Below are 1,153,433 nucleotides of genomic sequence, written 5' to 3' on the forward strand. Positions count from 1 at the left end.
TCAGGTCAAGGATAGCCTTAGTGATTTTCCACCTTTTTTGATATATTCATTATTGATGGGAAGTGTTAAACTCTCCTAATTTAGAAGTAGATTTGTCTCTTATCCTTTCAGTTCTATTAGTTTTTACTCATGTATTTTGATGCTGTGTTTTTAGGTGCATACACGTTTAGGATTATTATGTCTTTTTGCAGAATTGCCTTCATTATCATTATGTAATGTATATATTTATTCCTGATGATTTTCTTTGATTTGGAATCAGATTTGTTTGAAGAGCTACTCTAAGTTTCTTTTGATTAGTGTTACCATTTTATATATTTCTCTCTGTCTTTACTTTTAGCCAATCTGAGTCTTTTGTTCTTTTTTTATTCATACTGACAGTTGTTGTCTTTTAAAAGATTTTTTTTAATGTTTATTTATTTTTGAAGGAGAGATAGAGACAACGTGAGCTGGGAAGGGGCAGAGAGAGAGGGAGACACAGAATCCAAAGCGGGCTCCAAGCTCTGAGCTGTCAGCACAGAATGAGCCACACAGGCACCCCAGTTGTTGTCTTTTAATAGGTATATTTAAACTAATCATACTTAAAATGGTCGTTTGTATACTATAAAAACCAGGATCAATAACAGCCAGGTCTATAATTATATTCTGTTCTTGACAGAGGTCCTTATTCTGTGTTCTGTCTTTAAAGTGTGCATTTGGGGCTCCTGGGTGGCTCAGTTAGTTAAACGTCCGACTTCAGCTCAGGTCATGATCTCACAGTTCGTGGGTTCAAGCCCCGAGTCGGGCTCTGTGTTGACAGTTCAGAAACTGGAGTCTGCTTCAGATCTTGTGTCTCCCTCTCTCTCTGCCTCTCCCATACTCTGTCTCTCTCTGTCTCTCAAAAATGAATAAACATTAAAAAAAATAAGTAAATAACGTGTGCATTTTATGTGATTCCATTTAATCTCCTTCTCCAGGATATTAATTATTTCTCTCTTTTTTTCTTTTATTGAGATTTCCCTGGAGGGTTTTTTTTTAACATTTTATTTATTTTTTGAGAGACAGCGACAGAGTATGAGCTGGGGAGGGGACGGGGGGGGGGGGGTGTCACAGATTCCGAGGCAGGCTCCAGGCTCCGAGCTGTCAGCACAGAGCCTGACTCCAGTCTCCAACTTATGAACCATGAGATCATGACCTGAGCCAAAGTCGACCGCCTAACCAACTGAGCCACTCAGGTGTCCCAGATTTCCCTGGAAGTTTTTTAATAGCCTATATCTGATTGAAAATGACACTATGAAATAAACAAACAAGTAAATAAATAAATAAAATAAAATGACACTACTCAGCTTCATGTGTAATAGGTACCTTTTAGCACAGTAGTCCAAATCCCTCTCTCCTTTCCCTTATGACAAATGCTTTCATTCTTTTTACTTCATCACATGTTATGATCACATAATACATGGCTGTATTTCTTACTTTCAATTATCCTTTAAAGCAAGTGAAAATAGGAAAATGAAATACTTAATTCAACTTTCATTTATTCTTTCTTCATTGCTTTCTCTTTCTTTATATAGATTCATACATATGATATGTATCATTTTTTTCTTTTGCTTAAAGATATTCTTTGAATGTTTCTTGTAGCTTCTATCTGCTACTGATAAATTTCCTCAGATTTTCTTGGTTTACATTTGTATTTAGTGTAAAAATATTTTTATTACTCTTAACTTTTGAAGCATAATTTCACAGGCATAGAATTTTAGGTTTTCTTTTCTTTTTCCTTCAACACTTTAAATATTTCACGTCATTGTTGGAGCACCTGGGTAGGCCAGTCAGTTAAGAGTCCAACTCTTGGTTTTGGCTCAGATCATGATCTCACAGTGCCTAGGTTTGAGCCCGCATCAGGCTCTGCACTGGCACTGCAGGGCCTGCTTGAGATTCTTTCTCTCTCCCTCTCTCTCTGCTCTTCCCCTACTTGTTCTCTCTCTATGTATCTCAAAATAGATAAATAAACCTAAAAAAATATTTCACACCATTGTCTTCTTACTTGGGTTGTTTCCTAAGAAATATTTGCTCTACTTCTTATGTTTGTTCAAATGTCTTTGGCTTTTTAAAAATTTTTAAATTTTTTCTTTGATTTTTTGGAGTTTGAATATACTGTGATTTTGATTGTTTATAGTCTGAATATGCCTAAAGTATAGGGTTTTGCGTGTGTGTGTGTGTGTGTGTGTGTGTGTGTTGGAAGGGGTGTGGTTGTTGTTATTTATAATGCTTGGGATTCCTTGAGTTTCCTGGATTGGTATCTTTCCTTAATATTGGAAATTTCACAGCCATTATTGCTTCAAATAATTCTCATGCTCCATTCTTTCTTTTCTATTTCCAGTATGTGAATGTTACAGCATTTTAAATTCTCCTTTAGTTCTTGGATATTTTCTTCTAGTTTTTCATTCAAATCTGGAAATTTTTGGTTGATGTAATTTTCAAACTCACTGATTCTTTTCCAAATCCAGTACACTAATGTTATCATCAAGAAAATCTTAATTTTTATTACAATATTTTTATTTGTAGCATTTCCCTTTAATTCCTTCTTAAAATTTCCACCTCTCATGTTACCCATTTACTTTTTTTCTTATTATCTGTGTTATCATTTAAGCCATTAGCTTCTGAATTGTATTTGTTTTTAAGTTTTCTGTCTGGTACTTCCAGCATCTGTTTTATGTATGAGTCAGGTTCTCATGTTGCTTTGTTCCTTTAAATTGTTTTTCTCATAGCCTGCAGTATGCTTTATGATTTTTGTTAGGAATCAGACATGTTGCATCTGATAATAGAACTAGGGTAAAATAGTTCTCCAGTGTGAGGATTTATGCTAATTTATGTTAATGAGAGTGGGAATTGGGCTTTGCTTGCTGTTTGTTTGCTATTTGCCGCAGTTTTAATGTTAGAAACTTGCAGCTTCTTGGTGGTTCCTGTTTTTGTAGCTCCTCTTGACTGTGGGTTTCCTTAGTACTCCTCCTTGGAAGAGAGTCTCTGTCTTCTAGCTTTTTCAGCTGGGATCCACAATTGTTCTATTTGGGTCCTGTTCTTGTGTTGAGGAGGTTCTACAACCTTCCAATTTATCTCGGTCTTTTAGGGGACCTGTGTCTTTCGCTTCTGACCTTCATAAGATTTTCTTCTCTTACAGTTTTTTTTCCCCTCCCATGTGAGGCAGAAAGTCTGGAGGGGGCTGACAGGGTGGAATGACCTTCTATCAAGGCTCTGGGATTGAGGCTCTGATAAAGTCTTCCCTAGAAGAGTGGGCTTTTGTCAGGTAGAATGCTTGTGGTGTAGTGGTATAACTAACAAGGATTACTCTTCTTCCTCTCCTAGAGCCATGAGGAGAGTTTTCTTGCTTGCTTCTTCACCAGGAAAAGCTGAGGAGTTCTTGAACATAAATCCCATGAAATTGCGAAATTTCTTAAAGACTGTGTCCCCAAGAAGTTTCCCACTTTCACCTAAGTGCATACTTAGCCTCCAACAATTCATCAAAGCCACATTGTACTTGTCCCTGTCAGCTTGTGTTCCAGGTAAGGAGTCCTTGACTAGTCCTCCAGGTTCACTTGTTTCACTAGATCTCAGCGAGGGAGTTTGTCCTGGGAATTCAGTTCTCTGATGGGTCTCAGAAATTACTGATTTTTAGTTTGTTCAACTTTTATTGTTCTACCTAGAGGGAATTGAGTGATGTCCTGAAAGCTATTTACATATTGGAGTCAAAACCAGAAGTTGGGATTTTTTTTGAGCCACATAGTATATCTCAAATATACTTTAATGAGGAATTTCTTTCCTACCTGGTATACTGTCAAAAGTTTTGAGAAGCCACTTATGGATAGATTCTTTTTCCAAGGTGGTTTAGAAAGTGTCTTAATCCTAGGAGGCAGCTTTCAATGTTAACTTCTCAGTCATCCAAATAGTTTACAGGTCTCCTTGGTCTTAACACGGTGAAGCACTTCTATCCTCCAAGGTTTGGGTTTTCCTGTGTGTCTTTCCCTACAGCATACTGTTCTCAAAACAAAACAAACAAACAAAGCATAATTCTAAGTAACAATTTGTATTTATGGTTAAAATTTGAAGTCACTTTGAAAATGAAAGCCAGTAGGGAATTCTACCAAACATTTAAGGAAGAGTTAACACCTATTCTCTTGAAGGTGTTTCAAAAAATTAGAAATGGAAGGAAAATTTCCAAACTCATTCTATGAAGCCAGCATTACCTTGATTCCAAAACCAGACAGAGACCCCACTAAAAAGGAGAACTATAGACCAATTTCCTTGGTTAACATGGATGCAAAAACCCTCAACAAGATATTAGCTAACCGGATTCAACAATACATTAAAAAAATTATTCACCAAGACCAAGAGGGATTTATACCTGGGATGAAGGGCTGGTTCAATATCCGCAAAACAATTAACATGATTCATCACATCAATAAAACAAAACACAAGAACCATATGATCCTCTCAATAGATGCAAAGAAAGCATTTGACAAAATACTGCATCCTTTCTTGACAAAAACCGTCAAGAAAGTAGGGATAGAAGGATCATACCTCGAAAACAAAAAAGCCATATATGAATAACCCAACGTTAATATCATCCTCAAGGGGGAAGAACTGAGAGCTTTTTGGGAGTCTTAGCCTCTGCACTCAGACAACACAAAGAAACAAAAGGCACCCAAATCGTCCAGGAGGAGGTCAAACTTTCACTCTTCACAGATGGCATGATATTCTATATGGAAAACTCTAAAGATTCCACCAAAAAACTGCTAGAACTGATTCATGAATTCACCAAAGTTGCAGGATAAAAAAATCAATGCACAGAAGTCAGTTGCACTCCTATACACCAACAACGAAGCAACAGAAAGAGAATCGATCCCATTTACAGTTGCACCAAAAACCATAAAATACCTAGGAATAAATCTAACCAAAGAGGTGAAAAATCTATACGCTGAAAACTATAGAAAGCTTATGAAAGACATTGAAGAAGACACACACACACACACACACACACACACACAGATTCCATGCTCCTGGATAGGAAGAACAAATATTGTTAAAATGTTGATACTACCGAAAGCAATCTACATATTCAATGCAATCCCTATCAAAATAACACCAGCATTCTTCACAAAGCTAGAACAAATAATCCTAAAATTTGTATGGAACCAGAAAAGACCCTGAATAGCCAAAGAAATCTTGAAAAACAAAAGAAAAGCAGGAGGCATCACAATCCCAGACTTCAAGCTATACTACAAACTATAATCATCAAGACAGTGTGGTACTGGCACAAGAACAGATACTCAGATCAATGGAACAGAATAGAGAACCCAGAAATGGACCCACAAACGTATGGCCAACTAATCTTTGACAAAGAAGAAAAGAATATCCAGTGGAATAACGACAGTCTCTTCAGCAAGTGGTGCTGGGAAAACTGGACAGCAACATGCAGAAAAATGAACCTGGACCACTTTCTTACACCATACACAAAAATAAACTCAAAATGTATGAAAGACCTCAATGTAAGACAGGAAGCCATCAAAATCCTCGGGGAGAAAGCAAGCAAAAACCTCTTTGATCTTGGCCGCAGTGACTTCTTAATCAACATGTCTCTGGAGGCAAGGGAAACAAAAGCAAAAATGAACTACTGAGACCTCATCAAAATAAAAAGTTTCTGCACAGCGAAGGAAACGATCAGCAAAACTAAAAGGCAACTGACAGAATGGGAGAAGACATTTACAAACGACATAGCAGATAAAGGGTTAGTATCCAAAATCTATAAAGAACTTCTCAAACTCAACACCCAAAAAACAAATAATCCAGTGAAGAAATGGGCAAAAGACATGAATAGACACTTCTCCAAAGAAGACATCCAGATGGCCAACCAACACATGAAAAAATGCTCAACATCATTCATCATCAGGGAAATACAAACTGAAACCACAATGAAATCCCACCTCACACTTGTCAGAATGGCTAACATTAACAACTCAGGCAACAACAGATGTTGATGAGGATGTGGAGAAAGAGGATCTCTTTTGCATTGTTGGTGGCAATGCAAACTGGTGCAGCCACTCTGGAAAACAGTATGGAGGTTCCTCAAAAAATTAAAAATATAACTACCCTACATCCCAGTACTGGCACTACTAGGTATTTATCCAGGGGATACAGATGTGCTGTTTCGAAGGGACACATGCACCCCCGTGTTTATAGCAGCACTATCAACAACAGCCAAAGTATGGAAAGAGCCCAAATATCCACTGATAGATGAGTGGATAAAGAAGAAGTGGTGTATACACATAAAATGGAGTATTACTTGGCAATCAAAAAGAATGAACTCTTGCCTTTTGCAACTACGTGGATGGAACTGGAGGATATTATGCTGAGCAAAATTAGTCAGTCAGAGAAAGACAAATATCATATGACTTCACTCTCATGAGGACTTTAAGAGACAGAACAGATGAACATAAGGGAAGGAAAACAAAAATAATATAGAAACAGGGAGGGGGGCAAAGCATAAAAGACTCATGAATATGGAGAACAAACTGAGGGTTACTGGAGGGGTTGTGGGAGGGGGAATAGTCTAAATGGGTAAGGGGCATTAAGGCATCTACTCGTGAAATCATTGTTACACTATATGCTAACTAATTTGGATGTAAAAAATACAATTAAAAAAAGAATATAATTGAATATAATTGATGAAACAAAAAAATAATAAAAACATTTTTAAAAATTAAAAAGAAGAAAGAAAAGGCAAGCTAATAGTTTTACAGCAACAAGGTCAAAACCAGAAAAACTAATTGGTTTAACAGAAAGTTTAATTATCCCAAAGTATCCTAAATCCCTAGCGTTAGGGTCAGCACATGTTAGCACGTGTAGTGCATCAGGGTAGAAGTGAAATGTAGAAGTGAAGAGCATGAACCCTGGAGCCAAATTACCTTTGTATAAATCCTGGCTTTGTCACTTGTTCCCTGGGTTGCCTTGGCAAGTTATTTAATCTTTTTGTACTTCAGTTTCTCCACCTGCAAAGCTGTCATAACAACATACTACTATCCTCATAGTGTCGTTCTGGGTATTACCCGGGAAAATATTTGTAAATTGCCTAAAACTATAACTGGCACACAGTTAATACTTTGTAATATTGTTAAATAAATAGAAAACATAAAATAGAAAACATAAATAGAAAACCTTCCAAAAAAAAAAAAAGAAAAGAAAAGAAAATGAAAGCCAGTATTCAGTAAGATGATATTTTGAGATTGAGCCTATCCTACTGGACTATAATTGAAATATTTTATGAAAAATATTTTTTTGAAGTGTGGGGGAAGTAACATTCTTTATCCAACAGTTTAGGAAAAGATTTTGTGCAAACAGGAAAAATCATATGCCAAAGACACGCACTTGTAAGATAATTAAGATTGTGTCCCATTTGGGGCATCTGGGTGGCTCAGTCAGCTAAGCATTCGACTTCAGCTCAGGTCATGATCTCACGGTTTGTGGGTTCAAGCCCCTGGTTGGGCTTTGTGCTGACAGCTCAGATCCTGGGGCCTGCTTGGATTCTCTGTCTCCCTTTGTCTCTACCCATCCCCCGTCCATGGTCTGTCTTCTCTCAAAAATAAAGTAAACATTAAAAAAATTTGAAAAAAATGGTGTCTCATTTGATATATCCTTACTGTGCTTATTTATAATAGGGCTCCTACAGAAACAAAAATAGTACTTTCACGCTTATTTTTGTAATCCAAACTACATTTTAAGTTCTACGGTTTTCTTCATTCATTTGTCCAACGTGCACTGAAAGTTTAAATCTGATATTTAATTTCTAGTGTACCTTAGACCATTTACTTCGACTCTTAAAATTATTACTTAAAGAATCTTGGTGTACCGTTCTATTTATTGATGGTAATTTCAGCTTTCCATGTCCCTTCTAAAAGCTCTGCCTATGTGGAACAGGAAGACTGGAACTGACATTAGATTATCTCCCACCTTTAAAATGATTTTTATTCTCCATTGCATATGTTTCACATTAGGAATAGAAGAAATCTGCCCGAAACTGATTGAAAAACAAACCTTCTTCCTCAAAAGTGTTCATTTTTTCACAGACTCACTAGGCTGTCCACTGCCTAGACAAAGATATTCTGGGAATCTTCACTTTTTTCCCCCAGACATTCCATTACAAATCTTGTTACAATACACAGCTTATTTCTCCACACCCACACATCTACTAACATTAGTTTTCTGAAGTGTGAAACAGGGCTTCCTGATGGCGTCTTCACATTTTACGTAACTGTTGATGAAGCCACTGCTGACACTGGGAATGTCACTGTAAAATCCTGAGACATTTTGGAGAGGAGAAAAGCGTTATCCAATTATTTGCTCAAAATACAGCACTGGCAAGTAACTGAGCAGGCAATCTCAACCTACCTGTCAGCTCTTCAAAATCCATGGCTTACCAGTTTGAGGCGACATCCTTGTTCAAAGCCTTATTAAACAGTTTAAAAACCATGAATTATAGAGTTCTGCTCATTTAGGAGACAAGAAGGAAATATCTACTCAGCAAAAAAAAAAAAAATGAGGATATATGATTTAAATTGGTCAACTTCACAGTCTGAATTCGGTAGACAGTTGCAGATTTGTGTGTTTTGTGGGGTAGTTTGCAAATTATTGTGGTATGAAAGAATTATTTTGCAAGCATATCTGTAACAGCGTTAGAGAGCTGCAGTTCTCTGAATAGTTCAGGACAAAAAAACTGCTTTAGGTTGAATTTCTCTGATCATCAAGGAGAGCTATGTGTCTTTGGCCTGATTTATTCTTCGCTTACATCCCTATAGTCGATCGCAATCCTCTATTTCTGTTTATAGTTCTATACAGTTAATTTCAAATCCTCTACTTTGCAAATTAAAATGCCTTATGTCAGATCTTAATTGTGAAAACATAGTTTTACTCTGAATTAATCAAATGGGGAGGGGGAGGAAATCCTTTACATGAAATTATAATTTTGAATAGAGACAAAATTGACATTATTTCAGCTTATTTAAGAAAAAAAATAAATGATTGTGGTGAAGTGCAGATGGCTCATGGGTATTGTCACATATATTTTTTTCTTGTCAATGTAGAGAAATATAAACTACATAAGCAATGTAGAATTATGGCAGTGATCATTAACTGTGTTCAACAATATTTGTTTGAAGTGTTTTACACCTTTTACTTTTCATACTGTAAGGCATTGCTTCTTAATCTTACTTTCTCTTAAACACTCAGTCAAATGCTTAACATTTGGGTTATATTATAGGTATTTTTAGCCTGGGTTTACATTATAGGTATTTTTACCATGCAGCCAGCACAGGCTACTTTGAAAACAGTTTGTATTTCTTATCTTCATTGACACTTAGGTGTGGCCAATGAGCTATAATAAGAAAATGTCCTGTAGTTGCTTCTGTAAACTTTCTTTAAAGATGAAAGACTCCTGTCTGTTCTTATTTGTATCTTCTTCCTTCCCACTATCTTGAATACAGAGAATAGGCTGGAGCCGGAACAGCCACTTTGAACCATGAGGTCACCCCAAGAATGGAGTTAGCACAAGACTAAGTAACATAATAGAAGTAGTCAGAGTTCCCGAGGATTTCACAGGCAAAGCCTCCATTACAGATCTGGATTTCCTTCCCGAAAATGTTTCTGTCAGAAAGCTGTAAACTTTTATTTTGGTAAAAATACTAATATTGTAAGTATCTGTTACAGCTAGGCTGGGCAGAAAAACATTCCATGCTTATGCCAAGTTTCTACCCAAATGGAGATTGCTACTCTACTAAATCAAAACTGAATAGTACTGGTCATATGCTTTTTAGCAGGAAAATTTTCACTAACTGTTCTTGGAAAAATATCTACCCTTCTTCATGACACAAATATGATTATTCTGAGCCAATCTTTTCACACATTCAGGGTGGTAGTGGTGGTAATGGACTAGAAAAAAAATTTATTTTTATCTAGATACAGTTATTTATCAGAATAGAACTACTATGATCTCCCTCAATGGCTCTTTCCCTATCCTGGCTCCATTATAACTAGGTCTGGTTTTACTGGTCTATTTTTCACTCCAAGATGTCTGAATCATGAGTAATGCTTACCTATCACTGTTATGTACCAGTTAATGTACTTTATTTAGTTTGGCAAAGTTTGACTAAGAGATATAAAATACTCCTCTAGTCCATTCATAGCAAACAGTATTCTGATCTGCTATACTCAAATTAAAAAGTAGATTGTACCTACTCTCTCTTAGAGGAGATATTCATAGTGTTTTATAGGAAACTACATAAGGATAGCAACATAAGATGAGTGCCTTATCTCCCACCACAAGTTTAGATCATCAATAAAAGAACTTAAAGATATAACCAGTACAGTATTTCTTGCCAATTCATTTTCCTTTGCACAAACGTATTTTGTATGTACACATGACCTACATAATGACTAATCGAGTATAGCATATAATTTATTGATTAATATCTGGTTTATCATCACGACATATTTTCCTGAGAGGAACACTTTCCTAATGGAAAAATATGTATCTTTGATTTGTCTTAGCTTTGGTTTCACATGCAAAATGAAGTGAAATATTTTGGTACATTTTCAGGTATGTTATTTTGAATTTCACACTTAAGATAAAAATCTTTCTAGTCTAGCATTATAGGGATAGTTGATTAACTCATTTTATACTGTTGGCACAGAGTAAGGTACATTTTAAGACAGTGGATTAAAAAAGGAAAAGGTTTATTTTTTAAAATATCCAATGAGCAAATTTAAACCAACCATAAATATTCATCAAACTAATTAAACACATCATGTACAATCAGGTATATTTGTTAGGTTGATATCAAATCAAAGATTTCATATTTAAAAGAGTCGAAAATTATTCTTTTAATATGCAAAACTGATAAAAATTGGCAGTATGAAATGGAATAATCATAATCACAATTGAGCTTGTAGGTGACATTTAAATCCTCAGACAACTGAAACACAAAAGTTCTATGTAGAATTATAGTGTAATAATTTAAAAATCATACTTAAATGTAAAAATTACCTTAATATCACAAAATTTTTCATTTATTGTGACATTTAGGAAATAAAACATTAAAATTAAAATATCTTGTAGTTTTTTATTGATATTCCTTTAAAGGAATTACATTACTTATGAATGTTGCTTAATTGGATCCTATTTTAGATATGCTAGGTATTTTTCTCTACTGTGAGACATAGGTCCACAAAGGATCTTGTGTTTAAAAGACTTTTCAAACGCTTGTTTAAACAGCTTTTGTAAAATAGACACATGGCTTGTGTTATGATTATTGTGATTTAAATTCCTCCAAACGCTCAAACACATAGTCTGGCCATGGAATTAGATCCAGGTATTTGGCATTAGCATCCTTATTGTGAGTATATTAAAATTCGTATCAGGTTGTAAAGTTTTAAAAGTTCTACAGAAATGATGCAGAGCAGCAAAGCTAACATGACTTGTTCAACTGGGTAAAAAAAAAAGTACATTTGGAGACAGCTTCTTGACTATTACCCTGACTATTACCCAGGGAAATATCAAATATCTAAGCGAATGACTGACCATGAATCTGGAGAATTCCTGCACCTTACGCTCTTCTATTGCTTACTCATTCATTTAATCATATGAATAATGCAATCCATTAGAATAAAATACAAATGAGTCAAAGTATTTGTTTTTTGGAAGAGTTGGGTAAAATACTTAGTAATTTTTCATGACTAAGAATGTTTTACCTTTAAGTGAGTATGTTATGATTATTGAGAATATTTCAGGGACTCCTGGCAACATTATCACGTACAAAAGAAATCTGAAAATCTAATGTTTTCTGCTTTAAATATGTACTTTTGGAGCTTGTTGCTCTGACACAGCCCTTTCTCATGAAGATAAAGTGAAAAACGTTAGTTGCTTACAGATTCAGCAAACTTAAATGGAAAGTGCATTATTTTTATGGTACATTTGCAAAGCTCAAGTGAAAGACTCTATCTGCGGTATTTGGATATCGTGTTGCCAAAATGTTCTATTATTTATCAATATTTTTTAAAGCCCAGTGGAATTATATTATTGCCACTCTTCCCATTATACATGTTACACCTGGGTGATTTCTCTGTCCCAAACACACACTTGCAACTATGTAATTAACATTTCCATTTTCTCCTTTTTTCTCCCTGCCAGATACTCCATTTCCCAGTATTCCCAATCCCAAGGAATTAAATCACAATTTGAATGATCATTAAAGTCTGTCACTAGAATATAGATAATTCTCTTTCTCAAGTTCTGTTTGTGGATATCGCTTTCTTTTTTTTTAATTAATTAATCATTATTATTATTATTTTTTTATTCTCAGGTTAGTTAACATACAGTGAAGTCTTGGCTTCAGGAGTAGAACCCAGTGATTCATTGCTTACATATGACACCCAGCGCTCATACCGAAGAGTGACCTCCTTAATGCCTGTCACACATACACCCTACCCCCATCGACTCTCAGTTTGTTCTCTATGTTTAAGAGTCTCTTATGGTTTGCCTCCCTCTCTGTGTTTATCTTATTTGTCCTTCCCTTCCCTTATCATCTGTTAAATTTCACAAATTCCACATATGAGTGAAATTATGTGGGATATGTTTTTCTCTGATTGACTTATTTCTCCTAGCACAGTACCCTCCGGTTTCATCCACGTTGTTGCAAATGCCAAGATTTCATTCTTTTTCATCACTGAGTAGTATTCCATAGTGTGTATGTGTGTGTGTGTGTGTATACATATATATATATATATATATATATATATATATATCTCATCCATTCATCAGCAATTGGACATTTAGGCTCCACTACTTGTTTTCGTAACTCACTTTTGCCTATAAGAGGAAAACAAAATGTCACCTTGATATTGTCTGAGAAGACATCAAATTCTGCCTCTACTGGCTCTTCAGCATCAACTCTTACTGAAGTTCTCCTCAGATATTACCATCAAGTATTAAAATTCTTGCAGCTCTTAAGGTTTGTTTATGTTAAGAATAGTCTCCCTGTTTGAAATGCTTCCCATCACTACTGCCACTCTCTTCCTGCCATCATCAGTCTCCAAACCACCTTATCGTTAGGGATAACACCTATTTTTTTTTCAGAAGTAAGTTCGTGTAACCTTCTCTGTGATGTTTTTCTTGGATCCCAGAGATATAATTTATCACTCCTTTTTTTTTTAACAACTAAACCATTTGTCTACTTCTGTAATCACTCCAGAACTTAATATTGCATTTAGAGTTAATGTGTCTGTTTATACTTAATAGACTGAAAGTTCAGTGGGTAATTTAGCTCTGTATTCATACTATTTAAAACAAGCCCTTCTGGAAATGGTCATTGAATAAAAGTATGAATCATAAAGAAACAAAATGAAAAGGAATATGTATAACATTCTACTGAAAACAAAGAACTTTTATATGTATTCTAAGAAATCATTCTGAGAAATAAATAAAACACAAAATATAGTAAAATCAAGATTCCAATTTTATATGTGAAAAACTAAAATCTTATTTCCCCAGTGTCACATCATGAGTATGGGAGTGGAAGTTTGAAGGCAGGTCTGCTGATGAAATGGCTTCATTTCAGTTTTTCAAATAGAAAGTGTTATTTAAGAGTCCTGACTATTTGGGAAATCTACAGAGTTAGGACTACATAAGAATTGGGTTTTATATATTTGGGGGCTCCGGTATTTGGTGCATAGACATTTATAATTGTTAGCTCTTCCTGATGGATAGACCCTGTAACTATTATATAATGTCCTTCTTCATCTCTTGTTACAGCCTTTAATTTAAAGTCTAGTTTGTCTGATATAAGTATGGCTACTCCAGCTTTCTTTTGGCTTCCAGTCGCATGATAAATAGTTCTCCATCCCCTCACTCTCAATCTAAAGGTGTCCTCAGGTCTAAAATGAGTCTCTTGTAGACAGCAAATAGATGGGTCTTGTTTTTTTATCCATTCTGATACCCTATGTCTTTTGGTTGGCGCATTTAATCCATTTACATTCAGTGTTATTATAGAAAGATACGGGTTTAGAGTCATTGTGATGTCTGTATGTTTTATGCTTATAGTGATGTCTCTGGGACTTTGTCTCACAGGGTCCCCCTTAGGATCTCTTGTAGGGCTGGTTTAGTGGTGACAAATTCCTTCAGTTTTTGTTTGTTTGGGAAGACCTTTATCTCTCCTTCTATTCTAAATGACAGACTTGCTGGATAAAGGATTCTTGGCTGCATATTTTTTCTGTCTAGCACCCTGAAAATCTCTTGCCAATTCTTTCTGGCCTGCCAAGTTTCAAAAGAGAGATCAGTCACGAGTCTTATAGGTCTCCCTTTATATGTGAGGGCACGTTTACCCCTTTAATACACCACTTACAGAAATGGATAGATCATCTAGACACACGGTCAATAAAGAAACAAGGGCCCTGAATGAGACATTGGATGAGATGGACTTGACAGATATATTTAGAACTCTGCATCCCAAAGCAACAGAATATACTTTCTTCTCGAGTGCACATGGAACATTCTCCAAGATAGATCATATACTGGGTCACAAAACAGCCCTTCATAAGTTTACAAGAATTGAAATTATACCATGCTTACTTTCAGACCACAATGCCATGAAGCTTGAAATCAACCACAGAAAAAAGTCTGGAAAACCTCCAAAAGCATGGAGGTTAAAGAACACCCTACTAACGAATGAGTGGGTCAACCAGGCAATTAGAGAAGAAATTAAAAAATATATGGAAACAAACGAAAATGAAAATACAACAATCCAAACGCTTTGGGACGCAGCGAAGGCAGTCCTGAGAGGAAAATACATTGCCATCCAGGCCTATCTCAAGAAACAAGAAAAATCCCAAATACAAAATCTAACAGCACACCTAAAGGAACTAGAAGCAGAACAGCAAAGGCAGCCTAAGCCCAGCAGAAGAAGAGAAATAATAAAGATCAGAGCAGAAATAAACAATATAGAAACTAAAAAAACTGTAGAGCAGATCAACGAAACCAAGAGTTGGTTTTTTGAAAAAATAAACAAAATTGACAAACCTCTAGCCAGGCTTCTCAAAAAGAAAAGGGAGATGACCCAAATAGATAAAATCATGAATGAAAATGGAATTATTACAACCAATCCCTCAGAGATACAAACAATTATCAGGGAATACTATGAAAATTTATATGCCAACAAATTGGACAACCTGGAAGAAATGGACGAATTCCTGAACACCCACACGCTTCCAAAACTCAATCAGGAGGAAATAGAAAGCTTGAACAGACCCATAACCAGCGAAGAAATTGAATCGGTTATCAAAAATCTCCCAACAAATAAGAGTCCAGGACCAGACGGCTTCCCAGGAGAGTTCTACCAGACGTTTAAAGCAGAGATAATACCTATCCTTCTCAAGCTATTCCAAGAAATAGAAAGGGAAGGAAAACTTCCAGACTCATTCTATGAAGCCAGTATTACTTTGATTCCTAAACCAGACAGAGACCCAGTCAAAAAAGAGAACTACAGGCCAATATCCCTGATGAATATGGATGCAAAAATTCTCAATAAGATACTAGCAAATCGAATTCAACGGCATATAAAAAGAATTATTCACCATGATCAAGTGGGATTCATTCCTGGGATGCAGGGCTGGTTCAACATTCGCAAATCAATCAACGTGATACATCACATTAACAAAAAAAGAGAGAAGAACCATATGATCCTGTCAATCGATGCAGAAAAGGCCTTCGACAAAATCCAGCACCCTTTCTTAATAAAAACCCTTGAGAAAGTCGGGATAGAAGGAACATACTTAAAGATCATAAAAGCCATTTATGAAAAGCCCACAGCTAACATCATCCTCAACGGGGAAAAACTGAAAGCTTTTTCCCTGAGATCAGGAACACGACAAGGATGCCCACTCTCACCGCTGCTGTTTAACATAGTGCTGGAAGTTCTAGCATCAGCAATCAGACAACAAAAGGAAATCAAAGGCATCAAAATTGGCAAAGATGAAGTCAAGCTTTCGCTTTTTGCAGATGACATGATATTATACATGGAAAATCCGATAGACTCCACCAAAAGTCTGCTAGAACTGATACAGGAATTCAGCAAAGTTGCAGGATACAAAATCAATGTACAGAAATCAGTTGCATTCTTATACACTAACAATGAAGCAACAGAAAGACAAATAAAGAAACTGATCCCATTCACAATTGCACCAAGAAGCGTAAAATAGCTAGGAATAAATCTAACCAAAGATGTAAAGGATCTGTATGCTGAAAACTATAGAAAGCTTCTGAAGGAAATTGAAGAAGATTTAAAGAAATGGAAAGACATTCCCTGCTCATGGATTGGAAAAATAAATATTGTCAAAATGTCAATACTACCCAAAGCTATCTACACATTCAATGCAATCCCAATCAAAATTGCACCAGCATTCTTCTCGAAACTAGAACAAGCAATCCTAAAATTCATATGGAACCACAAAAGGCCCCGAATAGCCAAAGGAATTTTGAAGAAGAAGACCAAAGCAGGAGGCATCACAATCCCAGACTTTAGCCTCTACTACAAAGCTGTCATCATCAAGACAGCATGGTATTGGCACCAAAACAGACACATATACCAATGGAATAGAATAGAAACCCCAGAACTAGACCCACAAACGTATGGCCAACTCATCTTTGACAAAGCAGGAAAGAACATCCAATGGAAAAAAGACAGCCTCTTTAACAAATGGTGCTGGGAGAACTGGACAGCAACATGCAGAAGGTTGAAACTAGACCACTTTCTCACACCATTCACAAAAATAAACTCAAAATGGATAAAGGACCTAAATGTGAGACAGGAAACCATCAAAACCTTAGAGGAGAAAGCAGGAAAAGACCTCTCTGACCTCAGCCGTAGCAATCTCTTACTCGACACATCCCCAAAGGCAAGGGAATTAAAAGCAAAAGTGAATTACTGGGACCTTATGAAGATAAAAAGCTTCTGCACAGCAAAGGAAACAACCAACAAAACTAAAAGGCAACCAACGGAATGGGAAAAGATATTCGCAAATGACATATCGGACAAAGGGCTAGTATCCAAAATCTATAAAGAGCTCACCAAACTCCACACCCGAAAAACAAATAACCCAGTGAAGAAATGGGCAGAAAACATGAATAGACACTTCTCTAAAGAAGACATCCGGATGGCCAACAGGCACATGAAAAGATGTTCAGCGTCGCTCCTTATCAGGGAAATACAAATCAAAACCACACTCAGGTATCACCTCACGCCAATCAGAGTGGCCAAAATGAACAACTCAGGAGACTATAGATGCTGGAGAGGATGTGGAGAAACGGGAACCCTCTTGCACTGTTGGTGGGAATGCAAATTGGTGCAGCCGCTCTGGAAAGCAGTGTGGAGGTTCCTCAGAAAATTAAAAATAGACCTACCCTATGACCCAGCAATAGCACTGCTAGGAATTTATCCAAGGGATACAGGAGCACTGATGCATAGGGCCACTTGTACACCAATGTTCATAGCAGCACTCTCAACAATAGCCAAATTATGGAAAGAGCCTAAATGTCCATCAACTGATGAATGGATAAAGAAATTGTGGTTTATATACACAATGGAATATTACATGGCAATGAGAAAAAATGAAATATGGCCTTTTGTAGCAACGTGGATGGAACTGGAGAGTGTGATGCTAAGTGAAATAAGCCATACAGAGAAAGACAGATACCATATGGTCTCACTCTTATGTGGATCCTGAGAAACTCAACAGGAACCCATGGGGGAGGGGAAGGAAAAAAAAAAAAAAAGAGGTTAGAATGGGAGAGAGCCAAAGCATAAGAGACTGTTAAAAACTGAGAACAAACTGAGGGTTGATGGGGGGTGGGAGGGAGGAGAGGGTGGGTGATGGGTATTGAGGAGGGCACCTTTTGGGATGAGCACTGGGTGTTGTATGGAAACCAATTTGTCAATAAATTTCAGAAAAAAAAATAAATAAAAAAAAAAAAAAAAAAAAAAAAAGAATTGGGTTCTGTTTGGATCTGTCCTTAGAAGACATGGGATCCGATGGAATTCAGTTTTCTGAGAGTAGGACACAGTGCCTTCTAAGTTCTTATTTAGTTCTCAAACCCTATGTAACTTTGTTTTGTGGTTACTGACTATACTACTCAAAATAACTTTATACTTTTTACTTAGTAAAACCTGAGACTTAATAGTGAAATCCAAGTTTGCTCAGGAATTTCCCCAAACTCTTTTTTCCTGCATGCTCAACATTTTTTTTAAATCTCAACATATGTGCCTACTGACGTTATTCAGTTTATTGGATATTCAATTTCTTGGATATTCACACTTCAAACTCCATTTTTCCACAGAAGTAATTATGTGTCATTGAAAAATTGGAAGAAAATGTTAATATATTTGAAATGTGAAAATAAAGCTTATATTTTGCCCTGGCACCATTAAGATCAGATGTTAATGTTATCTCACAAATGGGAGAAAATGATCAAGACATCCGAAAGAAACCACACCTACCTTGTATCAAAAAAAAAAAAAAACAAAAAAACAATCCTGGGAAGATTGTCTACTGGTCTGGCTATAATTTTCAAAATAAATGAAGCCTTGTCCTTTCCTTCCTTCCTTCCTTCCTTCCTTTCTTTCTTTCTTTCTTTTTTTTTTTTTTTTTTGCAAATTACTGACTCTAACAAAAATACAACACATCATCCCTGTTTTCTATACTGTTGCTTGAAGGATAAGCCTAGTAGCTAGAATTCAAGGGCATGTTCACAAGAAGGATTCTCAAGGACTTAACCTATTAAATCTACAGAGTTCTTTCCTTTTCTTCTCCTTCCTTTCTTCTTTTCTTCTTCTCTTCTCCCTTCTTCCCCTTTCTGCTGCTTTCTTCCTTCCTTTTCTTCTTTCTTTCTACTTTTTCATTAGCAAGATTTATCCTTGACCTCAGTTACAATTGGAATCTCTCATAACAAAATTCTTTATTTCAACTTGTCTGGTCTATTTTGTTTCATGCAACAGAGATCTCTTGGTTCTCTGAAGATGTTCATTGCTTTCTAATTAGTTTTATCTTCTCCTAGGCTCTATTTTCTTGTTTATTTTATCCAAATTCCATTCTTTTTCTTTTCGGTTTGCCTTTCATGTTAGATTTTCTTCAGATGTCTGTCAATCTTTTTGTGCCTCTCCATATTTAAGTGGGAGACATTGAATTTCTAATTGAAACTGCTGTGTTATGGCTTCACTCTCTGAGCATTCAACAGGAAGGTGTGCGGCTGAATGGAGGTAGGGACCACGGTATCAGCATACGGAGGCCTTTTCTCTTGTGACTGTGTCTTTTAATGACACTCCCGTACAAAAAAAAAAAAAAACAAAGAAAGAAAGAAAGATAGAAAGAAAGAAAAAAAAGAAAAAAGTACACTGTTTTATACAGTATATAACCACACTAAAAAGATGGTGATTCTGTCACAAAAGTGCCTTCTGGAGTCTTCTCCGTAGAGCCACACTGAGGTGTTTTTGAACTGCAAGCCTCCAGTTTATATCAAGTGATCCCAATTACCAATACCAAAATTATTGGAACTTTCAAAATTAATCAACTATAAGGTGGTTTTCTATGACCTTTAAGATAACAGAAATTGAAATGTATGTTATCTGGGTAAAAATTAACTACCCAGATCAACTTTCTGAAGGATTTGAAGGTGTGACAATGTAAGGGGAAGCACAAGTAAAGGGCAAGAAGCAAAAACATATAATGCTTTTGTAGAAGCCATGAGGCTCTAGAAAATATGGCATTGATAATCATCTAGTATTACCTCATGGTTATTACATGCGGGGCAATATTCTAACACATACTTGACCTTTTTCAATTAATCCTCACCCTGTTGTCTCTCTATCTGGAGACTGACTGTACAGGCTATACTAATGAGCTCCTTACTCCTCTGGCTTTTAGCTGAGTTCAGTCAAAAGAATAGAAAGAGAGAAGGAGATCTCAGGATCTACTCCACATGCTTTCCCCTACAGATACTCTCAAACTGCCTGTTTCCCTCAGCCCAAAGCCATCACTCTTTTGAAGTCATCCCTCTCCACACAAACGTCTCTTCCTTCAGGAAGCTGATAGCCAATTCGTCTTCTTGCCTTTTAGACCTAGGATGGGTGACGGTAGCCACTATTCCTTGGAGGTTGCCTGTACCCTGCTCATTTTTTTAAGTCCTTTTACTAAATGTTCATATAATTATCCTTACTTCTACATACCATCTATTTTGTTTTAATTGGGAATGTCCATTCCATTGACTGACAAGGCCATCTCAGAACAAGAAGAATATAGTGAAATGTTTTTTCTATTGAAGAAAAAAAAAGATGAAAAATAACAGCTAACCTTTATTGAACCCGTAGTAGTTGCCAGGAAATAACCTGAATGCTTTTCATTCACTGTCATTAATTTCTCACAAATGAACGCAGAATCTATTATTGTTACTTTTTATTTTATACAAGAGGAATCTGTGGAACGTGTTCCAGATCACACAACCTAGTATGGTAAAGCAAGGACTGAAGTCAAGGATGATTGACTCCAGCCTATACACTCAGCAAGTACTCAAATGGCATTTGTTAATAGGAAATGGCTAACAGGACAGAGAATGCTTATAGTAGAGGCAGCTCTACCTGTCATATCAACTATAACTTGGTTCTAGTGTTGCCAGAACTGATTTGTTAGAAGAAGATAGATATACAGGTTTTTTTATAACCTCTCCTAGTTTTTAAGTTTAGACTTAAGCTCCTCCCAAAACAAATACAAACGAACAAACAAACAAACAAAAACCAAAAAGTTCCTAACCAAACACAAAACCCACTTTCTGTGGCCCAAGCAAAAGTTTCAACTTGCTAAAGAATGGTCCAGTGACCGGTATTTTATAACATTTCAAAAACTGAGTTGAAAATCAAATTAATATGTAAGTAACCTTAACTATTTGTGCTTTTGATTAACAGATTTATCTTAAAGTAACTTAAAACTGTCTGCAGAATAGCTTCTGTAGAAGTGTTTCATAAGTTGAAAGTTTTCTAATTCTTTATTTATCTATATAAGACCCAGATCACTGAGACTGTGACAGCACAGTTAGTCCTATATTTTCTGCTTAATGATCTCCTTGATCTCTTGCTTATTTTCAATTTGTTATAAATGAGTTTTTGTATAAGAATAAAATATTGCCTTTGGGGTTGGACAGATATACTTAGAGATACTAGCTCACAACTTATTCACTATTAATTCAGGAACTCAGTTTCCTCACCTATAAACATTAGAATGACCATATCTAATTTTTAGGTTTGCTAAGTATTAAATGAGGTTATGTGTACACAGAACCTAGCAAATAATTAAGGCTCTAGAGTAGGAATAGCTGGTTAAAATCCTAAACAAGATCAAATATTTTGTATACATTACTTAATGTCTATATCTCCCACTACCCTCCTCTATCTTTGATTGTTCTCAAACTTGAGTGTACATTAGATAGCCTGGAAGTTGTTCATATACAGATTCCACTGAGTCACTTTCAGATTTTGTGATTTATTAGTTCGGGGAGGGTCCCCAAAATTTGCATTTCTAACATGCTTCCAAATAAAGTTAATCCTGTTGGTTGGAGACCATGCTTTCAGAAACACTGTATTATATAATGTTGTTAATGCTGTTTTTCAAAGGACTGTTAATGAGCCTTAAAAGATGTAATAAGATATCTGTCATCAACTACCTAAGAATGTAACATTCAAGAAATGTTAACTAGTTGATATCATTATCCTTATTACACTAAACTACTTGTTTCTCTCTTTTCTTTCAAAAATATACTTGAGAATTTATCTACAGAATTCCTTTTGGTAACTTAATTTCTTCTTTGAAATGAAGATACAATTTCTCCATTTCTAAGAATGATACTTCTTCATAAAGGAGGAGTGATAATTCTTCATAAAAGAAGGGTGAAATGTATATTAAGACCCCATCACCCACATATTTATGTATATGGTATAATGGTTGACTATTGCTACGATAATGCTTCATAACTCAGAGGCTTAAAGCAACACATACGTATTCTCTTACTCTTTGTTCTATGAGTCATCAGGAATAGCTCTGTCTTAGTGTGTGCTGTGAATCAACTGAGTTGGTTTCAAACTTCACGTCAGGGTCTGGCCCACACTACTGGTCCATTCTGAGTTTCAGACTGCAGAGACAACAGCTACAGGGGGCATGCTTCTCTTATGGTGCCTATAGAAACACAAAAGGGAAGCCACAGCAACCATGCACATGTAAACACCTTGTTCATGACACATTCACTAGTATTCCATTAGCCAAAGCAAGTCATTTGGCCACTCCCAACATGAATGGGGTCAGGTCAGGGATATTCTCAATCACAACAAAGTGACTTGGCAAAAAAAAAAAAATGAATACAATAGAAAGTGACTCAAGAGTAATGCAATCTAGTAAAGGAGATCTAGATCTACCAATCTAGTAAAGGAAAATATTCTAGACATGAATACTTGAGAGACATGAATATTTTCACATATTATTATCTCTTCCTTTCAGAAATAAAACATTCAAATTTTTCTATGGGAAATTACTTTGGGAAAGTGTGAAAAAATTTGTGCACATTGGTAATAGAAAGGGAGGCTGGTCTCAACAGAAAATAAATGGCATTTTACCCATTTCTAATAATTCTTGTAAGATTGGAGGCCTCCTTCAACTGATCATGTTGTTGATGATGATGATAATGATGAAATTTATGTAGAATTAGTATTAAAATAAATACCAGATAAAATTATTTTACATTTTGATATGGTACAATAATTGCATGTAATATTTTACATGCATCTTTGGAACTTTCTTTGGAGGTGTCTTGTATAAAACATATTGGATTTCATCAGTAAAAGTTAGGCACTTCGGCTCTTTAAAAAAGTACTGTTAAAAAGATAAAAAGACAAGGCTCAAACTGAGAAAATATTTGCAAGTCACATATCTACCAAAGGACCAGAATCTAGCATATAGAAAGAACACTTACAATTCAACAGTTAGAAAAGAAACAACAGAATTTTTGAAAGACTTTATAAACAGGAACTTTAGCTTAGAATTACAAATGACTAAGACATTTTCAGTCATTAAGGTAATGGAAATTAAATCTATAATGAAATATCATGGCATACCTATTAGAATATCTAAAATTGGGGCCCCTGGGTGGCTCAGTTGGTTAGGTGGCTGACTTCGGCTCAGGTCATGATCTTGCGGTCTGTGAGTTCTAGCCCCGTGTCAGGCTCTGTGCTGACAGCTCAGAGCCTGAAGCCTGCTTCATATTCTGTGTCTCCCTCTCTCTGACCCTCCCCTGTTCGTGCTCTGTCTCTCCCTGTCTCAAAAATAAATAAATGTTAAAAAAATTAAAAAAAAGAATATCTAAAATTGAAACATCTGATCATATAAAATGTTGGTGAGGGTTTTGAGCAACTGGAACTCTCATACACTGCTTCTGGGAATGAAAATAGGAAAACCACTTTGAAAACAATTTGGCAATTTCTTAAAATGCTACTCAAACACCCATTATTTCATCCAGTCATTCCTCTGCCAAAAGATGTAAAAGCAAATTTTCATGGAAATTTGCACATGAATTTTCGTAGTCATTTTATGTACAATAACCAAAAGCTGGAAACTTGTCATAAGAGTAAGTTGATAAATTGTGGTATGTTCATATATTGGAAGACTAGTTAGCCATAAAAATGAATTAACCACTGATACATGCAACAGAATAAATGCATTTCAAAATAATTATTCTGAATGAAAAATGCTACATAAATAAAAATACATATTACATGATTATATAAAATTCTAGAAAATCCAAATTAATATCTGGTAACAGAAAGCAGATCATAGGGTTGCCAGAAGCTAGAAAAGAGCTGATAAATATAGGCGGAAGAGATTACCAAAGTTCTTAGGGAAATTTTTGGATGTGTTTATGTGTTTATTATCATGATTGTGTTCATAGTTTCACAGGTTTACACATGTGTCAAAACTTACCAAATTATAGATTTAAATATATGTATTTATTGTATACCAAATATACGATAAAGCTGTTAATTTTTTAATAAAATAAGAGGAAAAAAATCAATGAGCATGATTGATCCTAATTCTAACCTTATTGATTTCAAAATCCATTCAGTGGTATTACAGTACAAACAGTATTTAACCAATAATAAGTTTGATTCTTTGTGGTCTATAAAGCTACAGGCCAACTTTTTCTTTCTACTGTATCAGTTGAAACTGTGGTTAACATAACAGTTTTTGATAGGTCCAATAAGGAAAGGGTCATTTTTTTTTCAGTGAGAATTCAAATTTACAATGCATTTTTCTATGACTGTCATTATATTGGAGGAATTATTAAAATCTCTAAACTAGTTGTAATTAGTGATAATCAATAAAAAATAAAAAAGAAAAAATAAACAGTAAAATTAGTTTACTCTAAAAATAGTTTCATAGTAAAATATGAAACTCTTGCTTATTTATTTCCATTATGCTCCAAAAGATTTCTAGCAGATAAATTCAAAGGAGAAATGAAAATATAATACTAAGAGCATTTAGATATGGATAAAAATGATAGTTATTTTCAAAAATGAATCTTGCTGAGGTAGATGCCTATCATTATGTTAAAATATAATAGGGTACATACCCATTAACCCAGAAAACCAACGACTAAAAATATAGAATTATTTTTCTACTCATAATATTTTGTACTTTGGGTTAATTTTACTTTAGAGATTTACTTCTATAATCAAACTCCAAGCTGTGTCCAAGAGTCATTAACAATTCCGTTTTATTAGCTTCACCTAATACTACAACTATAATTATTTGTTGATCAACTTGAATCAATGGCATACTTTAAGTAATGTTTGAGTACTTGTATATTCTGAAGGGAGTCAAAATTATACATCTAGGAAGAGCTTTACAGTTATAATTCTGATGTCAAATCATGCTATTTTATTCTAGTTCTTTGAACACTGTTAATTCATGTATGATATATTTGACAAATGTCAATTAACAAGAATGTTCAATTAACCAAAAGACCCAATTTTCCGATTATTTTTGGATAAATGGGTGCTTACTAAAATTTCTACAATAATTGCCATAAATGTAACTTTTATTATTTATATACCCATGCCTAATGAAAATTAAAGATCTCTGACCTGGAATTCTCTCGATGTTTTGATGAATAAGGCAATTTCAACTAATATGTGTGTCTTGAAAAGTAAAATACAGAGTTCTAGCAAACAAAGGATTTACAATATAGAGTTTTATGATACATTTTATTCATTAATTAGTAATGCTTTATGATATAAAATATATTAAGCTTGGTACTCGCATATTGTACAGATTATTAAGCTATTGTTTCTCAGGAGGGTGAAACTGCCCTTCATTTGCATACAAGACCATAGTTCGGCCTCGTGCTTCTTTCTTCATTCCCAGAACCAGCTTAATTATGCCAGTGTTACAGGGCCAATTTACAAAGCCCCCTCCTCAGTATTCTGAATGCCAACTCTATAGTCTCTTCCAGGGTCTGATAATGCAGCCTATTTCCTTTGTTCTTACAGTCCTCCCAGCGGCTGTTTGCTCTAATTATTATCTCTGTGATAATCTAGTTCATAACTTTCTGTGCTTTAGGCTTTCCAATGCTTATGTAACTAATTTCCCCTGTAAATTTCTCTCTGTTGAAATGCTTTACATGGTTTTCTTGGAACTAGAGACACTGTGGAACTAGAGGTATTATGTAGTTGGATATACTTCTATATGATTAAAGAAATCGTCTTTAAAAATCAATTTGTTTTAGGGGCACCTGGGTGGCTCAGTTGTTTAAGCATCTGAACTTGGCTCAGGTAATGATATTGTGGTTCTTAAGTTTGAGCCCAGCATCTGGCTCTGTGCTGACAGAATCCTTCTTGGAATTCTCTCTCATTCTCTCTCTCTCTCTCCCATTCCTTCATTTTGGACTTATCAGCTGAATTTGCCATATTTGATAATTCCTTTCTCTTCTCCTGGTTACCCTTTTTTTCAATCGGCTTCCAAGACAGCACATAAGTCGCTTTACTCTGACTGCCTCTTCCTGTTTTTTTTTTTCTGGTCTCTACTTATCTAACCTAACTTCTAAGATTTTTTCTCTCTCTCTTTTTTTTAAATCTACTTTAAAAAATATATACTTTCCCCTTTGGAAAACTCCTATAGTCTCAAATAAATTATACACTAATCATTTGTGTTGTCAATGTTCTTGTGTAGTGACCTTCCTGGACTAATTTTCTAAAGTGTACCTTTGTACACTGACCTTTGTATGGTCATTCAAATCACTGCTCATACTTGCATATGTGAACCAAAAATCTTTCATGCCTTTAATGTGGAACTGTACGTGTTGCTTCCTTCCTGCCATTGTCTAGCAGTTTAAGACTTTGTCTCAGCTTTTAGTTCTTGCAGTGATCTGCTCATCAGCCAGAATCAGAACTCCCAGGCCTCCTCAGCTCTTTCCTGGACAAGTTCACAGACCTACACACGCATGTGGCCTCCTCATGTCCCAAGAATGTTGGAGCTTTTGAAATTCCCTTAGGGACCCCTGATTCATCATTATGGATTTTTGCCCATCTCTTTTTTTTACAACTAGTTTTACTCAGGTAGATGTGATTTGAACAATTTCTACTCATTGTTTTTGACAAAAGCCCCAGGGTTAAAGCTTTTCCAACTGCAGGAGATCTAAGGCAGGTCAAATAATGACAAGTCTTGCAAATGGGATGTTTCCATGGAGCCGACAGATTATTGAAAGTTCACTAATAATGGGGCTCTTTGGAGACGTTTTGAGTCCATTCTGCCCATTTCATTGACTGCTCCACTGTTGTTTTTCAGAGTTATTGTGACTGCAGCGTAGCTGGGTTTTATTGGAACAACATAGAACAACATAGAACAGAGAAAATGGGTTTGGTAATAGGGCAAATTAATTTGCCACAAAGTTCACTGTTCTTACACAGATTCAGCCATCTAAAAAAAATGCTCATTAGACGGTTGCAAATCTTTGTTAATTTCCAGAGGTCTGAAAAGCAATAATTTTGACCTTTTTTTGGTGTAAAACAACAGAAATTTATTATCTCACCGTTCTGAAGCCTTGAATTGCAGAATCAAAGTGTCAGCAGAACCATGCTCTCTCTGGTGACTATAAGGAAGAATTCTTCTATGCCTCTTCATAGTTGCCTCTGATAGTTGCTGGAAATTCTTAGAGTTCCTTGGCTTGTAGCTGTGTCCCTTCAATAAGTGCCGCATTGTCACATAGCCTTCTTCCGTGTCTTCCATATGTGTCTTCAAATCTCTCTCTCCTTAAAAGAAAACTAGGTATGGGGCGCCTGGGTGGCGCAGTCGGTTAAGCGTCCGACTTCAGCCAGGTCACGATCTCGCGGTCTGTGAGTTTGAGCCCCGCGTCAGGCTCTGGGCTGATGGCTCAGAGCCTGGAGCCTGTTTCCGATTCTGTGTCTCCCTCTCTCTCTGCTCTTCCCCCGTTCATGCTCTGTCTCTCTCTGTCCCAAAAATAAATAAACGTTGAAAAAAAATTAAAAAAAAAAAAAAGAAAACTAGGTATATTGGCACAGGGCATTAGGCTTACGTTAGCCCTAATCCAATATGATCTCATCTTAATCTTCAAAGACCCTATTTCCAAATAATGTCACATTCACTGTTACTGGGGGTTAGGACTTCAACCTAATTTTGGAGGAAACTCGATTAAATCTACTGTTGGTTTGCCGGCTCTGCAATTGTGACAGCTTTTTTTTCCCCTCCTAAGCACAGTTTTAGCTCTGTCTTACAGGTTTTGATATGTTGTATTGCCATAAATCATTTAGGCCAAAGTACTATCTGATTTCAATTGTGGTTTCTTCTTTAGCTCATTGGTTTCTTAGTATGTTTGAAGTTGTAAAACCTTTGCAATTTTCTAGTTACCTTTCCATGATTGGCTTTCTGCCTCATTTCTCTGTGATTACAGATCAGACTTTGTATTATTTCATCATTTGAAATTGGTTGAGACTTGCTTTATGGTCCAGCATATGGTCAGTTTGCTAAAGGTTGTGTGCTTGCTTAGAAATAGTATGAGTTCTGCAGTTATTGGATACATGGTCTACGTATGTGTTCATTAGGTCAATCTTGTTACCTCTGTAGGTTATGTCTTCTCCTATCTCTGCTGATTTTTGTATCCACTTGTCCTCTCAGTTACTATAAGAGGTGTCTTAAAACCTTCAGCTACTTTTATGAAATTGTCCTTTTTAGTTCTTTCACTTTTTGTTATATTCAGGGCTATGTCATTAGAGCACATGAACATTTATGTTACTTGTATGGAGGACTGGGTTTTCAGAAGTCCTTTTTCCAACCATTCTAAAAGTCCTGCCTCCCAGACCTCATTTCGATTTCTTAAAATAATGACATGGTGGAAGTCTCAGGATACCAAGGGACTTAAGATGCCAAAAATGTATGCTTCCCCTTCTTTCCTTATTTTCTTCAGTACTAAGCACTCTACAGACATTTTCCACACTGCTTTATGAGCTCTGGTAGAAGTGGTTCTATTCAATGACTTCAAGTTGATGTGGCTCACTTGGTGGTGGGGATTGGACATTGAAGAGTTTCCTTTTAGTTTATTTAAAGCTGAATGGTGATGATTGGATACCTGCTTCACTAGAGGAAATTTCATTTCTTATATGTTTCTTTGGAAGAAACTGTGGGCTCTTGATTATATCTGGTTGCATTTCTCTTACATTTATTGAAACTTCAAATACAAGTTTCTCAGGTCTTTTTTACAGTAACATAAAAATCCAGTCAAACAGGGGCATCTGGCTGGATAAGTCAGTTGAGTGTCTGACTTTGGCTCAGGTCAAGATCTCAGGGTTCATGAGTTCAAGCCCTGCATCCAGGCTCATTACTCTCAGCTGGCTTGAGATCATCTATCCTCCTCTCTCTGCCCCTCCCCTGCTTGTGCTGTCTCAAACATAAATAAACAACAACAACAAAAGAAAATCAGCCAAAGAAATGTGTAAACATATAGAGTTAGTTAATAATAAAATAGGATTACATTTAGATCTTGATTTTGTTTTTTTTTTTTATTTTTTTTAATTTTTTTTAACTTTTATTTATTTTTTGAGATAGAGATAGAGCATGAACAGGGGAGGGTCAGAGAGAGGGAGACACAGAATCTGAAACAGGCTCCAGGCTCTGAGCTGTCAGCACAGAGCCCAACGCGGGGCTTGAACTCATGGACTGTGAGATCATGACCTGAGCCGAAGTCGGCCACTTAACCGACTGAGCCACCCAGGCGCCCCTTGATTTTGTATCTAGAGTCATTTCTAAAAAGGCTACCAAGGTATTGGTATGATTTTTCTGGAACCAATACACATTAACCACAATTAGCTAATTCCAACCGTTTTTAATGAAAAGTATTTCCAATGCAGTATTTTTGAGTGTAAAGGTACCTTTTAGTCTAAGGTAGGGATTATTCTAACAGTCTCTCATTAGTCTAATAAAATGAAAATTCCCATAGTAATCTAAAGTGGAACCAGGCATACATTCAGTGATAGATAAACAAAGATTCAGGCAACTATCACTTTGTTTGAATCCGGTTAATGCTAAAGTAATATCTCTCAAGATTCATCCCATTTTTATCACAAGTTAAGAAATTGGGGCTTTAGGACTAAAAACACAGTTGACAATGCAATATATTCGTTCCCCTGGGAAAAGCTTCTTGTCATGTCTTCCTAAGACCCCTAAGAGTTCCTCCACTCACCATGAGCTGACAAGACCAAGTTTTCATAATCTGTCACCTGGATCATTGTAATATTCTACTTATGGCCATCCTGCTTCCTGCTGCATCCAGGACATCAAACTATTAGATGGATGAATATGAATGACTGGAGCATTTTTATGAATAAATTTACCAAAAGTTCCCTTACCAGGCCCAAGAGTTTATGATTATATAATAGATATAATTCTTTTGTATGCTGAGCTAAAACTACGTTGCCAAGTGTAGGGTCATTTTTCCATAAATCACCTTTTAAAAAATGTACATAAATGACATGTTCTTTCGTTTATTAAAGTACCCCTTATGGCTTCTCATAATATTCATATTATAAGCCAAACTGCTTCCCATGATTTATGAAACCCTTCATTATCCAACCTCAAACCCCATATCCTGTGACTTTCTACCTCATTTACTCTGCCATGTGAACCAAGTTGGCCTTTTTGTGGTTCATGACCATACCAAGCCGAACCAATATGTGCTCTTGCCATTACTGCTTCCTTTGATGGACCATTCAACTCCAATCACTTTGGCTTATCGCTTCATCTCATTTTTAGGTCCCTGCTTCAATGTCACTTTTTCTAGAGGGATTTCCCAGCCACCCTATCTAACATAGCAGGTAGTGATGTTTGTAAGAAGAAAATGAATAAAGCTGGGTGCTGAGATAAAGATTGACCCAGTTTGTGAGAAAGATACTGCTTGGTTAGGAAGTAAGGTGATATTTAAGCTGAGAAGTGAATAACAAGGAGAAGTCAGCTTTGTGATGACAATTTATAGATACTGTTCAAGGAAAGAATAGACTGCAAAATAGGTTAGTGCCTTCATCTTTGAAATCAGTGAGCTTTTCTCATGATGCTAATTCTATCTAAAATGTTCCTTTTTTAGGTTTGTCCCTGTCTTACTCATCTTTCAAGATCCAACTTATATGTCATCTGTTATTTGAAGCCTTCCATACCCCTTTTTATGTAATGTTTGTTCTTTCTTCTGATCCCTGTGCCTCCATATTCTACATTTTGTTGTCTGCACAGGGTTTAAATGGGGTATATACCTGATGAAATTATGTGAAAAATAACCTAGGTCACATGTTTATTGATCAAAGGTGGATTTATTTTTATGTTCAATATGAAACAATGATGTTTCTTGCACTAAAAAGTATGCAGCATCTTCACATATATTTCAAAATAAGTCTTTATGTTTAGGAAGCTTCCACAGTATTCTGATTTATTCCAAGACAAAAACATTCATGCTTGTGTGTCTATAGAGAGGTTCCATAAAGTCTGAAAAAAAAGACCATTATCCATAAATCATCAAAATCACAGTATGAATTGTCAAAAACAAAGTTATCTATATATCCAGATTCTATGAGCACCTTATACATAATTTTCTTTAAAAAAAAAGTGTGTGTGTGCGTGTGTGTGTGTGTGTGTGTGTGTGCAGGCATACTCTCCTGCCTTGCTGGTTCTCTAAATTTAGTCTGACTGTTGGGTTGTCTAGCATGGCAGATGTTGATAGATATATAAAGAAAACAAAGACTCAGGGCAAAGCAATCAGAAGAAAATTATCATAGGATAATAACTAAAACAGTCAAAAAGTATTTTTAGCGTTTGATGATAGCAACCTTCTTAGGGAAGAATGATTAAGATTGAAATTTTAGCATTTCTGATACACGCAAAGACTAAAGTTTTTGTAGAAAATAGAAGCGACATGAGAAGACGTAGTCAATTTCAGTATATATGTTGTGAATGAAGAACAGCATAAAAAATTAAATTTATGCAGCATTCAGAATGTAGGATGATAGAAAAATTCAGAGCAGACCAGTATAGACATTTCCCATTCGAATGCTGATTTCAGTGTCTTATCAGTTTCTTAAAGAGGAAGAATATTCGTGCATGTACCATTTTAATATCTTTATATATGTTCATTCTTAAATTTACATATCTTAGTATGTAGAGTCTTATCTAGTGTTTAGTTTCGATTATTTATTCATTTATTTATTAACTATTTATTTATTTATTTATTTATTTATGAGCTGTGTAGTGGAGAGAAGGAGGATTCTTACTCTTGATATAAACCATTCTTTTTAGAATCCACAAACTTTCTAATGATTCTAACTCTAGATCAGGACTTATATAGAAATATTGCTTACTTACATGGGTTTTTATGGAAAGAGTTTAAGATATTTTCCTGCTCTCTTAATTTGGAATGCTTAGATTCTAATTCACTTTCCAACTATGTGACACTATATATATAATGTAATTTCCCTAATTTTCACTTTATATATCAGTTTATATTTTTAATCTAAGAAATATATGTATATATATCCAGATTCTATGAGCACCTGTATATATATATATATATATATATATATATATATATACATGAGCACATGTATATATATATATATATATACATATATGTATATATATATATACATGAATGTGCTAACTAAAATATTAAATCCAAGTTCCTGAAAGAAAATTTTCTGAGTTTTATGTTTATATGTTCAGCAGTTCACACAATGTCTTACATTCAAGTGCATGCTCAGTTGGACAAAATTGAACAAAGCTATATTTCTATTGGTTATTAAACAATTAGGTATCTAAATATGTGTTTTTCTCCTCAGAGAGCCAAATTTTGCTTTCTGAAAAATACTCTTCACATACGTGTTCAGATTTTTATTTGCTTTCAATCTAAATTCAATCAATCCTTACAAACTTACAAATGCCATGAGGAATAGTTTTGTATTAAGCAGATGCTTTTTAATTTTTCATGTAAAGAATCTTCTTCCCTAATTTGAATGGCACACAATTCTTTTTCATGTTTATGTGGAGAATATAAAGGAAAAACCTTGTGCTAATAGTTTGTGATCAGATTTGTAGAGATTGTGTTTCAGTATTTGTAAAGGCTTATAATTACTTTAAATGTATTTCCGACCTTCCTATGCTTTTAAAATATTGCTGTTAAAAATTAAAACTAAACATTTATACACTTAGGTTTGAAATGCAAGTAAAATGTGTTTGTAAACAAAATTCAGGTTATTTAAATGTATCAATAAATATTCTAGTTGAAACCCTATGTTATGTGTTAAGTGTGAACAACCACTCTCAACCTGAGACATTGGTTGTTGGTGTAATCATTATATAATTATTTAATTAATTACTTATTTATTCACACATGTGCACACATACAAATCTTTCATATCTTTGTCTTTTTCTGCTGTATTTTAGAAAGTTCATTCAGAAATATGTTTCAAGTCGTTAATTTTCTCTTTGGTCAAGAGTATTAAGCTATTGGTATTTTTACTCGTTCTAAGATTTTCAACAATTTTATTTTTCATTTCTAGGTCTGTTTTTATTATACAATTTCAGTTTCTTTTTGTCATCTGTATTAATTATTTATTTATTTACTTTTTAAAAACTTTTTTTTGTTGTTTATTTTTGAGGGAGAGACAGAGTGTGAGTGGGGGAGCAGCAGAGAGAGAGGGAGACACAGAATCTGAAACAGACTCCAGGCTCTGAGCTGTCAGCACAAAGCCCAATGCGGGCCTCGAACTCACGAACTGTGAGATCATGACCTGAGCTGAAGTCAGATGCTTACTGATCCCAGGCACCCCATCTTTATTAATTTTTTAATTAATTTTATTTTAGAGAGAAAGAGAGAGTATGAATAGAGGAGAGGGCAAGAGAGAGAGAGAATCTTAATTGCAGACTCCATGCTCAGCCCGGAGCCTAATTCAGGGATAGATGCCATGACCCTGGCTGGGATCATGACTTGAGTCCAAATCGAGAGTTGGTTGAACATCTAAGTCACCTACATGCCTCTCTTCCTTATCATTAGTACCCTGTTTATACTTCCACACTTTTTTCTTTACCCATAATTAGTTGAGCTTTTAAGATATTTTTTCTGTAAATTTTACTCTCTGAAATATTCTCTTTAGATAATTTTCACTGCTTATTATCTCTGCTGGTTTCAATTCATATGTCTTATGTCTTTTTTATATGCTTTGTGTTTTATGGCTTCTGATTGTGTACTGATCATATTCCGTGGTGCATTTCCTGAGGGGATTTTTTTTTAAAGCTGGGGCTAAATTTGTTTCTGTTGGATAATTCATTTGTTACTGCTGAGTGATTAATGATACTACCGATATGGGATCCCTGTAACATAGTTTACCACTTGAAGTATTTCAACTGCCTGTTGTGAATTCAAAAATTCAACCCATGTCAAGGTTCGTTTTTGTCACAAATTATCAGAGGATTTCTCCCCTTTGACTCAGTACCACAGTTAGTAGAAGCACATTGAAAATCCTTTTGTTGAAGAATTTTTCAAAAAAAAATTTTTAACCATTCAACTCTGATAATATACAAACATTTCTCTTCCAAGTTAATCGGCGTTTCTTACTATATTCAGCACATTGTGTAGGAACGAAGTTTTATATTCTGTTGCCCTTGTAAGATGTACAAAGACATTCAGTGGTTCAAAAATTTGGCAGAAATTTTCCCACGGAAAGGTAACATTGTACTGTCTTATCTTATAGGATACCTGCTTAGTATTTAGTTTGGAAATCGAGTTTATCCTTTCTGAACTCAGAAAATTTTTGAAAATGGGAGTTTTTAGTGTGCTTCATCCCTTAGGACAATTTTTTAAAGGTGAGAAATATCTAATTAATTTATGAACTCACTCTACATGATAAATGATTGACTGTTCATTTTAAACCACCTGTAGTATAATCATTTAAATTCATTTATTATGTATGAATTTTGATTACCAAGAAAATCATATATGTGAGCTTTTCAACAAAAATCTCTGTTTAATGCTAAATAATATCTAATGTTGAACTTATAGTCTAATATAACATGTAATGAAGACATAAAATATTGAAAAATATTTAATAGTTAAAAGTATAGAAGTAAACTTATAAAAAATGAGTTGGGAGGCACCTGGGTGCCTCAGTCAGTTAAGCATCCTATTCTTGATTTCAGTTCAGGTCATGATTTCATGGTTCATGAGATTGAGCCCTGAATTGGGCTCTATGCTGACAACATTGAGCCTGCTTGGGATTCTCTCTCTTGCTCTCTCTCTGCCACTACCCTATTTGCACCCTTCAAAATAAATAAATAAATAAATAAATAAATAAATAAATGACTTGGGTCATATTAAATAGTTTATAAAATTAAAAATTAATATTTATGATCAACAACAATGTAGAATAATACTAGCTAATAATTACTCTAGATTTTGTATTAAGTATTCTATATTAACATCCAATTTAATAATCATAATGTACTTATGAGGAAGAGATTATTTTTATCCTCAAAACATAGATAAAAGACTTAGGATAAGAGGATAAATGTTATTGGAAAGTTTATTCAGTTATTATGTGGAAAACTAGTAAAACTCAAGTCTGTTTTACTCTATAATCTGTACTACAACTTTGTATAAAAACCACTGTGTGAAATATTAAGTATGATACATAATATCAATAAGGATAAGCATTTATTTGTTGACATTATATTTCTGTATAAAACATTATAATTAGCTTGCTAAGGCTGTCATAACAAGTACCACAGACTGATGGCTTAAACAACAATTTTTTTCTCACAATTCTGGAAGGTAGAAGTTTAAGATCAAGGTGTCAGCAGTGTTGACTTCCTCTGACGACTCTCACCTGAATTCATAAATGCCATCTTCTCCTTGTCTTTACATTATCTTCCTTATGTGTGAATGTCTGTCTCCCAATTTTTGTTATAAGAACCCTAGCCATATTGGATTAACACCAATCTCATGGCTTTATTTTTAATTTAATTACCTCTTTAAGGACCTTGTTTCCAAATAGAGTCACAATCTGCAGTACTGATGTTAGACTTCAGTATATGAATTTGGGGGGATATACTTCAGCCCATAACTAGATAGATAGATAGATAGATAGATAATAGAACGCTGTATAGAACTATAGCTGTAGATGTCACTCTATACATATAATGCTGTAAGTAATATCCTAAAGTATTAAGATAAATGATTAATACTTGTACATACAGCCCTTTCTAGGAAGGAATGACTGATAAATTTTAAATTGTGCTTTTAAGGCAACTTTGCAGAGGAGGTGGATTTGCAATGACACGAGAGATGAGAGTGGCTGTGATGGTAAGGGAGAGACATCTCTGCTAGGAGAAGCACTTGGATGAGACATTGAAATAGGAAAACAGGGGCTGGATTCAGATGACAGTGACAATGGATACAGCCACTTAGCCTGTATAAAGAATCGGTTTGTGAAATGATGAGAGGGAAGAGCAATTTAGCACCAATTAATGGAGAGCTCAGATGCCAGAATAAATAATGTTTATGCTGTTCTGAAGGAAAATAATCACTTATGCCATTGTTTGTATGTTCGTTTTTTAACTTGTCTTATTGTACTCTCTTCTGCATCAAAAGAAGATTTACCCATTTTCCCTTCTTTCTTTAACTTGTTTTTATTTTTAATTTTTACTTTTTTTATTTTTTTATTTGAAAGAGAAAGTGAATGCAATCAGGGAAGAGGGGTGGAGAGAGAGAGAGAGAGAGAGAGAGAGAGAGTCCTAAATAGGCTTCATTCTCAGCACAGTTCCCAACCTGGGGCTTGATCCCAGGCCCCTGGGATCATGATCAGTGCCAAAATCAAGACACTCAACTGACTGAGCCACTCAGGTGCTCCCCCATTCTCCTTTCTAAGGCAAATCACTCTACCTACACATTATGAATCACATTGTTGACTATCACCTGAAAAATTCTGACATTAGTTATATCTTCTATCTCTGTATTCTTCAATTTATTTTTTATTGTTACCTCTTCTCTTTCTTCCTAAAATTCATTACTCAGTCTCTTCAGGATTAACTAATTTTCTGTCTACAATTTCCCTTGCTTTGAATTTCTTAGAAACAAACCAAGCATTTATTTTCCCCCTTCTCACCTTTCACCCTTATCCTCCTGCACCTTTCTCTTCCACCACTCTATGAATATCAACCATGCCAAAGCATCCACTTGTCAAATTTCATGACATCTTCTCAGATACCACATAGCTCCACTTACCTTTATCACTCTATACTGTTGATGGGTATTAAAAAAAAAAGATGTGGATTTTGAAAATACACATAGCTAAATTATCTTGATAAAATTTCGTAACTTTTAACATTCTGAATATAGTAGTGATATTTAAGTGAGGAGGAGACAAAGTACCAGAGACTCTTAAATACTGAGAACAAACTGAGGGTTGCTGGAGGGGTGTTGGGTGGGGAGGACAGACTAAATGGGCGACAGGCATTATGGAGGGCACTTGTTGGGATGAGCACTGGGTCTTATATATGTAAGTGATGAATCACTAAATTCTATTCCTGAAATCATTATTACACTACATGTTAACTAACTTGGATTTAAATAAAAATAAATAAATAAATGAAACTTTTTAATGAGAATAAATAAATAGATAAATGGGGAGACAATAAAGTTAGGGCATGTTCAGCGTGTATTACAATGGATGACTCAGAATACACCACAAATAAGCAGTAGCTAATATTATCTTAAGAGAATTGTCATTCCCCACTCCCCCTGATTTAGATCTTTTAATGTGCTTTAATTCAGCTTCAAATTCCACATATAAGAGCTTCTCCTCACCCTATGTTAATAATTATGGGTATTGAGAGAAGGTTTTCTTGTAAGATAATCACATATTATGGGACACGAGAACACAAAATCTTACCATATTAATGATACGCCAGATTACCTGGAAATTTGGTTGTAAAATTTTGAGGCAAAGTTGTGTTGTTGTTGTTGTTGTTGTTGTTGAAATTGTTTTTAATGCCATAGAGAAACTGCCATAATAAATTGTATGAGGGCTGCTGTGCTGGGTTCCATGGGTGAGGTGCAGGCCCGTCACTTGAAATGGTGGTCTCAGAGAGTCTTTCTTCCAGGCCACTGGCTCTCGCACTACTCCGGCAAGAATTCCTAAATGTGAGGCCACGCATCTAAATCCCGGTTATGAAACCTTTTCCATCCACCCTTTATTTTCTTCTTACCTTGGTCTTTACTCAGTAACTTTTCATCTAATTGTTTTTATTTATATGTTAGAGACTGATTGTGCATTTGAAAGAGATAAGAAAGACTAAATGACCATAAGGTTTAGGTGAAATTTCTTCCCCCTCCCTAAACTCCACTTAGCCTAATCTCATTTTATCTATTCCAGGTCTAGGGACCCTAGTCTTCTTCTTGATCCATGTGTTTTTGATCCTTTTACCTTCCCAAAGACACTTATATATACTGCTATTTGTATTTAAATGATCTGGCCTCTGTCATCTCTCACATCCCAGCTCAATCTGTACTTTCTTAACAGTCAATACTTGTCCAACCTCCTCATAATTTTTTTCTCATTTTATTGGTTATCTACTTCTTACTATGGAACTAATCATGGTTGCAATGTTATTTCTATTAGTATTAGTATTCTCTAAGTTTCATAAAAACAGGTTTTTCATCTATTTAAGCTGCTTTTAGATCCAAAATCCAAGACATAATATCCCACAATAAAGTGGTTTTGAAGGAAAGCATAAACCCCAGTCCTTAACAATATAAGAGCTCTTTATCTTACTGAAAAGAGAGTTTCTGTTTATTGAAACACAATGGATGGTATACCCTTCGAGAGAGCCATTGAAATGATTTCATTCTCTCCTTGAGTTATCTCAAAGGACCAAATGCCCACTCTCGTGAATGGATCAAATGTCTATTTTCTAAAAACAGAAACATTTTAAAAAATTACACACTTTCTCTCTCATTCCTCTCCTTTCCATGATTTGGTATACAATTAAATAAAGTAATCTCCTTCTCCATGAAAATTTATTACTTTGTATATTTTTGATAGTCCTGTCCTCTTCCCACTTCTCTAATTACTCTATGCCAAACTTTTTTTTTTAATTTGGTTTTTAACAAAATTTTTGGATTGTTTTTTTAAAAATGTTAATGTTATCAGATTTTTCTTTTAAATCTTCTTATAGTTTCAGTTATCTTGAGTAATCACATCTATTCTTGTTGACATTACTGAATATTAACCTTCTAACCTAATAAATGCATACAGAAATTGCATGTGTGTTTTAACACACAAACATATGATTCAGTTATCAAATGGAATGTATTGACAGAATCTTATTGTTTAGATGAAAAAGTGAGTATGTATTTGTCCTGATGATATTTAGGAAGCTATAATCAATCAGTAATTTTCTAGTGTGATATGCCTTCTTAATAGTTTTGGTCTCAGTATCACTGAAAAATGTGGAATGGGAAAATTCAACCAGCTTAAAAGAATGAAGCCCATCAATGGGGGAGCGGGGCAGGAAATGTGGTGACACAAACCAAATTTGATAAATATATCTTGATAAATATTTTAAAAGGTTTAGTGCTTACAATTTCTCTGCATAATAATCCATCTCTCATGACAAACCGTATGGTGATAGGTGAATATTTTGGGAAGTAAAATCTGCAGATATGACCTCAACTCTCAACTCTGAAGTAATTGTACCTGTAGGCATCTGATAACCTTATGTAGATTCTACAGACTTTGGTAACTTGGGATCAGTAACATCCCTCTATGTCACAGATGTATCTAGTTCTTACATATTGGCAGGAAGATAATAGATTCATATGTGCTCCCCATGTCTAGCATCAACAGATGATACAAAGATAAATATTATGTCAATGTGACATTTCCTTCCTAGAACATTTAGGAAGAAAATGTTCTAGGAAAACAGTAATACAAATAAAGAGTCGATAAATCTGAAAAGTAGGAAAATGATGGGTCTCCTCTTAATTTCCTCTCCTTTACTTCTCTACAATATAGCCAAAATGTTTTCAAAATTTAAATTTACTGTGTCACACACCCACTACTAAAAAAAGAAAAAAAAAAAAGAAAGAAAAGACTTTTGGTAGCTTCCCATTTCTCTTTGGATAAAACATGTGGTGTTAACATGGCTGGCATGTCATTGCATGGTCTAGTCCTTGTCTCTCTGTCCATTTATATCTCCCACTACTCCCAACTTTGTAGCTAGTATACCATCCAAACTGGCCTCTTCGGTCACAGGTCTTTACATTTGCAATCCTCCGTATTGGTTTTATTTCATACCCATTTACCTACTTAACGTGTATACATTTTTTTTCATATTTTGTATAGGAGTGATTTCTCAGGTAAACTTAGATCATGCTCCTCTGTTTTATACTTTTATAGCATCTTATTTATATTCCAGTATGAAATCTTTTAGTGAACCTATTATTATAGTAATTATTTATTTAATATGAATTTTTGGCACTGGAACTAATAATTACTGAGAAAAGAGAAGAGCCTTTACTTGTTTACTATTGCATTTCCACCAATCACTTTTAATTGGCCAATAAATGTTGGCTTTGTGAGTGAATGGTCATTAACAATGCTTAATTTGAAAACACAGGAGAAAAGAATATTGGCCTAGAAAGATCTGATTTAAGGTCTTTGTGTCTTATGCCAGAAGACATTATTTGGTTTTTGATTAACTCAAATAATCTTTTTATATATTTTTCAATAACAATGTGATTCTGAGTTCTGTGGTATTATTCATGATTTTTTAGTGTGCAGTATAGCAACATTAAGAATAACAGTATCAATGTGAATCGTCATTTTAAAAATTGCTGAAAAACTGAGTTTTTGTGCCTAGAGTTCTTATATTTCTGCAGTTTCAAGGTCAACTGTGTAAGTTAACTACACGACAAAATGCTAAGAAGCAATAGACTTTGGGTTTATAGGTAAAGGATAAAACTAAAGTGACTCTGTTTCAAGAAATGCAATTATTTTATGTCATAACATGTTCAGAAGTCCATGAATGTAATGGATTTTTTTTCTCTTTAATCCTACTACAGAATATTCCTCAGCTAAATGAACTCAGGTTCTTGTTTTGCATGAGTCCCATTAGTACCGTCATAGAAGGTGCTACCTTCAGTCTAAACGTCAATACTTGCAACTGCATTTGGTTAATTATATGACATTACTTTTCAGCAATGTCACCTCATAAGGACTAGTTCTTGAAATGACATAAAAATCAATGCATTTCATAAGATTTAATAAGAATTAAAGATGCAACATAATGATAATGTTAAAATATACATAACAGTCATAAGGAATGGATATTTTGGGCATAACTCTATAATCGGGCACAGTTTACCATTAAATTACCAAAATATTCTCTATTTTTAAAATTAAACATGTTAAATCTATTCCCATGGATGATTTTATAAATTTTATAGATTTATTAAGTAAATAAGAGAATTACTAACTAAAAATGTATCCTTTTGAAGCTATGTGTTTAAGAATATCTTTAGGTAAATTCAATATAGGATGATATTTAAGCTTGGTACGACTTCCTAGACCAAGTGTCATGGAGAAGCCAACATAATGTATAACAACAACTTAGAGTTATCTTACTACTAAATTCATAACTGGAAAAAATATTGTGAATTCATTTGTTCATGAATAATAGACAACATACCCTTTTTATGACTAAAATCTTAAGGAGTTCAGTGAGGACAGGGCCTCTTTGTTCCACAAGAGAAACTATCAATGAGGGATAGCTAATGTCTTGTGATTTTTAAATTATATTTTTTCTAAAAGTTTAAGTACTAGAGTAGGATTTGTAGACAAGTGCGAACAATTATTGTTTCGTGCACAGTAAGCATATTAAGATTTATTGAGTAATCAAAATATTAAATATTTTAAATAAATATCATAAATAATGAAATGAAATTTAGTGTTTATGAAAAATTGTGTGCTACACTGAGCATTTGATACGTTTATTTTGTTATATGTCCTTCAATCTTTCTAGTCTAAATAGACATGATCTTTCTATTATAGAGATGAGAGAACTCTTGCCACAGATAAGTCATGTAACTTCCCTGAAGTCATAGGACTCCTACATGGTAGAACAATTATTCAGAGTCAGGTCCAATTTCAGAGTGCAAGTGGTTTTTCTTGAACAAATATCACAGAATGGAACAATTATCATCAATTATAATTAAGTTTAAACATGTATGTCTTTATTAAATGGGTTTTCTTGCTGACTTGTCTATCTTTCAATTTATCCAATAAATATTCATTGAGCCTATTTTCGAGAAATTTTAGAGTATACAAAAGGAAGACATGAAAATGAATAAGGGATTACAATACAATATAATTAAAGCAGGTATGTTGCAATAAGGGTATTGTGAAAGTTTTTAAATGGAGCGTTTCACTTGGGAAGAGTCTGAGGTGTGTGTCTTGTGATAAAAAACAAGAAATTTGTTTTGTAAAATGTGCCACAAAAACATGTATCACTGTAGCTTTTGAAATGAAGGGCACCTAGGAATGATTCTGGAGGTAAACGTAAAAGGTCTGATATTTACAAGACTTAGAACTCAATCTAAGGAGTCTGGATATTATCCTAAAATTTACAGGATCCAGGAAGATTTTGGCTTTGAAGAATTTTAGACAAAGTGTATCCAAAAACAGTTTCTTACTTTGCAGATAAATCCCGAGTATTGTGTCAAGAGTATCTTAGAAAAAGGAGGTTAAATGTACTTTTTTTGCCATCCTACCTGCAAATGAAAATTAATTCAAAGTAAGTGTAAAAAAGAGAAGTGGAAAACAGCAATACTTATGTGATAGTATCAAAAGAAATCTGCTTAGGAGGGAAATGAAGAGTAAGGTTAAAGATAGAGCATTAACATTCCATTTCAGCGCAATCCATATATTACATATACAGCAGTGTATCTAGTTAATTAGGCTGTTAATTTGATAAGCATGACTAGCTGCAATTTATTTAGAACAAACTAATAATGGTTTCGCTTATTAAGGATGGTTTAAATGTATGGAGATAAAAAGGAGCCCTTGAAAGAGATGTGAGTTCCTATCAATCAGGGTCCCTGGTTGCAAAACACCTTTAAAAGAAAACTTAAGTAAAAAAGTAATTCATTGGATAGTAGCAAGTAATTCATAGAATTTACAAGTGTACTGGTCAGTGGACTCAAGAAATGGACAGGTCCAAGGGTGGCTGGTCTCCAGAATCTTCCGGCAAAGCCAGTACTGCCACATACACATACATGCCCTGCAATAATTCAAGTGTGAAATACAACTGGATTTTGAAAACCTGAGAAAAAAAATAAACACATTAATCACAAAACTCGCATTAATATTTGTATATTAATTACATGCTGAAATGGTAATATTTTAAATCTTTGGTTTAAATAATATATCTTTTAAAATTAATTTTATCTGTTTGTTTTTATTGTTTTGAATGTCACTACTAGGAATGTTAAAATTAGATATGTAGCTTACCTTGTGTCTTGTATTATATTTTTATTGGATGGCATCATTGTAGAAGACTAGTTGGGGGGGGAGGTCTTGTGTGTGTGTGTGTGTGTGTGTGTGTGTGTGTGTGTAGGAAAGAAACAAAAGGAACTGGAGTAAAATTGGCAATAGTATTGAACTACAGCATTTAATTATTGTTTTTTCCCCCTCAAACCAACATCATTTTTACCATCCTAACCCCTTATTCTGCTGTGGGAAGGTAAAAAGAGGGATAATGAAATGGTAATATTTTAAATCTTTTGGTTTAAATAATATATTTTTTAAAATTAACTTTACCTGTTTCTTTTTATTGTTTTGAATGTGACTACTAGAAATGTTAAAATTAGATATGTGGCTTATCTTGTGTCTTGTATTACATTTTTATTGGATGGCATCATTGTAGGAGACTAGAATGGGAAGGTAAAAAGAGGGATAAAATAGTCTGGATGTTGGGGATAGCCCAGGGTCCCTTAAAAGGTATAGAAAAGAAGAAATAAAGAGAAAAGACTTGCATTTGGAAGTTGTAAGAAGGAACATGAACCAATATGTGTCTTCAAAAAATTTTGGTGTTTGTGTGACTTCTGATTTTCTGGACACATTTCTTCATAAAATTTGACCCCAAAACTAAATGAAATGCCTAAAAGAAACATTGCTGTTAATGTGAGAAAAAGATAAAGTCAGGATTCATTTAGTATAGTAAAAAGAACATGGGTTTATTTTTACTGTCACTTTGCACTCACATGAATGTGTGAAAAGGAACTGAGGACAGTGCATATAAAAAGGAGAAATTTCTAATCCTGTTTCTTCTCAGCAGCCTTGTAAAACACCAACTAATATACTTAGTAAAATAAGATGTTTTAACTGTTGTTTGCAAGAAAATCTGATTTTTTTTCAGGGGCAGTCAGAACAGGAGCAAATGCTGACCTGCTGTTTCACACAATACAATCCCGTTCTTCTTGTTATGCCCATTAATCTAAGAATTGCTGAAGAAAGCAAACTTTTTACAAGGGACAAAGCCTATTTGAGCTTATAGTTTTGCCTTAGGCCGAAAATGGAAGGAAAGGCCTTTCCTAACTTTCTGACCATATGTGGTAGTCATCTCGCTAAAAGGGAAAATCTTTCTCAAGCAATTCCCTAGAAAGAAATGTCATTATCTCCAGTAGCTCTTTTGATTATTCTGCATACCAATCCATCAGCCAGTTTTCTAGGAGCAGTTTCAGCGATGACTGTTAATGCCAGCAGCAATTATAAAGAAAATTGATCCTGTAAAAGCAACAGTTTGATATTCATTCCACCAAACGGCCTCTTCCACAAATAATACCAGAACCTTTCCACACTTAAAAGCTACAGCAGACATAAAGCAAAATGATTGCCTTGGCCAGGTGATTGAACCATCATAGGCATAAAATACAGGACTGATATTTTAAAGAGATATGATGAGAATCATTTAATCGGAATAGATACTGCTCAGTTTTAAAGATTAATAAGAAAGAAAGCTTTCTGCTGTCTAAAATATCTTCTGTATAATGCTCAAAGCAGATGAAGACAGGATTTAATTTCTTGCTGCTAGTCTCATGGATGCCTGGTTTATATTTGTCATCACACATAAATGAAAGAGAAGCTAATTTCAGGCCTTTAAGTACTACAGTGTAAGTAGTAAGGCTGCGGACAACACACAAAAGTATAATTCCTTACGGTGTATTTGTTGGATTGAAGCCCCATCAGAGACAGCTCGCTGAATATATGGAGCAAGCTTTATGATTCCCTATCACAGGTGGAGTTCCCTGAGTCTGTTTCTTCTTCTCTTCCTCCTCTCCTTCCTCCTTCCCCTTCATCCTTTTGATTTGTATTTTTTAAATATTTTTCAGGTTTTTTGACATATAATTGACATAAAGCGCTTAGTTTGAGGTGTAACTGAAGCAGTGACTATGGTATATAGTCTCCACAAGTAAAACTCATACTTCTCAGCACTTATCTGAAGAGCCTGGGATAAGGTAGGTGCCTTAGAATTTCAAAGGGTTTGGGGGCACCTGGGTGGCTCAGTCGGTTAAGTGTCTGACTTCAGCTCAGGTCATGATCTCGCAGTTGGTGGGTTCGAGCCCCATGTCCGGCTCTGTGCTGACAGCTCAGAGCCTGGAGCCTGCTGCAGATTCTGTGTCCCCCTCTCTGCCCCACCCCTGCTTGTGCTCTGTCTCTCTCTGTCTTTCAAAAATGCATAAACATTTAAAAAATAACATTTTAAAAAGAATTTCAAAGGCTTTTAACAGCTTCCATGATAGATGTATGCTTTTTCTGCATTAATAGTAGTTCCTTCAATTTGGGTTTCTCTGACTAGTTCAACCAAGGCCACTGCCTATGACTTCACATTCCCATAGGACTCTGGGGTACCGACGTTAAGCCATTTTCTACACAAAGTATGCATATAAAAGCAAATCCATTAGGCCAGAAGAGATCATGGGGCTTTGCACAGACATATAATAATGACTGAGAGTTACTAAATTTTCATAGATGCCTACCACATGTCTTGAACTCTGCTAAATTCTTTGATATAAGTCATCTCATTTTTAAGCCAAAGAGTGAGCTTTTCCCATGCTTACAGATGATCAGAAGGAAGTTCAAATAGAAAGCATCTAACTGACTTTATATAGATGCTCTTTTCATTTCACAACTGTGCATCTCATTATAGGCACTCAATAAGAAATTGGTGAGAGGAAAATGAATAAATGAATGAAGGAATGGGTGTAGAAATTAACTGGGATGTATATTATTCCATTTTTACATATTTCTGGTAGTTTAAAAATTATACATCTAATATTTCTGTTAAATGATTTGTATAAAATCATGTAAGTCAACTTTATATGTTATATCATTCATTTAAGTAGTTTTAAATAAACCAACTATAATAACATTTTTCTAAAATAAGTTTATCCCAGTGATTTTAAAAAAAAAGAATATCAACCTTCTCAATTAAGGTAAATATAGTAGTTTAAATATTGCTTGTATATGTTGAGAAAGAAGAAGAATGTAAATAGGTAAATAAAAGGTTTTTTTTTTCTGGATTTATGCCTACTTTTCATGAATCACCAATAAACAATTCTTCTGTTTTGTATTACAGAGTTATATTTCCTAACATAAACATAAAGCATTATGAATACTCCACTGAATATTTCAGGTTTCATTAAAATTTTACCAATTATCTGTTATGTACATTTTAACGTATATTTTATTGTAAATATTCAATTTAAAGTCATACGTAGTAAAAACAAAAGTCATACATAGTAAATGTGCCCCAGTTAAACTATGTAAAATACATACTTATCGACACACGTCTAAATACTCAAATATAGGTAAGAAAAAAAATAAGAGCAGTATTTTTTCATAGAGTCTAAAATTTTCTGTTATGTCTGAGGATAAGTCTAATGTACTAGATTCTGATTTTTAATCTTTCTAATAAATATTATAAATTTTAATCAAGAACTAACCTTTTAATATTGAGTGTGGGTTGCACATTGGTTTTCAATCACTTAGTAATTTGGTTTTGAAGAATCGAATTTCATTTGTGCCAGATTCAAATGTATATAAAATGAGCTGTCTTTTTACTAGCAGAATGACTAGTGTTGTTCAGGGCAATGAGTACAAAATTGATTGACTAAATTCACCAATGTTATAATCCTAATATTACGAGCTATAAGTTTCCTTATTTGAAAGAGTTTTGACTAACTGCAGATATTTGTTGTGTAGTTAGGTTTTATGAGCACTTCGTGGCACAGTTATCTGTGAGAGTCAGGATATCAGTAAACATATGTGGAAGAGGTTAATAATGTTTACTAATAAACTCATCAATTAAAGTATTATTTATGTTTATAGTGTCACTTTTTGTTAATGTATATTTCATCATATTAATAAATTATAATACAGTTCAGCAGAGGCATTTCAATTTAATAATTAAAAATTTAATTTAGTTACCTTATAATTTATGGTCTTACGGCTAAAACAATATCCAAAACAATAAGCAGAATTTGTTCTTTCCTGACTCCAGTATTCACTATTATTTGGTTTTATGCTATAGTTTACATGCCTAAAATTTCTAACTTTTATTAAATCTTCTAGTCACCTCATTGTTGAGGAAAACCTTTTTAATTATTGAGAGTTTTCTCTACATTCCCAAAGTATCAGTTTCAATTGATGAATAAAGAAATTTATTGCAATGGTTAAGTTTAAGCATTCTCTGGGCAAGGTTTTATAACCCTATGACTTCATCTTAAGTAGAGATTTCCCTCATCTGGCTATTTATTCATCTGCCCACATTTGAACTCTACATAGTCAACGAAGAAAATATAACAAAAAGGTAAGCAATTTTTAAGACAAATCTTTGATGATTTTATTATCAAACTTCCCTTCAAAATGATATGAAATGATAGTAGGAAAAGCAAATAGAAGATTTTAGAGAGGATAGAGATTTCCCAAAGATCTGAGAGAACAGATGTACAATCTGCATCACTATGTGAGTATCAGTGCTCAAGAGGTACAAGCAGTAGGTTTCTACACCCCCCGTTGCTCTTGTGAGAACAGATCTCAAAATGCACTCCGCAGAGATTTCACAAGTTAGTAACCCATGCAAAGTATTTTGGGGGAAAATAGGAAGAGTGCAGAATAATTGTGGAGGAAGGAATAGTACCTGGGTAACAACTACAAACTCTGCTTAAAAGGATAAATGCATTCAATCAAATAATTGTGCACATTTGATCAATGACCTCTTTATGTGAACATACAGATGGCAACATGCTGTTTTGGAGAGCCATTGCCAAAATAACGCTTTATAGCAATTGATACCAAATTGGTGTTGCTCATTATTCAGTGGGAGGTTTATGGCTCTGCTAGGCTCAGGTTAAAGATCAGCTAGGCTTGTTCAAGTGAAAGCTTTGTTTTGGATTCTGGTCTGCTTTATCAGCTTATTCCCTTGGAGCAGTGGCTATCTGGAGCATGCCCTTCTCTAAGTGAAGGGCAAAAAGACAAGAATGAAAGCCAGACAATAAGAGCACACTTATCCTTACACTGACTGTGTTTGCTAATATTCCATTGGCTAAAGCAAGTCACAGGACGACATCCAAACAGTGGAGTAGCCGTGTTTATGCCCCTGACAGAAGGCGGCCCTGAGAAAAGTGAGAAACAAAGGACAGATCATAATCAAGCAGCACAATTCCTCGCTCTTGGTTACTATGATTAATTTCCCTTCTATTTGGAAAATACATTTAATTCTTCCCCAAATCACCGGAAAATCTGCCCCCATCATGGCAATACCCACTTATGCGGATGTCCTAAGGATACGCAAGGATAAATATAAAGCACTCAGCCTCGGATGTAGAAGCTGCATTCTATAGCTAATAATATTAGTCATATTAATGATAGACATGATATTTAATTTCATTGGAACATTACTATAATTAAAAACTTTTCTATATTTTTATCTGAAAATTATCACTATATTATATTAGAGAATGTGTTATTTAAATATTTCAATATTCCAATAGTATGCTTATTTGTTACTTACAAGCATGACTTGCAACTTGTAACTTTTGAATGAGGGAAAAAAGAGAATTTAATCAAGTGAGTTAGGCAGATGCCTTACGACTTAACTTTCAAATGGAATTAATTCCCAGGGAAGGCAAAACCCCTGCAAACACAGTAAGTGAAATTTAACGTCAAATGAATCTTACATATGTAGTGTACTCTAAAGCAATAAAACACATAAAACTATCCCCAGCAAATATCGACATACACGTATATCAAGTCAAAGAGAATCCACTTTGTGAATTAACAGACGTAATAGAACAATTGAAAATGAACAACGAATACATGAAGCACAATTAACAGCAAACAACTGGTAATATTGCCCCATTAAAAAAAGAATGATTTAGTTTCCACACCCCATGCAATAATGGAAAATGCAATTTGGTTCTTTGGTTGTGCTATAATCAGCCAGCTTTCAAGTGATTAAAATTCTTCCTGTTTTTCCCCCCCTCTCTGTTTCTTTTCTTTTCTTCTTCCCAGCTGCCAGATGGGGGTTTGTGCATTGGCCTCCACCACATCATCAACATCTCTGCTTAAATTCTAGTGAGCTCTGAGTGCTCCATTACCCATTGCATTCTGCCCCATTTGATCCAGGCGCATTTGCCACTTTGATGCCTTCGCAGTACAAACAAGGTGCACTAATCAAAGCTTCCCTGTTCCATCCCGTGAGAACCTCTCATCATTGCCGTGGTTTCAAATCTGGTGCACCCCATTACCACTTCATTTTGTTCCCTTTGATCCTATCAGTCTGACACTTTGATCCATGCACTGCACTAACTGGACTCATCAAAGCTTTCACACTTTTGTTTTTGACAGGCAGTGACAAAGATTCCGGCAAGATGAGGGACTTTTCCTCTTGTTTCCGTTGCATTTTCAGCATCAAATATTTTTTTTTAATTTAATTCTGGTTTCAGAAGACATTTATTAATTTCATCAGCAGTAGATTTTAAAATGTATATGTTTTCACTAAATTCTACCCAAAGCAATTAAATATATCCATGTCAGAGTTGTATATCATATAATTGTTTAATGCACCATGGGTGTTTAATCAATGATTCTAAAATGCCAGTAGCTTAATGGAAACAATTAGTGGTGTGTAAAGCAACTGTACTGATATGAACTTGAATACTGCTGGGGCGCCTGGGTGGCGCAGTCGGTTAAGCGTCCGACTTCAGCCAGGTCACGATCTCGCGGTCCGTGAGTTCGAGCCCCGCGTCGGGCTCTGGGCTGATGGCTCAGAGTCTGGAGCCTGTTTCCGATTCTGTGTCTCCCTCTCTCTCTGCCCCTCTCCCGTTCATGCTCTGTCTCTCTCTGTCCCAAAAATAAATAAACGTTGAAAAAAAAATTAATGAACTAGAATACTGTAGAGCTCCATCTTAGAAAAATATGTACCATCTAATAGCATTTATCAGAAAATCAATTTGTCTTATTGAGATATAATTAGAAAGACTTCTGCATGTGTTTTAAATATACTGATTGACCAAGTATGAATGGAAAAAAATTGCTCATGATTAGAAAATTGGAAGATTGGCTTGTTCCAATTCTTTTGCTTACATTTATTTATTTCAGGCATAGAAATCTTGGTGTGTGTATTTTCCTACATGGCGTTTTCATGAGCTATTTAAAATTATATGTATCTGGTGATCTATTTGACTTATAAAACATAGTGGAAATAAAGCTCTAAGAGTACCATAAGATCACCAGGGATTTTATTTTTCTTAAGTCCCCTAATTCTTTTATTATTTTTTAAAAAATGTTTAATGCTTATTTTTGAGAGAGAGAGAAAGAGAGAGAGAGAGATTGAGCACAAGCAGGGGAGGGACAGAGAGAGAGAGGGAGACACAGAATCCAAAGCAGGCTCCAGGCTCTGAGCTGTCAGCACAGAGTCCGACACGGGGCTTAAACTCATGAGCTGAAAGATCATGACCTGAGCCCAAGTTTGACGCTTACGCAATTGAGCCACTCAGAAGACTCTTAAGTCCCCTAATTCTTAAATACTAATAATATAAATTCCCCCAAAATTAAGGGATTATGAAGGGAACTTTATGTTCTGATGGATAGGTTTCTAGGGCCTCAAAATGGACAGTAATGACAAAAGTTGATCCTTTGGAGGGATGTCATATTAAGCTATCTATACGAGATAGAAAGGATATCATCAGTGAATGTGACACTGATAAGATTGCTCTATACCATTACTTTCTGTATGAATAGTAAACATGAACACTTTTATTACTGTTTTTACTATCCAAGACTCTAAGGATATGAGAAAAAAAAATGACTAGAAGGTAAACTAATATCAAGAAGCATCACCATGTATACACTAGCGATCTCTTGAGATTTTTAGACATTAAACAGAAGAGGCCTTTAAATTAGTAGAAACTTTGGTAGATTTCCATTCTCCATTTAAAGAAGTAGAACTGTCCACACAAAATATATAATTCACTCAGTGAAATATGCTGAATGTAACATACTAGCCTAGTTATAGTTCTGTGCCTCCTGATGGTTAGGCACAGAACCTCACAAATGAGGTTTACCTATTGACCGCGTGGAAACTTCACGCTTCTGCCGTTTCTGCTTCTGCTTTTTCTACTTCTTCTTCTTCCTCTTTTTCCTTTTTTGGAAAAAAAAATGTTTATTAATGACAAGTCCTAGATATTACACAAATTACACAGCACACCTGGGCCACACACTGAGGCTGTGGGTACAGAGAAAGAGAAAATGCATAGACCTGAAGTTCTTTCATTGGAGTGTGTGTGTGTGTGTGGGGGGGGGGGTCCACAGTTTCTCAGTCTCATTCTTTATTGCTGACTTTAAAACATAAGAACAGGAATTTAAATTTCAGGAAGATTGAAAACAGGTACCCTGAATGGTCTGTTATTGAAATCAAATAAGATGTCTAAAACAAAGGAGCCTCAATGGGGGGGGGGGGGTGGAACCTTGCTCTTTACTCAGGTGGCCAAGTGGCAGTGTGTGTGTATTCAAAATAGCCTCTTTGGAGTAGATACCTCCTGGAATGGATGCCTCCACAATCTAAACTTAAGTCAGGCACTTGCATGACAAATCTAGAAAATAAAATAAATAAAATAACTGTCAGGGCTTACACTGTGATCCCCCCTTGTGATGTCAAGGCATTAAAGTCAATGGTGAGGACATTAACTACCTTGGTAATAATTGATATGCCAAAAGTCAGAGGTAGGGCACATCGTAACCTAGAAAGTACAAATCTAAAGAGGTTTATAGTACCAAGTCCTATAATCCATATGCAGGCAATGGTCTAAGACCCATTTGTAGCCATTTTTTCAAACTTGAATGAACCGACAATGAAGTTAAGTCAGTGACCTCAGGGGCCCAAGGAATTTGTTCAAAGATTTGTGGAATATTTTGACATATTGGGCCATTGGATATAAGTAAGGTTTGAACCTGTCCTGAGTTGGCATATTGCTCCATATCTCCTTGAACCAGTCTCTAAGCCCTGAGAATAGATCAGTTTAGTTCAAAGTTTATGTCTCATTTCAGGAAGCAGTGTTTCAGGTGGTTCCCCAAATTAGGCCCATAGGGCGCAAGTAATCAGCCATTTAATAATAGTTATTTTCACAGTTTTCAAATTCTGGAGGGATCAAATAGGGAGAAAAGGATAAATGTTCCATCGTTGTTCAGAAAGGTATATCGTACACAAATGCTGTAGGAACTCGAGCAGGTACTAACCATGAATATTGCAGAAAAATTCCCTTGATCTTCTGGAACAGTGAAGGTAAAAGGAAACATGTTGAACTATGCTCAAAGCATTGATCTTCTTAAACCCATGCTTCTTAATAAGCAGTAGACAAGGCATCCTGGGGATAAATTGTTTATAATTTACCAACATGATCTCTTCTCAAGAAACCAAAATATATCAAAGAAAATATGATTAGTCCCTGTCTTTAGCAGCATATGTCCTTAGATAAGAAGAAAGGAGAAATACATATATTAGTTAATGAGATAGAGAATATCTGGAATATTCAGGATAATTATGAAGTAGTGACCTGAAGCAGGACCTCAAAGTTCACCTAGGACATGTTCCCACACTTATCTCAGGGAAGAAGAAGAAGGGCCAGAACAAGAAATGTCCAATGGTTTCCTCTACCTGTCTGAGAATAGTACAGTCTAAGTTTCTTGAGAAAACCCTAAGAATGAAACAGTGTATTCATTTTGACCTTTTAGAGTCTTGGCCACCAAAAATAAATAAAAAGCTGTTTCTAAGGGGTTATTTTTCTGCCTCACATAAGTTTCTTTTGGTGTTTTCTTCCTTTCTGTAACTGAGGTAGGACCGGAGTTAAGTCATTACAGCCCTTTATACAGGGGTCACTTGACCTAAGCCAGCCTTCTTTGTGAACAGTGATTGATTTGTTGGGCATATTGGGTCAGAGTTCTATTTGGAGGAATAAAATGAATTAATTATAAGAGGACTTCTACTTTTCTTTGATCAGGAGATATAAAAACTATGCAGCCCTAGTGAATGTGTGTGTGTGTGTGTGTGTGTGTGTGTGAGTGTGGTGGTGGTGAATCTATCTAGAAAGCCTGCTGAGAGAACCAAGCTTACATATTATACCACAGAGCTAACAGATGATAGATCATGAGAGCAGTAGATGGATAATGACCTGGATCCTGCTATGTAAAACCAACCGAAATCTGTATATTTTAACTATTTAAACCCATTCTCTACCTTTTTACTTGAAGATAGTTTGATATTAGATTGATTCACCTGCAATCAAAGGTTTTTATATACTAAGTGTTAAATTTACTGGAATATTTGTTGGAGCTCATTTGTAATAGTTTCGTTTTTGTAATGCTTTCAGCATGATACAATATTTTCAAGAAAAAAAGGTGATTGTCAGATGGTTTCTCGGCATGATAGAATAAATAGGGGACAAATAACAAACAACCAAAGTAGGAGCTTTAGGATTGGAGCCGTAACAAAACTGGATTAATATACTTACTTACAAACGGTCTAAAAATGAAGGACATATTTTCTTCCATGTATCTACAGGATTAAAAATTAGGGATAAAATTCACTTGTGTATAACAGACTGAAAGATATTTGCCATGAAGTTCTACAGATAAATTACCTTTAGCCTTGCCATGTTTTTTTCTTATAAACCTATACTTTAACCATTCAAAGTATTATTCTTTTCTTATACATTATGGCAAAATAACCTACTTTTGGTTCAAAAGTAGGTTTTATATATATATATATATATATGTATACATATATACACACATATACGTATACATGTGTGTGTGTGTATATATATATATATATATATATATATATTTTAGTTTGGTTCAAAAGTAAGGTATATATATATATATATATATATATATATGTATATGTATATACCTGGGTTCTTTGAACATATGAATTCATTTCTGTTCTTTGTACAGATTACAGTTTTCTGTATAGAAAGAATTTATTTGTAATAAATAGCTAATGCAATATATGTAAAATATCCCATCAAATAATTAGATAATGTTTAAACACATTATTTTCCAATGTGACAGTTGAAAACAGTGCCTCTTTGCTATTTTAATTTGTGTTTCTTTAATTAGCAGTAAGGTTAACAATTCTTCATATGTGATGGTCTTTTTCATTTCCTTTCCATAGTCTATTTATATCAATTTTTCTATCAGTGCTTTTTAAATGTTTATTCATTTATTTTGAGAAAGAGAGAGAGAGAGCATGTATGCACCTCTGAGCAGGGAAAGGGCTCAGAGAGAGGGAGAGAAAGAATCCCAGACAGGCTCTGCACCATCAGTGCAGAGGCTGACGTAGTGCTTGATCTCATGAACTGTGAGATCATGACCTGAGCCAAAGCCAGTAGTCATGGGATGCTTAAGTGACTGAGCCACCCAGGCACCCCAGTGAATATATAAAATGGGAGATAATAAACTATCTATATGTATTGATATAACTCATTTATTGAGATAACTCATAGTCCTATTACTGAAACACATCTCAATTTTTCTTTTTACACATTTCATTTTTTTACTCCTTTTCTATAAAGATTATAATAGGCTTTCCTTTTACCTTTCTCATATTTTAAAATATGTATGAGATCTATTTAAAATTTTATTAATGAATTAAGTATTCAAAATAATTACTTTAACTGTAGCCTGTAATTTACAATTGGAATAAACCAAAATATTTATTTTTAATATATGCTAGTATTATGTAATATATCATGATGACTCTGTCGTTGTTAGTATAATTTCCCACTCCTGTTGATTGTGTCTCTACTACTATAATTTGGATTTTTCATTCAAACCAAATTCAATAAATGATAATTATTGACATTTACATTCAGATTTCTAACTTGATGAATACTATTTTTCTAAATTTTTTAAATTTAATTTAATTTTTATTTTTAAAGTTTATTTATTTATTTTGAGAGAGAGAGAGAGTGAGGATGGGGGTAGGGGTAGAGAGAGGAGACAGAGAATCCCTAGCAGGCTCTGTGCTGCCAGCATAGAGCCCAATGTGGGGCTCGAATTCATGAACCATGAGATCATGACCTGAGCTGAAATCAGGAGTTGGTTGCTTAACCCAATAAGCCACCCCAGCTCCCCTCAACTTATTTTTAATTTTAATTGTTTTGATACAATGGTTTCTTTTACATTCTTAAGTTCTTAATTTTGATTTTTCCTGCAAGTGGATTTAAAAATACTCAGTCTATCTACCTTTTAGAAGAGTCACTTGAATTGTGTTTTCTTGAAACCTTAAATAGGTAAGAAGACTTTATTTTGAATAACAAATATTTACGAATTACAACTTGGCAAGTCCTGATAATCTGAAATCACAAAACTTTCTCCAGACGTACCTTGTAGACATTGTTTCACAGATTTCTCATTTGTGAAGAGACTTGTAAGGTCACATTGATATTTATTCAGTCCTTATTGAAATGTGATTTGTTTCTCCCTTTGTTTTATGTTTACTTCCTATAATTGATAATATTTCATGGTATAGTGTCTGAGTCTCATTACCTTTCTCAGTCTTTACCTTCAGATTATTGTGAATTTTTCCATTTGCATTCAGAATTTCTTTTTCAGTTCAGATATACTTCACCACTGGGGGCACGTGGGTGACTCAGTCGGTTGAACATCCAACTTGGGCTCAGGCCACGATTTCACAGTTTGTGAGTTTGAACCCCACATCGGGCTCTGTGCTGACAGTGTGGACCCTGGCACCTGCTTCAGATTCTGTGACTCCCTGTTTCTCTGTCCCTCCGCCACTCATACTCTCTTCCCCTCTCAGAAATAAACAAACATTAAAAAAAATTTAAAGGTTACTAGGAAGATGGCGGCGAAGGAGGACACTGGGCTCACCACGCGTCCTGCTGATCAATTAGATTCCACCTACACCTGCCTAAATAACCCAGAAAACCTCCAGAGGATTAGCAGAATGGAGTCTCTGGAGCCAAGCGCTGACGAGAGGCCCACGGAAGAGGGTAGGAAGGGCGGCGAGGCGGTGCGCTGCACGGCCTGGCGGGAGGGAGCCAGGGCGGAGGGGCGGGCCACGGCCAAGCAGAGCCCCCGAGTCTGGCTTGCAAAGGCGGAGGGGCCAGACGGAGTGTGCTCTGACAGCAAGCGCAACTTAGCATCTGGGAGGTCATAAGTTAACAGCTTTGCTCAGAAGGCGGGAAGGCTGGAGGATAACGGGAGGGAGACTTGCTGAGCCCCGGGTGGACAGAGCTCAGTTTGGTGGGGAACAAAGGCGCTTGCCAGCGCCATCTCCCTTGCCCATCCCCCAGCCAAAATCCCAAAGGGAACCAGTTCCTGCCAGGGAACTTGCTTGCTCACGCAAACACCCAATGCTGTGCTTCTGCAGATCCATCCCTCCCGTGGGTCTGACTCCCTCCCGCTGCCACAGGGCCCCTCCTGAAGTGGATCACCAAAGGAGAAGCAAGCTAAGCCTGCCCCTCCTGCCCCCTTGCACCTTGCCTACCCACCCCAGCTAAGACGCCAGATCCCCAGCACCACAAGCCTGGCAGTGTGCAAGTAGCCCAGATGAGACACGCCACCCCACAGTGAATCCCGCCCCTAGGAGAGGGGAAGAGAAGGCACACACCAGTCTGACTGTGGCCCCAGCAGTGGGCTGGGGGCAGACATCAAGTCTGACTGTGGCCCCGCCCACCAATGCAAGTTATTCACGACAGCACAAGGGAAGTGCCTGGCAGTCCCAAACCACTCCAGAGACTGTCCAAAATGACCAAACGGAAGAATTCCCCTCAAAATAATCTCCAGGAAATAACAACAGCTAATAAACTGATCAAAAAGGATTTAAATGATATAACAGAAAGTGAACTTAGAATAATAGTCATAAAATTAATTGCTGAGCTTGAAAACAGTATAGAGGACAGCAGAGAATCTCTTGCTACAGACATCAAGGGACTAAGGAACAGTCAGGAGGAGCTGAAAACCGCTTTAAACGAGATGCAAAATAAAATAGAAACGTCCACGGCTCGGACTGAAGAGGCAGAGGAGAGAATAGGTGAATTAGAAGATAAAATTATGGAAAAAGAGGAAGCTGAGAAAAAGAGAGACAAAAAAATCCAGGAGTATGAGGGGAAAATTAGAGAACTAAGTGATACACTAAAAAGAAATAATATACGCATAATTGGTATTCCAGAGGAGGAAGAGAGAGGGAAAGGTGCTGAAGGTGTACTTGAAGAAATAATAGCTGAGAACTTCCCTGAACTGGGGAAGGAAAAAGGCATTGAAATCCAAGAGGCACACAGAGAACTCCCTTCAGACGTAACTTGAATCGATCTTCTGCACGACATATCATAGTGAAACTGGCAAAATACAAGGATAAAGAGAAAATTCTGAAAGCAGCAAGGGATAAACGTGCCTTAACATATAAAGGGAGACCTATAAGACTCGTGACTGATCTCTCTTTTGAAACTTGGCAGGCCAGAAAGGCATGGCAGGAGATCTTCAATGTGATGAACAGAAAAAATATGCAGCCGAGAATCCTTTATCCAGCAAGTCTGTCATTTAGAATAGAAGGAGAGATAAAGGTCTTCCCAAACAAACAAAAACTGAAGGAATTTGTCACCACTAAACCAGCCCTACAAGAGATCCTAAGGGGAATCCTGTGAGACAAATTACCAGAGACATCGCTACAAGCATAAAACATACAGACATCACAATGACGCTAAACCCATATCTTTCTATAATAACACTGAATGTAAATGGATTAAATGAGCCAACCAAAAGACATAGGGTATCAGAATTGGTAAAAAAACAAGACTCGTCTATTTGCTGTCTACAAGAGACTCATTTTAGACCTGAGGACACCTTTAGATTGAGAGTGAGGGGATGGAGAACTATTTATCATGCGACTGGAAGCCAAAAGAAAGCTGGAGTAGCCATACTTATACCGGACAAACTAGACTTTAAAGTAAAGGCTGTAACAAGAGATGAAGAAGGGTATTATGTAATAATCACAGGGTCTATCCATCAGGAAGAGCTAACAATTATAAATGTCTATGCACCGAATACCGGAGCCCCCAAATATATAAAACAATTACTCATAAACATAAGCAACCTTATTGATAAGAATGTGGTAATTGCAGGGGACTTTAACACCCCACTTACAGAAATGGATAGATCATCTAGACACACGGTCAATAAAGAAACAAGGGCCCTGAATGAGACATTGGATCAGATGGACTTGACAGATATATTTAGAACTCTGCATCCCAAAGCAACAGAATATACTTTCTTCTCGAGTGCACATGGAACATTCTCCAAGATAGATCATATACTGGGTCACAAAACAGCCCTTCATAAGTTTACAAGAATTGAAATTATACCATGCATACTTTCAGACCACAATGCTATGAAGCTTGAAATCAACCACAGGAAAAAGTCTGGAAAACCTCCAAAAGCATGGAGGTTAAAGAACACCCTACTAACGAATGAGTGGGTCAACCAGGCAATTAGAGAAGAAATTTAAAAATATATGGAAACAAATGAAAATGAAAATACAACAATCCAAATGCTTTGGGATGCAGCGAAGGCAGTCCTGAGAGGAAAATACATCGCAATCCAGGCCTATCTCAAGAAACAAGAAAAATCCCAAATACAAAATCTAACAGCACACCTAAAGGAAATAGAAGCAGAACAGCAAAGGCAGCCTAAATCCAGCAGAAGAAGAGAAATAATAAAGATCAGAGCAGATATAAACAACATAGAATCTAAAAAATCTGTAGAGCAGATCAACGAAAACAAGAGTTGTTTTTTTGAAAAAATAAACAAAATTGACAAACCTCTAGCCAGGCTTCTCAAAAAGAAAAGGGAGATGACCCAAATAGATAAAATCATGAATGAAAATGGAATTATTACAACCAATCCCTCAGAGATACAAACAATTATCAGGGAATACTATGAAAACTTATATGCCAACAAATTGGACAACCTGGAAGAAATGGACAAATTTCTAAACACCCACACTCTTCCAAAACTCAATCAGGAGGAAATAGAAAGCTTGAACAGACCCATAACCAGCGAAGAAATTGAATCGGTTATCAAAAATCTCCCAACAAATAAGAGTCCAGGACCAGATGGCTTCCCAGGGGAGTTCTACCAGACGTTTAAAGCAGAGATAATACCTATCCTTCTCAAGCTATTCCAAGAAATAGAAAGGGAAGGAAAACTTCCAGACTCATTCTATGAAGCCAGTATTACTTTGATTCCCAAACCAGACAGAGACCCAGTAAAAAAAGAGAACTACAGGCCAATATCCCTGATGAATATGGATGCAAAAATTCTCAATAAGATACTAGCAAATCAAATTCAACAGCATATAAAAAGAATTATTCACCATGATCAAGTGGGATTCATTCCTGGGATGCAGGGCTGGTTCAACATTCGCAAATCAATCAACATCACATTAATAAAAGAAAAGATAAGAACCATATGATCCTGTCAATCGATGCAGAAAAGGCCTTTGACAAAATCCAGCACCTTTTCTTAATAAAAACCCTTGAGAAAGTCGGGATAGAAGGAACATACTTAAAGATCATAAAAGCCATTTATGAAAAGCCCACAGCTAACATCATCCTCCATGGGGAAAAACTGAGAGCTTTTTCCCTGAGATCAGGAACACGACAGGGATGCCCACTCTCACTGCTGTTGTTTAACATAGTGTTGGAAGTTGTAGCATCAGCAATCAGACAACAAAAGGAAATCAAAGGCATCAAAATTGGCAAAGATGAAGTCAAGCTTTCGCTTTTTGCAGATGACGTGATATTATATATGGAAAATCCGATAGACTCCACCAAAAGTCTGCTAGAACTGATACAGGAATTCAGCAAAGTTGCAGGATACAAAATCAATGTACAGAAATCAGTTGCATTCTTATACACTAACAATGAAGCAACAGAAAGACAAATAAAGAAACTGATCCCATTCACAATTGCACCAAGAAGCATAAAATAGCTAGGAATAAATCTAACCAAAGATGTAAAAGATCTGTATGCTGAAAACTATAGAAAGCTTATGAAGGTAATTGAAGAAGATATAAAGAAATGGAAAGACATTCCCTGCTCATGGATTGGAAGAATAAATATTGTCAAAATGTCAATACTACCCAAAGCTATCTACACATTCAATGCAATCCCAATCAAAATTGCACCAGCGTTCTTCTCGAAACTAGAACAAGCAATCCTAAAATTCATATGGAAACCACAAAAGGCCCCGAATAGCCAAAGTAATTTTGAAGAAGAAGACCGCAGCAGCAGGCATCACAATCCCAGACTTTAGCCTCTACCACAAAGCTGTCATCATCAAGACAGCATGGTATTGGCACAAAAACAGACACATAGACCAATGGAATAGAATAGAAACCCCAGAACTAGACCCACAAACATATGGCCAACTCATCTTTGACAAAGCAGGAAAGAACATCCAATGGAAAAAAGACAGCCTCTTTAACAAATGGTGCTGGGAGAACTGGACAGCAACATGCAGAAGATTAAAACTAGACCACTTTCTCACACCATTCACAAAAATAAACTCAAAATGGATAAAGGACCTGAATGTGAGACAGGAAACCAGCAAACCCTAGAGGAGAAAGCAGGAAAAGACCTCTTTGACCTCAGCCGTAGCAATCTCTTACTCGACACATCCCCAAAGGCAAGGGAATCAAAATCAAAAGTGAATTACTGGGACCTTACGAAGATAAAAAGCTTCTGCACAGCAAAGGAAACAACCAACAAAACTAAAAGGCAACCAACGGAATGGGAAAAGATATTTGCGAATGACGTATCAGACAAAGGGCTAGTATCCAAAATCTATAAAGAGCTCACCAAACTCCACACCCGAAAAACAAATAACCCAGTGAAGAAATGGGCAGAAAACATGAATAGACACTTCTCTAAAGAAGACATCCGGATGGCCAACAGGCACATGAAAAGATGCTCAATGTCACTCCTTATCAGGGAAATACAAATCAAAACCACACTCAGATATCACCTCATGCCAGTCAGAGTGGCCAAAATGAACAAATCAGGAGACTATAGATGCTGGAGAGGATATAGAGAAACGGGAACCCTCTTGTACTGTTGGTGGGAATGCAAACTGGTGCAGCCACTCTGGAAAACAGTGTGGAGGTTCCACAGAAAATTAAAAATAGACCTACCCTATGACCCAGCAATAGCACTGCTAGGAATTTACCCAAGGGATACAGGAGTACTGATGCATAGGGGCACTTGTACCCCAATGTTTATAGCAGCACTTTCAACAATAGCCAAATTGTGGGAAAAGCCTAAATGTCCATCAACTGATGAATGGATAAAGAAATTATGGTTTATATACACAATGGAGTACTACAGGGCAATGAGAAAGAACGAAATATGGCCCTTTGTAGCAACGTGGATGGAACTGGAGAGTGTGATGCTAAGTGAAATAAACCATACAGAGAAAGACAGATACCATATGTTTTCACTCTTATGTGGATCCTGAGAAACTTAACAGAAACCATGGGGGAGGGGAAGGAAAAAAAAAAGAGGTTAGAGTGGGAGAGAGCCAAAGCATAAGAGACTGTTAAAAACTGAGAACAAACTGAGGGTTGATGGGGGGTGGGAGGGAGGCGAGGGTGGGTTGGTGATGGGTATTGAGGAGGGCGCCTTTTGGGATGAGCACTGGGTGTTGGATGGGAACCATTTTGACAATAAATTTCATATATTGAAAAAAAAATTAAAAAAAATTAAAAGATATGCTTCACCATCATAGCCGATGCTAGAATGTACTGCAACACACAGTGAACAAATCATACTTACAATACGTCTGGCCTTTGATAGGTGCCCAATATGTATGTATCAAATGAATGAATGAATAGGAGTGAAACCTATTAAGTGAAGGGATACAAAAAGATAAGATCATATTTACAGTGCATCTTTTGATCAGATTGGTCAGTTTCATTAATTCAAGACTCATTGAAAAAATGAAGCATCACAGCAGGTTAGAAAAGGAAAAATCAGCACATATTAAGTATGAAATGACCGTCAGAACCTAGTACTGAAAGTAGTCATGAAGATAAAACTGTCTCAGGATTGAGATATAAAAAGGGAAATTGGTGATCGTAGAGGACCAGGATTGTCAAGCTGTTCTCTGCCAATTTGAAAGCAAAGAATCTGGATCAGATTTGCTTTCTTTTGGGGCAAGTGATTTATAGTAATTATACCAGCTAATGTCTACTTGCATACTACTTTGTGCTAGGTATTTGATTAATTTTTTTTATATATTAACTCATGTTCTATTGCATCTTGAGTCATGAAAATCTGTTTTTATATGGTCTATCTGTAATCTTACTTCATTCTTTCATCTTTTCTCATTCTGTTATTTTCTTTCCCTTGTTTTGTTTGATAAATGCTGTATATTTTTGCCTTATGAAATTTCCAGTCTTTTGAAGATTTCATGGCTGACATAATAGATAAATTTCATAGTTATGGTCTTTCTTCTTCGTCTGAAACTTCAAAATGAGGTGTGTCTACTCTTTCCATTATTTCAGAAGACTTATTTTGGACCTGAAGAATAGTGTGAGATCTAGAGGCCGACTGCATGGCTTAGAATCCAGTGTATGTTATTTTGTACCTGTGTGGATTTCGACACCTTGCATAACTTCTCTGTGCTTTAACTTTCTCTAATATGAATTTAGTGGCTTCTCTGTAATGTTACAAAGGAAAATAAAGTAAGAATATACTATACCAATTCTACTCTTCATTACTTCATATCAGTTATTTTGAACTGTCCTGTCTCCATATATATTGGACACTAATAGATCGGCGAGAGGAATAATTGTAGGCTGGTGCCTCAAAATTGACTCTTGTAACTGTTTAGAAAAATGCCCTGTCCAGAGCCTAGTTTTTATTTTATACTGTTATACTTGATTTTTTCACATCATAAAAGATTTACATTTTTCATGATTCTTGTGTATTTGCCTCGTCGTTATTGACATTTCCTATCAACTATTGTATTAGATTATCTTGTAATATTAGGTTGATGGTAATAAATGTATCCATCATTTCTTCCATATTTTATATAAATGAATATCTGAGAATTTGGAGGAGACTCAGTGTTAAACCCCAAAAATCAACCTTGTATTTTTGCATATATTTAGGGAAAACATTACAGAACTGGTTAGCAGTTTTTCAATACACTAATTCATATCTCTTACATACATTTCATTTCCTACATTCAATATAAAGTAAATTTAATTCGTTTTGTAATCTTTTAGCACATTCCCGCCAAACCCATCTTTGCGATGGCCTTGTGAATTTTCAGGCATCATTTATAATTCATACGTTTTTTAATTGTTGTGAGAAACATTGTAATAGAATTTATTTGCACTCTTGTGTGTATATATATGTTTATACATGTGTATGTATATATGTGTGTGTGTATATACACATACACACACACAAAATTAAGTCTGTTTTGTTATTTTCATCATACGAATAGTAAAGAATATGACTTGTGTTTATGCAATTAAGAGGATGAATCTTTTTTATGCTCCAGCCAATTGAACACACTCAAATCAAAGCATTTGTAATTCTCTGCAGTGTATAAAGATCTTACAAATAATCTTAGGTGCCCAGAAGACATACAAACCATTTTATTCTACACCTTGATGCAGATATATATTTGTTTTCTTTTTTAGAGTTTATTCTTTAATAATTGAAAAAGCATAATGGAATTAAATACCTCTCAAATACATTTGAAAAAATAAATAAATTAAGGCCTACCAGTCTACTATGTATCACTCAGAGGAATATTAGGCATAGTCACTTTTTTATGTTACCTATTATTTTGCATAGAACTTAACCAGAAATTTGAATAAATGCTGTCCATATGAAGAACTATTTTAAGAAAGATCATTGATTTTGATATTTGAAAACTTGCCTAAATGCTTATAACTAAGCTCAAAATATTGTTTTTCAGCTAAAAAAGTAGAGAAATAATTTTACACATTTTTAAGGCATTAGCATTTCAGAATAAAGTGATTTAAATGAACTCATCTAAAAATCGTGTGTTGGTTTTTAGAGTTTTACAACAGTTTCAGCAAAAACGTTTTAGACAAATAAATTGGCTTTAAAATTTTACTAGATAATTACAATTATTGTTTAAGCAATTCTGAAGTTAGCATTTTAATTGCACTAGAGTATTTCCTAGATCTGAGCTTTATACACATGCACGCACACACGCGCACACACACACACACACACACACACACATACACACATGTACAGAGGCATGCACACACATACACAGTTCAGTTGTTAGGAAAGCATGTCAGCATGACATTCAGAGGGTTATGTAGAAAACTCAAAGAGATTGCTTCTTTCTTCTCTCTCTGATTGTGTATTTCTTGCATTTATGATATTAACACAATGTGAATACCAGTATTTTTCCCTTCAACAAAGCATAAATCTAGATCCCTCTGAATCCTCTGAAGAAGAGAGAATGATCTGCTTTGAAGTAATGAGTTCACACACACACAAATTCAAACATAGTTTCAAAGATACTATGTGACATATCTCATATGGTGAAGAATGCCTTCAATAAAACCTCAGTTTTGGTTTTCTTTTTTTTTTCTTTTCGGAGATGGTAAAGATGTTATTTGTTTAACAGCAGTCGTTAAAAACTAGATGTTTTTGCTAGAAAATACATTTTTGAAGCTCCATAACAAATATTTTTTAATAAAAATGAGGTAAAAATTTTAATACTTCATAAATTTAAGAAACTCATTTGAAACTTTGTAAAAGTTTTCATTGTAAAATGTATATACTGAAATATGTGCATATAGTTTAAGGCATGAAAATAAGGATACATCTTCCATGCATTAGTAGACTAAGAGATAAAATATTTGGCAGTATTTTAAGAGCTTCAAATAGGTTCCTCAATACAAGCCTTTTTCTTAACCTCCTAAATTTGCGTGACTTTTTTCTACATAATTTTTCTAATAATTCTTATTAGTGTCCCATTAATATACATCCTTAGTTTTTCCTGTTTTTGAAATATATATAAATGGGCTTTACTGAGGGAATTCATCTCAGATTTCAGTCTGTCCATCAATTTCATGATTAGGATATTGATCCAAGTGTATGTATTCCTTTTGATTCTAGTGGAATATTCCATTTTATGCATAAAAATGTATCTATTACAGTGTTAGGAATCATATAGGTTGATTCCTATACTTTGTTATCAAGAAAAATGCTCTAAGGAATATTCGTATATTTGTTTCCTTTTGCTGTGGAGTAGAATTGCTATATTGTTTTGTCAATTCCCATAGTAATAACAATTTATTTTCTTAATTTTTTAAAATGTTTTTATTTATTTTTGAGACAGAGAGAGACAGAGCATGACCAGGAGAGGGGCAGAGAGAGGGAGAGACACAGAATTCAAAGCAGGCTCTAGGCTCCGAGCTGTCAGCACAGAGCCCGACTTGGGGCTTGAACTCATGGAGTGTGAAATCATGACCTGAGCGAAGTCGGATGCTCAACGGACTGAGCCACCCAGGTGCCCCATATTTTCTAATATCGTTATGCTTGTTTATACTATCACAGTTAGGAGTTCTCATGATTGCACATTATCTATAACCCAAGATATTGTCTGACTTTTAATTTTTGTTTGTTTGTTGTTTTTTTTTTGGTGTGAAATGACATGCTATTGTGAGTTGAATTTACAGTTCTCTGATTAACAGTGGGGTAAGTGATAATGAACATGTTTATGTGCCATTTGTAGGTTTTCTTTTTAAAGTGTCCACATATTTTTGCCAATATTCCTTCTGTTTTTTTCTTATTGTTGAATTGACTCTATATTGTCAATTGCTAACTTTTTACTAATCAAATATTACATATATCTCTGATTTTGACTTCAAGCATGTTCACTCACTTTATGGTAATTCTTGTAAACATATACATATTTTAATTCAAATGTAGTTGAATAAATAAAAAAAACCTTTCTTTTGCAATTAGAAAACAATTGCAATTTTATTTCTTTTAATTTTTTACTAATTTTATTGCTTTTAATTTCTTTTACTTGCTAGCTTAAGTCTAAAGTAAATGTTGACTAGCTAATTGACATACTTATTTTGTTTCTGATCTTAAAATACTTTGAAATATTTAAATACTTTCACCATATGATGTAACACTTGATGTAAGATTTTTGTAAATGCCTCTGTTAATTTAATAATGTTTATTAGAACTACCAGTTTTTATTTACTACAAAAGTAGAGTTTTATTTAGCACTTCTGAATATGATGTGGTGGTCATTTGGGGTTTCTCACTGATTTTTATGGAAAATAATGTTGCTCAGTTCTTTAATATCAAACACACATTACCATTATTATGATGCAGGATCCAGTCTATGTATCTACTCTTATCATTTGCTATTAACATTTAGCACTATTGCATCTCTGTGCTATCAGATTTAACACATTTGAGATTTCCTGCAATTTTCTTTTTTGTATTTTTATTTTTGATTTTTCTATCTGTTGCTGTAGAACAAATTATCCCAAATGTAGTGATTTAAAACAAAAGTGTTTATTATCTTATACTTTCTGGGAGTTTGGAAACTGTGTACAGTTCAATTGGGTGACTCTTGCACAAGAGTTCATCTGAGATTTGACTGGGGACAATGTTTTAACAACTTCACTCAGTGTTTGTTCAGAACCCGTTTCTCAGTGTCTATTGGCCTGAAGTTCTCAGATTTTCATTGACTGTTGATTAACTTCTTCAATTATTTGCCAAATTAACCTCTCTGTATAGCACAGCTCACAACACAGAAGCTGGCTTTCCAATGGCACCAGAGATCTAGAAAGCAAGAGAGGCAAAGCAAAATGGAGGCTTTGTATAATCTGCTCTCAGAAATGGCATCCCATTCCTTTTGCTGTTTTGAATTTTTTTAGAAACTAATTGTTAGGTCCAGTCCACACTAAAGGAGAGGGAATTACACAAGACCAAGAATACTAAGGGGGTAATTAGAAGCTATTTTAGAGCTGTCTACCACAATAATTTTAGTTTAACATATGTATATACACACATATATATGTATATATATCAGCTTATTTACATAAGTCTTCTTTTTAATCCCTCATGAAATGTGCTGTTTATCTTTTCCAAATTTACATTGCCAAAAGTTTGTCTAATTTATGGCATCATTTAAAGAAAAAAGGAACTTTGTGTTTCTATACTGAAAGTGTTTATTAATTTTCTCTTTTTATCTTCCTTGGTTACTTCTTTTCTTATTAATTTTCCTTTCTGTTTGTGTTCTATTAATTTTATCTTTTCTTCATATGTAGTTTTTAAAGTCTATATATTTCCTCATAAATAATGCTTTAGCTGCATCCCACATGTTTTAATATATAATATTTTTTCATTGTAAATCAGCTCTCAGAATTTTATAACTTCTGTCAGGAATTCTCTTTGACTCATTTGTAGAAATATATATATATATTTAGAGAGAGGGGACATTAGAAAAGAATATCCCCATTTTTTTTAATGTGTATTTATTTTTGGGAGGGAGACAGCGCACAAGCAAGGGAGGGGCAGAGAGATAAGGAGACACAGAATCCTAAGTAGGCTCCAGGCTTTGAGCTGTCAGCACAGAGCCCCATGCAGGGCTCGAACTCACCAACTGTGAGATCATGACCTGAGCTGAAGTCAGACGCTTAACCGACTGAGCCACTCAGGCACCCCTGTAGAAGTATATTTTCAAATTTCCGAATAAAGGAATTTTTTTCTAATTACCTATTATTTATTACTAACTTAGTTGCATTGGAGTCAAAGTTTGCGGTCTGAATAAATTCGAACTTAATAAATTATTGAATGCAACATTTTGGACCAGCACATTGATAATTGTTCATCATTGTTTAGTGCCAGTTTTAGACAAATAGGTATTTTCCATTTATGAGACTCAATATTTTATGTATGTTTTAGATCTAGCTTAGAATAACATTCAATTTTACTGATTTTGATGTATGCTTGATGTATAAATTGTTGAAAGCAGAATATTAATATATTTGAATGGTGTCTTATTCTATTTTTCTTGTAGATGTCAGTTTTTAACTCTTGGTAATTGAGACTGGTATCAAGGACATCCATTTTTTTTAAATGTTATATCTTACTGGTGAATTGAAAATTGTATTATTGGGGCGCCTGGGTGGCGCAGTCGGTTAAGCATCCGACTTCAGCCAGGTCACGATCTCGCGGTCCGGGAGTTCCAGCCCCGCGTCGGGCTCTGGGCTGATGGCTCGGAGCCTGGAGCCTGTTTCCGATTCTGTGTCTCCCTCTCTCTCTGCCCCTCCCCCGCTCATGCTCTGTCTCTCTCTGTCCCAAAAATAAATAAACGTTGAAAAAAAAAAATTAAAAAAAAAAAAAAGAAAATTGTATTATTATGTAGGAAGTTTTTATTGCTAGTGTATTATTCTACTTAATTTCCTTTCTGATATTAATATAATCACTCTGGCTTCTTTTGCTAATATTTAGTGATATATATATATATATATATACACACACACACATACATATATATATTTTTTTTCTGTTCTTGACTTTTCAACATTTCAGAACATTTTGGTTAGAAAGCTTATATATACGCTTTATTATTTTAATAAACTGTACTTTGAAACTGGATATTTAGTCCATTCATATTTATATTTACAATTATATATATTATATTTATGTTATATTTGAACTTTTTCATAGGATTATCACCTTTCTATCTGTTATACTTTTTTTTTCCCCTCTTCTTTTTTGTCTCCCTTTAGGTTAATTGAACTTTTGTACTTTTTTCTTTCTTCCTTATTTATGTTTTCTTCTTTATTTTGTGTAGTATTTTACAACTAGGTATATTCTTTTAGTGTTCCTAGCTACTTTAATTTGAACATTTAACTGATTTTTAAGTAAATCAATGTGGTTTGGTTTCTTCTGGTTAAAGCAGTGACCATGGAATACATTAAGTCTGATCACGTATACTCCCATTTATGTGTTACTAATGTACAATATTATATTCTTACTTATTTTCACTCCACAAATTAGATATTACAATTGTTTTTTTTTTTAATATTTGTTTATTTATTTTTGAGAGAGACAGAGAGAAACAGAGGATGGGCAGAGAGAGATAGAGAGAGAGAGAACGCGACAGAAAATCCCAGGCAGGTTCTACACTCTGAGTACAGAACCTCACCCAGGGCTTGAACTCACAAACCTGAGATCATGACCTGAGCTGTTTGTTTGTTTATTTGTGTTCCGCCTGAAGGAAATCTTCTAGAAATTTCATAAGAGCTGACCTATGGTTGCAAAGTTCTCCTGCTATTTTATTTTTTGTTTGATATTATCTGAATTTTACTCTCAATGAAAGTTTGAGCATATATTTGTAAGTTAATAACTATTTTCTTTCTCTCAAAAAATTAAAATATTAGTCATTTTTATTTCGATATATATATCAGAAATCAACACAGCCTTGGGTGAGGAGCCCAAAACTTGCAGGTTTTCAGTTTTATTGAACAGGGTGATCAGAGGGATGGAGAAAGGGAAAGCCTGAGAGCAGAAAACTATTGAGTACTGAGTCAGAGCTGGGGAAAAGTGTCAGGATACCCCAAGTAAGGCATATGTTAATCAAGTTAAGGCCCAATGAGGCCTTCCATCTCTAGTCTCTTTTCCTAGGCTTCTCGTCCAGTCCAAAAAGTTCAGTTTAGTTCTTGGTTTTAGAAGGAATGCCTGTGGCCCTCAGTCTCAAACAGTGTATCTTGTCCATGATATCAGATATTCAGCCTCATAAGTATGGACACCATCTGGAGTGAGGTGTTTTACAAGTTTTCTAAAACAAAGACCATTAATGTCTCCCCTCTCCCCGCCTTGCCTCACTAGAGACCAGACCTAGATTTTTTGTTTGTTTTCCTTGTTGTTCTCAGTGCTTCCCATTTAATAATCAAAACTTTACCTTCTTCTTCTTTTTTTTTTAATCATCCCCTATTGTCATCCAAACATTTCATCTGGAAAGGATGAATGCAAGAAGGATAAAAACATATTTAGATAAAAATGATTTAATATAACTGAGTCAGAAAGGTACATTATGTTCAAGAATTGGTTTACATAAAATCCGGATTTTTTTGAAGGTTTCAAAATGTTCTTACACAGTCTCTCATCCTTTGCCTGATAGACATTTGATCTCTCATATAATTGAGTCTTTAGAAAAGAACTGAACGGAATGCATAGTCCTTACAGGATCTCCCAGGAGACTGAGGTGTCCATAATTGTAAAAAAGAGATATAAATTTGAAGGAAAAGGCAGACAACCTGATTGGACGTGTGACATAAATGAGATGTGCCCTTTTGGAGAATTGCTGCTCTGAGACACCAGATGGCTTACCTAAGATGTGCAGTCCGGGCTAATATTTCTTATTCTCTTTCATAAGCCAATGAAGTCTGTCCTTCAGGTTTTAATTTCATTAAAACATCCAATAATCCTTGTGGCTTGGGGGCGACGCGGAACACTGGACATTGTGTGTCCAATGACTGAGCCCACTGAGGAGTAGCTAGGGCTGCAAATTTAGGTCTGTTGTCAGATGCAGTGTTCTCGGGAAACCCCAACAGGAAACATGTGTGAACTTATAGGGCTTGGATACGTGCGCTCTGAGTCAGTGGAATGCTTGGGGATGTCTAAGCCAAACGTAGACAAAGTGTCAACTGCGGTTAGGATGAAGCAAAACACTTGGAGTGGGAAATATCCGTATGCTACTCTCAATTTTGCAGTGAACCTGAAAACTGCTTCAAAATAATGTCTTCAGAAAGAAAATGGAATTAACCATCACGCTTTTAATCACCACTATAACAAAAATGAGAGGCTAAACGTGGAGAAAGTGCTAACCCCCACCCCTTCCCATTTTACTTTTTCCCATGAAAAGGTACCCTGGGGGCGCCTGGGTGGCGCAGTCGGTTAAGCGTCCGACTTCAGCCAGGTCACGATCTCGCGGTCCGGGAGTTCGAGCCCCGCGTCGGGCTCTGGGCTGATGGCTCAGAGCCTGGAGCCTGTTTCCGATTCTGTGTCTCCCTCTCTCTCTGCCCCTCCCCCGTTCATGCTCTGTCTCTCTCTGTCCCAAAAATAAATAAAAGTTGAAAAAAAAAATTAAAAAAAAAAAAAGAAAAGGTACCCTGGTGAAGGTCAGGTGGGTTAACATAGACGTGGGGGATCTCCAAGTGCTTAGCATACTTGCAAACGCTCTTTAATAATGAGAAAAACAATGTGATGACAAACTACTAAAGAATTACAAGGTCAAAGGTAAATGGTAGTGGGACCCAGTGAGGCAAAGGTAATCCTGAAGGCACTTTACCCTGAGAATATTTATTAAAAGTGTAAAACCTAAGCTTTGTTTACAATATCTTATTGTTTACAATATCTTTGTTTACAATATCTTACAATGTCTTTTAAAAATTAAAAAAAATTTTTAACATTTATTTAGTTTTGAGAGACAGAGAAAGACAGAGCATGAGCCGGGGAGGGGCAGAGACAGAGGAGACACAGAATCTGAAGCAGGCTGCAGGCTCTGAGCAAGTTGTCAGCACAGAGCCTGATGCAGGGCTCAAACCCACAAACTGGAAGTTCATGACCTGAGCTGGTCGGATGCTCAACCGACTGAACCACCCAGGCGCCCCAATATTTTACAATATATTATGGATGAGCCAGTACCCATCCAAAGTAGAAGGTCCAAAACTACAATCTGTCCCTACAAAACTGGTACACAAAGTTTCATATACAAAGTATGAAGTAGAAATAAACTGATGAAAGCCACATCCACATCATGAAACCTATGCATAAATGTACCTTGCTGTTAAGCAAAGCAAGGCAGAAATCCTTTAGAATTTGTAACTTCAAGCAGAGTAGTACATATTTGTAGCCCAAGTTCATATCCAGGGAGTGATCAAAAAATGTAAAGTAATAATTAAAAAAAAAGCTAAATTAAAAGTGCATCCAGGCAATTAACAGAATGTAAATACAAAGCCTCTCAAGGAAAGCAGAAGATAAAGGCCAGAACATGAGAATCAACAGAAAATGGAAAGACACAACTAAATTCTTTAGATGTTTTAATTATCAGACACCTTATGTAATAATTACGCTCTCAATTTCTAAAAGATACAAACTGGGCTTGAAAAAAAATATATATATATACACCTTACAAGTTGGAGGAAAAAAAGTAATTAAATATCTGTTTTAAAGAAAGATGATATATAATTATATCACACAATTCTACCCCCATATACTTTTGAATGAGGAAAAAAGTTAAAACTTCTTAAATCTCATAGGCTGTTCAAATACATGATGAAGATATTAGTTATATAAGAAATTGAATCGCTAAATATGTATGTTGAAATGTCCACAGTATTTACCAAATAAGAGAAACAGTGTGTGTGTGTGTGTGTGTGTGTGAGAGAGAGAGAGAGTGTGTGTGTGTGTGTGTGTGTGTGTGTGTGTGTGTGTAAAACTTCTAAACTAGTAAATTGCGGGAAAAATGCAAGGGAGTGAGCAAAAGTAACACATAATTAGGACAAATGGAAAACAAAAATAAATTTAAAACCCAAAGAATAACTAATATCAAAAAAATGGCATTACTACAAATATTAAGTAGACGATAAGATATTATGAATAAATTTAAGCAAATAATTTGAAAACTTATATTAATAGGATAAGTTTCTTGAAATGTAAAATGTGACCACAGAAAAAATAATAAACTTTAAAATATATAATGAAAAAATCAGTATGTAAGAATAATTCACAAAATCAAAACCCCAGAACCAGATCGTTTCTTGATTCTTTGATGAATTTCACCAAACATTAAAGATACAAATAATTTTAACCTTACACAAACCTTTCCAGAGAATACGAAACAGAGAAAGTTCCAATTTGTATGAAAATTGCATAACCTTATATTGAATTCCACAATGGCTAGTAGGGAAAAAGAAATTTACAGTCCACTCTCAGTCATGAGATAAGACCAAAGTCTGTAGACAAAATATTAGGTCACAGAATCATGTGTGAGTGTGTGTGTGTGTGTGTGTGCATGTATAGATATTTTATTGTGTTGAATTTTGGTCTATACTATGTATGACTGGAAAGTGGTTAAACAGAAGGAAACATACCAGAAATACCATTTGACAGAATTATTCAGAAAAATAATTTGATTCAATTCAACACATTTTGTAAATTGTTTTTTTTAAAGAATTGGAATTGACACAAGATTCTTAAGCTGATACAAGATATGTACAAGAAACCTAAGCAAATACAATGAAGAAACATTGGAAATTTTTTCTTCAAAACTGAGAATAATAGGACACTTGATGCAATAATACAAGAAAAATAAACACCTTTTAAAATTTTAAATGGATGTATAAGTACATTGTTACTTGCAGGTAAGATGATCATATATATATATAAAGCAATTAGACTTTAATTTACATATACCAGCAATAAAGGATTAAAATATAATTAAATAATAATACTCTGATAGGGTGTGTTTTCCTGGAAAGAGCCTCTATGCCAAAGACTTAAGTACAAATAATCTGAAGAAAAAGGAGTTTGGGGATGGGGTAAGAAAGATAGTGAAAAGAAGCCATTCATGAAACTAATATTTTTGGTGAAGCCCATTGTTCAGTCTGGGGCTCTCTTCTAGGTAAAAAAGGTAGTCTTTTTTTCATTCTTTTTTTATCTTTTGAGAGAGAGAGAGAGAGAGAGAGAGAGAGGGAGAGCAAGCCAGAGTGCATGGGAGTGAGGGAAGGGGCAGAGAGAGAGAGGGAGAGAGAGAATGTTAAGCGGGCTTCATGTCCAGCAGATCTCACAACTGTGAGATCATGACCCGAGTCGAAATCAAGAGACTGACACTAAACTGAATGAGCCATGCAGGCACCCCCCAAAAAGGTAGTCTTTTAACTCTCACACTAGTTAGTGATTGGTCCTAGGCTACCCTTGAGGTGGTTGTGGTAAGCATTGCACACCAAGGAATTCTAGGTCTCTATAATGCCAAGGTAGCGCCATTGCTCAAGGGTAATCCTCAGAACACAACAGTTGTGAGACCTGAACATCAAAACATGCAGAAACTAAAGGTTCGGAGGTGCAAAGTGGGGGGAACAGATAGTCCATGAAAGGACTCAGCAGTGTCCAGTACAGATGTCAACCACATGGCTACCTAAAATATTCAGGGCCTGAGAAATAGTGAAACCTTTTAAGATCTCCAAGGGAAAATTATAACGAACCAAATTAATTCCATGTATTGGGAAAGAAATGGTTTAAAGATGACAATTTTCTAATTGGGCTGTAAATCAATACTAAGAAAGTGTATCAGTGGTGGAATAATAGTCATTGAAAAAATAAAATCAAATACAGGATAAAGTGATAGCCCCACATGAATGGTCTCTGTATATATGACATGATGAGCCCTGCCAAAAACAGGCAAAAATGAAAAAATAATAACTGGCCCTGGCTGATGTTGCTACTCACATAGGTTTCCATACTCACTCCAGCAAAAAGAAAAAATAAAATAAAATGTGACTTTTGTATCGACTCTTAAAGCAATTCAAGATTAATCAGACTCAAATGTGGCCAATAAAGCCCCACAAACCATAATATAAAGAAGAATATCTTCATGAAATCAAAACAGGAAATAAATTTTTAAACTAGACCTAAAACACTTCTAATGGAAGGGACTGATAATTTTTATTACTATACAATTAAGACCATTGTTCATCAGAAAGTTTCAAAATACGGCAAAAATACAGTCAGAGCAGTTATGGATCACATACATAATCTACAAAGTATTAGTAAACCAAAGAATATTTAAACAAAGACCCAATGAAAAAAGTAGGCAAAAGATTTGAATAAACATTTTACAGTCTAAATGGAAAGGCATTTTTTGAGATGATGATTCACTTTTCATACACTGAAAGAAGGTGTATAAATTGGTCGAGTCACATTGAGAAATATCTGGCATTATTTAGTAAAGTTAAAAATGTCAAAACATTCTTAGCAGTGCTACTGCTGGGACTAGGGTAGGTCTATTTTTAATTTTTTGAGGAACCTCCACAATGTTTTCCAGAGTGGTTTCACCAGTTTGCCTTCCTACCAACAGTGCAAGAGGGTTCCCGTTTCTCCACATCCTCGCCAGCATCTATAGTCTCCTGATTTGTTCACTTTGGCCACTCTGATTGGCGTGAGGTGATATCTGAGTGTGGTTTTGATTTGTATTTCCCTGATGAGGAGCGATGTTGAGCATCTTCTCATGTGCCTGTTGGCCATCCGGATGTCTTCTTTAGAGAAGTGTCTATTTGTGTTTTCTGCCCATTTCTTCACTGGATTATTTGTTTTTTGGGTGTGGAGTTTGGTGAGCTCTTCATAGATTTTGGATACTAGCCTTTTATCCGATATGTCATTTGCAAATATCTTTTCCCATTCCGTTTGTTGCCTTTTAGTTTTGTTGGTTGTTTCCTTTGCTGTGCAGAAGCTTTTTATCTTCATGAGGTCCCAATAGTTCATTTTTGCTTTTAATTCCCTTGCCTTTGGGGATGTGTCAAGTAAGAAATTGCTGCGGCTGAGGTCAGAGAGGTATTTTCCTGCTTTCTCCTCCAGTGTTTTGATCCTGAGAAACCTAACAGAAACCCATGGGGGAGGGGAAGGAAAAAAAAAAAGAGGTTAGAGTTAGAGAGAGCCAAAGCATAAGAGGCTCCTAAGAACTGAGAACAAACTGAGGGTTGATGGGGGGTGGGAGGGAGGGGAGGGTAGGTGATGGGCATTGAAGAGAGCATCTTTTGGGATGAGCACTGGGTGTTGTATGGAAACCAATTTGACAATAAATTTAATACACTAAAAAAATTTTTTTTTTTAATGTCAAAACATGAGGCACCTAGGTGGCTCAGTTGGTTAAATGACTGACTCTTGAATTCTAGTCCCATGGTCATGGAATTGAGCCCCTCATTGGGCTCAGTGTTTAGTGCTGAGCATGGCGACTACTTAAGATTCTCTCTCCCTCTGCCCCTCTTCCCCGCACGTGCTCTCTCTCTCTCTGTCTCTCAAAAAAAAAAAAAAAGCAAAAGATTTTAACCAGCAATTCTACACTGAGGTACATCCCTCAGAAAATTTTGCACATAAGGCATTCAGAAGATGTGTAAGCTGTCCCTGGCAGAGTATAATGGACTACTTACCATACAACAATCCATAAAAACGAGTCAAAGCTAAACACACACACACACACACAAACTGATGAATCTCACAACAGGACATAAGTTTGAGAAAAAAGAAGCAAGTCACAAAAGATCTGAAAAACTCTAAACTAACATATCATTTAGGGGTGCAAACATAGGTAGTAGAAGTTTTGTTTTTGTTTTTGTTTTTTTTAATGCCAACATAGTAGTTGGATTACTTTTTATAGGGAAGAAAAAGAGATATCATTTAGATGAGGAACACAGGGAGCTACAGTTGTGATTTTCAGTTCTATCATTTGCCTTATGAATATATGTGTTTTATATGTTCTCTTACATGTATACGATGAGAAATCCTTTCATGTTTTCCCATTTCCTATTCTATAGGATAAGAGACACATTCCTAGATTTGTCAAATGAGGCCCTTTATACTCTGACTTCAGGCTGTCTTTCTAATCATATCTCTCAACTTTTATCTGCACATTCATACCAAGCTCACATTTTGATTTTTACTCAACTCACTGTTAGTAAATAACATGATCCCATAACTTTCCTACTTCTGTGGCTTAGGTCTTCCACTTACCTTGGCCACCACTTCCTAGTTTGTTATTAAATGAACGCAAACTTCATGGTAATAATCAGTTAAAGACTTTTACTCTCACTTTGTCCTAAACTTTACATAAAAATTAACATTTTTTTCTTCTCTCTTTTTTCATGGTATTTTGTCCACTGCTACATGCTAACATTTATTGTATTATATTTAATTATCTGTTTTCACGTCCACATTCAGGCAGAAGACAAATTATTGAACTTATATTCACGTAACAGTACTCTTTATCTTCCTAATCACATTGAAGCCTGGGGCTCCTTTTTTTTTACATCCGTCAGGCTTGGGACTGTCAGTTTCCTATTGAAATATAAGCTTTTGTGTGTCCCTATATGCATTTGAAACCTCAGTGATGGCTGTTCTGAAATTGTCTGAGTGGTACATTCTGTTGTATGTGGTCACTAACGTGTCCATGTGTGTTTGTGTGTAGTGTGGGGGTTTGAATACAGTAAGTGTGTGTGTGTGTGTGTGTGTGTGTGCGTGCTGTGTATGTTCTTTTGAGTGTGGGTGAGGAGAGGAAATTGCATAGATAGAGATCAGTTTCCTCAACGTAGAACTTGAACAGATCTAGCCTATGCACTGGACAGTTACCAGTCTTATACCAGTCTTTTGGCTTTGCTGCCCATTGCAATTACTGTAAATATTCTGCTGTATGTAGAGTTGAAACTGAGGTTTATATTTTATTTTTCCAACTCCTGAGAAGGGGAACTAGAAGAAAAAATGAGAACTTGAATAGCATTTTTTTCCTTACTATGTTAATGGACCCCGACACTTGTACTCAGGCCCGTGAAAATGTTACCAGGCTAAGACTCTGTCAAAAATAAAGGTTAAGAAATAAATTATCAAAAATGAAATAACAGGTACTATTTTGTATTAATTATTGTATCTCTTTTAATAGAGGAAATTGTCATATTCAGGAAAAATAATACCTAATAACAAAATTCCTATAATTGAATATATTCTTTCATTTAATCATTACATAGATATGTGCATCTATAACACTTTACATCTAAATATGTTTGGAATGTTTGTTGAATATATTTTGTATTTACCCCTAGGAAAGTCTAATCTATTTTTAAAAATTCCATTTGTCTTATTCTAGTTCTTATTTTAAGTTATATTTCTATATACAAAAAAAAAATCAGTATTGCTATGAGTTTATAAGCTCATAGGATTTTGGAAGACTGAGTAAAATTTTACATCACGTTACATGACATTATTTTTGCCTTATATCATATCTCCTAGGGATTCTTTCTATGGTAACTGTACATATTTTCCACCATTGATCAAGTAACAAATCCCATCCTCCCCAAAACATCTGCTGAAACAGATTTGTCTGTAGAAATGGTTTCCAGATCTGAATTGCACTGTTCAAACCATTGTCAGTATTCAACTAATAGCTAGTTCCATTTCTGGGGCTATATTTAAGTATTCATTCTTGATTCAAGTTATCTTGTTCCAAATACAGAAGAAGTGAATTTTTAGATGTCCTAGCTAATTTTCAAGTCAAACCATCATGGTCTATTGCTCAATTCTTCCAGAATTGACCTCTTGTGTCTTGGTACCTTTATCCTGAACATAACTTCTCAACTATAAAAGTTGTTTTGCTATTGATCCTTCACATGTCTTTTATATCCAAGCTGACTATGAACTATCTTGAAGTAAGGGTTCCATGTCTTATTCCTAATTATTTCCTCAGTATTTATCTTGCTGTCTGGGGAAAGTTTTGAACCAAAACTAAATGAATTCATGAGTTGATATTATGATATAATAAGACGATTATAACCAGAAATATCCATGAAAGCTGAAGACTAATCTCAGTAATTTTTATAGAACTCAGTCAGCTAATTTTATCAGTACTATATATATATATATATATATATATATATATAAATTTTATGTTGCACAATGACTATAGTAATGAAAGACAGGTGATAAATACTACTGTGAAAAGAAGACATGGTTTAATTTTATTTAAGGAAAGTCTAATCAGTTGTCTGAACAATCACGTAAGTATTTAAATGTTAATTATTTTTCTTGAATTACGTATTTTTATTTAATGCTGAATATATTCTTTGTATGAGCACTCTATAACATACTCATAGAAAAAACTTTCCGTCCTCACTTTTTTTCATGTGATATTCATTCACAAAAAATGTTGCAAATAGCTCCCGTTTTGCTGTGCTCTGAAGTCAGCAATTTGAATGGAAAATAGCAGGTGATTTTTTGGGGGGAGAGGGGTTAATTTCTGATATTTTCTTTGCTGCATAGCATTTGTATTAGTTTGCTGAGGCTGCCATAACAAAACATCACAGAAAGAGTGGACTAAATAACAGAAACTTATTTTCTCAGTTTTAGAAATTTGAAGTCCATGATGAAGGTGTCTACAGGGCTGTTTTTCTTAAGGCTTCTGTCCTTGGTGTGCAAATAGTTGCATCCTCTGACTGCACATGGCCTTTTCTCCATGTGCACCTCAACCCTAGTGTCTCTCCCTACGGTCAGGTTGGATTGGGTCCTACCCTAAAGGCCTCATTCTAACTTAGTTGCCTCCTAAAAGGCTCGATCCCTAAATACAGTCAATTCTAAAGTATCAAGATAAGGGTTTCAATATATGAATTTTGTCCATATTAGTACTTAAACATACACAAATTTGAAGAAATTAGGTAACAGTTATCTGTATTTAGATTTTTATCTAAGGTTCTAAATGTAAATGCAAGTGTTTTCTTAAACTTAACAATGTGGATATAAACATATTCTTAAAATTAGTCTAAAATTCCTTTGACCTTAAATATATATGTGTTTGAAAAGGTTTATGAAATTACAAATGATTATTCATAAATTGAACATTGTCTTAAGTTTAAAAATTAAATATTTACATTTAGAATTAATTCTGTTACCTTTTTCAGAAATTAACAAGGCACAAAGAATGAGATTAATTGTTGAGAAGACATCTTTTATGTCTGCTTTTTAAACTATGTTAAGTTCTATTTGAAAGTGTTTTTAAAATAACACATCACATTTAAAGTAGTATATTTTTTAGTACTCACTGAAATAATTTTTACACTCTCTTTAAAGTACAAGAAAAAGATGAAATGATTTCAATCAACAACAAGAACTATATCTGACCATAATCTACTGCTAAAATTTTAGACTTTGTGATTAATATCAATTGCCACAAATTAAGTTAAATATGAAGTTTACAGAGGTCAGAAAATGACCAAAAAATATCATCTTAAAATAAATAGAAATATATTTTACTCCTACTTCTTCATTCAAAAACATTTAACTTGGGGCACCTGGGTGGTTCATTCATTAAGCGGCTGACTTCGGCTCAGGTCATGATCTCACGGTCTGTGAGTTCGAGCCCTACGTCGTCGGGCTCTGTGCTGACAGCTCAGAGCCTGGAGCCTGTTTCAGATTCTGTGTCTCCCTCTCTCTGACCCTCTCCAGTTCATGCTTTGTCTCTCTCTGTCTCAAAAATAAATAAACGTTAAAAAAAAATTAAAAAAAAAAACATTTAACTTTCTCTTTCGCTCTCCCTCTGTCTCCTCCCTCTGTGTCTTGCTCACTTCTCCCCCTAATCCTACCTTCTTTTCAGTTACAAACTCTTAGGAAAGATAAGTAACTCACACCAAATGTGAAGACAGGAAGAATACTACAACCGAGTCATGTTAAGAAGCTGAATAATAAGTTACCTGTTCTTACTGTGTTTAGTGACACATGTTCAAATTGTTTTTGAAAAAAAACTTTTCTTTTTTTCTTTTTCCTTCATTACTCTCTTTTCTTTTCTTTTTTTTCTCTTTCTTTTTCTTTTTTTTTTTTTGTACTGGAAGCAGGCATTAAGTTCATGCTGGGGATAGGGAGGGATGGACAATCTTGGTATGCAATGCAAATATTCTCTTTCTTTCAAATAATGGAGGAGACGCCTGAAAATAAAAGACTCTTTTTTTTTTTGCCTTTATAGAAGGAAGTTTCATTTTTTTAAATTATCAATTCTTTTAAATCATTTTTACTGGATAATCAAGCTCTGGATTCTTCATTGACATATATAATACAGGCTTAAAAAGTAAAAGATTTTTCTATGTGAAGGTAAGATGATACATTAGATAATGACATAAAAATGACATAATTTTTTTCCATTGTTTTAGAGATAACTACAGGTTTGGAATGATTAACTTCCAAAAGCTTGAGGTAATGTATGAAAGAAGGAAACCTCAATCAAAACAAGATAACACAAAAGCTAAATAGGAGGAGAAAACATTGAGATAAAACAAAATAAAATGTTAAAATAAATTCAGATATAACAATAATCACAATAATTGATATAAATAAATAATGTTGACATAAATAAATAAAATTGATATAAAATGTAGAAAAAATAAATTTCTCCTTTTAAATAAGCTCTAAATATATAAGGTAAAGGAAAATAAAAGAGCAAGGAGACTTTAAAACCACCATCATATGGAGAGATTTCAATACATTTCTTAAAAACACAATTAGATAACAAATATTTCGGGTTATAACCATTGTAATAAAACACAAAGCAACCTAATTTACATGCATGTTTGTACACATTAGCAAGGGGTAAGAGATATTTTAGTTAAATAGTGGAACGCTAAAAACAGCACGGATGTGAGGAAAAAAACAAATTTGAGGCAAATGCCGCCAAGGTTAGACGGTTAGCAGACGTCTGAATTTTTTCTTTAAATAATAATTATTGTACCTCTGGTATCAAACATTAAATTTTAATTTAAAATTTTAAATTCATTAAAATTATTCTTAACCCTGTTGCACATCTCTCTCCTGCCAACACTATGTTGCAAATTTGCTACATTAATAAATGTTTGTTTAAAACTGAGGCCACTGGAGGTGTGTGAAAAAGTCAGTAATATCTCCATTTTCGTTTTTTACTGAACACATTAAAAAGATATATATTTCCATAATCTTTTGTAGATGGTTCATAAAACTTGGCTCTAACCAATGAAAACGCATGTAAATTAATGGTATTCAAATTTTTTTTTTCCTTGGCTCTGCCCTGTGGAATATCTTACTTTTCTGTAAGAAGTAATATTCAAAGATGTAACCTGAAGTTTTCAAAGTAGTGAAAAGTAGAGGACAAAAACTTAAATACCCATCAAATTTCAATAGTTAAATATAATGTAGTATGATCATATAACAAAATACTGTATACCTGTGGAAAGAATGAACTTGATGTATAGCTATCAATCTCCATCTACCACAAAGCACATGTTTTAGTTTTTTTTTTTTTTAATTACGTTTCAGAAAGAGGAATGTAGTCCAAAATCATTTGACCCACTACTAAAAACAAACATACAAGAAGAAAAAATCTTTAACTGCGTCTGGTAGATAAAATTATAAAAATTCCCTGAAAGGATCCCACCCAAAAGCATAAGTTTGATCATTATCTGAAGAGAAGGGAAGAAGATAAGAACTGATTGTGCTCAATGAAGATTTTAGGCTTATCTTATATGTTCGTTTCTTTTAAATCAAGAGGGACTCATTTGCATTTTTAAGTTAATTTAAAATTAATTAAAAATTTCAAGTACATATCTATTACTTCTACGATTGTCTTTTATCTAGTTTAAACATTTTAGTTGCCTCCATTTTTCCTTATATAATACACTTTATGTTTCTTCATTAGCTTGATATCACTCAAAACATGCTGCACATTTTTCTAATCTTAAACTCTGGTGTTATGATGATGCTACATGTGCCTGGCTGGTCATCATCAAACCTTTTGTTTTCAGCAATTCTCACTCTGGGGTTAGAAAGTGGGGTACTGAAGGGGTGCCTGGGTGGCTCAGTCGGTTAAGCGGCCAACTTCAGCTCAGGTCATGATCTCGCGGTTCATGAGTTCAAGCCCGGCGTCAGGCTCTGTGCTGATGGCTCAGAGCCTGGAGCCTGTTTCAGATTCTGTGTCTCCCTCTCTCTCTGACCCTCCCCCGTTCATGCTCTGTCTCTCTCTGTCTCAATAGATAAACGTTAAAAAAAAATTAAAAAAAAAAAGAACCTGGGGTACTGAAATACCAGGATTTCTAAAGTGAAAAGGCACTATACAGTGGCAAATAAGTGTTTGATAATATAATTCTAAACAATATATATTTATATTGTTAATATTTTATAATATTATAATTGATTACATATAATATATATTATACAATTATTGTATAATATATATTATTATAATTTATTATAATAAATTATAATAATTTATATTGTTAGATAATATATATCTAAACAATATATATTTATCTTCAACGATAAATCTTTGTGATGGGTATGTGGAAACAATGGACTCTTCACCAGCAAATAAGTAAACAATAACAACAAAAATTAGAAGCATTGCCATAATTATTCTTCTGTAGTCTAAGATTATTTTGCATTCATCTCAGTGTTCACGCTGAGTCTTTTGTTGCAAAATCACCTAACTCCTTTTCTACCAAATTTCTTGGTTTTGAACTTACATTTGTCTCACATTCAAAGTAAAGTTCTACTATGGCCTTTTCCCCTATTTTCTTTCTTTTTTTTTTCTTCTCATAACAAAACTCCTTTCTAAGTCTTCTCTTCTTAAATTCTTCTTCATTGTCTAACCTCACCCTTCCTACTTAGAGCCTTAGTCGCCATGTCCAGAGATAAAAACCAAATTAAAAGACAGAAAAAAAAAATTACAAAATATCAAACTACAAAATATATGTAAGAATTCTTGTGGATGTGTAACACAAAGGGATGTAACATAGAAGGTAAAATACTGCAAAATCACTAATTTTAATGCTGTGACTTTCAGGGTCAGAGAAGTGTGGTTATAAAATGTTTATGTTTTGTGGAATTTTTTTTTCAAAATTGTTTTGGACCCATGATATTGTGTTTTCACACATACATAAACAGGATTCCACAGTAACTGATATTATAGCTTGATAGAAGGCATGGCATCGAGGATAAGCTTCACCAGAAGACATATGGGCACCGAGCGGCATGAAATTCCTACATTTATCGCAGTTCAAAAACTGGTCTTCAGTTTTGTCAGCATTGCGGTAACGAATTGTACAAATAAAAGTAACAAAGAAATGGAAATAAATAAATTAGATAACTGATCTATTTCTCTAACTCTGATTTTTTATATACCTACTATGTGTCAGCATAATTTACATGCTACTTGTTGCTTACCAGAGCTACAGATATTCTACACACATGGAAAACGAAACTGAAACCAGTTATCACTGCATTTGGATTAATCTGATAAAATGTAGGTAGTTGTGGGTAGAGCCAAGAGAAATTAAGTTATGTGAATTGATTTGCGAACTCTTAGACACAATTTTATTGTTCTCATATTGCACGTGGGGTTTGCTCCATTTGTGTGTTCAAGTCATTGCAAGAATGTTGACCTCATGCCAGATAGCAGACACAGGAAAAGGGTGAAAGGAGGGGTGCCTGGGTGTCTCAGTCAGTTAAGCATTTGACTCTTGATTTTGGTTCAGGTCATAATGTCATGGTTCCTGAGATCAAGCCCCGTGTGGGACTGTGCTGAGAACACACAGTCCTCTCCTCCTCCTCCTCCTCTCTCCTCTCTCCTCTCTCTGCCTTTCCCCACTCATGTCTGTTGGTCCTCTCCCTCCCTCCCTCTCTCTCTGTCTCTCTCTCTCTCTCTCATGAAACAAATGAATAAACATTTTTTAAAGCGGTGAAAAGGGTGAGTAAAACATACAAAGTTCTCTAAGCTTTTGTCTTGAAACTGGCACTAATGTGATAAGTGATAATTCGCTTCCATTTCTATTTTAACGAAAATACCAAAGGCAGTCATTTGGCCACACTTACTATCCAAGGGTGAGAAAGGACTCAAGTGAGCATGTGCAATACTACTACAGGGAGTAAATAAAAATTGGTTCACAAGAGCCCAATGTACCACCGGGATTATAAAGTCTTACTTTCTTCCTTTTGCCTCTTTCTACCTCCTTCTTGCTGATGAGGTATAGAGCTCAATCTGCCAAGGAATGGCAGAACCTTAGCATCCAAGTCACCAAACTTTTAGAAGGACTGCTTCTTTTTTCCAGAGCAAGTTTTAAGTGTACTCCATCCAACTGAAAGAAATATTAAATAGTGAAACCATAAATCATCAGGGAAAACAAAAGTATGCTCACTGATACAATGGGTTTCTGTTTCTAACAAAATTTCACAAAAAGGAATTTTAAGCAATGTTTTAATTAGATGGGTTTATTCATTGGCCAAAAATATTTATAGATTGTCTATTAAGTTTTAGAATAGGTACCTGAATTATAATGGTTAAGAAAATGTAACTGATCTTTGCTTTTACTAGGAACTACAAAGAGAATTTGAATTGTACTAAAGAGGTCATTGGAAGCAATTTCTGAACTTTAGGAAAATGATGATGTGGTTGTGTAAGATTGAGGCAATGAAGATAATAAAATAGGGACATATGAGAAGTATGGAATGGATAAAACTGTGTGTATGTGGACTGATTTCTAGGATGATCCCAAACTTCCTATCTTGAGCACATAAGGATATGATGTGAAATTTAAAGAAATTACTATAAATAAAAGAAGACTTTTTTGAAGGATAAATGTAAGCTTTCATTTCTAAAGATGTGTAGTTAGAGATGGTTGTGAGAAATTTTAGTATAGATGTACAGTAATTAGTCGAATCTATGAGCTTGGACTTATGAAAATAATTTGGAGGTAGATATATGCTGAAGTTAATTATCAGCATCACAATGACATTTAGTAGACAACATCAATTTGAAGAGGAACAGGGAGTGAAAGAGTAGATAAGAGGTTATCGGATTTAGCCCTGTTCCACACATATTTACTTGTCAGTTATTATGAACAGCGTCTAGAAGGGTGGCTGAGAAGGAATAGACAGATAAATGTGTAACCTCATGAAGCCAAGGAAGAATACATTTCAAGAATTAGGAAGTGTCATCTTTATATGATGCAGTTGGAATGATTAAGTAAAGGAAGAACTATAATTGCAACAAGAAGGGATAAAATATAACACAGACAGCATTGGTGAGGTGGTAGAGGGTTGATTCTGACATTTTTTTAAATTAAAAAAAAATTTTTTTTGAGACAGAAAGAGACAGAGCATGAGCAGGGGAGGTGCAGAGAGAGAGGGAGACACAGAATCCAAAGCAGGCTCTAGGCTCTGATCTGTCAGCACAGAGCCTGATGCGGGGCTCGAACTCATGGACTGTGAGATCATGAGGTGAGCCAAAGTCAGACACTTAACTGACTGAGCCACCCAGGCACCCCTGATTCTGACATTTTTACTTTGTAACAACCAACCTAAGAAGTTTGAAGTGCTAAGGCATTTATTTATTTATTTGCTTGTTTATTTTATTTAATTTTTATTTATTTTTGAGAGAGAGAGAGAGAGAGAGAGAGAGAGAGAGAGCATGCGCGCACAAGCGGGGGAGGGCCAGAGAGCCAGGGAGACACAGAATCTGAAGCAACTCCAGGCTCTGAGCTCTCAGCACAGAGCCCAAACCCGGGGCTTGAACTCACAGACCATGAGATCACTACCTCAGCCAAAATCAGACGTTTAACCGACTGAGCCACCAAGGGGCTCCAGTTTATTTATTTTATCCAGTAAACTTTTAGGTTGAATTAATATGGAAAGTCATTCCTGAGAAATATGCCCTGATATGACTGGAGGAGTTGTAAATTGTAACTTTTATTTTCTCATCATGAAAGTCCTTGATATAAATAAAAGCTTCATTGATCAGATATAAAATTACAACATTAAATGTCAGTTTCACTAAAAAAAAAATACTTTTAGACAGTCAGAAGGGAATGAAATAAAATCGCCGTTGCCAGGCATGCAAATCTCCAGAGTAATACATTTACTTCAATATTGTATTCCATATTTCATGATTCTAACATACCCATGAAATTATTTCTGGTTTTAAATGTTTTGGGGTGGCAGAGAGCAGTAAAAAATTTAGTTGACTCTGGGAATGTATAAAATTGTATCGCTGAAATCGGTTTCATTCAAATCTAATTGTCAATTTTCTTTCTCTTTCAGGAGAAAGTAATAGGGATATTGATCAGGAGTCCCCAATGTATCACTCTCCTTCCTTTGCCCTAAACCTAAAAGACCCAAAGTTTCTGATCAAATAGAACGAGTGAATTCTTTTTAACAAAAACCAAACTAGATATCTACTACTTTGTATTTTCCAGCAGTCTTTGAGAGTGGAAAACTATTACTAAAGTTTACGGAGGACATTTAACTGAGGTTTCTGGCATAGTACCCTTCTCCTATTCCCCCCTAGAGTGCTTTTATTGTGGGTTCTAACTGCCAAGATCTCAGCTCCTAGACACTGAGTATGGTAGCTCTGCTCGAAAGTTCTGTAGTTCTCAGGAATGTCTTTAATCAGTGTGTTTGATGGAAAATTTAAATCAAAATTTCAGTGAGGAATAAAATGTTTGAATTCACAGCTTCATGTACGAATTTGATACATTCCCCAAAGCAGTATCAAATAACACCTGTAATCTAAGAAGCAGAAGGATACATTGTGAAAGATAATTTTAATATTTCAGTCTTAAAATTCTTTGTATTATTTTTGACTTATTGTAAAGTTTACCCTATCAGTTCAGTAATCCCTTTGGCTAGATCAATATGGCTTTTGTGTTGGTTTATGTATTTCCAGAGTCATATATTTTTTTCTATCAATTTATTCATATAAAAGTATCATGCACATAAAATAAAAACTTCGAACTAGACAGAAAAGCGTAAGGTAAAAAGTAGAAGTCTTTTCAATACAAAGGCCCCCCTCTCAAAATATGTTACTATTTTCTGGTTAGCATAAACATATTCTTTTTAACGACCAAAAAATAACTTATTGTTTTGGGATACCATACTTTATGTAGCTACCCTTTCAGTGATGCTCTTTGAATTATTTTCTATGTTTTACTATCGCAAATAATATCGTAATCATTTTCATAGAGCTTAATATAATGTTGCAAGTGTATTATAGGAAATAATCAGTAGTGAATCTGCTTGAGTAAAATTTGTATGTGTGTCTGTGTGCTTTTAATTTTAATAAGGTAAATTATTCTCTAGGATAGTGCTATCCAAAAGAACTATCTGTGCTGATGAAAATGTTCTATGAGTCTATGTTGTCTAATAAAATAAACTCTATCCATGTGCGGTTTGAAATATGGCTCTTATGACTAAAGAACTGACTTGTAAATTTTATTTAATTTTAATTAATTTTAAATAATCACACATGGCCAATGGCTACCATATGGATAAGCACAGTTCTACATGGTTGAAGATGATATTTTATTCCACAAACTTGCAAATGTTAAGCATTAGCAAACATTTTAAACTTTGCCCCTTATTATGAAGAAAAAAAAAAAAAACCTTTCCCTTTGCTCTTTGTTTTACTTTAATTATCTTTGAGGATGAGCCTATTTGCATAGATTCTGTGGACAGTTTTATTTCTTTAATGTGATTAGCTGTCCATGTACGTTAAAAACTTTCTCTTTGGCTATTCATTTTTTTATTATTAATTTGTTAGAAGTTTCCATTTTATTCATTAGCTTCCTGTGATGTATTTGAAAAGTGTCTTAAACTAAGGTAATCATTTTCCCACATTTGTAACAATTTTTGTTAAGCAGAAATTGAAAATTTTCTTGGAAGAAATTGGTTCATCTTTTTCTTGTGGCTTTTTATATTTGCGTCTTATTTAGAAACAGTTTTCATCATTGATATTAAGAATGAGTTTAGGGGCGCCTGGGTGGCGCAGTCGGTTAAGCGTCCGACTTCAGCCAGGTCACGATCTTGCGGTCCGTGAGTTCGAGCCCCGCGTCAGGCTCTGGGCTGATGGCTCAGAGCCTGGAACCTGTTTCCGATTCTGTGTCTCCCTCTCTCTCTGCCCCTCCCCCGTTCATGCTCTGTCTCTCTCTGTCCCAAAAATAAATAAACGTTGAAAAAAAAATTAAAAAAAAAAAGAATGAGTTTAGATTTATATTTCCTAATAATCTTAGAAGTTTATTTTTACATTCAAAATTGAGTCATCAAATTTGCTTTTCAGGATTCAAATGCTAAAAACAAACAAACAAACAACAAACCAATCCACTAACTTTTTTCTGCTAATAATTTTAAATATTTATTACATGTTAAATCCAAATTCATTGTAGTCCAGTTGTAATACAGTTTAAGAAGTTCAACTTATCCGTTTGATTTCTTTTTATTCTCCCAAACCATAACCTTATGGCATGTTGCAGAATCCAGTAGAGCTAATAATCCAATTTTTCCAATTAAAGAAAACATTTTTCGAACTGTAAAAAAATCAGTCTCAGGCACTAACCACCCAGTGTTCGTGCAGACTCCACAAATTACAGCCAACCCCTTCACAACAGTTCCAGTTGTAAATTTTCTGTGTCCTCAAGCCACCTGAACTACTTCGCAATTTACAAATTAGAGGTTTCCTTAAATCTCTTCAGATTTGATAATACACCAATATGACTCACAGAACTCACTAAAACTGCTACTTTTGTGATTACAATTTTATTATGAAGGATGAAATTCAGAAATAGCCAAGAAGAAGAGATTCGTAGGGTCAGGTCTGGGGAGGCTCTAGACGTGAAGCTTTCATGCCCTCTTTCCTTGGAGCCAAAGCACAACACCTTCCCAATATATCACTGTGTTCATCAACCAGGAAGCTCCACAGAGTATGGTGTCTAGAGTTTTCCTTGGGATCTCACTACATAGGCTATATTGATTTAACCATTGCCCATGAAATTGAAGTCCACCTCTAGACTTCCTCCCTTCCCTGGAGGATGGACTGGCTCAAAGTTCCAGTTTTCTATCATGTAGTTGGTCTTTCTAGTGACTACCCCCATACTAAAGCTATCTAGGGGCCCACATGAGTCATCTCATTAGCATAAACAAGACAGTCCTATCATTCGGGAAACACTAAGAGTTTTTGAAGCTATGTCAAGAACATGAAGCAAGGACTGAACTATTCTTTATCATATTGCATGTTCTCATTACGTTCATATTTAATTTATATATAAATCTAGGAGAATTAGTATCTTGGTTTTATGGTGCCTTTCTCTGCAAAGCTGAATTTTTTTAGTGCTTATTTCTTTATTTTAATTTTTTTAAATCTGTATTTATTTTTGAGAGAGAGACAGAGTGTGAGGAGGGGAGCAGAGCAGAGAGAGAGAGAGACACCGGATCTGAAGCAGGCTCCAGGCCCCAAGCTGTCAGCACAGAGTCCAACGAGGGGCTTGAATTCACAAACCATGAGATCATGACCTGAGCCGAAGTCGCACGCTCAACCGACTGAGCCCCCCAGGTGCCCCTATGTTTATTTATTTTTGAGAAAGACAGAGTATGAGCAAGGGTAGGGGCAGTGAGAGAGAGGGAGACACAGAATCTGAAACAGGCTCCAGGCTCGGAGCTGTCAGCACAGAGCCCCACACGGGGTTCAAACTCACAAACCGCGAGATCATGATCTGAGTCAAAGTCAGCTGATTAACTGACTGAGCCACCCAGGTGCCCCTGCAAAACTGAAATTTATATTTACATTTGAAAAATTATTTATATCAATAAAGCTTTAAATTTATTAAATTAATGGTATATATAATATTTAAATTTATGGTATATATAAAGGAATAAAATATTAAAAAATATAGATTTAGTAAGTAATATACAGACATGAAGATATCTCTTACTACTTTAAAGAGTTTGTTCAATTATTATTTTTGGTTTTGAAAGTACGCAACAATGATTTTGTCTCCTACTGTTTTGTTGTTTTATAACCTCACTTTGTTTTCTTACGTAATTGCAGCCACTGATCTATTCCCCATCTGTATAGTTTTGTCTTTTTCAGCATATCACATACATGAAACTATGCAATTTTTTTTGTCTTTTATTGTTTATCAAAATGCACTTGACATTCAACCAAGGTTTTTATGTCTCAATGGTTTGTTCTTTTATTTTCTGGGTAATACTTCATAATACAGATATATCACCATTTTTTATACATTCCCTGACTGAAGAACATTCAGTTTGTTTCCAGGACTGGTGATTATGCATATAAGTACAGAATCATGTGCAGGTTTTTCTGTAAACATGCTTTTATTTATCTTGGCTAAATCCCTGGGATGGGATTGCCAAGCCATATAATGTATTAGTTTTCTATTGCTGCTCTAACAAATTGCTATATATTTAGCACCTCAAAACAACAAAAATTTAATTTAAAAAAATAAAAAATAAAGTTAAATTACTTTTACCTGAAAAAAAAAGAAAGAAAACAAATCTAACCTAACTCTGTGTGCACTATCTGAGCAAATAGCAAAGTAAAAGAAGAAATGCATGATATGAGTCTACATTTTGTCAATAAAATACTTGAAGAAGAAAAACAAAAACAAAAACTTATTTTTTTACACTTCTGGAGGTCAGCTGTTCAAAATAGGCCTCACTGGGCTGTAATCAATGTCAGCAGGGCCACATTCTTTCGAGAAGCTCTAGGGGAAAATTCCCTTTTTTGTTGCCTGCATTCCATTGGCCTGTTTCCCATTCTTCAAAATCAAGCATTGTAGCATCTTCAGATTTCTCTCTCACTCTGACCCAGCCGTCTTTCTCACTCTGACTTTGTGAGACCACTGGGATTATATTGGGCCACCTGTGTAATCCAGTATAATCTCCCTATTTTAAGGTCAACTGATTAGCAAACGATTCCATGTGCCACTTTAATTCCATCTTTCCATGTGACTTAACATATCCACAGGTTCCAGGATAAGAAGTTGACATTTTTGGGTGGTGGGGAGAGGTGTCATTATTCTGCTAGTGACATATGCTGAGTATATTTTTAACTTCGTAAGGAACAGCCACACTTTTCTCAAGTGGCTGTACCCTTCTGTATTCCCTCAAGCAATGTGGAATCGTTCCTGTTGTTCTGCATCAGTATTGACAGATTTCTCAATATCACTTCCACCGTTAGTTTTCATTCTTCTCTTTTTACGGCACCTGAGAATGGGTCTTCCAGCTCTCTTCTAGTTATGTCAGCAGGTTGTATTCATTTTCCTTCCTACAGCTGCACTTGCTCCTCATGAATTCTTTCCGAAAAACAGTGTCTGTTTTCTTTCAGTATGCTATGGCTTTTACTACCTGTAGGAGGTAGAGAGAAACATCTAGGAGCATTTTTATGTCTTTCTTGCCGTGAATGTTTTGGAACTCTACCCAGTGCTTTGCCACAGGGAACCTTTTTCGGGGCTTTCACCAATTGCTTTTATGAGTGCCGTTTGAGGTCTAGGGAGAAAAGCCTGCGAGTGGGTATGAATTCCCTTTATACCTTCAGCCTATAGGGATTCAATATTATCTTACTAGACCATACCTGATATTTACCATTTCATTGATAAATGTAGCTGAATTGTCCTTGCTGGTGTCTACTGGCATTTCTTTTTGTATATAAATTAGCACATAGTCTTTTAGGTGCCTGTTTTTCCTTACATTTTGGGTCCTTTGGTTGCCTAGCAATGTCAGCCTCCTGATGGGTTCAGAAAACATTGTGAATTTTCAAATTGTGTGGCTCAAGTTTTATTGTTATTGAATGGGTAAGAGCTATGCCATCACCATGTTTCTACATCCCAAATATTTTTAACTGTGCAAAGACTTATTGAAATTTTTAATAGAATTTATTATATAGTGAATTTCCTAATGCTAAAAAAAATTTGCATTCCTCATATTAATATCACTTGCTTGTGATGCTTCTTTAAATAATATCCTGGAATCTACTTGCTAATTTATTATTTTCAATTCATAGAAGAGTTGAAAAAAATATATATATATTATATATGAATATAATATATATTATAATAAATATACTATCTATAGTACATATATATACTAAATATATGCTATATATATACTAAATACATATATAGTGTATACATACATATAGTGTATATATATACACATATATACATATATATACACAATATACACACACATATATATACACACACATATATATATACACATATATATACACATATACATATAGTGTATATATATATATATATATATATGGTACCATTTCCTGTAGGTTTTAGTGTCAGTGTTGTTGTGGATTGATAAATGTATTTGGATTTTGTTTTTAATCTCTATTTTCTTGAAAAAACTTGAAGTACACAGACATAATCTATTTCTTTGTGGTTTTTTAAAGATTAATTTCTTAAATATTTACTTATGTTCGAGGAGAGAGAAAGAGGGTTCAAGGCAGGGGAGGGGCAGAGAGAGGGAGACAGTGGATCAGAAGCAGGGTCTGTGCTGACAGCAGAGAGCCCAATGTGGGGCTTGAACTCATGAACCACAGGTCATGACCTGACCTAATGTCAAATGCTTAACCAGCTGAGCCACCCAGGCGCCCCATATTTCTTTGTGTTTTGAAAGAATCCTGCCTTAGCCTGTTTGCGATGCTATAACAGAATACCATACTAGGTGACTTGTAATAAACAGAAATTTATTTCTCATGGTCTGGAGGCTAGAAAGAACTAGGAGGCTAGGGAATTCAAGATCAAGATTCGATGTCTGGTCAGAACCCGTTTCCCTGTGTTCTCACATGGTGGGTAGAGCAAGGGAACTGTCTACAAGAGATCTAATCTCACTCCTCTCTCATGGTTTAATCACTTCCAAAGCCCCCGCAGTGCCATCACATTCAAGCTAAGATTTAACAAATGAATTTTGTGGGGATACAAACATTCAACTTATGGCAATTTCCTCATGAAAGTTCTTCAAAATATTATTTTAATTGGAGGCATTAGATGGCTGTAATCTTCTTAATTGTTTTCTGTCACTTTGGGATACCTATTTCTTTGACATTATTTTTTAAACCAAAATGTCCTAGAAACATAATTTCTTTTTTTAAAGTGTTTAAAGATGGATAGATTTTAGAAAAGTATTCATTTGCAATTTTCCTACTTTTCCCTTTTTTGTGATGGTTTTTCCACTTTTTAATTTTAAGTATCTGTATTTTTTCTACCTGTATCTTTATTATATTCTTATTCTTCCTTCCTTAAGTGCATTTTATTGCTACATGAGCAATATTTTCTGTATACTATATGAACTTCATATTGACTTACCCTTATAATTTGCTTCTTACATTTTAGATAGTATTTACTTTTTGAGGCAAAATGAGAAAATAATTATAATTATACATTTTCTGAATTTTAGGATCTTATTAATATTTTTAGTTTTTGGTTCAAGAGATTTATCTCACCCTACCGCAAGTGTCTCATGGTCAGGCCATCAATTGCATTTATTAAAAATGACTACCAAATACTTATTGATTTTTTTTCCAAAAAAAGACACTTATCTCTGTCACATATTAGTGTCATTTTGCACAGTGTTAGAATGACTTCTCTCTAACATGATCTAATAGATAAAAGATTAACATTGATATTATAATGTTTTCCTCCTAACATGGCATAATAGGTAACAAGAAACATTAGTGGAAGTACAAGAATTATGTTTTTAAAAATTTTTGTTTCTATTTTAACTTCTTGCTCATTAGAAGGTATTATTTGTAAAACAGATACTTTTGCAACTTCTATCTAGGCTTTTGAAATATTATTAGATGCCTTTGCTAATTAACTTAAAAATTCTGTATTTGAAGATAAAACATTTTAGATTTAAGAACATACTTCATTTATATAATTTATTGTACAAATTGCCTTACTTTTTTCCTTGGGTATTAACTATACCATATCATTGACAGTAATTCCATTTCTACTCTACGGATAAGAAAATGATGCTCAGAGATTAAAAAACAGTAAATAGATTCAATCTGATATGCTCAAGTTGTAGTGTCATGTATCCAAAATAATCTGATCAAAACTTAAGTTTTTTTTTACAGATATTATGTCTTTGGCCAAACATATTATTTTTTCAGAAGTTGCAAGTGAAAGTATTCTATTTTTTAGCGTTCAAACTTATTATACTTTTTCGAATTAAGATTTCTTTATAATTTTTTTTTCATTTTCTTATCTCTTCTGTAATGAGGTTATATATAAAGCCTGTGCAAGAAAAATGAAAATATACCTATGCCAATATGATATCTCTGTCAATGTTGTGTTTTAATACATATATATATATATATTTCTATTAATATCTGTACTCAAACTTCTAGAGTCTATGGAAAATTAAATCATACATCTTGATTATCAATAAATGAGGGAAACAATAAGCATTCTTAAGCAAATTGTTTACCAGAAAGTTTACTTTGTAGTAAGAGCATATTTGTTGGCATAAAACACCATGCAAAAAAATCCTCAAAATCTGTATAGTAAAAGAGGACATCATGAAGAGCTATTTAAAATGGCGTTCTTTGAATTCTAGCTTATGTTAAAAATTTCAATTCTATATAAGAGTAACATCTTGTAATTTAAACTATCTTTTCTGAGTATGTCAGCAGAAGTAGAGTTCATTAAGTTGATATAGATCTTTTCCTAACCTTAACCAGACTTGCAAGTTTAAGTTTAGCAGAGTATTCATATGGTAAGCATACTGAAACTGCTTACTTAATATAAAGTGCAACTTGTGCTATCTATTTCAAATTATGTATTTTGGGTCCCACTTTTTTGGAGAAAGAGCCTTATAACTCAATCTCTTTTCTAACAATTTCAGCAGAATGTAACTTTAAATGCTTTCCAGATAAACAGCCTGAATTTTGAACTTACAGCCTTGTGAGCATGAAGGCCAGACCATGTATAACAACAACAATAAAGAAATAAAGAGACAATAGAAAAAAGAGTAAGAATAAGAGTGGCAATCTTATTTCAATACAGGCAAATATTAATTTTCATGTTACTAGGAATAATGTAGAAATATGATAGTTTTATTTGTAGAGTCATAAACATTATACTTACCCTTAATCAAATTTATCTTTGCTAAACTTCTACCTTGAAAACATTATTTACTGGAGTGCCTGGGTGGCTCAGTTGGTTAAGCGTCCGACTTTGGCTCAGGTCATGATCTCGCCATTCCCGAGTTCGAGCCCCGCATCGGGCTCTGTGCTGACAGCTCTAAGCCTGGAGCCTGTTTCAGATTCTGGGTCTCCCTCTCTCTCTACCAATCCCCCGCTCGTGCTTTGTCTCTCTCTGTCTCTCTCTCTCTTTCTCAAAACTAAACATTCACATTTTTAAAAAATATTTATTTTACTCTAATCATCTGTTCAGCAACTTCTACTTGTTCTTTCTTGTCTCTCAGATAAAGTTAAAAAATAAAATTCTCCACAATCCTGTTCCATTCTAACTGTAAGCTCTCTAATTGTATCTGACTTGTCCTTAACAATAATTTCCATTTAATCTGTATATTCTGTTAACTCAAAGCTGTCTGATACATTTGGAATCATTCCCACAACCAATTCTTAACATGTACCTTTGCCTTTATTTATGTTTAAGACTAAATCTTGCAAGGCTTTTCTGTAAACAACCTGACCAGTGTATCCACTGATACAGTTGCTTTATTCTGAAACTTTTTACAATGCCCTGCCTTACTGCACAATTGCGTTGATATATTTTTGTAGATAATTTGCCCTATTGTTAGATTTTCAATTCATGGTATTAACTCTGGTTTCTTTTCTGACCATTCTTACTCATTCATCAAATATGGAATTTTAGTATTCATATTATTATTATTATTATAAAAATAATAAAGCTTGTAAAAAAAGAGGATAATTCTCTTTATTTAGTGAACAAATTAAGTCTTCTGGACTTTCAGTAATTTACCAAAAGTGACTCACACAAAATGTGAAAATCTAGGATTTTTTATCCAGATCCAGATCTCATCTAATGGGGAGTCCTTGCTTGGCTGAGTTTTAGGTGAGCCACATGAGAAGTCAAGTCTTGACAAAGTCGAAACAATGGGAGGGTGCAACCTAAATGTTTGAATCAATTTCAGAGTGTAGATTATCTGAGATCCACATAGATCTGTAGGGAAGTCTCTTTCTCAATTTGTAAATGGCCAGGCAGTTGAATCCCATAGCAGGAAGTACCTGGAGTGTGAAAAAAATTTTCCTCTTTTTCTTTCTTTTGTTATTCAGAGTAAGCAGTGAAATAACAACACCTTTTATGAAGGTAATGTGTGTTCATGAGTGTGTGTTTTAATGTTTATTCCACTGTATAGATATAAGCTGAAGTTTGGCCCTCCTTACAGATTGAGCACCTTTTATATTTCTCTCTGTCTTTTTAAGTCATATAAAAAGATAGATTAGGTAGTTTTAGAAATGAGATTGAAAGCAGGATTTATATACCTTTATAACACTTATTGTCTACTGGAGGAAACAAGTTGATAAACTAGCTATTAATCCCAGTGATCAATTAATTTCTGTGGCAATTTAACCTTAAGAAACACAGAAGGTTCTTAAATTAATTATTTTAGGGAAGAATATTGTCAAGGAAGCTTTCTTAGTTAATGTAACATAAAAACTAAAGTTTGAAAGAATTATAAAAATGAACCAAGAAGTGAAGAACCCACAAAATATATGTATATTAGATACAAAAAGCAGCATAAACCTTACAGTTTTTCAATGGCGTTCTAGGATGGTTTTGGAGCCAGTTATGTAGTGTAGAAATATGCAAGCTACCTGGCAGTCTCTGAGCACCGCCCCCCCCCCCAACCCTTTCTGTGCACTCTGCAATTTCAGTGAAGGATAAATGACTACAGGATAAAGCAATGGGCTCTTTGTCAAGGAGCAGGAGAAGCGACAGAAAGAAAGGGATAAGCCCAAATTGCAATAACAGGGATTCTGCCCATCAGCTCATCAACTCATCTATAAAAGCATAAGCGAAAGCCTAAACTATTGGCCAAAAGCCAGCTGCTCATTAATAATGAAAAGAGCTGACTTTCATTAGAGATTAAAAGGCAAATTTACAAAGAACCCAAATTAGTTATCTGAAAAGCAAAAAATCACTGTGAAACAGAGGCAAAAAATTGAACAATCCACAGATGAGGGGAAAATCAAACTCACAGAGCCTTCAGGACAATCATTAAACAAAAAGACATAGTAAATATCCCCAGTAAGGATAGGAATGATACTGACTACATAAAGGGTAGTTATATGTTAAAAACTCCTAGAGATATTGGAAATGAGAATCAAATTATTGAGGAAAAAACTAAATAACTTGGTAGCATAATGAATAGACACAGCCAAATGGTATTTGTCTTATTGTATGTTTTATATAGTAAAATACCGTAAACTTAAGTGTATAGTTTGATGAAATTTGACAATGTATTGATGCATGTTACCATCATTCAAATAAAGATAAAGAATAGTTTTTCCTTCACTGCAGAAGATGGCCTGGTGGCCTTTTCTCATCAATACAATATTCCTTGCCACTCTACACACAAACACATGCACATAGCCCAGGTTTTTATCCACAAGATTAGCTTTATCTGTTCTAGAATATTATAAATCAAATTATATAGTATATACTTTTGTTGTATAGCCTTTCAATGCAATATTTTTGAGATTCATCTATGTTGTATCACTAGTTAATTCATTTTAATTGCTGACTATAGTTTCACTGTACTGATAAGTTACAATTTATTTATCCAGTCTGATAGTTGGTAGAAATTTGTGTTGTTTCTAGTTCTTTGATATTATGCTAAAAACTTCTCTGTTATTCTTATACTAGTGTTTTTTGCTTATTTGTCTTAATAAACAAATTATTTATCTTGTGTAATGGTTGGGTCTAAGGTTTAACATGTAGGACTTTACTGGAAACTACCAGTTTTATAAGGTGATTTTATCATTATACATTTCCTTAGCAGCGCTTCCACATTACCACACTTTCTTTTTAATTAATAAGTTGATTTATTTTATTTTTTATGTTTATTTATTTTTGAGAGAGAGACAGAGAGAGAGAATAAGTGGGAGAAGGACAGAGAGAAGGAGACACAGAATCTGAAGCAAGACCCAGATTCTGAGCTGTCAGCACAGAGCCCAATGCCGGGCTTGAACTCAGGGACCATGAGTCCACGACCTGAGCCAAAGTCAGATGCTTAACCAACTGAGACAACCAGGTGCCCCACTAAGTTTCATTTTTTAAGGCAGTTTAGCTTCACAGCAAAATTTAGCAGAAGATACAGAGTTCCCACATACTACATATCCCCACATACCCACAATGTTCCCTCCCCATCAATGTTCCACATGAGAGTGGTGCATTTGATACAACAAATGAACCTACATGACCCATCATTACTACCTAGAGTCCATAGTTTACATTGAGTTCATGATTGGTGTTATATATTCAATGGGTTGTGACATAGATATAATGATATGTGTCTGTCATTATAATATCATACAGAATAATTTCCCTGTCTTATAAAACCTCTATGCTCTCTTTATTCATCTCTCCCCACCTCCAACCCCTGGCAACCATTAATCTTTTTAGTCTTTCCATGGTTTTGTCCTTATACTTTATATAACCTTTTTATACTGACTTCCTTCACGTAATAATATGCATTCAAGTGTCTTCTATGTTTTCACATGGCTTGGTAACTCATTGCTTCTTAGCATTCAATAATATTTCATTATCTGTAGTACCACAATTTATTTATAAATTCTCCTACTGAAAGACATCTTGAGTGCTTCCAGGTTTTTGAAATTATGAATAAAGCTGTAATAAGCATCCATACGCAGGTTTTTTGTGTAGAGATAAATATTCAACTTCTTCGGGTAAATACCAAGGAGCCCAGTTAATGGATCATAGGGAAAGAAAAGGTTTAGTTTTGTAAGAAACCACCAAGCTTTTCTAAAGTGACAGTTTACATTTCCACGAGCAATACATGAGAGTCCTTGTTATTCTTGCCAACATTTGGTGTTATCACTATTCTGGATTTGGGTCATTCTGACAGGTTTGTAGCATATTTCATTGCTGTTTTACTTCACAAACACATAAGATGCTGTATATCTTTTTATATGCTTACTTGCCATCTATGTATCTTCCTTCATGAAATGTCTTTTGATATATATGCTCCATTGTTTAATTGTGTTGTCAGTTTCTTATGGTAGAGTATTAGGAGTCATTTGTATATTTTGTTCTTTATCAGATGTGTTTTTTTGCAAGTATCTTCTCTCAGTCTAAAGTTTGTTTTCTCATTCTCTTGCATTGGTTTTCAACAGAAGTATTTAATTAAATGACCAGTTTGTCAGTTCTTTCATGGATTATGCTTTTGATGTTGTATCTAAAAAGTCATCACCTGGCGCGCCTGGGTGGCGCAGTCGGTTAAGCGTCCGACTTCAGCCAGGTCACGATCTCGCGGTCTGTGAGTTCGAGCCCCGCGTCAGGCTCTGGGCTGATGGCTCAGAGCCTGGAGCCTGTTTCTGATTCTGTGTCTCCCTCTCTCTCTGCCCCTCCCCCGTTCATGCTCCGTCTCTCTCTGTCCCAAAAATAAATAAACGTTGAAAAAAAAATTAAAAAAAAAAAAAAGTCATCACCTTACCCAAGGCTATATCTAGATTTTCTCCTCTGTTATATTCCAAGAGTTTTATAGTTGTTTGTTTTATATTGAGATCCATCGTCCATTTTGAGTTAGTTTTTGTGAAGTATGTACAATCGATATGTAGATTCTAGTTAGTATCTAGTTGTTCCAGAACCATTTGTTGAAAAGACAACCTTTGGTCCATTGTACTGTCTTTGCCCCTTTGTCAAAGAGCAGTTGACTGCACAGTGAAACCTTGGATTGTGAGTAACTTGTTCCGCAAGATGAGCAAGCATTTCTAATAAATTTTTACTGGATAAACAAGTGGCATCTTGTAACATGGGTAGTACATGACACTGAATGCCACATGATCACAACTGGGCCAAAGGTTCTTCTCTCTCTCTTGCTGCCTGATTGTGGGTGATCGTCTCCAGTGCTCAGATGCTTGGTCTCAGGCTGCAGTTTTTGGCAGACATCAGTGGTTTTTCAGAATGGTGGAAGGTGCCCACAACAGGCACTAGTGTAGTTTTTGTCACTTCAAAGCCCCTATGGACAGTCCTTTGCTTTTCCATACAAGAGTAAGCCTGGGAGTGCTTTGCTTCCTTCTAGGTCAGGCTGCCTGCAGATATGGACACTTTCCTCTGCTGCCTTATTGCCAGTCACATTAAATACAGTATATGACAAGAGTTTATTAACACTGTACTGTAGTCAACATCCATACAAGCGTATATAATGGCCCCCAGACAGAAGAAGATTCCATTGAGCCAATAGCAGTTGTTCCATTAGTGATAGTGAAATCTGTCCAACACAATAACCCTCCTCTCTCTTGTCTCCCTCAAACAGCCATGAAGGTTGTCAAAGGTAAGTGCAGGTTAATTTACTTTTCTTTATGTTTTGTATTTTCTTTATTATGTTGTATTATATTAAAGTGTTGCAACCATTTTTATATGAATATTTTTGGGTTGTGGAAGGAACCATCTGAGTTTCCATTATTTCTCATGGGGAAATTCGCTTTGATACACAAGTGCTTTAGATTGCAAGCATGTTTCCAGAATGAATTATGCTAACAAACCAAGATTCCACTCTACTTATGCGGGCCAAAGACTGGATTCTCTAACCTGTAACATTGATCTCTTTGTCTGTTTGTTTACCAATACAATGCTGTCTTGGTTATTGTAGTTTTATCACAAGTCATAGGTCATGGTGCTGGGTAATGTCCACCTCTGACATTGTTCTTCTCCTTCAATAAAGAATTGGCTATTCTGAGTCCTTTGCCTATCCATATAAACTTTAGGATTAGTTTGTCAATATCTACAAAATAACTTGCTGTGCTTTTGATTGAAATTACATGAAATCTGTAAGTCATTTGGAGATGAACTGGCATCTTGACAATATTGAATCTTTTTATCCATGAGCATGTGGTATCTTTCCATTCATTTCATTCTTTTTTTTTAATGTTTATTTACTTTGAGAGAGAGAGAGATCCCAGGAGTAGAGGAGGGGTTAGAGAGAAAGGGAGAGAAAGAATTTCAAGCAGCCTCCACATTGTGAGTGCAGAGCCCAATGGGGGCTCGATCTCACAAACCATGAGATCATGACCTGAGCCAAAATCAAGAGTTGGGAACTGAACCGACTGAGCCACCCAGGCGCCTCACATTTCATTCTTTCATATCTCTCAGAATTTGATAGTTTTCCTTATATAGATCTTGTACATATTTTGTTAGATTTATTCCTAAATATTTCATTTTCTGGCTGCTAATGTAAATGGTATTGTGTTATTAATTTGAAATTCCATTTAGTCATTGCTGGTGTATCCAAAAGTGATTGACTTTTGTAAATTAATCTTATCCTGTAAACTTGCTATAATACCTTATTAGTTCCAGGAGTTTTTGGTTGATACTTTTGGGTTTTTATACATAGACAATCATGTCAACTAGGGACAAAGAGAATGTTATTTCTTCCCTCTCAATCTGTAATTTTTTTTTTTTCCTTTTCTTGTCCTCCTGAATTAGCTAAGACTTTCGGTATGATATTGAAAGTACTGGTAAGAGGAGACATCCTTGTCTTATTCCTGATCTTAGTGGAAAAGATTTGAGTTCCTTAACATTAAATATGATGACATTAGTTTTAGGTTTCTCTGTAGATGTTCTTTATCAAGTTGAGAAGATTCCCCTGTATTTCTAGTTTGCTGAAAGTTTTTTTTTATGAATTGATATTGGATATTGTCAAATGCTTCTATTGAAATGATCATGTGCTTTTTCTGCTTTAATCTGTAGATGTTATGGATTATATTAATTGATTTTTGAAAGTTGAACCAGCCTCACACACCTAGGGTAAATACCATTTGTTCATGATGTGTAATTTGTGTTATACATTTTTGGATTCTATTAACTAATGTCTTGTTGAGGATTTTTGCATTTATGCTTATGATAGATATTGGACCATATTTTTCTTTTCTTGCAATGTTTTTATCTGACTTGGTAATACCAGACTCATAGAATTTGTTAGGAAGTATCCCCTCTGTGTTTATCCTCTGAAAGAGGATGGTAATTTCTTTTTGAAATGTTTGGAGAATTCACCATTGAATCCACCCCATCTTGGTCCTTTCTGACTTAGAAGGCAATGAGCTATTGATTCTGGGTTTTCAGTTTTGTTTGTTTGTTTGTTTGTTTGTTTTTGTAATAGATGTAGAATTGTTTAGATTTTTTATTTCTTCTTATGATATTTTTGGCAGGTTGTATCTTTTAAGGAATTGTTCCACTTCATCTGGGTTATCACATCTGAAAACGGAGGTTTTCATCATATTTCATTATTATACTTTTAATGTCCATAGGGTTTGTAATGTCCACTCTTTCACTTCTGATATTAGTAATTTGTGTCTTATATTTTCTTCTGCTCAGTATGGATAGAAGGTTAACAATTGTATTGATAATTTCAAAAAGCACGTTTTTGATTTTGTTGAGTTTCTCTTTTGATTTCCTATTTTCTACCTCATTGACTTCTGCTCTATACCCCCACACTCACCCCAGTTAGTTTGGATTTAATTTGGTCTTTTTTTCCAGTCTCTAAAGGTGGAAACTTAGATGACTGAATTTACATTTTTTTTCTTTTCTTTTCTTTTTTTCTAATAGATGAAATAAATTCTATTAATTTCCTTCTAAACACTGCTTGCACAACATCCCACAATTTTTGCTAAGTTGTATATTCCTTTTCATTTAATTCTTCTTTTCACTAAAATTCTTCTTATGATTTCTCCTTTCACCTATGGGTTATTTAGAAATGTCTTGTTTAATCCCTACATAGTTTGGGCTTATCCCTCTATCTTACTTGCCTTGTTTTCTAGTTCAGCTTCACTGTGGTCTGAGAGCAGACATGTATGACTTTTATTCTTTTAAATTTGTTAGGAATTGTGTTACTGCCTAGATATGACCTATCATGGTGAATATTCCATGTGAGCTTAAGAAGAATGCATATTCTGTTATTTTCTGGTAAAATAGTTTATAGATGTCCCTTACATGCAGTTGATTGATGATATTTTTGAGGTAAATTATGTCCTTGCTGATTTGCAACCTGATGGATCTGTACACTTTGATAAAAGGGTATAAAAAAATCTCAATTTATAATAGTGGATTTATCAATTTCTCCTTGCAATTTTATCAATTTTTGCTTCAGTATTTTAGTGCTCTGGTTTTAGATATGTACGCACTAAGCATTGTTAGCTCTTCGTGGACTAATGACTCTTTTCTCATCGTATTGACCCTTTTTATCCTTGAGAACTTTACTTGTTCTGAGGTGGCTCTGTTTAAAATTTGTTTAGATCACCATTATCATGGTTAGTCTTTCTCTAGCTCTTTACTCTTAATCTATATGTGTCTTTATATTTAAAGTGGGTTTCTTATAGACAATATGTATTTGGGTCTTAATTTTTATCCACTCTCAAAATTCATGACTTTATAATTGATATAGTTAAACCATTGTCTTTTATAGTGATCATTGATATACTTTAACAGCTACCATATTTATTGCTGTTTTCTCTTTTATCCTCTTGTGTTTTGTTCCAGTTTTTATTTTCCATACTTTTTCTACCTTTTGTGGTTTTAACTGAGCATTTTATATGATTCTATATTCTCTCCTTTCTTAGCATATCATTTCTTTTTAATTTTTTTAATGTTTCCCCTAGAATTTGCAATATACATTTACAAATAACCCAGATATACTTTCAAATAACACTGTGCAGTTTCATGCATATTGCTGGTATCTAATAACAAAATGTTTCTATTTCCTTCCTTTTATCACCTATATCATTGGGCATCATTTACTTCAATGATACATAAGTAATATAAACTTTAATCAAATTGAATCCGTAATTTAATACATTGTTTCTATTAGTATTTTGAACAAATTGTTATGTGTCATATCAATTAAGAATAAGAAAAATAAAAGTTTTTATTTTACCTATTTCTTCTTCAATGCTCATCTTTCCTTTATGCATGTCCAAGTTCCTGGTGTATATATTTTTTCTTCTCTTTGAACAATTTCTTTACGAGTATTGACAAGTCTACTGATGACAGAAAAGATGTCTTCAAGTTTTGTTTGATAAAATCGTTGTTATTTCTCCTTCACTTTTGAAGGATAATTTTGCAGGGTACTGAAGTATGTTGTGTTTGGTTTTCTTTCAACACTTTGTATATTTCAGTTTACTCATTGTTTTGTACAGTTTCTAAGAAATTGAATACAAATTGTATATTTGCTCATTTATAGGTAATATGTTCTTTTTCCTCTAGCTTCTATCAAGACTTTCTCTTTTATATTCTGAAACTTGAATGATATATGTCTAGGTTTAGCGCTTTTTTTTTTGGCAATTATTCTGCTTAGTGTTCTCTGAGATTCATGAATCTGTGGTTTAATAGCTGACATTAATTTGGGAAAATTCTTTCATTATTACTTATATCTTTCTTCTGTTCTTTTCTGTACCTTCCTTTTCATATTTTCATTACATGTGTAACATCTTTTATAATTATCCCACAGTTCTTGGATTTTTTAAGTTTTTAAATTTTTTTTATCATTTCTTTTTAGGTTTTCAGTTTTTGACGATTCTATTGACACATTCCCAACTCCAGAAATTTTTTTCCTCAGCTTTGTCCAGTCTCCTAATGAGTCCATCAAAGGCATTCTTTATTTCTGCTACAGTGTTTTTGATGTTTTTACTTCATTTTTTATTCTTTCTGAGAAATTTCATTTCTCAGCTTATATTATTCATCTCTTCTTGAATGTCATATACTTTTCACATTGAAGTCTTTAACGTATTTATTGCAGAATTTTTGAAATTCCTGACCTGTTAATTTCAGTAGCCCTGCTATATCTGACTTTAGTTCTGATGCTTGTTTAGTCTCAAATTTGCCTTTGCTTTGCCTTTTATACTCTTTGTATTTAGATTGATACCTATTTAGATAAATAAATAAATAGATAGATAGATAGATAGGCAGTCATCATGTACCACATAAAAGGAAGTACAGTAAAAAGACCTATAATAATGGGGTGGTAAAATGTGGGGGGAAAGTCTACAGTCTTATGATTAGGTCTCAGTCTTTGGTGAGTCGAGTCTGTGTTTCTGGACTGTGAATTTCACCAATGATTCTCAGTCCCTCCTTTGAGACAAAATATTTAGGAGGAGTTCGAGTTGAATATTTCCCTTTGTCCAAGTAAGTAGGCTCTGATAAAATCCCTGCATGTTAGACTCTGGTAAAACCATTTGTCCTAAGGTCCTTTTAGGAACGGACTAGTCTGGTGTATTTCAGATTTATTCACTCCCCCTACCCCTTTGGAATCACAAGGGAATTTGACTCTGTTGTTAATTGTGAGAACCAGGTAGGCCCCTGGAGGTAAAATTCACAAAAGTGTGGGGGCCTTTGATGACCAGTCCCCCTTGGAGTTTTAACTTCCGGAGTCATCCACACTAAGTCTCTGATGATTTATCAATTCCAGTTTAGATTTCCCTGCCCCTGTACCAGTTCCTGTGTAGGTTTTTGCTCTTGAATTTCTGCTTTGAACACTGTGATTTTGGAGATATAGGAAAATACAGAGAATCACAGCCAAGACCTGCTTACCTGGAGCAAAAACTGCTGGATCTATAACATGTTACAAACAAATGGTAATTTTGACAAGTTTGTGGAAATTGACAAATTGCATGAGCTTGAAAGTGAACAAACATGAAGGTGAAACTCCTGGAAGCCAGTTGGAGGGGCACCCAAAAACTTTCATAAATTTTACCTATAGGAATCTACCAAGTTTTTATGATGAAGTGCTAAAAATATCTCCTTGTAGTTCTGGCTGGGGATGGGGAAAAGGAATCAACTAATGTATGTCCATATTATTCTCTATAGAAAAGGCATACTGTCCTGGGGGAAAAAAAAAATGTTAGAACCTTATCCTCTCTAGGAGGAAGGGCACAAGAGCCTCTAGTTCTCCTATATTATCAACAAGAGGGAAAAAATCTGAGAAATACTTGTGAAGGTTGTAGCCCAAGGAGTCAAACCTGCTGAAAGAACTGAGATTTAATCATAAGATTACAGAATGCTTCCCTTCCTCCACACTTCCTGTCATCCACAGGACTCCAATATAATAAAAGTGGATGACAACTGAAAAAGCTCCAAAGCACAAACTCCGTGTAAAAAAAGGATTACTTAGAGGAAACAGAAAGACAGGAGAGACAAAAACAAGGACACTGGAGAAATTTGAACACGGTCTTCACCTACAGTTAAAACAAATATCTAACCCAACCCAACTCATAGGCAGATTAACATAAAAAAAAAAAAACAACCCTCATATTAAAGGTCCATTACCTCAGTTCCTATCACTTAATATATTATGTCCATCTTTTAGTAAAAAATTAAAAGCATTAAAAAAAAGAAAAACACATTCTTGAGACAATGCAAGAATCAGAAACAGACTCAGATATGATATACATACTGAAATTATCAGACAAGCATTCTTATGATTAATACGCTGAGGACTGTCATGAAAGAAAGAAATGATATGCAGAAACAGATGGGTTCTATGAACACAGAGGTATTAACACTCAGAAAAATCAAAAGAAATCAAAAGAAGTAAAAAACACAAACAAAATGTCCTTAATGGGCACATCAGTAGACTGGAAATGACCAAGCAATGAATTAGTGAGTTCGAAAATATGTCAAGAGAAACTTTTTAAGTGAAATGTCAAGAGGTAAAATAATAAAAGAAATAAAACAGACTATCTAAGACTGTCTAAGAAGAGAAATTCAAAAGATATGGCATATACAAGTAGAATACTAAAAGGAGAAAGAGAAAACAAAGTGAAAGTCATATGACTGAAAATTTTCCAAAATTAATGACATCACCTTGGATTTGGTGGTGAGTTTTTAAATTCAACAGCAATAGTATGATCTATGAAAGAAAACTTGATAAGTTAGACTTTATTAATAGTAAACACATCTCTGTGAAGGAAACCATTAAGAGAATCAAAAACAAAACAAGCCAAAACTGAGTGAAAATATTTGCAAAACATATATGTGATAAAGGATTTCTATTGGAATACATAAAGAATTCTAAAACTAAAAAAAATTAAGAAACACTGAAGACACCATAAAAAATGGGTAAAAGACTAAAGCATCTCAACCCAAAAAGATATGAGGAACATAAGTATATGAAAAAGTGTTTAACATCATATGTCATTAGGTAATTGCAAATTAAAACTAAAATGAAATACTACCACACATATATTTCAAAAGCTAGAATCCACACACCAAAGAAGTGACAATGCTAAATGCTGACGAGGAGCTAGAGAAATAAAAACTCTTATTTATTGCTGGATGAAATGCAAAAAGGTATGGTCGTTTTGGACATGGTTTTGCAATTTCTTACAAAGCTAAATAAAGTCTTCCTATACAATATAGAAATATCATTTCAAGATATTTATCCATCCGGTTTAAAAACTTGGGTACACACAGGAACCTGCATGTGAATGTTTATAGATTTATTCATAATTGTCAAAAACTGTAAGCAACCAAGATATCTTTCAACAAGTGAATAAACAAATGGCAGTACATTTATATAGCAGAATCTTACTCGGTGATAAAAATAAATGAACTATCAAGCAATGAAAAGACATTAAGTCCATTTGTAAAGTAAAAGAAGCCAGTGGGGATACACACTATATAATTTCAATTGTATGAATTTTTTATAAGACAAAAGTTTTGGATGATAAAATGATTAGCAGTTGTCACAAAGTTGGAGGTACTGAAAGTTGAATAGGTAAAGCACAGGTGAATCGTTAGGGCTGTGACATTATTCTGTATGATACTATGATGCAGATAGATAACATCAAGCATTTGTCAAATTCATAGAACTTTAGAGAAAAAAAAGAGTGAGGCTTAATGTATATAAATTCTAAAATTTATATTTTAGGAGGTCAGGCGACCCCTGAAGGGAATGCGGACTGGTACCAATGTCTACTAAAAATGTATTAAACTACCTCACTTAAGGGGATGGAGAGAAAGTGTTGACTGAAGTAAGTCTGGGAATTAGTGGAGAAAATGTAAGACTAAAAAGGCAAGAGACTATCACGCATAAGCACAGAACTCTAGTTGTTGGCATAGTTGTTTTTCACGGGAGTATGGTTAACAGTTCCAGTGCTATCATACATGTATATCGGAATAGAACAATTAAGTAAGTGGGGCCAAAATTCTCACTGTCAGAGTGAGAATATTTTGATTAACAAAATAATATAGCAAAATAATAATCTATGTGATAAACACTTTATAGTTAGAGACATTATTTAGAACTCATGTTTACCTGAATATAGATGCAGATGGTTACATAGGAATATATTTATAGATTTTGTCCATACACTTCTACAAATTGTCCATACAAGTTGTATACTCTTATTTTTCCTTCCTTTGTCATCTAAAATGTCCAAAAGCAGAGGCTGTCTAGTAGCAACATGCACACCTAAAGCCTCAATCTTGGTTTTTAATCTCATTCCCCAATAAAACAACAACAACAAAAACAAAAACAAAAACAAACAAACAACAACAACAACAAAACACAAGGCTTTTTGAAGAAACTGATGGTGTTAGGACTGGAAATATTCAAGGTGAGCCTGGAGCAACCTATAGGACTAGAAAGTGAGGAAGTATTCAAAAAACAAAAACAAAATAAAAGGTGAAGGGATACAGAAGCAAAATGATAAGAGTTTTCAATAGCCGATACTGGAACCATTCGAGCAACCAAATAAGGCCATTTGGGACTATAACATATAAAATTAATATCTGGGTTGGGGTGCCTGGGTGGCTTAGTGGGTTAAGCTTCTGACTTTCGCTCAGGTCATGATCTCGAGGTCCGTGAGTTCTAATCTAGTGTTGGTCTCTGTGCTGACAGCTCAGAGCCTGGAGCCTGCTTGGTATTCTGTCTCCCTTTCTCTCTGCCCCTCCCCCACTCATGCTCTGTCTCTCTCTGCCTCTCAAAAATGAATAAATTTTTGAAAAAAATTAAAATTATATCTAGGTCTATACTGATTGAAATACCAGATAGAATAATAAGCCAATGGGGAAGAGTAGACAGATTGCCCATGCAGAAGAATTTCAGATAATTCATATAGATACTCTACCTACAAGGAGAGGGAACAGGATTCCCTGCTGCTGAAGGGTGGGATGTATATGCTAACTTTACTCCAAAAAAAATACAATATGAAAAGGCAGAAAAATATAGAGTAGCTTTAGAGTGGAATAACCTGAAAAACACTACCTCAACCAGGTGGGAAATGTCAACATCAACACTCACAAGTCGTAAATAATATGTACCTTTGATAAGATGGGATAACCCCAATCTAATCATGATAAAAACTTCCAACAAATTACAGTAGAGGAATGTTCTTCAAAATAACTGTCCTGTGCTCCTCAAAACTCTCAAGGTCATCAAAACAAGGAAAGTGTGAGAAACTGTCATAGCCAAGAGGATCCTAAGTAAACACCACAACTAAATTTATGTGGTATATTGGGTAGATTCCTGAAAAATACAAAGAACATGAGGTAAAAATAAGGAAATATGAACAAAGTATGAAATTTAGTGAACAATAAGGTATCAATATTGTCTAATTGTAGCAGACTTACCAAACTACTATAAAATAATAAGGAGAGAACTGAGTGCAAGGAATATGTTCTCAATTTTTTGTCAGTCTAAAACTGTTCTGAAAATTAGTGTTTATTTAAGAAACATACAGAGGGAGACACAGATCTTTTGTCTTTTGGAAATTTCATTTTACGTTGTCTCAATGTAAATGAATATTTGCTGTCTCCTCTCTCAAAACTTTTTTACCAAACGTGAGCAGTGATGCATAAAACATGATTCCTTTCCATCCTGGGACATGAGTGTTTGTCTCCTTGTATTGAAGTTTCAAAAAAGGCATTAATAAAAGTGTCATGAGTTAGATTTTGAACAGTCTGAACTTGATGCAAGTACAAATGGGAAAAAGACAATGTCCTCCGTTAAAGACTTTAAACTATGTCAGAACTTCCTTCCTTTCCTCTGGGAGACATTCATTTCAGTGGTAAGAACACATTACTTTTTGGTAGGTAAGGCTTGCTTGCAAATTAGATGTTCAGATTCAGATCCAATTCACTTCTTATGCCTTTCTTCTTCACTCAGGATTTCCCTTTTAGCTCATGATCTTGCAGTGTGTTTGAGAGGCATGGTTTATTTATGCCTCATGATTATTACTTCGTCTTCTACTTTTCTTCTCTTTCTTCTGGATCTTTCAAGATAGGCATGGAAGAAGTAGCGACTGGGATTAAGTGAAATAAAATGCTATTTATTTACTTACTTATTTTTAATGTAACTACTGCTGCTATTATAGTTTTCTGTGGAATATAACTGGATTAGTGTAAATAACCCTTTATGGCAGGTGTCTTTTGTGAGGTTTGGTATAGGTTCTCGAAAGTCCTCGCACACATGGACACTGAAAATCTACCTTATATGGGCAATGTGAGTTTAAACAGTTTTTAAAATCACTCCATCTTTAGATCCTGTCTTTGATGATACACCACACAACCTCATATGACTACATTCTTTGTGCACAAGGATACAAATTCTGGCTATGACCAAAGCTGGGTGTTCAGGAAGCCCTTTCCCCTCATTCTGCCCTTGATAATAGTTTTACTCAGGTTTCCAGGTTTGGTGTTGCAGTGCAGGTGCAGTTCAGACATCAATCTGTATGTGCATATGTGCCCCAAACTCCAGAGGACATATGTTAAGCTCTCCTAAATGCTCTCTTACCATGCTGTTCTTTTTTCTCGAGGGCAATGACTTCCAAATCTGTTATATTCTAGTACTTCAAATAAATGTTCGTGGTGGTGTCAGAGAGAAAAAAGTTGACTTCTCTTTTCAAACCCTTCAGAGGTTTTCTGGACGTCAATCTGCACTCTTTATCAACTGTTGTTATAAATATTGGTACTTTCACTGAAATTACGGGTCAATAGGAAGAGTACTCCAACATCCTGGGACAGACACAGAAACCGTACAATTGTCTAGTATAAGTTTAACTGAGACTCTCTCACTTTCACAAGCCAGTTTGGTGATTAAATTCATAGAATCATAGAGAGTCATATGCCTGAAAGAAGAGAGTTGAAATATAGTAATAAAGGGGTATTGTTGGGGCTCATTTGGTTAAGCATCTGACTCTTGACTTTGGCCCAGGTCTTGACCTCATGGTTTGTGAGCTTGAACGTTTGAGCCCCGTGTTGGGGTCTGCACTAACAGCACAGAGCCTGCTTAGGTTTCTCTGTGTCCCTCTCTCTCTGTTTCTCCCCTGCGTGTGCTTTCTCTTTCAAAAATAAATAAGCATGAAAAAAAAGAAAGGGGTATGTTAGGCAGCAACTGAAGACACTTGGTGAGAAGAAATACGGTACTGTGCATTTTGAGATACTACTAACATTAAAGAGATATTGGAAAGCTAATTAAAATATATTGCACATATTTACCATTTCAAATATGTGAGCACTACGTGAAAATTCACCTAAGAGGACTACGGAATATAAAGTTTTGCCATATCAAATGCTCTGAATTTTTCAATGACCTAAGATATCATAAACAGTTTGTGAGGTATTGTTTTAAGTAATAGAATAAAGGAATATGTGCTTAACATATGAATCATATAAAATATTTGAGGGTGATCATGAAATTACTTTAGAGTTTGAAATGTCACAGTGAAAACATTACAACTACCAGGTTTTTGTTATTCTGCACAGGCATACTTCAGAGATCTTGCAGGTTCAGATCTAGACCATTGCAATAAAACAAATAGCACAATAATGCTAGTCAAATGGATTTTTTGGTTTCCCAGTGCATATAAAGGTTATGTTTACTCTATACCATAGCCTATTAAGTGTACAATAGCATTTTTTTTCAAAAAAAAAAAATAAAACCTTACTGAAAAAAACCTTTTCTGAAAAAAAAAATACCTTAATTTAAACATACTTTATGCTGGGGTGCCTGGGTGACTCAGTCATTTAAGTATCTGACATCAGGTCAGGTCATGATCTTATGGCTCATGAATTTGAGCCCCATGTTGGACATTGCACTGACAGCTCAGAGCCTGGAGCCTGCTTCGGATTCTGTGCCTCCTTCTCTCTCTACCCCTCCCGACCTCTTTCTCTCTCAAAAATAAATAAATGTTAAAAAAAATGAAATAGATAAAAACACTTTATTGCTAAAAATGTTAATAATCACCTAAGTTTTTAGCCAGTTTGTAACATTTTTTCTGTTGTACCTTTTTGCTGGTGGAGATTCTTGCCTCAATGCTGATGGCTACTCACTGATCAGGGTAGTGGTTACTGAATGCTGGGGTGGCTGCAATAATTTTTTTATTATTATTAATTTTATTTTTTTAATTTACATCCAAATTAGTTAGCATATAGTGCAACAATGATTTCAGGAGTAGATCCCTTGATGCCCCTTACCTATTTAGCCCATCCCTCCTCCCACAACCCCTCCAGTAACCCTCTGTTTGTTCTCCATATTAAGATTCTCATGTTTTGTCCCCCTCCCTGTTTTTATATTATTTTTGTTTCCCTTCCCTTATGTTCATCTGTTTTGTATTTTAGAGTTCTCATATGAGTGAAGTCATATGATTTTTGTCTTTCTCTGACTAATTTCACTCAACATAATACCCTCCAGTTCCATCCGCATCATTGTAAATGGCAAGATTTCATTCTTTTTGATTGCTGAGTAATACTCCATTGTCTCTCTCTCTCTCTCTCTCTCTCTCTATATATATATATATATGCCACATCTTCTTTATCCATTCATCCATCCATGGAGATTTGAGCTCTTTCCATACTTTGGCTATTGTTGATAGTGCTGCTATAAACATTGGGGTGCATGTGTCCCTTCAAAACAGCACACCTGTATCCCTTGGATAAATACCTAGTAGTGCAATTGCTGGGTCATAGGGTAGTTCTATTTTTAATTTTTTGAGGAACCTCCATACTCTTTTCCAGAGTGGCTGCACCAGCTTGCATTCCCACCAGGAGTGCAAAGAGATCCTCTTTCTCCACATCCTCGCCAACATCTATTGTTGCCTGAGTTGTTAATGTTAGCCATTCTGATTGTGGTTTTGATTTGTATTTCCCTGATGATGAGTGATGTTGAGCATTTATTTTTTCATGTGTCAGTTGGCCATCTGGATGTCTTCTTTGGAGAAGTATCTATTCATGTCTTTTGCTCATTTCTTCACTGGATTATTTGTTTTTTGGGTGTTGAGTTTGAGAAGTTCTTTACAGATTCTGGATACTAACCCTTTATCTGATAGGTCGTTTGCAAATATCTTCTCCCATTCTGTTGGTTACCTTTTAGTTTTGCTGATTGTTTACTTTGCTGTGCAGCAACTTTTTATTTTGATGAGGTCCCAGTAGTTCATTTTTTATTTTATTTCCCTTGCCTCCAGAGACGTGTTGAGTAAGAAGTTGCTGTGGCCAAGATCAAAGAGGTTTTTGCCTGCTTTCTCCTCGAGGATTTTGATGGCTTCCTGTCTTACATAGAGGTCTTTCATACATTTTGAGTTTATTTTTTGTGTATGGTGTAAGAAAGTGGTCCAGGTTCATTCTTCTGCATGTCACTGTACAGTTTTCCCATCACCACTTGCTGAAGAGACTGTCGTTATTCCATTGGATATTCTTTCCTGCTTTGTCAAAGATTAGTTGGCCATACATTTGTGGGTCTATTTCAGGGTTCTCTATTCTGTTCCATTGATCTGAGTGTCTGTTCTTGTGCCAGTACCATACTGTCTTTATGATTACAGCTTTGTAGTATAGCTTGAAGTCTGGGATTGTGATGCCTCCTGCTTTGCTTTTCTTTTTCCAGATTGCTTTGGATATTCAGGGTCTTTTCTGGTTCCATACAAATTTGAGGGTTGTTCTAGCTCTGTGAAGAATGCTGGTGTTATTTTGATAGAGATTGCATTGAATATATAGATTGCTTTGGGTAGTATCGACATTTTAACAATATTTGTTCTTCCTATCCAGGAGCATGGAATCTTGTTCCATTTTTTGTGTCTTCTTCAATGTCTTTCATAAGCTTTATATAATTTTCAGTGTATAGATTTTTCACCTCTTTGGTTATATTTATTCCTAGGTATTTTATGGTTTTTTGTGCAACTGTAAATGGGATTGATTCCTTATTTTCCCTTTCTGTTGCTTCATTGTTGGTGTATAGGAAAGAGACCGATTTCTGTGCATTGATTTTATATCCTGCAACTTTGCTGAATTCATGAATCAATTCTAGCAGTTTTTTGGTGGAATCTTTAGGGTTTTCGATATGAAGTACCATGCCATCTGTGAAGAGTGAAAGTTTGACCTCCTCCTGGCCTATTTGGATGCCTTTTACTTGTTTGTGTTGTCTGATTGCAGAGGCTGAAGTGATTTCCTAAAATAAGAAAACCCAAAGTTTGCTGCATTGACTCTTCTTTTTATTAAACTACTGCTCTGTAGCATGTGATGCTGTTTGATAGCATTTTACTCACAGTAGGGCTTCTTTCAAATTGGAGTCAGTCCTCTGGAACCTTGCCACTGCTTTATAAACTAAGTTTATGCAATATTCTACATTTTTTGTTGTCATTTCAACAACATTGACAGCACCTTCACTGGAAGTATATTCTATCTCAAGAAACTAATTTCTTTGCCCGTTCACAAGAAGCAGTCCTCATATGTGAAAGTTTTAACATGAAATTGCAGCAAATCAGTCCCGTATTCAGGTTTCACTTCTAATTCTAGTTCTCTTGCTGTTTCTACCACATCTGCAGTTACTTCCTTCACTGAAATCTTAAACCCCTCAAAGTCATCCATGAGGATGGGAGTCAACTTCTTCCAAACTCCTGTTTGTATTGATATTTTGACCGCTTCATATGAATCACAAATGTTCTTCATGGTATCTAGAAGATAGTATCATCCTTTCCAGAAGGTTTTCAATTCATTGCCAGATCCCTTAGAAGAATCACTATCTATGACAGCTATAACCTTATACAATTAATTTCTTCAATAAGAAGACTTGAAAGTTGAAATGATTTCTTGACCAATGGGCTGCAGAATGGATATCGTGTCAGCAGACATGAAAACAACATTCGCTTCATTGTCCATCTTTTTTTTAAATTTTTTTTAACGTTTATTTATTTTTGAGACAGAGACAGAGCATGAACAGAGGAGGGTCAGAGAGAGGGAGACATAGAAACTGAAACAAGCTCCAGGCTCTGAGCGATCAGCACAGAGCCCAACGCGGGTCTTGAACTCATGGACAGCGAGATCATGACCTGAGCCGAAGTCGGCCGCTTAACCGACTGAGCCACCCAGGCGCCCCATCATTGTCCATCTTCATCGGCACTCTTGTGTGACAAGGTGCATTGTCAGTGAGCAGTCATATTTTGAAAGACACTTTTTTCCTTTTTTTATGAGCAGTATATCTCAACAGTGGGCTTAAAAATTTAGTAAACCATGTAGTAAACAGATGTGCTGTCAGTCAGGCTTTGTTGTTCCATTTGTAGAGCACAAGTAGAACAGACAATAACAATCCTTAAAGACGTTAGGATTTTTTAGAATGGTAAATGAGCTCTGGCTTCAACTGAAAGTTACCAAATGCATTAACCCTTAACAAGAGAGTCAGCTTGTCTTTGAAGCTTTGAAGCCAGACATTGACTTCTTTCTAGCTATGAAAGTCCTAGTTGGCATCTTCTTTTAATATAAGGCTGTTTGATCTATACTGACAATCTATTGTTCAGTGCAGCCACTTTCATTAATGAGCTAGCTACATCTTCTGGGTAATTTGCTTCAGTATCTATATCAGCACTTGCTGCTTCACCATGTACTTTTATGTTATGGAGATGGCTTTTTTCTTAAACTTTATGAACTAACCTCTGCTAGTTTCAAGCTTTTCTTCTACAGCTTTCTTACCTCTCTTAACCCTCATAGATTTAAAGAGTCTAGGTCATTGGTCTGAATTAGGCTTTGGCTGAAGGGAATGTTGTGGCTGGTTTGATCTTCTATCTAGACCACTGAAAATTTCTCCATATCAGTGATAAAGCTGTTTCACTTTCATATTATTTTTATGTTCACTGGAGTAGCACTTTTAATTTTCTTCAAGAACTTTTACTTGCATTCACAACTTGGCTCACTATTTAGCACTGGAGGCTTAGCTTTCAGCCTATCTCTGGTTTTAACCTGCCTTCTTCACTATGCTTAATCATTTCTAGATTTTGATTAAAATGAGAGATGTGCAACTCTACCTTTCACTTGAACATTTCAAGGCTATTGTAAGGTTATTAATTGGTCTAATTTCACTACTGTGTCTCAGGGAATATGAAGGCCTGAGGAGAGGGAGAGAGACAGGGAAACACTGGTCAATGGAGCAGTCAGAACATATACAACATTAACGATCAAGTTAGCTTTCTTATATGGTGTGATTTTTGGTGGCCTAAAACAATTACAATAGTGACACACTAATCAAAACACACTAAGGTGATCACAGATCACCTTAACAAGGATAATAATAGTGAAAAGGTTTGAAATATTGGGATAATTACTGAAATATGATGCAGAGACACTAAGTGAGCAAATGCGGTTGGAAAAACTCTATTGATAGACATGCCACAGAGCCCTCACATATCTCCAATTTGTAGAAAGCACAAAACCTGCAAAATGCAGTAAAAGCAAGTACAATAAAACAAAGTATGCCTGTAATAGTTCTGATAGCACCAAAAATTCCAGTTTGATAATTTTGGTTGTATTTAAAGGAATAAAGGTAAGTTAAATATAGTGGGCTAGCAATTGCTAATTTTTGTAAACTGTCTGATCAGGGTATAATTTCAATTTGCCACTCTCAAAATAAATGATGTCATTCATTCTCAAACATTACCTATTCATCATGGGCTGTTAGTACATTTTATTAGAAGAGAGTGACAGTTTTCACCCTAGGAAGTAGCTTTTATCTAAAATGTGCCTTGCATTTAGCCTATTCTCCAACAAAATAAGGGCACTATGGGGGATTTTAAAGGATTCTGGCAGAAATCTGGAACCAGCCCCACCCAGGAGGGTGTAATCTCCTTTATAATCAATACTAGAGCTGAGGGTTGCAGTGAAAATTCTTGAGGTGCACTTCTCTTGACGTTTGTTTTGATTAAGCATAACACATTTCTATTCCAAATTTATTCATTTGGCCAGCACAAGCCAAAATATTAGTATAATTCTTTTCTTAATTCTGTACATCCATGTGGAGTTCTGTAGAGAAAATCAGCAGATGCAAAATTTGTTTCAAGTAACACAGAAATAATTTCCTCTAATCTGTCTAGTTGGGTTTAATTGTAGGTTGTCTACAATTGACTAAACTATACGAGGATTTTACATTTGAGATAATTTAGTTATAAAAGTTAGTATAACCTTTCCTCTTCTGCTTTTGTGTTTATATTGAATTAACTGATCCTTGAGTTGTGAAAAAGTTATCCACATGCCTAAGTTGACTTGTCAAATAATTTTAATAGCTATAATTTCAAATAAAATATAAGATTAACAGTGGTGATTCACATTTAACTTTTTGTTTTTATTAATGTCTTGTTTTATCTATCATAAAAGAAAAGAGAAGACAATCAGAGATTAAATTATGTACATTGCCTTCATTCAGTTCCTGTGTCCATTTCGATTTCCAGCTATGTCGTTGAGAACATCATAAAATCATTTATTCTCACCATGTCTCACTTTTCGTTCTTCTCCAAGGAAAGTTATTCATCCATAAATCCCAAAGTACTGTACCTTGTTCCTAAGCTTACAAGAAGATTATATGGATTAATGAATATGAAGTGCTTAGCATAATGCCTGGCAAAGTTAGTTACTGTTATGATTACTAAGAAGTTTTTCAAAAGGGGAATATTTTTAAAATAGCTATTGTCACTTTTTCTGATATATTTCCTAACTGAATGAATCACATTTAAAAAGACTTACACAGCATTCATTAGATGAAAGGGAAAATATTTTATGACCAACAACCAGCACAATTTTTTCTTAGATGCTATTATATTTGATATTTGATATTTGATACTATATTTGATAGTGTGTCTATCTTAGTTACTCTGTGTGTTACTGAGATGATCACTCCGTTCCCCTTTCAGAACTCATTTACTCTAAATTATAGGGTTAAATCCCATATCTCATAATTTATTTCAGAGTTCTCTATTCAGGAGGGTGTAGGTGTTCTTTCTTTTTAGTTTGTGTCTATATTGTGAGTCATTATTTTCCATAGTAACTGCTCACCATCTTTTCCAGTGTCAGAGAGTGTATAAGAAAGAGTGTGATCCAGGCTAAGCAAATATACAAGTTGTGTTTTTCTAATAAGGTGTATGCATGTGTGCATTTGTGGGAGAAGGTTATTTTAAAAGTTTATTGAAAAAAAATTAAAACATGAAAATAAAAGCTGTTTAATTGAAAAAAAAAAAATAAAAGTTGCTTACTTGACCTTAGCACAAAATCACAAATGAAAATATGTCACAAAGATATTTTTTCAAGTTTTCTAAAGTCTTTTCCCATGTTTTAGAGTTCACACATTTGCCACCCTTTACCATCCTCTCATGAGAAATGACTATTGCCACCTTTTATTCTACCATCATGAGAAATGCCTACAAACCCATAAGGAATGGAATTAATTTCTGGGCCCATTCTTCTTCCCCATATGTATGCCATGATTCCAAGACATTCAGCCTGGTTTGTAGCCAAGGGTCACATCCTGCAAGTCACTGATACGTGTTGAGAACATTCATATTATACAGAACATCCTTGTAGCAACATGGAGGGAACTGGAAAGTGTTATGCTAAGTGAAATAAGCCATACAGAGAAAGACAGATACCATATGTTTTCACTCTTATGTGGATCCTGAGACTTAACAGAAGACCATGGGGAGGGGAAGGAAAAAAAAAAGAGGTTAGAGAGGGAGGGAGCCAAAACATATGAGACTCTTAAAAACTGAGAACAAACTGAGGGTTGATGGGGGGCGGGAGGGCAGGGAGGGTAGGTGATGGGTATTGAGGAGGGCACCTGTTGGGATGAGCTCTGGGTGTCATATGGAAATCAATTTGACAATAAATTACACATTTAAAAAAATTAAAAAATAAATGTCTGGGGGATCAAGTTTGGGCAAAGTTTCTGCAGGTTAGATTTCTTTTGTGCATTGTGAATACTTCCCCATCCACCATGTGCCAGCAATCCTTTAACTCTTGAAGTTTTCTGAGTGAGCTATGCAAATCCACAAAGAAGATACAGTAAATGGAGAATTGATTACAGAAATATTGAACAGCATAAGTCACAGTAAGAAAGAAAATGTTTCTTTAATTAGAAAATTTCTCATACACCACATGGAGAGGAGTATCTTTTAATTTTCTTTATGCTTTATCTTGGAACTTATTGGAATGCATGGAGTAAATGTTGTTAAATGGATGCTACATTTTTAATATGTTAGAATCAATGATTTAAAGTTCTAGATAGACTTTGATCTCTCTCCAAGTGGGTAAAGAGCTGTTTTCCCATTTCACTTAAAAAAGAATTTTAGGGGCGCCTGGGTGGCGCAGTCGGTTACGCGTCCGACTTCAGCCAGGTCACGATCTCGCGGTCCGTGAGTTCGAGCCCCGCGTCGGGCTCTGGGCTGATGGCTCAGAGCCTGGAGCCTGTTTCTGATTCTGTGTCTCCCTCTCTCTCTGCCCCTCCCCCATTCATGCTCTGTCTCTCTCTGTCCCAAAAATAAATAAACGTTAAAAAAAAATTAAAAAAAAAAGAATTTTATAACTGTTTCTGAAAACACACATAAAGAAAATACATCTGATTACTAACTGCTTTATGCCAAAAATGTGTTCCACTGGATAAACAGGAGATGGTTGAATTAATAAATGATACAGATAAGTCTCCTGGTCATTAAAACACTCCCCCAGTATCAATGTCCTTTGATAATATATACCATCAACGGGGAACATATCTGTCCTCCTATCATTTTTGAGAAAGTAGATAGATATAGACAGAAACAAATAGAAATAGTAGAAATAGATAAAAATATACAATAGATATAGAAAGAGTATAGACTTACGGTGTTGATATATGGTGGACTAAGAACCAAGGATTTGAAGCTGGTTGTGTTAGATTTCAAAATCTAAAGAATTATACATTATTGTGCCAAAATATTTTACAGATTCTATTTCTTTCATTTCACCAAACACTCTCAAAGAGAGGTTTGTTTAGGTATTAGGAAGGCAAAAGTGTCTCATCAACCCAGTTGTCTCCAATTTCATTCTCATGGGTGTCAACTAGAGTTAACCCTTGAATAACATACATTTCAATTGTGCAGGTTCACTTAAACACATTTTAAAATATATATATAAATACTATATATTCTTGTGAATATATTTTTCTTATGATTTTTAATAACATTTTTCTCTAGCTTAATTTATTGTAAGAATACACTGTATAATGCATATAGCATACAAAATATGTGTTGCTCAACTCTTTGTGTTATTGATAAAGCTTCCAGTCAACCACAGGCTATTAGTAGTTACGTTGGTGGGGGCTCAAAACTTATAAATGGATTTTCAACTTCATGGAGGGTCAGTGCCCCTAACCCACATGTTCTAGAGTCACGTGTACTCCCTAAATTTATGCTTTTCTTATTTTCACTCAAGGTCCACCTTTTAATAACATCTTGAGATAAATATAATTTTCAGTAATCATTAAAGCAGCATGTATGTGCATATCGGGGTAGGTGAACTGAGAAGAGATAGCATTGAAGAAAGACCACTATTAATAAATTTATATTTTAGCCAAATCATCTTAAGGAAATATGGTTTAAATCTATGTTTCTGGTCAATAAACAAATGGGAGTTGATTGCTATTCTATACTATTATTTTGGAAATAATTTTCAAATATCACTATAACTTTAAAATCATGAACGAATAAAAGGAAAGGCAAGAGCAAACATTGGAATTTCCTTCTCAGTGATCAGTAATAAAGTTTACTTGTATTCTCGCTCAGAGAAACTAGGTGTCTGTTAATATTGGACCCAGGTCAAAAATCAGTTTTGTTGGATTCATTTGCTTAATATGGGCTTACTTCAATTCTTAAGTTATTTGAATACATTGTGAATACTTAAAAATAAATAACACATTTGGGCAGCTGGGTGTGTCAATCGGTTAAGCCTCCGACTTTTGATTTTGGCTCAGGTCATGATCTCACAGTCATGAGATTGAGCCCCACATTGGGATCCGTGCTGGGTATGGAGCCAGCTTAAGATTCTCTCTCTCCCTCTTCCTCTGCTCCTCCTTCACTCATCCTCTCTCCCTCTTTCTAAAAATAAATAAATAAGTAAAAATAAATAAATAACACAAAAATAAATAAATAACACAAAAATCCAAACACACACACACACACACACACACACACACACAGGGAGAGGGAGAGAGAGAGAGAGAGAGAGAGAGAGAGAGGGAGAGAATATCTGGCAATATCAAATTCATATGGTATGAACTGCATACTTTAACTATGTCAGAGTTGAGTCACTATACAATTCACCAGCTAAAGTGGTAAAATTTTAAGAGCAAAAAGAAGTGTCATTAAATTGTATGTCTCACTATCAGTTAGAAGTCAGAATTGTCTCAAGGAAATGCAGATGCATGTTTACTCTAGATATGATTCTTATAGCCATCAAATTATTTAATACTTCCTATTGACTCTCAGACTCTAAAGAAAAGTGTCAATAGTTTTCACACTGTTGTACTGGTAAGAGGAGGGGAAAATATTTCCTACACTCACGTTTCTAAGAAAATAAAGAAATACTATATTGAGAAAATGGTTTTACCTCAAAGCTTTATGCATTATTCTCATTGAAAATTAAGAATCTGCCTTTAACTCCAACATCTCGTATAAGATTCATTTTATGGCATTTTGAAAACCATTGTTGAGTTCCAGTTTTATAAATATTTTGCTTCATTGATGTTATAATTTCCCAATAAATAAAAGAATCTAAAAACTTGCTATTTGTCTAAAGAAACATGTTTTTCAAAAAACTTGTCAAAAATAATTGTCAAAAAGAATCTTTGAGTTTTTAAAAGTTCTAAATCATTAAGAGTATTTTTGGATCTTAATCTGGAAGTTATAGTGGAAAATATCAAATATTTATTCATGAACACAAGATACTATTACCATTATTACTATTTTTACTACTAGCTTACAGGGACTATATATTAGAATAGGAACTTGAACATATTAAGAAGGTCTTCTAAGAATTTTTCACTAGAATTTTATAAAATATATAGTATTGTTTTCCTGCAAAAATATATAGGTTCTTTTTGGAGAATAAAAGTAAACAGGATTCAGAAAGAAAAATTTAAGGGTATAGTACCAGAACACAGTCAAACTTAAAAAAAAAAAATATTAGAGTTGATGCACTAGTTAAAATTAAGTTTGAATTTTTTCTATCAAAACCAAAGTCTTTAATGAAAAATTAAGCATTGTAAATTTATTTTCTCTCTAAATGGCCTTCAATGTTTCTTAACCAGGTAGGGAGACTGAAGAGTGTGACAGCAGCTTTGTAAATATTCAATAGTAAATATGCAGTGTAGCTGGAAACAGAAATTCAGGAATCGAGTTTAATCCACTAATCTGGATGTCTACTTTGGACATCAAGAATGAGAGGAGTTATTTCTAGATAGTTGCAAAGATATAATAGTGAAATTAAAACTTACCATCACTAACCTGAAAATATCTAATACATTATGCATTACATAAATTTTTAAAACATATTTATGTATTTCACATCAAGTTCTAAGTACCACATGGATACATATATACAACTGTGTCTAAATGTGTACATATATGTGTATGTATAATATTTATATGTGTACAAATAAATGTGTGTGGATAATTGGACCAGTTAGATCTGATAAGTCTCCCATACATGCACAGATTCATATGGCCTTGTAGAGAAAATAAGAGAAGATCCTATAGAGATAATTTCATCAAAGAAGGTAAAACCAAGAACTCAGAATCACGTGTTTATTGACATGGGAGATGAATACCTAGACATGTCTTTCAAAAATATTGTGAAATACTGATAATTTAATATGCTATGTTGCTAATAAATTAGAAGTTAGCATATAAATTGTATACTTCTTACATTTAAAAACTTGTTTTACCTAAATGTTGCATTTGCATTTGATTTGAAACAGAGTTTTAAACTATTGTATTTTTTAAAATTTTTATTTAAATTTTAGTTAACATACAGTGCAATATTGGTTTTAGGAACAGAAATCAGTGATACATCACCTATATACAACACCCAGTGCTCATCACATTAAGTGTCCTTCTTAATGCCCATAACCCATTAAGCCATCTCCCACCCGCCTCCCTTCATCAACCTTCAGGTTGTTCTCTATCATTAAGAGTCTCTCTTGTGGCTTGCTTCCCTCTCTCTTTTTTTTCCCCCTTCCCATATGTTCATCTATTTTCTTAAATTCCACATATAAATGAAGTCACATGGTGTTGGTCTTTCTCAGACTGACTTATTTTACTTAGCATAATACTCTCTAGCTCTATCCACATTGCTGCAAATGACAAGATTTCATTCTTTTTGATGCATGAGTACTATTTCATTATACATATATACCACATCTTTATCCATTCATCAGTCCATGGACATTTGTGCTCTCTCCACAGTTTGCCTATTTTTGATAATGCTGCTATAAACATACCTGTTTGAATCTGTGTTTTTGTACGCTTTGGGTAAATACTTAGTAGTGCAATTGCTAGATCATAGAGTAGTGTTATTTTCTAGTTTTTTGAAAACCTCCATAGTGTTCTCCAGAGTGGCTACACCAGTTTGCCTTCCCACCAACAGTGCAAGAGGGTTCCCCTTTCTCTGCATCCTCGCCAACGCTTATTGTTTCTTGTGTTGTTTATTTTAGCCATTCTGACAGGTGTGAGTTGGTATCTTATCATGGTTTTGATTTGTATTTCTCTGATGATGAGTGAGGTTAAGCATCTTTTCATGTGTCTGTTAACCATCTGGATGTCTTCTTTGGAAAAATGTTTATTCATGTCTTCTGCCCATTTTTTAGCTGGGTTATTTGTTTTTTAGCTGTTGAGTTTGGTTAAGTTCTTTGTAGATTTTGGATACCAACCCTTTATCTAATTGTCAATCGCAAATATCTTCTCCCGTTCCATTCGTTGCCTTTTAGTTTTGTTGATTATTTCCTTCACTGTGCAGAAGCTTTTTATCTTGATGAAGTCCTGTCCTAATAGTTCATGTTTGCTTTTGTTTCCCTTGCCTTTGGAGATGTGTTTAATAAGTTGCTATGGCCAAGATCAAAGAGGTTACTGCCTGTGTTCTCCTCTAGGATTTTGAGGGTTTCCTGTCTCACATTTAAGTCTTTTATCCATTTTGAATTTATTTTTGTGTATGGTGTAAGAAAGTAGTCCAGTTTCATCGTTCTCCATGTTGCTGTCCAAATCTCCTAACACCATTTGTTGAAGAGACTGCCTGCTTTCCATTGTATATTCTTTACTTCTTTGTCAAAGATGAGTTGACATGGAAAGTGGATCCATTTCTGGGTCTGTTCTGTTTCATTGATATATGTTTCTGTTTTTGTGCTAATAGCATACTATCTTGATGACTACAGCTTTGTAATATAGCTTGAAGTCTGGAATTGTAATGCCTCCAGTTTTGTTTTCCTTTTTCAGGATTGCTTTGGCTATTTGGGGTCTTTCGTGATTCCATAAAAATTTTAGGATTGTTTGTTTTAGTTTCCTGAAACATGCTGGTGGTATTTTAATAGGAATTGCATTAAATGCCTAGATTGCTTTGGGTAGTATAGACATTTTAACCATGTTTATTCTTTCAGTCCATGAGCAAGGAATGCTTTTCCACTTCTTTGTGTCCTCTTCAATTCTTTTCATAAATGTTCTATAGCTTTCAGAGTATAAATCTTTCATCCCTTAATTAAGTTTATTCCTAGGTATCTTATAGTTTGGGTGCAATTGCAAATGGGATTGATTCATTGATTTCTTTTTCTGCTGCTTTGTTATTGGTGTATAGAAATGCAACAGATTTCTGCATGTTGATTTCATATTCTATGACTTTGCTTAATTCATGTATTAGTTCTAGTAATTTTCTGGGGGAGTCTTTCAGGTTCTCTACATAGAGTATAATGCCACCTGCAAATAGTGGAAGTGTGACTTCCTCCATGCTGATTTGGATGTCTTTATTTCTTTTTGTTTGATTACTGATTCTAAGACTTCTAGTATATTTTAAATAGTAATGGTGAAAGTGGACATCCTTGTCTTATTTTCTATCAGAGGGAAAAGCTCTCAGTTTTTACCCATTAAGGATAATATTAGCTGTGGGTCTTTTGCAGATGGCCTTTATGATGTTGAGGTATGTTCCACCTATTCCTACTTGTTGAGGGTTTTTATCAAGATTGAATGCTCTATTTTGTTAAATGCTTTTTGTGCATCTATTGACAAGATTATATGACTCTTATCCTTTCTTTTATTAATGTAGTGCATCACGTTGATTGATTTGCAAATATGGAACCAACCCTGATGCCCAAGAATAAATCTCACTTGATCATGGTGAATAATTATTTAATATAATGTTGAATTCTCTGTGATAATACTTTATTGAGAATTTTTGCATCCATGTTAATGACAGGTATTGACCTACAATTCTCCTTTTTAGTGGGGGTCTTTTTCTCGTTTTGGAATCAAGGTAATATTGGCTTTGTAGAATGAGTTTGGAAGCTTTCCTTCCATTTCTATTTTTTAGAACAGTTTGAGAATTATAGGTATTAACTCTGCTTTAAATGTCTGGTAGAATACTTCTGGGAAGCCATCTGACCCAGGACTCTTTTTTGTTGGGAGACTTTTGAATGCTGATTCAATCTCTTTGCTTGTTATGGTCTGTTCAAATTTTCTATTTCTTCTTGTTTTAGTTTTGGTAGTCTGTAAATTTCTGGGAATATGTTAATTTCTCATATAATTTTTATGGTATTCTCTTATAATTCTATTTCTGTGGTGTTGGTTGTCATCTCACCTCTTTCATTCATGATTTTATCTATTTGGGTTCCCTCCCTCTCTCTCTCTCTCTCTTTTATTCTCTATATGCCATTTTTATTTCTCTTTCAATATAATTTCTTTACTATGTGAAAAGACACTGATTAATTCTTTCAAAGAACCAGCTCTCAGTTGCATTGATCTGTTCTGTTTTTTGTTTGTTTGCTTTTTTCTGTGTCATTTCTGCTCTAATCTTTATAATTTTCTTTCTGCTGGTTTTAGGTTTTATTTGCTGATCCTTTTCTAACTCCTTTAGGTATAAGGTTAGGTTGTATATTTCAGACCTTTATTGCTTCTTGAGATAATTATTGGATTTTTGAAGCATAGTGCATTGAAATATTTTTTATATTAATGTACATAAAAATAAAATTACATATATTAAGCATAACATGTTTTAGTGCATTATTCCACTTTCTCTCCCATACACATAAGTTGGATTACATCTTTGTGAAAGGGAAACATTAAATTAACCAAGTTAATTAAAAAATATTGTAGAAGATGCTCTAAATATATTAGGACTAAAGAGTTCCAGAGCTGACCTGGCCTTATCGGTCTTCGCAGGCTTTTAAAATCAGTTTGGGGTTTTCTGTTCCGTGAACTAAAATTTAATAATGTGTTTTTAGAAGGTGAAGGTCCCAGGCTAAAAACATTTCTCCTTGAGAAAATTTAGAGTCTACATTCCCAAATATTAACTCCCAGGCTAAATTTTAAACACTTTTTAATCTTTTGTCTCTTTAGATATAGTAATTATTTATGGTTAAATTGAATTGGATACCAAAAAGATGAAGCATTTTATATATAGGTCTATCATTGAATTTACCAATATTTTGCCTGCATTTTAAAAGTCACTAAATGATTAAAATAATCTTTTCTTTCTGATAAAAGGAATATATTTCACACAGCTATTTTATGCACTCTGCTATTCTGCATTTTATAAAATGACAATTAACAGCTGGCTTACCAATTAATGTGATTTAAAAGAAAATTAAATTCAAGGCACCCGGGTGGCTCAGTTGATTAAGCAACTGGCTCTTAATTTTGGCTAAGGTCATGATCTCACATTTTGTGAGATCGAGACCTGTATCAGGCTCACCCTGAGTGTGGAGCCTGCTTGAGATCTGTTTCTCTCTCTCTCTCTGCACATCTGCTCACACACTCTCTCTCTCTCTTTCTCAAAATAAATAATAAATTAAAAAAAAAAACTTAAATCTTTTAAAAAAGAAAAGAAACAATGACTACCTATTTGTATATAGTAACAAGTGATACACTGGAAAAAATGACTGATTTTATATATAAATTATATATAATTTAGTAGTATAGATTCTAAGTTTAATCTAGTCTCTATATTTGAATTTAGAATGATGAGCTGAATCATAGATTTAAGTGGACTCAAATTTACTCACAAAATGTTCGAATTATTTCAATTCAATTCCAATTTGATGACTAAAATATACCTTTCTTTTAATTTAGGTATTTCTGTGTCTTCTATTCAAGATTTACTTTATATTTCTTTGATATCCTCAGAAATAAATGTAGGCCAAACATATCCAACATTGGGAAAAACAAATAAATGAAAACATGTAACTTATATTGTCATAATCATTCACCTAAAGAATACCATAAAAATGCACTGAAAATATCCATGATTCTATTATTTTTAAGCAAAATTCATTTCTTACTGAGATATACTAACAAAACAGTAATACATTTTATTTTAATGTGATTTCCCATATGAAAAGGTGAATATTCTATATTAGATAGCAGGACATCTTTTAACACACACAATGCTTGAATTTTGCTCAAATAGAGTTCCATAATAAAGCAAAAAGCACCTTACTTCTGGATGTAATCAAAACTGAAAAACTAGCAGATTAATCTATCTCAAGGAACTAATTATTTCTTCAACATCATTTTTATTAATTAAGCCAATAACCTGATGTAGTGTGTCAGTTGAAGCTGATTTTATTTACCGTTGTGATAAAAAAGTACGCACTTCATAATACAGAAAATCTACCTCTGTGGTTGTTACTGTTCTCTCTGACTTGGACATGCTGTTCCAACCCATTATTCTGATAAAATTTGAAGTAAATTTCAAGGCAGATTATTTGAAAAGGGTAGCAACAATGAAGTCTTTTTGGTATGGAAAACATTGAATTACCCTTATGTCAATGGCTACTGTTTTTTAGTAAAACAATTTTTTATGTATCATTACAAAAATATTAAATTTGAATCCCTTTTGTTTTATAGTTACTTAGTTTTTAATTCCAGGAACATCACACATTTCTCGGAAAATTTATAATGTTTATTTATGTGAATGTCATCTGCAGTTACTAACCATTTTAAAATAATAGTAAATGCCCATCTGTTTTAAAATAAAAATATATCATATTAGCTCTTTTAGCCAGTTTAATTTGTCCAAAATGTTGCTTTCTTTAAATATCCTTATTTTTCTTTGTTTTGAGAACATTAGGCCAATTAACATTACTATCAAAATGAATTTTGCATGTTATATTTATCACCCTTGCAGATTTATAAGTGAAAATTGCTATGTCATCTATGTTTATAATTGTTCAAGATCTGCAGTAATAGAAAATTGAATGACGTTACAGAGACATCATTCAGACTATAAATTCTTAATTTAGCACCCTAGGAGACTCAATTGTTTTGCCTTTTATTACTCATTTACTCTAGTCTTCCACATTGTATAACTAAAAATGAAATGGTTTAAGAGCTTATTTTCTCACAAATCTTGCCCTCTTGTTTTCAGACAGCAATATTTTATACTGAGCTCTAGCTAATGCTTTATATATTTCAAAAATATATAGCAAAAGAGATCATTTAAAATTTTCCAGCTGCTTAAGATTAGATGGGGAATTAAAATAGGTGACAATGGAAAGCAATAAAGATGAGATCACTGAATAACATCAAATTATCTGTTTTAAGATGTATATGATTTATAATTTCTGGCAACTCTATAAGCTTCAACAAAAACTATCATGGAATAAGAGAAAGTCTGTAAAGGGAGCAACAAAGTTTTGAAGCTCAACATATACAGGTGTTTCCAAAGATATTTCTATGCACAGAGAAATATATTTTGACAAATATTTCATAACATGTGTTTCTAAGTAAAACTCTTCATAGTCCTGCCAGCAACTCACACTAAAAGAACTTTGTGGGCACAGCTGTTGTGAATTTAATGACATGAAATTATGATCAAATGGGATTTATGTATATATCTATTTCAATTTGATAGTCAAATTTTTCAGTGAAGATGATGTACTCCTCTTGTTGCATTTGACTAAATAAGTGATATTTATTGGAGGTCTTCTAAAAAGAACGGAAAAGTACTCAGGAATGGTGAGCAGTTAAGTTGTTGCACAGTAAGATCTTTAAAAAGAAATGAAGCAAAATAAACTCGGACTTTTGGTTTGCTAAGTCATCACCCAATATCCATTGGCAGATTTTTACCTGTAATGTTTCAACTAGCTGGGCTTTTAATATAGATTGTGTGACATAATTAATAATCACTTTGGAAGGCCATGGGGACACTTAAAAGGGATTGTTACTATGTAGAGTAGTTTGTCCAATAACGCTCTCTACAATGATGGATGTATTCTGCATCTGTTCTGCCCAATATAGTAGCCTCTTGTCAAGGTAAACACTTGAATTTGGCTTATATCATGTGGCTACAAAACTGAAGTTTTAATTTTATTTAATTTTAACTAATTCTAATTTAAATAGCTACACATTCCTAGCAGCTACCATTTTAGAAGGTACAAGTCTAGATAGAGTATTGGAAACAGGACAAGTCTCTATCACCCGAAGGGGTTTTTGACATAAATATAACCTATATGAGTAAATTAAAAATTGGTGAATGTTTAATCGTTAGATGTTAATAGTTGCTTAACCACAATTAGATTAACATCAAACTGATTATAATAGCTATGATTTCCATAGCTGTAACATTTAAGTAACAATCGATATTTTGAGCTCAAACTCTCATCTGCTGGGGAACGTGACAGACATGCTCCTTGACTCTACAAAATGTGAATATTGTTGTAGTAACACATTAAAGTTTCATTATCTGGCTATGGTTCAAGAAAATAAATAGCTGTGTGAATTCGAACAATTACATTCACGGAAATGAGAAGAAGTGAAAGTTACAGCCAAAATGGCTCCTGCAGGTAGAGCTAGCTGAACAACATCAACGCATATCTGCTTCCAGGAGAGCATTCCAGTGACTAACAATAAAACCAGATTATAAGGAAATGAGAAAACATCAGTTGAAAAAAATAAGCCCTAGATTTTATAAACTGACAAATAAAAAAGACCCTGAGATAACTCAAACGTAAGTTGGCTTTTAAAACATTTTTATGTAGAACACACATATAAATTTATCTCCTAAGAAATATTTGCAGGTATGGTTTGCTTCTTGGCCTGTCCAAGAAGATCACCTCAATTGTGCTAATCAAATCTGCAGGTAGTGGTACTCTTCTGCTCAAAAGCTCTGGAGTTGGCTGTGTCACTCAGCCTCAGAGTCATTGCAATAGCATTTCAGGTCTTACGAACACGTGCAACTCATGACCATTCCTGCCCATTGACTCTCTGACATCAACTTTTGTCATCTTCCTCCTCATTCTGCTCCTGCCTCACTATCTTTCCGTGACATCCCCCTTAATGAGCTTGGCATTCTCCTGATCCAGAGCTTTTGTAACTGTTGCAGAATCTTCTGTTCACCAAAGACATCTGAATTCCTGTATGTCCGTCTTCTCTGGGGTAACCACGTGATTGTGTTTTATCAACAGAATGTGAGTGATGGTGATTTGGCCACTTTCAAGTCTGACCCCTGAGAAGAATCTGGTGCTTCACTCTGCTCTTTCCCTCTCCCCAATGACTGAATGTGAAATAACATACTTAGAAGACTTGTGTTGAAGATAAGAAAATTTTCAGTAGCCTGGATCCCCAAACGACAGCTTGATGGAAAGACACCCACCAGTCAGGGACATCTATATTCTATTGTCAGATGATTGAGAGCTAGTGTATCATTCTTGAACCATAACACATTTCAGTATCTATTTGTTACCGCAGCCAGGGTTAATTGAACTAATTCACTCAGTCACCATATAAAAATAAAATATTAAAGTATACATCTATCTATCTGGTTAAATATTTTCTGAATGATTTCTTGTTTCAAAATGAGCCAGCTCAGTCTTTACAATCTAGTGAATTTTATAAAGAATTATATTTATTGGAAATGTGAAACTGTATTAAGATTCAGGTAACATGGTCTTATTTCCATAAGAATTATTATCTTTGGAATCAAACTTAATGCTACTGAAAGCTTGAACACCACACTTTAGTGGTTAAAAATAAGACAGTATAATACATTCTAAAACATTACATAAAAAGAAAGTAGACATTATTTTGGCTCACAAACTACTTTCCTCTTAAAGGTTTTCACAAGCATATGGCCAAAAAGAGTTTACCTTCAGTACAATTATTTTGTCATACCAACAACATAGCGATAGTAACATATGCACATCTTTCTGGCTCTTGTACTTAGAATGGTAAACATTTAGCAAGAGCTAAAGGTAGTGAGTCAAAAAATAATAAAGGTGTTCCATTTTTTCACAATACACAAACTGTATCTTTCCATGTTCCTTCATTCAATTATTTGAACAACTACCAAAATAACCTATTATGTGCCTCCTTCTTTTGAGGGGGGAAGGTGAATGACACATAATCCCTGAGGTTAGTATTTATGATTGATATATTATGCATATAGTTGAGTGTTAGTTTATATTATTTATTTTGTGTGTATTACTTTCCATAGATATTTAATTTATGAAAATATGGGACACTTGCCGATGGTAATTACTTTAGACTTTCATTTTTATATAATTCTCCACAATGATAAATAAATTTAGAATAAACGTTTCTATAAACATTTAAATATAATTTAAATATCAGTGAGTCTAGCATATGCTTGCTTAGAATTCTATTCCTTGGATTATTCTGTGTTTATGCATATACATGTGGTGTAGTCTTAAAAGAAAAAGAAATGTTCTTATTTTGTGGTTAATTGTACTGATGAAAAATTCTAAATATTAAACAAAAACCACAATATCATTTTAGACTATTTAATATACAAACATCTACATATTCTTAAACAAATCTATGCAGAATCCTTTTTAGCTTAAAACTGGCATAATGTTTATGGCATTTTGTAATTGACAAGCTGTTTCAACATCCTTAACATATGCATGTGCAATCATTCACTTACATATTCTAATACCAAATATTGAATTGTGTGGGAGGCTGGGAAGCCAAGCTCAATTAAATTCATTTAACAGTTTTATTTTTTGTGGACAAAAGAATGCTTATCACCATACCTATTTAAGTTTTATTTCTTGTAGCAAACCAGTTCAAGGTGTTACTGAATGAAAGAGTAGAAGCAAATTAGCAGGCATTAAATGCCCAATTCTAAGACTATGACACGGAGAAATATTAAACCATTTAATAATATTTGCTAACATTATCATTCTAGGCAATGGTTTCAAATATCAATATGGAAGAGATATTTGTTTATAAACAGACAATGATAATTTAATAGGAGAAGCAACTAAAAAAAAGCTCAGTAGCATTTTCATTTTACAGTGAAATATTCTAATGACAAAAAGTGCATTTCCTTGTCACAATTCTTAAAGTCTAGCAATATTGTTCAGGAAATGTGGTGTATCTCATTAGTTTGATTTTTATTTTCAATTATGATTTATTTTTGAGATTCTTTGCCAACTTACAAATTAAGATGTTAGATGAGCTTATTCCTCTTTGTTTGCTTGCTGAAAAGAAATCATCTTTCTTTAAAATTTAGTGCTTTGGAAATCTGCTAATATTGTCTGTATATGACCTTAACTATTGGTAGACTATAATGAGATGACTTTGTTTTTCCTCTTACATGGCCTGTGTCTCTCTTATGCAACAACCACCTCGACTAAGCCCTAGAGAAGTTCTATCTCTTATCCTTTCTACATGGAAGGAGCTGAAAATCTCAAGGGATATTTGCTCCAGTATTTCTCAATCTTGACTGCATATTGGAATCTTCTGGGAAGCTCTTACAAGATTGATGTCAGATTCCCACCTCCAGAGATTCTGATTTAATTGGTATAGGCAGTGGATTGTTCAAGCTATTTTATAAAAGATCATCTGTTGATTCTATGGTTAAAAAATCACTACTCTAGTGTATCTCCCTCTCTCCCCCTTTTATCAGCTCCACATGTATTCTGTAGGAGCTTCATGATTATTGGGTAATAGATGTTAGGCATATTCAGGAAATCAGCATGGAAATCAGCAAACATTGTTGTCAGTTCCCTATAGAAGTGAATATTAATGCAGCTACCTGCAACTTCTTTAGCAGATTGGCCTAAAGAATACTGTCAATTGAATGAGAGGACTAAAACAAGGGATGAAGTTCAAGCAAAGAGAATTGGGATAGGATTCCAAGCATATTTTGGAAGAAGAGGAAACCTTTGCAAAATAAGTGTGGGATGGAAGGACAAGCCTACAGTGCTCCAGGGACAAGAAGTACAGAAGGATTCATGTTTCCATGCAGAAAGGCATAAAAACAGCAAGTAGGCTACAGGATAAAATCCACATTCACCATATGGTTTTCTCAATGTGTATATGAAAGTGCAAATGACATAATAAACAGATGTCTAATTCTTGAGTCATATTGACAGGTTTAGTTTTTTTTTTAATCTAAATAGAATCTAAAACCATGTACTAGAACACATAAATTTTGAAGTTGGAACTGAATATTTTAAGCATAATCCTTGTATAATCCCATTTTGTATATGGAGAAATCAAGGCATAGGAAGGCTACATGGTTTTCTCAATTTTCAAATACAATAATGTAATCGCATTTGGCAAAGACTGCAGAAAATCACTAAAACTCCTGCACTTTGACTTTATAATCTGTAAAATAACTATGTTGAGACAGGTGGACTCTAGTATATGTTCTACTTCCAAACAGACCAATAACTTCTTAGAGTTGAATTCTCTTTGAAGAAATTAAAAGAAACATCCTCTTGGTATTCTATCTAGAAGAGGATTCATTTCAAAAAATTTGGGCGTTTGCCCATTTAGTATTCTGAAAAGTCTTCCTTTGTCCATTATTGGTTAAAAAGTATCAAAGCTTGCTTGGGGGTAATGGCTAACGGCTTCTCTAACTTCTTTGGGTCATGGATTTGAATTCCTTCAGGGCAACATGATTTTGTCACCTGTGATGTGCTCTGTCTAGTTTTTTTCCTTTCCATTTTGAAGATTATACTCCTTCCTAAAGGGGATAGAGCAAAAGGCCATTGGGGTACTTTTTTTAGCTACATCCCCACTTCTAAAATGACACTGTTTTTACAGATGACAGACATATCTATTCCATTTTCATCTTGTTTCAAAAAGGATTCAGTAGTTTTGGGTTTTTTAAGTATCATTTACCGTGTTATCTGGCATTGTTTTTATAAGTCTGTATTAAATTTGTATATACATTCTTAATGCTACAAACCTTGTTTTCATCATTGGGGCATGTTCTTTTAAAATTTGTGAGCTAAATAACTTCCAGAAGTTATTACACAAAAAGAAGGTCTTTGATTTTCTTAGGGGTTAGTGCTAAGAGCTGATAAAAGTGTATGTTTTGACTTTTTTGATATTTGGAAATAATGTTTCACACATTTCACATTGCTATCTGGCAGCCATGTCACTAATACTATTTATATGCCTTCTTTCTTGTAAAGTCCTTAGAAACTTTTTGCACTCATTAAGTCTTAAAATCCCAAAGACCAAAATAGATGGGACACATTGTTCTCACCTTATAATCAGATAAATTGAGACATAAATAAGTAAATGATCTCTATAACCCCAGAGCTTCGGGGGTCATTTCTACATTTTCAGAAGAAGAAAAAAAAACTATTAGTAATGACTTTGAAATGTATTAAATTGAGAATATGTACACTATTGTGTTGCTCTGTAACTCATATTTTGAACTACAAGTACGGTATAAAAGTAGAAGGGAAAATAAAAACAAACAAAGAGACCTTGAGAACCAAGGTTAACCTGGTCATTGTCTTGATGTTTGGTAATGTGAACTACAGACTTTATCTAATAGGTATATGAAGTTTTCTGCCCTTTAAAAGTCATTTACAATGTCAATACTGTGATTTTTGCTATATAATTTCCAAAATAAGTTTTTTTCTGGAATTATTTTTTAATACCTAGAGGTCTTATAGAGACCCTTAACGTGTATTTATTATTGAGAGAGACAGAGAGACAAAGCATGAGCATGGGAGGGACAGAGAGAGGGGGAGACACAGAATCTGAAGCAGACTTCAGGCTCTGAGCTGTTAGCACAGAGCTCGAACTTACAAACCACTAGATCATGACCTGAGCCAAAGTCTAATGCTTAACCAACTGAGCCACCGAGGTGCCCCATAAAAGCCTTTTGAAAAACTCTATGTAATCTACAGTTAAAAAATTTCTAAGTTCTGTAACACATTTGGAAATGTTAACATATGTTACTACCTTAATTATGAATGGGTTACTTAAAAGGAAAACATGAAAATAAATATTGATAAGCTTCTTTTATATGATATTAATTAATAAGTTAGCCTACATGAATTTCCACTTCCTTTTGCCTCATTTGTATACTGAGATACTAAATGTAGTACCAAATACCCCCCACTTTATGGCCAAATCTTTTACATTTAATTAGGTCAGTCATAATGCTATTCCATAGAGGATTCGCATGTTTGAGTTGCTTTATATTGCATTCATTTTCTCCTGTTCTACATAGAATAACAGTATTCCTATGTAGAATCCTCTATTACCACCATAAACAGGAAAGAGTATACATTAATCTGTTTACATATATTCTTTTTTTTTAAATATATGAAATTTATTGTCAAAGTGGTTTCCATACAACACACAGTGCTCATCCCAAAAGATGCCCTCTTCAATGCCCATCGCCTACCCTACCCTCCCTCCCACCCCCCATCCGCCCTCAGTTTATGTTTACATAGTGTTCTTTTTTTTTTAAATTTTTTTTAACATTTATTTATTTTTGAGACAGAGAGAGACAGGGCATGAATGGGGGAGGGTCAGAGAGAGGGAGACACAGAATCTGAAACAGGCTCCAGGCTCTGAGCTGTCAGCACAGAGCCTGACGCGGGGCTTGAACTCACAGACCGCGAGATCATGACCTGAGCCGAAGTCAGATGCTTAACCGACCGAGCCACCCAGGCGCCCCTATAGTGTTCTTAATCAGGCAAGTATTTTCATGTTAAAAGTCAGAAGAGTGATTGATAACATTTGAGGTAAACATACCTGGGAGATGAAGACAGGATGACTCCTGGAAGGCTACTAATTTTCTATTCTTAAGGCATAAGGTTATTACACTTTTAAAATGTATCAGTCTGTACACTTCTGATTTATGAATGTTCTATATGTATTTATACATTATTTAAAATTTTATTTTAAAAACGGCTAAAGATATTAACTAAACATATTAGCTGAAGCAGAGAAAATTAAACCCTTAGTGAGAAAGAAGATCAGGGCCAGATTACTTAAAGATATACAGTTAATAGAACAACAGGGATTTAAAATAAGAATGGCCCCAAAGTATATAATGTTAACCTTTCTCCAGTAGCAGAAATAGTTCTGCCCCTAAAGACAAGTCTAACAAACTCAATAATGCATATCTTTTCTGAGTTCCAAGCTTCCAAGTCATAGTCAAAAGAGTCAGGCATATAAAGTCTGGCCTATGATTAAGGGTTAGTCAAGTGACCACTCCAACTTGATTAAGATTGCTTTAAACTTGGTTTATTATTGAAAGAGCAAACAAGGAATGCAAAGAATATATAAGATAAAAACTAATGATGGGTGGTTGCCAGATCCTAATACAGTCCTAATTCCTCATGGAATTGTGCTAAAAATTTGCTAATTTTAACAGCTCTTTGAAGTGAGAAATCTATTGAAAGAAGAACCTCAAAACATTGGCCCACTGTATTTTTACTCTCTAAGCCAGGGACTACATATCACTACATTTTCATCACGTTACAATTATTTAGTTCAGTTTTCTTTCTTATAGATATCGTGGACTCATAGAAATATGGTCATAGTCTACTGTCTCATTCTCAAACCCACACCTAAACTTTCAGTACTACTCTAGTGTCCCAAGACATAGCACAGCTAAATCTTCTAAATTACTGGTATAAAATATAGCTACTTTTCTGGACCTTGACAATTATTATCTTAGACCATGAAAATCTAAGTCTGTTGCCTCCCAAGAGTTCCAGAAACTGGTGGTAGATGTTCTTCTACCTATGTTGGAAGGCCTTAAGGAAGTTTCTATCAACGTCAGTTTTTTTTTTTTTTCAACGTTTATTTATTCAACGTCAGTTTTTGTGTCAATCATTTTCAGGAATTGTTGTTAGTAATCTTGAGAGAAGTGGTAATATGAAGATGCAAGGAAAATATCAGACATAATGGTGCAAGAGTTAAATGTTGAAAACTATTAAAGAGTGGAAGTTGCTGAGATAATATTTTCTTAGAAGTAAGTGCAATTTGGGGGCTCAAAAATGTTGATTTTGAGATGGATAAAGTCTTGAGATGGATGTATTATAGACTCTTGATTTCTGATTCTGTCATTTGGAGGTCAAAGATAGATGAGTTTATAATTTATATCAAAGGATTGTTCTCCTAAATTAATTTTGTCTATTATCATTCCCCATTATTTTTGTGAATATACAGAATATTTAGTGATGCCTCGCAATGTGTTGAACCTACTAGTAGAGGAAAACTTCACAGTTAAATTATTTCGATGTTATCATATGTTTCAAATAGTAAATCAGTTTTGGTGGCACATGCTATGTAATAAACATAATGCCCCTACTGCATTAAGAAACTTATAATAAATAAATGCACTTAGAATTGGCTGTATTGTGTACATAACACACTATTGCAACTAAAAAAGTAGTGATATTATACTAATTGAGATACAAGTTATCCCTGACAAATTCAAAATTATTTTTGCCTCCTCAGTTGAAGTATCAAATTAACATTATTTAAACACTGATATTTATTTTTTAAGTATTCTGTACAGTCTTACTCTGTACAATTTCTCTCTTTCCTATCCTGCATCAGTTTGATTTTAGAACTATTTGAGCATGTGAAGGATTACTTGGTAAATCAACCTAAGTTTTTTACAATGTTATTACACATTTTTGTTGTTGTTCTTAATGAGTTTTCTAAATTTTGTTGTGCTGTTACAGTCAGGCCTCAAAACTATTTTATTGAATTACTTAATATATAAAGCTCCAAAAACTTTAGTTTGCCAAATTGAAGTTGTTTAAAGTAAAGCAGGTAAACAAAAGAAAAGTAACATGTATTTCAATAAAAGCAAGATAGGAACTATACTCAATTTAGTAACTAAAAAATTAAATTATATAAGAGGTTATATATTGGATTTTACTTCTAAATTCTAAAATTGTGGTTGGGAGCAAATCAAATTGAGTTAGAAATCTGTGAATGTGATTCTCATTTAAATGGGATATTTTTCTGAAATAAGATGAAAATGGGAAAACCTATAATTATGTAGCATCTGACTTTGCGAAAGCACTCAAATAAACATAAAAAAGAAGTAAATGCTTGCTGAGTTTATCTTATATAATTTATAAAAGAAATCATTAAGAAGAGAAAACAAAAGTACATATGAAAATATGTGAAATTCAATATTTGAAAAATAGAATTGGAAATATCCTTTGTTAGAAGAGATCAATGAAGAGATCGATAATTCTAAATGTACTAACTATGAAATATGTAGGAAAAATTCTCCTACTTTTGTAAAAATAGTAAAATAGGTCAATTAAAAAAAAATTGTCAGAAAATTACCAGTGGTAGTGATAAACTATTAAAGGTAGATATGGATAAAATAATTAATTTGTAGGTAGACATACTTGCTGAATTGTCCATGATAATGCTATCATTCACAGTATTTTGGGGTAATCATTAATATTCTGTTGTACTCTCAAAATAGCTCCTAATTACTTAAAAATTATAGTTTAGCCATAAACATATGCAATGTATATGATGAATAATTATTCTCCTGATCTTATTTTTCATTATTAATGAGAATATTCAGTTTTAAAATTTGCATTTAACTGTGTCAGGATACAGCTATTTCTATTTTTTTAAGGAATACAAATTTGACAAATTAGCATCGAGTAGCCCCTTTCAATTGCAAAATGGTGGAATTTAGGCAATAAATTATATGGCCCCACTATGTATCTGATAAGCATTGAGGTAAATAGTCCATTCACGACAAAGCAGAAAAAAAAAAGTAGTTAGAGACACAATGATTAGAAAAATTTTATGAAATATTCTTGCCTTTTGTATCAACTTTAGGAAGAGTATTATCCCCAGACATCAAGAACTACTAATTACAATTAGATGTTAGTACACATCTAAGGGTTTAAAAGCTTATCACATATCCTGTAAGCTTTACAGATCTTTAACGGATTAAGTTTTGAGATTCATAACAATAAAACTTTAAGGATACTTCAGCTATGACTTGTAAAAATGCACTTAGCAAACTCATATATAGGGGAAGGAAGGTCACTGAAAAAACAAACAAACAAAGCCTCTATAGTTTGTATCAGATTTGTGTGTGTGTGTGTGTGTGTGATGTTTATATGTGTTATTATTCATAAGGATTAATAAAGTACTTGTATTAAGAAATCACAGACATTTTCATAAGTATTGTTTGAATAATTTTTTTTCATACTATTTACCAAGAGATCTTGAGTCTTTACCAAGAGGTCTTTTCGTTAGATTTATATACTCTTTACCAAGATTTATAGATTTATAGATTTATATACTATTTACCAACCAATATTACTATTTACCAAGAGGTCTTTTAGTTAGATTAAATAGAGAAGAATTACTTTTACAGATTTTTAAAGATCATGGTAATTTAAAAATATTGTTCAATTTAACTCCAAAATTAGTGAATGTGTCTTGATAAATGCCTAGGACACTCAGAATTTATAAGTAGAAAACAGGCACCATTTATTTTCTTAGTAGTCTCTTAAAATAATGATACTATTATTCAGAACTCTAATTTGTTTGTGTAATTACACATGCATATATATATATATGTATATATATATATACACACAATATATATATACACACACTCTTGAACACATCTCTTTAAACACAAATTCCACAGGAATGCATTTTTACTCATTATCAAGAAGAGAACTACTAAATTAGTGGAGGTTTAAAAACATTTGTTGTTGCTTTAGTCATATTTTTATAGCAAGAATATGAGGAATTCTTTTTGTCCTTTTTTAGTAAAATCAAGTTACATTTTATAAAGGGCACGTTCTCGTTTGGTATTTGTGAATAAGTTCTTTTAGAGAGAAGAGATTATTTAGAGCAATAACTCAGTGGTGTCTTTAGAACTTTACAAGTCCTGATGATATCCTTGAAATATAAGGCAGAAGAGAGATGAGAAGGAGAGGCAGCAGATTCAGCCCAAACTAACATGATAAATAAAAGCTTGTAAAAGTAGAAAATGAATTGCTGACTATATATATTCTGGCAGTACCTTTGGTCCGTAGATACATAACAAATGTTTCAAACGTCTTTATTTTTTGATGTATATGAAAAGTATAAATTACTTTTCAAAGTATAATGCAAAAACAAGTAGTCGTCAAAATATCTTAAATATCTTAAATATATGTCATCTGTAGCTGATGACATATAGTCATTAAAATAATATGCAAACTTAGTATTAAATGACTTCTCCAAGAGGTATGTAGCAGGTGATCATGGAAAATGGCTATAGATAAAACGGAAGTCACAGGGTGTATTTATGGTTATTTTGGGTAAATGAAAATGTGGCTACATTTAAACAAATTTTTTTTTTTATGTTTTCATTTTATTTTTGAGAGAGAGACTGAGTGCCAGTGGGGGAGGGGCAGAGAGAGAGAGAGGGAGACACAGAATCTGAAGCAGTCTCCAGGCTCTGAGTTGTCGGCAGGGGCTTAAATTTTAATCCATAAATATGGATGTGAAAACAACAACAACAACATATGCTGTATTAGTTCTGAAAGAAAATGAAAACTGGAAAGACAACTTAATTTGAGTAAATATTCAAGTACTATTTTCTACTCATTTGATCACTACTCAAATGACTGTGATCAAAACTGATGGGATTAGTTGAAGTTCAGACTCTGGCCTATTGAAAACTTCTGCATTGGCTTAGTGATCTTGTGCCCAGGGTAAAACTTGGTTAGCCAGTCACTACCATTTTAACCCTGGAGGTCATGTTTCTCCACACTTGAGGACACCACAGTCTACTTCCATGGGACCAACTGATGTCCACCCTTACCTTAGGCTTGGTGGATTATGTTTATCCACTTCATCCTTGGATGACTATTTTCATTGTTTTCAATGTTCTTGAGCAATCACAAATAATAAGGAGAAGTTTTAATTATTTACTTATTAAAAAAATAAGAAACCTGCGTCCCACACACACCAAAGAAAAAACAACAAACAAACAAACAAACAAAAACACCCGAGGGGTTGGGTTCGTTCTTGAGGCAAGGGAACAATTTAACAAGACTTGGTTATTTTGGGGGACAGGAAGGAAAATGTCTTTTTACTGTACAGTTGTTTTCATATTTATTTTAGTGCTATCCAGACTTAGCTTTCTATTAGAATAATTCAGAATAGGGGTGCCTGGGTGGCTGAGTTGGCTAAGCGTCTGATTCTTGATTTTGGCTCAGGTCGTGACCTCACGGTTTGTGAGTTCGAACTCTGTGTCAGGATCTGCGCTGACAGTGCTGGGCCTGCTTGGGATTATCTTTCTCTCTCTTTTTCTCTCTGTCTCTCTCTCTTTCTCTCAAAATAAATAAATAAACTTATTTTTTAAAGAAAATAAAATAAATAAAGATAAACAAAAATACACAATTAATGTTTGAATACTAACCAAATACTTAAAATACACTTGAAGTCTTGTTATCCTCCTAGATACAATTCCCTCTTACCACAAGACGGATAAGCACTGTCCTGAATTTAGTGCTTATTGTACATATGTATATCTCTTTAAACATACGCAAAGCTTTATGTGGTTTTAACTGAATCTTAATGGCAATATATGAATTTTTCTGAAATGTGCTTATTTATTTCAAAACTATATATATGGGCTATATCTACCTTTACCTTTTTACATGTAGTACTATAGTACTATTTCCTTCATTTTTATTACTGTGGAGTATATGCTATCGACTGAAACGTATCTCCCCTCCCAATTCATATGTGGAGGCCCTAAAAACTAATTTGACTGTGGTTGGAATTTGACTGTATTTGGTCTTTAGGAGATAATAAAAGTTAAATGAAGTCATAGGGTGGGACCTTATATAGGACCAGTGGTGTTATAAGAAAAAGAAGACAAGACTTTATTCCTTCCATGTGAATGCATTAAGGAAAGGCTATATGAGGACATGATGACAAGGCAGTCATCTGCAAGTCAGGAAGAGAACCCTCATCAGTAACTGAACCAGACAAAACCTTGATCTTGTATTTCTATTCTCCAGAACTGTGAGGAATAAAATTTCTGTCCTTTAAGCCACTCAATCTATGCTATTTTGTTACGACAGCCCAATCACACTAAATAATATACTAATATATCCTCTACTCTTCGTGTGTACATTAGAGTGGTTTGAATTTTTTTCCAGTTTTCGTGAACATGCAGTTACATGTCTCATTATGCTTGGATATAGGAAATTTTATGGGCATGTGTATATAGACATTTTAAAAAGCTCATTTTATATTTTTTGTTTTGTTTTTTTTAAAAAAGATGATTGTATTGATTTATACTTCTATAATCAACAACAGTGTATAAATATTTTGTTTCATGACTCCTTACTGACCCACAATATTATCAGGTAAATTTCACCTTTGTCATTTTGATAGGTGTGAAATAGTTCTTGATTTTTTTGTGTGTGTTTATTTATTTTTGAGAGAGAGAGAGAGAGAGGGAGAGACAGAGTGTGAGCAGGGGAGGGGCACAGAGAGAGGGAGACACAGAATCCGAAGCAGGCTCCAAGCTCTGAACTGTCAGCACAGAGCCCAATGCAGGGCTTGAAACTCACGAACCCCAAGATCATGAACTGAGTGGAAGTCAGATACTCAACTGACTGAGCCACCTAGGCGCCCAAATTCTTCTTGTTGTTAATATTTACTTTTCCTTTGACTAATGCTACTATGCTTTTTGAAGGGGTATTGTTCATTAATACTGCTATTATTTCCTCCAAATCTTCCTTTTAAATTTTTATTTATTTCTTATGTTAATGTGGAGGACTCCTTTATATTAATTATTGTTAGATTTTTTTCCTTACATTTGACATGTATTCATTTGTTGAGAATAGAGATACTGATTGATTTGCTTCAGACTATCTTTTCAAGGATTCTTGAATAATGAACAGCTTTAGAAGATACGGTGTCTCTCTCCAGAGTAGTGGTAAGTGTGTTTACTGTCTAATATAATAAAGATGATGTCTCCATTCAGGGAAAGGTTTGGGCATACCTGCTACTAATTATAAATGGTTTAGATTTTCTAATTTTAGAGTCCCTTGCCTATACCAAAACCTACTGTGGTTTTTCTTTTTCTTTTTGAGCATTTGAAGGAAGTGAAGAAGTTAGGAAGGTATGTATTTAAGGAAAGTTTCACAAGCAGGAAAAGCAGCAAATATAAATGTCTTAAGGGGAACCATAACTGACATGGTTGACATAAGGTAAATAAACCAGAGTGTCTGAAGAATGCTGAGCAAGGATGGGCGCCTCTGTTGGTTAGGTGTCCGACTTTGAAATTTTTAAATTTTCTTTTAATGTTTATTTATTTATTTTGAGACAGGGAGAGACAGAGCATGAACTGGGGAGGGTCAGAGAGAGGGAGACACAGAATCTGAAACAGACTCCAGGCTCTGAGCTGTCCGCACAGAGGCCGACGCGGGGCTCAAACTCACGGACCATGAGATCATGACCTGAGCCGAGGTCGGCCGCTTAACTGAGCCACCCAGGCGCCCCAAGTGTTCGACTTTGGCCCAGGTCATGATCTCACTGTTCCTGAGTTTGAGCCCTGCATGGGGCTCTGCGCTGATAGCACGGAGCCTGCTTGCATCCTCTTTGTCTTTCTCTTGGCCCTTACCCCGCTCATTCTCTCTCTTTTTCTCTCTCTCCAATCTCTTTCAGAAATACACACACACACACACACACACACACACAGAAGAATAATGAGCAAACAAAACGGAAGTAGGAGATAAACTGACCAGCAGGGTTTGCGGGAAAGTTATACAACCATGAATACCATTCTGAGAGTTTTGGTTTCTATTCCTAATAGACCACAGAAAGCACACAGTTACCAGGATCACTTGGGCTGCCATGATAATGAGATATCCTGGGGTAACAGCCAGAGTAGGAGCGGAAATGTTAATTAGGAGGAGGGATGCCTGCATGGCTCAGTCCCTTAAGCATCCGATTCGGGCTCAGGTCATGGTCTTAGGATCCTTGAGTTCAAGCCCCGCCTCCGGCTCTGTGCTGACAGCTCAGAGCCTGGTGCCTGCTTCTGATTCTGTGTCTCCCTCTCTCTCTGCCCCTTCCCCAGTCACACTCTGTCTCTGTCTCTCAAAAATGAATAAACGTTACAGAAATGTATATTAAAAAATGTTAATTAGGAGGATATTACAGGACTCCAAGTGAGCAATGGGCAGTGGCTTAAACCACTAGCTGTAGAAACAGAGAAATGAGCAAATTATGCATCTTTTAAAACGTCATAGATAGCAAGGTTTTTAATCGGATGTGGGTGTGAGAGAAAAGAAAAAAAAGAAAAGAAAAAGAAATCTAAGATTAGTTAAAAAATTTTGACCTAAGCACCTGGAAGGATAAAGGATGTTTTGCCATCAACTGAAGAGGAAGGTTTGGGGGAGAGGATCCAGAGAGGAGGAAGGAGACCTGGTTTGGGAGTTAAGATCAAGAGTTCAGTCTTGATAATTACGATATTGAGATATTTATTAGACATGTTTGTAGAGATGTTGAACAGGAAGCTAGGAGTTTGAGCATTGATGCAGTTTTTATGTACATATTTGGGAGTGTCAGCAAATAAAAGACATCTGAAGCTGTTAGATTAAATTGAGTTATCCAGGGAACAGGTTTAGTTGGACTATAAAAAAGTATGTGTAACTGAATCTGGGATTTTCCAGGAATTTGAAGACCCTCTAGGAATTTCACAAACACACACAAAAATACTAGAAAGAGTATCTAGTGAGATAGGAGAAAACAATGGTAATGTGCATCCTTAGGAATAAAAAATAAAATAAAACAAAGTAAAGAAAAAGAATTGTGTCAAATGCTGATGTGAAATGAAGTAAATGAGAAATGAGAATGGTCATTAGATTCAGAAATATGGAGATTATGGTGCACTTGAAAAGAACAGTTTCAGTGAAGCATTGATTGAAATATTGGGTGAGGGGTGAGAACCTAAGTGCAATGAGTTTAAGAAAGAATGCAACTTTTACAGGGACTGGACCTATCCATTTGCCTGAAACACCTAAAACACAAGCAAAATACATGAAACATTCATTTTAAAGACACTGTTGATCACCCAATGAAAATGAATACTTTTTGAGTGACAAGAAACAAAAGAGATGAGTTTTATTGTCAGAGCTTACTGATTTGAGACTTTCCCAGTTTTAGCTCAGGAAAAAGAGGCCATGGTTGAACCCAACCATACTCCCTGAGTTACGGAGCTGAGGATGAGTAAGAGAAAACTAAGGCAGCTGGAATTTGAAGGATACCGTGTATTCTTGGTTGACAGTTTTTCCCTTTTAGTACTTTAAATATGTCATCCTGCTCAGTTCTTTCCTACAAGATTTCCACTAAGAAATTCTGCTGATAATCTAATAGGAGCTCTCTTCTATCTGGTGAGTCTCTCTGATAGTTTGATTACAATGGGTCTTGGTAGGATCTCTCTATTCTTTTCTTACTTAAAATCAATTGAGCTTTTTGAATTGTAAGTTTGTTTCTTTACTGAAACTTGGGAAGTTTTTGACTTTTTTTTTTTTTTCAAATAGGCTCTCTTTCTTTCTCTTGGGAGGATATTAAAAAGTATCAAAGTCTATGTTTATTTTTTCCCTAATACCCAGGCAAGATCCTTTCTGCTCCAGTACCCATTGACCCAGAAACTATGAAGTTTTCCAGTCTGGCCGTTGGTAACGTGAGCTATTACTGGCCCTGTGTGATGCCATAGCATTCCCTACAATCCTTTTCGGTGGTTATTTCCCTGGTATTGAATTGTTTTCTCACATGCATCTACTGATTCATACTATGATCGTCTCAATTGATGCAGAAAAAAAATATATATATATGACAAGATTCAACACTCTTTGTTGAGAAAAGCACTCAACAAATTAGGAATAAGAGGACACTGCCTCAACATAATATTAGTTATTTAGGAAAAACTTAACAACTCAAACATTTGTAATAAGAATGTAAAATGTTACCTCCTACGTGAAACTACTTTGGCATTTATTCAAAATGTCAAACAAACACCTCCTATATGTTCTAATCACTCCATACTTATGTATTTACCTAAAAAAATAAAAAGCACATTTTCATACAAAAAATTGTACACAAATGTTAATAGTGTCTGTAATAAGCAAAATATCTCATAGTGATATTTTCTTACAATAAATACCACTCTACGTGAAAAATGAGTGAACTGTTTGTGTGTGCCATAGTATGAAAGAATTTCAAAATAATTATGTTGAAGGAAAGAAGATAAAATATTGTATATTTTGGGGGACGCCTGGGTGGCACAGTCGGTTAAGCGTCCGACTTCAGCCAGGTCACGATCTCGAGGTCCGGGAGTTCGAGCCCCACGTCAGGCTCTGGGCTGATGGCTCAGAGCCTGGAGCCAGTTTCTGATTCTGTGTCTCCCTCTCTCTCTGCCCCTACCCGTTCATGCTCTGTCTCTCTCTGTCCCAAAAATAAATAAACGTTGAAAAAAAAATTTTTTTTAAATATTGTATATTTTGGTTATATTTTATAATATATATTTTATAATATATAACATAACTATATTTTTATGGTTCTATACTTAAATAAAATTTCATAAAAGTCCAAAGTAATCTATAGTAACAAAAATAAGAGGAGTGTCTGTCTAGGCATGGGGCACTGGGAAGGGTGGAGATAGGAAGGGACGGGAGAGGAGGAACAGGTATCATGAAGAAACTTTGTAGGGCACCACACAAGAACACTGAATTGTACTGACAGTTTTATGGCTGTCTCCATGTGTTAAAGCTCATTTATTTGCACACTTTATTTATTTTAATTTTGTTTTACTGTTAATTATTTTTGAGAGAGAGAGAGAGAGAGTGGGGCAGGTCAGAGAGAGAGGGAGACACAGAATCTGAAGCAGGCTCCAGTCTCTGAGCTGTCAACATAGAGCCCAACACGGGGCTCATACTCACTAACCATGAGATCATAACCTGAGCCAAAGTCAGACACTTACCTGACTGAGCCACCCAGGCACCCCAGTATTTGCACACTTCAAATGGTGCAGTTTTTAAATATCATTTGTATCTCAATTTCAATAAATTAATTAATAGGTGGAAAGGAATATGAAAGAGACATTATATACATCTTTTTGAGGAATGTTAGTGCAATGGAGAGCAAATTAATGAGGCATAGATATTGGGGAAATTGTGGAAAAAGGAAGACATTTTGTTAAGACAGGAGAAATTTACTTTTTTATTCTGGAGGGAATTATAGAGTATGGCTTAAAAAAATTGAAAACATAGGAAAAAATACCAGTAGAAACTTACTAGAATGATATCTTTGATAAGGAGAGACAGTATGGAATCTACTATGCAGATAGCTTTAAAGATGAGTTGGGAGGGAGAATATATGATTGGATTGTTAGATCACAGAAGATCCTCTTTTGATTAAATTTACTTTTTCAGAGAATTCATATACAAGATTATTAGATAATACCAGTCTTGGGAGGAGTTACTGGGGACTTAGGATAAAGAGACTGTGAAAGGGGAATGTTGAGTGGGAGTCAACGCACTAGTGAAGTAGAAGATGATTACACGTTAATGTTGTTTGATTGACTTGATGTTTATCTCTATTTTTAAGTGGTACCAACTGTTAAGGTACTTTGGTTTTCTCCAGGAATTTTTTATATATGAAATTTATTGTCAAATTGGTTTCCATACACACCCAGTGCTCATCCCAAAAGATGCCCTCTTCAATACCCATCACCTACCCTCCCCTCTCTCCCACCCCCCATCAACCCTCAGTTTGTTCTCAGTTTTTAAGAGTCTCTTATGCTTTGGCTCTCTCCCACTCTAACCTCTTTTTTTTCCTTCCCTTCCCCCATGGGTTTCTGTTGTTTCTCAGGATCCACATAAGAGTGAAAATATATGGTATCTGTCTTTCTCTGTATGGCTTATTTCACTTAGCATCACACTCTCCAGTTCCATCTACGTTGCTACAAAGGGCCATATTTCATTTTTTCTTATTGCCATGTAGTACTCCATTGTGTATATAAACCACAATTTCTTTATCCATTCATCAGTTGATGGACATTTAGGCTCTCCAGGCATATTTTGAAGCATTGGCACATGTTCAGAGTAGGGAAAGATTTGGATTGAATCAACAGGTTTTTTTTTGTTTTTTTTTTTTTTGTTTTTTTCTTTCCTCCCAAGTGACACTACACAGTGAGAGAGGGCAAGGGATTCCAAAGAAAGGGAAAAAGTGGTATCTAAAATAAAATGATTGATTATAGAACATAAATATCGCAAGCTGGGGAACAAGAATATCAAAGGGGTAAATGACAGTGAAAAGTTGATCAGCACAAAAGCAGTGGAGGTCCTTGTGGAGTTGAAGGATTATTGGAGTGAAGATACAAGAAGTGAGCTGGAAAGATAAGCAATTGAAGGTATGAAGGTGACATTATGGATGGGTTGTAACTATTATTGTATCTTAAACAGATTATTTTGCATATTTACGTATCTCTTCAACAAATCCTTAGTTTTTTGTTAGTCTCTTCTAGTTCCTCCCACAAGTGAAAATGATCTACTTCAAATAATGTGCCATTACACAATCATTCTACTCAAAACTCTTCTTGTTTTCCTTTCTGTTTAAGAACTTTCATCTAATTGTGTCCAAAAACACAACCACCACTTTAGAAAACTTGAACATTGCTTATTTTCAAACTCACTGTCATAATTCTACCATTCCTATCTGTTCTGCATAGATTTATATCCCTTGCTCAAGACCAAAATCAGCATGCTTTACTTTTAAGAATAATTCCTGGGGCACTGGGAGGCTCAGTTGGTTAGGCGTCCTACTTCGTCTCAGGTCATGATCTCACAGTTCATGAGTTCAAGCCCCTTGTCAGGCTCTGTGCTGACAGCTCAGAGCCTGGAGTCTGCTTCGGATTCTGTCTCTCTCTCTCCCTCTCTCTCTCCCTCTCTCTCGCTCTATCCCTACCCCACTTGTGCTCTCTCTCTCTTAGAAATAATAAATGCATAAACTTGAAAGAAATAATTCTTCCCCACTTCATTGCTCTTGTTTTCTCATGACTCTTCTGCCAAGACTTTGTTAGATCACCTTTTTCTTTTTTTTTTTTTTAATTTTTTTTTCAACGTTTTTTATTTATTTTTGGGACAGAGAGAGACAGAGCATGAACGGGGGAGGGGCAGAGAGAGAGGGAGACACAGAATCGGAAACAGGCTCCAGGCTCTGAGCCATCAGCCCAGAGCCCGACGCGGGGCTCGAACCCGCGGACCGCGAGATCGTGACCTGGCTGAAGTCGGACGCTCAACCGACTGCGCCACCCAGGCGCCCCAGATCACCTTTTTCATATGATATTTTGTAACTATTTATCAAATCATAATCATGAACATGATTTTTAAATTCTTAAACCGTATTGTTAACTCAGTTAGATGAACCTAATTCTATTTGATGCAGATAAAGAGACTTCCAACGATTGAATGATAAGTGGCAGCTTATCAGAGAAACTCTAGAAGTAAAATTACATGTTCTACTGATTTCTAATTTTATAAGGTTTTTTTTTTTCTGTTTTTAATTCAGTCTATTCTCCATTGTGATTTTGATTAAGGTCAATCACAAAGTACGTTATAAGGATGTGAACTTGTCAACTGGCTAAAGAGCTAAACACAACAATTTCCTTTTTTAGATGGAGTGCGGAGAATTATTCATTAATAAGAGGAATAACAAGTGAGAAGTGCTTCATCCCACTATTGTTGCTCTTTATTTGGAGTATGCAAATCACTTTCTACCTTCATATTTTGTGCCATATCCCAACAGTGATTACTTAGGAAACCAGTAAATAATAATGTTTTCATGTAAGAGCAACTGATTTACCATTGCTCAGAATGGAGAAGTTTGGACACATCTTTTTGTTGTTATCTGAATATTTATTTGGACATAATCTGCAAAAAAATTAGTTGTATGCGTTTATACATTTTTATGACTCATTTTAGATTGATAGGCTTCTTATTTGAGTTTTAGAGTAGTTCATATTCTTGATTACCTTTTTTCACTTTTATTCTTTTATTCTTTTGTGCCTGTACCTTGTCATCTTACCTATATATATTTTTCCCTCCCTTTTTTTTTCTTCAATTTCCTGAACCAACTCTACTCTCCTTCAAGACTCATGCCCTTAAGATATTGTCATTAACCTCAGCTATGGGACATTGTCAAAAATGCTTTCTGGAATGGAAACAACCTTGTCATTTCATTAGAAAATGTGCAAGTGTATTTTGAAACTTTTCTTATTTTTATCTTCAAGGTTATTTTATCTTTGGGGGGAGTAAATACTTTTTTTTTTTCCAAGATGAAATCGTACAGATTTCCTCTGCAAGGAATTTCAGCATTGACTGCTGGCCATGTACTTAGGTTGATAATTCCCTATGCCAGACAAAAAATATTAATCATAATATTTGTTATAAATATTCAAACCAGTAAGGATTTTTCAAAGGCTTTAGATATACCATTCTCTCTCTTCTTACCATTATTTTTCCAAGCATAAAAAGTGACCATATCATTTCTGCTTACTGGTAAGAACTATCATGTTATTATTGTGTCCTCACAAATTCAGTCGTTGGAAAGATGGCTTAATTTGCCCTTCATAACAAGTCAAATATATTCCAATCAAAAGATAAAGCTGCACCTGTTCTGTGTGTGTTCTAAATTTTGAGAATCATTTGATATATTTCTTCAAAGATGACAAGAAAATTAAAATGCTTAAATCTTGTGTAAAAGAAATCTGTAGCATCAGATATTTAAAAATAAAAATTCAATGAACTGGAACAAATTAAGAAGCTGGAAGTATCAATAAAAATATAGTGTGTGTTATGTTGAGGAACATACACAGTGTTAGGTAAAAGCCCTTTTCTTGAAAACGTCTTTGTTGTTAATCAGAGGAGCCTTTCAGCTTTTAGAGTCCCTAGATCTATTTAACTTAAATAGAAGAAGCTTTGCTTTAAGCAGTTTACATTAAAGTATGGTGTTTGGATTAAACAAAATACTAGCTAACGGAAGGAAAATAATACTGGACGGTTATGCCTGTTTTTCAATACTCATAGCAATCCTACAATGTTAGAAATTCTTAGTTAAGATTAAAGCTGAGTTTGACTAATCTAGCATCATCATGCTTACTCCAGCATGCTAGCTTTCTATAAAGTACTGATCCAGCAACCTGCACCAAAATCTTCTGGGAATTCATGTTAAAATATATATCCCTCAACCTTACCACAACAATGTGAGTCACAATCTCTGGAGGTGAGGAATGCTTTAATAAGCCCCATGAGTGACCCTATATACCCAATTGCTAAATATCACTGCACTATAGCATGCAATATTACCTGGTTTTGTGTCCAATGAATAAAAGTCCTCAACTCTCAATTGGTGCAAAGGTCTTAAAAAATTAAGTCATACACATGATCTATTTTTAGCCCGAGTACCTTGGTCCTGCCAAAATCAATGGAATAATTGGAAAAAATGAACGGAGAAAGACTCTCCCTAGAGAAGCCAAGAGAGTGCAGCATAAATAAAATATCAGCCTGTTCAAGGTAGACTGTTCTAGTTTACTGATACACGAGACTCTCTTGTCAGGTATCACATTCAGTTACTAAAGTAGTTTCAGTGGAGTCATCCATAAGTCACTGTTGATATCTAATGGCAAGAAAATGTGGTATGCAAGAGCCACCCGCTCATCTAGTACAAGAAGTTCACTTTAAAAACAATGCTCTGTCAGTCTGATGTGAATCCAGCTAAACTCCAGTGCCATAAACCTGTTATAAGAACATATGCAAAGGCACCGTAAAAAAGTGTTGATTTGGGGGGAACCAGAGAAATAGAGAGATGTGATGGCTCTGCCCTCTTTGAACCTAAGTATTTTTTCATCCAGGTGGTAAAAATATAAACAAAACCCAAAAAGAATTAGTTTTTCTGATAAAGAGTGACATGTCAAATGTAATCTCTTTGAGCTTGGTACACAGAGACAGCGAAACATTCAGAAAAAAAAATGTCAAAAATAAAGCATAATGGAAGTAAGGTAGTAGGATTTTTTTAGGGATACAATAAAATGCATATTTATTATACAATTTCTACAACATATTCACAAACACTAAGATAATAAATACTTTCCCAAATGTAGAAGTTTTTTTATCAGAGGACAATCATTAATGGTTATAATTATTCAGCAGGTCCAGAAACTCTATCAAATGAAAAAAATAAAACCAAAGAAGCTGTATACCAGAAGATGTAAGATTTTTAAAATTTAGATTTTCAGTATATTTATAGAATTTTATTCTACCGTACTTTATTGTACCATTATATTAACTAGGTGATTGAAAGATCGTTTTATTTTTTCAATGCTTAAATCCTCTATCCTAATTATCTTTTAAGTGATAAAAATAAACACTTTTATCTAAGATTACACAGACAAAATACTGGTGTTCCCTATGTGCACTAAAAAAAATTGAGAAAATAATAATATAAATAAAACATTTTTTTTCAGTTGTAAGTTGTAATACTTAACAAAAAGCTGGCTTTTAGTCACAGATATGGTGTGATAGAATCCAAGAATGAAGAAAGCAAGAACAATCTCTTTACCTTGGCTGTGTCCCACCACCTATCACCTGGATACAGGGTCTCGTGGCAAAAAAAAAATTCTCAGTAAATGTTAGGAGCTAAAATAATGAGTTCAGATAATGAACTAGATAAAATTTCATCATGATTCCAAAATGAATCAAAGTACTGTTTCTTCAATTTATAAGGTGAATTGGTAGAAAGCAGAAAAAACCCTGAAGCTTGAATTTCCTTCTGTTATAACTACCTTTTACTTATAAGAAAATACAAAGAATGAAAAAGTACAGAGGAAGAGAAAAGTAGGGTACTAATTGTCTGTGCCTTGCAAGAGTAGTTTAAAAACAAAGTGTCCCTTGCCCCCGCCCAATACACCATCCTCTCATTCCTTTTTAAAAGGAAAGACAGAGAAAAAAATGCCTTGACTCCAGTCATGTTTAGATCTAGTTAGATTTGTGAATATTTTCTCAGTTATTGACAGCGGTTATTGAATTTTGAATCTAAAATTAAAATATCCATAATTAGGTTAGTAGAATCCCAAAACTATATTTATAACTGTCTTAATCTAAGCAGTCTGCTAAAACAAATACCATCAATTGGGTGGCTCACACAGCAGACATTTATTTCTCACATGAAGGGTAGCATATCCAAGATCAAGGTGTCAGCCAGTTCTCCTCCCGGTGAGACCCCTCTCCCTGATTAGTGAATGGTCACCGCCTTCTCCCTGTGTCCTTATAAGGTGGAGAGGGAGAGGTCTTTCTCTCTTCTTTTTCTTATAAAGCCACTAGTCCCATCATAAAGGCTCTATTGTCATGACTTTATCTAATTTTAATTACCTTAAAAGGGACAAATTCCAAATACAGTCACATTGGAAGTTGGGGTTTTAACTTATGACTTTTTAAAGAGAACACAATTCCATCTATAGGGATAACTTCTCATGTCCTAACTGGAGATCTTATATTCCATATTTGGTATAAATTGAATCATTACAACTATTATGATTTGCTTGTATCTGTTCTGCTATAACCCAACCTTAGTACAGTTTAGGCTGCAAAACTATACTCATCCACTAACAATATCTTTGTGGCCACATTTATTCCGTATTTATGGAAAGACCTGTGTCTGTATACCTACTCAATTGTTGTCTTGCAAATTGTAGCCAGAGTATTTCTATCTTTCTCTCCCTTTGCCTCTAACATTATAATTCAACCAACTGTTCTATGCAACAGAGAATAACTTGATGATGATATTCTTTCCTAAATACTACTCATCTACCTGAATTTTCTCCTCCTTCCTCAGACACAGACATTCTCTAGTAAGGCTTCTCTGCTTCAGGCCACTGTCATATAGCTTGATCTAACAATCTCTGATCTTGGTTTTCTTCGCTGTGAGGTACGTTCTGAATTTTAGCATATTATTCGCTTAATATTCTCTATATGAAAAGTCCTATATTATTAATAAGCTGCAACTTATAATAATCTTTGCTATTATAAGCCACAACTCATAGTGGTAAATATTGATTTTCACTTTGTGGCAGCGTCATGATTCCAGAGGCACAATTATTCTGAGACAGGAAAAGTATTGGTTGAACTTAATGACTCAGAGTAACATAGCTAGGTTAAGATCTTCATATAAAGCCAAAAATTGATCCTTATAGTCATTAACTAATCTCTGCAATAACGACTATAATTTCTAATCCCTAATATCATCTTTTCATGGACATGTCTCCATTAGATTGCACACATAAAGTTTTAACAGTTTGTTACCCCCTTTTCATTCTTATTTTAAGATTTGGTATTAACAGTCCTGTAGAGTATATGTGAGAGTGGCTAAACCTCTTATTACAAGGAAGAAACATCGGTAACTATTCGAGGAGATGGATGTTAACTAAACTTCCTGTAATCTTTTGCAATATATGTATGTCAATATGTTAGTACATGTCATGTCATTATGTGGAATGTAGACTTATAGAGGACAGCAGGTCAATTATACGACAAAAACCCTTAGACATGGTAATACGGCACAAAATATTATGTAGCCTTTACTAATATAATCTTTCTAAATGGTCATAGATGGACAAACTTGGCAGCTTTGTTTAGTGAAGTTATTTTTCTTAGCAACTATATTTCATTTAGGCCTTTTTATCAGTTCTTGCAGCAGAAGACTTGAGTGCAATATCTAAAATAATACCAGTAAGTCATTGTTTGTCCAGAGTCTCTTGTGACTTGCAACACATATTGGCAACACCCTTGATACGGATTTATCACACTAGTTAGTTTAATTAATCCAAATCAACTAAAACACATTAACTATGTGCCCAAAAGAGACCTTCACAGTCAACTAGTGTGGGGCACAAAAGCTGGAGCAATATTACTTCAGGTCAGTTACCTAACTGTACCTCAGTTCTTTGTGAAATAACAATAATAATGGTAATCAAAGTTACTCTATGAATCAAACATAATAATGAAAACCTATAAAATGATAGATAACTTTATACATTTAGTGATCCATTACTTTTCACGTTTAGCTTCAAAGTTGTGAACATGACTTTTCCCCGAGTACTAATATTTAATGAAATATTCTGTAACAATTGAATCGACCCAAAATTAATATATGCCGATATCAGCTTGTTTCACCTACCACTTCTTTCATTTAACTTGATCCCTTCCTTATTCGCTGAATCCCTAATTGTAGTCTGAATCGACACCACACATTTTAATTCACATTTAATTTAGCTCATGCCACTTAGTTACTTGTTTCCTTATTTTTTCTAAGCTTCTCCAGTTTCTCTACTAACCTTACTATCAGATAACATTATGTGATATAAATTCTAAACCTAGTGTTCTCATATCCTTTTCCTTATCCAAATAAATTTTACGTTCTACATTTAACAAGCACCTATTTTTTTTTCAATTACCATACTGTAGGGAGTCTTTCTTGAAAGATATTTAAGGGAATTTGGAGGCAAACAGGACAGGAATTTATTAAAAAGGATATGAATGAACTTCCAGACTTCCAGCTTCTACTCAGAATGTGGTGAATTGAAAAAGGTTTCATTCTCAAACTGAATCAAATAAACCAACCAAAAAATTCAGCTGAAAAAAACTGCACTTTTTTTTTTTTTGAACTCAGTAGTATTTCATTATGATCATAGGCTAACCCACCTTTATGCAACATAAGGAGAGTCAGGGAGACCAAAGCTCTGGTTCATCTGGGCTGTTGGCAAGAAGCATTTAGAAAAATTCAGCTAAGTAAATATAAATTAGTGAAGCCAGCTGAATGTGCAATGGCAAAAGAAAGTGAAGCTTCTGGGGGTTGCAAATATAGAGAGTATCCACAGTCTCTTCTAGGCTTTAGATTCATGAACCTTTTTCGGGGCTTACAGAAAATATTGGGAACTTCTAAGAAAATGTCCTTCATGGCACGGGTCTCAGAAGAAGAACATTAGCTCTTTGTAGGAGAGGCATGAAGCAGTACAATATTATTTAAAGATACATTCAGATCATAAAGGAATTAAACTAGAAATCAACAACAAAAAGATATCTGAAGTGCTCCAAATTTTTGAAAATTGAACACAAATAAAAAAAAATTGTGGGTCAAAAGTAAGTTTCAAGGAAAATTAATAAATACATTGATCAAAATAAAACTTAAATTCAACATATAAATATTTCTGAGATGCAGCTATAGGAGTGGTTAGAGGGAAATGCATAGAATTATAAGTAACACTAGATTCAAATTGCTATATGTGTTTCTCACAGAAGTAAGGTTTAGAAATTTTATTTTTTAAAGTTTATTTACTTTAAGAGAGAGAGAGAGAGAGAAAGAGAGGGAAAGTGTAGGGAGGGGGCAAAGAGAGAGGAGAGAGAGAGAATCCTAAGCAAGCTCCATGCTGTCAGTGCAGAGCCTTATATGGGGCTAGATCTCACCACCCTAAGAGCATGACCTGAGGCAAAACCAAGCATCAGATGCTTAACTAACTGAGCCACCCAGACTTCCCTAGATTTAGCAATTTTAAAATTGCTTTATACAAGATGAATTAATTAAACAAGGATGTTGATTGGCTCAGGTGTTTCTACTCTGAGGCAGAATATATACACAAACAAAAATTGAAGCCTGTAAATGCCTCAAGGGTACCAAACTGGAATCTCAGGAAAACCATAAATAGTCAACTACAGCTTACAGCTGCAGCTGATCAAAAATATTCTTACGTTGCTTCGATGTTTTCTCTATAAAACCTCTCTGAGCTGCTGTTCGTGGAGCCCCTAACCACTTCCACTTTGGCACTGCCCAATGGAATTGAAATTTTGCTCAAATAAACTCTTCAAATTTTAATATGCCTCAGTTTACCTTTTAACACATATATGATTGGTAAGTAAATACAGACCGGGAAAACCAGATTTCGCACCCTCAGAAAATAAAGTTACAAGTAAGCAACAAGCATCAAGCAAAGCTAAGATGAAGCCTGTGCCACTGACTTGGGAAAAACACAGTTTCATACAGAAATAGGTGATGATCTGTTTTTGCATGTGAAATACAATATACATGTTATGAAAGGATTCTTTAAATAGAATAGACTTGCTGTCAGAACACCTAATAATAGTATGGAAAACTACAAATTACATTGACTAATTTCAAAGAGCCCAAGAAATCCATGATTGCATTTATAGGCTTCCTCATTGTTAAGCTTTCCGTTGCTTTTGGAGAATGGGGATGCTTAGCAGGAAACTTGAGAGACTGACAACTCCATTCAGAGTCCATTCAATTCAGCTCATCTCTCTGTAAATTCCCAGAATCTCGCTGGCACTGCTTCTCTGAAGAGACTTACATTTTTATGGGTCTCCTTATCTGGGTTCTGGCTAGCTTTCTCTTACCATTGGTTTGGGGGCCTAGGGAATATTAATAGCTTTTCAGTTACTCTCTCTGGGTTAGTTGCCACAGAACTAAGAGATAACTATTAAGAAGTTTCAGGAAAACAAAACTTTGAGTGAAGTTAGACTAATACTTAAATTATGTACTAGAAAATTTCTTGGCTTCTACAGTATTAAGGACCTTATCTTATTAATAACATCTCCTAATATTTAATGTATGCATTTATACCAAGCACCTAAGGCTACTGAATGAATGAGAGCTATTAACACACAGAAAGAATTAGCAAAGTTTTCCAGACAGAGGGAGAACGTTCATTAGTTAAAATATGGTCAATGAAAAAGTTGCCGGAGGGTATCAAAAGAGTAAAGAATAATAGTAAAATAATTTTAAAGAGTGGTATAATATTAGCAGAAATTTTTATGTTAAAATCATACTCATCACCCAGCCTCCAACCTGTCTTTATAATTTCTCCTTCTGGGTATTTTATAAAATGTTGGATTAGAAAACATCTTGGTTTTCCTTGCCATGTGCCTTTTTCAGAGATTCTCTTCAACCCAAAGTTCCTGAAGACTGGGCAGTAACCTCATGACTCTGTCCCTAACCCTTCAGCCACACTGGTTAGAATGTCCATTTCCTTGATACGAGGGACAGGAAAAATAATTTTTCCTATTGATTTTTTTTAAATGTTTGTTTGTTTACAACAAGCAGGGAGAAGCAGAGACAGGGTGAGCAAGAATCCCAAGCAGCCTCTGGGCTGTCATGGGGCTCCATCTTGTGAACTCAGATCATGACTAACTGAAATCAAGAGTTAACTGAGCCACCCAGGTACTCCTCTCCACTGAATTTTAAATTAGAACTCAAATAGGCTATTTCATGTGGTAACATGACATAAAGAATCAATATGTAGAGTAGCTTATGGAGCATCAGAGTGAAAAAAAATAATCTCTGCACTCTGACTTTCATTTGCTCTAGAGCTTTCTTGGTTGTTTCTATACCTCAGACTTGACTACTGAGTTGTTCTGGATTCCGTGAGGACGTTTGCAATAACCATTCCCCCAAACCCTCTGTAATTGGAGTTAATTTAAGCAGTTTTCTGTTTTCAACTATATCAAATATATATACACATACAATATAATTGAATTTGTTTATGTTTAAAATTGCATCTAAATTGTAACTTAAAAAGGTTGCATAATATTTCAGTAAACTGGTGTATCATATTTTATTTGTACTATGGATACTTAGTCTGATATCCCCTTTTGTTATTTTAGATATATTTTTCAACAGATTCTTTTTTGTCCTTTAAATCATTTATTCCACATAACTCTTAAGAGTAGGATCACTGACTTCAAGTGCTCTAACTTGTTTTTTTACTTTGTTTAAATTATCATTCTGCTTTCCATTTTTATACAAATTAAATACACATCATTTGTCTGTTCATGTTATGTTATTATAATATAGAGAAAAAATAAATGATCTCTTAAAGTCAACTTTTAAGTTCGGAAAAGGGGAATTTAATTTTGGCAAGACGTTCCAAATTGATGTTATAATATTAAGACAATAAAATACTTTTATCCTTGAATACTTACAATAAAAAGTGACCTTATTTGATACCTGAATATAACAATAATCTAGAAATGCTTAGGATGTGAGACACGGATCTTTTTCATATATTTATATTGTATCACTATCATTGGAAATTTATCAATTTTGTTTCTAATCTGGAAGATTAACTAACGAAGATTTATGTGACATTTTCCCCCATGTAATGAACAGTTTAGTGGACACTTACTAGTATCTTAGTACTTAGATAGTACTTAGTACTTAGTAGTATACTTAGCACTTACCTACTTCAGTAGATACTTAAAGTCAAAAAAATCTTGTATTGGGGCATCTGGGTGGCTCCTTCAATTGAGTGTCCGACTCTTGATTTCAGCTTGGGTCATGATCCCAAGGTCATGGGATAGAGTCCTACATCAGGCTTTGTGCTGAGCATAGAGCCAGCTTGGGATTCTCTTCCTCTTCCTCTACCTCTTTCTGCCACTTGCATGCTCTCTAAAATAAAATAAAATAAAATAAAATAAAATAAATAAATAATTAAATCTTGTATTCATCTATATTAAAATAAATTCTGTCAGTTGAGATAACAATGAATACCTATTCTAGTTAGGTATAATAAGACTAGATGAAGAAATAACTATTTGAATCAAATTTCTATCCTTTCAGTTATTTTCATTTTGACCTCCAGTAATAAAACAGGTAAAATGGTTCAAGAAGGGCTAGATTTCTGCCAAGACTTTGGTATTCATTAGGAACTTCAGGCATGTTTGATATGTATTCTTGGCAGCTAATAAAATACACCCACGTTTGATCCAAAATGGGTTTAAAATAAAAGTAATTTGTTTGCTTTAGTAATGAGAAATATGACTTCTATTTTTAATCTATGAACATCACTGAGGTCATCAAACTTTCTTGGATTGATTTTTGATATACAGTAGAAGGTAGTCTAAGTAAGCCACAAAATAATTCAGACTACACATTCCATTTAGAGTTGAGGATGTTAAGACCCTCCCCCATCCCCTTATCTACCTAAATGGAGAGACAACAGGAATTCAGAGACTTATGTTCAGTTTCTAAGAATCTGACTCTCTAAGAGGCTGTGTAATAAAATGGAAATACTGCACTCCCATGAGTCAACTTAGGAATGTAAAGATAATGATATAACGGTGTTGATGTAATGTGTGTCTCTTTCAACAGAGCTGTTGATTCATGATTGTTTGTAGTGTCATCAAGAGGTAGGCTGAACTGGAAAATGCATTATTGTTTTTGCATACAAAGTAAAATAAGACCAAGAAAATAATGTCTTTTAAAAAGTCATGATTGCAAAAACAACAGATAATAAAACTACACTCTGTACAGCATCTTTTAGTGGCATTTTTCCTACTCATGTTTTTGTCTACTATGAAGGATTTAATAATGTTCTGTATGAGATTGTAACTCACATCAATGAAGCAGCCTTAGGAAGGAAAACAACTATAAGTTCAATCAAAAGGGGTCAGAGGCTGTATTCAATTTTTGTGCTCTAATTAGTCAATGAGCTTCATTTTAAGTACAGTGTGTGAAGAGATCAGAGGCTAAATTCTCCCATTACACACTCATCTGTAACTATTCCTAATTTCAATGGAAGTTTCCACGTAGATAGATAGGAGTGTAAGTTAGATCTAGCAAATAAGATGTAGGGAAATTCAGTAAATGCTATATTTTTTCTAACTAATTATTTTGGTATTTAATTTATCTAACAATATTTTATTACAAAATATCTGTTCCCTGATGTCAATCGAGTACTACAAAACAGAAATAACTTTACATGTTTGATCTTTATTAATTATCAGATACTTAGAAATAATATCTTTACCTATGTTAAATGTATTTAATGGTTTCAAAATTGTAGTTATATAGTCTTTCTTGTGATACACTTACTAAAGCAATTTTACACACATTTGGTCTAGTTCAGGACATGACAAGTATCTTTCCGTAGAAAGTGTTAAGCTATATAAGGGATTAAAATTAACTAGTCCGGGGCGCCTGGGTGGCGCAGTCGGTTAAGCGTCCGATTTCAGCCAGGTCACGATCTCGCGGTCCGGGAGTTCCAGCCCCGCGTCAGGCTCTGGGCTGAAGGCTCAGAGCCTGGAGCCTGTTTCTGATTCTGTGTCTCCCTCTCTCTCTGCCCCTCCCCCGTTCATGCTCTGTCTCTCTCTGTCCCAAAAATAAATTAAAAAAAAAAAGTTGGAAAAAAAAATTTAAAATTAACTAGTTCAATGGCTGGGATTACTTCACTGACCTGAATAATAATAAGAGATTGATTGGGATTTGTTGAAAACCATAACCAAGGGTATAAAATCAGAGAACTTCTGTTGTATTTTACTTTTATTACAAGGACAATTAGCATTTTTCCTCCATAGAGGAATTTTTTTAACTGGAACTGTGTCATGTGTTATTCTTTGATCATTCCATTCTCCGTAGTTTTCAAGTCCTTAGTTTTACTTGAGGGAAACTGAGGGTATACAGAGAAATAAAGAAAAAGAGAAGCACATGTGGTAAAGATCAGCATGGTTATTAATATTTAACATACCACACTATGGATAGTACTAATTATCATTTATCTTTATATTTTTATTAAGGGCATAAAAATTGTTATTATTACCTTGCTTTAGAAATAGAAATATTAAGGTAGGGTACTGTAATTGTATACAAAATATGGAGTTACTTTCTCTCTTCTGGCACTGTATCTTAAGACAAATTTCCTGTTACACTCAAATAACAGCATGTTTTCACACTTTCAGTATTTCATAGAAATTTGAAAATTAGAGTGACATTTTTAAACATTTAGTTTTTATTATGAAACATAATGCACAATAACAAATATGCCCACAACAAATATATGCCACTTAACAAATATTTATACAGCGATCATCCATATCATCATTGTTCAGGAAATGAAATGGAATTTTGGTAGTAAAGAGATGTTCCTTGTGTCACAATCTTCTCCTATTCTCATTGTGCTTACCTTTCTTCTGGCTTTCATTATAACCATTTCATTTCATTACTTAGTTTTCTGCCTATATACAAACCCAGAAAGTGTAATTTTTCTATTAAAAAAAAAAACACAAACATGGGAATAAGTCAGAATGTATGCTTTTGCCTTTTGCTTCCATGCTTTAACATTGTCTCAAAATATCATGTGTTTGCAGGAACGAAAGTAGCTGTAACTTGTTTTTTATTCAGTTTTTTATTCATAAAACTTGTATTTTATGTCAGTGCTTTATTGTACAGTTCTTTATTTATTCCACCGGTCATACTCTGTTATTTCCAATTCTTGGATAGAAGCAACACTGTCATTATAATTGGTCTTTAGTCTAAAAGGAGATAAATATTGTAAAAAATGGACTGAAAAACTGCTCCAGGTTAAAAGGAATTAAAAAGGCATGATCTATGGGATGCCTGGGTGCTCAGTAGGTTGAGTGTCCGACTCTTGATTTCATCTCAGGTAATGATCTCACAGTTTATGTGATTGAGGCCCGCAAGGGGCTCCACACATTCAGTGCTTTGTTGAGCCTGGTTATGATTCTCTCTCTCCCCATCTCTCTCTGTCCCTCCCAAGCTCTCTCTCTATTTCTCTCTTTCAAAGTAAATAAATACATAAAATTTTAAAAAGACGCATGCTCCATTTTTTTTTTTTAGCTTCAAACAACATTAGGACAATTGCTGAAATCTTTGTTATACAAGAAAAAATATCCCCCCCACCCTTTTTAAATGAGAAACATATTAAAATATTTAGTGGTGAGAGACTTTAGGTCTACAACTTCCTTTAAAATTGCTCAGAGAAATAAGGAGAGAGACAGAAAGAAAAATAAAATATGGTAATATGCTTTCCTGTGAGGAACATAGATGAAGGATATACAGCAATTATTTGCTCTGGCCTTGTCAAACTGCCAGAAAAGATTCCCACATGGAGATATGGAAATTTTAAAAGTGTTCGGAACAAAAGATAAAATAAATATGTGATAAATGTATGTGATTATTAACTACAAGATGAGTAGTATAAAAATCAAGAATAAAAGATATGAGAGTTATAACGCAAAAAGTAAGAATGGTATGTGGTGAAGTTAATATGTTCTAATATTCTGGTATTAATAGGGAAAAGGTAAAATTGATAATTGTGTTAGACTCAAGAATGCGTATTTTAATCCTTTGAGTATTTATTAAAGTAATAGTAAATAAATTACACCTAGCAACTAATGGAACGGACAAATGTGGAATAAAATGTAATTGATAAAAAAATAGAGGGTAAAGAAAATATTAATAGGTATTAAAAAGAAAGATTATGCATACAAAATTAAATATACAATAATTGCATTACATGTCAATGGATTTGATACTCCATATAAAAGACTAAGGGTTTCAAACTGGAAATAAAAAAGGAAAACACTCAGCAATATGAAGCTTACAAAGACATGCCTTAGGAACACAAAAGAGTTTGAAAAGGATGGAAAAACACCTAACCAAAGAAAGCTGGTGTATTTACATTGTATAAAGTAAATATAAGGCAAAATGAATTTCATGTAGGTAATAAATTTCATGTAGGTAATAAATTTCATGTGAAGAGACCAGTTCATCAAGGAGTAATACAATTCTAAATATGTATTCTCCTAATAGCAATGGGGTATAGAAAATTTGAATAACATTTTATCAATTAGACCTACTGGGCATAAGTAGAGCTCTATATCCAAAATATTCTGAATCCACTTTTCCAAGTGCATATACAACAGATTCCAAAACAGACTAAATCATGAGATGAGAGACATATCTCAATAAATTTTAAAAACATGTTGAAATCCTTCAGAATATCTTGTCTGACCACAGTGGAATTAAAATAGAAATCAGTCAAAATAAATAGAAGAGCCCATAAATATTTGAAAATTATGTAATATTGAATGAAATAATCTATGTCAAGAGAAGGAATCATGACAGAGATTGATGACAAAGAAAATACAACATAGAAAAATGGGAAGATGTGGGGCGCCTGGGTGCTCAGTTAGTTAAATATCCGACTTCAGCTCAAGTCATGATCTTGTGGTTTGTGAGTTCGAGTCCCGCGTCGGGCTCTGTGCTGACAGCTCAGAGCCTGGAGCCTCCTTTGGATTCTGTGTCTCCCCCTCTCTCTCTGCCCCTCCCCTGCTCATGCTCTGTCTCTCTCTGTCTCAAAACTAAATAAAAAAATATTTTTTTTTAAATTAAAAAAAAAAGTCAGATGCAATCAAAGGCATGCTCAGGATAAACTTTACATTGTATTTCCAACATAATGACCTAATTGTCTATCTCAATAACTTGCAATAATAATGAATAATTAAATCTGAAGAAAGTGAAATGAAAAGAAATTACAGATAAACACATACAAGTAGAAAAAAGGAATTAAACAATCAAAAAATTTGACACCACCTGGGCTGACAGCTCAGGGCCTGGAGCCTGTTTCGGATTCTGTGTTTCCCTCTCTCTCTCACCCTCCCCTGTTCATGCTCTCTCTCTGTCTCAAAAATAAATAAACGTTTAAAAAAATTTAAGAAATATCTTTAATTTAATAAATAGCATTGTACATACATTTTAGAAAGTGCTTAGGATACACAGATTAAGTAAAGTCCATTTATATTCAAATAAATAAAATCACTATTATTTTCATGGATTATGATTTTGTATGAAAAAGATACAAAATATCTAAAGAATATAAATTAATATTAAGAAATGATTTTGAAAGGTTGATACAAGATTAATATAGAAATATATTTCTATATACTAGCAACAAATTGAAATAAAAATTAAAAACATGATTTATATGAAAACTAAAATATATAAAATAATTATCAATATATCTAACAAGAGCTGTGGCAGATTTCTGTACTCAACAACAAAAAATTATTCTTGAGATAATTTATAGATCTAAATAAGTGAAGGAATACAACACGTTCATATGTTAGATGACTTGAAATTGTAAAAAAAATAACGTTGTCTCCTCAAATTATCTCTAGATTCATTGCAAATCCAAAACTCAGAAAAAAACATGCTAATGTTAAAATTGATAAGGTGACGGTAAAATTTTATGGAAACACAAAGGGCCAAGTGACAAGGGAATCTTGAAGAGTACAGCTGGAGTACGTACACTCTCAGATATTCCGATAGCTGTTATAAAGATACTGTAATTAAGGCACTGTAAAGTCAGCTCAAGAAAATAGAAGTAGATCATTAGAACAGAATGGAAAACCACAAGCAGACCTATCCAAATTCAGCCATCTGATGTAAGACAAGGTTGCCCCTGATGTGCAGTGGAGAAATGTGTGTCTGTTTAATAAATGAATTGGTTAAATGAAAGCAATATCAGAACCACTATAAGTTGAGTGTCCAACTCTTGACTTTGCTTCAGGTTGTGATGTCACGATTTGTTATATGTAGCCCCACATCAGGCTCTGCACAGACAGTGTGGAGCCTGCTTGGGATTCTCTTTCTCCCTCTCTCTGTCCCTGCACTGCTGTCCTTCTCTCCCTCTCTCTGTCAGTCTTTCTCCCAAAGCAAATAAATAAACATTAAAAAAACAACAAATTTGCAATGAATTCTAGATGTGCATATGAAAATGAAATAGAATATGTTATGTTAATAGAAAATATAGGTAATTACTATGAATTGGGGTAGGCACACATTTTGTAAATGGAACAAAAAATATAATATAAAAATAAAAATGGCAAATTTGGATTAAAAAATAATCAGGGCTTTTTGTATGACACGAGACACCAAAAAGAGTATAAACTTTGAATATAAGGTGTGATGTATTTCTATTCTGTATATTTAATGAAGAAAATGCAGAAAATATGAAGAATGTTTATAAATCTGTAGGGAAAATAGAATGAAAAAAATAAAAAAAAATGAAAATATGAGAAAAAAGGTCTTGAAAAGACATTATAAAAAGGAGCTGATGCAAACAGCCAATAAACATAGAAAAAGGGCTGAATATCGTTACTCACCAGGGTAATTCACGTTAACTACACAATTAGACACTAAGCCACATCCAACAGAATAATTAAAATGAAGAAAATACCAAGTTTGAGACAGAGTGCAGAACAAGTGGATTCATATGCTGTGGGATAATTACTTTGTAAAGCCATTTGACAATATTTACCACAATAATGGGAATGAACATCATGAATGAATCTGCCCATTGCCACTCTCATCAGAAGTCAGGCACAAAAAAGTATGTTATGTATGATCCCTTTATATTAACTATAAAAAAGGCAAAACTTACCTATGGTCTTGAGAGTCAGAATGTAGTTTTCCAGTGAGTGGGCAGGTTAAGGATAGGAAATATGTGTGGGGATGGGAGTAGGGAGATGAAATTCTTCTGGGATGTCAATAGTGATCTATTTGCTGCTTATATAGGCATATACGCTTCGTAAAAATTCATTGCAGTCTTATGATTTGTGAATGTATCTGTATGTATGTTATACTTTTAAAAAGAGTTTGTTTAAAATTTTCATTCGCGTGCATTTCTAATAAAGGTCATGTTATTATTTTCTTTTGCTCCTCTTATATATTTGTTATAATATGTATGCATTAAAAGGACATAATATTGAACCAAAACAAGATGGATAAACTTTTGACTACAAAAAATCAATCGCAAACTGTAAACTATTGCCCTTGCTCTATATGTAAGTAAATAAGTAGTGAAGTATTAGAATTAAAAGTGACTATATATTTGCATTTGTCTACATGTATATCTATATCTCTATCACTATATTTCTATTTACCAATCTGTTTCTATCTCTATCATCTATCTATCTGTCTATCTACCTATGTATCAACTATCATCATCTTCCTCAATCTTTTTAATTCTGATGTTTATCTTTCAATTCTAAATGTGAAAAAATCATTAAGCCATTTTATGAATTTAGGGCTGTAGCAATGGAAACTGGCTTTCAGAAGCTCAATTACAAACATCGGAATTATATCCCTAAATAAAGTAGTCTCGGTTTCAAGTAAAAAGTACAGAGTAGATGCTCACTAAGTATTTGTTAACTATTGAGGGAAGAAAAAATAACAAAAGTGTTATTTCCATATAGCTGCTATCTATGGAAGTAGCAGTGTTATAAAAAGTCCAAAAGGAAATTCAGAGAAGGAACAAAATAATCACAAATCTAAAAGAAAAAAGCAAATGTCTTTTTGGTAATCCCTGAGATATTAACATACAAATAAGGTAAATTGAAAATATAATATGCATATTGTATTTGAATCAAAAAATAAATGGAAAAGATGGGTTGAGTCCACAAATAAAACAACATGAGCAGGTCAACACAAAATTATTTTTGAATATAATATATGTTCAATATTTCTTCTTTGGTTTTTAAAATGCTCATTAAATTTCTCTTAAAATAAATTGAAACTATTAGAGACATTTTATATATTTCAGTCTTTTAAAAATTCTTTTTGAAATTGCTTTTGCTTTACTTAAGATGCGATATATGAGATGGCAGATAACTTTAGTCATATCACCTTATTTATTACGGATTGTAGAATTATCTACTTTGATAATAGCTTTACCATTTGATTCTTGCATTGTTCAAAGAATGCAAAGTTTTATAATTAGATAAACTATGTTAGAGTTACTCTGACAATTAATGACCTCAGGGTTCATCTTGATATATGGAATTGAGTTGATTGTTGATCATTGGACAGGTTTTCTCATCAGTCAAACATCAGTGGAACTGCATCTAATCATGGCAATACGTACAAATGTCTTCTTTGTATAATTTTGAAATTTTGAAGTACTTACGACATTCTCGTATATGTGTCAATTATTCTTTTACTTTGATTTAATCACTTTTGTTTCTGGCATATCCTAACTAGATTGTTGAAATTTTAATATTTATTTGTTTTTAGGAGCGCACAAACTGGGGAGGGGCAGAGAGAGAGAGAGAGAGAGAGCGAGAAACAGAGGATCCAGAGGGAGATATGCACTGACAGGCTGACAACAGTGAGCCCAATGTGGGGCTCAAACTCACAAATGGTAAGATCATGATCTGAGCTGAAGTCAGACACTCAACTGGCTGAGCCACCCAGGTGCTCCTAGATTGTTGAAATTTACTGAAGTGATAATTTAGGCTATATGAATCTTCAGCATTAATAAAAAGGAATAGATTTCATTCAGAATCTATTCTGAAATTTCATGTTATAGAATGCATTCAAATATCTGTAATATTTATTTAGAATGTACACTACAACATATTTTATTTCAGTGGTCTACTGGAGAGAAAATGTTGAACAAATCTGGTATTTCTCTGATCACCGAACTTCATGAAGTATATTGAAAATTTCTTAACTGTATTAAGAGATTTTAATTTGATTTTTCTCCTGTAATTTTAACCCTTTATAAAATACATTATTCAAAACATTTGCTTGTATTCCTACCCTGATCCTTATGAATTTACAAGATAGTCATTAATATTTCTTTACACTCTAGGATGGCAGCATCTTCTTAAATTATAATGTTTTGACATTCATACTACATATTAATATATAAAATGTGTTCTTTTCACCTACATAATGCATTATATCCTAAAATTACACACTTATATGATCCTTGTCGAAACTTAATTTATGATACTTTGAGTCCTAACGTCAGCTAAAAATATAAGAAAATAGGAAAGATATATCTGTGCAATGATATGTTGTGTTGGATTCAATATTTACAGCTTTATTAGTGTGATAAGGTGTAATGAAATTACAAAAAAAATACAGACTTGAAATATATCAAAATTATGAAGCATGGGACCATAATGTTCACTTCATTTGTGTATTATTATAATTCTGAGTTCTGTCTCTTATGGCAAACATTATAATGAGGAGGAGAAATGCAGAAAATTGATTTATTCTGAAGACAAAGATAATAATGAGGTGAGATGAGAACATATGCTTAAAATTTCTAACTTTGTCATTGTGTAGGTTGTGCAGTTTCTGTACTTCATGACTTTATAAAATAAGATATTCTGACTTTATCTTTATATTTTATTGTGATATGATTCAAACACAGAGAAATTGGTAGGATGAATTGGTACCTCTAATGCAGTATATACCCGTAATATTTTTTTCCTACAGAATTACGAAATTTTTTGCAAAATAATGTTATAGATATTCACATATATACAATGTTCAGAATATGGAATCGTACTGTATTCTGGGTTAATGATTATATTTAAACTCTAAACATATTTGCATGCCTGAAAATATTTTGTTTCTTGATAACAAATTGCTTTTACCTTTCTTTTTCTATTTTCATGGAATCAAAATTTTCCAAAAATATTGATGCATATGACTAAGGAATAATAGCTAATGATTTTAAGGCACTAGACATTGTTATAATTTTTTATTTAATCCTCAAAACCAGTCTAGCAGATGGGTAGTAATATAATCCCTATTTTACTTAGCTATAGAGAGGTACTTAAACCAGGTCACACAGTTATTTTATGACATATCCAGGATTCAGAACCAGAAATTAGAGTTTCAGAGTCCATATGCTCAGCCACTGTCTTACACTCCTCCTACTCAACAAGAATTCATATCTGTGGTCTTTTCACAGGCACTTTATTATATGTTGAGATCTATGATTACCATGCTGGACTATTTCAAAATTCTCTACCTGTATTTTACTTTTTAGCATTAAGATGAGCCATGATAACCATGGAATGAAATATCTCTTACTACCTTTGTATAAAAGAAATGATATCACAAATATTTACATTATCCTCTAATGCCTCTCACTTGCCTTAGAGATGTTCATAAGAGAGAGTAGAAGGATATTTCTCTACTCTTCAGGCCTATTAACAAAATGCAATTCTAAGCCACTGTAGTTACCATAATAGACATATTGTTAAAAATCTCTTTTTCCATTAGCATGAGTTCATCATTTACACGGTGACTCCTAGGAGTCGTTACAGCTAATATTTGAGCAAGGTGTGGTTGGGAAAAAAAAATTAAAGAAATTGAGAGTCATGAAAGTTCATTTTGGAAGTAATGTATTGAATCATTTTGGAATTTATCAGAATAAAATGCTAAAACATTCTCTACCCACACAGATATCACTTTTTGCAGAGATACATTTTCCCGCATAATTCATACAAATTTTGAGCCAGAGAGTCTTTTCAACTATACGTGTGTGTGTGTGTGTGTGTGTGTGTGTGTGTGGTTTGTATGTAAAATATGGGGGTTAGGAGTGCTGGCTCCTGTACACTTGAAATTTGCATATAACTTTTGACTACCCAAAAACTTAACTGCTAATAGTTTACTGTTGACCAGAGCCTTACATATTATGTAAACAGCTGATTAATACATATTTTGTATGTTACATGTATTATATATGATATTATTAGATTAAAATGAGCTAGAGAAAAGAAAATGTATTGAGAACATTATCAGTAAGGAAGAGAAAGTACATATATAGTACTATACTATATTTATAAGAAAAATCCCTGTGTAAGTGGACCTGACAGTTTGAACCCATGTTATTCAAGGGCATATATGTGTGTGTTATGACAAGCCACATATTCTCCACCACTCTGTCTTAGAAAAAGGTGGCATGGAATTTGGTTTTAAAAAACTGAAAGTTGGGGCGCCTGGGTGGCGCAGTCGGTTAAGCGTCCGACTTCAGCCAGGTCACGATCTCGCGGCCCGTGAGTTCGAGCCCCGCGTCGGGCTCTGGGCTGATGGCTCAGAGCCTGGAGCCTGTTTCCGATTCTGTGTCTCCCTCTCTCTCTGCCCCTCCCCCGTTCATGCTCTGTCTGTCTCTGTCCCAAAAATAAATAAACGTTGAAAAAAAAATTTAAAAAAAAAATAAAAAAGGGAAAGTATTGTGATTAAACAACTGCTATAACTAATCTGTGGTACTTTATAAGGATAGTCACTCTTAAGAGTCTTCATTTCTTACTATTTTTCTGTTGTAATTATCCATACAGACTAATACCTGAGTCACTACTAACATAAAACTATTTTGTATTAGTTCAACACTTACACTGATAGATAGGTGTACAGGCACACGTTGGCGATATTGCAGTTTGGTTCCAGATCACTGCAATAAAACGAGTACCACAATTAAGCAAGGCAAATTAATTTTTTTGGTTTCCTAGTGCATACAAAACTTATGTTTGCACTATACTGTAGTCTTTTAAGGGTGCAATAGCGTTTTATATATATATATATATATATACACATATATATATATATATACACATATATATATATATATACACATATATATATATATACACATATATATATATACAGAGAGAGAGAGCAATATATATACCTGAATTGAAAAAGTATTTATTGCTAACAAATGCTAACCATCATCCGAGCTTTTAGTGACCCATAATCACTGATCACAGACTATCGTAACAAGTGTACTAATAATGAAAAAGTTTGAAATATTTTGAGAATTACTGAAATGTGACAGAAAAATGAAGTGAACCCATGCTGATGGAAGAATGGCATCCACAGATTTGCTCTATGCAGAGTTACCACAAACTTTCTATTTGTAAAAACAAAAACAAAAACAAAAAAACCCCCAGCATCTGTGAAGTCCAATAAATATACTAGATAATATTTCCTGACACATTATATGTAAAAGGGTATTTGCTCATTGCTCTGGTGCAAATGACCAGAGAGATATCACTACTCTGAGCCAGTGAAAAATGTGCATTACTATTACAAGTGTGAGAGTCAAATCTCCATGCCAGGATCATCTCTATAGATGTATGAAAATGCATTTATAATATTTTAAACTTGCTTCTCGGGGGACTGAAAAAGGAAATATATGACTTACAATTTCATCATTTTGAGTAATTTAAAAAAGCAAATAAAGGGGCGCCTGGGTGGCTTAGCTGCTTGAGCGTCTGACTTCAACTCAGGTCATGATCTCTTGGTTCATGAGTTCGAGCGCCCCATTGGGCTCTCTGCTGTCACCACTGAGCCAGCTTCAGAACCTTTGTCTATCTCTTTGCACCTCCCCTGCACGTGCTGTCTCTCTCAAAAATAAATAAACATATTTTTTAAAAAGGGAAATAAACTTCACACTATTTTGTTTGCATGCACAGTAGGATTCAGGTATATATTTATCAAAAAAAAAAAATTAAAAAGAAAAGAAAAAATAATTTAAAATCTGGAGAGCAAACTTTTAGCAAGGATTTAAAATAGGCTTTGCCTACCCAATTTCTCATGTATTTTCATAATCAAGCTTATGATCATGACAAAAATGATACTGATGTAGAGTTTTAGAAATACTGGAGAGATTCTTTTAATTAGGATACTGTTATTTATTATTTTCAACTGAGGATATAATTTTGTATTATTTAAAATATCTTGAAAATTCCCTACAGGATCTCAAGATTATGGATTTGCATTTGATATGATTAAAGTTAGAATATATATTTAAATGTGACTTTGTCTCAGGTTTAACTTCATCTCCCTTAAACTATTTATGCTTCAACTAACTGGGAAGGAAAGATTTAGTTCTAAGCAACTTCGAATTTGTTTTAAACATTTAAAGGGATGTCATTTGTTTCTTGTCTATAATGGCAACAGTGCTTCAAATAATTTAAGTATGAACATAGTGTTGTAATTCAGAACACAGGATATTAACCCAACCACATAAAGTACAATAATGGTAATTTATATAAAGTTGTCATGCCTCAGTTTATTAATTTTTAAACCATTTTTAGTATACCTATGTAGCATGTTTATGACTATTACATGAATTAATCGTGCAAAACACTTAAGGCAGAATCCAACACATAAAAGTTTAGCTTATTCTGCCTGAGGCTTTGGATTCTCTGTGCTTTTGTAGTTTCATTAGTATTATCCTCTTACCAACTGAGTTGACCCATGCAAATTATTGCATATTATCTACTATTTGTCATCTCTAGGCCTGGAGGGAGTTAAACTGAATAACAAAATATATAGGCCAATAATTTCAAATTCCAAGTGTTTGTATTTTATAAGGAAAAACTTACATTTAATAAAATTTTGAAAAATATATTACAGCTTGATCACATTAAAGTATTATGGAAATCATATTTTGTTCGATTTCTTCTTTTTTTGTATTTTTATACTCTAATTGCTGATTAATAATACTATGTGTATGTTTTTAGAAAATGCAGAGTATTTCTAGACTGTATTTCCAGACTGTACCTGATTCCCTTTCATTACTCTGTCTCTGTTATATTTTATTTTGGTTTGGTTTATTTTATTATTTTTTAATTTTATATCTATCTATCTATCTATTTTTAGTGGTTAGTAGTTTATTATCCTTTTGGATATACCTTTTCTGTAATGCCCATTCAAGTCTTTTGCATACTTTTTTTTCTTGAGTTATATTTTTTTAACATGCAAGAATTTGGGGGATTTGGGAGGGATTTTTTTAAAGTATAATTGACATATAACATTATATTAGTTTCAAATATCCAACTTGATGATATGATATTTTCATACACCATGAAATAATCCCTACAATAAGTCTGGTTACCATCCATCACCATAATAAGTTACAAAATTATTTGTGTCTATGTGCGCGTGAGATGAAAACTTTTAGGATTTACTCCCCTTGGCAACTTTCAAGCATGCACTACAATATTGCTGCCTATGGCCCCTATAGACCAATGCTTTACATTGCATCCCCATGACTTATTCATTTTATAATGAAATTTGTATTTCTTGAGCTGCTTCACCCATTTCACCAACCCCCTTTTCTTCTAGCAACAGCTGTTCTGTTTTCTATATATATGGCTTGTACTGTCTTGTTTGTTCATTTTGTTTTTAGATTCCACAAGTAAGGGAAATCATATGGTATTTGTTTTTCTCTAACTTATTTTACTTACAGGAAATCCCTCACGGTCCATCTGTGTTGTCACAAAAGGCAAGATTTCATTCTTTTTTATGGCTAAGTAGTGTTCCATTGTATATATATGTGTATATACCACAACATCTTCATCCATTCATCCACTGATGGATAATTGTTTCCATGTCTTGGCTATTGTAGATAATGCAACAACAAACATAGGGGAGTATGTATCCTTTCCAATCAGTGTTTTTTTGTTTTCTTTGAATAAATACCTATTGGTGGAAATGCTGGATCATATGGTAGTTCTATTTTTAATTTTTTGAGGAGCTTCCATACTGTTTTCCACAGTGGTTTCACCAAACTGCATTTCCACCAGCAATGTATAAGACCCAAGGGTTGGGGCACCTGGTGTGGGGCACATGCCCCCTTGGTCTCCAGGGAGAAGCTGTGGCTTAGTGAAATCCTCTCAACTGTGGGTCACTGATCTGGAGGTGGGGTTTTGGGGGAGGATGCACTTCTGACTCTCCTACCTGTTTCAGTGTGGCCCTTATATCCTTATTTGTGGAGGAGCGGTTCAACCAGTTTTCAGGTCTTTTTCAGAGAGAAAGTTTCGTATGTACTGGTGCATTCAGAGTCTCCATGGGAGGAGGTGAGTTCAGAGTCTTCCCATGTCATCATCTTGGACTGACCCCCTTCCTTTCATTACTTTTACAGCAGGGAATCTGTGATCCTCTGACCACATATCACCCAGCACATCCAATCTGTCACTTTTGCTAATACTAGGGTGTTCCTCACATCATTTCAATTTAACACACACTCATCCTTTTTTAAGCATTATTCACCAGGGATAGGCATAATAATACAAATTCTGCAAATGAACCTTCTATGTCTTAATATAAAACGTGCACTGGAAATATCTTCAAAATTATGAAATTTTAAGTCAACTAAAATTATGAAATTTTAAGGATATACCAAGGTAATTCTTATTGATATTACACTCTAAGTAAGAATATGTACATTTTATTCCTTGTATAGAATTATCCCTAATAATTTTATCTCAAATTGTCATAATTGTTCATATGGTAAAACTTGGCATTGTCATTTTTCAATTTTTATATTCTTGCATATTAAAAAAAAAAAAACTAAGTAGGGACCCTGGGGTGGTTCAGTCAGTTGAGCGTCGGACTTCAGCTCAGGTCATGATCCCACAGTTTGTGATTTTGAGCCCCACATCAGGCTCTGTGCTGACAGCTCAGAGCCTGGAGCCTGCTTCAGATTCTGTGTCTCCCTCTCTCTTTGCCCCTAACCCACTCACATTCTGTCTCTGTCTCTCTTAAAAATAAATAAACATTAAAAAATTTTTTAATAAAAAAACTAAACAAAATCCTGTAGAATGTTCATTATTTAATAGTTAAACTATTTTTTAATATACACCTATGACTAAAAGTTTTTATGAAGACACTTTATTTTTTTTTTTTCAACGTTTATTTATTTTTGGGACAGAGAGAGACAGAGCATGAACAGGGGAGGGGCAGAGAGAGAGGGAGACAAGATCGGAAACAGGCTCCAGGCTCTGAGCCATCAGCCCAGAGCCCGACGCGGGGCTCGAACTCACGGACCGTGAGATCGTGACCTGGCTGAAGTCGGACGCTTAACCGACTCCGCCACCCAGGCGCCCCTATCAAGACACTTTAATAAGCAACTGATGGGCAAATGTGTCTTCCATTTTTTTTTTAATTTTACATACTTGGGAATATAGAACTGAATTAAATAGTTTCTATTTTTCAAATTTAAATTCAGGACTTAACTTAATTCTCTAGATATTGGAGAGAAAACATAACATTTGGAAAAAGCAAATATCAGGAGCTGGATAAAAGGATTAAGAAAAATCAGGTTGCATATGCATTAGAAATATGTATTTTCTGAAATACATGATCTTAAGTTATGTTTAAGTCCTAAGTATTTTTATTTTGTGGAGACATAACTCTTTCGAAATAAAGTAAACGGGTTGTAGACAGTCCATTAGCCACCCAACTAAATGGCTTCACTTCATCATTGACAGGAAGTATTCTGTGGTTTTTACCCTACCAGTAGGCACGTACTTTACTAGTATTGCACCTTAAAAAAAAAAAAAAATCTACTACAAACTAGCATGTGACAATTGCCTGTCATAATGCAATATTGATAGTTCCTATAATTTTTGTTAAAAATATTTTTAATAAAAATACTAAACATACTGTGGGGAATAAAAGCACCAAATGAATAGTAATCATCAGTTATATATATATATATATATATATATATATATATATACACACACACATATATATATATACATATATATATTAACAAATATATATAAACAAATTAAATATTAGGACAACTACTAAATGCCAGGATATATAAATACAGGTTTATTTATTTATTATCTCTTTTTTTCTGTCTTTCACTCTCTCTCTCCATATATACATATACATATATAAAGAGATTGTATGAAATAAATAAGTTTTTTTAACCTATCTTTTGCATGTTTATTTAATCTGATTATGTTATCTCTATTCTTCATCTAGAATAGATTCATTGAAATTGAAAAAGATTTAATTCCTACTCCTGGTTAAACTGACCAACTTGCAGGAATACTGATAAAGAGCATACAATAAATGTGTTACAAGAAATATGTTTCTGGTAATGCTCTCAGAAACAGATAGTGCGTTAGATTTTGTATCACCTTATCTAAAACGGAATAGTAAGTAGGATTGGGCAGAAGACTAAGTAGAAATGTAAATATATTTAGTTTGAAGAGTCTGGGAGACTCTTAACACAAAGCTCAACACAAAGATATTTATAATCAGTTTAATACTAGAATATGAAGTGGGAGTCAAGAGGAAAGGGCACTGGTAGTGCTGTGATACTAGTAAGAGAAGCTAAAAAGAGTAATTAACAGTTTAAGAGAAAGAGACTGCCTGGACGAGTCTTCCTAGCATCACAGCCAATACTGGGGTTTGGAAAGGTTGTGGATGTACACTGAGCTGTACCTACACAGGGGTAAGCAGGATATGGATCAACTTGAAAACATCCCCAAGCCACACACAGATTCATCAGCAAAAGGTGGGAGACTCACTGTCACTAGGGGCTTAAGCACAACCTTGCAAGCACTGGCTGAACATTGTGATACTCTGATGTAGGGGCATCTCCTAAGACCTACAAATAAAACCACACGTATCCTTGCATCCTTAGGTCTGTGCAAATAACCAAGACTGAGCCCTCTCAGGAGTAATCACAGAGGGAAAATTCAGTCTACTCATAGGCAATAGAGGAGAGAGAGAGAGGAGTAATCCTTTGAACTGTGATAGCAGACTCCAAGTTATCACATATCCAATGGTAAAAGGCCAAAATCTAGCTGGTAAAGGGGCTTGTGAACAAGAATCTTTCATCAGTAAGTGGTTTAGCTGTTCCAGAGTTTAAATATAAAAACAAGAAACATCTGAGAAAGTGCATCGAAGGAAGCATCGTGGGAAAAAAAAGTTTCAGAGAGTTACTTCAGCCAAGTCACTAAACAAGTAAGTGACCAGAAAGACAGCAACATTAACATAAAACCCTGAGGACACAACCTAGGAAATTATTATCCAGAGTTGCTAAAGAAAAAAAAATAGTTTTCAGGTAAAAATTGAGATGTACAAAGAAACCAGAGAGTATGATCTACACAGGGGAAAAAAAAACGAAGAAGAAGAAGAAGAAGAAGAAGAAGAAGAAGAAGAAGGCAGCTGTACACTGGTTATGAAGGAGGCCAGATGTTAGACTTAGCAAACAAAAACTTCAAAGGCATAACAAAAGGAAAGTTGTCCCATGTTTATGATTTACGAGAATATTTTACATTGTTAAGATGTCAATAGTTCCCAAATTGGTCTTCAAATTCAATGCAATCACTGTCAAAATCACAAATGGCTTTTTTTTTTAATTTCCCACAGATGTAGAGAAGTTGATCCTAAAACTCATGTATTAAAAAAAAAAAAGAATCTTGAAAAAGAACAAAGTGGAGGACTCACACTTTCCAATTTCACAACTACGAAAAAGCTGTAGTAATCAAGTGAGTATGATGCTGGTGTAAAGACAGACATGTAGATCAATGGAATAGAATTGAGAGGCCAGCAATAAACTCTTGTATTTATGATGAATTGATTTTTGACAAAGATGCCACTAAAAGTCAATGGGAGAAAATTGAATTTTCAACAAATGGTGTTGGAACAATTGAATAATCAAAAGCTAAGGAATAAAGTTTGAATGCTATCTCACAACATTTATAAAAATTAATCCAAAATGGAGTATAAGCCTAAATGTAAGATCTGAAAAACTACAACTCTTAGAGACAAACACATGAGTAAATATTTGTGACATTGAGTCAATATTTTCTTAGATATAATATCAAAAGCACAAGTGACAAAATAAAAAAGTAAATAAAATGGACTTCATAGAAATAGCCTTTTTTTAATAATAACAATAATAAACTACTATCAAGAAAGTGAAGATACAACGCACAGAATGGGAATAAATTATGAATCATAAATCTCATAAGTGACTTGTATCCAGGATACAGAAAGTACTCCTACAACTCAATAAAAGACAACCTAATTTTTAAAATGGTCAAAGGATTGAAATAAACATTTCTTCTGAGAATACACTTAAAAAGCCACTAAGTACATGAAAAGATGCTCAAACCATTACATTAAGCACAGAGTTGCCACATGATTTATTAATTTCACTCATTTTTATATATACAGGCAGTGAAAATGTATGTCCACGTAAAACCTTGTACGTGAATGCTCATAGTCACATATTCACAATAGCCAAAAGTAGAAACAGCCCAACTGTCTTTTAACTGATGAATGGAATTGCACCAGGGGTATATCTACACAATGAGATATTACTGAGCAGTAAAAAGAAATGAAGTGCTGATACGTATTGCACATAGAGGAACCTTGAACACATTATGCTAAGTGAAAGAAGACTGTCTCAGGAGATCATGTGTTTTTCTAATTCTATTTCTCTGGAATCAAGGCAGTGATGGCTTCATAGAATGAGTTAAGTTATTCATATTCTCATTTTGTTCATGTATCATTTTCCTGTCTATGTTCATATCTTCCTGTAGCTGTTTGAGCATATTTAGAGTACTCTTTTTTTTTTTTTTAACATCATCTTCTAGTAAGTCTAAGGGTAGTTTCTGTTGATTTTTTTTTTTGTTCCCTTGAATGGGCCAAACTTTAATCTTTCATTATACATGACTTTGATTTTTGGTGGAAAATCAAACATGTACATATTGTACTGTGGTAGCTCCAGAAATCAGATTTCCACCGTTACCCAGAGTTTGCTTTTTTGTGTTCTGTTTTTTGATGAAAGGTGACTCTGTGCCTTGGATCATCTTAATGTGAAAGCTTAAAATTTGTCAAGTCTTCTGAGATTATGTTTTTGGGCTTATGCCATTGCTTTTTAAATTCCACCAAATCTGTGGTTGCTTCTAAACATAATAGTCTTTAAATATCTGGCTCCCAAAAGGAGAAAAAATAAAAGAAAAACAGATGGTGTTTCTTTATATTCTTTGGAAAGTCTTTCAACTAGTAGAGTGTTGAAACAATGGTGCAGCCTCTGCAAGTACACTTAATTATCAAAAGCAACTATCGGCTACCAGAACACTTAACTTCAATATTTGGAGGATAAGGTCTTTAATGTTCAACCTATCTCTAGCAAGCACATTAGGAATATGGGCATGGCTGCTGGCATGGCTGGAGGGCATGGGGTAGCTAACGGCTGCTGTGTTAAAAGCTGAAATTGATAGAAACTAACCACAGTTTGCCAGCCGTATTTTCCCCTGGAAGCTGCCAGTGTTTAAGTAAACTCCACAGTTTCTTTCCTGTTTTTTTTTTAATGTTTGTTTATTTTTCACAGAGAGAGACAGAGCACAAGTGGGGAGGGACAGAGAAGGAGGGAGAAACAGAATTTGAAGCAAGCTCCAGGCTCTGAGCTGTCAGCACAGAGCCCCACACGGGGCTTGAACTCGTAAACTGCAAGATCATGACCTGAGCTGAAGGTGGAGACTGTACCCATTGAGCCACCCACAGGCCCCAAAACTCCACAGTTTCAAGTCAACTTCCTACAGCTTCTACCAGTATAATTGTTGTCTGGGTGGAAAGATAAATTCTTGGTGCTTCCTACTATGCCCTACATCTCTTCCCTTAGCAACTTCTTGAGACATATGGAGTTATAGGACTCAGCAAAGCTGTGTCTGGACTCCTGACCCACAAAAATAGTGAAGGATTAAGTAGGATAAATGTTTCTTTTTTCAAGAATCAAGATCTAGATTAATTTGCTACCCAGCAAATAAATTTTTAAAACACATGTTTCTGTTATATATAATAGCATATAATATACTTATTATAAATTATCTTTATACTTAGTGTATAATATATGTACTTAGAATATAATATATAATTATAATGTATACCCAGTCATCCAAGCAGAGGTAATCACCTTTCTGAATTGCAGATATCACATACACAAGCATATAGAGAACTTGTTGTAAGACTTTAGCCATAGATTGAAAGAAAACACAAAAACTTACCTGACAAAATTTCAGAGTTGTTCGCCTTTCCAGTGAGCATGAAAATGTCTAAATTGATTTTAATTCACAGGTAGACAAATGCACAAACAAATGAAAAGCCAAACGAGCTAGATTATCTTTTCTCTCATTCCTCAGACTTGATCTCCACATCCAGTGAAAAGAATACTTACTCACCATAACCAAATTCCCAATCATCGCTGCTGCAAATAGAAAATAGCTTAGCATCAACTGTGAGTGAACCGAGAAAACACACACAAGCACACAATCAGTAACACACACACACACACACACACACACCCATAAACCCACAATGCAGAGAGTCAACAAAGTCATAGCCCTATTGCCACTTGGGATTTATTTGAAAAGCCAAGAAAAGACATGCTTTGATCTAAACAGCTGTGATCTTAGGCAGCAATGAAGATACATAATGAATGTATGTCAAATATTTAATCAACTCATAATGCAATGAGGAAACCAGTTAATGGTTAAAACCAGTACACGAGAGAATTTGACTTAGGGAGATTTATATTTTCTACTGGGAAAAATTGATAACTATGAACAGGAATTATTTACATTTTTGTGGGCAGGAATAATTTCCATTGTTTAAGTTTACTTTCACCCAACAAGGTGGTTAAATAGCCCGGGTACTAGAAAATCAAACTAGAATGTACACACCTGTGGAATCGTAATCACTGGAGGGTCTGCCAGAAAATGCCCAGCGTTCTGAAAAGATACCCAACTATGCCTTTTGCCTATAGTGAACAATTTAACTGGGTAAAGCTTTGATGAAATGAATTTGTATAGTATTAAGGAAGACCTAAGATGGAGAAACAAAGCTACCAAAAGGAAATGGAACTTGCCAACCCGAAATTGGCTGCTTGCTAAATTAAGAATCTGTTTCATTTGTGAATATTAAGAATATTTCCCCTCACTTTCTCCCTATGAAGTTTTCCAAATACATGTGGTCATGTAGAAATGTGCACATGTTCTGGTAAGTTTGATAGCAAATAGGTATGCCCAGAACTCACACTGTTGTGAATACTGAAAATGTTTATTTGCTCTGGGAAGCACACCCTATAGAAAGAACACAAAGGTAGTTAAATCTCTAGGGATCTTCCTCTCTGGTAGTTCTCTGCTATATGAAACTGGGTGTTACCAACCTTATATTAGAATCCCAAAGGCCAAAGCTAGACAAAATGACTTGAATTTGGTTCAAAGGAAAATAGACACAGATAGTGAATTCATCGTGTTTGGTTCAGGCCTTAATTTGTATATAAAGGATTTGATATGAAAAGGATAGCTGATACAAAGACAAATACTAATTAAATATCACTATAGCTGATAATTAGATGTGACAAAAATCATAAAGGTGGAAAATGATGCCTGAAACTAGGAAAATATCCTGTTAGAGGAAATTGTTTATGAAAGGCAAAGTGATAGATCATTTGAATAAGTACATACGTGGAGGGCAAAAAAAAGTTGATTATAAATTAACTTCAGGGGACAGGATGTCTGATAACTCTACTATTTTCTTTAATTGAGAATACTTGCAAAATAAAAATAAATTTCCATTCCCCTAGGACTTAGAAACTTTGGAAACAATTGTAAACCTACACCTAGAATTATTCCTCAATATTTTTAATGATAATTAGCTTATTTTTTTTAACATTTATTTATTTTTGAGACAGAGAGAGACAGAGCATGAACAGGGGAGGGTCAGAGAGAGAGGGAGACACAGAATCTGAAACAGGCTCCAGGCTCTGAGCTGTCAGCACAGAGCCCGACGCGGGGCTCGACATCACGGACTGCGAGATCATGACCTGAGCCAAAGTCGGCCGCCTAACCGACCAAGCCACCCAGGTGCCCCATAATTAGCCTATTTAAAGTCAACAACTCATATTCCTGAAGAAATACATTGTTTAATATTTATATCAAATATTAAAAACACTTAAATAATTTAACTATATATTGTATATACATAATATTTAAAAAAATTAATGTTTATTCATTTTTGTTAGAAAGATTGAAAGAGACAGAGAATGAGTGGGGGGTGGGGGAAATCAGAGAGAAAGAGAGGGAGACACAGAATCCAAAGCAGTCTCCAGGCTCTGAGCTGTTAGCACAGAGCCTAAGGCCGGTGTGGAACTCACAAACCATGAGATCATGACCCAAGGCAAAATTGGACACTTAACTGACTGTGTCACCCAGGTGCCCCTATATATATATACATATATTTTTTTTACATGAGAAGAATGAAATATTTTGCAACCAGAGTGCATAATTTAATTCTAGTATTTTTTAATATGGTTGCCAATTTTGGCAAGTAAGAGTCTATTTTAAAGTGACCAAAAAAGTATTTTTTGAAATATAGTTTGAAAATATCTAAAAACAACAAGAAAAATAATTTGTGCATTTCATAAACACAAGCTGCAAACTGGTGGCAAGTAGGCTGAATTCAGTTCCTAAAAGAGGTTGGTTCATACAGATGAGAAATCTATTGATCTTTCATTTCGATGTACACAATCCCCAATATTTGAGTTTGAATCACTCCTTGTTTCCTGAATTGTAATAAACTTCACTAGTTTGCATTTTCTTCTTGGACCTTATATTCATTCACATTTGATACTTCCGGCTGAGCCCCTTCTTTTCTGGAAGTAAGTAATTACAAATAGATTTGCAGAATTGGAGTGTCACAGCCTCCCTACCCCACTCCCTGCAGGTTATATAGATTTTTGAGTTAGGAAGACTAGTCCGTACTTTCTCTACCTTCCAGGTCGCAGAATAATAATAACAATAGTAATATCTAGTACATGCATATTCTTGACCAATCCTCTGTGGTGGGCTTTATTAAGTAGTACCAATTTATAAATAAGGAAACTGAGACACCAATTACTTTTTCAAGTTGTCAAACGATGGATCCTCTCCAGGACTTCTCTGACCCCAGCAGATAAATCACCCAATGGTAAAAGTCAACCTTAGTAAAACTTGCACATATATGGCATTTATGACACACTGGTCACTTAAATAAGGACTCTGCAAATATTACTTAACCATTATCCAAACTTGTGAAGCATGCCTTTTTATTATCATTGTCTCTATTTTACTGATGAGAAAACTAAGGCACAGAGAAGCTGTTAGTTAGTTCAAAGTCATATAGCAGGGAAGAGACATAGCCCAGATTTTAATTCTTCCAGTTTAGCCCTAGAGCCTGTGTTCTAGGGTTATCTTTATACTTATTTTAAGTCATTGCAAATATTGTGAAGTAGGAATATGTCATAAGAGGAAGATGTCCTACAGATTATTTATTATTTTAATCTCTGAAGATACTCATGTGCAAAAGTAGCAGATTTTCTTAGCTGAACAGTGTTCTATTTGTTGCTGAGAGGCGTAGCCTCTATTTAAATTCTCCGTACTTCCCTACATTCCCACTGTAAAGTCATTTCTTTTTGTTCAAGGAAAAACTCACTTAAAAACCCAAAGCTTTACTGCTTCAGATTCTGTGTCTCCCTCTCTCTCTGCCCCTCCCAGCTCTCACTCAGTCTCTTTCTCTGTCTCTCAAAAATAAATAAACATTAAAAAAATATGTAAAAAAAACCCAATGACACAAAGATTTATCTTAGAGGCATTAATGAATGTACCACCCGAGTGGAAAGTAGGTATCTGATAGGGTAGGGCTGTTTTGATATGCAGAACAGTAAATACTCAACTGCTGAATTTCTGGGCCCTGGAGAAATAGATAATATCATTGACAACTATCAAATTTACTATTTGTAAATAGAACAAAAAGGTGAACTCCCTCATGTTTATATAATCTATCTGGTCCGAGTGAATATAAGTAAGCAAGATCAGCTAAATTGGGTTAACTAACACATCCCAGTTTGTTTGAGACTTTGTTTTAGTACTGAAAATCCCCTGACCCAGGAACTCCCCCGTATTGGGCAAAACCAGGATGGTTTTTTACTAATCAATTGGGCTGTTCTAAGGAAGGTAAGAATAGTAGTGGAGTTTATAGCTTTCCTGCCCAGTCTCATATTTCCTCGAAACAGACTTTGTAACTATGAGCAAACACCTGTCAAGACTCATGTAAACATGCAGTCATGTGATTAGATGCTGGAAATTGAAACAGAAATGTTTCTCTTCAAAGCAAAAATCAACTTGCTTTATTATCGAGTAGTCCTCCTATGGGCCATTAAATGTTTTAACATTTCATTGGGCATCCATGGCCAAGATAATTTGCTCGCTAAGATGTTGAAATAAGTAAAAGCCAAATCCATTTTTGAATTGTTACTACCTTTATTTTGTGTAATGTCTTATCCTAAAGAATTAGAGGAAAATTAAAACTATTGCAAGTCTCACAAAGACCTTTAAGAAGAGTGTAGATCATGCTTCCTACCATTGGAAATGCAAAATTAACTGTTCTTAACATAGCATAACATTATCATAGCATTAACATTCTAGCCCCTCATAAAGTATTTTGCTCATTTGATGTCTTAAATTCACTGTGAGATCTCTTTAATGACTTTAGTTATGTGCCTAGTAAATAAGTATTTCTTTATGGGAGTATTTCATTGATCTCTACTTAACATACAGCTAACTTGAAAGGGCAATTGTTCAATGATTCATATCTGGGAGATTATTTTGCAGCTAATAACCTGCTTCTCTAAGGAATAAACCTGTACTTTGAACCATGATGATTCTTAAATCAAAAGTAGCAAAACCTGTGGGGAAAACGACATTTATAGTTGAAAATATTGATTTATGTATGCCACAACCTGGTTTCAGGTGTTACAACATTTCACATGTATGAAATAAGAAAATGAGTTTCCAACAGTGGAGCCTGTTATTTGGAAAGAATTGGACTTGGGGAATTAAAAGAAGATAGTCAATATACCTTATACCTCTACCATGGCTGCCAATCTCAGGTTACATTTTTAAACAGAAACAATAAGAGGTAATTTTCTTCAAATAATGATACAGGTTCTATAAATAATGTCTTCAAATGTAACATAAAAAGTTTGCAATATTAATGATTATTCCATGTCATATTTTATTAAATTCATTTCAGCTATTCCATTTAAGTATTGCTGTCGTTCAGCAAACCTAGTTATTAGGTTTTGTTTTTGGCTTTATTTTTTGGCCCAGGCACGAACTAAACAACTAGCTGGTAGGGGCCAAAACCTCTGCCTGAGAAATCACAGATTCTGTGCTGGCCACTCAGGTGAGTACATTTCTTTCTTTCCTTCTCCCTCTTTCATCTATTCCTATCAAATAACACTCCTATAAAATAACTCCATGGAGAAAAATTGATGTATGTACACCACACACATTTTTAAATATCTTACAAATGCATGATGGCTTCAGAAGTTCTATTGGTATTTGCTTCGTTATCTATTTGAAGTTCTGTTACTAGATACTTAGACAAATTAGTTCATTAGGTATTCTGGATGGATTGAATATTTTATGAAGCGTCCCACTTTATCCCTCGTAATATGTCTTGTTCTGAAGTCTAGTTTACCCGTTACTAACATTCGTGGTTTGTATTTCCCTGGTATATTTCCCATCTTTACTTTATGTGTACCTGTTTATATTTAAATCACTTTCTTGGAACAGCATGTAGTATAGAGTTTAGTTGTTTTATTATTTTTTTTAATTTTATTTCATCTGACAATGCTGTTCATATTCATGATGCCATTTTCTTTTGTTGTTATTTGGTCTTTTCTTTTATCATTGCTGTAACATATCTGTATTTTAATTAATGTGTTTGGATTTGCACTCTTTGGTGTAGTAGTCACTAGCTATGTGTGGCTGTTGAGCTTTGAGATATTGCTGAATTAATTTCTGAGATACATGTCATACGTGTAAAATGCACTCCATTCTTCAGTGACTTAGAACAAAATGCAAAATATGTCATTCCTGATTGTTTATTGATTACAGGTTGAAATGTTAAACAAAATTTTAGAATTTAAAAATTAATTAACCTTTCATTCTTAATGGGGATAACACAAATATTTAAATATTAAATATTTATTAATAAACAATTGACTCCAATTATGTTCACCTTTAAGTATTTGGGTGTAGGCTACTTATGTTTAAGTACAATGAAGCTATTTTTGGCTTCATTGTACTTCTATAGATGCTATAAAACCCACAATATAAATCAGTTATCTTTTAAAAGTATTAAAAATAAGGAACACTGTATCTTGTATAGACTCACATATTTGCCATTCATGACATTCTTCATTCAATTGTGTATGTACAAGTTTCCATTTGGTATTATTTCCCCTTTGATGAAAGAATTTTTTAAACTTTCTGGTAATACAGGTCAACTAATAAAGAATTCTCACAGGTATCATTTTTTCTAAACTCTTTTATGTACCTTCATTTTTGAAAAAAAAAATTGTTTTACTGGGTATAGAATTCTGAGTGTGTAATTCTATCTTTTCCTCCATATATAATATAATATTTGGTTTTGGTTTCGGTTTCTGACTGCTTTAGTAGCTTCTTTTTATTAATTGTTTTCAGCCATTTTCTATGCTGGGTGTGGTTGATTTTAGGTTTGTCCTTACTTAAAGTTATTATACCTTTTTGTATTGGGGAGTTTATATTTTCCGCCATATTTAGAAAATTTATGGCCATTATTTCCTTAAATATTTTTCTCCCCCTCCTTATCTTTATTCTAGAATTCCAATTACATGTATGTATCCCATAGGTCACTGTACGTCTATTTATTTTCTTTGTTCTCAGTCTTACTCTTTTATTCTAGATAGTGTCTATTGGTATGTCTTCAAACTCACTGACATTTTCTTCTGAAATATCTATTTTTTTCTGTAAATATTATCCTGTTCGTTTTTAAAGATATTTTGTTTTCCATATATAGAAGTCCCACCCATGTCTTTTCTTATCTTTTATTTTCCACCTCATTATGTTCAAGTTTTCCTTTATATTCCTGAGCATAGTAATAATATTTATAATAGACATTTTGGGGCACCTGGGTAGCTCAGTCGGTTAGACAACCAACTTCAGCTCAGGTCATGATCTCACAGCTCGTGAGTCCAAGCCCCGTGTCAGGCTCTGTGCTGACAGCTTGGAGCCTGGATCCCACTTCAGATTCTGTGTCTCCTCTCTCTGTCCCTCCCCTGCTCACATACTGTCTCTCTCTGTCTCTCTCAAAAATAAACATTAAAAAATAATTTATAATAAACAGTTTAAGGTCTTCTGCCTATTTCATCTTCTCTGCACTTGCTATTAATTTATGTTTTATCTGTTTTTATTTTACACATCCCACATCTTTACTTGCTGATTACTTTTGTATGGATGTTATACATCATAGATTTTGTGTCATGAGTGTTGTACTCACAAAGTATATATAGACTTCGTTCTTGCACACACACAAATTTGTGAAAATCAGCTTTATCCTTTAGAGACTTGCTTTGCAGTATGTTTAGGTGTCTCTAGAGTACTCTTTATCCTAGGTCTAATCTAGCCCGGTTCTAGGGCATGGCCCTTTGCAGGTGTCTACTCAGTGCCCTATGTTTATGAGGTTTCTATAGTTTGACCTACTATTTATGGATGGTCCTTTCCTTGATCTTGGGGGAATTTCAGGGCCTAGTTTCATGCACAGGATAGTACTCTAAGATGCAAGCAGAGTCTTCCTTCTGTCCCTGGAGCTCATTCTTTGTTTAACTGTCTTATTTCTGGAACTGTACCCAGAATATTCTAGCTTCCAGACCTTATCAAAATAGGGTCTTTGGGACACCTGGTTGGTTCAGTCACTTAAACACCTGAGTCTTGATTTCAGCTCAGTTCATGATCCCAGGGTCATGGGATCAAGCCCCGTGTCAAGCTATGTGCTAAGCATGGAGCTTGCTTGAGATTCTCTCTCTCTCTCTCTCTCTCTCTCTCTCTCTCTCTCTCTCTCTCTCTCTCCTTCTGCCCTTCTTCTTCCTGCTTCCCCACCTCTCTCTCTCTCTCTAAAATAAAAAAAAGAAACATAGTATCTTTGTCTCTTCAACTCAGAGAGACTGTAGGACTTTGGGGTTTCAACGCCTCTGGCGATTGCCTGCAAGCTGTCCCTGGGCACTTTCTCTTCTCAAGACTCAGCATCTTTTGCTGCACATTGTCCATTATGAAAACAGCTGTTTGTTATGTTTAGTCCAGTTATCTGTATATTACATTTATGGTAAGAGGGCAATTCCTGTTATCATTAATAAAATTCTTAAATTTTTCAACCATGAAGTTTTCATTGACTTTATCATAAGATTACATTTGCATTTAAAAGAATGTTATGTGTATTTAACATTTTAAGTTACTTTGCAACAGGGCAGTTTTAGAGATATTAAGTCAGCACCTACCCAGACTACAGCAAATTTTCCAAATCAAATAACACTAATGATAGTGTATAGTAAATGTATAAAAGTGGCTATCTAGTGGTAGCCTGAATGAGATCAGAAATTATTGAAGTATATTTTTATTTTGTTTTAAATTAAAAGTGACTTTAAATTTTGCATCTGTTGGCTCCTGCTATACTTACCTAGTGATCTTTCCTTATTTTTCCCTGCATCTCAGTTTGGGTAACTTTTCTTTTCTTTTCTCTTACTTTATTTTTCTAAAATGTTTATTTATTTTTGACAGAGAGAGAGGCAGAGAGAGAAGGGGACAGAGGATCTGAAGTAGGCTCTGCACTGAGAGCAGAGAGACTGATGTGGGGTGGTTTTATTTATTCTCCAGGAAAAAGGAGTACTATTAATATTTGCCTTAAAATTTTATTTTTTAAAATAAACCCTATGATTTGCTTATCCAAGACTCACTCTTTTAATTTTTTAAAACCACTTTACAAACCAAATAATTTAATATTAACTGCTTTTTTATATTATCACTCAACCCTTCCAGACAATTTCCTCTCAAAGTGCATTTCCTTGTCCCTATAAATGAAATCTCACTCTGACTTTCCAGTCACACTACTTTTTTTTTTAATATCTTTTGTAACACATATCACAAACTGCAAATTGTGTTTATTTTTTTATTGTTTATTCGCTAATTGCCTGCAGCCTGTTCTAGTTTATATGCTCCCTGAAGACAAAGACTGGATCTCTCTTCTTTACATTTGCATGCACAGTGGCTTCTATATTACCTGGACAATAACATGTGCTCAGCAATTATTACTCACATAAGTTAATAAATTAATACGAAGAATCTTAAGCAGTATAACTTATATATCAGCCAAAGTGACTCTGCTCTTTAAGATAGCATAAGGTTGACTTAATTTCCATTCATGCATTACTGAAAGCCACATGCCTTCCCAGACATTTTTAACAATTCCTATGGGATCACATTATCACAGTCCCACTTAGAAGGAGACCTCTTGCCTTTGCTGAATTAATTTAATTTAGTGCTATTCTCTTTACTCCACATGTATTATTACTTTTATATTCTCCACTGCCCAGAGGGAGAAGAGCATTTTTATTATTTTTTAATAGAAAGAGTCATAAAATAATATACATTTAAAATAGTACATGCATATACTTTTGCTGATATAAATTATGTTCATAAAAGGCACATACCTCTGTAGATGGCTTTTGTGGATACGTAGATGAATTCCACTGCTTGTCAATGGCATATGAAGTTGAATAATACACATACTTGTTCTTAAAAATCTGTTTGGTGTTTTGCTCAAATCAATTTTTGCCTCCCCACCATGTTGCTATGTGGCATTCTCCCTTGCTCTCTCAATCTTCATGTGTCCTTTCTGTCTTCCTCCAGTGCATCTTAGCCAGAACCACAAGTTAAACAACCAAATGACTGGTCAAACAATCAACCAACTAAAAAACATCAAACCTTCCCATGTTCCTAATTAGATGAAATTGACTGTTTCTAGCATCCTGCTCCCAATTGCAATCCAGGTTTTGGGCCTCTTTTCAGGTGTCCAAAGAATCTAAAATCTCTGTAATTACTGCTTGCCATGCTAACAGAGTTCAATTAATTTTATATACTAAGACCATTCTTACATGTTTTTCTTATCTAAGTACTAGAGACTGACACCCCATTACTCTAAATTTAACATGGAAATGGTTACAGGCCACTCAAGCTTTTACCAAATAGATCATAGAACATTTAAGGTAGTTATTATGGGAAAAGGCTTAAAGAATTTGTTAAGAGAGGACCAGATAATTGCAAAATGTTGCCGAACATTTAAAACTTAAAAAGGAAGGAACAAAGAAGAGATAGAAATAAAGAAGGAAGGAAAGAAGGGAGAAAGAAAGGAAGCAAGGACAAATGAAAGAAACAGAAGGAAAAAAAAAATAATAAAGTGCTCTCATATTGCCAAGCAATTGAGGTGAGTTTAGCATTGTAGGTTTCGACACCAAAACAGTTGGGTCTCATTTATTGGATTTTGTATTCCACATGGATTAAAAATGTATTGAAATATGCATGTATGAACTTATCACTTGAATGGTGTTTGAATATAATTAGGAATAATTTTCTCTTACATATTTATTAACATACTGATTCAAATAGCTATCCTATAAGGTATTAATTACATAAAGCAGAGTTCACCATATAAGTAAGAAATATAATATCAAGCTGTGCTATAAGATTGGCTAGTGCTTTGAAGACCATACATGTATCATGAAAAGGTACTTTTAAAAAAAAAATAACAAACTATACATTTGTTATCCCTATTCTCAAATTTCAAGGATTCTACTACCATGAATAGGAAACTCGATTCACCAAAATTAGAAATTCTTTAAATTTATACCCAGCCTGAAAACTTTAACTAGAATGGCATAGCTAATAAATAAATAAATAAATAACCAAAAAAGAAAAAAAAAACAGCCAAACAAACAAACAGTTACATGTAAATTATACTCATAAATTATACTGGATGATATACTGTGCTAACATACCACGGTCTCTTCAGGACAGATGTACCCTTTACCAGCTGTCAAGAGTATTGGATCTTCTTCAGGCATTGCCTTGCCTGAAGGGAGCAGCAATGGCAGCATGCAGATCAGTTTTGTTGGGTGGCCATTCTGGTATTGGCACAGGACAAATAAGTAGAGTGGCCACGGTTAGTTCATCCCTTGGAACAGACAGGCTTCTTTATCTCACATGGAATCAAGGGCACACTTAACACCACCGTCAGTGACCAACTTTGGGAGTATCATGGACTGAATGTTGCTATTCCTCCAAAATTTCTATACAGAAGCCTTACCGTATGGTTGTGTTTAGAAGTGGGGACTCTAAGAAAGTAAATAAGGTCAAATAAAGTCATAAGGGTGGGGGCCCAGACATGATAGAATTAGTGTCCTTGAAAGAAAAAATGCCAGAAAACTAGCTGTCCCTCTCTTTGCATGCACCCATTAAGGAAAGTCTATGTGGGCACATAATGAGAAGGCAGCCATCTACAAGCCAGGAAGAGAGTTCTCACCAGAAACTAAACCCTGCCAGAACCTTGTTCTTGGAATGTCCACCATCCAGAACTGTAAGAAAATAAAGTTTTGTTATTTAAACCACCCAGTCTGTGGTATTTTGTCATGGCAGCCCAAGATCACTAACATAGGCCATCGCTACAATTCTAGGCTCTGCAGTTTTAAGACTTCTGTTCATCATGGGGGAATGTTTCAAGATTCCTTGTAAAATTTTAGATAAGACCATCAATTGCAACAAGACACCTGCAGGCTGGGAAGGTTGACATCATCCTGATAGGGAAAATTGAGCTTGATCATTAGGAGGAGGGACTGAGGTTACACAAGAGGATCAGGTAAGAATACATTTGGCATCTTTGTGATTCCTTGGATTGTCATTTGGAATGCTCTGCCCAGTTATGATGCAAATGGACAAGTGCAGCCATTATTCCTTGGGTAAGGCATGGTGACCAGAATCAAAGAAGCCTCAGGAATGAAAGCCTGATAAGGTAAGTCTTCTAGGCCATTAAAAATACTAGTTAAGGATGAACAATATAGAAAGGGCAGTACAGAAGGAAGATAATGAGTCAGTTGCAACTCTTACACTAGCTGCGGGGGCAGACTGTAGTTCATCTCACTACCCATCCTCTGTGAGTTTCCCCAGAAAAAGAGACCAACCAGAATCCTGAACCAGCTGTTCCCAGATGGATCAAACTGATTATATGAAGTAAGTGAATGCTGTGGTTTAACACATGGTTCTTTCTTCGATCCCAAAGTACTAATTCCTTTTCTGATGGCTAAGATTCCTCCCTAGGGTATGACTGTATCCAATAACTGAAAGATCCAGGGGTAAAAAGAGATAATTCAGGAAATCTCTTACGGGTCCTCCCAGCTGTGTAACTGCCCATGATATTGACGAGGCCTATGTTGTACTGAGTGAACAGTTCAACTTCATCTGGCTACTCCTGCTACCTTCCCTTCCTGCATAAGGAGAGTTCCTTAGAGACTCGCTAAGATTTCAGCTGTGTAGAAATTTCCATTTCGAACAACCCAGAGTAAATAGTGAATAATTTACATGTTTGATAACTGTAGGTTTGGAAGGAGCCCAATAAGTAGTACCCATCTTCTTTCTCTGAGTTCTAAAGTGTCAAGAAGCAGAAATAGGACTCAAGCAGATACCTATCAAAATTGAATTTTCCTCTTGAACTGTAAATGACAAGGTTCTAATTTAAATGTTTGGCAGCAAAGAGCTTCCTCATGCGACATTCACACTTAAGCAGTCTCACCCTGTCGTAAGTTGGTTGGATAACTACAGACTTCTTTTTTTAGATAGTGTTTCCCATAACTTACATTTATGGGAACAGAGAAGAATGTAAACTCTTTGAAAGCAAATAATCCCAGAGAAGAAAAGGAGTAGCTGAGCAAACAGAGAGAGTTCCAGCCCCTACATTTATCCAATTTTATAATTTGATGCTTATAATTTGTCGCTATCCTCTTTGAAAAACATGGGTAAATTTTACAATTTTTGGAGACAGAAAGCTTGATTGAAATGTAAGATAAAGAATACAATTGTATTGACCCTGATTTTTCAGGTTTGGCAGGATCGGTGAATGAGAGTATTGACTCGCATACATAGAAAAATCTTTAAAAATCTTTTATTAACCTACTTATTTGAGCATATGAGATTCCCATGTGCATCTAGGGGTTATTCTTAATCTTCCACCTCAATACACATAGCTATATAACTTGGTTTTCTGTAATAAATCCAACCAAAGCTTATCACAACACAAGAGGATACTCTGACCTCAACCTACATCTTAGTTTCTCTCCACAATCAGACATAGTAATGAAGTTTCAATGCCTTTTTGTTCCTAGCCTCAGCTTTTCTCTTTTCTTTTCTTTTTTTTCCATTAATACCTAGACAGCATTTTAAAAACAAACAAGCAACACTAACCATAGTAATTCATTCCTTCTACCTTTGCAGTGTTTGCTTCTTTGGGATTTAGTTTGTATTCAAAATTTTACCCATTATTTAAATAAAATGAATATACCAGTTCATAGTATACTTTGTTTTTCTTGACGTCAATTAGCATTTATTTCCAGCAGTAATTTTTTTTTCGCATTTTAACTACCATATTTGATCTCATTGCCTCCTCTGTATATTAAGGGAACATAAATAGTTAGTGCTTAATTAAAACTTATTAAATAACTGAATGACGGTTGAATGTGTGATATTTCCTATGATCTTGAGTTATTAAAGTCAAAGTGTTTGCTGTTGTGTAGGGATATTATCTCTGTAATTAAGGAGGTAAAGGGATTTCTAGGTGAATGGCATATTTGAGGAATCAAAGCTTTAGCATTAATATTTGAGTATATCAAAAAACATCAAACAAGAAAGTACATTTTATATAATATTCTTTGAGAAATTACTAAAAAATTACCATTTAATTACTTTAATAGAACTTAGAGAAGGACTTTCAAATATATATTATCACTAAACAGTGGAATATTGTAGTTGGGGTGGACAAAAGAACACTATTCTATAGTGGAAATAGCATGGGCTTTGAAGGCTGCTTATAAAAGCCTTTCGTGTGATCTATCAATAATATTCTTTGGTATTTACCCAAATGAATCAAAACCTTTGTTCAAACTGCACACGGATGTGTATATCAACTTTCTTCATAATTACACATATTTGGAAGCAACCAATAGGTGAATGGATTAACTCTGGTACGTGTACACAATGGAATATTATTTAACACTAAAAAGACGTGAACTATTAAATCATGAAAAGATGTGGAAGAGCCTTAAATGCATGATACTCAGTGAAAAAAACCAATTTGAAAATGCTATATGATGTAATTCCAACTCTAGGACATTCTGGAAGAAGCAAAACTATTGAAAGATTACGAAGATCAGTGATGGCCAAGAGTTGGGAGAGAAATGAATAGGTGGGGTACAGAGGATTTTTAGGGTAGTGAAATATGCTCTGTATGATACTATAAAGGTAGATACATGTCAATATATTTGAACAAATCTGAGTATATGCAACACCAAGAGTGAATGCTAAAGTAAGCTGTAGACTTTGGGGTGATAACAATGTATCAATATAAGTTCAACAGTTGTAACAAATGAACCACTACAATGGAGAATGTTGATAATGAGGGAACCTAGGTTTGGGGCAGGGGCTATATACAAATCTCAGTGACTTCTGCTCAATATTGCTTTAAAAATAAAAGTGCTCTAACATAAACTCTTACTAGGAGCTCCTGGATGGCACAGTTGGTTAAGCTTCCAACTCTTGCTTTAGGCTCAGGTCATGATTTCATGGTTTGTGAGTTTGAGCCCGACATCTGGTTCTGCACTGACAGTGCAGACTGGGATTCTTTCTCTCCCACTCTCTCTGCCCCTCCCAAACTCCCACTCCCACTCTCTCTCTTAAATAAATAAACTTAAAAAAATTAAATAAAATCTTACCAAATAATAGTATTCAAAATGTTGTTATAAATTTTAAATTAATATCCTGAGAATAATAGGAAATATGTTGGTCACATCCTTTTATTTTTTAACATCTTTTTATATTTTTATTTCATTGCAGAAGTTTAACTCAAAATTCCTGAAGCTCTAACTTTTTAAATTCTATTATATAAAATAATTCTTTGAATGATAAATGTTTAAGCTATTATGTTTTAAGTAAAAACAATTTTTATAATGAATAGCATGAAGAGCATTAAGCAATATATAAATTTTCTAAAAGAAAAAAGAAATCTTGAAGAACATTAAGCTATATATTATTTAAAAAATACATCTTATAAGGAGCTCTTTGACATCAAATGAAAATTATCAATCTAAGTGGCTTTCTCCTTCAAAAATAATTGGAGGTTAAATTTGCAATTAAGAATTACCTTTTGGGGCGCCTGGGTGGCGCAGTCGGTTAAGCGTCCGACTTCAGCCAGGTCACGATCTCGCGGTCCGGGAGTTCGAGCCCCGCGTCAGGCTCTGGGCTGATGGCTCGGAGCCTGGAGCCTGTTTCCGATTCTGTGTCTCCCTCTCTCTCTGCCCCTCCCCCGTTCATGTTCTGTCTCTCTCTGTCCCAAAAATAAATAAACGTTAAAAAAAAAAAAATTAAAAAAAAAAAGAATTACCTTTTTGTGGGATGCCTGGGTGTTTCAGTTGGTTAAGCACCTGTCTTCAGCTCTGGTCATGATTTTGCAGTTCGTGAGTTCAAGTCCCACTTGGGGCTTTGTGCTGATAGCTCAGACCCTGAAGCTTGTTTCGGATTCTTTGTCTCTCTCTCTTCCCCTCCCCCTCTTGTGCTCTCTCTCTCTTTCTCTCTCTCTCTCTCAAAAATAAATAAACATTAAAAAAAATTAAAAATAATTAGCTGTTTGTTTTGTTCCTGTTGTAAACTTATTCTCAAACTTTGAAAGCTTTGTTAATATTTCCACATTTTGATATGAGTAGGCTTGCCAGGGCTCAAACTGAATTAGGCCTGAGTTCTAGTCTTTTTAATGTTGTTTGAAGAAGTCTTTTGTTTCTTTTAAATAAATATTGATAAATAAATATTTGCCACCTTGGTATTTAAATGATCATTATTTGTGTTATTATGACATGAAGATATATATATATATATATATATGAGATAAGTTTAAATATATATGTAATATATATGTACAAAATTATTTTTCCAAACTTTAAACTAATACCATAACAATATATTTTTATTGCTACTTCATTGTGTTTCTCATTATAGTTTAATATCGTTGATGGATTTGGTTCTATTTCCACACTATGTATTTTCCCCTTAATCTTCATGATCATTTTTTTTTTCTTTTCAAAAGTGGCCTCAATTCATCAGTGCTGTATATCCAAGACTTTTGCAATGTCACTTTGCAGCTGCAGCTATTAAGGGAGTGGAGTCTCTTTTCCACCCCTTAAATTTAGACTGGCCTTATGACTTGCTTTGGAAAACAGAATGGAAAAAAGTGGTTGGTGTGCCACTTTTCAGCATAGGTCCAAAAGGTCTTTTGGGTTTCTACTCATTCTCTCAGACCTGCTGCCAAATTTGAATAAGCCAATACTAACCTGTTGGATGATGAGGTAATGCTAGCTCAGCCTCTATCAGCTAATACAGCCTGAGAGACAGCCAAACTCCACACATAGGAAGGAAGTGATCTTAGAGTAGACATAGCCAGTTGACCCATCAAATACCTTAGCGACATCAAATACCTTAGCGGCCTCGAACACAAATGCTCATTCTTTTAATTCTCTAAGTTTCTGTCAGTTACAATGCAAGAAATGATGGGTAGAGTTTAGGTATTTTAAGAACAAAATAAACCTTTTAAGTAACTTTTAATTGTACAGTTGTTGATGTTTGATTGGGTTGGAACCATATTTGAAGTTCATTTATCAAGATTGCTGTAGGAAATTACTTATTCATTCGTCAAGATAAATATTAGATTAATTGTATCAAATTCGTTTTATCTTAGGCTTGTATTTGGTTCAGTTTCTCAGAGGGAATCTATAGTAAATGAAGTTTTTTAAAGCCAAAGATGATATTCTTTATTCCAATTTGTTCAAAGATTTTAAGTCTTTTTTTCAAAAGAAGGGGAAAAAAGATCTATACAGGTGGCAGTTTCTGTTATAATAAATGATCTAGAGACAGATACTATAGCATATATCCTCGTATTATCTAATTATATGTCACTAATTCACTTATTTCCATCTACGTATCCTATCTTTATGAGACAAAAACACCATAATCAAGATTTCAGGCTATTTCTATGATTAACATAAAAATGTAAAGAATATCCAGTAACATAATTGATATGATTATAAAATTTTAGAAGTAGAAAAAAACTATAATTCATCTACCTATTTTGCTGATAGTGAAATGTTCAGAAGTTCAAGTGATTTTTATTAAGTTTAAATAGCTGTTTAGAAACAAAGTTGTAACTAAAACTAAAAGCTTATACATGTCATAAAATGTTCTATGTATAAATATTATGTGTTAAGAGAGCTATTCCAAGCAAAGTAAATTCACAATCAGAGAGGTAAGAATATTTCTGGATAATTCATTAAACCAATTTGGATACACAAATAAGTCCTAAATAAAAAAAAAATTAAAAAGGAATAAGTTATATGGACACAATTTGCAACTGTGAAAATAATTCACAGTGCTCCAAAATAATTCTGGGATATGAAAAAATATGCTCATAATTTTCTTAGCCTATATTACTTTATTTAGATGACTTTTTTTAGTTTTATAATTATCTTTTATGTCAAGAGCTTATTCCACATCATTCTAATCTCCTTTAAATGTACAAACATAGCCTTTATGACATATATATATATGTGTGTGTATATATATATATATGTATATATATACATGTATATACATATATATATATATATATATATATATATATATATATATATAACAACCATCCACAAATTGTCATTTTTGGTTTGTGTGGTTATATGAATTTCATATCAAGTTGAATTATATATATTTGACTTCATATATGTGATTCAAGTTGAAATGAATATTTGAGAAATATTACTTTAGAGGCTATTAGTAATTTTATCTCCTCATACATGAGCAATATATCTGATAATAACAAATAGGGAAACATTTAATAATTCCAGATGGTCCTCTAAATACTTCCAATTTAAAGTTAGCTGGCATACATAATACCTCCAAATTTAAAATTGTCACATCAGAGACAAGCTGTGGGTTGTACCAGCTATGTAAGCTTTTGTCTCTTTTTTTGGTTGTTTTTAAAAATTCTATAATCTCTCTTTACTTGAAGTATTAATTATGTCCACTGGCAATTTCAGAGTGATTTTTATTCTTAAATCTACCATTGTAGGACTGAGGGTAGATTAACAGCTTAATCACACCCATATGGTGATCATTGGAATTAACTCTTATTATTAGGAAAAAGAGAGTATCAGAGGTGTATCATCTACTTACGTGTTGTTTACTCAGCATTCAATTTCAAGAAAGATGGCAGTCAATAAATCAACTTGGATAGGTCATTGGCAGTCTATCCATTTTGGGTGGACACATTTCTCCTTAAAACCTGGCTAGTTCTTGTCACACTTCCCATCTCTGTGTCCTGCTGTGTTGGACAATTCTCCTTGAGAAATAAATGTTCCTGCCTTTCTGACTTCAAAATGCTGTCTGCAATCCTAGCTTGTTTGTTTGTTCGTTTGTTTCATTGCCCTGTTGGCCATAACCCAACTATACTTTTAAATGAATCTAGTATAAATGCCTGCTTTTGTCTGAATACTTTTCTGTCCCCAAAATTCGTATGCTGAAAGCCTAATGCCCATTGTGATGGTATTAGTTGGGGCCTTTGGAATGTGCTTTTATTATGGAGTGGAGCTCTCATAAATAGGATTAGCACTCTTATTGAAGAGGTCCCATAAAGCTTTCTAATCCCTTTCCACAATGTGAGAATATTATGAGTAGTCTGTAACCCAGAAGAGTGTCCTCACCTCTACTATGCAGGTACCATGATCTTGGCCTTTCAGCCTTCAGAGCTATGAAAAATACATGTCATTTATCAACCACCTGGTCTGTATTAATTTTGTTATAGGAACCTGGATGCACTATAAGAAAAGGACTTGTGCAAATTGCATTTGAATTGGTCATGTGCATTAGGTGACTGGATTGCTCTCCTAAGATTCAACTTCCATTGCTAATCAATTTTCAAAATGGCACGTTCCTTCTTCCCAGACCATTTATCATCTTTACCTTCTTTCTTCTACCTCTTTGAATCAAATTCTTACTTCACTGAAGTTTATTGTGTGAATATGTTGAATGGATCAAAACAACTTAAATTATTATATGATGTCACTTTTCACAAGGAGGAGCTTTATAATGGAAATGAATTGATCTTTAACATAATGCATAAAATAGATGATTTCAGTGCAAAAGTCTAATGGTATTTCCTGACTGACAGAAACTCCTGTTGCATCATTCATTCAGTCAGAAGATGTATACAGTCGGTATTCATCACTTCACTAAATCAGTAAACACTGATTAAACGCCAGCCCTGTGGTGAGACTATACTAGATAATGAGATAAAGAGCTTTAAAAAATGCTCATTAGACATGTTAGTTTAGTGGTAACAACAAACCAACCAACAATTACTGCACATCAACAGTAAGTATATAAAACATATGCAAATAGGGTATCTCAGAAACTCAGAAATTGTGCACTAACTCAGAAGTGTCCTCAGGAAGTGAAGAAGAAATATTGTGGAGGCGGCTGTATGAGTAGAGGTTTGAAAGGAAAATTGGAGTTACATGAAATGGTATGAAGAATAAAGTGGAGATGATATTCCAGGCATCATTCTTGTAACACGCTAGGATCCACAAGACACATTAATGAGGGAGAGTGGGGCAAGCTGAGGACAAAGTAGAGGCTAACAGCACTCACCACTCCCCAGGTGGGATATGTGTGACATCCCTCGAACACTCCTAGCTGCCCAAGAACAGGGGAAAAGAAAGACAGCAAATGGTTGACTGGTTGACTGACAGAGATCATAGTCATGAAGGACAAGTGTCTCCTTCAGTTTATGGATAACTCAGTAAATTACAAGGAAAAGGTAGTATTATCCATAGCCCTATCTCCACAAACCCATAGACTCTGTCTCCTAGAGCCCTAATATCACCCTCATCAAGATGTAAGGAGGTTTAAGTGCTGTGATGTGGAAATCAAAGGCAAATGAAAAATTAAATTCCCTTACTGCCTATGGCCCATTGACAAGTCCTTGACACATGCAGAGTGACCTTCCTCTAGGAGCTCAGCTGCTTTAATGATGACACTTTCCTGGGGTGAAAGAATCTTGGCTTAACATTATCCTGACCCCTCCAGGATCTTGTGAGTCTCCATAAACAAATAAAAATTCTTTTGCAAACCTTTATCTTTAACCACAAGTATATGTTGGGCAATTATACTCCAAGCATAAGGCCCCTGATATACATCTGAAGGGTCTCATGACTGAGGTTTCACCAAACAGTTAATAAAGGATTTTTTTTCCTAACCACAGCTAGATCCTCAAGGTCCTGGAAACCTTGCTTCCAAAATTCCTTAGAGACTTACAGTGTCCCTAACCCCCTCCCAATCTGAGGGTATATAATCAATCACTCTTCACAACCCTAGTGCAGCTCTTTCTGCCCACAGGTCTTGTCCCCATGCTTTAAAGAAATTATGTTTTTGCACCAAAGATGTCATCAAGAATTCTTTCTTGGCCATTGGGTCCAAACCCCACCATCACCCCCAAATTTTATCAACACCCTGGAAGGAAGTTTTAGGAAATTGCTCAGCAACCAACAGAGGCCCATTTAAAGCAGAAAAATTACTGACAGTCACTTTTGAAAAGCTACATAATCTAATAATACAAAAAGTCCTATGTATTTTCTAATAAAGAATCTGTATGTGTTAAACATAGTTCTAAAAACAGTTGTTTTACTACTACCTGTACAAATAAATAAGGAAAAGCCACAGTATCGTGTCACCATATATCTCCAGAATTTATTTTTACTTTGTTGCTTTCAATTTTGGAATGATTTCTGAATTTGAAGTTAACAGAATTTATTTTATTACTACCTATAATGTCCCATGGCATGCTTTATTTCTAAGTATTCCTAAAGCTTAGAGCAATTGCAATTCTTCACATGCTTCATATAAGAGGACATGAATATATTCCCACGGGAGCTAGTCTAATGCTTCTGCTCATTTCAGTAGAGTTGCCTTTAGGCTATGATAAATACTTTTTATTTCTGGCTTTTGACACCTGTGATAGTTATATTAGGTTTCCATCAGTTTTAACAAAGAATTATTGTGTTGAATTTTGAAAGCAGTTGAAGTGGGAAAAGTTCATAATTAATTACAGAGGCAGCTCCTTATTGTCGAAATAAATTTATAATTTTAGAATTACAGAAATAAAAATTCTCCAGGCTACACTGTATAACTAAGTCACTGCATAAAACATCTGCCATAGTCAGAAAGCTAGAATTTCAGAAAGCTGCCTATAGCTACAACAGCAATAGGTTAGGAACACCAGGCCTGAAAATTATCCCTGTCATCAAAAATATTCATTTCAAAAAAAAGAAAAAAATCCCTTCTTTTTGCTATGTATATCAATATGAAATTCATGTTGAAAAGGTGTGAGAAGAGGACTGGAGGAAGAGCAATAGCATCTGAAATTCTAGCTGTAAAGGGCAGTGGGAGATGTTGTTTACAAACTTTTCATTCTATAAAGGAAGGAATTCTGGAAAGGTTATGGGATCAGTGTTAAATGAGCCAATACATGATCTCTCTAAAGTCAACTCCTTCATTTATTCAATTTCATACTCATCTCCTTTCCCTATATTAAGCTTCCTGATCAGAACAACAACAAAAATAAACAAGTATAATGCATTGCACTGTAAAGGAAAACAGGCATCCAAAGTCTCATAAGTCACTGCATTTAAGTGTATTTAAGTGATTTATTCTCTGGTTCAGTCTTAACCTCTCCACTAAACAACACCAGCACACCTGATTAAAAAGAAAACAACACGAGGAGGGCAGAGAGATAATAGAAGAAAAAGCTTAATGGACATAAATAGATATGTAAAACAGCAAAGAAAAAAACCATGAGTACCTATTCCAGTCTTCATTTCTTTCCACCATTACCATGTTATCTCTGCCAGCAACCAGCATATTAAGCTGATTCTTCAACCCTTGGAGTGAGCCAAATCTTTGTTCTTGCTGCAGTCGGTGAGTCTGCATGCATTGTATGCCATTTTTCTCCATTAATATCTATCAGAGGACATTGATAATTGAAGCAATTAGAGGCACTTCGAGGAATAATTACATAAAAAAAATATGCCTCCATTTCTGTCTTATCAATAATATCATTTTTTTCCCCTTGATCATCAGGATCCATTTCCCAAGCCAATCCCTTTTTTGCCTGTTTTGTTATGATCATATGGGAGTCCAAAATGGCCACATTACTATATCAACAACTCATTCGGTGTGACAATTATTTTACATCCTGAGTAATTATCTCTCTTTTGGGTTCAAAGACCTCCACATAATCTAAGTGCAAAACAATAGAGATAAGAAAACAACAAAAAAAATTCAAGTAGCTCATTAGGTGTAGTACAATGAGATGCCTCTCCCATTTTCTTGGTTTGGGAATTTTATACATTGATCATAGAATATCTTTTTTTTTAATTTTTTTTAATGTTTATTCACTGTTGAGAGACAGAAAGAGACAGAGTATGAGCAGGGGAGGGGCAGAGAGAGAGGGAGACACAGAATCTGAAGCAGGCTCCAGGCTCCGAGCTGTTAGCACAGAGCTTGATGCTGGGCTTGAACTCACAAACCGCGAGATCATGACCTGAGCCAAAGTCGGACACTTAACCAACTGAGCCACCCAGGCACTCCTACATTGATTATAAAAGAGAAATCATTCCGTAGTGTATGTCAGAACAGCACTGTTAATTTGCAAGGTGCTTTTGAGTGCTGACACTATAACTGAGTTTTCAAGAGACTCTGCTACCATTCCATAATGGTGGTTGCTTCTAGGCTAGTGTGCTACACGGTACAGTGAATCCTTTGAACACAAGCTCATTTTCCATATAAAACAAAGCCCATCTTTGGAATGCTATTGTGTGGAATATGGTGTGTTAATTATTTATAAGGTCTGTAGTTGTTTCCAGGAGAATTGTATTGATGAGGAAGACTAATAAAGAACAAAGGAAAATTACTGTGCCCACCTTGGTAGAAAGGGACCAATATACTTGACTTGGCACTAAATAACTGTCTAGTCTCCTTAAAATACATTATCTGGAAAATTTATCATTTGTCACTAATGCTGGCAGATTAGACACTTAGCAGTAGTAGCAGATGGATCACCAATGAGAGAGAAAATTAATATTGTTGATCCAGTGCATAATCTCTATTCCTGTCATGACAGCAAATTGAATGCACCATATTTGATCAGGCATTAAGATGGCTGGAGAAGTATGATTTCTCTCAAGAAAACATACTGTGAATCTGATTATTAAAATGCCCTTAAAGATATGAAACATATGGAAACAAGCATTTCCATAGTCTGGATGCATTATGTGAGGTTTATCTGCCTGTATCTACCTACCTTTTCTATTATTGATTTATGAAAGTATCTGATAATTCATGAAAACAATTAACCAACATCCAAAAACTCACTCTAGAGCTAAACCTCCAATTGGAAACTTTGTTTCGTGGTAATGAGGACACCCAAATATACTCCCTGAAGTTCCTTACTCACTTGTCATTCAGGACTGCCTTAAAATGGGACTGACAATAGTCAACACTTTATATCAAGGAATTTCTGGACTTTCAATCTCATTTATCTGAGGTAAGCATTGAATCTATTTTTCATCTACCTCTTTGATCATTAGAACCAGTCTCAGAAAATCAAGAAAGCATTTTTATATAATATGTCTAATATATGCACTCATATCAGTGAATTTATTCTACTCTAAAATTGTCATTCCCTGTTCTAGAAACTTCAGAATCCATTCGTATACACATTCTTCTCTTTGTTCCCCTGATCAATGATGGAATCTTGCATTTGTTTTAGTAAGTAAGTCTTTCATTCAAGATACAACTTAATAATTAGCCCGCTGTCCTATTTTAATTTCTGGACTCTAATTTAAATCTGCAACAAATGAAGGGTGATATAGGAAGACCTGACTTCCCTTGAAAAGCAATATCTTGGGTGATTCATCAGTCTGAGAGGAAGATTCGCTTATTCCAGCAAGAGAACCTTGGTAGGGATTGGATATTTCAAAGGACTCTGAGTCATCTACATTTTTCTAAATGCCATTATTACAATACTGGGATCTATCTATTTCCATAAATTTTCTGACTTTCACTAAAGATACCTAGAAAGTTGAATATGCATCATAATTCAGCATCCCACAGAATGAGATTTGGGATCTCATTTTCAGGTACAGTAACCCTATTGTTACAAGAGAGAAAATAATTCTTTTATGTTAATCATAGAAACCCTCACATCTTCAGACTTTGCTTTGAGATGAGGAATTATTTTATTTTTTCTTTTAAATGACTTCCCTGAGTAATTAAATAAAACAGACTTCCAGGAGTCTTTCCATTCCTTGTACAACCCCTAATGATTTTTTTTTTTTTTTTTTTTTCAGTAAAGACTTGGTCACCAAGTCTGGCCTTCAACACCTTATAACACTTAATGGCAGGTACCCATCTTTGATAATCTAACTAAACACAGGGTTTAATGGACTAATTTTTCCCCTCGCTTTAACTTCAAGCCTAATAGCAAATTCCAAATTTACATTTTCTTGAGAATCTGTGGCTGACAGCTGTTATGTCAGTGACTCATTTATTTAATGCTTTCAGTTGTTAGCCACAGTACTGTGTTAGCTATTTAAAACTGTAGCTACCTTATGAAATCACTAAGAAAGTGGAACATCCACAACAACTACCAATCCACACTGCAGAAGTGGAAGTGGAACACTGCGGGTGCTATCTGCTGGCTCATGGTCTGCTGCCGAGGGTACTGTGTGCTGGCTCAAGGTCAAGAAGTTGCACGACTAGGAAGTGTTTACAGAATCAATCGTCGTCTGCCGAGAGGAGGAAGCTGCGAAATTTGAAACAATCTCTAAGATTGGGACATTGGTACAATGGCTGCTGGATCCCAGATCACATTTGTCTTCTGTGGGGAATGAGCTTAGGAAATCCCTGGGCTTGCACCCATGGGTAAACATGACATAAAGAATTCGAAAGCCGTAGGGTGTTCACACCCAAGTTTGGATAAACAAGATTAGGTAAATAGGTATAGAGAGGGTGGGACAAAGGCTTCAATATAGAACAAAGGTATATGAGGTAAACAAGATTAGGTATTCAGTGTGGAAACGCCCCCTAACTTAGTACTATAGCAGAAAGCTGCTTTCACAGAAGGAAGGACCAAATTAGGTAAACAGGTAAATAGGGCTATAGACCTGTGTGGGGTGAAGTTGCCCACAGTGGAGCTAATTAGCAAAAGAAAGATGCTTTGTTGACCCTGAGGTAGCATGCTCTATCCTTCTTGTTCCCTAGAAACAGAGGTTGTGTCTCATGTCTGCTGAAACAACCTTCTGCCTGGTGCCAGGATTTTTTGTATTAACCCAAACCCCTAATCCCTCATATCTTCAAAACCCCTTTCCCTCAAGCCCATGAGTTAATGTTCACAGTTTCCTTATCTCTTGTGCATGTCCATCACCATGTTTGTAAGCCTTCTGATCCTAATAAAAACAGAGCAAGGACCCTTAAGTAGGGCTCTTGTCTTCTCTGAGACATTATCCATCTCTTGCATTTTAATCCTGCATCCCACTTTCTTGCTGGACAAGAACAAACTCTAGACCCAGAGTCTAGGATGGTCTTCCATAATCAGCATCTTCAAAATGTATGTGTCTTTCTACATGGAACTTAATCGTTCCTCAAAATTTGATGGCTGAATCTAAGCCATGCCTAAAATCTTAAGTAGAAAAAGTTCCAGGAGGGACACCTGGGTGGCTCAGTTGGTTAGGCATCTGACTTCGGTTCAGGTCATGATCTCATGGTTTGTGGGTTTGAGTCCTGTGTCAGGTTCTGTACTGACAGCTCAGAGCCTGGAGCCTGCTTTGGGTTTTGTGTCTCCCTCTCTCTCTTCCCTTCCCCCACTCTCACTTTGTCTCACTCTGTCTCTCAAAAATAAATAAATGTAATAAAAAAAATTAAAAAGAATTAAATAAAAAGTTCCAGGAAATGAAGTTTTATCCTGCAGACTCTACTCCTCGACTACAAGTTATTTTAAAAGGGATCAAAGTAAATACTGAGTGAACCAATCCATATTATCAATATAAAACTACTGGGCTTTTAAATTATTATCACTTATTGCATCTTTTATAAGTTTTGTAATTTATATGCACACCTTTTAAAGTACTTTGTTTTGTGGAATTGTATGTAGGTTGTGAATAAAAGGAAAAGAGAAAAGAAAAATGTATTTTTATGAAGATTAATAAAGACTATTCTTAGGTAGGCCTTTGTTAATTATTCAAAGAAAATAGAAATAACAATACGTGGTCAATTAGAAGAATCAGTAAATAAGAGTATATTACTTTTTAACCTGATTCATAATTTGATGTAAACAAAAGTCCAGAATAAAAATGCGTTGTCATATTTTATAATGATTTCTAATATTTTAATATTTTATACTTACAATGTTTTATTATATCATTAATAATTACTCAAAATTATTTTATTTATTAATAATAAAAAGTGAAGAAATCTGCCTATAGTGTTATATTCAATAAACGTTAGCAAACTATCACCAAAGGCTTATAAAGTAAAAATGCTGTTTCAGTTTGTTGGAGGAGAAGATGGAAAAAGAAGTCAAGGGTAAATAAGGGTCGTAAAAGAGATAAAATATAAAATTCATAGAATAACCAAAACAGAATACAGAACTGTTTCATAAAATAGTAGGGAAAAAAAGATAAGAAAAGCAAAAGTGAAAAGATAATAACAAAAGATAATATGGACAGACAATAGTTGAGAAAAGGCTTTCAAGTGTTTTCGATGTGACCTTGATAATTTATCAATCAGGAAGAAAGTGAGCAATATTAACTCTGCTTGAAGACAGAAGTAAAATCTATCTTGTGAAAGAGTACTTAAGAGTGTATTTTGAACTTAAGAAATTACATTATACAAAATATATATATATATATATACACACACACACACATGTATGTGTACATATTTATACTTTACATAGATAATGTATATATGTGATATATATATATACACATATATATATATATCGAAGAAAGAAAGTATTTACAAATATGTTTTACCAAAGCAGAAATGAAGGTGATTTCTTAATTTACATAAAACAATGGGATATATTGGGAACTAGTATTATCCTAAAAAAACACAATTTCCAAGTTCAGAGCAATCTACTACTCTCCCCTGCCCCCTGCTTCCTTAGCAAGACTTATATTACAAAAGAACTACTCCATTTGATGTCAGGATATATTATTAACCTACATATGGAGAGTTTGCATATTTGTAATTTTATTTTTTTTTAATTTTTTTTTTAACATTTATTTATTTTTGAGACAGAGAGAGACAGAGCATGAATGGGGGGAGGGCCAGAGAGAGAGGGAGACACAGAATCTGAAGCAGGCTCCAGGCTCTGAGCTGTCGGCACAGAGCCTGATGCGGGGCTCGAACTCATGGACCGTGAGATCATGACCTGAGCGAAGTCAGACGCTCAACCGACTGAGCCACCGAGGCGCCCCTGCATATTTGTAATTTTAAATAGCAAACTAGTATTTGTATGGACTTAGTATAAGAACAATATCAGTGAACACTTACCATTGTCTTCAGATTGTATTTAATTATTAATCTTATGAAGGACCACAAACCATGTGTTGATTGTTAATGATACTTTACATTGACTCAATCCCTTTCAAAAAATGTTTTGTCATAAATTATCATATTCAATTCTCACAACAATCATGGCTTCTTATTCCGTTTACCAAAGCAAAGGTAATGTCCAAAACATTTCTTACTCTTTCACATTTATTAATAACAAAACATTCTACTGTCATGTTTTAAAATTTTGTTTTCAGATAGTCCAACTCCCTTCTATTTTACCAACGTTCCAAATTAAGGTTAATGGCTTTTCCTCAACTATTCTTTTGCTGCTGGTTTTCATATTATTAGGACTTATAAGCATGTTTCAATTTATGGTAGGTTCTAACTATTCGTTTAAAAAAAGCACTTTTATTTTGCATATGTGATCTAAATTGACTTGAAGAGCATACTGATACTATTGTACATGTGGAAGAAAAAGAATGGACTTGGAGCATACTAAATTACGATAATTTATTTCCATTCGGGAACACTTAGAGTCTTATATAAGTTAAGGCAAAAGAGCAGAAAGGAAAAAAAAAAGAAAATATAGATAAACGATGTACAATTTCCATTCGTTTACTAATTTCACTCCTTAAAAATCTCACAATGTATTTTTTTGACCTTACATATGCAGTAGTTGAAATTGAGGAGGAATACAAACTATGTATCAAGTGCTATAATTTTGAGGTTTGAGGATGCAATTCTGATTTGAGGGTGTAAAACACTTTGAAGATGAAAATATGATTATGATACGAAACCTATTGAAAGTGTCCTGTGTGTTCCAACACGTCAGGCATTACCCCCAATTTATGACTGTTGTTTCAACATTAACACTTGTCTAGGAATTTTCATTTTTTAACAAAGTATTTTATTAGTGATTAATAAAAATAAGTTGCAAATGGGTTTTTTAGAACTCTCCTTTGGACTTTGAATTTTTCCGTATTCTCAGTGTGGCTGGAAACATATGCGTAGTGAATAGAGTTCTTATTTTAAAACATGATTAAGTCAGAGAGACACCAGCAGTAACTCATCATAGTCAGTTAAGATATTTTACAGATAAAATATAACTAAAGTCATTCCTTCAAGGACAGAATGCAGTGTGCTCACCGGTAAAATGAACAGTTGGATATGAAGGGCCAAGGACAGCTACCTCCACAAGCTCTCAAGTAGTTTTCTGGGGAATTCGGTATTATTGCCCTTCATCACTAGTGTACCAGACATTTGCGATGTGATTCATGTTGTAACTCAATGCATACATTAAGCCACAAGACAGATGATCAGTGGGAAATATGAGAAATTATTAAATGCACATGCGAAATTTGTGTAGGAAATAGTGCTTAAATAGTCCTGTCATTCAGTCCGTGAAGACTAATCTGAATGTTTTATGAAAATAGTTTACATTTGTGTGTGTATATGCGTGCACATGCTTTCTTTTCTTTTTGGTAGATAGTGGGAGTAGAATAACTGAATTCTTTAGTGATTAAATTTTAAGAAACTGCCAAACACTTTCCCAAAGTGTTTGCAGAATTTTATATTCCTATTAGCAGTGTATGAAGTTCCAGTACTCCCACATCCTCACCAACACTTAGTATAAATACTGTCAGTCCTTTCATTTAGCCATTCTAGAAGGTGCATTGTGATATATCATTGTGGTTTTAATTTGCATTTCTGTAATGACTAAGATGAGCATCGTATGTGACTTTCCATCTGTATACCATATTTTCATTTGTTGATTTACCATTCTTATATCAGATATCGATGTACTTTCTGTTGAAATATCTTGCTTGTTTATATTGGATCGTTTTTCTCTTTGTAGTGAGTTTTGAGAGTTCTTTTTATTTTCTGGACACCAATTCGTTACAAGATATGTCTGTGTAAATATATTAACCTACATGTGGTTTGTCTTTTCATTCACTGACTAGAGAATAAAACAGCATTTAAAAAATTTGATGAAGATCACGGTGCCTGGGCAGTTTAGTCAGTTAAGCGTCTGACTTCTGCTCAGGTCATGATCTTGTGGTTTCAAGCCCCTCATCGAGCTCTGTGCTGAAGGCTCAGAGCCTGGAGCCTGCTTCCAATTCTGTGTCTCCCTCTCTCTCTGCCCTTTCCCACTAACACTCTATCCTTATCTCTCTCAAAAATAAACATTTAAAAAAAAAGGAAAAGAAAATTTGATGAAGACTATTTATAATGATTTATTTTATTGGCTTTGCCTTTGGTATCACCTAAGACAATTTTGTTAATTCAAGAGCACAAATATTTTCTGTTTACTTCTAGAGAATAATCTTGGTGAAAATTGACATCTCAGTAATATTGAATGTTCCTGCTTTTAAGGTGGGAGCTGTTTCACCAGTTGAATTTTCTTAATGTTTCTGCTCCATCCTCTGCCTTGAGGTTTTGCTTGTGGGTCAGAGGCCAGGTGAGGGTCTTTTTCACACTCTCCCCACTTTTCTAGTTGTGAAAGGCGATTGCTTCTGCCTGAATGCTGGCTAGTCATTGGTGGGGAAGGACTGTCCTGAACGAGTGTCGGTTTCATGTAGTTCCTGATGCCCTTGGACACTGAGCTGGGGTTTTCTCAGTGATTTTTCTGCTCCTCAGTTGGTAAGATATCACTTAATGCCTAGGCTCAGAACGCTTTTCTATCATTCTCCCATAGCAGAGAATTTCCTTTCCTCCTGCATCATCCAGTCTTCACTTATGTCCTGGGGACAACAGTATTTGCTATTCTTCCCCCAGCAGCTTAATGTTAAGTTCTGAAGCGGAGAAGAATCAGCAGCAAGCTTTCTTCCTCTTCCATAGTAGCACCCTCTTTCAGGCCTACAGGTGGTTGGAAAAATGGATTCTGTCTCCTGACTTGTTCTCAGTCTTTTTCTTGAGCTTCCAGTAAAGATTTATGAGGAAGGGCCCCTTGTGTCTGAGGCTCCCAGGTTCCCTACACTTTCAGTGAGTCTTGTATTTTGCAATTTGTTAATAATTTAGCTTAATGCATCTTAATCAGGTGCATGGTTCTGGCAAATGGAAGCCAGGCTTGCAACCTGTTTCTTTTTGGAAGTGCCTACTATTAAATTAATTAGACAAGGAGGCCATTAGGCTGACATGGCTCCAATGCCATGGCGACCTATAGAAGCAAACCAAAATCTGAGCCTCTAAATACCTCAAAGTTAGGAAATCAAAGATGCTAAGGACACTCAAAGCTAGTTAGGCTTTAAGCTATCACCAATTAAATAATTTACATTCTTTATTTCTGCACATTGTGTATCTATAAGTGTTTCCTAGCTCCTGTATGCTGAGTGTTCCTAACAACTAATGGATTGTCACTGTCAGATTCAAATAGAGTTTTGCTCAAATACAGTCTTAGAATTTTAATACACCTCAGTTTATCTTTTAATAGTGCCTTTTCTAAAACTCAGGATACTAGATAACCCTGCAATCTCAGCTCTTTTTTGTCTTCAAACAGTGATGAGTTTGTAAATGTCTTTCTTGTTGTTGTTAATGCTTTTTTCCAGTTTTCTATGTTCTATGCATAATTGTTGACTCTTTCAGCAAAAGAGCTTACCAAAGAGTTAAAGGGCACAGGTTTTGTATCAGTTTCTTCAATGGTTTAGATAACCAGTTAATTCTAATAATGGTTTAAAATTTTCATCCGATTTATGTAATCAGAAAAGCATTCGGAAGTTTATTTTATCCAAAGTGAAACACATGATATTACTGTTATTGTAAGAGCAAAGTTTCAATATTAAAGTTTCCATATAAATGTACCTATTTTTGTTTAGTTACAATATAAAAAAAAAAGTAGGTGAAGTACAGTACACAATTAGAAAAAAATATTCTTCCTAAATAAGACATCTAGAGAGTACAGAAGCACTTATTATTGGCTGAAGTGAACTCAAAATTTAATTATATCCAAGATAGTTGCACTATTTATTCAATCAAAATAGAATCTTTAAGTTTTCAACATTATTTTTAAATTACAGTTATATTGCCTGGATTAATTTAACTAGGGCACTTTTGTAAATGAATCTGATGTACAAAAAGACACTTCGGGGGTGCCTGGGTGGCTCAGCCGGTTAGGTGATTAAGCCTCTGATTTTAGCTCAGGTCATATTCTCATGGTTCCTGATTCGAGTTCCGCATTGGGCTCTCTGCTGTCAGCATGGAGCCTGCTTCACATCCTCTGTCCCCTTCTCTCTCTGCTCCTCCCCACCCTCTCTCAAAAATAAATGTACATTAAAAAAATTAAAAATGAAAACAAAAAGCAAAAAGGCACTTCAGCATTGCACTGCATGCTTTCTTTCTCTGTTACCCATTATCAGTTGGATACTATGAATTCCTGAAATATTAAAGAACTAGATTAGATACCAGCATAAGCATCCTAAAATTGTCTTGATTTTTAAAAGTTAATTAAGTCCTTTTATTTTCAAAAGAGTTAAAAATCTTTAATTAAAGTATTTAATAAAATGAGCACTGACCTTTCCAAATCTGAAGATTTGTCACATTGTAGTTATTGAAAAACAATTTTGAAAACAAAAATGCATTGAAATATGTTGCTAAAAAACAAAATAGAAATTGAATAAAAGGAACAATAGGCACAGTTTAATTTCGAAATTCTTTAAGTATATTTTGATATATATAGCCTGTGGAAAGAAAAATGTCTTTGAAACCCAATTTTTAATTAGGTTAATTTATAATTTATTCCCAGAATTCCTATGATTTCCCAGCAGCCCAATTTCATGACACATTCAATGGAGTCAAAGAAACAAGTTACTTGATGAGTTTTGAGGCTCTAAAATATTTTTTTCAAGAAGGCATTAACTAATAAAATACTGAGCAGAAATATTTTTATGCTTCAATGTTAAAAACAAAAGAAATGAAATTGTTCTCCATTTGGCAACATCAATATGAATTTACTTGGTATTTTAGCATGTGTACACAGAACATTATATCAATTAAAAATATTATGGTCAAAAGAGGAAAAAACAGTCATTAATAATTTGAAATTAGCTAAGCATAAAGGACAACTTTGAAGATTTCAGACTATTGTATTAAGTATTAAAACTACTGAAACTATATTAAAAAACATTCTTCAAATACATAGCAGTAGCAAGATGTTTGCAAAGTAATGGAATAAGAATTGGATTGATTATAATATCTGAAAAATACTAAAAGAAATTCATTGTTTTTGGTTCTTTTTAAATTTATTTGTTTTTTTATTTGTTTGCTTGTTTCAAGTTTTTATTTAAATTCTAGTTAGTTGACATACAGTGTAAATATTGGTTTCAGGAGTAAAATTTAGTGATTTGTTACTTAAATACAACATCCAGTTCTCACTGTGACAATTGCCCTCTTTAATACCCAACACCCATTTAGCCCATTCCCACCTGCACCTCCCTTCCATCAACCCTCAGTTTTGTTCTCTATAGTTAAGTGTCTGTTATGGTTTGCTCCCTCTCTTTTTGTTTTCCTTCCCCCTATGTTCATGTGTTTCGTTTCTTGAATTCCACATATGGATGAAATCATATGGCATTGTCTTTCTCTAATTTCACTTAGCAAAATACACTATGGCTCCATCCACATTGTTGCAAATGGCAAGATTTCATTCTTTTTGATGGCTGAGTAATATTATATATAATAATATATATAATATAACACACACACACACACACACACACCACCTCTTCTTTATCCATTCATCAGTTGATGGACAAATGGACTCTTTCCATAATTTGGCTATTGTTGATAATTCTGCTATAAATATTGGGATACATGTGCCTCTTTGAATCAGTATTTTTGTAACATTTGTATATAAATACTTAGTAGTATAATTGCTGGATCATAGGGTAGTCCTATTTTTAACTTTTTGAAGAATCTCCATACTATTTTCCAGAGTGGCTCCACTAGTTTGAATTTCCACCAATAACATAAGAAGGTTTCCCTTTCTCCACATCCTCACCAACATTTGTAGTTTCCAATGTTGTTAATTTTAGCCAATGTGACAGGTGTGATGTGGTATCTCATCGTGTTTTCAATTTGTATTTCCCTGATGGTGAGTGGTGTTGATCATCTTTTCATGTGTCTGTTAGCCATCTGGATATCTTCTTTGGTAAAATCTATTCATGTATTCTGCCTGTTTCTTATCTGGATTATTTGTTTTCTGGGTGTTTAGTATAATAAGTTCTTTCTAAATTTTAGATACTAACTCTTTATCAGATATCAAATATCTTCTCCCATTCTATAGGCTGCCTTTCAGTTTTGTTGATTATTTGCTTCTCTGTGCCAAAGGTTTTTATCTTGATGAGGTCCCAATACTTCATGTTTGCTTTTGTTTCCCTTGCATCTGGCAACATGTCTAATAAGAAGTTGCTACAGCTAATGCCAAAGAGGTTGCTGCCTGTGTTCTCCTCTAGGATTTTTATGGTTTCATGTCTCACATTTAGGTCTGTCATCCCTTTTGAATTTATTTGTGTGCATGGTATAAGAAGTGGTCCCGGGGGCGCCTGGGTGGCGCAGTCGGTTAAGCGTCCGACTTCAGCCAGGTCACGATCTCGCGGTCCGGGAGTTCGAGACCCGCGTCAGGCTCTGGGCTGATGGCTCAGAGCCTGGAGTCTGTTTCCGATTCTGTGTCTCCCTCTCTCTCTGCCCCTCCCCCGTTCATGCTCTGTCTCTCTCTGTCCCCAAAATAAATAAACGTTGAAAAAAAAATTAAAAAAAAAAAAGAAGTGGTCCCGTTTCATCCTTCTGCATGTTGCTGTGCAGTTTTTCTAACACCATTTGTTGAAGGGACTGGCTGTTTTCTATTGTATATTCTTTCATTCTTTGTCAAAGATGGGTTGACCAAATAGTTGTGGGTCCCTTTCTGTTTTTATTAATTTTGTTCCATTGATCTGTGTGTCTCTTTTTGTGCCAGTACCATATTGTCTTGATGGCTACTGTTTGTAATATAGCTTGAAGTCCAGAATTGTGATGCCTCTAGTTTTGCTTTTCTTTTGCTTTTGCTTTGGCTATTTGGGGTATTTTGTGGCTCCTTACAAATTTTAGAATTGTTTGTTCAGCTTTGTGAAAAATACTGGTGGTATTTTGATAATGATTGCATTAAATGTGTAGATTGCTTTCGGCAGTATAGACATTTTAACAATATTTGGTCTTCCAGTCTCTGAGCATGGAATGTTTTTCCATTTCTTTGTGTCCTGCTCAATTTATTTCATAAGTGTTCTATAGTTTTCAGAGTACAGCTGTTTTACCTCTTTGGATAGGTTTATTCCTAGGAATCTTATGGGTTTTGGTGCAATTGTAAATGAGATTAATTCCTTGATTTCTCTTTCTGCTACCCTGTTTTTTTTTTTTTTTTTAATTAATTGATTTATATATTTGGGTGTGGAAGTTGGAGGCACAAATATTTACAATTGTTAGATGTTCTTGGTGGATATATCACATAAACATAAAATCTAGTTTATCTGATATAAGTATGGCTATTCCTCCTTTCTTTTGATGTCCATTGGCATGATAAATTGTTCCCAACCCCCTCACTTTCAATCTGGAGGTGACTTTAGGACTAAAATGAGTCTCTTTTAGGCCATACAGAGATGGGCCTTTTTTTTTTTTTAATCCATTCTTATGCCTTATGTTTTTTGATTGGAACATTTAGTCTGTTTACATTCATAGAGATTACTGATATACATTTAATGCCATGTATTACATGTAAAGTAATTGTTTCTGGATATTTTCTCTGTTCCTTTCTAGGCTTTGTGGCTTTTGTTCTTTCATTCCCATTCAAGGAGTGCTCTTTAATATTTATTTGAGGGCTACTTTTGTGGTCATGGACTCTTTTAGTTTTGTTTGTCTGGGAAACAGTTTATGTTTCCTTCTATTCTGCATGGCAGCCTTGATGGATAAAGTATTCCTTGTGCATATTTTACCCATTCACCATTTTGCATATATCATGTCCTTCCTTTTAGCCTGCCAAGTTTCTTTACAGAGATCTGCTGCTAACTTTATTTGTCTTTCCTTGTAAGTTAGAGATTTCTTTTCCTTTTCTTTCTTTTTTTTTTCAACATTTATTTATTTTTGGGACAGAGAGAGACAGAGCATGAATGGGCGAGGGGCAGAGAGAGAGGGAGACACAGAATCAGAAACAGACTCCAGGCTCTGAGCCATCAGCCCAGAGCCCGACGCAGGGCTCGAACTCACGGACCGCGAGATCGTGACCTGGCTGAAGTTGGATGCTCAACTGACTGCGCCACCCAGGCGCCCTTTCTTTTCCTTTTCTGCTTTCAGGATTCTTTCCTTATATCTGTATTTTGGAAACTTTACTATGATGTGTCTTGGTGTTGCCTGCTGTTGATTTTAAGGAGTGTTCTCTGTGCCTCTTGGATTTGGATGTCTGTTTCACTCCTCAGATAAGGGGAGTTTTCAGCTATAATTTGTTCAAATAAACCTTCTGTCCTTTCCTCCTTCTGTTCTTCTGGAAGTCCTATAACATGAATGCTATTACACTTCATGGAGTTGCTGAGTTCCCTAAGTCAACAAAGGTGATTCCACATTTTTTTCCCCTTTTATTTTTAGCTTCATTATTTTCCATGGTTTTTTCTTCTGTATCACTTATTCACTACTCTGCTTCTACCATCCTTATGGTCATTACATTCAATCAGTTTTGCATCTCAGTTATATAATTTTTTATTTGGACCTGACTAGTTTTTAAGTCTTTTATCTCTGCAGTAAGGGACTCCCTGGTCGTTTTTTTTTTTTAATGTTTATTTATTATTTAGAGAGCATGAGCAGGAGATGGGCAGAGACAGAAGGAGACACAGAATCTGAAGCAGGTTCCAGGGTCTGAGGTGTCAACACAGAGCCTGATGTGGGGTTTGAACCCATGAACCATATTATGACTTTAGCTGAAGTCAGATGCTTAACTTACTGAGCCACCTAAGTGTTCCTCCCTGGTGTTGTTTCTGCTTTTCTCAAACCCAGCTAGTATCTTTATGGTTGTTGTTTTAAATTCTGATTCAAGCATAGTACTTATATCTGTTTTGATTAGATAGCTGGCTGTTATCTCTTCTTGTTCTTTCTTTTGGGATGAATTCTGCTGTCTTGGCATTTTATCTGGGTCTCTGCCTTTTCTGTGTTAAGAAAGACTGTTATGTTGTCTGCTCCTGAGAATAACAGCTATATTAAGAAGACATCATATATTGTCCAGGGCCTAGTACTTCAGGAAGTGTTTCTGGTATACACTGTGTGCACTCAGCTGTTGTGTTTTCGCTACTCTTTCCTTCAGGTCAGTCCTCTGCAGAGATTTTCCTTGCCTACAAGGGGAACTGTTTTTACCTTGTCCAATGTGAAGCAATTTTTAGCTAGATGTGTTTTGGTCTGCTTGTTAAAAGAGACTAGATCCTATTTCCCCTAGAGCTGAAGCTTTGCAGCACTCTGGTCAGCGGACTTAATAGGTGTCAGGGGGTTTGGACTGGTCTTCTCTGGGAGGTGCACACCCCTGCTCTGATTCTCAGGAATACTTGCCCTAATGAAAAAGCACATGCAGAGCACAGGGTGGTGGGGCTTGGTGTAAGCAGCTCAAGCCTCCACTGTGGGCACTGTGCCCACTGAAGTCTGTCCATGCTCATGAGTAGTGGTAAAAATGGCATCAGCCAGCTCTCTCATCCCTGGAGGGAAGAGTTCATGACTGCCACTATTCAGAAAGTCCTCACAGAAGAGCAAACAATCTCTCCTTGTGTGTCCCAGGCTTCTCTCAGATCCCTGTCTGTGTCTGAGCCTCTGCCTGCCCAGAGGCACAGTGGTCCTATGATTTATCTCAGGTGCACTGGCTAGGTTTCAAAACTCCAAATTTTAGGGACTAGGCTCACACAGACTCTACATGGTGTGGACCTGTGCTGATCCTCTGGGGGAGGGTCTTGCCACATCCTGGCTGGTGATGATTTTTCCCAGAAGGGCAGTTGCACAAAAGTGCAGGGGCTTGGAGTTTATGGTTAAGTGTAGCAAAAGGTGGCCTTCAGGACAGAAGGACAGAAGGACAGAAGCTCCTGTCCTCAGCAGCTGCCTCTGCTTCTAAGCTAATAAATAGGGCAGCTCAATGGCAACTTCTGGCTGTTTTGTCAATGAAGAGCCAGGACAGCCTCTTCCAAATGTACTCCAAAAAGGGAACTGTGTCCCCTAGTGCAACCAGAGGATTCTTAGACAACACTGTCTACTCCCAGTCCTCTGTCCTCCTTCTCCACAGGATCACCTTTGCACCTGCCAGGCTCCACTCTGGTGATGGCACAGACTTCTAAAACTTCAGATTTTGAGCTCTGCTATTTGTAAAATCTTATGATTAGCTGCTCCTCATTTTCCCCATCAGTGGTTATAGGGAAATGCTTTTCTTGTTCAATGCTCTACACTCTGTTAGGGGCATCTGGGTGGCTGAGTTAGTTAAGCATTTGACTCTTGATTTTGGCTCAGGTCATGATCTCATGGTCATAAGATGGAACCCTGTGTCAATTCTGCTTGGGATTCTCTCTCTCCTCTCTCGGCCCCTCTTCTCCATTTGCTTGCTTATGCACTCTCTCTGTCTCTCTTAAAAAAATTAAATATGTATATATATGTATATGTATATATATATATAATTACAATATTATATAAAATATTACATTTTTAGCTTTCATTTCCCTCTTAAAATTTCTAGGTTTGAAAAATCAATATTGTGAGGCTGTTTACAGTTTCTTTGATGGATGGAAATGTAAGTAAAGAAATTATTTTATTATATTATAAGTTGAAAGTGTTACAGGAGTAATGGGAGAGGAGGGTGGTTATAGATGCAAATGGAGAAAGAAGCAGAATGTGTCTCAGTTTTCACTATGTCTAAAATCACCAGAATATAACATCACACAGAGATGTGATGCAGCCTAGAAGGATTATTTATTTATTTATTTATTTATTTATTTAAACAAGAGAACCTGGAATTAAGGAAGATTCACATGGTCATGAATGAATGTGTTTTGCATTTATCATTTTCATAACCTAGATATGTCCAATTTATAATGTCTTATTCTAGATAAAATATCTATCCTATTTATAAAATATCAATTGACTTTTAAGAATATTTTGTGTATATCATATGTAGCTTTAAATCAAATCATTCAGTTAGTAGATGTATAATCCTAATTTTACTAAAATCACTTTTCTAAGAATGAGGAAATTGAGTTTCATAAGAGTCAAGTAATTTGCCAAAACTTAATTGGCTGTAGAAAAAAGATAGCATTTTCAGACTAATGGTCTCCTAGACCAAGTTATTTACAATAGCCTCACACCATTTCCCTCTTCATGTGTTTGCTTTTTAGGCAAAGGTTTAGAGGGAAAGAGTACTCTAGGACATACTTATTCATATAAATTACCTTATAATTTTTTCTTACATGGGTATTTGTTTGTAAGTTGAAAGTTAATTTAAGTAAAAATCATCCAAATTGTATGAAAAGTGACATTAGTATTTTAAGTGCCTTTATAAATTAAAACTGAGAATAAGACTATAAGAGAAATAAGAAATTGAATTATTTCAATAATAAATTGACTTACTCTTTGATTTACATGTTTACTTTCAAGAAATAACTTTTTCTGAAAACCCTGCACATATTAAGGTTATATCAGTGTGTTTAAGCAGACCATATGCAAGGGCTGTATAGTGCTAGCCAATGAGCAGCATACGCCATATCCCTGCATAATAATTTCAAAGTTCTGAAAGAAATCATAGTGAACTCTTTAACTTATCAGTAATGAATACAGGATTATGTTTTTCTTTGGTAAGTAAGTACTAAACCAATAAGTAAAGGCTGAAATATTTATACTCTATTCTTGATCACATTATTGAAATAGAACTCTATTGTTGACAAATCAGACATGAATATTAAAAAGTAGATATCTCAGGGTCATTGTTGGGCAGCTGTATGTACATCTGTCTCCTACTAAACAATACTGTAAAATTTCACACAACAAAATATATAGCAAAATGCAGTTAGTTTTCTCCCAAATAAATTTATCTCTATAGCATAGGGGAAAAGAAGGCAAAAGCATAGAATGCAAAATGTAGCTCTTGCCAAATGAGCCATGTAGCTTATAATGTAGGTTTTGAAAAACATAAAACATTAACTGAAAGACTTTATAATGAGAGATGGCTTCATATATGGTGAACATCAATATATAAAAATGACTTTAAAATATGTGGTAGACAGGTGTGTGACTGAATTGATACACAGCAGCTGTGACTTATGTGTGTTTCTAATTAGAGAATTAAAGAAGCTTAGCAGTTCTAACCTTTCTTCTTCTTCTTTTTGTCTTAATATTAATAAAAAATAGTGGTTATTTAACAAAATTGTTGATTCAGTTATTTAGTGATTAGCTATGGTAATTGGCTATAGATATCATGCCAATAAAAAAAGAAATCAAGGAATATCCAAAACAAGCCACTTCCCTTAAAAGAGTTTTTCCTCTTGTCATAAATAAGAACTAAATAGAATTTAATTATTTGAGACACAATACTAATTAACGATAAAGTATCCCTCAAATTGAGATCAATACGAAAATGAATCTAAAATGTCTCAGTTGATAACCAGTCAACGGGTTCCCATTTTGGGCCTGTTTATTATATCCAATCACTAAGCTAAGTGCTTTCAGTGGATTACCTCACTTAACTCTCAAAACAGTGCTATTACAAATGCTATTACAGTCCCCAGCAGGGAGAATGAAGCTTAGAATACTTAAAACCATGCTCAAGGCAGTATGGCTAGTAGGTTGAAATGCCAGGATTAATATGCAGCCCCATGATTTCTCAGTCTTACACTCTTAACCACTGCTATCCTCTGCTTTGCATCATTCTCACAGTTCCCTAATGTGAGGGAGTGGGTGGGTGGGTGAGTCCCACAGTTCCCAGAGAATGGAATGATGGCCTTGTTTAATGAGGATACTAGTCTCTACATCTCGTTTGGTAGGTCTGCAATATTGAAGACAAGTTTAAGGCTTATTCTCATCATATTCTAGACACAGGTCCTTTCAGGCAGATGATAAACCTCCAAAATATTTCACATGAAATAATGTGAATATGTTCACATGACTCTGGGATACATTAGATTAGTAAAACCATAAGTCAAAATATGAAGCAGATTAGGATAATGATGGGGTGGGCAGGGTTTGTGGGTGGAAAGAGAAACTTTTTGCCATTAAAATTAGGGTTTTCTTATAAATTAGGATAATAATAGTATTAACTCAGAATTTGAAGTATAAAATGAGATATTATATATAAATATGACTTATAAAGGAGAGGATTTCTTAAATGGTGGGCATTTATATGAACTGAGGTTTTAATGTGTATTATTTCCTAATTGTCATATATTACTTTAAAATTTGACCAAGTGAAGCATTTTTTCATGGATGTTTTAAAGTTTATTTATTTACTTTGACAGAGAGAGAGAGAGCACACAAGCAGAGGAGGGACAGAGAGAGAGGGAGAGAGAGAGAATCCCAAGCCGGCTCTGTGCTGTCAGCACATAACTAAATGAGGTGCTCGATCTCAGGAATCATGAGATCATGACCTGAGATGAAATCAAAAGTTGAACACTTAACTTACTGAGACACCCAGGTGCCCTTATACATTATTTTATTTTATTGTGTTCTGGGAATTGTTAATTATATTTTGAAAACTTAAAATGAAAATATGAGGTATAGTTTGCACTTGAATTCAAATGATGTTTGGTTTTAAGGAGTCTATCTATATCAATCATAGAAGTTTTTTCTGGGAAAAAATATCAATATATGAGTCAATATAAATATCACAGTTTCATTATTGAAATCAAATGAACACATGTAACCATTTATATAGAACTACAAAGAGGAATATATTTCATAACTTGTATTTCAACCAAACTGACTTCAAATATTCACATGCTCAATGAATATTTTCTTTATTGTGTGTTTTACATGGTTACATCAAGACAAGTTTAAGAGCACACATGTACATTGTTGTAAGTGTTAGTCTTTTTTTTTTGTAGCAAATTTTAAATTATTAAGAAAAACCAACATGTTTAAGATCATGACACCAAAAGGGAGGGTAAAAGTCATATTCATGATAGTTTTCATTTCAACTAAAGGTCCGTACAAAGTTGACAATACCAAAATAAGTAAAGCAACAGTGAGTGCTAAAATCCCAAGGGTTTGCTCTGAACACAGCGCAATTTATGTTTGTCTAGTTTTAAGTTATTTTGCTGTGATTTCTGTAGTCATGACAATATTATAGTAATCACCTCTAATTTAAAACTGAAATCATATGTAAATAATTCATAAAGTAATACTTTTAAGTTATGTTGAAAGATAATCAAGTTTTAATGCCACTGGAAATGCTTTCCTGTCCCTTAAGTAATCTCAGTATCAGTTGCAACTGTTTCTGACCAATCCTAGAAACAGAAAAAGGAATGGTGTTTTGCTGCTGGCTTGAGGAAAATGCAGCAGAGAAATAAGGAGAAGTGTTCTTTCTCACAAGGAAAATCATTGTAAACGCTGTCTCATAAGTATGGGTATTTGAAAGCTCAAATTTGTCAGATTTTAAAGATTTTCTCATAAATGGATTTAATTTGTTTTTGAAAAGTAAGTGGAATTTGTTGTTTCTCTTGCAATGATTATTGTTTTTCCAGCAGAGTTTTTCCACAAGGGAATGCACAAGATGACCCCTGAATTCTGTAAAATATTGCTGTATTCTCTTAATCAATTCCATTTAAAATGTGGTTTAGGTTGAGAACCCTTTGAAAACTTTTAAAATGAAATCAAGCCACCTGAGAATTTAGCATGGGAATGTGAGATATGACAAGGAAAAACTATGTATAATAGAATAAGGTTAATATTAACTATTTTGCTCAACACTTTTGTTCAAACTAAAACTATATTATTTTAACTTTCCAATAAATAATTCTCCTTTTTAATGTTTTATTTGCAAACTAAAATATTTGGCACATATATTTGTTCTTTTCAGCATTAATTATTTTTAACTATTAAGCTTTCTTTTTATTTAAATTTTTTTTAATGCTTATTTTATTTTTGAGAGGTAGAGAGACAGAGCATGAGCAGGGGAGGGGCAGAGAAAGAAGGAGACACAGAATCTGAAGCAGGCTCCAGGCTTCAAGCTATCAGCACAGAGCCTGATGCAGGGCTCGAACCCATGAACCATGAGATCATGACTTGAGCCGAAATCATATGCTTGACCAACTGAGCCACCCAGGCACCCCTTTTAACTATTAAGCTTTCATTAGCTCCTTTTTATTGGTTTGTCTTCAACTACTTTTAAGTAGTTATATGGCTTCTTAACTGAAAGTTATTTTGTAGTCTAAGGAAACAATTCAAAAATGTTCATTATACCTCCACTTTGAGCATTTAACTACTGAACTTTTGTCCTGTTTTAATTCATTATTTTTTTTATTATGTTATAGTTTAAACCTTCTTGTTTCACTTGCATTATATACTTTTGAACACTCAACGTCTCTAAAATATATAATGCTTAAGAAATTACTATATTCAATAAATAATTACTGCCATATACAAATCTTGATATGAGCAACCACATAATGAAATTGTGATGGTTAATTTATATGCCAACTTGGCTAAGTTATGATCCTGGTAGTTTGGTAGAACACTAGATGTTGCTGCAGTGGTATTTTGTAGATGCAATTAACATCTAAAATTGGTTTCCTTTAAGCAAAGGAGACTATCCTTGATAAGGTGAGTAGGCCTCAGCCACTAAGTTGAACTTAAGAACAGAAACTGAAGTTTCTCTAAGAAGAAGGAATTCTGACTTAACACTGTAACACAGAAGTCTTACCTGAATTTCCAATCTTCCTGTCCACTTTACGAATTGCAGCCTTGAGACTATAACATCAACTTTTATCTGACTTTCCATCCTGCTGCCCTATCTTACAAATTTCAGATTTGCCAGCCCCCCTAATCAGGTGAAGCAATCCTTAAAATAATGCATTTTTAGGGACACCTTGGTGGCTCCATCAGTTGGGTGTCCAACTCTTGATTTTGGCTCAGGTCTTGATCACAGGGGCACGGGATCAAGCCCCATATCAGGCTCTGCACTGAGCATAGAGCCTGCTTAGGATTCATACTTCTCTCTCCCTCTGACCCACTCTCCCACTAGCTTTTCTCTTTCTCAAAATGAAAAAAAAAATATTTAAAATAATGTATCTTTAAAATAAAATAAAACAATATACATATATCTTTATTGTGTCTGTACTGGTTCTGTTTTTGGTTTTTGGTTTTTGGTTTTTGGTTTTTTTTTTTTTTTTTTTGAGAATCCTGACTCATAGAGAAGTTATAAATATATAATGAATATTAAAAAGTAAGATTTAATGTATGTATTCTTATACAACAAGTTTCTTATAAACTATTACATATCACAAGAAAAAATAAGATATGAATTTCATTTCTATATAAAATAGACTCATCGCATTCAAGTGCTCTAACACTTTCACTCCCTGCTCCCCCACTATCTTCTATTAGCACAATTAACTTCTAGCTGAGATGGATCAACACAATTTCCTGTTAGTAGTAAAGACTGCATTAAGTGCTTCTTATCTATCAGGCACAGCTTTAATCTCATTCTCCAGTGTAAGGTGAAATCCATTGCAAGAAGATGACATTTGCTATATTTCGAGAAAATGTAACTGGAGAAAAATGTAGATGAACTGTTTTAAGCTATTCCAAGAAAACAAAAATGTTCAAAAAAGAAGAAGAAAGTGCTCTTTATAACAGTGAGAGATCCTGCAATCCAATTGTTCTTGCTTAAGTCTTGAGTTTTTTAAATGTTTTTAAAATGTGAACACATTGTGTATACACACAGACACACACACACACACACACACACACACACACGCAATGTTAGCAATGCTAACATTTACAGTGTAGATATAGATGATATAGATATAGATATAGATATAGATATAGATATAGATATAGATAGATATTGAATTGAATTAGTGGGCTAACTATATAACACTAGATTGGTATTTTTTTACAACAAATTTGCATATAATGCCAAAGCATATCTGTAGAAGAGGTATGATTTTTTTTACATTCTTGCTATAATTTAAAGCATGTTTTTATACCTGAAAAAATCATAAAGAACATATTTTTACTGTATTGACTTAATCAATGTTGGTGAAATTCTTTCTAAGACTACTTCGAAAAAGCTAAATCCCAATGTTATTCTTTAACTGTACATGAGTGTAAACTGAATATAAATTGCTTTTGCAATGGATTTGAAAGCTTCTCTGCAACTATCTTGTCAATTTTATTGGCAGAGATACCTAGTTAAGACATTTTATTCAAAATTTCTCTGTGAGAAAAAGGCCAATAATGGCAAGAATATTGAAACGCTGCTAGGAGATCTTAGTCTATTTTTCCCCCAGTGCTATCAATCTTTATTCTTTTGTTGTTTGTTTGTTTAGTACTACTAAAGCTTTCTCTTTATATGGATTAAAATGAATTATAATGTTCTTTTTTTTTTGTTCTTTCAGAGTTTCTTTATAATGTAATAACTCCTCACTGGGTTCATTATGTCTGTCTTCAATTGATATCTAGAATTATCCTCATTTTTTTGGTGAGAAAAAACAACAATAATGAGTTTTATAAGATGTGCACAAGCATTTTAGCCTTTTTTTTACAATTATTAGAATGAAGGAAAAAAGCTAATTTTAGTAGAATTGGTTTGAATTAATCCATGTAACTGAAAATATTACTGATATATTTAAGAAAAAATGGCAAATCACAAGTAACATAAGAATATGAGGTTAATTTCTTTGATCATATAAATAAAGAAACATCTCAATGACAAAATACACAGTCAATATAATATTTTATATTTTAATTTTTTTAATGTTTGTTTTTGACAGAGAGCATGAGTGGGGGAGGAGAAGAGAGTGAGGGAGACACAGGATCTGAAGCAGGCTCTACACTGTAAGCACAGAGCCCAATGTCGGGCTCTAACTCACGAACTCAGACCATTACTTGAGTCAAAGTCAGATGCTTAACCAACTGAGCCACCCAGGAACCCTTAGAATTTTTAAATGAAATATCTTTATTACTATTGAAACATTTAGTAATAAATATTAAATATTGCACCCTGCCTTTCAAAATGGGAACATAGGATACAAAGTAATAAGAACCACTGTCATCCAATCAGTGGGTGAAAAGACACTCTTAAATACTTTTTATGGCAATGTAAATTGGTTCTATATTGTAATATGTTGATAGACACACAGAAAATCCCTCTTTTTTTTGTATAGGAACTTTATTGTGAAAAATTAAAAATTGACAGGGTTAGGTACAAACATGTCTGATGCAGAGTTTTTTGTTTGTTTTTGGGTTTTTTTTTTGTTTTTGTTTGTGTGTGTGTGTGTGTTTTGTTTGTTTTGTTTTGTTTTGTTTTGTTTTGTTTTTGTATTCTTTAGCTCAATGTGTCCTGCACACAGGATAAGTACCAGGTACTTTGATGTTGTGGATACTGTAGCCAATCAAAACAATCTTTTCTTCGTCCTTACTGAGTTTCAACTCAGCATAGGAACAGATGGTTATTAAAACGTAATCATATTCTGGTGGCTTAGTTGGTTAAGCATCTGACTTTAACTCAGGTCATGATCTTGCAGTTTGTAAGTTCGAGCACCACATCACGCTCTGTGCTGACATCGTGGAGTCTGCTTGGGATTCAATCTCTCTCTCTCTCTCTCTCTCTCTCTCTCTCTCTGTCTCTCCCCCACTCATACTGTCTCTCTCTCCCAAAATAAGTAAACATTTTTTAAAAATTCAAAAAAAAATTTATGTTGTATGCAAGTGATGAATCACTGAATTCTACTCCTGAAGCCAACGTTGCACAGTATGTTAACTAACTAGAGTGTAAATACACATTTAAAAAGAAAAAAATAATAATAATAAGACAAAGCAAACATACAAGAATAAAAAAACTTTTTAAAAAACTAATCATGCATCATCTTTCCCTCTTTGTTCCAGCTCCACTACTTAGCTCCTGAGTGACTTTGGGCAAGTATTAGACTCTCTACATTCTTGAGGTTGTCAAGTATATTTATATATTTGCTTTATTTTTTTAATTTTTTTTTAATGTTTACTTATTTTTGAGGCAGAGAGAGACAGAGCATGAATGGGAGAGGGTCAGAGAGAGAGGGAGACACAGAATCTGAAACGGGCTCCAGGCTCTGAGCTGTCAGCATAAAGCCCGACCTGGGGCTCGAACTCACAGACCGTGAGCACATGACCTGAGCTGAAGTCAGACGCTTAACCGACTGAGCCACCCAAGAACCCCTATATTTGCTTTAAATATATACTGATATATTTAATACTGCAGAGTATTGCAGAATAAAATAAGGTATCATGCCTCAAGTCCTAGGACAGTGACTGGCATATGGAAAACTTTTACGAATTCTTGTTTGTTATTCTATTAGCAATGGTGGTGGCGATAATAATAGCTAATAGTATAAGGGAAGCAGGAATTGATGGTAGTTGTAGGAATGGAAGAGTAACAGTTCTGCTGTCTGTCATTTTGCCTTTGAATCATACAAGCAGCACTGGGCATCAATGGCTTTGAGATTGCTATCTCCCAGATACTAATGTTAGACAAATATTTTCTAAAATAAAATTTCCTGTTCAAAAGTATTAGTCTGTTCCTATTCTCAGTTAAACCAAATACTTTCAAGACACTTAAAATTTCATCTCCAATTCTGGGTTTTGCCTGAAGTCTAAATACTATCTTCTAAGTACTCTGCATGTTTTGAGAAAAGTATGCATATCTTTATTTTTTTCTCATGTTTTTCTTCATTGTGTACTCAATTTCTTTTAAAAAATATTTTTAGTTTATTTATTTTTTGAAAAAGCGAGAGCAGGAGGGTTTGAGAGAGAGAGAAAGAGAGAGAGAGAGAGGGAGAGAATCCCAAGCAGGCTCCACACTGGCAGGGCAGAGCCCCATGTGGGGCTCAAACTCACAAACTGTGAGATCATGACCTGAGTCAAAATCAAGTCAGATGCTTAACCAACTGAGGCACCCAGGAGCCCTGTACTCATTTTCTAAAATTTTTTTATGTTTATTTTTGAGAGAGAGAGAGAGAGAGAAAGACAAAGCATAGGCGGGGTAGGCGTAGAGAGAGAAGGAGACACAGAATCTGAATGAAGTCAGACGCTTAATCAACCGAAGCACCCAGGAGCCCTAGCAATTTCTAAATTGATGCCTTATAGGGTTGTTGGGAAATGCAAAGTGCTGAGAAGAATTTTTCACATACAAACACTACAAAAGTGCCTTCAATTATTGTTATTTAATTATCTCCCTACTAAAAGTAATGTGCCATTGGCACTAATTTAATTGTATCCAGACTTCTGGTTTCTGGTCTAACATCTAAAGAGCTTGAGAGTTATGTCTCCAACCTATTTGATAAGTAAAAAGCTGAACAAACTGAAAAGTCAACAGCTCTTCTTACATCTGTTAGTGATGTCTCATGGCAATCTGCTGCCCCGGAATTAGAGAGACAGACAGGTGACACAGAGAATCACACATTACCTGAGCAGAAAACTCCACAGGAACCAATACTGGTTGGGAAAACCTACACTATAATTGATAAATTGCTGTAGGATCAGTGAAGTCAAATGTGAGAGTTAAACACTTCAGGGAAGGCCAGACATGGGGGCCTCGCACACTTTTGTGAGTTTTACCATCAGAAACCTAAACTGGTTCTCACAGCGACCGTCGGAGAAAAATCCCCTCATGCTTCTAGCAAGAGAAAGGAAAAAAGGAACCTTTTTGAAACGTACCAAACTATTCTGTTCTTTCAACAAGGCTTACCTTTAAAAGGAACTGTTTTTCCAGAACTTAGAGTACTGGGGTTTTCTCAGAATTTCACTGACCTGGGAGAAGGCAAATACTCTATCCAGTCAACTCTAGTCATCCTGTCTCACCTGAGGGGATGGAAGGAAACTGAGAAGCACTTGTGAAATTTAAAGTCACAGAGGGGCATCAACTCACCAAAAGACAGTGACATAGTGATAGGATTCTAAAATGTTTCCCCTTGCTCTACATTTCACCACACAATAAAAGCTTATTTAGTGTATTTCCTCTTACCTAATACATCATGTCTGGCTCTCAAAAAAAAAAAAAAAAAAAAAAAAAAAGAAGATCACAAGCACACTAAAAGGCAATACACAGCTTGAAAGAACAGCAAACATCAGAATCAGACTCAGAAATGTCAGAAATGTTGGAATTATCAGACTGGGAATTTAAATCAAATATGACTAATACACTAAAGATAGTAATGAACAAAGTAGACAATATACCAGAAAAGATGGACAAAAGAAGCAGAGATATGGAAATTCTAAGAAAGAATAAAAAATGATATACTAGAAATTAAAAACAGCGTAACAGAAATGGAAAATGTCTTTGATGGGCTCATATGTAGACTGGACATGGTGAGGATTGACTCTCTGAGCTTAAGCATATCTCAAAATAAACTTCTAAGATGGGAAGAAAAAGGAAAAAAAAAGAGTGGAAAAAGCAACAACAACAGAATATCTAAAAGCTGTGGAACGACTATAAAAGGTGTAACATGTGGAACAGGAATACCAGACACAGGAAAAAAGGAGTAACACAAATAGGTGAAGCAATAATAAGGGAAAATTTCAAATTAATATCAGATACTTAAACCACAGATCCAAAAAGCATAGATGACACCAAGCAGAAAAGTACCAAAAAAAAGGGGGGGGGGGAACTAGTCACATCATATTCGAACTGCAGAAAATCAAAGAAAAAAAATCTTAGTTATTTCTTATTTATTGACTGATTTTAGTCTATTTTTTTAAATTGTATAGTTGACATATATGAGTTTTAGATATACAATACAGAAACTCAGCAATCCTATATATTATGAATGCTCACCATGATAGGTACAATTACCATTATCACCATACAAAGTTATTACACTATTATTGACTACAATCCCTGTGCTATACCTTTCATATTTAGTTTGTAACTGGGAGACTATATCTCTCAATTCTTTTCACCTGTTATCGCCTATCCTAGCCACCAGTTTATTCTCGGTATTTATGAGTCTGTTTCTCTCTTATTATTGTTGTTTTTCTTGTTTTGTTTTGAATATTCCACATATAAATTAAATCATATGGCATTTGTCTTTTTCTGACTTCATTCATTTTTTCATTTTTTTTATTTATTAAATTTTTTTAATGTTTATTTTTGAGAGAGAAAGATAGACATAGTGCAAGCAAGGGAGAGACAGAGAGAGGGAGACACAGAATCCCAAGCAGGCTCCAGGCTCCGACCTCTGAGCTGTCAGCACAGAGCCCAACGCGTGAGATTATGACTTGAACCGATGTCAGACGCTTAACCGACTGAGCCACCCAGGTGTCCCCTGACTTCTTTCATTTGACATAATACACTCTGAGTCCATTCATGTATTTGTGAACAACAAATTTTCATTTTTTTTTCATGGCTGAGAGATATTCTATTGTGTTAATATGCCACATGTTATCTACTCATCTATCAGCGGACACTGAGTCTGCTTCCATACCTTGGCTATTGTAAATAATGCTGAAATAAACATAGAGGTTCATTTATCTTTTCAAATTAGTGTTTATGTTTTCTCTGGGTGAATACCCAACAGCGGAATTATTGAATCTTAGGATATTTCCATTTTTGTTTTTTGGAGGAAACTCCATACTGTTTTCCAAATGGCAGAATGTTGAAGGTTTGGCTTTGCTTCTCCTTTCTGCTTTATTTTAAAATGTGAGAGCAAAGTGGAGCCTGGGTGGCTCAGTCGGTTGAGTGTCAGACTTCAGCTCAGGTCATGATCTCACATCTTGTGGGTTCGAGCCCCGTGTCAGGCTCTGTGCTGACAGTGTGGAGCCTGGAGCCTGCTTCAGATTCTGTGTCTCCCTCTCTCTCTGTCCCTCCCCGCTTATGCTCTGTCTCTCTCTGTCTCAAAAATATATATAAACATTATTATTATTATTTTTTTAATGTGAGAGGAAAGAGATAAATTGAAGAAAATGTTAAGCAAAAAGGAACAAGAGCTTCAGTATTTGGAAAATTCTCAGCGCTTATCCATACTGTAAAAAGTGAGGAAGCTTTTTCTTTTTTCTTTGTAATGTTTATTTTTTTGAGGGAGAGAGACAGAGAACAAGCAGAGAAGGGGCAGAGGGAGAGAGAAACACAGAGTCTGAATCAGACTCCAGGCTCTGAGCCGTCAGCACAGAGCCCGACACGGGGCTCGAACTCATGAACAGTGAGACCTGAGCCAAAGTTGTTTGGTCAACCAACTAAGCCACCCACTTGCCCAGAGAAAGTTTGTCTGAATACAATACTACGAATGTTACTGAGCAGCCATTTGGTAAAGAGACTGATTAGTGTGAGTGTGAATTACAGATCTAATCAGCCATCACAATAGCCGTCCACAATACAGATGAGTTTATCGCAGCCCGGATACTGCCGTTTTGGACCAAAGGGAACAGAGATAGGAAAAAAAAAAAAAAAAAAAAAAAAAAAGACTTTCATACTTCTGGGATTCTCTAGAACTGGACAACAAAGCTACCTGGCTAAAATGGTTCACTATTCTTCAAGCAAAGCGGCGAATGGCACCAAAAGTGATTCAGAAATTATGAGAGCTGCCTCCAAGATTTTGAAGGATGAAACTTCTGGCTTCATTTCAGCGAGCCAGGCTTCCACCACCAGAAGGCTTGAGGGTTGGGTGGCTCTGCACCACCACAGGGGAGGGAACTCCCAGTGGAGCTGTGGGGATAGAGCTATCACCTAAGACCCCAGGGGTGATGTTGTTGCTGCCCACGGCCCATCAGGGGGCACAACATTTAATCAAAGAGGATTATTTTCCAGCTTTAAAGTCCAACTGTATTTGCCTTGCTTGTTTTGAATTTGCATGAGATTGACCCATCATCCCTCCATACCTCCCAATTTTTCCTTTTTATAATGGGAATATCTATCTAATGGCTGCCCCACAATTTTATTTTGGAAGCACCGATCTTGTCTGATTTTATAGTTTTGCAGCTGGAGAGGACTGTTGCCTCAGGATGAATTATACCTCAAATCTCACGAATACCTGACTTAGATGATATTTAGAGAGATTTTGCGCTTTAGACTGTAGAGTTGAAACTGGAATGAGTTGAGACTTTTGTGACTGTTGGAATGGAATGAATGTATTTTGCAAAGAAAACATGAATTTTAGGAGATCAGGACTAGATTGAATTATGTTCTCCACAAATGCATACGTTGAAGTCTTAACCTCTAATGTGATTGCATTTAGACCTAGAGTTTAGGAGATAATTAAGGTTAAATAAGATCATAAGGGTGGGGTCCTAATCCAATAAAACTGTTGACCTTGTTAGGAATCTCTCTCTCAAACTCTCTCTCCATGTACTCTCAGACAAGAGACCATGCAAGGACAAACCATCTGCAAAACAGTGAGAGAGTCCTTATCAGAAACGGAACTCTGACAGAAACTTCACCTTGGACTTTCTGGTCTCCAGAACTGTGAGAAAAAAAAAAATCTATTGTGGAAACCACACAATATGTGATATTTTGCTATGGTAGCTTGAGCAGACTAATAATGTAAAAGGAAAATGATACCAGTCAGCAACTCAGATCTTAATAAAGAAATGAAAAGCATTACAGAAGGGCTAAGTACAGGTTAAAAAAAAAATAAAAAGCTTTTATTTTTCTTTTTATTTTTAAAAATTTTTTTTTCGACGTTTATTTATTTTTGGGACAGAGAGAGACAGAGCATGAACGGGGGAAGGGCAGAGAGAGAGGGAGACACAGAATCAGAAACAGTCTCCAGGCTCTGAGCCATCAGCCCAGAGCCTGACGCGGGGCTCGAACTCACAGACCGCAAGATCGTGACCTGGCTGAAGTCGGACGCTTAACCGACTGCGCCACCCAGGCGCCCCGATTTTTCATGTTCATAATTTATATAACAGATAACAACTTATTCAAAATGATAATAGCAACAATGTATTTGATTATACATATATATAATAGGCAGTACAAAAGTGTATATAATGTTTACGTATGCTTCTGTATAAGTGAAATCAAGACAGCAATGGGCAGAGATAGGAGAGAGGGATTAAGATTATTTTGTTACTAAAAGTACTTGCAGTTCCGCAGAGGTTGTATAGTGTCATTTCAAAGTAGTCTTTGTTAGTTGCATATTGCAGATTACAATACAGCGACTAAAAAAAAAAAAGAAATTAAAAATGCATGACTAAAATACTGAGAAAGTAGAGAAAGTGGAATCACATAATGCACAATGAAAAGGGCAACATGCAGAAAGGAGTGGAAGAGAAAACTAGCAATAAAGAATAAGAACAACAATAGAATACAGTACCAAATGTAGCAAAATTCCTATGTTGAAACCTAATCCTGTGATGATATAGGAAGATGAGGCCGTTGGAAGGTGATTGGGTCACTGGCAGGGATTAATGCCCTTATAAAAAGAAAGCAAAAAAGAGATCCCTTGCCTATCCCAATTTGTGAGGACATAGTGAGAAGACAGCAGTCTGTGAATCGGGAAGCAGCTGTCACAGACACTGAGGCTCTGCCACTTGATTTTGGACTTCTTAGCCCCCCAGCAGTGTGAAAAATAAATGGTTGTTTTTTTATATTATCTAGTATTTGGTATTTTTTTTAATATATAGTAACCTGAATAGACTAAGACAGGTAGATAGAATTGCAGTTATATCAATAATCATTTTTAAAGTCCGTGTCTAAATGCACCAATTAAAAGACACTGTCAGAATAGATCCAAAAATAAAACCTAACTATACGTTGTCTACAAGAAACACCCTTTTTTTTAAAATTTTTTTAACGTTTATTTATTTTTGAGACAGAGAGAGAGAGAGCATGAACGGGGGAGGGTCAGAGAGAAGGAGACACAGAATCTGAAACAGGCTCCAGGCTCTGAGCTGTCAGCACAGAGCCCGACGCGGGACTCGAACTCACAGACCGCGAGATCATGACCTGAGCCGAAGCCGGCCGCCCAACCGACTGAGCCACCCAGGCGCCCCTAGAAACACCCTTTTAAAAAAATGTTTATTTATTTTTGAGAGGGACAGAGACAGAGCACAAGTGGGGAAGGGACAGAGACACACACACACACACACAAACAAGCTTCAGGCTCTGAGCTGTCAGCACAGAGCCCGAGGAGGGGCTCGAACCTACAAACCATGACATCATGACCTGATCCAATGTCTGATGTTCAACCCACTGAGCCACCCATGTGACCCAAGAAATCCCCTTTAAATATAAAAGCATACAGAAATTAAGAGTAGAGGGAACTAGAAATATATCTTATGCTGAAAGTAATGAAAAGAAAGTGGGTGTAACAACATTAATTTCATACAGAACAGACTTCAGAAAAGGTAAATGACCAGGGATAAGGAAAGGCTTAGAAAAAGATAAAACAGCCAATTTTCCAAGAAGACTTAACTCTTCATGTGATTGCCTGTAACCACAGAGCATCAAAATATTTGAGGCAGGGCCTCCAGAACTGTGAGATAATAATTTTCTGTTGTTTTTAGAAATAAATAAATAAATGAATGAATGAATGAATGAATAAATAAATAAATAAATAAATAAGAGGAGAAACCTGATAGATACGATCTTTTCCACTCTTTAAAACCTATCATAAATGGCAATTTACACACACAAAAAAATCATCCTGACACTTCTTTTCAAGCTATATGTGTCCTTATTACTTTTGTTTCTCACTTCTGAATCACATTTTCTTTTACTTATTGAAATAGTGAAAGTAGTTATCCAAGAGTTGCTTCTTGAGACCTAGACGTATATCCCATAAAAATGCTATGTATTTGTAGAGTTCTAGCCAGAAACAGCTTACAGTTGAGAATGAGGTAATATGTTAGTAAAAGATAATAAGTAGGCAGTGAGGATAACCTTTAAGCAGCTTGCTAGGTAAGCAATTGGTCTGAGACCACAGATGGATCCCAGGGTCTGTATTTTGAGAAAGAGATTTCAAATTGTTTTCAGCTTTATCAGTTTCAACAATATCCCTATGAAGTTTATATTTTGATCTTCATCTATTTTTAAATTAAAATCCCCAGGATCTCCACTAGTTGTTGGATTTAGTAGGGTTATTAAAACCTTGAAGTGTGTATCTTTTTGCTCAGATGAATTTATTCAAATTTTATATACAGTATCATTTGATGAAAATTTTTTAGTTTTCTTTTTGGTTTGTTATTTTTGAGAGAGAGAGCACAAGCGGGGAAGGAACAGAGAGAGACGGAGAGAGAGAGAATCCTAAGGAGGCTCTGCACTGTCAGTGCAGAGCCCAATGCGGGACTTGAACTTAACCATGAGATCATGACCTGAGTCAGAATCAGGAATTGGACACTTGGCCAACTGAGCCACCCAGGCTCATGTTTTCATGCAATCAAATTTATATTGTCTATGCTTTTTATTTATTATAACATGCTTAGCCAGATCTTCTTTACTCTTTACTTCTTTTATATAAGGTCAGTTATTTTTCATGTTATTTTACATTTTCATATTTTATGCTTTGATTATTGATTTATTTATAAACTTTTTAGAGGCAAGGCAGTTCTTCTGCCTCACACATAGATACCAAGGGTTCTTCGAGGTGTGTCATCAATTGTTATTTATCAAAGTGTATAATTCTTTTTTAAAAACCAAAGATATTTGTCTATGACAATGTTTTCAATGGAAAATGCCAAGTAAGAATGTTTCATAATGTGCCATGGAGCAGAATTCAATTAGTTGTAAATAATAGATAGAACATTTCAACAAGCTAGGATTTGAGAAGTATATGCACATTAGAAAATTCAGAAATTATATCTAATAAATATAAAAACAGAGTGCAGTCAGGATAGGAAGAAATCCTGTTCCATGGAAGAAGCACTTTTGAAGGATGACCATATCAATAATGCTGTTATTGAGTATGCTTTTATATGTTTTGAAAATTTTGGATATCTATTAGATCATTTTGCAATTAATATAGACTTTGTCATTTTTAGTTTTGTTTTTGTCATGTACTGAAAAATTTTTTACAAGTTTTGAAAGTTGAGTTCTATTTCCAGGTTGACAGTATTAGCGACTCACCAGCCCATCCCCCACTCCCCCCCCCCCCCCCGGGGGAGCGGAGGGGAGGGAAGAAGTGGAAAAAGCTATTAAAAACAAAACAAAAATCCAAACTATTCTAAATCTCTGGAAATTGTCCTAAGGGCATATAGTTAATGAAAACGTGTTTTTTCAAGAGAATCTACTAAAACCTAGTATGATCAATGAGAGTCTAATGTTTGAGCCACCTCCCACTCTATTCTGCCCCTTCCCATCCCATCTGTTTGACGGTGGCTTCAGTCAAGGTAGAAATGTCTTAGAAGATGAAAACAGTCCTTGATCTCCCCTCATACTCCAAATCAGGCTTGCAGACTTTCTGTGAGTGGCAGGTCTCCGGCATTTCTCATCCTTCTAACTCAAAGTTGAAGAGACTACATTCTAGGTGAGTATGGCTCAGAGGTCGGGGGGGGGGGGGATCCCTTCTTCCACCCTGGACAAAATAGGACAAAATCTCTACCCCAGGCAAAGCAGGTCAAGAATACTGGGGCCTCAACTAACCTCTTCCAAGCTCAGTCATAGAGTGACTCTCCACACCTGGAGAGGCAGGGATAAGGTAGCCAAAAGGAACAGAGGCTACTCCTGGCCCAGAACCTGGAATAGTGGCTCAGAATATTTGCCTAGAACAAGAAACCATTCATAAAACAGAAGTTCAGCCGCTCTCCACAAAGGAGTGACTATTTGAAGCAGTGTGGAAAGTGCAATCTAAATGTACTGTTGAAGGCAACAGTTCCTTTTAATAAAGAGCAACATGTTAAACCATAAGCCACCTAGTTCACGAGAAAAAAAAAAAGGAAAGACACTGCAAAGAAAAGCCCTTAAGGACTCAAAACCCCAAAGACACCTCAAAAACTACTTCTGCCAAAATATAATTGGATCATACTACTGAGCAACTTGTGTCCTAAGGTATTGTCAATTGTTCAATCAGCAGGAAATGGAAGATCCTAAGGGGTAGGGGTTTAATACCAAATAAAGTAGACAGATTACCAGAAAGATCAGGAAAAGAGAAAATCAAATATTGTTCTGCTAAAACCACTGCCATCTCAAACCTAAGCCATAAGCAAAACTAGGCAGGCTTTCTCTAAGTAACATCAAATTCTTTACACTACCTGGAAAATACACCACAGTAAAATAGTCTAGCTAAGTCACAAAACAAACAAACAAACAAAAACACACACATAAATAATCCCAGAGGGAAATAAGTATTCAGAGTTTCCATAATATATTATCTAAAATGTCCAGTTTTCAACAACAAAATTATAAGACATGAAAGAAACAACAGCCTGAATCATTAAAAGAAAAAAAAATGACAATAGAAATTGCCAGTAAGAGGAACCAGACATCAGATTTAACAGATTTTTTTTTTCAAATTAGCCATTGTAAATATTTTCAAATTGGAATGTACCCAAATGGAAATTCTGGAATGAAAAGTACAATAATTGATTTGATAATTTGTGAGAGGGGCTAACGGCAGATGAACTGGCAGAAGAAAAAATAAGTGAATTGGGTTTTAGATCAATAGTATTTATAAAGACAGTAAAAGTGCATATTCATTTTTTTCTTTTCTTAACTGATTTAAACAGGAACTGTATAAACATATGGGTAGAATTATATTGTTGGACCTTTAATATAAAGAAAATGCAATATATTTGACAATAAGAGAACAGAGGATGTTAGTGGGAGTGGAGTTATAATTGGAGTAAAGAAAGGACAAATGGTATTTTTATTCCAAAGAAATAAATAGAATCAGAAATGGTAAGCAATGTAAATATAATTTTATAAATATATATCTGATTCCCTTTTATTTTTCAACCTCTTAAATAGACATAAAAATATTCAAAGTAGTAACCATAACAATGTATTGTAGAATTTATAACATGTATAGATATAATATATATGTAATATGTTATATACATGTAAATATATATTCATGTATACATGTATACAAATTATATATACATATTATTTTATATACAATAATTATATATGTGAATACACATACACATACACCCACAAATATCATTGAAAGAAAAATCAGGGGATAGCGCTGTATAAGAGTAACATTTCCACATCTCACCAGAATTAAGTTAGCAGAAATCTGAAGTAGATTATGATGAATTAATATGTACATAGGAAGCCCTGAAGGAACCACTAAGAAAATAACTCAGAACAGAATGGAAAATAAAGGGTTGAGAAAGAATTAGATTGAGATTGAGTATTTTTTTTCCAAAAAAATGTCATTTGTGTGTGCTTTCCATAATACATACCCTATAAAAGATTCACATTTAAAATTTAAAAAGAATTAGCAAAAGCATTCATATTTTAAACAGTGAATTTTGTTTTTAAATATATTAAAGCTCACATGATGTTTTGTATCTAATATATTTAGTTCTGAACTTTTAATTGTGTTAAGCTGATGCAGCGGCCCCTACAATTTTCTTATCACAAAATTTTATTTTCATTAATTTATTGTTTCATGGCTTACATCTCCAAGTAGAATATGTGGGAAGTCGTGTAGCTGGTAGCATGATATTTGAATACTTACATAGTTGAGAATTTTGGGGGGGAGGGGGGGTTGGGGGGTTGCATAATAATGGTGGTGGATTTTGTTTTGTTTCATGCTTTTTGGGTAAATCAGAATCCTGAAATTATCAAATCTTAGAGTATGTGTATATTTTATCCTATTAGAAACATAGTTTTCAGTGGAGAGGGCTTGTTCCTCTTTCATTAAATTTATCCATAACTAAGAATTTTATATTTAATGATGCTATTATGAATATTTTTTATCTCAGTTTCAAAGTATTTATTTCTGGTTATGGACTGCAGTTGATTTTTCTATATTGACCACATATTTGAATAATTTTAAAAGTATTTGTTATTTTTAGTCTAATTGCTGTAAATTTCTTATGACTTCTTAGAATTTTCTGCTGACACAATCATAAGGAGACACTAGATACAGATTCTAGAAATGTATCTTTAAACTTCTAAGTATTTGTAGTTTTAAAAAAATATATTTGCTATGGATTTTTACTTTAGTTTAATATTAAAATATTAAAAAAGTTTAATATTAAAATTTTTACTTTAGTTTAATATTAAAATATTAAAATGTAAAATAAAATAAAATGTGGGTTTTTGTTTTTGGAGTGATTTTGTCTGGCTTTGATAACAGGGTAATGCTAGCATCGTAATATAAAGTGGGAAATATTTCCTCCTCATTTCTTTTCTGAAAAAGATCGTGTAGAATTGGTATTAACTCTTCTTTAAAAATTTGTTCATAATCTCCTGCAAAACCATATAGGCCTCCTGAGTTTTGTTTTAGAGTGTCTTATTAAAGACTCAATTTTACTTAGAAGTTGTTAGATTACTCACAGTATCCATTTTCTATTGAGTGAATAGTGATAATTTGTTTTCAAGGAATTGCCTCACTTTGCCCAATATGTCAAATGCATGTGCATAGCATTATTTGTAGTATTCCCATATTCTTTTCCTCTATGCCAGGAGTGTCCTAATACCTCTGTCTCATTCCTGGAGGTGGAGATTTGTCTTCTCTGTTTTTTTTTTTTCTTTGCTAGTCTTCCTAGAGATTTCTCACTATTATTAATCTTTTCAAAATATAACTATTGTATTGATTTTATCTATTGTATTCCTGTTTTCAATTTCAGTGATTGCTGCTTTGTGTTATTTCCTTCCTTCAGCTTGATTTGAGTGTGTTTTGCCCCTCTTTTGCTAGAATCTTGAAGTGGGAACTTCAATTATTGGTTTGATTCTTTTCTAGTGTAGGCATTTGATGTTAAGAATTTCCCTCTCAGCACTTGTTAAGCTATGTTCCAAAATTTGTTCTGTTCTGGTTCCCTGATATATATATATATATATATACACACACACACACACACACACACACACACACACACATATATATGTGTGCGTGTGTGTGTGTATACATATATATATAATTCTATATATATATACACACACATAGGTATATATATATATATGTGTGTGTGTGTGTGTGTATATATATATATATATATATATAATTCTGCCCCTCCCCTGCTTATGTGCTCTCTCTCTCTCAAAATAAATAAATAAACTTAAAAAAAATATATAGCCACTCCTGTTTTCCTTTGATAAATGTTTATATATATACATATATAATATGTATATATATACAGTTATATTTATATTTATAAATATATATACACAGTTATATATATATATCCCTGAGACATTCTCTTTAATCCATAGGCCAACTAGATATGTGTTGTTCAGTTTCCATGTATTTGGATATTTTCTTGTTATCTGCAGTAATAGATTTCTATGTTTTCATAGTGGTTGGAGAATATACTTTGCATGATTTTATTTAACTTTGTTTTTTTACATTTGTTCAGGTTTGTTTTATGGCCCAAGATATGGTCTGTTTTGGAATATGTTCCATAGGCACTTGAAATGAACGTGTATTCTCCTGTTCAATGGGATGTTTGATAAAAATCAATTATTATTCTATACATATCAATTAGGTTATCTCTTTTTTTTATTGTGTTGTTAAATTCTTCTATACTTTTGATGATTTTCTGTCCAGCCAATCCATCAACTCTTCAGAAAGAATGTTGTTGTTTCATGTGTTGATGTCTACGATTATAATTATGTATTTGCCTATTTCTTCTTTCAGTTAAGTTTATTCTTTACATATTTTGTAGCTGTCTTTTGGTACTATTCATTTAGACTTTTTATGTCTTTTTATGGATTAAACTTTTTATCATTATACAATATCCATTTTTCTCTGATATTTTATCTGCTTTGTATCTATTTTATCTGACATTAACATAACCACTCCTGGGGCGCTTGGGTGGTTCAGTCAGTTAAGCGTCCGACTCTTGGATATGGCTCCGGTCATGATCTCATGGTTTGAGTTTGAGTCCCCTATAGGGCTCCATGCTGACAATGTGGAGCCTGCTTGGGATTCTCTCTCTCTCCCTTTCATTCTGCCCCTCCCCTGCTTATGTGCTTCTCTCTCTCTCAAAATAAATAAATAAACTTAAAAAAATATATAGCCATTCCTGTTTTCCTTTGATTAATGTTTATATATATACATATATATATAAAATATATACATATATTTTTTACATATACATAAAATATATAAAGTATATAAATATATATATATATACAAAAATATATACATATATTTTTCCCCCTATTGCTTTACTTTCAATTTGCCCAGGCCATATTTGAAACAAGTTTGAAGTTTGGGTTATAAAGTTTAATCCACTTTGACAATATCTATTGTCTTTGGTATATTTAGATAATTTGCTTTTAGAAAGATATCAACTACAACATTAAAAATAAAGTTGAAAGGTAATATTGTTCTATAATTTTCAAGTTGATTTTACATTTCTTCCTTTACATCTGTTACAGAAAAACACTATAAGGTAGTTGCTCGTTTTTATTAATAGCTTAACATTATCATATGTTTGGAAACAGTCACTGACTTGATTTGAAGGAGACAGCATTCTGTAATTGACAACATATGGGATAAGACCAGACATGAGTTCTGCTGAATGCTTTGCTAGTAAAATGTTTTCTAACATTTATATGTATCATTTCACATCCTAAAATCTCAATTTGTTCTCAAATAGTGTGTTGTAAAGACCAAATGCAATGTTCGAAACAGTTTGTAAACTGTAAAACACTGACTGTATCACCAGTTGCTATCAAGCCTACTAATTTGTCCCAAAACAAAGAAAATAGTGTCTCAGTCTGGTCTAGAACATGGGGCTTTTCCTTTTCAGTTTTTACTGTTTTTCCAATTGAAATTATGAAACACTTCTGCATTTGTTGTAAGGTACATTTTAGAAATTGAATATGTTCAATTACTCAATATGTAACTTAAATTTACCGTTGATTAATATTACTTAAGTTTACTTACATTTACAAAGAAGTACTGAAACTATCACAGCTTATTACTTTTTAAACCTCAGGAAGTCATAACAAAATGCATTAGGTAATTATTTACAGTCCATTTTTATTAAAACCTAAATTAACTAAATCACATTGCTTCAAATTAAAAAATACAACTGCATAGAAATGAATGTTCACTATATGTGTAATATTGTAAATATAAATAAATACATGTGTGTGTATATATATATATATATATATATATATATATAGCAGGATTAAAAGATAACAGACAAGTTACCAAGTGAAAAACTTGAATTTGAGAAGAAAAGATAGTAAGTCTCATAACATAAAGAAGACAAAAAACTGGCCATCTAGTTTAGTGATAGGATATTTCATTTTCTCCACAAAAACTGTGAAACTTTTGAAAGGTGTAGGACAATAAAATATAAAATTATGGATGAAATAAAGAATTATTGACCTTCTGTGTCAGAAATCCTAATAGGACTGGTTGTATCCAATCTCAGAGAAAATGTGCAGTTAGTAGATTAGAAACAGCAAAGCTACTTGGTTCAAGTGACCCCATGATTAAATTCAATATAACTTAGAATAGTGACCTAAATGCTATATCAAACTAAAGTTTGAATTCTCAAAGGCATATTTTCAAGGTGTAAGAAAAGGAATGGAGAAAGTGGTCTAGGAAATAATAAGATAAAGCTGTAGCAAGTGAGAATAGCTAAAAAAAAAAAAAAAAAAATCAGCATCATCCAAAGGGGCTAAAATACAGAAAGGAAGGAAGGAAGGAAGGAAGGAAGGAGGAAAATACAGCCACAATAACTCTACCTGAGCAACCACTTTCAACTTAACATATTACTTTAAGGTGAATGAAGTGTCCTTGTTTCCCCCCACCTCTTTTTTTTTTTTTCTCCAATGATTTATTCTCTTAGTGGCCATCACATATTAATGTTAGTGATAATTAAATTCCATATTAAATCAGCTTGTATGCTCTTTCCCTGAAGAATAAATGCAAGTTAGCAAGAATTCTTATTGGATCGTAAAGCTCTTCCTTAGGAAATGGAACAAAGAAATTATTCCCTAAAGCCTATCTAAAGGATAAACCTCACAAGTTTTATTAAGTTGTTAAATAAAACAGTAGGCAGAATTGGGAAACTCAGTAAATGAAATAAAAAAAATTTTTAAATGTAAAAATATTAAATTTTTATTGAAGGTAAAATCGCATTACGATGTGCAGTGATGCCTGACTTAACCAATACCTGTCCAAGCAAGTATCCATCAAGTAACTGCCATGCCACATAGCTAGAAAGTCTTAAGTAGAAGTGAGGATGGCTATAGAATGCCCAGATCCTCCACAAAACAGAACTTTATTACCTTTACTTGAAATACTAAAGCAAAGTATATGTGCTCACATAGTCTAATTCATCAAGAATCAAATGGTAAGGAACCTGTAGGCTATTCTTTCAATAACACAAATCAGCTAAACTAAAAAATCAAATTCAGTTGATTGTTATTTCCCAAGAAATACCAAAGGATTGTTTTTCACTCTAGTTAGTACAGCAGAATTCTGAGACTTGTTTTAGCCCTTTGATTTCAATTTCTGCAACACTTATGTTCAAATGCCACGGTCCAACTTCAGAAGGATCTATTAAAACCAGTTGCCATTTTATTGAAATCTTTTTTTTAATTCTTTATTCTATTTCTTTTTTTTTGAAAACTTTATTCTCTTTAGGAGTAGTAAACAGTAAGTCATGATTTTGTAATTTTATAGATTTTATTTTCAAAATCCACTGAAGGTGGAGAAATTAAAATTTCTTAACTAAACCTAATTATAAATGATTGTGTTTACAGAGATGAATTAGTAATAATTGATGTAAAAATGAAAAATGATTTTATAGTTTTAGGATTCTGTATCATCAGAAATATTCTAGTTATAGGTAGTTTCATTACATAAATAATAGAATCTGAATCCATGGGGAATTTTGTTAATCATAATATATCATTCTATGCCTTGCTTATGAATACTCACTATTCAAGAGCTATTTATTTGCAATCTCAAAGAAATATATGATTTTATCCATATTGCAGTCTTGTTGGATTGGAATGATTTTTACACTTACTCATAGCCTAATAATCTGAGAATATTACCCACAGAATAAACTACGAGATAGTCTAAGTCACGTAGTGTTTAGCAGAGAATATAGATAGATCTTATTCTTTCAAACTACCTTTTGCTAGGAAGCATGACCGCTTTGAAAGTGCTTTTTTCATGCCATCTTTATGATTTTGCCATATCCATGTATCATCTACATGGTTCTTTATTTAATATTGTTATTCAGGTTGACCCACTTTTTACTCCAAGAATATCCACATATGAAAATTCCACATCACCATCATGAAAGACAAACAATATTCTTCGATGTAGAGTGAGAGTAACTGTAAAACATAAATTAATAAAAAAGTGTTATTAAATTTAAAATTATAAAATTATATTTTCAAAATCTTATGATAATGAAAGTAACTTGTTTTTTTAAATGACCCACTGGCAAGGTTTCTGATATAAAAACGAAAGCATTTATGATTGCCTAATATCACCTTTACACAACTCAGCAATAATATGAGAGGTTTTGTTTTATTAGTGACATTACCATCTCAGCTGCGTTGTTGGAAAAATGAAACACCAGAATAGACTTAAAAAGAGAAAAGCATATCTAACTTTACCTCCGTGCAGATACAGGGCAGATAGTGCAGCTGGCTTCTGTCTTTGGCTCCAAGATGACTGCTACCAAGATCTTGGCCATTCAAGCAGTGAGGCATAACACGTATGGAGACCATCCACATCCTTTGAAATCCATGTCCCTGAAGTGGCACACTATTTCAGAATCTCACCTCTTATTGGGTAGAACTCAAATTGGGTAGAACCCGGGAAGTGTAATTCTAGCTTGATGACCACCTGCCCAGCTAAAACTCAGAAAGAGAAGTACTAATGGACAACTAGCCGTGTTATCACTGGTTTAAATAAGGCAGTTAGACTTAATAATTAAATAATAATTAAAACAATTTTGTTGCTATTGCCATGAACAATACAAACTCACATACATGTCAACAAAAAGGTTAAAATACACTAAGTACCTTTTCTAAAAATGTCACATGTTGGGAATTATTTCCTAAACATAGTTTTAAGGAAAAATCATTCCATTATATATATATATATACTTTTTTCAAGAATCTCTCTGAATCAATCTCCAAAACCTCATCTTTTGAATGTGCTCAATTATTTAGTTATATTTTTTTAAGTGGTAGAAATGAAGTTCTTTTTATTTAATGTTGATTTATTTCATTTTCAGAGAGAGAGGGAGACAGAGAATCTCAAGCAGGCTCTGTGCTCTTAGCACAGAGCCCCACATGGCGCTTGAACCCACGAACGCTGAGGTCAAGACCCGAGCTGAAATCACAGTCAGATGCTTAACTGACTGAGCCACCCAGGCGCCCTTAGACATAGGTCAGATTTTAATTCATGATGAAACAGAAGTTTTGATTTGATAAATCTAGACCAACCACTGGATAAATGAGATCAAGCTAACTTCTGCCCATCAGGCTCCACTGCTGGACATGAGTATAGGATCAATACCACAGAAAATTCATAAATTTCATCCACTGATTAATGGCTGGCTCTGCAAAGAAAATATGAGTGTGTTATAAAGAGAAAAAGAGTAAGAATGGCCATTGCACGGGCAACCATTTATTCACAACTATAATTTCTTCAAGTCTTTACAACAGGTTAGATTTCTCTCTCTTTTTGCTCGCTTACCACTTAGAAGATTCTGTGACACTTGCACCTTGCTAAAATTACTTGCTTACTTGTTTGTCTCTTACACTCGAAGGTGGATTTCTCTAGTGTAGGGAGCTACATTTATTCTTATTACAATTATTATTATTATTATTATTATTATTAACCTCTTCATTTCTTTCCTTAATTGCAAATGAGAATAGATTTTTTCTTTTTCTTTTTCTTTTTTTTTTGCATATGATGTGGAGACTTCAAATGTTAATCAAAGACTGTTAAATGAAAGGGATGTTTTACTAAACTGGGTAAGATTTTCTGCCAAATCAAAAGCCAATCACTTACTTAAGAAACAAAGATACTTATGCAGACTATGTAACATGTATACAGTATTTGTTTTACTGCAATATAGATCATTATCATCTAAATTTCAGATTTTCACAATGTATCATAGTTTACTTATACTGTGTCAACGAGCTGGAAATCATGAAAATTGCCTTAGAAACCGCAAAGTATTAATTCAATGTTTTTCATCAATATGCTAATATATTAGCTCTTCTGGAAAACACAAAGGAATTGTTACCAAACCACGTTAAAGACCCATAACATTTTCAGGGAATGTTTGTTGGCTTTTGTTTCTACTTTGGATCAGGTATACTGAATATAACATTTTATTTTTATTTTTTTTTCAACGTTTATTTATTTTTGGGACAGAGAGAGACAGAGCATGAACGGGGGAGGGGAAGAGAGAGAGGGAGACACAGAATCGGAAACAGGCTCCAGGCTCCGAGCCATCATCCCAGAGCCTGACGCGGGGCTCGAACTCACGGACCGCGAGATCGTGACCTGGCTGAGGTCGGTCGCTTAACCGACTGCGCCACCCAGGCGCCCCCTGAATATAGCATTTTAAAAAAACTACCAGGCAGTGTAAATTGAACCTATGCAAAGACATATGATTCACTGAGTTTAATACTTTCTACTGAGAAAAGAGACAGATATAGCTTACAACACACTAGAAATTATGTAACACCCTACGATATTAGCAATCACAAATATCACGTAGCTTGGGAAATACAGCCAGAAAGAGGTACTACTAATACTTTTATGATTATGCACAACAAAGTTAAGAAACAGAAGGTAACACTTTTTATATTACAGAATGGTTTCTTTTTTATTTATTTTTTTGAACTAGACTTTTACACCATGCAAAATCACATTTCCCTCAAAGAAAAAAAATAACTATTTACATTTATGGAACTGTTTCTCTGTCAACCTGTTAAAATTTTTAAAAATAATCTCAATATATTGATAAATACTTTCATTAGAATTATATTGAAACAGGGGCGCCTGGGTGGCGCAGTCGGTTAAGCGTCCGACTCAGCCAGGTCACGATCTTGCGGTCAGTGAGTTCGAGCCCCGCGTCAGGCTCTGGGCTGATGGCTCGGAGCCTGGAGCCTGTTTCCGATTCTGTGTCTCCCCCTCTCTCTGCTCCTCCCCCATTCATGCTCTGTCTCTCTCTGTCCCAGAAATAAATAAACGTTGATAAAAAAAAGAATTATATTGAAACATAGTGATTAAAAAAAATTGACACCCTAAAATTCTATATGTGCTGTATAATATGCTTAAGTTTTTCATTTTTATTTTTTTTGTTTTTCAAGTGTGTGTGTATGTGTGTGTGTTCCGTCATATTCATATTAACTAAGAACCATGAGGTCATCATTCAATCTAACCTAGTATTGTGCCATCTTTTAAATTCTCTCCTTCTCCTTCTAGGCAGAGAGATGATAGATGATAGGTGATAGGTAGATACAGATTGCAGATATATCCACACATATATATGCACATATAAATTCATGTATTACATATGTAATGCACAAATATATGTATAATACATATAAATATATTATAGACGTATACATAATTACATGTCATACATATGTATACATATGCACATATAATATACACACATATATATACACACTATACATATGCATAAACCTTATTCTCAGTATCATTGCAGTTATTTATTTATCTGCTTTGCATTAATAAATATCATGCTACATATTGATACTAAAACCTGAAAACAGTCGCTGTTTATAAGACAAAAATATTATTTCAGCCCAGTGACTACCGTATTAAGTAAAATGACTTTATGTTTTTGTACTTTAGTAAGATATAATTTTTTTTTGAAAATATGCCATCCACAGGAGACATAGTTTATCTCTCTTTTTTTTTAACATTTGTTTATTTTTTAGAGACAGAGAGAGGCAGAACATGAGCAGGGGAGGAGGAGAGAGAGACACACACACACAAAATCTGAAGCAGGCTCCAGGCTCTGAGTTGTTTGTTAGCACAGAGCCCGACACGGGCTTGAACTCGTGAACTGCAAGACCATGACCTGAGCTAAAATCAGACGCTCAACTGACTGAGCCACCCAGGCGCCCCAAGATACAGTTTTTTTAACTTTCTGAAACTAGAGAGTTACGTTACCATAAAACCATAACAGGATCCATTTCTCATAGAACTATGCCAAAAATACATGAAGACTGAGACATAGGATCATACATGAATTTTGAAAGGTGACGTGAGAAATCTGGTCATTTGTAAAAGAGCTTACCCCACAATTGATTTCATGACCAGCTTTCTTTTTTCTCTAAAATTCCTTTGGCAAAAGGGCAGAAAAAAATAAGAATGTCTGCCATCACCATAGTACCTTAGCAGGCACTATACTTCTGTTGACATGTGACTTAGAATGGACCTACAACTTGAATGTATGTGTTGGGATGGTAAAGAATAAGCAAGAGAAAAGAAAGGAGCATTTTCTAAAGATGAGTTGTCGGGATGCAAAATTACACAAAAGTAAATAAAACGTGGACTGTTATAATGTTGTCATAGGGAAGGGACATCAGCCAGGGAAGTAAGAGCTTCAACTATACACAGTGTAGTTGGCGCTGGACCACAAACTTGCTAGTGGGGTCATAATTCTAGCAAGTTTGAGTTTAAAATTGACGTGTATGTTACTTGAGCTAAAATCAGCTTACTTACTGATTTTCTTCTAAGAAAAATCAGTCCAGAAGGGGAATATTAGATTTGGTAATGCCAAGTAAGCACAAAGTAAAGTGAATTTAATTTCCAAAAACAAACAAATGGACAAACAAGCAAACATCTGGGAGATAAGCAGTTCCTTTATAGAATAAAGTTACAAAACTCATTGTGGTGACCTTGTACACTATATTCTCATTTTCTGTATTCCTCTCCAAGGTACAGAGACCTCTTGTACTTCTCCATAGCTTTGCTCCCAGCATGGCCGCACCCAAAGGCTATTTGCAACCTTTTCAAACCCATTACTTGGTTTATGATTGTTTTCATAACTCTCACCATGGCTTTGCTAGGTTAGCGGGACTAAAAACATTACAATGTTTTGGTTATTTCCATTTTTAAAAATTTTTTTTCAACATTTATTTATTTTTGGGACAGAGAGAGACAGAGCATGAACGGGGGAGGGGCAGAGAGAGAGGGAGACACAGAATCGGAAACAGGCTCCAGGCTCGGAGCCATCAGCCCAGAGCCTGACGTGGGGCTCGAACTCACGGACTGCGAGATAGTGACCTGGCTGAAGTCGGACGCTTAACCGACTGCGCCACCCAGGCACCCCGGTTATTTCCATTTTTGATCAGAGTACTACTGAAAAAAAAGGAGAAGTAGAATTTAAGTCTTGTTATAGGTTGAAAAATACTCATACATATAATTTTGTACATATTTTCAATTGTTTATCAAGCACATTCTGAAATGTTAGAAGCCCTCTAACACTTAGAAATTTCCCTCCTAAAATTGCTGGTTATGGTTGAAGTACCAGCTTGGTTACCTTGACAGGTATCTTTTACCTGTACTCGTAGCTAACATTATTCTTATCACCATAATGTCATACTGCGCTAACTCATTTCATTGCTGAATATGTTTCTTATATTGTTATAGAGGGTTTTTTTTTTCAATTTTTAAGTTTATTTATTTATTCTGAGACAGACAGAGAGAGAGAGAGAGAGAGAGAGAGCACAAGCAGGGGAGGGGCAGAGAGAAGGAGCCACAGAACCCCAATCAGGCTCCACACCATCAGTGCAGAACCCGTGGTGAGGCTCAGACTCACAAACTGTGAGATCATGACCAAGCCAAGATCAAGAGTTGGACTGCACCACCCCAGGGACCCCTACTGTTGGACAGTTGTAACTGAAGTGAGAGTGGTGACAAAATTTAAAGGCTTATGAAACACATGACTGTCAAATTTCAGGAAAGGATATCAAAAAACATTTTCTCCTCTAGCGCTCACATAATCTCTTTATTCAGTTGATATCATAGCACTGACAAAGTATTTGAGGGTTTTAATTAGAGGCATAATATGTCAGAAATTTGTGCTTAAGACCAATTTTTATCTTTCAGGCTTGTGTTTGGAGATGCTCAGAGATTGGATGGTAAGAGAGAAAGAGTGTGGGTGGGCAAAGCATTTGGATATCTAGAGAATATATTCCAGGTGTGGTAATGGGTGGTGCCCTGAACCAGGGCAGTAGCAATGGCAGTAGTGAGAAAGTCTATATTTTAAGAAGAACTTAAGAGGTAGAGCCAATGGATCTTTCAAATTAATTTGACATGATTTATTTGGGGAGATGACAAGAACTATATATAACTGGGTAGATGAATCTAGCATTTAGTAATATAATAAGGAACTGGGTAGAAGCAAACTTGGGGGTGAGATATAGAAAACTAGATTCTGTTTATATCACGTTGAGATACTTTTAGACATAGAAATAAATGTTTCAATTGGACAGTTATTTATGTGTCAGAGTCCCTAGTCAATATCTGTGTTAAAAGTAGAGATTCTGCAGTTAATATGTGTAAAATTGGCATATTAATTCAGGGGGCAAATGAGCTATAATACAGAAAAATGTAGAATAAAGAATAATTAAGATGAATTTTCAACCATATTAAGGCTACTGGGAGACTGAACTATATGCAAATTGAAAATAAGTCGAGGGCATTCATGAGTTGTAATGAAATTTGTCAATAGACTTCTGAGAAGGAAAACCTGCTTGAAAAACCTGGAGAAGATAAGATGAAGTAAAATTTGAAGACAAATAAAACATGACTCGTTTTTGAGAAAAAATCTCATGTTAAGGGTAGATAAAAGAGCTACATGATATGAATGGTTACTTTTAGTTATAGTAAAATGTATTCAATTCAATGTATTCAATACTAATATGTGTTTGTATATTAAAATTGCTGATATTGGGGCGCCTGGGTGGCGCAGTCGGTTAAGCGTCCGACTTCAGCCAGGTCACGGTCTCGCGGTCCGTGAGTTCGAGCCCCGCGTCGGGCTCTGGGCTGATGGCTCAGAGCCTGGAGCCTGTTTCAGATTCTGTGTCTCCCTCTCTCTGACCCTCCCCCGTTCATGCTCTGTCTCTCTCTGTCTCAAAAATGAATAAACGTTAAAAAAAATAAAAAAAATAAAAAAAATTAAATTGCCGATATTGTAGAAAGGAGAAATTAATAAATGGAGAGAAAAAAGGAATATAAATATAAATATTGTATAAATATAACAATAGAGATCATCTTTCATTTTTTTTTCTTTTTTTCCTTTTTCTTTCTTTCTTTCTTTCTTTCTTTCTTTCTTTCTTTCTTCTCTTATGTTCATTTATTTTGAGAGAGAGAGAGAGAGAGAGGGAGAGGGTACATACACAACCTGTGTGTACGAGTCGGGGGGAGGAGCAGAGACAGAGAGAGAGAGGATCCGAAACATGCTCCATGCTGTCAATTCAGAGCCCAATGTGGGGCTCAATCCCATGAGAACTGTGAGATAATGACCTGAGCCGAAACCAAGAGTCAGATGCTCAATCCACTGAGCTACTCAGGCGTCCCTCTTCCTTTCCTCCTTTCTTTTCTTTCTTTTCTTTCTTTCTTTCTTTCTTTCTCTCTCTTTCTTTCATTCTTTCTTCCACTCTTTCTCGAGAAGCCAAACTTCCCATCGAGTCAATCATTGATGAGGTAACAGCACAAATGCTGACCCATTTATTCCAAGATAAACTATTTGTTTCCACATATGAAGAAACAGACATTAAATAAGTCTCAGATTTTTAGTGCTGCTGTATTAAAAGTTTTTTTTTAGATTTTTTGGATTTCTCAATAATTTTGAAACATAGCTTTTACAAATATAAAATTTATGGTTTCAAAGATTTTTCTTTTCTCTAAGTAGTTTGAATATGTCATCCCATATTGACTTCCAGCCTCCATCATTTCTCATGAGATATCAGATGTAAATCTTATTGTGGATCTTTGTGGATCCCTTGTATGTGAAAAGTCACTCTTTTCCTTCAAGATTTCCTCATTGGTTCTAGACTTCATCAGTTTGATTATAATGTGTAGGTGTATTTTTTTTTCTACTTGTAGTTTGTTGAAATTTTGGGGTGCATCAATTTATCAAATGTGGAAGGTTTTCTCTCATTATTTCTTCAAATGCTTTTCTGGCTCTTTCTGTGTTTCACCTCCTTTAGGGACTCCCACTATGCATATGTTAGTATACTTGCTGATGTCCTACAGGTCTTTGAGGTTGTGTTCATTTTTCTCCTTCCCCCCACCCCCTTATTTTTCTCAGATTGGGTAATCTCAATTCACCTATCTTCAAGTACAATGATTTTTTTTTTCTTTTTCATGCTCACAGAAAGTTTAGTTCCTCTGGAGGATTTTCCATTTTAATTGTATTTTTCAACTCCAAATTTCTGTCTGGTATCTGTTTATATCTGTTTACTAATGTTCTGTATTTGGCGAGATAACATTTTAATGTGTGCTTTTAGTACTTTAGACAAGGTTTTCTTCATTTCTTTGAATGTATTAAAAATAGCTGATTTAACATCTTTGTCTAGTTAATCCAGTATCTATGGGTCCTTAATTTGTTTTGATCACTTTTTTCTTATGTATGGGTCATATCTTCGTGTTTCTTTTTGTGTTTCATAATTTTTTTGTTGTTGAATTCTTAACATTTTGAATGTTATAATGTCATAACTCTGGAAATCAGATTTCCCCTTCTCCACAGTTTGTTGTTGCTGCTCTTTTTTATTTGTTGTTTGTTTATTTAATGAATTCTCTGGAATAATTTCATAAAGTATCTATTCTTTCTCATATGTAACCACTAAAATCTCTACTCTGTTAGCTTGTCTAATGATTGAATAGTTTTACTTAAATGCTTTGAAACAAAACAAAACAAAAAAAAAAAAACCCTTTCCAGTTCCATGTGTGGGTTTGCAGAGTGGTTTTGTATGTATTACGAAATGCCTTTAAAGCTCAATCAAGAAGTTTATAACTCTATCAAAGCCTTCGTTTTCTGGTTGTGCAGTCTCAAGTTCAGTCACATGTCAGAGGTTAGGGCTTTTCAGGTCTTTTCTAAGCATATGCACAGCCCTGGGTGTGTGCATTTTCTTCCAGTTTTTCAGGAATATGTCAAAGCTTTTTAGATTCCGTATTGCCCAATGCATCTCACCCCCAGCCTTTCCTTTGAAGCTTGTTGTATAGTTTATCATTTACCCCCACTATTAGCCATTGCCTCAGCAGCAGTATGAAAACTTTTGTTTATAAACATTTTCAACAAATGTCCCTGGGCAGCTAAAAGCAATTTCCAATTAGGTGAATTAAAAACAACCCTTTTGAGTGGGAATTTCGTGAAGCTGCTAGACAATCAGTTAAGAACAATCTGTGAATGAATTCCAATCTTCTCCTTCCTATACCAGTACTGGGAACATGGGCTATTGTTTTCAAGGCTACCACTGAGCTGGGGAGCAGAACATGAATCTAGGGTAAATTAAAGTACCACAAACTCACTCTACTTAACGAGTTTTGGTGTCTATTTTCCTGAATAAGTGCTCCCCAAAAGCTTTTAATTAGTTTCCAAGGCTCTGATCATGTTGATTCTGACAGTTTTGTCATATTTTTATTGCTTTTAAGTATGGCTGACTTTGGGGGTCTCTTACTGAAAAGTAGGAACATAAGACATCACTCTATTAGTATGTTTATGAAAGAAATATTAATGATGAAGATTATAGAGAATATTATAGATTAACATTTTTTCTACACATAAATAATCTAACTGAAATTACACAAAACACCTTAACTATTGCTGACATAAGTGTTATTATTTATGATTGAACCTGTAAATATTTGGCTACTCTCATGGTTTGGGGCTAAACTAAACTTTCTTCCATTAATTTTTTTAACTTGGCTCAATTTATTTTCAAACTGGCTTTGGAGCAGAGACAGGTCTACCATAGCTAGGCTGTGCAAATTGTACTTGTGATAACCATATCAAGATCTAAAGAGACATGTTGTCATGTTTGCTTTCTTGTACTGCACTTATATGGATGGTTCTACTCCAAGTAATTTGGACCGCAATTTTGGGAAATTATGTAAAATTGATGATGAAATTATACAAATTTATGAACACAAAAATAATATGTTTGTATTTTTTATCAAGAAATCATACTTAGGAATATTCTGTGTCTAAGAGGACTTTAGTATTTTTATTTTATATTTTACAGGCTTAAAGATTTTTTTTACCAATGTTATATAGAGTTCTAGGAAAAATAAATCATCATATATATATAACAAAAGGCTACTTAAATAGTTCATTGAACTTTCAATGAAATATCTGGAAAGTACAGTAAAAAAAAACACTTTCAATGGTTATTTCTTGAAGACAATTTATCAGTTATTACAAAAATATGTTGTTTCTTTCATCATCATTATCATGATATCCATCATATTCATCACCATAAATTGCATATGTCATAATTATAGCATCAATCTGTATTCTTTTTATTGCATTTGTTTTCCTAAAAACTCTGACAGTAGCAAGGCAATCATATCAATGATTTGGTTATTATTTCAGATCAAGATTTTAAAATGCAAAATACTTGCTTAGAGTTATATGACAAAAAACTGTAAAGACAACACTAGAAAATTGTTCGTTCAAAACTTAGTCCAAGATTCAGTTTAATATCCTACATGGCACTGGCATTCCTAAATGTGTACTCTCATGCATAATGATGCATGGAAATATCAATTCATGGATTGAATTATGTGGAAAAGAAAGGAAGAGTTATTTAGCGATTAGAACATAACGAAGTCTACAGAATGCATGGACTGTTCTTGGAAAAATTTGGACTTTAAAAAAGTGATCTAATCTCACTCCGTTGCCAATATTTCCAACGGTGAAATGGATGTACCTGTTTCTAACTGTGAAACAAATTTTCCTGAGAACAGTATTTTCCCATTTATTTTTAATTGCTTAGAGATACTCTGACAAGATGCACTATAGGAAGAGATGTATTATCTTTTGAAGAGATGTTATCACACTTTCTTCAACACTGGAACTGCAGAGCTTTACTATTGTGTAGAAGTGGGGTTCATGATGCACACTGGTGAAGACAAAAATCATTGTATTCAATAAAGAGAGATGGAGATGATCAGAATTTCTCCAGAATATTCCAAGAAGAAAAAAATATATAAAAAATTAAAATTAGGGGCGCCTGGGTGGCGCAGTCGGTTAAGCGTCCGACTTCAGCCAGGTCACGATCTCGCGGTCCGTGAGTTCAAGCCCCGCGTCAGGCTCTGGGCTGATGGCTCGGAGCCTGGAGCCTGTTTCCGATTCTGTGTCTCCCTCTCTCTCTGCCTCTCCCCCGTTCATGCTCTGTCTCTCTCTGTCCCAAAAATAAATAAACGTTGAAAAAAAAATTTAAAAAAAAAAAAAAATTTTAAAAAAAAAAAAAAAAAATTAAAATTAAAACACATCCTTGTTATTTACAAACATTTCTACTAAAATATTATATAACATGGACCTGAGATTTTTGAGAGCATTTAAAAGAAAACAAATAGTTATAATTAGTTTGCATTCTCTTTTACATTTTTTATTGGCAACAAATATTTCCTGGTTAATGTAGAAAACCTGATTAACTTAAAAATCAAAATGTTTAGAGAATAAGTGTTCAAAAGCAATTTAAGCAAGGAGCTTCATGTGGGAAGGGATTGTTTACTGACAGTTTGTTTAGGTTGGCACATGGCTATGCACACACCTTTGTACTGAGGAGAAAAGTTGTAGAATTAGCTATACCGTCAGTGGAAAGAAACCTGCCAAATGTTGTTAACTTATTCCATAAAAAGAGAGAGAGAGAGAGAGAGAGAGAGAGAGAAAGAAAAGTCAGAAATAAGCAAGCTGCCCTAGTGAAAAGGGATCTTATCACATTATTGCCTTAAAAGGACAGATAAGAGTAGAGGTCTATTTTCTCTGTTCACAGATAAGTGCACACTTCTGATGATTCCAGAGTGAAAACTCTTAAGCTTGATAACAAAAACCACCATGTATGGCAATTCTGGTAGGTTGTCTGGGACTTCCTTTGCTACTATAAAAAGTTACTGGGGTAACAGAGAAGTTTCTGATCCAGCACAAAACAATAGGTATGCTGAAATCTCAAAAGGCAGCGCCGCACAGTTCCTACCAATGCAGGGCACGTAGGCTCGAAAGTCCCTCTTCACCACCCACTAGCTGCGTAACTTGAGAGCAATATTCATACCATCTGTGCCTCTGTTTCTTCATTTGTATAATGAGAAAATAACCTATAAGTATTATTGTACAAAGGAAACTAGTTAGTGCATGCAAATTGTTTAGAACAATGCCCATAAATCAGGGTAGCTTATCTGAAATCCTGTAGACAATTGCAGCTTGAAATAGTATTTTACTCCTCTCATGTATGTAATTCTTATTGCTCTAAACTCCTCAGTCTTGAAATAAGGCTTTTATGAGAATCATATTTTATGTAAGAAGAACATAGGGCTGATTTCAGGATTTAACATCAAGAAAATCTGAAGGTCACAAATATCCGACATCTAACAACTCTCTCTTCAGAAGAAATATACCGGTTGGAGAAAAAGTTCTGTCAATTTTCCAATTCTTAAAATTCAATATTAGATATTCTCATTTTTATATAAAAGTTTGTATTCTTTGATAAAATGCAAATGTCTCAGGAAAATATTGAGTTACCAGTTAAGCATGCTTAATGTAAATAAGTTTATCATCTTTGGTCTATATACGAGGATTTGTTTGTTTGTTTGTTTGTTTATCATTTATTTATGTAATTCAGGGAGATATTATTCTTTCCCTTCTTTTTTTTTTTCCCTTCTCATTGTGAACAATGAAGTTCTAAAACCACCAGATTTGGGACAACAGAAGGCTGGCTCATGTCAGGTAATGGGATTTATTTATTATTTATTTATTTATTTATTTATTTATTTATTTATTTATTATTTAGTTATTTATAAGTAAAGAAGGAGAACTGCTGCTTTCTAGAGTAAAATGCCAGATCTCCAGCAGGCTAAGGAAGGCATCCACTCAATTATTCAGGGAGATGAATCAACATGTTGACAATTTACTATCAAACAGTAATGTTTTTACTTGGTCTTTGTTGGGAGGTTATAGAATAAAAGAAAGAGAGAAAGTGAGCAGATGAAGAGATAATAACTTCTAAGCTTTTTTTTATGACTTTATATACACTAGCCTATTTATTTCTTTATGCCACATAACTTGGAAAGCAATAGTCCCATAGATTGCCTATCTAATGTTAATAACCTTTATATACAATTTATAGATTATGACGTTTTTTTCTCAATGTTGTTTAATATCATCTTTTCTAATAATTGAAAATTCAATCCTATTTTCAACAGCTTAGAAAAAGTAGAACATTTCAGCTCAGAGAGACTGAGAAATGTCAGAAAAGACTAATGTCTGACCTGAACACTTTCTGTCCTTCCATCTTGCTTTATGTGACTATTTAAAACAACATTATATAGCACAATAAAGAGGTATGAGAAATTTAAAAATACCTCATGCTATGATAAAATACATAACTTAAGAAAAATTATTTTAGCACATCACATCACTGGCCTACTTAATACGGAGGAGTAATATTTATGAACCTGTAATCTGAAGTAAAGCTACCTGGATTTACATCCCATTCTAATATTTTTTGGTCCGATTTGGGATGATTCATTTAAACTTTCTAAGACTCAGTTTCCGCATATGTAAAAGAAAGACAATGGGTAATACTCCATTCACAAAATTGTGGTAAGGATTAAATCAATTAACACAGTTAAAGTATTTGGCTCAAGACCCAGGAAATGGTATTATGCCAAATAAATACAGATGTCATTATTAAAGTTGGAATTAAGGTAGATATTTATATAATGATAATTTTTGATGTGCTAGCTCTTACCATTGAGAAATTATGAAATAAGTTATTCCAAAGGAGAAACACTGTAAGACAACACGTAAACTGATATAAGGAGGAAATTTGCTAAAGTAATTTTGCATTTGCCTCCGCATAAATGGAAATGAACAAATGACATAACCCAATTTTAAGATTAATTGGTAATTTAGACTGTCTAGATTTCAGTTACTCAAACTTTTATTATATTTCAGGAGCAGAAATAATCAATAATTTAAATGTAATATATTCATATATTTTCAATAAAATTCTACAGATGCAGTTTTCCTGATTATACTAGACAGTTCTTTCATAGCAAGACTTTGTAAAAGAATTGTTGTTTCAGTAATTTTTCATACTTTTAAAGATTTTTTTTGTTTTGAGTTTAGAATTATTGACCTGGTGAGTTAAAAAAACAACAAAGTTCATGTGCATGCACGCACACACACACACACACACACACACACACTATTCTCATCAAGAAGTTATGTTACTAAGATTTGAGCTCATCAAAATAACATGAACTCGATGTCTGAAACTGATGTCAAATTTTTCAGGAATAGAATTTCTCTCTTTTATTGGTAAATGTAACTTCCTTTCTGAGAAAAATAATGGCCAGAAGGCCTCATAATAGAAGACTCTATAGGCTTTCTAGACATCAAATAGCTCTTAGACAAAGAACACCTTTACCAGTTAAATTTGAATACATTGGAGGTTGTCCTTAAGCATTATAAAAGCTAATACAAATAAAAGGACTAGCAATTATTTGACACTGTTTTTCAGAATTTTGATAAAAAAGTGGTCAATATATATCTATGTATATGCTTATATAATCAGGAAAATGATAATGGTACAATAGAATAAATAGTATGCATAGATTACTCTAAATAAAGTACCAATTAATTAGCTTATATAAACAGTTACATTCAGAAAACAATGATTTGGAAGTATGAGAGTTAGGATACCACATTGAAATGTGATGGTAGCTTGAGATATAGCTGATAGATAAAAAGTCCATTAAAAGAAGTTAATCCAAATTTATACAAAGATACTAAAAATATGGTGAGGGGTCAAGATGCACATTGCTATGGAAGTATCGTGGCTATTAGAAACATAAGGAAAGCTGAAATGAACGTTTTCCTTTTTTCTATAAAAATATGTGATGACACAAACAGAAAACAGTATATTATTATACTCAATGACAGAATGAAAACTAGCTTTAAATTAAACCCTTCCACTAATCTATGCCCCTTCTCTGGACTTTAATTTTCTTTGCTGAAAATGTTAGGTGCTAAGTAAAATTCTAGTACTATCTAGTTACTAAAGGAATACCTCTCTTCCTTTCTGGCCCAAAGATTTTTATGTTTTATATTTCCTAAATTTATCTTTTTAGGGTCTTTTATTCTAATTGGGTAGTGGCACATTTTGTAACCTGATAAAGAATTATTAGGCATCACTGAGCAGAGCGGAATAGATATTTCCTGGTGAGAGGCCAAAGATCAAACTATTATTTTAGGAATAAAATGAAAAAGAGAATGTAGGAAATCTGATTTTTATTTCTATTTCTTCTATTGTATCACCCTGCTAGACTCCAGTGATCCAATCTATAGTTGGAAATTCTAATATTCAAAACACACTCAACTTACAGAACACATTGGTGATATAAAATAAAATATTTCATAATTATTCTAAAAAGAGACCCAGACATAACAAATTTTGCTATGTACAGATAAATTTAACTATAAAAATATAAAAATCAGAGATTAATACAAAAAATGTTGAAAATGGATTAATTTTACATTGTTATGAAAATACTTGAATAATAATTTTAAAGCAAAAATTTTAAATCCCACAGTTTGAGGTTATCTACTACATATAGTTTTATTTTATTTATAAATAAAACAGCCATACTAAAAATTTGTTGGAAATGAGATCACTTTACTTTGACTTTTTTCTAATGTAGCATTGTGTGTTAACTACACTAAAAAAAAAAAAAAAAAAGAAAAAGAAAAAGAAAAAAGAAAGAAAGATTAAAGCAAAAAGGATATCAGTGTCTCAGATAAAATTTTCTTCTGGAAGATGCCAAAACAAAGATTTTAAAGGTTGCATAATATGCGGCATGGCTACTTATTTCAATCTGAAAAATTTTAATGTCATTTTTTATATACTGATAATATGAATTATGTATTTGTGTACATTAGTTTTTTTTTTACTTTATTCTGAGAAACAGGGAGAGAGAGAGAGAAAGAGAGAGAGAGAAAGAGAGAGAGAGAGAGTGTGTGTGTGTGTGTGTGTGTGTGGGTGGGTGTGTGTGTGTGAGGGAGGGGTAGAGAGAGAGAGAATCCCAAGCAGGATCTACACTGTCAGCACAGAGCCCGACAAGGGGCTCCATCTCATGAACCATGAGACCATGACCTGAGCTGGAATCAAGAATCAGACATTTAGCCGATTCAGTCACCCAGGTGCCTCTATACATTACATTTTTAAAAATTTTATACTTTGCCATATTTTAAACACCAAAATATAGGAGTTTTATTTTATGACTATGATGATAAATTTTTTTTCAAATATAATTATCTGGGGACCAACAAATGCTTTTGGGGTTGAGAAATAAAAATAAGGCCTAAAATGTCTACTCATACAGTTCCTCCCTGAAAATTATCCCTTAAAAACTTCCCTGTAAAATAAAAGAGTAAGGTAGAAATTTTTCATGCCTTTAGATTTGGTGCTTTTTATTCAGATTTGTGCTGATTTTTGATGAGTCTAAATGCATTTTCTCAGACATAGGTAGAAACTGAGACCAGGTAAATGGGACTTTATCTGCATCCCAACACTTTAGAAAGAATGTAAGTTTTCTAGGGTCCAGAACTCTTAAATAAGACTCCTCATATATTTATGAAAACATTTTATTGAAACAGTGAGACTGAGCACAGAAAAAAATCCCAGCTCCTGTCAGGCCTGACTGGCTGAGTAGCCACCAGAATCACTCTTCATACCTTGCTGGCCTTCATCCCTGAAGATCAAGGAGAAATGAGATTTTAGCTAGAGCTGAATTTAGAGTAACCTGTGTATTTATACCATCCAGAGGACACTGTGCAGTGTTAACCTAACAAACAGCTAAGTATGTCAAGGATCTCTTGCTCATTACCTTAGTCTCAATACAACTTTCAAAGCCACTGTCTCCACTCTGGTATTTTATACCTCTCCTCTCATCTCGTTACTTTGTTCTTGATTTTTCTCTGACCAAAATTTTTAGTCTCCCCTTTATTTCCATTATGGCCTCTTAAGCTCCTTATTAATGAAGCATAAAATCACCTACTTCCCAAACCTTTTCGTGCTTGAAATGAAATTTAGCTTTCCATTAAGGACTTTGTCTTCCCATGAGCCTCAGAAATGGAGACTTCCCTGGATCACAACAAAAATGGCTCAGGTTTTGGTGATAAGTTCCTTGTCCTTTAATCACATGTGCCTTATCCCCAACACCCCAGTCTGGCAAGTTGACTACTATTTTCTTTAAAAACAAAGTAAAACAAAACAATCAAACAACAATGTTGACAATGTTGAACTATTGTCATTTAGTTGTGCTTCTCTTTACTTTTAAAAATATATTTTAGGGGCTCCTGTGTGGCTCAGTTGGTTAAGCATCCGACTTCAGCTCAGGTCATAATCTCACGGTTCATGGGTTCGAGCCCAACCTTTGGCTCTGTGCTGACAGCTCAGAGCCTGGAGCCTGCTTTAGATTCCGTGTCTCCCTCTCTCTCTGCTCCTTCTGTCTCTGTCTTAAAAATAAACATTAATATATAACATATTAATGTTTATTTTTAAAACTACCGATTAGATCTCTAAATAGATATGCCAATAACATTGATCAGTGATCTTGGAACGTAGATCACAGTGTCTGTCTCTCTCTCTCCATTCTCAAACTAGAGACCTCATCGGTATGAATCACCAATCCCAGATCTGCTCATCTCTTCCACTCTGCATTTACCTATCAAGCCCACAGTTATCACTCTAGACTGCTAAACTCCTAAAAGTTTCAATAATTTCTGTATCCATAGCTTTTTGATACTATTAGACTTTTTCCCCCCTTCTTCCTTTTAGTTTAGTATTCCACTCTGTAGCCTGAAGTCCCTGGTCAATCTATTAACTACCATTTTACTGAGACATTTATACTTTTTCTGGGGTCCTTATTGTATCCTTATAGAATCTCCCAAACAAAATCGTAGTATAAATAAACTAAGATTTCAGACTATTCAACATTTCTGCAGAGGATCAATGAAAATTGTAGATTGATTTCATAGTAATGCATCTCAATATACCACATATGAAATACATCACTGTATTCTTCTCAATATGTCTACCTTGCCTATTCAGTTCTTCCCAATGCTCTGCTACTATTTCAATTATTGTACACTTTATATAAAAGTTTGGTTTTCCAATTCCCAGCTAATTCTAAGAGTATGACTATCCTGGCAAAGTAAACAGAGAACAAAAGAAACTTTCAAACTAGAAAGAAATTGCTTTAACATTTAGCCACTAAATCTGTGAACTTTGCATCCATAACACTCCCTTTCTTCCCATTCTCTAATTTAAAAAGAATGGTCCTCCATTCTTTTTTTTTTTTTATTAAGGTTTATTTCTTTTTCAGAGACAGAGAGAGGCAAAGCGTGAGTGGGGGAGGGGTAGAGAGAGGGGAGACTCAGAATTCAAAGCAAGCTCCAGGCTCCCAGCCATCAGCACAGAGCCTGATGCAGGGCTCAAACCTAAACCGGGAGATAATGACCTGAACTGAAGTCAGACAGTTAACCCACTGAGCCACCCAGGTGCCCCTGGTCTACCTTTCTAATGTCTTCACTCTATCTGTGTTCTGCAAGTAATAATTTTTCATATCCTTACATACCTAATCTTAATATGACCTCTCCCTCCTTTCTTCTCAACCCCTTTCTGTATATTGACACCATTTTAAGAGCATTTTGTTTATTAAACAAAACATAATTATCAATATTAACAAAAATTGCTTGACCACATATTCAATTACATACTTGATGGCTATTATTTGCCAAATAATAATCTATGTCATGGAATATAGCAACCAGCATAGTAAACAAAAATCTCTGCTCTCTTGTAAAATAAACAAAGAAATTATTTGTGTAGCAATTTCTAAAGTGGTCGATTATATTGTGAAAATATAAGGTGTTAAAGAGAATAAGAGTGCAAAATTTGCAAGAAAAATGCAATTTTTATATTGAGATCATTAAGGATGCATCACTGAGTAAATAACTTTTGAACAAAAACTTTAAAAAGGTGAGTGATGAAGCCAAGGGGGTATCTTGGGAAGAGGATGGAACAACAGGTACAATGATACTGAGAAGGAGCATTCCCCAAAAATTTAAGGAATGGCAAAAAGTCAGCATATCTAGAGGAAAATGGGCAAGAGGGAGAAGTGTAGGAAATGGAGTCAAAGAAGAAAAGGGAGACAAGATTTGTAGACCATGGTAAGGATGTTAGCTTTTTCTTTGAGTGAAATGGGGAATATTGGAGATTTTGAGCAGAGAAGTCATGCAATCTAAATATGTTTAATAAGATCCCTCAGGCTTCCTGCTTCAGATTCTGTGTCTCTCCATCTCTCAGCGCCTCCCCTGCTCATGCTCTGTGTCTGTCTGTCTCTCAATAATAAATAAACATTAAAAAAAATTTTTAAAAAAAGATCCCTCAGACTTCTATGTAGACAACAGAATAAAAATGTTCAATAGTGAAAGCCAAAACCATTTTGAGGGGTGCAACAATAATACAGCCAAAAGATGGTTAAGACTGAGACCCAGGCATTGATAGGGGTAAGTAGTCGGAATTTAGATTGCATAAGTGCATAAAAATGATTTTCTGATGAATTGGTTATGGAGTTTGTGAGGAAAAGGTAAGTTATGGATAATGCCCAAATTTGGAGCCTAAACATTTCTAAGACAGAGTTATCATAACCCAAAATGTGGAAAATCGCTTCAGAGGAATTTGATAAGTGATATGTGGAGTTGACTTTTGGGTTTTTTGAGGTTACAACTGATCACCAATAGGAAATATTTGGTAAGCAATTGGACTACATGGATACATGACACATGTCTAACGTCCAGAGGAAATATAAATTGAGAATTTCCAGTGTATAGATGACATTTGAAACCATTATTGTGAATTAGATCACTATAAGAGTGGCTATTGAAACAAAATGAGAGTTTCAAGCCATAGGCACTAGGTGACTCCAAGGATAAAAATTTAAGAAATGAAAAAAACAAAACAAAACAAAACAAACAATAACAACAAAGAACTTGAAAGAAGACTGAGAGGAAGGGCACATTAAGGCAGGAAGAAAACTTGAAAAGAGTGTGTTATTCCAGAAGCAAAGAAAACAAACAAAAAAAGGATTAAAGAAAGAGTGACCAAATGTACAAAAGCCACTAATATGTTAGGATAATTAGGATTCACAATTGACCATTATATTTAATAGCATAGAAGATCCATGATCTTGATGAAAGTACTTGTGTCAAGAAATGAGAAAAATCCTGAATGGAGTAAATTATAAGACAAAATTGGAGGAGAGGAATCATACATAGTGAATCGAGGTAATTATTTTTGAGAAGTTTTGCTGCAAAGAGACAAAGAAATAGGGTGGCACTTACTAGACTAGAAACTATCCCATGGCCATTGATAACAAGTATCTACCAGAATTGACTTTAAACCAATTTAAGTGATCAAGGACACCTTGCTTTGTGAACATGCTTTTCAAACCATTTAATCTGTACTATCCCATTGCTTCTGAATGTCCTTCAATCAAGACTGTATCTCTCGAATAAACTTGCCTCTAAGTGATAACAAACCAAGAAATGTCTTTTCTGAACGAGACTTGTCTTGTAGATACCCACTGACTTAGATTCCAGACAATCCAGCAAATCTTGATCAGCAATATACCACCTATTATCAACGCAGCAATCTTTTCTGCTCAGAAAGACTGTCCTTATGAGCGTAGCTATTTATTAGTATAGTAAGCAATAAACTCGGCCTTGTGATTTTCTATTTCAATTATAGGATAGTGATCTCAGTACCCTTGGATACTACTCTTCCTGCATATATCTCTGTTCTCTATTCATGCTTGGAAAAAAGTTTTCCACCCTTGATGTTTTCATGTTCTTAAAGTCTCTTCCTGCTAGTGTTCTAGTATGTATTAGGTTTTGTTTCCAGCTACCACACTTTCAATTAAATTGCTTTTGTTCCTTATAAGTGTCCTTCAAACTGTGTTAAGGAGAATCCCTGGGGTACAAACGACCTTCCAAAGAGTTTATCCCAGCATGAAGAGCTTTAAGGGAATCAACGCTCAGGTCTTCAACTTCTATTTGCACTCACTCTTTCCTAAATTGCTCTGCTAGAGAAGGCCCTCAGGAGTAACCTTATCTCCACCTTACTAAATAAAGCCTTACCTCTCACTCTTCCCGAGATTTAATTTGGTACATTTCTCAAGAGGTAACACCTTCAAACAAAGGGACGTTTTTAAACCTCAGTGTTCGAGAAACCTACTCTTCCAAGCCAACACGAACTACTGTAAGCCTTAATCATTCCCTGTGTTGCACGTACAGCTGTTAAAACAGAAGTATGACATTGGAGATGGATATTTTGATCTGTGTTTGGGTATTCCGAGTTCGGACAGACAATACAGTAAGGAAACAGGAACGATTTTTTCTTTCTTTTTTGACATTTTTCCTGTAATGATCTTGCCTTTTCCAACCTCCAGTATCACAAAAGATTCTACTGCCTCCTGAGGGGTAATTCTGAAGTAGTACACAATGGTAAGAAATATCGATGGTGGCTTTCACTCAACAACTGTTTCTCTTTACTTTTTTTATTCTATTTATTACTTCCTAGTATAGCCTAACAGAGTATCTTCTTCTGTGGTAACTAATACATCAAATAGGAATCTTTAAATTACTTTCTGTATGACCTACACTTACTAGAAGCCCCATACTTTCTGTTCTTTGGTGCCTGAATTTCTGCAAACTATGTCTCTCAAGTTACAAGGAGAATCCTCCATAGATACATTAAATCATTGAAAGAAAACAATTCCATTAAACCCATTTACTGATATATTTCCCATATCATTTTTTTTTCCTGTGGGTTTATTATCTTAGTTAGCCTGAAATATATTTTCATTAGCCTTTAAAAACAATATTCCTAGTGATAATTCAATTCTGAAGGTGTTTCAATACTCACAAGTTTATAGTCCAAGGAAACGTTTAAATTGTATTAAATTTCATCTTACATACTTTTTTTAAAAATATAAAACAGTGTGGTAGTTGTCTGAAATACTGTAGACTAGAGGAATGTAATTAGGAGTTCATGAGAAAAATGAATAAACCAAAATGTCTAACTTGAGGAAAATTCATTCACAGGTTTAAAAAAAAATTAATGTTTATTTTTGAGAGAGAGAGAGGGAGACAGAATCTGAAGCAGGCTCCAGGCTCTGAGCTGTCAGCACAGAGCCGGACACAGGTCTTGAACTCCCGAATCATGAGATCATGACCTGAGCCTAAATCAGATGCTTAACTGACTGAGCCACCCAGGCGCCCCGATATAAAAATTCTTATAATTATGTCTCCATGTTCAGAACCCACAAACCATGAGATTATGACCTCAGCCGAAATCAGACAGTCAACCGACTGAGCCACCCGGGTAGGTGCCCCTTCATTCACATGTTTTTAAAAATGAGTTGTAATGAGAATATAAAATCAAAACTTAATTACATATTAGCATATATATTATTTTAACCCATTTTATTTTTAGAACAGTTTAAGTTCAAAACATAAACTGAGCATAAAATACAGAGTAGCCATATAGCTCCGTATTATTTTTATTATGCAAAATTTTAAATAAAAATCAGAAATACCATAGCAGAGGTATATATATCGTAAAAGCACAGAAAGTATAGAAAAGCATAAAAACAAAATGATTAACCCCATTTTGCTATCGCTTAGACAAAACTACTGTTAAAACTAAATTTTTCAGGATCTATTTCTGTATTTATAGAAACATAGATATATATTTCACAAAATTGATACCACATTTTATATAATATGACCCAGCAGTTTTTAGTTAAAAATCACTTTTTCCATGTCTATACTTTTTCAATTTCCAATACCTATTCCAAATTCACATTTCCCCAGTTGTCCCAAACAGGATCCAAATCAGTATCATGTTTTAAATTGTTAGTTTTCTTTAAATTTCCAGCAAATACATCTCCACCAATAAGATTGCCATTTAAATTAGGATGCCCACTTACATATGAATTTCCAGTGCACAGTGACCATTACTTTATTAGTATAAGTATGTCCCAAATATAAAAATGAATTATGGAAACACTGAAGAGGTTAGAATTATTTTTGTTGTTGTTATCATTTGTGACTATCATTATCATCATTTTGCTACTTCAATACAGAGAGCATATCTACATCTATTTTATATATTTCAACTGAAATGTTTTATGTTGTCAAAGCAATTATATTATATATCACAGCCTAACAATTATTTCTGTCTTTAGTTTTTAAAGGTCTTAAATGCCCTGCCAGTTAATTTAATTAGGTCTCCCCCTTCCATGTTTTTGTTGTGATTCCTCTCTTGCTTTGCTAGATTTTGTTGTTAGTGTCCTTTTTTAAAATTTCTTTCTTTATTTATTTTAATTTTTAATGTTTATTTATTTTTGCGAGAGAGAGAGAGTGTGTGAGCAGGGTTGGGGCAGAAAGAGAAGAAGACAGAATCCGAAGCAGGCTCCAGGCTCTGAGCTGTCAGCACAGAGCCCTATGTGGGGCTGGAACTCAAGAACTGCAAGATCATGACCTGAACCGAAGTCAGATGCTTACCCGACTGAGCCACCCAGGCACCCCTAATATACTTTTCTTTTTAAATCAAGATTTATCAAAGTCTGTACTTTTCCTAAATTCTTACATAATTTAAAATTTCTATCAGCTGCTCTTGGGTCCATTATTTGGATGACTGCCGGACTAGATACCAAAGTCACATGTTATAGTTGTCCTCCCTCAGAATTTCATAGAACTTGCTTCACAGTTTTCTGAACTGAACATACTATGAGATGTTTTTCCATCTGTTTAAGCATAGGATTCTTACCTCTTCATCAAAATTCAATAAATACAGTAGGCTTTTCCTTGGTGCTTACAAGTTAAACACCTAAGCACCCATCAACGTAGTTAGTGTTGGAAGAGAACAGAGGTAGCCTGAAACTTCACCAATTTCAATTTGTTGCCCTACCTGCTAGTAACTCCACCCATTACATCTCCTTCCAGATGGGCCATCTTCACACTTTTCCCTCATTTATAAGGTCAGTGTGGCTCACAAAAAACCCCCACAAAAACCAAAAACAAAAAACCAAGCCAAACCAAAACAGAACAAAACAAAAATCTTCAGTCTGAATCCTCAGTAATGTGTTGTATTCAGTGCTCTCTTTTCCTTGTATACTTCCTTCAGTTAGAGAAATAACAATATAGTTGGAAATGTTTTCCTTTTAGACCAGAAAGAGTCTTCTAGATTTGCAAATGCAATTCTGCCATGTGCTTTTTTGCATCTCTATAGGAACAATCTCTATTTTTTTTTTCTTTTCCCTAGATCATTCACTTGAAAATCAAATTTTGAGGAAACTTGTTATCATTTCTCAGTTTTCACACAAAATTTGGTCCAAACTTCTGGATTTTAGAAGATTCTTTTAGTTAGTAAGGGCCAGTTAATTTTTTAATTGAAGTTAGTATTTCTTTTAAGAATATTTTCAGGAGTTTTTGAAAGAAACAATATGGTGTAAAATAGCTCTATATTGAATTTTGGATTGCATTTTTGGATATTATTAGTAGTTTCATTATTAAATGTATGAGCAATCAAGGTTAGTTTTGACAAGATAAATACGCAGAACATTGTATAAAAAATTAATATTCTCACCTGCAATCCAGGTCTTCTGACCCATCCTCACCATTACTTTTTTCTTTCATCCTAAACAAAATTAAAATTTGACCATTTTCTATACCTATAATACTTAACATTCATACACATAAAAAACATGCATATTATACATATCTTAAGCGTGTTTTTTTTTAATTTTTTAATGTTTGTTTATTTATTTTTTTAGAGACAAGAGACAGAGCTCAGACGGGGAAGGGGCAAGCATAAAATTGAAGAGATAATTCTAAATTCCAAAAAGTTGGACCGGAAATTTCATTCTTTAATGTTGCCAATCTAATCAAAGAGATTCTAATCTCTTTTTGTTTCTGTTTCCTACTCTCTTAATCATCTGCATTAATGCCCTTTGCTCACTTTTTCCAAGCTTTCTTTCTTAATGATTTGTAAGGACTCTGTATATTGAAAATACTTATAAGTGATAAGATTTAACAGTTATTGAACATTTACCATCTTCCATGCCTGCTATATATATATATATATATATATATATATATAATTTCAAACAAAACTATATAAGCTCTAGTATATGTGAATTATTATCCTCATTCTCAAATGAGAAGCTTAACAGGATAATTAATTTGTATATATCACAAAACTACAAAATTATTCCATGATATACACCTATGCAGACTATCCTAGAGTCCACCCTTTTAAATTCAACATTATACTATATGTTGGTATATAACTTTATTGGCATAGCAATCCAACTTCAGATTTATAAATATTGTCTCCTAGCTTAGAGTTTTTGTTTCAGATTGTACATCTTCATTTTACATAGTTCCTATATTTACAAATAACTTGTCTGTTTACACTTCAGTTGTATATCAATTTTAAATGCATCTTAGTAATGTCTCGGTTATGTTCTGTTTTCAGATATACACCAACTAGTCCAAAGCATTTTTATAGAAACGATCATTTTTAATTCAGTGGAAAGGTTTTTATCATATACTGTAATTTTTTAATGTGTACTGTGTTCTTTTATAGTCTGTCTTAATGAATTAGGGCATGCTCTTTATTTTTTATTTTACTTAAGTATTTTTATTTGAAATTACCATGTTCCTTCTCATGAACTATAGATTATTTGGCCTATTTTGTCATATTGTCTCAAATTTTGTACAAATATAATTATTTTAATTTGAGGAAAACTAAACATTTTTATGACATGATGTCCTGTGATTTAGAAACATGATGTGTTTCTAAATTATTCAAATGTAGTTATCTGCAAATCAAAATAATGGTTTTAGGGCGATTTTAATTTACTTTTTATATATTCTATCTTGATATTTCGTAATCTATAGACTGAATTAGGAATTTAACTACCATTGACATATTCTATAAAAACATGTGAAACAATGTAGGAAAATATTGTTAATTTGTTCAGTTTGCCATTCTAGTTTGATTAGAAAACTGTAGTCCATTATTTCTACTATCTTTTTTTCCCCCAATTACTCCTTCTATATCAGACTTTACTCTATCCAGTACCACCACTGGTTGGATTTTGAATCATAAATCAAAAATAAGTATTTTAGAGATAACCCAAATATTTTATAAGAAATAACTATGGACATAATCATTTGCTTCATTTTGTCATTTGGCGGTTTTGTTGGTTATTAACAGAAACAGATTTGCATGTATATATGATTTATCTTTGTTAGTACTGACATTTGTGTTTTTAATTGGGAGTAATTTCAAGAAATAATGTAATTTCTTTGCATTTAAAGCAAATTTTATTTTAAAAAAATCAATTTTCATTCCTATGCTGTATTTTGCTGGAATTTTTACAAACAGACACAAGGATTTTTTTTTTCTTTCTATAGAATGAAGGTAAAATGTGGCCCTAGCATTAACAGACATTTATGATGAGACTATGCATAAGAGGGATTTATGAAAGACATTGTTAGGTGAATAAAGTAGAATAGATGAAACATTTTTCTTTAACCAATTTAAAAAATTATAATTTGATTCTTTGCATGTCTTAGGAAGAATAAGCTGTCATGTTAGAGAAGACTGTTGACAGAAATGCTAACCTGACTGCTTCTTCAACAAGAGGGAAAAAAAATGATGAAAACGTAGGGAAACAATAATTGGTGCAAAATGAATTGAATCAGCAGTGGGAAAAACTGAGAAATGGGTTTTGGCTGCAATAATTTAACCTATTGGGTATCATTTTTATTTAACATGAGGTGGAAACATAACAAAATTTTGTCAAAGTATGTTTTTCTTTCATTTCATTGAACTGTTTAAGAAATAAAAATAATTGAATAAAGTAAACATTCAGAAATCTAGTTTTTTTTAGTTAAATTATTTCAATTAGTGCAAGAAAAAAAGGATAGCATTTCAATTTTCAGGCACCTTTGGGAATGACTTAACTTTATATTTTGTGTAAGCACTCCAAAAATATACTTTTCCCTAATAAATATTTTTATGCCATGTCTATGTTCTTGTTATACAATTACTTCTATGTTTGATAAGAATTTTTATTTTATCCCCTTTTCTCATTTCAATTGTGTTTATTAATCTACACTGCATGTCCACACACACACATACACACACACACACACGGTGTCAAATTTCAATGATCTCTATTAATGAGGCTTTAAAATGGAATTATCTACACTAAATTAACCAAAAACTACAGATCACTCTAATTATTAGTTTTGATCTAGATTATAATACTACATGTTTACAATTCAAGTAAAACAGACAGTGCAGTTTTAATTGGGAAAATACATACGACTAATTATAAAGAACTTTTACTTTAAATTATCCACAGTGACTTAATAGTGAACTAATTTACTCTAAAGTGTTGGGCTTAGGGGCGCCTGGGTGGCTCAGTTGGTTAAGCGCCTGACTTTGGCTCAGGTCATGGTCTTAGTGTGAATTCCAGCCCCACATCATCAGGCTCTGTGCTGACAGTTCAGAGCCTGGAGCCTGCTTCGGATTCTGTCTCCTTCTATCTCTGCCCCTCCCCCACTTGTGCTCTGTCTGTAAAAAATGTAATAAATGTAAAAAAAAAATTTTTCTTAAAAATTAAAAAAAATAAAGTGTTTGTCTTAGTTTTTGCAGTTTACCCAATTAAATATGGGTGGTCTTGGATAACATTTGAAGAGAAAACATGATTATATATAAATTTGACATGATTAATATAAAGGGACTGATTGGAAAGTTGCATTACATAACATCTAGATGTTGAATGAAAGACTGCATAGAATAATTAGTTGTTACCATAAGAATTGGCAAAATTTTGCCATTTTGTTGACTCACTGACATCACTACCAAAAAATGTGATGATACTCAAGAATGTGGATAGTTTAGTTTTTTATACTGATTTTTCTTCATATTTATAGATAGAACTTTATTACTCATTACTATTTAAATAAGGAGACATGAAACTTAAGTACCATGATTAAGAAAATCTGATCTTTTTTTGGGTTGTTTTTTTTTTTTGCCATAAAAGTAAATGATAGAATGATATGAAATTCTACTGATACAGAATTTCTTTTGAAATTTGTTTCTGTTATTAAGTTGCATTTCCTTAGGAAATTATTCTTTCAAAAAATATCAATGCTTCCAACACCGTAAAATTGTTTTAGTTATTTTTAAACAGCAAATGATTCCTTTTCTGAGACATTAAATACTTCTCTGAATTCCTCAATGTAACTCTGAGTTATCCTGGAATTAGTTAAAATTAATTTTAACTCTTATAAATTGTTTGAGACATCTAAAACATGTTCCAACAGTCCCTAGTTATACTGTTTTTAATAAGTGCAAGTTTTTTTCAGGGTCTCTAGATGCTTTTGATGATGTGCTGTTGGCTATACATTCTTCAGTTATTGAAGTCTACATTTCCCTATTTCAAAAGTTATGTTTCTAGTAATCTGCCTTTAATTCCAATTATCTGTACTGCACCACAAATTTTAACCCTGTGGACAATTTTTTAAAAGACAAATTTGAAGTTAATGATTAAAAATGATTAGATAGTATGAGCTTTGAAAATAGAGCCTACCAAATTTTATCCATAAGCATCATTTTTACATCGAATACAGACAGCAGTAGTTGTTGGTGGATTTTATATACTTTTAAACTCTAAGGATGAAGAATGATAAATGATGAATTTCTTTATGTTCTTTCTTCCACAATCATTACATTCCAAAACTATCATTAAGCTGCAGTTAGTTATACAGCTTAAAAGTATACTAGTGCTGAAAAATGGTAATTTGTTTTTTGTTGGTTTATATTCCATTTATCAAATTTCTAAAGCTTCTTTTAGAACAGCACAGTAAAAATCTTATAACAATGTTTCATATGAATTTAATAAGCAGTTATTTTTTCAGACAATAATTATATTTGGAAAAGAAATCCCAACATGTAAAGCCATTTTATTTTTTTATAAAAATTTTAATGTTTTTATTTATTTTTGAAGGAAAGAGAGACAGAGTATGAGCGGGGGAGGAGCAGAGAGAAAGGGAGACACAGAATTCGAAGCAGGCTCCAAGCTCTAAGCTGTCAGCACAGAGCCCGATGCGGGGCTGGAACCCACAAAGTGTGAGATCATGACCTGAGCAGAAGCAGGACACTCAACCGATTGAGCCACCCAGGCGCCCCTGTAAAGTCATTTTAAAGAATGCTTTTGGTTGATAAAAATACTCCTTTCAAGATGGGTTTGTGCTTGTAAAATTACAACATACATATGCCCATATCTGTTTTGAACTTTGTCAACCTGGTCAGCTACACTGACTCTACTGAGGATTGAACACAAATAGATCTGCATGGCTTAGTGAAACTGAGAGCACTCATGTGTTCTTCCCACCTGGGTCCTTTGGCTTGTGTCTATACTCAGAATGCATACAGTTTTATATCCATCTACATTCCTATTGTTTATTTTCTTGCAAGTTTTATTACTTCAAGATTAAATTTAGAAGACACTTAAGTAAGATAATGGCAATTAATAATTTTAATGTTTATTTCTGAACTAGAGACTGCGTCACAGGAGAAGGCACAGAGAGAGAGAGAGAGAGAGAGAGAGAGAAAGAGAGAGATCTGAAGCACGCTCTTCACGGACTGCAGAGAGTCCAATGTGGGGCTTGAGCTCAAGAACTGTGAACCCTGAGACGAAATCAGAGGCTAACTGACTGAGCCACCCAAGCTCCCCAATAGCTTTAAAATTGAGTCCCATTTTACTATTATTATTAACAAATTCACCCCTTCGGTAAAATGAATGTAGATTTAAAAAACAAATTTTTTTTCCAAGATCAATATCTAGGAAAATACACATGACATTTAATAAATTGATAAATGTTCTAAAATAAAAATAAAAAGAATCTTGATGTTCCCTATCTTTACCAGAAATGAATTGAAATCATTTATTCATATTTAACAACTAGGTCTTATTTATAAGGTGTTTTTTTTTTAAAAAGTGAAACATGTATTTTTTATTATAACATGAACATAATTATTAATATAGTAGATGAGGAGCACACATTCATGAAAGCATTAATCTTTTGCCTAATTTTTAAATATATAATAAAAACAAGAGTTGCCTGGGTGGCTCAGTTGGTTAAGCATCCAACTTCAGCTCAGGTCATGATCTCATGGCTCGTGAGTTTGAGCCCACAGAGCCTAGAGCCTGTTTCAGATTCTGTGTCTCCCTCGCTCTCTGCCCCTCCCCCACTCATGCTCTGTCTCTCTCTGTCTCTCTTTCTCTCTCTCAAAAATAAACATTAAAAAATTTAAAACTAAATAAATAAATATGAAATCATGTATTGTAAATTTACACTAAATTCACAATCACAATAAAAGCTAAAATTTCAAGGTTTACTGTGTACATCTGTTGTTTTCTTCAATTGTAAGGATTACATACTTAATTCTGAAAATAACATTAAGAGTTGGGTCGTTATGTCATTCTCTTACAAATGAAGAAATAGGGGCACAAATAAAAACTAAGTAACTTGCTGACGTCATAGGTATCAAATATTGGAACCAGGAGCTGAAATGGTACAATTTTATTCTAGAATAAAACCTCTCAACCTTATGAAAATGGGTTCTGAAAACTTATAATATGGATGACACTGAAAAAAATTACAGAAGCTAATTTCAAATTAAATAAATTTAAAGTTAATTAGTTAAATTGGTAATCTGTATGACACTATGGAAATACGTTGTTTATTTATTTTCTTGACATATTAAGACTAGATTAATCAGTCAGGTATATCTTTGGGTCCAGAAAGTGTCAATTAAATGTGTTTGTAAATTTAACCACACAAAGTAGATTGGGTTGCAGCAAGAACATTCAACCATAAGTAAACTTGGAGAGACAGAGTTGAGTTAAATTCTAAAGCCAAGGTCTAGAGGCTCAAGTCCACAGCACAAAAAAGCTGGGATGGAAAGGTAAATCATATTAAGAGAGCATTTATCGGTTTTCAATACTTTATTTTTATTTTAAACAAGCAAGTTCTTAATCTCCCTTACTGATCATTTTACGTAGCAGAAAGAGTAAATAATCATGTAGTTTACTATTTTATACACAAAGAGTTAATTCTTTAACAAAAGGAACTGTTGGAGACCTTGGGCACAACTCATTCTAGAAATTCTAGAATTTCTAATGGCCAGAAAGAGACTCAGCAGACCAAATATATAGATTTTTTCCAATGTATGGTGTGAAAAAATTTATACAAAGAAAGAGATGTCATTCCATTGTTGACAGTGTGCCCTGACTAAAAATGATAAAAGTCTGTGGTAATATTCTCCACATTTGAATAAGTCTGGGGTATGGATAAAATAGTTAACTTTCAACTTACAGTGTTTTTAGTAATAGCGGTTGGAAGTTGAACTGATTCAATTTTCTCACTGCAAAGACAAAAGATCAATAAAATAACTTTTGAAGAAACTCAGAAACATGGAAGATAGGAAATATCGTTTCGTCCTGAGCACTCCTAACCAAGAAAAACATCCTAAGTGAGCCAGAACTTGCCATAGGGTCCAAGGCCATGTGCCGATACTAAGAAGTGAGGCATACGTTCAGCTTCAGTTTCATATCCTGGCTTCTTGGCCTAACCAGAATGGAATTAATACCCAGATTGAAGGAATGAGAAATATTCTAAGGGATCCCCTAAGACCCACAGGGGTAGCCTGCTATTCTCTCTAAGCCCAGTGCTGCTTGCCTATGCAGATACTTTCCCTCTGCATCCTTGAAAAGTTCTCTCTGAGACCTCAAGGTTTCCACCCGTTGCTGATAGGCGGCTACCCCCTGGACCTCGAGAAATTGATTACATTCTTAAGAATTGCTTACTGTTATCATTTTAACTTTTATTACTCTTTTCACATGTGCATGTTTCAAATCTTACTTATTTTTTGTACTAGAAACTTCCTAAACTTGTCAGTTTATGAACAAGTTGAAGTGTTTTCCATTCTAAACAATCTCTTCAGTTATCCATGAATCCACAAAATTGGTTATTTTCTGTCACTTTTCTCTTTCTCCTCTAAACTTCTTGTCATTAGCTCTTTTTCCTCACTCACTTGTTCATACACTTCAATATGGTTTTACTGGACAAATTCAGTTCTACTAAGATCCCAAATGTGCTCCCATTTTTCAAATCAAATGGGGCAATATTAATTCCTTATTTTAATCAGTCAGTTTTATTTATCACGTCTCCTTCTAGTATTTTATTCTATTTGGTTTTTTGAAACTGTATACTTCTTGTTGCCTTAGTCATATTTTTGCAAACATTTATTTCAAACACTTATTTCTTGTCCAGACTCTGTAAGAAGACTAAAGTTATTCTCCAATTCTGCATTCTTTAAATCCAACTCCAACATTATTTGTCCACCTAAAAGACACATATCAAAGTTTAGGACACCTGCTTTAAAGCCTTTCATATCCTGCAGCAGATATTAATACTCTCTTTATGAATAATCATATATTATTTATTCTTCAGAATAAAATAAGTTGAAACAAATATTTTCACAATAAGATTGTATATAAAACTTTGACTTTATTTCCTCTCCAACAAAAAGTAATTGTCATGTCTCTGGGAGAGGATATAAGGAAGAAATTGCAAAGTGATATGGTTCAACATTGTTGATGACTCTTCTGCTCTTACATGTCTAGAACAGTGACAGCTAGCTTTTATTAGATCTTCACTCTGTGGATTAACATACACACACAAAACTTAAAGCCAGACAGTGTGGGAAAATACAGAACAGAGGGAGAGTGTGCTGTGTTTGGTATATTCTTTTTTTACATTTGCTATTAACAAATTGCACAAATCTAGTGGTATAAAACAACACGCACTTCTCATCTTGCTGTTTGTGTGGTTAGAAGTCTGAGAACTGTGCGGCTCAAGGAGTCCTGTGATAGGGTTTCCTAAGGTGGAAACCAATGTGTTTCAAGGCTGCAAGCCTTTCTGGACACTCAGGGTAAGAACCTGCTCTCAAGGTCAGTATGGTAGTTAGTAGAATTTATTTCAGTGGGATTGTTTGACTGAATTGTCTATTTTTTTTCTGGCTATCAGCCAGAGATCATTCTCAGCTTCTTGAAATGGATCACATTCCCTGGTAACGTCCCCTTTTTCCATCTTCATTGCCAAAATGGCAGTTCGATTTCTTATCACATTTATAATTTTTCCGGTTTCTTCTGATTAATCTCTCCTGCTTTCCCCTTCTGCTTTTAAGGGCTCATGTGATTATATCGTACCTATGCAGATTATCCATGATAATGTCTCAGTTTTGAAGGCTGCTAATTAGTAACATGAATTGCTAATCAGCAAAGTTCCTTCATAGTAGTACCTAGATGAGGAGACAATATTTGAGTGGACATTATCATATTCACCCAGAGTCAGATCTTTTAAATATAGAGATGAGAAGAGGGAGTTTTCAATCTCTTCTGTTCCACAAAATGGAAATAATAAAGGCAGAGGTACTACTGGAAATCATGTCATTCTCTTTTATTCTGTCTCCAGGGTACAAATCTAATTCACATATTTTTTTTTCCAATGGGAAAAATCTATCCAATAGATAGACGATATATATATATATATATATATATACACATATACATAGGTAGATAGATAGATAGACAGACATAGTTTAAATGTCTCTCAAAAGTTTTTTAAATGCAAAACAGTTTTATAGAAAATAACAGTAGAAAAAAGCTGTTGAACTATGTAATGATGACATATTAAAGAAGAACATGAATTATACGTTCATCCCTTCCACTTCCAAAAGCTATATCTGTCCTAAAGAACTTTGAAACTATAGTCCAGATACCACCTTTTGCAAAATGATCAATTGCCTTCATTTCCTAAGAACGCATAAATAAGCAATGTCTGTATTTAATGGTGAGTACGAAGACATTTATTGGGGCGTCTGGGTGGTTCAGTCGGTTAAGTGCCCACTTCTGCTCAGGTCATGATCTCATGTTTGATGAGTTTGAGCCCCGCGTCAGACTCTGCGCTGACAGCTCAGAGCCTGGATCCTGCTTCAGATTCTGTGTCTCCCTCTCTCTCTCTGTGCCTCCTCTGTTCACACTCTTTCTCTCTCTCTCAAAAATAAAGAAAATTTTTTAAAAAGACATTTATATACATGTGTGAAATCCGGGTTCCTTAACTGATGTTCTTATAGATTACTGTGAAATCAGAATCTGTTACCATGAGACTATAATAACAATGGTGACCAAGAAAAGACAAATATCCATCATTGTCATATCCAGCTCCTGTTCAAATATCTAGCTATTCTTTCTAATTTCAGACACTTTAAGATTATTACAGGAGATAAAATAGAATCATAAATTCAATAATATAAATCTAAGAGTGTGAAAGAACTCTTCAAAGATCAGCTAATACATGATGGTTTCAAACATGTTGTTATAGCACAAAAGTTGCTGGTAAGATCATAAAAAATCACGGCACAGAAAAAAAATATATAAATAACAACAACAACAACAACAAAGGGTGCTTATAAATCTCATAAAGATAGGAGAAATTTTCAATAACTTTCTCACCCTCCCTTTTTATAATCATTTGATGTTTTCTTGTCATATCCAAGGCTTACAATGTCTATGTCACCTGCAATTATTACTTCTATAAAGAATTCTTCTGCCCTAATCTCTCTGTCCCCCAACTATTGCTTTTCCTCTAGTTGATTCCTGTGTGAGGTAGGCACGAGGGTTGTGATAGGATGAATGAAGGTAGCAAGCCGTGAACTTAGCTGTGCAAGTTGATTGCTGTCAAGTGCAGGTTTGGGAAAACTAATCAAGGACAGTCTGGGTTGCTCTAGGATGGCAATATGGAGGAGAAAGTTATACTTTTCAGCTCCATTCGGGCACTTAGGTCCTCAATGCATAGATTAGAATGGAGAACTACCTGACCATTTGCCTTGGATTTTCTGAGTAGCAAAGAAGAGGCTTTGAGCCTAAGAGAAACTGAATCACATAGATGTACTTTCCTTGATGCCAGGCTAACAGGTGGATAGCTGTAGGAGCTGCTGAATGTTGGCTTTCATTATAAGCTGTTATAGCAAGAGTAAAGGTTTTCATCACTAACAAAGTGAAGTGAGTCTGAATGAGTTCAGAAAATGCTATATTTTAGTTTATGCAATTGGAACCTAATGTGTTATATCTATTTGCATAATTCTCACGTCATACATAATGTGTTCCTGAAAATATGTATGAAATTGTGTGTTGATTTCAAACTAGAGAGAAATTTATCATAATATTTGGCTCTTTCGCCTCTATAATTCTGCTTACAAATGTAGTCAGTAACTTGGATAATATTGGCATCAATTTTTAGGATATAGAAAAAGTAATGAAATAATAGATATTTTAGATGACTGAGTTAGAATCCCTAAAAGATTTTGCCCCACTGGGGTGACATAATGAACCATGTAAGATGACATTTAGCAAGCCTGAAAAGTCATTTAGAAACTTTAAGCTCGGGGCTAGTCTACAATCAACAAAAAAAGAAAAGAGAGAGAGAGAGAGAAGGAAGAAAAAGAGGAAGAAGAAGGAGGAGGAGGAAAAGGGGAGGAGAGAGAGGAAACAAAGAAGGAAAGGAATGAAGGAATGAAAGATTGAAGGAACTAAGGAACAAAAGAGGCAAGAAAGGAAGGACAAATCAGATAATAGGCAGTATTAAAATAATGATGAGATCTAGAATAAAAACCTTTAGAATGCTGATTTACAGCATCTTCCAAGTTATGGCAGTATTTCAATTATATCTCTGAGCCATCATATGCAGCAATGATTACTGAATTCTGAGGGAAGAAACTAGTATAATGAATATACTCAACACTTCTCAAAAAAATTATCTTTGGAAAAGACTCTGATTGATATGTAAAGGCAATTCTTTCATTCAATTTAAAATTAGTTAAATGTCCGTTGGCCAAGATGTTTTTAAAAATCATATTATGCTTTAATTTGAAGCTGAATGAACTTGGGAACATATTAGAATTCTGATAATAAAGTTATGATTCATTCGTTATTTCATTCAACTATACAGATTTTTTGCAGGCATGTAGTTACTTTAATTAATGAATCTGACAGTTATTTATTGGGAACTACTTTGAGTTGAGCTTTTCTAATCCCAGTCAATACAAGAGTAAATAAAAGAGGTGAGGTGACTGTTCTTATTGAGCTAAGAACCATTCTAGTGGAAGAAGAAAAAAATATTTATACAGACAAGATCATTCTAAACAGTAGTGTCCTAAAGGGAAATATATATATATATATATATATATATATATACATATATATGTGTGTATATATATGTATATATATATGTATATATTTGTATATATTTGTATACACACACACACACATATATATACATACATACCCCATGTGGTGGAGTAAGTAGGAAATTTAAATAGCATTTCTAATGAAGGTTTCCTGAAAAGATGAAATTTGAGGGCCTGGAGGATTTTATTTACTGATTTTTTTTTAACCCACAAGGTTAATGCTTTTGAATTTAAAATTTGCCATTGGGTTTTTCTTGGAAAAGCTTAACTCATAGTGCTTTCCTGTTAAGAGACGGCAGTAAACCCATCCTGGGCCATGTTCTTTTGTTGTCTTTTTATTGTTCATGAATCCACAGAATATGCTTTACCTCCCTTGTTGAGTAATTGTTCCCTTAAGTTCTTTCAAAAGCTAAGCTCATGCTTCTATTTATCTGAAACCTGGAAGTTGTCCATATTCCCTTATGCCTGTTGTCACCATCTGTTCTTACTGAATGGCCACTTCCCAACAATACTTTGATAGCAGTCTCTCAGGACATGGGTAACATCTTGATAGCAACAGATAATGGAATTGGAATCTTCCCTTACTCTCCGTAATTACTAGAATAACTATTTCAGGCAGAGGAGACATGCTTAGTAAGTTTCAGCATCTTTGCTAGAAGCAAATCTCTCTCTTTACTCCTTGGGTGGAGCCTCTTCATATGGTCACAAATCCATCAGTACTATCTGCCTGCAAAATTATAGAACAAGTGAACTTACCGGATGGCAGTCTCCTCTAATTTTTGAAGCAATCTGTCACCAAATGGCAGTAATCACATCCAAGTCTATTATAATTTCTGATGATGTTGGGTCTAACAGCACCTAACAAGAAATATGAGAGTGAAAAAATTAATATGATCTGGTATTTGGGAACACAAACAATTTAACATGTTCAAGAAATGTGGATTGCCTATTGTGCCACAAAGTTCATCAAAAAATCTTTAAAAGGTAAATAAAACATATGAAAGTTGAATTTATCCTTAAAATGTTTAATATTTGAAAAATATGTCCTTCCACATAGCTTAATTACCTTTTATTCAAAATCATTTCTGAGGATACGTTCATAATCAATAACAATCTTAGTAGCTGTGTTGCACAGCTAAGCTTTATTGAAGCTGTTTTACCTTGGTGACACAATTCAAGCTAATGTGCCAAAAAAAATGTAGCCTAATTAGTACAAATGAAGGAAAGGAGGCAATTAGCCAAAGGGGAATAATGAGCAAAGGAAACTGGTAATGTGAATCTAGACAATCCTAAAAACTTCCAGCCAGGAAGGAGGTAGCTAGCTGCGTTTACCTATTATTCAAAACACACCTTGGAAAATGAGGGGTTTGATTCATCCTTAGCTTTATTTTAACATAGATGTATTTACTTAGGATTATAAGCATGAGTCGATGTTTTTTATTAGTAATTGGTATGATTAAAGACCATACCGATTTTAGTAGAATTTTATTATGCATGCTATCACAATTTCATTAAATAGCAGGTAAAGAAAAACTACAGTGTTTTAAGTGGTATTAGTACAAATTAAGACTATAAATGCCTAACACAACAGAAACCTATTATTTATCATGCTGTGATCTATATTTAAAGAAAACAGAACAAAAAATCTGTAGTTTAGCTAATTTCACATTTTAAAAACTATAATATTAGGTCTTCAAAAAAGAATATATTTGAATGGTATATGGATGTGTTTGAAGAAAAGATCTCCTGTTGGTCTTTTTCTTCACTGTTAATGACTTTGGAAGTCTTCAGCTATGATCCAGAGGAATATTTGGAGGCAAGAGAAGAGAATGAGAAAGGTGTAAATATTTATTTGGGTTTTTTCCTTTATACAATATATAAATCCTGCTTATTTATGTATGAGATATTAAAGAATACCAAAGAAATGAGACACCAGGACAAGGTAGACAATGAAAACTCCCAGTACTATTTTTTTACAGTGTTAAGAGAAAGGTGGAATTGGTGACAGACTTTATTTATCTTTTTAAAGTTTATTTATTTATACTTTTGAGAGAGTGTGTGTGTGAGAGGGAGAGAGAGAGACACAGAGAGAGAGAGAGAGAGAGAGAGAGAGCCTATGAGCATGAGTAGGGGAGGGACAGAGGAAGAAGGAGAAGGAGACTCCCAAGCAGACTCCTTGCTGTCAGCACAGAGCCCCACACAGGGGTTGATCTCAGGAACCATGATATTATGACGTGAGCCAAAATCAAGAGTTGGGATATTTAACCAACTGAATCACCCAGGTGCCCCAATGACTAGACTTTAAAATACATTGAGGTCTATACAATCTGAGAAGTGTCTATCAACTCTGGCTTAGAGTAAGATGTTGCTTGACTCCTATAGCATGGGGAATGTCATACAGTCAATTCATTTCTATGACTTCAAGTGAGATTTGCTGACTGTATGTTATCACGGGATCTCAAAAGGTCAACATCACTTGGAGTTTGAGTTAATTTTAAAATCTCTTATCTTAGTAGGTGAGATAATCCTAGAAGGTGAGAATTTGTCATTTTCAACTCAAATGTGTGGGAATTTTCATGAGCAACTCACCCTTTTTTATATCAGGAAACACATGAGAAACTTATTTCTCATCACTTCCTGTTTTACACTAGTGGAACATAATGGTCACAAGAAAGATGATATTGATGACAATAATAACAATGACAATAACTAGCAGGGGAAGCAAGACTAACCATTTAATTTATCAGTTGAAGAAAAAGAAAACTAGGCATGTTTGGTCAAAGCCTTTTCCTTTTCCTCTTCTGGAACACAGTGTGTCCATTGGGAAAAGGAGACCTTGGGTTGGGAAGTCTTTTCAAAGGGAGTTCAACCCAAGTCTAGCTTACATAATCTGTCTTCCTGGGAAGAAGTTGTTCCATTTGGTTTAGCTTTTATTAGTAAGAAAATTGGTAGTTTGTCTTCCATATTCTACTCTTAATTCTTATTTTCTTTATCAGATTGTAGGCAGAAGAAGGATGTCAGGGACCCTAATATTTGGTGCACAGTCTTGACACATTTACATATAAAATAAAAGTGGGCATTAGGAGAGCAAGTTAGATACATGGAGAAGCTTTGAGTAAGTCAAGTCCAGGTCTTGAGAATTTTGGGTTTGGAATCCCATATATGGGCAGGGTGTTTTTGCCTGGGTAGTTGGTAGGAGTGATTATAGGAGGAGCTGTGGATTACACACGGGTGTAGTAGACCTTTAATTGCTGTGTATTCAGCACAGTTGAGAGAGTAAGTATAATCCCTGGTGACTTTGCCTGCATTTGAATGGTACCTTCTGGAGAAGGTGGACGTCAGTAGCTACAAGCAAATGACACCTGGGCTACGATGACCTAAAACAAGGGTTCACAGTCTTCAGCAATGTTGGGTTTCAGAAAATTCTAAGGCCTTAGTAGAACCTCGGACCTCAGGGGAGACTGGACCTTGTGACAGTCTGCATGGTCGGAAGGGCAACCTTAGCAGATATGGTCTAAAATTCTCAGGAAAAGCACAAGCCTTTAGTGGGACCAGATGATCCAAAGGCTTCTGGCCATTGAAGCATAACTTGCACCGTGCTGGATATATGCATTTGGACACAAGAGCCTCAGCAGGTACGTGGGAGCCTCACAGGACAGCTTCAGCTTTAGCGAACAGATGCAGCTGAGCAATATTTTGATTATGAAAAAAATAAACTTTCTACATATAGGAATTTTTAGTTCTTGGGGATATTGCAGTGTTCTTTGCTATTAAACTACAAGGCATCTGGGTTCCTTGTATGCTACAGAGCACAGGATCTAGCTTTAAATTGCTATTTCCAAGGCTGAGTGGGAAGCATTAGTTCAGTAGCCCCCAAATTCCATTAGGTATTCAGGGCCAAAGAGGGAACTGTGAAAGTAATAGCTGAATTCCTGTACCTTCTTCTGGCTCCAGATTGGAAAATATTGCAGTCGCCGCCCTCCCTTGGGCTTTTCAAAGTTTCTAGGTTCTTCTGACACTAGGAGTCAGCCTTGTTGCACTCTAGAATTTATGAGAGCTAGATTCCATCTGCCAGAATAAAATATCGTCTATCATTTAAACACTGGTTAGATTCCCAAAATCTTTTCTACCAACATTCCACAGTGGAAAAATTTTATGATGTAACTTCTGTTCATCCAGACCACATGATACATTATTCCATATATGCCTTTCAAGTACAAATATTCAGGCACACAAAATTATTTTACGAATTGTAATATAAGATAAATATAATCTTACATTAGTAGAGCAAGAGAGTTAAAGTACATCTCTAATTGCTTAAGATATCACTAGAGAATGACATATATTTGAGTTATTACCAGAAACATGAAATTGTAAGAGATGAACATTGACTTGAAAAAACTGAAACTAAGTTAAAACCAAATATTTTCTTTTGATTGCACTACCAATGGATAAATGTGAGTGGAGTGAGTCATTCCTGAAAGTAAATACACATTTGTAAATTGGAACAAACCAGAATATGAATAAATTTCCCGAATTCATTCTCAACCGATGTTCTATTTAAGTCCTAGCATATCATACAAGTATTTTTAAAGTATACTGAAGTGTTTTGGTTGAGAGGTAGTAAATCAAATCCTAATATATTAATGATGTATTTGCCAGTTTAATACAGAAACACAGAAACGCCTGCATGTTCAGAAAGGCTTACTCAAATGTAGATATTTACAGCATATTGCATGTACTTAGTATTAATATATTATTCAGAGAAACAGTATTTTCAAATTTTTGATGTTGTGTATTTGCAGTGTAGCGAAGTACAATTGCTATTGTAAAGTACTTTTTGTAACCATTTTCACAGAAGTTAACATTTAACCAAAACCTGCTTTACTTCGGTTTGTAGAAAAGTAAACATTTTAGTGATATGCCTGAAATAAAGACTGTTTACAGCTGTTATTATAGCCTTTGTTCTCAGATTAGTAGTTGCAGGCAAGTGTGTCTTACTCTTTTTTTTTCTTTTTTTTACAAGTACTTATAAATGCTGGTTATTTGTCTAAGTGAACCCCTGCTGTTTTGTAAAGACAAACAATTAATTATTCCCAACCCCAACACTTTATTGTCACTATAAAAATACACAGTACTTTTCTACTTCCATTCTTTATAGTTAAGCCAGATTTTCACAAACTCCTTTTTAACACTGAAGAGAGCCAATGTGCCAGCTGAAAATTCTATTATAGCAACTTTCCATATTCTGCTTCATCTTGACATGGTGTCACATTCATACACCATAGACATCTCCATTAAATGGGTCCTTTTCTTCATCAAGTTGACAAGGAAAGACTATCATAACTGTTTAAAGTGTCTTCTTTAAATATTCAACAATATCAAGACAGACAAAAATAGGATCTGTATATTATAATTTTCCTCTTCAGTTAGATAATGCAGTGGAGTGGGGGATGAATCTTTACTCCTGGAAAAGCAGAGGTGTGATTTTATTTAGCCATATTTATGTTCCACTATGTTTATGCATTTATTGAACTTACCTTGTGACACCACTTTTTTTTTACCATAGCAGCCTCTCCATGGTTACACAACAGAATTGAACAGAAAAGCATAGAGGCAAATAAAATTTTACCATATGACCATGGAGAGTGCACTTAGTCCAAATTTAGATTTTAAAAATTCCCCATGCAAAAGACAGAAATAGCTGGAACAGCATAGATGTGCTTATACAACTATCACAAAATACAGAAATTTCTAAGTTGAACTGTCTATTAACTAAATTAGAGAAACTACCATGAATAAGTGTTTCATGTAAAATCCAGGATGCTCACATATGCGTTGGGCCTTAAACAATTTCCAAGTTGGGTAATACAAATCAAGAAATGTTGAATCCAGATCTTGAATTTACTAACAACAATTTAACATAGGGGAAAAAAACACATGCCAATTGTTGCGTATAAAAATTACAAATTTTTGATCCATGGGAACAACTGTATGTAGAGTTATCTACATATTAATTGTGTATCAGAATATCTTACCTTTATTAATATTAAATCGAAACCTATGCATCCTATATTCTGTACATTTTTCATAGGTCATATATAGTTCTTAAATACGTGCTGGAAAAGTCACTGAAATCACACATGACCAGGGATATGTGCATTGCAGTACAAACAGAAGAGAGAGGTTACAAAAGTACCAGCCCCCTCATCTGTCCTACATATACAGGTGCTGACTACGTGTATGTGAAGTTTCATCAGAAATATCAGGAAATGTGAAAGCACATTAGATATATTCAAAAGAAACAAATCTTTGGATGCAGTAAACCAAGCCCCAGAATATTACTTTGATACCTGACTGAGTTGCTAACACTTCTCTGTATTTTTCTTTCTTCTTTATGAAAACATAATGAAAGGAAAGAGAGCAGTATTTACAATGGAAGAAAAAAATATCTATGCCGATCTCAACCTTTTGGAACAAAACGTCTTAATAATACCTAAGTTCTCATCTGCTAAGGGTACGGCAAAAATTAATTTCAGTTTCTACTCAATAAAGGGGCTTTATATGTAGTACACAGAAATAGAAGGTTGCTGTCAGAAAAAAGTGCCATATATATCAAAGCAAGTGGGAGGGAGGACGCTGAATGGCTCCAATAAAGGAACTGACTTGAATACAATGCATCTTTTATTAATGATAACAGAAGTGGAAAATAATCGGGTGGATATGTGTGTTTCTAACAATAGGACTATTTTAAAGACAAAAATCACTTGGGAAAAGAACTTAGAGGTCAGATCATCAAAGATTCCTGAGCTGGATGCATCAAGGAAAGGTCATGAGAAACAACCCAAAACTAGAAGTAAACTGTATATTTTAAAAGATAAAAGTAAAATTAAACCCAGTACATTATGTCAAGTTGGATTGGATCCTGGACTGAGAGGAGGGGCGATTGTTGGAAAAATTGAAATACATTAATTTTTATTATTACATTAGTAATAATAATACATACATTAATAATAATACTTATTATTTGTTAAAATGAGTAGTAGTAAACATACAAATTAAAATACATTATTACAGGAGGAAAGATTGAATTATAAATTAGATATTATATTTTAGGGGTTATGTTTACATTGTAGTTATGTAAGAGGATATTGCATTTCTTAGATATTACTGAAGCATTTAGAAGTGAAGAGTCACGATGCCCACAATTTTACTTTCTCTTGGTATATGTGAATAGACACGCCTACACCCACACACAGGCAGAGACAGAACTTGGTTTGCACAATATCATATTAATTGAATGCATGCAGATCACAATGGAATCCATACTTTCCAAGCTTCAGTGACAATTCAGATCATATCCAAGTTACCATGTGAGAGTGCAAAGTGAGGGCTGCGTATACATCAAAAGTAGTAAAGTATTAATAAAATATTAATAAAGGTTAGTCAGGTTGGTCAGAAAACAGGTGCTTAGCTTATTATTTTTCAATTTTTTCTATTTGTAAAAAATTACACATACAAAATTAATTCCTTTTTCTTATCTATATTCAGATAAAATCTGAAAAAGCATCTCTGCGATAGGAACCCCTTTCCCACCCCTCACTCCCACATGCACACTCTTACATGGGAGAATAAAAAGTTAAATGGATATCAGAGAAAGCATGATTATAATTCAGACTTAGTGGAAGTATATCTAAAACTTCGTGAAATTGCTGTGACAATAAGTCGCATTAGTGAATCTAGATAATTTGACGTAATTAGAATTACATTTAAGTTCAACTTGTTAGAAAAGTACTTACTCAGTGTCATTTCCACGTGAATAGTTGTTTATATATGTTAGTTTGTAACGTGTCACTGTCAGTTGCAGCTGTATTGTTATGATCATTCAAACCATGGAATCAAATATAAAAATTTAGAGATTGAGTAGGTAATAGTGTCCATGAAATTCTTATCCTGTATATCTTTCTACTTATAATACAGTATCCTCACCCTCTTATTTTCATTTCCCACATAAATACGTACACTATTTGTATATGACAGAATAATGGTACGGAAGTTAAAAACTTAGCTAGAACTACAGAGTTTGCATAATTGCTAAAGATAATGAAAACTATAGAATGTGAGAAGTGGTCATAAATGATTTTATATTACTAAATATGTCAAATTTGAAACAATAGTTAATATGCTAGAGAATGTCAAATGGTAACATAGAGAATATGCCAGTTTTATGCTAGAAAACATTAACAGGTAAAATTGTTACATCTCAGCTTTATCCAATTAAACAAGGAAATATCCAGCAAAATTAGGAGGAGAGGAACAAAACTGTGAAATTGAATCACAGAATGCTCATGTTGCAGGTTAGGTTCCCTGGGGTATAGATTCTGAGATGGAGTTCAGTGTGCAGGATAAATATTCAGGATTGCCCTTGAGATCAAAACCTATAGAAGTGAGGGGGAGGGAGTGGGCTTGGACAAAGGAAACACTGAGTTGTCATTCAGGCCCAGTATTCATGGACAAACCCATCATGAGCTATAAAAGTTATCTTTTCAGAGTTGACCTCAAGGTCAGGCACAGAAAGTGAAAATTCCTTAAGTGAGTTATTGGGAATGAAGGTAAGTGAGGCCATTCTCACTTCAACTCTGTTCCCAGAACCATGATAGAAGATTTCCATATACCAAATTTATCTCCATATAACCAATTTTTTCTGATCAAAAAAATGCCTCGGTGGGGACTAAACATTGACTTTTGTTGTTGGCATTTGGATATTTGATAGCAGCAAGAGCTACATGAGTCTTGGTGAGTAGAAGCCCATCTTTCTGGGCCCATGAAGAATCTCTATTTCTGCCAGCACTATAATGGCTAGCCAGAGAGGCTGGCTGATGTCAACTGGTTGACTCACTTTATCTATTTGTTGTTTATTGTCTTTTCATGGCAGAGGCTCTCTGGTCAGCATTGACGTGTGATAGGAAAATCTTCACACTTTGTGCCCACGCTCATATATAATATTCTTTCCTCTAACCCAAACTTTCCTGCTCATAACCTTCCTTTTTTTTCCTTCTATTTGCTACTGTCTGTTACTAACTATAAATTTTAACTCCGCATCGTGTCTCTTTCCATACAGAGTATCTGGCAAGGTGCACTGCCCATTGAGGGAAGTTTCTCTTGCCACTGTCTTTCAAGGTCACCACTGAATGAATCTGTAGAAAATGTCCATGCATTGTTGGCTTATATCCATACACATAGTTTTCTCTTTCCTTCCTCCATCAGGTAGTCATTAGAATCCTTTAATACTACCATAATTGTGATAATTGTGAGCTGAGGGAGAGGAGCTGGAGCAGTAATGGTGGATAATGACAGCCAGCTTGGGCAGCTTGTTTTTGTTCTCTGATTCCGCATGGACTTGAAGGATGAATTCTGCCTTCAAATGATGGATCATTGCTTGGGTCACCTGCACTTCTGACCTGATGGATCTAATATAAGTCAGCTCATACTAGGCAGTTGTAACCACATGGCCATTCGGTGCCCATCGATAGATGTTCTACCTCTGGGATGCCCCACTAAAACTCTAGAAATTATATTTAGAGGCATATGATTTTCCGCTGCAGGTGGCATGGCCACACTCCAGAATGCCAGGGGCCTATGTTTGATTTTACCATTAGGGCTTCCCAAAATTTGTATAAGGCATCTCTTTCAATGACTGATACCTTTAATACCAAAGGGCCTATTAGTCATGAGCCCTCAGAGACAGAATGGCTATAACCACTGTCTGGATATGATTCAGAGTCCTTCTCTGTTCTGAGTTACACTGAAAGTTGACAGCATGTCATGTCACCTGGTGTATTTTTCAGATCAGTAATTCCAGGATTGAAATATGCCATATCTACTTTCTTGGAGCAGGGCTGGTACCATCATCCCAGGTTTAACTCCCCAGAAAGCAGGCTCAGTTGAGATGCAGTTTGGTGTACTAGATATGTTCTAAGGAATGTCTTTCCTTAGAATCAAAACATGTGGAAGAGAGAAGAAAGAGGAGGGTTGATCAAAGGGAGAAGTCTCAGTGTAATGCAGGTGCAACGTCCACATTGCCAAACCCAAAGAGAAATGTGGATCTAGGATGGTCTTTTAGAATCTCTTCAATTTCAGTTACAATTGTCAATAATTGATCAGTGACTGAGCATACACCACCCTAGGAAGGAGCATGATCTTGAAAGAGGAGATACTCTTCAGGTGAGACAGTCCCCAGAGGGAACTAGAAGGTTCTTTGCCACCAGCACTCTTAGTAGTTACCGTAACAAATCTTCCTTTTGAAGGCTTGGCACATGCAAAATCTAGTGGAGATTAATGATAGGCTAAATATTTAGCCTTTGTAAAATTAGAAAGGGGAAAAGGGGGAGATACTGCATCATTAAAATGATGCATAATTTTAAGGTGATTTAAAGAGATCTCTGTAGGCATAACCCTGATGGTGTAATAAATGAATACTAACATCATCTCTATTTTCCAATATAGTGAGAAGGAGCAGAAACTGAAGTGAAAGTTCATCTCTGCCACTTGTTTTGGTATTTAGTCTTAAGCACATCCCTTGAACTTGTTTGAGGACCATTTTCCTTTTCTGTAAAAAGTAAAGTCGTATTTCTGTATAGCTTTTTTTGAATATGCTGCATGCCTCTGAAAGTATTTAGCATAGAATTTATGATTCTATTAACTGTTTAATACTTTAAAAGCAAATTACCAATATTTTCAACTCAGTATATTAAAGGATATTTTAATAGGAAATTTTTATAGCCTAAAAAGTTGATTACATATAGTTTTCTTACTTCCAAAAAATATACTATAATTATACAAATTCAGGCATGTGATATAAAAAAAGCATACCCATACAAACACACGAAGATAAGATGATAATTTTAGCCTGTGCAAACACTCATATGAAGTTTGGAGTAATTTCCTCATATGGAGAGTATATATATATTTGAAAATAAATACTTTCTTACGTATTTCAAGTGTTACTTCTCCTATATTCTTAGTTCATTTTTCATTTCTTCTAGATAAATTTATTTTAATTACCTGTATTAATAGCTATTTTCTCCTAGACTTTATGATAGATTTCATGTTAGAGATCTCTCTAGTTTGTATTGTATCACCAGTGTTTTGGGCCTGATGCATAATAATTTAATCAATTAATATTGAATGAGCAGAGGAAGGAATAAATAAATGAATAAGTACAATAATTTATGAAAAATTAATTACTTAAATGTCATGAAATCCAAAAAGAAATAATCCCAGCAATTAAAGAAATATAGATAACAGGGCTCCAGTGAGCAATGCAAATGATGTCATTGTTTGATTAATGCCTACCTTCCCCACCACACCATAAGATCAATAGGGCCAAGAAAGAATATGATTTTATACAACTGTCTGTGTGTGACAGTTGATTGGTACTCGAGAAATGTTTCTTGAAGGAAAGTGTGAATGAATAAATTAAGAAACTGAGTCAGGACCTAAGACCAATATGTAAGAACGCTAACAGAACTTGGGAGCTTAGCTGCAATGACTAGTTATCACCAGAGGAGGGAAGCAAAGGGAAACAGAGCAGCTGGCTTGGTTGAACGAAAGTTACCCCTCAGGAAGCCTTCAGAAAAGGACAGTTACTCCAGCAGCAAGTTCTGGTCAACAATTAGAAGAGTGGTTTATGCACAGGGACCATGTAGGAGCCACAGAGGCAGTTACTCCCAAAAGGCAAGTCAAGCCTTTAGTCAAGACCAAAAGACACTGCAGAAAGCCAGAAGACGAATGTTAAAATATGATACACTGACAAAAAAAAACCAAACATCAGAAAAAGGAATAACAAGGCTTCAGACATGTAGTCAGGTGGAAAATCTCTTCTGACAGTTCTTGGGTTGTTCTGTGCGTCTTTAGACCTTTTGATCGGGTCTTGGAACTAAAATCTCTGCTTCTTAAAATGACAGAAGTCTAGACTTATTTCAGGGCTTTAATACCTAACAATAGAGTATATAGTTTGATTTTTTTAAGTTGTTAAATATTTAAGAAATGAGAGTTAATCAATACTCCTTGATTATAGACTCAAGAAATTATGAAAAAAGAGAAAATTTGGTACATGTTAGCCATCACAAACAAGTGATCACGTTTTAGATCAGAAATCTGGAAAATATGGGTATTTCACCTAACAATCCTTATCTCTTATAGTTGTTCTCAAGTGAATAGATAGAGTCCCGTATCTTCTCTGGGTGTAGTGACAGCTGTGAACACGGGAAATGGGTTTACAGAAGATCTGTTTGAGTACAGACTTTCCCCATAACCTTGGCTGTGCTTCCCAATTTAAATAGATGCCATTCTGACTTAATTTCCTGTCTTTTTTCTTCAGTTCTTTTTATTTTTAGGATCCTGATGTAAACTTCAAAATGTAATTTTATCTTATTATGCATTTAGTGTATGACTAGGTACATGTATGAATTAGGAAAATGATAACCGATTTATGAGGCTGGCTTCTCACAAAAGCCATGATTTTAATGCAGGGTTATAGCCAAAATTGCTCTTGATATTGCCTCCCATTTTCCTGATTCTTGGATACCAAAATAAATACAGATTAAACCCTGATTTCATCACATCACTGTGGATTCTGATTTAAACTTTGTTAAATTCTAAATTCCTGACTCAGAAACCCAGTTATGTTAACGATTACTCTGACTTTGGGTAAATCACATAGCCTTTTTTTGCCAGTTACATTATCTTTAATTTCAATATTTAGACTAGGTCCCAGTAAGGAGGGCCATCAATCTCCATGCTATTAGTTATAACATGGAAGGCATGCTATTTCTACATTCAGAAAGCAAGCAAGCAAGCATGCTTGTACATATGAATACACACAAATACATCTCAAAAGCTTAAAACCCATTTGAATTTTGAAGACAGAAACAGAATTAAAACTCGTAACTTAGTTCAATCTATTTTATAGAAGATTTATTTAGAAGTTAGTACAGGTTTTGTATTCAGCTAAATCACTTAAGTATAACATAGAAGTGTATTAAGAGGGGCACCTGAGTGGCTCAGTCAGTTAAGCATCCGACTTCAGCTGAAATCATGATCTCATGGTTTGTGAGTTTGAGCCCCGCATCCGGCTCTGTGCTGACAGTTCAGAGCCTGAAGCCTGCTTCAGATTCTGTGTCTCCCACTCTCCCTGCCCCTCCACCACTCGTGCTCTGTCTCTCTCTGTCTCTCTTTCTTTCTCTCAAAAAGAAACGTTCAAAGTTCTTAAAAGAAAAGAATTATGATGGGAGTGACATCATAAAAAGAGTGGAAAATCTTAAATTTTGTTTTCCAATCAGAAATCCATAGAAACAGATTGATTGAACAAAATAAACCAGCCTACTGTGGGTAGTAGCTCAACAAGCATACATCGGTGAGAGATTCCTAAATCTGCAGCAACAAATTAATATGTCAGCAAGACCGGTTCTAGTGAGTGTGTGTTGGTGGGCAGTGGGCAGGGGAGCCGCGCACAGCTGCAACAGCATACAATTCTGTTTGTCTAGACTCAGCCCGTAATTTCCCTCTTTCTCTGTACAAGTTTGAATAGGTTAATGACATCACCATGACATAAATACTAGCTGGGAAACTTAAAGTAACATTTTCTCATCTTCTGTACTTAGATTTTTTTGTTCGAAGATTTGTTCTTTGCTTCAAGGTGTTACTTCTAATAGACGGTCTTCTGACTTTTCTAGCTGTCCTTTTCTACTGCAGTTTGACGTTTTTCTGTAGTTGCAGGGCATGGATGTATTTACTTATATCCAAAGAAAGCATTCCAGTTTTGTTCCTAATCTCTCATCTGTTTATAATTTGTTTTCCAGCCATCTTAACCTTATTGTTTGGTAAGTCCATCAACTGATGGCTGGAAAGTCTAAACCCTTGATCTCTTATTTGACGTTTACATTTAAAATAAATCCCAGTCTCTCCTAAACAAATGTATTAATGGTTAATAAATAAATGATATCATTAAAATGACATCACTGTCATTTTCATGTTAACGTGTCATTTTCATCGTTCATTTTCACATATTATTTTTACGCCTTCCAGATGTTGATTGTTAATGTCTTTAAAACGTTTCTCCTTTGTAGATTAATCTAAGTTCTTAGGTGAATTTTCAAATCCAAATCAAGAAGAGATTTAGTTGAGAAAGAAATTAGACTTCCCAGGGATTCTGAAATAAATTCATATCTCCTTTTCCTACGTGCATTTGCTATACAATGTCATTTCCCTTTTTTCTCCATTCTAGGTTATACTTGTCAATTCTCTCAATTTAGGAGACTATGGTTCTTTAAATCAATATAACATTGCTTTAGATTAGTGAATCTCTCTAGAAACAAGATATCCATGTCAGACACCAAAATCAAAATATTTTACAAGTAGAAACATTTCATTTTTAGTTAAGAAATCTAGAGAACATTTCTTTTTCTTTTACATATGAATTCATATAACTAGTCTCACAAAAGGGTCTGGATTATTGTAGGCACTAACCCATTGTTACTTCAGCTATTTCCTCCATATAATAATATTGAATGTAATATATCAGGCTTTTTGGTGTCCATATAGCACTATACAATGAATCAATATATTTTTAGGTTAGAAATGCATTATACAACTTTTCCCACTTTTTGAACTAAATTAAATAGCTATAATGAACAGAAGTGTGTAACTGAAATTAGGGATTATGAAAAGTTGAGAAATACAGCTAAATCAACAGTCTGGGTGTTCTTTTATCAGTGCAAATGAAACGGACTCAAAAGATGAAGGCTGAGACTTCAATGCCATGAGATATGATAGCATAAAGTAGTCTACGGATAAATGCCTCTTTCTTTTTCTGCGTTTGAGAACTGAGTGATAGCTGAGTGCTCCAAAGGTGATCGCTTAGTAGTTACATTTGTTTTATACTTAGAACTATTCTAGTCTATTAAAGATAATGATATCCACTTAGCAGATTTATTTTGGGCATTTACTATCACAGAGTATAAGTATTCTTCTCATAAAATTCACTGAATTACATTATAATATTTTCATTGCACTTTATGGATTATACTTTTGTTGACAGCAATGTACGATATTTCCAGCCTTATTCGCTTAAGTAATTATGTAGTTTAAATAAAACAATTTTAATTGTTTAATAGCCTGTGAGACTAACAAACAAACAAATCCTCTTTGGCCTTTTGGCGAGATATAGAAACATATCCAGAATAGAAAGAAAAAAAAGAAAAAAAAAAAATAGGTCATTTGTTCTTGTAGTTTTGGGAGACCTCCAGCAGGTGGCAGATTTTCATAGGCATCTTCATGATACTTTTTCATTTACAGTCTGTCTAAAATGACTCAACCAGAAAAGTGAACATAAAAGATGCTTATAAGTGATTTATTTTATTTGACGATTCCAGTAAAGTGCACACAAAATTACTAAGTTAACTTTCTTTTATCTCTAATATGCAGTGTGGTTGTCAACTCTAAAAAAAGTAAATTTTGTTACATGTTTATAATCACATGTAAAGAGGTGACAAATATTTCTGAAAGTCAGCTCTAAGTTATATCAAATATAACAACATTTTATTTAAGAACATAATACAAATCAGTTGCATTTTTCTGTTTAATAACACAATACAAATCAGTTGCATTTTGCTAAATTGTAGACTTAATTATATTTTTAAAAAAAAATTATGTCTCTGTGTCATTTTTTTACCACATTGCCCTATTCTCCTGTACTCCATAGGCAACCATTTTCATGATTTTTATGGCTATTATTCCTATGAATTTCCTTATAGTGTTCCATAAATTCTATCCCTAAATAATATATTGCTTTGTTTTGCATGTTGGTCATTTATCTTCATGTAAGTAATCTTCTATATCGTCTTTTATTCCTCAACATCAAGTTCCTGAGTTTCATCTATGCCAGTATGTGTCACTGCAGTTCATTCCTTTAATGTTATTTAGAACACTATGCGAATATTCATTCCATGTTACTTTTGACAGACACTTGCATTGTTTTTAGTTTCTTGGCTAATAAAACAAAGCTTTTATGAACATCTTCATATGTATCCTTTGGTGCACATATCTTCATTTTTGAGTCATAGGATATATCTTCAGTTTTGTGAGATGATAGCAAAGTATGCCCCAAGGTATCTTCTCTCTCACAAATGGGGTTTTCAGCCTCGCTCTTTTTTTGTCCTGTTGAAATTTGCTTAATTAGCACAAATATATATTGTATTCAATTTTAAAGTTATATGTGATTTTATACCTATATGCCACAGATTACTTTTTTCTTTTTCTTTTTCTTTTTCTTTTTTTTTTTTTTGAGAGAGAGACACAGTGTGAGAGAGTGATGCGCGCACGTGGGAGAGGAGCAGAGGGAGAGGGAGAGGGAGAATCTTAAGCAGGTTCCATGCCCAGCATAGAGCCCAATGCAGGGTTCAATCTCACAACCCTGAGATCATGACCTGAGCTAAAAATCAAGAGTCAGATGCTTAACAGACTGAGTCACCCAGGTGCCCCCACTTTACTTTTTTCTTATTTCCTTTCATTTTTCTTTCCTTTTTTCCTCTCTCCCTTCTCTCTTTCTCTCTCCCTCTCTCTCTCCTCTAACTCTCTCACTCACCTGTCTCTCTCAGCGGAATTGTCTTTCTTCAGGTTTGTTGGTTTTGATGAGAAGAAACAGGCAATCGAGATTTGAAAATTTGAATAGAAGTTGATTGTAGTTGAAGAGAACATACTGCATAGGACCTCTTGCCAGGTTAGAAGAGGTTGTTACAGACACATTCCTGAGAAGGAGGCCTAAACAGCCGATGTGAGGATAGTGCAAGTCTGAGACTTCATTTCCGGAAAAAAAGTACTGGTAGTTGCTGAAAAATTGTTTTTTTGTACTGGAAAAAAAGCATAAGATATAACTATAATAAGAATATAGTGAACTTTGAACACTTCTAATGTTCTAATGTTCTAGTGTTTATGTGATGAAATATGTCACATATTTTATCTAATCTACATAAATACTCTACCATTTTCTGCCCACAATTGAGATATTTTTTTCATTATGCAGATTGTCTTCAAATTTAATTGACTACTTATTATTCTCTTAAACGTCTGACACTAAAATGCCTTCAGAGTTTAGGTGAGCAAAATAAATGTTAGAAGTATGCAAAGGTGACTGAGGGTAGATGTTCCACCTGAATGCATAAAATGTCTTTTTAATGTTGTTAGACTAGCTTTAATACTATGGGGTTAGTAGCTGCCTGAGAGAAACACTTGCCTTTCTTTTCTCCTGGACTGCACACTCTATATGAGTGGCTGCACTGTGCTCTTTTTTCTTGCTGGAACGACTTTACATCCAACTGTACATGTCCAAATAGAAATTGAGTCAGGTTTGATTTGGCTGTATAAAAGTTAAAAATAAAAAGAATATTTAAATCAAGCAAAAGTTTGCCTTTCTTTCATACACATGCACACCTGCACACACGCATGCACACATCAGAGAGAATACATGGTTAGTGTGGTGGCCCTACGCTCACAAGCAACCAAGTCTCCTCCTAATTGTTCACTACATTGGACAGCATGTGACTTCAAGTTCAAAGTTGCTTCATAGTATGGCCGCCCACATACATGGCAGAAAAGGAGTAAAGAAGGGTCATAAAACAGTGCCCCTTCAGCTGAGTCAGAGCATACTTAAATAACGTTACTCTACAACTCATCATAGCTACAATGGAGGCTGCGAGATACAACCTTTAATCTTGCCACTTGGCTGCCTGGAACAGGAAGTTTCTGGGACAGGAGTTCCATTTTTAAAAAGAAAGAAAGGGAGACTGGATATTCCTTAGGCAACTAGTAGTCCCTGCCACAGCATACATGTTTACGCTTCTGCTTTCCGGAATTTCTTATACCCGACTCTTCCTATATATTCATTCTTGTTTTAAGTAGTCTACAGCTTCTTCAAGCTAAAAACAAAATAACAACAACAACAACAACCACAAAAACAAAAAACAAAAAACAAAAAACAAAAAACAAAAAAATTTTATCCTTTTGAAATTATCTAAAAGTTTGTGTCTGCCATTATAGGTATCCAAGTATGCGATATATTTCACCCACTTTCTTAGATACTATTTCATATTTAACTTTTTGCTTTAAAGAGTGCCATGTATATGAAGGTATGACAAAATATTTTTCAACTACATTAACCACTTGTAGAGATTTAAAAGTGACTGAAAATAGTACTTGTTGATCTAGGAGATAGCTTCACAGTACAGTGCTTCTCTACAGAACGAGAACATAAAGGGAGGCATTGGGTTCTTTGGTTATTTTGCATTTGTTTTTCTTTTTTATTTCATTTTATTTTATTTTATTTTATTTTATTTTATTTTATTTTATTTTATTTTATTTTATTTTTACATTGAGGGACTTAATGACTTAGAAGTTACCAGTTTTGACTTTGGAAATTGGGCACTGTTACGGTGTCACACTCCTACTGCCAAGAATGTTGATGGCGTACTTACATATCAGTCACTACACCATGAGTAAAGCGGCACAAGCTCCAGACAAGTCACACTGTTATCTCATGATTAAAGGACAGGCATAGTGCTAAGTAAAATAATAATAATAATAATAAATAATAATAATAGGAGGGTGAAGGGAATGAGGGCACTTGGAGGTGCTCATCTAATAGCTACGATTTTTTTCTGCTTCCTTTATCTACAAAATGTCATCATATTTTAAAACTCATTTTTACAGGATTCAAATAAAGAGGCAGGAAACTCTGGGCTCTTGAAGCAAATCTATTGCTTCTATAAGCCACTGTCCATGCTCTTAATCCCCCCCTTTTTTTTTTATTCTGCCAGAATCTAAAGATCCATAAGCCCGAGACAGTGACATTTACTGGGTGCCAGCAGAGCTTATGAACTAAAGTGCCTCTTTGTATTTTGATCCTGAGTGCCGTTCTCTTTTCTAACGTGGCCACTCAACCCTAAATTATAGTTGACAATTGAGCAAAGCCTTATTTTCTTATTTGTCCCTTGCCTTTTCTCTAAGAAACATTTTGTTGTTGTGGCGGTGGGGGTAAGTATAGAGGAGATCATTCTTACTAATATTATAAGAATAAATGCATTGCCTTATTTAAAAATCATATAAATGCCCTAAGATTCCCTCTCAGAAAATCCTCTTTCCATTCTGTGATTTGGGCCTTAAAAAAAAATATATATCACACCACTGATTGATTGATTGATTCATTTTATTTATTAATTTTAAGGGCAGCTCTGATAATACAAACTTACCATGAAATCAGGAACGAGAAACATAAGCAACTAAATGCCTACACTACATATAGCATTGGTTTGCCACAAAATGTATACTTTGGGCATTTGAGATATTTACATATACCTTAGTGAAGTCAAATAATAATGGAATCATATGCAAATATAGCTTTCATTTCAGTTTATAATGTATCATAAACCAATAAGTATTGAATTCAGTGGCTAATGTATTTTATAGCTTAAATGTATAAATAATTTGTTTCTCTTCTAGAGTTTTAATAAAACACTTCCTAATAAAAGACATGTAATTACTTCCTTCATCAATAATTTTATATCATATTACATATACACATTTATTATCTCACCTAATATAGCACATACTATGTATAAGGTAAGATAAATATCTCTATATTATGAAATCAAGTTATTGATTTTATATATATATATACATATATATATAAAGTTTTCTATACATTATAGGTATAGTTCATAGAATTCTATACATTTTTAATAAACATACAGTGGTGTATCTAGTTTATAATATAGCACATTTTAATATCAAAATATAGCATCAAATGAAAATAATTTCATTGACTGCAGAACATTGCAATATTTCCTAAAAGAATAAAGATTTAACTGAACTTTAAATTTTTTTTTTCAAAGTTTTTATTTATTTTTGGGACAGAGAGAGACAGAGCATGAATGGGGGAGGGGCAGAGAGAGAGGGAGACACAGAATTGGAAACAGGCTCCAGGCTCCGAGCCATCAGCCCAGAGCCTGACGCGGGGTTGGAACTCACAGACCGCGAGATCGTGACCTGGCTGAAGTCGGACGCTTAACCGACTGCGCCACCCAGGCGCCCCTTGAACTTTATAAGATGATTGTAATAAAGAGAGTAATGCTTTGGCTGGTTCATGACAAAAAAATTTTTTTCTCAATGATTTTTTTTCTCATCTTCTCCAATTTCTTTCTTTTCTTATGTAACTTCTTCCTTGTAATCTGCCCATGGCAATTTTGATTTAACCTCATAATTCTCACAAACAGCTCTCTAGAGTTAGCAATTATGTTCAAAATGAAAAGCAATGTGAGATTTTGGTTACATTCCTCTTATACCTTTCAACATTATCGAACACTCTTAGCTACTCCTTCATTTCTTGAACCACTCTCTTTCCTTGTCTTTGATTTTGCATTCATTTGACTTTTCCTCCTTCCTAATCCATCCTTCTCTTCGTTTTCCTTTTTAGGCATATTTCATTTGTCAGACACATGTTCATGCTCCTAAAGATTTACTAGTAATCCTTTTTTCATTCTGTCTTCTTGCAGATGATTTTACTTGTGTCCATGACTCTGAGGACCACCTACTCATATATGAATCACAGGGCTATTATCTTCAACTCAAACTTCTTCAAGGTCCACATTCCTGTATCCAACTTCTTATGTGAAAGGTCTTCCAAAAATATTTCACAAGACCTTAAAATCTCTAATAGTCTTCTCTATACTTGACCTTCTTCAGCTATGTTCATATTGAGTTGAGTCATTTAAATCAAAACCTAGGATTAATTCTCAACATTATTATCTCTCTTCCTGAATAAATTCAGTTCTTCATCACGACACTCTGCCATCCTATCTCTCAATCTATTTCCAGGCCTCTTTTCATTTCAGTCATCAAAGCTTTAACTAAACTACCATCTTTTCCCATATCATACTTGTGACCCATAAAAATCTAATTGGTGCTCACATACACATTGTTTCTTCACTCAAGTTTATTCTCTGTACTGAAAACAGAATGATGTTTATAAAGCTGAAATACATTTATGTCACACTTAAATTTTCATATTACATAAATAGACCAATCTCCAAGCTTAGAATGCTAGAATTTCTTCACAATGACTTTAGGAAAAAGACAAAACTTCCTACCACCATTCCTTCCTTTCCTTTCTAGCATCTTCTTACACTAATTTTCCTTTTTGCTCTAATTTGCTTCAATTTCTTTTATCTGATGTGCACCACTCAAGAAGCAGTGTTTATGCATACTCTAGCTTTGATTGGAATGTTCCTTATACCTGTTCATGCATGTCCAGGATATAAATTAGGAAGATTTTTGGATAGTACATCAATAATTAGTCTCTTATACCTTTTTGTTTCTTTTTTGGTTGTATTATATCCTGGCAGAATAGAAACCTAATATTGCCAGCTTTTACATCAGGTGCTCTTTGCATTATCCCAAATTCGGGGGGAAATGAATGCATCATACTACAACTTAAAATTCCCACATTAAAATGCAGAAAAGGATTACTTCACAGTAGTTGTTACATGTGAAATGACTATTATAGTAACACACAACCACTTTGAAAAATATGACTAGCTAAAATGTCACCTTTGCATATCACATCTGCAGAGCAAGCTATTTAAACATGGAAATAATTACATATCCTGCATTTTTTATTCATGGCTTTTCTTTCAGTTAAGAGTGAACACTATTTTTTTTAAGGGGCGCCTGGGTGGCGCAGTCGGTTAAGCGTCCGACTTCAGCCAGGTCACGATCTCACGGTCCGTGAGCACGGTCCGTGAGTTCGAGCCCCGCGTCAGGCTCTGGGCTGATGGCTCAGAGCCTGGAGCCTGTTTCCGATTCTGTGTCTCCCTCTCTCTCTGCCCCTCCCCCGTTCATGCTCTGTCTCTCTCTGTCCCAAAAATAAATAAACGTTGAAAAAAAATTTTTTTTAAAAAAAAGAGTGAACACTATTTTTTTTAAAGGCCAATGTGTTTAGATTTGAAAATATAGAAGAACATGCATGCTATGGACTAAACATATGTCTCTCCAAAACTTATATCTTGAAATTCTAACCCCAATGTAATGGTTTTATGAAGTAGAGACTTGGGAGGTTAAATAAGGTCATGAGGCTGGAGCCATCATAAATAAGATTTGTTCCCTTACCAAAGGAACTCCAGAGAGATTTCTCTCCATCTTTTGCCATATGAAGAAACAAGAAAACTTCAGTCTTCTTCCCAGAAGGCTCTCACCAGAACCCAACCATATTGGCATCCTGATCTCGGACTCCCAGTCTCCAGAACTGTTACAGATAAACTTCTGTCGTTTATAAGGCACTATGGTACTTTGTTATAGCACAGAACTGACAAAGACAATGGGAAAACATAAAAAGAATAAGTGACGCATGTTCACTAATCTGGTGGTTAGAGCTTTGAAAAAAAGTGTCACTCAAATGGAAAGAATACAACACTACCCAAGGTGACTTACGATTTTCAATACTAATTTCAAATTTTAAAAGAAAGTATATTCAAAATAAAGTATTTTGAATTTCTGTAGTGAGAAGTACCACCAATTAGCTCTTGTGATTGTAATGTAAATGCCTGATGTTAAGCTTTTGATTGCTGAAGCACACACTTCTTCAAAGAAGCCCACCTCAAATAAACACATTGTCAGCTACACTACTGCAAAAATAGCCATGCTGCCATTCTTGAAGTTATTTTAGAAAGTCCTGTGTAACCCAGATAACTGACATTTGCCTTTCCCTCCCTGCACTTTAATTCTCACTCTTGTTTTAAACCAATTCACCTATGAAGAGTGAACCTGGGAAAATCTTAGCATCCCAACCTTGACCCAAATAAAAGCTGCTTCCCAGGTCTGGGTGCTGGCTTTCCACGCCCCATCTGTCCTTGAGTAGCCCTTGGACATGCTGTTTACCCTCTAGGGATTGTGAGGAATAAACCTTAAATCTAATTTTTTCAAAGCTCTTGACTGGTTGTTCTTTCGGTGTATACTGCTAATCATAATAAAAAGCAGTGTAACCACAGCATTGTGTCCACTCAGAGAACCTTCTGTGGGGACTTCCCAAATCCGTAAGAACCTAGATGAGTAGTCTCAGGAATTTCTAGCTGATAACATCACTATGGATAGACTGAGAGCAACACAGCAATTTATGTTGATGTAGTGTCCTTAACTACTTTAGAATACATGTGGCTGTTGAAATAATTCATAATATTTTGGGAGTAGCAGTTCTATTTTATCTAGGCATTTCCAGGGTATAAACATATTGTTCCCCCCTCACAAGTCACTTCAGCTTTTTAAATAATTCTCATTTAGGGGCTCCTGGGTGGCTCAGTTGGTAAGCGTCATGATTAGTCTTCAGCTCAGGTCATGATCTCACAGTTCCTGGGTTTGAGCCCAGGTCATGATCTCACAGTTCGTGGGTTCGAGCCCGCCTCGGGCTCTGTGCTGACAACTCGGAGCCTGGAGCCTGCTTCAGATTCTGTGTTTCCCTCTGTCTCTGCCTCTCCCCCACTCACACTCTGTCTACCCTTTCTCTCAAAAATAAATAAACATTAAAAAATATTTAAACATTGTCTCCCTGTGCCCAAAGCTGGACTTGTGGATTTTGCATTCTTTGATGTAGTAGGAAAGAGATTGAAAGAAAATACTTTGTGGGGCACCTGGGTTGCTCAATCGGCTGGACATCTGACTTAGGCTCAGGTCATGACCTCACAGTTGTGAGTTTGAGCCCCGCGTCTGGCTCTGTGCTGACAGCTCTGAGCCTGGAGCCTGCCTTGGATCCTGTGTCTCCCTCTCTCTCTGCCCCTCTCCCACTCACACTCTGTCTCTCTCTCTCTTTCTCTCAAAAATAAATAAACATTACAAAATTAAAAAAAGAATAGAGGAAACTATGTGCAAAAGGATAGGGGGTTACTTAAGAACTATCTGTACTTTAATTTTTCTACAAACTTAAAATTGCTTTAAATATAAAACCTATCAATGAAAAATTCTATAGTCGATAAATGAATTGATGATTCTAAAATTTTTCTTCAAGTAATTGTTAACACAGAAATGTATGTCAACAAACCTGTATTATAATAATTGAATAAAAATATTCAAAGATTAAGCAAATAACACATTTTAAAATTTGTCATTCAAATTATTAAGCTATATTGTTTTTTATAACAGCTTGCAGCTCACTACAATATGTAAGGACATGATCATTTCCACCAAAAATAAAAATATACTGAAAATTATTATATGACATTATTTTATTTTCTTTGGTAATTTAAGGATAAAGTTACAGAAACCACAATTTTCATTTAATCAATTAAGATATGACATACATATTTCTTGAATATGATTCTTTTTACATTATTATGTTGACATTTTCCCCAACATCATATCATTTACCTTCTCTGAGAATCTATTATTTCAAATATTATTTTTAATTCCAGGATCACCAATTATTTTCTTTTCATTGACTGGTGTTTCTATTTGAATAGCCACAAGTTGACTTGTTTTGGATGTGGGAAAGTTTTATTTAAAAAAAATGCCTCTTTTTATTTCCCATATTTCTCTACTTCCCTTTCACCTCATATCCTCAAAATATTTACTCATATTTCCTTATTGTCATTCATTTTATTTTTATTTCATATAACCTAAATGGCCATCACTTGCATCCACATATCCCAATATTTCTTCCCAAAATTAATACACAGGAAGAAAGAAATCTGCATAAATTGAAGGCATAGAATGCTACATATCAAACTCACTATTATTCAAAAGAAAATTAAAACCACTAACTTCTACAATTAAAATAGGGACACACTAAAAAGGTTTTTCACACAAGTTGAGGTATTTCAAGATGCATTTAAGATTTCAAAATAAATATTATAAACATTTGTGCTTGTATTAATGTGTCTGGGTTCTCCCACCTTTGTGTTGTTTATTTTTATTTTTTTATTTTTTTATTTTTTTTTCAACGTTTTTTATTTATTTTTGGGACAGAGAGAGACAGAGCATGAACGGGGGAGGGGCAGAGAGAGAGGGAGACACAGAATCGGAAACAGGCTCCAGGCTCCGAGCCATCAGCCCAGAGCCTGACGCGGGGCTCGAACTCCCGGACCGCGAGATCGTGACCTGGCTGAAGTCGGACACTTAACTGACTGCGCCACCCAGGCGCCCCTGTGTTGTTTATTTTTAATTAATAAACTTTAGGTTTTAGAGCTGTTTTTGGTTCACAACAAAATTGGGTGTAAAGTACAAAGAGTTCCCATACACCTCTGATCCTACACATGTACTGCCACATTATTATCAACAGCCCACACCACAGTACTCTATCCGTTACACTAGATAAATCTACACTGACATATCATCACCCAAAGTCCATAGTTTACATTATGGTTCACTCTTCTCATAGAATCCGTGGGTTTGGACAAATACATGATATGTATCCACCATTGTAGTAATCATACAGAATTGTTTCGTTACCCTAAAATCCTCTCGGCTCTCTGCCTTTTATTTCTCCCTCTTTTTTCTAACCCCTGGCAAACACTGATTTCTTTTACTATCATCATAATTTTGCCTGTACCAGAATTTTGTATAATTGCAGTCATGCAGATTGTCTTCTTTCATTTAAAAATACTCATATAAAATTTGCCCATGTCTTGGGGAGTCCGGGGGGTTCTTGGCTTTGGCTCAGGTAATAATATCAAGGTTTGTGAGATAGAGCCCCACATTGGGCTCTGCACTGACAGTGAGGAGCCTGCTTGGGATTCTCTCTCTCCCTTTCTCTCTGTCCTTCGCCCACTCATGCTGTTTCTGTCTCTCTGAAAATAAATAAAAACTTGAAAGAAAAAAAAAAGATTCTTTCATGTTTTTTCAGGGCTTTCTAGCTCATTTCTTTTCAGCATAAATAATATATTCCATGATCTGGATGCACAATAGTTTATTTATTCATTCACCAAATAGGATACTAGGTTGCTTCCAAGTTTTGGCAATTATGAAGAAAGCTGCCATTAAAATCCAGGTACAGGTTTTTGTGTGAACGTAAATTTTCAATTCATTTGGCTAAATACCAAGGAGCATGATAGCTGGATCATGTGGTGTCTATTAAAAAAAAATGTTAATGTTTATTTATTTTTGAGAGAGAAGAGACAGAATGTGAGTGGGTTACAGGCAGAGAGAGAGGGAGACACAGAATCCAAAGCAGGCTCCAGGCTCTGAGCTATCAACACAGAGCCTGATGCAGGGCTTGAACCCAGGAACCGTGAGATTATGACCTGAGCCAAAGTCGGACACTCAACTGACTGAGCCACCCAGGCGCCCCTGTCATTTTTTTAAATATAAATTCCAACACCTCCATGTTTTCATGTTTTATTTTCCAGCTCATTAAAATAATTAAAAGCTAAAAAAAAGATGTTGTTTGTATTGAATAAGTTATTAATAATTTCCAACTGATTCTGAAGAAATAATATTTACATTTATTTCTACCACATTGATTTTTAATTTCTAAGAATATTATTAAAATTATTATGATATTTGGGACACCTGGATGGATCAGTCGGTTAAACCTCTGACTTCCGCTCAGGTCATGATCTCACAGTCCGTGAGTTCAAGTCCTACATTGGGCTCTGTGCTGACAGCTTAGAGTCTAGAGTCTGCTTTGGATTCTGTGTCTCCCTCTCTCTCTGCCCCTCCCATTCTCATGCTTTGTCTCTCTCTCTCTCACTGTCAAAAATAAATAAACATTTAAAAATTTTTAAAACTGTTATGCTATTCTTATATTAGTTACAACAGCAAATATTTTCAAAAGCACCTTCATTTTCAACTTCAATCAAACAGACTTCCAAACCTTCATTTTTTTTTTTCATGTATTAGGTGGGAAACTCAAAATGAAACATTGAACCTAAACTGTCTTTCTATTTGAAGCATCTGTTGATATAAAGCCAACTTTATATAAATTAACTTTAGCTGTGAAATTTTCCTATTATAGGAGTCAAAACTTTAAAAGCTCATGTCACATTCCCTACATGCACAAGAGACCTGGCAATTAAAAGTTATTAAAAGTAATTAGAAAAACAGAAATTTAATTAAAATAAAAACTAAAGTTCAAAGAGTTATATAAAAATGTGCTTTCTGAAATTGTATGGATTATCACCTTGGGACACACTTTAATAACCAAAATACAAACTTACTTTTCAAGTAGATGCTGATGCTTCTTTAGGACTTTTGCTTTCTGATTCCCTTTTGACCATTAATATCACTATGTCCTCCATGTTGATGGTATCATAGAAGTCAACAAACGTTTTGATGGACTGCAAGATCATTAATTCATTAATTTCATCTTAAATATCTCCTTTACTTCTGTACACTCATTCCAATTAAAAGAATTTATACTAAAATGAAACCCTAAATTTGCATGAATTGTTATAGTTTTCCTCTATACACTAAAGAACCACCTCAGCTAGAAAATATATTCTGAGTTAGGATTCTTTAGTGTCTGTTTTCTGTACAGATTACTGAACAGCCAATTTGTAAGTTCTCACATTTCCCACTGATCCCCGGTGACTAGCCTTCTTGAGACTCCGTGCACATTTCAGGCCATAGCACCAACCAAAGCATGGCAAGCTTCAGGGCAGGAGAACTAGCCCAGCTTCATCTGACACCTGAAGGAATTGTTAGTCGCCCTAACTATTCCTTTCTGTACTGCTCAGTGTAGTGGCTTTGGAGGGGAGCATTGGGTTACACTGTCTCAGGAAAAGGGACATTAAAAAAAATATTAAGTACCTCTTTCAAATTAATGATATCTTAGACCTTTAGTTCACTGCATGAACATTTACACACTGCAAGACCAAAAAAAAGAGAAGAGACTAGAAATACAAATTGTAGGTCAATGAAATTCTCACATGTTTATTTTATTGCATGGATTTATAATGATACTCCTTTACAAAATTGAACATCTCTCTAGTACAAGTGATAATGGGACTGGATACTAGGATATCAAGTATAAATCGGCACCACACCAGGCAACCAAGCTATATGGTCTCCTTACACGTGTGTGTGCATCCCCCCACCCCCCGCACTATCAAGATTGTTTAAGTTGATTGTACCACACTTTGGACACAGGTCATTCACCCTATTTCATTCTGCTAAGGCAGTAGTTCTCAACTGAATGCAATTTGCCTTTCCGGGAAATTTGTTATGTCTGGAGATATTTTTGAATGTCAACGCTGAGGATTCTTATTGACATCTAGTGGGTAAAGGTCAAGGATGTTGCTGAACATCTTACTATGTACAGAATGGCCCCCAAAACAAATGATTATAGGTGTAGTCTGTTGGTAGTGCAGAAGTTCAGTCACCCTTCTCTAGATAGATCGATCACAGCAGCCTTTAGCATCTAACCATTGGATCAAAAAGTACATGAAAAATTTTAAATTTTTATAAATAGGAAAGAAAGATGGCTGTCCCAAAAGAATGTTCATTGTAAAATAGATATATAAAACACTATAAAACTATTGATTATTTCATTAGCATTCACATATTTCAATGAGGTCTCTGTTAGTAATAGTTCAACCTAATTTTTTAAAAGTTGTTTTTAAAGCATTTGGACCTTGAGTGTAAATGATAAAAATAAAACAAATAGACTAGGACAGTAAGATGTTATAAAATACCTTTCAAGGAACTTGCTTTTAGAAATTACCTCATTAATTCTCATACTATGCCCATAGGGTAGGTAATAATAATTATTGTATCTGTTTTACAGATGAGAAAACTTGGTCATGCAGAGGTTAATTACTTAGAAAAGTTTAATTTGAGAGTCAGTTATAGGACTGGGAATCATATGCCAACTTAAAATTTCAAAGTATAATACTATGCCTTGTGACTCTATATTAGACTGAGTCCAAATATTTTTTCATTATTATATCAGCAATTACATTTTACCAGGAACATTAGGAGTGACATTAAACTCTAATTTAGCATTTTATTTATTTATCAATTCAATATATTTAGATTAAATGGCTATTAGATTGAGAGCATGTTGATAAGTACTATGAGAATCTATTAAGTATGGAATGGAATAAGGGTCTTTCAAGTCAAGATGGGAATTTTCTCCTAATTCATCTTCTCTTAAAGGAAAAGTCCTTACGTTCACGAAGACAGTGCTACATGTGATCTCCACACATCCAAGTCTCTGGAAAAGTCACTGCATGGAATTATTTTTTCTATTGCCACATCAGCATAATTATTCACTAGATGATTCTGATTCTTAAAATACTTACTGTTTATACATTTCATCCCTTTATAAGTGAAGTTTGACTGGGAAAATAATTTCTTTCCAGAAGTATATCCTAAGAGAACCTCTCCAATACTGAATATAATGGCCAATAATTAAGATAACACCTGGTGCCTAATAACTATGGAGTACATGTTAATTATTGTTATTATCATAATTCCCTTGACGAGGAATTAGATGAACTTGACTGAATTAAATTTCAGCTACTAAAGTTATCATTACCTCTCTGTCCCCACCACTTTCAAGGTGCAATAACTGTCTATTCCAGTACTAGTTGCTTTTAACAGTGAACCAGATTTCCACTTGCATATAAATAATAATATTGAACCATATTCTCTTTGACTTTTAAAAATAAATATTCACAGCCAAAAATAAATAAATAAATAAATAAATAAATAAATAAAGTTCTCCAATTAAACTACCGAACCAAAATTAATCTAAACTTTCTTAAATTTGTGATTCAATGACAAAGCAAAATGAACCAAAAATCAATCTTTACCTCTTCTTTCAAGTGATTGAATTAAATACACACTTTACATCCTACTAATATTTCTGTTTTTAGAATTTTTTAAATGTTTATTTATTTTAGATAGAGACAGAGAGAGAAAGAGACAGAGCATGAGTGTGGGAGGGGCAGAGAGAGAGGGAGACATAAATTCTGAAACAGATTCCAGGCTCCAAGCTGACACAGGGCTCGAACTCATGGACCAGGAGATCATGACCTGAGCTGACATTCAACCGACTGAGCCACCCAGGTGCCCCAATTCCACTAATAATTCTAAGCAAATCTATCAATTGAGACAGTATAGTAATATTGGTTAATCTTTTAAGTTTTAGAGAAGACTCAACCAACTTAGCCTTTTATGTGCTTTTGACCATGGACCAGTTCTTCAGTCTCTGTATGCTATTATTGACCTATAAAACAGAGGCGATGATAATAATATTATTTACATCACAGAGATTTTGTGAGAATTGAGTCAATCCATCATAATAACTTAGCATTGTACCTAGCATGAAGTGAGCAGCTAATAAACATAAATGAATATAGTGTCAGTGTTATAACATTTTCTAATGAAATGTGCCAGCTTCATTAATTAATGTCTTACTGTTTCCATTCTTACATTGGCAATTTTATGCCATGAAGGGTGGGCATTGATATTTTTGAAGAAAATTGATATGATGAAAATAGTATTTTTGGATGTTCAGTATGATTGTGGAAGGATATCCAATAAAGAAGAGAATGGGACAATAGAGATCAAGAAAGGGTTAATAAAATAATCTAGATATGGAGAGTAAGAGATTAAGATGAAGTAATAAAAGATAGAGTGACCTAAAAATATCCTGCAGAGGCAAAGTTATAGATGCAATCGTTGCCTCTTTTGTTTGATACCAACATAAGAAAGCGATTGCCTTCTTGGGACTAGGTCTGGGGAGATAATTTCTCTCTCCCCAAATGCGTGTTTTCATGGTTGGAAAAGACCAATGTGATGAAAGCATATCATAGTGAAGACAACTGACCACTATTTTGATAGGATCATCACTCCCCCCCGCCCCAAACTTATTACTTTGCTCATATGTTTATAATAGTATATCCTCCAAGAAGTCAGTGTTTGGAACGGCATTTCAATTTAAGCACTCACATTGAAGTATATCATGTACAATGTAACTTACTTATAGTTGACTTTGTGTAGTGAATCCAAAAAGATTTTACATATGCAGACGTAACAACAAAAAAGTTAAATTTGATTTAAAAATTAAACTTGAAGTATGAACATGAGAACATGTTCTGCTTCTTGTTTGGATATGGAGATCTGCAAGATTATGTATTCATAATGACAAAGATAACCATCTGAGTAAGCTGAAAAATTATAGTTTTCTTTTTTTATGATTTTGTTTTAATTCCAATGTAGTTAATATAGAGTGCTATATTAGTTTCAGGTGTACAATAAAGTGATTTAGCAATTCCATACGTTACTCAGTGCTCATCAAGGTAAGTGGATTCTTTTTTTTATACTTTCTTCAAATGTTTTATTTTATTTTATTTATTTTTTTTTTTTTGAGAGAGAGAGAGAGAGAGAGAGAATGAATGAACAAGGGAGTGACAAAGGAAGACAGAGGATCCAAGGCAGACTCTCACTGCCAGCACAGAGCCCCGCCTGATACAGGGCTCAAACTCAGGAACTGAGATCATGACCTGAGCCAAAGTCAGATGCTTAACCCATTGAGCCACTCAGGCACCCTGAGAGAAGTGTACTCTTAAGAAAACAAAGAAGATAAGTGTACTCAATCCTCTTCTCTTATTTCACCCATCCCCCACCCCCCTCCCCTTTGGTAACCATCAGTTTGCTCTCTATAGTTAAGCATCGGTTTTTTGGTTTGTCTCTTTTTTTCCTTTGTTTGTTTTGTTTCTTAAACTCCATATATGAGTGAAATCATATGAAATTTGTCTTTCTCTGACTGGCTTATCTTTACAATTATGAGAAATGTGAGGACTCAAAGAAACCCAAATAGAATAAATTCCGGAAAGTGAAAAGCTTTTCATAAGAGCCCTTTTTTTTTTGGTAATGGTGGAACGCTGGGCATATGGCAAGTCCACTGCGATGAAGGAAGGTGGAAGCAGCTGAACTTTTAAGAAACTTTCCGTACCTGCCTCTGTGCTGACATAGCAAATTAAGATCCCAGAGTCTCAGGCACAAAGTGAATTTGCAGCCACCTGCTACTTCTTCTTCATAGGTGCACATTGAATAATCAGAGGAAATACACCATAAGCTGGGGCAGAGAAAGAGAGTTAAATGGTCCCCTGTGTTATGGAGACTCACTCCATCAAACGCAAGGTAGTTATTGTCAGAATGCATCTGGGCAGAGCAGGAGAGCTGAGAAATATCAATCAGAGAAACGTCAGGTTTTGGGGGAAAAAAAAATCGGAGAGTCAGATAGGAGTACTAAGAGAAAGTATTCTAGGAGTTCATGAACCCCTGCCCTCTGAAGTCCAAGGGACCTGAAGGCCAAAAGGAATCCAAATACGTGGAACCACTAGACAGCACAGAGGCTACCCCAGTGACTCAAACATGGCAATTATTATCAAAAACAGGGAGAAACATCACACTGTTCTGCAAAGAGGTAATTTGGCTGTCATCTAGAATTGTCAGTTTCTCAGTTCGTGGAAAGTCCCAGTTGTACCATTAAGATGCCATAAGTCACAGAGAGGACTTGTTTCTATTTAGGATATAGAAATCTGCAAGGAATTTTGCTCTCAACAATTTAAAAAAGTCAATATGATACAAAACTATATGTTTTCTTGAACCTGTGCAAAAGCTGAAGTTATAAACCAAGCATGTAACTCATTATCATGGAGAAAGTTCAAATTATCATATAAAATGTCCTTGACTTTCCATCATATGATGTCTATTTTTATGAAACGCACATCCATGTTTTACCATTTTCTCTCTTCATTGTGATGCATCAACCCTTCTCCGCAAGCAAACCCATAACACTATCTTGTTACCATTTTATTTCCTTTCTCCTAATATGTAAAAGACTTCTCAAAATGCATATTTGGGCTTGACACAGAATATATATTTGGTCAAAAGTAGTATTTTTAGGAAATCAGTTTATCTGTGGTAAAAATAAAAAAATTACAGAAGTGAGAGAGTAGAAAGAAGTCAGAGAGTTGGGGTTATCCAGGACCTGGACCGGGCTTCTAGAGAAAGGGATGTTTTTGAGCAAAATTTTCCAATAAACTAGGACAGATATCCAGTGTTATTTAGTTTACTACATCATAGATATAAGACCAGTTTATAGAATTATTTAAAATCTCTTTTTACATATTCTCAAAATAGATGATTTTTCTGCTTTCTTACAGTAAAATATTTTTAATTGTAATTTCTAGCAACATAAAAATATTGACATTTGAAAATGTTAATCTTTTAAATTCCTACCAATATAAAATCTCTATTATTAATAGCATACACTTCTTTTTTTAATATTTATTTATTTATTTATTTGCTTACTTATTTATTTTTTTATGTAGGTTCCATGCCCAATGTGGGACTTGAACTCACAACCGTGAGATTAAGAGTCCCATGCTTTACCCACTGAGCCAGCCAGGCACCCCTCAATAGCATAATTTCTAAATAAACTGGATCTCATATAAACATAATTAGAGTTGTTGGAAGTTACATAGACTGATAACTTTTACTATGTATTTAGCATAAAGTAGATGACTAAGTTGTAATTGCCAAAACCTGGAAGTTACCAAGATATTTTTCAGTGGGTGAATGGATGCATAACCTGTGGTACACCGAGACAATAAAATATTCAGTGCTATAAAGAAATGAGCCATCAATCCATGAAAAAAACGTAGAGGAAACTTAGATTAATATTACTAAGTAAAATAAATAAATTACACATATTGTTTTATTCCAACTCTACGACATTCTAGAAAAGGCGAAACTATGAAGACAGTAAAAAGCTCAGCAGTTGCCAGGAGTTAGGAGAGAGGGAGGCATGAGTAGATAGAGCACAGAAGATACTTAGGGCAGGGAAACTACTCTGTTTGCTACCATAATGGTGGATCCATGTCATTTTGCATTTGATCAAGCCTCTAGGTATACAACACCAAGAGTGAACAGTAATGCAAACTAACACTTTGGTTGCTTTTAATGTTTTGATGTAGGTTCACCAATTATAACAAATGCATCATTCTGGTGGGGGACTGTGATAACGGAGGAGGCTACTACCATATATGGGGACAGAAAGTATATAAGAACTGTGTATTTTAAACTCAATTTTGCTATGAATTTAAAACTGACCTAAAAATAAAATCCATTAAAAATAATCATAAGTAAGTTTTTAAAAAGATGAAGGTCTCCATAGAGTAATTTGTGTTCAGATTATGTCATGAATAAGGTCATTTGATAAAGATAAAAGACATTTTTATCACCCATCTTTACTGGCTTTTGGCAGGCCTTATTTCCTTGCCATATTGTCCTCTCCACAAATTTGCCTGAATGTTATCATGATGTGGCTTTGGCTTTCCCCACAGCAAGTGATTTGAGAGACAGAGTAACAAGGAACCACAATGCCTTTTATGAGCTAATTTTGGAAATGATGTATCGTCATTCTAACATAAACTATTGATCACACAGACCAATCTTTCTATAGAATAGGAGGAAAATACACATGGTTGTGAATACCAAGAGGTGGAGATCATTGGGAATCATTTTGGAGTCTGGCTACTTCAACATAATGAGGTAAATATCATATGAACATATATTTTCCATTTTTCTTGCTATTCACATGGTTCCAGTCTCTCAAATGTCAAGAAGTATTCTTGATTTTTTTGTAAAAAATTGTTAGGTTTATTTTACAGTTTTATTGAAATATGATTGACACACAACACTTCATAACTTTAAGATGTCCAAAAAATATTGTAAAATGATTACCACAGAAAAATTTAATTAATCCATCATCTCATGTACATACAAAAGAAAACTTATAAATGTTTTTTCCTTGTAATGAGAACTCTTAGAATTTGCTCTTGACACATTTCAGATATACCATACAGCAATACTAACTTTAGTCACCATGCTGTACATTACATCCTCATTACTTATTTGCCTTATAAGTGAAAGTTTGTGTCTTTTGACCATCTTCATCCAAGTCCCTCACTCCCCATCCTCCACCTTTGGTAACCACAAATCAAATCCCTTTCTGTGAGTTTGGGCTTATTTATTTGTTGTTTAGGTTCCAAATATAATTGAGATCACAAAGTATTGGTCTTTCTCTGTCTGACTTATTTCATTTAGTGTAAGGCCTTCAAGATCCACCCAGTTTTTCACAAACGGCAGGATATCCTTCTTTTTAATGACTGAGTAGTATTCTAGTGTGTGTGTGTGTTTCACAGTAAAATATCACCTCACGTTTCTCAGAATGGCTACTGTCAAAAGGGCAAGAAATAAAAAATGATGTGGTGAAGACGTGGAGAAAAGGGAACGCTCTTGCACTGTTGGTGGGATTGCAAACTGGTGCAGCCATTGTGGAAAACAGTAGGAAAGTGCCTCAAAAAATTAAAAATAAAACTGCCATATGATCTAATAATTCTACCTTTGGAAATGTGTCTGAAGGAAACGAAAGCACTATGTTGAAGAGATATCTGCATTCCCATGTTCACCGAAGCATTATTTACAATACCCAAGACATGGGAACACCCTAAGTGTCTATTGACAAGAAGAATGGATAAAATGTTGTTAATCAATATTTTTTGAAAATGAGTCAACTTGAAAGAATTCTGTGTTTATTATCTTACATTGCTTAATAATAGAAAGTCTCCTACCCGCCTTTAAATTCTGTATTGTTCTTACAGAGTGACAATATATTACCTTGATAATAAATCCCCTTATCAACAAAGCTGTTGACAAAGCTTCTGCTATTGTAAAAGATTCTTTAACCAACACTTTCTATATTTAGAAAAATTGCAGATACTTATTAATACATATTATAAATGCATTTCAACATTTTTTTAAACTTGCAGAAACAACTAAGTTTTCAGTTTAAGCCAGAACTCCTACAGTGTTAATCCACATTAATGATGCACAATTTTCTGATAAGCACCATTAATGAATCTTAATGTCATTAAGTTTATAGTGAGATTTTTGACTTAATAATACAACTTGACAAAAGAATCTGAAAGGACACTAAAAAAAAATTTCTAGTTAAGACAGCTTAAATGTCTGCACCTGAAAACAAATGTTCTGTAACATATAATAAATACTTACATATATACTATTTGAAGTCCTCATAATTGATATCTGAGAGAATAGTTAACATTTAAAAAAATCTCACTAAGGAAGAAAACTTTGATAAAGATTTTATGTAGAATTTTAAGTTACTTTCAAATGAAATAAAGCTCCTAATTATCAGGTTTGTGTTTCAGTTACAATAAACATTGCTCATTTGTGAACTTGTGTTAACAATTTCATTCAGAATCAACAGTATGGCAAGCTTGAAAAGATCACTTGTGACCTTATCAGTTGAGAAAACATTAGGCAATTTGAAACTTATTGGTCCTTTTTGGGAATTACAGTTACTAAAACTGGACCAGATTCTTGATGTCTTCCAATGCAGGGAGTTGCCATCAAAGATTTGCTCCCAATCCTATACATGTTTTAAATGTCTAGAAGCCATTTTTGTGGGAAAAACCAACTATTAATTATCCTTGGCGTTAGGACTTGAGATGGAGGAGAAGCAGGAGGACCTGGGCTTTCCCCATCCCTCAAACACAGCTGTATTGAGGTCAGGTCACTTGGAACACCCAGGAAATCAATCTGTGGAGTGGCAGGAGGATCTCACAGTTAGAAGGAGACAGCTTGGCAGGCGCGAGGTGTGTGGAAGTGAATTGAGGGAGAGAAAAACGGTGGTGCGGTGGAGAAGAGGGAACTCTTTCCATGGAAAGGCAAAAGGGAGAGAAACATTATTTATGATGAATCACTGGGTTCTACTCCTGAAACCAGTACTTATATTTTAACTAACTTGAATTTAAATACATAAATTTAAAAAATATATATAATCAACTAGAACCTTCCTCTTATTTACATATAAACACAAAACATTAGGTACAGAATTTTAATATAGACAATTATCCAAGAATTCAATCACTGTATAAATTGAAGGAAGATTATACTTTTTTTGGTTGGGAATGCTGCCAAATATTGTTCACCACTTAGCTATATGATAGGTCACACTCCATGATATTTGAATGAACAGGAAAAGCCATCTTTATTGCTCAGCATTTGGAACTTTTACATTTAGAGTTAATCCACACATGCATCCAAGTACCTGACTACTTTTTTATACCATTTATGTAGTTTAGTCTAGGCATTTACACATTGAAATATAATTTATTTCCCTTTCATGTCTCCTTTATGTTAAAATCAGGGCATCATAATGATATTTTTTAAATATAGTCATAGGTTACAACCTCTGTGCATTTAAGTGTAGTAATGAGAACACTAAATATTGTTATAAGGAGGAGACGTTGGGTCTCATAGGATTGAGAACTAATTTGAAAGTGGTTTTCATGTAGTATGGAACTAGCAGAAGCTCTTTTGTGGGAAATATTAAATAGAGCAAATAAATGCACTATGTTGAATTTTCTGTCCTCAAATTAAATATATGTATATATTCAAATGTATATATATATTCATTATATATTCAAATGTATATATATTAATATATATTCAAATGTGTATATATTCAAATATGTATTCAAATGTATATATATTCAAATATGTAGTCAAATGTATATATATTCAAATACACACACACACGCACACACACACACACACTCACACATAAAAACAGTTACTATACAAAATGCACCAAATTGCTACTTTTAATTTCTTAGTTTAGCCAGAAGACTGACTTAAAAACATAGCACAAAAGAATTTTCTACTCATATGTTTTCATACATTGTAAGCTCAAGTCACCACATACCAATTCCCCCAAATTTCCCAGTTTCTTATTTATTCACTCTGCCCATCTTTCAATACTAAAAACAAAACATATTTTTCTATGCAGAGCCTTCCCATGCCCACATTCTAAATTAATTCAAATCTCTTCTTAGACAATAAACTAGTTTATTTTACACCTGATATTAAAATAATATTAATATATTATTATATAATACATAATATAATAATAATTAATATTAATGCTAAAATTATATTCTGTCATATATACATATATACATATATATGTTGTTTCCCAATTTGCAAACTTTTCCTAAGTTTCATCAATTTGCATATAAATATCCTGTGTCCACACAGTCATGAACTTCTCCAGAAACACCAGTATCTTTCACATAGACTGTAACATATAGGTACTAAATTGAAAGACTATTATAAAAATTATCAACATCATTATCATTTTCAATGATAGAAAGTGCTTTAAAATTGACTCTATTATTGCCTCTTCACAATATTTAATTTATATCTAATGTGTTTATTTAAATTGTAATGGTAATGATGGTTATATAGTCATAATACTTAGATTTATTTTCCTCAAATGCTAATACATAGCAGCTCATTTAAGAAGAATGCTTCAACATCATTTTGGAACATCATGAAATGTTTGAATTTTTCATTAAGTCAGTTAAAATCAACAATACGTAGTAAATTCTACTTAATTCTTATAATTTTGCAATAAACATTCTCTATATTTAAATATTTTTCCATGTGTATTTGATTGCTTATATGATCATACTATAGAAAACACTACAGTTATGCTGGTAAAGATATGTAATTACCACTAGATGAATTACATATCTGTAAGACCTACTTTTGTGTCAAAAAAGAATAATGAGACATGTCTTTTGGCTTAGTGATGTATATGAATATAATTTAAAATAATTACTAAGGGGTGACTGGGTGGCTCAGTCAGTTAAGTATCTCAGTATTGGCTCAAATTGTGACCTTGGGATCATGAGATCAAGCCCTGTGTAGGGCTCTGTGCTGACCATGGAGTCTGGGATTTTCTCTCTCCTTCTCTCTTGCCCCTTTCCCTTGTTTTCTCTCTGTCTCTCTCTCTCCCACACACTCTCTCTCTTTCTCAAAATAAAGAATTAAACACTTAAAATAATAAATTAATTAATTAATAATTACTCAGATTTAGAATAGTTGGAATATAGGCCTGAAAAGGTGATTTTTGGTAATTTTTTTAATAGAATGTTAACATGACTTCACAGTGCTTTCGAGCTGTGTAATTTTGGTTTTGGTAACATTTGGGGAGTAGGGAATTGAAAATTAAATAGTGACAATAAAGATTAAAGTAATAGGAAAGTACTCATCTCTAATTTAAAACAAAATCAATTCTATTTAGTATCAAGAGAAACTGAATAGAAACCAGTTTCAATTTATTTCATTAAAGATACAGTGAAAACTCATCCGTCAGTTTTATTTAATAAAGGAGATAAATGAAATAAATAATAAGCAAAATGAAAACTATTATATTTTGTTATTTTGGCCATAAAGATTTTGATAATATGCTTGCTTTCTCACAAAAAAACATACCCTTCCTGTTTGAAGCATAATTTTTCTCAAGAGTCATTTTGCCTTAATATGCTGCTATCTGTTCTAGAATTTTCTCTAGAAATGAACTGAGTCACCTGTAGAATCCAAAGCAAGATAACAGTAACCATAGAAAAGCTGAATTAGCACTTATATTGTTTTTAAACCTTATCTAAGTCATGGTGCCCCAGGGGTAAAGAAGTAATTGGGGCTTAAAAGTCCTTTTCCAATAATTTATGCTCTGAAGGTATAAGCAGAATTGTTATTCCAATGAATAAATACCAAACAAGATACAGTTAACAGCAATATTAATATTGCATAAATAAATAAAAGATTTAATTAAAAATATACATATATTATATTATCATAATCTATTTGCTGTTATATTTCTTTTGTTTTTAATGTTTACCTTTTTTTGAGAGCGAGAGACAGAGAGACAGAGTACGAGTGGGGGAAGGACAGTGAGAGGGAGACACAGAATCTGAAGTAGGCTCAGGCTCCGAGCTGTCAGCATAGACCCCCACTTAGGGCTGGAACTCATGAAACATGAGATCATGACCTGAGCGGAAGACAGACCCTTAACCAACTGAGCCACCCAGGAGCCCCTGTACTGTTATATTTTTAAACTAATATATAATAAGATAAGAATTACATTAATAAATTAACTTTAAAATACAGGCCAGTGTTATTTTTTGTATTCACTTATAGTGCCACAACTTTTGCTGCTATATTACTATTTCCACATCCTTGCTGAAGGTGTGGCTACTGAATGGCCCATAATACCTACATATTATTCATAAAGTATGTGAATAAAATTATAGGTTAATAGTTAAATGTTTATGTGACAGAAATAGACATTATCATCAAAAATTGTACTTCACAATTTAAATTCATTGACATAATCAGCGCACCTGTGGGGTTCAGTCATTTAACCTTCTGACTTTAGCTCAGGTCATAATCTCACAGTTTGTGAGTCCAAGCCCTGAATGGGGCTCTGTGCTGACAGCTCAGAGCCTGGAGCTTTCTTCGGATTCTGTGTCTCCCTCTCTCTCTGCCCCTCTCTCGCTCTCTCCTTCAAAAATAAATAAACATTAAAAATAAATAAATAAATAAATAAATAAATAAATAAATAAACAAATCCATTGACATAATTGTAATCAATATTCTCAGGTACATTATACCAAATAATTGGTATTAAATAATTACTAAAGGGGCGCCTGGGTGGGTCAGTTGGTTAAGCGTCTGACTTCTGTTCAGGTGATTATCTCACGGTCCGTGAGTTCGAGCCCCGTGTCAGGCTCTGTGCTGACAGCTCGGAGCCTGGAGCCTGCTTCAGATTCTGTGTCTTCCTCTCTCTCTGACCCTCCTCCATTCATGCTCTGTCTCTCTCTGTCTCAAAAATAATTAAACCTTAAAAAACCTTATTTTTTTAAAAATTTTTTTTTTCAACGTTTATTTATTTTTGGGACAGAGAGAGACAGAGCATGAACAGGGGAGGGGCAGAGAGAGAGGGAGACACAGAATCGGAAACAGGCTCCAGGCTCCGAGCCATCAGCCCAGAGCCTGACGCGGGGCTCGAACTCACGGACCGCGAGATCGTGACCTGGCTGAAGTCGGACGCTTAACCGACTGCGCCACCCAGGCGCCCCTATTTTTTTAAATAATAATTACTAAAAACAGAGATTTAAGAGTCAGTTTTTTCTAATGACAGTTTCTACTAAATAATCAAATTTTCTCAATTTATAAAAGAAAACGACATGGACTTTGACCTCATAAAATACAGAGTTCTTTATCACATAAAGCCCTCATTATGGTGTTAGAAAATAGAAATCATTCAGATGTTAGCCAAGTTATATTTCCAATCTATGGATGTAATTTTTTATCTGCTTATAGCTGATTTTTTTTTTAATTTTTTTTTCAACGTTTATTTATTTTTTTTGGGACAGAGAGAGACAGAGCATGAACGGGGGAGGGGCAGAGAGAGAGGGAGACACAGAATTGGAAACAGGCTCCAGGCTTTGAGCCATCAGCCAAGAACCTGACGCGGGTCTCGAACTCACGGACCGCGAGATCGTGACCTGGCTGAAGTCGGACGCTTAACCGTCTGCGCCACCCAGGCGCCCCTATAGCTGATTTTTAAAACAACCGTTGTAATCTTAAACATATGTGTATGTGTGTGTGTGTGTATATATATATATATATATATATATATATACACTTATATGTATATATATTAATATATAGGTTGATAAATAGGGCAGCACAAAAAAATTACATTACATTGGGCTGGCTGGGAGATCTGAAGACCACTCATAGCTATTACACAATTGCAAGAAGTTTCTAAGACAAACAGCTACACTCATGGTTATGATTTATTACAATAAAATAATACAAATTAAAATTAGCAAAAAGAAAGGTGTATGGGGCAAATTCCAAGAGAAACAAGGTGCAAGCATCCAGGTGTCCTATTCTAGGAGAGTCACATTGAAACATTTACTTCTTCCAACAGCTCTGTGTGATAACATATGCTAACGTATTGTCAACCAGAAAAGTTCCCCTGAGCCCTAGTGTCTAGAACATTTATCAGGGTCATACATATAGGCATATGGCACATGCATGACTGACATCAACTTGTCCCATTCCAGCACTCCAGAGCAAAAATAGGTGTTTATATCACAGTTTATCATTAACTCTCATATCAAATTGGTAGCCTTCAGCCCAATGCCTCAGGCATTCAGAAAAGATCATATCAGGCACACTATTGAAGGGTTTAGATCTCATCTCCCAGGAGCCAGCCTATGGGCAGATGTGAAGAAAGTTGTTGTTGGTAACTTGCAGGTTTTGAGCATTTCAGGTATGATGAGTTAATCCCTTCCTGCATAGTGTTTATTGCATTTCAAGTTTCAAGGAGTTTAATACACCTCAGATAAGACAAAAGCAAAGACAATCAGGTCTAGACTTATGAAGGAAAAACTTCTGAAGACCAAAGATAGAGACTCTTAAAAATGGATGGGGAGGGCATATTAAATGCAGAAATCACCACTAAAAATGTATTACTAATATTTGTTCTGAGATGATAGAAGCTAGAGAGAGGGCATCGTGTCTTCAAGGAAATAAAAGAAAAAAATCTAAAATTGTATAATACGGGAGAATGTCACTCAAAAATAAAAATAATGAGATATATTTTCCAAATGAGCCAAAGTTGAGAGGATTTATTTGCAACAGATCTATATTAAAAGAAATGCAATGTACACTTCCATTTATATATTTGTATTTGTATTCCAAAATTCCATATTGTATTTGTATTCCAAAATACAAAAACTAGCCAAATATCATAATTCAAGATACATACACAAGGAGATCATGTAAGTATAAATATATGCAGAAAGTTGTTATAATAAAAACCAGGAAAAAATGAGGGAATTGTAATTTGGAAAGAGAACAAGGGTACGTGGGGGATCTGGAGTGCTGGCATTGCTCTATTTCTAGACCGCAGTTTGTGAAAGAGATTATCTAATTTATAATAATTTACTTACATGTATATTACATTTATGTATATTTCTATATACATGTTATGATCTATAAATAGACATTTTATTTGTAAAAGGCCTATTATTGATGAAAAACTAGTATCAAAGGCGATTCATTGATTATTTATTTAAGTTGTTCACTGAAGCGGCATAATAAAAATGAGACAAACGATAAGGTTTGTGTGTTTGTGTGAGGCTTTCATTTTGCTTCAAATATAAATTTTCCCTCTTTATTGATAAAGGTAAAAGGGGACAATGCTATTGACATGATACCGTGAACACAGATATCTTATTACCTCCTAAAAAATTTTAAAACCAGCTAATGTACTATTAAAGATAATGTACCACTTGGATCTCTATACTTTACTGAAGGATTTCAAATACAAACCACAATTCTTCAGGAATCTCTGAAAACAAAAACACAAAAACAAAAACAAAACAAAACAAACAAAAAAAACATACTGCAGAAAGGACCAGACCATGAATGAGCCAAGTTGACCAGATGACTAATGTCTTGTAAGCTAGAAGATGCCATCTGGAGGCAAAAGGTGAACCATGAAGAGATATGCCACATACTATTTGGAATACATTTCATATGTGCTGATCCCCGAGATTTGAAGGCTGTAGCACTGTGGGAGTACAAAGTTCATGTCCAATTCCAGCAGCTATGGCAAGGAGAAACCTGACACAATGTTAGAGTTATGCCCTTGACCAGCAGGTAGGATCAACTCAAATGAAGTTGTACATTGCCAAAGAGCTGGGTATTTTAAAGGTTTTTCCAGCAAAGGCATAAAACAAAGAGGAAAAAAATAATATTTTAGGAAAAAATTGTTTAGACTGCTCACAGCCTAGCCAATTCCCTCAAAATTCAAACTTTTAAACTAAAGATTGTGAAATAACATAACAATGATATCACTTTTTTACCATTTATGCACCAATCCCAGAAAAACATGCAAGTGTAATTTTATAACATTCTGACACCTTTTGGGAAAAGCATTCAAATTTTTAAGGACTTCCTTAGCCACTTTTACACAGTTTTCTTTCTAGATTAGGTTTAGAATAAACTTTGAAAATTCCCTTAAAACCCTCTAGGATTTTCATTAGGGTTGAATTATATTTACAGTTCAATTAAAAGTAGAACTGTCATTTTTAAAATATTGAGGGTTCCCATAGAGAAACATAGTATATCTCACCATATCTTCAGAGACAAGTATTTTGAGAAGTAAAAGAGATTTGAAAATTATGAAAAAAATTCATGTACCAACATATCCAGCTCTTCACTTAATATCTCCAACTAACTGCCAAAAATACATCAGAGATGTAAATATTCATATTGGAACTCCATCTTCAAGTTTCTCCCTCTACCAGCATTTCTCTTCAGTCTATGGCACTTCCATTTTTCCAATAGTTTACACTCATGTCCTTGTAAGAGTTATCCTTACTTTTTCCTTCCCATATCGCTGCTAACATCTAATGACCAGGGCCTTTGAATGGTCTTGGCACATGCAGAGTACTCAGTAATATCTACTGAAGGAATAAATGAATGAAGCCATTCAAGATTCCTATAGCTTTTGGGGGGTCTGGGTGGTTCAGTTGGTTAAGTGTCCAACTTCAACTGATGTCATGATCTCATGATTTGTGAGTTCAAGCCCCGATGGGCTCTGTGCTGACAGCTCAGAGCTTGGAGCCTGCTTCCAATTCTGTGTCTCCCTCTCTCTGTCCCTCCCCCACTTGTGCTCTGTCTGTCTCTCTCTCAAAAATAAACATTAAAATATTTTTTAAAAAATTAAGATTCCTATAGCTTTTCTGTAAAGAGCCATCCCAAATTCATACACTTAATTTCAGATTTATTGTTTCCATAAAGCATTATATTATGAATACATACACAAAATAAGGTGATGTCATCCCCCTGTTTAAATCACCCCATAATATCCCTTTTGTATTTTATTAATTAGCTTTGCATCTTCTTAGCATCTTTTAAAATCTGTAATGCAATCATAAGAGTCAAATTAAAAGTTAAAAATGTTAAATAATGAATAGGTATTCTTATATTTCTGCTTCATCATCTATCTCATGCCTTCATAGGTTCCTATCTGTCCACATTTGCTGTATATATGCACGAGTAAACAAGTACAGAGATTCTGATTCCCTCCTTATTTTGTATCAAAGATAACCATTATATAAACTATTCAGCACTTCCTTTTTATTTTTTTTAATTTTTTTTTCAACGTTTATTTATTTTTGGGACAGAGAGAGAGCATGAACGGGGGAGGGGCAGAGAGAGAGGGAGACACAGAATCAGAAACAGGCTCCAGGCTCTGAGCCATCAGCCCAGAGCCTGACATGGGGCTCGACTCACGGACCGCGAGATTGTGACCTGGCTGAAGTCGGACGCTTAACCGACTGCGCCACCCAGGTGCCCCTTTTCCTTTTTATTTTAAATATTTTAAAAAGTCCTCCTATTTCAGAACATAGAGACATTTGTCAGGCCTTTTTGGACCTGTAACATTTTCCACTGTTTGCATGGGTAAAATGCATTCAATCCAAGTATTTGCTTGGATTTCACAACTTTGCCATTACAAACAAAGTTATAATGAATAGTACTCATGCAACTATAATGCATCATAATATGTAATATATAATAAATTATCTGAAACAAAAAGTTTTACAGAGTACATTATTTTGTAGTTTATCAGATTATATATACGTATATGATATTCCTATCTATGATATTCCTATCCACAGCTGTTGTATCAATTTGTACTTTTACCAACAAAATATAGAATTTGATTTTCCTCAGGCCTCTTAAAAATATATTGCCATTATTTTTTAATTCTTTAATGTTTATTTATGTATTTATTTATTTAATTTATTTACTTTTAATATAGTTTACTGTCAAATTGGCTAACAAACAGTGTATACAGTGTGCTCTTGGTTTTGAGGGTAAATTCCTGTGATTCATCGCTTATATACAACACCCAGTGCTCATCCCAACAAGTGTCCTACTCCATGCCCATCACCCATCTTCCCCTCTTCCCCACCCCCCCTCCCATCAGCCCTCAGTTTGTTCTCTGTATTTAAGAGTCTCTTATGGTTTGCCTCCCTCCCTCTTTGTTTGTAATTAATGTTTATTTTTGAGAGAGAGAGAGAGAGAGAGAGAGAGACAGAATGGGAGCAGGGGCAGGGGAGGGGCAGAGAGAAGGAGACACAGAACTTGAAGCAGGCTTCAGGTGCTGAGCTGTCAGCACAGAGCCCAATGCAGAGCTCAAGCCCACAAACCATGAGATCATGACCTGAGCCCAAGTCGGAGGCTTAACCAACTGAGCCACCCAGGTGCCCTAAAATGTATTGCTATTTAAAATCCTGGAGCCTCCAGCAAGAAATTCTGCTGGGTGATACTTGGTGAGACCTGTACCAGATTTGAACCCACAGCATTGTGATATAATAAATTTGTGTTGTTTTAAGCTACTGTTTGTGGTAATTGGTTGCTGCAGTGATGGAAAACTAATGCACCAAGAAACAAATAATATCAGGAGATAACATTAGAAGGATATAATGGAAATAAACTATAGTAGGGATTTATATAGTCAGAGACTAGCTTTCTGAAACCATAGACGTGGATTCAGCATGTTTTCACCCATGTTTTCTTGACAAGGCCCATGATCTATGCAGTCGCCATGCACGTCTATTGATGGTTTTCAAGTGTTGGCAACAGGACTTCCTGGGGGAGTGTTTTCCATGGACCACTTGTTACCAACAACTACTTTTGTGCACATTCCTTTGTATATTGTCATTTTACTGTTTGTAAGAGTGTGGCAATGATAGCTTAATTGTAAATATTTAAAACTGTTAAAAAGTTCAAATTTGTTACCAGAACTGATTTTCCTATAATAGTAGATATATGAAATAAATTAATAATAAGTAATAAAGTCTTGATCATTTCCTCGTAACAAAAAGTTTAAAAAATAAAATCTTTCTTCCAAATTAATTTTGACACAGATATTAATAGTGTTAATAGGCATCCATGACAAGTTTTTACTTTAAATTGGATTCCTTTCAGGGCTTTGCCAGTTAGAATAATGATTGCTGTTGTCTTTTAGTAAATATATTTTATTATATTTGATGTAACCTCTTTCCATTCTGTTTCTTGATTAGAAATGGCTTTGAAACTCTATCAAATCCATTTTCAGCATCTATATATGTGAGCATATGGTAACTCTTACTTTGTGGCCAAAATGTATTACATTGGTAGATTTCTTGCCTTCTTGGAATAAAACTTAATTTGTCATAATAGATTTTGATTTTTATACATCGTGATAACATAGAAATAGCAACGATTCTAAGAAAAATGATATTGTATATAAAGTTTGCATCCCCATTGTGTCACTTTGGGACATGTGAGAGGAAGTCACCAAGCCTTGCTTCTATATACACAAGATTTATTGCAAGAAATGCTTGGTGAAAGATAAAAGGGAGGTTGTAGGAGTAGAAGGGAAAGCCTTCAGACCACAAGTTGGGCATGTAGGAAGAATATCTAACAACAGTACAGTTCTAAGAAAATTTCGGAGCAGCAGACTTGAGTATCAAGCCTAAGTTGGTCATTAGAGACCAGTTTCCTGAAGGAGTGGGCTTACCCTAGTTCTCAAAGCCATGCTTATTCATTACTATGAGCACACAGGGAGGTTGGGTAGAATGGAGGAGTATGGCCTGCAGAAAGGCGATGGTGGATTCACAATGGCAGTGACTGGGGCTCAGTCAGCTCTGTTTCCACAGGCAGATTATATGAGCAATGAGTTTCCTTGAGTGTCACGCTCATCTCCCTCATTCTTCTACCTTTTCTAAGGCATGTACATTGAAAAAAGCCTCATCGTGGGCTTAGTGAGGATGGCTGTGAAGACTCTTCTCCCCTGTAAGATATGCAAGAGCTTGGAGATCAGAACCAGAGACATGAGAGTCATAGAATATGACCATCCTCAGGAAGAGTTTGATATGGAGAAATATGCAAACTCCCATTTGTAAGGTTCACATCAGACCCATGGGATAGTTCTTGTCTTTCATTTGCTTCAAAAATCTGAAAAGGAGCTAAAGTTTGATGTAAGTCTTCCAAAAGTCTGAATGAAGGAGAGTGTAAGAAACTAAGATACAGAAAATCTTCATTATGGTCCATTGGCAAAATAGTGCATAGCTTGAGGACTGTTATATCAATAATCCTCTATAGTAGAAATATTGGCTGTCAGTTTTAAATGCTAGGCCTATAGCACATAGGGCAGAGCAACTACCAATACTAAGTTTCAGTAAAACATAAATAATAACAATACCAATAATAATAAAGACACGTACAAATGGCTTAGTAGGTAGAAAGAAGTAGGACAAATTCGTCAATGAGTAAATTAGAATTTCTGGAAGAAAGAGATGACACATTGGACAAAATATTTTAAAACCATTTATGGTGAATCACCCAAAGCACATATACATATAGTCCTTTCTGGAAATAAAATTGCGTTTTAACTTTTATTTTATTTTATTATTTTATTTTGTTTTATTTATTTTATTTTATTGTTTTATTACTATTATTTTTACTATACGTGCACATATTTGAGTAATTCTTAATTTTTTTCAATGTTGTATTTTATATTTGAGAGAGAGAGGGGAGAGAGACAGAGCAGTAGCAAGGGAGGGGCAGAGAGACAGAAACAGAAACTGAAGCGGGCTCCAGGCTCTGAGCTGTCAGCACAGAGCCCGGTGGGGGTTTCAAACCCACGAGCAGTGAGATCATGACCTGAGCTGAAGTTGGACCCTCAACTGAATGAGCCACCTACGTGTCCCCTTTTTAATTTTTACACTCAATGCCTCATAATCTTGTTACTCTAAACACTATACCTTGTATAACAGTTCCAGCTGCAAAAGGCTGGACAAATCAGTATATGCTGCCATATACAAGGCTCTCTGGCTATCCTTCATGGCTTTTCTTTCAGATTTTTTCCACCAACTTCTAACTTCCTACTTTAATAGTTTCTCCTCACTCAAGCAAAAAATCTCACCTCCCACTGCAGAATGGAAATAAATTTATTAACCATGAATCTACTAAAAACTATTCCCCTTCGCCTCTCTGTTTGATTAGGCTTGCCTTTAGTAAGAAAAGTTCTTTTTTTTTTAATATATATATATATACACTATTGATGACATTTCTTCCATTATGTCAAGAACTATATTCTTCAGTGGTAACCACAACCCATCGTATTTTACCTTCCCTCATTGGTTACTCCACGCTGATATTTAAATACATTATTACCACACATCTGTACCACACACCATAGACACACATACAAATAAAACAGAGATGGTTCTTGTCCTCATGGAACTTACTACGCAGTGGTAAAATTAGACACTAAATACTAGTTAAAAGTTGCAGATTGTATTTGTTTGAAGTGCTAATAAAGAGACATTTATGGTGTTACAGGGGTACCTTCAGAGGGAGAATTTGGTCTTAGTATACAAATAGTCTCTTATGAAGAAGTGGGTTAATTGTTAATTAGACTTGGATCAACTTAGGTTTCAGATGCTGAATGGACTCTGGAAGTCCACGGGTTTTTACACCTGCGATAGTGTTATTACAAAGTACAGACTTTAACAACAGAAGGATACGTGGTAAAAGGAAACCCGAGAACTCAGGAATAAGCTTCTTTGTGTTTCCACCACTGCACTTTCTTTGTCTCCAAGTCTTTAGCCACTAAGCACCTTGCCACCAGGAATCTCAAAGTCAGCTGGTGGTAGAGTTTTCACACTGAGCTGATATGCAGGTGCATTCTAGCTACACGGACAGTCTTAATCTGGAACTCCCCACCAACCCCCGGACTCCTCGATATTCAAGTGTGAACGTAAGTCCAATGACAAAACAATTACCAAACAATGCCACAGGGTGGTACATCTTATTGCAAAACAACGCACAATCTATAGATATGGAATATAATTTTAGTTTGGCTTCAAAGACAATGATGAGAAGGATAATCGTGATGCTACAAATGCAAACAAACTTCTAGACCAGGCACATGTGTACTATGCCAGTGACACAGATAGAAGATGCTGCGGAAAGTGAGGAGTCTGACTTATGGAGGAAGTCAAGAAACTGAGACAGAAACAACTGTTAAAAGGAAAACAATTCTTCAGTTCCATGAAATTTCTTTAGAGAGACGTGCTAATATACTGGAGTATCTGCAGGCTACGTTTAGCACTTGCTAAAAAGTTGTTAAGCAATAAATTATTGCCCTGATAAACTTCCAATAGAAATAGTAGAAATAGAAGTCAAACACTGTAAGAAAGTTAATAATCCTAAAAGAAGGCACCCAGGTCTGTCCAGCCCTGTTTGGAGAGAGATATCATATGATCGATGCAATCTAGAAAAGATGAACGTGAATGAAACAAATTGGTTATAGGGTAATTTACAAGGAAATGCAAGGTTGAGAGGAATAAAAGATGTGAAGGAAAAGGCCATCCTGAATGTGAATGTATTCCTTTAATGTTTGTTGACTCTTTTAAGAATGTTAGGATACTCAAATATATGATTCAGAAACACGAAATACTTACTCCAAAGCTCTTGAAAGGTGTCCAGTTTCTCAGATATTACCAAGCTTTTGTATTTTACAATAGAATTGCCCATTGAACTTGAGTTATTTCCCAAATGAGGTGTTACTAAATACAGAGAATATGAGGCTGATTCAGATAATTCTAATCCCTTCTCTTCTCACAGAATAGAAATAATAGACAGCATGGGGTGGAGGGTGAGTGAGTAGATGGGCAGCAAAGAAAATTAACACTATAAAAATCATTAGGCTGTAGAAATGGCAAGTTCAACACTGTTTGTAACTGCTTTATGTTCCTGTAACTCCCGAGAATGGAATCCTACCAAATGTTTCTTTCACTGTCAAATTTTGATGATTAGCAATTGGTGTGTTTTTTCAATAAGTATATAGTTTCATGACTCATATTCTACTTCATGAAAGAAAGAATTTCATAAGATGACACTAACTATAGTAAAGAGACTCAGGGTGACGATGCTTAAGAAGTGGTGGCAACAGGTGTAGAAGAGGATGATTATATCGCAGAACGTTATTAACAGCATCAATATCTGGCAGATCATAAACTACAGTGATTCTGCTATATGTAGTCTAGAAAATAATCTGCAGTGTGAAGGCTAATGTAAATATTAATTACTTACAGTCTTATATTGCTTAATTTGCTAGATTTTGAAATTGAATAGTGCATACAAACTTTAAAAATCACTTCATTGTATTTAGAATTACATAGTAAATTTGTGTATGACTTATATAGGATTCAGTAAAGTAGCCAATGACTATTCATTCACTACTGTAGACTTTGGGTCCTGTGAACTATTTCTTCATATAACAGGTGTGAAATGTATCAGAATTCTAACTAAGAGATATAAATGTATAGAAAATTTTCTTAAAGGAACAACTAAGGTAGTTTTCAAGTCAGCTTGCAAAGTGATTTTTTTATCACTTTGCACCAAAAATGCTATCTCTGTGTATTAACTGAAAATGCTTTTTAAATGTTGACCTCCACGTATTAGCAAGGAGTTAAAAATATCCCCCAGTTTTACAACTGATGCTAAAATTATAGTTTTGTTTGGCGATTGTTATATCATGTGTTAGTTAAAAGAAAATTGTTGATGTTAAGACAGTTTATCCCTGGACCATTAATAGTATCTTAACCTCACCTGAAAAGAAAAAAAAAATTCTAAATCAAAAGAGTAGAGGTATAAACTCAACACAAGTTCTCACAGCAAGGTCTCAGTTCTCACTTACTTGGTTTTCTCCCTTTGTTTTGAGCAGTTGTTATCACACTCAGTGTGCATTAGAATAACCCGGCCTACCCTAAAAAAGCACTAATATCCAAGTTCTATCCCACATCACCAGAATCAATATCTCTGGATTTAAGTCTAAGGACTCTTCTGATGGTGTCTACTATCTTTTTGGATGATTTTGATGTGTGGCAGAGAATGAAAACTAGAGACATAGAGAAGGGACATGCATCCATTCTTAAAAGGGAAAAATACCATCTTTCAAGTTCATACTTGAAATCAAGCTTTCCATTTTAGCTTGTGTGGAATTCCCTTATTTATAAAGAGAAAAAATCATTTTTTAATATAAATGTGACTTGATTATGCTGCCCTTACAAGATTATATAGTAAACTTTTAAGGGAATAGAAAATTTAAGAATGTTTTTAAGAATCAGGCTCTTATCACAGTATTTATTTGTAGAAACAGTAACTTTGCTAGAGTGACATAGATTTAACAAAATAAACAGTGCTGTTTTTATCATTGAAGAAATGTGCCATTCTAAAACCAGGTTTATGCGAATCCTTACTGAATTTCAAATTTATAAATAAACCCCACAACATCCAAAAACATATCTGTCTCTTTTCTTTATTTCAAGCCTTAATTGAATGTAATATGCCAGAAAGTGATTCCAAATATTTCATAGCAGCAATTCCCTACACAGAACTATGTTAATGGGAAAACATTTGGGGCTTCCCCTAATTTAATGGGGCATTTTATTATGTTTAAATAAAGGGTTCTTCACAAATGAGATCTCCTGCTGAATAGAATCGTATCGAAAAAGCAGTAGAAACCTGTCAATAATGCCCATGAGTCCTATAAAATGTTTTTATTTCTTTCATGGTATGTTATGCTTCATCAGATTCCTTAATCCAAGTTGCAGTTCACGTTGCCATTCTGAAACAGCTCAGTGATCAGTAATTTCTCTTCTAGCTGTGGCATAACAACCACAAATGCAGGTTATTCTGGGAACTGGGATTTGTTTTGCATAAATCATATTTTAAAAATCATTTCTAAATGAGATTAATTTATGATAGGAAAATTATTCTTCAAAGAGATATGAAACTGAGCCTTGAGTGTTTTTTCTAAGCATAAGACCAAATTTGTCAGTTGGTGGTTAGGGATTTCTCTGAGGAAAAAAAAAAAATGACACCGCAGGAGAAATAAGATGCTTCCCACATTGGCTCTAATACCTCTTTAAAATGGCATTAGAGAAGTGAGTGACAGATTACATTTTCACTGAATTTTTTGGTTGGGCTTTATATGATTTGTATTTCTTTTCAATTAGGCTGAATGGTTTAACACGATAAAATACAACTGATTCGGCAGTCTCAAATGTATTAATACTGAAGTGGAAAAGGGAGGGTATCTATCATCTTCTAGAAGATGACTGCAATTATTTTTCCTAGGATGAAGGCTTTTCTTTGTATCTTGTTTCCACATGTTTTTCATTTAAAGAAGTCTGTGTGTGTGTGTTGAAATGATTTGGTTATTCCTATTACAGCAAGATTTAAATGCTCATATACAGAAGAATTATACAGTCTCCAAAGTACTGCTTAGCTTTAGAGTTATATTTTATTGGGGCACCTGGGTGGCTCAGTCGTTAAGTGTCTGACTCTTAATTTTGGCTCAGGTCATGATCTCGAGGTTTGTGGGATGGAGCCCCATGTTGGACTCTGCGTTGGCAGTGTGGAACCTGCTTGGGATTCTCCCTCCCTCTCCCCCTCTCCCTGCCCTCCCCCTACTCGTGCTCTCTCTCTCTCAAAATAAATAAATAAACATTAAAAAATAAAAATAAATCTATATTTTATTCATTTTAACTCTTTTATTAAATGGCACATACTGTTTATACTGAGAATTCAAATATTTTCTAAAGTACCTAAGGTCTAAAGGGAAGAGAAAACAGCAAGTAATTTTGATTACTTTTTTCACTATTGCATTATTTCTTAAATTTTTTTTTCAACGTTTATTTATTTTTGGGACAGAGAGAGACAGAGCATGAACGGGGGAGGGGCAGAGAGAGAGGGAGACACAGAATGGAAAACAGGCTCCAGGCTCTGAGCCATCAGCCCAGAGCCTGACGCGGGGCTCGAACTCCTGGACCGCGAGATCGTGACCTGGCTGAAGTCGGACGCTTAACCGACTGCGCCACCCAGGCGCCCCAATTATTGCATTATTTCCAATGTGAATCAATGATATTCATCTACATTTCTCACTTGATTTCACTTAGATAAACTTTAAATCTATAATTCAGTTTTCTAAATCTCTACCATGGATAAAAAGAGTCATCTTTAAAAGATTATGACCTTTTAGAAATATGTAAAGTTATATAGATATTGCTGCTAAGAGTTAAATAATCACGGTGTAGCTAAGAGCATATAGTTTGCATTTAAGAATATTTAGCAGAAACTTTCAAGTTAAAAGACAAAATAGCAAAAGACTCATAGGTCATAAAATCAGATAGTTTTTTCCAAGGTGTCAAAGTTCAAGTTTGTGTCTATGTTAGGGCATTAAAGTAACTTACTTTCTTTCTCTTGTTACCTAACACCTTTTCTGCTCCTCTCCCTATTCTCTTTACACCTCCATCTTCCCAACCCAATCTACCTTTTAAGAAGAGTAATTCTTAAAATTTTTGGTCCTAGAATCTGCAAAGTTAATTGTTATATTGATATATATTATATGATTGTCGTTATGTTTATTTTAAAGCTGAAAATTTCCAGGTAGTAGGTGTTACCTTTGAAAAGGGGACTAGTTCAAAATAAAATTTCTGAATGTACTATTGGCAACTTTCTTATAGAAGTGCAAGGATCATCATCATGGATAGCACGGATAGTAGTGGGGCTTACTGATTTACTAATAATAACAAAAAAAAAAAAACAAGAACAGTGTGAATGTGTGAAAATAATTTCAAAAGTTAGCAAAAGCTTGTCAGGGCTTATAATTCTTGATCTAATAAAATTTATTTTGTACTCATATTTTAAACATAACTTTTGTTTCCTTTAAAAAGCAACCAGAAACATTTTTGTAGAGAACAGCTTGCTTTAATGGGTTTAAAATGGTTATGAAAAGTCTTCATTAGGTAACCCAAAGATATTTTAATGCTCTCTGGGACATTATAAGAGAGCACATGTGAATGGAATGCACTATAATTATGTTTATTTGTATTTCTTTATTTTTATTACTTTGACAAAAAATGTAGTAGGTAATAGAAGGTGAGCTTTGCTCTTTAATGTTTAATGCCTTTATATTTCTTCCCATACTTCTGTGCTTTTCAAATAAAGACAAATATCCCATTTCATAGCTCTGCTTAATTAATCAATATATCTAACAGTTGGATTAGTTCAATTAATATACATATATAATACATGTATTATAATGAACAAATATATTATAATGAACTATAAGGAATTATAATACATATATAATACACGTATTATAATGAACATATATATATATTCATAACAATTTTAAGTAGAAATTACAGTAGTTTTCCCTTATCCACAGTTTCACATTGCACAGTTTCAGTTTCCCATGGTCAACTGGGGCCAGAAGCAGATGATCCTTTTCTTGATGTAGCATCAGAAGGTCAATAGTAGCCTAATGCTATGTCACAATGTCCACATCATTCACCTCACTGCATCTCATCAGGTGGGCCCTTTATCATCTAACATCATCACAGGAGGGGTAAATGAGGTAGAGTAAGATATTTTTAGAGAGAGATCACGTTCACATAACTTTTATTACATTATATTTTTATAAATGATAATTATAATTTATAGGTGTTCTATTTTGTTATTGGTTGATATTGTTAATCTCTTACTGTGTCTAATTTGTAAATCAAACTTTATCATAAGTATGCATGTATACAGAAAACAATAGTATATAGGGGTTGGTACTACTCAGTTTTAAGTACCCAGTGGAGGTATTTGAATGCATCCATCCATGGGTAGAGGGGGACAGCCACACATCATCACTGATGACTCTGTCACCCTAGTAGCCAGTTTGTTTCCATATTAATGTCTGTTTTAAGAAGGAAAGATATTTTGTTTTTTTTATTTTACATTTTTATGTTGACCAATATATTCATATTTTCAGGCAAAAGTTTATACAATTCAATTCATTTATTTTCATCCAAGTCTCAAAACCAAATCTTGAGGATACTGTTTTGATTCCAAAAATATTCCAACATTTCTTTCAGTTTTAAACAAAACAAAGTAATACAAAAGTACAATTATAAATTTTCCCATTTGCCAAATCAGACACAGGGAAGGCTGGAGAAAGTAGACGAAATATTTGAGTGTGGTATTACGGTCTCTGACACATTTAATGTAAATGAAATTCACATTGGCAATGCATTAAAAAAATGTTAAAAGATAAACTAAAGCATATTAAACATTTTAAGAGTTTATCTGAACAAAAAAATAATTTGAATAGGGTGGTGTCAAACTGGAAATTATTAGGATCTCCACCACAGGAGCTTCAAAGAGAGATTTTCATAGAGGAAAGGCAGAAGCAAGTGAGGGAATTATTATGTTTAATGCCTAGTTGGCTGTTTGTAATTAGTTGTCCTTAGGTTTCGATTTCATAATCTTTTAAAAAAAATTTTTAATGTTTATTTCTGAGAGAGAGAGAGAGACAAGAGACAGAGATAGAGCATGAGCAGGGAGGGTCAGAGAGAGGGAGACACAGAATCCAAAGCAGGGTCCAGGCTCTGAGCTGTCAGCACAGAGCCTGATGTGGGGCTCGAACTCACAAACTGTGAGATCATGACCTCAGCCAAAGTCGGATGCTTAACCGACTGAATCACCCAGGTTCCCCTCGATTTCATAATGTTAAAGCATTAATTAATAGGCTTACATTTTGGTGTGCTTACCTAGGCTACCATGACATCAAAGCCACCTCAATCTAATGGCTTCCTTTTTAAATTAATGCAGATAATACTTGTCTCCTTTCCCTTTCTGCTTTCACTGCTGCTGACAAGTTGGTATTAATCTTCAAAAACCACTTACGGTTGTAATACAATATAATTTAAACAGACAAATCTAAACTAATTTAGTTATTTTCTCTAAATTACAATACACTTAACTTGTGTTTTATTTGCAAAAATACAAAAAAAAAACCCAAAAAACAAAAAACAAAAACAAAACAACACACACACACACACACACACACACACACACATCCAGAATCGTTTTTTTGACTATCTCACTATCCTGAGTTCACTATGAATATTTTGGTGTCTCACTTTTTAGTCTTAAATGTATAGATATATGGTGACATGAGAGAAGGAGATAGACATAGAGGTAGGGAGAAAGTGAGAGACACCAAACACATGCACGTGAGACATAAGATAAAGGCTATCTAGCAGAGCTTAGGTGAATTCCTATTGCTACTGAATCATAAGTGATTAAATAATGTTGTTCATGTAAGAAGTAACAAGATTGGGTGCGCCTGGGCAGCTCAGTCAGTTAAGTGTCTGACATCAGCTCAGGTCATGATCCCTGGTTCCTGGGTTTGAGCCCCACATCCGGCTCTGTGCTGACAGCTCAGTTCTGGAGCCTGCTTCAGATTCTGTGTCTCCCTCCCTCTCTGCCCCTCCCCCGCTTGTACTCCGTCTCTCTCTCCCTCAAAAAATAAATGAACATTAAAAAAAAAAAAGAAGTAACAAGATTAAAAATAAAAAGATGCAATTAAAAGCAATTGATTTTAGTAAGCCAGAGAAAGACAAATACCATATAACCTCACTTATATATGGAATCAAAAGCAAACCAAAAAACTGAACTCATAGAGAGAACAGATTAATGGTTGCCATAGGCAGGTGGGTGAAATGAGTGACGGGGGTCAAAAATGGGTGCAAACTGGAGCGCCTGGGTGGCTCAGTCCATCAAGCATCTGACTTTGGCTCAGGCCATGATCTCGAGGCTTGTGAGTTGCAGCCCCGTTGAGCTCTGTGCTCACAGCTCAGAGCCTGGAGCCTGCTTCGGATTCTGTGTCTCCCTCTCTCTCTCCTCCCCCACTCATGCTCTGTCTCTCTCTCTCTGTTTCAAGAATAAATAAACATTAAAAAATGTTTTTTTTTTAAATGGGTGCGGGAGGGAGGGGAGAGTGGGTGATGGGCATTGAGGAGGGCACCTGTTGGGATGAGCACTGGGTGTTGTATGGAAACCAATTTGACAACAAATTTCATATGAAAAATAAATAAATAAATAAATAAATAAATAAAGGGTGCAAATTTCCAGTTACAAAATAAATAATTCAGAGAAAATCATTTTCTGGCTTTCCATTTGATTAATCTGGCAAATGGGATACAGGTATATCTCAGAGATATTGTGGGTTTGGTTCCAGACCACTGCAATAAAAAAAATATTTCAATAAAGTGAATGTAATGTATAGCATAGTGACTACAGTCCAAAATACTGTACTGTGGTTTAAAAAGTTGTTAAGAGAGTAGATCTTGAAAGTTCTCATCACAAGAAAAAAAATTGTATCTGTCTGTGGTGATAGTGGTAACTAGATTTATTGTGGTGATCATTTTGCAATATATACAAATATGAAATCATTACATTGTACACCCGAAACTAATAGAAAGTCATATGTCCATTATCGGTCAACTAAAACAATAGTTGCTTTGTATAACTTCAATGTAGTGGTCATATTATCAACTGGTATTTAATTATTCCTTTACGTCATGTAAAAATATACAGCCTGCCTCATAATGTCAGCTGTTACAAAGGAATTTCATGCCTTGGATTTTTACTTCTAAAATATTATCTGTCCCTTTAATGTATCACCAATATGATTTTTAAATATTCCATGAGGGGCGCCTGGGTGGCGCAGTCGGTTAAGCGTCCGACTTCAGCCAGGTCACGATCTCGCGGTCCGTGAGTTCGAGCCCCGCGTCGGGCTCTGGGCTGATGGCTCAGAGCCTGGAGCCTGTTTCCGATTCTGTGTCTCCCTCTCTCTCTGCCCCTCGCCTGTTCATGTTCTGTCTCTCTCTGTCCCAAAAATTAAAAAAAAAAATAAAATTAAAAAAAAATAAATATTCCATGAGTCACAGAGACAATGTTATGTATTCACTACCTTTCCCTCTCCCTGGGCATCCTATTCCATGTGATTAATCTGGCAAATGAGATACAGGCATACCTCAGAGATATTGTGGGTTTTGTTCCACTGCAATCAAAGAAATATTGCAATAAAGAGAGGCAAAACATTTTTTCACATAAAAGTTATACTATACTACACTGTAGTCTATTAAGTGTGAGGCAGCATAATGCCTTAAAAAAGAAATACACATTCCTTATTTGAAAAAACAAATATTGCTAAAAAATGCTACCTATCTATCAACTGAACTTTCAGTGAGTCATAGACTTCTTTTGCTGGTGGAGGCCTTGATGTTGATGGCTGCTGATTGATCAAGGATTTGCTTGCTGGAGGTGGAGTTGGTTGTGGTAATTTCTTTCTTTTTAATATTATTTAATTTGAGAGAAAGAGAGTACATGAGCACTGGCGGGACAGAGAGAAAGGGAGAGAGAGAATCCCAAGCAAGTTCCATGATTTCACCCAGAGCCCGACATGGGGCTCGAACTCACAAACCGTAAGATCATTACCTGAAACAACCTAATTGGCCATATGGAGAATCATTACATTGATTGACTGTACTTTTCACTAACAGTTTCTCTGTACCATATGATGTTGTTTGATAGCATTTTATCCATGATAGACACTTTCACATTTGGAGTCTATCCTTTCAAAACTTGCTGCTCCGTTACCAAGGAAGTGTGTGCAATAGTCTAAATTCTTTGTTGTCATTTCAACAATCTTCACAGCATTTTCACCATTAGTAGTTTCCATCACAGGAAACCATTTTCTGTGCTCATCTATAAAAACAACTCCTCATTCATTAAATTTTATCCTGAGATTGTAGCAATTCAGTCACATCTTCAGGCTTCACTTCAGATTTTAGTTCTCTTGCTTTTTCCACCACATTGGCAGTTATTTCCTCTACTGAAGTCTTGAACGCCTCAAAGTCATCCTTGAGGGGTTTCATCAACTTCTTCCTAATTCCTTCCCATGTTGATATTTTGACTACTCCCCATGAATCACAAATGTTTTTTTTTTTTATTTTTTTAATGTTTATTCATTTTTGAAAGACAGAGAGAGACAGAGCACAAGCAGGGGTAGGGCGGAGAGAGTGGGGGACACAGAATCTGAAGCAGGCTCCAGGCTCTGAGCTGTCAGCACAGAGCCCGATGAGGGGCTCCCACTCAAGAACTGGAGATCATGACCTGAGCTGAAGTCAGATGCCCAACCGACTGAGCCACCCAGGCACCCCTCACAAATGTTCTTAATGGCATCCTTAAAGGTGGAATCCTTTTCAGAAAGTTTTTAGTTTACTTTACCCAGATCCATCAGAAGAATTATTATCTATGGCAGCTATAGCCCTACAACATGTATTTTTTGAACAAGAAAACTTGAAAGTTGAAATGACTTCTTGATCCACGGGCTGCAGAATGGATGTTATGTTACCAGGCATGAAAACAATATTAATCTTGCTATACATCACCATCAGACCTCTGGGGTGACCAGGTGCATGGTCAATGAGCAGTCATATTTTGGAAAAAAAAATTTCTGACAAGGAGGGCTTCACAATGGACTTAAAATGTTCAAGAAACAATGTTGTAAACAGATGTGCTGTCATCCAAGTTTTGTTCCATGTATATAGCACAGGCAAAGTAGATTTAGGATAATTCTCAAGGACCCTAGGGTTTTCAGAATGGTAAGTGAGCATTAGCTTCCGCTTGAAGTCACCAGCTGCATCAGCCCTATCAAGAGGGTCAGTCTGTCCTCTGAAGCTCTAAAGGCAGGCATTGACTTCTCTTCTCTAGCTATGGAATTCCTTCTTCCAATACAAGGCTGCTTTGTCTAGGTTGAAGGTCTATTGCTTAGTGTAGCCACCTGCATTCATAATTTTACCTAGATCTTCTGGAGAACTTGCTGCAGCTTCGACATCGGCACTTGCTGCTTCACCCTGTACTTTTATTTTATGGCGATAGTATCTTTTCTTAAATCTCATGAACCAACTCCTGCTTGGTTTACACTTTTCTTTGGTAGTTTCCATACCTGTCTCAGCCTTCACAGAATTGAAATGTTAGGGCCTTCCTCTGGATGAGACTTTGGATTAAGGGAATGTTGTCGCTGGTTTAATCTTCTATCCAGACCACTGAAACTTTCTCTATATGGACAAGGCTGTTTCACTGTCTTATCATTTGTATGTTCATTCTTATCACTGAAAAAGCACTTATAATTTCTTCAAGAGCTTTTCTTGTGTTCACATCTTGGCTGACTGTTCAGTGAGAGTCCTATTCTTCACCCTATCTTGGCTTTCAATATGCTCTCCTCACTAAGCTTAATCATCGAAAGACCTAGAATTCTTCCTTTCACTTGAACACTTAGAGGTCATTGTAGGGTGAGTTACTGGCCTAATTTCAATATTGTCATGTCTCAGGAAATAGGGAGGCCCAGGAAGAGGGAAAGAGACGCGGAAACAGTTGGTCAGTGGAGCAGTCAGAACACATGTAACATTTAAGTTTGCTGTCTTACATGGGTATGACCTGTGGTGCCTCAAACAATTACAATAGTAACATCAAAGATCACTAATCACAGATCACCATAACACATACAATAATAATGACAAGTTTGAAATATTGCGAGAAATACCAAAATGTAATACAGAGACAAGAAGTGAGAAAATGCTATTAGAAAAATGACACCAATAAGACCTGCAACGATGCAGGGTTACACAAACCTTCAATCTGTAAAAAATGTAATATCTGCGAAGTGTGATATAGTGAAGTGCCGTAAAACCTGATATGCCTGTATGATCAAAACTGAACAAAGCAATGATTCCTACAGATCTCTGTTCTCTGTAACAGTGACCACAGACCATGCTTTGAGATGTCAGAGAATTCCACAACACCTTGTATTTCTGAGTGACTGTGTGGAGTAGAACGTCATCTCTTGCAATCACCCAGGATGAAGTATATGGAGTAAGTGAGAAATAAACTTTTCTTGTGTGAATCAACTGAGCTATAAGGTTTAACTACTTACCAGAGTATAAACTAGCCTACTTAATTTACACAGCTTGCAGCCGAAACATATTCTCCATACTGAATGAAAAGCCAGCTAACTGCATTTTTTATATTGCTATAAAACACACACACACACACACACACACACACACACACACACAACATTGACTCTGGGTGATAATAATTTGTCAGTGAAGGTTCATCAATTTTATCAAATGCGCCCACCATACTGGTGGGGGATGTTGATAATGGGGAAGAGTAGGCATGTACAGGGCTAGTGGGTATACAAAAAAATCTCTGTTTCTTCCACCCAATTTTGCTATGAACTTAAAGCTGCTCTAAAAAATAAAGTGTATTAAAATATTGAACAGAGAAAACACACATATTATTAATTTATTAATAGTTTTATTTTTTTACATGTAGTATGTTCATAGATATTAAACTTAGGAAATATATATGATAATTTTAACTTGTCTTTGATATTTACTACATAATTACAAAATTCCTGTTTCATTAAATATTCTAATAAAACACACTTTATTATTGAATAGCACTTTTTATTATATGTATGTATTAAAATCTATCGATGAATATTTAACTTGACATTTTTTTTTGCTATTTTAAACAAGGTTGAGCGTATTTCTGGAATGACAGAAGTCTAGAAAGTCAGGTGGTTATCACAGAATGCATCACTATATTATTACCAAAGATTTTTTTCCCCTTAAACTAATCATACAAATTGGGTACAATGACCTGTTAGTCTGAAAATACTTATTAAAATAGCAATTAACTCTGCATAATTTTGGAAGTGTTGAAACTGAGAAATAAGGATCTGTTGACTACCTCTGGAAGTTCGGTGACAGGCCAAAATTACAGTATTTTCTTAGCCTAATCAGGGCACTTCATGATCCATCACATTTACACTTTGGGGACTATTTACCTTATTCACATGTTGAATTAGACGCCGCTAATGTCATTAGTTGTGTCAGCTACTTTTTCAACTTGCTAATTGTCTGTAATATCTTAATTAAAACATCTATAAAGATGTGTTGCTCTATTGTTTCTGCTTCTTAAATAGAAATTTTCCCAAGTAACAAAATTAAAGTGTTTTCCTAAAGTTGAATATAATTATTGAGAGATCTAATTTGAAATAATTTTGGTCTTTTTAAAATAATTGTAGTTAGTATTACTTTTTGACAGTGGCGTTTCCTTTTATTGCTTTTGTGCTTGCTTACTTTAATATTCAAAAGAAGATTGCATTGTCTATTAATTAAATCATGAATTAATTCACTCAGTGAACAATTGTTTATTCTACCTTTCTGATGTTGCCAGTATTGTTTTAAGTAGAGAAGATTAGAAAGAAACACCACATGAATCAGGTAAGTGCTAAATAAAAGTATGTGTTATTTTATGATTTTAAAAGTGTTAACTGCGATTAAGGAAGATTGCCTTAAAAAGGTAATGCTTGATCTTAACCTGAAGAGATGATTTAGAATTCGTTGGGCCTCGAAAGAGCAGGAAACAGTATCTTCTGATCATTTTGTGTAGGTTGGCATTGCTGGGTATGGGATCCAGTGAAATTATTTTGGGAGATCGTAGCAGAAAGACACAGAGGACACCAGAGGACTTTTTGGAAGTTACAGGCAGTCATCCAAGAGCATTAAGTAAGTACATTTTGTTTAGATTCACAATTTAGTAAGATAATTCTGGTTAATCAGGGAGTAGCATAATCGGAGAGGTTGAGATGAGAGATGGCAGCAACAATTAGGGGGCTGGACTGAACTTGCAGGGTGAAACCGGCATGCTGAAAGTGGACTAACAAGTTGGTAATTAAGTAATAAACTTTTGGTGAGAAAATGGAAGAGCTGATAATGATAAATTGCAGAGCAATTGAGTATAATTGTAGAAATCTTAAGTAAATCATTTGGGGAATAAACATCTTATCAGTAGTAATAGTAACATCTCCGCTACTACTACCACTATTTGGTAACATCGATTTCTGCCCATCTGCTCGACAATGTAATAACCGTAGTATAGCATTTTGAAACAGGGATTAAAATGTACTAAATATATACTCACTCTTTCTCTGTGAATTTCGAGCACATGTTCATTTAGCAGTCTTCTTGCAACAAAGAAATCATTAATCCGAAAATATGAATTTATTCTATTGATCATTGTCGGTCTTCTGAGTGCATTATTCATATGAGCTTTATCTTTCTTTAAATGTGATGAACTAAATTATAGTTCATCTCTACGGCTACCGGCATGCTGTCGCAGGGTTATGTCAGTGAGCCATCAGTGGGATGCAGAGCATGTTTAAGGGTTAGGAAAGAAGTGTCATTAAAACAAAAAAGTACACGTTGTATAAAAAAGAGGAAGTACAGACAGAACAAAGAAAGTGCAACAACAGCTACTTGACTAGTGGAGAAAGAAAGTAGAATGTGAAAGTACGGAGGCTTCACATCTGTAGCTGAAAATGGCTAGAGAAAAGCAGATTCTAAAATTAAGGATCACTAACTTTGTTGTGTCCCAGGAGTCATTCTCCATTTCCCTAAATCAGTTACCCTCCCACTCGCTTGGATAATGATAACACACCTCTACAATGTTTGCCATTCTCTCTCCCATCCTCGCTCTCAGGTGAATGGCCTTGCTTCATATTTAACTGTGAAAAAAATCGATTCGATCAAAAGAGAATTCCCACAACTTGCCTCTCAGTTCACGTAGCTAGTGCCTTCTGTTACCCTAATGAAAGAATTTTCTTTGCTCATGCATAAAGCGGCTTCCACCCTCACTTACCGGCTCAATGGACATTATTGTACCTCCTCTCCTGTTCTGTTCCTGCATTCTCTAGGATTCTTTATCTCACAGATTGTTCCCAATTGTAAAAATATTTTTTTTTCCACTGCAGACTGAAATCACAAAAGCTATCTCTTAAACTCTATCTTTCACAGACTATCCTTTTTGTCTTGTAGATAAAGCAAAATACCTCAAAAGAGATGTCTATAGTCAATGTTTTCAATTGCTCTCATCTGATTTTCTGTTGAGTCATCTCTAAGCATTGTTTTAATTCTAATAATCCCTTAAAACATCCTTGTCAGTGCCACAAAATCCAGCTTTCTATTATTAATCTAAATCAGTCTCAACTAATTATAGCAAATAACACAGTTGGTTATGTGGTGCTTGCTTTTATTCTAAAGTACAACATTCATACTGTTTGCTTCTGATTGATCTCATCATCTATCTCCTTTGCATAACTAACAGTTTATCTCTGGACCTTGAAATTTTAGAGTATCCCAGGATCTATTCCTGATTTTTTCTTTGACTCTATTTTTGCTTTGAATTCACCTCAACCTCTGTCATGACTCCAAATACCGTCTATATAAAGACTCCTCATTGGTTATTCATCTAACTGCATAAATTCCATCTCCACTTGGATTCTTTTTTTATATAAATTATTGTCAAATTGGTTTCCATACAACATCCAGTGCTCATCCCAACAGGTGCCCTCCTCAATGCCCATCACCCACTTTTCCCTCTCCCCCACCCCCTATCTACCCTTAGTTTGTCCTCAGTCCTTAAGAGTCTCTTATGGTTTGCCTCCCTCCCTGTCTGTAACTTTTTTTTCCCCCTTCCCCTCCCCCATGGTCTTCTGTTAACTGACAAATGGATAAAGAAGATGTGGTTTATACATACAATGGAATACTACTTGGCAATGAGAAAGAATGAAATCTGGCCATTTGCAGCAACATGGATGGAACTGGAGGGTATTATGCTAAGTGAAATAAGCCAGGCAGAGAAAGACAGATACCGTATGTTTTCACTCATATGTGAAACTTAACAGAAGTGCATTTGGATTCTAATACACATTTCATACCAAAAGGTTTAATAACAAAACCCTTAGTCTACCTACAGCCCTTACTGTAAGTAAATGAAAGCTTTGGTTCTCTTTATTCCTCCTCTTTGTTAAAACCAACCCTTTCCTTCCTGTTAGGCCAAAAATTGGAATCATCACTGATTCTTTTCTCCATCCAACATCCAATTCCTCTACAAATACTGTAGGAATTCCTCCAAACTTATCTGGCATCTGCTACGTCTGTCTTCTAAATTATCGCTTTGTCCAGCAACATTTATGTCTTGCCTCTGTTGTTTTATATCTCCTAATTAATCTTTTTAGTTTTATCTTTACCCTTCTCCTAAGTTTATTTTCATAAAGCAGCCAGGGGGATCTTGTTAGAATTAGGACAGATCCTATCACTATTCTGATCAAAACTTTCTACAAGTTCCCCATTTTCTCAATGTAAAAGCCAAACGTTTACAGGGCTCTTCACAGCTCTACAGGATCTGGTCCTGGGATTATGGATGCTGCCTTCTTATTCTTCTTAACCACAGCAGTCGTGCCGCAACTCCGGTGTGAAGACTTTCACTTTCATCCACCTGAAAGTGTCTTGTTTCAGGTTTATACAACATACATTTCCTCATCCTCCAACCCTTATTTATATATGATCTTCTCAGTGAGGTCTTTCGGACAACCCTGTATGAAATTGAGATCTTTCTCCCATCCCCTAATATTCCACATCTATCTTCTCTGCTTTGTTTTTCTTCCTCACATTCATCACTATCTTATTCAGTATATGTTTTAGTTATTTTATTTAATTGTCTGCTTCTGCTGTCTGAGGACAGGGATCCTCGTGCCCCACATTTGCTGCTCCATACCTGATATCTAGGTTAGTTTTCACATAGAAAACACCCTTGATATGTATTTGTTGAATGAATGGGTGACTACACATATTAGGAAATATTTTGAGAAATGCAATTACACAGTTTGTCTTTAAGTCATATTATCAAATTCAATTCTAAAATATGCCCTGCTTATAAATACAGAGGAAAGAGAAACACAAAAAAGAAGAAGGGAAAAAATAAAAGGGAGAGAACACAAAGAAAAAAAAATGGAAAAAAGTGTAAGCCTTCATTCAGTGAGTGTGATCTTTGCAAATGTTAAGCACAATATCCCTTAACCTTAAAATCCTTACTTGCACCCCAGGGCACTGAGATTAAGACCCAAACCCCATATTCTGGGTTTGCATATTTAGACAGAAAGTGCCTCCTCCTAATAGGATATCACTTCACCAACTTGTCCCAAGGCTGAAGCCACCAGCCTTTTTGTTCCACAGATGTATTTAGTTTATGTACTTCGTTCAAGTCTTCCTTATCCTCCTGGCCCAAGGATAAATGTCTTTCCTGAAAATGGACTTTCCTCATCACCTAATTTAAAAAAAATTCACCTACTAATTCTGTGTCTCATCACCCGGACCAATTTGTATCATGATCTGCTAATTTATCATATTTGTGAATTGTCTGGGTGGTTCAGTTGGTTAAGCGTCTGACTTCGGTTCAGGTTATGAACTCACAGTTTGTGGGTTAGAGCCCCATGTTGGGCTCTGTGCTGACAGCTCAAAGCCTGGAGCCTGCTTCGGATTCTGTGTCTCCCTCTCTCTCTGCCTCTCCCCTGCTAGCACTCTGTCTCTCTTTCTCTCTTTGTCTCTCAAAAATAAACATTAAAAAAAATGGATCATATTTGTATTTATTTGTCTCAATTAAGCAGCATTTGAGCTCTATGAGAATTAATTTTAGCTATTCATGCCTGGACCCATTTGAGCTGGGCGGGACTTCGACGTAATCGGTTGAAAGAATCTATGTCCTTAATCTACTTGAAGGTGTGAGAGTGCTTACCAGCCCACCTGCCAACCTTGCTCAATCACCTTGATGATTAGAAGAAGCAGGAGTACCCTACAAGAAAAAGGGGGTGGGGAGACATAGGAAAGCTTTTTCCACTGAGAGAGTACACATTTCTGATCATAAATCCCGGTGTGACAAAAATGTCCCTTTTAAAAATTTTCCTCAAATCAGTTATGATGCTCAATCTATTTTTGCAAGAAAATACCTTCTTATTTTCTCCCACCTGACTTTAAAGTGGCTGTTTGGAACATGACCTGTTTGTAAGTTAAAGAATTCCAATATTTAGTTTGGTATTTACAATACAAGAAAACATCAAAAAGAGTCTCCCATTATTGCACCTTTAATTCTGATATAAAGCATATAAATCATCTTGGCCTAGGAAAATCTAGACATAAGAGAATGAAGAGCATTAAGGTTTGCTGATTAAGTTGTTATACTGCAATTCTCGTGTTGACGATTTGCAACATAAATGGAAAATGAACCACAATTCATGTATATTCATGATAATTGCCCCCCGAAAAAAAAAAAAAACTGGCTCGGAGTTTATAAAGTGGTTTCTGTTCACAGCAAAATAATGATGAAGTATTTTAGATAGTCAATTTGTGCCTATTTCTTATAACACCAGTTATTTTAAAACTCAAATGTTTTAGTATGTCTGGTATCTGCCTAAAAGCATAAGGGGGAATTTTGGAAATATCAAATAATACCATATTTTTTGAATAAAAGAATTCTCTCATACAAAGCATTTACCGTTCAGCTTAGGGATACAAAAGACTTTTTGAGATTTCAAATAGAAGTCTGTCTGAATGAGAAATCATACAAGTATATTTTTTCCTCAATAATAGGTATACAGTATAAATACACTTTGCTCTATTTGTGGATTCATTTAGATTACAATTTATATTTCTTCCTTTTAAGTTCAATTTCTTTTTCATAGCTACTTCTGGTTTTCTATGTTGAAAATGCTTAATTGTTTATTTAGAACCTTTTTTAAATGCATGCTTTAATAATGGAACGCTGAATCACCTAATAGAGACAGTGATCGTATTAATGAAAGAACATACTTTCTTGGAAGGAATGCTTTGAGAAAAAGTGGGATAAGAGAATGTGAGTTAGGAAATCAGTTGATGCATGCTGCATCCATCTTTTCTGTCACACATAGAAGGGCCCCGTTACAGACTTATATACGGTTATACGTGAAAGTTTCCTCCTACTCCAAAAGAGGCTCTCGGATTCTTTTTCTATCCACTGCAGTTTGTAGGTGAGTATCAGAAGTCACAGGCTCAGACATTCTTGCTGGGCTTATGGATTGCGTGAGGTCACTTCCACCTAGAAACAAAACTTCCAAGAATGGGTCTAAGCCACAACTCACAATATTATCTACCGCATTTCTCGTTTGCTCCAGTATGGGCCAGCACAGAAACACTGATCTCCTAATTTTGTCATCTTGTGTTCTGACCGATCACCTCATTTTGTGCTGGAGTTTTCTTCTCCAGCTTTCATGAAGCTCTTTCATCCCGATGGTATTCCATCACTAACAAAGAATCTGTTTGACTTTGCCCTGATACTCCACCTCAGTTTGGTACTATCCACTTCCTCAACTTACGGTGACATTTATGCTACATATGAATGAGTGTTTTAGATTTTCTGCCGATTTGATATTTTACTGTTATGCAGAATTTATTTGAATACTGCTTTTGAATTAGAACTGACACTACTACACCCCAAACTCTCTACCTCACTCACAAACACAACAAATTGCTCATTCAAAAGATAGCAGCTGTTGAATGTTCAGGTTTTTTTTGTTTTGCTTTGTTTTCCAAACATTGCTCTTACACACTCTTTTTCATCCATTCTGTTAAAGTTTGAAAATTAAACCTAAATCAACCTGAATTGCAGCACAATTCCAAATTCCCATGCAAAAACTAGAAGAGTAGTAAAAGAGTAGTATTAAAAAAAAGAATATTTTTTTTTATATTCTTTCTTTTACCATCTAGGTTTATATTATGAGGAAAACATTATAATAATAAGCAAATATGACAGAAAATCTCAGGCAGAGATTTTGTTCTGCGTCGTACCAAAAGATGACATTTACAACCTGGTCTCTGTTTTATAAGTCAGATAAAGAGACATTTAGTATACAGTTCAATTAATTTCATTTTCAGTAACAAGTAATAAGGACTATTAATGATTACATAATTGAGGCCTGGACTTAGAGGCCCCAGGGTTGGTTCGGTGGCTTAATAATGTCATCAGTGACTCAAACATTTTAATTTGAATACTTTCTCTTTCTGAGTACACTTAGCCCTGGAAAAACCACGGCTTTGAATGTCACAGGTCCACTTATATGCAGCTTTGTTTTCAATAAATACAGAGCAGTACTGTAAATGTATTTTCTCTTCTTCACAATTTACTTCATAATGTTTTATTTTCTCTAGTTTAATCCTATTGGAAGAACACAATATAGAGTATTTATATATATTGGGGGACAGGAAGTTTGGATGAGTTTTAGGCTTCAAAGCGTATAGAGAAAGGGCCACTCCTAATGGGAGTGGTACCAAACACACCCAGGTAGAATTTTTTCTAAGAGATGGCAGTGAACTCACTGTCAGTGTTATACTTTGGACACTGTATAAGATATTGCTGTTTGCGGGGTGCCTGGGTAGCTCAGTCGGTTAAGCCTCTGACTTCGACTCAGGTCATGATGTCACAGTTCGTGAGTTCAAGCCCCGCGTCGGGCTCTGTGCTGACAGCTCAGAGCCTGGAGCCTGCTTCAGATTATGTGTCTCTCTCTCTCTCTCCTCCTCCCCCCTGCTCACACTCTGTCTCTCTCTCTGTCTCTCTCTCTCTCTCAAAAATAAACATTAAAAAAAAAAAAAAACCTAAAAAAAAAAGATGTTGCTGTTTGGTAAATCTAGGTGCAGTGTAGGTGTGGCCATTGTCATAGGTATAAAAAAAATGTCTTTATACCCCAGAGCATAATTTGAAATGGAGATTAGATTGCTAGAAATATTGATAGAGATATTTACTTATCATAATTAGGAGGGAGTACATTGGAGATATTCTTAAAATTGGAGAATAAGAATCATTAGGGGCATATACAGTATACAGTTAGGTATAAGAGTAAGGGGGTAGTTCTTCTATGATGTTTAATAATGTCCCTTGGACATCGATGATAGACAATCCCCAAAGATTTTGATGATGAATATAATAACTGGAAGGTAACTCACAAGCTCATCCTCACTGTAAGGGCACAATCTTAAAAGCTGGTTTTACTTATTAGTCAAGATGACCTGAACCTAGTTCATCTGCCCATTTTTATGAAGAAGTCCTGCTCAGAGTTAGCCTAAAGAATGGATCCAATCCTACATCAAACACAGAGGAATGATGTTCCCCTGTTTTTCTCTCTGAGACTATTGCCAAAAAAATGCTATCCAGCACTTAGTAATGGACTTCTGCATCATGGTAGGTGCCACTCAAGGATCATTGAATCTAAGAATCTAAGAACCACAGAAATTAATAATGATTCTGTGTTGATAAAGTCTCAGGGATACTCAAACTTGTGATAACTAGTATTACAATCCAATTTCCCTCTTTGCTTGACCATGAAAGTAATCAATTTATATACATGACTTATATACATCACTAGTTACCATCTTAAATGGTAGAGAAGAGAGATTTTCAGTATTTTTTTTCTTTTTCTTTTATTTTAAATGATTTTCAGCCTCAACCATTATTGCTTGGAAAATGGTCCCTTCATTAAATAGCTATGCAAACAATCTATTATTTCTTAGGTTTTTCAAGATTTTCATGATCATTTATTAAAGTGCTGCACTAATATTGAGTGCTGCACATATGTATTCCCACTCTTCTGTATTTTTAGGCTTTTAAAAATTGTTATTAGGTTTCCTTCAAAGTTAGGAACATATGTCTTATGGCTAATGTTGCCAGATAAATGGTCTATAAAAAAAATGAATTGTTAACCTGCCAGTTTTTTTCTTAATTAATATTTAACTAGTTTGAAATTTTGATAATTTAGCCAAAGTATAGGCTTAAGTTTTTTCTTCCTTTTGTAGTATTATGAAAACGTTTCTAAGTAAATATATACTATCATGATGATCATGAATTTATTTTCTTAATTTCCTTATTAACTCTATTATTTTTTTCAGAATTTAGGATATATATAGCTACTCATGATTTATATATTAAGTTTTTGCAATGCTACTGTATATATGTATGTATCAGTAAGATGTACATTTCTTTCTGTTAATACTTTTCCGTTCTAGTTATTTCTTTTTTATAGAAAAATATGGATTTTATTTCTATGCATAATAGCTATATTTTCTTAATAGTAAAGGATATTCACTTTTTGTCAAATTTACCTCTGGGTGCCAATTTAAGAAATCATGAAAACAGTGCATTTTGGACATAATGCAAAAAAAATATTAAAGATAATAAATGTAAACTTCCTTCCATGTTCTGCCTTTATAGCCATAAAAGGTAACATCTGAATTCTCTGTAAGGAACTATTTGACAAAGGGTTACTTAAGATGCACATTCTTGTATATGCTTACTCTTTAGAGCACGCAAATAAATATTAAAGGCTAATATTTATACGCATGTGCACATAAAAACATACTTTTTAGTAGTATGAAAAAAATAGTATGTCACAGAGGAAACACTTGTTACTAGCAAATAAGGAAAAGCTATACTTGAGACATCACAGAAGTAAGTAGAAGAAATCAATGAATTGTTTAGACAAGAAATAAGGAAAATCTCCTGAACTAAAATAATCAATCACCACAGAGACTTGATGAAACGATTTCATTACTTGCAATCCACCAAAGGTTTCTTTCTATTAAAAAAATAAATCCTTTGGGAAGATTCTAATCATTAATTATACAGATAAATTGTCTCTTTAGTAGCAGAAGATACAAATAACATTTCAAATACAAAATAATGTTAAATTTATCTGATGTGTATGCAACTCTTTGCATTCACATTTTACTGGAATTTTAACAGGAAGATTCTTGACAATATCCTCTTGTGTGTATAATCATATAATTTTATGTTTTTATGGTATCAATACATAAGAAATATCTAAAAAGAGAAAGAAAAACATAAAATAAGCACCAAACTAGGAATTGTCTATTGTGTAATTAATTAGGAGGTAAGATCACTTAACAGATTTAACAGCTGAAAGAATGGTGTTTTATAGCTTTTAAGTTAGCTTAATTAATTAGAGTACATAAATAATGAGTTTATCATGATAATTTTTCTCTATAGTCTAACTGCATAGATCAATTACTGTCAACTACTTAACACATGTATACTTTTTGATCTAGTGAAAGATATGGCATTCACTCATGTATTTATTCAATCGTTATCCATCCAAATATTTATTGACTATAAGTTGTCAGACACTGGGTCTGCAATGACCAGTACAAACAGATATCAGTTGCTGTTATGGAATTTATAGTGGTACAGGTCATAGCATGACTGCATTATACATGTGTAATTTCAAATCAATGGAGTAACTAACAAGTGACTGCAGTGGAAAAAGTCATATGATAAAAAGGCTAGACAGATTTGACTTTAGAAGGAAGAGTTAATAAGAATTAATGAATAAACACAAGATACATATGTATACACACACTAAATAATAGAAACAATTTAAATTACATTTAATTTACGTTTAATACTATGTAAATTCCATACTTTTAAGTATATGCTGAAAATCAAGCTATTTGCACAGGTCTTAGTTCAGGCTGCTGTAACAAATTATCATAGACTGGGGGACTTAAACAACAAGCATGTCTCTCAGTTCTGAAGGCAGAAGTCCAAGGTCAGGGTGCCTGTATGACTGGTTTGGGTGATGCCCATTTTTCTGGTTTATTGTTAGCTGTCTTCTTGCTGTGTCCTTACGTGGCAGAAAGATAACTAGTTAGCTTTCTGGCCTCTTATAAGGCACTATTCCCATTCATGAGTGTTCCATCCTGATGAATAATTACTGCACATAGACCCCAACTTTACATTACCACCACATTGGAATTAGGATTTCAACTTGTGAATTTCAGGGGACACACTCAGTCTATAACAGCACATAATAAGTAACATGCACTAAATATAACAAACATAGACCTCTCTCTTTCTCTATGTTCTGCTGTTATAACCATATAAAGCAACCTTTCACGTTCTCAAATATCTTAAAAAGAAAACTATTTGAAAAATAGCACTTTAAATATAAACATGGATGTATGTATATATGGATATAAATTAAAAATCTAAATTTGAAAGTTAAATTTTATATCATTTTAATAATATCTATATATATAAATACTAACAAAAATATTTATTTGGGAGGGGCCAAATGGAAAAATGTCTCTACAGCATAAGACACAATTATGGATTCAAGGAATCAAGGAGAAAATGTCGTATGTTTCTAAGCCACTCTAGAAATGTTGTCTCCCAAATAAGAACAATGAGAAACCGCTGAAATGTTTCACAGGAGTTACTCTAACAGCTTGAATGCTTAAAAAAATATTATTTAAGCTGAACTTTAGAGAATGAATTGGATGAAATCAAAAGAAGATGAGTAAAAAAGAGATAACTATAAATTAGATTTGGAAAATAGCAACTGATTTGGACTTGAGAGATATACAGGAAAAAGTAATAATGTTTTTAGTAACTGGATATGCAAAAGAGAGGGACGAAGATTTGTCAAAAGATGTCTTAATTCTGGGGCTCCTGGCTAGATCAGTCAGTAGAGCATGCGACCATTGATACAAGGCCATGGGTTTGAGCTCCACATTCATTTTGATTTATTCTTTGAAAAATAAGACCACATGACCTCTATAATGAAATCAAAATTAATACTATCTCAGATCATTTTTTAGCACATACAATAGTTTACGTTATATAACTATTCTCAAATAGGCCAAATATCATTAGAAAACACTTTCTTGGCATCACCTGATCTTGTTGGTATTGAATAATTTGACAAGTATTACTTATTAAGCATCTATTGTATTTGACACTGGCTGATGCTTCAGAACTATGATGTAGGTTTCTTTAGTGTTAGTTCACCCTTTTCCGTATTTGAATCTTCTCGTTTCTTTCCTCTTTTTTCAACATCTCAACATCTCATTTGTTTTGAATATTCTATTCTTTTTTTTTCTATTCAACGTAACTGACCAGATAAATATCTCTGTAGGCTAAACGTGTGATAGAATCACAAATTCACTATTGAAATTTCTAAGATTTATTATTTTCCTTTCATAATATAAATGCTATTTAGTATATAGCTTATTTTCCAAAGAAAAAGCATTTTTAGCTATCATTTTGTTAACAAATTTCTTAAAATTGATTATATCAGAAAACATTGTGTAATATTCATTCTCTAGAATTTCAGAACACTTTCATAGTTTATTTCAGCTAAGTTTAAGTGTTCTAAAATTGAATATATATATATATATATGTATATATATATGATTTGCTTTTCAGGGTATTAAACTGAATTTATAGAAAGTAAATTGATCTCGCTAAATGTAACAAATTTATTTTTTGTCTACTTGATTTGTTGTTTTATAAGCTGTTGTATTAATGCCACTAGCTAAAAATGTTGATTCCTTTCTCCTTGAAGTTCTAATTGTTTTTGCTTTACATTCTTTTATCTTCATTGCTGAATTTCTATACTTAAAATGTTTATATATTTTTGCTCTATTGTTTCATTAACCAGCATATGATGCCTTTAATGACACTTTCAATACATACTCCTATATTTTATTTTGTCAGATGTTGATAATATCACTCTTCATTGACATAGCTCATTTTTATATGAAAAATACATTTCAATTCATTTATTTAGATATTTTAATATATTTTGGATATATGTATCATTTATATGCAACATATTATTAGAAAAATTTTTTTATCACATCTCACAGACTTATAGTTGGTTTTAAAACCCATTTTGGAGGCTCCTGGGTGGCTCAGTCAGTTAAGTGCCCCAACTCTTGATTTAAGCTCAGGTCATGACCCCTTGGCTGTGAGATAGAGCCCTGTATAAGACATGGAGCCTACTTAAGAGTCTCTCTCCCCCTCTCCTTATTCCCTTCCCTTTCTCTCTCTGTCCCTCTCTCGTAGATAGATAAATAAATAAATAAATAAGTAAATAAATAAATAAAACATACATAAATACATAAATATATAAATATATAAATCAAACTTTTGTTTTTATTACAATTACTTATGACATTTACTTTATTTTATTTATTATCTTTTTTTCTGTCTTTCATGTTTTCTGTTGGATAGATCATTGTTTTTGTTACATTTTGCTTTAGTTATTTTGGTATTTTCCTTAAAGTTTGAGCCTGTAGTAACGCTTATTTGCCTTTAGGAAGCTCTTGATATTAACAGTATTTATAATTTCCCCATACAAGACAAATACTCCAGTATATGATTCTAACATCTCTCTCTTCTTTCTCAGGACTCCAAATACATATTAGGCCATTTGATTTTTTCTCATAGGTCTTTGATGCTACTTTCTTTTAAATTTATTTTATCTCCTTAATTTTAACATAGACAATTTATATTGAGGGGCGCCTGGGTGGCTCAGTCAGTTAAGTGTCTGACTTTGGCTCAGGTCATGATCCATGGTTCCGGGGTTCGAGCCTCACGTCAGCTCTGTGCTGCCTGCTCATAGGCTGGAGTCTGCTTCAGATTCTGGGTCTCCCTCTTTCTCTGCCCCTTTCCCGCTTGTGCTCTCTCACTCTCTCTCAAAAACAAATAAACATTTAAAAAATTATATTGAATTATATTCAAGGTTACTGATTTTTTTCTTGATGTTCTATCTGTTGATAAACTGACTGAACAGATGCTTCATCTCTGATATCATGTATTTTCACTTCAGGTATTCTGTTTGCCTCTTTATATATTTGCCTTCTCTTGAGTGGAAATTCTCATTTGTTAATACCTGTTCACCTTTTCTATCAGACATTGTATTATATGAATCAATGTAACATTAAAACCCTTATCTGAGAGTTTCAACATCCTACTATTTTGTGTTTCTTGTTCTGTTGAATATTTGATGTCTTGACAGTGTTGTTTATTTGTTTTGTTTATTATGTGTGTTGTAGTTGAATGCCAGATAGTCAAATCTTGGTAAGGGGGAGGAAGAGAAATGGAAAAGTACTAAGAAAAGTATCTTCAAGGGGCACCTGGGTGGCTCAATTGGTTAAGCATCCAACTCAGCTCAGGTCATGATGTCTGTCGCAGTTTGTGAGTTCAAGCCTCACTTTGGGCTCTGTGCTGACAGCTCAGAGCCTGGAGCCTGCTTTGGATTCTGTGTCTCCCTCTCTCTCTGCCCCTCCCCTTCTCTCTCTCTCTCTTTCAAAAATAAACATTAAAAATTTTTTAAAAGAAAAAAAAAAGGAAAGTATCCTCAAAGTGTCCCCTTTCTGTCTGTAAACCCTCCATCCTGCCCCAAGCACATATACAAAAGGAGGCTTCTGCAGAGGCACCACAAAGACCTTTCCTGAACAACGTCTGGCCCAGGAATGTGAAGGTATATAAGACTATTACCAGCCAGAGAGACTTGAGTCCTCCCTGCAACTCTCCTCAGAGACTGCAAAGCCCTAGTTATGCCTAAGTCTGGTGTGGAGAGGCCTTATATTCGTCATGAGGCCTGCCAGATGAAGGCTGCGTATTTGCCTATGAGTAGGCTTGGAAAATCACACCTACCTTTCTTGTCAGGAGCTAGACTGCTCATACCTATCGTCCTTATTTTTAACCATTTGTCTTGTTCACTTGAGTTATCATGTACTGTCTTGTCTGTTGGAGACATTTGTGTTATTCAGGTGGTTTGAAATATTTCCTGGAATCTGAATAATATAAACTTTTCCTTAATCTTGTTGTTCAGACAAAGTAATTGAGAAAGCAACAAATAATTGTGAAGTCAAACAGTTCTGCATTCTGCATTTTCCTGTCCCTGGACCCAAACCAACTCTGAGTAGGGGGTTTCCTTTGAAAACAATTTTTTCTGGAGTTTATTTATTTATGAGAAAGACGGACAGCACGAGTGGGGGAGAGGCAGAGAAAGAAGGAGACACAGAATCCTAAGCAGGCTCCCAGGCTTTGACCCGTCAGCACAGAATCCGACGCGGGGCTCGAACCCATGGATCATGAGGTCATGACCCGAGCTGAAGTCGGTTGCCCAACCAACTGAGTCACCCAGGCGCCCCTCCTTTAATTTTTTTTAAGAAGCATGAGCATTGGAAAAGGGTGGTTATCTTAGTTTGTAGAACTCACTGGTTTTTGAGGAAGAATAGGTGGAGATGTGAAAACTAAAGGATGGCTAATCATTTATTTTGAATATATATCCTATGTATATTCATATATTTTTATAATTTTTCCGTAAGTGTATTTCCTTATTTTGAGAGAGAGAGTGACAGAAATGAGCAGGGGAGGGGCAGAGACAGAGAATGGGACAGCGGATCCGAAGCAGGCTCGGCAGAGAGCCTCATATGGGACTCGAGTTTAAAAACCATGAGATCATGACCTGAGCCGAAATCAGAGGCTTAACCAACCGAGCTACCCAGGTGCCCCCATTTTGAATATATTTAAATTTGAAATAAGAAATTATAAAATAAGGTTTTCCTCAAACATGATACTACCCCCTATACATCTAAACACATATTAACCTTCCCTTCATAGAGGATATGTCACATCTTTAGCGGATGTTCATACTTTTTTAAGCTGACTCACACTGCTTTTTGATACTCTCTCAATTAAACACTGAGAAATAAGATTAACCACTAATTAACAGTTTGTCCCCATGGACAATGATTCAGGTTCTATTAGGAACCTCTAGCAATCCATAAGGTTTTACTCAAAGGGAAAATACCTGCAGAAGACAGAATAATTTTTTTTCCAAATTATAAAGGAACAGAATCATTTACCTAAAAGTTCTGTGAGGTATTCTCCTGAAACTGCTATCTTTTTTCTCTTTTGTGTTTTTTCAAACTTAGAAAATGCAAGTGAGCCTTTTTAAAAAACAAAACAAAACTGCAAACTGAGGTCCAATTAATACTTATTGAATCATAGATCCCATGGCACAATAATTATGCCTTGAATTTTATGCATTGAAAATATAAGTATTAACAATAATGATAGATTTTATTTTTATTTTGAAATGTTTTATTACCATTTAGTATCATTATTACTTGTAGTAGGAAAATAATAATGAAACCATGTATTGAGCACTTACTAAAAAGTTAAATACTAATATTATTTCCATTTTATTTATGATACAATTTAGCCCAAATGCAAATACATTTTTCAGACAACTCATAGCTGGTGGAATATTCCAGAACAATACTTTTAGCTTCTGCATGGAGAAGAGCATCCTGACAGACCTTGACAACCTCATCCTCCCCTGTGACTGGCTCAACTTCCACTCCAGTTTACAATATCAACAAATTGTCCAAGTACGATTGAGAGTTGGGAAAATCCTCTCCTGGGGACTTCTCCCGACTCCAGTGGTGCCCAGCTGAAGAATCATTATCCTGCTCCTTCATAATGCACCCAATGGTAAAGGTACATACTCGCTGTTCTCTTGAAATATTTTTTTTTTAACTTTCCAGATTAGAAAACTATGTAAACGGAGCTGTGACGTCTTACTTTCTCTATTTTAATTTAAGATGGAAAAAATTATGATTGCTTGACTTTCCTTCAAGCACTTTACCACGTCCTGAAACAAAAGGCAATGAGAGGGTAATCGGTTTGGGGTAAGAGAGGAGGTTGATGAAAATGACACTATATATTAGAATTTGGCATTCAAACCATGGCGAAAATAATTGAAGTTTATCTGTTGGTCACATTTCACTTGAGTTGTTGGTATAAATACAGTAACAAATACAAGTAGTATAAATACAAGTGGAAAGGGGGAAATTGCATCTGATTTAACCCTGAAGAAATGTGATTAATATAAATCAGGACAATTACTATGTTATTTTCACTTAATATTTCTGTTTTGGTCAAGCAACATTTTCCCGATCTGCTCTTTCCTTCCCATTGTCAGTGACTGTGTGTGCAGCCTTTACTGATGCTTCCCTCTGTACAGATTCTTTGGAATGTGTGCTCTATGATGCTTTACTCACCAAGCTGCAATTTTCACTCTCTATTTTTCCACTTCCCATAATCAGTCTGGATAGGCTGAGTTAAAGTTTATTACAGAGGAATGAATATGATAAAAAAAAACAAACCTCAGTAACTGGTATTTTATTTTTCCATTTGAGAGAAACTGAGCCTGCCTTATCATTTTCTAATTTATTAAGGCAAAATTTATTCAAATATCTTAGAAATATTATATAAGCACCTTCTCTTTTGGTAAATTGCATCCTGGGGTCTCAGTGATTCCACATTAAATGAATTGAAGCCATTTAATCTTTTACCTGATTCCACATGATTTACAGAAATGTCTACGGGTGTTACTAAAGGCAAATAAAATAAATGAAATTAACTTGGGTTGGTATTATGCAACTGTAAACTAGAAGCTGAGGTGAATTCCCATTTCTAGTTGTAAATCTTTTTGAACACTTTATTTGGATGAGAAAGACAGAACCATTATGTATCCCCTTTGATTTTTTCCACATAATCTAATTTTCTTTGAAAAAAATCAGAGTATCATATAAGCAGCTCATGTATCTATATTGATACAAAGCATCTGATATTTGTGGTTATACCTTTTTAAATGCTTGTTTATTTATTTTTGAGAGAGAGAGAGAGCACGCACCAGCAAGTGGGGGAAGGGCAGACAAATGGAAAAAGAGAATCCCAAGCAGACTCCCTGCTGAGCACTCTGTCAGGGCGGAGCCCCATGCAGGGCTTGAACTCACGTGTGAGATCATGATCTGAATCAAAATCGAGAGTCAGATGCTTAACCTACTGAGCCACCCAGGCGCCCCTGTTGTTATGCCTTAAAGTCTTTTAAAGGAGCAAGGACATTTTTTGAATTTTCTGTAAAATGTAATAATGTATGGGCATATTTGGAAAACATTTACACACTTTACCACTGGCTGTTTGGTTTGCATTATTTACTGAAATTATACATGACAAAAGAAAAAATAGACTTTCGTACTTTTGTTTTTCAAATATACCTTTTGTGGTGTTGAACTGAGACTGGTAGAGAAATCACCTTTCAGAGAAGATCAGAGGCGACCCTTCCTATTGCTTAAGTATTGATATTTCCACTCAAAAGTTATCCCACCAAGGTTCTCATAATTACAGACATCCCTTTTCTTTGATGATGGTTCAAGTACAGTTTATGGGCAATAATTGTCAAAAACTGAAAGCTATTATATAATTTTAAGACATTTTTTGAACAATTATTGGTTCAGAACAAAACTGAATGGCAGGTACAGAGATATACCATATAAACTATACCTGCACCAATACAGAGCCTTCTCTATGATCGACATTTCCTATCATTGATACATTTGTTATGATTGACAAAACCTACATTAACACATAATAATTGCCTGAAGTCGATAGTTCACATTATGAGTCACTCTTGGTGTTTTACATTCTGTAGGGTTTGAGAAATGTATAATGATATATATTCATCATTATAGTATCATGCAGAGTATATTCATTCCCCTAAAATTTTTCTGTGTTCCACCCATTCATTTCTCTTGCTCCTGTTCAACTTTTAGTAGAGCCAGTGATCTTTTCAAGATCTCCATACTTTTGCCTTTTCCAGAATGTCATATAGTTGGAATTGCACAACATGGAGACTTTTCAGATTAGCATTTTACGTTTATTAATATGCATTAAGTATTCTCTCATGTCTTTTCATGGTTTGATAGCTCATTTATTTTTAGTGTACGTTGTCTCAATGTACCCCAGCTCATTTATCCATTCACCTATTGAAGGGCATCTTTATTTCTTCCCAGTAGTGACGATTATGAATAAAATTTCTGTAAACATCCGTGTATAAGTTTTGTGCAGACATATATTTCAATTCTTTTGGGTAAATACCAAGCAATATCCATTGCTGAATCATATGGTAGGAGTATGTTTAGTTTTGTAAGAAATTGCAGAACTGCCTTCCAAAGTGGCATTTCCACCAACAACGAATGAGAGTTTCTTTTGTTCCATGTCCTCACTGGCACTTGGTATTATCAGTGTTTCAGATTTTTCCATTCTAATAGGTGTGGAGTGGTATCTGATGGTTGCTTTCATGACACAAAATGTGAAGCATCTTTTCATACATTATTTGCTATCTCTGTGACTGCTTCTGTGAGGTGTCTATTAAGGTTGTTGCAGAGATTTTTAAATCAGATGGACCTCTGTTTAATAATTGAATCTGCTGCTAATTAACTGCCTGAGATTGGAAAAAAATATTTAATGTCTCTAGGCATACTTTTCTATTATATTAGTATATAATTACATATAATATTAGAATAACTGTGACATAATGTAGTCATGAAGATTAATACTTCCTGTAAAGAATTTAGAAATATACCCATGATATTGAAAAGTGCTCAATAAGTACTAGTTAATATTTATTGCATTATTTTGTATTATAAATGTTAGTGATTTTTAATTAAAAAAAAATCTTCATTTATTTTTGAGAGAGAGAGAGAGACAAAGTGTGAGTGGCGGAGGGGCAGAGAGAGAAGGAGACACAGAATCTGAAGCAGACTCTAGGCTCTGAGCCTGACATAGGGCTCAAACTCACAGACCAGGAGATCATGACCTGAGCAGAAGTCAGATGCTTAACTGACTGAGCCACTCATGCACCCCTATGTTAGCGATTTTTAATATTAATTAAATATGGGTAATAAATATATGAATAAATGAATTTGCTAATGTATAAATGTCTAAGTTTTCTTGAATAAACTGTTTTGTATTTTTCTATGAGTGCTGCAAATTATTCTTTGTATTATTTTGGTAGCAATAGATATCTAAACTCTCTTTTCATTCTGAATTCATGTTTCTAAGCTTTATATAATACTTATAAAATACAAATTTTATTAGCTCCGTACTCAAACTAAGTGAATTAACTGGCCAGTATGTATGAAATACAACTTTTGAATAGTGAAAATTGTCCATATCATATTATTTTTTAAAATTAATTATTAATAGGCTAAGGTACATGAAAGGTCTCTTGGTTAGGTAACTAATCTAACTCTATAGTTTCCTATCCAACTAGCCAATCTTTTAAATTCATTGGTGAAATAGGCAGCATAAATAGTAATACAAATAAAATAATTTTATTTTCTAAATATATAAAAATATATTAATTGGGCATTTTTTTATTTGGAATTCATTTTCACTTAGCTGTCATCTTTCCATCTAATCTCAAGCCCTCATTTGTTTAGATGATCTATGCCATTGAAAGAGCAGACCTAGGCTGGCCGACTCCATTTTGTTCTGTGTCCTCCATCTTGAGTGACTATGTGCCCAACATGGCCCCCTTTCTGGGAAAACTGCAGAAAGAAATTCCTGTTCAAACCTCAGACCACGCCTCCTCCCCTTGAGTAACTTCCTGTTCAAACTTCCGGTTCAGACCATGCCGCGCAACCTGCTCAACAGGACTCTGACTCTTCCCTAGCCAATCTGCTAAGGCCACAACCATCACCCTACCAACTGCCCCTAGATCCCTATAAAACTTTTGTGCTTTTGAAACTTGCTCTCTCTCTCTGGCATCTCACCGCTGCGTTGCTGCAGGTAGGGGATTGAGCTCGAGCTAGCTGGAATAAAGGCTCTTTACTTTTGCATTGGACTCCGCTCCCTGGTGGTCTTTGGGGATCACGAATTCTGGGCATAACACCATAATGTTTAAGAAAACTTCTAGCATTTTAGGTGGTAAAGAGAAAACAGACGACATTCTAGACCATTGTGAGAAAGGTCACACTATGATGAGCAATATATATTTAGGACCTAATGAGAAATCTGGGATTCAGAATTGCATGATTGACTGGTAATTAGTAGAAATGAAAAATAGAATTAGATTGTGGAAATTGCACATATGTTCACTTGATTAATATCCTTTGCATTTAGATGGTATAAAAAGAGGATGTAAAACGAAACATAAATTTCAGAATAGGTGCTAGAATTGGTATCACAATGCTTGTACCCCAAACCTAGGATCCAAACTACAAAAATGTTGAGAAGGTAAATGGAGAGAGGGCTTACACAGAAAATTCTTAGATTAGAGTTCTTGCCATGTTGTAAAGACCCCTTGACTTGATCTTTAGTCACATTGTATTTTTCTGCAGATATATGACATCTGTCTGCATTGGGGAGTTAGTGGACTTGTGATTAACCACACCCCCAAATCAGGAAGTTAGGAGAGGTGGATTGGTTATCTACTTTGATTAGTAATTAAATATAAAATTTCTTTGTCCCTCTTTCCCTCTTTTCAGATCCTGTGCTCTTGGAAGGTGTATTTGGCAAATTTGAAACTTCTTCCTGGAATAACCAGCAGACAACTAAGCCTTTGTTTGGAACTGTTTGTTGACTAAGAGTAATGAGACAAGTCATATATTTGTCCCATATATCACCCTGGGCAGAGGAAAGCATTCCATTGATTCAATAGAAGAGGAAGATAAGAGATAAACTAAGTTGCACTTTATATCCTCTGGGTAATGCTTTCTCAATGTATCAGTTAAACCCCAAAAGCGAATCAAGTCCAGATCTATTATACCCGTCTGGCTTGGTTGCCCCAATTGTGTGTCAACTCTATGGCTTTGTCAGATCCTTCCTTTACCTTCAAGTCCACCTCATTTGTCTTGTCACCTGGGATCAAAGTCTCCAGCTGAGTAGACACCACTGTTCTAGGTGAGTAGAAGTGTGAATGTTCATAACGCAAAATGAATCTGAAGTGACAATTTGAAACACAATTGTAATATACTCACAGATCTTTACAGCGCAATTGTTTTGTAAAATAATCTCAAGTAATTAGAAAGATAGAAGAGAGATAATATATTTGAATGGTTTCAAGTTTTCTTTAGTGGAAGTAAGAATGAAAAGAAAGTATTAAATGCATTGTACCACAGTTATTGCAAGTGAATATAGGAAAAAGCCATTGTTTGTAAGTACATGTTAAATGGACTCATCCCTTACTATGTTGAGGTTTAAGCTCAATAAAAAAAAAATGTTTATACAAAAGAAAAACTTTACAGCAATAATAAAACTCTTACTATTGCAATTTAGAAAAAGAAGACTTTCTTTCAGGGGATATAAAACTTTAGCTAATGGCCTAATTTTTTCTATTAGAATGCATGTTTTTGTAATATAACTTTGATAATCTAAGGAAATACAAAAGACTATTGAAAAATAACAGACTAAACCCCTTTTATGGTGACAGTGCAATAGAAATACAATTTTATGCTTACTCTTATTATTAAAAGCAAATTCTTTTCTAATGAAAAAATGAGTTGTGTAGTATAATAGAAAGGGACATTGGCTTTAGGCAGAGGGCTTTATGTAAAATGCTACAAAATGTTTGAGTAGTTGATTTACCAATTTGATGTAATTCTGTGGTCAAAGACATTTTTGTATAGTTTTTCTAAATTGTTATAAGAGAACTGCACAATATGACACCATATACATTCTTTTCAGAATCAGATACAAAATTGGCATATTGCCAAATGATAAATTTCTTCCTAGAAAAAATCAGATTATTGTTAATTAAATCCAATGATATAAATCCAAGGGTATAAATACATGTTTGGCAAGGCATATGAATGTATTTTGACTTTTTAATTTAAGGAATATTAAGATATGTCTAATAATTCTAATATAGCCCTGTATGGGAACTTTCTACCTCTATAACAAACAGATTTAAAATTTATTAATCCATATGTGCATAGTTGTAACCAATCTGTTAATTTACAGTGTCAAGGCAAACATTTTTTTCCCCTATTTTATAAGACTGTGTGGAATACCATCTGCTACTGGAAAGTCTTACCCTTAAAATTTAGATGGGTATTCCAAATATAATATCATGGGCTTATTTCTGTTTTGTGTAAACTCAACATCTGTTGAATTAAAAAAGATAAGCTTCCATAGTGTTGTTTTAAGTAAGTTATCTATTAAATATCAATGAAGATATACATTGTTTAGTACCATTATGGTATATGAGGGATTTTTTTTTCTCTTGTTAATTACACTCAGAAAAATTAACAACTTGTGGCACACTTGATGTCATCTAAACTGAGGTGTGGAATTTCATTAGCTGTGGGGTGTATCACTCATTTATCAAAGTCTGAAAAGTCAGAGACTGCCATCACCCTAATAAGAAGTGTCTTTATTTATAATGAAATAAATTGGTGAAACAGGTAAGCAAAGTTAGCTAAACAGGGCTTGCAAGGTTAATATTAGGATGATTTAAGGAAATAATGTTAGGAAAAATCAATTCAAATTAGAATGGTCTTTGAAAATCACTAATTAATTAATGATGTCCTTTAATGTATTGTATGATGGTAAGTCCCTCTTTACATGTCCACCTGCCAAAGCACTTAATTTGAAAATGTTTGGCACAGAATTACTTTACGGGATATATATTTAGTATTACACAAATAGTGATTTTTTTAAAAACATTATTGGCGTAGGAGCTCATGGTTGTTTGCATATGCTTTTCCCTGTGTGTCCATTTCACTGACAATTTCAATGAAAGTATTCTTTTCCAATGTTATATCCAGAAATTTAGTTGGTGTTTATACCTTTCTGGTATCACTAAACCATACATTGTACCTACCTCCAAAACTGGCCTTGGGAAAAAGATAAATAAATATTAGCTTAATAAATAAATACTTCAACTTCTTCTTTTTCAGTTACCCATGATCAACTAACCACGGTCGAGAAACAAATGATCCTTCTGATGTATCATCAGAAGGTCTATAGTAGCCTAACACTATGGCACAATGCCTATGCATTTACCTCACTTTATCTCATTACATAGGTATTTTATCATCTCACATCGTCACAAGAAGGATGAGTATAGTACAATAAAATATTTTGAGAGAGAAAGACGACATTCGCATAACTTTTATTTTAGTATACTATTATAGTTGGTCTATTTTGTTATTAATCATTGCTGTTGATCTCTCACTGTGCCTAATTTGTGAATGAAACTTTATCATAGATATATGTATGTATAGGAGAAAACATAATACGTGTAAATTTAGGTATTATCTGTGGTTTTGAGCACCCACTGGTGTCCATGGATAAGGAGTGACTACTAAACATAGAAGTGAATCGTCATGACTTTGGGTTTTGCAATGGATTATTAGATACGACACGGAAAGTACAAGTAACAAAGTTTAAAAAAAAAAATAGAGGGGCATCTGGGTTGGTAAAGCTTCTGATTTCAGCTCAGGTCCTGATCTTGAGGTTCATGAGTACGAGACCCATGTAAGGCTGTGTCCTTAAAGCACTCTCTCTTGCAGTCTCAAAAATAAATACAACATTAGAAATTTTTTAAAAACATTAGACTTTATCAAAATTAAAAACTTTTATGTATCAAAGGACATATCAAGAAAGTGAAAGACAACCCACAGGATTAAAGAAAATAAGGGCAAATGACATGTGTTGGAGGAGACATGGAGAAATTGGAACATTTGCACATTGCTGGTAGAAACGTAAAATGATGTAGCCACTGTGGAAAAATGCTTTGCTCGTTCTTCAAAAGTTAAACAAAGAACTACCATATCGTTGAACGATACCATTCTGAGGTATATACTTACAGGTATTCAAACAAATATGTGTGCACAAATGTTCATAGAAACGCTTTTCTCAATATCCAAAAGGTGGAAACACAACCCAAATGCCTATCAATGAATAAATGAATGAAAAAAATGGGGCACATACATGCAATAGAATATTATTCACCTGTAAAAAGGAAAGAAGTACTGATACAGATTGCAACATGGATGGTCTTTGTAAACATTATGTGAAGTAAAAAACATATATATAAAAGTTCACAAATTGCATGAATCCATTTATATGAAATATTAAAAACAGTTAAATACATGGAGACTGAAAGCAGATTTGTGATTCCAATGAACTTGGAGGAGGTAGGGAGAAGTGGGAGTCACTACTTAATGTGAATAATGTTCTCTTTTGGGGGATGGAAATGTTTGGATCCTGATACATACAGTGGTTGCACGACATTGTGAATGTACTAAGTGCCACTTAAGTTTACACATTAAAATAGTTCATTTTATGATATGTAAATTTCACCTCATGTAAAAAAAATACTTTGCTCTTGGCAGGGGATAATGTGAAGGGACAAAGAAGTTTGTGAAGAGTAGTCATATTGAAGACTGTCCAAATAGATGTTTTAAGATGTAAAAATTTTAAAAATGTATTATTAAAAATAATGCATGTACTGCATCATCCAGCACATTTTTTGAGCAGATATAATGCGCAAGGCAGGTGCTAAATCTGATACTGCATTAATTAATGCTTTTGTCTTAATGAAGCTTGAATTATAATAGAGAAGACAATATTAAAGACCTAAATATATTTGTGTTGGAATACATATAGACATGGAGGAATTTACAAAATTATGTACCTGGAAGAGATTTGGAAAGACATTTCTGACTATGCGACATTATCCCAGCTCTGCACAATTCATATATGATGGATAGGTAATAGCGAGAAATTGGAAACATATAGGAAAATAAAACCAGAGCAAGGTCAATATCCTGAATTGCATGAGACTACAGTTTGCGAATATTGAAAATAATTAGAATGGAAAATTAAGACAGAATGAAAAGATGTTTCACATGATAAGTGTTACATGTGTGTGTTTCTATATTTCTTAGTATTTCTCCATATATACTTAAGAGATGTATATTTTATCCACACCAAATTAACTAACTGGGTCATATTAATAATCTTAACATGATTATAATTATTCAATTGGGCATTTACTTATGCCTTTACTAATATAGCAGGTTGATAGTTACCAAAGTCTGGGGGAAAAATTCAAAGTCTGGGGGAAAAATATATAACAGAGAGAGAGAGAAGTGGAGGCGAGAAAAGAGAGAGAGCATTTAACAAGATGCTACCTGCAAATGTAGTCTGTAAGGTTAAGTTGATAGAACTGAATAGAAAATTACAGAATAAATACTGAATATAAAATTACAGACTAAATACTAAAAGAAAGAGATTTTTCTTATTTTCATTTTCTGTGTTAGTAAATGTTAATTAATTGGTTTCCATCTGGACACCTTATTTAAAAGATAGAAGTCTGCGAAATAGATTTCACTCTTTGGATATTGGAATTCAGGTATTTGTATCATGAAGACTGTGTTCTGATTTGTTTCTTCTTTTTTTTAATTATATTAGAGAAAATAGATCAAATACTTGTGTAATTCTGTATATTTCTATTTAATAATTATGAATAAAAATTCAAAAACTAACTCTGGCAGAATCAATATATTACATTTAATTAAAGTCACTGCTATTATGGTTCTTAGCACTCTCTGGATTAGTGACAGTTTCTCAGATGAAAGAAAAAATAGTATTTGTAAGCTGACTTAACAGTTGTCTTCACGGAGCCAGATGGTAATACTATTCATACTAAATTTGGTCAAGTATCTTTTTAATACAGACATGGATTACATATGTTAAGAACAAGACAATATAAACCAAAATCACATAAAAGTGTAACCAAGGGGGAAAAAAAGCTTGGAAATATCCAAAGTAGCTGTTAAATACTTGCAAATTCATTTTGCTTATTATCCAAAGAGCTACATCAAAGCAGAGAAAAAGATAAAAATTATTGGAAAAAAATCAGTAAAATCATGATTATTAATTTCTGTATTTTAAATATTTTCATTAGATCTTCCTAATTGTAAAATAGATTGATTTGTGGAGAAATAAAATCGAAGGGGGGAAATACTCATTTTTGATATAACTAAAATTATGTTGGAATATTCGTTTTTGTCTATACAGTATTTTCATAGAAGGAACATTCTTGTATGCACAATAGAAATAATGAGTCCAATAATTTTTTAATCATTGACTTACTTATGAATAATTTGTAATCTTGTATTCCTTTTTTTGTGTTTTATTTTTATTTTTTTATTTCAGAGAGAGAGAGAGAGAGAGAGAGAGTGAGCATGTTAGCAGGGGAGCAGGCAGTGAGACAATTATTAAGGGACCTAAATTACAAAAGGAGCAATAAGCAAAGAAATTTTAGGTAAGCAGGTAAAGAGATTTACCCAAAATCATATTAAGGCTAAGAGGTTTACCGCAGTAAACCTCACTATCGTTTACTTACATTTTTTTGTCACAGTAAAGTGCATTATAAACAAAACTTGACTTTGTTTTTTATTGTACTACTTGGTTAAATATTCAAAATATAGAAAATAAGTATTGAATTTGAATGCAAACATTTAAGTTCTCAATTGCCCCTAAAAAGGACACTAATTATGTAGAACACAGACACCAACGCACTTAAGTAAATATTTTCATTGTTCTGAAATTCTTATAAATGCGACATTATTTTTTTTTTCTTCATAGATAGTGTAATAGTCTATTTGATGTGTAAATTGGCTGGATAAGAATCCCGTTATTCATCTAAACCCTAATCTAGCTGTTGGTGGGAAGATATTTTCTAGATGTGATTAAAATCTATAATCAATAAGTTTTAAGAATGTCAACTAGAAGTAAGGAATATTATTCTAGATAATCTGAATAATCCCATCACACACTGCCTATTTATATTGGTAAAGAAAAAACAAAGTCCATGGCATGGTGTGGCAATAGAAATTTCCACTGAATAATTCTGACCAAATACTTATAGACAGCAAAATCTGGGTCACCACATGTTTGCTACTGTAGAAAGATGTAGTCAACAACACTGAGAAAATGGACAAAGAAAAGAAAGAGCTCAGGACTCTAAATTCCAATATCCACATAAATTACTTGAAACTTTCTATATCTGCCTTGACAAAATCCTTTATCTCCTGTAGCTGCAGGCCAATGCTTTTGAAAACCAAGGCTCAAAGTTTAATTCTTTGAGTAGCTAAATTACAACACAAATTTCTGTTAATTTGAAGACATCATTTGAAAGAAATAGAAACCTAAAAATTGGAGTATGGATATATGGGGCAATCCTGATGAAGTTGGAGACACTGATCTTCCAAATTCTGATAGGTATTATTTTCTCTCTCACCTATGTCTGAGGAGTTTACCCTTCCTTTGCCTAAACATCTTAAAATGGCTTCTTCTGAAATAGTTGCCATCCAAGGTACTTCTGATTCCCCTCAGGACATACCCCCAACATTTTCATTGCTTTTGGATCTATAACTAGATTCATGTTGGAGCATGCCCAAAAGTATGAGGTACAAGGTGTGATTTCATGATGAGTTGCATGACTTTTCAAATTTATACAGACATAAGTCTTGTAATATGTGTGAAAATTAATCTCAAGGATGTGGAATTATGGTAGAAAGAATATAAGGTTGGATCTGGCTGAATTTATTGATATGGTCCCCTTAAACAGAGCTTCTGGAGGCAGTGTTTCAATTCAAGGGATTAGAAAGGGCTCTAATAGTTTGATGGGCTGAAAGATGCACTCACAGTATCCCCATGGTAGATAAATGTGGAATGCTAGAGCTGCCTTTGTTTACTATAGTGAAAGACATGCAGAGGCTTATGGATATTGGAATATTAGCATTAAATTATTATATAAGACCTACTACCCTGCCGTGTAAAGGCCCAGGGAACATTTATTTATTTATTTATTTTGCCATGGTTTTTGGAAATTTTGTGAGGTGAGTTCCATCATCTTTAAAAGAATGGTGTGGTTGCTTTTTTTTATAGACCAGAAGTTACACTGCATATACTGCTACTATTGAACCGAGATTCCTAAATGCAATAGGAAAAATAGATGGTAATGGGGGCCAAGTGGTGGCACATAATGCTAAAAGGAGTGTGTGTTTACCATAATAGACAATGGAATCAAAGTTCTAATATGAATGATCTGACTTGTGGAGACCTATGGCATTAACTGTTTGATCATGGTCACAGTATCCCAAGAAACTAAGAAACAGTTGGACAGTCTACACAATGTGTTTGCCTTCTTCTTTTCTTCTTCTTCTTCTTCTTTTTCTTCTTCTTCTTGTAATTTCTTCTTTATAAGCAGAAGAGTTCTAAGATGAACGTACAGAATTCTAATTTTAATCATCAAAACAGAAAGTTACAGGCTTCAATTAATTCCCAGATTTGAACCAGTTTATGGACCTAGAGAGAGGCTATATCCCCTTGAGAAAGGGCCCTGCTACACTGTCAGAAATTTATTCAGTTAATCTCACTCTTAGACTTCCCCAAAGTGACTTATGCCCATTTACTAGGGTGACTGTGCACTAAGAAAAGGGAAATAATCAGAATTTTTAGGAATTACTGGACAAATGGCCCTTAATCAACAGTAATTCCTGAAAACACAAAATATTGCTGTTATCCACCAGTCTGAATAGAGTTTATAGAGGTCAGATGATGAGTTAGCTCAAGTCTATTTTCCAGTGGACCTAGTAGGGTCTCTGAACCAACCCTCTGGCTATTTAGCACTTTTAAGAATGCATAATTGGAATAGACCAGCAATTGGTGAAACCTCACATTGGTCCCTTGACATTAGAGTAAGGGCTATTATGGTAGGTAAATTCATGAAAACTGCCACTACCCACAAAGTCGAATGTGGGTAGACCCCTGCAGTCCTGAAGGGGTTACAGAGATTAGCACAAAAGTCAAGGACTTAAAAGATGTAGGGATAGTGATTCCCACCACATCCTCATTCAACTATTCTATGTAGAAAGCAGGCAGATCTTAGAGAATGAGTGTGTATTAATAATAATACACACTTATTCAAATGTTGACTCCTATGTCCGGTGCTTTTCCAGATGTAGTTCCCTTGCTTGAACTAATTAACACATCCTCTGATACTTGGTATGGAACCACTGATTTGGCAAAGGCTTTTCTCTCTATACCTGCTAAGTAAAGACCACTAGAAGCACTCTGACACCAGATATCATGCCAGTCCATTACTGTGATGATATTATGCTGATGGAATCTAATGAACAGAAAATAGCAACCTTCTAGACATACAGGCATAAAACATTTGCATGTCAGAGGATGGGAAAGAGATCCCACAGTCCTGTTTCAGAAGCTTTCCAACTTGGTGAAATTATTAGCTGCTCAGTAGTATAAGCTATGTGGTCACATTCAGTTTAAGGTAAAAGATAAGTTGTTGCATCTTGCCCTTCCTAACACCATAAAATAAACATGATGCCCAATGTCCCTCTTTAGGTTTGGAAAGCAACATATTCATCATTTGAGTACTATTGTTTTCAGTGATCTGCATGTTTTCAGTGTCGCTCAGAATAATTAAGTCTCTGCAGTTGCTTTGCCACTCGGGCCATATGATCCCCCAGATCTGACAAGTCCTAAAGTGTTGGTGGCAGATAAACACATGTTTAGAGTCTTTGGTCAGCTCCTGTAGATGAAACTGTGTAGACCCTTAAGATTTTTTATCATGCTATCCTCTGCAGGTAAAGACACATCTTTTGAGGATTGATGTTAGGCTTCCTGTAGGGCCTGAGTAGAGACTGAATGCTTAACTATGGATCACCGAGTTTCCATGGAACCTGAGCTGCCAACATAAACTGGGTTCTGTCTGACCCATCAAACCACAGGTTGGTGTGCACTTCTAATGGGCCTATCTGGCATTGGGCCTGACCAGGTTCTGAGGGTACAAGAAAGTTGCATGAGGAAATGGCCCACATGCCCATGGCTCCTGCTCCTGCTACATTATCTTCTTTCTCCAAATCACACCTCCAAATTTCTCCAAATCCACACCTCTGGCCTCATGGGGGTTTTCTATGGCCAGCTGACTGAAGAAAAAAATTAGACCTTATTTACAGATGCCTCTGCATCATATGCATGCACCACAGAAAAGTGGACAATAGCCTCTATCTAGGACATTCCTAAAGGACGATGGTGAAGGAAATCCTGCTAGTGAAAGAGCTTCAAGCAATGTACATGGCTTTTCATTTTGCCTGGATGGAGAAATGTCTAGCATAAAAGTTTATATTGACTCATGGAGTGTGCCCCATGATTATGCTGAAAGGTCAAGGAGTAGGAAAGAATAATTATAAAATTAATGATAAGCAAATATGGGGAAGAAGTATGTAAATACACTTCTCAGAATGGGGACCGAATATGACGGCATCTGTGCATCATCTAAATGCTCATCAAAGGTGGTCTTAACAGAGAGTGTTTTTTAATAATATAGGACAGTATAACCCATTCTGTGGATACCAGTCAGCCTCCTTCCCCAGTCACTGCTATCATTGCTCACTGGGCATATGAATAAAGAGGCCATGGTGGCAGAGATGGAACCTTTGTAAGAGTTCCAGAACTGGGCTTCTTTCTAACCAAGGTTAACTTGGCTATAGCACTGCTGATTGTCCAATCTACCAACAGCAGAGAATAACAACAAGTTGTTGGTTTAGTGCTATTCCCAGAGATGAACAGCCAGCTACTTGGTTGTCGGTTGATTACTTTGTGCTGCTTCTGTCATGAAAAAGACAGGGCTTTATTCTACTGGAATAGACACATTGCACATTGCCTTCTGCCAAATCTACCACCCATGGACTTAGAGAATCCTTTATCCAGCATCTTGGTATTCTACACTGCTTTTAATCAAGTAATTTGTTTCACATTAAATGAAACGTGACAATGGGCCCATGAATATAGAGTTTCCTGGTATTACTACCCTCTCAATCATGAAATACTTACCCATATTGAAGGGTGAGTTAGCCTTTTGAAATCTGAGTTACAACGCAAGTTAAGTAGCAATACTGTTCAGAGCTGGGGCACTCTCCCCTGAGTTGCTGTATATGCTGTACAGTGTGGCCTAGCAAATGGTGCTATTTTACCTATAAAATGATTTACTGGGTCAGAAATCAATGGAAATAGAAGTGGCTCCCCTCATTATTGTCCCTAGATAACCCACTATCAAAAATTTTGCTTGCTTGTATCTAAGTTTAGGCTTTGTTGGTCCAGAGGCTTTACTTCAAAAAAGGAGAAAAGCTTCCACCAAGAATCAGCAATCATCAGGAATCACAAAGATGATTCCATTACACTGCATGTGGCAAGTGCCACCTGGCTACTTGGGGCTCCTCATATATCTGAATCAACAGGCAAAGAAGTGGGTTAGTGCACTGGCCGGGATGATTAATTCTGATCACTAATGCAACATTTCACTGCTAGTACACAGTGAAGGTAAGACTGTGTCTGGAATATAGCAGATCCCTTACAGCGTCTCTTAGTACTACCATATAAGGCTACTGAAGTCAATGGAAAACTGCAATAATCCACCTCAGACAGGACTGCTAATAGCCCAGAACTTGAAGGATATATGGTTTGGGTCATCTCACCTAGGAAAAAAAATAATAAACACAATCAGCTGAGTTTCTTTCTTAGGGCAAAGGGAATGTGGAACAGGTGATAAAGAAAAGGAACTATGACTATGTGACCAGTTTTAAACATGAGAACAAGAAGGGGCGCCTGGGTGGCTCAGTTTGTTAAGCTCCCGACTTCAGCTCAGGTCACAATCTCACAGTTCTTCGGTTCCAGCCCTGGGCTCTATGCCGACAGCTCAGAGCCTGGTGCCTGCTTCGGATTCTGTGTCTCCCTCTCTCTCTGACCTTCCCCTATTCATGCTCTCTCTCTCTCTCTCTCTCTCTCTCTCTCTAAAAAATAAGCATTAAAAAAATAAAAATGAATAAGAACAAGAAGACTGTAACAGTTATAAGTATTCTTCCTTATTCTGTTATGAATTTGGGTCATGTACACACCCTGTCACAGACAGCTAGCTAGGTATAGATGATAGATATACAGATATATATTTGTGTGAAAGAAAGCTTTAAACGTACCTAAGTATTAGTTTGTATCATAAAATCATTAAGTTTATAAACAAATATAACCATAATAAAATGATAAAGTTTACCTCTTATATTTCAAATGCCTGGATTTTTAAATACATAGTATTAGAGGTCACAATGGTAAATTAAAGTAGACATATCTTTACTTTGCACTCCTTTTTAAAAGACAATTTCTCTAGGCACTGCATTTTATATAGCCGGTGGCAGGTATAACTTTCAACCTACCGGAGACCATTCCACTGGTTTCCACTGCTGCTGTTGTCCAGCTAATCGCCTCTCATTTAAAGGTAATTTGGTTTTTTTTCACCATTGCTCCTGCCTGCTTTTCAAATTCTCTCTCTCTCTCTCTCTCTCTCTCTCTCTCTCTCTCTCTTTTTCTTTTTCAAAAGGATAGATTATCCTTTACTTAAACTGCCTGGAGGTGGGTGGCTGTTGGTCATGTGACATTTCATACTGGTACCTTTCATCATATTTGAAAAACTCCCAGCCATCACTTTCCAAATATTACTTCAAACCAAATTTTGCTCCCCTTTCCTTCTGGAAATGTGCTTAAATATATTTCAGAACTTATTCTATCCTTCATGTCCATCTCTTTTTTTCATATTTCCATCTCTTTGCCTCTCTGCACTGCATTCTCAACAAAATAGTTTCTTCTGTCATAGTCACTTCACTAATCCTTTCTCCGTTTGTGTCTGTTTTAAGTCACTCATTGAAGTTTTAGTTCCATTTTGTTCCCATTCTGCTCTTATACATTTTGCTTTTTTTTTCCAGTTCCACTAAGCAACTTCGCTTTTGTTCTGACTGCAGATATTTTTAAGCCAGGCATCAATTTCTTCAAAAACAGTAATCAGTCTCAAATGTCTAGAATTTAAATATATCTAATTAGCAACAGCATTTGATGTTGCAGGTATGTATAAAATGATTCATAACTGAGAATGTTATCAACTGAAATGTTTGCAGGTCTGTAGCTAATGGTTACCACCTTGGAGCCTAATCCTCTTGCATAATTATATTTAATTCTCTCATGTTCAATTGTCCTTGAAAATACTTCTGTAGATATTTTTTAAATCCTAGGGTGAATGGGTTGTTTTCCATGGACGAACTGAATTTGTTTGTAACAGGGACATGAAAACTCTGTTATTCTATAACTACCATACACTACATTTGTGGCTTGATCCCTTTTATGCCTTTTTCCAAGCACCAGATCATTGTTCTTGTCATCCCCTAGATTTTGGGGACAGCAGGATAGTAGGAAAGTTCATTTGGGTTTATTCTCCCCCTAATAATACAGTTTTTTAATAACTCAAAAGTTTTTTAATAACTCAAAACTTTTAAAAAAGTTTTTAAAAACTCAAAAGGTTTACTTGTGTGTGTGTGTGTGTGTGTGTGTGTGCGCGCGCGCGCGCGCGCGTGCGCGCGCACGTGTTTCCAGCAGGTTTTTAGTTACAGTTACGCTCCAAAATCTGTGCTTGTCTTGTATGGTTGAAGCGAACGCTGAGGTATGGGAGATTCAGCAATATGCTTAAGTACCATACATTTGCTTTCATTTACATCTGCCTGGTATTCTGTTATTATTTCATAATTAATGTTTTAAAGAAGATTTAATATTTATTATATTCTGCATTTTCATAGATTTCATTGGGAAAAACACAGCGAATTATAAATGGCAAATTTTTATAGGCAAACAACCAGATGACACAGGCAAGCGAGTCATTTGGGGAAGTCAATGTAAATTTGATTTGACAATAGAAATTATTTTTCTCAAATCGGGTATTGTGTAGAATGCCATTTATTGTATTTCAGTATAAGTTAATGTTAATTTCTCTATGAAAGTTATATTCATAGTATATTGAATGTTTAGGTGAGAAAATGCAAATTTAAGCAAAGAAAGTAGTATAGGGAAATAATTTGACTTATATTGAATAAGGAGACTTTTGGAAGGGTGAATGAGAAATTTCTGGAGTAGTTATATTAACTGATCTAATCTATATATTTGTTAAATTTTCCACATTGAATAATCTAGATATAGATTATCTGGAACTGTGAAAAACTGATTTTTAAAAATCCTATCTTTTATTTTAAAGATATATATATATATATATATATATATATAATATATATGCATATATAGATGTATGTTAATCCAATCAACTCTTAATTATTCAGTTGTGGCATCATTTTCTGCTGAAACAAAAAACATAAACATGGGATGTGTTCTAGGAACACCACTCAATGTGTACATGAAATAGGTAATAGTACATACTTTGTTTATTTTTAATAAAATTAAAACCAGGTGTTTTATATGTTGAATTACTTTACTAAATAACGCCAAATAAAATTACTGTTTTCCAAAGCAATACTTATAAACACATAAACATTCAGAATGTTTTTGTTCTTATTCTATATAATCTACTAACAAACGAAATTAATATTAACTTCTTTTTGGTAACTAATGAGATAGTAGTCTTGCCACTTTTTCATTTTATTTTATTTATTTTTATTTTTTTTTTAATTTTTTTTTCAACGTTTATTTATTTTGGGGTCGGAGAGAGACAGAGCATGAACGGGGGAGGGGCAGAGAGAGAGGGAGACACAGAATCCGAAACAGGCTCCAGGCTCCGAGCCATCAGCCCAGAGCCTGATGCGGGGCTCGAACTCACGGACCGCGAGATCGTGACCTGGCTGAAGTCGGACGCTTAACCGACTGCGCCACCCAGGCGCCCCCACTTTTTCATTTTAAACCTAGTTCCCAGTTTTATACTGACCAGTGAATGAATACTTATTTCTGAGTCACTTCCAAGGAATCTCATGCTTTTCTCTAGCTTAAAAAAAAAAAAAAAGTATGCAGAGGTAGATTTTGAAAGCAAAATTATCTAAACAAAATCTCTTTGAAGTGTTTGTATTAGTAATTTGCATAAATAATTTTTTGTTAAAATTACAGTTTTATTGATGTCTAGGTGCCTTCGAGATATGTCATATGTGATATATCACATTGGGTCGTATTTTATTTATTGTTTTGTGCTGTCACATCAAACAGTGAAAGTTTTAAAAAATACTTTAATAAAACATTTGGATGTAAATATACTCTAAATTCTACTAATTTACAATGTATTGGATGTTACAGTACATTTAGATTGGAAAATATGTGGAATATTTGAAAGATGAACACTATATTGATTTAGCAATATTCGAAATATGTCTTAATGGGCTCTGCCTGCAAGCAACAAAGTTCCATTAAGGATTTCTCAAGTATTGGCAGTTCTTTTAAAAAAGGACTTTGACAATTGGTAGTGACAGCTTGCAAGATTCTAATAAAGGGGAACATGATACAGTTAGTCATAGAAATTGGAAATCCTTTTCAGACTTCAGCAGCTGTATTTGTTATGTACATGTGTATATACTAGGTCTCTGCCATTAACCTGAGACTGTTATTCACTTCAGTATTTCTCTTTATAAAATGTAAATATTTTTACATGGAATATATCGTTCTTTACCAATTCATTACTTCTTTTAGGATTTACACATTGAAATTCATAAAGTAGAGTTAAATACCTCACCTTCCCCACACCCCCACGAAAAAACAAAACAAAACAAAATGTGAATTCGGATACTTTAAATTTCAATTTGACACTGCTGTGTTGTTCACTTCTTCTTTTCCTATTTGTAACTAACAACAGAAATCTGTTTATCATCTACAACCTGTTTACTTATGCACTTAATCCTAAAACGCAGAGAAATTATTTTCAGAATTGCTAACCTATGCCTTTGCAAATAAGAAGCATTCCAGCCATGCTTCATAATTTGCTTAATGGCTTTTTCTTCTCTAGACTTAGGACATAGCGTCTAATTACTGTGTTCCTGAGTTCATTGATTTAGTTCTTTCTGTTCATCTTCAGTGTGGTTGTTTTACTATTGAAATACTAAAATTTGTTTGACTTGTTTTATTTGCAGCTCATTTTGGCATTCCCTCCACCACCATGTTGCTGGTTTCTCCAGCCATCACTTGTTTGGAAGAGATTCTTGTAGACCTTAATGAATGGTTCACTGATATAAAATATTCCAAGCTCTTTGATATCTAAAACATTTTTCTGTAGCTTTGCTAAAGGAAAGAAAGTTTCACTCGATATAAAATCCTAGGTTAAAAGGTTATTTACTTACAGTGTTGAAAATGTGGTTCAATTTTTTATTTGATTTATGTGTTGATTTTGAGAATCCCAATGCCAGCTTCATTTTACTACACATGTAAGTCACTTCATCTATCTGCCTAGAAACCCTAAGTGTTTATTCCTTATTTTTAAAGCATAATTGTTTTATCAGGATTTATCATGAGATTGATTATTGCAGGTCAATTCTTTACTTATTCCCTGCGGAACAAGTTTGTATGTGTTTGAATCTACATAGGAGTAGATGTACTCGAATCTACTCCTTTGTAGATTAAAATCTTTCTGTATTTTGGGGCACCTGGGTGGCGCAGTCGGTTAAGCGTCCGACTTCAGCCAGGTCACGATCTCGCGGTTCGTGAGTTCGAGCCCCGCGTCAGGCTCTGGGCTGATGGCTCAGAGCCTGGAGCCTGTTTCCGATTCTGTGTCTCCCTCTCTCTCTGCCCCTCCCCTGTTCATGCTCTGTCTCTCTCTGTCCCAAAAATGAATAAACGTTGAAAAAAAAATTTTTTTTAAATCTTTCTGTATTTTGAGGAAATCCCATTGTTTTATATTTATTTTTCAAGAAGTCCAGTTATAAGTAAATTCGATTATATTAACTTGTCTTTCATTTCAGCCAATTACTCTTTCTTTCTTCAGCACATTTTCATTAGCTGAGGGTTTTTCTCCTTTTTTAAATTTCTCTCATTACATTTTTATTTGAATCTATAAGCCCTCTGGCAGCTTGTTGTTTAGTCTTTACTACTAATATTATTTTTTCCTTTTGTTCTACATCTTTTTATAATGTCAATCAATACCGGTTTTATTTATCATTTTTGACCATTCTGTTTGAATTTTTGGTTCAGTTCCCCCCTTCAGTTCCAAATACTTATTTCAGGGAATTGAAGTTTGAGGTGTTGTTACAACTTTCTTCTGCTTCAGCGTTCCCATCAGCTGAATTCTGTGGGCTCTCATTTCTATCCTTCATTTTATAACTCTTTTGTGTGCAGGTACGCTGGCTGCCTTTCTGAGGATACAGCTGGCGGTGTGAACACAGGATCGCAAGTTCAAAAATGCCTTTTTTTTTTTTAAAGGAGAGAAAACATGATTCATTTACTGAATGCCTTTGCGGGGAGCGATATTTCACATGTTTAATTTTTTGATATTCTTTGTCATCAAGGATTTAAAATTCCCTGTCCATCTTCCGTGTCTCATCAGACAGTTTTCAGTAGTTGCCTCTTTCTTCCATCGAATCTTCTCTCTGGTAGCATCACTTTTCCAAAGCTACCACTTTATGCCCCTTTCTTGTTTTGAAGTCTTCCCCCCTTAACCTGTGCGCTAATTGACCACAGTTAGATCAGGGTAAATTTTTCTCTTGCTGGCCCTGGCTGCAGATTAATTGTAGGACTTCCCTTTTCCTCTTTTCTGCATAGTTTGTTTTTGTTTGTTTACTTTCATAAATAGCACTTGGAAGACTTGTTTGAGGAGACTTGGGATTAGGGTGTGAAATAGAATATGGTTCACTGGAATTTGATGGCTAATTTTCTACGTATAGGTCTTAAAATTTTGTTTTGTTCAGGGCTTGAGTTTTATTTATTTTTCATTTATTTATGTTTAGCTTTACAATTCTTCTTGTTCTTTGCTGTATTTTTTTAAAGTATAAGTTAAGAAGTGTAGATTTATGCCCTAATTTATGTCTTGAATTTATTTTATAAATCAGTAATTATTTCTGTATAATACATGTTGTGTATAGCATGTACATATACAAAATGGATAAAATAAGATGTAAAATACAGTATAGTTTATAAGTTAGTAATTATTTCTGGCTACTACATCTTATGTATAGTACGTACATATACAAAAGGGATATATAAGATTTGTAAAATACAGCACAGTTTATAAACAGTAATATGCTATTTAATTTATAGTACATAATACACTATTCAAGATGCATTGTAGAATATATACTATACGATGCATAACTTATTATTTTTTAAATTTCAATGTCTATTTATTTTGAGAGACAGACAGCAAAGCACAAGCTTGAGAACGGCAGAGAGAGAGGAGGACACAGAATCCAAAGCAGGCTCCAGACTCTGAGCTGTCAGCACAGACCCTAACGCGAGGCTCGAACCCATAAACCACGAATTCATGACCTGAGCTGAAGTCGGTTCTTTGACTGAGCCACCCAGGCACCCCCACAATGCATAACTTATAATAGATAAAGAATAAGACACACTATTTGTGTAACATATATTAGATATTTTTTCTGGTATGTTTACATATCGCGTCAAATGTTTTAAAGTTATTGTTATAGACATATGGCATATATTATAAAACATACACATAATATATGACATATAATTAATATTTTATATAAATATTACAAAACATATATATGTAGCTATTTATGCTTATATCTGTGCAAAATGTGTATTTATGTAGACTGTATTAAACATGCTATTCCAATAAAAACTTTTGATTTTTTGTATATTTTAATATAATTTGAGTTTCCATTAAGAAGATCCTCCTTCATTACAATTCTTTTTCAAAAAGGTCTTAGAATTTCCAAGGTTTTTATCTATATAAATTTGGAATCATTTTATCAGTTCAATTACCATATTAAACAAAGTTAACTTGTAACAATATATATCATTTGATATACATTGATATTGACATTGATTATTTTATTTCTAGAAAACAATGTTTGTTTCTTTTTGAAAAATGTTTTATTTATTTACTTTGAGAGAGAGAATGAGCACGAGCAGAGGAGGGGCAGAAAGACAGAGACAGAGAATCCCAAGCTGATAATTTCTTTGAGTTTTAATTTGTCTAATAATATCTTATTTTACACTTATCTTGAAAGATAACTTCCATGACTTTATAATTCAAAATACATGGTATTTGTCTCGCCAATTTAAAAATCTTATTTCAGTGTCTCTGGTTGAGATTGATGCCATTGAGAAGTTAAACTTCAGTCTTATGATCATTCCATTTTAGTTGCTATGCTGTTCCTTTCCTGATATCTGGAGATAGTCCTCTCACTCTTTTTGGTGTTCACCAGCTTCATCAAAATTATTATAAATGTGTTTGTATTTTCTTTATTTTTGTTAAAATTTGAGGTCTCCAGAATGTGAGAGTTGGTGCTTTTCAGAGAGCATTTTCTTATTAAATATTATCCCTTCTTCATCCTTTCTTTAATGTAATTATCATCCTCCAGAGCTCTAAGTAAACATACATCAGTTCTTCTCCCTGTATCTTTCATGTTTCTTAAGTTGTATGCTACCTTTTCCTTTCTTATGTGTGCTATAGGGTGTATTCTTTCTTCAGATCTATTTTAAATTAATGTTTTGGGTTCATTAGTTAACCATTTTCTTTTGTAACCTATACTTTGAATGCATAGGAATATTCCCTTTCCTTTATTCTTTTTATCTCCTCTAGAATAAAAAGCCAGTAATTTGCAAATTTATGAGGGAAATGGTTGCTGTTAAATTTCTCACAATTTCTTATTAAGTCTTTCACTAACGTGGATTAAATGGAATAATCCACTAATTCTGTGCAAATAGTCCACTATTTTTTTTTCTGATTGCATAATTAAATATTTTATTTCTAGCTATTCTATTTGCTTTTTTCACATTTTTCACATCACATTCACAAAATGGCATTGTCTGCCATTTTGTATAATTTTTATTTCTAGCTTATATTTTCTTTTACTTCTTAATATATAGTACATAAATATTTTATATTCCGTTCCTGATAAACCTAAGGTCTGAAATAAATGCTGATCTGAATCAGACACCGGCTTTCTTCTGCAGTATCTCTTTCATGGTTCATGGCTCATCATTTTGAGAATTTTGACTATCAAAATGTTCTAGGTATTTTTCTTTGGCAAATATACAAGGCCTGGATAGAAGCTGTGACAGGATTTGCATTTGCTTTTCCCAATCTCTGTGGTATCTGTTTATTTCAGATCACTATTGCTTGAATACTATGACTTCAATTGCACAAGCAGTGTAATATTCTACTTAATTTCACATGATGCCTGGATTGTGCTTATGAATATTCAAGTATTGTGTGTATGTGTGTGTTGTATACTAGCCACAAATTCAAGACAAGCAAATTTCCTTGATGAGCACTTCTCAGGAGCACAATCAGATCTTCTTGTTCACCTTTGCACTGTAAGTGTTCTCATTTAAAGTTAGACTAATGGAAAAGTATTTCATTAGACTCCCTATTGCCAAAGAAGGGGCTTAAACTGTACCTCTGTCTCTACCCATCCATTCATCAAAAAAGTGATTCGCATTAATAAATCTGTCCCTGTTACCCTGAGGGTGAAGATGCTTAGGGTATGTGCTTAATAAAAACAGTTCTTAATTTTCCTTAGATTTTGGCTTCTGGGATTCCATATACCGAAGCCAGTGATTAACTTAAACATTTTTATTATGGGGCACCTGGGGGCTCAGTCGGTTAAGCATCCAACTTCTGCTCAGGACATGATTTCATAGTTGGAGCGTTTGAGCCCTGCTTTGGGCTTTCTGCTACTGTCAGTGCAAAGTCCACTTCGGATCCTCTGTCTCCCTCACTCTTTGCCCCTCCCTCGCTAGTGTGTAAGTGCCCTCTCTCAAAAAATAAATAAACGTTAAAAAAAATTAAGACATTTTTATTACCTATTTCCAATTTTTAAGTTCATTTTATCCTGAATGGAGGGCTCTTTTAGTACATTAATCCACCATAATGTTACTATAGGAGTCCAACATTTTTTTAATATGATTTTGTGAATGCAGTCATTAAATGTTTGTATGATTTTTTTCTTTTGGAGTGTATATGGATCTCCCTTTTACTTATTTATGCATGCTTTATAGGGAGAGAGTGCTTACAAATGGACAAGGTGCATGGCTAGCCTTAATTTCAGCTAATAGTCAAATTTTCAAATTGTAGCAAGCATTCCACTGCGATTTGTTAATTTAGGAATTTAAATGTTTTCCTACTTTCCCTACTTCTTATTCTTTTAAATTTTTTTTGATGTTTACTTATTTTTGAGAGAGAGAGAGAGAGAGAGAGAGAGAGTATAAGCAGAGGAGGAACAGAGAGAAAGGGAGACACAGAATCCGAAGTAGGCTCCAGGCTCCAAGCTGTCAGCACAGAGCCCGACGTGGGGCTCCAACCCAGGAATCATGAGATCATGACCTGAGTCTAAGTCGGTCGCCTAACTGACTGAGCCACCCAAGTGCCCTTCTTTCTTACTCTTAATTCAAGAAAAACTTGAAAGTTACTTATCTTAATATTCGTTGAAACTTTTTCCCCAGATGGATATAAAATATAGACGACTTTTAAAAGTCCCATGAACCCCTATTCTAATAAATGCATCTATGTATTAATGGGATATTTGAGCAATTTGGCTTTCTGTCCTGAGTGAGAGAGGAGGCAGCCAGTGATGATGTACTTCAAAAAGAATACCATATTGGACAAATAGTCCAAGATTTTAGTTGGAGATAACTAAGTTTTTTTGTTGTTTACGATTTAAAAATTGGCTCCATTGTTATGATTAGAGATGGGTAAGTATTTTAATAGTTTCTGTATTAAAAAAAAGTTTTTCTGTTTTTACTTTCTTCATTGGAACTTGAGTGGGAAGATATAAAGATTCAATTATGCACACATTGCTAACTTCAGTTAGAGGTTACAATTACATATTTCAATAATAGAGAAAGTTATCATTCTTTATTTGCTTCTCTCTTCAAAATGATATGTTCTCAATCATATCTTTGTAAAGGAGACTTGGAAATAACTGAAATATTTATACTTTTCTTTTATTTTTCCTCCCATTGTCTTGCCTACTTGCTAGCTTTTCACTTCCATGTTTTCCCCCTAAATATCAAAACATCAATTGTATCACAGTATATAAGGCTTTGAGAGTAGGGAACAGTAATAATAAAAAAATATGTTAAAATAACTGCATTTCATTATCTGGATCTTTTCGAGGATGAAGGAGGAGAATGAATTCAGGGCAGTTATCCAAAGAAGTGTTGTATTAAAGCAAAGTGGGTGTTCTTCTGCCCTCCCATACATGGTGAATTAGTCACAGACCTCTGATGAATCAAAGCTCCTTTTGATCTGCAAGATATTAGCAAAGGCATAAGGGCTAGAGTGCATTTGAACAAACATGTAGTTGTCAAGCGTTTATTCTGGTGATTACAAGAGATTGACATGAAGTTCTTTGAGATTCTGCTCTGCTTGCCTTTTGTAAATGTTGAGTACTTCAGGCTGTGGCAAATGTCTATTGCATGAATAAAGTGATAGATGAGGGCAGAGGCTATTGACAGGTGAGGATAGTTATTCTGTGGCATAATCTGCTTAGAAATAGCTATTATATTATAGAGCTGATGCTTGGAGTGGTCCAGCAATATTTATTTCAAATGTGATCTACTAGTGGTCAAAACTGCTTCAGTTAATTGAGATCATGAAACAACAACAATAATAAAATTAAGCATTTTAATGAAAGATAATATCATGATTGGAGTTATTGTATCTGTACAACTCTAATCTTTCTAAAATAATTTGATGATCCAGGTACTAAAATGTGAAATTGTACTTATAGATAAAGAAATGTTTTCACATATTTTCCTTGCCCCAATTCTATTGTTGGAAATTATCTTCTAGTTTCGCTTCCTTCTCCTTTATCTTTTTTTGAAACCACTGCAAACGAACAACCCAAAACAAAATCGAAACAATCAAAACCCTTCAACAATGCATTATCTGTATACCGCCCCTGTTTTTCTTTTATCATTGGCTTCCAAAGCCCCAGTAGAAGTCAAATCCTTGAGATACAGGAGCTTTACTTCCAAGATACTTCACTTCCTGTTTCACAGGACCATATTTTATTTTCATGAATTTAGTTAGTTTAACCTATTTAGTATCACACACATCCATTTTTAAATGTGTCAATTTACAGATCATCAAACAATGGACATTCTCCTTACATACGAAAACCAACTGTCTCTCCCTTACACCTCACTCCAAGACTTATTTAATAAGTTCATTCCATATTTCTTCCATGTGACTATTTGTAGTTTCAAAGCCAGCCATTACTTATACACAGCCTCACTGAGAGGAATTACCCATATTACCTACTGAAGGATTTAACCAAATAGGACATGATTTTTCTGAGTTATTCCATTCCCCCTAACCACAAATGATTGTTCCAGGAATGAGGCATGTCATCAAAAAGTGGGGCTAATACCAAATATAACTTTTGCTTGCAAATTTGGTTCGGACACGAAAACCAAATTCCATTAAATAACCCTGGGGGCTTAAGCTTTGATGTTAGAGAAACTCTGTGAGTACAGGTTCATGCTGGTCCATATGCAATCCAAAGTAAGATCTTCAATAGGTGGAACAATGGATCACATGAATCATAAGAAAATTAGTGCAGAGACAACGGTTATATATAATCCAGCTCTTACGAAATGTAATTTTACTCCTTGTTTTTTTTTTCTTTATATGAGCTGATTTTAATATATTTCTATTTCAAGCAGCTCAACATCTGCTAGATAAAATCCTTCTGTGGCTATGTTTACTTACACTCTATCTTTTATTCTCCAGCTTCTGAATTTTCGACTACTCCAGTAAAATAGCTGATTAAATTTTTCATTTTGTTTGGCAATTGTTTTAGTGTCGTTGCTTTAAATTTTTTTTTTTTAAGTTTATTCATTTTTGAGAGACAGAGTGAGAGCAAAGGAAGGGCAGAGAGAGACACACACACAGAATCTGAAGCAAGATCCGGTCTCTGAGCTGTCAGCACAGAGCCCAACATGGAGCTCGAACCCACAAACCACGAGATTGTGACCTGAGGTGAAGTCGGATGCATAACTGACTGAGCCATCAAGGCGCCCAGCTTTTGTTGTTTTAAATGTAGTGTGTGTTTACCTTTCCCCCATTTAGATACAAGTTTCATAAGAACAAGAACACTATTCTCTCATTCTCTATTCATAGTGTAATTCCACCAGTATAGGATAGCATCTGTACACACTATTTATATATACAAAAATATTATATAATATCATACATTATACATATCATATTCACATATAATGTTTATTAATATTGTATATAATACATATTAACAATATAATATGTAAAATATTTGATCCAACAAACATAATAAGATGGTCAAAACACGAGTCACAGTGTTTTAAGTTACAAAAGAGAAAGCTTCTCTTTAAGGCTGTCACTCGGAAATGTATTGTCATATTTAAGGGTTTGCGTGAAAGCACCATTTCAAATTTAATGTGTTACCTTGCTAAGATAAGAAGGAAGTATTACACTCTCAGCCATATGTCTAAAATACATTTTAAAAATGCAGCCTCATAGAGAAGAAACATCTATTTTCACCTGAATGTATCAGAAAATATATTTAGCCATATGTGAGGAGTATAGTTTGTGGTTAACTATGTATTTTTCTTGCAGATGACAGTATCTGTCCTCATAGGACATGATTCAATTTGCAAGAGACACTTAAAATGAGATTACAAAATCACAACTGTACAAGTAGTATCTAGTGAGAGAAAAGCTGAGTGATACTTTTCATATTTCCCTCCGAGGAGGCATCCCCTCAATGGGCCAGGACAGACATGTAATAGAACATCACATCGGGTGAGCCAGTAGCATGAGTGCTGTTTTGCATTCTGAAATCTCATTCTGACTTCACTGTCCTTACAATTTGTTAGGTGAACTATAATAAAACCCCCACACGGACTACATCACTTTGGATGCATGCTACATTTTACATAGGATAGAAATAACTTATGATCCCCCAGGGTAATGGATGCCTCAGCAGGAGAACAATGATATGCACGGAACTCCTAAAATGAAGTTGTCTGTCCTGTTCAGAAGTGTTGAGTCAGATATCGACTTCTCGAATATTACCGAAAGAAATGTCAAACTGCACCACGTTCAATTAACAGACTTATATTGACTAAAACTGAAGGAGAAACCAAAGGAAAACTAATAAATTTGGGTTTCAAATAAATTCGTGAAAGGATGAGATAAGTCCCTTTTTTCTAGTGAACTTTTGTAATTTTATTACCCGAGAGAGAGAGATAGGTGAGATCAAATATTGCATCATTGAAAGAAAATCAGACACTGAAATAAAATCAGTATTTGGTAAATGCTCAAATAAAGTAGAATTTTAAAGGATGTATGAAAATATTTAAAAATTAATGCTAAGATCATAAGATGATTTGCAATGATGTACAATGTGTAAAAGCATATATTTTGGTGGGGTTTTTTTTTCTTTAAGTTTTTTAAAAACATCACCATTTTAAAAATATGATACCTTTTTCTTATGAAAGGGTAATATGTATTTTAGGCAAATACTGTGATTGTGAAAAAAACATCTCTGATAATTATCTGTAAACTAGAAGCATAGAGAAATTCCCCTTAATACGGATCAACAGTTTCTATAGTATTGGGAGAATGGCCCTGAAAATTTAATCTCTGAAAATGTTACTAATACTGAATGCTTAGTAAAAAACACAATTTACTTGTTCCTGAGGGTTCATGTAAAATCCAATACATTTTTTTTTTAAATTTCTATGTCTTTTATCACTGTAAAGCTATAATGGCCCAAGGACATCTCTTCTATGGAAGTCAGAAATGAAATTCATCCAGAATATTCCAGGACATTTGTTGGCAACAGTATCAGAACCTCAAGGGTATTTCAGAATCTTCCAAGAATCATTTGACCCTGGAAGTTACTTTAAGAAGGACATTGCTACATTACTTTCCACGTAAGGAGTGGAAAGTGAAAATTGCCATGTTTTAATGGTCAAAAGGAGATAGATAGCGGTGTGTTTACTCTCTAGTCTAATATAAAACTGACTCCATTTCTAGGATTTTTCTAGATATAAAAGGAAGAAATGAAGTTGCTATAATATATTCTGGTATTAAGAAGATAGGTAAAGATGAGGTTCAATTCAAAGCACAAGGTTCAAAGTGTTTAAGATACTACCGCTAGCTTTGAACATAGAAGATCCAGGTGCCAAGAAACGTGGGCAGACTGGAGCTGAAAGCAGACCACTGGCTGACAGCTAACAAGGGAATGGGGATCTCAGTCTACAACTACACAGGATTAAATTCCACCAACAACCTGATTGCAGGGGTTCTTTGTCAGAGCCTCCAGGGAAGTGTCCAGACTGTCCAAAAGTTTGATTTAGGCCTAGCGTGACCATAAATGGAAAAATCAATTAAACTCACCCAGACTTCTGACTTATAGACCTGAACACTAATAAATAGATATTATTTGAAGGTGAAAAACCTGTGGTAACTTTTATGCTTTAATAACAAATAAATACACTTTTTTTTATTAAAAAAAAATTTAACGTTTATTTATTTTTGAGATAGAGAGAGACAGAGCATGAATGGGGGAGGGTCAGCGAGAGGGAGACACAGAATCTGAAACAGGCTCCAGGCTCTGAGCTGCAGCACAGAACCCGTCGCAGGGCTCGAACTCACGGACCGCGAGATCATGACCTGAGCCGAAGTCGGCCGCTTAACCGACTGAGCCACCCAGGCGCCCCTTAATACACTTTTATAATGCATCCAGGTCCTGTTGAAGACCGTCGAATCTTCCTCACCAGACATCTATGGATTTTCCATTGTGAGATTTCTTTGATCTTTACATACAATGACTATATTAAAATGCCATCAAGATCTTGGCTGACATCTGAATACTGGCACTAGGAAATCAACATAGAAAGGGTACAAACGTCCAGGATTTGAGGACTGTGCATTTAATGAGGCAGAAGATCTACTTTTTATTTTTTTTATTTTTAAAGTTTTAAAATATTTTTATTTATTTTTGAGGGAGAGAGAGAGTGCAAGCCAGGGAGGGACAGAAAGAGAGGGAGACACAGAATCTGAAGCAGGCTCCAGGGTCTGAGCTGTCAGCACAGAGCCAGACGCAGGGCTGGAACTTGTGAACCACGAGATCATGACCTGAGCCAAAGTCAGATGCTAAACCGACTGAGCCACCAAGGTGCCCCAGAATATCTACATTTTAAAGATCATCTGGGATTAACAACAGCAGTCACTAAAGTACAAACAATAGCTCCAACAGACATACCTACTAGCTCCCAGGTCACTCAAAATCTAAAGAAGAGAGTTTGATATCCTCGGGTAGAGGAGGGAAAAGTCTGAATGCAGAGGACCACAGGAGCAAAAGGACTTCTCCAAACTTCCAACCACACACATAAGGAACCTATCTCTAAGAAGCAACAAATGTTTCATTTTTTGCTTGACTGTAACATAAGCCAAATTAAAAGACCAGAAATCTATCTCTCCTCGGCCCCCCAAAAGGGAAAATAAAGAAGCATGTACATGTTTTATAATTCTATATGTAGTACAACATATGAATGCCTATTACATTTTAAGTTTTGATAACTTTTATTCTGACTTGCACTTAATTTATAGGACCTACATGGACCAAATGGTATAGCTGTTTCTGTGTCAATAAAGAATGTAGAATGATAGACTATAAATGGTTAAAAGTAGCAATAAAAACAACTAGCCTGACTTCCTCTATTAATCAGACGACAACAGCTAAAGCAAAAAGATGTGCCCTTTCCAATTTAGGCATGATGTTCTCTAGACAGTGAGAGTGACTTTGAAGCATAAAAAGTCGTTAACCTTCCTGGCATGATGCTGTAAAAGGTGTCTCCTTACATCTATCTACTTCCACAATCATTTGGATCAAAGAAAGGTGCCACTGGTCTGGTTTTCTCTTGTGACTCAGACTTCCATTCCAGGGGAAGTAGCAATGTGTTGCTTATTTTGAATCAATTAATCGTTTTGCCTGTGACTGTAGAGTTGTGCTGTTGTACTCTGAGGAAAAGAAACTTGGACAAGTAGTTTCAGACAGTGTACCTTTTTAGCTTGCGGCAATTATCGTCATTTGCTTTCGCTCAGTAAGAATTCCAGAGTCGTATTAGCTTCTTTCCTCATAAAAATGACAGCATCTCAAAAATATTAGGAAATAGATGTTGTAGGATTATACATTAAATGTGAAACTAATGAGGCAGAGAAAGTAACATTGGTTGATTATCTGACCAGGAACAAAATTAAAATTTGAGCCAGCACACTTGAGACAGATACTAGAATCAATTTTTACTCATACTTTAGGGTTTTTGTTGGGATGAATGATGGAAATTTCTGCGCGAGACTGTTAAGAAACAGATATTTCACAATTGGTTTGCCTGCGAGAAGCAGAAAAGTAATTGGTGAAATTCCAAAAGCTGGCTCGAAAATGGCCTTAAATTGACTTCTTATTGGTAGTTAGCTGAGGTCCCTTCCACATGTCGGTTTCGGAGTAGATAAATTTATTATATTTTTGGCTATGAGTACAAAAGTAGTGAAGGGAGACAGCTCTGGACAATGGACAAGAGAGGAGTGTAGAGAGAGACTAACAACACACATACTGGCAGCTCAAGTTGATAAGATTATTTTGTTTGATTTGACAGTTTATTTAACTCCGGCTTGAGGTTTTAGAGATTTTATAAATGCTGAATGATATATTGAGACTGAAGAACTTAAAAAAATGCTTTCAACGAATAAAATAAGAAGCAATGGTGACATAACGTTCTCACTGCCAAAGTTAGCAGTGACCTACTCTAAAGGTTCCGTATGGCACATGGCAACAAGTGATGAAATCAAACTGGAAGCTAGGTTGTGGAGGTTGAACATTTGGCAACAGAAAAGACATTGAGATAAAACAGGGTGACTAAGGGGAAGCTTAGTTAGGAAGAAATTTTAATAGACCTTAGATTGAGGTACTCAGGATTTGTTCAGAAAAAGGCAGGAATCAGGGCGCCTGGGTGGCTCAGTTGGTTGAGCATCCGACTCCTGATCTTGGCTCAGGTCATGATCCCAGGGTCGTGAGACTGAGTACTCCACTGGGCTCTGCACCGAACTTGGAGCCTGCTTAAGATTCCCTCTCTTTCCCCCTCTGCCACTCTCCCCTGCTTGCACTCTTGCACTAGGAAATATTTTTTTTTAATTAAAATAAAAATCAAGAATCTATTTCTGGCAGAAATGACAAAGGCACACACAGGGCACTGCTTGTCACTTACTAGATTGGTAAAAGTCAAAATGTGTTGTAAATAGAATCTACGAGTGTGGGTAGGATGACGCTTTAATACATTATTGGTGGAAATGTAAACTTCCACCAAGTTGATGCAGTTGATACAGAGACCAAGTGCGAGAGGGGCAGAGATAGAAGGAGACAGAATCCCAAGCAGGCTCCACGCTATCAGCGCAGAGCCCAATGCAGGGCTGGAACTCAAAAACCTGATCATGACCTGAGCCAAAATCAAGAGTCCAATGCTTAACAGACTGAACCACCCAGTACACACTAGATTTCAAAACAATACAGATCCTAAGAAATTTCCCCACAAATATCTGTACATATATACAGTCAAAAACAATGCAAATGTAATCATTAAAACACTATTTGTATTAGCTAAAGATTGGCAAAAATATGAATGTTCGGCAACATAAAACATGTTAAATGATACACACTCCTGTCGCAGTATGCTTTGCAGTGTTTTTAAAGAATGGGACAGGTCTAGGAGTATTTAATGAGAACCCCAAAATGTAGAGTTAAATGAAAAAAAAAATCAAACTGCAGAAGAAGATACAGATGTGCTATATAGCTTGCAAAGTTTTGGTCCTTCCAGGTCTTCCTGACTGACAAGACATAGTTAGAACAATAGGCATATTCCCAAAAAGGCAGAGCGCAGAAGGATAAAAAATATCGGGCTTTCTGATGACAGCATTAAACTTCTGCACTTATTTCAAAGTTCTCATCAGATGGGAAATATAATTGCAATTGCATATCCTCTTCTACGAGCAAGAACTTGTTTTAAAAAGACTTCCAGGGGCACCTGGGTGGCTCAGTCGGTTAAGCGTCCGACTTCACCCGGGTCGCGATCTCGCGGTCCGTGAGTTTGAGCCCCGCGTCAGGCTCTGGGCTGATGGCTCAGAGCCTGGAGCCTGCTTCCGATTCTGTGTCTCCCTCTTTCCCTGCCCTTCCACCATTCATGCTCTGTCTCTCTCTGTCTCAAAAATAAATAAACGTTAAAAAAAAAAATTAAAAAAAATAAAAATAAATAAATAAATAAATAAATAAATAAAAAGACTTCCAGCTGATTCATATATTTACCATATTTTTATTGTTAGTATTAGTGGATTGGAAAGTGTAAAATAATATGGAAAGCTAACACTTTATTATGTTCCCTGAGTGGAATATAATAGGAATAATATTCACAACTATATGCATATATTTCCTTAATGAATATGGCAATATATTTAGTATAGATTTGTTAAATATATAATACACATAATTAACATATACTTATATCCCAGTATATTTCTTCAAGGAATATACATATGTATTTCCTTAAAGAGAATGGACTAGGTTAATATTAGGGAAAACTTTTCTATGAATTGCCTTGAAATATTTTAAATTCTATGAAGTTTTACCTAAATTTTATAGTCATGGATTATAGAGAATGAAATTTTTATGTTAGTGGTTTCAAAGCTTGTATTAGTGCTTTTATGTTGTTGAGTAATAAGAAGTCATCCACCAGAACTTGTCTCTTTGACGATCAGAAAGGTACTTCTTACAATATTTGAAAGAAAATCACTATTGTCTTGAGATGGTGCGTTGGCTACAATTTTTTTTTAAATCCTATATTTTATTTAGGATTTTAATTATATTATTTCTGGTTCAACACTTAACATATGCACAGATTTAGTTTCTGGTAGAACATATGCCAGTATTGTATATTTGTTTAAAGGATTAAATACGGAGCTGACGTAAGAATGTTCTGTAGGGATTAAGATATCATATAAATATATATTTCAATATTTCCACATGTATTTTACTAATATAATGGCTGAGATTATAAGGACATATTTTACCATAGTAAGGCTTTAAGAAAATAAATCTTAACTTGGTGTAGCTACAGCATAATTTCCTTCCAGGCAGGCAGTTTGGTTGTGAGACAAGTAATCCTCTGGGTAATCAGAATTGCAAAAGGCACTGATGATCATTTAGATAAAAGAATATAATACCAGAAATAAATCTGGGTGAGATGGCCAGCCTATATAATACAAACAACACAGACATGAATTAAAAACAGATTTATTTAGAATCTTCCAGGAAAGGAGAAATATCCCATCAGCAGAATGAGTGCAGAAAATATGTCATCTACCCTATCTTTAAATAGAAAAATAATTCAAAAGTAAAGTTAGTAATACTAAATACTAAGTCAAATGATACAAAATAAAACTTTAGACTCTGACAGGAAAAACATCAATGATGCTGCTTCATAACAACTGTTCAATAAAAGGGCTTGCAGATTTTTAGTGTGAATTTGAGGGAACCAGACCTTGAGGGGTGGTGCTTTGAGGACACCGCCAAATCTCTGCTCTCAACAATAGAGAGAAATATTTAACCAGGGAAATCTTGCCTTGACTGTACAGGATTAGAGAAAACTATCATTTTTTTGTCATAAACTTTGTCAAATATAACACAGGGCCACAGATAAATAATACAATAATGGCTTAAAAATCACCTCTTGATTAAGTAGTTTGGGGATACAATATTTGTATCTACATTCTATGTTTTGGTAGGGTGTGGAGAGAGTAAAGAAAAGGACCGGAAGGGAACATGGCTGGCTCAGCGAGTTAAGCATCCAACTTGGGCTCAGGTCATGATCTCTGGTTCAGGAGTTTGAGCCCCGCATCCAGCTCTCTGCTGTCAGCTGAGTCTGGAGCCTGATTTGGATTCTGTGTCTCTCTCTGTCCCTGCCCCTCCCTTGCTCGCACTCGGTCTCTCTCTCTCTCTCTCACTCTCTGTCTCTCTCTCAAAAATAAAAACATGAAAGAAAGAAGAAAGAAAGAAAGAAAGAAACCCCCAAAACATCTTAGACCAAGTTCCACAGTGCACTTGTAGTAGAAGAGGGTTGAGTAGTAACAGATACTGAAAGGTGGCTGCGAGCATGGTGGCATTAACAACAAACAAAAGACAGAAATAAAACAAAATTGTTAAAAACAAATACCCGGGGCGCCTGGGTGGCGCAGTCGGTTAAGCGTCCGACTTCAGCCAGGTCACGATCTCGCGGTCCGGGAGTTTGAGCCCCGCGTCGGGCTCTGGGCTGATGGCTCTGAGCCAGGCTCTGGAGCCTGTTTCCGATTCTGTGTCTCCGTCTCTCTCTGCCCCTCCCCCGTTCATGCTCTGTCTCTCTCTGTCCCAAAAATAAATAAACGTTGAAAAAAAAATTAAAAAAAAAAACAAATACCTGTTTCTGAAATTACTGAAGATTCCAGATCTTTCCCAAAATCCGCAGAGTGCTATATAAATTAGCTAAAACAAACCTCAAAAAACAAACAAATAAAAGACGTATGTAAATACCTATTTCAGCTATAGAACTGAAACACTCCAAAGAACAGAGAGGATATAAGAGAATATTAATTCACAGTGTTGGAATAATAAATAAATAAGGAAGAATGTTCAAGCTTTAATAAATAGTATAAAAACAACATCAGGAACGAAAAAGAAAATGTGACCTTTGGAAAGATTCTGTAACTCAACTAAGAAGAAAAACACAGCATTTACTAAGTCAAGAGCATAATCTAAACCAGATATTAAATTTATAAATTTTAAACCTTGTTTTGGTTAGTAAATGAGTTCAGGTTGTTGAAAGCAAAGACTAAGAAAAAAGAGGTGAAAGATAAGAAGTTGACTGGCAAGTAATTTTGATATACAGTGTTGATATAGATTAAACCAACAATATTAATTATATTATCCACTTCTCTGTGTTATTTTAATAATGTTTTGCTGAATTGGTCTGTGAGGAAATGAGAGAGACAGATTAATATTCCAATGTTAATATGCACTGTCAATTTTTCTTTGTACATATAACTTGATGTTAAATTAATGGATTTATAAATCCTGATGATTATGTTTCCTTTATTTTGTACTTTATCTTTCATTGATGCAGAGAATATAATCCTTTGCTTTTCAATTACACAAGATCCTTTCTTTAATGGACACATTTTATAATTTTCAAAAAAAATTTTAACAGACTTCAAAAACATGATAGAGAGTTAGGTCTGGGCAACAATTCAATAAAGCTGGATATTAAAATGAAGGTAAATAAACAGAATCTGACTGCTTAGAGTTAAAGAAAAGATACTATATTAATATAGCTTGAGTTAAAGAAAATATTAAAATTCCAGTTTCAGGCCACTTTGAAATTAAGCATTATAAACATACATTTTGTGAAAATAATATTTGCATTAAAATATATGGGTGCAAAACCATATCGATAGAATAATTAAATGGTATACCTTTCAACAGGAAACATAAAGATAAATAGTATAAAATGTAATACAATTGTTAGAAGAACATCAAAAGAACCTAAGAAAATCAAAAGGAAGAAATAATAAAATAAAAAATATAAAGTGGAATGTTCTTTAAAAAATTATCAAAATGAATAAAACAGTAGCTGGTATAACCAATGGAAAAAGTGAAAACTTTCACCTTGTTTAATACATAAATGTGCTTCTTCATGCCAACATATTTGAAGATGTCATTAAATATGTAATTTCCAGAAAATTTGTGTAAATGAACACATATAATTCAAGGATATAGAAAATTTACATGGATTCTTCATGAATTTAAGTTTTGATGTTGCCAAAGAATCTTAAAAAAGAAAAATGCCTATGGATTTGCATGTTTCTTGTTGAAGTTTTAAAATCCTTAAGAAAGATAATAATATAAAGTGAAATCCCAAGAAAAATAATTAAATTTTTAAATCTATTTATGTTGAATCTATCTATTTCAGTATATTTGTAATCTATCGATGTTGAATATTGGACATTGTGAAAGCTTATAAAAATTGAAAGTTCTTAGAAAATGCCAAAGATTAATGTAGTTTAAATAAGCACTACAAAAAAATAATACAATAGTGAAGTAATTGAAAAATATATAATAAAATATTAGGTGTTATTTCAGAAATAATAGAGGTGTGGCTGCAGAATTGGACCTCCTTAACATCGTTATATTACCTGTTAGTGGGTAAAGTGTATTTCATTAATATTAATATACAAATTCTATTTTGTATTTCTGAACAGCTTCTATTGCTTCAAGCAGTTTTATACAAATATTAATTATATCTGTTTAGTAGACTCTGGCCAAAATAACTCTCTCCTAGTGTTATCTTTTTCCAACAAAAAACACTTTTATTTAAAAAAAAAAAAGAATCAAAATCTCTTTCTCCACTTATATTATCAGAAAGTCCTTTGGATCATGGCTTTGTGTAACCATGAACAGATCATCTCATTTCCATTTCCTGAGCTGCTCATAACATGCAGCACATTAAATCAAGTCCACTTGGGGAAAGACCACTTAATTAATTAATTTCATTAGCAGTAAGACAGATGAGAAGATATGGTTATCATATGATAATCACTCCTTTGGGATATTTTTCTGGCACAATGTGTTCCATATTTGAGTGGTAAAAGAATAGACACTCTTTATTAGTTTTATTAAGTTGCATCTAGATGGACCCCTAAACACAGATTATGGGATAATGTATTTGCACTTAGAATTCAGACAAAAAGAGTTTTTATGGAATCTCAAAATATATGAGGCTTTAATTTTTCACAACCTGATATTTTGGTATTTGTGAGAAGGGATTATTGATAAATGCAGTGATTTGCTTCCAGGGTATATTTGCATACAGTTGAATATACATTGTATAACTAGTCAAGTTCAGACCTAGAGTTAATACTACTGGGAATGGAGTTTAGAATCTTCAACAAAATACTGTTGTTGTTTTTTTATCAGTCTGCTACAAATTCAACTAAAGAGAAACCCTTTATTACTTAGAAAATGGAAACTATAAAACATGATCTTTTATAATTGAATAAGTCATGGCGATCAGTTAATAAACTAGAGGTGCAGTAGTGTCCCTCCCTTATCCATAGTGGATACATTCCAAGATCACCAGTTGGTGGATCCCTGAAACCACAGATAGTACCAACCATATTTTTTACTACTTTTTTTTCTGTACATACAAGTCTGTGAGAAAGTTTAATTTATAAATTAGTCACAATAAGAAATTAAAAATAATAACCAATAATAAAACAACACTTATGACAATATACTCTAATAACATTTTGTGAGTGTGGTCCCTCTCTCTCAAAATATTGTACTACACTCACTCTTCTTGTGATGATGTGAGGAGATAAAATATCTACATAATGAGATGAAATGACGTGAATGATGTAAGCTTTATAACGTAGCGTTAGGTCTTCTGACAATACATCAGAAGAAGAACCGTCTGCTTCCAGATTGCAATTGACCACAGGTAATCAAAACTATGGAAAGTGAAACTGTGGATACGTCTTTTAGATATATTGTGAACTCCATAGATTTAGTTTTTTTTTTTTTAATGTGGTAAATAGGGGCACCTAGGTGGCTCAGTCAGTTGAGCGTCTGACTTCAGCTCAGGTCATGATTTCGCGGTCTGTGAGTTCGAGCCCCACGTCAGGCTCTGTGCTGAAAGCTCAGAGCCTGGAGCCTGCTTCGGATTCTGTGGCTACCTCTCTCTCTGCCCCTCCCCCACTCATTCTCTCTCTCTCTCTCTCTCTCTCTCTCTCTGTCAAAAATAAATAAAACATTAAAAAAATTAATGTGGTGGGGCGCCTGGGTGGCGCAGTCGGTTAAGCGTCCGACTTCAGCCAGGTCACGATCTCGCGGTCCGGGAGTTCGAGCCCCGCGTCAGGCTCTGGGCTGATGGCTCGGAGCCTGGAGCCTGTTTCCGATTCTGTGTCTCCCTCTCTCTCTGCCCCTCCCCCGTTCATGCTCTGTTTCTCTCTGTCCCAAAAATAAAATAAACGTTGAAAAAAAAATTTTTTTTTAATTAAAAAAAAATAAATAAATGTGGTAAATATACATAACATAAAATATGTCATATTAACCATTTTGTGGAATAAAATGCATTCATGTTGTCCTGCAAACATCACTACCATCCATCTCCAAAACTTTTTCATTTTCCAAATTGTAACCATATACCCATTAAACACTAATTCCCCATATTTTCCTCTCCCCAGTCCCTGCCAGTCACCATTCTATGATATGACTACCCTAGATATTATTTACATAAGTAGAATAATGCAGTGAATGTCCTTTTGTAACAGGCATATTTAACTTAACATGATGTCTTCAAAGTTTATCCATGTTGTTCCATGTGTCAGAATTTTCTTCTTTTTTAATGCTGAATCGTATTCCATTGTATGTGTAGATCACATTTTGTCTATCCATTCATTGAGGGACAGTTGTGTTGCTTTCTCTTTGTGGTTATTGTGAGTAATATTGGTATAAACATGGAGATACAAATAGCTGTTTCAGTCCCTGCTTTCAATACTTTTGGGTATTTACCCAGAAGTGGAATGCAGGGCCTTATGATAATTCTATATTGAATTTTTGAGGCATTGCTGTGTTTTTCATAGCAGCTGTTTAGTTGTACATTCCCAACATCAATACTCATACATTCCAATTTCTCTACATCTTCACCAACACTTATTTTCTTTTGTTTTATTTTATTTTATTTAATAGCCATCTTAATGGGTGTGAAATGGTATCCATTGATTTGCATTTCCTGAATGACTGGTAATGTTGAGCATCTTTTCATATACCTATTGGCCATTTGCATATTTTTTTTGAGAATGACTATTCAAGTTCTATTCTTTTTTTGAATCAGACTAATTTGTTGTTGATGTAGTTATTGAGTTGTAGAAGTTCTTTATACATTCTTGATATGAACCATTATCAGATACTTGATTTACAAATATTTATAAAAATATTTATAAAATATGTATGATTTAAAATATTACATATATTACAGATATATGATTTAAAATATTTCCAGTTCCATGGGTTACCTTTAAACTCTGTGCATAGTGTTCTTTGTTGCACAAAAGTTCTTAATTTTTGTGTCGTCCAATTTATTTATTTATTTCCTTCTATTGCCTGTGGTTTTGGTGTTATAAGCAAATAAATCATTGCCAAACTCAATAACATAGTTGTTCCTATGTTTTCTTCTAACGGTTTTATAGATTTTGCTCTATTTTGGTTTCTGATCCATAATCAGTTACTTTTTGTGAATGATGTATTTGTAAAAATGCTACTTCATTCTTATTCATGTGGATATCCACTTTTCCCAACGTTATTTGCTGAAAACATATTTTCCTCTTACATGATTGTCAGAAATTATTTGGCCATATGCAGGAAACTTTATTTCTGAGCTTTCTTCCACTCCAGTTGTTTACATATGTATTTTTATGCCAGCATCACACTTTTGATTGCTATAAATGTGAAATTTGTTTTGAAATCAGGACGTGTGGTCACCCAAGCTGGTTCTTTTTCAAGATTGTTTTAGCTAATTGGATTCCATTGATATTCTATATTGACTTTAAGATGGATTTTTATCTTTTGCCAAAAAATGTCATTGGCATATTGATGAGAATTGCATTGGATATGTGGAAACTTTGGGTAGTATTGACGTCTTAACAATTTTATCATCCAATCTATGAAGATGACATGACTCTCTGTTTGTGTGTGTGTGCGTGTGTGTGTGTGTGTGTATGTGTGTGTGTGTGTGTGTTTGTCTTCTTCAATATGTCTCAGGAAAATTTTATAGTTTTCAATGTACAAGTTTTTTGCCCGCTTGGTAAAATTTATTTCTAAGTATTGCATTTTATTTTTGATGCTATTATAAATAGAATTGTTTTCTCAATTTCTTTTTTGGATTGTTCATTGTTAAAATATAAAAACACAAATGATTTTTGAGTGTTGATTTGGTATCCTGAAACTTTGCTGAATTCTGTTATTCATTCTAATAGGTGTTTGTGTATGTGCATGTGTAAACCCTTTTGGATTTTATTCACATAAGATCTAATTTTCTGTGAACAAAGACTGTTTCCTTTCCAATTTTAATGAATTTTATTTTTTTTCTTGTGTAATTGCTCTGTCTATGATTCTAGTATTGTGTTAAATACAAATGAGAAGGTGGGGATCCTTGTCTTGTTTCTGATCTTAAAGGAAAAGTTTTCACTTTTATGTTATTGAGTATTTTCATATATGGCTTTCCTTACGGTGAAGCTATTTCTTCTAGTCTGTTAAGTATTTTATCATTGAAGGGGTTGCATTTCGTCTAGTGTTCTTTCTACATTAATTTAAATGATGATGTGTTTTTCTTCATTTTGTTAACAGGTAATGAAAAATGCAATTTTATTATTCTAAAGAGTTATTAAAGTGATATTTTATTTTTGTTTTGTCAAATAAAACATGGAAAAATTGCATACAACAACTCAATATGTCAATAGCTAAAGTAAATTTAAAATTGTTTCTCACTTGTTAGTTTAAAAAGAAAGAAAGAAAATGTGTTTGAGGCAATTATTATCTAATTTAAATGATTTGTCTCATAATTATTGACAATGACCTGTAACCTACATGATAAGGTGGAATTTTCTTTTACTAGTCTACAAATAGCTTATGCGACCCTTTGCCAATGATAACACCATTCCTTTTGCTTTGCATACACATCTCAATTTGTTCACTAGTTGAGATCTTTCAATTCATTCTTCAAAGTAGAGTTGAAATGTTACATCTTCTAAGCCGCATGAGCACATTTTATATTAATGAATCATCAGATATTACTCTTTAATATAGTTTTCAAAATTTTTATGTTTTACAAGAAACAACAATTTTAAGGTCATCTCTAGCTCCTGAGTAAAATGCCTGGCATAAAATGGGCTCTCCATTATTTGTTTAATTGAATCAGTGTATAAATAATGGCCAACCAGAATTATTTTTCCCAAACCTTAGTATTTCCATTAAAAAAAATTAAATCCATGTTTGGGTTCTTTCTTTTGATTCATATCTATGCTCATATCTATTCATATCTATGCTCATATTCATATCTATGCTCAATTCATATGATTGTCTTTAATATTGAACTCACCTCATGGTAGTAGACAGTGCTTTAATTTTATGCCTATAGCATCTAGCATATGTATTAATTCAAGCTATTGTAGAAGTTTGTAATTTTTCATTTATTTATCCTTTAATAATAAACCATTTACTTTTTAAATTTATTTTTATTATTTATTTATTATTTATTTTTAATATAATTTATTGTCAAATCGGCTAACATACAGTGTGTAAAGTGTGCTCTTGATTTTTGGGGTAGTTTATTTATTTACCTTGACAAAGACAGAGAGAGTACAAGAAGGGGGGAGAATGCAGAGGGGGAGAGAAAGAATTCCCAGCATGCTCTTCACTGTCAGTGCAGAGCCTGATGCGATGCCCCATCCCACAAACTGCGAGATTGTGACCTGAGCTGAAACCAAGAATTGGACACTCAACTGAATAAGCCACTCAGGCACCTCAACCATTTATTTTTCTAACTCAAGGCATATGAGACATTTGAATCATAAAATGTTTTCCTAAAATAAAATTGCAAATATAAAATAAGATATGTTACTTGAAACTTTCACAATAATAGCAAATATGTAAGACCAGCCCATTGGGGCAAAAATGGCTTTAGTACTCAGCAGCTAAATACAATGGGGATACTAGAAAGAACGTATGATGTATTTTAAGCTGCATATTAAAACTCTGATAAAAACTACTAAATTTTACATGGGAGTGTACATGAATATTAATATTAATTCATTTTACATGGGGATTCAATCTGTAAAACATCATAAGAACACTTTGAAGTTTTGAGGGTCAAACAGTTTTTATTTTTAGTGGAATTGAAATCTTCTCAATATGCATTTATATACAATGATGGATTTTGTAATCTTCTTACTGTGAAAGGACTGTCTAATATAATTCAGAAGTTCAATCAAATGAATAAATAATTGATAAATTAACATGTTCTGTTTGCCAAGTTTTGGTGAAATTTCTGGAACTCCTGGTGTAAATTGCCTCATTATTTCCCCCTCATAATTCCATTTTATTCTGTTAGTGTTTTTTATTTTAAAGACATGTTTGATTAATCCAAGTATAATTTGAGTTTAAGTGTATGCTTCATTATGTATTTAAAGTTATAATTCAGAAATCAAAGGTGATTTCTTAAAATGGCTGTTGAAATGTGTTTGTAGCTGTGTTATGGCCATAGAAGAAACAGTCAAAATCTGTTGGTTGAATGAATGAACACATGAGTAAATGAATGATTCTGAAATAGAATAGAGGATTATGAATTACATTTAGTTAACAACTAAAAATGGTAGAATTTGTAGTTAGATCTGTAATTTTAGAAATTATTTGTATCTAATTTTTTTCTTGTTCCATATAAACAATTGAAGCCTGGAGATTTAAATGATGTGTTCTGATCACAGTGAGAACAGAGATTTAGGTCATCAAATTGAAATCCAGAATTTTTAAAATATATGTCTAAGGATGAATTGAAGATTAAGTGCTCTCTTCTGGCAGACATCTAGTTCCATATTATGAAAACTAATCCTGTGCTATATTCCAGGCGGGTAGGATCAAGAAAACCAGGACTCTCTCTCCCCACTAGCTCCTTGTCTAGGACTATAGTTTCACTCAATAATGGCAGGTGAAAAGTTTCCAATCCCAAATAAGGTCTTTGTTGGAAAAGTTTTATTCCATGCAGGTACAATTGAAAAGACCATAATCCATCTCCCAACCCAAACTGTACACCTAGAATAGAAGCTTTGCCTTAGGAACAGCAGGTTGAGGTACTGGGCCATGATTGTCGTCCCTGCCTCTGCTCCAGCCTTAGCCCATTTATGGAGCAAAGTTTTCATACTAAGAGGGGCAAGCTGACAAGATAAAAAACTATCACCCAATCCAGAGCTTGCTGGTAGACCATGTGTGGGTGTCACTGTAGGAGAAGTCAGCTGCTGTCCTTAACCCCAGTCCAAGGAAATGGTGCAGAAATTCTACCTAATGTGGGAGGTAGGCCATAGGGACAAGAAGCTTCACAGCAATATTAGAGAAGATTGGCTTTATATGGACCACAGCTTGAAGAATTCTATGCCTGAGAGCATTGCTGTAAAGAATGGAGACAGTGGTGGAGAACAAATAAAAGCAGAGCATCTAGTAGTTTAACAGAGACAACCAGGGGAAGCGACATCCAGTGAGAACCCTTCTGAGATTACATTCAATCTTGAGTTTGGGAATACTATGTTTGCACTAGACTGAACCTATTCAAAAGCAATCCGAGGAGGACAGGGGCCAACTAGAAAGTATTACCCAAGCCGCACATACATCCATCAACAAAAGATACAACCTTATTGGCACAAGAAATTTAAGTGAAACCTCTAGCCAAATACTGGCTGAAAGATAAGCTATAGTCTTTCAGGGATTTTTTTTTTTTTTTTAGGAAACCAGTTTTAAAAATAAAATTACAAACTTCCCTGGCTATCTAGAAGACTGTATGCATGACTAAGAGTATACTTTCTCAGAAGCAATCAGAGAGAGAAATTCCAAGCTACATGACCTGGCTGAATGTCAGAAAACATAAAACATTCTGAATTGTCATAACAATATACACATATACACCCAAATATAAAAGGAAAGGGGTATACAATGGATACAATGGAAACAATCCTACCCTAAATCTTTTGGCCAATAAGCCATTAATTTACATTTTTCCTCTTAAATAAAAACTTTTTTTTTAAGTTTATTCATTTATTTTGTGAGAGTGGGGGAGGAGCAGAGAGCGAGGGAGAGAAAGAATCCCAAGACCCCAACACTGGACTTGATCTTGTTATCCTGAGATCATGACCTGAGCTGAAATCAAGAGTTGGAGGTTTAACCAACTGAGCCACCAAGGCACCCCTAAATAAAAACTTTTACTATGTCTCTATGTATATGAAACTTTCTTCCATCCTTTCCAACATGTGGAAATCCAAAGCTCCGTCCAGTTGGTATAAGCAACTTCAGAAGCAATATCTCTGGGTAACATGCTGTCCTCTTTGTTATGCCTATGATTTTAGTTGCCAGACAAATGTATTGCTAATAAATTCATTAATGTTAATAATTTTTATTTATTCCTAATTAAGTTAATAATAAATATATAGCTTTACATTATATATATATATGCTGTTAATGATCACATCTTCTTTCAAATAAATGAATTACCACATGATTTGATAACCAGTATGGTGGTGTAGTTAAAACAAGGAACATTACAATACTATTATTTCAGTTAAAACTTTAGTTCTCACAACTACTAGCAATGTGAACTTGGACAAGTTCTATAAGCTCTGTGTAATGGTCTTTCCATCAGTAAAACTGAGAAACTATCCTGCCTTATTTGACTTTTGTATTAAATGTCATAATATATGAAAATGCTTAGAAGACTACCTGACATACACTAAATGTTCAAATTGGTTAGCTTTTATTGAAGGTAAAAATTTATTGGTACTTTACTAAGTTGAGTGAAGACAATGAATAATACTTATGTTAAACTCTCACCCTGACCTAAATCTTTGCCTAGAAGTATGAATAGAAAGCTGACACATTTCTATAAGATTTTCTGGATTCCAGATTTAAATATAAGGTTTTAACTTCTTGTATTGCTGAAAGTTAAATAACTTGAAATTTGAATGCTGCTTAGTGAAATAAAAGAAAATGAGGGTTTAACATATAGGCTGATATTCCAAGACTGTTAATCACAAACATATACCTATTTTTACTAATTGCTCTTTAAATTGTGTTTGATTATTTTCGCTCTTGAATATTTCGGCTTCTTAACAAATGCAAGAATCAGTGAAAAATCAAATATTATTCAGACCAGTAATTCAGATTGTCTAGTGTTATTTCAGGCATTCATTTAAACTGCCTTCATACCATTTCACTTTTTTAACAAGCATACCTATTTGAATATGAATTCATTCTGTAAATTAACACATTAAAATTCTACATCGATCATTTTGAAAAGTTAATGAAAAAGAAATAGAACACTCATTTCACATCAGTTCATAAAGTATAAGTATGCCCTTACAATCAAAAACTTTTTGATTTATATAAATAAACGCTGAATCCAATTAGCCCATTGTCACAAACCTGTATGCAATGGCAATTTTCAGCACCAGGACTTTTTCCACATGTCCAAAAGATGTTTCTAAGGTACGATATTCTAGTACAGAATGGTTGAATCACTATATTGTACACCTAAACTGATATAACACCATATGTTAACAATACCGGAATTACAATTTTTAAAAAGTAAAAAAAAAAAGTGTGATATTCTAAAATGAGATAAAGTAACTTAATATACCACTGCTTCTCAACCTCTCTCTCTCTCTTTTTAAAAGACCGGATCAGCTTTCATTGGCGAATGTTAACTGGCACTCTATGAAAACAGTGATGGCTTGTAGGATTTGCCATTGTAATGATGTAATGTCTCTAATGGTGGCTTATTCCTCCCTATCAATGTGATGCCACTAAATTGAGCAGAGAAGAAATGTACACGATGCCTCTGGTGTAAAGCAGATGGACAGGAACCAACTCAACACCACTGCTGGAGAATATTCACCAGTCACTTGCATTATAGTGGTTTTCAGAGAAACTTTTCTGGAAAGTAACAGAATGAAGGTCTAGGAGTAGTGAAGCTATTGTTTAGCTGATTCTGTATATGGTGTTCACAAAATATATCTAGTTTTCGTTTAATTAATGTCATATTTAATTAATATCGTATCTGCTTTTATCCTAAAGTAATGACAGGATTGTTATTTAGCTTCACATAACACTTTTAGGTTTCTAGGAAATGTTTTTGGATGGGGTCTTTTAGTAAGATGAGCTCTCATAAGAAAGGAAGTATAATAGTAGAGTGTTGCTTAGGGATTCCATTGAGGTGTTCCACAAGTAGTAAATGAGCTTTTAGCTCTTTCACTTACATGGTGTCCTTTCCACTTTTTGCTTAGATAGATAGACAAACAAACAAATAAATAAATAAATAAATAAATAAATATCAATATAGTATCTGTTGTTTAAAAATGGATAAGACCTAGCATATTGTTAATAGACCGCAGAACTAGAAAACAGATGGATAAGATTTCAAGTCCCCACTGTGTAAAATCATATGACCTCAGTCAATAAATTTGACCTCTCTGGGCAGTGACTGCGAAGATTGTAAAAATGGCTGGCAAAGTACCCACCAATTTTAGTTACACTTTTTACTAAGTGTGGTGACTTTCAAGTGATTTCTAAACGATCAGAAATTTCACTGTTGTGTTAACGTGTAACAATTGTGGAAGCGCTCAAATTTTATTTATTTAACTCCAGAGCAATAATTAGGAATTTTCATATGTATATTTAATTATTGGAAACCATTATAACTGTAACAAACATCCTTTAGTTCTCCTTCATGGGGAAACTGCTTTTTCCTTAGCCAGTTCTATATCTCCATACAAACTGCAACAAAAAAAAGGTTTTTTTAACTTATTATCCTGGTTTTTTTTTGTTTACGTTAGACTCACTATTTTAACAGTGAGTTTCAAAGCCTCTTTCTTTCTACTTCATTCATCTCTTTCAACATTAAATTTTCCATTGTCTCGCACTAAATAATTTTGTTCTCAATTTATTTCATAAATTGAAAAGTTTATCAAACCCCTTGTTGATCCAACAACATTGTAGGGTTTTACAAGTGTTAAGTGAATTTGTATATGTAACACAATTAGAACAGTGTCTGCCCAATAGAAGAGACTGAGTGTTTGCTATAATTCGTACATACTTACTGAGTTTTTACTATGTCCTGTGTTCTGTGAAAGGTGCTAGTGATTAACTTAAACAATTGATGCTGATTGCTCTGAAAAAAACACTGATATCTACGGTGAGATAAAGAAAAGTAAACTGAAAATTACTAAAAGGATACATGAGGTTGTCTTAGAAAATAGCTTTGAAGACTAAGGAAGGGGCCTTGAAAGAAGTTGAATCTAAGCTGATTATAGTAAATATCAAGATTTTCATCCAGTTTCCTAAAAAGATAAATAAATGCCTACAAAAATTGTACCAGCTTTTAAAAATATAGTATTTAGTACTATTTAATATAGATGTAAATTGAAGAAATATGTAGCCTTTTATTGCACCAAAGAGAAGGATCTTATTCAAAGAGACTAAATAATATGTGTTTTCTGCTAACATTTCAAATAGTTTGGTTTTGAAACACAAAAGTAGTTCAACCATTGAAAACCAGAGGAAGTCCATAAAAGGTTGACTGGCTGATTGATTGATTGATTGATTTACTTATTTATTTATTCATTCATTCATCTATCAATCTATATCTAAAATATCTTGATAATCATCTTCTAGTCATTTGTCTCACGAGGGAAAACTTATTAATGAGTGGCATGAAAATCTGGTTAATCCATTCAACAAATATTTTTTGAATACAAACATTGTGTTATAGTTTAGTGAAAAAAATACAATCTACTTTGCTTATTCTTGCTTATATTCATATACAAATGGACCAATAATATAGACATTTTTAAGAATAAATAGTAGGAATAAGAATAAATAGTAAACCAGATGGTGATAAGGGCTTTCGAGAAAAATCAGGTAGTCAGGGAAGACAGAACATTGCTTGAGGTTATTTTTTAAAAAATAGTATTGTCACAGAAAGTCTCACTTTTGAAGTTTATCTATTTTTGATAGAGACACAGAGAGAGCGTGAGCAGGGGGAAAACAGAAAGAGAGAGAGAGACAGAGTATCTCAAGCAGGTTCCACACTTCCCATGAACCATGATATCACAACCTGAGCTGAAATCAAGAGTTGGATGAGGATGATCAACTGACTGAGCCACTCAGATGCTCCCTGCCTTTTTTTTTAAAGTTTATTTAACAGAAAAACTCACTTTTAAAGGTGACATTTGATCAGAGATCTGAAGGAGATGAGTGAATCAATCGGGAAACATGTTTCCACACAGAAGGAAGATCAAGGACAAGTATATTGTTTGTAAAAGTCTTGGATTTATTCGAGTAAAAGCAACAAAACCATTATTGCTGCAGTGGAGTAAAAGAAGAAAAGAGAAGAGAGGAGGTGAGCACATTAGGTAGAAAATCTGGTAGGGCTTTAGGTAAAAGTAAAAAGTTTGAGGATATGTGTCAGGAATTATTTCTGATGGACACTGGAATATAAACTTAAAAAGAAGACAAGTGAAGGCATGTTAGAGTTTAAAATAAATGAATTATATATCAGAATATGACATTTCAAATGAAGTACAGTGATACATACACATATATATGATGATTCTCAATCCATGAAATAACCATATTATACTAAGATGAGACTCCTGAAGTATCAAAAAAAATCTCTTCCACTAAATAAATAAGCACCTTGTCAAATTTATTGTGATTATTAAACCATAGTGGTTTTTTTTATTTGTTTTTTTTTTGAGGGAGGGGCAGACAGAGAGAGAGAAAGAGGGAGAGGGAAAAGGAGAGGGAAAGTGAGAGGGAGAGAGAGAGAGAGAGAGAGAGAGAGAGAGAGAGAGAGAAAAGCTTAAACAGGCTCCAAGTTCAGTGCAGAGCCTGATGTGGGACATGATCCCATGACTCTGGGATCATGACCTGGGCAGAAATAAAGAATCAGATGCTTAACTGACTGAGCCACCCAGGCACCCTGAACCATAAATGTTTTATATCAGATATGCCCATAACATTTTGGGTTTATAAGGTTAAAATAAAATCCCACTATATCAAAATTATTGTATCCTAAAGAGAAACACACATATCATAGAATATCAGAGTAATGAAACTTATACTCTCAACTATCAAATCCTTGAAACACTTGAGTGGTCGAACCATTAAAACCTTCAATTGTGATTGAATAAGCAGATAGAGAAAGAAAAACATTACTCAAGAAACAATGAAAATAAATAGGGAATTATATTGAGTTAGTGTATTGAATTAATTGGAACAAAAATATTTTCTAGTTTAGAAGACTGACTTTCATGCAAATTATTAGAATAAATTTAGTATTGGTATTGAATGTTACTGTTAAATTATTCCAAAGTATTTTGGTTTTAATGGTGAGGAATAACAAGAGTCAACTTTTCAGTAGTTTTAAAATGTTTTATAATAATTTGTGAGTGTTTAGGTCAGTCTGTTATACGAGCATTCGATGGTGAGTTTTATGTTACTTGATGTCTGGAAGGAAATTAAAACAGATTATTTCAATTCCTTGAAATATTTGATTTGAAAGTATTTTCTCTTCTATGAATGAATAAATTTGAGTTTTAAAAATTATAAAAGAATTTCATTTTCCTATATGTAGTATGATTTTGTTTATGCTAATAAAAGAAACTGTCATTAATTAACATTTTAATCACTGTAGGTATTTCTGGTAATTGCATGTTTTCAATGCTGTCATATTCTCTTCCAAAAAAATTCTAATTCATAAATATTCAATCACTTGGGTTCATTTTCATCATAAAAGCATCAATCCCTATGTTATTTATAGGAAAAGTAATATAATTACAGCTACTGCTTCAAAACCTAAATGTCTTCAATTGCTATTATTAGTGCATGAAATATGACTAGATAGTTAATATAGAAAAAACAGGATAGAAAGAGCAAAGAAGTATCAAAATGAATGATAGATCATTCTATCAGACTTGGGAAATTTCCACTTAAATTTTGTACTTACACAAAATATTTGAAATAAAAAGCTGAATAATAATTGCCATACGAATTTAATCAGTAGAGTCAGTCAAACATGCTATTCTGCACAAATATCCCTATTTCAGGGCCGCCTGTATTTTATAATAATAGTTGTGGAATTAATGGAGTATTTATTTACTTTCACAATTTGGTGGCCCTTGAACAGTGAGTTGTTCTTAATCCAGATGAAAAAGAAATGCCCTCAGTTGTTCTGAATCAGTTGACTAGTGTGGAATCCAGAATTTCTTTCAAATGACTATTCCAGGTAACTCAAATACAGCAATGTTTTTATCCATCCGTTGAGAAACACTGTTCTAGAAGAATTACATGCCTCATTTTGGGGGAGCTTCAATGATTTCTTATAAGGTACACTTTCAAGTTTGATATGAATTTGCTTTTAACACCTTGAATTTCATTTCCAAGACTATCACAATTTGCTTTAATGAAGCAAGTTTCTCTGGAAATATATTTTTAAAATACAATAAAAAAGACAAACCACATGGTGCTTCTTTGCTTTCTTAGATTGTGTGTAGCTTTAGATTATCTATTCCAGGTGTAATTAGAACTTTTGTATTATTATTATTATTATAGTCAGAAATATATCCATTTTCTCTTTGTTGACAGTATCAATGAAAAACCATATCTAGACCATAATTAAATCAGTAAAACCAGGAGTATTTGTTCAGAACTAATGCTATAAGGATAAAAGAGACATCATTGATGAACCACACGCAATTTCAAAAACAAGTGGGGATTTATAGCCAAGGAGCAGGGTGGGTGGGGGTCAGAGATTGGAAAGTTACTAAGCGGGGGGAGCTTCAGGGGTATGTAAGGAGGATTTATGCTGGAAGCTGGACAAGGTAATCAGATACTAAGAGTGGAAAACAAAAAATCTGCTCAGATATCCAGGGTGGGGATTCTTGCTAAACTGATTCAGCAGAATTTCTGTTAAAATTGGGTGATCCAAAGATGAACACAGAAGTTCAAAGGTAGAAGCCTGGTTGAAAAGGCCAGTCAGAGAAACCTGACTAAAGTTTGTTCAGGAGGTGTCTTGTCAGGAACATAGGGTTTCTAATTTGAATTTTAATTGTTAAAAATTTCAAATTTAATTTAAAATGCAGAAACTTGATTCTTGCAAGATTTGTTTTCCATTTTTCAATTTCTTCTAAAAGTCTGTTCTCTCTCTCTCTCTCTCTCTCTCTCTCTCTCTCTCTCTTTTTAATGTTTATTTTTGAGAGCGAAAGAGAGACAGAGCATGAGGTAGGGAGGGACAGAGAGAGAGGGAGACACAGAATCTGAAGCAGGCAAGCTCCAGGTCCTGAGCTGTCAACACAGAGCCAATGTGGGGCTGAAACACATTAATTGTGAGGTCATGACCTGAGCCAAATTCAGACACTTAACCGACTGAGCCATCCAGAATCCCCTACACTCCTCCCTGTTTTTTTTTTTATTTTTGTTTTTGTTTTTGTTTTTGTTTTTGTTTTGTTTTTGTTTTTGTTTTATGACTGGCATTGTGAATTTCAAATTAGTTTAGCTGTCCTGCAGTTTCTGGGACAAGACTTGAGGTTTTTTTTTTTTACTTACTTCAAATAATTATTGTTTGATTATTTAATGAAAACTAATTTAAGTCAATTAATACATACTATGCTGCATCAGTGTGTATTCACAAAGACTATCAAAAAGACTAAGATATTTTGCCACTAAGGTTTTCAAATTCATGACTGCACATTCTATCCTCTATCCCCAGTGAAGCAGTGTGTTTCTTGTTTCGTACTTAATTTATATAATGACACATTCACATGGAATAACATTGGTTCTACTGCTTAGTATACACTTTTTCCCTTTTTTGTACTGTACTCTTTGGAAGGGAATCACTGTCAAGATACACTAAAGGAGTGAGTTATTATGCTTTCTTGCAATTAGAATGGACTCTTCACAAAAATAACTTAGAATTCTTTTGCACTTGGGGTGCCTGGGTGGCTCAGTCGGTTAAGTGTCAGGACTTTGGCTCAGGTCACGATCTCACAGTTTGTGGGTTCGAGCCTTGCGTCAGGCTCTGTGTTGACAGCTCGGAGCCTGGATCCTGCTTCACATTCTGTGTCTCCCTCTCTCTCTGCTCCTCCCCACTCATGCTCTGTCTCTCCCTGTCTCTCAAAAAAGAATAAATGTTAAAAAAATGAAAAAAATTTTTTTTCTGCATAGGATATTTGTCTCCTCTCCCTCATTTACTGATTCATTATGTACTAAAGGATATGTGGTTTATACTTTGAGTTAGAATTCAATAGTTTGTTATTTGTTTTCTTGCTTAAATTCCAACTTTAGACTTTGACGCCACTTTCATTTGGCTCTTTTACCACTTTGACATACTCCCATGTAAGACTGGTCATTTGTGGGTTGATTTTAAGCACTTCTTTGCCTTCTGGCACTATAGGAGACTCTAGTCTCATCTTGCATATTCCTTGCTTGAGTTCTAGAATCAACAATTTCTCCAAGGGATCCTCATTTCTTTTTTTCTTTTTTAATTGGAGAATGGCATTAGAAACCAAAAGCTGAGGAGCAGATGTGTTTATTGCTACTGGGGCATCATTGTTTCAAAAACTTCTTGGCTGACAGAGAAAAAAATATGTACTTACCATTATAATTATATATTTTTTTCCTGTCTTTCTGTTGCTTTATGGGCCTTTTAAAATTGTTGAATAATATTTCATTGCATGTGTTTATTTATTCACCTACTAAAAGACTTCTTGGTTGCTTTCCATTGTTGCTAATTATGAATAAAAATGCTATAAATAATTATGTGAAGGTTTTTAAAGGCCATACATTTTCAAACCAATTGTGTAAATTCCTTCCCTGGCCTCATAGACAGAGTTGAGAAGTATTCATTCTGATTTTATTTTCTGGAAGGAATAATTGGTATGATTTCTTTCTTCAAAGTTTTGTAGAATGCACCAGTGAAACTATCTAGGCTGTATATATATTTTTTAAGATTATATAAATGATTGATGAAATTACTTTAATACTTATAAGGCTTACTGAGATAATTTATTTCTCCTTGCTAGCGTTTCAATAGGTTGTGTATTTTATGAAATTAGTTTATTTCATGTAAGTTATCAAACTTGTATGCACAGAGTTGTTTATCGTATTCCTTTATTATCCTTTTAATGCCTGTGGGATCAATAATTATGACCTATCTTTCATTTCTGCTATCGATAAATTTTGTCTTCTCTATTTATGTCGGTTAGTTTGGCTAGAGTTCTTTTTATCAATTGTATTCAATTTGTTCAAGGATCTAATTTTTTTATTTTATGGATCTTTAAAATTGTTTTCCTTTTTTTCAATTTGAATGATATCTGCTATACTTTTTATTATTTCTTTTCTTCTGCTTAATTTAGGCAGAGGTTACTTGTCTTTGTCTGCCTTTTTAAGGTAGCTGTATTATATTTTAAAATGTCTGGCACCTGGGTGACTTGACAGACTCTTGATTTGGTTCAGATCATGAACCCAGTCTGGTGGCATTGGCTCAGTGCTGAGGGTGAAGCCTGTTTAAGATTCTCTGTCTGTCTCCCGCTGCCCCTCCCCCGCTTGTGTTCTCTCTAAAGTAAAATATACATGCGGTGCCTGGGTGGCCCAGTTGGTTGGGCATGCGACTCCGGCTCAGGTCATGATCTCAGGGTTGGTGAGTTCGAGACCCACGGTCAGGCTCTGTGCCTGCCGACAGCTCAGCCTGGAGCCCGCTTCAGATTCTGTGTCTCATTCTCTCTCTGCCCCTCCCCCACTTGTGCTCTGTCTCTCAAAAAAGAAAATGTAAAAAAAAAAAGAAAAAATAAATAAAATTATATGTCTAGTTTAATGTCATAACGAATAACTGCTTTTTTTTTTTTTTTTTTTTTTTTTTTTTTTTTTTTTTTCAGAGACTTGGTTTTTTTATAGTAGGTGAGTTGGGCCTGATGGGAGGGAGGAACTGTAGTGGGCAACCACTGCCCTGATTATCCCTCCCAATGGTTATGAATGTGCCAAAAGTGCCGCCACTCTAAGTCATGATTTTTCCATGTCGCCCATCAGCTCTGGACCCTGCTCTCGGAAAAGACTGCCTCGGCTGCCTGCCCACTGAGCGGCCCATCGCAAAGCCCGTCTTCATGCAGTGGAAGCAGCCTGGCTGGCACTGTCCATGGTGCCCCACAGCCACCGGCATCTCCTTAGCAGCTTTGGTTGCTAGTTCCGACGACATCTTTTTTAACTGCATTAAGTTTCCCTGACTAAGTTGTCTGGAGTTTATACTCTTTACCCTCGAAGGTCAAAGGAAGTTTTCTATTGAAGCAGATGTATGGATGTTCCTAACAAAATTTCTAGCTCTAAGACTTACCTATTTATTCTTTTTGGTGGAAATAAACATTTTGTCGAGGCTGTTGAATGGACTCTGGAAGAAGAAAAGGCCAAAATCAGTATTATTAAATTAAAAAAAAAAAAGCACGATCAAGCAATTACCATTTTAAATGCATACACACTAATGGAGATTATACATTTCTTAGTATTTTTCATAAATCTCTCATATGTAGCATTTCAGGTGAAGACATAAATGCTTATGTGTGTATCCCAATGATATTCAGGACTAAATATTCACCATATTTAGTCCATTTAAGTTTTTAGATTTGAAGCAGAATAATTACCTTTATGTATGAGTCTTAAAACAAAAATAATACTGAACTCATCATGTTACTGGAATAGCAGTTTTTAAGTGCAAATTTTATTCCATTAATGACATCTGCTGAATTTTACTCTTTGCCAGGTTGTCTTAGGAAATCATACCACTAACTGCAATCCAGATTTGTATTTCATTTAATTTTTAATCAGCAGAAACTGTTATGGCCATGAGAATAAAAACTATGTTAATAACTTGATATATTCCTGCTACATAACAAATCATATATGTGGTTTATGCTAAGTGTACCCCAAACATTTCACATTAAAAAAACAGCATTTTCAAAAAATAATTTAAAATATACTACTAGGCAACAAAGTAATTGTTGGCATGTCCAAAAATATCTCAAAAATTATCTTTTCTTGCCTCTCAGATATTTATCTTAAATAATTGAGTAATAGTGAAAGTTTTTTAGTTGTTCTCACTGATTTCAGTTTCTGGCAATTCTTATGTCAGATGACCTAATTTAAAACATACAGAGGAGGGGCGCCTAGGTGGCTCAGTTGGTTGAGCGTCCAACTTCAGCCTAGGTTAAAATCTCATTCCAGATTTCGAGCCCCACATCGGTCTGTGTGTTGACAGCTCAGAGCCTGGAGCCTATTTTACATTCTGTGTGTCTCTCTCTGCTCCTCCCCCACTCATGCTCTCTCTCTTTCTCTCTCTCTCTCTCTCTCAAAAATAAATAAAATACTTTTAAAAAACATACATATATGTATATGCATATGCATATATACATACATATATTTTTCATAAATCCTCATATGTAGCATTTCAATTGAAGGCATAAATGTTTAAATGTGTATCTCAATGATTTTCAGGACTAAATATTCATCTTATTTAGTCAATTTCAGTTTTTAGATTTGAACCAGAGTTTCTGGCAATTCTTACGCCAGAAGACTAATTTAAAAATACATATATTTTAAAAATACATTATATGTATATATATATACACACACACACACACACACATACATACACATGACACTTTTTAAAAAATATATCTTCCAACATGATAAAACACAGGAATACAACTCACCCTTTACACTATTGCACTCTAAATGGGAAATGCAACAATGTGAAAATATATATTCTCTTCAAGTTAATCTAAAAATTTAAAACACTTATCAAAGAATTAGATTATTTCATAACAATACAATTTTAAAATTTTGTTTATCAAAGGGTGTGGATCCCTGAGGGACCTTCTAATGGAGACCATAATATGAAATAAAACTTTCCTTGAAAAAACTATTAAATTGGATGTGTGTGTGGGGTTAACTTTTTTAACTTCTGTTTTATGACATTAGACAGCACATGCATAGAAGATAAATAAAACCCAGGGAAGTAAACCTGAGAAATAAAACTTTTTTTTTAAGAGAGATTTGATGATAATATAAGTATTATCACATAAAATGAACCTTTAGTAATCCAGAATATTTTAGTTCACCATCCAGGATTAAAAATTGAACAGAAGGGGTGCCTGGGTGGCTCGGACGGTTAAGAGTCTGACTTCGGCTCATGTCATGATCTCATGGTCCGTGAGTTCGAACCCGGCGTCCGGCCCTGTGCTGACAGCTCGGAGCCTGGATCCTGTTTCAGATTTTGTGTCTCCCTCTCTCTCTGCCCCTCCCCTGTTCATGCTCTCTCTCTGTCTCAAAAATAAATGTTAAAAAAAATTTTTGACAAAAAATAAAAAGTAAAAAATAAAAATTGAACAGAAAATAGTCCAGTTCAATTAGGAATGGAAGTCTAGTTCAAATGAATGCATTCTTAGAAAACTGTACTGTGTTTATCTAGGATTGCTTGTGCCTATGGCCACCTTACATAAAGCCAACATAAGACTTCTGAAGGAAGGTAACATCATCTTATTCCCCCAATTTTACTATAATTTTTTCATATACAATGCCAAGTACATTAGCATATACATTAGTATATCTTTAGATAGATAGATAGATATTATAAATCAAGGAAATATCACTAAAAAGCAAAAGAAGTACTACACAACAGAAAGAGACCCAAAAGCAACCAAGTTAATAGAATTTTTAAGCATGGACTTTAAAACAATGTCCTGAACAAGTTCAGGAAAATGCAAACAAAATGAGAAAAATATAGCTGAGCACTAGAAGCCATAAGATATGTACTTTAATTTTGAACAATTGGTAGTTACTGTAAGTTTAAAACCATAATATTAACAAGCAGTCAAATGAAATAGGCTGCTACGTAAAGTAAATGAATGTTGAATATGTTCAAAATTGACATTAGTGATGCACTTAATATTTTGAAGTCTAACGTGATTCTTCTAGTAGTACAATCAAAACAAATTTTGTATTTTATTCTCTGATACCTAACGTGAAATTAAAAGTAATTTTTTCACTGAATATTTTTATTACAGACCTACTATGGGGTTGGAATTTAATTAAGTTACAAATGAATAGTTCATTCTTACCCTTACTAATTTAGATAAATGGCTTTTAAAACTTCACATCACTTTTAACATCATGCGGTATTGAAAAGTCAATTTCCCTCTTGGAGTAAGTGTGGAGTTTAAAATGAATGGAAGATGGAGGCCTAGACAGGGTAAGAAGTTGGTTCCTTTATCATAATTTTTAATTTCCTGATGTCATCAGCAGCTTAGCTATTCAGGCACCTACTTAATCCCTTTAGAACTTTTTTCTGATTTTCAAAATTTAGCCTGAAAACTTTATTTTGAATTATTATGTAAATTGCTTTATGAGAGAATATAACCTTATGTCCTCCTGATGGAAACAGAAATTGAAAGAGACAATCCTGAATTAATGATTCTATCCCTGAAGAGTCTCAAGTGTGAAAAGCTCAAAAGGGAGGGTTATGAATTTTATTCTTTTCACGTCCACTTTTGACTCTCAACTAGGGTAGAATAAGGGTTATGTAAGAATAATTTTATTCTTTGTTTCTGCCAATTTAAAATGAGAACAATTGTTCTTTTCTATGGGAACTTGCAAAAGGTTTTCAGATTAATCTGTTAATGAAAATTACTAATGACAGGAAGAGGAAATATGGATTTTATAATATCCAAATATTTTAATTAAAATTATGTATTTTACCATGACATACCAAGAAGGAAATATATTATTTCTGATAGGCAAATCTGCAAACTGCAATGTCCAGTTGTATGATAATATGTGAAGTATTTCAGAGAAATTTTATGGAAATTATTGAAGACTATATTTAGAGAATGCTCAAAATAATTGTTGGATACTAATGGTAAAAGTTCTATCTGCTAGATAAAGATTACACTTCTTATTAGGAAGAAACCTAGTTCACATTTTCAGGCTTGATACTGTTTTTCCCTTTCCTTATCTTCCTGACCATGTGAACATTTCTATTAAGACCCACTTAAGTGGCTCAATACAAACCCTAATCAGGAGAATACCACTGGAAGTTATGGAAAGGGTTAACTAAGTAAGTCACCATTCCATTTTCTGCATCTACTTTACCTCAAATCTTTTACTATGTATCTCTGGGATGCAGACAAAATAGTTTCTTGTTCCATACAAAAATAAGAAAGCCATGTTGCCTACTTTGCTGGTCTGAACTACAAAAAATTATATATATGCATATGTATATTATATATTCATTTATATAGAGGAGTATATATTTTTACATACAAGAATGTATATATATGTTCCTATTCATAGTAAAAATAATACAGTTGATAACCAAATCTACACTTAAGATACTGTCTAAACATGTACATGTTTATTGAAGGAAGATTCTTGCATTGATCAAAGAATCAAATTGATATATTCAGTGAAATCTTACCATTGTTTTTTTTGCTTTCATTTGCATGGTCTGTGATTGGAAATACTCCTGTATCCTTTTTTCTGCTTTCTGAGGCATTGTAATTCTAGGGCCCCTTCAGCTGATAATGTGTGCATCCTTTCTACTGTGAAGTGTTGCAGCCTCTCAGTATAGCTCATAAGAAATCACAATTTATCTTTTCACCATCCTCAATGAGCACCAATGCAAAACTCTGAAAAGCTCTCTTTTCCATCCCTCCCATACTGAATAAGCATTCATTCAGGAGCAGAAAGTCCCTGTCTTACTTCTTCTAATGTTTCATTCAATCTATTTCTCAGCACAAAGGAGAAGGATAGCAGTGTCCTGGCTGGAATTACCTATAAAGTGAGTGGAAGCTCAAAGGAGGAAAACTTCCAAAGTATCTTCTTTTCATTAATATGAAAAACTAACTTTTTCTAGGAGGAGATACAAATTTGACACATAGAAATAAGACAAAATTGATACATTTATGGGTATTGTAATACCAAAAATCAAATACTTCTTCTATGCTGTTTGTCCAGAATATAGTCCCAAAATGAGTGATATCTTAAGGCATTTTCTTATATTAAATTCATGCATTTTATCTCATAGCTAGATATATGCACATTTAAATACTAGTTTGATGCAACACCTGAAAAATTTATAAAGGTACTGCTGATATATTTTTATCATAATAAAATGGAAAAAGTAAAACAAAATAGGAAATGTGTTTTACATTTTATGATTTTTAAAAAATATTTTATATGTTAAATTTGTATTGCATTCTAAATTTAGAATTTTCAGGCCTGTACTCAGCTTACTTGCATGATTTTAACTTAAAAATTAAGAGAATAGCCTATGAATCCCATATTGGTTGAGTCCAAACACAAACTGTACCTAAATAGCATAGAAATATGTTCTAAATATTGAAAATTCAAATTTCTTTGTTGAAGATCAAGGTATATTGTTGTTTTTCAAATTTAGAGTCCACATTGATTTTGTTTACTGTTCATATGAATAGTTGCAGATTGCAGAGTGATATTTTCTCTAGTGCTTAAAAACAGAAAGATTAAATCTTGTGGATCATCACTATCAAAAAATATTTTTAAACATACATATTTTGTTGAAGTTTATTGAGGATTTTTTTGGACATATGATAGTGCCAAATAATTGAAATTTGGCTCTTAAAAGATTAAAAATTTCTAAATTCTATTATACATTATAGATATGTTTCCTACTAACTTATCATTTTTTTGAAAGGGAAGTATACTATTCTGATTCTTATTTGATGCCATAGCACCACTGCTTAAAATATTATTGGAGTAATAAAAATGGTAGCATTTATTACATACATGGAGGTCACTTTAAGTGCACTTACCTTTAATATTTTTTGTAATTTGAGTACCGCGTTGAGGTAGGTACCATTATCATTCTCATTTTACATCCAAGAAAACAGAGCTAATAGTACCTCTTTGGAGGTAAAAAGAGCATGTGTCTTTGAAGCAAATTTGAGTTTATACTCTGGACTCATCACTAATACACCCTACAAAGTAATAATCGCCATTAGAATACTGTGGTAATGTCAGAAAATGTTAAAACATGTCATATTTTTCTCTCTGCTCTGTATATACAATTAGATTTCACTTTTGGAATTTCTTCTTTTCTACGTTAGAGTCATCCAACTTACTGCCAGCTACTAATTTCTTAATGCTTCTTGAGGCTCCTGGGTGGCTCAGTCGGTTGAGCGTCCAGCTTCGGCTCGGGTCATGATCTCGCGGTCCATGAGTTCGAGTTCCGCGTCGGGTTCTGTGCTGACAGCTCAGAGCCTGGAGTCTGCTTCAGGTTCTGTGTCTCCCACTCTCTCTGCTCCTCCCCTGTTCATGCTCTGTCTCTGTCTCTCAAAATAAATAAATAAATAAACATTACAAAAAATACTTCTTACCCTGAAGCTGTGTAAAGCTTCCCTGATTTTCTACCTGTTCTTCTGTATATTATGTAAATTTCACCCAAAATTCTAAGTCAAAGTAAACATCTTGAGGTTGATGTGATGTTACTTTGAACGCACAGATTTTATGCACATCATTTCATATTTTATCGCTTTTTGTATTATTCACATAAATTCAATCCAAAATGTTTACCTGGCAGAGATCTCTGGATAATAGAATGTTTTAAATTTGTCAACAAATATCTTACGTATAGTTACTTCATTAGAAATGTTCTTTTTAAAAATATGTTAAAATGATATTTTATAAGATTTCACATTCATTTTTTTTTAATATATGAAATTTATTGTCAAATTGGTTTCCATACAACACCCGGTGCTCACCCCAAAAGGTGCCCTCCTCAATACCCATCACCTACCCTCTCCTCCCTCCCACCCCCCATCAACCCTCAGTTTGTTCTCAGTTTTTAAGAGTCTCTTATGCTTTGGCTCTCTCCCACTCTAACCTCTTTTTTTTTTTTTCCTTCCCCTCCCCCATGGGTTTCTGTTAAGTTTCTCAGGATCCACATAAGAGTGAAACCATATGGTATCTGTCTTTCTCTGTATGGCTTATTTCACTTAGCATCACACTCTCCAGTTCCATCCACGTTGCTACAAAAGGCCATATTCCATTTTTTCTCATTGCCACGTAATATTCCATTGTGTATATAAACCACAATTTCTTTATCCATTCATCAGTTGATGGACATTTAGGTTCTTTCCATAATTTGGCTATTGTTGAGAGTGCTGCTATAAACATTGGGGTACAAGTGCCCCTATGCATCAGTATTCCTGTATCCCTTGGGTAAATTCCTAGCAGTGCTATTGCTGGGTCATAGGGTAGGTCTATTTTTAATTTTTTGAGGAACCTCCACACTGCTTTCCAGAGCGGCAGCACCAATTTGCATTCCTGCCAACAGTGCAACAGGGTTCCCGTTTCTCCACATCCTCTCCAGCATCTATAGTCTCCTGATTTGTTCATTTTGGCCACTCTGACTGGCGTGAGGTGATATCTGAGTGTGGTTTTGATTTGTATATCCCTGATAAGGAGCGACGTTTAACATCTTTTCATGTGCCTGTTGGCCATCTGGATGTCTTCTTTAGAGAAGTGTCTATTCATGTTTTCTGCCCATTTCTTCACTGGGCTATTTGTTTTTTGGGTGTGGAGTTTGGTGAGCTCTTTATAGATTTTGGATACTAGCCCTTTGTCTGATATGTCATTTGCAAATATCTTTTCCCATTCCGTTTGTTGCCTTTTAGTTTTGTTGGTTGTTTCCTTTGCTGTGCAGAAGCTTTTTATCTTCATAAGGTCCCAGTAATTCACTTTTGCTTTTAATTGCCTTGCCTTTGGGCATGTGTCGAGTAAGAGATTGCTATGGCTGAGGTCAGAGAGGTCTTTTCCTGCTTTCTACTCTAAGGTTTTGATGGTTTCCTGTCTCACATTCAGGTCCTTTATCCATTTTGAGTTTATTTTTGTGAATGGTGTGAGAAAGTGGTCTAGTTTCAACCTTCTGCATGTTGCTGTCCAGTTCTCCCAGCACCATTTGTTAAAGAGACTGTCTTTTTTCCATTGGATGTTCTTTCCTGCTTTGTCAAAGATGAGTTGGCCATACGTTTGTGGGTCTAGTTCTGGGGTTTCTATCTTATTCCATTGGTCTATGTGTGTCTGTTTTTGTGCCAATACCATGCTGTCTTGATGATGACAGCTTTGTAGTAGAGGCTAAAGTCTGGGATTGTGATGCCTCCTGCTTTGGTCTTCTTCAAAATTCCTTTGGCTATTCGGGGCCTTTTGTGGTTCCGTATGAATTTTAGGATTGCTTGTTCTAGTTTCGAGAAGAATGCTGGTGCAATTTTAATTGGGATTGCATTGAATGTGTAGATAGCTTTGGGTAGTATTGACATTTTGACAATATTTATTCTTCCAATCCATGAGCAGGGAATGTCTTTCCATTTCTTTAAATCTTCTTCAATTACCTTCATAAGTTTTCTATAATTTTCAGCATACAGATCTTTTACATCTTTGGTTAGATTTATTCCTAGGTATTTTATGCTTCTTGGTGCATATTGTGAATGGGATCAGTTTCTTTGTCTTTCTGTTGCTTCATTGTTAGTGTATAAGAATGCAACTGATTTCTGTACATTGATTTTGTATCCTGCAACTTTGCTGAATTCATGTATCAGTTCTAGCAGACTTTTGGTGGAGTCTATCGGATTTTCCATGTATAATATCATGTCATCTGCAAAAAGCGAAAGCTTGACTTCATCTTTGCCAATTTTGATGCCTTTGATTTCCTTTTGTTGTCTGATTGCTGATGCTAGAACTTCCAGCACTATGTTAAACAACAGCGGTGAGAGTGGGCATCCCTGTCGTGTTCCTGATCTCAGGGAAAAAGCTCTCAGTTTTTCCCCGTTGAGGAGGATGTTAGCTGTGGGCTTTTCATAAATGGCTTTTATGATCTTTAAGTATGTTCCTTCTATCCCGACTTTCTCAAGGGTTTTTATTAAGAAAGAGTGCTGGATTTTGTCAAAGGCCTTTTCTGCATCGATTGACAGGATCATATGGTTCTTCTCTTTTTGTTTGTTAATGTGATGTATCACGTTGCTTGATTTGCGAATGTTGAACCAGCCCTGTATCCCAGGAATGAATCCCACTTGGTCATGGTGAATTATTCTTTTTATATGCCTTTGTTTTCGATTTGCTAGTATCTTATTGAGAATTTTTGCATCCATATTCATCAGGGATATTGGCCTGTAGTTCTCTTTTTTTACTGGGTCTCTGTCTGGTTTAGGAATCAAAGTAATACTGGCTTCATAGAATGAGTCTGAAAGTTTTCCTTCCCTTTCTATTTCTTGGAATAGCTTGAGAAGGATAGGTATTATCTCTGCTTGAAACATCTGGTAGAACTCCCCTGGGAAGCCATCTGGTCCTGGACTCTTATTTGTTGGGAGATTTTTGATAACCGATTCAATTTCTTCGCTGGTTATGGGTCTGTTCAAGCTTTCTATTTCCTCCTGATTGAGTTTTGGAAGAGTGTGGGTGTTTAGGAATTTGTCCATTTCTTCCAGGTTGTCCAATTTGTTGGCATATAATTTTTCATAGTATTCCCTGATAATTGTTTGTATCTCTGAGGGATTGGTTGGAATAATTCCATTTTCATTCATGATTTTATCTATTTGGGTCATCTCCCTTTTCTTTTTGAGAAGCCTGGCTAGAGGTTTGTCAATTTTGTTTATTTTTTTAAAAAACCAACTCTTGTTTTCATTGATCTGCTCTACAGTTTTTTTAGATTCTGTATTGTTCATTTCTGCTCTGATCTTTATTATTTCTCTTCTTCTGCTGGGTTTAGGCTACCTTTGCTGTTCTGCTTCTAGTTCCTTTAGGTGTGCTGTTAGATTTTGTATTTGGGATTTTTCTTGTTTCTTGAGATAGGCCTGGATTGCAATGTATTTTCCTCTCAGGACTGCCTTCGCTGCGTCCCAAAGCATTTGGATTGTTGTATTTTCATTTTCGTTTGTTTCCATATATTTTTTTAATTTCTTCTCTAATTGCCTGGTTGACCCACTCATTCTTTAGTCGGGTGTTCTTTAACCTCCATGCTTTTGGAGGTTTTCCAGACTTTTTCCTGTGGTTGATTTCAAGCTTCATAGCATTGTGGTCTGAAAGTATGCATGGTATAATTTCAATTCTTGTAAACTTATGAAGGGCTCTTTTGTGACCCAGTATATGATCTATCTTGGAGAATGTTCCATGTGCACTCGAGAAGAAAGTATTTTCTGTTGCTTTGGGATGCAGAGTTCTAAATATATCTGTCAAGTCCATCTGATCCAATGTCTCATTCAGGGCCCTTGTTTCTTTATTGACCGTGTGTCTAGATGACCTATCCATTTCTGTAAGTGGGGTGTTAAAGTCCCCTGCAATTACCACATTCTTGTCAATAAGGTTGCTTATGTTTATGAGTAATTGTTTTATATATTTGGGGGCTCCGGTATTCGGCGCATAGACATTTATAATTGTTAGCTCTTCCTGATGGATAGACCCTGTAATTATTATATAATGCCCTTCTTCATCTCTTGTTACAGCCTTTAATTTAAAGTCTAGTTTGTCCGATATAAGTATGGCTACTCCAGCTTTCTTTTGGCTTCCAGTCGCATGATAAATATTTCTCCATCCCCTCACTCTCAATCTGAAGGTGTCCTCAGGTCTAAAATGAGTCTCTTGTAGACAGCAAATAGATGGGTCTTGTTTTTTTATCCATTCTGATACCCTATGTCTTTTGGTTGGCACATTTAATCCATTTACATTCAGTGTTATTATAGAAAGATACGGGTTTAGAGTCATTGTGATGTCTGTATGTTTTATGCTTGTAGTGATGTCTCTGGGACTTTGTCTCACAGGGTCCCCCTTAGGATCTCTTGTAGGGCTGGTTTAGTGGTGACAAATTCCTTCAGTTTTTGTTTGTTTGGGAAGACCTTTATCTCTCCTTCTATTCTAAATGACAGACTTGCTGGATAAAGGATTCTTGGCTGCATATTTTTTCTGGTTAGCACACTGAAGATCTCGTGCCAATCCTTTCTGGCCTGCCAAGTTTCAAAAGAGAGATCAGTCACGAGTCTTATCGGTCTCCCTTTATATGTGAGGGCACGTTTACCCCTTGCTGCTTTCAGAATTTTCTCTTTATCCTTGTATTTTGCCAGTTTCACTATGATATGTCGTGCAGAAGATCGATTCAAGTTACGTCTGAAGGGAGTTCTCTGTGCCTCTTGGATTTCAATGCCTTTTTCCTTCCCCAGTTCAGGGAAGTTCTCAGCTATTATTTCTTCAAGTACCCCTTCAGCACCTTTCCCTCTCTCTTCCTCCTCTGGGATACCAATTATGCATATATTATTTCTTTTTAGTGTATCACTTAGTTCTCTAATTTTCCCCTCATACTCCTGGATTTTTTTATCTCTCTTTCTCTCAGCTTCCTCTTTTTCCATAACTTTATCTTCTATTTCACCTATTCTCTCCTCTGCCTCTTCAATCCGAGCTGTCGTCGTTTCCATTTTGTTTTGCATTTCGTTTAAAGGGCTTTTCAGCTCCTCGTGACTGTTCCTTAGTCCCTTGATCTCTGTAGCAAGAGATTCTCTGCTGTCCTGTATACTGTTTTCAAGCCCAGCGATTAATTTTATGACTATTATTCTAAATTCACTTTCTGTTATATTATTTAAATCCTTTTTGATCAGTTCATTAGCTGTTGTTATTTCCTGGAGATTCTTCTGAGGGGAATTCTTCCATTTGGTCATTTTGGATAGTCCCTGGAATGGTGAGGACCTGCAGGGCACTTCCCCTGTGCTGTGGTGTATAACTGGAGTTGGTGGGCGGGGCCGCAGTCCGCCCTGATGACTGCCCCCAGCCCACCGCTGGGGCCACAGTCAGACTGGTGTGTGCCTTCTCTTCCCCTCTCCTAGGGGCGGGATTCACTGTGGGGTGGCGTGTCCCGTCTGGGCTACTTGCACCCTGCCAGGCTTGTGATGCTGGGGATCTGGCGTATTAGCTGGGGTGGGTAGGCAAGGTGTACGGGGGCAGGAGGGGCAGGCTTAGCTTGCTTCTCCTTAGGTGATCCACTTCAGGAGGGGCCCTGTGGCAGCGGGAGGGAGTCAGACCCGCTGTCGGAGGGTTGACCCCGCAGAAGCACAGAGTTGGGTGTTTGCGCGGAGCGAGCAATTTCCCTGGCAAGAACTGGTTTTCTTTTGGATTTTGGCTGGGGGATGGGCGGGGGAGATGGCACTGGCGAGCGCCTTTGTTCCCCACCAAACTGAATTCTGTCGTCCGGGGGCTCAGCAGCTCTCCCTCCCTTTGTCCTCCAGCCTTTCCGCTTTCTGAGCAGAGCTGTTAACTTATGACCTCCCAGACGCTAAGTCGCGCTTGCTGTAGGAACACAGTCCATCAGGCCCCTCCGCTTTTGCAAGCCAGACTCGGGGGCTCTGCTTGGCCGGCGAGCCTCCCCTCCACCCTGGCTCCCTCCCGCCAGTCCGTGGAGCGCGCACTGCCTCACTGCCCTTCCTACCCTCTTCCGTGGGCCTCTCGTCTGCGCTCGGCTCCGGAGACTCCATTTTGCTAATCCTCTGGCGGTTTTCTGGGTTATTTAGGCAGGTGTAGGTGGAATCTAAGTGATCAGCAGGACGCGCAGTGAGCCCAGCGTCCTCCTACGCCGCCATCTTTCCTCTCTCCTCGCCAAAATAATTTCGAACTGAGCTTTGGAACATTTCAGGGCTGGCATGGAATGCAGTTTTTACACAAGTGTCTTGTGGTTCAGAAATCCGATTTCACAGCTTATCTTCTATTAGATGAAAGTGTTTACGGTGTGTCTGGAGCTGGAGTAAGTTCCTGCGGGTGCCCAAGAGCAGGGGCCTCCTCTCTCCTCTAATTAATTTGCTGATGCCTAACTGCACTGACGCAGGGGTGAGATACTGGGGAGAGAGCTTCACATTCATTTTTGATGTGACCACAGAGGCAGAGGGATGCAGCCACAAGCCAGAAATGCTGGCAGCCTCCAGAAACTGGAGGAAACTAGAATAGGTTTATCCTAAAACTCTGGAGGGAGTGTGACCCTACTAACATCTTTATTTTAGCCCATTGACACTGATTTTGGACCTCTGTTCTCTAGGATTGTAAGAAAATAAATTCCTGTAGACTTCATCACCAGGTAAGTGGTAATGTGTTAGAATAACCACAGAAAACTAATACACACTTTCATTTACTTTCATTATTCCATCTTGATTATCTTAAAGATTATACAGTGTATCTGCAATTTACTGTGTCAATAAACATCAGTATGTATTCCACTTTTAGACAATGATATTCTTGGCGGTATTGTAATAATATGTATGAATTATGTACATATGTAATTCATTTCTATATATTTTGATTCAAAGGAGGCTATGAATTTATACTTGCCTTCATTTTAGCATTCTCTTTCTTCTGTAGCATTTCCTGCAATACCTCAATTTCATCTACATGCAGTTTTCCTTTGTTATGAATTTTATTTTAGCACAGAACTTCTGAGAATAATTTTTTTTCAATCACTATATTTCAGAAAATGTCTTAATTTCTTCTTGGTTCTTGAGCAATATTTTATTAGGATTCACAATCTGGTTTGTTCGTTACTTTCCTTGTGCATTTTGACGACATCGTTCCATTTGGTTCCTAGCTCCCACCATTTCTGTTCAGAAGTCACCTGTAAATCTCTTACTGTTTCTTCTTTGAAGGCAATGAATGTTCTTCTGATTCCTTTAAATATTTTCTCCTTCCCTTTAGTGTTCTGTGGTTTGAAACCACGAGTTCTATTATACCTAGATGTGTTTTACTACAATGACACATTCATAGTGCTTCTTAATAACGTATGCTGATGTCATTTTTTAACTTTGAAAATTCTCAGTAATTAATATTACACATTTTACCTTTGCCTCATGTTCTTTTATGCTTTTATAAGACTCCTTGAACCCATATGTTAGAACTTTGGGTCCTACGTTTTCTGTCATGTGGATGATGCTCTTTTATGTAGTTTCTATCTGTTGCAATCTCTGTGCTTACTGGTGGAATATTTTATACCTCTGTTAGGTTGTGATTTGTCCTTAAGCAAATATGTTGATTTTATAATTTTACTTGTTTTTGTCAAATAGGAAATTTTATTGATTTTTAGTACTTAATTATCTCCTGAAAATGTCTCTTATTTCATTACATTATCTCACTGATCAGTTATTTAAAAATCTCTACTCTGAAAATTCCATGTTTGGTTTTAGTGTATTCTCTCATCATTGTTACTATTCCTTATTCTTTTTTCTTGATTTTAAATTGTGCCAATTGTTGGTATGTCTGATTATTTTATTCGATTTTACAATAAAATACCAGCTATTATGTGCAGAAAAAAATGGAGGCTATTAATAATGTTATTACATTTTTAGATATAATTTGGATTTGCTTCTGGGAAGGAAGCTAGAAGGAGAAGACAGCATATTAGATCGTTAACATATTTAAGACCAGGTTTTTATTTTAATGATTCTTTTTTCAATAGTAGCAACTTTCCTTGTGTTTCAAGTAAAAAACTACTGTGTAATAGTGTTTCCATTCTTTAGGGAACTCTAAACTCCAATATTTACACTTAAGCCTAACACACTGACATAAGTTCTATTCAGCTCCTCAGTATCTCAGAAGGAGTTTTTACTCAAGTTTATTGCTTCCCACATTCTTTTCTTGAATTAGGACATGATTTAAAGAGAAAGTAGTACCGAATGTCAGACTCACTTTCTGCCTTCTCTTCTTTGTAGGATTTCCTTTTCTCAAGATATTAGTACCTTGGCAGCTTTTCAATTTCTTCAAACTAATTTCCAGACAACAGTGTCATTAGAGAGGGAGAGAGAGAGAAAAAAAAACATTTTAAGTTCTCCTTTGCAGATTAATTAACAATAAAATAGCTTTCCATCACTGGAAAAGGAAATGAAAATGTATTCTTCTAAGCATAAAATCTTTAACTCTACTCTTGTAAATAATGTAAAATTTAAACTTTCCAGTATAAATGTCATAATAGAATAGATATTAAGCATCCATGAATTTTGATATATATTTCCTTCTGTAAATAATGCCTATTGAAGAAATTGACCTCGAGAAGTAAGCAATCTAAATCATGCATGTATTGAGCAAATATTTGAGAAATTGCAATGAGTTAGACTTGGCACAATGTTCACTAACCTTGTACTCTGATAGCTCAGAATTAAGTACAATACTTTACATAGTACTGGAGTAGGTATGGAAAATATTTAGCCTGCCACCTGATTTAGCATTAGACATGAACTAAAAATGGTTTCGACATTTTTAAATATTTCAAAACATAATAAAAAAAAGAAAAGAATTGTGACATGTGAAAATAACATGAAATTCAAATTTCAATGACCATAAATAAAGTTTTATTGAAATATAGTCACACTCATTTATTCCCACATTTTGCTATTGCTGCCTTTACAGTACAGTGGCAGAATTGAGTGATAGAAATCATCTGACATTGAAAGCTTAAAATATTTACAATGTAGCCCATTGCTGACCTCTTATTGAGTCATTGATTGTTTGTTTGACCCAAAACAGCATGACAACATGGATTATATTTTAAAATATAAACATAAACAGAAATAGAAATATAAATGTAAATAAGTTCCTTTCATTTTAGAAAGAGAATATAAATGGGGAGAAGACAGAGGGAGAGAGAGGATTTAAGCAGGTTCCATGCTCAGAGCAGAGGCTGATGTGGGTCTCAGTCTCATGACCAAGGAATCGTGACCTGAGCGAAGATCAAAGTCAGATGCTTAACCAACTGAACCACGCAGGCACCCCAACATGGGTTATATTTTGGAACTTGTTTTTCCTATTTAGCATACAAAAATATCTTTATTTTGCAAACCTGTTTGACGAAGGGTTCTATATTTTGATTTTCTCTTACCAATGCCTTCAGAAGGCATAACTTAATTTTGATTTTCTTTGTCTATACGTTGATAATGGCACTTTACAAATTATCACTGTGTAAATAACATCCCTGGGGGGTAACCTCTAATAAATCTTGAGTTTCTAATTTGTAGAAAACACTATCTTCAGAAGCTGTGTTGACATGCCAACTCCAGCTCATTGATTTTCTTAGGTTCCTAGAATGTATTTATTTTATATTACAAGGATATATAACAGATCTTTTAAAATACATTAGGAATTATATGTGTTACGTTTCAGTATAAAATCCCATGCCTATTTGAACACATATACTTGTTTTTATGTTGTTTAAAAATTGATTTTTTTTATTTCCAAAAAAAATAAGCCATATATTTAAAAATGCCTTGAAAGCCATTTCTGGAAATAGCTGCAAGTAAGTATAGTTTACGACAGTTTGGCTAGTGGAAAACTAGATAAGAAAAAACTCTCTTTTTATTTTCTTATAGCTTACCTAGTACACTACAAAAGTTGTTCTTTTCTTTTTTCTTCTTTTTTTTTTAATCTAATTTTTTCTAGCCTGGCATTAAGTTTTAAAAAATAAATTTACTGGGCAACTTAGATATTTTCAAGCAAATGATTTGTGAATCAGGTCCAAGTGTTAATCCAAGCTTTAATATTTCTAATTAATTAACCTTGGCTACAGCTGCTGTAAGCTGCAAAGCAAGGGATTACTGGGTGACTTATCTGAGAATAAAACAAATCCATTATTTGAACAAAATATCTTTAAAATGGTTGCCTGAAACCTACAGAAGCTTTGAAGCATGTTGATATAAAAATCACTCTCAAAAGCCACTTAATTCCCTTACGATACTAAAACCCACTCAGCTTTAAAAAAAAAAAAAAAGCCTTAAACTTTAAATACTTGGAGATTAATCCCGTTGTCTTTAAACTCAAATGCAACCATTCTAGTGTTTGAACAGCAATTGAAGTAGAACACTTATGCAAACCAGAAGAGACTTTACTTTCTAGAAAAAAAAAATGTTAATTGGGTTGAGAATCCACTATTTTTTAGCTACCTTTCTAGAAAATCCTGAATTAGGCAGTGAAATAATTTTATATTTAAATAAAAGCAAATTAATGCAGAATTCACAGAGGTTTGCCTTTTTGAATCTATAAACTCATTACTCTTACAATTTTATCTTGACTTGAAGTATAATCGTGCATATTGACTTTACATAAAATGGAAATGAAAATTTAAAACATGTATAGAATCAAGTCAATTCTCAAAATATTTATATTTAATTATGAAGCACATTATTTAGGCCCCAAGAAGTATAAATGCAGTGAAAATGAATCTGCATTCCTATTCTGCCTTGTAGTAACACTTCAATATAGCTATAATTAATTCTAATATATTTGTGATATTGTATACTTGTTATAATCTTAAATTCACAAAAATTTGGGTAATATCAGAAGAAACCATATTCACTTTTAAATCAATGATAGTTTATAGGTGATCACAAGCCTGGTAATATATACATCCCAAAGTTTTTTTTTTTTTTTTTTTAATTTGGTTTAGAGAACATCCAGAATAAAGTGGAAAAAAAATGGGTTAAAATGACATACTGAACACACCTATTTTTCTTCCTTCTGAAACCCATACTAAAGAACATTGAGTAGATTTTTAAATCACGAGCCCACAAAAATGAGGCAAAGGAAAAAGTAAGGGCTTAGTAGAGTGTCACTAAAATAAGGCAGATCGTGTTTATAGAGCAAAAGGATTCTCTAGGTGCTCTTTCTAACATTATGTGGGCAAAAATCGTGTCTCCCATTTGTTTGTTTTTCCTGAGCCTAAAACAGAGAATTAATGGCCTAGATGCTGAGCACTGCAGACTACTTTTGCTATTCAGATCCCAGTAGTCTGGATTATAGGATATTCACATCCAAGTGAGAGGGAGGAAGTCTTTATTAGAAAATCCAACAATCCTGATACAATTGCAAAAGAGATGATATCAACATATATTCTCCAAAGAACACTTATCTGGATATTCTAGAATATATTGTACGTTTGGCAAACCATATCTCCTAATGGATCTTCCAAGCCTGTAACTCTTAATTATGATCAGGCAACTGAAGATTATCTATGGAAACCCTCTAACCTGAAAGATAGAGACAAAAAGGTAGCAGACAGAATAAGTTAACTTAGAGTTTATAGTGAGTATTCACGGCAAAGGGAATATTAAATACATATCTTATCCTTTGCATACAATTTTTGATCAATTTGAACTAATTTTACGACTGAGCAGTTAATTTTATCTTTAAAAAATATTAGTATTATGAGTATTGCTAATATATGGAAACATTAATATATTTAGACTTTTATTCTTTTTAGAAATCTAAGAAAAAAAAATACACTTATTTACATTTTTTTAATATATATTTACTTTTCAGAGATAGAGAGAGATAGAGCATGAGTGGGGTAGGGGCAGAGAGAGAGAGATACACACACAGAATCCAAAGCATGCTCCAGGCTCTGAGCACAGAACCCGATGTGGGGCTCGAACTCACAAACTGTGAGATCATGACCTGAGCCTAAGTCAGATGTTTAACTGACTGAGCCACCCAGGCACCCACAGATATACTTATTTTTTAATGTATATTTATTTATTTTGAGAGAGAGAGAGAATGTGAGTGTGTGCACATGCAAGCACAGGAAGGACAGACAGAAGAGGAGAGAGAGAATCCCAAGCAGGCTCCATGCTGTCAGTGCAGAACCTGATGCGGGGCTTGAATTCACAAACCGTGAAATCATGACCTGAGCCAAAATCAAGAGTCAGACACTTAACCAACTAAGCCACCAAGGTACCCTGATATACTTATTATTTTTTTAAATAAATTAAAACTCATCTATCTTTCAATTACCATATGGACCGCTGGGTACTTTTATAAATCTAAAACACATTACAGAATCTTAATAATCTTTTATCTATAAAAATATTTTGCTCCTTCATTAATGTAGGAAATATTTTACTAGTCATCAATTATTCCCAAATAAAGAATCAAATAAGAAGAGGGAAGAATTCTGGAATCACATAGAATAATGATGAAAAAATGAAATAAACAATCACCCTTTAGTTTTTATATTGTGTAAGGAATGTGTTGCATTATCTTTCACAGAGTATAACAGAAAAGTAGGGAAATCCATCTCTGCAGTGTGCTTTTAAATTTCTTACAACTGAGAAATAAGATTTTTCATGTTTGGTCCTTGATAGAAAAGAGATGAAAATTGGCAGAGGATTATATTTCACAATTATTAGATGAGTCTGAAGATTAATTCAAGGAGACTGGTTATACCCTAGATTCTGATTATGATGCTAAAATTGATCATAAAAATGAAAACTCAGACTATTATATTAATCTTTAGATGATGATATTCTACTTGATTTTTCTCAACTTCACAAATTAATGAGTGAAAAGTATATTTCTAAAGACAAAAAAATAAAATATATATTCTCATGTAGTTAGTAACTCATTAGGAAGAATTTAATGATACAATATTTTTGGTAAAAACCTAGTCTAAGGCAATTTTCTGAAAGAAAGTGTGATGGCAGTTTTTATCTTTGTTATGTTTGCATACCAAAAGTTATTAACATAAAAAAATTTACAATGTTTAATATATTCTTAAAATTTCTTTAAAAATTAGTATCTTATAATTATCCTTTTTATCTCTTTTTACTTATTATTCTTTATTATTCCTTTATTTTTATATTTGTAAATTAATCATTTTAAACATATAAAGCATTACAAATGTTCATTGGAACCAGGTAGTAAATGATGAGGATGTTTTCCGAGGGATATTTTCAGGGAGAAAGCAATGCATCCATGAAGAAATAGAACACCATTAAAAGGAATATCAAAGTCACAAATAATATGGCATTTGTCTTTCTCTAACTTCACTTTGCCTTATGGTCTCTAGCTCCATCCACCTCATTGCAAAAGGGAAGATCTTGTTCTTTTTGTGGCTCAGTATTATTCCACTGTGTGTATATATATATGTATGTATATATGTATGTGTGTGTATATATATATATATATATAGGTATGTACATATATAGGTATGTACATATATATGCATGTATATATACATAATGTGTACATATGTATGTACATACCTATATATGTATACATATGTATACATATATAGGTATGTACATATATAGGTATACATATATAGGTATGTACATATATAGGTATACATATATAGGTATGTACATATATATACATACGTATATATATGTATGTATATGTATACATATAGATAGATAGATAGATAGATAGATACACACCACATCTTCTTTTCCATTCATCAGTTGAGGGACCTTTGGGCTGTTTCCATAATTTGGCTGTTGTAGATAATACTGCTGTAAACATTGGGGTTCACGTATCCCTTTGAATTAGTATTTTTGTATTCTTTGGGTAAATACCTAGTATTGCAATTGCTGGATCATAAGGTAGTTCTATTTTTAACTTTTAGAGCGACCTCCATACTGTTTTCCTCCATACCAGTTTGCATTCACTCAAATGTGGAATTGAAGAAACAAAACAAATGAGCAAAGGGGGAAAAAAAAGAGAGAGGCAAACCAAGAAACAGACTCTTAACTACGTAGAACAAACTGATAGTCACCTGAGGGGAGAGGTTTAGGAGGCTGGGCTAAACAGGTGGTGGGGCTTAAGGAGTGCACTCATTGTGATGAATACCAAGTGTTGTAGGACAGTGTTGAACCACTATGTTGTACACCTGAAAATAACATGACACTGGATGCCTGTATGTTAACTACTTGGAATTTAAATAAAAATTTTTTAAAAAGTGGCAAATGAGTGCTCTTAGAAAATATAAATGTGTAACAGAAATGACCAAAGAAATCGAAAGACAAAGTGGAAAATAAAGATAAATGTCTAACCGAAAATTGAATGAAAAAACGAGAATTGGGAAATAGGAGGAAAAAAGAATAAAATTAAAAATATTTCAAGAACAATCAATATGGAGTTGCGAGGAGTTGTAGAATCTATGAGAAGAGGAAATTGATGAAAAGACATCATTATTGAAATAGTTCAAGAAAACAATGAAAAATTGAAGGACATTGACTTTACAAACTGGAAGAGTTCACTTAATTTCCAATACGACCTATGAAAAAATATGCCCAGTTGCATCGTTATGGAATTTCACAACTATGGACACAAAATCAGTCAAGGTTTCAGAGTAAACAAAAGCAGCACACAGAGGATCAATAATAATGTCAGCATTAAAGTTCACAAAATTAGAAGGTGCAAATAGGTTTTTACAGCTCTGAAGAGAAGTGGCTTCTGAGCTAGACTCTATACTTAACCCAGCTGCCAATCAAATGTGAGGGAAAAAATGTGTACACAAGTCATACAAACGGTTAACAATGATGAAAATTACTATATATGTACATGTATATATACATATGTGTATATATACATGTATATATACATATGTGTATATATACATGTATATATGTGTATACATATGTACATATACATATGTATATACACATGTGTATATATACATATATATGTATGTAGCCACATACATATGTATATACACACATATATATGTATATATGTATGTAGCCACCAGAAAAAGATAGTAAGCGGGGAACAAGAAAAAAATGCAAGATCCTTTAAACAGATGATCCAATAAAAATCCCCGAAGATGTGAAGAACTCACCCTCATAACAATGAAGTGAGATCCCAGGTATTCACAGATATAGGAGAGCAATTCTAGATTAAAACAGTGGAACTTAGGAAACAGCTATATTAAAATTCTCATTACTGAAGTATCTTTTAAATTTTTTTTACTAATTTAAATCTGATTTAAGGAAATTCACTTTTGCTAAGGAAAGAAATTATATTTTGTTATAAAGACTACCCCCCCAAAGTATTTAAAGTCTCACATTCTGTTAAGGAAATTGTTGCCTTGTTCCAGTGATTTAAAATCAGTTGCACCATAATCTTGGTTAAGTTTCTTTGTCTTTAGTTACAAACCAAGCTCAGTTTATGAATAAATAAACTTTATACAAATAAGGTTTTCCCCTGCAAAATTTTCTCATAATAAACAATGAATGCTTCAGCACTAATTTAACACAAGTTCAATATATTACAGGTGTATAACTAGGGAGAAGCAATCAAATAAGCCCTTTCTTTAGTATTTGCTCTATTTCAATATTTTTGTTTGATTTTGAAAAAATCCTTGCTTTTGTCATTATTTGACAAAATCTAGAAATCTGACTAAAAGTGTTATCTTAAGGGGACTTTTATGCGAGGTGCTGAGAAATTACAGATTTCCTTTGATGTAAGCATATCCACTAATCTTTTTTTCCTTAGTATATGCCAGAAAATCTGCATTACCCCCAGGGATTTTGATGAATACATACATTTTAGATTAACTGCCTTAAGAAATTATCGTTAGCATGATTATTTTACATTGTCTATTCTTCCACAAATAATAATTGCATAAAATGCCATTGCAGTGTAGAACGTGGTACAATTACAATTGAACATAGAGAGATGGTACAAATAAGGTAAATAGACTGGGTATAATACAATTGAGAATTTGTGGAGATTGGGGCAAACTGATGAGAAAATGAAATGTCCCATCAAAAGAGAATAATGTGTTGCCAGCTGATGGTTGCCATATAGGAAATTGATCTTAGTGATGCCAGATCTGATTTTTCAAGGAATGATAAAAATAGACATTTTTAAATTTGAAGTCTCTCGACTTAAATCTAGGCAATCACTTCTTTTTTACACACTGATAGGCATCAACATAGAAGCCAAATGCACCAATTTGTGAGCTGCCTCTATCTAGCGGGCTGACAATTTGCAACAGCTTACATTTTGCTATTCCCATTTGATGAGTCAGATGTTAATTGTATAACAAAATGTATTTTTTTTATTTCTCAAACTTGGTAGGATGGAAAATAAGAATACACCAACTCTCTTTTTTTTCCCCTTGAGATGTGGCATTTTAATAAATGTGTACATATATATACATATATAATTTTCCCCCAATTACTTAAGTGGCATTCTTGTGAGCAGAGAAGAAAATTGAAGTTCTAGTAAATAAAGGCTCTGATCTCCTCAGTGATTGTGTGGTGAACAAAAGGTTTGACCTAGGGGTGCAAAACTGTTAAGATGCGATTTTTGTAACTAAAGGAGAAAGCTCATTTTCAATAGGTAATATCAGTTCAGGAATGACTAAGATTAGAGATTCAAAGTTCTAGAAGTTCACTACAAGATCATACTAGACTCATAGGCCAAGGAACTATGACGGTTTTATCCATCTCCTCTCTTACTTTAGACTTACCCAGTGAGTTTCTGCACGCTCCCATCCTGCCTCTCCACAAAAATTCGTTATAACTAGGTAAGAGTATGAATATGAAACAAGTATTGCAAAATTTAATAGTATATAAACAAAGGCACCAACAAAAATGCTGTAGAGCCCAGATCCAAAATACTTCAACTTCTCCCCATTCAACCTCACTAAAATACAAATTCCATGAAGAAAGTACACAAATTCAACCCTGTATTTCAGGTGTAGAGAAAATAGTCTTTCACATGGTAAATGATCAATAAATATCTGTTTAATGACAGAATTACAGTACATGTAGCAATATATATGCACTGTACACATGGTATAGATGATATAAATAGATATAGACACAGATATAGATATAGACAGATGATACAGATATAGACAGATATGATTCTTTGGGATTTTTCAAGATATTTGGATTTGTTTTGTGTAGATTTTTCTACACTTGCCTTAAAAGGCTGCCTTGGAAATGAAAGCATTAATTACAATAGATTACTATTTCCTAGCTGCCTGTTTTGTTTCAACAATATTTGAGAGGCTATAATAGTGAATAAATTTTTTTAATCTGTCACCCTTATAAAATTATCATCACCGTGGGAATACTGATGAATCAAACACTCATTAAACACAGTGTGATACCTGCTATACTAAGAACTAGAGAACACAAGGTGGATGGTTTACCTAAGCCAGAGTTGAAGGTCAGGGATTTCCTGGAAGAAATCACTTTTAAACTGACTTGAAAGGTAAATAGTAATTGGCTAAAGGAAATGTGTCTGTGGTTAAAGTTAACATAGAGGAAAAGAGTGGAAAGACTTGAGGCCGAAACAATCAGGGCCTAGAGTGTTTTAATAATCCTATGACCATGTACAATGAGCTTGATTTTCACCCATAAAAAACTGACTGCAATGCAAATCATTTAGAGACATTGTGTTAGACCAATGTATATTGTATTCCCAGAGCAGGTATATTGAGACCATTAGAATGGAAGAAATGTTTTTGGTTACAAGTCACCAGAACAGCAATTATGGGAGGGAGGGAGAGAACTAGAGAGATTTGAATCCAAAGAAGTTGCTGTGTGCTAGGTGAAGTTTTATTGAATACTAATGATTTCATGGGGTTTAATGTAGAATTGATAGAACATATTGATTTCCTGAGAATCGGGGAGATAGAAGAAACTATAATGCTGAAGTTTCTGGCTTGTGATTTGCTGGCGGTAATATTACAGAGGACATTTTAGGATTAATAAAGCCTTAAAAGAGTAATTCTTAGTTTGCTATATTAAACTTTTCAATGTCAAAACTAATAAACTGACAAGACACTCAACATTTTTCTTTCTCTGTAAAATATGTGGCTTCTACAGATTGTGTTTCTTCTGGTTTCATGTTTGTGGAGACATACATGGTTGCTAAGAAATGAAATACAATTTGAAGAACTCTCTTACATTTGTAGATAAGACCTACCTTATGAAGAGTAAATTCAGGAATTACTGCTACACACACACACACACACACACACATACATACACACACACACAAACACATGGGCCAGTAAGTGCTACGTTACCACCAGTAATAATACATATTTATTTGTAAAACACTTGTTAATAATTCTTATGAGAGATATTTTTTCTATGTCACTTGTCATATTTTCAAAGTATTAAGCAAAATTCAGAACAAAATGACTAGCACATTACCAGAAAAACAATAAAATACATTTTCATAGTTTTATATTGATCTATCAAATATTGTTAATTTCTAATTTCTTCAGCCTGGAATGAGTTGGGCTGTTTCATCTATAATTATCATTACAATATAAATTAAATAAAGGTTGGAGTCTGTAGATTTTCATGTTTTTATTAATTTGAAAAGATAGGATTAAAATATAGGGCAAAATCCATACTAAAAATATTTCAAGCATATACTAATTTTATGTAATTTTTTACTTAAAAGAAGTTAGCTCATTATAGGTGATGCAGTCTCCATAGTTCTCCTCTTTAACACAGAACCAAAAATGGTATCATTTATTCATTGGAACTTGTTCAGTGCTATAGTTAAATCTCTATGTATCTGTCAAACTGTCGTTCCCTCACTGGAGAGCCTGTCAGAAATAATCATTTTATGGTTTCACATTTATAAAGGTGCAAACCCCAGTTATTCTTGCCTTTTGTATGTCAAAAATCTTGAAGACATGAAATGTTTAATAAAACTACTATGGACACCCAAGTAAGCACCCCACTCCCTTTTTGTTTTTCATGTTTCCTTCTGTTGTGTTTTATTCAAGAGTAGGTCCTACAACTTAGATAATCTGCAGGTTTTAAAAGATGTATCCAGAATAGTTTATTACTTTACTAAAATATATTTCTAAAATATGAAATTAAATATGAACTTCTACATCAATGGATATTTTATAAATAGAATCCCTAACATAACATTGGAAATGTTTATTTACACCCTCAAATTCTTTGTTTTGTTTTATTTTTCTTTTTTATTGAAGTACAATTGACATATGGCATTATATTAGTTTCAGAAGTATAGAATAACGGTGATTCAATATCTGCATACATTGGGAAATGATCACCTTATTAAGTCTAGTTATCATTCATCAATATAGAGAGTTACAGAATTATCTTTCTTAGGATGAGAACTTTCAAGATACACTATCTTAGTAACTTTAAAATGTGCAACACAGTTTCATTAACGACCATCACCAAGCTGCACATTATTAAAATTCACTGTTTAACGAAGAAATCTAGCATAGGTTTAATAACTTCATGAATGTTGCTAAAGAAGAAATGACAATAATTCTTTTATGATGCAATAGTAAAGGACAAAACTATGCATATACTGGAGAAAACAGAGCTGTTAGTTTATATATTATTACAGGTCATACATGATTTAAATAACCATTGGAAAAAAATCGCGGATTTTAGAGATTAAATACTGTTGTATGTTACCTAAAATCCAGGTATTCTACAACACTTTTTTTTTTTTACTAGAAATAGCATTTGCAAGAATGTAGAATTGAATGTGCGTTTTTATTGCTCAAAGGAAAGAAACATTTATTTTTTCTTTCTTACCTTATGATATATTTTCTCCCAGCATTTAATAGCCTTTAGTTTCAAAGCCAAATACTGTAATTCGGTGTGTTAGAATCATGGGACATGATTTTTTTAGATCTACAAGATAATTCCCAAAATATTAATTCCAAAAAACATTGATAAAACTTCCAGTGGTGCAACATTCAAATCAGTATGGGAATGATATGGTTTCATTGAGAAAAATTCTAATTTCAATGCTCATTTCATGAGATTTCACAACAGATGTTCATTTAGTATATAGCCTTAAAGGAAACTATAAAGAGATCTATCAGCATTTTATCTCTGCTGTTGACTCCTAAAGTCTGTGTTAAAAATATGGATATGTTGCTTTTGCGGGGCTGAAATTTGATTCTGGAGCTTCAGAGTGGGGCCAGAATATCTTTTTTTTTCTTTCTTTCTTTTTTCAATTATTTAATTTATTTAACCTCTTAGTTTTAGCAAGCTTCTTGATCCTCGTTAAATCTGATGGGGTCACTTAAGATGCAGAACCACTGTTTGAAAAAGGCAAAGAAAATTCCTAGCTCTTTTTCAGAATATCAGATTTTTACCCGCTGGGTAATCTCTTTTATTCCAACCCACTGGAGTGGATAAATGGCTAGATAGTTGAAGCTGAAAGGCAAATGTTAGAAGAAGGTTTTATGTAAGAGGTAGGACTTATGACTAGTTTGCTCCTGGGCAAGAACTTCATCCACTAATTAGAGTGCTTAGGTTTCAATATGGACTCCACTCCAGGTTAACTGCGGGTTTAGATAAGCTCCTCAACCTCATTAAGCCTCATTTTCTTTATCAATAAGATAAAAATTATAATGATCTCTATTAATGGGGAGAGGATTAACAGATAAGTACATATAATATTTAGAATAGTATGTGGTATATACAGCTCATTTTTTACCATTACTATGTTTTCTTTAATTACTAGTTATTATCATTTTCATATTGGTATCCCAAAGCATACTCAATAACCCAGAAAATTCCTCTGGAAGAAGAATGGCAATTCATGGGCATATTCAAAACCTTGGAATTTTGAAAGGAAAATTAATATATAATCATACAATAAAACAAGTATAAATTATCTTTGTTGGAATACTTTCTGGTCATTTCCCACAAAAACAAAAACAAACACAACCAAACAAGAACAAAGGCATTGTCTTTCCTTGCTTATACGTTGTTTTCCCAATGAGACATACGCATGCATAAAAAAATTATTTTTATTTTCAGTTACTATCTAAAACTTTCATTGCCAAAAGTAAGTTTTAAATTTGACACACAACTTGCTGGAAAGTGTTAAGACCTTTAGGCAAAATATAATAACAGAGATATGTTACAGTAAATGAGGATTAGCATGTCCTTTACCTATGGAACAAAGTGACCTGTTTAAGGACTTAACACCTGATAAGGTAGTATTGCAATCCAAGTCTCTTAGCTTCTAGTCCAAAATACTTTCTACCACTAAAATCAAAAGAGGAAAAAAAAAAAAAAAGGATATGCCTTTCAAAAATGTTCTCTTTTCCATGGCTTCAATTACTGAAGCCAATAAAAAAATTTTAATGTAGGCTGTTTGTTTTAATCACTTATTATGTATTCTTCCTATCCATCTATATTTAAAATTTAATATTCCATTACCTCCCACTTACCAACTGCCAATCTTCCACCTCTTCATTCATTAATATTCATTCTTACATCTCATTTCTTTCAAAATATGTTTTTGTACTACCTAGGAAGGTAGATCGAGATTATAAGATTTAAAGCAAATGGTTAATATATTAAATTTACCAAACACAGAAGTAATTTACAACAGGGAAAAAAGGTGCTACATATGTGTTGAAAGTTCAATTAAAAAGGTTAATGAATACAAAATGTAAGAAATTTTTGGCCTAGAAGTGTACTCAAAAATATTAAATAGACATAAGATAAAAATATCAATTTTAGAATAATAACAATAGACAAGCACAAGGGAATGATAGATTTTCATATATGTATTAATTGTTTATTATTGCCATAACAATTTACCACAAACTAAAAGGTTTAATACAACATGAATTTACTATCTCTGAGGTATGTAGTTCCAAAGTGTGGTGGGTTTGGCTAGTATTTCTGCTTCAAATTTCACAAGTTCAAAATGAAGTTATCAGAAGGGCTGGCCTCTGAGGATGAATCCACTTCCAGATTCAATCAGGTTGTTTGAAGAATTTAGTTGGTAAAATGGAGGTCCTTGTTTGCTTGCTGGCTTTTGGCTGATGGTCAATCTTAACTTTTAGAAACTGTGTGCTTTCCTTGCCTCATGGCTGTCTTCACTTTCAAAATAAGCAAGGGTAAAGCAAGTTCCTCTTTTTAAAATATCTTGTTTTTTTGTTTTTTTTTCCTCTACATCTCTCTGATAATTCTGCCTCTTTCTTCCACTTTTAACGCGCCCATGTGGTTGTATTGGGCCCACACAGATAATTCGGGATAATTCCTCTGTATTAAAGTTTGTAACCTTGACTATCTGGAGAGTCCCTTTTGCAATGTAATATAACATATTGTCAGGTTCTAGAGGTTAGAACATGGGCATCTGTGCAAGGGTGTGGGAAGGTGGAAAGAGTAGGCAATGACCTATTCATCTCAACATAGTTAAAAGGAGATGATAAAACTCAACAGCTTTGTGGTTTGTTCATTACAGTAAATATTTCCATTTCTCTTGATCTTTTCTGAAAGGGTACAAATCATATTTTGGGGACCCACTTCAGTGTAAAGCCCTGAACTTGTACTGATCTATTCAATAAGCATTTATGGATACTTCCTCTATGATATGTCCTATTCCAAGCACCAGGATTAGAGAGGTAAGGATAACAAATAATTTTCTGCATTCATGGAGTTCACAATCTAGTGAAGGAAACAATCAATAATTTTTTATTAGAATCTAAGATTATGCCAATTGTAATAAATACATTTAAAAAGCAGGTAAGAAGGTAGATATTGAGGTAGGACTAAGGGTATACTTTAAGAAATAAATCAATCAGAATCTGGGAAAATAGAATTCCAGAAAAAGCAAACAGAATAAATAGGGTGATTCACATGAAGGAGTCTGACCTATTCAAGAAAGACCAAAAAAGCCAGCGTGGATAAAGCAAAAGAACAAAGGACTATGGAAGGAGAATGAGTTAGAGAAGAAGAACATGGTGAAGAGTTTGAATATTAGTCTTGGGATAATAATAACAAGGTTTTGAACAAACAGTTAATGTTGATGTAGTCCATGTATACTTCACTCTTTTTATTATTTTTGAGTTGGGGTTCCCTTTAGAGTCTATTTTTATAACATCTCAGCTAAAGAAATTTAGAATTTTAAAATTATGTTTTATCATGATATTTTCACTATTAATTTCACAGTTTCTTTTTTAACTCAAAAATTTAGCAAATGTTGTAACACAACAAAAACAACCAAAATATTCAATGCTTTAGATTTACAAAATTTGAAAGTGATTTTATAATATGGCTCCATGAACAAGAAAATAGATTTTCTTGAGATTTCGATTTGGTATAAAAATAAAAGAGAAGAGTTTGGTTTGTAAATGTGTAAAAATGATGCATAGAAGAACAACAAAAATAAAGCAAATGACTATATTGAATGCGTTCTTTAGTCAAAGTGAATTTTGATTCGTATTTTACTTTTTTATGACTAAATTCCTTCAAATACACCATGAATGACACACAGAATAATTTTAAGATCAAAGCCCTGGTTCCTGGCTTACATGCAAAATAAACTCTTTATTTTAAGAAATCTCCTTTCCATCTCTGTAAAATAATGAGGCAAATCTATAGGTGTAACTTATTAAGCATTATACAAAACAAGATGTGCACATTTTCCAGGTGGTTTGTAGAAATAATTAAATATGTTTCGGTGACTGCCATCTGTAATATATAACTATTTAGTTTGAAACAAAGTAATTTTAATTGCATAATGCCTTGTTTCAAAGAGAGAAAATAAGGAACACTTTTCAAAAAGAAAAAAAAGATACAAAAATATTTAGTGTTTCTTTTTCTTCTGCATTTCACATAACTTAATGATCCCAATGTTAAGATTTTTCCTAAACTCCCATGTTAAGATAGGCAAGCTTTCCCAAATCCATTTAGTAGGGTTTTCAGGAATAGAAGGTTCTAGACTATTGGGGTATTTGCTAGATATGCTCTGAGGCAGGCAGTGTGGCCAAAATTACTATTAGTAAAGGGAGATGTGTTTTCTTTTGATCCATATTTATAGACAACAAACAATGCAACTTGGGCCTAATTCAAATAAAGTATTAATTTACTATGGAACTGCCAGTTTTAATGCATACATTACAAAAATGTTTGGGATAATATGCTATTCCTTAGCAAATTTAGTCTATTCTCTTTTAATAATTTAAGAAGATACTCTATATCTTTAAAATAACATATACAAAATAATCTTGAACATATTTTTAAGATTCCAAAGGCAAGTAAGAGTGAAATTGTTCAAAGGATTTCTATGTTTTTCTAGAACATTTTTTGTGTTCATGCTGTTTCATGAGATTCTCTTCATAAGTGAAGCTTGATTACAAGACAAATTTAAAGCTATTAAATTAAAATTACACTTAATATGCCAAACTCATGTTCTCCAAGATTAAAGCTTCTATATTGTGCCCATATTAGAGAAGGTCCCCAGTTGATCTTTTTCAAGGAAAAAAATTCATTGAAAATGAGAGCATATTAATAGATTATGATCAATGGCTAATATGGAATCTAAATTATAGAACATTGCTTACAACAGTAGGAGAAAGAGTTCTGAACAATTGTCCAGATCATAAAAGATTGTGTCTTAAACTATGCTTGCTATTTTGAGATCTATAACTTTCCCAATGGGATTACCCATCTCATCGCCCAAATATATATAAACTTATTATTCTATATTATTTTGTAACATTATATTTCATTTGTTTTTATGGAGTTCCAATCTGATATTAATTTTATCAATACACTACATCATTTAGCAAAATCTAATGATAGCCCAGTAAATATATACTGAGAAAATAGCAAATTAATTTTATCAGCTATTCCAACAATTGCTATAATGGGAAAAAAGAATACCTTAATGTGTGATTAATAATATGTATATCACTGATAGATCAGCAATATATTTTTAATAATATGTACCAATAGCACAATATATTTTTATAGATAGTATTTTATCGTTAATCCACAAAGGATTCATTTTTAGATACCCCGGTTTTCTATTTAAGATTAAAGGAATAACAAAAAATAAATTATATATAATTTCTAAAAAAATAAATTATAATTATTATTACAAAAATAGCACTGAATGGGGTATCTGGGTGGCTCAGTCAGAAGCGTCTGACTGTTGGTTTAGGCTCAGATCAGGATCTCAGAGTTCATGGGATTGGGTCCTGCTTTAGGATTCTCTCTTTCCCTCAATCTCTGCCCTCTACCGTGCTCACGTTCTCTCTTTTTCTCTGTTTCTCTCTCTCTCTCTCAAAATAAATAAATAAACTTAACAAAAATAATTATTATAAACAAAAATAGCCCTTGAAGTGAAAATTGTTGTCTGTGCTTACATAACTGATCATTGAAAAGGAAATTATTTTCAATGTACTTTGTCTTTTCCTGCTTATGTCAAACTATTTTTGCCAATATTTGCATTAGAAAACTATGTTGTATAATTTAATACTTGTAAATTTTTGCAGAATTTTTAGATTTAATTAATCATTTAAAATGAGTTTTAAAATGTTAACATTCTCGATTCAAATGTTAGCATATAAATCTGTAATGGTGTTGGACTGATTGATGTAATCCAAGTGTGATGCAAATGGAACATTTTATAAAAAGTAAATAGAAAATCCATAGCAAGTGACAAACTAAAATATGGTGAGATGCTACCACTATCAGGTGGAATTGTAGTTGGCTCCATATTTTGCTCCAATTAATTTTTAAAAATGAGAAAAGTCCTGCTACACTTAGTAGCTTCTTTTTGTTTGTTTATTTATTTATTTATTTTAATATAATTTATTGTCAAATTGGCTTACATACAACACCCAGTGCTCATCCCAACAAGTGCCTTTCTCAATGCCCACCACCCACTTTCCCCTCTCCTCTGTCCCCATCAACCCTCAATTTGTTCTCTGTATTTAAGAGTCTCTTATGGTTTGCTTCCCTCCCTCACTGTTTGTAACTTTTTTTTTTTTTTGCCTTCCCTTCCCTCATGGTCTTCTGTTAAGTTTCTCAAGATCCACATACGAGTGAACACATATGATATCCGTCTTTCTCTGACTGACTTATTTCACTTGGGTAGTAGCTCCTTTTTAAAAAGTGATTTCTCTTTTCTGCCTTTCTCCTCTGTGATTCATTTAGAAGGAATGAAGGTTGATATTTGGACTAAAGATACAGGAGGGGAAATAACGAACTATATCTTCAGAGAATTAAATGAATAATGGTAGTGGAGTCCCTGTGATAAAAATACATTTAAATCATATTTATCAATCTGTAGTTAAATAGTTTAAATTCTTATATGGTTCATATTACAATGATTTAGAAATCCTATCTAACTTACTGTAAAACCATTATAATATGAAATATCAACATTAAAATATTGAAATAATTGTGATTTACATTGAGTCACACATGCATATTTCCACATTTGAGAAGCCTTTGCTACTGTCTTAAAGCCGTGAGTTGTTCAATTATAATATGAAAAAATAGGAACTTACACACCAACTATGTCTTCCTTCATTTGCAGCATCTACTTTCACTGACAATGTTAGCTGTATGTATCAAGGCTTTCTACAATTGCTAATGCTACATATAGATAGATACATATATAGATATAGATAGATGATATAGATACAGATATAGATATAGATGATATAAAAATAGATATACATATAGATAGACATATAGATGATATAGATATATAGATGTATATATATATAGATATGTGTATATATATATATATTGATGTGTATGTAGAATATATATTGATGTGTATATATATATATATATTCATGAATACATATATGTATATATATATTTAAGTTTATTTATTTTTGAGAGAGACAGCATGAGCAGGGGAGGAGCAGAGAAAGAGTGAGAGAGAGAGAATCCCATGCAGGCTCCACACTGTCAGCACGGAGCCCGATGTGGGGCTTGAACCCACAAAACTGTGAGGTCATGACCTGAGCTAAAACCAAGAGTTGGAGGCTTAACCAACTGAGCCACCCAGGTGCCTCAACGTATGCTGAATTTTTAACTATATATTTCTGAGTCAATGGCACAGAAGTTTTCATGTTTTTGTATTATGTAGCTTCTTGAAATAGTCAAATAAATTCATGATAGATATTACATGTTCCCCAACCTCAATCCATTCTAACTATCCCATCAAATCCCATGACATAAACCTTATACTCCATGCAAATTAAATCGCTTACTATTACTCTAAAACATTTTATACATTGTTTATTTATTAAAATATTTTCCTTGTTAAAAAAATATATTGACTTTGTATGTTTGCCTATAATAAATATCACTTTAAATAGATCAAAATTTTCAGCTTATATGAAATCTTTCTTAATGTTCATCCTTTTCTTAATTAGCATTGAAATTTTTCTGTTTATACCCAATATTTCCTGTTTTAAAATGTTTATAACCATGCCTTAAGTTACTCATTTTTTCCACACTCTTGTCATTGCTTATAATAAATCATATTTGGGATACACTCTTCTATACCTTAAACTTTTTCAGGGAAAGAAAAATGTTCAAAACATGGTATTTAGTTGATTTTTCCTGTTCTCCACACAAATAATCATAAAGGTTTCAGTGTATTAGGATATCTATTCATAAAAACGGCAAAGTTCCTTATCTTTGAATACTGGGAACATGACACCAAGTTTAAAAGTGAAGGCTGAACACATATTCTAGAATGAAAGCTGTATAAATTCTTGCTGTCTTATGAATGTAGACCTATTCACATTCTGCACTGCTGTATATTTTACATGTCTCACTTTTCTGGAACTATTGATTATCAATGAATCCCATTTAAGATGCCTAGTCTTATTTAATTTATTATTGCAGTCATCTGAAATTCTAACTATATCCACTACTTGCTTCAAATATATAATTATTCATTTTGACAAAAGAACTAAAATTAGAAATCTCCTGAATGGTGCATTTACCACATACAATTCACAACACCACAGATCCACATATTTGTCTTGTTTTCAGATAGAGAAATAATAGCAAAGGCTTCTGCTGTCCTCAGGGTCTTGAGGACAGGTCACTTTACTGTCCTGATTGCATCTAAATGAGGAATCCTGCATGGTTTTCTACAAAAAGAAACTACTAAGTCTGTACACTGGCAGGTCCATAGTGAGGTTGGAGCTGAGGGAGTTCTGGTTTCCCTGGTTTCTGGGTGACAAATCTGGGGAAGTTATGGTCCGTCAGGATGCACTTTAATGGGAAACTAAGAAGCAAATGTTGTTGAATGAATTTTTACATAGTGTGTATGGCTTGTGTGAAGTATATTGAGAGGCCTCTGTTCTGGTGTGCTGGAGGTAATACTTTATCACTATGATTGTTTAGAATTGGTGGAGCATGATAGTACTCAAAACCAGTCCACCCATAAAACCTGGAGATGGGGTAGAGGGATGCCCTTCCCATCACTGATAGTCACTGTAGAGGAGATGACACCATCACTTCTGCTTGTTAATCTGTAATCAGCCAGATGACTTACTCCTATTTTTCACCTGCTTTTCCTAACTCATGCTCCTTTTACTCTTACTTCTAGGATCATACTCCACAGTGAGGAGTTATGTACAATATTTGCCTCAGTGTCTGTTTTCTAGAAAGCTGAGGCTAAGCTATCGCTAATATCATTCACCCGACCCTGCATTTGCTTATAGATTCACCTGCTACCGTTCTCATGTACAGTCTCTCCATTAACCCTGAATTAACTGCTTGGCTAAGAATGCACCATTCCTATTTTCATATTTTGGGTGGGGTTTTGAAAATGAGTTTTGAATCAACATGCTCGTGTTTTTTTCATGCCTCACACATCTGCCATGAGAGTTTCTAAGTATTAATGATTTCTTCTATGATGCCTTTATTAACCTTCCTTTACAAAATACACAGAAGCAACCAAATATGGATCACATTCTGTTGTATTTACTGTTCGTAATAATAACTTGTTCTTTCTATCATTATCTGTCTCAACAAGTGAGCTACTGAGGGCTTGGCATATGGGAAGCACCTAAATAAGTAAATACTGAGTGGAAATATTATTTACATTACCTTGGTTTTTTGCATTTATCTTTACTCACTTATCAAGTACACAATCTTTCAAATTCATTTGGTATTAGTGTAAAAATGGACCTAGAGGATCCTAATACTTATCTCACGCTACCTCCCACAATTTATCACAAGGAAACATTTTTCAAAATCTGTACTCTGTCTCTGAATCTGGAATATTCCTTTACAAATTCCCTCACCGAAACTATATAGTTTCAATCTGTCAGCACTTTCAAAATGAGTAAATACTTTTAAATTACTTTCACCATGTATTATTTAATATTAAAAGCATTAAAAATTAAGTTCCAGGTACTTTTCTAAGCACTTTGCCTCGACTATCTCAATTGATACAAATATCTTGTGAAAAGGTATTATTATTATCTCCACTTAACAGCTGAAAAAGGTAGAGCAAAGTCAAGCAATTTGTAGGTTACTCATGTGCTGATTTTGTAAATCAAACCCAGACAACAAAGAATCAGAACTCCTGTTCATCACGCTATGCAATAACATCCCATTAAATGCTGTTGAGCCCCTTGCCACAAATAGCTAATATTCAAATAACAATATTTCAGCAACAAAGAAGCAGTTTGGAAACCTTATCCTTCTATGCTAAAATTTAATTTAGAAAATGTTAGTCAAGGAAAATATAGTTAGCAAATTAACTTGTGAGTTTTCTAAAAGATTTTCTTGTATTATGTTTATAATGTGTCAGCCTAAATAAAAGTTTCTATAGCTTAAATGAGAGCTTAAATTTTTCAACTTTTTTGTGAAATGTCATCAATCATGTGGTCCTTAATTGACCTCCTTCCTTAATAATAATCAAGGTTTTTGATAAGAAGTGAAGAAAATGATGAAAAAGTATTGGAATGATCATTTTAAAAAAATGTCTTGATTATATTTTCCTTAGATCTTTAGGAGATGAAATCCAAAGAATTTAGTGAGGGAATCAAAACTAGATATGGAAAAGAACTGTCAAGAATGATCCCTAGTTTTCTGCTTTCATCATGCATACAGAAAGCTACAAAGATCACTTCAATTTTTTCAAAAATAAACCAAATAAATTACAAAGTTGTAACTTCACTTGTTTGAGTTTCACTTCACTTGTCCATCAGAGACCAGAGAGCAACCAAGTAACCTGAATTTTAGAAGCTAGAAGAGGACAAGAAAACCAAATAACCTGAATTCTGAAGTGAGACTAGTCTCACCAAGAAGAAACAGAACATACAAACTATCTCCCTTGTTAAAGAGAATAGGAAGTAAGAGGAACCAGTCACCAGACATACTGGTTAAGTCTTTTACAAAACTAAAGACCAAGTGTGGGTATCATACAAATCTGTAATTGTTAGTGGGCCTAGGCACAAGGCTTTTTTCAGTGGCCCCCACCATTTGCTCACAAAAAGGATTGGGGCATAGGAGGAGAGAGCCAGAGAGAGCCTTGCTCAGTGCCACAAAAATGTGGGAAATGATCGCTGGTGTTTGAGGATGAGCAGAAAATAAATATTGCCGGATCTCCTACTTTCCTACAAATCAAATCCATAAACTCCGGGAGAAGACAGAAAATATCCTAAACAATTGGTAAAAACGTATTGTGGAGGAAGGGTAGAAGAAGAAACGCGCTCTCGCTGGGAGATAACCAGGAAATTTTGCTGGCCTTGGATCCTATATTAATGCCAAGCTGAGATCAACTACTGATGAAAGGCGGGCAGAAAACTTCCCTCCAAGGGCAATCTCAGAGGCATTATTGAGAACATTGAAAAGTCCCACCCTCATAAAGCTCAGGAGCAGAGGACTACCTACCAGTTAGGCAGGAACTGGCCAACTGAGACCACGCCACACATGCTTAAAATAAGCCTAGAGGGGCGCCTGGGTGGCGCAGTCGGTTAAGTGACCGACTTCAGCCAGGTCACGATCTCACGGTTTGTGAGTTTGGGCCCCACGTCGGGCTCTGGGCTGATGGCTCAGAGCCTGGAGCCTGTTTCCGATTCTGTGTCTCCCTCTCTCTCTGCCCCTCCCCCGTTCATGCTCTGTCTCTCTCTGTCCCCAAAATAAATAAACGTTGAAAAAAAAAATAAAAAAATAAGCCTAGAATGGGGTAATAAAAAGGAAGTTGGCTCCGGGAGAGAGGATAAACAACATGGAGATTGACCCATATGAAGTACAGCTGTGTAAAGTTGTTTAAAAACTAAGAGTGTGCAGCCGCTCTGGAAAGCAGTGTGGAGGTTCCTCAGAAAATTAAAAATAGACCTACCCTATGACCCAGCAATAGCACTGCTAGGAATTTATCCAAGGGATACAGGAGCACTGATGCATAGGGCCACTTGTACCCCAATGTTCATAGCAGCACTCTCAACAATAGCCAAATTATGGAAAGAGCCTAAATGTCCATCAACTGATGAATGGATAAAGAAATTGTGGTTTATATACACAATGGAATATTACATGGCAATGAGAAAAAATGAAATATGGCCTTTTGTAGCAACGTGGATGGAACTGGAGAGTGTGATGCTAAGTGAAATAAGCCATACAGAGAAAGACAGATACCATATGGTCTCACTCTTATGTGGATCCTGAGAAACTTAACAGGAACCCATGGGGGAGGGGAAGGAAAAAAAAAAAAAAAGAGGTTAGAATGGGAGAGAGCCAAAGCATAAGAGACTGTTAAAAACTGAGAACAAACTGAGGGTTGATGGGGGGTGGGAGGGAGGAGAGGGTGGGTGATGGGTATTGAGGAGGGCACCTTTTGGGATGAGCACTGGGTGTTGTATGGAAACCAATTTGTCAATAAATTTCAGAAAAAAAAAAAAAAAAAAAAAACTAAGAGTGTTGAGCAATCACTGAGAAAACCATCTTTTGGGACCATAGCCCAAACCCTCAGCATGAGGCAAACTCAACCCACCACTATAGATATGTGAAGTCTGGGGGCACCCGGGTGGCTCAGTCAGTTAAGCATCTGACCTTGCCTCAGGTCATAATCTCGCAGTTCGTGAGTTTGAGCCCCGCAGCGGGCTGTGTGCTGACAGCCAGAGCCTGGAAGCTGTTTCACATTCTGTATCTCCCTCTCTCTCTGCCCCTCTCCTGCTCACGCTCTGTCTCTGTCTCAAAAATAAACATAAAAAAAAAAAAAAAAAAAAAGAAATGTGAAGTCTGAGTTACATTGATGACAACAAAATCAACAACAAAATGCAAATCCAGGTGAACTCATGGATAAATTGATTAATTTCCTTACATGAATGGACAACTGGAAGAAGCATTTCCAGGATTAAATAGCAGTTATCTCAATTACCATTGCCCCACTTATAATGTTTATCATTTAATGAAAAAGTATCAAATGGACCAGAAAAGACAAAAAAAGAAATTTTGTTAAAGATAAAGCCATTAGGAAAAGAAGACACGAAAATGATGTATATGTTGGGACTATCAGAAAGGGTCTTTAAAATAGCCACAATTAATATATTATGGGATATAGTGAAGCTGGGGTGGCATACAAAAAGGTGTACGTAATTTTAGGAGAGAAATGGAAGATATATGAAGAAATCACATGAACTGAGAACAGGCCAACATAAAGTATTCAAATTTTTAAAACTGAAAAGAAAGCAAAAAAAATAAGCAAAATAAACATAGTATGTAAAAGCTGTGGTAAAACATGAATTTGAAATCTGTAAGAAGAATAATACAAGGAAAATACTTGAAGATTAAGATATTCCAATTCTTTTAAAAATATTTAAAAAATCAAATCATGTATTAGCTCAGAGAATGCTACCCAATATAATTTCTAAATTTGAGTCATATATAATGTCCATGGACTTAAAGAATCAATATTTGTAATGTGTTATTTTCCCCAAGTTCACCTAGACATACAGCATTATACAAATAAAATCTCATTATGCTCTTTTTTGCTGTTGATAGAAATCAAAAGTGATATTAAAATTTATGAAAAAGCAAAGGACCTTGAGTAGCCAATTTTGGAAAAAAAAAAAAGAATACATTTGGTGAATTTGTACTACCTGGTCTAAGACTAGAAAAGAAAACTACAATCCAGGTGAAGTCTGCAGTAAAAACAACAGTGTGGTATTGGAGTAATGACAGATACATAGATCTATGAAACAGAATAGAAAGTTTACGCAGTGGGGCATTTTGTGGGGGCACTGCGATCTGGGTTTGTTTTGCTGAATAAAATTGGAAAATAAAAAATAAATAGAGAATTTAAATATAGATGCACATGGATATGTGGGTTTTGTTTTTGTTTTTGTTTTTACGAAGATGGGGAGACCATTCAATGTTAAAAGGATACTCTGTAATAAATGGTGTGGCGGAAAATGGGATGGTCATCTGTAAAACAATAACCCTCAACCCAGATTTTTTGCCATATCCAAAAATCAACACAAAATGAATTATAGACCAAAATGTAAAACCTGAAACTGTAAAATTCCTATGAGAAAGGTTATAGAAGACAATTTTTGTGACGCAGGATTATGCAAAGATTTCTTAGATGGGACATCAAATGCAAAATCCATTAGGTAAAACAATTCATAAATTGGACTTCATTGAAATTAAAAACGTGTGCTATTTGAAACACAGTCTATTAAAATAAGAAAAAAAAAAGCGGCAGGCTGGCAGCAAATGTTTACAAAATAAGTAAATGATAAATGTCCACTATGGAGAGAATACAAAGAACTCTCAAAATGCCGTAATTAGAAAACTTAACAACAAAAATTTGAAAAGACAATTCATCCAAAGAGATACAAAGATGGCATAAGCACATGAAAAGATTCTTAACATAATTACTCACTTGGGAAATTCAAATTTAAATCACAAAGGGATACCACTACAAACATAATAGAATGACTAAACTTTAAACAAACAAACAAACAGAAACACTGAAAGTCACAAGTCCTGGGAAGGAAAGCATTTAGAGATCATCTGGAACTCTCATACACTGTTGATGATTTTTTAAACCGTACTGACACTGAGGAAAATCAGGCAGTTTTTGTAAAATTAAATCTGTACCCTATGACCCAACTATCCCACCCCTCGGTCTTTTACTCAGGACAGATGACTATTACATATATTCACAAAATGATCTGTACATGTGTATAAGAGCTTTATTTATAATTGCAAAACTAAACGAGAAATGATCTATCTGGAGAATAAATATACAAATGGGGCATATCCATACAATGCACCACTCAATAAAAGGAACATCCTACTCATACCTGCAATGATACAGATAAATTTTAAAACATTATGCCAAGTAAAGATTACAACTCTATACATGCATATGATTTTTTTGGAAAAGGCAAAACTACAGGGACAAACAGTGGGTTGTAAGTTATCAGGGCCTGGAATGAAAGGGGGTATGATTATAAAACAGTAAGGGGAAATTTTGAGATGATAAAGTTTTCAGTTAACCTAAACTACCAGAAAATCCTTGTGGATTGAGTTACTTCCTAACTTTAATATACATATGATTGTGACTTTTATGTTTGTTGTTTACTTATGTATTTCATATTATGTTTTTAAAATTCAATGCTGAATCAAGTATTTGTTCCAGAATAGTGGATACTCCTTCCTTTCTAAAATCTGTTAGATACTTCAGATATATATCCTTATACTATTTTCCTATCCTTGTTTTATATTCTATTTCCTTTGCTAATGTAATTACTCATTTCCTTCTCTACACTTAATATTCTTGAGAAGACACACTGTGAATGCTTTATTCATTATTGACATTCTTCACTCAGCCCCAAATCTTTACTTAGATGATGGTTAATTATTTTGTTGGCTGAATATGTTTCAAGTGATAACAAGAAATTTAAATTTTACTTCTAATAAAAAAAAATCTAGCAAAGTTAGAAACTGAATTCTTTGTGTGGTATTTTATATGCCCAGTGTTTACCTAAAGGCAACCTAAATAAAGCATCAGTGGTTAAATACCTGGATCACTCCAAGAGCTAACAGTCCTAGAAAATATATAATTTTTACGGGAGACTAACCATTAAAATACACTGATCAATAAAATGTGTCTATATCACGCTCCGTAATCTACTCAACACTGATTTAAAATAATGAAGTGAGCTGAAACTATAATGTGGTAAACTAGAGTCTTCAAAAGGAATATTGAGAACACTAACACAAAAATGATAGTAAACCTGAAATTTTCTCTAGCTTCACTAAGAATTGATTTTTATGACTTGAAATTATTTCTGAATGTGTGTGTGTGTGTGTGTGTGTGTGTGTGTACGTACATGTGCACATGCAGGCACACACAAATTCTGTATGCATTAATATCCATTATAGTGTTTTTTTGACAAAAATCCATAAAAGCTTTATAGCTTTGTCATTTAAAATACAGACAATGCAGATAAATGGATAGGAATTGAACCATGACCTAACATTTGTTAATTAGGTGGTTTTGAATTTTCCATGCCTTAATTTCATCATCTGTAAAATGAGAATAGCGTTAATTGACTAGCCTTATAAAATTATTTTAAAAATTCAGCAATTTAGGGGTGCCCAGGTGGCTCAGTGGGTTGAAATGCTGACTCTTGTTTTCAACTCATGTCATGATCCCAGGATCCTAGGATCCAGCCTTGTGTTGGGCTCTGTGCAGAGCGTGAGCCTGCTTAGGATTCTCTCCTTCCCTGTGCCCCTGTCCCCTGCTCTCTCTCTCTAAAATAAAAATAATAATAATAATAATAATAATAACAATAACAATAAAAATTAAGTAGTTTAATATATTCAATTTTAACTTAATGCTTAACATGTTAGCTAAGGCATTAAAACTCGTATATAAACATTGGCTTTTCATATCTCTAATTTTATATTTGTTTACTATGTTCTTTGCATTTTCATATATTTCTCAATATGTTACAAATAATATAGTTATGAAATTAAAAATAACAATTAGGTTTATAAAGTCCAAAATATATAAATATGCTTGAATATGCTAAAATCTAAAGATATATAATTTAAAGGAAATATGGCACCCTAGTCAACAAATTAGCAAATTTTCTAATAGACAATTATTTTTCTTATACTTGTCTTTCAAATATATACTACCTCTATGTATTTGAATTAAAGAATTTTGGGAAAATATTGCAGCATAAACCTAAACTTATCTATATAATGAGTCAGTGTGAAAGATAAGGCTATAAAACCAATTTATGAACAAGTAAAATGTACATTTGTGCATTAAGATATTTCTCCTTGGTCTCAAAAGACTGAAAACAATCTAAATGATAATTGCCTCTATATACAAGACCCAAAGAAAAATAAGTAGGTGGAAAGGGAAATCAATATTATTTGAAGAAAATATTATTTGGATATTTTGAATGCTCTATTTGAATATAAGTATTTCATTGTAATGCTTATTATTGTTCATTTATTTCTTTTGATGCCATTTACTCTGATTCTTCTTTGCACCCCATTATTAAAATAAAATTTGTAAGGGGCGCCTGGGTGGCTCAGTTGGTTGAGCATCTGACTTCAGCTCAGGTCATGATCTCACAGCTCGTGAGTTTGAGCCCCGCATCAGGCTCTGTGCTGACAGCTCAGAGCCTGGAGCCTGCTGCAGATTCCGTGCCTCCCTCTCTCTGCCCCAACCCACTCGCATTCTGTCTCTGTGTCTCTCAAAAATACATAAACATTAAAAAAATTATAATTAAAAAAATAAAATTTTGTAAGATAATCCACATTCTCTTAAGGGAATTTCAGAGGTGCGAAGTATCAACATCAATCATCCTTGGGCTATGTTTGTATGTATACTTATGTCATCAGGCCTATTTCTTCACTGCATGCTCAGCTATATGTATTACTCAAAGTGCGTACTCTTGAAACTGTGACAAATAAGGAAAGTTCTTTAAGTTCAAAAAATCTTTAATTGTAACAAGTATGGTGAAATACAACGATTTCATATCTGACCAGGGAGTTAAAGAATCTGGTGCAATATGATGACTCCTAAAATCTCATGTTTAGAAATTTTTCACTTTAATGCCAATACTTCTTTCTAGCATATGAATAGCAGTTATAGAGTGCTATTGTGAAATGAATAGAAAAACTTTGAACATTTGGATGATAGTAAATGTTTTCAATACTGATTTATTATTTTTAATCTATTTTAGAGAGAGAGAAAGAGACAGAGAGTGTGAGCAGCGGAAAGGAGGGCAGAGGGGGAGAGAAAGAGAATCTTAAGCAGGCTCCACTCTCAGTGCAGAACCTGACACAGGGCTTGATCCCACAACCTTGAGATCACGACCTGAGCTGAAATTAAGAGTCAGATGCTCAACTGACTGAGCCATCCAGGTGCCCTTTAAATGCTGATTTAAAAGGCAGAATCTCTGACATTAAATGCCATATTCACTTTGGTTTCATCTCAGGATTATATAGAGTTGGAAAGAGCATCACTCTCCCCTTACACAAAGAAAAAAATCCAGACAAAATGAAGGTCAGAGACTACTTAAGATCATCAAAGAACTGATATTTCAGAACAACCAAATAACTCTAAATCTAAGGAGAATAGATTCCTGCAGGGAAGTACAGGATCAAGCACCATATTAGAAAGGCAAAGGATGTAGGATGCTGGGTAAAAAGAATTCAGCTACAATAGTTGATGAATTGGCAGTGGTCAATAAAAGACTGGCAAAAGTCAATGAGCCCCTAGTGGCCACAGATAAAGGGAGGGATAGCACCTTCTTGCTCGTCTTTTTTGCCATGAACCCTCACAGAAGCTCACAGAAAAGGGAAATGCATGCTGAGAAAATCGCCTCCTAAAAATGGGCTTGATGTAGGGAGATAGCAGCTGTTCTGAAAGGGGTAAAAACCTGCGTAAGAATCCTTGTCCAGCATCAAATAAGGGGAAAAAATACTTCAATCTGTGGGGAGAATAACAAAAACCTGTCACCAGTGAGACACTGGGAACAACCATTATAAATGGGAAATGGGGATTGTTTTCTACTTCTGAGAAAGGAGAAGAAAACTACCTCTTGAGACCAGAACTAAAACTGGTATAAGAAGGGAATAATTTTGAAGGACACTCCCAGACATCTAGGGACACATTTACTGAGACGAGGTTAATCAGAATATCAGAGACCACTCCTTTCCTGCCCCCCAACACTAGCTTACCAAGTATGGAATAAAAGTAATAGTGGAATACTGCTATGAGATTTGGTAGCAACAAACTGCATTAGTCAGGGTTCTCCAAAGAAATAGAACAAATAAGATATATTTGGAGATATATGAGGAGATTTGTTATAGGAATTGGCTCACACAGTTATCAAGGCTGAAAAATCTCATGATCTGCCATCTGAAAGTTGGAGAGCCAAGAATGCCAGTGATGTAATTCTGTTTGAGCCCGAAGCCCTGAATTCTGTATTCAGGTTTCTCAGATAAACTAAAACTAGGAGCATTTCCCACCAGCAAGATGACATTGAAGAAATGTTAAAGAAAATTCCTCAGACTAAAAGAATATGGTTAGAGACAAAATTATGAATGTATACCAAGGAATTAAGAGCACTGGGGAGAGACTAGTCAAGATGGCGGCATAGGAGGATGCTGGGCTCACCGCGCATCCTGCTGAGCACTTAGATTCCACCTACACCTGCCTGAATAACCCAGAAAACCACCAGAGGATTAGCAGAACGGAGTCGCTGGAGCCAAGCGCAGATGAGAGGCCCACGGAAGAGGGTAGGAAGGCAGCGAGGCGGTGCGCGCTCCACGGACTGGCGGGAGGGAGCCGGGGCAAAGGGGCAGCTCCCCAGCCAAGCAGAGCCCCCGAGTCCGGCTTGCAAAAGCGGAGGGGCCGGGCGGACTGTGTTCCGACAGCAAGCACGACTTAGCATCTGGGAGGACATAAGTTAGCAGCTCTGCTCGGAAAGTGGGAAGGCTGGAGGACAAAGGGAGGGAGAGCTGCTGAGCCCCCGGGCGACAGAGCTCAGTTTGGTGGGGAACAAAGGCGCTCACCAGCGCCATCTCCCCCGCCCATCCCCCAGCCAAAATCCCAAAGGGAACCAGTTCCAGCCAGGGAACTTGCTCGCTCCGTGCAAACACCCAACTCTGTGCTTCTGCAGAGCCAAACCTCCGGCAGCAGACCTGACTCCCTCCCTCTGCCACAGGGCCCCTCCTGAAGTGGATCACCTAAGGAGAAGCAAGCTAAGCCTGCCCCTCCTGCCCCCGTGCACCTTGCCTACCCACCCCAGCTAATGCGCCAGATCCCCAGCATCACAAGCCTGGCAGGGTGCAAGTAGTCCAGACGAGCCACACCACCCCACAGTGAATCCCGCCCCTAGGAGAGGGGAAGAGAAGGCACACACCAGTCTGACTGTGGCCCCAGCGGTGGACTGGGGGCAGACATCAGGGCGGACTGCGGCCCCGCCCACCAACTCCAGTTATACACCACAGCACAGGGGAAGTGCCCTGCAGGTCCTCACCACGCCAGGGACTATCCAAAATGACCAAAGGGAAGAATTCCCCTCAGAAGAATCTCCAGGAAATAACAACAGCTAATGAGCTGATCAAAAAGGATTTAAATAATATAACAGAAAGTGAATTTAGAATAATAGTCACAAAATTAATCGCTGGGCTTGAAAACAGTATATAGGACAGCAGAGAATCTCTTGCTACAGAGATCAAGGGACTAAGGAACAGTCACGAGGAGCTGAAAAACGCTTTAAATGAAATGCAAAACAAAATGGAAACGACGACAGCTCAGATTGAAGAGGCAGAGGAGAGAATAGGTGAACTAGAAGATAAAGCTATGGAAAAAGAGGAAGCTGAGAAAAAGAGAGATAAAAAAATCCAGGAGTATGAGGGGAAAATTAGAGAACTAAGTGATACACTAAAAAGAAATAATATACGCATAATTGGTATCCCAGAGGAGGAAGAGAGAGGGAAAGGTGCTAAAGGGGTACTCGAAGAAATAATAGCTGAGAACTTCCCTGAACTGGGGAAGGAAAAAGGCATTGAAATCCAAGAGGCACAGAGAACTCCCTTCAGACGTAACTTGAATCGATCTTCTGCACGACATAGCATAGTGAAACTGGCAAAATACAAGGATAAAGAGAAAATTCTGAAAGCAGCAAGGGGTAAACGTGCCCTCACATATAAAGGGAGACCGATAAGACTCGTGACTGATCTCTCTTTTGAAACTTGGCAGGCCAGAAAGAATTGGCACGAGATTTTCAGGGTGCTAGACAGAAAAAATATGCAGCCAAGAATCCTTTATCCAGCAAGTCTGTCATTTAGAATAGAAGGAGAGATAAAGTTCTTCCCAAACAAACAAAAACTGAAGGAATTTGTCACCACTAAACCAGCCCTACAAGAGATCCTAAGGGGGACCCTGTGAGACAAAGTCCCAGAGACATCACTACAAGCATAAAACATACAGACATCACAATGACTCTAAACCCGTATCTTTCTATAATAACACTGAATGTAAATGGATTAAATGTGCCAACCAAAAGACATAGGGTATAAAAATGGTTAAAAAAACAAGACCCATCTATTTGCTGTCCACAAGAGACTCATTTTAGACCTGAGGACACCTTCAGATTGAGAGTGAGGGGATGGAGAACTATTTATCATGCTACTGGAAGCCAAAAGAAAGCTGGAATAGCCATACTTATATCAGAAAAACTAGACTTTAAATTAAAGGCTGTAACAAGAGATGAAGAAGGGCATTATATAATAATTACAGGGTCTATCCATCAGGAAGAGCTAACAATTATAAATGTCTATGTGCTGAATACGGGAGCCCCCAAATATATAAAACAATTACTCATAAACACAAGCAACCTTATTGATAAGAATGTGGTAATTGCAGGGGACTTTAACACCCCACTTACAGAAATGGATAGATCATCTAGACACACGGTCAATAAAGAAACAAGGGCCCTGAATGAGACATTGGATCAGATGGACTTGACCGATATATTTAGAACTCTGCATCCCAAAGCAACAGAATATACTTTCTTCTCGAGTGCACATGGAACATTCTCCAAGATAGATCATATACTGGGTCACAAAACAGCCCTTCATAAGTTTACAAGAATTGAAATTATACCATGCTTACTTTCAGACCACAATGCTATGAAGTTTGATATCAACCACAGAAAAAAGTCTGGAAAACCTCCAAAAGCATGGAGGTTAAAGAACACCCTACTAATGAATGAGTGGGTCAACCAGGCAATTAGAGAAGAAATTAAAAAATATATGGAAACAAACGAAAATGAAAATACAACAATCCAAACGCTTTGGGATGCAGCAAAGGCAGTCCTGAGAGGAAAATACATTGCAATCCAGGCCTATCTCAAGAAACAAGAAAAATCCCAAATACAAAATGTAACAGCACACCTAAAGGAACTAGAAGCAGAACAGCAAAGGCAGCCTAAACCCAGCAGAAGAGAAATAATAAAGATCAGAGCAGAAATAAACAATATAGAATCTAAAAAAACTGTAGAGCAGATCAACGAAACCAAGAGTTGGTTTTTTGAAAAAATAAACAAAATTGACAAACCTCTAGCCAGGCTTCTCAAAAAGAAAAGGAAGATGACCCAAATAGATAAAATCATGAATGGAAATGGAATTATTACAACCAATCCCTCAGAGATACAAACAATTATCAGGGAATACTATGAAAAAATATATGCCAACAAATTGGACAACCTGGAAGAAATGGACAAATTCCTGAACACCCACACACTTCCAAAACTCAATCAGGAGGAAATAGAAAGCTTGAACAGACCCATAACCAGCGAAGAAATTGAATCGGTTATCAAAAATCTCCCAACAAATAAGAGTCCAGGACCAGATGGCTTCCCAGGGGAGTTCTACCAGACGTTTCAAGCAGAGATAATACCTATCCTTCTCAAGATATTCCAAGAAATAGAAAGGGAAGGAAAACTTTCAGACTCATTCCATGAAGCCAGTATTACTTTGATTCCTAAACCAGACAGAGACCCAGTCAAAAAAGAGAACTAGAGGCCAATATCCCTGATGAATATGGATGCAAAAATTCTCAATAAGAATCTAGCAAATCAAATTCAATGGCATATAAAAAGAATTATTCACCATGATCAAGTGGGATTCATTCCTGGGATGCAGGGCTGGTTCAACATTCGCAAATCAACCAATGTGATACATCACATCAACAAAAAAAAATATAAGAACCATATGATCCTGTCAATCGATGCAGAAAAGGCCTTTGACAAAATCCAGCACCGTTTCTTAATAAAAACCCTTGAGAAAGTCGGGATAGAAGGAACATACTTAAAGATCATAAAAGCCATTTATGAAAAGCCCACAGCTAACATCATCCTCAACGGGGAAAAACTGAGAGCTTTTTCCCTGAGATCAGGAACACGACAGGGATGCCCACTGTCACCACTGTTGTTTAACACAGTGCTGGAAGTTCTAGCATCAGCAATCAGACAACAAAAGGAAATCAAAGGCATCAAAATTGGCAAAGATGAAGTCAAGCTTTCGCTTTTTGCAGATGACATGATATTATACATGGAAAATCCGATAGACTCTACCAGAAGTCTGCTAGAACTGATACATGAATTCAGCAAAGTTGCAGGATACAAAATCAATGTACAGAAATCAGTTGCATTCTTATACACTAACAATGAAGCAACAGAAAGACAAATAAAGAAACTGATCCCATTCACAATTTCACCAAGAAGCATGAAATACCTAGGAATAAATCTAACCAAAGATGTAAAGGATCTGTATGCTGAAAACTATAGAAAGCTTATGAAGGTAATTGAAGAAGATTTAAAGAAATGGAAAGACATTCCCTGCTCATGGATTGGAAGAATAAATATTGTCAAAATGTCAATACTACCCAAAGTTATCTACACATTCAATGCAATCCCAATCAAAACTGCACCAGCATTCTTCTCAAAACTAGAACAAGCAATCCTAAAATTCATATGGAACCACAAAAGGCCCCGAATAGCCAAAGTAATTTTGAAGAAGACCAAAGCAGGAGGCATCACAATCCCAGACTTTAGCCTCTACTACAAAGCTGTCATCATCAAGACAGCGTGGTATTGGCACCAAAACAGACACATAGACCAATGGAATAGAATAGAAACTCCAGAACTAGACCCACAAACGTATGGCCAACTCATCTTTGACAAAGCAGGAAAGAACATCCAATGGAAAAAAGACAGTCTCTTTAACAAATGGTGCTGGGAGAACTGGACAGCAACATGCAGAAGGTTGAAACTAGACCACTTTCTCATACCATTCACAAAAATAAACTCAAAATGGATAAAGGACCTAAATGTGAGACACGAAACCATCAAAACCTTAGAGGAAAAAGCAGGAAAAGACCTCTCTGACCTCAGCCGTAGCAATCTCTTACTCGACACATCCCCAAAGGCAAGGGAATTAAAAGCAAAAGTGAATTACTGGGACCTTATGAAGATAAAAAGCTTCTGCACAGCAAAGGAAACAACCAACAACTAAAAGGCAACCAACGGAATGGGAAAAGATATTCGCAAATGACATATCGGACAAAGGGCTAGTATCCAAAATCTATAAAGAGCTCACCAAACTTCACACCCAAAAAACAAATAACCCAGTGAAGAAATGGGCAGAAAACATGAATAGACACTTCTCTAAAGAAGACATCCGGATGGCCAACAGGCACATGAAAAGATGTTCAGCATCGCTCCTTATCAGAGAAATACAAATCAAAACCACACTCAGGTATCACCTCACTCCAGTCAGAGTGGCCAAAATGAACAAATCAGGAGACTATAGATGCTGGAGAGGATGTGGAGAAACGGGAACCCTCTTGCACTGTTGGCGGGAATGCAAACTGGTACAGCCGCTCTGGAAAGCAGTGTGGAGGTTCCTCAGAAAATTAAAAATAGACCTACCCTATGACCCAACAATAGCACTGCTAGGAATTTACCCAAGGGATACAGGAGTGCTGATGCATAGGGGCACTTGTACCCCAATGTTTATAGCAGCACTCTCAACAATAGCCAAATTATGGAAATAGCCTAAATGTCCATCAACTGATGAATGGATAAAGAAATTGTGGTTTATATGCACAATGGAATTCTACGTGGCAATGAGAAAAAATGAAATATGGCCTTTTGTAGCAACGTGGATGGAACTGGAGAGTGTGATGCTAAGTGAAATAAGCCATACAGAGAAAGACAGATACCATATGGTTTCACTCTTATGTGGATCCTGAGAAACTTAACAGGAACCCATGGGGGAGGGGAAGGAAAAAAAAAAAAAAAGAGGTTAGAGTGCAAGACAGCCAAAGCATAAGAGACTGTTAAAAACTGAGAACAAACTGAGGGTTGATGGGGGGTGGGAGGTAGGAGGGGGTAGGTGATGGGTATTGAGGAGGGCACCTTTTGGGATGAGCACTGGGTGTTGTATGGAAACCAATTTGTCAATAAATTTCATATAAAACAAAAAGCACTGGGGATAGAATAAATAAATGAGGATAATAAAGTATTACATTTTTATAATTATTCAATTATCTAAACCAAGATTGTTACACAGTATTGATTGTTCATGGTACATATATCAAATACAACAAGAGTATTATAAAGGAAAGAATTGAGAAATCGAGACCATATTGTTGTAAATTACTTAAAATACCCATGAAGATGTATAATATTGACTATGGTTAATTAAAGATAAAAATTGAAAACCTCAGGGCAACCGCTGAAAGCATAACTTAAAAGTAAAGATAAAATTGAATGATTAAAATGACAAATTTGCTCCAGTAAATGAAGGGGGGGGGGCAAAAACAAACAAACAAACAAACAAACAAACAAACAAACAAAACAGATGGAACAAATAGGAAACAGCCTGCAAAATATCAGGTTTTAATTCAGACACACCAATAACCAAATAAATGTGAATGACTTAAACACAGCAACAGTAGCAAAAAGGCAGAGACTGTTGGGGTGCCTGGGTGGCTCAGTTGGCTAAGCGTCCAGTTTTGGCTCAGGTTATGATCTCATGGTTTGTGAGTTCAAGCCCTACATTGGACTCTGTGCTACAGCTCAGAGCTTGGAGGCTGCTTTGGATTCTGTGCCTCCCTCTCTCTCTCTGCCCCTCCCCTGCTCATACTCTGTCTCTCTTTCTAAAAAATAAATAAACATTAAAAAAAAAAAAAGAAAAAAGCAGAGACTCTTAAATTGGATAAAAAGAAAAAATGCTTTCCACAAGAAAAGCACTTTAAATATGAGGACATACATAGGTGAAAATGAAAGGATTGAAATTAGGGAATACAATACCCAAAAGTAAACTGGAGTTTCAAAGCACTTCAGAGCAATGATTATTATTAAAAATGAAAATAGATACAACATAATGAAAAATAGTCAATTTCCCCAAAGTCATAACAATACAAAATATGTATATTCTCAACAATAGAGCTAGAAACACAGAAAACAAAAATTAATGAAACTGAGAAAAATGGACAAACATATTTTTTGGCTGAAAATGTCAATGCTACTCCTTCTACTTGATAAAAGAAATCAGAAAATCAGTCCGAACATAGAGACTAAGGAAGATGGTATTCCTATGATCTGTCAGTTTCTGTGGGAAGTTAAGAGCCTCTTTTTCCTCTGTAGGCGCTTAACATTGTTAATGCACTATGAGTTCACGTTGCAATTCGATTATTTTTACTTCAATTATTTTCATGCCAATCCCCTTTACAAAAATATGAGACCCATGAGGAAGGCTAGAGAGATGTAGAGGGATGTGATATTTATTTGATCCCTAAAGCCTGATATATTGAAGAACCTCGGGGTTTCTGACTACACACAGAAAATCTACAGGTGCTTCATGTGATACATATGGAAAATAAATGAAAGTATGTCATAATCTTAACGTGTAAGTTTTCAGTAGTAAGAAGATAAATATTTGTTGCCTGTATGCATCATCCCCATTTATCATTTTCAGAGTGAGTCTTATGATAATTGTAACTGGAAATGTAACATAAATGTATTCTATTATGTTGGGTTTGGTTGTTTTCTTTGTTTTAATTTAACGTAAATACTGGTTATTTAATGTATATTGAATTATCATCTCTTCTTTTCCTCCAAACAGTCTAATAAATGTGAAATTTCCAAATGTATTAGAATTAAAAGTAAGCATAAATATAAAGATAGAAGAGGATAAAGGTTAACTTCCAATAATATATCATACCAAGAAAATAAATTATTTGCTCAAAATAGAGATTAATTTGTATATAAATGATGATTCCTGATGGCCAAAACATCATGCATTATGCTACCCTGAAGCTTAACAATAAATATAGAACTACTAGTCATATTTCTTTGCTAATTCTTTATACATGTTACTTCTAGGAAGAGACTCCATTTTTAAGTAAAATAAAGAATGTGCTGTTGTTTCCCCCATTGAGCACTAAAAAAGTTGGAATTAAAACAATGGTCTTGGGGCGCCTGGGTGGCGCAGTCGGTTAAGCGTCCGACTTCAGCCAGGTCATGATCTCGCGGTCCGTGAGTTCGAGCCCCGCGTCGGGCTCTGGGCTGATGGCTCGGAGCCTGGAGCCTGTTTCCGATTCTGTGTCTCCCTCTCTCTCTGCCCCTCCCCCGTTCATGCTCTGTCTCTCTTTGTCCCAAAAATAAATAAACGTTGAAAAAAAAAATTAAAAAAAAAAAAAACAATGGTCTTGTTTTTAATCCATCCTTATATTCAAAATAGAAAGTCATTTTATGAATTATTAAATTTCTTTCAGAATCACTCATTTTGATTTCTAAGTATTCAATTATGTCAGCTCCATAAAGAAATACGCACTAACACCAATATAAGAACTTTATAATAGTATTTAGAAAACATGACTTTTTCTGAAAGAATACTTTGATATTTTAATAATAATTATAAAGGATAAATATATATTTATTGAGTTTATGACATTGAAAATCTATTAAAACATTAATTAAAGTGAAAAAAATTGATAATTGCAGTTATCCATACACAAGTCTCTCTCTCTCTCTCGCTCATATGTAGAGAGAGTGATAAATCGAGACAGACACACAGAGAGATGGATAGATGTCAACTGCAATAAATAACACATTTAAAACAGCAATTGTACCAGTTCCTTAATCTGCTGAAAAATTCTAGCAAGTATGTCATGCAATTAACGTAAAAATTCCAATGGTAAAAAAAATTGAAATACTTTAAGAATCAAATATCTTAATAAACTATACCCTTGTTATCTCAATTGATATATAGAACAAACAAAGCCTGCTTACACAATATTCTTTTAGATATTTTATTTGCCAAAAGTATTCTAGGTGCTGTGAGCTTCATTTTTTTTTATTTAACCAAAAATTAGGGTATATTAATTGCAGATAACCTCAAAAATATCAACTGATTTGTCCCAGAATACTGTACTATGTGTCCCAAATCCCCATCTACAAATGTGATATTCATGTTAGTTTATAAAGTTTCAATGGGTTTTTAAAAATAGTTACTACCATATATATGCAGCAAAAATACAGATGATAGATGATAGATAGATAGATAGATAGATAGGCTCTTTAGGATTCTGAAATAAACTTACAGTTTGTCTTTACTTAAAGTAAGTACTGTGTTATGGTTAAAAATATAGTCTCAAAGAAAATTTGTCTGGTACAATAAGGAACTATTTTTGCTTAACATAGCCAAATCTGCAGCATTCTGTGTTAATGAGGCTGTGGTCACTCTATACCAATGCATACTGACCTTATCAACAAATTAGTACCTTTGCCATAGGTTGAGGGAAAGCTTAATTTAGCTTATACACATGCAAAGAGTTTCTTTAAATCCAGTGCCTTCTTTGATTCTCGTATTGCAAAAGAGACTTTACTTTCCAATGTGCACTATAAAATAACTGCCTTCTTGGCTTATTTATTAACTAAAAAATATATTTTCTCTCTTTTTACAAGGTACTGCTGCTCATCCCATCTTTTTGCCTTAAGACCTTTGCGTCTGCTCTGAGACAACGTCCTTTTTAGGCCTTTAACCGAGAGGGTAGTTTATGCTTATTTTTGTGGAAGAGAATATTTAATGGAATCTATATTATGTCATTTTCCTGCAGCACCATTAAATACCAAATCCTCCTACAGATAGATAGGGGATGTGTGTGTGTGTGTGTTTTTATTTGAATTTTATTTAAATTTTAGTTAGTTGACATACTGTGCAATATTGGTTGCAGGAGTAGAATTCAGTGATTCATCACTCACATACAACACCCAGTGCTCATCACAAGTGCCCTCCTTAGTACCCATTATCCATCTAGCCCATCTCCCACTTACTTACCTCTATCAACCCATACATTGTTTCTATCATTAAGAATATCTTGGGGAGCCTGGGTTGCTCAGTGGTTAAGTGTCCAACTTTAGATCAGGTCATGATTTTGCATTCCGTGAGTTCAAGCCCCACATTAGTCTCTGCCCGTATAGAGCTGTGTGCGGACAGCTCTGAGCCTGGAGCCTGGAGCCTGCTTCAGATTCTGTCTCCCTCTCTCTATGCTCCTCTCTCTCTCTCAAAAATAAATAAATGCTACAAAAAAAAAGAGTCTCTTGTGGTTCATTTCCCTCCCTTCTCTCCCCCACTTCCTATATGTTCATCTGTTTTATTTCTTAAATTCCACATATGAGTGAAATCATATGGTATTTTCCTTTATCTTATTGACTTATTTCTTTTAGCATAACACAATCTAGCTCTACCCACATCATTGTAAATGGCAAAGTTTCATTCCTTTTGATGGCTGAGTAATATTCCATTATATATATATATATATATTCCATTATATATATATTATATATATACAATATATACATGTATACAATATTATATACATATACAATATACATATACAATGTACATATACAATATACATATATACTATATTATATACAATATATTATATATATATACAATGTATATATATACAATATATTATATATATATACTATATATATATATAGTATATATATATATATATACCACATCTTCTTTATCCATTCATCTGTCGATGGACATTTGGGCTCTCTCCATAGTTTGGCTACTGTTGATAATGCTGCTATAAACATAGGGGTGCATCTACCCCTTTGAATCTGTATTTTTGTATCCTTTGGGTAAATACCTAAGAGTGCAATACCTGGTCATAGGTTACTTCCATTTTTAGTTTCTTGAGGAACCTCCATACTGTTCTCAATAGTAGCTTCACCAATTTGCTTTCCCACCAACAGTTCAAGAGTTTTCCCCTTTCTCTGCATCTTCACCAATACCTATTGCTTCTTGTGTTAAGTTTAGCCATTCTGACAGGTGTGAGGTCGTGTATCTTTGTCGTTTTGATTTTTAGTTCTCTGATGAGAGATGATGATGAGAAAGGGTGATGTTGAGCATCTTTTCGTGTGTCTGTGAACCATCTGGATGTCTTCTTTAGAAAAGTGTCTATTCATGTCTTTTGCCCATTTCTTCACTGGATTGTTTGTGTTTTGGGTGTTGAGTTGGATAAGTTCTTTATAGATTTTGTTTACTAACCCTTTATCCAATATGTCATTTGCAAATATCTTTTCCCATTCTGTCAGCTGCCTTTTAGTTTTGTTGATTGTTTCCTTCATTGTGCAGAAGCTTTTTGTCTTGATGAAGTCCCAATACTACATGTTTGTTTTTGATTCCTTTACCTTCAGCAATGTGTCTAATAAGAAGTTGCTCCAGCTGAGGTCAAAGAGGTTACTGCCTGTGTTCTCCTCTAGGACTTGGATGGTTCCCTGTCTCACATTTAGGTCTTTCATCCACTTTGAATTATTTTTATGTATGGTGTAAGAAAGTGGTCCAGGTTCATTCTTCTGTATGCTGCCATCCAGTTTTCCCAATATGATTTGGTAAAGAGACTGTCTTTTTTCCATTGTGTATTCTTTCCTGCTTTGTCAAAGATTACTTGACCATATAGTTGTGGGTCTATTTCTAGGTTTCTATTCTGTTCCATTAATCTCTGTGTCAGTTTTTGTGCCAGTACCATACTGTCATGACAATTATAGCTTTGTAACATAACTTGAAATCTGGAATCGTGATGCCTCCAGTGTTGTTTTTCTTTTTCAGGATCAATTTGGCTATTCAGGGTCTTTTGTGGTACCATGCAAATTTTGGGATTGTTTGTTCTTTGTGAAAAATACTGGTGGTATTTTGATAGAGATTGCATTAAATGTGTAGATTGTTTTGGGTAGTATAAACATTTTAGCCATGTTTGCTCTTCCAATCTATTAATATAGAATACTTTTCCATTTCTTTATGTCCTTTTCAATTTCTTTGTAAGTGTTCTATAGTTTTCAGAATGTAGATCTTTTACCTCTTTAGTTAGGCTTATTCTTAGGTATCTTTTTTTGTGTGTGTGCAATTGCAAATTGGATTGATTCCTTAATTTTTTTGCTGCTGCTTCATTTTTGGCATATAAAAATGCAACAGATTTCTGCATGTCAATTTTATATCCTGCAACTTTGCTGACTTATTATATGAGTTCTAGCCAATTTTGGTGGACACTTTCGGGTTTTTTGAAAAGAATATCATATCATTTGCAAATAGTGAAATTTTGACTTCTTGGAGATTTGGATGCCTTTTATTTCTTTTTGTCATCTGATTGCTGAGGCTAAGAGTTCCAGTACCATGTTAAATAATAATGGTGAGACTGGATATCCTGTAGGGGAAAGTCTCTCAGTTTTTCCCCATTGAGGATGAGATTAGCTGTGGGTCTTTTACATATGGCCTTTATGATGTTGAGGTATGTTCCATCTATATCCACTGTTGAATTTGCTAATATCTGGCTGAGAATTTTTGCATCCATCTTCATCAAGGATATTGGCCTGTAATTCTCCTTTTTAGTGAGGTCTTTGGTTTTGGAATCAAGGTAATGCTGACTTTGTAGAATGAGTTTGGAAGTTTCCCTTCCATTACTATTTTTTGAAACAGTTTGAGAAGACCAGGTATTAACTTTTCTCTAAATGTTTGTTAGAAATCCCCTGGGAAGTCATCTGGCCAGGACCCTTGTTTTTTGGGAGATTTTGTTTAATTATTCAATTTTCTTTGATGGTTATGGGTCTGTGCAAATTTTCCATCTCTTCCTGCTTCAATTTTGGTAGTATGTGACTTTCTAGGAATTTGCCAATTTCTTCCAGATTGCTGAGTTTGTTGACATATAACATTTCATAATATTCTATTGTAATTGTATTTCTGTGGTGTTGTTTGTCATCTCTCCTCTTTCTTTTGTGATTTTATCTGCTTGGATCCTTTCTCTTTCTTTTTAATAAGTCTGGCTAGGGGGTTTATCAATTTTGTTAATTCTTTCAAAGAACCAGCTCTTAGTTTTGTTGATTTGTTCTACTGGGATTTTGTTTGTTGGTTTGTTTCTTTGCTTATTGTTTGTGTATCTTTTATTTCTGCTCTCTCTTTATTATTTCCTTTCTTCTGCTGGTTTTGGCTTTATTTGCTGTTCCTTTTCTAGCTCCTTTAGGTGTAAGGTTAGGTTTTATTTGGGACTTTCCTTGCTTCTTGAAAAATGGATGAATTACAGTATACTTCACTCTTAGGTCTCTCTTTGCTGCATTCCAAAGGTTTTGGATTGTTGTGTTTTCATTTTAATTTGTTTACATGAATTTTTTCTAATATTTTCCTTAATTTCTTGGTTAATCTGTTCATTCTTATTAATCTCCATGTATTTGAGGGCTTTCCAAATTTTATCTTGTGGTTGATTTCAAGTTTCATAGTGTTGTGATCTGAAGATATGCATGGTAAGATTTCTCTTTTTTGTACTTGTTGAGGACTGACTTGTGACCCAGTGTATGATATATTCTGGATAATGTTCTGTGAGCACTCCAAAAGAATGTGTATTCTGCTGCTTTAGGATGAAATGTTCTGAATATATCTGTTAAATCCATCGGGTCCAGTGTGTCATTCAAAGCCATTGTTTCCTCTTTGATTTTCTGCTTAAATGATTTGTCCATTGTTGTCAGTGTGGTGTTAAATTCCTGTACTATTACTGCATTATTATTACTGAGTTTCTTTATGTTTGTTATTAATTGATTTATATATCTGGGTGCCTCCACATTGAGAGCATAAATATTAACTATTTTTAGATCATCTTGATGGATAGACCCCTTAATTATGATATGGTGCCCTTCTTCATCTCTTGTTACAGTCTCTGTTTTAAAATCTGGTTTGTCTGTTAGAAGTATGGCTATTTCAACTTTCTTTTGATGTCCATTAGCATGATCTATATTTTTCCATCCCCTCACGTTCAATCTGCAGGTGTCTTTAGGTCTAAAATGAGTCTGTTATAAATATCATATAGATGGATCTTGGGTTTATTGTTTTTTTTTCCCCTCATACCCTATGTCTTTGATTGGAGCATTTAGTCCATTTACATTTAGTGATTATTGAAAGATATGGGCTTAGTGCCATTGTGTTACCTGTGGAGTTGGTGTTTCTGGTGATGCTGTCTGGTCCTTTCTAATTTTTGTTGCTTTTGGTCTCTACCTCCCTCACCTAATCAAAGAGTACCCCTTTAAATTTCTTGCAGGACTGGCTTAGTGTTCACAAACTCATGAGTATTTGTTTGCCTAAGAAACTCCATCTCCCCTTCTATTTTGAATGGCAGTCTTTTTGGATAGATTATTCTTGGCTGCATTTTTCCACTTTAGCAAGTTGAATATATTTTGCCACTCATTTATTGCCTGCCAAGTGTCTGTGGACGTATCTGCAGCAAACCTGATCTATCTTCCCTTGTAGGTTAAGGACATTTTTCCCCTTGCTGCTGTCAGGATTCTTTCCTTGTCTTTGTAGTTTGTGAATTTAACTATGATATGTTTGGCAATTGTTGACTTCTGTTTAATTTCATGGGAGTTCTCTGTGCTTCTTGGATTTTGATGCTTGTGTATTTCCCCAGATTAGGGGAAGTTTTCAGCTATAATTTGCTCACATAAACCTTTTGTCCCCTTTTCTCTCTCTTCATCTTCTGGGACTCCTGTGATATGAATGCTACTACTTTTAATAAATTGCTGAGTTCTCTAAGTCTGCCTTTGTGATTCCCAACCTTTGTTTCCTTCTTTCCTTCAACCTTTTTTATTTTCCATAATTTTAACTTCAATATTGATAATTCACTCCTCTGGCTCATCCATCCTTGTTTTGTGGCCTCCATTTGCATTTGCATCGCAATTATATCATTTCTCATTTTCGTCTGATTAGATTTAAGTTCTTTTATCTCTTCAGAAAGGTATTCTCCGGTGTCTTCTATGCTTTTTACAAGCCCATCTAGAATCTTTGTAAACATTGTTGTAAATTATAGTTTATCTTACTTATATCTGCATTGATTAAATCCTTGGCCATCTTCTTTCTCCTTTCTTTCTATCCAAGTGAATTCCTCCATCTAGTCATTTTGGAGGAAGAAACAACAACAACAACAACAACAATAATAATAATAGAATGAAATTTAAAAAATTGAATTTAAAAAATCAAATAAAGGAAACTAGATCTTAGGTGTGTTTTGGTTTCCTTGTTAGGATAATTTTAATAGAAAAAAGGGAAAAGACAAAGGAACACTGAAAATGTATAAAATAAAAAAATTTAAAAATTCAATTAAAAATTAGAATAAGAGAAACAATTTTGTTCTTTTTGTATCCAAGAAACAAAAGAAAAGAAACAAAAACAGAAGCAACAACAAGAAAGAAAGAAAGAAAGAAAGAAAGAGAGAAAGAAAGAAAGAAAGAAAGAAAGAAAGAAAGAAAGAAAGAAAACATGAGCAAACAAAAAAGTTCAAATTAAGCTAAATCTAGTTTCCCCTAGAGCTGAAATTTTGTTACGGTCTTTGTTCAGTAGACTAAGTTTATGGGAGGGATTTATGCTGGTCTTTTGAGGGAGAGTTCTGCGACTCTTATTCTCAGGCCAACTTGCTGTAGTGGAGATGTGCCTGGAGGCCAACAGAGGGTGAGGCTTGGTGTAATGCTTCCATTCTCCACTTGATAGAGCTTTTTAGCTCACTTGGGTTGATCAATGTTAATGGGCTAATGATTAAAATAGCATTACTCCACTCTCTAGTCTCCAGAGCAGGAAGTTCCTGCCTTCACAGACATGTGATCAATCATAATCCTGTGTCTCCCACTTCTGTCAGCTCCCCCGACCTTCTCCCTGTCTTGTCTGAGCTGTCTGCCTTACAGGCGGCACCTCCCCCAAGAGTTTTATCTCAGATGTGACTGTGTTTCAAAATCAATACTTTAGAGTACCCTATGCCTCCAATCCACACTGATCCTCTGGGAGAAAGCCTTGTCGTGTCGTGGCTGGGGCTGGCTTGTCCCAGGAAATAGGTATACCATGGAGCATTGCTCAGAGTTTATGGTAAATTGTAATACACAGTCATTACCAGGGTTTGTTGCCCTCATCTGGCCATATCATCTCTACCAATTACACTCCAAGTAGGGGAATCTCTTTTTCCTGTGCAACCCAGAGGACTTTCAGACAATTCTACCCACTGCTGGGGCTCTGCCCTGCTTCCTCACTGGAGCATTACTAGGGTCTGACATCTGAAACTTCAGACTTTGTGCTCTGTTGTTTATAAAAAACTGGCCATATTGAAACCCTCTCTTTTTTTCCCCCACCAATGGTTTTGGGGAATAGTTTTCTTGTGTATTTCCTTCTTCATGTTTTCATTCTTTTTCTCTAGCTGCTATCAAAGGGAGTGTTTTCTTGTGCAAACTCAATGCTCTGCTCTCTCTTCTCTTCTGTCTTCCTCCTTTCCACCAAGACAACTCTATCCCTCTGTGGCACAGCAGCTCTTCCTTGCCCTCAGTTTACCTCTCTGTATCATGTAACTGCTGTGTTCTCTCCCTTAAATTATGCAGACTGTTCTGTTAATCTTCAGATCAATTTCCTGCATGTTCATGTGGTTTGATGTATATCTATCTATGTGTTCAAGGTATGAGACCAGTCAAGGTCCCCTTACTACTCTGCTAACTTGACTTCTGCTCAAGAGATGATCTTTTTTACTAGTACACATTTTTCTTTTTTTTTTTTTATTATTGAAGAATAGTTGAGAAGCATGTTATATTAACTTTAGGTGCACAACATAGTGATTCAACAATTCTATACATTACTCAATACTGATCACAATAGGTGTAGTCATAGCACACATTTTAAGTTAATTATGGGTTAACTTATTCTAAGTATATTTGCCAATTCTTTTAATAAATTCCACCAATGTGTCAAATTAAATTGGTGAAACATGGATGGACCTAGAAACATTATGTTAAGTGAAATAAGACAGAGAAAGACAAATATCATGATTTTGTTGCAGCATTTTTTACCCCAATACTCGAGATACATTGTCTCACCAGTTCATGGAATGAAGAGGTGGGCACAAAATATGCAACAAGCAAAAGTTTAGTATAGTACAAGGAAGAATAGTATAAAAGCTGTCTTTACAGAGAGGGGCATTCAAAAGTGAATGCCTATGACTATAGGCAACCATCCTTGTTTTATAAGTTTCTGGTCAGCCCTCCCTTCCCTTCCCCCCTGTTTCCTCTCGGGTCCCACCCTTATTGGCTTCATGACTCTAGATGCTGGGTGGTCCATTCCTAATTGGCTCGATTCCATTATATGAGGGGTGAACCATTTCTTGTGGATCATATGTCTTATGGTGTACTACTTATTTTTAGTTAGGACTTTTGTCAAATTCCTGAGGGAAACCTGAAGGGGAGTAGATGATGTCTGTTACATTCTTAAGAGAACCTTACACCCTAGGGAGTTTACTGTGGTCAGACACTCCCAGCATTGTTCCAAAATATGTGTTTTTCCCTTCCCAGGGACCTGAGGTCCTATCCTCTCCCTCTCTGACTACTGAACTCTATCTTTTCCTATCATACTTTCATTTATATGTGGAATCTAAAAAAAAATGATTAAACAAACAAAAAGTTAAATCAGAGTATAAATACAGAGAACAAACCAATAATTGCCAGAGGAAAGAGGCTGGAAAGATGGTCAAAATGGGCAAAGGGGAGTGGGACACAGAAGCTTCTAGTTATGAAATGAATAAATGATGGGAATAAAGGGTCCAACATAGGGAATATAATCAATGGTATTGTAATAATGTTGCATGGTGACAAATGGTAGCTACACTTGCGGTAAGCATAGCATAATGTATAGAGTTGTCAAATCACTATTTTGTACACCTGAAACTAATATAACTCTGTGTGTCAACTATACTCAAATTTAAAAAAAATATTTATTTTTCTTGAAATTTATTACAATACTGGGAGAATAAAAACATGCTCAAATCAATTTATGGTGGAAGTTGAACATGCAGGCACTTTTCATGTGGAAAATAGACAAAGGTGATAAAAATGGCTTACATGCTCACATTTTTTCCCCTGAATTCTACGGAGACATCAAATGGCCATCTCTAGATTTGCATGCCTCATTTCTTGATAAACACCTATGATAGAACACCATTGATTGTCTAAGGCATTGTCTTAGGAAAGAAAAATTGCATAAACAAGTTTATACAGAAGAGTTCATTTTCTTTTCTAACTTGTAGTGTTTGAAACCTGATATGGGAGGAGAATTGAATCAAAACAAGTCTAAGATGTGAAAAGCTATCCAGTCTCTCATTTTCTCAAAACTTGTAGGCTCTTTAATTGAATTCACTTTCTATCATTTTATTAAATACCATAACGTATTTTTTAATAATAACAAAAGTTGATAAAATTGTGCTAATAGCTCAAAATATTATGGATACTAATTGTTTAATTAATCTACTTATTTTATTCATTAGCTGTGGACATGAAGTAATTATAATTTAATCTCTTATTGTACGAGTATGAAGGCTATATTACAATAAATTGTATGTAATTTCAATTATGTAATTATGATACAGGATGAAGCCATTGTCACTGATTCACCAAGGAACTGTCTTCAAGAAGAATAGTAAATGATATTTTAAAATCACTGTTTCTATCATTTTACTTTTTCATGGAATGCAGGCATGTCTTCTTTAGATTCGGTTAGTATGAAGTTTGACATTTGTTGGGTGTGAAATGCATGATGCAGTTCATTATTAATTTATTATCACCATCAAGTAATTTCCTCACCAGAGAGCAGTAAAATGCTCCCTTTTCTATCAATTACATTCCGCTGGATCAAAAAGAAGAATTTCACAGCTACTTTTTACCAATACTAAATCTAGTAAGAACAAGTAAATGTTCTAAATGTCATGGTCACTGTATATATAGTTTAATCATGTCTTTAAATATTCTTTTAGTTCTCTTTTCAGACTAGTTTGTTTCCCCTGAAAAAAATTGATGTGCTTAAAATTAGTCAATGCAATAAATTGAACTGGCCCCTCTTGGTTCATAAAATATTTACTGTGTCCCCAAATGTCAAAATACTTTATTCTAGTGTTTTCAAAAACTATGATTTATCATGCTGTCAGAGGTGAAGAATTAGGTTTCCCTCTTGAAGCAGATAATAACAAACTGATAGTTTAAAAAGTATGTATTTTAAAATCCATGAAATCAAATTTCACTTCACATTGTCTGCTGTATTATGTAATGTCTTTGTATTAATAAAAAAACTGTATCCGGCACACTTTTTGCTGCCAAAAAATAAACTAAAACGGGTTCAGATGTTAGGCTTCGCTAAAGAGAAGTCATTCTAATTTGTACCAATTCCACATTTCCTTACATTTAGTAACAATTCTCTCAATATTCGGAAGGCCATGTGCGGTGATTATAGACCACAGTGGGGAATAAACTTTTCCTTACACTCCACTAGCATTTCATATATTTTTTTTCTTTAACCCACTTATTTATAATAGGCTTAAGGGAAGAATGGCTTTTCAGATAGCAAAAGGCAGTGAAGCAGCTAACATAGAATTTCATAAGGTTTTTGCTGGGTGGCAGAGCAGTAATAGTTGCATAAGTGGAAGCATTTCTAGGTGCACCTGGCATTTATCACCAATTCGAGGGCACACTTGTCTTTGGTGCATGGCCAGGTCTATAATCAGGTAACAAGGGTAAACTGTATAGTGATGATTTTAATGATCGTTTTAGGAGAGGGAAGTACAAGTGCTTAGTATCTTCATATTTAATGATGAAATATAGATGACTCTGCATACTTCTTCCGAAATATATTTGAAATTCCAGTTTCAGACCTCTCTAATAAGTAAATTAAGAAATATTTTGTCATTCCAGAAGAAACGCGAGGAATGCTTTCCAAAGACATCTTCAAAATGAAAGACGTAAATCATTTTAATACTATAAACAAATTTAGAGAAATACATGTGTATAATCTTAAATGGATTTGCAAGTATGATATTCACTAACATCATGTATTTTTTTGGCTAGAGAAAATAACAAGTTCTTAGATACTACTCATGTCTTAACTTTAAAAAATAAATACAATAATGTGCTCATATTGTACATTGAGATAGCAATCCTTTTTTAAATTATGGTTTTAAGACAATGCTTTATTTCAGTGAAAGTGTAACCATAATAAATTTTGGAAAGACTTATTTCAACAATAAAAATAGATAGTAAATTTGCATTGTATGTTGAAAGTAATTACAAATCTGAAAACACATGTTGAAGTCAGAATATAATATTTTTTGAAATATCTACTTTAAGTGACAGGTTCATCTTCTTTTTTTAAAGTAAATTTTTTCATGAGTAACTTTGTAAAGTTATTTTCACTGAGTCAGTAAACGTGTGAGTTTGATGATCTATCCATATCTGATAGAAATTCCATCACCTGATTCTCATTGTTCTTACCTATAGTCAGACTTGTGGTTAGTACTTACAGACCCATGAAAAATTAGCTCAATTATCTTGAGTAAGATATGTCATCTGAGTCTCAGTCTCCTTATCTCTAAATCAAGAGTGTTGGAATATATGAAATATGTAGACACTGCATGCTCTCCCAGTTCTTTATGCCTGTAATTCTTTACATCTGTGAATGTCGTGATGTATTAGAATTGAGAAATATGATGAGACTAAAAGCATGCTTATTTGATCAAGTTTGTCATTTGATTTTGAACCTTCACATTACTATTTAAACACTCAAAATAGATAATGTGTCTAAAACAAATATGAGGAAATTAGCTAGCGATGGCAACTTATTTTTAAAAATACAAACATGAAATATATTATTTAAAAGGCATTCCATGTCTTCTCTTCCTCTAACCATATGCATGTGCGCACACACGCACACACACACACACCCATACACACACATAGTCGCGTGTCCTCACGTGATACACACTTCTAAGCCTATCTCCCACTGTAATTTTTACTTTGTGACTAGGGCAAGAACTCCAAAGTTTATAAGGGAAAAGGTATTTTCTTTTTATTTATTTTGCTTCGTTTTTTTCTTTAATGACGCTGTAAGGTTTAAAACTGTTAAGTGGCCATGCTCTAAGTGTTGGAGAAAGGGGGAACATTTGTTTTATTAACCTCAGGAAAATTAAGAATCGCTATATTTCTGTACATAGATAGTATAAACTCTATCTAGATCCCAAATGTTAATTTTTGTATCATAAACTCTTACAACACTACATATTTTCTTTTTTTTTCTTTTTTTTAACGTTTATTTATTTTTGAGACAGAGAGGGACAGAGCATGAACAGAGGAGGGTCAGAGAGGGAGAAACAGAATCTGAAACAGGCTCCAGGCTCTGAGCGGTCAGCACAAAACCCAACGTGGGGCTCGAACTCACTGACCGCGAAATCATGACCTGAGCCGAAGTCGGACGCTTCACCGACTGAGCCACCCAGGAGCCCCCATATTTTCAAATGTACATGTTTTTACCTTGATTCTGCCTTTGCTCACTCTTCTTCAACTTTTCCTCATGTTTCTCAAGGCCCTATAGTGTTTTGTGGTTTAATTTTTAAAAGGTAACCATAGCATTCCATGCAACATGATTCTTAAATATCAAAATTATAAAACAGTTTCATTATGAAAATCAATAATTCTTTTTGCCATTCATCCTATACCTAAACCCACTTCTTTAGAAACCATTTTAATTCTTTCTGTTTTTAAGTCTTCACTGGCTTTCCCCTGTGACAGACTTCTAATTTTCCTACGTTACCTATTCTCCCCTTATTCCATCTGGCCATAAGCCTCTGTGCAGAGCTAGGAACTTCCTTTCCAGGCCAGTCATATTGTTATGTGTGGCCATGTGATTACACTCAAGCCAATGGCATAGGAGTAGCTTCTAGTCATAAATTTAAAAATATTAGTAGGATGGTCTTCTATTTCTCTCTTTTCTTTATTCCCAAATGTGCTGCTAGTGAGCCAGCACATGAGGGAGAGATACCCTGCAGGTGACCAAAGCAATAGAACAAGGAAAACTGGATCCTCCAATATCCTCATGGAAAATAACCACTTATGTGACCTAGCTATCTACTACACTAGACTGTTCTGGAAGAAAGAAATACACATCTGTCAAATTTAAGTGTCATTTAAGTGTATGAACTTTAAGGTCTTATTGTTATAGCAAATTAGTGCATGTCCTAATTAATGCAGAAACTGGCATTTCATTTCTTTTTAATTTCAAGGCATTTTATTTATTCTATGGTGCAAAGAAGGGTTCTAATGTAACAAAATGATGACATAATAAAACAAAACTAACACATCGTTGCTTTACTCTGGGCATAACAAGTGGGATATTGCCATAAGAAATAACCTGGATGAAAAGACAAGGAAAGGAGAGGAGAGGAGAGGAGAGGAGAGGAGAGGAGAGGAGAGCAGAGGAGAGAAAAGAAGAGGAAAGGAAAGGAAAGGAAAGGAAAGGAAAGGAAAGGAAAGGAAAGGAAAGGAAAAAGAAAAGAAAAAGAAAAGAAAAGAAAAGAAAAGAAAAGAAAAGAAAAGAAAAGAAAAGAAAAATAACTTGAATGGATTAAATAACCAGATAGTAGATAGTAGCAAATAGTTGGTGAAAATGATGATTGAGATAATTAATTAAGTAGAGGAGATACATGACTTTCTCTTGTTGCAGGGGTGGAAAAGGTGTGTTTATAGTAAGGGGAATGCATTTATACCCTAAGAGGTAATAGAGTGAATTGTAGAGGACACCACTGACTGTTCCCAGTATCCTGTTCTCCCCCTGCTTTTAAAGTAATAGAAACACTCATGTTTTAGAAGATATGAGCCACCCCAGATAGACACTGCATTGTCCGACCTCTCTTATACCCGTATTTGTCCATGAAATTATTATTATTTTTTTTATCGCTGGAATTTGATTTACGTTCTCAGGTCATGTTATTTAAAAAAGAAGTTACCCACCTTCTGTATCCTTTCTCTACCCGCCCATGTGTGAGTATTCTATCAAGTCAGCTCTAATTAAGTGAATTAGTAGGATAATATCCCATGATGACTATAAAAGGAGGTACGAGGAACTTGGGTTCTTCGAAGACTTTGCTGAATAAAACAACTTACCTGGTTTCAAACATCTTCCTACTTTTCAACTGATAAGTGAGAAAAAATAAATCTCTATTGTATCTGAACACCTATAAATTGTTATGACAGCTTGGCATATATTCTCACTAATACATAAATGCTTCACTAATGTTTAAGCAGATCTTTCAAAAAGTTTATCATCTGGTGATATATTCTCTTTCTCTCTTGCTTTGATAGATAAGGATAAATTTGACATACCTTTTTTATTCCTCCCTCCATTTCAATGGTTAACTGTATATTTCAAATAGCACATTTCTATTTCTATTTCATGTATCACTACCCACCACAGTATTTCTACTCCAATTTTATAAGCTAAAGAGATTAGTCCTCCCCTCCCACTATTCACCTTCTCTCCCAAATTCCAGATCTCAAACCTACAAATTATGTCTTTTTTATCCTCAAAGATGATAATGATTTCATTCTTTTTGTAACATTACTTAAATCTTTTATTTCAATTTGGCTTTCAATTTTGTGACCTCAATTGCTTGTAAGAGCTGAAACTAATTATTAAAATTCAGACTTTTGTGACTGTCGAAGTACATTCACTATGGAGAAAAATACTGGGCTACCATTGGATGTCTCTTGTGCATGTATCTAATATCACAATGCTAGTGGTATGCAAACGATGTTCCCAACAACAGTTTAGGATTTCTTTTTCTTAGAGGTATCTTTATTGGTGAATGGATTTATACCATATATTACTTGACAGAACTTCTTTTACTCCTGTCCTGACTTGAGCCCACCCTTTCCTTCAGTCTTTATTCTTGTCTTATTCCCTAGTTGCACTGGAAAAAATTCCTGAAGTCTTGATAAAAAAAAAAAAAAAAAAGTTAAGTGGGAATAAAATTATGCATTCAAAATTATCTTAAATTTTGAAACAGTTTTCTCATGGTCTTTAAATAATAGTTGAAGAAGTTTCTTAACAGTTTGATTCTTGTTCCATTAGATTTATTATATGTTTTTGTTTGCTTTGTTTTCAACTTGCTGGAATATTTAGATTTGTACCTTTCTTCTTAGTGTACCAATATATTTTTTGATATATCTAAAAGATTTCTTTAAAGGTGAATATTTTTATTGATTTTGTTAAACATTGTTATTCTTTCCATTTTAAATCCTATGCCATTCAGCTCTGAGATATTTTTTACTATTATATTCCTGACATTTTTCTTCTCTATGTTTTCTTTCAATGCTTTTGAAATGTCTCACATCTAATTCAGATCCCATTTGCTACTTGAAGTAACTCCAGACAAGTACAGCCTACCTTAGTTTCTTTTAACCTCTGAACATCAACCGCATGAAATTGGATATGTGTCTGTATCTCTGTGTGGAGAGATGTGGGTGTATATTTCAAATTCTGACTATAGTTTCTCATAACAGTTTTACCTCCATAACTGAATTATAAGATCCTTGAGATATTTATACCTCACTCCTATGCTTATTTTGTAATTCCCTCTGCTAAATCCTTTATGATATATAGTGATTAACAAAATAAAGATAATAAAAAATACCTACTTCACAGTTGATATACATGGTATATGGTTTGTTCTTCTTATTACATTAGAGCTGCACAACTATACAAAATTTTGCTTGGCATATCTTTGACCTAGGAAGTGTTAAATACAGATGTTGTCAATAGTATGTGAAACAGTTATCTTTCTCTTATACACCCATGAACCTTTCCTTGGTATATACTTGCTAATCTCCTATGTACCCTTCAAGATATTTAATCTTTATTTGCGTGCTAAAAGTGCAAATGGAAATTTTATCTATAATCTTTGAATAATACACCACTCAATTTATTAGTAATGCCGCTTTACATAAACCTATCCTTTTTAATATATATGTAAGGTAGTTAATAGATATGTAGGGTAGTTACTTGGTTTTGGTTTACCCATTAGTATCACTAGTACCAATAGGACCTTAGCAGCAGTTCAAGACAGACATTTTGAATAAAACCAGTTTGATAAAAAAAATAATAATAATAATTTAGCCAAGAGTAACCAGGAGATGGCTCATTAATTGTGAAAAGGACATATTTTAAATGTTCCCAGTTATCGCCACATAAGATCTACTGAGTACACAAAACCTGTTTTTCAGGCCACAGGCACCCCTTGTCTATGCTCTCTCTGTCTTCTAGAGTCAGCATTATCCGACCCTGAGTATAGGCTCTAAACTCATTCACCTCAGTGTTGATAAATTCTACCTTTATCCCTGTGCGTTAGATTTCTAAGGCTGTCCTAACAGGTTAACACAAACTTGGTGGATTAAAACACAGAATTTTGTTCTCTCATAGTTCTGAAGACCAGACATTTGAACTCAAGGTATATTTGAATTCAGTGGTGTATTCTCTCCATATTGCCTGAGGGAAATGTGTTTTTTGCCTTTTATGGCTTCTGGTGGTTGTCAGCATTTCTTCAACTAGTGGCTACTTCACTCCACTCTCTGCCGTCATGGTCACAATGCTAGTCTCTTTTCTTTTTCTGTGTCCATTACAAAGACACTGCACGTTGAATTTAAGGCTGATCTGAACAATGAAGGATTATCTCATTATCTCAAGACTCTTAACTGTATTTACAAAGACTCCTTTTCCAAATAAAGTAACATTCACATATCCCAGGGATGAGAGTGTGGATGTGTCTTTCTGAGGACGACCACTCAACTCATTATAGTCTGATATCACTTACTAAGAACTCTCCACTTTGATAAATACACAGAGAGGTGTTCATCTCCTTTAGCAATGATGGGATGGAAATGAACCTACAGCACGTATTTTTAAAGGAACATAAAGAGGGTTTTTCAGTTTCTTTCTACACAAATTACTGCACTGTCAGGGATTGAGAGGTATCATTTCTAGCTATTTGTCTAGTCTTCTCTATTTATAGGACAGGAAAATACTAAAGAATTTTGCATTACCCTCTGCCCCAAGCTTTCACCAAGATGATATATCACTGTGAAATTCTGTCTTTGACAAAATAAGATCCTTTTCAGTTTCTTTCCTTCTTAGCTCCTTTTTTCTGTCATATTTTAATCTCCCTCCTTTTTCAATTCAACCCAGATAATTCTTATAGTAATTAGTCATCATAGCTAACAATTTTAATAATAAAGACTCTAATTGGCTCTAATTTTTACTTCTTTTGTCCTTTAATTTTGGTCTCTCTCTCTCTCTCTCTTTTTATGGGGGAAGGCTTTTATGAAATATCATGTTAGAATGGTTACCACCAAAAAAACAAGAGATAATGAGTGTTAGTAAGGACACAGAGAAAAGGAAACCCTTGTACAATGTTGCTGAGAAGGTAAATTGGTGCAGCCTCTGTGAAAAACAGTATGGTGGTTCTTTAACAAGTTAAAAATAGAACTACCTTATGATCTAGCAATTTCACTTCTAGATACATATCCAAAGAAAACAAAATCATTATTTCAAAAAGATACATGCACCCTCATGTTCATAGCAGCATTATTTATAATAGCTAAGACATGAAAACAACCTAAGTGTCCATCAGTGGATGAATGGATAAAGAAGTTGTGATAAATATATACAATGGGATATTGTTTAGGCATAAAAAAGGAAATCCTACCATTTGAAATGGCATGGTGGAACTTGAAAGCATTATACTAAGTAAAATAAGTTTGACAGAGAAAGACAAATGCTCTATGATCTCACTCATGTGTGCAATCTTAAAAAAAAAACAAAAAACAAACAAACTAAACTTATTGAAGCAGAGAAGAGATTGGTGGTTGCCAGAGAAGGGGGAATGGGGGTGGAGAAAAGGATTAAAGAATGTTCACAGTTACAAACTTCCGGTTATAAGACAAATAAATTTTGAGAGTGTAATTTACAGCATGTCATTTGCGGCATGTTAACTATAATTAACAAAATTGTGCTGTATATTTGAAAGTTTCTAAGAGAGTCAATCTTAAAAGTTCTCATCACAAGAAAAAATTGTAAGCATGTGAGGTGATGGATATTAACCTAACTTACTGTAGTAATCATTTTGCAATATATATATATACAACAAATCATCATTTTGTGAACTTTAATACATGCTGTATGTCAGTTATATCTCATACTGGAAAACAAACAACAAGCATAACAGTATTAAGTTTATGTCTCACAATACAGTGAATGAATCTATAGTTTGATGCCCGGTGCCGTGAGACAATTCAACCGAGTGTTTTGCATGTCTTGTGACAGCTTTCTCTTCTGCGTTAGCATTTAAAAATTTTTTTTTGGTTGAGATGTAATTGACACATTACATTAGTTTCAGGCATACAACATGATGATTCAGTTTGTATATATTTCAAAATGATCACCTTGACAAGTCTAATATAGTTAAAATCCATCACATATGTTGTTTTCCATAATGTACATAGTTATACATTTTTTTTCCTGTGGCGAGACCTTTTAAGATCTATTCTGTCAGAAACTTTCAAATATGAAGCTTAGTATTAACTAGAAAACCATGTTGTATATTATATCCCTATGACTTATTTATTTGTTTGATAACGGGATCAAAGATGTTTACGTGACAAAAACTTTGGAAGCTAGTAATTCTGTCTCCTTCTGGGTCAGAGGGAAAATACGGCACTTAGTCAGGATAATAAAAGATATTTATCTTTATTCTTTAGAAGGAAGGATGGACTGATTTAGCAGCAGCAGTCTTATACAATTGTTTTTTGTTTGTCTGCTTGTAAGCTCAGTGTTTCTCATCTGTGACACAGACACACTGTATATAGAGCATCGGCCACATTGCCGCTTTGAGACTTGAGAAGCAACGGACCTGAGGAGAACATGAAGTCCATGTTACTTTCTGTACCATAAGTAATATACTGTCTAAATTGACCTTGTCTCGTTCTCTCCTTAGTCGCCAAATCTTTCGAGGTATGGCAAGCCAACCTAGCAGCTAACCACCGCACTGTTGCTTGAGGGTTGTTTCACACCTGAGAAGTGGCCCTTCTTTATGCATTTATTCAGATACTGAAAAACCTTCCACATAGTTGCTCTATTATATTCTAGGCCTTAACAGCCCCTTGACTGATTGTTTTATCTAACTAGCATGCTAAACAAGTAAAAGAGAATGGGAAGGAAAGATCTAGACAAAAATCTTTAAATCAAACATGTCGCTTCCATCAACATTTTACTGAATGGAATACAGACACATAATTTCTTTGCATATAAGGCAACTGGAATATATTATCTAGTGATAAATATGAGAGAGAAGGAGACAGATATTTGTAAGTACAAGCAGTCCCTATCACAGCCACTATTAGATATTATTAAAAATATCGTCTTCCAAGATTTTATACTGCAAGATTTGCCAATCCTATGGTAAAATCTCAATGAATTATGTATTATTGAATTTTTGATGGAGTCTCAATTCCAAGAATCCATGTGTGTTAAATCTCACCTCAAATCTTTTAATCTTTGGTCTAGTTTTTTTTTTTTAGTTTTTTTTTTCAACGTTTATTTATTTTTGGGACAGAGAGAGACAGAGCATGAATGGGGGAGGGGCAGAGAGAGAGGGAGACACAGAATCGGAAACAGGCTCCAGGCTCCGAGCCATCAGCCCAGAGCCTGACGCGGGGCTCGAACTCACGGAGTGGGAGATCATGACCTGAGCCGAAGTCGGCCACTTAACCGACTGAGCCACCCAGGCACCCCGTCCTTTTCATCTTCTTTATACTCTTCTCCGACCCCACACTCTATTTCAGGTCCTGTAATACTTCTTTGCTCCCCATTAGAGTAAAACTATTTTAAAAATTTATTTTTAAATTCACTGCACATATGTACTTCTCTTTTATGACTCCTTTTAATCCATGCCAAAGTAAGACAATTTCACCCCTATGCCCACTCCACAACATAAGACTTTTGTTAGATTATGGATAATTTCCATATTTGAAAATCCATGGCCATTTGTCATTTCTCATCGTGCCCGAACTTCTGTCAACATTTGATATTTTTCTACACTTCTTCCTCCTTGAATCACAGTCTTCTCTTCGCTTTCAAGACAGGGAATATTCTCAGTATTGCTCTTTCTTCACAAGACATTCCTTTCTAGACTACATTTATAATTTTTCTTAATGCCACTGACCTCCAAATATTAGAAAGCCTGATATTCAGTTTTTGGCCCTCTTCTCTTTCCTCAATGCATTTATTTCCTGCCCATTTTACCTAATCTCATTGCTTCAAATATGCCACCTCCATGCCAATGATTTGCAAATTTATATTTCAAGCCTAGATCACTCTCGTGAGTCACAAATTCATATATACAACATCTACAAATGATTTCTACACTTGAATGTGTAATAGATGCTGTTCTGCATTCTTTCTCATCCATGTAAGTAGCAACTTCACTTTTCCAGTTTTTCGAGCCCTGAATGGTAAAGTTATCCTTGACTATTCTTTTCATTTTTTTAATGCTTATTTATATTTGAGAGAGAGAGACCAAAACAGAGCATGAGCAGGAAAATGGGAAAAGGGAGAAGGAGACACAGAATCAGAAACAGCTCCAGGCACTGAGCTGTCAGCACAGAGCCTGACGCGAGGCTTAAACTCACAAACTGAAATCATGACCTGAGCCAAAGTTGGCGCTTAACCAACTGAGCTACCCAGGGACCCCATCCTTGACTATTCTTTTTCTTTCACATTACACATGCAATTTAAAAGCAAATTTTCTTTCTAGTGTTTTCAAAATATTTCCAGGATTAAACTGCTTTTTTAAAAACTATGTTTCCAAGATTCTAGTCCCTCATGTTAGACCAGAACCCAATATGGGTCTTATCTGAAATTGTTGCTTAATGATGTCTCTCTTTTTCTGTTTGTTCCTCTAGAATTAATTCTTAGTAAAACAACTAGAATAATTTTAATAAGCATGGGACAGATTTTTTTCACTCTTTTTTTTTTTCTCAGAATTCTCTACTGGATTCCAATTTTATCTAGTAAAGATCATAATCTTAATTATTGCCTGTAAATCTCATCACAATCCCCCAATCTGATTCCATTTCCGTGTTTTGTGACCCCTATTCTTCCCAGGCTATACTGCTCTAGGCCATGCCTTATTGATTACTGACCATGTCAGACATTCTACTGTCTGAGGGACTTGGCTCTTCTTAGAATAATTTTCTTTCAGTTAGCTGAATTATTCACATTTTCTATTTTATTAAGTCTTTACTCAAATGTCACCTCAAGAATGCTTTTCCTGACATCTTGTTTAAGTATTAGCTTATTCCTGGGGTGCCTGGGTGGCTCAGTCGGTTGAGCGTCCGACTTCGGCTCAGGTCACGATTTCACGATTCGTGGGTTCAAGCCCCGTGTTGGGCTCTGTGTTGATGGCTCGGAACCTGGAGCCTGCCTCAGATTCTATGTCTTCCTCTCTCTCTGCCCCTCCACCGTTTGTGCTCTGACTCTCTCTCTCAAAAATAAATAAACATTTAAAAAAAATTTTTAAAAAACATTAGCTTATTCCTAAGCCCTTCTTTTCCTTTGTCACTGCTCTGTTTTATTTATAACGCTAATCGCTATCTCAATTATACATTATGCATTTTCCTGATTATTGATATCCTGTGCTAAAGTATAACCTCCATGAGGTCTAGAAATATGCTTTGTTCACTTTTATGCTTGACATATACATAGTGATCACTAAAATTTGTTGAATGGAAGAACATTTTACATGCTCAGAATGCATTTATTGGAAAATTACTTTCCCATTTTTTTTGCTCTTGAATAAAAAGCAATCAGTTTATATAGAAAGAAATAGATGACTGGTTAACAATGACAACAAGAAAAAGTAGGAATGTAACCTTCACGTTAATGTATTTTTAATTAGAATTGAGAAATAAATGTAATAAATGTAAGTGAACTTATACCTTTCCAAAGATGATAACATTTTTTGCAAGTGAACAACATTGTTTTTAATTGTCAAGCATTTCATAATTATAAACAACTGAGATCCATCAGGGACAATTAACAAACTTTATTATTTTCATGGCTATATATTTTTAACTGTTGCAAAATATATACAGTTTTGTTTCTATAATTTTTCAAAAAAAAAAAAGCAATCCTATTCAGCCTGTCAGAGAACTCTAAAGAAAATAGGTTTAGAAAATTTTGATATGAACAATATGTAATTTCTATTGTCACAATATGGAATTTTAAAAAGGGAAATTAACTTATAAGGGAAAGAATAGAATTAATGCATTAAAATTCAGATTAAAATGAAACAACATTGGAGGTAAATTAAACAACTCCGGCAAGTGTTCAAAGCTTCGTTATTCACTGTATAAAGAATATCTACAAATAAAATGTTAATTTAATTTTGTTCTTCTTAGTCATCAGTGTTCAAAAAGTGTTTAAAGGCAATGCTATTTTAAGCAAATAAGCCAACTCACATATTTGTGACCTCTCGCTCTATGAACAAAATACGACGAAATATAAAGTAGAAACTATGTCCAATTATCGTGATGTACACAGGGAATGTGTTCATTTGATGTGAAGTGGTTAATGCTTATTCCTCTTTACTGATGAGGAATACATTTGTTGTTGTTGGACGTACTTTTTTGCCTAAATAGTCCAGATAATTGTCTCCAAAACTCTAATCCTTACTCATGGCTTATTATTACTCATTTTCTTATTACTTATTACTGTAATCTCTTATTTCTTATTACTGTATTTTCTTATATCTTGAGATATCTTCCTTACCAAAATGTTTTTGCTTATGAGAAGATTTTTTTATGAAACTTCAGTCTACATACATATAATTATGAGATGTAAAGATATTTTCCCTTCTAAGAGCCCAACGTGGGCTCCAACTCACAAACTGCGAGATCATGACCTGAGCTGAAGTGGGATGCCCAACCGACTGAGCACCCAGGTAACTCTCATTGTCCACTTTCTATTTGGCCTTGCTAAATTTCCTGAATTTGAATTTCTGAAATTATTTTGCATGTTTTAATATACATTCTTCTTTATTAGGGCACATTTGAGTGAATTTTTGTCCCTTGATTAAGAATCTGCCCATGAAAACTTGTGATGTTGTTAGGTTGTAACTTACCTTAAACTTTCCTTTATTCCCATTGCCTAGCATAGTGCCAGGTAATTAGTACATGTTTTTAAATTTTTTTTTAATGTTTGTATTTATTTTTGAGACAGAGAGAGACAGAGCATGAGCAGGGGAGGGGCAGAGAGAGAGGGACACACAGAATCCTAAGCAGGCTCCAGGCTCTGTCAGCACAGAGCCTGACGCCGGGCTTGAACTCACGGACTGTGAGATCATGACCTGAGCTGAAGTCGGACGCTCAACCGACTGAGCCACCCAGGCGCCCCATAGTAGATGTTAATAAACACTTTGGAACCAATACATGAACAAATGGATTAATGGTGTAGCACACGTTGGTTACACATTTGTGCTAAAAGCAATTTACGCACCTCACAACATTCACTAGCTTTGGTTTTCTGCCTGATGATACTGAAGATCCTCCAGAAGCTGCTGAAACTAACCACATCCTTATGAATTCAGGGAAAGGTTTGAACCTTTATTGGAGGGAGTTTCCTTTGGCTCTGTTGCCATCTTGTAGTAAGGACTGCATTGGTTTAAAAGGCTTACCTGCTCAACTCTCAAGAGTTTTTTACCCAGTTTTTCCCTATCCCTCATTCCTCTTGAGAACAAGTTTTAACACCTTGTGACCAGCCTTGTACATCAAGCTTTTTGGCTTCTACCCTGGAGTTGCCTTGTTGGTGCTGAAAGAAGAAAGGTAAAGGCAGACTCACGGCACGCATTCATTCACCTGGCCACCTTTGGTTTCTGTAGAAGGCCTCCACTGTCGTATTCAGCTGTCGTTTGGAAGCAGTGGAGACAGTAACTCCTAGAATTGCAGAGGGTTTGATGACTGAGTGGAATATCTCTGAGCAGTGATGGATTGGAGGAATGGATAACTTCTTCTCTTTGTCCCAACAACTTAATACTATTTCAAGAAACAAGGATAATACCATCTCTCTGCAGACCTCCAGTGAAACCAAATACTCTTGTTAACAAAGCTATGCACTATGTTTACCTTTTGCCAGACTCAATTTTTTCATCCTTCCCTGCTTCCCCCAAGGTTATACCACCCAAGAAAGTGCTAACATATATGATTTTGGGCTCAGGCTTTGTTTTCTAAGGATACTGGAAAAAACTATATTACAAATGATATCGCATTTGTGAACCCTGATGTATAGGCTTTGAGTGATGATGAGTGTAGGTTCATCAACTGTAACAAATGCATCACACTGATGGTGGATGTTGATTTGGGGGAGGCTCTGTGAGTGGGGGTAGGTACACATTGGAACTGTCTGTTGCCTTCACCTCAGTTTTGCTCTAAACCAAAACCTACACAAAAAATAAATTCTATTTGAAAAATTCACATCACTAAGGTGGTAAATTGAATGGATAGTCACCCTCCATTATTTGCTGCCACTCCATGAGCATTAGATATCTTCTTCACCTTTTTGAATTTAGGAAAGTCCGTATGATTTGTTTTCACAACTGAAATATGAGTAAAAACAAAATGCACAATTTCAGGGAGAAGCTGTGAGAGCTAGAGCATCCTCTAGCTTGCTCTCCTTCATTTCTGCATGAAAATAGGCAATGCTTCAGATGAACGTTGCTTTGTCAGTTTGGAACTGAAACCAAATACCCCAGAGATCAGAACCAGGGCCAAACTGCGATGAATCACTAAAATGAGAAGGAAATAGACCTTTGTTTTATCAGCCCGTGTGATTTTAGACGTATAACCTAGCTTCTATTGGTGGAAAATAACACCAGAAGTCTGTTTTGTCTTCACATAAACCCTTACTAAGGCATGTGTAATTGGCTTTGGAGCTGGGTAGGAGGTAATGAGGCGGCAGTTATGGAAGGTTAGAAGGAATACAATTTAAGTTATAACATGGTTAAACATGTGAAAAAAATGATGTCCTATTTACTTTGGAAGGTAAACAGTATATCTAATAAGCGTGTAACTTAAAGTGAAGTATAGGAAACTAACAATATGAAAGCAATCAAAGTAGTGTGTGTTTGTTAGATGAGGTTTCCTCCCCCATAAAAATCGGCTATTTTGCGAGGAAGAACAAACACATCAGAAACAGTGAAAATGTGAAAAAAAATCTTACAAGAGGAGAAGAGGTAACTAATTTTCTGTCCCAATCAGTAAAAAATAAAATTGAGAAATTCACAGACCATCTGAGGCCTATTCAACTCAGTCTTATAGCAAAAATAAAATCAAAGCCTTGGCCATAGTACCCATGGTTAAAATGCCAAAAAAAAAAAATTAAGGTGGTACCTCTAAGTACTTACACTTAAAAAATGCTTTAGGAAAACTTGCCTCTTCTTGCTGCTTACTCTCAAATTACCTGAATATAATTTAAGAGACAGAGGCAGGTCTTTAAAAGAATTGTGAATATGAATTCTGGCACATTAAGCTGATTGAAAGTTAAATAATTTTAAAAGGTAGCACATGTTTAACATTGTAATGTGAAAACAGCTATCACCTTGGCCTTAAAGAGACTGATTTCTAAAAGATGTTTTGGGCCCCAAACTCTCTATGAGAAGAACAGGGGAAATAGCTGTTTCACCACCAAGGGCAACAAATTATACAGTGCTTTCTTCAGATGTAACCAAGATAGAAAATGAGAAAAGGAAACAGCTTACAGAGGATAAAAATAAAAATCACAGAGAAGAAATAAGTAGATGAAACTATTCTAGGTAGTGAAATCAGGGTCTAATCAAGAAGCATTTCCTAGTCCCAGGGTTGAGTTGCTTTTTCAAATCTGGACAGCAGAATTTCAGAACTTCTATGAGTAAAGGAATACTGCATACCTCCCATTCTCTTTTCTGAATGAATTGTTTATTGTGATTATCTCATCCCTGTCTTCCTTTTGATTATTGAACATATGGGATGGGATAAATAGCTTTTTTCTTTTAATTCACGGAATTATAGATCAACATAGCACTTTCAAACCTGAAGAAACTACTGTGAACTGCCCATGTATCTTTCTTTTAGAACAAAGCAGGGGCTGGAAGTAACCCTGGTTGCAGGGGATTAGGATGTGGAAGTGATAATCTGCCTGTAGGAGGGGGAAGGAACCAAATATATGGTGACCAAAAATGTGCACTTTCATAAACTGTGTATTCTTCACAAATATCTGATCCTCCTTCCTATTGGAATATCATATATCTATAACATGTTAAACTCAGATTATTGATGGAAGTAACATGTCACTTCCAATCAGAAGTTTTAAGCTTTAGCACATACTATTCCATATTCTCTGTCTGTCTCTGTCTCTCTCTCTTCTCCTGCCTCTGTGATTGTGGGAACATTCATTGTTTTCTTAGCATACAGTTTTCTTAGCCTCCATACATAAGTGCCCTAGATGAACAGAGGTCCATGTGTTGACATGTAGCATAAGTGAAAAATATACTTTACTATTTGAAATCTTTGAGATTTTTATGTTGTTTGTTTTTACAACATAATTTAGCCAATCCTAACTGTTTTTCCATCCATCCCCTTCCCTTGTGTGCCTTATTAAAAACAATAAAAGCCAATTTAATTGAACAAACACCCCACAGAGGATGTCATTAAACTCTGGTCAGGGGTAGATCTTATTAAAAGCCAAACATAGGGATCTTACTACTCTCATCAATGATTGCTTTTTTCTTGGGCATTTGACAACATTCTGGTTAATGAGTTGTTAGGGAAATTGGCTCGTGTTTTTGAGAAAAGTTTCCTCTGAAAAATGAAATACATATAATCTAGACATTGGTTTGGCTTTCTTCTAGGTACTTTCTTTACTAAACAGTATGCTCAAAACTGCAACAGTCATCTTGCAAACATGAGCAAAACTAGTGAAAATTCAAAGTCCACACTGATGAGTATGTTAGAGCACAATATGGAAGGATATTGGGTCCTTTGTAATGTCATTGACTCATTGTATTTATTCACCAACTCAAGAACTGTTCTACCATAAGCCTTATTGTTGTGAATTAATAGTTATATGTTGTGTGTATATATATATACATATATATATACATATATGTATATCAATTAGTTTATAGCCTTATCAAATGTAAAAGTATGATTCTAATGGATATATTGAAAAATACCATACAAATTCATTTTTTACTATAATATTATTCAAAGTAAATTGGTACTTAAATCTAGGAACCACCAAATTAATGGTAAGTAATAACAACATATTTTGAAACTACCAAGTACTTAAGATTTCTAATTATAAATTTCATGAATTCAGAGGTTCCCTAGTTTAAAATAAATCTGATATTTTTAAAAACTACAGGAAAAATTTTTGATATTTAACAATTACAACAACCTGGATGGGCTCTAGTGTATTAATTTAAACTTATGTATTTCAGTAGCTCTTTGACTATATAAATGTTAAAGAATATTAAATATTAAGAATCTTTAGTTAATTGCCCCATTGACCCATCTGCAAAGCCATAAAGTCCTACAGGTCCTTCCCATGTCATATCTTGCCACCCAGGTTTCTACTTCCCTTTCTGACTCTACGAATTCATGTGATTAGATTGGATCCATTTAAGAAATCCAGGATAATCTCCTTATAGTTAAGGTTTTTAATTCAGCTGGTTATCAAACCTAACTCCATATGCAACCTTTATTTCCTTGTGGATATGTAAATGAGATAGGTAGGTGTAACATATTCACAGGTATTAAGATTAGAACATGGACTTTGGAGAGTTATTATTTTGCCTAATAGAAAACACAAAACATTTAATTTGGGTAACTATAGAACACAGCATTTTGATTATTTCTACTTAGTGTAATATATTCTAAAAACACATACCTAGAAATAAACCTTAATTTTCATTCTTCCTTCATATTATTATTAGTGATGATGCTACTATTATACTCAAACTATTTTACACATATATTTTATGCATGTGTATGTATTATATATATATGACAAATAAGCAATTATTTTGCGTTGTAAACTACAAAGACTTTTGTAAAAAAGAAAACTATAAAAATCAAGAAGTTACATTACAAACACTGTAATGTTAGAATTAATTGAAATACTCATGATTTTATAATATTAATAATAAAAATTCATGAATATGAATACATATAAACTGCTGCTTGGTCTACTAAAAAGCAATTAAGCAATAACAAATCCAAATAGCAATGATTACCCTAGTTCTTTTCTTATAATTATTAAATATCATTGTCCATTAAAAAGCAAATATATAAGAATAAGCCAGATCTCCTGAGAGGAATTGCAGATTCCAAGTCAGGTACAGGAGACATACAAAAGGAGCCTAAGATATTTTCTTGTACCAGAAAATTTTAAAAGCCATTAGAAATAATTTGGTTTTCTCAGAAAGACAAAGGAAATGATACAAAGAGGATGCCATCGAATCTCAAAAAGAAAAATGTTTCTCTGATTGAACTAAAAATCATTTAATCTATTTACAAAAATAAGTCCTTAATGTTATAATGGTGACACAGATAATAAAAAGGTGATCATCTTTTGATGTAGTTAGTCTTCTGTGAAAATTAACTAGAAATGTACCCCATGTTTTCTGTGTAAAATGTATTCCAAGAAAGTTTCTGTTTCTTTCTTCGGCATGTCGCTGTCCAGTTTTCCCAGCACCATTTGCAGAAGAGACTGTCTTTTTTTTTCATTGAACAGTCTTTTCTGCTTTGTCAAAAATTAGTTGACCATACTTTTGTGGGTCCATTTGTGGGTTCTTTATTCTGTTCCATTGATACATGTCTGTTTTTATGCCAGTACCATACTGTCTTGATGATTTGGCTTTGTAATACAGCTTAAAAGTCTGGAATTGTGATGTCTCCAGCTTTTTTTTTTTTTAAATAATTAATTAATTAATTTTTATTGTTAACATTACTTTGGCCATTTGGGGTCCTTTCCGGTTCCATACAGATTTTAGAATTGTTTGCTCTATCTCTGTGAAGAATACTGGTGTTATTTTGATACAGATTGCATTGAATGTGTAAATTGCTTTGCATAGTATAGACATTTTAACAATATTTTTTCTTTCAGTCCATGAGCCTGGAAAGTTTTGTCATTTCTCTGTGTCTTCTTCAATTTCTTTCATAACTTTTCTATAGTTTTCAGTGAGGAGATCTTTTACCTCTTTGGTTAGTTTTTTTTTTTTAAGTTATTTATTTTGAGAAAGAGAGAGAGAGAGAGAGAGAGAGAGAATCCCAAGCAGTTTCTGCACCATCAGTGCAGAGCCTGATGTGGGGCTTGAACCCACGTACTGTGAGATCATGGTCTAAGTCAAAGTCTAATGCTTAACTGACTGAACTACCTGCATGCTCCTGGTTAGGATTATTCCTAAGTATCTAATGGTTTTTAGTGTAATTATGAATGGGATATATTCCTTGATTTCTTTTCCTTCTGCTTCATTGTTGGTATATACAAATGCAACTGGTTTCTGTACATTAATTTTATATCTTGCAACTTTGCTGAATTCATGTATTAGTTCTAGAAGTTTTTTGGTGGAGTCTTTCAGGTTTTCCACGCAGAGTATGAGGGCATCTACAAAGAGTGAGAGTCTGCCTTCTTCCTTGCCAATTTGTATGGCTTTTATTCCTCTTTGTTTTCTGATTGCTGATACTAGTCCTTCCAGTACTGTATTGAACAATAGTGGTAAGAGTGGACATTCTTGTTGTGTTCCTGACCTTAGGGGGAAAGGTCTCAATTTTTTCCCATTGAGGATGATATTAGCTGTGGATCTTTCATATGTGGCCTTTATGATGTTGAGGTATGTTCCTTCTATCCCTAATTTCTTGAGGGTTACACCATATACAAAAATAAATTCAAAAGAGATGAAAGACCTAAATGTAAGACAGTAAACATTAAAAATCCTAGAAGAGAACATAGGCAGTAATTTCTTTGACATCATCAAGCTTCTTACTAGATACATATCCCAAGACAAGGGAAACAAAAGCAAAAATGAACTACTGGGATTTCATCAAGTTAAAAAGCATCTGCACAGTGAAGGAAACAATCAACAAAACTAAAAGGCAACCAATGGAATGGGAGAATATATTTGCAAATGACATATTGGATAAAGGGTTAGTATCCCAGATCTATAAAGAACTTATAAAATCAACACCCCTAAACCAAATAATCTACTGAAGAAATAGGCAGAAGACATGAATAGACACTTTTCCCAAGAAGACTTCTAGATGGCCAACAGACACATGAAAATAACTCAACATCACTCATCATTAAAGAAAAAAAAAATCAAACCATGATGAGAAACCACCTCACACCTGTCAGAATGGCTAAAATAAACAACACAAGAAACAACAGGTGTCGGTGAGGATGCGGAGAAAGAGGAACACTTTTGCACTGTTGGTGGGAATGCAAATTGGTGCGGCCACTCTGGAAAATGGTATGGAGGTTCCTCAAAAAATTAAAAATAGAACTACCTTATGAGCCAACAATTGCAGTACTAAGTACTTATCCAATACAAAAATACTGACTTGAAGGGACACATGCACCCCAATGTTTATAGAAGCCTATCAACAATAGACAAATTATGGAAAGAGCCCAAATATCCATTGACTGATGGATTGATAAAGAATATGTGGTGCATATATATTTAGATCCAATGGAGTATTACTCAGCGATCAAAAAGAATGAAATCTTACGATTTGGAACAATATGGATGGAACTAGAGTGTATTATGCTAAACAAAATGAGTTAATCAGAGAAAGACAAATACCATATGATTTCACCCATGTGGAATTTAAGAAATACAAGAGATAAACACAGGGGAAAAGAAGGAAATTAAAATTAAAACAGAGAGGGAGGCAAAGGATTAGAGACTCTTAAATATGGAGAACAAACTGAGGGTTGCTTGAGGGAGGTGGTTGGGGGGGTGGGCTAAAGGGGTGATGGGCATTAAGGAGGACAATTGTTGCAATGAACAGTGGGTATTATATGTAAGTGATGAATCACTGGGTTCTACTTAAATTGATATTACATAGTATGTTAACTAACTTGAATTTAAATAACTAAATTAAAAAAAATAAAACGTATTTCAAAGTAAATATAGAGTCATGTTGTTCGTAAGAGAAAAAATCTTCATTACAGAATAATTTTAATTAGTAATTGTGCAAAGAAATACTGTATTAGAAAAATCATCAGTTTTAATCCTCTAAATAATTTGATTCAAGACAAGATTAGACCATTAAATATAAAATCGTTGAAAGAATGCAGGCATGAGACTGACATCCCCTGAACCACTCATTAGTAACAATATTCCGATGTGTCCCTGGATGTGACTCAATATGAAAATCACAGAACCATTATGAAAATTCTGGGCAAAAATAAAACATAGTTAAATCTCATTAAGCTTGTGGAGTTACTATCTTGCTTACTGGCAATTAAAAGCAGGAAAGAACCAGTTAAGTGAAAGCACAAGTCAAGAAAGAAGGATCCAGAAAGAGAGATATTTAATAGGAAAAATGATCCAGTTTCTTCAGTTAAGTTAATAGCATTATACAGAATAGAGTAGAGATTGTTTTGTTCGTAAGAGACTTAAGAGACATAAAAAGTAAAAAAATACATAAATATGAACTAGATATAAGATATTAAGAAATTATTATTAATTTTGGTATGTCAGTGACATTGTGCTTAGGAGTAGCAAATATCCAAGTTGTTCAAAGATGCATACTGAAGTGCCTTGGAATGAAATGACATAATGTCTAGGTTTGATTTGAAATATGGGGCAAAGAGATGAAGTGAGTCTATGAGTAAGTGTATGAAAATATATAAGCATGATATGAATTCATGATTCTAAAAGATTTGAGAATGTGTGTAATAATTTCCTAGAAGAATTCAACTTTCCAAATGAGATACACAAATAAATACAAAACCCATATGTTCTACAACAATCAATGTTATTTCCCACAGAGAAAACAACAAGCTTAGTCCATTTTCCTGGATTGTTCTATGAAACATTCAATGAACATATAACTTTGCTTTTATAAAATCTTCTACAGAAAAGAATGAGATAGAATACTGAATACTGCCTACTTTTCTAAAATTATGCTAGCAAAACTTTGAAAGCAAACAAAGCAAGACAAATATGAGAAGTGAAACCTATGGGCAGCCTCACTTAAAATGTATATACAAAAATTATAAATATGTGCAAATATTTGTAAACAGAATCGGACAATGCATGAAAGAATGTTAAAATCATTAGCATGTAAATTTTCAAGCTCTTCATTTTAAAAAATCTATGCTAAGTTGCTGCCACACACTATGCATGAAACTTCAACTACATTGTATTAGACTTTACTGTGAGTGGAAAAAGCTTAAATATGATAAAATCATTATAATGTAACTTTGTAATAGTTTGTGATAATTATAGGACTGATTAATATAACATCTCATATTAACTTAGCATAGAAAGTACTTGTTAATCAAGATAGAAAAGCAGAAAACATAGGGGAAAATATTAATATATCCTATCTACATTTAAATTACAGCCTTCTGGTCATCAAAGGGTACCAGACAGATAATGAAAAGTTTAGCTCAAGGTTTGTGAGCTCAAGCCTTGCATTGGGTTCCGTGCTGACAGCAGTGGAGCCTGCTCGGGATTCTCTCCCTCCCTCTCTCTACCCCTCTCCTGCTATTTCTCGCTCTCTCTCTCTCAAAATAAATAAATAAACATTAAAAAAATGCTTAAATTCACCAATGTTCATGGAAACATAAATTAAATCATCATTTGCTATTCATCAAGTTAATACAAATTAAAAGTTTTGATAATATCAAAAGAGCATATGCAACAACTAAAATGCTTATACAAAATTGGCAGGTATGTACATTTTGAGAACTGCTTTGGGAAACACCTAAAATTATCTAGATTAGCAAAATATATGCAGATCCTAAAAAATTTACACCAAAGTTTATGTCTGTAGAAACTTTTCTACATGACACAAGGAGACATGTAAAAAAAAGATATGGTCAGAGCTCCAGTGTTTTTAATTCTAAAAACCTGGAAATAGCACATCTTCCCACAAGAAAAATTGATTAAATAAATTGTGATAAATTTATAAAATTGATTAGTATATGGCAGTAGAAATCAGGTGTTAATTGATGAGTTTCCCAAGACAGTGATCAAAATGGGAAGATTTAAGTTTGTGAAATCTGTGAATAATTGAAAGGGAGGGGCAAGTTTATAGTAATTTGACAGGTTAAACTATGTCATATAAGTTATTTTCATTTAGTTTGTTTACTTATTTTTAATTTTTAATTTATTTTTTGAGAGAGAGAGAAAGTGTAAGCGTGGGGGTGGGGGCAGAGCAGAGGGAGAGAGAGAATCTCAGGCAGGCTCCAAGCCCAACCCGGAGCCTGATGTAGGGCTCAATCCTGGTATCATGAGATCATGACCTCAGCAGAAATCAAGAGTCAGTTGCATAACTGGCTAAGCCACTCAGTTGCTCCTATTTAGCTTATTTTTATTCATATATCTACTTATTAAAATACATTCTGGAACATATAAGTTAAAGAAAATACAGTGAAAGCATTTCTAGAAAGTGCATACTGTATGAGGCAGAATGTCATCATCTCAAGAACTTGACTGTTCCTTGAGTATTTATTCAAGAGTTCAGTTGTTTTCATGTTCAAACACTTAAAAAAAAGATTAATAACATGAAATAGTTTGAATGGAATCATCTTTTGTATTTATGTAAGTTTTCTCTTTCTGTTAAACACAACTGAACATTTTAAAGTATCTTCCTTATTGTATAGTGGGGTGTTGTATTGGCATAGTCCAGACCCCAATTCTAAACTGCTTACCTCACATATACTTGTCAGTTCCAATGTTTGTACTGTACTGGCGTATCAAATTGTTGGGGTTTGGGCTGGGTGGGAAGGAATTGGACTTTGGACAGGGATCTGCTCACTGTAGCATAAACCCATAGAACCTTCAGCAAGATTCTGTCCCTGGCACATCTCTCTCTGGAAGGTAAACTGATGGGAGTGAGTTGTGTTCTTTCTCACTGCCTTTCTTTTTTTTAAGTTTATTTATTTATTTTTGAGAGAGAAAGAGAGAGAGAGAGAGAAAGAATGGGTACGTTTGGGGGAAGGGCAGAGAGAGAGGGAGAAAAAGAGAATCTGTGTCAGCACAGTGTCATTCAGAGCTCAAACTCAGGAGAGTTGAGCCTAAATCAAGGGTCTGGCACTTAGCCAACTAAGCCACCCAGGTGCCCCTCCCCCCACTGCCTTTTTAATAGCAGAACAAGGTGCCTTTTTCAGCCAAAATTTTAAATAAAAGTTTATTTCTTTGATTTTCACAACATAGAATTTAATTGTATACGTCAGGGTTCAACTAGAGAAGAAGAACTGGTAGGAAAGATGTATTAAGAGATTTGTTTCATGGAAATGGCTTTCATGATTGGGGTGATGGCTAGGCAAGTCTGAAATCCAGAGAGTCGTAGTATGGAAGGAGTTGTAAACAATAGTAAATAAATGAACGAATATGACTATGTTCTAATACACTTTACTTATGAGCACTGAAAGTAGAATTTCATGTAATTTTTACATGCTATGAAGTATTGACCTTCTGACTTTTTTTTTTTTATTTAAAAACATAAGAAACCACTAAGCCCCTGGGTCATACCAAAACATGTGATGTGTCAGATTTGGCCTATGAGTTAGTTTGCTGTCCCAAGAGTTCTCAAACTTGATGGTCTCAGTTTTCACTTACACTTTTAAAAATTGTCAAAAACCTCAGAGGATGTTGTTTATGTGGCTTAGCATCTATTGATGCTTTAATATTAATATTAAAACAGAAAAGAATTAAAATATTTAATCATTAATTCAACTTGCAATAATAAACCCATTACACGTTGATATATTTTTAAATAAAATCCTCACTTTATTTTCTGAAACAACAAAAAACAATGGGAATGGTGTAATCTAATATTTTTGCAAATTTCTTTGATCCTAGTTTAATAGAAGAGAGCTGGCTTATCTTACCTGCTTCTGCACTCTGTTGCACTATTACATTTCAGGTAACCTCCATAAAGCTCAACTGTACACTCATGAGAGAAAAGAGTCAAAAAGGTGAATAATGTCTTAACATTATTGTGAAAATAGCTTTGACCTTGTTGCTACACACAGTATATGTTAGACTGCCTTGCTAAGACAAAGCAGCAAGTGTTAATATTGAAAAGTGGTCTTGCCATGTTAACATTTGCCTTTCATGCTTCCTGCACGTTATGTTATTCAGGACCCATATTTTCTGAGAAAACAACACTTTAACACTGACTGCCGGTCAAGGTAGCCCCTTTCCCATTTCTGGCCACATTCACCACCATGATTTTTCAGATAATGTTCTGTGCTCCACCTTTCATACCTTCTACTTTATTGAGAAATAGATTACATGTAATAGAATATTTCTAATTTTCTTCCCTTTAATTGTGTTCCTACATCCTCAGAATTTCTGTGATTAACCATGTTTTCACTTGTCCTCCTCATTTTGAGAAATATGAAGAGGTTTCCTCATTTCCAAGGACAATCTTCTCAGGTTTCCATGAAGTTCATATTGTGTCATCTATTTCTTTTTCTCTTCAAATTTATGTTTTTTGCCCCCCCATCACTGGTTTTTAAACATTTGTAAACTAATTTCCTAATATATATTTTTTTACTACCAGACCTAAAACAAAACAAAAACAAAACAAAATAAATAACATGCATTTCTTTAATATAATATCTTCCCTAGTAGCTTCTTTTTTTAATATTTATTTATTTTTAAGACAGAGTGAGAGCATGCAAGCAAGAAAGGGGCAGAGAAAGGGAGACACAGTATCTGAAACTCTGAGCTGTCTGCACAGAACCCAACACGGGGCTGGAGCCCATGAACTGCAAGATCATGACCTGAGCTGAAGTCAGACACTCAACCGACTGAGCTACCCAGGTGTCCCTCCTGGTAGATTATTTTCTAAATATTGATTAATATCTCTCAACCAATGTATCAAAAATCACAAAAGATTGCCTACTGTATTCACTCATCTTTTAAGACAGTAAATATTTAGAGATTGTCAATTATGTAGTGGGCAATTTCTAGTTGGTGAAGATAAAGTATCAATAAACTGTAATTCTGCTCTTCATACAACTGAGGCCTAGTTGAGACAAAGTAAGTAATATTAATTCATTTGGGGAGGTTCACCTATAGAGACATTGAAAATATGTATGAATTTGACTTCTAACTCCTTCCCCTTTGGCTTTCCCAAATGAGGTGTCCAGATTTTTCTTGTGTTGCTAGTGCAGTGTTTTCTCTGTTTTCTGTTGCCTCTAAACAGATATTCCTTCAGGCTTCCCCAGAATTTGCTTTTCTTTCTCTTTTTCACTTCTGCTGCAAATTGACCTAAATGGATTTGGATTTTTAACAATTTCCAGTTTTTCAATAAATAACAATAGACCCCAATAAACAGAATTGGGTGGAAATTGAAAGAACCTTCATTTACTTTACTTACAAATAGTGAGGATGGTGTAACAGAACTGAATTTCAGATTAAAATCTTCCAACTGTATAACATGCAAACACCCCTTACAACAAGTAAGGGTTGCAAGGAAGAAAAATGCAAGTATACATCTGTTTTCCCAGTTAGGAAAGATACCCACTCTCAGGCCTGCAAACATACTATATAAATTCTTAAGTGCATATAAAGATAAACCCAGGCTTTTGGTTGGGTCCAAAAATGAGTCTTTGATGAGTGGAAGAGATAGGAGAGCAGAGCTCTAGACTCAAGAGAATAGTACTGCTTTGAGGATGGCAGGATGCTGGGCAGGCCAAAATCTTTATAATATAGCCATACATACTTACATGAATTGAATGCCGTTCATTTCACCAACTGCAAATTTGATCTATAATCCTTTATGTTAATTAATGACTCTGGTAGAGTTTTGTAATCTTTAAATTATTTATGTAGCTATTTCTGTAATATGGATTGTTATTTAGATTATTTAATACAGTAACTAGGTACTCAGAGGGCTCAGAATGTGAGTAGCGGATTAGGCTATTTCAAATGTTAACTCTCTTTTAAATTTCAAGATCTCAATGTCTCTTAAATCTGGTTTTACATTTCATGTAAATTATATCATTTAATGCTTTACTTATAAGATAGTGGCTAAGAGTGCAGGCCTTGGAATCCAGCATATTGAGTTGAATCCAAACTCATTTAGATCTTTTTGTGTTAAAAATACCTTAAAGTTCATTTATTATTAAGATAGTTATTTATATGATTATAGAAGATACCCACTAAACAGTATCTCTTATGAGCTATATATTTTAACTGGATGGATATAAACATTAAAATTCCACATTAATATTGTAACATTATTTTAAATTAATACAAATATTAATTATAGAATTAATACTATATTGACATTACTTCTGTGTAAACAAACAAAACGTTTTAATTCTGACTAATGAAAATTACTTTTTTAATTTTTTTGGTTTGAGAATAGTAAACCCTGAGCCACATTTTAATAAAGCACAAATAATTTTGACATTGAATTTGTGTATTTTTCACAAAAACAGTGTATTTATAGTTAACCAATTGCAAGTTCACAACAGTTTTAGGGGATGATTATCTTTTACGTAACTATAGGGAACAGCTTCTATTTAGAAAGGAGAAAATATAATTTAATGAAAGGGATTTTGCTCTGGTATATATAAAACTTACCTGACCTTCTATCTCATTTATAACCTTATGTTAACTTTCATGAGGCAGTTAAGCTTTTGATCTGTGAAGAAAATACATCATGTTATAAACAGAAATATTACGTGGTGATCCAAAAAAGCAACTGACCTATGAAAGCTATATTTCCTTTTCATATGAAAATCTAGGGCTTATGGGAAGAATTAGAATGCAATATGTCTTGCTCTCCCAAAAGTACTGTATGCTATTCATTTTGATATGAATAATAAACCTTTTCGTAGTTTCAAACAATGCCTTTTGGGATATATTCTATGATGCTTATGTAAAATATCTTGCAGATGCTTTATTCCTTTAACATTTGCAAAATTTGTGTTTCATCCCCTTGAGTCCTCTGTTTTGTTTAAGGCCGGATAGGGTAAATGTTGGTGCAAACTCATTAGCATCAAAAAATACCAAGTTAATCAGAGAGTAATTCAAAAGCAAATACACATGGTCGTGTTATAGAGTTACTTAGGTTTTACTTTAATACTCAATAGATGAAAAACATATTCTGCAAGTTATGTTCAAATTGGTTTTCCCAACTCTGTTTAGAAATGTATAATTCTTTTATTTTTTTAAATAATTATCATATTTAATTTTTTGACATATTTCCAGCAACTTTCACTTAATTTGAAAGTGTTCTCTAGTTTCTGTTTTATAGGAAAAGAATGTATTTTACTGAAGTGCTTGAAATACAAGGAACTATTAACACGTATGTATTTTCATTATGTCAATTTGATTAATATCAGCTTGATACAATGAGAATAAAGCAATATTTTCACATAAGTATGAATATTAGAAAAGCATCCCCATTGATCTTTTACATGCTGTGAGTGTGTTTTATTTGGCACTAAAAACGAACATAAATTTCTAATTTTACATTTCACCAAGAAACATTGCCATTAAAAAACAAGCTAAAATATGTGACTGTATTCAGTGTCTTTAAAACCGGTTCTTTTCACTTGATCTGCCGATATATCATTATGAGAATTAGACACTTGAGCTTTTTGAGTAACACTATTGTTGTGTGGAATGAATGGAGAGGAACCATGGAGTACTGAATTCTGAATGTGAATACCGGTTCTGTCATTGCAAGCTGCATAAAGTTCAGATATCATCAATATCCTTAAACCTCAGAGACCTCATCTAAGAAAAGCAGGTCAGGTCTACTTGAATGAATTGTTTTCATGTTTAATTATAAAAGTTTAGATAATGTAGTTATTATATTACTCAGTAAATAAGTACTTAATATTGTTAGACAGTAGCAATAATATAAATTACTTGTTTACGCTCTTTAGCTTTTATAGAAAAATCAGCAAATAATATCCAGAAAGTTTGAAAGAAAATAAAAAGTGTTTGATTATTCTGGTAGGGCTGGTAACATATATTTCTATTTTTTTATCTGCGTATACTAAGTTGTAAATATGGTATATATACAGTTTGTAGACTGTTTCAATTTTTAATTTATATATAGGCATTTCTCCATTCTAGTACATAGCTGTATTCTTCATAGTCCCATGCTATCTACTCAGATGAGATCATATTCAAGTTGTATGATTCGAAAGGAGTGTTTGGTATGTAGGTGTTGAATACCATTCATCTTGAAAACACACACATATATATATACACACAAATAAAAGTAAGCAAAGATATATAAAAAACAGGACTGAGAAAATCCATCAAAAGAAACCTGAGTATAGTCTCATACAATATGAAAACTTCCTGTTAGATATACTGAAATTATACTTATTGAGAAGAAAGTTATGATATATTACAAATGCAGGTATACAATAAAAACTTACTACTCCCTAATTCAGAGGGGCAAGAGTTAAAGAAAAAGCTAGAACATTGGAGAAACACAACTACCTCATTTGGAAGTCCTTGTAATGTGATGGAGTCATAGATTTCAAACTGACCTGTCACTTGGCATCTTATGCCCAAGTAGAGACACAATGGGTAGAAAAAGCCTGTTGCCAGAAAGCCACATTGACCTGAACTGTCCCTAATACTTTGGACTTGCTTTCAGTTGATAGAGCACCTTGCTGAGTTGGAAGAAGTTTCCAATGACTTGGCTGGATCTTCACATATTGTTGCATATCTCTGTAAAGTAACAGAAAGAATACCCAGCATTGAGGCTAGACAAAGTCACATTATGGACTACGCCTAAATGAATTTAGAGATACGGTCCTTAACACAGTAGATTCAACAAATACAGAAAAGGAATCAAACAGAAAGGAAGTTCTATCAAGTCAACTCACCATATCAATTTCTATCCTGAACCATAGAAATGTTAATATTTGCATCATTTAGCATTTCAGCTGAAAATGTGAGTTTATTTCTTACAGATTGATAATAGGAAGAAGCAATAAGACACATGCATAACTTATGTAAATTATGCAACCAAGAAAAATTTCTCCATTCAATGACAAACACAAGGAAACAATATGGTTGCTATGAAAATGTGAATAAAGTGGAATATATATACATATATATATGTATATATATATTAACAAACTTTAAATTTATATATTCCACTTAATATATTTTGTATATATTTGTATACATACATACACATATATATATATGTATGTATGTATATATATGTATATATATATGTATGTATGTATGTATACAAATATATACAAAATATATTAAGTGGAATATATAAATTTAAAGTTTGTTAATTTTGAGAGAGAGAGAATGTGCATATGCATGCTCACAAAGTGGGAGAAGAACAGAGAGAGAGAGGGAAAGAGAGAATCCCAAGTAGGCTCCACACTGTGAGCCCACAGCTTGAAGTGGGCTCAATCTCACCAACCATGAGATCCTGACCTGAGCAGAAATGAAGAGTTAGAAGCTCAACTGACTGAGCCCCCAGGTGCCCCTACACTATATTTTGAAGCAAGACTTTTTTACATTGATTCAAAGAATATCATCACATGTGTCTTCAGTTAGAAAATTTGAGATTATTAAATTTAGAATTATCAAATACATTTTATAATTTTTGACATAATTTCTTAATAATTTAGAAGATTTGAACTAAATATATGTATGTAAATACACAAGTGTTTGTCACATATTTATATTTGATCCAGGTTCCCAGAAGGCCTTCTGAAACCAAGAGTAAGTAATCTCAGCTAACTTTTCATCTGCATGATATGATTAACTGTATTCATACGCAGTGTTTGATTTAACAAACATTTTTTGTGCAGTTAATGTACAGTTCAAGATGGCTCCTGAGTTTTCTAGAGTATAAGTTCAGAAGTGAGAAGGATAAATCTTTGCACAAAGAAAAGAATTTTACTCTAATATATATGGAGATATTCTTGCAAAGATGATGTATTCCACACCTCCTCTTAATCCACCCACATGAAACATTCAAAATTAGCATCTTTAGTAAGTGTATTAGTTTCCTAGGTCTGTCATAACAAAGTATCATTAACTGGGTGGCTTAAAAGACAAAGGAAATTTATTCTCTCACCATTTGGGAGATTTAGAAGTCCAAAATCAAGATGTTGGCATGGTTTGTTTGTTCTGAGGTCTCTGAGGGAACAAAAACAATATCATATTTAACTGTACCTAATGAATATGGATACATTCAAATATTAGAAAAATGGTATCAATCTGGGCAGTGTAAAACAAAAACCTAAAGTTTAAAAATGAATATTATTTACATGTGCTTCAATTAGAAGGAAGATTATTAATTTGCCATCATAGACAAAATTACCAAGACATAACAGTACCATTTTGCAGATTCTACATGTTGCTTACTTAAAATCCTATGAAAGAAACATAATTTTCATTATAATAATGTAGACTGAGTTTGACATTGAACATTTTTGTTTAGGAAATCAAAAAATATTTATTTCATGGTGTTTCTAGAATTTTCTGTATGTTGGCAAACATTATCTCGCAAGAAATTGCTTTCAACAGTTTTGTAAATTCTTTCTGTAAATATTCTTAAGATCACATGCTATGGAAACTTTTTATTTTAGCGTAATTGTTCATATCAATTGAAATTTAAACATTTAAGTAAATTTTAACTAGAGAAATTTAGAGATATTCAAATGAAACATTATGAAAATTTATATTTATAAAGGAAAGGCATACCAAATATCTACTTGACTTTACTGATTACATTTTATTGTTGAGTGTACTTGATAACTTTATTGATAAAACTGAAAACTTTAATAGGTACTACAAGTAATGATTGAGCTACTAAAACCTCTGTTAGAGTTGGTCTGAAAAACATTGTACCGGAGTTCAAAATTATTGATACTTACCAGTTACCAAAAATGGAGTAATCATAAAGTTGGTAAAAAATGCATATGGACTTCAACCTCATGGCATCTGGTGGACACCAACCAACACAAAATGAATCAAACAAATCAAACAGTATTTCCACTCAAGATTTAACCTTTTCCTGTTAACTTAAATTCATAATCACATTGGCTGTCAGGACTAGCTAGCTTATTGATTGCATGTGATTCACAGCTCTCTTTCAACACAAAGAATACAAAAGATCACATTTTTTTTTAAATTTTTTTTTTTTAACGTTTATTTATTTTTGGGACAGAGAGAGAAAGAGCATGAATGGGGGAGGGGCAGAGAGAGAGGGAGACACAGAATTGGAAACAGGCTCCAGGCTCTGAGCCATCAGCCCAGAGCCTGACGCGGGGCTCGAACTCCCGGACTGCGAGATCGTGACCTGGCTGAAGTCGGACGCTTAACCGACTGCGCCACCCAGGCGCCCCCAAAAGATCACATTTTAATGTAGTTATGAGTAACTTTTAAAAAAGATAGTGCCCTAAGTTCATCATTTATAGATACTAATTTATGTTGAAAGTATTTTACCTTTTCTCATGGCTATTGGACAATTTCAGTTTTCTTCCTCTTTTTGGAACAATTGGGATAAATTAGGCACTGTTTAAAAACCAACCATTTTATTATTACATGTGAATATTTTATTATCATGGAGTTGTACACAGCTTTGTTTAATTATTATCACTCTCCTATGTGTTTTCAACTCCTTTACCATCTCTATTTTTGTACATTATTCCTATCTCCAACTTACGTTTTATAATTAACGTTGAATATTCTACTATTTTACCCCTTTTTTGAAAAGGCAGCTCCTAGATTTATGTCTTTATTTTTGTGTATGGTGTGAGAAAATGGTCCAGTTTCATTCTTCTGCATGTTGCTGTCCAGTTTTTTCAACACCATTTGTTGATGAAACTGTTCCCCGCCCCACGAATATTCTTTCCTGCTTTGTCAAAGATTAGTTGACCATATAGTCATGGGTCCATTTCTGTGTTTTTTCATTCTGTTCCATTGATATCTGTGTTTGTTTTTGTGCCAGTACCATTCTGTCTTGATGACTACAGCTTTCTAATATAGCTTGAGGCCTGGTCTTAATTATCTTCAAACTCATTAATTTCTTCCTTTGTCATTATTTTTTATTCCTTCTAGTTACCTTTCTTCTGTATTGCTATAATTTTTCGTATTTCATGAGTTAAATGGTGATTCCCATTTTTTCTCCATTAAGAGTGAAAGTATGTAAATACTACATTATTTCTGATTACCCCTCTTGCCCATAGTCAGTTTCAGTTCATGTACAATTCATATCATATGGGACAATATTGTAATTCGGGAAACATGATTTGTTTAAGTTGTATTATATAACAGTAAAAGTTGAATAATAAAGAGCATTGACTTTTTACACTGGCCTAAGTATATAAGTATCTTGCATATATAGACAATTATAACATTAAGGTATCCCCATGAGGAAGTTACTGTCCTAAACTTATTTTATTGGTGACATAACTAAGGCATAGACATATCATATCTTGCTCAAAGTCACCAGTTATGCAAGAGCAAACCAAAATTTATATCCAGTGTGATAGTAAGTCTTATGTGTCAACGTGGCTAGGCTAGGGTGCCCAGTTGTTTGGTCCAACACTAATCTAGATGTCCCTGTGAAGCTACTCTGTAGATGTTATTAATGTTTGTAGTCAGTTTGACATAATTAAAGGTGATTATCCTCAATAAAGTAGATGGGTGTCATTCAGTCAGTTGAAGGCCTTAAGAACAAAAACAGGTTACAAAATGAAGAAGCAATTCTGCATCAAGACTCTTAGAAATCCTGCCTGATTGGGGCGCCTGGGTGGCGCAGTTGGTTAAGCGTCCGACTTCAGCCAGGTCACGATCTTGCGGTCCGTGAGTTCGAGCCCCGCGTCGGGCTCTGGGCTGATGGCTCAGAGCCTGGAGCCTGTTTCCAATTCTGTGTCTCCCTCTCTCCCTGCCCCTCCCCCGTTCATGCTCTGTCTCTCTCTGTCCCAAAAATAAATAAACGTTGAAAAAAAAAAAAAAGAAAAAAAAAAGAAATCCTGCCTGAGTTTTTGCTCTGCTGCCCTGTCCTACAAACTGACCAGCTTCCACAGCTGCATGAGCAAATTGGGAAAATAAATATTTCTGTCTCTCTCTGTCCCTCTTTCTCTCTCAATCTCTCTCTCTCCCCCCCCTTCCTTTGTCTCCCTCCCTCCTTCTCTCTGTGCTATCATCTATCACAATCTATCTATCATCTATCTATCTATCTATCTATCTATCTATCATTTATCTATCTATCATCTATAATCCATCATATGTTATTTTACTCTGGGCATAACTCACTGATAACTAACATTTTCCTTCAGGTTCCTCAACTGCCTTGTTAAGAAAGTTTTGTCATTTATATTACTTAACTAGCAAAATAGCTAATGCCTTGATGCTAGGTAGCAAGATATCACATGTTGCACTCCACAGTCACTCCCAAATGTACACACTTCTTATCTTTTCACTCAACATGAAGACAGAAATCAATTTGGGATTTCATTTAAAAACTGATATGTTTCCTGTGTGTTACCCCATGATTTTTAAAGAGAGGCTCTGCTGCTTTTTATGCTTATTACTTTTTGATTTGTCAGGTTTGTTGAAAAATCTTAGTCAAGTTCTGTATGTATCCCTGATTCATATGCTAAGATAAGAGGCAATAGATAACCCACCCTTCCTCACAGTCCATAGAATACCACCTGTCTAGGCCAGATATCTCTATAAACTCTACTTGGGGGAAAAATATGACAGAAGTCTCACTGTTTAAATCATGTACATTTTTAGTTTGTCTCTTAATTGACCTCTGTGGGAAAATTGACATATCTGACCATTGTTTCCTTACTGAAATTTTCTTCTCTTGATATCCATGAGCCAATCAGGCCAGACTGTATTATTAGTTTTTTAAGACCTTCCTCTGTCCATCTCCAAAATGATTATGTGCTTTCTTCTCTATCAGGAGAATTTTATGTATAAACACAGCTTCATATATTTCTTATATCCTAACATCTCCAAGGAAAATTGAAATACTTGCCTCAACATGTATGACTTGTCGGCTTATACAATGTCCAACTCTATATAATCTGCAGAACTGAACAGCTCAGTCATGAATATAACTTACTACTCATTTTTCAAAGGATTCAGAGTCACTTTAAGCTCTGTAAAAAAAATAATTCATCATGTTCCCCCCAATCTTTAGTCCATTTCAATCTTGCTCTCTCTCTCTCTCTCTCTCTCTCTCTCTCATTTCTATATCTCAGCAACTATCTATTGTCTACACAATTTGTTAAGCCAGAAGTCTGGGAGAGAGAAAAATCCAAGAGGAAAACTCATCTTCCTTCTTTTTTTTTTATTTTACCCACTGAATCACAAAATCTTATCCATTTTACATCCTAAATATTTGCCACTGATTTGATTTCTCTGTATCCATTATTTTTATTATAGACTAAACATTTATCATGTTATGATTGGGACCTTGCAAATCTTTTGTCCAAATCTTTTGTCAGTTTCACACTCTTTAATCATTCCTGTCTATTATGTCTTCTCTTCCACTGCCCCAAGTGATTATTCTAACTCAATTACATTAACCCTCAGCTTAAAATGGTCTACTAGCTCCTCAGTAACTAAAAATTGACATTTAAACTCAAGATAAAATCTAAACTCAAAAAGTTACAAAACACCATCTAAACTTTTCTTATGATCTGATTCCTCACTCCCATCTTTGGTCTTAAACCCAAATGATACTATAAATCATGGTTTACATTAGTTTCTTATTGTTGCCCTTACAACTCACCACAGATTTGGTTTCTTAAAACAATATAAACAATTATGTCACAGTTCTTATAGGTCGGAAAACCAGATTGGCACAGCTATCTCCCCTGCTCTAGGTTTCAGAGATCTCAATCAAGGGGTCAGCCAGCTGGCTTCTTATCAGAAGACTCTAGAAAGAGTCTCCTTCTGAGGTCATTCAAGTCGTTGGCGGAATAAAGTCCCCTGTGTTTGTAGGATGGAGGTCTCCATTTCCTTGCTGACTGTCAGAGTCTGTCCTTTGATCCTGGAGGCTGTCACTGGTTCTTGCATGTTGATACCTACGTTTCAGAGCCTGCAACAGTGTATTAAATCCTGCTCACCCATGGAACCTCTTTGACTTCACTTTCTACTACTTTGGTCTGACTTCTTGCATCTTTTTCTTTTAATTTTAGCTGGATAAAGTTATCCAATTTATTGACTCATGTGATTCCATTGGACTCTTAAGGTCTTTAGCCTTAATTACATCTTCAGAATCCCTTTTCTGTTGGCATAACATGTTCACAGCGATTAGGTCATGGGTCATCCAGCAATTAGGTCATAGACATTTATGGGTATCATTATTCTGCTTGCAATGTTACTGTTCCTTCACGTTTGTGTTCTTACTCTTGCATCTTTCTGGACTATACCTACCTTTTGATATGTCTAGAAGATGATTATATACCCCTCACATCTCAGCCTAAAGGCTGCCACTTCTGACAAAATAGGCCTGTTGAGATGAACCTTCTACAAGGCTACCATTGTGCATTATCTTCTGTCATAATTATGGTAATTAACTTATTTTACTGCATTTGTGCATATCTCTATGCTTACTAGACTATAAAACTTGTGAAGATAGGGTGAATCACCATAGGAAGTTTACTATCAAAATGTGGGGGAAAAAATGAGAGAATGAAGTGTTAGTTTGATACATATATGAGCAAATCTGTTTTTATAGTTTTCATGATTCTTGTTGAAAGTTATTACACATTTTAAGTGAGGTGTGTTAGAATTTTGTGCCTAAATTTTTGATAGTCAAATAAGGCAAAACATATGTATCTAGTGCCATGTGCTGCAGAGAAGCTTATTGAGGGAACACTTACAAACAGGGAAGAAGCAGTGGCAAATCTTGCTCCAAATCTCACTATTATACAGCTTAAATGGCCAATACTTTGATAGACATACCCCTCCCGCATCCAGTAATGCTCTACATATTTATAAGGTCAGGGGACAAGAATATCTGTGTGAGCAGGTAATGATAGAAACCCCTAGAGGTGGAATGCTTGTTAGAAAAGAACCTCTGGAGCTTTGTGCCTGCTGAAACGCTGGTCTTCCCTTTAGCTAACTTGAATCCTCTGAATCAACATTCAGCTCAGCTATCAGAGGAAGAAAACGAGCCTCAAGGGCTATCCAAACTGATCACCTTTTGTTTCTAAAAGGCAATAATGTATACTGGAATTACATTACTATGACTTTAGGGTTTTTTAAATCAGACAGACATTTGTTGGAATGCCAGATATGCCATTTATAAGTTATATATATAGACAAAGGTTGCATATAGCAAGTACGATATACATATATATTTATACGTACTATATATAATTATATTAAATATATATTTATATTTGTGTATATATTTGTATATTAATATAAATATTTATATTTATATATTTATATTTATTTATATATTATTATTATATTAGATACATATATATATACATACATATAAGACAATGATTGCATCTAGCAAGTTTGAATAACATACATCGTAAACCTTTGTATTCATTAATGAGTAACTTTTCAAGCCTCTCCATTTTTTAAAAATTTACTTTAAAAATAGAGTCTTCATGATCTCTTCAAATCACAAAAAACAGATAGAATTCTGTTTATTATTTTACTTCATTATGAATGAAAGTTAACCAGGAACCACATTTTGCCTGATGGGAATTAAATTGTAATTAAAAAACAAAGGGTTTTGTGATCATTTATTTCACTTGTTCACCATTTGAAAACTTGATTTACATAGAATTCTTGACATTCTTATCTTTTTAATGTGCTAGGAAATTATTACTATTTAGCCTCTTTCCTATAATGGAACACTTTGGAGTGTAAAACCAATTTAGCTGCCAGTGGAAATAAGTGGACAAGAAATTAGTTGATAGGTCTAGGAGAGAAAGCTCCCCTAATTTAGAAACTAAAAGGATAAGTAATTGTAATTTTGGAAGCTCTTATTTTAGTTATGATGAAAATTGACAAGAGAGTGGGATTTCTGATCACTTTATTATAGTAATATAGAGGTCTAAAACCTAGGACAGTTTAGTAGTTTAATTCATCCACTTAAAGGAAAAAAAAAAAAACTTACAGAGAGTGAACAAAATTATATTTGGATGTGAACAGGTTTAATGTAATGGTCTTGGGTTTTCAAGAGAATAAAAAATATTAGAGAAATGTCTACTACCCTTATCAAGGTCCAGAATATATGCATTTCATGTTTTTTAAAATATTTATAAAAATGGTTGGGTAAACATTGCTGAAGGCTAATGTGTTATCAAGGCCAAGATTATCTGATGATCAATATGAGATAAAAGCTGTCATCATGATGGGCTGTGAGTGCTAAAAAATTCAGTAACCCAAAGCCATTCAGGAAGCAATTAAAAAAAAAAAAAGCTTAGGAAAAACACACATTATAATGGTAGTTTGGGGAAAAAATATACAGAAATGTTTTCTCCCATTTATGTTGTTCTAATTCGTTGTCTGACTTATAAACATTAAGTAATAAAATATGCTATAGTGTAAATAACTTTTATATTAAACATTTTATTTAAAAATGAGTAATTTCAAAACTATTATGAAATAGAAGGCAGATGATATGCTGTAAATATGTTTACAATATATCAAATATATTTGTATAAAATATAAGGAAATAATATCCATGTGTGCCCAGATGTTTAACCTTTTTAATTCACTGAAACTTGAATTTAAGATATCAATTGCCGGGGCGCCTGGGTGGCGCAGTCGGTTAAGCGTCCGACTTCAGCCAGGTCACGATCTCGCGGTCCGGGAGTTCGAGCCCCGCGTCAGGCTCTGGGCTGATGGCTCAGAGCCTGGAACCTGTTTCCGATTCTGTGTCTCCTTCTCTCTCTGCCCCTCCCCCGTTCATGCTCTGTCTCTCTCTGTCCCAAAAATAAATAAACGTTGAAAAAAAAATTTAAAAAAAAAAGATATCAATTGCCTTGTATAAAAAATGTGTCATTATTTAGACAGAATTATGTACTCTAAATATGGAGAAGATATACATTTAAAAAATGTCAGCCTCTATTAAAAGCTAAATTAACTGATAAGGGAACTTGTGCCTGTAGGAAAATTTACAAACTTGCTCTTAGAATTTAGCTATGAATTTAAAAATTGTAAGATATATATAGATAGACAATAAAATTTTACATATACCTTTTTATTCAATCAACAAAACAACTTAAAGCTTAAATGTTAGTGGTAATTTTAAATTCTTGTGATAAAGAAGAGAAACTCTGTATTAAAAAAAATTCTAGGGGCACCTGGGTGTCTCAGTCGGTTGAGCGTCCGACTTCGGCTCAGGGTTCAGGTCATAATCTCTCAGTTTGTGGGTTCGAGCCCCGCATCAGGCTCTGTGCTGACCGCTTGCTCAGAGCCTGGAGGCTGCTGCAGATTTTGTGTCTCCTTCTCTCTCTGCCCCTCCCCCGCTCACGCTTTGTCTCACCGTTTCTCAAAAATAAATGTAAAAAGAAATTTTAAAAAAATTCTGAAGAATCCCACTTCTTTGTAAGAAAATTTGTAAAGAATTTTCTTAAGTGGGCATGGCACAACAATTGGCTTATATATTTATTCTAACAGCTGTGAGGAATTTTTTGTTTAATAGTTCAGAATCTGTAATGTCATCAGACGAGGTGAGGCTTTGCTTTTTCCCCCCCACCCCCTAATCTATTTTTTAAAATTGCATCTGAATGGCTTTGGATTCTTGAAGATCTTTAGCAAAAATATGTAACTCTTCTTACATGTTTGGTAACTACCATCTGTGGTTACCAACTGTAAATTATGGTTTCCAAGAATGTTTCCCTTCTCCATTTGTTAAACTACATTCTCTTAAAGATACCATGCAAGATATTATTTGTTTGATAAGTAATTACTTATTCCTCAGAAATAAATTAGTCTTACTCCTCTCTTTTATATTTTGTATACTACTTTTATTGTATTTATATGTCCTACCCAGGCTTGTCCTACACTTAGATATTCAGTAGTTATTTAATTGAATGAAATTTCAGGGCTCCCAAAATAGATATTTCTGCTTGAAACTGGGGGTAAAAATCAGCACCTAATTCTTGTTCTTACCATAAATGCTATTTAGAAATTATTTTTACAAACTATTTATCTATACATTGGTCTTATATTCGATCATAGGTTTACCTGGTGAATTAGGTTATTTGGTTATAAATTGATTTCATCATATGCTATAAATCAAGAACTACATATATCCGTGACCAGGTACAAATTATACCTTGAGTGTATAGCTTTGAACGTTGTTAAGTGCTAAATGAATAAATTAATTACAACCATTTCCACTATCTAATATAAATCATGGTATAATCTAGCTTTGGGCTTTCTTCTTGTGCTTGCTAAACTCTTACTCTAACCTCCTGAGCCTGCCTATCTTTTCATAGAAATTTACTCCTGGTAGGAACTCTAAAATCCCCTGTATCTCTTTGTACTCATTTTTTGGGTTTTTGATGGCAAGGCTTTCTCATTCTGGTATAAGGTTTTACTAATGAATTACCTAATCTTATAAAAGAAATAATAGCACAATAGCAGTATAACAATACTAAACCTCATTAAGATAATACTGATTTATCAACTATATATTATTCAATGTAACTTCTTGTGTCCTGTGATATAAAAACGACAAATTAATATTTTATGTCAATTTGGGAAAGGAAAAATAAATATAGTGCATACAGAAAACAACTGTATAACAACAGAGCATAAACTAAAAGGTAAGTAAAATAGTGTACAAGCCTTGAATTTCAAACAAGATGATCAAACTTTTTAGAATCTGTTAACTGCTCTAAATGTATATTTTTTACTAACCTTGCCTTTGATTTCAGCTTTACAGTCTAAAAAAAAAAAAAGGCACAATTGCCAAGATGTATTTACTGTTTTTACAGTAAGATCTTTAAACTATAACTTGTTCATTTTATCAAATTACATTTATTCAGTACAAGAAACTTAAACAAAAAAGTGATGATAGAAACTTCTAAATCAGGTTTAGTTTCAAAATTCTGGTTTATGAATCAATACAATTTTGTAGAATTTAAATATTTCTATAACTCAATACTGGCACCACCTGCCACTATCTTCTTATGTTAGAGTTTTATCATTTTGAAAAAAGATGGCAAATAACAAATGCTCCCTGAAACCTTCTTTCTCTTTTAGGTATAAGCTTCAGTTCATAACAATTTACCTTTCTCTCTAAGCATTAGAAACAGAAAAAAATATATATGATAAATCCTAGATGCATATCTTTCTCACAAACTTTATAAAATGTCCATTGAATTTTAATTTTATGCTCTTCAATTAATAAAATTAAGTAAAGCCTGTTCTGACTGATGAATGATTTCATAATGCCAATATTGAAATATAAAAGTAGGCATAAATTTCTGATATCCATTGGGTCTTCTGCAATCTTAGTCTATTTTGCTTTATCATTTATAATTTTAATTTTAGATTTTGAACCAATATTTTTTTTAGTAAAATGACTATTTCCCCCCAAGATAATATTGTATGTTCTGATGTAGTGCTATCATCAAAATGATCCAATTTTCTATAAATAAAACAACATTGTTCTAAGGGTTTGTGTTTTGTACTGTTATTTATCATTACATCTGTATTTGTTCTTCAAATTTGCCTTTTCTGTTTCTTACTTAGGGAAGAATTTTAAGGGTTTATTCTTTATGCTCATACCATGTGTTTTTAAAGACAAAATAATGCAAATTTATTCTCCATTTGGCTTACGTAATTTAATTCTTCTTCTACCTTTCCAAATTAATTGTGTTCTGTTAATCTGAGCTTTGCTTATGTCTGCATTCTGATATGACCTTTTAATTTGTCTTAATAAGACTGATATTACTGTCTTTGTCATAAAAAGATAGTGGCCTTTGCCACAGATGACTTAAAAATGTATTCACAAATCACTTCTAAGTGTATTCATTGATCAGAATTCTAACATAAGCAATTTTTATCATCTTCTTAAAAATAGTGAATAGGACATTTTAATCCTCTGAAAATGATTCTCTTATTTGCCCCTATTATCTACTTTAAAGACAATTTTGAGTGTCCACCTGAAAATTCACTTTTTTAGAAGATTTCTGAATTGAACCCTAAAGGAATCTTTTCTCTGCAATTACCCTTGTTTATCATCCATTTGATTTTATTTAACACATTATCTGACAACAAGAGAAGATCCATGACCTTAATCTTACTGATCCTCCTTCATCCATTAGGCAAATGCCTAATTTAACAAATGAGTCTTCTGCTTGCCCTAAAACCAGAAAACTCTTTTTTCCTCAAACTAATCAATGAAACTAGTTTAGAGAATAAGATTTTTTTTTTTGAGGGGAAGGACCATTAAAAACAAAAAAAAACAAAACAAAACAACAACAATAACAACATTACTTCAGGGCCATGTTTAAACATGAAAAACACATTTTAAAACTATGAATCTAGAGCGTATAAATATTTTAAGTGATATTAGAGTATCAGTAAATCAGCACCTGCCATTGGAATTTCTATACTTATTTGCTCAAATGTTATTTTTGTTATTTGAAGATTGAAAAAGCAGTAGATACTATATATACCTACAACCATGTCTGAGATATACATTTTCCATACAGACATCTTAAATTAATATTACATAAAATCACCTTGATGTTACATGTATGATGTATGCTTGACAAATCTTCTTTGTGCCTACTTTTTCAAATTTAAAGCCCAAAGAAATGTTACCCTGATTATATCCTGAATGAGAAGCACATATAAATTTTTCTGAATATGATCTAAATAAGCACTGACTTCAGTGGCTTACAAAAAACACACAGCCTTTTTTACAGAGATTTAAATTCAAAAGGCCACAACAACAAATCATTGAAACACCAGGCAAAAGATTTTACCTTGGATGTCATTCACACAGGAAGATGATTAAGTCATGATCCCACTTCTTATGAAATTTATCATTTTGTTAGAGATTGTAAGAATATATATTAATTAACATTAAATAACTACAATTAGAGTTCCAGTTGAGAATGAAAGACAAGTTTCCTAGAACTTCTAGAAGTTCATAGACTAAAATAACACCTTCTAATAATTTATGTGTATCTTCTCTACTCTTTCAATAACCATTTCTAATTCTCATTCTTTCCAACAAGGTCTTATGTTCATTAGGTATTTTGGTTGCTCAACTAATACAGATGGGAGGGGCATTTATTTTACTGATACATATTGAATAATGGAAAACAAGAATTTCTCTCCCATGACTAAACTTCACTGAGTACTGAACACAGACCTTCTGGGAAGAGGAAAAATAGGAATACACTGATTCTTATGAAGATTGGAACTGGAAACTTATTCATGATCCAAAACACCTCCATTAAGTAGGTTATTATTTTAACTATATACCTTCCTGTTAAACATAATAACATTAAGAAGAATCTTACAATATACTATAACAGCAACAAATAGTAATTCATGTATTTCTATTACAGAACTTCATCTTGAATGAAGATTTCTCTCTCCATTTCCACTCCCTCACCCTGCCCCACAAATCAAAGCAAAATAAGTACAACAAAAAGCTGCTCACCTTCCCTTGAGTTTTGTGTTGACAGGGTAAGAAACCTGGATTGATCTCTTTCTTCCCACTGAAGTTTTCATGTCCTTGCTAGGCAAGGATCTTGTGACACAGCACTAAATCAGTCATTTACCAACCTATGGATTGGCTGGTCAGGTCACTTCTGATAACCCACTGTGAGTATGATGAAGGGCCTATGTGGTAGAGACAATCTTAGGGCTATGGACAGAATGAATTTACAAGAGGGTTTGAATCAATGTCTGCCACCCACCAGCGCCCAGGCTTTGCAATATTATGGTACAGTCTGTCTCTGTGAATGACAATGTCGTTCACCTTCAAGATTCCATCTAATAATTGGCAGAAACAGTTCCTAAAACTAGCATCTTGATCTCCTTTAAGTAGTACTCTTTATGTATATACAAAAGCTGGGTTTCAGTGCTCCCATAATACACTATTTATAAGTGTTTTGAAAGTTGATTTTTTTCTAATCGTTCCCTCACCCTTATATCTTCCAACAGACTGCTTCCTTGAAGGAGTTAATTTTATAATATATGTACCCCTCTATGTATATTTTGTATATTTAAATCTCCAATAATTAGCCCAGGTCTGTAGTTGCTATTTAAATGTTCGGTAAATGACTTAAAACTTAATTTTTAAGGGGGACATTTTTTTAAATAACTTGTTCAAATAAATATTTTATAGACTTATTTTATAATTATAGAGGTTTATTCCTACATAAACAACTTCCCCACTACTTGAAACATAACATATATTCCATGTGTACTTTTAAGCCAATGTACTGAGAATGGCAACATCTGTAGACAAGATAATTTATCAAGTAACTTGGAAATGGCATGGTAAAAATGACTTAAATATTTTCTTTTATGGCTTCTTATATTGAGAGGCCTGTGCACTGACACTGTGTAAGTTTAACAGAGAGAATATTTCTCCCAGTTTAAATGTCAGACATACTGGCTTTCCATAAGGAATAAGATTATATTTTATTCTTATGCATTATTTCTAAATATTTGTGCAAATATTTATAAAATGTACTGTCTCTTAGTTTGGATGAAAAATATTAAAGATTTATGTACACATTGCTTATCCATTTGTTGTGCTGAAATTTTACTTTAATAAATTGAAAAAAATAATCTCCTGATGAGAACTGATATTGATACATAGGGCCTTAGTTGTTTTGTAACTAAAGACTATAACCTCGAACTTGATATATTAAATTTTCCTTTGGAAAACAGTGATTTTTCTAAGACATGTGATGCTATTTCTATTTTCTCAACAAAAGGTTTAAATTTTAGTGATTTTGTGTATTCATGTAACTTTTCCAAACAGATCACAAGTTCTTTGAACTCAGAGTCTATATATTTATTATAATCCCTTTCATGCCAACTCTTCTCTCTATTCTGTATTCAATACACAATAAGCATACAATAAATGATTGTTATTCACAAAACTTTTCATCTGGACACCACTAAGATGGGGAGAAATATATTCTTATAAGATTTTCAGAAAAAAAAAACTGTCTGAATCCTCAAATAGTTGGTGACACTCTGTTTTATATACCTTGAAAAAGGTCAACAAAAATAATATTTTAAGAAATGTTTTTAGGTACTGTACAAGTTTATAAACTAAATATTTTACTAACGTATGTTATTTAAAGATTAATCATGAAGGGAAATGTGTAGTTAAAACACTTGCGATAGTGGCGTCAAATAAATCATTTTGAACAGAGCCGGAGAATATTGATCGAAGGAAACTTAAGCCAAGTGCTTCTGTTTTCCTGTGTATTTTCACCAAGTAGCGAGTGGAAATAAGACTGGTTTAGGCATGTGTCAATGGGTATGTTGCTGGGAAGTTAGTTGTTGACTATGTAAGTTTAGTATTACTTATGTATTAACAAGAATGCAGGTTTTTTTTTTTTTCAATACCTCTTTTCCATTGTTCAGTCTTCTCTACTCTGTGACTAGGGCTTCTTTATTGCTAACTCACTCTTTTGTTCTTACCTTACACTTTCTCACACTGTCTCATTTGGTTAGTATTATCGTCTTACTTTATTTAAAACAAACAAGAGTATTACGCTGACTTTACATCATGTCCTGCATAAAACTGCATGTGGCAGGCCCTAGAAAGATGAATGTGAAGGCCCTTTGCTTGTGAATGGGGCATAAAGGTAAAATTTGAACAGAGCCCCAGGGACTAGCATGATGATTTGAGTGGAACAGGTGGCCACAATCTTCTTCCTGTATGTAATTGGTAAAAACAAACAAACAAACAAACAAAAACACCTTAAAGTGACAAAATCCAGCAGCACCGGAAGTATTATGAAAAAAAGGAGGAAGTCTGTTGTCATAAGGATTATTTCCTCATTAAAAATAAATAAATAACAAAGGTATTCAGTTGAACACCTAACTATAACCTAAGAATGTATTGGTTCACTAGCCACTGGCCCAATAAAATCCTTAAGAACATAGACACTTAAGAATATTGACTGTACATCTTCAGAAGTCTCTGTATATTTATTTGATAAAGACTATAGAAATTATGAGACCCTGGTGGGCTTGAAAATGACTCCTAATTGAAATGGACCAGTGTGGGCCAATCCAGCCCTATGCTTAGTATGCTTATTATGCTTAATATTTTACTGATTATTACTATGCTTCATGCAAAGCAAGACAAATTATATGTTGGGCTGCATTTGATGGCAGCCTTGAGGCATAGATCACTCTTCAGGTGAGAAAATACTAATGGTGAGACTAGAGAATTAGCAACAATACTTATATAGAACAAGAAATAATTAATTCATGACAATATTATATATTATTTTTCTTAGCATTTTAATCGATTATTGTAAGAGTATTCATTAACTTAAAAAAGATTACTCATTAATAATAATTAACATTAAACATATACACCTTGAATTTGGGCACTAAAATCAGGCTTCTCATTATTTATGTTGAGAACTCAGTGGGATCTGAAGTGTAGTTCATGACTAATAAACTAAGAGAAACTCCTCTGTTGGCTCAGAGCTAAACCTAAGTCTTTGACTTGTTTTATTACTTATGCTTTTCTATATTGAAATACTTGAAGATAAAAATTTGAAATACATTATTTTGAACTGATGCACACATGCTATTTATGCATATGTATATATTTCTATCCACTTTATATCTGCACATCAATGTAAAAAATAAAATATATCAGTATTCTACCAATTTCCACTCAGCAAATTACTGGAGAAAAATACTGGCAAGTTTTCTTCTCTTGTCCACCTAAGAATGAAAAAACATAAAACTATTTCATTCTGTTGTCAATGTGATAAACATTTAATGTATCAACCAAGGGAGGCACTTCTTTTTTCCCCCTCAATTGGGAGTGGGGAGGCCAGGCCAACGAGGCGGTGTGGGAAGAACGATAGTATAGACAACTTTAAGTATTAATGTGCTCCAAAAAGTACTTCTTTGAAAATTGGAAGTCACTACCGTTTAATCTTCACCAACTCTAAGCTGTGTGATTCTATGAAGATATTTTTGAGAAAAATAAAACTACCTCTGCATATATCCTGTTAAAACTTCATTACTTTTCAATAATTTTCCCTTCCGTTTTCAGTAAAAAAGCTCAGTAGCATTTCTAATACATTCACACTACTGGACAGCAATAGACTGGCAAGGATATGTTTGTTAGTTTTTTAATTTTGCAATAGATAGCCATAGTGACTTTTCTTCCACCTATGAACAGTATAGTATCTATTAGTCATAAACTGCTATTAGCTATGATCATAAGCTGCTACTCATGTGGCGAGAAGTAATTGCTTTACCTATGATTGAACATAATGATTCAGGAAGCTTAGCTATTTTATTTTTTTACAGTCCCAAAATACCACTTCTCTTACATCTTAAAAAATTATACTATTTTTTTCACATGAGAAGAGAGACTACTCTTAATGGAAATCTTACAATTAAAGCTTTTATTTTTAGAAGACACATTTGAGAAAGTTTAATCTTAAATAAACTTAAAGAAAAATCATTGATACTGAATAATCAAGTATGAGTATTTTAAAATTTGAAAGAGCATCAATAGAAAAACATGAGACTGATTAACTAATGAATTAAACTATTGAGTATGTACATTTCAGTTATTAGTCTACTAGTCATTATCTATTTAATCACAAGGGCAACCTGTGCACACACAATCTGATAATCTCAAATGTACAAGATAAAATTCATCTTTTAATTTTTGCATTCCCGAAAGGCAAACAACACTATGTTGGGTTATAGCCCCACAATAGCTGGTACACATAATATGACTGCTAAATATTTGTTAAATATTTGAGTTAACATTTTAAATTTTATGCCTGTGGCAAAGTATGTCATAATTAATTATCTGAATCAAAGAAACCACCAACAGTTAGCAAATATCCAGCTTTGTTCTGGGTATACAAATATTCATAAACCCTTATGAAACAGAAATAAAACAGTTTGAGGATAGAAAACAATGATTAAGAGAATAAATAGGGAATATGTGTTGTGGGAACAAAGTCTAAGAAATAGTAAAACTGTAGGAAAATGAGATCAATGAATAGATACATGATATCTATTAGTTTAACTATGCTGTCAGTTATGAGCTGTTTATCATAGTAAACATTAAGACTGTTAATAAACTTGAAAATGACATGTGACTTCACAAAGGCCACTGGGAAAAACTCTCTAGAGCCGAAACATTTCAGGGAAAGAATAAAATGAAGAACTCCTAAACCCACTGACCTAACGGTCTGTGTCTAGTAAGCACAAGTGACCAAACTCTAAAGAACTTAAGCATAACTCGAATAACAATAGCACTGTATTAACACTGGCGGAATAAGGTTTACAAGAATGTGGCATTAATAGTAATACTAAGCCATTTGCACAAGGCTTTTATATAATTGTAAGAACTGCTATGATAATAATTAGTTTCTCAGGAATTGTCGGTTTCAATTTTGAGTCATATCAATATTTCATATTAAATGTTAAAATTAGTTTGTCAACCAGACAACTATAACATAAGCCTTACTTTTGCGTAGTAGAATATCCTTAGTAAAATCATTGGTTAAGTCTGTATTACTCATTTTTTTTTGTTTGTATTCTTACCCCACTAGTTTTTTGTGTGTAATTTTATGCCTGAAGAAAATAAGATGGGATAATGTGTTCAATATAAGTGATAACATTTTTTATGCATTTTCCAGTCATTATTTTGAACCCACAGTTTAAATGCATGTTTGAATTATACTTTGGTGACTCAATTAACATAGAAAGAGTTGACTGGTTAGATACACCTGTCATGAGATTCCAAATGTGAAAATCAATTTGCAAAATATAAATCCCTTTTTCAACAAGTACAGACTAGGTTCGTATTTCTGTTGAGTTCTCATTTAACTCTGAAAACTTATCTTTATCTGGGTGTCTGGGTGGCTCAGTCTGTTGAGCATCCGACTTGACTTTTGCTCAGGTCATGATCACAGGGTAGTGGGATCGAGTCCCATGTTGGGTTTTGCACTGAGAGAAGAGTCTACTGGGAACTCTCTTTCTCCCTCTGCCCATCTCCCCCACTCATGGGCTCTTTCTCTCTCTCTCTCTCTCTCAAATAAATAAATCAATGAATAAAGGAAAAAAAGACATTTTATCTTTCACCGTAAAGGATAGTAAATATGCATGTTGCCAAGAGAAAACTATTAACTTTGATTAGATTTGGAATTTATTATTTCATTAATTTATAAAATATTTAAATATATATATTTATTTTCTTTGGATATTAATAAAAGTAATCATAAAGATTAAAATGTTTATATATACACATACAAATAAGTGTGTATATATAATCATATATATTAAAAATGTGATAGAATATAAAATATGGGTGCCTGGGTGACTCAGTTGCTTAAGCGTCTGACTGTTGGTTTCATCTCCTGTCATGATCTCACAGCTTGGGGGTTGGTGGGGGCACTGAGTTCTGCACTGACAGTGTGAAGCCTGCTTGTGATTCTTTCTCTCCCTCTCTCTGACTCTCCCCTGTTCACTCTGTCTCTCAAAATAAACAGATAAACTTAAAAAAAAATTTTTTTAAGGATACAAATTTAACAAGTTTATATAAACTGTTTACTTCTTTAAATTAATTGAAGTTCTAGGGGCGCCTGGGTGGCTCAGTCGGTTAAGCGTCCAACTTCGGCTCAGGTCATGATCTCACAATCCGTGAGTTCTAGCCCCGTGTCAGGCTCTGTGCTGACCACTCAGAGCCTAGAGCCTGTTTCAGATTTTGCGTCTCCCTCTCTCTCTGACCCTCCCCCATTCATGCTCTGTCTCTCGTCGTCTCAAAAATAAATAAATGTTAAAAAAATAAAAAAATAAATTGAGGTTCTAATAAATTATTAATATAGTCATGCCCATAGTTCCTTAATTGCTCAAATATTTCATTTTCTACATTTTATTTTATTTAAAAAAATGTTTCATGTTAATTTATTTTTGACAGAGAGAGAGAGACAGAGCATGAGCGGGGAGGGGCAGAGAGAGAGGGAGACACAGAAACCAAAGGAGGCTCTAGGCTCCGAGCTGTCAGCACAGAGCCCGATGCAGGGCTTCAACTCATGAACCTCCAGATCATGACCTGAGCTGAAGTCAGATGCTTAACCAACTGAGCCACCCAGGCACCCTTATTTTTTAAATATTTAATGTTTATTTATTTTTGAGAGAGAGAGACAAGAAGATTGTCAGTGGGGGAGGGGCAGAGAGAAAGAGACACAGAATATGAACCAGGTCCAGACTCTGAGCTGTCAGCACAGAGCCCGATGCAAGGTTTGAACCCACAAACCATGAGATCGTGACCTGAGCCGAGGCCAGATGCTTAACCAACTGAGCCACCCAGGTGCTGCAATATTTTAATGCTAATTAAAAACAAATAAGTGAAGATACAGAGCAATATTAATTTCAGTTTCTGGTTTTTACATTTGAGCAATAGAAAAAATTAAAACAAATTTACATATAGAATTTTTTGATTAATTTTAATTATACCCCCAAGTTCATCATAGAGTCCAGTTCCTACAAATAAATATTCTGAGAGTGTGTTTTCACACTATTATTGCCACAATATCACTTCCTTATATTCAGTGTAAATTATAATACTATAAAAATTATGAAGCCACATAATAAACTAACACTATCATGGCTAATATTTTTGATACTCATTTTCTTAAGTTGTTACCTTTATTAATTAGAATGGTTTTTACAAACCCTGCAGCAATCACTTTCCCCCAAATAGGGTATTGAAGGAAGGAAATGTTTTAATTTTTTTTTTTTTACATTTATTATTTTTGAGAGAGAGAGAATAAGCAGAGGAGGAGCAGAGAAAGAATGAGACACAGAATCCAAAGCAGGCTTAAAGCTCCGAGCTATCATCACAGAGCCTGATGTGGGCTTGAACTCACAAACTGTGAGACCAGGACCTGAGCTGAAGTCAGATGCTTAAGCAACTGAGCCACCCAGGTGCCCCCTTTTTTTTTTATTTATTATTTTTTTAACATTTACTTGTTGTTGAGAGACAGAGACAAAGCATGAGCAGGGAAGGGTCAGAGAGAGAGGGAGATACAGAATCTGAAGCAGGCTCCAGGCTCTGAGCTGTCAGCACATAATCCGATGCAGGGCTTGAACCCACAGGCTATGAGATCATGACCTAAGTCTAAGTTGGACACTTAACCGACTGAGCCACTTAGGCATCCCTTAAAGAAGAAATATTTTAAAAATCAGCTACTCTAATGTTACCAGACAGTTTATCTAAACAGTTAGATCTCTTTATTAGTTTAAAATTCATTTTGAAACACTTAAAAACAGGAAGCTGTTTAGATTGTATGATTAGATGCCATATAGACCATTGTGTTTGTATTAAATGCCAACATAAGAAATTTTAAATGATTAAGGGGTGCCTGGGTGGCTCAGTCAGTTAAGCGACTGACTTTGGCTCAGGTCATGACCTCATGGTTCATGATTTCAAGCCCTGCACAGGGCTCTGCACTGACAGTGCGGAACCTGCGAGGGATTCTCTCTCTCCCTCTCTTTCTCTCCCCTCTCTTGCCGGCACTCTCTTTCTCTCTCAGAATAAATAAATAAACTAAAAAAAAAAAATAAATTTTATTTATTTTATTTTTTTGTTGTTTACTTATTTTTGAGAGAGACCCAGAGTGAGTGGGGGAGGGGCAGAGAGAGAGAGAGGGAGACCCAGAATCCAAAGCAGGCTCTAGGCTCTGAGCTGACATCACAGAGCCCAACGCAGGGCTTGAACGCATGAACCTCGAGATCATGATATGAGCCAAAGTCGACAACTGACTGAGCCACTCAGGCGCCCACCCCCCCCCGCCTTTAAAAAAAATAATAATAATAATTAATTATTTCAGCCTGACTATAGGTCACAAATACAAAAAAAAATAAATTAAAGGTGCTTCATGTTAGGGAAAGTAAATGGAAAATATACATTTTGTAAGACATGCTCATTAAATATAGTTTTTCGTACACGTAGTACAGTCGATTCATTTTAGTGATTCCTTTTAATTGATGACGTCACCAATTATTTGTGAAAAAAATATGTATCTCCAACTTTGCAACAGGATTTTACCCGTGTGTCGTCTGTTTACTGTAGACAATTTTGCCAATAATTCCAAGTCTGAGAACCGTTAAATAGAGCTAAGTCCCTGATATCCTGTTTTGAGAGTTAGGATACCTATGCAGAATAGGCGACAAAATTATAAAAGAAATTCTGCCTGATTTAGTGAACACCAGCCATTAGCTTTTCAAACGACCTTGGTTGAAAGAATAAGGAGAGGGAGATCCTTTGGAATCCTTCTGTGTCGTGCACGTGTTAGGGAGAAGGCCAGGGAGGCGCTTCCTTCATACCGGGGTCTGCTGGCAGGATACCCAGGACTACTGAAGACTGGGTAGCATCAGCAATAATGTGGGGAGTTGAAGCAGAGTCAGCCGGAGGTGACAGAAGAGCAGGGCACAGGGCTCAACTGGGGGCAGACTCCAAATCCAAACAAAAGCTCGGGTTGAGGAGGAGGGAGCAAGAAAGTTTGTCTTCTGTAGGCCAGATGTAGGCAATGCAAGAGAGAACTTTCCTGGAGCTGCCTTGACAGACTGGACCGGGAACTGGCTGAGAGCAAAGCTGGGGAGAAGGCCGGGTGCTGCCCAGAGCTGAGACTGGCGGCTGCAGAGGGAAACAAGTCCACTGCCTGGGAAATTCATTCGTGAAATTATTGTGTAATCATTATGTGATATGGAAAAATGAAAATTAAAAAAATAACAGCACAATAAGCGATATTTATTATGATAGTTTGTTTAGATAAAGCAATAGGTTATGTTTTCTCATTTCTAAAATTTCTGCATATAAAATCCAAAAGTAAAACACAAATCTGGACGTTAACTAACGTCTGAGCATTTATACACTCATTTTATTAATGGGTAGTAAAACAACAACAAGAAGATTTTCAACAAAACACGTATCTTTGTCCTAATTTTATAAGTGTTGGGGACTTATAGCCACAGATACATGATGAAATGCAATTGTATGAATGTTTGCTTCATGAATTTAACTAAGCTAGCACTTAGTTAATACTTTTAAAAATAAATTCCAACGAACTACTAACTCTAGAGAACATAGATATTACTATGTATTTGACTCACTCACCCTTGAATGAACTAACCAATTTAACAGCCTAGAGACAGTTGACCTTCAGCAACTATAAAAAAAAAAAAAAAACAACAACTATGTAACTGCTAATGATTTTATTGTCACTAAATTTAATCCACTTATGGCAATGCCCTTTCCACTGTCACAGGCTTCATAGTTTCTTTCATCAAGCTGAATAAATTTTTGTTAATGTTATGCTTAATGTACAGCTCTTTAGTTTTGTTTGTTTTGTTTTCTTTTGGTTTTGGTTTTGTTTTTTTTTGTTTTTTTTTTTAATTTTTTTTTTTATAACATTTATTTATTTTTGAGACAGAGAGAGACAGAGCAGGGGGAGGGCCAGAGAGAGAGGGAGACACAGAATCTGAAGCAGGCTCCAGGCTCTGAGCTGTCAGCACAGAGCCTGATGCGGGGCTGGAACTCACGGACCGTGAGATCGTGACCTGAGCGAAGTCGGACGCTTAACCGACTGTGCCACCCAGGCGCCCCTGGTTTTGGTTTTTAACGATGGGCTAAAGCATGGTTTCATGCATTGGGGATTTAAAATTTGAGCATTTTCTAATTTACTTTGTATTGCAAAATTATTTCCTGAATTTCGTCTTTCGTAGGCCAAACTGCACTGAAGCTTTTATAGATAATTTTCTTTGATCAATACATTAGAGCTTAAAAAATGTTATTCTTGTACATGTCATAAGCATTCTATCACGACTTTTGCATGGACAAATTGAGTTACCTATAATTGTATAATTTATTTTGTTTTATTATATTGTAACGATATATTTCAAGGATATTTTTTCAAAGTGAGATATCTTCAGAATATAAAAGAGAGTTAAGGGGAAAATATTACCACTGAGATAATAAAAACCATTTTATAATTCAGAGTTGAAATATACTGTAAAAGTGTATGATTATTTTGCCTTCAAAATCTTCACTAAACTTTTCTTACTGAGTAGATCATCACTTTACATATGAGACTTCTTGTATTGTTTCCAAAATTTAGTCCATTTTCTTGGAGGAAAAAAAACAAACAAAAAGTGTTTTGAGGGGCGCCTGGGTGGCGCAGTCGGTTAAGCGTCCGACTTCAGCCAGGTCACGATCTCGCGGTCCGTGAGTTCGAGCCCCGCGTCGGGCTCTGGGCTGATGGCTCAGAGCCTGGAGCCTGTTTCCGATTCTGTGTCTCCCTCTCTCTCTGCCCCTCCCCCGTTCATGCTCTGTCTCTCTCTGTCCCAAAAATAAAAATAAACATTGAAAAAAAAAATTAAAAAAAAAAAAAGTGTTTTGAAAAACCTGTCAGAGTGCGGCTAATTAATTTAATTGTAACAAAAATGGCATTAGCTTGATAAAAAATTATTTAAAACTTACTCTTTATTTTATATCGGAAATACGAGAAATTTCTTTAAATGTTTATCTATTTTGGGGAGAGAGAGAGAGAAAGTGAGACCGTGAGCGGAGGTAGGGGCAGAGAGGGAGGGAGACACAGAATCCAAAGCAGGTTCCAGCTCTGAGCTGTCAGCAAAGAGCCTGACATGTTGCTCGAACCCATGAACTACGCGTTCAAGATCATGACCTGAGCCTAATTCAGATGCTTAACTGACTGAGCCACCCAGGTACCCCAGATATATGACAAATTTTGATATGGTTATTGCATTGCTTTATATCCATTCCACATTGTTTAATAAACATACAGAGTCAAAATATTTGCTTAGAAAATTAAAATAAATCTTTACTGGTATAAAATACTGTTCTATTAATGATAATAATCATCATGAATTACTACTATATGTAGGCTAGTAACTTAAGCTTAGGGTATATGGTTTTGATGCTTATTCTACTTTTTTTTTTCTTTTTTCATCTTATTATTCTTTTAATGTTTACTTATTCTTGAGAGAGAGGGGGGGGGAGGGGCAGAGAGAGAGGGAGACACAGAATCCAAAGCAGGCTCCAGGCTCTGAGTTGCCAGCATATAATCCGATGCAGGGCTCAAACCCACAAGCTGTGACATCATGACCCGAGATGAAGTCAGAAGCTTAACTGAATGAGCCACCCAGACGTCCCTCTTCTTTTTCTTGTTTTAAGGTTGGGTTTTTTTAAAGTTTTTCTTATTTATTTATTTTGAGAGAGACAGAGAGAGTATGAGAACATGAGTGGGGGTGGAGCAGAGGGACAACGAGAGAGTAAAACCCCAGCAGGTTCCACACTGTCAGCACAGAGCCCAGAGCCCCACCGTGGGGTTTGATCTCATTATGGTGAGGTCATGACCTGAGCTGAAATCAAGAGTCAGATGCTTAACCAACTGAGCCATCCAGGAGGCTCTCGATTCCCATAATTCCCATAACTAGTATAATTATTTATCCGAACCCATGGAATGTATAACACTAAGAGCGAATCTTAATGGGTGATACTGATGAATCAATATAGATTCATTAACAATGAGCCACTCTGTACCACTCTGGTGGGGGATGTTACTAGTCGGGGGAGGCTCGGCATGTGTGAGACAAGTCTCCGTATGGGGACTTATCCAGGGAAGTCTCTGTGCCTTTTGCTGAATTTTGCTGTGAATCTGAAACTCTTCCAAATATGAAAATCTACTTTTAAAAATCTAGCATAAATATAGTTTAATGCAATGTAAGTATGAAATGAAGTTAGGCATATGACATAATTATTTTAAGTTGTACATAAAAAGTATAATATCCTGATGTAAATATATACAGGAAGTGGACACCTTCAGATTCCAGTAGATTCATTGTTTTTATATAAGCCATAGATTTACTTTCAGTATTGGTATATTACCGAAAAGTAGAAGTAAAATGAGGTCTGCATTTTGCCTTAAAAACAAAATCTTCTTAATGCACTCAACATAGTGTTTTCCAAAGAATGTTGTCGCATATGCTCAACACTCATTATATATTCAAGTACAGCCGAGGTTATTCAGTCAGCATAACAACATCTTGTCGGCAACCTTGCTGATCTGTATAAAAGCCAATAAATACTGAATGTAGTGGTATTATCTGAGAAGAGCAATCTTGCCCAGGACACAGAGGGATCGTTCCTATCTTCCTTCAAGTGCTTTCATGAAATATTTATGGTTCAGATATACCAGAAGTGGATTTCAGTTTAATATCTACTCTCAACTGTAGCTGTGTTGAAGCATGCATTAGTCTTTCCATGTGGATTTTGAAAATATGTCAGCTGGTAATAATAAATCAAGACATACAACTATTAATTATTCGTAGTAAATGGGAAAAACAAACACTGACACAAATAGTTCTAATTAAATAATTAATAATATATATGTCAAGTGCATTTTTATATTACTTTACATTACTTAAAACAAGAACCCCCTGATCGCCATACCACGGTGGACTCAGTAACAGAGTGATCACAGATCTTGGTTAAGTAATGCAACCAAAATGTAGACACAGATAGAAAAACAGATAAAACCTTCATGAAATGTGAAGTTTATCTTTACAAAAAAAAAGTACTTAAAAGATAAACTGAACCAGACAACTCTGAAACCTCTTATATGGAACTAAGGGGGAAAAAATCTGTTCATGAATTATACATTTTAATAAACCAATTAGTTCTAAACTAAAACAAATAAAAATACCTTATAATTTGGTGCTCCATATTTATAGAGTCGAATACACTTTTTAATCTCCCATAGAAACTCTTGAGACGTGTTCTAACAACAAATCTAAAACAAAAGATCATAGTTTATATTTATGAATAGGTCATTTTCTCTCCATTACATCCATGATTAAATTTCGATATTCCATTACCTTCTAAGGCATTTTGTTCTACTTTGAGGAAAAGTGACAGATGTTATTCTACTTTTTTTCACTGGATCTTGGTTTCTGTAAACTTTTTCTGCTAACATTTGTGTGTGTGTGGTGGGGGAGGGGGGATTTCCAAAGCATATAACACTTTGATTCTAAAATGGGACTATACGGCACGCAAGGCAACGTATATTTTGGAGTTACACGCCTTTACTTGACTTTTTTTTAACTACAGCACATCTGCATTCTTAGCCCTATTGACTGTTTTACTACCACCACCCCCATTCTGTCATGCCTCTTGATATCTATGTATTATGACCCCTTTCAGAAAGATTATATTAAAAAGCCACACAGGAAAACGAGCAGTGGCTTGAGAGTCGAGATAGCGGCACTTTTGTCTGAAATGAACAAGTAACTGGCAGTGTGGCTTGGGGCAAGACAAGTTACTGTGACTATGCTTTATCATGTGTCAAAAGAGGAGAGTGGAACTAGATAATAAGTCAGACATTCTAGCTATTGGTTTCTGTGAAATATGTATATTCCATTCTTATTCTATCAAGGACGTGTTAAAAAAAAACTCCTCTATCACTTATTCACACACGCAGACACACTCACACACAGACACTCTCATATGCCATGGCCCCCAAAACAACTTTTAAAGTACTAACATTGCAGCCTTTGGATCAGTAGTCTACTACTGATATACTTCATTTCTGACTTGTTAGAACTCTGGTGTAATATAAAGATAATTTGTAATATTGTTATGGCTATAGAGAGGGAAAGAACTGGACATATTTTCTTTTAAATTATAATAATATTTTCTGTACTAGTAATTCAAAGGATACAGGCAAGAGCACTAACAAACCAAGCATTTTTCTTTTGGAGAAGATAAAAACAAATATTGATTCTGTTGTATGTATTTTCTCTCTCGCTTAGGACATATTTTAGTTTGAATTCATACGTAAGGTTTCAGCAGTGCATGTGGAACATAGCCTAAAGAGGAAGAGCATTTATGCTGAGGTATAATTTCAATGTTTATCTCCTTATTACAAATCTTACCTGATATTCTTCAGCGAGTAATGTTCCCCCAAATCTATAAAATTTAGGTTTATTTATGAATAATTTCCCACACAGACTAGGCACAGTCTCCCAAATGAATTGAACACATAAGGACTCCCTGTTAACCTTCTACTAGGAAATACTCTGAATATGTTTACCAGAATACTGTTGTTTGTTTTTTTTTTTTTAATTTTCTGATAAAGACAAGGAAGAGGTTAAAGTTTTCCTGGAACTTTTTTTTTTTTTTCAGTCACCAATTTATCAGGGAACACGAGTGATTCTGGGAGAAAAATACAAGGATGGACTCTCAGAGTGGGATGGGAATGTGAGATAGTTTGTGTCCCCTCTCCTGTTCATTGGGGACGCCCACTCCTGGTAAGGAACTCCATCATCAAGTAAACAATACGAGATCGTTAGTGGATACCAATAAGTCATCCAAGTGCTCGCTGAACGTCTCTGAGACGTGTGACCATAATGGCATCAACGAAGTTTATCACAAATTCAAAAGCATGCATGTCTTTTTATTAATGGACACAAATAATCTGATACAGAAAGGTACCCGATCTGCCAGCAGTGGAAACCAGAACTGACTCCTAATGTGGTACCCAACCGTAAAAGAATCAGTCATCCAGGAGAAAGGTGAAATTTACTGAACTGTGTTTATCCCAGGGAGGGACAGAAATTTGCCTTAATTGGGCTGACAAGGATTTTGAATGTTGGTTTCCTTTCCTTAGACAACATATTTGGAGACCAGAAAAACAAAAAAAGTTCTTACCACAATTTATATCAACACTAAAGGTATACTATTTAATGTTTTTATACAAAGAACTTATTTAAAAGTAAAAGATTTAAAAAATGTGGCATTTGGGATGTTATCCATGGGCTTCAATTACATTCACACATGTGCCTGGCACATAAATAAATGATACATCTTCCAACTATCTTCTAAGCAGCTAACCCAGTAGAATAATGGAATGGCTTATTGAAGACATTTCCTTTATTGACTGGAACCACCACTGGCGTTTTGCAATTAGGGCCTTTATGAGGTATATTCTAAATATGTTGCATTTATAAGATATAATTTCTTCCCTGGTCAGAATATAAGGATCCAAGGACAATGTGTAAAAGTTGCTTTGTTGCAAAATAGCCTGTTTTTCATCCCTGTTACTCTGAGATCTGCTTCCTGAGAAATCTTACTATTTATTTGAAGGAATGTTTCCAAAAGGTGGTGCAATGAATTGCTCATTTAGACCTGTTCTTTTTGCCAGTAGGCAAAAAAAGAGTTAAAATGTTGCCCAGGGTGATCAATTCCCAGGTGACCTAGTAGAACAAGCATAAGAATATGAACCCTGGAGCCAAACTGCCTAAATTCAAATTTCAGGTAAGTAACTATTGGCAAACTTGCTTAAGATCTATGTCACAATTTCCTTGATAAAGTGAGGCTCTCAATAGTTAAATTTGCAAACTCTTTGAAAAGTGGCAGGCAGAAAATAAATTACCTATGCATATTTACTTATGACATTAGCATAAATATTAAAGTGAAATAATATTGTCTCAGTTGCGGAGGTAAGGAGTATGTGTGAAACCAAAGTAGTCCTCTGGGATGCAGCAAATAGTGGTAAAATTATTGCAATCCTATACAGGCAGGAACACCAAGGTTCAGACTATTCAGGAATAAAGGGATTATTTCACAGGGGAGACAAATAATACCTTAGCATCAGAGATTTAGAGGCAATTTGAATGGGTAGAGTGAGAATGGGGAAGAAAACTGTAAATTTTCATTATGAACTCGTGATCAATGGGACAAAAATCTCAAAATAGCTTCCAATACTTTCATTCTTGCTTCTCTCTCTCTCTCTAATCTCTCTAGTGCTCTCTCTCTTTATGTTTTTCTTTCATAATATCAACATTATCATCAGCATCATCCCTTCTTTTTCATCAACTTTACCCCTTCATTTTCCCCTCTTACTTTACCTCATAATTTTATAGAGAGTGTGTTGTTTATGGCTTCATTTACAATGCAATACGTTTGTTAAATCATATCAAGAGAGGCATCTGATTGCAACAGGAAGAATGGTAGTGTTGCTCTTGTTGAGAATTTCAAGCATAGGAAGAGGAATGTGGATGCAACATAGCATCCTAGCTGCGTTTTGAACAGTGAACTGTGGGGAAAAAAAAATGTTGTATATTTCTGAACAGTAATGTTGAGGCAGGAAAACAACTAACCTTATGAGTATCTTCTTTGGCAGGATGTCCAGAGTATGATCTCTTTTAACTCTCAAAATCATTCCTACCAAGAACAGAAAAATATATTTCTTTTGTTATCAATATCAATATTTCTTTGTTATCATGTCAAATATTAAGCCACGTGTTAATTACCTTACTTAGGAACTCTTTGTAATGTGTTTCCATGCTCATTTATAATGGATGAAAAGAAATGGTTCCTAGAGTATGTAACATAAGTTGACCAAAGCCATATAGCTACAGACTGGAAGGATTTTGTGTTACAAGGAAATTCAAATTACATTTGAGGCCCACCTGTCATTTTCCTATTATTCTATGCCTCCTTGAATGATGTGAAATTAGTGTAAACATCGTATTAAAGGAATAGCATAACTATTTTGTAAGTTTTCTTGTCGAAAACTGGAGAAAAGCATCTTAGGGAGGAATGAATATTATGGAGAAGAACAAACAATTTTGAAACGTTCCAAAGAGGTGAAAAGCTATTTATGATTGGAGTTTAGAAACATGAAAGGGAGATAAATCTGGGGATAGGGTTTGGTAATTGTCATGGTGCGTTGGGTTTAGAGTTTATGAATTTATTCTGATATTGGTATTCCGGTTGGTATTGGGGAATCAGCAGTTGTTAAGCTTAACCCCAACTGTGTAAACATAGTCTTTACACTGTAGGAAAGAGCATGAGTAAGAATCTAGTTTGGTAGTTAGAAATCTAGATTGCATATGATGGAAAAGCAGATGGTGTGTCCTACTACACAAGAGGAAGAAAAGAATAATCTTATCTTCAAACTGGGGAAGTAATAAAAAGGTATAAAAAGGAGTTCATACGTACATCACATTACTTCCTACAGATAAATCAGTCCATAGAAGAAAGCAACTGGCTCACATCTCTTTTTTTTTTTTTAGTCAAATGAGAGCAATTTCCCTTCTAAATATGTTACCAAACATTTCCTTCTAGTATTAAACAGGAAGAATACCCTGGGCAGATGTCAAATAATTATAAATATCAAAGAGATTTACTACTATTACTTATATTTGATTTAATTTCATTTGCTTTATATATCATCAACTCTTTTTCTTCTTTTTATTGTATCGGTAGAAAGAATAATGAGGAGGAAATAATTCTTTGAATTTTAGTGTCAAGTGTAGAAGCATTTGTGCATTTAAGATCTTGTTTTTTTGTACATTTTTAAAATAATATACATAAGGATAATACTAAGAACTTTTACAACAACAACAACAAAAGGCAAGTCAAATAGATATAATTCTGGCTTGCTTTTTCAGATTAAATTATAAACGAACTAAAAAGCAAATTATCTTTTGATGGGGGAGCTGACCCTTTCACTCAAGTTTGTACTGGATGAGTAGAATGTGGGATTTCCCTGGAAAGCAAATGGGGTGCAGTTGGAGGCTTTAGGGTGCACCATGTGGCTGTGAGCATGTGGGAGGAGTAAATGCGGGTGCTGATGGAGGGGCTGGAAGAGAATGGAATGGACTGAGCTTCAGGGGCACCTTGGAGAGTGGCAGAATCAAGCCCATGGTGCTGTTGCAACCACCGCTCTTCCCAGAGAAAGCCTGAACTCACAGGATCTCTGGAGTTCTTTGGGGCAACAGAGGTGTCTTGGGATGAAAACTACCTGGATGAGCAGACACCAGAGGCCCCTCATCACAGACTTGTCCTTAAGGAGTCTGACTCATGCCACTTATCAAACAAATCCCAATCTTCCTCGATACCTAACCTCCCCCAACTCCCCCAAATCAGTGTGGAGGCACCTATTCCCAGACAGAGGTTAGAATAGAAGAGTGTATATTACATGCACAGGCCTCAAATCTATAGCTTTCCAGAAGGCTTTCATCCAGGGAGACTCATACTGGACTGCTGACAGAGCCATGGATAAATTTTATTGTTTTAAGACACTAAATGTGTAGCAGTTTGTTATAACAGCAATAGAACGTCAAATTAACAGTCCAGACTTTATTGTGTTTAGGCAACAAGTAGACTTGGAAGTCTTTAGGACAATAGAACAATATAATCCAAGCTCTGTTTTAGGAAACGTGAGACATTTTTATTTCTCTAACCAGCATGCATTCTGCCTATTGGTCTTCCAAAACAAACCTAACTTTTGTTCACGTGTCCTTTTCCTTCTTCTTACTAGTCCATAAACCTCCACTTCAGGGTCATCTGAATAATATAGGAGTAATCTTACTAACTTTACTTATAATTGATTTATACGAGTGAGCTGATAAGCCAGTTCATTTAGTGAGATAGTAAGAGGTATGTGGTAGGTTTCTAAGGAGATTCATCTTGATCTTTGGGGAGAGAAACCTCTCCTCTACTGAAAGGGAAAGGGGCAGGAACAACTTAATTTGATGTTCTTTATACCTTTGAATTTTTTTTTCCTATATAAGTTAAAAAATAAAATATTTTCTTTGTAATTTAGTTTTGTTTTTAGTTAGACTTCTGTTTTCCAGCGTTAAGTGTCTTAAGGAAGGAATATGCATGAAAGCCACACTGAGAAAACTAAGTAATGAACAAATTAGACCAGTTTTCTTAGTGAAACACATTACAATGACTCTAATCACATATTTAAAATATTGTCTGCTATGAATATTTGTAATTTTTATATTAACATACTATTCCCACCAATTTCTCCTCTTTACTAAGTACAGTGGTGTTAGTTTAAGTAGTTGTATCCATTGTTATGGATTTCTGCTTTTATCTTCCTGTGTCCTACAGAGTTAATGCTGTTCTAAAAACATTTTTTGATAGCTTCCACAATCTTTTCTGACAAGGAAAGGATAATCACTATTTTTTGGTATCCCTAAATATTATTTTAAATTTTGCTAACATGATAATTTTGAGAAGTATACATATTTAAAACAGTTTATACATAATTTTTTCTAGTTGTCCTCTATCTCAATATTCAGTAACTTAAGTTTTGTATCTGTCCTTGAACTGCAAGTGTATTAGCTTTATTAGATCAATCAGTTCTGGAAGACTTGTAAACTCACCATCCTTCAGTCTAATATCCATATATAACTACACTAAAATACAATTGTAAGCAAATGCATATTTAAATATTTCCCTATGAAATACTAATAGAGGTGTTACATTTTTTTCTTTAACATATTTTATTCCTTAAAACATTGTACAAATAGTATAAAATATCATTGAGCTTTTTACATTTAATACATTCATATTTAAATAAGATAGTTCTCAAATTATTTTTTAGTATTTAGACTATGGCAGATGTAACAGGGAAGGAAAATTTACAACACATATAGAAGATATCTTAAAAGAATACAAGGTCAGGAGGATTCTGAGAAGTTTTGAACTTCAGTTGATGCTGAACTTTAAAAGTTTATAAATTTTTTTTCCTAAATGACTTTGCATCCATAACCCAATTTGAGTAAGAGAAGGAAGAAACTTTATAGAGCTATAGAAAGAAAGTGAGTGAAAAATTTATAGATATGAAGAAATAAAAAAGGAAGGAAAGGGAAAAAAGGAAAGAAAGAAAAAGAAAAATGCACTTCTTTATCTGATTTCTTGGCTGATGATTTTAAGTAAAAGAGCATTTTTTTCTTTTCCTATTCATCCTTACTTTAACCACCTCTCATTCACTTAACATTATATAATTCATTTTATTGAAGCTTTTATTGTCTATTCTGATATTTGTAAATTTAACTTCCAAATTTGTGAAATCATTTTTATTTTTTATGGCCTCATTGTATTTCTGTGCTCACAAATTTAATAAATTCTTCAGCTGTGGTGTTATTAAAAAATTATAGCATATAATTTTTTGAAAGCACTTGAATATCTGTGATGTTTGTTTATCTCTTTGGAAATTAATGAGAGATTCATTTCCTCCTCAAATGATAGCCATGTAACCCAGAGCTTGAGAAAATTATCAATATCTTATCTAAATTAAAATCTAAATTAAATCTTTTTTTTTTTCTCCATGGTCCAACCTCTTCTTAGTGAGTATTCAATTATTGTAGTGAATTTATTGTTGTGCCGAAGATTGTGGGGAAACATTAAAAACATTTAAAGTGTTACTCAAAACAAAGTCATTTAACATCCTATCAAAGAACAAAATTTGTAGGGATTGGCATAAGAACCGACAAAAGTGAGAACGAGAATTAGAAACCCGTGGTTGTTGTACACCAAAGACCATTAATAAAGTGAAAAGGTAACCAGCAGAATGGGAGAAAATATTTGTGAATCATTTATCTGACAAGGGCTTAATATCCAAAAATATAGAGAAAAATCATACAACTCAATGCAATGAAAATGATGTTGAAAGACAATCTGATTTTAAAAACTAGGTAGAAGAACAGAATAGACATTTTTCCAAAGAAGAGGTACAAATAGTCAATAGATATATGAAAAGGTGTCCAATGTCACTAGTCATCAGGGAAATGAACCAAAACTACAATGAAGTGATTACCTTCAAGATATCACCTTTAAGAGTGGCTATCATCGAAAAGGCAGAGATAACTGGTATTAGCAAGGATATAGAAAAAAAAAAGAAAACCCTTATTCATTGTTGGTGGGGATATAAATTGATGCAGCCAGTATGAAAAACAGTATGGAAATTCCTCAAAAAATTAAAAATAGAACTATAATATGACCCAGAAATGCTATTTCTGGGTATATACCCAAAGGAAATGAAAACAGGATATTGAAAAGTTATCTACATCCCCATGCTCATTGTAGCATTATTCACAGTATTGAAGATATGGAAACAAATTGTCTGTTCATCAGTGTGTGAATGGATAAAAAAATAAGTTGTTCGTATACACACACACAACAGAAAATCTGTCGTGAGAAATTACCGACATTCTGCCCTTTGCGACAACATGAATGGAACTTGAAATCATCGTGCTAAGTGAAATAAGTCAGAGAGCCAAATATGGTATGGTGTCACTTACATGTGGAAACTTCAAAAGCCAAACTTGTAGAATCAGAGACTAGAATATTTCCAGGAGTTTAGGAGTGAAGGATACAGGGATATTTGGTCAAAAAGTAAAAACTTGCATTAGTCAGATAAGTAAGTCCTAGTGATATGACGTACAGTTTGATGACTGTAACTGAATTGCATTGTATATTTAAAAGTTGCTAAGACAGTAGATCTTAAAAGTTCTCATCACACACAGAAAACTGTAACACGTGAGGTGATGGGTGATAACTAAGCTTATGATAGCAATCATTCGCAGTATATACACATCAATTCATTACGCTGTACACTTTAAACTAACCCGTATATGTCCATCGTATCTCATTTTAAAAGGCATAATAAACAAGACATAATTCATGGATAAGTTAAGAGGCCTAATGTGGTTTTTTAGAGAGTATTTGGAGATTGAATTTTATGGCACAGCTAGTTTGAAATGGATAGCTACATTTCCAACAGCTGTACCAGTACGGAGAATGGCTGGTAACAAAAGGACTTCTTGGCAAACCACTTCTCTTATTAAATAGAGAATGCAGTGTGCTTGGCATCTGTACTTTAAGTAATTTGCAAGAAAATACATTACTTAGCCAGCTGTGGATTCCACTATTTCACGATCAAGATTATAAGTCATTAATCAATTTATAGACATAAATACACTATTGTTCAAATACAAATAAGTATTTAAACACCCTGGAATCCATAAATGTAATTAAAACAATAGTTTACTACATTCATTTATTTGTCTTCCAGCTGTTTGGGGAAATTACTGAAGCGTGGATCCAAACAGCTAATACCATATTTAGTTTTGTTTATTGAAATAATGAAAGTGTGTTAATGACAAAGTGCAAAAATACATAATAGAAATTAATGTGCTGTGAAATAAAATTTTGTTTGAAAATCAAAATGGGTACAGTAAAAGCTTGTCTTTAAATGAACATTGCATAATGTACATTTAAAAATTATTAAATCATTTTTATTGAAGTGTGTCTGTAAATTACACCCCATGAAAAATGACAGCAATATGCTCAAGACAGACAAAGTCTAGTCTATGGAACTAAATTAATTTTACACAATATTCAAAAGTTATTTTGTATAACATTAGAAAATAGCATTTAAAAGCATCTTCATAAACTATATTCCATTCAGTGCTTATATCCATGAAGTATTTAGTCTCATTCTAGTATAGTTACTTCTTATGCATAATTCCTTCATAAAAGTTTTATTCTGATTCATATTAGAATGAACCATGACTATCTCATATGTAGTACATACATTGTAAGCATTATATAGTATACAAACATACAGAGAAATGTGGGGGTACATAATGTTACTAGATTTTATATGTGCTATTATTAATACAGAATATCAGATATGACTAATTTTAACATTTTCAAAATATTTTCTCAGGTGTAAACAACTTTATATATCTTCAAAAATACAATATTGTATACATATACACTACCATTTAAAAATATGTTGGGGGACATGGGTGGCTCAGTCAGTTAAGTGTCCAACTCTTTTTTTTTAATTAAAACAATTTTTTTTAATGTTTACTTATTTTTGAGAGAGAGACAGAACAGGAGTGGAGGAGGGACAGAGAGAGAGAGAGAGAGAGACAGAATCTGAAGCGTCTCCAGACTCTGAGCTGTCAGCACAGCGTCCGATGAGGGACTGGAACTTACAAACCGTGAAATCCTGACCTGAGCAGGAGTCGGACACTTAACTGACTAAGTCATCTAGGCGTCCCTTTTTAATGTTTTTTAATGTTTATTTTTGAGAGGGAGAGAGAAACAGTGTGATAGAAGGAGGGGCAGAGAGAGAGGGAGACACAGAATCCAAAGGAGGCTCCAGGCTCCAAGCTGTCAGCACAGAGCCCAATGCTGGGCTCAAACTCATGACCCATGAGATCATGACATGTGCTGAAGTTGGACGATTAAACGACTGAGTCACTCAGTCGTCCCAATTCTTTTTTTTTTTTTAATTTAATGTTTATTTATTATTTATTTATTTTTAACTTGTTTTATTGTGTATTTTTTTTTTTAATTTACATCCAAATTGGTTAGCATATAGTACAACAATGATTTCAGGAGTAGATTCCTCTGTGCCCCTTACCCATTTAGCCCATCCCCCCTCCCACAACCCCTCCAGTAACCCTCAGTTTGTTCTCTATATTTATGAGTCTCTTCTCTTTTGTCCCCCTCCCTGTTTTTATATTATTTTTGTTTCCCTTCTCTTATGTTCATCTATTTCAGTCAGAGAAAGACAAAAATCATAAAACAGATGAACATAATATTTATTTTTGAGACAGAGAGAGGGAGACACAGAATCTGAAGCAGGTTCCAGGCTCTGAGCTGTCAGTGCAGACACCCACACACATGGCTCAAACTCACGAACCATGAGATCATGATCTGAGCGAAAGTCAGATGCTTAACCAACTGAGCCACCCAGGTGCCCAAAGTGTCCAACTCTTGATTTCACCTCGGGTCTTGAGCTCATGGTTCATGAGATTGAGCCCTGCTCCTGGCTCTGAGGTGACAGCAAGGAGCTTACTTGGGATTCTCTCTCCCTCTCTCTGCCTCGCCCCATTTGCACTCTCTCCTTCTCTGTCTCTCTCTCTCTCTCTCAAAATAAATAAATAAACATTAAAAACATAAAAATTTGGGGCACCTGGGTAGCTCAGTTGCTTAAGTGTCCGACTCTTGTTTGCATGATCTCAGGGCTTCTTAGGTTTGAGTCCTGCATCAGTCTCTCTGCTAACAGCACAGAGCCTCCTTGGGACTCTGTCTCCCTCTCTCTCTCTGCCCCTCCCTTCTTGCTCTCTGTCTCTCAAAAATAAATAATAAACATTTAAAAAATAAATAAAAATATTTTAACTTACCACCAGATAAATCTTAAAGTATACAATTTTATCAATATTGATTAAATAATATTATTTAATAAAGACTTTCAAATGAAGTACTTTATAACTGTAAACATCCAAGTTATGCTTTTTAATTTTTTTTTCAACGTTTATTTATTTTTGGTACAGAGAGAGACAGAGCATGAACGGGAGAGAGGCAGAGAGAGAGGGAGACACAGAATCGGAAACAGGCTCCAGGCTCTGAGCCATCAGCCCAGAGCCTGATGTGGGGCTCGAACTCACGGACCGCGAGATCGTGACCTGGCTGAAGTTGGACACTTAACTGACTGCGCCACCCAGGCGCCCCCAAGTTATGCTTTTTAATGTCAACATTTTTTCTAGGGATCTAAAGAACTAATAAACATCAACATTATAAAGTGTTTGTTGGTATCAAATTATGGAATATATACATAATCACTTTGCTTCTATTAAATGTCCAAATAGAACAAATAGAAATAAATGTTCATTATCCCAAAATGCATATGGAACCACAAAAGACCCCAAATAACTAAAACAACCTTGAAAAGGAAAGCTAAGCTGAAGACATCATAATTCTCGACTTCAAGTTATATTACAAAGTTGTAGTAATCAAAACAGTATGGTAGTGGCACACAAATAGACATAGAGATCAATGGAACTGGATAGAAGAGCCAGAAATTAACCCACAACTATACAGTCAATTAATTTTTGTCAAAGCAGGAAAAAATATTTGTCTTTTCAGCAAATGGTGTTGGGAAAACTGGACAGCTACATGCAAAAGAATGAACCTGGACCACTTTCTTATACCACACACAAAAATAAATACGAAATGAATTAAAGACCTAAACGAGAGACCTGAAACTATCAATCCTAGAGGAGAACCCAGGCAGTAACCTCTTTGACATTAATCATAGCAACTTCTCACTAGATATGTTTCCTGAGGCCAGGAAAAGAAATGCTTCTGCACAATGAAGGAAACAGATAAAACTAAAAAGCTACGTATGGAATGAGAGAAGATATTTGCAATGACATATTGGATAGAGGATTAGTATCCAAGATATAAAAAAAACTTATAAAACTCAATACCAAAAAACAAAAAAAAAAGCCAAAACAAATATTCTGATTAAAAAATGAGCAGAAGACACGAAAAGATGTTTTTCCAAAGAAGCCATAGAGGTGGCCAACAGACATATGAAAAGATGCTCAACATCACTCATTATCAGGGAAATACAAATCAAAACTACAATATCACCTCACACCTGCCAAAATGGCTAAAATTAACGACACAAGAAACATCAGGTTTGTTGACAATGTGGGTACACTATTGGTGGAAATGGAAACAGGCACAGACACTCTGGAAAACACTATGGAGATTCCCCAAAAAGTTAAAAATAGAACCACCCTACATCCAACAATTGCACTGCTAGGTAATTTACCCAAAGAATACAAAGATACTAATTCAAAGTGATACATGTGCCTCAATGTTTATAGCAGCGTTATATACAATAGCTAAACCATAGAAACAGTCCAAATGTCCATTGACTGATGAATGGAAAAGAAGAGGTTGTGTGTGTGTGTGTGTGTGTGTGTGTGTGTGTAAAGGAATATTACTCAGCCATCAAAATAATGAAATCTTGCCATTTGCAATGCCATGGATGGGTCTAAAGAGTATTACACTAAGTGAAATAAATAACTCAGAGAAAGGCAAATGCCATATGATTTTACTCGTATATGGAATTTAAGAATCAAAACAAACAAGCAAAGGGAAAAAGAGTGAGAGAGAGAATGGTAAACCAAGAAAAAAACTGTTAACTATAGAGGACAAATTGATGATTACCAAAGGGGAGGTTGATTGATGATGGGTTAAACAGCTGATGGTGTTTAAGAAGTGCACTTGTTGTTATGAGCACTGTGTGTTGTATGGAGGTATTAAATCACTATATTGTATACCTGCAACTAAAACTACACTGTATGTTAACTAACTAGATTTTGAATAAAAACTAAAAAAAAGCAAAGCAAAAATGAGCAAGTGGGACTACATCAAATTAAAAAGTTTTTGCACAACAAAGGAAATCATCAACAGAATGAAAAGACATCCTACTGAAAGGGAGAAGATATTTCCAAATGGTATATCTGATAAGGGAATAATATCCAAAACATATAAAGAAATTATATGGCTCAATAGCAAAAAGCAAACTATTGAATTTTTAAAAACAGGCAGAAGACATGAATAGACATTTTTTCCAAAGAAGACATACTGATGGCCAACATATACATGAAAAGATGCTCAATATCATTGATTGTCAGGGAAATATTGATTAAAACTATACTGAGATGCCTCACACATGTTAGAATGGCTATTAAAAAGAGAAATAATAAGTGTTCGTAACAATGTGGTGAAAAGGAAACCCTTGTATACTGTTGATAGAAATATAATTTGGCATAGCCACCATGGAAAACAGTAAGGATGTTCCTCAAAAAATTGAAAATAGATTACCATATGATCCAGCAGTTCTAAATCTGAGCATTTATCTGGTGAAACTGAAAATACTAACTTGAAAAGACATGTGTATCTCCATGTTCACAGCAGTATTACTTACAGTACTCAAGATATAGAAAATACCTAGCTGTTCATTAATGGATACATGAATAAAGAAATTCTGGTATATATATTTAATGGAATATCCAGCCATAAAAAGAATGAAATACTGCTATTTGTGACAATATGGATGGACTTCAAAGACATTATGCTAGGTAAAACAAGTCAGACCAAGAAAGACCATACGATCTCCCTTACAATGTGGAATACACACACACACACACACACACACACACACACACACACATACACACACACACACACACAAACTTACAGGTACAGAGAACACACTGTGTTTGCCAGAGGTGGAAGGTAAAGAGTAGGAGAAATAGGTGAAGGGGAAAAAGAAAGAAAAGAAAAAAAAAAAAGAAAACACAATACCATCTAGATATATTACTCAAAAAAGAATGAGAGATCTTTGTAGTTATGGAAATGTATCTGGACTGTATCACTGTGAACAACCTGGTTGTTTTATTGCACTAAATTTTGCAAGATTTCACCATTGGGGAAACTGAGTAAGGATTTTAATAGTATCTCTCAGTATTATTTCTTACAGTTGCATGTGGTTCTACAATTATCTCAGTAAAAATTTTAAGTAAAAAAAGACACTAATAAGAAAATACGTAAGTGATGTACAGACTATGACAAACATTTACAGAATGCGTATCTGGGAAAGGACTCATTAAAACAGTAACAACAGGGGCGCCTGGGTGGCTCAGTCGGTTAAGCGGCCGACTTGGGCTCAGGTCATGATCTCGTGGTCCGTGAGTTCAAGCCCCGCGTCAGGCTCTTTGCTGACAGCTCAGAGCCTGGAGCCTGTTTCAGATTCTGTGTCTCCCTCTCTCTGATCCTCCCCCGTTCATGCTCTGTCTCTCTCTGTCTCAAAAATAAATAAACGTTAAAAAAAATTAAAAAAAAAAAAACAGTAACAACAACAAAACAGAGGTTTAACATCTGGCTCATACTTTAAATGGAAAACTAATCTACGATCTTTGTCACCAACTTTAATTTTTTTTTTAACTTTCATATTTTTGAGTCGGAGAGCGATAAGAGAAGGAGCAGAGAGAGGAGCCAAACAATCCAAAGCAGGCTCCAGGCTCTGAGTTGACAGCACAGAGCCCGAGGCAGGGCTCAACAGGAGCAGTGAGATCATGACCTGGGCCCAAGTCAGACGATTAACCAATTAACCGACTGAATCACCCAGGTGCCCCACCAACTTTAAAATAAGTAATGAACTCACATTGTACATTCAAAGATAGACTATAACAAAAGCTTGAATCTTTGAGTAAATATCACAGGTAATACTCTTTTTTGAAAAATATATTTTAAAATATTATCTTTAAAAGAAGAATAGCCAACCTCTACCATTCCATAAGTCTATATTTGAGCTTTCAACACATTTCCATATTAATGCAGTTGAATATATGTTCTGAGGCTGGAAGGTGTTCATAGTTAACATATTAATGGTCTAGTTGAAAAGTATTAGGAGAATGAAGTTATTTTACTGACTGTAAAATATATATATATGTATTGTTTTAAAGGACCCATTAAATAACATGTAAAAATTATGAGAATAAAAAAAAGTAGAAAAAAGCTGCCAATTAAATGAAAATTTACGAATGAGCAGGAAACGTATTTTTCATTTTGCAAAATGCAACATTGACAAGATACCTGTGTTCCTTTATTATTATAGCTTAATTGCTATTTTTATTGTCTAAATGCTTTCTAACATTCCAAACTTATTTTTATCATTTTGCAATATAATGCTATCAATACACTTTTCAATGCAGTTTATTAAATGAGTACTATTAAAATATCAATGTCACGTGAGCCTTTCAGAATATGAAGACGAGTTAGAGAAGAAATATGAGTGTTAGTCAATCACCTTTGTATCTCTTCTTCTTTACTGTTATTTATTACCATCATGTAAAAGCCCTATTATTAATTTTGCTTATAATGTTCTAAAATAAATGATTGGTGGGAGGTCTTTCAGTATATCACCACCTCTAGGGTGAGTCTAGGCAGCTGTTATAAGACATGACTAAGCCAGGGTGCTCCTTAGTTGGATTTTTCCTTGTTAACAGGGATTTCTCTGTCCCCCTTCTTCCAGGATGGGTGCAACTATTGGAGATGGGGCTGGGGTGGAAGGCTGTGATGTCAAGATTCAGAGGAGAGAATAGAATATGTCATTACTTGGTCTTCTAGAGCTGCAGAACAAACAGTGCAGATGCAGATGGTATGCCTTTCTCTTGCTTTTTGAAACCTTTTTTCAAGCTTGACTACAGAGACAAAGAGGGAAAAGGAGGCAAGAAGGTCCTCCTTCTTACACATACAAGGTACCTGTTGGTAACTATACCCAGGTTTTCTTTGCCCAATTTTCCAGTTCCCATACCTCTTCCAAGGTTAATTTGGATTTGTGTGTTTCCCAGCAGCTTCCTATTATGCTGACCCAAAGGTGGCAGCCCGAACAGTGACCCTTCTACAACTTGTTCGTGGTCGTATTATTAGACCTACCTTCCTGATTACAAGTACTAGTTTATCCCCAAGTAGGCTTCCATGCAGAGACATCTCATTTGAGTCCCCAGGGACTAGAACTGGCTAGAAATTACCGTAAGAACTCAATAAATATCTACTGCTTAAATTGATGAACCAATGAATTTCTTTTGACCTTGAAGAATAGATAGATCAAGGAGTTCTAAGAGAGGCTCTCTGGTCCAAAGGAAAACATAGAATAAAAATCTAATTGAATTAAGTATTTCACGTAGGCTAGAACCATTAAAAGTTTAAAACACTTTTGAAAATTGTTTCTTAGTGCACATTGTATCTAAAAACTATTCACAGTGTTGGTAATTTTCAACATCATCTCAGTCAGGTTAGTTTAATGAAATCATGAAATTTTCAACATTTCAAATTTGATCATGATAAAAACATATCTACAATAAGAATTTTAAGAGCCGTTGATTAAGATTTCATAGTCTATCACCCCACAGAAGCAACACAACTTGTGGAAAGCTACTCTAAATTTTTAGAAAGGGTATTTTTCCAAACTTAGGAAGAACCAGCAGTTATGAGACATGGCTTTAAATATGGTTGACGAGGCTGGTATAAATTTTATTTCTAGAGCACCCGTAACTGTTATTTTTCACTTGTTGAAAGTAACAGTAAGAAGTTAATGTACGTTTGCAGGTGGAAGTACTTGCTGCAAGGTATAAGACACCTTCTGAGGACACTGAGAATCTTAGCATTCAAGATGAATATGTCTTTGACTCAGCATTTAGTTACAGAAAGAAAAAGAGAAAGGGGAAAATAAAAAGTGTTATTATGACAATAAGAAAAAAAGGAAGGTTTATCATTTATCAGCAAAACGAGTGTGGTTAGAGGAGGTCAGTGACCTACATTCAGTTAGACTGAAAGAAACAAGATTATCTTCACAATAGGACACATTAAATCCAGATAAAAAATGAGGCTTTAAAAACCAAACTGACATTATTCCATAAAAAAACATATTGAACCTATATTTTTTTCTTATAAGGGCAAATATAGTTTTAAATATGATTTAACAAATAAAATTATATAATGAGATTACACACAGACAAATTTGTATATTTGTTAAACATTTTGAACTTTACATAAAAACGTACACATGCTCATATATAATAAGTCATTTGTCTTGGCTCTGAATTCTCCGTAACACATATATTGTAATTGCCTTTTGGTACAAGTCAATCTGTTTATATTGATTTTTTCCAGGAGAGGTACACATTAGATAACCCCTACCCTATGTTTTGAGATTAATCTATATTTTGAATACAGTATAGGTGGATATTGTGGACAACCTTCTTTCATACTATAAAAAAAACATATTATAATTTTATATTTATATGAATAAACCACTACATGGTAAAGATGTGATTGAAAAAGTTGAAATACTTAAAATTTGTAACTTATTCATAAGTTATCTTTGCAAGAAATTCATTAAGCAGAAAATCTATCATTATTTTACTTGACTTGTGTAAGATTATATAGACTATAAACATTACAATGATAGGGAATAGATAAGGAAACATATATCAAAAATGTCTTTTTCTCTCTTCTATCACTTGATCCTGTCCTTTACTGACTCCTTCTCAGAATTTATACATGTTTGTTATCTTACAATTAAACCAGAGGAAAGAGAAGCAGAAAATTCATTCTCTCAATCCTGTGTCTACTTCATATACTCTCTGATCTTTCTCTTTCCTTTAGAGTCAAACTTATATAAAAATATATTTATAATCAATTTGATAAAACAAAATTTCAACACCACTTTGCTTTAATTATTGCTATAAGACCTTGAAACATCATTTAAAAACAGACAAAAATAGGGCGTCTGAGTGGCTCCATCAGTTAAGCATCACACTTCGGCTCAGGTCATGATCTCTTGGTTCATGAGTTCGAGCCCCACATCAGGCTCTGTGCTGATAGCTCCAAGCCAGGAGCCTGCTTTAGATTCTGTCTGTCTGTCTCTCTCTTTCCCTCCTCCACTCATGCTCTGTCTCCTTCTCTCTCAAAAATAAATAAAAATTAAAAACAGACAAAAATACATAGCTTATAACTAGAAATTCAACCAAAGATAGTAAATAGAGTAAATAATTACACAGTGTATTTGATGGTAACAATTGCAAGAGAGGATAAGGAATTGGGTATCTTTGAAGGGAAGCTGAGATTTGCCATAAGGAGTCACAATAGTCATAGTAAAAATGCAATATTTGAATAAATATTTTAAGGAGATAAGAGGTTCAGTTGTATTGATCATCTTTGGGAAGAACATTCTAGGCAGAGAAACTCACTTACACAAAGGCTGAAAGCATGATTTTTTATTAGAGACTTAAATACAACAAGGAGTCCAGAGTTCTTAGAACAGAATGGCTCATGGGACCAGAAAAAAATAAGCAAGGAAAATGAAGAATCAGATAATGTAGGTCTTTGTGAGTCTGGTGAGCTCTTTAGGTTTTATTTTGAATGAAATAGGAATTCTTGAAATGTTTTGAGTAAAGAAGCTACATGATCTGATTGCATTTATGAATGATGATGCTGAGCATTGTATTGCATGATAAAATAAGAGAAGCCAAAAGAAGGCTTTGGGCAAATACATCTACAGATATGGTTGCCATTAGCCTGGTAGTAGCAGTGAGGAGATAGAAAGTGGTCAGATTCTGGAATTATTTTGAAGATCGAACAAATAGAATTGGTGGATTGATTGGGTGTTATAAATGAAAGAAAAAGGAGAATCAAGAAAGTCTCCCAGACTTTTTCTCTAAGCAAAGATTAGGATAAACTTTCCATCAGTCAAGTGGAGGGAAACTGTGCTAAAACAGATTTGGGGTGAAAGATGATGAGCTCACTATTGAACATGTTCATCTGGAGACGTAAAACAAAGTTGAAATTAAGTGCATAGAATTCTGGAGTAGTAGTAGTAGTGACAGATTGTTAGAAAAATGGGAATAGAAATATAAATATTATTTAACAATTGGATTTCGATAACATGAATTATTTCTAATTTCTTCCCTCCAAGTCGTTCTCAGCGTGCTAAGATGACTCTGTCCTCATCGATCCCACATTTCATATAAGCCATTAATATTCTCTTGGCCTCTATTTTCAAAAATCAGTATTTCTTCATAAACTTTTTTCAAATTTTTCCACAATTGCTAGTGCAATTGTATATATATATATATATATATATATATATATACACATATATATGTGTGTATATGTATATATATATATACATATATATGTATATATATATATATATATATACACACACATTTCAGTTTACTTATTTTTGAAAGAGACAGAGACAGCATGAGTGAGGGAAGGGCAGATAGAGAGGGAGACAGAAAGAATCCTAAACAGGCTCCACACTGTCAGCACAGAGCCTGACACAGTGTTCGAACTCATGAACCGAGAGATCATGACCTGAGCTGAAACCAAGAGTTGGACCCTTAACTGACTGAGCCACCCAGGAGCCCCTTTTCCTAATCTTATTTAACCTCAAGGCAGCATTCCCATGCTAAACACATTGTCCTTTTTCATATCTTCTCCTTCCTTGATGTCTGAGTCAACAAACTCCCAGTGTCCTACCTCCCAGATAGCTCATTCCCATTCTCTTGTGCAGTATCTTAATGCTTTATCATCACCTACCTATTGGGTTTTCCCACAGAACTATCCAGGGAATTTTTCTTCTCATTTGATATACTCTAATGGGGTAATTTTATTAGTCTGGATTCTTGATTTCAAGCAACAAAAACATACTTTGGTTATCATAAGCGAACAGTGACTATATTGGACTTGAAGATTAAATAGGAGATTAAAAGAAGATGGAAGCCTAGCATAGTGAAACACCTCTCATACGCAGTTCTGATTCTCTGTACTCTCTTCCCTTCCATTTTATTCTGTCAACATCCCACCTTCTATCAATATTCCCTCTTGGACCTGTCATTCAATATTCAAAAATCTGTGAGCATCTGACTCACCAAAACTATATGTTTGCCCTTAGCTTGTGTGGTTGTGTATGTGAGTGTCGTTGTGCGTGTGTGTGTATATATATATATGTATGTGCGTGGCAGGTTCTTACAGGTAGTGAATAGATCTAAATAAAAACTTGAAAAGCATATCATTACTTTTAAGAATATCTTCAAAGTCTCAAATGATTAAACAGGCTTCTCATTTGCTGTCTTTTGTCTAATCACTTGTTATGTCTCACCTCAGTTTCTTCATTCTTTACTCAAGTCATTTTGAACCTCTTTCAGCAATTCTGAAATAACACACATTGAAATCAGAAATATGTTTGTTACACATCACATGGCTAAGTTGTAATTAACCTCTTCAATTTTAATTGTGTGTTTGTGTGAGGGCACTTGGGTGGCTCAGTTGGTTAAGTGGCCAACTCTTGATTTCAGCTCAGGTCATGATCTCACAGTCACGAGCTCAAACCCCGCTTTGGGCTTTGCACTGGGCATGAAGCCTGCTTGAGATTCTCTCCCTCCCTCTATCTCTGCCCCTTCCCCGCTTGTGTTCTCTCTCTTTCTCTCTCTCAAGATTAAAAAAAAATGTTGTTTTTCTGTGTGTGGAAAGCAATCCTGGACACTGCCCACCACCCAGTCTGTAGATGTGCCTACACTGGGCTTTCATGAAAACCTTAATTTTTCCACATGAGAACACTTGATAAGGAATACTTACATTGTAATTCCTTATTTTTCTCTCTAAATTATTGAAGGCTAGACCTTGCTTATTGTACTTACCAATATACCCCCATAAAAATATTATAGAAGATGTTAAATACTTAGCAGATAAACATATACTTGGAAAGACTATCCTACTCAGTAAAATTATGAACTATTACTTTTAGAATAGATATATCCATGTTTTTAATTACATGTCTAATGCATCAGTTTATGAACCTTTTGTTTTGCAAAACTAATCACCATGTTACAATGTGGTGGCCCAATAAGGTTGCCTATTTGAGCCAAAGAATGCATTAATATATTGATAAGCATTCTGTTCTATTTGACATTTCCATTTTTAATTCTAAACTGGAGGGTTTTTTTTTTACTGAGGTTTATGAAAAGTCAGTTCATTGCACAATTTTCTCAATACTACTACTATTACTACTACTAATAATAGCAACAGCAAAATCTTGCTGAGTACTCTGTGCCAAGAAACATTTTAATCACTTTAGAGTAATTAAATCATGCATCCCTCATATATCTTTATGAAATAAAGATTAAATTATTCCCATTTGACAGCTGAAGAACCTGAGGTACAAGGGAGAAAAATATTGTGACTCACCAAGGTCACATAGCTAGTAGGTGTCAGGGTTGATATTTGAATAGGAATAGTCTGGGTCCACAGTTCATGGTCATAATCCACTGCAGGTTATCAAACAGGTGAGTAATAGAGAAAACTGAGATCAAAAGCAAAGGATCAGCTTTATAAAACTGAATCAGAATAATAGCATGCCCTGAGGCAAGAGGGGTGATCTACTACAGAATGGTGACTTACTCACCATTAAGAGCCAGAAGGAGCATCAGAACAATCATTGACCCTTGTAGGCTCTCTCTCTTTCCCACATTCTTTGTGAAAAAGTGCAAACTACCCTACTAGGCCAGAAGTAAAAGGAGTATATATTTATATATAAATAAATATAAAAATATATATAAATATAAATATAAAAATATACATAAAGTAAAAGAAGTATATATTTATACATATAAACTGCCTTAAGTTAAACAAAAATACTCCAGTGATGATTTGTATTGTCTATTTCACTGTTAGATTCCTGGACTAAATTGGCCAATGATTAAACCTAGTACAGTATTTCAAACCTCTAGGAGGTTAATTAACTCCACGTTGGTATAGCATTCTTATCTCCTGTGAAAGCAACAAAGTAATGAACCCTTTATTTTTCTTTCAAGTTTTTATTTAGTTTCCAGTGAGTTAAATAGTGTTATATTAGTTTCAGGTGTAGAATTTAGTGATTCATCACATACATACAACACCCAGTGTGCATCACAAGTGCCCTCCTTAATACCCATCACCCATTTCACCCATCCCCTTAGCCACCTCCCCTCCAGCAACCCTCAGTTTGTTCTCTGTAGTTAAGAGTCTGTTTTGGGGCACTTGGGTGGTTCGGTTGAGCGTCTGACTTCCGCCCAAGCCATGATCTTGGGGTTTGTGAGTTCGAGTCCTATGTCAAGCTCTGTGCTGACAGCTCGGAACCTGGAGCCTGGTTCGGATTCTATGTCTCCCTCTCTCTCTGCCCCTCCACTGCTCGTACTCTGTCTCTATCAATAAATAAATAAACATTAAAAATAATAATAAAAAAAAGAGTCTGCTTCTCAGTTTGCCTCTCCATTTCCCCCCCATATATTCATCTGTTTTGTTTCTTAAATTCCACATGTGAGTGGAATCATGTGGTGTTTGTCTTTCTCTGACTGACTTATTTCGCTTAGCATAATACTCTCTAGCTCCACCCATGTCATTGCAAATGGTAAGATTTCATTCTTTTTGATGGTTTAGTAATATTCCATTGTGCGTGTGTATAAATATACATCTTATATATTATATATAATATATATAATTTATATATTATTTATAATTTATGTATTAATATACACCACATATATGTGTATATATGTATATATTTATATGTAATATAAATACATATTAATATATAATATAAATATATATTTATATTTCTCATATATACACACACACACACATAAACTTCTTTATCCATTCATCAGCTGATGGACATTAGGGCTCTTTCTATAAAATTTGGCTAGTTTGATAATGTTGTTATAAACATCAGGGTACATGTATCTCTTCCAATCATTATATTTGCATCACTTAGGTAAATACCTAATGCTGTAATTGCTGGATCTTAGGGAAGTTCTATTTTTAACTTTTTGAGGAAACTCCGACTGCTTTTCAGAGTAGCTATGCAAGTTTTCATTCCCACCAACAGTGTGGTAGGGTTCTCCTTTCTCGGCATCCTCACCAATGTCTGTTTCCTGTGTCATTAATTTTACCCATTCTGACAGGTGTCTCATGTAGTTTTGATTCATATTTCTCTGCTGATGAGTGATGTTGAGCATCTTCCATGTGTCTATTAGCCATCTGGTTGTCTTCTTTGGAAAAGTGTCTGTTTGTGCCTTCTGCCCATTGCTTAACTGGATTATTTGTTTCTTGGGTGTTGAGTTTAATAAGTTTTTTTTATAGATTTTGGATACTATCCCTTTATCAGATATGTCATTTGCAAATATCTTCTCCCATTCCATAGGCTGCCTTTTAGTTTTGTTGATTGTTTCCTTCACGGTGCAGAAGCTTTGTATTTTGAAGATGTCCCAATAGTTTATTTTTGCTTTTCTGTTTCTCTTGTCTCCAGAGACATGTGTAGTAAGAAGTTGGTATGGTCAATGTCAAAGAGGTTGTTGCCTATGTTCTCCTCTAGGATTTTGATGGTTTCCTGTCGCATGTTTAATTCTCTCATGCATTTTGAATTTATTTTTGTGTATGGGTATAAGAAAGTGGTCCAGTTTCATTCCTTTCCATGTCTCTGTCCAGTTTTCCCAACATGGTTTGTTGAAAAGACTTTTTCCCATTGGATACTCTGTCCCGCTTTGTTAAAGATTAGTTGACCATATATCTGTGGGTCCATTTCTGGGTTTTCTATTCTGTTCCATAGTAATGAATCCTTTGTATTCCACAGAATTGCACATGAATATTGCTACTTTCTGCCAAGTTGATGTTTGTGGAATATCAATAACTACATACCAGTGCTTCTCTAATCTAACTGTTCACTGGAATCACAATAAAGATTTAAAAAGAAACACAAATGTCCAAACACCTCTACAGGGCTCCTGGTTCAGAATCTCCAGTTAGAGTTTTGTCTGCACTTGATCCCCAAGCGTAGCCGGAGTTGATAATGACTGTCTTAAACAGCTAAGACTGTTAGCATGTATGGATAAATAATCTTAGAACAAAGATGATAATTGGTAAAAGTGTTTCTTGTTACTAAGAGAAGTAACAGATTAAATAAAAGCAAAAATAAGATGTGTAATCTCTACAGCAGAAAAAAAGTTTTAGTTAATTGGATATGAGAAGGCTTGGCACCTGTGTGAAAAATGAGCTTAGCTAAACTAAAAGTAGATGAAGAAAAAGGAATGAGTCAACGAAGTTAGCATAATTATATGGTGTACCTAAATTGAAATTAAAATCCCAAATGTTGCTTTGATTAAGTCAGACTTGAGTGCAGATTCAACATCATACTCTCATGCAAGACATGTGATTTTGATGTGTATACTTGGATTCAAAATATGAAGGACAAAGCATATATTTTAGTTGATCTTTGCTGTTCTTTCTCCCCTGAATTTCCCTCATCAGCTATTGTGGCCCCTAGCAACCCTGAATAGGTTATCATAATAGTTTCTCTCTCAAATATAAAATGAAAATAAATTACAAATATAATGTAAATACATAAATCTTGTTTTTTACCTACTTTCCTTTAATACTCTGAGTTTTTATTTAGCTTAAATGTTGGGATTTTTCAACCTCTTGGAGCAAAATCCCTTTATTCAATTAAAAAGACATTCCCACCACTATCTTCCTTTCCTTTACATTTCTTTGGCCTGAAGTCCAATGCAATTTTGAGAGTATGTAACAAGTTTTTTTTTTAATTTTTTTTCAACGTTTTTTTATTTATTTTTGGGACAGAGAGAGACAGAGCATGAACGGGGGAGGGGCAGAGAGAGAGGGAGACACAGCATCGGAAACAGGCTCCAGGCTCCGAGCCATCAGCCCAGAGCCTGACGCGGGGCTCGAACTCACGGACCTCGAGATCGTGACCTGGCTGAAGTCAGACGCTTAACCGACTGCGCCACCCAGGCGCCCCAAGAGTATGTAACAAGTTTTTATGCTAGCATCAAGACTTTTAAATCATATTCGTAGTATTTCTGACTTGAAACTCAGGTCTTAATCTTTATTACATTTATAGGATTCAGTCAGTGTTTTACTTCTCTTGTGTTTCTGATAATACATGTACTTTCCATAGCTGATGAAGCAAAGTTACATGTAATTACAAATCTAACAAATCTAAGGTAATGAAATACAAATTTCAGTTATGAAGGTATATACAATGAGGATAACACAATACGTTCATTAATCTTGTTTCCGCAATGCTTTGCTTGGATCATATAAAAGTGTTCAGTGTTTAACATGTAGGTATATAACAGTACATAAGAGATACAAGACACAGATGTCATTACTAAAAAAAATAAATAAATAAATAAATAAACCATACACACAAACAAAAAAAAAAACCTCTTTCATTTTTTCCCTTTCAGTACAAAGGATCGGTGAGGTTCTGCCACTTTTTCACACCACGAAATCAGAGAAGAGTGGAGATAACTTTGTGTGGTCTCATGTCACTAGGTATCAGTTACTTGTCAACGGATGAATCTAGGACATATCCTTCCTTCGTCAAAAATTATTTCGGAGATATTGAAGAAGATAAAATACACTATATAGCTTTTTTATTTTAAAATTGCTTTAAACATTTGTATCAGTATGAATATCATTCCAAAAAAAAAAAAAAGAGAGAGAGAGAGAGAGAAGCAGTGCTATGTTAGTTGATCTTGTAAAAAATGAGAATAAATAGGACCCCAATCTTCTATACCTACTAGAAAATTAAGCTGTTAGTTTAAGTCTCCTTGGATTTCCCTACACCACTGGTTAGTATAAAGGTCTCGGAAGAACAATGGAGAAAGCCCCTGTGGTCGTCCATTCATAATGCCTACTGCAGTTCCACTGCTTCTATGGTAAGAATAATCAGACGGCCAGGTATCCTTTTGAACATAGTAGTCTTAATGTAAAGCCCATGTACCTAAGATGTACCATGAAATTATTTCTTACCTCTCCTGAATGATTCAGGAAGGCAAGGTATATGCCCCACACAGAATCAACTATCTTCCTTCCTCACTCGAGGGAAATTTTCGCTTTTTTCTCTCCCTAAAATATCTGTATTGAAAAGTCAGCTTCCACCTTCCTAACCCATGCCCCCCAAACACCCCCTTCTTCACAACTCTTAGGACAATCTTTTAAGATGTTGAAGATTTCTGAAACAGGGGCACCTGGGTGGCTCAATCGGTGAAGCATCTGACTTTGGCTCAGGTCATGATCTTGCAGTCTGTGGGTTCAAGCCCCTCATCAGGCTCTGTGCTGACAGCTCAGAGCCTGGAGCCTGCTTCAGACTTTGTGTCTCTGTCTCTCTCTGCCCCTTCCCTGCTCACTCACACACTCTTCCTCTCAAAAATTAATAAACATTAAAAAATGTTTTTAAAAAGGGTTTCTGAAACAAAAGACAGGAAGGTACAGGCTTAGAATACAAAAAGGACCCAATAAATAAAAGCTCTTTGAAATTGTTGTTACTGTTACTGTCATTGTTATATCAAATGTCCAGCATGTTTTCTAATATGTAAAATGTATAAGGAAGCTAATTTCTTGCTCATATTAATGTGGTATTAGGTTCAGTTTCCATGTGATCTAACTTTTCTGTGAAAGCAGTATCTTTTTATTTTATGATTTTTTTTTAAACTCAGGATTATGAGCAAACCATTTATTCAGTCTCAAAGAGGGAAAAAATAATGCAAGCAAAATTAGCCTAGCTTAGAAAAGCGTGAGCAAAAATGATTTAAAGGGTTGTCAGCAAAATCTAGTTCCCTTATGTTTAGTCTTAATTTTCTATACGCTTAAATATTGGCTTACTTAATAAAATTATTGTGAGTGGCCAAAAGAAAATGCTTGTGTGGGCTCTATGAAATGTAAAAGATGATTTAGCATATATTTATAAATAGCTTTTGACTTCTCAGAAAGTTGTCCAACTGTATGCTCACCATACTGTATGACTGAACTTCTAAAATGATCCTATTTGTGTGATGAACCAAGTGAATGCTTGCAGACATATGAAGAAAAGATCGGAATACTGGAACACGGTAACTCAGACCTGATGGCCCGGCTGATCTTGTTTTAAAACTATGTCAACTGTGGAGGCAAAACTATGGGCTGCCTGCTTTGTGGTCTTAAAAGCAATATCTATCACTCATATTTTATTTTTGGTTGAATTGTTCATTATGGGAATTGATGAATATAAGATCATAGTTAGTGTTTATAATTCTTTGAGTCCTTTTTGCCTGTTGATATGAGTAATATAAGATGACTAGTAATGACTAGGACAAGGTTAGCTAAAGACAGGGTTTAAACATTAATAGATTAAATACTTTTCTAAACTGCTTATAAATTTATATGGATGCACACACACATATACACACGCCCTCAAACGAAACAGTGAATATATACATTACATATTCGTTGATAAGTATGTTCCAAAGGTATTCATTTCTGTCTCGTATAACTTTAGCAATCCCATTTCATTTAACTGTGTTATTGATCTTACTTTTTTTTATCATAATTTTCATTTGCTTATCACTTGGAATTTTCAAGCATACTTAAATATTTTATTAAGCATGCATTTGAAGTAGGTGCAACCTGTTTCAAACACTGACTTCATGTATCACGGGATGGGAATTTTAACACAAATATCCATTTAAAATGATCTTCTTCAGGCACAGAGAAACTGTTCAAATGTTTATAAGCATCCACAGAGCTCACCCCATGCACAGTGAGGTTGTCATTTAGAAGTTCAGTTATGGAGCAGAAGCCACAACAGCATGTTCCATAGGTCCAGTCTTCTGCAGAATCAGCACAGCCTGGTATCCATCAGCAAAAGCTCTGCACCTAACTGTTACAGGAGCCCTTCTGTTATTGCACATTTAAAGAGAATATCAAATAAAGTCCATATGCATACTTAAATATTTAGGATGCCATTTTTCTGGTAAAATTCCCCTTATGATGTTACAAATACTTAGATTTTGTAAAGAACTAAATGGTATTCTAAAAGCAAGCACTGCTTTATCTTTGAAACAATCAAATAATTGTGAAACTTTGATGTGGGATTACTGGGATAAAATATTATGCATACCTAAGGCCAGTGTAGTTGATTTTCAGATGCCATCCTATTTATACCATTTCAACAAAAGACAACAAGCTCTTTATTCACAGTGAGAAGTAAGCATAGGATAGTGGCAGCATAATATATCAAAGGAAAGAAAATACAAGGCAAATATAGTTTTATCACAGTGTATATATAAATGTAAAATTTATTCTTTAATGTGTGTAAATTATACTATCTTGGAATCCCACATTTCAGGAATATAATATGATTGACGGTAACCACTTAAATTATTTGGCTAAACATTAGGACAGAATAGGTAAATTTCAAAGGGAGACATGTGAGCTAGCAAACTCAAAAAGTTACGGTGCAAAATAATTATATGCAGATAACGATTCTAACGTATTTACCATATTTTGGATTGAATCTCTATATATTTTAACATAGAGTTTCTTCAACAATGTCATGTTTTATAGAACTGGATCACACCAAACAGTTTATATTTCTTATTCCATGAAATACTGTACCAAAAAACAGGTCACTTAAATTCCACAAAATATTCTATTTGATTTACTTCTCTGACATGAGCAGCTGGTTGATGTCACGTATTTAAAAGATCTTTTATATCCGTTAGTCTTCTCAGTGTATTAATGGATTGATCAATAGGTTTAATAAGCTCTAAGAACATAAGATGAAGCAAATGTAAAAACTAACTGTTAATATGAGTATTCTAATATATTTTGCTAACACAGGCATCCCCACTGTAAGTGGGAATACAAATTGTTCACCTTTTTAGGGAAAATACACTTAGTCTCTACCCAATAATTTTGCTGCTAGATATAAAGTCACCAATATATTTGAAAAGGAAACAAATATATATGTAAGAGAGTGTTCATCGTATTATTTGTACTGGAGTGGAGGTGGGACTAAATGAACAAGTGTTCATTAAAGAGAATCGGTTAATTAAATTTTGTTACATTCATATAACAGATTACTCTGGAAATGTTAAAAATAATGAGATGGAACACATTTACAGTTGGCAGGGAAACCATCTTATAAACACAACTTAAGTAGATAAAAATATTTTACTGGAAAAATAAGCAAGAAAATGTTTTCAATAATACGGAGGAGAAGTACCAGTGTGGTTAAAAACAGTATTTTCACGGGCGCCTGGGTGGCTCAGTCGGTTGAGCGTCCGACTTCAGCCCAGGTCATGATCTCACGGTCCATGGGTTCGAGCCCCACATCGGGCTCTGTGCTGACAGCTCGGAGCCCGGAGCCTGTTTCAGATTCTGTGTCTCCCTCTCTCTCTGACCCTCCCCTGTTCATGCTGTGTCTCTCTCTGTCTCAAAAATAAATAAACATTTAAAAAAATTAAAAAAAAAACCCAGCATTTTCATTTCATACCTTAATGGTTGACTACTCTTACCTTTCCATGTGTTGAATCTAAAACTATTCATTTTTAATTTCCAGAGTGGTTATCAAGGCTAGTGAGTCAACTTAACATTCTGCTTTATAGTATTATTTTTTAAATACATATTATTTTTAAAAAAACTAACAAATAAGCTGACCATCTAGAGCATAAATTTATTTTATGTAAAAGAAAAAAAGAAAAAAAAAATTGCCTCTTATGGGATTTCTATTTCGGCTGTAGAAGTTTGAAAACTTAAATCTCCTATTTCTTCATCTATTAATATTCAAACTCCTGACAGAATAGGAAAATTTATTTGCTTAACATTTCAGTACTATTGTCTAGGGAAAAATGATTATGAATATTGAAAAATCACTATCTTGTAGAACTCCAATGACTTTACAGATTAATACAATAAAAATAACAATTTTCACACAGTGTTGATGATCATTTCAATTCATGAATTTCGTCATTTGCATAAGCCTTACAAAATTCTGAATTCAGACTTTTGTTTTACTAATTACGTACTTTTTAACATTTAAAAAAGAAATTGAGGTTATTTTTGCAATTGGTGACACATATTAACATAATTATGTGAAACTGAACTTTTTGTACAGCTGTACTTTTACTTTCAGTAATTTCTTTTTTTTAAATTTTTTTTACATGTATTTATTTATTTTTTTTTTATTTTTTTTTTTCAACGTTTATTTATTTTTTTGGGACAGAGAGAGACAGAGCATGGATGGGGGAGGGGCAGAGAGAGAGGGAGACACAGAATCGGAAACAGGCTCCAGGCTCTGAGCCATCAGCCCAGAGCCTGACGGGGGGCTCAAACTCACGGACTGCGAGATCGTGACCTGGCTGAAGTCTCGGACGCTTAACCGACTGCGCCACCCAGGCGCCCCTACATGTATTTATTTTTGAGAAACAGAGTGAGACATAGCGTGAGCAGGGGAGGGAGGCAGAGAGAGAAGGAGACACAGAATCTGAAGCAGGCTCCAGGCTCTGAGCAAGAGGTCAGCACAGAGCCTGATGCGGGGCTCGAACCCACGAACTGTGAGATCATGACCTGAGCCGAAGTTGGATGCTCAACCGACTGAGCCACCCAGGCGCCCCTACGTTCAGTAATTTCTAAAGGTACCTGCAACATCCAATTAAGGTTTTTCTGTTCCAATTTTCAATTGGTAACAACCAATGCAGATTGTTTTTTGACTTCAATAAATATATTTCTTTTTTTTTTTAATTTTTTTTTTCCACGTTTTTATTTATTTTTGGGACAGAGAGAGACAGAGCATGAACGGGGGAGGGGCAGAGAGAGAGGGAGACACAGAATCGGAAACAGGCTCCAGGCTCCGAGCCATCAGCCCAGAGCCTGACGCGGGGCTCGAACTCACGGACCGCGAGATCGTGACCTGGCTGAAGTCGGACGCCCAACCGACTGCGCCACCCAGGCGCCCCAATAAATATATTTCTTAATGAAATAAATATTAAAGAAATTACATATATACTCGATTAAACAAAACCTTACCCAAACTGCCAACATCTAGTTCTCAATTATTTTGGGCAACAAATATCCGTTATACAGAACACTGGAAGGTCCAGAATTTTGCCATAATTATAACCTAAAAAGCTAGTTGGTTAACTTTCATAGATGCTGTCATAAGACACAACACAACTGGATCAGAGACAAGTAACTTCACTGTTAACAACAAAAGTTGTATCAAGAGTTTCTTATTGGTGCTGTTTCCCCATGCTCTCCAGTCCCCATGGGGCAGCGCAGGTGGGCTGAGAAAAAAGCGCACAGACTGCACCTTATGGGAGAGAAACACTGCGAGCTGAGATAATGTCCTTTTACCCTAAACCTGCTTTTTGTCTGGAGGCAAGGCGTTACATCAAGATTGCACACTGCAAGCACTTTTCCTGAGAAGTGGCCCATATAAAGAGTGGCCAAGGATTTGCATTCCTTTGTTTTGTTTTTAATGAATGCTTATAGCAAGTTTATTCATAATAACAACACGTGGGCACAACCCAGATATTCTTTAACATGTGAATAAATAACTCTGGTGCATCCAAATCATGGGATTCAGCAACAAATACAAAAGTGCTTTTAAGAGACAGAAAACGCTGTATGAATCTCTGGAGATTCATAAAAGAAATACAGTAAAAAATAAACGCTAAAATGTTATATTTTACGATTAAATGTATGATTCCATTTCTATAGTATTCTTAAGATGACAAAGTTATAGAAGTGGATAACAAGTTAATGGTTGCCAGAAGTTAAGGAGAACGTAGGGAGAAGGAAGAAGTATGGCTATAGATGGGCAACACGAGGAATCCAGGCGCTAATAGAAATGTTCTGTATCTTGACTTCATCAATGTCAATTTCCTACTTGTGATACTGTCCTACCTTTTGCAAATGTCGCCATAGGGGAAATTGAGTAAAAAGTACATGAGATTTTTCTGCATCATCTTTTACAATGTGAATCTAAAAGTATCTCAGACTAAAAGTTTGATTTAACAAGCAATGTGTGCCTTCTTTTCTTATTTTGAGTAATCCTCCAAAAATAGAGGTTAATATTTTTATTCCTTTGTGTATCTTTCACTGAAGAACTGGTGAAAGAGCAGAAAAGAAAGGGAGACAAAAGAATATAAATATTCTATTCTCAGCATAATAGCAATAACTCACAGGACCTGTGGAAGATTGTCCCTTATTACAATTGTTAACAATTTTTTATTTAAATTAAGAATGTTTTGGGGTGCCTGGGTGGCTCAGTCAGTTGAGTGTCTGACTTCAGCTCAGGTCATGGTCTCGTGGTTTGTGGGCTCGAACCCTGAGATGGGTTCTATGCTGACACTTCAGAGTCTGAAGCCTGCTTTGGATTCTGTGTCTCCCTCTCTCTCTGCCCCTCCCCCACTCATTCTCTCTCTCTCTCTTTCTCTCTCTCTCTCTCTCTCTCTCTCTCTTGCTTCTCTCTCTCTGTCAAAAATAAATAAACATTAAAAAATAAAAATGTTTTATTATATGACCCACACAATGTTCACAGTGTGTATGTCATAAAACATGACTGACATATGATGAATTTAATTTTTTTATGGGGTCTTCTGGAATCTCTGTTTTAATGTAGGACTATAAAAAAATGTATTACATTGGAGAAAATGTCAGTGATACGGAACTCAATTCCTTTCTACATTCATTAGGAACAAGCTGATATAAAGGCCACAAAAGGTAATCATAAACAGGTAAGTATTGGAAATAGACTGATTAACCTAGCAGAAAGAAACTTAAAGTAGCAACAAGTTTTTTTAAATACTAAGGACGGCTAGGGCTAAGGAAGGGAATATTATGCCTAGAGATGTTAGAAGATTCACACGTTATCAGTTACACCTAGGGTTTGAAATAAATATACAATTCTGACAGGAAACTATAAGCCTCAAATAAAATCACCCTAGATTCAACCCAGGAAACTTAATGACCCCAAGATCAGAAAAAAATTAGATCTCTAATAGTGGGTTGATCGGTTGGATGTCCACAAACATACTGAGGATGGAAAATAAGACAAAAAGTAGAATGAGATAAAACTGACGGGGTGAAAGTATGCAAACAGAGATTGCATGAGACAAATACTAGTTAAGGACTCAGTGATGTGTTTCCCTTGTCCAGACACATGTGGTTTTTATTTCAATACTCTTTTATGAAAGGAAGGAAATGCAAAACAAAAAAAACAAAACAAAAACAAACAAAAAAAAAAACATACCTTCTAATTCAAAATGTTGCTTGCCTAGCAATGGTCATTGCAACTTCCCAATCTCTTGTAAAAAAACTTATGTTAAATGTTAAAAAATATAGTGTCACAACACTGAAAAATAAGACTAACAGGAAACAAAATGTGGAAGTCTGTATGGTATTATCATTAAGCAAAACACCGCAAAGGTCCTTGATTTATATGAATTTACTGAGAGTTTACTTAGTGGAACAGATACTGATAAAGACTAGAAAGATCGTTTAAGCTTTCCCCATGTCTGCTAACTAATACAGAAACCCAACACTTATACTAACCTTCCACTGTCGAATCACCTCCCTTTAATTTTTAATTTTTATTTTTATTTAAAAAATTAATGTTTATTTTAAAGAGAGAGGGGAAGTATGAGTGATGGAGGGACAGAGAAAGAGGGCGACAGGATCCGACGCAGGCTCTGTGCTGACAGCAGATAGCTCAGTGTGGACTTCGAACTCACAGACCATGAGATCATGACCTGAGCCAAATTCTGACGCTTAACCAACTGAGCTTAACCAATTGAGACACCCTTCCTTTTATTTGTTTAAGTGCGGTGTTCATGAGACACTGCTCTGTTACTTGATTTCAACACTTCTGTTTTCAGATCAAAACATTGGGCTTTGACTGCAATTTAAGAGGATGCAAAAAACACAAATTATGTTAGGACGTGTGCCCGGTCTGGATCTAATGAAGCCCCAAACAAACAAACAAAAATGTATGAATAGTTATTTGCCAAATGGAACAGCCTGTATTGGAGAACGGGGAGCAGTTTTCCATGTCTATAGAGCTTGTGGCATTTTTTATACTAGACTATCATTTCAACTATGTTTTGATCACAAAAGTCTGGGAAGACAGAAGGGGTATATCCTTTGGGAGAAGAAGAAGCTATCTTTTCTGACCAGGATAATAATATCTCTTTCTGAGGCAAATGCCAGGCATATTTGCTAGCAGCCTTCTTATAAAACCTGGGATTTTTCTAATCTCAGGGCTCTTCGGACTTAACACAAACACATTCACCTGGATTTGCCCTGCATTGCCCTGGGGAAGGGCAATGGAGACCTATATGGACATCAAGCAAAGGCTGCCTGCTGTGCTGTGAGAAATAAATTACTTTGTCTTTGACCTGGAGTTTCCTGTGTTTTGCAAGTATTTATAAAACTGTCGCAAGCTAACTGCTGTTAACTGTTAACTTGAAAGTAGGTAAATCTCAGGCCCTTGAGAGTTTTAAGCATGAAGCTGATCTCTTCTAAACTCCTGCCCCTTTCTCCGTGTGGCCAGTCTCTAAAGCCTCTTTAGGAATCCGAACAAATGCCCAAAATGCAAACAAGAGGGAGGCATGTCATCTTATCATGACACCTGTTTCTCTACTAATTTAGAAGCAGTAACATCTTATTTTCTTATTTGAATACCTTTCAGTGCAAAAGAAAAAAAAATACAACAAATTATGCAAGGCCTACCCCCATCTCCAACACCTGGGCCCATATATATTGAACTGGGAGAGGAGAACATAAGTATTCCTGTCGATGAGAGGGATTTACATAGAAAGTATTCCTGGCTCTCTGCCCCATGTCAGCTCTGCTGCTCTGATGAATGTTTACATCCCTCTGCCCCTTCCACCCCACTTCCTAGCCAAGGGTCTGAGACGTTCCTGGGAGGGGCTAGCATTTGAGTTCCCTTCTGAGTTTCTACTCATTGTCTTAGGTTCGGGACCTTAGGATAGAACAGTAAATGTCTGGAGTAAACACTGCCCTTACTTCAGGGATCTCCTTTTGGAATCTGAGAAGAAGACAAACAGCACAATTGAGAGTGGGGCCTGACACTCCTATGACACTAGAAAAATAGGGAGAGAAGAAATGTGTCAAATCTCCAAGAGGGGATCTCAGCCCCTGTGCCTGGCAGAGTGGGAAGGGAATTGATTTCTCCAAAGGGCTCCCTGCACACAGGCTCTACCCTTCCTCCTCTGTCTGAATCTGTTTTACCAATGAAGTCAGGCTGGGCACTTCACATTGGACAAGAAATGAAGCATAGTCTAGCTTTGGAGTGAAGCTGAAAGTGATTAGAGGATTGTGGTTATGTTGTTGCCACCTTCCCAGCCCATTGAGGTTCTCCTGAGTCCAGGAGAAATAGGAGCTCCTAGGTCCCTATAAGGTTTTGGACTCACCTTCAGCTGCCATGGAATTTCCTAGAAAAATTTCTCAAGAAGAAAAATAATTATTTTTAGGGGTACCGAGGTGGCTCAGTCGGCTAAGCATCCAAGTCTTGATTTCGGCTCAGGTCATGATCTCAGTGTTCATGGGCTCAAGCCCTGAGTCGGGCTCAATGCTGACAGCATGGAACCTGCTTGGGACTCTGTCTCTCTCTCTGCACCCCCCCCCCCACTTGTGTAGGTTTGCTCTCTCTCTCTCTCTCTCTCTCTCTCTCCAAATAAGCAAATTAAAAAAAGAAATAATCATTTTTAAGAATGTTAAATGGTAAACGCCTATTAGAGTTCAAGATACACAAAACCACACAAGCCAGTTTATTTTGAAAACAAGTTTTTGATTCACTTTAAAGTAAAACTTTTCTGGACACTCGCATAGAATCTTCTCAGTCTAGGTCATAAAGGTAGTGTAACTCTATCAGTTAAGCTAATCTATACAGCACATATCAATGAAAACTAAAGGATTATCTCATAGACATAGATGCAAAACTACCAAATGAAAGCTGGCAATCCCTTTCTTACCAGTCCAGCAGAACTTAAAAGTTCATCATGACCAAATAAGTTTTAACTAGATATAATTTATATTAGTAGAGGTATTGCAATTATGTCTCATATAAATACATAAAAGGGAAATGAAAACAAAAAACTCATGATTAACTCAATCAATAAAGCACTGGAAAAATCCACATCCCTTCCTTGAAATAAATATAAATATCAAGGAAAAAGTACCTCTAACCAAATTATAACAAGATGGTTTCCATTTTATTGGGGAAAAAAAAGGGTTCATTCCCTTCAGCACATAAATATTCTGTAATATCTTTCATTTTAAAATAAACAAAGGCCATCCTTACTCCTATTTCCCCAGACAACCATAATTCACTCTCTCTTCTCCTTTATAGCAAAGATCCTCCAAATATTTCACCCCATTCTCTTTTGACCTTTCCTTGATTAGCCTTTGGTACTATGCATTCCATGGATACTGCTCCTTACAAAGTCACGAATGCCTAGATTCCATGGTCTTCATTATTCTTCCTTAGTCTCTGTAACATTTATTTGTCTTTTTCATCATATTTGACTTCAGATACCATATTTCCAATTTTTCTCTTACTTCAGTGACTACTCCTTATGGTTACTATTCTTTGATCATAATTCCTTCTAATTATGTCCCCTGAATCCAGGAGTGCTCCAGGATCTAGTTTTTTAATCTTCTTTTGTGTATATTCAGGCTTTGGCTCTCATGATTTGATTTTGAGTCTGTAACAACTATCTGCTAATAATTCTCAATTTTATATATCCAGACCCAGGCTCTCTCTCAGACTAGATTCATATATCCATCTGCCCACCAGATACTTTCTTTTAAGGTCTAATGTATCATCGCATTCTCTGTGTGATGAAAACCATGGTCTTGGTCTCCTGCCCACAACATCCACCTGCTCTTATATCCCATTATCTCAGTCTGTGGCATTCAGTTGCTAAAGAAAGTCATCTGAAGTTGATGGTGACTACTTTCCCACACACCCTAAATCCAATCTAGCATCAAATCCTGATTTATTTACCTTCTACATATGCCCTGAATTGAAGTGTTCTCACCACCTCAACCATTATCTATTACCTTTCTCTAAACCACCTTCAGAGGTACAATTTCTTAACCACTATTGCCTTTTCAACACTGAATTCTACACACTGTAGTCAGAAAGAGCCTTTAAAACTGATGGCCAGAAAATATAAATCCCTTATCTTTGTGTAAGGAGGCCCTTCATGATCTATCCTGGCTCTGTGACCTAACTCATCTCCTACTTCTCTCTGGCTTGTCATGTTCCCAAGCTACCACCTTACTAGTGCTCAAATACACCAGGCACTTTGTATTTGCTGTGACCCTCAATGTTCCCTCAACCTGCACTTCTGCTGAAATATATGACTTTTCTCCAGATTATACCTCAATTCCTGTTACAGCTCTATGATTACCTCCCCACATGATCTTATATCACATACAGTTTTGATCGGTAACTTATTCATTCATTTATTCATTCATTCACTTTATATATGTCCACATTGCTGAAATGTAAACAGTGTGGAGGAGATAAGAAATGTGTCACTTTTCTTCACTATTCTATTTGTATTATTCGGACAGTGACTAACATATTAATCATTCTCAAAAATGTCAAGAAAATAAATGGAATAGGGAATTTAGACAATGGTCACATCATACAGGACCCTGACCTGGAGCTTGGATTTTATTTTGAATGTAGTGAAAATTTTGAGGTTTCAGACATAGTTAATTTTTACTTTTCAAAGATCATTCTCATATCCTTTGAGAGTTGACTATCTGGAAGAAAAACACTAGAAATAAGGAACCTAGTTAGAAAGTTCATTTAGTGACTTGTAATATTTATTACTTGGAAAAATAAGTGTTTATAATATTCTTATATTATACCACAATGACTTCTAAATGGATTCAAGAATTAAATATTAAAAATAAAACCATAAAATATGAGAAAAATATGTAAATATTTTTATAAAGTCACAATAAGAAGTGGCTCTAAGTAAGACATCGAAGATTGGAAAAGTTAAAGAGTTTTGTTATATATAATTACAAACATTTTAGATTTTCCATATGATTAAGTTATCATAAGGTAAGGAAAAAGGTAAATAACAATCTATGTGAAAACAACTGAAATGTGTCTTAAATAAAAGTAGTTAATTTTATAAATATTTTAAAACCTTATTAATTATGCTAATTATTCATATACCCAAAGAAAATGATTGGGGCAAAAAGCAAAGGAAATTCAAAAAAGGTTTTAAATTTTTAATGAATATGTAAAAATAATGCTAAACTTACTACTAATACAGATACATATGAAGATAGTGAATTGATGCTATGCCTAACTTAATCAACTTTAATAAAATTTAATCAAATTATATCATTTGTTGACAAGGGAAAAGTGAAACTGAAAGTTCATTATTTACAATATGAATATAAAATGGTGCAAACTTTCTGAAAACCATTAATAATAAAATAATTAATAATTGAAATTAATCATACATTTTAAAATTACAGACAATTTTGCACATCCAGACAAACATTTTTATCTATAGGAAGCTTTGCTAAGAAAAAAAAATTACAGAAACTTGAAAAATATATGTGTAAGAAAACATTTATCATTACAATCTAATGGGAAAAAATGAAAAAATTAATGTATGGTTAAATTAATTAAAATTAAAGTATGTATTTATAAATACAGTATGGTAAATTATAGAAGGGTATTGTATTCCAACAATAATGCATAAAAATGAATATACACATATATGAGGATTATATTCTACTCCAATCTTTATTCATTTACAAATAATATACTTTGGGTGTCTTAGAGTAAGTTGATGATCTACACTATTTTATTTTAATTCAAGTATAATTAACTTATAGTGTCATATTAGTTTCAGGCATACAATCTACTATATTTTGATACCCTACTGTTCAATTTATTTTAGTCTTCCATAGGTAAAAAGCCTCCTTTTATCTAATAGGCTTTATGTTTTCGAACAGTTTCATGTTTGCAGCAAAATTGAGAGGAAGGTCGGAGATCTGCCATATGCCTGGTGCACCCACACGTGCACAGCCTTGCCGTTATTAATATTCCCCATCAGATTGGTTCATTTGTCCCTCCACAGGTTTTCGTGTGGAAATAAGTTTTCAACCCTTTTGGGAAAGTACCAAGAAGCACCAGTGTAGTGGTATCTCATTATTGTTATAATTTGCTTTTCCCTAATGACAGATGATGTGGAGCATCTTTTCATATGCTTATTTGCCATCTGTATGTCTTCTTTGGTGAGGTATCTGTTAAGATTTGTGGCCCATGTTTAAATCAGATTGTTTGATTTCTCATTGCTGCTGACTTTAACAGTTCTTTTTATGTTTTGAATAGTAGCTTTCTTTTGGATATTTCTTCTGCAAATTTTCTTGAAGTCTGTGGTTGTTTTTATACTAATGCATAAGCGATTACTAGTTCAGGTTGAAAGTAAGGTGTCATGATTAGTACATTAAAGGCAGTGAACACAACATGATAGTTACAATATGCTATAAGAGAAGTAAAAAATATTTACATTTAATTTTGAATAATAAGCTGAGCTTCCTTTTGAGCAGTGAAAGGTATTCTATAGTTGGATGGGGCTTGAGATAAGGTAGAGAGAAATATTCTTAAAGGTTTTATATATATATATATACATATATATATATATGCATGTGTATATGTATATATGTGTATATGCACATTTATGTCTGAATAATCTTAGTAATAATAAAATGGTATAACATTCTGATTTATTTTCTAAATATATTTATGAATTAATATATTAAGAAACAACGGACAGAAACCTGTAAGGAAAGGTGAAATCTTGTGGCAAACTGCATTAAATTTAAGAATCCATTCTGTTTTATTTTTGAAACTTTGATTAGCATATTGAAGAACGTATCAGTATCAGTTATCTATCTTGCAAGTGTCATAGTGGTTAAGAAATTTCGTTAACTCTCTTGTTTAAGATAATTATCTTAATGCTCTCATGAAGAACAGGATGTCATTTCTCGTGATATTTTGGTGACAGCAGTATTCTATAGGCAGCAGCTAAAATTTTGATAAAAGCTGTTGAGGAGTTTAAGAACTATTATTTTAATCTCTCTGATTTTAATAAGAATTCATTTGGACTCACAGCATGGAATGATAGATAATGCGTATTAATCTTTCTTTGGAAATAACATAGCAAATAGAACAAAATGTATACTCCATTAAAGTAAATTTTACTTCCTATCCAAATGTGACCTCATTCCCTCCCCACCTGACTCACCCTTCTTAATCATCCTGAAGAGCTATTTAATCAAAAGTTCTGTTTATTCTATGTCCTCAGTATCTCCTAAATCAGTATTGTATGGTTTTATTCCCAATATCACCATGTTGCTAGTGGTGATCATCTTTTCTCAAAAAAGAAAAAAAAAAGAAAAAAAAAAGAAGGAAATAACAAAATAATCTCTATTGTAGCCTACTTCAGAAACCTTGTGAGGTGACTTTGTTTTTTTCCCCTCGGGAAAACATAACATAGACTTCTCAATGCAGTAAAAAATACTTTTAAGTAGAAATTAGTAGAATTTTATGAAAAACAATGATTTGTGTGCTCCAAAAAATGGTATTGGAAGTTAAATTTAACATGGAAGCATCTTGGAATAAGTTATAGTACTCTATTTTGGTAAATTTCCACATAAGGTACCTATATTTCTATAGAGAGTGTTTTGGAGAATTGTTTAATAGCAAGTATGACAGATGATTTACTCGATTATTTTATAAATAAACGACAAGTGATTCTAAGAGGGCATTATCTCCAACAAATATCCACACCTAAGAACTTTCTTTAAGGTTGACAAAATCTGTTTATGTGGAAACACATTACTAAATAAATATATGCAATTATTTAAGTACACAAAAAACCTAAGCATTCTTCCATGCATTTTAAATTTGATAAAATACAGAAGAATAATTTCCATTTCAATGACTACATATCTAACAGAAATTTGATGGGAAAAAGGGAGAAATAATACTTGAAAAATATTCCTTCACAATTTGGCTAAATAAGGATATTACTCAAATGAAAAAGATGATGAAATAATACTGGTTCCCTAAAAGTAACCAAAGCTCCAGAAACCTGTCAAGCTGGGGAAAAAAAAAAAAAAGTTCTATTGTTTTTATTTATTTTTGAGAGAGAGAGAGAGAGAGAGATAGAGAGAGAGAGAGATTGATTGTGAGTGGGGGATGGGCAGAGAGAGAGGGAGACAAAGAACTCGAAGCATGCTCCAGGCTGGGCGCTGTCAGCACAGAGCCCGAAGTTGTGCTATTTTTTAATCAAACAAATTTATATTATTCAAAAACATTAGCATTATTTAAATTCACTGAACTTTAATGTATGGAAAATAAAAGGCATACTTGTTCATTTACACCTTAAGAATTTTCAATGCAGTAGGGAATTAATTTTAAGTAACTTTTTCTGAATATAGGATAGATATACTAGATTGAACATTAATTTGTTCTTCTTACCTAAAACAGTTTTAGGTAAATTGGAAAGATGTATTTAAAATGTACACTATTGTTTTTCTTGTTTTTTTCCTTTTATTTTTAAACCAAGAGTTGCACTGCAGCAATTTCCCCCATATAATGTTCCAAATCTCAGGTTGTGGAGTTCACGCTTCTCATTTAAAGGTGTGAATATTACTGCTATAAATGGCTTAGCCATCTGTAGATCATAACACAGCTGTCTGAATTCTACCTATGGTGGTAAGTAGCTGTCTTTCTGAATCAGTTCTTATAACTGACTGTGGTGACCTTGACTTTGTATTGATTTGGCCACCATTAAATGAAGAAGACTTCTATTATTTGCTGTCTCATCCATTACTATGAGTTTTCAAAATATTTTCTACAATATCGGCAGCAAAAAATTTCATTCTCTGAAGAAACATTTAACTGGACAGAAGGAATTTCAGACTACAATAGGTCAAGAAAAGGATTTTTACTTTGCAAATCCATTTTAAAAACACCAAGATTTTGGGACACCTGGGTGGCTCAGTCCGTTAAGCGTCTGACTTGAGCTCAGGTCATGATCTCACAGTCTGTGAGTTCAAGCCCCATGTCGGGCTTTGTGCTGACAGCTCAGAGCCTGGAGCCTGCTTCGGATTCTGTGTCTCCCTCCCTCTCTGCCCCTCCCCTGCTCATGCTCTGCTTCTCTCTGTCTCAAAAATAAATAAAAACATTTAAAAAAATTAAAAATACCAAGATTTTATCTAGGTTGACATCTTCTTATAGCATAATAATTAGTGTTTTTTTTTATAAAAGATATTTAACAAAGAAGATAAGTATATATAATTATTAAAATATTTTCCATTGATATTTAACTCCATTGCCATGTATTATAAAATAATACTGATTACTATTATTTTAATTTACTTGTTATAAAAAATAACTTTTTAAATGTACAGTTATTTGTATTTGTAAACATGCATGGATTCTAAGCACTGCAACCTAAGGCAATAAACAGAACAATTCAAACACGCCCAAATAATTCTCTCATCTGATTCCTATATTTTTCCATTTTTAGAGTGTCAATTACATAGAATTATAGAGTTTGTCACCTTTTGAGTCTGGGTTCTTTGACTTCATATAATGTCTTTAAGAACTTGTTTATGTTGTGGCTACATAAACACTGAGTATTACACTGAGTGATATAACAGTTTATTAATTCATTCATCCATTAATGCATATTTGGATCATTTCCAAGTTTTGGCAATTATCAACAATGCCATTCTACAACATTTATGTTTAGGTTTTCACATGAGCATAAATTTTCATTTCCTTAGAATAAATACCTAGAAAAACTGCAAATCCAGGTGATTCAGTATTATTAAGTTATAACAAAACAAAACAACATCTCCACACCACATTTTAGAGAATTTTTTTTTCCTTTATTGTTTTCTTTCCTTTGTCTCTTCTCTGACTCTACATGAGGCCTGGCATATTTCAGGTGCTAAATAGACTATTGTTTAATATAAATAAATTAAATCTTTAATTTTTTTAATTATCCTATTATGGTGTATCATTTCTTAATAACAAAACAACTAGATGTCCATCAACTGATGAATGGATAAAGAAGTTGTGGTTTACATATACAATGGAATGCTATTTGGCAATGAGAAAGAATGAAATATGTCTTTTTGCAGCAACGTGGTTGGAACTGAAGAGTGTTATGCTAAGTGAAATAAGTCATACGGAGAAAGACAGATACCATATGTTTTCACTTTTATGTCGATCCTGAGAAACTTAACAGAAGACGATGGAGGAGGGGGGAAAAAGTTACAGAGAGGGAAGGAGGCAAACCATAAGAGACTCTTAAAAACTGAGAATAAACTGAGGGTTGATGGGGGGTGGGAGGGAAGGGAAAGTGGGTGATGGGCATTGAGGAGGGCACCTGTTGGGGTGAGCACTGGGTGTTGTATGGAAACCAATCTGACAATAAATTTCATATTAATTTTTTTCCAAAAAAATAACAAATAACAAATAACAAAACAACAACAAAGAGACTTGTTTCTAAGAAACTCCATTTAAAATAGGACCTAAAGAATTTAAAAGAGTAACCACTGTGACCAGACCATGAAGAGAAGGCTGTTAAAATAACATTAACCCGCTAAATGCTGAGAACTTCAACACAGCTTTTAAAATTTTCAGTCTGAGTAGCTTATCTTGGACTTTATTACACCCTCTAACATTTCAGTTTGAAAAAGAAAGGGCCCTAGCCCTAAAAACTATTATTTTCCTCCTCCAATTATAACTAATTATATAGAGGACTTTGGCCTCAGTTTCTCCATCTATAAAATAGGTGATTTGAACTAAAACATTTTTATAGCTCTTTAGAACGCTAAATATGTATAAGTGTTGATGCTTTTTATTTACGTGGCAAATAGATGCCGGCCAATGAATACAATAAATATTATGATCTTAAAAGGTATATAACAGAATATTCGTGCAATGACTGCTGAATGATGAGGTATTGTTATGGAGGAACGTGAAATGATATGGTGAGAAGAAAATGATCTTTGGAATTAAAAACATGAAATTGAATTACCTCTTTGCTTCTTATTATCCACAAGATCTTAGATGAGTTTATTAAGATTTTGAAGATTTAGGTATTCTATATATAGAACGGAGATAATGTGACATCAATTGCATTAGCTACCACTATAATTAAACGGTGTTAGTTTTCTTACATTATGTTTGCCTGTTAATTAGTGTAATGTATTTTTTTTTTTTTTTGTACATGTTAACAGATCCCAACGGCTATTTTAACAGGACATAAGACCATGCTTTCCAGATATTTTGCAACCAGTGGTAGTTTCTAAGAGTGCTCCGTTTCTCTTAAGATTTATCCTTATAGTTCTTGGCCTTTTCACAGCAGGGGGATTTACTTTCACCCTCACCACCAGGGGAATACCAAGCTGTTTAAGGTAGTCCTTTCCAGCTCTGTAGGTACAGCCATGCACAGACCTTTCAGAAAAAACCTTGAAGGTCTCCAGAGAAACATTCTAGAAGCATGTCTTAGCTACGCCGTATTTTGTCACATGTTGCTTTTCCACAGTTTATTTCTGCTTACTTACTCTGAGGCAAAACACAGTGCCAGTATTCCCTGTGATCAGACTTAAGCCTCAAACGCTCAGACTTTTTTTTTTTTCTTGTCCGTCATCTGTTCTAAAATATGTCCCTATAGGCAATTTCCCAACTCAGGTATGTGGAGGACTTAAAAACATCCCCAGAGGTCTTTCTGCTTCCTAAACAAAACTCATAAGCCGTAAGGAAAAGCAGAGTCCAGCTAGACATAGGTCTTTCATGCGAATATTCAGACTAATCTCTAATAATTGCATGTATATTTAAGGTTATTGCACAAATTACGTTTAATATACCTGTGTTCACCATCTGTTATACCTCTTGGGGAATTGACACTGAACAGTTGGGAATTCTTTTTTATAAGCAATAATGTTTTATAGCTCATAAAGTACGCATGAAATAAACCCTTTTAATTTTAATTATATCTGAGAAATTTATATTATAGTACTTCTGGAAAAATTATGCGTCCCTTGTTTAGAGGTGACAAATTATGGAGGTAAGGAATATACACAGGTGTGCACACCCCAAATATACCACCTTCCAATAAATTCTTTTACATTTGCTGATTTTGTTAAAGAACAAAAGTTATTTAAAAAAAAAAAATACATAGCATCAAGTCAGGCAGAAGAAAGACAGGAATTCCATCTTCCTAAGCAGATGTCAAAAACATTTAAACAGCTGTCAGACCAGTTCAAACTGTCATCAGAAGTGACCTTAAAAGCAAGTTTAGTTTTTAAATGTTATAAAAAAAAAAAAAAGTGAAAAAATAACACAGTGCCGTTATGCAGCTGTCTGAAATATTAAATGAAAGAATGAACATCTGTTCAGTTGCTCTTCAAACTTTAATGGTTTGGAGAGAAATTCTGTTGTCTCAGATCTTTAAGAACATCTGAGGCCCATACAGCTTCAACACCTGTGAAAGATTCTCTCTGAAATCATACATTCCTACTTCAAAGTCTTTTACTACTATTCTTTGCCAAACATATGCCAACAAACAACAGAACAAATTATTAATAATATTTATGATATTTAAACCTTCTTGCAGTGTATATTTTAGACCAAGAATAAAATCCTTTGGACTCTTATTCACAGAAGATATAAAGCTACTTTTTAATGTCGATACTAGTAAAAGAACAATTTGGTAACAAACGAGCTATTTTACTGTATCTGAACGCTAGATACCTAAAATTATTTGTTTTCAAAATTAAAAAAATAAATAAAATCGTTTTGAGAATTAGTTATACATATGCTTTAGTAGTTTTAAAATGCAATCCTCTTTAATATGCTTATTTCATTCAGCTGTATACGAAAATTATTCCTTTTAGAATTGAAAGAAATGCTGTGCAAAGAAGTATTAGGTTTATGTTAAGTATTTTGTGATGAAAGTCACCTTGCTAATATAAATAAAACGGTTCTAGACACACATTTGTCTAGAAATGTGAACATGTATTTCCTGTTAATGTCTTTTTCAAATATATGTGTGTATTTGAGTGAGCACATACATACGTATCTATGTGTATATAATAGATTCTGTATATTCTAGCTGGTGATGCAATACTCCAAACTTAAAACGCAAAAGCTACAACGATCTCTGGTCAAAGAGATGCCGTGTATAAATTTCTATTTCCACGTGCTTCTTCTAACCTAAAAGTACCTCCAGTTTTTCCATTGATCTTTGCACCTTTGATGAGAAATCATTCAAGTGACTATTTAAAGCCAGAATTGCTTTAAGCTACATTGGAATTTAGGCCCTTGTACACCATTAAACATGAGAGTTTTGAGAAGAAAATATAAGTATTGCTTTTGAAGTGTATAAATGAGCTTTTAAATGTCTACCATTTGAAAACTGCTAGTGAAAACGGGGAAGGTTTTATAGGGAAACCATACTTTTATTCTAATGTCTGGACATATGAGGAATATTTTTTTACACTGATGTGAGACTGCAAAATTAGATTTCTTTAGGCTCCTGCAGACGCAAGTCTGTGCCTTTAACTCCGGCTTTACATTAAAATTAGCAGGGGGCACCTGGGTGGCTCCGTCAGTTAAGTTTGAGGCCTGCATCCAGGTGTCAGAACAGAGCCTGGAGCCTGCTTCAGATTCTCTGTCTCCTTCTCTCTTCCCTTCCCCTGCTTGCTCTCTGTTTCTCTCTCTCTCTCTCTCTCTCTCTCAAAAATAAATAAACACTAAAAAAATTGAAAAGGAAATAGGAAACGTTTCTAAAATCCAAGTACCCAGGCTATACTTCATATCCATTACATTAAAATCTCTAGGTTGGCAGGTAGCTTGAAGGGCTCTTAAAGCCTCAAATGTAGTTCTAATATACATCCGGTTTGGAAACAATCTGTAAAAAACGTAAACAAATAATCACTTATCAAGTATAATAAAATAATCATGTGTTTTGTATAAATCGATGTCTATTTCTAATTAATGAAAAACATTTTATTAATGTTAAATATGCTGCTCATATATATATGGGTATTCAGTATCTTACCATCTCAGAGACAACCAACTAAGAAAAATGAAACAAAACATACCTAAGTGTTGTGACATATTGCTATTAAAAAAATCCTGCTTAGAGATTTTTGGCTCAGTCAGTTGAGTGTCCAACTTTGGCTCAGGTCATGATCTTGTGGTCCGTGAGTTCAAGTCCCATGTCAGGCTGTGTGCTGACAGCTCAGAGCCTGGAGCCTGCTTTAGATTCTGTCTCCCTCTCTCACTGCCCCTCCCCCACTCATGGTCTGTCTCTGTGCCTTTCTCTCAAAAATAAAGATTAAAAAAAAGTTTTTTAAAAATCCTTCTTATTTTTAAATTACTATAAGGAGTAGGTATGAACTCTTGAGTTATAGATTTAAAATTAAAATTCTTAATGATTCTATACAGAATAGCTGAACATTTAGGAATGCAACGTAATATTTAAAGTTCTATGGTTTTCTATGAGTGCGTCACAAATTACTGAATGATAATTATTCCCCTTCCTATGTAGTTTTATTAACCCTTACAAATTAAACAAATTTTATAAATTAAATAAGGTTATGACAACTGATAAAATATTTTAAAAGTGGTTTGCATTTTCGTCTTTCATAATTAAAATTTGCATACTTAAATAAAACAGAAACAAAAATTGTGCAATCCTTCATAAAGACATAAAAAACTATAAGTTCTATCAGATAACACAAGGAACTTGGTTTTGAATTTGAACTCGCCCAAGTCCGGGGCGCCTGGGTGGCTTAGTATGGGGCACATGGGTGACTCAGTCAGTTAAGCTTCTGACTTCGGCTCAGGTCATGATCTCATGGTCTGTGAGTTCGAGCCCCAGGTCGGGCTCTGTGCTGACAGCTCAGAGCCTGGAGCCTGTTTCCGATTCTGTGTCTCCCTCTCTCTCTGACCCACCCCCATTCATGCTCTGTCTCTCTCTGTCTCAAAAATAAACAAACATTAAAAAAAAAAGTGAACTCGCCCAAGTTCAAAGCATTTGGATTAATATTTTTACAAGTTTCTCGGAAAAGGAAAACAACCCCATTAACCAGTAGTGTGAAGAACTGCTTAATTTCACATAGCACTTGCAAATATATTTTTTATGATTGCTTAATTGTGTTGCTTTACCTTCATAGTCATGACATTTAAATTCACTCTGTCATATAAGGAGAAAGAAAACATTAAAATTGATTGCATATACCTACAAACCATGATTTCAAATTTTAAGAGCCTCTTGAATATTTGTTCCATAGTTTTTTTAAACTATTTATTTTCTCCCCCTCCCCCCTCCCCTTCCTCCTTCTTCTTCTTTTCCTTCTTCTTCTTCTTCTTCTTCTTCTTCTTCTTCTCCTTCCAATTCAGACCCTCTCTTAAAGCTGGTTCAGTTACAATGTAGAGACTAAAAATTAATAGTATCAAATAATAGGATGCTGAATCTTCTACCTCAATTATGCTATGTTTAAGTCTGTTTAATATAATCATAATATTATTGATAGAGAAGGAAAAATCAACAAGATACCAGTTCAAATATCTAAGGTTTCAGGTTTCTGCAGTTTTTTTTTTTCTTTTTTTCTTTTTTTTTTTTTTTTTTTTTAATCTGGCAACTTAAAAGATACCATCTTGTGTTTGGAGCAATAGAGATAACCCTTTCCTCTTTGTGCAATAAAATTTGAAATAGCATACTGGCTTGTTTTATTCTCTTACTTAAATATACACTGGGGACATATACACTTAACGATTGTTTACATAAAAATTTCAAAATATCTGAATACGAAGGCAACATGTGCACGCACACACTCATATGTATACATGTAGGTGTATATGTAAATGTCTCTCTATACTTACATATAAACTTAGTCAAACATCATAAATAAATAAATAAATAAATAAATAAATAAATAAAATATCTATTACATAACCCTCTTTATAGCTATAGATTTATGTATATGTATGTGTGCATATGTACATACCCCCACACATGTGTAGGTATATGCACTTGATTGCACTTTTGCTTTCTGTCCTGTACAGTTTGTTGTCTCCAGACACACATTTTTGAATAAATTTATGTGATTGTAGTCATATATTTAAATTCATATATATGGAAAAAAGATACCTTCCTTTTATTTTTTCTTAGCTATTAACAACACAAGTATATCATAAAATGGATTCTAAAATGAAAACTCTCCCTTAATTTCTGTTATGACACAAACATTTGACTTTAATCTTGCATTAACTGGTTTTTCTTTCATATTTTTTCTAGTCAACTTACTATTTGCCAAAATATTTAGGTAGTAAAAAATTTGATAGCTCATTAGCAGATGATCTACTGTCTGCACACAGCACAGTATGGATTCATTCTTGGCACCTGTGACTAAAATGCCATTTGGAGCACATTTCCACAAGGACACCTTGGAGGAAATTGTTTTATGTTCACTGAATATATGTACTGTTTAAGGAAAATTATGGATTGGGATCACAGAATGGCAGTACAAAACATATTTGATAATTGCTTACTGTGTATTTGCAAATCCTGCTTTATTGAAACCAGAAGTATTTGGCTCTCTGTGTTGTTGTCAGTTATTCCTGGCACTTCATATGCGTTGGCAGAGTTTAAGGTTTGAATGGAAAAACAATTTAGAAAACTGTCACATCAAATTGGAGATAATTATCTCAACATAATCTAGTTAGAGCAAGAAGTTGCAACAATTAAAAAAAAAATGTGACAGCATTGCTCTCAGTTGAGAACAAAATGGTTAAGGGACGCCTGGGTTGCTCATTCAATCGAGCGTCTGGGTCTCGATTTCGGCTCACGATCTACCTGCTGTGGGATGGAGCCCAGCATTGCACTTGGCGCTGGTTGTAGAGCCTGCTTGGGATTCTCTCTCTCTCTCTCTCTCTCTCTCTCTCTCTCTCTTTCTTTCTGCCCCACCTCTGCTCATTCTCCTCTTTCGCTTTCTCAAAATAAATGAACAAACAAAGAAAAATGGTCTGGGTGCCTGGGTGGCTCAGTCAGTTGGGCGTCCGACTTCCGCTCAGGTCATGATCTCATGGTCCATGCGTTCGAGCCCTGCGTCCAGCTCTGTGCTGACAGCTCAGGGCCTGGAGCCTGCTTCGGATTCTGTGTCTCTCTCTCTCTCTGACCCTCCCCCATTCATGCTCTCTCTGTGTCTCATAAAATAAATAAACATCAAAAAAAATTAAAAAAAAATGGCCTGGCTCCAATGGACTTTTATGGTTAGGCAAGCCCTGCTCCAATGATAACAGTGTTTTATATATGGAAGCAGCATTTGGTCCCAGTCATTAAAGAGAGGAAATGGAGAGCTAGGACAATAAAATATGTAGAAATAAAAATAAACTAAGCATTCACATATTAGGCACAATTTGAGATGGTAAATTGATAATAAACTATTAAAGCAAACATGTCTAATTGAAGAAACTTGAAGCTCTTAATCACTATACTGTATTATTTATTATAATACATTATTGTTTTCTCAAGGTTTAGCATTAATCTCTTAAGACATTAACTTTATATGAGATTAAAAAGTGGATTAAAATGATGGATATGTAGGGACGCTTGGGAGACTCAGTTGGTTAAGCATAGGACTTCAGCTCAGTTCACGATCTCACGGTTTGTGGGTTGGAGACCCCATTGGACTCGTTCTGACAGCTCAGAACCTGGAGCCTACCTCGGATTCTGTGTCTCCCTCACTTTCTGCCCCTCCCCTGCTCACGCCCTGTCTCTGTCTTTCAAAAATGAATAAAAATGTTAAAAAATTAAAACAAAATGATTGCTATGTAAAAAATAAATAAAAAAATACAACACCTGAATTTGTGCTTTATTAAAAATACCAGAATTTTCTTTGGTTTCTTATCTTTCTTTAGTATCATCAGCCATTTACAATTCTTATAAAATAAATTAGACAAAGCTTTAATATTTCAACTTCTTTCAGGCCAAACAAAATAAGCCTTATGCCATCCATTCCTGGTTTGATTAAAATGCAACATATAAAGTAAAATTTAAGTGAGAGTTTAGAGGGGTGCCTGGGTGACTCAGTCAGTTAAATGTCTGACTTCAGCTCAGGTCATGATCTCACAAGTTTTTGAGTTCGAGCCCCGTGTTGGGCTCTGTGCTAACAGCTCAGAGCTTGGAGCCTGCTTCAGATTCTCTGTATGTCTGTGTCTGCCCTTCAGCCTTTCTCATTCTGTCTCTCTCTCTTTCTCTCTCAAAAATAAATAAACATTAAAAAAATTAAGTAAATAAGTGAGAGTTTAGAAGTTTCTTTGTAAAATGAAGTCCATCATTACTATAATTAAATATAAGCTTTTTAAAAGAAATCTAAAATTACTATCTCTAGACATTAAAAGTAACTTAATTTCTATAGTTTAGTTTGATATGTTGAGAATTGAAATTATAAGCAACAATAGAAGCAAGATAAATTAAATTATAGTTTGTAGCTAAAATATATGAAACTAAAAATAAAGCAAGACAAAAATCTTATTATAAAATATATTAATTTTTGTTTTATCTTTTCCCTAATTGAGTAAAAGTTTGGCTATTGTCAGAAGGCAGGTGGCTTTCTATAACTTTAGTTATCTTATGTCAGGAATAATCATGAGAATAATAATAAAATAATCTATTTTGTCTCCCCCTGTTCTGTGCATGAATGTAAACTACAGCAATCCCATGATTCTTAGCTAACTAATACCAGATATTCCTATGGTCACTTTAAGTTTCAGACCATGATTCCTAGGGGCCCCTGGGTGGCGCAGTCGGTTAAGCGTCCGACTTCAGCCAGGTCACGATCTCGAGGTCCATGAGTTCGAGCCCCGTGTCAGGCTCTGGGCTGATGGCTCGGAGCCTGGAGCCTGTTTCCGATTCTGTGTCTCTCTCTCTCTCTGCCCTTCCCCCATTCATGCTCTGTCTCTCTCTGTCCCAAAAATAAATAAACGTTAAAAAAAAAATTAAAAAAAAAAAGTTTCAGACCATGATTCCTAATCTCTTCTTAAGATATACAGTATGTAGCTTTTTTGATATCTAAAACTACTGATTTCTTTTAAAGTTATATGTACCCTCTTCTTCCCTGCTACCACTAACTCCAGAGAAATGCCTGAAATACGTGAAGACAAATGTGGTGAGCTCCCTGTTTCTTGCCCAGTTTTTCTTCTTTCAGCTTACCATCCACTTTTTGATACAACTTTGACCCATGATCACTTCGAATTTTTGCGTGATGTCACAACACAGCAGCACCTTTCTTCAAAGAAATTTCCTTAATATTTTCTCATCTCCATATACTCCCAATTGTTTTAGCCCCTTGATGTAAGATATTTAAATATGTAAAACCAGCCCTTCCAGTCATTTATATTTTGCAGAATGTTCCGTCTTGCAATATAGTTTCATATCTGGTTTCTATTTAAAGGTATCAGCCAAAATGTCCATGTTAACACTTTTTTGCCATTGTAATTCATTTGGGGCAAGGAAAGAAGAAGAAACAGAAGTGGCTAGCAGTCAAATTTCCCACGGCTAACCTGCTAGTCCACATGCTGTCTTTGCTAGATACCCTTCCATTGCCATCAGTGTTCTTACTATTAAATTTGTATAAGCAATATTTACTTTAAAAGTGCATTTTTTTGGGAAATATGGGCATTGTGGCGATACATGCACGATCATTGCATTTCCATGATAACACCTACACATACAGGGATTAGGTTTTGCCATAGGTAGCAGAGGAGCTCTTTAAAGTGTTGAAACAGTACAGAGTGAATTCAGTTCTGTAATCTGTTATGGATGTGTGCCACATTGGGCTATGGTGTAGAGGGCTGGTAAAGCAAAATGCACAACAATTATGGAAATACATAGAGACTTTTATATAGAGTTTCTTTGTCCTACCACCCATTTCTCTTCTTCACCAATTCTTATTGTGAATTGGCAGTGACTATTCTGTGGCAGTGACTATCTATGGACATCCACCTCAATATGTGTTTGAAGCAAATGAATGTCAATGGACACTTGACATTTGTTGTAGCTAATATATCCTTAGATGAGTATCAACTGTTTTTGCTCAAAGTCAAGACAATTTCCCACTTGCAATACATGTAGCACGAAAGATAATTTTGTGCGTGTCAGAATAATCTCAATGGTAATTCAAAATAAATTCCTTTAGATTAGTTGTCAGTATCACAATAATTATTTGCAGATTCTTTCCAAAAACAGAAAATTAGACACCTCTGTACCCAGTGCCAGATTGTAAGGAAAAATTCACTGGAGCTGGGACGAGGAAAGCAGGAATTATTCTGGTGAGAAGAACAGAGTATAAAGGCCTCTTTGCACACTACTGGGAAACATCCACTACAGATACAACATGGGAAAGAGAAAGGACGTTGACCTGAGTAATATCCGTCTGTAGGGAAGGGAGGAGGAGATATATAAAACTTGTAGAGGGGTTGGCCTTAGTAGAAGTGTAGACCATTTCTGCATTGTAAGAGTCAGGAAATCAGAATAGATGGATTCAGATGCTGAGAAATGGATGATTATGATTGTGAGAGCTTGTAGTAGTCTCTCAGATTGATTCTATTTCTCCCTGAAATGGGGAAAAAGGGACTCAGCTGAGTGAAGAAGAAAGAGGAGCCGTTGAGAAATTATAAAACAATTACACAGAAAAAAAAGAGAAAAGTGGTTTGACCAGAGAAATACAATATGAATCCTGGACAGTATTAACGATCCCCTTACATTTTATAATCATAAAATGAGGGGAATCAATGTGGTTCCTGAACATTATTAGGGGAGCCATGCAATATAGCAATTTCCTCTCTGTGAACCAACATTCACTGATAAAATTGTGTTTTAGCATTTACTCACTACTGTTTACCTTTGTTATGATTACTAAATCTTAAAAAAATCACATTTTTATTGATTACATGCCACTGTTGCCTACAGAAATTGATAATTAGCCAATCTAATTAATGGGCTAAGATCTTGTATGATGCATAACTTATTTTGTGTGACTTTCACAAATTGGACTGGTAAATTTCCCATGAAACCTGGCCATTTGAAAGCAGTTACATGTGCGATTGACAACTGTTGTTGCTACTTAAAAACAAAGAAAAAAAAAATGATAGGATTTCCACAGGTGATTTCCAAATTATCAAATTACCTTCTGAACACTGACTGTGAGGCAATATTCTAAGGTATCCTGGAGGCAGCCTGCTTTCATCACATTCAAGGCTCCTAATTGGTGTTTCTCTATAGATAAATACAGAATTAAACACTGATACCATGGAGGAAGAGCTAACATCTCCTATTCAGGGAAACAAACAAACAACAACAACAACAAAGAAATCTCATTAAACACTTTTTTAAGACTCTACCAATAATGTAGATTTGTTTCAAGAATTAGATTTTTTTCTGGCTATGCTTGTTTTTTCTTCAATGTAAATAACAATTGAGTGATTATTTTCTTTGTTTCTTTTGAGTTGATGCACTGTTTGTTTGTGTTTTTTTTTTCTTTAGTATCCCCTCTCCTCGACTTAATCTAATATATAAAAATGAAATTTGGCACCTCTCAATGAAATACCAAAAAAGTATCCCTTAATAAATATGTTATTTTCCTTCTTTATTTTTATTTTTAAATAAGAACAGTGGCCCTCATAAACTTATATAAAGCAATTTAGTCACTTAAACTTTTAAGGGAGGGACACCTGGGTGTCTCAGTTGGTTGAGTGTCCAACTTTTGGTCTTGGCTCAGGTCATGATCTCATGGTTCATGGGATTGAGACCTGCATTGGGCTCTGTGCTGACAGCTCAGAGCCTGCTTGGGATTCTCCCTCTCCCTCTGTCTCTGTCCCTCCTCTGTTTGAGCTCTCTGTCTCTCTCTGTCTCTCTCTCAAAATAAATACATAAACATTTAAAAAATAAAATAACTTTAAGGGAAATATTTATAATACTTTCAACAATATTTGTGGTGAATTTATATTTAATGTGTGCCATGTTAGGTGTGGTGGTTGGAGCATATAAAAACAGTAGACTATCCTGAAGGGAAGTACATAGAACACCTAAGTGTTGAAAAAGTAACATGTCATAAGGGTTTAACAGAAAAAGAGTTTTAAGACACAGGAGAGAATAATGTTGCTTTCTTATTTTCAGGGGAGGCTTACTATGTGAGTCAGTATTTCAATCTTACTTTGAAATGTGCAGATGATTTGGAAAATCAGGTATACACTTTGAGATCACATACATAAGTTGGGTCATCTACAAGTTGCTTAAGTATATTTTGATGAAACAAATAAAACTCCTAGATAGGGAGTTTTCACATTGTTTATTTAAGATCAAAGTCATCAAATATATATCAGAAAGGAAAATTGTGGCTTAGCAGTTTTGTATAGAAATTCTTTTTCATCTGGGTATTAGGTTCATTGAAAAAAATTGAGGGCTAGAAAGCAATGAAATGACATGACAATAGCCTTGGCATTCTTGTTATATTTTACTAGAAATTGTAAGAGTAGAGAAGAAGAAATAGAGTTGAATAATACTGGGAAGGCAGATTACAGGTAGACAGGGATACGAAAAACAAATTAGATTTATTTCAGAAACTTCAATATTGGACGATTAGGGAAATATTAGTTCCATTAAAAATAAGTCTCTGAGTAGAAAAAAGCATTTCAGAAAAGAGAAGATGAGTTCAATTTTGGATGTGAGTTTGAGATCTTCGAGTGAAGACTTTGATCAGACTTCTGTAAAATGATCACGTTGAGAATAAATCACAATTGTAGTTATAAACATGGGATTCATGCACATGTTGGTGATATAAGCCCTGAAATTGCATAACATAGTCAAGGGGAAAAGTACAAAATAGCAAAGAAAACTTTAGGAGAATAATGCCTTAGGGAAAATGAACTTTAAAATATATTTTAAAAAAAGAGGTGTTTTGAATTCATAAATCCATGTATTTTCTTGAGAATTTTACACATTCATGAAGCTTCAAAACATAGATGTTTCATTTGTTTGTTTTTAGTATATGTGCTGCCAAAGCGAGCACTCATTTGTTTGTTTTTAATTGCAACTTGCAAAGTTAATATATTTTGGTAAAAGTAAGTTTCACAATAACAGCCCCATCATTTTGTTAAGTTTACTGTTAAGGCAGTTATAGAAAGCTACTAAATTTGACTTTGCCCAATTTTACCCAAACGACAAGAAAATACTTTCATTAAAAGTTCTTATGCTATAATGTAAATGTTATAAGATATGGTTGTGTGTTATTCAAAAATAATTAGTAGCTATGGAATAATTATACATATATAATATATATACATATATATATACACATATACACATATATACATATGTATGTGTATATATACATATATATGTATATGAACGCTCATGTTTCTAAACTTAATTAACATGTAAAAAGCATGTTTAAGAATTTATTCAAGGGGTGTCTGGGTGTCTCAGTCAGTTAAGTGACCGACTCTTGGTTTTGGCTCAAGTCATGATCTCACAGTTTCATGAGTTCAAGCCCACGTCAGGCTCTGCACAGTCAGCACAGAGCCTGCTTAGGATTCTCTCTGTCTCCGCTTCTCTTTGACCCTTCCCCACTTGCACTGTCTTTGTCTCTCTCAAAATAAATAAACTTAAAAAAATTTAAAAACAAGAATTTATTCAAAAGGTTAATTGAGGGGCACCTGGGTGGTTCTGTCAGTTGAGTGTCTGACTTCAGCTCAGGTCATGGTCTTGCAGTTTCTGAGTTCAAGCCCCGCGTGGGGTCCTGTGCTACCAAACAGCTCAGAGCCTGGAGCCTGCTTCAGATTCTGTATGTCTCTCTGTCTCTCTCTGTCTCTCTCTGTCTCTCTCCCCCCTGCTCATGCTCTGCCTCTCTCTGTCTCTTAAAAATAGATAAATGTTAAAAATAATTTTAAAAAGGTTAATTGAAATTAAACACAAAATGAGAAATAACAATATAATTTTTACTTGCTATAATTATAATCATATTATCATAAAATTGAACTTTCCTCAAGAAAATACAATTTCTATTTAGAAAATGTACATAACAGTACAGCTATTAATATAAAATTCTCCCTGCCATTAAGGATTATGACTTTTAAAAAATTATTAAGTTTTTATTTTAGTAATAAAAAATCAGCTAAGAATAAATTTCACCAGGAAGGCAAAAGTACCAGGAAGGTACTTTGAAAACTTTATGACATTGACAAAGGAAATAGAAGATTACAGAAATAAATGGAACAATATACCATGATCATGGATTGGAATAATTACTACTGTTAAAATGTCCATACTACCCAAAGCAATTTCAGATTGAGGCAATCCTAATCAAAATACCAATGGTATAAAAATACCATTTTTATATAGAGCTATTTTATATAGAGCCATTTTATATAGAGCTAGAACAAAGAATCCTAAAATGTGCATGGGAACATAAAAGACCACAAATAGTTAAACCAATCTTGAGAAAGAAAAACAAAACAAGGGTTACCACTCTGCTTGATTTCAAACTTTCCTACAAAGCTATATTAAACAAAACAGTATAGTACTAGCATAAATACAGACACATCAATTAATGGAATAGAATAGACGATTCAGAAATAACCCAACACATATATAGTCAATTAATCTATGACACAGGAGACAAGAATATACAATGTGGAAAAGACAGTCTTTTCAATAAATGATATTGAAAAAACTGGACAACAAAAGAATGAAACTGGACAACTTTCTTACACCATATATAAAAATAAATTTAAAATAGATTAAAGGCTTGAATGTAAGGCTTATAACCAGAAAATCCCTAAAAGAAGACATAGTCAGTCAGTAATCTCTTCTACATCAGTCTTAGCAGTATTTTTTTGGACCAGTCTCCTCAGGCAAGGGGAACAAAAGTTAAAATAAATGGGATTATATTAAACTAAAAAGCTTTTACACAGTGATGAAAACCATCAACAAAACAAAAAGGCAACATACTGAATGAGAGAAAACATTTGCAAATCATACTTCTAATAAGACCTAATATCCAAAATATATAAAGAATTTACACAACTTAACACAAACAAACAAACAACCCAAGTTTTAAAAATGGGTAGAAAACTTGAATAGACATTTTTTTCCAAAGAAGACATGTAGATGGCCAGAAGGCACATTGAAAAATGCTCAACAGCACTTTTCATCTGTCAGAATGGCTATTCTCAAAAAGACAAAAAAAAAAAAAAAAAAAAAAATGCTGGTGAGAATGAGAAAAAAGAACCCTCATACACTGTTAATGGAAATGTAAGTTAGCGCAGCCACAATGAAAAAGAGTATGGAGCTTCCTCAAAAAATTAAAAATAGAACTACCATACATTCTAGCAATTCCATTTGTGGGTATTTTTCCAAAGAAAATGAAAACACTGATTTGAGAAGATATATATATATATCTTAATGTATATGCAGGATTATTTACAAATGCCGAGATATGGAAGCAATCCATCAACAGATGGATAAAGAAGACATACATATGTATATATGTTTGCGTGTATGTATATAAATTCATACGTACATACATACATACACACATATACATATATACATACATACAATGGAATATTACTCAGCTAATAAAAAAGGATGAGATGTTGACATTTACAACAATATAGGTGGACCTAAATGGTATTATGCTAAAGGAAATAAGTCAGAGAATGATTTCACCTATGTGTAGAATCTAAAATACAAAACAAATAAATAAAATGGAAAGAAATAGACAGATACAGGAAAATTATTATCAGAAGATTCAGTTGGGGAATAGGCAAAATAGGTGAAGGGGAATAAGAGGAACAAACTTTTGGTTATGAATGAAATAAATGATGGGGATGTAATACAGACCACAGGGAATACAGTCAATAATATTGTCGTACATTTGCATGGTGATATATGGTAGCCAGACTTATTGTGGGGTTATTTAATAATGTACAAAAATTTCAAATTACTATGATGTACACCTATAACAAATAGAATTTTGTATGTCAGTTATAATTTAATAAAAATAGTAGTTATCTTTAAGCATTTAAAAAAGAAAACTAGAACTAGTTGAAATCTGGTTTGCCTCTAAACTACAGGACTTAAAAAGCCTTTATTGAGCTCTGTAGCTGAAAATGCCATTTCCCATTTAATAGCCACAATGGAAGTCCTGTCCGGCATTTATTCTACCATGGATAGCCTCGAGTCATATTTATTCTACTGTCAAAAAATATTTACTTTTATCATGAGCTTGTCATTTTACTGTACTGAAATGAAAGAAGGAAATGGTTTAGAAATCACGAAGTCTCTTGTAAATGTAATGGCCCTTGATAACTTGTAATTATTTTGTTGTTAAAATATTTTTAAACCAAATATTGATTCTAAAATATTGTGAGACAAGCAAAGTAAAAGATGGGAAATCTAAACTTGAAGGTAGCAAGTTTTCTCTTGGTCATTGACAAATTAATTCATCCTGACACTAGTCAGGTTTACAACCTAGTTTACATAGCTGATGTAACTGTTTCTTTGACAGGGTCAGAATTAGTCCTATTACATAGAATATTTATTTTGCAAACTGTAAATACAGGAAGAAAAACTCTTTGTAATGGCAATAGCTACTTGAAAGAATGACCTTGAGACTATAGAAGGGTAACAGGCCTGTTTGCTCTTGATCTAGGTTTAGTCTATTTTTCAACAAATAAATAATTAGGGGAAAACATACAACGAGAAAAGGGAGAGGAGGTTGACCAACCAGATGGGCCAAATGAGCCTAATAATGAAAACATTTGACAAATATTGCCCTGTTTACTCATTTATCTTGGTTGGACTCAGGAAAAAAAAAAATTATATACCTGATGTTTTAAACTGTGGTATTCTCCCCACTTTTGTTGAGAAAGAATTGACATACATCACTTAAGGCATACAGCATGATGGTTTGATATCCATGTATTGTGAAATGATTATTGCAGTAGGTCTAGCTAACATCCATCATTTCATGTACATAAAATAAAAAGATAAGAAAGAAGAAAAGAAAGAAGAAGAAAAAAACTATCTTTTTTCCATGTGATGAGAACTCTTAGGATTTATTCTTTTAACTTTCCTGTATGTCATACAGTAATGCTAACTATAGCCATCATGTAGTATATCACATTCCTGATATTAATTATCCTATAACTGGAAATTTGTGTCTTTTGGCCACCTTCCTCCAATTTCCCCTAAACCACTCTCTGTTATCTTGTGATCACATGTCTGATCTCTTTTTCTATGAGTTTATTTCCTTTTTCTTTCCTTCTTTTTTTATTTTTATTTTTTAGATTCTACATATAAGTGAGATCATATAATATATATCTTATTCTCAAGTTAATGCACTCAAGGTCCATTCATGTTGCCACAGATGGTAGGATTCCATTTTTGTTCATGACTGGATAATAGTCCATTGTACATATATAACACAACTTCTTCATCCATTCATCCATCAGTTCACACTCATGTTGTTTCCATGTCTTGACTGTTGTCAATAATGCTGCTATGAAAATAGGAGGGCAGTTATGTTTTTCATTTCTTGCTTTCATTCCTTTGGATATATTCCCAAAAGTGCAATTGCCAGATAATTTGGTGGTTTTATCTTTAATATTTAGAGGATCCTCCATACTGTTTTCCATCGTAGCTGTACCGATTTACAATGCAACAGTGTACAAGGGTTTCCTTTTCTTCACACCCATGCCAGAATTTGTTATTTCTTGTCTTTATGAGGGATGTTCTAACATGCATCATTTTTGAGAGAGAGAATGTGAGTGGGGGAGGGGCAGAAACAGAGGGAGATACAGAATCCAAAGCAGGCTCTAGGCTCTGAGCTGTCAGCACAGAACTTGATGTGGGGCTGGAACCCACAGACCACAAGATCACAACCTGAGCCAAAATCAGACACTTAACTGACAGAGCCACCCAGGCTCTTCCCATGTTTTGTTGTTGCTGTTGTTTTCATTCATTAGTTGTTCAGAAGAGTGTTTAAATTCCATGTGTTTGTGAATTTTCTAGTTTTTCTGTTAAGTTATTTCTGGTTCCATGGTGGTGTGGTCAGAAAAGATACTTGATATGATTTCAAACTTCTTGAATTTGCTAAGCCTAATATGTGGTTTTGTGTCCCAATATAAAGCCCATCCTAGAAAATATTCCATGTGCTTTTGAAGAGTGTGTACTATGCCATTATTAGATAGAATGTTTGGTTATCTCTGTTAGGTCCGTTTGGTCTATACTGTTGTTCACATCTGCTATTCCTTATTGATTCTCTATCTGGGTGATCTAGCTATTTTGGAAACTGGGATATGAAAGTTCCCAACTATTATTGTATTTCTGCTTATTTCTCCTTGTAACTCTGCTAATTTTTGCTTTATATATTTAGGTTCCCTGGATGTTGGGCACATAAATATTTACAATTGTTAGATCTTCCTGATGGATTGGCCACATGATTATTATTATGGATTGACCTTGTCTCATTTTACTATTTTTAAAGTCTATTTTGTCTAATATAAATATAGCTACCCCTGCTTTTTTGTCGTTGTTTTACCATTTGCTTGAAATAACTTTTACACCTCTTCACTCCCAGTCTGTGTCTTTAAGGCTAAAGTGAGTCTCTTATAGGCAGCATATCGCTGGATCTTTTTTTTTTCTTTTAATCTATTCGTGATTTTTATCCTACTGTCTTTTGTTTTGTTTCAATGTCTTTTGATATCAGTATACTTTGACTTCTTTATCTTGTTCTTTTTGTGTAATTGTTACTGTAATTTTCCCTTGTGGTTACAGTGAAGCCTAGATAAAATATCTTCAAATTATAACCCCATAGTTTAAACTGATAACAATTTAACGTCAATGAAATTCCTAAACTTTAACTTTTTACTTCTCCTTTCCCTCACATTTTAGGTTATTGCTATTACAATTTATATGTTTTTATATTGTGTAACTAGTAACATATTATTTTATATTGTGTAACTATTAATAATAGTTACAATAACTTTTACTATATTAGTTTTTCAAAATTTTTAAACTAGACTTATAAGTGAATTATGTAACACCAGTACATATTATAGAATATATTTGACTAAATATCTGCTATTACCAGTGAGTTTCAGGCCACATTTTTATGTCTTTATGATGTTAATTGCTATTAATCCTTCGAATAACTCCCTCCAGCATTTCTTGTAAGACGGGTCTAGCTTTTGTTTGTTTAGGAATATCTTTGTCCCTCCTTCATTACTGAAGAAAAGCTTCATTGGGTATAGTGTCCTTGGTTGACTATTTTTTCCTTTCTTTTTTAAAAATGTTTATTTATTTATTTTGAGAGAGAGGGCATGAGTGGGGGAGGGACAGAGATAGAGGGCTAGAAAGAATCACACACAGGCTCCTAGCTGTCAGCTCAAAGCCTAACATGGGGCTCAATCTCATGAACCATGAGATCATGACCTAAGCCAAAATCAAAAGTTGGAAGCTTAACCAACTGAGCTACCCAGGTGCCCCTCCTTTCAATATTATGAATATGTTACCTTGTTCTCTCTTGGCCTGAAATGCTTCTATTGAGAAATCTGCCAAAATTTTTATGCGGGTTTCCTTGCATGTAAATTCTTTTTCCTTGTTGCTTTTAAAATTCTTTCTTTGCAGAAACCTGGATGGCTCAGTGAGTTGAGCATCTAACTCCTGATTTTGGATCAAGTCATGATCCCACAGTTTGTGCAATCAAGGCCCATGTCAAGCTCTCCACTTTCAGTGTGGAGCCTACTTGAGATTCTTTCTCTCCCTCTCTCTTTGGTCTTTCCCTGCTTGCTCTTCCTCTCTCTCTCTCTCTCTCTGTCTCAAAATAAATACATAAAATTTAAAAAAATAAATGAATAAAATATAAAATTCTTTGCCTTTTGACAATTTAATTAGCACATGTCTTGGCGTTACCCCATTCAGATTCAACCTCTTTAGAGTTCTTTGGGCCTCATGGATATGGATGTCTATTTCTTTTTTCAGGTTTGGGAAGTTTTCAACCATTATTGCTTTGTATATACTTTCTCCCACTTTCTCTTTCTATTCTCCTTCAGAAACTCCCATAATATGAACCATATTTCTTTTCATTGTATTCCATAAATCGTGTAGGTTTTATTTTTTCCTTTTGCACCTCTGACTGAATAATTTGTAAGATCTTATTCTCTAGGTCACTGATTCTTTTTTTTTTTCCATAGTTGAATCTGCTTTTGAAAGTCTCTACTGAATTTTTTACTTCATTACATTTTTCACTTTTAGAATTTCTGATTTTTTTTTACTAGTTTCTATTGCTTTATCAATCTTGTTCTGTTCATGTATTGTTTTCCTGAATTTGTATAGTTACCTGTGTGTGTTTTCTTATAGTTGATTAAAATTCTTTAAGAGAATTATTCTAAATTATTTGACAGTTCAAAGAGTTTTAGAGCTTGATCAGTTTCTTTAGTGGGGTTGTATTTACCTGATATTTTATGTTCCTTGATTTCTTACTTCAGTATCTGCACATTTGAGTGATTAAGTTCTCTTCCAGACTTTACAGGTTTTGGGGGCAGAAGCAGATATTCACCAGACAGTTCAGTTCAGGTTTCTGGGTGTGTCTCATGGTAATTTTCTTAGGCAGGTGGTGTCTCCTATTATGACTCATTTTTGGGTGAATCAGTTGAGGTTGGGAATGGGGGTGTGCTGCTGGCTGAGAACTATTGGATAGGACTACTGACTTTTCCCTACTCAAGAGAGAATGAAGGAAGGGCTTCATTCTTCCCTGGATTCATTGGTCAGCCTTACTAGATGATTGCTACTAGATACTCTATTCACTTATAAATGGGGTTCTAAATTAGCTTCCTTGCCCTGGCAGGGCAGCAGAGCAGAACCTAGGGGCTGTATAGCTTGCTGTTTTAAGACTCAAATCAAGCAAGTGTATATACCTAATTCCCTGGTCACGTATGGCCACCAGTTTATCTCTGCCAATGAGGAAAACCACAAACTGGGCTCTCTGTTTAAGTGCCATTCTATATAGCCCCACTGTTGAATGGACTTCTCAGCTTCCTCATGGTCTGGCTAGGTTTTCTAGTTAGACTGGCTGAAAGATACATTCAGTGATAAGTGGGGCTATGAATTAAATTCTCTGCCCAGGCATAGTTGGAAAAGCATCTGTAAAATTGGTGAAGCTCCTTATTTGGTTTGCTGTTTTAACTCGTATCCAAGTTCTGTGGCCAAACAGTCAGTGACTTTGGTCTACAAACCATTAGCTCTGCCTTCCCTTCTCTCACCTTGGGCATCACTGGGCTACATAGCTTTCAAGTATTTTTCCAGACTCTCTGGTCAAATGGGATAAGGAACCATAGTGTATGTGGCAGTTATGTCCCAGCCCTCTTGCCTGAATGGGAAGAGAAAGGCTACTGTCCATTTCTCAGTCTGTCCAGTTGAGAGGGACTGGAAACTACCTTCAGTCTTGGCAATGAATTAACCACTCTGCCTTTGCATAGCATGAAAAGTCTCCATGCCTGGTACTAGCTTAGCTCTGGGAACTCTTACTTCTGTCTGTCTGTCTGTTGGCTGGGGCACTGGTGGGACATACAGCTTCTAGGAGCTGTTGTCAACTCTTATGATCAGATGGGATTAAGAGAGCACTCTTTACAAACACTAGGGCTATGACTCAGCACCTTACCTGGGTGTGGGTATTGAAGAACACAAATTCAACCAGGAAATTTAAAGATCAAATTGGCTTTATTCAATGATTTATTAATCAAGCAGTATCCCACCTAAAAAATAGAAGGTACACTAAATAATTGTACAAAATGGAAGATTTTTATAGACAAATGGTGTGGGAACAAGGAAGTTATCAGCAAAAGAAAGGTTTATGGAATGGTCACTTTCTCTTAGGGGGAAAGGATATGGGATTTTATCATGCACATTACATTACTAGTGCTGATCAGGAAGTTCCAAACTAATTGGTTTAAAATTCATCTCCTGGGAGAGGCTGAAACTGCAATTGGTTAGGTATAAAATCTTAACATAAATTACTCTGTTTTGGTTTTGTAGTTTCTTTTCAACACCGACAAACCTGTCTCTAAGGTCAACAAAATTCATCTGAGGATCCAAGTCAAGTCAATCTGTACTTTGCCAAGTGATCTCATCAAAGTGTGCCCTCAACTTGGTTCTGCAGTTAAGGAAAGCTGCAGTTAAGTTAAGGGGTTACTACTTAGTACTATAAGTATGAACTCAGTGGGCCAAAATCCATGTGCTGGTTGTTGCAAGTCCTTTTCCCCTTCTCCATTATAGTCAAATTCTCAATGATTGAACCCCACAATTTTCCCTGCAATGCTCATAGCATGAGATCAGAGTAGGTGTAAGGATTAAATTGCAGTGTAGGGCTAAGCTGTAACCTTAAGAAATAACAGCTTGTTTTAACACTGTAGATTAAGAGATAACAGCCTTGTCCTATCAATCAAAGGAATAAAAGTTCAAGGAAAATCAACTGGATTAGTGTTTGATTGGATTGGGGCAAGGGCCTGTCTGAACTGTTTCCACCCCCATCTGGGAACTATTTCTTTGTTCTGTTCCCAGGTGATGATAAGACAATGTGGTCAGCTATAAAAACTCTGTACCCCAGCTGTTCGAGACCGCACTCTGGTCAAGAGTGTTGGTCCTGATCGGTTTGCCTTGCCTCTCATTGCAATAAACTTTGTTTATTGCACTGGTGCCCGTAGCATTCTGTTTCAGGAGTCGTGTGGGTGCAACATTTGGTGCGTTGGCCTGGAAAGTTAAAGGTCTGAAACAGAGCTCTTTCCATGGATTGCTCTGCTGACCCTTGGAAGGAAGCTTGGGATTGGGAAGAGGTAAGGATTGGGGCACACCATTTGAATGACTCAAGAGGGTCTGCCATATGCGGCTATAGACCCAGAGTCAGGGTTCCTACCGGGATGCCAGTGGATCCCATTTGGTTTGGTTTTTGTTAGAAAGGATCCTATTTTCATGTGGCTGCCACGGCCTACTGGCCTGGAGATCTCGAACTTGTGTTCTCTTCGTGTCCTGATTGTTTGCTTTCTGTTAATTGTCTGTGCGTCCTATTCGGGTTTTGCCTACTTGTTTTCTTTCTGTTGATTGTCTGTGTGCCTTCTTGGTTTTGCCTATCTTTGTCATGGGTCAAAATCAGAGTATCCCACCACTGAGTCTTATGCTAACCTGTTTCCAGGACTATGGGAGAGCTGCCTCAGTTTTCGGCTTCCACATCAAGAAGCCAGTCCTTCGAACTCTCTGAGGTAGAATGGACCAGCTTTCAGGTTGAATGGCCTCCGCAAGGGTCCTTTGACCTTGCTCTGGTATATAAGGTTCATGCTATTGTCTATTCTAGGCCCCTCCTTGAAACTATATTTGTGACCCACCAGCCAACTTGTGGTGACTGCCAGCAGCTGTTGCAGGTTCTCTTCACCACTGAGGAGTGGGATAAGATCCGTCACGAGGTCCAGAAATTAGTGATGGGACCAAACCCACCGAGGGGCAACACACCGAGGATCCTGCCGTACTCAAAGTTTTTCCTTCCTCACATCCTGAAAATTGGGACCCAAACACTCCTCACAGTAGGTGATTATTGACCCTATTTCGCCAGACTCTACTGGGAGGTCTCCGAGTGGCCACCTGCCGGACCACAAACGTGTCTAAGGTAACTGAAGTAGTTCAGGGGACCGAGGAAAGCCCCTCAGCCTTAGAAAAGTTCATGGAGGTGTACTTTACCTTTACCCCTATAGACCCTGAGGCACCTGAAAATAGAAAGGCATTAAACCTGGCCTTTGTCTCACAGGCAGCCCAAGACATTCGGATTAAATTACAAAAATTAGATGGGTTTGAAGGGAAAAATTTATCTGAGCTAGTTGAAATAGCCCAAAAATTTTTTAACAATAGGGATTCTCAGGAAGAGAGACAGACAAAAAAATTGACTAGGGTCGTGGCGGCCGTCCTGGATGTCCACAAAGGAAGGGGACCCCAAACGCCGAAAGAATTCTGGTCTGGGCAAAAGAAAAAAAGACAAAGGGTTAGAGCGCCACTAGGAAAACAATGTGCATATTGCAAGCAAGAGGGACGCTGGTAAAAGGATTGCCCCAACTTAGCCCAGTGCAAAACTCGGCCACCCCAGGCGTCTATAATGGAAGTCGATTCTGACTGACAAGGCCACGGGCGGTGGCTCTGTGGCCCCTTCTGAGCCGTTGGTTACTGTTAATATAGGGGGCCAGCCTAAGACTTTCTTGGTGGACATTGGGGCAACCTTTTCAGTTCTAAAACAAGATCCTGACCCCACCAGGCGAGGAGCAACCTTGGTGCAAGGAGAGACTGGGTCCCAAACTTGGTAAATGGACCACTGAAGGAAAAGTAGATTTAGGCGGTAAAACTGTTATCCTGATATCAACATGTTTTCAGACGCAGTAGTTTTGTGTTTCAAGGGCAAAGGCATTTCGGGGCTGCAGTTATGACAGACTGCGAGGTTCTATGGCAACAGACCCTCCCCACCCCCCCTCCGCCCCGAACCTCAGCCCAGCGCACAGAACTCATCACACTAACTAAAGCCCTGAAACTCAGTAATTTATACCAACAGCTATGCCCTTGCAACTGCGCATGTGCACCGGTCCGTCAATCAAGAGCGTGGCCTCCTCACGGCGGAGGGCAAGAAAATTCTAGACCTTCTGGCAGCCATCTGGGAGCCTGTGAGACTCCGGATCATTCACTGCCTGGGACATCAAAAAGGCGACTCCCTAGAGGCAGTCGGAACACCCCTGGCTGACAGGGCAGCACGGGAAGCTGCCCTAACTGAAAGTAAAAGTGCTTTGGGACTATTGATACCCTGCTTCCCCCGGAGCCCAATTTCACTCCTAAAGATTTGGAGTGGATTTCAAGGAAAGGGGGAAGTATGATACCGGGAGGAAGTGGTTTCAGGATCCTGAAGGTAAGATACTCTTACCCGCGGCACTCGGGCGACGCACAAGGTGCGTCTGCTCCCCCAAGGGACTCCTATCTGGGAAAAACAAAGATGGCAGAATTGGTGTGGAAAAGTTCAGGGCACAAGGGCTGGGAAAAGAGATAGAGGAGACGGTTGAAAGATGTGTAAGTTGCACCCAAGTAAATCAGGGTGCAAATAAAGTTTCGGAAGCTAAAAGAGATAGAGGAACTGACCCAGGCCATTTTTGGGAAGTCGATTTTACTGAAATTAAACCAGGGAAATGCAAATACAAATATTTGCTCGTTTTTGTGGACACCTTCTGCGGGTGGGTTGAGGCATTCCCCACTAAATCAGAAACGGCTCAGGTGACAGTTAAGAAATTATTAAATGAACTAATTCCTAGATTCGGGCTGCCTCTGAGCATAGGATCGGACAATGCCCCAGCCTTCACCGCACAGGTATCATAGGGTCTAGCCAGAGCATTGGGAAAAGGATGAATCGGATTCTAAAGGAGACCTTAACCAAATTGTCCCTTGAGACTGGCGAAAATTGGGTTGATGTTCTTCTGCCTTTTGTCCTCCTACCTGACATTCACTGTAAAACATTCAGGGGTCCTACCATTTCTGTTCAGGAAATCTTGTAGTTTATTGTTATAGTGATTGTGGCATGTTTGGGTGTTATTTTAATTCATGAGACAGAAAGAAACAGATTCATGTGTAATGTTGAATATTGGACCACTACTGCTTTTCACATTTGTAAATTGGTTTTATGTTAAGCCCTGTAGCCTAGAAAACTGCTGTTATTTCTGACAGACATGTATTAATATTGTACTTTGAAGGTTATAAATATTATGTGGAAATTCCTCCCTTTTGTTTTGAAATTTATAATAACAAGATCTTCATGTTAAAATGTGGTTTTGTTGAGCCACAGTTCTTTCTGGGGAAAGAGGGCTGTGCAGAATGGGATCATTTTCCTTTATGGGTTTCATTTTTAATAGAATGAAATCTCGCTGCGTCAGTAATGATATTTAATTTATATTTGTGCTGGCCATTCATTTAGTAATCTCTACCGTAATTTTAAGACAATTGAAATGTAGAGATTTTGAACCTTGAGCACTTATGATTCATCTTAAACTGAGATGGTAAAGGAGGCTTAGTCTGAGTCAAGAGGCACGAGCTAAAACCCTGGAGCCGCGCTGGAAAGGACCGCACACCGTGATCCTGACTACACCAACTGCTGTGAAGATAGACGGTGTCCGAACCTGAAGTCATCACTCAGGTTAAGAAAAACTGCGTGGAGGCGGAAACACCCAGGACTGATACGGGACCAGAGAATGAACAGCGATGGAAGGTCAAAAGACACCCAGAGGATCCTTTAGAAATAAGACTGATGCGGGAATAATAATAATTGTCTGGGTTTGCATAATAAGCTTGGGAGACTGTGCGGAACTGCACCCCTTATATTTTTGGCCATACCAATGGGAACTCAGAGACACTGTCACAGGGAAGGTGGTAATGTCTAATGCCTCTCATACTATGCCTTGTTTCTTGTTCGACCTGTGTGACCTGGTGGAAGGATGGGGGTTGCAAACCTGGGAAAGAGCTCTCGGGAACACTGGGAAGAACAATTATGGATGTGGAAATAGGGCACTAGGGTGAAATTTGGCTAAGATGCAGATAGAAAAAAAATGAATGTGAAGGAGAGGGTCAATACCACTGTGCCAAACGGGGTTGTGAGATGCTAGCCCCTTGGTTAACAGGACGGGAACTTGACCCCCTAATTATTCTCCTTAGAAACCCAAACCCCCAATATGAGGCCCAAGGAAGATGTAACCCAACACCAGCTCATCTACTTTCTCCTCATTCTGGGATACCGGGCACACTTGGGGCCTCCGAATGTATGATGTGATTGTGCCCTTGGGGTTCACGACCAATTTTAACCCTAGGGGACCTCCAAGGGCAGGGTTGGTGCATAGTGTCCCATGCCAACAATTCCGGAGTAACTCGAGGCACTCTCAGTTTAGTAAGGAACAATCTTAGAGCCAGGGAACATGCCAGGGAGGCCAGCAACAATTGGTATCACTTAGTCCCCCTGGCTCACATCGCTGCTCAACACCATAGCTGGGCCACTGCTATTGTTACTTCTCGGGTTAACTATCGGCCCATGCATTATCAATGCATGGTACAGTATGTCAAGAGGCGAGTTGGTGAAATAAGAATTATGATGATTAGGTCAAACTATGTCCCCTTAGTTCCTAATGATGAATCAAGGGATTGATTCACGGACAAAAAAAGGGAAAATATAAGGGTTAAATTGTAGTGTAGGGCTAAGCTGTAGCCTTAAGAAATAACAGCTTTATTTTAACACAGTAGGTTAAGAGATAACAGCCTTGTCCTATCAATCAAGGGAACAAAAGTTCAAGGAAAATCAACTGGATTAGTGTTTGGATTAGGGCAAGGGCATGTCTGAATTGTTTCCACCTGCATCTGGGAACTGTTTCTTTGTTCTGTTCCCAGGTGATGATAAGACGCTGTACCCAGGCTGTTCAAGGCCTCACTCTGGTTAAGAGTGTCGGTCCTGATAGGTCGGCCTTGCGTCTCATTGCTATAAACTTTGTGACTGTCACTGGTGCCCGTAGCATTCTGTTCAGGAGTCATGTGGATGCAACAAAGGCACAGATAGTCAATAGAGTATTTATCAAAGGAAAGAAATTCAAATTTGAAGGATTTCAATTTTACAGTTGCCAACTTTCTTTATTATGAAATTTATTGTCAAATTGGTTTCCATACAACACCCAGTGCTCATCCCAACAGGTGCCCTCCTCAATGTCCATCACCCACTTTCCCCTCTCTTTCCCCCCCGCCCCCCCATCAGTGATAGCACTGCTAGGAATTTACCCAAGGGATACAGGAGTGCTGATTCATAGGGCACTTGTACTCCAATGTTTATAGCAGCACTTTCAACAATAGCCAAATTATGGAAAGAGCCTAAATGTCCATCAACTGACGAATGGATAAGGAAGTTGTGGTTTATATATACAATGGAAAACCACTTGGCAATGAGAAAGAATGAAATATGGCCTTTTGTAGCAACATGGATGGAACTGGAGAATATTATGCTAAGTGAAATAAGTCATACAGAGAAACACAGATACCATATGTTTTCACTTTTTTTTTAATCAAACTACTTAAATATAGTTTTAGGAAGACTAATGTGAGTTTTTAAATTTATGCACAATATTCTCTAATCTATACACACAGATTTTTGAAAAAGAAGAAATTATCACTATGGTGTCATTCTGAATCAAAAAGAAAAAAAAAAAAAAAAAAAGCTCCTGTTCTCCCTATGTGGGTCTTAAGGTACTTTCTTTTATCTTTTTATCCTTTTTTTTTTTTCATGCTATACACTCCTCTCTAGAAAAAGCCACATTCCATAGTTATTCTGGTGCCTCACAGATAATATAAATATCTCCTTCCTTGACACTTTCACTGAGTTGTAGTCTTTTTTACTCTAGTGTATTCTTAATATGAATATCCTAGGCTTCTTTAATTTCACACGCTCAAAATTAGTACTCATTGCCAGGGCTTTTTAAATATAATTTGTTCCTTGATTAGTTGAGGTCATTCATCCAGTCATATAAACATACTTCACAAAAGACTTTTCTTCTGCCATCTCACATTCAATGTTTCAATAAATATTCTTGATTCAACCCCCAAAAGTTCTTTGTAATATACATGTCTCTTCTCCAAGGTAATTGTAATGCTTTAGATCAAGATCTCTTTCTCATTAAAAAAAAAAAAGTTACTACAAAAATATCAAAGCATGTGTGTAAATAAGAAAGTAGTAAACATTTTACAGAAGTGATAAAATACATCACAACCTATTGGCAAGGAGTTCAATTTAACTGTACATACAAATTATGCAAACTAAAATACCTTTGAGTAGCTTCTTTCCATATGTTCATTTAGAAAAGAATAACATTATTAAATTATTGTACTGATACTGATACACTTAGACAACATTGGCACATCATATATTTTTTCACTTTACTTCAAATTTTGCACAGCAACAAATTTAAAGAGCTATAAAAACTCAGATCTTTTAATCTAGTAAGCTTTCCTCGTCGTCCTTAATAATATATTCCTAGGAAGTGTTCAAGCTATGAAAGAATATATATTCAAAGAGATGTTCACTTACCATTCTTTATAAATGTGAAATAATAGGGGCGCCTGGGTGGCTCAGTCGGTTAAGCGTCCGACTTCAGCTCAGGTCACGATCTCACGGTCCGTGAGTTCGAGCCCCGAGTCGGGCTCTGGGCTGATGGCTCAGAGCCTGGAGCCTGCTTCTGATTCTGTGTCTCCCTCTCTCTCTGCCCCTCCCCCGTTCATGCTCTGTCTCTCTCCAAAAAATAAATAAACGTTAAAAAAATAAAAAAAAATAAATGTGAAATAATAAAAAATAACCTGTAAATAAAATTAAATTTTCAAGAGTAAGAGTAGCCTAATCATTTTTCTACTTGTGTTTATAAATGAGAGATGTGAATGTTTACCTATGGATGAAGCATACCAAAAGAAAAAAAAAGTTCTCTTAGGAATGGTGAATTCAAGATGCTAGCAAGAGTCCAAGGTTAATTAGACTAATTAGATTTGTTTCATATTCTAAAACAGAATGCATAAAATTACATACTTTTTTGCATATTTTGCTTTTCTATGAGCAGAGTACTTATGTTTAAGAAATAATTACTAGTTAAATGCTTTTTCAACAAGTATAACTCTTTCACATTACATATTTCTTTTAAGTTTATTTATTTATTTTGAGAGAGAGAGAGGGAGAGAGTGCTTGCTTACACTAGCAGGGCAGGGACAGAGCAAAGTGAGACAGAGAATCCTAAGTAGGCTCCATGCTATCAGAACAGAGTCTGACAAGGGGCTCGATCTCACAAACCAAGATATAATGACCTGAGCCAAGATCAAGAGTCAGACGTTTAACCGACTGAGCCACCCAGGCACCCCTCTTTTATATATATTTTGATCATTCATCACTAAAAGGAATTTATCATTATTAAACTTACAGAAAAAGGAGTTTATATTGATATTATATAAATGTTCCTTATTTAAACTAACAACTCGATTTATAGGAAAGTAATTTTGCCCCCCCCCCCCGAGTTGTTTCTAATGGAAAAACTTTGGAAAGTATATATTCCATAATAGAATATTGATAAAATAGATACTAGTATACCTATGTAAGAGAGTAACAAATACTTATCTACAATTATGTAGTATAAAAATATCTAATGACGGGGCACCTGGGTGCTCAGTTGGTTAAGTATCCCACTTTGGCTCAGGTCATGATCTCATGGTTTGTGAGTTTGAGCTCTGTGTTGGGCTCACTGCTGTCAGTGCAGAGCCCTCTTCAGATCCTCTGTCCCCCTTTCTCTCTGACCCCCAACTCTCACGTGGTCTCTCTCAAAAATAAATAACCATTAAAAAAATGTAAAGAATACCTAATGACATTAAAATGTTATATTTTCTTAAATAAAAAGTAAGTGGTATATTACATTCAATTATGATCAAATTTCTGTTCATAAGAAATATAAGAAACATGACTCTTTGGCTGTGACTGCCCATTTTACTACACAACATTGTTCACAATAGATAGTCTCTGACAAGTACTCTGAGTTGGAGGACTTTGCTATGCACAAGACCAGCTACATAATTTGCAGGCGTAAAGCAAAATGAAACTGCAGCGCTCCTTGTTCAAAAACTATTAAGAATTTCAAGACAGCAGAGCAAATAAAACCAAGAATGGGTGCCTTTGGCCAGGTCCTTGTGATACAATATTAATATGAATAATACAATATTAATATTAATAATATTAATATTGTAATATTAATAATATTAATATTGTAATATTAATATTAAGGAGGATTTTGCTTAAAAAACATGATAGCCTGCACAAATTGAAGTAGAACCAGCAGAACCGCCATGGCTAACCATGTGGGTATAGGTCAAAAGTCTTAGAAAAATGGGAATTTGATAATGGATGTATTATGCAAGATCAAAAAACCTACCTGGTTACCATGTTTCATGGGAGGACTCAGAGCATGCTTCCATTACCATAGTAATAAGGAATGTTCCATTAAGAAAGGTTATAGGCCAGGGCTGATAATAGGAAATTCTATTACAGAACTGTGCTTCCTAATGCAGATGATAAGATTTCAAAATAATAGAGGCCAGATATTGGCCGGTAACCATCACAGTAAAGATGGATAAATGTATTTTAATAAATGACAAGGTTGAATTGGTAGTTTGGAGTGTCTGACCTTCAGAGAATTAGGCACATACTTAAGGAATATAGGGCCCCTAGAGGCAAAAAAAAAAAAAAAAAAAATTAAATCCAAGGAAATAGGAAAGTAGACACCTACCCCAATAAAAAGTCTCCATGAATTTATCATAGAAGACATGTCATGGATGTGCACTCTGTCTCCTTTGCATTTCTGCTATGCTTATATTTAAGTTCTGGAACTGATTCTCAAGCCATTTTCCCTTCTATTACAGGAGGTAAGGTGTTCTTAAAATGTCTCCTCAACGGTCTCTGTCTTTTACAGCATCTGTAAAGTTTATTAATAATAATAATGATATTAATGATAATGATATGATACATGATGATGATAATAACAATAATAATAATTTGAAAGTAGAAATAGTAAATGGCAAAAAGAAAATAAATAATTTTCTTTTTATTCAAGCCTTCTGAAATTATTAACAAAAGTTAGGTCTAAAATTCTTAAATTACACTTAAACTGTAATTTCAAGTGCTAGAGCTCTTTAAAAACACAATGTTTCACATTTTACCTAGAATTAGTTGCAATCCACCATAGATTGGAGTTTTTCTATTTTTGTTGCCACAGCCTTCCAGTGGTTATCACCACTCTAACTTATACCACTAATAAAAGTTCCTTCCTCCATCTGACTAGTGTTCCAGTTCCAAAATCTCATCTTGGGAGTCTACTTCCTGTATTTCTTATATAAATCATCAAAATGTTTCATCTTTTTTTTTTTTTTTTTTTTAGTTTTTTTTTTTAATGTTTGTTTATTTTTGACAGAGAGACACAGCATGAGCAGGGGAGGGGCAGAGAGAGAGGGAGACACAGAATCTGAAACAGGCTACAGGCTCTGAGCTGTCAGCACAGAGCCCGACTCGGGGCTCAAACTCACACTCACAGACTGCAAGATCATGACCTGAACCGAAGTCGGACGCTCAACCGACTGAGCCACCCAGGTGCCCCAAAGTGTTTCTTCTTAAAGCAGGGATAAGAAAGGGAATTGGTTGTTAGTTAATTTGTCAGATGATCCCAAGAAGCATGATTTAAGAAACAGATTGGGAAAGGAAATGGCAAACTAAAGGTCCATTATGAAGGGCATCGCTGTGGGCAATGTTAACCATTTCCACTGCTGATTCATTTTTACTCTTAAGATGTCTATCAATTGCAACCAGAATTGTTGACCTAAAGCAGAAAACTATGAAGCATTTATCACATGCATCTCATTGTTTGAAAGTTTCTCTCCTGGGTGATCCTTTCATTTTCTGCCTGTCCTTGGCAATGGATTAGATTCCAGCTGCCCTAGGGTTGGCTGTGAATCGGAAAGCAGAAGTCATGGTACAAACCTGAGATGAGAAGCTAGTACCATGTAGTGAATCTGATCTCTCAAAAAACCCGCCACAGCTGAAACTGAAATTAGATTGGGCTGGAAGGCTGCACCACCCACTATAACGAATGGCATCCGCTACAACTCACTTTCAATATTGTAAGGTGTTTTGTTGTTGTTGTTATTTTACACCTCACTAGTCTGCTATTAGCTCCTCTCTCGTTCTTGGTCTTTCTGGGTTAAACCATTTGAGTCCCTTAATTTTGAATTATTTGGTGTTTTGGAACAAAGAGAGATAATTGCTTGTTTAACTAAAGATAACAAAGAAATGCACCTTACTATATGTTTTGGAAAAGGTCCCTAGAGCAAAACATTCAGGTTTTTAACCCATTTCTGCCCATCTCTAAAACATTAGGTTCAACTGCAGTTAATTACCAAATACTGGTATTTACAATCTAAATTCTGTTGCCCAAAAAACATCAAATAATACATTCAACTTTCTCACATATACAACTTGAACTTACATTACACCTCATAATAAAAATACACAGAAAGTCGTTTAGATCTTACACTGATGGATTTATCTATTTGGAAAAAAGTGCCATTTTATAAAAATAAATGTAAATTCAAAATAAACCCAACCAAACGTGTAAAAGTTTTTAAATGATCATTCTAATTTTGTCTTATATAAAAATAAAAACACTTTGTAAGTGTTATATAAATGCAAAATTATTTAGGATGCGAATTTTTTTTCTTTTTGCTTAAAATCAGTATGATATAGTTCATAGTACTGTAAGGGGAACATTTTTTCCAGAAATATAAGATATATTTCTATGAGTTATAAAGTTAAATTTATGGAAATGATTTGTAATTTATTGAAATATATTTGACGCTGTACATTTGTTAAGTATCCAGTGGAAATATTTTTCTTTATATTGTTGTAGAACAGAGAAAATGCCTCAGGGAAATGCCAAGCTTTCTTTCTTCAACTGACAAATAATTTTATGGCACTGTTATTAAATTTCTTAAAAACATCAATTTTATATCAAAGCCCTATCAAGTAGACAATTTTAATAGAATGTTTATTGTTATTTTTGTTTCTAAAGGCCATAAAACTCAAATAATATGAAGTAAAACAAAAGAATTGTGTTGCTAACAAAACAATGAATAATTTCACTGAACTGTCTTGTTAAATATCTTGGGCTTCACACATTGTGGGTTATGATGACAGCTTACATGGAATTACAGTACATGCTCACTTGGCTGATATTACGTACGATCAGAATTTTTCAAGCAAGAGAATGTTAAAAATTCATGCTAAACTAAATGTTGAATGGACAGAAATATATTCAGAACGACACCTCCATTTTTAATATATGGCAATGCTGTTAAATATGGAAATTTACATATTGTATAATCTTACTTTGCTAAGGATTTCAGAATACTAAACAAGTACATCAGATGTAAACCGGTCTGTTGGAATGCCTTACTTATCCTTACCAATTGTGGCAGGTTAGGTCCTTCAGATAGCAAACTCAGAGATGTAGAATAGCATATGGAAGTTTATTCAGGAATATTCCTATGATAAAGATCTCGGAAGGTGAAGGAAAAGAAGCAGTATTAGGAAAAGAAGTAGGGGAGGTTAGGTTGTGATGCCCTGTCAACAAAAACTTCAGCCAGTTCTGAGGGTCTTGCTGAAACTGGGATGGCCCATTCAGAATAATTCTGAACTGGGGAGAGAGGGCTGGACCTGTGTGTATTCATCTAGCGCTGTCATTGGTTGAGGTGCCTGGGTGGCTCAGTCGGATAAGGGTCTGACTTTGGCTCTGGTCATGATCTCATGGTTCCTGAGTTCAAACTTTGCATTGGCAGTGTGAAGCCGGCTTGGGATTCTCTCTCTCCCTCTCTCTATGCCCCTTCTCTACTCTCACTCTCTGTCTCAAAATAAGTAAAGAAACTTAAAAAAAAAAAAAATCAAAGTTGTCATTGGTCGCAGGCTGCCTTAAGGCAACATAACCTTAAACAAAGCTGTTTTCCTTATGTGAGGCAAATCCAGAATAGGTCGGCCAACTGAGAGCAGTCTGTTGGGAGTGCTCCAAAGAACTTAAGCTGGTGGGGGGAACAGGTAGAGGGGGTGTCATTTTATTCTCATAGAGGAAACTGATAGTGCATCACACAATCCACTACAACTTACCCCTTATGCTACACTGGGAGTAGAATATATATGAGTTCCAAGATCCTAACGTGTTATTTTCTGGAGGAAAACATGAAACAGCAAAGTTAGTGGGACAAATTGTATCGCTTGCTACTGTAGTTGGGTGCTGGGATTAACTGGCATGCATCCTTTCTTACTGTCTCCCTCCCTATCATTTCTTCTAGGTTCCTGTCAAACTCAAGTAACAATTCTGCTAGTAGTGGTGGTTAACCTGTGGTGTAATCCAGAATCTCATTCATCAGTGGCAGAATATAATATTTGTAGCATGTCCAGCTGGTTCTGGTCTTTTTGGATGATACTAAGACAGAAGGAAGAATCAACATAGCTCTGGGCAAAATTATAAATGAATACTGAGGTCTGTTCCAAGTAAATACAAACTGTCTCAGATCCTCTTTTCTGATAGAAATGGAAAAGAACCAATTTGCCAGATCAATGGCTACATACCATGTACCAGAGGCCATGTTAATTTTCTCTAGCAAATATATTACATCTGGTACAACAGCTGCAATTGGGTTATTACCTGGTTGAGTTTGCAGTTATCCACTGTCATCTTCCATCTGTTTTTTTGTCTGTTTGTTTTGTTTTGCTTTGTTTCTGGAGCCAGATGGTAAATTAATTGGAGAAACAATGAACTCTTGGATCCTTTAGGTCTTGAAGAGTTGTACTAATTTTAGCTGTTTCTCCTGGGGCTCAATATTGTTATTTATTTAATTGGCTGGGGGCTAGTATATTTTTAATTTTTTTTTAATGTTTATTATTTTTGAGAGAGACAGACAGACAGAGACCAAGCAGGGAAGGGGCAGAGAGAGGGGGAGGCACAGAATCTGAAGTAGGCTCCAGACTCTGAGCTGTCAGTACAGAGCCCGATGCGGGGCTCCAACTCACAGACCGCGAGATGTGACCTGAGCCGTAGTCGGCCGCCCAACCAACTGAGCCACCCAGGCACCCTGGAGCTAGTATATTTTTAATACCTATATTTATTTATCTTATCCTGAAACCAAACATGAAGTTTCTGAATTAAAGATCAGACTTATTATTACTGTAGTAACAGCACTGGTTATCTGTATCCCAGTCCCCCTGGGATGATTCAATGAGGGCAGATGTCACCTGCATATTTACAGGAAAGGAAGCCTGAAATGATGCATGTGAGAGGTTATACAGGAACTCCTTTATAGCACTCCTATCGCATTCCTCAAAAAACAAACAAAAACACAACGAACAAACAACTCCCCCCCCAAAAAAAACACACCCCTGAGAAAAGGGAACCTTCTTTTTAATGTAAAAAAATCTTCCCTTAGAAAATAAGAGTGAGTCCCTAGTTTTTACAGCATTTTGAAATATAAACAAATGGTTCAGAGTTTTATTACCTTTAAGATGGAATAATATATCTATAGATTTAACACCCTTAGAATGTGAAGAACAAATAGTTTGGGGGAAAATGGCACATTCTTTGTCTTAATAGCATTGCAATTGTTTTTCCTCAGAAAATCCTGACAATGCAGAAACAAGAAAATATCTTCACAGAAATTGGCACTTTCAGTGTTACACTTGGGCTTCGCTATGAAAGATCTTACCCTGCAAGGCAAGGAACACATGGAAAATCCTTCCAATTACACAGTGGGTCTATTTCAATTACATATTTGGTGATTGGAAGGATAGCCACGTGATGGTTTTGTAGACCCAGTGGACTCACTGTGACCTTACCTACACAATATGCTTATATATCCATGCGCTTCATATGTCTCCTCTCTAACTGTGGCTCGTCATAATACTCTGTGGCTCGTCATAATACTCTGGCGTCCTGCATGTCACTGTAAGCTTGATACTTGAGTACATAGTCATAGGTATCTTTGAGAAATGAATGGTGGAATTATTACCACACACAGGAGTCATGGTACAGTTTTTCCCCCCAAAGACCAAGACTCTTCCTCAGTCACTGTGTTCTATGCATGAATACTAGCTCAAATTTGAAAATTAGGCAAGAAGTCACAGCACTTTATTAAATAATTGATCTCGGTCATATGATTGCCTGTTTTTCATTATATAAACTGAGCATTATCCCTGGTGACTGCCCACCTATTTTTTTCCTCAGAGGGAAGCCATGTTCTATTAAGAAATTCCATAACACTCATGGATCAGTCTCCCGCATTGCCCCTTTTACATTGCCACTTCTTTTGGCAATTTTGTTCACTTGACTTCTGAGGATTAAGCACTGATAGCAATTGGGAGGCACTCCACCTTAAGGAGTGGAACACTATTGTAAACTCAGAGAGTTTAGGATAATCTAGACATGTAAAATTTAGGGGGAAATCAATGCGAATATTCCAACCTCATGTGGCAGAACCTCATTATTTCTCAGCCGGGGTCTTGATCTTGTCATTGTAGATGCATATAATTTGAAAGAAGAAACCTCTATGGAGTTCTGCTACTTTAATTATTAAGGTCTCAGGGTTTTCTTCCTTCTGGCCATAGAAATTGAGAATCTTCTATACTAACAAGAGGTTCTTCTGACTTTCATGTTAAGGTCTTAATTGTTAATTAATCTCTTTTCTTTCTTTATTTTTTCTTTCTTCCAAAGCCCCCTTCGTCCTTGGCAATGGCAACTCAATTCCAAAGTCTTCATAGTTACCAATACTTCACTATTTTTCTTTAATATCTTCTCAAAATCTTCCACTTTGTATCTGTTAGTAAATCCACCAGCAGAATATCATTCCAACTTACCACCAAAAAAAGTGTTAAATATTTACGATTAATTACCTAATGCCAGGACCTATCCTTTTTGCCTACTAATAGTGACGGTGAGTTCATTGCCAGCTGAACAGCAGTTGATCCAAAATCTTACCTTGGTATCTACTTTCTCAAAGCAGTATTGATACCAGATATCACATGTTGATTTCCACAGGAAGCATATTCTGTACATCTTATTAAAGCAGAGTCTGAAATGGAGATTAGCATGTAGAAGATTTATTAAGGAGTGTTATTGGCATTCTCATTACTGAAGGGGAAATTATGATGCAATTTGAGCAGATAGAGAACTAGGACTGTGGTACGGTTTCAATGAAGGCCCCAGGTAGCCCCAAGAGAAATTCTGCAGGTAGGAATTATTCTGAATTGTGGCAAAAAGACTTAGCACCCATAACCTTGTATAAGCTATTCGCTATTTTGAGTTATTATTTCAAGCAGGCATGATCTTGGGTGAGGCAACTATTTTTAGCTGAAGCATTTCTGCAAGAAAGCTGAGAGCAAAGGGCTATCTACAGACAACTCACCCAGCAGCTAGGGGACTAAGTACTGAAGAAGGATCTGGTTGATGCAGCCTAACAGCTATTATATCTGCTACTATAGAACAGGTTTTTGCCTTTTTAATCTTTTTTAAAAATACGTTTGATATTTCCTCCTTGGATCAGCCGTGGTCAGCATGGACCTTGTTATGATTTACAATATGTTCCCTCAGTGTTGAAATCCAAATCCTCAATACCTCAGATTCTGAACTTACTTGGGGATAAGGTCTTTACAGAGGCAATCAAATTAAAATTATGTCATTATGGTGGGCTTTCACCCAATATGGCTTGTGTCTTTATAAAGAAAAGAAATTTGGACATTGAAAAATGCACAAGAGAAGATGGTATAAAAAGAAAGCCATAAGGGGAGAGAGGATTGGAGTGATTCATCTTTAAGCCATGGAACTCCAAAGATTCCAGAAAACTACCAGAAGCTAGGAGGAGGCAAGGAAGGATTCATCTACAGGTTTCAGAAGATCATGTCCTTGCCAACACTGTGATTTGGGGCTTTTAGTCTCTGCAACTGGAACACAATAATTTTTACTTTAAGACACCCAGTTTGTGTTACTTTATTGTGACAAGTACATGGGAAACTAATACAGACTCCAAAATAAATAATATAACAATTCACTGAAACTGTCTCTTAATTTAATTTTATTCTCTATTAAAAGCTATTCCTTTAGGGGTGCCTGGGTGGCTCAGTCAGTTAAGTGTCCGACTTCAGCATAGGTCACCCACCATCTCACAGCTCGTGAGTTTGAGCCCGCATTGGGTCCTGTGCTGACAGCTCAGATCCTGGAGCCTGCTTCGGATTCTGTGTTTTCCTCTCTCTCTGCCCCTCTCCCACTGATGCTCTGTGTTTTTCTCTTAAAAAGTAAATAAACGTTAAAAAATTTAAAAAAGCTATTTCTTTAGATAGATAATATATAGTAAAGATATAATTGAAGAAAAAATAGGAAACATTTATGAGATCATTGAGATTTGTAACATTAGAACAAATCTGAAGAAAGTAATTTCATGTACTGATAATTAAACAAGGTGAGAACAGGTTATAATATTAAGTTAGATGGTCTGGGTAGTCCTCACTGAAAAGGCAATGTTTTGAGCAAAAACAGTGGCAGTTGCCTTAAGTTTGGACCAAGCCTGATGAACTACAGGAAAATTAATAAATCCAAAGTAACTAGAGTGGGTAACATTTTGGGTTGAGTAGCAAGAGAGGAATTCAGGATGCCAGATCTCAAAGAAATGTAAAGGTCAGTGCAGAAAACATACAGCGAGTAAAATGGAATTCTGTTGCATGGCTTTGAATGGAGTGACATAATCTGATTATCATCTTCACAGTATCACCTAAGTTGCTTGTTAATAGACGTTAAAAGGGTAAAGGATAGGAATGGGGCCAAAAGTTCGGAGACTTCAAGCATCTGGGGAGAAATAATGGTTTTGATCAGAGTGGTAGCACCATGATAGATTCTGACAGATTTGACCTTACTTAATTGTAGAGTTGATTAAGAAGTCTCTGGGTGACTATTGTCTTGAATCTGGTGGTGAGATTGAAGTTGCCATAGGTCAACAGGGGCAGAAATTGGGAAGAAAAGATGGGTGTGAATCAAGGGAGAGTGAGAACAAGCTGAAACTTCTGAGGGCAAACTGGATCCCACAAGAACAGACTGAAACCCACAGGGACAAGCTGAAATCTACCTTTGACTTTTACCGACTCCAACTTGATTCACGCATACGACCTCCAGATGAAACAGGCACTTTTCACCCTGCAGTTGTATATTCGCCTGAAACCAGATCTTGAAGAAACTTAAGGAAGCTATCTAGGGAAGCTAGAAGAGGTGTGGGCCTGGCTAGTGGCCCACACCAACAAGATACACCAGCATGTCAGTGAGCCGTATAAGTTGCAATGGCACCTGATACCCTGTACAAACCCTTATAGTAAAATGGCTGTGGCTCCAGTGCCACCTTTCAAAACGCCACTCATACAAACATGTGCCGAACCCTAGCCTTAATCATGCAGAAAGGAAATTCGAAGAAGCTTTGTTTCACATCGCTACATTGACACAGAACAGAAACCAGCAAAATTTACCCTTTTTCAATGTGGATTATGTATGCAACCTATCTTTTCTACATTTGGAATATTCTATCAATTGAAAAGATAAAATATATTTTAAATTAATCTCCAAATCCGATTTTTTTGAGAATTAACTTGAAAGATCAATTGTGTTAAGTTACATTTGACATATTGTTTAAACAAGAGCACAAATATGAAACTTCTTCTATATGATTGATTATTTTGATGGCCAGGAAAATATTTATTAAACAAACCACATTCAAATCCCATAAAGTCAACTTACATATTTAAGACAAAATATAATGGGATATTAGTTACTTCAGAGAATTAAATTTTTCATGTTATTTTTCAGAAATGGGTATGATTAACTTCTATAAAAATACTAGATTAAAGTTCTTTATATTGTTTCTCTTTATCTTGTAGTGTTAGATGTTATACACTGGGGAGGAAGAAAGGGTAGTGAACATTTTATCCTCAGTTGTAAGATTTTAATAATAAATCATGTTTGTAATTAGTTCATTACTATAAATCTAAATCTTTTAATGTTAAGTATTCTATTTTTATTGTAAATATATATTACCTATCTTAGTGTAAAATGTTCTTGGTTTGTTCCCTAGGCACACAGCTTCCATACTTTAAGTGAAAAATAAAGTTATTATAAAAAGAGTGATGATTTATATCATCACCACAGCTTACCCTATGATAATAATTTAAAAGTTGAGTTCATTGTTTTATATCTTTTCTTCCTTTTGTAAGATGAATGAAAAAAGAAACATCTCATTCATACAACTTTCAGTTTATACAAAAATAGGGCACATTTAAGAATCTTTAAGGAGTGGCATGCAAAGATTATAAGCTTTTCTCATTATCTCCCATGTCTATTAAATCATTTTTGATAAATTAAAATTAGTCATTTTGATTAATTCCTCCTTTCCTGGAAATATATATCATACTGCATTCAGGATTAAATTGGACTTTTAGAATGTAATTAACTCATTTTAAATGCACATGACTACTAGTAGCACGCAATGATATCTATATACATATATAAGAAAGAGTAGATCCCTCTGGCCTTTGGAATTTGAATAACTCAGTTGAGTAAGCACTACTTATTATTCGTGCTACAAATACTTATATCTTTTACACTTGGAAAATCAAACATAATTACCATGCTAAATATAGTGAAGTACTATATCTATTAAATCAAACACTTTAGTATGGATACCCAAAGTGTTAGATTAATTAATTATAAATGTTCATCTCTAAGTGATTTTTTGAAATATTAATAATGTTAATTTAAATGTCTCAACGGACAGTGTTCTGGTGGGTAGCATGCTTCCATTAATAAAAAGTTTAGAATTATATGTGACTATTAATGGTTTCATATACAAATATAAAACTCATATTTTTAACTTATTCAGAAAAAGTAGAGAAATTATAACAGTATTTTGGATATGAGATAATTGATTCTATTTTTTTTAATTCTATTTTTTACAGGTGGAAAATTATATAACCACCAGAGAGGAAAATTTAACTTTCTAACATTTATCTATTTTTGAGAGAGTGAGCGAGCACGAGCGGGGGGAGGGGCAGAGAGAGAGAGGGAGACATAATTTGAAGCAGTCTCCAGGCTCTGAGCTGTCAGCACAGAGCCCGATGCAGGGCTCGAACTCACAGACCGTGAGATCATGACCTGAGCCAAAGTCCGATGCCCAATGGACTGAGCCAGCCAGGTGCCCCAGAAAATTTAACTTTCTAAACCTATAGCATTTATTTTTCTGAAGTAGTCTATTGTGACAGCAAGCACAGTATATATATAAGCCCTAAAAGAGAAAATAAGGATAAAAACATCATGAAAGGGATTTCAAAGGACTTCAAGAATGTATTAGAAGTAATGTACAATCTACTATTAAAAGACTTTTATTCATTCCAAAATTATTTATTGAGGGTTTATTCTGGATTATCCAAAGAAGATCCAACAGGAACAAAAAAAAATGGTAAGATCTTCCTTCCTCATTCTTTGTTATAAGATCTGGTTTGGAAATCAAACGAGAGGAAAAATAAGTACAATAATTTCAACTATGGTAATGCTTATAGTTTTTAAGAGCAAGGTGCTCTGGTTATAACTAATGCTGTGAGAGGGAAGGAAAGCTTCTCTTATCCAGGGACCTTATCAGGCTTTGGTTTGTTCAATTATTTAAAAATTTAAAATACCAAAAGACGTAGACAGGGAAAAGGGAAAGAAAGTTATTAGAATTAGAGCTGTTAGTCCATTTAACTTAACGTTGTACTTTCAGCCTATTTCAGTATTTTTGTCCTATCCTTGTTCATAAAATTTCCCTTTTTTGAGGACAGGTTCTGTATCTTCTTCATAGTCATGAACTTGCACAGTATCCACACTAAGAATGTCTTAAATACATATTTGTTGGAGGGGGTAAAATAATTAGTAAGAGGTTCTGACTGCTTATTAAAATTTAATACTCCTGGATACTGTGTGCTTTGACAATAAATATTATGTATTTTAAGATTTATCCAATTTATTCCATAAGTTATAGACTGTATTATATATGTACCCAGTTTGTACATAAACGTTTTATTTACTCAAAATATATGTAAAGGTGATAATTAGTAAGTAACCAGGAAAAGTGTATTTCTCAGTGCCTGCCATTTAAAGTGAGGTCTTAAAATGATACAGTCCATTATTGTTTCATCTGTTGCAATCGATCGACTTCAAAAAAAAAAAAATCCCTGTGTTTGGAGTCATTGTTATGAGGCCATGGCAGGCTGAGTGTTTGTGTCCCTTCAAAATTAATATATTAAAATCCTACTCTTCAGTATGATAGTATTAGGAGGTAGGGCCTGACCATACTGCTCAGTCCTCTCCGTGGTCTCATTGATCTCACTTACCTTGGCAAGTCTTTTTTTTTTTTTTTTTAACTTTTCAGGGTTCCATAGATTAAAAAGTATTTTCCACTACTACTATATTTTTAATTATTTTATTTCTATACATTCAGAATTTATCTTTATTCCTCAGAAAACCATTTTTGATTCCTTCATATGTTTGCGAGAGTGGCTTTAAAGATAGAGACGATACATACACTTAACTGGATGAGCTCTATTGACCCAGAATTAAGAAGAAAGGATATCTCAAAACTGCTCTTAATGCGCTTTTAATTGCTTTCATTCTCTTTCTCTTGGAGATTGTCTTTTTACTATAAAATACGGGTCTCAAACATCCCACCTGTCTTGGAGATTATGCTTCTCATTGAAGTCCTATATTCCCTGATATCTTAGAATGCTTCCTTACCTGTTATTTGTTATAACTTGGATATAGTTAATTTGTTAGATTTGAAACTAAGCTTCTCTATATTTTCCCTGAAGGACTTATATAATCTTGATCTTTACCTTATGGATGGGAAATGACATATATAATTCCCTATTTCAGATGTTCTATATCTTATAAATTATCCCAAGCAAGAATCAAGAAAAAAGATCAACTCTAAGCTTCCATAAATCTATGTGTTATACTGATCTTTATTTTGAATTACCTTGGTAACCCTTAATATATTGGGAAAGTGTGAAGTTTTCTAACACTAGGAAATCACTGTTTTCTTTCTGTGTTCTGTTTTCCATGGATCTTTCTCAACAGTCACCAACACACTCACAACAACAACAAAAAAGATTAGTAATATTTCTAAGACAAATAACACATAAACTGATATCTCTCACAATATACCAACTTTCCTTTTAAAAAAGTACAACTGGGTCATAGATATTTGCATATCTATATATGTACTCTCATATGAATATGCTCTGTGAGACTTTTACCTTATACACAGTTCATAATACACTGTAGCCAGGGCTTTTGCTAATATGACAATTTCTTATTCTTGTGTATTTTCATTCCTAGACCACATCTTTTCTGGCCTTTCTTTTATGTTTATTATTAAAAATGTAACTTCAATATTTTGACCTCCATTGATCTCCCAAAGTTTTTCCCTTAGATCACTTAAAACCTATATAATCATTACATCTATTAAGAAAAAAGTGACTACATTGTTAAATCAAGTAAAATATTTTTGTTATTATAATGTTGAAACATTGGATTTTTAGAAAGCTGGAGTTTTAAATAATATTTAAATAATAATAATAATATTGAGTATTCCTTTCAATTTTCAAAATAAATATATATTATATACACATACATATATACACATGCATATGCATTTTTATGTAAATATATGAGAATATATATATTAAATAGATGTGAGAACATTATATATATATGTACACATTAACTTACTCCATGTATCTGATGAATAATAATATGTACAATACAAGTACTGTGTTCTAAATTATTTTATTATGTCACACTAAAATAGGTATTCTATTGCTTGCAGAAAAAAGAACACACACACACAAAACAACAACAAAAAGAAAACAAAAGCATTTTAAAAGCTCAAATTATAATTAAACACAGAAAGGTTTTATTGAACCAGAAATTCCCATACAGCAGTGTAATATTAAATCTGACATGTGCATTAGTTATACAATACTGGTATTTTATTTTTCCATTTCTTTTCTTTAGGTTTTGAAATAACATTGCATCAAAATATAGCCAGCCTTATATATCCAGACTGATCACATGCTAAAAACCTAAATCATAGTTTATTTTTAAAATTTGTGAGTGTTCACATTTAAGACTGTTAGAGAGGGGGGCTGTTCAGAGAGACTTTTATTAGCAACCTGGATGAGATACTATACTTTGAGAAAAATAGTTCATAAAAACTGCAGCTTTTCTCACATGAAAAAAAAATTGAGTTCACATTCTGAACATCTCGCCTTTGCCCATCTCTGATTTTTTCTTTTTCTTTTTTTAAATGTTTATTTTGAGAGAGAAAGAGAGAGAACGTGTGTGTGTGTGTGTGTGTGTGTGTGTGTGCACGCACACATGAGCAAGAAAGGGGCAGAGAAAGAGAGAATCTTAAGCAAGTCTCCATGCTGAGCATGGAACTCCATGTGGCACTTGATCCATGACCCTGGGATGCCCTGAGCCCAAATCAAGAGTCGGAGGCTTCACCAACTGAGCCATCCAGGCACCGCTCTTTTTTTAATTAAACAGATTTTTCACTGTAAACTGTTGATCATAATATGGTTTTAACTTTTTTAAGCTTCGCTATTTAGGGTTTTCACTCTAGTCTTTTTAAAATAACATCACAAAAAATTTCAGAACATAATTTAATGTTTTGATTTCTTACAAAATATGTATTGAAAATATGCCTTTGCACAAATATATGTACATAATATATTTGCTAATATGTTACATGTTTCATTCTATCTTGGAATAGGAAGGAGTGATATTGCTATTCAAACTTTCAATCTTCCCACCATAGTCTATCATTGTAGAATATTCTTGTGTTTTATCAAACTATTACCTCTCAAGAATGTGCTATATTATCTATCTATCATCTATCTATCTATCTATCTACCTATATACAGTGCTTTCTCTGGGTCTATCCTTAATGACAGGTCCTTTGGTTTGTAAATGGTCATGGCCTCATACAAAGTTGAATTGTGTATAAGATTGTTGAATACATTCCCTTTTATCTCATCAGCCTCTCTTAGCTCTATCCTCAAATAACTGGATTTTGAAATCATTTACAGCAGGACTTTTTTTTTCTTTTTGTTCTGACTGTACTCCATATAGTAGCGTAAGGCATAGTTTATCAGGACATACACATTGCATTAGACAGTATAAGCTATCATGCACGATATATGGTGCATTCATGTAGCTAATACCCACCCCCCCATTTCCTTATCTCTTCAATGTTCTACATTCTCCTTAGCTTATGAGCCATTGATTGTCATTCACTCTACAAAACAGTAGAAGGAACTGCAATACAAAAATGGGTGGCAAACTTGACCAAAGTCCTAGCCAGAATTACTCTCCGAAATTATTTGCTAAGATCTCTATAGAAATCTCTCTCCAAAATGCCAGTAACTACATGGAGTTAACTAATTCTTTTTTCATGGAAACAAAACCCACGCATTTTCTCATTTCAAATTTAAAACTGCACCAAATATTACCCATAATAAGAACTTTACAAAGAATAAAAGAAAAATTGCATTTGATATAATTACTAAAAAATAAAACAAAGCCCTATAGCCTCTGCCAAATTCAAAGCGCAACCTGAATGAGGGGTTGTTTTTAAGATTTTATTAAAAGAAAAAAAAAGCTAAAACCTAGTGTAAATGCTATTTTCACTTGATGCAAATTCATACTTTATTCTACTAATTCATCATACAGTATGATGGAATAATTCTTGTGTAATATGCCTTTTTCTTTCACTATAAAAATAATTCCCTACAGCTATGTCCAGATATAACACTTTTGTTTAAAAATGCTTTAAAATTTCAATAAACTCAGATAATATTTGCTCTTCTATTACAGAAGTGGGATTCCTTTTCTACCTTGTAGCAGTAAGCTATTACCTTAAAAACTAGGCTGAGTTCTTCCATGCATAGTTACCTTCTGTTCTTGACATTTATACTGACTTCTGGTGTTTAGTCTAACTAAGTAGAGAAATTAAACCCCAAAGTCATAGAGAATTTGGGCTTTTTGTTTCTACTGTCTTATTAAAACTAATACTCCAGGGGCACCTGGGTGGCTCAGGCAGTTAAGCATCCAACTTCAGCTCAGGTCATGATCTCACGGTTCAGTTTGTGAGCTGGAGCCCTGCATCCGGCTGTGTGCTGACAGCTCGCAGCCTGGAGCCTACTTCGGATTCTGTGTCTCCCTCTCTCTCTGCCCTTCCCCACTCATGCTCTGTCTCTCTGTCTCTCCAAAATGAATAAATGTTAAGAAAAATTCTGGGGCGCCTGGGTGGCGCAGTCAGTTAAGCGTCCGACTTCAGCCAGGTCACGATCTCGCAGTCCGTGAGTTCGAGCCCCGCGTCAGGCTCTGGGCTGATGGCTTGGAGCCTGGAGCCTGTTTCCGATTCTGTGTCTCCCTCTCTCTCTGCCCCTCCCCCGTTCATGCTCTGTCTCTCTCTGTCTCAAAAATAAATAAATGTTAAAAAAAAATTAAAAAAAAAATTTTGAAAAAGAAAAAAAAAACCTAATACTCCATTAATTTTCTGTACTCACACTCACTCCATGTATATATGAGCCTTGACTGAAATCTATAGTTTTTTATTAATTTTAAAATTATAAATACACTTGGGGGCACCTGAGTGGCTTAGCTGTTGAGCGTCTGACTTCGGCTCAGGTCATGATCTCATGTTTCATGAGTTCAAGCCCCACATAGGGCTCAGTGCTGTCAGAACAGAGCCTGCCTCAGATCTTCTGTTCCCCTCTCCCTGCCACTCCCTTACTTGGACTCTTTCAAAAATTAATATAAAATTAAAAAAAAAAAATATATATATATATATGAATAATCTGTGAGTAAAATTAATGATTAAAAAATATGTTTGCCATGAGTTAGGGATTAAGAGAATAAAGGCAATCAAAGTGACATTTCTGGAGGGAACTGTAATCATCTAACACTAAGGATTTCAAAGATCAAGTGGGGAAAAAGAAAATGAACTACTACCAGAAATACTTCACTAAATCTCACAGGAAAAAATACTCACAGGGAAAGAAATTTTTTTTTGTTTTGTTTTGTTTGTAGGTAAGAGTAGAATCAGCAGACACTATTTTCTCGTTGTTACTGTTGGTTGTGGTTGTTTTTTCCAGCACAAGATGTGGGTTTATTCAGGAGTAAAAGAGATTTGCAATCTGGGACAAACAAGCTGTGGCAAAACCATAGGCACGTCTGGGGGTGGGGCTGGGGTGGGGCCGGAAAGAGACGTAAGTTTTTTTAAGGAGAAAATTGGGAAGGCAGCTATAAACTAAAATTTCATTGGAATGAATTGGAAGATTGAAATATGGGATCTTCTTGGATGAATCAGCAAATACTTTTTAAAATGTAGTTTCAGATCCTATTTTGGTGTACATGAATCTAGTAAGATTTACTGGTTTAGATATAAAAGGTGTATGTTCCAGTGATACATTTTTTTTTACACGAAGACATTCAATTGTATCAGATTTTCTATTATAATTGAATATGTGTCTACTTATTACCCATTTTAAAGTTTCTACAACTTTAGCATCCCATAAAATATTACAGATTAAATATATATCCTTTTAAGGGTCAAAATTATTCCACTGGAGTTAAATGTTTTAATCAACTTTTTTTACATGCCCTCATACATTTTAAAAAATTTAATTAAAAAAATAGTTCCAGTGTAATTAACTTAGTGTTATAGTAGTTTCAAGTGTACAATATAGTGATTTAAAAATCCATATATTACTCAGTGTTCTTCAAAATAAGTGTGCTCTTAATCCCTTTCACCTACTTTACTCATCTCTTCATGCGTCTCCCCTCAGGTAACCATCAGTTTGTTCTCTATAGTTAAGAGTTTGTTTTTGATTTGTCTCTTTTTTATTTCTTTGTTTGATATGTTTCTTAAATTTCACATATAAGTGAAATCATGTGGTATCTGTCTTTCTTTGGCTTATTTTGCTTAGCATTATACTCTAGATCCATCCATGTTGCTAATGGCAAGATTTCATTATTTTTTATGGCTAAATAATATCTCGTTCTATATATATATTTATATATGGCTAAATAATATCTCGTTCTCTATATATATTTATATATATTATATATATAAACAATATATATGCCACAATATATAGACTAGATATAGATATAGATATAGATGATATAGATAGATAGATACCACATCTTCCCTCTCCCTTCATCTATCGATGAACACTTGGGCTGCTTCCATAATTTGGTTATTGTAAATAATGCTGTAATAAACATAGGTGTACATGTATCCCTTCAGATTGATGTTTTCATATCTTTTGGGTAAATACCTACTAGAGAGATTACTGGATCATAGGGTAGTTCTGTTTTTAAGTTTTTGAGGAAACCCTATGCTGTCTTCCAATGTGGCTACACCATTTTGAATTCTCAGCAACAGTGCTTGAGGGTTCCTTTTTATTCTTTGCCAACACTTATTGTTTCTTGTGTTTAATTTTAGCCATTCTGACAGGTGTGAGGTGATATCTCATTGTGGTTTTGATTTGCATTTTTCTGATGATGCGTGATGTTGAGCATCTTCTCATGTGTCTGTTGCACATGTCCTCACACTTACAATTATTTTTAGTATAGTTTTTTTTTTCCATTTCAAAAAATTTATGACAGCTTCTTATTTGACTCTCTTTAAGTCAACGTCATATTCTGTGATCAATTATTATTCTATAGAATGCAAAATAATAAAATAAATTTGTAATAAAAAGAATGCATATATATGTGTAACAGGGTATTAGATTGGAACTTTGCATCAGTTTGTGCTGAGGCCCCAAAATGGGAGATGTCAACCACACTCACATTCTAAATTTGAGTTTTAAATCACCCCTTCAGGACCTGCAAAGGAGGTATCCAAAAGTCAAATCAGGGACAATTAGGTCACCAACAACTTCCAGTGCATTAAAAAGGAGTTTGAATAGTAGGAGGATTTTATTGGCACTAGTTACCAAAATGTGCTGTGAGTCCACCTTTACTGGCACAGAGGAGCTTTAAATGGATTTTTCTTTACTTCAAGGAGACTCCTTTGGAATATAGTATGAGTTTTCTACAGTTTGGGAAACACAGTGAACTATTAGGTAAGTAATGCCTAAGCAGTCTTAAAGTCAGGAGGCTGAGTAAAGTGATCTGTAGGTTGTAGGCCGGAAAATAACTGCAAACTCATTTATAAAAGGACAAAGTTCTGTAATATCACCACACCAGATGAGAGAATCCCCCTCACATTCTTTTAGATGACAGTTGCCTGAAGAGGTAAGGAGAATTCAGCAGAAATGAATCGGGTTTATACATTTGCATCCCAAGAGAGGAAGGAGCTGTCCAAAGAGGGCAAATAAAGGGGATTCTCAATGGCTTCTAAAAGCATCCCAGAAGACAATTAGTTTTCAATCCCTGACAAGCTCAAATTAATCGCAGAACCAGTAAGATAAGACATAGCTTGATAATTTAATCTTTCTTCCTTATCCTTCTTTGATGTAAGAGGTTATGATAAATGTTTACCATAGGAAAGAAATACAAAGCAGAAAAATGAAGAAGCCAACCATATTCCTTATTTCATCAAATTCTTCTAGAGTTAATTCTCAACTACAGAAAAAGACATACCAAAAACAGAGAGACAGACAGAAAGACAGAGAGAGAGAAAAAGAAGAAAAAGACATATCAGAGAAAGAAAGAAAGAAAGAAAGAAAGAAAGAAAGAAAGAAAGAAAGAGAAAGAAAAAGACACATCATTTTATTTTTTTAAAGATTTTACTCAAATTCAAGTTGTTAACATATAGTGTAGTATTGGTTCAGAGTAGAATTTAGTGATTCATCATTTACATGTAACACCCAGTGGTCATCACAGCAAGTACCCTCCTTAATAGCCATCACCCATTTAGCCCATCTCCCCACCCACCTCCCTTCCAGCAATCCTCAGTTTTTTCTCTATAGTTAAAAGTATGCTATGGTTTGCTGCCCTTTCTGTTTTTATATAATTTATTTTTTTCCTTAGCTTCCCCTGTATTTATCTGTTTTGTTTTTTAAATTCCACATATGAGTGAAATCATATGGTATTTATCTTTCTCTGACTGACTTAATTCATTTAGCATAATACACTCTAGTTCCATCCATGTTGTTGCAAATGGCAAGATTTCAGTATTTTTGATAGCTGAGTAATATTCCTGCATGTGTGTGTGTGTGTGTGTGTGTGTGTATTATATATAATTTGTGTATATATACCACATCATCTTTACCCATTCATCAATCAGTGGACATTTAGGATCTTTCTATAATTTGGCTATTGTTGATAGTATTGCTATAAACATTGTTTTGTTGGGTGGGCACCTGGGTGGCTCAGTCAATTAAACATATAACTCTTGATTTCAGCTCAGGTCATGACCTCACAATTTGTGGGATTGAGCCCTGCGTTGGGCTCCATGTGCTGACCACACAGAGCCTGCTTGGTATTCTCTCTCTCTGTCTCCCTCAAAATAAATAAACTTGAAAAAAACAAAAAATGAAAACAACAAAAAAAATTGTGTTGCATGCACCCCTTCAGATAAGTATATTTGTATCCTTTGGATAAATACCTAGTAGAGCAATAGATAGGTCGTAGGATAGCTCTATCTTTACATTTCTGTGGAAACTCTACACTGTTTTCCAGAATGACTGCACCAATTTGCATTCCCACCAACAATGTAAGATATACAACATTTTTAAGTAAAGAATTTTGACTATTTAATGGGACTAAATATTTAATAACAATTATACACATACACACACACATATATTTTACTTGAAATTATTGGAGGGTTTTCATTATCTGAGTGAAGAGATAAGTCATGGGATCTGCCTTGGATCTTATCTAAGTACCGGGGAATTAAGCATCTAGCCCCACAGAGCATGTTGAGACAAATAGAAAAGGGAAAAACAATAAGGTTGTTCCTATTATTTCCTGGGTTCACTTGTTCAATGTGAAATACCTCAAATCAAACACATTGGAATGATTATTAAAGACTTAGTTGATGGGGCGCCTGGGTGGCTCAGTCAGTTAAGCGTCTGACTTCAGCTCAGGTCACGATCTCACGGTCCGTGAGTTCAAGCCCCGTGTCGGGCTCTGGGCTGATGGCTCAGAGCCTGGAGCCTGTTTCAGATTCTGTGTCTCCCTCTCTCTCTGCCCCTCCCCTGTTCATGCTCTGTCTCTCTCTGTCTCAAAAATAAATAAACGTTAAAATTTTTTTTTTAAATAAAGACTCAGTTGTTAATTTAAATATTTATTATTTAAGATAATTTTATAATTATAAATAAAGAGTTGATTAATGGCAATAATTCTACAATAAGTGGTTTATCATACTTTTGATGATCTACTACTAGCATTATAATCTCATGGAATTATGTCTTTTCTAAATTTTTATAAGACTAAAATATTTTGTTAGCATTCCAATATCTCAAGCAATTGATAGTCCATTTTAATATTTATATTTTGCTATTAAAGATTTCTCTAAAATTATTTTTATTAATTTTAACACACACTATGAATTCTTTTATCCTTATATCTATTAACCATTTATGCCCACTTTTAAAAAAAATTTATTATTTAAAAAAATATTTTTTAATGTTTATTTATTTTTTTGAGACAGAGACAGAGCATGAGTAGGGGAGGGACAGAGAGAGAGGGAGACAATCGTTAGCAGCCTCCAGGCTCTGAGCTGTCATCACAGAGCCTGATGTAGGGCTTGAACCCATAAACTGTGAGCTCATGACCTGAGCCAAAGTCAGATGCTTAACCAACTAAGCCACCCAGGTGCCTCTATACCCATTTTTATCCTTATGCAATTTTTTAACATAACACATTATAGTTCCTGAATTTATCTTGTCAGTAGATCATGAAAATTAATTATCTTCATTTGATTTTATCTATATCTGTTATTATAGTAAAACAAATCTATTGTGTATATGATGTTTCATGGAAAGTAATCAATCACATTAGTATTTACAAAGCATACAATTGGCAATGCCAATATTGTTTGAATTGTGTCAAAATTACAGGGAATATTCTTATTTGAATAGAGCTTTATTGGTTTTAATGCATTTTATTTATGTTTTGTTATCCTCACATAAGTTTTCCAATTGTCTTTTAATTAAAGACTAGTTAACTCTGTCATAATAAACAGCAAATTATTGATATTTTGATGGAATTATTTTAATTATATTAGTTTGCAACCAACAACTTAGCCAACAAATATCTCAACTACTTATAAATATGTGGAAACAGAGACCATATCCAGAAGAAAAAGAGGAATAAGTCTGTAGATATGATTTTTTAGACTGTTGAGTATTTGAAATGTCTCTTAAAATAATTTTTTTGTAGCTGTGTAGAAAGCCACTGAAATTTTACAAGCAAGAAATTGGCAGAGTCAATACTGAATTTTATTCTGATTAGTCTATAGGCAGAAATATATATATTCTGCCTATATATAATATAAAAATATGAATATATTTTATAAAATATATATTATATGAATATATAAAATGAATGAATATATAAAATATAAATATATTTTATATTTATATATTATATCTATTATATATAATAAAATGAATATATAAAAATATGAATATATATTTGTATATAAAATAAATACATATGAATATATTTATATATATAGTTACAGAGATATACTAGAATAAGAAGGAGCACTTATAGGCTATTGAGTAGTATTGGAAGCTAATAATAATATCCAGGATTAGAGTGATAACTACTTAATTTTTTAAAAAAGGGAATAATTGTGAAGAAATAATTAGAAAAGTTAATTTCTGATTTTAAAAGATTAATAAATACATTCCATTTCTTTTGCTGGAATAATAAATGTTAGATACAGATATATTTATGTCGTTCTGCTACTAAAAAATTAAATACGAATAGGAGATGTTGTAGAAATAATCTAAAAACTTCCTACTCTGGGAGCAAACCTCATTCAATTTAATAAGTCATTCTCTGAAGCATTTTTTGAAGGATCTGTCATTCTGTGCAATATTTAGAAGATAACATATATATATACACACACACACACACACACACACACACACATACACACACACACACACATATATATTAATTCTGTGTCTGCCCAAATGTTCTGTCCTGTTGTTATCTACCCCTCACCTTGTCTCATTCCATGCTATTAATTGCTGACTCTGTAATATAACCTTGTATTAAAAGAAATATTCAAAAAAGACTTAAGCCTTATCTTTTCATGTCTTTTGATAAGTTAAAAAATTACAAAACAATTGAAGACTTACAAATAACAGGGAAAGAAAAGGGGGAGGAGGAGGATGTAGAAAAGGATGAGGAGAAGGGAGGGGAGGAGTGTTGTCCAGGGACTCTCAAACTTGAGAAAAACCCACGTATTATTAAAAATAAGTAAGTAAGTAAATAAATAAATAAATAAAAAGATGGTCAGAAACTGGTACAAAACAATAGAAGCTTGATTATTTCAGGTGCACTAAAAACAGTTATGGTAGGAAAAGTTTAGGACCTGAGGTCCCTGGGTGGGGAAAAAACACATATTTTGGAACAATCCTGGGAGCGTCTGACTACAGCAACCCACTTCACGTTTGAGGTTCCACTTAAGGATGTAACAGATGCCACCTACTCTCCTCAGGTTTCCCTCAGGAATTTGACCGAAGACCTAACTGAAAATAACTAGTAGACCTTAAAACATAGGATCCACAAGTAATGATATGGCTATAGATCACCCCTCATACGCTGGAAATGAGCCAATCAGGAATGGACAACCCAGCACCAATAAGGGTAGGACCTGAGAAAAAACAGGGGGAAGGGAAGAGGGGACCCGGGCCAGAACCACATAAACAGAGTCCCTTCTCTATTGTTAAGGGCATTCACTTTCGAAATTACTCTCTATAAAAAGAGCTTTCCTACTATTCTTCCTTCCTGATCTTCCACTCTAATAAACTTTTGCCTGCTGCTCATTTTGTGTCCACCTCCTCATTGTTCCAAGTGGCAAGACAATGAACCCCAGGTATTGAAGTAAAAAATCCTGCAACATGGTTTGAATTAATTAATTATTTAGCTAGTTAGTTATATATAATACATATTAATTAGAAACACTTAGAAAATGCAGAGAAACAAAATTAAAAATATCCCATCACTCTGAGATAACCCCCATCACTCAAAGATAATCACTATTGCTTTGATATTCTGATTTTCTTTTTTAAATTTATTTTTTTATTATTATTATTTAATTTAAATCCAAGTTAGTTAACATATAATGGTTTCAGAAGTAGAATTTACTGATTCATCATTTACATATAACAGCCGGTGTTCCTCCCAACAAATGTCCTCCTTAATGCCCCTTGCCCATTTAGCCCATCCTCCCCACCCAACACCACTTCAGCAACCCAGTTTTGGTCTCTGTATTTAAGAGTCTCATGGTTTGTCTCCCTCTTTGTTTTTATATTATTTTTGCATCCCTTCCTTAATATTCATCTGTTTTATATCTTAAATTCCATATGAGTGAAATGATATATTTTCTTTCTCTGACTGACTTATTTCGCTTAGCATAATACTTTCATAATTGTTGCAAATGGCAAGATTTCATTGTTTTTGATCACCAAGTAATATTCCGTTATATTTATATATCCATATATATATATATCCATATATATCCATACACACACACACACACACACATATATATATATATATATATATATATATATACATACCATATCTTCTTTATCCACTCATCAGTCTATGGACAATATTTGGGCTCTTTCCATACTTTGGCTATTGTTGGTAGTGCTGCTTTAAACATGGGGTGCATTTGCCCCCTTCGAAACAGCACTCCTATATCCTTTGGATAAACACCTAGTGGTGAAATTGCTGGGTCATAGGGTATTTCTATTTTTAATTTTTTGAGGAACCTCCATACTGTTTTCCACAGTGGCTGCACCAGTTTTCCACCAGCAGTGCAAAAGAAATCCTCTTTCTCCACATCCTCATAAATATCTGTTGTTGCCTGAATCGTTAATTTTAGTCATTCTGACAGGTATGAGGTTGCATCTCAATGTAGTTTTGATTTGTATTTCCCGGATGATGAGTAATGTTGACCATTTTTTTCATGTGTCTGTTAGCCATCTGGATGTCTTCTTTGGAAAAGCCTTTGGAAATGTCTTTTGTCCATTTCTTCACTGGGTTATTTGATTTTGGGGGGTTGAGTTTGATAAGTTCTTTATAGATTTTGGATACTAACCCTTTATCAGATATGTCATTTGCAAATATCTTCTCCCATTCCACTGGTTGCCTTTTAGTTTTGTTGATTGTTTCCTTCGCTGTGCAGAAGCTTTTTATCTTGATGAGGTCTCAGTAGCTCATTTTTGGCTTTGTTTCCCTTGCCTCCAGACACGTCAAATAAAAAGTTGCTGTGGTGAAGTCAAAGAGGTTGTTGCCTATATTATCCTTTAGGATTTTAATGGCTTCCTGTATTAGGTTTAGGTCATTCATCCATTTTGAGTTTATTTTCGTGTATGGTGTAAGAAAGCGGTATCAGTTCATTCTTTTGCATGTTGATGACCAGTTTTCCCAACAGTATTTGCTGGAGAGGTTGTCTTTTCTCCATGGGATATTCTTTCCTGCTTTGTCAAAGATTAGCTGGACATACGTTTGTGGGTCCGTTTCTGGGTTCTCTATCCTGTTCCATTGATGTGCCTGATTTTGGGCCAGGATCATACTGTCTTGATGATTATAGATTTGAAGTACAGCTTGAAGTCTGGAATTGTCATGCTTCCAGCTTCGGTTTTCTTTTTCAGGATTGCTTTGGCTATTCAGGTTTGTTTTTTTTTTTTTTCTGTTTCCATACAAATTTTATGATTGTTTATTCTAGCTCTGTGAAGAATGCTGGTGTTATTTTGATAGGGATTGCTTTATTTATTTATTTATTTTCCTCTCTCTGCAAGAAGCAGATATTGGTCTCAGTTGCCTCATTGAAAAAATCTTCATGCTTTCCTACCTCTTAAAGAAACCATAAATCTCACTCAGATCATGAGAGAATGTAGCATCTAAGCTTAACAGTATAATAGGAAAGTTGGCTTTTGAAAAACTTGGTTCCAAGTTGAACTTGGCTTTAAAAACTAGCAGAGTGTAAGGCTTTAGTTATTCTCACAGCTGGGATTTATGCTGTGATGGAAATCACTCTTTCACAGTTAATAAGCATGTGGATGTTTGTATCTTACAGGAACTGTGGGTCTAATGACAAAATTTAGCAATATTTCATTATTTATTCCTACTTTTATGATATTCAGGAGTTTTATATATGTTGCTGCAGAAATGAGACATCCCTTTAGTTATCCTTCACTCACTCTTTAGATGACATAGAACTGACATTTATGCTTTGGCCTCCATTTGCTATATATCATAATTTATAGTTCCCTATAATTATATTTTTCTAAGAATAGTCTTTCATTTTCATGACTTGGGAGATCAAATGTTGAACTGTTCTCTTTTTGAGTTTCTAAATAAAATAACCAACATTTTCTTTCCCAATGTGAGCTTTGGTCACATATTTCTTTCAGAGTAAACTTATGAAACTGGCTTATATGTCCAAGAGCTGTATATGAAATAGAATGGCCTCATAAAAAATAATATTTTCTTGGGGCACCTGGGTGGCTCAGTCAGTTAAGCCTCCAACTCTTGATTTCGGCTCAGATCACGATCTCACAGTTCGTGAGATCAAGCCCCACATCAGGCTCTACGCTGTCAGCATAGAGCCTGCTTGGGATTCTTTCTCTCCCTGTCTCTCTTCCCCTCCACTGCTCATGCTCACTCACTCTCTCTGTCTCTCGAAAATATATAAATAAATTAAAGAAAAATAAAAATGTAAAAATAAACAAAATCATCTTTTCTTTACAAATTTTTATTTGCTATTATTTTTTTTTATTATTTGTAGTGATGATCTTGATCAATAACTGTTATTTACATTATTTGATCTTGTCAATTTTCTGAGGTTTAGAGATATTAACACTGACTTGACTTAATTTATTTAATATTATAAATATTAGAAAACAATTGCCTCTTTTCTGTCTTTGCCTTGTTTACTGTTTCCCCCAACACCACCACCAACTGTAGACTCTGGAAAATATATTTGAGATTTTATTTTGTCATATTTTTGCTTGGCATCAAAGAAACTGCACAAGTTACTTGTTCACATGTAAGCTCACCATTAGTAAGTTCACACAAATCATTAAAATATTATTTTCAGCTTTATAGATTGAATTTTATTACAAATTGTTATTGAAACAGACTTCACATATTATAGGTGGAAAATAAATAAACACGGACAATTGAAGCCTTTTAGCCAAGATTTTACATTCTACCTTTTGAAGTAAACCCTTTTTTACGTTCACCATTTTGATGATGGACACATGAAGAATGAGAAGAGATATTTCTTTTCATATTAAATACCATTTAATTCTATGTGCTCACCTCTGTTCGAGATAAGAGTTATAACTTTTCCAGATAGTTATAAATTTGGATTATGTAATATATATCAAAATGAATAATTTTAAAGTTTAATTATATTCTTAGTGTTAATCAATTATTTTAAAAAGAAAAACAACATTACACAATGAACTGAAAGGAAAGCTAGGTTTGTCTTGCCATGTCTTATTTCTTTGCTATTTTCCTGGAGATAGATTTCTTTCTTTCTTTTCCCTTCCTTCTTTCCTTCCTTCCTTCCTTCCTTCCTTCCTTCCTTCCTTCCTTCTTTTTTAAGTTTATTTATTTATTTTGTGAGAGGATGTGAGGAGTGGCAGAGACAGAGACAGAGAGAGACATAGAGCATAGCACAAACCCACAAACAGTGAAATCATGACCTGAATTGAAATTGAGTTGGACGCTTAACCAATGGAGCCATGTAGGTGCCCCCCATTAGTAGGTTTCTAATCTCGTATTTCTAGAATACCTTGTGCACAAAGGGTATTGGTGTCATACAATTAACATGTTTTTCTATATTTTACACTTTTGAGTGAGCATAAAAAATACAAAAAGGAACATTATTAAGTGATAATGTTATTACTTAGCTATTAAATCTATTTAATACGTAGTATAAAATAAATATTTGTTTTTGTTGCTATCATTTTTGATAATTCCATTGTTCTTTAACTTATAATCAAGATTATCAACACTAATAAGGTTCTATATATTTAAAGCTTAAAAGACCTTTCAAAAACATACTAAAATTTACACAAACACAACACGCTGTGATAAAAGAATATCTTGAGTATCCTTGTTAATCAGAGGATATTTCTGTAACAGGTTAAAATGGTAAACTATTACTCAACTCTTACTGGGATACCTTCACTATAAGATTGTTATTTACTTAGTAGGGATGGTCCTCATCCTCCCTGAGAAATATTTAACATCTAACTAATGCACTATTATGTGAATAGAAGAATTAGAAACATTTTCACAGGTTACTTTGGGGATCACTTACTACTCACACGGTGCAGAAAACCATATTTAATTGTAGATGTTCATCACTTACCCATTTGGGAAAATGCTATATGATAATATCCAGAGACACATACTGAAAGATTTTTAGAAGCCTGATGATTTTTACAGAATATCATTCTTTATCAGAAAAGACAGAAAATTGATGGAAACAATCTCATTTCTGATGAAAAGATGACATCATTATTTCCACCTCACCCTCACCAAAAATTGAGAGATACAAACGTATGGTTTTATATGTGTTCTACCAAAGTGTCCAGTCTTACAAACACCATATATTAAACCACACGTGAAGCATTCTGCCTTCAGAAATATGTTAAATGCTAAACTGCCTTTGTGTCAATCATAATGATAAGAACAATTAGATGAGAGCAAAAAGTGGATATTTTAAACATTGTTCTTAGGTTAAGATTTTAGGGATTAAATTTAGTCATCCTCTTGATTGCTTAATCACACTGTGTCCTAAATGGATAGTTATTGGGAGGTGTTCTTTTTTTTCCTTTTATTTATTCACACCGTGTACAGATATAAAAGTAAGTCCTGTGGCTTCTGTTAATGAGTGTAGAGCATCTAGTGATTACTGTAGGAGTAGAGCACAATGTATGTATAGAGTTGATACATTCTTTTTCAGTAATATTCAACAACAATGTGAATTCTAATTCTATACAGCATAGCACATAAACATAATAAAAGAGCCATACTAAAATTAGCTCATATAATATTTCTTCATCAATAGATACAATATATACGAATTTAAAGCATGACATAATGCACCATATGAAGGGTGCATACAGAAGTATTAAAGTAGGTAAGGTAATTAGAAAACATTTCATGAGAATGATCAGAAAAACATTAGCCAAATTTATAGGATTAATGTTAGAATTAATTAGAATGTTAGCATGTTAGAATCTGTAAGGGTTATGAAATGCATTATGTCATGAGTCAGCAAATTACTGTCTCCAAGAACTTTCTACTGCGTCACTTATTTTTATAAATCAGTTTCATTAGAAAACATTCATACCCATTTATTTATATATTATCTATGGCTGCTTTCATAGTATGGTGACAGAGTTGAGTAGTCCAGCAGAGACCATATAGCCTGCAAAGCCTACAGTATTTACTATCTAGACCTTTATAGAAAAAAATTGCTGGGTCTTGTTTTATGTAATTAGAATAATAATAAGATAGACATTGAATTATTTTACAAAAGAAAAACATAAAAGAATCTTTATAGTTTGGCAACGTGGTAGTACGAGATGACACTCATTTCTACTATTAATGAGAAATCCAGGATAAACTAAAATATTTCAGAATATATAATCCAAGCTCTTTTTTTTAATAATCAAAGATCTTAAAAGAAAATCCACAGTTATAGAAAGAATGAAGATTCTACAAATAAAATTAAAAATATGCAAACGGATACAGCAAGCTCTGGAGAAGCGGGTTCCAGTACCAAATGTGAACCTTTTATCATGTAATAGGTTTTTATAGTAATTTGGGAACAGGTGATGAAATCGAAATCTGCCTTTGTTTTTATTACAGGCAGAGCTAAGTCTGTGATCAGTATTATAAAACCACTCACCTTACCTGGGAAATTAATAGTAATTAATAATAACAGTAAGATTATATAATGTATAAATGAGTATAAATAAATACACTTACAGACTTCTCTTGTTTTTTCTCTCTCTCACATGGTAGAAGGAGCTAGGAGGGGTAACTGGGTGGCTCAGTTGGTTAAGCATCAGACTTCGGTTCAGGTCATGAGCTCACAGTTCCTGAGTTCAAGCCCCCTGTCAGGCTCTGTGCTGAAAGGTCAGAGCCTGGAGCCTGCTTCAAATTCTATGCCTCTCTCTCTCTCTCTCTCTGCACCTCCCCCACTCGTGCTCTGTCTCTCTCTTTCAAAACTAAATAAACATTAAAAAATTAAAAAAAAACAAACATTAAAAAAAAGGAACTACAAAACAGTAAAAAATAAAGAAGGAGCTAGGGATTACCCTGGAGATTCGTTTTAAGGCACTAATCCTAGTCATAAATGTTCTACCCCTATGGTTCAAGCATCTACCAAAGGCCTCACCTACGTCTACTATCATTTTTTGGGAGTTAGGATTTCAACATATAAATTCTGGGGAGGGACAAACATTCAGACCATTTATATTTATATATATTTAATGTTTTACATACATATATATACGTATGTTACATAATAATTTATAACATTTAAATTGTATTCGGGGCGACTGGGTGGCTCAGTTGGTTGAGCGTCGGACTTCAGCTCAGGTCATGATCTCATACTCTGTGAGTTTGAGCCCCGTGTCAGGCTGTCTGCTGATAGCTCAGAGCCTGGAGCCCGCTTCAGATTCTGTGTCTCCCCCTGTCTCAGCCCCTTCACTGCTCATGCTATGTCTCTCTCTGTCTCAAAAATAAATAAAAACATTAAAAAAATTAAAAAAATAAAATACAATGATATGTAACTGTATATAATGTATAAATCTATGCATACTTAATATATATATTTCAGTCAATAGAAAGTTGAAAAAAAGTACTGGAATGAAAGAAGCAATGGTCAGCATAAATATTGATAAAGACACATACATAAGTGTTAAGAATCATTGCTTATGATAATGTGGGAGATTCACAAAAATGTAAGGAAGAGCAGGTGTAGCCACATTCAAAGAATATAAAGTCTTAAATTATTTGGCTGATGAGTACACCTATTAATAAATACTAAGCATGTTTCATAAAGGTTAAAATAGTTGGGCTACCCTGTGCAAGAAAAAAATATGTGTAATATGTAACTTCCAAATCACTATAAAAAAAATAACAGGAAGAGAACTGTATCTATCTATCTATCTATCTATCTATACTCTATCTATCATCTATCTACCTATTGAGGGGTTGAGGTATATATATATATATATATATATATATACATACATATATATACATGTATATATATATATATATGACAGAAACAAAAAACAATCTTGATGAATATAATACAATAGGACTAAATCTAAGTACAACATAAACACAATAAAAGTAAATGAATTACAATAACACCAAAAACAATTTGGATATTAAAAATCACACACAACTCAATACTTACAAAGGCACAGTGAAGCATAATTATACAAGAAGAATAAAAGTAAAAGAACTGATAAAGACATGCCAGAGAAATAATCAAGGAAATCTGGTGTGGCTACACTAATTTCAGTCAAATAGAATACAACACAATCAGGTTATAAGGGTTTTCTCTTTCACACACATAAATGTAAGTGCAATTCATGGGTATTAAGGCATGAGATCAACTATTAAGGAGGAAGGAGTAGAAAGCTAACATCCTCTTTCTTTAAGAAATCTTCTGAAAGTTGCACATAGTGTTTCTTTTGTACCCCTTAACCAGATATTAGTGATAGGGTCCCACCTATATGTGGAAGAAGCTGGGAAATATCCTCATATTCCAGAATACCAATGCCCAGTTGGATGTCATTCAAGGCTTCTCTTACTATGGAGTGTTTGGTAAACAGATACTTGAAGAAAACAAGGAGATTGTCATAGTCCCAACAACATATTTAAAGCAGAAACCATAGGGGCGCCTGGGTGGCGCAGTCGGTTAAGCATCCGACTTCAGCCAGGTCACGATCTCGCGGTCCGGGAGTTCGAGCCCCGCATCAGGCTCTGGGCTGATGGCTCAGAGCCTGGAGCCTGTTTCCGATTCTGTGTCTCCCTCTCTCTCTGCCCCTCCCCCATTCATGCTCTGTCTCTCTCTGTCCCCAAAAATGAATAAAAAACGTTGAAAAAAATTTTAAAAACAGAAACCATAACATATTAAAACACTTAGATGACCAGAAATCAAAGCCTTTGAAAACTCATTTCATCAAGAGCAGAATATATATTAAATCGTACCTCTTGAATTCATTTGCCCTAATGAAAACTGCATTCTTTTCATAGTTTGGTAGATATATCTCTTCAGGAACCAAACCTACTAGTTTTTTTTTCTAGTATATTATATTAACAGTTAATAAAAATACAAGACATATGTAGAGAAAAGTTGACACAGTTGCACAACCAGTATTAAAAACCGATTGATGTTTCTAGAAACATTACCTAAATATTTTAAACAAAGAGATGTTGCTTCCTGTTCCCCTTTTCCTCCTTCTCCACCTTTAGGGAAGGGAAAGAAAAAGTGTTAATTGCTTTTAAACTTACCTTAAATATATGTTTATTGTTAGAACCCACATATAAATGAGGCCTTAGAATATTTAAGATTATTTCCTACCTTTTTATGTGTAGCTTCCTGTTATAAGGAATCAAATATTGGAAAATATTTGAATTTGTACTAACATAAATTAGAACATACAAAGAAAGTAATAATAGAAAAAAATGTCCTGGTGAAGATATAGGTATGCCCATATATCAATGAATGTGTGCCTGTAGGTGGATATACAATATCATTGATTGTATAATCAATATGTCTGGAAAACATACTCATCTTAGTCATAGTTTCCAGAACAATGTGATTAGAATGCTGTTAATGTGCTCACATCTTCATTTGAAAATATAATATTTCTTGCAAATAATAAAGCCATTCAATTTAAAAATAGCATTTTTGTCATTTCAATAACTCCTAAAATACTTTTTCATTTCTGTTTTAATAAAAGAGGTATCTCAAAATATTAAAAAATTTAGCTGGAGGGACAAAATGTACTGTGAATATATGTGACAAATTTTATTTTTCTGAAATATGTATTGGCTAGCTGCTGTCATTATTAGAATCTCCAAGTATAATATTTTCAGTTATTACTTTTACTGACACATATTACAGAAACTGAGTAGACATACACTGCAGGATTTGGTAAAATGAGATATAATTCAAAGAAATTGTACTATTGAACTCTTAAAAATCACATATAAGGTTAAAACATAAATGTGCTATTAACAAAGAGATATTACCTTACTGTATAATGCCTTCCCAAATTTAATTTATGACTGATTTACTTTATGCCATTGAATGAACTTTCTTTGTTTCTCCCCCCCCCCCATGGCTTCATTATTACTCAATTTAAGTCAAGTAGCAGAATTATTTATGCTACTGTGTTAGAACATAGAACTAAAATACAGCCCAAGTCTTTCTCATTGAGAACAAGCACTTAACTCCTTTAAGCAACATAGGAATCTTTAAGGTTCTTGGTTGTGGACTAGATTTTCTGATTGTCGTGAGTCTGTGACATTAATCAACGTATTGTAATGCTCTGAGAAAACATTTATTCATCTATAAAATGGGGATAAGAAAATTCTCTTCATAAGGGCAAATGATAATCAAATGAGATTGTACATGCTAACCTACTATTCAGAGTCTTAAAAATAGAAGAGACTTAACAAATACTAAAGTAATATGAATATTAATGTACAAGACCATTAACCTAATTGATCATTTTCTCATTTATAATGTGTTCCCATCAATATCGAAATATATTTGGTTATGGAGTCATATATATTTTTTTAAGAGTACACAACCAAAAATAAAGTTGGTGCTACCAGGGGTGTCTGGGTGGCTCAGTAGGTTAAGTATCTGACTCTTGATTTCAGCTCAGATATGATCTCAAGGTTCTGTGCCCACAGTGTGGAGCCTGCAGGGATTATCTCTCTTCCCACTCTTTCTCTGCCCCTCTCCCACTCATGTGTGCATGCGGGCACATGCCTGCCAGCTCTTTCTCTCTCTCAAAATAAATAAATAATCATTTAAAAATGTTAGTACTACCAAATTAACTCTTTAATAAATAACAACATGTTGTGTACTATATAGTATACATAACATATAATATTGCATCTATTTTATAATGAACTACACATAGAAATAATATAAAATACTGAAAAATTATTATGGGTTTTACATGTAGTATAAAAGGTCAATAAATTAAAAGTATGCATTAAAATGACACTATGGAGTACAAACTAACTAATGATAGATATTTAATTAGCTTTGGCACAGATGGATGTTTATACATTAAATATGAATTACAGAAAATACAGAAATTCTGTATTTTTCTGCATAGGAGAAAATAGAAACATTAGAAAAAAATTACAACTCAGGGCACCTGGGTGGCTCAGTCAGTTAAATGTCCGACTTTGGCTTGGGTCATGATTTCACAGTTCGTGAGTTTGAGCCCCACATCACGCACTGTGCTGACAGCTCAGAGCCTGGAGCCTGCTTTAGATTCTGTGTGTGTGTCTCTCTCTGCCCCTAAGCCCACACCCCCTCTCAAAAATAAAGAAACATTAAAAAAATTAAAAAAAAATTACAGCTTAAGGAGATAAACTAGTAAAACACAACAATGAACTCAAACAATATTCAAAATATGAAAAATATTTGCACCATAACTGATATTAACTTAATACCTATAGTAGAGAAAAACACTCCTATTATTTAATATAGAAATTGGATAACTCAAAGGAAAAAAAGGTCAGTATACGTTCAGAAAATTCACAAAAATTGTCCAAAATTAAGTAAAAATAGAAAAAAAATTGTTTCATTCCACTGCTGTCTATAGAAATGCAATCTAAAATAATGTTACCATTAGAAATTTCATTTTGTATGATGATGAAGCATATTAAGAGTGACAATGGTCAGGTTCAACGCATTCTTCTATAGAATTTATGATAACATACACCTTTCAGAAGTATAACTTTTCATGCAGGACTATGGAGGACTAGTTTTACAAAATGTCCATATCCTTTGACAAAGTGCTGTGGTTAGCATGAAATATCGATACATTGGTCTTATTTTGTAAATATAGACACCCAAACATACTGCCTACATGTATACCCATGTTCAGATATACATTGTATAAAGATGTGCACCAATACAAAACAGTAATTATTTAATTAGGTGTTAGTGATTTTGATCGTTTTATGCATTTTGCAATGGCAGAAAATTATTTTGCACAATAATAATATATTCTTAATTTTGTAATTAGAATTAAAACAATATATTTTCATTTGGATGAAAATAAAGTTAAGGAGTCATATATAAGAAATATTCAAGTTTATTAAAACCTCTGCTTTAGAAAGCCAAGATTAATGATATATAAAAGTCTTGTTATTGTTGGTAAGACCGAGATAAATGCATGAATATTTATCTTTTAATAGATTTTGAGTTTGATTTAATGAAGTTTTAATGTTATACTTTATAATACACCACTATTTCCTATATAGTATGAAGGATCGTAATTGGAATATATGGTCCAATTCACATTCAATTAGTGATATACTATTTCATACTAAAACTTGTGCTGCTGCTAACTCTTTTAATTTGTGGAGACTGTATTCTAATTAGATTTTATAATGATAATTCAAAGAAATTATCTAGTAAAATCTCTTAGTTGTTTTTATTTCCCTTTAGAGAAGGTTATTAATTATTGAATTCATCAAATTCTAATCTGTACAAAAAGACTAGTTCCTTTGGTGACTTAATAATTGTAAGAAATGACCTAAAACTGGTACCATCATTATAAAACTAAAACATATATTTGATGTACAAATATAACATAATATGATTAACATCATTGTTGGAAAACTATTTTTTCAAATATCAAATCTTTCTTAAAAGACATCAATAATACAGATAGTTGCAAAAAGAACACAATTTTCAAATACAAACTAAATATCTAATAAATAAAATATCTGAATAGAAACAAAATAAATTTTAACTTTTAAACAGTGTCAACTTCTAAAATATTAATAAATTGATAACACAAAATTATTTCAGAATGTGGGAAAACAAGAAATTGATTGTATGGCTTGCAAAGGTGCATATCAGAACAGTTTTCTAGAAGACCATTTCACAATATATATCAGAAACAGTAAAGTTTTGTATTTTTACTTGGAGAAATTTATTCCATAAAATTATAACTTGTTACATATTAGTTTAATTTGATGACTATTTGTCATCACATTAGTTATTAAAATGAAAAGATGGACATATCCAAAAAAGAGAAAACTGGTTTATAAAAATTAAGTTAATTCTATATGATGGTCAGTTGTATAATGTTCAATCGTTTAAATGCCTGCACTCTACACACCCCTAGGTTCATTGCAGCATTATTTATAACAGCCAAGATATGGAAATAACCTAAGTTTCCATCCATAGGTGGATGAATAAAGAAAATGTGGCATATATATTAAATGGAATGTTATTCAGACATAAAAAGAATAAAATCTTACCATTTGTGACAACATGGATGGACTTAGAGGGTATCATACTAAGTAGAATAAATCAGTCAGATAAAGATAAATACCATATCATCCCACTAATAGTTGAGTTAAAAACAATGCACAAACAAACAAACAGCAAATTCATAAATACAGAGAATACACTGCTAATTGCCAGAGGAGAGAGGAACCAGGGAAATGGGCAAAAAAGTGAAGGAAATTAAGACATACAAACTTTCAGTTATAAAATATGTAAGTCACAGAGATAAAACTATAACATAGGGAATATACTTAATAATATTGTCATAATATTGTATGGTGACTGATGGTAAATAAATGTATCATGGTGGGCACTGGGTGGTTTGTAGAATCTCTATGTTGTGCACCTGAAATTAACAGAGCATTGTATGTTAGCTATATTTAAATAATATTTTTTTAATTCTTAAAAAAAAACTCTCCAAGAAATGTTTAAAAAATGAATAAAATAAAATTGTGATAATTTGAGATTTTTGTTCAATATTTGTTATATTTTGTACATCAATAATTAAAATTTATACAAATGTAAAATTGTTTAATAGTATGGAAAAATGCTTACTACACATTTAATATGTAAACTCCTAGCTTACAAAATAATATAAACTGGTAATTTTTTATGATGTGTATATTTACAGATATGCTTTAGTTAAAAAAATAAAACATATCCTTTAGTCTGTGTTTATCATAAATAAAAAGCATAAACATAAGAAATAAAAATTAAACATAATAGTTTTGTTAAAGTGGAAAGTGATATTTTTCATTGTGTTCCTTGGATCAAAATACCTTTTTATATTTGAATTATCTTTGATAGTTTGTTATTCATACGCAAGATTTACATACGTAGGATAAATACTTATAAATCATAGAATAGCATGAAAATAAGAAATTGCTTTATTTTAGGGACGCCTGGGTGGCTCAGTTGGTGGAGTGTCTGCCTCCTGATTTCGGCTTGGGTCATGATCTCATGGTTGGTGAGTTCGAGCCCCACATCAGGCTCTGCACTGACGGCATGGAGCCTGCTTGGGATTCTCTCTCTCCTCTCTCTGCCCTTCCCTTGCTCATGCTCTCTCTCTGAAAATAAATAAATAAAATTAAAAAAAAGAAATTGTTTGATTTTAATTATTAGGTATTAGTAAGCAATAGCTGAGATAAGATTAAGTTTCATGTGCCATTAGGTTCACCTTTGGCATCGCAGGCGTGATCAGAGTTCTATTATTTCTAAATATTCTTTCTGGACTAATCTACATGCTTGCAGTAGTTACTTGTTCCATGATGGCTATGATAATAGCACCTGTGGATGGTGGATTAAAACATTTTTTTCAAAGCTGAGAAATTGCCATGGAATTACATTCTCTCTTGGACAATATATCTTTGCATAAACAAGACTACTGAAAGTAGGAGAAAATCCAAGAAAATACAGCATAGAAATAGTAACCAGAATTGTATATGCCTTCTCTCCCTCCTATTACTTTTTATTTTCATTTTTCATAAACATTGCATTATCTTCATATTAACTCTTGCACAAAATGAATGGTGTGTGTGTGTGTGTGTGTGTGTGTGTGTGTGTAGTCATGGTTGTAATTTAAGAGTCTTTTGGGTAAAGGAATCACTGAACTGTAAAATATAAGTGACCCAGATTACTGCAGGGAGTCTTGCCTGCTGCTATTAACCCTTACCTCTGTAAAGTAAACCTGTGAGCAAAGAAAGATTCTCACAGCATGCTGTGACCAACATCAATGGGAGCAGAAAAGAATTATAAATAGATGTAGTAGGTAAAATGAAGACAAAAATCTGGATCAGGAAGCCTGAACACGAAATATCAAATACTTAATTTTACTTACATAATAATTGACATCAAGTTTTAGCTTCACCTTTCAAATTTAGTTGATTCCTGAGTATGGAGAATAATCATTCATCTATACAGTAATAAGGATCATAATAAAAAAGAGATTTTAGATATTGTAAACATAAACTCATGGGATTAAATATGATAATTTAATGGAGATTGATCTATAGTGAAATAGTATTATTAAGAAAATACTTGATCATAGTCTATATGCATTTACATTTACATTGTCCTATAAACCCCATCATTTTTTAAATAATACAGGAGGGAAATCCTTCCATGACCATTACGGTCCAAATATTCAAGTTAGATTTAATTCCTTGCTTGTTCTCTGACATTATATGTGCTTCTTTTACATTTTTGAGAATTAATTTAAATCCCATCAACATATAAAATTCCCTTTGTATTTAAAACAATATTAAACAAGACATATATTTTTATTTGATTAATCTTCTAAAAAAGAATAAAACTTACAGTCATAATTATAGAATTTTTCTGAGTGTCAGAGACTCTGAGAAAGGAAGTCAACCTTTCTGCAAAGGCCACTGAACCAATTTATAAGTGATCAGCCATCCAAGAAATCTGAAAGTTCTGGTTTTATTTATTCACTGAAAGGAGACAGAGCTTCCCATATTTATTTCACATTCTTAAGACATGACAAGAAATTCCTTTTTCTTAATGTGTCTAAAACTGCGAACTTCCAAGTTGATATACCAGTAATGCTAGTCTTCCTCTATATTACCCGTTCCAAGTTTCAAAGCTTTTATTCAGTCTAATAATGCCTGAAAGCAATAGAATCAACATAATCATAGAAGTGGTTTCTATAGTAACTTTTATCCTGATGATAGTTCACGTTTTTAATGACCTTTATACCAACTTGTTAAGATGAACAGAAGAATTGTATATCATCATAATATAGTTGTGCTTGCAAATCCTCAAGGATTATATTTTAGAATGTCCTTAACTTACAGATGTGTAAACATGGAGCTGCATATGATTTAGTAACTCAAAGAAGGTCTTAGAACGATTGCCATGTTAAGACTGGTGTCAAAGACTGACTTTCAATCATTCAACCAGTATCCATTATTATTTCAGAACCTACCTTAAATAATAAGAACAGAATTTTAGAATTGGTTATTGCATTCACGATGTTGTGCAACCATCACTGCTATTTGTTTCCGAACGTTTTTATCACACTAAGTAGAAATTCAGTATGTATTAAGCAATAACTCATCATTCCTGCCTCCTCTAGTCCCTTAATCTATCCTGCCTCTATGAATTTGTCTATTCTAGATATCTCGTATAAGTGAAAACATACCATATTTGTCCTTTTCTGTATAGTTTATTTAATTTAACATAGTGTTTTCAGGTCCATCCATATTGTAGGGTGTATCAGAAAAGAACTTCATTTCTTTTACGGCTGAATAATATTCCAGTGTGAGTGTGTGTGTGTGTGTGTACATTTGTTTATGTATTCATCAGTTGATGTACACATGTATCTACCTTTTTTTATAAGTACCTATTTAAATCCCTATTAATTTTTTTTTTGTGTGTGTATATACCTGAAAGTCAAATGGCTCATCATATGGTAATGTCATGCTTTACGTTTTGGGGTACCATCAGACTGTTTTCCACAGCGGCTACACAATCTTATGTTACCACCAACAATGCACAAGTGTTCTTATTTCTTCACATCCTTGTCAATACTTTTGTTTTCCATCTTACTTAGTTGTCAATATTGCAGACATCCGAGTAGATATGAAGTGGAATCTCACTAATTTGAATTCCCATATTGACTAATCATGTTGAGCATCTTTTCAGGTACTTATTGGTCAGTTGTATATATACTTTGGACAACTATCTATTCAAATCCTTTGCCTGTTTTTAACTGGCTTCTCTTTTTGGCATTGTATTGCTCTTTATGTATACTGGATACTAAATCCTTATCAGATATTTATGATTTATAAATATTTTCTCTAGTACTGTAGGTTGTGTTTTGATTATAGTTTTAATGTTTTTATGAAGTAATTCATGTGAGATTTTTTATTTAAAAATGACATACTGTAAAAAACTAGCGAAGTAACCCTAAAATTTATTAAATGAGTTAATATAAGTTTTAGAATTACTAATGGGAGCACATGCTGTATTTGAAAATTCTTCCTGGATCTCCTTCTGTTAGAAAGAGACTATTCTAGGGCACCTGGGTGGCTCGGTCGGTTAAGCCTCCAACTTCAGCACAAGTCATAATCTCCCAGTTTGGTTGGTAAGTTTGAACCTTGCACTGGGCTCTTTGCTGACAGCTCAGAGCCTAGAGCCTGCTTCAGATTCTGTGTTTCCCTCCCTCTTCCCCTCCTCTGCTCATACTCTGTGTCTCTCTGTCTCTCAAAAATAAATAAACATTTTTAAAAATCTTAAAAAAGACTATTCTTATTTGCCTGAGATATATTCAAATTCGATCATTCCAATAAATGTTATGAGTCATGTTAATCAGCTGTTATTTATGGAAATTCTTCTTAAAGAGATGCTCAATAAGTATACAAATCATGAAAAATTCTTGCACAAGTTTTTAGCAAACTATAAATAAAAATTACCTTCCTTAATATTATGATTAATATATTAGAAAACTATCACAAAATATTATGTTACACACACAACATTATGCTAAACTTGAGAAATATTACTGCCTGTTAAATACAGAAGAAGATATCATGACATTGGTCACTTGATGGTCAACATTTAGCAGAACATACTAAGCAAAACTTGAAGGGTAAAAATATAATATAAATTACTAAGAAGATAATGTTATGCATAAGGACTCCCAGATGAAAAAGTTTGCACAGAAAAGTACCTACCTTCAAAAATTCAGATGGCCATTCAATGAGAAAGAATGAAATATGGCCCTTTGTAGCAACGTGGATGGAACTGGAGAGTGTGATGCTAAGTGAAATAAGCCATACAGAGAAAGACAGATACCATATGGTTTCACTCTTATGTGGATCCTGAGAAACTTAACAGAAACCCATGGGGGAGGGGAAGGAAAAAAAAAAAAGAGGTTAGAGTGGGAGAGAGCCAAAGCAAAAGAGACTCTTAAAAACTGAGAACAAACTGAAGATTGATGGGAGGGGGGGAGGGGGGGAGGGTGGGGGATGGGTATTGAGGAGGGCACCTTTTGGGATGAGCACTGGGTGTTGTATGGAAACCAATTTGACAATAAATTTCATATATTGAAGAGAAAATTCAGATGACCATTTCACCATTAAAGCCATTTTGGTGACAAAAACAAAACAAAATAAAACCTTACGATACGTGTACGCTGATATTTTCCAGGTCTGTCTTGGGTGGTTTTTCTCTGTTTAAGTTTTTAAAGCAGAAGTTCTCAAGGTCAGAAAATATTCTTGTTTAGTTTTAAGAGTTCATTGATTTAATATGTCCAAGAATAAAACACAATTAAATATTTGCATAATACGAGTAAGTATTCTTTTCAGAGCATTCTGATGATTTAAATATTTTTGCATTGATCTAAATACTCCTTTGTGATTACATAGAGTAAATATATTCTATCCAAAGGTGCACCCTGTGCCATGAATATATTTGCTAATCTAGAAAAACAGAAAATATTTTCAGTAGAGATGACATTCTATAATAGGTTAGTTTCCTGAAAACTTTGGGAACAAAGAGAATTTTAAAACAATATTGATAAAACTGACCCAATAGTATAATGAATAAATTACTATCATCTCTGTTGTTCAGGTGGCTAATCTGTGAGTTTAAGAGGTTAATAATTTGTCAAAATATAAATGAAAACAAGACTGATTCTCCACACAGTCAGTGCTTCCATCAATTCCATTGTTTTTGCAACAATTAAGGACAGAAAACAGGTTTTGAGAGATAATAATAAGAGCCTGTTGATGATTTCTTGTGCTGGAATAAAAAGAGACAGAGGTAGATATGTTAGATGCTGGATAGATAGATAGATAGATAGATAGATAACAGATAATTCATTGTATGTGTGCTTCAAGCCACAGTTACTGGACTCAGTGTCTTAAACAGAATATTACTAGGTAATTTGGGTTTTTTTGAAAGTAAACTTGAATAAGATATTTAAGAAAAGATAAAAGTATATATCATCACTAAGTGGGTTTATTCCAAGTATGTAAAACTGTTTCAATGTTCAGAAAAATTAGTATAATCAATTAGATCATCAGGCTAAAAAAAAAAATCACACCCTCAAATGAATAAAATCAGAAAAAAAAAAAGACAAAATCTAACATCCCCTTTCATGATGATGGAAAAAAAAATGGAAAAAGAACAAAGACAACAAAAAAACCTCTCAGCAAACTAAAAGTAGAGGAGAACTTCCACACCTCAAGTGTGAGGAAATGGCATTCAGATTCACTAAGTCTTCCATGGTGTTTCTCAAAGCAGGACTGTCCTTTTCATTCATGAACAAGAAACATACAGTGCCAAGACCTGTCCTTGTGTGTCCTCTTCAGCCAGTGGAGCTTTTTTGAAATCTGGGTCCTGATGAAGTGCCCAAATTGTTTCAAGCAACCCAAAGAGTCAGGATGGTGGTGGGGAAGCATTCCAGAGGACTTGTCTCACCTATTCCATAAAGGATGGCCCCAAAGCAAGATGGAACAAAAAGCACATTCCCATCCACAGTCTTCTCGGAAAGGCTAGAGATTTTCACGGAAACGATGGCTTCTATGATGGGGTCCAGCACCATGATGAAGAGGAGGAAAACTCATCAAATTTGTGGAGACCAGAGGAGGAAATGGTGGCAGAGGCTGCTGCACTGTGGTTTGCTTTCAGTGGGGCCGGCAGGTCAGTGACTCCAACAAATCCCAAGGCAGAAAGAAAAGGCTCTGATTCTCTAAGACTCTGCAGCTTTGGAAATGCTAAGCAGATTTTATGACAACCTACAACTCAGCAACCAATTGTGAAGCATTTTACTACACTTGTGGAAGACATGGTGATTATGTTTCCATCCAGATGGTTGACAGGCTAATCTGAAAACAAAGGCGTAGACAGCCCTTTTACACTTCCTCGGTTACACGCTTCCAATAAAACTTTTTCTAAATTGCCCCTTGGCCTGCATGGAAATAAAATGGTGGTTAAAATAAGTTTTTTTTTTAAATTTTTATCAAAAAATTTTGATAAATAACATGTACAAAAACCCTATATCATACTTAATGGTGAGAAACTAGATGCCTTCCCCTAAGATTGGGAAACAAATCGACGGTCCCTGTCATCACTTTTATTCAACACCATACTGGAAGTCCTAGCTGATGGAAAAGTTAAGAAAAGAAAAGACACACATGCTGTGAAGGAGGAAATAAAACTCTCCCTATTAATGGATGATATGATAGTCTGTGTTGAAATCTGTAAGAATCAATATAAAAATTCCTGGTACTACTGAATATAGCAAGGTAGCAGCAAACAAGGTTAATTTGAAAAGCCAATTGCTTTCCTTTGTACTAGCAATAACTAAATTTAATTTGACATTTAAAATACAAGATTATGCACAAAAATTAGATGACGTAAGTGAAAAACTTCCTAAGTATGTACAAGGACTATATGAGGAAAACTACAAGACTTTGATGACAGAAGTCAAAGGTCTCACTAAATAGAGGGATATTGTATGATCATGAATAAAAAATTCAGTATTGTTAAGGTGTTAGTTCTTCCAAACTTGATCTATAGAGTCTACACAATCCTATACAAAATCCTAGCAAGTTATTTTGTAGATATCAACAAACTGATTCTAAGATTTATATAAAAAGACCCAACAATATTTAACACAATGCTGAAAAAGAAGAAAAAAGTCAGAGGATTGACATTACCAAGCTTCAAAGCTACCGTAACCAGCACAATGTGGTATTGAGAAAGAATAGACAGATCAATGAAATAGAATAGAAAGCACAGAAATAGACCCACACAAATATAGTCAACTGATCTTTGATAAAAGAGCAAAGGCAAATCAATGGGGAAGTCTTTTCAGCCTATGACACTGGAGCAGTTGGATATCCACATGCAAAAAAATAATAATAATCTATATACAGACTTTACATATTTCATAAAAAGTACCTCAAAATGAATCACAGATCTAAAATGTAAAATGCAAAACTACAAAACTCTTAGGAGATGATAAGTGAAAATCTAACTTTAGATGTGGCAATAACTTTCCAGATAACAACATTAAAAGCATTATCCATGAGTGGAATAAATGATAAGTTGGACTTCATTAAAACAAAAACTTCTGCTCTGCGAAAGACACTGTGAAAAGCATTAAGACATAAGAGACTAATAGGAGAAAACAAATATCAGATAAAGACAGTTATCCACAATATATAATGGACACTTAAAACTCAACAATAAGGAATCAAAAAAATCCAGTTAAAACTGGGCAGGAGATCTGGACAGAAACCTCAGAGAAGATGTACAAATAGCAACTAAGCATAGGAAAAGAAGCTCAGTATCCTATGTCATCAGGGAATTGCAAATGCAAACCACAATGATTACATCACTACACACTTGGAGTGGCTAAAATCCAAAAAACAAGCAACACCGAATGCTGACAAGAATGTGGAACAGCAGGGGGCGCCTGGGCGGCGCAGTCGGTTAAGCGTCCAACTTCAGCCAGGTCACGATCTCACGGTCCGGGAGTTCGAGCCCCGCGTCAGGCTCTGGGCTGATGGCTCAGAGCCTGGAGCCTGTTTCCGATTCTGTGTCTCCCTCTCTCTCTGCCCCTCCCCCGTTCATGCTCTGTCTCTCTCTGTCCCAAAAATAAATAAACGTTGAAAAAAAAAAAATTAAAAAAAAAAAAAAAAAAAAAGAATGTGGAACAGCAGGATATCGCATTCATTGCTGGTGGAATGTAAACAGTGCAGTGACTTTGGAAGAGAGTTTGGTAGTTTCTTACAAAGCTAAATAGTCTTGTCAGATGATTTCATAGTCACGTGCCAGTTTAGGTGAGAATCTGTAGCACATTACTAAGTGAAAGAATACAGTCTTAAAGACTACATACTGTACAATGGCAAGTATATGCCATTCGGGAAGAGCAAAACTAAAGGAGTAAAAGATAAGTAGTTGGCAATTCGGGGTTTGGGGAGAGGATGAATCATCTATATGGTAATGGATTAGAGTTGAGACATCAGTAAGAACTCATTTTTCACTTAATGTAATTGTAGATGGCTATATAAAGAGCTAGTATTTACAGATATCTGTATATATACAAAGTTCAGTCTATACTAACTATAACTATATAAATATAACTGGCTATATTTTCAAAATGACACTCCAGTAGCAATGAACATGCCTAATGCCCAGATCTTGATTTTTAATACCATTAGCTAATAAAAGGAATGAAGGCTCTGTGGAGAAACACTAATGTTAGGACTGGGGTAGGAAATACACAGGATGAGCCTTGAACATGTTGTCGTGCCAGAAAGTAAGGAAGTGCTCAAAACACACCCACATCCACATACCCCACACCCCACCTCCAACCACAATCGTGCTTTCTAATGGGGTATGTTAAAGAGACACAGGATCCCACTGAAAGAGCACCTAATGGCCAAAGTGAGAATGATTTATGCAATAAAATAAACATGGCATTATTGGATTTTAACCCAAATTATAAAATAACTATCCATATACTCATACTCTTAAAAAACCATCCTATAATATTCTTAATACTCCTCTAAACTGGTAAAGTCAGTTAGTGGAATTCTGAGACACTTTCATAGTCAGGAAAACCTAAGGAGACAAGACAACTAATGATATGTGGCATCCTGGATGGGATAATGGAACAACAACAAAATACATGAGCTAAAATCTAAGGAGATCTGAGTAAACTATGAACTTTAGCGAATGATAATGTACCAATATTTATTTATTTGTTTGCTTGTTTGTTTATTTACTATAGCAAACGTACCATTACCTTATACTAAAATAAGATGTCAAAAACAGGGAAAATTGTGTATGTCTATAGCGGGGCATATGTGGGAACTCTCTATACTACCTTCTTAAATTTTCTGTAAATAGAGTACCGATCTAACAAATAAACCTATTAATAAAAAAAAAAACTACCCTTATTTCACCACCTCCATGGAAGTATAGCTTATTTTCTTTCCAAACAGTAATTTATAGTTCAGAAAGATACAATGGAATAAAAGTTTTAAAAATACACATAATTTAGTTTTTAATTACTCTCCAAATACTGGCTTCTGATACTAGGAGAAAAATGTGCATTAGTAAGATGAAATAGAAAGCTTACATTGTAACAGATCGATTGACAAATGAACAGATCAACTTGGCAAAATAGCGTTGAAATTTTTGGGGGGTGGGGCACACACCATTATTTGAGGGCTTTAGGGAAATTTGGAAACAGATTTGTACATATATAAATTAAGTCATATTACATTGTACAAATATATATTACATAGATATTCAATATATATATATACATATACATATACATATAATTGGTGTATATTATGAACAAGATGTATGTTTTATTATTGATCTTCTTTATAAAATAATTAAAATTGTCAAAGATGTGGGTTTATTTCCTAAATTATTTTATATTACAAAGATCAATCACCCATTTTAATAAACTTCAGTTTATTACCTCTTTGCATTTAATATTTTCTTAATCTGTGTATTAAAGCATTAATGGGGCGCCTGGGTGGCGCAGTCGGTTAAGCGTCCGACTTCAGCCAGGTCACGATCTCGCAGTCCGTGAGTTCGAGCCCCGCGTCAGGCTCTGGGCTGATGGCTCAGAGCCTGGAGCCTGTTTCCGATTCTGTGTCTCCCTCTCTTTCTGCCCCTCCCCCGTTCATGCTCTGTCTCTCTCTGTCCCAAAAATAAATAAACGTTGGAAAAAAAAATTTAAAGCATTAATATGCATTTTTAAAGTCTTATGTTGTAATTTGAACTTTATAGCAATAACAATTTAATTTTTACTTGCTTGCAAATAATGTATTGTTCTTCCAAGAACATTTTTCTCAGTTATCAGTGTGACAAAAACTCCCTGTAGAATTTCTTAAAAAATTATTTCAATGTTGCACAAGTGAGCGACTTAACTGCATTATCCTAATTTTTTCTTTATCCTTTTAAAAAAAATTTTTAATGTTTATTTTTGAGAGAGGCGCAGAGTATGAGCTGGGGAGGAGGAGACAGAGAGGGAGACACAGAGTGTGAAGCAGGCTCCAGGCTCTGAGCTGTTAGCACAGAGCCAGACATGGAGCTCAAACTCACAAACCTCAAGATCGTGACCTGAGCCAATGTCAGATGCTTGACTGAATGAGCCACCCAGGCAGCCCTATCCTATTTTTTTCCTAATGAAAATGATTTATCCTTTCCCTATTATCAGAGCACTGTGAGTTCATATATCAAGAGGTAGGCTTAATAAATCCTCTCTCCCTAAAAGCTCTCCTCAGACCAACCATTAAAAAATTGCAGCTTTTTGTTTTCAGTTAAATACAACATTTTGTGTATATAACATTACTTTGACAAATATCATGCATGATAAATTTTATACTGAGAGTGCCAGTCTGGGTGAAAAGATGCTAAATCTTGAATGAGGAGCTTTTAAGATAAATTTTTAGTGGTTTATGCCTTATGGTAAAGGTCTCTATACTGATAAATATATATATATATATATATATATGTATATAATATTCATATATTGATAGATATATTTTAAGTTTACTATGTAGTTAAATTTTTAATGGAATTATTCTTAATGATTAGAGATCATGTTTCCATACTCGAAATGACATTTTTTATTCTAAAGAAATATGTTATATGTATTCATCAATCACTTAAATGTGCTATACAAAAATATGTACCATTAATGCAAATCTGTGATGTGCAGAATAAATAGTATTATAATTGGGTACCTTTAAATATATGATTTAAATATTTTAAAGCAAAATTATGCTGGCTACATTTTATATACCTTTGGATATACAAGATGTATTATATTTACTAAAAAATGATATTTGGGGTGCCCGAGTGGCTCAGTTGGTTAAGTGTCCAACTTCGGCTCAGGTCATGATCTCGCAGTTTGTGAGTTCGAGCCCAGTGTCGGTCTCTGTGCTGACAGCTCAGAACCTGGAACCTGCTTCACATTCTGTGTCTCCCTCTGTCTCTGCCCCTCTGCTGCTCATGTCCTGTCTCTCTCTCTCAAAAATAAAAATAAAATCAACATTAAAAAAATGTTTTAAAAATGATATACATTGGGGATACTATCTATTTTATAAAGTCTTCAGAAACTTTTGACTGAATATTTATAAACGTACATGCACACTAATACACACACAAATGTATATACACATATGGATTCAAATAAGTCATTTAGTTCATCTATTTATGAAAATATGAATTTACACTCCTTGACAGAAACTATGGTTGACCCAAGTGCTCAGAAACAAGAGAGAAGATACTTCATTTACCAAACAAGCACATCTTGTTGAGATCTCAGCTCTGAGGACTGTGAAGAAAGCGTGGTGAAGATTCTGTTCTGATGAGGGTGGGGAGATTGGCAAAGAGACCTCTGACCTTCAGAGGCAATAGGCAGGAGCCATCACTCAGGATATATTCTACATACTGTAAGTTGGGAGTTTCAGTGTCTATGTCCTATGATAGCACAGTGGTAAGGGCTCTGCTGAGCAGTGGGGCCTTGTGATACAGGTACTCCTTTTTATGTAGGCTCCGGGTTGGATACTGTAGCTAAGCTAGAGGTTCTATGGTCTATGTAATACCCTTTAATAAATGTATTTCCTTCTTGGGGGAAAAAAGAGAAATGAGCAAGTAGAAGAAATGGAAAAAAAATAATGTATATTTGAAAATTTCACACTCTCCTTTAAAGTTGTTTTGTTTTTTTCCTAGTCCAATGCTTCTCAACAAGGGAAGCAGGGCTCGCTCAGGGACCAGTTGACAGCGTCAGCAGACATTTTTGGTTGTCCTAACCAGGTGGGTGTTGCAACTGGCATCTAGAGGGTGGTGGGCACGGATGCTACTAAACATGTTGTGACCCCTACATGCAATTAAGACCCCTACAACAAGAAAATTATTGGGCCCAAATTTCGATGGTGTTATGTTGAGAAAATCTGTTGTGGGGTGGGGGGAGGGATAAAAATTCTAGCAGGCAGAGTGTGTCTAATGGCACTTAAACAATTTTAGAAACAATATATCCAATACTCAACTTTATGTTTTGTATAATAAGCAGCCTGCTGGCTTCACAAAGCTTAGGTGAAATCTAAGGTGTGATTTGATATGTGTGATTGATATGTGACAGCCTGTTTGATGCTGAACCAAACAGCAGATGGACAATGGAATCTTTAAACTTATAGGTAGATGTGCTCATGAGACTGTAAAAAAAACAGAAATGGCAAAAAGACCGGGTACAGCATTAAGCTTTCCAGCATCTATGAAATGGACATTTAATTCATTTATAAATGTATGGGTCATTGTGGTCTCTGCAGGCCTCTTACAGATGTGCCTGAAACATGAGTGGAGTCAAAGCAATGAAGCAGGAATCATGCGAAATAAGAGGATTTCCATTTGCTACATTAAAACTTTGAATAGTGGCTCAGTTGGTTAAACGACCGACTTCCGCTCAGGTCATGATCTCGCGGTTCATGAGTTCGAGCTGGGGGTAGGGCTCTGTGCTGACAACTCGGAGCCTGGAGCCGGCTTCAGATTCTGCATCTCCCTCTCTCTCTGCCCCTCCCCCACTTATCCTCTGTTTCTCTATATCAAAAATAAATAAAATGTAAAAAAAAAAAGAAAATTAAAAAAAACTTTCAATTGTAAGCTTTTAACTTTCCGTATGTTTAAATAAGTCAAAATTATAGAATATTAAAATATGATAGTAATAAATTAAATACATATTTGAATAAGTTTATTTGGCAATACAGTGAAATTTATCTTTAAAATCACCAAAATGTCAATTCAATTTGGAAAACTATGTAACTAACATCAATAGGTTTATAAATCTATCAAAAAATGAATGTCAATTGTATGATTTAGATAACATTTGGGGCTTTGTAGTTATCATACAAACGTAGACTCAGAAAAAATTAACTTATTTTTAAAACAGTCATTTTTTTTATAAAGTAAACTATCATAGAGTTTTAAGTCCTACAGCCTTCCTATTCTTAAAATGTTCTATTCTTTCAGTGCCAAAAAAGACTAATGAGATGGAAAAAGGATAATACAGTATAATATATATCCATACCAGTAATGCAATGAACTCAGGAAGGTAGTAAAAAAAAAAATCAATTAATTTTTATGAGTGTTTTAAGATTTCAATCTTAAATGGTTATTTTCAGAGCTATGTGTAAATGTTAAGATAACACAATATAAAAGAGCAGATGGTCTTTTAAAGCATATAATCTGCATATAGATTCAATACTATTTTGATAATTTTCACATAACAAAACCCTTTGTAACTATCGGAAATCTAAATATACTTTAACTCCAGATGCACAAAACACCTATGTCTCAAACAATTAATTTTAAAATTACGTTTCTTATCTATCTTTAACTGCTCCCGTTAACAACACAGGCACACAGTTCAGTGATCACATCCATGATTTAAAGTAGAATGCAGGGTCGATTATTTTCATTTTTGTCTTTAAAAATAATAATTACTTTCAAGCATTTATTAGTGTGGGACCTAAAAGAATGAAAAATCCAAAACACGTGGTTTCCATCCAAATACTAAAGAAGGCATCTGATTTTGGTGAGTACAGGAACCTAATTTTTGCATTCCTTTAGTCTATCCTGAAGAAAAAATTAAATGAAAATATCATACAGGGTGTCTACATTGTACCATTTTGAATCCATTACCTATATATCTGAGAGGGGTCTCAGATACTATTTCAATCACTTTTATATATTTGAATTGATAATTGTGACTACCAGGAGACTGTGCAAGACAAGTCACCAAGATGGGGTGGATTTTTCTTTTTTTTAATCTTTTGAGGCAATTTTCTCTTCAATCATAAGATTCCATTTATCTTTGTGATCTTAGGGAAGGCCTGTGAGATGTAAGCCAATCTTCTCAAGCTTTAATATGCATCCACATCACTTGAGGAGGTGGTTCAAGAGCAGATTCTGAAGGTCCAGAGTCGGGACTGAGATTGTGCATTTCCACACACACTTGATTGATGACGACTATGCTGGTCCTTCCTGCTGACACTGCATTTTTGTGAGGACAAATTGTAAAATGAAATGACTGTACAGTACTTAGCACCACGTCTGAGATACAGGAAAAATAATATGTATACACTGCTAGCCAGCTATTATGTTTTCAAAGAATGTATAAATAGAAGATGCTAGTTTACTGGTTATTAAAAAATAACTACTGCATCTGTTATCATTTTGCATATGCATCTTCTCTTGTTCTCTTGTTTGTTTTTCTCCATAATTATTATTTTAAGCTTAACTGGTCATGGGGTGCCTGGGTGGCTCAGTTGCTTAAGCGTCCAACTTCAGCTCAGGTCATGATCTCACGGTTGGTGAGTTCAAGCCCCGCATAGGCCTCTATGCTGACAGCTTGGAGCCTGGAGTCTGTTTCGGATTCTGTGTCTCCCTTTCTGTCTGGCCCTTCCCCTCTCAAACTCTTTCTCTCTTTCTCTCTCTGTTTCAAAAATAAATAAACATTAAATTTTTTTTTAAAAAATTAAGTTTAACCGAACAATTTTTTTTCTTTTTCATATGCATGACCTATTAAGAGAGTCAAGTTAATTTGGGGAAGATTTAATTTTTCTCTGTTCTTGGAACATGTATTATTCAAAGTATCATCATTCTTTTTTTTTAAAGAGTTTTATTATTTTTTTAAACATTTATTTATTATTGAGAAACAGAGAGACACAGAGCATGAGCAGGGGAGGGGTAGAGAGAGAGGGAGACACAGAATCTGAAGCAGGCTCCAGGCTCTGAGCTGTCAACACAGAGCCCAACGCAGGGCTCAAACCCACAAACTGCGAGATTATGACCTGAGCAGAAGTCGGTCGCTCAACCAACTGAGCCACCTAGGGGCTCCCAAAGTATCATTATTCTATTTCTGAGGCTGTGATATGAAAATATGAAAATACAGATTGCTCCTTCAATACCATCTCTCAGTTCTAGAGATACTTCTTTGATACACACATATATATATATATATATATATATATATATATATATATAATCTTATCTTTAGAGAAGTTCTAGGTTCACAGAGAAATTGAGTGGAAAATACAGAAAGATCCCATATACCCTGCACCCCTACCCATGCATAACAACCCCCTTCCATCAACATCCCCTACCAGAGTGGCACATTTGTTACAATACATGGACCTACACTGATACATCATTATCACCCAAAGCTAATCATTTATATTAGGATCACTTCTGGGATTGTATATTCTATGGCTTTGGACAAGTATATAATGACATATGTTAACCACTGTAGTATCATACGGAATAGTTTCACTACCTTAAAAATTCTTTGTATTCTGCCTATTCATCCCTCCTTTTCACCAACCCCTGACAGCCACTGATGTTTTACTGTCTCCATAGTTTTGCCTTTTCCAGAATGTCAAAGTTGAATCATATAGTGTATAGCCTTTTCATATTTGATTTTTGACTTAATAATATGTATTTATGTTTCCTCTGTCTTTTCATGGCTTGCTAGCTCATTTCCTTTTAGCACTGAATTATATTCCAATGTCTGGATGTGCATTGTACAATGATATACATGTATTTATTTACTGAAGGACTTCTTGGCTCTTTCAAAGTTTTAGCAACATTTAATAGAGTGGTTATTAACACCATGTTCAGATTTTGTGTGACCATAAATTTTCACTTAACCCCAAAACCATAAGTTTTGATATTTGAGACAATACCAAAGAGCATGTTCCCTGGATCATATGGTATGGATGTTTAGTTCTATAAGAGAACACCATATTATTTTCCAAACCGATTGTATCATTAAGCATTCCCAACAGCAATATGTGAGAGTTTCTACTGCTCTACATTCTTGCAAGCATTTGATGTTGTCATTGTTTGGATTTTTGACCATTTTAATAGGTATGTAGTGGTATCTCATGGTTGTTTTAATTTGCATTGCCCTGATGACATATGATGTGAAGCATCTTTTCATATGCTTATTTGTTATCTTCTTTGATAAGCTTGTAAATCTTCTTTGATAAGGTATCTGTGGAAGTCTTTGCCTCATTTTTTAATTGTGCTGCTTTGTTTTACTATTATTGAGTTTTAATAGACATATGTATATTTTGAATAACAGTCTCTTGTCAGATGTCTCTTTTGCTGGGGCGCTGGGTGGCTCAGTTGCTTAAGCTTCTGACTCCTAATTTTCAGCTCAGATCATAATCTCACAGTTCATGAGTTCAATAGTGCAGAGCCTACTTGGGATTCCCTCTTTTCCTCTCTCTTTCCCTCTCCACTTGCATGCATGCTCTCTCTCTTAAAATAAGTAAGTAAACATTAAAAAAAATAAAGATGTGTCTTTTGCAAATATTTTCTCCTACTCTGTAGCTTGTCTTCTCATTTTCTTGACATTGTGTCTTGCAGAGCAGACATTTTCAATTTTAATGAGGTCTAGCTTATCAATTATTTCTTTCGTAGATTGGGCCTTTGGTGCTGTATCTAGAAAGTCTTTGCCATACTCAAGGCAATTTAAGTTTTCTTCTTATGCTATCTTCCAGGAGTTTATATTTATATTTCCATGTTTTATATGAGGTCTATCATCCATTTTGAGTTAATTTTTGTGAAGGATTGAAGTTCTTTGTCTAGATTCTTTTTTTTTTTTTTTTTTTGCATGTGGATATCCAGTTTTCCACATACCATTTGTTCAAGAGACTATCTTTGTTCCATTGTATTGCCTTTGCTCCTTTGTCAAAGTTCAGTTGGCTATATTTATTTGGGTCTATTTCTAGACTCTCTATTCTTTTTATCTATTATTTTTCCAATACCACACCCTCTTAATTATTATAACTAGTTTTACTATAATCTTATACTTGGGAAATAGGTTTTTTGTAAAACTAACTTACATTTTGTATGCGTGTATAAGTCTATATTAGTTTTCTATTGTAGAGTAATAAATTACCAAAAATTTAACATCTTAAAATAATATGCATTTATTATCTCTCAAATTTGTAGGTCAGAAGTCGAGGCAGGTGCAGATGAATCCTCTGCTTAGGGTCTCACAAGGCTGAAGACAGAGTGTTGGTAGAGCTGGATTCTTTGGAAGAAGCTCTCAGAGAGAATCAGCTTCTTACCTCATTCAAGTTGGCAGAATCTAGCTCCTGCAAGTTGGTTTTATGTCTCTGTGTCCTTCCTAGCCACCATCTGGGGATTGGTCTTGGTTTCTAGAAGCTGCTCACGTCTCCTCATAGACGGCCCCTTCATTCCGTGGCCAGCAATGGAATCTCTCTCTCATTTCATATCTTTCCCGTAGGTTTGAATCTATGTGACTTTCCTTCTGCTGCCAGCTAGAGAAAACTTTCTGATCTTGAAATGCTTCCCTGATTGGGTCAAACCCACTAAAATAATCTCCTACCTGATAGTCAGCTGAGTTGGAACTTCAATTTCATCTGCAAAATTCCATCTTAGCAGTAGCTGTAAAACAAGGGGATGGAATCTTGTGAAGGTTTTGTTTTAGAATTCTGCCTACCATAGGGGCGCCTGGGTGGCTCAGTCGGTTGAGCGTCCGACTTCAGCTCAGGTCACGATCTTGCGGTCCACGAGTTCGAGCCCCTCGTCAGGCTCTGGGCTGATGGCTCAGAGCCTGGAGCCTGCTTCCGATTTTGTGCCTCCCTCTCTCTCTGCCCCTCCCCCGTTCATGCTGTGTCTCTCTGTCTCAAAAATAAATAAACGTTAAAAAAATTAAAAAAAAATAATTCTGCCTACCATAAACTTTATCTCCAACCCCCTCCCCCCACATCCTTCTCCCCATACCGAGGACATCTGTGGTATTGTCTGTATCCCTATAAGAATTTTATATATTCTTTTAGCTCTATACATCTTTCTTGGAAAACGAGTCAATTAGAAGATATTTCAGTTTTGTTCTGTCTAATATACGGTATTTTCTTTTTTTTTTTTCTTTTAGCTATTCCTTCACTCTTCATCTTTGTCACAATTGTGATTTCCCTCTGCTTTGTCATTACTGTTTCTAAGAATGCAGAAATCTTATTCTTTAGAGAATCAACCTCGGTAACAGGAAAAGGGCTTATAAAATATTGAAAACCTTCAAAGATGCACAATTTCTTCTTAATTTTGAACGAGTACCAGTACTTGTACCAGTAGCCTCAAATGACTAAGTTTAAGTTCCTTAAGCCTGCTAAGAATTTGCATCATAAAATACCACACATATATTCATTTTAAGACTATTGATTAATTAAAACACTATTACCACTATTGATTAATTAAAACAAAGACTCTTAAGTTTTAATAATTTCCAGAATCATTTGGAAAGCTCATTAGAAATGTAGATTCTTTGGCTCCATTTCACAAAGATTCCCACTTAATATGTCTAGGGTGAGGACAATACAACTACGTTGATGCTAATGCAAACAATAAACACACGTTTAGAAACAACATCCTGGCCTCCATGCGCACACACACACACACACACACACACTTATGCAGCACTGGAACACATATATGCAGTCATATCAAGTGGCAGCCTTACCTCAATTCTCAAGTGAAATTATAGTTTTTTTCCTGCGTATTTTATGTTACAAATTTCCTCAGCCAGGTGCAAGGGACTTTTCTTCTGATCCCTGAAAGCAGGACTGTAGGCCACACAATCATTATTAACTCCTATCCAGCCTCCATTTTTCCTCCATTCATCTAGGCCCTAGGCACTATTACTGTTCAGGGAGCAAACTGTTCAAAAAATAGATGACACTGGGAATTGAAGATAAAGCGAAATGTATATTCACGAAAGGCTTATGTGCTTCACAAGGAAGTTTAGACTTCAAGCCACAAAGAGAAAGAGGCTTTAGTTGGTTGAGCAAAAGCCAGTCCCTATAGCCCTGATATGCAGGATTTAATATATAACTAATGGCTTGCATGTCTCTAGGAAGAGCTGGTTGGCCTGAGGTTAGGGAAGCTGCCAACAAAGGCCAGGCTAATGGTAAAAATCCTCCTCTGATGTGGTAGCAGGTGGCTCTCAGAACTTAACACAACTCCTATGACCTGTCATGAATATTGTCAACTCCAACCACTTCCTCTGCTGCAGCTAAGCAAGTGTTTTGCGAGAACTCACCAGTGAAACCCACCGAACGTCATATCTGGCTACACTTCTAGTAACTGATGGGGTCTGTGTATCCTGGGCACCTGGTCCTTCTTCTCACCTTTTTCTCAGGTTTCCTGGACCATGTATGCATTGTTGGTTTCCTTAAATCCTTCCCTCACCATTTTATATAGATCCTATTTTTTTTTTCGTTGAAAGATCAATGTTAATGTTCAATCTCCCCCTACCACCCACCCCAGGGCCCTGACTAATGGCCTTACAATTTTAGATAATGCCTTGCATTATAGCTGAACATCAGAAGTGATCTATTAGTAGTGGGATAATTAAATGTACCTCAATATTAACTGAAAAAGTCCAATTAACCCAGCAGATGCAAAAATATAATCATCTTAAATAAACCATTTCACATAGTCCTTATATATTAGAAGCATAGTTACAAAACTTCAACAGTGTTTTGTTTTTTAAATGGATTTAAAAAAAATTAATGTTTATTTATTTTTGAGAGACAGAGAGATAGACTGCAATCGGGGGAGGTGCAGAGAGAGAGGGAGACACAGAATCTGAAGCAGGCTCCAGGCTCTGAGCTGTCAGCACAGAGCCCGACGCGGGGCTAGAACTCACGGACTGCGAGATCATGACCTGAGCCGAAGTCGGACATTTAACCAACTGAGCCACCCAGGCGCCCATCAGTGTTTTGTTTTTTAAATAATAAACCCTCAAGAATACCTTTTACATGTTTCTTCTAAATAATGAAGATATATCAAATCAAATTTTAAAAAATGATCATGAATAAAAATTTTGCAATTACTAAATATCCCTTTCATTTTTCAATAATTTTATAGTATAATGCTTTTGATAAATGAGAAAAATGTGTGAAAATAGTCATAGAAAATATACATTAGTGTATTTTTCATTTTTTATGTATAGAATGGCCTCTGACATTATAAGAATTTCTTCTGTTTTTGTTCAAAAAATGTAATAGTGACAAGCTTTCTGTGGCAATTTCTTGTGTTTAGATTTTTATATTTGCTTTATCTATGTGGATAGAAGGGATGAAAAACAAAGAATAGACACTCATAAAAAATAAATCCACCTCTCCTTTTCTTAATATATGTATAATGTTAGGAGAATCAAAGACAGAATCTGTACAGCCAGAACTTCATCCATGTTCATTGAACAAGTAGCTATTTTAAAAGTGTTTAGTTATAATCTGGTACAAATTTACACAAATCATGAAAAGGCTCTAATTCCAAGATCAGTTCGAAAGGACATACTAATAAGGCCTAAGAAAATAACCAAAATTAATCCATACTTAACTACATAATGCCAACTTTGAAAGACAGTGCAATTTTAGTAGTTTCTTATGGCTGCTGCAACAAATCATCACCAATTTGTTAGTTAAGACCACAGAAATTTGTTTTATCACTGTTGTGAAGGGCAGAAGTTTGGAACCAGTATCGTTGGGCTGAAATCAAGGTGTTGATTTGGCCACACATACTCTCTCCCGTGGCCTTAGCGGATAATCTATTCTTTGACTCCTCCAGCTTCTGCTGGCTGCCAGTGTTCCTTACCTGAGTCACTCCAATTTCAAGGGCAGCATATTCAAATCTCTGTCTACTTCTGCTCGATATCACTTTATCCTCTGTGTGTGAAATCTTCCCTTTATAAAAATGCATGTGGTTACATGAAGCCCACCAATATAATCTTAGATAATTTTCCTGTCTTAAGATTCTTAAATCAATCACATCTGCAAAGTCCTTTGTTTGTTTGTTTATCTGTTTTTGTTTCTATCATGTATAGTAGCTTTCACAAATTCTAGGGATTAAGATGTGTGCATAATTTGGGCAGTCACTGTATAGTTTATCACCACATTCTTTTGTCTTTGAAGTTCTAATGTCTAGCAGAGAACCTGACAATAGTTAAACAATAGTTGGAATTTAACAAATATTATCACAAAAATGAATAAATGGAGAGATTTAATAATCATTAAGAGTTTTAGGCATTTGTATAAAACATTTTGATATTTTGCTTTATGAGCCTCTATTTGTAACATTTATATCAAACTATTAAATATATCCTTTTTTTCTGGAAAGTCTACAGGTCAAAAATAAATCATAGAATTCAATGTAGAAATTTATTCTTCTTAAATAGTTACAGCAGTGGTAATTTAAACTTTTTTAATGTTTATTTATTTCTGAGACAGAGACAGAGCATGAGTGTGGGAGGGGCAGAGAGAGAGGGACACAGAATCTGAAGCAGGCTCCAGGCTCTGAGCTGTCAGCACAGAGCCCGACGTGGGGCTTGAACTCACAGACCGCGAGATCATGACCTGAGCCGAAGCTGGACTCTCAACAGACTGAGCCACCCAGGCGCCCTACAGCAGTGGTAATTTAATTTTTTTTTTTCAACGCTTATTTATTTTTGGGACAGAGAGAGACAGAGCATGAATGGGGGAGGGGCAGAGAGAGAGGGAGACACAGAATCGGAAACAGGCTCTAGGCCCTGAGCCATCAGCCCAGAGCCTGAGGCGGGGCTCGAACTCACCGACTGCGAGATCGTGACCTGGATGAAGTCGGACGCTTAACCGACTGCGCCACCCAGGCACCCCAGCAGCGGTAATTTAAAACATCCTTTGTTATTAGAAATAAGATATTCTATTATTTTTCCATGCTATTTTGTATTGCATAAACACCTTGAGGCACTCTATTTTTGTTTGTTTCTGTGTTTTCTTTGGGGCCAATTGTGTGCCTGTTTGTGTTTGTGTGTGTGTGTGTGTGTGTGTGTGTGTGTGCGTGTGCGTGTAATTCCATACAATCAAAGAAATCAATTTACATGGATGTGTGAAACTTACCCTCATAGTTCTCTGACTTATCTATGTCACTCATGTTAAAGTTTTCCTCTTATAAAAAGATGTGAGGTCTCTTCTCTGCCACCTACTTTCAAATCCTTTGATAACAATTTTAATAAAGACTGTCAGGTATGGAATAATTATCACTGTGTGTTACTCTCCAGTAATGAAAAATACTTATTACTTCGCCAAGCTATATTTGAAAGCTAATTTTTAAATTTATATATTCCTTGTATAACTTTTGCATTATAAAATACAAATGTCAATATTTTTCAATGTACACATAAATGTAAAATTATATGGAAAGTATCTGGTATAGTGCCAAGTTCAAAGAATATTAATTTCCTTTTCTGCTTCCTTTGTTAGCCACTTATGGGTATAAGAACCATGTTATAAATTTGCCATTATTAATATATTTGAATGAAATATCTTATTGGAAAGTTTAAATGTTACTGAAATATTTCAATATAATTCTTCTTCCGAAATATTTAACAATCAGAGAAATTTTAATCAAAATAGCATATGAAATCTTTTCTTTTGATTGCAGATGTAGGTGTGTATAGTATAGGGAGGGTTATTGAATAAACAGTTTTTGTCTCCTTACCCCTGCCCCAATTCCTTGGACTGAACTGAAAGCCCCACACTGTCTCTGACTTTCTGTGTCATCCACTATTAACATCGAGAAAGACTCTTGACATTCATGATTATATTATTGTGGCATTCCCTTCATGTCCTGCGGCAGGATCAGGAGATGAAAAACCGGACTCACCTTGAACTACTTGTATTTTCTAAATTATCTTTTGGCTAATAAATATGGACAAATATTAGGAAGTAAAAATAAACTCTAAAGTAATCTTTAAAAAGGCATACATATAATCATTGTATAAAAGATATTCACATACTTGGGTTCTTCACAATTTATCTAAGACATGATATCCTGAAAATAAAATGTAAGAAGTTTTATTACAGTGCAAGTAATAGAAAACGACATGTGGTTCATTTATTATATTACTTGAACATCATCCATTGGGATAAATTTAAAGAAACAGTTCCTCACTGTCCCACCATATGTGGCACAGAACCGGGAAAACTGGCAGACTAGACGTCAGAACAGAGGAGAGGGTCATAGCCTCTAGAATTGTGGGATTTCAAGTTGCCGGACTGAGGAATCATTGGCCTTTCACCTTGTACAATTAGAGACTTACATAAAATAGTAATAAAATATGCTATTACACTTGTTTTTGTCACCTGACTGTCCATGGTTGGTTAAACAGTGACTGAAGGACAGGTTTTGAAGTGGCCAGTATTGTTTGTCTTAAACACGGAAATTCCTGGAGTTGATGTGAGGCTAACTGCTGGATCCCATGGAGTTGGCAGGAGGCTAACATCTTTTCTGAGAAGCCAACATACAGTACTCAGTCTTAAGAGAAATAAACATTATCTCAGAGCAATATTCCAGAAACACGGGGAATAATAATAACACTGAAAAAGAGAATGGAAACAGAAACTATCATTGGGTCCAAAAATGGATTTTATATAAAAAGGATAATGGTTACAGTGAAAATTTAGTTCAAATAAGTATACAAAAAATAAAGATTCAGGGCTCAATGCCTCAGTGAGTTAAGCATTTGACTCTTGATTTTGGCTCAGGTCATGATCTCACGGTTCTTGAGATTGAGCCCCACATTGGGGGCTGCTTGGGATTCTCTCTCATGTCTCAGGCCCTCCCCCTGCTTGTGTGCTCTCTCTCTTTCAAAATAAATAAATAAACATTTTAAAAATAAAGATTCAATAGATATTAAGGAGTTATATTGAGGTAAACATGAGAAACATAACAAAAATAAATTGTTATAGAAAAAATAATATATAACATGAATGCTTGTAGGGATGAGCACTGGGTGTTGTATGGAAACCAATTTGACAATAAATTTCATATTAAAGGAAATAAAGAAACTTACTGGTAGTAATAAATACATTTTCAAGGACAGATTCTCTAACATTGTAATGGTGGTGCAGAATTCACTTACAACTCTAGTTTAAAAGTTAAAAAAACTAATATATCAAAAATAACCATAACTAAAATATCATTGGATATTGGATGCATTATATTAAAAGGATATAAATAAACACTAATAACTTAAAATATGAGGGGGTAAGAAGTAAAGATATAAAGTCTGCATAATATCAAAGTTAAGTTGATGCCAATTTAAAAGGAAATGTCATGAATATAAGATATTTTATGTAACGCTCAGGTAACCCAAAGGACAAGCATGTAGCAGACACAAAAAAGAATGTGATTAAAGGCATAAAATTAGAATACTGACCCATGAGTGAATCCAGTTAAGATCAGTTGAGCAAAGGCTACATCAGTAGAACCCCTCCACTGAGGCTGGGCCAAATTGCCAACACACAGAATTATGAAGTAAAAAATTATATATGTTTTATGCTATTATTCTGAGGATGGTTTACCGTATTCCAAATCTAACTGATACAATACTCAACCAAATATGGGTAAGATCTGTACAAAGAAAACTATAAAACATTTTTGAGAAAAATGAAAGATTTAAACAAGTTGAGGTACATATGCATATTAAAGTCACATATAGGAAGATGTAAAGTTGTGAATGTGCCACAAATTGATCTACAAATTCAATATATTTCCAAAAACAACCTTAACCAGAATTTTGAATAGGGAATGAAAAGTGAATTATGTAATATTTAGGGTAACAAAAACGGCTGGGACTCACCAAGAATTCTTGAATGCAAACAAACAATCAGAATTCATGGACTTACTCAGATTCAATCAGTTATCAGGACCACAGTAATTAGGACACATACAGCAATTAGGACAGTGTTACATTGTCATAAAGTAAGACCAATGGCGTAGTACAGCAGAATAAATTATCTAGAATTATAAATACACATAAATAAACACTTGATTTTAGTAAAGTTTACATTTAGGAAAGATCACTTTTCAATAAATGGTGGTGCCAAGTGGATATTGACGTGGAAGAGAAATTATTCATGACCTTACCAAAAGTTACACACAAAAATTAATATCTAATTTTTATAATATCTAAACATTAAAGTTCATCAGTAAAAATTAGACATTTAAATTTGAAAAAAATAAAAAAACGACATGTTCTGTAAGAACACCATTTTTAGTATAAAATCAACAACTAGATAAACTATTTGAAATACACATAACTTGCAACATTGTTTATATCCAAACTATATGAATATGTTTGAAAATATACAAATTAGTAAGAAAATGAACGATCATCTGGTTGAAAATGGCAAATGAAACTTGAAGATAATTTCACAAAGAAATGTTCAGATAGTCAAGAAAACACAAATAGTACCTTATTATTTGTCGAAAACAATACAAAATAATACAAACACTATATACACATTGGAATAACTAAGAGAAAGATCGTCAATAAGCTGTGTGAGAGACATTCTCAAGCAACGGAACTCTTATACATTGCGTGTGAGTGTGTAAATTTGTACAACCACTTAGAAAAACTACTAGGATCTACTGAAGCTGAATAAAATATTTCCTGATGACCCAGCAATTCCACTCTAGATGACTCTATCCTTATCTTATAGGAAACCATATTTTTTTAAGTTTATTTATATTGAGACAGAGAAAGAGAGAGAGAGAGCAGGAGCATGTGGGGGAGGGCAGAGAGAGAGATAATGAGAGAGATGATCTCAAGCAGGCAGTATGCTGTCGGTGTGAAACCCCACATAGGGCTCGAACCCATGAACAGGGAGATCATGACCTGAGCTGAAATCAGGAGGCAGGAGCTCAAAGGACTGACCTACTCAGGTACCCCCAAAACATATATATTTTTCAAAAAGACATGTTTAAGAACATTCATTGATGCTTTATTTGTAATAGCAAAAACTTGTAAGCAAAATGAATTGTGGCATATTTATTCAATGAAATAATACATGATGATGAAAATAAATTAATTTCTGTTACACAAAAGAACAGGGATGAATTTTTTAATATATAATGCTTAGTTTCTACTAAGTATTAATTTTTACGAACCAATACAAAATCATATTAGATATTTAGCATCGTTTCATTAGCAAGTATTTTAGTATAAGGAGAATTAATAGTTATATTTTACCAGAGATAGTTTATAGAATATAGTGCCTTTGATTGTTGTTTAAATAGACTTGAGAACCATCTGAATTATGGAAAAGTTAAATTATGGATTTAACTGGTAACTAGAGTTAATTTATTTGAAGTAACTTTTAAACAGTATTAAAAGAAACTTTCCTTTTTCCTTCTATTGCCTCAGATAATACAGTATAAATGTTATTAAAACAATACAATAAAAATAAAATAAAATGAAGAAAGGTGGGCTTTCCAGGTTTCAATTTCTTACTCTTGGTTTTATAGCAGCAATACAAATATATCAAATGTAAAAAGGAAGAAATAAGAGTATTTGTACCAGAATATTGTCAATCATCTGACCAATAATATTTCCAAGCTCTGAAATGGTTGGTACCATTTATTAATTTTTTTTCCACTTCTCTACACTTTGCCTGCACTCACCTTGCTCTAACTCACCTGCAGTAGCTGCTCATATAATCCGAGTACATTCATCTTTTGAACATGATCAGCCTTGTAGAGCTGGGTTACAGCTAACATGACATCAGTGCTGATAGATTGACTGCATTTCACTACTTCACTGGTGTCGGTCATGTGTTGCCTTATGATGTAGAGTCTGGTTCATAGATTACTGATGAGACTACTCAAGAAACTGGATGGATGTCTGTGGCGAGTTCAACTATCAGAGTCATAAAGAGGAGGGACAACACCATTACTCCGAAGACCTGGATGTTGACACATTAGTGAAAATTATCTGTTCATGTATTTTTCTAAAGTTGGAAAACTACTTTATTTCAAAGATGGTATTTACCAAATTGTACCAATACATGTTGTACCTGTTCATTTGCATATATATCCTAGTCTCATGGTGCATACAGAGCAGATATTTGTTTTAGGTATGATATTACTGTTTTGAAGATCAGTCCATTTATAAGAAAGTTTCTTTTAACTTGTACATTTACAAGACACAGCTGAGCTGAATTCTTTATCAGTGTGCCTTCTAATAGAATTCCACTATTGCCTATTTCCCACTGAGTTTGAAAAGAATAGTCTTTTGTTATGATAAAATGCTCTTGATTCTGTGTAGAAAAGGATGGTACAATTTTATGGCAATGCAATTTATGTTAACAACATAGATGAGCCTGTAACTGCTCTCCCATTAACATTGTTGTTTTTCTCTGTTCACCATTTTCTAAAAAGTCCACCTTTAAGGTTGGAATATTTCATACTTTTCTCCAAACAAAATGTGTCTTTTTTTATAAAAACTCACTTATGTCAGACGAGCTGTTATTCTGGGTAAGGAGATGGGGAGAAAAAAGTCATTTCTATTTTCCCCAAAGGCATTTTATTCATGAGCAAAGTCTAAATGGCAAAATCTTATTTCTTCTACAAGTTTGCTCATGAGGATAAATGTTACTCCACTTATAAGAAATAGCATATGATAGTGAAAGTGCTGACTAATTTAGTCCAATATAAAAATGTCCAATTGAAAAGTAGGGTTTTCTTTTTCTTAATGTAAATAATTCAGTCACTTATTTAAGATAAATTAACTACAAAACTAAAAAAATAATTTTTCTGTGCCCGTGATATTTATGTATGTAGCATCAAAAACAAAATGGACTTTAAAAACTTTAATAGATTTAGAAAAAATAAGATATATAGACTGTAAAATCAGTATAAATAGAGCCTATATAGATATGTGTGTGTGTGTGTGTGTATGTATGTGTGTGTGTGTGTGTGTGTATGCACATGCATAGTCAGTAAGATTAGAAAGAAGATGGCTTGAATGGTTTTTCAAGTGATAGAATTAACATATAAAGTAATCAGAAGAGGCAACTGAGGAAGAAGGTGATGGAGTGAATGGGAAATATTTAGTGCCCAAGGTGCTTTTAATATGCCCTTCATGTTGACTAAACATTATGTAAGTTTCTTCCTGACTAGAGGCTCCTGATCTACGTTTTCTTTTCTTTTCTTTTTTTTTTTTTTAATGTTTATTTATTTTTGAGAGATAGAGCACAAGCGCCAGAGGGGCAGAGAGAAAGAGGGAGACAGAATCCAAAGCAGGCTCCAGGCTCCAGGCTCCAGGCTCTGAGCTGTCAGCACAGAGACCCACGTGGGGCTTAAACCCAGGAACTGTGATATCATGACTTGAGCCGAAGTCGGACGCTTAACCGACTGAGCCACCCAGGCGCCCCTAAGTGACCTACCTTTTCTTAGAGCATGTACCTTAGATGACTTGTCATTGCAATTTTTTCTCTGACCTCCTTTGAAATGTATATAAACCTCTTCTTGCTAGGTATAGGGCCCATGGAATGTCTTTCTTAAGGACCTGAGGCCTTCCTTTTGAAATGTAATCATCAAGAAAGGTAGCACCCCGTTTCTTAGTCCCTGTGGGAGGCACTAGCCTAACTTCCCTGGATGCCGGCTACAAAACACAGATAGCATAATCATAGAAAGCAGCCCTTACAAACACAGAAAAAACTCAAAAGTGTTCATCCCATTGATCAATCTCCACCTCGACAGTATGTCCTCCAGTACTTTTCTGCTAGCTTACCTCCATACTTAAAACCCTCCTGGCTTTGTGTCAGTGGAGTTGAGTTAAATCTGCAACAACCTTGAATAGTCTCCCTTGCTTATTTAGTTTTGGCTGGTAAACATTTTCTCTGACTTTAGCTATACAGGAGATTCAGAGAGAAGTAGTACTTTTTGTTTTGTTTTGTTTTGTTTTCCTTTCTATAGTAGTGAGGGTTTTTTTTTGGCGGGGGTGTTATTTCATTTAATGAATTTAATCTATTCAGTTAGTGAGAGGGATTGTGGTAGATTAACTGCAAAACTTCCCACAATTATTTATCCCTGTATCACTGTCTTACCCAATGTGTATTTGCAGCTTCAACTCATAAGAAAAAAAGTTTAATTCCATACTCTCTGAGTCTGGGCTTGCTTTGTGACATGCTTTTGCCACTGCAATGTGGTGAAAGTACTTTTGCAAGTTCTGAGAGTAGGCTTCAAGAGACATCCACCTTGTTTTGGGATGATGACACTGCCATGGAAAGTAGCCTGAACTAGCTGGTGAAAGATAAGACACCATTTGGAAGAAAGCTCATTTTCTCCACTCTTGACTTCCCAAAGAGTCTACAGCAGCCATTTCCTAAAGTGAGAATAACCAGCCAAGACAAACAGAGCAACCTACGTAATGCGCAGGTGACCATGGATGCCTGGGTGAAAACATTTGCGACCAAATGACCATTTTAAAAATTAGCATTAAATATAATTTTTTTAACTTGAAATATCTATCTTAAATTTTGTAAAAATAAGCATGAAATAAATGTGATCTGTTATATGCATGATTTTATCTTTAGAAACTGGTTCACTTAACTATTATTTTCTATTTAAATACACTTGTGAGTTTAGATAGAAGTATGGAGAGAATATTTGAGTCCTCCTTGTCAGATTATCATCTAAAATTTTTATGTGTTCTCTTGGCTAGGCAATGTTTAAATTTTCTTAAATATGAAATTAGAAATTAAGTGTGTGTATATGTGTACATGTATGTGTGTCCGCACATGCCCATGTGTTTGTAAAATAAGTTGTGGGTCAACTGTGCAAGAATTAAAATTATGTTTGCATGATTGTGCCTTTCTTACATGTATCCAGCACCTTTATTGTAGTATATACATATGCTATGTACAGAAAGAAGTATAGATACCTACTTTCCACCCCTGACTCTAGAAATGTTTATTTAGTGCCTAATATGTGCCATGTACAATGTTATTTACTGAGGATACATATGAAGAAGATATGTGTAGGCATTGCCAGTTTTATGGGTGAGCTTGGCAATAAGCAAACATGTATGAGCACTTAATGGATGTAATTGTGAGAAATATTATGTGAAGTACACCATGCTGTAAGATTACAGAAACTTGCAGGTCAAGTGGCATAGGAAATGGGAACTAGAATCAGGATGTATTAGGCAAAGCTATATATATGTCTTATATATTGCATTATATGATATATCATATATCATATGCTTAACATATTAATTATATATGTTATATTTATGTTTAATATATACAAACATCTGCTCAAATCTAGAATTATGATTATGATGGTGCCAAGGGAGTATTCCTGGAAAAGACAATGAAATGCTGAAGAATTCTGAGTGGGGAGGGGCATTTATTGAACTTAAGGGAAGAATACAATGGGTAGAGAAAAAAGACACAAATCACTGATTTATGCGGGAGAGGTGGGGCAAGCAACATCATGTTGGACTATATATATAATTCAAATGACCAACAGCTTTACCCTTAAGCCACTATTTTTCATGTGGGGAAGTTATATGAGTTTAATATTTGCCAATTATATGATATAAAGATTATAAGGCTTAACTCTTACCTTTAAAGAGCTAATAGTTTCATAAGGGAGATGCACATATTTCTATTGTATTTATCATTAGTGTTTAATGATGAATATATTTATGCACACATATATAATATTTTTATTTCTTTTTTTTTAATTTTTTTAACGTTTATTTATTTTTGAGACATAGACAGACAGAGCACGAACGGGGGAGGGGCAGAGAGAGAGGGAGACACAGAATCGAAAGCAGGCTCCAGGCTCTGAGCCATCAGCCCAGAGCCCGACGCGGCGCTCGAACTCACGGACCGAGAGATCGCGAGATCGTGACCTGAGCTGAAGTCAGACCTCAACCGACTGAGCCACCCAGGCGCCCCAAATATTTTTGTTTCTAAATGGAGGTGGACAGCAACAAGTTCACTTTAGAAAATTTACCTTTGATACAGAGAAGATTAGTAATCCTATTATCTATATGGATCTGGATGCTAGATCCGATTATTGCTTGCCTGAAAATAAAGATAGTTATCACTAGAAGCAAACGCTGATGTAGAAGTAGCAGCTCATGTTGGCATTTTACACAGAGATTGGTGATGAATTTGTAACTCCGGCGCACTGCCAAATATGTAACTACTCCTGAAAATAATTCAATAAGCAAGCTGGCACAGTTGGACATGTCTATTTGTGACTATGCCCGTGAAACTGGGACGATGCTATGAAGTCACCAGACACATTTTATTCTCTTCATGGGCACGGAGCTAAACCACATTTTTTCAGCTTTTCTAACATCTAAAGTCATGAGATTGAATTTTGACCAGAGGAACATGGGTACAAGTGATGGTGCCAGGCTACATGGCTAAGACCTGTCGTGATGTCCTGTGTTCTTGTTTTTTGCTGGCTGAATACAGTGTATCTGGTGGAGAACCCTGAATCTCTGTTGGATGCGAAACCCAGCTAACACACTAGGATTGTGATAGGACAGAGAAATAAGCCATTTATTGTGTCATAGCCCTGATATATTAGGGTTTACTTGCTACCACATCATAGCCACGCCTAACCTAACTTTTCTAGGTAGGGCACGTAGAATGATTTGGTAAAAATGTTATTTTTTGCTTAAGGAACCTATGACCTGAGGGTCATCTGTATCTATATGCTATTTCTCAGAAGTCTCCTGAGAAATTTACATCTGGACACTCACAGATTCAAGATTTGAGAAGTATTGGGAGGAATGAATAAGTTAACAAGAATTTGGTGGATTTGAAAACCAATGAGTTATTAGGTGTGAAGTACATATGCTTATGTTTTAGTTTAAATTGCATGCTGCTGGGGCGCCTGGGTGGCTCAGTCGGTTGAGCGCCCGACTTCAGGCTCAGGTCACCATCTCACGGTCTGTGAGTTTGAGCCCCACATGGGGCTCTGGGCTGGCAGCTCAGAGCCTGGATCCTGCTTCGGATTCTGTGTCTCCCTCTCTCTCTGCCCCTTCCCAGCTCATTCTCTCTCTCTCTCTCTCTCTTTCTCTCTCTCTCTCTGTCAAAAGTAAATAAACACTAAATTGCATCTGCTATTTTTCACACTATAGTTAAAATTATGATGTATATTGTCTGCAGTAAGTGTTACCATGAAATCTAAGATTTAGCCAAGTGTTTTACCAGCCCACAAAATTGTCTCCTCCAGCAACTTTTCCTCAGGAGAATTGTGAAATGTTCATTAGTTAATTAGGCATTCTAGATGGCTAAGTAACATAATATTTCCTTTGATTGTTCTGCTTTAATTAACTATATTTGGAAAAAAATGTTTTTTATTTAATTTAAAATTCAGAATCATTCTACCTATAAATTAATATTAAAGTAGTACAGGAAGCTGGTATTCAACTGAGTTGGAAACATTTTATGTGCAATGTTCAGTGTAGTAAGAGGATTTATTGAAATATTTAATTAAAATGATAAAAGTATATTGTTTTTACACCTGGCTCCTGGAGTGTATAACAGCTGTCCTTTAACGCCCTTGTATTATAACTGGTGTTACCCTGACTGCTTTTAAATATAAAGCATTTATTTTGAATTTATTTATTTTAAATTTAAGAACTGCACTTCATATGAAATAATTAATGATTACTATTAAGAAAATGTTTCATCTATTATTTATTATACACTCATTTTAAAGAAAATGTGTGTGTGTGTGTGTGTGTGTGTGTGTGTTATTTAGGAATGCGTATTAAAACATGGTGAAATTGGGGCGCCTGGGTGGCTCAGTCAGTTGAGCATCTGACATTTGCTCAGGTCATGATCTCACAATTTGTGGATTCGAGCCCTGCATTAGGTTGTGTGCTGACAGCTCAGAGCCTGCAGCCTGTTTCAGATTCTGTTTCTCCCATTCTCTCTGCCCCTCCCCCACCGAGCTCTCTCTCTCTCTCTCTCTCTCTCTCTCTCTCTCCAAAATAAATAAACGTTAAAAATAAAAAATAAAATAAAATAAAATAAAATATGGTGAAATCATTGAGAGAGTTGAGAAGTAATAAAATTTTCTTTTAATCCGTGTATTCTTGGTGTGGTAAAGCATTCAGAGGATGCTGCACCTATGCAATAAAGGAGAATTTGCAGAAAATAAATGTTTTTTTCCTATGTTGAAAAATAAATTATGATAATGCAAAATAACATTGACAAAAAGGCAATAATTATATCTGACCTTGTTTCTACAATGGCTAGAGATTTATAATAAATGCAAATATCTGAATTATAATATAAATAGTTGTAATCAGAGTCAACTCAGTGTCAAACGATTAACACATGATGGGGTGCAGCATGTATTTTCAGGTGTTTAGAGAAACTGTCAAAGGTAAAAAGTCACACTAATCTCTCCTATTATTTTTAGAACTTTATTAGCCAATACTGTTATTTAATTATTTCCTAGATACACAGCTTGCCCTCTCATCAAGCCAGTATGCCCAGCACATTAGTGTGAGTTACTACATTCCTTTTAAGAACAGAATATTTGGGGGCGCCTGGGTGGCTCAGTCGGTTAAGCGTCTGACTTCAGCTCAGGTCACGATCTCGCGATCTCTCGGTCCGTGAGTTCGAGCCCCATGTCGGGCTCTGGGCTGATGGTTCAGAGCCTGGAGCCTGCTTCTGATTCTGAGTCTCCCTCTCTCTCTGCTCTTCCCCCGTTCATGCTCTGTCTCTCTGTCTCAAAAATAAATAAACGTTAAAAAAAAAAAAAAAAGAACAGCATATTTGTCAAGGGCTTACAGAAACATACAAAGATTCTGCCCTCGGAAGTGGTTTAACAAATCAGAATATTTGGGCTAGAATAGTATCAACTGAGATGCATTCCCATTACACTTTTAAAGTGAACTGAAAATATCAACATTTAACTAAAGTTAGTTTCAACAACTTCATCTAAGAAGGACCAGCCGCTATAATTACCATCAATCGTCCAGAGGGGATATATAACAAAGCACTGTATCAAACATAACATTATATCCTCATCGAAACAGTAATAATTGTTATGTTACAGCTGTTTAAAATAATGTGCAACATTGTCCCCTGCTTTCCTGTGACTTCACTATTAGTTGTAAGAACTAATCTAAACTGCAAAACAAACAAAATTGTATTGGATTTTCAAAGAGGGTTTCTTTTCTCCCTGTTATTTCACCTTAGGTAACTCTTAAAACAATATCACTCTTGAAACCCAGGTAGTTGATTTCTTTTCAATTTATGTTTCTAAAGTTGCGAAGAATAGTAGAAAAGCACTCGTGCTGTTGTTCATTTTCTTTCTTTTTTAATGAATCTGATTTTTTTTTTTTCAACGTTTATTTATTTTTGGGACAGAGAGAGACAGAGCATGAACGGGGGAGGGGCAGAGAGAGAGGGAGACACAGAATCAGAAACAGGCTCCAGGCTCTGAGCCATCAGCCCAGAGCCCGACGCGGGGCTCGAACTCACGGACCGCGAGATCGTGACCTGGCTGAAGTCGGACGCTTAACCGACTGCGCCACCCAGGCGCCCCTGAATCTGATTTTTTTTAAGGGAAGGTAATAAAATCTCCAGAGTGTCAAACGGAATTTGACAGTGGTTTCTTTCATTTTACTCATCAACTGGAAAAACCACAATGTCCTAGATTGGAAACGTTTTCCCTAAAAACGGGATACAACGTAGCAACTGATTTAAATTTTAGATACGTGAAACAGGCAACGAAACAAAAAGTCTGGAAATTCAAAACTCCTCCTTTAGAATGTAATGGTCTGCCAAGCTGCCATGCGATCAATATGCCAATTGCTGAGTGCAATTGAAGGCAGTTTAAGCTAAAGATGAATAGCAACTTCTAATAATCCTTGTTTTCTAAGGATAATCCATAAGAAACATTTTGTACCTTAGAGCTCATATATTACATAGCATAAAGAAGAATTAGCACTCTAAATTAATAATTTAGTGCTTTCTGTCCTAAAATACATAACTGAATTATTATTAAATTTTTGCATTTGAAATGATTTAATTACATCTTACGTGGGGAAGGGTTGTCGGGGTGCCTAGGTGGCTCAGTAGGTTAAGTGTCAGACTTTGGCTCAGGTCATGATCTCACAGCTGTTGAATTCAAGCCCTTCATCGTTCTGTATTGACAGCTCAGAGCCTGGAGCCTGGCATCAGATTCTGTGTCTCCCTCTCTCTCTCTGCCCCTCCTCCGCTCATGCTCTGTCTCTGTCTGTCTCTCTCTCAAAGATAAATATTAAAAGAAAGAGAAAGAAAGGAAAGAAAGAAAGAAGAAAGAAAGAAAGAAAGGGTTGTCAAATAGTACTTATCATTTGGTCCTATTTAAATTTAACAAAAGAAAGACAGTAGTGTAATTGTAAGGTAAAGATCTATGAGGTTTCAGTTATTTTATTTTTACTTTTTTTTATGTTTAGTTCTGACACAGAGAGAGACAGAACATGAGTTGGGGAGGGGTAGAGAGAGAGGGAGACACAGAACCCGAAGCAGGCTCCAGGCTCTGAGCTGTCAGCACAGAGCCCAAGGCGGGACTCGAATTCACAAGCTGTGAAATCATGACCTGAGCTGAAGTCCGTCGCTCAACCGACTGAGCCACCCAGGTGCCCCAATATTTCATTTATGAATAGTGGGCATGTCCATCATGGGAAGGGAGTTTGGTGGTATATGGCTATCAATTTCCAATTTTATTTTTATGCTAATTGAAGATAAGTATATGTATTTGTATGTCAATTAACTTATTACAATTAAAGAATGATAGTCCTGAGATAGTCTTACATTATTGTTGGCTTGGTTTGTCCTTATCTTAAAAAATGTTAGACATACATTTCTAATGCTTATAAAGATATAAATATAGTTAATATTACTGTGGTTACTGTTGTGGTAGGCAGCCTCTAAAATGCCCCCCTCCCCATGATCTCATCTCCTGATATTCACATCCTTGTGTAATTCCTTCGTGAATGTGGGTTGAACTGAGTAATTCATTTCTAACAAACAAGTTACAGCTGATGAGCTGGAATAGCTCTTACACAATTAGGTTATGAAAGACCATAGTTTCACATTAGTTGTGTTTTCCTCTCTTTGATGTGGTCTCCCTTGCTCTTTCTTGGACTACTCACATTGGGGGAAGCCGGGTACCATGTCATGAAGTGGCCCTGGCCAGATACCCACATGACTAAACTTAGCTTGCCAATAGGCAAGTGAGTTCAGAAGGAGATATTCCCTGAGTTAAGCCTTGAGATGATTACTGCCCTCGCTGCCAGCTGAGCCTGAAATACTGCTAAGCCATGCCTAGCTTCCTGACCCATAGAAAGTGTGAGATGAAATATTTGTTGTTTCAGTTGCTGAATTTTAAGGTTATTGGTATGCCACAATAGCTAACTAATTCAATTGCCTATACCCTAACTGAAAGAAATGTTAAATATCAGTTGAAGATAACAAAAATAGAGATGCATTTTTTTTCTTGATCCAAGTTTATAGAGCTCTGAACACGTCCCTTTGGATTCCTGATTAAGAATTCCTATTTTAGGCCCACTCATGAGGAATGAAATAATTTCACCCATTGAAACCACTGAAATACACCTAATATAACTATCTTTAAGCACTTTAGCTTCTAAAAAATAAGCAATTTACACAGTATCAGAAGATAATTTACATGGCTTTGATGATGTTGCATCCTACTTTACCATTCTCTTAATAAGGTGAATGTCTTTGTAAAAGAACTTTTCTTAATGAAAAATACTCCCTATTGATATAGCAAATGCCACTTAAGTGAGTTACCAACAATGACCAAAATTTTTGAGAAGATGCATATATAAGTTAGGGATATGATAATGACTTGTAACTTTCTTGAAGTCATGGATGTTGTGATTTGATTACAGAAACAACTGGTAGCTATCAGCTTAAAGATACAAGTCAGGCAAAGAATCTGGGAAGCAGTTATATTTCAGGAAAAAATATATATATAATTAAAGATTTGATCGTTTTAAAAATATTTTAGCTAAGCCCAAATTTGGTAGCTTCCTAAGCTGAAGCAAAATGAGAGGAGGCCATATTAGTTCTCGTTCCTTTCATGATAATAATGAGAACAGAAATTTATCAAACAATGCTGCAAATATTGAAATCAATAAAGAAACTTTAAAACTATTTAGATTAATAGAGAGCAAATCTTGAAGACCTATATGTAGTAACTTAAAAGTCAGTTTGAATTCATGGAAAATAAATCAAATAGTTTGGCAAATCATAACCAAAATAAGAATAAGCAAAATATCTCAATTTCTTACTCTTTTCAAGGACTAGTTGACATGATCTAAAAAAGAAAAACATATAAATTACATACAGTTTACACAAAGATTAGTACTTAATTTTGTATCTCCACTCATCCCTGCCCAGTGGTATCCCAGGAAAACATAAAGTTTAGTCAATTTGCTCATATAATATAAACTACACTGGTAGTTATGTGAGAGAAGATTGCTATTAAAAACAATACCTTGCACATTTTTTTTTTCCAAAAACATGTTCTATTTAAGAAAATCCTGAGGATCTCAGTAAAAATTCCTGTAACTATGATACAGATAGTATACACCAAGAGAGACAAATCCAATATTTGCTCTTGTTGAATAAACGCATGACTACAGAGGGGGAAATTGTGGTTTTTTTCTCACTCTTGTTTTAATTTTTTTTAACGTTTATTTATTTTTGAGACAGAGAGATACAGACAATGAACAGGGGAGGGGCAGAGAGAGAGGGAGACACAGAATCTGAAACAGGCTCTGAGCGGTTAGCACAGAGCCCGACACGGGGCTCGAACTCACGAACCGTGAGATGGTGACCTGAGCCGAAGTCGGACGCTTAACCGACCAAGCTTCCCAGGCACCCCTCTCAATCTTGTTTTAAACCATATTCTGGAAAATGATCCTTACAAGAAATCCTATTTTGTGTGTGGATTCTAGCATCTTTTCTGGAAATGATAGTCCATTCAAGATTCAGTAATAGAATCAATATATTAGGCACAAAAGTTAAAACATGTTAGAGGCAGTTCATTGTCATTCTCAAAGTAAATTTATGAATCGGACATAATGTAATAGTAAAAAAATGAACAATTAAAAAATACCATAAGATTTTTAGGTATGAGTCTTTTTTCCAAATATTTTCATTTCAAATCTAAAATTTTATCATTTAAAATGTTATCGAATGAATAGTTCTAAAGAAAGATTGATTTGATGTAAAACTTATGGATGCGCTTTTTTTTTTAATCTTTAATGCTTATTTATTTTTGGAAAGAGAGACAGAGCATGATCAGGGAAGGAGCAGAGAGAGAGGGAGTCACAGAATCTGAAGCAGGCTCCAGGCTTTGAGCTGTCAGCACAAAGCCCCACACGAGTCTGGAACTCTTGAACTGTGAGATCATGACCTGAGCCGAAGTGGATCGCTTAACCACTTAACTGACTGAGCCACCCAGGCACCCCAAGGATGCTTTTGGAAGCACATAAGAAACATAACATTATTAGTTATAAAATATTTGTTGAGATATTGCCTATGTTATATATGGGTTATTTTTATGAACTTTTTGGTTAATGACAGGCAAAAACAACCAACCAAACAAAAAACTTTGTAGATTTATTTATACTTACCATTTCCTGACACCATACTAAATTTAAAGTGCCATTATTTAATGTATATGAAGTTTTCACTGTCGCAAATTATTTGAACTGATAAAAGTATATGGACTATGACTAATACAATTGCTTAATTTAATTATTGAAAGAGATAAATTGCATGCACAATGTGGTGTGTAAAATGTCAGCCTGGTAGCAATTATGATTTTGTTTACTGTGACAACAGAAGCAAATATTCAGTTACAATGGAAAAATAAATGTAATATCATAATTCAAGATATATAACACATTTGACAATTTTAGCTAATTAAAAATAAGTACAGCATATACTCAGAAATATGTTTACACTGTCATTATCTATTTTTCATTTCTAAGCTATTTACATTTATTTACACATAGACACAGAGACAGGGTCCAACATATATTTAAATTAATTATTTCCTAAACATTTTTAAAACGTGCACATAGACTATCTTGGAAAAAGATATTTGGATGATTTCAATGAAACTGACTCTCAACTGAGAAAAGTGAAAAAGAATAAAAGATAAAAATAATTAGCAAGTGATGAGGTTTCTGCACACACAAAAGAACATGTTATTATAAACTATACACCTGATACTTTAGAACTATGATTTTAGATATCATCTTCTGAAAAAAATTTTATGTGATAAAGAGTGAGAATACTTCTTTTTTTTTTCTGGAGAATCTAAACTATTTTTTATATTAAACCAGAGGGAGGAATATTCTTCCTGTGAGTGTTTATCAAAAAGAAAATTAAAAAAAAATAATGTGTTTATTTATTTTTGACACAGAGAGAGACAGAGCATGAGCAGCGGAGGGGCAGAGAGAGGGGGAGACACAGAATCTGAAGCGGGCTCCAGGCTCTGAGCTGTCAGCACAGAGCCTGACGCGGGGCTCAAACTCATGGAGTGTGAGATCATGACCTGAGCTGAAATCGGACACTCACCCAACTGAGTCACCCAGATGCGCCCCCCGCCAAAAAAAAATTTTATATTGCAGTGACTTATGCATTTAATCACATTCTTATGGTAAATAGTTTTCAGGGGGTATTTCTTATAATATTTCTTAATGTGAGCCAATGGCACAGTACCAAAGTATGGTTCAGGTCAAACGATTCTACATAACATCAATACATAATGACCATGGAACTTGTTGCGGGATTTGCTTAGGTCAGAGATAAATTAAGCATGTCAAGAACAATGAATGGAATGAATATTCTTCCATTAGAGTTCTGTAAATATTACTTTTCTAATTAAAATTTTATAAAATGGTCATCATGAAATTCCTGTTGCATACCTACAATGTACCTAGAAAGCATTCCAGGGTAGATAGTAAATATGAAACACAAGTCCCTGCTTCCAAGAAGCTTATATTAAAATGAAAGTGTGAATGGGACAGTCAAAGAACCAAACAGATGGATCAATAAGAAAAGTATCAGGAAACAATAAATGCTAGACAATGAGTTAAAATAGGGAAATATGATTCATAGTAACCTGATGGTTGTTCTTTATTTAATAATTAGAGTGGGTCTCTCTGAGTGTGAAATCTATATGAACTAGAAATTTGAATATATTGGAAGGTCTACAACAGCAAACTGAAGACACAGAAAACAACTGATAGAAAATATATGATGTTGGGGCGCCTGGGTGGCTCAGTCGGTTAAGCGTCCGACTTCGGCTCAGGTCATGATCTCGCAGTCTGTGGGTTCGAGCCCCACGTTGGGCTCTGTGCTGACCGCTCAGAGCCTGGAGCCTGTTTCAGATTCTATGCCTCCCTCTTACTCTGACCTTCCCCTGTTCATGCTCTCTCTCTGTCTCAAAAATAAATAAATGTTAAAAAAATAATAATAAAATTTAAAAAAATAAAAAGAAAAAAAGAAAATATATGATGTCAAACGAAATAGTAAAATGAAAAATAAAATCAAAGAGATTACAAAAGGATTCAAGAGAAAGTGGTATTGAAGTCAGGCAAAGGAGATCCATTATGCGTATAACAGAAGTAGCTGTCAAACAAAACTAAACTCATACTACAGAAAATATTTAAAATTATACTTTAAAATACATTTATTTAACAAATATTTGAATATACATGGGCTCTTGGGTGGCTCAGTTGGCTAAGTATCTGACTTCAACTCAGATCATCTCATTGTTAGTGGATTCAAGCCTCGTGTCGGTCTCTGTGTGACAGCTCAGAGCCTGGAGCCTGCTTTGGATTCTGTGTCTTCCTCTGTCTCTGTGCCTCTCCTGCTCGTGCTCTCCCTATCTCTCTCTCAAAAATTAAATAAAGAAACAAATAAACAAACATGAATATACATGGTGAAGGAACACATCAATCTGTCAATTGCAGAAAATAGAGAGGAAGAGCTCTTCTAGTTAGAAAGAGACAACAGATCTAATGAGAAAATATAATGTGTAGATTTTGGATCTTACTGATGAGAAAAGAATAAAGCTTAAAAAGGCATCTTTAACAGAAATTTGAATATAAGCTAGCTACAGAAAAATCTACATTTTTATTACTAATTTTATTAAGTATGGCAATATCATTGTAGCTTTTAGAAAATCCATGACATCTTTTAGAAATATATACTAGACTGCACAGATACTTGATGACATAATATCTGAGATTATATTACAAATTTAGCTTAAAAAATTAAAAAAATATTAATATATATGCTAAATATCTTAGAAATATTTAATATTGGGGCGCCTGGGTGGCGCAGTCGGCTAAGCGTCCGACTGGCCTGGAGCCTGCTTCCGAATCTGTGTCTCCTTCTCTCTCTGCCCCTGCCCCCTTCATCCTCTGTCTCTCTCTGTCTCAAAAATAAAAAATTAAAAAAAAAAGAAATATTTAATACTAAATTTCAGTGTACTAATCTCTCTAATTGTTACAACTGATGAACCAATATTGATGCACCATAGTCACCCCAAAATCAAATAGCTTACATTAGGATTCACTCTTGGTGTTGTGCACTTTATAGGTTTGGACAAATATATAATATGAATTTACTATTATACTATCGTGCAGATTTTCACTGTCCTAAAAATCCTGCATTTTGCCTATTCATCCCTCTCTCCCCCAAATATATATATATGGAATATGTATATTCTTTAAAAAAAAAAAAAGAACTAGGAACAGTAACCCTTATGAACATAGACATAGAATACTTTGACAAAATTTTAGCAATTTTTTTCAAGATAATGTGAAAAATTATCTTACATCCTTACCAAACAGGGTTTTTGAAGCAATAGAAGATTGTTTTAACATTTAAAAAAGCAATCAACAAAATTGACCATGTCGAGAGGAATATTACAAAGCAAAATGACCATTTCAATAGATGAAGGAAATTATTCAACATAATTGGCTAATACACGAAGGTCAACATACAAAAATCTATTAGCAATTGGAAAATAAAAATAAATAAAATAATTCCATTTCTAAGAGCATACACAAAAATCCTTCAGAATGAATTTAGCAGAAGTCTATAGTATCTCTGTACTGAAAATGACAAACAGTGATGAGGAAAATTAACAAAACCGGAATAACTGAAGTAATATACCTGTACCACAGATCAGAAGAGCCTTAACTGTTAATATAGGATTTCTCCACAAATCTGTCCACAGTTTAAAAGCAATCCAATTCAAAATCCTATCCTATGAGTTTGCTTGCAGCCATAATAGAATAACAGGGACCAGATTTGCCTTCATACTTGATAAAAAAAAAAAAGACAAAATATGTGAAGCAATATTTTTATAGCACTGGACATAAGACAACAAAGGACAGTGATCCTGAGGGACAGGAAGCAAGGTACATGCACCCTATCATTGTTTTGGCTTACTTTCCCTTACTCTTGTGAGGGTTTCCAGACCATGGGCCAGGGAGGGGGAACCCAGTGCAGTAGAGGCTGAGCTGAAAATACAGAAACCAAAGCAGCTATTTGCAAAAGAGAGTACCAGAGAAGAGAGAGACATGCACAGAAAAAGAAAAATAAATCAGAAATATGTAAAGGGTCTCCATTGTCTTCTGCTTAGATTCTCCTCAGCACATGCTGTGAGAAGCTTCTTGACCACAGGAAAAGAACTACCAAAAGGCCAAAGACACATAGCCACACAAAGCTGAGAATAGTGCTTGTTCTCATTTGCCTGATGGAAAATCTCATGTTCGTCGGGCATAGATTAGAGCATTAGAAGGATCTTCCCTCAATAACAGGAAGTTATTAAGTCCTAGAAAAGTATAAGCAAATAGTTCAGGCAGAAGGAACAGGGAATCAGATGGAAATCTGGATCCACACCAAGAAAGAGCTTTGAGAATCATGACCACATGGATAAATACATACAGCTTTTAAAAATTTGAATCTCGTCATAGACAGTTGAATATTTAAACAGAAATAATAACAGTAGAGTGAGTGATTTTACAATGTACTTCAGTTATCTGGGCTATTTGTACCTGATCCCATATGTACCATTTTCCTTTTTGTTCCGTATGTTCCATTTTCATTTTATGACAGAGCATTACAGGGAACACTCAAGATTGTGATCTAGTAGGTATGACAATACCCAGCTCACAATGGCTGTTCTGGCTGTCAGATTCCATGATGTCCCATCATTAGTGTCTCCATCTCAGATTCCGTGATGTCATTAGTGTCTCCATCTCTGCCAAAGCTCTGAAGTACCCGAGGAGCTGTTTCCCAGTGGTGTACATTTAGCTGTTGTGAGAAGCAGGAACTAGCCTCAAACTATTGCCGGCATCTCTTTCAGTAAGAATCGCCATAAAATTCATGTGATTTCTGCTGTTTTGTTTTCTGCAATCTAGGCCTAAGAAAACATTCCTGCTCCGGACCCAAATAAAAGCTACTAGTTTTTTTTGTTGTGCTGTTATTTAGTAAAGAGGTTAAGTGTAGAATATACTATCTTCAGACCTCAAAGAAGCAATTTTATTTCTTTGTTCCTGATGATGGCAGGTGCACAGTGTAATGATTAGTACTTTGCAAGGTTTGCCCAAGCATTCTCAAATTTAATAGGCCGTTCCCCCAAAATATTCACTGGTGTGGTAGGCACCTACAACTTTTTTTTGGTTTTTATCTCTTCTGTGTGTAGCATATGTGTCTTACCAAGGTCTCCAATTGCCCTGAGGATTTTTAAAATCCAATACATGAACACGTTGGAGTCATCATAGTGGATTATATACCATGATGTTATGCTTAAAATCCAAATGTTTTATGTCCTTTCAGAATACATTATGAAAGGAGCTAGGGAACTTAAATGAAAATCTTATGGAAAACTATACATGTATACTGTTATCCAAAACATATGAATAGGAGCTATTTCTGGTCTTAATTTTTTCAGGTTTATTTATTTTGAGAGAGATAGAGAGAGGGGGAGAGAGCATGAGTGGGGTAGAGGCAGAGAGAGAAGGAGAGAGAGAATACCAAGCAACCCAATGTGGGGCTCAATCTCACAAACTGTGAAATCATGGCCCAAACTGAAATCAAGAGTCAGACACCTAACCGACTGAGCCCCCAGGTGCCCCTCTGGTCTTCATTTTTGATGGAGACAGGAAACAACACATTTGCCAGTTCACAGTGTAACTGAGTTTATATTAATCTAAGAAAGATTTCACATTTGGCAGCAATTTTCTAATATGGCTACACTTGGTAGAGTTTCCAGTAGTTTACTGTCATTCTCGAAAATACATTTGTCTTTCTTTCCCTTGTTTTTTTTTTGTAAAGGATCAGATTGATGAAATAAATAGGAATAGAAGGGAGACTCCCTTTTGATCCTTTAAGTTTTTAGGAATGGTAGTGAATGCTACCATCCTTCCCAGAATATGGTATTTTATTTACACTTTTGGCCAGAGTGAGGCAGTTTTTGGGTCTTTTCTTTGGCTTTCCATTATAATAGTATTTAACTCCATAATGTAAGGATTAAATGTAGCTTCTGCCAAGTACTATGTAAATTAATAAGTATTCTGTGTTTTGGTAATGGTAATATGATTATTGGATCCAGCGGAAAACTCTGTGAGCCATATGTGAGTTAATGATTTTTTTTTTTTTTTTTTTTACATTGTCTGTATATACTCCTAAAAGCAGAGCCATCGGGATGCTTTCAGCCTGAGGTATTAATGTGTACTCAGACTCTGTATCTAGAGGTCTTCAACCTGTTGAGATATTTTATTGTCTCATGTTACCTGAGTTAACAATGTTGATACCTAAAAGGAAATATGTGGTGAGTCATTACTGCATGTATTTACCAAAGAGGTCCAGCATTTTTACTTATGGAGACCCATCTTATCCTTGAGACCATGGAGTCCAAATGTGAAAACTGGCTTATGTACTGTAGCTAGTGAGAAGGCCTTTGATGGGATTATCAATAGATAGCACAGTTGATGAAAGGATCTCTGAGTTTGAGGATATCCTAATAGAAATTGCCAAAACATATAAGAAAACAAAGATAAAAAAAATAAAATTTTCAAGGACTGAATGACAACCATAAAATATGTAACATACACATACAATACTATTTACATTAGCACCCCCAAAATGAAACACTTAGGTATAGCTATAACAAATATATACAAGATCTATAAGAAGGAACCCACAAAAACTGTGATGACTGAAAACAAAGAACTTAATAGATGTGGAGATACTCCATGTTCACAAATAGGAAGACTTAATATTGTCAAGATATCAGTTCTTCCCAACTTGATCTATAGATTCAATGTAATCCTAATCAAAATCCCAGCAAATTGGGGCACTTGCGTGGCTCAGTTACTTGAACGTCTGACTCTTGGTTTCAGCTCAGGTCATGATCTTGCCATTGTGTGAGTCCAAGCCCTAGCTAGGTCTCTGTGTTTGCAGCATAGAGACTTCTTAGGATTCTCTGTCTCTTCTCTCTCTGCCCCTCCCCAACTTGTGCTGTCTCTGTCTCTCTCAAATAAATAAACAACAACAACAACAACAACAACAACAACGACAAATGCCAGCAAGTTGTTTTGTGGATATCAACAGATTCTAAGTCTAAATATAAAGGCAAAAACCCAGAATAGTCAATACAATATTGAAGGAGAAGAACAAAGTTGGAGGATTGACACTATCCGACTTTAAGATTTACTATAAAGTGACAGTAATCAAGACAGTGTAGTATTGATGAAAGAGTAGACAATAGATTAGTGCAACAGAATAGAGAGCCCAGAAATAAGTCCATGCATATATGGCCAATTTAATTATGACAAAAGAGCAAAGAATACACAATGGTGAAAGGAGGGTCTCTTCAATAAATGGTGTTGGGGGCACCTGGGTAGCTCAGCTGGTTAAGCACCCAACTCTTGATTTCAGCTCAGGTCACAATCTTACAGTTCGTGTGTTCAAGCCTGCATCAGGCTCTGTGCTGACAATGGAGCCTGCTTGGGATTCTCTGTCTCCCTCTCTCTCTCTGCCCTTCTCCTGGTCATTCTCTCTCTCTCTCTCTCTCTCTCTCTCTCTCTCTCTCTCTTTGAAATAAGTAAACAGACTTAAAAAAAAATAAATGGTGTTGGGAAAACTGGGCTGTCATATTCAAAAGAATGTACTAATATCTTACATCATTCCCCAAAATCAAAATGGATTAAAAACTTGAATGTAAGACCTGAAACAGAAATATACCTAGAAGAAAACATAAGGGTTACTAAGCTCATTGATATTAGTCTTGGAAATGAGTTTTTATATTTGACATCAAAAGCAAAAATAAACAAGTGGGATTATATCAAACTAAAAAAAACTTGTGTTTAGCAAAGGAAACTGTGAACAAAATGAAAAAGCAAAGTATGAAATGGCAGAAACTATTTGCAAACTACATATCTAAAAAGGAGTTAATATCCAAAATGTGTAAGAAACGCATACAACTCAATAACGGAATAATTAATATCCTAATTTAAAAAATAGGCAGAGGATTTGAATAGACAATTTTCCAGAAAAGAAATTAAATGGCCAAAAAGTATGAGAAATTAATTATATTCCTATAAGTAACAAGCCAAAGGTAAAAACACTTGGAAATTACTTGCAATGAGAAAATCCAAATCCATGAACACGTTTTGATCATTTGTGTGTGTGTGTGTATGTGTGTATGACAGTCCAATGCTAAAAAGTAAAAATATGAGAAAACATTGAGTAGGGAAGTCAATTATATACAAATTCAGTAATTACAAAATTAATTGCTGATTCTCATAGTTGTGATTCATTCAAAGACAGTATCAGAGAGGATAAGTGGAAGTTCCAGATCTCTGAACTAGTAAGGATTGCCATCGAAAGTAATCTTAATGGGCTTAGCCTTGAACCAGAAGACCATATGTCGCATACATTAAGTCAAAGAAGAAATAAGGGAGCAGGCGATAGAAAAGTTCCACAGACTAGGAAGTTTGAATAAGTTAAGAGAGAACAAAGAACTGAGATGTTTATAATTCAGAATTGGTGTTTTGAAAGTGGTCTACTAAAGTTAAAAGTTGTTATTTTTATACTAACATTTTATAAATATATGTCTTATCTTCACACATATATCTTATTTTTTTAATTTTTATTTATTCATTTATTTAAAGAAATTTAATGTTTTTATTCATTTTTGAAAGAGAGAGACAGACAGGGTGTGAGAGAAGTAGGGACAGAGAGAAGGGGGAGACACAGAATCTGAAACAGAATCCAGGCTTAGAGCCATCAGCACGGAGTTGGACAGAGGGCTCCAGCTCACAAACCATGAGATCATGACCTGAGCTAAAGTCAGACGCCTAACCAACTGAGCCACCCAGGCACCCCATATTTTTAAAATATTTATTATTTATTTATTTATTTATTTATTTATTTATTTATTTTTGAGAGACAGAGCACACATGAGTGGGTGAGGGGCAGTGAAACAGGGAGAGAGAGAGAGAATCCCAAGCAGGCTCCATGTTGCTAGCAGAGTCAGATGTGCGGCTCAATCCCATGAATCTTGAGATCATGACCTGAGACAAAATCAAGAGTCAAATCTTCAGCCAACCAAGTGACCCAGGCACCCCAAACATATATTTTATTATCTTTTTTTTTTTTAATTAAGAACTAGTGTTTTTTGGTTATTCAGCTAATTAACTACCTAGCTAGTATGCCTAGTGAAGTTGCTAAGAATCTGGTCTTTCTGACTCTAATGTGCATTGGATATTATTGCTATAGTTTTCTTTACTTTATTTCTTCATGCTCAATATTTTAGGCTTGATTTGCATTCTGGAGCATTCAAAATATTATATTCTATTAGGTGCTTTTATTATAGAAATTAATATTTATCCACCCACCCCCTGTCTTTCTTCTCTTGTTGGTAATTAACATATGCATGCCTAATGTTAATAGTATGCATATCCATATTTCTAAAGTTGAAATACATACTTTCATAGACACCTTATATAGTCACATTTTTCATTACTACTCTGGATATTATCACTTCAGGTTTTATATAAATGGTTTGTTATAGTACATTGTCTTATTTGTCCATTACAATTATTTCCAGGCTTCTACTGTAAATGATATTTCACTTATACATATCTCAGATTACTGTTTGCTTTTGAATATTTGCAGTTTAAAAGACAGAGAAGGAGAGGGTGGCTGGGTGGCTCAGTAGGTTGAGTGTCCGACTTTGGCCTAGGTCATGATCTTATCCTCCTGGAGTTTGAGCCCCAAGTCAGGCTCTGTGCTGACAGCTCAGAGCCTGGAGCCTGTTTTGGATTCTGTGTCTCCCTCTCTCTCTGCCCCTTCCCCACTTGTGCTTGTGCTCTGCCTCTCTCCATCTCTCAAAAGTAAATAAACGTTAAAAGACAGAGAAGGAATATAAATCACAAATACTTAAGGAAAGCATCACTTCAAGAAAACGTTACAAGAAAAATTGAGAAAACAAAGCATTTCCTGCTGAGAGATTTTGAGGAGTAGCTATGCATTGGAGAAGATGAGGGTATTTGACAATTTAGCAACTTCTAATTATGTTCTTTTTTTTTTTAATGTTTATTTATTTTTGACAGAGAGAGAGAGAGAGAGAGAGAGAGAGAGCATGAGCGGGGGAGGGGCAGAGAGAGAGGGAGACAGAATCTGAAGCAGGCTCGAGGCTCTGAGCTGTCAGCACAGAGCCCGATGTCGGGCTTGAACTCACAGACCGCGAGATCATGACCTGAGCCGAAGTCGGTTGCTCAACTGACTGAGCCACCCAGGCACCCCCTAATTATGTTCTTACTCTTATTATATTGTATTAAATGAGTTTCCAGATCTTCAACACTTTCACATTCTAATGTCAATTCAAACATTCTCTATGGAAGAATACAGATGAATTGGGGTAATTTCTATCTGCTTCCTACATTTGTACAAATAACTGAGAACTAAATTTCTTGTTATGGAATTAACATTGCAAGTCATATTTTATAACATTATAAAGTTTTCAGAGAAATGATATGTTGACTCAATTTACTGTATAAATTAGGGATATAGATGGAGATATGTATAGGAATTAAAAAATGGGAAATAACTGTTATTTAATTTTAATAAGAATTAGAATCTGAGACAATGCATGCTCTAAGACATTTACATAGGAAGCCACAGAAATTTACCACCATGAAATTAATTTTGTAACTTAATATCTAATAGAAATTCTGATTTTTGTGACTATCTTAATTAGAATTTATTTAAAGTGAACTTCAAATACATTTAATATTTTAATATATATTATAAACATGGGAGCAATTGTATTAAAATATATCAGTGTGTGTATGTGTATGCACATATGCATGTATTTCTTCACATAGATACAATTGTATGTGCATGCTTATATTTTATATATGTACATATATTTATAATCCATATCTATCAATCTATTTCTCTTTACGTGCACACACAGAGAATATATAAATATATATAATTTTCTTATATGAACTATAATAAAATATAATCTTATGATATGACACAATCTTAAAGTATTGCATGGTAAATATATTTTAAATGACTTTTAATTGGAGGTGCCTGGGTGGCTCAGTCAGCCGAACATCTGTCTGTCTTTGGCTCAGGTCATGATCTCACGGTTTGTGAGTTTGAGCTCCACATCGGAATAGTTGCTGGGCTAGCTACTGTCAGTGCAGAGCCTGCTTTGGATCCTCGGTCTTTCTCTCTCTCTGCCATTCCCTTGTTTGCTCTCTCTCTCTCTCTCTCAAAAATAAGTAAAAATTAAAAACATTAACAAGAAATGACTTTTAATTGTATTGAAAAGATGCAAAATATAATGGGGTACTTGGATGGCTCAGTCAGTTAAGTGTCTGACTTTGGCTCGGGTCATGATCTCATGGTTTGTGAGTTTGAGCCCCCATCTCAGGCTCTGCGCTCACAGCTCAGAGCATGGAGCCTGCTTTGGATTTTGTGTCTCCCTCTCTTTCTCTGTCCCTCCCCCACTCAATCTCTGTCTCTCTGTCTCTCAAAAATAATAAACATTGAAAAAATAAAAGATGAAAAATATAGTAATTATAATTTATCTTTTAGAAATAAAAAGAAACACCAAATTCAAAGATTTAATCTGCTCAGTTATTAAGGATACCATGGTGAAAACAATAGTGGTCCGTAGATATTATAACTTTTTAAGGAAAAAATCAGATTGCAACCTATTTATATACATAACCATTTAGAGAAAATATTGCCTAGTTTTTTGTTTTCATTTTCAATTTTTTTTCCTTCCCCACATGGTTTACTTTGGAAAAATGAACAACATATAATATTAACAAAGCAAGTAAAGATGAAATATTGTAGTCCATATGCAGGAAATACTCACTGTAGTCAAAAGAGATTTTCTATTTAAAGATTATAGGATTGCGTTTAGAAACAGAGCAATTTAGTGTAATATATTCTATGAATACGTAATTTTCACCAGGTCAGCCCCTTCTTTTTTTATTCTCTCCACAATGCCCAGATGAGCTCTTTGCTTTCTATTTTGCATCAAAGACAAATTACTTCCTTGCTGTACTCAGAAATAGAAGAATATAATGAAACTCAATGTCATTTAGCAAGGCATCAGATTACAAAGATGGTCACTACAACTAGCTTTAAAAAACTTTTAGAGCAGATACATAGCACCTGTTTTGTTCCTTTCTTGACTTGAGGTGGTAGGGGAGGTGATAAAATTACAAGAAAGTGACAACCAGATAATTTTTACAAACATCTAGGAAACTAATTCTCAAACTTTTAAAATATGCTTCCCAATCATATAGGACAAAAATCTACTAACCATATAAAGGGATAGAAATATTTGATTTTCATAAATTTGCTTGTAAAATTACACACTGGAAGTCCCTGAGGTTTTAAGTTTAGAAATTTAGTCAAGTTTCTCTCTTGTAATATAACATTGCGGGACCCCTCTATAATGATTTATTCTAAAAATAGATGGGAGTCCCAAAGACTTTCTGAGAGAATGAGGACTTCTTTAAACTTACCTTGTGTTCTCCATGATCTTCAATTGCTGTTATTATTGCTTTTTTTTTCCTTCAATATTGTTTTAGATTTATTGTTATTATCTTCTTGTCAGGTTTTCTGCAAGTAGATAAGTCAATCTGTTAATTATTTTGGCCTCTAGTTTCCTAGACATTTATACATGAAAGTGTGGTCTTTTGACATAAAGCCATATTTTGGTGTTCAATAGTTATAACACACACTCCAGCCTAACTTTTTACCAGGCCAGCTTATTAGTTTTGTGTTGCTTGTCATTATGTGCCACAATTCCTTAAATACATTGCCTATTAATTGGATATTCCATGATTTTGTGCAGCTTTCTCTCTGATAGCTCTGACTCATGCTTTGATAAAGAGAGGTAGATATTCATTTTCCATTTGTCAAGCGATTCTTTCCAATTAACTTTGAAAGTAGAATAATTTCCATTATTTGGAATATTTCATCTATTTTGTTCATTCTCCCATATTCAAAATAATGATTTTGTATATGATCATTAGTCATTTCACTCATTTGACTTTTTGTGCAGACTGTTGGGTAAGGATGAGACTCATAGTTTGCTCTTTTCATACCTCTCACTATTCTTATCAATGAACTTTTTTTTTTTTGGCACATCCTTCTCTTCTTTCCCTCTGAAGCCTTATCTATATATTTTCTTTGTAAATATATGATTATATACATATATACATATATATATACATATGTGTATATATATGTATATACATATAATATATATGCATATAATCATGCCATATTTCATGACTTAAGGTTTCTTGCAGTAAATCAATTTTACTCAATAAATAAAATTATCTTATAATAACACTAAGATTAATAATATATACAATGTATTGAATGAGTTTATGAATGATTCTTGATTCTTTGAATCGAACACTGTGATAACTTTATTACACATATTGACCAATTAAATCTTTATAATACAGAAAAAAAAATCAATGATGAAACTTTAAAATTGACAAGCTGGAGAGAAATGCTTTCATTGAAGCACATGGACAAGTTCATTTTATTTATTAACATTTGTATAGAATCTGTCATGTGTCAGACACTATTTGTTTTATCAACTATCGCAAATATTAACTCATTTATTCCACGTGACAATTACAAGAAGTAAGCCATTATTATTACCGTACATTTTTTACCGATAAGGAAAATGCAGCACTGAAAAGTCAAATACGTTGTCCAAGATCTCCTAACTAATATGTGGGAAAGCATGGATTCAAATCTGGACAGGCTTGCTACTGAGTACACAATCTCACTCACAGTGCTGTGAGGGCTCTCTTGCCTTAGTCCTGATAGAGGATATACTAACATAAATGGCATTGATTGGTATGTTTCAAAACAAATAATGGCACCCATAGACACCCAGAAAACATATTTGGACGCTATCATTTTACAAAGATCTAAAGGACTAGGAAGTCAAAGACATATTTATATTTACATTTCCTTTTATAAATACTGTGAGTTCCCAAAAGAGAAGAGTCTGTGTTAGATGGTGCAAATTAAATTACTGGGCCATCACTTAAGAAATCGGAATGAGAAAGCCTAAGCAAGGGTTCAAACACATTGTATGGAAAACAAAGAAACTGAATTTGCCCTGGAATCAGCTGGCCTCCTCATCTGGCTCTAAACCAGTGAGAACTCGATCAGATAAATCTATGGACTCAAATATTACATGCAAAGAAAAGCAACAGCTGAGGGACTATTCATAGAAAATAATAAAAGGCAAGTGGCTCAAATTGAAGTCCCACAGCTTGGTTGGTAAGTGTCATTCACATGGAGCTTTCTCCTCCTGGGATCCCACAAAGAGAACCTCTGTCTACTTGAAAGTTTTTCCTATTAGACAGTTATTTCTGCATTTCTTATCTGGACTGCCTTACTCTCTCTATAAAGCTTTGTTGAATATTGCCTTATATTTTTCTAATTGTTTTTGTTTACTCCTAACCCCTCCTTACTTAGACTTCAAGACCCATTTTGAATCCCAAATCAAATCCTCCCCTACTATCACAGTCTAATTTATATATATTTTTTTCCTGTCTGCACTCCTTACGTAAGTAATACATTATAATTTAACTGCATAAAACATGGTGTATTTTCATACTGATAACTTGCTTAGAATAACTGCTTAAGTACTTTAATTTTACCAGGTCCTTTGTCTTAAGCTACCTGCATCCTTGGATACATCCTAAGTGTATTACCCACAATAAGATTTCAAAAAATATATATTTTTTATCCGATAGTGTGACTAGACATGCTGAAGATACTCTAAAAGGTATGATAAAGTCTACTTTTAAGTGCTTGGACAACATGATTTATTAAAGCAAAACACTATTTTGTCAATAAATTCTCAAAATGTAGGTACTGTTTTGTAGGCAGAATAATAGCCCCCAAAGATGGTCCCTTCTTAATCCTCAGAATTTATCAATATATCTTACATGTCTATGATTCTGACACCAATTCCAATGTGTGGGTTTTTCTCTCACACCAAGTAATTCTCTGATACCAGCTAGGGACATCCTGCAATTCAATTCAATTCTGACACCATCCATCTGAAGATAGTGTCAGATCCCACAGGTTAAGGGCCCAGTCCTACAAAACTGCTCTCCTCTCCACTTCAGATGCTAACCTCTAGCTCAAGCTCTTATCTATGGGCTGTAGATCAGAAGTTCCACTGGCCCCATTCTTGGGTTGAATTAATTTCCCATAGCAGCTTACTAGAACTCAGAGAAATATTTTACTTGCCATATTATCAGTTTATTATAAAAGAACCTTCATTGGAGAGGTATGATTGATTAAATCACTGGCTGCTGGTGATTCTCCAGCCCCTCACTTCTCCCTGGAGGTCCTGGGATGAACTGAAAGTTTCAACCCTCTGATGACATTGTTGGGTTCCTGGCAACCGGCCCCCATCCTTAGGTAACCTAGGGCCTTTCCAAAAGTCACCTCATTAATATAACAGAAAGTAATTTTCCCCCCATCTTCTTCACTAAAGAACTTCCAAGAGTTTTAGGAGCTTTTTGAAGAAGGAAGGAGAGAAGATAGCCAAGGAATATGGATGGCCACTAGAATTTGGAAAAGGCTGGGGGATGTATTTTTCCTGGGGCCTCCAAAAGAAACACAATCCAGCTTATATTTTCATTTTAACCCATTTAGAACCTTATCAGACTTCTGACCTTCAAGAATCGAGAAATAATAACATGTCTTGGGTTAAGTCACTAAATTTATTGTGATTGTTAGGGCAGCAATAAAAATATAATACAGCCATAATGATGATAAAAATGTTTGCCACATCAAAGAATGTAAATACTGTGTGATTACATTTATATATGTGTTATTTTTTAAATATGATATCATTATTTCAGTCCTTTTATGATACTTACCTAATGCAAAGTCTCAGAACATTTTATCATCTGTATTTGGCATAGAGTAAACTGGGAGGTGGGTGTGAGATTGGGAAACATATCTTCCAGATTTTGCTTAAGGAGCGGTAAATTGCATGGCAAGTAATTCTGTGAATTTTCATGAGCATGTTTATGAATGGGCATCTATCTATCTATCCTCTATCCTCTATCTACCTATCTCTTTATCTATCATCTATCTATACATACATTTCTATTGACACTATTACAATTTGGAGGATTTGAATCTATTCCTGTTTTAACTGAAACAAACAAGTTTTGTTGTTTTGTCTAAATGGTGAAACTTTCTAGTTTGGATACTTTTTTTTTGTTACTATTTATGCCATTTCCTACATGTTCAGGTAACCAAAACTATCTATTCCATTTACTTAATGTCTTCTCTGTCTTCAGAGATTTCGCTTTTCTGAAATAGGTCACTGTAAAATAAGTTTTTATTTTCTCTGTCAGTACTGCAGTCAAATATAACTAAACTCTAGTGTGTACAAAACTGACTGCATTCTTGCTAATAATCATGTCATATGATGTATCTATTAGAAATGCTGACTCTGACCAAGTAAAAGTGACTAGCTCTTTTTTACCCATGTTGTTTCTGGTTTTAATCTTCATTGTATGTCTCCTCTTTTGAAAGTCCTACCCTTCCCTCACCCCTTGTCCTATCCATCTTCTATGTATCCTCTATGTATTATCTATCTATCATCTATCTAATTATCTAATTTAAATGACTTTATTCTCATTTAAAACTATATAAGAATTATTCTAGAGAGAAAATAATGGATATAAAATAAATTATTTTTTTTTCAACGTTTTTTTTTATTTATTTTTGGGACAGAGAGAGACAGAGCATGAATGGGGGAGGGGCAGAGAGAGAGGGAGACACAGAATCGGAAACAGGCTGCAGGCTCCCAGCCATCAGCCCAGAGCCTGACGCAGGGCTCGAACTCACGGACCGCGAGATGGTGACCTGGCTGAAGTCGGACGCTTAACCGACTGCGCCACCCAGGCGCCCCAATTATTTTTAATCTAAAAATCTTTGGAACTATCTTTGACTTTTCTATTTAGTTTTACCTCTTCAAGCAACAAAAATAAACTTGACATTATTTCTTTGTACTATTTTAAGCAATACACTAATATTTAAGTGTATTCATAGATACAAAATAAAATCAAATGAAAGCCAAAAATAAATATTCAAAAATATTCTCTAACATTTTTTAAATAATGAAATTTTACCATTTAGTTTTAGTTTATGTATAAAATGAAAACACAAATGTGAGCCACTAAATTCATTCCTAAAAAAAAAAAAAAGTATTTGTTTAGAGAGTATCCATTAGTGATTAGAAACATGGACACTAGTTTCCATCTACTAGCCTAAAATCTTGGTCCTGATCTTAAATTGCTCTTTGGCCTAGTAGAAGTTTCTATGTATTCTCTCCGTATCTTGGTCCCTCATTAAATTACTGGAAGAATTAAGTGAGTAAATATATTAAGTCTTCAGTATAAACACACAATAAACACAAACCATCATAAGAGATTCTGTCATAGAAGACCAAAATAATATGAAATAGCAGTTGAAACAGATATTGGACGTACATAGTGACAAACTGATAAATGAATAAATAAGAAGAATTTGAAAGTCATGTTTTCTGCACTAGAGTGGCATCTGAAACATACGACGTGGCATAATACATTAATCTGCCTTAGTATCAAAATAAGTATTACTTTGCCATTTACTATCAATAAAGAACCACCACAAATTCCCTAGAAGGGTGAAAATTCAAAACTCATCCAGATAAAAACTGTTTTTATATTGATACTATCTCTGGGGATATGTTTGGGATTGAACTTCTTGTTTTTGAGCACTGTGACATTATTGTTCATTGGAATGAACATGAGAAATTGCTCATCAATGACACATAAAATTTTTTGAAAGATTGGAATTTAAAATCCATCCCTGGAGCTCGTCTTTATATTGAAGCAATTTCATAGCCAGGGTTTGAATTTCAGTCCTTACGGACTTTAAATGAGAATTGTTTTCACATTGCTTACAGAATAAACTAGGAGGACTAAATATATGTCTGTGCTGATATAGAGACTCTGTGTGAAATTCAGATTATTCAAAGGAAATACAAATAAGTATATTATGTACATACTCTCATATTTTCCTGATAAACTTTATTTTTATTTTAATGTTCGTTTGTGATAAGAATTAATAATAGAATTAAAGATAAATATTCACGTTGTATGAAATCTTAGATTTAAAAAATGTTACATATCTAGTTTCTTATATACTCCATTCTCCAATCTTATTTCTGTTTCCAATTCGTCAATTTTAAAAAACTATATAAAATATCCAAGGGAGATACATTAAATCTAAGATGACATTTCACATTAATATTGTACTATTTATTATAGATTATATTGAAATTGAGCATAACAGTGAAAAATGTAACTCTAATCTTTCTGCAGACATGAGAATGATGTTAGGGCAACACTTATGTGTTCCCTTTTAAAAATTTTAAGTGTCCTATTTGACGATGCATAATACATTTGCATAGTAGTGTAACATTTATTCATATCCTACATGGATATATTTTCTAAGATCACTATCTTTAACCCTAAATTGGTAAGACTGAAAAAAAATCTCAAAACACAGACTAGAAATAGCTATCAATATGTTTATTTGTTTTATTATATAGCTAGAAGTTTTATATTAGACAATACATGTTCAATATATATTTAAGAAAAAAGATTGAAGCATTAATACCCCAGGCCATTGAAATGGACTTGAGGAGGTTAATAAACATTAACTCAATAAATATTTTTAAACACACGACAGACACACTTATTGTCATGGTTATTATAAATGGAGCTAACAGTCAAATAGATAATGCCATTTCTCAATATATTTTATAACGAATATAAATAGAATGGAAAGGATATAAGCACTATTCATGGAAGCACTTTTCAGGAAGAGATAAAGAGCCGCACAACCGCTAAAAAAGGAACAACAGAACATCATATCATGGGGTCTGTTAAGACTGAGACAGGAAGGGAGAGGAAGAAAGTTCAGAACGGATAATGTAGATCAGTTTGCTTAGCATCAGAAAGACATGTTACATTTACACTCAAAGTACATGGTCTTTTGTACTCAAGTTACACGAGAAAGACATGAGAAGAAGGTTTGAAGCAAGTATATTACTTTAATTTACAATTTAGGAACATGTTCGTAACTAATCTGAATGCATAGTCTAGTAGGAGTTTCTGGACTGAAGGAGGCTAGTTAAAAGGCTATTGAAACATCCGGAGGAGAAAGAAAGTAAATCAGGAAAAATAAAATTTACATCTGTTGAATTAGAACCCAACTCATAGTCTATTTGAGAAAATATAACCCTGGTAAAAGTAGAGTTAAGAATTGAGACACCAACCTCCAGTATCCAACCCCAAAACACATTTTTTTTTCTGCTATGCTGAAAAATATCTGTCTTTTGTCTTGTTTCCCATTCTGATTTTCCTTCCTCTGAATGACCATTAAAGATGAATACATGGGCTTCTAGGAGAAACTGCTTCAAAATTCTAGAAAAGTTTTTGGAAGATTAGATCAATAGTGAATCTCAAGTGTAGTGTATCAGAATTCTCTCATGACAGAAAAGTAAAAAGGTCAACATGTTAATGTCTGTGAAGTCATTTCATATTTGTAAAATATCCAGCTCTGACTCTATCAAGTGTTCGTGATTTACTTCCACTTCTAGTTTAGTCCAAAGAATGTTCAGGGTAGTACGGGGTACAATAAATAAAATGGCACAATGCCTAAATTCCAATATTGACTCCACCATTTGACAACTGTGTTCTACAGGGAAGTCACTTGGGCAGTTCAAGCCCTCTCAGACTCCACTTCCTTACTTATCTTTTTCAGAGAGTTATTTTGATGATTAAGTCAGTAATAATTACTTACAAAGAGTATCACACACAAGAATGACAGTAAGTATTACACACAAGTATGTATCACACACAAGTGACTTACTTACAAGTGAGATACTTACAAGTGACAGTAAGTATCACACACAAGAATGACAGTAAGCAATATTACTATTTATAGGTTTTCTATCACTTATACTCTTCTCTTGCCATGTAATTGAAGGCATTCACAGCCTCTGGGAATTAAAATGCAGACATTTTTGGGGAGTCATTACAGAAAATTCCTCCTATCAATGTAGTGTTTTCATGATTCTGATAAAATAATCTCTCTTATGATAGTTAAGTCATTTAAAAATCACTTCAGTTCTACCTTTCCTTTTGTTTTTTGAAAGAATGTGACAATATCCTCGTGGAAAACAATGCATGCTATGAACTGTTATATACAAAATACAGTTAACACTAAGAGTTAGTGGCAAAAAACTAAAACTTTAACTTAAAGACGGGTCTTCCTGATGCATGGTCATGATGCTACAATTAATGGAATTTATTTATTTTTCTTGTAATGTAAATATAAACTGTCTTTTAATATTATCTTTTATTTGAAAATTGTGAAATGCAATTAAAAATGCAATTAGTATTTGACCAAAGATAACTAAAATAAAAAGGAAGAACGATAGGTTGGTTTCCCAGGGAACACATGAGAAATCTGCTTTGATCGCAGTTCAAATCTCTATTTAGGGTTTCTTACTCAGGATTATCATTTTGCCACCTTTAAAAAAGAAATGCTTACTCTATTTTTGATGAATATTGAATTATGTTCAACAACTGTTCATGTTTTGATCTTCTCAAACTGGTGAATACAGATCTTAATTAGTAGTCAATGGTTTGATGAGTGGACGTAGGCAGAAGAAAAAAGCAAAAAAAGTTAATTTTCCTGCAATGTTAATTTTAGACAAAATGTTTGGAAAGTCTCAATTTTATGTTAAAACATAAAAGAGCTATTTCATGAAATATGCAATATTTATATGTTTTTATGATAAAGGGTGTTCTAGTAAATGTATGCTTGTACTATGGCCAATTTATGTTATAATTTTGAAAACTATGTATGGGCATTTGTTTATTCTTCCCTACTGATAGTGTATTTTTTTTTTTAACGTTTATTTATTTTTGAGACAGAGAGAGACAGAGCATGAACGGGGGAGGGGCAGAGAGAGAGGGAGACACAGAATCGGAAACAGGCTCCAGGCTCTGAGCCATCAGCCCAGAGCCTGATGCGGGGCTCGAACTCACGGACCGCAAGATCGTGACCTGGCTGAAGTCGGACGCTTAACCGACTGCGCCACCCAGGCGCCCCCTGATAGTGTATTTTGACAAGAAAAGGTCAAAATCAAAACCAAAAGTCAATTAATTAAAAAAATATAGAATGCAAAATATGAAAATAAATTATTTACAAGATATCAGAAATGGCTAAATCAGGGGCGCCTGGGTGGCTTAGTTGATAAAGGTCCGACTTCGCCTCAGGTCATGATCTAGAGTTTCAGGTTCGTGAGTTTGAGCCCCGCATCTGGCTCTGTGCTGACAGCATGGAGCCTGAAGCCTGCTTCAGATTCTGTGTCTCCTTCTCTCTGCCCCTCCCCCAGTCACACTCTATCTCTCTCTCTCTCAAAAAGAAACATTAAGAAGTTTAAAAAAATGATTAAATCAAAAAGGATGAAAAGGGCTCGGATTCTGGAGAGAGAACATAAGAATGGTGAGCTAATTATCTGCAACCTCAGGGTCCCTGTTGGCTATTTCAAGTCTGTGTGTTCATAGGGGCTAAGATTTTAGGTTTTGAATAAACAGAGACCTACTCCTATACAAACGGAAAAAAAAGAAAAAGGCATTTTTGAAGTCATGGAGCATTTTGAAGTCATGGAGCATTCCTTGTCACAACACTTTTTAATTCTGTGCAGTATGGAGATCTAAAATCTAATGTGAGTGGAATTTTGGCAGTCTTGCAGCACTGCAGGGACAGAGATTAGAATCCACAGCTCCCAAACGGAAGGGCCCAAGTGAATGCACTGGGATCTCAGCGGGAAGACTGAGATCAACTCAAACTTCACTCACTTTTGTCGCTAATTAGCTGAAAGTAATGGCCTTCAAATGACTCTTGTTAGGTAATGAAATAAAGAATAATTTCTGGAGAAAGATCATTTCACCTAGGACCTATATATTTATAAAAACAAACTGACATAAAATAAAAAAAAAATTCTCAACATGCTAACAGGGCCGTAAGGCCAGAAGTTAAGAAGAATTCGAAAGAAAGAAAGAAGAAAGAAAGAAAGCAAAAGAAAGAAAGAAAGGAAGAAAGAAGAAAGAAGAAAGAAAGAAAACTAAAATTAAAACTAAACTCACATATGATCCACTTATGTAATTTGGCGCCAAATATTTTAAATTAAAAAATTATTTTTTAATGTGTCTTTTTGAGAGAGAGAGAGACAGGGAGAGAGAGACAGAGACAGAGACAGAGAGTGAGCGAGTGAGGGGCGGAGAGAGAGGGAAACAGATTCTGAAGCAGGCTCCAGGCTTCAAGATGTTAGCACAGAGCCGGATGTGGTGCTCAAACTCACCAGCCATGTGATCATGACCTGAGCCAAAGTCTGATGCCCAACTGACTGAGCCATGCAGGTACCCCTAGCACCAAAGATTTTAAAATACAGTGGCATGGTAAAGAAAATAGAAGAGGCATTATTTAGAAAACTAGTTAAAAGTATGGAGAAAATTGAATATAGGAATGTATGAAAAATATCAAATGGAAATTCTAGACTTGCAAAATACGTATTTGAAAATCAAAATTCATAGATGATAGTTAGCAGAAGGTGAGAAAATAAAAACAGACTTTTTGAAACTGATGAGAGACACAAGGAAAATATATACACTGAAAGAGACAGAAAAAAGTATTAATTTAAATAATGAATATGATATGTAGGAAATAGTAAAAGTTAAATGAAGAGGGAATGATATCCTCAATGTATCAGGAGAAATGGTAATGTTTTGAGAAAAGATACTGGAAATTATTACTTTGAGGAAAGGTAAATATTAATAATTTTAATATATAATTTTATAAATATTCTTAAAATTGCCTTGCTATAATTGTAATTTATACGAATTCACAAACAGATGACTATCATGATATATAGCCTCTTTTGATAAAATTAAAAGAGGTCCCTGCATTTTATGTGCCAAATGTCATAATAATTTGGTTTTAAATCTGTTAAAAGGACTCACAAGAATTCTGATACATATTTGTGAGTAATGTATACAAATTCAGACTGATACACCTTTATTGTAGTTGAGATTCCAACTGACCATAAGTAGCATTACTGTTGGATGGTATGATTTTTCCAAAATAGTGAGTAATTCTCAGTAAATATATTAAAAAAATTTTTTTTTGATAAGTGCAATGTTGGAAATGTCAATGAACATTAAAATTATTCAAAATATATTATATTTGGATCTGGGAACAAAGTTAAATTTTAGGGTCAGAAAATTTGCTCAAGACCCAGGACAAGTCTTCTTTATGTGAAATTGTCTCAAACCCAGGGCATCTAGTATTTCAAGGATAAACATCCACCAGAATAAATATCAGTTGGGCCCCTTCAATCACTAGACAACAAAATACAAACTCACAGATTTCCCCAAATGTTCCACAAAACATGGGAACTCCCTATCTCCCCACACACATATGAAAATCACTGTCTATAGGGACATTTTAGGTAAATTTTCAAGAGACTGAAGTATTGTAATTTTCCAATCATTATCTTATAATCTTCTCTTTTCAAGCTCATATTCGATATTTAGAATTTTTTTAGGTATATTGAAAATAGGACCTCACTCAAAACAATTACTAATCATCACCACCAACACTAAGATCTCTCCCCTTAGGCTACCAACATAACTACTGATTCCTTAATTCTGCTTTTTCCTAATTCCCCAATGGATCCCCAAATCAGTTCTCCATAAAACAAGAGGGAACTTCTTTTTTACAAATTACATTATGTCACTTTTCTGCTCTCCTCTTTTGAAAGTCTTTCCTTCCACTTAGAATACAATTATAAATTCTTCATTTGGCCTGGAAATGCTACAACACCTACACTCTGTCCACTTCTGCTAACCTTATATTCTACCATTCTTCTACTCATTATCCACAAGCACATGAGCCTTTAAATTCTCCATGCAAACATGAGGCTCAGGAATCGTGGGATCCTCCTCCCCTTTACAGATTCCTAAAATGTGCTTCCCTAAGTTATGCACATGAGTAGATCCCTTGTTTGATTCAAGTAGGTCAAATAACTCCTCTTATGTCTAAACCAGCACTCAATCCACTTAGCAGGCATAATTTTCCTTCACAGAACCTATTAATACCTGACATTATATTATGTGTTTATATATTCATCTGTTATATTTTGTATTCTCCTCTATATGTGTTTAAAGGCAGAAAACTGGTCTGATTGTAATATGCTATATCCCAGGTACCTAAAATGCTACCAAGAAATAATATGCATTTAATAAATGTTAAGTCCTGGAATAATCTAATGGTTTCCTTTCTCTAAATTTTAGGAAAAATAGTTTAATTCAATGAATAGTAAAGGTATAGGATATTTTCTTTGAAATGATTTTCAATCTTTCCATTAAGAGAAAAGTTCTTTCTTTCTCTTTTCTCACTTGACTACACAATATATCATTTTATGAGATCATAAAGTAATATATATTTTTGATCCCAAGAAGAATTTATCTGCCCTGAAACTGTTAGTCTGATAGCTATTGTTTTAATATTTGCTAAAGTAAATCTTCTAAGCCTCTTCTATTGGAATGATTTTTTTAATACTTTATTTGTATTCTTCTTTAAATGAGCAAAGGGAATAATCTAGCCACAAAAGACTTACAGTAACCCTGATGCCAATGGGAAATTGAATATTTTTAATAAAATATTGAGGTATGTTATTTTACATTTTGTGTTATGTGATCTGTTATATTAAAATGCTTGTCTGGGTATTAAGAAACAAGAACACCCTGAAAATATCCTTAGGGTCATCTACAGGTAATACAAAGTCAATAAAATTGCTTCACTAATGATTTTGAGTCTTCCCAAAGATTCTGGTACTGAGTTAAGTTTTAGCATAAGATGAAAGAATATGTCCAATAAAATTCAATCTATGAGAAATTCAATCTATGAAACAAAAGCCTCTGTTATCAGAAACTTGTAATTTTATAATCATGATTTCATCATTTCCCTTAGTAGAATTGTCACAGACCTATAATAATTTAATCTTTCAATCATTGAACTATCTTGCCTTTAAATAATATAATTCTGCTTTTCCACAGAGATACATTTACAAATAAAAGAACAAAATTTTTCAAAATCTTTTTTTTTTAAAGAGGGACAAATAATGTGGATAATAAGAGTCTGTCAATCCATAAACTTTGGGTAGAGAAGTCTTTAAGTCAATGCTCATTTGGCAATAAGAATATTTATTATTTTATTATTTGTATTACTGAAATCCTGTAAAGATATATTTGTACATGTACTTACATTTAAAAAAAAAACTGAAAAAGTAATCATCTTAATAATTTTAACATGTGTTACAGCATAAGGTTTATTTTCTTTTCTGATTTCTACATCGCTTCCCTGAAGATACTATCTTCCTTTATTGAAGTTGAATAATTTCATATACTTAAAACACCACAGGGAACAACAGGAGAGTGGTAATTTCAAATTTTCATAGTGTTTTTTAATTTGGTTTATGGCTTAGAATTAGCATGTCTGTGCTCAATGCCAAAAGATGTTTGCTCATTTGTTTGTTTGTATTTTGCCAGTGAGGACCTGAAATTTCAGAAATACATGCATAACATCTATTATAATTCTGTCAAAAGTAGGAGTCCAACTCTTACAACTAAACTACTATTTTCTCAAGAAATAAAGACCTTCAGTCGGTGCTCATACTTTATTCATGATGTGTGTGTTTGCATCATTATCTACTTTGAGTCATTTTCTTTTTGTTATGTGTCAAATAAAGTTGAAATTATGTACCAAGTCACATTTCAATGTGCAATTTCTTTTTTTTTTTCAACGTGTTTTTTTTTGTTTTTTGTTTTTTTTTTGGGACAGAGAGAGAGCATGAACAGGGGAGGGGCAGAGAGAGAGGGAGACACAGAATCGGAAACAGGCTCCAGGCTCTGAGCCATCAGCCCAGAGCCCGACGCGGGGCTCGAACCCACGGACCGAGAGATCGTGACCTGGCTGAAGTCGGACGCTTAACCGACTGCGCCACCCAGGCGCCCCTCAATGTGCAATTTCAATGCACAATAAAGTGAAAGATTCCTTTCAAGATACACTCATCAAATATAACTTAATAGGAAAGTATGTGTTGTGATTGTGAATATGCATTTATTAATTATACATTAATTATTTGTTAACATGACGCTCAGGGCCTGAAACAAGTATGAATTTATCTTTGAATTGAATTATTTAATATAAATAATAAATCTTTATATTATAATAAATGTTGCTCTAGTGTATGAATTAATTTAGTTGTTTAATGTCTGTAAATCCTTAAAAAGAGTTATCAGTGGGAAATATCCATAATTTTTGTTGAGTTTTTTATATATTAACTACATTTATTGTTGACTTCCTAGAAACCAACTCAACATCACAAATATAAAAGTTTAACAATTACTACACTCTAATGAATTTTGGGAAAGTAAAATTCAGTCAATGGTTCATACACCCAAAGAATGTTTGTCTGAGTTATTTTTATTTTAGTTTGGTTGCATTTGAGAATACTTACAATGTAAGTATTTAATAATTGGTATGTATTTGATGATTACAGTGTGCAATCAGCAATGAAGAAAAATTATTAAGACTAGATACTGTCCTTCCTAAGATTACTATTAGGTTAGTAAGCCAGAATACAGACTTGAAACAGTTAATGTATTAAAATTCATATGAAAAACACATTTAATTAGCAAATGCACATTTAAAAATGGCATCTCAACTTGACACCTTTAGGGACTATTTAAAAAATTTCTTTCGCAGTCTAAATTTCTGGAGAGGAAGAATATTTGATAACTGCTTTATATTGTTGCTTCTAAAATAATGCTCAGCTTAGAAGCTCTTTGTCTGTAGAGAAGGCTTTTATCAGCATCCCTGCCTTCCACTACACATTCTTTTACAGAAAAAGAGAAACCTGCAAGTTTATATCTCAACATAATCTCAAACTTGTTTCCACTGCTGAGATGATAAACCTTTAATTTTATTTCCCATTCAGGTTTATGCCTTTGTTTAGTTTCTAAGAAGTAGCGAGAAGTCTGTATTTTATTGCCTGAAGTATACAATGAACTGGTATGATATCTAAACTTCCACCTTAGATACAAGTGTAAGAAACAGAAAAAAAAAAAAAAAAGTAGATAAAGGATGAAAAATCTCAGCACAGGCAGGAAAATAACACAAATTGGAGGAAGGGCTCAGCCTAAGAAATATTCATATGCTATCATGTAAATGACTGAGTCCTCTTTGCCACTCTTAATTTAGTATTGAACTTCTGCAGATCTCTTAAAAGAAATTACTCTTAAACATTGTTTTGACGTCTTTATGGAATTTTAATTTACAGTTTACAAAATGTGCAAATATAAATATATTTGTACTACATAATATATATAACAAAATCCAATGATAATACATTGTTTTATGAAAATATTTAAAAAAATATTTTCTTGGGGTGCCTGGGTGGCTCAGTTGGTTAAGCGTTTGACTTTAGCTGAGGTCTTGATCTCATGGTTCACGAGTTCAAGCCCTGCGTCAGGCTCTGTGCTAACAGCTCAGAGTCTGGAGCCTGCTTCATATTCTGTGTCTCCGTCTCTTTCTGCCCTCCCCACTTGCGCTCTCTCTTTCTCTCTCGCTCTTTCTCAGAAATAAATAAACATTAAAAAATTGAAAAAAAGAAAAAAAGAAAAATTTTCTTAAATTATTAAATTATTTAATATATGCATAAAGATATTTTGCCTATATGATCAACATATGTGTAGAAAATGTGCCAAATCATTACTTACTTGGTGTAAATCTTGTACAATGTTTGTGAACAGTTTATATGCCAGGACTGTCGAGCAAAATATTGTTAGGCAACGTGACATTTTCGGGAAAGAAATATTTTTAGTATTTGAAGAAGTAATTATTCAATGCTTTTCAAAATTTGTTAAATATTCTAGCTCAAAAATAAGCTTTGAATTTCCCCTCAATTTTGAAAAATTGAGAAGTGATTTTCTTCAAGTATAATTATAAATAACAAAATATATAAGAACAGTGTAATTGAAAAGCTTGAAGACCCTTAATTATAGTGGTACAAATGTGGCATATGAAACTTGAATTGCAGCCTAATTATTACTTCGTTATGTCTACTTAAGAAATTGCTGACAAATGGTTTATAGTTTTAACTTAAGAAACTAGAATAAAATTTAGAAGTAAAGATGTGTTGACTCAAAAAGCATGTTGACATATACTATATAGTTGGCTCTGAAACATATTATGAAATTAAGAAAAATAAATACAGTGTAAATTTGTACTTGAAGTGTATATGTATATCACAGTGAGGTAAACACATTTTTATTTATTAAATAGGACATTCGCACATTCTGATTTTGCTTTCTATCAGATGTCATTCTCATGAGTATTTGTATACTGGTGTGTGTATAAATGTAAACATGTTTATGCAATTTCTAATAAATACATGTTATATACCTCTATATATTATATACATTTATTAAATGTATATATTATGAATCACATTATATCAGATATACTTAGTACTATATATATCAAAGTGGTTTATGTGATTGAAATTCTAATACAATGCAGTTTTTCACATGCTATTTATTCACATATGTGTGCACACATACACACACGGCACAGATTTAATCAATTTTGTCAAATACGTAACCATTTTCTTAATCGAAATATACAATCTTCTTATCACCTTGGAGAGTTCTTTCAACAAAAACATGGCAGCTGCATGTTGTGTGATTTTAGATATTTGTCTTTATGATTCTGTATCAATTTTTCTGCATTGAAGTAATAGACTTCTGCATTTGTATCGGTTGACTGGTACTTTACTATCTACTCACATTGGGGTTGTCTTTTATTGTTAATTTTCAGTACAGGATGAGGCTAACATTTTCTGCAGAGCTGAAAATTCTAGATATTTACTTTCCCAGTCTGCCCTGTATTTAATGCATGTGGACTTGTGATCTAGGACCAGATAATTGACAGCCTCAGTGCCAGACTTTAAATCGAGAGCCACTGTGGCAAAAAAGCATGATAAAGAATCCACGTTGATATCCTGCAGTGACAGCAACAAATCCATTCTCTAGAGACAGCAGTCTAGCCGCCATGATTAAATGCTGGTAGTATTGGTGGGCAGTCAGAATGACTTTTACTCAGAATGTTTTCTGTCCTATGATTTTGCATTAGTTCTGGCTTTGTGGCCTCTCTTTGTTTCCGTCTATTTCTGAACACATTCCACTCTTCTTCTGAGTGATTCTCTAAGCTTACCGAAGTCTATGAAATATTTTCGATTCAAATCAGCCAGTCATTTTTGTTGTTGGCTTCTAAGGACACTGAATGGTATAAATAAATATTGCTCTATGGTAAGGGTGAAAGGGTGGGGGGAGTCGTCACATGTTCCAGGAAATAGAAAATATCTGGTCTGTAAATGACAAGCTACTCCGGAAGAAAAAAACCTTTATATGTAGATATTAAAGAGCCATAGGAAAAAACTAGGGAGAGAAAGAGAGGAACCATAATTGATCGTAGAGCACAACAGAAGAGACAAAATAGATTGCCTTCCTTGGGGAGAAATAATGTTAAGGGCCAACATATTAGCCTCAGGACCAGTTGGAATCATGTATGCAAGCAAAAGCCAACTAAAGAGACGCAACGCATTTCTTCAGTCTGACGTGGGGGAAAAAGTGCTCCTGGCTAGTCACATATTTTGGGCAGATGTGAGGCATCTGTTGCTTACACCTGAGAAAGCTAATTAGCTAATTAAATTCTTAGGAGGAGCAGGAAAACAAGCCTGAGGTACAAGATTCGCCCCAGCTGAGTTGTATGCTCTACTACCAAAATGAATGTGAATTTTAAGCTAAGAGGAAGGAAAACAAGTGAGGATTTTATTTCAAGCCAGAATTACAGAAGTTAAGTAAATAAAAGAAAAAGGATACTATATCAGCCACAAGGGAAAGAATGCACAGTTCCAGTGTTTTCTATTAATTGGCTTTATTATATTAAATAAACATATCTATTCATGGCAAAGTTACTTTTTAATATCAGGCCAATTTTATTATATATTCGATTTTACTTATTATACATAAATTACTACATATTGGACAGCTTTATTATATGAAAATAGAATTTCAATTATACCCATACATAAACTGTAAAGTTGCCCTTGATTCCCTTACACTTAATAGAGCACAGGGTCAGCTGTTAATTCAGGCCACCAAGGTTAGCATCTTTATGTGCTGTGATTAGGTTTTTGTCTGCTGACTCTATAGAAGGCATATTTACATGAACCCCATTTTTTACTCATAACTCACATAATTAGGGTGCACTCAAAATGCTAAAATTACCTCAGTTGCAAGATAAATATCTATTTTACACTAAAGTTCTTGACTGGACACCTTGTTAATGTGATTTTTCTCTTTGCACATTAAATATAAAAACATATCATTGTAAATGTCATGAAGACAAGCTTAGCACTAGGCAGAATGCACTGATTAAAGAAGATTGGACTGTAATTCTAATTACTTAAGTTTTGAAATATAGAACATATGAAGGTTAATTTTATGTGTCAACTTGACTGGGCCACAGGATGCCCAGATATCTACCTAAAAATTATTTCTGAAAGTGTCTGTGAGGGTGTTTCAGGAAGACATTAACATTTGAATCTGTAGACTGAGTTTAGAGAAGATTGCTCTTGCCCTTCTTGAGGTGGGTGAGGATCATCCAATCCATTGAGGGCCCAAATAAAACCAAGAGGTGGAGGAGGCAGAAATCACTCTCTACGCCTGACTTCTGAGCTGGGACATGGGTCTTCTGCTCTTGAACAGGACTTAGGCCATCAGCTCTAAAGATTCTCATGCTTTCAGACTCAGACTGGAACCACACCACTGGCTTTCCTGGGTCTCTGGCTTATAGAGAGCAGATCATGGAACATCTCGCCTCCATAATTGTGTGAGTTAATTCCTCATAATCCTTGATAGATAAATATCTATCTATCTATCTATCTATCTATCTATCATCTATCTATATCATGATATGATATATGTATATGCATGTATGTATATGTATCTATCATCTACCTACCTGTTATCTATCTATACTCTATTAGTTCTATTTTCCTGGAGAACAGGAAAACCATCTCTTCTTACAGCTCTCAGCCCTACTCTAATGACATCTATTTTGTCGCTTACACAGACTCTAAGTTTCCTGGAGAAATTTGAATAACATGGAACACGTGTACTTTTGTTTAAAAAATATAATCTAACATTTAGCAGAGTTGTAAAGTACGAGTTCTCAACAAGTGAAGATTTAAAAAAGCACATGCTAATACTTCTGTGTTTTGATTGCGATAGAAGTGTTAGAACTGAAGTCAGCCACATGTATCCAAGATGAAATTAAGGAATTCTATTTTATATCATGTTATATTTACTCAGTATAACTTGTGAGAGAGTGAAAGATTACATTTGGAAATTTTTAAAAATGCATTGAAGACACCAACACCTTAGGGGATAAGAAATGTGTAATTGCATCATATATAAAACTTTGAATTTTTTTGTTGTTTACTACCTTAGTTTTGAATTTACATTTAATGTTCTTGAAAGGGAAAGTACCTGTTCAATTTTTTTGCTTATAATAAACTGCCCCTTCATTCTAATTTTGATCATGAAATTTCCAAGAATCTTCACATAATAAAGGGAAAAGAATACTACTAAGTGAGGATAACTGCTTTTGTCATTAAAATAATATATTCTTGTAAAACGTATTGTAAAGTGACCCACTGTGCCCTTTAAATGCTGAGGACTGATGCAGTATACAGCAGTGCATTTCATTTGCAAGGTCAATAAAACTGGTATATAAAGAGATACTTTGTTTTTAGTAACCTCTTAAATATCATATAAACATTACATTGAAATACAGCATTAAATAGCTATATTTTTTATAATTTATATAAAACACCCATAAAATACACATATATATTTTTTAATTTTTAAATATTTATTTACTTTTGAGAGAGAGAGAAAAAGAGAGAGGGACAGAGTGTCCGTGGGGAGAGCAGAAAGAGGCACACATGGAATCTGAAACAGGCTGTGAGACTCCAACTCACGAACCATGAGATCGTGAGCTGAGCTGAAGTCGGACACTTAACTGACTGAGCCACCTAGGCATGCCAAATACACATATATTTTAAAGTGGGCCAGAAATTATTGTTTCCGTGTGTCCTTAGTAGTTATCAATCAAGCAATGTGAATAGTCTTCAAACTTCAAACACGTTCTAACAAGGATACTTGAAATAAACTTAATGAAAGAGAATTTTCAAAATTATTATGTTTAATAATGTGAAAATCAGAAAAAAATGTAAAAACCAGAAAATTCTATATTTCTTTGCGATTTTTAAGCTAATCTCAATGTCTTGATAAAATCTAAGCTTTAAAATATAAATACTACAAATTGTATTAACAGATATGGCAATCAAAATTGCAATGTAATTTACAAGATAGTATAATTTGCATAGATATAGAAATAATTTTAGCCTGGCAAATGCCAGATAGATTGCTCTTCTATGAAACTGGCAAATTTAACCTTGTTTGTCAGTAAGACGGCCAATGGTTACCTTTTTTAGAGTCTGTGTAAGCAACGAAATAGATGTCATTAGAGTAGGGCTGAGAGTTGTAAGAAGTGGTTTTCCTGTTTTCCAGTGAGTTCGTGGTACCAATGGAAATGAGAAATTATAGTATATATTTTTTTTATGTATTCAAAAGCTTGCCTTGCTGGCTCATTGTTGCACATAAATCTGCATAATATTCATTATCATTGATTGCCTAGATGCCTTGAAATAGCTTATCTTTCTGTTGATTTTTAAAATCTGCAACCATTTGCAAATATCCAAATATATGATTATATGGAATTACTTTTTTAAAATCTTTATTCTACACATGAAATATGGATCCAACTGTGTTTTCAAGTTAAAGTGACCTTGGTAAGCCATTAACTTTCCAGGGTTCAATTTTCCTATTTCCAAGATGTGATAACAATACCTGCCTCTGTTTACTTTGAAGAGAGTGAAAATAACGGAGATAAGGTAGATTCTCCCAGGGCCTAAAATAGTTGCTGATAGCATATGAAATACTTTTAGAGAAGCAGAATTAACTTCTCCAGCCACTAAGTAAACTCCGACTAAGTTACTGTTTCAAAATTATTATAGAAACTCAAAGAGCAGAAATACAAATATGAGCGCAACATAAAAATTAAATTAAGCATTAAATTGAGTTGAAAACACTAAAGCACAAATTCTGTGCTATGAACACAAACCCAAGAAGAAAAAGGCAAGGAGGCAGGAATTAAGGCTAATGAAAATATAGTATTAAGGAATATTACTTATGGAGTGGTTTATAGTTTACACTGTCACATATTTTATTTAATGTGATTCTCCTAATAATCATTTGAAGACGTGTCCTATAGCAGGGTTGTAGCAGATTTGTGACGTGCCACAAGATGCTTCTTCAGACATTATCATTTTTCCCTTTGCCTATAGTGTAGCTAGCTGGTAACCTCCAGCTCTTTGCCAGAGTGGCCTCATTTTTTTTTTTTTCCCAGCAATGTCATTTATTTTATTGTTTATTTAGGAATACTTTCAAATTCACATAAAGTTGCAATAGTACAAAAGTCTCCCATATAAACTTTAGCAGGCTTCTGCATTGTTAACATTTTACCACATTTGGTAGCGTTTCTCTCTCATTTTTATTTTCTTTTTCTGTAGCACTTGAAAGCAAACTAGAGACATGATGTCCTATTACCCTTGAATACTTTATAGTCGCAAAAAAAGTTCTCTTGCTAATGATAACATAATTTTCAAAATACGAAAATTAAAATTGACCCACTATTACCAAGTGTTTACCAACTGCATTCGTATTTTACCTGTTTACAAATTCAAGAAATGTGTTGTGTTTGGTCACCATGTCCCTTTAATGCTTCAATTTGAAATCGTGCCTCAGTCTTTCCCTATCTTTCATGACTTAGATATTTTTTTTTAATTTTTTTTTCAACATTTTTTATTTATTTTTGGGACAGAGAGAGACAGAGCATGAACGGGGGAGGGGCAGAGAGAGAGGGAGACACAGAATCGGAAACAGGCTCCAGGCTCCGAGCCATCAGCCCAGAGCCCAACGCGGGGCTCGAACTCACGGACCGCAAGATCGTGACCTGGCTGAAGTCGGACACTTAACCGACTGTGCCACCCAGGCGCCCCCATGACTTAGATATTTTTGAAGAATGTATATATATATGCATATATATAATATTTTGTTATATATTACATGTGTATACATATGTGATATTTTTACATATTTGGTATCTTGGAGAATATACATGTATAAGCTCTTTGGCATACTCACATTATTCTCTAAAATTTTTCTTACTTTCTGGTAATAGTTCCTATGAACTTGTCTGATATTTTTTTCTGACTCAGATTTGGAGGCAGCCATGTCTCCAGGGATCTATAGTTTTTTCCATTTTTGGTTTTCAGTAGAGAATACTGTTTAGAAATCAAATATACACATATGTAGATTTCTATATTTATCTTTAAATCTCTATGTACCTACCTACCTATATGTCTGTTTATCTATCATATAAGTATCTTAAAATCCATAAATTCACCCACTCCCTTTAACTTCAATCCAACATGACAGGATTTATCCTAATGCCAACTTTTCCATGTTTCTGCAGTGAAAAATCTGGCTCTAATCATCAACAAGGTATCTATTTACTTAGTATCCCCTGTATTTGATCAACCTTTTGCCACATTAGCAGAAGTCTCAGCCCTGAGCATGCTTCATAAACTCCACCCTGGCTCACCTTCCAAAACAATGATCTAGACAAGCCAAGGACATATTATTCTCAAGGTAACCCTTAGACAATGCATAGCATGATGGTGATTACTGAGAACACTTTCTTCTCAGAATGGCTCTCAGCCTAAGATTAAGCAGAAAAATGGTATAATGGCCCAGTCATTTCCATCCTACTTGGCAAACTTCTAATGGGCAATTTTTCCTTCAGGTCTCCACACTGGGCCTGCAGTCATGTCTATATCACAGTTGATGGCTAACCCTGGCAAGTCCTCCTCCTTCACTTTTCTTTCCACCGGTGTTACTCCCAAAATATTTGTATGACTAAATCCATGTCCCTCTGTCCTTTCCACAGAACTCAGATTATGACAAGGGAGTGGGTAAACCCACCATGACCTCCATGGAATATAAATTAAGGATTATTGTTGAAAATCTTATAAGCCAAAATTAGCAGAGAATAAATGCCTCCCCAATTTCTATTTCATAGAAAAATTTGTGTGTAGGCAAGTTATAGCCAGAGTTGGCACACTATGGAAACAAATTTCATGGTGAGGTTCCTTTGGAGCACCACAAACCTCTAAAGAGAAAGAGAATAGGGAACAAAAACTAATAAGAAACAGGATGTGTTTAGCTATAGAAAGAGGAAGAAATAAATATACAGCCACTTTAGAATCGCCCTCCCTACCATACAGGTGCAAAACCTAAATCAGCTTCCATCAAAGATGGAGTAACTCTAGTAACATTAGCTTACCCCCAATAAACTATAAAACTGGTTAAAATGTATGAGCTAACTGCTTTAAGGCAGTAACAAAATATAACCCAAGACTGAAATCTCTGAGAGAAGAGAAATAAGCAAGGCAAGTCCCACGATAATGTCAGATCTAGGCCTGCAAAGAATTTCCCAATGGCAACACAGAGAACTGGATTTCAAACACAGCATGGAGGTCCTACTAAAATGAGGAGGCACAGATCAGAGTTTGGGGAAATAGATCGGTTGTCATCCGCAGGAGCATCTGCAAGTAGAGAGCTTCATAGAGAGGTTGCCCAAGGTTCTCATGTGGTCTCCCTTGGGAGTTAATTGTGGGGGGCTAAGATTTGCGTCCATGGAGTCTGCCTACCAATGCTTCCCTGGCAGTGGCTGCTGGGGAGCTGAGAGTGAAACACAAGAGTGTAAATTTGTCACAAGTTAAGGATGTGTACATTTTCAATTAGAGAGTTTTAATGTGTATAAATTACTCCTCAATAAAATTAATTAATATTAATGTTATTATTGCTGATTTAAAAGTAGAGCATGCTAATGGCACCTGGGTGGTTCAGTCAGTTAAGCATTCGGCTCTTGGTTTTGGCTCAGGTCATGATCTCACCGTTCATGAGTTCGAGCCCAACGTTGACAGTGTAGAGCCTGCTTGGCATTCTCTCCCTCTTCCTTCCTCTGCCCCTTCCTCACTTGTGGCCCCCCTCCCCCGCCAAATAAATAAATAAACTTAAAAAGATGAAAAAAAATAAAAGTAGGACATGAGAGATTAAAGAAATTATGTTACTTTTCCTGAAATCGTAAGACCTGTAGGCAAAATGACCAATTGAAAATAAAATGTATTAATCCTTAATCCAAAGCTAACAGCTCTCTCCCCCAGTCTTTTGTCCCATATATTATATTACATATATTACATATAGATATATATGTATCTATATATAGATCTATTAGATATATGTAGATATCTATATATCTATATCTATAGATACATAGATATCTATATCTATATATATTATATAGATCTATTATATAGATCTATTATACATATCTATTATCTATTAGATATAGATTATCTATTAGATATAGATATAGATTAGATATTAGATATAGATATTAGATAATATATATAGATATCTATATCTATATATATTATATATAGATCTATTATATATATATTACATATAGATCTATTATATATCTATATATAGATATATATGTAATACATGTAATATATATAATAAATATATTACATATATGTATATTCATATATTAATTATAGTAATGTGTTATTTTCTGTATGATATTATATCTATCTTGATAGATATCTCAGACACACACAGAGAACTGATTCTTGTTATGTGTGGTAGTTGTGTTCTATGAAGTTCAGCAATACTGAATCAGAGATTACTGAAACATTACTTTTGAGTGAAATATACTTAAGTTCTTGTGAGCCTCAAGTCTCAACATTTTCATCAACTGATCAGTATATAATCTTGTTTCATGTATATTTATCTTTTAAGACACTTTGTTTAATCCTTATAGCTGGTTTATTAATACTGAATGGATGGCCAACAACACTGTAACTCACACCTGAATAAAGTCAATTTAACATACACATTTTCTTTGTAAGGCACATCAAAGCCTTGGGCCTAGGAAAACTAGATAGCACTTTAGCACTGCACTTGGGGGACATTTTAAGCAATTAAATCACCAACAAAAGGTGCAACAATGTGACTAGTTTGTTTTGAACTGAAACTGCTAATAAAAAAAAAAGAAAAAAAACTCTGAAATCTCGAAAGAGTATTAAAAAATATATGTTTGAGGGAGTGAGGCAAACCACAAGAGACTCTTAAATACAGAGAACCAACTGAGGGGTTGATGGGAGAGGCAAAATGGGTGATGGATTTTGAGAAGGGCACTCGCTGGGATGAGCACTGGGTGTTGTATGTAAGCCAATTTGCCAACAAATTATACTAAAAAAAAATACCTGTTTGATAGAATTAGAATACTATCAAGCAACAACGAATTGCAGGACAAAAATGAAAGAAATGGAAGCTAAGAAATATCAGCCCAGTATTTGGCACTGCTAGTTCCTTGAGTCATTATTTGATTCAAAAAGTATAGCTGAAAGCCTGAAAGTCAGCGTAGATATCTGTTAATAAGAGGCTTCAAAACTATACAAAGTTTTCAACAGTCTCACTAAGTAGGGGGCAAAATTAAAGTTTAGTGTCTTCCAAAGAGAAAAAAACTTAAAAAAGGAAGACTTAGAATGGCAAATAGAAAATCACTCTAGGATAAAAGTACTTCACAAGGAATGCAAGATTCAAAACTGGTTCAGTGTCTGAATAGATCAAAGTAATATGTTCATACCATACTAATCTAATGCTAATTAACCTTATCCATCTTCTACATAAGATGGCATTAACCCAAACCTCCAATTACTCTAATTTTAACGTAAAATATTTGATAATCCAAAAAATAAGCTATGTAAATATATGTAAATAAGCTATGTAAATAAATGACACTAAACTAAGTGGAAAAATTGAATCAGTCCAAAGGTAGATCAGATATAAAATCCCAATCCAGAAGGTAAACTTTTTCAGTAGCAAAAGAGAAATTATAAAACAGTAATTAAACAGAAATTCCAAAACTGAAGGTAGAGTAACTGAAATTCAAAATTCAATGGGTAGGTTTTATCACAGAGTTTTGAAAGTCAAAGAATTAGTTGACTGGAAGACATATCAGAAGAAAATACACAGTCTGAACCTCAGTCAAGCATACTGATTAATCTAGGCAGATGATTTATGGAAATGGGCAATTCTTGTAATCTTATTCACAATTGAAAGGTTAAAAAAAACACAACAACATAGATGATCTACAGAATACAGTGAGTGCAGCATAAATGAAATTGGAGTCCCAGAGAAAATGAAAGAGAGATGAGACAGAGCATTAATTGAAGAAATGAAGATGGAAAATATCCAATATGCATGACAAATTATATATAGAATATTAATCCAGTCACAAAAGAATGTATTTGTATGGTTTCCATTACAGAAATTTCCAAAGTGGGCAAAAGTAATCTGTGACTTTATAAGTCAGAATTGAGCTTACTTCTCACGGGGAGGATTGAGGTATAAATTGGAGAGAGTAAAAGAAAAATCTAATTTGAAAGTAATGGCTTATTTGTTGAGTCTTTTCACTTTAGTATAATTCATTAAATTGAACACTTATGGCTTTATATGCTTTATTATGTGTATGTCGTAACTGTTTTCAATTGTGATTAAAATCATTAGTATCTAACCAAAATCTTATCTCTAGAGAACCCCAGTTAAGGAAATGTAAATGGTGAAAAACTATGTCTCATTTATTTATTGTCCATAAGTTGCTAGCCACCTTTCTAGGTAATAGTTTCATACTTATTTAGCAGCAACCATTTTTACTTTATTCTCACTGAGTACCCTTATTCTTGAGAGTCTCTATAGAAAAAGCATCTAAGACTTAATAAGTAAAATTTCAGGGGCACCTAGGTGACTCAGTTGGTTAAGCATCTGACTCCCTACCTCCACTCAGCTCATGATCTCACAGTATGTGAGTTTGAGCCCCACATAGGACTTTGCACTGACATCATGGAGCCTGCTTGGGATTCTCTGTCTTCGCTCTCGCTGCCCCTCCCCCCACTCATTCTTCCTCTCTCTCAAATAACTAACTAACTAAATGAATAAACAGACTTTAAAAAAAAAAGACTTCATGAAATTTCAATCTTGTATATGTTGAGAAATAAATCCCCTCCAAAACCTTTATCTTCAATTTTCCTCCACCCCCTAATTCTTCCCTCCTCCTTCTCTGTTTCACCATCGTGTGGCAAGGAAATTCACATGGATGATTTTACTTCTCTTTGAAATATAATACTGCATGCTGAAAAATACATGGTCAAGAAGTTAAATTTTAGGAAACAAAGTCATTTCTTCAGATTTCATGTAATAATCAGGTTTATAAAATCTATAATCTTTATTAAAGCTTTGAAATCAAATCTTGGCCCTGGGTATTCAAAAGAAAACCAGAGGTTGTTGAGCCAATTAAAACTTATCAGTTGTGTGCTATAGAACAAATCAGAATAAGGGCAACATTCATAATAACTTTGTATTGTAACTTGCTCTGTATTATTTCAAACTGTAATCTTCAATTTATTTTTCCATGTTAATGCAACAAATGTTAACTAAATGTAAAAGGGACAAAAAGTATTTTTCATTGCTGTTCTTTGTAATCAGGAGGACGGGATGTTTAAATGACAAATCGGTTTTCTGGGTGAGGTCAGAATGGAAATCCAAAGAATCTTTTTTGATTCATGCAGAGTCATGTATTAACCACTTGAGATTTGGATAAAAAGGGATTTAAGATTCCTCATTTCTCATTTAGAGATAATTGCTTTAATAACTTACTCTCCAGTTTCTCTTCAGAAAATCATCTTTCTAAATTAGTTGGCTATTGAAGGTCCTCAGGTGCACACATGTCAAATTTAGTATTAACTGAAGTGTATTCTCTATTAGAAGAAGAATTTCCATCTGTGCTTATATTCAATGTCTGGCTACTGAAATATATTTAATCTCAATATATGAATTAGTCATGCAGTGAACAAAACTCACAGGATGACAAGTTAAAGATTTCTCCCTTTTGCCATCAAAAGGATGTATAAACTTGCAGGAAATAGTTGGCCAACATTAAAAGCATTCAAAATTATACCTTTATAATTATAATTATATATATATATATGGTATATTAACATATTCAAATAATAGGATCTTCTACTAATATTATCATTTAAATAATATTATACATTCATTTAGTTATTTTCTAAGGAATATGATCTATGATCTATGATTATCAAATCTACTTCATAAAATATTTGATTTTATTTGAAATGTGCTGCAACATGAAACCTATAATTGTTATAGTGGTAATTTCTCCTCAGGACTCCAACTCATGACTGCTGCCCTATTGTATTTAGAATTCAATACTTAAATAGAATTGGGAATATAGAGTTGATAGCTCCCGAATGTTTTTACAGAAACTCACTCCTTATGTCTGCATTGAATGTGGATGTGTTAAGTCTCATAGCTCTATGTCCAGAAGAGACAGGCAGACCCTACACCAATCCTTCCAGTCATTGTGTTCTCCGTTTTTCTGTGTCTCACTCTGTTTACCCAAGTCTCTCTTCCTTCTAATCTTTATTTTAATAATGGATAATAATTTATTCTGCTTTCACAATGTTTGACACTTTATTATAATACTTGATATTGTAAAGATGAAAACATGTTAATATAAAATATGTATCATTCTTCAAGTAAGTGGATAATAGCTCCTCAAATGTGAAGTACATAGCTGATCTTAATTTATTGCTATAATTTTTATAATCCCTTCAACTGACAGTACATAAAAAGCACCTGTTGTAATTGGCAAACATTTTGATTAATTTAGGCAGATGATTTATGGAAATGGACAATTTTTAGAATTTTATGCACAATTTGAATAACACAGCATACTAAGCATCTAAAGAAATAGTTATATTTCTACATTTTAGATTTTTTTCTGTAAAAAAACCAAGATATTAATCCTGGAAAAGTGGCACTGGCTATAATTTCAATGATACAAAATGGTTTTAAATATACAACAAACTATCAGAATCACATATGTTGAAACCCAAATGATATAATTTCTTTGATTTATGGATATGTCACTAAAGAAAAAAAGTTTTGTTTTTACTTCTCTTAAGATCATGATGCTATTTGTTTTGCATATGAATAAGGTTATCACCTAATTTATTCTGCTTTTAGCATTATGATTTAAATAGTGTTTAGCTAAATAAAAATAAGAGTCACTGAATTCCAAAACTTTGTGTACTTAAAAAGAATATTAAATATTTTCTTAATTCTACAATTCTATTTGGGAAAAAAATTTCATATTTTCTTCTGAAAATACACATTAATTGTACATTTAAGTAAAAGCATAACAAAGAATAACAAAATGAGTACTCAGATTTTTCCTTTTAATGCAGAAATAGACTGATGACATTTGGGAAAATGTCAATCAATTCAAGTGATTTATCTTCTACTTCATTGTAATCCTAGGATGACTAGAAGAGATATAAAAAAAGAATAAGATATATAATCTATTTTCAGATCTCTCTCAGCACATTTTCCAGTAAAGTATGTATAAAATGATGAATTGGCATGAAAGGATATCGTATAATTGATGGTAACAATGTATGGCTTACATTATTAATACAGGAAAGGATGTTCTAAGTAGGTGGATATCTTTCAAGGAAAGAACAGAAGATAATGTGAGAAGACTGACAATAGAATTAGCTAATATTATAAAATATAAAAGTGAATAAATGAGTTATGACTTATATTATAAAATGGCTTGAAAGAAGTCGATGAGAGGAATGTAGATCTGATAACATACACAACTGACAGTTGTTCGGTAGAGGGATACTAAGATAAAAATTCATTGCTTAGTAGAATGACTTAGGGTGGCGTTAACTTTGTTTTAGTCCCGTCTCCAGTGTTTAGAATGCATGCACTTTCTGCATGCTACTTTTTATTTCTGCTAGAACCCATAGAAAAGCAGCTAGATAATCAGAATATCAATAATATCCAACCTGAAAATTATTAGCAAAATATTACATCACTGCTCTCCACCAAAAAAGGAGAGATGCTGTCTCTATCCTAGATCAGATATCTCTAGGAGCCAGGCCACTAGCCTAAATCCATTCTTCCCAGGTGCCTCAGATACGCACAATTTCTGTGACTCCCCTAAGGCCTTTGAAGCTAAAGGGCAAGTAAGCCACCAATCATAATAATTATTATTTGGGTTTAATTACCCTCCCTTTGTCTTTCTCTGGATGCTTTAAATCTTCTGTTTCCATCAAATCTAGTTTGCATTTCTTAACTAGCGCTTGTTTTTTTATATTGTTTTAAATTTTAATTGCTGTATAGCTAACACATAGTGTTATATTAATTTCAGGTGTACAATATAGTGATTCAACATTCCATACATTACTCAGTGCCCATCATGATATTTGTAAATATCTTCTCCCATTCTGTAGGTAGACTTTTACTTTTGTTAATTGTTTCTCAAGCAGAGCAGAGCTTTTTATTTTGATGTGTTCCCAATAGCTTATTTTTGCTTTTGTTTTCCTTGTTCAGGGAACTTATCTAAGAAAAATGTTGTTATGGCCAATGTCAGAGATACTGCTGCTTGTACTCTCTTCCAGGATTTTTATGGATTCAGGTCTCTCATTTAAGTCTTGTATATGTTTTGAGATTTTACTTTTGTTATGATGTAAGAAAGTGGTCCAGTTTTATTCCTTTGCACGTAGCTGTCCAGTTTTCCCAGTACTGTTTGTTAAAGAGACTCTCTTTTTCCCATTACATATTTTCCCTCCTTTGTCAAAGATTAATTGAAAACCCATTAAGTGGGTTTATTTATTTATGAATTTTCTATTCTGTTCCATTCTATGTGTCTATTTTTTGTGCCAGTTGTCATACTGTTTTGATTATTTCAGCTTTGTAATATAACTTGAAGTCTGGAATTGTGATACCTCCACTTTTATTTTCCTTTTTTGAGTTGATTTGGCTATTGGGGGTCTTTTGTGTTTCTATAAACATTTTATAATTGTTTGTTCCAGGTTTGTGAAAATTCTGTTGGTATTTTGACAGAGATTGAATTAAATCTGTAGATTACTTTGGATAATAGAAATATTTTAACAATATTTTTTCTTCTAATCCACGGGCATGAAATTCTTTCCATTTCTTTGTGTCATCTTCACTTTCTTTCATCAATGTTTTATAGTTTTTAGAGTATAGATCTTTCACCTCTTCGGCTAAATTTATTCTTAGGTATTTTTTTTTGATACAATTATAAATGGGATTGTTTTCTTAATTTCTTTTTCTGATGCTTCATTAGTATATAGAAAGGCAATAGATTTCTGCTCATTGATTCTGTATCTTGTGACTTTAGTAAATTTATTTATCAGTTCTAGTAGTTCTTTTAGGTGGAGTGTATAGTTATATATATATAGTATCATGTCATATTCAAATAGTGAAAGTTTTACCTCTTCCTTAACAACCTGGATGACTTTTATTCCTTTTTCTTATCTGATTCTATATCTAGGACTTCCAGTACTATGTTAAATAAAAGAGTGGACATCCTTGTCTTGTTCCTCACCTTAGGGGAAAAGTTTTTGCCCATTAAGCATGCTGTTCCCTGTGGGTTTTTCATATAAGGCCTTGATTATGTTGAAGTATATTATTAAAAACTTTATTATAACAAATTGGGCAACCTAGGAGAAATGGATAAATTCCTAAAAGTATATAACCTACCAGAATCAAAGCAAGAAGAAATAGAAATTTTCAACAGACATTATCAGCAACAAAATTGAATCAGTAATCGAAACCTCCTAACAAAATAGAAAATTTCAACAGACTGTTTACAAGCAATGAAATGGAATCAGTAACCAAAAACTCTAACAAACAAAAAAGTTCAGGACTAAAAATGGCTTAACGGGTAAATTCTACCAAACATTTAAAGAGTTGATATCTATTCTTCTCAAACTATTACAATAAATAGAAGAGGGATACTCCCATATTCATTCTATAAAGCCACCATTAGCCAAATACCAAAAACAGAGAGAGAGAGAGAGAGAGAGAGAGAGAGAGAGAGAACTAAAGGCCAATAGCTCTGATGAAAATGAATACAAATTCTTCAATAAAATACTAGCAAACTTCTGTCATTGCTGGATATGTGTCTTTTGATGGCTTAGATTGCCATTGCTGCTGTTACTACTGTTTTAAGACCTACCTATTACTTACTGTTATAAATTTAGCCAGCAAGTCAGCCAGTCAGTGTCAGCTGAGATATTTTGCCATCATGGTTACAGTTTTAAATAGATACTCAGAGAAATTACATATAAACGAAGGCCTGAAGTAGCCATCTTCCTTTGTAGAAGAGATTATTCCAGGCAGAGTGAAGAGTAAATGCAAAAGTTCCAACTCAGAATTGAAACAGTAGTTAGCAGTTTTGAGGACAATTATTGGGATAAATTTAGACTGGTTTCTACCATTACTACTAGTTTCTCTTTTCTCAGAGGGATATGAGAAGTTATTGGAACATATTAGAAAGAATAATGTCTTAATCAGCTGTTGGAGGAATAGTCTACAAGAGCACAACAGTGAGATCAGAAACACCAGCTGGTGGACATAGTCTAAATCTAGTTGAAAGAAAATGTCAGTTGCTTGGAAAATGGTGGTGACAATGAACAAGAGTGACCATTTGTTTATTTGTTTGTTTATTTATTTTATTTATGTTTATTTATTTATTTTGAGAGAGAGAAAGAGAGCCGGTGCATGAGTGGGCAAGGAGCAGAGAGAGAAGGAGAGACAGAATCCCAAGTATGCTCTGCACTCTGAGCATAGAGCCCAATGTGGGGCTCTATCCTATCAACCATGAGATCATGACCTGAGCTGAAATCAAGGTTTGGATGCTCAACTGATTGAGCCACCCAGGCACCCTAAGAGTAGCCATACCTAAGAGTCTCTTAGAACTGTCACAACAGGTTCTGACATTCACCTCTACTAGTTTAAAAGAGTAGTTTTCCCATGTAGATTAGCATAAAGATTTGACTCCACTTCTATGATTAATTTAGAAAGGAAAAACCTTCAGTAAGTACAAACATTGGTGAAGATCATCAAGCTGTTCAGCTTGCTTATGTTAGAGATAATAAAACTTTTTTTTTTTAAAGCATCTTTCTCTGTCTTATTAACCAACAGAAACTCTACGGAAGGTTCCCAGAGAAGTACTTTTTTAATTGCTCCACAGTCACTCCATTTGGAGTCTATGATCTTTTCATGGTAGTAATTTCTCTTTTGATAAACTAGTTGCCCTAAAAATAATAATTTCTAAATGTTTGAACATGATTTGAAAAAAAAATCTTGAAATGATAATGTTGTCTATGTCTTTCTTTCTTTCTATATTTCCTCTAAATTGAATGGATAGATTTTCTCCTCACAAATGTATAAGTGTATTCGAATTCATGTGCATGGCAGCATTTGACTTAACAAGAATTTTTAAAAATCCAAATTAAATTATTATAGTGCTAAGAAATTACTGAGTACACAGAGCCTACCGACTCCAGCTTCAATTCTCTTGGAAGCATAAAAGTTAATAAAGTAAAAATGGACCTACCAACAGCAAAGCTGTGATAGGAGAACTAAAATTGAAGCAGAAATCATGGCTTCCAAATGCTACTATTACTTGCAAAAGAAAAAAAAAGTCTGTAAATCTATACCAAACCATAACATAAAAAAAGATTATCTAAGCTCAAATGCAAAATTAGTGCACTTACATCCATATATATCAAGACAACTGATATACCTAACAGAATTATGTTTCTGAAAATAAAGGAACTGACTTTTCCAGTAATTTGGCTGGTTGACAAATTCTGTTAAATTATACAAGTGAAGTCCAGCCTGCATTTGCATACAAGTACCCTTCATTGACTCTCCCATGGGATATTCCACAGATCTCTTTGTTTCCTTTCACCATTGCTACTACAAACCAAATATGCAACTTTGGTTAACTACAGGTGTGTTACCGGTGGTTTGTGATTAGTGTGCTTTAACAAGTAGAGAACCTACAGAAATTTGTCTGAAAACCTCACTGCGTAAACTAGGACACTTGACCTACACAAGTTGCACAAATATAATTCTTAGCCTTCATCTGCTTGATGCACCAAACTGAAAACTATCTAAATGTCCATCAAGAGTAGAATAAACAGGGGCACCTGGGTGGCTCAGTCGGTTAAGCCTCCGACTTTGGCTCAGGTCATGATCTCATGGCTGGTGAGTTCAAGCCCTGCGCCAGGCTCTGTGCTGACAACAGAGCCTGGAGTCTGCCTTGGATTCTGTATCTCTCTTTCTCTCTGCCCCTCCCCCACTTGTGCTATGTCTCTCTCTCTCTCTCTCTCTCAAAAATAAATACATATTTTTAAAAATTAAAAAAAATCTTTTTTTAATAAAAAAGTAGAATAAATAATTGTAATATATTAATAAAACAGCATATTATACAATAATCGCAAGAGAAAACTACAATATACAACAACAAATAAATCTCACAAACAAAATGGAGAAAGAAATCAGACACAAAAGAATATATACTGCATTATTATAATTAAATAAAGTTTCCAAGCAAGCAAACATAATCAATATTGTTAGAAGTCAAAATGGTGATTATTGTTGTGGGAGAGAGTAACTGAAAGAATATTTTGGAGAGTTTATGAATTATTGTCCAGTTCTATTTATGGATCTGGATTCTGATTACACAGTGTGTAAATTATCTTAAAAATGATATTTAATGAATTGTGTACTTTTATGAATATGTGTTATATCTCAATAAATGTGTATCAAAATAATAAACAAAAAACAAAAACCCAAAATATTAAGTAATATATTTTCCCATCAAGTTCTGCTCTACAAAAAATGGCTGTATTCCTTTCAAAGAGTAGACAAATCAAATTTTTATTTGATTGTGGTCAAATGTTATTCAAATTTAAAGAGCCAAGGTTTCTAGTTTAATAAAATTTTCGTGAACCAAAAGCGGAAAGTGATAAATTCAACAAATTACAATAGGTTCTCTCAAAATATTTCACAGTCATATTTTTTTCAGAAATTTAAAAACTAAATATAACACATGTTACTGTACAAATATAAACCTGTTATTTTTTGTTATTTTCTGATGGCATGTGTATGTTTTGACTGTATTTTTAAAAAAATAATTTAGCTTAGCTGAAGACACATTGTTTTTGCGCCATTCTTTACCATTGAAAGCTCAAATAGGAATGAATATCTTGTCAAAGACCTTCAACATACTCATATATCAAATATATGATTACTATTTATGTGGAATTCAGATTCTGAAACATGTATTTTCTATCAATAAAAAACAGGCATCAGTTATGTCATCTTAAGATCTTGTAAACTTGAAAACCTTCTCAGATTAGCAGAACTATACTTATTATAAACTAAGCTGTCTTATTTTACCAAATATTTCATTTATAAATGTTTCATTATCTTGAATGTTATATTTTTCAAATCATCGATGCAATCAGGAAACCATCTGCCCAAAATAATCGTGTCTAAGAGGTCTGCTCCACAAAGCATAATCAAACCCAGTTCTGATGTATCATCAAAAGTGTCAAAATATAGTTACAATATGGTCATAAAAATGAGCATTTTTTTTTACTTTTTTGGTAATGGGCCATATTTATGGCCACTTACAACAGGATTGATCAGTTAACTAAACAAAATGAAATGACAATTGGCTGTTAAGGAAGCCAGAATGATTAGCAAATATGACGTTGATAAGTCTCAGAAAGTCACAACAAAATAAACTCTTTAAAGGAAATAATAAATCAGTCTAATTAAATGAGGCAGTATTAGTAAATGTGACAATAAAATTTCTCATCTTACTCACTTACCTGCAGCAACAGGTTTGAAAGTGCAGTTCTTTCAGATCCTGCCTTTAAACATCATCTAATTTCAAAATATTCTAAAGGAACATGCAATATCATTTTGTTTTTGTAATGGTGACTTAGAAAAATCACTTCTCTTAATTGCCTGTAACTAAAATTCTCCACTCTTTACCATTGTCAGCATACAATTGGTGAAGTCACTTTTCCAGGAGAAGCTCTGGGCTCATGAGGTCCCTCCCTATTGTGTGTTACTGCATGGGGGTGGGGGGAAGGGGGTTGGTGAGAATTTGTCTCTGCTTCTCTTATGCACCTCAGTGTGACCTTTTTATCCCTTGTGGAGAAGGCTGATCAGCCAGCTTTCGATCCTTTTTCAGAGTGAATAATTTCATACGTAGTTGTACACTTGGTATGTTCATGAAAGGAGGTAAGTTCAAGATCTTCCTACACATCCATCTTGGATGGCCCTGAAAAATCACTAATTTTACTTTTTAAAATTAATGTAATATTCAATCAATTCAGAATTAATTTCAGTGTGTGCAGTGAGAAAGACTTCCAGATTTTTAGTGGTCAAGTATTAGTAGTTTGTCACAATGTGATTATCTTTTCCTCACAATGTCACCTCCACTATGTACAGGCTTTTCATATATATTTGATTCGCTCCCTGCATTATCCTATTTCCTTAAACAATTTGCTTATTTGTATGTCAGTCACCAAAATTATTAGCTTACTCTTTCAACTTTACTTTCTATTGTCTGATTTTTTCTCTCTTTTTCTCTATTTTCATTTTTTATTTGAATTTTATAATATGCTTTCCCAGGCCCAAAAAGAAAAATAAAGCTCATAACTAAAATTACATTAAATTGACTAATATAAAAACTGACATATTTAAAGTGTTGAGTTTTTCTCTCTGAAAACACTTTACATTCTGCCATTTATTTTTTTTATTTGATTAAATAAATGGAATTCTAAAGCTTTTTTTTTTTTTTAGTTAAGGTTCTTGTTCGTTAGCAATTTTTAAATAATTAATTTAATAATTTTTATTGCTATTATAATTAGGATTGTTTCTTCTTGTTAAAAATTTGAAGCCACTATGGTTGATGCAGATTAAAGCTATTACTATTTGTATATGAGTTTTGTAAACAACGAATCCTACATATACTTGTTTTCGAATGCATTATTTTTTTCACTTGATCATAGTGTTGATTTTCCAAACATTAAATCAAATTATATAAAATAATGATACATTTGTATCATTTCTATTGTTTTAATTGGTTTCTTTTCTCGTGACAGCCTGGAATTTGCTGGCAGTTCCAGAAAAAAAAATATATGTGGTCAATAAAACTTGTGACTTTGAGCCTACTTGTTTTAATTTTATTTAATCCTGATTTATGCTTCTAGTATTTTAACATTTAGATTTCAGCCTTAGGTTTATCCATAGACAGATGGAAGGATGAAGGCTGCAGAACAAAAGAGGAAGTGAGGACAAGTGCAAAGGAAAAGGATAAACAAAATGAGTAGAGAGATTTGGCAAAGAGGAGAGAGGGAGAAAAACAAGTTTTTTTTGAAAATCAGTCATGTTGATTTTCTGAATTGACACAAGGCTTTTTAATGAGCACAACATATAGAAAATTTTAACCTGTTGCTATGATATTGGTATGTTTTCTAATAATTGCCCATTTTATTTTTATATATTGTATGACTATTTACCTGTAATATTTCATGACATCTGCCTCAGGTGGAACAAAGTAGAAATGTTAGTGATTTGCTGTTATTAACAGTGCTGTTGTTGATGATACCACCTTTGGTGAGCTAAAAAAAAAAAAAAGGATAGTCATGGTTAAAGGCAGGGAGGAAGATGATATGATTTAAATGGGTTAATTGATACAGATAGAGATAAATCATAGCAGATAGATAAGGTGATCACAAATTATGTCAATTATAAAGGGGATGTAATCATGCTATTTTCATACCATCACTTCCACATAAGGGATAAAACTTAATTTTGGCTCTCAGACAAGGTAAATACTCATGACTGGTATTGAGAGAAATCTCCCAACAGACGTTCTCTTAAGGAAGAAGTTTGGATTCCTGCTGATCTTTAAGTTCTATCTAAGGACTCTTTACTTAAAAAGAAGTGACGTAGAACAGTCTGATGTCTCAAGTTATGGGTACTTCACTGCGATGACCATACAGTTCACGGTTTGTAGTCTTTGCTTACCATTCTGGTTAACTTTAAAATGTTCTGAAGTAAATACTAGAAATCATATCTAGAGGGCAAATGAAGCTGAAGAGTTGATCTTGTACACTTTCTGTGGCCATAAGTCAAAATGATGTGTTGCTAAAATAGCTGCCCGGCTGAGTTAGAAAACAGACTACTGCTGCCTAGCTGGTATATCACAGCTTAACGTGCTTCTTTGAATATGTCAGATGCATATGGAGATGAAATCATTTAAAGACAATGGGAATGGAACCTTGAAAAAAGCAGATTTTGGTGAACTTGGCAATGGTATATTGCAGATTGTTTTAAAAAGAGACATTTGTGGGAATCTTTATGGCACACCACAATAGAACTCTGTTAGATACTGAACATACCCAGTTGCAGCTGCATAACATGTGGTACTTTGGGTACAGATAAGTTTTCCTAAGGGAAACATTTCATCACTCTGCAAAGGCAACAAAATATATGGTTGTTTGGTCAGCTCTGGCATAGTCATTGCAAACATCCTGCAGATATCTTTGGGAGTGAGTCAGGCAGATAAAAATATTTCCTGTAGACTCAACATTCTGATTAAAAAAAAAAATGCTAACCAAAATAACATCACTCATAGTAACTAATTTCCAGGGGAGTAGTTGTATATAGAAGTCAGTATGCAGACAACACAAAGTTTTAATTAAATAGAAAACCAAATAGAGAGTCAAAGCAACTTCATACCTATCAACAGTGCTGGAGACTGACTTATACCGTTAGCCAGTAAAGAAAATTGGTATTCGAATCAGTATGAATTTGACATCTTTAGAGGCTCCTGGGTGGCTCAGTCGGTTAATCAGTTTATCATCTGACTTTGGCTCAGGTCATGATCTCACAGTCCATGAGATTGAGCCCTGGTCCGGCTCTGTGCTGACAGCTCAGAGCCTGGAGCCTGCTTTGGATTCTATGTCTCCCTCTCTCTTTGGCCCTCCCCTGCTCACACTCTGGCCCTCTCCTACTCACACTCTCTCTCTCCCTCTCAAAAAAATAAATAAACATTTAAAAAATTAAAACATAAAAAAAGTTTATATCTTTCAATTTCAGTGGCTTAGTTTGCTACAGAACCAAGTCTTTAGGGGGTGCAAAGGTGGGGAGAAAAACTGAGAATAATTTTAGGTGAAGTATTATGTCAAATATCACATTTATCTCTGTACTATGGGCATGTAGTATAACAGAGAATTTCAAACTTCACTGATAAAATTAAGTAAAACTCTTGGGGTGCCTGGGTGGTTCAGTTGGTTGGGTATGCAACTCCTGATTTTGGCTTGAGTCATGATCCTGGAGTCGTGGGATGGAGCCCCATATCGGGCTCAGCACTGAGTGTGGAGCCTGCTTGGGATTTTCTCTCTCTCTTTATCTCTCTCTCTCTCTCTCTCTCTCTTTATCTCTCCCTCTCTCTCTCGCTCTATCTCTCCCTCTGATCCTCTCCTCTGCTCATGCTCTCTCTCTTTAAAAATAATAATAAAAAAATTAAGTGAAACCTTGAAGTATGAAAACAATGATTCTCAGGATGAGAAAATATTTTGGTGAGTTGAGTTGAGGCTTCCAATTCAAGTGATATTACGGAAACATATTCGCTAGAAAATAAAATAAATTTGACATTAGAAAAACTATACACATACTAAATATTTAATCTATATTTTAAAAGGTTTTAATTGTTCATAATGGATATAAAAGAATACTTAAACTGGTACAAGAAAAACAAAACTGCAAAGGGATATGGTCACAATTAACATGCATTATAAAATGAATATCTACTCTCCACTGGGTGGTTCAAATCCTATCTGTTTTTATGTTAATAGGCTTCTTCTTTGTATAACAAAGTATTTCAGCAAGACGAGATACTCAAGGAATGTAGACATATATAAATATATACATAGAGATATAGGTATAGATATATATAGAAAATATATATGATATATATGTAACCATTTTAAAGCAGAATTTGTTGAATCAGATCTCTTCAAAACAGAAACAAGCATGCTTATTAAGTAATGTCTTATATTGATTATAATGAAGAAAAATAAAAATTTTCTAAGAAATTTGGAATTCATTTTGTTCCTTCATCAATTTTGTTAGGAATTCTATGAGTGGAATAATATATCTCAATGTTTTTTTGAGATTAATATGAATTCTTTAAGTACAGCTTTAGAAAACAATGTGTAATAATTATATTTATATAAGTATATTTATACACTCCTCATTCGTTATAAATGCTTATGAATAGCAATTAAGAAAATGGGTTGCATACAAATACTATTTGAATTATCTTTATTTATGTAATCACCATAGTTGGTGATTTATTGACATCTATTATTTATTGAGATCTATGTGTCAGGAACTGACACGGGGCTATAACTGGATTGTTTAATTTGATCTTCACTACCATTCCGGTGGATGATTACTTTCTCAATTTTATATATGAGAAAACTTAGAAAATTACTTGCACAAGGTCTCACTACTAGAAAAATAAATGCCAGGAGACAGTCCTATGAGCTCAGAAATTTTTAACCACCACGTTGTACATCATCTCTTTCAACATCATCTCTTAAATCCACCATGTGTTTATAAATTATTTCAGAATCAATCTAATGTTTATTTGTGTTTGTTGAAATTATTTATACCAAATTATAATAAAAGAATAATTTCTATATTTTACCAAAATATATGATTTTTTAAATGTATACTTATTTATTTAGAGGCAGAGAGAGAGCAAATGAGGGAAAGGCAGAGAGAAGGGGAGTGGAGAATTTGAAACAGGCTCCACGCTGTCAGCACAAAGCCCAACATAGGGCTCCATCTCACAGACTGTGTGATCATGATCTGACCCAATCAAGAGTCAGATGCTTAACCAACTGAGCCACACAGGCGCCCCCTAAAATATATGATTATTTAAATTTCTTCAACCATTACTTTTACACATTAGTATCCCCTATAAAAATAAAACTATACTTCTGTCATATACTATGTATAATTTTAGAGGTTTCAATAGATCCCAATTTTCTTTTCTCTAAAAAAAATGTTAAAGTGATTCTGTAAATATTTGGCATCATGATTTGCTTTACAAAAATTATTGCAGCACTGTATTCAGTTATGCAACTTACAAAGTGAACGATAAAAAGCAAAAGGAACAATAAAGGAACGATACCAAAAGGAACAATGAAGACAACCAGAGATAGAGTCTAGAAGTTGACTCACTGGTTTATTGAAGAAAAGTTGGTGATTATGTTGTCTCTTAGTTGATGATAATGATAGATAGATGATAATTAGATAGATCGATAATGGATGATAGATAGATAGATAGATAGATAGATAGACAGATATAGATAAAAACACCCTCAGTCCATGAGATGCTTAAGTACACGAACCATGTTTTTCCATTACAAGGGTACCATCAATTTCTCCTATTTGATTACCACCAGACATCGGATGAAAGAACGAAGATAGAAATAGATTTCTTAAATAATAGACCAGCCACCCTGTTTGAGGTTGCCTTATATTTGAATAGTGAAGGTTACCATGCTATTAACTAATTTCCATAATAAACAATGCAAATTAAGAAAGCATTCTTCCTATAAAACATAACATAAAACATACAGCCAATTATTATGAAAAAATACTGTAAGCAAAATGAAGACATGAAAAACTATTTTTTTTAAGGAGGAGACATCAGTCTTCAGCAAAGTCACAAATAAATTCCCTGCACTCAGCATGAAGGTGCAAAAGGAACATTCACCTCTGCCCTTCTATGTCGGGTTTTTTGTTGTTGTTTCTTTCCAAGGTCTGAACCTTAAGAATTAGACAAAATGAATGTCCTAGAAGTTCATATTTTACTGAACAAATATTAATTGACCAAACAGAAAAAAACTCTGAATTTTTTTCCCTTCTACAATAGTTTCTCTAGATGAAGTACCACCTTTCAAAAAGTTGCTAGATGATAAGCTTTGATGTGTTCATTTTAAGTTTGTCAATTGGGAATTAATTGCACATAAGATTTTATACAGCACTAAATGTAAATGTTTCTATATTTCCAGTTATCTCACCAATTAGATGTAAATTTGAAAAGCCCCTTTTACTTAAGAAAATTTTTGTGTTTAAAAAGTTGCATTGCTTGGTATTTTGCACCTAAAACCTTAATATAAGAATAGCTCAAATGATATAAATCAGGATGAGATATTTTTATATTGTAGAATTTCCAGATGTAGATTATCCTCCAAAAAAACATGTTTTTTTCTTGTGAATAACTCTAGCTTTGTTTTTTTAACAAAAATGACTGTAGTGAGAAGCTACATGAATTAAAATTATGAATAGAACATTAATAACCAACTCAGCTACAGTCAGCTATGGAATAAATATCCATTCTTAGCATTTATGATTGCAATAATTATCTTTATTCAGAAGATAATACAAAGTTAGGCAATCTCAAAGTTTCTATTAGTCAAAAAAAAAGGACCACAAGATTTTAAAAGTATTCTCCTTTTTATACTACCAACTTTAAGTATAATTTTATTAAAAAACAATATTTCTACATTTTTAAACTTCTCAACTCAGACAATTAATCAAACATGGGATTTGTGCACACCAAATTTTCTGCATTTTGAATTTAAGGAAGTGCTCTATCGATCTTATTTAAAAAAAAACATTTCCCTTTATACTATTCTCAGAAGTCGCCATAAAGACTTAGTTTAACACATTTTATAAAACAGATACAAGAATAAAAGTTTTAAGTCGATTGGTAAAATGCATTTTTAAATACTGTTACAATGTTACATAATGCATTGACTTGAGTTCACAATTACACATTCAGATAATGTTTGTGACAATTTTATTAGAGATCACTTGGTTTGTATTACCATAGAGCAACACAGTTGTGCCTGCTGTATTTCAACAATGGTCCTCAACCTTCACAAAGAAATACAAAGAGCATGCTTAAGAATGATGTAGCAGAATACTCTTTTTTTTAAATGCATCAATGTCAGGTTTTCTAGGAAAAAAAAAGCCCGTGTATTAATGCACATAAAAACCATCCATCAGAAATCAGTTTTGTGGCTCTTTCTGTATATTTCAGCAAAGTTATTTACTAATATACAAATTTTATGACTATTGACCATCTAACGTACTTTAAGAATAGATAATCACTATCCCCTCATGTTTTTTGTTTGTGTGTTTGTTTGTTTGTTTTGAGAGAGAGAGAGAGAGAGAGAGAGCAGGGGAGGGGCAGAGAGACAGAGAATCTCAAACAAGTTTTACACTGTCAGCATTAAGCCTGATGCAGGGCTTGAATTCATGAACCATGAGATCATGAGCTGAGCTGCAATCAAGAGTCGGACACTTAGCCAACTGAGCCACCCAGGCTCTCCTGTGTTATTTTTAAACATAGAAAGTATAAGAAAACAGATTTGGGGCACCTGGTGGCTCAGTCGGTTAAGCGTCTGAATTCGGTTCAGGTCATGATCTCATGGTCCGTGAGTTCGAGCCCTGCATCGGGCTCTGTGCTGACAGCTCAGATCCTGGAGCCTGTTTCAAATTCTGTGTCTCCCTCTCTCTCTCACCCTCCCCTGTTCATGCTCTGTCTCTCTCTGTCTCAAAAATAAATAAACATTTAAAAAAAATAAGAAAACACATTTTAGGAGAATCATGTTTTTATTTGGTTTTCTTTTGATCAACAGGTGTCCACCAATCATAGTTAATATAATGATTGAATTAATCTTAAGCATTATTTACTCCAAACAAACATACCATGCTTTTTATTTCATTATATCAAGCCTGATTTTAGTTTTATATGTTCCCCCCAGATATGTTTCCAATACTACTGGCAAACATTTTCTTCAGGTATTGCCATCTAAATCTTAAATCTCCATGTATTTATACCTACTAAAGTGACACTAATAGAAATTAAGGTCACAAAACCCATTCAGAAAACAAATGTCTGACTGTAAAACATATGAAATTTCCATTTATACTGCAAATGACTCTCAAAAGAGGTTGTGCTAAATTATACTTCCATTATTTTTCATACTTCTCATTTGTGTTTACTACAATATTTTTAAAGAAAGTGATGAAAATTTTTGCTTGAAGTACCAGCTTTCACAAGATTTGTTGAATTTCTCTATGGTTCTTTATGTTTTGTCAGATTTTGTCCAACAAACTGAACAGTTTTGTTATTTACACTCTGGGTTATTATATATTCTTGTTTGTTGTCAAATGTCCCTATCAGTAACTTTTATGCTTTTCTCCTGAAATTCTATTTTTTCAGAAACCAGAAATTTACATTGATATATTTTGCAGTTCTAACTTTGCTTGGTATCTTTTAAATTTTTGAGTATTTTCTTTCTTTTTAAAAATGTATTTTATTTTATTAAAAAAAATAAAGATAGCAATATCCCTTTATAGTTTTTCAAAGTTTAGATGTCAAACATTGGTTTGCAACTCTTTAAAGAAGGCATCTAAATTTAATATTTTAGAATACACTGAATTCTATAGATTCACTTCCGGGGGTAATTTCATAAGATTTCAGCTATATATAATTTAAAATATTCTTTCAGTATGCTTACATACCCTTGAATGTCTGGTTTATTATTAAATTCTAAAAGAACATATTAATAATAATCTATATATAGATAATATGGTTTGACAACTTCACACAGTAAAAAAAGAAAACAAAACTTACAATTAATAATACACTGCTCACATAAATGAGAATCATATTTTCCACAATTAAATTCAATGAGATCACTATTATAAAACTTGGTATATATTACAATAAAAAATGTCTCAGGTTATAACCATAACATGTCACAAATTTTATCTATATATTTTGTAACCCTAAATTTCTTTCTCTCTGGACATAACGTTGCCTAGAAACTTCTCCATTGAATGAATACTCACCTATTCTTAACCTAACTCTTCCCCAATGATTTTTTTTTATAATACTCCCAAGTTTTAATATATTACTTTGACTATCATTCTTCTACTTAGAATCATAATAGATGTGCTAGTAAAGCTAACATCTTTATCCTTTTTAAGCCTGTGACTTCCGATAGGGTCATGATCTCTCAGTTTGTGAGTTCCAGCCCTGCATCAGGCTCTGTGCTGCCAACTCAGAGTCTGGAGCCTGCTTCTGATTCCGTGTCTCCCTATCTCTCTGTTCCTCCCCTGTTCACGCTCGCTCTCTCTGTCAAAAATAAATAAACATTAAAAAAAGTAATAAAAAAATAAAGTATAAAAAAAAAGGTGAAGGCAGGGCTGTGTTAGTGGGAAACACAAAAGGTGACTGAAATTAGAAGACAAATCCATCAACATACATTAATTAAAAAAAAAAAATCAACAGTTGTTCCAAATCCGATGAACAATAGAGAGTAGATCATTTCAACAATACAGGTTTATATTACTGACTTGATAAAGTAGATTCATTCTTCCTTATAAACACAGTTCAAACAACAGCCAATGCCTAAGAGCAAAGCTGATACAGAAACAAATACTGAGCAGTCTCCTTTCTACCCAATTCCCTCAAAATATTACTGTAGCTGCTGGCACTTCTTATAAACATTTAGGTTAATCTTAACCTCTTTGTTATGTGTATGTACGTTTATACACACATTTTCATAATAGTGTTGCTTATATTAAACTTTTTTCAGAGGACAAGAATCATGAATATTTCATTTCCTTTATTCAGCCTCCTTGAGACTGCTATGAGGAGATAAGCGCTTATTAAATGCTGTTGTTATTATTTTGCTTAATAATGATGATGAAAAGGAAATATAAACACCAGACATTTGCTAGAGGAACATGGTTCCTGTACATCGGAATATTCCACTTCGATTCAGTATTCTTCTGCTAATTAAAATAAGAAGCATTCTCTTTGATAGTAGTCTTTCATGAAAGCTTTTATGGAAGTCTATTTTGAAACTTAAATTACTGAACATGACTAAAACTCACTCTAATAAAAATCAAAACACAGTCAGAATACTCCACTGAACAATGCAGATACATTTTTACAATTATGAAAGATACCACATTTTACATGTTTAATGAAAAAGATTAAGAATAAAATTTGACATGATAAATTGAAATGATTAGTAGAAATTTATTCTATTACAAAGGAGAAAGGAAGATTGAAATCTTCAAAAAGGGTAATCCATCTTTGAGAGTCGTTTGACAAATAATTTTATCTCTACCTTAATCATCTTTTTTTCAGTCATTTTTTTAAAACCCTTCTCATTTGAATTATTGTTTGTTGCACCACTTTGTTAGCCTAACTATTCTTATTATCGCATGTAAATATCTAAGAATATGCCAATCCTGAGTTATAAATCCTTTTAATATAGAGAACAAATACATATGTTTAAGCTTAAATACTTAGAGTATGCTTAATCATATGGATAGGACACAGTTCATATACTTTTATAAAATCTATGATATTAAACATATTTCAGGGATTATCTTCTCTACTTGTCACATTTTATTTTTGGAAGTGCCATAACGGCCCTTTTTTTAATCTCATAAACAAAAATACTGTAACTATATTAACTTTAACTTCGTATATTCTTTTGGAAGTTTCAAGTGTTTTTATAGAAAGAAAGAACCTTTTGTCAACCACATAAATGCTCTTTCTGGCTTTTAAACATTTTCTGTAAACAATGCTGAGGCTTTTATTTTACAATCTATTAGCATGAGAAAATCATGCAAATGTCCTTGTGACTAAAATGAAAGCTTAGCATACAGAGAAACTAAAATTCATTCTATTTATGGAAAAGCTTTTTTTTCTCCCTCCTCTAATAGTCATATAATAGGTTTTCAAAATAAATGTGCTTAATCTAGTTTTCTGTCATTCACAACAAAGAATGTATATATTCTTTAATTCTTAAAAATAAAATGCTAACACTGACATTTCAGGAAACAAACACATTCTAGTCATGCATTTAAGAATTCTTTACAGGGTCACCTGGGTGTCTCAGTTGGTTGAGTGTCCAACTCTTGATCTCGGTTCAGGTCATGATCTCACAGTTTGTGAGATTGAGCCACATGTCAGGCTCTGCACTGGCAGTGAGGCACCTGCTTGGGATTCTCTCTCTCTCCCTCTGTCTCTGTCTGTCCTTCACTCACTCTCCCTTTCTCTCAAAATAACTAAACTTAAAAAAAGAAAATCCTTGAAAAAAAAAATTAAAAAAAAAAAAAAAAAGGGGCGCCTGGGTGGCGCAGTCGGTTAAGCGTCCGACTTCAGCCAGGTCACGATCTCGCGGTCTGGGAGTTCGAGCCCCGCGTCAGGCTCTGGGCTGATGGCTCAGAGCCTGGAGCCTGTTTCTGATTCTGTGTCTCCCTCTCTCTCTGCCCCTCCCCCGTTCATGCTCTGTCTCTCTCTGTCCCAAAAATAAATAAACGTTGAAAAAAAAAAAATTTAAAAAAAAAAAAAAAAAAAAAAAAAAAGAAAATCTTTACAGAAATCCAAACTCTTCAGATACCTGTAGTTGTCTCTTATTCCAATGGTTTATTGTGGTGCCATCGAATGTAATGAAACTTAATGCTATAAAAACAATTGATATCCATGAAATCATTCCCATCTTTTCGTGCTGTGGAAACTGAGTCCTAAAATGCATACTACCTATTTATAATTCACTTTCATGGTTTTATGATTAATATAGCCCTGTATGTTTCTGTGAGAGGCTACATATTCTTTCATAACACTGGTGCCAATTATTGACTCTTAGTGTGAAAACATTGTAAACTGATATAAGCAATGTTTAATTAATGCTATTTATCTTTTGGGCAGTCAGGATGGTGGAAGAGTATGGGCACAGAAACAAAAGCAGGGGCGCCTGGGTGGCTCAGTCGGTTAAGCGTCCGACTTCGGCTCAGGTCATGATCTCGCGGTCCGTTGAGTTCGAGCCCCGCGTCGGGCTCTGTGCTGATGGCTCAGAGCCTGGAACCCGTTTCGGATTCTGTGTCTTCCTCTCTCTCTAACTCCCCCCCGTTCATGCTCTGTCTCTCTCTGTCTCAAAAATAAATAAACGTTAAAAAAATTAAAAAAAAAAGAAATAAAAGCACATCGATTTTATTGGTCACTTACTTTGTGCTAGACACTTTGCTAATACTTGGAGGAATCACTCTGAATACACCTCCTCGCTAGTTCTTTGGAGCTTTATCAAAAATGCTATGTTATGATGGCTCAGAGCCTGGAGCCTGTTTCCGATTCTGTGTCTCCCTCTCTCTCTGCCCCTCCCCCGTTCATGCTCTGTCTCTCTCTGTTCCAAAAATAAATAAACGTTGAAAAAAAAAATGCTATGTTAATTTCAAATGAGAATACTGGTGGTGTCCTTGAAAAGAAGGAATTTAATAAGAATTGGCACAGGGAAAGACCAAATTGTTTAAATCATCCCATATCTATGGTTCAAATGTGTTTCATTAAAATTGTTAATAAATTAAATTTTATTTCAGAGTTTTCTTGAAAATTATAAAGAGAATCATCAGAATATTTATAATTCATGTTAATAAAGTAACAGGTTGGGAGGGGAATCATGAATAATAACTACTGGGAAAATGTTCTTTCTCTCATTTTTCTTTTTTTTTTTCCAGATTAAAATTTTTATTAGTTACTGTCTGAAATTGACTAATCAAGAAATTGAAGTTTAAACATATTACAAAAATATATGAAGTGAGCCTACAGAAAAATTAAAAGATTATAAATACCACAGGTAATAGAAAATATGTACATGCATACACACAGTAACAGACAACTAACAAAATCTCATAACCAAAATAATGCATTGAAAATAGAATACACGTGAACAGAAACATTAAAATAATAATTTTAAAAAAGCTATTTATTTTAGTTACCATTGTGTACGTAACAAATTCCCTCAAATGTCAATGTCAAAAACATAATATTACAAGGTCATGAATTTAGACCTGGCATACGAGGATGTGTTTTCTCTGCTGCAATACTTCCCCATTTGTACCAAAGACGGGACCTGGAATTAAGTGAGGTCTGGATTACTCCCGTATCTAGAGGTTGATCCTGAATATAGCTGAGTGATTGGGCAGAACACCTGCTCATGGCCTCTCCTTGTTGCTGAAGTTTACTCACAGCATAGGGAACATCCCTTGAAAGAGTCATCTGGCAGGTGACTGTCCTTCTCCTTGCTAGCTTTCCACCACATTCTTTTCAATAGAAATGAGTTACTAAGCCCAGCCCACCCTCAAGGGTGGAGACTAGATCCCACCTTTCAGTGAAGTAGCATCACGGTCACATTGTACCAAGGAAAAGATGAAACAAGCAAACAAAAAAATAAAAGAAGAAAAACCCGGGCTTGTATCTGTAGAGAATAAATCGGTGGTTACCAGAGGGGAGATGGGAGGCAGGGATGAGTGAAATAAGTGTAGAAGATTAAGAGTACGCTTATCATGATGAGTACTGAGTGATGTGTAGAATTGTTGAGGACAATGTTGTACACCTGAAACTAATATAATGTTGTATGTTTATCAACTGGAACTAAAATAAAAACTTAAAAAATTCAAAAATAAATTATACTGAAATTCAAAACAAAAGGAATGGCATATGATGGTGCAGTCATATTTGGCAAATAAAACCTGCCACAGGCTAAATAAGGAGAAAAATGTGAGCAAGCCAGTATCAAAAATCAAAAGCAATGAATTAAAAATAGATAGATTTGTGATATCAATCAAAATAAGTGAAATCAACCCATTTAAACATTTTTTTAGATTGCTAAAGTGACAAAAACTCAAAAATATCATCTGAATCAAGGTGACGTAGGAAGTTCAAAACCAAAACCAAATAAGCAGTAACAACAAAATAAACCTATAATTGCTCTCTGCTCATTTAAAATGATTAGTGTAGCAGTAAGTATATGATTTCTCATTAAGTTCAGTTTTGGCAAATATTGAGTAATTATAACAATGTATATGGAAAATCAGTACCAAACACGAATGCCTAAGCACCCATTTATACGTAAATAAATCTTCTCAACATCCATACAAAAAAAAAGTATCATTAGGAATAACATTTTATAGATGTGTAAAATGAGGCTGAGACACATTAAGTAATTGGAAAAGCAGAACTAAATCTTAATCTGTCTCATGAGATTTATAGCTATTATTTTATATAGCTTAACAGTTATTACAGATAATTTTCAGCTTAATTTTAAAAATTTTGATATAGCAATTCCAAATTAAAATCGACACCTGACGCTTTATCTGCTTCAAGTATCTATGTTTTAACTATGCACATTGGTAATACACTTTACCAGCAATAAAATTTGACACAAGGATTTACTTAAACTATAAAAAAAGTAATTTGAAGAATACTCGCAATTTTCAAAAAACCTCAGTTTCTCTCAATTCTAGACTTAAGATGAGCCTGGCACTTTCCTTTCCTGATACTACAGAAGAGTTTACAGTGTTTCGTTGTATGGACTAAATTTGAAGTTCTTCAAGGACTTTTCACTACAGGCTTTCTCTTCTGCATTCTGTGTAGTGCCAGGAACTCTGTGGGTGTTTAATAAGGATTAATTGGTGTCAATGGCAATAATGACTTCTATTATCTCCTTGAATATTGATACCATTAAGAGTATGATGCTTAAATGGGTCTAACTTTATTTATAATTTCCAACAATAGCCAGGTGATTTAACAGGAAAGAGCCTTTTCAAGTGAATAAAAGTAGAAAATTAGTGTATAAGACAGTAATTGCTATACTGTATCATAATCTTAATAAATTGAAGTTACAATTACCCAGACCAGTGCCTAGTGAAAGATACTTGGTAGGCATTTACAGATACCCATTAGGTAAATCTATTTATGCAAGGTATAATCACACATAAGAAAGTCTATAGGGTAAAAAGGAACAGCGGACTTGAAATCAAACTTGCTGTGTCAGCTCTAGGATATATAATTGGAACATCTTGATCACATTATTTAGGCTTTAGATGTACTTATTTACTTACAATGGAAATAATCACACAAAACCTTGCAAGCTTTTCTTCACCTCTAAACAAATTAAACAACAGATTACCAAATGAATAAAACATTCAGCCATATTAAAATATAACTGGAAGTTTTATTAGGGATTCTAAAGAAAAACAAGGTGTGTGATGAGGAAGAAAGTAAGCGCTTCGAATTGACAGATGAGGTAAAGAATCTTTGAGAAATTGACAAACACTCTAAGAGTTGAGGAGTAAATAAAATCACTCAGTCATGTAAAAAGACTGCATGTAGGTTTCCAAGCAACGCAAACAACCAGCAGAATGCACGAAGGGAGGAAGGGCTTTACTTATTTCAGGATCAGAGTATGAAGAGTGTTAGGATCAGAGCTTGAAAAGGTAGGATGGGAATGTATTAAAAGGACTTTTCAGAAAAGATAGGGCAAAGAAGATTGAGATAGTGTGAATGATAAGCTAGGACGAAAACTTCAAAATTAGGCTGAGAGATAAAATAAGACAAAGCAGAAATATTTCTTTGAAAATGTTGCTATGAAGATCAATAGTGACATTGATAGAAACATTTCAAGGGGAGTATTGCAGATATCTGGTACATTTCAGTGATTTCAATAGTGAATGTGGTGTGTTTCGTCTGAAATTACTCAGAGGAAATAACCTGAAACCCTTCTCAGTATACTATAAGTAGAAGTTGCGATTAAAATGTAACAATCTCCTCTTAATGCATAGCTGATGGCAAACCTATCATTGCAAGAAAGTAAAGAATATCCCAGAACTACTAATTGGAAGCTGATGTTTGAGCCGGTCAGGGATAAGACTTGGAGGTTGAATTTGGCTTTTTTAAGTAGTCAAGAGGCCTTGAAGTTTGCAGCCATATGGTCAAACAGATGAAGTTTATCAACGCAGGAAGTAGGGACTAAGATTACAAATTAAAACCTCAACTTTCCAAGACCTCATTGTTTACTGAAAGGAGAGACTGACCCCAGAAGACAGGAAAACAGCAGAAATTTTCTCTCTCTTTCAGGCCTTTAGAATGTATAAAAAATATTAGCATTTGTATGTGAGCACTATTTTGGTGAGATGGAAAGGGGCCAGATGCAGATCAAGAGAGAGAAACCAGAACAAATGTTATAGTTTGTTACTCACAGTGCCCCAGGGAGAGCACAGAACTTAAGGCACAGGACCGGTTAGGGAGAGACCCTGGAATTGATCCAAGACAGAGGGAGAGAGAACTGTGGGTAGATGTCTTTATTGTGGCTTCTGTAGGAAGCCAGGAGCCAAGCAGGGTAAGCATGCTTAGGATTGGCTAAATTTGAATGATTTGGGGATATAGAGGCTGTCCTTTCTTGTCCATTACTTGGCTCTAGGGCAGTGAGGACAGAATATAGTGGCCGGAGCATGAGAATCCACTCAGGGAGGTGATTAGGAGTGTGGACTTAATTAGCTGCCCAACTTAGAAAATGGACTGAGCTCACACTGAGACAAGGCAGCATCAAAATAAAAACAAAAACAAAAACTATATTATAAGCACACAGTATAAAGCACATAGTATAAATAAGAATAAAATATAAGCACATAGTACAAATAAGAATAAAATGGCACCTCACTATGATATTATAACATTGCAGAACACCAAGGACGAAAAGAAAATCTCACATGCACTCAGAGAAGAAATAAGAAATTGCAAGGATAATATTTATATTACCTGCTACTTTGCAATAGCAATATCATTAGCTGGAAGAAAATGAAACTGTATCTCTAAATTACTAAGAAAAATAACTCTTATTCTGCAAATCAACATCTAATGAAACTATCTGACAAAGGAAATAAATATACAAGCTTATGAAAACTGAGTGCTTCTATGTCAGATATTTTGTTTTAAAATATTACATGCATTAATTCATTTGGTCTTTACAGTAGTCCTAAGAAATAGATTGTATCAAGTATCTGATATCACAGATTAAAAAACTGAAGCACAGAGAGATCAATAGTTTTGAAACACAACAAAGCCAGTAAGCCAATTTCTAGATCACAAGTTTCTAATTATTGCATTAAACAGCTTCACCAATGTATGGAATGAGATTCCACCAGCTTTAGATTATTACTAAAGATAATATTTAAAAATGCAATTCTGGGGCACCCAGGTGGCTCAGTTGGCTAAGCATCTGACTCTTGATTTCAGCTCAGGTCATGATCTCACAGTTTGTGACTTTGAGTACCATGTCAGGCTCTGTGCTTGACAGTGTGGAGTCTGCTTGAGATTCTCTCTCTCCCTCTCTCTGCCCCTCAAAATAAATAAATAAATAAATAAATAAATAAATAAGGGGTGCCTGGTGGCTCAGTCTGTTGAACTTCCGATTTAGGCTCAGGTCATGATCTCACAGTTCTGGGGTTCAAGCCTCACATTGCGCTCTGTGTTTACAGCTCAGAGCCTGGAGCCTGCTTCAGACTCTGTCTCCTTCTCTCTCTCTTCCCCTCCCCCATGCTTGCTCTCTCTCTCTTTCTCTCTCTCTCTCAAAAATAAACAGAAAAAAAATTAAAAATAAATAAAATAAATTTTGAAAACAGAATAAAATGGGTATAAAAATATAGATGACTCTAAAATAAATGTAAAACTATATCCAATATTTGGAAATAAATAGAAAACAATTGAAATACATGATTTTGAAGAAAAATAGTTTATCAAAGCTGAAAGAATTTGTAGGAAACTATAATAGAAATATAACTATTAATCTAAATAAATGAATTTTTAAAACTCATAAAAACAAACAAAAACTGGCCAAAATATTTGATAGGGGCGTTTGTCTAATCTTTAAGGATCTTCTATTTATAAATTAAATCTGTGAAATAGAAAGAGACAAATTTCTCCCCAATATATTTTTTTCTGATGCTGTAAAACTTTGAGAACAAAACCAGACAAGAAAGGCAGGAAATCAGGGGCCTGGGTGGCTCAGTAGGTTAAGCGTCTGACTTCAGCTCAGTTCAAGATCTCACAGTTCATGAGCTCCAGCCTGGCATGGGGCTCTGTGCTGACAGCTCAGAGCCTGGAGCCTGCTTTGGATTCTGTGTCTCCCTCTCTCTCTGCCCCTTCCCTGCTCACACACACACTTTATCTCTCTCTCTCTCAAAAATAAATAAACATTAAAAAAAAAAAGAGAGAGAGAAGAAACGTACAAAAGCTAAACTAATCTCACAGATAATTATCTATTTCCAAGCTTTATGTATATTACAAAGCAATTCCAGGAAACATACCCCATCTACTTATGAAAGACTTTTAGTAAACTAGAAGTAGAAGAAAATTCTTTAATCTGATGAATCTTTAAAGCTCCATTGTGTCAAAACAACAAAGGATTATTATATAAAACACACGTTAAAAAATGTTGTGAGGGAAAAAAATTCCTGTGAGTCAAAAATTGATAGCAGAGGACATCCAAAAGGCCAGTACATGTAACAGGTAAATACAAATTTCAATTATGATGAAATATAATTTGAACATATCCAGTTCAACAAAAAAGTTGAAACTCTGACAAATCAATTTCACTCCAAGGGATATATTCACATTCTCAAATCAATTTCACGCCAAGGGATATATTCACATTCTCACAAGAAAAAAAATTATATGTATGTTCATTAAAGCTTTATTTTTTTTTTATGAGCAAACAAGAAAATAACCAAGTAAAAGAAAGATGGATTTACAGTTCTATAAATAAAATGAAGCACTATATAAGAATGAAAACAAATGAAATAGATGTACATGTATCAAGGGAGATTCATAGGTCTGTGTGCCAATGGAAAATAAATTTTACTTTTTATAAATTTATTTAAACAATTTTTTCAACTTTTTTTTAATTTATTTTTGGGACAGAGAGAGACAGAGCATGAACGGGGGAGGGGCAGAGAGAGAGGGAGACACAGAATCCGAAACAGGCTCCAGGCTCCGAGCCATCAGCCCAGAGCCCCACGCGGGGCTCGAACTCCTGGACCGCAAGATTGTGACCTGGCTGAAGTCGGACACTTAACCGACTGCGCCACCCAGGCGCCCCACTTTTTATAAATTTAAATAAAATAACAAATAATAAAAGCAATCTCTGACATTTAGCAAAAATTAATGTCTAATAAGTCAAATATTAAAAAAAAGAAAACATCGTCATCCTGAAATACTTACTAATTCCACTCCCTTCAACAAAAATAAGTTTTTCAAAATAGGATGTAATAGTAGAATTTGTCTTTCACACTGAAAACATGGCTCTAGTGTTTCCTTAGTTTTTCTAGGGCAAAAATGTGTTTCATGTGTTCATCTCCAAGCAGGTCACTGAAGTAAACAAATGTCTCTTATTAAATTTATCTGCTTAAAAAAAGGAAGAAATGAGCTATCAAATCAATGGGATCATGAAGAACCTTAAATGCATATAGTTAAGTGAAAGAAACCAATCTGAAAAGTCTACATACTGTATTATTCAATATATAGGGGATACTGGAGAAGGCAAAACCATAAAATAGTAAAAACATCTATGGTTTCCAGGAGTTCCTGTGCAGCTGGGGCAAGATGAATAGGCTGGACAAGGAATTTTTTAGGGCAGCCAGACTATTATCTATGATATAGTAGTAGTGGATACATTGTCTTAGTCAAACCCATAGAACACACACTACAAAGAGAAAATCCTAATGTAAACTATGGAGTTGAATTAATAATGTATCATTATTGTTTCCTCAGTTGCAATAAATGTATCACAGTTTAATTAAGGGGGAAAGCCAATGTGAGGGGTGTTAAGGATAAATATGGGAAGGGTGCCTGGGTGGCTCAGTGGATTAAGCGTCATGTTCAGCTCAGATCATGATCTCACAGTTGGTGAGTTCGAGCGCCGCATTGAGCTCTGTGCTTCCAGTGTGGAGCCTGCTTCAGATTCTCTGTCCTCCTCTCTCTTGACTCCTCCCTCCCCCTATGCTCCCCGCCCCCTCAAAAATAAATAAACATTAAACACGGATGAATATGGGAATTTTTCACTTCTTGCTCAATTTTCTAAAACCTAAAACTACGCTAAAATTATCTTAATTAAAAAATAACACATGTATTCTAAAAGTAGATAAAAGAACTACTTTTATATAATGCAGTCAATGAAGAGGGCAAATAATACTGATTTTTATCATGTCATTAGCAAATGTGAGTAAATATGTGCTGTCATGAATATTATGGGTATTCTTTAAACAATTTCGCATTGGGATGTGTTTGAAGATGCTTTGAAATAGAATCTTCAATTTCAACACTTGATATGCCTGAGCTGCATTTGAAGGATGGACATACACTTATTATTTATGCACACCTAAAACTAAAAAAAAAAGAAAAAAAATGAAGAAGATACTTGGGGATATTTTTATATACAGGCAGATGGTCTTCACATTCATTTTAAGCTGAGTTTACTCAGTGCGATAACTTCCTATCTTGTATTGCTGAGGGTTGTTAGACTAGCTTTCTTTCCTGTGTCCATCTTTTCACAGTGGAGCTCTTCCTTTATCAACTCTCCGGCCTGAACTAATTTTTATTTTGTATTTATTTGTGGAGACAGAATATATATGTATATTCCAAATGACTACTTTCTAAGCCCTTTCTTCATTCATTCTAAACTTTGAAATTTTCTTTTTCTTTCTTTCTTCTTTTCTTTCCTTCTTTCTCTCTTTCTCTTTCTTTCTCTTTCTTTCTTTCTTTCTTTCTCTTTCTTTCTTTCTTTCTTTCTTTTCTTTTCCTTTTTTTTTTTTCCTTTTTGGAGAGAGCTTGAGGGAGCTGGGGAGTGGCAGGGGGAAAGAGAATCTTAAGCGGACTCCACCCAGTGTAGAGCCCAACTCAAGCTCGATCTCATGACCTTGAGATCATGACCTGAGCCGAAATCACAAGTCAGAGACTTAACTGACTGAGCCACCCAGGTGCCCCTGTATTTTCATGCTTCTTAAAATTACATAATTGATGAGAATTTTCCAAGACCCTGCCCTCATTCTCTCACATGTTGCCAATAGTGTCAGCCACCTCTGATTTTTTATGAATCTATTTCTTTCCACCCACATGCAGTGTATTTATAGTTCTCAGGATGTGTTCTGAAAATGACTTTCTATAATCATTCACTTACTATGAAAGAAGTTACCGGACTTCATAACATATACATTTTTGTTATTTGTTTCTCACTAACGATCTAAAAGCCTTTATCAGCTTTTCATTGTAGGCTGCTTTTAAGTTAGAGTAGAAGCAACTTATTTATTTACTTTGCTGCCTTTTAGTGGCACAAGTTTTGAATTAGGTTCACAAACAATATGAAACTGGCAAACATTTCATTTCCATTTTAGTCATTTATCTTAGCTCTTCTTGAGAAAATCTCTCCTAAGCTGCTTTATACACTAATCAAATCACTGACTCTGCTATTTATACAATTATCGTTTTGGATGCAATGGGCACTTGGATAGTGGTTAGGAATGACAGCAATGGAGCCGAAGTATTTAAGTTAATGTCTGGCTCTGCTATATTCCAGTGTTTTCCCAGGCAACTGACTGTCTTCCTGTGCTTCAGTTTCTTATAAAAGGGACTAATAACAGCATTTATCTCTTAAGGCAGAAACAAAAATGGGTTTATGTAATTAAAGTATGTAGCACAGTATCCAGCATTGAAAATTGTTCAATACCTGTGGTCTATTTGTAAGGCTATACCTATAACTTTTTGAATGTATATTTTATGTAACACGCAATAGTACTTTCTATAATATATAATATTGTCATGTTCTTGGCACCATTCAGTCCAGGAATTTAGAAGACTTGTGTGTACTTCATTAAACCGTATGTAGTTTGAATAGCAATAGTGGCTACACCCTGAGAACTACTAAAGAATTATGACTTCTGGGCAAGTGGTTTAGTCTGCATTACCTCATGTTAACTGATAATGAGAATAGAACTCATATTTATGGGGCATCTGCAAATTTCTAAAACCTGTAAGGCTTATCTAATTTAATCTTCATGAGCACTATATGAATTACATGTTATTAGCTCTTAATTATCAGACAGAAAGTGAATATTTTGGTAACGAAGCCAGACTAAAGGTTTTGGAGCTTTGATTTTCAATCCTATGTGCTGTCTGTGACACACACAAAGCATCACACAAAATCCTCAAATTCTAAATCCCTGGAATACAGCCGTGCTGGAAAGGAAAGCTTATTCTATTGTATCTTACTTTATAAAATGGCTTCTTTTTTATTGACCCCAACCGTTAAAAGCTTCAGTCTGAGTTTTCACTTAGAAGCACAGTAATGACATTTGACCTCTCCTGGTCTAGAATTTAGAAGGGCATCACCAACTTCTACTGAGCCATAGGTTCTTGATTATTTACCAGGCCAGCATTTAGATACTCTGCTCTGTAGTGGGCTTATGTATCCAAATGATGTGGATAAGGGTGTTTGCAAAAATGTTTTATCTGTGTTAAGATATTTTCTTTTCATATTATCATATTAAATTATATTGATAATATTGATCCATATTAATAGTTTAGGTTTTAAAGCCAGTTGTTTCTGCCACAATTCTGCATTTCCACAACCTCTCATTTCTTCCTTAGTGATTTCTGTTTAATGAGGGCACTATTATTAAAGTAGTCTAGTACGAAACTTTTAAATTACATTCTACTTCTCATATTTACTGAAAATTAACCACAGAACTATTGAAAGTATCTATGAAATTTCTGTTTGCCATTTTCACAGGGCTGTATCTCTGGTGCAAGATTCCCACACCCACATTTATGCTTTTCCAGTAGGTTTTTTTTTTCTTTTTTAATGTTTATTTATTTTAGAGAGAGAGAGACAGAGAGTGAGTGCGGAAGGGGCAGAGAGAGAGGGAGACACAGAATCTGAAGCAGGCTTCAGGCTCTACGTTGTCATCACAGAACCGGATGTGGGGCTTAAACTCACAAACCATGAGATCATGACTTGAGCCAAAGTCAGACGCTTAACCGAGTCACCCAGGCACCCCCCTATAGGGCTTTTATTTTTCGTTCTACTAGCTCTCACATCCTTCTTCCTTATCACCAAGAGATCTTAACATGCCACTGCTGAAGCACATTGGTGGCTGATGTGCTAAATGAATTGTTCCATTGCTTTACAAAACTTCTCGCGTTTTTAACATTTCACCCAACTTAGTTTTATTTAGTTTAGTTATTTATTTAGTTTAGTTTATTTATTTAGTTTTTAACATTAACTTTTATGAGGTTTTCAAAAACATTTTTGCTAGCATTACTAGACTAATATAGTCTCCATTCAATGCTATTAGCCAAAGTTATTCATATGGCCAATCCCAAAGTCAATAGGTGGTGAAGAGCATTCTAACCATGCTAAGAACGTGTCAAGGGTATAGATATATAATGATACTACAGAGGAATAAGAACCTGGGTCAGTAATTCAATCTGTACCTATATGATGCTATGGACCAACGCTTGTCCCCCTCAAGATCCATATTTTGAAGCCTTAAGCCCCTAAGTAATGGTATTGTAATATGGGGCCTTCGGGAGGTAATTTCTTTTAGATAGGTCATGAGTTTGGTGCCCTTAACGGGTTTAGTGCTCTTATAAGGAGACACATCAGAAAGCTTAAGATCTCTCCCCACCTCTACTAGGTGAGAACACAATGAAAATGAGGCTTTCTACAAACCAGTAATAGAACTCTCATCAGAACCCAATCATGCTTACATTCTGATCTTGGATTTCTAGCCTCCAGACCTGTGGGAGAATACACTTCTTTTGTTTAAGCCATTCGACCATGGTATTTTCTTATGGCAACTTGAGCTAAGACAATGGTAAAGAGGTCCAACATCATTAAAGGGAAACTGGATATATGTTTTCCATAAAATGATGAAATGAAAAGTATAAAATGTATCCAGGTTCCTACTGCCTCCATAGTGCTATTGGTGACCTGGTAATAAAAATAATTAACCTTTATTTACTAGTTACTCCATGCCTTGTGCTAATCAATGTATGTGTATTAACTTTCTTACTCTTCACAGCCTTCAGAGATACAGTTCTCTTTTAAACCCCACGGAACCTCACATAGAGGATAAGTAACTTGCCCAAGGAGGTCAAACAACAGTAAAGAGTCAGGATTCAAACTCAGATGTTGCACTCCAAATAGCTACCCATACTAATTCTCCACACCTTATTTCACTTGAAATAAAGCCTCAAATGCATCCCATCACACAGAAGAACTCAAGTGTCCACACAATGTTTCAACAACATTGTTAAAACAGAGACCCTGTCACTTCAGGCTACTTTAAGTCACCCCAAGTCTCATGATTCTTCTGAACCTTCCTTCACCCTCTTCCTTCTCGACTGTTCTTACTGCTTCTGTTTTTCAACCATTTTTGCTAGCATTACTAGACTAATATAGTCTCCATTCAATGCTGTTAGCCAAAGTTACACAAACACAGTATGATTGTTTTTCATAACTATCTATGCACTGACTGTTCTTTTCTGCTTGGAATCCTTTCTCCAAACATTTATAGCTGTTTCCCTTGATTGATAAGATATGTTTAAAGACTATTTTTTTTTGAAATTTATATGTCTTAATATCCTATAATCTTACAACCTGGATTTTTCTATATGCAGTTGACCTAGAAATCTTGCCATTATCTATCCTGTTGATCAAACTTTATGGTTACTCACAACATTTATTACTCTCTGGAATAATGTTTATTTATTTATTTTTTTATATCTCAGTATATTAAGGAGTAAAAATTGTATCTATATGGTGTTGTTTAGTGCCAGTAGCCATTGGCAAAGAGTAGCAATTTAGTAAATATTATTTGAATAAATGGATATAGGGAAAATGCAATTTGTTTAATTACTCTAGTTTATTTTTTTTAAATCTTCTCCTATTAAAATGTAAGCACCATAAGTGTAAGGAACTTGCACAACGTCTTCAATACCAAATACCCATTCCTTAAAAAAGTGCTTGTGTGCATAGTACAAGTTGAATCAATATTTAATGTATAATGGATACATACATATTATTTCTTTCTTTTTTGAGACAAGGATATTGAGAAAAGGAATTACTAGTATAAAACAGAATCAAGATGATCTCAGATCTGATCCATATTGTTTCCACTGCATGATTCTGGGTAAAGGAAAGTCAACCTCCCTGGAAACACAGAGCTTTCTTTTCCTCAAAAAAGGAATAATGGTATATTTCAGACACTATCCCAGAATCAAGATTTTTAAAAGCTAGAAACACTCCTTATAAGGATGATTTTGGAGAGCTTAAAGAAAGTAGTTTGAGGAAAGAAATGCAGTTATGCTGTTCTAGAAATTTGGTTGTTCTGGTATAATTGTCACACCAATTCAGAAATCTGACTAAACAATTACTTGTTTGCTACTCCAGAATTTGGTTTTACTCTCCTACTTACCATATACTTAATATCTTTTCTTTACAAAAATACTCCAAATAGGAAATACGCTTTGGAGTTTGTCAGGAAGAAAAATACATATATATATATATTTTTTTTTTTTTCTTAATTTGGGTCAGTGCGGAAGAGAGCAGTGGGTCCTCTCATGTGTTTTAACATCCACAAATGGTAGTAGCTGAGGATAGGAACCCCGATAGAACAAATTCTTCACACCCTAAGGTGTGTGACCTCGTAAGTAAAACTTTTACTCCAAATGATAAATATGACTACTGTTCCAGATGATTTCTCCCACTTTTTTAGGGTAGCCTTATGCTTATTTTATTTTCTCTGAGTTTCTCAAAATATACAGGACTTTTCTGCACTTCTTGGGACCACTATGTCAAGGTTCTAATGGGTTTGAGATGTGTCAGATGTTTTTGAATGAGACCAAAAAGATAGTGGTTATTTTTTGTGTGTCTATCTTCTGCGAGGCCGAGTATGAGATAGGGTATTAAGCTAGTAAGAAAAAAAAACTATAAAGCATAATTCACTATGTCTTCACATGTATATACAATCTATAAATTTCCTATAAATAAATCATATCCTTAAATTGCAGATAGTATGTTCCAAAGGAATACCAATAATAAGTGCTAAAGAGTAACAGGAAAGGAGAGATTATTTCATTAAGGGTTGATCAAATAAAGCTCCATGAAAGATCACATTTCAGCAGTGATTTGAAGGGTTTCAGAATTCAAACACAGTACAAAGTATAATCGACTAAATTTAAAAAGACACAATATTCAGTCTATATCAATATATATATACACTATTTATCCATGCACTTTGATCGTCTATGATCCAGATTTGAAAGAAGAGTAGCTTAAGATTTAGAAACAGTGTTGTGGAAACACTGAGATGAGGAACCAAAGGCAGCACACTGTCCCAAGGAATAAGAATAAGACATATTTCATGCTTATGTTATGCTGTCTATGACCCATATGAGAAAGACATTGGTATGTAGACTTTAAACTGTCTTTAACCTAGACAGGTTCAAGTCTACCAACGGAGTACAGTTTGGGGTTTAATTGTATGGTATTGCTATTATTTTTGAAAACAATATTTTGAAAACAATATTTTGGAAACAAAATAATTAAGGTGGAATACTTGGTTGGGTTCTGTCACAAATTTAAGACCATGGGGAAAAACATTAAATCTATTCTTATGTAAACACAGACAATTTTTTTTTCTCTGAATACTTTTATCACATTGTTTACGTTGAGCCTTTGAAAAATAGTTGATTACCTGGGTAATATTTTGAACCATTGCCAGGAAAAGTGTTTTCTCATAATATTAAAAAGTAATTCAGAGTTAGGGATATAAATCATAATAAGCTTCTATGTACCCTCATGAACACAAGTAATGGCCACAGTCAAGAAATATTTACTCAGAAATAATTCCTTGTATGCAGTAGTCGTTTAAGTTCAACAAAAGATCAATATGTAGAAATTAACATAAGTAGCCTATTTTAAAATTCCAATTAAAAACCGACTTTACATTTGCTTATAATTTTTGTAACTTATGCTATTTCAAATTAGAAAAGAAGTATTTCTGTTACAAAAGTAATTTTACATATTTTCTAAAAATGATAAATTATTTGAATGTAACTTCAGTGGAATGATATAAATACCTGTGACTTAGCAATAAATTACATGCTGCTATATATATATATATATATATATATATATGTGTGTGTGTGTATATATATACATATATATACACACATATATATACACATTTGTATATACATATATATACACATATATATACACATATGTATATACATATATTCAAAATGAGCTCAATTGCTTATAAATAATCTCAGACAATGCTGAGAGCTTAGGTTGCCAGTTACTTGACAAAAGGAAGACTGGAGGCTTGTAGTAAGCATATACTGGCATTCAACTTTCTGGGACTCCCTTCTTTAAATTTTTTTTTTTTTCAACGTTTATTTATTTTTGGGACAGAGAGAGACAGAGCATGAACGGGGGAGGGGCAGAGAGAGAGGGAGACACAGAATGGGAAGCAGGCTCCAGGCTCTGAGCCATCAGCCCAGAGCCCGATGCGGGGCTCGAACTCACGGGCCGCGAGATCGTGACCTGGCTGAAGTCGGACGCTTAACCGACTGCGCCACCCAGGCGCCCCTGGGACTCCCTTCTTTAGAATGCATTGTTACTACCAGATTGTATTCACTAACAAGATTTCAGAGTCTATCACACATAAGATCTACATTTGTATCAGTGCCATTTTGCTTGTGCTGTAAATCATGCATATTTCAACATCATCTGTATGGCCACACAAGAAAGGGATGATTCAGTTGCTAAAAAGCCAAATGGTCATCACCTAAGTGTCATGTTCATGCAAATACTTTAAAAGAAATTCATCCCAAAATAATGACCTGCTATTTTAAAAATTATTTTTACTTTGTTTCTACTAAATTCATTTTCATGTATGTTATATCCGATTAATGTATAATAAGAAATACATTTCAAAATTAATTTGGAAATACAATTTTGGCATGAGATTGTTTTATTGTAATTCATGTATCCTCTTATAAAGTCTAGAATGTGTAAATGTTCTCCAGAATGTACCTGTAACAGAGATGCTAAGAATAAGGATATCTGGTCAATTTCCTTTTTTATGTGATTTCATCTGCGGTGAGTTTAGTCCCCATTTGTATTCCTTATGTGGCTTGATGAAATTAATTCCATAATTTAGTAAATTCGTCCTTGATGCTAATCATTTTGGGAAACAATACTCAAAGTTGCCCATCAGCACTTATACTGGAAACCACCATTTGTTTCCTTTGCCAGTGGGTCACAGAGAGGCTGATAATGTGATATTTGTTTTTTGGGTTTTTTTGTTTTGTTTTGTTTTGTTTTGTTTTTGTACAGTGTTGTGGCCTATGGAGGAGTTGACATTAATATCCAACAACCGTGTAATTCATTTAGCATTAAGAATATATGGTTCATAAACAATAAGCATTCCTTCATTTTTCTTCAAAGAGTGACTGAACATGAATTGAAATTTTATTTTAACAAAGCCAATTGATGGGGCTACATTTATGTAAAAACTAAACAACATTTGTATGAAGTAGGAAAAAAGTAATTCTTCTTAAAAAGAAAACAAATAAATTGATATGCTGTTTACTTCTCAATAAAAATAACTAAAACAACTAACTCATTAGAGACAATACAGATCTTTTTGTGTATTATAGAAAATACCCTAATAGAAAATCATTTTAATTAAATTAATCAGATACTCAAATTCATTCGCAAATACTTTGTTATAAACCCATTCTATATCATACACTCATGAAGATTATAGTTTATGACTACTTGTTCTATTTGTCATTTTTTTCATAGAAATGATTGCTATTTTTACATTTTAATGAGATTATAAAGATTATAGAGATTAAACAATGTTAATTTGAAAATAAACTCAGATTTTTAATATTTCTGCATTGATATCACTTGTGCTCACCCATATCAACTTTACAGATGTTATATGGTTGCTGAAGTTAGCATATACTTCAAGTTTTAAAATTGCAACTCATTTAGAACAATACATTTTTTATTTTGTGAGTCTGTCTTTAAAGATGACTTTGGGAACTGGAGGGTGTTATGCTAAGTGAAATAAGTCAGTCGGAGAAAGACAGATACCATATGTTTTTCACTCATATGTGGATCTTGAGAAACTTAACAGAAGACCATCGGGGAGGGGAAGGGGGTAAAAAGAAAGTTACAGAGAGGGAGGGAAGCAAACCATAAGAGACTCTTGTATACTGAGAACGGACTGAGGATTGATGGGGGGTGGGAGAGAGGGGAAAGTGGATGATGGGCATTGAAGAGGGCACTTGTTAGGATGACCACTGGGTGCTGTATGGAAACCAATTTGACCATAAATTATATTAAAAAAAGATGACTTTTATTCATGTAATAGAAAAAATAATGAAATACAATTTTATTCATAAATGGACTGCTAGGTGAAAATAAAGATAACAACACATTCTTTGTTACTGTTTTCAAGGAAAGAGGATTTATACCTGTTTCGCATAAGACAGTTTATCTCTTGTCCTACATTGATGGTGGTGGGTCTTTGGCAGTTTTAACCAATAGAATACAAGAAGAGCAGCACTTTCCTTGACTGGTGCTTATGGGCCTACCCCTTATTAGACCTTGATCACCTGTTTTTCTTTCTTGAAATACTTGTTATGAGCCATTCTTTTTCAAAATCGTGCTGCCAAGCTGTGAGAAGCTCAGGACACCTGTGTGATTCAGTTGACAGCCCCAGCTAAGCCCAGTCCTCAAGCATCAACCATCAGCACGGTAAGTCATCTTGGAAGTGAATTTCCAAGCTCCAACAGAGCTATTCTAACCTGCACTATGTCTGCTCAAGTCCTGCCCAATGATTACATTATAAAAACAAAAACTTGTTTTTGTTTTAAACCACAAGTTTCATTTTTGTTACAATGGATCCCTTAGTATTTTAAAACAATTTTTCTGTTATTTTTAAATTTTATTATAGTTGATGCACGCTAAAAATTATCTGTAAGAAACTCATATAAATCTTAGTTATAGATCTCATTTTCATTCACCCCACAATCTTTTTTTTCTGCCCAAAATATTTATTCAATGATGCAAATACTATCTTTCAATTTTCTTTTCTAATGTCTTTTTATTCCTTGTTTATTTTTCTGATAAAAAAATCATTTTTTTCTAACTTACAAGGAGGAATAATAAATCACCTAAATATTCAACTTTAGATATTAAAACATATAAAAATATTATGAAACCATGTACTAAATTTTAATAGCAATTAAGTTTTGTACTGTCAGAATTTTCATAGCAGCAAATAAATAATTGTTTTGATCAGTAGTTCATTACATGGTAATCTCTAATAGAGTTTTAAAATACTTTTTTGCCTTTTAATGGAGAATGCATATTAATTATTATATTGTGATTCACATCATAGTAAAATTATTTGTACATTTAAACTAAAAATTCAGCCATATTCTGAGACTTTAAACACAGCAGATGAAAATAAATGCCCTATAAATATCTAATTTAAATGGAAAACTAACAAAAATTATTTAAAAATATTTTCAAATATATCCCTGTTGGGGCGCCTGGGTGGCTCGGTAGATTAAGTGTTCAACTCCTGTTGGCTGTGGTCACGATCTCACAGTGGTCCCTGGGCTCGAGCCCTGCATTGGGGTCTGTCATGACAACAACACAGACCCTGCTTGAGATTCTTTCTCTCCCTCACTCTCTTCCTCTCTCTCTGCCCCTTTCCCACTCATGTGCACACACACACACACTCTCTCTTTCAACAGAAATAAATAAACTTTAAAAAAAAAATAAGAAGAAACTTTCAAATACTTCCCTGTCAATGTAGTGTTGAGAAAGCAGGTTATTATTTGGCATATTTTTAGATCAAGTAGTCTTCCTGATTTTTATATGTGCTCCTCCCTTGTAGGTCAAAGCAGTAAAATAATACATTGGCCAATTAGGACAATTTGCTTGCTTTTCATCTGGAATAAAATCATTGCAAAATATTGATTTGGGTTATAATGACATCATAATAATATCTGCTGGGAATGTATTATAATGCCTATTTAAATCATCCATATTTAAAGTTACCTAAAATATATAAGAAAAACAATTTCAAAGTAAGGAAGATACTTATTATTTTGATATATAATAGGAAAACTTTAGCAGAAGCACTTTTGTATAGTTTGCTACCTACATAACAATGCAAAGTAGGCCTGGGTAGAAGTATAGGGTGAAAAGTCAGATTTTCACAGGCAAGTTAACAAGTGGAATGTGCTTGGGGCACTTGGGTGGCTCAGTCAGTTAAGTGTCCAACTTTTGACATTGACTCAGTCACAATCTCATGGTTCATGGGTTCCTACCTGCATCAGGCTCTGCAATGAAGGTGCAAAGCCTGCTTAGGATTCTCTCTCTCCCCATTTCTCTCTCTGCCCCTTCCCCCCACCCCCGCCAGTGCTCACCCTCTCTCTCTCTCTCCCCCAAATTAATAAACCTAAAAGAAATGAAAAAAAAAAAAAAACCTGGAATGTGCTCTTGTTCTAAGCATTGACTAATAAACAGAAAGACAAGAGGATATTTGAGTTGAGTTTAACAGAGGCAAACATTACTGCATAAGAGAATCAGAACTGTAAGTAATCATCAGATGGAGGAAACAGGACAAGTTTTTGATGTAAAAAGGAGATTTTGATTGCCTAATGATAAATGTAGAAAATAATATAATAAAATATAGAGACTTGGATTCATGAGGTGATGATTCTTAGTTATCAAATAAAATAGGTGACTTAGCGATAAATACTTGGTTTCATTTTTTAAATTTACACTTAAACTCAGAGTGGATCCTGAAGCTCACACAAGGGCTGCATTTGCAAGTAGTAATCATATCACCTTAGTTTTAGGGCAAGAAGGTGTAGAATCAGAGATGTAACTAATAACAATGAGATAGATATGACATAAAATCCAATTAGGTGTGACAAATATTTTTTAATACCAAACACATATAATAATAAGTTTATTAAAGTCAGATATTGTGTGCTACACACATGAATTAAGTAAGTTATTTCCCAATCACTAGTTTTAAATGTTTTTGGTCAAATATCCTTTCTGTGCCTTTCACATCATCTCGTATAGCAGAATCCATGATTTTAAGACACTGTCAAACATTAAAAAAATTAGAATTTGATCTCACTTTCAATAAAAACTCTCCCTCCTTTATTTATTTTCAGTGCCGTTGCCCTAAACAAATTTTGAGGAGAGATGGAAGGTAGTTGTCTCTCCTTCCTCCAGTAGGCTCTCTTCTCTAGTGTGTTGGGAGCCAAAGGACAGAAGACAAGCTTCCCATGATGAACATATATACTCCTTATGAAGTCTCTGGTTATCAAGGTAAGATTTTCTGGCCTCTACCAAGTGCTTGATATATAGGAGGTGCCCAAGAGCCAAATGACTTTAATTTCGCTAGTGTAAATTTTCCAGAGGATTGTGGAGAGGACTTCCTTGGTGCAAAGTTTTAATGAGGAATATCTGCTTAGATTCAATGTCTTTTTGTCCTTCCTCTCCTCTCTTAGCTACACTTGCAGAAACACACCTCACAATTTTACTTGGTAGTTTTTGTGGGAAGGAAGGGAGATGGGGAACATCTAAGGCAAGCCAAACACGTTGAATTCCTTGGCATTCCTGGAAATTTACTCATCCTGGCCAAACCAAATGGTGATAACACATTTTTTTCCTCACTCTGAAATTTTTACCTTCTCTAACCTCTCTCCTCAGCTCTCTCTCTCTCTCTGTGCTCAAATAAGCCTTGGCATCAGTCTAGCTGGTTCTTTACTTAAGCAATCTTCAAACCTGAGGGTTTGATATCAAGGGTCTCCTTTGTTCAGGCACCCTGGTATCTAATGAATAATTTTCTTTGAGGTTCTTCATTTTGTTCATATATTTTCCTCAAATTCTTCTCTACTTTTTTTTCTCTTTTTTCTGCTTTTTAGTTTTTTGTGAGTAAATATGGAGCTGAAATGATGGGGGGATCTGCTTATCAATTGTTTTCAAGTTCCTTTAGAAAATGTGGCTTTTGGGGGCGCCTGGGTGGCGCAGTCGGTTAAGCGTCCGACTTCAGCCAGGTCACGATCTTGCGGTCCGTGAGTTCGAGCCCCGCGTCGGGCTCTGGGCTGATGGCTCAGAGCCTGGAGCCTGTTTCCAATTCTGTGTCTCCCTCTCTCTCTGCCCCTCGCCCGTTCATGCTCTGTCTCTCTCTGTCCCCAAAATAAATAAACGTTGAAAAAAAAAAAAAAAAAAAAAGAAAATGTGGCTTTTGGTATCAGTTCATTTTGAGTTTAGAGTCCTAGTAGTCAATATTGCAACATCTAGAAGGGTCTCTAAATGCATCTCATTTTATATTCTAATTATATAGTCAAAAATTCTTCATTTTAAACACACTTATTCTACGCTTTAAATCCATATTTATTGATTCATTAGTGCAGTTCAAGAGCAATAAAAGAATTCCTTCCTTCATGAAGTCAGAGATTCCAGACTTTGAATACATGTTTTAAAGATAATAAAAATTGGGGTGCCTGGGTGGCTCAGTCGGTTAGGCGTCTGACTTTGACTCAAGTCATGATCTTGTGGTTGTGAGTTCAAGACCCGTGTCGGGCTCTGTGCTGACAGCTCAGAGCCTGGAGCCTGCTTCAAATTCTGTGTCTCCCTCACCCTCTGCTCCTCCCGTGCTCACATTCTGACTCTCTCTGACTTTCATAATAAATAAATGTTATTTTTTTTTTTAAGATAATAAAAGTGATGTGATAGAGAAAGAGTGACTGTGATAGAATAGAACACTACATAGGGTTACCTGGAAAGTCCTTTTGAAGGAAATATCTGAGTTGAGATCCAAAGATAGGAGAAAGTGGTCATACAAATACAAGAAGATAAAATCTAAATGCAAATATTGATCTACCAATTCTACCAATAACAAGAGAAGTAATGTTGATTTGTTTCAGGAAAGAAAAGAAGAACCAGAAGGATCATGAAGCTAGAACTTATGGCTTAAGGTATAAGGAAGAGAATGGCTTGAGGAGAGATCAGGTCAGCGGCTGATACAGGACTTAGATGGCCCTGATAAGGAGATTAGATTTTATTCTTTTTTTTTTTTAATTTTTTTCAATGTTTTTTATTTATTTTGGGACAGAGAGAGACAGAGCATGAACGGGGGAGGGGCAGAGAGAGAGGGAGACACAGAATCCGAAACAGGCTCCAGGCTCTGAGCCATCAGCCCAGAGCCTGACGCGGGGCTGGAACTCACGGACCGCGAGATCGTGACCTGGCTGAAGTGGGACGCTTAACCGACTGCGCCACCCAGGCGCCCCTAGATTTTATTCTAAGTGCAAGAGAAAGTTACTAAAAGATTTTAGGCAGAAATTTCGCTTTATGTTTTTAACAACAGAGTGGATTTTAACAGATGAATACCAAAGTGAGGACGATTTTGGAAGAGAGAGATGATGAATTGTCATTGGAACTAGGGAAGCAAAATAAAGAAAGATGAATTGGTAACTAGGAGAGCAAAATAGAGAAAGAAGGGGAGTGAATTAGAAATAGACTCACTAATATATTAGAACACAAGAAGAATACACACATCTTTCTGTGAGTTTGGGTATAAGATTAAGAGGAAATAATGAGTACAATATTTGAACCTCAGGTCCAGGGTGGTGCCGTTTACATAGATAGTGATGAGCAGGCAAGACAAAAAAAAAAGGATTTGTGAAAATATGAAGAAAAAAATAATAGTTTCATTGTGGAGATAGTACATTCAAAGTGTCCATGAACTATTTAAATGGAGAAACAGGACAAGAACAATTGCTTAACTGAAAAGACACTGCCAAATGCCATAAACGCCAGTAAGAAGATGAAGCTAGAATTTTAAATGAATTACTAATGACTGATAGTAGGCTGGCTTGGGAGTGTGATGTCACTAGAGACTTCAAACATTGGGTACTCACATACTCTTACAGACTCTTCCTCCAAGAACCTCACTAGGGTACTTACAGGACAATTATGAGAACGTGCTGAGAAACCGACTCCTTGAGCAAGTTGAGAAAGAAGAAACCCCAGAAGCTCCACCCACAAACAGCTTACCTACTGCTTATATAGAATAAAAGCCTAAATATGCAGGGAAAATATAATAGTCAATGTTCTCCAGAGAAGCAGAAACAACATGATGTATACATATACATATACATACACATATACATATATGTATACATGTGATATTCATTCATGCAGTGGCAAGCTAGAAATCCAGGAGAGAGGATGATGTCATTCCAGACTGTATCAAAGGCCTGAGGACAAGAAGAGGTGATTGTGTAAGTTCCATGCTAGAAACCGGCAGGGTTAAATGAACGAGAAGATCCAGTGTTTTACTTCAATTCCAAAGGCAGGAAAAGACTCATGTCCTGCCTTGAGCCATCATGAAGGAGGAATTTCCTCTTATTTATGGAAAGGCCAGCCTTTTTGTTCTGTTCAGGCTTTTAACTGGTTGGATAACTGACATTTGTATCAGGGAAAACAATCTACTCATTCTACCAATTCAAGGTTTTTGTTTGTTTGTTTGTTTTTCCCCCCCATTCCAAAAAAACCTCATAGATATACCCAGAAAAAAGTTTAACTAAATATCTGTGCACTCCATGGCCTAGGGAAGTTGACACAAAAAATTAACCATCATGGGGAAGAACAACAAATTCTAGCCTTAGAAAGCTAACAACTAGGGGTGCCTGAGTGGCTCAGTCAAATGGGTGTCTGACTTCTGATTTCAGCTCAGATCATGATCCCAGGATAGTGGGATGGAGCCCTACAACAGTCTCCTCGCTGAGTGTAGAGTTTGCTCACAGTTCTCTCTCTCTCTCTCTCTCTGCCCCTCCCCTGCTCTCTCTCTAAAATAAACAGAAGAAAAGAAAGAAAGAAAGAAGAAAGAAAGAAAAGAGAAAAGAGAAAAAGAAAAGAAAAGAAAAGAAAAGAAAAGAAAAGAAAAGAAAAGAAAAGAAAAGAAAGCTAAAAACTAGAAGGCTAGAATGCCCGATCCCATCAGTGGAAAACCTCTGTAGTTGGGAGAGGAAACAAGACAGAACAAGAGCAAAATAACTATCCTTGATAGAGGAAAGGAAATACATGCTAAAACAATCCCTTTATCTGGAGGAATCGTGAAACACCTATGAAGGATATACCTCCAAATTACAGTTCACAGTGTCTGCCTGAAGCAGAGACATAATCACAATCACAGAAAACATAAACATGCACACATACAAACACACACACCACCACCAGCACCATAACACTAATAATAATTGAGTAAAAACAAGAATGCAGCTGTGGCAGCTAGAAGATACAGATTCTCTATGGGGAGCTGTGCATTAAAAAAGATCCAAGACAAGAGAAAAGGCAAAAATAAAGTACCAGTATGTCATTCTCCCCTCTCCTAGGTTGTACAGCATTTTATAAGGCAATACTTTAACCATCCAGCAAGTTCAGCACTTTCTGCCAAGCTAACACCTTTATTTTATTCATTAATTTTATATATGTAATATTAAAGATAATTTTAATATGGAAATGATTTTCAGCAAATAAATCAAACTGGAACAGATGTAAAATATAAACTCTGTTCATCTATCTTTGTAAAATATATTCAATTAAAGAATGTTTCATCTTACTTTGCTTTCTAGAACACTGAAAGTATAATCATCTGATAGATACCTTATGACTTAAGTTTATGTTAATGTGTGTTACTTGTGCATTTCTTCTTGCTTTTTTCTAAATTTTATTTTGACATTGAGAAATGCTGCCATTTGGAAAGACCCGAAAAAAATGGACAAAGAAGTCAGTGCAACTCGTGGTGGGAAACAACACAATAAAAATTGTATACCTCTCCTATTAATGTATGATTACATAAGATTCAAATGACATATAGATAATTGTCAGTATAACAAAAATTTAATGTTATTTTACACAATATATTAGTGACTAAAATGATTCATTAGCAGTGATGTATTCAATTTTTAACAATATATTTGGCTAAAATTTATTAAAGGTAAATATTTTCTGGTTTATAATATTTTCCATGGTTATTTAATACCTGTTTTAGTATATTTTTCATCAGGGGGACTCAAAAACACCACGTATACATTTTTCCTTGATTTTGTGTATTCTGTATTAGTGAAAGTCATATTCAGTTTGAAGTTATGACAGAGATGTGACCAATCTAAAGGAAATCTATAGAGAAATGTAAGTCTCTGGTGGTTGTTTTTTTCCCAAATTTGATTAATTGTGGAGCTACTTCTTCAGGTATAAAGGGAATGAAGCAATTCAATATAGTTTGCTTCCTACCTTTGATATTATAACACAAGTTTATCATAAGAGCAAAAGACACTGAGTAATTATAGTTGACAAATATAACTGTCTACTGTTAGCAGAGGTAACTGTGAATTACATGTTACTGTACAAATATTGCTTTTTCTCCCTCTGTAATTTGAAATTAGCTTCCAATTTAAAACTCTCAGGCACGTGGCAAGTTTTCTTAACATAATATTGCTTTTTTTATAAATCATATAATTATCAAAATTTTTTCAGTTAATGGGCAGTTTAAAAAATATAAGTAAAAAAAAACATTTAATTAGTAGAAAAGCATTATCTGTACAAAATCATTGGAACTCTATTAGACTCGGTTTAGCTTAGGTATTAAAATGTGTGTGTATATATATATATATAGAGAGAGAGAGAGAGAGAGAGTGACGTACTATTCTATGTTTGGTAAAAGTCCAGACCAGCACTGTCTACTAGAAGTTTCTGCCATTCTAGTGGCAAAATACTGGCAGTATCTAGTGAATACTGAACACTTAAACATAGCTACAAATATTAAAATACTGAACTTTAGGGGCGCCTGGGTGGCTCAGTTGGTTAAGCATCCGACTTTGGCTCAGGTCATGATCTCTCGGTCTGTGAGTTCGAGCCCCGCGTTGGGCTCTGTGCTGACAGCTTGGAGCCTGGAGCCTGTTTGAGATTCTGTGTCCCCCTCTCTCTCTGACCCTCCCCTGCTCATGCTCTGTCTCTCTCTGTCTCAAAAATAAATTAAAAAATTAAAAAAAAATTAAAATACTGAACTTTAATTTATTTTTGACTAATTTATATTTAAATATAAATAGCCACATGTGACTGGTAAATACTGTATTAGGCAGCACCAATCCATAGTATAAGTTGTATAGCTGGAATGTTGTTGAGTCTGGAGCATGGTATACATTATGTTGTTTCCATTATAAAATTTTGTTTGTTTAACATTTATTCATTTTTGAAAGGCAGAGAGAGACAGAGTGCGAATGGGGGAGGGGCAGAGAGAGAGGGAGACACAGAAACAGAAGCAGGCTCCAGGCTCCACGCTCCGAGCTATCAGCACAGAGCCCGATGTGGGGCTCGAACTCAAGGCCCACGAGATCATGACCTCAGCCAAAGTCAGCCACTTAACCGAGACACCCAGGCGCTCCAATGTTGTTTCCATTATAAAATTAGTTCTGTCAGTCTTCATAAAGTCCTTAGATATCCTAGTATAACATCTATTGAAGATCGATTAACAAATGTAAAGTGACAATAGGTAGTCCATCTAATTATGGGAAGATAGTATATTCTATTCCTCTATTCATTCTCAATCTACCTCTGCACAGAGTAAAGCTATAAAGAAGAGAAAATCACTGTTGAACTTATACTCCTTCAAAAATATAAGGTATACTGAGACATGTAAATAACTTAACAAAATTATGTATTTTTTCTATGTAAGTTATCCTATATTGCCCTCAAGTGTTTAGTCTATTAAAATGTGTATCCTGATTTTGTCACTTCTTAACCTGAGGATAAAGTATTGAGTTTGAGTATTTGGGTTTATTTTTATGTTTTAGCTTTTGTAGAAACATTATGTAACATGTTTTTCAAGTGCGTATATTTAAGAATATAAATATATTAATTAAATAAAAATGAGGAACTATTCATCTACATAAAAAACTGTGATACTTCAAGCCATTTCCATTCAGCTAAACATATGAAGAGATGACTGGCCATAACTGGTGAGCTGAAATACACAGAACTATAAGAATGTATGTTATACAAATATGTCAGGGACTCTCTAAAAGAACTTTTATAAATGATGCTACAATGTTCTTTTTTAAATTTTCCATAAATAGGCCTTAGATAGATTAAGTTGACAAAAAATAGAGAACAATCGTTAAACTTCCCTATTAGACAGCAATATTTTTTTTCTACTTGAAATGCCATGTAGACAGATATCCATTACAATGAACATTCCTTATTTCTTCCCTGGTCACCACCTGAGCTAGAACTGTTCATGAAACATGAAATCCTCTCAATTCTTTATTATTATGTAAATACTTAATTACTTAATATTCTAATCAAATTCTCTTTTAGCATTATACCATTGACATCCTATATGTGAATATGAGATTCTAAAACTGTCTAATACTTTCTCTTTAATTTTTCATATCATATATTATCAAAAAGTATAAATAATGTCTTTCTTTACATCTAATTAAGAAATGTGGAGATAAATCTTTTCTCCGTATTGATTAGAGCTCTCTGAACACTTAACCCAAATTGCAATGTATCACCATGTATTCCTTGAAGGGTTCACATGAAAAAGGATCAATAGACCTTCAAAGTACTAGTTTACTAACTTCTTTGCTGTAGAGAAGCAGAGAAAAGTGCTAGAAAACCACTACAAAACAATGATAATGTCTCAGGCCTGTTTCAGTAAGAAGTAGAAGAGGCAAAATTTTTACCTTGCTCTCTACAGAATACAGTCACAACATGCATGTAATAAATATATTGAACCTTATCTATACAAATAATTATTCAAACAAGGAGAAAATAAATCATGATTGTCAAACACTTGGCATTCCAAAACCATTTAAAGAAAATATAAATCTATTAAAATAACAAATAAGTCCAAAAAAATTTGTTCTTCTTATCTATGGAATCTCAGAGAAGCCTTTATAATCTTTTTTAAAATTTTTTAAAACATTTATTTATTTTTGAAATAGAGAGAGACAGACCATGAACGGGGAAGGGTCAGAGAGAGAAGGAGACACAGTATCTGAAACAAGCTCCAGGCTCTGAGCTGTCAGTACAGAGCCCGACGCGGGCTCGAACTCACGGACCGCGAGATCATGACCTGAGCTGAAGTCCGCTTAACCGACTGAGCCACCCAGGTGCCCCTACAATCTTTATTTTTAATCACTATTTTTATTTTTGGTTAGGCAGATGGTTCTAAGCTTTTATCCAAGTGCCCATAATTCTCTTCAGACTAAAAACAAAAAAAGATGAGAATCCAGCTTTAAGGATGTGGATTAAAAATATAAAATAATAAGCAGATAGTAAATTTTACACATCACATGGCAGGAGTCACTAGCAAGCAATTGGTAGTAAAAGCTGAAGAAGGCTTAGAATCTAAGTGATTTTACTAACTCATGGTTTCTACTCTTAAGGAACAAAGCAAAAATAAATAAATAAATACATAAGTAAATTAGATACAGAAGAAAGGTTTCTATGTTTTAATTACTTTGAAGTTTAAATATTTTTAAAATTAGAAAATTAATCAAATATATATTATACAAATATATAAAGAAAATGAAAACTGATTAAATTTAATTTATAAAAAGCTATATAAAGAGTTAATAGTAAAACAAACACTCTTTAAGTCCTTCCTAGGTATTAGACCAGATTTAGCACTTCAAATGAATTAATTCACTCAATCCTAATGATACATTAATGTATTAGTTACTATTACTATCCTCACTTTGCGGATTGGAAAACTGACTAGGTGGTTGGCAACTTTGCCCAAGATGCAAACACTGGGAGGTGCAAATGCTTAAATTCGAATATAATCAGTGAGATTGTAGACCCTTATCTTTAACCCTTTTGTTCCACAGCTTCATGATCCCTTGAAAATTCCGGTTAACTCTACTAATTCCAATCTTTTTTTCCTCTTCTAAATAATTATTTGGTAGGTATATTCTAATTGAATCCTATCTATGCCATGTAAACAGTTACTCATTTATTTGGTCAACAAACACTTTTTGAAGTAATTATATGAAAGGCCATGAACTAATCACTGGATTTATAGCACTGAACTATAATGTCATTGTATCTACTCTCACAAAGCTTATAATTTATCCACACAATAGATAAATATATAGTCACATAAATATAAGAATTAAAAAATAAGAGACTCATTTTTTCCATGGTAAAAGTAAATTGAGTACTATGCTGAACAACAGTGGTGAGACTGGACATCCCTGTCATGCTTCTGACCTTACTGAAAAAGCTTTCAGTTTTTACCCATTGAGGATGATATTAGCTGTGGATCTTTTATATATGGCCTTTTTGATGCTGAGTTGTGTTCCTTCTATCCCTACTTTCTTGAGGGTTTTTACCAAAAAAGGATGTTGTATTTTGTTAAATGCTTGTTCTGCATCTATTGAGGGAATCATGGTTCGTATCCTTTCTTTTATTAATGTAGTGTATCACATTGAACTGAATTGTAGTGTATCATATTGAACTACCCCTGCAGCCCAAGGGTAAACTCCACTTAATTGTGGTGAATAATTCTTTTTAATGTCCTGTTGGATTTGATTTGCTAGTATCTTGTTGGAAATTTTTGCATCCATGTTCATCAGGGATATAGGTCTATAATTTTACGTGGGGTTTTTGTCTGATTCTGGAATCAAGGTCATGCTGCCTCATAGAATGAGTTTGGAAGTTTTCCTTCCATTTCTATACTGGGATTCTTAGCTTCATCAATCAGACAACGAAAGAAATATAAGTCATCCAAATTGGCAAGGAAGAAGTCAAACTTTCACTCTTAGCAGATGACATGGTACTCTATGTGGGAAAACCCAAAAGACTCCACTAAAAATGTTAGAACTGATACATAAATTCAGCAAAGTCACAGGGTATAAAATCAATGTACAGGAATTTGTTGCATATCTATACACCAATAATGAAGCAGCAGAAAGAGATATCGAGGAATTCATCCCATTGACAATTGCACAAAAACCCGTAAGGTACCTAGGGATAACCAAGAAAGGGGTAAAACAACTATAATCTGAAAACTATAGAACACTTAAAAAAGAAATTGAACAAATGGAAAACAAAACATGCTCATGGATTGAAAGAACAAATATTGTTAAAAATTCTATGCTACCCCAAACAGTCTACACATTCAATGCAAACTCTATTAAAATACCACCAGCATTTTTTCACAGAAACAGAATAAACTATCTACAATTTGTATGGAACCAGAAAAGACCCTGAATAGCCAAAGTAATGTTGAAAAATCAAAGCAAAGCTGGAGGCATCAAAATTCCAGATTTTAAGCTGTATTATAAAGTGGTAATCAGCAAGACAGTGTGGTACTGGCACAAAAACAGACACATAGATCAATGGAATAAAATAGAGAATCTAGAAATGGACCCACAACTACATGATCAACTAATCTTCAGCAAAACAGAAAGAACAGCCAATAGAAAAAACACAGTCTCTTCAGCAAATGGCATTGCAAAAACTGATAGTGACATGCAAAGGAATGAAACTGGCCCCATTCTTACATTACACACAAAAATAAATTCAAAATTGATAAAAGACCTAAATGTAAGACAAGGAACCATCAAAAACGTAAAGGAGAACACAGGCAGCAAACTCTTTGGCCTCGACTGTAGCAACTTGTTACTAGACATCTCCAGAAGCAAGGGAAACAAATTAAAAAAATGGGCTTTTAGAACTTCTTTAACTAAAAAGGAAACAAACAATAACAACAACAACAAAAACACATCTGCACAGCAAAAGGAACAATCAGCAAAACTAAAAGCCAACCTACATAATAGAAGAAGATATTTGCAAATGACATGTCAAATAAAGGGCTAGTACCCAAAATCTATAAAGAACTTATCAAACTCAATACCCAAAAAATAAATAATCCAGTGAAGAAATGGGCAGAAGACATGAACAGACGCTTCTCCAAATAAGACAAACAAATGGCTAAAAGACACATGAAAAGACACATGAAAAGATGAAGTGATGCTCAACATCATTCATCATCAGGGAAATACAAATCAAAACCATGATTGAGATATCAGCTCACACCAGTTAAAATGGCCAAAATAAACAACACAGGAAACAATATGTGTTGACAAGGATGAAGAGAACGGGGAACCCTCTTACACGGTTGGTGGGAATGTAAATTGGTACATCCACTCTCGAAAACAGTATGGAGTTTCCTCAGAAAGTTAGAGATAAAACTACCCTATTACCCAGCAATTGCACTACTAGGTATTTATCCAACAATACAATAATACTTATTTGAAGGAGCACATGGACCTCAATATTTATAGCAGCACTATCAACAATAGCCAAATTATGAAAAGAGCCCAAATGTCCATTGACTGATGACTGGATAAAGAAGAAGTGGTATATTTATATATAATGGAATATTATTCAATTATCAAAAATAATAGCATTTTGCCATTTGCAACAAAGTGGATGAAACTGGAGTGTATTATGCTAAGCGAAATAAGTCAGTCAGAGAAGGAAAATGCTGTATGACTTCACTCATATGTGGAATTTAAGAAACAAACCAGATGAACATAGGGGAAGGGAAAGAAAAATAAAATTAGAAAACAAAAACAAAAACAGAGACAAACCATAAGAGATTCTTAACTATAGAGAACAAACTGAGTGTTGTTGGAGGGGAGTGGGTGGGGAGATGAGCAAGGTGGATGATGGGCATTAAGGAGGGCACTTGTGATGAGCACCAGGTATTATATGTGAATGATGAATATCTGGGTTCTATTCCTGAAACGAATACTACGCTATAAGTTAAGTTACTTTAAACAAATTTAAGAAAACATTACTCTTGGAGAAATTTAGATATCTTTTCGGTATATTGATAAGTAGCTGACTTTTGAAAGATAATTATCTATGGGTCTCAAGTTTCTGCATAACTTCAGAGTAAGAAACCTAGACCATTTAATTCTAGACAATCTTTTCAAAGATGCAGGTTTTTTGTTTGTTTGTTTGTTTGTTTGTTTTAGCATTTGATTTCTTATTCCAAGATTCAACATAATTCCCTTGCTTCTTTGGACCCTCAATCATTTAATGACCCTCTAAATAATATCTTTGTTTTATCATCTTAATAAAACTATAATATGTGAAACACTCTTATGCATTTCCACAGGAATCACAAAAATAGCCACTATAGTAGTTTTTAAAATGCAATTTTTAAATTAATTTTTATATACACAAAATCTTTTTAAAAGTATTTATAATCTCAAAAACTTGTTATTGCTTTATAACTGAAGCAATATTATAGACTTGAGGGGAAGAAGAGTTAATAGTATAATTTGAAACTTCCATGAAAATAACAAATAAAACATAATTGCAATCTTCTGCATGATTAATAGGCTAGAATTACATCTTTAATTTCATCATGCAGTATGTTAACTATGGTCTTTTGGTTAAATAAATTTAATTTCCTAGGAGATCAAGCTACTACTACATGAATGCAGTTTCTGAATACCTCATATTATTATTTTTAATTTAATATCTACTGAATTTGATTAATGGTTTACTTTGATTAATTTTATTTTCAAAAGACCATAGCTGAAAAACTTCATTTTATTAAATATCATTGCTTGAACAGAACAAGGTAGTGATGAGTTTCTATCTTAAAGGTGTTTTGATATATACATTACAAAAGTAAAAATATAATTTGATGTGTTTCATATTATTGCCCATAATCTTAGGAATTTTTTCTAAAATTAGGATAATATGAAATGTATTCTAAACTAAAAGAAAAAAAAAGATCTGAAAATATGGTATACATAGACATTTCAACCAAAGACATAAAGTACAATTCTGAGGAAAATTTTGACAGAAGTTATAGGAGTCAAAATGTTAAAGCTAATTCAATCCATTTCAATCCACCTTTAGTAAAATCCTGGCAGAGGGGATCTATTTATCTATATAAGCATTATGTCGCTTTTGGAAAAGCTACTGTTAAACTAGTTGTATTTCTGAGTCACAGTCAACTTCTCCACAATTCTCTGTATATTTCACCACATTTTGAAACAAAGTGGAAACTAATAAAGCATTATATAAATAGTGTCAAAATTAGTAGTAATCACAAAACTACTATGTGATTATTTGTGTAAATATACATATACACACATACTAGCCATATGCCTATTGTGTTTATATGTATAATACATACATTCACACTTTCATATGGTTGCCAAATAAAGTTTTTCATTAGTGCATCCTCATTGCTACCGCAGTGAACAAAAGACAAAAACTCTTGCACTGATTAAGCTTATATTTAATTATATAGATAAGCAACAAAGTATTCCCAGAACCACAGGAATGATCAAAAATATAATTACGATTAGCTCCAATTAACAGCTATAAATCATGGAATTACAATGACTTTGTTCTTGCTTTGCAGCACATATACCAAAATTGAAATGATACAGACAAAATAAGCATGGCCCAATGCAAGGCTGAGAAGCAAATTCGTGTTGTTCCATATTAAGAAAAAAAGAAAATGGTAGCTATATGTGGGGATAGATATTTTCATTAGCTTGATTGTGCCAATGCATATGTATATCAAAACAAGTTGCACACCTGAAATATATACAGTCTTTGTCAATTATACCTCAACAAAGATGAGAAAAAATATTTTACTTATGCTGCTACCACTATTCATTCTGCCATGACAAGATGGCATACTAACATTTATATTGTTCCATTTACTATGCTCCTTTCATATGTCATCAGGCTCATATTCTCAACAACCTGATTAGGTATATATTGTTATTTCCATTTTATTGATAAGAAAATAAAGGCTCAGAGCTTATCAATGTCTGATATCTATAAGAAGGTAATGGGAAAAGCAGTAAATATAAAGAAAGAGTAATGTCTGTATATAAGACAATTAGTTCAAAAGGCATGTTGTATTTGGATATGTTAGGTGCTAAAAATATAAATATAGATATGATTTTAAGACCTATGTTCTAGATATATATGGAAACAATAATTATGACATAACATAATATATGGTAAGTTATACATTGTTGAAGGTAAATGGAAATGACTTATTACCAAATCCTAAAATATACTTAAAAACCTTTTTTAATGCTTATTTATTTTTAAGAGATACAGATGGGGAGTGGGGAAGGGCAGAGAGAAAGGGAGACACAGAATCTGAAGCAGGCTCCAGGCTCTGCGAGGTCAACAGAGAGCCTGACAGGGGGCTTGAGCCCATGAACTGTGAAATCATGACCTGAGCTGAAGTCAAGGGCCCCTAACTTAAAATAAAGTCTAAAAAATAATGCTGACATTAGTTATTATAACTTTGGTAACTATACATACTTACTTTTTTTTTTAACGTTTATTTATTTTTGAGACAGAGAAAGACAGAGCATGAACGGGGGAGGGTCAGAGAAAGAGGGAGACACAGAATCTGAAACAGGCTCCAGGCTCTGAACTGTCAGCACAGAGCCTGACGCGGGGCTCGAACTCACAGAGGGCAAGATCATGACCTGAGCCGAAGTCGGACGCTTAACCGACTGAGCCATCCAGGCGCCCCATTTTTTTTTTAATTTGAGAGACAGAGACAGAAAGAGAAAGAGAGAGAAAGAGTGCTCAGAGGAGAGAGGCAGAGGGAGAGAGAAAGAATCCTAAGCAGGATTCATGCTCCGCGTGGAGCCCGTCGTGGGTTTTCTTCCCATGATCCTGGAATCATGACCTGAGCTGAAATCTAGAGACGAACACTCAACCAACTGAGGCGCCCCAGTAACTGTACATAGATAATTATATATATAATTAGATATAGATTAGATAGATTAGATAAATTATATATATATATATGTATAATTAGATATAGACCAACCATCAGAGCGCTAGAGAAAGAAAAGAGGTAAGAAAAGAGAGAGGGAAAATACATTACTACTTCTTAACTCAAGTTATTACAAATGATTAAATTTAATAAAGACTAAAACCTTTTACAAAATAATGAAATAAAAAATAATTCAGCTTATTTTTTTCTGAAACTGGGGGGTGGTAATTTAATCTTCTGTAGTAATTACAAAGAAGAGAAGAGCCACAATTCTTACCAAAATTTGATGGATAGCTGCCAAGTACGCTGGCATCTGGTTTACATTGTCTTCCTTTTTGCTTTTGTTTTTTACAGTCTTTTAATATCTTTATACTGATAGCTCTTTCAATGATCAATAATTAGAATAACAGGAATAAATCACCAAACACTTGAGTAGCTGACAACATGAAATAGAAATACACACTACAATGAAATAACTAGCATTGGAAAAAATAAAATTATAAAAATTCATTCAAATGATAGAATAGATATAATTAATATCAAGAAAGATGATAAAACATTTTGACTACTTAAAATAACAAGAGTCTAGAGAAAAAAATTGCTTTTGAGAAAATGAAATTGATTAATATAACTTCCAAGTTGAAAAAAGGAATTGTCTGTGTATTAGTAAACTGGACAAAGTGAGAATATCTAGATGCAAACATAAAAAGATACAAATAGATATAATAGATATTTAGATAGATAACAGATAGATAGCAGAGATAGATGGGAATTGGGAGAGGACATTCAGTTATGTGAAAGATAGACATAGAAAGAAAACACTCACAGACTTGGGGTTGTAAAAGTCAGAAGCACTGGATTTATCTTAAGAACTTAGAAAAAGAGGGGGCGCCTGGGTGACTCAATCAGTTAAGCATCCGACTTCAGCTCAGGTCAGGTACTCACACTCCGTGAGCCCAAGCCCAGTGTTGGGCTCTGTGCTGACAGCTCAGAGCGGGGAGCCTGCTTCAGATTCTGTGTCTCCCTCTCTCTCTGCCCCTCCCCTGCTCATGCTCTGTCTCTCTCTGTCTCAAAAATAAATAATAATTAAAAAATTAAAAAAAGAACTTAGAAAAAGCAACAAAAATTAGGAAAAAAAATGATACATATGTGCACAGTGATTAGGAGCATATTCCAAAAAGAAAGTCCAGAAATCAAGCCAAGAGGTGGTTAGTTCTTTGAAAAGATCAATAAAATTGACAAACTTTCGAGATGGATGTCACCTAAACTTTTGTAATTATTTCCAATATACACATCTATCAACTCATTATGTTTTATATCTTAAACAAATATAATGTTATATAACAAGGAAATCTCAACAAAACTGGACACAACAAATAAAATTGAGAAAACACTGGAAAAAATTGTTATAAAAAATAAGAGGAGGAACAAATACCAAAAATCAGGACTAAAAATGAGTAGTAATTATATACCAGGTGCCAGCAATCCTTTTTTCCTTTTTTAAAGGATCAGATGGTAAATATTTTAGGCTTCTTGTTGTCACAACTCAACCTCTTGCTCTAACTACTCAAACTGTTTCTGCTGTTATGGCATAAAAATAGTTATAGACAATATGTAAATGATTGACCATGGCTATGTTCCAGAACGCTTTATTTATAAAAACTGGCTGACTCACAGGCCACAATTTGCTGACTGCAGTTTTTTTTAAGAGAATTCAAGAGTAATTAATATTGCATGTCAACTATACTCAAAGAGCAAAATTTTTTAAAAATTTAAAAATAAAATGAATAGGTTTATTTTTAAGAAATATATAATTCAAGAAACTTATAAACTACTTTTGTGGGTAATACATATACTAAAAGATAAATCGGAATATATTAAAACTTTTAGCTCAATAAATTTGAAATGTACATAAAATACACAATTGTCTAGAACATGTATTTTTCCAAAAGTAACGTAAAGTTAAATAGAAAAGCAGAATTGTCTATAGCAAATCCATTCATCTCATAAAGATCATTTCCAACCTTGATGGCTTTACTGGTAGATTGTTCTAAACATGAGACAATAATTCCAATATTACATATAACTTTTTGAGCATAAAAGGAGGGAATGTATTCCAATTCTCTTTATTTATTTATTTAATTTATTTTTTAAGACAGAGAGCAGTCAGGGAGGGGCAGAGGGAGACTGGGAGACAGAATCCAAAGCAGGCTTCACACTGTCAGTGCAGAACTCAATGCAAGGCTCAAACTCACCAACTGTGAGATCACGACCGGAGCCAAAATCAAGCATCAGACACTCAACCAACTGAGCCAACCAGGCACCCCATTCTAGTTCTTTTTATGAAGCTACACTAACCTTAATATCAAAACTTTCCAGGCTGGTAAAAGAAAATTAAAGTCAATCTAATTTATTTTTTTAAAAAAGAAAATCTTAAAGAATATCAAGCAGAAATCAACAATGCATTTAAAAAAAAATGTGGCATCATGGACAAAAAGGTTTATTCCAAGAAACTGTAGAAAGCAATGGTGGCTTCATACGAAATTATCAATCAATGTGTTGCACTGAAACAAAAGAATTAACAAAATTATAAGCTTACTTTATGCCATGGTCTTAAACAAAGTAAACCTTATATTTATCAACCTACAAATAATGGAGAATATGCTGAACTTGATGAAATCTGTTTTCAAAAATCCTTTGAGAAACATAATACTTAATGATGAAATGCTAAAATATTTCCTTTGAGATTGGGGATAAGATAAACATCAATATCGTAAATAATTCTAAATTTATCATATTGGAGATCTTAGACATGGCGGCAAGATTTTTTAAATTAAGAAAATGATTAGAAAAGGGAGAACAAATGGTCATATCATGGAAGCTATTTTTATGCACACAGAAAATTCAAAGAATCATTGGATATGTTGTGCTAATTAATAACAACTTTTACAAGATTCTTTGACACAAACTCATATGTGAAAATCAACTGCATTTCTATATATGAGCTACAAACACTAAGTAAAATACCACAGATACAACAATAGAATTTTAAAATCAAGTTATTAAGAATAAGTCTAACAAAAAGTCTTCCAGATCTTCTAGAAAACAACAAAAAGCTTATTGACAATAATTAAAGATGACACGAATGCATTGAGAGTTTTGCCATTTTTAGGTTGGAAAAGAAGTTAAAGAAGTCAAAGAAGTCATTTCTCCTCTAAATTCATCTTTATCATCAATCCATCCCAAGCAAAAGCTCGGCAAGATTTTATTTACTTATTTATTTATTTATTTATTTCAACGTTTTTTATTTATTTTTTGGGACAGAGAGAGACAGAGCATGAACGGGGGAGGGGCAGAGAGAGAGGGAGACACAGAATCGGAAACAGGCTCCAGGCTCTGAGCCATCAGTCCAGAGCCTGACGCGGGGCTCGAACTCTCAGACCGCGAGATCGTGACCTGGCTGAAGTCGGACGCTTAACCGACTGCGCCACCCAGGCGCCCCAACAAGATTTTATTTAAATATCAAGCTAATTCAATAAGAAATGTTAAATATAAAAATGTCCAGTATGTAGTATGTAGTTTCTTAAAGAAAATGATAAATTGGGGAATGTATTATAAAATATAAAAACAGTGTGGTATTAGAAAAACAATAGATAAATAGATGAATGGAATGGAATATATAGACCATAATAAGAAAAATGCTTATATGGCACATGGTATTTGGGAGAGGTGATACCATAGATCAGTGATGCCAGATGGATTCGTCAAGAAGTGGTGCTGGTAAAACTGATTATGCCAATGAAAAACAATTAAATTGACCTCTTAACTCACACCGTATATAACAAGTTCTCCTTCAGGGAATAAATATTTAACGTAAAAGCTAGGCAAGAATTGCATAAAAATAAAGAAAAATGCATTCTACGTGTGCTTTATGAAATGTGAAATCTAAGTGCTCAACCTGTATGTAATCAGAAAAATGCACACGAAAATGTTATTAGATATTGTATACACAACAGCTTGATACAAATGAAAGTCTTACAACAGCAACTTTTGGCAAAGATAGAATATTGAGAATTTTGTATTCTTAAATGCTGAGAATGGAAATTGCTATTTCCATTTTTGTAAAGAAATTTGCATTACCTAGTAATATTGAAGATAATTATATACTCTGATCAGGAAGTGAATTCTAATCCTAGGTTTGCATGTATATGTTCATTAAGAAGCATAAAACAGAACATTTACAGAGTCAATCATATATTCAAAACAGTGCAAATATTCATCACCAGTATAATGTGATATATTACTACCATGAAATACTACATTATAGAAAATATTAAGGTATTTTATTTAGATACATCAATATGGTATTCTCTCACAACATAATAATGAATGACACGATGTCGCAAAATAATGCATGCAGTATGATTCGGTTTATCTAAAGTTTAAAAACACAAAAAGTAATTTAAATGGTTGGTAAAAATTTACTAGACACTAAATCTATACAGATAATCATGGAAGTTATTTTAACAAAATTCAGGATATCGATTGCCTTTAAAATGTAGAAAAAGGGTTATTCTCATGAAGGGGCTTCTAAGACACCAGCCACATTCAATATATTTTAAATGTTTTCAGTTATTGTCTTTGAGAGTGTGTGAGTAGGGGAGGAGCAGAGAGAGAGAGAGAAGGGGGACAGAGGTTGTGAAGCCAACTCTGTGTTGACAGCAGAGAGCCCCATGAGGGGCTGGAACTCACGAACAGTGAGATCATGACCTGAGCTGAAGTCCAAGGTTCAACTGACTGAGCCGCCCAGGCACCCCTACATTCAATGTTTTAAACTAGTGTTGGTTACCCAGGTATTTGCTTTAAGGTTATTATAGTCATAGTATATAACATATATTATATGATCCCTGTATTAGTTCATATATATGCTTATATAGAGAGTAAAATAACCTTGGTTTACAGGCATAATGCATTCCAGAAACACGTTTGTAATTCAAAGCACTTGCATATCAAAGCGAACTTTAAAAACTGTTGGCTCCCTTGAGATCATGCGATGTTCAGCGTCAGGTACTAGTTGTATTGTAAGACATAGCTTGTTCACCTTCCAGGTGGGGCCGGGAGCCGCCATGTCCCACGGCTCTAAGCAGCCCTTCCTGGCCGCTGCATGAGTGCGACATCCCCTCCCCCAGCCCAATAGGGGCTGCATCCCAGCCCCTGCCTGTCCTGTCCGAACTCCTGGGCCCCCGTCCCCCAGGGTCTTGACTCCCCCCCACACCCCAGTTAGGACCTCCCTGGCCTCTTTCCCCACCCCTGCCCCTCCCAGAGGTCCCTGCCGCCCCTCTTGTGCTCCTGCCCCGTCCTGGGAATAATGACCCCGTTGGTGTATTGTAAAACATAGCTTGTTTATTATGTTAAAATCTATTAGACATGTTTGCTCATCTTGTGTAACACTTGCAGAACAAGTTACTTGCAATCCAAAGTTTTACTGTATATGAAAGTAAAATATACTAAGCAAATTGTATCTAAGGGAAATATATATATCAACAGGCATATCAGAAAAAAAAAGGAGAATTTGTGGCAAAAAATAGAAAGACTTATAAAGGAAAAAAAAAGAGTATTTCATATTTATTAAAGTACATGGATTAGCCAACATTGATACCAGAAACATTTACCTAAATGGAGATAAATTAAATGGAGTACATAGGAAAAAGCGGGTCTTAAGTCTCAATTTCACTAAGCAGAAAAGACTTATGTGGATGCTTTTAATACACACACACGCATACACACACACATATTTTGCTATGCTTTTTGTTCTCTTTTTCTCCCACCAAACAATGTGTCCTCGCCCTATTTCCATTATTCATATTAAAGATTATACAGATTCAGTTCAGGAGGTATCATCTGAGGACATTTTACCTGTCACTCAGCTGTCTCAGTACACTGGGCCTCTGCCCAGCTGTTTCCTGATAATTTTATTCTTTTCTTCCTGGGTTAGAGCCGATGTTTTCTGAATGCTGTACATCCTTTTTAATATATTATTTTTATATTCATGGAACATAGTACTAAGTAAGTTTCTCCAAAACAGGTGCACAGAAGGAAAATAGTTTGAATATCTAAAAAAGTTTGCTTGTTTTTTTTTTAACTCTTGAAAAAAATTGGTTGACTATGTTTACAGTCTTAAAATAATTTTCCTCTCAAATTTGGAGATTTTATTTGTTTTCTCTGATACAAAGTGTTGATGGTAAAAGTTGTTCCCTAAACTATCCACATTGCTCTTAGGGGGACAGATGGTCGTTTTCCATTTCTCTCAGGCATAATGTTACATTTGGCAACATATATTGATCAAGTGGTTACATTGTGGAAGTTTTATTTTATTTTATTTTTTTTTCTGATGCCCAAATCTACAAGAGAATCACCAGGTCACTCCAGATACTGTTCAAATTATTTAACAAATTTTCTCTGGGCCTTTGCTACTGATGTTCACTACCGGTTGTTCTTTATGATTTATGGGGTTCTGCTTTTATTGGTTCTTGTCAAGGATTCTGGGGTATTGGTTTATTTGCATAGACTATGACACTAGGTTTTGATGTCCAGCTTAAGCATCTATTTTCTAGACGAAACTTGAATTAACATTTGTGTTTTTAAAAATTTTTTTTAATGTTTTTTTATTTATTCTTGAGAGAGAGAGACAGAGACAGAGCATGAGTCAGGGAGGGGCAGAGTGAGAGAGGGACACAGAATCGGAAGCAGGCTCCAGGCTCTGAGCTGTCAGCACAGAGCCTAAGGTGGGGCTGGAACCCACGAACCATGAGATCATGACCTGAGCCTCGGACGTTTTACTGACTGAGCCACCCAGGCGCCCCTAAAATTTGTGTTTTAGCTCAGTTTTCACTGTCTACTTTTTTTGTTTTTTTTTGTTTAGTTTTGCTCACAGCATCCCAAGCAGTTTGGATTCCCCTTCCACTAGAAACTCACATGTGTATGTTCTTAGTGTCTGCCTCCTATACTTCCTTATATTTCCTGATATTCTTTAATCTCCTTTCCTTCTTCCAGAAATTTGTTGAAGCCTCTTGAACGCTTAAGACCTTTCTCATTTCCTATGCTGTTATATTTAATTTCCTTTTGTACTTCATTTACAACTTTGCATAGCTGCATGGGAGATGTAGTCATATTTTTCAAACTAAATGTAAAAATATGTTGTTTTAAAATGTGAATAGCCGTCAAATTTCTAATAATTGACCAATAGTTGAGGCTACTCATTTAATTTTCATTGACATTTCTCTCTCCACAAGAAAAAATGGTGCTCTCTTTCCATAAGACAGTACTAAGAGATAATACCTACTTGTTCAGATATAGAAATATAGTTTTCCAGGAAATTGGAGACCATCTTATTCTCAAGATAGACTCCTATAAAAACTCACAATAAACAGCTGTATAGATAAGAATTACTTTTATTTTGCAGCTTAAAAAATAAATTTCAAATAGCTATCCTAATTGAATGTATTATTAATGAAATACCCTTTCTATGATAAAAATTCTTAGAAAGCAGATCAGATTGAATTATCAAAGGTTGCTTACAAAATATGGATTCTACTAAAGGAAGAAAGGCTATTGGCTTTCAATGAGCATTCATTCTGAAAAGGGTGTGATCAGATGTCTCTACAGATGTCTGTGACTAGTCTATACAGTGTCCCTTTTCTCTTGACAACTCTTTATAATCATTGCCTACTTTATTCTTTCTGTAGACCAGTTCTCTCTGGTCTGATGCTCTTTAGATACATTTATAATTGTGAAAAATTTAGTAAAAAAAATAAATAAACCTGTTGGGTCACTGTATTTAATTTTACTAGAGAAGTTTAGATAAGATTTTGTGCAAGTGATACAGCTGTGCCGATGTAGTCCAGGTGTATTCCAACCCCACCTTACTGAAATTCAGTCCTAGTCCCATGATTATACTTGAGTGGCCAACAATTGTTTCCCTCCATCTTTGTGTGAAATAGTTTTGGATTCCTTTAAAACTTCAGTTGCCATGATGATATGTAAGTTTCACTTTTGATTTCTTAAAAGTTAACTATATAGCTGACTCTTGGACAACATGGGTATGAACTGCATAGGTCCACTTTTACGCAGATTTTGTTGTTATTGTTAAATGCAGTAACTGTAATTTCCCCTCCTTATGATTTTCTTAATGACATTTTCTTTTCTCTAGCTTACTCTGTTGTATGAATATAGTATATAATAAATATAATATATACAATATGTGTTTACCTACTGTATATATTATTCATAAGGCTTCCAGTCAACAGTAAGCTTTTAGCAGTTAAGTTTTTGGTGAATCAAAAGTTATACATGAATTTTTTATTACGGTAGGGTTCAGTGCCCCTCACCCCTGTATTATTCAAAGGTCAAGTGTATTTTCATATTTGGTGATATCTTAGTTTTGCATTCAATATTCAATATTCATCTAGTCACTATCCTATTCTCCATATTTTTATAGAGGTGAAGTGAAATTTGTAGCTTTTCTAATTTTTACCATGTTGTCTAATAAAAAATCACTCAATGTCAATTTTTTTCAATCTATTTTTTTCTGGTTAGAGTCCCCTCTCTAGTTTCTTATATAATCTATCGTTACTTCAAAACTGATTTAAGTGGTAACAACAATAATCTTAGCTATTTCTCTGTTTCCCACAATAAATGTAGCATCTGAGCCCCACTTCTGAGAAATGTATCACCCTTTAAAATGACATTTATCATTTCTATAACACACCAAAACATTTTGCATACTAAAATAGTAAAACATTCTTGATCACTTTAAATAGTCATATCATCAGAAACAAGGAACACAGGCTGACTTTCAATGTGAGCATTGGAGCTATCAATACTTATAAAACAATTCTCCTTAAGGAGACGCAAACAATGCAGCACAAGGTCATTCTATCAGTGAAGGAAGGTCAATTCAAAGATGAAATGAACATGGATTTCCATTCTCAGAGCTTTTTTAAAAAAGAAGTTATAAAATGCTAATTCCTGGGTTTAGACTACAGTCTTGCTACATAAGTGTTGCAGATTGGATGTTTGTATCTCCATACATTCATATATTGAAGACCCAATCCCCAATGTGATGTCATTTGGAGGTGGGTCATTTAAAAGGTAATTAGGTCCTTTATGGTGAAACCCTCATGAATAGAATTAGTGCTCTTCACAGGAAAGACACAAGAGAGATGATCTATTTCCACCATGTAAACACATAGCTGTCTGAAACCTTGGAAGTGAGCTCTTATCAATAATTGAATCTGCTGGAACCCTTAGTCTTGGACTTGCCAGTCTCTAGAACTGTAAGGGTAAGTTTCTGTTGTTTAAGCAACCCAGTCTGTATTTTCTTTTTTTTTAAAAAAATTTTTTTTTCAATGTTTATTCATTTTTGGGACAGAGAGAGACAGAGCATGAATGGGGGAGGGGCAGAGAGAGAGGGAGACACAGAATCGGAAACAGGCTCCAGGCTCTGAGCCATCAGCCCAGAGCCTGACGCGGGGCTTGAACTCACGGGCCGCGAGATCGTGACCTGGCTGAAGTCTGACGCTTAACCGACTGCACCACCCAGGCGCCCCAAGTCTGTATTTTCTAAAGCAGCCTGAGCTAAGACCATGAGTCTTCAGAATTTATATGTATTTTTAGTCTTTAAAAAATAATTTGTGAGAACATTTGACTGCAAGAAAGCTGCTGTCCATTTCAAATAACACACATTTTACACTGAAAGCCATTTACTTCTTAAACCCAAAGTCTACATTATTGCTTTTATAAATATTTAGTCTATATTTGGGTATAAATAAAATGTACAATATGAAAGTCATGGGCTCGTGTTTAACATCTCAAAAACTTCTGAAAAAAAAGCTAAAATTCCACTTTTTTCCATTGTATCTTTTCTTTAATGTTTCTTTATAGTCTTCCAAATTGGATAACTTTTTTTTTCTATTTGTTACACTATTTTACTTAGAAGGACAAGAGTATAGATCAGGCAAATAATATGTACAAGTTTACTCTCTACCTTGATTACATTCCTGCTTTATTCCAGTTTCCATAAAATGTATTATGTAAAATAGATTTGAAAATATATATTTTACAGTCAACATTTATTTGGTTGTAAAAATAGAAACATCAGAATAAAATATAAATAGATAATAAGCTTTACTTGTGAGCCTCTCCATCTTTTCAAGTGGATCAGGTAGACGGATGGCACTTTAAATAACATGTTAAATTTAGAGAGAGAATACATTAAATAGAAAAGAAAGTAGTGGAAAATAGGAAAGCCTTTCCATTAAGGGTTTCAGATATGAAATGTTCTATTCAGACACAGACTAAGCCTAAAATGAGAGATATTTTTTTTTAACTGAAAGAGCTAGAGAGTAATTAAAGGTAATTGGCATGTTATTATTCTTAAAAGGTTCCCTTTTCTGTTCTAAGAATACCAGGGAACAATTGAATAGATAAAAAGCGAACTATAAATTGCCAAATAGATCTTTTGTATAACAATGCAGCTCTCTAGACAAAAGATATTTCAAAACCATGAAAAAGAGGGAGGTGTATTTGCCCTATTGGCCCCACATCCTTCCTGACCACAGTGAAGTGTCCCCAGATTTTTAAACTCACAGCCGTAGGAGCCATCTTAGTAGGTTAAGAGGGACTCAGAAGTGAATGAGATAACCCTGAGGGAGACCAGTTGGTTGCCAGAATTTAACCTTAGGTAAGTAGAAAATCACTTGATAAATGAAATTGAAAGCTGAATAAATACTTTTATTTAAGAATACCTATGGCAGATTGAGGCTGTTAACATTATTGATCCAATCTGGGAAGCCCTCCCTCTTGCCCTTTCTCTATCCGAACCTGCATATTTTTTCTCAGAATTGGATCAATACAAGTTCTCATTATGAAGCCATTTATTTACTACCCTACCCTTCAATGAACTCTTTTGTAAAGACTTCTATCCTACCTGCAGTCAATCCGGTAGCACACTATTCCTCTCTTTAGTTTCTCAGACCAACTAAGACCCCCTCTCATTAATCTAATCTTAATCTAATTAAAATGTAACCCCTTACTCATGTATTCTCTCTAAAACAAGATTTTTTTTCCCGATTCATAAATTTACCAAATTCATTTAAAGATAGTTCTTATGAACCTCCACTACTTCCTCTATTTTGAAGGCAAAAGTGGATTTCCGTGTTTTGTTCATTTGCCTCATCTTTTCTTTATGGCTTCTTTCTTAAAGACTTCAGATATATTTTATTTAGGGGCATCGCAACTTGTTAACTAAAAGTTCAGTTGAAGAACCGGAGTAAAAAGGTTTTTTTCAGGGGCGCCTGGGTGGCTCAGTCGGTTAAGGGTCTGACTCTTGGTTTCCGCTCAGGTCGTGATCTCGGTTTGTGTGGTTGGACACTGAGTGGGGCTCTGCCTTGTTGGCACAGAGCCTGCTTGGCATTCTCTCTTTTCCTCTCTCTCTCTGCTCCTCCCCTACTAGCGCTGTCTCTGTCTCTCTCAAATAATAAGTAAGTAAACTTTCAAAAATAAAGCTTTGGGTTTTGTTTTTTTTTTTCATGCTGTACATGGCCCGGGCATTTATCAAAAGTAAAGGGTTCTTCACTGCAACCGCCCTACTTATAACACTTTCATACCACTTAGTTCTGACACTGTTTTTACTGTTCGATTGCATGCACTTTCAAATCATTTCTACAGCATTATTGACTTATAATCAGCATCCAAAAAAATGGCACACATTTAATGTACACAGTTTGTTGACTTTGGGCACACACAGACACACACACTTGTACTTTCACCACAGTTAAGGTAGTAAACATATCCACAACTTCCAGAAGTTCCCTTGTGTCCTTTTGATTTTTTGTGTGGTAAGAACACTTGAAACCTACCCTCTTAATACACTTTTTAGTGCACAACACTATACTGTGAACTATAGGCTCTACACTGTACAGCAGATACCCAGAATTTATTCACTTTGTATAACTATAATTTTATATTCCTTGAATAATATAAGCCTAAAACGTAGCTCTTGAAACAACTCACAGGATCCAAAATTAAAGTCATGCATGAATGAAAAACTGATTTATATGTGGATATTTTACATTTAATCATCAACTTGACGAGGACAAATTTAATATATTTATTATCAACCGCATTATAAGACATAATCGTAAGGCACGTTTCTTTCTACGTTCTAGGATTGTGTTGAAGCTTAATGTGGGAAAACAAAGACACATGTAATTTAGTTTTCTATATATTATTGAGCCAAAAGGCTATGTCTGAAATTCAGCTGTAGGGGTTCAGAATATGTCACCCCAAAAGGTGTCACTTTGGCATATTGATTATTTTAAATTAAAGGTACTTGAGAAACAGCTGATATAGAGAAATTCTGACCTTCCTTTGTCTTCCTGAAAGCAGGAGATAAATTTTCCATATAAAAGTTACCTTCCCTGTACCAGGAAGGTAGAAGGCATCCTTACCACCAGAAATGGAATTTAGGGCCAAACGTCTACATAAATAAAACTAGTTACTTTTTCTCAACTTTACCACTCTAAGCCCAAATCATGTTGTATTGTTAATTCTTCATAAATTTATTGTTTCTTTGTCTAAAATGTATAAAACTCCTGCTTCGGTCATTTCTAGGGGTCTTCTAAAAAAAATTTTTTTTTCAACGTTTATTTATTTTTGGGACAGAGAGAGACAGAGCATGAACAGGGGAGGGGCAGAGAGAGAGGGAGACACAGAATCGGAAGCAGGCTCCAGGCTCTGAGCCATCAGCCCAGAGCCTGACGCGGGGCTCGAACTCACGGACTACAAGATCGTGACCTGGCTGAAGTCGGACGCTTAACCGACTGCGCCACCCAGGCGCCCCATAGGGGTCTTCTATATGTATGAAATTAATTCTATTTTTCTCCTGTTAATATATTTTATTTCAATTTAATTATTCGATCTGGCAAAGAACCTGGAAGGGAGGAAAAGAAAATTTTTCTGCACCTACAGTTTGGTGCCCAGTGTGGGGTTGGCCACTGGCTAGTCATTGTTAGCACTGAGGCTGCTATAGCTGAGAGATCTGGGGATCTCGGGCAAGAGCTGGCCCAGGGTAAACATTCTTACCACATCAGTTTTCCATATCTGTGCCTGCAGAGTCCAGTGGAAAGTAGTAAGAGTGTTTTTTTCCTCTTAGCAGAAGAAAACATGCGTATGAACTAGATCCCTCGGTACAGGCACCCTGATAAAGATTTTGTTATGATCATTCTTGTTTCCTACTGATCCCTTTCCTCCCAGAGATGGTGATTGTTTTCTTTTGTCTCTGTCCCTTGTATCTTTTGTCACAAGGTGGGGGACATGTGTGATGGCAGGAATCATAGTGTAGAATGCAGGCATCGATCCGATCCTATAAGCCTGTTGTTCAAGCTGGCCTCACAGACTGGTGAGTTCATGGTTCTTACAAGGCAAGAGTCTATTTAGATATACTTGCTGTGGGTTCCTTGCATAATAATGAGATGAAGTTCTCCTTTTTTCTGGTTCTATGTTCTGAGAATTTGGCTTTGTGACAACTGAGAATATCCTTTCTGGCCTTAACCAGCCAGGAGGGGCAAGTGTCACTTTGCATTTGGCAACCAACCAAATGAGTTGTGGATCCAAGACAAAAAGAGACAAACAGCATTCTCTTTGACCATGCCAACTGTGAGAAGAGCTGTCTTAAGGGATCCCCGTTTGTAAGGGGCCTTTATTGTCTCAACCTTCATTGTCTCAGTGCTGGAAAGTCCTCTTCCAGGAGAGGATGCCCAGTGTCACAGATTAGCAGGTCTGTGACTGGAGATATCTCATATTCTCATGGCAAACTGGAGACACCATTTCCCTAACACCATTCTAACTGCTAGTGACAATGAAGGTCTTTGCTTTCTTAGGCTAACTCTGGGAATTAATTTACTGGATTTTGTAGCTGAATGTTTTGTACCATCTTGGGCATGCTTCTTGCTTCCATGTTGAAGACATGAAGGCTTATTGGCTTGAATCACTATTAAAATTAATGATCTTTGAAGATCCTACTCATCAATAACCAGGCGATGGACACTTTGAGTTGGAAAAACTTCTATATCTGAAAAAAAAAATAATGTTATTTATTTTTGAGAGAGAGAGAGAGAGAAAGAGACAGAGCATGAGCAGGGGAGGGGCACAGAGAGAGGGAGCCACAGAATTGGAAGCAAGCTCCAGGCTCTGAGGTGTCAGCACAGAGCACAACACGAGGCTCGAACCCCAGAACCATGAGATCATGACCTGAGCCAAAGTTGGACACTTAACTGACTGAGCCATCCAGGCGCTCTTTTCTGAAAAATATTTTAGAGAGCTATTATCCTTAACAATTACCTTATTGGTATCTATGGAAAGACCAAATTAAAAACAGGATGCGAAGGAGTATAATGTCTAACCTTAGGAATTTCCTTAAAAAATGAAAAAACAGAAATTATAACAAAAATTAAAATCCACATCCGATGTAATTTCTCCTTCTCACAATTTAGCCGCGTATCCTTAGCAAATTCACTTAGCTCCCCAGTCTCTTCCAGTTTCCCCAGAAATTCTTTGAAGCACCCAGCTGCCTTTTTAAATTCTCCATTCCCTAGAAGATTCACAGAGACCATATCCAGTCCAGGTTCAGGATACAGGTTTTTCATGTAATATTGAGAGGCACAAAGTGACGTTAGCACAAACACCCAAGATAGACTGCAGGGCTGACTTTGCCATCCCATACAACTCCTCCTTCTTTCCAGGGCTCTGTAATCAGGCTCTACCAGCTTCAGGCTTTCCTATGAAATAATCTTTTTGGATGTATCCTGCACCTCCCACTGTAAAGAATCCAAGTCCCCTAGATAAGAGCAGATATATTAAATTTTAAAGCCCTTTTACTTTTGCTTTCAGAAGATCCTACCAAATTTAGAGAAGAATTAGAAACAATAGTGACCATTTACATCCTTACTCACAGGGATTTTGGCTACTGAGGAATGTTCTTCCCATCTATGATTATACTCTAGTTAGCAGAGCAAGCCAGCTAGCCCTCTGGGAAAACTTACCTCAAGAGGAAACAAATGACCAGAATTTTCCCTTGTTTTACAACAAATGATCAGGAAATGGATCACCTGGAGGCTGATGTTCAGGGGCTGAAGGAAGTAATAGTAAGGGTTTTTCTTGCTAAGATGAATTGGTCCAATATTGAACTGTAAATTCAGGAATAAAAAGGAGGGAACATTTAAAGATCTTTGTTGAATTCTTTATACAGGCTTTTTAAAGGAATACTGCATTAAGCCCTAAAGCTCTAGAACATAGAAATCTTTTGATTTCCACCTTAGCAAGAAATCTTCTCCCTGATAAAATGACACAAAGTATCTGACCTTGTCTTAGAACGCAGTCTTCACAAAACCATAAACGCAGCTCTAGAAACAAAGTCTGTCTATCTTTAACAACCTTAAAACCTCCTCTATTCATCTCAAAATTATTTCAGATATTATAAAAGATCAGGACATTGAAATAGAATTATTCTAATAAAGAAGGAAAAACTTACACAGTAATTACTCTAGATTTCTAATAATAGGCAAATAATCCCCAACACTACTAGGGAAAAACTAACATTCTTTCTCTGTTTTTTGAAGACACAAAATTGACCATGTATTATAAACATCCAGGAGATAATTAAAACACCACCCACAATCCCCTAAAACTGAAGAAAGAAAGAAAGAAAGAAAGAAAGAAAGAAAGAAAGAAAGAAAAAAAGAGGGAGAGAGAGAGAAAGAAGGAGAGCGAGAAAGAAGTGAGAAAAAAAGAAACAATTAAAAGCAAACTCTTAGAGCGCCTAGGTGGTTCAGCCAGTTAATTGTCCCACTCCTGGTTTTGGATCAGGTTATGATCTCATGGTTAGACGGAGCCCTGCATTTGGCTCCACACTGACAGCATGGAGCCAGCTTGGGATTGTCTCTCTCCCTCTCTCTGCCCCTCTCCCACTGATTCTCTCTCTCTCTCTCTCTCTCTCTCTCTCAGTCAATTTTTAAAAACCTTTAAAATACAAACTGTTACAAAAATTTCTTTGCCCAAAATCTAGTCCACAGCATCCATAATATTACTTATCAAGGGCAAATATAAATCTTAAAAGCCTTCTCCACAATTTTATTTATTTTTAATGTTTATTTATGTATATATTTTTGAGAGAGAGAACACATGAGTGGAGAAAGTGCAGAGAGAAAGGGAGACAGAATCGGAAGCAGTCTCTGTCAGCTCACCACCCAATTCAGGGCTTGAAATCATGGACCTTGAGATCATGACCTGAGCCAAAGTAGGAACCTTAACTGACTGAGACATCCAGGAACCCCGTCTTCTCTACAATATTAGTAAAATGCTTTAGTCATCTGATCAAGTGGATCTAACTTATTCCAATTGCCAGAAATATTATTTAGATTCAAATGTTATTTATAAACTAGTGAATTGTATTCTTGTACCTGATTCATGGCTAAAATTTTAGAACAAAAGCCATAAGGTCTGTTTTAATCTGTCTGAATGTTTATATATGTCTACAAATGTGTTAATATATGTAATATTTTTCTACCTCCAGATGGTATTGACAAAATTAAGTTGCTATAAAAAAAAACCTGTATTTAATTAGCTTAAAGAAAAATAAACCTTTATCAAATTAAATATTTATAAATTTTCAGAAATATAATTGAAACTAACCCAAATGCTTTTCAAGTTCTCATGATCTGGGATACTCTTTGGTAAATAGAAATGAGTTTAAGTTTGTTGGCTTTATTAAAGTAAGCATGTCTTTAGAGTTATCAGCGTTAAATATAGTGCAGACATACAACTTTTATTCTGTCTGGTTTATTAGTCAAATAAGTTCATGTTATCTCTGTTAAAAATGCTCTTATTAATTTCATCTATTTTAATATTTTCAATTTTGTCTTGCATCTCTCTGAAGATACACTCCTAAAAAGTTGTTATTTTTTGTATTAACTCTGATTCGTTGGATATGAGTTTCTCTGCTAAGTTTTGTTTCACTCTTTCTTGCTTTTCTTAAAAGTGTGATGACTTTTAACTTTCTTTTTAAGTTTATTTATTTATTTTGAGAGAGGCAGAGAGAGGGAGGGGTGGAGAGAGAGAATCCCATGCAGGATCCCCACTGCCAACGTAGAGCCCAAGGCATGACTCAAACTTAGGAACCGTGAGAACTTGAGCTGACCTGAAATCAAGAGTTGGAGGCCTGACTGAGCCACCCAGTGGGATAAGGAGCTGCGAGGTACCTCAGAGGTTGGAGGGAATAATCTTCCGTGTTTTCCAGCATTGCTGCACCCTGTTCCTCATGGCTTTGCCCATTATTGGGGCTCTGCCCTGTTGATCTTACTGGCATTCCAAGGCTCTTCTTGCCAACTGTAAACAGTTTTATCATGTCAAAGTGACGTCTCTTCATTTGTTTGCCCAGTGCTTTCATATTACTTTTCTTCCTTCACCAACTGTTTTTTGTTTCTGAGATTTTCCTTTCTCAAAAACAAAATAAACACGATCGATAGCAGCAAATACTGGAGCCAAAGAACTTCATTGTTCAATTCTATCAACTCTTTATTTTTTTCATGCCTATTTATTTATTTTTGAGAGAGAGAGGGAGAGAGCTGGAGCAGGGAAGGGGCAAAGAGAGACAGAAAGAGAGAGAATCTGCTGTCTGTGCCGAGCCGGAGGTGGAGCTTGATCTCATGAACCTGTGAGATCATGACCTGAGCCAAAATTAAGAGTCTGATACGCAATCAACTGAGCCACCCAGGTGCTCCCTATCAACTATTTAAGACAGAATAATACGATTATCAAATAAACAATATAGATGAGGGAAAAAAAAAAACATCTATACAATACAATACATTCTGAACTCAGAATAACCATGATGACCATGAGACCAGAAGTCTGACAAGGAAGGAAAATTACAAATCAATTCACTCATGAATATAAATTTCAAACCTTGAATAAAAATATTAGGAAATGAAAAACAACAATATATAGAAATGATTAGTGTACAATCACCTGTTGTTGGGTTTCTAATACTATTCTTTACTAATTATTCTCACTGAGTATGGAAGATGTTCTGAATCAGGGTCTGATTCCTTAATACGTACATAGATCCCCTGTTTAGTCCTTACCCCTGAAAATACCACAAAATACAGACCAATTGAGCTGAATGGCTAATGAGGCACCCATGTATGAGGAATGAGGGAAATGGATTTTCCTCTGCTGAGAGAGAGGAGATAGGAATGAGGGAAATGGATTTTCCTCTGCTGAGAGAGAGGAGATAGGTGTCCCTTTTCCCTATTGAAAGGGTCTCCTTCTTACTTCAACATTTAAGTATGTAAATAAAATCTCTCCAAGAGCCAAGTGACAGAGATTTCTAGCACCACACTTGAAATATAAATACCTTATAAAAATAAGAAACAAGTAAATCTTTTTGGATAAAAAAAAATGGATATTTTGGATACAAAAATTTGAAGAGTTCCACTTCCCTAAATATTCCCAGGACAGTGATATTTCACTTTTTCCTATAGAATAAATAGGAAAAGACCCAAACTCAAGGAAATATTTTCAAGGAAATGAATTAGTAGTATTTACATAAGTGAATTATTCCACTTTATGTATTTTGTACTTCAGAAAAAAAATTATTCTTTAGAAAAAAAATTAATGTTTATTTATTGTTTAGAGGGAGAAAGAGAGAGAACGAGAGTGAGCACAAGTGGGGGAGGGGCAGAGAGAGAGGGAGACACAGAATCCGAAGCAGACTCCAGACTCTGAGCTGTCAGCACAGAGCGCCATGTGGGGCTTGAACCTACCAACTGTGAGATCATGCCCTGAGCTGAAGTTGGACTCTCAACCTACTGAGCCACCCAGGCACCCCTGGAAAAAAAAATATTCTAAGCAGATTTTGTTTTTCTAGCACTAATTACTTCCTTTTATATTAATTAAGCTTGTTGACTCTTAGTTATATCAATTTTATTAATTTAGTTTTGAGCAGAATGTCTCTATTTTCCTCAATTTTCAGAAAAAAAAGTTTCCAAAACCAAAAGTGTCATTTCCATTGGTATTTATGTCACCTTGTTACATTTAGCTTTTTTCCTCTAATGCAGCTACAAAAATAATAGATAACAACAAATGATTTGTGAAGCCGATTGAAAAATGTTTATGCTATATTAGACAACTTGATGAAAATGCATTAAGCTCATGAGTTTCTAAAGATTTGTTAGTGCCTGGAATCCATGTGAGGAGGCATCCAGGAAACTCTTTCAGCATAAACTATGTAACTTAGTGAAAAATCAATAAAGCATACCAATAGTTTCATAGGATGACACAACCTTGCCATGTAAATTTTTACAAAGCAAATAATCTCAAACGAAACAGCATTTACCCAAACCAAGATTTGTTTTATATCAAATTCAGTTAAGTTCAATGAACATTTAATGAATACTCTAAGTACCCAGATATTGTGATTGGTTCTGGAAATGCTAAGAATTGCTCCCTAATTACTGTAAACTCACAGCGTAGTGGAGGAGAGAGGTTAGACATGTACTTTCAATGAAATGTGATAAATAACACGATCATAGTACTTTTTCTTAGTGTTCAGATATTGATTACAGTAAAACCTCAGATTGTGAGTAACTTGTTCTGCGAGTGTTCCACAAGAGAAGCAAATATTTCAAGTAAATATTAACTTGATAAACGAGTGATGTCTTGCAATAAGGGTAGTACGCGATGCCAAATGTCACAGGGTCACAACTGAGCCAATGGTTCTTGAAATTCGCTTTGATATACAAGTGCTTTGGATTACAAGCATGTTTCTGCAACAAATTATGCTCACAAACCAAGGTTTCACTGTTTGATTTATAAACAGTTCTTCAGAAAGGACTGAGTTTGGGATGAAGCATAGTCTTAAATTGGATAAAAGAATATTGCTGATATTCCAAAGGACCACAAACTACAAAATTAGAACTGATACTATTTCTTAAAACCTGAAAGTGACTAAAAACATATTTTCAAAGTAACAGTCTGTGAGGTGGAGAGAGAGTTTTAGCATGAACAGAAGAGTCACACAAAAGAAACTTCTTTCTTCAAGAACCCAAACTAAAAATAGCTCTTTCCAAAACAAAATACAATATGCCTGGGTGGCTCAGTTGGTTAAGCATCTGACTTGGGCTCAGGTCATGATCTCATGGTCCGTGAGTTCCAGCCCCGCGTTGGGCTCTATGCGGACAGCTCGGAGCCTGGAGCCTGCTTCAGATTCTGTGTCTCCCTGTCTCTCTGCCCCTCCCCTGTTCATGCTCTGTCTCTCTCTGTCTCAAAATAAATAAACATTTAAAAAAATAAAAAAAACAAAATACATATCTAAATTCTCAAAAATTTCTTTTAACATAAATAAATAATTTATGTTAGCATGTTTCTTTTAATATGAAAAAATACGCCCTGGCTAATTATTTAATGGGAAGCTTTAGGTTTTAACTTTGCATCTGGATCTATTGAACTTTGTTTCGGTTCTCTTTGGTAATATTTTTAAGTTCTATTTTCTTGGCAAATTTCAATAATATAATATGGTGTTATCAACTGCAATCACCATGTTTTATGTATATTATATAAATACATATTATGCAAACTCTCATTATAAAAACATAAATATATGTAAATATATATATTTGGTATCTTCATCCAGTATTCCAGTGATGGATAGTTGTTTCCATATCTTGGCTGTTGTAAATAATGCTTCAGTGAAGATGGTAGTTCAGATGTGTCTTCAATATCCTGTTTTCATTTCTTTGGATTTATACCCAGAAGTGAAATTGCTGGATCATATGGCAAGTAATTCAATTTTTACTTTTAAATTTTTTTTAATGTTTATTTTATTTTTGAGACAGAGAGAGACAGACCATGAATGGGGGAGGGGCAGAGACAGAGGGAGACACAGAATCAGAAGCAGGCTCCAGGCTCTGAGCTGTCAGGACAGAGCCCGACGTGGGGCCCGAACTCACAGACCGCGAGATCGTGACCTGAGCTGAAGTCCGACGCTCAACCGACTGAGCTACCCAGGCGCCCCTTACTTTTACAGATACATCTATTCTGAGTCCCATAGTAGCTGCACCAGTGGCTCTACCAGTGTATAACGGTTCCCTTTATTCCAAATCTTCACCAACACTTTCTTATCTTTTATAATTTGATGACAGCCATTCTAGCATGTGTAAAGTGATTTTTGACTGTGGTTTTTATTTTCATTTGCCTGATTAGTGATGTTGAGCAACATTTCATTGTCATTTATATACACAGTGGCCATTTATATGTCACTTTTGGGAAAATGTTTATTTGGTTCTTCTGCCCTTTTTAAGTAAGATTTTTTGTTGTTTTCGTCATTGAGTTGTAAGCATTCTTTACAAATTTTGGATATTAACCTTTTAACAGATATGTGATTTTGCAAGTTTTTTATCCCATAGTTTGCCTTTCCATTTCGATGATGGCTTACTTTGCTGCACAAACTGAAAATTAAGAATTTTTGTAATAAAAATATGTTGACGGTTGTCAGATGCTTTTTCTACATCTATTGAAATGATTAGATATTTTTATCTGTCACCTTGTTAACGTGGTGTACCACATGGTGATTTGTGGATGTCGAACAATGCTTGCATCCCTGGAATGAATCCCACTTGACCATGTTGTATGATCCTTTCAATGTACTGCTGAATTTGATTTGTTAGCATTGTTTCATTTTGCAGTAAATATGGTTCGTAGTTTTCTGTGCTGCTTTTTTGAAGTGGACAAATTAGTTGAAAATACATAAAAAGTAATATGCAGACATTCATTCCTAAATAAAGAAAAAGAGTACGCATGCAGGTGTCTGACTCATAAATCCAATTTGTCAGCATTTTTAATAGCTTATGTTTGTCAATTTTTTGCGTAGCTATTCTGGTTTGTTTACATATATATTTATATATTTTAGCTTCATGCTTGTCACTGTTTCACATAATAGTTATTTAAATTATCTGGCTACAGTCATAATTACACCTGATACAAATGTATTTGGGAACAAAACAACCAACTTTTGGCATACATATAAGCAGTGGGAGAAGAAGTGTGTGAGCATAGGAGAAAGGGCTAGCACAAAACATGCGCCCTGCCAGGGGCCAGGTAATCCTGGCAGTTGTTGAACAGGAATTGGGAAGACATTCAAAAGTACTTCTGCCTTGGATGCAAACATGAAGGAAATAAATAGTAGTATTATAAATAAGACTTACTATTTTACCAGAAGTAAAAAAAAAAAAAATAGAAAAAGAAAAAGAAAAAAGAAAGAAAGAAAAAGAAAGCAGAGAGGGATAAAACGAAGTGGGAAAATGAGAGACTGATGGGGCGGGGTCTGCTTTGTCTGTCAACTGCCCAAAAGTGGCAATTATACCATAGCGTACTTAGTAATCATTGTTTTATTTGGCTAAAGTACACTTCCAAAGATGTGGAAAAGTCTGACTTAGTTTAGTAAAGTAACACTTTCTCTTGAAAAATTTTGGCACTAGAGAGTATATACAGATAAAAAGAAGCAACATATATACATTTTTTTCTTTTTAAAAAGCCACATATATTAACTGAGTCAAATATTAGAAATTGACATTCATTTATTTGTTAAAGTACCTAACAGAGATGATCTTTGATTTTCCAATTCTTCGGTAACCAATAATCTTTACTTTAACATAGCAGGTAAACTGATGGAAGAATAACATTTAGATATCAATAACAACAGAATTCTTTTTTACGTGAAACTTTCAAGAAAAGAAGTGAAATTAAAACTAAACAATGCTGCAGTCTGTCAGTTTTAGATGTTATTTTCAATTAAATGTTTCTTCATGTCTAGCAAAAATCCTAACAATTAAAACAAGTGTTATTTTGTTTCCATGAACTTGAAATTGATTTTGCCATTATTTCAAATCATACTTAATTTAGTTTTTCAAGATTTAAGAAATTAAAGAAGTGTGTGAAAAGAAAACAATTAAATAGAAAATAAAATGATCATCGAAGTAATAGGCAAGAATTTGTTGAGTAATGCCTATATATTTTCTCATATATATATATATATATTTTTTTTTTTTTGGTTGTACAAATTTCACTCTCCTAAACTGCATTTGCAATGAACTCAGCTATAAAATTTGTCAGACTGCGAATGATAATTGTAAACATGTCTGGTAGTGCCCATTGCTTTATTTGTGGGGGTTAGAGCTGAGATGTTTCAATACATCAATACATATGTTTGTTATTTATTTAAGAAGTCTATCATACATACTATACATGCACACTTGTTATTTTTAAATTATTACATATTTCACTATATTATAGAAAGTATTTATATTAGAATTAGTAAGTATAAATATTATATAGCAGAGGAATTATCTCAAATGAGGATCATATTACATGACTAATGCACAGAGAAATAAGTGATTTATCATGGGATCCATTTAAGATAAGACAACAAAACCCTAGCTTTGGAAGTGCAAATGGTCCCCTAATTTTGAAACATGATAGGTAAATTATCATATGGTAAAACATTTACCACACATAACAAAATGAAAAACTCAGGGGAAAATTTTTTTGGCTGACAAAGAGACAGTTCTCTGTAGAGACTCTGTTTGTCTTTTATTATTTCACACAATAATCTGTTCCTACACCAAGGAGGAAAAAAAAGAAGTTTTTTAAAAAGGCAAAGAGGTACCTTCAAAAAAGTCAAAAATTTACATATTTTTAAGTAATAATAGTTAGAAAAGGAAGTGGAAATCAGTATGTGATTTCAAATGATTGCATAGTTTTAGAAACTATTATAAAGAAAATGTGACCGAGCTTCCTGTTTTCAGTTGCTGAGAGGTTTAGAATCAAAGGTAGCATCTGTACAAAGAGACAGTCATTGTTATGGTAAATGCCTTTTAAAATTGGACTAGGTAGTAAATAGTCACACATTTTTTAAAAATATTAAAAAAGGTCTTCGTTTGAATACCTACAAAGAACCTGACTTACATATGCAGCAAAAGAAATCTAAAAATATTTTACTTTAAAAATTGCAAAAATTAATTTTCTGATATTAAATTCCTTTTAGTGAAAATGAAGGCAATTTGAGACATGGTGCACTTTAAGAAATATCTTTGTAAATAATGTTTACTAAAACAGTAAATGTAAATCTAAAGAATATGGTGTGTAGTGAATATAAATTATTGAGAATATCATGGTGATTACATATGTTTTTGAAATTATCTATCACAGAGTTGTCTTTACAAGTAAACAAGATGTTTTAACAAAGGCAAATTGGAGTCTTCAAATATCACCTTTGAGAGGGTTAATAGTCAATTGATAGGTGATTCAGTACAGCTGCTGGTGAATAAAGGTATATTTACAATCAGTATTTGATATGATTAATGTATTTCATGCTTACATGCATGGAAATCTGCTACATTTCCGAAAGGAACATGTGAGATTTCTTCCTTTCCATTTTCCATTTATTCTTCAGTCATACTGGTATATTTGCGTGATAGTTTCTCTATTTCATCTTCAAACTTTGTAAAGTGTATGCAGAACTTAAGTGTGTAAAAAGTTACCATTGGCCTTTGAGATTGGAATATGATAGAAAGTATGCTTTTCTATTCACTATTAAAAATCCAAGCTACTGACGAATTTTACACCGCACTAACTTAGAGAGTCAGAGAAAATGAATGGAAAGGAGCTTTTGTGGTTGGCAGACTTTGGATTAAATCTATCACAGCTATTAATAAATGTGCTTCATTAGATATATTACATAGCCTATCCTAGTTTCGGCTAATCTTTCTTCATTTAACCCTTCATTCAATTTAATATAATCCTTCTTTCCTTCCTGCCTACCTACCTTTCTGCTTTCATTAATGACTAGCTATTCTATTCAGGTATTTCTGAAACTTGTGATGGATAAAGTAATACACAATTTTAACAAAATCCTTACCCTAATGAAACTACATTTGCTCAGCAACTAATTAAATGTTAGTGCCATTTTATGAAGAATGGGAAGAAAGAGATTAAGGAGTCAAACGTTCTGATGAGATATTTATTAGACATCTGATTTCTAATATTCGGTAGACTTTCTAACAATGAGAATGTGGACCTCATGAGAAAATGCATACATTTGAGAGTCATTGGTTAATCAAAAATATTAAAGATTAATGACGCTCAAATTCACCTAAGTTGAATGCATGAGGGGAAGAGACAAAGACGAGACTCAGAAGGAGGAGACATTAACATGAAAGAAAATGAGAACAGTCCGGGAGTCTGGGAAGTCCAGTAAAGCAATAATTATCAAAAGAGAGTGGTATATTCTGCCAAATATTGTGTAAAGTTTGAAAACAATAAAAAATAAAAATCGACTAGGAAGTTTGGTAAAATGGAGAGTATTGGTGATCTTAACAATGTTAGTTCTCGTGAAGTGGCAGAATTTAAAAACGGACTAGAATGTGTGAAGAGAAATTAGAAAAGTAGAGACGGTAAATACAGAAAAGTCTTTAGAAAAAAGACTAGAGCAAAGAACAAGATTAATGCTGGAAGTTCCCAGGGTAACATGGGGTCAAGGGAGAGTAAAATTTATAATTCAGCATCAAGAGAGAATGATTTATGGATAAAGTCCTTGAATGGAGAAGAGACAATTGCATCCAATATACAAGTGGGAGACTAGGTCTTAGAGTAGAGCACGGAGAGCTAATGTATCATAACAAGAAGAAAAGCAATGTTTCTGGGTGTGTGAGGGATACAGATGTAAAGATGGTGGTAGATATGTGAGTAGGAATATTAGGGAGGTCGTTTCTAAAGGCCTTCATTTTGTCATTGAATCACAGGAAATGACTATAGGCAGGGTGGACAATACTGATGGTCTAGGCTAAAAGCAGATGTTAGGGTTGGGTTTCACTTCCTCAGTCTATGGGAGAAGAAACTCTAAAAGAAATGTTCAGAGACATAGATGTGGATAATCAGAAAGCTCCTAGCATTCACTTAGTATTATTTGATGAGCAAAAGTATCTTTGAGAGAATGAAATGGGATTTCTCAATAATTTGACAGATACAAGGTATCCTCTCCCTGGAGATAGTCTCAGTTACGATTACAATTAACTCAGACCTCATCTGTGCTCGTTAAACGTGGATTCTTCTAGCATAGAATTATGGGTTAATTTTGCCCAATTTCAAGTCATCAGAAAGATTGATTTGTAATCTAACTGTGCATAATCTATCATCTGAATATGTGGTTACAAACCAGTAACCCTAGGGGCACCTGGGTGGCTCAGTCATTTGAGCGTCCAACTTTGGCTCAGGTCATGATCTCACAGCTCCTGGGTTCAAACCCTGAATCGGGCTCTGTGCTGACAGCTCAGAGCCTGGAACCTACCTTGGATTCTGTGTCTCCCTCTCTCTCTGCTCCTAAACCACTCACATTCTGTCTCTGTCTCTCTCAAAAATAAATAAACATTAAAAAAATTTTAATAAATGAGTAACCCTTAACTAATTCAGACTAATGGACAAAGCAAGCAATCAGCATAAGTGAAAAAACTATATCGTAAATTTTGTTTTAAACAAATGCTGTTTTAAGTGTCTTTTGAAACTAGAACCAGCCCAGGAATAATACTTAATAACAGTCATTTGTTGAAAGATGAATATTGCCAAAGACTTCATACAGACTGCTTATAATCTACTCATTGATTTTAAAAGGGAGTCAATATTATTATTACTTCATAAGAATGGAATCTGAAATTCAAATTATGTAATTTAATTACGTTTATATAGCTGGCAAGTTACAATGCCAGAATTAAGCATAATTCTGTCTGAAACTAATAACTATGCTCTTTTTACTACACGCATTAAGGTACCAAGCATATGAATTTTCTATTAAAATAATAAGAAATTATTTGTGAACAGGTAATAATAGGTTAAAATATGACACAAATGTAACATGTTTTTATTTATCATTATCACACAAGTGATGTATCATCTTTAATACTTGAGTCCTTGCAAACAGTTTATTCTCTAAAGATATTTTTCTTACTTCTCCTCCAACATGTTTATGCTTTTAATTTAATGCTAATATGGTATGTTTTAACCTGAACAAGTTAAATACTTTACGAGTGGAGTCTCAATTGATACAATTTTGTTATTCAATTGGTACCATATTGAGATCCCTGTTTCGCCCCACAAACCAAACTCTAATATGTTATTAACAGAAAATTGTCTTTCTGCATCAAATTTTTCAAGTTTCCTCAGCAAAGTAGCCATTACAAAAGTTATATTTAAACCTAACACTGTGAACTTAAGTGTCAGAGGCAAAGAGAAACTATTGTATTTGCTTTGAGCATTCCACATCGTAATAAAGGATATTGGATGCAATTCAAATCTAACTTCATTTGAGAATAACCCCAGGCATTCTGTGCCTGTATTTCTTGTAATTTGGACTGGCTATTGGAAACTCATTCAGTTTTGCCTCAAAGCACCCACTAACATCAGACCAAAAAGCACAAAAACTATTATGTGACGATGAGCCTCTTTAGACCAGACACAACAGGTATGGGCAATTGTATAGTGCTGGTGACTCACTAAAAGAAAAACAAAATTCTCTTTCAGAAGGAGTGACCTGTGAAAATAATTACTTAAACTAAAAATAATTTTCATAGTTTAGCAAATAGAGTTGAAGGCAATCAAAATCATATCTCATACAATCTTTAAACATACATTTTTTTTCTTTATAATAGGGCTTCTTTTCCTGTATTTGAGTACAAATACTTTGAGTAGTCGCTCAGATACACTGTTTTTGTATCCCTCACAGAATTTACCATGGTGCTTGGCATATTAATAATCATCCCTTAAATACTGTTGAGTTGAATTACATTTAGTAACAGTTAAAAGGTGTTTTGAATGGATAACTTAAAACAATACTACTAGATAAATTACTACTGAAGCACTTCCAGATAATAATATCATGACACATCTTTAGCCAAGGTAAGAAATAAATGTGGGAGTAAACAATAAGGAGGTTAAGTTCAAATTTAGAATTTGATAGACAATAGAGATTGCTTTTTAGGTCTAAGTATTGAAGGATTGATATTCATAAAATTTTGAGGTCTGAAGTTATTTGTAGAAATGTTTATTAGATATTCTAATCAAGAGATTAAAATGTTTGACAACTGTAGAAAATGTACAAGTGAGACATTTGTTGAACTTTTCCTGAAAACATAGAAATAACCATGTCTTAGCCTCATGCATGAAAGTGTATGGTAAATATAAGCAGAGAATTTCTATTTTTATCACAATATTTTGGTTGTCACTGAAAAGGTGTGGTCAATTTATGCTACTTATTTGTTATTGTTCAATATATAACTTAAGGAACAAAGCACATTTATTTTTTGCAATTAAAGGAAAGATGTGTTGTCCCAGGTAAAATTGTAATTTGGATAAATTTTATCTCGAGTGTCTCTTAATTTTCTTGTTAACATTTTTTTTAATGTTGCCCAAATAAAGTCTTATTTCCACAAATCACTACTTAGGAAAGGATTTTTTGGTGAGGCCAACGTTTCAGTGACATAGTACATTTAGAAATGCTCTACTCTGTTATTAAGGAATATGTCTAGAAGTACGCCTCAAATTGAAAGTTTCTTTTTAAAGCTCCTGGGTTAATGGTGTCTTTTTCAGATTTCTCTGGCATGGTACAATGTTTGTGATTGCTAAGCATTCTTAATAAAATAAGTATGCAAATCTTCTAATAACTGAATAGAATTATTCTCTGAACAATTTCCCAGGTGTTACTGCTATGCTTTGTTATTAAATATTTAATGCCACCTATTAAATCCTACACAAAGTCAAACAATAAGCTCACATAAACTAATATTTAATATAGTACTAATAAACTTAAGAATACATAAAGGAAAAAAATACATTTCAGGATAAACAGACTCTGAGGTTTCCCTGCATTACTTGGTAAAATTTAGGACACAGTCTCAAGAAAACATTTTTTTTCCCCTTCTTCTGCATCAACTCATCTACGAACCAATTTATTTCTGAAATAGGCCCCTGGGGCAGACTGGTTGGTGACTGTAATGGGGATATCTGGCTGGCCACTCAAGGAAATTGCTATGGACTTTTAATCTTATTTTGATTAAGTTCCGTGTAGATTGTGTCTGCCAGGCTAACACTAACATTACTGTTTCTGAGCTCCTTTGGCTGCTGCTAAACTGAGTCTCATTTATTTTTCCTACTTTTTCAAGGTTATGTTGAAACAATATTACCCATTTCGTATAAATAATATATGTTTATGTTTTAAATTGTGCTAGAAACTGACATGTTAATAAAGACACCATATTTAACAAGTCACAAGTTTACGAAAGTCACTTTTTGGGGGGAAAATAATTTTAGGCTAAAAGAAGAGAAGAAAAGAAAATCCCTATAGGAAAAAACAACAATATCTTCATGTGTTTAAAGTTGCAAAATGATAATTTTTTAAGGAAAATAAATACGGTTTTAAAATAACTAATCAGGGGCTCCTGGGGGGCTCAGTCAGTTGAGCATCCGACTTCGGCTCAGGTCATGATCTCGCAGTTTGTGGGTTCCAGCCCCACGTCGGGCTCTGTGCTGACAGCTCGGAGCCTGGAGCCTGCTTAGGATTCTGTGTCTCCATCTATCTCTGCCCCTCCCCCACTTGTGCTCTGTTTCTATCAAAAATAAATAAAATGTAAAAAAAATTTTTTTAATGAAACAATAAAAATAATCAAAGAGATGTTAAGTGAACAGAAGCATCAATATGGACAAAGTATAGGTTTAATTTTTACCTGCTTTCAGCAAATATGTAATCAAGATAAAAACAACCTGATGTGCTCTATCATCTTGTAGCAGATAAACACTAGTTGATTGTCCACCCATCAATACATTCCTCTTTGCTTCTTCTAAATAGAATCCCATTATTATGCAAGTATCTACTCTCTCTTCAAGCAGCATCCATGAATCAGGGGACTCTCATCCCCCACCAAAGGGAAGAGATGGGTAAGCCCTTTCCCTTTGTTGCCTCAAAGATTCCACAAGAAATCAGACTTACATCATATAGTTTATGGCATAGCTTCCAGATTAATAATGGTTCATGGGTAGGCAGGTGACCTAATCTGGCCTAAACAGATCAAGAGATGGACTTGTGTTCTGCTACTGGAATTTCCTGTCTCCTTTTCACATATGAATACCAAAGCATGTTGCACCAGTGTTTATCAGAAAAAAAAAAAAAGACTTAATATGAAAAGCTTCCATCTTTAGTACATGATACCATAATTCAATTACTGTTGAAACAAAGTAAGGATTTCTGTCTTATGTCTTGAAAGCATTTTGACATTTCTGGTCTTACATATCACTTCTCAGACTTACCTGTGGTTTAAGAGCAAAACTTCTCAGCTATGGCAGTAGCACACTGGTGTGAAAGATGTGTTACACAACAGGTGACATCTGGTCCCAGTAGCTGTTAAACAATCAGGTGGACCCCTGCAACGCCAGAATCTTCAGGTCACTTGTTTTCAGCCACGAGCAGTGTAACCTATAACTATTATTAACTTATTTGAAAGCAGTACGGTTGCAATAATAATCAAGTGTTGGCCTAGAGGTTCTGCTTTATAATTCAAAACAATTCAATGGGTCATAGTTGAGTAGGTAAGAGGATTCTAGTCATTTCTTCAAATATAGTAATTTCATATATTGTCTACACTAGAAGAAACTAATACTATTCTAATACACACTTACTCATTCAGAATTTGTTGAGGTCCAAAAATAGTTTACAGCTCTACAAAAAAATGTGAATTCTTCTTATAAACCTTTAATAGAAAATATTTTGCTTGATTTTTCTGTATCTACTAACTTTATAAAGAATTAATAAAATTTCACAGTATACTTAAAATTTAACAATATATTAAAATAGTCTCACAAATTAAAATTTTAGCCATTATAAGTTGTCTTATAGTTTATTCTTTGAGAATTAGTTTTAAATCATTGCTAAACTACATATTTGCTTCTTAAAAACTCTTTCCAAGCTGGTTTCAAGGTCAATTATTCCTAAGGATATGTACTAGTTACTATGACATTAACTGGGTATTAGTTACCGACATTTTCATCAAAACTATGCAAAACCATCTGAGGGCATACAGGAAAGTTCCATTTTCAAATTGGTGGGTAGTTGTGGTACTCAACAGGTTTTTGTCTTTTTTTTTTCCTTCTGCAGAGCTCCTTTTTAATCTTTTAAAGCATTTCCCAAACCTATTTACATCTAACTTTTTAATCGATTGGATGACATAATATATAACAGTATAAGCATACTACTAATTTGAATGCATCAAGAATGTTGAATCCTCAAAAAATGAAATAAGCCCCAAAGCTGAATTTGGAAAGAAAATTTCTACATTTGGAAGTAGTAGAAGTAATCATTCATATTACTTCTAATCAGTACCATTGATTTTATTCCTAGTCTTGGAGTTGTCTCATTTTCTCATTGCGTAATAGGCACAAAGAGTCCATTACAATCTCTTATTTTTCCTTTCTTTAACTTCAAAGTGTTATTTATGTTTTTAATTTATTTTAAAATTTCAATGTAATTAAATATATCAGACGTGACACTCTCTATACACACACATTATATATCATCTTTCTATATACCTTTGGAATACCAGCACTTTATACAGAAGTGATTGCTTGAGAACTCACATTCCTGAGGATGCTCCTGACCATGAAGACACCTGTGCCCAGATTCACACTGTAAATGCTGCAAAGTCAGCACACTCATGTTTTATTCATTCTATAAATGCTTTAACATAGACACAAATAAAGCCTTTCCTTTGGTTTCCATCAACTTAGCTGGGATAGGCTGTAACTTTAAGTAACTTACTAGAGACCCACATACCAAGAGTGAACAAAAGAGAAATAAACTTAGGAAATAATCTATAAGTGTGTGTATGAGCACATGTGTGTTTTTGTCTTCCATCCTTAGGACTTTAAAGATCTGTACAACTTTAAAGTTGTATCATCTGTGTTCCTCCCCTATACCTTCTGGTCTTTATTGTTATGAGAACCACCTACTTAACACTGTGGGGCAGTTTGTACTCATTTATTCTCCTATACCCAGGTAATGGTGTCTCCACAAACACCAAGATAGAAATTCTCTCCCTACTTCCCATGTATTGTTTCTCTAAGGAGAATGGAGGGGCAGTGGTTAAAATTTCTATAAATTTTAGTAGGTATTGTTCAAGTGTTAAAGGTTAACAAAAAACAGATCCCTAAAAAATTCTGGTATTTCATAAATAAGAGAATGTTTTCTTCACCAAAATGATCAAAAATGTTGTCTGTCAAAGCAAACATGCAATGGTTAGTGGATGTAAGTAGTGGAGCAAATAAGAAATAAAGCAACTACTTAATAATTTTTTTACGTTTATTTATTTTTCAGAGAGTGTGTGTGTGCGTGAGAGAGAGAGAGACAGAGAGACAGAGAGACAGAGAGACAGAGAATCCCAAGCAGGCTTTGGGCTGTCAGTGCAAAGCCTGAGGCGAGGCTCAAACTCATGGTCTGTGAGATTATGACCTGAGCCAAATTCAAGAGTCATTTGGTAACTGACTGAGCCACCCAGGCACCCCTAAAGCAACTACTTATATCTCTTCATTTGTCTGTAGAGATATTTGCATATTTTCCTTTTCTCTTTCTTTTACTAATATCCATAAAATGTAGAATGTATTTGAGGTATTTACAATTTAAGCCAGAGTTTATAGAATAAAGAAATACAAACATGGGTTTGAAAAGTGATCTACACATTACTAGTGGTCTTGGACTTGAAGCTGAATATAGGAGTAACGTGATTTGACATTTTCTTCTTTAGAAAATGGATGAGTGTGATTTTGGTTTTATAAGGAATAGTTTGTTTTAGTGACTGGAATTTTTATTTTTTTTTGTCTGAAAGAGAATATGTTTTCTTCTAGGACACATGGGCATTTGTCAAGCTTCCAACACTTTCTTTTCCTTTTTCTTTTATTTTTTTTTTCATATTTATTGGAAAAAAGGAACTGAGATATAACCAGCCTAAGAAAAAAGTAAATCCTGCCATTTGAAATAACATGTATGGACCTTCAGGTCCTTATTGCCAAACCTTTCTTTTATTTAGGAATCCTAATATAGGGCCTTCCAGTTTCAAAGCTCTTTGTGATTATATTTTCCTCTTTCTATCACCTGGAGGTTAAATTGTGGAACAGACTTAAATATGATGGGTTAGCCCCTCACTTCTGTGACTTTTTCAGGGGTAAAAAATAGGTACACAGTCTGAAATTATTCATGATGACCAAATAGATATTATAGCTTGACAAATGAATAATTTCAGACTCTTCACCAAGTCACCTCTTCAAATATAGTAATTTCATATATTATCTATACCAGAAGAACCTAATACTGTTCTAATATATACTTACTTGTTCAGAATTTGGTGAGGTCCAAAAATAGTTTACAGCTCTACAAAAAAAATGTGAATTCTTCTTATAAACCTTTAATAGAAAATATATTGCTTGATTTTTCAGAATCTACTAACTTTAGAAAGAGTTAATAAAATTTCATAGTATGCTTAAAATTTAACAATATATTAAAATAGTCTCACAAATTAAAATTACAGGAGTTATAAGTTGCCTTAGAGTTTATTCTCTGAAAATTAGTTTTAAATCATTGCTGAACGACATATTTGCTTCTTAAAAACTCTTTCCAAGCTGGTATCAAGGTCAATTATTCCTAAGGAGATGTACTAGTTACTATGACATTAACTGGGTATTAGTTACCGGCATTTTCATCAAAACTGTATGCAAAACCATCTGAGGGCATACAGGAAAGTTCCATTTTCAAATTGGTGGGTAGTTGTGGAACCCAAAAATTTCCAATAAACTTGAAAAAACAGTAAAAGAAGAAGAAAAAGAAAGTTTGGAAGCTTGACAATTGAATTAACTTCTACAAAATTGTGCATTTTAATTTTTTATATACTATTGAAAGAACTCAAAGGTGAATTTTTGCCTAAGAAGTGAAAGGTTATTCTCTTTCCATCTGAATTATATCTTTTAGACTTCATTTAGTGAGGTTTTAATGATGCCAAATTACCAGTCTTGGTTTTGTTTATGTTAAATAGCTATTTCACTTTTATTATTGGAATAAATTTTTATGAATATAAAATTCTGCATTTTAAAAAATTACTCCAGTTACAATTCCACCTTATTGGAATTTCATTTTTTATTGAGAAATTAATTCCAGTCTAATTGTTGCTTCTTATGTGTTTTTTTAAATTTATTTATTTAAATTCAATTTAGTTAACATGCAGTGTGGTATTGGTTTTAGGAGTAGAACCCAGTTATTCTCTAACATATAACAACCAGTGCTCATCCCGAAACGTGCCCTCCTTAATGCTCATCACGCATTTAATGCATCTCCCCACTAACCTCCCTTCCAGCAACCCTCAGCTTGTTCTCTGTATTCAAGAGTCTCTTATGGTTTGCCTCCCTCTCTGTTTTTATCTTATTTTTTCCTTCATTTCCCCTATTTTCATCTGTTGTGTTTCTTAAATTCCACATGAGTGAAATCATATGATTTTTGTCTTTCTCTGCCTGACCTGTTTAGCTTAGCATAATATGCTCTAGTTCCATCCACATTGTTGTAAATGGCAAGATTTTATTCCTTTTGATTACTGAGTAGTATTCCAACGTGTGTGTGTGTGTGTGTGTGTGTGTGTGTGTGTGTATACACCACATCTTTATCCATCCATCAGTTGTTGGAAATTTGGGATCTTTCCATAATTTGGCTAATGTTGATAGTGCTGCTATAAACATTGGGGAGCATGTGTCCCTTCGAATCAGCATTTTTGTATCTTTTGATTAAATACTTAATAGTGTAATGCTGGGTCGTAGGGTAGTTATATTTTTAATTTTTTGAGAAACCTCCATACTGTTTTTCAGAATGGCTGCACCAGTGTGTATTCCCACCAACACTGTAAAAGGTTTCCCCTTTCTCCACATCCTCCCCAACATCTATTATTTCCTGTGTTGTTGATTTTGGCCATTCTGATATTTGTGAGGTGGTATCTCATTGTGGTTTGACTTATATCTCCCTGATGATGAACGATGTTGAGCATCTTTTCATGTGTCTGTTGACCATCTGCCTGTCTTCTTTGGAAAAGTGTCTAATCTTGTTTCCTGCCCATTTCTTAACTATGTTGTTTGTTTTTTGGGTGTTGAGTTTGATAAGTTCTTTCTAGATTTGGGATACTAACCCTTTATCTGACATGTCATTTTTAAACATCTTCTCCCATTTAGTTGGTTGACTTTTAGTTTTGATGATTGTTTCCTTCACAGTGCAGAAGCTTTTTATCTTGATGATGTCCCAATAGTTCATCTTTGCTTTTGTTTCACTTACCTTAGGAGACATGTCAAGCAGAAGTTTCTGTGGTCAAGGTTAAAGAAGTTTTTGCCTGTGTTCTCTAAGATTTTGTTAGTTTCTTGTCTGACATTTAGTTCTTCCATCCATTTTGAATTTATTTTTGTGTATGTTAGTGTCCAGTTTTCCCAACACCATGTGTTAAAGAGACTTTTTCCATTGGATACTCTTTCCTGCTTTGTTGAAGAAGAGTTGGCCATACATTTGTGGATCCATTTCTGAGTTCTCTATTCTGTGCCATTGATCTATGTCTGTTTTTATGCCAGTACCATGTTGTCTTGATGATTATAGCTTTCTAATACAGATTACAGTGAAGAATTGTGATGGCTCCAGCTTTGTTTCTTCTCTTTTATCATTACTTTGACTATGTGGGGTCTATTCTGGTTTCATAAAAATTTTAGGATTGTTTGCTCTAGCTCTGTGAAGAATGCTGGTGTTATTTTGATAGAGTTTGCATTGAATGTGTAGATTGCTTTAGGTAATATGGACATTTTAACAATATTTTTCTTCCAGTTCATGAGCATGAAATGTTTTTCCATTTTATTTGTGGCTTCCTCAACTGTTGCTTCTTTAGAGTTAGTATATCTTTTATTTACAGGCTGCTTTTAAGATTTTTCTCTTGTGTTATTTTCTGCTTTTCACTTATCTTGAGAACTTTTCAAACAGTTCTCACCTTGTTGGGAATCTGTCAGACCACTTAACACTGTTTATATTGTCTTTCATCAGTAGTTAAAAGTATTGACCATGATGACCATGATCTCTTTAGTTATTGCCTTTCTCCTTTTAACTCTATCTTCTTCTGGGGTAGCTTTTAATTCGATTCTCTGTATCTTTTAACTTTTCTTATATTTTCTTTCATTTTATTTCTCCTTATTACATGTGGGTTATTTCCTAGTAGTTTTCCATTATTTTTAGGTGTTCTTTTTTTTTAATCTGCCATATTTGCTTTTGTATTTCTCTACACACATCTTCCAGCTTGTATTTTGTTACTTTAATATTATAAACATAATTATTCCTTCCTTAAGTTCTGTCTGATAATTCCAGTGTTTGAAGCTATATTTTGTTTCTCTTGTCTTTTAGTTTGTTTACAGATTTTCTATTATATTATCAGACAATATACTGATTCTTCTCTGTCTCTCTATCCCTCTCTTGATCTCTCTCTCTTGCACACACATGAGACACAAAAACTCACACACACACACATAACACAAAAACACAAATAATATATTTCATACACTTGTGCCAGGCACAATTCTAAATGACTTATGAGATAAATTAATTTAATTATCAAAGTGAACCTACAAGTTAATTACTCTTATATTCACTTTACAGTTGAGGAAATAGAAAACACAGATAATAAATGACTTGGTGAAATTCACACAGCTTGTTCATGTAAATAATTTCTAAATACACCCTGAGGTCTAAAATTAAGGTAATTTTCTCCAGAAGCTTTGCTTTTGTAGGCATTTCTCTTTCCCAGACCACTTTAAACTGAGGTCAAAATTTGAGTCCCTGGACAACATAGATTTTATCCCATTCTACAAGTGTGTTCAAAGACTGCTTCATTCTTGTTTATACCCTTCATTGGATTCGATTGGGTTTTAATATTCTAGCTTAGTGTAAGTAGGTCTCTGGTCAGACTCTCCTTATATTAGTCATAACCTTTATTTTCTCTCTCTTTTAGCTGAGGAGTCCATTAAAACAAAAAGTTCATGTAGACTGGATACAAACATGACTTAATTATGTGTTAACTAACCTTCCTCAGAGTTCATCTTCTCTAACTGTTAAAATGTGTTTCTTTATAGCTTTGTTCTTCTTCCTTTGACTTTCATTGGATTGATTGAATGATTTCTTTTTTCCCATACATACACTTTTGACTTAAAGTAGATCACTATCAGTAATTTATTCCCTGTGACACAAATGTCTTATAATGTATAATCACTGATTTCCCGTTTCATTTTACAGGTATTTTAGTTTTTTCTAGTATTTGTTTTGCTGTGTTATTTTTGTTTACTTCAACGTAGCAAATGCTTTCTTGGGACTTGCCCACCTGTTCATATTTACTATTATCTTGCCTCTATTGATCATGTATTCTATCCACTCATCTATTTCTCATTGCTTCTGAAGTCCTCTCATACTTTAACAAAAAAAAACGTGATTTTTAAAATTGTTTCTGTTTTTTGTGTCATTACCAGGGGATTATAAGTCTTATATACTTTATCTTTCCCATAAGTAGAAGCAAACGATTATTATTGCATTCTTTCCAATATCTCTATTCTCTCTTTCTGGAACTCATTCTAGATGTTCCTTGCATCTGCCTGTTCTTTTCTCCATGTCTTTTGTCTTCTCATATTTTCTACCTTTTTGTTAATACTCTGCATTCTGAATAACTTCCCATATTTGCTCTCTAGATTATTGATAGAATCTTCAGCTAGCTATAAGCTACTTTTTAAACTGGTCAACAAAGCCTGAAATGTTTACTATTGGGCCCTTCAGAAAACGTTTTCTGGGGCACTGGGTGGCTCAGTTGGTTGAAGGTCCGACTTCGGCTCAGGTCATGATCTCACTGCTTGTGGGTTCAAGCCCCACGTCAGGCTCTGTTATGACAGCTCAGAGCCTGGAGCCTGCTCCAGATTCTGTGTGTCTCCCTCTCTCTCTGAGCCTCCCCCATTCATGCTCTGTCTCTCTCTGTCTCAAAAATAAATAAACATTAAAAAAAATAAGAAAGAAAGAAAATTTTTCCAACACCTGTTCTCGAATGATTTTGTACTCTTCTGAAAGCCTCAGTGTATCAATGACCAGAAAATGATATATCTGTTCATTTTTAGTTTGATGACTCAAGACAATTTAATAATAAATTTGAAGCCAAGGAATCCCTGATGTTACAAGTTCTCAGGAAAGAATACACATTTGTTTCCCCACCCATTGCTCCAGTACTGACAGACAATAATCCTCTTCATTTCTTTGTGTTTGGTTAATGAATATTTTTCTTACCTACCATTTCAGTTAGGTATAGTTATCAATCATCCTTTCATTAATGAGTGATAAACCCCAAATGTGTAAGTTTCTGTACTCTTCCCTCCTGCCATCCAGAAAAGTCAAAGCAATTGGACCTGCTGGTATTAAGTGTTGCTGGTATTTCTAGATGAGGTCATTTTCCTTGTTTTCTTGTAGTTTTAGCTATATGTATGTATAGAAATTCCTAGAATTTTTAATATTAGCATTTGTTATTGAGATTTTTCAGGTATGGGACGCCTGGGTAGGTAAACTAGCTTGGCATATAGACTACGTATAATTCTACAGTCCACATTGTACTGTTTTCAGAAATAAACTTAAATTTCCTAATAAGGACTATAAAAATGTTTGAAAGAAAAGCGCTTACTAAATATGATTATATAATATTCCTGATGTAAATAACAATTAGAAATTAAATGTGAGTTTTATTCAAATATAGACCATGAGATAAACACAAATTATACTTATTTTTAACAAAATAAGCTACAAGTAATACATTGTACAAATTATCTAATGCAATAATAGGTTCTCCTTTAATAAGTACAATGTTAGAATCATTAGAAAAAAATATGTTTTATATATATATACATACATATATATACATACATATATATTTAATTTTTTAAGTCTATGAGGACTTAATTTGATTGGTTTTGAAATAATAATTTCCCAACACAGTGTCTTGGCATGTTTCATTTACACAAGAGAAAACTCTTTAATTATAAGAGTTTTAATTTATCCTGGTAATTTCATAAGAAAAAACATGATTAACTACTTAGGAGAAATCAGTTTTACGGGTAATCATAAGTAGTTAAACCACACACACACACAAAAGAAAGAAATGAAAGAAAGCAAAGAACAAGCTTATGCATATAATATATAGAAAAAAAACAGTCTTTCAGTTAAACTAAAGTCAGTTTTAAAATATTTCTTTAGACACAATTGACTAAAATCTTCCTATTTTTGCTGAGTAACTAATAATTATATTTTAAAATTCAATTAACTCAACATAGCAATGGAATTTTAAGCAAACATATTATTTTAGAAAATAAATGATACATTTAGAGTGCTGACATTTAGCAAATGAAAGTTTTGTGAAATTTTTAATCTGTTTTAAAATCATAAATGTTAAAATTAATTAAATGGCAGATTTACTTAATGAAATAAAAACAGAAGAATATTTTAAATACTTAAAGGCTTCAGGAAAAGTTCTATTGTAAGTACTCTTTTTTCAATAAAGATCACAAATACCTAAATTTAAAATTGCTTCAACTAATAATGTGTGCTTACCTTAGATACCTAGCTCATGCCTCTGAACCCTGGATTCATTGTGTGATCACATGGTGAGTTTTGCAGTACTCATTTCTTGGTCTCACTGTAGTCTGATCAAAACAGAAATTTAGTTTTGAAGAAGATGCATGGGTGTTTGAAAAGTCTCTCTCTCTCTCTCTCTCTCTCTATATATATATATATATATTTATACGTATACTTTTATATATATACTTTACATATATATATACACACACACATATATATGTGTGTGTGTATATATATATATATATATGTATATATATATACTTTTTTATTTTGTTTTAAGGGACAGAAATCATGAGCAGGGGATGGGGCAGAGGGAGAGAGAGAGAATCTTAAGCAGGCTCTATGCTCAGCACAGAGCCAGATGCAGGGCTTGATCCCATGATCCTGGGATCATGACTGGAGCCAAAATCAAGACTTTGACACTCAACTGACTGAGCCACCCAAGCGTCCCAAAATGTCTCACATTATTCTAATATTGTGTGAGATTAAGAAACAATAAGCATAGCTAGGCTGCCTGTAAATACTCAACTTGCCTGAAATTATTATAAAGAGAGAAAATATTCATGAGAACATAAATGTAAGAATTCAGACATGACAGAATATTTCTTCCTTTGTTTCGAAATAAATTTAAAATTCTGAATTATACTTGAAATTTATAACAGAAATTGCTATAAATTTTTTTTGTATAAAATATTTAGTTGTTTTAATTTATACCTTTAAATTTGACTTTCAGAAATAGTAAAACTTTTGGTAGCTGCTATAAAAACTATCTTTACAGTGTTTGAGGAAAGACCAACAATAATTGTGTTTTTTAAGTCTGTACTTACATGATAAAATGCTATTTTTCTTGACTTTGGATAAAATAAATTTAAGGAAACTGATTGGATGCTTCAATTAAAGACATAAGTTTTTGCACAAAATATAGCATCGTTGTAATTTTACTTACTTTGGCTTCATTTGCAAAGGGTCACTAAATAGCCTGGATCTTTTGCAATAATTTATTACGGTGACTGAAGAGATTTGACTTTCTCATCTTCCTTATTTTATTATTTATCTTCTTATTTAAAATATCTTCCTCTATATTTTGCTTCCAATTTTTAACATTTCAATCTAGAGGGAGACAAATAATATTCCTGATTTTTAAGAGACGCTTTTATTATCCTCCTGTTTTGTAAATAAAAACAAGCAGTAATATGGTTTCAAAATATCAAAGTGCATTTCTAGTAATTCTACTGAAAATAAAATTATAGATAAGTAATATAAACTGTGGCAGCCCTGAAAAATAATAAAGGATGACATCAGCAGACCAGAAAATTTATAAATTTTGGAATAGATGAAGCAGATTGTATCCAGTTGATGGATAAACTAATAATTTTCTGTTACTGAATTTAGATCACAAAGCTTAATACCTGCTAATTGGCAAGTGGGCATGTTTCTCTAAGAGTGGCCCAGAAATTTTACAGTATCAGAGGATAAATCATTGGCAGCAGGAGAATTGTTTGCTAGTAAGAAAGGGAAAAAGTGCATAATTTTAGTCTAGAAATCCAACATTATTTTATTTGGCAGACAATGGCCATACTGGTTGAAACTCAGGTTTTACATGTTAGAAATTACCTCGTAAGCAAATTGAAAAATATGCCGCTACAAACCACCAAGGGACAGGAAAACATGGAGGGAGGAGTAATTTAAAGGAGAATAAAAAGAAAATAACTGTACAGAAGAAAAATTCCTTTAAAAACTTCAATTTTTCCTAGGCTTTTTAACTATAACTTTTTAAATACTATAGCTGTATGCATTAGTTTTATCATTATAACTGTTTTACTAGTCTGCTAGGGATGCCATAACAAAAAACTACAGAATGGATGATCTGAACAGAAATTTCTTTTCTCAGTTCTGTAAGCTGGAAGTTCAAGATCAAAGTGCCGGCTGGGTCCCTGTCTGGTAACCATTCCTGTCAGATTAGGGCTACACTTCTATGACCTCATTTAACCTTAATTACTCCTCTACAGGCCCTGTCTCCGAATATTTTCACACTGGGGATTAGGCTTCAATATATGAATTTGGAAAGGACACTGTTCAGTTCATAACAACAGTATACACAAGTCTTATAACTATAACTATACATGCTATATAAGGGTGATGGAAGATATGAATACTCTGAAATTAAAGACATAGTAGCAATAAAATCAAAGAGGAAAACAGTTGAAAGTAATAAACATAATGTTGAATGACACTTTAAGTAAAATTTTAGGAAATTTTCCAGAGTTCAAAGTAGGCAAAAAGAATTAGATGCTAAGCTGGGAAAAGAAGGGTGATGTAAGATTGAGTGATTTACAGTCAACCTAAACTTGGAATCTTCACATTCTTAAACAGATGTTTTGTTGACCCTTTAGAAATCTCCTTTTGCTTTTTTTTTTCTACAACCTTTGATCATATTTAGGGCACTGCAATCACTAGATGAACAGGAAACCACATGCTAAAGAAACCCATGGCTGCTGATTCTGGATAATGCAGTCATTTCTTTACAACAAGAAAGGATATCAAAGAATTATACGACATGTCAGGAAGGCCAGTGGTATAACAGAGCAATCAAATTAAGCATAGGAAATAACTAAAAGATAACAGATGTTAAGCAAAAGGCAGACAAAATATTTTACAGGAGTACTGACTTCTTAAATATTCAAAGGTATTGCTCTATAAAAATGAATATACTGTTACGATAAAGTGAAACTAGGGATTAACTGTGACTTTGGAAGTTAATACTGTGATATCTAAAATTACTTTTTTAAATCATTGGAAGGAGTCGAATATAATTGCAGCATAACTAAAGACTAAACAAACTGGAAATAGCTGAGTGAATATCCTAAAAGAAATGGAGAGGGGCTTGGGGAACAAAGTTTGGGAAATAAAGGGATTTACATAGAAACAAAACTTGTACTCTTAAGCATTAACTATTACATTATCAGCATATATATATAAAATATATGTATACATAATTTTTAAACTTAAACTTCTATGACCTAATATATGCCAAAATGAATTACATTAGAATAATTTTAAAAGAAATATATATAGGGCTCACTGGTGGCTCGGTTGGTTGAGGGTCTGACTCTTGATTTCAGCTCAGGTCATGATCCCAGGGTCCATGCTAAACATGGAGCCTGTTTAACATTCTCTCTCTCTCTCTCTCTCTCTCTCTCTCTCTCTCTCTCCTTCTGCCCCTCTCCCCTTCTCATGCTCTCTTTCTCATATATCTACAGATCAACATATAGAGATATCAGAAACAAAGGAAATCAGCATATAGAAATATCAGAAAGATATTTACAGATCAATATACAGAATGACTGTCCCATTATAACATTTTGGAAATACATCGCTTACCTGATTTTACAGATTCATAGCTAGAGAGTAATTTGCCTAAGGATGAATCATCTCATCATACCTGATTTAGATGTCTTTTAGATGAGACTTCATGCTAGAACCAGGTAAGACCTTGGGGGCTATGGGGTTGGAGTTAATGTATTTCATAAGTTATAAGGACATGGATTTAGGGGAACCAGAAGCAGAATGCTATGGTCTGAAAATTTGTGCGCCCCATTCATACATTGAAATCCTAAAGCCCAACATGATGTTATTAGGAGGTATGGCCTTTGACAGGTGCTTAGATCATAGGGTGGAGCCCTTAGTGTTCTTATAAATGATATGACTAGGTCCCCAGCCTCTTCTACCACGTGGAGACACAGCAAGAAGGCATCATCTATGAATCAAGAAGTGGGTTTTCACCAGCTACCACATGGAACTTGTTTGTGCCAATCTGCTGCTTGGCCTTCCCAACATCCAGAAGCATATGAAATAAATTTGTTTATAAGCTATCCAACTTAGTAGTATTTTGTTATAGCAGCCTGAATAGGCTAAGACAGCATATGTTTAGCTGGAATAGATAGGATCAAATATTTCCCAAAGTAGTTTCACCCATTTATACTCAATCAGCATCATTTGAGAGCTCCAGCTGCAAGGTCATTTTGGAATAGTCTTCTTTTCTTTTAGCAATTTATATGAATATTTGGGTTGTGGATACATGCTTGTTTATGGACACTCCAGGATTTTTTAAGCTAATTTTACCTAAACTTTTGATCTGGGCTAAAAGAACAAGCCCTGAAGTTAATTCTGAGAGATAAGATCATTAGATACCATCCTCTGAGATTTAACCCCCCCAGGGGTGTATGTTTACATTTCAAGAGAGAATGAGACCCTGTAGAGATATCACAGGGGGTTGTGCAGCTGAAGACTCAGGTTTTAGTCTTCCCCTGAAGAGATTTATTTGCATTCCAAAGAGCTAGAGTAAGACCTCAAAATTCTTCCCATGGTGTCACCATGGAGACACTCTCAGGAGGTGTCAGAGAAGCTGGTCACTCTTTTACATAAATGCCCAGATTCTTTTTTCCAGGGTTCCTTGCCTCCTGTAGACCCCCTTATATGTAGGAGGAGATTTCATTCTCATTGCCCTGCTGCAGGGTAAGAACTGGGACAGCCAGGACCCAGGCAGAAGGCAGCCATTTTTATCTGTTCTCCATGTCCTTCTGGAGCCCAACACCATGGGATCTGGTCATATCTCAGAACAATCCATAATTCTGCACCTTTATGTTCTGACACCAAGTACATCTATGGAGTGAGCAGTAGAAAGACTCTTGACTGCTAGAAACAATTTTCATGGAAGAGGCTAAATCAAACACAGTGACTTCAGTGAACCCAAACTAAATGCATTCCATTATATAACTGTACTAAATTCACATAAAAAATGATTTTTAGCAATATATAGTAACATTGTTTCTAATATTATTTTCTATGACAAGCAAAGTTATAATTGAAATTCTTTTTACTGTACCCTTGTGTATATGTTGTGTATATGTATACTCATTATATGTGTAACACTAATTTTATTTATTTATACCCAAAAGTGCTGAGACACAATTATATATCATATTTTATACTGAGATATAAAATATAGACAGTAAATTATGCAAGGCATTGACAAATAGTAGTGTTTGAAAGTTTTTTTTTTTTTTTCCCTTACAGTTCTTGCCAACATTTATTTATTTCCCCAAATCCTGGGCTACCTACCATTTAACATTATTTTAACTCTCAACGATTTTTCTTGATACCTGGGTTTTTTTATCTGTCTGTATAAATTCTTGTTTCTCCTGAATGGCTTTTGAAAAGTCACTGTATGCAAGAGATATAGTTGGCTTCCTTCATATTTGAATTATAATAAACTGTTTTACTAAAAAAAGTAACAGAATAGAAACTAAAGCAGCATAGTGTTTTGCTTAATGATTCTAGATATTGATTACATGAACAAATTAAAAAGATTGAGAGAAGAGAACAAAGTCATTTTATACTGTCAGGAAAATAGAGGCATAGTAAATATCCAAAATTGTTTTCAGTTTCAATCATGTCACCATGTGTATATGCAAATGAGCTGATTATCAAAATTTCCATATAGAAAAAATGTTATTTTTAAAATTCATGAAAAGCAAATGCTACATAAAAATAGTGTTTGAAAAAAATCGAAATCAGAAGTGATACTCTTATAGGTCCCTGAAAATCTCTGGTGAAAATTCAGATTAGGAACACTTGGCTTTAATAAATAAAAAAAGAAATGGGTAATAACATATAAAATTTTAATCATGTAAAGATTATTTTCAGTAGTTCTAGAATCAACACACTCAGTTTTAAATAATCATTCTGAGAATTTTACTTTAATTTTTATCAAGAGATTTAACCCATTTCCAGATACAGAACATGTTACAAATGAGCTGTTTAAAAAAAAAAAAATCAGTGTTTTCATTAAGCAATACCATAAAAAAGCAGTTCTTTTATGAATATTTCAAAAAATTTTATATTAAATATGTGCAATTGAGGCACAGAGTATATGACAATTTTTACCAAGTCCATAAATAAATGAATTAGTAATTGAATTTTGCAGGAAATTCAAAGTGACTTAATTTCCTGATCTGCAAAAGTTCACATGGTAAATAACTGAATGAGAATATAAAATTAGTTTGACCCTAGGGTTTGTCCTTTTTAAGAGTATAGATTATTGAAAAGTGTTTAATAAAGAGTTCCTTGTGTATAATTACTTTACCTAAGGTTAGGGTTATAATTATAATAAAATGTTTCAAAAACTCTTTTGAAAGCTCTAAATATTTTAAGTCTCATGTTCTACCAACTGAGCAAGTCGGGCACCCCTGAAAGCTCTAAATATTTTAATAAATTATAGCATGAACACTGAGATAAGATAGAATTATCTTTGGTCTTTAAGACAAAAGCAATTACGTCCTGAAATCAAGATTTATATGAAAATATAATGCTTATTTGATGTTATGTTGGAGTCTAGAAATCAAATCTCATCAGGAGAAGGAAATTAGTATAAAGAATCTCTTTCTTCTTAGTCATCCCACCTCATTTTTGAAGTGAATCCCTTTACATACTTTTCTTCTTTTATTGTCATATACCACTATTCTTTCTTGTTCTTGGCTTGCCTCTGTTCGTTGCTATTTCTCCACCAGAGCATAACAAGAGGTCAACACTCTTAAAAGCCCAGTGTGTATATTTTGATATTTTTATCTATACTGATCACCTAACATTTATAATTCAATGAATTACATTGTATTTTTTGACATCTTTATATGTACACATCTTTTATCATTCTCTCGTTTAAATCTGAAAGATGTCCACTTAGTAATAAAATATTTCAGTTGCAAGGGTGCCTCGGTGGCTCAGTTAGTCATCCAACCTCGATTCAGGTCATGATCTCTCGATTTGGGAGTATGAGCCCCGAGTCTGGCTCTGTGCTAACAGCTCAGAGCCTGGAGCCTGCTTCAGATTCTGTGTCTCCCTCTCTTTCTGCCCCCCTCCCGCTCATGCTGTCTCTCTCTCCCTTTCATAAATAAATTAAAATAAAATACATAAAAAATACTTCAGTTGCAGAATATAAACATTGAGAAAAATTTATTAAGTGAACACTATTACATAATGTTACACAGCAGAAGTTGTAAGTATCAAAATAGTTTTTCTAGTCTTATAATTAATTCATATCAATATGGCTTTGGGCTGTATTCAAATCCATTCCATAGCAGAGTTAGCAGTTAAACAAACAAACAAACAACAACAACAAACCTTTGGGAAAAAGTGAAGTTCACATACATGCATTTGCACACATGCATGCGTGCAGGCACACGCACAACACACAAAGATACACACACACACACACACACACACACACACCCCACAAGTAGGATTACAAATTTATAGCCAAAAGATCTCACAAAGTAAGCAGGTATTTCAACATCTATTAAAATAAATGAAATCTACTATAAATACTTCTAACAAGATAAACAAGTGAATACTGAATACATAATCTTCTTTTCATCTCTTTCTCTTTATGAAAATGCCCATGAATTGGATTTGTGACTACCTAGGGCTTATATGAAAAAGCAAAGAAAATAACACTTAATTCCAAAATGGCAATAGTGGTGACCATATATAAACCTGACCTTTAAAAGATCATTCGGCCAACAACATACTTAATCAAACTTGTTTTTAGAAACTAGATGCTTAAAGAAATAAATCAATAATGTTCCTAGTAAACAGAAATGCTATTACATCTATTTGAAGACTTTTGAACTGTTTCATGATGCTGTCAAACATTTGTTTCCGTGTGTATTCTTTTGCAGGACCTTTTAGATGATTAAACAACTTGGTGTTTTCGAATATATCAAATAAGATACTCTATGATATTTTGAAAATAGATCAATAATTCCTAATCTTTCAATTCTTAACATTCTTAATTATTTAATTTACAAATCAGTAGCAGGAACATCTTTATTAGTATATGCAAAAAAAATTTGAAAAGAGAACCATTCCTGATTTAACATATTTTCAGAAAAGCTTTCTATTAAGAATATGCATGGGATGGGGCGCCTCGGTGGAGCAGTCAGTGAAACATCTGACTTCAACTGTCACGGCTGGGCTTGTGAGTTCGAGCGCTTTGAGCTCTGTGGTGACAGCTCAGAGCCTGGAGCCTGTTTGGATTGTGCGTCTCCCTCTGTCTCTGCCCCTCCGCCACTTGCTCTCTCTCTCTCTCACTCTCTCTCTCCCTCTCCCTCTCAAATAGAAACATTTAAAAATTGAAAAAAAAGAGTTTGCATAGTGTATTTTTTCTGAATAAATGATAGAGTTGTTAAACACAGTAAGGGAAATCTGTAAAAACTAAAAGAGACAAAACATACAAATCTAAACAGCAAGCCAGCAATGAAGATGGCCACTGCCAAAGAAATATCGACTTGAACTTGAATGCAACACATCGACTTGATCTTGAATCTAGAACCTGATTCTAGAGAATCAGGAAGGGGGTATCAGAGCAGAAACTCCCACCTGAAGTTGATATACCAACTAGATAATACTTGAAGCACGTACCAATAGACACACACATGCACACTGTAAGTAGGTAGATATTGGTATAATCTGTCACAGCCTCGTCCCTAGTCAAGGACAAAGGAAGAAAGAAAGGGAAGGAGGGAGTGAAAGAGAAGGTTAAGAAAAATGAACACAAAATAATAAGGGCAAGGTGGGCGAGAGAGGCATAATTACAAATGAAGCAGTGATAGAAAAGAGAATAGATGCATTAATATATTTTTCCCAAGCATATTTTTTTAAATGTCTGATGAAATAAATTCCGAGCAAAAAAATTAGCAAAACTAACTGACTATGGATTAAAGATCAAGGGGCAGAATGTTCTTAAAACCATTGAAACAATCGAGGAAACAGATTATGAATCTCTAAAGAACCCACATGTGAGTGGAAAGAAGTATTCAAGGAAACATAACTCAAATCCATTCAATCTCATACAGTGAAAGTGTAAGAGATTAGAATAATCGTAATACCTAGCCCAGACAACGACAACATAAGAAAGGGAATTATAGTCTGATCTCACCAATGAACAGAAATGTAAAAATCTTAATCAAATGATTAAAAAATCAATGCCACATGTATACATATTATTTTTAAGGAAAGAAAAAATGTAATCATATAAATGTTTGCATCCTGAAATAGATATGCTTTAATTTGTTGCTAATGTCTTCCATATTTTATGTGAGTGCCACAAACTATTTTAGATTTTTAAGGGTAAATGTATATGCATTATTGCTTTTAAAAATGAGTTTTATGCTGAGACAAGACTTTGAAGTGGTATAATGTAATTACATGACAAATTTTCTCTGAGACACATAATCTAGCACTTGTATTTTTCACACATTCGTAAGACAACATAAAAGTGATTGTACTGAGTCACCAAATGACACGTTTAAATTTTCCTCCATCTCCAGTAATAGATCATAGATAAAAGGAATTTCAGGGGCACCTGGGTGGCTCAGTCAGTTAAGCAACCAGTGCCGGCTCAGGTCATGATCTCAGTTTGTAGGCTCAAGCCCCACGTTGGGCTCTGTGTTGACAGCTCAGAACCTGGAGCCTGCTTCGGATTCTGTGTCTTCCTCTCTCTCTGCCCCACCCCTGCTCATGCTCTGTCTCTCTGTATCTCAAAAATAAATAAAACATTTAAACAAAATTAAAAAAAAAATAAAAGGAATTTCATATTGGAATAGTTGAAACGCATTAACTAATTCATTAAATGTTGTCTCTGAATTGTATCAGTTAGAGAATAGGAAAGTATACTTAAAAGGAGCTTAATTAACAGTGCAAGTAGAGTATACACTGCAGATATTTCAAAAAATCGTAATGTTATCTTTGTGTCAGTCAAAACAATTGAAACATTTCAGTAGCATAAGTTATAAAAGATAATATAATTATTAATTTAATAGAATTTTTGATGATTCTATATTTCTACATTTTATTATTATTATTCTATATTCCATTATTAAAAGCCTAAAAAAGGGCACTATATCAATAGGATCACAACTAAGCCCAAGCCTAACCATGATGACTATTGTGGTCTTGATGTATTTTAATTTCATTTTATTAATATCCTAGCTGAAAACAAAAATTCATTATAAATATTTTGTATAATTATTTTTATAATTAAAAATTTACTAAAAATATTTCATTCATTTAAATCTCCAATTCACACTAAACACCTAGAAACTGAAAATATTGGTCTTTCCTGCCCTCCATCCCCAAATTTATGCCTTCCCATTATATAACTATGTTAGTAATCCCAACTTACTCCATTTGTTCAGGCCAAAACATTGGCAGAATTATTGACTTTTTTCTCTAGTATATGGGCTTAAAATATATCTGGTTTGCACAGAACAGCTCCAGTTTGCTATTTTTGCCTCATATAATCACATATAGCCTACCACAATCATCCTTAAGCTTGTTCCAATTTGGACAATAAATTATACCATCACCTTATTCATAATGCACATGCAACCTACTGGAAAGCCTTTCAAGGATGCCTTCAAGATATAGTCTGAACCCGGCCACCTTTCTTCCCCATCTTTACCACCTGGTCCAAGCCTCAGTCATCTCACGTTAGGAACAGTTTGGCATACTAGCTTCTTCACTAATCTCCCTGTTTTCTTTGTTGCTACCTTGTAGTCTGTTTTTACATAGCAGTCATAGATGATACTGCTAAATCTTTAAACAGGTTATTACTTTTCTGTTCCTACTCTTCGTTGGCTGTCAATCAAGTAAAAAACCGAAATCTTCACAATTTCCTAGGCATCCCTATGTGCCCTTAGTCCTACTAGATCTCTGACTTCATCTCTTCTGCTCTATCATTTTGTCATCCTTTTAGGAACATAACAGGTACATTCTGACCCCAATGTCTTTATTCTTACACTCTGAAAAAAATCTTCCCTTATTTATGCACCTGGCTCACTGTCTCATAACCAATCATTGTAATCAAATAGTACCACACAGTGACGTCCTCCCCACAGAATGCCCTATTTCTCTTTCGAGCTTTACTGTTTGTGGTAGAATTTAGCACCATCTGGCATAAAACACATTATACTTTGTGATACTATTTATTGTCTTTCTCACAATACAAGACTATAAACTCCATGAAGCCAATACAATGTGAATCTTTTATTCATTGCTTTTACCTTATCCCACCACCTAGCATATAGAAGATGTTCAATAAAACTTTATAGAATGAATGAAAAACAACCCTATATTTTATAATAAACTTGCATGCATTTTATGAACAAGCCATAATTTATGTAGCCATCTGCCTAAATTTGCGTGCTTTTTCAAGTAAGAAAATCACTGCCATTAAAACGATGATGTGTGGGGCGCCTGGATGGCGCAGTCGGTTAAGCGTCCGACTTCAGCCAGGTCACGATCTCGCGGTCCGTGAGTTCGAGCCCCGCGTCGGGCTCTGGGCTGATGGCTCAGAGCCTGGAGCCTGTTTCCGATTCTGTGTCTCCCTCTCTCTCTGCCCCTCCCCCGTTCATGCTCTGTCTCTCTCTGTCCCAAAAATAAAAAAATGTTGAAAAAAAAATAAATAAAAAAATAAAAAAAAACGATGATGTGTGTGTGTGTGTGTGTGTATGAAAACGTGTGTGTGTGTGCACATATAGGTGGGTGTTTTCATGAGAATAGTATATATATACATATATATATATGTATATTTATATAAACATAGAAGCTTTTATCTAATAATATTTATAAATGCTTTTGTTTTGTTTCATTATGTGATATGTATATATATGATTTCATAGCCAATTCCTGCATGTCCATAAAGCTTTAATAAAAAAGAAATAATATTATTAAATAGCTATCTGGTTAAAATAGTAGCAAAGTACATTTTCCTGATATAAAGCTCAGAGCATTTTGAAGAACTCTTCAAATTTATGAAATAGTGGCTCAGTTTTTTTCTATATTTTATTACAAACAGTTTTCAAACTGTAAAATTAAAGGTTCATGAATGCCTATTGAATAATTACACCACTCATATGTGAGCCTAGAATAGCAATATGTGTGTTTGTTTGTTTATTTATTTATTTAATGGAGAGAGAAAGAGAGAATGTGTGTTCATGTGAACGTGCAAGGTGGGAAAAGAGCAGAGGGAGAGACAAAGGGAATCTTAAGCAGGCTCCACACTGAATGTGGAGTCCGCCTTGAGGCCCAAGGAGCCCATTCACACCACCGTGAGATCATGACCTGAGCCAAAATCAAGAGTTGGATGCTCAACTGACTAAGCCACCCAGGTGCCTCAAAGTTTTAAAATTATATGTCTATGTGATAGGCAACATACACGAGCAAAAGATGTATCATTTGTTTTATTCTCCATTAATAAAATAGAACCGGAATTGCTATTACTGTCTCTTTTGCTGTAATAAAACTTAACCGTCAAATAACCTGATAATTGAATCTTGTGAGTACTTTTGACGAATCATCAAAATTAAGGGGGCATCCCTAGATGCTAGTTTATATCAGAAGTGAGGTGTTAGCCTTGATGAATATTATTGTAAAAATGGTGTAATTACACGCAACGATTTGTTAACCTTTTGTGTCACTAAGTAAATTTTAATATTTATTATCAATAATTCAAGCATGTCAAAATGATTATTTATCAACCGTGGCCTTTTAACTAAAAAGTTCTGTCCTCTTGAGGGTGGTATCCGAATTCCCTTTGGCATGAAGATATTTTTAACCGGCACATGTGCATTTCAGGAATTTGATATAACTGTAGAGAACTATGATTTTCCCTTCCCCATAGTTAATAATTTCTACTGTAGCGAACCCCCCGCTTGTAAATGTATTATCATTATAACATTTGAATGACAAACTAAAATTTGAAATATTTAGAAGCATTGTTCTGAACTCATTAAACTTTCTAGAATCATGTCATAAGGAGAAAACAATTTTAAAAGACTTAAAATTTCCTTACAAATACTCACAAATAAATTAATACCTGTTAAGTTTTATACTTATTTGCATTTTATCATAAAGACTTTCTATGTGTTTTTTGAATTTGTGTGACCTTAGTAAGATTGCTAAACCCATTTCCATATGCATAAATGAGAGAATAGGATTAGACAATCTCTAAGGATCCTTTTTGCTCTAAGATTATATGATTCTAATTAACTGCACTGCCTATCTTGAGCAGGGAAATTAAATTGCAACTATAGCTGAAGTTTCCTTCCCATTGAATTAATACTTAGGGACTTGCGAAAGTGGAACCCAGAAAGGCAAAACAGTTTTCTTACAATAGATCATAATAAATTCGCTTATATTATTGAAAGGTCATTAGCAAGAGTTTGTTTTACTGCTTTGTTCTGAATCCTTTCCTCTCTTACTAACAGGTACATACACGTTTATGCATTATGTTATTCAAACAAAATTTAAGTTAATTCATGCTTTACTTTCTCTACATGAAATTCCAAAGCTTAAAAACGTTTAAGTTGGTAGGGAACATAGTACAATTTTCTAGCCTTGATTGAGGGAGAATTCAATGTTTTTTAATAATTTCACCAAAATATGGAAAGATTGTTTATTTTTTCTAGATTCCAATTATTTTATCTTTAAAACTATTTTAGGGCCTGTGGTGCAGTTGGTTAAGCGTCCAACTCTTCATCTCTCCTCAAGGTCATCACCTCACAGTTTGTGAGTTCAAGCCCCCCATGGGGCTGGCTCTGCTGATGGTGTAGAGCCTGCTTGGGATTCTGTTTCTCCTTCTCTCTGATACTCCCCCACTTGTGCTCTGTCTCTCTCTCCCTCTCAAATTAATAAATAAACTTAAAAGAAATTTAAAATAAATAGTGACATAAATTGTATAAATCCATGTAACTGACAGCAATCAAATTTGATATTTCTCTAGTTCATTTATTTCCTATGAGGGGCAACATAAAGCAACAATCAGATTTCAAGCATAAATGCTTTTCATGTCTCCTATGAGACATGTCATTATTATTGTTATTCTTGTCATCATTATTATCATTTGAATGCCTGTATAGATCTTTCCAAGTTGAAGGTGCATAGCAAATAAACATTTTTGATTTTCCTAATTGAAAATATCTTGGTAGTTTATTTGTAATAGAGACAATTAATTGTCCTTAGTATGCATTCTTCTGTCATCTGTTTAGTAATATAAACATAAGGACATATGACCTTGAGCAAATTACATTTCATAGCCTGTTCAATACGAATTTTTTTATCAAGTGCAACATGAATATCATGAACGTAAATTTCAGTTCATCTCATGAAGACAAAACTTGTATTAGATTCTATTAGTTTTATTGATTGATAGATTGATTTTTAGTTTCAAGTTTTTATTTAAATTTTAGTTAGTTAGCATATAGTGCAATATTAGTTTCGTGAGCAGAATTTAGTGATTTATCACTTACAACACCCAGTGCTCCTCACAAGTGCCCTTTTTAATACCCACCACCCATTTAGCCCATTCCCAATCTACCTCCCTCCATCAAACTTCAGTTTATTCTCTACAGTTAAGAGTGTCTTATGGCTTGCTTCCCTCTGTTTTTTTTTTTCCCTGCCCCTGTGTGTATCTGTTTTATTCTGTAAATTTGACATATGAGTGAAATCATATCATATTTGTATTAGATTTCATTTTACATTTCTTCCTCCGGTTGTAATGCAGGAGTGTTGCCAAGCTACCTTTAACCATAATGATGAAACTAAGATAAGAGTATAGAGAATAATAAGATGGAAGTCACCTACGGCCCAGAATGAACTCATGGACTGTTGAAGAGACACACAACACTGCATTAGGGGTCACTTTTTATAATAATCATTTTTGAGTAAGAGATATGGGCAAGTATATCAAACTATCAAACTATATATTTTTTTCTCCTATAAGATGTTGATGAACAGACTTACCTATCAAAAGCAGGAAAAAAAAAGTTGGATTATCTAATTTCTAGACTGAGAGGACTGTTGTAGCATTTTCAAAGACATATTCTTCCATTTTCTTAACATACTGCAACATTTGTAGTTTATCTCATGCACTCATCATCAGAAATAGGGGATATTATCTTTATTATACCAGAAAATAGACAAAGCTATTTTCTGGTCTATAAATAAACACTATCTTGGTCTTCCAAAGCTTTTCACTATACAGACATGTTTGAAAAGATAGCTTGGACCAAAAGTGCAGTTAGTGTTTCTACTCAACAAGAGTCGCGTAAATACAAGAAGTCAATTGAGAGTTACCTCTCAAGAAATATATTTCCAGGTTGCTAGCTTTCTCCTTCCTAAAACCGGAAGGCCCGGGAAAGTACTTGTGCTCTAAGATCCCTGCTACTTCTCCTTTCTAACTTGCTTTCTCTCAGTCCCCTTTTCCCACACCATCAAATAAAGTACTTTTCTCACCTATGCAAATTCACTATGGTATGAAAATCTCTAGGGTACTAAAAAGAGATCCTCTTAAGAGAAATCTATTCACAAACTGTTGACACCACGTTACAGGGTACATTAAACCTTGGGCTCAGTTTTCTTTTTCCCTGTCATTAGCAACCTCTTCGGTGCTTGCTTATTTTTCTCTATCATGTATTATTGAATAGCCATATTTATTCAGAACACACCATAGCTCCTGTTCTGAGCATTTATATGTACAGGTCATTTAATCCTCACAAGAAGACCAAGAGGTAATTACTATTATTATTTCCTTAGAATAAGAAAGCTAAGGGAGAGAAATTCAGTGATTTTTCTTAAGACTTCAGAGCTAGTCTGTGGCAAAGCAGATATCGGAACTAAATTAGTTGGCCTCCGGTTCCTGGAACTTAAACACATCATTATGCCACCTCTTAGTATATGTGAATAATGACATGCATGCCATATAATTATGTTATTTAGGTTACATTGAACAAAGATAAAATAACTTGGTGTTTTTTATCTTAAAATAATAGAATTAAAAGGTATATACAAGCATACTCTGTGAAACATCTTTCTAGTAAATCTTTTTCTATTCTAATTCTTCCTTTTTTAAAAAAATGCAGTATTTTAGACTGACATCTGTGTTAATAAAAAATGTAGCAATATTTATATAAGGTCACAATCTCGTGGTTCATGAATTCAGGTTCCACGTCGGGTTCTACGCTTGTGGCACAGGGCCTGCTTGGGATTCTGTCTTCCTCTCTCTCTGCCCCTCCCTACCTTGTTCTCTATCTCTCTCTAAAAAATAAATAAACAAACATTAAAAGAAGTCTATATGTTATTCCACAGGGTAGGAAGAGGGATATAGGACACTTGAGATAAAAGAGTATCTTCCAGAGAAAAATGAGGTCTGACAGAATTTTTTCACTCTCAGATTAGGGTGCTTTACAATGTCTTGCTAAAAAGATTTTCAGATAGTCCAGAGCAAATGACTGTGATGATATACAAATCTTTATTACTGTCTCTTTGTTCCTGTTTCCCCATTGTATATTTGTATGTATGATAAATATTAATATTTTGAAATCAGATTTACTGACAAATGAGGACCTTCTCTGGATTGATTGCCAAGACTGTGAATGACTAGAAGCACTGGATTTGGACTTGGACCCAGGGTTTTGGGAGAGTTCTGTGTTGTTTCTTTTGAGAAGAAAGGTCAGTGTGTTCTAGGATGGGAGAAAGAATAAAGCGGATATCTTGCCATCGAGGATAGCTTTGGCAAAGATTGATGAGATAATGACCATATTATTTTCCTCTTCTGGATCATATACACTTACTATATTTCCCAAACTAAAGTGCAGGTAGATTGCAATCCACTTAACAGGTCAAGAAGTTATGTGTTATACTTCCTTCTGGGCTCTGAAAGGCCCTATGCAATCCTTTCCACACTACTTTCTTTTTTTAATTTATTATTATTATTATTATTATTATTATTTACAGAATTCAGAGGATACAGTGGAAGCCTGTAAGAAATTTCAGAGAATAAAACCCTCTGTTGAGCTATGATATGAAAGAGAGGAATAAAAAAAATGCGTCAAGCCACTGCAATTTGTACTTTTTCTGATTCCGGAGCTAGCACTAATTTCTTTGACTAATATAGTGAATTTTTCAGTGAGTACTTTTACAGAGAAGGTGACCTCAATAGCAGAGATAAGAATAAGATTATAAAGTTTAGGGTTGCTTATGACTTGTCTTGCCTGTCCCTATACATGATAGAATATGCCTCTCTGTCCTGTTGAGCTCAGGTACAGCATGTGATTTACTATGGCCGTTGGAATGTGAATAGAACTGAAGCATGTATTCCCTTCTAGAAGTGAAGATACAGAGAGTGCCACACATCACAGTCTCTTTTTCCTTGACTGCCCCAACTTTCAGTGTTCTATAGTGGCTGCTTTGTCTACCTGAATTCTTGTGTAAGGAGGACTATGACTTAGAGCAGAGCTCTAAGCAACCACCTGATGGACGTGTAAAATGAAGGATATAAAAATCTGAGTTGTTTCAAGCCACTGATATTTAAAGGTTGTTTGTTTTCTCTCTGCTTACTTTTCCTGATATAATTCCATTGCTGTTAAGGAAATATTCTTTGCTCTGATATGTTGCATTACTTTTGCAAAACGCAAAGTTCTAGGTATGACAGTAACCTGAGAGCTGGGTAAGATCTAGCCAAGAAATTGGTGTAAATTAAAATTCTACCACTTATTACTCAAAGCTGAGTATATTTTATGAGTTCTACCTTCTATTTTGAGGTCTCTTTGCTTTTCTTTTGTAGTGTTTCCCTAAAAGATCTGAGCAGATGGCTGTAACCCATTGTTGCCTTTTGGAAACAAAGAATAATAACCAAGTAAAACCACCCAAATATACTTTAAAGTCCACGTGCAGTTTATGCTGCATGTCCCTGTAGTTACTTGTCATTTATGACCCAAATCGCTTTTAATGAGTAATGCAACACTTCACTGTATCCCAACTTATGTGAACAAGCAAGACTTAGAAGGTATGCAAAACTTCCTTTATTAGTTGTGAAGGTGAAGTTACAAAACAAATAAACCTGGATTTGTAATACAAATACATTAAAATCATGCTTGAGACCTTACGTTTTAGGGTCTTTATGATCCAGAGATTTTCACCTATATTTACTAACCTATCCCAAGTTGGAATTTTTGCCCGTAAAATCAAGTAACAGTTTACAGGCTAAATTTTAGGGAATTAATGCTTAAAATGGCATCAACCGATGAAAACTATGTTTTCGTCTATTTCATTCAGAGATATAAGATCAGTTATATGATAGATTTATATGGATGTTGGCAGGTAAAACTATTTTCATTTGCTAAAATTACAACAAACTTAGTAAATGAAAATATGGATTTGACTTCTCCATCACTCTCTCAGGTATATTTCCATGACTCTGCCTTAATCACCATGATAATCCTATCCAACTATTATATTCAAAATAAACTATAAAAAACATAAATAATGTGCTACATGAGAGCTACATCATAGGAGTTAAATGATGTGAGGTATAATTAATAGTAAACAGACTCTGTCCTCAAATTTTATAAAGCCATGAGAATTCACATCATAACTGTGCTGCAGAGCAGTAGCCTATCTGCTTATTAATTATATCCCATAAAAGCAATATACCTGCACTAATTAATTATACTTGAAGTAACAACTATCACTTAATTAAGTGTACCATTTCTAATAATGAAATTTTAAAATAATTGGAATCTTCTACCTAGAAGCAGTTAACAATTATTGCCATTAGAAGGGAAATCAAACATGGCTACACTAAGCAAACACAAATTCACAAATGACATTGAACCTGAGATTAACTGGGGCAGTAGTTTGCAAACCTCTTTGTGAAGGGCCAGCTACCAAATATTTTAGACTGTGTTCGCCATACGGTCTGTGTTACAACTACTCTGATCTGACGTTATTGATCACAAGTAGCCATGGACAATATGGCAAAATAATCATATTGCTATATTCCAATAAAATTTTACTTGCCAAAACAGGTCATGGGCCTGATTAGTCCTGTGATGTGTAGTTTGATTATCTCCAACCAAGGATCAAACTATTGAACTCATCTTCACTATATTTTTAGATTTTCTAATCTAGGTTCCTTCCTTCACATCCCCCCCTTAGCCTTGATGCTTAAGTTTTAAATACCCTTATCATATACAATAATAAAGTACATTAAAATGTATTTATCAAAAGCTTTCCCTTTCTTCTTATTATTTAGTATTTTTACTATATTACAGTTAGGTTACAAGAAAGAAGTAGACACTATGGAAAGGTATGACTGTTTTGTAAATGTCAACAAAAGACAGCAGTGACCATATTAAAACTATGAACTATGACCCACCAAAAAACAAGTAAGGAAGAGGTAAAGTACATAAGTAATACAGTATATAGTTTATTTCCTTAATGTGAGCCCTTATGTCATTTTATTAACATGTTATTCCTTTGAGATAGTAATTTGGTTAGTAGATAAGACGTACATTTTACATTTTGTTGTCTGGTACATGGGTGTCTTTTTACCATGCATTGTGTGCCTGCTCTCATTCAATGTGCACTGATTATGTACCCCACGTGTATTATGGAGAATTCCCTGTTCTGTCTTCCTTTCCATTTTGCTTCATCTCAGTCAATGATTTTCACTCAAAATTAATATCTATTGACAGTAAAGAAACTGAGATCAATCCAAGAATCACTGTAAAAAAATGGTGTAAAACATAGCCGTTATGAGACAACCCTGCTATTTTTATTTATTATCTCATCTGAACTTTTCTCCTGCAGAGTTCACCTGGTTGCTATAGTCACTCCTTCTCTCTTCAATACTTCTCTCTTCTGCATCATTTCCATTTTTTCTTCTATGTCATTTTTATCTTCATATGAATGTGTTTTTATATACCACATTTATAGACCGCCTGTCCCACAAATACTGTGCAACTTCTTTGTTCTCCTTCAGACTAAGTCTTCTGTTATGAAAGTTATCCAGAACATACAGCGCCTAATAGAAGCAGCAAGAGAGGGTATCTGTGACAGAACGATGGCCTCCAAAGACATCCAAGTCCTTTTCTCTGGAATCTCTAAATGTTGCATGGATTGTCTTGGTGGGCTTTAAACTCCATCACAAATCTCATAAGAGTGAAGGGGAGGAATATTTAACACAGAAGGCAGAAGGTTATGTATGTGATGATGGAAGTGGAGAGAAATTTGAAGATACTACACTGCTAGCTTTGAAGATGAAGGAAAGGTCATGAACCAAGAAATGTAGTCCTCGAAGTTGGAAAAGGCAGAAGAAACATTCCCTGGAGTCTCTGGAGGAAGCATGGCCCTATTGGCCCCTGAGTTTTGGCCCCTTTAAAGGGAAGTCTTTTAATATTTCCACATTATATCATAGGTCAATTTATCATAGGATTTCTAAGGATATGTTTTATCAGGTTATCAAAATACCTTTTAAATCCTTGTTTAATAAGTGTATATATATATAAGCCAAATTATGGAAAAAAGCACAAATGTCCATGGACTGATGAATGGATAAGGAAGATGTGGTATATATACAATAGAATATTATTCAGTCATCAAAAAGAATAAAATCTTGCCATTTGCAATGACGTGGATGGAACTACAGAATATTATACTAAGCAAAGTAAGTCAGTAAGAGAGAAACAGATACCATATGATTTCACTCATATGTGGAATTTAAAAAACAAAACAGATCAATATGGGAGGGGGAGGAAGAGAGGCAAACCAAGAAACAGACTTAATCATAGAGAACAAACTGAGGGTTGATGGAAGAGAGGTGGGTGGGGGATGGGCTGGATGGGTGATGGGTACTAAGGAAAGAACTTGTGATGAGCACCAGGTGTGGTATGTAAGTGATGAATCACTAAATTCTACACCTGAAACTAATATTACACTGTATGTTAACTAACTGGAATTTAAACAAAACCTTGGAGGAAAAAAAAGAGTGTGTACATATGTCATGAATTCATAAATTCTGTCAAATGCTTTCTTCTATAGTATATCTGATAAGACACATATCTTATGTATCTGTATTGAGGTGATGTGATTTTTTCTCATTTAATCTGTGACTGTGGTGGACAATGTACTTTTTAATTGGATCTCAAGGATAGAAAATTACATTAATCATTATCCTTGATTAATGACATGATTTCTTGCTCTGCCTACTTCAGGTCAGCTTTTATACATAGTTAATTAAATAATTAGTTTAAGAGTGTGAGTGGCACCCAGAAGGCCCTACCTCACCTGAAAACTCAACCTAGAGGAATAACCATATGTAACCACACAGTTTCCCATGCCCGCATTAACTCCCATGTGTCGGGGTTGGAGCCACAACTTCTCTCTCCTCCACAGCACCAGCTAAAATCTAAGCTCACTTACTTCTATCTCCCACCTATTGTTTTCTGTGGGGGCTGCATGAAGTGTTGCCTTGTGGATGCGCATCTTTGAGGCTGGGAACTCTTAAGGGGTCTTGGAGGTAGATATGTGGCCTTCTTCGCTGGCTTTTCTTCTTTCTGAGAAATGTATCCCATGAGTCCCGCACACATTGGGTGCCTCTGATATTGATCCCTGTCTCCTCAGGACAGGACCATTCCATTCCCTGCTCATGCTCTCATTTCTTCACATCAGAATTGGGGAAGTACCATCAAGGAAAAAACAAAATAAAACAAAACTATGGAATACAATTATTTTGTGGGCTTATATCCTCTTAATAACAAACCTCTCAAGACTTGTATGGCTTGGTTGTTCTCCAATGCCTCAAATAGTTGTTTTGTATATTTTGCCCAGCTTTTCCAGCCATATTCAGCTTGTGGGCTTATTCACTGTGAGCTACTCTACCATGGCCTGAACCTGAACTCCTCTAATATGTACTTAAATGGATAGTTGTTGTGGTTTATGTTGCATTTCTTGTATTTCTAATGAGAGTTTTTAGGTTTTCTATTTTGCCATAATTCTGGAACTAAGGACCCATTCATCTCATTCTAATCTAGTTTTTTATCCATAATTTTAATGAAACTGTTATTTTAATGACCACCACTAACTTCTATATGGGCACTATTCACATTTTCCAAAGCCTCAGCAACATTTCAGATAATTGACAACTTTTTCTTCTTCAAAACATCCTCCTTTGTACTTTTCCTTAAAAATAAACTGATCTGAATTTCTTCTTACCTCTCCACCATGTATTCTCAGCTCAGTTTTGACAAGTTTTCTCTCTTGACTCATTTTGTATTAATATCTATGGTCTTTCTAAACCCTTACTTGGATGATTTAGACTATATACATATATGTACATATATACACATATATACATATGTACTATATACATATATGTATACATTTATATGTATATATATACAATTTTAAAAGCTTCATATATGTTGATATTGCCTACAATTTTATTTCTACCTATGACTGTTCTCTAAGCTTCAAACTTATACAGTGTTGTTTAATCACCATTGTCCATTTCTCTCATACCAATAACTGATAGGCTTAGTATTTCTTTCTCTAAAGTATGCCTCAGGTGTATTCACTTCTTCATCCCCATTGCCAGTATTACTATCAAAGACATCACCACCATCATCATGTCCATTCCAGATTGGGAAAATAGAGTCTTACATCTATTTTTTTTCCCTAAAATCAATTCTTCAAAGAGTAACGTCAGACAGAGCCAGAATGAGACATTTGTTAAAGTGGTAAAGGTAGATTTTTTTCAGAAACTGTGGCAATAGGGTACAAGATGTTTCAGTATAAAAATTAGCTATACTCAAAATAGAGTATAGTGGGAATTTATAGACAAAGAGCAGGGTGGGGGGAGCAGTGGATACAATATTAAGAGGAGACATCAATGTTAGGGAGATTCTCACTAAACCAAACTAATGGAATTATTGCTGACAGTAGGTCGGGGAGAACAGCTATCAAAGGTGATCCGATATCAAGGGTAGGGAATTACCTCTACACTGTATTGTTTCTCCCTAAACTGGATTATTGTTAAAACTGGACTATGCAGGCCTATCGAGGAAGGTGCCAAAGTCATGGCCTAATCCAGAAGAAGGCTGAAAAGTTTGGTCAAGGAAAAAGTCTTCCTCAGCAGCTATAGTAAATTTTTAATGGAAAGTGAGGCATATTTACATTCTTTAATGATTATCCACTGGATACGTTATGTGAAAACCCGCAGTTTTTATTTACATCTTTCTTCTTTCATCTCCTGTCATTTCTGCTTCTTGAAAGTTGTAATTTGGTACATTTTATTAGTATGTATTATTTCTCTACGTAGAATGAAGAGTAATAAATGTCCTCCCCTTACCTTGCTACATGTATTTTATCCTAAATTCCACCATGTCTCAGACTGTGACACTTGCTTCACAATCTTGCTATCCGACAAGGGCAATATTTGATCTTCCTTTTATTTTAAACTTTTCTGAGTTGCTTTGTTTAGGTATGTGTCTTACACACAGAATGGATTAGATTCTGCTTCACTAGCCAATAAGAAAATATTTTAGTTAATGATCCGTTAAGCCCATTTATACCTTTGATATACTTAGTATGTTGGTTTTTAGATCTGTCATATTTATTTTTTACTATATAAGATATATCTATATATAGATAATAGATATAATCTTATACTGTATTGACACTTTTTTTGGTGGGATTTGTTTGTTATTTAGGAATGTTTCTTGTCTATTCTTGCCTTTATCTTATATAACCTTATAATAAATATTCATTACCTTTTCAATGGCAGATACTGCCATTATTTTTCATTATCTCCCCCTTTTCAATTTGTTGTGAGTTGTATTAATTCTACCTATTTAACACATTTAATACTAGCAAAATGTTTTGTTGCTTTGATCCCCACTACTTAGTCTTTTTTTTTTTAATATTTTTAATTTTTTTTGACACAGAGAGAGACAGAGCATGAGCAGGGGAGGGGCAGAGAGAGAGGGAGACACAGAATCCAAAGCAGGCTCCAGGCTCTGAGCCGTCAGCACAGAGCCTGACATGGGGCTCGAACTCACGGAGTGTGAGGTCAGGACCTGAACTAAAGTCTGACACTCCACCGACTGAGCCACCCAGCACCCCCCCCTCCCACCTACTTAGTCTTAATTCTGATGTTAACATATTTAATCATTGTCTGCAAGTTTTGTTTGTCTGAACTTAGCTTCGTTATCAGTAACTAAGATGTTTCTAAGAAAGTGACTATAGGAACTATATTTCCAAAGTTTCCAAATGTGCATAATACTCTGTGTTCTTTAGATACGACGCACAGTTTGAATAAATGAAATATCTTTTGGCTACCATGATCTTCCTTTCATAATAACTAGAACAATTCTTCATTACCTTCCTGTATAAAATATTTTGCTCAAGAAGTCTGTTGCCAATATGAATTTCCTACCTGTTCAAATGATGTATATTACCTCTTTATTTCAATTTTCCTCTTTAGAAAGAGGAATCACTACATGTATGTTGTTCTCCTTTGCCTGAGTTCTAAATTTAGAATGTTCTTCTCCAATGTTTTCGTTTCTGGCTTGCATTTTCACTCTTGTTTTTCTTCTTCTCTCATTATATTTTGTATCATATCTATTTGATTTTATGTTCCTTTTAATTGTCTTTACTTCTGAAAATAATTGTATAAAAATTACCTTTTTGTGTGCCTTCTCTTTTCACCTTCCACCAGATTATTTTCTGTTTGTCTCTCTGTCGCTGATTCTCTGATTAATTTTGATTTTGTTCTCAGTATTTTTATATTAGAATAGATGCCCTTTTCTTTAGGATAAGTAATTGTTGGTAATTTCTGGTTATACTCTGTTGATTGTGGGACCTTTCAACGCTTCCTTCTATGTTCATATTACCTTTGCCATTAACCCTGACCTGTGTTGTTGCATCCTAATAACAATTTGCCTGAATGTTATGTTGTCACTTGTCTCCTGTTTTTTTTTTTTTTTTTGGTTTGTTTTTTTGTTTATTTGTTTTTTGAGTGTTAACTTGAGTTTTTGCATCACCTCTTATAACTTCTCTTCATGGTCCCAGTATTTTTAGGACAGCCAAGTATATGTTAAATAAGAAGACAGTTATAAATATTGATACCATAGGCTACTATTGAAAATCTCTCCAGTTTATCTTATTTAATTTTCTCATTAACATAAAGCTATGAAAAAATACAATAATCTCACTTTAAGACAGTATTCAGCAAAATATAGTGTACCTACTATCTCCATATACTTGATATTGTATTTATATGAAACTAAATAACAGTGAAACTCTTTTGGTTGGTCTCTGCCTTAGTATACTGTTACTTTTTAGATAATGTAATAAAAATTAAATAAAAAGTAGTTTTTCTCAGAGACCATATTTATTTCTAATGTGGTAGCAAAATAAGTATCTCTAGACCGAATGAATTTATCTCCCTCTAGGTTTAAATAAGAAATGGTCTCTCATCCAAATACTAACCAGGGCCAACCCTGCTTAGCTTCAGAGATTAAACGAGATAGGACGCATTCAGGGTGGTATGGCCTTTTGTAGCAACATGGATGGAACTGGGGAGTGTTATGCTAAGTGAAATAAGTCATACAGAGAAAGACAGATACCATATATTTTCACTCTTATGTGGATACTGAGAAACTTAACAAAAGACCATGGGGGAGGGGAAGGAAAAAAAAAAGTTAGAGAGGGAGGGAGACAAATCATAAGTGACTCTTAAAAACTGAGAATAAACTGAGGGTTGATGGGGGTGGGAGGGAGGGGGGGGTGATGGGCATTGAGGAGGACACCTGCTGGGATGAGCACTGGGTGTTGTATGGAAACCAATTTGACAATAAATTTTATATTAAAAAAAAGAAATCGGTTTATTTCTCATTGACACATTTATATCCTCGGTCATATAATTATCCACTTTTATCTGCTCACATATTATATCTTACTTTGTTAGCCTAGGAAAACGAATATTCTTACAGTCCCTAGTCAGCTTTTGTTGTGCTTTCTTATTATAATATTTGCTTCACACAAACTCAATGCTCATTCCACTTCTCATTCTCCATCACAAAAAAAGCAGAGGTAAAAATCTCTGGGAATCGTCTCTCTGATACGATTAAATGACACTATATGAATTGTGTTCTTAATCTATAAAATGGGAAAAGTAAAAATAGCAAGCCTTCCATTGCCACCATGTGAAAAAAATCACAAGTTTGATGAGTGTTCTTTGGAGTACCTAGCACAGAAAACATATGTGGGCATTTGTTTTCTTCCACATCCTTTAGTAGTTTAAGACCGTTTTCACAATAAAATGGTTTACATAATAAAATAGTATACATGTGGTAGTTATTACATAACCCTTATTCTCTTTCTACTATTACTGTTATTCTTCATTTTGTGAAATATGTTTTCAAAACCTAATGCAATGCTGACACGTAGAAAAGCAAAACAAGGCAACTTTCTTCAGAGATTTTAAGTATACATTTCTATACCCAAGGATGCTAGAAAGCAAGATTATAATAAGGTATTTCATACAAAATCATTTTTTCAAAACACTTCCTCTAAAGTTGAAGAAATAAAAGTCTTTTCATATTTTTCCCATATGCTTCATTTAACATTTTTTTCAGTAATACTGTAGATAACCAGTATTATCAAAGACAATAAAACACATACTTTTGTAACCAATATGTTATAATGACCAGAGGAGGTATCATTTGAAAGTGGGGGTTTTATAATATTTGGAATTGTTAATAACCTAGCTACTCACTAACACATAATTTGGAAAAATATGTTTACTTTTTCACAGGCAGTTTCTTTACCTATGAATGTTACAATATTATCTTTCCCATATACTTTTCTGACAAAATTTACACAGGATATTATATCTTCCACATAAATGCTATAAAATTACATGCACAATGCATTTTTGTTACTATTACTATATGCTAATAAAAATTTGATTGACTTCTTTACTGATTGTATGTTTATTGTGATATTTATAAATGCAATAATTTTAAAGTTAAGACTTGACTATTATCTTGATTATGGAGAAAGCTTTGAACACACAAAAATAAAAATGTTTATTTCCTTTTATATAGGTCCTGGGAAGAGGATTAGTAAAAGACAACACATCAAAAAGTTAAGAGGGAGAAATAGCTTTTCTTGTTGCTGGTAAATTTAATGAAATCTTATGTTATTCGACTGGCAAGTCTCATTTCTTTGAGCATCTCAGTGAAGACTGTCAAAAATCATCAAAATTCAACACAACAGAGTAAAAGCTAATAGTCTTTTTGTTATACCAAAACTAAAAGGATTGGTAAGTCTCAAAATGAAATGCTATTACTGAAAATCTGCTTTTATCTAATGCTTTGTGCAGTGAGTGAAAATTGAACAAATACATACTCTTTTCATGGTGTTAAAATGAATTCTGACACCATTAAACAAATATTCTTTGGTCCTAAAATCTCCTCAATTATTTTCCACAAATAGTATTATTAGAATATTTTATGTGATTCTATCCCATAATATTCGGATTACCATAATAAAATTATTTTGTATGGAATAAAAATGAAGCATTCCTAAAAAACATATTATGATGAAGAGAGAGTTCTTTAGGTGGTTACCATCTTAAAGAAATTTATATTGTAATCATCTTTTGATAATCTCTAATGTAATTAATAACAATCTTCTCCCCCTTCCTGTAAGTTCTTACCAAAATCACAAAAGAACAAAAAAAGATAAAATATATGTCAGACCAAGATCTCAAATCCATTCATATTTCTCAAGAAATGAAAGCAGTTAAAAAGCTTTTATATGATCCATATTTTTGTTTATTGATAACTATAGCAAAATTCCAAACAATTATTTAATTATGGAGTTGGGAGAAATAGTGAATCAGAAAGATCAGACAAGTGAGCATTATCGCATAAAGGATTTGTCCTTTGGAATTATATTATATGTGAAGTGTATTTCATAATATTCATTCATTTGTTTGTTCATTTATTTATTTAACATATATTCCTTGGATACCAAATAAGTATTAGTCATTATTATAGATCCTTACCTGGTCTGCCAGAAAGTGGAAAGAGCCATATAAAATGAAAAAGCAAATATTTAAATATACTGACTATATTGAGTATAACAAAAGCCAAGTGTCTCTTAGGTTGAGAAGTTGCAATAAGAATGAAGATAAATTGGGGCGCTTAGGTGGCTCAGTCAGTTAGGCATCTGACTTCAGCTCAGGTCATGATGTCGCAGTCCATGAGTTCGACCCCCACGTCAGGCTCTGTGGGACACCTCAGATCCTGGAGCCTGCTTCGGATTCTGTATCTCCCTCTGTCTCTGCCCCTCCTCCCCCAATCTCTCTCTCTTTCTCTCTCTCTCTCTCTGACTCTCAAAAATGAATACATGTTAAAAAAAATAAAAAAAAATAATGAAGATAACTAAATCCTATTACATTGTACTGGAATCAGGGATATCAGTTTATACTTATGTTAATTTTTTCCAAGATAGACAGAAAGGTAGAAATGGATGTATAGATATCGAAGTAGATAGAAATAGATATATTTATCTATCTATATCTATCTATATAAATAGTTATAGATAACACTCTAATAGTGATAAACATACCCAGAACCAATCTATGGCTTCACATTATTCCTCTATTAAAAAAATAATAATAATAACAGGTCTCCTTTCAGCAATGCCTGATTTCAGGGTTGTAGCAGAGAAAGAATAGATGAGTCTGGAACAACTTTTTATGTAAGAAAATAAGAAAGTCTCAATACATGACGAAGACATGCCAAAGAACACTGGGCTTAACTTGAAATGGCTCTCAATAGCCGAAACTAAGATAACTTGAGCAAGAAAGAAGCAATGATGGTAATGGATTAGTAAGATTATGCAAACCAAATACACAAGAACACATACTAATATAAATTAATAATTGAATAAATAAATGAAATGGAGAGAAAAAAACATCTACCATATAGTAGAATTGTAACTAGTATATGTAGAGGAAATCATGGGTATAGAAACTCAGTACTTGGCAAATACCATATAATTGTTTCAGGTCAGAATGCTACAATTGTGGGTGAAATTATGGTGAGAAAAGAGATATTTACATAGTTGTTCAAGTATATACCCCCAAAATATTTATTTTAAAGACATTTTAGTTTAAAAACTTTAAGATGGAGAAATCTGGTGGAGAATACCTTAACCAAAATGATCAGAGTTAACATCATCAGAAATGGGACAGGGTGACATCTGTATGTCCTGGTATAATGCATCAAGAAAAACAAGTTCAGTCTGTTATTGTTGTCAGTACATTATCTAAATTTAGCCATCGGGAAATATCAGAGAAACTCAAATTTCAGAAGTTTACAAAACAACTTGCTTCTACTCTTTAAAAGTATCAAGGTCAAGAAAGTCAAAGGAAAATTGAGAAACTGTCCTAAAATTAAAAAAAAAACAAACAAAAACCAAACCAAAACAAACAAACAAACAAAACCTAAAGCAATGTAACAGCTAAATATAATATGTGACCTTATTTTGGACCTGGTCAAAGACCATTAGTGGAAACATTAAGAAAGTGGGAATAAGGTCTGTAAGTTAATGACTAATAACATATCAATTTCAAGAATTATACTGCTAGGCATGATGTTAATATTTGGGGAAACTAAGTAAAGAGTATGTAGGAATTCATCGCAGTAGTTTTACAAAATTTTAGAAGTCTGCAATTATTTTGAAATGCAAATTTAAAGATACTATTGAAAATAATCAGCCCTATTCAGTGTTATTTAGCATTGTGCTAAGTTAGAAAATTCACCACCCATCCCTGAGTGATTTGATATTGCGGTGAATAAGATAGCAAATTAATGTAAACAAACAAGTAAAGGAGTGATAAAAATGTGCTGAAAATTAGAAATAAATAATAACATGTAACTAGTGATATATATGATAGCTAGTGATAGCATGGAGGAGCACAGATCTCTATGAGAAAATGAAAGTAAAGCAGTAACTCTAAAATGGAAAAGAAGCAATTTGATTGTAGAACCAACGAGTTTTCCAAGACAAGGTGTTTGTGTAAAATCCCTGGCATAGAAACAAAGGTGTTCTACTACTGGAAAGGGACCTAAGTCACAAAGACCCAGGAGGGCACTGAGGGGTGCCTGTAAATAGAGAGCAGGGCAAGGTTCATGTCATGGATGGCTTTTGCATCTTTGAAAATGATTTTTAATTCTATTACACCGGTAATTAAAGGATTCCAGGCAGAAGGAAAGTATGTTAGTTACAGTTAAAAAAATAAAAAAGGAAAAAAAGAGTTTTCCAAACTGAGACAATTTACATGGGAACAAGAATAAACACAATAATACCAATTAGGTAGCTATTTAAGTAAAAGTATCAAGAGAGAGTCTTTGTTAAATACAATAGGAGATATATTTAAGAGATGTTGAAATCTGAAAAACAAGAATTATTGACAGATTTTATGAATGTTCAGTGTGGCAGAATCAATGACAGTACCAGCTGGGGTAGAAGAACAAAAAATGAAACAGAGGACAAACTTCTATTTGAAACAGCATGAACTTGAGTCGCCTGTGAACCGTACCAGATGAGACCTTAAGTAGATGTATGAGGATATAGCAAAGGAAATTTCTCAGAATATAACAAGGCCTTTAAACCTGTGGAACACATGAGAAGACTTCGGGAGGAAAGATACATCAAGAAGAAACACTTTAAGTAGAAAAGAAAGAAAGAAGTCGATTATGTGATTAAACACCAGTGCATACTAAAGGAGACTTTTTAAATAATTATTTTGTTGTGTATTTTCTTCTTCTTCTCCGTATCCTCCTTTCTGCCCCTTCCCCTTCCCCCTCCTTCTCCCTCTCCCTCACTTTCTCTTTCTTTTTCTTCTTCTAAGGGAAGTTTAGAAAATGAGATCCTAACTGTAGAAAAATAAGAGGTCAATATAAACTTTCAATAGGTAAGGAGATACTCATTAATGAAGAGAAAGCTCTGCTAGAATAAGAGACAAAGTCGGGGGACTGTATTTTGCTTTATAGAAGGAACAGTTCTTTTACAAAAATGAGAAAAGAAGACAGGAGCACAGGTAGACAAGTCGCAAAATTTGTTATGGGAAGATGAGGTTGGTCTTTCCTGATGAATTCTATTTACTTAATAGGGGGAAAAGCCACCAACGTAGTATTATATTTGTGGTAACTTTGGAGGAAATTGTCCATATGAATAGTGTGAAAATGAATACATGGATAGCTTGACACTATTTAGCTTCCTTTCAAAATTTTTAATTATGAATTTAAAATATGAATGTAAAGTTTAATTATGTGGTTTTTCTCCTGGAATTCTTGAGCTCTTTGGATGCTAATACATCCAAAGATGGAATCAATTAGCTCATCCCAGTAACTTGTCTAGAAAGAAGTGGTATAGATCTGAATTATCCTTATATTAAAGAATCTCTGGAAAGAATAATAAAAACCAAAAAATCCTAGACCACATAAAGAGAAAATTAGTCAAAAAAAAAAAAAAAAAAGCAAAAGGAAAAGACAAAAACATGCTATTGCAAACTTAATCAACGACATATAATTTAAGAAGGAGAGGGAAGTAGACATATATTTTTTCACCGAGGATTAGGAAATCAGAACAAGTGTTGAAATTTTGTATACTAAGCTCTATACTAGGTACAAAGAAGAAATAAAATACCTAGCATATACCTAAAATATAGTATTTAATAGGAATGTATCTAGTAAGTACATAGAAATATATAAATAAAAACAGATTCATCCTATTTATATTGAATGACTATTATATGTTATCTCATTTATCCTCACACTATCCCTATAGGTTAAGTTCTACTAATTGGATAAGTTAGTTACAAAAAAGATAGTGTAACAGAAAGAAACTGGATATCCTAATTAAAATTTGATTTTATTAAGTGACAAATCTATAACCTGGAACCTAGTCTCCCTAATAATATCAAACTACCTTCTGAACAACAAAAGGTGGGGCGCGTAGGTAGCTCAGTCAGTTAAGCATCCCACTTCTGCTCAAGTCATGATCTCACTGTCCCTGAGTTCGAGCCTTGCATCAGGCTCTTTGCTGACAGCTCAGATCCTAAAGCCTGCTTCAGATTCTATCTCTCCCTCTCTCCCTGTCCCTTCCCTGTTCTTTCTCTCTCTCAAAAATAAATAAACATTAACAAAAATTAAGCAACAAAATGAAAAGATGAGGTTGCTTATGTGTGTGTGTGTGTGTATATATATATATATATATATCATCTTAATTACCAAAGTCTATTAACACAGAGGGGGTAATGAGGGGAGTTTATTGTTTCTTAATAGTTTAGAATTAGGAATTTGAACTGATATCATTTTATTAACTAAAATTTGATAGACTGTCTAATGCATGTGTAAACCTGGCATAATTTTTGGAAACTGCTATATTTCCCCTTACCCTCTCTTCATTCTACTTTACTAATTATTTTGCTTTTTTTTTAATCTTTAAAGACTGAACCTAATATTTAGTTCTTAGATATGATTTTTCAGATGTGAACTTTACTTAAATAATAGCAAAATATATGCTATAACATGCAAATTTGATAGCAAATCAAATTTTAAAAGAAAAAATGTCTTTCAAGGACATCTCCATAATGATAAATGAAAAAGAAAACATATATATCTTTGATATTTTTTTCTATTCTTCTATCAAAATTCTCCTAATCCTTAAAATGAGATTAGCATGCTACTGAAATCTCAAGAGAAAAACCCTTAGAATTGATAGCTCCATTGCCAACACCACACATATAGACAACTCAGATTTTTAATACATTGGAATTGTAACCATTCTATTACTTTGAAGAGGTGATTACACTTGACAGACTTTGTGTTAACCTTTCTTAGTATGTCAGCTATTTTTTTTCTCAAATCATTTTATAAAAATGATAAGGGGCGCCTGGGTGGCGCAGTCGGTTAAGCGTCCGACTTCAGCCAGGTCACGATCTCGCGGTCCGGGAGTTCGAGCCCCGCGTCAGGCTCTGGGCTGATGGCTCAGAGCCTGGAACCTGTTTCTGATTCTGTGTTTCTCTCTCTCTCTGGCCCTCCCCCGTTCATGCTCTGTCTCTCTCTGTCCCAAAAATAAATAAACGTTGAGAAAAAAATGATAAAAAAAAACAAAACAAGAAATCCTCAGAGGATAAGAACAAAGTTATAAAAATAATCAGTTAAAAAACATTTAAATTGCCACTTTATTTTTTAACAAAAAATTAAACTTTACTAATTTAGGAAGTGTGCAAACTCTTGAACAATAGTCATGAAAATATAAAGTGCAGATCTGATAAAATTCCTCTGACTTTTATCAAATGTGTTTAGATTGGAAATAATGGATAGCCTATTTCACAAATCTTCTGGGTTCATAGTAAAAAAAAAGTTTCTGTTCCTTAGGAAAGGAAGTAAAATATATTGGATACAAAAAAAAGCATTGAGATATACTCACCTATAGCATTCTAACATAGGAATTAGCTTGAAAATTTTATTAAAACTGTATTTAGGGAAAAAAATAGACCAAAAGTGTTTGGGTTTGGTAAAGACACAAAAGCAAAACTAGCAAGTTACATTTTTTTCAACTCATACTTGAATGGACAAATTACAAGAGGAGAATAACAGTGGAATTTCTATCCATTGAAATTGTTTGCTATTTAGTTTTTAGATCATTGTTTCAAGTTGCTTTCTGGAATTTGCTGATTGTGTGGCATTTAAATTAATCTTACTCTTCACACTGATTTTCCTCTAGTTTCTTTTTCAACTTATCCCTCAATGACATTCTATATTTTTAATAGGTACTCAAAGAATGTGTGTGTGGAACTGAAGTAATCATTAGTTAGAATCTACAAACTATTAAGGAATATATTATCTGCCTTCTTAACATTTGAGATCTAATTATCTTGATATTTATAACCTGCATTCTCCTGTATTTTCACTATTTTCTTTTTATTATTCTGAAAAGCTTTAATATACATAATTTAATAATCTTTGTATTAGCTAGGTTTCCATTGGCCCTTTACCTCAATTTATCACATGGATAATGACTTTTAACTATGTTCCCAATTCTAAAACCTGAACTAAGAATATGATATTTCTTACCTTCAAATAAATTAAATTTTAGTCTAAATGATGAAGAGTCTACACAACTGGATTCATCATAAGTTAAAAAGGATTACTGGAATGAAAATGTTAGAAAATGCTACGATACAGGAGTAGGGAACAAAACAAAATGAAACATCCCATTCGGATGTTGCAGAATAATATGGGGCCTCTTTTTTCACCCAAATAATTTTTGGAACTTCTCCAAGCCTTTACCCTACTATAGCATTGCATTCCTGCTTTGATTTGATCCCATCATGTGTTTTGCATTATATTCTGTCTTCTTTTCCCCTCCCTGTTCAAGTAATTATTTCCTGTGACAGATTCCTTTATAGGGTTTTATGACTGCTTCAACACCAAAAGTTACAATATAATACAAGCCAGACTATGTCAGCAAGCGAGTTATCAGTTGCAAAAAATTTCCCCAATTACAATTTAGAAAATATGTCAAATCACATGAAAAGTTGAAAGAATATACTTGTAACTCAATCTCAGTGTGTGTGTGTGTGTGTGTGTGTGTGTGTAAATTTTGTTGATCTGATTCAAAAATGACTTGTAAACATGATGATTCACCAAGGGACAGCAAATTATTCATTACTTCCAAAAAGGGCAAGATAGTACATATGTTAGACTTTGTGAGCCTTGTTGTAGTCTTTGTCACAACTACTAAACTCTTCTGATGTAGCACAAAAGCAGCCATAGACAATAAGTAAATGAATGGGCTTGTCTATGCTATAATAAAACTTGTTTCATAAAATTTTTACGTATCATAAAATATCAATTTCCTATTGATTTTTTTCTACCACTTAAAAATGTAAAAAGCATTCTTAGCTTACAGGTTGTACAAAATAGGCAATGGGACAGATTCAGTGGATGGGCAGCAGATTGCTGACCCCTTTGTCCCACCTATAAATACTATTGGGTATGTCTCCTAAAAGCAATGGCAATGTCCTACAGATACACACACACACAAAAATATTATGTGTGGACATTGTGTTAAATACATTTTAATTATACAAGTAATACAGGAATGTATTATCCTTGAAAACAATCAAAGAATTCTAAATGGTGCTTTGTTAGTTCATCCCCAATTCTTGTTATCTGTGTGCTTTACATACTCCTAGACACTTTTCAAAGCAATCACATAAGTTTATAAAACAAGTGCTATTGCATATTTTGCTTATAAATCATCTGGGGAGTAAATGCATAAACAATAGTTCTGCAATTAATTTACTCGCTTTAAGAGGGAACATGCTGGAGACAAAGGAAGAAGACAGGTTTCTGTAAATATGCTACAGACAGACCTCCTGGCAAACGAACTCCTGATTTTCCATGAGGGAATTCCCCTACCTATGAAATCCATTCAGCAGAAAGAACATTTACTTTTAGGATGACTTATGGTAAACAAACCTAAAATCCTTTGATATGGGGCATAGTTTCATGGATCATCCAAAGACAAAAAAAAGATTTCATGATATGAATGTTTCCCCTGCATAAGTGAGGTAACTGCACACCTTACTTAAAAATATCATGTTGTCTTTGGCTAATATACATCTGATGTTGGAATCAGTGGCCAAGGGGGCATCCCAGTAGACCTGACTGCATCCCGCTTCACCTGTCCTTCGCAATAATTTTTATCCTTGAGATTATTTATTTGCATAAAATCTCTGAAGCATGTCAGTCTGATTTGTTAATGCAATACTTTGTGTGTGTGTGTGTTTACACCATACAGTAGATTTTAATTTTCAATTTAATATGATTTCTAGAACCTGTTGATTCGGTACATGTTAATTCACATCATTCTGTTAACGCTTCAATATCTTCAATATGCCGTAGTTTATTTTACCTTTTCTCTATTGATGGACATTTAAGCTATTTATAAAGATTTGACTACCACTAAAAAAAGCTGCATTAGACATGCTTGCACAACATTTTATGGGTACCTATGTTAATATTTTTCCAAGGCAAATGATGACTTAAAAGAAGTTGCGTTTATAAGGTATGCATATTGTAAAATTAAATAGATGTTAAAAATTGCCACCTAAAGTGGTTTTACATTATGGGTGGCAATTTGATATTATTAAACTGTCATTTTTTTTCTAAAATGTTGGATGAAAAATATATTTTCTTGAGATCTTATGTGCCACAGGAAGTAGTTAAAATTGATACAACTGATTTAGAAAAAAATACCGGGGTGCCTGGGTGGCCTAGTCGGTTAAGCGTCCAACTCTGGGCTCAGGTCGTGATCTCACTGCTTTGTGAGTTTGAGCCCCACGTCAGGTTCAGTGGGCTCTGGGCTGACAGCTAGCGGCTGGGAGCCTGGAGACCACTTCAGATTCTGTCTCCACCTCTCTGCCCCTCCCCAGCTCATTGTATCACTTCCCTTCTCAAATAAACATTAAATAAAATTTAAAATAAACTTAAAAATTATTAATTAATTAATTAAATATCCACATTCCTTTGCCTCTAAAATTCCTTAGTGATATGCCTTAGATAAATCTATGCATATACTCTTTATATATATGCCCAAGTATTTTCATATCAACTTTGTTCCCAAGCACCCAAAATTGCAGACAAACCAAATGTGTACAAAAAATTAAAACAAAAAAAACTGTCATTATATAAATGATGAAATATTATACAGCAGCAAAAATAAGTAAACTACAGATACTGTACCAACAATAAGGAATGTTTCCATAAATACATGTTGAACCAGAAAGTGTGTCACAAAAAATACAAAGAAAATAATTTCATATCGGTTGTCAAAGCTGGGAAAACTTAGGCATGTTGTTTAGTGATGCATACATAATGTACCTTTTTGAGGCACAGTAATAAAATTATACCAAACGGTAAGGTAATGAGTGTTTTCCTCAGGAAGGGACACATGGAAGATTCTGGAGTACTGACAATATTCTAATTCATGGCCTAGTTTGTTTTACACAGTTTGGTTGTATATGTAGTTAAGCTCTACAAATGTGCTTGATTCATTCTTTTGCATTTCAAAATAGAATGGTCTATATCATAATTTGCTTTAACTAATTATTAAAGTTTTATGAATCTACTGCTTTGTTCTCTCAGTAAATGCATATTTGTACAGCTTTATCATTCTTCTATTCAGATATTTTTATTTTCCTAAATGATTTCTAGGAGTCCTACTATAATCATTTGTCATACATGCCTTAAATATTTTCTCCTGGTCTGTCAACTATCTTTGAAATCTGTTTATGATGTGTTTACTAGTGGGGAAGACTCTATATTTAATGTGGTAAGATTAATCAATTTTTTCTCATGGGTATTGATTTTTAAGTCTTGTTTAAGAAAGCAAGAGAGGGTCATATCTTTTTTTTTTTTTTTTTTTAATTTTTTTTTCAACGTTTATTTATTTTTGGGACAGAGTGAGACAGAGCATGAACGGGGGAGGGGCAGAGAGAGAGGGAGACACAGAATCAGAAACAGGCTCCAGGCTCTGAGCCATCAGCCCTGAGCCTGACGCGGGGCTCAAACTCACGGACCGCGAGATCGTGACCTGGCTGAAGTCGGACGCTTAACCGACTGTGCCACCCAGGCGCTAGAGGGTCATATCTTATGTAAGTGTAGTGAGTGTGGGAATTTGGGTAAGAACAAATGAACAGTGATCAGCTAGAAATATGTGGATGAACATCTCCTAATGGGAATGTTCTCCCCTCCTGACAAAAAAAAAAACGTTCTGACTGCAAACAGAGCAAGCTTACAATAGTATGAAACTCTGTCCTCCTCCAAGAAAGTTGCTCAGTAAAAACATAGGGTGTAGCAGAGACTTGCCTTTCAAAAGGTGAATGCAAATTCAGAAAAAAATAATATATATATATATATATATATAGTCATTTAGGTAAATAAGAAACAACAATATTACAAGTACAGAGGAAAAAAGTTACAATAAAATAAAATGTAAAATAAAATAAAAACAAATGGAGTATCTATACAATAGCAAAGAAGAGACAGTATAAAGCAAGAAGAAAAAGACTTCCAAATGAATATAAATATACTCAGAGGGATGCAAGTAGTTACTCTGTCCATAGAAAAATAAAAAAAAAAAGAAAGCTAAAAATGAGATCTGTGAAATAAATAATAGAGATGTGATCATTTCTCAACAAGTCATGACTAATGAAATACATGTAGAAGCAAAAGCATGAAATATTCTTAAACATAAGCTAACACACTCAAATAAATGAGCTCAAATGAATAGCACAAATATCCATCCTTTTGGACACCTTCTACTTGCCCTTGCTGTTTTGTTCCTCCCTTTTCTCCTGTACTTTCTGCCCTGGAAAGGGCTTGGTATGGATTCCATCTACAAGGGAGTCCCTTTTCCTTCAGCTGCTGGGTGAATTCAGTAGGGGAGGGTGAACGATTTGGATTTGAAGGAAAGCAAAGAGCAAGATCAGAGTATTTAAAATTTAGCTTTTGACCAGCGACTGGCTTGGTCCCTAATATATAGATTATTGCTCTCTAAAGATGGCTCTAGTCTTGTCTTCTATAGTTCAGCCAAGTTCCCTGCCAGTGGCCTTTTAAACCAATCTCTATTGTCACTAACCAAGGGCTATTGCCTCTCCCTTGTTTTTTGTTTTTGTTTTTGTTTTTGTTTTGTTTTTTTTCTGACCCCCTACACAACTTTGTAAAGAGTCTCCAAACCCTCCCTACGTTATACTTCTTTAATTGTACGAGCAGTTTCTCTTTATGACCCTGACTCATACATGAATTTCCTAGTTACGGAAACCGATCGACTTAGAGGTTGTTTTTTGTTTTTTTTCTCTTTTTCTTCTTCTTCTTTTTTTTCATGTTCAAAGCTAGAAGGTAAATATTTTCTAAAAATTTGAGGCAACTGAAGTGACAGTTTGGTTTAGAGCTGAGTTATAGAACTACGGCTATTAGAAAATATAGTTTCATTTTTCTGACAGTTTGTTCTCTGCTGTCTAGGGGATTTACATTTTCTTTTCCTATGGAGAAGGTCAGAGTATGATGGATTAAACATTAAGAATAACTTTAAAAAAATCGTTTAAACCAAAGCATGACCCAAATGACAATATTTCTGAAGGTTTCTATTTTTAAATTCTTCATTTAAGGGCAGTGATTTGGAAATCCAGTCAAAATCTTGTTACCAAATTAGTGCACTTATTGATATTAATAAAATATTAAATATTATAGATGATCATCTAAGCCAGTTTTTGACACAATGCCTAGGGTCTTGTCAACCAAGGAATGACAAGGTGCTAAAATGTAAGCAAAGCATTCATTTTGGGGTCTTAGAATTAGAATTTGGGGAGCATAGATTGAGGTAGAAAACTAAAAAGTGTTCCATTGAGGAAGTCATTTAGGGTTTGTTTTTTTCTTTAATAAAAATTCAGAAATTGCAATGAATTACATAAGTTGTCTTTCAATTATTCTGATTGGAGGGTAAATTTGAATTTACAATTCATTACCTTACTTAGGTCACTTCATCAGTTTTTAGGAAAAAAAACACACTTTTCATTGTCCTCAGAAATTCCTTTATCAGCATTTTCCCCATTTTGGTTTCTCCTGGCATCAGCAAAAGCTCAGCAGTTCAACAAAATGGAGCTGTAAAGACAAAATAGAGTTACTTAGGTTGCCTTGTCAGCAAGGCCTGTAGCTTTCCCTTCAGACTTTGAGTAACCAGCTTTTGGCAATTCCTGACTTTCCCTTTTTATTTTTGAATTTGAAAACAGAGAAAGAAGAGTAAATGCATATGTGTCTTGCTCATGAAAGCAGGCACAAATAAGATGGAAAACAGCCAAAGCGGAATGGTAACAGAGAAAATATAGTAACAGCTGATTAAGAAATAAAGTTCTCTGCCTTTGGTGGATGTAGAAGAAAATACAGAATTGTGAGGACAGAGATACTGGAATAAAATCCAGGTCAGTCTTTACACAGAGAAGAATGATTTAGGATGAGAAAGAACAAAGAGTGACCAAATGGCCTTTTCTCTTTGACTGGGAATTCTACTGGAAAGGTCTCTCTTCCCTCTGGAGATCATGGTAAGATAGACCGAAGTCTCTGGCTAGCTATACATTCATGGTTCTAGGTCAAGTAGGAAACAAATTTGGTACTATTTTACTTTAAGGCCATGCAAAATTGTGTCCCTTTGTCACCAAGAATATTAAACACATTGCAAAGCATACATAAAACAATCAACCCAAAGCTGGACTTTAAGGGTATTGAGCAAACTTAAAATTTTAGGGCTCAAATGTGGGGCTGCTTCTTGGTTTTTCTGCTTTGAGAAATAACAAGTATATGTCTATCATGTGTGGACTTCTTTTTAAAATAAACATTATAAAAGGTAGCTTATCACTAAGCCAAAATGAAAGAAAATTAAAGTCTCAGAGTGGCTCTAATATTTTAGCAGGAGTAATAATAATTCATTATTTTATATGCATACTGAAGATAAATGTTTAGAAAACACCATGTACAATTTTAAATAATGCAGAAAATGTTAAAATATTAATATTTTTGAAAAACTTTTATTTTCCCATTATATCAGCCTTCTCAAAATTAATCATATCATACAATATAATTATTTAAACATGAAACTGTTCCAAGAAATATAGAAAATACAATAAGGATAGCACATTATGATAGGTATTCTTCTCACTGCAGAAATAAGAGAGATATGATAAATATTTTCTTCAGTGACTAATTTAAACACCCAACATAGAGATAAATAATCTGTTATTAATATTCATTTAAAAATTATTTAAAAGTTATCAAGGGAAATTGAGTTCTGACAATTTAGTTTTACTATTCAGAAGCTTCTATTACTAATTAAAATTATGTTTTCAATTATTCAAATATTTACACTTTCAAAATAACATTTACATTTAACTCTTATTTATACTTTACTAATTTTGTTCCATTGGGAAAATAAAATATAATTATACATATGAAAATATATGATTATATATGATCAAATGCATATCACTAATTAGACAAACTTTTCTGATGTACGTTGCATTCAGAACAAAATAAAAGAAGTAAGTATGCTATGTAAGTATGCCTCTTATACAGCAGATATTTACTTATTATTCTGTCCATTGTCATAATTCTGAATTGGTCTTTTGCTGACTTCTAGTCCAGTCCCAAAATTTTGGCATAATATTCACAGTGCAGCAGAGATTTCCAAGAAGCGTTCTGTGCAAGTGAATTGAAGTACTGATTTAATACGCCTACATATTTTTAGAGACTCATTATCAATACATAGAATGCTGGAGATATAATGGCTCAAAGAAACTGTAACAAAACAATATACCTAAAAATTTAAGTTGACAATGACCCAGTACAAAAAAAAAAGGGAGGGGAAGAGAAAGTAAAATCTCTATAGAGAAGACCATTAGAAAAAAAAAATACAAAATATACTGTCAACATGGAAACACAGTAAAATAAGTAAAATAAAAATAGTAATATTCAAGAAATAATAGAAGAAAAATTTCATGAAGCAATGTAAAGTGAAGTTGTTGATCTAGAAGCATTTAATAAAAAATAATAAAAATACCAAGACATTGTTCGATAAAATTACTAAGCTTTAAGTGGAAGAAGAACAAATAACATTGGAAAACCTAAGTGGTCTTCTGCTCAGTTTTTCCACAGCAGAACATTATCTAGCCACTTTATGTAAAAGCATAACTCAAGAGTTTTACACAGAGTCAAATGTCCTTATCACATGAAATGGCCATCATCAAACATTCACGTTAGAGAAACAAAGCAGGCATTTTTTGTTTGTTTGTTTGTTTGTTACAACAAACTATTAAAAGATAAAGTTATACCAATGAAAATATAAAACATTAAAAATTGTATCCTCAGGAGCTGATAAAAAATGACTGAAATATATCTGTATACTTATTGTGAGGCTTAGAATAACAATGTAATTTTAATTAACTTTTAGGATATGGACTTGCCGTACCTAATAATGATTTGTTGACAGAGGAGAGAAAAAGCTATAAAAGTTATTTTTATGAATCCTGTCTAAGGTAGAATATTTTTTAAAAACATGTGTTTCTGCTTTTCCTTTTAGTTGAGAAACGACCCATCTAAAATTTGTATATGGTGTGAAGTAAGAACGGAAATTTTTTGCTCCCATAAGTTTATCTAGTTTTTTCAGCTTTGTTGTAAAGATATTTCTTTTCTATTTATTTTCCCTTTGACATTTTAGATAATCCATCATAAAGATGTGAACATATTTATAGATGCTCCATCAATTTACTTGCCATTCATTATGCCAATATAACACTCTCTTGAATAATGCAGCTTTATAATAAGTCTTGAAATAATAATGCGAGTCCTCTGACTTTATTTTTTTTCCAAGACTGTTGTGGTTATCAGGTTTCTTTGTATTTCCACATTAATATCCATATACACCTTAGCATGGAATTGTTTGTTTCTATTTTGTATTAAAAACTGCTGTAGTTTTTACTGACATTGAAATGAATTTATAGATCAATTTAAGAAGAATGGGCATTTTATTGATAATATTTCATATGAACCTGTGTTTCTCCCCATTTTCTTTTTTAAATTTCCTCAGTAATTTTTGTAATTTTCAATATAAAATCTTGCATATATTTTGTTATATTTATTCTTAGATAGTATATGCTTTTAATTATTTTATTATGAATATAATTTTTATTATATTTTATTTGTTTATTACTCGGATGTAAAAATACATTATGCTTTTATATATTACCTTATTTGTTACAAAATTGTTACAATTATGTATTATTTCTAGTAGCTTTTCAAGTAGCTTCTTTAGTTTTATTTGCATGAGCAATCATATCATTTGCAAATAAAGACAATTTTGTTTTTCCTATTCAGTCATTAGGCTTTTATTTTTCTTGTCTTTTTTATTAAAGTTTGGGCCTATGGTAATATGTTGACAATAAGTAGTAACTTTCAGGGAAATTATCCAATATTGTACCATTAAATATTATCATAAACATAGATGTCTTTGTATTTTGTAGAAATAAACATATAACACCCAAATGAGAGTAAACTGAAGCTATTTATTCATAATTAGTTATAAAAAGTGTCAGCTACAATCACTTTTGTTTTGCAGAGACTCAAATTCAGGCAGGGGAATGAAAAGGCATTATAGCTGAAGAAAAGGGAAAGCTTCAGAATATTGTAGTTATAGAGAAGCTGGAGGTGAGCTAAGTAGAAATGAGGTAGCTGATGTGAATCAGTTTAGGGAGATATTTAACCTTCTCTGGTTGACCCTAAGTTGGCAGCAAGGGGGAAAATAGAGAAGATGATAGTTACTGCCAAAACATTGTCTGTTCTGGGTGAATTGATACAGAAGTTGTGGTTTGATTTCCTGGGCTTTTGTTTCAGAGATTGTGGGTTAGAGTTCTATTCTCATATATGATATGGCCTCCCCCCCCTCCCCAATTTGGTCATTATCTTGCCTGCAAGAGACTGACTAATTTAAGGAAGGCTAGGGATTCAGATATTCCCTGTTTGAGAATGCTTCAATTGTGTCCATTTTGGAGAATCATGTCATGAGATCTTGGATTTTTTATAGTTTTATAGTAATTTCAATCTTCTGAAGAGAAAGTGGCTGTAAAAAGGCAGTTAAGACTTTGGATGGAATGCAACGGGTTAGAGTCATGATCATTATAACAAAAACAAGAACAATCAATAGTTACTGTAAAATGCTTCAGAACCAGGAGTCCCAATTGCCCAACTCGCTCCAAAAGAATAAATCCTACACGCTTTTAGGATCAGCCTTAGAGACTTATGTAGCTTATTCCTGAAGGCAGTGAGAACTTGTTTTATCTTGCTATAGTAATCATATATATTTTTTTAATTTATATTTTATAATGCCTTGACACCTTGGGGCTCTGTAGACTACCCCTCTTAGGGTTAGCTAAGTCCTAGAGCTAGTCAACCACTTGCTCCTGGTTATGCCTTTTATATGCAAACCAACCAATCTGTAGTACTAGATAACTAGAGACCACCCCTATAGTTCAGAGCACCCAAATCCTTCAAAGGATTCAATCCTAAACCTACTCAGCTGCCTACCCTGCCTCATCCATTGCTTCCCCAGAAAAAGCACAATAAAGACTCTGGCCCATGCTTTCCTCTTGTTCCTCCTTCCTCCTGACTGACTGGTGCTTCTCTATGTTCCCCTGCCCTGCTGCATGGGGTACCCTGCCTCATGTTTCTAGACATCTGAGTATTAAAAACTTCTTCCTTTTTGACAGTAATTTCCTTGCCTCCATGTGCCACTATATCCTCGTGAAAACAAAATCTTGGGTACATTTTAAAAACCCCGCCTGGTTCACTGATTGAAATGTAAAAATATTAGCAGTAACAGATACCACCATGACTGGCTAACAAGAAATCTAGAGCAATAAATTCATCCATCATTACTTATTCCAATGAATTGAGAATCATCAGAGCTCTGTCTAGGGAGGAAGTACAATTTTTGATTACTTCTACCAAAGTTAGTGATAAGCGTCTTACAGATTTTTTTTTTCTATTTTTATGACATCCCACCCTACTAGTGGGAACCCAGCTGTGATTATTCACACAAAGTGTAATTCTTCCAGGTGAAATGCTCAATAAACAAGGGAAACATCGATTTTAGAACTTGCATCTGGGTCAAAATTTCTAGCATAATGATTTATAATGTTAGGGTCACACTGTGCAGACAAGTCTTAGACTATCATTCCTAAAAGTCATGAGGCATTAGTCTCATGACAGACATCCTGGACACAAAGAAAGTAGTATAAGAGAAAGCCACATGAAAATCTCAGAAAAGAGGAGTTGTTCAAGACCTGAGGTGGAGGGCACCTGGGTGGCTGACCCAGGTGAGTGTCCGACTCGATTTCAATTTAAGTCATGATCTCATGGTTTATGAGTTCAAGCTCCACCTCAGGCTCCACACTGCTGGTGAGGAGTCTGCCCCAGATTCTCTCTCTCTCTCTCTCTCTCTCTCTGTTGCAAAATGAATAAAGTTAAAAAAAAAAAAAGACACGTGGTGGAAACCAGGGCCTTACATTCGCTGGGTTCCATATTTGGATTTCTGTTAGTCAGCTCCCATTGGCAAGTATTTGAGCCATTGTTCAATGAAGCTGGCTGAGTTTAAATTGAAAATAACCCAAAACCACCTAGATTTTAATCAATAGATTGTAATAATGTATTTGCTTTTCTGAGAGAGACACTAATAATGTCACTTTTAATTATTTTAATTATTTAAGGTCCTTTGTCCATTTTAGTGCAAGTGGAATGCCATCAGCTAAAATTCCCTATACTCTTGTTTGGTGAAACAAGAATTGTTCAAAAATTTTATCATGAGACTCTGATGATGGATGCTGCATATCCAGTAGTCAGTAAGACTGAAGGCATTTTCCAATGTTTTGGATAATCTAAGAATAGTATTAGAATGAAAATATTCTGAGTTGATGATGATAATAAATAAGGAAAGAAAAGAGAAAAAAAGGCAACTATGGGTAGATAAAAAGAAGAGGTCTGTGAAAATTGAAGAATTTTACTAATTTTACTAATTTTACTAATGTTTTATATCTAACTATATCTATACAGAGCGAGCGAGAGAGAGAAAGAGCACATAAGCAAGCTCTCGGCTGTGTCTCCTTATAAAACTCTTCTTCATGATCCATCTTGGGTGTAAGCTGTTTACTATCAGGGATCATTTAACTTGTTCCAAAGATCTTGTATCAGCAACTTACTTCCAAAGATCAGGTGTTTCTAAAGGATATCTGAGAAACCACAGTTTGAGGTCTCCTACTAGAATTGCCTTCCAAATGTTTTTTTTTTTTTTTTTTTTTTTTTTTGCATTTCTGAGTAACTTCTTTAGTTGTGAAAAATGAATCCAAGAATTGATCCCCTGGAGTCTCCCTGTTGCATTTGTAAACAACAGTACTTATCAAGGTCCCATGAAAGCAACTATCATCAAATATTGGAAAATGCTTGCAAAATATCGCGAAATAACAAAAAGCTTCCTTAAGAATATGCAGTAATATGGTTTTAATCTTGATGATTGCACTGGATACAGTACAGGATTCCCTTGGTATACTGTTATATCTGAGTGAAGCAGAGCGTAGTCTAATATCAGAGATAAAAATCCCTAAAATCTCTAAATGCATCGTTGTTCCCCCTACCAATTTACAGGAACTATAAACGATATGTTCCCAAGGGAGTGAACTATATGGCCACAAGGGCTGGTGGGAGTATCTTCGGCCAAGGAAACTGAAAGGTTTCTGAAACTTTTCTTAATTTTTATTTAACAATGCCAGTGGTTCTTTAATCTTTTCCAGAAGATTGTAGATGATAAGGAGAGTGTACTTTTTGAGATATCGTTGTTACAATGGTTAAGCTTGATAGACTAGTAAATATACACACACACACACACACACATATATATATATATATCTACACATAACCAATGTACCATATATATTATATATGTACATATATATGTATAATATATGTAATATATGTAATATACAATATATATAATATGTATAATATATATATTGGTTATGAGTGCTTCTTCCTGTTCTGGATTTGGCTTTCCCTTTGAAGTGAAACTTTTAGTATAATGCTGTTGGCTTACTTGCCCCATTTACTCACTCTCCAGGATAGTGGAGTGAAGTACCTATTGAGAGAGTCTGAAATGAAAACTTAGAAATGCATATCACCGAATAGTTTTTGTGTTTTGCCACATAGAGACTCACAGAAAGCACCCATTCTGCTCTTCCAGGAACATGTGCATTGTCTGTGAAATGAGTCTTGTTCTGGTTCAGTGTTGCTTCTTGCTGGATGGATACATCTATGGAACACTGAAACTCAAGTTTAGAAAGGTGACTCACATCAACAAGATGACACTATATTCTATAAGACCTTTTTTATCCATATAAAAGTTATTTTTTCTTTCTTCCTCCTTGTAATGAAAGCATAATAGTTCTACATTTTTATCCTAATGTGCTCTTTTTAAAATTAATTTAGGAACTGGGGAGACTGAGTGGCTCAGTTCGTTAAGCATCCAACTCAGGTCATGATCTCACAGTACATGAGATGAACCCTCCATCCAGCTCCATGTTGACAACACAGAGCCTGCTTGTGATTCTCTCTTTCTCTCTCTCCCTCTCTCTTTGCCCCTCCCCTGCACATGCTTTCTCTCTCTCACAAAATAAACAAATAAATAAACTTAAAAGAATTATTTTAGGAACTAGTCCACACATACAATAATTAGTCTTTCTGCACAAAATTGTATTTATCTTTTATTATAATTAAATACAATTATTTTAATGTTCAATTTTATAAAATGTTTCTCTACTTGTTTCTTTATTTATCTATATACTTTAAAGAAATACCTGGAATGCTGTTCAACAAATTTTTTAAAATGCTGTTTATTTATTTTGAAAGAGATAGAGCGAATGAGTGCATGAACAGGGGAGGGGCAGAGAGAGAGAGAGAGAGAGAGAGAGAGAGAGAGAGAGAGTTCCAAGCAGCTTCTATGCTGTCAGCATGGATCCCACATACAGGGCTTAATACCATGACCACAAGATCATGACTTGAGCTGAAATTAAGAGTTGGACATTCAACCAACTGAGTCACCCAGGTGCCCCAATGGAATCCTGTCCAACAAATTTTGACAATGGTTGCTTCTTGATGGCAGAATTTGGGGTGATTAATTTAGTATCAAGTTCATTATTTTATACATTTAATGGCTTGATGTTTTAGTCCATTCAGGATGCCATAATAAAATACCATAAAACTGTGATTTGAATAACAAAAATTTGTTTGTCACAGTCTGGAGGCTGCAAAGTCTGAGTCAGGGTGTTAGCATGGTAATTGTGATGAAGGCTCCTTTCCTGGCATGCAGATGGCTGCCTTCTAACTATGTAAACATATGGCCAGGAGGGTGTGAGGGAGGGATATGGAGAGATGAGAGAGAGAGACACAGAGTGTCTGAGAGCCAGCTCTCTAGTATCTCTTCTTACAAGTCTCTTCTTCATGATGACTACTTATCCTATCATGAGGGCCTCATTCTTATTACTGCATCTAAACCTAATTATGGCCCAACGGGCCCATCTTCTAATGCTGACTTTGAGGATTAGGGCTTCAACATATGAATTCTGGGATAATACAAGTATTCAGCCCATAATATTTGCATTTGAAATTACTGAGAATTTATTTAAACTAAAAAGTAATAGGGTCATCATTATTGATAAGAAAATAATTTGGGGAGGAGGGGAAAGGCCCCAGTCTTTGCTTTACTAGCTGATGAAATGCTCACATAGAGTTGAAAGTAATTGTTTACAATTTCCTTTTGAGGATAAAGAGTTTGCCAATTTTAAACCCAAGAAAATCCCAATAATCTATAGCCTAATGTCACTAAGTACATAAAAGAAAGTGTCATTCTAGGGAATGTATAGTATATCTGACAATGCATTGTGGAGATATCTAGAATTATTAGAATTACTAAAAGAGTTTAGCAAAGTTGATGGATATAAGATAAAATATCCAATTCAGTTGCATTTCCATAACTGGGAAACATTTAGGAAATATAATTTTCATAAATATAGTTTAGTAGGTGCTAACGTAAGATGATTTATAATAAAAAAGACAATGCATTCTTACCTCACCTTGTAGATGTAATCAAGAACATGAATATGAAAGATAACACATATAAAGTATGAGATCAAATGGTCAAAATTAATGTTAAGGACATCTGCCCTTCCTGAATCAGCAATAGTTAAGGGAAAGTAATCATAAACATAATGAAGGTATTTGCAAAAATATAGCAAACAACTGAAATTCATAACTTAATAAGCTTCTATTAATTATTTAGAAAAAGACAAAAACATTAAAATAGGAAAATATATAGGCAAGCATTTTAAACAATAAAAATATTAATGAAATGAAAATATAAAAAAAAGTGCCAAAGAAAAACTATAACATGAGATATAACTTCACCATACTTCAGGTTACAAGTTGTTAGACTTGGTTCATCTTTGTGTGAATTAAGATTGAGGCAATGAACATTTGTCTATACTGCTTGTTAACATGAAATTGTTGTGATCACATTGTATAACAATTTAACATTATTTAGCATAGTAAATGTTAGCATTTAACAAAGTTAAGCATGCACAAACCTAGTAATCCATTAATTCCATTTCTAGACAAATCTTTTCTCATGTGCTTTGGGTCACAAGTACACAAATGGTCACAATAGCATTGTTAATTTTTTTTTTTTAAATGGGGTACCTGGGTGATTCAGTCAGTTAAGCACCTGACTTGATTTCAGCTCAGGTCATGATCTCACAGTTCAGATTATGGGATTTAGTCATGCATCAGGTTCTGTGTGGACATTGCAGAACCTGCTTGGGATTTTCTCTCTCTCCCCCTCTGTCCTTCCCCAACTAGTGCACCTTCTCTCATTCTCTCTCTTTCTCTCTCCCTCCTCTCTCTCTCTCTCTCTCTCCCTCCCTCAAAGTAAATAAACTTTTTAAAAAATGGAAAAAAATTAATGTTTAATAGTGACAGGAAAATTAAACATGATCTACTCATTTATTTGAATACTAACACATACATCAAATTGGATTATTCCAAGAATATTAGAGATAAAAAATAGCAAAGTAAATCTTGAAGAGGAACAACTTGGTGGAAGGATTTCCTCTGTTTCCTCAGATATTAAGGCATTATAAGATACAATGCTTCAGACAGAACTATATTTATGAAAGTATAGACAAATCAATCAAGATTGATTAGAGGATCCATAGACAGACTTATGCAAATGTAGATACTTAGCTTTTGTCAAAATTCCATGCTCCAATGTATTTAAGCTGATAAGGATAAAAATGGCGCCTGTTCAATAATTATTATGGTACTGATTGTATGCTTACATCAGAAACAAAAACAAAGAAATAAAAATCTTGGCTTCTAAAGCACAGCCTCACCAAATCAACCATGCTAATTGTGGATCTAAAAATCAAGACAACAGCATATAGAATAGAACATAAGAGGTTGTGTTCATGACCTTAGAGTACAGGCAAATCAATTTTTCTTTAAAGAGTCCAATAGAAACATTTATTAGAGACTCAAAACCACACACAAAACAATTTAAAAGGCTAATAAACATAAGAAAACATGCCCAATGGCTTTATTAATTAAAGGGCTAAAAAGACAAATTGCAGTATGCCCACCCAAAAGGCTGATAATTCTCGAAAAGACCAAGTGTTGAAACAGATGTAGTTAAGTGGGAATACTCATATATGGCTGGTAGGGGCAGTCTCCCTTGTCAACACTCCTCATTCCTCTGACATCTCTTGGGAGTTCACTTTTCAAATACAAACCAATAGATCCCCAATCGTCTCCTGTATTAGGGAGATGGCCTACTGTACCCCTGCCTTAATCACCCCAAGATCAGGTACCAAATCACTAGACAAACTGACCAATTCTAAGCCTAATTACTCTTCCGTATTTGTTCCTTCCCAGAGAAACCACAATAAAGGCTGTTGCCCAAAATTCTTCCCTCTCTCCCTGCCTTGTAACTGACCCTGGTGCTTCACTATGTGGTCCTCCTTGCTGTGACATGTTGCCTTCTCTGCGGAAATGTGAGTAAAAAGCTATCTTCATGACTGCACTTGTTTCCTGATCTGTTGGCCTTGCTTACCTCAGATTTTCTACTAATACACTGTAGTAGAAATATATTTACTGGGGCAGTTGGGTTGCTCAGTTGGTTAAGCATCCTACTTTGGCTCAGGTCATGATCTTGTGGTTCATAGGTTCGATACATGCATCGGGCTCTGTATTGACAGCTTGGAGTCTGGAGCCTGCTTCTGATTCAGTGTGTGTCTTTCTCTCTACCCCTCCCCCACTTGTGATCTCTCTCTCTCTCTCTCTCTTTCTCCTAAAAATAAATAAACATTAAAAAAACATTTATTTATCATAGGTAAAAGTTTAGGAAAAGATATTCTAAAAAATGACAAAGCACAATCATACACAGGTACCTGAAAAAGAATGAGACATTCAGAGGATCACAGGTTCAATGACATGGCTAGTGTGTGATTGGTGGGTAATGCAGAGGAGAAAAAGCTGAGTTCTAAGTTTGAGGTTAGAAAATTAGGGTAATATTGAGAAAAGAGCTGAAAGTTCTAATCACTTAATCTAACGAAATCAATAATGGAGAATCCATGCAGAATAACATCTGGCTTTGTTTTTAGTTTTATGTTTTTTTCAAGTAAATTAGAAGCAGAAATATTTTGGATTTTTTTTGTCGTTGTTATTGCTTTATTTTCTTTTGGTGACTTCTTGGTTTTGATTTGGGGATGTTTTTATTTTTAATTTATTTTTCCTTTTGTGATACCTAAAGACAACCTCTTGTTTACATGTTAAAATGTGATCATACTACTTTTTATATATATATTTTTATATATTTATATATTTATAACTATAACTATATAGTTATAACTATATGATATGTATAGCTATATATAAAATTATATATATATAGTTATATATAAAGAATAATTAGGCAAAAATCCATCATAAGCAACCATATTTATTAGGTGATTTTGTATGCAACATAGCATGTCATAGTCTTAAAGAAATACATCTTCTTATCAGAATAACCACTAACTAATGATTGTATATCATTTCAACAATAAAAACTTAAAATACATATTCTGATAAAAGGGAATTTTGAATTTGTGAATGCTTGCTTTTCTTCTGATTAAAAAAAGAAAAAAAAAGAAATGTTTATGTTTTAAAAGACAACCTATCTTTTGAGATCTGAAGAATTTTTGTAAATATATATTAAAATCCTCTCTGCTTTGATTGGTTGACAAATTAACTTTCAATTATCTAGACATTAATATATTATATGTTTATTTAAGATATTTTATTACAGTATTTCTGACATATCTATCCATATCTATATCTAGACAATATCCACATGAACAGCAGAGTGGGAGCTTGATCCTGTTCCAAGGAGTTTGTTACTGAAATATGAAATATAGTTTCTTCATATAGTAGTTCATATCTAACTTTCTTCCCATTAGAAATTTGTGGTTGGTTGTTTTTCAGAAAAATTCTATCAATTTGATACAAAGTGTATCACAAATAGTATAAAATGAATATTTTATAAATTGAAATTTTTATTTTGCTCCCGGTTGATAGAGCCGTCTTTTTTTTTTTTTTTTTTTTTTTTGTAAAGTAGACTTTGAGCCCAGTGAAGAACCTGAACTCAGAATCCTGAGATCAAGACCTGAGCTGAAATCAAGAGTGGAACAATTAATCGACCAAGCTACCCAGGTGCCCCTGTAGAGAATCTTATATATGAAGCTATATAAAATGAATTACTATTTAAATATATTCCAAATAGGTATTACAATAGCTTATATTTAAAAACTTGAGGGGCGCCTGGGTGGCTCAGTCGGTTAAGCTGCCGACTTCGGCTCAGGTCACGATCTCGCGGTTGGTGAGTTCAAGCCCTGCGTCAGGTTCTGTGCTGATGGCTCAGAGCCTGGAGCTTGTTTCAGATTCTGTCTCTCCCTCTCTCTCTGACCCTCCCCCGTTCATGCTCTGTCTCTCTCTGTCTCAAAAATAAATAAACGTTAAAAAAAAAAATTTAAAAACTTGAAATAAGTGAACTAATTTATGTTTAGGTAGGTAAAAACAAAGAGCACATTTCCATCATCTATATTTAAATACTCTCTATGTATTATAATTAAATGCTGTTAGATTCTTGTATCTCTAAACTGTATACTATTACTTGAGAGAAAATAGATGTATATTTTCCCAGAAGTTATCACATAAACACAATATTAAGTAAAGTTCAAAATTGCAAGTAAAAGTAAAAATCAAGTAATCATTTAATTTGGAGCAAATACTGACACAAATTTATCATTATAAATGCACAGTAAACAGAATAGTCAAGTCTACTGGTTGCATCATGAATTATTTATCAACACTTAGAGGTGCATAATCAGAACAAGATATGTGAACTTGCTCTAGATTTTCAAGGATGAAAAAATTACATATTCAATAGCATGGCAAAATAAGAAAAAGGGATGATCTATTAAAATATTTTCCTGAGTAGATATCAGCTAAAAACCATGCCAAATACATATATACACTGGAATTCTACTGAAAAGGTTTCCAGCAAAAATTAAAAAAAGAAAAAATTCTTAAAACTTCCTGAAACCTTTGTATGTGAATTATTTCTCAATGAAGATCAATTTAAAAGGCCCCAAGTGTTCAAAATTATAATACTAATAAGGAAATATGTATTAATTTTAAATTTAAACTTAAAAAATCGATATATGCTACCAACATGGTGTCAATAGGGGCCTGCGTAGCTCAGTTGGTAGAGCATGTGACTCTTAATCTCGGGGTCATGAGTTCAAGCCCCACACTGGGTGTAGCGTTTACTTGAAAAAAAAATACTACATTAGAATTGATTAATGGAATTAGAATTAAATTGTTTTTGATTATTTGGGGGTAATATTTTAGCTGTAAGTCTTGCAAGGTTTGTATTATGCAGTCAGCATTGATATATTTACTTGAGGAAGTGTACAGCCCAAAAAGTTAAAGATATTTAATGACATCATATTAATTATGCTTGTGTTTAATTTTTTATACAAATGTATTAAAATATATAATAGTAAAAGAATATATAATGTATAAGTTTATTGATTAACTGGCAAGTTGGATCACAGTTGCTCACAATATTATAACCAAAACTGAGATAGAAACTGGACTATATATAGTTTGACTAATAGAGAAAAAACTCTAAAATGAAAAAAAGAAAGCAATAGTGAATTCAATTGTGAAATAACTTGTGTAACTGATTTATAAATAATATCAAATTAGAAGTAAAATAAATTCTAGTACAAACATTTAAGAAATATAAAACAATTTTCAGTAGTATGAACCTTTCTTAAAATTTTCAAAATGGATATTACAATTAAAAAATCAATTAGATGTTTGGGTCATTTTTCCCCTATGACTGATTCATAGTAAATTCCTAATCATCTCCCTTTTGAGATGTATACACCAAGTTAATATTTTCAATACCTCTAGAGATTCTTTATTTCATAGGGATTTGCTCTGTTATTTAAACATAATAAGCAGAGGGAATAAGTTCATGCTTATAAGTGCTTCTTTAGGCTACGGCAGGTCAATATCCAGACCCACACATACTTTTCCAAGGTGTTCTTGCTATAGGTACGTGCACACAGTGGCCACATGTGGGCTATTATTATATAATATTCATATGACTCACCATTATTTTCTAAATTACAATCAGCCTTTATGCTAGTACTTGACTCAACAGCCTAAACATCATGTGACCTGAGGTTGATATTAAGTCCAGGGCTTCTGCCAGCTGCTCAGCTTTGTTAGGAATCTTACTGTGAAAGGTTTACTCAACATAACAAGTTTGACATTACTAGACTTTTAGAACACTTCCTCTAACAGTTCTTAAACTCATTTTGCAATTTTTTCTTTCTGTCTTCTCTCAGTTCAAAATAAAACACTTTTGCAAAAATCACACAAAGCTTATTTTTACACCCTAAGTGAAACGTTGCAGGATTTTTTACCAGAATACCAGGGAATCCTTGTCTCACCGCTTTGAAGAATGAAGAGGTGGACACAAAATGAACAGCAGGCAAAAGTTTATTAGAGTATGAGATTAGAAAGGAAGAATGGTGGGAAAGCTCTCTTTACAGAGAAGGAGGCACTCAAAAATGAATGCCCACCAACAATAGGCAAGGGTCTTTCTTTTATAAAGCTCTCCCCTTCCCTTCCCCCTTGTTCCTTCCCAGGTTCTATCTTTATTGGCTGGATAACTCTGACTACTGACTTGTCCATTCCTGATTGACTAGTTTCCATTGTATGAGGGGTGGTCTATGGCCACACCCAACCTTGGGAGTAGGTGGTGTCTGTTACATTTCAAGAGGGATCTTAACCTGAGGGAGTTTGCTGTGATCAGATGTCCCAGCCTTGCTCCAAAATATGTCTTTCTCCACCCTGGGGACCTCAGGTCCTAATCCTTTCCCTCTCTGCCTATTTTATCTTATTTTATTTATTTATTTATTCATTCATTCATTCATTTATTTATTTATTTTCCTATCATACTAGAAAGGTTAGTGCGTACCTTCTCTACATTCAGTATAAAAATTAAAAAAAAAAAATTAAAAAAAAAAAAACACCTGGGGAAGACATTAAACATAAGCAGAACACAAAACACAAAAATAAAACAGAAAAAAAAAATTACACCAGTTAACATTTTCTATTGCAAAAATAAAATTATAATTCTTTGGAAATATTTTAAAACTGATTTAGGATATTATTTGATGAGGGAAACTTTATATTTTATTTTGTATCATAAGATTATAGAAGTTAAGATTTTTATCTGGGCAACTCGGTGTGTTTTCATAATAGTAAGCCATATGAATTTTTGCAGAAAATCACATTAGTCTATAATGGCTCTTAACACACAACATCATAAATTCAAATCTATGCTAATTATGGATGTAAAAAATCAAAGCAATAGGATATAGACTATAAAGTAAGTGGTTGTTTATGGCTTAGGTGTAAAGAAAACCAGTTATAAAAAAGTCCAACAGAAAGGTGTAAGAAACTTGAAAAGACATATAAACAATTCTAGATTTAGTAACAGGATACTGTTTTAAACTCCAAGTTTTTTTTTTTTTTCTCAAATAGTGTCATTTTGTCATGTGCCTCTGAAAATGAAAACCTCCAATACAAATCAATAGTCATTTATCATAAGAATTAAATGTTACCTCAGAGGATGCTTTACAACTGAGCTTAGATGAAATTTTAATTATTATTTTCAAGACACTTAGAAAGTTAACAAGCAAAGCCAACTCAAAACAACCTTTTGTTTCTACTGCCTACAAGTCTTGAGAATGGCTTTGAATATGTGCTCAAAAAGATGATCATAATTTGATTTGTTTCGACTTATTGGATTGAAATGATCTCATGTAAATTTTAGTCCCTCCCAACCTGGATTAAAAATATCCTTTGGTTAAATCAATTGTGTAGAGTTCTGTGGAATGATAAACACCTTAAAATAGGAAAATTTTGTTTGAGTTAACGATAAGTAGAATGCAGATAACAAATTCTTTGCAATTTCAGATTTGAAATTGAGAAGAAAACTACAACTTTATGTATCTGAACTTACTGTGACAGTGTCACAAATGATAGAAATAAAGTTTCACACTTCCTAAAGATTTTGAACATGTTCTTTGGTCATATTGTAAAATGTACTTAAAATACTAAATAATTTTCTACTACGAAAAGGAAGCATTCAACTCGAAAGTCATACCTGTTTAGCAGTGTCTAGATATTGCTCAACGAGGATGATGCGGCAGATAGATATGTATGCCCACCGATGTAATCAACATGTCAAGAATAAATATTATAAATGGCAAAGACTACAACCTAGAAATATGAAAAAAATTTCAGTAGAGTACAGACAGATAATATTAGGAATGAATTGAACTGAAATGAGTAAGCAATTCACATTTGTTCCACTGTATCTGAAAGAAAACTATGTGTATATGAAAGAAAACTACACTGTATTTGAAAGAAATGACATGAAAATGACGAAAATAAACTACTGGATTTAGCAACATTACGTCACCAGACACCTACATCTTACAAAAATTTGCTTTTTAAAAACTCTATCATTCAGGTAATTATGATAGAATACACATTTTTTCCTGAACAAGGAGGGACAAGAAGTAATGAAAGGCCTAGGAAGAGGGACAAGATACTGAAGTCCATAGACTGTCAATCATCAAGACGTCAAAACCCGTAGTAGTGCAGGACTTAAAAAAGTGGGTGATGAGTGAAATGGATGGTAGAGATAATAGAAGGGGAGATATTTTAAATTATTTTTCAAATATCAAAATACTTTTAAATATCAAGAAACAATTGTTCTCTAAAACAAGAAAGAAGAAAAGTTATTGTAGATATGGTGGGTCCAGAAACTGAAGGATAAGATTTCAGGGAATTATCAATTTGTGGTAAAGATCCTGGTGAACGACAGGGGTTTCAGTGGAATGTTTTTGAAAGCCAAAAGCAACTGAAAGAGACCAAATGGTTTGAAAGAGCAATCAGAAGTGGAAAGCTGGTGTAGACAGATGCATGACATAAGCAATAAATGGGCAAGATTTATGTGTAATTTTACTTGTTTGCTTGTTTGCACAAGGAAAGAACAATGATAGCCAGGTCGCTGTAAATGAACACCAAATGTATATATACCTAACCTCTGTATCGTTAGGTATGTGAAGCTGGGGTGGACAAAAGTAGCACCTCACGGAAAGAATCACTGAACACTGGGTCCAAGTTTTCACTGAAACTATGGAAGATTTTGTCAACCAAAGCACATGTATCCAAGAAGACCTATCAAGATGTGGGATTGAGGATAGGAGATTAGTTCTGGTGAAGATGCAGGACATATGCTAATTAAAGTATGATAGTAAATGACTTAAAAGTGAGAGGTAAACCAGAATACAAGACATAGAGTTTCATTCCCCGTAGGCTCTTTGGGGAGGAAGAAAAATCGTGACTTGTAAAATAATGACTTCAGGAATTGTTCTGATGACTTAAGGAATTGCCACTTTTCTGGAACATCACTCAAGGTAAAATGCTCGTGAGAACATGACTTAATGAAAAGTCTCATAATGCTTGGACACTCAGAAAATTGTTCAGTATTATGTAAACTCTAATTGGGGTACTCAGAAGTTATGATTACAGGTATTTTTTTTTCTTTTTTAAAGTTTATTTATTTATTTTGAGAGAGACAGAGGCAGTGTGAGTCTGGGAGGAAAGGGAGACAGAAAATCCTAAGCAGGCTCTACACTGTCAGCACAGAACCAGACCCAGAGCTCGAACCCTCAAAACTGTGAGATCGTGAACTGCGCCAAAACTAAGAGTGGAACACGTAACCGCCTGAGCCACCCAGATACCCCTACAGGTGTTTTTCTGAGGTTTTGCTACATTTATAATTTTTTCTTAGTAAACTGTGTTGCTTTCTTGCTTATTAATAAAGTTAAATTTTATTAAATGAAAAGAATTCATAGTATTTACAGATTCTGTCTACTGTATGGAAAATTATAGGAATTTTGCATATGTTCAGCTTAATGTAATCATTTCTTGTGTTCTGTGGAGCTGATCCAGATTCAACAAAATTAGCCCTAATTTTGTGTCATTTATTTGTTTCTTCTTTTGGGTTAAATATGGTTTGGAAAAAAATGTGTTAGAAAATATGAAAGTTGTGAAAATCACTGGCTTATTAGAAATAGTGCTCTAGGGGCGCCTGGGTGGCGCAGTCGGTTGAGCTTCGGACTTCAGCCAGGTCACGATCTCGCGGTCCGTGAGTTCGAGCCCCGCGTCAGGCTCTGGGCTGATGGCTCAGAGCCTGGAGCCTGTTTCCAATTCTGTGTCTCCCTCTCTCTCTGCCCCTCCCCCGTTCATGCTCTGTCTCTCTCTGTCCCAAAAATAAAATAAAAAACGTTGAAAAAAAAAAAAAAAAGAAAGAGTGCTCTATTCAAAGACAGAGTCCTGTCTTTAGCTTACACTAAACAGTTTAATTTCAATCTGTGTCCTGGATAGGAATTAAAATTAGTTTTGAAGTTTGGAAATTATTAGAGATCTTTGTTTTTTGTGTTTATTTTTTCTGGTTTTGAAATACTTTCCTATCAATATCTTATCATTTCTTTGATTTCAACTGTGTAATGTTATTCATGGATTGGTTTATTTATCTGAAGTCGTTTTTTTCCTAAATATTACCTTCATATGGTTATAAAATGGATGGAGTATAAGTAATAAACAAGAGCAAAATAATCATCTGCTAAGAAAGCTCTTTTTAGTAATTGCACTAATAATTTATGGTATTTGTTTTTAATTCATTAATGGCACACGTTTTCTTTTCTGCATTTTCAAATACTCTTGGTCATTATAATGGAGCGTTTATTTATTTTTTCTTCAGAATTTCACAAGTTACTGATAATAGCAAACTATAACAGGAATATTTTGTGTTATGCTTTGGTTGTTTCCTGATTCTAGTCCGTTGTTCGGGACAATATCAAAATGCTGAAGAGTTTAGAACTACTCTGATAATTTTACAAATCAAAGAAAAATATTCCTTCCAGATAGCTGTATGAGAACTAGTACATTTTACTATTCATGAATTTATTAACTACCTCCTTTGGAATGGATTATGACCAGTGTTTAAAAATGCAGTCGCAAAGTAATGGAGTCACAAAAGTTAAAAGTGCATCTTTATGCAAACATTATTTAATTAAGCTGCTATATTTACAAAATTGACAGTGTTAAATGACTTTGAAAATGGTTGTATTATCTTTCAATTTTTTTATTTCTTTTTCTTTTTTTTTTTTTTTTTAGTATTACCTCTGCAAAGTAAAATGCTTTTTAAACTTCTCCTTTTGAGTTTTCAAACATTGGTATTCTTTGTCTTGAGTAGATTAAAACGTCTAGTTATAAGAAAATACTGGACTGGTTCTCCACTTTTTGGGGACCCAATGCAAAATGAAAATAAGTGTTGTGCCTTGTTCAAAAACTAAGAATTTCAAGATGATGACAGCAGAATATAAACAAAACATGAGGTCATTACACATACGGTGAGTCTTGGGTGACTGCACAAGTCACACAAATATGATGTCTGCTGAAAGCCCATATCCAAATAGGTAAATCTTACAGATTCTTCAAACTAAGTAAAAGAGAAAATGTATTTCATTTGTGTACTCATTAATTTGTATGATTGTCAAGTAAATTGGCAACGATATCGGAATGTGTGCTCAGAATCTCATTTTACAGTTAAATAAGCAGTTCTGTATGAATTATTTTTCAAAATGAAAAAAGATTTTTCTAAGAAAAGGATTCCCAAAATAATTAAATTAACTTATAATTTAATTCTGTGTATAAGTTCATATCATTTAATTATAGAAGTATATATTTCATTATTGATTTAAGTGGAAAGAGAGAAATAAAATGTATAATCAAAGTTACTCAACTTATTTTTAAATTCCATATATCACACTGAACAAATAAGATTTGAGAGAAGAAATAAATGAGTGTTTTTGAACATGCAAAAATATTTTCTTGTATTTTTGAGCCTGTTAGCAGAGCGGGAGATCAGCACTGATCCACCTCCTGCTTGAACAACTCTAATGTGATTTTCAAGCCGGTTGTAATTTCACCCAAAACATATTGCGATACGGAATGTATTTAGTATCACAGAGTTTGTCCTCCATAATAATCTGTAAGAGAGAAAAGCATTGTTCTTGAACTTCATGGCTGTTCCTTTTGAAGGTGCACACATATTTACCTGACCAATCCTCCTTACTCTCTATTTCAAGTTATCTGGTGAAATTAATTTGGAATATAATTGATGGGCTGTTTGATCTGAATAAATGGGTATGTTACAAATGCAAATGCATTTGTGTATTTTACAGCTATGTCGTTTCAAGAACTGACTTATTTCTATCTGCTTTTTATTCACTTTTTAAAATTAGGCTACTGATGCATATTAGAATTTAATTACACCAATTAGTACTGCCACATCAGACATATGATGTGCCTTCAATTAAGAAGTACCTAATGGGTATTAGTACAATTTGGCTTCATAATTAAAGTTCTAAGAACAGCACAAATTAAACATTATGATTACAAAACATTAAAAATCTACTGGTGAAATTAAAGCTGAATATTTTAGCTTCTCCATTTAAACGGATTTTTAAAAAGGAAATCAGGATTATGTAAAAAACAATGTTAATATTATTGAAGCATTCTTAATTAAAGGGAGCAAATTATGCATGCATGCAGATATATGTATGCATAGATAATGATTAAGTATTTAAGAAAGTATCAAACATAACATTCCTGTCATCTAATACGTGTTAAAAGTTATTACTTCAGGGTTTTGTTTTGTTTCTTTTTTGTTTCTTAATAAAATCTTGAATAGCTGTGGTCCTCACTTAGAACTACTGCTTTGGGGAGCACAGATGACAGGCAGTCCCAGTAGCTGCCCCACTGGTTGTGTGACTGTGTTTGCACTGGGGTCGGATTTCTTCAGAGTGCTTCCGGACAATAACTGAGCATGGGGGTCCTGGGGGAACACCTTTCTTAGGAATTGTACTCTTCTTACAGAAGACTTTGAATTGAGGACTCCCCATTGGTCTGGCCAAAATTTATTACCACTGTGCTGACGGCTGAGAATCTTGTGTCCCAATTCTTCCTTCTTTCCTTCCACAGATATCAGAATATCATTTGATTCCCTGCACTTACACCTACTTCTTCTCCTTAATGCTTAACAAGAAATTCTCCCAGGGGCGCCTGGGTGACTCAGTTGGTTGTGTCCAACTTTGGGTCAGGTCATGATCTGAGAGCTCCTGAGTCTGAGCCCCATATCTGGCTCTGTGCTGAAGCTCAGAGCCTGGAGGCTGCTTCAGATTCTGTGACTCCCTCTTTCGCTCCCTCCCCAGCTTGTGCTTCTTGTGTTTCTCTCTTTCTCTCTCAAAAATAAATGAACATTAAAAAAAATAAAACAAACAAACAAACAAGTAATTCTCCCATAGGTCTTTTGCCTAACTAAAAACTTCTTTGTGTTCACTTCTTAAAAAACCTAATAAATATCTTATATGGAATACACACATCTATGTGTTTAATAACTTTTGGCATTATTGGAACTCTGTTTTTTAAAGATTATTTGATGAGATATATTTTTAAAAAATCCAAATTGTAAGAATATATTCTAATCTGGGTTAATTTGAATTTTCTTCAAAAGAAATAGAATATTATGAAAAATTCCAAATTGTCTACACATAGATAATAGCCATTCACAGAAACCCCAATACTATATTTAAAATAAGGATCATGACATTTATATCCCCCTACTTGCTAGGAACTACATTTAAGTAAATATACATTTGTCCACAATTTAAATATCAAAAGAAAAGTAAGACATTCAAAACTCACTATTCTGATGGCTTTCATTGATTTATGTTAAAAATATCAAATATATTAATATCAAAAATAATATCAAAATATTAACTGATATATTTTATCTATTATTTTAAGTACCTTGTAAATTATCTTAATCATTATAAAAATCCTACAAGATCAATATTCTTTTTTACACATGAGAAACTAAGTCAGGGCACATGGGTGGCTCGGTTGAACAACCAACTCTTGACTTCAGCTCAGGTCATGATCTCAAGGTTGGAGAAATTGAGCCCCACATCAGTCTCCATGCTGAGAGTGGAGAATCTGTTTGGGATTCTCTCTGCCTCTCTGTCTCTGTTCCTCCCCTTCTCACACACTCTCTCCCTCTCTCCCTCTCTCAAAATAAATAAATAAATAAACTTAAAAATTAAAAAGAAACTAAGTCAAAGAGAGGTTTAAATGAGTGCCAAGAATTACACTGAAATAGTGTTTACTTGAGTCCACATGCACATGTATACTGACCTAGGACACACACATATGGAAAACACATATCATGGAAATTGTCTACTGAATTGTGAAGTCTTGGGTAGCAAAAAAGTTATGCAAAGTCACTTTCATTAACAGAGTTCCCATTCAGAGCTGGCTTCTGAAGAGGAGAGTGACTCTAGAAATGCATTCATTTGCCTGTTTATTCATTCATTTGTTAAGCAAAATATGTGAATCACATACTGTAGGCTCTTTTCAGTGTTCTGATGTATAAAACAGATTCTGTGGCTTACGGATTGAGGAAAACTAATCTAACTGTACTAATATTCACTTAAAAGGCAGTAGATGGGGCGCCTGGGTGGCGCAGTCGGTTAAGCGTCCGACTTCAGCCAGGTCACGATCTCGCGGTCAGTGAGTTCGAGCCCCGCGTCGGGCTCTGGGCTGATGGCTCAGAGCCTGGAGCCTGTTTCTGATTCTGTGTCTCCCTCTCTCTCTGCCCTTCCCCCGTTCATGCTCTGTCTCTCTCTGTCCCAAAAATAAATAAACGTTGGAAAAAAAAATTTAAAAAAAAAGGCAGTAGATGGTAGATCATTCTAGGAAGGCAGTTTAGGGGAGTATATGAGGAACATCTTGCTTAGACTAGAAACCTTTCCTGAAACCAAATAAAGTAGAATGATTTGCAATACAAATTTGTTTACAGTTTTTCTTCCAGTATTTCTTGATTTCAATATATTCTTATTGATGAAAGATACAAATGTATTTATAAGATCTTTAAAATCCGCTAGTTCTGTAATCACATAATTTGTGACATGCAATCTGTTTTTTCATTGAAGGCAATCCTATTCAGTTTTGGGACTAATTTTGACATAACGTTTTCAGTTTACTGCACAGTGGCCAACATATGATTTTTCTTTTCATTTCTGGATTAGTTTTATGTTTCTTGGATGACATATATGAACTTTTACTGTCTATTTGAACTTTCTCCACGATGTGTTAAGGTGAACGTGAAAGATTTTACTTGACTGCTTGTAAATTTATTGTAGGAGATTTTTTCTTTCTTCTTCCTTTCTTTTTATTATTATTATTATTATTATTTTTTTTTTTTATTTTGCATTCCCACCCCTATACCACCTCATTTCTTTGTGTTTCTAGAGCTTATATTAAATGAATGTTGAACCTTCCACATTTATCCTTCAATTGGTCAAACATGGCTTGATTAAAGTTAACATGGAAAGACCAGCTGGCTGCTTTTTAGTGAAAAGAATTATATGGGAGCATGTATGGAAGTGGACAGAACCTTTGAATGAATATTGCATGAATGAGGTGGGAGAAAATGGTCAGCTATTTTAGGAAGAATATCGTTAATGAGATAAATCATAAGATCCATCAATTTCATAGGAGTCAGTTTGTTGACTAGATAATTGAAAAAGATAACAATGGTACCCACAAGGCTGACTTGCCCTGTTTGGCTTCCTTCAAGTTCACTACTATCAGTATTTGCCAAACATATTCGCGATGGGGGCCCTGACACTTAGCAGTCTCTTCCTTCTTTTGCAGGTATGGCCTCTGAAATGGCTTATGAATAAGATAAACACAGGACCTTCTTCACTTGTGCTTTTATTTTTCTGATTTGTTTTTGATTTATTATATTTCAAAGTGACAATACAATTAAGATCTCACTTATCGGTCTTTCAGTTTCATGTTTGAAGGCTCCATTTGCAAATAACCAATGCCCATTATCAGGTCAGGTCCCATTCTTTAAAAATGTGACCTATTGGATGTCTAGGTGGCTCAGTCAGTTAAGCCTCCAACTTTGGCTCAGGTCATGATCTCATGGTTAGTGAGTTCAAGCCCCGCTTTGGTGCTCTGTGCTGACAGCTTGAAGTTTGGAGCCTGCCTTGGATTCTGTCTCCCTCTCTCTCTGCCCTTCCCCTGCTTGCATGCTGTCTCTTTCTCTCAAAATAAAGAAAAAAAAATATATATGTATATATATATATGAAAAAAATTTAAATAATAAAAGAATAATGTAGCCTATTGAATGAGTAGCCATGTATGAAACATACTTTTCTTCCCATAGTCCATGGTGTTTTGCACATACCCCTTGATAAGATTAACAATATTTTCCTGGGATTATTAATAGAAGGAGGTAGCTCATCTGGGGCCTTTATTTGTATAACAAGATATACAATGTTGGTCTTACCCAGTTTTTTTCTAGCTAAATGTGCTCCACTCCCCCCCCCCCAAAAAAAGACTTCTCTTTTTTCTGAAAGGATTAGTGGGAAGAATTTGTAATTTAAAATTATCACCTCTGTTGGTACTTTTAGTATATATTTGCCAATTTAGGACTCCAAGATATTTCAAGCGGTAGAGTCACACATTAATACGATGAAAGGGTCATCAATGATAATTTCCCAGTTACATTTCAGGAAGAGATAAGAGTATTTGATTTTTTTGTGACCTCGAATTTTGGGTTTCAAACAGAAAGGGAAACTATTAAGTAAAGCTCAGCTTCCCATTTCTGCATCTAAAACACTAGATTTCATTGTTCTGCTTTTTCCCACTCTTTCTAAAATTACTCAAATTAAAAAAAATATATTTATTTATTTTTGAGAGAGAGAGAGAGAGAGAGAGAGAGAGAGAGAGCGCACAAGTGGGGAAGATGCTTAAAGAGAGAGAAATAAAGATGCCAATCAGGGTCTGCCCTGACAGCAAAGAGCCTGGTGTGGAGCTCATACCCATGAACCTCAGATCATAACCTGAACTGAAGTTAGAGGCATAACAGACTGAGCGACCCAGGCACCCCAAAATTACTCAAATTTCTTAAAAGAATCACAGAAACCTTAGGAATAGATTTGAAAAGAGAAATATGAGCTGCCTGGATCCAAAAATAGGCCTTTAGCCACATGCTATCTATTAAGAAAATAGAAAAACTCTAAACACAAAAATCAAGAGTATAGTTGCCTTTCTGCGTGGCAAATAATGAATGAAAAATAACTGCAAAGTTATTGATACTGTTTTCATTCTTAAATTAGATTGTGTGCTCAAATGTGTTCATTCTATTAATATGACTCATAGATGATATATTTTAATCAAATATTAATGATAGAAATAGAATACAGTGAGATAAAATATATAGCGACGCATTACAACAAAAACTAGAATTGCAGTTGAATATAGGCAGGGTCTTTATAAGACCTAACCTTTCATTATGTAAATAGATATCTTTTAGTCCAAGAAATCCCATACCTTTTTAAGCATGAATGGATACAATGAAATGAATTGAACCAAGGTCTATTGATGCTAATTTATAATATCACGTAACAAAAAAAAAGTAAATAAAATTAAAAATCCTAAGTCTAGAAAAATGAAAATAGTTACATTAGTGAGGATTTATATAAATTCAAAAGCATAATTATTAAGCATAAATAGTTGTTGCAAAGTTTAGGACTTCCTGAATAATTCTTATTCTTATTATTCATTACTAAAAATATTAAAATTTCATTCCAAAAATATCATTATTTTTAAACTTTCATTTGTTTAATAATAACTGCTGTGATTGAGGGAGATGTAAAACAAAAATACACTTTGAGGTGAATATCTTTCTATAAGCCAGCAATATACACTGATCCTTCCTTTGTAAAGTAATGCTATTATAAATGTATACACAATTCAAATTATAGATACTGAATTATGATGCATATCAAATTTTCAGAAGCTTAATTTCATATGTTAAAGATAACAAAATAATGATACTATGTAAATAAAAATATAAATAAATATATTACTCAACATATTACTCATTAAATGTACCATCTCTGTAATATGTGTCTTTGCTATCTTAAATTAACTGCCCACAAGATTTTAGACTTAAACTTATCTCATCAACTGTCACAAAGTCTTTGGCTCTGATCAAATATAGTCCTATAAACACTGTGTATAGACATTGTATTATCGCTTAAAATATTCAAGATTTATATATTTTTATTTTTTGTATTTTATTTTTATTATCATATTTTCATAACCACACTAAATAATTCAATAAATTGATATATATTCATCACCCAAATTCAACAATTACCATGGTTTTGCCATACTTGCTTCATGTATTCCTTTTCTCTTTTTTCAAAATTACTAAAATAATTCTATCATGGGGTGCCTGGTTAAGTGTCCAACTTCAGCTTGGGTCATAATCTCACGGTTTGGAGTTCGAGCCCTGAGTTGGGCTCTGGGCTGACAGCTCAAAGCCTGGATCCTGCTTTGGATTCTGTGTCTGCCTCTTTCTTTGCCCCTCCCTGTTGTGCTCTGTCTCTCTCTGTCTGTCTCTCAAAAATGAATAAACATAAAAAGTTTTAAAAATTATATCACAGAATGTAATTTCATGCCTACATAATTAAGGGTGCATTTTCTAGAAAATACAGATATTTGGTTATACATTTTTTTAAAAGGAAAACTAATTTTACTTTAAGTAGGATCTCAATTCAATTATTGCTTATTTTCAATGACACATACTTACCATATATCCTTCCATTATATATATGAGAACATGAGTAGGAAAAAAAATGTCTGATATGAAATCGTAGTCAGGGAATAATTTTATTTACTCAACTAATCTACTAAAAGGAAAGGCGACACCAAAACCTGTTTTATTTATCTAAGTTATCATACTATGTTTCTAGAATTTGAAATCTTTCAAAGTGTGTTCATTATTTGTTTCAAGTAAGTTTCTTAACTATTGTCAATCTCTTACATAATCAAGAGCAATAGAAAGGATAAAATAGACCCTGTGACTGAATGTAGAAATAAAAGTAGAATATCTAGCATAATAATAGTAAATGATATTAATAGCATATTAGAAGTGGAAAAATGTATCTTACATAATAAGTTTAAAATCTAGTATAGATTTCATAGAAAAAAACAAAAAAAATCTTGAATTGATAATCAATTAATTGAAAGTAAAATTATTCATGTAAGGTTTTATTTTTTGCATATTCTTCTTTCCCTAGGCTTCCTTTATTGATATAACAGAGAACAAAGTGTATGCCTTTTAAAAAGCACCAGGTTTGAGGTGCCTGGGTGGCTCAGTCAGTTAAGCGTTTGACTTTGTCTCAGGTTGTGATCTCACGGCTCGTGGGTTCGAGCCTCATGTTGGGTTCTATGCTGACAGCTTGGAGCCTGGACCCTACTTCAGATTCTGTGTCTCCCTCTCTGTCTGCCCCTTACTTATTTGCATTGTCTGTCTGTCTGTCTTTCTCTCAAAAACAAATAAACATTAAAAAATTAAAAGAAAAAAGCACAGGTTTGAAGGGAATATAGATGAAAGGTAATATAAGCAAATAAAGTGTGACAATTATTTTTAAATTAAAAATAGAGGGAGCACTGGGGCATGACTAGGTGGCTCAGTCGGTTAAGCGTCTGACTTAGGTTCAGGTCATGATCTCTGGGTTTGTGAGTTCCAGCCCCACATCAGGCTCTGTGCTGACAGCTCTGAGCCCGAAGCCTGCTTTAGATTCTGTGTCTCCCTCTATCTCTGTCTCTGCCCCTCCCTTGTTCATGTTCTGTCTCTCTCTCTCAATAACAAATAAACATTAAAAAAACATAGAGGGAGCACTGAGAGAACATAGCAAAAATATGTAAACTTTACCAGTAAGGAAGTGAATATAAGCTGAGCTAAGTAGGTTTATGCTGCATGAGGCAGGAGCTACAGTAGATGAGGATAAGGACATACAGTAGATAGGAGGCTAGATCATATAAAATGTCACAGTTAAAGGAATTTCAATTTTTGGCTGGGGCAATAAAAGCTCTTGATAGTTTTAAGCAGAGGATTGATGTGATGAGATTGGCAATTTTCAAGAAATAATTTGGGCAATATTAAAGCAAAAGATCAAAGAAGTTTGACCCTGAGGTAAGGAAATAAGATTGAAGTCTTTAGCTATAATCTAAGTGAAAATTGGATGGAAATCAAAGCTATTTACCCAGATAGGCTGAGTCAAAACTAATGAATAAGAAGGTGGTATGTTGAGGAGAGTGAAAAACCCAAGATTGTGGCTTGGGAGTCTGGTTTGGGTAATGTGGAATGATATATACGCAATTATGTCCAGGTTTCGTGAGCAAGTTCTAGCCAATGAAATGTGACTAGAAGTCATGCAACCCATTTTCGTTTTTTCTTCTTAAATTTCCTAAGACATGGATTTTTTAATAGTTGTTATCATAGCCCATCTTAACTAATACCATGTTGTTAGAAGGAATGAGTGTTATTGTAGCAAAAAGTTAAAATATGAGGCATTGTATTACAGTCTGGAGAGATGATGAGGAAACAAATAAAAAATAATAGAAGATTATGGGAGGTACTTTTCCATTCTTACCTCACAGAAGGAAGTGGTAGGTAGCCAAAAACTGTTGTAATGGGTGCTTTCCCCCAGAAAACAAAAGCACAGTTTAGTCAAAGAACTTATTCCATTTGTAATACATAGAGCATTCAAACAGTCAGTCCAGTAGCCTTTCATAATTATCAAAAGCCCAGTGTCTTCTAGGTGCTTCCTACTCTTGCCTTTATAAATGAGATTTTTGTGATTTTTTTTGCTCTTGTTCTCATTTACATAAGGAATCAGAGGTAATATTCTGGAACAAATGGGGACACTTCAGAACCTGATGAAGGCTATCTTACATCATACAAGTCCAAGAATTTGTGCTGGATAAACGTCTGGGTTGTGTTCCTTGGGGAGGAGATGATGTCGCTCCATGTGAGAAGTGAAGAATGAAGTGTCTAAATTCCATCTAGTTAAATTGGACAGAAGATTTGTAATCCATTTAAAGTCTGGCACTCTAAAATATCCCATATAATTTTCTATATTTCTCTTCCTTTGTGCTCTGGACCTTGAGGGCCATATGCTTCAGATGGAGGAGTTTCCTGGTCCGTAAACACTTGAGACAAGTAAATAATAAAAATTTAATGTGAGACTTGGAGGGATATTTGTTACTAAGCACAGTTTAGTCTATTCTAAATAATATAAGGGATGTAAATCGAGGTATTTGAAGAGCAACAAGTTGGTAATGGTTAGGGGTGCATAATATGATAACTTAAACTTGGAATATGCCCGGTTTGAGAGGACTGTGAGACATGCGCATCAAGATGCCTTGTTAGTAAAATTGAACATAAGTCTAGAGAGATGAACTTTCACTGATGATAGAGAGTGTTGAATTATCAGTATGTAAGTGGAAGCTACGCGGACATGTTGAAATAGCTGAGGTTGTAAAGTGGTTCTGGTTAGAGTGCAAAGGTAAAGAAACCCACAGCAGAATGCTGAAGAGGTTTAAGAATGAAGTTCTTGCTATTAATTTAAAAAGAAAATATTGAGTATGTGGCTGTAGACTATAAATGGGCTTATTCTAAATATAAAACAGAAGCAATCTAAGATCAGATTACTTTTAGAAAGTGACATCACTTATTGATTCATATTGAGCAGTTCCAAACATAAACTTTAAAGTATTCATATTGTTTTTCTATAGGAAGACATGAAGATAATTCAACACTAATTTGTTTACTATTTAGTCTCCTTTTAGATTCTTACTACTCTTATATTCTTACTAGGGACACATCTATCACATTCATCTGTCGATATCAGTTTCTAATATTAGTCCAAGGAGCAGGTTGCAATGTTAAATAGAAAGGTCATAGTAAACATCATTGAAAAGGCAATGTTTAAGCAAAAACTTAAAAGTAATAAGGGATGAGGCATATAGATACCTGAGGGAAGAGACCCCAGGTAAAGGGAACAGCCAGTGCAAAAGCCTAAGAGAGCCATGTGCCTGGTTTGCTTGAAGAAGTGCAAGGAATCCAGTGAGGCCTGAGACATGGAGTATTGATGAGCTCATTGGAGTAACAGGGATCTTGATATTTTAAGCATCACACTGCCTTTGACAATTCCTGTGAATGACATGGAGAGCCACTGTGGATTCTAAGGAGAGAAATAACATAATCTGATCTTTCTGTTGGAAGGATCACTATCAATACTGTGTTCATAACTGACTGCAAGGGGGCCATTTTCAAAGAGAGACTCCAATTAGTATTGAATTTACTTGGAAGGTGGGTAGTGGTGATTCCAACTCCAGTGGACATAGAAGTGGATTCTGGATATTGTCAAGCTTTTGTGTTTAAGCAATAAGAAGGATGGATTTTCCATCAAATGGGTGGAGAAACACGAGCAGGTATGACAGGGGCAGGGAGATGGAGATCAGCAATTTGCTTTGAGGCACGTTTACTGTGAAATGTCTATTAGACATCTGAAGTAGTGACAGCCCAACCAAGAGACTACAAATCATTAAGAGTTTAAAACAAAGAGAATTCGCGTAGAAATGATTGGTGAAAATAGCTTTTTTAGAAAAAGCAATCAGAAAAAATAACAATAAAATAAAAAGGCAATCGGGAGATTGTGAGGCAACCCAGAATTTAGCAGCAGCAACAAGAAGCTGTTATCATCTTTAGATGAAGGGACAAGGATAGGAAGCTAGAATACTGGAGCTGAGCAGAGGTGTTGTGGTGGGAACCTGTGTAAAAAATGCTCCTGTGTAAAAGGAGCCGGAGCCATGGAAGAAATGCAGCGGTGACCAGGGACGACACTGTGACAGAGAGGGATTGAGAGAATACTTAGATTTTTCCTTTCCCCACTTTTCATTGAATGTCTCCATTGTTTGACCTCACCTGGAGGCCGGACTTCAGAAAATCCTGCGATACACAACCCACACTAGTCAGGGCCTCTGTGTTATGAACTGAGCAGGGTAAAGTGAGAAATGGATTTGAGGAAAAATAGACTCATTCTGATCATGACATTCAAGCAGAAATGTAAACGATGCAAGTGAATTTATGAGTATGGAATTCGGGATGGAGATAAGGCGTGGAAATATAAATGTGGGAGTCATTAGCATTTAAATTGCACATAAAGCCATGAGATTGAGTGAGAGCACCAAGGAAACAAGTGCAAAGAAAGACGAGGGGGAAAAAATTCAAGTACTGAGGAATGGAGCATTCCAACATTAAGAGTTCTAGGGAAAAGTGGGGAAACCAGTGAAAGAGACCAAGAGAGGAAAACAGGACTAGAGAAATAGTAAGAAACCCAGGAGGCAAGTGAAGGAGAATGTGATGATAAGCTATATCAAGTGCTGCCAATAAAGATCAAGTAAGAGAGAAAAAGAGAGAAAGAGCCATTGAGAGTGGAGTAGAAGCTTAGTTAGAGTGCAGGGGGAGATTTAAGAAAGCATGAAATGAGCAAATATGGAGACAGTGAGTATAATTTGAGAAGTTTTAATAAAGAAGGGATTAAGTTCCCTGGTGGTATCTGGTAGGAGAAATGTGACAGTCAAGGGTTTTTAGCTGTTTATTTGTTTGTGATTTCTAAGAAGGAAGAAATAATATTTGTTTCATTGTGAAATGACCCAGTGAGGAGGAAAAATGCGATTACATAAAAGATAGGGAAGCATTCCTTGAAAGAGGTGTGCTTGTGCTCACAGAGACTTCATGAGTAAGCACGGGGGATGCCCTCAGGTAGGAGCATGGATATTTCCCTTCTGGCAATGACTCTCAACAGGGGGCAATTCTCTCCCAGGGGTGGGGGCAAAGGGGGGAGAATTTGGCAATGTTTGGAGAGAGTTTTAGTTGTCACAACTCAAAAAAGAGAGGCCAAAAATGCTACTATATATCTTACAGTGCACAGGACAGCTCCCACCTTCCATCCCCAACAAAGCATTGTTTGGCTCATTAGGTCAATAGAAACTGTGTTAAGAAACAGTCCTATGGTAATATGCTCGGTAAGTAGTATGTAAGTTCAGATATTGGTATTTATATGCAAGAAAGAAAGTGATGCATTATGGAAGAATAGTGGGCTTCTTCGGCAACATTAAGGACACACTTGATTTTCAAGGTCATAGTTTTAAAGAAATAACATTCCGCATGATTTAGTTGAATGTTTTATCCAAGTGCAATCAGGTACATGAAAACAATTCCAGAATTTGTGGAGGTGTGCATGAAATCAAGGCTGTAGTTTTATAAAGTGAGTCATGGTTAGTAGATATAAATTTATTTGATGCCCAAGGAGAGAACAAAATATTTGAAAGGCTGAATGTGTGAAATAATGAAGCATATTCACAAAACAGCAAATCATCTTTTGTAGAGATGATCATTTAATGCATATGAGAGAAGAAATGAGAACTATGAGTTAAATTTGTGCTTATGAAATGGGCAGGAGTAAATGATGTTGAATCTAGGCTCAATGATCAAATTATTTCAGAATACTCAGAATTGCACTAAAGCAAAGATTGAAGACGTTAAGTCTAAAAACAAGGAAGCTAATTTTTAAATTAATGCATTAGTCAAGTGTGAATTTATGAAAGCCTTACCTGTTAACAATGACAATAAGAATATAGATGAGGACAGGGATTGAGGAGTAACATTGGGTGGAATCAATTGGGATTTGAGCTTCATTATATCTCATGTTTAATAAGTAGTATGTGATTTCTAGTCACTATGTAAGAAATCCACATGTTAGACATAGGAACAGAAATAAAATATACAGCCTTCAACATTTTGCTAGACCATGGAGGAGAGTTCTGTACAGAAAACAGAGATTCAAGAGTGGCAAGGAAATGGTGACACCTCTTGATAAATCCTCTTCCTCGGTGGAGACAGGTGTGGCAGTGATGCTCCTGGGAAACAAAGGTAGGAGATTGGTCTAATCCGTTAGTAAAGATACTAATGTAGAACTTCTGGAAAATAAACTAAATAGTTTTTGGTAGCAGAAGAGTCTCTACCTATAAAGTGTTTTTAGAAGACTGTACAGGGTTGTCTAGGATTGCTTATGTTAACTAAACCAGGAGTTGAAAAATTTACCGTCATAATTCCCAGGAAAGTGTCAAGTAAACTAGGCCACTGTCTAAGCATAAAAGGAGATATTTTGTAATTCGCAAAGTACCTCTGTGTATATAAGACACTTGAACATTTTACTTAGAAACTAAATCTAGAAACTTGCAGCAGAGCACATTAAATTACCAAGAAAGGACCTGAGCTCTATACCAGGGGACTGGATCTTTTCCTGCTTCCTTAAGTTCTCATTGTTTTATCCTTGAAATTATTGGTAAAGCTTTATACTGAGCAAGATCTCTGATTTGTGAGCCTTCTTCGATGATCTAGTACTTTGTGTGAGCTCGGACTGGCACTGAGGACAGGATTGTCTCTCAGATCCCCAAAATATAATCTTTTTTTTATGCTAAAGGAGGAAATGAAAAAAATACAATAAAGTTTTGATTCCAGAATGGTCGGCTACCCAACGTTAGTGTGAGTGGTGAAAACACTGAGACATATTAAGGTGGGTAAGTCTTAGCACTGAAAAGTGGAGGAAACAGACTAGGATCTGGTAGCAAGGAACAGAGTACAGGGACAAAGGGCAGTTAGAAAATTCTATTAACTGGCATTACTAGCCCATCCGTAAAAGTCCAACATTTAAGAGTGGAGGGGATGGTAGTGAGAGAAAAGTCTGTAAGACTGGATTTTTCTTTACTGAAAGGCCTTATTTTCTGTGGCTTCTTGGAGAAATCTTATGCCTTCTTGGAAATGACTCAAGGCATAGATTACTCAAGAAACAATTCATGTAATAGGAGGCCGTGATCAAGTAATGACTGAATATTGAGGACATTTTATTAAAGAACTGCACATTCATTCAACAGAATATTGGTGTATTGTTATTGGCATGGATTCTTCAAATTCACGATCAGGGGATGTTAGAATTCTATTATTATCACATAGAAGGGATTGTTCAGGTGAATCAGTAATCATTAAGTGGTCAAAAACTTTTGAAAAAAACTTCCAGATATTATAACAGCCCATCTGCTGCCATAGTTAAGGCAGGGTTTGGCAGGCCTATTCCGAAAAGGTTAAAACCCCCTCCCTAAATCCCCCAGGGGGCACTCCTTTTCATGTGAGAAGAATGTTATAAGTCCAGTGAACTTAGACAGGTTTTCTATTATCCAGAGATAATGCCTTATTTAATGCTATTGACATAGATGATGAAAGGTTCAGTGAGAGGGGCTTGGTGACACTCTCCTGTCTTAGGAGCCTTATGAAACCATGGAAGCCCCCCCCCCTCAACCCCACCTCTCCCCCCCTAAAAAAAAAACGTTCAAAAGGCAGTGACAGACTTAAGTTTAGCTGCTACACATGGGATTATATGAAGGAAAAACTGTTGTAAGCACAGTGGGAAGGAATTAAAAATAAAAGGAAGAAGTAAAAACCAGCTCACTGGAAAGGATTTGTTTTTGGAAAAAAAAAAAAGTAAGTAAGGTTTACAAAGAAGTGAACTTTAATAGATTTCCCAATAAGGAACTGATAGTGCATTATCGACTTTTGAATGAGGTGGGAGGAATGCTATAGGCCCACATCCATCCCTAGGGTATACTTGAACAGAGTGCTGGATTTACCTCCTAGTTAAAACTAGAAGGAGTTTGAGAAAGACTGAATGAAGAGTTAAAATCTGTTCACTCAACCCTCCTGTTGGGCATCTAAGACCACATGCCATAATTTGAGTCAAGTTGCCTGGGATGGTATACAAATTATTTGGGGATTGTTAGAATAGAGTCAGAATAGAATAGAGTAAAAAGCACAGTAACCCTTGTGGAAGATAAGGATGATACTCATGTCTAAGGTGAAACTTGGATTGTATGGAAAGAACAAGGGCGGGGGAGGTGCCTGGGTGGCTCAGTCGGTTGAGCTTCCAACTTTGGCCCAGGTCATGATCTCGCTGTCCGTGGGTTCGAGCCCCGCATCGGGCTCTGTGCTGACAGCTCGAAGCCCGGAGCCTGTTTCAGATTCTGTGTCTCCCTCTCTCTCTGACCCTCCCCTGTTCATGCTCCTTCTCTGTCTCAAAAAATAAATAAACATTAAAAAAAAATTAAAAAAAAAAAAAGAAAGAACCAGGGGAGGAAAACTAGATGAGTTACAAATTGAAATGTGAGATTGCAGAGACTGTTGTGTGAGTACACTGCCTTTACATAAACACAAAATTAGAATTGATATTATATGTGAACTGAGCATTGTCATCTTTGCCCTTTTCACAGAGCATAGTAACTAAGGCTAGCCTTCATCAAGTTTTAATTAGCCATGATAAATAGGTTTCTTTGGAATTGCCCAAACTCTCCTCAGTGGTAAACATTAAGCAATGCAACCTTCCAGGGGGCAATAAGAGACTATTGTTCTAATTAGGTAAACCGTTGAGAAGGAAGCCTTTCTTCTATTCATTCCCTTTTAGTAGTTCTGACTGGTCAATAAGTAAGGGAGACAGTTCCTGGGCATTAACAGGAGGCTATTAAGGTGTTTCATTTGCATGCTGCAGCTACCTAATATGATGAAAATTAGGTTGGAAATAAAGTAGGCTAAAAGGGATAGATACATCATCAGGACTGGCTACATTATTCATGGGCTGAGTGTGAAATGAAAATACAGGGGCCATTACTCAAAAGTTGTTAAAGATTTCAGGACAGCTCCAATCGAGTGTTAAACCGATCTCAGCACCCTCCTAACCACAGGTTTCTCCGTATGTGACTCTACAGGTTGTATAACCATGAAGCTGGCATTATAGACCTGGCTGATGTCTTCTCTCCTATCCCGATTTTGGATTTCAGTTAGTCACCACTGAAATCTTGAGGAATGAAAACACATTCATGCTTACTATCTTATCATAGATTTGCTTTAACTGAATAACGCATTGTTGTAATCTAGTAAAGTAGGATTGATAACTAATAGCAAGAACGTCCATACCCTACATTGATGCTATCAGGCTCATTTCTTCTCAGAGGAAGAAGTGGGAGAAGAGTGAAGGATGATAGTCATCCATACTACAAAGAGAAGCTGACTAATAAATCCAACTAAAACTCAAGGCACAGCTCGACGTGTAAAATTCCTGGTAATTATTATGGAGCAACCAGGAACATTCTTTAACTATAAGAAGCAATTTGTGTCTGACAGAACCTGCTATTAAGCAATAAACTCAGATGCTGGCAAGACTATTCCTCACCTTGGAATCTTGTTTATCCCTATTTACAAAGTCACTAGAAATAATTCTCAATGTGAAAACAACACTGTATTAGTTTCCTAGGGATGCTGTAACAAATTACCACAAATTGGTAGCTTAAAACAATAGAAATGTACTCTCTTACAGTTCTGGAGGCTAGAAATCTGAAATGAAGATGTTGGCAGGGACATATCCCTCTGTAAGCTTTAGAAAAGCATACTTCCTTGCTTCCTCCTAGATTCTGGTACTCCCAGCAATCCTTGCTGTTCCTTACCTTAAAGACACATGGCTCCAATCTCTGCTTCCACTTTCACATCACACTCTTTTGTGTATCCTCTCCTCTTTCTTAAGGACATCAGGAGTTATTGGATGTAGTACCCTCCCTAATCTAATGTAACCTCCTTTTAAGTAACTACATCTGAAAAAATCCTATTTCCAAATGAGGTCACATTCTAAGGTTCTGAGCAGGCATAAATTCTAGTGGAACACTATTTAACCCACTACAGGTACTGAGGAAAAACAAGCATTGAAAGTAGTATAATAGGGGATAGCACAGACAGTAACATTAGGTCCTTATGAGCCAAGGCAATTGATCAGATATTAGAAAATACTCAAACTAGAGCACTTTTGAAGAAATTAAACAGGGCCACTACATCAAAATCCACAGGATTTTGGCCCAAAATTTGCCTCTGGCACCTGTGTATTATGATCCATTTCAAAGGCACATGCATTCATGCAAGATGAAGCAGCCAATGTCAATAAGCAGGACAGAATATGTAATTAATGTGACCCCCAGTGAAAAATGTAAATGCAAGGCCTCCTGCTGAAAAATTCTTAATTGTTGATTTAGTTAAGTCACTGTGCCCTGAGATTAATGAGAAGTAAGTCACAAAATCCACTGGATCATGAGCTAGTAATGTGGGAATGAGGGAGAATACCACAACATATCTTTCCCACCTCTAAAATCTTCTTTTGTTTTGCTTCTAATGGTGGTCCCAAATCCAAATTTAAATTTGTGTATACTAGAGGAAGGTTATATCAGTGACCAAGGCATAATATCCATGACAGTTGAATTTGACAGGCAGTGCTGTGCAAGGTAATTTATGGAGGGTCTCTACTTCCTCCCATGTAGCCAGTCAGGGCTTCAGGTGAATGCAGCCTCACAAACAAGCAGAGAAAACATCGCCTGACGTCTGTTAAACCCTAAAACATTTGTTTGCATGTGCTACCAAGGCTCTTATTATTGGCTGTATGTATAAATATTATGTGTTGGAGTTACAAAACCTGATAGTGGGAGGAAGTGTTTGAGAATAGGGTGAAATTATAGCAGATGGAAAAGATGTTTATAAGTAGATTACATTACCACAGAGGGATGCCACCACAGTATTTCCACGCAGGCAGCTCAGAGAGAGGGTATATTTAACTATCTTTTGCTATTCTCCTCCAATGGCCAATGTTGGTAGAAATCTTATGGCCTGTTTTCTGCAGAAAAAGGAAATTGGACTCCTATTGATTTGAATGTTCTACTTGTAAAATTTGGATAAAATAAATCACAAAGTGCTCTCTGATGGCACAGTTTATGGGTGGGTGAGTACAGTTATCATTTAATTCCAAGGCTTTGTTTGCCATTCTAGGATTTTTTTCCAGAAAATACTATCTATCCTATGAATTGCATACAGCAGAAGATGCTGTATAGCAGAGATTCTGTACCCCCTGTGGCCATAAATCAAGACATACATTGTTAAGACAGCTCTCTGTGTATGACAGAAAGCAGATAGTGGTAGCCTACTTGGTATATCACAGCTTGATCTCATCTGTTCCTTTAAACATATGAAATTAATTTAAATAATGCAAAAATGGGACCCAGAAAGCCTCAGGGAATGTGCTTTTGGGTGTGATTTGTTGGTCTGAAATTACAAATAACTCCTAGCCAGAGGTACGCAGAGAAATTTATGGGAAGCCTCGTGACACAACTATATTGCATTTGGTGGTAGAATAAACGTGATTGGGAATCTCATGACTCACAATATTTTTAGGTGCCGACAAAACTTTAAACATTTAATTAACATGTAATCCCAACAACATATGTGGCAGATTAATCAGCACTGGTCTCCCTGTGCCAGGCATTTTGCAAGAATTACAAGAGTTGTTCATATATCCCTGAAATATTATTCCAGTAGCCCCATCATTATGATGGAAAAAAAAACTTGGTACTTCAAATAATGACACTAGAAGGAGTTTGTTTATAGAAGACTAGCTGCTGGAGGAAATCAGCTTGGGTAGAAGACAAAACTCTAATTGAATGCACTGAATGAATAATGACTCTTCCATACTCATTAACAAGGCTGGGAGTAAGCTTGCACCTTGACTGGGGACAGACTATTGGATATTCTAATCACTATGAAATACACTGTCTTTAAATTTCAATGGAAGGAGTCCACAAAGAGCTAAGAAGACTTAAAGAAGTAAGAAACCAAGATAAAGAAGTAAAATCATGGGAGAACTGCTTAGTGTATGTTATGGCTGGTTGTAACTAAACATTGTGAACTTTAGCATTGCTCTCTAATAGCCCAGGTCATATTAATAGAAAAAAGTTTGTCTTCTGTGCTATGGAATTTGTGGAACTAGATGGATAAGGAATAATTCTCTGATATCCATGGGATGTGGATGAGAAATTTAACCAGTAAACCTGTGTCTATAAAAACCTGGGATATATCCAAGATATGTTTATGTCTATGAATCATATAATGTACATACTTTAGTGAATATGGACTTTTAATAACCAGTTTAATCACTGGAAATATATGATATGTAAGAAAAAGTTAATTTTGCTGGAAGGAATATTATTTTCACTTATGTAAGGTGTGTCAGGTATTACCAAAATATTTTTCTCACAGCTAAATAATGGCTTAAAATTTCATTGACAGAATTAAACTCATATATGTTTACGAGATGATTCCCAAATGAGAAAATATTGTGGGAGCTGATATGAAGACCCCCAATTAAAGTGAAATCAATAAAAACTATTTTCCCGATAAAAATTGATCTAAGAAAACTATGTATTTAATTAAATACTCCCACAGGCACACAGAAAACAATTCAAATAATTGAGGTTAATGGAGGGAAAAAAAACAATTGAGTTATAAATGGACTTCAAAAGACCTGTAAAAAGAGATGTTAGCAAATAACATATTTTGTAGAAGGAATTCTTACTCTCTATTGGATAGTTCAAATCAAAGCCAGAGTGTTAGGCTGCTTAAGCAAAATATTGCAGAAAATCTTATAAGACAAATAATGAAAATATATCAGAGATATTTGACCCCAAGATGCTGACCCAAGTCAGAGGGTGGATTAAAAAGGCAAGGAACTACACATCCCCCACCCACCATCCTCCATCAACCCTCAGTTTATTCTCTATTATTATGAGTCTCCTAATGTCTTGTTTCCCACTCTCGTTTTTCGCCCCCCCCTTTCTCATATGTTCATCTGTTACGTGGGTGAGAGGTATTAAGGATTATTGATATGATGAGCACTGGGTGTTGTATGTAAGTGATGAATCACTGAATTCGCCTCCTGAAAATAAATAAATAAATAAATAAATAAACAAATAAACAAATAAACAAATAAAACTAAAGGGACCAACAGCTAATCTGTGATTCTCTACTATTACCAAGGAGAGGCCCTCCCAGGACACAAAGAAAACATGTGACCCGGTGCAATTGTGTAAACATACTAATAACAGAGCTCCTGGAAATCAATCCAAATGTTTTTCTGCCAGAAGAGTGATTATCAATAGAAATTCTTTTAGTAGAATGTGACCCAGGTGTTTAGGATTGCTTATAGTTAGCAAAGCAGGGATCCGTGTATTTATGGGAGATGACACCCTGGAAAACGCTACATATGCCACGAACTCTCTGGTAAAAGAATGCAAATATTTTATGTAATATTTGTAAATATATGTAAATATAATATTTAAAATATGTAAAATACTCTCCATATAAGTGAAGTGTCCACACACCTCCCTAAAAATCCCTTCACTCTGCCTGGGCAAAGGAATGTCTGATGAAAGAGGCAAGGGCTTGGGAATCAGAATAAGATACCTGAACCAATCCTTGTTTTGCCAGTGCCGAATGATTACCTGAATTCTCAAAATTTCTAGTAAAGCTTGATATTCCATAAGATCTTAGATTCTTGCAAGTCTAACTTCACAATTCTATCATTGTGCTATCTCAAGGAATCATGTCAATGTAAAGGAATGAGTCCAGAAACCTCAAAGTTTTCAGTATTTAGGAGTCAGAGTACATAAGAAAGAGAACCTATATGACTTACAAATGTATGAGAAGAACTAGGCAATAAAAGTGTAAAGTTAAAAGAAGGACATAATTTCATGAAGTGAGCTAGAGCAAGTCAGGTAAAAAAAAACCCAATAAATCAACAGTATCTTTCAGTAGTCAAGATAGAGTATGGGAGGCTACAAGAGTGCTATCTGTGTTGTAATACTCAAGTCTACCTTTGCAGTGCTTAAGTCGCCAGAGGCACTATGTAAACAGGTGAGTGTGGCTGTGTTCCAGTAAAAACTCATTTACAAAAACAGGTGGCAACCAGCATTTGGCCCATTGACTGCAGTTTGCCTATCCCCAGCTTAATAAACCCAACTCTGGTCATAAGGATGATTTCACTTTAGTTTTAAACTTTCCCATATGCTCAAGAAAGAGAAGTAAAACTAAAAGATCTAAGAGAGGAAAATATAAGAAATCAAAGAAATAGTAATGGCAGTATAAGAAGATGTATTTATGAACATGGGAGGGAAGATTTTCTTGTGTCATTTCTCTCTATGAGATGGGAAGGAAAAAGCCAAGAAGTGATACAAATTAGAGTCAGCACCTTTAAAATGAGGGGAATCTGGGGCGCCTGGGTGGCCCAGTCCATTAAGCGTCGGACTTCGGCTCAGGTCATGATCTCACAGTTCATGAGTTCGAGCCCCACGTCCGGGTCTGTGCTGACAGCTCAGAACCCGGAGCCTGCTTCGGATTCTGTGTCTCCCTCTCTCTTTCTGCCCCTCGCCCTCTCTCGCTCACTCTCTTTTTCTCTCAAACATAAATAAAACATTTTTTTAAATGAGGGGAATAATATTAGTGTGGAAACCAGAAGACAAAGTCCATCTGCTAAGAATCAAGTGTGGGCTGGGTAATTTAAAAAGTTGGTGAATGTTGGAGTATCTATTGTGCAAAAATAAATGAGAAAAACAATTGGTCAGAAAGTCAAATAATTTAAAGTGATAATATGGAAAAATAATCCAGACACAGAGTTTGTGTCATTCACTAAAGTGTCTAACCCAAGAGAGTAAACTATGCCTCCTGAAAAAAAAAGCCACCATTTGAACTTCACTGTTCAGTCTCGGTGTTATTTTTAGGAAATTCTACGAAGTTTCTAAGTGCTTTTTTCTAAGAAGGTTCAGGAGTGTATGCAAATGTAACATGAAATAATTAAATAGCAGAATAGAATATATTAGCAGAGACTTATATTTTTTGATCTTATAATAAACACTATCAAAACAAATAATTTGTTTTAATTCAGTTTAATAAGATAACATACATATATTAATTTTAACCTATGACCAAATCCAAAGTCATGTGAAAAGTAAATATTTCTTTAAGCTTTTTTTTTTAAAAAAAACTAAGCAGATGTAGAATATTTAACTCCAAATTAATTGGGAGAACTTCATAGTATCTTATAATTAAGTTGCCTTTAAATATGCCTGAACCTTCAGGCAAACATCTGTGGTATTTGTCTCCACATGTTTCAGCACGATGAGGTGATTTGAATTCAGCAAAAATTTTAATAGCTTAAGTTGAAACAGGAATTATCCTAAGGGAATCTAGTGGAAATGTATTCAAGAATATAAGTACCATATCTATTTCTTTCATGAATATTGGCTATGCTTTGATGTAGCAATTGTTCCTAGCCAAACACTTTATGAAGACAAATGATTGATATAATGGAGGACCTAAAGATGCCCTAAAGCACATGAAAACAGAAGTACCTTTGTCCTGAAGAAGCCTGTATTCTTACGTCTATAGTTTGAATATAAAATTTGAATGTAAAAATTGGGGCTGCAAATATTCTACAAATCACAAGGAAAAGCATTCAAACTAGTGCCGTGGCATCCATTCAAAACATCTGAAGCCATTTGTCTTCCTGAATCGCACCCAATGTAAAGCTTTTTCACACAGAACTAAACAGAAGTGAGCATCAGTAACACTTCCAACACGCATACATTTTGTTCTAAAGGAACAGCTGTTACTTGATGAAAAGTTGATGAAAGATGCCCAGCATTTGTTTTTAAAAAAGTTATCACCCAAATAAGAATTGTTGGGAACCAGATGTTAAAATTGAGAGTGGTCTGTTTATTTCAGTTGAGAGTGTTATAAAAATGTTAATAAGGTGTTTTTATATCTATTACATGGTGATGTTTGACTCTTTAATGTGCTTTTTGTTATATTTGACTGCCATTTCTATAGTGTGGTGTTATTGGCGTTAGATCACTGAAGAGTAAATAAAGTGAGAGAAATGCTCTCTTGGAACCAGAATAATGAACTGGAATGGAAATAGGTGACACGATTCTGCAGACACCTTACAATGAAAGCTTGGAAACATTAATATATTTCCTGTGCTGAGAAATAACCTCGCATTATTTAACTTGATATTTATCATCACGTCTGAAGGAACTGTACTGAGACCCCCGAGACATCTGAAGGAAACCGTGATTTCTCATTACTTGAACCCACCACCTGCCATGTGCAGCCCACCCCCATCAGTTTTAGCAGGTTTCAATCAGCCACTTACTATATAATGTGTAAATTGTTTTAATTACATAAATAATACATTCTCCTTAGAGACAACTAACAGTTAAAGCCTCACTGAATAGTACCGAAATCCAATTTCTTCTTCGGAGAGGATTATTGTTTCTAGTTTGGTGTATATTTTTTTCCTAATATATTTGATGCATTTATAAATGCATGTATATTTGCCTATTGAAAATATGCATGGGGGCGGCTGGGTGGCTCAGTTAAGCATCCGACTCTGGATTTTGGCTTGGATCATGATGTCATGATTTGTGAGATTGAGCCCCGCATCAGGCTCTGCAGTGACAGCATGGGGCGTGCTTGGGACTCTCTCTCTCTTCCTCTCTCTCTGCCCCTCCCCTGTTCTCTCTCTCTCTCTCAATATAAATAAATAAACTTAAAAAAGAAAACTTAAGAAAAGCAAAAAAAGAAAATATGTACAATTGGCTTTTGTCAGTATGCTCTCTTCAATGAAGTGCTTATTATGGGTCAGTTTGAGGTGTGTCTTTTTTTTCTATTGAACAGTATACCTGAAAAATCTTACCATGAGAATAACACTAGCGTTAAAGGTAATAAAATTAATAATATTAGTCATATTTATCCCAGTGCTTACTGTGCACTGGGCATTAAGTGTGGTACATGGATTATCTCATTTAATCATCATGACAAACAAATGAAATTGACAGTGCTCTTACTGCATTTTACAGAAGGGGCGGGAAGTAGGTATTTTTCTCAAGGTCAATACAGGGAACAAATGCTTTAATCCAGAAGATTCTGTTTTTCAGAGATCAAGTCATTAACCACTACACAAAATGGCAGCATTGTAGTCTGCATAATGAATAAACCATTTTTGTGTAGCCATTCTTGTCTTGATAGATGTTTAAAGTTCTTCCAATTGCAGTGCAATACTGCAATTGACATTCTCGCATATTATTTACAATGTATTTCCAAAGATGGAAATCTTAGCCCTATATTTATTATTTATAGACGGTAGAATACATAAGAATTGTACTCTAAAGCAACTCCCAGCTGTATATTATACCAGCATAGTTTGAGCCTTCTTACATTCCTACATCCTCAAAAACCTTATTAAAGTTTTTCATATTGCTGGGACTCCTGGGTGGCTCAGTTAGTTAAGCTTCCGACTTTGGCTCAGGTCATGATCGCACAGTTCGTGGATTTGAGCCCTACGTGGGGATCTTTGGTGACAGCTCAGAGTCTGGAGCTTGCTTCAGGTTCCGTATCTCCCTTTCTCTCTTTCCCTCCCTTACTTGCGCTCTCTCTCTCACTCTCTCTCTCTCTCTCTCATACACAAAAAAATAAATAAACATTAAAAAAATTTTAACAACAACAAAAAAATTTTTCATATTGCCTAACTGATAGAGGTAAAAATGGTACTTAGTTTTAATTCATTTAACTGATTAGTGATATTAGGCTAATTACATATGTTCATCATTATTTGTATGTACTGTAATTCAGAAAGTCTTTTCAGAAATTTTGCTTGTTTTTCCATTATGTTGAGTCTCTCCAAGAACCAGTTTGAAAGTTAGCTCTTACAAAAAAACTTTCCTGTTTCCCCAATTTGAAACACTTGCTTCCTCATTTACATTTTACAGTAATTTATCTACAAATTCTCCCATGGCGTCACATTCTACTTTTCCCATAATTGTTATTTCCATATTTTCTAATCTCCCCTTTAATCTCCTTTAGGTGATAGTTTGTGCTGATTAATGTTTATATTTCATATTAAAATTAACAAAAGATAAAATAATGAAAAATTTATTTAAATTAGTTTTTAGTTTTTTTTCAATTACTATTTATACCACCTACTGACAGACTTATTTCTAGCATATCTTATTTTAAAATAGTAAAAGCAAACTGAAAAAAATCCTTTTATGATCATTCAGATTCATAAAAGTGATCTGCTGTAAATACGAGATAAACGAGTTTTATTTTATCCATATATATTCTAAGAACAATTCATCATATGTCTAGAAACTTCTCTGATTTTTGTCCTTCAAGAAAACTAAAAAAAATCTTCTGTCTTTATTTAAATTATAAAGAATAAGGGCCCCTGGGTGGCTCAGTCAGTTGAGCATTCAACTCTTCATTTTGGCTCAGGTCATGATCTCACGGCTCATGGTTTCAAGCCCCACACCAGGCTTAGAACTGACAGTGTGGAGCCTGCTTGGGATTCGCTGTTTCCCTCTCTCCCTGCGCCTCTCCCCTCAAATAAACACTGGGGGCACATGAGTGGCTCAGTCAGTTAAGCATTGGAGTCTTTACCTTGACTCAGGTCACGATCTCATTGTTTGTGGGATCAAACCCAACCCACACTGGGCTCTGCACTGACATTGTGGAGTCTTCTTGGGATTTTCTCTCACCCTCTCTCTTTGTCCCTCCCCTGCTCATGCTCTCTCTCTCTAAAAATAAATAAACATTAAAAAATAATGATGAATTTGAAAATTCTTTAAAAACTCAAAGAAAACATTTAAAAATTTCTTCCATTATTAAAAACTTAATTATAAAATTATCATACAATTTTTATTTAGTTTATTCATTTAAGTTTTTTTGGCATAAAATGATATATTTAATTGTGATGTAATAACAATAAAGAAATAAAGACAATGTGGGACTTTAAGCAGAATTCAGTACATAAACGAGTCTCATTTGACGATTTCTACCAAATAACAACAGATTCTGTTCTTTGGTGGACTCTTCAGTCTTCCTCAGGTTTTTCAGGTTTTAAACATTTCCCCAAGTGACCTTGAACTAGTGTGTACAGTTTACTTTCGACTTTTGAATGCTGTGAGTGGCAAGAAGTCATGAGCATTCCTTTGGAAACCCCAGAAGTAATGGTATGTATCCTTTGAGTTAGTGTTTTATTTTATTAGAACCCACAAGTATACAGGAGGAAATTCAAGGATATGAGCATAGAGTTGGTCATTGAATACTTTATCTTTTATGGTGTTCACTGCAAAGTATAGAGAAGAAGTTTAAATTTGTGATCATGGTCCCTAGTTCAAGTTCTCTAAGAGTTTACTTCTTGCTCCTAGAAGATTCTGCCCATTTATGGTTAAAAGCATAGTGTTTTAAAAGCCTGTAAAATATTATTAACCCGAAATAGCTACTGAAAAGTCAAGAACATGTTATCCACAATCCCAAAAGACAATCCTCCCATAGTGTTTCTTGGGGACATTACTTTCTTGAGATAGAATGAAAGAAAACAAATGATATTCACATTTAATAAATTTGGGGTATATACTTTAGCTTCCTCTCGAATATTCAGAAAGAACATATTAAGAGTTATAAGGCAAAAAACTATGCTTAAGCTATTGTAAAATTAAAACATGTTAAAGAGTGGAAATCTTTCCCCTCCACAGGATTACACTTTCAGAATATAAAAGACTTGTCCATATGATGTCTTAGGTATGGCAAATACCATGAAGATATTTTTCTTGAAATGGGGTATACCTATATGTGATTTCTTAGAGGAGTTGAAAAAAGCACTCGCTTGGTAATATTCATTCCTCATAGAATCTTTGCTATTCGCTTTGGAAAATACCTCAGCATCTTGCTTGTTCTCTCTGGTGTTCTTTCTATTGCAATCAGCCATAGTTGTGCACCTCTTCCATTTAGTCAAGGTTTACATTTAACATAGAAGGCTTTGGCATTCCATAAATCTGGAATCTAATTCCAACGGTTGCTCATTAGCTGTGTAAAATAAGAGCAAAATTTTGAACCTCTCATTTGGTTTCTTTATTTGTAAAGTAGAGATATTAATATAGACTCTTAGAGGGGTAGATTAAATGACATATTGAACAGGAATAAGTTTATATAGTAATTGCTACATAAGAAAAACTCAGTAAACTATGGCTATTATTATCATTAATATTTCCAATAAATGAAGGCTGACTTGGTTTTTATAGTCCAGTCAGAAGAAAGGGTTGATTTTACACACACACACACACACACACATACACACACATCGCATTCTTTGTCACTTCAAATGTACAAAGTCAATTAGCCACCTTGTATGCCCATTTTCTGATATATAAAACAATGGCACTATATTGGTAGACACTATTGGTAGGCTATGGGACAGGCTAAACAAAAGCTATACATACACTTTTGTCTCTGTTTTCATCTAATAAACTGAAACATCCATGTGTTGGTGGATGTGGCCATGCAATGCAGGTGACATGTAAGTGGATGTCACAAATTTCATTGCATGTCTGTAACTCGATGCTTCAATGTCAGTCCCAGTTCCACTGCTTTTCTCCCAGTCCTAAGCTACTTTCTCCTGCTTCTTTCATAGGAGAAAATAAACCCCGTGCATGTTAAGTGTACTTTTACTTGCATTCTGTGTTACTTAGAGCTAAAACTTATGTTAACTGAAACTAATATGAATACTTGGTCACAGATTCAGTCTGAAGATTATAATAGATTAAGTACAGAGTTCTGTTCATTCGGTAAATAATTTTAAGTGACTGGTTATGAGCAATGTGACATTTAAGCCCCTGGAATAATGTGGTCAACTGAAAGATCTGCAACTCTTTGATTACATGAAAGGAACTGGAGACAGCTGAAAGCAGGCGAATAAATAGATAATTGCATATTTTGTCCACTTCTCTAAATGTGATAAATGTGGCAGATAGAACTAAGTGTAGGAGTAGAGGAAGAAGAAGTGATTATGAAAAGGTGATCAATGAAATACAATCTAATGGATGATATTCAACGATAGGAATAATTAGGGAAAAAAGAATTAGAACACTTTAGCTTTGTAAAACCTCTTGAAAACACCATTCCTCTTTTAAATTAACAATGAAATTTATCTAATGTGTAAAAAAACAGTGGTTCGTTGGTGGGTCAGAAAAGTCAAATTGATTAGTATAAAAAGTGAGAAGGAGACTGGAAGAAATATTAGAGATAAGCAGATGGCAGATTATGTCGAGGCTTGTAGGAAATAACAAAAAGATGTTCTATTCCAGTAGTATTGCTGAGTAAGAAATCCATCTCAAACTGTTTGGAATAAGCCAATAAACTTTTATCATAGCCACATATTCTATGGGTCAGGAATTCAGAAAAGGCACAATGGGGATGGCTTTTGTCTCAATGATGGGTCTCATCAGGGAAGACGCATATACCTGGTAATGATTCATCATTGAGGGCTAGAACAGTCAGAGCTGAGAGGTTCATTTCCAAGATTGCTTCTTTATTCACATATCTGGCACTTGGCCTGGAACATTTGAAGTCAGACACGATCTAGGTCTTTCAGCAAGACTCATATGCAAGGTCTCTCCAGTTAGCTTAGGTTTCTCTCGGCATCAGAGAGGACCTCCTGAGTGAGTGTTCTGATAGGACTGAGCAGAAGTCACATGGCCAATTCTGACCAGATCTCAAAGGTCATGTAACATTGCTTCTTTGGTATTGTAGTAGCTTAAGGAATCTGGGTCCTCCCAGATCAAGGTCAGGGACCTTAGACTCCATCTCTCTGTGAAATCAAAGTTGCAAAACTCTGAAGCTATATTTCATAACCATAATACTATAGCAAATGGGGGAAAATAGAATATTTGCATATGTTTTACTGTCTCCATTCTTCTTAGAAGTACTGTTTTTTCACTCTCCTCCATATTCTGCTACTCATAATCTTTCTCATTTTTCTCCATTAAGTTCTGTCTCTCAGAAACAATCCGAATCAGTTATTTTACATTAAATTATAAAATAAAGATAATTTTGAAGTATTGTCACTTGCAAGGGAAAGCATACTTAATTCACAAAATTATAGATCTGGATAATTTATTAAACTCCCTTTCCTAGGGGAACCAGAGTAGAAAGGTAAAAAGTCTGACAGGGTATAATGAATATGCATATATTATATTAGTGTAGAAACTGTGGTTCATTAAAGTGCATTTGTCCTATCCACAAAGAATACCTATTATTAATATTTTGTCTTGCTATATGAGACTGAGGACACAAAGAGCCAGTCTTTATTTTTCCTAAATAAGCCAAAATTAGAATTTTTATCTGAATTCTTTTGATGATTTTATCTTAAAATTAAAAAAATTCTCATCTCTGAGCCTTTTTTTTTATCCAGAGCTCATAAGCTTCTAGCTCATAAACTGTCCTTAAATTAAAATAAGAGAGTAATCATAAAATTGAGGCAGCAGTGGAGATAATTATTGTTTTGAAGGTGATAATCACTTGCCCCCATTTGTAAAAATATGAAATAGTTGCTTTGTCCAATGATTTTATATTACCATCAATTTTTTTCTTCAAATTCTTTCAATAAGATAAAAATAAGCATTTCTAAGTTCATCTTTATTTAAAATCAGTTAACTTAACAATATTGAATCTTTTACCTTACTGTAGAAGTTAATTTACTGAGTTATATCCACTAAATCAAATAATTATTCTATGTTTGCAGTATTTCACAGTATTTTTCTATTATAATTCCTTTTTTTTTCCTATGTGTGAGGAAAACCATTTTTTTTCACGTGTTAATTGAAGATATTAGAGCTTCTAAGAATGGAAGCTAGGACAGAATAATCCTTATTTTAATTATACTCCATGATTTCCATTATATGGACTGTTTTTAAAAATCCCACAAATTTTGTGCCATATAAAAAGAAGTTGAGTGTCAGGGTATCAAACAGAGCCACTGGAATCAGTCATGAAAGATAGAGAGAGGAAACATAGTAATGTAATTCTTGAAAAATTATGGTATGTCACAGGGTCACAGAATTTGTTCCTTCTAATTTTCAGAAATAATATTGGAATTTAAGAAGAGAGAATACTATCAGGAAAGAGGCATTTGTATGATCTAAAAGTTCTTTCTGACCACATTCATTTTCATACTTCAACTCTCATTTTTATGTTAACAATTCCATAATAACTATATTTATCTTTTTTCTCTGTATAAATTTTATTTGAAAATGGAAATTCCCTTTAAAGATACCGAAGCAGAGCACCTGGGTGCTCAGTGGGGTAAGTCTCTGACTTTGGCTCAGGTCATGATCTGATCATGATTTGCGAATTCAAGTCCCACATCAGGCTCTGTGCTGACAGCTCAGAGCCTGGAGCTTATTTCGGATCCTGTGTCTCCCTCTCTCTCTCTGCACCACCCCCACTCATGTTCTGTCTGTCTGTCTGTCTCTCTCTCTCTCAAAAATAAATAAACATTGAAAAAAAACATTTAAAATATGTATCAAAAGCAGAAATTAATGAATATGCATTCAAAAAGTTCTGTTTAAGTCTTCCCTATTTCAGTCACTGTTACCACCATTGTTTCCATGTATCAGACACAAGGAGTCAATTGATGAATTATTTATGTCTCTTTTGTATATGACTTTTTATGAAGCTTCCCTGTTTTCCAGTACCATTGTGTGTCACCTCATATATCAAAATCACATTTGTTTTGCTCTCCTTCCCTCCAAACGTACTTGTTCCACTTAAACTTACACAAATCTCTCAATGATACAACAAAATATGATTCTGTTCACAAACCTTCAGAGACTTCTCACCGAATTTGAACAGAATTAGAATAAACGGTTAATTCAGTCATGGGTTAATGAATAACAAAATACCCCGATCATCGATTCTTCCTTTTTTTTTTTTAAAGTTTGTTTGTTTGTTTAGAGAGTACATGTGCCTGTGTACCAGCAGGGGAGGGGCAGAAAGAGAAAGAGAGAGAATCCTGAGCAGGCTCCATGCTATCAGTATAGTGCCCAATGTGGGGCTTGATCCCTTGGACTGTGAAATTGTGACCTGAGCTGAAACAAAGGGTCGGGTGTGCCCCTATTCTCCTTTTTTTTAAACCACTACAGAATTAAAAATTTCCACTTCCAATTATGAAACATTTCAAATGTGCCAAATAATAGAAGAAAAAAAAATTTGGTACAGTGGTACCACCATAAGTAAGAGTTCACTATAAGAAATATTATCAGAGATACTAGTGGCTTAAATTTGAAATTTACTTGCCTATTTCTATACTTTTACCAGTACAGTTTTTACAAAGATACAGCTATAGAGAATATTTACATGTAACATACAGTAGTTATGTTTATATCTTCAAAATTAAAATAAATATCATAATTTTCTGTGTATTACATGAAATGGACTTTCTAATCTCATTATTGTAGTTTTGAGAGCCAGTCCTGATGATGCTTGGATATCTACTTTTGTTAAATTTCCAGGTAGGATTTAATTAAATAAATAATTAAAAAAATTTCATATTAGGGAATATTTAAGAACAATTTTATTTTACTTATTATTTTTTATTTATTTATTTATTTATTTATTTAATTTTTTTATTTGTTTATTTTTTGAGAGAGAGAGAAAGAGAGCACAAGCTGGGGAGAGCCGGAGAGTGGGGAGACACAGAATCCAAAGCAGGCTCCAGGCTCTGATCTGTCAACACAGAGCTGATGAGGGGCTGGAACCTGTAAACCATGAGATCATGACCTGAGCTGAAGTCAAATGCTTAGCTTAGCTGACTGAGCCACCCGATAGCCCCTTAAAAACTATTTTAAATGTTAAAAACAGTGCTGTAATGAATATTCATGGTCTCTTTTTTCATACATGTTAAAATTTCGGTAGGATAGACCAAGAGCAGGCACAGGGATTTTGAAACTTTGAGTACGTGCATCTTGAGTCCTTTTTGGTATTGCCAAATTGCTTTCCAAGATAGTTGTATACATTTATCTTCCCACCATACAAACTTTAGAGTTCCTATTTTCCCATGGCTTCACCAAGCAGGGGAGATTTTCTCAAGTGCTAAATGGTAAAATAAGAATGACAAATGTGATCACTTTAAAAACTCAATGTAATTAAATAGAATATATCTTATGTTTTATTTAAAACTGACACAACGTGTTTTTCACATTTGGAATTAGTATGATGTTGGGATACAATTTATAACTTTTACAATATATCAACCAACTATACCATTGCTATTGTTTGAATAGTTACTAATTTTCCTGGCTGATATGAAATACATACATAAGATATAAAAAGTCTTGTATCTATTGATGATGTCCTGATATATGCTCTGGGGAAGGGTCAGAGAGAGAGGGAGGCACAGAATCCGAAGCAGGCTCCAGGCTCTGAGTGGTCAGCACAAAGCCCCACGCGGGGCTCAACTCATGGACGGCGAGATCATGACCTGAGCTGAAGTCGGACGCTCAACCGACTGAGCCACCCAGGCGCCCCATCCAATGGTCAAATTCTTAATCTCTGAGTCAATGTCACACTGCATAATTACTATGGATTTCTAATCAATGCTTATTGACTCTCTACTCAGTGTCAGCATGTGAGTTTTCCAGGGCTGCAGCAGGTTACCATAAACTGGGTGGCTTAAAGCAACAGAAACATGTTCACTCAGTCCTGGAGGTCTGAAGTCTAAAGTTAAGGTGTCATCAGGTCATTATCTTTCCAAAGATTCTAGAGGTGAAGCTTTCTTTGTTCTTATAACTTCAGGTGGCTCCAAGGTGTCCTTTGGCTTGGGACTGCTTAACCCCAATCTCTTCCTCTGTCCTCACATGGCTTCGCCTCTTCTCTGTATATAATGTGATGTTTTGATATATGTGCGCATTGTGAAATGATTACCACAATCAAGCTAATTAACATATCTATCCCTTTTATATTTACTTTTATTCTTCTTTCCTGGAAGCCGAGCTATCCCGGCCTGAGTGGAGGGCCCGGGCTGTGGCCGGATTGGTGACTGCAAGGCAGACTACTGACAGTGAAGCTTCTTGTACTCCCACTTTTAGGTAATTAGGCCTTAAAAGTACCCGGGGTATTGTCTGTTGGGGAATTGCCCTCGGCATGCCCCCTGGGAAAAGAACCATTAGGGAAGAAAATAAATTTCCTCAAGGAATTGTGCGGCCTTACGTTTAGCCCTTGCCACCCCCTATGGAGACTCCTCTACGTTTGCCAACAAAGAAGGCCCATAAAGGAGAGACATGGATTTGAAAGCTTCACTCCCCTAGGCCCACCTGGCCCCCCGGAGGTATTCCAGATGATGACTGAACCTAGTCGGTTAAGGTACAGAATGGTTCATTGGTTCCTGGTGCATTGTCTCTCTGAGAATGTATGAGGCATGGATTTCTAAGACTTTTTCAGCCCCTTTCTGGCACCTTGGACCGAGGCAAACACACTGTTCTTCTGGCCTCATGTGTTTAGGAGGTCATGTCCCTGTAACTGTTCCACTTGAGGTGTTGAGAAATGGAGGGCCTTTCACGAGAACAGCAAACAAATGCTTTGTAGATTATAGATAAACGCAGATGCATAATGGAATAATGTAAGAAATTAATCAATAATCAAAGGGTATGCGGGAAAATTAGGGGAAAATCACCATGTTATTTCTTAAAGGTTGTTTACACATAGGAACATTTTCAAAATTAGGTAATGTTAGAAAAACACAGATGACGTATGCTACAAGGAAATCACTAGCAAATATAATGCCACGTTTGCTACAATAAATCGGCCAGTTCAACACACTGCTGTTGTCTGTGTGCATTTTTATTTTAGTTTTAGTTGTTAATTTTAGTTTCTTATTTTTTAGTTTTTTATTTTAGTTTTGTTTTATTTTCACCAACGCCGTTCTTCCTTTGGGAACCCCTGGTTGCTTGAGCTGGTCTCCGGAACTTTTTGGTGTTGAGAACACTTGAGATATACTATCTTAGCAATTTTTTTTTTATTTTTAATGTTTATTTACCTTTGAGACACACACACACACACACACACACACACACACACAAAGAGTGTGAGTGGCGGAGGGGCAAAGAGAGAGGGAGACAGAATCCCAAGCAGACTCCAGGCTCTGAGCTGTCAGCACAGAGCCCGGCACAGAGTTCAAACCCACAAACTGTGAGATCATGACCTGAGCTGAAGTTGGCTGCTTAACCGACTGAGCCACACAGGTGCCCCTATCTTACCGAATTTTAAATATATAATACCTTATTATTAACTATAGTCACCATACTTTTCTAGTTATTTTCACTATAACATCTTTTATCCTTATGGGTTGCTGCTCTTATTATTAGTGTTACAGTTTCTAATAGTCAATGGTCATCTAGATTTGCCGTGATACTTAACAGTTCTTGTATTTACCATTACTATTTGCTTCCATACTTTGCTTTCTAGCTCCTTTTCATTCTTCCAGTATTATTTTTTATAATGATCCAAGTGTCCTGATGGTTGCCTGAACGTGGATGATAGTGATAGAATAACCTGATAGTATATACACATATACATATATTTTTTAAACCTGGTATATTTTATTTTATTATGTTTTAAGTTTTATTTCTTTATTTATTTAGAGGGAGAAAGAAAGCATGAGTGAAGGAGGGGCAGAGAGAAGGGGAGAGAGAGAGAGAGAGAGAATCCTGACACGGAGCTGTATCTCATGAGCTGTGAGATCATGACCTTCGCTGAAATCAAGAGTTAGACACTTACCTGACTAAGCCACCCAGACACCCTTGTTTATTATTCCTTTTTAATATATTTACCCATTTATATATTCATTACATATTATATATATTTCATAATTTATTTTAGATTATTTATTTTTAATCCTTTTAATCTTATTTTTCTTCTAATTTTCATTGCTCGTAAATCATTTTTAATTTTATATTTTGTTATTTTTGTTTGGAAATTTATTTTTAATAGAGTTTTAAATTTAAATATTTTCCCTTGTGGCAATTCCTTGTATTTGGGACAATGGATCATTCCTCAGAAAAAAAATTATGTTTATATTTATGCTTCTTATGCTAAGAAACTCATGGGAAATATTGACTTTGGACCAATTTTTATTTCAGTTTATCATGTCTAAGGTTTCTAGACTACATGAGTTTTATAAATTCCTACTTCAATCTTGAGTAAGGAATAGGGAAATGATGGCAAATTCTTAGCTATTTTCTTAACAACTGAAAACAGTAGAAAATGTTTCATGCTCTTTGATGTTCGGCAGAAATTTTGTTCTGGACAATTTATTTCAGGGTCCTAAGTACGTGGAATCTCCAAAAGGTCAAATATACCTAATCCCTGATTTCCATTAAATTATAATCCTTATATAGTTAAAATAATAACTCTCAAACAAATATAAAATGCTACACTTTAAAGAAGTTACTTAACTAATTACTTAAAGAAGCAGTCAGTACAATGTCTGTGAATGGTACAAAGCACATCTGAGAAGCTGATATATTCAGTGGTGGTTTAACAAATGAATGTTACGATATGACAGCTGAGTTAGATATAAAATTGATTGATGCACAACTATTTATTCATACTCATAAATATGTGAGGTTATTTGTTTCAACTTGGAGGTAATGTTTGTATCTCCACAGAAAAAAAAAGTTAACAAGTTTTATTTTTACTAAGTTTGTGATCTTCAACCACTAGGAAGCAGTGAAATGAACCAAATGCATTCCCCTAGAAAAACCTTGGGTACCCTTTATACCCAAATGACATTGAAGTGTATGTTGCTCAGCCTTATTATATATTTATTTAACCTCATTTCCATGTTTGAGATAATTTTCCTGACACATGGCCCATCACCCACCACCAACCTACTCAGGGCATGTACACCTCAAAATCCAATCCTTTCTATTTGCTTACCTCTATCCCATGCCTGCTCAGAGGATTAAAATCTCATTTTTTTTTTTGATATTCCTGTTGCTGCGCTATGCTACGTACCTCAGCTATACATTTTAAACAGAGATTAATACCTTTTACACAGTATTCCTGGCATTTACACTGCAAAGGATTTCAAGTTGTCTTTCTTACTCTTCTGTTTGAACTAGAGTACCCTTATCATGGTCCTTCTCAAACAATTGTAATTTCATGAAAACTTTATTCAGCCCTCAATAAATTATCTTTTCCCTTCTCTGAATCTAAATAATGATTAGTTTCTGTCTCCTTCATATATTTATTCAACCAATTTTATTCTTTTGGACTTGCACGCACACACACACACACACACACACGGAGTCACATCTTCTATGGTAGAAACTAAGTATTAAGTATAGCCAATATGTTCCTAAAAAAATCCAAAACTGTCTTCCAAATAAACTGGATTTTTTTTGTACCAAATTTTACTACTTCCAGAAGCTATCAATTAGTCATGGTTTGGTTTGGTTTTACTTTTTTCTTTATCACCTCCCTTCCTGCCCATGACATTCATTACTTTTTCTATTTTTTTTTCCCAAAAAGCATCTTACCTTTAAATGTAATGGTAGGCTGAATAACCCACCACTTTTAAATATTGTTTTTTGTTATTTCCTTTCCTTTCCTTTCCTTTCCTTTCCTTTCCTTTCCTTACCTTTCTTTTCTTTCCTTCTTTCCTTTCTCCTTTCCTCCCTTCTTTTGTCCCCTCCCACCTTCCTTTCTTCCCTTCCTCCTTTGTTCCTTTTTTTGATAAGCTTATGTGGTTTAATTCATATAACCTAATATATATATAGAAACTTCATTATATTTGTATTTACTGTTCAAATAAATCATAAATGTCTTGATGGAGATGAGTATGCATAGTTTTCTTTGCATTCTAAGCAGTATTATTTAGGCTTTGAATAAATAAAGGATTCATAAATATTTGTTTTATGAAAGTGAAATAATCATGAGTGGCTACATATCCTTGTTTCCAGAAGTTTTCTTGTTGATTCTTTATTAAAAACACTAGATAATCCCCTGACCACAATCCTTCCTATGTAAAACCTCATATATTCTCTTAATTATTATGTGTGCTTTCATCTATCAGTATATCTCCAAGATTGCAGAACAATTGGGATTATAATAAGTGGAAAGCATCAACAATTATAAGAAAATCTTGAGGCAAGACACTTCATAAGACTTTAGAAAGTAGATCAGTAAAAATAATTCATGATAGAAGAAGCATGGATTCATCAGCTTGACTATTGTTTTAGGTAGTAAAACAACATTTATAAAAGAGGCTTCAGTAATAATGCCTAATGTTTCATTCTTATAGGGTAACTTAGTAATTCAGATGTTTTAGGGCTCTTGGTTTTCTTTTTTTTTTTTCCAGTTCTTTTATATGTAAGAGTGAACTGGTCCTTAAATGACAATTTTTTTTCTTCTTCCTTATGGCAATAAATACAGAAAGTTCTAGCGAAAACTGCCTTTTCAAACTATACCTGAACTCTGTGAAAGATCCTATTGTATTTTATTTTAGCTATTTAGCTATTAGCCTGTCAATCACTAAGGAAGTGGAATCAATTAACAAGTATCAACCACTGTGCTAGGACTTGCTCACATTTTTTCATCTACCTAACAGAATCTTCATAACACCTGAACAGATGCTAATTCACAGGCATTTGATCAATTGAATAACACATACCTTTTCATCTGATTTCATGTGTAAACTCTACGTGGAATTTAGTAAGAAAAACATTCATAAAATTCAATCATTAGCTCACACAGCTTCAAGTTATTATCATGGTAGATATTTTGTATATATTTCCAAATGACAACAAGTGGATTTTTTGGTCCAACATTAATTTTTGTGATGAATATATTTCAAAAATATTAACTTATTTACAGAACAAAAAGGAAATCAGCAAGTGAAAATAGTTTTAATATGAAAAACTTTATAATTATAAAGACTAAATGCTCATTTTCAGAAGTTAATGAAGTATTAGATGTTTAAGAGCAACCAAATCAAACTACCCTAAATATTAAACTCCTTATTTACAATTTTGCTTATAAATACCAAGACATTCTTGCCAATATATAAATGAGAGACTTTAAAAGAATGTTGATGATTTTAAAAATAGCTTTTAGAAAGATAACAAAGTGATTTTATGTCCTGAAGTGAAGACCCTGAGAGGCATTTTTTCACATGGCCTGTCAAAATATATACCCAAACCATAAGTGGATGTCTGAGTAATAATTTATCTACCTTTATGTGATTTGTCAGGTTTTATTTTTCAAAACAAGAGTTGGTTGACATCAGCAATATCTTCACTTGAAAATTTTTTCTGTTGTTTTCTCAATGTATAAGTAGAGTGCTTCAGCAGAATATAAAAATACTATTAAGTCATTATTAGTTAAACCAGACACACCGTACATAATCAAATAATGATACATACATAAACAATAATTTCATGAGTTTATAAAAATTTCCAAATGTACAAATTAAATCCAGCTACCAAGGTAGTGTTGGAGTGCACGTCATGATGAAAGCTCAACGTGGGCCATTTTATTTTGAAAAAAAGTATATATTACTAAAGACATCCAGGATAAATATGTTGCTGCTTTTAAAAGGTCTTGCAAAGCCATAGATATTTAAAACATATTACCATTTTAATTTCTCATTCTGCTTGGTACTATGCCATACAAACAACAGTGTGGAGAAGGAAAACTTTCCAGGATTCCTTGATGCCTCTTGGGACTTTCCACATACCTAGAGAATTAGGTCTATAGCTCTTTGTTCAGTTAATTGTTCTGATCTGAAGGCAATAAGACTCTTAGCTCCTTCCTAAAAGAGTCAATTTGTTGCAATCCTTAGATTACTAAATCTCAGTTATTGCGTCCCAAATTTGAGCCACGGAATGTAAGAAAAACTAGAACTTTATCTCCCTGTATATTTACATGTCAAAGAGATGAACCTTCAGAATTTGGAGACAAGTAAAGGACATCAAAGCCTTCAAAGGTGGGACCATCAATTTCCTGAAAAGATTTTACTGACATTCAAAAAGGCTAGAATAAAGAGGCCTTTTTGGTAGAATGGGAGGACAGCTGTGTGTCCCCTTTACTGTAAGCAAAACAAACAAACAAAGAAAATAGGTTTCTTCATTTTTATCTGTAGAAAATCTGGCTATTCACTAGGACAATTGACCTGACTCTCTACAGGTTTTCTTGGGAATAAAGCCTGGGGAAAGGGGCAGCAAACACACATTATTAAGAGATCCGTCAGCCTGAGAATACTTGTGTGCACATTAAAAATAAAAAGAATAAATATTAATAGTAAAAGGACAAGACACAGATTCCCAAATTTTATTGAATAGATGAGTGGATGAATGAATAAGAAATAGAAATTGTAAAGATTGAAGATGTTCACTTCCATTGAAAAAAATCAGAGAATCAAATTGTGAATAACTAATTTGCAGAATGTTTGGGTAATTATAAGAGTAAAAAGAGAATTGGTGTTCTTCAGAGAAAATTAAGTCAAAGCAATTTAAACTTGAGCTATAGCCAGAGAGAAGGAGATTGCTATCCATCTAGGGGTGCTTAAAAATGAGGAGCTCATCAACAAGACAAAATAGAAATTGAGAGCAGTACAAAATAGCATTTGATGGCACAAACTGTTAAGTCATTGTGAGAAATAAGCCCATGGACCCAATCAAAGGAGGGACATGGAGACTCGGAGCACCGTTCTTGTAAATGCAGATGTCTGATTTACAGGTACATTTGGGGTAGTTACAGCAGACAATTTATTTCCTAGAATGAAAGTCCTTCCCCTGGTTCCTCATTGGCTGAGTACTACAGAGGTTAGGGCTTTACCCAGACATGGCTTATGCTCATGTAAGGCAAAAAATAGTCCGATTGGAACAAATATACCAATGTGACTTTCAGTCCCTCCTCCCTTTGTTCTTTGGCACATGCTCATTGCAAAGCCCATGAAAATAAAAGAAACCACAAAATGTAGAGGAGAAGAAGAACCAGGAAGTGCAGGGTCTTAGGGTTTCCGACTCCATTGTTGGGGGAAGGGGGATTGGGATTCATACATATTTTCAGCAGCTTTTAAAACTACTGTTAACTAGACAGCACAGCTTTTATTTGGTATTTCTGAAAACGAAACATCTCCCTTACTTCTCACAGTCATGAAGACTGTTTGTAGGACATAAGTAAACTTAAACCTTTGGACTGGCCTTTCATGAGGAAATAAATCGTTCATGAAAATCACTGCTATTTTGAAGAAAACAATCCCCATTCTACCTTAATCTTTAATATTTCCAAGAAATGCACAATTTTGATCAAAACTAATTCAGTTGACATAAACAGGAGCATGTCGGCCTTGTTAAGGCCCTTTCAGATATGAAAGCACAATAGGATGGAAATGAACAACTCTACCCTCCTCTAAAAGTTAGCCTAAATTCATCACTGCACAAGAACATAGAAGAGTTTGGTATCATGTTGCAGGCCTATACCGGAAGAGGACACTTGAAACAGAGTTACAGAAATAGTGGTTCTATTTACATTGAGCATGCCAGTAAGAAAATTTTCTTCATATATTTTCCTCAAGGGTCTTGAGAAACATATTTTCAGGAGCAAATATTTGAAATAAATGTGTAGTTTCAAAGCAAATTATTTAGCTCTTACTTTTAATAAATGTCCTGTTTTATTATACAGTCACGTTTCATAGTCACATTTCAAATTGTTAATCTTCCAGATCAAAGTGCATAGAGAACTAAATCATGGGTTTTTTTTCAGTAGGCTCACTTCTGTCTTCAATATAGGTCCCTATTTTTGTGCCAAATTAAAAAAAAATTTTTTTGTATTTTTATTTAATTTTTGAGAGACAGAGATAGAGAGCAAGCAGGGAAGGACAGAGAGAGAGGGAGAAAGAAACCTAAGCAGGCTCTGCACCATCAGCGCAGAGTCCAATGCAAGGACTGAACCCATGAACCATGAGATCATGACCCGAACCCAAAGTCAAGAGTTGAACGTTCAACCTACTGAGCCACCCAGGTGCCCCCAATTTTAATTTTTAACACCTTTAATTAAGAATAGTTGATTTGTGATGTATTACTTTTTTGGCTAGAATGGCATCGAAATACTTGTTGCAAATGAATTCACATGTAGACTTAGACTCCATTAGTAGCTACTTCATTGTCTCCCTTTCTTAATCTCAATGTTTAAATATTTGTCCTGCGAACCTTTTTTACAATGGTTTAAAATTGTTTAGAGGGATTTTTCAAAGTTAGTTTTTGTAATTCTGACCATAACACTATTTAAAAATTCTGACTTGGGGCACCTGGGTGGCTTAGTTGGTTAAGCATCCAACTCTTGATTTCAGCTCAGGTCACCATCTCATGGTTCGTGAGATTAAGCCTCCTGTTGGGTTCTGCACCGACAGCTTGGATTCTCTCTCTCTTTCTCTCTCTTTCTCTCTCCCTCGGTCTTTCTCTGCCCCTACCACATTTGTGTTGTCACTCTGTCAAACTAAATAAATAAACATTTAAAAAAAGACAAAAAACTGGGGTGCCTGTGTGATTCAGTCAGTTAAGTACCCAACTTCAGCTCAGGTCATGATCTCCTAGTCGGTGACTTTGAGCCCCGCATCAGTCTGTGTGCTGACAGCTCAGAGCCTGGAGCCTGTTTCAGATTCTGTGTCTCTCTCTCTCTCTCTCTCTCTCTGCCCCTCCCTGGCTCTCACTGTCTCTCTCTCTCAAAAATAAAATAAACGTTAAAAAAGTTTTTAAAAAAGGACAAAAACTTATGACAAATGTTTTCAAATAATTTTCAATATCTATTTGAGTTTTTTTTTTTTTACCAAAACATATGGATCCTGTATTTAATCTAGATTTACATTCACCAATTTAATAAATGTTTCTGAGCCACTGGTATTTGATTGACTCCATAGAACTTAACAAAACAAGAAGTAATGTCTGATTCAACTAATGGGTGATATGTTTGGTTATGAAACCAACTCTTATGGATAAGCTTGCATAATGATGGCCATGAGATTTCTACTAGTCTGCTTATACATAGGGCTTGAAGGAAGGAATATATTTTTGGCATTAGGCAACAATGCCTGCTATTTGTGGGTTGAGACTTTTAGTAAATATTTAGGAGGATTGCAGAATGGAGGGGGGAGGTATTATTTATTCTTGTACTAGAATACTCATTTCTAATTCATGTGATGAGATCAATAAGAAAGGGAGAAAATCTCAGCATTTTGAAATGCTGAACAGTAAAAACTCCATATGTATAACAGTTGGAAATTATTTTTGCTAGTTACTTTTCATATAATATAATAATGTTGGCAAATGAACAAGGCAATTCCTAAATGAATTATATAATTATTTGCAGTACTTTCAAAGATATTGATCTCTCTTCTTTATAAGTAATTCATAGGACACAATATTAAACAATAGATAAAATACCAAGTAAATATGCTTCAGGGCATCACTCACAGCATAATTAAAAACTAACTTACTTTTTGATTTCAACAGCCTCAATTCCCATTCAACATAACTGTGCATGACAAATTTATTGTCAAATTACTTGCAAACATAAGGCTGAAAAAGATTTTTATATTAACTTTACAAAACTTTCTCTTTTGAAATAATCAATATTTTATTTTATTAATTTAGCTTTCTTTAACTGCTTATAATTTGAACTGAGATATTTGAAGGAAAGTACAATTTTTAAATTATCTCTAAGTCTAAAAATAAATGTTCTTAGCCAGTATGCCAATCCTACCAAGAAATCTTAGAAACATAGAAGTAAATTCTAAAGAAAATAAATATCGCTGTCTGCCTAGGCACATTACACATGCTTCTTCCACTAAATCTCTCTAAGACTGACTGCTTTTTCAGGTTTTTTTTAAAGACGTTAGACATATTCTATTCTTACATTGTCCATCCTCACTTAATCTTTATTGGTTGTACTTCAGGATCTTATCGACTTCATATTTCCATTAAGAATACTAGGTACTGCTGCTTTTCCACTTTCATTTTTATTTGATATAAACAGAAGTCACTTTTCCTGTGACACAAAATGACACAAAATGATCATTTGATGTATTGTCCAAACTGCTGCAGTGTTGTGACTGTTCCAGGAAAATCAGGGCGTACAATATGCCCTCCTATTGGAATACAAAATTTTGCTTTATTTTTTTAAAGATTAGTTTTAATGTTTATTTTATTTATTTTTTGAGAGAGACAGAGAGAGAGACAGAGAACAAACGGGGGAGGGGCAGAGAGAGAGGGAGACACAGAATCTGAAGCAGGCTTCAGGCTCTGAGCTGTCAGCCCAGAGTCCAACACTGGGCTTGAACTCACAAACTGCAAGATCATGAACTGAGCTGAAGTCAGATGCTAAACCGACTGACCCACCCAGGCACACCTACAAAATTTTATTTTTATTTTTATTTTATTAAATTTTTTTTTCCAGAAATTACATAAAGACATTAAATTCTTAATTTTGCCTTTGTATTTACTCATTTATACAGTTTCAAATTGGACACATTTCTATGATTAACACTTTTATTATATTTATAAAAATATTTTAATAAAAACTTTTCAAAATGACAGCTAAATTCTATTTAAAGGAAATGAGAATTTTAACATGTTATTTGCAACTTGTTCCACAGTATTCCAATAATACATAAAATTTTGTATACTAATTAAAAATATTTTGGATGTTAGGGTGCCTGGGTAGCTCAGTTGACTAAGGGTCCGACTTCAGCTCAGGTTATGATCTCGTGGTTTGTGGGTTCAAGCCCGCGTCCGGCTCTGTGCTGACAGCTCAGAGCCTGGATCCTGCTTCAGATTCTGTGTTGCCCTCTCTCTCTGCCCCTCTCCCATTCACACCCTGTCTCTCTTTCTCAAAAATAAATAAACATTAAAAAAAATAAAGAAAATATTTTTGATGCTAAATAAAACTAATTTGTTTAGGATATTTTGCTTTCCTGAGGAGACTTTGAGAGAATTCTGATCAGGTCATAGATATGAGAAGAGCATTTTAAAAAATAGGCATTTTGCAAAGAATGGATATTAAAAAATAATAAAATAAGAACAAATGAATGGCATCTGCTTGAGTAAATCTAAGGATTCTGAACATGACCAGGTATGTCCCAATTAGCTGTAAAAAGATTGTAAGGACAGAGCATGAATCTAACTAAGCCTATCATATAAATTGAGTTGGATCATAGGAGGAAGTGACTATTTGATGTATGTATTGAAAGGGATTCCTATTTGACAGGCGTTATTAAAAACTAAAAAGAAGACAAAAAAGAAAGAGAAAGAGAAAAGAACTGCTATACAAGATAAGCAATTAGCTCTAGAGGAACAAGGCTTGTAGACATATTACAAAGATAGATATGGTGATGAGAGTGGGCGATGGGAGTAGGGAATTATCTTTAATACTGGTGCTGCCTATTGGGACCTCGTGATGAGATCAGGTGGATGCTCACTTATCACTTATAGTTATCAGAGCTATAACTCTCACCAATGACACATTAACAGATTCAGAAAACATGGGATCAATAGTGGTGATACAGAGAATAGAGATATTAAAACGTTTTCTACATGTAAGATCTTGTTATTGATGTATGTGCGTATAATACATTTTATAATATGTAAAATACATTCTTTATAGAATATATTGTCATATATACTACCATATACATTATATATATATATATATATATATATATATATTCATACACACACACCTATTATATAAAAATGGAGAAAATGATGGTAAAAAGGAAGTATTATGGAGAAGAATTAAAGTGAAGTCTTAGAAGAGGGATTTGAATTTACATGTGAATGAAGAATGACCCAACAGTTTTGTTCCAGGGATTGAAAAATGGATTATATACCAGTCCAAAAAACAGGGACCACTTGAAGTTTTCATGGGTAGACAGTATAATATGAGGGGTAGTTACAAAACTGCTGGGAAGGCTGAGAGAGTAAAAGTAGCCTGTGGAATTATTCCAGATGATGACTCACTAAAGGAAGCCACCGTTATCCCTGGAAAACCAAACAGCGGAAGGGGTACAGTCCATTCCTTACAATTCCACACCAACAATTGGCCCAGCTGCAGTGCAGTTGCTATTAAGTGGTAACCCTGGACTCTCAATGAAGCTTCTAAAGACATTGGTGCTGCTACTCCTGCTGTCACCATTGCTGTTGCTGCGAATATGTCCAGGAGCACACAATTCCACCCATGCTGCTGATCATGTCTTTAAAAGTAGACTGAAACTATTATCTATTGTATGATTCCAATTCCATGAAGTTCAATATCAGGCAAACCTGACTCATAAAGGTAAAATTCAGAGCATGGTTGCCTATATCAATGACTAGGAAGGTTCACAATGGAGACTCCGGCATTTTAGTAATACCAATATATATTTATCTGGATTGTAATAATACTAGTATTTTATGTTGTAAAAATGTGCTATGCTGTATGCTGAAGACCTGTTCCCTTATAGTTGCATTATATACATCATATTTTAATACAAAAATCAATAACAGTAGTTCAAATTCAATGTACAATATTGGACAATTTTTGGAAGAAGCCATTGGGAGGACATAATTATTTGTTGACCCATGAGCTGGACCCAGGAAATCAGAGACTCCTCATCTCCTTTTCATTTCTTAGAATGTGCTTTCCACTCGCTTTCTTTGCATTGGAAGCTGCTCCAGGTTGCATTCTTGAGATAGTAAGGTGATGTTGAGACCATCTGGACAGTGTATGTGTCTGAACCCAGTTAAGGAATCTGTATAAATTTTTAAGATTTGGCAGGCAAGTGCAGACATCTATTCTGGAAGCTGTCCAAAACAAGCCTTGTAAGTAAGTTCCCTTGCTTATTAAACCTGCCACCTGCTGAACTGCAGTGTCCTGTTTCTTCAGTTTCTCCTGTCCTTCGCATACGGGGACTGATTTCAGATTACACCTGGGAAGCTCCCAGGGTTGCAAAGCAAAAATAATGGCTTAAAATATTCTACTCCTAAAGGTCCTTGAACTATTAGAATGAATATAGAACATTTTGTTAAAATAATATGACAAACCTAAATATAAAGAGTATTAAATTAAGGCAGGACTTTGAATAAGATATTTTATATAAAGTTATAGGAAATTAGTAAATGTGCATGTGTATACAAAGTATTATTACAGAATTGTAAAATCCTGTTTGATTCATCTGGAAAATATTTACAGGTGTCCCATAGATTAATTGGAAACACTTTAAAAATGTTTCTTAGTGGTACATAACAATAGCTAGTGACATCTTAGATTCCATGAATAAGGGGAAGAGTGGCTTGAGAGAATTTATCTCTCTTTTATGTAAAATTTGAAAAGTCCAGTGACGTTATATTAGCTCCATTTTGTTGGTTTCTTTTGTTGTTTGTATATCCCTAGACCTGTCTCTTCCTCTTCATGTATGACATAACTCAAAACAGTCTGTGAATTATTTACAATAGTAACAAGGATAAAGGACACACACATTTCTTTAAAGAACACCAATTGGAAGCAACATGTCCTGCTTCTGCTCATATGCCATCGTCCAGAAACTAGCTGCATTGCCTCTAGATACATTCACCAAAGCAAAAGGAGGCTGTAAAATGTAGATTTTGGTTTGCCAAGATTCCTGAAAAATACATATTCAGATGATAGAAGAAAATGAAAATTAGAAATGTCTGTCACTTTAACTCTGAAATATCCGCATGCATTCCCAAACAGAGAATATCCCTAATTGTTGTCTGATTACTGCTTTCAGCTCCCTTTCCATGATATCTGCTTAATGGAAGTGATTCTGGTGGGGACTGTTTACAGTGTATCCTCCATGGACTAAATTGCTGGGGAGAATTCAGAATATACATTTTATATTATAATTTTTTCTGTCTCATGTACCCTTGCTGGACCTTTTCCCACAGGTCCACTGACAGAATATATTCTCAAATGGAAATATTTTCAATTTTCACCTCCATTGAAATGTGCATAATCTATAGTTACTAATTGCTATGAATGGATGGTAAAAAGGATGAAATCATCAGCTATTTGAATAACACAATTCTATTTTGTATGTCTATAACATAGACTCAAGCCTAAGTAATTACTCTGAAATACATGACTCATTTTGAAGTAAGTCAATAAGAAATAATTTCATCAAATGCCAAATGTAGTATCATTTCTAAATTGTACGTACGAAAGCGGGGAATGTATCAGAATAAGAGGCAGCATGCAGAACAAATAAAGGAGAGTAGTAATTCAGAGCTGTAGACAGAAATTGCCTCTTGGTCAGATGAGTAAATATTTTGTTGTTTTAAAGTTAGCCAATGACAAGACCTTTCAATCAATTCTTTTTGATGGATAGATTATCCATGGATACCTGTTTTCTTACCATATCCTATTTTTAGATATTGCATTTTAAAACTTCTAAGAACATACATATCATCTTAATTGATCTATTATTGTTAGTGTTTGTTTTTTTTTAATTCCGAAAAAAATCATTATTTTGTATTATATTAACAAGCTTGATTGTGATAATGTAGGATTTATTTTTTTTTTTAATTTTGGTGGGTCGATGATATATTTTTCTGCTGAGAAAGAAGGCTGTTCATAACCTTAAATCATGTTAGGTTTAAGAGCAATAAAAATTGTGGGATTTCCTTAATGGCTTCCTTGACTTCACTTCTGAAATATTTATCAGTCTCAAATATATTGCATTTTATGTTGAACAATGTCTATTTATAGCGTCTGGTAGAAGACTAACAACTGATTATGGATCATCACTTCAGAGTTGGGCTCATACAAATATAAATCTCAATATTTCTATTATAATGTACTAATGTCTTTCAATTTGTAACTCAATTAAATATACTTTGTTGGTTTCCTGCTAAGTGCCTAAAATTGTGGATGGTAACATTATGCAAGGTACTGTGAAAATACTTAAGCATTATGTATGTCCATTGCCCAAGAGAGTATTAATCTTTAGGGAGGCAAACATAGCCTACAAGGAACACTGAGGGTATGAAACAGATAAGTTTGAACTTTGTAAATATATTTGATACTGATAAAATCTATGTGGAATCACCTATAAGAGAGTTAAAATGGGTGTCTAAGAAGATAATGCAAAGCAAAATAGAAAAATTAGAGACAAATAAAAGGTGGAGAACTATTTTGAAGAACACATTAGTAGAACTTGATGATACATTTAATAAAAACAAGATTACAAATGCAAAAGCAATTCTAAAGTTGTGTACATTCATCAAGAATCTATCTTTTTTTTTTTTAAATTTTTTTTAACGTTTATTTATTTTTGGGACAGAGAGAGACAGAGCATGAACGGGGGAGGGGCAGAGAGAGAGGGAGACACAGAATCAGAAACAGGCTCCAGGCTCTGAGCCATCAGCCCAGAGCCCGACGCGGGGCTCGAACTCACGGAGTGCGAGATCGTGACCTGGCTGAAGTCGGACGCTTAACCGACTGCGCCACCCAGGCGCCCCTAGAATCTATCTTTTTTAAAAAAAACAGCAAAATTATATATATTTAAGGTATATAACATGATGTCTGACACACACACAGTGAAAAGATTATTATAGCTGAGCTATTTAGTGTGAGTGAATGAGTATGTGTGTGTGTGTGTGTGTGTGGTAAGAGCACAGTATTCAATATTATATTATTAACTAGAGTCACCATGATATATATTAGACGTCTAGACTTATTTATCCTATATAACTGTAGCTTTGTGCCAACCTTTTTCTAATTTGCTCCACTTCCCCACTCCTGAAAACAAACATTTTACTCTTAGATTTGACTTTTTTTAGATTTCACTATAAGTGAGATCATATAATATTTTTCTTTCTCTGTCTGGTTTATTACACTTAGGATAATATCCTCCATGCTCATTTATGTTGTAGCAATAGCAGTGTATCCTCTTTTAAAGCTAAATAATATTCCATTATCTTTATACTGCAATTTCTTAATCCTTTTATCCATTAACAGATACTTACTTGGTCTCCATATCATAGCTATTTTGAGAAAATCTCTAAGGAGCATTGGAGTGCCAATACATCTTTGAGGTATTCATTTTATTTCCTTTGGGTATATACCCAGAAGAGAGATTGCTGGATCATATGTAGTTCTATTTTTAATTTTTTTAAATGTTTATTTACCTTTGAGACAGAGAACGAGCAGGGGAGGGGTAGAGAGGGAGGGAGACAGAATCTGAAGCAGGCTCCAGGCTCTGAGCTGTCAGCACAGAGCCCGACATGGGGCTCGAACCCATGAGCTGGGAAATCATGACCTGAGATGAAGTCGGTTGCCCAATTAACTGAGTCACCCAGGTGCCCCTAATTTTTAAAGAAACTTCCATACTGCTTTCCATAATGGCTTTGGCATTTTACATTCCCATCTACTAGGATTTACTTTTCTCCACATCTTTGCCAACAGTTGTTTTCTCTTGTCTTTTTATCATAGCCATTCTGACAGGGTGAGATGATATCATACTGTGGTTTGGATTTGCATTTCCCTGATGATTAGTGATAATTGAGCACCTTTTCATATACCTTCTGGCCATTCATACTGGAAAAATGTCTTTTTGAGTCCTTTGCCCATTTTCCAATTTGGGCTATTTGTTTGTTTGTTTTGTTTTGTTTGTTTGTTTTTGCTGTGGATTTCTATAAGTTCCTTATATACTTTGAGATAACCACCTCATCAGATGTATAGTTTGCAAACATTTCTCCCATTCTATAGGCTTGCCTTTTTATTTTGTTGATTGTTTTCTTTGATGTGCAGGAACTCTTTAGTTTGATATAGTCCCATTTGTTTACTTCTGCTTTTGTTGCCTGTGTTTTTGGTGCCATATCCAAAAAATCATTGTAAAGGCCAATGTCAAGGGTTTCTATGTTTTCTTCTAGAAGTTTTATGGTTTCAGGTTTTATGTATAAGTGTTTATCCATTTTTAGTTGAGTTTCACACATGGCATAAGACAATGGTTCAATTTTATACCCTTGCATATAGATATTCAGTTTTCTCAGCACCATTTGTTGAAGTGACTGTACTTTCCCCATTGTGTATTTATGCTGTCCTTGTAAAAATAGTTGCCATTTGCAACAACATGGATGGAACTAGAGTGTTTATGCTAAGCAAAATAAGTGAGTCAGAAAAAGGCAGATATCATATGATTTCATTATATGTGGAATTTAAGAAACAAAACAGATGAATATAGGGGGAGGAAAATAAAATAAGATAAAAACAGAGAGGGAGACAAACCACAAGAGACTCTTAAATGTAGAGAACAAACTGAGGGTTGATAGGGGAAGTTGTGTGGGAGATGGGCTAAATGGATGATGGGCATTAAAGAAGGCACTTGTTGGGATGAGCATTGGGGGTTTTATGTAAGTGGTGAATCACTGAATTTTACTCCTGACAACAATACCACACTATATGTTAACTAATACCAATTTAAAATAAAAAAAAGTATATTTCACTGTACATTCTTGGATTTATTTCTAGGCTTTTAATTCATTTCCATTTTCAAATGTGTCTTTGCTTATGCCAATACTCTACTGTTTGATGGCCATAGCTTTGTAAGATAGCTTGAAATCAGGAAATATGTCATTTCCAATTCTATTATTTTCAAGCATGCTTTGGCTACTTGGGGTCTTTTGTGGTTCCATATCAATTCATGATTTTTTAAAATTTCTTTGAAAAATGCCATTGGAATTTTGAGAGGGACTGCACTGAATATGTACTTTGCTTGGGTGGTGTAGACATTTTAACAACAATAATTCTTTTAATACATGAACGTAGGATATGTTTACATTTACTTGTGTTTTCTTCAACTTCTTTTATCACCATTTTGTATTTTTCAGTGTACGGTCTTTTCATTTCTTTGTCTCCTTTGTTAAATTTATTACTAAGTGTTTTATTATTTTTGATGCAGTTGTAAATAGGATTGTTTCCTTGATTTCCTTTTCAAGATTTTTGGTGAAAGAAATGCAACTGATTTTTATATGCTTATTTTGTAAAATTTTACAAAAGTTACAAAACTTCCTGAAACTTTACTGAACTTATCAACTCATAATTTCTTTGTGGAATATTTAGCATTTTCTACATTTAATACCATGTCATCTGCAAATTGAAACAATTTTACTTCTTCCTTTTGATGTCTTTCCAATTTGGCTAGACCTTTTAGTACTATGTTAAATAAAAGTGGTCAGCATCAATATCCTTGTCCCATAGAATGAAAGATAAAAACCTCCTTTTCATCTTAATAGATACGGAAAAATCATTTGATAAAACTCATACCAATTCATAAGTAAAACTCTCAACAAGTAAGCATAAGAAAATTTTCTCAACCCGATAAAGGTCTTTTAGGTAAAGCCTATAACTAACATCATAATCAACAATGGAAGTTTTCCTCTAATATCTGGAACAAAACTTTATTAAATGTATCGTATTCAAAGCATAGTTTAGATCTATGGAGAGTATAAATAAGGATAATGTACAGTTCTTTATGATAAATGTGGAGAATAATCATTTTTTGTACAAAAATAACATTTTGGAGATGTGATATTGGAGGAAAGAAAATGCTTCATTGTTGTCAATAAACTTTGCTCCTTCTATATGTTTTACCATATTCTCATTTCCTATAATAATTAAGGTAACAACAGTGCTAAAGTAACACATCATCCAACTCTTAAAGCAAAACAAAACAAATAAGCAAACAAAAGTTATCTTTTACCTATATTATTTGACGGCTAGTTGTGGTTTCCTGAAGGGAATTTAAAGACCCATTCTCTTTCCACATATGGCTTTCCTATATTCATAGCATTAGTGGTTACTCTACAGATTGTTTTATTTTTTTTTAATTTTTTTTTTCAACGTTTATTTATTTTTGGGACAGAGAGAGACAGAGCATGAACGGGGGAGGGGCAGAGAGAGAGGGAGACACAGAATCGGAAACAGGCTCCAGGCTCTGAGCCATCAGCCCAGAGCCCGACGCGGGGCTTGAACTCACGGGCCGCGAGATCGTGACCTGGCTGAAGTCTGACGCTTAACCGACTGCGCCACCCAGGCGCCCCTCTACAGATCGTTTTAATTCTAACCTACTACAAAGTCGGGAAAGAGATGAAAAATTATGAACTGGAAATTTGAGTCAGGTCTAAAAGTAGGCCACATTATTTCTACACGTATTCCATAGTGTATAACTTAAATTTCTGCACAAAATGTAGGAGAGTCTAACAAATATAGCCCAAATTTATTTATTTATTTTAATTTTTTTTAACGTTTATTTATTTTTGAGACAGAGAGAGACATAGCATGAACGGGGGGAGGGTCAGAGAGAGAGGGAGACACAGAATCTGAAACAGGCTCCAGGCTCTGCACTGTCAGCACAGAGCCCGACGCGGGGCTCAAACTCACAGACTGCGAGATCATGACCTGAGCTGAAGTCAGCCGCTTAACTGACTGAGCCACCCAGGCGCCCCTATAGTCCAAATTTATTATGTAAAAAAGAGAAGCTGGATTTTATGTTCAGCTAACTGTTTTTAATAAAATTGCTAACATTGGCCTTAATTTGTATTCTATGTGTTGGCTGTCATCATCTATTTCTTGTCTGATATGGAACATTTTCAGGATATCCAAGCCTTCTAGTGCATCATTATTCTTCAAGGTTGGCCGTCCCATCTGCACAGTCAAGTTTGATGGGATAAACTCAGTATAGCCTGATCCTTTGTCTTTGTCAGTGATTGAAACAAAAGTAGGAGTATGACTTGATTCAGTATAAAGCAAATGAGGGGAAATCTTATAGAATCCTAAGAAAGATGGAAGAAAATACACTCTATGTTAGTCTTCTGAGTACTATTGTATCTGGAAACAATATCTCCAAACTTCTGCAGTTATGTTTGATGCAATATTGAGGATGAAAATGAAAACAGACAACAGCAGAGAACAGAGAAAGAACCAGAAAATTGAGGATATCATTTATTAAGTGAATACACAAAGTCTGAGACCTCTTTCGCCTCTCAACTTCCTGTTATGTTAGATTAATAGTCTTTATTCCTGAGAATTTGAAATAGTATTTGGCAGACAAGAAGGCGGGCCTCTCATGTTTTCATTCAAGAAAAACTCTTGCAAAGAGAGTAATTGGTGGGCTACTTCCAGCTGCTCTACCTCAGAACTACGAACCACATTGGTAATGCACATGGCATGATCTGCCCAGCCTGCACCCTGCCAGTGGCTGAGCAAGTCAGGTTTACCAGGGCTTGTCCAACTTGAGATTTTCTAAATCACAGTGTTTGTTCTGGGGCTTTTCCAGTCCAGCTGAAATTTATCAGACCTGCACTGCTGTCTGACGTTTCTCCTTCCCAGTCATCCTTACTGGCCTCTGTCCTATTATTGGCACCACACTTGCATCATAATCTAGAGATTCTTCTAGCTCCCACTTGCTTCATCTTCTTTTCCCTTCAAAACTATTTCCTCCAATTAACCTCTTGCGTGTGGGATTTTATCTTGGCATCTCTCAGAAGACTCAAAGTGACGATTTTTCTTACTGTCAGTAAAAAGCTTCCTAATTGAAACATCATTTGTTAATTCAATCTATATGTATTAAACACAAAGCATCAGGCTATGAACCAATAGTATTTTTTTCCATATTCTTATTATGGTACATATGAGACTGTATTACTTTACGTTCCTTGGTATCATTTTTCTCCATTAAACACAAAGCATCATGCTATGTATTGGAGAAAAATGATGCCAAGGAACGTAGAGTAATACAGTCTCATATGTACCATATAAGAATATGGAAAAAATACTATTGGTTCATACGGATGACGTGTAAGAGGTTAGAGAAATTGAGAGTGAAAACTGAATAGCAATTAGAATTAAAATAAGATAAATATAAGATGGAAAGTTTATAAAATACGTTAATAATTAAAATGATAGGGTGCCTGGGTGGCTTAGTTGGTTAAATGTCCAACTTGGTTTCGGCTCTGGTCATGATCTCGCAGTTTGTGGGAGGAAGCCCCACTTTGGTCTCTGCACTGGCAGCACAGACCCTGCTCGGGATTTTCTCTCTCCCTCTCCCTCTGCCCTTCCTTTGCTTGCACATGTGCATGCTTTCCCCTCTCTCTCTCTCAAAATAAAGAAATAAACTTTAAAATAATAATAATAATAATAATAATAATAATAAATTTACCCAGAGCTTTGACCATAATGGTCCAGACAAGTAAGTGTTTAATGAAATTTGTATGCAAATCTTATATGCAATTTACCAATGATGACTACGTAAGTTTCATTATGGCAGGGGCCACATGTATTGTTTTATCACTGCATTCCCCCAAAACCTAACACAGTGTAGTACTTAATAAATTATTTTGAGAAGGAATCAACTATTTTTTAAGAGTCAAGACTTTTTTTCTTGGAAAAGTCTCCAGCCCATATTTGTAATTCATACAGTTGGTTATAAGAGAAAAAAAAAACTGAAGGGCATGCCCCATATAGAGAAGCTATTTCAGAAAATTATAGAAATTCATTCAAACAATGAAAAAAAAGGTAGATATGGATTAGAATTGGTTGTTACAGTTCTCTGTCAAATTTGGACTAAAGTGTGAATGTTTCCTATTTAATAACAGAGAAAATCAGAAATAAAAAAGGTATTGTACATATGAGATTGTTTTGTTTGAATTGCCTACAGAATATCATATGCGATATATATATTAAGTCATTGAATGTGTAGAAATATAAATGTAGAAGGCAAAACCACCTACCTGTAGTCCTTGATAACTGAATTTTCAAATTAAAAAGATATTTTGAGACCCCTAAGACTATAGAGGTAATGTCCACTCCATATTTTATTGAGGAAAGAAGAAAAACAAGGTCATAACTACTTGAGCTCTCACCACTAGTATGTTTCTTATAGATACATAAACTTAGTGAGTGTAATCAGTTGTAAAATAATAAATAGCTGTAATAAAGCTTTGCCATCCATTTGGGGAAAAATGTTTTAACTGTATACGTACGTTAAACTGACCCAAAATGTATACTTAGAGCATATAGAACATTTTCCTTTAACTTGTTTAAGAGAATCATAAATGAAACATAAGAACACCTGATGAAGCTCAACTGGATTAATCCAACTGTGAAAAATAAAATGACTAGTGTTCATCTCTCTATTCTTATTAAAACAATAGACTACCAGTAAAGAAAATCAATTTTGTGAAAACAGCTGTAGATGTGTTTATTTTATTCATATTATGTTCATTGCACTTCATAATTAAATTGCTGCTTTAAGAAATGATGTAAAATTACATATTTAGATATACTTTCTAGAGGGTTAATTGAAAATTGCTTACCAAGGCATCACAAGCCACAGATTGAATCTGCTTTCATAAACTTGTTTTAGTTATGACACTCAATGTACAGATTTGCTGATATGCAGTTTTACCATGAGGCATTGCTTATTCTCGAGAACTTAAGGAGTGGCCATTTTTGGAAGAAAAAACTCACATCAAATAAGTTTTGTTGAATCAAGTAGGTTTTATTTTAAGAAAACTATTTGGAATTCTCTTTTTTAAAAAAGTATTTATTCTAAAATCTAAGACAAAGAGAAACATTTGATACTTGATATGAAACTACTTTTTTAGTTGGTCATGGGGTAACCATCCCTAACTTACACAATTTCCAAAAAAAAGTCAGAAATTCAAAATAAAAACAGCAGAACGGTGCTGGAAAATGACTGTTATTTTATAGAATCAAGGATTAATTTCCACTAATTATGGCATGGATGAAACTAATTAATTAAATGTTAAAATATATCAAAGAAAGTAGTATTAGAACAGCTTCCCTGGTGATCCCTGGAACAGAAATTAGGTAGGTCTAATTCCTGTGCCTGTTATAAATTGCTTTTTTTCTTTTGATATTTGTATAAAACCTTACCAACTAAAAGAAAAATTGCTAAAAGCAATATAAAGAAATGCCATGTAGCTTTCATTCAGAGAATGCTTTTAGGTTCACGAACTGACCAAATACTTTTCTAAGGAAATCAATCCCCTGTAGAACAATGTGTTCCTCTTGATGCCGTGTCTCTTTAGTTCTTCAAGATGATTTCCATAGTCCTTCCTTGACCTTCACAGCATCCCAAATATTTTGAAGATTAAGGCATATGTTAATGCTTCTTTCATAACTTTCCTCAGTTTCTTTGTCTGATGTTTCTCAGATTAGTTTTTTAGGATTTGCACTCTCGACAATAACATCATCAACACAATGCTGTTAAATCCTTCTAACCTCCCATCAGATGGCATACAAAATCCACTTGTCTCATTAGTGGTGTTTTTTTGTTGTTGTTGATGGTGGTGTGGTTTTGTTTTGTTTTGATTTTTTTTTAATTAAAATAAATTAATGTGGTTTTTTTTGACAGAGAGAGAGAGAAAGAGCATGAGCAGGTGAGGGGCAGAGAGAGAGGGAGACACAGAATCTGAAGAAGGCTCCAGGCTCTGAGCTGTTGGAACAGGGCCCGACGCGGGAGCTCAAACTCACGAACTAAACCCTGAGCCAAAGCCAGATGCTCAACCGACTGCCACCCAGGTGCCCCAGTGGTGTTTTTAAGTGTCATTTGAAAGGTGATGTCTTCCAGGTTTCTCCATCGTAAAGTAACTCTTCATTTCCTTTATAATGATGTGTTATATATTTAAATAATGTATAATATGACAAGGTGTAATATATATTATTTAATTAGGTAATAGATAATTATTTAAAGAGAAGATAATTTAAGGCAATGAAAATATCTCGTTCCTTATATAACATTTACATATAGGTTTAGCATCCATTGGTTTCTTGATTCAATTAAATGTTACTCTGAAGTTTGCCCAAAAATGATTTTTAAAGGACATTGTAACCACTTCTCCACTTATTGATTGACATTCAATGGGAAAAATAGCTCTTTCTCCTATTTATTTATTTAAATATTTATTTACTTAAATTAATAATTTATCATTAGTTAAATAATTATCTATGGAATAGCAGAAGGAAATATTTATATAATAAGTAATTATATAATTAATAAATAAAATAATCTAAATTGTAATTATCCCAAAACAGGCATTCAAAACACATAAAACAAAAATTATCTAATTAAAATGAGTAGTAATATCTAAAAATACAGTATGAGATTTCAATATATCTTTCTTAGGGACCAGTAAACAATACACGGAAAATTAGTAAAGAAGTCTTGAAAGAAAAAAAAAAAGTCTTGCAAAACACTGCCAAATTGACCATTTTGACATTTGTAGAACAATTGAAGAAATAACAGTAAAATACACATTTTTTCCAAGTTTACAGGAAACATGACCATGATGGGCCATATTTTTTTATAAAATAAGTCTCGGGGCGCCTGGGTGGTGCAGTCGGTTAAGCGTCCGACTTCAGCCAGGTCACGATCTTGCGGTCTGTGAGTTCGAGCCCCGCGTCGGGCTCTGGGCTGATGGCTCAGAGCCTGGAGCCTGTTTCTGATTCTGTGTCTCCCTCTCTCTCTGCCCTTCCCCCGTTCATGCTCTGTCTCTCTCTGTCCCAAAAATAAATAAACGTTGAAAAAAAAAAACTTTTAAAATAAGTCTCAATAAGTTGGTAAGAATTTATGACATGACAAGGACGTTCTCTTTCCACAAAAAAATTAAAATATAAATTGATAATAGAATGCTAGCTGGAGAATATTCAGACTTTTGGAATTGTACTGTATACTTCAAAATAAGTTTTAAGAAAGAATCACAAGAAATTGTTTAGAAATGAATAAAAATTAACATACAATGTACTAAAAATTCATGGAATGCAACTAAAGCACTTCTTTGAAATAAATTTTACATCAATATTTGCTTAAAAAAAGAAATATAATCACTGGATTGTATGGTAAAAGTAGTTTAGTTTTATTTTCATACCACCAAACTATTTTCCAAAGTGTCTGTATCATTTTGCATTCCCACTAGCAAATGAGAGTTTCTGTTGCTCTCAATCCTTGTCAGCATTTGGTGTTGTCAGTGTTCAGGATTTTGACCATTCTAACAGGTGCTTAGTGGTATCTCAGTGTTTTAATTTGCATTCCCCTGATGATATATGGAGTATCTTTTTGTATGCTTATTCACTATATCTATTTCTTCTTTGGTGGGATATCTGTTAAGACTTTTAGCCCATTGTATTTACTTTATTTATTTTTTAACGTTTATTTATTTTTGAGACAGAGAGAGACAGAGCATGAACGGGGGAGAAGCAGAGAGAGACACACACAGAATCGGAAGCAGGCACCAGGCTCTGGGCCATCAGCCCAGAGCCCGAATGGGGCTCGAACTCACGGACTGTGAGATCATGACCTGAGCTGAAGTCGGATGCTCAACCGACTGAGCCACCCAGGCGCCCCTTTTAGCCCATTTTAAATGACATAGTTTGTTTTCATATTGTCGAGTTTTAAGAGTTCTTTGTGTGTTTTGGAAAACTGTCCTTTATCAGACATGACTTTTGCAAATATTTTCTTCCACATTGTGTTTTGTCACCTCAGTCTCTTGACATTGTCTTTTGCAGAGCAGAAATTTCTTAATCTTAATGAAATCTAGCTTATTAATTATTTCTTTCATGGATGGTGTCTCTGGTGTTATATTTAAAAAGTCACTGCCATATCCTAGGTCATCTAGAATTTCTCCTAAGATATCATCTATGATTTTTTAAAATTTTGCATTTTACATTAGACTGTGATCTATTTTGAGGTAACTTTTGGGAAGAGTGTAAGGTCTGTGTCTAGGTTTAGTTTTTTGTGTATGAATGTCCACTTGTTCCAGCACCATTTGTTGAAAAGCCTGTCTTTTCTCCATCACATTGCCTTTGTTTGTTTGTCAAAGATCAGTTGGTATATTTGTGTGGCTCTCTTTCTGGGATCTCTGTTCTGTTACATTGATCTATCTGTCTGTTCTTTTACCGATTCTACACTCTCTTGATTGCTGTAGTGTTACAATAAGTCTTAAAGTTGGGTAGTATCAGTCCTCCAACTTTGATCTTCTCTTTCAATATTGTATTGGCTACTCTGGGTCTTATGCCTCTCCATATAAAGTTTATAATCACTTTGTCAATATCCACAAAGTAAATTGCTGGGATTTTTATTGAGATTGTATTGAATCTTCGATCACATTGGGAGGAGCTAACATCTTGACAATGTTGAATATTCTTACCTATGAACATGGACTATATCTCTATCTACTTAGTTCTTTGATTTTGTTGATCAGGGTTTTATAGTTTTCCTCATATAGATCTTGTACATATTTGGCTGATTTACACCTATGTCCTTTTTTTGTGAGCTAATGTGAATGGCATTGCGTTTTAAATTTCAAATTTCATTTGTTCATTTCTGGAGTGTAAGAAAACAGTTGGCTTTTTTATGTTAATCTCATCTCATATTTTATAATCTCGATGTAATTACACATTAGTTTCAGGTAAATTACCCTTTTACTGTAAAATTAAACGGGGTTACTTGATAATACAATCTTTTGTCTTCTATTAACATTATTAAGCAAAATTTAAAAATTATCTTTATTAATTAATTAATTTTAATGTTTATTTATTTTTATGAGAGAGAGAGAGAGAGACAGAGCGTGAGCGGGGGAGGGGCGAGAGGGATGGAGACACAGAATCCAGAATCGAAAGCAGGTTCCAGGCTCTGAGATGTCAGCACAGAGCTGGACGCGGAGCAAATCCAGGAATGGTGAGACCATGACCTGATCCGAAGTTGGACACTTAACCAACTGAGCCATCCAGGTGCCCCTCTTTTTTTATTTATTGAAATATTATTCATTAAATATCTACTCTATGCCACCCAGTGTTCAAGTCATTGAGAATAGCTCATTGAATAAACAGAAAAAACATGACCCATCGTTACTTTATTGTGGGAGAACACAAACCATAGAAGGAAATAGTAATGATACACAAAAAATAGACAATAGTCACTTTTGACAATAGACAATAGATAAAAACGCCTGCATTCTTACACTATAGACAATGGAAACAGAATATAAAATAATTATAATACATAAGTAAATTCCAGAGTATTTTAGCAGATGGTTATTTCTACTAACATATAGAAAAAAATAAATAATGAAAGATATTGCTTAAGGAAAGATTAGAAATTTATGAGTGGTCAGTTTTGGATTTTTGCAGCAATGATTACTGAGCAAAATTTACATATGAGAAAGAGAAGAGCCATAGGAGTATTGGGAACAGAATATTCCAGGCCAAGAAAAGCCCAATATTCTGGGAAATAATCTTTCTTGGTGGACAAAAGAAGCCATTAGAAAGCTCATGTGACTGTGATGACGTGGGCTAAGGGTATCTTTTCAGATATGATAAAATACTAGCCTAGAGTATTAAGTTATTTTTTTGCAATTGGAAGTTGTACCGTCAAGTGACTTCAGTCCATCCCTCCTTTAGAAATTTTACTGAAGTTTCATTTTTCCTAATGGTGTCATTTTCTTTGTCATGCCCTTCCTATCATGTGAATTTCCAGTTATTCTCACTCCCTCGCCTACTGCATATATATTCACTTATTCTATCTTAAATTCTTCCATGAACAACTCAAATACTTTAGTTTGTTAGGAACTTCTTATGCCTCCATCCTTCCAACAATATATTGGATCCTGTTATTCCCTTTCTTAAATCCAATGCTATACTCACACTATACATTTAATATTTTCCAATTTTCCCCTATATTTCTACTTCTTTGAATAGCATTTCTGTTTTTATCTTCTAATGTCCACTTATTTTTGTCTAACAAAATATTAAGCAGGCAAATAATTCACGGAGCTTTCAAAATTCAAAGTTATGGATTTCTCTTAGCCTCAAGTTTATCATCTGTAATAAATCAGAATAGCTTGTCATTAGAATTAAATATTAAAACATGTTTAAGATATCTTAAAAAGTACTTGGCATATGTTATATATATATTGGTTTGTTTCCCCTCATTTTGTGATTTATTTTAGTCCTTATGCATTTATAGCTTTATGGCATCTATAACTAACCACCATGTATTTTTCCTGTTCATTGGTTTTGTTTTATGTACGTCACAAGCACATAAACTCCTTGGACTCAGGAAACTTGTCTTGCTCGTGTTAACGTCCTACTCATCTTCTCATAAACACAGTTTCTTATACATAAATGTTCCCTAAATGTTTATTAAATAAGTTAATGTTAAATATACACATACTTTATTCATTAAACTTTCAAAGGATTGATCTGTGTTAAGGTTTGAGGCTTCTTTGTTAAACCATAGTTTTGAACATTTTTGTAATATTTTAAAAACAATACATCTTTAGGAATTAATTAAAAATCAATATTTATGCTTGTAAAATTATGGATTATAGAAGCATTGTAGGATAACCACATACATTTTGAAATAACGAATAAAGTTAATTCTTAAAGTTTTTTTTCAGATATCATCATCCTATTTATTCTCATCTTCTTTAGATTAAATTTTTATCCTGAATTTTATTTTTAAGTAAAGCTCGTAGAATCTTTAACTGTAATAGGCTTGCAAAATGTTTAAATCAACTTAATCTATGGAAGTGTTATTAACTAAGTTCAACTAAAATTACATAAAGAGCAATAATGCATTTTATTTTCTTTTTCACATTTTCCTAATGAGTCTTGGAAGTTTATATAATTATTTTAATTAGGGTTATAAACTTCTACCTGGGCAGGTGAGAGGCTAATTACCTAATTTATATGCAAACTGAGCAATTTTCTCTAGGCTCTTTAGCCCTTCATCTTTCCATTTAATTTTCTCTGTTTCAATCAATTAATACTTATTTTGTTTTTGTCCCATTTAAATGAATGATTAAAAATTACCCTTAGTGTAAACTCTATGTGGATGGTTCAACTGAAGAGTATTTTATCCCCAATGTGTTTTAGGTGAAAGTACCTTTAATATCTTGTGTTTACTTACAGTTGTACAAGGCATATTGTATATTTAGGAAAAACACAGTATCAGTTTGCACAAAGTGCATGCTAGCCTCAAACTTTAAACCATAATAAAATAATAATAAAAATATAATGATGTTCATCCTACTTAAATAATTACTTAAGTGGAGAGACTTATGTATGTATTGTCACTCCACTTAAGTGGAGAGGACTTATGGTAAGTCCTCATTTTCGTCAACGTTTTCTTTTAGTGCTGAGAACAACGGTGGGTAACAGGAGAGTAAAAGTCAAGTCTATATCATGCCTATAACAGGTTCTAGATCATATCACAAAATGAATCTATTTTTATTTGTTTCAAGATTAGCTCCATAACTAAAACACAAATACTACCTAATTATTTTGAATCAGTAAACAAAAAACCCCTGCATTTGGATCTGAGAAGATATGTATTTGCAGGCAGTCGTCATAGCCATTTTCAGTGCCATCATTATCTGGAAAAATTCAGAACAATGAGTGGGTTTCAAATTAAATTTACACATAGGTCATCAGACTTAAAGTGTTAACTCTATTTCGATCATCTGGAAGTGTAATTTGTATAACATTTTTGCTAGAATAATCCCGATTCTTTCTTCTAAATGATAAAATTTCTACTTATTTTTATCTAGTTGGAAAAAAACCACACACACACACACATACACGATCAAGTCACAGATACTGTATTGCTGCTATCTTTAGTGAGATACTTTCATTAGTATTTTGAGTAGAATTTAGGTTTTTTAATAAAGCTTTTCTCTTTCTTTCTTTCTTTCTTTCTTTCTTTCTTTCTTTCTTCTTTCTTTCTCTTTCTTTCTTTCTTACCAAAAGTGATGGCCTGAGGACATAATATAATACAAAACTGTTGTATTCTTAGGTAGGAGAAAACACCTAAAACAAATAGTTAAATTGCACTACAAAGAGATTAGCTAATTATACTTGGGGAAAAAAATCATACAAGAACTATGTAAAGCATTGTCCTTTTCCTCTGTTGGAGGGCATTTATTCATAGACATCATGTGTGTTTTCTTCCCGAGGGGAGAGATTGACCTAGAACCCTATGGGCAGCTCTTCACTGTTAAGCTTGCCAACTATTTGTCAAGAATGATTAGTGAGAAATAAAGAAAGAAAATCTCCCCTGTTGATAATAAGGGGCAAGTAGAAGAGACTCAGAAATTATCATAGGGAATCACATTTGTTCAGTAAGAATACTTTGCATTTGATAATATATATCACTGACCCAACCTTTATTTTTGCATATTTTAGTGATGTTGAATTTGACAGGTTTGCGATAAAACAAAAAAACTGTGCCAACTCACAAGTGGATATGTACGTGCTAATTATTTTTACTGTAAATAATAATTTTATGTTTTGTTATCTAGGTGAGAGAAAGGAATAATTAATTGTGGTTTACTCTTAATCATACTTTTAGAAACCTACTTTAACTGTCTGGATTTATATATAATAATCAAAAACATATTTTATGTAACAAAATTAAATGAAATAATTTACAACTTTATTTTGAAATATATTCTGAATATATTACAACAGAAAACTGAAGAAAGCTGTAAATTTTCCTTAACAGTTTCATAAAAGCCTCACATTCCTTATGAAATCAATATTAATGTCGTAGTAATATTTTGATCTCCTATATTTGTAAAACTAATGGAGATTTTTTAGTTATCATTTTGACTCTTCTCTTAATGGGGTAACCAAGATAATATAGGCTTGCAATACCGGAAAATACAGCATGCAGAAGTTTTGTAATGAGTCTGAACAAAATGTGCTTAATTTTGTGTGGGGGGCCAGGCCCCGGTGCCAGGCTGAGACCGGGTCGAGCAATGTTCCCAGTTGACTCAAGCCAACCCGGTGGTTCCCCCTCCCATTCCCCCATTTTCAAGGGCATACAAAAAAGCCTTGTCAAGGCTGAGAAAGTTAATTCCTGAAGACTGTGGTCTGCAGGTGTTGGCAGTAATGCTACCTCCCTTTTTCTACCCCGAGTCAGATAGAAACAAGCATGGGAATTGTGTTTTGCTAGCAATCTTATCAACAAGGTCTTGTGACCCATCTAGAAAATGCACAAGAAACACAGAACTAAATGTTTTGGTGGGCAGCAATTATGTGAAACCTGTTTATTCTTAGAATGACCTAACCCATAAGAGTCTGGTTATAAAAGATTGTGTACAGCAACAATAAAGCCGTCACTTGGGCCATCAGCCCAGGGGACCCTCCTGTTCCCAAACTTTCTCTTCTCTCTTTTTTTCTTGCATTCCCCTACCCTCAGGACCCTGACCTCGGTGTTTGTCGCGCCGGCCGCGACAATTTTGGACGTATATCAACTTATGCTAGGTCTGTATGTCGCATAAGACAAAATATCCTAAATAATTGAGATTGATATTGGATTGTTAGATTCAATAAAGTTCACTTTAAAGACTGAAGAAAATTGCCACATTCATTTGAAATCCAGACAGATATTAAATCAACTCCCAGGAGAAATTTAAGTTTCATGGCTCCTTATGCTAATAATCTCAAAGTTCAAATGCTAACTTTTTAACTCCATTTTATTTAGAATGTATCACAAATCCATAATGCAAAAGGATGGACTCCTATTTTCGAAAGTGATCTTTGCCTTTTTCTTCTGCAGTAGCTCAGACTAGAAACTCTAAGCAATTCTACAACTAAGATAATTTTAAAAGTTGGATAAAACATAAAAATATATTGCTTTAATGCTGCAATGCACAGGCAAGAATATAAAAATTACTTAGAAATGAGGCCATTCCCTTGAGAGCATACACGGGCCTTGCTAAAGCTGAGATGAGATTCTTTGGGATCCTGAAGGACAGAGGACCAGAAACAAGGCTCAAGGGCCAACCAGCTTGGAAATTTAGTAGGAGAACCCCGTCAAGCAAGGACTGTGAAGAGCAATACATTTTGCATGAAAATGAGCTAGGATTAGGCATGTCCTTTTCCTAAAAAATGGTAAACAAAATTGCCTATGTTGAACTTTGATTCTCTAGAAGTTTCTATTTTACATCTTTTCAGAGAATGTATTCCTACATAAAAATCTCCAACCTCCCTTTTTGGTTTGCACAAATATAACCTGTGTCACCTGAAAATCCTCAAGACAGAAATGTAGTTTAAAGTGATTCCAGTCTGATTATAACCCCAGATACTTGGCAAAAGCAAGTTTATATTACCTTTTGGGAACTTACCTTTCACTTTGTTTTAAAATCATTTACATAGATATACTTTCATGAGAGATAAGCTGACAGAAAATGGAACATAATGAAATACAGAGAAACAAGATATATAAGAAGGAACTAATAGGGAAACAAATAGACAACAGAATCAGATATAGAAAGACTCCAGATATTGTAATTATCAGACTGTAAAAGCAAGCAGGTTTAATCTAAGTGTTAATTAAATTGAGTAGTTGAAATGTTAATTCAAACAAAAGTAAACACATAACTGAGTCATCCATAACGTATTAGAGACAGTTAAAATTAGAACAAAATGTAGTATATTTAAAAGCTACAAAAGTGGGGCGCCTGGGTGGCTCAGTCGGTTAAGGGTCCAACGCTTGGTTTCGGCTCAGGGCTTGGTGAGTTAGAGCCCCACATTGGGCTCTGTGCTGGCAGTACGGAACCTGCGTGAGATTCTCTCCTCTTTCTTTCTGCCTCTCCCCCACTTGAGCTGTCTCAGTCTCTCAAAATAAATTAAAAAACTTAAAAAAAAAAAACTTACAAAAGTAACAAGTGAGTAGCTCACAAAACTTACAAAAGCAACTTACTTAGAAAGTAACTTACCTAAGTAAACAGGTAACAGTCATTCATAATATATTAGACATAGCTAAAATTAGAACAAATGTTGGGGCGCCTGGGTGGCTCAGTCGGTTTTGTGTCCGACTTCGGCTCAGGTCATGATCTCACGGTTCGTGGGTTCGTGGGGCTCTGTATTGACAGCTCGGAGCCTGGAGCCTGCTTTGGATTCTGCGCCTTCTTCTCTCTGTGTTCCTCCCCTGTTCTCACTCTGTCTCTCTCTCACTCTGTCAAAAATAAATAAATATTAAAAAAAATTAAACAAAAATAAAATTAGGACAAATGTAGTGTATTTACAACTTGAATAGAATTAACTCTAATGGCTAAAAGTATAAAAATGAACAATAAAGAGGAAGGATTAAGTGACATGGAAGACAGGTACAAATGACTATCATATTTTACAGCCTCAAATATTTGTTAGTGAGATTTACTGACAAATTACAGACTTAATGAAAGATCAATTCTCAGATTCAGGAGAAGTCACAAACAGGATGCACAAAAATGAATTCATACCTAGATAATTCTCAGTTTTTTACCATAACCCATACCTTCAAGCCTATCCTTTTTTTTTTTTTTTTTAATGTTTATTTTTGAGAGAGCAAGAGCTCATGTGCGTTGGGAGGGGCAGAGAGAGAAGAGAGCTAAACAGAGTATCCTAAGCAGCTTCTGCACTGTGGCTCAGAGGCTGCTATGGGGCTGGAACTCACCAACCATGAGATCATGACCTGAGACCTTAACTGACTGAGCCACCCAGGTGCCCCATCTCTATTCTTTTGACTTAATCTGCCCCACCCCCCACAAAATTTATCACCTTCTATCATGTATTAAACATCTTATTTATTTTTTGGCCTCTGTATATTAGAAGAATCTCAAAATAGATTTTTGGTTTGTTCACAGACACATTTTGTTTTTATTTTTTTCTATATGTATTTTGATTTTATTTTTCTCCAGCTGCTTTTAACATTTTATGTCTGTTGAGTGTATGTGTGTTATTGATATTTGTCTTTATTTATGTTTTCAGAAATTCTTGAAACTGTGATTTGATTTTTATTATAATTTGAGGAAACATCTTGGCCTTTATCTTTCTAAGTGTTTCCTCTGCCTCTTTGTTTTTCTAGAATTTCGATGACTTTTACTGATTTCATTCACTACTCCACCCACCTCCCTGGTCCAGGCCTGCACCACTGAGAGTGAGTTTTTTTCTGCTATCCAACTCTGTCCTCAGTTTGGTTTGCAGGTTCGTTTGTTTGTTTGTTTTGTTTAACCTTAATATGTAAGGTTCATAATGAAAACCTGTTAGTGAGAATGAATTTCCCTGTGGCTGTGGCTCTCAGAAAGCCTGTCTACTCATAGTAGCCTTCACTATGCCTTGAGAACATTGTCAAATATCTCTGCAGAATTCTTACACACTTGTATGGAAACCTGGTATTACTTTCACAGCCAGTGGTCATGTCTTCTCTCTTTTTGGAGACACCTTCTTGAAGACACCTGTATTTCCTCAGGTTCCAGGCTAGGTGGTTATCTGCAAGGTAAGTTATGAACTCAAGAAAAGTTATACCTTTGTAGATTATTTGTTTTTTTCTTGTTTATTAAGATAGGAGTGGAACCCTTTCCAAGTTCTTAAATCCTAAGCAGAATACTTGTGAGTATATATTTTAGATGTTAAATTTTAACTTAATGTCCTCTAGGTTTGCATTATATGAATTGAATATATGTTATTGGGTGTTTACAAACTTGGAATTAGTATATAATTTCTCGTAAGTGAGATGCCTATTTATAACATGTTGCCCATCTTTTCCATATCCAATGTGTTCTGACTTCAACTTTTATCTAGTGGTTTATCTGTTTATCTAGCATTTATCTATCTATCTATCTATCTACCTATCTACCTATCATCTATCATCTAATATAATTTGATTTTTTATCTGTTTTCATGGTTTGTCTTTTGCTGTCTAATAAACTTTGAAAATATGTATCTTTCAGAGCTCCTGGGTGGCTCAGTGGGTTAAGCATCCAACTCTTGGTTTTGGCTCAGGTCACGATCTCGTGGTTTCATGAGTTCAAGCCCCACAAAGCCCCTATGCTGACAGCACTGAGCCTGCTTGCTTTCTCTGCCCCTCCCTGACTACACTCTCTCTATCTCTCTCAAAAGAAATAAACTTAACAAATATATATGTGTCTTTTAAATGGAGTGTTTACCTGAATGATCTTTATTTGACGCTCATATGGTTTCTCTTAACTCTTTTAATTCATAATATACCTTTTTGCCAATATGCTTTAAATTCAAGCATTTTCCTCACTCTTACTGGTTTTAACAATATGCATTCTAGTATAGAAGTGTTGAATCACTATGTCGTACCCCTAAAACCAATATTACCCTATATGTTAACTGACTGGAATTTAAATAAAAACTTAAAATAATGTGCATTCTATTTCTGTTCTTCCAGGGTTTGTCTTTAAAGTTTACTACTAGAGTCAATCATTGTTATTTGCAGTAGTTCTATTCCGTAATGCCACTGCAGACACTGAATTAACAAATACCGAACTCTTGTCTCAAAGGAAAATACAAGATCAGGTTCTTGTGAGCCTCTGGTCACAAATTTATCAACTGAAATTCTTTGCATCATATAGGTTCATTCCGTTCTTAAAAATGAGCCATTCCTATCAGCAATGAAAACCTGCTCTTCTACATAACCCCTTTTCTTAGCAGATATTTTTAAAATTCTTCCATAGCCTCCTGACCTGCAGAACCTGCTTCACCTGCAAGTTTAACATTTTTCACACTGTATTGCCTTTTGAAGCAGTCAGTACTCGTCAAGAAAGATTTAATATTTTCCTGATGCTGAGTAAGGAGATTGTAAATTTCTATGGTTTTCAGCCCTACAACAATGCTGTCCACTCTGCCTTTTTTGAAAAAATTGGTCATCATCTCAAGAATCCATAAATTTTGCCATTATTCCACAGATTCATTATGCACTACAGATGTTAATTTAGCACTTTCTAAAATAGCCTTATATACAGTTCAGCGAATTTACTTGTCCTTTTTCTGTATGTCCATATTATTGATTCATTAACATTGAACTCATGGCCAACAGTACTATAACTCACGCTTGAACAAAGCTTATCTAACAAGTATTTTCTCTGTAAGTCACATCACATTTTTTTTTGTACACAAGAACACTAGACAGCATTTTAGCACTATCTTTAGAACCCCTTTTAAAACAAAACCCCAACAAAAATTGCAAAAATGTGGGAAGAAATGTTGCACTCAATAGCCTGTAATAAGACTCTTGTTTGCATCATGAGAGTTGAAACAAGAAGACAAAGTGTTACTGTGTTCAATCTAGCTGGGAATGTGCAGGAGTTGACTCCATTGTTTAGTTTCTTTGACCACCTCTGGAAGGAGCACAAAGGTGCCACAAGTATTGGTTCTGGGTTGTAAATGAATTATAGTGGGGATGCAAATTCACAAGTAATGAAGATCAACCGTGTATTCTTTTTCACATCTTTGTATTTTCTCTGAAAATTTTCCTTACTTTTGGCCAGTTTCATGTTGCAAGTATACATAAACATTGGAATATTTCCTCTTAAGTTATAAACATTTAGTAGTAAAAAAGTAAATATATATATATATATATATATATATATATATGTATGTGTATATATAATTTTGGAAAGTTTTTAGCCAATTCAGTGCAACTTAGTCTTTATTTAGTTGTACATATGTATTCAATATAATATACTAAGATAAAATTCATATTTGCCTATAAGTTTGAATTCTAACAATATACATGAATATACACTTGCATAACTATTATAGTGTTCTTCATTCACATCATTTTCCCATTGGTGCTACATATTCTACTCACATGATGGTGAGTCTTATTTTATTGTGGCAAAGCAAAATAAGGTAGAAAAAACCCAATCGACTGGAAACACCTCAAATTCATGTGAATTTCATAAATGTTCTTCATGTAAATTAAATTCTAAACAAAATATCACATGTGTAATGTATAATATATATACATACATATATTTCGCATATAATTTCAGAAGTGTCTGCTTGCTTTTTGAAACTCAAAGTTTAAAACAATTTATTTTGATCATTAGTTAACCAATTTTTCACTTAACTTCTATCTCGACCTGGGAGGAGATTGGCATACAATATGGAAATAAAGAAAACATTTACAGAAAACATCCATATGGACACATTTTAGACAGATGATCTGATTAGCATAATAGCCACCAAACTGTTGAATGAATAATCTCTTTTATTTGCTATTTAATATGCATCTACTCTAAACTCTAAATGATATTCAGTAAAATAGTTTATTTGAATCCATAAATCTTTTGTTAACAACTTGCCAGTTAAACCATGGAAATTATTTCTGTTTTCTGAAAGTGATTCTTTTTTCAAGCTGTTTTTGATAATGAACTGATGAAGGTTAATGAAGATTAACTAATTCTGTAATAAAAGCCAATGTAGGGATGCTGACATATGACTATAGTGCAGAAAATATTAATGTCTTAGTCTCAGATTTTTAATAGTAGTTTTAAGTGCTCTTTCAATAGTTATAACATTTCAACAATTGATTTAATATTTTAAAAATATGTACTTCTTTTATTGTGAACGATACACCAGCCATAGGTACAAAATTCCTAAAATAAAAATAACAATGACTTTTTAAAATAAAAGTTTAGAAAATAAAATAAAATAAAATTTCATGGAGTTATTTTCAAATACTACAAATTTCAAAGGGTTTGATTTCTATTACTTCCAATATCTTAGCACACAGAAAATATTGACTTCTTTGAAACAAAATGAAATTAATATTTGGTACTGGTTTATAAGCCAAAATATATTTGCCATTGTTGGAAAATGCTACATTCCATATATCCAGAGGTCGTTGGGAAACAGTTCAACTTATGTTAAAGATGGAAAAGAGGAAAGAAACTGAAAGAGTGGTGAGAGGGATTAAAAGATAACATAATAAAACCTGAAAATGCTAGATTGATAGTTAATGTTTATAAGTAAATATGTTTATATTGTACCATTGATTAAAGCATTTAGTTTCCCAAATAAAAAATAATTATTTTTTGAAATCATCATTTTCTGTTCCTGCACAATGCTGCATTTTTTTCTTTCAAATTAAATCTGGCAAGCAAATGAAAATCAAATACTATGCATAAAATAATTTTTTGACAATTTGTTGAAACTCTTTCCTTTACATTATGTTCCAAATTATATAATATAAAAATAATATAAAATGACTAAACATATGTAAAGGTGTTACAGATTATGTTTTCCACATTTTCCTTCTTTCAATATACTTTGCAGATGTAGCCATTCTAAATTACTATTTTGCAAACTAAGATGATTCTCAGTAGGGAAGCCATACCTCATGTTGTTTTCATCAAAGGGAGCATAGTCTATATTTGCCTGCCTGAATATTGTCATTATATTACTAATTTACACATTGGGAAAAGGGTCAAGAGTACTCCAAATTTTTTATGACTTGATATTAACCTGAAAGGGGAATGTTAATAACTGATGAAATATACCCACAGTAGTTCAACATCAAGATAGTTTAAACTTGTGCATTTTAAAATAAAATATTCTATCCGGTATTGTTGAATTATGTTATATACATAGTTTTGGGGGATTAGTATTCTTTATTTGAGACAGATAAATATATTTTATATTATACCATAAAAGTAAGGTAAAAAATTACAAAAAGAGTGCATATTAAAATAATATCACCCAGGTAAGACGTGATTCAATATAATAAATGTACTGATAAATAATTAAAATGTAGTTTTATAGTGTTCTTATATTTTAACTAAAATATAATTAAATCATTTTGAAAGCCATTATTATTCAAACTGTCATACATATCACAACATGTACATATTATTATTTTCTTAATATTATTGTATTAAAATAAATAAACTTCTATGAGCTTTTCTTAGGTTTTCTTTGCCTCAACAATATAGTACATTGTTGTTTCAAATTGTTAAATAGAATTATATTTTGGGGCATCTGGATGGATCAATCAGTTAAGTGACCGACTCTTGATTTTGACTTAGGTCATGATCTTCTGATTCATGAGATGGAGCCCCATGTCTGGCTCTGGGCTGATCAGGGAGTCTGTTTAGGATTAGGATTCTCTCCCCTAGGATTAGGGTTTCTCTACCCCTCCCTTACCTGTTTGTATGCATGCATGCTCTAAATAAATAATTAAATAAACTTCAAAATAGTTAAAAAAACAAGTATATTTTTAGGTATTTCTGAAATATCTACATCACAAACATTTTCATATACAAATTTTAAGCACTGGGAAGTTGTGAAAGTAAATAATATTTTCCAGCAAAACCATTATATTTGCTGGAATTCTTCAGTTATAAAAATCAAAATGTAGTTGCATGGTATTGGATAAGAGTGAAAGATGTCAGTTCATTTGTAAATGATATGAAGTTGTTTATGTTGGTCCATTAATATGCTCATTGTTTTGGACGTCTTTGATAATATGGGGTTAACATTTTGAGACCATGACAGAGACAGGAGCTCAGTACAGAGAAGACTTATGAATAAAGGAAATAAGTAGAGCAGAGATCAAAATTAGGCAGACGCAGAAGTGGAATGATACTGAAAACAAGTGATGGGACTGCGGAAAGCTCTGTGGCTGATCATCCATTTCTTTGAATGGTGAAAGTAAGTACTAGTGTATTTTGACAAATGAAATGGAAAACCTGACCCAGATGGAGATGCACACCAGTCAAGTTGCCTACCCCTATTATTTTACTCAATCATAGGAAATACGTAAAAAACAAACTGTTCATTAGCAATCCTTTTTCTTGCAATGGGAAGAACGTGCCTCTGCATCTTTTACATTTTCTTCCTCAAACGTTTGTTGTTTTCCCCACAGGACTTAAATTTAATTTGTTTTCCAATATAAGTTTTCCCTATGCTGTCCAGTTGGGTTCATAGATGCAATGTCTCAAGAAGCACATTGTCCCCAATCACACAACACAAGCCGGAAACTTCAGGTGTGCCACTGGAACGTATTTGTATGACTCCACGGAAACACATCATTGCAGCTAGAAACATTACTCTAGGAAATTGTGGCAATATGAACATCTGTGACTTACAAAAAATAAACACTAAACAATTCACAAATAAATGAGTTGAAACTCAGAAAACAAAATGGTATAGGTACAGCTTACTCTTTCAAACATTTTGAGTGAAGGGGCGAGTCCTTGGTAGCACAGCTGTGTTATGTACAAAAGAAAAAAAAAATGCTTCCTTTACTTTGTCATCTAATTTCCAAATAACTTAGAGATCATTTGTTTTCCAACTGTTCCATGAATGGGTCTGGGAAGCTGAGTCGGTAGCCAAATTGTTTGGTTCTCCACATAAAGAATTGTTTCTTTGTTATTTTCTCTAAATGCTGTGCACACTTTTAAATCCGAACTTAGAGTTGCCCTTTTTTCTACTCCTTCCCAAACAAGTCTGTTCTCTACAACTCCCAACTGTTGATTAGCAATTCCCTCTATCTTCCACATTTCCTCTAAACATTCCCTCCATTACCTTGCTTTAATTTGATTATCCCTTCTTTTTACTTTTTTTAAAATATTTTTATTACATTCATTTATTTTTGAGAGACAGGGAGAGACAGAGCACTAGTGGGGGAGGGGCAGACAGAGAATGAGACAGAATCAGAAGAAGGCTCCAGGCTCTGAGCTGTCAGCACAGAGCCCAATGCAGGGTTCAAACTCACAAACCATGAGATCATGAACTGAGTCGAAGTCGGATGCTTAGCCAACTGAGCCACGCAGGCACCCTGATTCTCCCTTCTTCACTTTAACCCATGACATTCTTTGTTCCTTCAACATTGTTTTTCTTTCTGCAGAAAATACTTTCTTCAGATTTCACCTTTTTTGCTCCTCTCAGTATTTGTGTCTGAAGTAAATATTTCCTTATATTTCTCTGTAAGGTTGTTTCTCCATTTGTGACTTTTTTAAAATTATTTTTTTGTGAGAGGGAGAGAAGATGCACGTGAGTGGAAGAAAGGGCAGAGGGAGAGGGAGAGAGAGAATCTGTAGCAGGCTCCATGCCTGGTGAGAAGCCCCACCCAGGGTCCATCTCATAATGAGGAGATCATAACTTGAGCCAAAATCAAGAGTTGGATCTCAACCAACAGAGCCAGCCAGGCACCCCAAAAGTTTCTATTTTAAACAACAGTTTTTATTTCTTAGAAACGGCTTCCTAAGAGATACTGCCACATGAAAAAAAATTGGTATGGTATTTGCATATTAATAGTCGCCACTGTTATAAATAATATTCTAGCATTTGGATACGTAGTACAAGATATATTTTAGGCTCTAAAATAAGTCTTAAACTCAAGTTTAAAAAAAATAAATTGCCATAAATGATAAACTAAAATCAAGTAAATGCGTATCTCCCAAAAAAGAGCAAAAGTGCCTTGTTAGGATTTATTGAAATCTTAGCCAAGTATAACTAAAAGTAAATTTATATCTATTTCTCATTTTTATCTCCTCTTCTCTTGAACATCTAATGATATTATTTTCTTAAATCATGCTATTTATGACCCAAATGTCTGTTCAGGAGTGGCTATCATTCTTTCACTGGTTTCATGCCAATTAAGGAAGATTCTTAACCTTTTGATCCATATTGTTTAAAGCCTATACAAACCTCTATCACCTAATCCAACCAGCCCAGATTGTCTCACTCAAGCATAATATTAGTGTTTGTTTATTTTTAAAAAAATTTTTAATGTTTGTTTTTGAGAGAGAGAGAGAGAGAGAAAGAGAGAGAGAGAAACAGAGACAGAGTGCAAGTGGGGAAGGGTCAGAGAGAGAGGGAGACCCAGAATCCGAAGCAGGGTCCAGGCCCTGAGCTGTCAGCACAGAGCCTGATGCAGGGCTCGAACTCATGGACTGAGAGATCATAACCTGAGCCTAAGTCGGACATTTAACCAGCTGAGCCACCCAGCCCCACATTAGTATTGAGAAATACCTTCCATATGGCCAGCAACCACCCACCACAACTACCTATTATCCCAGAAATAACATTTTAAAAATTAGTTTACATTGAGTTTCAAATTTTTGTGCTCCTCAACTAAGTGAATTAGCTCCTACAATGCTAAATGATTATTTGACGCAGTGTTACCCTTTGCAGTGAATGAGGTCTCATAATTTCTTCCATTTTTTGGTTGAAAAAGGGATTAGGGAAATTATAAAGAGAAGCAAGTTCCAGATAATACAAATTTTTATTATTATGTATGATATACTTATTTATCATATATGCTATATCATGATATATATATCACAAATATGTGTCATACGTTTATATATGATTAAAAATATTTACATACTTATTATATATTGTATGTGTTGCTATTCGTCAATTCCCCAGCCGTATATACTCAAGTATTCTTATACTTGTCTGTAAATTATGTTTCAATTAACAATATTTCCGTTTATTAAACCACATCTTCTAAAACTGAAGCCACATTTAAAGATGCTTGATAACATTGAATATAATTTTGTTTTCCATTTTTATACCTATGAATCTTAAGAATTAAGTATTTCCAATCTAACATTTGTCTGTATTCTTGGAAACTAATTTACATTATTTGTTGTTTTTAGGAATGTGCAGTAAGTGAAGAGTCTAATGTTATTTTGCTCAATCTACATGTAATTTGAGATCGGATACATATATTCCTACTAATAAGTCAATGAAAGAAGTGCTTATTTCTAAATATAATTCCAATTGTGAGATATTCAGATATTTTATATTTTGTTACATCAATGACTAAGTGTAATCTAGGAGTTACCGGGAATATAGAAAAGGCAACTTGAAACTGTAACTGTAAAACTTCAAGGTAAGAAAGCAACTTAGCAAATATTTTTCTCCAGTTTTCACCATGACTTTATACACACACATACATTCAGATTCATATTTAGATAAATATTCAGGTTCTAGTCAAATATATTCACTTCATGATCAAATTTTGATAAAAAGTGTTTTAAAACCTGCATCCTTTCCTCCATTGCATTTACTAATTGAACTATTTTGTTTATTTTGTGGTTAAAACATTCTAAGATTTTAATGCAACTCAGATTCACGTTTGAAAGTTTTCCACCTTTTACTGTAGAAAAATTATCTTTTTCTTAGATTTAGAACAACCTTTTAAGATCCACTAGGGACAGGTATATATGCCTTATTTGCTGAAAAGTTCATTCTACCAGTTAACTGATATTTAAATTTTTGCCTAAAATAAATAGCTGTCCATATCTTTAGATACATGGTTTCAATTGAGTGTTTTGTATTATGTATTCTAAATAATTTTGATAAAATGATAATTTAGACAAATAAAGTGATTATTTCTTTTATATTAATTTCAACCTCTTTCATTGATATTTCCTCTGCTTTAAGCTTTCTTGATGGTTGCAGTGAATGCTAAAAGTAAACTTTGTATGGGGTGTTTAAAATATTTGAGCACTGGGTGTTGTATGGAAACCAATTTGACAATAATTTTCATATTTTAAAAAAAAAGGAAAAAAAAGAGCTGGATATAAAACCTTAAAAAAATAAAATAAAATATTTGAAAAACATTCTTATTGTTTGTAAGGCTTTTCTACTATTAGTATTTTCTACTACTACTTTTCTACCATGTAGTTTTCCTTTAGGGATCTGAAGCATATGATTTCTCTGATCCAAAACACTTTATAGGCCTTAAAAGTCAAGTTACAAAAGAACAGTCAAAAATTGGAAAGATGTGATATTTAGAATACCAGTTATATAATAATGGAAGATAATTTAGCTTTTGAAACAATTACATTAGACATGACATATTTAACTATAATTTGCAACTTTTTTACGCTTAGGAAATTTTTACAACTATTAAAGTTAATGAAGAAAGCAAATGGATTTCAGACTAATTAAAATTCGGAAAAAATTGATTTTAATTTTTTGAAAGAATGGAACAGAGGAAAATATGGTCATTGATGATATATTACTTCCAGAACCAAGCCCAAGTGAATATTTTAACTAATACAAAAAGTAAAGAAAAACAAAAAAATAAAAATAAAACATAGGATGTATATTTTTTTCTAAATGCAACTTGCAGTAGCAAAAAAGAAGTAATTCAAAAACTTATTAAGGAAACATAAAATATAACTTTAATATTGATATGCTTGTGTGTTTATAAATTCATACACTTTTATAAAATATATATTTCCGAGAATGAGGTAATCACAATACAGAAAGTATCATTTAACCTTAAATTGTCAAAATTTTCTTATTAGTCTTTCCACATCTTCTGATTCCAATGAGATAATCTCAATGATAATAAGTAGAGTTCATCAACCAAAAGATACATTTTTGGTATTTGATTCAATTAGATGGAAAATTATAAGTTTTGACATGTCGTTAATTGCAAAATTTATCTTTGTTATTCTAAGCAAGTGCTTAGTGGGGTGTATCTGGATAGTCTGTTAGTGATAATTTTAGTTAGTCAGAGACTCAGGGAGGTAGTCTCAAGAAATGTTTATGCAGATGACACTAAATGAAAGAATTTGTAAAATCTGCAATTAACTTAATTATAATTCAAAGCTATAAAAATACTCATAGTTAAATAAATAAATAAACTAATTAAATTGTCCCTGTTCTCCTTCACAATGTACAGTATATTATTTCAGCTTGCTTACAAGGAAGGCTTCTCATTTTTCTACTCATTTTAACCTGACTGCTATGTAATGATATTAAGGAAAGAAAAACAGAAAAAAATATGTGTTTTCCCCAATATCCATCTCTCCAGGAAGAGCTCTGGACTCCGGCAGCTACATTTTCAATGTTCTTGTCTCAAATGGATTTGGGACCTATATAATAGTTCCAAAACTGCAGAGCAGAAGTGACCAATAAAATTGAATGGTTCTCAAGCATAAGAAACTGTTGAAAACTGAGAGCAAACTGAGGGTTCATGGAGGGGTGGGAGGGAGGGGAGGGTGGGTGGTGGGTATTGAGGAGGGCACCTGTTGGGATGAGCACTGGGTGTTGTACGGAAACCAACTGGACAATAAATTTCATATATTGAAAAAGAAATTGAATGGTTCTCATCCCAAATACAGAATTAAACCAAGCCACCAGATAAGCAACAAATATCCATTTGTCCACCATCAGAGTTTAATATTTATATATCACATATTAAATAAATATTAAATATTTCAATTTGTGTAAAGCCTGTTGTTTAGTGATGGTATTTTGAAAAAATTATTAAAAAATACTTTTCAAGATGTCAGACTTGTGGTCAAATTACATCACTGATTGAATTTTCAATTGATCGAATCAAATAATGTATAAAGTAATGCATTGTAAATTACTAAGCATTTTTTAAAAATTAGTTAATTAATTAATTAATAACAATCTACTGTCTGTAAGTTTCTTCTTTTAGACTCTACATGTAAGTGATATACAATATTGTCTTTCCCTGACTTATTTCACTTAGCATAATGCCCTCCATATTATCTCAGGTGTTAGGATTTCCTTCTTTTTTTATTGGCCAAATAATATTTCTATGCGAGGGTGTGTGAGTGTGTGTGTATGTGTATATTTTCTTTATCTATTCATCATTGATAGATGCTTAGATTGTTTTCATGTCCTGACTATTGGGAATAATGCCACAATGAACATGAGAGTGCAGATATCTCTTTGAGATAGTATTTTCATTTCTTTTGGCTATATTGCTGGATCATATAGTAGTTGTCTCTTTTAAAATTTTTAATGAAACTGTACTGATTTTTATAATGCTTGTACCAATTTACATTCCCACAAAAGGTGTACCATTTTTCCCTTTACTCCACATCCTCATTTGGCATTTGTTGTCTCTTATCGTTTTGATAATAACCATTCTAACAGGTGGGAATGATATCACATTGCAGTTTTAATTTGCATTCCCTCGATGATTAACTATGTTGAGCATCTTTTCACATACTTGGTGTTTGGCCCATTTTTCAATTGGGCTGTTGTGTGTTTTTAATATTGAGTTTTCAGAACTCTTTATTTTTGGGTAACAGTACTTTATCAGATATGTTTTATACAAATCTTTTCTCCCAGGCATTGGCTTGTCTTCATTATTTTGATAGTGTTTTTAGTAGAGTGGAAGTTTTAATTTTAATGAAATCCATCTTAGCAATTATTTCTTTCATGAATTGTGCCTTGGTGTTGTATCAAAAAGGTCATCACCATACTCAAGGTAATTTAGAGGTTTTTCATTGTTATCTATGAGTTTTTTAATTTTGCATTTTACATTAACATTTATGATCCATTTCTTTTGGTCAGATCAAACAATGTATAAAGCAACGCATTGTAAATGACTATTTAAAAATGGAAATAAATACCATTTATTCCAAATGTGTTTCTATTTTATAACAGATTAGAGGTTTTAACTTCTTTTTCTCAAAAAAGATCATGTAGAAAGCAAATCCACCATATGAAAAAATTACTAGTAGTATTAGTAACAATAGCTTTTAAAAACATACAAACAAGAATGAACATTGGTGAACTTGTATCACCAAATTCTCAAAAGCTAAGCATAATTCTATTATTCTCTCTTTTATAGCATAGTCCAGTTATAAATGTAGACTACTGAAAATGATATTAAAACATTAAAGAGACAATAGAGTGAACAAAATTCTTACAGAAAAATGGGAACAAATTAATTTTTTTATACCCCCTTATTGGTTCTTTAATGAAAAAAAAGTTTTCTAATTAATATTTCGTTTACCTTGGGGACAAGTACATAATGCAGTCATCAGTTTACTTAGATTCCAAAATACCCATTTATTTATGTACATATTTTCTCTATTCAAATTTACTATTCATATCACTAGTCAATTTGCATATATTAAATCAACATGCATAATTTACTATATTTTGAATATTTTATTAATGAAAGTCCTTTTCTATGATTTTTATGTGCTCTTAAAATTTAAATACTCAAACATTTAAAAACTTAAAAGTCAACAATTGAGTTTTAAATATTATTTTATAAAATAAAATATTTAATTATAAGTATTAACTGTATGCTATCACTACGACTATTGGGCTAGGTAATGGGCAGCTATTGTAAGCTCTTTTGCCAGATATGGAATTTTAAAATCATAAGTAGAATATTTTGTTTAAACTATTTTATTTCACTTAAAATTAGCATATGCTTACCTTTACCTAGCCAATACTTCATAATTACTCTTTTCCAACAACTCATGACTAGTTTAGCTCATGACTTTTTACCAGGCATGATGACTCTCAGTTTCGCAAGCTACTTCCTTAACAATGTGGTTTATGAAAGCAGAATTAAATTAACTTATCCTGACAGTTTTATATTTCAGATAGAGACTATTTCCAGAGTTTTGCCTTACTTAATTGTGAGTACAATTAAAAAGTAAAACTTCCAACCCAATTAAAAATAGATTGCTATGCAAATAATTGCAATGTTGTTGCATGAAAAAAATATACACAATGTGATCATGCTGCTAAATGTGAGAATGAATTATAACTGAGAAAAATCAGCAGGTCATATTGGAGGAGTTACACTTCAATACTTAACCAATATTGTGTTAATTCTGTTAAAGAAAAAATATTCTGGCACTTGTTAAACCAGTAAGGATGACTTTATTCAGGACTATTGTGATAAGTGTCAAGACTAACCCAATCAGAGGGAGAGATAATGCTCAACTCTGAATATAACAAAAATAGCTGGGGATGTGTAGCCAACAACCACAGTGAGAAAATCAATGGATAGAAATTGCTAAGGAGACATCAAAGGGCAGAAGCATTTTATTAAACTGACTGAACAGGATTCTTGCTGAAGACAGGCCAAGGTGACCAGATATAAGGGATAGAGTATGAGGAATTTGGTCAGATATCTTGGAGGATCAGATATCAAGGGTGAGAAATTCTCTAAACTGATTTCGCAGGATATTCGCTATCACTGAACATGGCAGGTTAAAGATGGGGCTCAAGGATGAGACTAGTCAAAAAAGAGGGCTTAGAGGAGCTTGACTAAAGTTTGATAAAGGAAGAATCTTTGTCACTTCAAAAATAATTTTCTAAATTTATGTTTTAGCCTATGAGCATCCTGATTTTTTGTTTTTGGTGGAGGAGTGGACTTACAGCATGCATGCAATGAAAGAGAAGAGCTTAGGAAAAATTACTTAAGAAAGTTTGAAAAACAACATGAATCTGACCATATGATAAAAATCAAACAACTTTTATGGCTATGAGTGATTTGTAAAATAATTCTCAAATTTCCCATTATGTGTCTTAGGTATATGTAGGATTTACTATGCTCATTTATCAAAATTAGAAAAATGAAATAGAGATATAGAAATTGCCTGATAAAGCAATTTGTATTAGTTCTTATGAGAAACTCTTTCTGAGCTATATTATATAACTCTATGCTCTATTTCTGAATCTCTCATTGAACGCCATTTGAATTAATTAATGAAATTATTAGAATATATATGCCACTCTGTGAATTAACGGATGTAAATATCAGATGTTAAAACAAATACAGCCACTTAGATATTCATGAAGAAGATAATATTTTCAACTACAAAACGTTCTGAAATCTGATTCGTATCAATTGAGATCATTTCAAAAAATTAATAAACGGACTTACTGGAAGAAATATAGAAAATATTATCTTACTGTATTTATCTATTTTATTATATCCCTAGAAGTTGTAAGAAATATTTACTTCTTTTGATTGAATTTGAGTTTGTAGTTCAGCAAAAAATGTTATAGTGCACCAGTGATATGAATATTTCTACCTTGGATGGATAATATTCTGAATTATTTGGAACATATTTTCATTGCGAGTAACTTTTGTCTATGTAAAATAGGCTGATATTAAAATCCATGTTTTCATTTAGCAAAATTTGGCCAATAACGAATTTTTGATTTGGCTCTGATATTTAGTGTTATCAGGGACAAAGTTGCTCTTTTCTTCTGACCTTTCTCCCATGCTTTCCACTTCAAGTTGCAGGACTGCATTTACTTCATTTATCACACCAATATTCAAGGCAAAATAAATGTAACAAGGAATACTGGCTAGCACATTTATGTGTTTTACAGAGAAACCTCCTCAGAAGTGTTCATTTATACCTCCATTATAAGAAATGATTCAAATTTCTAAATCTTCATGGATGAGGGCTGAAAAATCAAGAAAATAAATTTTCATGAGTACAAGACAGCAAATAATTATGGACTTAGGCTTATTGGCCAAACTGAGGTTCTGTAAGTAAGGAATTAGAGGGAAATTTATAGTGGGCAAGCAAAATTCATGTTTTTTTTTATGGATTTACATATATAACTATATATTACTAATCATGATAAATTACTTAAAAAATGTATCCTATGATTTATTATTACACTTTAAAGTGTTTACATTACTTTTTGTATGTTCACATACCTTGACATACCTGAATAAAAGTTTTAGTGGCTGATAGTGGAAGAAATGGGGAATTTAAAGGTTTTAAAAAATCTAAACCAAGGGGTACCTGGGTGGCTCAGTCAGCTGAGCATCTGACGTCAGCTCAGGTCATGATCTTATGGTTTGTGAGTTCGAGCCCTGCACCAGGCTCACTGCTATCAGCACAGAGCCTGCTTCGGATTCTCTGTCTCCCTCTCTCTCTGCCCACCCCCCACCTCGCTCTTAAAAATAAACATTAAAAAAATACAGATGAAAGACAAAAACCACATATATTCAGAGTTGGCAACAAAATTTTCTGTCCTATGTTAAATCCCAGAAACCAGTGCAATGTGTATCATAATTGAATATTGTATAAAATAATGGTAATAAATATAGATGCATTAATGAAAATAATGCACATTAATATTGAGTAACAGATGCAAAAATAAAGTGATAGTGATGATAATAATATGTACAAACATAAGCACTTGTATCTAAAAGCCCAGAATTTCCGAATTAAACCTGGGTAAGGATGGGAGTATAGTGTGCTGATTATATTGTTAAGCTATGAGACCAGACAGGGTAGTGTTATATCTCAGTAGCCTTATAAAATGGGTTTTCAATCATGTTCATCATGTAGCTATTGGCTTCAGTGTTGGGAAGTACCTTATTTCCACCAGCTTTTTAATTCTAAGTAGCAGTCATGTTGGTGCCGTCTTATTCATTCATTCCACCAGGAGTCAGTGTTTAGCTGAATGATAGTTTACATCACGTCAACTATTCTCTTCTTCATTTTTGAACATAAGAAACCATTTACATAGGCAGATTTGTTTATTTTGCTCCTCAATTTTGACTCAAAGAATGTAGCAACTAGTAACCTCTCTCTTTTATATGCCACATCCAACCCATAAACACTTATCTTTAAAATAAATCAGGTTTGGGGCGCCTGAGTGGCTCAGTCGGTTAAGTGCCTGACTTCAGTTCAGGTCATGATCTCGCCATCTGTGAGTTCGGGCCCTGCGTCGGGCTTTGTGTTGACAGCTCAGAGACTGGAGCCTGGTTCAGATTCTGTCTCCCTCTCTCTGCCCATCCCCTGCTCACGCTCTGTCTCTCTATCTATGAAAAATGAATAAACCTTAAAATTTTTTTTGAAATAATAAAATAATCAGGTTTGGGGCACCAGATTGATGCCATTGGTTAAGCATCCAATTCTTGACTTCAGCTCAGGTCATGTTCTCATGGTCATGAAATTGAGCCCCAAGGTGGCCTCACACAGAGCATGAATCCTGCTTGGGATTCTCTCCGCACCACCCCCCCACCCTGTCCTTTGCTTGCTTGTAGTCTCTCTCAAAATAAATAAAGAAAAAATTAAAAATAACAAAATAAAACATATCAGATATATATATATTTATATATAGTTATTTTATAAATTTTATACGTATATATATCAAATTGCTATCACTACCATCCATATTCAGGCAACCATCTGCACACTTGGATCATTGCCAAAGCTTCATAATTGATCACCCTGTTTCTTACCCTGCATCCTTGAGGCTACTTCCCACCCAGGAGTCAGAGTAATCTTAAAACACAGATCAAATAACTTTGCACCATTGTTCATAGCTTTCTAACAGCTCCTCCCATCTCAAAGTAAAACCTAAAACCCTGTCACTGCTTGTGAATCTCCACATTGACAGGTCTCCCACCATCCCACTCTATTCTTACCACAGCCCTCATTGCTCGGGTCATTCTCTCCTCAGTGTCCTCCTGTTATACCGTGTAAACACCAAGCTTCTCTGGCCCGAGAAACTTCACTGGCCCTTCTATCTGCAGAAGAGCAATGTCCTATTCAGATCTGCATACGCACCATCCCTTGCCTCTGGGCCTGCTCAGCTGACTCCTTTACAGAGTGAACATCCCTGACCACCTGCTCGCCAGCACTCTTAACCTACTTTCAAATTTCTCTCTAGCACTTATCAGCATCTTAAACAATATCTTTTCTTTCTCTTTCAAAAATATCTATTTTTCTCCCAAGAAGAATGTTTAAGTTCTTTAGTCAGGAACTTTTACTTTCTCTTTGCTCACAGTCTCATTTCAGCACGAAGATGCATCATGCCATAAAATGTGGGCATACGGCAGCAGGGGAAAGGCAGAGGGAGAGGGAGAGAAAGAATCTTAAGCAGGCTCTACACCCGGTGAGGATCCCAATGAGTGAGATCATGACTTAAGCTGAAATCAAGAGTCAGACGGTTAACTGACTGAGCCACTTAGGGGCCGTGAGCAATAAAATATTTTAAAATTAAGGTATGTACACTTATTTTTAAATATATTGCTATTGTATACTTAATGATCTACAGTGTAGTGTAAATATAACTTATATGCACTGGGAAAGCAAGAAATTCATTTGACTTGCTTTATTATGATAGCCTAGAATGGAATCCACAATATCTCCCCGGTATGCCCATAAATAATTAATAAGCATTTGTTGAATTATCTTCCATAAATTCATCCTTAATTTGTCAACTGCTGATTCATTTATCTCTGAAATCAATGACAAAATAAAAGAGTTATATTTCATTTTTTTACTTAGAGCAAATATTTGCTGAGAATTTAATCCGTGCCATTCAAATTACTAGGCTTTGAAATTTGTTAGCTCTATTTATCTTGTGAGGTAGTTATATGCTATCATTCAGGTTATACTTAATAAAAGAGAAACTAGTTGAGGTGTAACAAACAATCTGGTTTTAATACAGTAAAAACGTTACTTCAAAGAGCTGAGCAACAAAAACAGGAGACAGTGATAAAACCCAATGGTTAGCACTAGCAGAGAGAAAGTCCTTTTCTTGGAGTTGGAGGGACAATGGAGAAAGTTGAGGTTGAAAGCCAAGATGAGGACCAATTTCATGGTAGAAAAACTGCCTAGTGAGAGGTGGGGCCAGGACGAAACTTGATCTCTGATGGAGAAGCCATTAAAAGCAGAGAAAGGAAAGAAAGAAAAAAAAAAAGGAAGGGGAAGGAAGGGAAAGGAAGAGGATGAGGGAAGAGAGGGAAGAAAGAAAGAAAGAAGGAAACAAAGAAAGAAAGAAAGAAAGGAAGAAAGAAGGAAGGAAAGAAAGGAAGAAAGGAAGAAAGAAAGATGGAAAGAAAGAAAGAAAGAAAGAAAGAAAGAAAGAAAGAAAGAAAGAATTACCCCCTCCCCCCCATCTATATCTGCCCTCCAGTTTTTAGCTTTTGCCTTCTATTGTCTGAATCTACCCAGAAACCAGATGTCAAGGAAGACTATTTTAAGTTTCTGGGACAATGAATATAAAACAAATGGAACTGTTGAGGGATGGATCTGAGAGCAAAGTGAATTTGATTACCACATGAATAGTATCATGTCATTTAACAGATTAAAACATTTAAGTCCGAAGAGATGAAATATTTTGTGAGACCCTACAGCTTTGTCAGGATTGAGCTGGAATTGGAAATAAAGACAGTCAGACTCCACATCCCTCAGTGGTTGCAACTGATGACACTTAAAAAAAAATACTTTGGTTTTCTCTGCACAGGCACGGTACTTTGATATCACCAAAAACATGAATGTTTGTGGTGTGTGTGTGTGTGTGTGTGTGTGTGTGTGTTGTGTACAAAATGAGTCTATAATAAATAAAATAGTTAGCTTAAATTCTTTAAGAGAGCAAAGAAAAAGGATGGTTTTTCCAGTAATGGTTGGTAATATCCACCAAAGCCTATTTTCAAGCAGTAAAGTAATTCTAGCTACCCATTAAGGCAAACTATAGCAACCCGTAGGTTGTCTAGCAAACAATAGGAACTCATCAAATGTTTTTTGAAGGTTATTATGCCTTTTAGGGTATTATAATCCCAAAACCTTTCTGTACACCTGAGACTGAACAAAGCTTGTGATAGTTGTGATTGCTCCTATAATTCATATACAGAATTGAATTTTGAGTGTGAATAACCCAGGTATTTCACTTCCATTTTTCTTGTGTAACATTTACTTAATACAGACTTTGTGCTCTTGCTGGACCCTTCTGTTACATTTTTGAAAGGTTTATTTGTTCTTCAGGTCAACTGTAGAAAGAGTGTTTCATTCATCATTATAAGAAGAGCTTTCCTCATTCTATTATTTCTACACAAATATTTATTAAAAATATATGGATCTGTTTGCTATTTATCTGATGATTCACAAAAATGATTTGAGAAAAATTTAAAGTTACATGGCCCACTTTCTATACACATAATCCACACTACTAAGTAATTTATAAAAATCCATAAAATACAAAATTAACTTAAAGGTCACTAGGCTCTCAGAAGAATAAATGACCTTTGATGCTGGAATTCACTGAAGTTTTTTTTCAGGTTTTGCATAATATATTATACATCACTTCTCTCATGATATTTCTGGTAAAAATTAAAACAAAGCTCACACAGAATGATGCATTATAAAATATGTAAAAATTTTAAGACTCTCATAATTGGATGGATACCTAAAGTACTACCCTGAAAATAGAATTAGAAAAATAAGGAACATTAATCTTAAAATGGTAGTATGTTTCTGTTTATTTAAAATAGATATAGATAGGGATTCTGAGAAGAAAAAAAATAACATGAAGTCACAGTAGAATATTATTTACAGATCATATGATAGATAAAACAGGATAAAAAATCTTAATACTGATCTTACCTTGGATTTGCAAAGACCATCATCATGTATAAAAAGCCAATGTTATGTAGAGGTGTCTTGTCTTCAGTCTAAGTTGAAATCCTGAGCAAGGAATTTTTGGACAGATTCTGCTATGGTAACATTTTGTATTAACCTTTCCTGGTATACCCCATGTCAATTTGCAAAGGCAGGTGTATGTTAGGCATTTCTCAACTTGCTGTGTTTCTGGGAGCTTATATCACTTGGTTGGTCTGTAGTGTCCACTATACCTCTGCTAGGATCTGGAGTCTTTCTGATCTGGGGTTGTCTCTTAATCAGCTTCCAATTATTTCTGCACAGTATTATATTTTTGAGGACTATATCCTTTAGATTTTAAGAATATAAAAGAGATTTTGTGTCCATGTATTCACACCTGAGTATGTAGTCATTCAAATATTAACTGAATACAAATTGATTGGGGCATATCACATGCTGGTTATTACTCTAGGCCCTGAGAATGGGACAGGGCACAAAACAGACAAGTCTTTTCCTTCGTGGAATAAAGAACAGATACCTTCTATGTCAAGTGCTACTATATGGCTGTGAAAAAACCCAGAAAGGTAGCTAGAGGTTGCACTGAAGGTAGTGGGGAGCTGACAAAAGAGGTTGCTATTTTATATAAGGAAGGCAGAAAAGAATTTTAGGATAAGGTGGCATTTTAACAACGATCTGAAGAATATAAACGAGTGACACAAAGCATCTGAAAAGAATGATATCTGGAAAGAATGATCAGTCAGAGGAAGCAGCAAGTGCATATGCAATGGGAGACAAATGTTCTTTATTTTTTTTTAAAAGAGATATGAATGGTTACAGTGGGGTGAGGAAGATAGAGGGTATTAAGAGACAAAGTCAGACAGAGGACAGAGGACCTGATAACTTAGGAACGTGGAACCCTTATTAAAGGATCCAATTTTACGTTAAGTGAGATGTGAAAAAAATGGAGGATTTAGACCAAAGGAACAATTTGACTTATGTGTTAAAAATATCACTGTGAGAGCTGCAGTTAGCACAGACTATAAATATGGAAGCAGATAAGGAGGCTATTGAAATTATCCAGTCAAGAATAATGTCATCTTGGACTAGCAGTAAAATTGACATATTATCACAGGTGAGAACTGGCCAGTTATCTTGGTATATTTAGAAGGCCAAACTAAGCAAGTATTCTAGGGTTTCCAGGCAGCATGATAAAATAAGAAAAACAAGATTGACTCAATTGTGTTTTGACAGAGCAGCAAGGATAACGTTTCGATTTATTGAGGTAGCAACAATTCTGGATTATGTTCAGGTAATTTTAGGGTGTGGGGCTTATGTGCAGAACACAAGCTTGGTTTTGGATTTCTGGTGTTGGAGATATATTCTGACACCCACGTGGAGAGGAGTGGCAATTTTTGGTGGTTGGGTGTAAGTATCTGTTTGCTGTTGAGTATAGAGGTCCAAGGTGGATTAAAACAAATCGTGAATAACCACTGTCGAGGAAGAGACCATCTACAAAGTGAATGCATACAGAGAAGAAAAAATATCTAAATGTTTGATGTTTAAAGGTGAAGGAACTGATGGTGAAGTAACAGCAAACATATGTTATGGAAGACAATTAAAAGTGTTTTAAGAAATAAACAAAGACCATCAATATAAAATGTGGCATTCATTTAGACAGGATCTAAAAATTCAGCATTGTATTTGCTGAAATATGTTTCATTCAACTTATGAAGATTAATGCTTATCTCAAATATGCTCAAAATAATGGAACAGGAGATAGTGACCTTAATAAGGACAGTAGAGGAATGAGACTGTAGCTGCAAAAGGATAGCATACTGCAAAGATTTGTTTTAAGTATGTTTTCCTTTGTTTTTAAAATGAGACCTATGATGGAAAGATTTTACACTGATGGTGACGATTTAGGTAGGACAGAGGAGAAACTGACTTCGTAGGAGGAAGAGAGAGTTACTGATGAAGTATGTCCTTAAGAATTTGAAATGAGGTGACACTGGTGAGGCAACAATATACACACACTGTGTCGGGAGAAAGTAGATTATATTTATACAGATGCAAGTGGATTAACAGATATTATGACGCAAAAATATAGTTATATCATGATTGTCTCTATATCTCAGTAAATAAAAGAGATTATTAGAATGAGGCACATGAGTATTAGCCATTATTTTCTGAAGTTTACTATTTCTGAAAATAATGTTTTTTACAAAGCAAAATACATGAATAGTGGGAAATTTTGCACTGAATTGGTGGTTCTGAGGAGAATAAGGGATGAACATATTAAACCATGTTAATTAAATGGAATCTCATCATGCTCCTCACATAAATGATAAGGCATACATTTCCATGCTGATCATGAAGGAAGTAATGTCTTTTCATGTTCTACTTACTTTAGGAATCAGGATTAGCAGATTCTGGGAATGATTTTTAGGCTAATGTATGATCTAAGAAAAAGATCTAGAAAATTGTATATGCAAGCCCTAAAATTTTGCCTTAAAACAGTTAACATTTTCTTAGAACCTATATTTACAGGGCATTGTTTTGGATAATTTATAGGGATTATGTCTATACATTTTCACAGTAAGAGTATGAATTTATTATTATTATTGTCTGATTTTCCAAATGATAACATTGTCTGATTATGTAAATTATTAAATTACTAGTATACTTTGATTATTTGAAATATTGTAGTGTATATGAGTAATGTAGAAAAAGTATATATAATCTTACACAAAACGGTAACACACGCACACATATGCTGGAGAGGACCGAAGCAAGTGACACAGAATTAAAATAACTAAGAAAAAAGCCTGAGAAAATATAAGAAACACAAAATAATATTTCAAGGAATTAAGTGCACCCACACCCACTTTTGGATAAGCCTTGCCGAGTATAGATAATGTAGGTGTTATATACTCAGAATTGTGCATTGAATAACCTGGCTTAGCTTTCTTTCATGGTGATAGGATATTTTCATGTATTACACACATTATGTGCAACAACAGAAAGAAGTAGTAAGGCAATATTGGCCCAAAGGAACATCCCAACAAAAGGAAAACATCTCAATTACTCATAAATGTATAAAAAGTCTAAGGATCATTTTGTTAAAGAAGTGAAATCTATAGTCTAATCTCTACGAGAGGAAGAGGATGTGAGGAAATCTGACCATTATATAGAAAAATTGTGTCTCTATCCATTGATATATTAAAAATATACTCACAGATTAATATGCATTTTATAGTTACATTTGAATAAATAATACTTTACATTTTTTTGGTTTACAAAATGATGTTTATTAGCCTATTATTTAACATTTTGTAGAAGTACTAGCTAATGTCTTAACAATGATATAAAACTGAAGAAATAGATACAAAGTTATCTTTCTCTGTAAATGACATTATTGAATTTCTAGAGACCTTTGGAAAAAATATTTAAGTACTAGAAATGAAGGTTCAGTAACAAAACACATTGTAAAATATATGCGTGATAATGTAAATAATATTTGTTAATATGCTATAACAAATTAGAAAATATGCTAGGGACATTAATATTTAAAAATATTATGCTCAGGGGTGCCTGAGTAGCTCCGTCGGTTGGGCGTCCAACTTCCGCTCAGATATTGATTTTGCGGTCCTGGGTTCGAGTCCCACGTCAAGCTCTGTGCTCAAAACCTGTAGCCTGCTTCAGATTCTGTGTCTCCTCCCTCTCTCTCTCTCTGCCCTTCCCCTGCTCATGTTCTGACACTCTTTCTCTAAAAAATAAACATTTTTTTAAAAAATACTGTGTTCTTCCCCCGCTCATGCTCTCTCTTTGTCTCTCAAAAAGTAAATAAGCATTTAAAAAAATTAAAAATAAATAAAAATATTACGAAGCTAGTTATATAGCCATGAAGTAATCAGCAGATATAAGATAATAAGACTAAAATTATACTGGTTAAAGTAAATGTTAACTCCATTAAATAAGGAAAACTACAATGCACTAGTATTTCTTAAAACTCTAAAATAGAATAAACTAATTAGAAATTAAATTATTTATTAAAAATATTCATCCAAGAAAATGGTTTCATAATTTAATCGAATGTCATCTTCTGTCGGTTGTTTTTTTTTTTTATGTCTTTTTTTTTATAGTATTTACTGAGTGTATGTATATACATCAGGTATGGGACTAAAACCTTTACAGCTGTTATTTGAATTATTAATTACAGTAAGGGCATAATAAAACTAAAATTGTTAGCCTTTTTAAACGTGGATGAATTAAAGCTTGAAATAGATGCTAGGTAGGGGCACCTAAATGGCTCAGTTGGTTGAGCATTTGACTTCAGCTCAGGTCATGATCTCAAGGTTGGGAAGTTCATGAGTTTGAAACCCACATCAGGCTCTGTGCTGACAGCTCAGAACTTGGAGCCTGCTTCAGATTCTGTGTCCCCCTCTCTCTCTGTCCCTCCCTGCTTGCACTCTGTCTCTTTCTCTTAAAAATAAACATTAAAAAAAAAGAAATAGATGCTAGGTGAGAGGCCATGCCTCTAACCTAGTTTGTAGTTTTCCTTTGTAACTCCTAAAGTTTCTGTTATCAAAATCACCAATATTTCATATTTCCTTGCTCTTTCAAATGAAGTATTTATACCTTTAATATTCTCTACTTAAAGATCTTGTTTATTCACATTAAAAATAAAGCAATAGCATGTTACATGAAATTAGTACAGTTTCCAAGTAAAGAGTATAAATAAAAGCAAAACTCTAGTCTGCCCTTCCCTAGTCCCTGTCCTCAAAACTATCGAAATCACTTTTCATAAATAAACCTACTAATAACAGTACATGGTGCACTGTCACAGAAAAAATATATGCAAACATAGAATTTTTTATATAATTCTTTAAATTTACTCCAAGTTCTGAATGTAATTTTTCTTTTGTAAATAATAATAAATTATCCCTTAAATGTCTTCCTTGTAATATATACTATGTATATAATTAACTATTTAGTAATCTTACAATAAATGGATATCTAAAAATTTCCCAAATTTTTTCTTATCCACCATGTAATAATGATCATGTGGGTAAATTCATCTTGCTGATTTTTGAATATTCAGGAGGATACATTTCTATCAGTCTAATTTATACCAATTGTACCAATTTGAAATCTTACCTATTGTGTAAAAATACCTGTTTCACAGTATTCATAGTATGTTTTCTGCATCATTATGTGCACCTAAATCTGCTCTGTGTTTTAGGCACTTTACATGTATTACATCATATTATGTAATCCTTAAATTATGCTTTCAGAAAATAACATTGATACAGTTTATTTCTTTACATATACACTGATCTACTGAATCAATTCTCAGATTTTTATCTTACTTATTTTTAGTATATTATTTGGATTATTTTGAAAGCGGCATATATGGATTTAACACCTGCTTTCGAGGAGCCTGGGGGGGCTCAGTAGGTTAAGTGTCTGACTCTTGCTTTTGGCTGAGGTCATGATCTCAGGGTTCATGGGATCAAGCCCCACATCGGGCTCTACACTGCTTAGAATTCTCTCTCCCTTGCTCTCTGCCCCTACCCTGCTTGCACACATGCATTTGCAAGCATTCTCTCTCTCTTTTTCAAAATAAATAAAATACACTTAAAAAAAAACAGTCCCTTCGTTCTCAGTAGAACTTTATTTTTATTTTATTTTTCTTTTGTTTTTAGATCATATTTGGCTCTCAGACTGAGCCAGTTGTCTGGTAGGAAAGCTTCATAGCAAATGTGCAACCACTGGGCATGGACTCCCCAACCTAAATGCAAGGATACATGCGATTGTTTCACAGACCTCCTCAGCACAGTGCCCTGGTCAGGGCTTTGTGCCCAGTTAGTGATGTGTCTGGGAACATGTATCAGAATGTTTGCTGTAGCTAACATCTGCTTAAATGAACTGAATTGGTCAGCCACAAGACTGGAAGAATATTTCAATCTAATTATATCCTGAAGTGTATTTTTTTTCAGATATCTCTAGCATTCATGCTAATATAAAACAAAAATGAAAATTTTCAATACAGGTGACTTGTATAGTGAACCAGAGGCAGAACTTCAGAGTCTGTATAAACTGCAAGAATCATGATGCCCTTCATTCAAGTCTGATTGACATTTCCTCCTCTCACCTCAGCACCTGTCATCCTCTGATGTGCTTTGTGTCTTTGTAGTCTGGGTTTTTCTGGAATTTGATATAAATTTGAATACTTTTGTGACTTCTTTCACTTGCCATAATGTCTCTGAGATTTTTCCATGCATTTACACGTATCATTTGACCATTTATGTTTATTGCTGAGTGATTTCATTCGATGGATGTACCAATAAGTATTTATGTCTTCATCAGTTGATGGACATTTAGGTTATTTCCAGTTTTGAGTTTTTATGAATAAGCTGCTTCTAACAATCTAGGACAAGTTGTGAAAATATGTGTTTTGATTTTCTTGGATACATACCAAGCAGCAGCATTGTTGGGTCATATGATAAATGTATGTTTCAATTTAAGACAATGACAAACTACCTCCCATAATTTTGCATTCCCACCAGCATTGTATGAAAGTTCCAGTTGTGCCACATCTTCTCCAACACTTCAAGTTTTCACTTTTTAAATTTAGCCACAAGCCTCAAGATGTCAAATTCCCACCTCCTTTTAATCACAATTAACCATACTACGAGCCAGGGTACTCGTCTTGTTTCTGTCCATCTTCAGTGCTTACAGTCCTCCCTTTTGTCTCAGTTTCATTCAAGATGAAGTCAAAATTCTTACACATTCATGTAAACCCCTTTCTAAACCATCTATGCTTACATTTGTGAGGCATGTTCCTAGCAACCACTTCTTTCAAACTCTGTCCAATTCCTATGCCTTTTATTGAAGTATTCTCTCCCCATTTATTATCCAATAACTTTCTCAGCATTTAAACAAAATATCTCCCCTCTCTCTCTCTGTGCATATATATGTATATATATATATATATATATATATATATATATATCTGCAGATATATATACATATATATGTGTATATATACATATATGCAGATATATATACAGATATATATATACAGATATATATATTCCCAATGAGAATTATTTAGTAATCCCAGTGAAACATATTTGCTAATTTTACTCTTTCAGTAATGCCTGATTTAAGCTTCCTATGCAGTAGGTATAATATTTGTTTCAATTCTTAACATAGTTCCCCTAATATATTACCTTGCATGTACTCAATCAATATTTTAAGAATTCGTATTGATTAATAAGTGCTTTTTTTGCTTTACGGACATTTATGTGCAAAGTTACAACATATAAATCATTTATAATATAAAGAGCATTTCCCTTTTGTTATTTTAAAAGTTTAATTTGAATACATACATAATGTTACATTTTATACCATTATAACATATAAAATATCTCAGCAATTTGAATATACTTATTTTATTGTTGTAATTTTTAAAAATTAAAACATTAGGAAAATATTTTTAGATGAAGTTGTTTTATTTTACTTTTAAATATTATGGTCAAGTTCTCTCTTCTCCGCAGATTTTTTTCAGTAGTATAGTTTTCATTGCATGAATGAAAGAGTATGCTTCATAATCCAAACATACTATAAATATGTAATTAAACTGAGACCTCTATTTAGGCTCATTTGCATAATTTTAAGTAAAATATGTTACACTGCAGATGCTGAAAGCTTTCATGAATGCTTATTTTTTCAACTCTTAATTTGTCCTTAGTCCTTATGTTTTCATTTTTTATTTTTTATTTATTTATTTTTTTAACATTCATTTATTTTTGAGACAAAGAGAGGCAGAGCATGAACAGGGGAGGGGCAGAGAGAGAGAGAGGGAGTTACAGAATCTGAAATAGGCTCCAGGCTCCGAGCTGTCAGCACAGAGCCCTATGCAGGGCTGGAACTCACAGACGGTGAGATCATGACCAGAGCCGAATTCGGGCTTTAACTGACTGAGCCACCCAGGCACCCCTGTTTTCATTTTTTAAATAAAGAACTAAATGGGTGGTCTGCATACACAGAAAATAATGTGATTTGCTTTCAACTATAGTTCTTAGAATTCACCAGATAAAGATCATATAAATTCTTATGGGATATTTTAAAATCATTAAATCAAGTTATCGATTTGGCACTTTTGTTTTCTTTTTTCTTTTTTTTTTTAAATTTTTTTTTTAACGTTTATTTATTTTCGAGACAGAGAGAGGCAGAGCATAAACAGGGGAGGGGCAGAGAGAGAGGGAGACACAGAATGGGAAGCAGGCTCCAGGCTCTGAGCCATCAGCCCAGAGCCCGACGCGGGGCTCGAACTCACGCACCGCGAGATCATGACCTGGCTGAAGTCGGACGCTTAACCGACTGAGCCACCCAGGCGCCCCAAGAATGCTCTATCTTTAAGACATATGGTGATAGTGTGGATCTCGTAAAACAAATTTTGTGAAAGTTTAGGAACTTGGTAGTTTTAAAAATGTTTCAACAAACCATCTCCATGGACACTCTCCTCAACTTTGAAACATAGTTTTTAAATATATCACTCAATTTTTTGTGCTAATTGCCTTAAACATATTAAAGGCTATCTAGGAAAGAACAGGAAAGATATCTGAAATATATTTTTTTAATGTTTACTTATTTTTGAAGAAGAGAGAGATGAAGTTGGATGCTTCATTGACTGAGCCATTCAGGTGCCTCAATGAAATATTTTTAAATAATAGTAAATGATCCTTTTTCCACCCAAAATAATTGAATAAAAATAAAATTAAATAACATAAATCTGTTGAAAGACAAATTACTTAAAATATATTTTTAGGAAACTCATTTTAACAAAGAAGTCATTTAACTTTATACCTACACTTGGATGAAGCACAGTATATCTAAAATAAGACTTTTTATTCCTTTGGTTGAGATTATCCACACCTCAATCTCTCTATTCCTGTCAGAAATATATTGGACAAACTATTACATTTGTGCACATCTAATTGTCATTTAAATCCTCAAAAGAATGCCTTAAATTAAAAGACAAATAACGTTTAAACAAAGCAGTGAGAGTAGTAAGCTATCACCTCTGAGTTAGATAACCTAACAAACATACATCCACATTTACTGAACATTCTTTCCTTTACTATCAGTGGCTGTAATTAAGAATAATCACATAAAAAGGTCTTTTCATTTTTGTTGGCTATTTCCTGTTTGCCTGAACGTCAATAATTATTTAGTATTTACTGTTGGTTCATGGGTTTATGACTCTACATAGTTAGCAATTACCCGAAATCAGTATTTTCACACACTACTTATAGTTTAATTCACGATCATATTTCTCCCAATAGTTTCACATATTATTGAGAACTATCATAATTTCTATATAAATAAAGACTCAAGCTAACCTAAGTGGAGGGAGAAAGAACAAGCTGATTAATATATTTGGAAAACTAATAACATATAAAAATGAGTAGTAGATTAATTTTTTTCTATCTTTTTAATAAATAACATAGGCTAGACAGTAATTTATTTTTAGTAAAATAAAATATAGGAGGAGTTAAGATGTTGGAGCAGTAGGAGGACCTCAAAAACAGCTAGATAATTATCAAATCACCCTGAACACCCAGAAAATTGATCTGAGGATGGAGAAAACAAACTGCACAACTAGAAAGAGAAAGAAGCCACATCATCTGGCCCAAGACGTCATTAAATAATGGTGTTAAAAGTATAGCTGCATTTAGAAAACCATTGGGTCAATTTGGAATTTTAAGCCATTATGCTCTGCTAGACAGTTGAGTCTGGACCCAGACTAGTTTTTTTTTTTTTTTTAATTTTTTTTTTAACCTTTATTTATTTTGAGGCAGAGAGAGACAGAGCATGAATGGGGAGGGTCAGGGAGAGAGAGGGAGACACAGAATCTGAAACGGGCTCCAGGCTCTGAGCTGTCAGCACAGAGCCTGACGCGGGGCTCGAACTCACGGACTGCGAGATCACGACCTGAGCCGAAGTCAGACGCCTAACCGACTGAGCCACCCAGGTGCCCCTGCACCCAGACTAGTTTTAAAGTAAATTCTCTCAAACAAATGTGCAGATGACCACTACACAGATCAAGAAAGAGAATGTTAGCACCCAAAAGCCTTGGGTTCTTTCTCATTGGCATATGTTTTCTCCTCTCCAAAGGTAAACAATACACTGCAATAGGCTTCTTCTTGTTTTTGAATTTAAATGGAAAAATATAACGTATTTTCCTCCAAAAAAAAAAAAAAGTAAGTCACATCATAGAAGGCAAGAGATGCAGAGGTGCGATTTGAGGAAGAAAAGAATCACAGGTACCATAGAAGGGAGGGAGCCCTGATCACAGAGAGAAGAGAGAATGAGAAAGAGAGAGAGGGAGAGGAAGAAAGATAAAGCAGCACCCATAGGATTGTACCAGAAAAATACTTCTCCAAAGCCATTGACTGGGACAAAGAGGGGGGATGATTATCACAAGTTTTCATAAACAGTGGGATGGAAAGTCTGAAGTTTTAGAATTTTTTCACCATCACCAGTTTTAAGCCCAGTGGGCACAATAGCAAGCCTGTGGAGGAGGGCAGAAGTCTGGGAGTGGACAGTGTGCTCTGAAGATCCCCTGGATAATGCTGGGAGAGATAGTTCCCTTTCTTGGAGTGCATTTGGGAGAGGCGACACTGTCTCTCAAGGTACAGGAGAATATTATGAAAACTTATACGCCAACAAATTGGGCAACCTGGAAGATAAATTACTACAAATATACAAACTACCAAAACTGAAACTGGAGGAAATAGAAAATTTGAACAAACCAATAACCAACAAATAAATTGGATCAGTAATCAAAAATCTCTTTGGGGTGCCTGGGTGGCTCAGTTGGTTAAGCGTCCAACTTCAGGTCAGTTCATGATCTCATGGCTGGTGAGTTTGAGCCCCGCATTAGATTCTTTGCTGACAACTCAGAGCCTGGAGCCTGCTTTGGATTCTGTGCCTCCCTCTCTCTCTGCACCTCCGTGCTCACGCTCTGTCTCTGTCTCTTTCAAAAATAAATAAACATCAAAAAAAAAACCATTAAAAAAATACAAAAAGTCCAGGGACAGATGGCTTCCCAGTGGAATTCTACCAGAGATTTAAAGAAGAGTTAATACCCATTTTCTAAAATGTTACCAATTAATTAATTAAATAATTAAAAAAAAAGAAACACAAGACAAACTTGCAAATTCATTCTATGAGGCCAGCATTACTTTGATATCCAAACCACACAATGGCTCCCACTAAAAATGAGAATTATAGGCCAATATCCCTGATGAACATGGATGCAAAAATTATCAACAGCATACTAACAAATCAAATCCAACAGTACATTAAAAGAACTATTCACCACGGTCAAGTGGGATTCATTCCTGGGCTGCAGAAGTGGCTCAATATTTGCAAATCAATCAACATGATACACCACATTGATAAAAGAAAGAATAAGAACCAAATGATCCTCCCAATAGATGCAGAAAAAACATTTGACAAAACAGGACATCCATTCTTGATAAAAACCCTCAAGAAAGTAGATAGAGGAAACATACCTCAAGTTCAAAAAGGGCATAAATGAAAGACCCATAGTTAATATTTTCGGTGGCAAAAAACTGAAAGCTTTTCCTCTAAGGCCAGGAACAAGACGGGAATGTCCATTCTCACCATTGTTACTTAACATAGTACTGGAACACCTAGCTTCAGCAATCAGGCAACAACAAAAAATAAAAGTTTTCCAACTTGGCAAGGAGGAAGTCACACTTTCACTATTCATAGATGACATGAAACTCTATGCAGAAAATACAAGACTTCACCAAAATTACTAAAACTGAGACACAAATTCAGCAAAATTGCAAGATACAAAATTACCATACAGAAATCTGTTGCAGTTGAAGCAGCAGAAAGAGAAATCAAGAAATCAATCCCATTTATAGTTACCTAGGAATAAATTTAACCACAGAAGTAAAAGATTTGCACTCTGAAAAGTATAAACACTTAATGAAAGAAATTGAAGAGGACACAAAGAAATGGAAAGACATTCCATGTTCATGGATTGGGAGAACAAACATTGTTAAAATGTCTGTACTACCCAAAGCAATGTACACATTTAATGCAATCCCTTTCATAATACTACTAGCATTTTTCACAGAGCTAGAACAAACAATCTAAAAATTTATATGAAATCACAAAAGACCCCAAGTAGCCAAAACAATCTTGAAAGAGAAAAGTACAGCTAGAGGTATCACAATTCTAGACCTCAAGCTGTATTACAAACCTATAGTCATCAAGACATGATACTGGCATGAGAATAGACACATTGATCAATGGGACAAACTAGAAAACACAGAAATGGACCCATAGCTGTCTGGTTTTTAAATTTTAATAATATTTACAATAAAGTTATAAGTCATGTTTGGATGAGGTTAGTGTTGATGGTACTGAAGTTACATCCGTGTTGTAAAATGGGTTATTTTACCATCAATTCCACCAAACGCTCACAATTTTTGCTCCTGTAAACAGTATATAGTTGTATTTTCTATGTTTTAGTATAACACCGTTTCACTTTTCACTGGAGCATATAGTCATATGTTATTCATTTAGTTGCTGATATATCTTTGTTTAAAACTCTCATTTTCTTTTGTGCTTCCTAGTTTTTGTACTGGGCATTTTTTTCTCTTTAAAATAGTCTCTTAGTGTTAATCCATATGTTATCAGTTTTTAATGGTTACCATCTTTCAGTTTGCAATTTATACTATTTCTATTCTTTAACATTTATCAATAAGTTTCAACATGCATAAGGAATCTATCAAATTTGAACATATCATTTTATTATTTTCCCAGATAACTGAATGACCTTTGATAATGTTAACTCCATTAATCTACATATCAATTTTATGTCAGTGTTACACTTTTTTTATTTTTGCTTTTAGTTCACTAGATATCATTATTTCTCTGTTCCAAAGTCAAATTAATATTTCCTTTGCTCATCGTTTTTTTCAGTTTAGAAATATTATATATAAGTCACTCTTTTCTTCAGCCTGAAAATTATATACATATATATCCTTTAATATTTTCTTTCGTATGTGTTGGTTGTTCATAAGCTCAGCGTATTTTGACTGTGTGTATAAAGCAAAGTTGATTTTTTTCTTCCATCACACTGAATATATTTTTTTACAATTCATTTGGCTTCTATATTGCTTTTAAGAAGTCGCTTGTTTGCACATTTTATAGTGTCCTTTTTTCTTTGGTTGTTCTAAACACCTCTCTTTCTCTGTCTCTGTCTTTCTGTCTCTGACCTTGTCATTATCTCTCTTTCTTCCACATCAGATTCATTATCAAATGCTAGCTTAAATTTTGGTTTTGCTTTGTTTCACTTTAGGTTCATTGAGCTTCTTAAATAGATATATCAGTGTCTGCCATGACTTCTATAAATGCCTAAACCATTAAACACTTAAATAGTTCTTTGCCCCATCTATTTTCTTCTGAAATTCTATTTAAATATGTCATCCCACACAACTTTCCAATTCTGGTAAATTCTCTCGTATATTTTCCTCTTTTTGTCTCGCTGTGGTGAATTATATTCATTCTCTTCTGCAGTCTAGCTTCCAGCCATCTGATTCTCTCTTTCACTATGTCCAAAATTCTGCCAACCTCATGCCCTTAATGTTTTATTTCACTGATAACATTGCTTATGTCTTTAAAGTTGTTACTTATTTCATTAATTTGGCTAGGAGGTAACATTGTATGTTTTATTTATATTTTCAAGCTTTTAAAAAATTTCTTAAAAATAATACAAATACTTGCTTTTTGGTGAGTCTTTACCAATATCAGTGTATATCAGGGTTTTAGAATTTTACAGTTTTTGTGACTTTGTTTCTGTTGTTTTTTTCTGCTGCTTATTGCTCACTGTGTCTTGTTTCCTCATGTGCTTTATTAGCTTTGAAAGTATGATGCTCGTTGTCTCTGTCAAAATTATTTTAGAAATTTCCGAAGTCCTGGAATAAAGAATTCCCACATAGAATATTTCCCTTGGGGTACCTGGGTGGCTCAGTCAGTTAAGTGCCCAACTTCAGCTCAGGTCATGGTCTCACTGCTAGTGAGTTTCAGCCCTGCATAGGGCTCTGTGCTGACAGCTCGAGACCTGGAGTCTGTTTCAGATTCTGTTTCTCCCTCTCTCTGCCCATCCCCCCAACTCTCAAAAATAAAGAAAACATTAAAACATTAAAAAAAAAAATATATATATATATATATATATATATATATATATTATTTCTACCAGGAAGCTCTAGAGATAATTATCCAAAAAATAATAAGTAAGTAAGTAAGTAAATAAATAAATAAATAAAAGTTAATAGATTCCTGGAACTTCAAAGTAAAGAAATAGGTACTAAAAATCCCTGTGATAGCCTACGGATTCTCCTCATAATCAAATTTTTTCCTGTTTATATTTTTTAATCTGTTTTAATTCATTTTCAGGTAGCACTCCACAAATCTTTCTGGAAGTGGAGAGAAAAGATTTTGTAAATTCAGAAGTAGCATTGCTGGATCATATGATAGCTCTATTTTTAATTTTTTCAGAAACCTCCATACCACTTTCCATAATGGCTACACTAATTCACATTCCTTCCAACAGCATGTAAGGGTTCCCTTTTCCCCACTTATTTGCCAACACTTCTTATCTCTTATTTTTCAGTAATAACCAGTCTAAGTATGAAGTAACATGTCATTGTGGTTTTGATTTGCATTTCCCTGGTGATTGATAATGTTGAGCATCTTTTCATATACCTGTTGGCCATAAAAAGTGTTGGGAAGACTGGATAGTCACACGCAAAAGAATGAAATTGGACCCCTATCTTATGCCACAAACAAAAATTTACTCTGAATGAAATATTTAAATGTAATACTTGAAACCATGAAACTTTTAGAAAAGAATCTAGGGAAAATCTCCTTGATATTGATCTTGGCAATAATATTTTGGATATGACACCAAAAGCTCTTAAGCAAGAAAGGCAAAAATACACCAGTGGGAACACATGAAACTAAAGGCATCTGTACTGCAAAGGACATAATCAACAAATGAAATGCAACCTACACAATGAGAGAGAACATTTGCAAACCATCTACCTGTAAGGGGTTAATACCCTTTAAATATATCAGGAACTCACACAACTCACCAGCAAAAAACCAAATAACCTGTTTCAAAAAGGGGGCAAATGATCTTATTAACATTTTTTCTAAAGGAGTCATCAGTTTTTTTAAATGTTTATTTATTTTTGAGATAGAGAGAGACGGTGTGTGAGCAGGGGAGAAGCAGAAACAGAGGGAGACACAGAATCCTAAGCAGGTTCCAGGCTCTGAGCTGTCAGCACAGAGTCCAGCAGGGGGCTCCAACTCACAAATCACAAGATCATGACCTGAGTCAAAGTCAGACACTTAACTGACTGAGCCATCCAGAGGGCCAAGAAGTCACTACTTTATTAGGCATCCTAATCAAACTATCTCAATGTACTTGAAAGAAAAATATGTATATAGTGCTATAAACTAGTTTTTCCCTCTGCTAGTTATAATTTTATTTATTTTAAAAATAAGTAATAGAATTATTATTTTCTTAAATGAAACAAAGAAAATCAATTCTAATTATAATAAATACTTCATGACATGTTTGGATTAAAATGTTTTCTTTATTGAAAGAACATTCCAAATCTGAAAGATACTATATAACATTTTCTATGCATATATTATTTGAGGTATACTGAATACACTTAACATAACAGATGCACTAACATATACTGCTTCTCTTCTTCAAAGGTGTTTTTATTTACAGCTAAAAATTTATTCTAGGAAGAGAATTAAAAGTAGCTAAGAGCATCGCCTATGTTTAAATACGTGAAAAAAGCAAGTTTGAACATGCAATATTTATTGCCCACCTTTCTGCTATCTTTGCTTTGCTCTCAAGGGAGTTTCCCTGCAGAGGAATTTTTGCTTTGACAATAGAGAATAGGAAAGTTTAGGTTTAAATATTGTCAATTCTCTCACTGCTCCACTCTGAAACATTTTTTTTTTAATTCAAAATACTTCCAAACACTTCAGATCACCCAGTTTATGATGCCAGGATTCACCCTTCACAGAAATAGTAGAGAAAGGTTTTAGTAAAGAAAAACAAATAATATAATGAGGTATCACAATATCTGCACTAATGATGAAAGAAACATAACCCCCAAACCAGATTATCCTCTTACTTGAAACAACCTAATAATAACACACGGTGTGCGCGCGCGCGCACGCACACACACACACACACACACACACACACACAGAAATATATGGCACTGGATATGAGTAAAGAAGGGCAGTGATCTCTGAGAGAGAGAAAAAACAAGAGTGAGCCCTATGAACGCCCCCATTTTACTGAATGCCTAGAGAAAAGGTTCTAGGCAGTTAGGGAAAGTGACTCCTGTTGCTGAACAAAGGCAAAGCTTTTGGAGAGACCATGGTGACTAAAATTGGCAGGACTGAGAGGATAGAGATTCAAAGAGAAAACTCTCTGATGTCTGTAAATTTTCTCCTTTGAGCATTTAACAGAATACTGATTAATGCATGCATCTGAAGAATCTACTCAAGACCAGGGAAACAAACACCTGCAAAGATTAATAGAAATAGTGCCAGGGGTGCCTGGGCTCAGTTAAATGTCGGACTTCTGCTTAGGTCATGATGTCACGATTCATGGGTTCGAGCCCCGTGTCGGCCTCTGTGCTGATAGCTCAGAACTTGGAGCCTGCTTCGGATTCTGTGTCTGTCTCTCTCTTTGCCCCTCCCTTGCTTGCACTCTGTCTCTCTGTCTCTCTCTCTCAAAAATAAATAAACATTAAACAAAAGAAAAAAAACAGTGCCAGACATTCACATAAAACTCAGATTATGCAGGGTTTTACCAGCCAAACTAAAAAAAACACAGAAAACAAAAGAATAAAATAAAATAACAAAACGAAACAAAAAACATCTCATAATTCAGAGGGCATTTGGTAAAGTAATCAGGGAAGCCTTACCTCGGCAATAGGAATTAATTACATTTATACTGAACATTGATCTGAAACCATCAAAAAACCTATAAATGTAAAATCTGAAAGCATCTGTTTCCAATAAACTACTTGTATTCCAGAAAAAAAAGCTCAAGGATACCCATATAGAAATGCAAAAAGCCGTTACCTACAAGATAAAATTGACAAAAACAGTCCTCCAAAAACTGCAGACAAATTGAAACTTCTATAACCAAATCAGAAAGAGATTGGCTATATTAAATTTTGTAAGGATTTAGAGCAAGTGGAATTCTCATAGTTGATGGTCAAAATTTAAAATGCTTTAACATCTCAAAACCCTTTCACAATTTCTCATAATATTAGACTCACAACTCCACTGCTAGGCATTTACAAACTCCTCTCCCCAAGTAAAATAAAAACATACATTCACAAAATAATATGTATAGTAATGTACGTAGAAACTTTATTCAAAATAGCCAAAATTTTGAAGCATTCTAAATGTCTAACAAAGGGAGAGCAGATAACCAAAGTGTGCTATATACATGTAAGAGATGGCCTTTTTTTTAATTTTTTTAACGTTTATTTATTTTTGAGACAAGGAGAGACAGAGCATGAACAGGGGAGGGTCAGAGAGAGGGAGACACAGAATCTGAAACAGGCTCCAGGCTCTGAGCGGTCAGCACAGAGCCCGATGCAGGGCTCGAACTCACGGACCGCGAGATCATGACCTGAGCCGAAGTCAGACACTTAACCGACTGAGCCACCCAGGCGCCCCAGGAGATGGCCTTTTGACAATAAAGATTATGAACGTCTAATAAACACAATGATATAATAAATCTCCAAAAAATGTTGAGCCAAAGGAGCAAGGCATAAATGAATATAAATTTACTGAAGTTTAAAAGGAGGTAAAACTAACTTGTGGTATCAGAAATGTGATTGCTTCTCTAGCGAAATTTATTGTCTAGAAAGAAGCAAGAGGAAACTGTTGGGTTCATACTTGTGATTTTTAAAGAGATATAACTTATTTCAAAAAAAATATACTAACAATTGTTCAGGGATTTGGCTTATATCCTACCATAGGAAAGTAATATTTCATAATACTCAAAAAAACACCTCACTCTTACAAAATGACACTTTAAATAAAACAAATTTACAACTATTTGGAAACCAACTTAGTAATTTTCTATAAAATTAATTATCCATCTACCTCATCACCCTAGATCCATAATTACTCCTAGAGGCTTTCCCAAGAGAAATGGAAATTCATATCTACAGAAATATAATTATTTTTGCCTTATTTTCTGGAAAATTTATTCTATATCAACTGTTACAGGTAATTGTAATTTACTATTATATTTTAATCCTCAGTATTTTTATACTTTTCCCCAAGCACCCTATTATTTTTTTAATTGAAATATATTTGACAAAGAACATGATTGTTCTTGCTTCTTTTTTCCTTTTTCTTTTTTTTATTGAAACGCTAAAGCCTAGGTTGAAGTTCAGTGTGCAAATGTGCAAATAATTGGCTGCAAGCTTCGCCATAACCTGATCTGGCTTAGTTATTTAATTTGGGAAATGCTATGTCAAGATCTTGAACAGTCTATTAGTCAGAGTTGAAATAGAGAAGTAGAACTAGTAGAAGATAATTGAGATTTACTATAAGAAAGTGACTGGTTAGGCACTTCAACTATGCTTAGGGCAGGCTGTGAGGGAGGGCAAGCTGGAACTTGGGGCAGAAGCTGAAGCTACTGTCCACAGGGAGAATTTCTTTCTCCAGATGACCCTAATTCTGTTTTTGAGATCTTCCATGTGATTGAATCAGACTCACCCAGATATATCTAGGATAATGTCCTTTACTTAAAATCAACTGATGGTTCACTTTAATCAAATTTAAGATACATCTTCAAAGAAAACCTAGATTAGTGTTTGAATAACTGGGATCTGTGGCCTAGCCAGGTTGACACAGGGAAAAGATCATTACATTTAGATTCCAAGAAAAAAAAAATGGACATCACCAATGAATCCTTTTTATTTCTTCATATTTAAATCATTTTATGACTAATTTAGAAAACTATGAATAAAGGTAAAGGCGAGAACAATATCAAGAGAAATAATAACAATAATATTAACACAGCACGCTTAATTTTTCCCCATATTTTTTTCTGGTGTGAAGACATATATACCCTAATTGAGTAACATGCTCTGAATGCAACAAATTTCTCTTCTAGGGTGTGTGTGAACTTGGAACATATTCATCCTATAAATACAATTCTAAGATTTAAATATATCTGTAATAAGTTCTAACTCACTGTTAACTCTTTCTTTTCCAAGATTTATTGATATATGATATATCAATATATTTTATATATCAATATACCAATATTTATATATCATATATATTATATAAAAATATATTTAAAATATATTTATATCAATATGATATATATTTATATATCATTTATTTATTTATCATATCAATATGATATATATTTATATATCAATATATTTATTTATATGATATTATTAATATATAACATTTCATAAATTTAAGGTGTACGATATGATGATTTGATAAACATATATGTTGTGAAATGATTACCACAATGAGATTAGATAACACACCCATCCCTCACATAATTAACATTTTGGGGGTAATATGGCCATGTATATCAAATAAAATTATTGATAAATGAAACAAGTATTTTACAGACTATTTTGTCAAAACATGAATTCAAAATACCCTTCTTTTTCTTTCAGTCCTAGATTTTCTCCAGTTTGAACAAATACTGGCATTATTAACTCTGCACCCAAAGTAAATAACTGATTAAAGACACATCATGAATCTATTTGCATGAAGGTGCAAATGTGCAAATGTTATTTTGAAAGCAGCGAAAAAGTTAATGAGGATATTTAATGAACTCAAAGAGTCCATTTGTTGGATAACTCAGTCTCATTAATTAGATGACTCGTCATTATGTAGTGAGCCTTCCCATTTTTTGAGTGGCTAGGGGATAAAAAGCTCATGTTTATGACATCACTCTACTAAGAAACTTGAAGATTATTTCATTGTTGTTCAAGTTAATATGACAAGAGCAGTGGGATAAAAAATGAATGACAGTTACTTTTTGGGTTGGAGGGAGAGAGGTTTAACAAAAGAGACAAGAATTCTTACCACTTGCTTAAAAATTGAGGCCACGTTTTTCATAATATTTTTTGGTTTACTGCATGCCAGTGCTCAAGATCTAATTATGAATAAGTCATTGTCTCTGTCTTATGGAAGACTATAGATTTCTAAAAACTGTAGCTTGGAAGTGGGTACATAAACATAAAAATTATAACAAAACAAAATAAGCATATATCTTCATGAAATACTTCAGAGTGAATGTCAGTAAACTTTCTCCAGAGGGCCTGATAATAAATATTTTAGGTTCTGGCAGTCATATGGTTTGTGTTGCAGTATTCAACTCTGCCTTGTAGCACAAAACATTATAGACAATATGTAAGTGAATGAGTATGGCTGTGCCCCAGTAATACTTTATTAAGAGACATTTGAAATTTGAAATGTTATGTAATTTTTTACATGTCACAAAATATTTTTTTAAACTATACATTTAAAACTCTATGGGCGCCTGGGTGGCGCAGTCGGTTAGGCGTCCGACTTCAGCCAGGTCACGATCTCACGGTCCGTGAGTTTGAGCCCCGTGTCAGGCTCTGGGCTGATGGCTCAGAACCTGGAGCCTGTTTCTGATTCTGTGTCTCCCTCTCTCTCTGCCCCTCCCCCGTTCATGCTCTGTCTCTCTCTGTCCCCAAAATAAATAAACGTTGAAAAAAAAAACTCTGTAAACCATTATTATCTGGCAGGTTATATAAAAGCCATGGTCCACAGACTGCTAACGTCTGTACTGGAGAAACAAAACTATGGATTAAGTAAAGCTTTCCCACAGAAAACAGAGTTTGAAATTAGAGTATCAATTATAACTAAGATAGTCAAGTGAAAAGTCTTTCAAACAAGATAGAGTGGGTTTTTCAAGGTATTCATATGAGAAAGAGTACAGAATTTGGCATAATTGTAAGTAATTTTGTGGGCTTAAAAATGTGTGTGTGTGTGTGTGTGTGTGTGTGTGTGTGTGGAAGGGGCAGATGTCAAGAGATGATAATAAAGAATTTAGTTGAGGCTACATTATAAATGCCTTTTGATCATCCAAAGTGCTTATAATTTATTCTAATGGAAGGGACAAGACACTAATGGGATTTAAATAGGACATAAAAGAATCATATTTTTGTTAAGTCTCACCTCAGATGCATAGTTTGGGAACACACAGGCAGAGATTTTATTAATTAGCTAGTACATTCAATAATCCAAGACAAAACCTAAGGTGACCCCAACTACAGTAATGATATGGGTTTGCTTATATGCATATTGTTTTTACATGACACTAAATAGAAAATTAAATATGCTATCACAATGGCTTAGACATTAAATCCTTATTATCAAGAAATTAAATTCATGTTATGGTACAATACCAGTAAATTTATCTAAGTTCCAATGAACTGTCTTGATGACTGTCAAGAGCTGAACTCTCAGGTATTGAGGTACTCAGTTAAAAAAACAAGCTAAAAAGAAAGTAATAATCAAGCATTTAATTACTTACAGAGATAGCATAAGAGACTAAGCTGAAAAAAATCACTGGTTCCCTTATGTTCCATTTTCCCCCTGGAAGAGCTCTGGGTAAGGGTCAAGTGGATCAGCACAGATGTGAGGATCTTCTCACGACCAAGGAACCGTGAACAAAAGGCTTCTCCCATTTTATAGATGTGGGCTTCGGGGAAGGAAGAAGAGAAAGGGCTAGGAAATGTACTAACTCCTGAGTCAGAGTGAAGAAAAATGTCCTCAAGGTTTCCTCTTCTCCCCTACCCCCAATAAGGAAGTCCCAGCAGAGGCATTTGGAGAAGACCCAACACGGTAGAGTAGGCCAGGGTCTTCACACTAACTAAAATCAGTATGACTGTCTACTAAAATATATGATTTAAATAGAACTCAAAGTCATCTAACATGATAAATAAAATGTCTAGGCTACAGTAAAAAACCATTTATCATACAAGAAACCAGGAAAATCACGACTTAAATGAGAAAAGATAATCAGTTGACAGCAACCCCAAGATAAATTAGGTATTAGAATTATCTGAAAAGGATTTTAAAGTAGCCATCACACACAAAAAAATGTTTCAACATCAATTACAAGTAAGTGATGAAATTTAAAAATTGACAAAAGTAGAAATTATCAGCCAAAAAATAGGTTACGCAAAAGAACCACATGACAATTACAGAAATAAGTATGACAGAAACAGAGATTTAAAGTTGCTGAATGGGGTCAATAGCAGCATGGAGATGACAGATGATAAAATCAATGAACATGAGAGCAGAATAATAGAATTTAACCACTTTGAATATCAGAGATAAACTAGAGGGATCAATAAGATGCACACAGATTCAGGGATTCATGGGGCAGCAACAAAAGATTCAACGTCCTGTTATATTGGTACCAGAAGAGAGGGGAAAATGGAAAGAGGCTGAAAGAGTATTTAAAGATATAATGTCTGAAAAAAATTCCAAATTTCGCAAAAGAATCAAACTTAAAAATTCAAGTACCTAAAAAACAAAAAATCAAGTGACAGTAGATTTCTTTTCTTTTGGGGGAGGGGGGTGGGTGGGAAGAGGGAGACAGAGAATCTTAGGCAGGCTCGTGGAGCCTGACACGGGGCTCGATCCCATGACCCTGGGATCATGACCTGAGCCAAAATCAAGAGTCAGACTCTCAACCGGCTGAATCATCCAGGATCCCCAACTTTTTTTTACGTGAATCAATACAGATTAAAAAGAAGTGACACAATATATTTCAAGTGCTGAAGGGAAATAACTATCAAATGTGAGTTTCATATGTGGTAAAACTATGCTTTATGAATGAAAGGTTAATAATATTTTCAGATGGGGCGCCTGAGTAGCTCAGTTGGTTAAGCATCCGACTTTGGCTCAGGTCATGGTCTCATGGTTCATGATTTCAAGTTCTGCATCGGGCTCTGTGCTGACAGCTCAAAGCCTGGAGCCTGCTTAGGATTCTGTTTCTCCCTCTCTCACTGCCCCTCCCCTGCTCGTGCTCTGTCTCTCAAAAATAAATAAAAATGTTAAATACATTAAAAAATATTTTCAGCCATCACAAAAAAAATAATTTGTTGCTAGCAGACTTACCCTTACATGCTGGCTAAAAGCTTTTCTTCAAGTAAAAAGGAACTGAAGAAAGAAAGTATTGTAGAACCTTAGGAAGGAAGGAAGAAATAACAATGGCATAAGAATGGGTGCATACAATAGATATCCCTTTCTTAGTGAGTATTAAAATTCATATTTGGTGATTGAAACAAAAATTATAATCCCATCTAGTATTCAAGGTAATGATATTTAGAAGTGAAGAATATAAAGGGGCATCAATATACACAAGTCTTCCACACTTTAATCAAAATGGTAAAACATTGATATTTGCAGACTTATAAATCACATATGTGATAGGGATGCCTGACTGGTTATGTTAGAAAAGCATGCAGCTCTTGATCTCAGGGTTGTGAGTTTGAGTTCCATGTTCAGTATGGAGATGACTTAAAACAAATAAATGTTTTAAAACTCACTTACATATATTATAATGCCCAGAATAACACAATCACTTAAGTACATCAAAAGTCCCAGAGCAAAGAATTTATAAAGTAGATATACTCAAAGACTGAGTAAATTAAGATGGAAGTGCAGTGGGAAAGTAGAAAAGAAACAGAAAAATGAAAGGCTGAGGAAAAAATAAGTAAGAATAGCAAATGTCAGATTTAAATTCTAACATATTAATAACTGCCCTAAAATGTAAATGGTGAAAATACACCAACCAAACAAGAAATTGATCGCACAGATAAAGGCATAGCTCAATTATATACTGCTTACAAGAAGTTCATTGCACATCCAATGACATAGGCAGCTTGTGAGTAAAATAATGGCAAAAATATATATATATCAGGGAAACATTTGCCAAAAAAAGGAAAGGAAGTAGTGGCTATATTAATATCTGACATAATATTTGATAATCTAGACCTTCAAGCAAAGAATATTGCTACAAAGACAAACTTTACTAGTGATAAAAGGATCAGTCCACCAAGAAACATAACAGTTCTAAATGTGTGTGCACTAAATGACGAGGTGTCAAAATACACGAAGAAAATTTGAATTGAAGGAAGAAATAGACAAACTCACAATTATAGTTGTGGATTTTACAGCCCTCTTTCAGCAACTAATAGAACTTTGAACAAAGAAATTAGCAACAGCAAGCACATAGGAGATCTGAACAACACAATCAAAACCAACAGGATTATACATAGGCACATATATATTAATTATGTGTAAGTGTATTGTGTGTGTACACGCATACAATAACAGCAGAATACATTTTTTTTCAGGTGCCCATGGAATATTTACCAAAATAGATAATTCCTTTGGCCATTAAACAAACCCTGACAAATTTTAAATAATTGATATCACACAGAGTACGTTCTTGACCATACTGGAATGAAATTAGAAATCAGTAACAGGGGGACACCTGGATGGCTCAGTCATTTAAGCTACCAACTCTTGGTTTCTAAATTTTTTTAATGTTTTAATTTATTTTTTAGAGAGACAGACAGAGACAGAGCACAAGCAGGGGAGAGGCAGAGAATGAGGGAGACACAAAATCTGAAGCAGTCTTCAGGCTTTGAGCTGTTAGCACAGAACCAGACGTGGAGCTTGAACCCATGTACCGCAAGATCATGCCTGTGCCGAAGTTGGACGCCCAAACAACCGAGCCACCCAGGCCACCCCAAATCTTGATTTCGACTCAGGTCATGATCTTGTGGTTTGGGAGTTGGAGCCCCACATGAGGCTCTGCACTGACCCCATGGAACCTGCTTGGGCTTCTCATTCTTTCCCTCTCCCTCTGCACTTCCCTGCTCATGCTCTCACTCTCTCAAAATAATAAATAAACTTAAAAAAATCAGTAACATGGAGACAACTGGGGTTTTCTAAACACAAAATTAAATTAAACAGCACAGTTTCAGATAATCCATGGACAAAATAGAAATCCTCAAATGAAATTCAAAAATGTATAGAAATGAATGGAAAGAAAGATACAACAAATCAAGATATGTGGGGTGCAGCTGAAGCAATATTGGAAAGAAAATTTATAGCACTAAATGCTTAAATTAGAAATGATGAAAAGGTCTCAAATCAATAGTTTAAGTAGCTACCTCAAGAGTTTTCTATATAAAATTATGTCTTCACAAACAGAAACAATTTTAATTTTTTCCTTTCTCATTTATTTTTCTGTTTAATTATCTTAGCTAGGACTTCCATTACTAAGTTGAATAGAAATGGTGAGAGTGAGCACCTTTGTTTTGTCTCTGATCTTAAAGGAAAAGCTTTCAACCTTTTACGGTTGCGTATGTCAGCTATGGGCTTGTTATCTATGGCCCTTATTATGTTGAGCTATCTTTCTTCTATATCCTATTTGTTAAGAGTTTTTGTCATGAAAGGATGTTGTATTTTGTCAAATGCTTTTCTGTATCTGTTGTGACGATCACATGACTTTTATATTTCATTCTATTGATGTGATACCACATTTATTGATTTGCATATACTGAACCTCTGTATTATTATCTTAAAAAATGCATGTGAATCTATGATTTCACTTAAGAAATATTAAGTGCATTGGAAGTAATATTGTACCTGTAAGGATTTTCTGACCATAACTAAATGATTGCTTTTTAGTATTATCAGAACTTGATTTCATAGGTACATTTAAGTTGTTGAGAAAATGAAAAATGCTATCTTTAGATTCAACAGAGCCCAAAGTGCAAAAAAATAACAACACCTTTAAGAGAAAGTTTAAAAGAAATATCAGGTTATATTTAAGAGACAGCAATAGAAATAAGCAGGTCAAGATCAGAGAACTAGACAATAATTAAAATACCATTTATCCTCAGGATCTGCTTAGTTTCTGACTTATTTTTATTACAAAAAAAAGGTATATCTGAACAAAATAGTGGTTGTCATCAGAGGCCCACAAAAACAACAAAATAAACTGACAAACTGTCATTAGAAAAATATTCAAAGTAGTATTAAAATGTAGTTTTCTATATTCTAAATTATTAGTTTCAAGGTATCAGTGCCCTCGCTTAAAAAAAATGCATTTAATAGACAGCAACACAAATAAGAAAAAAAACTCGACCAAGGATCTTGGGATATAGAAGGAAAAGCATCACAATAACTCCTAAATGAAAATAATGTATGTGGTAAATGTGTACTTCATCTGAAAAGTCTGTGAGTAAATGAGAAGTTGATTTCATCCCCCATGGATTAAATATGAAATTGATAGAGGTCAGCCAGTGAGAACTTCTGACAAAAGGTTGGGGGGAATACCGGAGACAACATTGGTGTGACCTTAGAAATTTACTGTGTCCTTAGTGTGCCCTTAGAGATTATAAGCGCGAGCACAAACTTTTGAAGAAAAGTAACAGAAGGAGTATTTTAAATAATTGCCTTTTTTTTTAATTTAGAGGTGATCCAGAACTGCACAAATTCTGCCTGTATGCCTTAACCTGAGCATTCTTGAAGATTCATAACTTGAAATGATGTAAATCTAATTAGGTTGTTGTTTCCCAAGCCAATATAAATCAAATAGATGTGTTTTTTTAAACTTACAGTTGGAAATAGCTATGTAATTTCATAAAGATAACTTCAAAAATAGTTGAGTCTTAAAATATTATTAGTGTTAAATATAAGAATGATTTTTGATCACTGACCAAATCCACACTCAGCATCAAATTTTTTGCCCATACTGAGCTTAATGTGAAAAGTGAAGTATCTTAGCATCTGGACTATGGAAACCCTATAATTTTTTTATAACCTTCAACAAGTTGCTGTTACGTCATATTGTCTTGGTATTACCATATATAATACTATTAACTATGATTATTAATATACATTAGTCAAGCTAATTTTCAGAGAGGGTAAACAACTTTCTCAGGGAAAAGGCACAATTAGAAATAGAATCTTGAAACAGAAAACAGTCTTTATCAAGTAAATGTTTTCTCTAATTTACCATATCTTCTGCCACTTGGTATTTTTTCTCACATATATATGTTTAATATATGTAAGCATACGTATGTACTACATATATGACCATATGTATATAAAATATGTTTTCTCCGTCTAATGGTAATGGCTTTTCAAGTTATTAAGTGTTTTTCCATAAGTCATAGAAAGTTTTTTTTATAGGAATATTCTATTGTTTTCAGAAAATGTATTTTTCCCATTTTTTAGATTTTTGATAACTGCTACGGTGAACATTCTTAAACCTAAGTTGGCATATTAATTAATAATAATTACTATTTTTTTTAATTGAGAGAGAGAGAGCATGGGCAGGGAAAACGAGCAGAAGAGGAGAGAGAGAGAATCTTAAGCATGCTCAGGGCAGAGCAGAATGCAGGGGTCGATCCCGTGAACCGTGAGATCGTGACCTGACCCAAAATCAAGAGTTGGATGCTCATCCAACTCAGCTACCCAGCTGCCCACAATAATTATGCTTTTAAGATAAGTACCCAGTTTTTATGTTACTGGTTAAAGATCACTCATATTTTAAAAATTATTACCTACTTAAAGGTTTTGTTATGTGTTGCCAGACCATTGCCATGATTTATTTATAACATATCACAGATTGATTTAATGAAGCTTTGGTTTTCTTTTTGTGAGTCTGAAGTCAAACAACTGACAGTAACATCATGAAGGTTAGTTCTGTATGTTGGACCCTGTTGGCCATATGTTGATTTTTTTTAAAAGTTTTTTATTTAAATTCCAATTGGTTAACGTATACAGTAAAATTGGTTTCAGGTGTGGAATTTAGTGATTCATCACTTACATATAATAACCAGTACTCATCACAACCAGTGCCTCCTTAATGCCCATCACCCACTTATCCCCTCCCCCACCCAACTCCCTCCTCAACCCTATTTGTTCGCTATAGTTAAAAGTCTCTTATGGTTTGCCTTCCTCTCTGTTTTTTTTTTCTTATTTCTCCCCTTTGCCTATGTTTATCTGTTTTGTTTCCACATATGAGTGAAATCATATGGTACTTGTCTTTCCCCGACTTATTCCTCTTCTCTTCTGCCACTTATTATACTTCAATGTCAATACCACAAAATAAATTCTGAATGTAGTTCTCACCTCCACTGAATAGGTGAGCTTTCAATTCAATAATTTCCATATATTCATAATTCCATTCATATCCATAATTCATAATTTCCATTCAATAATTTCAGTTCCTACCATACTAACTGCCTGATTCTGTTCAACATATATTCATGCAGCTATCACTCCTCACAAACCCCAGTGATTACTTTTTATTATCCGCAACTTGTTTGGCTAATTTGATATGGCAAGCATAAATCAGTGCTCTTAAGCTATGAATCATTTCTCACATATATTAAATATTTACTACATGCCAGGTACTTTCAGGATGCACAAATTAAAGTGTTTAAAGATTAGAGAAAATGGCAAATAGATTTATGATTAAAATAATTTATCAATGAGTAGTGAGTTAGGCAAAATTCATTAGTACTGAGTATAGGAACATAACTTAATCCTGAATTTCAGGAGGTTTGAGAGCACAGTCTAGGAAAGAAAGAAATATCAACCACAAAAATCATAAAAAAGAGAAAATGGCACATCATGGTGGCAAAAAGTATAACAGAGTATAGAATTAGGAGGAGGACAGGGAATGTGAACTACATATTTTAGTAAGGGCAAGCCATAAAGCTTTTTCTTTCATGATGAAGAATGTAGATTTTGTCCTGGGGAGCTTTTAAAGATTTAAAGAAAAGTGATGCAATGATTAAAGTTAACTATGTAATTTTCAACACTTGGGATTCTCTGTGAAAATGTATTGAGAAGACAGTACCATTCAGTATTATCACTGTAATAATCTAGGTTTAAGATTCTTTTATGGCTAAACCAAAATGTTGCTAATTTGGAGATGGAAAGAAAAGAGAATATATATATTATATATTTTATATGTATATATACATTACCATATATGAATATTATATATAATATATATATATATCAATTAATAAATTGCAGTTTGGTCTTATTGAGAAATTCCTGTATGATATTCAAGAGAAGAAAAAAATGTCTAGTGTGTAATTATTTGATAAATATATCAGAAACTTAGAAGCAAAATTAGGATTAAGTGGAGAAATAGTAGCTTTACATTGAAATCTTAAGACAAAGATGACTGAAAGGAAAGACAGTAATAATACTATAAGCAGTAATATCAAGAAAACTCTGATTGAGATTATGTGTGAGACAAAGATTGAAGGACTTTACATGGGGTCAGTTCATTTAATCATAGCAAATGTTTTTTCCTTTGCTTTTCATACATTAAATTTACTCTATGGAGATAGCCAGTGATGTATGCGCTATTGTTACCCTTAATTTGAAAATGAGAAAACTGAGGCAAAGAGAAGTTACGAACTTTTCAATATGATAGCAGCAAGGAATTGATGAAGCCTGGATTCACATCCAGTTAATCTGATTCCAGAGATGACATTCTTCCCTATCATGGGACAATGCCTGAGTCGAGTGTGGTATCACTGAAGGCAAAGGAAGAAGGTCTACAGAAATGAAGGGAAATGAAAGATAGTTCTATCATTTCCAAAATGATAGTTAGAATAGGGAATAAAATGTTACCTTTGATAACCCTTAAGAAACATTTAAGAAAGAAACAATCTATTGAAGACCAGGCATTAGCTTAACAACATGTAGGAATGAGAAAGTAGTGTGTGTGTGTGTGTGTGTGTGTGTGTGTGTGTGATAAGAGTACAGAATTGAGTAAACTTTAAATGATGATAGATGAATGAGTTTCTTTCTTTTTTTTTAAGTTTATTTATTTATTTTGAGAGAGAAAGCACACATCACATGCGAACCAGGGGAAGGGCAGAGAGAGAGAGAGAGAGAGAGAGGGAGAGAGAGTAGAGGGAGAATCCCAAGCAGGCTCAGTATTGTCATCACAGAGCCTGAAGTGGGACTTGATCCCATGAACTGTGAGAGCATGACCTGAACCCAGATCAAGAGTTGGATGTTTAACCTGACTGAGCCACCCAGGTGCCCCAAAAGAAATGAACTTCTGAAAGCAAGTTTGAAGATACATGAACGAATGGTATAACTGATACATTTAGGGCTCTGAGGAGTTTGGAGAGGGCAATATTAAAACACAGTTGGTAGCATTAGGTATACAGAGAAAGAAGCACCTATACCCTGCCTATTGTGGTATACCTAGATGCTGGTCATCATAGTAAGTAATAGAAACACAGATATTTAATAACATTTCAATCAAAAAATACTAAGGACCTTATTTTTCAATTAATTATATGAATATTGGTTAACCACAACACTCTAATGTTGATGGTTTTATGTGGTGTTATAATGGCTTTCATAATTTTTTTTAAGTGTTTCTCTTCTGAGTTGAAATATAGTAAATGTTGAATTGTGTCACTTTGTCTGAGGTAGTTGCTCTAGTTAAAAAAAAAATTCAGAATAAGGAAGATGGCGGCGTAGGAGGATGCTGGGCTCACCGCACGTCCTGCTGATCACTTAGATTCCACCTACACCTGCCTAAATAACCCAGAAAACCGCCAGAGGATTAGCAGAACGGAGTCGCCGGAGCCAAGCGCAGACGAGAGGCCCACGGAAGAGGTTAGGAGGGACGGTGAGGCGGTGCATGCTCTACAGACTGGCGGGAGGAAGCCGGGGCGGAGGGGCGGCTCGCGGCCAAGCAGAGCCCCCGAGTCTGGCTTGCAAAAGCGGAGGGGCCGGGCGGACTGTGTTCCCACAGCAAGCGCGACTTAACGTCTGGGAGGACATAAGTTAGCAGCTCTGCTCGGAAAACGGGAAGGCTGGAGGACAAAGGGAGGGAGAGCTGCTGAGCCCCCGGATGACAGAGCTCAGTTTGGTGGGGAACAAAGCCGCTGGCCAGCGCCATCTCCCCCGCCCATCCCCCAGCCAAAATCCCAAAGAGAATCAGTTCCTGCCAGGGAACTTGCTGGCTCCGCACAAACACCCAACTCTGCGCTTCTGCGGAGCCAAACCTCCGGCAGCGGATCTGACTCCCTCCCGCTGCCACAGGGCCCCTCCTGAAGTGGATCACCTAAGGAGAAGCGAGCTAAGCCTGCCCCTCCCGCCCCCCGTGCACCTTGCCTACCCACCCAGCTAATACGCCAGATCCCCAGCATCACAAGCCTGACAGTGCAAGTAGCCCAGACGGGCCACGCCACCCCACAGTGAATCCCACCCCTAGGAGAGGGGAAGAGAAGGCACACACCAGTCTGACTGTGGCCCCAGCGGTGGGCTGAAGGCAGACATCAGGTCTGACTGCGGCCCCGCCCACCAACTCCAGTTATACACCACAGCACAGGGGAAGTGCCCTGCAGGTCCTCTCCAAGCCAAGGACTATCCAAAATGACCAAGTGGAAGAATTCCCCTCAGAAGAATCTCCAGGAAATAACAACAGCTAATGAGCTGATCAAAAAGGATTTAAATAATATAACAGAAAGTGAATTTAGAATAATAGTCATAAAATTAATCGCTGGGCTTGAAAACAGTATATAGGACAGCAGAGAATCTCTTGCTACAGAGATCAAGGGACTAAGGAACAGTCACGAGGAGCTGAAAAACGCTTTAAACGAAATGCATAACAAAATGGAAACCACCACAGCTCGGATTGAAGAGGCAGAGGAGAGAATAGGTGAACTAGAAGATAAAGTTATGGAAAAAGAGGAAGCTGAGAAAAAGAGAGATAAAAAAATCCAGGAGTATGAGGGGAAAATTAGAGAACTAAGTGATACACTAAAAAGAAATAATATACGCATAATTGGTATCCCAGAGGAGGAAGAGAGAGGGAAAGGTGCTGAAGGGGTACTTGAAGAAATAATAGCTGAGAACTTCCCTGAACTAGGGAAGGCAAAAGGCATTGAAATCCAAGAGGCACAGAGAACTCCTTTCAGATGTAACTTGAATCGATCTTCTGCATGACATATCATAGTGAAACTGGCAAAATACAAGGATAAAGAGAAAATTCTGAAAGCAGCAAGGGGTAAACGTGCCCTCACATATAAAGGGAGACCTATCAGACTCGTGACTGATCTCTCTTTTGAAACTTGGCAGGCCAGAAAGAATTGGCATGAGATTTTCAGTGTGCTAGACAGAAAAAATATGCAGCCGAGAATCCTTTATCCAGCAAGTCTGTCATTTAGAATAGAAGGAGAGATAAAGGTCTTCCCAAACAAACAAAAACTGAAGGAATTTGTCACCACTAAACCAGCCCTACAAGAGATCCTAAGGGGGACCCTGTGAGACAAAGTCCCAGAGACATCACTACAAGCATAAAACATACAGACATCACAATGACTCTAAACCCGTATCTTTCTATAATAACACTGAATGTAAATGGATTAAATGCGCCAACCAAAAGACATAGGGTATCAGAATGGATAAAAAAACAAGACCCATCTATTTGCTGTCTACAAGAGACTCATTTTAGACCTGAGGACACCTTTAGATTGAGAGTGAGGGGATGGAGAACTATTTATCATGCGACTGGAAGCCAAAAGAAAGCTGGAGTAGCCATACTTATATCAGACAAACTAGACTTTAAATTAAAGGCTGTAACAAGAGATGAAGAAGGACATTATATAATAGTTACAGGGTCTATCCATCAGGAAGAGCTAACAATTATAAATGTCTATGCGCCGAATACCGGAGCCCCCAAATATATAAAACAATTACTCATAAACATAAGCAACCTTATTGATAAGAATGTGGTAATTGCAGGGGACTTTAACACCCCACTTACAGAAATGGATAGATCATCTAGACACACGGTCAATAAAGAAACAAGGGCCCTGAATGAGACATTGGATCAGATGGACTTGACAGATATATTTAGAACTCTGCATCCCAAAGCAACAGAATATACTTTCTTCTCGAGTGCACATGGAACATTCTCCAAGATAGATCATATACTGGGTCACAAAACAGCCCTTAATAAGTATAAAAGAATTGACATCATACCATGCATACTTTCAGACCACAATGCTATGAAGCTTGAAATCAACCACAGGAAAAAAGTCTGGAAAACCTCCAAAAGCATGGAGGTTAAAGAACACCCTACTAAAGAATGAGTGGGTCAACCAGGCAATTAGAGAAGAAATTAAAAAATATATGGAAACAAACGAAAATGAAAATACAACAATCCAAACGCTTTGGGACACAGCGAAGGCAGTCCTGAGAGGAAAATACATTGCAATCCAGGCCTATCTCAAGAAACAAGAAAAATCCCAAATACAAAATCTAACAGCACACCTAAAGGAACTAGAAGCAGAACAGCAAAGGCAGCCTAAACCCAGCAGAAGAAGAGAAATAATAAAGATCAGAGCAGAAATAAACAATATAGAATCTAAAAAAACTGTAGAGCAGATCAACGAAACCAAGAGTTGGTTTTTTGAAAAAATAAACAAAATTGACAAACCTCTAGCCAGGCTTCTCAAAAAGAAAAGGGAGATGACCCAAATAGATAAAATCATGAATGAAAATGGAATTATTACAACCAATCCCTCAGAGATACAAACAATTATCAGGGAATACTATGAAAAATTATATGCCAACAAATTGGACAACCTGGAAGAAATGGACAAATTCCTGAACACCCACAGTCTTCCAAAACTCAATCAGGAGGAAATAGAAAGCTTGAACAGACCCATAACCAGTGAAGAAATTGAATCGGTTATCAAAAATCTCCCAACAAATAAGAGTCCAGGACCAGATGGCTTCCCAGGGGAGTTCTACCAGACGTTTAAAGCAGAGATAATACCTATCCTTCTCAAGCTATTCCAAGAAATAGAAAGGGAAGGAAAACTTCCAGACTCATTCTATGAAGCCAGTATTACTTTGATTCCTAAACCAGACAGAGACCCAGTAAAAAAAGAGAACTACAGGCCAATATCCCTGATGAATATGGATGCAAAAATTCTCAATAAGATACTAGCAAATCGAATTCAACGGCATATAAAAAGAATTATTCACCATGATCAAGTGGGATTCATTCCTGGGATGCAGGGCTGGTTCAACATTCGCAAATCAATCAACGTGATACATCACATTAACAAAAAAAAGAGAAGAACCATATGATCCTGTCAATCGATGCAGAAAAGGCCTTTGACAAAATCCAGCACCCTTTCTTAATAAAAACCCTTGAGAAAGTCGGGATAGAAGGAACATACTTAAAGATCATAAAAGCCATTTATGAAAAGCCCACAGCTAACATCATCCTCAACGGGGAAAAACTGAGAGCTTTTTCCCTGAGATCAGGAACACGACAGGGATGCCCACTCTCACCGCTGTTGTTTAACATAGTGCTGGAAGTTCTAGCATCAGCAATCAGACAACAAAAGGAAATCAAAGGCATCAAAATTGGCAAAGATGAAGTCAAGCTTTCGCTTTTTGCAGATGACATGATATTATACATGGAAAATCCGATAGACTCCACCAAAAGTCTGCTAGAACTGATACATGAATTCAGCAAAGTTGCAGGATACAAAATCAATGTACAGAAATCAGTTGCATTCTTATACACTAACAATGAAGCAACAGAAAGACAAATAAAGAAACTGATCCCATTCACAATTGCACCAAGAAGCATAAAATACCTAGGAATAAATCTAACCAAAGATGTAAAGGATCTGTATGCTGAAAACTATAGAAAGCTTCTGAAGGAAATTGAAGAAGATTTAAAGAAATGGAAAGACATTCCCTGCTCATGGATTGGAAGAATAAATATTGTCAAAATGTCAATACTACCCAAAGCTATCTACACATTCAATGCAATCCCAATCAAAATTGCACCAGCATTCTTCTCGAAACTAGAACAAGCAATCCTAAAATTCATATGGAACCACAAAAGGCCCCGAATAGCCAAAGGAATTTTGAAGAAGAAGACCAAAGCAGGAGGCATCACAATCCCAGACTTTAGCCTCTACTACAAAGCTGTCATCATCAAGACAGCATGGTATTGGCACAAAACAGACACATAGACCAATGGAATAGAATAGAAACCCCAGAACTAGACCCACAAACATATGGCCAACTCATCTTTGACAAAGCAGGAAAGAACATCCAATGGAAAAAAGACAGCCTCTTTAACAAATGGTGCTGGGAGAACTGGACAGCAACATGCAGAAGGTTGAAACTAGACCACTTTCTCACACCATTCACAAAAATAAACTCAAAATGGATAAAGGACCTGAATGTGAGACAGGAAACCATCAAAACCTTAGAGGAGAAAGCAGGAAAAGACCTCTCTGACCTCAGCCGTAGCAATCTCTTACTCGACACATCCCCAAAGGCAAGGGAATTAAAAGCAAAAGTGAATTACTGGGACCTTATGAAGATAAAAAGTTTCTGCACAGCAAAGGAAACAACCAACAAAACTAAAAGGCAACCAACGGAATGGGAAAAGATATTCGCAAATGACATATTGGACAAAAGGCTAGTATCCAAAATCTATAAAGAGCTCACCAAACTCCACACCCGAAAAACAAATAACCCAGTGAAGAAATGGACAGAAAACATGAATAGACACTTCTCTAAAGAAGACATCCGGATGGCCAACAGGCACATGAAAAGATGTTCAGCGTCGCTCCTTATCAGGGAAATACAAATCAAAACCACACTCAGGTATCACCTCATGCCAGTCAGAGTGGCCAAAATGAACAAATCAGGAGACTATAGATGCTGGAGAGGATGTGGAGAAACGGGAACCCTCTTGCACTGTTGGTGGGAATGCAAATTGGTGCAGCCGCCCTGGAAAGCAGTGTGGAGGTTCCTCAGAAAATTAAAAATAGACCTACCCTATGACCCAGCAATAGCACTGCTAGGAATTTATCCAAGGGATACAGGAGTACTGATGCATAGGGGCACTTGTACCCCAATGTTCATAGCAGCAATCTCAACAATAGCCAAATTATGGAAAGAGCCTAAATGTCCATCAACTGATGAATGGATAAAGAAATTGTGGTTTATATACACAATGGAATACTACGTGGCAATGAGAAAAAATGGAATATGGCCTTTTGTAGCAACGTGGATGGAACTGGAGAGTGTGATGCTAAGTGAAATAAGCCATACAGAGAAAGACAGATACCATATGGTTTCACTCTTATGTGGACCCTGAGAAACTTAACAGGAACCCATGGGGGAGGGGAAGGAAAAAAAAAAGAGGTTAGAGTGGGAGAGAGCCAAAGCATAAGAGACTGTTAAAAACTGAGAACAAACTGAGGGTTGATGGAGGGTGGCAGGGAGGAGAGCGTGGGTGATGGGTATTGAGGGGGGCACCTTTTGGGATGAGCACTGGGTGTTGTATGGAAACCAATTTGACAATAAATTTCATATAAAAAATAAAAATAAAACAGAACTTAAGGAAAAGAAAAAAAAATGTAATTCAGAATCTAGATTAAAAAAAACTAAAAAAAAATCAGATTTTGCGTATAAGGATTGTGTTAAATATCAGAAGACAGCCATATGTAAGTAATAAAACTATAAATTTAATAAGAAATTTTATGAGTGTATTTTAATTTTTTAATATAATTGTGCTGAAATTGTATATCATAATCTTTTAGTTGTTAACCAGCTGTCATGATATCTTAACTAGCTTACTTTCATTTTATAACTAGATGAATTTAGAATTTACTACAGATTTTTTTAATATGTATTTACTTATTTTTGAGAGAGAGAGGTAGGGGGAAGAGAGCACGAGTAGAGGAGGGACAGAGAGAGAGAGAAAGAGAATCAAAAAATCCCAAGCAGGTTCCGTGCTGTCAGCACAGAGCCCGATGCAGGCCTCGAATTTATGAACTGAGATTGTGACTTGAGCAGAAATTAAGTGTCGAATGCTTCACCTGCTTAACCGACAGACCCACCCATCAACCCCCACCACCAGGTTTTTTAAAGGAACGTTGCACAAGCCTCCATACTGTTTACTTCTCTCCTACTGCTATATATCCAGGGGCAGAAAATTGATGCTGAATTTAAACCTTTAGCTAAGTTCTTAAAAGCAATTTAATATTTTTTCAAACTTCAGAAAATATAATAAGATGAGCAAGTACCTAACATGTCATTAAGCAACACAATAACTGATTGGGCTATTGAAATAAAACCATCAATATAAGAGCTTGTCAGGATTTTAGCAATAATCTGTACAAGCTTTACATTTTCAATATAATGATACTGGTTCCAATATCTTCACAGTTATAATAAAATTAATGAAATAGTAGAAATAAGGTTGAGACAATATATGGATTGTGACAATTAGTTGAATGAAATTCCTCTGTTTGTGTTGACTTTTTTGAAAAAGTCTATTGTAACAACTATCTATTCCTATTTATTTATTTATAATCGTGTCCCTAAGCATGGTAGCTGAAAATGATTTATTCACCTGCCTTCAAGAATATTAGAGTTTGAAACTGTGATTCATTTTAAAAAGAGCACCATGGCTGTATTTTCGATATGACACATCCTTCAAATATTTTACATTTTGAAATATAATTGATTCTATACAGTCCCAGGCACTATCTATAAAGGGATTCTATAAATTCACAAGTTTTCATCTTTTAGAAACTATAACTAAAAACAAGTTTAATTTTTTCAATATTTTTGTACAATAAAAAATTAGACACAGAAAATAAGTATAATATTAAAATCATACAAAAGATATTTTGTCATATCACAGTTTCATTTTTCAAGTAATATATTAATTTCAGTGTTTTATACAGATAAATATATCTCATGGGTCAGAAACATATTAGTACATGTTTTGAAGGAGCATTTTCAATGAATATTGTCAATAGACTGAAACATATTTGAAAAAAAAGCTATGAAAAAAACAAATAAACAAAACATCAGGTCTAATCTGCAATTTGCTGGGGCACCCGGGTGGCTCAGTCGGTTGAGCGTCCGACTTTGGTTCAGGTCATGATCTGACAGTCCATGAGTTCAAGCCCCTCATCAGGTTCTGTGTTCATAGCTAAGAGCCTGGAGCCTGCTTCGGATTCTGTGTCTCCCTCTCTCCTTACCCCTCCCCTGCTTTCTTGCTCTCTCTCTCTCTCTCTCTCTCTCTCTCAAAAGTAACTAAATACTAAAAAATAAATAAATAATTTGCAATTTGCTTCTTTATCTCTAAGTAAATCCTCAGAATTTGTTTACGATCACGTCAATTTCAAATACATTTTGAAAAACTTGCTGAAAAAGCAGTAGCATGTTATGATTGAACTGCAAAATCTTACTCCTTTCAACTAGACTTGCCTGATCTCTCAAGAAGTTATATTATGAGTTTTATGATCATTCAAACTCGGAAAAGATGTGTGGTAGCAAGCCATTGTTCTGCTGGGATATAGATAAATAAAGGATAAATAAATAATTGAAGAGCTTTGGACAGCTGCGTGTCTGTAGCAATTGAAAGAAAGGAAGTCGTACTGTGAAGCTTTGAACTAAAGCATCTTGTTCACATAAGCTGACAGGGTAATGGAAAGAAGAGGATAAGATAATACATATATTATAGTCAGTGCTTGTCCATGATACATGATTCACTAAGCTGGAATTTATTATTTATATTATTTATGGGGATTATTGGTAACTGCCTTTTGATTCTATTACAAACAACTTAGAAAAAATTCATGATAGGCCTAGAGAGAGAATATAATACTGTCATACACATCATTTTAAAAACCTTTGACTATTATTAAGTACTAAGCTTTCAAACACCTTTTATTTTACATCTTTTTTTCCTGCACAGAACCAGGTAATAGAAACAGAATCATAAGCCATTTGTCCTTCAGTCATATAATAATAATTCTCATATTGTAATAGACTTAATAAGGCATCATTGTGGGACAATGCTTGTGATTAGTCACATTCCATTATTTCCGACATTCTTCTTTCACCTCACAAAAATCATATCATAAATGCATTTTTAATGCACCTGTAAAAATTGAATTATTTATCCAAAGCTTTGTATCATTCTGATAAATTAGATCATCAAGAAATAATTTTATTTCATTCCCAATATAGAATGTTATATGAAGAACAATTTTCGGACTCAAAAATCTGTGTATATTTGGGTGAGTGAGTTAGGTAGCTTGCAAAATACATTCATGTGCTTTTAAGCTACGGACTTACACTTTGTGTAAGTGAGTATGCACACAATCTCTAATATATATTCATATATATGTATACATGCATACATTATATATTCTTCATATGTATATTAAGAATAGGAACATATATATGAATACATAGACACATTATATTCCTCAAAAACAAAACAAAACACTCAAGGCATCAAAGAGTCCCAAGAATATTCAGTAATAACCAATAATAAATTTAAATTTGATTTTTTAATTTTATTTAAATCAAGTTAGTTAACATATAGTGTTAATAATGGTTTCAGGATTAGAATTTAGTGATTCATCACTTACATATAACACCCAATGCTCATCCCAACAAGTGTCCTCCTTAATTCCCATCACTCATGTAGCTCATCTTCCCACCCACCTCCCCTCCAGAAACCCTCAGTTTTTCTCTGTATTTAAGAGTCTCATTGAGCCAAACCATAAGAGACTCTTAAAAACCGAGAATAAACTGAGGGTCTATGGGGGTGGGAGGGAGAGGAGGGTGGGTGATGGGCATTGAGGAGGACACCTGTTGGGATGAGCCCTGGTGTTGTATGGAAACCAATTTGAGAATAAATTTCATATAAAAAAAAAAGAGTCTCATGGTTTACCACCCTCTCTGTTTTTACCTTCTTTTTCTTTCCCTTCCCTTATGTTCATCTGTTTGTTTCTTAAATTCCACATAGAAGTGAAATCATATGATATTTATCTTTCTATGACTGACTTATTTTACTTAGCATAATACATTCTAGTTCCATCCACATTGTTGCAAATGGCAAGATTTCATCCTTTTTGATTGGTAAGTAATTTTCCATTGTATATTTATACCATATCTCCTTTATCCATTTGTCAGTTGATGGACATTTGGGCTCTTTCCATAATTTGACTATTGTTGATAGTGCTGCTATAGATATTGGGGTGCATGTGCCCCTTTGAATACACATTTTGTTCTATTTGGATAAATACCTAGTAGTGCAATTGCTGGGTAGCTCTATTTTTAATTTTTGAGCAATCTCCATGATGTTTTCTAGGGTGGTTGCACCAGTATGCAAGTTTGCATTCCCACCAGCACTGCAAAAAGTGTGATACTAAATTTTAAAGAAGAATATAATGTATGCCTAATCTATAAAAGGCAATACAAAATATCATGGACATTGTGATTTAAAAGATGTTTTATTATGAAAAATTCACACAAAATTAAAATCTAAATATATAAACTGTTAATGGTACAATAGGAGTGATGGGAATATTGATGTTCATTGTAAAATTATTTCACCTGCTACAAGTGTTTGAAATAAAATAAAATGTTAAGAAGTACAGCAAAAATAAATGCATAGCTCAAAGCATTTTCATAATGTAAATGCACTAAGATAACCAGCTCCCAAATCAAAGTGTAAAACATTGCCAGAATAAAAAAAAAATCTACCCATTTCCAGCAACCAATTTTCCCAATGTCAACCTCTTAATGAGAAAGGTTATTCTGTTTTTGAGTTTTCTATAAATGGATTCACACGTAATTTACTTTCTGTGTCTGGAATTTATGTCAATGTTATGTTTTTAAAAGTCATATGTGTTTTGTTCCCTCATTGGACATTTTTCTGGTATTCAGTTTTTAGCCATTATGTACAGTGTCATTTTATTATTTTACTAGTTTGTGTGTGTGTGTGTGTGTGTGTGTGTGTGTATGTAAATATTTATATATGCTTCTGTTAAATATTGTGATAGACACTGAGATACACCAGTTCAGATTCAGGAAGAATGTGCTGCCATTTGCAAGGTCTTTGGTCAGCAAACAGCTACCAGCTGTTACCTCCTTCCTGGTTGCCCCCAGTACAGAGAGCTGCCTTGCCTGCCATTACATTGTTTTTGAGAAGCCTGCATCTGGTAACTGAGTGAGGTGAGCATATGAAGACTGTATGGAGGCCTGGGTCATTTCAGGCTGTCATTAGCAAATTTTGTCAGGAACTTCTCCTTCCAGAGCTTTCCATGGATTGGTCCAGACTTTGTTGGACTTTCTTTACAGCTCAACCTTTGCCTCTACCCAAGTCTGCTCCCTTCCGCTTTATCCAATAAGAATTAATTGTCATAATCTTCTTACACCCCAAATTTTATTTCCACCCTAAACTCCATATTACTGTTGGCTTCCAGAGGACTCAGACTACAGCAGGTATGAACCTAGAAATAGAAATTCTGCATTACAGGTGTGTACGTGTAAAATAAGTGTTGTCAATTAATTTTCCAAGTGTGCAAATAGTGTCACCCCGACCACAAAGAAATGAAATTTCAGCGTATACTACATCCTTGTGTCTACTTAATATTGTCTATTTTTTTCAGTTTAGCAATTCCACTATATATGTAGTGATATTGTATTGTGGTCTTAATGTACATTTATTTAATAATAATGCTGAGCACCTTCTCTTATTCCTATTATTCATCTGGACATCCCCTAATATGTTCTTTTTATGGCTTTGTCTGATTATTATTTTAGATTGGCTTTCTTTCTTTTACTTACTTTTAATTGGCATATTAAAAGTTTTTTTACTTAGTTTGGTTTTTAGTCCATTGTCAAAAGTATGTGCTACCATTATCTTTTTTCATTCTATGGAATCCATTTTATTCTCAGGATTGTCTTTTGATAACAAGTAAAATTTCCATTTCATATAGCCAAATGAATCTTTCTAAAAAATTCTTTAGTGGTTACGTGTCTAAAAAATTATTGTCTATTCTCAGGCTGTGATGATGGTCTCATATATTTTCTTATCAAAGCTTTATAGTTTTACCCCTCATATAAGAATATAGAGTTAATCAAATTTTGGCTTGTGTACTGTAATAGGTACAAATTAATAGATGCTTTTCAAATGAAGAGTTAATTGACAAGCTTTCTTTTAAAAACAATCTTTAATGTTTATTTTTTAGAGAGAGAGAGAGAGAGAGAGAGAGAGAGAGAGAGAGAGAGAGAGAGGAGACAGAGTGTGAGCAGGAGAGGGGCAAAGAGAGAGGGAGACAGAATCCAAAGCAAGCCCCAGGCTCTGAGCTGACAGAACAGAGCCCAACGCGGGGCTTGAACTCACAAACCATAAGATCATGACCTGAGCCAAAGTCGGAAGCTCAACAGACTGAGCCACCCAGGTGCCCCAACAAGCTTTTTTATTAAAATGTCCATCCTACCATTTTTGCACTGCATTGTCACATTTATTGCAAATCAGGTGACCATATATATGTGAGCTGTTAACGGACTTTTATTAGTCTATTTTTCTAATAGAAATTAGAGAATTTCTCATTCCACGCTAATACCGCATCACACTGTGTTAATTATTGTAGCTTTATAATAGGTCTTCATAACCCATATTTTAAAATACCTAGCTTTTCTCTCTGTTTCGGGATTGTCTTATTGATTTTTTGCATTTAAAATATGTATATTTACTACACAGCAACCAGTTATTTCAATAATGATATGGGTGGGAAAAGTAATGTGTTTCTTTAGTTATTGAAATGCAATAACATATTGGAGAGCACTTATACTTTACATATTTCTTAAGATCAAGCACATAGATAAGACTAAATATTTTTAAATATATATTTTTGAAGAACAGTTGAAATACAGTGTTATATTAGTTTCAGGTGTACAACATAGTGATTCAACAATTCGACGTATTACTCAATACTCACTGTGATAAGTGCAGTCACCATCTGTCACCATACATTATTATTGACTATATTCCCTATGCTTTGCTTTTCATGTCAGTGACCATTTAATAACTGGCTGGTTGTGCTTCTTAATCCTCTTCACCTATACCAGCCATTCTGACAGGTATGAAGTAATATCTCATTGTTGTTTTCATTTGCATTGCCCTAATGATTAGTGATGCTGAGTATCTTTTCATGTGTTTGTTGGCCATCTGTGTGTCTTTGGTCTATTCAGGTATTCTGCCCATTTTTTAATCAAATTATTTATTTGATTAAATAAATAGTCCATTGGACTCGGGTGGAAAGCAGTGCCTCACGGCAGCCACGAACTCGGGCACGGTGTCGTCCAGGGTAAAGACCACAGCGTTGGGGCCCGCGTCAAACGTGTACGCCACCTTGGTCTGCCCGTGGTGGGCGTTGAAGCAGTGCACGAGGCGGATAATGCGTCTGGAGATGTCGCTGAGATAGGAGATGGGCGGGAAAGTGTCCAGTTGGTGTTGAGTAGTATAATAATTTCTTCATATATTTTGGGTATTACCCCCTTATTGGATATATCGTTTGTAAATATCTTCTCCCATTCAGTAGGTTACCTTTTTTTTAAATTTTTTTAATGTTTATTATTTTTGAGAGAGAGAGAGAGAGAGAGAGAGAGAGAGAGAGTGACAAAGAGCAAGCAGGGAAGGGGCAGAGAGAGAGAGGGAGACACAGAATCTGAAGCAGGCTCCAGGCTCCAAGCTGTCAGCACAGAGCCCGATGTGGGGCTCAAAGTCAAAGACCAGGAGATCATGACCTGGGCTGAAGTCAGCCGCCCAATCGAATGAGCCACCCAGGTGCCCCAGTAGGTTAACTTTTTGCTTTGTTGATCATTTCCTTTGCTATGTAGAAACTTCTAATTTTGGTGTAATCTCAGTAGTTCATTTTTGAATTTGTTTCCCTTGCCTGAGGAGACATATCTAAAACACGTTGCCAAGCCAGGGTCCAAGAGACTGCTGTCTCTGTTTTCTTTTAAGAATTTTATAGTTTCAAGCCTCAAATTTAGATCTTTAATCCATTTTAACGGTTTTGTGTGTGTGTGTGTGTGTGTGTGTGTGTGTGCATGGTATAAGAGAGTTGTCTGTTTTTATCTTTTGCATATAGTTTTTTCAGTTTTTCCAACACCATTTATTCAAAAGACTGTCTTTTCTCTGTTGTATATTTTACTCCCTTTATCATAGATTAATTATCTGCATTAGGAAGAGTGTATCTTTGAGCTCTCTATTCTCTTCCATTGATCTATGTGTCTATTTTTGTACTGGTACCATACTGTTGTGATTACTATAGCTCTGTATTATATCTTAAAATCTGGGATCGTGATACAACTCTCCTTATTCTTCTCACTTTAAAATGTCTAGTTTCCCCCTGTTTTTCAGGATTTTCTTATTTATTCTTGATTCTTCTTATTTCCATAGTAATTTTAGAAACATGTTTGTTAAGTTATACTCATGTACATACCTCCCTAATCTATAGATTGGATTGGGGAGAATTCATATATTTCCAATATAGAATCTCATAATTAGGAAACACAGTATATCCTTCATTTATTTAGAATTTATTTACTTATCTCAAAATTTAATTGGAATTTACAATACAAAGATCTTTCACATAATAATACATATTTTTTAGTGTTTTTCCTGGTTTTTTTTTGTCTTCAAAATGCTTTTCTTTCCTTGTCTGTTGCTGTATTCTATTCGTAAGAATTTTGTGTTGTAATTTTGCATCTATGTTTATAACAGAGTTAGAAGTATGATTTCTTTTCTGTTTAATGTTCTTTCAGTATCAAGTTTATGCTGGCCTAATTAAAAGAAGTCGGCACTTCTGGCTTCTACTTAGAATGTAATAGCTAGAGAGTGTATTCCCACATTAAAAATAAGAAATCAGGTAAAAAGAAATCTTGAACTCATCAGAGAGCTGAGACTGGAAGGCAATCAACTAGTCTCAAATCTAAGAAAAAAACACACACTTCTGAGGGGGAAACGTGAGCACAAGCACTGCTCCGTTGGAGCAGAGAGCAAGAAAATATGGGAGTATCATAAAAGCAGTTAAGAAGATTTCAGTTACAACACATAATGAATTGCTAAAAGCCAACTATTAATAAAAGTGTATAAAATGTCTGGGAGCCACAAAAGATGGGTTTGCACAGACTTGCAGGCTCTTCCCCACAGTAACGCTATGTGCTCAGGAGAAGGTTGGGGGCTAAGAAAAGCTTCAGGCACTTGTGTGAACTGTGAAGGAGGAAGCAGTCATTGTTGATGGAAAGACAAAGCCTCCGTCTTCTCTCCTTTGTCTCCCAGGGAACAACAGTCTCAAGCCCCAGGGGAGGAAACCAAGCAGTCATCCACAGGACTTGTATTTGTCCTTTTTATTTAAATGTTTTTTATTTAAGATCACCTCATAAAATGAAATCTCTTCATAAAATTCCCACATAAAAAGTTGAGATAATGCAATTTCTGAGAAAATGTTTCCCCTAACCAACTTCTAACGTGCTCATACACATAAAATGTAGTTGTTTCAGATTTAATCGATGTACTATATCATGTGACATTTAAAATTTTTAAATGTTTATTTATTTTTGGGAGAGCAATAGAGCATGAGCAGGGCAGGGGCAGAGAGAGAAGGAGACAGAATCTGAAGCAGGTTTCAGGCTCTGAGCTGTCAGCATAGAGACCAACTAGAGACCGGCGTGGGGCTCTAACTCATGAACCATGAGATCACTGAGCTGAAGTCAGACCTCAACCGAGTGAGCCACCAAGGCACCCCCATCGTGTGAAATTTTAGACTGAAATGACTCAACTATAGTAAGCAAAGGAGAACCTCCCTCAGTATTGTTCCTGAAGAACATCTGTTACGGTATTACAATAAAGCTGAAAATACTGTTTCCCAGCAAATGATTAATGCATATGTTGGAAAGACTTATTTTATATTGTTATCTTAAATAATGAGAAAAATTTCTACAGCATAGTAACTTTGTGCGATAGTTATTTAACTCTTTTTAATTAAACTAAATGGTTGAAATGTTCAGTTATTTTTCAATTTTCAACTTTTTAAAATTTAAGTACAATTGACATACAATATCCTATTGTGTACATCATAGTGACTCAATATTTTTATACACAACAAAGTAATCATCATGATAAGTGTACTTATCATCTCTCACTTTATGAAGTGGCTACAGTATTAGTGACTGTATTTCCAATGTTGTGAATTATATCCCCATGAGTTCTTAATTTTATAATGGGAAGTTTCTACTTCTTAATTCTCTTCACCTATTTCTGTCTATTGGTTTTTAATAATAAAACAATATCATAAGCAGTTAATAGTACATCAGTTAAGATGCCTTTGGCTTCAAGTAAAAAAAATGTGGAAATAAAATAAACATAATGTTTATCATATAAGAGATTCATTAATTAATGCTTCAATATTTCTTTTTTGATTTCTAAGCAGTTCCTTTGGCTGTGCTCTGATGCTTTTTACAATAATTTCTGAAGCTCTAAGCATTATCCTCACATGGAAATATGTAAGGCACTAAAATGTTAGCTTCTGTGCTGTTTTATTTGAACGTTCTCAGAAACTTCAGTGGACTTACCCTTAGGTGTTATTGGCTAGAGATATGACATATTCATGTTGATTATCAATTATTGGCAAGGGAACAGAAATGCTATTGTTGCCTATAGTAATCAGCATCTACCAATTACTCAAACCATGAGTAAATAATGGCTCATTGGTTAAAAAGGTAGTAGGGGGGTAATAGTTGTTTTGGTAGCAGTCATGCGAAAATATTACTTTAAATAGCAATTTATATATTTAAGGATCACATAATATAATATTGGTCTAAAAAGAAAGAGCTTCTTTTTTTCTCTTCTGAAATCTTTGAATCTTATTGCTAGTGTAGAATTGATACCAAGCACATGCAATTCCCAAGTTGAGGCCAGTCTCCTATTGAAAGGAAAGCCGTGGGTGTAAAATGTGCATAAATGCTCACATAGCCTAAAAGTATAAAAAATTAACTCATTAATCCATGGATGAAAGTTTATCTTTCTATATATATCATTTCCAAATACATGCATGGACTTTTAAGAGCTCTTTTCAATATGAAGAGGCTTATAAAATTGGTTTGATCTTTGTGTCAGTTTCTTACTTCTCCTTATTTCAGTATTCTAGGAATTAACCTTGAATTTGCTCAGGAGGCATTTCAAATTACGATAAGAGCAGATCAACTTAGAGTAAAAAACTCTGATTCATTATTGAATATGTAAAAAACAAAAACAATTAATAATTTGTTAACATAATTATGTACCAATAGTCAAGCAACATTAATTACAATAAGAATTGTATTCACTAATTAATAACACGTATTTCTTCCACAAGATTACAATTAAAATATCAATATATTATTTATATTAATTTTGTTAGATACTTTCCACTTTGATTTGGACGAATATACAAGAAGTGGAAAAAATACTTCTTACTCTGTACTGTTATGAGAGTGAATCATGTAAAGCATAATATAATATTCTAAACATATATGATAAATCATAAGTCTTAAGAAAAAGGAAGAACCAAAGCAGGATAAAGTTTGGGAGAAAATTCATAACCTTAAAAATGATTAAGTACTGGATATGTATAGACTTTAAAGGAGATTTATCATGACAGACAATGAAAGTAGTTTGAAACATGGCTCATATAAGAAAGAAGGGATGTGAGCAAGGAAACTCTCTTGACCAGTAAAAAAGCCTTTGTGTAAATAAGCTGCTACAATTGGAATTATTTAGATATATTTTAACTTTTAGAAGGACTAAGTTTATTTTTTTTTAATTTATGATTGCTCTAGAATGATGAGATTTAATTATATTAAATTAGAGCTGAAGGATTTCATTTTTGGATTTTCTTTGTTTGTTTGCTTAGAGAACAATTTGAATGCTAGCTATATACCAGTATCTGACTTACTATCATGTTGAAGAAAGACACGCCAGGAGAACTTATCCCAGTTTAATATAAAGAAATAATTGTATAACTCATTAGTAACAACAGCAGATATGAGATTGTATCTGCCATTAAAGGTTTACATTAAAAAATAATAAGAAATGAATTAAAATATTGGAAAGATATTTTAACCCTTAAGAATAAATTTGAGGTTGAAATTTTGTACTTTCTTAGATTTTGGACACCTGAGCTCATTTAAGAAAACTAAGTATGTTCTGTCCATATCTCTTCCAACCTTGAGACAACTGTTTAATTTATTTTTGTTTGCCTTTTTCTGTCTGAATATTAATTTGCTTAAGTGAGAACACAGAAAAACTATCAGGTAATGCATAAATTTTGCATAGTATTATTTATATCTTTAAAATTATATCTTATCTCATTTCTAATATTTGAATTTGTTAATTTTTAAAAATTTTTCTGCAGATATATTTCTATATTTTATTTCTCTTTCAGATAAATCTTAGACATATCATAGAATATCACCTGTATAATTAAGTTATGCAGAAAGTATTGACACTTTTTTGGCCTGTATGAATATATTATAAAATTGTTCCAATGACTTAAAAAGGTAGCATTTTTTCTCCTTGTAGAAGACATAATTTTATATGGTATATTATTTTAATGTTATACATACATGCAATATTTACACTTGAACATAGGAGGAATATAATAGACAAACTCTATATACTGTTTCACTCTAGTATATCAATATAACTCCAGTAAATAATATTTGGGTAATTTTCTCCTGGCTATTTCCTTGTATTAAGGTACTGGTACGTGAATCTTTGTCTTAAATATTTCTCTATATTACACATTAATCTATATACTGAGTAAAGTTTACACCTCCTCCTACAAGGAGTAATATTAATTAATTATCAGCATTTTATGGTATTCAATCGAAGTTTCTAGAAGTAGATTCCTTTACTGTACCATTTTCTAGTTCTGCAACTTGGACAAGTTTCTCAGTTTCTCTGTGTTTCAGTTAGTAACCTATAAAATAATGGATTTTTATTACCTACTATTGAGGAGTTCTTTGAAGAAAAAAAGATTTCATTCATATAGAGTTCGTAGAAGAGAGCCTTACAAATAGTGCTCATTAAGTGTTAAATACTAACATTACCATCTTTGCCATCTTATTTTTACAGAAGTTTATCCTTTATGGATGAAAGATAATACGATCTCTTTGTACCCAAGGCTACTCTCTTAATACCTCAGGCCATCCCTTTACCCCTTGTCATTGACTTCCTTCTTTCCAGTGAACTTAGTGTGGGTGTAATTAGAATTTCTGATTAAAGTTCTGGTTAGAATTTCTGATTAAATCAGGGAAACACATCAGTAGGCTTCTCAACAACTAGATTCTGCTGCTTAAAGGCAAAAGATATGGGCTGGTTCCCCAACAAAATCTACCACCAAACCTACTGCTATTCAGAAATCTCTAGGACTGAAATGAAAGGCTCCAGAGGAGAATGAGAGGCCAGTTCACTGCGCTTTGTTTCTCTTTTTCCTGATACCCATAACTATAACTTTCATTTCACTTGCCATTGACTTTCCTTAAGGGTTTAGTGTACTCCAGAAAGTCGGGTCTTTAAACAATCAAAAGAAAAAGAATGTTCTTGAAAAAGATATCTATAATCTCTCAAGAATTGGTCACTTCCACTCTGAACTTTCTAGTGTGGCAATGGTCTCCTTCTCTAATTTTAAAGTAAAGTCTTGTGAAGCCTGCTCCAGGCTCCAATTGTATTACCAAAGCTTTAAGAAGATATTTAGTTATTTCAAAAACAGAGTCCAAAATTTGACCTTTAAATACATATTTTTATACTCATTAATTTACTCCTTCTCCTCACTCTTTATGAGTTTGACAAACCTTCAATACATTCTGAGGTATAATCTTATGGAACACTCTAAAATTGATAACTCCAAGAGTATGGATCTTCTCTACACAGAATTGTTCTAATACTCTTATGAGATATCTTCTTTTCTGATTATATCTGGGAGTTGTATTCAATCACAGATAAAGATATCCACTAAATAAATAGTCTCAAAACTCTTTACTACACACATATGTTCACCAAAGAGGAAGCAGAATATCAAGGCTGCAAATATACTTATCTACGACTGAGTTTAATTTAGCTGAAACTTTTATTTCATCTTGTTGGCAATACTGATGATCACAGTATTGCCAAGTAAGGTTAAAAAAATGTCTCATTTAAAAATCTGATTTATCTTTAACCATTTAGTCACTTTAGAATAATTTATTGAATGTCCTTTCTCTTCCTTCTGAGAACTCTGGAGGCAATATAAGTTCCAGGATTAGTGATTAGGTTTGAAATTATGGATCATCCTTGTTCAGAGCTTGTGGGCTGCTTACTTTATAAACATTCTTTGTCCATCCTGATATCCACAGAGCTATCAAATAACTCAGTATCTTCGTACTCATTAGGTACCTCCACTGTTGAAGTTCTTCATTACAACATGGCCTTTGATCACCAGTTTCACAAGTTCTTTGACTACCTACCCTTCTCAAGAGTCTTTGGGTACAGTAGATTGTACTCAACCTATCCTTTACACTCTGAGTAAGTTGGTCAAACTTTTAATGCTTTGTCTAGTCACATTGTCTTTTTCAATGATCTTTAAGACCATCCTTGGTCTTTTCTTCAATAGTTCTCCCAGTGTCTTTCTTTACCATACTAGTCAGACACCCAGTGTAGGGTTCCCCTGACAGAAATGTGGCCACCTAAGATTTCTAGGTTAGTAGCTTCCAAGGTGGTAGTGGAGAGGAAAAGTAGGGAAGGCAACATGTGTTCCCAGAAGAGCATTTGGAAATGTATGCAGTTTTCCTTGGTTGTCACAATGACTGGGTTGACAGTGTTCAAGATGGACCTACAAAACTAAAAATTGTCCTCCATCATCAACAACCATTTATGAAACAAAAGGTAATAGAAAAATTTCCTCATAACTCTCATTAATTCTGCAGGGACATCTACTGCTTGAACCTCCTCTCTTTGAACCAGATGAGGATTTGACTCAAGTGTCAAATTACATCAACCCCATATCTCTTGCTTTAAAATATTTGTTGAGGTTTTTCTGTTAGGTTGAGAACTGGCTCATATGCAATTGTCTCAAGTTTATTAGTCATGAATAAGCCATATGTTGTTGTTCTTGTTCTTGTTGTTGTTTTCCTTCAGGTCTTTTTGTGCTTTTTTAAAAAAAATCGGAACTCCATCTATTTTAGTAAACAAATTTTCTGTCTCAGATATATGACTTCTATCTTGTTAGAAAAACTGATTTTTAGATTTTTTAAAAATATTTTGAGTAATTCATAAGACCCATGTAACACATACCAAGAAAAGGAACACTTCCATTATACCTCATGGTCTTTTTCGGTAAAACACTATTCTCTCAGCACCTAAGCAATAATCTGTCTGATTTCTATCACTATAAATTAGTTTTGCCTCTTCTAGAACTTCGTATAAATGTAATTACATAGTACATACAACTTTATGCCTGAGTTCATTCACTCAATCATTTTCTCAATGTAATGCTTCTGAGGTTCATACATGTTCATGCAAGTATTACTAGCTCATTCCTTTTAAATACTGAGTCATATTCGATTGGATGGCTACCTATTTTATTATTGATGGGCATTTTATATCTCTAGTTTTCTTTCTCCATGTCTTCCTTTGGTTCTTGAGGATCTTTAAGACAGTTGTTGAAAGTATTTATCTGGTAGACTTGTCATCAAGTCTTTCTTAGAGAGAACTTTGGTTGTTTTAGTGTCTACTTTGAATGGGACATAGTTTCCTGTTTCTTTGTATGCCCTGTGATTTTTTGTTGGAAACTAGACATATGAATCTAATAATGTGGTTACTCTGGATATCAGACTCTTTCTTTTCCTAATGTTTTTCTGTTTTGTTATAAATGTTTTTGTGCAGAATATCAGTGAACTTGAAGAGTAAATGAGGTATTTTTAAGTCTTTTCTGATTCTGCCTCTTTCCCTGGGCCTGCACAGCAACTTTTTAAATTCTCCCTGTATAATGGATGCTTTTTGCAACCAAAGTAGAAAAAAGAAGAAGAAGAAGAAGAAGAAGAAGAAGAAGAAGAAGAAGAAGAAAGATAAAGGTGAAATAAAATCCATTGGCCTTTTAAATTCTCTGGAAGTCATTTTGGCCAAATAAGGAGGGATTTAAACAATGGGAATGGGTGCAAAACCAATGGCTTCACAATCACCAGCGATCTGAAACAGACTCCTAATATTTGAAGTACAGGGTCCTAATTGCCTACCCCCACCACCTAGCACATTTCAGGTTCCTCTTAAATCTGCGTCTGTTGGATTTAAATTCCTAAAGACCCTAGGGGTGCCTGGGTGGCGCAGTCGGTTAAGCGTCCAACTTCAGCCAGGTCACGATCTCGCGGTCTGTGAGTTCGAGCCCCGCGTCAGGCTCTGGGCTGATGGCTCAGAGCCTGGAGCCTGTTTCTGATTCTGTGTCTCCCTCTCTCTCTGCCCCTCCCCCGTTCATGCTCTGTCTCTCTCTGTCCCAAAAATAAATAAAGGTTGAAAAAAAAATTTAAAAAAAAATAAATTCCTAAAGACCCTAAATAAACTTTTGGTTTGCTTTGCCTCCTCAGTTTCTTGTTTTACACTTTCACATTTCTGTTCAGAGAACTATATTTTACACACTGAGAAATTATCATTTGCATTAAATCAGAGGTGTGTGATTGGCATACATAAGCACTTTAGATTTTGCTCTTTTCTGGGTGTATCACTAACCTCGTGACTGAAAAGTGAAAGGACCACTGATCTTTAAAGAACTCTAGAATGTATAATGGCTTTTTTTGTGTGCTAAGTTGATATATAATGAAATCCCTTTGAAAAAAAGGTGTATATGAAAAAAATGTAAAGCAAACAAGAGTGCATGCTATTTTTGTTTTCTTTGGGATTTAAAAGGTGAGGAGAGTAGTTTTCCTTAAGGAAACTAATAGTGTCAAAGAAAAGTGTATACTTAAATAAAATTTGAAGTCTAGGAATAATAAATTTTAGAATGATAAATTACAATCAATGAGTAGAACATGCTTGTGAAAAATGTTCATAGTTGCAATGTATTATAAATGATCCAGGATTAGTTAGATGGCCACAGGCTAACAAGAACAAAATTGAAAATGTGTCAGTAGCTTTCAGATACTTTTTTTTCTTTTTTGGTTGCTTTTGTGTCTGGTTTGGTTTTCCTTCCTTTCAACAAACCACCTCCCACCCTAACTTGGTGCCAGTCTCTGGTGTTACTTAAGAATTCTGAAAACATTGATTCCCAACATGTGGTTCACAGATCCTTGAAGGTCCCTCTTTTAGAGAAGGCCTTTTAGGGAGTTCACCAAGTGAGAACTCTTTCCATAATCATATCAAGACATGTTTTGCCTTTTCCACTATGTTGACAATTTCACTGATGGTGCAAAAGCAATGAAGAGTAAAAGTGCTGGAATCTTAACATGAATCGAGACAGGCACAACATTGTTCTGGTAATTATTGTATTTTTTGCCTCAACACACAGAAAAAAAAAAACAGAAAAAAGTTTGGCCTCCACAGCAAAAATCACTAATATCATTGGATTCTTCACATTTTTTCGATTGTTTTTAAGCAAGCTTCATGCTCAGCGTGGAGCCCAATGTGGGGATTGATCTCAGGACCCTGAGCTCAAGACCTGAGCTGAGATCAGAGTCACATGCTTAACCAACTGAGCCACCCAGGCATCCCTGAATCACTGACTTTTAATACAAGTCTTTTAAATATTTTGTGTGAAGCAAGAAGTATGCGTAAAGCACCATTCCCATTTGCTACTTATTTTTAGCTATCAAAGCCTTAAGACCAATGTATTCTTTACAACTGGCAACTACCAGGAACTCAATATTCTTACAGCTAATGTTACCAATACTATTAAAATGCTGTGCACATCTAAAAAACAGAATTGTTCTAAAGTGTACTGTCATAAAGCTGTTTTCACCTACTTTGAATACTTGTTTCTTGCTTTCACTTCTGAATTCGGTCAATAGTAGGTGTTCGCAAGCAGAAAACACCTGGTGGGTGTATGCTTGGCCTTTCGTTTTCTGGGGACATGGTAGAGAGAAATGGACTACAGCTCTAATCCTGGCAGATGAACAACTGGAAAGCAGAGAGAGACTTCCTCCTGGTACTGAAGAACATTGGTTCATTGCTGGCTTGGTGGTATAAGTATACCATTATACTTATGGTTTAAGTATAACATTAAACCTAAAATGACCTAGCAGGCACATAGAGGGACATTAATCAAAACAGTAGAAAAGTCATTGCTAGTGGAATAAGCTTTGGAAGAGACAGGTAACAAACTAAAAGAAGGAGGAAAAGGAGGAAGAGAAAGAAGAAAAGGAGGAGAAAGATGGAGGGAGGAGGAGAAAATGGGGGAAAAGTTGAGCACTTCAAGTACTACATTAGAAGAAATATTTGTGGAATAAAAGCATACCTTTAAAATGTAATATATCCATAAGTAATTGTTCCAGTAGATGTTACTATTTTGACCGACCTTAGTATTCAGAAAGATCAAGTAGAATAAATACTACAAAATATAAAGACATGGGAATAATAAAGGAAAGGATAGGAAAATTGAAGAACAATGCAGACACCTAAAATGCAAGTGATGAACATTCACAGGTATAGAAAGATCTGGTGGAAAACAGAGGACTTCACAAAAACAGGACAAGCAATTTTATTTAACTTAAAGAGATTCTGAGTCAGAATTCTGAAGTAAAAGGCTAGTGCGGTTTCATTTCAGCAGGGTTGAGCAGAAATACTGGCAAAAATGTTGAAGTCTAAAATGAAGGGAAAACCTGGAAAAGCTTCCAGAGAGGTAAAATGAAGTTAACACCAAAATAAATAAATAGATAATTTTACATCAAACCTCTTACGCAGCATGTCAACATGTACCTGTCTGTAGTATTTATCTATCATATTTGTAATAACCGATACAACCATAAAAGATTATATTTGTTATATTTGTAATGAGAAAGATGAACTTAACTAGGTAATTATTTTATTTTGTATTTTTCAGTCATTAGTGGAGTTATTTATTTTGAGAAAGACAAAGACAGCATGAGTGAGGGAGGGGTAGAGAGAGAGGGAGAGAGAGAATCCCAAGCAGGCTCCACACTGCCAGCACAGACAGCACCACGGAGCTTGAACTCACAAACTGTGAGATCGTGACCTAAGCTGAAATCAAGAGTTGGACACTTAACCAATTGAGCCATCCCAGTGTCCCAATGATCCTTAATTTCTAAACAGACTAATGTTACCAAAAGAATCCTTTTAGACCTAACAGTACCATAACAACAAACATGCATAATCACATAACCTGCCTCTGTTTTACTTTTTTTTCATATGTATTCAATTTAGGAAATGTTTATATTATACAGTATATAAAATATAACTATATATTTTGTTTAGATAAATTCATTGTTGTCAGCTACTGAATGAGGGGAATGACTATAATAATCAGTTGATTACCGGGGACACTATTGACTAAAGTCCAAACTACAAACATGATACAATTTCCCTATCTGTCTATCTATCTATATCTATCTATCTATCTATCTATCTATCATCTATCATCTATCATCTATCCATATTTCTATCTTTCTATATATAATCTACTTGTATTTCACTGTGGGGGCTGGTTCTTAACAACATTTTCTTTGTTTTAAGTAAAACACATTCCTTAATATATTTTAGTCCCTCAATAACTGACTTATTTTATATACTAGTTGGAAAATTCTTGCATGGAATTGAGGTTTTAAAATAAAACATTAAAAAGAGAATTTAATGTACGTCCACATCCTCACATGATCATGGCTGATATTAAACATGCATTTGGACCAATCCCTTTACCACCTGCCCCACTCTCTTTTAGTTTGAATTCGCCAAAATAAGTATACATAGCATCGAAAAATTCAGGCTCTCTTGCCTATGTATTTGGGGCTGACAGGTGATTCATGAACGCCAAACCATCTCACTAATAGTTTTCGCTAAGTTCTACAAAAATTATAGGGTTCATGTAAACATAGCAAGTTAGAATCAAAGTTCTCTTCTGCCTGATAATCCAAAGCATACAGACCAGTGATTCATCAGTTTTAATTCTTAAAAATTCCAGAACCAAACACTCAATTAAGGTATTCAAATTTCAAAACTCTAAATGTGAGTATTCTGAAAGTGATTTTTATATTTAATCTGTGAAGCTAAATGCATGTATAGTTATTTGTTTTAATTAGAATAAAGCAATCTGATATATACGTGTGTGTGAGTGTGGATGTAAGTGAGTAAATATTTTGAGTCACAATCACAATTAACCCAGTGTGAAAGGAGAGAGAGCAGTTCAGATTAATCTGAGCAAAACAGAAATTTTAGAATATATATTGATTTTTTTTTACTTTCCAAAATACTTCCATAAATCACGATCATTGTATGCCATTCCTGTGTGCCCTTGATTCTGCAAACTATAATCTAATCTTTCACTTCAAGCTTCTAGAAAAGAACATTGTTTCTTAGCATTTCTTCCTACTTATGCATTTTACTTACTTTCTCTGTCTGCTTTTTTCTTTTATTTACCTACAATATTGCTAGCTATACACATGATGCTGACATCTCAAGGTCAACAAAATGAACTAATGAATAATAATACTTTTGTTCTCAGTGGGATTCTTGCCCATGCGCTTAGTAAACTAAGAAAAAATAAACTCTCCAGCACATCACTGTTTTCAAGCTTCTAAATGTGATTCCTGAAATGTTTGAGGCCAAAAATCTTTATGACTACACTTTACCTTTATGACTTAAAACTTTATACAGACCATCTTTACCTAGTATTTTCTAGTTTCTGTATCCACAAGAACATCCTATGTGATCTGATATTTGCATTCTGGATAAAACAAATTGATAAATGTTTTATAATTTTCATTTCATATGAAATCAAAAGTAATACTTTCCTGGTAATATTCAAGGAATGATTAGTTCTGTCTCATTTATATTTATTATTCTTTTCTATTTTGATAATTTTTCACATATTCTGATTATTCATTACCACCACTTGCACAATTGATTGGCTATAATGAATGCTGTGAGCTCTACTCAACTGAAACAGCTCTTCTTTGTAGGATTCACATTGGAAAATAATAAAGGTGTGACAGGTAAATATATTAGATAGGAGAGTGCAAGAAAATGGATTAGAACAGGACAATTGAAACGAAAAAAGAGAAAAATTATGACAGACTTTATTAGAAGAGATAAATGTACAAAAATAGCACATGTTAGCAAGAAAGAGATTCTATGAATCAATTGTACTTTGGTACAGTGTTTCTTAATATCTTCTGCTCTTAACACAGGTTCTAAAGAATCTCCAAAAGCAAAGAATTTTTAATGGAATTCTTCTCACTGAAGGGTAGCCACTTGACACACTTCTTTCAGGAGAGTTTGAATTTTATAATGGAAATATCATGACATTAACCAAAGGTGTTCACTAACTGATCTGAATTAAATAGATACAAACCAAAGGCAAGGTACCCTTAGGAATTTGAACATAGAATAATAATGGCCTAATTTATTCAGAGTATAAAGTGCACCTTAAGTTCAGTAAAGCAATTATAATTTCTATCTTGCAGAAATGTTTTATTTTACTCACTACACTCAGATTATTTTTCTCTGATGATAATTGATTGCCTTTCATGTACAATATCTATTTGTCTATCATCTATCTATCTATCTATCTATCATCATTTTCAGTCATTAGTATGAAAGGCATTGCCACTTGTGGTAAAAAAAGAAAAAAATCACTGTACATTGTTATTTACTGCAAAGACTGTAAATGAACAAAATAACCTGCTTAAGCTCATTATAAAATGAAACATATGCAAATAGAGAAAATAGTCCGAGCACAAGGTTAAGATTTACAATGAAATGCAAAAATAGCAAAAGAAGACTCTAGTTATCTCTGATTCCTTTGAAATCTTGGAATAATTGTTAATAAGTCTAAAGATTCTAAAGAATTTTGTGTTTATTAGAATTTGTAAAAAAATTGTTTTTTAATCCAATTTTTAATTATTATTTCCTACAAATTATGAAGCAAATAATTCCTGTAAATGATACAATTTCTAAGAATAGTAATATGATTCTAAGAAATATGCCTTTTAAATATTATACAATGCATTGTTATTTGTGATCTTCTGAAGTGTTTTATTTATTCTTTTTCTCTTCTCTTTCTAGTGGAGTTATGTTTGGCTTCACTAGATTCTTGAAAATAAGAAATGATTTAAGGGGTGCCTGGGTGGCTCAGTCAATTAAGCATCTGACTCTTGGTTTGGTTCAGGTCATGATCTCACCGTTTGTGAGATCGAACCCCGCATCAGGCTCTGTGCTCATGGCTCAGAGCTTGCTTCGAATCCTCTGTCTTCCTCTCTCTGCCCCATATTATTAATAATATGGATTTTAAAATGGAACAAAATATGTAAAAACAATATTAATTAGCATTTTAGAGGCCACCAGTTTCCATCAGTAATGCCAGAGTCAAGCAATTAATTACAGTACTCCAATTTTCACCACGAACATTTAGTTGTGTTATATGACCCCAAAATACTTCTCATAATATTCATTTTTCTATTGATTTTTACTCTTATTTACTGAAATAAAATTTATACTTTTGATGAGTTTTGACAAATACATATTCCCATATAAACAACATTAAAGTATAGATCATTTCTACACCCCAAAAAGTTTTTTTAATCATTTTGTGCTGTTAATCTCCAGACCTAAGTAATCACTGATGTCACTTTTGTCACTCCAAATCAGTTTTCCATTTTTTATATTTTCATAGAAAAGGAATATTACACTATGTGCACTTTCACCTTCATCTTCTTTTTTGAGATAAATCTATGTGTTTGTGTATAGCAGTAATTCATTTTTTTATTATAAATTGTTATCTCAATTATGGATGTATAACAAATTGTTCTTCCATTTACCTTTTTTAATCTATCATTTTTTGAATGTTTATTTACTTTTGAGAAAGAGAGACAGAGAGTGAGAGGGTGAGGGGCAGAAAAAGAGGGAGACACAGAATCTGAAGCAGGCTCCAGGCTCTGAGCTGTCAGCACAGAGCCTGGCTCGGGCTTGGTTGGAACCCACAAACCGCGGGATATGATCTGAGCCAAAGTCGGACACTTAACTGAATGAGCCACCCAAGCACCCCTCTTCCACTTACCTTTAGACAGAATTTTGAATTATTTTCAGTTTGGGGTGATTATGACCATAGTTGGTATGAATATTAAAGTATGAATTTTGGTGTAGATATTTTTACGTTCTTTTTCAAAACACTCAACACTTTAAAGATACCATTCCATGTTTTGTTGCTTGCATAAGTTTGGTGATCACTCAGTAGTGATTTGTATAATTGTCTTCTCTTTACATATGTTTCCATGTTTTCTCTTCTCTGCTTCTAAGATTTTTCTCTTTAACATTGATTTTCATGGGCCTTAAGTGTGGTTATGTTTGTTTTTATCCTGCTATAGTTCTTTGTTTCCTTCACGGTCCACAATTACACATCTGTTAGACTGCTCACTATTTCACCACTGGTCCTAGAATCTCTGCTGTTTAGATTTATTTATTTATTTTTAGTGCTCTGTGTGTGTGTGTGTGTGTGTGCTTCAGTTGGTGGTTTCTATTGCTTTGTCATTGAGTTCACTAATTCTTTCTTCTATGGTAACTATTAATTCCATCCAGAATTGTTTTAACTTCAATATTGTACTTTTTATTTTTAGAAGCTCCACGTGGTTCATGGGGCGGCTGGGTGGCTAATTCGCTTCAGCATCTCTCTCAAAAATAAATAAGCATTAAAAAATGTAAAAAGGAAGTTCCACGTGGTTCTTTATTTTGATCAGAGATAGGGCATTGCATATTTAATATTGTTAAATGTTGTTTTACTGTCCTCCTTTAAAGTGTTTTGAGGCTTGAACTTTAACAAAGTGAGGCTTGTTTTTAAGCTTTGCAAGGACTGGTATACAGTAGGCTTTAACATAAGTACACTTTAGTCAAACTGCTCAATTCTGACCCTACCCAAGACTATACTGAATATTCCAGGTATTCCAAGAAGTCCATCATTGTAAATGGCTGGAACTGAAATTATTGCCCAATTGTGTGTGAGCTCTTTGCAGTTTTCTGCATCTAACACCTTTCTCATCCTTTACCCTGTGCGTGTGTATTTCATCATTCAATATATCAAGGGGACTCCTTTGCAGATTTCTGCAGGAATTTCTCTGTATACAGCTGACCCTTGAACAACTCGGGTTTGAGCTGTATGGATCCACTTACGCACAGATTGTTTTCAATAGATACAGTATAGGGCTATAAATGTATCTTCCTTATGGTTTCCTTATAACATTTTCTGTTCTCTAGTTGCTTTACTGTAAGAATATGGTATATAATACATATAACAAAACTATGTGTTAATTGACTGTTTATGTTATCAGTAAAGCTTTATCAATCAACAATGTGCTATTAGTACTTGGGCTTTTGGGAAATCAATAGTTATGTAGATTTTCTTGTTGTTGTTGTTTAGTATATGTGGATTTTCTTTTTTTTTTAATTTTTCTTTTTCAACGTTTATTTATTTTTGGGACAGAGAGAGACAGAGCATGAACGGGGGAGGGGCAGAGAGAGGGAGACACAGAATCCAAAACAGGATTCAGGCTCTGAGCCATCAGCTCAGAGCCTGACGCGGGGCTCAAACTCACGGACCACGAGATCGTGACCTGGCTGAAGTCGGACGCTTAACCGACTGCGCCACCCAGGCGCCCCTATATATGTGGATTTTCAACTATGAGGAAGCTGGCTTCCCCGACCCCCATGTTGTTCAAGGGTCAACATTTGATCCCTGTCTTTGCTGCTTTGACTGCAAATCCTACTCATTTGCTCCTCTTTCCTCATGCATCTTTATGTCCTTAACCCAGTAAACTCTAGTGGCTGGCCTGGGTTTCACCTTAGTCCAAAAAGTACCTCTAGGTAGGAGCAAGGAGCATGCCCTGGCTCTCCTTTTCCCCACTTTGCTCAGAGATTATAGTAATGTGCCTTTGTCAATGTCTGAATGCCTAATTTATGTCACTGAATGTCAGTGACTCATTCATCTTAGCTGGAAATGTATATTCTGTGTGTGAGCATGTGTGTGTCAGTTTTAGTTTTGAGGTAAAGGAAATTGTTCATACATTTAGAAATATTTTATAATTATGTAATTGTTTAGTTCTCCTTTAACTTTTACTGTATACTTAAGTATGCAATATCTTACCTTAAATACACATGTGTATTTTATCTAAAATACCAAACTTTAAAGTCTTCTATCATATAATAAAAAAAAAAAGCAGTGGCAGTATTTTGTGAAAAGTCTAGTGATATTTTGAGCTATGCAATTTTTTTGAACTAAGAATTGTTTGGATCATGAGTAAGAATGAGATCTGTAATGTGTGGCAACATATTCTTTTTAAACAAAGGATATATGTAGTCTCTATTTTAATAAATGTCTGATATTTAAAATGCTGTTACAGTTTGAGACACTCTGAGCAACAGATCACTAGCCCCTTTCCTCAGGAATAAAAGCTTTGTCTCACAGAGCACATATCAGTTTGAGAAATGCATTACTGTTGGTTCAATAGCCTTGTTTGTTCTGCTCATCTGTATGGAGATGTGCTTATGATACTTTTCTGGACATAGGTTTTGTAATGGCTCCATTTTATCGTGTTATGGAACACCTGTTTTTGTATTTGTTATTATATATCCTCCATACATCTCCAGCAAAGGGAAGTTGAGCAGAAGCAAACATAGATTAATAGCTGGTAGGTGTAATAAACTACACAGTCTAAATTCTTGCTGTTTTTAACCCCATCCCGTCACTGTAGTTCACTATAATATTTCTAAAACTCTGCTTTCAGCCACTCTTTTTGTTTCTGCAGCTGCATAAGCAGGTGCAGGTTTGAAGCAGTATAAGGGATGAAAGAGAGTTTATCATGTAAATAATAGTATCATTTACCCCACCCCAACCCTGTAATTGACCTGATTGATCATAATGTTAAGATTCTACCTCTGAATTCGCTAAAAACCACTGGGTAAATATATAGCAAGGGTTATTTTATTGACACCGTAGTACCTAATAGCAGTCTATCTTTTAAAAATACATATTATTTTCTTAACGGAACCAAGTGAGGTTTTCGTTCTCTAAGTGTATCTTTTGCCTTGCTTTGAAATGAGAAATACCATATCATTTTATTTTCTGCTGCACATTTGCCACAGCCCTTAAAGATTTCACACAGAGTAAAATAAATCATCCAGACACGTAATATTCATAAGCAGGACATTTTAAATAAAACTATTAGGACTATTCCTTTTAATTCAATCTCCTGATAGATTTTATTTTCAAGCCAGGTGCACAAAGGACATGATGATGTAACATCCATATTCCTATTTGAATACACTGGACTCATTGGCTTCTTGAAACATTTTTGAAAGCTGGAATATATCCAAGAGAATTATGCTTTAATGTCCAGGTGTCTTTTATAGGTAATAAGATAAATGTATCAAAAATATCTTCTATTTGGCTATATTTCTTACAGAAAGAAGTGAAAAATGATACAAAGGAAGTTACTCTGACATGAAACAAAAAAGAAAGAAGCTTTGTGGCAACTTTATGTGAAATATTGCAGAGGTGGGTAATATAATCTTGAATAACTAACAAACTACCCTAGATGATAAAACAGTGTGTAAGTTCCGAGGAGGAAGCCACATATTCTGTAAAGATAGGATTTAAAAGGACAAGTGTTAATAGAGTCAGATAGTCTATGCAGATGGCATTTTGAGCTTATTAAAACTATCTCATGTCAGAACAAATCGAAAAGAACTTACTATTGATTTATATAATTCAAAATACAGCCACTTCCAATGTTTCTTTTCAAAGCCAATAATATACAAATACCCAAGTATATACGCTTGACATCTAATTTATTTTTGATATTCTGTGAGCCTAGTGCACCAGTTTGCTTACATCTGAAGTACAGAGTTATAAAACAAAATTCAAAATGTTGTGAACATTTCATTGAGGCCATTACTCTCTATTCAGCAAGGATGAACATTTGAAATATTCTTAAAATCAGTTTATCTCTCAGACTAACACAACTTGCCATTTTTAAATCTGATAATGACCTTAGCATTTCTTTTGGAGTTGAAGTATCGTAAATGTTACATCCATTTGATAGAGTAATATTTAAGGTGTCTAGAAATTTATAAGTTTCTTTATGCCAAAGTAAATACAGATAAAATAAACTGGATACAAAATACTAGCACAAAAGTGAGATAATATTATGCTTCATACATTTGCCTTCAAATCAGATAACATTCCACTTTGATAAGCCATCATCCCTAAAAATCACAGCAGATAGTATCTCCCATGAATAAGATTTGTTACGTGTTTTTAATATTAGGTTTTTCTTTTATTCAACATTAAATTAATAAGCAATTTGGATTTCTAAGAATATTCTTATTTGTCAATCCAGATGTCTTTTTCTCTTTGTCTCGTCTTTTTTTCTCTTTCACTTCAGTGTGGTTTTAAACTGAGATTATTCGACGAACTCTGCACTGGTAACAAAAATTTCAAGATGTGTATAGCCAAAGTACAGTGTTCAACTAAGCTACATTCTTTGAGTCTTTCAAGAAAGAGGAACATGATTATTAATTTTGAGAGACACAGAGTGCAAGCATGGAGGGACAGAGAGACTGGGAGATGCAGAATCTGAAGCAGGCTCTAGGCTCTGAGTTGTTAGCATAGAGCCCAACATGGGGCTTGAACTCACGAACCGTGAGCTATGACCTGAGCTAAAGTTGGACACAACCAACTGAGCCACCCAGGTGCTTCATATAGTTTGAATTTTATTTGTTTATTATATTAGGATGCAAACCATGTGCATACTATAGAGAAGTTCATTACACAAAAAGAAAGATTCTAGAAGTAAAGAGATCAAGAATGACTGGTAGAGAGGAAGGAGGAGACAGAAGGAGAGAAAGAGAGGGAGGAAAGAAGGAAGGAAAGAAGGGAGGAAGAGACAGAAAGAGGGAGGGGAGAAAAAAAGAACCTGTCATATGCATGTGCATTTTCACTGATGCCCAAGTCAGAGAGCTTTTGTTTTTATCCAGTAGGAACAAAGTAAGACTAAAGCTAATTTTAAAATTTCAAGGATTCACCTAGCAGTTTTTCAACATAGAATTTAGTTAAAATTAAATTATGTAAATTAATAAATAATAAATAATATTTATATAATAAATACTTATATGAAACAAAAGTAATAATTAATGAGGTGCCTGGGTGGCTCAGTTGGTCAACCGCCCAACTCTTGATTTCGGTTCAGCCCATGATCCCAAGGTGGGGGGCTCTGAAAACACTGTGTCAGGCTCTGCACTGAGCTTGGCACCTGCTTAAGATTATCTCTCTCTCTCTCTCTTCCTCTGCCCTCTCCCCTGCTTATACTCCCTCTCTTTCTAAAAAAAAAAAAAAAAAAAAAAAACAAAAGCAAAAAAACCAAACAAACAAAAAACAAAAAAAAACCAGTAATTATCAAGACACATAATACTTTGCTGTACTTTACTATTATCTATACTTCTGATATTATTTATACATATTTTCTTTTCACAGTGGAAATACCATAGAATGATGTGTTACTGCATATCTCTTCCACATTCTGTAATAGCACCTTAATAGTTTGAAATTGGCCATGTTCCATGAATTTACATTATAGAAATCGGAAGTGCTACAAAGCAGGGTTTGAGTTATTGTTTGTTGATTCTTTAGAATTAAGAAAGTAATAGCTCTAGCCACTGTTTTGTGAATAGAAAAGAAAGAAAAAAATAGAGAGCAAGAAAGATGATATTGTTGTAATATTTCAAAATAATGACTCAATTTAGCAAAAAAGTGCTGATATCATTGATGAGTTTTGTGGGCATGGATTGGCTATATTAAATCCATAATAAAGTGTATTGTATATTTTTTATTATCATTTGTAAACTGTGTGCTACTTAATATTTATATCAGTAAAAGTTATAATATGCATATGCATGCTGGATTTATTTGTTTATTGGTGTTGAGGGGGCAGTTTTTAACATTTATCAGCTAACCACTGCCTAGGATATATCTATTTATAATTTGTTGCTTAGAAGATTCCTTAATGAGGTCCCATAGAAAACCATATTAATAAAAGGAACTTTGGTTAAGTCTACACTTCTGGTCTGACAAATGTAGACAGACAAAGTATATATAAATAAGAACATGCATCTAAGAATAGCTGCATCTAAATTTATTCACATATGGCAGTCAGAATTCTAAAATGGTTTCTATAATTCTGTCTTCTGGTACCCACATCTTTGGGTAATAGCCATCCCTTAAACCTGGGCACGATGTGTAAGTTTCATCTAAACAATAGACTATGGGAAGTTGAAGATATTTTGCAGATATAATGAAGGTCTCCATTCAATTGACTTCATGCTAATAAAAAGGCTATTATCTGGGGTGGTCTGCCCTAATTGAGAGAGCCTTACAAAAGAGGGTCAGAGGCAAGAGATTTTTCCCTCTCACTTCATTACTATATTTAAATAAACAAGTTTATAGAGACTTGCAGCCACTAGGAAATGAATTCTGCCAAGAATCTGAAGGAGCTTAAAAGTGGACACTTCCTTAAACAAATCTAAGGTTGAGGATGCACGCTGTTCAATAACTTGACTATTATAGCCTGGTGAGATAATGAACACATAACTAAATTAAGATGTTCCTGGAACAATGCCCAATAGAAAGTATAAAATAAAAAGATTTTGTTGTTTTAAGCCTTCAGGTATGTAATAATGTGTGTGTGTGTGTGTGTGTGTGTGTGTAATACTCTGCAAGGGATGTTAAACAAGATTGTTTCTGTGGAAGAAAAAATATATATTTGGAAACTTGGTTCTTATTTTTAATGTTTAGTTATTTACTTTTAGAGAAAGAGAGAGAGAGAGAAATGGGGCAAAGAGAGAAAGAGAGAGAATCCCAAGCAGGCTCTGCACTATCATGACCTGAGCCAAATCAAGACTTGAACGCTTAACAGACTGAGCCAACCAGGTGCTATGGAAATAGAATTATTGATGGTCAATTAAAAATCTTATTTTATTTCTTAATCTCTCCAAAAGTTAATTCTTTAGGAGAGCCCGGGTGGCTAAGTCAGTTAAACATCCGACTTCAGCTCAGGTCATGATCTGCGAGATCATTCGCAGTTCATGGGTTCAAGTCCCGCATCAGGCTCTGTGATGACAGCTGGGCACCTGGCACCTGCTTTGGATTCTGGGTCTCCCTCTCTCTCTGCCCCTCCCCTGCTCACACTCTCTCTTTCTCTCAAAAATGAATAAAACATTAAAAAAATTTAAAAAAGAAGATTTAAAAGTTAATTCTTTAAAGCATATACAAAAATGAAATTAATAACAAAGAAAACAAATGTGGAAGAAAGTAATAGAGTGTATACTGTTATAAGGACCTTAGAACATATATGAAGCAGTGGAATATTATTTAAAAACGGACTTTGTAAGGTCAAGGGAGGCTGCTATATAATAAGCAATAGAGGAGATAAAATGGAATAATAAAATCCACAACTGAATCCAGAGAAAGGGAAAAAATAATTTGTTTAATGGAAGACAGGTAAAACAGAAAGGAAGATGGTAGATTGTGATGTAAACATACGGATAATCATTGTAAATGGAGATGATCTCAACTCAGGGGTTGAAAGAAGACAACGACTACCAAATTAGATGAAAAAATTGAGACCCAACCTCATAGAGACTGTAAGTATCTCATTTAAATATAGACATGGATAGATTTAGAGTAAACGAATGGAGAAACATATTTCTCACAAACACTGACATCAAGAAGGTAATCAAGAGGGAAATTCATGATATAGGGTCGATTCTGCAGGAAGATTGAACAATCCCAATTGTGTTATTTACAGTAGTCCCCTTTGATTCAGTATTTTGCTTTCCTCAGTTTTAGTTACCCACTGTCAAGTGTGATCTGGAAGCACATGATCCTCTTTCTGAGTATCATCAGAAGGTAAACAGTGGCCTATTGCTACATCACAATGCCTATGCCATTCTCCTTACTTCTTTCATCATATAGGCATTTTATCATCTCACCTCATCACAAGAAGGTTCAGTAGAGTACAATAAGATATTCTGGGAGAAAGAGAGAGACCATGTTTATCATCAATTTTATTACACTATATTGTTAAAATTATTCTATTTTACTATTAGCTATTATTGTTAATCATAGGTATGTATGTACAGCAAAAAATATTATATGTAGGGTTTGGCTCTTTTTACACTTTCAGGTATCTGCTGGGGGTCTTGGAAGATATCCCCACAGATACTGGAGGACTAATGTAATTCTGAAACTACTTTTAATCTACATAATCTCTCAATGTGGTTTGAGTCAAATGAAATGATCTTCTGCCTTATTCACATTTTATAAAATATGAATCAAAAATCACATTTGACACGTTAATTTTAAGATATTTCTTGAAAATTGATTGTCTAATGGAGAGAAGAAAGGCACCACATAATTTAAATACAATATAGTGAAGCTTCCTTAACTACCGTTCAAAGAAATTCGAGACGTCTATATGGAGTGTTGTGAAACCTTCCGCTTGACAGCAATTTTAGAGGCTTCTCAAAAGTCACTGGGTAAGGAACTTTTTCTAAAGCATGGTGTCCTACTAACGTCACTGGGTTAGCTATAGAAAGACAAATATTTATGTGTGTATTTGACTTAAAACTGACCCTCACTCCTGAGAAATATAGCCTATTATTAAAACGAAATTGACAAACAGGAAAATAATATGCAAAATACTATTATTTTCAATTGCTTAAAACTAAAGCTATTTGGAGTATGACACAAGATGAATAGCAAACAGTGTGAGTAATAGAACCAAATTACCCACATATAAAATGAGAAAGATGAGTTTTTTCCCCTTTATAATGATATCACTAATCGTATTTACTACAAACCTAGGGCAATCATTCTTAAAACATACTTCTAATTTAAGAATATGCGCTACACAGACTTTATGGTGCCATCAAAATCTTGGTTTTATAAGCCTGTTTCCTAATGCTTAGCTCAAATTGCTTTGACAAGGTTAAAAGAAAGATCAATAATTTCTAGGAAGAGCTAACTGATATTTAACTGAGAATATTTTTCCATATTAAATGCCAAAATTGTGGCTCACCACAGTAATAATAATGTGTGTGTGTGTGTGTGTGTGTGTGTGTGTGTGTATACAGTGCAGTTTAACTAGAGAAAAACTAAAAAATCAAGAAATTATGGAAAAATATGCTTTTCCTCTAAACCATAAAGAAAATACCTCAAAGTAATATCTAAAAGAAAACCACAGGTAAAGTGAATTATGTAATAAAAACTAAATCTAAAAAAGGTTAAATAAAATCATAATGAATGATTACCTTCTTTGGAGCTGTGGATAATCTCATCAGCTTATCCTTTATCTGTACATCTAAACACAGCTTTTATTAACATATATGACCATTTCTAGAACATGATTTCATCTCAGCTTCTCATTTAGTGACCACAATGTATTATGTGTGTATGGGTACTTGGTTACAAGTAATAATTTGGCAAAAGGAAATTGCTAATACTTCAATGATGAATAAATGTCACTTTCACTAGGAAATACACAACAAGTGAAGAAAATGCATTATTGGTTCTCATATTCCGAAATTAGGCAAAGGACTGGAACACCGCCCATAAATACACGGTGTTGTACAACACATTTTTATTATTATCTAACATAAAATTATATTTGACTATCTTTCATATTGTTAAATGTGCAATAAAGAGAAAGTCAATATTCCTTTTACCACTTGGTCTACTTTTATGTTAGTTTTAATTTTATTGAGATATCCATTGGCAGCATTTTTAACACTCTAATAACTCTTTTCTGTATATAAGGAAAGGTTATATATATAGAGAGAAAGCCAAGAAATATTTGCATTTTGGGTTGTTTCAAAGTCATCACCTCCAAATCTAAAACACAGAAAAAATAGTGAGGCATTGCATTTCTTGGTTGTTCAAATAAATCAGGTTTCTCAAATAAGTCAGGTGAGGAGGGGAGGTTGGAGATGTAATAGTACACCGAGACAGGGCTTTCACATGCATGCAGAGATACACTTTATTTTACTGCTTTTGACTTAGAAGTATCTATTTATTCAAAAAAGAATTTTGCCAGATAACATGGAAAAATTCAAATATTTTAAATTTGGTGGGGGTGGGACTGCCTTGATTTCCAATCCTTCCAATTAATGCATGAAGATAAATAAGGAAAAGGAAAAAAATACAGACTCATGTCAGATATATGTACACTAAATTCTTCTTTTCCAAAAAAAATACCACATCCAAACAAATGGAATTTCTAATGAGGTTGCGATGATAAATAATTTCAAATATGAAAATGTAATTGCTTCAGTTTTCCATTGTTAATGAAGACCATAATATATATGTAGAAAAAAGCCAACAGTCATGGGGTTGGTTTTTATTTGACTGGCTTATTATGAATGTGTAGACTTCAGAGATCTAGAAATTTCATTTGCCTGTGAGTTGCACAGAGCAGGAAGAAAGTGAGGGAACAAAGCTTCTTTTTCTATTGCTCCATTCTTTTGTTATGTTTGTTTATTTATTTTGAAAGAGAGAGAGAGAGCAGGTGAGGGGCAGAGTTAGAGTGGGAGAGAGAATCCCTGCAGGGCTGGATCTCACCAATCAAGAGATCATTACCTGAACTGAAATCAAGAGTCGGACATTTAGCTGACTGATCCACCCAGGCACCCCACTGTTGCTCCATTCTTTGTACATTCCCTGAAGTTTTGCTGGCTGTTGTAGCAAACTATCAAAAAATATATTATGACTGAGGCACTGGGGTGCCCCATGAGCGACCTGCTCTTGATTTTGGTTCAGGTCATTATCCCAGAGTTGTGAGATTGAGCCCTGCATCGGGCTCTGCACTGAGCACGGAGCCAGCTTAAGATTCTCTCTCCCCCTCTGCCCCTCTCTGCTGCTTGCACTCATTCTCTCACTCTAAAATTTAAAAAAAAAATGAAAAAAAGTGTATATACATATCATGACTGAAACATGGTACAAGTAAATGTGTCAATTATTAAAAATCCAATATGGTTTTCTTGGATGATTCTTATTATACAAGAGGTGACCAACAAACAGGCTTTTCCATCCTCATGATGCTGTCACTTTGGCTTTGGGCGTAGAAAGACTGTGCCTCACTTCTGATCACATTTCTTCAGTGTCCACCAGTTAGGAAGGAAGAGAATAGGGAGGAATACAAAAGGCATATGACATTATAAAGTGACTCCTTTTATCAAGCCAATGGCAGGTCTTCCTAGTAAATGTCCTATATGTTCCTTTGGCCAAATGTATGGGGTTTGTTTGTTTGACTGTTTGTTTTAAACATAACTGTAAGGGAGATTGAGAAATAGACTTTTGCTTCCTTACTTGTTCTATTTTTGGCTATGCACATCATGAAACTAAATAAAGCTGGAGTTTATGTAATAATAAGTAAATGGGGAAAATGGATGTTTAGTTGGCAACTGACAGCTATGCCCATGGCCACATGGACAGAGCTAATTGTTCCATGGATAGCAACACAAGGTAAGGTTAGCACATTCGTATTACTACCTATGTCATCAGTTCTTTTGTGTCTATGACCAGTGGTGTTAGTTTATATTCATGAGCCATCAACAATGCTAATTACCTAACATATAGTTTATTATTAGCCCAACCTTCTACCCACTTATAATGGCAGGTAAAGGACCACTGATCTTTAAGTAGGAAAAATGAAGATATTTATGTCCCTGGAAGCTATTTTGAATACCACAGCATTCTCTATTGATATTTACAAAACTAAAGTATTGGCTAGTTGAAACTCTCCATCCACCTCATAATAAGCTTTGAGTAGGAATAGGTACTTCAAAATAGTCATGGCCTAACACGAGGATCACTCAAAGTCATAGACCCTCATTGTTGCCAAATTAGGCTTTATAAAGGAGGCATAAACCCAAGAAGTGACAACTTGTCTTTATGAATTTTCTAAGTCCTCCTGGACTTCTCATATTCCTTTCCTGAACATCACTGCCTCTGGTCACATTTATCTGGAAGTACCTACTTATATCACATTGGGTGTAATTAGAGTGTCCACAAGATCTGATGTGCCAGATGGTTATAGCTTTCACTTGTCCCAGCACCCTATCCAGACAGTGAACAACTGTACTCTCACTTTTAAAAGTATCTCTGTCTGGATAGCAGTTGTACTGGCCAGGTAGCTATGAGGTTCATGAACAGAGTTATGTGGTCATGCAGGTTCCTTATGGAGTAGTCTCCATAGTTCTTAGATCCTTTGCTTCCTTGATTCCTACTACAGTATCAGTGAATAAAAGTATCAAGGAGATGCAATCACAAAATAATCCCCCCAAATCTTACTACTAATAACAAAAGTAACATTAGTTACAAAGACTAAGCATATTTATAATAATTCAACTAGGTTTCAGTGTTTCACAACTTGCAGAATGGTAAATATCAGTGTTAACCCAACCTAGAATGGGGCTTTTCAAACTTTAATGTAAATACAGATCACTCTGGAGGTCTTTCCAAAATCCAGATTCTGACTCATGTCTTGGGTGAGAGATAAGACTTTCCGTCTCTAGCAAACGTCCAGTTGATGTAGATGAGCAAATGAGCAGATCACACGTAAGCCTAGTCTATTTCAAGATAATTAATTTGAACTTGGAAAATGCAATTGGTTCCATTTATCAAAAGTAAATTACAATACAAGTGCTCTTTGAATTCAAATGCTTTGTTTGGTACATAAAAGATTAGAGATAAATTGAGCCGAGCAAGTTTTAAAAGTAGCTGTATTAGTTTGCTAGGATTGGCATAACAGAGTACTAAGCACTGGACAGCTAAAACAACAAAAATGTACTCTCACAATTCCGGAAGTTCAAAGTCTGAGATTAAGGTGTCAGCAGGGTTGAGTTCTTCTCTTCTTGACTTGCAGATGGCAGTCTTCTCCCTGTGTCTTTACATGATCTTACCGCTGTGTGTGAGTGTCTGTGTCCTAATCTCTTCTCATGGGGACACCAGTCATATTGTATTCAGGCCCGCCAAAATGACCGCATTTTAATTTAAAGACCTTATCTCCAAATAAGTCACATTCTGAATTATTGGGGATTATAACATCAATATATGAATTAGGGGGTAGATACAATTCATCCCATTTCAATACTATTCAACTTCCCCGGACATAAAAAGGCAAGCAGAGCTTTTCCTTTTGAATAATTTTTTGAAGAGTACAAAACATTATAATATTTTTCCATTTATTTTAATAATATTTTTACAATTGCCTTAAAAACAATTTTCTTCAGGTTTGATTATTTTTTCAAGTAAATTATTAAACAAATGTGCCAAGATTTTCTTTAGGTTGAGGTTTAAACTAGAGAGATTACTCTTTGGGCTTAAATGTACATGAAGTTGGTAAGAGGATCCATTGTGTTGTGACAGAAAGAGTTGCATTTTCAGTCAAACTGTGATGGTAAGTAGTAAATGAGCGATGGTACACGTGTAACTTTTTCTAAGCTTCATGATAGCATTTACAAATGTGGCAGTAACTACCAATATTTGGTATATAATAAATGTAGTATCTCACAATATATGGGAAGAGTTATGAAGATAGTGTACATGAAACAGTAAAAGAGCATATTTTAAGATTTTGGGCAGAGTTGAAAGAAATGTTATAGAATAGAATGAGAATGGGTTTTGTCCTTAAACCCTAGCTGTATGACTATGGGTAAATCACTTTCCTCCTCTAAGCAATTGTTTCCCCTTTCTATAAAATAAAAATCACAATACTTTTTAAAAAGTGTTTATTTATTTCTGAGAGACAGAGAAAGCGTGCAGCAAGCAGGGGAGGGGAAGAGAGAGAAGAAGAGAATCCCGAGCAGGCTCCACGCTGTCAGTGCAGAGCCCAATGCAGAGCTCAGTCTCACAAAATGTGAGATCATGACCTGAGCTGAAATCAAAAGTTGGATGCTTAACCAACTAAGCTACCCAGGCACCCCAAGACTACAATACTTAATTTTCAGAGATTTTCTAAGTTTATGTAATTGTCCTTTTCCTTAACAGATACTCAATACATTTTACTTTTGATCTCAAATCATTGATTTCCTAGAGAAATGCTGACCCTAATTTCTCCCATGACAGTATTTTAGATATTTTTCCAATTATATCTTTATGCTGACTGTGCTAAAAAACCAACAAAACTCATGATGATAAAAACATAGAGTAAATAAATAGGCATAGTAAAATTCTGAGCTATTACCTCCATTACACACAATAAGTTACAAATGATTACCTGAAGTCCTTGCTCAGCCATCACCAAGAATGTTTTTTATTATCTAAGGTCAAACAAAAGCAAGTGGTGAAGCAGAAATCAAAGCAAAAGGCAAACAATAAACAAAACTATTTATAAACTATGTTAATTACATTCCAAAATAAAATAAAACTTGCATCTAAGCAATTAATTCTACATTCCATACAAGAATTTGGGCTGTTCAGTTTCAGATAAGAGATCTCAAAATTTATTATCTTGTAAATAAGGAAGACAATAGGTAAAGAACCAAAAGACCAGTCAAATTATAATAAGTTCTTTTAGAGGAGTGATTAGAAACATTATTAGAAACAGATAAATATGGCTCAGCTGGATAAGCATCTGACTTTGGCTCGGGTCATGACCTCATGGTTGGTGGGTTTGAACCCCGCATCAGCTTCACTGCTGCCAGCACAGAGCATGCTTCAGATCTTCTGTTCCCTTCTATCTCTCCCCCTCCCTTATGCTCTCTCTCTCTCCTCCTCTCTTCTTCTCACAAAAATAAACATTAAAAAAAGAGAAAGAGATAAATATGTCTAGATAGTGAGAACATAAATAAATTCCCTGGTTCCCTCCACCCAAAGCTGATTTCTGAAAGGACAGAATTGGTGATGAAAACCCCAGAGGGTTTGGAGGAACTGAAACTAAAAACCTTGCCTTTGTGTGAGTCTTGAATCTTGGTGAGCCTTGAGAGGACTTTTTCTTGCCAGAAATAGTGGCAAAATTAGTCTAACCAAAGAGTCTTGAGGCTATCACCCTCCAAAACCTCTACCCAGATGTCATGCAGTTTTCCTATTCCCAGATAGAGCAGCCGCGTTTTCCAAATCACATCCTGTTTTAGAGTTAATGCAATTTTGGAAGAGTAGTGCAAATGTAAAGTATTAATAAAGGAAAAAGTAGGATAAGTTGTTGTTTTTTTTCTCATTGATACCAGTGGCTTTGAGGGTAGCTTTGAACCAAAGGACCCTGTGAATTCATGTTATACTGTAGACTCTTCCCACTCTGGAAATTATACAGCAACTAAGGAAGAATGAGGACCAGCTAAATGGACATATTGAGAAATGGCAGCAACTAACTTTACCTTAAATTGATTTATTTATAGTTTAAGATATCAAGAACATGGGAGCTTTTGCTATAAGATAAATAAATTACAGAAAAATAGAGAATATCACAGGTCTTTACACCTGAATTCTTGTAACACCAAGACTTCGCCTACTGGATATTGCAGTTAACTTTTAAATTATTATCTTAAATAGCATATACTCTGTATTAGTTGCTTGGACTGCCATTACAAGCTATCACAGGTTAAGTGGCTTAAACAACAGAAATTTATTTTCTCACAGTTCTGAAAGCTGGATGGTTAAGATGAAGGTGCTGTTAAGGGTTGAGTTTTGATTCCTGGCTTGCAGATGACCACCTTCTTGCTGGGCCCTCATATGGCTCTTCTTTGTGCATACACAGAGAGAGAGGTCTGGTATCTCTTCTTTTGCTTAAAAAGACACCAATCACAGAATTAAGTGCCCCTATATATGCCTTTCTTAACTTTAATTACCTCCCTTGGACATTATATCTCTAAATGCAGTCCCATTGTGGGGTTAAGGCTTCAACATAAGAATTGAGGTGAGGGGTTCACAATTCAGTTCACAAGGATACTCCCAAGATTTTCAAAGTAGATTCTGAAAAATAAAAATTTGCCTAATATTATCTTACTCAGAACCCACTTCTCTGAAGATTTGCTCACATACATATTAAGATTTATGGGGGCGCCTGGGTGGCGCAGTCGGTTAAGCGACCGACTTCAACTCAGGTGACGATCTCACAGTCTGTGAGTTCGAGCCCTGCGTCAGGCTCTGGGCTGATGGCTCAGAGCCTGGAGCCTGTTTCCGATTCTGTGTCTCCCTCTCTCTCTGCCCCTCCCCCGTTCATGCTCTGTCTCTCTCTGTCCCAAAAATAAATAAAAACGTTGAAAAAAAAATAAAAAAAAAGATTTATGGTCCATCAACATAAACATCAAATCAAGATAACTTACTGAAATATAATATTTCAAATTCAGACTTATTGAAATTAGTATTACAACAAAAATATAATAATAATTTCCATAAATATTTTAAACAAAGCTAAACTTTACAGATAAAATGACCATAATTATGAAATATAATGCTAGAATATATCTATACATATTGCACTAAAAATAATTAAGGTGATGCATTTAAGATATATGATATGATTTCCTACCAGAACCATACCCTGTGGTATTTCTATCATTCTTTTTTCCTTTTAAGTAGCTCTTGGAAGCCATTACATCACTTCTTTTTGAGTCTTAGTCACTAACTTGTGGATGATGCTTAATGACCAAGTCTATTGAAAAGATGGATGAAAAAGGCCACTTTGCCAATGAAGATCTGCATTTCAGAGATTTTCCTTCTTTGAATTCTATGTCTTTGTCATGTCCATAGTGCTTTTATGGACTTCTTAAGTTTCTACTGTTCTTCTGAAGTTTAAAATATAGTCAGTGGTTATCAACCCACTGATTTACTTGTCCTTTCAGGATATGGACATTTGAATTGCTCATTTTAGGTTTTGATTTTGTATTTAAAGAAAGCAGTAATCACTGTTATAATGCCCAAAGTATGCCACCTCTCCACTATGTTTCTAAATATGAGGAAAACTAAAGAACCTATAGGCCTGGGAGGCTAAGTTGACATAAAACTATAGCCAAAAAACAAGTTATAGAAGTAAATAAGCAAGTATAACACAATCGAGGTAACACCGGGGTCATTTACTTTTGTAAACCTTTGTAAGAGTCTAATTACACAATGCATTATTATAATACAACTTTTTAAGTTCCAATTGGTCCTCCATGATGCTTGGAGAATGAGCAGTGACTATAGGATTTACAAATAGCAGGATTGCTCAGGTGATATTTTTAATCTTACTTAATCTCAAAGGAAAAGGAATTAATTATTTAAGTTTGACTAAATGGGAAGTGAGTGAACATATTGTTAGAATTCAAGAATTTGCAACCAAACTTAACATTGCATTGCTATGTGATTGAGAATTTATTCTGAATATAGTGATGTTCCCACCCTCTTAATGCCAGCAGAGGGAAAATGTGCCCTCACAACTAATTTGTTTGTTCTTTTTCTTACTAAGAAAATATAAATTAAGAAACAAAGAATGATTTTTATTATGAATGTCATCCATAATAGAAAATATGTATAATATATTGCTGATTAGGAATGAAATAAATGAAAAGACCTTATGATTTTTGAGCAAAAGTTGAAGTTGTGCAAATGAAGATGAGAGAAAGTCACAATATTGACAATAACAAAGCTTATCAATTAATAATTCAGGAACTCTATTGCAATTATTCACTATATTTTTAACCAAGCAAGGCGTTTGGGTCAATGGGGGAAAAGTGTTAATATGAAAATTAAAACTATTACATACAGAAATGCACTTCTTGAAATGTGATATGTTTTACAATTTGAATCAACATGAACAGCTCCAGTCAGCAAGAAGAAAATTATTAAACCATTTCCCTTACCTTTTGTCAACTGACAAAAGGAGGCAGAACTGAAAAAGAACAAAGGCCATTATTTGGGATCTCAGAATTGTCATATGAGGAGCATGAATCCAGAGAAACCGGAAAAGGGAGCTGTTCATATGTAGAAAGTAAGGGGCCTTTACGAGGAAAAAGAAGGGGATAATTACATGATTTAGATGAAGAGAAAAGAGAAAAAGAAAACTTAATTTAGTGCTAACCATTTGAGACACTTTTGATTTCTATCTAGCTTATTACTTTATTTTTGTTATCAAACTATCCCTGGTATGCTTTTGACAACTCTTCTGTCTTTATAAAATTCACATCAACAGTTTTATGGTCCTAATGCCAATTATTCTGTTGGACTTTATGAGCAACTTCTTATAAAATAATTATCACTCTTGGCCAGTTCAAGATTTCATTTGTTAGAAAGGAAAATGGAGTCTCTCATGTCCAGACACCTTATACAATTTCACACTATGATAATTTTCTAATAGAATATTCAAAAAAATAAGTGAATTTTATTATATGTTTGGTGTCATTCAGTGACATGAGGATTGCAACATGCATATAAAACATGTTTTCTGAGTTTGTGTACCAATTAAGAGAAAACATAAGAGATAAACTAAATAGTAACCAGGTGATATTTTAGACTTAACTGTCTTATCAGTTCATGGACTATTAAAATAACATTTTAAAAGCTGAAGTAAAAAATAAAAAGTATAGATTAAAAAAGAACAGAAAGTATATAAAAAACTTTAATTTTTTTTAATGTTTTTATTTGTTTTTGAGACAGAGAGACAGCATGAGCAGGGGAGGGGCAGAGATGGAGGGGGGACACAGAATCTGAAGCGGGCTCCAGGCTCTGAGCTGTCAGCACAGAGCCCAACGCGGGGCTCGAACTCACGGACTGTGAGATCATGACCTGAGCTGAAGTCAGATGCTTAACCGACTAAGCAACCCAGGTGCCCCTATAAAAAAAACTTTTAAAAAATATTCAGTACATTTGAATTTTCCTGAGCAGGTTCATGATGCATTTGAAGCTTAAAAATATGAAGTACATATTCTGTCTGAATAAAACTTTACTACTATAATTTTATCCTTTTTGTTTGAAATTTTGGAGTCTTGAAGATATATGAACATTAATTATTAACAGGCTGAGAAAGACCAGATTCTGTAACATAAATGTCATATTTAGATTTCTGAGAAAAATGGTGGTGTAAGAGGACCCTAAGCTCACCTCGATACATGTATGCAACTAGATAACACCCACATCAGTGTTAATAACCCAGAAAATGACCCGAAGACTGACAGAAGAGACTCCCCACAGTCAAACGTAGAGAAAGGTTCACATCAAAGGGGGTAGGAAAGGCAGAGATGTGATCGATTGATCTGAAGGTAAATGGGTCCACAGAACTATCTGCAGGAGGGAGGGATGCTGTATGTCACAGAGAAATGGGAAGGAGTGGATCCCCACACTAGGCAATCCAGGCATGGGGGACCACATGGGGAAGAAGATTCCCCAAAGCAATTAGTTTTGGAAACCAAGAGAGCTGAATTCCATGAGCTGTTACAATCAGTGAGGCTTAACACCTGGAATCAGTGGGCTTGACTCTAAGAAAGCCACTAAGTTGAAAGGAAACTGATTCTTCACCCTTTAGGAAACAGCATAATGAATAGCTCCATAGGTATACAACATAGAAGTAGCAGTTTGAAAGATGCTTGGAGTATACAGGGAAGAGATTTGTTTACTAATCTCAGAGCATGTGCTAGAGGGGTGGGGATTATTGAAAGACATCTCCGGGAATAAAGGGGCTGGAAGGCACCATTTTCCTCTCCCATACCCCAGCCCACACACAAGGACACCTGTGGGAGCCAGAACTGTGCAAACACTTGCTACTTAACTTGAAAACAATGCACCCCACCTGCCTGTGCATTCTCCAGCAGATGTGTCCCCTACAGCCAGGCCTTGGCTCCAGGTCTCTTTCCACAGCAGACCTGTTCAAATCTCACTAACACCATGCATCCCACCCCTGTGCACTTCTATGGATCTGCCCCGTCCAGTGTGGCCTACCTTGGTCCTGCCGGCTGCAACTGGACCAGCAATGCAGACCTTGCTAATAGCATAAGCCCCGCCCCTGCATTCTTCTGTAGACACGCCTCCTCTATCTTGGCCTAGGAGGAGTCTTCCTGAGTAGCTGCAGGCCCACTCCTGCAGTGGATCAGCACAGATCTTGCTGGCATAAAGTGCTCCACCCCCATGTTCTCCTGCAGACCTGCTCTCTGCAATACACCCTTGGCCAGAGACCACCCAAAGTAGTGCTACAAAACTGCTAGTGTACAAGCAGCACTGAAAGAAGCCAGCACTACCCCAAGACGACTCCCGCCTTGGGGAGAAGGGAAAGATAAATGCACACACCAGTCTGATTTCAGCCCCCATAGTGTGCTGGGGCAGACATCTGGTATGATTTTTGGCCTTACCCACCAATGATAGCTTCTAAGGGGACAACACAGGGATAGTGCCTTGCAGTTTAGTGCCACTGCATCTCTGATAAACAACTTGTCTGACTGAACTTAAGCTCAAAGCAGTCTCAGACTGACGCACTAGTAAATCAAGGACCAAACCCTCCCCATAATAGGCAAAGAGAAACATTGCAGATGATTGGACAGAAGGCAAAAATGGCTCAGCCACCATAGCAGAGTGAAGGTAACACACATAGGAGACCCCCCTGAAGTGCCAGATTCTGGTTAACAGGGAACATTGCACTGCAGGGTAGTATAGGACCTCTTCTTTATAAGGCCACTACTGCCAAGAACAGGAGACACAGCTGACTTTCCTAACACATAGAAACAGACACAGAGAGTTAACAAAATGAGAAGACAGAAGAGTATGTCTCAAATGAAAGAACAGGACGAAGTAATAGCAAGACACTTAAACGAGATGGAGAAAAATAATATGCTTGATATATAATTTAAAGTAATGATTATAAAAATATTCCCTGGATTTGAGAAAAGAATGGAAAATAAAAGTTAGGTCATTAACAAAGAGATAGAAAACATACAAATCAACTAATAGATGAAGAACTCAATAACGGATATTAAAAATATACTAAATGAAATAGATAGTAGACTAAAGGAAGACGAAAAATGGGTCAGCAACCTGGAGAACAGAAATAGAAAGCAATCAAGCTGAACAGGAAAGAGAAAAATAATAATAAATGAAAACGGACTTAGAGAATTCAGCAACACAATCAAGCATAATAACATTTGCATTATATGGATCCCAGAAGGAGAAGAGAAAGAAAAGGGGCAGAAAATTTATTTGAAAAAAATAATAGCTGAAAACTTCCCAATTCTGAAGAAGGAAACAGAAATCCAGATCCAGAAGGAACAGAGTCCCTAACAAAATCAACACAAGGAGGTTCATGCCAAGACATATACTAATTACAATCTCAAAAAGTAGTGATAGGAAGATAATTTTAAAAGCAGAAAGAGAAAATAAAAGTTACAGAAAAGGAAAACTCCATGACACTATTGGGTAAATTTTCAGCAGAAATTTTGCAAGCCAGAAAGGAGTGACATGATATATTCAAAGTGCTGAAAGAAAAGCACCTGTAGCCAAGAATATTCTATCAAGCAAGACCTTCATTCAGAATAGGAGAGATAGAGTTTCCCAGACAAACAAAAGTTAAAGGAATTCATGACCACTAAATCAGTCTTACAAGAAATCTTGAAGGTGACTCTTTAAGTGGGAAAGGAAAGATCAAAAGTAGAAGTAAGAGGGGCGCCTGGGTGGCTCAGTCGGTTAAGCGTCCAACTTCAGCTCAGGTCATGATCTCATGGTTCATGAGTTCAAGAGCCGCATCGGGCTCTGTGCTGACAGCTTAGAGCCTGGAGCCTGCTTCGAAATCTGCGTCTCCCTCTCTCTCTGTTCCTCCCCCGCTCATGCTCTCTCTCTCTCTCTCCTTCATAAATAAATAAAAACATTAAAAAAAAGTAGAAGTAAGAAAAGTAGGATACACAGAATCATTAAAATGAAGTTTATTTATAAAAATCAGTCAAGGGATTCACAAAATGAAGGATGCAAAGTATGACACCATATACATAAAATGTGGGTGGGGGGAGAAAGAATTAAAGAATGGGTTGAAGCATACGTGATTATATCAACTTAATATAGACTACTATATGTAGAATATGTTATATACAAAGTTAACATTAATCACAAATCAAAAACAAACAATTGATATGCAAAACATAAAGAGAGAGGAATCCAAGTATATTACTAAAGAAAGCCAACAAACCCTGAGAGAAGAGGACAAGAGAAAAAAGGAACAGAGAAGGACTACAAAAACAACCATAAAACAACTAACAAAATGGCAAAGAGGACATAACTATCAATTATTACTTTGAATGTAAACAGACTAAACACTCCAGTCAAAAGAGAGAGGGTGACAGAATGGATAAAAAAGCAAGAGCCTTTTGCTGCCTACAAGAGACTAATTTCAGATATAAAGGCATGCAGATTGAAAGTGAAGTAATGGAAAGGCATTTGTCATACAAATGGAAGTGAAAAGAAAGCCAGGGTAGCAATACTTTATCAGACTTTGAAATACAGATGGTACCAAGAGACAAAGAAGGACACTACATAATCATAAAGGGAACAATCCAACAAGAAGATGTAACAATTATAAATATTTATGCACCCAACATAATTTGGAAGCACCCAAATATATAAACCATCTATGTTAATATGAACATTGATAGTAATACAATAATAGTAGGGGACCTTAACACTCCACTTACATGAATGAATAGATTATCCAAACAGAAAATCAGCAAGGAAATTGGCTTGGAATCACACATTGGACAGGTGGACCTAACAGATATGTTCAGAAAATCCTATCCTTAAACAGCAGAATACACATTCTTTTCAAGTGCACATAAAACATTCTCCAGAAGAGATCACATGTTAGGCCACAAAATAATCTCCAAAAATTAAAAAAAGATTGAAATCATACCATGCATCTTTTCTAACCACAATACTATGAAACTAGAAATCAACCACAATAAGAAAATGGAAAGAATACCAATTTAAGAAGTTAAATAACATGCTAATACACAATGAATAGGTCAACCAAGAAATCAAAGAGAAAATTAAAAAAAAAAGAATAATGAGACAAATGAAAATGAAAACACAATGGACCAAAATCTCTGGAATGCCGCAAAAGCTATTCTAAGAGGAAAGTTTATAGCAATACAGGTCTGCCTCAAGAAGCAAGAAAAATCTCAGATAAACAACCTCACCTTACACCTAAAAGAGCTAGAAAAAGAACAAATAAAACCCCAAAACAGTACAAGAAAGGAAACAATAAAGATTAGAGCAGGAATAAACAAAATAGAAAGGAAAAAGCAAACAAAACACAATAGAGCAAATTAATGAAACCAGCAGCTGTTTCTTGAAAAGATCAACAAAATTGAAAATTCTTTTGCTAGACTCATAAAAAAGAGGGAGACAGACAGAGACAGAGAGAGAGAGAGAGAGAGGGAGAGAGAGAGAGAGAGAGAGAAGACCCAAACAAACACAATCAGAAATGAAACAGGAGGGGGGCCTGGGTGGCTCAGTCAGTTGGGCAGCGGACTTGGGCTCAGGTCATGATCTCGCGGTCTGTGGGTTCAAGCCCCGCGTCAGGCTCTGTGCTGACAGCTCAGAGCCTGGAGCCTGTTTCAGATTCTGTGTCTCCCTCTCTCTCTGACCCTCCCCCATTCATGCTCTGTCTCTCCCTGTCTCAAAAATAAATAAACGTTAAAAAAAATAAAAAAAAAGAAATGAAACAGGAGAAATAACAACTGACACACAGAAATACAAAGGATTGTAAAAGAGAATATTATAAAATTTTTATACCAACAAACTGGATAACCTAGAAGAAAAGGATAAATTCCTAGGAACATATAACTTCCCAAAACAGAATCAAAAAGAAATAGAAAGTTTGAACAGACTGATTACCAGCGGTGAATTGAATCAAAATCTCCTATCAAATAAAAGTCCTGGGCCTGATGGCTTCACAGATGAATCCTACCAAATATTTAAAGAAGAGATAATATCTATTCTTTTCAAACTATTCCAAAAAAATAGAAAAGTAAGGGAAGCTTCCAAATTCATACTGTGATGCCAGCATTACCATGATACCAAAGCCAAATAAAGACAGTACAAAAATAGAGAACTACAGGCCAATGAACATCTATGCAATAATGAACATAGAGGCAAAAATCCTCAGCAAATATTAGCAAACAGAAACCGACAATACATTAAAAAAATTCATCATGGTCAAGTAAGATTTATTCCTGGAATTCCAGGTGGTTGAATATTCAAAAATTAAACAACATGATATATCACATCAAGAAAAGATAAAAACCATATGATCATTTCAATAGATGCAGTAAAAACGTTTGACAAATTACAATGTCCGTTTATGATAAAAACCCTCAACACAGGTCTAGAGGGGACATAGCTCAACACACTATAAGCCATTTATGAAAAATCTACAGCCAACATCATAATCTATGGTTAAAAACTGAGAGCTTTTCCTCTAAGACAGGAAAGTATAAGAATGTCTACTCTCACCACTTTCATTCACCCCAGTCCTGGAAGTTCTAGCCTTAGAAACGAGAAAACAAAAAGAAATAAAAGAAAAGACATCCAAAAAGGAAGAAGTAAAACTTTCACTATTTGTAGTGACATGGTACTACATGTAGAAAACCCTAAAAACTACCAAAAAATTACAGAATTAATAAGTGAATTTGGTAAGTCACAGGATACAAAATCAATATGCCAAAATTGGTTGCATTTCTACCCTCTAATAATGAAGTAGCAGAAAGAAATCAAGAAAACAATTTCAAAAAAAAGAAAGAAAACAATTTCATTTACAATTGCACCTAAAAGAAGACTATATCTAGGAATAACTTAAACCAAACATGAATAATCTGTACGCTAAAAACTATAAAATATTGATAAGAATACATTGAAGATGAAACAAACCGAAAGATATTAAAATGTACATGCTGTCCCAAACAACCTACAGATTTAATGCTATCCCTTTCAAAATACCAACAACATTTTTCACACAACTAGAATGAATAATCCTAAAATTTGTACAGAAAAAGTCATTGGATAGCCAAAGTAACCTTGAAAAAGAAGAACAAACCTGGAGGTATCACAAACCCAGATTTCAAGACACACTATAAAGCTGTAGTAATTCAAAAAGATATTGGTGTGCACACACAAAAAACCCATATAGAACAATAGAACACAGCAGATAGCCCAGAAATAAACCCACACTTATATGGTCAATTAATCTTTGACAAAGGATGCAAGCATATGCAATGGGAAAAACAATAGTTTCTTCAACAAGTAGTTTTCAAAAGAATGAAACTGGACCATTTTCTCACATCATACACACAAACTCAAAAACGGATTAAAGACCTAAATGTGAGACCTGAAACCATAAAAATCCTAGAAAAGAGTGCAGGCAGTAATTTCTGTGACAGTAGCCATAGGGACATTCTTCTAGAAGCAAGCAAAATAAAAATAAGTTATTGGGGCTACATTGGAATAAAGAGCTTCTGCAAAACAAAGGAAACAATAAAATTAAAAGACAACACACTGAATAGAAGTTATTTGCAAATGACATATCTGATAAGAATCAGCATTCAAATGTATAAAGAACTTACACAACTCAACTCCCCCCAAAAAACCCCACAAATAATCCAATTAAAAATGGACAGAAGACATGAACAGCCATTTCTTCAAAGAAGACATCCAGATAGCGAACAGACACATGAAAAGATGCTCAAAATCACTCATCCTCAACAGTGAGTGTTATACGTAAGGGATGAATCACTAAATTCTACTCCTGAAACCAGTAGCACACTATATGTTAACTAACCTGAATTTAAATAAAATATTGAAACAAAAAAAATTACTCATCATCAAGGAAATGCAAATCAAAATCACAATGAGATATTACTTACACTTTATATCTAAAATAGTTTAGATATTTTAGAATGGCTAAAATAAAAAACACAAGAAACAACAAATATTGGCAAAGATGTGAAGAAAAAGGAACCCTTGTGCACTATTGGTGACAGTGCAAATTGGTGCAGTCACTGTGAAAAACAGTATGGAGATTTCTCGAAAAAATAAAAATAGAACTACCATGTGATCCAGCAATTCTACTAGTGGGTATTTACCCAAAGAATACAAAAATGCAATTCAAAAAGATGTATGCAGCCCCATGTTCATTATGGCATTATTTATAATAGGAAAATTATGGAACCAGACCAAGTGTCCATTCTTCAATGAATATATATATATATATATATACACATACATATACATATATATATATATATATATATATATATGGACTATTAATCAGCTAAACAAAAAGGAATGAAATCTTGTCATTTGCAACGCTGTGGATGGATCTACAAAGTATAATGCTAAGTGAAATGAGTCAGTCAGAGAAAGACAAATACATGATTTCACTCATGTGTGGAGTTTAAGAAACAAAATAAAGAAAAAAATAGACAAACCAAAATATAGCTCTTACCTATATAGAACAAACAGATGGCTACCAGTGGGGAGGAGGAATGAGTGAAATAGGTGAAGGGCATTAAGATTACACTTATGATGAGCACTGAGTGATGTATATATTGTTGAATCACTATATTGTATACCTGTAACTAATATAACACTGTAAGTTTATTAAAAATATCCCTTTTATTGTCACAGTTCATTCTCAAGTGAGAATACAGCAGTGATAATTCTGGTAGAATAAACAGGCTTTAAATATTGCTGTATTTAGCAAATATGTTATCTATTCCAAACTTCAAGTCATTAGGAAATAAAAGAAAGTATGTCGCATCACCTGTAAAATATATTGTAACTGTGGTAGGCTGGATAATAGCCCTCCAAAGATGTCTTTGTCCTTTCCCTGGAAACTTCGAATATGCTACACAATATAGCAAAAGGGATTTTGCAGATATGACTAAGTTAAAGATCTCGAGATGGAAAGACTATCCCCTCAGTGGGTCCTACGTATAATCATAAGTGACCTTATAGCAGGAAGGCAAGAGGGTCAGTGAAAGAGAAGGCAATGTGCCAATGCAAGCAGAAATTAGATAATGTGAGCAGGAGTTGAGGAAGGCAGTGGTCTCTAGAATCTGGAAGAGTCAAGTGACAGATTCTCCCCCTGAAACCTCAAGAAGGAACCAAACTTGCCTCCATATTAAGTTTAGCCCCTTAAGACTCATTTTGGACTTCTGACCTCCAGACCTGTAATATAAATCTTTGGGGTGTTTTAAGCCACTAAATTTAGTATGTAATTTGTTATAACAGCAATAGAAAACTAATTTAGAAAATGGATATAATTTTAAATCCATTTGGTAATTTGCAAATGGAACACATTTGTCTTTAAATGTAACCTCTGGCATAATACATGTGAAATATGTCTGACAACTTTATATTACTAATACTAAATAGTATTAAAAGCAATGGTTTTGCTGATACGATAAAAGTAGTTAAAATGTTCACCTCCGTATACAATCCCTGTGGCACAATCTACACGTTATTTGATAAAAGTCATACTCCCTGAAATGGTGTACTGCAATGTCCTTTTAGAGACTTGTCATCCTACTTTGTTCACTCAGCAGATTCAGTGCTTGAGCATCCCAAATCCTCGTACCAAGTTTTGTATCTGTAGCATCATACCAACTGCAAATAACACCAAATCTAATTTACCTTGGATTCAAAAACAAGGGTATTTGTATCTATCATAAGCTGGAAGACAGTGACTCAATATGTCATCAAGAACTCTTGATTCTTGGGGAGACTGGGTGATTCAGTAGGTTAAAAATCCAACGCTGACTCTTGATTTCAGCTCAGGTCATGATCTTATGGTCTTGAGATGGAGCCTTGAGGCAGGCTCCTCATTGGGCATGGAGCCTGCTTAAGATTCTCTCCCTCCCTCTCCCTCTGCCCCTCCCCCACTCTTGTGTGCTCATATGTGTGCTCTCTCTCAAAAACCAAAACCAAAACCAAAACAAACAAACAAACAAACAAATGCCTCTTGATTTTTCCTTCCTCTCCTCTCTGCTATTCACAACAACAGCTAGATGCTAAGGCACAGTCATCTTATCATCATAACATAGCTATCAGTAATAAAATAGACTACATTTTTTTCTCTGTTCATGAACAGTACATAAAAAGGATTCACTTACTAATGCAGTATAAATCTCCTTTGAGTCTGATCGAGTCCATTTAAGTTACATGTAATTCTTGAAACAAAGACTTTTTAAAAGAAATCATACATTGTGTTTGAATTAAGCCTTGGTTCCTGAACCATATGCCAGAAAAATGGCATTAACATGATTATCATAGACTCATCTGACTCTACCCCTGGCACTGGGGCTGCTACTTCTGAGTCATATAGACTGCTTAGAGGAAAAGTGCTTATCTGCCCAATATTTTTATAATGTTATGGATGTTGAAAAGTATAAGTATATGGTTCGCTGAAATAAGTTCAGATTGAGATTTATTCAAAAAGCCTTTTCTTACCCCTTCCCACTATTCACCCACTTAGAACTGAGAACATTTTTTTTTTTTTGCTTTAAATTCTAATACCTCATCCCTGATCTTATATAGGGATAAATTTCAGGTTCCTCTTCTGTGGTAAAAACTCCCCTTTGCATGTACACATGGACATTAGACTCATTATGCTGTTCTATGGAGAATCTGTTTATGGAGAACAGGTATTAAAATGCCCTGCAGTAAATAGTTGATCTGCTCTATGATCCGGAAACCTTGTTTTTCCTGTAAAGATAAATAAATACATAAAGAAACAAACATAGATATAAAAACCTAATTTTGGTGACAAGGAAAAGATACACTCTCACAGACACGAACTTGAAAAGGAAAGATGAAGGCCCTGTGGATCAATGTTAACAGGTAGTGAATATGTTAAAAATTGTTTGGTCTATTGAGAAATACATATTTCTCCACTCTGCTGCCCATTAAGAAACAATTTGGGAGGTGCCAGGGTGGTTCAGTTGGTTAAGCATCTAACTCAGTTTCATGATCATGATCAGGTCATGATCTCCCAGTTTCATGAGTTCAAGCCCCGTGTTGGGTTCTGCGCTGGCAGCACAGAGCCTGCTTAGGGTTCTCTGGCTCCTTGTCTCTCTGCCCCTCCCACACTCACGCTGTCTCTGTCTCTCTCAAAATAAATAAATAAACTTTTAAAAAATTTAAAAAAAGAAAGAAAGAATTTGGAAGGCATTTGAAAGCCAAGTAATAGAAGATAGGGTTGAAGCAAGAAACCTGAATAGTGATTTCATTTTTTGTTCTTTCCTCCAACCCATAAGAAAAGGATGCAGGTGTTCTGAGAGCAAGTGGGCCTTTGGTGAACCAAGTTTACTTTTAGGAGCGGAGACATTTTCTATGTGTCCCTTTATTCCTTGCTTCTTTCTATCCTAATTTCAGCAACTTTAAGGGTTAGAGGTGAGATCAAGGTCTGCACCTAAGGACTGAAGGCCACACACAGTCATCCAAATATGCTGGAACTCTGGGGTTGGAAGGCATTCGAAGTGTATAGAACTGTTGGAAATAGACCCCAAGACATGGCTCTGCCCACCTGCAGGCACAGAGGTAGATGAAAGTGCCATGGAATGTAGAGTGAAATGAAATGGCATGTGAGGGGTAGATAGAAAGAGCCCGTGAACCCTGGCACTACCTGGGTGCTAGAAAGTGAACTGGTGAGTAGGCAGAAATAAAAAAAGTCTCCAAGGCTGCTAAAGCTATCACTCCCCATGATTTGCCTCAACTCTTTTTTTTCCCCGAAGCTCTGGCACTTTTCAGTCCCCATCAGGAAGATAAAATGATTTCCTGGCAACTTTGAATGTATGTAAATGCTGAACTTATAGAATGGAGCAAACTTGCAATGATGAAACATAAAAGAGGTTACGATGGCTTTGAATTGCTTTGGTGTTTCTATACATGAATGTATAAGAAGAACTGATATTGGACATTGTATGCCTTTAATTTTACATCTCATAAGTGGCAAGATCATTCTGACAAGAGGAAAGCTGGAGACAGAAAAGTGGGTTAATAAAACAAACTTACCTATGCCTTTTGCCACCAGTTGTTTTCTTAGGATTTAGCATGAGTGGCAATCAATTCATTGGACCCTTTGGGTATTGAGGATGGAACAAATCTCTAATGATAATTTTCATCCACTGGAGACTTTTGCAAAGAGAGTCTCCATCCAAAAGGATGAAGCCCTTACTAGCAATAACCTTAGTGTGATTTGGACACGGGGTCTTAAAGAAGCTATTAGATATGTTATTTTATTAAATACAGCTTGGTAATAAGCACTTGTTAAATTGGATGCGTAAATCATAGAAACCTGGTGACTCTCTGACCTAAGGCTAATTATTTTTTGAGTGGATCAAGTTAAAGTCTGTGGCTAAGAAGGCAGAAAAGGCCCCCAAAGTCATGCTTGTTGAGTAGATGTGCTATAGTGAAGATTGTGGCCAGCCTGTCCCCATCAGCATTTTGGCTCTACATGAAAAGTGGGAGTATATTTTGGGGTGGAGAAGATGATCTTGTGGCAAGGTGGGATTTATCTCCTATTCTACTGTTCGAAGTCAGAGATGCTGGCTCTTTTGGGATCATTGACTCACAGTATTTCCCCTAAATGCCAGTCGTGGTTGACTGATTTTTTAGCTAACGGAAATCCCATGGTGTCTACTGTAGCTATGTTAGCTTCAGTAGCAGGCATTCCAAACTGAAAGTAGGCATGGTCATTCTTCTCCATGGATAAAACTCAGACACCGAGACTGGTGCAGATTAAAGACACCCTGTTGGGGAGTCATGGCTGTGGAAATAGATCATGGGTCAGCTATGCAGTTATACTTGGCAAGTGTCTGTTCTTAAATGAGACCAACTGAGATTGAACTACTGAGTGAATCTGTCTTTCTGAAGGAGAGGCAATAACTACAAGTCAGACGTAGGACTTTTGTCAAAGATGCCCTCTTTGTCTCTAGGTTGGGGAGGCCACCCTGCTTGGAGTGTGTCCCCAACCTCTCTTGGCACATTGACAACTTCAGACTTTCAACCTTCTCTCTGGGCTACTCATTGGCTGATTCTGGCCACATTTATAGCTCCCTTAAAGTTAATGAGGTCATGTGCTTGGGTTTTTGGATGAATCTGTTTAATAGTGATAATGCCTTTTATGGTAGAAGCTATTCAACAATGAGCTGATAGAGTAACTTTACTCTTTTTTTTTTTTTTCTCCTGATCTGACTTAATAAGCCAGTTAGTTGGTGTTTTCTAAAATACAACTGTCACCAGAAAGGGATTATCTTGTCAAGCCTGATACATGGATAACATTAAGGGTGAAAGGAGTCAGGGGACCTGTGGGGTTATATTGTGAAAATTCAGAATTCTGCCCTGATCATTCCTGAGCATGACATCACTCTTTCTCTCAACAGCAACCCAGGTCACCCCAGTTGGCACACCCTCAAGTTGGAAGCCTGAAGAAATGAGGACCTAGAGAATTCATACCTATTTCTGGTTAAATTATATGAAAAACAAAACAAAACAAAAAACAAACAAAAAAAGAAACTTTTGTCCTTCTTGCACCAGATCTTTCTGGATAAAGTCTGCATTAGGATAAGAGATGATTGAAAAAAAAAAAAATAAACGTATAGTTACTGAAATAGGACAGGCTGATTTGGTGAAAGTGCAGATAGAAGAAAAAAGCATATACCTGAGGAGGGACCCCCTTAAACCCTGGACGGTGCAGGGAATGGGAAAGTCATCATTATTTTTCAGAACTGCCTTTGGAGCTTTTCTCTGAAAGGATAATACCCAGGTGCTGCTCTCCCAAACAGTTGCAGGAAACTTGGAGCCTGAGTCCAGCATCCCTTTCCGGAGAGCTCTAAGACCGAGGGTGGCCTCAACTCCTACACTTTACGTGCAAAACACTTCCAGATGTTGCCTACACCTCCTTTTTAGACATTCTGTGGGGCAGATGAGTAAGTGTCACCGACAAGCAGGACAGATTAAATTGATTGTCCTCAAGCCATCTCTCTGTATCCACAGACTAGACTCTGTTTTTCACACTCAACTGAGGAACCTACAGCTTACCAGCTGGGAAGGCACCCTGGGTTGCCACTGGCCACTTGCAGCTTCTGATTGATGTATGTCCCACTTGGGAGGCCTCAATAATTGTTTTTAGGGATATCATGTTTCCTTCAAGATTTCACTTCACTTTTTATTTATTAAAAATATTTAATATTGAGGGGCGCCTCGGTGGCTCATTTGGTTAAGCGTCCGAGTTTGGCTCAGGTCATAATCTCGTGGTTTGGAAGCCCTGCGTCAGGTTCTGTGCTGACAGCTTACTCAGAGCCTGGAGCCTGCTCCAGATTCTGTCTCCCTTTCTCTCTGCCCCTCCCCCGCTTACACTTTGTCTCTGTCTCTCTCAAAAATAAATCACCATTAGAAAAAACTTTTTTTCAAAATAAAAAATAAATTTATTATTGAAATATAGTTGACAGACAATGATAATATCACCTTTGGGTTTAAAATCACGTACAATGTGATCTGACAATTCTGTACATTACTCAGTGCTTACCACAATAAGTGTAGTCACGATCCATCATCATATATTGCTATTACAGTATTATTGACTACACTCCTTATGCTGTGTTTTTCATCTCCATGGCTTTCTTATTTTATAACTACAAGTTTATACCTCTTAACTCCAATCACCTATTTTCCCATCCCCTCCCCCCCACTCATTGGCAACCACCAGTTCTCTATGCCTTTGAATGTTTCTGGGTTTTTTTGTTGTTGTTGGGCATTTTATTTCTTTTTTAAGGATATGCATATAAGAAAAATCATATAGCATTTGTATTTTCTGTTTGACTTATTTCACTGGGCATGATACCCTCTAGGTCCGTCCATACTGTTGCAAATGGAAGATATTCTTTTCATGGCTGATTAATATTCCACATATAATATATGAGATATATATATAGCTCACATTTTCTTTACCCATTGATCTATTAGTGGACAGTTATATAATGGCTATTTTAAATAATGCTGTAGTAAACAAAGGGTGCATATATATCTTTGAATTAGCACTTTCATTTTTTTCAGTAAAACCCAAAGTGGAATTACTGGATCATATGGCATTTGTATTGTTAATTTTCTGGGGCTACTCCATCCTGTTTTCCACACTGGTTTTTCTAGTTCACATTCCCACCAATAATGCATGAGCGCTCTCTTTTATCCACATTCTTGCCAACATTTTTGTATTTCTTGCCTTTTTGATGTTAGCCATCCTGTTTTAAGATGATTTAACATGGTTTAAGACTGTTTTCACCTGTATTTCCTTGGTGATTAGTGATGTTAAGGATCTTTTCATGTGTTTGTTGGCCATCTGTATGTCTTCTTTGGAAAATTATCTATGCTGGTTTTCTGCCCATTTTTCAATTGATGTGTGTGTGTGTGTGTGTGTGTGTGTGTGTGTTTAGTTGCATAAGTTCTTTATATATTTTGGAATTTAATCCCTTATCAGATATATCATTTGCAAATATCTTATCCCATTTGGTAGCTGCCATTTTGTTTTGTTGATGTTTCCATTGCCTTGCAGAAGATTTTAATTTTGTTGTTTACTATGGGTTTTTCATATATGATAAACTTTCATATATAGCCTTTATTATGTTAAGGAATGCTCCCTCTAAACCCATTTTGTGGAGAGTTTTTATCATGAATGGATTTTGTATTTTGTCAAATGCTTTTTCTGCATCTAATAAGATGGTCATATGGTTTTTATACTGCCTCTTGTTAATGTGATATATCACACTGATTTGTGAGTATTGAACCACCTTTGTAACTCTGGAAAACCCCATTTATCATGGTGTTTGATCTTTTTATTATATATCACACACACACACGTGCACACACACAATCTATCTGTCATATAGGCTGATATCTTAGACCCTTGATAGTTTCAAATTCAACAAGTCTAACTAAATGCCACTTGAATAGTTTAGAAAATCAGCAGTAATTTTAAAATCCCACTCATTCTGTACTTCTTTAGCTCTGTCTTGTCCACTGCTACAAGTCGAGGTGCTATAATTCTAGCCTAAGTGTTGGAAATTCTTGATGCAGCTACATTTTAAAATGATTAAAGTTAATCAACAGAGAAACATAAGGGGATTTACAATTTATAAATGGCTCTTAAATAAAAATTCTCATTACAATTATGTATTTTAATAACATTTTTATATCTTCTTATTAAAATTTGCCCTTTAAGGGCATAGATAACTTCATTTATATAAATCCTCCTGAATTAGGATCTCCAAACCATCATCATAAACCTTATCTGAACATGATTTTTTCAAAAAGATCCTTGGTATCATGATGCTATATAGTTGTTTTAAAAGACAACTTTTATTAGTGATTTTTTTAATTTATTTTTTTTAAATTTATATCCATGTTAACATATAGTGCAACAATGATTTTAGGAGTAGATTCCCTAATGTCCCCTACCCATTTAGCCCATCCCCCTCCCACAACCCCTCCAGTAACCCTCTGTTTGTTCTCCATATTTAAGTCTCATGTTTTGTCCCACTCCTGTTTTTATATTATTTTTGTTTCCCTTCCCTTATGTTCATCTGTTTCGTCTCTTAAAGTCCTCATATGAGTGAAATCATATGATATTTGTCTTTCTCTGACTGACTAATTTCACTTAGCATAATACCCTCCAGTTCCATCCATGTAGTTGCAAATGGCAATATTTCATTCTTATTGATTGCCAAGTAATACTCCATTGTATATATATATACCACATCTTCTTTATCCATTCATCCATCGATGGACATTTGGGCTCTTTCCGTACTTTGGCTATTGTTGATAGTGCTGCTATAAACATGGGGGCGCATGTGCCCCTTTGGAACAGCACACCTGTATCCCATGGATAAATGCCTAGTAGTGCAATTTATTACATATGAAATATGTGTACATAAGTATCTAAACCATAAAGAATATATGGTTTAGTCATGGGTGTTTACATTCATTAAAATGTAGACAAAAGCAACTCATCAGTACAATCCAGTTTTTGATATCTTTATATCACCATATAGATTTAGATTTATACACTTTTCAAATTGTAAAAAGCTTGAGCTCAATGGTCCAAGATCATTTACAGTGTTTTTATTTGTTTGTTTGTTTTTTGTTTTTTCTATTTTGGAATAGTACTTTGATATGGACACTAAGGAAACAGTACAATAGAGTAACTGTAAATCTAGCACAGGCCTCTTACCATGGTTATTACCTTGGAAAGTCTGTCTTTCAATTGTAGCCAAAAAGACAAAAAAATTTAGATGAAAGTAAATTAAATAAATTTATTAGTGAATGTTAATTGACTCCACAGCAATTACAACCTTGCCACCAACTATACAACCTTAAAAGAAGACTAAAGGGGAGCTTTGGTGGCTCAGTCAGTTAAGTTTCTGAGTTTTGATTTTGGCTCAAGTTATGATCAAGTTCATGAGATCAAGCCCTGTATTGGGCTCTGTGCTGACAGCACGGAGCCTATTTGGGATTCTCTCTCTCTCTTTCTCTGTCTGCCACTCCCCTGCTCATGCTCTCTCTTTCTCTCTCTCTCTTTCTCTGTCTGCCACTCCCCTGCTCATGCTCTCTCTTTCTCTCTCTCTCTCTCTGTCCCTCTCTCTCTCTCTTTCCTCCCTTCAAATTAAATAAATAAACATTAAAAAATAAGAAGACTATGATTTTTGAGGAGATACAGGGAGACAGATGTGAAGATAAATAAATTAAGACAATTTCTCACTGGTTCTGAACTGTGGGTATGTGTGGAAAACTGTATGAATATAAGATTACTAGATGGAATGTGACTACAGGGCCTAACAAATCTCAAAATTATCTAGCAAATACTTCTTCCCTGAGTTTCACCTTCACGGACAGACATCGCCACAGAAACCAAATTATACTACTCAAGAGTGCACAGCACAATAGAGGACTTTCAGGGAGCCAACACAGAGGGGCCTGGAGAACTTAGATTCCACTATGAAACTACCAAATGTTCTTGACCTGACTTGGCCATGAGGGACAACAGTTATGTACTGATTCCATACGTTGAATCTTTTCTAAAAAAACAAATTGAAAAGAGTTTTCAAGCTGAGAGACCAGAGCTATGACAGCACATACCCTACTGTAAGAGTGCCCATCAACAGGCCTGAAAATTCATCCACATTTATCTGTGGGAAACAGAAAATACAGTAGAGCCCTCATCAAATTAATATTTTAAAAAGATGAAAATAAGCCATTTAGGCTTACAAAAGAAGATGAGAATATATCATAAAATGAGTAGTAAACAATAGTTTACTACTTCGAAATAATCCCAAAAGAAAATACTTACCATGAATAGAAAATATTATATGGGGTATAGATCGCCAAAATTCACATACCTGTCATATCTAGAGTGATCCACAGGACAAAATTTGGTAAGCTTACAGGAGACCTAGAAAACATAATTTTTGAATACTTCCAAAACCCTAAAATCATGATAATAAAAAATATACTTTCTTTTCAAGTGTTATGGGGCATTGAGAAAATTTAATCGTATCTTAAGTAGGAAATAAAACTTCAGTATGTTTTAAAAAAGAAAGCCTTTTCTGACAATTAAATAAAAAGTCCCTTCCATGGGAGATTGATAGAAAATCACTATTTGTGATTCAGTAATTCCATATCAGGTATTTACCCAAATAAAACAAAAACAGTAATTCAAAAAGACATACACACGCCTATGTTTATTGCAGCATTATTTACAATAGCCAAGATATGGAAACAACCCAAGTGCCCATCCATAAGTGAATGGATAAAGAATAGGTGTGGTTTATATAGATATATAGATATAAATATATACAGTAAAATGTTATTCAGACATAAAAAAAGAATGAAATCTTATTATTTACAACAACATGGATGGACCTACAGTGTATAATGTTATGCTAAGTGAAATAAGTCAGTCAGAAAAGACAAATGCCTGGGCACCTGGGTGGCTCAGTCGGTTGAGCGTCTGACTTCAACTCAGGTCATAATCTCGCTGTTTGTGGATTTGAGCCCCGCGTCAGGCTCTGTGCTGACCATCTCAGAGCCTGGAGCCTGCTTCGGATTCTGTGTCTCCTTCTCTCTCTGCCCCTCCCCCACTTGTGCTCTGTCTCTGTCTCTCAAAAATAAATAAATGTTAAAAAAAAAAAACAAAAGAAAAGACAAATGCCACATAATTCTGCTCATTTGTAGAATTTAAGAACCAAAGCAAATGAACAAACTCAAAACACATTGACAGTTACCACAGGGGAAGTTGGTGGGGGTATAGGTGAAATGGGTGAAGGGGATTAAGAGTACACTTACCTTTTTTTTTTTTTTTAAGCTTGTTTATTTATTTTTGAGAGAGAGAGAGAGAATCCCAAGCAGGCTCTGCACTGTCATAATGGGAGCCCAGTGCAGGGCTCAAACTCATGAACCGGACATCATGACCTGGCCGGAAATCAAGAGACGCTTAAATGACTGAGCCACCCAGGCACCCTAACAGGGTGACACTTACCTTGATGAGCACTAAGAAGTATATAGGATTGTTGAATCAATATATTGTACACCAGAAATCAATACAACGGTGTATGTTAGTTACACTTCAATTAAATTACTATTAAAGATCCCTTGGTCTTGTGAATAAAAATTTAAGTTGCATTATTTCTATGCAACTATGTAAAGAGGCCTGTAAGCATCTATGAGACATAGTTAAAGTGGTGCTCTGACACTAACTGGATCTATTCTTCGATTTATTTTTATTACCCATGTCAATCTTCACCATTGCTGTATCTCACAGCTAGGAGAGAGGTATCTAGCATATAACAGGCATCCGATGACCATTGCTGAGTTCTCAATTATTTATCTAATGGAAAGTAGAAGCATAAATACTGAGAACAAATATTTTATTTATTTTTTTAACGTTTATTCATATTTTAAGAGACAGAGAGTGGGGGAGGGACAGAGAGAGAGGGAGACACAGAATCCGAAGCAGGCTCCAAGCTCTGAACGGCCTGACATAGGGCTGGAACTCACAGCACACAGCCTGACATAGGGCTCGATCTCACAGACCGTGAGATCATGACCTGAGCCAAAGTCGCCCACTTAACTGACTGAGCCACCCAGGTGCCCCGAGAAAAAACATTTTAAAATAAGGACAACAATGGAAGAATATACCTGCCAAAGAGTAAAATAAACTTTCTGTAAAAAAATTAATCACAATATTATACTTACCAAATGAACGGATTTATACAAAAAATACATGTATGATAAAGGTTACATTTTGATATATTTTAAAATGATCTAGAAGAAAATAGTTTTCTATACTAATCCACATATAAATACCAATTGAGTAAGATTAAGAATAAATTTAAATAATTTAACCAACAGTGTAAAATTAAATGAAAGAGTGTATTTTTATTAGGTTTAGGATGATAAAAAATTCATAAAAGATATGAATTCCAAAAGTCAACAGTGAAAATACAGATATATTTTCTTGCATAGAAATGAAAATTTAAAGGGGGGCCTGGGTGGTTCAGTCAGTTAAGCATCTGACTTCGGCTCAGGTCATGATCTCAGGGTTCGTGGGTTCAGGCCCCACTTCGGGCTCTGTTCTGATAGCTCAGAGCCTGGAGCCTGCTTCGGATTCTGGGTCTCCTTCTCTCTCTGCCCCTCCCCCGCTCACGCTGACTCTCTCTCTCTCTCTTTCTCAAAAATAAATGTAAATTTTTTTTTTAATTTAAAGAGCAAAATACAAATACACATGCAAAGGGACAAAAACAACAGAGGTGTCGTAAGTAGTTGGAGGGTTACAACATAGCTAATGAAAAATTGAAACTTACAACAAACACTGAGCTTACACCATTTAATATAAAGAAAAACAACTCAGCGTGAATGGCGGGAAAATGCTAACAGACAGTTCACAAAAGAGCAATTCCCAATGATAAAGATAGTTAAGGTGGGGCTCAAAGTCACAGGCAGTCAAGGAAAAATATTCTCATTTTAAGATGCTGTTCACAGAAGGGCTGGTGAATATAAAAATCTTTCATATCCAATGTTGGTGAAGGAGAATATGCATTTTATTTCTCAATAGAGTAACAGAAAAAGAGCAGTTAAAATTAATTAATTCCTAGTCCCATTTGTTTCACCGTTATCTACTTTTTAGGAATAAAGTATAGGAAAGTATGCATAAGGGAATTTTTTGCAACAATGTTTTAGTTGCAAAAGTAAATTTTGTTTTATCCATAAAAGGAAAGAATAAGTAGCTATTAAGAAAAATTACCTCTAATGCTAAAAACATAAAGGGATTTTCATTATTTTTTAAATGAGAAAGTATAATAATAATAAAATGCTTGTAATTATATAGTGAAAGCTTATTCCCCAGACTTGTTACTGTGCACAATGCAAAAAATGTGGAATTTGGTTGAGGAGGAAGAAACAGAAATTTGCGACATATAATACAATTCTAACATTGACACATTTACACCAAAATGCAATTCTTGGGGTGCCTGGGTGGCTCAGGTGGCTCAGGTCATGATCTCGCAGTTTGTGGGTTTGAGCCCTGCATTAGGCTCCAGGACATCAGTGTGGAGCCTGCTTAGGATTCTCTCTCTCTCTCTCTCTCTCTCTCTCTCTCTCTGTCTCTCCAAATAAATAAACTTAAAAAATGCAGGTTTCATTTTCTAATTGTGTTAGAAAAAGATAGATAAGTTTATCAATGTGCATAAAAATGTCACGAGGGAAAGAAGAAATAAACAAAGAGGCCATGATCTAAACATAGCTGTGTTCTTTTGCCAACTCTTCTTCTGTAACTTGAAAGCATGAAGATTTGAGGAGAATAAATTAAAGTTATAATTGGATTTTTAATGCTATAGTTAAATAAAATAAAATATCTTTATTTTTCCTCTATTTTTTTCCTGAATTTCAAGTTAAAAAATGTGAAAATATAGGTAATGATTTGAGAAGCATTGGTTAAACATTTCAACATTAAAAATATACAAGGTGTTGATAATAAAAGTGTGACTGACAAGAGATTAACATTTATAAATACTTACAGTGGGCTGAGTACCCTTTTAAGCACATGATACGTTTCATCTTAAAACCTATACAATTCTGAGATAGACTATTTTCATTCCCATTTTATGAGCAGCGAGACACTGAAGTTAAGTAATTTGATCAAGGTTCCAGAGGAAACAGTAAATTCAGAATTATAATCCATGCTTACACTATTCTAAATAAACATGGTTTAAAGTTGAGTACATTTAACATGAACTTCAAAACTTTTTTATCCAATTATTGGTACTTTATAACAGACCTGGGAATAATATTTCTGAAGGCTTTTATTGCAGTCCCCTTAAAAATTTCTTCTTGACATCTAGTATTTTAAATCAGGGTTTAGTTTTTCATCTTTTATTCTTTCATACATTTTTTTCACCCATTGCTTTTGTGATTATACATGCAAGATTGCATAGAACATATAATAGAGTAGAAATGTGTTTAAGTTTTGTTTAGGCTATTTACCTAACAGTATTTACAGAGAAATGATATGGCTGATAAACTTTTATGATGGGCTCCATGATTCCCTACTGGTATCCATGCCCTGTGTGATCACCCCCCCGCCTTTAATGTATGTGGGATGTGTGAGTTAATTATACCCCATAGAATACAGCAACTATGGCAGGTGGCACTTGACTAGATGTACATGATGACATGATTATGTTGCATAAGGTTGTAGCACCAATCTTGCTGGAATCTTTTTCTCCTTTGCTCACCTTGAGGAAGCAAGTGGACGTTTTGAGGATCCGCGTAAGTCAAGGAACTCTGAGTATTCTCTTGAAGGTGAGGGCAGCCGCAGGCTGACAATTGGCCAAATAACTGATATTCTCAGTCTACAACTGCAAAGAAATGAATTTCTCAACAACCTGAAATGGGAATACTGAAACCTTTATATGAACACTGCAAGTATTACCTAATTAGGTATTATGAAACACTTTGTAAATGACAGAGCAATACAAAATTAGATTATTACCACTGTCTGTACAGATATATAAAAATTTCCATTTAATGAAAAATGATGGAACTAAACTATACAAGTTGAGTGCTGCAATTTACTACTACTGTGAGTAATAACAGATGACCATCCAAATTTGATGGGAAAACATTTACCTACATGTTTAAAAAGATCAGTAAAACTTTGCATAAGATAAACTCAAAGATAGGTACACCTAAACACACCATAATCAAACAACACAAAGTCAAAATAGAGAGAGTATCTTGAAAGGAGTGAGAGAGAAGCAGCCCAATGCATGTGTAAGAGATCCACAATAGAATCAACAACCACTACTCACCAGAAACCATAGAGTTTATGACATATTCATGACATAGAATTTATGAATGATATATTCAAAGGGCTGAAAGACAAAACTGTGCACCCAAAGTATTATATCTAACAACTATCTTTCAAAAATATAGGAGAAATTAACACATACCCTGATAGACAAAAACCCGAGAGAAGCTTGTATTGGCAAAACTGCTTTTATCAAGAATCCTTAAGACATAAATGAAAGGACACTAGAATACTCTTGACACTAATTTATATTATTTCATTTTTGAGCATAGACTACCATACATACAATAGTTGGGGTTTAATAAATTGTTTTCATCAAATCTTCCAAATCCTTGCAATTATTTTTTTCTCTTTGATGTATCGATTTCTAGGTAAATTGTATTAAAATCTCCTAATTTCCTGGAATTAATAAATTATTCCTCAAGTATTTGTATTCACATCATAAGATCCAAAGACATTTTTTTAAAAATATAATTTATTGTCAAACTGGCTAACATACAGTGTTTAAGGTGTGCTCTTGGTTTTGGGGGTAGATTCCCGTGGTTCATCGCTTATATACAACACCCAGTGCTCATCCCAACAAGTGCCCTCCTCAATTTGTTTCTGACACCTTCAGTTTGTTCTCCGTATTTAAGATTCTCTTATGGCTTGCCTCCCTCCCTCTCTGTTTGTAACTATTTTCTCCCCTTCCTTTCCCCCTTGGTCTTCTGTTAATTTTCACAAGATCCACACATGTTTGAAAACATTTTATATCTGTCTTTCTCTAACTAACCTATTTCACTCAGCATAATACCTTCCAGTTCCATCCATGTTGCTGCAAATGGCATGATATCATTCTCAAAGACATTTTAAATTGCATCTAAGTTAAGACAAAATTGTTTTATTTTTGTCCATTTATTATTTTTCTCTTAATTTTTTAAAGCCAATATTCATATTTCTGTATCTGGCTCACACTTTGGTAGTGTTTTGCCTATTATATCTTATGAATCATTTTTATTTTAGTCTTTGGTGCTATTTGAAAGTAATAAGATATATACAAATAAATATTAAAAAAAAACTCAATATGATAGATCATTTGTCTTTTAATAGCTAAGTATAATCCACAAATAATATTGTGATTTCTGATATTACAATTTGAGGGTTGGAGATGAAGGATACAAAGTTTCAGCTTGATCCTTGAGGGCATAACGGCTATGTTCAATTGGAGTCTCAGAGTTTATCCTGAAGTGCAGTTATAATCTCACCTTCCTTCTGTCACAGCATGAGCAGGAGTAGCTACATAATTTGTGGAACTTAGTGAAAATTGAAAATGCAGTGTCTTCTCTTTAAAAATAGTTAAGAATTTTCAGATGGCAACAGAGGAAGCTTGAATCAAACATGACACCCTTCTGAGTGCAGGCCCCTGTGTGACATTGTTGGTTGTACTCCCGTGAAACCATCCCTGTCTATGGATTTGGAATTCTTGGAAATCTACATGAGGTTTGGAGGAAGTCCAACAACAGTGCCTTTAAGTTCTGACTTGTGGAATCAGAAAATATTAGTTTTGACTTGCTCCAGGCTCAAGTACAGTTTTATTTCATTTTGAGAAGTAAAGATTGACATTTAGGGGCACCTGGGTGGCTCTGTTGGTTAAACATCTGACTTTGGCTTAAATCATGATATCATGGTTTGTGAGATCGAGTCCTCCATCGAGTGAGCTGCAGCCACACTTCAGATGAGCCCCACTTCCCTCTTTCTCTCTCTCTCTCTCTCTCTCCCTGTCTCTCTTTCCCTTGCTCACTGCTCACTGTGCCCTCTCTCTCTCTCTCTCTCTCAAAAAAAATTGACTTTGAAAGTGGCAAGACAAATTTCATGTAAACTGTGTATACATAATTATTACACACATATATACATCTAATTTTTAGTAAAAGCACCACCACTGATGTCTATTTCACCGGAAAAGAAATTTCAAGGGATAATTCACTTAAAAGAGTACGATGTGTATTACAAAACACCTTCACATTTGTTAATCTTCTTTGAACAAACTTTACATTATTTCTTTGTCATTTGATAGGTTTACAGCACACATTTGCAATCAGCATGTATCTGTATATGTTTATACTATGAGTGTAAACAAAACCAGTAAGTATTCTTCTAGTGCTTATTTTTTTTAAATGCGCCATTCTAATCTTTTTGTTTAGTTAACTAGAATATCCATAGTTGCTAAAAAAAACATTGTATTTTTACCTACTCCAACATTTATTTTCCTCTGAGCATTTATATTAATAGCATTATTGGAATTAATAACAAAAATAGGAGATTGTTAGTTTGTTATTTGCTCTTAATTACACCCATAGATGTTTTTGTTTAACCAACAAGGTACATACACAGTCTTAGAACATGGACCTAAAGTTTTTTAGGTTTGTAGTTAATTTTACTCATACCTAATATTATGCAATATGGTTTTAGTTTACATCATATACTTGTTATTTCAACATGATGAATTGACAAATGTATGTGAAGGGCTGAATATCCATTCAAACACAGGACAAATGAGCTAAATTATAATTGCAAAAGTGGGTAAAATTAATTGAGATCACAAGACAACCTGGAGTATTTTTTTTAAATTACTTCGAAATTCCATAGAGTTTGAATAAAATCACAAATTTTGTTACTATAATTACCTTTTATAAAAAACTAAAATCATTGATCACTGCATTCCAGAAGCATATAAACATTAGCTATGCCAAAACTCATGGTTTAGACTTTCAGTCATTCTCTCCCCAAGCATACATGTCATAGCCAGTCTTCTCATATATTACGAAACAGATGTATCGGGACTTTCAAGAAAGTTTCAATGTCAGAAGAGATAAAATAGAAATGGATAAAGGAAAGAATCTGATAAGTGAGTTCATAGGATAAAAAAAATAAAATTCCCTAAGGGAACAATTTTAAGCAGGATGCACATGCATTTGTGCATAAAAGAGATACAGAGGTTGTCATGCAATGGATACAATAAGATATGCATGGAAATTGCACATGGAAAGATTTGAGGATAAAGCAAAGAGTGGGTTTTTTTGACTTGCATTCATTTGACTTCAATTTCCATTTGTTTCTAGGATATTTGTGGTCAGAGTTAGTAAAAACTAGAAGAGCAGTTTGCCTGATACTACAATAAAAATATTAGAGGTGAAAACAGATAAGCTTGTTTGAATCTCAATCTTCTTACGTATGAGTTCAATGACCCTGGTCACACCAAAGTATCCCTCTGAATTTAAGTCTTCTAATTTGTTAGGTCAGTGATAATATTCCAATAATTAAGATTCAAAAATTTAATTAAAACACTGGAAAATTAGCTGATATTCTTAATAATTATTAATAATTATATTTGTATATAATATAAAACATATTTATATGAATCAATAGATTCATAGCCATCAATACAAGCTACCCTTAAAATGTCTATATTGATATTTTGTAATACGTATTAGCTGTTTTTCTTCAAAAAAACTATTTTTAGTATGTTTCTATTAACCAGAACTTCAAAATTTATTTTCAATTAATCAATCTTTTAAGGTATTAGAAATGCATTTTTTAATACTTGTTTAATTTTTCAGTAAGTATACTGAGAATATTTGAAATTGACTTTGATGTTTAGAGATTATGTATGAATTATGGGTTTGAAAGAGGTTTAAATTTATACTAAAACAAGAATATATAGTGCAATGTGCATTTAAAAATAAAGTTGCTTTTAATTGCTAAATTGTTTATTTCATTACAGTAATGGTTTGTCATTTTCCTATTTTTATATTTCACAGAAAATTTCAAGACAATTTTTTTCCTCTCATTATCAAAGCGAGGTGTTCCCACTTTTGACGGTATTCTTTCTTATATAGGCAACGTATTTACTTTCTGAAACTGATGCAGTAATTGACAACTTATTCCCATTAAAAAGGAGAAGATAGGGCAAAAGCAAATTAAATGTAAACTGTTTTTAATGATCTTAGGGATATCCTTTTACATTTTATTTTTGCTTAGAAAATTGGGTTAACAATGATATAGTTTATTGAGTTGTCACTCTACAAAGAATGTAATAAATCTATAAGTTTTGGGCATGGTAAGAAGGAGGCAATCTTAAAACATTTATATATGAAAATGACTTCTTCAGAGTCCCTCACTTGTGACTTGGCTAAAGCAATTTAGAATGAACAGATTGAAACTGAACTTTCACCTTAAATCATTGGCCTACAGTAATATTGATCTCATGAACCCTTCCTTCACAGAGAAAGCTGAAGTTATAATTACCTTACCATCCTCTAAATTCTTCAACTCAGATCTGTCCAAAGATCAGCATCAGAATTGAGGCATAATCCATAACAATTCTGTATTTTAACAAGATCCACAGGTGATTCGTATGAACATTAAAATATCTTTCAGTTTTTTTAAGATTTTAAAGTTTATTTTGAGAGAGAAAGAAAGTGGAAGAGGGGAAGAGAGAGAGGGACAGAGAGAAGTTCCCAAGCAGGCTCTGCGCTGTCAGCACAGAGCCCAATGTGGGACTCAAACTCACAAGCCATGAGATCATGACTTGAGCCAAAGTCAGACACTTAACTGGCTGAGCCACCCAGGCACCCCTGAAGGACTGATCTCTGGTAGTCTAAAGATAAGATACTTTGTGATCTGAAGATATAATATATTGTACCCTATGTTATTAGAGGTTATACAAATATCAAAACAAAATGGACATAAAACCTAATAATATATTAGCAGTTGAATAATTTCAACAAAAGGCTCAAAAGAACATTCAAATACAACATCGGGGCTATGAAGTGGGGAAATGTTTTAAAAAATCAAAGCAAATAGAATTATTGCAGCTATTTGGGCTAAAATATTTAGTAGAGTAGAATTAAGATGAAAAACAAAAAGAGGAACAATTACAACACAGGATACATTAAATATAATTGTGATCAAAAAGCTGTACATTTTTAAGTAAATGCAAACCTTGTAGTTTTTCCTATCAAATATGTAATAAAAATAATACTCCTAATTTTGGTGATATTGCCTTCCAGTTTTTTGGAACCTAAGTTATTCATCAGAAACATGAAATGATATCAGACAAACTAGATTTTAAACTAAAGGCTGTAACAAGAGATGAAGAAAGGCATTATATAACAATTACGGGGTCTCAGGGTGCCTGGGTGGCTCAGTCAGTTAAGTGTCAGAGTCAGTTTCGGCTCAGGTCATGATCTCACATTTCGTGAGTTCAAGCTCGACATCAGGCTCTGTGCTGATGATGGGGAGCCTGCTTGGGATTCCGTGTCTCTCTCTGCCCCTCCCACACTCTCCCTCTCAAAACAAATAAATAAACTAAAAAATATTTTAAAAAATAATTATGGGGTCTATCCATCAAGAAGAGTTAACAATTATAAATGTTTATGCACTGCATTCGAAGCACCCAAATATATAAAAAAAGTTAATCACAAGCATAAACAATCTTATTGGTAAGAATGTGGTAATTGCAGAGGACTTTAATACTCCACTTACAACAATGAACAGATCACCTAGACAGAAAATCAATAAAGAAACACTGGCCCTGAATGATACACTGGACCACATGGACTTAACAAATATATTTAAAACTTTTCATCCTAAAGCAACAGAATACATATTCTTCTCGAGTGCACATGGAACATTCTCCAAGATAGATCACATACTGGGTCACAAAACAACCCTCAATAAATATACAAGAATTGAGATCATACCATGCACACTTTCAGATAACAAAGCTAACACTTGAAATCAAACACAGGAAAAGTTTGGAAAACCTCCAAATGCATGGAGGTTAAAGGACATCCTAAGACAATAAATGGGTCAACCAGGCAATTAAGGAAGAAATTAAAAAATATATATAGAAACAAATGAAAATGTTTGTTTTCAACCATCCAAACCCTTTCGGATGCAACAAAGGCAATCCTAAGAGGAAAATACATTGTAATCCAGGCCTATCTCAAGAAACAAGAATAATCTCAAATACAGAATCTAACAGCACACCTATAGGAACTAGAAGCAGAACAACAAAGAAACCCCAAATCCAGCAGAAGAAGAGAAATGATAAAGATCAGAGCAGAAATAAACAATGGAGAATCAAAAAGTAGAACAGATCAATGAAACCAAGAGCTGTCTGTTTGAAAAAATAAACAAAATTGCTAACCCCCTTCCCAGACTTCTCAAAAAGAAAAGAGAGAGGACTCAAATAGTTAAAATCACGAATGAAAATGTATTTATCACAACAAATCCTTCAGAAATACAAGCAATTATCAGAGAATACTATGAAAAATTGTATGCCAACAAACAGGACAACCTGGAAGAAATGGGCAATTTCCTAGACACCCACACACTACCAAAACTTAAGTGGGAAGAAAGAGAAAATTTGAACAGACCCATAACTAGGAAAAAAATTGAATAAGTTATCAAAAATCTCCCAACAAATAAGAGTTCTGGGCCAGATGGGTTCCCTGAGGAATTCTACCAGACATTTAAGGCAGAGTTAAAACATATCCTATTCAAGCTGTTCCAAAAAATAGAAATGGAAGGAAAACTTCCAGACTTATTTTATGAAGCCAGGATTACCTTGATTCCCAAACCAGACAGAGACCCCACAAAACAGGATAATTACAGACCAATATCCGTGATGAATATGTATGCAAAAATTCTCAACAAGATACTAGCAAATCAAATTCAACAGCATAAAAATAAGTATTCACCATGACCAAGTGAGAATCATTCCTGGACTTCAGGGCTGGTTCAATATTTGCAAATCAATCAATGTGATACGTCATGTTAATAAAAGAAAGGATAAGAAGCACACTATCCTGTAAATAGAGGCAGAAACAACATTTAACAAAATACAACATCACTTCTTTATAAAAACCCTCAAGAAAGTTGGGATAGAAGGAACATACTTAAACATCATAAAAGCCATATATGAAAAGCCCACAGGTAATATCATCCTCAATGGGGAAAAACTGAGACCTTTCCCCCTGAGATCAGGAACACGACAGGGATATTCACTCTTACCACTGTTGCTTAACATACTGTTGGAAGTCCTAGCAGCAGCAATCAGACAACAAAATGAAATAAAAGGCATCAAAATTGGCAAAGAAGAAGTCAAACTTTTACTTTGTACAGATGACATAATACTCTACATGGAAAACCTGAAAGACTCCACAAAAAGACTACTAGAACTGATACATGAATTCAGCAAAGTCGCAGGGTACAAAATCAATGTACAGAAATTGGTTACATTTTTACACACCAATAATGAAGCATCAGAAAGAGAAATAAAGATACTGATCCCACTTACAATTGCACCAAGGGCCATAAAATACCTAGGAATAAAGCTAACCACAGATGTAAAATATCTGTATGCTGAAAGCTATAGAAAACTTATGAAGGAAATTGAAGACACAAAGAAATGGAAAAACATTCTATGCTCATGGATTGGAAGAATAATTATTGCTAAAATGTCAATACTACCCAAAGCAATCTACACATTCAATGCAATCCCAATCAAAATTGCACTGGCATTCTTCTCAAAGCTAGAACAACAATCCTAAAATTTGTATGGAAGCACAAAAGACCTCAAATAGCCAAAGCAATATTGAGAAAGAAAACCAAAGCAGGAGGCATCACAATCCCAGACTTTAGCCTCTACTACAAAGCTGTAATCATCAAGACGGTATGGTATTGGCACAAAAACAGACACATAGACCAATGGAATAGAATGAAGAACCCAGAATTGGATCCACAAATGTATGGCCAACTAATCTTTGACAAAAGCAGGAAAGAGGATCCAATGGAAAAAAGGCAGTCTCTTTAGCAAATGGTGCTGGGAGAGCTGGGCAGCAACATGTAGAAGAATGAAACTAGACCACTTTCTTACACCATTCACAAAAATAAACTCAAAATGGACCAAAGACCTAAATGTGAGACAGGAAACTATCAAAACCCTAGAGGAGAAATCAGGCAACAACCTCTTTGACCTCAGCCACAGCAATTTCTTACTCAACACACCTCCAAAGGCAAGGGAATTAAAAACAAACATGAACTATTGGGATTTCATGAAGATAAAAAGCTTCTGCACCACGAAGGAAATAATCAAGAAACCTAAAAGGCAACCGACAGAATAGGAAAATATATTTGCAAATGACATATTGGATAAAGGGTTATTGCCCAAAATCTATAAAGAACTTACCAAACTCAACTTCCAAAAAACAAATAATCCAGTGAAGAAATAGACATGACATGAATAGACATTTTTCCAAAGAAAACATCCAGATGGCCAACAGACACATGAAAAGATGCTCAACATCACTCCTCATCAGGGAAAAACAAATCAAAACCACACTGAGATACCACCTCATACCAGTCAGAGTGGCTAAAATTAACAAATCAGGAAACAACAGATTCTGTCAAGGATGTGGAAAAATGGGAACCCTCTTGCACTGTTGGTGGGAATGCAAACTGGTGCAGCTGCACCAGTGTCGAGGTTCCTCAAAAAATTAAAAATGGAACTACCCTATGACCCAGAAAGAGCACTACTAGAAATTTATCCAAAGGATAAAAGCGTGCTGTATTCATAGGGGCACATGTTTATAGCACACAATGTTTATAGCAGCGCTTTCAACAATAGCCAAATTCTGGAAAAAGTCTAAATGTCCATCAGCTGATGAATGGATAAAGAAGATGTGGTTTATATATACAAAGGAATACTACTTGGCAATAAGAATGAAGTCATGCCATTCGCAGCAATGTGGATGGAACTGGAAGGTAATATGCTGAGAGAGATAAGTCAGTCAGAGAAGGACAGATACCAAATGTTTTCACTCATATGTGGATCTTGCAAAACTTAACAGAAGACCATGGGGGAAGGGAAGGAGGAAAAATAGTTTCAAACAGAAAGGGAGGGAGGCAAACCATAAGAGACTCTAAAATACAGAGAACAAACTGAGGGTGTATGGGGAATGGGGTAGAGGGGAAAATGGGTGATGGGCATTGAGAAGGACACTTGTTGGGATGAGCACTGGGTGTTGTATATAATCCATGAACCATGGGAATCTACCCCAAAAGCCAAGAGCACACTTTACAAACTGCATGTTAGCCAAATTGACAATAAATTATATTTATAAAAAAATGGAGAAATACAAAATGATATAGGAAGTTTTGCTCATGTCTAGTGCCCAGCACCCTTATGGTCTTCAATATCATTGTTTTCCTATTTTTTGAAGTACTGAAGCCTTTATTTATACTTTAATTTCTACTGCAATAGAATATAAATTATACAATTCCTATTAGTAATATGTAATGCGCACGTTCCTTCTACTCATATTTTCCATAGTAACCAAAGCATAATAACATCATTAAATATAATAATCGATGATATTATTTTCTATATCTTCATAATTTTAGAGTATTAAAAAATCCATCTAATATTTATTCAGCTTTATTTTCCTCCTGTGACTCCAGAAGAATGTAGGTGACTTATAAATCACACTGACACTGTGCTCCCCTTTGGCACTCCGAGGGAGGTCAGAGTTACACAATTCTTGGTCATCATGGAAAAGCACTTCCTGGAGTTTTGTAAGGCATCATCTTTGTGTACAAATGTCAGGGCCCTATGTGCTGCTGTGCTTCTTCAAGGGATTACAACTGCCTACATCTTGAAAAAACACTCAGGCTCTCCAACAGCACTGTCGGGTATTATCTGTGCCCACAAATTATTGAATGACACCATCCTCAAATAACTCTCCATATCATCTGCTCCTTATTAGAAAAAAGAGGTATGAATATCAATAATACTTCATCCTGACCATGTGTGTCAGGTAGAACTGTGAAGCACAGTGACTTTCTCCGCAGCGTCTTTCTTTCAAAGGCCTCTTTCCTCCTCACACACCACCGGTCTTTTCAGCTGTCCCTCCTAGCAACTTCCTGCAGCTTCGAGAAGTTCCCCATCCCCATGTAGGTAGCTAGATCCCTGTCTTCATTGAAACTTCCCTGAAAGATTCTGCACACCTGACACATAGCTTAATCCCTACTTACCCACCAAAATCCCATTTTGGGTTGCCATCCTGCCTCAAGCCCTTAAGGCCAAGTGCTTTGGCGTGTTTTTAATAACCCACTGAGAAAGAAAGCCCAAGAATACAACATAAGTAAATGTCTAAATGAAAATATTTTCTTTCTTTCCAAGAAAAATTTCCCAATGATCTTTTGCATACGTGTTATCTACATTGCTATGGTAACAAAGGTATAAATTGAAAGGAAGGAATGTCAGGTCAGTGAGAGAGGACAGAAATCAAGTCTGTATATGTGTGATAACTAATCTTTGAGTAAAAGTTACCTCATAAGGCATAGCATTTAGATGTTTGACTTAACTTCTACATTAAATTATTTATGTAAAGGAAGAAAGTGTTGTTTTTTAGTGTTTATTTGGAGAGAGAGAGAGAGCAGGAGAGGGGCAGAGAGAGAGGGAGAGAGAGAATCCCAAGCAGCCTGCCCTGACAGCTCAGAATCCCAAACCTGGCTCCATCTCAGGAACCATGACCTGAGCTGAGATCAAGAGTCGGACACTTAACCTGAGCCACCTAGGTGCCCTGAAAATGGTATTTGAAAGATATTTTTGCCATACATAAACTTTTATTAATTGCCCTGCTTTCTAAGTCAATGTCTGCTATTAAAAGCTTTTTTTTCATCTTAGAAATATCCTCTGACATTATTTGCCCTCAGATTATTCATCTGTAAAACATCAGGATCAGTGGAGTGATTTTAAAAGCTCCTTCTAGCTCTGCCACTTTATGACTTTATCACCGTATAACAAAGATGTTGATGTATTTGTGAATGACTTGATTCAGGCAATAATTTATGTGTGCCAGATACAGGACAGTAGCCACAGAGGCAGGATTTCAACAGAGCTGGCTTTAAATACCAGGTCTATCACTACAGTGTTCTCTTGTGCAAGTTACCTTAGCTTTCTGAGGTTGATTTTCTTCATCTTTAAACTAAGGGACATCTGGGTGGCTCAGGTGGTCAGGCGTCCGACTTCGGCTCAGGTCATGATCTCGAGGTTCATGGGTTTGAGCCACGCGGCGGGCTCTGTGCTGACAAGCTCGGAGCCTGGAGCCTGCTTCGGATTCTGTGTCTCCTTCTCTCTCTGCCCCTCCCTGCTCATGCGTGCTCACGCTTTCTCTCTCTCTCTCTCTCAAAAATAAATAAACGTTAAAAAATAATTTAAATTGACCATGAGATGAAAGTTCTAAGAACAAAATAAGTTAAATGTATATACAGCAACCCATTGTCTTGGCCCAACAGTAACTTCTAGATCCCTACCAGGTGCTAATTGGTTGCAACTAGTCAATTTCCATACAGTAAGTCAAGATTTTGTGAGTGCTGCAATTAAATAATGTAGTGACACTTGCGAGGAGGTCTATTTATCTTTCAGGTGTAACTTTCCTGCTGAACTAGAATATACTTCACCTTTAGAAAAACACAGGCAAATGTAACAGGTAATAGAGTGAGAAATTTGCTAAAATACAAATGCAGATATGCATTTACAATATCTGTATTTTATCATCCGTACTTATGCACAGATTTGGGGCTTTTGTTTTATTTCATGTGCTAAACTTCACGGATTATATAATGGTCAGTATAGAAATGGTACCTTCTTTTACATAAAAGTAATTAAGATGCTCAGAAGGTTACCATGTTCAATCTTTTGGTTTCACCTTCCTGAAATTGGAAAAAGAATATTGTTTATAGAGGTCCTTCACTCCTAAAATTGCATTCTTGCATTTATGTTGGCCTTCAGGGAAAATGCAAACACATTGATTTAACTTGGTAGAAGAGGACACAACATTTTTAAATGTAATTTTTGTGTTAATGGAAATGCACCCAGAGGACCAAGGGCTGATCCACATTTTAAATCAATTTGAATGGGCAAGATTCAAATTCTAAATACCTCTTTGATTACCCATGGGGAAAAAACCTTATTTAGTATAGGTTTTAAAATGTGCACCTTAAAACATTTTAAACAATAACTGTGCTACAAACAAAGCATAATAAAAATGTCATTATTTTAGTAATATACACAATAGATAAACAACCCAATTTTAAATAAATTTGATATTGGCTTATCTGAAATACACTTTAAAAAAATACATTATTAAACAAGATTAACATGACTAACCCTGCAATGGCTGCTTTAAAATATTTAAATTGGCAGTGCATTAAAAGTAACTCAATTGTAATAAGGGTGAATAAAAAGCTTGGGTTCAGAAAATTATCTCAAATCCTTGGATTGGTTTAGTGAAAATTCTCTGCCTCTGAAATAAATGGAGGAAGCAGGAAGTCAGTAAAATAGTAACTTTTTAATACGGAAAAATATGTGAAAGCAGTTATTTATAATGTTTCTTTGAACTCAATTCTTTCCAGATCATTTTGGCCCAAATATTGTGGTTTTGTATAGCTATTCATCAAGAAAACCTTTAGATATCTTGGGTTGTAGTTAGGATATCAGGAGACGTTCCTGGCCTGAATAATTTTAAAGCGTAAGTGTATCCTTATTTGTGTCTTCTTTACCCTCATCTCTATCATCAAAACTAATTTTAAGATGCTTTGATACATATTGTCACATATAGAAAAATACTATGTTGAAAGTATAAACAGGTGATTTTTATAATCCAGTGTAATGCTGATGCAGATGTAGCTGTGTAGGACATAGAAAACTATTAGTGAATTTCACAATACACATAACGTATAATGGGCCAGGATCTCTATAGAACTAAATGGAATGTTTGAGCTTGATCCTCCAGTGCTATGTAAAGAGAAAAGGTCGATATATGATATTCAGCTACAGAGGGATTTGTGATGGCTTGCATTTATCATTATTTGTGTTCTCTTTGGATTCATTGGCATTGTATTTTTTTTTCCTGAATTACAATGAAGCTGATAGTATGCATGTGAGCAGTCCCAAAGTTTAAGAAAACTTCGTCATGTTTGAGAGTTCCTTTGTAATCAGTAATAGACATTTTATAATATGAAATAAAACTGATGTATAAATCTTGAAAATGACATCTGAAAAGAACCCCGATCAGCTGATGAAAAACAAATGGCATCTAATGTATTTTTCACATTGACTGTGGCAGTGATTTATGATGTTGTCTAAGATGCTAAATATACATCATAAATCCCTCCAACAGAAATCTTATTGTTTTCATTCATCTCTTTTCCACATGCCAGCACTTCTTTTCATAAACTTCATTGTATGAAAAGAATCATTATTTTTTTAAATGTCATTTAAATCTAGTGATTTTTACATTGGATATAAAAACCCAGTGAAAAGTGTTTTTGTTTGTTTGTTTGTTTTGTTTTTGGTTTTGTTTTTTATTTGTTTGTCTTTTAGCTTCAGTAGAGAAGGTACCCAACTGGAAACAAATGTTTCCATTTAAGATTTCCTTTCTGTAGGGAAGAAGAAGAAAAAAAAGTAAAGTGTACCAGAACTCATTGTCCAGATGTCAGTTTCATCTTGTATGACACAGTCTCCTAATAGGTGAAAGAGAAAGAAAAAAAGTGAATGGGAACTTATGCCTAATATCTGCACATTGCACTTTTAAGTCCAGTAATATTTTTCGTATATAGTCTGGGTACATTATAAATTTTATTAATAATTTTGTTAGTGATCATACTACTTATATTTACACTCATTTCTCAATATTTCCAATGAGAATGCTATGACCATGAAAAATGAAAGCATTAAGCACAGAACACAGAGATTAAGGCCGTGAATTTATTACTGTATGTCCACTTGTCTACTAATGAAAGAAAATAACTGGTTTCATCAGAGAAAAATGTAAAATATGTGTTTTGAGCATAATTTAAGAGCTATGCATCCCAGGAAACTTGTTATATATATATATATATATATATATATATATATATATATATTTTTTTTTTTTTTTTTTCTAGTGGAGATAGCTTTCTGCAAGGCAAGAGAACTAATCATCACTGAGTAACTGGATTCAAGGATGTCCAAAGTCATGTCTGAACTTATATTTGAATCTTTTATCAAAGACCATTGTCACCAGAAGTTTGCATCATTTGTGTATTGTTGGGTTAAACATTCTGCCAAAAAAAACATGCTCAGCTTATTGCATGGCTTTTAATGTGATTTGTGTTATTATGCACAATGGCGATGTTTACAGAACTTAAAAGCACTGTTTGTATTAGACTTCATTTCAGATTTTATAATGACATGCTTTAATTTGGGAAAAGTCTTGATAACATGAGATATGGAAAAGAAAATAAGTGTGGAGAAAAATAAATATACAGTATTAAAGTAAGGAAGCATTAAAATAAGATAAACGTTTATAGCAAGAGTAGTGCAAAAAATGTCTTGCCAAAAAGTTTGGAAAGGTAATAAATTTGAGTTTGAAATATGAATTCTAAATTTTGTATTAAAATGTATTATATTCCAGGTTTTAGGATTCTCAACTGACAACAATAAGAAAACAATATGGAATATTTGTTTTGAGATTAAAACAAAATCAAAAGTAGATTACTGTTTATGGATTGAATCTTGATAGAATAGATATTTAAGAAGATTCCAGAACAGAAGTGGAGTTCTCAACTTCTCCACAAAGCTTCACAGCACAAGACTAAACAAAACAAATTAATTGTGAGTGGAAATATACCTTATGGGAATATTTAAAATATTAAAAATATCAGTATCACTTCCACCTTGAGTATTTGTCTTAGAATATGCTTTTAAAATTTTTTTCTCCTAGAATATTTGTGAGTCAAGTTGAACATATTTATATTGCTGATTTATGTTTTGCTTGCATTCATTGTGTTCTGAGGATTAAGAAATAGGGAATAATGTCTATGACATAGCCTCTGATGTCAAAATGCTCATACTGAAAAAGGAGAACAAATTGCATACATAATACATTGTAACCATATAACTGCATTAATTAATGTGTATTTTGTAAGTGAAAGATGAAATTTAGTTACATTGTTATAATTTAACCAGCTGTAATTACAGTTATGCTACTCTATAGATAGAGAATATATAGATCAGTCTGATAGGATATTAATATGCATGGATATTTAGTAAAGAAATTTCTCAAACACATGATTAGTTGCCAATAAGGGATATTTATTGATTCGTGAAAGAAAGAATGAATCAAAGATGTATTTTTTTTATCATCATGTTAGCTCACATACAGTGTACAGTAGATTCCTGTAATTCATCACTTACATACAACACCCAGTGCTCATTCCAACAAGTGCCCTCCTCAATGCCCATCACTCATGTTCCACACACCCCCAAATCCCCACTCTCATCAACTCTCAGTTTATTCTCTGTATTTAAAGGTTTCATATGGTTAGGGGTGCCTGGGTGGCTCAGTCGGTTGAGCACTAGGTTTGACTTAGGTCATGATCTCACAGTTCATGAGTTCAAGCCCTGTGTCAAGCTGTGTGCTAACAGCTCAGTGCCTGGAGACTGCTTCAGATTCTGTGTTTCCTCTCTCTGCCCCTCCCCCACTCTTCCCCCCCTACCCGTCCTTCTCAAAAATAAAAAAAATAAAAATAAACAATAAACATTAAAAAAAGTAACCTTAAGAGTTTCATATGGTTTGCTTCTCTCTCTGTTTGTATCTTATTTTTCCTTCCCTTCCCCTGTGGTCATCTGCTAAGTTTCTCAAATTCCACATATGAGTGAAATCATATGGTATCTGTCTTTCTCTGACTGACTTATTTCGCTTAGCCTAATACTCTCCAGTTCCATCCATGTTGCTTCAAATGGCAAGATTTCATTCTTTTTCATCACCAAGTAGTATTCCACTTGTATATACACCACTCTTCTTAATCCATTCATCAGTTGATGGACATTTGGGCTTTTTTCCTTAATTTGGATAGCGTTGATAGTGCTTCTATAAATATTGTGCTGCCTGTGTCCCTTCGAATCAGGACTCCTTTGTCCTTTGGGTAAATTCCTAATAGGGCAATTGCTGGGTTGTAGGGTAATTTGATTTTTAATTATCTGAGGAATATCCACACTATTTTCCAGAGTGTCTGCACCAATGGTGCAGAAGGGTTCCCCTTTCTCCACATCCTTGCCAACATCTCTTGTTTCATGAGCTGTTAATTTTTGCCACTCTGACTGGTGTGAGGTGGTATCTAAATGTGATTTTGATTTGTATTTCCCTGACGATGAGGGATATTGAGCATCTTTTCATATGTCTGTTTGCCATCTGGATGTCTTTGAAAAACTGTCTGTCATCTGACCATTTCTTCACTGAATTAATTGTTTTTTGGGTTTTGAGTTTAGCAATTTCTTCATAGATTTTTCAAACCAACCCTTTATCCGATGTGTCATTTGCAAATATATTCCCCCATTTCATTGGTTGCCTTTTAGTTTTGTTCATTGTTTCCTTTGTTGTGCAGAAGCTTTTTATCATGATAAGGTCACGATAGTTAATTTTTGCCTTTATTTCCCTTGCCTTCAGAGACATGTCAAGTAAGTTATTGCTGTGACCAAGGTCAAAGAGGTTGTTGCCTGTTTTTGTCTTGTAACATTTTATGGTTTCCTGTCTCACATTTAGGTCTTCCACCCATTTTAAATTTATTTTTGTGTATGGTGTAATAAAATGGTCCAGTTTTATTCTTCTGCATTTTGCTGTCCAGTTCTCCCAGTAAGCACAATTTGCTAGAAAGACTGTCTTTTTTCCCCTGGATATTCTTTCCTGCTTTGTCAAAAATTAGTTGACCACATATTTGTAGGTTCATTTCTGGGTTCCCTATCCTAATCCATTGGTCCATGGGTCTATTTTTGTGCCAATACCATACTGTCTTGATCATAATAGCTTTGAAATAAGGCTAAAGCCCAAGATTGTGATGCATCCAGCTTTGTTTTTCTTTTTCCACATTACTTCTGCTATACAGGATCTTTTATGGTTCCATACAAATTTTAAAATTGTCTGTTCTAGCTCTGTAAAGAATGATGGTGCTATTTTGATTGGGATTGCATTGAATGTGTAGATTGTTTGGGGTAGTATCAACATTTTAACAATATTTGTTCTTCTAAACCATGAGTGTGGATTGTTTTTCCATTTCTTTGTGTCTTCTTCAATTTCTTTCATAAGCATTCTATGGTTTTCAGCATACAGATCTTTTGCCTCTTTGGCTAGGTTGATTCCCAGGTATTTGATTGTTCTTGGTGCAATTGTAAATGGGATTGATTCCCTGATATCTCTTTCTGTTGTTTCATTATTGGTGTATAGAAATGCAACCAATTTCTTTACATTGATTTCATAGCCTAAGACTTGGCTCAATTCATGTATCAGCTCTAGCAAGTTTTTGGTGGAGTCTTTTGGGTTTTCCATGTACAGTGAAAGTTTGACTTCTTTGCCAATTTAGATGCCTTTTTTTCATTTTGTTTTCTGATTGCTGAGTCTAGGACTTCCAACACTAACTTAAACAAAAGTGGTGAGAATGGATATCCCTGTTGTGTTTCTGATCTCAGGGGAAAGCTCTCATATTTTCCGCACTGAGGATGATGTTAGCTGTGGGTCATTCATGTATAGCTTTAAAGACGTTAAGGTATATTCCTTCTCACCCTACCTTCTTGAGGGTTTTTTTTTTTCAAAAAAGGATGCTATATTTTGTCAAACACATTTTTCTGCATCTATTGACAGTATCATTTGGTTCTTATCCTTTCTTCTATTAATGGGATGTATCACATTGATTTATTCGTGAATATTGAACCAGCCCTGCAGTCCAGGAATGAATTCCACTTGATTATGGTGAATAATTCTTTAAGGTACTGTTGAATTCAATTTGCTACTAGCTTGCTGAAAATTTTTGCACCTAGGTTCATCAGGGAGATTGGAGATTGGCCTGTAATTCTTTTTAGTGGGGTCCTTATCTGATTTTGGAATCAAGGTAAAGCTGGCTTCAGAGAATGAGTCTGGAAGCTTTCCTTCTGTTTCTATTTTTTGGAACAGCTTGAGAAGAATAGGCATTAACTCATCTTTAAAAGTCTGGTAGAATCCCCCTGGAAAACCATCTGGCAGAGGATCTTATTTGCTAAGAAATTTTTGAGAACCAGTTCAATTCTTCACTGGATATGGGTCTGTTCAAAGTTTCTATTTCTTCCCTTTTGGATTTTGGTAGTGTGTGAGTATGTAAGCATTTGTCCCTTTCTTCCAGATTGTCTACTTTTTTGGCATATAATTTGCCATAGTATTGTCTAATAATTGTATTTCTGTGATGTTGGTTGTGATCTCTCCTCTTTCATTTGTGATTTTATCTATATGGGTCCTCTCTCTTCTCATTTTGAGAAGTCTTACTAGGGATTTATCAGTTTTGTTTATTCTTTCAAAAAACCAGCACTTAGATTCATCAATCTGTTCTACTGTTTTTTGTTTGTTTTGTAGGGTTTTTTTTGTGTGTGTGTTCTTTTATTCTATATTGCTTATTTCTGCTCTAATCTTTACCATTTCTCTTCTGCCACCTTTGGGCTTTCTTTTCTGCTGCCTTTCTAGTTCCTTTAGCTGTGAGGTTAGGTTCTGTTATTTTGGACCTTTCTTACTTCTTGAGATAATCTTGAACTGCAATATATTTTCCTCTTAGGACTGCCTTTGCTGCATCCCAAAGGGTTTGGACTGTCATGTTTTCATTTTCATCTCATTCTATATATTTTTATATTTTTTAATTTCTTCTTTAATTTCCTGGTTGACCCATTTATTCTTTAGTAGGATATTCTTTTTTTTATTTTTTTTTTCAACGTTTATTTATTTTTGGGACAGAGAGAGAGCATGAACAGAGGAGGGGCAGAGAGAGAGGGAGACACAGAATCGGAAACAGGCTCCAGGCTCTGAGCCATCAGCCCAGAGCCTGACGCGGGGCTTAAACTCACGGACTGCGAGATTGTGACCTGGCTGAAGTCGGACGCTTAACCGACTGCGCCACCCAGGCGCCCCGTTTTTAGTAGGATATTCTTTAACCACCATGTATTTGGGGGTTTTCCAAATTTTATTGATTTCAAGTTTCAGAGTGTTGTGATCTGAAAATATGCATGGAATATCTCAATCCTTTCATATTTGTTGAGGGCTGTATTGTGGACAGTATGTGATCTATTTTGGAGAATATTCCATGTGCATTAGAGAAGAATGTGCATTGTGCTGCTTTGGGATGAAAAGTGTTGAATATATTTGTTAGGTCCATCCAGTCCAATGTGTCATTCAGATCCATTGTTTCCTTATTGGTTTTCTGCCTACATGATCTGTCCATTGTTGTAAGTGGAGTATTAAAGTCCCCTACAACCATGGTATTATTATCTATACATTTATTTATGTTTGTGATTAATTGATTTATATATGTGGGTTCTTCACAGTGGGGGCATGAACATTTACAATTGTTAGCTCTTCTTGATGGATAGACCCCTTAATAATGATATAATGCCCTTCTTCATCTCTTGTTACAGTCTTTGTTTTAAAAATCTAGTTTGTCTGCTATAAGTATGGATACTCTGGCTTTATTTTGATGACCAGTAGCATGATAGATGGTTCTCCATACCCTCACTTTCAATCTGCAGGTGTCCTCAGGTCTAAAATGAATCTCTTGTAGGCAGCATGTAGATGGATCTTGATTTTTTATCCATTCTGATACTCTGTGTCTTTTGACTGGGGCAGTTAGTCCATTTACATTCAGAGTGATTATTGAAAAATATGGATTTAGTGTCATTGTGTTGTCTGTAGGTTTTGTGTTGTGGTGATGTCTCTGGTCCTTTGTAGTCTTTGCTGCTTTCCACTCACAGAGCCCCCTTAAGATTTTCTGCAGGGCTGGTTTAGTGGTCATGAATTCCTTTCGTTTTTGTTTGTCTGAGAAAGTCATTATCTTTCCTTCTATTCTGAATGACAGCCTTGATGGATAGATTCTTGACTGCATATTTTTTCCTATTCAGTGCATTGACTATTTCCTGCCATTCCCTTCTGACCTGCCAAGTTTCAGTACACAGGTTTGCTACTCCCCTGTAGGTTAAGGCCTGTTTGTCCCTAGCTGCTTTCAGGATTCTCTCTTTATCTCTATATTATACCAGTTTCACTATGATATATCATGATGTTGACCAGTTTTTGATGATTTTGAAGGGATTCTCTGTACCTCTTGGACTTAGATGCCTGTTTCCTTCCCCAGATAAGGTAAGCTGTCAGCTATAATTTGTTCAAATAAACCTTGTGCTCTTTTCCCTTGCTCTTCTTCTTCTGGAACTCCTATGATATGAATATTATTTTGTTTTATGGAATCACTTAGGTCTTTAATTCTCCCCTTGTGGTCTAACAATTTCCTTTCCCTCTTTTTTTCAGCTTCATTATTTTCCATAATTTTATCTCCTATTTCACCTATTCTCTCCTCTCCCTCTTCCATCCTTGCTGTCACTGCATCTAGTTTATTTTGCATCTCATTTACAACATTTCTTCATTCATCATGACTATTTCTTAGGCCTTTGATCTCTGCAGAAAGATTCTCTGCAGTCCTCTGTGCTTTTCTCAAGCCAGTTATTACTCTTCTATTATTCTGAATTTTTGTTCAGATATATTATTATATGTGTTTTGAGCAAATCTCTGCCTCTCATTACTCCCTGGAATTTCTTTTGAGGAGAATTTTTCCTTTTCATCATTTTAGCTAAGTTTCTGTCTTTTACATGCTTTAATAGCTTCTTATGTGCCTTGTTTCTTGAATACTGCTATATTAAAAGTGGTCATACACCTAAGGGCCTGGCACTTCAGGAAGTGTTTTTCAAGTTCCAATCTGTTGTGTGCACTCTGTTGTTGAGTATTTGGCTGCTCTATCCCGCTGGTTAGTCTTCAAACAAAGCTCCTCCTTACTTATAGTGGTGGATAGTTTAGACTTTCCACCAGGTATGCTTTGATTTGTTCATTGAAGTAACCCTGGAAGAAAGGAAAGGGCCAGGGACCTGATCCCATACAAATAGAACAAAGAAAGAGGCAACAGAAAAAGTAGAGAATCAAGGAAACTGTAAGGCTTGATACAGAGAGAAAAAGGAAGATAAAGAAGGAGGAGATACAAAAAAGGTGCAAAAAGAATAGAGTAAAAATGCCCAATTAAACAGAGAAAAAAAGCTGAGAAAGAAAAAAAAAACTATATCTATCTATATCTATATCTATATCTATATCTATATATCATCTATCTCTAATTGACCAAAAATACAATCAGAAACATGAGCCTGATTCCAAAGGAACAAAAATAAGAAAGCAGAAAAAAAAAGAAGAGGAAAGATAAAAGAGGTAAAGAAAAGAGAGAGAGAGAGAAAAGGAAAAAGCATGGACTAATATACAAAACCTTAGGACTATTGTCTGTTTGTGCCTGGGACTGGTGACTGCTGGTCTGGAGGAGAGACCCTCTGGTTTGGTGAGTGTCAGTCCAGCTCTAGTAGATAAGCAGTTGTCAGGCCTGGAGTGGCGGGGTTTGTGTCAGTGAATCTTGACTCCACTAGGGGCCCTCTGTGTTTCTCCCTGAAGTCCCATTGTGTCGGTGTTGGGGAGAAAAATGGCGGCACCCCAACCTCTCCTCCCTGGACTGGGTGTCCCAAACCACTCTGTTCAGTCAGCCTTCGCAGAGTAGTGCAGGCAGCTGGCTTGTCCTGCTCCACAGTCTTCTGCACCTCCTAGGTACTCTGCTGGGATTCAAAATCCAATGTTTTTTTGTTTTTTGTCTTTTGGTTATTTTTAATAATGTTTTTATTTTGGAGAGAGACAGAGAGAGAGAGAGAGAGAGAGAGCACATTATCTGGGGAGGGGAGAGAGGGAGACACAGAATCAAAGCAGGCTGCAGGGTCTGAACTCATGAACCTTGAGATTATGACCTGAATCAAATCTGGGTGCTTAACCAACTGAGCCACCCAGGTACTCTGATGTCTTAAAGGATCCCACATCACATGAACCCTGTTCTGGGGTAGCACCATGCAGCCCTGGCACCTGCAGGGTCTTTTGTCCTTTTGGGGGGCAATATATCCTTTTCCCACAGTATTCGAGGAAGGGGACTGTTCTCTCCTAGTGTGCCCTAGATCGCTACTGCTTCTCAGGGCTGGCTCCCCTCCCCCCATGCTCATACATGTTGCATACTTTGGTCCAGAAAAAAATGTGCACTTTTGATAACTCAGATCTGCAGCTCCTAAGTCTGGTACTGCAAAGTAGAGACTGGTACTTTCTATACTTTTCATTCCCCAGCCCATGGTCTCTGGAGAGGTTTTTCTCTTGTCCTAACCCAACCCTTGTCAGACACCTCTGTTCTGACAAGCTGTCTCCCTCCACCTGTGGAAAATTTTCTGTCATTCCACAGATAGATTTCCTGATAGTATTCTGACCTCAGTACAGCTGTGCTTGAGGGATGAGGGAAATCCTGGTCCCCTTACTTCTCTGCCATCTTAACTCCTCCTCTCAAAGATGTATGATTGATTTAGAGTGATATGCAAAACAATTTATTAATACTGTTGTGGTGACAAAGATTATGTGGCTTTAGATTTGTGGGAGTCAGTGGAAAGTAGGGTAAATAATATGTCTTTTAAACTTTGGAAAAACAAGTTTATTAGAAGGACATATAGAACCTTCCTATCTGAAAAACCTCCTGGTTTCTTTACTTATATCCGGTAAGAGCCAGTGAGAGTGCCATTAGAGCCAAATAAAGAGAGCTTATGCCAAAATACTAGCTGAAAAGCACATAGTGGTATTCATTGTCAGTGAAAGTAGAAATTAATCTTTAGAGATTGCTAGAAAGTTTCTCTATGTCAGGCCTAATTTCTCCTTCCTCTAGATGCTCAAGTTTTTAAAATAATTTCTGGTGCTCTCAACTAATGAGTCAGGCAAAATAATTGTGAATATAATAATGTACATAATATTGGGTATGGGGGCGCCTGGGTGGCGCAGTCGGTTAAGCGTCCGACTTCAGCCAGGTCACGATCTCGCGGTCCGGGAGTTCGAGCCCCGCGTCGGGCTCTGGGCTGATGATGGCTCAGAGCCTGGAGTCGGTTTCCGATTCTGTGTCTCCCTCTCTCTCTGCCCCTCCCCCGTTCATGCTCTGTCTCTCTCTGTCCCAAAAATAAATAAATGTCGAAAAAAAAAATTAAAAAAAAATATTGGGTATGTATATATCCAATGTATATATTATGTGTATTTATACTCGTATTTTTATTTTTGTTTTGTGGGCTCTCTCAGTATTATAAATACTGTATAAAATTAGACATTTAAATGAATGTTGCACAGCATCTGAGCATCTGAATGTTACCCTAAAGTGGTTAGCTAATCTTTCATCAATTATGGGCAGCCCGAGTTCATTTTTAAAAATTAATGAACAGCTTTTTTGTCCTCAAGTAATATTTAAATGCACCATATGAAAAGTGGAACTCTAAAACTTCCTATTTCACCTTTGAAAAATTCTGAACCCATTCTTGTTATTTTTAAAAGCCTGAAACTCTTTATTTAATCTGAGAATTTAGGTAAACTATCAAAAATAAATTATTTCCACTTTAATGAGAAGAAAATACTAGATTGCAAAATCTACTTTTAGGAAACTACTTCTTGTTAGAAGGAAGAAGTTCCCAAACAATTGTGCATCAGGAGTGTTGCATCTCATTGCTCAGTGAAGAGCTAAGTTTCCCTCTTCCCTTAACCGTGTCCTGGGCCATGCTTCCATTCTCTACCCAGGCCCATTCCACTACATATCGAAATTACCATTTCTCTGAAGTGAGCCAAAGCGATTTTTTCCCAACATGCCGGAAACCTTACTTATGACATGTTATTTACTATGGTAAATAAAACAGATTATTCTCCCTAAGATTTAAATAGCAACATTAACTTTATTTGCATCCTGGCTTAGTAGTTCACGAAGGCAATGTTAGTAATTAGCATTTTTTCACTGTTAGTGTTTAAATATTTATGATTCTTGTGCTCTGCTCCACCTTTTTTATATTCAAGTGCTATTTTGCACAAGATGAAAATTGAACATAGTTGAAAGGAAACTCTATATTATGCTTCATACCTCTATTTGAGACAGTTACTAGCTCTTCCTTGAGGTTGACCTGCCCTGATGCTGCACCGATTCAAATTATGTAGTCAAGCCAGTAATGTCCTCCAAAAGATCAATCCAATCAGCTAACTTCTAACTTCTTCCTAGCTCATGCATGCTGCCAAACACAAATGTTATCATGGGACAGTAACTATGGTGATTGCTTTAAAGTTATTGTAAGTAGAATGTTGGGGAAGAGAGAGGCAGGCAAAACTGCCTCAGCAATAAACTAAGAATAAAACAATTTGATTTCAATTAGGAGAAAAATAGAATAGTGTTTCACCACCTTCTCACCAAGAGACATAATGTTCCACTGCAGAAATATGTTTGGAAAAAGTTATATATGTCTCTCTCTCTCTCTCTCTCTCTCTCTCTCTATATATATATATATATATAAAATGGATGAGTAGGCATATATAATTTTACATAAAATTAGATGAATGGGCATTAAGATTTCCAAGTATTGTGTACTCCTGTTTAAGTGCTATAAACAGTTTGAAGTTTTAAGTAACGGTATAACTGAGATTAGTATCCCAGTTTGAATGTTTTATGCTTAGTCCATCTGCTTAATTTAGCATATAAGAAAAGAGATAATATACTGGGCCCATTCTTTCTATATGCATCAACAGAGAATAAACAAGGAAAATATTTTCAGTGAGAAGTTCAGGAAGGATGTCTAGATCCAGAATTCTTGCACATACTTATGTGTGTCTGTGTATGAGTAAGAGATTAAATGATAGACACATGATTGATAGATATATAGATAGATGATAGATAGATAGATAGATAGACCTCAGTATGTCTCTTTAGCCTGAGCCAGAAAAGGAAAGCAATAATTAGACCAGCTGTCCTGGTTTTTCTTATAAAACTAGATTAAAGGATGCCAACAAATCGGATTACACTTTGAGATTAGCCATCTGAAATTAACTGTCTCTTTTTCTCTGCTTTCGCTCAAGACAATTATGACCACTCAAGTTTGGATCATAGACCCTAATGTCAACAAATTAGCGGGAGGCAATCAATAGCACAGCTTCATTTTGAAATGAAATATTGGATCATATTGGAGGAATTTGAGCAACAACAACAACATAAAATTTGGGGTTGGTGCTTCTGCTTTTTGTTTCCCAAAAGAATAAAGAGGGGCTAGGTATAAAAATAATCCATCCCCATGGGAGGTATCTTAACATAACAGGAAAATCCATGCTTCAGAAAGCCAAAACCCTTAAATAATGTTTGACGATCAAAACCTACACACTTAAAGTAGTATTTTCTTCATTAATACTGAATTTGATTTTCTAACTCTGTCTTACTTTCTGTCTCTCTTTCTAGTTTTTGTTCCCTTCTTCCTAGTAGACAGAGAACACTTATTTCTAATATATCATTAGTGATAAATGTAATTACAAGTTTAGAGCACTGTGGCAAGCTGAATATTGTCACCCCTAAGATGTTCCATCCTAATCTCTGAGACCTATAAATATGTTACCTTACATCAGTCTTTATCAGAAGGAGACAGAAAGGTTAATCAATAGTAAGTGATGAGACAACAGAAGAGGCAGGTTGGAGGGACATGAGAAAGTGACCATGAGATGAGGAATGCAGATGGCCTCTAGAAACGGGGTAAAGGCAAGGAAACATGTCTTCCAAAGCCTCCAGAAGACACACAGTCCTTCTGGAATCTTGATTTTAGATTTTGAGCTCCAGTACGGTGAGAGAGAAAAAATTGGTCCAGGGACTGAAGGTTATTTGATAGAGCAGCAATAGAAAATGAATACAACTACCAAAGGAGATTCAGAGACAGAAATCCCTTTTTAGCTCAATGACTGAAGAATTCACTGGAAGGAAAACTATAAATGAATAGTTCTTTGAATGGTTTATAGGATTTCATTTGATGGATATTCATGGAGTTGTGCTCTTCTGTTGCCCTGACCTTAATAATCAAAGACTGCTATGTGTGCTACTAGTTTTGAATTATAAGTGATCTAAAATCGCTGTTATTGGTAGTAGTTCAATGTTACTTGAGTGAATTAAAGCAAGAGTGAATGAACATATAGGTGTCTTGTAAGGAAATAATATAAATATCATTAAAATGTCAATTAACACTACATGGATAGAAAGTATTATAAAGCACAACAAGGGTAGAAGACTAGATATTGAGACTCATTTAATAATTATCAAAATCATATATCTGGGTCTCATTTTCTTGATTTGCAAACTGAGAAGACAGAAGTAGATGTTCTGTATGATGTTATTTCATATAAAGCAGAAACCTAATAAAGGTACTTTAAAGCATAGTAATAATTAAATGTTTTCATTCATCTGATATTTGTGACAAAAATCATATTTTAAATTTTAATACACATATAGTTTATCTTGCTATATTGTTACTAAGCAGATTTTCTATTACTAGATATGGAGTGTGGCTCTGAGAGTAAGCATTTCTATCAACTTCCTAAATCATGCTGAGATTTACGTTTAAAATACAGATTACCCGGCTTTGCCCTTTAATGTCGATTTCATTGTCTTTATGAAAGCACTGAGCCTGCAATTTTATTAAGTGTGTCAGGAAATTCTTAGTCTCCAGAAGTTTAGGAATCATTGCACCAGAGCATTTAATCCATATTTTTGACCTACTAATTACTAATCAGGCAAAATAGCTTTAAAAGCATCAAACCATTTATTATCAGCACAGACACCATGCGGTAACTGATCAAATTGTGTACACTCTGAGAAAAATTTACTGAGGCTGCGATTTTTTGTTTTCTTTCAGGTCTAAGGAGAAAGCTTAATTAAAGCTAGCAAAAAATATGAGAAGAAAGCTGTCAGTAAAAGCAAAAGAATAACACAACTGAAGTAAATATGTTTTTGAGCATTTTTAACGATTTTTAATTGAGATATTAAACTTTTGAGCAAACATTCAGATTTGTGTATGTATGTGCGTGTACACACATAAATAAAAACCCCTCACTCCCAATGACTATTCTCAAATATTTTAAAGTCATGGAGGGGCTCCTGGGTGGCTCTGTCGGTTAAGCGTCCGACTTCGGCTCAGGTCATGATCTCGCGGTCCGTGAGTTTGAGCTCCGCGTCGGGCTCTGTGCTGACAGCTCAGAGCCTGGAGCCTGTTTCAGGTTCTGTGTCTCCCTCTCTCTGACCCTCCCCCGTTCATGCTCTGTCTCTCTCTGTCTCAAAAATAAACGTTAAAAGAAAGATTTAAAGTCATGGAATCAATCTCATTTAGAACTGCATTAAAGACTGTAAGATACCTAGGAATAAACCTAACCAGGGAGGTAAAAGATCTGTACTCCAAAAAACTATAAAACGGTTATGAAAGAAACTGAAGATGAGACAAAGAAATGGAAAAATAAGGGCACCTGGGTTGCTCAGTTGGTTAAAAATCTGACTTCAGCTCAGATCATGATTTCAAGGTTTGTGAAATCAAGCCCTGCATCGAACTCTCTGCTGTCACCACAGAGCCCACTTCAGATCCTCTATGCCCCTCTCTCTCTGTCTCTCTCCCACTTGCTCTCTCTCTCTCTCTCTCTCTCTCTCAAAAATAAATAAAAACATTAAAAATCCATGCCCATGAATTGAAAGAAAAAATATTGTTAAAATGTCTATACTACCTAAAACAATCTACACATTTAATGCAATCCCTATCAAAACACCACCAGCGTTTTTCACAGAGTTAGAACAAACAATCTTAAAATTTGTGTGGAATCACAAAAGACCTTGAAAGCCAAACCGATCTTGAAAAAGAAAAGCAATGCTGGAGGCATCACATTCTGGACTTCAAGTTGTATTACAAAGCTATAGTCATCAAGACAGTATGGTACTGGCACAGACACATTGATAAACCCAGAATGAGCCCACTATTATGTGCTACATTAATCTTCAACAAAACAGGAAAGACTAACCAATGGAAAAAGATAGTGTCTCCAACAAATGATGTTGGGAAAGCTGGACAGCAACATGTAAATGAATGAAACTAGACCACTTTCTTACACTATACACAAAAACAAATTCAAAATGGATGACAGACCTAAATGTGAGAAAGGAAACCATCGAAATCCTAGAGAAGAACATAGGCAGTAACCTCTTTGACATCAGCCATAGTAACTTCTTACTAAACATGTCTCATGAGACAAGGGAAACAAGAACAAAAATCTGCTATTGGGACTTCATCAAGATAAAAAGCTTCCACACAGAGAAGGAAACCACCAATAAAACTAAAAAGCAAACTTTGGAATAGGACAAGATATTTGAAAATGACATATTGGATAAAGGGTTAATATCTAAAATCTATAAAGAACTCATCAAACTCAACACACACACACACACACACCAAATAATCCAGTGTAAAAATGGGCAGAAGACACGAATAAACATTTTTTCCAAAGTAGACATCTAAATGGTTAACAGACACATGAAAATATGCTCAACATCACTCATCATCATGAGAATACAAATCAAGACTACAGTGAGATATCACCTCTCACCTGTTAAAGTGGCTAAAATTAACAACACAAAAAACAACAGATGTTGGTGAGGATGAGGATAAAGGAGAACTCTCTTACACTGTTGGTGGGAATGAAAACTGGTACAGTCACTCTGGAAAACAATGTGCACATTCCTCAAAAAGTTGAAAAAGAATTACCCTACAATCTAGCAATTGCACTACTAGTTATTTATTCAAATGATACAAATACCAATTACCAATTTAAAGTATTTCAAATACCTAATTTTTATAGCAGCATATTAATAATAGCGAAAGTATGAAAAGATCTCAAATACCTATTGACTGATGAAAGCATAAAGAAGGGTGATATATATATATATATGTGTGTGTATATATATATACACATATATATATGATATATATATACACATATATATATGATACACACACACACATATATATATATATATATATATATATATATATATATATGATAGAATATTACTCAACCATGCAAAAGAGTGAAATCTTGCAATGACCTGGATGGAGGTAGAGTATATTATGCTAAGTGAAATAAGTCAGTCAGAGAAAGACAAATATCATATGATTTCACTCATGTGGAATTTAAGAAACAAACCAAATGAACATGGAGGTAAAAAGAAAGGCAAACCATAAAACTGAGTCTCCATAGAGAACACACTGAGGGCTGCTGGAGGGGAGGTGGACAGGGGGATTGGACAAATGGGTGATGGGCATTAAGGAGGGCACTTGTTGGGATAAGCACTGAGTGTTATATGTCAGTGATGAATCACTAAATCTTACCCGGGAAACTAATATTTACTGTATGTTAGCTAACTGAAATTTAAATAAAAGTTTGGAAGATAAAATTGAAGGACAAAAGCAGAAATATGGAACCAACTGTGCTGTATTTTTCTTGCTGTTATTTCTTACAAAGTATAAACTCTTACTTACTGATCAAAGCAATATAAAAAAATGCCTTCAAAAGCAAATAATTAGAATTCAAAAGTGTTCTTTGATTTAGTCTATTAATGACAGTACCTGTTTCCCCTCTTCTTGATTATGAAAAGAATGTACAATATCCTGTGGTTAACACAGATCTTTAGGACAAATGGATATTGTTTTATACCTCCAGCCTCATACGAGTGGAGGGATTGTTGAGTGAGTGACTCATCCTTGATTTAAAATGGCCTTTTTTCTTCCTGGGAATGATGATATGTGTTGCAAGCATAAGAGGATAAGTACTGAAAAGTGCAGTTTTATTTGTGTCCATTATTCTAAAAGTCTCTCTTCTATTACAGGTTAAAAATGGAAACCTAAAGTGTAGTTTTGTTTGGCCTAGGATTTTTAATCCAGAAGTGGTATTTTATAGATTAATCTATACTTTAAAAATATTTTAGGACTGTGTCAGTGCCTTCTGAGTGCTTTACTTACATAAAAAAAATAGCATAAAATACCATCCATAAGAATAGACAATTTCCTTTCCTCACAGTTTGGTCTAATTCCAGATGCTTTAATGTCTTATATTATCAGCCCTGCTGTCCAAGTCATACCAGAATTGCAAATGGGCACATAGAAATAAATCATTTAAAGTAACTGCACCTAAGAGCACTTCTCGCTAGCACTAAAATACCCTGGATGCCAAAAATGCTACAGTAGTGACTTTCAGGCAAGAAAATACACTTTTTAAAATTTAATTATTCTTCATATTATCCTGGGCAACTTGGTTATTAGAGCTGTATTTAAGCTGCAGAATTCATGTCAAAAAGATCAAGTTTATCAGCATCTTTAGCAGAAACAGATATAACAACTTTTTAAACACCAAGAGAATACCACAAACTAAGTCATTCTGACTTACAAGAAAAGAAACCAAGAAAATAATTTTAGAGATATTAAAATGCACCATACAGTGTCCTTGAAAGAATAGCTTTATTTTTGACTAATGAAATGTTACAAGTTGTTTTTGACACATTATCCTATAAAACAGATAATTATAGATCCCTACAAATGTAACAACAACCCCTCTATGACAATGAAGTCGAGTTTTTAGTAACTGGAAGATTCAGATGACAGAACATTCAAGTGTAACATAGCAAGGCTATAGCTTGATTGAAAAAGTAGCAAATGTCATTTGTATTAACTATTATATAGAAAGAGATGGTCGTTTTGTGATTTGGACAGCATTCATGATTGTATCTGTGTTCAGCACTGATTATGAAACAATCTGAAATTTTCTTTGATCTTCAGGGCCACAGAGGGGACTTGTCTGATGTTGGTGTCCTGTGAAGGTGTTTGTGTTTAACAGGAGAACACAACAGCATACCTATGTCTATCAGGCCAATTTCTCACACTGAAACCTGATTGTGCCAGAATAGTTTCTAGCTATCAAGCTCCACTCTTTTCTTTCTCAAAAATTTTCAGTAATGAATCACATGTATGTTCTTAGAACAGATCCGGCTTGTTAATGATATATTATTCTTTGGAACGGGTTCTATTTGTTAATGATATATTATTCTTGGTATGTATGACTGCCCTTTATATTTTTTAGTTGTCATTTATTTTCATAAGGATGTTTGGATGGTAATTGGTTTTCCCAATATTCTTGTCTAGTGTTGAAAGCAAGTTTATATTGACTTCACAATATAAGTTGCAAACCATTCCCTTTTTTGAATCCTATTAAAAAAGTTTGTATAAGTTTATATTAACTTCTACATTTTTTAAATGTAAAAGCATTCAACAATGAATCTATGTGAGTTTTACTTTACTTTGGAAGAATATATTATGTGTCGATTCTATTTTATATACAATTGTCTCTTTATCTGTTTTTTTTAAAATAATTTTCCCAAAGAATTTTTCCTTACTCTTATTATTGTAAAATTACTGGTATAATAATAATATTTTATGTCTGTTTAATATTGTAGAATTATAGTGGTGCCCATTTTCATTACATATTTTGGTAATTCCTTGTTCATTGTTTTTCCAGATTTCCTTGCTATGATTATATTGATTTTATTAACATTTTTAAAGAATTGGATTTGCTGGTTTTCTTTATTGTGTATGTTTTGTCTTTTCTTTGTTATTTTCTTAATTTTCATATCTTTGGGTTTTATTTGTCCTTTTTTTCCCTGCTCTATTGATGGAAGAATAGATCATCTATTCTGAGCTTTTCTCTTTTTCCCTCATATATCCATTTAATGCTAGAAAGATATTTAAATTTTAAATCTGTACGCACCAAATAATTATTTCTAGCGTAGTAACCCTATACTAATGTGAAATACCCTATATAGTGTTTTTTTTGTCTTATTTTTTACTTTGTCTTATATTAGAACATCAGCTTTCTTTTATTTATTTTACTATGGTATGTTTTTTATAGACTTTTATCTGGGTCTGTATGTTTAATGATGTGTCTGTTGTAAATAGTATTTACTTGATTTTTTGTTATTTGTCCTTTTTTTTACATGTCCTTTGTCATTTAGTTACAATTTTTAATTTATTCATATTTAATTTAGCTATTATATATTAAATTTTATGTGCACCATGTTATTATTTTACTTTTTTTTCCTGTTTAAGTCTACTTCTTTTTTGTTCCATTTGCTGTATTCTTTTCATTTATAAATTTGTTATTCTTGCTTTTAGTTTTTAGCTTATTGTTTCTCTATGTTCTTCTGAATCTTCTCTCTATGCTTTAAGTTATCCTAGAGATGACAACATGCATCCTTCACTCATTCAATTCTAATTCAGGGGCTCCTGGGTGGCTCAGTGGGTTAAGCGTCTGACTTCAGCTCAGGTCATGATCTCATGCATATCTTTTATTATTCTCTCATTTTAATCTGAAAGATGTCCACTTAGTAATAAAATATTTCAGTTGCAGGGGTGCCTGGGTGGCTCAGTAAATTAAGCATCCGACTTCGGCTTAGGTCATGCTCTCATAATTTGTGAGTTTGAGCCCCGTGTTGGACTCTGTGCTGACAGCTCAGAGCCTGTAGCCTGTTTCAGATTCTGTCTCCCTCTCTCTCTGCCTCTCCCCCACTCACGTTCTGTCTCTCTTTCTCTGAAAAATAAATAAACCTTTCCAAAATTCTAATTCAGATTAGTATGACTTCTTCCTCTGTAATGTCAGAATATTAGATGGAATAATACATCTAGTATGTTTAACCCCTTTTACCTACTGCTTTATTTTTATCTTACATTTTACTTTTACATATATTTTAAGATTAAAAAAACAGTAGTAATATTGTTAATGTAGGTTTTAGAAAGTGTTCATTTATGTCTATCCACATAATTTTCCTTTTCATTATTCATTTTTTATAAATTTTTGTGTTTTCTGCAATAATTATTCTTATTCTACTTGAAGATCTTTCTAGCAAAAATTTATTGAAATTTTGGTGGCAGTTTCTGTCCTATTTGAAAAATTGTTTATTTTGTCTTCAATTTTGAGAGCTTGTTTTGGGTGGAGGTTTTACCTAACACTAAGTTCTAGGTAATCCGGTATTCCCATTCAGCTCTTTTCAACACTTCATTTATTTCATTCCCTTTGGTTTCATTTAAAAATCAGACCTCAGCTTGTGAAACCTTTTGAGTTGGTGTATCTTTATTCCTACTCATTCCATCCATTGCCCTAAAATTTGGTTTTAAGATTTTCTCTTTGTCTTTTCTTCAATAAATCAAAGATATATTAAGGTTTACCCCATGCTTTCTTTTTTTCCCTTATGATTTTTCCTTGGATTTGACTTAACTTACTGCATTTATGGAGGAATGTCTAACAAATCTGGTAAATTACATAGTCATCATAGTCATCATCTGTGTATTACTTTTGCAATATTCTCTCCCTCTTTAATTTCTAAGGCACAAATTATATATCTCTTAGGTCTTTCCATTAGTGTCCTCCATTTTCCTCTCATTATTTTTCTTATTGTCTTCCCTCTGGGTGCTTCAATTGGGTTCTTTTCTATCAACATATTGTTTTTATTTACTACTCCTACTGTATGCTATTTGTCATCTGTTATTAAAACCTGCTAAGAAGATCCATATAATCCTCTCAATAGATACAGAAAAAGCATTTGACAAAGTACAGCACCTATTCTTGATAAAAAACCCTTGAAAAAGTAGGGACAGAGAGGAAATACCTCAACATCATAAAGACCATATACAAAGCCCAACAGTTAATATCTTCCTTTCCTCCATGGGGAAAAACTGAAAGCTTTTCTTCTAAGGTCAAGAATAAGATAGGGATATCCACTGTCACCACTGTTATCTAACGTAGGCCATGAAGTCCTAGCCTCAGCAAAGCAACCATACAACTAAAAGAAATAGAACACACACAAATCAGCAAGGAAGAATCCAAACTTTCACTATTTGCAGATGACATGATAGAACTAGAACTGATATACAAATTCAGTAAACTCAAAGGATACAAAACCAATGTACAGAAATTGGTTGCATTTCTATACACCAAGAATGCAGCAGAAGAAAGAAATCAAGGAACTGATCGCATTTAAAATTGCACCAAACCCTATAAGATACCTAAGAAAAACCTAACTGAAGAGGTAAAAGATCTATATTCTGAAAACTATAGAACACTTATGAAAGAAATTGAAGATGAGCCAAAGAAGTGAAAAAACATCCCACGCTCATGTATTGGAAGAACAAACCTTGTTAAAATGTCTACACTACCCAAAGCAGTCTGCAGATTTAATGCAATCCCTATCAAAATACCATCAGCATTTTTCACAGAGATACAACGAACAATCTCAAGATTTGTATGGAACCACAAAAAGACCCTGAATAGCCAAAGCAACCTTGAAAAAGAAAAGCAATGCTGGAGGCATCACATTCTGGACCTCAATTTATATCACAAAGCTGTAGTCATCAAGACAATATGGTACTGGCATAAAGACAGACACATAGACTAATGGAACAGAATAGAAAACCCAGAAATGGACCCACAACTATATGGCCAACAGAGCAGAAAAGACTATCCAATGGAAAAAAAGACAGCATCTTTAACAAATTGTGTTGGGAAAACTGGACAGCAAAATGCAAAAGAATGAAACTGGACCACTTTCTTACATCATACACAAAAACAAGTTAAAAATGGATGACAGACCTAAATGTGAGACATCCTAGAGGAAAACATAGGCAGTAACTTCTTTGACATCAGCCACAGCAACTTCTTCTTACTAGACATGTCTCCTGAGACAAGGGAAATAAAAACAAAACTGAACTATTGGAATTGCATCAAGATAAAAAGCTTCTGCACAGAGAAGGAAACTATCAACAAAGCTAAAAAGCAACCTTTGGAATGGAAAAAGACATTTCCAAATGACATTTAGCATAAAGGGTTAATGTCCAAAATCTATAAAAAACTTATCAAAATAACACTCAAAAAACAAATAATCCAGTGAAGAAATGGGCAGAAGACAAAAATAGACATTTTAACAAAAAGAGACACCCAGATGGCTAACAGACACATGAAAAGATGCTCAACATTACTCATCATTAGGGCAATACAAATCAAAACCACAATGAGATATCACCTCCCATCTGTTGGAAAGGCTAAAATCTACAATACAGGAAATAACATACTGTTGGAAAACAGTATGGAGCTTCCTCAACAGTTGAAAATAGAATTAATCTACAATTGCACTGTTAGGTATTTACCCACAGGATAGAAAAATACTTATTTGAAGGGGTACATACACCCCAGTGATTTTAGCAGCATTATCAACAATAACAAAATTACAGAGAGCCCAAATGTCCATCGACTGATGAATGCATAAAGAAGTTGTATATACAATGGAATATTAGTCAACCATAAAAAAAGAATGAAATCTTGCCATTTTCAATGACATGGGTGAAGTTAGAGAGTATTATCCTAAATGAAATAAATCAGCCACAGAAAGGAAAATACCATATTATTTCACTCTTCTGTGGAATTTAAGAAACAAAACAGATGAAATAGGAGGGGAAATCAAAAGAGACGGGAAAACCATAATACAGACTCTTAATTATATGGAACAAATAGGTTTGCTGAAGACCACGTGGTGGGGGGATATTGAATGGGTGATGTGTATTAAGGAGGGGGCTTACTGTGATGAGCACTGGCTGTGGTATGTAAGTGGTGAATCACTAAATTCTACACCTCTAACTAATGTTACACTATATGTTAACTAACTGGAATTTAAATAAAAATGTGAAAAATGAAAAGAATCTTATTAACAGTATAATTATATATAACAATTAATAATAATATATGGTGTAGTATATTATTATTATTATTACTATTATTATTCAGCCCTAGTATTACTATTTACCATATTGTTTTTAAGTTGGAATCTTCTATCAAAATTTTTTATCATTTCTTCTGTTTTTTTTTTCTTTTTTCTTTTCTTGGGTTTAATATTCAAACACTTTAAAATTCTTTTTTTAATACCTAGATCACCTGTGGGTCTGCTCTGTTATTTTTTCTCAATTATTGGATATGTGGTCTTGTCTTTTGTTGTTTTTGTTGTTCACATAAATATTTTATCTATTGCCAGACATTAGGTGTTATAAAAAATGTAATGCTCCAGCGGGCTTATCATGCTCTGCTCTTAGGTACAATAATAAATGTTCAACATAATCCAATAAGACAGGCTATAATGGATAAAAACGCTCAATAAAAGGCCCTGTTAAATCCCATTCTTCCTGCTATTCACCCTGGACCCCAGAGTTTTCCCCAATGAGTCTGGTATATTCATTAGAGCCTTTTTATCTAATGGGCCCCCCTTCATTGTTATTTCAACAGACCGCAGAAAATCTTTCTCTGCTTTTCAGAAGCTTTCTGTGTAATTTTTTTTTCCTCCTACCCCATGTAGCCCCAGTATATGTCAAAAATTCTGAGGGAAAGATAATCATGTGTTTAAGACATTCAAATCTCCATCAAAAGTCCTCTATATACTTCTGAACTTCTACAACAGCCCTCTCTCTATTTTGTATTAAGCTTTACAAAGGATCCTCAGTCACCTGCCCCTGTTCAGAATTGGCAAACTTTTATGGGAGTAAAAGCAACTCTAGAGGGTCAGCGTCTTTCTCTGAGTTTCTTCATTCTCCAGTATTTTATCCCAGATCTTTTTAAGCAGAATTCTGCTGTGTTTGAATCAAGGATTTCTATATGTTACCTGACATCTTTAGTTTTCCAAGTAGGAGCATTCATCTGTTGCCAGATATCCCATCCCACCCAGAAACAAAATGTATGTGACATTTTTAAAGACTATATAATGGACTCTAATCAGTGATGAGTAGTTTATATCTTAATATTTTTTACTCGTTTCAGAAATATTCACCATCGCTCTCTAGGTTTTAACTGAACGCAAGAAGTCAGGCTAGTGTAATCCATGTTTTTTGGCCCAAAGTTTTTTCAAACACAGGAATATATTTTCAAATTTGATCATTGAGTGGTTTTTCATGAATATTGCAAATTTAATTTTGAATGAAGTAATTCTAATTAGGAAGATTCTACATCATAACTCTACTGTATGGCTGGTATGAAGAACATATAATAATAAAGATAGTAATGATGATGATATTAATGATAATTTATTGGCATCTATTATGTTCCAGGCTCTCTGCATATTTCTATGTTTAGACTACTTTACTTATTTTTATAGCATCATTTTAAGAGACAACCATTATTATTCACAGTTTCAGGAAAGGGTTTAAACTGATATTTAGGATGGTTCATTTACTACCCATAAGGCATAGAATCTGTAAATAGCCTATTTCAGATAGCACTGAGGCTGCCTTTTACCATTAAACTGTACAAATAAAAATACAGGATTAGTCTTTGAGGAAACGGACATTGCTTTGTGTTGCTATTTTCCTACATTTCTAGAGCATTTTAAGAAAATGTCTGAGTTCAGCAGCTTTATTTTATCAAAATCATATGGATTGCTCTATTTGCATGCTCTTGAGCAGAAGCTAAATTAAGAGAAAAATGATAAATAAATGAAGTGACACCCTCCTCTCAGAGATAGCGGAACATGCATGCCAAGGAAGGGTATTCATTATGCAAGGAGTAGAATTTATTTCATTAAAAATTACACACATAGTTTGAGGAATATTCAGAATTCAACTATACACTTTTACCAAAAATAGGGCTTTAAAAAATTTTAGAACACTTTTACTCTCGTACTAAACATTTCCACTTTGGTTCATTTCAGTCAATATTTTGTGCTTCCGTGGAAAGGTACCATAAACCTTGTTATAGATGGCTAATCTAAATGAGGTAGAAATTCCAAAAAACTCCGAGTGTAGAGAAAATTTTGCATGCTTTTATTGGTCAGGCCAGCATTCTTTCATGAATCCCTTTCAAAATATTTATAATGTCTTGGTATATTTTTCTAGAAACTGATAACTTCATCCATTTTTATTTAAAAAAGAATAGGTTGACAATTGTTACTATACTTTTTAAAGTATTACTAGTTATATTCTTAAGTTTGTAGATAAACCACTTTCCATCTAGGAATCATTTTACTTTGTTATATTTCAAAAATATAGTGTGTTAAATAGCATTTAGAAAAGGCATCTGAGGGGCGCCTGGGTGGCGCAGTCGGTTAAGCGTCCGACTTCAGCCAGGTCACGATCTCGCGGTCCGGGAGTTTGAGCCCCGCGTCAGACTCTGGGCTGATGGCTCAGAGCCTGGAGCCTGTTTCTGATTCTGTGTCTCCCTCTCTCTCTGCCCCTCCCCCGTTCATGCTCTGTCTCTCTCTGTCCCAAAAATAAAAATAAACGTTGAAAAAAAAAATTAAAAAAAAAAAAGAAAAAAAAAAAAAGAAAAGGCATCTGAATGTTTCATCCCAGAATGTTTGATAAGAAAAATATTTTTTTTTAATTGAAGCAAAATGCACAATTATCTACACATGGGGAATTCCCTTATCTTTGCCAAATCAAAAGTTTCCATCACTTTAGTTCATTATTCCCAAAAGATCTGAACGAATGCACAATTTTGCACATCACATCTTAGACAGAGACCAGGTCTACATTTCCATCCTAGAGCCCGGATCTTACTGAGGATAAAAGGTGAGCACAGAAAACTCATTCTTATCTTACACAGCAGCTTTGCAGCTTTTTTGGCACTTTGAATATTCTAAAGGATTATACTGAAGACGGGATTTTCTCAGGTGGTTATTTGTTCTGTTTTCATCAGACACACTAATATGCAACCCAGAGCAACTTTAGAAATATTGGCTTCCTTTATCAGCTAGCATCTCTATTTAAGACTTATAGTAATGATTTGCAGAAGTTTTCATTTGTGATAGAAAGGATTTTTCCATTTCTTCTGTAGTAAGCTACCTGCAATTCTCTAGTGTTAGTTAAGCTTAGTCTAATGGATTATGAAATAAAAATGCAATCATGTCTGGGAAAAAGATTTTCCTTTTTCTCTAAAACAGTGATTCTACTGGTAATCTTCCCTGGCTATCGGCAGCAATAATAGTCATAGAAACAATGTTTTGTCCCAAAGAGCAAAACTTAACTCAATATTTACAACAAAAAAGGTACAGAAGGCCCCAGATAAAGCTATAATACTGCAGTATTGATGGTGGGAAAACACATAATTGGCTCCCTTGAAAGCCTTATCAGACCACAAATATTAGCTCTTATAAAATTGTCCAATTAGGTCAAGATCCAGGAAAGGAAACATTTTCTCCAAGGCATTTTTGTTGTTAAAATAAAGTCAGTGAAATAATAACCTTTACTATTATTAACATTGTAACTCATAATCCCTATGATGAAAGAATGCTTCCCCTTAAAAGTAGACAAAGGAATATTAAAGCTTTCTTTTTTAAATGTCTGTCTTTTAAAAATTAGTTGATTTTTTAAGTTATGATAATCCATTTTTTTCTGATGACCAGCCATGTAGTTATCATTGCACTTTTTTTTCTTTTAGCATGAATTTAAGTAAAATTTGAGTCTCAGAACATTCAAGATATACACAAATATGGCACAAAAAATTAAATTATTAAAGATGATTTTTATTAGTGATGTTCTTGCAATCATACAAAAGTAAGCAAATGCTTCTTCTGTAATAAAATCCATAGCATTTAGAATTATTTTTTTAAATAGTCAGATAAAATAGTGTTGTGCTTTTAATGTGTTTTATGCTAGGTGAATTTTGAATTGTGTGATGCTCCCTCTTACCTCACAGCCTAGTGGCATCCTCTAAATCACTTGTGCCTGTTAGCTGTGCACAAAAAGACATCCCCTCTGGCAGTGGACATAGGCAGCCAGCTCGAGGGATATCAAATTTGGTATATCATAAATGCACTAAACATCCTGAGAATGTTCTCAGATGGAAAGCATATGAAGAAGATGCTCTTCTATTTAAACGATACCAAGAAGTATCATGTCAATTGCTTTAAAACCTGTATGTATGTGGGCATATATATCATAAATACTTGCAGATAAACTTGTTTATGTGATGTAAAAAAGAAAAAAGGATGTTATTGAAATACATAATTTATCTTAATACCATTAAATAATTTTGTCTAGAATGCAGATTTCTCAAAAGACTCATTGCACAAGTGTTGCCCACACATTTATTTCTCATCAGGATTTACAATTTTATGAGCACTCAGATAGCAGACAGAAAAAAAGTTTCCTATGTTCTTGCCAAGAAGCACTGAACAGAAAAAAGAAAAAAAAGAAAAAGCATTGACATTTAAAAGGATCAAAAAGTAAGATTTTCTTAAGTACTAAGTACAACATATTCAATAAATATATAGTGTTATTTATGTTTACTTTATTGGTGCAGCTTATCTTTTCCTTCAGTAAATTAGATTTTAAGTAGTATTAAAGTGATAATGTAAAATTTTCCTTAAGGCAATATACTATATAGTATTAAAAAAATAAAATTATTGTATGCATGAATATTTCTTATATGAAAATAATGCTTTAAGTTAAAATGGCTCTTTATTCAATACTTATTATATGATTAATTTTTTTAGCTACTTAACAATATTGGGAAATAACATACATATGAAAACAGTATATTTATAATGTATTTGTTCCTGAGAAACTCTACACTTTTAAAATAGCTTAACTAGGTGAATACTATACTTCTAAGCTAGGTTATACTTTTAGAAAATAGTTTTTTATAATATTTATTTACCCATGTGTTTTCTGATTTTCAGAAAATAAACTCTTTATGTGTTAATTTTAACTTATTATTGTTCTTGGTTCAAAATCATAGTTATTATACTCAATAATGTCATGATCTAAATTTGTAAACTTATTTTCACACATATATATTTAAAATGTCATATATATAATTAAAATTTCTTTTGAAATACACAATTTATTGTCAGACTCTGCAAAGATTTACATATGGAGATAGCACATTTTTTTTTAAATATAATTTATTACCCTTCTTATAAGTTGAAATATCACTACATGAAATATACAGTTCTTTAATATTGTTCCACTAAAATTACTATTCTGAGGAAAATGTATTTTACACTAGTCAATTAAATAAGAAAAAAATATTTGCCATGTATCTTCAACTTTTGATAATATGAAAAATAAATTATGGAATTGAGGGCAGTGACCTTTGAGCTTTACTGACCCTCTCACAGAACAGAGAGTATAAAGAGCATGTTTCCTGGCAGCATATGGATGTGTAGAGAATAGAGTATTTCTAAGATCTTGTGCTTTGTATGTAAAACAGGTTTTGTCTCTCCATAAGAAATCATCATTGTCAAACTTTGTTTTTAAGGAGTTGCTTTTTACCCATTCATAACAAAATTACTCAAATTATCTTGTTTCAAAGATTTTATTCCCAGTTTTGTTTATGGTTATAAAAGCATTCTTAATAATTTTAGAAAATAGCATATGACAAGATATAAAGTATGGAAAAAAATACATTTGTAATAAAATAATTGAAGTGTTGAAATGATACATTTTATAGGAGATGCTATCATGTGTATTCATTTATATATATTTCTGAATATCTCAAGTGAGGTCTGGCTGCAGAGAAAAAGCAGCAACAAATCCAACTTCTCAACTTTTTAAACTCTTTTAACCTACATAGTGTTAATACCTTAATCACTGTATTTATATTCAGGCTTTAAAACAGAAGTTCTAAGAGGAAAAAACACACACCACTCCATGACTTGCCTCGTACTTACAAAGCACAGGCCCAGAAATAAAATTTTATAAATGTATTTACCCCTCCACAGTAGAGAAAATAGTGGGTTCTGGGGAATATATATTTTTAGATCGGCCTTTGGACATCTGGCCTCTGGTCAAGACCCCATATATACTCCCTGGGGATAAAATTTCAGGGTAATGCCCAGCTTTAGCACCATTGAAGGAGCTGATCTGCCAATCCCATTATAATATCCTTAGCTCTCTAGCTTGGTACAAGGAGTATACACTCGACTTTTTCTTCAACACTGAAGTTTGAAGCACTGAATATTGACCACATCCTTGGGAAGATTATCCACAAGGACAGAGAACTGACACAGATGATAAGTACGGAAATACCGTGTTTATTTATATCTTTGAACCTCTTTAAAATGTCTAAGAAATTGCTGCTCTACACATTTAACCAGGGCTATAATTTTCTGATAAAAGACTGTTGATGTCTCTATGATATTGCAAATTTCTCCTTGATTTATTTGGGGGAGATGATTAAAGTTTTTCTTAGTAGGAGCTCAAAGAAAAGCATTAACAAAGAATAGGACTTCTAGGTTTTATGTAAAATATAAATAATAATAGTAACATTAGCTGAAAGCTTATTATAATAACAATAGAGCAGTCTGAGCCATTTAAACACCTCCAAAATTCCCTAATGGAATAAGTACCATTTTACCCACACTTTAGATATAATGAAAATAGGCCTTATAAAGTTTCTAATAGCTACATATCTAATAAAACAAGAACGTAGGATTCAAACTCAGGAAATTTGAATTGACAGCTAGCACTTTTAAATAATGGCAAATAATTGAAGACAACAAAATAACACCAAATAACGTTAGTAACCTGATAAAAGTAATTATTTTTACAAATTATAATAATCCTATAACCCTTTCCTTCTATTCTGTGTGCAAATTATGCATTTTTTATCTGACAAGGCTCATGTCATGTAGTTGAGTAACTTTTCTTTGTTTACCCAACTTGTTTCAAATATATTCAGGAGAAAAGATTTTATTCTGTTCCCAGAGGAAAATGCAGATGAGCCTCATGACTTTTCAGGTTACTTTTATGTAATAAAGACTCATATTTTCCTTCAGTCGTTAAATGTTCTTACTTTGGTCATTGGAATGCCCACTCCCATGCAAATGTTAAACCTGTTCCTCTTGGGTCATCTGTGGTCAAGGACAGGGATGTGGTCAGCCTTCTCTTTCCACCCAATCTCTTCTGTCAGCTTGCCAAGTGCGGTTTCTGACCACATTGGGGTTGGTCTGCGGAAACAGAGTTAGGAGACGCACAAAAATTACTTTTAGCAAGCATTATTTCCACATCCCCTTGAAATCTATGAGCCCAGAAGTGTTTAAATCTCTCTCTTTTGAGGGTGCTTTAATGGCTTTTGAGGAACTCTCCACTGGTGGAGATCGCTTACCTGCATTTCCTTTGACATGAGTGATGCATTCAGCTCTGGCCAGTGACTCCCCATCGAATTCTGTTTTCTTTCCCTGGCCCAGTTCATATAAACTTTTCCTACAAGTGTTTACAATTCTTTCAGGTTTCTGTCTTTCCATTTGGCTAATATAAAATGCTAAGGAAATACCCTTTGATATTGCCTAAATGAAATATATATAATATGGGGGGAGGGGGATACACTTATTCTTTGTCTGCTTATATAGCTGCTAGCAGTTGATCTCTTGTTTTCTCAGTGTCTCCAGTTGGAGTCAGATATCTGTCCTCTGTGGTCCTCCAATTTGCCTTTCTGAGTCACCCAATTAATGCTGTTCTCATTTGCCTGGAAATGAAATGAAGACACCCCCAAACCCTCCTACTTGATGGAGGTATGAGATATTTAGAATGCTGGTCACTATCTCCAATGAAATCTTACCTAAAAATCCTCTGCCAGTGTCACAACTTTATCCTATTTATGTCCCCCATGTGCCTTTGACTTTCAGGAGTCATGTTTCTAGTCCTGGCCTATTTACTTTACTTGAAAGCAAAATATTTGCAATGTGGGCCCTTGTCAGTGTAGAATGTATTCATACCTCAGTCAACCCAAGATAGAAAGAACCCTAATTAGACATTCTGCACCACAAAGGAGTCAATCAATAAAACTAAAATACAACCTTTGGAATGGGAGAAGGTATTTGGAAATGGCATATCTGATAAAGGGTTAGTATCTGAAATCTATAAAGAACTTATTAAACTCAATACCCCAAGAACGAATAATACAGTTAAAAATTAGACATGAATAAACATTTTTTTTTCCCAAAGAGGACATGCAGAGAGCCAACTAACACTTGAAAAGATGCTCAACATCACTGATCATTGTGGAAATAGAAATCAAAACGACAGTGAGATATCTCCTCACATCTAACAGAATGGCTAAACTCAACTACACAAGAAACAACAGATTTTGGTGAGGATATGTAGAAAGAGGAACCCTTTTGAACTATTGGTGGGAATGCAAACTGGTGCACCCACTCCGGAAAAAAGTATACAGATTCCTCAAAAAGTTAAAAATAGAACTACCCAATGATCCAGCAATCACATTACTAGGTATTTATTTAAAGAATACAAAAAAAATACTAATTCAAAGGGATGCATGTACCCCAGTATTTTTAGCAGCATTCTCTGAAATAGCCAAATTATAGAAACAGCCCAAGTGTCCACTGCCTGTTGAATGCATGAAGAAGAGATGTTATACACATACAATGGAATATTACTCAGCAATAAAAATGAATGAAGTCTTGCCATTTGCAATGACATGGATGAAGCTAGTGTTATGCTAAGTGAAATAAGTCAAAGACAAATACCATTTGATTTCACACATAAATGGAATTTAAGAAATAAAACAAAGGGGCAAAAGGAAAAGTGAGAGAGAGAGGCAAATCAAGAAACAGACTGTTAACTATGGAGAACAAACTGAAGGTTATGAGAAGGATGGTGTGTGGGGAGATGGGTGAAATAAGTGGTGGGGATTAAGGAGGGCACTTGCTGTGATGAGCACGAGGTGTTGAATGGAAGTGTTGAACCACTAAATTATACACCTGAAACTAATAATATACTATATGTTAACTGGAATTTAAATAAAAACTAAAAAAAAATACAAAAGAAGGAAGTGGGTTAATACAAAAAACAGAAGAAAAAAAGCTTTAAAATAAATAAAATAGAAAGGGAAGGGAAGGGAAGAGAGGAAGGAGGGAAGAAAGCAAGCAAGAAAAAAGCAAGAAAGAACACATTTTTATATGAGAAGTCATCTTCACATGAAAGGACAGAGATCTAATCATTTTATAGAGACGAGAAGGAAAAATAAATTAAGGTTCAGTAAGTGTAACTTATTTATGGCTGGAATAAGAACTATGCTAAGAAAGTCGTATGATGGGATACGTTGGAAAAAAATCTATATGGAACAATTAAGAAAAGGCTGCATTTGTGACACCATTTAGAATGCAATGAGGAACCACAGAGAGTTTTAAAGGTAGTGAGTTACATCCTTGTTATATTATTTAAAATATCTGAGAGTGTAATGTAAGATGATATAAGAAGAGGAAAGATGGAATCAGGGAAAAATACAAAGCAGGAAGCATGGTATTCTGGTTGAAAATTGATGAGGAACTGAAATTCAACAGCTGTAGATGATTGTGAGAGAAAAGAAATCTTGAGATATATTAAGAAAGCTGATTTTATAGTTTCTTTGAAAAAATTGGGTATGTTTGTGTAAGCTGGAAAAAAATGTAATAGAGGCTCCTGGGTGGCTCAGTCAGTTAAGCATCTGACTCTTGATCTTGGCCCAGGTCATGATCCCATGGTTTGTAAATTTCAGCCCCGTATTGGGCTCCTCACTAGCAGTGCGGAGTCTGCTTGGGATTCTCACTCTCCCTCCCTCTCTCTCTTTCCCTCTCCTATTCTCTCTTTCTCTCAAAATAAATAAATATATATTACAAATTAAGTAATAATTTAGCTATATGTATACACTCATGAAGGGAAAGCCACTTTTTCTTTCTGAGAATAGCATGAATTTCATATTGTAACAAAAGTATTTTAAATTACTCTTATGAATTCTTCCAATGATACAGTAGCAAATGCTGTGGATTCCCCTCACCCCCAACCCCCATCTTTTCAGCACTTATAGTGGCTGTATGCTCCTTATCAGTCTTCTCTGCCTGAGGGCTGTGTCTCCAGGGAGCTTCATCCACCTCAGTGCGGAAACAGGTAGACTGTTTCCAACAGGTAGACTGTTGGGAGAGTGAGAGGTTAATGTCACTCAGGTCCAAGCAAGATGACTGTAACGTTTCTTCTCCGAAACATCTCAGCAGAATTGAGATTTATTCACCAACAGCAATAACTCCCTCAACACACCCTTTATTAGCTTTTCCCAGTCTTGTCTTATCTAAGTCCTCACTTTTGCTTTCTGGCATCATCAACCAATATACTTGCCTGCACCAAGGCCTTTAATGAGGGCTCATTTGGAAGATATTCCAAATGAAGACCAGTATCAATTGCCATTGATCCTGCTATAATATAAGATTCTTTGATAGGTATGGAAATAAGGTAAGACATACAAATTATTACTATATAATCCATGATTAAAATATAGTCGCAGGACTCGAGAACGATTATGTACTTTAGACTTGGACATCAGTTTATCCAGTAGAGTGACATCATGTATTACACTTACATTTAAGATTATTTTTCACCATTTCTGGAATTGCCCCTTGCGCTTGCCTTTCAAATATGAATTATAATCACATTTTCCGCAATGTCCCTTTTTTGAAATACTAGGGTAAATATTATGAAACAAATAAAGTCATTTATTAATTTGGTGATTGAGAAATTATAAAACACAGCTATCTGGAATATTCCTTATCTAGGCACTTTAGTAATGCAGACATTATCTTCATAATATTTTATTGCATCTATATTTTGCTTAATCTACTCTTAGTATGGTTCATAAATTTATTTATCTCCAATAAAGCTTTATAGGAAGGCTGATAATTGTACTTTAAATTGGCATAAAATATACAGTCATAGTGTAACCAAGAAAATATCGATTTGAGTTTTAATGGTGATTGATAAAATTATAATATGATATTTACATTTGTGAAAGTTATCAAAAGTTTTCAAACAAGGACACTTTGATAATCAGTTCAAGGCTTAAAATTTAAGTTTCAACAATTGTTATCAAGAGCCACCAGGAACCAGGATGGCAGAGAAAACTGTTTTCCTAAGTGTCTCTCCATATGCCCAAGTATATGCTAGTCTTGACTGTGAAATAGACCTTGCAGCTCATCTTAAACTTTGCTTGCCTGCATAGTAATATTCCCATGTTCCAAAATCTATTTTCATTGGCTTTCAGAAGTTTTGTTTTGCTTTTTTTTCTTTATTTTTTTGAATAAGGATTCCGTTTTATGTCTTCTCATCTAATTACTGGTATGAGTAATTGTTGAAACAAGTGATTCTTGCTTCCATAACAAAATAAATGAGCCAGTTTGCTGGGCTAATATAAAATCAATTATTATTTATATCAACTTTGTTATCATGCAACTGCTTTGCTGGCTAAATAATTTACAAACCTGTCAATGAAAGAGAACAATTCGGTACATCAACTATCAAGATTAAATTCATCAAATCCTTTTACTTTAGTGACCAATTTTAGAAAATTTTCTCATTAAAACAATCTCCGTTCTCCTTAATTACACGGCCTCAGAATGTTGGAGTTTTTAAAGCTATATTTGCATAAATCTAACCATGGTTGCCTATCAAATATTTTCCAAAAGCTTCTCAATAATATTTCCTTTTATTTCCTTTTCTGTGGGGATGCTACAGAGGCATTATGCATCCAATAGGAAATAATTTGTCAGCCAAACCACATTCCAACCTAATTATGCCCACCTGGTACATAGGAACTCTACCCATGTGCTAAGAGCGTTGAAATGAATACGCTGTCTTTTTTAATGCAATAAACAGTGGTGTGGAAATGTGATTTTTTGCTTGCTGCTAAGTTTTATTAAATGCAAGAGAAAAAAATAACAAGGGTTTCAAGAATCATAAAAAAGATTAAAGCACAAAATATGGCAAATCCTTCATAAAATCCACTAAGCATTCTAAATTTAGACAGGTACATCTTTGGTATATGGAAAGAGACAAACTGCTAAATTGTCTTAAAAGGAAGTTTCCAAGTTTCTAGCATGATATATGATGACCTATTGGGGAAAAATATTTATTTTTTGAAAAGGCTGCTTGCTCAAATGTTATTCAGTTGATGAATTGTAAGTCCTATAGTTTTCATCAGCATGCTGGATGTCAATTCTACTTTTTGCCTGGGATGTTATTTCACCTGAAAGCTGTTCAGTGGCACACAGACATCTGTGTTGTCCTGCCGATTAAGAGTCCAAGTAATCTGGCAGGCATTCAAAATGATTAGCAATAGAAAACCTCATTTGGAAAAGAGAAACATTCATAAGGACCTGAGTTCAGTGACTTTCCTTTGTGTCTAGACTGCAGGAAGAAAAAAAAATTCATTTTTAAATTTAAAAGAACACATTTTGAGAGAAAATATTGATAGTTTTGATGCATTTGTTAATAGCAACTCTATTTGATGTAGAGTCAATAGCAACTCTACATTTGCCTTCTCCCTTTACTGTTAGCATCTGAAGAGCTTTGCAATATGACAAGTGTATTGCTTTACAATTTTTCCCTTACTGTCACTCATAGATTTTACATGTTTCAATTAGTTTAATTTGTTATTTACTCAACAATGGTAAATGTTTTGTAAAGCTCATCTTGAAGATTCTTAGCACTTTAACATTGTTAGAGTTTTCTAGTTACAGAATTGTCCCCGTACTCTGTCAGCCATGTCCATTTACATTCTGATTATAGCCTGCATTTCTGACCTAAAATGTCTTCTCAGATTTCACTATGTGATATTCATTGATTCAATCATTATCTGTTATTTTATGATTTCTTCCAGTGCATATTTTCTGAGTGTGTAATTTCTGTAATGGTTTCCTGGAAGACTATATTGCCCCAAAATATTCAGTATCACTTTCCTTGAGATGATAATACATACCAGTCGTTCCTCTCAGACATCATGAGATGATTTGCCGAGGCTAGTGAAATGTGACATTTGTCGCTTCTGAACAGAAACCTGAAGAGCCAGTTCATGGTTGACATATTTTCCTTCTATTCTGCTTTTGTGATAGGAAAATGCTTTAAAGAGAACTGCTACATCAAGCAAGGTCCTGAAAAAGCACAAAGAAGAATAAACCCTTAGTCAAATCACTATGAACACGTAGAGTGGGTTAGAATAAACCTTCATTGTAAACCACTGAAATGTAGCATTGTTTTCTATTGCAGCATAATGTAGCCTATCATGCCTGAAACAGGACTTACTATTTTAAGAGTTAAAAGATGATGGGATCAGGGAGGATCTTCACTGGCAGGCAAGGTGTTGTAACAGAAAAAAACAAAAACAAAAACAACAACAACAACAACAAAAACTTGTACCCAAATCCTTCTTCCACTTTTTGAAACTCATTTGGTCTTGTGCAAATCACTTTATTCGTGAGCTTCAGATTTTGTATATGAATGCAATTTCTAGTGAAACAAACATGTCAGTGGTTCTGGGGGAAAGAATGATGTCACTCCCAGGCCCAATTTTATTCATTTTAATAAGCAATTACCTAACTATTTGGGCTGGTAGGAACTTCATACATGAGAAGTCTGTCAGTTGTGTGCTAATTCAGGGAAAATATGGTAGAAAACCTTTTTCTTATTATTCATATGCCCTACTCTTTATAGTTCATAAAAGGAATGTCATATACTGCAAGAGCCTGGTTATTATTTGTATAATGTTATAATTGTGACATCACATGATTTATTGGCTTTTCACAACAGAATCTGAGGACAAGGGATAGAAAGGCTAATTGAATTCAGTTATGGTGACAACCTACACTGACTTGAATCAACACTAAGTGAAATAGCAATAAATTAAAAATGCAAAAATGAAAAATAGAATTCTCATAACAAAACTTTCTCCTTGAAAACAAAGGAGAAGTATACTGATTTATCAAACCATAGAAATAATCTAGCTATCTTTTTGAGAATTGGTATATATATATATATATATATATATATATATATATATATACATTTTTTTTTTCAGTTCAAAGTATTCCTCTATTCCTCTTCCAGGATTAGTTTTATTTGGTCTTTTTCTTATAGCATTTGATATGCAAAGTATATGAAAATAATGCCAACAGTATTCAGGTAAGAAAAAGAAAGAAAGGAAAACAGTGTGGTAATTTGGAGAGTTAAGCACCAGTTTAATGGATTTCTGTTATTTGGTTCCAACAATCGTTTCTTGTAGGAATGAAAGAATATAGATTCAGTGTCACTAAATATTCCCAAAGTTTTCAGAGGTAATCAGATATCTGTATATTTACACATAAAATCTTTTTAATGTTGTCATGAATCTAAACCTACATAAGATTTATTTCAGCAATGTATAGATCAAACAAAATAATAAATATATCTTCAGGTGGACAATTTGTAATAATTAGTCTATAGATTTATAATTATCAGATATTTATAAATATCAGTTAACTATAATTATCATTACTATAAAGATTTATAATTATCCATTAATGGAATTATATGGAAGCATTAAGGGCAACATAATAATTTTCTTCAGATGGGGCTTCATTTCGGTGAAGAAAGCCATTACCAATATCCAAGGTATTGCAGAGCAAGTCCATTATTTTGTCCCATTCTGGGATGCAGACATCTTAGTCCAGACTGTTATAATGTCTTCTCAGGGCTAATTTTTTTTTTATTGCTTCCATTCTTATTCCTCCCAAATGTTTCTCACAACAGTCAGAAAGATATTTATAAAATATAAAAAACCATTATACTACCTCCTTCTTCAAACCCTCTACTGATTTTGCATTACAAGTAGAATCAATACTAAAATATTTCCTTTTGTTAGAGAAACCCCTTTTATTTACTGATCCTGCTTCACCCTCTGAAGCTACCATGTATCCTTCTTCGATTCTCTAGTTTCTTTCCACTCATTGAAAGCATCAAATTTTCTTGCTAGGAACCTTGCCAAACTTTTTTAAATCGGGGATTATTTCCTAAGCTTAAATTATTTCAAAGCTTACAATGAATAATCACTGTTCATTATTTATATCCCAGTTATTCAAAAAAATCACTGTATCAGAATAAGCACTTTCACATTACTAGTTTGCAGTTTTCATACGTTGTCGTTATTTGTCCTTATTTGCTTTTTAAATGCTTTGTTTTTCTGTTCATAAGAACTGAAGTTCATGACACCAAGGAATTTTTCTGACATTCATAATTTTACCCAAGATAGAAAAGTGTGTGTGTGTGTTAAGCACGGAATAAAAATATGCTTTTACTTAATATGTCCTTCCATATTGATGATGGAATTAGATAGATAATATCCAGCAGTCTGAATTTCTTCACCCATTAACTGAAACTACCTGTTGAAAAATGTAAATACCTACCTTACAACCTTTCTTCTTCACCTTTTCCTTATATAATATGTAAAAATTATCTGATTTAGCAAGGTTATTTTTATCTACTCATGCCTGATATTATGGAGAACCTGTGTGTTACCAAGAATGCAAAGATGTAAAGATCCATCTGGAAGTATTATAATATTTGTTATTGGGTATCATCTCTCTCACTATTTCAGAATAGTTATAATTTTACTCTACAGTCCTGACAACTAGATTATAATGATTTGAGACATTTAAGAAAATAATAATATTTGTGACTTACCCTGGAGTTTCTGGTAAAATTAGCTGAAATTTAGGGATTTAGCCTATGTCAGTACTTTATGACAGCTTACTCATGTTATGCTAGCCAGAATAGGAGAACATGGGAACAAATGGCCTATTTGAAGAAAAGGTGGAGCACCGTATTTAGGTCTAACACAGAGAAGGAAGGCGATGTCGATTCTTTCAATACTTTCAATTTAAGAACATTAGAGGGAAAGAACATAGTATTTCAGAATATTTCAGTAAAATAAGAAATTTTTAACATTAATAAGTATTCTTTTTTTTAAATAAGGTGTTCTTTGAACTAGGGACCCCTTCTCACTTCCTTTGTTGATAACACTGGACATCATCCATCTTTATTTCCTTTATGATTTTCAAAGAACTACACCTAAAATAAGTTCAAATTTCTTTCAGATAGAGAGTTTCTCATCACTCCGCTTTCATTTGATATGTCGGATTTATATGTTTTCCATATTGGCAAAGAGGTGGTGCTTTTGGCAATATAATAGAATTGATTTTGCCTTAGTTCAGTCTTAGCCTTTACATGTTAGTGGTGCATCTTATTTTATTTTACTTTATAAATTTTTTTAATATGTATTCATTTTTGAGAGAGAGAGAGAGAAAGTACAAGCAGGGGAGGGGAAGAGAAAGAGGGAGACACAGAAACTGAAGCAGGCTCCAGGCTCTGAGCTGTCAGCACAAGGCCAGATGCTGGGCTTCAATTCATGAACTGTGAGGTCATGACCTGAAACTAAGTCAGACGCTTAACCAACTGAGCCACTCAGGCACCCCAGTAGTGTATCTCATGTTAATGTTTTTTTAATTAATAAGGAGGCATATGTTCTTGCTTTTTTAATAATTAATAATCTAAAGATTTGCCTGTGTTAGGGAGTTGGAAAATGTTACAAATTTTATTTTTATATGAAAATCTCCAATGTTTCACAGAAGAAGGAAAAAAGTTGTTAATGAAAAGAAACAGCTAAGCAACAGCACACACTACACAATGCATACAATACAATGGTCAATAATATTCACCAAATACCTAAAGGAATACTTAAGTGATAGAAATTGTTCATTAGTACATATGCAAACTTCTAAATCCATGAAAACATTAGACATCATGGTTATGTTTTTTTTTTTTTTATTGTAACGTAATGAAACACCTTTTATACAAAGATGTAAGTCGAAAAACACATGGAACACACACAAAAAAGATTCTAAATCTATCCTGAATAAAGTAGAAATGAAAGAAAATAGAATATAAAACAAATGAACTGACTGTATTTGTTCTTTTCTCAATCATAAGAGAACCTAGGTTTTAAACAATCCAGAATAAACGATTTATTCACTAGTTTTTTGAAAAACTGTGTAACAACTTTTTGCTATATATGATAGAGACATAGCGCCCCTTTCTTGATTACCAGTAGCTAACACACTAGAAAGCTAAGGTTTAAACATTAATCGTTAAAATTCAAAATAGTACAAGCCATACAAATGTCTCTAAAAAAGTACTATAAGAATTTGGAGTTGGGAGACATATTTTCAGCTAAGGTAATCAGAAAACTATTAAAAGAAAGTATCTTTAAGGTGACTTTTTAGGTAAACCAATCAAGAACAAAAAAACAATAAAAGAATGGTATTCCAGATAAATTCAACTATAGTTGTATAAAATTGTAAAATTCATTCAAGGGAATGTCAACCCTTTAGTTAGTTAGAGTTTGGGTCAATGTCTGTGAATACATGAAAATAAATATATACTGAATAAATTGACTAAGGGAATTACTCTGGAAAGATAAATTGAGGCCAGTCTAAGGCTATTTAATAATGGGCCTATCAATTTTCCCTTTATTTTACTGAGAAGTATTTTAAGTGTTTTAAATAAAGAGGTCTCAATCAGACAAGCAATTTGTAAAAATCTGACTATAGATTACAAAATAATTTCAAGGAAAATGTTGTAAGTAATAAGGAGTCTAAGAGAAAGAGAGTCTATGTATTAAAAAGTACATCAAGGTTGTAAGAGGCAGAGATGTATAGCAATTTTGTTTTTCTTCTTTCCATTTAAATACAAGTAGATTCTTTTCTTAAATTTTTTAAATTTTAATTTTTTTTATTTATTTATTTTTTAAATTTACATCCAAATTAGTTAGCCTATAGTGCAACAATGATTTCAGGAGTAGATTCCTTAGTGTCCCTTTACACATTTAGCCTATCCCCCCTCCCACTACTCCAGTAACCCTCAGTTTGTTCTCCATATTTATGAGTCTTTTCTGTTTTGTCCCCCTCCCTGTTTTTATATTATTTTTGTTTCCCTTCCCTTATGTTCATCTGTTCATCTCTTAAAGTCCTCATATGAGCGAAGCTATATGATTTTTGTCTTTCTCTGACTGACTAATTTCACTTAGCATAATACCCTCCAGTTCCATCCACATCATTGCAAATGGCAAGATTTCATTCTTTTTGATTGCTGAGTAATACTCCATTGTGTATATATACCACATCTTCTTTATCCATTCATCCATTGATGGACATTTGGGCTCTTTCCATACTTTGGCTATTGTCGATAGTGCTGCTATAAACACTGGGGTGCATGTGTCCCTTCGAAACAGCATACGTGTATCCAATGGATAAATGCTTAGTAGTGCAATTTCTGGGTCGTAGGGTAGTTCTATTTTTAGTTTTTTGAGGAACCTCCCTACTCTTTCCCAGAGTGGCTGCACCAGCTTGCATTGCCACCAACATGCAAAAGAGATCCTCTTTCTCTGCATCCTCGCCAACTTCTGTTTTTGCTTGAGTTGTTAATGTTAACCATTCTGACAGGTATAAGGTGGTATCTCATTGTGGTTTTGATTTGTATTTCCCTGATGATGAGTGATGTTGAGCATCATTTCATGTGTTGGCTGGCCATCTAGATGTCTTCTGTGGAGAAGTGTCTATTCATGTCTTTGGCCCATTTCTTCACTGGATTATTTGTTTTTTGGGTATTGAGTTTGATAAGTTCTTTGTAGATTTTGGATACTAATCCTTTATCTGATATTTCATTTGCAAATATCTTCTCCCATTCTGTAGGTTGCCTTTTAGTTTTGCTGATTGTTTCCTTCTCTGTGCAGAAGCTTTTTATCTTGATGAGGTCCCAGTAGTTCATTTTTGCTTTTGTTTCCCTTGCCTCCAGAGACGTGTTGAGTAAGAAGTTGCTGTGGCCAAGACCAAAGAGGTTTTTGCTTGCTTTCTCCTCGAGGATTTTGATGGCTTCCTGTCTTACATTGAGGTCTTTCATGCACTTTGAGTTTTTGTGTATGGTGTGAGAAAGTGGTCCAGGTTCATTCTTCTGCATGTCACTGTCCAGATTTCCCAGCACCACTTGCTGAAGAGACTGTCTTTATTCCACTGGATATTCTATCCTGCTTTGTCAAAGATTAGTTGGCATACGTTTGTGGGTCCATTTCTGAATTCTCTATTCTGTTCCATTGATCTGAGTGTCTGTTCTTGTGCCAGTACCATACTGTCTTGATGATTACAGCTTTGTAGTATATATAGTTTGAAGTCTGGGATTGTGATGCCTCCTGCTTTGGTTTTCTTTTTCAAGATTGCTTTGGCTATTCAGGGTCTTTTCTTGTTCCATACAAATTTTAGGATTATTTGTTCCAGCTCTGTGAAGAATGCTGGTGTTATTTTGATAGGGATTGCATTGAATATGTAGATTACTTTGGGTAGTATCCACATTTTAACAATATTTGTTTTTCCTTTGTAGAAGCACGGAAAATTTTTCCATTTTTTGTGTCTTCTTCAAGGTCTTTCATAAACTTTATATAGTTTTAAGCATATAGATTTTTCACCTCTTTGGTTAGATTTCTTCCTAGGTATTTTGTGGTTTTTGGTACAACTGTAAATGGGATGGATTCCGTGATTTCTCTTTCTGTCACTTCATTGTTAGTGTATAGGAATGCAACTGATTTCTGTGCATTGATTTTATATCCTGCAACTTTGCTGAATTCATGAATCAATTCTAGCAGTTTTTTGGTGGAATCTTTTGGGTTTTCCATATAGAGTATCATGTCATCTGCAAAGTTTGACCTCCTCCTGGCCAATTTGGATGCCTTTTATTTCTTTGTGTTTTCTGATTGCAGAGGCTAAGACTTCTAATACTATACTGAATAACTATACCCAGGAATACTATACCCAGGAATGCTTACTGGGCCCTATTGCTGCTGGTGCCCCGAAACTGGCCAGGTGCCAGCCCGCCCCAGAAAAAGTTTGTGAGATAGTGTAGCAGCAGCGTTTCAGGGATTATGTAAAATCACGACAAATCCAGCACCAGGCTTCACCCTTAATGACATTCATTGCCCCAGCACCAGCGAATGTGGCTGCCTTCCGGGGTCTGCTGGAACCAGGTGGCTTCAACAGTCTCTACCAAATGTCCTTCCAGCAGTGGAACGGCTTTTCCCCGTGTGGCCTGAGAACCTCCTGGACCCCCTCTGTTCCTGGGGATTCGCCTTCCCCACCAGAGCACCATTAGGTATCGACCTGTGGAGTTGCAGACTTTGTGCTTCCCTTGTTTGCAGTCTTAATGGAATTTAAACACTCTCCTTTCTCCTTTCTCCCTTTAATTTTAGTCCCTGCAGCTGTTTCCAATTTTCCACTTTCTCACCAGCTGCTTTTGGGGAGGAGTGCTTTTCCTGTATTCCCCCCCCCCCGTCTCTTGTCCTCTCTCTGCTCACAAAAGCACCTCCCTTCCTGCGCCATCTCTCTCCCCAATTTCACCTCTCTGCACCGAGTACCTGCTGAATTCTGTGGTTCAGGTTGTGCAGATTGTTGTGTTTATCCTCCAATCAATTTTCTAGGTGTGTAGGATGGTTTAGTGTTGGTCTGGTTGTATTTCATGGACAGGAGACACACAAAAGACTTACATGCTGTTCTGCCATCTTGGCTCCTCCCTTAATTATAAGTAGATTTTAACAGCATGAACAGCTATGGTGTCATTATGAAGAAATCTAAAAAGACAAGTTTTTTTAAAGACTTTGCTTTATTATATAAATATACATATACATACACACACATATATATTTCATTTTAAACAAAGCTCTTGTATTAGTAACTTTCTCATCTAAGATACATAACAACAACTGAGGAAGAAGAAAAATAATATAACAACTGTTTGATAGAGAAATCTCAAGAATTAAAAACATTAAGGAGATATATTTGACACAAAAAATAAAAAAAAATTTAAGAATCATTTATCAACATATCCAGCAGGAATTAATCCTTAATTTTTTTCTACTATCTGCATATTAATGTTTCAAGTATTTTGGAAGGTAGCCAACCTAATAAAATCGATTTATCTTGGATACATATTTTCACAAACATCTCATAATCTTCAGAACTTGATGAATAATGATGTTTCTTGACACCAATGCTATTTTCCTATCCAATTGGGTGACAAAAAACCTATTGCTTAATTGCTGGATTCACTGTGGATCACATGTATTTTGGTTCTAATTGGAGCTGAAAAATACGAAACTTAGATTTCATCTGCAAAGAATGTGATTTTCTGTATTTGTTAAGAGTTAAACAAGTTTAACTCTGCAAACATCCTCTTCTTGCAAGAATAGTAGATAAAAGCACTACTAGAAAGCACTGAGGAGGAAAGTCAACATTTCACCTTTAGAAAAGGGAATAAGTGGATCTTATATAAGGAATTTGGGAAAATGGCTAATCACTGACAAGCTCTCATTATGGGAACCCTGGTGAGAGACAGGGGTTATGAGCAAGTTCAGTACCTCAGAGAGGGTGACAGACATTTTGCGTTAGTATCATAGGATTCAGAACCGTGATCTTGGAATGCCTAAGTATAGGTGAAAATTTCTCTGATGTTCCAAACTAGGAAAAGGATATTGTAGCAATTATCTCCAAGACTGAAGTCCCTAAAACAATCTTGTACAGTTATTTCCCTATGAATATGCACCTAAGTTGTTTACATTATTTTCACTTACATTTAAAGTTGTTTGAGATGAAAATTTACGCAGTATGATATGATTTTTATAAAGAAATTCTCCTTTGTGGCATTACATAAGATTCTGTAAATTCATTAGCGAGGCAACAACAACGACGTATGAAGTTTCATATATATTCATTGCCGTCAGTGGCTCTATTAGCTTCACATGATGCTATATTTTTTAGATTTTGCCTATATGATCAGTAATAATGTCACTGTTCTTTTACTCACCATTTCCTATTTATCATTCAAGGTACGTTTTCATATTAATTATTTGGAGTTTTCAGTGTCTTGTCTGCTCATATACTTGTTAGTCAATTGACTATTTCTCTTTTTATGAACAATTTGAATAAACTCTTTACATTTAAAAATATTTAAGTGTGGGATCTGAACCTGTAAACCTAGAAAAAAAAAACACATAGGAAAAGTTATATAACATTGGTATTTTATTGATTTAACCCAAAGGACTTCTATGATTTATTCATATATAATAAGGCAAGTTCCCATCATTGTTTATCTTTTTTTTAATTCTAGGGTCATTGTTCTTTTATCAAAACCTTAATAATATTTGTAATACAAGAATAATTTATACAAAATTACATGATATTCTCATGACAATTTTATTTACATATGCACTCTTTTTTTAAATTCTTTATGAACATATTCTTACATTCCCAATGCAATCTACACAATTGATGCAATACTATCAAAATGTCACCAGCATTTTTCACAGAGCTAGAAGAAACACTCCAAAAATTTGTATAACCACAAAAGACCCTGACTAGCCAAAGCAACCTTGAAAAAGAAAACAAATCTGGATACATCCCATTTCTGGACTTCATGGTAAATTACAAAACTATAGTCATCAAGAAAGTATGGTATTGACACAAAAATAAACACATAGATCAATAGAACAGAATAGAAAACCCAGAAATGAGCCCATAACTACATGGTCAACTAATCTTTAACAAAGCAAGAAAGAATATCCAATGTAAAAAAGTCTCTTCAAGAAATGCTGCTGGGAAAACTGGACAGCAACATGCAAAAGAATGAAACTAGACCACTTTCTTACAACATACACAAAAATAAATTCAAAATGGGGGAAAGACTTAACTGTGAGATAGGAAACCATAAAAATTCTAGATGAGAACACAAGCAGTAACCTCTTTGATATCAGCCATAGCAACTTCCTTCTAGATATATCTCAATCAAAAGAAACAAATTAAAAAATAAACTATTGGGACTTCAGCAAAATAGAAAAGCTTTTGCACAGTGAAGGAAACAATTGACAAAGCTATAAGGCAATCTTAAGAATGGGAGAAGATATCTGCGAATAACATCTGATAAAAAGTTAATATCCAAAATTTATAAAACTCAACATCAAAATAATGAATAACTCTACTAAAGAATGGACAGAAGACATGAATAGACTTTTTTTTTCCAAAGAAGACCTACAGATGCCCAACAGACACATGAAAAAATGTTCAATATCATTATCAGGGAGATAGAAGTCAAAACTACAATGAGATATCACCTCACACCTGTACTAATGGTTAAAATAAAAAATGCAAGAAACAAGTGTTGGTGAATATTTGGAGAGAAAGGAACCCTCTTGCACTGTTGGTGAAATTGCCAACTAGTGCAGCCACTGTGAAGAGTATGAAGATTTCTCAAAAAATTGAAAATAGAACAACCCTATGATCCAGCAATTGCATTACTAGGTATGTACCCAAAGAATACAAAAATACTAAATCAAAGGAATACGTGTACCCTGATTTTATAGCAACATTATATACAATAGCCAAAGTATGGAAAGAGCCCAAGTATCTGATCAATGGATAAAGAAGAGATGGTATATAGATTATTGATTTAGATATAGATGATATAGATATAGATATGGATAGGATATAGATATAGGTAGATACACAGATACAGATATATAGATATATAGATACATAGATATATAGATATATACATAATGGAATAATAATAAGCCATAAAAAAGAATAAAATCTTGCCATTTGCACTGATGTGGTTGGAGCTAGGGTGTTTTATGCTAAGCAAAATAAGTTAGTCAGAGAAAGACAAATACAATATGATTTCACACATATGTGGAATTTAAGAAACAAAGCAGGTGAACATAAAGAAAGAAAAAAAAAGATAGAGGGAAGCAAACCATAAGAGACCTAACTAATGGGAACAAACTGAGGGTTGATGGAAGAAGGTGGGTGGGTGATAGGCCAGATAGATAATGGTATTAAGGAGAATGCTTGTGATGAGCATTGGGGGTGTTATATGTAAGTGATGAATCACTGAATTCTACTCTTAAGAGTGATATTACATTGTATGTTAACTAACTATAATTTAAATAAATAATTGAAAAATTAAATCAGTCAGGGAAAGACAAATACTATATGATTTCAGTCATATATGGAATTTAAGAAGCAAAACAAATGAAAAAAGGGAAAAAAATGAGAGAGGCAAACCAAGAAACAGGCTCCTAACTAAAGAAAAGAAGCCTATGGTTGCCAGAGGGGAGATTGGGGAGGGGAGGCTCGGGGGGGGGGGTGGGGGAGGGCTAAATAGGTGATGGGGATGAGGAGTGCACTTGTAATGAGCACCAGGTGTTGTTTAGAAATGTTGACTCACTATATTGTACACCTGAAACTTATATTACGCTGTACATGAACTGGGATTTAAATTAAAACTTTTATAAAATAAAAAATAAAATAATAAACCAGTAATTCACTTTAAAAAATATATTTTATGCCATTATATCTAAATTCTGCTCTATAAATTGAAGTAAGATTTTTTAATTTCACCAACTAGTTCCTGCATTTCATTGTTAAATTTATTCCTAAACATTTCCATAATTTTTGTTGTTAATATAAATGCAATGATTTAGCTATTTAGCTTCCTAAGTAGTTACTGATAAAGCCAAGATAGATTTTTCATGTATCTGATGACCTAAAAATTCTTTCGTTAATGTTAGGGGTTGTTTTGTTTTTTTTGCTTTCTGTTTCTTGTTTTTTGTTTTTTGTTTTTTTGTTTTTTCTAGAGCTGGGTTTTCTCAGGTTTAAAATTTATCATCCACAAACATAAATTCTTATTTTCTTCTGGTGCCACTAGGACTTCAGATCAAGGTCCAATAATTATGCTAAGAAAAGTTAGTCCTCTCAAATTCTGGCATTACTCAAATTCATTTTTATATTTCCCAAATTAAGAAGTTATTTGCTGTTGAGATTTGAAAACAGACAGTATTAAATGCATGGTTTTATTTTATTTTCACTTTATGTAGAATTTGGATAAGAGATAGTTGCTCATTTCTGCATCTAATATTTCTACATCTAAATCTAAATACTGGAGGAGTTGCGGCAAGATGGCGGCTTAGGAGGACGCTGGGCTCACCGCACGTCCTGCTGATCACTTAGATTCCACCTACACCTGCCTAAATAACCCAGAAAACCGCCAGAGGATTAGCAGAACAGAGTCGCCGGAGCCAAACGCAGACGAGAGGCCCACGGAAGAGGGTAGGAAGGGCGGCGAGGCGGTGCGCGCTCCACGGACTGGCGGGAGGGAGCCGGGGCGGAGGGGCGGCTCGCCGGCCAAGCAGAGCCCCCGAGTCGGGCTTGCAAAAGCGGAGGGGCCGGGCGGACTGTGTTCCGACAGCAAGCGCGACTTAGCGTCTGGGAGGTCAGAAATTAACAGCTCTGCTCGGAAAGCGGGAAGGCTGGAGGACAAAGGGAGGGAGAGCTGCTGAGCCCCCTGACAACAGAGCTCAGTTTGGTGGGGAACAAAGGCGCTCGCCAGCGCCATTTCCCCCGCCCATCCCCCAGCCGAAATCCCAAAGGGAACCGGTTCCTGCCAGGGAACTTGCTCGCTCCGTGCAAACACCCAACTCTGCGCTTCTGCGGAGCCAAACCTCCGGCAGCGGATCTGACTCCCTCCCGCTGCCACAGGGCCCCTCCTGAAGTGGATCACCTAAGGAGAAGCGATCTAAGCCTGCCCCTCCTGCCCCCGAGCACCTTGCCTACCCACCCCAGCTAATACGCCAGATCCCCAGCATCACAAGCCTGGCAGGGTGCAAGTAGCCCAGACGAGCCACACCACCCCACAGTGAATCCTGCCCCTAGGAGAGGGGAAGAGAAGGCACACACCAGTCTGACTGTGGCCCCAGCGGTGGGCTGGGGGCAGACATCAGGTCTGACTGCGGCCCCGCCCACCAACTCCAGGTATACACCACAGCACAGGGGAAGTGCCCTGCAGGTCCTCACCACGCCAGGGACTATCCAAAATGACCAAGCGGAAGAACTCCCCTCAGAAGAATCTCCAGGAAATAACAACAGCTAATGAGCTGATCAAAAAGGATTTAAATAATATAACAGAAAGTGAATTTAGAATAATAGTCATAAAATTAATCGCTGGGCTTGAAAACAGTATACAGGACAGCAGAGAATCTCTTGCTACAGAGATCAAGGGACTAAGGAACAGTCACGAGGAGCTGAAAAACGCTTTAAACGAAATGCATAACAAAATGGAAACCACCACAGCTCGGCTTGAAGAGGCAGAGGAGAGAATAGGTGAACTAGAAGATAAAGTTATGGAAAAAGAGGAAGCTGAGAAAAAGAGAGATAAAAAAATCCAGGAGTATGAGGGGAAAATTAGAGAATTAAGTGATACACTAAAAAGAAATAATATACGCATAATTGGTATCCCAGAGGAGGAAGAGAGAGGGAAAGGTGCTGAAGGGGTACTTGAAGAAATCATAGCTGAGAACTTCCCTGAACTGGGGAAGGAAAAAGGCATTGAAATCCAAGAGGCACAGAGAACTCCCTTCAGACGTAACTTGAATCGATCTTCTGCACGACATATCATAGTGAAACTGGCAAAATACAAGGATAAAGAGAAAATTCTGAAAGCAGCAAGGGGTAAACGTGCCCTCACATATAAAGGGAGACCTATAAGACTCGTGACTGATCTCTCTTTTGAAACTTGGCAGGCCAGAAAGAATTGGCAAGAGATTTTCAGGGTGCTAGACAGAAAAAATATGCAGCCAAGAATCCTTTATCCAGCAAGTCTGTCATTTAGAATAGAAGGAGAGATAAAGGTCTTCCCAAACAAACAAAAACTGAAGGAATTTGTCACCACTAAACCAGCCCTACAAGAGATCCTAAGGGGGACCCTGTGAGACAAAGTCCCAGAGACATCACTATAAGCATAAAACATACAGACATCACAATGACTCTAAACCCGTATCTTTCTATAATAACACTGAATGTAAATGGATTAAATGCGCCAACCAAAAGACATAGGGTATCAGAATGGATAAAAAAACAAGACCCATCTATTTGCTGTCTACAAGAGACTCATTTTAGACCTGAGGACACCTTTAGATTGAGAGTGAGGGGATGGAGAACTATTTATCATGCGACTGGAAGCCAAAAGAAAGCTGGAGTAGCCATACTTATATCAGACAAACTAGACTTTAAATTAAAGGCTGTAACAAGAGATGAAGAAGGACATTATATAATAGTTACAGGGTCTATCCATCAGGAAGAGCTAACAATTATCAATGTCTATGCACCGAATACCGGAGCCCCCAAATATATAAAACAATTACTCATAAACATAAGCAACCTTATTGATAAGAATGTGGTAATTGCAGGGGACTTTAATACACCACTTACAGAAATGGATAGATCATCTAGACACACGGTCAATAAAGAAACAAGGGCCCTGAATGAGACATTGGATGAGATGGACTTGACAGATATATTTAGAACTCTGCATCCCAAAGCAACAGAATATACTTTCTTCTCGAGTGCACATGGAACATTCTCCAAGATAGATCATATACTGGGTCACAAAACAGCCCTTCATAAGTTTACAAGAATTGAAATTATACCATGCTTACTTTCAGACCACAATGCCATGAAGCTTGAAATCAACCACAGGAAAAAGTCTGGAAAACCTCCAAAAGCATGGAGGTTAAAGAACACCCTACTAACGAATGAGTGGGTCAACCAGGCAATTAGAGAAGAAATTAAAAAATATATGGAAACAAACGAAAATGAAAATACAACAATCCAAACGCTTTGGGACGCAGCAAAGGCAGTCCTGAGAGGAAAATACATTGCAATCCAGGCCTATCTCAAGAAACAAGAAAAATCCCAAATACAAAATCTAACAGCACACCTAAAGGAACTAGAAGCAGAACAGCAAAGGCAGCCTAAGCCCAGCAGAAGAAGAGAAATAATAAAGATCAGAGCAGAAATAAACAATATAGAAACTAAAAAAAACTGTAGAGCAGATCAACGAAACCAAGAATTGGTTTTTTGAAAAAATAAACAAAATTGACAAACCTCTAGCCAGGCTTCTCAAAAAGAAAAGGGAGATGACCCAAATAGATAAAATCATGAATGAAAATGGAATGATTACAACCAATCCCTCAGAGATACAAACAATTATCAGGGAATACTATGAAAACTTATATGCCAACAAATTGGACAACCTGGAAGAAATGGACGAATTCCTGAACACCCACACGCTTCCAAAACTCAATCAGGAGGAAATAGAAAGCTTGAACAGACCCATAACCAGCGAAGAAATTGAATCGGTTATCAAAAATCTCCCAACAAATAAGAGTCCAGGACCAGATGGCTTCCCAGGGGAGTTCTACCAGACGTTTAAAGCAGAGATAATACCTATCCTTCTCAAGCTATTCCAAGAAATAGAAAGGGAAGGAAAACTTCCAGACTCATTCTATGAAGCCAGTATTACTTTGATTCCTAAACCAGACAGAGACCCAGTAAAAAAAGAGAACTACAGGCCAATATCCCTGATGAATATGGATGCAAAAATTCTCAATAAGATACTAGCAAATCGAATTCAACGGCATATAAAAAGAATGATTCACCATGATCAAGTGGGATTCATTCCTGGGATGCAGGGCTGGTTCAACATTCGCAAATCAATCAACGTGATACATCACATTAACAAAAAAAGAGAGAAGAACCATATGATCCTGTCAATCGATGCAGAAAAGGCCTTCGACAAAATCCAGCACCCTTTCTTAACAAAAACCCTTGAGAAAGTCGGGATAGAAGGAACATACTTAAAGATCATAAAAGCCATTTATGAAAAGCCCACAGCTAACATCATCCTCAACGGGGAAAAACTGAGAGCTTTTTCCCTGAGATCAGGAACACGACAAGGATGCCCACTCTCACCGCTGCTGTTTAACATAGTGCTGGAAGTTCTAGCATCAGCAATCAGACAACAAAAGGAAATCAAAGGCATCAAAATTGGCAAAGATGAAGTCAAGCTTTCGCTTTTTGCAGATGACATGATATTATACATGGAAAATCCGATAGACTCCACCAAAAGTCTGCTAGAACTGATACAGGAATTCAGCAAAGTTGCAGGATACAAAATCAATGTACAGAAATCAGTTGCATTCTTATACACTAACAATGAAGCAACAGAAAGACAAATAAGGAAACTGATCCCATTCACAATTGCACCAAGAAGCATAAAATACCTAGGAATAAATCTAACCAAAGATGTAAAGGATCTGTATGCTGAAAACTATAGAAAGCTTATGAAGGAAATTGAAGAAGATTTAAAGAAATGGAAAGACATTCCCTGCTCATGGATTGGAAAAATAAATATTGTCAAAATGTCAATACTACCCAAAGCTATCTACACATTCAATGCAATCCCAATCAAAATTGCACCAGCATTCTTCTCGAAACTAGAACAAGCAATCCTAAAATTCATATGGAACCACAAAAGGCCCCGAATAGCCAAAGGAATTTTGAAGAAGAAGACCAAAGCAGGAGGCATCACAATCCCAGACTTTAGCCTCTACTACAAAGCTGTCATCATCAAGACAGCATGGTATTGGCACCAAAACAGACACATAGACCAATGGAATAGAATAGAAACCCCAGAACTAGACCCACAAACGTATGGCCAACTCATCTTTGACAAAGCAGGAAAGAACATCCAATGGAAAAAAGACAGCCTCTTTAACAAATGGTGCTGGGAGAACTGGACAGCAACATGCAGAAGGTTGAAACTAGACCACTTTCTCACACCATTCACAAAAATAAACTCAAAATGGATAAAGGACCTAAATGTGAGACAGGAAACCATCAAAACCTTAGAGGAGAAAGCAGGAAAAGACCTCTCTGACCTCAGCCGTAGCAATCTCTTACTCGACACATCCCCAAAGGCAAGGGAATTAAAAGCAAAAGTGAATTACTGGGACCTTATGAAGATAAAAAGCTTCTGCACAGCAAAGGAAACAACCAACAAAACTAAAAGGCAACCAACGGAATGGGAAAAGATATTCGCAAATGACATATCGGACAAAGGGCTAGTATCCAAAATCTATAAAGAGCTCACCAAACTCCACACCCGAAAAACAAATAACCCAGTGAAGAAATGGGCAGAAAACATGAATAGACACTTCTCTAAAGAAGACATCCGGATGGCCAACAGGCACATGAAAAGATGTTCAGCGTCGCTCCTTATCAGGGAAATACAAATCAAAACCACACTCAGGTATCACCTCACGCCAGTCAGAGTGGCCAAAATGAACAAATCAGGAGACTATAGATGCTGGAGAGGATGTGGAGAAACGGGAACCCTCTTGCACTGTTGGTGGGAATGCAAATTGGTGCAGCCGCTCTGGAAAGCAGTGTGGAGGTTCCTCAGAAAATTAAAAATAGACCTACCCTATGACCCAGCAATAGCACTGCTAGGAATTTATCCAAGGGATACAGGAGCACTGATGCATAGGGCCACTTGTACCCCAATGTTCATAGCAGCACTCTCAACAATAGCCAAATTATGGAAAGAGCCTAAATGTCCATCAACTGATGAATGGATAAAGAAATTGTGGTTTATATACACAATGGAATATTACATGGCAATGAGAAAAAATGAAATATGGCCTTTTGTAGCAACGTGGATGGAACTGGAGAGTGTGATGCTAAGTGAAATAAGCCATACAGAGAAAGACAGATACCATATGGTTTCACTCTTATGTGGATCCTGAGAAACTTAACAGGAACCCATGGGGGAGGGGAAGGAAAAAAAAAAAAAAGAGGTTAGAATGGGAGAGAGCCAAAGCATAAGAGACTGTTAAAAACTGAGAACAAACTGAGGGTTGATGGGGGGTGGGAGGGAGGAGAGGGTGGGTGATGGGTATTGAGGAGGGCACCTTTTGGGATGAGCACTGGGTGTTGTATGGAAACCAATTTGTCAATAAATTTCAGAAAAAAAAAATAAAAAAAATAAAAATAAAAATTAAAAAAAATAAAATAAAATAAAATAAATCTAAATACTTCTACATCTAAATATTTCAACATCTAATGATATGAGTGTATTTATCCCTTTTCATATGTTAACAGTAATATATTTCTTAATTTAGGCTTATTCTCATATATCAGGGATTTTTTCAGTAATGTATTTTTCTTTTAATTTATTGCTGTGTTTCCTAACTTTATGTTTAAATAGTTTTACCATAATGATGCAATAATTGCAATAAGATTATTCTCTAATAATTTTCTAAATATTCTAAATTTATATTTGTATATTCTAAAATATACAATTTTCATTGTATAATATATCACATGGTTACATTATATTTATGTTAGCTTTATACATTGATTTGGAAAGAATTCCATGTATTCTAAGGTAATTTAAATAGTTTTAGGTTTGTCAGCTAAATATTTAGCTGTAGATTTAGATCGTAGATATCTTTACATTTGACCTTAATGACACTTTCAACATAAAGCTTCAATTACATTTCTAATTGGTTCTCTGTTAATTTTTCCATCACAATTTCCACTTCTTTGGGTTAATTTTAATAAACTGTATTTTTGTTTTGAGTCATCTTTGATTTAAAATATATTGCATGTTCATCTAGATGTAAAATATATTTTTAACATATTGGCTCACCATGTGACTTTTTTCCCCTCAGAACAATTAATAAATGATAATCATGAAAGTGTGTATTAGTCTTTAATTCATGGTGTTAAATAAATCACTGAAGAATGGGCCATAAAATATGAGACACTCACAATTTGGAAATCTTTGATATGCCACAAAATGTTAATTTCTGTTGCTGCTGTTGTCATTGATTTTGTTTTTTCTCTTGGAGCATGTTGCAGTCATGATTAAATATTCAAAGAAAGCATCTCATTTTGCAAATCACACTGTTACTGTTAAGAGGATTTGATTTCCTTTTCCTGAAAATAATTTGATATTTTACTTGCCTTCCATGATTGCAGAAATAGAGACTTTCAAATATATAACCTTAGGATCTTTCAGGAGAAAATAAAAAACGGAACTTGAGTGCTGTTATTTTATCATTGTCATCAATACCATCATCCTTCAAATATGAATAATTTCACATAAAATTTTTCTTGAATCATAATAGGCACTATTATTGCTTTGTAGTGATCTGTCTGTTACGGAATATAGCTGATAATTATCACTCTGAAGTAAAAATGCCATTTCTTCACACATTATTTCCTTTGAAACACTTTGGTGTGACAGAACACAGTAAAATCATATTATAGTGCTGATATTAAAATCATGACATTTCCTGAAATATACTGAAAAAAATACAATTTTTTACTTTGTTGCCCCCCAAAAGTATTCTGCTTATTTGGTGACTTTCTTTTTGTAATTTCCTAGTAAATTTCATAATATAAGAAATAATTGCCAGAGAATAATTGTCAAAAAATTCGAAAAATTATAATTTTTTGATCTTTTTATTCATCTTCAGTAATACTATTATGTTAATTAAATATTAAAACACTTTTAATAGTGTAGTTTATCTTCCTTCTCTAAAGCAGCTCTCAAGGATTTTATCTAGATAAATAATACACTGATTATGAATTTTTGCAAGACATTTAATATGTATAATAGTTAACACATACATAAAAGGAGGCACTTAATCAGGTTTCTTTCAATCCTCAAATTGTGTTATCTCTGGCTTAGCTTGGGTCAACAAACCAGATGTTAAGGATCAAATAAGAAAATTCTATATTGATTGTAAGAAAATAAAACAAGTCACGTAATTTAAGTTGGCTGAGCTAAGTTTGGAAAATAATGCCACCCAATGGGACCAAATTCTAGCACATCAAACTGAAAGTAAATCTGGGTCAGTTTTTTCTTTTGGTATGCGAATTAGAAGTGTAGAAAATAAAAACTGTATGTATATAAGCAACTAGAAGTTCTAGGATTAAAGGAGTCAGAAAAATAGATGTAAACTTCTACACTAAAAGTGAAAAATAATAACAATAACAAAAAATATCTAACAGTTACTGAATACTTATGTGTCTGGCACTCTGCTTTATATGAATCATCTAAATTGACCCTCAAAATAATTGTACCACGTAGGTAATACTCCCATAGTTATGTTACAGTTGAGCAATCTTGTACTTGGAACCATGAGGGGATAGTTAATTTGTGTGATCAGAGTCAATTAACCTCCAAAATGTAAACTTTGTTTTTTAATAATCAAACTTTTCCCACTTTAATTATAATCTCTATACCTACATTACTGATAGTTTTGAATCTGCCAAAGCATTATAGGTTTTGCATACATTTTTATTTATGTGTATTAAAATCAAGCATTTCATTATGTGTTATCCTCATTGTACAAATATGAAACTGAGATCCAGACATAATCATTACTTGCTCAGATTCACCGAGTTATTAATTCACAGAGCCATAATCGGCCTCTATGACATAATTTCTTCTTGTCATTCTTCAACATAAATACTTTTAATACAAAAGGATTTGAGGAGTAGCAGGACTGAAAGAAGACCATAAGAAAATATGGATAATATAGAAGCGTATTATCTCTTTGCATTTTACCATCCTTATCTATAAAATTAGAATAACTATTACCTAATTTATAGTAAAATTGAAATAATTAAAAAAGAAATTATGTATTAAATATTTATATTATTGTGGGGATAAAGTAAATGCTAAATAAATGTTGGCTTTCATTATTATCACAATCAACTATAAAACTAAAGTATCAAGTGGCATTACAGGAAAAATCACAAACAAAACACAAAAGAGAAAACTTCATAAAGATGATTATTCACTGACTTGTACACTTAAAATGACAAATGAGGTAATAAAAATGTGAAAAAAATGTTTACCAGTGTTTGGGAATGACAAGTACACACACACACAAAATAATGCTTGATGAGAATTATACAATGGAATCTTCCAGGAGAATAATATTTTCACACTGAAGTATTACTGGACTATTATCCAGGTCAGAATGTTAGATCTGAGCCTTTCGGCTGGCACTTTCTGTTTTTTAGTACTTATATCTAGGTCATTGTCACAGACTATGAGTCTGGAGTTCTCTTTTCCAACAAGAGAGTGTATGCAGAATTGAATACAAGACAGGTTAATGTCCTGGAGGAGATTAGAGCCATGAAGAGGGGTTTCATCTCTTTATTTATTGAGCTTACAAGATATTACCCATGTGGTGAAAGTGAAGAAAACGAGATCTTACACATGTGGTAAACATGAAGAAAATACTCAGTAATCATTAAATTGTATGTGTAAGAAGCAAAGGGTCTGTGGGGCAAGTGGAGTTTGTGATAAAGATGCATTGGCATCAGATGGAAAGTAATTTTACTTGTGACCCCATTACAATATCTCACTACCTAGTCTTGGGCATTTTCACCCCGTGGTGGCGGCTCTCTGCCCTAAGATTTTTTTCTAACCCATTTATGTAAGTAGAACCTATTTTCCCACAGGTCATGTTTCATCAATTCATATAGATGATAGATAGATGATAGATAGATAGATAGATAGATAGATAGATAGATAAGATAATAGATGACAGGTGAAGGTGTGTGTTTGTGTGTTTGTGTGTGTGCATGTGTGTGCTGATGTGTTTATGTCTCTCTCACAATTTAGCAATCAATTCTTCCACTATTCAAGAATTAGTCACTTTATTCAAGGAAGGGTTACCAGGCTTCCTAAGTAATACAAATTAAAAAAAAAAGAAAGAAACATTTGGAATAAAGAACATTCTTTAAAGAAAATAAATGTGGATGTGAAAACGGCTAACCACAGTATCCATAATTACAGAGAAGTAAGAAGGCTGTGTAAGTCTTGATAGAGAATTCTTTAAGCTAGAAATACAAAACAAAGGAATGTTTCCATCAGTGCTGGAGTAACCACTGAATAATTTACAGCTGCTTTTCTTTAAGGAAGCAAGTAATTATTTTCTAACCTATCAGCATAGATTATCAGGTTTGTGCATTTGTATAAAATTGCTTTATTGTATTTATTATTATAATTTGTGATTTTATTTTTTGCTATTCAAGAACTTTGTTATGATTTAAATGGCTTGCACGAGGTCGTTCTTTGGAGACTTTGGATTTCTAGTAAAAAATCTTTTCTGAATTCTTAACGTGAGTTCTTCACAATGTACTTTAAAAATATAGTTTAATAATTCTATACTTGTAAAGCCAAATATTAAATATTTCTTTTTACCTTTATATACTTTATAAAATTTTCTCAGAAAAAATGCAATAACATTTTGGTTAATTTTAATATATATTTAGGCAAGCCATTTTAAAATTCTATTTTAAAGAGAGATTTCTGTTTCCATTAAGTTGATTTTAAATAAAGTCACAGGAACTTATTCAGTAAAGATCATGATTACAGGATAAAATTATTTAAAGTATCATTTGATAATGTTCTTTTTCTCTGGAAGACTAACATTTAGGAATCATTTCATGAAATCACATACTACCTTTTACTTTTGTAATGTAGGAAATAAGTCTTTCTGTATCATAAAATATGTGTTCTAATTTTACTAGGTTCAGAGTAAAAGCTTTGAAGGCAATGGCTTCTCCATTTGATGAATAAAAATCATATAAATAATTGATTTGTATATGCAATTCAGAAACAGTTTTATCTAAGAGTGTGTATGCATTTTATTCTGATTTCATGAGTTCCAGAGTCCGATTCTGATCGCTGAATTTGGACTGAACTCTTAATCTGAAGTCTTTTGAATTCCTAATGAATCTCACAGTACCATTATCATCAATCAAAGCTATTTTCTTTTATTGTTATTCATGTTTGAGTCATCATAAAATCACAGTGATCTGGCAAAGTCGGTAATATGAAACGCATGATGATTGAAAGCCATAAAGGTTGAATCACTAGTTTGTATAAGGTATATGATACCCTCAGTTATGTTTCTTAAGCATTTATCATTTTAAAATTTAGAAAATGTATTCGATCAGTTGCATAGCTCACTGATCAAAGTGTTGAACCAAATAATATATCACACTGAAGACAGAATAAAATATAACAAAATGTCAAGATCCTTTTATAATTTTTTTAGTCACAAATTTTGCTTGTCTTTGGCTCTTACCTTTCTTGTTACAAAACAGATATAATTTAAACTGAAAAAATACATTTCTGTCATACATAATACAAATATTCTTCCAATAAGAAAGATCTTAAATGGCCCAAACAGTTCCTCTATAGTCTCAAGTCTAAGATTTTCCTCATAAGTTTCTAGACACATGGAGAATAATGTAATCTTCTCATTATGTAGATAAAAATAATCAGCCACTATTTTCCTAAGTGTTTTAGCTGGAAAATTATTTAATTGTATATTTATACTTTTATCAAAGAAATTGTTTTGGAAAAATATATTTGAGGATAATTATTGTTATATTTATTATGTGCTATTGTAGGTATTTCTTAGGTGCAGCACAAATCTCAAGAATATAGAAAGCAGAGATTTCTCATTTTACTTGAGTAAACTTTCAAAAATTATTTTCATGGAGCATCTTTCTAAATATATGTTCTGTGATGGCACAGAGTTAGAAGAGGCTTTGGCAAAATATATTCTAAAACAAAAGCATCTAAAGGAAAACAAAATGCCCTTATGCTTACTTTCCATTTATAGATGTTTCTTTGAAAACATCACTATTCCTCTTCTATTTGCTTTGCTCTAGAGACAGAATCATAAATGTTAAACCATGTTTGACTACACAAACACAGCATTGCATGAGTGGCTATCCCATGGTGCTATTTTATTTCTCACAGAGGCAAACCCTAATACAGTGTTCTGAACAATTCTATTTGGAATGAGAAACTCGTCGATAGAACCCAGAACCTTGGGATCTTGGCCTTTTATAATCCTTTAAATCCCAACAGAACGGAAGCAGAGATAAATTTGTTAGCCTCTACAAACCAGAGTTAATATTTGAGTTACTGGTATGTGATTACCTGCTGTGCCAATTACAGAACCTGGTTAATTCTGCATTTCATTACTCACAGCAGTGTTAGGCATATTTAAGTTGTGTCAGTTCAACAGGCCTGGCATATCTAATAGAAATTGAAGGAACTAGCAGTATAAAAGAAAAAAAAAGTGATGTTTGCAGATAATGTCATTGATATAAAATTTAAACATTGCATTTGAGATTGTATCAGTGGTGACTCATTTCTTATTATGCTTGCTTTTTTGCTTAGATTTTCACAGTGTTGAATGAATAATCAAATTTAAGTAGTTTTCATTTGTTGTAGGAATATGCCCATGCAGGATAGATCCTCACACCTTTCTTTCCAGCAATATACAATTTCAAACTGGTAGCATATACCCTGAACTCAGCAAAACAATCAAAGACAAAGTGTAGTCTGATGTGGAATTCAAGGAAGGATTAGAGAGGATAATGAAAGCGTATATGTTGAATTATTACAAAATGTTGATGAACGCACTTCTCTTAGGTCAAATACTCCCTGTATGCACTTCAGCCCATTTCACCTGGCCTCCGCAGGGATAATATTCTAGGAATTATTATTTCCTTTAATTTTTGCATTATTAATCATAACATCTATTTTTATCATGCATAGAGAGTAAAATTATTATAAGTCCATTATTAAGTTATAATTAAGCTTCTCAACCCACATTCTGCAATTGCTACAACCTCATTATCCTTTTCCTCTTTACAACAAAACTGTTCCAACTATTTATATTCTCTATATCTAATTCTTCTCCTCTTTTTTATCTTCTACATCTGCCAATTTGTTGTTGACTATCATCACCTACTGAGTCCTCTCTTGTTCTTCCATCAATGATCCCATTGATACTTTACTCTGATCCAATGGCTGCTTGGTTCTCCTCTAACTTCACCTATCTGCAAGCATTACCAGAGAAGATCATTCTTTGCTCCCTGAGATACTTTCTCTTACTACCTTCCACAGCAAACATTTTTCTGGGTTTGGCTTTACATCACACTCCCAATCTCTACTTCTGGTTCTTCCAGCCTTTCCAAGCAGTGGAGGGCTTCAGAACTCAATTTTCACACCTCTTCTCTACCATTTACTCTGTAAATGTTCTAATCCATCTTATGGATTTTGAATACTAAAATACACTGACAACAAATTAATGCCTCCAATGAAATTTTCTTCTGAACTCCAGGTTAGTATATTTGCAGTTTAAATTCCCTGTTTAATAATTGTAAAGTCTGTATCGTATCTGAATCCAGTTCTGATTTTTTTTGTTTCATTAGACTATATTTTTTCTTTACTTTTAGAATTTCTTATAATTTTTTTGAAAGCTGGACATGATAATTTGGATAATAGAACTGAGACAAATAGCTCTTCAATATGAGGCTTTATATGATTCCTGGCTAGTGGTTGGCAGTGTTTAATATTTGTTGTAGCTTTAAGTGCCAAGGCTTCAATTTCCTCTAGTGTTCTTCTTCTGTTTTCTTCCTCCATGCTGTATTTTGACTTCCCTAAGACTCTTCCTTAAGTAGAATCTATCTATATATTGCAGCTCATTGAGCTGGAGTCCACTGTGAGTATACTGGATACTGGAGTCCTAATGATGTGGTAACAAGGTGTCAAGGGCAAAAAGCATTCTAGCCCTATGATTACATGTCAGTCTTTTAATAAGCCTGTGTATCTGGTCTGTGACCTTCATAAGGGTCCCTTATCCTCATCCACATATTTATTTATTTATTTTTCCTTATCCACATTTTAAGTGATACAAGAAGTATATAATGAGATGGCAAGAGGTAAATATCCTTCTCCCAGGTAGAATGGAGTTCTCTCTCTCTCTCTCTCTCTCTCTCTCTCTCTCTCTCTCTATATATATATATATATATATATGTATTGAGCATACATAATATATGATATACATATATGTATATATATTATATTTTTTTAGGAAGAGAGAGAGAGAGAGCACAAGTGGGAGAGGGGCAGAAACACAAGGAGACACAGAACCATTCAGGATCTGAGCTGTCAGCACAGAGCCCATCACGGGGCTTGAACACATGAACTGTGAGATCATGACCTGAGCTGAAGTCAGACATTTAACCCACTGAGCCACCCAGGTGTCCCTGGAATGGAGGTCTTCTAAAGTCTTTTCTTGCCAGAGCATAGGTATTCGTTATGGAGAAGGAAGTGGGCATATTGCACAATGGTATTTTTATCCCTCTGCCAGTGCCAAAAAGGGTTCTTTCTTGGGTATTATGAGAATTTGTTAGGATTCCTGAAAATAGAGCATCAAATTCTCGAGAAGGCTGCTGTAAGACTGTGACCAGAGGAATTTCTCCTTCTCACTCTAGATAAGTCAGCTTTCAGCCATTCATCAAATTACCATTGAAGTGCTCCTGTTAGTTAATGGCTGCAGCAGAATTTACTGCAGCAAAGGAGACCTTGGCTGTGACCCACTGGATTACATGTCTCTCCAGATGTGGGGGGAGAGGTTAGCCCTCTGACCTCAGTTCTCTGATGAGTCCAAAAGAAGTCATTGATTTTCAGTTTGTTCAGCTTTTTTTTTTTCATTTTCTTTTTTTAATTTGTGTAGCTTTTACTTAATATAAGGACAAGAGTGATGACTTCCAAGCTCTTTATATTTTGGAGCTGAAACTGGAAAGTCCTATATCAATAATTTATTCAGTAAGTCCACGTAAATTAACTTCTCAAAACCAACGGTACAAAAACTAAGTCTGATCTTTGCCCACCACCATTCAACTTGCTTTTTTCTTATGCCTTTCCCACATCCTGAAATGGCAACTCCATCCTTATGTATGCTCTGACCCTAAGTGTTAGTAACACTTTTGTTTATCCTTATCTATCACAACTCATATGTATTCTATGAGGAAACCCAGTTGACTTTGTCACTTTTGTTACCAGTTCCACCACCACTACCTTAGTCCAAACATCAATATGATAACATGAGTCATTGCAAGAACCTCGTAATTGGCCTCCTTACAACTATCCTTCCCCATGTACTCTCCATTGTTAAAACATTAGCAGTAGATACTCTTCAAGGATGAGAACAATCTTGTCATTCACATTTTCACCATTCTTAAATTTACTCTATCACTGTAAATAAAATACAAACCCCAGTATTAGGTAAATCTCTCTCCACTACCTTTGCCCTACCATTGCTGCACTCAGTTCCAACCATAATGTCTTCTGTAATGTCCTTGGAATACACCCATGCACTCTCCTTCAGGGCCTTTTCATGTATCCTTCTACATGATGTAATGGTCTACATTACCTCAAGTGCTTGTATTACTGGCTTCCACAGTATGTTAAAATTATACCTTCTCCATGATGCATCCCTTGACCAGTGCTTTTAAAGCAAACTGCAACTCAGGTTTATCTTCCTTCACAGCACCTATTCATGGTCCTTGATGATATATGTTTCTGCATATGTGAATTTCTGTGTGTGTTTCTACCAGAAGAATACAAGATCCCTGAAAGCAAGTGCATTTATCTACTTTGTAAACAAATGCATCACCAGAGCCTTGAAAACTGACTGAGATAAAAAAGGGAATTAATATATATTTATTGAATAAATGACTAAATTTTAGTCCATTCAAATGAGAATATGCTGGCTATATTCTATCTTTCCTGAATATCAAGAGCATAGAGACCCAGTTATATTTATAGATATTTTTATACCTAAAACTTATAGTTGTTGTGGTTAAATTTAGTGTGAAAATTTGACCTTATTATGGGCTATTAAAGGAGTGAGAATAGAATAATGATAAATGAAGCTTAAATGGGATGAAAGCATCACTTATTGTTTTCCTCTAATTCCTTTTTTTATATGGAACATATTTTTAATACTAAACATTTTGGCAAGTGGCCCTGCCTGATGTAGCTACAATTTTCATGTACTGTGCTGATTGTGTTCTAACCCGAATAAATATGTTTATGTTAAAAGATACGCACTTTCTGAAAAATGTACAAATACTCTGCTTTAAATATGACCTGAAAATAGTGGATGCTTGCTTTTCAACTATATATTTTTTTCTATTTAATTATTTCTTGGGCACCTGGGTGGCTTAGTCAGTTAAGTGTCTGACTTTGGTTCAGGTCATGATCTTGCAAAGTTCGTGAGTTCAAGCCCCATGTTGGGCTCTGTGCTGACAGCTCAGAGCCTGAAGCCTGTTTCAGATTTTGTGTCTCCCTCTCTCTCTACCCCTCTCTCACTCACTCTTTCTCTTTCTCTCTCTGTCTCAAAAATAAAGATTAATTATTTCTTACAATTACATAAGCAGCTCCTCACATCCAGAGAGTTTATGCTGAGGCATTTGAGCGAGTACTTATCTTAAATCTCAAACTACTTAGTAATTAAAACTTTTCTAAGAACCTGCGTTTTTAATATAGAATCACTTCTAAATTAAATTATAATCAATTAATCATTTCTCTAATAGTAATGATCATTATTTTAATAATGTTTCTTTTCCTAATTTTCATAATCATGTTATAAGTAGCACAAAATGTCACAGCTGGTTAGCAGTTTGGGAGTGACATAGAGCTCACTTCTGTTCCTTCCAGCTAATAGAAATTGTCAAAGAATGACAACACATTAGTGTAGCTCTTACCTATGCCTATAGTGTTTCCTAGGAAATATGGAGTAGTGCTTCTTTTTCCAATCAAGAAAAGAAGACCCTTAAAGAAAATGAAGTCCACAAAACATGGAGTAGGAAAAGGAATTCAAGCTATCATTCAAGGTTGACTTAAGTAAAAACTTACTTGTATAATAACTAGCAGTGGAGTTGGAACAATTGCATGAACACTTTCAAATATTTCCTTCTTTAAAAATGACAAGATATTGCACTGCTTACCACCTTACCCTGAGCCTATGTAGAAACACATTCTACATTCAATGTCAGCATTCCCATCTGGCAAAGGCATTATTTTTATTTCTATGTAAGTGTCTGCGTAGGAAAAGAGAAGCTGATAATTTTCCCACTAAAGAAACTGGTATCATTAGAATTTAAATAGGAACATTTAAAAAGATAAACTGGTATCTTCTTTCTGGAAATAATTAAAGTTCTATATGCAGTTTCCAGGAAGAATAATGCGAGGTAAAAAAAAAAAATCACCTGCTTTTTTTTAAAAATTTTTTTTTTCCAACGTTTATTTATTTTTGGGACAGAGAGAGACAGAGCATGAGCGGGGGAGGAGCAGAGAGAGAGGGAGACACAGAATCGGAAACAGGCTCCAGGCTCTGAGCCATCAGCCCAGAGCCCGACGCGGGGCTCGAACTCACGGACCGCGAGATCGTGACCTGGCTGAAGTCAGACGCTTAACCGACTGCGCCACCCAGGCGCCCCAAAAATCACCTGCTTTGAAATGAAAACTCGATAAAGTCCCATTCAATTTATTGGCATGTGTATCTTATTGGTATAAATATTGGCTAAAATTAAGAACTCAGGAAACCACAGATGTTGATGAAAATCTGGAGAAAGAGACACTGTATTGCACTGTTGGTTGGAATGCAAACTGGTGCAGCCACTCCGAAAACAGTGTGTAATTTCCTCAAAAAATTAAAAATAGAACTACTCTACAACCCAGCAATAGCACTACTAGGTTTTTATCCAGAGGATACAAAACTGCTGATTCGAAGGGGCACATGCACCTCACTGTTTATAGCAGCGATATCAACAGTAGTCAGATTATGCAAAGAACTCAAATGTACATCAACTGATGAGCAGATTAAAAAGATGTGGTATAGACACACACACGCACACACACACACACACACACACACACAATGGCATACTACTCAGTGATGAAAAAGAATGAAATCTTGTCATTTGAAACAATGTTGCTGGAACTGGAGGGTATTATGCTAAGCAAAATATGTCAGACAGCTGAAGACAGATATCACATTTTATTCCTATGTGGAACTTGATAAACTTAACATATGAACATAGGGGAAAGGAAGGAAAAATAGGATAAAAACAGAGAGAGAAGCAAATCACAAGAGACTCTTAAATACAAAGAACAAACTGAGGGTTGTTAAATGGGTGGGTTAAATGGGTGATGGGCATTAAGGAAGGCACTTGTTGGGATGAGCACTGGGTGTCATATGTAAGTGATGAATCATGGGGTTCTTCTGCTGAAGCGAAGACTAAACTGTATGTTAATTAACTTAAGAATGAATAAATAAATAATAAATAACTCAAGTATTTTTAAGAAATTATCTTTTTATGCACTTTTAAATGTTTACTTATTTTGAGAGAGAGAGATAGAGTGTGAGCAGGGGCAGTCAGAGAGAGAAGGAAAGAGAATCCCGATAGACTCTGCACTGATGGCAGAGCTGGAACCCATGAACCATGAGATTATGACCGGAGTTGAAATCCAGAGTCAGATGCTTGACCTGCTGAACCACTGAGGGGCCCCATCTACTTATGCATTTTTTAAAAATTACTGATAAATGACGATATAAGAACTGAAAAGTCCTTAAACTGCATGTGAGAAATTGAAAGTAAACAATTGGATACAATTTATTTTATAATTCTGTGTTTTTGAATTCTGATACTCATGTCATATTCTGCCTTTATGATAGAAGTTATAGTCATTTAAAATAAGCTGTGTTGGGGCGCCTGGGTGGAGCAGTCGGTTAAGCATCCGACTTCAGCCAGTTCACAAGCTCGCGGTCCGTGAGTTCGAGCCCCGCGTCAGGCTCTGGGCTGATGGCTCAGAGCCTGGAGCCTGTTTCCGATTCTGTGTCTCCCTCTCTCTCTGCCCCTCCCCCGTTCATGCTCTGTCTGTCTCTGTCCCAAAAATAAATAAACGTTGAAAAAAAAAGCTGTGTTATTAATCAACAATTTAAAGATATTCCACTTTATATTAATTTTCATAAATGAAACAAAATATTGATTATACTTACAAATAATATATTTCAATTTGGTTTATGTATCCAATAACATCAAATTGCTCCTTTCAATTATTAATTAAATTCA

At 34.5% G+C, this 1,153,433-nt stretch overlaps 1 non-coding gene and 1 pseudogene across 1 annotated transcript; both read left to right on the forward strand.

The window, feature by feature from the left end:
• Positions 1 to 657,195: 657,195 nt before the first annotated feature.
• Positions 657,196 to 657,818, forward strand: LOC122467986 (annotated as a pseudogene).
• A 126,669-nt stretch (positions 657,819 to 784,487) lies between these two features.
• On the forward strand, positions 784,488 to 784,590 carry LOC122479272. The gene has a single exon (XR_006296319.1). It is a non-coding gene; the product is annotated as a U6 spliceosomal RNA (small nuclear RNA).
• The last annotated feature ends 368,843 nt before the right edge of the window (positions 784,591 to 1,153,433 follow it).

The sequence above is a fragment of the Prionailurus bengalensis genome, chromosome B1 (genome assembly GCF_016509475.1).
Source record: "Prionailurus bengalensis isolate Pbe53 chromosome B1, Fcat_Pben_1.1_paternal_pri, whole genome shotgun sequence".
Taxonomy (NCBI): domain Eukaryota; kingdom Metazoa; phylum Chordata; class Mammalia; order Carnivora; family Felidae; genus Prionailurus; species Prionailurus bengalensis.